This window comes from Orcinus orca, chromosome 18 (genome assembly GCF_937001465.1).
Source record: "Orcinus orca chromosome 18, mOrcOrc1.1, whole genome shotgun sequence".
NCBI lineage: Eukaryota > Metazoa > Chordata > Mammalia > Artiodactyla > Delphinidae > Orcinus > Orcinus orca.
Window position 1 is genome coordinate 8,600,729 of NC_064576.1, and position 878,557 is coordinate 9,479,285.

The 878,557-nt window shown below is 39.1% G+C and overlaps 2 protein-coding genes and 1 pseudogene across 5 annotated transcripts; 1 reads left to right on the forward strand and 2 right to left on the reverse strand.

The window, feature by feature from the left end:
• The first annotated feature begins 29,653 nt into the window (after positions 1-29,653).
• Positions 29,654-650,390, forward strand: FGF14 (fibroblast growth factor 14). Of its 3 annotated transcripts, none has more exons than XM_012534402.3 (5): positions 29,654-30,741; positions 530,210-530,320; positions 536,324-536,427; positions 641,269-641,467; positions 644,455-650,390. In XM_012534402.3, the coding sequence occupies exons 1-5, from the start codon at positions 30,534-30,536 to the stop codon at positions 644,589-644,591; spliced, it is 759 nt and encodes a 252-aa protein (XP_012389856.1). In that variant the 5' UTR covers positions 29,654-30,533; the 3' UTR covers positions 644,592-650,390. The 3 variants fall into 3 exon arrangements, with proteins under 3 accessions (XP_012389856.1, XP_049557157.1, XP_004273669.1); XM_049701200.1 differs by lacking the exon at positions 29,654-30,741 and adding an exon at positions 325,934-326,076; XM_004273621.3 differs by lacking the exon at positions 29,654-30,741 and adding an exon at positions 476,669-476,907.
• Positions 45,867-46,553, reverse strand: LOC101284591 (40S ribosomal protein S6-like; annotated as a pseudogene).
• A 779-nt stretch (positions 650,391-651,169) lies between the features above and the next one.
• On the reverse strand, positions 651,170-865,506 carry ITGBL1 (integrin subunit beta like 1). 2 transcript variants are annotated; one of them, XM_004273622.3, is made up of 11 exons: positions 865,173-865,506; positions 864,029-864,246; positions 767,278-767,424; positions 761,722-761,844; positions 757,456-757,596; positions 754,763-754,903; positions 737,184-737,330; positions 675,189-675,305; positions 660,360-660,506; positions 652,850-652,963; positions 651,170-651,891 (listed from the first exon to the last, which is right to left on the reverse strand). In XM_004273622.3, the coding sequence occupies exons 1-11, from the start codon at positions 865,268-865,270 to the stop codon at positions 651,800-651,802; spliced, it is 1,485 nt and encodes a 494-aa protein (XP_004273670.1). In that variant the 5' UTR covers positions 865,271-865,506; the 3' UTR covers positions 651,170-651,799. The 2 variants fall into 2 exon arrangements, with proteins under 2 accessions (XP_004273670.1, XP_049557137.1); XM_049701180.1 differs by lacking the exons at positions 864,029-864,246; positions 865,173-865,506 and adding an exon at positions 769,251-769,326.
• Between the last annotated feature and the right edge of the window lie 13,051 nt (positions 865,507-878,557).

The following is an 878,557-nucleotide window of genomic DNA, read 5'->3' on the forward strand; positions in this document are numbered from 1 at the left end:
CTCTATGATTCCAACCATGTGGCAGTTTCGGAAAAGGCAAAACGATGGAAACAGTAAAAAGATCAGTGGGCTCTAGGGGTTGGTAGGAGGGATGAATAGGCAGAGCATGGAGGATGTTTAGGGCAGTGAAGCTATTCTATTTGATACTATAATGGTGGGTACATGTCATTACACATTTGTCAAAACTCATAGACTGTACAACAGCAAGAGTGAACCCTAATGTAAACCATGGACTTCGGGTGATAATGATGTGTCAGTGTAGGTTTATGGATTATAACAAATGCCAGGATGCTCTCAGTAGGAGAGGCTATGCACGTGTGTGGGAACCAGGGGGTGTGTGGGAACTGTACCTTCCAATCAGTTTTGCTGTGAACCTAAAACTGCTCTAAAAACTAAAGTAGTAATATATAGATATCAATGTTAAGTTCACATTCACTTCATGTGAATGTGAAACTGCTCTAAAAACTGCTCTAAAAACTAAAGTAGTAATATATAGATATCAATGTTAAGTTCCCGACTGAACTGTGATTATGTAAGAGAACGTCCTTTTCTATAGGAAGTATACCCTAAAGTATACAGTGGTAATAGGGCATCAGGTCAGCAACCCACTCCCCAATTTCAATACTTCAGGAAAAAAATTGTACTTGTAGTTTTCCTTTAAGCTTGAGATTGTTTCAAAATTTAAAAAAAGATTTTGTTTAACGAAGCTGGTCCTTATCAGTGTTCTTAATGGGAAATTTCAGTGTTTAGTTTTTTGTCTGCTCATTTCCCCAAGTTAGAGGTATGCAGACTCCTAGTCAGTCTTAAAATCTGCGAGGCCCCAAGGGAGCAATTACCCTCAATCTGCTGTTCACTTCCTAAGGCCACGTTTTCTTCAGGGCTGACTCAGGCTGCTGACCCAGTGAGTAAGAGCAGGAGACAAGTTATAAAAGGCCATCTGTCCAGGTGCACTTTTTTTTTTTTTAAAGGTTTCCATTTCTGTGTTCTGGAATACAGGACTGTCAGATACAGGTACAAAGGCATTTCGGGCCATTCCCAGGCAGGCAAAATAAGGGAGGGTCTCACACAACACAATTCCCCAGGAACACAATTTTCAGCATTTCCCTACCACCCTCCCTCTTGGTAAGGCTTCCCTGTCTGTGCCACTTTTTTCCTTCCACCAGCCCAATTCAGACGACCCCACCCTTCTAAGCAGCTAGACCCCTATGCTGGCCACTGCTATTCTATTTTTTTTTTTGAACTCTCTAGGTTTCTATTCTTTTTTTTTTTTAGTGTAAACATATAAAAATTTTAATGGATTAAAGCATGCTAAATCTGGGGTTACTGCATACTTGCTGCAGAAATAAAATATACAGTCATCTCAGAAAAGTTAAAACTATTGAAATACAACCTAATTTATCAGGAAGGATAAACTGGGAAGATTCTGAATTGTAGCATCAGGTAAAGAAGCGTGATGTTCCCTCTTAAGTAAACACTGACATCTCTGAAAGCTAATTATTTTTGCACCAAGTAACTTGAATATATTTGGAAAAATCATAGTCCCACAAGGTCAGAACATATTACTATAAGGAAAACAATTTAGCATGTATATTTCAACACAGAGATACTTCGCCCAAGCCTCTCCTTGGTGTGGAAATGTGCCACAGTTATGAGTTTGGGCTGAGAAAAGGGTGCCTCTTGTCAGGTATGTTTCTTCACATGTGCAAATTGTTCAATGGCCTCTGCCCTGGGAGAGGGTATTAACTCATTGGGGTATAGTTGATTTACTATGTTGTGTTAGTTTCAGGTGTACAGCAAAGTGAATCAGTTATGCATATACATATACCTACTCTTTTTTAGATTCTTTTCCCATATAGGTCATTACAGAGTATTGAGTAGAGTTGCCTGTGTTATACAGTAGGTCCTTAATAGTTATCTATTTTATATATAGTAGTATGTATATGTCAATCCCAATCTCCCAATTTCTCCTTCCTTCCCTTGCCCCTTACCCCATTTAACCATCAGTTTATACTGGGTTTCTATTCTTAATCAAGATTTACCTTTTCATATAAATTAAGTTTAATAGAAGCTGAATGAATGTAAACTGGATTTAAATCTAGAAATGTCGCTGGTGTGGGTTTGGGCTGCTTCCTACCTGGTGGGAGAGCCTGTAGGAAGGTAGAGAAACACTGGGTTGGGTTTACAGCCCTGGCTATTTTTTGTTTGTTTGGTTGGTTGGTTTTTAATTGAAGTGTAGTTGATTTACAATGTTGTTAGTTTCTGGTGTACAGCAAAGTGATTCAGTGATACATATGTTAAGACCTTGTTGTTTATCTATTTTATACATAGTAGTTTGTAACTGCCCATCCCAAACTCCTAATTTATCCCTCCCTCCCCTTCCTCCTTGGGTAACCATAAGTTTGTTTTCTACATCTGTAACTCTATTTCTGTTTTGTAGATAAGTTCATTTGTCTCTTTTTTTTAAGATTCCATAATAAGTGATATCATATGATATTTGTCTTTCTCCGTCTGACTTGCTTCACTTAGTATTATAACCTCTAGGTCCATCCATGCTGCTGCAAATGACATGCTTTTATACGGCTGAGTAATATTCCATTGTATATATAGACTACATCTTCTTTATCCATTCATCTGTTGATGGACACTTAGGTTGCTTCCTTGTCTTGGCTATTGTAAATAGTGCTGCAATGAACATTGGGGTGCGTGTCTTTTCGAATCAGACTTTTCTTCAGATATATAGGGCCCTGGTTTTTAATGTGGCCACTGCTAGTAGGAGGATTCGTTACTCCTGTCATCACTCAAGCCTTCAGGAAAGAGTTATTTAACTTCATGGTTAAAACTTAGATGCATTTGATCGTTTAAGTGATGGAAGAGTGTTTGGGCAAAAAGAGCTCTTTGTGGCTGAGGGCAAATTTCAGGATAGAACAAAAGGGAAAGTTGGTCATGAGAGGTAAATTAACTCTTATCTTTGTTATGTTTTCAAAATTTTCTACAATTGGTATGCAGTATTTTATAATCAAGAAAATAATAAAAATATACAGTGACTCTATAGATATATGTCCCAATAATGAGTTGAAGAATGAGAGTTTCAGGTCATATGGAATCCCATAAGGAAGTCATTTTGGAAAAGTATCTGCTACTCTTCTTCTTGTTCTAATTTTCCATCTTCTCTAAGTATAATAGATGTACAAGCACCTTTGCTCTTGAAAAATAAAATCAAACTTGCTCCATTTGCAATACGGGTTCCCATTGATGCCAGTTTTGAGGGTGTGATTGACAATCGAAAATTAATTCAATACAGATTTAATGGTAACTTTAATAAGAAATTGTGTTATTTGCTACAGAAATTAGTAGTGTACCAATAATGTGGTGGATGGCTGCCAAATTTTCCTTGAAAAGTGTGATGTACTTGTTTCTAAGTATACAAGCAAGTCACTATTTTGAATTAATCTTGCACTACTTTTACTTAACAGTCTTTTCTTTCTTTTCCTTTTTTTAAAGTTGATCAAAAATTAATAGTATCATTCAATTGGAGCATTAATATTGCATAAGAAGGGAAGGAATTTTGCAAACTTACAGTTAGTTTAAATGTAACTCTTGAGTTGGCAGGAGACTTACTATTAATTATTTAGGGGCTTTCTGAGTTTTTTTATTGAAATCTTAGTCACTGTTTAAAATGTATCATTTCTAGTAATTATTTCAGTTACTCGTTCACTATTTATTCATCACACTTACTTAGGGTCTCTGCTATGTGCAATGTATTCCTTGGTAAATAAGAATTGGTGCTTGTCTTCAGAGAGGTTCCAGTATAGTAGAGGATGTAAGATGCATATGAGAAATACTGTAAAAATTAGAAAGTGATAAGCCCAGCAAGAATCAAGATAGGTTAAGTGGTGGTAGTGTAAGTGAGTGTAGTGGGGAAAGAGATGGTAAGGCCATTCTCAGGGCAAGAATAACGTGGTAAAGGAAAAGAAGGCAAAGGACCCAAGGTTTGACTTGAGAACAGGGAGTAGGGGCTACAGCTTATACAGAAAAACTGCTACTGGCCTCTAACCACTATGGTTTATACAAAGTCAATCATAGATTTGTGGATTTTATGGTTCCTGTTCCGTAATCCACCTTTGGCCTTTTCTGGTAGTAACATGCTTTGGGGGTGGGTGGAAAGAACCAATTCCTCTCCCTACTTGAAAATTTTGTTCTGTGGGGAACAGGCAATCATATAATATTCAGCCATTCTGTCCTCAAAGATGGGCATGTGACCCAAGCCAGAGTTCTTCCCAGGGATTTTTTTTTTTTTTTTTTTTTTTTTTGCGGTACGGGGGCCTCTCACAGTTGTGGCCTCTCCCGTTGCGGAGCACAGGCTCCGGACGCGCAGGCTCAGTGGCCATGGCTCACGGGCCCAGCCGCTCCGTGGCATGTGGGATCCTCCCGGACCGGGGCACGAACCCGCGTCCCCTGCATCGGCAGGCGGACTCTCAACCACTGTGCCGCCAGGGAAGCCCCTCTCCCCATTCTTGACAACATTTATTGTTTTCTGTGTTTTTGATAGTAGCCATCCTAATGGATTCGTGAGGTGACTAGTTAGGTATATTTTTAAGCACCTAAAATTCAACAGACCTCAGCCAATATTGAACTTTCATTGACTTTTTAAGTAAGCATCTTCTTAAAGCATCACATGGCGAGAACACCAAGTCTTAGTGGCCCCTAGTCAACTAAGTCTGTGATACAAGGACCACACCCTAGCATATGCCTAGTGCAGTGCCTAGCAGAGGTCCTGCACTGGGAATGAGAGATCAAGGCATATTTGTTGAACGAGTGAAGGGTGTGTTTCTATTGACAGTGAACTTGGAAATGAACAATGTGGTGCTTGTTACCATTCATGGATGCCAGTGTCAAATGTGTGATCACTGACAATCCTAGGGGTCACAGGACCCTCTGTTTCTCTTTAGCAGCAGGTTGGAGGTGGATGACTGCTCTCCTTGTTGGTTGCCATCAGCTGGTCTTGAGCTTTAATGAATAGCAAAGAGTTGACATTCCATGTGTTCCCTGAATGCCCAACTCTCTTACATTCTAGAGCAGCACAGTAGAGTGAAGAAGCTTTGGGGAACATGGCTCTGCACCTACTGGGTATGTGGTCTTTAAGAATGATCTCAATCTTCCAAAGCCTTCATGTGTAAAATGGGATTATGATACCTACTCCAGGAAATTGTCAAGAATTTAAATGAGATACTATGTGAAAAAGTGCAATGCATATACATGTAGGCATTATTGTAAATCTATTTTAATTAATTACATTTTTCCTTTAATGTATGATTTTTTCATTGATAGGAAGGTCCCTGCATTAAAATCTATGAATAAATTATAGAAGAACTCCTAAGATTTCTTTGGAGACATTAATATTTTCTTTTAATTATCTCATTAGAATTACTTTGATCAGAGGATAAAAATCTAACTGATGTGCTACTTTTTAATACATTTCACCAGCTGGAGTAAGAGTGGACTGAGATTGCTATATTTCACCTGGCCTCAGATAAAGAGGTGAGTTAAGCAGTAAATGCCTGACCTCTTCATTTTGAATGTCCTGGATCACTGTGATGGAGTTTACTTGTACCTCCCCCAACTTCAATCAGCATATTTATGTCAGCTAACAAAGTCATCAGTTGGCATTCTTTTGAAAGTTCCAGAAGCAGTGAGAAGACATCAAATTTTGCTGGTGGGCATTCCAAAATTCAAAGATAGTATTTTGTTCATTATGTAGCTCATGATTTAAAACCTGAATCTCCTCGACTGCGGTATATTCAATACCTTTTCCACCAGATTAACCACAGGTTAGATATGTGTTGTGAAATTGTGGAACAGGTTAGCAAAAGAGAGTACAACATGTTTTTTCCACCTGGAATAGCGCCATCCAATAGAAATTTCTGTATTGATGGAAATGTTTTATAATTCTGCCCTAATAGAATAGACACCAGCTGCACGTGGCTATTGAACACTTGAAAGGTGGCTGGTATAACATTTTTAATTTTGTTTAATTCTAGTTAATGAAAATTTAAACTTAAATAGCCACACGTGGCTAGTGTCTACCACGCTGGGCAACTGAACAGCATAGAGTATGACAGCTTTAGGAAAATGAGAGTTGGTTTACAACCATATGAGATATACTTGAAAATGGCCTAAACTGGGTAAACTTACCTGCAGCTCCCTCACTCTCTCTTGTTTTGTTTCAGTTTTAGTTTCTATGTAATGAAGGAAAAATGTTATTCTAAACTAAAATTGACTGTTGTTATAACAGCTGTTGGGGATAAGTACAAGGAGGAATAAGGCATTTCGGGGGACAAATGTGTTTCTCTACTGCTCTTCGCCTTTTGTAAAGATGGAGAAAAAGAGATAGAAACAAAAGACTAAAATTTCAAAACTCTGGCCAATTCCTTGGTATTGCTATTGGATGAGACACAGGTTAGAAAGCCCTTCCTTTGAGCGGAAATACTAACAACATTTAGGATAAGCAAAAGTAGACCCAGAGTTTCATAGTGGGTGATGAATGTCTTCATTTAAATTTCTAGGTAAGAGGAGCTGATAGTCCAAAAGTTAGGGAGCTCAGGAGCAGAGAGGGGAAAACGTGGGAATGGAAGTGGTGAGAGGGGGCAGGAAGCTGCCGCCTGGCTAGAGACTGGGCCTGCAGGGAATGTAGCTGGTGAGTAATCCCCGGAACAGGAAGCCACTTTCACAACAGGGATGTTTAATTTCCCATGTTAAGTTGATCGCATTCCCACACTGTAAACCCTTCTTTTGCCCTCTTGTCTTCAGCAAAGTCTACTCCACCCACAAAGCATTGCATGGATTGTTTGGGGGAAAGCATTTAAAAGAAAAGGGGCTCTGTTTCCTATGTGCGTCAGCACAAGGATAAGAGAACAGCTATAAGAGGCAAGTTCAGATAAGAAGGGAACCCCAGCAAAAGCAGCAAAAATGATTATGAGAATATAACCCGCAAGGGCTTCCCTGGTGGCGCAGTGGTTGAGAGTCTGCCTGCCGCTGCAGGGGACACGGGTTCGTGCCCCGGTCCGGGAAGATCCCACATGTCGCGGAGCGGCTGGGCCCGTGAGCCATGGCCGCTGAGCCTGCGTGTCCGGAGCCTGTGCTCCGCAACGAGAGAGGCCATGACAGTGAGAGGCCCGTGTACCGCAAAAAAAAAAAAAAAGAGAATATAACCCGCAAATACCCCTGGATGCATGAAGTGGTTAAAATCTCTAAGAGCCAAGTGACCGCCACAGACATGGAAATTGCATAAGGAATGAAGATACTGAACATGGTATTAGCTTATTGGCTTTCCACCTTTTTAGAACTATGGATCTGGGTTTAGTTCATGGTGAAGAAGTTCATATCAACCATATGTGCTGTTTCAACTAAGCCTTTTAAAAGCCTTGGATTATTGTTTATATCATCAACAGTTCTGATTTACATTTACAGTGATCTCCTGAGTGTAGTTCAGTAGCTGAGTTTATACTTCCGGCAAAAAGAAAAATCTCTTTTAATGTAGAAATGTATGCAACTAGGTATACAAACAAAGATAAAAGCCTCTGAGCCCCCAGGTAACTGGTGGAGTTTGAGAGGAGCTATGATACATTTACAAAGAAACTAGAAGAGTCTTCTCTGGAAAATTCCAAGTGTAAATTAAAAGAAACAAACAAAACAGTCTTTCCTGGAAGTGAGAGAATAGAATTAGAAACATAGGGTTTCTTCTGGCTCTGAAATGCTTGGATTTCTACAACTCTAATACCTCTTTTCTTTGAGTCTAGCCAAAGGAGTTCAGTTCTGCTTGCCCTCCCCTTTCTGCCATGAAATTCTGATGTTTACAGTGTTTCATCACTTCTGTTAACCTTACTGGCTTTTGAGCAAGTGACTCTGAAAACACAGGCTGCCATATATAAAGTGTCCGGGCTCAGGCAACATTTTATTTGCCAAATTGCTCACAATGTGTACTTCGAACACACACTCGAGGGCTCTTGGCTGTGGCCATCTGTTAGATTTGAAGACCGGATTTCAATATGTTGGTGCCTGGACTCATGCACATTCAGTCCTGTCTTTTGTGACTCCTCCCACAGCAAAGAATCTTAATCTTGGAATTTAGAAAGAAGTCCAAGTCCTTTGTGCTTTTGTTGCACATCCTGCTGTCTCCATACATACACCCTTTCACAGCCTGTACCTTAAGGTCTTTTCAGAGAAGGAATGGGCTGAGTTCAAGACGGCATTTGAGTGGAGGAAAAAGGAATACACTTCTGTCCTAGGTGAGCTACTGTCTCCTTTGAGGTTCCCGAATGAACTATATGCAGAGAACCTTGCCAGGGAAACAGGCACTTGTTTTACTCTGAGACTGGGCCCTAAATCTCTATGTGTGAACCCCTTGGGGTTGCCTGGAGGATGTGACAATCTTTGTTGTTTGGGTTAGTCATAGGCGAGTGGCTTAAAACTAAATTTCTTACTTTTTCCCCTTATTCTTTTTAAAATAAATAAATTTATTTATTTTGGGCTGAGTTGGGTCTTCATTGCAGTGCACGGGCTTCTCATCTTGGTGGCTTCTCTTGTTGTGGAGCACGGGCTCTAGGCACGCGGGCTTCAGTAGTTGTGGCACATGGACTCAGTAGTTGTGGCTCCTGGGCTCTAGAGCGCAGGCTCAGTAGTTGTGGCACACGGGCTTAGTTGCTCCGTGGCATGTGGGATCTTCCCGGACCAGGGTTCGAACCTGTGTCCCCTGCATTGGTAGGCGGATTCTTAACCACTGCGCCACCAGGGAAGCCCTCCCTTATTCTTATAAAATGACACTTGACTCAGTACAGAGGATTGGTGGGCTTGTGGATTCTGAAGCCAAGGCAGCCTGGGTTTGAATTGTCACTTAAAATAGTAACTTTTTTCTGAACTCCCTCTTCCTGTCCCCAAATTAATCTTTCTCACCACTGTTGGTGAGTATCGTGCCCATCTCTCCACCAAATTTGTGAAGGACCCACCGTGTGTGGAAAACTCTGTCAAACCCTCACGTGTTTGAATGCGTGTGTGAGTGTGTGTTGGGTGTCGGGTCAGCTGGTCTGCCCTTTGCATATCTTGGTCCCTGCTCTTAGGATGAGCCAATAGCCTACCATGGACCATGGGCCCTCAAGTGTAAGGAAGAGGAGAGCTTCAAGGACAGGCACCAACCATCAGACTACAGGCCTTTGTGTTCCCAGTTCAAACAATTTCTTTAAAATGATTTTATTTTGTTAGTTTTGCCTGGGAAGATACGCCTGGCTTATCTTCAGAGAATGTGTGGACTCCAGGAGTGGGGAGGGAGAGGAGATGGCATCACACAGACTGGTGCTAGACTCTCATACAGACGTTCTGAGATCCTCTACCTTCCTTGTAGCACAGGGAAATGGCATGAGAATTCACCAAGAAGTAACAGTGGTCTTACAAATGCAACAAACACACAACTTCAACACTGAATACAATATCTTAAGGATATATGGAGCCTAACCCTTCACACCCACGGGCAGTCTGGTCTCTTCCATAGCTAGGACATTAATTCATCCCTCTTTGTAGGGGAAGAGAATGACTTTCCACTCAATGGTCATACAACTGCTCCTGGGTCAGACTATAAGTTGCAGAACCATATCTCTACCTGGGATACGAGGAGAAATCTTTAAGGCTTTGCCCAGGACTATCACCTGTACAAGAAACTCCCAAACTCCTGAGTTTCACTTTTTTTTTTTTTTTTTTTAAACATGGGGATAACCTAACAATAAGAGATCTGGAAAGAAAGGAAGGGAAGGTTTTCCTTCCTTGGCCCTGGCCATTTTCTCCCATCAACTCCCCGACCCAGAGCACGCATGCACACCTGCACCCGTGCGCAGTGCGGGAATCCGAGGGCTTTTCTCAGTGGAAGTGTCAGTCGTCTCATGGAGTCACCAGTCAATAATGTCAGACAGAAAACCAGAAGTCTAATGGACCTCCGCTGTCCCCATAGCCATTGCTGCCACATGGTGTCACTGTTGAAACACAGGCCGACCAGCTGCCCCAGTGCTGTCTCCTTTGTCCCCAGAACTGGGCCCGGGCCTCCCAACCTCGGTACCGTCTCCCTAAACGACCTGGTGACCTGGAAATCCGATTCGACCCCTGGCTGCTTTCTGGTGCTGCTAAACAATCAGATACTTCCTTCCATGGGGCGGAGTCACCATCATTGATTACATGTTCCTACATGACACACAGGTGCTTGAGCTACCTGTCTCTGGTGTGCAAATGGAGCCCACAGACTCTTGGACCTTCCATACCAGTGATCTCGGTTCAGCTTCACTCATTGGTAACACAGCTTTTTGAGTTTAGACACAGTAGGGGTGATCTGATAAAGACAGCTCTACCCATTTCTTTTCTTCCTTCAGACATCCCCCCGCCCCCGCCAAAAATTCTTTTTTGCTGTTGGGTGTGTGGGGAGCCAGTTTACTCCACTAGAAGGAGGAAGGATGGAGATTATTGCCTCTACCCCCGCTCTCAGATCGGGCATAAAAGACTTGATGTTTTTAAGCTCCGAGTCTTTCTCTCAGAGAGGGGAAGAAGGTTTTCTTTGTATCTCAAAAGTCCAGGACCTTCTTTTGAGTAATCATTTTTTTTCTTTTAGAGGGAAGGAGCTGATATTTCCAGGGTGGAAAAGAAACGCAGCCTGGAAAGGGGAAGGTGGGTGTGGGCTTTATTATGGGCAGGTGACACGTGTTCTGGCACATCTCTGCTGTGGCCCCAGGCTCTGGGAAATGCTGGTGTACAAACTGGAAAACTAAGCCCAGGTCCTGCCACTGGGTCAACCGGGTCAGGGCACCTGAAGCACAGCTTTCAAAGGATCTGATGGGCCTGAGGCTGCAGCTGGTGACTGCTCTATTTTGTTGACGTGGGGAGGGCCAGTTGGAAGACCAAAGTGAGAAGGAAATGTCCGCTTCCTTTCTTAGGAATGGACATTTGTGGGGAACCCTTGGGGACACACAGGATATTCAGCTTCTTTGACTATCCAACAGAGAGGGGGAGAACCCCCAAGAGGTTGAGAATGGACTGACTTCATGTCAATCTGGCATATGGGTGCCAAGCCAGATTAAATTGAATTTGGAGACATTAAAGTGATGTGAGATTGCATCCTAGTGCAGAGTAGTCGCAATAGAATTACCCTCAATAGAATTACCCACATGCATACAACTACCCATCCAGGTTCAAGCCTTCTCCTGCTGATCAGTTTCACCATCTCGGGGAACCAGAGCCTTATCTTTTCAACCTTAGCATCTCTGAGTTTCAAGGATGGAAGAAACCTTTTCCTCTCTCAGATCAGCTTCACCTTCTGTCTCCTGAGTGGGAGATATTTTCTTCAGAAGCAATATACACCTGGTCATGTACATTAATCAAGTTACATCAAAGTTTTACTATATGTATTTATTGTACTCAGGTCATTATTGTATGGGAATGTGACCATTCCTATGGAATAGCAGCCCTGTCCCTGAGCCTCTATTCAATAAGTTTCCCTTGAGCCACTGGTAGAATATTAATAGCATTTGTCCCAGAAATTATTTGGAAATAGTCTCTGGTCTATGCCCAAGACAGGGTGCTGGGCAATTTCCTATGCTCTCAGCTGGTGACCCCTCCCACTGCACTCTTCCTTCCCAAACTAGTATGAATATTTCTTTTCCCTTTTTTCTGGGCATCTGGGGCTTTTCTCTTTACCCCTCATGGATCTAATACCTGCAGCAGACAGGCTGAGAAAACCTTTCTGGTCCCTTCCCCATTTATGTTTCACTCTTATTTTGTAACGCAACCCTTGGATGGGCTCATTGACCTTGTGCTGTACATTACAGACTTGCTCAGTTCATATTCCCTTTGGCTTGAACTCTGCCTCCTTTGGAGCTGAGACTTGGAGATGGGATCTGTCTGGATTTACTTCAGATTTGGTTTCCGATTTTCAGATCATTTGCACAAATACCGCTACATCTCCCATTTCCTTTTATTCATCCTTCTGATCTTTTGATTTTGACTTTCTTGTCTCTGTTCTTAATGTGCTATATGGCGACCACTTCCATGGGGGTTAGTGTAACTAGTTACCTTGCTAAACTAAAGCCTGGGCATGTGTAACGGTATTCTACCGGAAGCATCATAGCAAAAATGTTTGGACTCCAAGCAGTTAAGGGCTCCTCCTATCATAGGAGCTTTAAGATATTTAACATCATCACAGCATGGAGAATGTTTCTGCTGGACCAAAAGGGGGCAGAGAAGAGACTCCTGTTTTTTACCTTGAGTGTTCAGATACATGGAAGACATGCAGTCTTGCACGGCTTTGCTCACAGGTGAGAGCCACTGGTGACACTCATAGTGGCCAAAAAAAAAAAAGAAGCAGATATCCCAGGGCAAGTCAATAGGGCAACGAGGAGGATACAGACTTGTTCAGCCCAGAGCTTGCTACGTCGGTGTGTTATTACTAATTCATAGTGAGTAATTAATATGCATAATGCATTACATGTCATTCTCGACAGATCCTTGTGGCATCTTAGCAAAATACCTCCCTCTCATCAGAATGAAAGAGACCAGTCCCGTCACCCGCCGTCAGGATCCAGCTGCCTCTGAGACTTCCCGTCCTTGATCACCCTCTCTCTCTTTCTGTGTCTTCAACCTCTTGCTTTGCCTTGATCTCTTGCCCATCAGCTATTAAACACATCCCAGTCTCTTGCATCTTAAAAAACCTTTCTACGACTTGCTCCCTAACCTTTGTACTCTGAGAAGTGCCCCTTATCTGTAGCTAGACCACTTACCATAGCCTACAGGAGTGGCTTTGCCCCATTGCCTGCTAAAATAAAAAACTGCTATGACCTGAGTAACCAATTGCAGTATCAGCACTTGAAATGTTTGGGGGCCATCATACAATGCTAGAACCCCAAGCCCATCTGCCTTGAATCCTATTGTGCCTGATTCCCTATTTGCTTCCATCACCCCCCAGAATTCCAAACCTCTGCAGGCATTTGCTACCACCTCAAATCACCATTACATTCTCTGTGTACCCCTAATCTCTCCCAATCTGCAACCCTCCCTCCTTTCCTGTCACTGCTTTCTGAAGTTCCTGCTCTGTGATTGGCCACATCCCCTCTGGCTTAGTCAGCTCACGCTGCTGTAACAAAGTACAAGCTGCTGTACAAAGTACTGGGGGGCTTAAACAACAGACATTCATATCTCACAGTTCTGGGGGCTGAACCAAGATCAAGGTGCTGGCAGATTCTGTTCCTGGTGAGGGCTCTCTTCCTGGTTTGTGGACTTATCACTGTGTCCTCACAAGGAAGAAATAATGAGCTCCAGTGTTTTCTCTTATAAAAACACAAATCCCACCTCGTGGACCCCCGCGCTCATAAACTCATTTAAACTTAATTAGCTCCCAAAGGCTCCACCTCCAAATACCATCACACTGGGAATTAGGACTTCAACCTGAATTTGGGAGGGACACAAACATTTGGCCCATAACATCCTGCTTCTGGCCCCCCAAATTCATGTTCACCTCTCATGTGAAATACATTAATTCCTTCCCAATAGCGCTGAAGTCTTAACTCCTTCTAGCATCAACTCTAAAATCTTAAGTCCAAAGTCTAAATATTATCTAACTCAGAAGTGGGTGAGACTCGAGGCAAAATTCATCTCCAGCTGCGAACCTGTGAGACCAGGTAAGTCATGTGCTTCCTGGTGAGATAGGCCTGGGATAGATGTTCCCACTCCCAAAGGGAGAAACAGGGAAGAAGGAAGGGGTGATGCATCCCAAGCAAGTAAATATTAGCTCTTAAACCTCAAGAATAATCCTCTTTGGTTCAATGTTCTGCCTTTGAAACCCACTGAGGGGGAGGTCCTGCCTCTGACGCTCTGCTGGGCAGAGGTCACGTCCCCAAGGCTCCAGGTGACTGCCATCTTGCCTGTTGAAACTGAGATGAGGCCCCCCCTCTTTGAAGCTGAAGAGACAGCCCTGATGATCTCTGAACTGCCTCCTGGGTCATTCTTCCCTTGTCTTGAAGAATCATGCATATTCGCAGCTGAATACGTCTATGGTCATAGATCTACAGGCTCTAAGAAGTGTGACACCTTCCTTCATTTTGTCCCATCTTCCCCTCCATCCTCAAGTTTTGTTTTTTTTTGTCATTCCTTCCACTTGTGGCCCTAACGGATGCCTGGAAGGTTTTTGAGGACATTGTTCCCAATTGGAGGCATTGTTTTTCTCTCTCATGCACCACAAGATTCCAAGACACTTGGTGGGGTAGGCATCCTCCTTAATTCTCATCACCACTTCTGGAACATTAAGCTTCCTCTTTCTTTTCCTTCCTTCCTTGCTTCCTTTCTTTTTAAACTTCATGGCGCACCATTGGATTCTATCGTGGTATCACTCAGAGACCCAGCAAGGAAACAGATGGCGCATCAAAGTAGGAAAATCCAAAGAGGGTTTTAAAAAGGGAGCATTTACAAAGATATAAATAGGGTGTAGAGAAACCACATGGAATAGTGCAGAAACCTGGAGCTAGTAATGTTGGTGGCCTCAAGAAAGACAGGAGGGAATTGTTATCAAAACCCAGGACAAGACACTCATGTAGGATTGGCTGCCTTGAGTTATTAGTGACCTTCAGCCAAGAGACACAGTCAGCCTGATGCAACCTGGGGAGAAAGTACTCAGGCCTCCCCACCTCCAAACTCCTGAGAGGCTCTCCAATGGCTGAACCAGAAACCAGAGGGAAAGGGAACCCGTTGAGGTTTTCCCTATGAGTCTCCGGTGTATGCAGATGCCAGCCAGTGCAATCACTCTCTTCTTTCCCTCACTGCTTCGTCCACTGGCTCCGGGCTCTGTCCTTCATTCCAGAAAGCCTTCTCGCTACAGCCTTCCCCTTCTCCCTGAATCACACCATCCTTCCCAGAGACTTCGACATCCTAGTGCAGGTCCCATCTGACATGCTGGCCTCTCGGTTCCTTAACCAATATTTCCCCAATCATCCTTTCCTCCCCTCCCCCTCGGACTACCACTCTCACAGTCCTACCTGAAACTTGTCATTTGGAGAAAGGGTACCACCTTTGAAATCTTCAATTTATCCCAATTCTGCAACCACCACCTTTCCTAACAGCTCATGGGCTCAATTAATCTTACTGCAAAAATTCTTATCAATGAATTCTCTCCAGTTAACCTAGCCCAGTGCTTTCTCACTAAGACTCCCCCAGCCCCACATACACACCTGTTTTCACTTTCTTCCTTGTGCAACTCAGAGCCCTTTGCTTATTATTATTACTACTCATTATTACTCATTATTATTATTAGTTATTATTATTACTACTCATTATTATTACTTTCTTGCAATCTCCTTAACGTTTTTCTCTTTCCTTTTGTCATTTTTGTGTGGTCAAACCCCAGTCTGTGATGACTCAACCATCCAACCATGAGTTCTGTCCTTACACACACATGAACGTTGCAGGAGGAGAAGAGAAATGCAGCCAGGCAGACTGGTTTCCCTTTAAATAAATTAAATAAAACTCCAAGGTGGCACTCAGCCCAGCCTAACAACTCAGCAGGCTTTGTCTTGTAAGTTTCTCACTCTTTAACTATTTTGTTCCTTTTCCTTTCTCCACAAACTGCTTATTTCCCCTGCCTATACTTTCATCCCTACTCTTAACTTTGAGTCTTCTTTCACTTAAACATTGGAATCATCAGCTAGGAATTTCTTCATCTTTTCACTTCCAAGTCCAGAAACCTACCCATACTTCTTCCCTCCAGAGGGAGGGAGATCATTTTCTAAAAATTCAAAGCTTCCAACCCTTCATTTGGGCTCTGCATCCCATCTCTTTTAGCCTTCTCATACTCTGTGATGAATTCTCCACCCTCCAGCTGTACTTCTCTCTCTTTCAACTGGACCATTCCCACAGGAATACTCACTTCTTTTGTCTTGGCTTGTTACACTTCACTCCATGATTTCCTTCTCCCTAACTGACAGCTTTTCCTCAGGCTCCTTTCCTGGAATCTCCTGCAAGGAAGTGAGTGTCTTAAAAGCCAGGAGAGTCATTGCTTTTGGAGGGAGATAACTGTGACTAGGGGCTACTGTGGGCCTGGTATGCTGGCTTTTCTTGATCTGATTTTTTATGTTGCAAGTGTGCAAAGTAAAGAAGTTATAGTGTGCAACTATAAGTTAAAAACAACTTATAGTTGTCATTGTTGTTATTGTTCTTTATCCAATCTGAAAGCCTTTGTCTTTATCTGAATCTTTTTCTATATTTACACTTAATATATAATTAATATATTTGGGTTAAAATTCTCCATCTTATTATGTGTAGTTTATTTGTTGAATCTATTTTATGTTTTTTTCTTTTTTTACCTCCTTTAGTATTGATCATTTTTACTTATGATCATACTTTCCCACTATTTTGGAAGTCATATACTATTTTTATTATTTCATTGTTACTCTGGAAATTACAACATGAATTCTTAAAGTATCAAAGTCTAACGTTAGTTGATTTTTTTTCTTTCCTCTCAGGAAATGCAAGTATCTGAGAAGACTTTTTCTCCACTTATCCCCTACCTGCTCGAATACTATTGTTAAGATGTATTTCATTTCTCTTTGTATAGAAAATAAACCCCATAAGACACTACTGTTACTGGTTTAGAGTCAGTATTTACTTGGTTTAACTCTTTTACTTATCACTTTTTATTTGTTCTTCATTTCTTCCAGCATCTCTAACCTTTAAAAATGTGATCATTTTCTTTCTCCCTAGAGAGTATTTATTGCTTCCTTTAACATAGGTTTGTGAATGGAGAATCTACGACATCCTCTTTGATTCTTAGCCGTATCTTTGTCTGTCTAGTGGTAGGCTGCATAGTTATTTTTTTCCAGTTCACACATTCTGCTTTAAGCCTGGCTTGAACTGCTCTTAAACCTGTCCTTCTGGTTTTTAATAATTTCAGTTGCGTGTTTTAATTCTAGAATCCTGTATATTTACTTTGATATAGATTTCCTATGTCTCTTTTCATATTTTCCATTAGCTGAAATCTTCAAGCTTGGCTTTGATCTCCTTTAGTAGTAGTAAGTAGGTTACTTTTACTTGGTAGATTTTAATGATAGATTCTAACATCTCCCACCAATATCTAGCTCTGCTTCCTACCTTAGGATTACACTTACCTACCATGTGAAACTCAGGTGTGTGTGACCATGGGAGCAGAAGTGATGAGTATCACTTTTAGGCAGAAGCTTTTCGAGCCCGTACATGCTTCACCATGCTTTTCTTTTCTTTTGCTGCAGTTATTGGTACTATTTCAGAGAGTGACTCTTCTATCAGCCTGCTACCCAGCACGAGGACAGTAATGATGGGAATCAGTGCTACCATCCTTCTTGTGATGGACAAATGACATGAGACAGAAATAAACATCTGTTGCTTTAAGCCACTGACATTCTAGGGTCGTTTATTACTGCAGTGTAATCAGATCTATCTGATTGAAACAGAAATTGGAATCAGGATTGAAGTGATATTGTAGCAAACAACCTAAAATATGTGGCTTTGGTTTATGGGCGAGGCGATAGTTTGCAACAAAACAGATAATAGAGGTTAGAAGAATGGTGATCCATGTTATGTAGTGGCAAATTACTTAGTAAAATTGTTGCCTGTGCTAAGTTAAAGAAAAATTTTATGTCTAATAAATTTGTAGCTTTATGGGAAAACAAACTCTTAGTAGCGTGTGTTGGCTGCATTGGAAAGCTTATTACAAGGAAGAGACAAGATCAGAACAATACTGGCTGTTTTGCCAGCAAGAATGAAAAAGAATAGAGACAGTCTATAAATTCAGGGACTCGTAGGTTGAAAATAGAAACGTTTCTGAAACTCAAACATTGAAAGATGAAATTGAGGAATTATTTGAATATCAAAGGCCAATTAGAACTTAGTTTTAAGGTAAGGATCAAGTGAAGAGTATGGTTGTCACAATGATTGTTCAAATTTCTGAATAGATTAATATTTTCCCAGTAAATACTTTTATTTGGGCAAAACACCTCAAGAAAAAGAGACTAAGTGTGTGGCTCTCCCATCAATGTCTTACAAATACAAGATAGCTGCATTTATACTGGGTGTAGGGCACGGGACAAAACAAACTGGGATAAAATAGATCTTAAGCTGCCTAAGTTTTTGAGAGAATTGTACTGCAAACTGTATTGCACAAAGAGCCACCAGCTTGGACTTAAAGAGATGACAATTGATACCTAAGAGGCCACTTAGATGCCTGCTGTACATGGAATGTTTGTGTCTTCCCATAATTCATATGTTGAAACCTAATCCCCAATGTGATGGTATTTGGAGGAGGAGCTTTTGGAAGGTGATTGGGTCATGAGGACAGAGTGATTTTTCCTTCCTGAATCAAACACTAACTGCAACAATCTTTGTGTCCTGAGAGTTCAAACATAATCTTTACTTTTATGTTTATGTAAAAGCCGTAATGGAAATCTATTCTCTTGTCTGCCATGGGTCTGCCAGCACCATCCCATTTTATCCATGTGGTTTGAATGAGTGCTACCATGTTATTACACACTCTACACCCATGACCCACTTTCAATTTGCCCAGAGGTGGCCAACTGACCCAAGCTGAATCAATCAGTACATTTCCCTGGAATTTCTAAACTTGGGTCTGGAGAAAAAGTTTCAAACCTTCTCTGTTCCTGAAGCCTCAGGGCTTCCAGGAATCATTTTTTTCTGAACTTGTAGAGGAAGCTGCTCTGGTAGAATATGCAGGACACACTGAGAGGAACAGAGATAATAGATGGAAAACCCATTTTCCTTTCATCCTTGAGAATAAGTGAAATTTTTGCTCTTCTCATACTTACTGGAGTCAATAGTTAGAGTTGTGTTTCTGTCACTTGCAACCAAAAATGTCTTTAACAAGAAAAAAATATTTCAGACCATGTGAAACCACTCAGTGGTGATGGCTAGTCTGTAGTAGGCCAATATTGGTACCAGAGCTTAGGAAAAGTTTGCAAAGTCATAGAGATTACTAAAAAAAAAAAAAAAAAAAAAAAAAAAAAAAAAACAGGCAATAGAGAAGTAAGAGCTGTTATTTTCCATAGTAATCAGAAAAAAATAGATGCACACCCCTTGTTGCTTCTTCCATGTAATCTTTGTTGATAAACACTTATCATTAAAGTTGGTGATATTTAGATAGTTAATACATATGGCACAGTATTAAGTTACCCTTTCTACTCCAATCACATGGCGGTAATGCATACACTACAAAAACCAGAAACCAAAGTTACATATCTAGGTTCAAAAATCAAGATTGATATTTTCATGAACCAGAAATAGAACAGAAACTTTCAACAAAGGTGGAGGTGAAAGCCACAGTGAGGCTCAGATAGGGCAGAAGCAGCTGGGGGTTTGGTTCTTGAGGTGTAATGGGATCTGGAGGTCAGGAGCTGGGATGGGACTCCCTGTCTTGTCAATGGACTCTAAAACACCATTGTTCTTGCTACCCCCTGGCACCTGGGAAGTTATGAGCTTAGGAAAAGAAAGGATAAAGGCAGCCATGGCATGATCAAGTACTGCCTTGGGGATTGGATGTACAGTATCCTGAGTATCACTGAAGCTTGTGAGCACCAGCAATGCCATCAGTTCTGGTCTGGACTGTGATTCTGGGAAGTGCTGGATAGAGGCAACCACTAGGGAGAGTGAGGGAGAATAGGAAAGCGAGAGAAACAAAAAATCTAAAGAGAAATCTTCTTATGCACCTTCTAAAAGCCAAAATTCCAACACGCATTCAAATCACATGCTAAGAAACACCACTAAGAAAATCAACCACCAGAATGTGAATTCAATCCATGTTATATTTACTTGCTAGAACAACCTGACAGAGACTTTAATGTATGCTTAAGATGCTTGAGCAGAGAAACAAGAACACAACTCACATCGAGCATGAACAAGAGATCATGAACCCAAGACATAAAGTAATAAGGAATCGATATTTCTGTGTTAGAATTTCCAGGAAAAGAGAATGGAGAGAATGTCAAAGAATAAATATCTGAAGAGGTAATGACTGAGAATTTTGGACTTGAAGAGTCTCCACTGCTTAGAATGCAGGGTCAATAAAGATAAATCCACCCATAAGCACACCATGGAGAAACTGCAGATCATCCAAGAGAACGAGAAAAATCTTAAGAGTTACCCGAGAGTAAAAATTTACCGTGTGCCAGGCACTATGGAAGCCTCAACGCACCATATTCTGAGAGCACAGCACTTCTAAATGAGAATAATTATAAAAAGAAAATAATACAAGAATCAAAGACAGAAAAATAATTTAAAAGATAGAAATTATAATAGATGTATAGTTAAAAGACAGCACTTACAAGTTATTGTGAAGAATAGCTTAAAATGAAAATACATTTTATGATTTCACAAATGAGTCCAATTTTAGATATTCAAGCATAACACTGGGGAGTGTATGGGGTTAAGGAAGTCTTTTTGCTCATGGCTTGCTGGTTAACTTGTTCATTATCTATAATTCCAGTGTGGATGGAAGTGGTGGAGAGGAGGTAAGAGGAGGTGTTGGCCTTGGCAAAACCTCACAGGATTTTACTCAGCCGCATTTTGTGAAAGTGGTCCAAACCTGTACCACGTGCTCAGGTCCCTAAAGCCAGTGTTTTTAAAGAAACGCCCACAAAAGCCCTTTTTGCAGGTAGCACCATGTTTCTCCCTTCTTTTTTAAACATGACAAAAATGAATGGTCAATTTAGGAAAAATTAAGTTCCCAGAGTTGTGATTATGTGTGTGTTCATGCAGGTTCCATGTTAGAGAGAGAAAGAGAGAGGAATAAGAGAGGACAGAGAGAGGGGGACATAGAATTAATGTAGATGGTCTGAATTTTTAAACTTTCAATGGTTGGTCTCACATAGACAAAGCTGAAATCCTCTGGAGACTTGGAAACAGATTTTCTAACACTCCTAGAAGCTGGCCAAATTTCTCATGAATTGGCTGGCTAAGTGCCAGAATTAATATCAGCAGGCGTGCATTATATAGATTTGCAAACATTTTTTAAATCAATAGAACTATTAATCCTCAAATACATTAGATTCAGACCAGTGGTCCACTCTGCTTTTGGTTGAATGCCGTTCTGATTTTGTATGTTTGAGATAAATATTCTTCATCTGCAGAAATTGACATTTAATAGGTTGGAGAGACGTGGTGCTTGAGAATGGACTCTGGTACAAAGACATTTGTTCAGTGATGAGTACTCAGATTTCAAGGAACGACAAACAATTTATTTAGAATATCATCGGGCATCCTCTGAGCTTACCAATTAGAAAAAGGTGGAAAATAAGCCGCAATTAATCTAAACATCAAACTTGGTACTGTATTCAAAACTTACCATTCCTTCTGAATCTATCTTCTTTGATCAATCTTTCGTGTCTATACACTTTGTCTTTAGAGATGGATGCCCTTGGTCTCATGGGCACTTGTCACGGGTCTCCTTTATCTGGTGGGTGCATTAGCAGGAAGGCCGAGCTTTCAGTGCTCTGCGAAAACCAAGGGAAAAAAAAAAGGTCTCCTCTGCATGGACCAATCAGAAAAAAGGCACCCCTTCTAGGCTGACCAGTCAGAAAAATCATAGCCTCTGGTCTGACCAATTAGAAAAAGGCACTACCTCTGGAGGACAAATTAGAAAAAGGCAGCCCCTAGTGGGGAACCAATTAGAAGATGTCCTTCCGAGTCTAGGCTGATGCCCGGGGTACTGGCTTGACAAACGGAGCCCAGCTTGCATTTTAATCCTGAATTACACCCCCTGGGTTAGCTGCTTTTGAACTTGCAATGTCTGGAATTAAACGACCATGTTTTGCTGCAAGTAGAGGTATTTTTTTCCTCTATCGTAGGAAATAAAACTGAAACATTATTGATGGATTTTCTTTTCAATTTTGTTTTTTTCTCCCAGATTTTGGTGCCTGATGTTGCTAATATTCATACTGTAATAAAGATGATATGACTATTATCGGAAAAGTATATTTAGTAACTTTAAGCTTCCTGTAACAGTATTTCCTATGGCTCTGCCTTGAATATCAGGACTTCCAGCCTTCAATTACCTAAACACATTTGAAAATCTCACTTAAAAGTATTGCCTTAATGGAATTATAGTAAACACAATTTACTAATGGAACTTTAAAATAAAGACATCCAAACACTTGGGAATGCCTATATAAAACACATGCTAATTTAAAAAGCTAGAAACAAACAAAAGTATCCTAATGTGTATCAGAGCTTGAGAAATATCTGTTGATTAAGAGAAAGTGGTTGATATTGAGGTTACAGTATAACTTTTGTATTTTTTTTCTGATTTTATCCTAATCGTAAATTCTTTAAATATAACCTAAAATATTGGTCTTGATGTGCTTGACTAATTACTTATGTATTGTTTATTGCCATGTTTATTTTTTAAAAACAAAGTCAATGTTAAGTAGTAATTATCTTGAACCTTTATACCTGTGTGTATTCTATTATTTATGTCATTCAAACAAGTAATAAAGTAAAATGCAGTATTGTCCAGATGCCAGTAATACGTTAAACAAAATCAGTTTCCAAACACAATATTTTAAACCTTTTTCACACCTGTTTGGACAGTAATTCAATTATGTGCACTTAAATCTGCAATATTGTAAATGTTCATGAGGCTGTCTGTTGACATGAACAAAGAAATGGGACTTTCTTCCCATAATATAATCGTCAGAATCTAAGTTTACATGGAAATTCAGGACATGAATTATTAGCTAGGCATACATCTGAGATTATTAGGGTGCTGTAGTTAAGTGACTTAAATAGCCTTAATTTTTGACCTCTGGAAATTTATGATCCAACAGACTTGTGCCATTTATTTTTTGGAATGTAAATTCTCTCTGACTTGGCATTTTTCTTTATTTACTTTGTAACCTAAATGTTAGAACATATGACACATTTTTTTGAATTGCAATTTTCACATTAATTCTGATAAATTGCTTTATGAATGACATATTTTAACTTAATGACAGGAAATTTTGGTTTACAAGCAAAATAATTCCATACATTTTCTTATGTGAGCATTGAATTTGATTTTATAAACCACTTTTTTGAGGAAATATGAGAAATAAGCCCAACAAAGTCACTTTCGTTCAATTCAAAGTAAAATGTGCTACAGATTCAACTTGATTTTCTCTAAAAAATGGATTGTTGGGTGGGGTGCTCAGCAAACATTTATAGGAGGGAATACTGTTTACATGTTTAACAGTGTGTAATAAAACATGTGGATACTGAGTTGAAGGTTGCATTATGACACCAGATGTTTAGGTATTATTAAGTTTACCATCCCAAACTCAAAGGGAATTGTTTATCAATGAGGTACCAGGTACCCGGAATCTAGGCAGAGAAAACAATGTATCCATCTGAAATCAGTAAGGAAAACTGAAACCATCTGATATATTAGACTTTCAAAGCGTTTTAATATGGGAACTGGGGACTTGGAGCTAATGGAAAAGCTGAGAATGAGGGATGTACCTCTTCTCTTCAGGCACGTATTCAATACTGTTATTCTTGTTCTGCAGTTATCTACATTTTATAAAGTGAACTATTGTTCAGGACAAATAATATTCTGAATTTTGAAATATACAAATCTCTGCCCAAATGAGAAAGTTTAGTGGACAAATTTCTCCTGTAAATTTAAAATGGTACCCTAAAAGTTGTCTTATTCAATAGTTATAGAGATTAAGGACCAGATTCCACATAGAGAAGATGTAGTTTCTCCTTAGAACATTTCAAATCATGGATGACAATGCTTTTCAACTGAGGGCATACTTCCCTAGAATAAGGCATAACAAAATTTGGGATGAGTGGGAGAAAGTAGAGTGTTGTTTGAAGTAGTTGTATAAAGTTACCATTGCTTTGATTTGGTTTTAGTAAAGATGTTTAATTCATATTGAATTTAAATCACATTAAAGAAGGTTTAATATGTGTATCAATAGAAAGCATGGTTTATAAATGTCCAGAGACTTTGATATAATGGGCCAGGCTGCACAGGTCCTCAAATTGTTTAGGGCCAATTCTACTTGTATAAAGTGAACTCCTACCTGCCTCAGAGGATGCAAAGAAGGGTCCTCTGGACTCTTACCGGGCTGTACAGGAAATTAGGGCTGTACTGTCAGGCATATCTGTGTGGACTGAGATAAAGTTCCTGTAGGTGAGAAACGAAGCCTTGTGGCATTTTGCCAAGAGAAGCTCATATTTCTGAGGGCTCAGGGGTTTCACCTGCTTTGACCTGCATCTGTTGGCTGGTTCCTCGCAGTTTTATTGTTATACTCACCAGCATAACAGGAACAAAGAGGAGGGTTTTTTCTTATATTTCTTTCTAGCAGTGTGGGGGGGTCTTAAGAGGTGATAATTAATTCTCCCTCTTCCCTCCACTTCTGAGTTCAGATTCAGTTCAGAAACATGGTCACACAAGTTAGAAAGATGGAAATAAAAATACTAGTTTTATTACTGATAAGGTTGCTTTGGGGAATGAAATTGAACATGTGGGCAAAAATTGGTTTCGCTAACCATTTCCCCCACATCTGAATATTGCATTGACTGCGCAAGGAAGAGTTTGGATCTGGAGAGCAGAGGCACATTTACCCAGAACCCCTGCCTTCCCTCTGCAACCCTGTCTTGGTTTGAGTTTCCACAGAGAACAAAGATTCTAATACAAGTAGTTTATTTAGGAAAGAACACAGCAGATGAGCAAGGGATGTATGGTGTAAGGAAGGGGAGAGGGCCAATGATGTGTTAAGCCAACTCTCCTGGTGAGAGACTGTGTCTTAATTCCACAGGAAAACTTTGGGAAAGAATATAAAACACATGCCTCATCATTATCCCTCCCAAGGGGTAAGGGAGCTGGGTGTTGGGTAATGGAGGAATTCTCCTAGGGTGTGCTAATTCTGTAAGTGCCTGGGCACAAGGGACTTCTGTGGTTTGAAAAAATTCCTCAGGTTCAGAGATGGAGATACTGGAAGGTGAAAGCCAACCAGAGCACACTGATGTGATAGAATGAAAGGGGTGTACATGGGGCACGGATGATGGCGGCTACGAGACTCCATAAAGAGTTCAGAGGCAGATCAGTCTCCAGGCCTGCTTCTAGACGACGGGCTGTGGGCTTCCAGGCTGACCCAATGCTTCCTGCAACGAGAAGCTGAAGCAGAGCAGTCTGAAAATATTTTGTAGGCAGGCAGATCCAAAGAGAGACAGGGAGAGAGAGAGAGAGAGGGAGGAGGCTGGACCACTTAAGTCGTTCCATTTTCATTGAAAGGTTGGGAGGTGGCAGAGAGAGGGACTGCAGTTCCCCTTCCAGACTGTCCCCTCCAGGATGGAGGAGCAGAGGTTGTACACCAGGAGCCAATGGAGGAACACGGAGAGAAGAAGAAAGCGGTACTACTGAGTAGTTCAGTGATGTGAAATGGAGAATTTGTCCTTAAAACATGATAATAATTGTTAACATCAACAACAGGGAAGGAATAAGCGTGCAAATCACAAAAGGCACCATCTTTTCGAAAAGGTTTCCACGGTAAAGACACTGAGGTCCTTGTCTACGCATTGGTCTTCTTTTTCCTTTTCTGACCAACTCTTCTTCCAATCACTTTTCCCTCTGTCTTTCTTCTCCTTTATTGTCATGATCATAAGCTCTGAACTGTCACAGGCTACATCCGATGGGCAGGGAGCAGGGCAGAGGGGACAAGGGGAAGTAAGATCTGACAATGGGACGTTTGCACTGCTGGTGAGGATAAGCAAGAGTGGCTTGTAAGAGGCAGCTAAGAGATCAGTAGCTGCGACAGTGATTGGAAAGGAGAGTGGCAACCTGTGAATCAATCCACAGGTTATATGTGATGTACTTGTGTTCTTTATCCTTTTAATATAAGTAAATAAGCCAAATATTTAGGTGTATTGTTACTAATACCAGACCAGTCGATAAGACAGTAGGGAGGATAAATGCTGTAACAAAGTCAAACAAAAATACAGTGGCTCAAACAAAATAAAAGTTTCTTTTTCTGTCATCTAACAGAACAGAGGCAGGTGGCCAATCCGGGATAGGCTGGCTGCTCTGTCCATGGTCCTGGGTTTCTCCTATCTCGGTACTTCATTCCTGGAGTGTGTTCCCCGTCCATGCTCTCAGAGCCGCTCACACCATCCCTTTCAGCTCATAAGAAAGAGAAAAGAGAGAAGTGGAAGTCGAGCAGCTTCCTTTGGAGAATGTGACCCGGAAGTTGAACACGGCACTTCTGCTCACAGCTCATTGGTCAGAATCTAGTCACATGACCCTACTGAACTGCAAGGGAGCTGGGAATTAGTGTCTGTTTGGATATCCATGTACCTTTCCAAAAGTGTGGCGGGGGTGGGATTTTATGGCTAAAAGGAAGAATGAAGTAGAAAAGTAACTTGGGGACAATTAGAAAAAGCATGGTAAGTTAGTTGCAAAGATTTTTGGTGACTAATCTCATGAATTTATATGTCCTATATTAAAATAAAATGTATATTTTATTGTGTTATGGTCATTACACTTACCTTTAGGTTTGCTTACTCTAATATGCTGAATGTAAATTTAATTTTTAAGTGAACTTGATTGTAAGTACTGGGTTTATTTTACTTGAGCCTTATGACAACACAGTCTTAAGATTTTTTTTCTCTACCTATATATACTACAGATGTTACTGTCAGTTTTACAGTTACCATGAGATTTTCCTTATTTTCTTTAGTGCAAAAGCTTACATTTACTTTCTAATAATTTCCGTTTTTGTCATCTATTATTGATTTGAATGTAGCATGGCAAAGGGTAAGTAAATATTTTGATGTCTTCCAAAACAAAACTTAACGGTCTGAACTCAGATTGGTGTGAGTATCTTTGGATCATCCCTAAACTGGAGGCAAACCACCCTTGGTCTTCTTTATCGTGTAACTGGAAATCTGGTTTAATTTTATGAATTAGCATGCACCATGGAGTCTTGTACAGTTACTTTCACAGGGTAAATGCTCAATAAATATTGGTTGAATAATTAAACTGGGTTACTCAGAGCTCATTAGAAATGATAACTCCCTTGGAACAAAGGTGACCTGAATCAGTGTTAGGCCATCTTTTTCAGACAAAAGTACTTGGTATTTTTTGTTTGTTTAATAATGTGATTTATAGCCTATGTAATGTAAATAAATAATGTGTCAATAAATATAGAAAAAAACTATAGAAATTTCATTCATTGTAAGAAAAGATTTCTCCTTCCTTTAAATAGCATAAAAGAAGAGAAGCAACCAACACAGTGCCTGACGTGATAGATTCTCTGTAAATAGTAGTCACAATTAATTACCTTTTATGTTGTTCCTTAGGTCACAGGACAAAGAAGTAATAAGTTTTCTACCAATACAAAACAAATCATAGCTTTCTGGCAGTCATTCAATCATTCTCTATTTTAATAGGGATCAAATTCACTGTCACAACGTAGAGAAGAGAGTCCAATTTGGAAATGCAAGAAGAGCTCATTTGAGAAGTAGTCTGTCTACACAAACTTAGCATATGGAAAGATACAATAGTTGCCGAACAGATCCCCAGATTTTACTTGTGAAATACCCCAGGGAACTCAGCAAGCTTTTACAGAACCTTCGAGCTGTGTGAGTTCAGAAGACCTTGCTGGAGAATATTTTTTATCCAACTGTCTCTCTGGCATATGTCCAGTGGTACTATATTGGGATATTCTGGAACCCCTGACAGGACACCAGAATGTTATAAAAGCAGCATGTGGTAAGTGACCCTGATTGATTGATATCAAAAATTCTTTCCTAATGAATTGGCAATGCTATTCCATTTTACCTCTCTCAAAAAAGAATCCCGCTCTTCAATTTCTTTTTCAGCCTGATTCTAAGTCATTTGACGTTAAATCTGTGGACTTTTATTATTCTCTCTTTCCTTACTTCCCAAACTTGATTGAGGCTGCAATTAATCTTAGTAATTTCTTTAAGCTGTATGACATGATGCCTTAGGCACATTGAGGACATCCATATTTAACTTTCAAGTTTCTTAACTTTCATAAAATTTGCTTGTGTTAAATTCCTCTTCCATCTTGCTTAAAATCAACTGACATTTCCCCAAAGGGTTCAAGATATTGGATACAAATTTTGGCATCTCAAAATTCCTCCTAAATATTAGAAAACACTAGCAGTGGGAAAGTTGTTTATTACATTTTCATACTTTGATAACTGATAATTAAGAAGTTAATTTTCTTTAAAAGCAGTCCTCAACAACATAGATCTACATCTATTTGTTTATAAGATAGTTTGATATTCCATGCAGTAGAGGTAGTAGTTTTAATTTTTTTTTTTTTTTTTTTTTTGCGGCACACGGGCCTCTCACTGCTGTGGCCTCTCCCATTGCGGAGCACAGGCTCCGGACGCGCAGGCTCAGCGGCCACGGCTCACGGGCCCAGCCGCTCCGCGGCATGTGGGATCCTCCCAGACCGGGGCACGAACCCGTGTCGCCTGCATCGGCAGGTGGACTCTCAACCACAGCGCCACCAGGGAAGCCCTAGTAGTTTTAATATTTTGAAATTAAGATGGAACTTCTAAATATATTTTAAAAAATTAAACATTTTATGTCGATTTTCCCATAAAAGTGGAAATAAACTGGCATAATGTTAATTCATTTGCCTAACAGCAGTGAGAGTGGTCAATTTTACTTTTCCAAAATGCTCATCTCACAAATATGAAATGCTAACATTTATTAATTTTGACTAGCAGGTACACTGGAGTTTGTTATATTATTCTTTGAAATAGTTTGTACTATTTTGTACATTGTATTTTTTCCTAAATAAGAGAAATCAATAGCTTTGCCCTAAATCTTTTGATTTTCTGGGAAATTAGGGAGTTGGGTTGCTTCTTGATGAAAGAGAGATTTTGTCCATTTTGTTAGGTTAGATCGTAGTGGCCGGTGACAAGGTTGTATATTAGTGTAGCTAAGTGAACGGGGGTGAACTCAGTGTTAGTTCAATTAATGGGTGCAGAAACAGGCAATGAATTAGCGTGTGAATCAAGCAGAGTGCTTTCTGTACCAAAACAATATTTGAAGGTAATAGGTTGTCTGTCTAGAAAAGGCATAAATGTTCTCATTGACATATGACCCTCCTCAGCAAAGAAGAGTTTGTCGCCCCGATTTTAGTGCTTGCCCTTTGAACAGTACTTGTTTCTGCAAGTACATATTTGTCATATGCCTAGTGTATATTTTTCAAACAGTGCTTTAAGTAGGATTCAAATAATAAGTAAAGGAACTTGAGTTGTCCTTAATGTTTTAGATGCTGTAGATGCGGCTTTTGAAAATGTAAGGTGGAACTAATTTTGGCCAAGGAGTGTGGTACTAAACTACCGTTTCTATTTAAACCCCTGCCTCCCCTCCACCCTGTGTATTTTTTAAGGTTTACTAATTATAATTAATTTTCCTTTTCGAAATTCACTTTTAAGAGAAGGCTCTGCTAGCTGGCTGCAAGAGCAAGCAGCAAGCCTAATCATGCCGGGCGGAGGAGGGAGAGGGTCAAATAGTGGGGCTGTGGTTGGGTGCTAGTGGTGGGGGACTTCGAGAGGGGAACCGGCGGAGAGACTGCAGTGACACTGCCCTCCCCGGGCGGGTGGAAGCATCTCACTGGTGACGGGTCTGAAAGCACGTGGCTACGTCATGGAAAGCCAGTCTTTTCAATGCAAACTTCAACCCCTCCTCCTCCCCCTAATGCCGGTAACTCACATCCAAGGCTGGGCGAGGAATCCGGAGGGGAGATTTTCCTCATGCTCACCGTTGTTGGAAACTGGGAGAGAGAGAGAGGAAGGCGGCAGGGGATCCGAGGCGCTCTCTACCTACTACCAGCCTGACCAGGGGAGGGGTCACCTAGATTTGCATCTTTTCTTCGTGGTGGTTGAGAACTGCAGGTTCAATCCGATCCCCCTGAGCACTGGCGCTTGATTATAAAAAAAAAAAAAATCGACACTGGGAGAAGGGAGGCTGTGTCTTCGGCTGTCAGACTCGGAGGTGGTATTGGTGTGTGTATGTGTGCTGGTGGTTTTTTTTTTTTTTTTTCTTTTTCTTTTTTCTTTCTTTCTTTCTTTCCTTTTTTTTTTTTCCTTTCCTTCTCTCCTAGGGACAACACAATGGCAGTCTTCTCTCAGTGAGATGAATCCTGCTTTGACTCCTGCAGACTCACCCAGCCTCATAGCGATCAACTAAAAGGCTATGGTTTTCTCTTTGGGGATCTTTTGTGCATTACTGTTCTCCCTGATTAGTTCTGGTCTCAGTTGGGATTTCTTTGCTTTTTTGTTTGGCTTCATGCTGAAAAAGGATTTTTTTGCCAACCCTTTGGTAATAATCCAGTGGTGATCAAGGGGATAAATCATTCACCCTGGCCGAAAAAAAACAATCTCTGAGAAGTCTCAAAGAAATATACCACGTGAGGGGAAAAAACTGGGAGAAGATCCGGAATATTATCGTTTTTCCTATGGTAAAACCGGTGCCCCTCTTCAGGAGAACTGATTTCAAATTATTATTATGCAACCACAAGGATCTCTTCTTTCTCAGGGTGTCTAAGCTGCTGGATTGCTTTTCGCCCAAATCAATGTGGTTTCTTTGGAACATTTTCAGCAAAGGAACGCATATGCTGCAGTGTCTTTGTGGCAAGAGTCTTAAGAAAAACAAGAACCCAACTGGTAAGCAAAACATGCATCATGTTATGTTTTTCCTCATAATAACCTGTCTGTTGCTCATTGAGCTAGATCTGCAGTTCGGCTATGCAGGAAGGCAGGGGAAACAGAGAAGGACCAGGACAGTGTTGTGTATAGAGGTGTTGCGTGGATAAACAAGTAACAGCTGGATCGGCGTCTGTGAGCCCCAAATCATTACCAGCATCTCTTGGCTGTGACACAATCCATCACTAGGAGGGAGGAGGAAACTTTTTTTTTTCCTTTTCTTTTTTTGGAATGTATCTGGTTGACGATGTTTGGTGGAATATTGAAGGGTTTATGGCTTAAGGTTTGGCCCGAGGCAGTTGAAGCTTCGGTAGTTGCCAGGAGAAAGAACCGCGAGCTCCCCTGACTCGTGCTGCAGGTCCGGGGACGTAGCTCGGTGCCGAGAACCTGCTCTAGACTTTCTGAGTAGCTTGCACAATATTCGCCACCCCATCACCTTCACCGAAGGAAAGAGGCCCCCTCCGTCGCGGCCCCGCTCCTCCGTCAGCCCCCGCCTCCCGCCCCCGTCTAGCTCCGCGTGCCGAAGTATGAACTCCTTCCCCCGTCTGCCTCCGACACTCCTGCTCTGGGAAAACTTGAGCAGGGCTCATGCCGGGAGGGAACCCCAGATGGAGCAGACAAGCCCGGTCTCTCTAGTATATGTAATTTAAACCTCCCTTTTAAAAAGCAGTGTCCTAGCCCGGCGTCTGGGTCCCCCGGGTGGGATGAGCCTGGCCCCGGGTCCCTGCTTCAGCCTCCTGGTGATCGTGCGCCCCCATTCCAAAAGGCTCCAACCGGGAAACTTGCAGTACATTACATAAGAAATGCAAATGCAGGTGATTCGGGGAGTCGGGTCCCCGGGATTCACTTCCCGCTATCTCAGTCTGAGGCATTTAGGGGCGGCCGCGGAGCTGTGGGCGAGCAACCCCGGGGAGGCCAGGCCGGAGGGCTGCGTGGCGGAGGCGGCGCACGGGCGAGGAGGCTGGGCGCAGCGGGTCCGGGAGCCGCGCGCGCCGGCGGCAGGGGGTGTGTGGTGTCCCCCGGTTCGCTTCAGGCCGGGGAGGGACCCGGGCTGGGTGTTCCATGTCTGGGGCCCTGTTGGGGGCGGGGCCCTGGCCGTCCTGCAGTGGCAGCCCGGGTGTCCGAGGCTCCTGACGCTGGCACTGCGGTGTAGTAGATCACGGCTCCTCGCGGGCGCCCTGACACCCCGAGCTCCACCAGGGGCCGCGCTGGCACCCGCAGCCCCAGCGGCCGGGCAGCAAGTGGCTGCCGCCTCCCTGCCTCCGAAGCTGCCTAATGCAGCCTAGTTGGGCGGCGCGCTCCCAGTGAGCTGCCGCCTGCGGGTGCCGGGGAGGAGGAGGAGGAGGAGGGGGGAAGGGGGAGGAGGAGGAGGGAGGGGAGGGGAGGGAGGAGGAAGGGGAGGAAGGAGGGGGAGGGAGGGAGGAGGAGGGGAGGGAGGAGGAGGAGGGAGGGGAGGGAGGAAAGAGGGGGAGGGAGGGAGGGGAGGGGGGGAAGAGGGGGAGGGAGGGGAAGGGGAGGGGAGGGGAGGAGGGGGAGGAGGTGTGGGTGGGCGGGGATGGAGGCGGTGGGTGTGGATGCTGAGCACCCCCTGCAGCCCCCTCTGCTGCGGCAGAAGGGAAAGTGCAAGTTCTGAGACCCTCCGGAAGGGCAGATGCTCGCGTGCTGGCGGACGCCTGGCAGTTGCCGTCAGCTGGGACCTTCGGATGGCTGTTGAGTCTGTGGGCGCGGTGCTGCAGCGGGCCCCGTGCCTCCGTCCTGGAGTTCTCATCCCTGTGTTCTAGCTCTCCCCGCTTTCTTCCCGTCCCCCTCTTCTTCCCCCCAACCCGACCCCCACCTCCTCCATCCCCGGTCCTTTGACCCTTCTCTCTCTTAACTTAGCGTTTAGCAGCTCTGAGATGATCCCACCATCCTGAGAGCTACCCAACGAGAAAGCAGTGTGGTCACCTTACCAACCACGTCTCCAGTTGGGCTGTCAGGTGTACCCTAACCCCGCATCAAGCCCAGCACTTGCTGATGCCTTGGTCATAGCTAGATCTGCAACACTACCATCTCAAGTTCACGCGAAGACCCTTTTGGCAAGACTTCCTAAAGTGGGACAAGCCAAGGGCTGCGGTGGGGTTCCTCCCTCACACAGTAAAACTACTGGTTTTTGAAACCTTCTTGTGTTCTTCTTTGAAAAGATTTAGCTCCCTCTGAGACAGGACTACTAGAAAAGCATTTCTTTAGACTTGGCCATTTGTTTAGGGATCTTGAAGTCAGTCCCTCCATAGTACTGGAGAGTGGGCAATAATTCAGCATGGAACAGTAAGTTTCCTTACTGCCTTTGATAATGTCTTTTTTTTTGTAAACAGTTTTACTGGAAACACTAAGTTTCACCGATACACGATTCAAGATCTTTTTATTACACCTCCCCCACCCCACCCACTTTCATCTCTCTGGAATAAAGTAGATTTTTTTTTTTTCCTTCCGAGGCATTTGGAAGGTGTCAAACAAATGACGACTTATTTTTAGAGCAATTTATTTTGCAGCTTATGAATGCTAAAGTACTCGGGGGTGAATTGATGGGTTAACTCAAACTCTGTCTAACAACGGCTCCGACTACTCCACTAGGATAGTTTAAGTCCTAGATTGCCAGGGGTGAGAATTCCAACCTTGGAGTTGGAGCATTTTGTAAATTATTTTTTAAATGGGACATTAATGTGTCACACTATGTATCTCACCTTCTAAAAGTTTTGCCTTTTGAGCTTAAACCATCCTGTGCCTAGCCATTCTCTTTCAGGATTGTAGTTGGTAAATTCCATTCTCCTTCTGCTATTAACATGAAGCCTAAAATCATTTGCAGGTTTTTGATCCCAAGATAGCAGTATAACTAAGAAGTTAATTGGGTAATTGAAATAAAACAAAGACTAAAATCCTCGTAACTGTTAAAACCAAAAAGAACAGATTGACTACTACCTATTACGTTATCTTAAATCTAAAACGAGGACAATTAAGTGGTTTCAGACTAAGAAGCTTGTCAGAATACCTGCACGTACCAGTAGTAGGACCATGAATTTGGTGTAACGACTTCTTATTAGATGAATTTTTCTTCCCAATCTTTGTAAGTTATAAAATGATTTACTGATTATTCCCACTGCTTTAAGTTGTCAACAAGTACAGGCAGTTCGGTCAGGGGTTCCTGAAAGGAATTTCAGAGTACTGCTATATAATCAGGTTGGTGTAGAAATAAGCAAATGATAGAGTCATGAACTTAAGGGCAAAGTTACTCATCTACCCAAAAGTTCTTAATTCATGTTTAAATAAGAGGTGTTAATTAAGTAGGTTTTTTTTTCGTTGTTTTTATGTAAAAGTTAACTGGAAAAGAGCATGAAGAATATATTTGCACAATATATGCTTTTTAAAATAAATTGCAATAGCTTAGAAATCCTGGATAGAAAGTAAATTTACTGTCTTCATAAACATGTCCAATATCTCACAATACAACTATTATCAGAGAACACACACACACACACACACACACACACACACACACACACACACACGTGCGCTTCATGTCCTACCTTCCCTTATTTTCCCAGTAGAGGAATAGCTATATGTTTATAATAGATGTTACCTTCTTCAACTGTCACTGCATGAGTTATGCAAGGTGACTGTATTTTAGGCAGATCATTAAATAGGGAATACTGAGTCCAACGCACTTACTTTGCCTGGAGGAGGGCTTGATATGTTTCTTTAAATTAGTACTGAGAGTTTGGACTGACCGACATGTGTCACAGGCCAGTTTGGGAAATAATCTAGGTCGCTGAAATCTGAGCAATGGCTGCTAAGGAAATAAATATGGTTGGAAAAAAGAAGTCCACAATAGGGGACTTCCCTGGTGGCGCAGTGGTTAAGACTCCGTGCTCCCAATGCAGGGGGCCAGGGTTGGGGAACTAGATCGCACATGCATGCCGCAACTAGGAGTTTGCATGCCACAACTAACTAAGGAGCCCGCCTACCACAAGTAAGGCCCAGGGCAATCAAATAAATAAATAAATATTAAAAAAAAAGTCCACACTAAAGATAAATATGAAGGTCGTATCATGGATGTCTCTTCAGATACATAATGTCCAACAGGCAAAGGAAGCCACAGACCCTCAAATATATACAGCTACTCACACATACAAACTTCCACGGCTTGATAGGATTTTGGAAAGCAGAGATTTTAAGAAAAATTGTAACCAGATGTAATTTTATTGGGTACCAGCGTTTGTGGCAAGGAGGGTACGAAGCGGATGCCCTAGACCTAGTTCTGCAGAGCACATTTAGAAAATCCCACAAACTCATGGCCCTGAGTGTTTCCTCTTTTGAACTGTCTCCGTCTCTGCCATGAAACTTTGAGATGAAACAAGCAGGGCTTGGTAGAATTCACTGTCACTTTCTATTTCCTACTTTTTTTGGGTGTCTTCCAGCCCTGCTTTTGCCTTTGACTAAGCTGTTTTAGGTGCCAAAAACATCTGGTGTGCCACTGTTACTCATTTAAATATATGTTATTCTTTTAAAGCTACTTGCTTTACATCTAGGGGCGGTCATGGCTTTGAGAAGTGAGAAAATAGGAAGAGGGAGAAGAAAAAGGAGTAAAGCATTTTTCACCCCTTCTCCTCTGCCTGCCGACTCATCTTGGGTTCCTGTAGAGCTGGGTGAGCCACAAATGGGCCATACATAACCTGTGCATTTCTAAACACTGAGCATATGTAAAATGGAGACATCAAATTCAGACTGCATGGCTGGAACACCAAACAGATGTAAGGTCCTTCTCTTTCTAGTATGCTTGCCTTCAGCGTGGGATTCCATGTAATATGAGTTGGCCTTGGATTCCATCTAGGAAGCTTCATTACTGAAGTAGCATAATGAGTTTTGCAGGCAGTAGCACTTCCTGAACCAAAGGATGACATGTTAGGTAGGCTTCCAAGTATTGATTTGTTGGGAGTGTCGACTGTTTTATGTTTGTTTTAATTTATATCCAAGTTAACGAGTGTGAAATCCAATCAGTGATCATCTAAACTTGGTTTTAACAGTGGAGATCACTTTAGTTGTACCCATATCCAGCCTGTTCTCATCTTAGGCAGCCTCCCTGAGAACATCCGTTCAAATGATGCATTGCTTTCAGAAGGTGCTAAAGCTAATTCTATAGTTCATATTTCCTATGCGGAGCCACTCCTTTAAAAATGGTCAAACCCAGTCTTCCATGTTTTAGCAACACAAACACTGAGGACTTTTGTGAAGTGTTTTTATACATATTGTAACAAGGACAACCACCAAAGGTTTTGCTCCTTTGTACATTTTGGCATCATAACTCACTCAATTGACTCATAAGCTTTCTATAAATATGTAGATGTCTCAAAATGGAAGCATTTATTCAAGATAGTTTCTTATGGTTTATGGGGAAACAGTTGGGATGTTTGAACAGTATATTTGAAGCTCCTCTACTAAGTTTTAAATGAGACATTGCATCGTGTCTATATTCTTAATAAAACCTTTGAGCCCAACTTAGTACCACCTCCAGGAGGGACAGTGGGCCAGGGAAATACCAGCAGACACATCTATCTGCCTGGTGCCATAGTCTGTGTGGTGTTTCTTAGGGTTTTAGATTGTGTACCGTGTACTACATTTAGTTATAAGAGTTGAACTTGAGCACAGAACGGCAGGGAATTGTCTGAGGGCGACTTCTCAGTTCCTCCATATGCCTCCAGAGATGCACTAACTTTTTTTTTTTTGCTATTCTGCTTTTGAAGGACCAAGTATGTCTTGATGTTCTCCCTGTATATTTCTCTGGTTGGTACAAACTAATTTTCTGCTTTGGCCAGAAGTAAAAGGTAGGATGATGAAGGGAAGAGGAGTTGAAAGGAGGAATCCTTAGGGCTTTCCTAAACATGAAAGCAAAAATGGAGGCATAGTGCAGACATGTTTTACAGGGAACACTGACGTTTTTGTTTATCTAACCTACTAACACCATCGAAGAAAGTCACCTAACAATTGTTGAGCACTGTTGCCTTTATCGCTGTCCCCTGTCAAAAGCTCAGGTTATGACAAGTCTCAGGTTTTCAATACATTTGTATTAAATGAACTAACGGTGAAAAATAGCGTTTTCTGAGAAAGTTAACTGTGGGACTGTAGCTGCCACTGTCATACAATTTACTTGGTGAAGTTCACTTAACGCCTACTCCTTTCCAGCAGTGCCAACCAAGAATTTGGCTTCTAAATGGTAAAACCAAGAAGGAAAAACAGCTGTTTGTGGCCTTCTTTCTCTTCATGCTCCGCGCCAGGGCATCCTGAAACATGGTTTGCAAACATTCCCCTGGGCTCAGGCCTTCCTCAAACACACAAGCGCATTCACCCCTCCTGGCCCGCTCACCCTTTAAATAACAAGTGTTAGGACACCATTTGGTTCCCTCTGCCAGAGCCCCCCTTCATTTTCTTTTCTGATCTTTAATGTTCTCCAAGAGGAAGGCATTCCGAAAAACAGTGGGGTGAACTTGAATTGTTTCTCTCTTCCTGTCTGAACTCCTTTCTGTGAAGATGGTCACTGGGCCCATCCGATGTGGCATGTTTCCGTTCTAGAGTGGACAGCACCTAAACAGCCTCGAGTTTCACTTGCTTTGAAAGGAGGTGCCCCCTCCCTTCCTATTTTGTTCTTTTCCGTTTTAAAGCAGTCATCTGCAAACTTGGTGGCGCCCTGCTTTCCCAAAACCACACTCAGCTACTCAGCTTCCGCCCTCCGGAGCCACCGTCAAAGGCGGACGCACGACTGGGGCAGAGCCCCGCTCGCCAGAGCAGCAAGCGGGACGTGGACTGTTTTCTGCTCGCCACGAGCCGGCCACCTCTGCGGCTCGGATCTGCTTCCAGGAGTCGGGCCCCTCGGGGATCTGGCCGGAGCCAGGCTCGGAGTCTGCCTAATGGAGCCCCGAAGAGAGGAGGCACGCAGGCGACGCGTCGCCTTCCTCCGCTGTGACCCGCGGCCAGAACTCCCGGGACCGGCCAACCTGCGCTCCACGCCTCGGGGCGTCTGGGGCTCTGCGGTGCCATGCGGTGGAAGCGGCCCGTCCGAGCCGCCGTAGCGCGGGAGGTATCCGTTGCCACAGGGATGACCTCTGACCCTGGAGCGTCTCTGGGGGCTCGGAGGCCGGCGCAGCCGTTGCTATGGAAACCACGTGGCCGGAAGCCGCGGGGTGGGCGAGACGGGGTGCGCGGGCCGCGCCGTGTGTTGACGCGGCGCACCTTGGCGGGCACCGGGCCGGCGACCTCGCGCGCGCCTCAGTGCGTGCCCGGGCTGAAGGGCGAAGGAAGAGTTTGGTTCCAGCCCACAGGTGGCCGCCTCCCTGCGACGCACTGCAGGGTTTAGAGGAAAAGGGACGGGGCGGGAGGAAGGAGCTAGGTAGGTAGCGGATGCGCCCAAGTTCCGGACTGGGAGAGCATGAGTTCAGCCCGCACTAGCTACTGGGAGGCCGAGGAGGGCTCGTGAAATTCTCTGGGCCTCAGTTTCTTCGACTGCAGTGCAAGGGCATTGATTAGAATAATCTCAGGTCGGCCCCCGCTCTCCTGTTCCAAGCGTCTCGTAACTTTCCACCCGATCTGGATTCTGAATGAACTTTTCCCTCTTCCCTGTACCTCTCCTGGACTGTGTTGAGTATATTTAAGTTGTAGTTTAAACCCGAGGCTATCGGAGATGGAAGGCCACCTGAGGGCTCATGACCGACCTTGCAGAGGTGTGGCAACTCCTTGCCGGTGCAGAGGTGACTCTTCCAAGAGCCGGTTTTGAGTGGTAGGGAAAGCACAGTACACAGCTTTGAGCCCTGGAAGAAGACACGCGTTGTATTTTACTGGTGACACCACCAAGAGCTCTTCATGCATTTTACAGAGTTGTGTGGTTGGTGCTGAAACAGATGGCATTCTTTTGTATCTGTTGTATTCCCCAGATGTCTTTTCCTGCAGTCTCAACATTTTTTGGAGAGGACTCGACCTACCTTGGCTTGTTTTTCCTTCTGTTATCTTGGACTGTTGGGAAGAATCACAAGCATTTTCACATCTGAAAACCCACACACACAACTTCACTGTATCTTTAGAAGTTGAAAAAGACTATTTTGAGGGTATGATAAGGCAAGCTCACTAGTTCATAAAAGAACAGCTAGATCCGAATTGTGTTTTGGCGGATGGAGTAGATTAAGGTTACCTGCTCAGATGGCTTTACACTTTTAAAAGACGTTTTGTTGGCCTAGTTTCCAAATAGTCTTTTTACCTTTTTTTGTTCCCCTTATGATAAGAATTACCTCCCTGAAGTTTGCTTTTCGAAGAACTGGCCATCAGTTTCTCAAGAAGACTGGGTAGAATATTTACATCTCAAGGCACAGGGAAAGAAAGTAAGTGCCTCCAGGAAGGACTTTTGTTTCCTAAACCCAGAATTTTACAGTATGTGCCAGCATAGGGGAGGTTTTGGGATTGGTATAAAGGATAGATGGGCTTTGAATTGCTTCAGTAGCTGCATTTGTGTTCTTACAAAGACTCAGTTCCCGAGACAGGGATAGTTGTTTTTAATTCTTCAAAGAATTGAGTTGCAACCTTTATGACATCAAAGGGCTGATCACCCATCCAACTACATTATCTTCTGTTTGCATCTTTAGATCTGGGAGAAGGTCTTCAACTAATATGGAAATAAAAAGATTTCTGTGTTCTAGATTTAGAGCTTTTTGTTTTGGAAGGTCTTTCCTTCTGGGTATACATAGTTTCACTTAGGTTAGGGGAGGAGGCCTCAAAAAACGTTCCTTTCAGGCTCTGAATATCAGCTTCCAGTCTGGCCAACTTCTCACAGTAGAGCTACTTAAAAAAAAAGTGTTTTTTGTTTTTTTTTTTCCAAATATCTTGTCAGGTTTCAGCTGAGACAAACAGTAAATATTCCTGGCAGTACTGGACAACCTGTTGGACTCAAGAGGTGTCCCCAAAGAATGGGCAAAATATCCTACCCTCCCAAGATGCAGAGCCACATCCAAAGGTAGCCAAAGAAAGACTTAGTTCCCCTGAGCGCTGCCAACGATCAGTAGGACACTAGCTGCAAGTGGAGTGCAATCCACACTTCTGTCTGGCCGTATTTTGAGGGCCCTCAGCCTGACGGTTCCCAGGCCAAGTTCTCAAGACCCAAAATGAGACGAACAAGAAGGCAATAGCTGTCCCTGGGAGAGAAAGGATCCACAACCAGTGCATCTTGGAAAGGAAGGAACAGCGTGAGATTTTCCCTTCCTCTCTCAACTGGGCACTACAGACAGAGGTGCAGGAGAGCTGACTCTGGTAAGAATTCTCTGGCATCTGCCAGTTTTCTTAGGCTCCAGAGCAAGTGGGGTTTAAAGTAGAGTGTAGCTCTGGCATCTACCTGAATTTGGCAAGGTTTTTCACTAATTTTAACTTGAGTTTCCTATTGGCTGCTTAAGAGAATAACTGGTAGTGGTTTACTGGTTTCCTGGAGAATCCCTTGGAGTCCCATGAACTCTGAGAGGGGCGCGTTTGGGGGCCACCCTTCAAAGGTAGGTGTGGGCGCATCTGTACTGTCACTAATTTGTTTATGGTCTTGTAGTTTCTTCAGAGTGGAAAGGCAATTCAGATAGAGGACGAACAGACTGTGAGGACTGCGATGGCAGATAGCGGGAGTAGTAGAAGTCACTACTTAGTGTTTTCTGTTTTAGGTGCCTCTTGTGTCCTTAATTTTTCATTAGCCATTTGCAGTGAATCTTTCAGTAAAGCTGTTTTGGAATCTTGAAGCCTTTTGGTCAGCTTTACCCTTTAGATAATCATTATGGCAACAGTGTGGAAAATACCTTTGCGTGGAGCGGGATTGAAGGTAAGAAAGGCCACAGAGGAGGTGGTAAGGTCAAAAATAAGGCAGTGACAGTGGCTGGAGAGGAAGTGGAGTCCCTCTATCTCAGTGGCCACTTTGAATTTGGGAAGGGAAAAGAGGGAGGTGTCTAGGATGTTCTGACCACAGGTGTTTGATTTGGACCGTTCTTTTTTTTTTTTTTTTTTTTTTAATGCGTGGACCGTTCCTTTTGATGCCGCCGAGCCACTGACCATTTGCCAGTAGACCACTCCTGTCTCCTCAAAGCACAGAGCAAAAACCTGACTCTCTCCAGACTGTTTGTATTCGAGGGGCTTTGGCAACTTTTAATAGCAAGTAGAAAACTTTGACAAGTTTCTCCTTCTAGATCATAATTTAAATAGGCAGTTCTAGGAGAATTGCTCTGGGATAAACGGTTTGTTTTCTTGACTCCAAAGCTGAAAGTCCTTAGGGATAAAAAAAAATGCCTTACAATAAAGATAAGTCCAAGGTTTTTTTGTTTTTTGTTTTAAATGATATACAGTTCTTTGTTGATAGTCAGTGATTTGTGTGCAATACTTTGTTCCATTTGAGGAGTCAAATAATACAATTAAAAGCCAATTTTTCAGATTATTCAGGTCTGGCAAGAAAAGAGAAGGAAGTGTGAACTTTATTGAAATTACGTATGTAAGTTTGTGCACCTGCTTCTTGGGTAGCAATGAATGTAGTTGTAATTAAAATGCCTTTTTCCCCCTGTAACATTTTGTTGTCTGCACAATTACAGTGGATCACTGAAGTGTGTGGTAGCTAGCCTCTTCTGTAATGCTGCCTCTTACTTAAATAAAGTGTAGTTTGGGACGGATTGAAATCTCTATTCTTTCCACTTCCTGTGTGGAGCACGTGGCATACTACTGTCGTACTTTAAAAAAAGAAGAAATGTGAAAATAAGAAGGCTCAAAGACTAAAACATTGTAGGGTTTCTGTTTTTTTCTTAAACAGCCACTTATTTCAGAGTCTGAAACTCATGTTTTTTGGTTGTTTCTGTTGTACCGCAGGTGTTATTGCTTGTAAGCAAAGAAAGGGCTCTGTTTGCTAGGAGACCTGAGTCACTTTCCGAATTAAACACGCAGCAGTTACCATCATTCTGCCGCAACATTTTCTTAATTATTTTTTCTTTTACATTTAAACTTTCTACTCATATGCCAATTAAGTGACATAAAATTCCTCATACATCAGATATATAATAATAGATATAAAATATTGGAAATATGTTTTAATAGAATGGATACTAAATGTTAGAAATATTTTAATGGTACAGTAACAAATTAAAAAATAAATTTGAAAAATATAGAAATTTAGGGGATCATGATTGTTTATTATTTATTTTATCTTTCCTAATTATATTTCCTTTTAAAATCTTGGGAATCATCTTAAAGAACACAGTGCTCAGGTGGTTCTGGTCCATATGTGGCACACGTGCCTTTTCATGGGAACGTGAACCCCTGAGGTGCGCGCTGAAGTTGGGAGTGTGGCCTGATCTGCAGAGCTGTGGAGTCCTGCTTCTCTGTTTTCCATCACTGAGGATTGCCCCCCTTTGTCCTGCTCTCCTTGTATTTGTACTGTCATACTCGAGATTTTGTCCTTTCACATCTTTCCTTTAGTTGTGTCTTTTGAAAGGTTTGTCATCAATTTAACTCTTCAGGCAAGGCTGGGATTAGTATTCAATTGGCTTTTCAACTTTTACATGTATTACATTAGGGGAAAAAGGCAAAAAATTCTAACAATACAGTTGTCAGACAGTAAATGAGACACATCTTGTGAACTAGAGACACCCAAAGCAGCATTTATTTGACTCTTTCTGTGCTTCAGATAACATGTTAAAAACACTGTGATGTGGATCTATTGCTTTAATAGGTTATATAATTAAATAATTTGGGGATATTATTATAATTATTCTACCTTATAGTCCCACTAATGAATGCCTTTAAACTTACTAGATTTTGAAAGACTTATTACTCTTCTACTTGAACAGAAATATCCTGAATTATTCTGAATCCTGTATTAGTATTTATGCTCTAAGTAATAATAAAAAACTAGCTTTATAGGATGCTTTCTATGTACTAGATACTTTATCTATATTACCTAATTTAGACCTCAAAAACCATATGTAGGAACTTTTCTTATATTTATCTGAAAAAGAATGACGCCCAGGCGTGAAGAAGTTAAGGAATTTGCCTGATGGCACCCAGCCAGTGGTTGGAACCCAAGCAGTCTTCCTCCAGAGACATCCTCTTAAATTCCTGTATTGCAGCTACCGCCCTAAAGACTGTGTTCAAAGCGTATATGTGAAAGTGGCTGGTGTTGTCTCAGTGTTTCTGTGAATCATTATATCCTGAAACTAAAGGGGAATGCAACATATTCAGTGTTTGCAACATGTTCAGATATTTAGAATTTGTAATGCTTTTTTATTGAGCGTAATTTACATACATTAAAATGCACAGCTCTTAACTGTAGAGTTTGATGTCTTTTGACTATTGTGTGTATCCTTGTGCCAGACACCCCATTTAAGATATAGAATATTCTCATCACCCAGAAACCTCATTCTCAGTTCGATTCAGTTCCCACTCGTGCCTTCTGTGAGAGGCAGCCACCGTTCTGCTCTCTGACTTTACCTTAGCCTGTACTAGAGCCTCAGATCATCAGATCCTGGAGTCCTCATGCCCTTGAGTTTGCTCTTTTCACTCCACACGTTGTTTTTGAGATCCACCTATACCATCGCACGTGAGATGTGTAGACTTCCATGCGGTAACTTCTGTTGTCTTTTGTAAACTAGAAACTCCTAATTGAACACACCCACTTTTAGTTAACATCCAAAAGTTGCCCGAAACTACAAACGGTTCGCAAGCCTACCTGGCCCAGTTACAGAGATGCTGGCTGAGGACGGAGGCTCCTGGGTCAGAGATAAAGGACTGTATCACTCAGGGCACAACAGGCGCCCCGTTCTTGTTTCCCTTGTCCTAACATCTCCCAGGGGCAGTGCTGAGTAGCCGAGGTGGATGCCTGCACACAGTGGATTTGTGTCACAGCTGAGGACCTCTGAGTTTAGGAAATCCCCCTTCTTTTTTAAGGAATGTCTTTCAAAAGTGCCCAACCTTTGCCCAGCAGGGAGCCATGGTCTTTATTATCCTGGGGTGGGGGGAATCGCCCTCTAACCTGGAAGCACTATCTTTAGAGTGCAAGGTTGTCTGCAATGCAGATATCCTCGTGAAGATAGTCTGAGTCAAAAGCTCTTAGGAGACAGAGCAGAAATCCCATGCATAAGTTGTTCTTTAAATCTGTTTCTGCACAGCAACCTTTTCTTCCCTTTCTGGTTTCTTCAGGACTGTCATTCTTGTTGTTCCAAAGATGCACTTAACACAGAGAAAAATTTATTTGGAAATTATCTAGAAAATGATCCTGAGGTTTTGAGAAGACAGACAATATACAATCTATACAATAAACCTATTAGTATTTATTAAATAACTATTTGTGGTAAGTTCCATGTTAGTTACTGGGAGAGATTTAAAACATTCCATAAGGATTTGGTCTCTGGCCCCAAAGTACTTAAGTTCAGTGTACAGAGAACACCAGTAATGAGAGAGTCTTGAACGATGGACGGCCACGGGGTGTCTGTAGGAGACCCATCAAAGATGAGCTGGGAAGAAAGGGAAATCTTGTCGAGAAGTGTGACCTGAGCTGACTTCTGAAAGCGTGTTTCATTTGGCAGGAGAGATAAGTATATTCTTGAAAACGGGAGCAATGTGAGTGAAAGTCAAGGGCTGAAAGATTCATGGTTGGGGATTTGGGGAATGTTAATGGAATCTTATGTTGGGGTATTAGAGGAATCATAATTTGGAGTCCAAAAGCCTGGCAGAGGAGTTAGACTGGATGTGGTAGAAATTAGTGAACTAGAGAATGTTTCTGGAGTGGGAAGACGGAACAACTTTGTTTGTAGCACCTAAGGTACTTGGGGCAGCAGTTAATTTCCCAGTAAGATGATGTTTTCTAGTGAAACATCGCTGGACTGAAAATGTCACAGGCTCTTTGGCTACAGGGAAATTTCCAGCAATTTGAACCACAATTTCTTACACGGGAATCCTGATAAACTGCTCTGGCGCTAGCAGCAGATCTATGTTTGAGTAACCCTTGATGACCGCTGCTTAGTGGAGAGATGCATTAAGGAACAATTTGCTAAAAGCACAACTTTTGGAAATGGATTTTGATTTTCTGCTCCTTTCTGTTATCAAATTTGAATTGTGTTTTAGAGGGTCAGTATCTATTTCTCGGTTATCTTAACACTTAAGAATGCCACACAATTTATAAAATAATATTTTAAGGAATATCACTTGTTAAAACGAGAGCACTAATTCAATCCTCAATGGCCATTTAAACCTTACAAATACATAACTAGTAATGCTTTGTAAGCAGCAGTTTCAATTTTTTTGATTTAGAACTGGGATCCTTGTTAGAGATCCTAGTTTATAAGTTTATAAAATGCACATTTGTAGGGTCACAAGCATAATTCATACAAGTAAGGGAAGGGATTCATTTTAGGTGGTGATAACAGTTGTAGACACCCTGTGCTGGGAGCAAATTAGCAGCATAAACCTGAATTCTGTCATTTCAGTGGGTAGTGAGTGAGTGATTTAACAATTTTTTTTTTTGGGTGCCAATTAGTGTAAAGGCAATAGCTGCACAATGCAAAGGGTCTGAATGCTACAGAGTTAAGTAAAGGGTCTGAATGTTGTTGCATTAACATAGTTTTGAATAAAGAATTAAAATGTGCATCTAAAGATGCCACAGCCCAAGTTGCGTCCTACGGATTGCCACAGCTATTGCCACATCCACTTGCTTACTCAGTGTTCTGGTGCCCGCTAATATTTGTGAGAACCTTCAGGAAAGGAAAGTAGGGTCATTCAACTCGCTCAGTACATCATAATCTTACTCTCTTATTTTTATTACTCAAAGCAGGAGGAGTTACCTCTGTGAATCTTGGTAACAGTTTTTTGCCTAACTATGCTTTCGCTTTCTCTGTTACAATTTTAACATAAGACGGATCTTTGACCCTTTCTTTCTTGTATTCTTTTAAATTTATAATTGGTAAAAATACTTTTAAATATTATTGTATATATATATTTTTTTTTTCGTGATGTCTGATCTTATTTATTTGTTACTCTTAGAACATCTCATTTTTGACTGGACTCAGAAGTAGAAGCTCTCAGAGAGGACAGCCTCCGTCTCTTGGCAATCTGTTCCTGGCGTTTTTCTTTGTCCTCCTTCATTCTCTTGGCCAAAAGTTTAGCATATTCTGCAGCCTCTTTATTTTTCTTAGTACGCTGTTACTTCAGAGCAATACGCCAACGTTTGCGTTGCAGAACACGTGGAATAACAAGACGCTGAATCTTGGGTACTTTGGTCCTAGGTTTCTTACGTTCTTTGTTTAGGGGCTTTCTCACAACATACTGGCAGACATCATCTTCTTTAGAGAGACTGAAAACTTTGTGGATTCTGCTCCCTCTTTTGGGCCCCAGGCAACGAGGCACAGTAATATTCGTGAGTCCAGGAATATACTTCTCCCCTTTTTTTACGATGACCAAATTGAGAATGCTCAGATTGGCCTCCACAATGCAACCCTGTACAGATTTGCGCTTTCTTTCTCCAGTCCTCCTTGGTCTGTAATAGGAATGCCCCTTACTCAGTAGCAGGCGGACTCATCCATGGGTCAAGACACCCTGCTTCATGGGGAAACGCTGTTTGTCACTTCCACCACTGATTTGGACCACATAACCCTTCCATTCTTCACCCAGAGCGTCGGCAGCAACTTCTGTGGCCACACGCTTCTCATAAAAGGTACGAATGAAGGTTTCTTCTTCGTTCATGCCAACATACACCTCCCATTTCATTACACAGAAACTTCACTCATTTTCCAGTTACTTGAACTGAAAAACACCCTAGGGTCCATGTGTGTAGGTTATCACCAGCACAATTTTCTATACCAAAAATAATGAAATCATAGTAAGGAATAAGAAAAGAAAAAATTCTATTTCCTTAGAATAAGGAAAGCTACCACAAATACATTCTTACTTTAAAGGTCATGGCCAAGCCCTGCTGCAGCCTCACGGGCCGTAATGAGCACCAACAAATGGTACGGTTCAGTGTGTCTGTGATGGTGTCTACTTCTGAGACCACCACTTGTGCATTGCATCTCTTGGAACAGTGCTGCACCTACCTGACCACATCAACCAATGTTAAGTGTAACTAGCACCATCCTTGTTAGAGGTCAGGTCAAACATGAAGAAACAATAGCCCAGGAAAAGGCCTTTAGTGTGGCAGGTTCATGAGTTAGAAATAACCCTAGGTACACATAATGATTCTACTGTTGTCTCTCTGGTCACAGCAGGGGCCTAGATACAGTCCAAGGAAGGAAGTCTCTTCCTCTGTGTTAAGCACTGAGCCCCACGGGGTCTATCAGGGAAACCTTTCTGCTGTGTCAGTTCCTTTTATCAAGTGATGTAAAACTTGGGAACTAGTCTCAATAAATGCCATTAGATTAAAAAAAAGAAGTAAAATTAGATGCTGAGATCTGCAGCATAGGATGGAATGGCTGAACAGTAAGGTATGTCTACTTCCTATATCAGGCTTATTAGTCAGGCACCTTGGCGTTGGACATTATGGATTGGTACAGTCTAACTAGCACTTTAAACTTCTCTCAAATAAGTAGGCCATTTAGGTAACTTAGAAGTTAGTTTTGTTACCTCCAAATATATGGTATCTTAATCTTTCTAGGGGGAGTAGAGGGGATTTGGAAGGTTAGATAAAGGTGGAAGAGTTGCTGGGGATGGTCGGTCCTGGAGCTAAGGAAGCAATATTGATAGAGATGGACGGAATAAACTCATCCACCCTCCTTCCCCTTTTCTCTCCCATTTCGTTTTCCCTTTGCCACTGCCAGTTAGGTCAGGAGATTCTGATTGTTGGACCAAATGAGGGACGGATTTGGGCTGGAGTATTCCAAATAGAATGAAGAGTCCATAGCGGTCCTTAGATAGCATTTCATGGTAAATGGGGTACATTTTTTTTTTAAACATCTTTATTGGAGTATAATTGCTTTACAATGGTAGGTTAGTTTCCGCTTTATTTTATTTATTTATTTATTAAAAAAATTTTTTTTTGTGGTATGCAGGCCTCTCACTGTTGTGGCCTCTCCCATTGCAGAGCACAGGCTCTGGACGCACAGGCCCAGCGGCCATGGCTCATGGGTCCAGCTGCTCCGCGGCATGTGGGATCTTCCCGGACCAGGGCGCGAACCCATGTCCCCTGCACCGGCAGGCGGACTCTCAACCACTACACCACCAGGGAAGTCCAGTTTCCGCTTTATAACAAAGTGAATCAGCTATACGTATACATATATCCCCATATCTCCTCCCTCCTGTGTCTCCCTCCCACCCTCCCTGTCGCACCCCTCTAGGTGGTAACAGGGAGCTGATCTCCCTGTGCTATGTGGCTGCTTCCCACTAGCTATCTATTTTACATTTGGTAGTGTATATATGTCCATGCCACTCTCTCACTTCGTCCCAGCTTACCCTTCCCCCTCCCCATGTCCTCAAGTCCATTCTCTACGTCTGTATCTTTATTCCTGTCCTGCCCCTAGATTTCTCAGAACCATTTTTTTTTTTTTAGATTCCATATATATGTGTTAGCATACGGTATTTGTTTTTCTCTTTCTGACTTACTTCACCCTTTATGACAGACTCTATGGGTACATTTTTAAGTTGAAAAATACAGTGAAGGTAGCAACAACTGTAAAATAGGTTATGACTGGAAATTGGTTTATTTTCCCACAAAACCGACTAGCAATACCCTTGGGGTCTTTGTGCATTTATTGTACTTTTAAATTTGTTTACTTGGCTCTCAATGGGCATACTTATCTTTTTTTTTTTTTGTAAATTTATTTATTTTTAATTTTTGGCTGCATTGGGTCTTCGTTGCTGCATGTGGGCTTTCTCTAGTTGCAGCAAGCAGGGGCTACTCTTTGTTGCGGTGCGCGGACTTCTCTTTGCAGTGGCTTCTCTTGTTGCAGAACACAGGCTCGAGGTGCGCGGGCTTCAGTAGTTGTGGTGAGTGGGCTCAGTAGTTGTGGCTTGCGGGCTCTAGAGCGCCAGCTCAGTACTTTTGGTGCTCGGGCTTAGTTGCCCCGTGGCATGTGGTATCTTCCCGGACCAGGGCTTGAACCCGTGTTCCCTGCATTGGCAGGTGGATTCTTAACCACCGTGCCACCAGGGAAGTCCCTGGGTATACTTATTTAATGAATAATGCCTACTTTTACTGTAGTTTAGCCTATAAGTGCTTAAAAAAATTAATGCCCTCATAAAACTTATAAGCACTTTAAGGAAATTAATACCATTGTGAAAATAAAACACTATTTATAGATATAGGGAATGAGCAATTTTTATATATTTATCTCTGATTAAAATATTGCTCTGACTCTTCTTACCTATGTTTATCTATGTTGAAAGCATGGGCATTTCATTAATATACTGACAATATGATACTATATTTACATATAATTTGTTTGCTTAGCTGTAATGTTAATGCCATGAAGCTCAGAATTCACTGTGTATACATTTTACTTTTATTGATATTTAAATTTACTCTGGTTCACCTCTTAAATATCTCATGCAAAACCTAAACATTCCTTGATATGAATGTCATCTAAAGTTGTAAGAGAACAGCCCCTCCTGTTATATCTTACTGTGCTTTGTTAAAAAAAAAAAATCACCCTATTCTCCAGTAAAGTCCTGTCACTGTAAATGTGCAGAGGCTTTCCTACAGCAGGTGGACTTTCTCAGGGCTGATCATACATGGAAAGGTTCAGTCAGACATGAACTTGAACCCTGAAAGTGGGAGTTAACTGTATAGGAAAAGAAACTTCATGCTCTCCGTAATACTTCTCTTGGGTTTGGATATTAGGTTGCTAGATGTAATTAGGCATTTTTGGCAGGTTGGATGCTGAGTAGGGAGGCATCCATGTACTGAACTCCAAGCTGAAAACAGGTAAACTGTATGCTAGATTATCCAGTTCCATGATATTCTGTGTTGATTTCCTTTGTGTGATATCCAAATATTTAATTACCTTACATTTAAGTATTGCAGCCCTGCCTTGGCTGTGCACTAGAGAATTAAGAGAAGGGCCGTTCACCTTTACTTGAACCAGAGTATTAAACTCAGAGCAGTGTCAATATTCCCTCTCTTGTAGCCGTCATTAGTGAGATACCCAAAGGGGAGATGCAGCTCAGGAGACATGGCTAAGGCTCTAAAAGGCCTGGCTTGAAAACTTTGGAAGATCTCGGTTTTATTATCTTAAGGGATATAATAAATTTTTCCTTCAAAGCTAAATTTCTTGTTTTCTGATATCAAAAAATGTTTTATTTTTAATTACATTGCCAGGGAAGAGTGCAGTTATGAGCTGGTTTTTACTTCACCTTCCTAACTTGTTTATTTGGACCCCCAAATTTTAAGAACAGGTGGAATTGTTAACAGCATGTTAGCATGCTGGCGTTCTTTTGCCTTAATCTATATGCACATTTAACATCCAGAAACATATAGTAAATTTTTGCCCATTGATTTCTCTGTGCATGTGTGTGTGTGTGCATATGCATATGTGTGTATATATCTCCACATTATGTAGGTGTACATGTGATATACAGATGAATCAAACATAGGCATAACTCTTTGCTATTTCCTTATTCTGTGGTGTGAAACATACTTCCAGATGCCTCATGGGTTTGCTGAATGAGTGCGTTCAGAATAAGTTTGATTTACTTGAAAATAATATTTTTCTTAATGTTCTTAATTTTTTTTTTTTAAATTTATTTATTTTTGGCTGTGTTGGGTCTTTGTTTCTGTGTGAAGGCTTTCTCCAGTTGCGGAGAGCGGGGGCCATTCTTCATCGCCATGCGCAGGCCTCTTACTGTCGTGGCCTCTCTTGTTGCAGACCACAGGCTCCAGACGCGCAGGCTCAGTAGTTGTGGCTCACGGGCCTAGTTGCTCCGTGGCATGTGGGATCTTCCCAGACCAGGACTCAAACCCGTGTCTCCTGCATTAGCAGGCGGATTCTCAACCACTGCGCCACCAGGGAAGCCCAATGTTCTTAATTTAGATATCTCCAATCTAAACTGGGGAGTAGAGCTCTGAGTACAAATAACCACTTTAATAGAGGTTTTTGATGATATTATTATAGTGTTAAAAAATGAAACATTTAAAAATCTGGATTTTGATTTGCCTGGGTATTTCCCTTTAATAGGAAGCATAGAAAAACCTCAGATTTTTATATCCTCCTCCATATTATAGAAGGACCTTCTGGTACAAGTCCAAGTCAGATGATTTTATCTTCTTTTGGCTTGTGCTGGCCAAGGTGTCCCCAGCCCTATTGATTGAGATGGCTAGTTCTGTGACCCCTGTCTAAAGACCACTCAGTGCCTCTGTGTTCTTACTGTCTTTCTTTGACAACTACTGTTAGATAGGTGTATATCTTGAAACTAATTTTGGTTGCTGTTATGTATTTTTTTTACTGACAAGGACAGCAGTGTGTGTGCGAACTTTGGAGTTAGATAAAGATTGGAAGTGTAGCTGTAATTTCTCTGTACCTCAGAGTTGTTTTTGTTTGTTGGCTTATTTTGATTTTGGTAGTAGAGGGAGAATTCTTCCCTTGTGTGTTTGTAGTGACTAAAGGAGAATATATAAATAAAGCACCTAACAAAATACCTACCACATGGACATTGATTTATTTATCAGTTCCTTCCACCCCATTTCCTTTTCAGAAACAATTTTAGTTTCTTTCCTACATTTTCCAGTGGGTGACCTATGCTAAAATTATTATTTTTTGTTAATTAATATAATATTTTAAAGTTTTACCTATAGTTAATACTATAGGATACGTAAATGAATTCTTAAAAAGTGTCCAAGTAAAGGTTGAACGAAGACAGATTCAGAGGCCCAGTGGGATCTGTGTTCTCGCTGAGCCTCCTTTTGTACACTATGGGCCTAACCAGGTCTTTACTCACAAACCTTCAGGGCCTAAAGGAGCCTGGAACATTTTGTGTTTTGCCCAGAGTGGGACTGGCTGCAAACAGACAGTTTTGGAGTTCATATATTTTTCTTGAGCTAAAGAACATTGTCAAATATCTGTGATAGAATATTTCAGTATCTGCCTTTCCTGTGTATCTTACAGAGTTGAGTCTTAGTCATCTGTATATACCAAAATGAGTATTTTAAAATATTTTATATGCTTTTCTAATATGTATAGTTTATTTTTTTATTATCTTCCTTAATTGCTTATACCTAACAATAATTACCTCAAAAATTTTGAGTTAAATTTTATGGGTTGTTCCCATCCTCTGAGGCTTTTTACCTTAGTTATAAATTAATGAAACATATGTTAAAGCAACCTTTCCTATCATTGTTCTGCTAAGAGTCACTGCCCAACTTTTTTTTTTAACTTCTTTGGATTTAAGAATCTCATTTGTAGTTTTGAGCTCTTTCTTTTGCTCCTGAGCTTTCATTTCATTTCACTACCCATCCCCCCACCATTGTGTATTTAAGTCTTACTTTTGCTACTGGACATGCTGCTTATACCCTGAAAACTATAAATAGCTTATCCTGCCAATTTTGTATTATCTGTGAAAATTGTAGCCCCTTTCTTTGTTCCTACCTGAATACTTTAGGCTCTGTCATTCATTTATTTTCTTTAGGAGTAAAAATAACCTAATATTTAAAGTCTAGCTTGAATTTGCCTCTTTCAGGGGCCTTGTAGGAAACGCTCTGCTTGTAAATGAGAATCCCGTCTTGGTTGGGAGAGAGGTTGGACCCCATGAGCACACTTCCCACTTCAAGACTCAGGTGACGGGGTCTGTTTCTAAGACCTGGAGCCACTGGGCTTGTGATGGCTACTTATTACTTGGGAGTGACAACAAAAAATAGACTTCTCTTTTTCTTAGGAATACCACTGGACAACACAAAATTTCAACGTGCTGGGAAAATATAGTTTAGAGAACCTAGCAAGTGAAAATGACCTGATTCAAAATGTCCACCAACTACTAATTATTTAACTGGTTTCCCATTGAATATTTAATATGATACCAGGAGCAGTGAAGTTTCACTAAAAGTTACTTTGTGCTTCCTTTAGTATTTACTTTATTTATTTATTTAGAATTATATAGTAATGGGAGTTCTTTCCAGAAGAGGCTGTGCAGGAGGAAAATACATCTTTAAGAGCACTGTAGACTGTAGGCAGTTGTAGCTACTCCTCAGAAGAGAGGCCTGGGCCACATACAGACATGCCGGCATCATCAGTGTGTGGCCGGTAACTGAAAACGTAGGACAGAGGAGAGAGAGAGGGAAAGGAGAAGACAACCTGGAACAGGGTGCTTACAGACTCCACTGCTGCATAAAATAAGAAGCCAGCCAGGCATTACTATTGATAGCAGAACCAGCTGACTTATTGCTTAGAATTTGCAAATCAATGTGAAAAATGGACTCTAGATACTACAGCTTCTGAATTAATAGTTTTTTTCTTTTCCGTAGGGTTTGAACTCAATAAAGAAAGAAGATTCATTAGGGCACACTGTTCCTTTGGTTACGATTTTTTTGTTTTATGTGTATAGTTTTTAATCTGTTGTTGATATTTTTAAGGAGCAAGATTGAAAAAAGAAGGCAGAGGACTTTTATTTTATTTTTTGAGGTACGCGGGCCTCTCACTGCTGGGGCCCCTCCCGTTGCGGAGCACAGGCTCCGGACGCGCAGGCTCAGCGGCCATGGCTCATGGGCCTAGCTAATCCGCGGCATGTGGGATCTTCCCGGACCGGGGCACGAACCTGTGTCCCCTGCATCGGCAGGCGGACTCTCAACCACTGCGCCACCAGGGAAGCCCAGAGGGCTTTTATTGATACTTTATCTGCTGACTTGAGGTTGGGTTTTCTTAAACTAAGAAGTGGTTATCTTGTATGGAAAGGAATTCAGATGAATATTTTTCATTACCGGAATTTGGAGGACGCAGTCTTAAAATAGAAACTACAGTTTATACTTCCAAATGTAGCTTCCCATATAAACAGTCTTATCATCTGAAGGTCGGGTCTTTAATTTTCTTCATTTAGAAGGTAGATTTTATATGATAGATTTAACTTGATTTTTTAAAATTGATAAAACGTTGCTTAGTCTTTACATCATTATCATTAAAGAATTATAATTCGTGTCAAAGAGCTGACTTTCCAGTCATTAGTATACTCCAAAGTCTTATCCCTTTAGCTTAAACATTTTATTATCTGTATTGCACTGTCTGCCGGCTCTGATTTGATCACAGCTGTGATTGGTACCCTGTGCTGGAATTAGGGATACGGAACACAGTTTCCTCCTGGCTCCTGCCGGAGCATCTGCCCCTAGATTGATCCTGGGTCTAGCGGTGAAGATTAACCAAAACCACATGTGGATGTGGATTTCATTTGGGCGGTGTGACTGTGGTAGCAGAGGTATTATTTTTTATCAGAGTGAGTGACCTTTCCTAGCTTTCTCTGCATTTCCAGTTCTGCTGGGTATGGTCAGCTGAAATGACTGGCCAGTAGTTATGATATATTTATTTAGTCCAAGTCTTCCTTTAACTACAGCTCTGGTACATTGTTCTGCCTGTCTAAACTCTTGTGTGTGGAAGTTTAGTTTTCTGCAATAGAATTCAGCATTGACATTCTCTCATATCTCAAGTGTTCTTTATACTGTGGGATCAGCATGTTTCACTAGCTAGCTGGCTATTTTTATGCAATTGTTTCAAGTTATTGGGAATTTAAACTGCATAAACTACCAATAGATCTGTGTTACTTTAGAAGATTTCACTTTAGCCCTTGATTTAAAAAACCTCTAGAAGGTTTTGCATAACAAAATCCCTTTCAGTAAATGTTTAGGGAGGTGAAAGAGTCTGACACACCTACTTGTTGATATACCTAAAGTCTGACCTACATCTTTAAAATTTTACTTTGATATTTATTCTCCTTCAATAAAATACATAAGGTGTGGATTTTGCACTGATAAGAAAATACTTCTGCCTGCATTACCCCTCCTTCACAACTGGACATAATCTCTTAAATGAACTATCGTGCACTTAAAGTTCAAACATACTTACCTTATTTTTGTATTACAGCCATTTGTGTCTATTAAATTGTAAATTCCAGTAAGATCTGAGACTCCAGTGAGATCAGTAACTCAATATCTAATGTTCAGTACCTAGAGGAGTGTCGTGCGGATAGTAGATCCTCAGAAGATACTTAATAATTGACTTGATTGAATTATTCATTTTTAATATCTCTTCAATGTGTAATCTAGAGAAGATAGGATACTATAAGGAGGAGGTGTAAATAATTGTAGCACCCTTTTTGTGTTTGGAAACTACACCCAGGAAACAATATTACTGAAGCAGTTTATTCCGAATTTGCACATCCAAAGAAACTTCAGGTCTAATCTCGTACTATGTTGTAGCATGGGTCATGCTGCAGTCAGACTTAGATTGTCAGGGTTGGAAGGGTCCTGATATGTCACCTGTCTCAACCTTCCATCCAGTGCTTGAGTTCCTTCTGTAGCAGGGGGGTCAACCGTGGCCACCTATTTGAACGACTTGAGGAGCTTCAAAAACCCAGTGTTCAAGTTTCGCCTCAGTCCAGTTTTATAAGCATCTCCATGGACGGGACCTGGGCATCAGTCTTTCTAAAAACTCCTTAGGTCAGGGGTCCCCAGGCCCCAGGGAACCGGGACGCACAGCAGGAGGTGAGTGGTGGGCAAGCGGGACGAGCGAGCCAAGCTCCATCTGCCGCTCCCCATCGCTCGCATCACCGCCTGAGCTGTCTCCTCCCGTCCCCCCGACCCCGCCCCAGTCCATGGGAAAATTGTCTTCCCCAAAACTGGTCCCCGGTGCCAAAAAGGTTGAGGACCGCTGCCTTAGGTGATTCCAGCATGCAGCGGTCAAGGTTCAGAGCCATTGTTCTATAAAATCTCTACCAAATGTTTTCCCAGTCTGATTGAACTCCTCTGGAGATGAGCACCTCACTACCAAACTTATTCTTATGTTTATTCCATTTATTCAAATAGTGACTTAATTATGAGTGTTTAAATTATATGCTAGTTAAATTACATAACATAAATCAAGCTTCCCAATTTAATACTCAACTATTGATAAACAACACTGAAGAGGGAGTGACATTTGAATTATCTTCTTTGAAGTAGTACTGCAGCACTTTTGAATGACTTCCAAAAGGCTGATCATAAAAATCACTTCAATCATTTTCAAATTTTACTTTAGCAGTAATCAAGTTACTTGGTGTGACTCAGATGAACATTCTGCTCTGTCTTGGAGTATCATGATCATTTCAATTTCTTGTACCTGGGGAAACAGAGAAGAAATGTACAGATTATTTTTGTATTTACCTGCCCATAGCCATTAGGTAGACCCTTTTGGAAATGTACTAGCTTCTTAGGAGAGTAATATGCCATCTAGGAAACTTCAAATATACTGAAAGGGGAATGGCGAGGGTTTGGTTTTGTAAAGCTCTTTGATTTTAGAGAAGAACTTTTAGAGAAAGCTGTATGTGACCACACATAGATACATACACACCTGCATTCTTGCTTAGGAACTTATCTATCCTGAGACCACTTACCTGTATATCAACTCATTTGAGTGCTTTTGCATTTCCTTTAATCCTTTAGAAGGATCTAGGTACTAAAAGTCAGTATACAGCATCATTATTAAATACTCAACTAGTTGTGAGCCAGACAAACCTGGATTTGAGTCTCATCCCCATCTCTCCTCAATGTTCGGCCTAGGGCAAAAATTATTATTTAATCTCAGTTTATTTGTAAAATAGAGATAATGACACATAGCTGGTAGGGATGTTGTGAGGATTAGTATTAATAATGCATATAAAGTCTCATAATAGCCCCTGGGTTATAGGAAGTGCTCATTAACTTAAATTTTTTTATACCACTTATTGAGGAATAACTGACATGTAAAAGAACCGTACATATTTAATGTATACAACGGATGAGTTTGTATACAGTTGTATACAACTGTACATGTTTAATGTATATGTATTTAATGGTGTTATCACCACCATCAAGGCCCCAGACATATCCATTACTTCCCAAAGCTTCCTCTCATCCCTATTATTATTATCATTATTGTTATTGGTAGGAACACCTAACATAAAATCTATCCTCTTAGAAAATTTTAAGTATATAATAGAGTGTTGCTAGCTATAGGCGTATGCAGTATAGTAGGTCTCCAGAGCTTATTTATATTGCATAACTGGAACTTTGTGCACTTTGACATTTCCACCTCTCCTCAGTCCCTGGCCATCACCATTCTATTCTCTGCTTCTATGGTTTTGACTTTTTAAGATTCCACATATAAGTATGACCATACAGTATTTATCTTTCTTTGTCTGGCTTATTTCATTTAGCCTAATGTCTTCCAGGTCCATGCATGTTGTCACAAATGGCAGGATTTCCTGCTGTTTAAAGGCTGAATGATATTCCATTGTATATATTTTCTTTATCAATTCATCCATTGTTGGACATTTAGATTGTTTCCATATCTTGGCTATTGTGAATAATGCTGCAGTAAACATGGGAGTACAGCTATTTCTTCGAAATATTGATTTTAATTCCTTTGGATAAATACCCAGAAGTAGGATTGTTGGATCATACAGTAGTTCTATTTTTAATTCGTTGAGGAACCTCCATACTGTTTTCCATAATGGTCATATCAATTTACATCCCCACCAACTGTGTTACCGGGGTTGGGTTCCCTTTTCTCCATATTCTCACCAACATTTGTTATCTTTTGTTTTTTTATAATTGCCACCCTAACAGGTGTGAGGTGGTATTTCATTGTGATTTTGATTTGCATTTTGATGGTTAGTGAGGTTGAGCACCTTTTCATATACCTGTTGGCCTTTTGTATATCATCAGGATTACTGGGCAGATTACAATAGTTGTAAAATAAGATCTTTTAAGACAGTAGCAGGACAAAATTCTGAGGTTAGTTCTGTAAAGAACATCATCTTTTCTCTCCTTTATAAAAAAAAGAAAAAGCTACCCTCAGACATAGTCTTGGATTTTGCCTTCACCAAACTGACTTTCCTGTTGAGAGCCCTAATGCTCATAGCACATGGGTGAGGATGGGTCTCTTTAAGGCCATACATGTAGTCTAGGAGATGGTTGAGGTCCTTAGGTTTCCTCTGGGTTACCAGGAAAGCTAGTCTTTAAGATGGCACTCTTTGGTCATCTGAGGCCCTCCTAGCATCAATTTATTGCTAGTCTTCTTGTCTGCTACGTGTAGAGTTGTCAAATAAAATAAAGGACACCTATTTAAATGTGAACTTCAGATAAATAAATAAGTAAATAAATAAATATCTTAAGTATGCCTCAAATTGGGACAGATTTAAACTAAGAAAAAAAATCATTATTTATCTGAAATTCAAATGTAACTGGGCATCCTGTAGGTTTCTTATTTTTATTTTTTTTCCCTAAATTGAGCAGTCCTACCTATATGCTATGTAAGAATATTTTGGATTAGATGATAGGCAGGTTTTATCCTGGAGTAAAATGGTAGTATTTCCAAATGAAGTGGAGGGAAATACTGCTTATATAAGTGAAAATCTAGATTATAGCATTAAGATGGCTTCATTTGTTGAAATATTATAATTGTTACAGGTTGAGACTAATAAGTAAAATTAGACAATGATGATGCAGATAGAAGAATGTCTGTTTCTCTAATCCCAAGAATTTAAATTAATTCTGAACCTAAGTTTCTTCCAACTTGATACTTACAGCATATTAAAGAGCATGTGTGATACGGGCTTCCCTGGTGGTCCAGTGGTTAAGACTCCACAGTTCCATTGCAGGGGGCACGGGTTCAACCCCTGTTTGGGGAAGTCCCGCATGCTGCGAGGTGAGGCCAAAAAAAAAAGAGCATGTGTGATAGTATAAGTGTATCCTATTTTAATAAAGTCTGAAGTTACAAAGGGTTAAAGTATGATTATTCATGCTTCTGAATAATTCCTTACTCAAGTGCATTTAAAGCATGTTATGTACAAACATTTTATTTACATATATTTTAATGTAGCATTTCCTGTTCACTCCAGAACATATTGAATTGTCCCTTCTGTAAACTTTTAAAGCACTTACTTTGATATTCATTCATTCATTCATTCTTTTTAACATTACTAAGCATCTTCTGAAATGTGCCAAGAATTGTGTTTGGTGCTGGGGATACAAAAATAAGACAGAATGGCTGCCCACGTGGCGCTCACAGTATAGCTCTGGAAGGAGAGGGGTAACATTGATATTATAATGCAGTGTGACAAGTGTTATAACAATGAACAAATTGCTTCTAGATCCACGAAAAGTAGCTTGGTGGAGCTTCACCAAATAGTTTGCGTTGAAACTGGGTTTTCAAGGATGAATAAAAGTTTTCTGGAGAAGAGACTTAAGGCCATTTTAGGGAGAGAGAGAGAGAATGGAAAATCACTCCAGTACCCCAGCCTATGAAAGAAGCTGGCAGAACTGGCTGACTGTAAGAAGATGCAGGGAGGGGGCGCTCTGGAAGCAGTAGACGCCGTGGAGCTGGCGATTAGGTTTAAGGACAGGCAAGGTGAGCCCATGAAGAGTGTTTTATATCCGGTTATAAGTTTTGATTTTATTGTCTGGTCAGCGGGGAATTACCCAAAGTTTTAAGTCAGTGAGACCAAACTGTTTGTGTCTCAGGAATATACCTGAAATATAGAAAGACAGGTGGCCGGTTGTCGTTGCAATAGTTGATGGGTGATCACATGGGAATAGAGTAGTTGTAGCAGGAGCTGAGAGATCTTGGGCGGGAAACATTACTAAGAATTACTAGGATTTGAACAATTTTTCTGGCTGGTTTTGTTTTTTGTTTTTGTGTTTTTGGTATAGGGGCAGAAGTTTTGAGTATAAAAGATAGGGTTAAGTCGTGCGCGCGCACATGTGTGTGTGTGTGTGTGTGTGTGTGTGTGCATGTGTGTGTGATCTCCGCAAGGCCTTAAGGTCATTAGAGGCAGGGCCCCTGTCCTAACACTTCTGTTTGGTACCCACAACACATGAAACAATGCTCAAAAAATTCTTGTTACATTTGAACAAGAAACACAAAATGTATAAGATGGGGCATATTTGTATATCTGTACTTTCTTATTATTTTGATAAATCTATTGGGTATTACAGGAATAACCCTGGATGCATAGTGGAAAATTCATTCTTCACCCGCTTTTGTTAAATAAAATAATCCAGTATCTGATAACATAACGATCTCATTAAAATTGCTCTTTGTATTTAATAATGTCTTTGTCTTGTAATTTTTACCATTTACTTTAAATGTAATTGTCTCTAATCCTTTTAAGTTTTGATGTGTCTGTAGAATTGCTCATTTTACAGTTAAAGAATTCTGCTAGGGAAGTCTGTGACAGACCAAATCATGAACTTTGAATTTATAGTTGTAGTTTTGTGCCTCAAAGCTTAAGACATAAATCCTGAGACCAAGAAGCAGCAAGCAGTGATGCTAATAGAAAGGCTTCCATGTTCCAAGAAGTGTATTACTTTATATACAGAACAATAATGTACTATTTAAATATTATTACATGTGAATTCTTTATTTTTCTGGGTAATTTTTTTTACTTTACTGACATCTAATGCTATTTGATTGTAAGTGTAGGTTCACATGGGTGCATTAAGGGAAACACACCAGTTGAGGAGGTGTTGAGCGAGGTTCTCAGACACCCAGACTCTAAGGTGGCAAAGCTTAACCTCGAACAGGTAAAGAGCCACCTGGCCACAGAGTAGGGAGACAGTGTGACCTTGTGACATCCTGCCTGATAACGTCTGCAGCAAGGTACTGTGTCACCATGACTCAGCATACTCACACATTGGTTCCGCAGCACAGGGAGCACACAGAAGAGCAGAGCTGGCCTGTCAGATGGCGGTTAGTTTGAGACACTGCACCTGCATTCTCAACAGTGCATCTCTCACGTCCCTGCGTCTCTGACGACAGCGTGAGAAAGCAGAATGCATCTGGGCAGTTTCTGTTCCAGCTTCTGCGGAGGGGAGGGCGTGCAGCAGGGTACATGCTGTGCTCCTTTCTCTGTGCTGCGGTGCCCTGGTGGCCACCCCCCGGGGCCTCTCTGTGAAGGACAGTGACAGGAGAACACCGAGGTGTCCAGAGCCTCCATGTGGCTGAAAAGCCACGTTCCACTGACACCAGGGCTCCAGGGTCAGGCTGTGTGACAGGTGGGCCAGTGGTCCCATGGCTTAGGTTGCAGAGACACATGTGGTTAGTTTGTCAGTGAGGAGACAGATGAGTTGACTGGTCTGTTGATTGAGAGCTCACAGTACATCCTTGATGAAATCTCTGTGGAACAAGTCCTGTGAAACGGTGCGATGACTGTTGTCACACAAATGGCTGGATTCTCTTAAAGAAAAGAATTCTCCTTATTGGCTCTTCCTCCTATTCATTTAGGTCTGGAGGATCCAATTATACTTTAGCTTTTTCTGTTATTGAGTTTAGAGATGAGACAGGTCAAGTCACTTCTTACATCGTTCTTTTGTGGGGACAAAAGCCCTGAAAGGTGGCATTTGTGGGCCTTTAATATCAGCACTAAAAAGCAAGTGAACAGCATTTTCTTTACATGTAAGGAAACAATGGCTAATGTAGAGTAATTCTGAAATGGAGTCATTGCATTATTGTCAGGACTGGTAAATCTTTTTAAACTATTATCATTTCTGTCATGCATTTTATGTCTTAAGTAGAACAGGATATTTTTGCTGGAACTATCAAGTAAACTCAGTATGTTAGCTTCCCAGGGACTCTGAAGCTTTGAATGCAGAGGAAGAGGAGTTCCGACGAGAGGAAAAATATCTTCTGAATCACCTCTGATCAGAATTCAGAGGCCAAAAGGGGAAAAACTATGTTTATTACCTTATTTGTATGTGGTAAAATTTTCATGTATTTTATTTCTTTCAATTTTGAAAGCTATTCTATGAGGTGTACACACACACACACACACACACACACGCGTGCGCGCGTGTGCGGGTTTTTTTGCTAATGAGGAAACAGGCTCAGAGTGGAGGAGCTGGTTTAAAACACCTGCCATGTGTTAGATGGTGTGTTAAGAGCTGAACATGTGTTCTCTCATTTAACCCTCAAAATCAATTTCATTCTTTTAGGTATGTGAATTAGATTCGGCTAGATTATACTGTGGTATCAAACAGACCCCAAATATCAGTGGCCTAATAATGTAAAGGTTTATTTCTTCTTCTTTTTTTTTTTTTTGCGGTACGCGGGCTTCTTACTGTTGTGGCCTCTCCCGTTGTGGAGCACAGGCTCCGGACGCGCAGGCTCAGCAGCCATGGCTCACGGGCCCAGCCGCTCCGCGGCATGTGGGTTCTTCCCGGACCGGGCCACGAACCCGCGTCCCCTGCATCGGCAGGCAGACTCTCAACCACTGCGCCACCAGGGAAGCCCCAGTGTACAGGTTTGTTTTTTGCTCACACCAAATTGACTATGGTGCCAGGTGACTTTCCGGGGCGACTCCTCCTTGCAGCTACTTGGCAGTTGAGGCCAGGGGAAGCACCGTCACCCTGCAGTTGCACTGCCCAGGTCGAGGGGCTGCCTCGTGGCTGTGTCAGGGAAAAAGCAACAGAAAACACATGCATGGGGGTTTCACACATTACTTTCCCTCATCGCCCATTGGCCAGAGCTGGTCACATGGTCTCAGCACCCTGTAAGAGGATGGGAAGTGTAAGGAAGCAGGTGGGGAATGGTGACCATCACTGCATCTGCCATTGAAGACAGTGGCGGAAGACCGACGTTCAGAGAAATCAGAGCCTGTTCCCCAATTACACGCGTAGTAATTGGTAGACTTAGTTCTTGAAACTAGGTCTCTCTGGATCCAGGGAACCCTTCCATGCCCTCTACGCTCACCTCACCCCACACTGAATATTTTGGTGGTTGAAAGTTATGTGTGGGTCTGTGGTAGCCAACCTCCAAGATGGCCCTGGTGAGCCTTGCCTCCTGCGTTCATGCCCTCGTGTGGTTTCCTCCCTCGGTGAATAGGGCTGACCTGTGTAATGAGTACACTACTGCAGAAATGACGCAGTATGGCCTGAGACTAGATCGTAAAAGACAGTGGCCTCCTGCTGGCTCTCTCTTGGATCACTTGCTCTGGGGAAAGCCAGCCACTACGATGTGAGGGCAGCTAACGCAGCTCTGTGGAGCTCCCACGTGGCCAGGGACTGAGGCTTCCTGCCGACACCCAGAACCAACTGGCCAACCGTGAGAGTGGCCCGTCTGAGAGTGGATGCATCAGCTAGGCAGCCTTCCGGTGACTGAGCCCAGGCCAGCACCTGGATGGCAACACCGTGAGAGACCCCAAGCTAGAACCACTCCCCTAAGATGCTCCCAGGTAATTCCTGACCCACAGAAACTGCGTGAGATGGTAAATGCTTACTGCTGTTTCAAGTTGATAAGTTTTGGGGTGATTTGTTACATAGCAATAGGTAACAATACAGACCCTTTTGGTTACTTCCTTTCATTGTGTTTTTCCCTCAACTCTGGATTCTTCCTGCTCATGACCATGAGTTTTAAAAGTAGCTGAATTACAAAGTGGTTCATTTCACGTGATTGTCACACAACAGTATGTAAGGAAATTGTAGCTGAATAAGTCTTATTCAATCTAGTAGTTCTAAGCAAATTCGTTGTAAAGATCTGTACTAACAAATGATGTACTGTGCTAGTTGAGAAGAGAATTTTTGCAAAATCTGTTTTCCAGCAAATGTGTGTTTTTCTGCTTTAAGATATTATCTGTTTGAGATTATTTTATATTTTAAATCACTTTGTGAAGTTTGGAGAAAGAACAAGCCAGGACGCTTTTATGAACAGGGAGGAAGACATGTTATAGAAGTAACTGCTGGCTTCTTGGCAGGAGGAGTGTTTGCAGTGTTTTGGTCGGTGCTGTGTTGCCTGGGCAGGAGGAGGATAGGATTTATAAAAAACAGAGTCTTGCAGTGGAGGGCAGACAGCCACGTGTGAGGCTTATTATTACTGGCACCACTGATGAACCAAAATGTTCACCAAATCCACATGTGGATCACAGACTGAATTACATCCTGGATGCCATGCCTCGTCATTTTCATGTGATTCTGTACTGTTGATACTTAGATTATTAATCAAGGAGCATGTGATATTTAGAAATATAATTATTTTCAGGAATAGTATGATCTGGAACACCAGTATGACAGGTACTGATATCATGTACCTTTATGTCTTTTAATCACTCACGTTTTACTCTTGAGTGTTGTACAGTCTTTCAGAAATGGTCTTTAAGCTGGGGGTCCCAGCGCTTCCCAGGGTACCAGGAGAGAGAAGGTTATGAGTCACCTCTTGCCAGAGTCTCTGAAGCCCCGTAAGGCAACAGGATGCTATACTGTTCTGTTTAACATCTTCCTAATATCTGTTTCAAAATCTTTGTTCTATTGGATGAGAAGAAATTTTCTTAACGAAAGCCTCTCATTGGCTATTCATGCCCATTTCTCTCCACGCACCCCCCGCCCATCAGCAAATTCTCTCTTTCTCTCTAAATTTTCTATCTTGGCTTACTTTGTGCCAGTGCAGAAGTGATTAGAGAGAACATCATTTAGATCAAACAAGGCATTCTTTTTGGAAACATGATTATCTCACAGCAGCATAGCAAAGGCAGAGAGATAAATGAATATACATTACATTCACATATGAAATTTTATATGTTTACATACACAACCATAGATATAGACATTATATATGTATATTTATGTTTATTTATTCATATGTATCAACACATGTATAACAGCTGGGAAGCAGAGATTGGGGTTCAGGCATAAGGACCTGAACAAGGTAAGTGAGCTGATGAGAGATGCATTGAAGGAACATCTAATAGATGTTAGGAAACAAACAAAAACAAAGACTCAAAGATAACTCCAAGGTTTCTAATTAAAAGACATACTTTAACCTACATAGGGATATATAAGTACAAAATTTTGACATACATAGCAGTTTTTATTGATAGAACCCAGAGAGGTAGCTATGGCAGGAATTATCATCATTTTGTGAATGAGAAAGCAGTGGCTCAAAGAATTTTAATTGACTTGCTTAAAGTCTTACAGTGAATAAGGAACAACACCAGAAGTTGAATCTGGGGGTTCTGTCTTCAGATCTACTTAGATCTCTCTATTTCCAGAGATTCCTCAGTCCAGGGTCCATGCGTGGTTCTCTGGGGATCCATAAAGTGCTAAAATGTCATGTATACTTGAGTGTATGTTTGAATTTTCTTGGTTGGAGGGCTCAGACTTCGAGATTTTCAAATTGGTCATGACTCAACAGAACTTAAGAACTTTGTTTCTCCTTGGTTACTGTCTGACCCAACGTGACTAAAAGGATGATGAAGTAGGAGGGGCAGTCCTGCCTAATGACTCGATCATGGAAAAGTGCATTCCCAGAATAGAGGCACCTCGTGGTGAGAAGAATCCTGAGTGTGGAATGAAGAGAAAAGACCAAGACTGTTGAATTCAGTGAATTTTTAAAGGAAAACTTTTACTTGGGACTGAGCTGGCTCTGGATCCCAGTTAGGAAAACAGGTCGGACTTAAGAGCTTAGGTCTCATAGATTTTGTGACTAGGCAAAGGACTTGCGACTCACCTGTATATGCATGGGGTTTCCGGTGCCTTCTGGGATTCCTCCTACAGACAGTAGATTTAGCACTCTGCTGCGGGCTGAAGACCACCCGCAGAGGAACTGAACGGGGAAGTTTGGGGAGACTGTGGTTCCTGACCCCCGTCAGCTTGCTGCTGTGGATGGTTCTAGTGAGGGAGGTGGGTGCCTTTTGTTGAAAACAAGCTTAGATTTTGTTATCAAGGGCCTTTCTCTGCCATTTTATAGTCTAACCTCCAATAGATCTGTTTATACTCTGTAAGTGAAATATCGTTAGGCTTACATGGCACTATATAAAAATGTCTATTGAGAAGTTCTTTGGTTGCCACAATTCTTTTTTTTCCCCTCAGCAGTAGTAAACAGGAAACATTCTTAAGCATGAAGCAGTGAAGGACTAAAATGGTGAGGCTGGAATCTGAAACTGCATGAACCAATGTAGCCTACAGAAGAATACTTTGGTAGGAGTTACTGTGAACATGCTAGCAACTTCCTAATGTTGAATTGAGTCCACCATGAAGTTTTGGCCTGTTATAAAAACTTTGAAACCATAAGAACAAATTGACATGAAAGTAGCATCAGGGTAAAGCATCCCTGATGGCTCGTAACCTCAAGCATGGCTCCCTGAAACGATTTACAGCACAACCACTCTTGAGCCTTCGAATGTTTACCAAGGAAATCAGTGCTATCACATTAATATGGATGTGCACGTTTGTGCTGTTGGCAACTAATTTAAAAAGCTTAGAGAAAAATCCTGTAACACAGCATCTTCTCTCTAATGAAAAGGTAACAATAACAGTTTCCTTCAGATCCACTGCCATGAACCAGGGTATCCAAATGATCTAAAATTGTTTGTCTCTGCGTCTCTCTCGGGTAGAGACAAGAAAGTTGAAAGTGTGTTTTGGGGCTAAGATACTCAAATGCGGTTAAATCACGGTTAAGACCTTTCTTCAAGAAAAGATCCTATGAAAAATTCAAATATTTCCCCGTTTAATGGTAAATATGAGGGTAAAGAATCTCGGCTATAAATTTGTGGGGGTGGATAGAGAGGAAGTCATTCAAACCCTTCAAAATGGCAACAAGACAGAGAACTCCCGGCAGCCGTCATCAACGGTTGATAGTGGCATCATATTTAAAAAAATAAAATATTACATATTTTCTTCAGTTTGAGGAGATGCCTTTTCTTTTCCCTTTTGGAATAACAGTAAACATTCATCTTACTGGCAGTCGCACGCCATGGGAAAAGGAGTCTTTGGTAACAGAATTTAGTTGAAGCGTCTTTGAACACGTAGTGTTCTAATCCAGCTTGTAACAGAACATACATTTTTATAGCTCTTTACAGTTTACAAAGCTCTTTGAATATTTATTATCTCATTGAATAGGCTGGAGTCCTATCTCTGATTTCCCAGCTGATCTGCCATGTGAAATGCAGAAAACTGCTAAACCTCTCCCAGATTCACTTTCTTTTACTTGCAAAATGAGGAAATTAGTGCCATCCTGAATGAGTGGGCTTTTTTCCCAAATAGATTAATAAGAGTGTGTTTCCTCTATAAATAAATTAGCAACCACAGTAACCGAAGGTCACAATCAACTGATCTAAATGTGAAGTCGGATCAACTATTTAATTTGAGCTTTGGAGTACATTAATTTTTATATATGATTAGAAGAGCTTGGTGCAGAATTACATCTCAGTATCTCTGCTATTTCAATGTTTTTCTTTCACGTGCGTATATCTTAAAATAACCAATTTTTATTGTATTTCATGTGATAATAAAGTTAACTCAATCTGTAGTAGAATAAAAAGCGTATGCTTTAATGGTTTAGTTTTCTTAACAGGCTCATTATTTTCAATTAGTTTTTTTCCTATGGAACGTAAACACTTGGATTTAATTGACATGTAATTTTTTTATTCTTCATAATATGGCTAAAGATAACTCAGTATTATTTTAATCAGGTTTTAAAATTTTTATACGGCAATGTAGTTATTTTGAATTCTTTTTCCTATATTTGTACGGACCTCACAAATAAATGTCAAAATGAAATCCTCCCTATTTGTTTTGGCAGTGAATGAAATAGTGGTGTGGGTAGCATTGGGGAGGGGGAAATTGCCCCATTTACCCCTCTTGAATTCTTGTGGCTCAAACTGACAGGACAGGTTAGCAGGGGAAAAAGAAACAAATTTAACTGGTTAGCCTGGAGTCTTTTAGAAATGGGACCTAAGGAGTGGCTAATGCAGGCAACTTTTATATTTTTTAGACAAATAAACAATCAATTTGAGAGGAATTGACAAGACAAAGAAATTGAGGTTTGGGTGCTTAATTAATAAGGAGTTTAAGCAAAGTTTGGGTAGTAAATTAGTAAAGAAGTAACAAGGTTTGATAATACAGGCTTCTCAGGCCCCAAACTCCCTATGTCTAGAGATAAGGGAGGGTACCTTTCACATGGGAGATTTATTTCCTGCTTTCAGGGAGACAGGAGGGTCAAAAGTGTCCCTCTTGCATTGGCTGTTTCTTAAGTAACTTTAATTCAAAATAATCAATATGTCATTGAGGCATATTTTGGGGTGGCTTGCCCTGGGCCCCAAAAGTTGCATGGTTTCTCTTCTCCACAAACTCATAATTTGGCAAGGAAGAGAGATACAAGCATATTTATTGAACATACAATACTAAGTTAAAGTAGGATTGTACATAGAGGTAGAACCGTTGCTTTTGTCTGCAGGCAAGGTTAAGTGCCCCCATATCACTCTGTTCATATTGCAGTTATCCTGTTGATAGTGTTTTATTATAATGAGTAAAGTTCCCATTTCATCTGCTAATGATTTAACCACTTTGGGCAGAAGCACTCTTATTTATCTCAGTATATTTAGTCCTTACCTTTCTTTATTCTCATTAAATATTTATTGAATTCAGTTTGGTGAACAGAAGTCAGAAGAGCTCACAGAGGAGCTAACACTCAGCAAATGAGATAACATTCATGGTGGGCCTTGAAGAATGATGAGGCAGAAAAAGGAAAGAACAGAAATGAGAAGGGAAGTTCCAGTCCAGCAAAAATCATGAAGGCACAAAAGTTTGTGAAGTGTTTGGAAAATGGCGATAGAGTGGCTGGAAATGGAGATGGAATGGTAAACCCAGGCCATAATTTGAAGGGCCTTGACTCTGGTGGTAGTGAATTTAGAATCTTCTAGAAGTAGTGAGGAAGCTGCCAGAAGCAGTGACACCAGAAAGAAGGCCATGACAATAGTCCAAACAAGAGAAGATGGAGTCTTGAACTAAGACAGTGGCCTTGGGAGTGCAGAAGAGGACGTGAATTCAAGAGACAAAGAAGCCGGATGGAGCCTGAGTTCCTGATGCTATGATATTGCTGTATCAGCCCTGAACACTTACACTTGGACTGTTATTTGAGAAATAAAAAAAATTCTATCATGTTTAAGCTAATGCTCCTCCTGGGTCGTACGATAGTTCTATTTTTAGTTTTTTAGGGAACCTCCATTCTGTTCTCCATAGTGACTGTATCAATTTACATTCCCACCAACAGTGCAAGAGGGTTCCCTTTTCTCCACACCCTCTCCAGCATTTATTGTTTGTAGATTTTTTGATGATGGACATTCTGACTGGTGTGAGGTGTAGTAAAACTGAGTAAAACTCATTGTAGTTTTGATTTGCATTTCTCTAATGATTAGTGATGTTGAGCATTCTTTCATGTGTTTGTTGGCAATCTGTGTATCTTCTTTGGAGAAATGTCTGTTTAGGTCTTCTGCCCATTTTTGGATTGGGTTATTTGTTTTTTTGATATTGAACTGCATGAGTTGCTTGTATGTTTTGGAGATTAACCCTTTGTCAGTTGCTTCTTTTGCAGATACTTTCTCCCATTCTGAGGGTTGTCTTTTGGTCCTGTTTATGGTTTCCTTTGCTGTGCAAAAGCTTTTAAGTTTCATTAGGTCCCATTTGTTTATTTTTGTTTTTATTTCCATTTCTTTAGGAGGTGGGTCAAAAAGATCTTGCTGTGATTTATGTCATAGAGTGTTCTGCCTATGTTTTCCTCTAAGAGTTTGATGGTGTCTGGCCTTACATTTAGGTCTTTAATCCATTTGGAGTTTATTTTTGTGTATGGTGTTAGAGAGTGTTCTAATTTTGTTCTTTTACATGTAGCTGTCCAGTTTTCCCAGCACCACTTATTGAAGAGGCTGTCTTTTCTCCACTGTATATTCTTGCCTCCTTTATCAAAGATAAGGTGACCATATATGCATGGGTTTATCTCTGGGCTTTCTATCCTGTTCCATTGATCTATATTTCTGTTTCTGTGCCAGTGCCATACTGTCTTGATTACTGTAGCTTTTTGGTATAGTCTGAAGTCAGGGAGCTTGTCCTCCAGCTCCGTTTTTCGTTCTCAAGATTGCTTTGGCTATTCGGGGTCTTTTGTGTTTCCATACAAATTGTGAAATTTTTTGTTCTAGTTCTGTGAAAAATGCCTGTGGTAGTTTGATAGGGATTGCATTAAATCTGTAGATTGCTTTGGGTAGTAGAGTCATTTTCACAATGTTGATTCTTCTAATCCAAGAGCATGGTATATCTCTCCATCTATTTGTATCATCTTTGATTTCTTTCATCAGTGTCTTATAGTTTTCCGCATACAGGTCTTTTGTCTCCTTAGGTAGGTTTATTCCTAGATATTTTATTCTTTTGTTGCAATGGCAAATGGGAGTGTTTTCTTAATTTCACTTTCAGATTTTTCATCATTAGTGTATAGGAATGCAAGAGATTTCTGTACACTAATTTTGTATCCTGCTACTTTACCAAATTCATTGATTAGCTCTAGTAGTTTTCTGGTAGCATCTTTAGGATTCTCTATGTATAGTATCATGTCATCTGCAAACAGTGACAGCTTTCCTTCTTCTTTTCCGATTTGGATTCCTTTTATTTCCTTTTCTTCTCTGATTGCTGTGGCTAAAACTTCCAAAACTATGTTGAATAAGAGTGGTGAGAGTGGGCAACCTTTTCTTTTTCCTGATCTTAGTGGAAATGCTTTCAGTTTTTCACCATTGAGGATGATGTTGGCTGTGGGTTTGTCATATATGGCCTTTATTATGTTGAGGAAAGTTCCCTCTATGCCTACTTTCTGTAGGGTTTTTATCATAAATGGGTGTTGAATTTTGTCGAAAGCTTTCTCTGCATCTATTGAGATGATCATATGGTTTTTCTCCTTCAATTTGTTAATATGGTGTATCACGTTGATTTATTTTCGTATATTGAAGAATCCTTGCATTCCTGGAATAAACCCCACTTGATCATGGTGTATGATCCGTTTGTTTGTTGGATTCTGTTTGCTAGTATTTTGTTGAGGATTTTTGCATCTATGTTCATCAGTGATAATTGGCCTGTAGTTTTCTTTCTTTGTGACATCCTTGTCTGGTTTTGGTATCAGGGTGATGGTGGCCTCGTAGAATGAGTTGGGGAGTGTTCCTCCCTCTGCTATATTTTGGAAGAGTTTGAGAAGGATAGGTGTTAGCTCTTCTGTAAATGTTTGATAGAATTCGCCTGTGAAGCCATCTGGTCCTGGGCTTTTGTTTGTTGGAAGATTTTTAATCACAGTTTCAATTTCAGTGCTTGTGATTGGTCTGTTTATATTTTCTATTTCTTCCTGGTTCAGTCTTGGCACGTTGTGCCTTTCTAAGAATTTGTCCATTTCTTCCAGGTTGTCCATTTTATTGGCATAGAGTTGCTTGTAGTAATCTCTCATGATCCTTTGTATTTCTGTAGTGTCAGTTGTTACTTCTCCTTTTTCATTTCTAATTCTATTGATTTGAGTCTTCTCCCTTTTTTTCTTGATGAGTCTGGCTAATGGTTTATCAATTTTGTTTATCTTCTCAAAGAACCAGCTTTTAGTTTTATTGATCTTTGCTATCGTTTCCTTCATTTCTTTTTCATTTATTTCTGATCTGATCTTTATGATTTCTTTCCTTCTGCTAACTTTGGGGTTTTTTTGTTCTTCTTTCTCTAATTGCTTTAGGTGTAAGGTTAGATTGTTTATTTGAGGTGTTTCTTGTTTCTTAAGGTAGGATTGTATAGCTATAAACTCCCTCTTAGAACTGCTTTTGCTGCATCCCATAGGTTTTGGGTCATTGTGTTTTCATTGTCATTTGTTTCTAGGTATTTTTTGATTTCCTCTTTGATTTCTTCAGTGATCTCTTGGTTATTAAGTAGTGTGTTGTTTAGCCTCCATGTGTTTGTATTTCTTACAGACTTTTTCCTGTAATTGATATCTAGTCTTATAGCATTGTGGTCAGAAAAGATACTTGATATGATTTCAATTTTCTTAAATTTACCAAGGCTTGATTTGTGACCCAAGATATGATCTATCCTGGAGAATGTTCCATGAGCACTTGAGAAGAATGTGTATTCTGTTGTTTTTGGATGGAATGTCCTATAAATATCAATTAAGTCCATCTTGTTTAATGTGTCATTTAAAGCTTGTGTTTCCTTATTTATTTTCATTTTGGATGATCTGTCCATTGGTGAAAGTACTATGATTGTGTTACTATCGATTTCCCCTTTTATGGCTGTTAGTATTTGCCTTATGTATTGAGGTGCTCCTATGTTGGGTGCATAAATATTTACAATTGTTATATCTTCTTCTTGGATTGATCCCTTGATCATTATGTAGTGTCCTTCTTTATCTCTTGTAATAGTCTTTGTTTTAAAGTCTGTTTTGTCTGATATGAGAATGCTACTCCAGCTTTCTTTTGATTTCCATTTGCATAGAATATCTTTTTCCATCCCCTTACTTTCAGTCTGTATGTGTCCCTAGGTCTGAAGTGGGTCTCTTGTAGACAGCATATATACGGGTCTTGTTTTTGTATCCATTCAGCCAGTCTATGTCTTTTGGTTTTCTCTGCCACTTTAGTGGTAGTAACTTTTAACAGTGTGAAATAGAACTTTCCAGACATTTAACAGGTATGCACAGAAATAAATCTCCTTCTGTGTTTATATATAGTTTATAATGAATATATACATATTTGCATTTTATAGAATAAAATCATACTTTACATACATATTGTTCTGACATTTTCTTTTTTCACTTAATAAGTTATAATTCTTTGAATTTCATAAATCCATGTCAGTATATTGAGAATTGGTTCATTTAAAGAAATATTTGCCGAATGTCCCGTATGTGAATCTATTTAATGTAAATAAAATAAGTAACATTTAAAGTAATAAAATTATTTATGTAACCAATCCCCTACTAATGGAAATTGAGTTGTATCCCAGTTGTGTGATTCAGTGCATCAGCAGACAGTGGGACGTGGGTGAGTGGGACGTGGGACATTCAGGGTAAAGGGACATCATTTTGCCTTCAGGTGTTGAGTCTAATGTTTTTCTTGCCTCTTGGATATTTTTCCATCTAGCAGATTTTCAAGGTTTCTCATTAATAATGACACATTTTATGTGACACACAACTCTGTGGAGCAGAAGCTTAAGGAACTCTCCATGTTTTGCTGAGTCTTTAATGCTCAGTTTACGTTTGTCAGGCGAGACGTAGGTATTAGCTTTCTGAGTACTGTGTTTTTAAAGATCAGGCAAATACAAGGGTTTCAAACCTGAAGATCTAGGTATATGTGTAACTGCTTCAGTTATTCCTGTCCTGGAAGGAGCTCTTCGGTCTTGTTGAAAGTTGCATGGTTGGGTCTAAAAACGTTTCACTTGTAGTGAGTAGCAGAGTTGTGTTAAGGAAGAGGTGTATTTCTGGGTCTGGTTTTACCTTCATCTGAGAAGGGTAATACATTTCAATTGCTTCCCAGCAAGGACTCATTAGAGTCTCCTTTCTTTGTTGAAATGTTCGTCACTTTCTTCTTCTCCAGTCCTCTACTTAAAAATCTGTTATGACCTCACTTCAGGCGGTAAAAATGTTTTGTGAAAAGTTCCAAAAATAATAATCCTGAGCAAGTGACTTCTACGTGGCAATAAAATTGATGTCTGTGAGGGATGGGAACATTGTGCTAACTCAGCTGTTACCTGCTCTCTCTGCAAAGTGGAATGAGATGGAGCAAAAATCTAAGGACTAAAAAAAAAAAAAGATCTAAGGACTGAATTAGTCTTAGGATAACTTATTATTGCATTTTGTTGAATTGGTATGAGCATTTTCTGTAATTTTTTATAAAAATTAATTTTAGGGAAGAGTTATAAATATATTCACATTTTATTTAAAGGGTACTGCACAAGGTTTTCAGATGCTGAAGACAAACTACAATGGAGAACATACTGTCAATAAATAATGGTTTTGTAACATTAGAGAGTAGACATACTTAAAGTTCTATTCCTGCTATAGAACACTCAGGTTTGTCTAAATTTGGGAGGATGTGCAGTTTGTGTTAATTCAGGTACTGGGATGTCACACATTCTGTCTCACACAAGAGAGGCTCTTTAAATTGGCCTTAAGCAAGCATCCCCACTATATCAAAACTCTCAGCTTCCAGCCAGTGGTGTATACAGTTGACCCTAGAACAACATGGGTTTGAACCGTGCAGGGCCACTTACAGTCGGATTTTTTTCAATAGTAAACAGTGAAGTATGACAGGATCCATGACGGGTTGATTCCTAGGCTGGGGGTTCAGCATTGGGAGTGATCCTGGTATTTAGCTGGTTTTTGAAGCCATGGGGGTTGACAAGACCACCAGGGAAAGCACTTTAGATAAGAAGGTAAGGGGGCCATACACGGAACCCTAAATAACACCAGTAGTGAACACCTGGATGGTGAAGGAGAGCCAGCAAAAGCGATTGAGAAAGAGTACATAGACAGAAAAAGAAGCACTTTATTAGTAACCTAATGTATTATTGCTCATGCTTTCACGGGCTGTGTCTCATATTTTTTCATATGAGTTAAGTATACCTTCTTACCAGGTATATTGCTTTTATTTTTAGATATAATGGTTTTTGATTCCTTGTGAACTAGACATTGAATTATAATTATTTTACACAAGGCACTTCAGAATTTGGAACATACTTTCATGTGGAGGAGGAGGAAAGTAAATCCAAACTCTTCCGGTTCAAGACACCTTTTTTCAAGGACAGGAGAAATAGAAAAAGGCAGTGGGAAGGAGGTGGGACTTAGAGCAATCAATTATAAGGGAGAATATTTGGAGAGGAAAACTTGTATTCCTAAAGATGCAATGTTCTTTTACTTGCCTGTATCTTAAAAGAAGACCTAGATTATGTGATCACTGACAGCTAATGATGGACTTGTCCTAATGTATGAGTAAATGTAGATAATGTTTATGAGCTATTAAAACGACTTGTTTCCTTAGTAGTTAAAATTTCCCTCATATTCATCTGTGAGTCATCTAATCCTGTTATTTTCTATAGAACCCTATTGGTATTCCATAGTTATTTTAATTGTCAAATTAAATTACTGGATTCAAGTGTTGGATATGCATGTGTGTATACAGTTTGACCCTTGAACAACACAGGGGTTGGGGTGCTGACCCTCCCTGTAGTTGAAAATCAGACTGTAACTTATAGTTTACTTATAGTTTATTATGGAAACTATCTTTCTGTTTTTATTCACCATGTTCAAGTCAGAAAACAAGAAGTGCTGAAAACAGGACATCAGTTCTCTTTGGGGATTTTTAAATGGTAGAATGAATATTGACATGGAGGGTGCAGCTGAGAGGGTTGTGTTGCCTGAGAAAAGCCATGTATAATTAAGATGAGGGGATGGAAGGCAGATAATGGGAAAGTTTGTGTATAAAGGGAGAATTGACTGTATCAGTGGAACCAGGATTTCACAAGCTTTAGTGGAACTAACTTGGAGGAATGGAAGAGCAAATAGACGATGTTTGGTGTGAATTTAGTTCCCAGGGCCACTGATCCACCTCAGAGTTTCTCAGCAGCAGCTCTAATGACATTTTGGGCTGGACAGTTCTTCCTTGCGGTGGCTGTCCTGTGCATTGCTGTGTGTTTAGCAGCAGCCCTGGTCTTTACCCAGTAGATGATGGTAGAACCACTCCATTTTCCCAGTGTTTTTTTTTTTTTTTTTAATTTTTCTTCTATATTTTGGCTGTGCCACGTGGCATGCGGGATGGTTCCCCGACCCTGGCCTCCACAGTGACAGTGCCGAATCCTAACCACCGGGCTACCAGGGAACCCCCTATTTCCCCAGTTTTGGCAACTGCAATTGCCCCTCACTTTACCATATGTTCCCTGAGAGGCAAAATAGCCCAAGTTGAGAACCACTGGTGTAGATAATGCCTGTGGGAAGCACTGAATGAGGAGAGCAACCTGTGTTCAAGGTTGCAGTTAAGAGGAGATTGCTGATGAACTACCTTTTTGCTAAAGGTATGTCAAAGGCCCTTTGATTGGTGAGGCCACCTACAAACCCAACTTCCCAGGTAACTACCCAGAGCTGCGGGGTGGGGGGGTCTCCTTAAGTCTCATGGTATCTTCGTGGCTGTTAGCTCCCAGACGTAGTGGTTCCCAAATTTGAGTGTGCAACAGAATCACCTGGAGGGTTTATCAAATTACAGATTATTGGGCCCCCAGAGTTGCTAATTCAATAGATCTGAGGGCCTGAGAGAGGTTTCACATTTCTAACTCGTTCCCAGAGGATGCTGTTGCATCACAGAGACCACATTTTTTTTTTTTTTCCGGTACGCTGGCCTCTCACTGTTGTGGCCTTTCGTTGCAGAGCACAGGCTCCGGACGCGCAGGCTCAGCGGCCATGGCTCACGGGCCCAGCCGCTCCCCGACATGTGGGATCTTCCCGGACCGGGGCACAAACACGTGTCCCCTGCATCGGCAGGCGGACCCCCAACCACTGCGCCACCAGGGAAGCCCTTGACCACATTTTGAGAACCAGTTTTCTAGAGTAAACTACCGTTGCCGTTATCTAGTGTTAGATCTTTCTTGATTACCATTGTGATTTTCTTCATGCTCAGGCTTACTACCTTCAGGTTTTCTTGTTCAGTTTGCTCTTTCTGTTTAATCCTTGCGTTGTTTACTTCCCATGGTTCTTAATTGTCTTCCTTAATTCACATTCTGCACTGAGGGATGAAGGGAAAATGCCTCCTCTTTTCTTCTCTCTCTGGGCGTGTTTTTTTCTTTGCTTCAAACCCTGTGAGACTCAGTTTCCCTCATTCTACATCCTGTACCATCTCCTAGGGTTGCCTATCTTTCAGGACATCTGTGCCATAAGGATGGGTTACAAACATACACCACAGTTGTCCAAAATCTGGGTTCACTCAGCATTTGATATGCTATTTTGACTGTAGTAACACATTTTAAGGAAATATCTGACTTTTAGATCCTTTTCTAAGCTGCAAGTGATTTCTTGGAATTCATCTTTCTACAAGGGACATTTGAATTATTTTGCATAAATGTGTAATTTTACACCTGCCCACATCAAAGCTTATCTGCGAATTTCCTGCCCACTCACACATCCTCTTGAGATGTCCCTATCAGACTGCATTTTATTACCCAGGAAAGATTACTTAGGGTCATATGCATTCTTAGAGATATCACTGTGTCCTGTCCTTTCTTAGTCATTAAAATGCTTTGTATTTTTAAATAGATATAGATTGGCTCTCAGGAGACCATCACCGTTTATATTTTTACAGATGCATTCCCTTTGCTGCATGTTGATAACAAACTCCCTATCCACAAGAAACAGAATCACGCGATCCTGTAGGAGAGGAAAAATTATTTTCCTCTTCCCTTCTGAGTTCTTAGCTGAGACCCCTGTAAAAAAAGAGACTAACAAGAGAACAATTAACAAGTCTATTAACATGTATATCTCATGTATACATGGGAGCTACCCAGGGAAAAATGAGTACCTCCCAGAGGTGGATCAGAATCCAGACTTCAATACCATCTTAATAAGGGAAAGGGGAGAAGGGAGAGACTAAATGGTTTTTAGGAAAGATGAATGGGTCCTAAGAAGAAGCTGTGGAGGTGTGACAATGTGACAAAGTTTGGCTGAGTGTAGTGTCAACCTCTGGTCTCCTCTCCTGTGATGAGTCAGTCCTCTCTGGTTGGTGAAATTCCAGGGGAGGGGACTTATGACAATTGAGTTCCTTTTGGAAAATCTGTCTTTAAACAGATAACGGGAGTTCAGAGAAAACTGCTCTCTGCATTTGCTGCTTCTGCAGTGCCTACAGCTCAAAATAGTCACTAAAGGCAAGCGGCATATTTTGGGGCGGCATATTCTGCTACCCTTCCGTCTTACTCCAATTTGGGGACAGAGTAGACTGTTGCCTCTAACACCACCTGGTTTCCTGGTCCTGATTCTACTTACATAGCTGACCCCAGTGAATCGTCATAAGGTGACAGTTCTGTCACTCTGGATCTTACAGTACGCTCGCTTTAGGTGTGCTTCACGGCAGGGGGCAATTTGGATTCTCGCACTGTTAGAAACGATGGCTCCTTAAGCAGCAGTGAGAGAGGACTTCACTTGATTTCGGCGACAGGCCCTGCTCGCTCCCACCCGTGCACCTTCTCTAAAGCTGCCTTCCACTCTTACAAAGCTCAGCCCCTCCTTGCCAGGCCAGCTCCTGGTCACCCTTCCGCTGTCAGCTTGCCCATGATCGCCTCACGACCTCAGAGAGCTCCTCCCTGGCACCCAGGTCAAGCCACCCTGGAACACCTGTTCTTCTCCTTCAGGACACTGTGCACAGTGTAATTATTTAATTATTTGTAATAATATGATGAATGACGCACTCATCTGTGAGTTCTCTAAGGGCAGTGTCTATTTTTGGGGTCACTGTAAGTCCATGCTGTCAACCATAGGGCCTGGTGCCTGAAGGACCTCCATATTTAATGACTAGTGGTTCCCTGCATCATGTCTGCTATCTGGAATAACATTAAAAAAAAAAAGAACCCTGCTTCTAATCTTTCCCATTTGACTGCCCATGATCATATGACGCCCCTTCATTTTTACCCTCTTTGTTTTCATTCCCTAAGCTCTGCTGACAGAGCTGAATTCTTTAGCTTTTCTTTATAGGATGTGGTCTCCAGACCTCCTACCATTCTGGCTGCCCACTTTTGGATGTTCTGGGTATCAGCACAAAACACACGGAAGTGTTCTTTTCCTCTATTCAAGCATGGTCCTTCTCTAATACGCATCAGGACTGCTTTAATGATTTTAGCCCCTGAATCACACTGCTGACAAATGCAAAAAATCTGACCACTGCAGTGCTTCAGCTATTTGCGTGATACATTTAAATAATAAAGCAATATATGACCATTATAAAAAACTAGAAAGTTCAGATGAAAAAGAATAATTTAAAATCACCAAATAATGCTGTCACCTAGAAACATCCAGTGTTAAAATTTTATAATCTTAGAGACTTTTCCCATGAGCTGTTTATATTGACATAAGTATATACATGTATATGTGTGTGTTTGTGTGTATATATATATATATATACACGCATGTTTGTGTATCATGAGCTCATATGTTCATTTTATATATATTTTATGGCTCTGTATACTGTCATATATTATGATGTCTCTTCATGTCAGTAAATATAGTTCTGTTCTGCCTTGGGAAGTAATGTGTATAGTAGTTAAAAATCCAGGATTTGAATCCAGGTGGAACTGGGCTCTGCATCCCATTACCACTTACTTAGCTGTATGACCTTGGGTAGGTTACTTACCCTTTCCAAATTTCAGTTATATAGTTATATAACATATACTATTTTAAATAGTTACATAGTTAATATAGCTATATAGCATTCTATTTTATGGATATGCCAATCGATAGCATCTTTAGATTAGGTCCCCCCAATCCTACAATTTAATTTTTGAATCCTAAAGTTGGATTTTATATTTTTGTACTTGTTAAACTTTATCTTGTTGACTTCAACCCAATATTTCAGGCTTTGGAATAATTTTAAAATACTTTTCAATCTTTATCTCTTGGATCTGTACATCATATATAAATTTGATAATCGGACAACATTTAATCCAATTTATAGATGGAAGTGTTAAGCACAGTAAATGTAGTAGAGAACTGCACGTCCTATTGTTGTTATCATTACAGTAGTACCCCCTCCGCCATCGCCCTAGGGCTGTGAATCCACTGATCAAGAGACTTTGGCTAAGACTGTTGAGTGTTGAATCAATCCAACAGATTGGTATATTCCTGATCAATTTCCCTCTCTGGTCCCAAGGAAAGGAGAAAGAAATGCTGTCAGAAGCTCTGATTGAATAAGAATATATTATCTTTTCAGCATTCTCATAATCTACCTTTTCAGTAAGAGTTTCATAAAAGTAAATAAGGTTAGATTAGTCTGATGAAGTTTTAGTGAACTTATACTTGCTCCTTGAAATTTTAACATTTTTATTAATATTATAGGAGCTATGGACATATGATTTAAATGTAACTACCTCTGGAAAAGGAAAATCTATAGCAACACATCTACACCAACATAAAAATATAAGATAGATCCATTCCAGCTTTTTACTTTAAAAAGAGATGGGGGGAAGGGAAGGTATGCTTTAGAGGGAGAAAGGAAAGAAAGGAGAAAGAAGATAAATTGGAGGATGGAGAGAATCTTTATTTGCTTCATTATTTTTTTCTTGGCAGAGCACTCTATGTTAAGAAAAGGAAAGGACATGCCGAAGTAGTGCCATGCTTAAAAGAAGTCATCATAGCAAAATGCGTATAGATAAATGCCGCCTACGCATATTATGAAACGTACATGTTTACCATTTCTTGTTCACCTGGGGTGTTTCACTCTATGCATAATAATGATTATTATTAAAATAACATAATACTTTTAAATAATATTGTGGTTATGCTCTCAAAAGCACTCTTTTTTCTTTAACATCTTTATTGGAGTATAATTGCTTTACAATGTTGGGTTAGTTTCTGCTGTATAACAAAGTGAATCAGCTATACATATACATATATCCCCATATCTCCTCCCTCTTGCGTCTCCCTCCCACCCTCCCTATCCCACCTCTCTATCAAAAGCAGCCTTTCAGTATCTTTTTTTAGTTCTTCAGTGCACCTCAGTAGGTTGGTAGGGGATCTCTCAAAAAGGAGAAGAGACAGAAAGGCTAAATGATTTTCTCCAGAAGATCACAGCAAGTTATTACTGGAATTAAAACCATAAACCGGAGGTTCTATTAGCAGGATCCTCATCTAAGAATTCAGTAAAATTTCCTTTTGTTCTATTCTAGGAGAGTGAGTCAGACTCAAGTAGTACGTTCTAGAGGAACATCCAGGATCCAGTCCTCACCTGCTTTGACAGGCTCCTCTCCCAGAGCTCCTCACTGCATATCTCATGTTCCAGGAACACCAAGCGGCTAGTAGTTTTCCCTACCCTGCACCAGGGCTGCTTCATGCCTTTGCATCTTAGGCAATACAAGTCCATCTAAATAAAGTGCCCTTCACACCTTTCTATACCTGGAAGATTCTTATGTCTGTATCAAACTAGCTCCTCTTCTCCAAGTGGCCTTCACTGAACCTCCAGCAAGGGCTCATGTGTGGCCATCCTAGCACTTGACATTGTAAGGTTCTTACTGTTACATTTACCTCTTTATGTGCCTCTTCTTTACTACAAATTCTTAGCACACTCAGAACCTAACATGTAGTGACTGCTCAAATATTGTTCAAGTGGGCTAAACTAACAGGTTGTCTGTACCAAATAGGATGTGAGAGTAAATCTAAATCAATGAATAAATAAATGTCCTTAGACCATATTCTATTTAGAAAGAAATTTAGTGTGATTTTTGAAAATACAATTTTCAAATGGCTACTCTATTGATAGCCATTGTTTATATTGTTACACATCTAATTAGTGTTTTGCCCAAGTGGGCAAAACATGAGTATTTTTTATCCAGAAGCAACCTGTGTTATATTTCAATGGCTAATGGATTTAGGAAGGTTCTTTAAGGAAGCAGTTCTATTTTCATTCAGGTTCCCTAAGAGGTTGGAGGAATCTTTATCAGAAATTGTAGCATTTTGACAATATCTATCTTTTTAAAACATTCTGACATCCAAGTGATTTGATTAAATTTAGTTTTTAATAGGTATGAGGGAATTTTAAAATATTATACCCACAGGATAATTTATTCATGGGGGATCATTTTGTACGTGATGAATCTTTTTCCTTTTCTGGTAGAAATAGAAAAAAGTGGATTGCAGCTGCTAACTTAATAATTTTACTGATAACTAAGAATGGAACAGATCTTGCTGTGAGTTATATAATCAGCTTAAAAAGCACTCCATATTCATTCTGTGACAGAGTATAAAAAACACAAGGCAGAGAATATGGTTATTAGAATTTCTTCCCTGCAAAAGCTTAATGATGTTATATTCAATACTACAGTCAGATAAAGATTGGGTTCGAGTGAGCAAACAGCCGCCCAAGGAATGTATCTTAATGTCAGCCTTAAGTGGCTTTTCTTTTTCCAGCTAAGGAAATCTAACAGGATATTAAAAAACATATTAACCTTCAAAATAGGTTTAGATTCTGCTGTGCTTCTAAAGAGGCAATATGAGACTTCTGAGAGCTATGTTTAGTAGAAGGTTTGACCCATAGAATTTGTAGAAAGGGGTCACTTAAATTTAGTTTGAAAGCCAACACTCTCGCGTGTGACTCTGTCTAATATCACACCCTCCAATCCATTCTTCACGCAGCTGGTACAGTTATCTTTCTAAAGGCACATCTGATTATGTGGTTCATCTGTTGCAAGCCCTTTAGTTGTGGAATCTAAACACATTAGGTTGGCAGACTAGGTCCTCTGAAAGCAGGTCTTGAAAATAACTGCCCTTGAAATCCATGCTTGAGCCCTAAGGAGCAACTCCCAGTGTGCAGAGCACCTCAGCCATTGACTATTTCTTATTTTAATGCAACCATCCCTGTCAGCCTGGAATGGATGGTCTCGGTCCATTCTCCCAGGGGAATTGATCACCCCCTCTCTTGCACCCATAATTTACCACTACACCACTGTTCTTTCAAGCCACTCTTAACGTTTTGTGTATGCAATTACTCTTCTCTCTTTGACTCTAAGCTTTTATTATGTCTGTGTGGCACTTGGTTGACTAGATTTATGAATGGATTCACCCATACCTGAGAGACGTATTGAACGTGATTGCTCTCTCTTGAAAACAATATCGTTCATGGGAGTTTTGCCAACAATTTCAAAATAAATGGTCTCCAGCTTGGGATGTTTTCCTGAGCTGTTATTATTATACTTACCGATTTTGTTTTCATGTTGTAGTTTAAAACATTAGAGACGAGTAACTTTGGTTTATAATTTCAACTCTTACTCAAATACTTAGATTCCTGCAGAAGAAAATACTTTAGGCTAAGAAAACCAGCATAGTCAGCAAAAATGCTCAATTTTGACCTTTTTTCCCCATAGAAATTTGTCTTCCAAAATGTGCCCGTTGATCCATTTTGCCCTCCACTGGTGTTTTTTTGATGGGTTTAGGATTTTCTGGGGAGCAAACATGGGCAAGGCATCACCATTTTTAGCTAGATTCCTAACCATTTAGAGTGATTCTGTGTTATTTTGTTCCTTGAGCTGTCACTAATCTTGGCTGCTGGATTATTGTTACGTCTGAGTTATCTTAGTTATATAAAGTCAGAGATTATCATGTTAGGTATTATATGTAGTTATAGAATTAGTCATTGCTGTTCTCTGTAGGCATAAAAGTAAGTTCTGAAGTAGACACCATCACTGGGGCATAGAGCGTTGAGTTAATTTTGTCTATCTTCCTTTTATTTTTGAAGTGGAGAAAGCTGAAGTCTAGAATCTTAAGTGATTATCTAGGATTTCATGGCAAATTCAGAGAAACACTGAGCCCCACGCAAAGTATTTCCAAAATGCCTCCCCTGCCTTTTGGATCTGAAAACCATTCCAGACTACTCAGGAGGTAGCAGGCGTGGAGTTACAGTGTAGCTTGCTTTCCATTGGTGTTTTCATTGTCCCTTTGTAGAAGACTGCCACATGAATAATTAATCCTCAATGAACTAAGAGACTGAAGCACAAAGCTGCCTTATAAGTACTGGCTTTATCAAAGTGACTATATACTTTTAGGTGATGCCCTAAAAGTATCCAAAAAGCTGATTTTTTTAAAAAAAGCTGATTTTCTACTTGAATTAGCAGAAACTTTGACTAGTGAGTGAAGATCTCAAATTATAATTACTCCTGTTAACAAGTGTGCCTGTTACTTGCCTGTGGTTTGCAAGACTCCACGTTGAGCTGGGTCAGCACGGATGGCCTCGTGGAGCTACGGATAAGCTAATAAGAGAGGCAAGGGAGGGAAAACAGCCTCAGGGAAACATGCGGGTAGTCCTGGAGTCCTTTATAAATATATCTCCACACCACTCCCTGCCTGGCACCTGACCGGGTTCTTCCTTAATAGGTCAACCATTGTTGCTAAGCGGCTTTAATCATTTTGCAATTTCGAGTTAAGAAAAAGTAATACCATAGCTTTGTGTCAGCTTTCTGCCTTTTATTCATAGTAAGAGGACATAAAAAGTTCTTGAAAAATGCCCTGTCTTGGAAACCTTGCAAGAAGGTAGCCCTTTCAATCAGAAAACATTTCAAATAGCAGCGCTGTCAGCCTTCTTGCTTTGAGCTGATAATAGGGACAGTACGTGGGTTGGAGGAGGGGGAAAGAACAGCCTTTAATTCTGCCTACATCAGGAGCACTTTAAGGGAGGAATTCGACCTTTTTTGTGTCCTTTAAAGCCTACAGTTGTGCTAAACATGCAGTCTGCACTTTGGGGTGGTTGCTGAACGAGTGAATGGGTGTGTTGGATGGATGATGGAAGGATAAATGGACATAGATATTTTACATTGACTTTGTGTCATTTTGAATGACACAGGATCTCTAAAATAAATTTGTCTCCTCATAATGGAATACTTTTTCTTCCTTTTTTATTTGCATGAATAAAAGAATTATCCTCTTATTCTTCTCTAGTCTCACATGAAAAAAAAGAGCCTTCTTTGTAAAGCTACCCACCTTTCTTCTGGATTACCTCCCATCCTCCTTCTTTGGGACCTGACCCCTTAATTGTCTCTCTCGCTTCCCTAACGTCTGCCCCTTCAGAAGGCGTTGACTCTCTGGCACACCATTTCCCCTTGTTCAACACTCAGCTCTTTAAAGGAGTGGTAGGTACCTAGTGCTTTCCCTCCCAGTTACTTCTTAATTCTCTGCAGCTCAGCTCAAACTCTTTGAGGATAAATATTCCCACACTTAAGATGGAAACCGTAGTACCCCCTGGCAAGGTGGTTTTTAATATTTGCTTACTGTCTGCCTACTTATAATTGATAAGTGGTTTCTCTAATTATGATGATTTGGGTCGACAATTCTCACAAAGAAAAGCCTTTTTTTCCCCAGGCTTGGAGAGCCTTTCTTTTCCCCCTTATTTTCCTTAATTTTCCCTCCAGCAGCACGTCCTCTGTGAAGCTCCTCATTGGTTATTCAGCTTTGCTCCTGTTTCTACTTGATGCTTATTTGCTTATTTAGTTTTCTTATGGTAATTACATGAGACTACGTAATAGCACATATTTTACTTAAAAAATTCTCAGCATCTAATTCAGTGCTGAGCACATAGTAGGTAATTAATAAATACTTCTCAATTGACTAAACTATTACAGATGTATGGGGGAGTCACTCTTTTGAGTAAACCTGATTGCCAGTTTATTAAGGACTCTGAATGCCCACAAAAGTACATTCATCGTGGTAATTTAACTGATTACCTTTTCTTCTTGCAGGAACTTCAGCTATTACAATAAGTAAGAAGCCCTTTGCGTCTTTATTACCGTCTTCTTGATCCATATATTGATTTTAAGGTTGGTTTGTTGGACACTTTACTGTATTCCTTTTCATCATAGTTGTGAGTTATTATTTCAGAATCAGGAAACATGATTCATAGACAAAGGGACTGACTAGGTAATAGAGTATCTCTGATTGTAAACTAAAGATATTTTGGGATGCATAACAAGAATTCACGGTAAAAGGCTTACGTATTTTGCAGACCTTCTAGGACTGATTAACAGTCTTCTTTGGAGTGTGTGTGTGTGTGTGTGTGTGTGTGTGTGTGTGTGTGTGTATGTGTTTTGCACTGGGTTAAGGATGAGAGGGCAAAGGATTGCTAGCAATCCTAGATGGTAACTAGAAAGAGAATCAAGGCTTTAACTATATGTTACTATCATGCTTTCCTCTTAAAGAAAAATACTTTCTGATGTGAAATACAACTGCTTCCAGTTCCAAACTACATGATTCCCCTCTAAGGGATTTGCCAAAATGGCACAAAATGGTGGAGGTAGGAGCAATTTTAATGTAAAAACAATACAACTGAAAAGAAATTCAGAGCCATGCTTCACTAGACAGAATTGCAGTTCAACTGAATTTGGTTGATTTTTTGTAAGTCTGCCAAAAATCTGAAGATATTAAGTATTCTGTTATTTTATTATTATTTTTTAAAGTAAACTGAACTTATCAAAGTGCCTTTGAAAATCTATTAACCTTTTATCCTAATCCAAGTAGACAACTTCCTTATTCAGTGTGTCATTAACCTCCACTATCACCTCCAGTTGACTTCTAGCAAAGTAGTAAAAATGAAAAATGACTTGTGATAGATGCTCAACACACTTCATATGGTGTGTTCCTTTTTATTCTTGAGTACTATGAGTTATGTAGTCCATGCTATCATTTTGGAAATGTCCTTAATTTCTTTATATGTGGGACCCTGTATCTCACAGATCTCATATCACTCCTAACTATGGTGATTCCTTGAGAAAGGAGAAATGTGTGACATTGCGTGTCTAAAAATGTCTTTATTTTATGTTCATGCTGTGCTGATAATTTTGCCAGTTACAGACTTTTAGATGAAAATTATTTTTCATGAGAATTTTGAAGGCATCACTCTCTTGTCTTCTAGATTCCAATGTTAATATTGAGAATCCGATACCCCTTTTTCCTAATTCTTTGTATGCAACCTTCTCTCTCACTCCACTGCCTAGAATTTTTAAGTATATGGTGTGGATCTTTATTGATTTTTCTAGACATTTTCAAGGACTTTTCAATTTGGACACTCATATCAGTCAGTTTTGAGGAATGTTCTTTTATTTCTTTGATAATTCTAGATAGACTGTTTGGTCTTTCCTGCTGAAACTGCTATTAGTTAGATTTTGGACCATATGGATTTTCTAAACTAGTATTTTTGGTGGTGTTTCTAAGCCCTTTCTTTGTCGTTTTGTTCCTCCTTGGGACATATTTTCTTGCTTGCACCTTCTAATTCTATTATTGGACTTAAACATTTTCTACTTACATACTTTTAATTTCAAAGAACTCTTTTTTTGTGTTTTTATCATCCTTTGTATGACATTTTGTTCTTAATTCATGCATGCGTGCAATGTCTTTGATCTGTGATGCTATCATTGTCAATTATCTGAAATTTCCATTTTTGTTTCTTTTGTTTTTTCTCCGATTTCATTCTCTATCTTTCAGTTGGAGACTTTTCTCAAGTGTTTGGTAATTCTTGCTTTTCTACTCATGTTCATGCTTAAACACCAATAAGAAGCTTTGTGAGAAAGTTGGGTGTGTTCATTCATCAGCTTTTCTGTGATCAGCCAGATCATTCTTGGCTGGGGACCCCCAAATTCAGTCTGAGTACATTTTCCCCCAGTTTCTCTAGAGCAGGATTCTCCAGTCTCCTTTGAAGGCAGCATGAGCCTGGCTGTTGACATCCTAGAGCTGGCGGGAAGGAGGGATGGGTGTCTCGGTGTTTTCTCACCCCTCCCCCACCACTGTCCCTGGTGTCCTTGAGTCTTGATAGTCTCAGGCTTAATTTCTCTGTAGAATATTTCCTCACACTCCTGTGGCAATGAGGGATGAGTAATCACATAATAATTGCGTTGGATGTGGGGATGCAGAAAAATTAATGCTCTTTATAGAGACTTTCAAAATATTCTCTTATTTTCAAACTTCTTAGTCCAATATACTCTTCCCTTACACTCTTCCTGTACTTCCAACTCCTAGGCCTTTTCTAGGTTCTGAAGGGTAAATTGAAGTGAATCTCACTGGTGTCCTCCTCAGTAGGCACCTTCCTTATTCCTACTAACGTTTTTGGCTGTATCTCATTTCTTGGTGGGAATTGGGTTTGGTGTCTGTCTGCTAAAATGAGTAAATCTTAAAAAAAAGACTGGCCTACTATGGAGAACAATATGGAGGTTCCTTAAAAAACTAAAAATAGAACTACCATATGACCCAGCAATCCCACTACTGGACATATATACCCCAAGAAAACCCTAATTCAAAAAGAGTCATGTACCACAATGTTCACTGCAGCTCTATTTACAATAGCCAGGACATGGAAGCAACCTAAGTGTCCATTGACAGATGAATGGATAAAGAAGATGTGGCACATATATACAATGGAATATTACTCAGCCATAAAAAGAAATGAAATTGAGTTATTTGTAGTGAGGTAGATGGACCTAGAGTCTGTCATACAGAGTGAAGTAAGTCAGAAAGAGAAAAACAAATACTGTATGCTAACACATATATATTGAATCTAAAAAAAAAATGGTCATGAAGAACCTAGGGGTGGGACGATAATAAAGACACAGACCTACTAAAGAATGGACTTGAGGACATGGGGAGGGGGAAGGGTAAGCTGGGACAAAGTGAGAGAGTGGCATGGACATATATACACTACCAAATGTAAAATAGACAGCTAGTGGGAAGCAGCTGCATAGCACAGGGAGATCAGCTTAGTGCTTTGTGACCACCTAGAGGGGTGGGAAAGGGAGGGTGGGAGGGAGACGCAAGAGGGAGGAGATATGGGGATATATGTATATGTATAGCTGATTCACTTTGTTATAAAGCAGAAACTAACACACCATTGTAAAGCAATTATACTCCATTAAAGATGTTAAAAAAAAAAAGGCTGGCCTTATTGAGAAGACTTACATTATGTATGGAATAGACTGGTATATAGCTATAGGTATATAGATAACTCAACTAAAAGTAATTTAGAAAGTCCACAAGGTCCAAAATCTAACCAGTACTGTGCAAATTTCATCAGGAAGAACGAAACAATGTAATCTATATGGAAATTATCAAAGAATAATGAAATGAAGGCTAACATTATGGTACTTTAGTGTATCTGTGATGATGTTGTTCTCTCTCTCTCCGGCTACTTCCAAGATTGGGCTATGTAAAACCGGGAGCCTAATTGGAAATGCTGATCTATAAACCGAGAGACCTAAAATATTAACATGTGATCATGAATTACTTTTCCTGTATTGAGATATGGGAAGGCCTCTGAAGGAATGGGCTGTGGACGTGTATTGATGGGAAAGTAGGTTTAAGTGGAAGGGGTCATAGAGAGGAAAAAAAGGAGATGGTTCTAACACTGTGGCTTCTAGTCGGCCAAGGTGCTGCCTGGTAGCCTTGGTGTCAGTGTGGGTTGAAAACAGGTGCTTTCCTGGGAATGGAGGCGTCACTGACACAACTGCCAGAATGGCCCTAGATTCCAGAAGTTCCCTTCTTACCATAGTGGGTTCTTTTGAAAAATCTAGGACATCCTTCACATGATCATCTCAAAGATAACTAAAAAGCAGAGCACATTTTAGAGTACAAAAGGCAAAATTCTAAATATCGTAGAAAGCTAGATTATTTCCAGTAGAGTTTATAACATGTGTGAAACATGAAGTTAGAATTCCAATCACAGAAACCTTGTACTAATGCATTCTTTTATCCCAACCTCGTCTGTAATGATTGGCAGTTCTGCATAATAGATCATGAATCTTGGTGCAACAGGGCAACGTTGAAGCAAGAGAGGACGTCTCGTTTGCTTTTATTTCACTGAGTAGAGCTACATGACACTGCTGTTTCTGAAGCGTGGCTATCATTTGTATGCTTTGCTGCAAACAGCCTTCCTGGCTGCAGTAATTTAGGGGCATCTGAGAGCTAAGTCTGAAGGTGCAGTACTGCGCCATCAGGCAAGCACTGAGTAGGATGTCCTCTGAGGTGGGTTTCCTTTTGTAGGTTGTGTGCAACACGCATTTCTGTTGATCCACTGGATCTACCTCCCAACACGTCTGGAAGATAGGACGAAGCCAGGGATGTTCAAATCAACTTAACATTTGTTTAGGCAAATCAACTTAAAAATAATTGTGTCAGCCCAAATCCAGCAGAGTGCGTGGGCTGCTCAGGCTGGGTCTTCTGGTTTACCTCGGGTGCTTTGCTAGGAGGGCTGGAGCACACCCCTTTTGACATCATCTCTCTGTGTGTGATTGGAGAGGCTGGGACCTGAACAGATGGCCTTGATCTGGGCTCCCATGACTACCAGGCATTCCAGGCAGGCAGATGAGTGATCTGGCTTGTTCCTTCTCTTTTAAATTGCTGTCAGCCAGAGAAAAATGGTGAAAATAAATCAATGGCTCCCTCCTCCAGACCCAGCATGTACCTTTCAGTCATCAAAATAAGAAACATCCTGTGGTGGCTGTTGGGTGATTTCTCTGATAGAAGGAGCCCTTCACACACTGGAGATGAACATAACTGGAGATGAGGCTGACTCATGCCTCAGAAGGGACGTTTTTTTTGTCAGGGCCAAAAGTTGGCACTGAATGGACAGAAGCAGGTTTGGAGGGAGCATTGTTTATTCACTCCCAGATGCTTTGCATCCTTTGGGACTGGGCTCCGTAGTTTTGGTAACTGGTTGGTAACTGTTTACATCTCCCATCCTCAGAACACAGGAAATCACAAACAGGAACCCTGCTCAGTATCTCTGGCAGTGCCCTTGTGTTCCTGCTGTACCGAAGGCTGAGGGGCCTCTTCTTGTGTCACATCCATATTCTTGTCACTTCACTGAGTCCAGAGGAAACTGTAATCGAGAGACTCAGTTTAAGTAAGACCAATACTGTAGCTTTAACTCTTGTTTCATCTTCAATATTAACAAGTTGACCCTGAGCTTGGCAACTTTTTGGAGTCACATGTCAAAAAAATTGTTTCTGGATCAGGAGAGTGTGGGATCTTTTATTTTTTAAGATTTGAAATATCATTGCATGATTAATTAATTATTAGTATATTAACAGGATGACCTTGAACTAGACTGTTTTATGACCCAGTTTCCCTTTATTTGGAATAAAGACCCCCTCCAACCTTGCTCACAAATCTATGAGTCATATTCTCACACATGCAGACTGATTTTCTAGTTGTCATGGACGTTGATGTGTTTTCAAACAGTAAACATTTCACGTAGGTACATATGTGAGAGCTATGTTGGGGTTAAGGTAGAAGGGAAGTTCTACTTTTTGGAATGAATCTGAGATATATATATATATATATATATATATATATATATATATATATATATATATATATATATGAGGCTTTTCAATTTTGAAAGCTTCATCTGGCCTGTGGGTGGCATGTTGGATATCCCAAGACTTACTTAGTGCAGTATGTTAATCTAGTTCCCAAATTTTACATAGCTTGACACATAGAACTGGTAATGTTTCTAGAAATACCATAAATAGAAATATCTTCGTAAGACCTTTACTTTGTGATCTACTTCAAGTTGTCTCACTAGTTAGCTAGAAGCATTATGGGACAGTCAGGTCAGAGCATTAAAAGTGGGACTTCTGGTCTTATTTCTGATTTGGTTTATAACTGAGCTTTATAACTATTTCTTGAGAAATATTGCTTATCATGTCTCTTCACTGATGCTTAAAATATATGTATGCAAAATAAAGCTGTCTAACTTGCAAGGCTTTTGGGAGGGGTTCTTTATAAATGTGAAGGCACTCAGATGTAAAAATTATTAATGACTGAAATACTTAAAACTGTCAGGAAGGATGGCAACATTTCAGCCAGCCCTCGAGAGGCGACAAGTCTGCTGTGAGTTAGTCATCCTCTGTGGATGATGTATTTGAGGATGTGATGCAAAGCAGTTGAATTTATAAAAAAGATGTCGGTAAAGCTCTTTTTGGAGAAGTCATGGATTGCAGCCTTAAATTCTGGGAAAATGGAATTTTCCCTCAGCTTTACAAATGTGGCAGCAGGGATCCTCACTATTTTGCATTTTTGGATTCTTATTAATGTTTCACACACACATAGAGTCAATAAAATCTGTGATAATTAAAAATGCTATCTTAAAGGTATATTTAAAAATATTAACATATAATGGCATCTCGTAAGAATGACTGTTTTACTTCAGTTGCTTCATTTATGCATTTTCTTTGGAGAAATGGGCAGTCAGCTATTTGTTCGTTCTTATCCTTGTGTTCAAACGTATGAAATAGAATGTTAGGCCTTTATGTCCCAGGGAAGCACCACGACTCTTAGCACAAGAAAACTTTGAAAAGTATCTCTTCTTTTTCCTACCCTTACAACTTACAGTCAGCCACCTAACATGCCCTTAAGTTGGTAGAAAATATTGACTGAGAAGGAAGTACAAAGAGGAGAAAAATGAGACCAAAGAGGTGAAGTAACTTCTTTTACTCGTAATTCAGTTCTTGCACAAATATGTCTTGCGCTGGGTGCTGTGCTGATTGCTATTTCTGCGCCCTTCCTATTCCATTATGGTGCCTGCCCATCTTTGTGGTGCGGGATTTGCTCTATGGAAGTTTACTTTTGTTTCCACGGGAAGAATTTTCTTGGTGCCTGTTCTCTTCACATAGACTCAGTGGACCTCCTCAGTTTCCTCATTTATGAAATGAGCATGCTGTACTACCAACTGCAGACTTTCTTGATTCTATCATCCGTTAATCAATTACACATGAAAAATGCTGTTGAACCCTGCAAATCCTTCATTGTGCATTTCACGTAGCTTGTATTCATCATGCTGTGTTTTATGTTTACTTCACCTTGTCTTAAAGATGGCATGAGAAATAGTGCTGTAATGCCCCTTGGTGATACAGTGCTCAAATGAAGGGTTCAGTTATTTTAAACAGTTGGTTACATTTTGCTTTGGGTCTTATGTTGTGAACAAGCTGGGCTTTGTAGCACTGTCATGATTCTCCCTGCCTTTTCCAGTGGTAAGTGCAGACCCACATTACAGCACTGTGAACTGTGGAGCCCAGGGCCTAGCAAACTGTGAATGTATAATAACGAGGCCAAAATTTAGCTAATAGATGCAGGCTGAGGATACACATATGTGATGGAGCAGAACATCACTTCCATTTGGGGCCCAAGGTGTTGGGATTGTACCGGAATCTATAGTAAATTGCATAAGCTGGAACTGTGTCTTTTGGGGCCTTGGAATATTAAAAATATTAGAGAATATAACAGTTCAGAATATAATCATTAAACTGCTTTGTAACTTTTGACCTGGGATAATGTACAAGTGGCCATTCCTTTGTTGGCTGTTTGCCGTGTTTTAAGGATTTTGCTGACTGCTTTACGTATAGCATTTTGGTTAATGAGTATAATAATTCTGTGGCATAGTTTATTGTCCACACTTTACAGAAACAGACACTGAGTTGCAGAAAGGTTAAGCGACATGCTTAAGCACTCAAAGCTGCTATTCAAGTCGAGGACTGTCCGATTCCAAAGCCATACTCTTAGTCACTATGCTGTGATTCTCCCCACATCACCCAGTCATTGACCACACTTTTATTGGCATATTACTCTTTTTGATGCCAGGGAAACAGAGAATAAAATAGATAAATAATCCTGATCTCACGGAACTATCATTCTTATAGGCAAGATGGTCAATGAAGAAATGGGTAAAATGTATAGGATGTCATATAGTAATGGCAGCTTTGGAGAACAATAAAGCAGTGAAGGGAGTAGGGAGTGATGAGCAAGGGCGTGGGTCTTGCAGTTTTGAGTAAGGTGGTCAGGGAGGCCTTGCTGAGAAGATCACACTGGAACAAGGGCATGAGTGAAGGCATAATTGAAGCGGTAGTGGGGTGGAGTTGAAACATACTGGAAAGGGCTCAAGAGAAAGGAAGAGAGAGAGGAGTTGGAGAGAGAAAGAGTGAAGACAACTCTTTGAAGTCATGTATCAGAAACTGGTCCTGGATCAGGAGAGTATGGGATTTTTTTTTTTTTTTTAAAGATTTAAGATTTCATTGCATGGTTAAGTGCTAAGTGCTAATGGTCTAGCGGAGAAGGAAAATTGATTGATAATGCACAAGAGAGACGTGAGAATTTTACCAAAATGTCTCAGAGGAGGTGAGATGGATGGGACCTAGTGCAGAAGTGGAGGGCTCAATCTTCCGAGCACGGAAAATGGTTCACCAAGATCGGAGGGAAGGCAGAGGGTAGGCGCACAGTGCAGGTCAGTGAAGAGCTGCACCTGTGGCAGTTGAGGGCATTCTCTTCAGATTGCTCCTATTTTCTCATCAAAAAAGCAAAATCAGATCTTGGGCTGAGGGTGCAGATGGGCGAGGCTGTGTTGGAAATCCGAGGACGGAATGGTGCAGAATTTTCACTGGAAGAGTGATAGAGTGGCTGGAACATATCTCCGCGGTTTCATTGTCTGCCAGCATTAAGGGTCCACTTGGGGTTAGTGGCTATGTGTTCAGAGTGAAACAGTTGGTGTGACTGTGGGTTCCATTTCCGAGGAGTGAGCGTGCTTCCCACACCAGGTCAGGATGCGCAGAGGAGGTGGAAGGGGTTTTGCCGGAAGAGTGTAGTAAGGAAGATAATAATCATGAAATTTAAGCTGGGCAGGTGGGAAGTGAGGACATGGGGGGTGGTGAGGAACATGGACATGTGATGAGATCAATGGGTTGTGAGCCCTGGGAGGGTCCAAGAGGCAGGGACTGAGGCGGAAAACAGGGATGGTGGTCTGAGAGTGGGATGCTTGATGATGAGGTGACAAGTCTTGGCTGTAACCATAAGTCTGAGCAGCTGAGGGGGCCAGAGGATGAGATCATTGGAGGACCTGAAAGATCACCATTAGTTGGAGAGGAAAACCACCAAGAACTGGGGTTCTTGTGTTGGGCTTCTTCTAGAGATTGACGATGAGCTAAGATTGAAGAACTCCTACAAGGGAGTGGTTGTGGCCAGAGGTCAGCAGTGCTCGCGGGAAGGAGCAAGTTGTTGGCGGGTTTTAAGGAAGAACAGTCTGCTCGCAGTGAGTGTTGCCCACCAGTGGGACTGAGGACCTGTGGGTCTTTGGGGAGCAGGGAGGGAAGGGAGAACCCCCTGCTGAGGAGGAGGGGGCCGAGGAGGACACCAAGCCCGCATCATCCTGGTGGTGTGGAGAAGAAGGCAGCCTTCACTCATGGGGCCAAGAAGAAGCCGAGTCCTCGGAGGAGAGCCAGGTCTCGGCTCGCAGCAAGAAGCTGAAGTGGGGAGACAGAGGGCGCTGGGCAAGGAGGAGTTGTACTGATGAGCATGGGCTTTGGCGGGTGCAGTGTAAGAACTTTAAGAGCTGGGGCGCGGTGGACAGGGCCAGAGAGGAGCATGTAAAGAGCTGCACGGGATGGTAGACTGAGAGAGTAGAATGGACCGGAACTCCTGGGCCACTTCAAAGCGGAAAATCAAGTGAGCGCCCATGCTTGCTGGGCAGACAGTGGTGCGGAGGCTGGGTGTGATGCGCGGTGAGGAGGAAAGGAGGTTGGTCAAGAGCGTGTGGGGCTTGGGGATTCTCCTCCTCCTGAAAGTGATGGTGCAGAGGCTTGCAGAGAGCAAGTTGCACCTTGAGCCCCAGCATATCTGGAATGCTCTTCTGAGTCCGAGAACGTGAGCAGTGCTAGGGCACACACTTGTTTCATACTAGACACTACTGCTAAGGAACTCATTTTCTTCATTTGCGAGAGTACTCAGCTGTGGAGCTGCAGATTTTCCCCCTTGTTTTAAAAAAATTTTTCATTAATGTTACTGAAAGCAAAGAAATAGGTAGTTGAAATAGTTCATGCAATTTTGGAGGACTGGAGAGCCATTCCTAGGTGGCAGGTGATTACCTGACATTCTTCAGCTTTGTTTTGATGAAGATACCTGGAGATGTGAGCCCGGTTGCTGGAAGCTAATTATCCATTTAACTTTTGTTTTCCATTTGAATATTTGGAGTTTTTCTGGGTTTATCCTATACTAGACTGAACTATTACTCTTGTTTAACACATGAGCCGAGCAGAACCTTCTCTGTAAGTCTGCCTTCTGTGGAGGAATAATTGGGATTATTTTCTTGACTTTTTGTTCCGTTCTTATTCTATAGTTTATCTATTTTGGTCTTTTATGGCCTTTCTTTTTCAGGCACAATCTCCAGGACACTGGAACATTCATTTCCTCTCATGCATTTTTTCTGGATCTTTTTTTCTTTTGCCCTTTTAAATTTATTTTAAAATGTAGGATTTAAGTAGCATATCAGATTTTAAAATGCTTTATAATCATTTTGAACTGTTTTCTTGTGCCCCTGTTCCTCCTGTCATCCCAACCCTGTTTCCTAACCAACGTGGTAATAGATGAGGACTTTGTTCTCCAGTGAGTGATGAGGAAATGGTGCTAAATATGCTATTTACTGTCTATTTGCTAATCATTAATTTGTCCCAAGGAAATAATTCACAAGGCTAAGGAAATCATAAGAAGGGGGTCAACATTCTTCTTTTGGTTTTGATTTATTTAAATTGAACTTAGATTATGGGATAATTCTCTACTAAGTTTGGCCTGATTATATTAACAGTTTTATTTGACATTGTGCAGTTTGTGGCTTTTATCATGTTAAATGACATTTTTGAAAAAAATTTTGGCTGCCATATTTTCAGCGGAGAAATTTATTTTCTCTAGTCCTTTGCATTTGAAGTTTGATTATTGTTCTTGGGCTTTGGGGCTTATTCTTTACATTTGGTTTGTTATTTGAGACTGTGATTTAAAACTTGAATTAAACAATATCAGAATGATTATGATTCATCTCACATTTCAATCCCATAAATAACAGTGACTATAAGTTTTCCTTTTCTCTCAGGAATGCTCAACCAGATGCACAAGGACTGATTTGCTGATTTATTTTGCTTTGTTAAGCATCACCTGTGTCCATTGGAGCAAGTGTGAAAAAAAAATATTGGCATTTAAAATTTATTGAACAAACACTTTTTCTTTGTTTATACCAGGCACTGTTTATGTACACTCAGGGTGCATCAATGAACAGATGGATAAAAACAAAAAAATCTGTGCCTTCATTGAGCTTATATTCAATTTAGGATAGGCAGGGGGCTTGGGGGGTGGGAATAGACAAAGAGCAAACATGGTTGATACATGTAGTATATAGTGTGATAGACGATGGTAGCGTTGTGAAAAAACATAAAGCAGGGAAGGTAGGATTAGGAGTGCTGGGGTGGGAGTGAGGTTGCAAACTTGAATTTTAAATAGTAAGGTCAGGGCAGGTCCCTTCAAGAAGGTGAGGGCATTAACCATGACGCTATCTGGAAAATAGAGTTCCAGGCAGAGGGAACAGCCAGAGAGTGTCTATTGCACATCGAAATAATACCAGGGTGGTCAGAATGGCCGAGTGATGGGAGTAAGAGGGAATGTGAGGGAGACAAGATCAGGAGGAAATGGTCACCGAAGGGAATGATCCGTCTGTAAATGGCCCACAGGGCTATTGTGAGGACTGCAGATATTCTTTCTATTCAACAAGAGAGAAAAATAATTTCATAGTGATATTTTTCTCAAAGTTTTTTTTTCTTTTGTTGATAACCTTGATCTGATTGGATACTCTCTGCCTCTTTTTAAAATTCTTTGGAAAAAATAATTCCAGGTATGATTAGAAACCAGTATAATCTTTTCATCTTTCCTTGGCATCCTTCATTCTTTGTTTCTGTCTGGTGATATTTGAGAGCTATTTGTGGAAATCTGGCCCCATCTCTTTAGGTTCCTTCCTTTTCCTTTGAGCGTTTTCTCTTTGGTGTACTATGATTTTAAAAATATCCTCTTTTATTTAAAAAAAAATCTTATGACTGCTCTGTGTGTGGTGTGTTTATGATATTGAACTGAGAATGACAGTAAAGTTTAAAAAAATTCACCTTTAACATTTCTAAAAGTATCAACAGAAATAACAACAAATACCAATTAATGGTTAACAGAAATTGTGGTAAAAAACTGTGAATTTTAATGAACTATTTAAATGTGTTAATATTTGTAATGTGCTTAGAACAGAGTTTCTCATATGAAAGTGTAATGTCTTTCTTTAATAAAGGAAGAAAAGAACTGTGAATGGGCAAGAGACTTCACCTCAGTTAGCCTCAGCTTCCTCACAAGTAAAACAGGGTTCATAACCATTTTACCCATTTGAAGATTAGAGATCATGTTCATAAGTGCCTCACATGATGTCTGGCGCCCAGTAATAATAAAAACCCTGTTACCCAACACTCACTGAGGGCTGCTCTGTTCTAGTCCGTGTGTAAAGCCTTTGCACCCAGGGCCTGATCGCACTTCCACAAGAGAAGAAATCTCATCTCTATGGTTTGCTGTTTGTATAAATGATGGAGCCAGACTTTGAACCTGGGCAGAGCCCAAGTTCTTAATCATGACACCAGCAGGCTTTTGTAAGTGTGTGTTGGGCAACAGAGAGAGCGGTCTCTCCCTCCATTCTTTTAAGTCCATGGCCCCTCCTTTCCACTTTGATTTTAGAATGAGATCACGTATTAGGCACACTGAATTTCATTGCTACAATTATTGTCCTTGGGTACAAAAGTATTGTCATGTCTGTCTGTTATGCCTTCTCCTTCTTCCCCTTAACATCAGCCAAGATGAACATGGTAATGCCTCCAAACATGTGCGTGTGCTCACAGACAACACGGGCTCAGAACATACACACATGGGCTGCACACTGGGATCTTTTGAGGAGTGCTATGCTACATAACTCTCTTAAGATCCCTTGAGCAGTAGTTTACTCTCAGTGAAACAGTCACTGATCTGGACTCAATTTGTTTCCTTTAGTTGTATGTAACAAATTGGAGAGCAGCAAATGAAACTCAGAATCTGGATTTAAATCACACCCCCCCCCCCGGTAATATATTTTATTGCTACTAGGAGGTTCTTTTTTTCCCTGATGATTGGTTATTGGTTATTGGATATTGGTTATTGTAGGTCATATATCTTTTTAAGTTCTCAAAGGTTAAAAAAAATCGAGGCCAGCATGGTAAGACCTTACAATTTATATTCTCAAAGGAGCCAGTAAAGGGTTTTGTTTTGTTTTTTAATTGGAGTATAGTTGCTTTACAATGTTGTGTTAGTTTCTGCTCTACAGCAAAGTGTATCAGCTATATGTATACATATATCCCCTCTTCCTTGGATTTCCTTCCCATTTAGGTCACCACAGAGCAGTGAGTAGAGTTCCCTGTGGTATACAGTCTGTTCTCGTTAGTTATGTATTTTATAAATGGCAGTGTGTATATGTTAATCCTGATCTCCCAATCCATCCCACCCCACCTTCCCCCCTTGATATCCATACATTTGTTCTCTACATCTGTGTCTCAGTTTATGCTTTGCAAATAAGTTCATCTCTACCATTTTTCTAGATTCCACATATATGCATTAAAATATGATATTTGTTTTTCTCTTTCTGACTTACTTCACTCTGTATGACAGTCTCTAGGTCCATCCATGTCTCTGCAAATGACCCAGTTTCATTCCTTGTTATGGCTCAGTAATACTCCATTGTATATATGTCCCACATCTTCTTTATCCATTCCTCTGTTGATAGACATTTAGGTTGCTTCCATGTCCTGGCTATTGTAAATAGTGCTGCAGTGAACATTGGGGTGCACGTGTCTTTTTGAATTATGGTTAAAATATTTTTGCTAAATTTAATCTGGACTAATATACGAACAATACAATTTCAATTTGACTCTGAGGTAGGGTTTTGTCCTTACCGATGTCATATTAATACCTTTTGAATATCAGCTTTTTATGTATCTTTGTTAGATAACTCCTAAGAAAATTATGAATCAGACTCTTTAATGGTACTCAGTTAGCTTACATCATCAATGATAAAGACAGGAAACAAAATAAAAGGGAGCAGGTTAATGAACTATAGAAAACATGATATTATAAATCCATAGCTACATGTGATCCTGCCTTCATCTGAACACTCAGAATTCCAGGTATTCTTAGGGAAATCTGTGACTAATGCAGCTGAAAAGGTCTCAGACGAACGTGTAGCAGTTTTTCTTATATACCGGAATGTGTCAAATGCTGACACATTATTATAATAATATTATAATAATAGTATAATATTATAATAATATATTATAATAATAATATAATAATTTATAATTATAAATTATTAACAATAATTTATAAATTGACATTGCAGCAGCTTTTTTAACCTTACACTTGGGCAGAAAAAGGAAAAAATCATTGGAGACAGTACTAACTAAATTTTTTTTTTTTTTTTTGCGGTACGCGGGCCTCTCACTGTTGTGGCCTCTCCTGTTGCAGAGCACAGGCTCTGGACGCGCAGGCTCAGCGGCCATGGCTCACGGGCCCAGCCGCTCCACGTCATGTGGGATCCTCCCGGATCGGGGCACGAACCCGTGTCCCCTGCATCGGCAGGCGGACTCTCAACCACTGCGCCACCAGGGAAGCCCTAACCAAATTTATGTTACAGGCAGAAACCAAAGGCCTTCTATCCCACCTTTTTGCCAGTTTTAGAAATGCTGGCATAAGGATCAATTTGTGAGAAAAGCAAGGACTGGAGAGATCAAAACAGAACATTTCTCTAGCTTTTATTTTGTTGTTTTTAGTATCACACAGTGAATTTTCTTTCTTTCTTTCTTTTTTATTTTTATTTTTTTTTAGTTTGAAGATAAACTGGGAAGAGGTAGAGATTAGGCATAAAGGGAACAAATGTATATTTATCTCTTAAAAGTATGTGGGATTAGAACACATGTTACATAGTCTGTTTTAGAAATGATTTATATACATTTTAATAGGAAACAATAACCATAGTGATCTTATGAAATTTTAAAAATTCTATGTGGGCTTTTGTTTTACCTTATTTTGCAAAATTAATAATGATGATTCTGGGAATTCCCTGGTGGTCCAGTGGTTAGGACTCCACACTCGCACTGCCATGGGCCGGGTTGAGTCCCTGTTTGGGGAACTAAGATCCCACAAGCCACGTGGCTTGGCCAAAAAAAAGATAATTTTACCTGAAGGAAATCATGTAGGGGGCAGGGAAGGAAATATTGAACCAAACCTTTATTTAGAAATATGAGAAGACAACATATTAGGCAAAGTTTTGGATAATTTTTTTAAGAGTATGGACATCTCGAGAGTCCAATCTATAGTTACTGATGTTCTCCATCTTCATAAATGCCCGTGAGTCACCACCATTCATCATGGCAGTTATGGGATCCCCGAAGCTGCAGGGATACATTAGGTATTGGCATGGTGATGGACAGGCCTAATACGTCTTTCCCATTTGTAGTAACTGTGTTCCTGTTCTCCATGCCAGGGTGTATTTTATTGATTTCCTCCATTACCATGGTGAGGCCTCAGTCCTGGTGGTAAAGCTCGTTTCAGGAAATTACAGTTTACAGTTGCTAAACTGCAAGTATTAAGCCACTGAGTTAACTGCTCAAGGAGTTCATGGCAGTACTCTGCTCATCTCAGGGTGACATTTAGAAAGCAATATGTAGGTGTGTTTAGAAAAGTAGTGCTTCAGCTCTTCCTAGAAGGCATATCTCCAGCCCATTTGCTTTTCATTCCAGTGAATGCTGGAGGGGAAGGTGCTCAGAGAGCCACCCTGTGTTCCAGTGGTTGGTGCTTCCCTGGGATCCTGACGTTACTGGGCTCAGACCCACTCTGGCCTGGGTCTGCCTGAGGAAATTTGGTCTGTTCCTGGTGTACTTTGGGTTGAGAAGATTTTTAGAAATTAAAGGTCACATTGAACCTTTGGGTTTGAAGACAATTAAAATGTAAGGTGAGAGGGGGTGCAAATTAATCTGACTCAGTTAATAAGGATGAACCGTGATTTTTTTATTCGTTATAGAATCAAAAATGACCGGAATGCTACTGGCTACGAACCAGATGTGGAATCTTAATTTTGTTGTGTTGAGTGTGCCCTGCCCCAATTTAGAAAACACATTGAGGCCCGATCAAAATTAGTGAAATATATGCACATTTTGGCAATAGTCCAAATGTTCAGTTACCTTCACCTATAGTAATCTCATACACACACATACTTTTAAAAATAAAGTATAGAAAAGTCTAATAACAAGAATTTATCAAAAATTAGCAGTTCAGCATTCACTAGTAAATGAAAACGTGTGATTATAATGACGCTGGGAGGTATTACACTTCAAATTCATTTAAAAATTATACTCTGTATAGTTGCATTGTTAAATACATTTTTTTTACACTGTGATTCCTTGAAAATTGAGAATTGTTATGTGGTGACTCCAGGTTAACCAAAGTATCATATCATGCATACCATCTCATCTGTACTATGGAAATTAAAACAGTTCATATAAGTTGAAGTTCTAGCTATATATATATATATATATATATATATATTCAGTCATTTTATTGATAAGAAAATGCAATCGATAGGAATGAAGGGGTTTTTCCAGGGCCATCCAGCTGTTTTGTAGCCCCGGAGGGGTTGCACTCTGGCCTGGTACCTTGCAGACTGGTGCCCCTTCCTCTACAGAATGTCAAGCAGAAATCAGAAAATTGAACGCTTTTGAACAGCCTGAAGTTTTTCTCTGTTTGAACTGCTACCAACCACCCAGGATATGAATTGAGCCCGTGTTAGATACAGCCGTTCAGAGAACAGCCATACTGGTTCCAGAGGGAGTCTCTTTCATGTAGAAGTGGCTAAGAGTTTAGTGGAAGGAGCAAAGGGAATAGGGAATGAGGTCGCACTCCCTAAAGGGTTCACAGTAAACGCACACCATGGCCTCATCAGATCTCGTGTGGCTGTCTCCCGGATTTCAGACCCGCGCGAGGGCACGTGGTTAAGTAGGCATGGGGCCCGTGGTGAGGAGGCAGATGCCGGTCCGCGTAGCTCCCCGTGTGCCCGGGTTTGTCCTCGCAGGTCCCCTTTCAAAGAGCACCTGCTCCAAGTAGGGGCATCTCCTTGACCTCGGCCTCTTATTGTGAACGAGCAATCCTGATCCCTTCCCTCTCAGACTGCATGAGGGAATTAGTCTCCGAAAAAGAGGGAATGGCCGCAAAAAGGCTGAGCATAAACATTGAAGAGAAACCTGGTGTAGTCACTGTTGTCCCTGAGATACCTCCAGTCCCACAGCAAAGGCTCAGGGTGAGATTATATGGCTGCTCTAATGCAGCACCAACTGAATCCATGCTGGGGACGGTCCAGAAGCCAGGGAGGGTCAGGCACGTCTCCATCTGGATCGCAAGGTTGCCTGAACCTTTCCCCACGTGCTTCTTACCTTCCCTGACCTGTGAGACTCATGAGTGTTGTTTTATTTTTTGTAGTTTATAGGGTGCTTTCACATAATCTCTTTTATTTCATGCTCACAGATTAGGTAGTAGAAAACATTTCCATTTTCACCAGTGGCAGGACTGGGACTCAAACTTCAGATTCCTGAATAACTCCCAAACTGTTGTTCTTTGCAGTACCTACAGCTGCTTTGGGAGGGCACACACACACACACACAGACACGCACACACAGGCACATGCATACATTTTGAATATGGAAACCATACAGGTGTGTATCATACAGGACACACCTGTATGATACACTTTTGTAGGTAGTCTCAGAAAAATCACCTATAATATGCTTCATAAACTTTGAAGCTATTTGGGGATGTCAGCAAAGTGGCTTTCATCAGTCTCCCTCTGTACACACACACACACACACACACACACACACACACACAGTGCTTAGCACATGTATATTTATATCTATAGGTCAATCACTATCCTTAGCTAATGTCTCCCATTTCCGCTCAGGGTGGCCATCAACATCAGCCTGTAGAGCTGACTATTTCAGAGGTGATGGGAGGACACAGGCGACCTTTCACTTGGCATGAGTGCATGGAAAGCTCCTGTGGATCCAGAAGGACTTTCCTGACATTGCTTGCATTTAAGTAGCACGTGCACACAATCACAGCTGTTTGGCTTGTAGCAGTGACACCTCCTTGTTCTCTCCCCTCACTTCCTGAGAGCTGCAGTCTCGAGGCGGCCTTCACCACAGAACCCCACACTGTGTAGTCTCTGCGCTGCTCTGGGGAGAGCACATCCCAGGGGCCGAGTGACATCAACGAGGCTCCTGGGGCGGGAGCCTGGGCTCTTCCAGGACCACGTTCCCAGGTTTCCTCTTCAGCATCCGGAGCCTGAGTGGTCCTGAGAGAGGCGACTGATGGGTCTGAGCCCCTGAGCGGAGCGGGAGGCACGCTCCTCGGTCCACGCACGTGATCTCCTACCTTTGCCAGCTGTGATTAGACGTGTAATTGTGCATCTAAATTTAGTCCACCGTTTGCATATGTAATTAATTATAGTATAGTTAGTTCTCCCTGGTCTCCTTTTCCTATAAATCGAATTACTCAGAGACTCTTATCTGACACTAAAATCTTTTTTATATGTACATACGACATTTGGAAGGATGAGATTAACTGCTATTTATAGCACTCTAACTTCAAATTCAGAGCCTTCTGCTGTGATCAGACAGCTAAGAGCGCCTCACTTTTTCAGGAAACAGTCTCAGAAACTTTTTCACAGCAGCAGCTTTTCTCTTCAATAGTGTACAGTGTTCAATATGATCATGAAAACCACATCAGCCCAAACCAGATATGTACATCTTCATCACCCCAGACCAGGTGAATGATCCTTGCTGACTGAATCCTTGCACTCAGCACGGACTGTACGTTCACGTATTCATTGATTTAGCACGTGAATTGAATACCGACCCACTGTGGGCCAGGCGCTGTCTCAGGTAACCCACAGATAGTGGTCAATACCATCCCTGGTGTTATGGGTAGAAATGTATCCCCCCCAAAGTTCATATGTTGCCATTTAACCCCCCAGTTTCATGTGACTGTGAAATTATGTGGAAACAGGGTCGCTGCAGATTTAATTAGCTAAGATGAGGTTATACTGCAGTAGGGTGGACCCTTAATCCAACATGACTGGTGTCCTTATACAAAGGGGACATTTGGACACAGAAGTTCACACAGGCAGAACGCCATGTGAAGGTGAAGGCAGAGATTGGGGTGATGCTTCCACAAGCCAAGGAAGGCAAAAGATTGCCAGCAAACGACCAGAAGTGAGGGGAGAGGCATGGGACAGATTTGGACTTCCGGCCTCCAGAACTGTGAGACAATACATTTCTGTTGGTTAAGCCCCCCAGTTTATGGTACTTCGTTATGGCAGCCCCAGTAGACTAATACAACTATGTACCCAGTTTGGGTTGGGTAGGGCATTCTAAGGCGCAAGAGTTACATTCAGCTCACACAGCGTCCAGGTATAGAGTCCTCCTGGGGATAGAGTCCACGCTGAATTCTGGCTTCTTCCAGTGGTTTAAATCTTCCCCACCTCTGTGCCTTGAATGGCCTATAGGAGTGCTGACCTGTTCACCCTCTCAGCCCTCAAGGTGACTGGAAGGGACCTCCTCCAGTTACTGAGAATGCCAAGTGCTATTATCAATATTCATATGTGACATGGGGGTAAAATAATGGATAAATGCTAGTCTAAGCAACCAAAAATAAAAGATAAAGTATGATTGGGGTCAATTTTGATTTCCAAGGATCCAGAGTGAAGGCCAGTGCCCGTCATAGCATCAGACTCTCACCTTGCAGGGGTTTATGATCTTGCAGTTTTTGCAGGAGGCTAGATTGGGGCAGGGGAGGGTTTATCCGAGTTGAGCAAAGATACTGTAAATAGGACGATTTATTGGAAGGACCCATCAGGAACTAAGCAAGGGTTTCCACTTGGTCAAACTGGAATTTGGAGCCTAGCTGCCTCCAGGTGGAATGTGAGAGTGTGAGAATGGACCTAGAAATCAGGGCCTGGGAAGAGGGCCAGTCAGGCAAGTGGTGGCACTCTGCAGGTGAGATGGGGCAGGATGCTCTCTCCCCAACAGCGATAGAGGGGCAGGTCCTGCCCCAGAGGGAAGTCATGTGTGCCTCTCAAACTTCCAGCCTCCCGAGCGCATCGAGAATGTGGTCCTACATTTGGGGAAGCGTGTAAAAGAAACAAAGGAGGTTTCAAAACCAGCATATCTCCAAGCTATAGAGAAATAAAGAATTTCATTCATATTTAGGAAAAATGCATCCTCACCAGAGGCAGGCATACTGACATCAGCCTTATAAAAAAGCCGTTAAAAATTTTAAAATTCTGATTCTCAAAGAGGTCTGCTTGAGATATCAGAACAACAACTATATACATACATACATACATATATATATATATATATATATATATGTAATATTATGGCCGAAAAACAGGGTGTCAGCTTTTGTAACATTTTATACACAAACACAGACACAGGTAGTCCAAGAGAGCTACTTCATGCAATCTGTAAATATATTTTGCTTAAATTTTCCTTAGCCTTCCTCCATGTTTTATGTGCTGAATTTGATGGTGAACTTGCACAGTGCATGGCATTCTCTTTGAATGTTCAGTCCTTGACGTGCTTGTGCATGTCTGTTCTCCTCTCTCACACTCAAGAAAACCTACTGGGTATGCAGGTGACAGAAATGATGTTGGAGAGTTAATTTGAATATGCCTTAATTTATTAAAAATTCATTGTTTTAAAATATTAATATTTGAACTGTTATTGGTAGCATTGCTTTTGACAGAGCCACATTGCTGTGACAGAGCCACAGATTGTAACATAATAGGGTGTCATCACAACTCGGTTGACTACTGTGGCTAAAAAGTCAGGAATTTAGGATTTAAGAACGTTAAAATTTTCTCCAGGCACGAAGCTCAATTCCTGGTGTGTTGCACCCCCCTGGGTTTAATATGAGACTCCATAGGGTCTTCTGGTTTAGACCCTTGTGTCCTGGCAGGGCATACGTCCCCTTAATTAGACTGCACTGGCCAAATGCTTTATTCTTCCCTGAACAATGTAGCTATGGGATTGCATAGCACTTAACTGTGCATCAAAGTAGTTATGTCCTAGTTTCTGCTCTTTCATAGTGCTGGTATATTCATGAAAGAGTGTAATGTAATACACAACAGTTTTTTAAATATCCTGGGATATTGTAAAAGGGAGTAATTGGCTAGAAAGGTAAGAAGAGGGAATTAAGGCTTTAATAAATCTGTGTTAGGCTCACTGCCTTGCTGTGTTTGAGGTCTTACCTAGTTTATTTCAGGCCTGGGGTTCTCCCTAAGGTACACAGGACACAAGCTGATGTATTTTAGAGGCATGATATTTGGGACGGAAATTTCCAAGTCTGGTTTTGTGATATGATACGGGAACCTCAACGATTTTAGGGGGATTACAAAATATCTCAAAAGAAAATGCATTTAAAATTTACTTTAATAAACTAATACATGTTTTTGAGTCCCCTTTCCTGAAGCTGTGGGGTCTGACCTGGGCTGTGCTGAGTACCTGGCATTTAAGGAAGAAAGGGTCACAGTGCCAGCCCTCAGGGAGCTAAGTCAAGTAGAACAGACCTGCAGAGGATGTGGTGAGGTGTTACAGGTACTGCTTACAGGAGAGGGCTCGTGGAGCTCCTTGAACTAGACTTCAGAGGATGGTCCTCAGTCTCCTCTGCTCAGTCAGGATGCAGGCTGAGAGGCAGCTTGGAAGTGGGCTCCTGTGTCCATGGACTGTGACTAACTTTTAGAGCAATGTGTGTTTCTTTTTGAGAACATAATGAAATTTCGTAAAAGGGGAGAATAGCAGGTTTTATAATACTTTCTCTTTACCACTGATTTCTTTGACCTAGCTATTAGGGAAGGCACATGTGTGTGTATGTATATATATGTTTGTATGTATATGCATATATGTATATTATTTGGATATTATATATTATATTAATATATACATTATATATGTGAATAATTTTGGAGCTAAAGCTGATATAAATGAGATAAATAAAACATTATGCTTGCGCCCTTGTCCTCAAACACCAAACCCTCCTGGCAGGTGTGGCCAAAAGCTTGGTTTGGAGCCTAATGGGAAATCCCTGACAGTCAATACATGAGAGGTGATTGTTTTTCTGAATAACAACAGCAACTCTGTTGTCCTAAACATTTTTGAAACAGTGGTTGGCATTTATTCACTTTCATGTCCATCCACCTGTTTCTTCATCCAGTATTTCTTGAGTGCTTGCTATGAATAACTGCTTTGTGAGTTACTGCGATGATGAAATGGGGCTGCCAACTCGCACAGGGAGGGATGGTTTCTCATTAGTTGTTGGATCCTTTTACCTAGTACACTATCTGGAAAGGGTACTGTGTATGGAAAACAGTCAAGATATGGTTGGTTGGTTGAAATGACCTGCACTATGAAGACATATGGACACGGCTCCTTCACTTCGGGAATTGGATGTGGCACATTGAGGACATACTCATCAGGAACTAATAAGTGCTCAGTAAGGGATAAATGCTGCCTGGTTTTGCATATCATAGATGTTTTGGGAAATCGGTGGAAAGAAGAACCGTTCCATTTGACTAAAATGCGATGGTACACCAATGGAAATGTCGGTAACTTTACTGATAACTTCATTTTGTAGGATCACTGTGTCAGGGAAACCATGATGCTGTTAATTCATTTTGGCTCAAGATAGATTTTCTGTTGTACAAGTAGCAGAAAGGAACTTCACCCTCTTCATTTCCATTTGACCTCTCAGATTAGGAACCATTTCTCTTCAGTATGTAATGCTTCATGACCATGACTTGCAAGGCACAAGGAGCGTTTTCTTAAACGCAGTAAACATCTTGGTAGTTTTGTGTTGGCTGTGCCTTTCTGCCTCAATCTGGCAGAGCTCTTACCTGATGGCTGCATTTCCTTTGAGTGATGATGGAAACCAGGTTTGGTGATTTCAAAGTAGATAATTGCTATTCAGTAAGTCCTTGTTGTTTAATTATTGACCTTTAAAGCTTACTTTATTTCTCTTTCTTGAACAACTATGTGTTATTTTGTGGAGGGATTTGGGAAGCGTTTGGGCTATGTTGTTATTCTTTCATTTGGACTGTTGAAATCAAAGGGATTGATGACTAGGGATGATTTCCCATATAATTTATTTAATCCGAAAGGGTTTGGAGAATATCTCCTTTAGTTAAAAGAAAAAATATGTTTCTCTTTGGGTTGAAGATGGAAATAGGCCTTTTCAATGTCATTGTGTTATTAATCTAAAAATAAAGACAAGAAATCAAGGTGTTTTGGCCCCTCCTCCACCTTGCATTTCTGAGAGAACTCCCAAAGAATCTCTTGTTTGGACCACTCACTACAGTTCCCACACTACTCACCGTTTCCTGTAAAATCTGGGCTCCTCCCTTAAACGCCTTTCTCCATGAGTGGAATGGGCTTCCCTCAGCTCTGATGAGAAACTCCTATCCATCTTTCAAGATTAAGCTCACATGTTACCTTCCAGGTCTCAATTTCTGAGTTCTCCCATTCTGCTGTAACTTACAAAGAGACCAAGCACATACTTGTGATTTGACTATTCATACAACAGCCTTCACTGCCTGTGAGCTCTTTCAGGTTCAAGACTGTGTTTTACACTGAGTTGTACCTTCAAGGCACAGTGCTCTGTTCACAGTTTGAGGTTTAATACTTGTTAAACTTCCTGTCGGCTGGATCAGTGGGAACCTTGCTATGGAGCCTTGCTTGGAACTTCCTTTACCCCTACAGAACTGTAAGGCTATCAGTGTTCTGAGGGGGGGCTCCAGTGTCCTTGAACTAAATTTAAATTTGCTCCAGTGGCTGTGGCCCAGGAAGGGACAGGCTGGTCTGCATGCCGTCATACAGAGCACACGTGCCCACGTCATATTTGCATGTGTTCCCTGGAGGAAGAGAGGGACTCCCTTGTCTTTCTCAGGTTTCATCTTCTCTCCCCATCTACCTTCTTTCCCTCATCCCAGGGGAGCTGTGGACGGAAGGCTGGTTTCTTTATTCTGTCTCTGTTTCTGAGGACATTGTTGGGACCAAAATAATCTGCAGTAGCTTCCTGCTGTAGGCAGCTTTCAAACCTGTGCCCTGAAAAGGAAAATAAACCTCCTTCAAGTATAAATAACCACTGTTATAGTGTTCCTAGGGCTGGCGCTGAGCGTCTTTATCAGTTTAAGGTATCCAGGAGGGGCTGGAATACCGAAACAGTACTGGGATTAATAGCAAAATGACATAATGCTGGCAGTTTAATTGTCTGTGGGAAATAGGATTGCTGGTGGATTTGAGTTGTGATGGGATCTGCAGACCTTTCAAACCTTTGGCCCAAGTTTCAGTCCTGTTTATTTTTTAAGAAAGATTTTTTCGTTGACCTTGGATAATCATCGAATTTCCCCATTGGTAAAACAGTGGTGAATATTAGCCTCCAAAGTTTGTTGTGACACTCGAATGAGACTATGTCCATGAAACCTCTTTGGAAACAAAATATTAGTATTGTCCAGACGTGGGTGCTATTATCAGCTCTCTCCCACTTAAGATCTTTTTTCTTTGCTTTCATCAAAATGAGCAAGTCATTTACCTTTCTTCTAGGCCTTGTACGTTGTTCATCATGCCACACATGGAAACATGAGTACTAAAGGGGACGATAGTAGTTCTGTAAATCGTAGGCAGCCTCAAAGAGAACGGAGTCCTTTATTTAGCAGGTGGGGACCTGAAACGCAGAGTTTGTCACTTACAAAAAGCCAAACAGCCCTTAGCAGCATAGCTAAACTGAAACTCAGGTCCCTTGGTTTCTAAATTCAAATTTTACTAACCCATAAATATGAAATAGTAAAATGTAGTTAGTACTTTGGAAAATAGGAGTGAAGAATCTCCCTCACCCCGTTTTTTTTTGCTGAAAGCTCCCGGGCGGGAGCTATCTTAAACAAGTGTGGGAAAATATGAGTCCCTAATAATATTCAAATACTCATTTCTGTTTGGTTTGGACATGAAAGAAACTTTTTAGTGCATCAGTAAGTTTTCTACTTATGTTCTTATGTTTTATTCGGTAGATGCTGTGATGCGTCTTCTGTATTTCGAAGAAGTAGGAAGGGGGGTAACTTGTTCTGTTCTTAAATGGGATCGCAGATATTTGAGAACAGTGTTTGTAGTTGTGCTTTACAATAGCTCAGTCCTTTGTGTTTTAAACGTCCTGTGTTCTGCGCCTTTCTTGTAACACTTTGCCTTGCCTGGCGCTCATTCTCTTCTGTTTACCTCCCCCCCCCACCCCCCGCCATCTACAGCTTTATTTTTAGTTACTGGTAGTATGACAGTACTTTGAATTGTGATGGTAGTGTTTTTCCACACCTCCAACCTGTCCCAAATTCATGAGGTGACTTTTAAATCGGCCCGATTCAGTTATGGGAAAGTGTGGATGCTTGCCAGCAGGGGCATTGGAGCTCAAATTAAAGACACCCTTCTTTTCTGGGGAGAATCATTGACTTTAAAACTTGGCTTTAAAAACCTCACACAGAAAAGATGTTTCCTTCGGCACCAATCAGATAATTGTACCTAGGAGATCATAAAGTTCAACCCTCCAGGGCCCAGAAACCAGGGCAAGAGAAACTCCTAATGCATTGTGATCTGTTCATGACCTTCTTAGAAGAGAACAGCTCAGTTTTCCCTGAGGAATGCACTTTCAAATGCATCTCTCTTCACACCCTTAAGAAATAACCTCTTCCCTTGGACCACACTGGACATAATGAATGGCAGAACACTAAATGAAGAGGCAGTCAGAGCAGCAAGCCCATTTAAATGGCTGACCAAACCTTTCCGAATTGTGTGTGTGTGTGTGTGTGTGTGCGCGCGTGTGTGTGTAAATGAACGGACGTGGGCCATATGGGACACAGCTGGTAATATCAACAGAGGTAATGCTGGCACAGTAGAGGGACACAGGCTTGAATTAGGTCATGCCCTGGATGCAGTTCTCAGCTCCTGAAGATGAGACCCTGGCAATCATTTCCTGCCCCCAAGGGGGAACAATCTGGTCTGGCATCTGGCCCCAAATGATTGGTTAACTCCTGAGAGAAGGAACCTCAGGCCCGGTGGAGGCCAGACTTCCTTCACCCGGAGCTTAGGGCTTGTTACTTCACAGATAGAGGAAGAGGGCATTGTATGGCAGCTGAAAAACAAAACAAAACAAAAAAAACCCAGAGAAAAAAGGAGGTTTTATTCCTTCCTTTCCTCTATCTCCTGGCCTAGGAAGACACTTTTCTGTCCCCTATGGGCACGAATTCTGAGGACAGAAGCAACAGAGATACATATGGAAGCACAGCTTCTCCTCAAAGAGAAAAGACTCCATTCTGTTTAAAAAAGTAAATTCCCTTCTCTTTTAATATTTATCAGCCCTATTCTTTCCTTGTGCTTCTCAAGGTCACTTTTATTTTTCAAATTCTAGGATTCTGTCTGTCAGGATTCCTCACTTTAAGTAGTTAATAATCTAAATAAAGAATAGAAAAAAACCCAAAAGACTCTCAAGTGATAAAAGGGGGTAGGGGAAGGGTGTGTGAGTGTGTGTGTGTGTGTGTGTGTGTGTGTGTGTTTTACCTTAATAAGATTAAACTGGGCAGGAATAAAACTATTCTCCTATTTCCCCTTCTTTTCGTCATCTGGACTTGTTAGAGTTAAAGCCCTTCCAAGGTTTTCCCAGTAAAAGCTGATGCCAGAATCATGGAGCTAGAAGGAAGCCAAGTTCTCATTTTATAGGGTAAGAAAGTGAGTCCTGAATTGACTCATTTTCTAATTGGCAGTGACGAATAGGGTCACACAGAGGTGTGGGCCGTGAGCACCTTGTCTGTCTTGTGAGAGGGATCCACACGTGTGTGAAAAATTAAGGTCGTGGAGACCTTATCAGTGGTTTCCACTAAATACTAAACTGAAATTTAACTGGTTCAAGAGTAACTGAGATTCAAAGACCAAACAAAATGCATGATGAAGATTCGGAGAGGACCTTGACATCATATATGGAACAGAGTGGGGAACGAGAAGATTGTTACTATTTAATGCTGTAGAATTTTCGTTAGCATCACCCCTTTAATGGATGAACATGCATTTGGAACATCTCTTGCAGTTTTGCAATAGACAACACTCGTTTTGGCCTTCCGTTGACTAAACACTTCAGTGCTCTCCCTATTTTTGCTGTTTACTCTTGAATTCACTTTTCTAGGTTTTGTGCCCAAACTGCATGATCCTTTTGTGCAAGAAAAAGCACTCATAGGCACTAAAATGCAACTTTCTTCATCCTTTGATTTGTTCCTGGCAGGATGCAGGCAGAATCCCCTTTCCTCTCCAGTACTGCCGAGTGGGCTGTGAAGCTGCCTTTCCCGGGGCTGCCGAGTTCAGGCCGAGGTCATTTCCACTGGTTTAAATGAATGCCTTTACCTGGCAGATAAAAGCATCAGGGTCTGGAAGAGTTCCAGGGCCTCCCCTGTGCTTGGAGGAAACCGTGGTGGTGTGTGCAGGCGCGCTGTGTATTCCGTGGGTTTGGTGCAGTGCAGCAAGCTTGTGTTGATGCTTGCATCGGCTCTGTGCTCCACTGAGCGAGTGGGAAGTGCTCACTCACTTCTGTGCAAGGGGTGTGTGTGTATTATATGCATGTATGCATTTGTGTGGGTGCATGTTTACTTTTCTTTAAATCCCATTAACCAAGTGTCAAGTACATCTGCGATTACTTACTTAGCAAGGTTACTATTTCTGGTGTCCCATTTTTATCCAGGTCTTGGAAAATTCACTACATTTTTGCTGATACTTTGGAGTGCTCCTTTTCCAAGGTCTCTCTCTCTCTCTCTCTCTCTCTCTATATATATATATATATATATATAAAATATATATATATATATATATATATATATATATGAATGAAACCCTCCTAATTCATATATGAATGGCTCTGGGCTTTGGATATTTACCATCTTCTGCCCCCAGTACCACTCCAGGTACAAGGCCCCACTCCAGTCCCACTGTCCAGCACGTTTTCCGAATCTAGACAAGGACAGAAATCAGAACCAGGAAGATATTTGATATTTAACAGACCAATCTTTTTATTTCACAAATGAGGACATGGACGTGGACAAATGAAATGACTTGTTCTAGGTCACTCAGGTATAACCTGGGACTACTGACCTTTAGTCCAATTTATTTTTTCTGACATCATTGCACTGAATTTTTCTAGAAGATTATGAGAAGGTTGAATTTCCCCCAATATGTCCTCTAAGTTTCTTTAGTGCCATGGCTGTTACCTAACAGATCACTGGAGCTCTTTTAACTTCTTTTGAAAGTTGTAAGTTTGAAATCAGTACACTCAATTAAGTTATATCTAATCAGATGTTCCTTAATGCTCATCATAGTGATTTGCACATAGTAGGTGCTCAATAAATATTGAATCAATTTTGTAATCAGATGGAATGAAAAGTGGGAAGTTGACTAAAGCTTTCTGTTATTGTTGTTAAATACAAATATTCTCAGTTGTCCACTTGGCATCTGTGAGGCCCACCCTTTGCCATCAGAGAGGATCTCCAGTGTCCTCTGGGAGAGAGCTGCCATGATTCGAGTGTTTGGAAAGCTTTTAACTAAAATGCTCCTCTGAAGATTGTCCAGGAAAAGACATCCTCAAGTAGCTGTACCTTTATGCCGCTGGCCTAGCCTGACTGGCTTCTGTAGAACAGCTGGATGGGTAGGAGGGTCTGTTCTGGGGTCAGTTCCATCCTGAGCTGTTCATTTGTTGTGTGACACTAAGCGAGTTACCAAGCCTTTGTAAGTTTCCTCATCTGCAAAACAGGGTGCTATGGGGCCGTGGTGCACAGATGCATGGAAGAACTTGCCCTTGAACCTGAGACACTGCAGGCTCCTAAGACGTGCTTGCTTCTGTTAGAGTGCCGCTGTGGAGATTAAGTTGTTACGACCTGTGTGACCTTAGCACATTATTTACGTTCTTTGTGTCTCAATTCCTTCATCTGTAAAAGGGGGATGATACTAGAAGTTGAGTCATAAGGTTGTTATGAAGATTAAATGAATCAATATGTGTAAAGTGCTTAGGACAGTGCCTATCACCTGCTAACATACGTACACATATACTCAAAAAAATCAGCAATTACTATTGCTATGTAAGGTTAGTGCAGTAACTAGGCCATGATATTTACTCATTAAAGTAGCTCTTCTTATTTACCCTTTCCTCCCTTTTAGAAGAACTGGTCCATAAAAATAAGTGGTTTCACTTTAACAACATTTCTGGATCTTGAACAGTGTTTATTTTTATAAGACCAAGTTACAAGCCTGCGTTTGTAACTCCACCTTTAAGTTAAAAACAGAATTTGTTGGTGTATTAGTTTTCTATTACTGTTGTAACTTATTTTTACCATAAACTTAGTCATATAAAACAACGTAAGTTTAATCTTTTACAATTCGGTAGGTTACAAGTCCTGTATGGGTCTCACCTGGCTAAAATCAAGGTGTCAGCAGGCTGGGTTCCTTTCTGGAGGCTCATCCAGATGTTGACAGAACTCAGTGCCATGTGGTTGGAGGGTCCGGGTTTCCATTTCCTTGTTCACTGTTCATAATGATGCTGGCGAGTTTTGTAGGTGGTATTGTCAAATGGCTCAGCAGACAGGGAAGCTTGTGTGGGGTTTTTGTTTTTGTTTTTGTTTTTTGGTGGACTTTGCTCCTTGGGATTCAAAGGCCTCCCTTAGCATTGAGCGGCCTCTCTCCAGCCTTTGCATGTAGCCACATACATCTCAGAACCAGCAACAGGGTACCAAGTCGATCCAATGCTGCCGTTTCTCTGACCACAGCCAGGAAATGTTCCTCACCTTTAAGGACACATGTGATCAGATGGGGCCCGCCTGCATCGTTCAGGTTCTCTCGCCACCTCAGGGTCCTTAACCTTAATCACATCTGTAAAGTCCTCTTTGCAATGTATGATGACATATGCCCAGGCTCTGGGGATTGGGATGCAGACATCTTTGCAGGGAGGTATAGCTCTGCATACCACAGTTAGAATACCGAAAAATGACTCTGGCCTGTGAACCTGGTTAATTGTGAATAGTTCAAGCTCCAAATTTCATTGTTCAGAAGGTGAAAAAGCCAGAATACCTCACCGGAAGACACACTGATTTCTCTCTTCATTCTTTTGGTCTTGTGGGCCCTTAGAACACACTTATTTGATTCCTCTTTCAGCGATATTTCCAGCACAGTCTTAGTTCATAGAAGCTTCCGATTTGTTTGTGGCATACTTCTGTCAGTTCTTGCTTTGTCAAAAGTCAGCTGTTCATCAGGAGACCTTCCACTTAAAGATCAAGCTCAAAGGTCATTGTTTTCGGGCTTCCCTGGTGGCGCAGTGGTTGAGAGTCCACCTGCCGATGCGGGGGACACGGGTTCGTGCCCCGGTCCGGGAAGATCCCACGTGCCGCGGAGCAGCTGGGCCCGTGAGCCATGGCCGCTGAGCCTGCGCGTCCGGAGCCTGTGCTCCGCCACGCGAGAGGCCACAACAGTGAGAGGCCCGCGTACCGCTAAAAAAAAAAAAAAAAAAAAAAAAAAGGTCATCATCACTCCTTTTCTGCAGTGCTCTGTTCAGCCTGTCTATGGTGTACTTCTGTCCAGAATTTAGGATTCTTTTCTCTGTCTTTCCTTCCATCATATGTCTTCCCTCAGCTGTGACATATTTTCCCTGCCCCAGCAGTGTCTGTGTGCAGGTCTGGGTCCCCTGCTGCACTGTGAGGTCCTTCACAGCTAGGATTGTTCCTTAAAATGCTTTGCATCCTTAGTGTCTAATACAGTGCCTGATAGAAGAGAAGCATGTAAAGCGTGTTGGTTGTATCCCAGTGTGCTGATTAGAAAATGAGTATTTGTCTGTCCCTCAGTGGTTATCTGTTGGCCAAACACAGGGTGCAAAACTTGGGACCAGAGGCAGAGCCATAAATAGACACAGTTCTGGTACCCTAGGGGTTTGCAGCCTAATTTCTAGGGAAGCATCAAAGCGATACATCTCTGACAAAGCAAGCTGTGCATTCCTCATGAGGAGATGGATGCAAAGTGCTTTATTTGAGGGCAAGAGAGGTCACTGAAATTACTAACTCTTATCTATTAAATACTTTTCTAGAGCTTCAAAACAGAAGCCAAATATTATTTCAGGTCTTCAGTCTTCAGTTTTAGATTTATAGCACCTCTTCCCTATATTAATGCATAATATACCAAGATCAGAGTAAATATTGGCAATATTACATGCCTCTATAAGTTGGGTGCACATCATTTCATCTGTTTACTTGAATTTCTTATATTGTCTGCAATTGGCAATTTGCGTTCACCTGTTTCAGGTCACTTTAACATCAGTCCAAGGCAACAGAGGATTAGTTGAGAATGACTGATGTCACGTGCAGAATAATTTATGTTCAGATTTCTAGTTTGTTACCCAAAGCAAACTTATGTTTTTATAAGAAAGTACAGCAAGTATACAGATCCATTTACAATGCTATTCTCGTGTTAATGCCAGATTCAACCTTAAGGTGAATGTTTCTGTCTTGATCTTGTTATTTTCTTCATAGTCATGGCCTGGCATTGTCTTTAATCTCCTGTATTGCACTTCAGTCTTCTGTTTCTGTCCTAGAAAATGTGCATTCAATTGGTTATTATATTTTAAGTCAGGGTTATTACATTAACAGCAGAAAATTATGTTTCTTAGCATTTCTCAGAGTTCAGAGTTTAAAGTTCAAAGTCTTTAGAGCTCCATTTTCTATAGTTTAAGCTATTTGTGCTATTACACACATTTATTGAAGCGCTGACATTTAGGGCTTTACTGAAGGTCAGAAAAAGTCAGCTCATAACCTTCTTTTTTTTTTTAAAAAAACCCATAATCAAAACTTTCAACTTTGTAAAAAGACACTCCTTATTTTATCTGTCTTATATTCCACATGTATTTTGGATGCTGAGTTGTATTTATATACAATTCTTCTTGTTACAGGGCTCATGACTTTTTAGATTTACTTCCTTATAAATGGATTTTGAATGCATATTTTCTTGGCTATCTTTTGCTGCATAACAGATTACCCTAAAACTCAGTGGCTTCAAAGAAGAAACATTTTATCTTTCACACAGTTTCTGGGGGATGGGAATTCAGGGGTATCCTAGCTGGGTAGTTCTAGCTCAGGGTCTTTCATGAGGTTGCATTTAAGATGTTGGCTGAGGACACAGTCATCTGAAAGCTAACTGAGGGGGGAGAATCTTCTTAGTCGGCTCACACACCTGGATGGCAAGTTGGTGCTGGCTGTTGGCTGGAGCCCTCAGTCCCTTCCTACGTGTACTTCTTCCTACGGTTGCTTTAGTGCCCTCATGGTGTGATTGCTGGCTTCCTCCAGAGCTAAGGGTCTAAGAGTGCAAAGAAGACCCCACAAGGTCTTTAGGTCCTAGCCTTAGCCACAAAGGTATGTCCTATTCAGTGCACAAGGAGGCTATAAAAAAGCATGAATACCAGGAGGCAAGAATCACCGGAGTCCTCGTGAAGGCAGGCTGTCACACCCCTATCCTTCCTTCTTATTCCGTAAGCCTGTCTGACTGTGTAACTGCTGATTTTGCATACTTAGAAAATATGATTTACATTTACTTAGGCTTGAATAGAGAACCTGTGTCAGGTAGGCATGAGGAGCCAGAACATAAGGTAGCAGTACTGGAGATAGTAGGGCTGGATTCAGAATCAGAGTAGCCGCAGGAATCTGGGTCAGGAAGACAAGTCCAGAGAATAGTAGGTATTGAACCAGGCACATTTCAGGGCAGCTGCCTCCTTTGATCAAGAGAGTTTGTGGGGTTACGTAGGAAGACAGGACTGTGGGGAATGGGTCCTAGAGAGCTGGGCAAGAAGCACCCCTAGCTGTTTATCTTCAGAGAGGATATTTAATCTAATGGGTTTTTCTGGTTTGTGCATGTGCTTATGGGGAATTGGGTTTGGTAGCACCCTGGCAAATAGATTTTTAACAACCTGAACTTGAGCATCCACAAAGGCCAAGTAGCTTTTGGTAACTAAATGGAAGATAGGAAAATTCCAGACCTACAGTGGTGGTATCCATTTAGCAAGACAGTGAAGTTATACCAAATCTCTGTTGGGAAATGCAGTATTTAGAAATCTACATAGCTTTTTATTCTTTTCCATTATGGTTTATGACAGGATACTGAATATAGTTCCCTGTGCTATCCAGTAGGACCTTGTTGCTTATCTATTTTATAAATAGTAGTTTGTATCTGCTAACCCCTAACTCCTTATTTATCCTTCCCCCACCCCTTTCCTCTTTGGTAACCATAAGTTTGTTTTTACATAGCTTTTTGAACCTGATAAGTTATCATTTAGTATTGTACCTACTGTGTGGAGTTTAATTTTTAATAACACTAGCTGCTGACATTTATTAAGTGCTTAATGCACACTAATGTCACTATTGAGGTTCATCCCAGCGACACAGCTATGAGATGGGTGGAGTCAACTTAGAAAAGCAATGGACTGTGGAGAGAATTAGGCTGGAGTGTCCATCTCAAGCCCACCACCCATGGCCCTGGGAGTGTCAGTGAGTTGTCTGACCTCTACAAGCCTTAATTTCCTCATCTGTAAAATTGGGGATTAAAAGACTTTACCTCAGAGATTTTTGTGAAGGTTTAGTAAGGCAAATGTGTAGAGCACTCAGTACACCTGATAGTGAACACTCAGTACATGTTAGCTTTTAGTTTTCATATAAATATCCTTTCTCAAATTTCAATTAATTCATTTATTCAACAATTATTTACTGATTTCTTTTTATATGCCAGGCATATTTTTGGGTTTTGGGGAACAGAAGTGAATAAAATGTCCAAGATCACTGTCCTCATGGGGTGGTGCTTATAGCCATAAAGTAAGCCCAAAAATATAAAGTGTATAATATGGTAGTAAATTCTATATAGAAAATAAAACAGAGAAGGATGAAAGCAAGTGCTGTATTTGGGAAGAGGATGCTATTGATATTTTGTATAGGATCATCAAGGAAATCCTCAATGACATATGCCCAGAGAACTGGAAGAAGTGAAGGAAAGAATTATGCAGGTATCTGGGAAGACATTCTAGGCAAAGGGAGCAGCAGGTGCAAAGGTCCTGAGGTGGTGGCGCACTTGGCATGTTGATAAACATCAAGGAGTCCACTTCAGGTGGAACAGAGTGAGTGAGGGAGTGGTAGGGGGGATGATGTCAGAGAGACAGTGGGTGGTCAGCTCATTTAGGGTTCTGAAGGTCCTAGTGGGGAGTTTGCCTTTAACTACTAGAGGGATCGGAAGACATTGGAGATTTTCAAACAAAGGAATAATGATGTGACTTACATTTTACAAGGATCACTCTAGCTACTGTGTTGGAATAGACTTCAGGGGCCAGAGTTAAAAGTAACACTATTGAAATGGTCCAGGAACAAAAGAGTGGTTGCTTGAACCAGGGAGGTTTTGGTGGAGGTGGTAGAAAAGAGGTCCGATTCTGGACATAGATTGAAAGTAGAGTTGACAAGAGTCAAGGAGAACTCCAAGATTTGGGGGCTGAGCAAATGGAAAGGTGGAGTTGCTTATTGGGATGGGGAAGTTTGCGGGAGGACATCGGAGCTGCGATCAAGAGTCTGGTTTCAGACATCCTAAGTTTGAGAAGCTTTTTAGAGACGTTTAAGTGGTGATGGTGAATAGAGAGTTGGATCTCTACGTCTAGAATTCAGGGGATAGGGTGGGGACTGGAGACTTAACTTTGGGAGTGGTTAAGTCATTGACTGAATCCATAGCTGAGGAGTCAGTGTAGATGGGGAAGAGGAGTGGTGTGAGGATGAGCCAGTGTTTGTCGAACACATGAACATCTGATAGGAAGGAGGACGAAGAAAGCCTGCTTCCTGAAGGCGCGTGAAAGAGAGAAAAGCAGTTATAGTCAACGCTGCTGACATATTGAGTGAGATGATGACTGAGGATTAACCATTAATAGGTCTGCAACATGGTGCACTCCATTTGACCTTCTGGAAGAAACAATGAAAAAAGCTGGATATCATATTTTAAAACCTTTTTGAATTCTCCATGAGCTGGTGAGGAAGCACGAGAACCTCGTGCCGTGGCAATGCTCTTGAGTAGGCAGTACGAGGAAGGTCTGGCTTGTAGGTGGAGGAGGCTTTACATCGAAGCTTGGACATGTCAATAGAAGTCACGGAAGGAGGCAGCCTATCTGGGCGCACATGCAGGTGCTTGGAAAATAGTGGTGGGAGCGTGTGAAAGTGGGGGAGAGTGGAGTTTTGAGGAATAAGGAAGTCTAAAATAATCTCCAGGGAATATTGTAGGCTTGCCTTCCATCACTGACCACCCGCTAGAGATTAGCAGTCGTGATCTTAAGGGGAGCATGCCGGGGAAGCTGGGTGCTTTTCTCCAGTTATGTTCAGCTGCGTGGGCACAGGGTAGACCGGGTTTTGGCTGGTGGGTCAAAGTGAGAGGGGGTAAGGCAGGGAGGGGTGATTATGATGATGCCCCATGGAATCCACGTGGGTGAGGCCAGATGAGAGGGCGGGAGGAGGGTGAGGGAAGCTCAGAAATCAGAGCCTTCTGTTTTTCCACTTTGCCGGTGATTATAATCTATCTCCTCTAATAATTTGTATTTATCTCTATGTTCCCCAATTGCTTATAAGCCCATGTCTCATTCTTTGATGTTTCCAACATACTCTGTAGCAATTTTTTCCTGCAAAGTAGGAAATCCATAACTGTCATTTGGTTTGCATTTTCATATTTTTCTTAGTCATTATATGTCAGTTGCATTATGTGAAATTTTATTGAAAACTCTTTTAAAAAGTCAGCTCCACATAAATATGTATAAGGAACTGTTCTGCTCCAAAACGCTACTTTTGATTATAGATATATCAGCACAGCTGAGGTAAATTAAACTTTTGACGATATGATCAATTTTGTCAATTAAGTAGTTGGATGAAAAGAAATATTTTAATGAAGTATTTAGCCTGAACTATTTGATTTGAGCTGTGTACATTTAATCAAATTGACCTAACGCTTGCCAATTTTCCATTTTACTTTGAGGAAAGCCTAGAAGATGAAAAAAGGCAATCACCTTTTTCTTTTGAAAATAATATTTTTATAACGGTTATCAATTTGAAATTTTATTAAAGCTAGGCGTGTGTGTGTGTGTGTGTGTGTGTGTGTGTGTGTGTGTGTGTGTGTGTTTTGGTAAGGGGTTCGTGGGGTCAGGAATAGAACATGGAATGAAAAATGTTAGGTCAGAGGTCACTGATTGGCAAAGGAGGTCCAAAAATATCCTCTTGTGTGTGACTGCCTAACATTAAAGACTAACACCCAAGAGTGTAGCCTTGAGGTCAAGCAATACATGCCTTTCATCATCAGCTCTGTATTGTACACTTTCTCGTGTGCGGTGCTATGCTAGGTGCTAGGGCCATAGTAATTAAAACAGATAAACAGAAAGATAAGATTCTTGCTATCATGGGGTTCAGAATCCAATGGGGCTATAAATTAGAATCCCTGTAGAGAGAGAATGGGCAAATTCGGATAACTGACTAAATGTGGGGTGTTAGGAAGAGAGGGTTGTAGACAATCACACAGAAGCTTGATCCTGAGAAGATGCTGGCTTAACTTATGTCGGGAATCCGAGAGGACTGCAGAGTCTGGGGAAAGATGCTGATTTAGATGATGCGAAATTAGTTGAGAGGTCCGTACAGAGATTTGTATGGAAACGTCCAGTGGGAATTAGGTGAGAAGCCAGGACACGTACATGCGGCTGCTGCAGTTTCTAGGTGGAGGGAAGGAAGGCTGTGAGGAAGCAACAGGAAGGTTGGTGGGAGTGGTGAGTTAGGAGCCGGGCTGTAAAGAGAAGGATGTTATTGTCGCTGCATCCATAAAACAGTCAGTGCTAGTGTACTTTATGTCATTTTAGTTTTTGAATATGAGGTCTCTATTTTCATCACACAGCAGATTTGAAATTATACGGGAATGTACCAGGAAATAGAAATATGTTCTAAAGGTAGAATAGCTAGCTCTGAAAATGTCAGTTAAATCAAATTTCATTTCCAACACTTGAAAGATGAAATGCATATACCAACAGCAGTTTGTTTAGGGACAAGATCAGCGAGCTTTTCAAGTTTAACTGCATTTCTGTGTTTGGTTTATGTATTTGCTTTTCTCCCTGATGTTCCTAAAACATTGCTGGGGGACACTCACATTTTGTTAGCCAAGTTGATGTACTCTCAAAATCTGGCCTTCCTCGGACCTAGGGAATGTCCGCTGTACTGCCCAGCCCATCTTGTCTGCCTCTTTCCTTTTCATGTGGTACTTTTCGTCTCAAGGTTAATTCTTGTGGGAAGCACAGGAGGGGAAATAGGAGGAGCCTTTTGCCTTCCTGAGACTTTGCTCTTGGACACCCCCTTCACTCACTCGCCGCCTTTCCTTCTGTCTTCACCTCCCACCCTGCAGTTGGTCTCCTCCCCAGAGCTGGGAGAGGGGGGTGGTGCCGGGTCGTGAGTAGAAACCCAGGAGCCCCAGCAGTTCTCTTCCTGTTTGATTTCCCTCTCAGTATTTTGCCTACTTGCCAGCTGGTATTTCTGGCAATAGTCTGCTCATAATGGAAACGTAAAAAGTCCAGCCAGACCTATGTGCACGCTGCAAATCCTAACCTTTAAAACTTGCATATTGCTTAATCCTAGGAAGCATCGATTTTGGATCCTCTGTACTGCTTTCTATTCCTAAGGGATAGTTAGTATCCGTTTTGGCTCTCTCGGTTTGTTCCTCAAGTGCATTTTTATAAATGCCCTATTTAAAAAATTATTTCTCCGAAGTGTATCCCAGACAAAACCACACTAATTTTTAAAGAACATTTTTGGGGGGTTGCATAGCTGAATTTGTAAATAACCATTTAATTCCATTTGTGGTATCTTTAGAGCATTTTGCTGTTCATTTTGCTTAGAAAATTGTTACAGCTTGGTACTATTCAACTTTGATTAGAATGAGTTTTCTACCGATGTAGAAGGAAACAGCTTTGTCACCATCATCGAGAAAGTGAGATTCTGTTGGGAAGGGTAAAGTATGTCTTAGTGATCTTGCTTTCGGCACAATGGAAGAAACAGATTCACATCTAGTGTACTCATCTGGTGCAGAATTTATTACCTAGAAGCCAAGAGAGAAGCACCTCACATTTACTCAGTTTTCATCCTCACTCCTATTTAGAGTTCTTTAAAAATAGACTCACTTCATTCCGAGGAAATGATATTGTTTTCCCAGACACTGAATTTAAAACAAACAAACAAACGTTTTCAGGTTCCCTTGTTCTTAGGGATTCTTCCTCCCGCTTTCACGGGATGCTTTACACTGTTCATCTAAGAAGGAACTTGGACGAATTTGCTTCTTATGAGCAGCACAGAATAATTAGGCAATTACCCTTGCGTCTAGAATCCACTGGGGGGAAAAAGTGACAGAATTGCACAATGGGTTCATTATAAAACTGTGCAAAATAAAAACCTGAGCTTACCAGTTAAGTGGAAAACAGCTCAAAATGGACTGTGAGTGACTGCATGAAAGATGAAAGTAAAAATCATCTTCAGTAGAATGCCTTGGCTAGTCAGTTGGGATCAGTGATAATTGTTTCATTGAAAAGATGAGTTAATGAAAAAGGCAGTAAAACGGGGCAGTTATTAAAAATGATACAAGTGTACCTTAAACATTTTATTTTATATTAAATATATAAATGCTCATTCAACAGTCCTTGGAGATAGCCCCATAGTGTTTTCTTTGATTTTGGTTGAACTGATTTGAATTCCTGCAGAAATCACACCCATGATCTATGATTTCTAATTTTGGTATCTTTAAGTGGAGCAGAACTTGAAGGATGTAAGCAATCTGAGTGCAGAATTCTTCTTGACTTTCTTGACATTTTCTCCTAATCTTTTGTGGTACAAGAACATACATCTTCAAAGGAGTATTTTTAGCCATTTGCCTTTATCAGGTTTTTTTCAAGCCATTCAATCTATTTTTTCATAGAAATAATGACTCTCTCTTTTGCATTTATACTTGTGACTTCAAAAATAATTAAATTATGTAATTAAAATAATTCAAAATATAATTATTTTCAAAAATAATTAAATTACATAATTAAAATAATAAATTTTAATTAAAAATAATTAAATTACGTAATTAAAATAACAAGTACAACTGGTATAAACAAGATTGGGGGACTGTGTTAGTAGGAACAGAACCCCATTGCATGGACGGTCTGTGAGGGCATCCCAGCCATGTGGTCAGCATCCGGTAGGCATCTATCACGTTCCTCTGTACAACAGAAGAAATAAAAAATAGTTGGTTAATTCAATTATTTGGATCCATAGATATCAGTAAAATAAAAGGAATGACTTTTTTATTTTTAAGAAAACTTTTATTTCAGAAGTTTTAGATTTACAGAAAAGTTGCAAAGTTGGTAGTACATGGAGTTCCCATATACCCCACATCCAGTTTTCCCTTACTTAGCATCTCACATGAGTGTGGTACATTTGTTACAATTAGTGAACTCATACTGATGCATTGTTATTAATCCAAGTCCATACTTTATTAAGCTTTCATTAGTTTTTACTAATGAAAAACGAATGAAATGTTCTTTATCTTTTCAGGGATTTCATCCAGCATACCTCATGACATTTAGTAGTCATGTCTCCTTAGGCTTCTCTAGATGGTGACGGTTTTGCAAACTTTTCTTTCTTTCGATGGCCTTGACAGCTGTGAGGGGCACTGGTCAAATGCTTTGTAGAACGTTCCTCAGTTTGGTTTTGTCTGACATTTTCCTCACGTTTAGCCTGGGCTTAGGGGTTTTTGTGGGGAAGATCCCAGAGGTAAAGTACCATTCTCGTCACCTCATACGAAGGGCACCTCTCAATATGATCAATATAATTTATCACTGTTGATGTTGACCTTGATCACCTGACTGAGGTAGTGCAGTCAAGTGTCTCCTCTGCTGCAGTTGTGTGATTTTCACACTCGGATGGTTTGCTACAGAGAAATGAGAACATGTGCAGGTAGGTGAATTCTTTCAACCGTGTCCTCTTCATGATAGAGTTAGATAGTTTGGCCTCTTTATGAGGATTTTGTGAGTAGCTGAAAGAAATGCACTTAATGTCATCTTGGCACTCCTACTGAAGTCCAGTTTCGCTGTCTTGTTTCATGTTTCTTGAGCTTTAGTATCTAACTGAGGGAAACACAGGCTCCAAAGATGTTTTTTTGGCAGTGGTTTGGAAGGAAAATGGAACACTTTGGTGGTACAGTTGTGCTTTTTCAGTTGCACGATTCAGGATTTCAAGCTCGACTAAATGTGCCATTCCTTGGTTCAGTTTTATTTGAATCTGTGGTTAACGTTTTCTTGCAACTTAAAAGTTTTCTCACAACTCTTGGGTGCATTTAGCAGAAATGTATTGCGTACTTGATAATCACCTTGCAGCATATCAGTGGATGACCAAGGCCAATTAAGCATTGATAAGTCCGCTGTCCAATTGTAAACCATTCCTGTGATGGGAAGTGTAGAGATAAGTTTTGCACTATTGGCCCAAGCTGCAACCACGACCTCTCATTTCTCATGCTTCACAGAAGAAGTTGCACAAAACCTGAGAAACAATCTTTTAATAAAGAATCAGACGCCTACACTATGCTAATCTATTGGAAACATTTTAATATAGAACACAAAGAGATCTCTAAACCTCAGAGACCATCTGTTGCCTTTTGTGGGCCTGGAGATTGTGAGGATGTTACACAAACTTCCTTTTACCCAGAGTTATATGGTGAGAATGTGAAAACTTTTCATTTTAGAATTGAAATTCATCTACCTTTCTTAAATAATAACGGTTTTCTAACTCTCAGAAAAGAACAGAAACACTGGTCCTGGCACTTTAAACTTAATCCTACGTTATCAATGTGAAAGGAAAATAAGGCTGAGGTCAATTCTCTTCAAGGTTTAATCTCCTGTAGCCCCAAAGGACTTTATCTTTCAACTTAATCTTGGCTGAATACAGAATGTATGCACCTGTTTTCCCAATATCTACACCACGTGGACAACCTCAGTGTGGACTTAATAACCTTGAGCAGATGAATGATGTGAACAGCTTACTGACCATTCAGACGTTATCTTACCATCCTATGATGTTGTCTTGGTTCTTTGCCTATTGCCAGGGTATTTGCTTCCACTGATACCGTAGTATGAAATGACACATTTTGGAAAGAAGCAGCATGGCACTGTGAAAACACCTTTGGAAGGGAAATCCTAAGACATCGGTTTTACAGTTCCCTCTGTCACTTCTAATTCTAAGATCTAAAGATCCTAACCTTTGATCTGTAGTTGCCTGGGGGAGATTGAGGGGACAATTATAACGGCTTTGCTTATCTTCAGGAAGGTAGTTTTAGGATCCAGTGGATGCTAATTGTGCAAATGCATTATAAACCACACAGTGCTGGAAAATCAAAGGAAAAGAAAGAATGGGAGTCTGCTAAATGGCAAGGAAAAGTCTACAGGAATCCTTTCTACCTACACGACTATTAGGTATCACAGTGCAGGGTGTGGTGAAGACCTGTGCTGTTAAAAAAAGGTGGACCTGAGGGACAGAGAAGAGAGTGAATTTATCCATAGTGTTGAGAACATCCCCATGCCTGAAGCTTAGATTACAAATGTACTTCAGCGGCATCAGAATTATGAGAATTACAGTTAGTTGTTTAACAAAAACCTGATGACAATAATCATGATGATTAAGAATCCACTATAGAAATTGGAAGTTGGACAACAGGACTTTTAAGGTTCTTCCTGGTTTTGAAATCCTCTGGATGGCCACTTACAATGATCAAACCAGTGACTTAAGCTGAAGTAAACCATAGACCAATGGGGGAAAAACAAATAAAAATAAATATTTTAAAATATTTTGAATAATATGCTTTCACATCTAAATAACTTCAGCTTTTAAGATGAGAACATTAATGGAGAGCTGACTGTGTGCCAGACAGTGTTCTCAGTGCCAACCTAATTCAGTAATCCTCACAGCCACCCAATGAGGTAGATGAGGAGACCAAGACACAAAGAGAAGGAATGACTTGACTGAGGTCATGCAGCTGGTTCTGGGGAACCAGGACTTGGACAGAGGCCATTGAGCTATAAATATTAAACAAAAATGAAATTGGGAAGATGTCACTAGTAGACTCGGGACAAAATAGCTATTTGGGCAATTGGGAAAATAGTGGAAATAAAAAAGGAAGAGGGGCTAACCAACTGACAATTCAGAACCAGTAACTACTTAAATGTTCAAAGACAAATGACAGAATATAAGACAAGAGAATGCCATGGTATAAAAGGAAACATCCTGGAAATTAATATTTGGAATGTATTTATTTTTAAAGTTAATATTAGGTAGTGAATGGCAAATATTTAAACATTTTTAAAATAAGGCCATTCCAGTAGTTATCCTAATCATATTCAGGATACGTAGTTTTGTTTTGTTTTGTTTTGTTAATCTGTTTCCGAGGAAAGACGAGTGGAACACAAAGTTTAAGTCGTGGAGAAAAGGGCTTATTATTTTAAGTTTAATTCTTAATAGGAAAAGCATGTGATCATATTGAGTAAATATACTTTCTCACTGGCTTCAGTACTTTAGTTCATAACCAGACCATAACTTTATGTCATAAGATTTTGACTAAAGGAAACCATTTGTGTTATGAGAACATAAAAATTGCTATGTTCCATTTGATAAGAATTCTGTTTCCTGGTATTGTAGATGTTGTTTATTTATTTCATACTTCAGGTTTCTACTTCTGCATTTCCCTCCCTGAATACTCATGAAAGATTGCTGCACCTGTGACACGTTGCATGATTATTTCCCTCCTCTGTGTGCTCAATTTGTATATTATTGTATCATGACATTTTGAATCAAGAGCTGCTAGTTCCAAGCCGCTGTCAGCAGCCGATGCCCAAAATATTCATTATAACACTTCTCAGCATGCGAGAGCACTTCAAACCACAGAGGCGGAATTTCCAGGCATTATTCTTTTCTTTGTTGCATATTATACAGCAGAAAGAATGCAAAACAAAGGGAGATTTATTAGAAAATAATGCCACGGGCAAATGTTGTAAAACATGCGAGTCACCGTTCGTGAAGGTCGTGAAATTCAGTACTGCTTTAGAGATACCGTCTCCGAGGCCTGCTCCCCTTTCTTTCTCTTTTCTCAAACGGTTTTCAAGTGGCATGTTTTTGCAGTCTTTGATTACATTAAAGGGCAGACTATTTACACATCTGGAAGTAAGCAACACCCTCAGCAGAGAACCAGGAAATGAGACGTGGAGCTGACGTTTGCCTCAGATGTGGCCCCTTTATGTTAACACGCTGGTCAAGACAAATGTAGTCCTCGTGGTAGGACCAGGGCAATGGCAGGCAAGGGAGGCTTTCTTCTCTAAAGAAGAACAATTAAAAACCAAATTCAATAAGTGAGGTTTGTCATTTCCTAATATTGAGAGTGCTGAGCCTGCAACCATCAGCAAATTTCTAATACATGAATTCATTTTGCAAAGTGAATGCTGAGACCTGGTAGCCAACTGACAAGATGCCAGAAAATGTCATGGCAGAGAGGAGAGGGCCTTCAGTGGCATTTTTGGATACCTGACCTCCATCTGTCACCATCTTCTGGAGGAAGAAACACAGAGCCTGTTGATTGGGGGGTGAAGGGGAGATGGTTACCAGAGATGGAAAAGTGGGGTTAGTGAGGGGACTGCAATTTGTGGATTCTTTTTCTACTGCCTGAAAAACTGGGGGCTAATAATCTTCCCTCCCTTCTTCGCTGATTCCGGAGAGACTGTGAACAAAGGGCTGTGGAGGAGGGCACGTGTAGTTTGCATCTTAGCCTGTGAATACGTATCAAGTGCTCCCTTATCTCTGGTTTCTGCACGATGTCTAACAAAGAGGGCCAAATGCCACACATGTCACTGGAAATTAACCAGCGCCATTGCTATGGTCTGCTGCACTCAGAAGAGGTGCTATGCCCAGACCACCCCTCGGCTCTCCTTGTTGTCCTTCTGCTTTACCTGCCCTGCCCTTCTTTACACGGATTGAATCCATATTTTTAAAAATGTATTCATATAGAGATGTCTTATATCCTGCTGTGTGTCAAGCCCATTGTTTTAGGTGAAGTGATTTCTTTTGTCTGGTACATAAGGTTTTGTTAACTTTTGACTTGGAAGTCACAAACTCTTACCAAAGCCTTAAAGGAAAAGCTAAGAATTAATGTTTATTGAGTACTTAGTGTCTGATATCATAGTAAACACTTTATATACGAAAGCCTAGAACAAACTGATGTGCATGTCTTTTAAAAAAATAATAATCTACTCTTATCTGAGGAAACGGTTTAGGATACTGATCTCACATTTTCCTGTTGTATTTGAAATTCTGGAAGATAATAACATGAAAGACTTACCGTCAAGAAGAATAATACATTTAAATCTCCTGCTTTGAAAATGGTCATAAATTTCCATATTTATTTTGCTCTGGAATGTATATTGTGAAATGTTTGGCAGGTAAGATTTGACTTCTTTTAAACCCCATGAGTTTTTGCCAATTCATTTAAATTCGTAAAAGCAGTCCTTTTATTAACAACAACAACAGAGCCCCACAAGGCTTAGGCTTTCCTAAGTGGAGTATGATCAAGCCATTTTCAGAAATCCGTCAGCACGTTTCTGGTGTGACAACAGACTTCTGAATGGGAAGGCTAGTTCAGTATTGACCACTGATTCATGGTAAAAAATTAAATGCAAGCCAGAAGGAGGAATCTGCACTGCCTCTGGTCAGCTGGCCATTCTGCAGCTGTTGGGATTGGGGAAAAGGGGATCCAGGATCACCAGCCAGACTGGCTCTAACTCAGGTAACTGGAGAGTCAGCATTAATGTGCTGACTCATTGCAGTGACTCTGAAGCATTTCTCTCTTTTAAGTGCTTCCACATGTGTGCAGAGAGAAGGCTGAGTGGATGTCATATGGGCAAGTAGGAGGGGCAGCCTGGGGTCTTCCAGTCCCATTCGTGGTGGTCAGAACCAGAGGAGGGGAGGTCACCTGCTGAATCTGTCCAGCTGCACCGTAGCTGCTAGTTTCTGAGCTCTGTCTTTTTTGCCAGCTTCATTTTTAGTATCTCATCCATCTTATTCAGATCAAGTCCTTGAAGTTCTTCCTCAGTTTTCCCAGTGTAGCTTGACAGCATGTAGGACTCTTAGCTCCGTGCATAATTACCTGGTTCTAAAAAGCTTTATTTATCAGTCCGTCTATTTTAATTTATGTTTGTGAATTTATTTACTTGGGTGAACAGATAAAAATTTCTTGAGACAGGGAAGAAATAAAGCTCCACTAGGCTTCTGTTAGTACTGCTGTGAAATCTTCCACACATTTTTTCTCCCAAACTTTCTGAACACACTAGCAAGTTCCTCTCTCTGTGTTCCACTGAGATCTTTAAATACACTTTCTCTGCTCTAAAGGTAAGGGTCAAGCCAATTGTATAAAATCCCCAGGGTGGTATCTGAAATCTGTAAACTTCAAAAGAAGAAAATGCTTAATATTAACTTTTAAATGATAGCTTACATAGGAAAGAAGATAATTCATAATGTTATTCTGAGTTATCGGGTAGTTAAATAATTTCAACAGTTTGTAGCTAAAAAGTTAGAGAATCTATATCAATTTCTCTTTTTAGCAAAAGCATCTTTTTAGTACTTTTAGGGTCATGAACAAGAAAATATGCTGCTTACTGAAAAAAAGACTATTGCTCAGTTGTAGTGTACTCTTTGTTTTGATTATTAATGTTTTTGTGTGAAAGTGATACAAAGTGAAAAAGAATAATGTTATTTTTTAAAATGTTATTGGTTAAATAACTTATATTTGAATTCTGCAACATTTTAGGTTCCGCTGAGGGAAAATTATAAACTATCAATACATAAGCTTGCATAGGCACATAGAGCAGGTTTCACCAAGACAGGGTGGCTCTCTGCTGCTGCTGCGTCATCTCTGGGGCACAGTGGCTCCAGCAAGGGCTGGTGATGATGGCATAGGATGAAAACGATGTGATTTAAAGGTAGGATGTAGAGGAACAAGGCAGTAAAACTGCTAGGCGAGAGTGACAGTGGCCTTAGACCTAGCTCAGGGTTGTCCCCTATCACTCACTCTAGACAGAAGTTCAGGCTACAGCCAAGTCTTGTGTATGCAGAGGAGCATGATGCTACATTGAGGCCGGGCTCAGGCACAGCACTAGAATTTAATGGAAAAGTTGGTAATTGGCACCAGCACAAAATAGATCAGGTCCAGAGAGCCAAAGATGTGTGGTTCCTCTGAACCTTAGAGGTTGGTGACTGCTGCATCCAGAAGCTGGCCTGGAAAGGGAGCAGCTGTGACAGTTTGGATAATGAGCCGTGCAGCTAATTACCTTTTGACTTATTTAACCGAGCTTCGCTTTGACAACTCAGTCACTTTCGAAATATGCTGAACTTAATGGAGATGACTTAACCCTGTGAGGCTGGCATATTTTGGCCTCACTAGAGTCTTAGAGAAAGAGAGAGGAAAAAAAGGGTGCCAATAAATTTGCTTACCATAAATAAGATAATCACAGTGTTATGAGAACCATAAGTTATTCAGCAGTGAATAATTTAATAAACATGTGTTAGGCACCAACAGTGTCCAGAGAACTGTGCAAGGCCTGAAGCTGTGTCGGCAGATGAAAAGGGGATGCAGAATCTGTGCTTGTGGATTTTATGGTCAGAAGCAGAGGTCAGCAAAGTATGACCCATCACCAAGTGCTTTTGTAAGGAGAGCAAGCTAAGACTGAAAAAAAAATCTAAAGAAGACTAATATTTTGTGGTACATGAAAAATTATATGAAATTCAAATTTGGGCATACAGATATAGAAATAGAGTTCTATTGGAACATAGTCACACTCATTCAATTACCTGTTGCCTATGGCTGTTTTTACATTATAATGGCCAACCTGAGTAATTAGAGACCTTTTGGTCCATAAAGCCTAAAATATTTAGTAGCTGACTCTTTCCCCAAAACGTTTGTCAATGGGTTTTCTAGTGGGGTAGAAAGACATGCATCAGATTATCACACCATTAAAATACACACGTGGTAAGTGCTGGGTAGGAAAGGTGTATAAATATATGAACTTGTACAATGGGACCTAGAAATGTAATGATGGTAAAGCAGACCCACGGTGGCTTTAACACATTCATCACTTTTTAAAAAAATTTTATTTATTTTTGGCTGTGTTGGGTCTTCGTTGCGGTGCGTGGGCTTCTCATTGCGGTGGCTTCTCTTGTCGCGGAGCACAGGCTCTAGGCGTGCGGGCTTCTGTGGTTGCAGCACGCAGGCTCAGTAGTTGTGGCTTGCGGGCTCTAGGGCACAGGCTCGGTAGTCGTGGCACTTGGACTTAGTTACTCTGCCGCGTGTGGGGTCCTCCCGGACCAGGGCTCAAACCCGTGTCCCCTGCGTTGGCAGGTGGACTCTCAACCACTGCGCCACCAGGGAAGCCCCCGTTCATCACTTTCTGTGAAATTCTCTACAGGGCTCACAAGAGACCACACTGAAGGAGTGATAAACAACTTGTAATCGGTAACATAATTCTAGTAATACTAAGTGTTTAGGGGTTTCTGACTGAATACCTTCCAATCTGGTGTTGCAAGTTTGTAAGGCAAAAGGGCCAGAAATATTGAATAAGTTTAATAACAACATCCTGTAATTCTCAGGCCTTCACTGGCTACCCTTGGCACTTACTGGTACTACAACTGAAAAAGAAAACCGACAAATTCACAGTATATTGAGAAAAATGTTGAAGGATAGATACTTTTAAAAAAGAGAAGACAGCACCTGTTCATGTGTATGAAATGATAGAAATATATTGTGCTCCATAAATGGGCCAAAGGTGCTTATTTTTGTGTGATGAGGAGACTATTAAAAATGTATGAGAATAATACTTTTCTTCTGAAGGATTCGAAGTATTTTTGTTCTAATTCTCTGAATGTTATTATGGAATAGTAAACAAACAAAAAAAACCTACGTAAATATCTTAGTCTGCATTTAGAATGAATATGAAGCTGAATCAGTTGAATTTGTCTTTGAACTTTGAATCAGTTTTACCGTTAATTACTGAGAATTTGGAGATATGTGAGAATAAGGCTGTTCCCCCAGTTCTGGTAGATTGTTTTTGTAAGTTCACGATAGGCTTTAGTTTGCAGGCTTCTGTGAACACAGATCACTTTATCAGTCTTTCCTGATCGCAACTGAGAGAAAAAAGCTACATAAAGTAAAATCATTGTTCCAGAGTGGTACTGATAGAAAAAAAATGCTAGGGTAACATAGAAGAGCCTTTGAATTGTTAGATTCTTAGACAGATTCAACTTCAAAGGCTACTTTATTCTCTGATGCAAAGGTGTTTTTTTTTTTTTTATCATCCATCCTCAAAAGATTTTAGTTCATTTGTGTGGCTTCAAGAGATTCTCATTTATTCATTGATCCAGCAATTATTGAGTGCCCACAGTGTGCCAGGCATTGTGCCTGATACGCACGGAATAACAGGACGATTAAAGTGAGTTCCCAGCATGTTCAAGCGCAAAAAGGTAAAAATGTAAAAAGTGGAACTCCAGTGGCCAAGGAATCATCCTCCCAAAGATAAATTTTTGTAATGGGTTGAGCGGTCTAATAGCAGAAGGGCAGGGAGTGCTATTTTATGCATGCCAGCAATCATTTTACAAGTCTCTTATTTTTAAAAATTCCATTTGATGAATTTTCATATGTTTTCTAGAGCCATTTATGTTAAGAGCCAGAAGATTTAAAAAATTAAACATTCAGTGTTAGACATTTGATCAACTGAGATATTTTCTTATGATAGAGATATAAATTATGTGATCTGCTCTACAGTTCTGGTCTGAAATGTAAATAAAAACAAGTAGAAAACATTTGTGGAGGGAGAAGAAAAAGAAGATATGGCATTATATACATCAATAGAGATGTTTTCACAAAGAATTACCAAAAGATTTGCAGGTCTACCTTTTAAACAGTTTCTATGAAATTGAGATGTTAATAGTTGTTATATCCCAAATAACGTTATAAACCAAGGCTCCTTCACATTTACCTTCACACTCTTAGCCTAACGCCAGACAGAGCACATGCACCTGTGTTACTGCCTACATATGCAACATTTTCAGAGAGGTCCAAACAAAACCAAAATATATTTATGATAGGGACTTGGCAGCCTGGAGTTAGAAGCCTTCTTCCTGATTGCTATCACTATCGAAACTCAGATTTCTCTCTTGTTGTCAGCTGTGTTTCAGAAAGAGGGAAAGCTTACCGGGAACAAAAGGTATGCCATACATCCTCGCTTGAAGGAAGGAAGAAAATATTTGCCTTCTCTAGAAATGAATCCCAGGGATTGTGTTCACAGTGTGGCTTTTATGGAATTACACAAAGCACCTTAGGTAAATATTGTTAAATGTTATTTATTTAAAAGAACAAGCACTGATTATATTCATAATCGTTTTTCATACTACTGCAAAAGATTTCTGACTCAACGGTGAAGTAATTAATCAATAAAGATTTATTGAGCACTTTTCGTGCTCCAGAAATGAATAGGTTAGTGGAAGAAGTAGGGTAACACATAAATTATGATATTCATTGGTACCTTCATTAAGCAAATGTCTATTAGGCATTTTGTACAAACAAACCTCACGCATTATGAGTGATAGGGAGAAGTGACGCTACACTACATGGTCTTTGGTCACAGGGGTAAGTTGTCATGCAGAAGACCAAAACATATCAGTGAAATGGCTGACTGAGTGTAACATACAGTTAATAGATACAGTGGCTATTTAAGCCTTTAAAAGGAAAAGGGGGAAGAAGAACTTAATCAGCTCCTGTGTGATGGGGAAGGTTTGAGCAGCAGGAAATTTCTTTCAAGGGAAGGCAGATGAACAGTGGTAGGGAGAATAGACTAAGCAGAGACGGTGCAGGGGAGTAAATGCTCACAATGCATTCAGGAGAGAGGATGTAAACACATCTGAATATTCAACAACTGTCTAGGATTCCGGGCCCCTTACATTAAAACATCTGTGGATGAGATTACTTAACTCCATCTAAGAGGTTGGAGCCTGCCCTATGCAATGAGACCAATTTTGCCCTCAGTCAGAGCATGTTCCAAGAACCAAGGGTTCAGGGTGGTTTTCCTTCCTTCTGCAGCTGTGTTACTTTGAACCCTGTTCCAGGAAGAATACTCTCTCCTTGGTCCTTGTTACCAACACCTTGCCTTGTATCACAATTCTGCAACTAGAGTTCCGTTTGCCTTGAAGTATCTGCCTTGGCTTCATGTCCTATGTAACTGGCTGTTGTAACGCAGGGCAAATTACTTACCCTCTCTTTTCCTCCATTTTATCATTTGTAAATTGGAATAAAAACAGTTCCTACCTCATTAGAATTTATGTATTAAGAACATTTAGAACAGTGCCTGGAACTTGCTAAACACTGTAAAAGTACAAAAAACTGTCAAAGTATCATGTTGGCTTGTTTACAAAGATTTGGCTTATCTATTCCCTGACTAAATAGAGATCTGAAAGAGTGGAGAATTTGTGAAGGAGATCATCAGAAATATTGGAATGTGGTATAGTCTCATAGTGACAAAATAGAGGAAAACTCAGGGCAAAGATTGTGTGGTATTCATTCTTAGTGTAACAACCCAGGTTTTAGGAACCAGGTTTATTATTGATGTGATAAAAATGCCAACTAGCATTTATCCCACCAATCCTTAGTTCCTCCTGTTTTTAGAAATGCACATATATAAATCATTCCAAGGAAGTTACTTTCCTAGGCTTTTTATTACCTTCAGAAAACAGCTACCATGAATATATTTCGTATAACACACAGAGACACCATGTGAAAGTTCTTCTTAATGAAGTAGTGACATGGCGCTTGAAGCAGCATTTATAACCAAAAGCATAGTTTTAATCTGGGTACCAAGAACATTCATCAACTCACCAAAGGGATTATTATGGAGTTATGAATATTATCTTTGCTCTATGAATAATTTCCTCTGCCATCAGGAGGGTATAAGTTTGTAGTAATTTTTAAATGAATAAACGTGTTTAATTTTATGGTCCTCCAAGATTTATTTTCTTTTTTTCTTTCTTTCATGCCTTTGGTGACTCTCCCTGCCTTTTTTGCAAAATATGTGATATATACAGTTCAAACAAAATGGTCACACACACACACACACACACGCACACACAGGTAAAGGCCTATAAACATTGTTTGCAATAGAAACAATATTTGTATTAATTATTTAGGGTCTTCCACACTCATCAGTTAGTAGGAAATGTCATTAAAAATTTTAAAATAGGATTGTTTGCATTTAAACAATGAATAAGCATTTGTGTTTGAAATCTCCATTGAAATGCTTTAGTTTTATGTTTCTGTTATTTTATAGCTGATGCACAAACTCACACGGGGACCTGTACTTGTAATCAATGCATAGATATGTATTTAATCTAAAAAATTCACATTAAAATTAACACAGAAACTTAACTTCTTACAATTTTAAAGGAGAAAAATATCTTACAGAGCATCTAGTCTAATTCCATTTTTAAAATGAGGAATTGTAATGAGAGGTAGCTGCACGGTTTATCCTCCTATTGTTCATATTATGAAGGGTTAAGCTTTAGCCAAAGTATAGATTACTGAAGTGGTTTTTTTTTTTCCTTAGGACTTTGCCGTATTTATCGTTAGTACGTTCCTCCTTTATCCAGCAACCCTCAGTCATTACCTTACGCTGACAAATTTTATTGAGGATTTACATTTTATAGACTCCTTCATGGAGGTGATGATTAGATCAAGACAATCTTAGAAAGTTTTGTGATTGTTCTTTGTAAAAGAGTTAAGATTTGGAGACTCTCGGGTGGGCTACCTGAAATATATTTTTGTGTGTACAAGAGCTGTTTCCTAGAGTTTGAGATTCTACCAGGATATCATCTTGTTTCCGAGTACTGCTCTGTCATTGGAAAAGGAAAAAGCAAAATTGACTACAGTGTTTCCTGAAGCTCCAGTGCCAGGACTGTTTCTGTAACACCTCTTTACCCTTCACTGTATTTTGGTCATAGAAACAGAATGTTAAAGATCATCTAGTTACACCCACTTTAAGCATGTAAAAGTATCAACAACTCTTGACTATCTTCCGGTGTTTTATATGCATTATTATTCTATTTAAACCAGTTAAATAATACTGCAGTGTGCATGTATTATCTTCAATTTACAGTGGAAAAATTGAGACTTGAAAAGTTTATTGACCCACCCAAGTTTACACTGTCAGTGAGTGGCATTCTGAAATTAAGGATTAGGAAATAAAATAAATGACTTAATGTCACTTAATGTCTCCCTTATGAATATATACATTAGAGAAAAGTAATTTTCAGTGTAGAATGGTTGAAGTGGATAATGAGTTCAGAGATATATTTCAATGTAAATCTTTGAAAAAACTTATATTTCCTAAGAATGGTTGGAATCCACACTAAATCTGAAGGATATGGAAAAATAAAACTTACGGCAAAGTGTTGTTTTTCAGTGTAAACTTTTTAATGCGAGTAAGCACTTCCTTCTAGTTTGCTTAATATATGTCCCCTATAATTTCATTCACATTCATCAGGCCTCACCATTCACATTCAACATGTCACCACATGGGTTCTGTAGATATTGTAGCAGAGGTTGCTAGTAATTCTCCTCTCTCCATTCTCACCTTCTTTTACAGCAGTAGATATTCTAGCTGAGCGCTGGGCCATGACCTTAAAGACTATATTTCCCAGCCTTCCTTGCAGGTAGCTGTGTCATGTGATCAAGCCATACCCAACAGGATATGAGTGAAAATAGTGTGAAAATTTTCAGGGAATTTGCTTAAAATAGAAGTTGTAGTATGTCCACTTTTCTTTTCTCCATTGGATGGAACATGAGTGTGAGGGTTGGAGCTGGAGCAGTCATCTTAGGATATGAAATATTGCCTGTTGAGGACTGCAGAGCAACATGGTAGAAGGAGCCTGGTCCCTCACATCTTGGAACCACCATGTCCACTTTGGACTGACTGCTTATCTCTCTCAAAGAGATCAACTTCTATCTAGAAGCCACTGCACATTTTTACACTGACAAGCCATATCCTAACCTTTTCAGATACTAATAAGTATGACTTGAGAGAAGGGATCCATAGACAAAAATTTACATAAACAAAGCTAGAAAGGTTTTTTTTTTTAAATTTTAGGACTTTTCAGAGCTCTTATTGGATGAGTGTTAGGGGTGAATCTCAAAAACGAATTATGCAGTATTTCTAATTTTTTTATTGTGAAAATAATTTTTTAAATGGGACATCCTATGGATGTGGACTGCATTTTGAGAACTGCAACTTTAGGAAGTTCTTAGTGGCTAAGCTTAAGGTAAATGTTGAGGGTAGTACTTTGAGGGTAGAGGTAGGCACGAGGAAGTTTTGGTGTAGAGAGCCATTCAATTCAACATATTATTAGGGAACACCAAGAGCTGTGGAGATAGAGATACATTACTTTAGAAGGAAAATGAAATCAGCTATTATTGGAAGCACTATGATAACTATAACTATGATGTTAAGATAGATGAAATAATTTCTAAATAAGAGGTGGCTCGGGTTGCTTATGTGATGACCTATAACGAGATAGGGATACACCTAGACAAGACTGGGATCCCTGATGTCTTCTGAATTTATATATGTGGAACTTATTGGTCATCATATGGCTGGAAGAAGTTACAGTGTTTGCATGCAAATGTACGATTTCGTTTCTTTGGTGTAGTTGTGAGAAATACCTGGTGGAGGAAGGGTAAATCCTGGCCAGGTCATCCCTTGTTACCTCCACTGGTTGAGACATACAGACCCTGAGATATTTGGAGGGACATCTCCAAATATTTGGATGGATGTGTGCTGCCTGCTTTTGGGAGTAGAGGTTTGAAGCTCAGAGAGGTGAGAAGTCTTGGAGAAGTAGATTTGGAAGTCATTTTCAGTGACAGTTGAAGCATGGAGTATATGTGGAATAAAAAGAAAAAACACAGGATAGGACTTGGGAAACAAAGCATTTAAGGCACTGGTGGAGGAAGGAGAGCTGTAGAATGACTCAGAAGTTAGGATCAGAGTAATAATGTGATGAATAGGAAAAACAGAGTCAGGGATTCCAACAAGGGAAGATTGTTAGTTTGGATAGCTAGGAGGCTGTTGAAGACCATGGTGGAGTCGATCAGGTTGGAGAAGTAGGGGTGGGGGTTTGATTGCTCTGCTTTGAGGAATGGATGACCGTGAGGAGGGAGATGAGGTGGGGCCAGAACGTGCTAGAATGCAGACAGGACACATTCTACTTTGCTGGGCTGCTGAATAGAGTTTTCATGGGGAGGGTCACTCTGGCTTCCTCTTCACTGGACATTCTAACTCCATAAAAGCTTCAAGGAACAGTGGCAGCACAGGCCACTGGGCGGCACTTACTATCTTCTGAGCCCACTCAGAGCCTGCATCCAGGAAACTCAGTTTTGATGCTACTCTATTTATAACCAATAAAAGGAATGTCTTACTTTTCATCAAAACAATGACTTGATTTCATTTAGAATGCATTTAAAATTATTTTCATTTACCTTTGTGAAAATATCACTCTTGAAAGCTCAAGCGTTTGGAAAAAAATAGAAACCCATAGCAAAAATAGATGAAATCCAAATTCAGCTCCCCAAGCACCTTGGAAAGTGCCTCTTTGTTCTGTTTCTTTTATGCCTGTTGACTGGAGATTACTTCTATTCATTCATGTAACCCTGGTGTTAGGTCCCTTTGGAATTTACATAGAGTTGACTCAAACTCCCAACTCCATTTTCTGTAGGAAGCTCAACATCCTCCCCACAATTTCTGCTGTTTCCCAGGGACTCATGTTCTCATTTCCACCCCTAAAGCTGTTTTCATATTTCTGCTGACTCTAAATCTCATTTTTATCTCAGTGCCTGGAGCTATTCTTATTTCTCTGTCCATGTATATTCAAAAGTGAAACCAAGGGACTTTCCTGGTGGTGCAGTGGTTAAGAATCTGCCTGCCAATGCAGGGGACACAGGTTTGAGCCCTGGTCCGGGAAGATTCCCACATGCTGCGGAGCAACTAAGCCCATCCACCACAACTACTGAGCCCGCGTGCCATAACTACTGAAGCCCGTGTGCTCAGAGCCCATGCTCCAGAACAAGAGAAGCCACTGCAATGAGAAGTCCACACACCGCAACGAACAGTAGCCCCCTCTCACCGCAACTAGAGAAAGCCCGCGCCCAGCAACGAAGACCTAACTCAGCCAAAAATAAATAAATTTATTTTTTTTAAAAAAAGTGAAACCAAAAGCACCATTCAAAGAATGCATTGGTGTGTAATGGCTTTACTGAAGGTTTGCAGTGATGAAGGTAGTTTACCTCGAAGAACCAAACTCTGACTTGGTTAATAACTGAATGCCCTGACTTCCCTGCCACTTGGAATTTTTTTACCGACCTCCGTTTCTGCATGATCAAACCTTCTATTAAGTTGCTGTCTGCTGTCCCATCCACTCTCACTGATGACTTGCCTCCTCTCCTCTCTAGATGCCTCCTCCACCCTCCAGATTTTATTAACATTTCATGGAGCAGTCAAGCTATTACTTGCTTTTGCTGTTTTCCCATAAAGCATTCCCCTTGGGTCACACTTTCCTGCGTAAAGCAGTCTATCCAGGTATTTTTCCTAAACAAAGATAGTTCTCTCCTTTAGGGGAACTCTGGTGCCAGCTGTTAAAATGACATTTTTTCAACATGCTACATAATTTTAAAAAGATAAATATGTTATTTATTCTTCAGTGGCTGATGTTTGTGGATACTGCTGAAATAATTGCGTATTTTCCCTGCAGCCTGTGGTCTAAGTAGGGACTGTTATTTGAACAGAGTGAATAAAAGAAGTAATAATAATTATTTAATATGTACAGACCTGCATCCACAGTATACTCAAAATATGCTTGTAATTGTTATTTACCATATGGAGAGCTTCCTCCCTGATATGTTAAATCATGCACAGAGTACTGCTTTAGGCCTGGCCCCTGAGCAATGTGTCTCCAGATCACTCTGTCTACAGTAAGATGTAAACTGTAAACAATGAGCATAAATTTGGGAACAGACTCTGAAGGCATCCTGTGCCTTTAGTGGGAAAAAGGATGACTGGATATTTTCCAGGGGAGGCCTAGGTACATTTCAAATGGAGTTCCTAAAGGATTTTATTCTGAATGAGATGTTAATAGTTATATCATAAAAGCTTAGATTTTAGACTGTGTTGTTTCCGAGAAGGCTTTTATTTTTATTTATTTGCTTTTTTGAAGTGAGCAAGGCAGAGGAGAGAAAACAGTTACTTAATATGCATTAGCCTCTGTGCCAGCTGCTTTATGTTGGCATTCGATTTCATCCTCACAATAACTCTGCGAGAGAGGTTAACATCACTGTTTTCAGATTAGAAATGGGGCACTTAAAGAGGTAAGTATCTCTGCTACGGTTGCATCCAGAGAAGAGTAAAGTTAGGATTCAACTCGGGTCCAACTCACCATGACAGTTCAGAATATGGAAATCACAATTCTCCATTACTCACTTCTTGAACTTAACGACTTTGTATTCCTAGTCTTCTCTCAAAAAATATGAGCACGGCACTGTGTAATCCTACAAGAGGAGGGGTAAGGCAAATGTCATTTGTAGGAAGAATAAAGCTGTCTCAGTGAAGGAGTTGAGTCACTGGGACAGTTTTCCTTTGTATTTTTTTCCCTTAAAATTGTTCGTTATCCAAATACATTAATATTCCTAAAGTGCTCTTTTTAAAAATGGGAAATATATTAAAATAGCATGCTTATTAAACACATGATCTTGTTCTTTAGGCAGATGGTATACTTACACAATTCAGAGCAGGGACCAGGGACTCTGGGTTTCCATGCTTGATCCATCCTGTGTTAGCTGTGTGACCTTAGAAAAATTAGAGGGTTTTCTCCGTGGTTTTCTCTTTCTTAGTTTCCCTTTCTCCTTAAAGATGGTAAAATATAAGAATAATTCTATCTTGTAGTTATTGTGAAGGTTAAAATGTGCAAATATATGGAAAGTGCTTAGAAGAGTGTTTGGTATACAGTAAGGGATCAATAAGTTTGTTATTATTAGTATTATAAGTTGATGAGGAACGATAGACAATAGTAATAAAGACATTCATATAAGACATAACTCACAGTTGGAACATTAAGAAGAAAACTCTGGCAACTGAACTGATTAAATATAACATGTACATTTTGTTAAAATATTGCTAATTGTAGTGTTACTTTAATAACCAAAAGGTGGAAATAACCTGAACCTCCAACAATAGAGAGATTAAGCTTATATATGATGGTAGCTACCAAGATATCATGTTTTCCACATAAATGTATTCCATGCACAAAGGATTAAGATATTGTATTTAATGAATCTACATCTATCCATCCATCCATCCATCCATCCATCCATCTATCTCTGTACATACATATATAAAGGACCAGATGGAAACACAGTCTTATGTTAAAAGCAGTAATCTTTCAATAAGTGATTACAGGTAATTTCCCCACCCCCTCCCACCCATTTTTCTTCCTCAAGTTCCCAATACTTTCATAGTCATAAAACACCATTGAAATAAAATAAAATAAAAATTAACCCAGATGGTATATAAGCCACAAAATACATCCTGTATATTGTCACATCATCCTTCTCTCATAGACACTTTATGCACAGCCCCTGAAGCAGGGCTTCAGACACATCCTATGCTTATGTGGCTTCACAGTGGGTGCCCTCATTGCACTCTAGAGCACATGGGGCCAGACCTTCTGTATTTGGTCGAACGTGATTCCCTCTTTCACAGTTGTTTTTTCTTTCAATCATTTAGCTTAAACATTAACAAATGAACATTATGATAGCAGCAGGGCAGAATTTTGCAGAGTAATACATTCCTTGGAGTTTAATGAAAATTTTTTTTGTACACAAAGTGTATGTAGAATGAAGCTTACTTTTGGGGTCGCGTGTCTAAAATCCTGCATTTTAGAGTATCTTGATCTTATTTTCTGAAGGAATGATGCATTTTGAACCTATGCTCATCCACCCACTGTTTAATCACTGCTGATTAAATGCATTAGCTTATAAAAGAATAACTTTAGGAATGGCTAGGGGCTGATGTCAACATATACTGCTATTTTGTTCACTCTTATCTTAGAAGCTGCCCTTTTAGAATTTTTAACTTGTCCACTGTTCATTCTCTGATGGGCAAACCCTTGAGCATCAGGAGACAGCTGTCAATTAGCGCTATCCTTCTTCACAAACCATTTTACCTCCCAAGCCTCTGTTTCTTCATCTGTGAAAAAAGGGACTCTTCAGACCCTTAGCCTGTGACCAGGAAGCTTCTCTTAATGGACTGCAGACGTTAGTAGGATGTCAAAGGGACTTGAGCTGCATTTGTGTTATTTTACTAGAGTTCAGTCATGGAAACTGGTAGCAGAGCCCTTTAAGTTGAATGATGGCTGGGTTCCCACCTTGACTACAGTTCTTGAAGGGGCTCTTCAAAGACTGTCAGCCCAAGAGAAGCATTTACTCTAGGAGTCCCATTTGGTTTGGGGCCAGTCACTTTTCGAAGTGAATTGGACAGATATAACCCCAGCCATGTACCATTTGCATTTAATACAGATAATAATGACCTGGACAGGGATAGTAAGGATACAAATTTTAAAAGATACATGCCTTACATTAGATCAGTTACATAAGTAGGCTAAGAAGTCACCGAGTGCAGGAGAACCTTTGTGGGTTCACCTTAGCAGATGCAAACGTGTGTCAGCGAAGAATTTGAGCAGCTGGAAAATTAGTGGAAAAAGGGTATTCAGCATTTGACTCCCTTCCCTTTTCCCTTGATGAGATCTGGTAAATGACTGAAGATTTGAAAGGTCTTCCTTCTCCTGGGATCCTCCCCTGCGTGGGATGCTTTCCAGCAGGATAATGGAAGGCAACAGAGCAGAGCCTGGGGTTGGCCTCCGCTTGGACCTCTTCCCGGTACCTCTCCCTGGGGAATGGAAGAGTGAGTCTCCAGGCTACAATAGACCGGTGGTGAGTTAAGTTTATGAAGAAGCTTCTAAATAACCCTGGTGGGCGTGACATGGAACCAACATGCTGCGTGTGCACTCGGAGGAGAGTATCGAGGCCCCTGGACGTTGCCCACACGATGCGGGGAGATTGAGAGCGAAAGTTGATAGTGGGACAGTCTCTCCTAGAAGACACCGAGTGTGGCTTTTCTAAGTTTTGAATTAACTTTCAGCTTAAATACAACTTTAGAATTAAACAGGAATGTATAAATTTAAGGCAAAGAGACATTGTGGTTATTTAAAATGGGAATATAAAGTCAATAATGATTTCTAAAATAGATTTTCTTGACAGTCGTTCTAAAATAGAACTTCATAAACCACAAATTCTGTTGTCTAGCATCTGTTTAAAAATAAGGTTGATAAAATTGGCCATGTTCTGGTAGTGTGGCAGTCGATAAAATTAAAAGCTACAAAAATACCTGAACAGATAAAATAATTAAAATGAAAAAAAGTCAGACGAAGTATTACCCCTTACATCATCTTTCTAGGTTGATACCCTCTAGCAAGCATCCTGGCTTCATAATCTATGCTTTTGCACAACCACTAATTTTATATGGGTGACCAGCAGTGCAGATACCCATAAACACGCTACCAAATTAGTCAAAGCCACATTCTTCTATTATTAATGGCACCTCTAAGACCTTGGAACCTCTAATTCTTTGCATCATTTACTGTCAACTTTAAAATGTCATGTTTGTAACTAAGCACATCATTCATGTGTTTCCAGTTGCTTATGTAAGGTACTGCCTAAATAGAAAATTCTCTAGAAACATTAAAGGCCAGATACATACATCTCTTTGTAGCGTTTCAGAAAGAAGACTATGTATGCCATGACAGTTACTTGTTTTTTAGGCAACTTGAATAATGCATCGAAGGCTTTACAACTCTTCTAAAAAGGATAAATAATGCTTTGAACTGACAGTGAACAAACAGTCTTTTCAGAGCTGCAGAATTTTTGTTTGATGGCCTGCAGCGAATGTAATAAACTATAAGAAAGGCTCCATAATCTAAATATTTCAGTAGTTTGGAGAAGATTCTAAGAGATCTTTGCTTTTGATATAGCAATGATTAATTATATATAATATTACATATATACATATATTTCTAAGCTAGGCAGACAGAAATTTCCAGAAAACCCTAATTAGTATAACTCAGTAGTTGAAGTAAAAGCATGATAATTGAGACCTCAACCATGCAATGGTTTTAATTTAAATCATCCCATGCAATCTTCCTCAGGGCAACCTGGAGTCTCCATGTTACTAGTGGGAAAAAAAAAATCTCAGTCCGAGTAATTTGCAGAAAACCATTCCATCGAGTCTGATACCAAAGTTTATAGTCATTTCATATCCCACAGTGCTTCTTAATAATAGTACATGTATTCCACGTTCATATTTGCACAGTAGTAAGATAGTAGGTCAAGAAGTGTGTGTGATGCAAGTTTTGTTTATTTTTTTAATGTTTATTGCTCTTAAATCCAATTTGAGAATATGTTGACATGATATGATGACAGAATATGTCTGTCATCCTTCCTATCCCAGCCAAGGTCATTATTATCTGTGTTAGATTGTCACTGATACACAGCTGGGATTGTATCGGTTCCATTCAATTTGCAAAGTGAATTTAGATCACTTAAAAGTTAATATGCCAAAAATCACTTTAAATAATTTTTCCTTTTTCCTAGTCTTGGGAAGATTTTACAAGGAGTTAAATTCAAGGCAGAAGAGTTTATTGGGCTAAGCAGAGGTGGTCATTGGGAAGGGAAATCTCCTTTGAGGGTCCAGAATCTGGATTCACATCGCAGCGCGGGATTTTAGAAGTGTCATTTCTGTTCTAAAATCTGGGAGTTTGTCAGTCACAGAAGTCTGAGACCCAAATTCTACATCTGCTGTTCTTTGCAAGGATCCCTGTGAGGCACTGGGATTATCGCTATGTTGTTTCCCAGTGGAGTGCCTTCCTCTCTGAGAGCTTAACTCATTAGTCTCAAATTCATTTTTACCTTCTTTACTTTTTGAATATTCCACAAGTTATTTTTAATCTGAGGATTAGTAGAGGAATCCCTCTAGTTTTAATGCAGAGTTTTCAGAGATTGTGAAAAAAGAAGGTAAATAACTCCTAGTCCGGACATCATGATTTAAATTCATTAGACAGTATATTTTTAGTTTAATAAAAATACCAAGGATGAACCATTAATAATTTTAGAGTGAAAACAGAGATGTGTCAAGAGGCAGAGGCTTCTGCAAGGTGTTACAGAGAGTGTTATCCACGAGGTCACACCATGGAGAAAATAGTTCACCTTTGTCATTTAATGTGAAGACAGAGGACATACCAGCAAGCACTCAGGAGAAAATGCTTCAAAGGTATGCTGAGATTCTGTCTAGGCAACATAAAATCTTGTTCACGTAGATCAACATACATTTAATTATTGTGGATTTCACACGTATTTATGAGTTGAATGCTGTGATTACCATTATGTAAATTTATTAAATAACGATGAGTAAAAACAAAACGTCTGCATTGGGCATAAAGTATACAGGCATGTTTCCTGCACTTGTAGCTGAGAATCAAAGATGTAATACACCAAGTCAGACGTGACCAGGATATGGGTTAAAGCAGTGGTTTTCAATATTTCTTCCACCCAAAGCTCCTTTTAGAGAGAGAGAGAGAGAGAGAGAGAGAGAGAGAGAGAGTGTGTGTGTGTGTGTGTGTGTGTGTGTGTGTGTTGAAAGGGGTATTAAAGCTTGGTCTGTACAGAAAGAAAGGAAAGTTGAAGACTTTTAAGATGAGTAAAGTATTTCCTATGAATATACATCCTGGAAATATAGCTTGACCATAGATAAGCATTAAAAATCACTACTTTTTGCATATTAAATTTCAGGTGTTTTAAGTTAGTACACACAAAATATCTGTTACTAAAATGAAGAGATGAAGAACTAAGAATATAACTATTTTTTACTCCATCCTTCTTTGTATCACAAAATTTACCTTTCAGCCAATGCGATGGTTACCTAACTTATCATGTGAGATAAATGAATGCCTTTGGTCATTTTGGTGGTAGGGCATTCTAAATCTTCTGAAAGGCACATTTGAACAGGTGGTACATCTTCAGATTTCCTCTTGGTGAAGGCTGTGCACAGAAAAGGAAATTACCTGTTGTGGATTAATTCAGTCTCATGCTGCTATTTCTTGTTCTCGTGAATTCTATTTCCTATAAACACCATTAGTTGACGGATCAGTGGTTTGCTATTATTAACCAGGTTAGGTGTATTTTTGAGTGTCCTTGTCCAAAAGTTACTCAGCACGGGTTTGAACCACACCATATGTCATGTTGCTACATTTTTGTCAAGATAATGCAATGCAGCAGAGTCCTGTGCATTCCCCTCAGCTAAAAGGAAAGAAAGTCTTTCCCTTTTTCTAAGGGTAGGTAGGCGTTGGATTTAGTTCTCCTGTCACTGGTTTTTGTTTATCTCCTGACAGGTCTTAAGATATGATTTCAATCTGCTTTATTTTTAAAAATGTTCTTTGAACTCATCAGATATGTTTTTAAATTAAATCAAAATAGATTTAAAACTAGGAGAAAAATCTTTCTGATGAATTTGTCACCTTGTTTTAAAATGAGATGCATGTAGTACAATGGCTGAGGGAGTGGGGTCTCCTGTCGGTGTGACATAATTGAACTTCTGGCTGTGTCACTCAATATCTGTGTCTTTGAGCTAGTTATTTAATATTCCTTTTCAGTTTTCCCATCTCTAAAATGGGGGGTAATCAATGTGTGCATTTTCTACTGCATAGTTTTGTGTGTGCATGTATTTGTGTGTGGAGTAAATGGGTTAACACATACGGAGTATTTAGAACAGTACTTTGTGTGTAGTTGCCATCCAGTAAATGCTGGCTAGTATTATTACTGCCGATGCTGTTACTGTGTATACTCATTTAGGAATATTTACTATGTACCTAGTTTGCGCCAAGCACTGGGTTTACAATGATGAAAAAAATGTATAGATCTTACATTTTACTGGTGGGAGACAAATAATAAACAAGAATATACAAGCCAAAAAGAAATCAAATAAGCAAACAATAGAAATGCATGAATTAACATGGGGTGATCTAATTGAAAGATGTGGGATACTTTAGTCTATGAGTCTGTGACATAAACTCAAAATTTTTAAATAATAAAAGTGAAGCCAAAAGAAGTTACAGGGGAAAAGCATTGGTGGTGGGTGGTGGGAAGAAGGAATGGCTTGAAGGAGTGGGCAAAGGGGAGAGAGTCAAAAAGGTTGTCCAAAGTTAGCATATGGAGAGCCGTTAGGCCAGGATAAGGAATCTGGATTTTGCTTTATATGCAACTGGAAGCCATTGGAGAGGAGAGACTGATCACATTTATGTTCTAAAACGATTCTTCTCAGTTATGAGTGGACCGTTGGGTTTGGACAAAAGAGGAAGCAGAGACCAGGCAGGAGACCCCCAGCGGGGGCCAGGTGAGAAATGATGGCAGCCTCGTCTAAGGAGGTGGGAGTTGAGATGGAAGAAAAGGAAATATCTGATTAATTTTTAGAATTATTTTTATGCCACGCCCTCTACTTGACAGCCTATCAGACAGGCATCCAAAAGTACTTGATAAAGACGGTCGTCATTCATCACATATTTATTGAACAATGGGATGCTGTGCTAGTTATTAAACTTTTAGTCTGGTGGGGAAAATGGACACATAAGAATTCATATGATACAGTGTGATAACGGTTTCAGTGCTTGTGAATCATTGGCACAGGCGCTCACAGGAACTCACTTGTCTGGGGTTATTCACAAGAATTCACTGAAGAAACGGTATTTAATTGCAGCTTCAAATGATAGTTTGGAGTTTGCCATATTGAGAAATGGGCAGAAATGCCTCTGGGAGGAGAATTATGAACCAGTGTGACTGGAATATAGCAAATGGACAAGAGTGAGAATTATGAAGAGAAGGAGGCATATGATAGAGTTTTATTTTGCAGGAAAGAGAGAGTACTGGAGAACTGGCAAACAAATATGAGATATTTTAAAAAGTTTTGACAAAGATTCAGAATTTAATCTGAGAAAAAAGTAAACCAGATACCAAATGAACCAATACTTTTATATCTTAACTTTAATTCTGATGAGAATTTACCACAAAATCAAGGGCAATTGATCAAATCATTCTTCCATAGAAAAAGATAAAAATGATAATATATCTGCAGGGCATGTAGAGTTAATTAATTAATATGAATACATAAAGTTTTTCCATTATGAATCATGTCAACTACTTGTTGTACAAGAGTATTCCTTCATTTCTTTTAATATATAGCATAAGCATGGAAGGAATACTTCAGTGTATTTATTCAATAGTAACAACAATAATACTGGTATTAAATGAAATTTATTCAAGATAAAAAATTTTTGAAAGAACTTTACAAAAAAATATGTACACAAACATTTGCTGTAAAATAACAAAGGACTAATGTATTTGCTCTATCATGAATTCATAACAATAAATAAGAAAAACATTAAGACAAATAAATGATCAAAGAGCTTGAACAGATAATCAGAAAGAAGGAAAAACAAGTAGCTAAGACATATAATGCAATGTAATGTATTTATATATAATATATGCATATGTACTTATATATTTACATGTCTGTATATTTAACTTTCACTTGAAAGTGTGTAAGTTAAAATTCAACTTATATTTTTTATCAGATTAACTTCTTAGGAAGCAATTTGAAAATATTTATAAATATTCTTTAAAATTTACATATATTTGCTAAGTAATTCTGTTTGGTGAGAATCTGTCCTAAGGAAATGAACCTAACTAGAAAAATATTTCTGTGTAATAATTATTTTGCAACCATAAAGAATTGAAAACAGCTTAAATTTCCAGCTACAAGGAAATGTTTTGGGCATCAATGGTAAAATCACTTCATGTAATATGATAGAGATTTTAAAATAAGATATGTGAAAAATATGCAATAACATGGGGAAAGCTTCTGACATAAAATACAGTAAAAAATCAAAGTAATATTATGTTCAAGCTTAAAATATATCAACTGTCTTAGGCAGAGAGAGATTAAAATAAAAGCCATTTAGTATGTGGTTGTTTTTAGGTGAACAGATAATGGGTCATTTTTTTCTTTGAACGTTCCATATTTTCTTGAAGTAGCAAATAATTTTATAACATGTTTTATTTGAAAATTTACCCTTCTTTTGTCAGATGGTAGATTAATTCTATTTCAAATTTGTACAAATTTGTCACCAGAGAATTTTTTTTACTTAATCAGGCACAGTGCTAGGTGCCAGTGGCCAATGACGGTGAAAAACCATTCCTTGTCTGGGAGGAGTTCCCAGACTCAGGTGTGGTCAGGTGCACACCCCTGCTCAGGTCTCTAGCTCATTGACGCCATTATAACCTTGGGGTTCTAAATGAGTGCTATCCATCCATTTTTAAAAAAGATTTCCAGGGTGGTCATTTGATTTACCCTAGAAACTCAGCACCTTCCCACTTCTGTCTGAACAAAATTCTCTATCATATAGTTTAAACTCATTTTTCCTAATACTGTCTTCATAAGAGATGTTGAAAAGTTGATCACATTCTTCATATAATAACCCGTCTAATATGAAAAGTAGAATTACATTCTCTATTGTCTTCCCAAAATAAGCTGCCTGTGCTTTCCATGTTGAGAGACATTTTTAGAGGTAATAAAAAGAACTTTGTTTTACACCTGTAGTCTATTGCTGATCCTTGCAGTTTGTGATATATTCATGGACATTGCCTTAACTGTTGAGTTCACATATGTCCAGTTGGACTCTACCTAGCCCTTCAGGGCTTTTGTTTTTCCTGATGAATTGGTTTTCGTTTTAATGCACATTTGTGCCTAACTTTTTACTGTCTGTTTCAGACCACATTTTTTGTATGAACCAAACATGAGGCTTGAATTATGTTTTTCTCAGTTGAATGTTATTTGAACACTTAGAGAGAAGGTTCTGTCTCTCCAGATTGTTAATTATTAGGTGGTAGAGTATAAGAATCTAAAGCTTATCTCTCTAACATAAATGACATCTCTATCTTCTTGGTGACCCACTGAACCATCCTGCTATGGAAGCGATTAAATTGGTTGCTATGGCGAATTTATCATTAGACTTACCATAAGATTAGCCAGATTTTTGATGTAAATAGTTTTCTTAATTTGTCTCTATTTGAATAATATAGTGTGCTTTTCCTTGTATATTTTAGTGACCTAAGGAACAGTGCTAGAAATTTCCAGATGACATTGGTAGTTTTTGTTTTTAATTTAAATGATTTAAATTATAAAATTAACATGTTCATCCTAAAAAGTTGAAACATGGCAGGTCAGGAATGAAGAGTAAAATTCTTCTCCTCCTTCTTCCGTTATTCCCTGTTTCCTTCGTTGGAACCTTTATTGAGATTTTCTTATACAGTTTATATATAATTTAGACATTTTTCTATGTAAACAACATTATATGTGTGTATAACGTAGTATTATATAACTTTTATATAGTATCTACATATCTTGTTTTTAGACAAATGAGATCATTATTCTGCAGTGTTCTTTTCACTTAATTACAAAATCATGCAAAACTTTTCCCATTAGTCATTTTTAGATCTTTCTTATTGTTTTTCACAGCTACACATTATTCCTTTGTATGGATTATTATGAATATTCCACTAACCCTTAAAGAGTTAATTAGATTAACGAAAGAAATATTTCTTAAAATAAATGACTTGAAATTAAACAGTCATGCTTAATTTACAAAGAAATTACTCAAAAGTATAAAGACTGAATATTCTGGTGAAGTTATTGGACCTAGAGGAAAAAGGTGAAATTTCCAGTCAAAATTATTGTGTTAGAATGATGCCCATAAGTCAGGTTGAGTTCCTGCAATGTCCTGACCTAGATTGGCTGCTAGGGATGCAGTAAACAGCACAGACCAGATCTCTTCCTCAGAGTGCATACAGTTTGTGCCCATAAGGATGGACACATATTGCTTTCAGTTTTTCACTATTGCAACGTTTTTCTCTTTTAAGAATTGATTTTCTTTCGTTTACATTTCTTGTTTTCATAAGTTTATTTGGTCCTATTCTAATGTCATAGGATGCTGCATTTCATGATTTATTGCTTCCCTTCTGATCTATTCTTAGTTAAGTTGACTGTATTCTTTTTTGTGCTTTTTAGGGTATAAAAAAAATGCCAGCTGGACTAACTGGTCTCTTTTAGTGGTTTTTAAAATATTCTTAGATAATAAATTTGGATAATCAATTCTTGATTATTAACTTCATACAATTTCTCCCTGCCTTGAAAAATGAGACAGTCGTTAATGTTTACATTTTCCTTTACTTCATAATTTTAGGATTTTAAATTATTATTTTTACATTGTCAAGGATTATAACATTTGCATTCTATTCTGTAATTCCCATATTTATTCAGATATATTTTTTCATTTATATTGATTCAGCACTAATCTTTCATATAGCACACATTATGATTTATCATTTGGTTGGATATATATGTGTGTATATATGTATAAATACATATAATATTTATATGTATGGTATATAATTTTTTAAAGACTCACCAATAGATTCCTTATGTCTTTGAATGTCTAAAAATTCATTTCTTTTGTCTATATACTTGATTCAAAATCCTGGCAGAGTATAAAATTTGGGAGTCATATATTTTTTCACCTCTCCACTGTGTTGGACATTGAAAATTGACATGGACGTGTCTAAGGTCTATCTGAAATGCTCCTGAATTTGCTTTTCCTACATTACAGTGTGCTAAGCAGAGTGTCAGGTGCTGGAGGTACAAGGATGGAAAATTCTCTTGACTCTCACTGAGAAGCTCCCAGAGTAGGATGTGGTCGAGTTCCAAGTCAGTTGTCTGACTTTCGGGCATCATTCTAACCCAATAGTTTTAACTGGAAATTTCACCTTTTTCCTCGAGGTCCAATAACTTCACCAGAATATTCAGTCTTTATACTTCTGAGTAATTTCTTTGTAAATTAAGCACGACTGTTTACTTTCAAGTCATTTATTTTAAGAAATATTTCTTTCATTAATCTAATTTTTTTCTTTTTCATTTTTTGTTTCCTTCAGGAATATCAACTTTCCACATTTGAAGGTTTTTTTCATCTTCTGTGACAATTATTTTCTCTTCAATGTGTTTATCCTTTTATCCTTTAATTTTGTCTGATTTGCTAGAATGGGAGAGGAAGAGAGAAAAGCCATTTTTAAATTGTGTTTTGGTTATGAATTGGATTTCTTTTAATGTTTTTGAAAGACAAGTAAATATTAGAACTATCTTTCTGGGACTTCCCTGGTGGTCCAGTGGTTAAGACTTTGCCTTCCAGTGCAGGGGGTGCAGGTTCGATCCCTGGTCGGGGAGCTAAGATCCCACATGCCTCACGGCCAAAAAAACCAAAACATAAAAACACAGAAGCAATATTGTAACAAGTTCAATAAAGACTTTAAAAATGGTCCGCATCAAAAAAGTCTTTAAAAAAAGAGCTATTTTTTAAATTAATTTGTGGTGGGGGTCCAAGTTTCTTTGGATTACTGAGAGAAGAACATAGGACTGTGTGGGATGCCTTCCCTTTTCCACTCCAGTCTCCTCTTAGCTCTTCTTCGTCCTGCCTGGAAGGCCAATCTTGACCTTTGACCAATGGGCAGCATTAGCAAGCAACCAGCAGGAAGTGAGGTTGGGGACTTCTTCCTCATACTGTCATCCTGAAGTGTCACTGTGGGCCAGCTGTGTCCCTTGACGAAAGGTCATAGCTTCTGTGAGAGGGGTCGTCTGACTCCAGGTTTGAATAATCACTTGCTGCCTTGCCCCTTTGGCTCAGGTGTGGTAGGAACCCTCTGATCCCCATCTTCAGTTCCAGGGTCCTGTTACTATCCCTTGTGGTTTCTATACGTCCTGCCTGGACTCTTGTAAACAACGCCTCTATAGACCCCCTTCTCAAAGTACCCAGTTGAAGTGTGTTGTTTTCTGCTGGAAGCCTGAATGATGCCGCAAGAGGCCCTTGGGCTTACTTGGTTTATATAAGTATTTTTATAGTGTCTGGAATTCCCCTAGAACAAACACAGATGGCCCGGTGGTCATATAGCTCAATCAGCTGAAATGGGCAGGACATTTATTTTTGGCCACCTTTCATGCTTTAAATGGAAGCCTGCATAATATTACTTCACAAAGTTAGAGAACTGCAAGTATGCCTCAATGTCAATAGTAGGTACTAATTTTAGGGAAAGAGAGGAAAGAAAGGATGCAAACCTTTTCTGAGCATTGACTTTTTTTTTTTTTGAGAAGGAGATAGCCAACCTTATCTTTATTTAATACAGATGTATTCATTAATTAAATCAATTTGCCTCTTATAAAAGCCTGAGCCTATGAGCATGGTGTAAGATACTTCCACATCTTCATCAGAGGACAGTCCAGTGAGCAGACCACTATAATCCCTCCCTTTTTTATTAAAAAAATTTTTTTTTATAATTTTTATTGGGGTATAGTTGATTTACAATGTTGCATTAGTTTCAGGTGTACAGCAAAGTGAATCAGTTATACATATGTACATACTCTACTCTTTTTTAGATTCTTTTCCCATATAGGCCATTACAGAGTATTGAGTAGAGTTCCCTGTACTATACAGTGGGTCCTTATTAGTAATCTGTTTTATATATAGTAGTGCATACATGTCAATCCAGATCTCCCAGTTTATCCCTCCCCCACTACCCCCAGCATCGATTTTGTGTTGGTGTCAGTACTCTACATTTCATTATCCTATGTAATCCAAGTAAGACTCTCCTAAGAAAGGTATTTTTTCCTTCCTTTTATAGATGAGTGTCATGAAGTTTAGACGGTCTTAAGCTGTCCAACGTCTCAGGAATGGTAAATGGCAGAGCTGATTCAAACTCTTTCTTCATCCATCAAACTTGGTTCCCTAAACTGACTGCACCTCAGAAGTACATAGGGAGCTCTTCTAAAAATCCAGAGGGCCAGGAGTAACCCAGAGTAGTACTGAAAAAAAAAACCCTGCAGGGGTGCAGCCTGTGGGTATCTTTTTATAAGCCCCACTCACCCCCACCCCAGTGATTCTGATCGCAGCCAGATTTGGAAAGACTGGGTTAAAGCTTCTGATGGGGTCTGCGTGTAAATGACAAACATTTCTGGTTCTTGAACTTTTTGCTGTTACCTAAAACAGAGCCATCTATACAAGAGATTAAATCATTATACCGTGTAAGAGTGTTTACTGTGATTTTCCCTCTAGGCTGTTTTTTTTTTGAATTCTGAATTTTAATAATAGTTCATGAATTAAAGGCAATTTTATATCCTGAAGCACTGTACTGAAATATTTTTATCTTACTAATACTTATTATCTAAAAACAGAGTATTATTTCAGGTTCCATGAAAATCCACAGCATCAAACTATCAATACTAACAAGCTGTTTGGTATATGTTTTAATAAAAGTTGGCATAAAATGAGCATATCGGCATTTATTAATCTCATAATCTCTCTAATCTTCATGCACAACAGATATTATCTCCACTGTGAGTGCCTCTCATGTTTTTTGAAGAGTGAAGAAAACGTGATAGTATATAAACCCTTAGCACTTGGGACCGAATTTTTGTTATGTTCTTAAATCCTAGTACCATGTAATTTTCACCGCCTATATTCCTTTTTTTTTTTAATTTTTAAAATTTATTTATTTATTTATAGGCTGTGTCGGGTCTTCGTTGCTGCACGCGGGCTTTCTCTAGTTGCGGCGAGCGGGGGCTACTCTTCCTTGCGGTGCACGGGCTTCTCATTGTGGTGGCTTTGCTTGTTGTGGAGCACGTGCTCTAGGCGCACGGGCTTCAGTAGTTGTGGCTCACGGCCTCAGTAGTTGTGGCACACGGGCTCAGTAGTTGTGGTTCGCAGGCTCTAGAGTGCAGGATCAGTAGTTGTGGCGCAGGGGCTTAGTTGCTCCGCGGCATGTGGGATCTTCCTGGACCAGGGCTCGAACCCGTGTCCCCTGCATTGGCAGGTGGATTCTTAACCACTGTGCCACCAGGGAAGCCCTATATTCCCTTTTCCTATCTTTAAAATGAAAAGTCTTCTTTGCTTAACACCAAAGGAATATTTATCAAATCTCCTTTTAAAAAATAAATCACTGATTCCTAAGATGATATGGAGTGAAAGCATCAATAAAATACATGTAAAAGTGAACTATTTGGAGTCCTCATAAAAAGCCCAAATACCAATGAAAATGTGTTACTTCTGCGTGTCCACTGCCTACCATATGCCTACCTCTTAGTAGGTGCTAAATTTTGGCTATAATTGGCTATATTAGATTATTATTACATGATTTAATAAAAGAAGTCATGAAGTTTTCTTAGAGCTACATTTACATAAAAAATTATCACAAGTGATCATCCCTCCTAGGAATTTTAGAAAGACCATCTAAAATAAACAACTGCCTATTTAGAGACAGTAATGCTGAAAGATTCTCAGCAATAGGGATTGTAGCACCATTTTCCTTTATTATAGCTCCTCACAGGGACAGAATGAACATGGAATGAAAAGTAAAACTTTTTGAGTTTCATCACTTGCAAGGGAGGGCCAAACTATAAAAGGTGGAAAATAACAATCTTGAATTTTTATTTATTAGATGGTAAGTTATTGCTTCTGAAAAGTTTTAGATTGTTTAATCTAAATATTTTATGTTAAGCATTTAAAATGTTTATTTTTGACGTATGAACCTTAAAATGTTTTGAGTATTTAAAATATTAAAAACAGTACAAGTCCTTCTTGAACTATCCATGAAGGGCAGTTTTCCCCAACTTTGTCATACTGAAGATCAGCCTCTGCTTTATAATGTTCAAATCTGTTTGTCCAGTGGAATTTACCCAGGCCTCAGCCCCAGCGGATACGGGGTGAGTGCATGAGCCCACTGCTTCTACGCAGCCTAACCTCAGGGGACTGAGATGAATACCAACCCTCCACGACTCCTGGTACCACTCGCTAATGAAGCCGTTCATCTCATCTGTGAGTTATTTAGGATGGTCACACCTACGAGGCCATGGGCAGAAAGAGTCCGCCATATCCCCGACCCAGCAAAACCTGTTGGTTACCCTCTCTTTGCATGGTAATAATCTCCTCTTTATTTGAAATTCAAGAGAAAAAAAATCATTTTGTCTCTAATGAAAAAATCATTTTCAGGGATTTGTTATGAAAATCCCTGAAAATAGACTAAGGGTAATTTGAATTCTAGGAATACACTTGCAGATTTCTTTATGTGTGATATATTTATAGAAAATATTGGACATTGAAAGCTGATAGCCACCCTTGTTAGTAAGGAACCATTTAGTTATTATTTTTGAGGCCTGCTGTCATCTTTCTCTCCCAAGTTAGGGAAAAAAGGGGGTAGTGTAACGGGTTATTTTGGAATATGCAAGACATACGCTTCGCTTATGAGCTATAATTACATAGTGACATCTTGGGAACTGCTATTTGGGTGCTGGTTCCAGCAAATTTATTATTCTTTAAAGATGCTACATTCATATTGGTTTTCATTTACTTTTGTTTTTTTCTCATTTCTTTATAACTGAGAGCACAGTGATTGGTTTAAATATCTCAAAGATTTTTCTCTACAACCTGCAGCCGAGGCTGAATTAAAACTTTTTATACCAGCCAAGAAGCTAAGGGTAAATCTCCTTAAATGTTATGCAGAATCCTCTAATTGCCTCTTCCAGAACTTGTGCTTTGCTTTTGGTGCTTAGTTGAGCCCTATTGTAGGACAACCCTGATGGATCTTACCAGGCACCCTCTGCCCTTTTCCATTTTCCTCAGATACTGATCTAAACTAAAATTACATGCATTTTATTTGTAAAACAGTCTAAATTATCCATTTTTCAGATATTTTTGAGTGTCTCCTATGAACACAGTTTCTGCCCTTCAGTAGCTGACAGTGTATTGAGCAGAGACAGAGAAAGAGTTACAATGCCAGCACTATGGGAGCCCTGGGAGGGACTGCTCCCATCTCTGCAGGAGTTAGGAAGGGGAGCCATGAGGTGAAAGAGGTGGTATTCAGAGAAGGGGAATGGGGCAGGGGAGAGCACAGGAAGCAGAGGTATCCCACATCTAACCACAGGAGATGAGAAAGGACTGCCTGCCCTGGGGACAGATCAAGTGGCTGGGTAGGATTCAGCCTGTTTACAGAATGGCTTAGAATATGGACAGTTATTTTCCTCTCCATCCCGGTGTCCATTCTACTTCTTGGCACTTTTAGTGCAATGGACAGTAGTTATGTGATACGGGGGAAAACATTTTTATCTTTAGTGTGTTGTGGTGAATTGGAGAAGAGAAGCAACTACAGGCTTGCAGAGGGAATGAAAACATAGTGGTACTGTGATACTCCCCTTGGAACTGTCCAGAAAGCGAATGCAGAGTGGCTCAGGACAGCCCAGCAGACTGGCTCGCGGCCACCACCGTGCTTGTGGGGTATCGCTTTGCTCAGTCTTCACTGGATACTGAACCAAACTTCCTGTTTTCCAGAAAGTGTGCTTGGGTTACCATAATCGTTGGTTTATTTTGTACTTGAGATAACTTGAGATTTAGTTTTTACTTGAGGTACAAATAACTGAGGATTTGAGTGTCATTTATGTATATACAGGTAATCAGGCTTCAACTGGTGTCTTAAAAATTTGCTTAAAATTTTTCTCTCCTCTCCTTTCCCCTCTTCTCCTGTTTCCTCCTTTACCCCCCTCTCTTCTTCCCTGCTTCTCTCCTCCACTTCCTTCTGCTTCCTCTCTCTCTCTCTCTCTCTCTCTCTCTCTCTCTCTCTGCACTAAACATCAAGGACTTCTCTGGTGATGCACTCACTCTTACCAAATCTGCGAATTATAGATCGCTTGAAAAGGTGTCGGGCAGAGTAATCCTTGTGGAGAGGTGAGGGGCAGCTCCCTCCCCTCGGAACTGTTGTGCGGGCAGCAGTTACACTTTATGCTTTGAAAAGAAAAAAGTGTTTGTGATTTTTTTTTTTTCCAGAGCAAAGACATAAAGCCCTGGAGCATGAAAGAAATATCATTAGAATCAGAAGCAGGTTCCTAGTCCTGGCCTCTGTCACAAGCCAGCTAGCTATGTGGTATCCTGGGTGACCTGTTTTAGCTATAAAATATAATATTGGACTATAGGAGATGTTCAGTGGTTTCTCTTTACTAGTCTATAATTCAAGTTTCGTTCATTCATTTGTTCATTCATATAGCAAACATTTATGGAGAAACTAGAATGTTTTGGGAGGAGTTTTAGGACTGAGGATTGTGAAGGCAGAAGAATTTTACCTTCAAAGAGCTATGTAGGGCTTCCCTGGTGGCGCAGTGGTTGAGAGTCTGCCTGCCGATGCAGGGGACACGGGTTCGTGCCCCAGTCTGGGAAGATCCCACATGCCGCGGAGCGGCTGGGCCCGTGAGCCATGGCCGCTGAGCCTGCACGTCCGGAGCCTGTGCTCCGCAACGAGAGAGGCCACAGCAGTGAGAGGCCCGCGTACCACAAAAAAAAAAAAAAAAAAAAAAAAGAGCTATGTAGGGGGAGGGCTTCCCCAGGAGTGATAAGCCCAGAGATAAGCAAATATATATTGATAGTGGGAGAGGGTATGTGCTGTGAGAGAGGTGTACTCAGGTTGCTGTAAGAACAAGGATGGCGTTAGCTGATGGAGACTGGCGTCAGGAAGGTTTTACAAAGGAAGGGCTGCTAGGTGAGCCTTCCACTGTTAGGTGGGGGTGGGACACCTTGCTGATGAAGGGGAGTATGGCCATGGTGCCCTCGGGAACTGTGAGCCCTCAGTCTGTCCGCAGGGTCTGTGTGTGTTGATGAACCTGGACAGGCAGCGGCCGGCTGAGGCCAGATCTGCGCGCTGGTTCTGGGTCTGCCATGCTTGCATCTCATCTGGAGAGTGGTGCTGGGCCACAGAAACCTTTCCGATAAGGGGGTGCGATCCTTCTATCTGCCTTTCAGGACAATCTCTGTGTGCCTTGGAAGCAACAGTTATCAAATGAGCAGATGAATGAGGAGAATGGTTTCTAACTTATTCAGATCATGTTCTGTTTTGAGAATATTCGCTCCAGAAAAATGCATCTACAGGTGAATCTATATCTGTATAGTTGCAGGGGGCAGAGAGACCCCCTGAAGACCATCCAGGATCACAGTGGATAAACTCCCTGCGCTAACATCGTGTATTTACTTTTATTAGTTTTACGTCAGTGGGATTTGTCCCAAAGCTGCTGAACTGATCCTGAAAATTTCACGTTATCGTTCTTATCCTCCATTCAATTAATGAAACCAAGCACATCTCTCACAATTTCATGTGTAGTCCCTCTGACATTATCCATGGCATAAAATAGGTGGAATAAATAATTCATCGAGACACAGCTGCCACTCTAGGCGCTCAGGACAAGCTGGAGTCACCACTCCACCGCCGTGTGCCGCCATGCTCTGCCCATACGCGCCCAGTCTTCAGACGGAAGCTACAAGGAGGCAGGAGCTGGCCACTGAAGCAGGGGTTTGGCAAATGGTAGGCCAGCTCTTAGAGTCCTAGGCAGGCGGGCCAGTGTTTAGGCTCAGAAGGGAGCTAAGGCAGAGTAAGTGAGCTGAGGGCAGCGTGAGGGTGTGAAGAAAGAAAACAGCAGACTGGGCAAGCAGGAGTGGGGAGGCAAACAGGATCCGCGGCTGCCCCACTTCCTGATGCCACCTTGGGGGAGGGTACAGGAGCAAAGGAGTAGCACCCCTGCCCCGTGCAGGGGCTGAGGTCACGGCTGTGCCCCCAGCTGTAGGCATAATTGTCTGGGGAACTGGAGCAGGGCGGGACCCCAGTTAACTGAACTTGAAGAGAAGAAAGGAGACTAAAAGGGATCTCCCCAGAAACACTGCACACCGGCAGTCTGGTCAGCATCCGTTATTTCTTTATGCAGCTATCCTTTCCTTGTGGCCTAGTGGAAGCAATTGTGAAAACTGGAAGTAGAGGTGGAAAAAATACACATTTGTCACAAGATAAGTAGTCGGGGACTCTATTGATTAGAAATTCAGATGCACATGAAAAGGAAAAGGAAAAAGGAAAAGACCAAGATGACATCAAAACCATCAGTAGACTATTGAAATCATCCACTTCCAGTAACTCCTGAAAGAATCTACTCCCAGAAAAATGTTATTCTGAACACTTATTCTTGGGTGTAATGAATTTCCATCTGGTGGTAGGTATTTTTATTCTAATGAGTAAATTGTATATATTCACCATCATTTACTCTAATGCCGTTGTCATGAGAAAAATGTCAATTCAAGCCAGCCAATGCTTAATTTTGCTGTAATCTTACTGTTTTTATTATGCCAATTATTATACAAGCCAACCCTCCCTTTTTCCTTATATACCAGGAAATGAGTTTGAAACAAACCCCTCAATTTGGATAGAAAGATGTTAATCCCATTTAAAATGCGAAGGCAAAGGAATGTTATTTTGCTGGGAAAAATACCATTTATTTTTTCAATAAATTTTCCGTTCATTCTTACTGTTTTATTCCAAACTACCCACATTTAATTTATAAACTTGATATTGCATAGCACATAAATTAAATCAAACTACATTCTACATAAGCTAATTTTATAGTATTATTAACATCGTCTTAATTTTAAATCAAGAAATGCTGCCCACTTACTAAGCTTGCTTACCTTATGCTCTAGCATGGGCAATTGCTAGTAAGTTATATATTAATTTAGACAAGATCTTGTGGAGGAAGTAAGTTCTGCTTAAGGTGTGGAAAATTCTGGAAGATTTATTAACTCTTTAGAACATCTAATGCAATGGTTCCCAAGAAAAGTTTGGGAAACATTCCTACAAAATTTGATGAGTTGCTGGGCACCTCTGTTTTTACTTCTTCTATTGTTACTCTTCTTTTTTTTTTTTTTTTTCTCGGTACGCGGGCCTCTCACCGTTGTGGCCTCTCCCGTTGCGGAGCACAGGCTCCGGACGCGCAGGCTCAGCGGCCATGGCTCATGGGCCCAGCCGCTCCGCGGCACGTGGGATCCTCCCGAACCGGGGCACGAACCCGTGTCCCCTGCATCAGCAGGCGGACTCTCAACCACTGCGCCACCAGGGAAGCCCTACTGTTACTCTTAAAAGACCTCTTGGATGGGTGTGATCTGGGTTCTCATTCTTCTTTTCATTTTTTCCCCTCTCTTCCATCAGCTGGTACCATCCCTTCATGTTCTCAATCAAAATACCACTCAGTAATAATTTGGAGTTTGGTTGGGTGCTGCACCCAACCTGAGTTCCCAGATGGCAATTGAGTGGTCTTGGATCCTTCTCTAATCAATGATTGTATTTTATTATAATTGTCAGATTCCAGTTTTATCTTCTAAAACCTACCTTCTCTACCAGAATCTGTCCCACATCAAGTATGCCTTGTAAAGGTGTCCAGATGTGGGAAAGTTTAGGGGACGTGTGCATTGATGTACTAAGAGTTAAGGTCCCAGGTGAGTTTACTTAGTCACAAGATTAGCCCTTTAGAAACTAGGTGATGGCAGGTATTGTTTTCCTCTCTGAAGACTTGTGTTTTTAACCCAAGTAGACACATACTACATCGAGCAGTAATAGCCTCTGGTATTCCAGCAGGAGTTTCTGAGACAGAGGAAAGGCTCTGTTTTTTTTTTCTTTTTTTTCCCATCTAATTTTCTACCAGAAGCAGAAGTCCTTGATGAGATAATTACTTACTCACAGTTTATCCAGGAAATTACATTACTTTGTAATCTTGCCTCATTTACAAGCAAGGGTCAATCTTCCATCATAGACCTTTCTGATGGTATCTCTGCCTATGGGTTAGTAAGATACCTGACTGTACATCACAGTGTTTTCTTTCCTGTTTTAGAATCCTAATTTACTTCCTTAAATGGATTGTCTCCCTTCCAACACTGCTTTATTTCCTGTTCTTTGGGGTGTGTGTGTGTCTGTGTGTCTGTGTGTGTTTAATTGACTGAATGTAGCTCAGTAAAATTTTCCTATCACTGTATTTAATACCCAAAGATGGTTGGACATTTGTATTTGCTCTTGGTCCTGGTTTTTCATTCAGTCCCTTTCAAGCTCAAATTTTGCTTAACTTTGATCAGAATAAAGGCCCAAAGGAGTTACAGAATACAGGAGAATCATTTGCTTTCGCAGGAAGGCAGAAATGAAAGAGAAGTTCTGGGGTGGCCTCCACTGTCTTTCTGATTGACAAGGACAAAATGATTCAGTTTTAATTGATGGAAACAGAGCACTGAGAACGATGAACAGAATAAAAGGGGTTAGAATTTGAACTCTTGTTTCAAAGCAAGAACCATTGGGTAAATTTAAATGGAACTATCTCAGATGACCAGTGATTTTAGAGGTGTCACCCAGCTGTTTGCTGAAATGGTCTATTAATCATGAATTGAAAAAGAAAGCAAGTTGGTCAGTAGCATGCAGTCTCTACTATATTTTTTCTGGGACTTCAGCTACACCAGTGGTTCTCAGCTGGGAGCCATTTTGCTCTCCAGGGGACATTTGCAATGTCTGAGACGTTTTTGGTTGTTGTAACTGGGGTGTAGTGCTACAAGAATCTATCTAGTGCGTAGGCTCCCACCACAGAGAATCATCTGGCCCTGAGTATCAGTAGTGCTGCAGCTGAGAAACCTTGAGCTATGACCAGATGTTAGGTGTCCCTGACTACTAGGCTCAGATAGAGGTCTTCTGGAGGGTTGCGGTCATCACTGCTCCTTAGGAATCTTAATAAAGTATGAAACTGCTCCTGGGTTTGGGTTATTTAATATTTGGGGTTCCTGGGCCTTCCTGGCAGCTCCTGTAAACCCGATGCTGAGGAGTTTTAGGATCGTGGTTCAGATCCTGAGATCTGTCTGTAACCGATGTTCAGCTGTCGCCTTAGGACAGATCCAGAGCTCTGGCAGATCCCCTCTGTCGACTTTGCTTTCCTCCTGCATTTCAGGCAATTCTAGAACCCTCCCAGCAACCATGGGTTCTGAGTGTGTGTCGTGGGCACTCAGTACCAGCTTAACTAACAGCAATATTAACTAGATTAACTTTATGAACGCAGCTATCCATTATGTATTTTTGGAAGTTTTTGGATTGTTTGGGAGGGGTCATTAATTTAATAAGCACTTTCTCCAAATAATGGAGAAATTCACCACCACCAGCAGGGTCTCCCTTGCCCTCTACTGCTGGGGGTGGAAGTCCTTACTGCTCGGCAGGGGTGTTAACATGCGCAGTGTTTCATAGTCTGCCTTCGTCTGACCTTCATGATGTCAAAACATGAGGTGGGGGAAGGAATCTGCATCTTGTTTTTGTAGGAGGGGAGCAGAGACCTGTCTCAAGACAATGAATGGAAGCTTTTCAGGTTATTTCTAATCACCAGGGTTTCAGATTTAAGAAGTACTTGATACTTACTTTTTATTTATTTATTTATACAGTTTACAAAACTTTCATCTCTATTATTTCAAGTAAGACTCACCCTAGGAAGCAGGTATCATTATTTTCATCCCCATTTTATTGATGAGTTCCATGGCAGAATCAGAACCTAAGTGCTGTTTTCCCCCCCAGAAACTAGCAGCTCTCCTGTCTGTCCCCTTTACCAGAGAACACTACACTCACAACACTTCTGGTCATCAAGCGTGTGGAGGTTTTTCACCACAACAAGCAAATCTCTGCGACACCGGCTGGATGTCCTGCCATTTAACCCAATTCGGAGACAGCATCAGATCCCACAGGCTACGGGCTCAGTCCCACAGGACTGGTCCCCTCACCGCCACTTCAGATGCTGGTAGCGCAGGGCATCTGCCCAGCTGGGTCTAGGTCAGAGGTTCCAGTGACCACCTCCTTGGGTTCAGCTGCTTTGCTGGAGCAGCTCACAGAACTCAGGGAAACACGTTTACCAGTTGATTAAAGAATATGATAAAGGGTCCAGATGAACATCCAGATGGGAGAGATTTGTAGGGCAGGGTGTGTGGGGAGGGGCGCACAGCTTCCAGCCCTCTCTGATCACACCCCTCTCCCAGCATCTCCATGTTCACCAACCTGGAAGCTCTCTGAACCCCCTACTACTGGGATTTTATGGAGGCTTCCTCACGTAGGCATGATCAATTATTAACTCTGTATCCAACCCCTCTTGCCTCTCTGGAGGGTAGGGGGTTGGGCTGAAAATTCCCAAGCTTCTAATCATGGCTTGGTTGTCCTGGTGAGCAGCCTGCATCCAGGAGGCATCTAGAAGCCCACTCAGAGTCGCTGCATTAGCATACAAGATGCTCCTAGCGCGCTCTTATCACTTGGAATTTACAAGGGTTTAAGAGCTCTGTGCAAGGAATTGGGAGCAGAGACCAATATATATATATTTCCTCTTATCTCAAACCCGCTCTAGCTCTGCTCAGTGCCACCTACGTTTAGCAGGTGGCTCATTTTTTTCTATTTGATTGCAAATATGCATAATGCTTTTCCTAGTTCCCTTCTTTCCTAACGTGGTCCAGACAGATAGGATTAACTTCGTAGATATTATATTTAGGTGTCTGGGGTCAGTAATAAGTTGTGACCGGGCTAGTCTAGTATTACGTTGACTTAATTTTATCTATTGTGGGTCATAGCTTGTGTAGGCTGAGATGCAGAAGAACAAGTGAAATGAGTTTTGTGGGTGGGTAAATTTCAGTTCTGATTTATCAGTGATATTTAGATAATGGTGCACTCTTGCCAATAAAGGGAATATTGTTTGGCGATTAAAAGAGGCTTGGTAGAAGGACAGAATTAGCTAAATTATTTGGAGGATGCTGGAAGAGAAGCCTAAAAAACATGTAAGGGGAGTGACACCTAATATGGACTGAGGCACCAGTGCTACTGGGGTGACCGTCACTACAGCCTATGCCCCTGCCCCCAGGGTGCTCCTAGGTGGTTGGGACAAGGTGCCCGCCCTGGTAGGGCAAGCCTGTGAGTGCAGAGCTTAGCCAGTAGAGAAGCCCCACAGGCTCATGACTGGCTGACCACTCCCCGCACTGGATTTTAGCCCCACTCACCTCAGTCCTTAGTCCTTTTTGTGGTGCACAAGCTGTTTACCGTGTGCAGCAGCCCTGAGGTCTAAGGAAATACTGTTTCATCATGAGATCCCACTTCCTGACATTTTAGAAGATTGAATCTGGAAATGAATAAAACAAAAACCAGCACCAACTGATAAGGTTCTTGGGTGATCAACAGAGCTTTCACAAAGGCCAGATCCTTAGCGCCCTCGCTCAGAGCTCGCCGACTATGACTGACAGCTGACAGATTGATTGCAAGCAAGGTAACAAAAGAAAGTATACAGTGGGCGCCCAAGTCATCAAAAGTCAGCAGCCTGGAGGGGACCGAGTTCCCCCACCCCCGTCTCCAAGGGCCTAGATGCTATACCAATAACATTCATGTTTATAATGGATACCCTGAGTCACAGAATCGCTGAATTATTTTCAGAGGTTTTATTTTTAAAAGCTGACGTTTTGAATGTTAAAATGTATAGGAGTGAGCTCTAGTTATCATGAAAATTCACTTATGTAGGTATTTGTCACATAAGTGAATTTATTATGCTTAATTTCTTGATAAGATTAATTAACCAGAGAATTGCAAAGTAAAGTACTATAACAATTATATTGTCATAACATTTTGTAAATAAAGGAATAACACTGTGTAGCTCATTCTTTAGAATGAACCATTAAATTATCAAATATTCCAAAAATGTTTTGGAGGTCGGGATTTCATAATATACTAAATATCTAGAATGATGTTTTAAAAAGTCTGTTCAATGAAATATTAGATCACAAGGATGTTAACTGGAGTTCTCGGAAAAAAATATTCCTTGGATAAGTGAATTTGGGAAATACTAGGATTAATGAAGTAAACACGCTTCTTTATTGCAGGGTTTTTCAGGAGTTTTAACATGTTAAAATGCATTTTGGAACATAATATGTAACCTGTGCCATATGTATATGTAAGCTCATGACTAAAACTCAACTCCGCTTTGTCCCTTTACACGTCGGGTGGCGTGATCTCCTTCTCGCTTGGCTGGAGGATTGGATGAGGCCATGATGTTGGATCACTCTCAGGTGACAGCGTTCCTCTTGCTGTAAAAACAGACAATTCAAAGAGCATGTGCACAACACGTGAATAATTCCAGTTCTAAACAGGCGCCCTAACTCAGTCTTGGACTTCTCCCAGGTCAGGTGTGCTTCAATTGGACGCCTGTGTCCCAGGAAATGGTGGCTGCTGCCCCCTTGCTCAGCTCCTCCGTTTGGCAGCAGCCACTTACCTCCCTGGCAGGGTTGGGGGTGGAGGTAAGAGGGTAATAAGACAGGTGTGGCCCAGCTCTGCTGCTTTCCCATCGTCTTGGCCCTTGTTCAAGCTCACCCTCCTCCCCGATGGTGCTTGCGCAGGCTTTCCCTCCCAGAGTTGGCTTGACGTGGAACACATGCTTCTTTCTTCGTGGAGGTGGTCTCTTCCCAGACCCTGGGCCACGATGGCTCCCACCTTGTTCTGCAGGGGTCTGCTCCCCCGGGAGGCTTACAGGGACGGGCCAAGGCCCCTTCTCGCTCCTGCCTGGCTCCTGCCTGGTCTAGGGGGAGCGCTCATGCTTCCCTGCCCCAATGAGTCTGGGAGCTCAGGTCACCCTGGGTCTGCCTTCAAAGAGGGCCGTCAGCCCTTCCCCCAGCCCGTCCACAATCATGGGTTCTGGAATCATTTCGGGTTTCTCACGAGGAAGAGGAGGGGATGCTACTGCATTCTCACTCTGAAGAAGTCCTCTTCAGATCTTTACTCTCACCATGGAGTTCAAGCGACATGGAAGAGCTTCTCAGGACCCTTGTCTTCCTCAACCCTGCTTAGGAATTGGGGGATGGGGTGGGGGGGCTCTCGTGCCCTCCCCCCGCCCCGGCTACGTGAACGCCTCCAGGTTGGCAACTCGCCTGAAATGGGCTCAGGTGAAGTCTTGTTCTAACATCTGGTGTCATGCATTTTACCACAGGATATGCTCCTTAATACACACACACACACACACACACACACACACACACACACACACACACACACACACACACACACGCTGTTCTCAGTACTCTGCTGCAGTACTGTAACTATCTGAGTGGTTGGTGATTTTTCCCACTTAGCCTCCATTCTTCACTGTCTGCTGTACCCTTGATCCTCAGCTATTGCTACCATCATTCTGCAGAGCTGCTCTCTGCAGGATCACCAGTTTCTTTCTGGTTGCGGAATCTGACCGGCTCAGAATTTTCTCATTCCATGGTAACAACGGTATACTATCAAGGTCCTCTTTACTTTTCTAAACATTTCTTCTTCACAGTCTCTTTCTTTCCCTTGCTCCCAAGGAAGGAAATAACAGGAGGGTAAGCTCTCAGCCCTTTGCTAGTTCTTCCTACCCTTCTTGGAAATCTCAGGGGCTGCAAATCTTACATCTTCACCTTCAGGCCTTCAGTTCCCTTCCGGCCTCCGTTTCCACAGCTCCAGCCATCTGTGTCCCATGGACAGTACCTGTGTCTATAGAGATGTGCTGCTGTTCCTTGAACTCTTCTCCAAAGCGAAATGGTTTCTTTTCCTGCCTGGGCCCCCTCAGTGATCCCGGTTGCAGCAGTGGCTCTGTTATCTGCCCCGTCCTCATCATCTAGGCTTCTTTTCCTGCCTGGGCCCCCTCAGTGATCACTGTTGCAGCAGTGGCTCTGTTATCTGCCCCGTCCTCATCATCTAGGCTTCTTTTCCTGCCTGGGCCCCCTCGGTGATCACGGTTGCAGCAGTGGCTCTGTTATCTGCCCCATCCTCATCATCTAGGCTTGAAAGTCGATGTTTGGCAGCAGCTGCTTTGCTTTCTATGTGGTCAGTCAGCAGGTCTCAAGGCTTCTTTCCTTTAATGCTTCTTTCTCTTTTCTTCCCACTACTCATCTTGTTCAGTCATTTTTTACATCACGAGAGACTAGACTGCACGTTTTTCTTTGCTTCCCGTATGTCTTTCTGCAGGCAATATGTTTTGTATGTTTCACCTGAAATCATCCTAAAACACAGCTTTGATTCTATTAGTTCTTGGTTCAAAATAGAGAGCTCACAATTTCCTGACAAATTAAGTGCAAATCTAACCTGCTGTCCAAAGCTCTGTGTAATCTGTCCCCAGCCTTCCTCTGCCAACCTAGACTCCACTTATTCCTTTCACAAGCCCTGGGCTAGAGTCACATTGGCCTGCTTGGTTTTATACTGAATTTATTAAGTCAGTTTCCCAGCTCTGTCTTCTTGTTTGAGGCTTGAAAATCTTAAGAGGGTATATGTTCCCTAAACTTCTGTAATAAGGCACATCTGCAACGTTTCCTCATTTTATCTGTTCCCTCGTTTTACTTTAGTTGGTAAAGAAGTACACGTTAATAATTTCTAAGAGTCTAAAAGACAGGGACAATGTTTTCTACTCCTTTCTATAGCCCATAATGCTGAATACAGTGCCCTGCAAATGGAGTATGTACAATTTAATATTGACTGATTAAAACATATGAGAGTCGGTCATAAGTTGTCTAAGAAAGTTGGAAATGACATTTCCTCACTTTTCCCCAAGGATAACTGGGATTTGTGTTTTTCTGTATACAAATTTGCTTTGCCTTCTCTGCCAGTGCCAACTCTATCTCTTTCAAGTGCCTTTGCAAATGAGTGTTTGCCAACTTGTCTTGATTTTAAAAAGTTGACGCAGTCACATTTGTGGAACATTGTTTGCTTCCCTTTGTTAGTTCAACATTTGAGGACTAATTGATATTTGAAAATCTTAATAACACCATTACCAGGACTGCAAGGTAGTGTAAGTTTTAATGTGGATGGTTCTTTGCTTTTTCAATTCTCACACTTAGTGTGATTAGTAACTTTTTTTGAGAGGGTATGTGGCAAAAGTAGTAGCTTAGAGATTAAGGAGAGATGAATCCTGGGAATAACTCTCTCTTTAGCCTGCTGGGTATCTTGGCCAAGTTACTTGACTTTTCTGTGCTTCAATTCTTTTCTAAGACAAAGGAAAATGATAATATCCATCTGTTACATAATCTGTTTTAAAACGAAAGGAATAAAACAAAATATTTACAATGTTTTACACACTATGTTCAATTGCATGTTTTTTAAGAAGTAAGTAAGAAAATGGCATACGGTTTTAATTGATTGTAAGCTGCTAAATTAATGTTTTCCTTACTACACTTTTAAATTGGATAAAATGGATCTCTTGTGCACATGGGTTAGTCCCTGAATATTGAGCAAAAACCAAATTTAGGACATCAAATGACACTTTAAATCCATATCTCAAATCTCATATTTGTTTTCTGAGCATGAAAGGAGCCCCTAACACATGCAGTTGTGTTTATTAAATGATATAATGCTGTCAGGTGTTCATTTAGTCTAATGGATAGTTTGCTTTCAATAAACCTTAGCTATTATTCTCATTTTACACAAATTATTTTTCATGAGGGCCCTGTAGGAGTAAAAGCTAGAAAAAAACTATATCAAAATATTAATGGTAGTTAAGTTAGAGATTATGGGAAATTTTTTCTAATTCTAAGATGTTATTACTTATTTAGTTAATTCATTTCTTCATCTAGTAACCATTCTATCAGATGCCTGCTATATGCCGGGCACTTTGCCAAGCCCTTGTCATCCAAAATGTGGATAAAACTAACATGGTCCCTTCCTTGGGGCAACTTAGTCTACGTTTTGTAAACACTCACCAGAAATACTTTAAAGAAAGTTCCAATAATTGTTCTCTATGTGTTCTAAGTAACTGATTCTTTTTTAAATTTTTATTTTGTTGTGGTTAGAACACTAACCACAAGATCTCCTCTCAACACATTTTTTTAAGTGTAAAATACATATTGTTGACTATGAGTACAATGTTGTACAGCAGATCTCCAGAGCTTATTCATCTTGATAATTAACGGGCATAAAATTTCAGTTACGCAAGATTACTATGTTTTAATAGGTTCTAACAAAAGTGCTTATATTTACATATTGCTGCAAGGTTGACCAGCCATACCTGCATTATTCTTCTGGAGCAATTCATACAGTAACCTTTAAGAGAGGTGGTTCAGGCAACATCATGTCTATTTTTTAGACATGATTCAATAACTCACCCAAGCTTAGGCAGGCAGAAGAAAGCATTAGGGATCACTTAAAGAAGGGGCACACACACACAAGGCCGATTTCTCTACTGGTTGGGATTTGTGAAGGGAAGATGAAATAAATATCTCTGGTGCCATTCCCTAAGCAGGAGATAACATCTTTTCTTTCTTTCCTTTGACATTGATTAGAGATAGCTCATAGTTTCTACATTTTATATAATAAGGACAAATTGGTGGTTTTTCTGCCATGATTTTGAAGGGCTATCACTGTGAAGTTATTTCATTCCCTGGTTCAGATACATTAAATCTTTTTCCTCGTGCGCTTGTGTGTTCACGGAAACATGTTTCTTCCTTAGAGAGGACTCTTAGGTTATTCACAATAATGGACCAGTACCCTCAGTTTCTGTTGGGACTGGGGAATAATCCCCTTCACTGCACCAGATCAGGCACATTTCACTGTTATTTTCAATATCCTTTATTTGAGAAGAAAATATATTTAAACCAGTTGTGCCTCACTAATCAATGAGTGATCACATGACACCCTAATTTGTAGGGTGGTTAAAAGATTCAGCTTGTTGCATGCCATAGCATGAAAAATCTGAAGGACTCAAGATAGTGCATATAGATTCATCTGATAATTTTACACTCAGCTGTCTCATCTGTTGTTTTGCATAAGGCTTCAAAACTCTTTAGTTCGATAATGTAATTTTAAAGAATTTTTGTTTCATTTAAAATTCTGTGTTTTAGTTCCTTTTTTCTTTTTTTTTTAGCTCACCCAGTGGTGTGTGTGAATTGGTAAAAAAGTAGAATTCTGAGTAAGCAGGGAGGATGTGGGTGCTGCATAGGGAGAACCATTGTCTCCCTCTTCCTGTGCATTGGGGGTGAGGCTTTCACCTCACACCCATACTGCAAGTTACACTTTTCAGTTAAAGAAGAACTCGGGACCAAATACAGAACCCAAAATGCAGAAGAATTCCGACCCAGTGCAGATCTACAACACTACACAAATTACAAGGAAATCCTGTCCCAAAGTAATAAGTACCAGCTTAGATTTTACAGAACACATGAAGGATGCAAACCTCCTTAGCAGCACTCTCATTAAACACTTAGAATTTAAAGGAAACTTTGAAGTAATTGTAGATAAAGAATTAGCATTTTCTAAATATAATGATGTGCGGCTTCTATGGGGAAGAAAACATCTCAGTGCAGACAGTATGGGATGAGATACAGGAGAGGCAGTCAAGAGCATCATCTGAGTCTAGACAATCCAAAAAGAGGAACCAGAATGGGACTTGAAATGAAAGCATTCTCATCAGTGTGGTTGTTAAAGAATTTTATTATTTCAGTGAGAAGGGCTGTTCTTTACAGCTGTTGTATATAAATATGTTTATTAATTAAAGGACTACTGCTAGTAGCTACACTCTTGCTGACAGCCTACTATTTACCATTTCTAGACTGAACATTTATTATAACATCATGTGCTGGTTTGTTTTATCCCTGTATTACATGCATTACATTACATTAAGACTCAGAGAAATTAACTAACATGCCTAGTGTTTGTGAGGTCTTGTATTTAAACCATAGCCTGCCTTCCTTCTTTCCATTTTACCACACTGATACCCCCAGCTTATGTTATAGCAATAATTGGAAGTTGGTCCTTTTCCCTCCTTAATTAGTTTTAGTTAAATAATTCAATCAGTTGTTGTTATAAATAAATGTCAGGCCTAGACATTTATTTTTCACCAATGGCTTGGGTTTATAAAACTTAGATAATCTGTTTTGGACTTTAAAACTTTTTTGAGTTGCCAGAAGTTCATATTGAAATGTAGTTACTGCTGGAAAAGGTAGCATTTCTAAAGAGCAGAATTTGGTTGAACAAATTGATTTCTTTTGCATTTATTAAGGTAGTGATTAAACTGCAATGACAAAGAGACCCCATATGACTGTCACTTAAAGAAGATAGAAATTTATTTTTTTTAATGTAATAGTCCAGCCAATTTAGTTTGATAGCTTAGCTCTGCTTTGGGAGGTCATTCAGAGACCCAGGTTCTTTCCATATTGTTGCTCTGTCTCCTCTGGGCTTTGTCCTCATCTTCAAGGTTATAGCTGAGTCACTGTTATAACTCTGTCCTAGCTTGTGAGAAATGGGAGAAAGAATGGTAGAGTGCATCACCAAGCTTCAATGGCCAAGGTGTAGAAGTGGCATGTATTTCCACTCACTTCCACTGACAAGAACTTAGTCACAACATGCCTAAGAGCAAAGGAGGCTGGGAAGCATGGTCTCTAGCTGTGCAGCCATGTGCCCAGGGCAAGAGTAGAGAACTGATTTGGAGGGAAAGCTAGCAGTCTGGCACACATTGGAAGGAACAGTACTCTAAAAAGGTAGGATTGGTTGAGCAAATAGTTTTCCAAGCAAAATACTGAGCAAAGGACAAAGGTTAAATATGCATAGTGGATATACCCAGAGGAGATGCTACCATGTCACTTCATGGTGTGGTCAGGGCTTGGCTCTGCCTATTTTCAAAATTACAGATTTACGTGTTGTAAAATATTAAATATATTTAAGATGTAAATAAAAATTTAAATATTGTGCTTACATGTAATATTTTTTCTATTGCCTGAGGAATACTGGAGAAAGAAGAGATGGGGGCAAGACGGGCTAGGACCTCTGTGTGCTCAAAACTTCTTTCTGCAGTTTACAAATCTTTTACATGTATCTTATTTTATTTTAGCCTCCCAAACTAGGTTATTCTGATAATGCTCATTATACAAATGCTTTAGATTTGAAATGCAGGCCAATGAATGGAAGGGGCAGGGGTTTGGTTTCCCATCACCAAATGCCACTGTATCCCACTTTGGGGTCTTAGAGCCTGAAGAGAGCGTTTAGTATATTTTCCATTTTGAGGTTGCCAGGAACAAAGATTATTTAAATCTTAAATACAAAGCAAGCAAAACTTACATGGCTTGTAGAAAATTATTTCCTAACTAAAAATAAGACTTCCTGGCAGGAGCTGTTTGCTGGATCAGAGCTTTCGGGATTCTCATTGGCAGAACCTTGTCTCCAGTGGTTTGTCTATCCTCATTGTGCTCTAAACAAACACTTTCCTTCTTCATTAAGTGGATTGTTCTGTAGGTAATGGGAGGACAGTTTGGCTGCTACTCATGGAAAGGATTTTTTTTTAATAATGGAAAAAATAGACTATCTTCATCTTGAAGTTTTTGAGCTCTAATTAGCAAAGCAAGTGGACAAATGATATTTTCTCCGTAGTGTAACTCCAGTGGGATTCTGGAGCTGTCTTTGTTAGTTGTCCCAGTTCCTTTTGATTGCTCCCCAACAAAGAAATCTGCATCTTTTAACTTGATTGTTGTTTCTTCTAAAGAGTCTTTTTTATGGTGGGGGAAGAACAGGGCTTCCATGTTTGGCTGCATGGGTTGTGTGGACAACCCTGGGACAGTGAAGATATCAAGTGACTCCTATGATTTCCGTGGACTGGGGTAAAGGCGTATGGAATTTGCAGTTGTACTTCATTTTTGAAGGATGGCTCATACATGGGTGTAGTCTGTCCTCTCTATGTGACAGAAAAAAACAGATGTTGGATTCCCTGAGAGATGGAATCTTCTAGCAGGATGTGGAAGAGTGTCCCTTTCTCTGCAATCTTCCAGCCGTAGGTTATTATCAATCTGGTGGGAAATATAGACTCTAATTCTTCTAATCTGTATTTTCCTGATTACTGGTGAGATTGAAAATCTCTACCCATGTTCACCAGGCCTTTGCATTTCTTTTTTTCCTGGGAATTCTCTTTTCAGAAGCCTTGCCCATTTTCATATGTTGGTCCCCTCTCTCTTAATGATTTGTAGAAGTGCGTTTCCTGTTCTAGACCTTGGCCGTTTCACTACTGTATATTTTGATAATATTTCCCCAATAAGAGGGTAAAATTTTTTCTTGCATGTTGCTTCTTCCAGTGTCACTTATTTCCTACTGATGTTTGATTCTTCAGTCCTTTTGGAATTTCCATATGTTATTCTGGGGTAGGGGTTTACCTTCCTTCTGCTTCTGTGTCCTCCACAGCAACTCTTAAAGAGTGGTCCCTACATGGGGAGAACTGGGGCTGCAGCTGCCAGGCTTGAAAATTGTGTGTTTTCTGCGACGCTGCTCTGTGCAAAAAGGGAAACAAGGAAACAGATGCAGTGGGAGGCACAGAAAATTGGTCTGTTATTTCTACGGAGGCAGATATCCACTCTCAACCTTGCTGAAAAGATTGGTTTTGGTTGGGCAGTGTTACAGGACAGGTAGGAAGGGAGAGTGTGCTTTTCAAGTGCAGATGAGTCCTTATTATGTAAAGCTGAGCTGGGGAAAGCGTGGTTTTTGGAGCAGGGAGTAGCTGGGGCACCAGAATGACTGCATTTGGTTGGCCATATGCTTTTTCTTCTGTCTTGGATTAGGATTGCTGTAACCTCTGAGATATTTTATTTGTAACCTCTGAGTGCCAGTTCATAATCTTGCTGAGAGTTAGGTATGTTATCTATAAGAGGGATTTTCTTCCTCATGATGCTGATAAAAAAAATGATAATGCAGGTGCCAGGGGATGGCCAGCATTTCTGGCAATATCCCTGAGATAGGCTGTGCTGTGAGGTAAATGCATTGTGTTAAAGTTCCATTGTGAAACAGCACATCTGGGGAGTGTTTCTTTGAAAAAGTGAGTCTTTTCCTAATTAGAGTAAAATATCTTTTGTATTTTCCTTGTGAAATTATATTCTAGACTTTTCAATCTTAATGGTGTGCTTTTGGAACACTATCTTGCTTCCATTGACATTTTGTAAAGGTGTATTTTCTTTCTTTCTTCCTCCCCTCGCCTCCCCTCTCCACCCCCCTCCCTTCCTTTCTTTCTTGCAGGATAGTGGATTTACAATGTCATGTTAGTTTCAGGTGTACAGCACAGTGATTCAGTTTATCTATCTGTCTATCTATCATCTATCTATCTATCTCTATTCTTTTTCAGATTCTTTTCCCTTACAGGTTATTACAAAATATTGATTATAGTTCCTTGTTCTACACAATAGGTGAAAGGTGTATTTTCTTAAACTTTGTATTGGAGGAGAAGAGCTTCTTGTCCTCCTTTTGGAAGATATCCTGTTCTGAGTGGGTGAAGAGTCAAAAATAATTAAGAAAATGTCAGAGGGACTGCAGTAAGAAAAGTGAATCCTAAATTATAGGACACAATAAAAGTGTGTCCAGATTTTCTTGCTCATTCACTGGCTCCATTTGTTTGGAGTAGTTCCAGAAACCATAGAAACCTCTTTTGGCTAAGAACTTTATTTCATATCTTCATCTGTTTTTTTTTTTTCAGCTTGCAGGTGATCACTGTGTTGGATGTGCAGCTAATGCTGTAAATGTAGACACCCAGTTTAGCAATTTAGTCAACCTCATTCAAATCCCAAAGCAGAAAATAGATCAGAGTCTTCCCTGAGCCTTGCTGCTCTGTGTGGTCTCTGGACCAGCGGCAGTAGTGTCACCTGGGAGCTTGCTGGGAATGCCCCACCCCAGACCTAGTGAATCAGAATCTGCATTTTTTTAAAGGATTAATGTTTGAGAAACACTGTTCTGCAGCACTAATAGACCAAGCATCACTTGGATCTTATTATCTTTAGCTCATTTGAAAAATAGTACATCAGATACTCTTTGAACAGAAAAAATAGCCTAGCTTGGCCAGAATATGATGAGAAGGAAAAATCTACAGTAACCAGGAAATGGAAATGTATTCAGTGCAATAGCTAGCTCAGGGCTTTGCAGTCTGGCAGACCAGGGCTGGAGTCCTGGTTTTGTGATTTACCAGTTTCGTTACCAGGAAATCATTTCACGTCTTCTCTGCCCTCAGCTGAAGTGAAGCATTCTGGTTCTCAGTTCTACAGTACTTTGACTGCACTGTCGCTTTCCACTATGTCAGGCTGATAAGCAAAATAGTTCATGGGCTACATAATTGTATGCGGTCAGGCTATTCTTTTCAATAACTTACATTTTATTCTCTATGTACTGCCTTTCTAAGGGCAGAAACATAAACCAGACACATAGACATATAAATGAGCTAGGGGTAAGGGGAAATCTGTGTTTAAGCACTAATAGGTTATTTTAATAGTTTAAATTAACATTACTAAGTTTCCAACTAAATATTCTGCCAATTTTCTGTAAAAATGAATCAGTGACCCTGGCTGTCTCATCCTTGTCTCTTTCTAACTTGACTTCCTGTACTTTCCCCCTCTAACAATATGGAGAAATTTCTGATGAAGGTATGATGCTGTGACTCGCTGACAAATTTAAAATTTTTACATTAGTATGAACTGTATCCATAAATATATCTTATTCAGATTCTCTCTGAAATACCATCTGATTTAGATATGAGATATGTAAATGAATTTTCATTGAAAAAGATACAGTGCCAGGCATGCTGATGAAATGCGTATCTTTTGTAATTTAGAATAGCATCCTAGAAAGGAAATATCTCTGTGACTTAGGTGGAGGTAGAATGACAGGGTATACAAAATAGTACAGAAGATGGAAACATTCATTATATTCTAAACATTTTCGTCTCTAGAAAATTGCCTGCAACCTGTTTTATCTTGAATTATGGCAATTGTTAGTCATCAGATTAATCTTTGTCTCATTCTCTTAAAGCGTCACTTTTTATTTTCTTGTTAAATAATCTCCTCCGTATATCTCAGAATATTTTGACTTGGTGCAGCTTTTACAATATGAATTTCTTATGTCCCAGTTATTCCACTTAGTAAGCACGGCACTTTAGTCAAGAGACAAATTTAATGATGATAAAGAAAATGTTGCCTATTATGTACGAGTCGGACACATAAATGGTAATTAACTTGATTTAGGGGGAGTATAAAGAACTGCATAATTAAAATTTAAGTAGATTTTAAAAACATGATTTTTCAGGTAATATGTGTCCCTAATACCAGTTTAGAGTGGATGCCAGCACACTGATTTCTCTATATATGTGGTTCAAAAATTTGCATATGAATCTATTATTGTAACTCAAATCACTTTGCTATTGAATTCAACATTTTACTTTTAAAAGATTTGTTATTTTAGGTTTGTAATTGTTGTTTGTTAATGTGAAGATTAGAGTTTTGTTAGTTTTGCACTGTGAAAGTTTTACCTTGGAAAATTTTAGTTCTCGCACTCAAACAGTGTTTTAAAGCTTTACTGACTCTTGGAGTCTTTTCTACACACTGTTTGACTATAACAAATGTGATTCCAAATTCCACGGTACACCACTGGGGAGATATCAAACCTTTAACTTTTATAATTTGTGAATAATATGCATTTAATGTGTCTGACACACATATATGTGTATATGTCAATAAAATATTTACATAACTTGAGAGAATAATTCTGAACTCTTTGAAGATAGAAATGTAATACCTAGCCATTTCAGAAAAAAATGTTGAAAATCACCTACTGATTTTTTAATTTAAATTTTAATGTTTAATTGTGTTAAGCTGCACATAACATAACATGTACCATCTTAACCATTCTTATGGGTACAGTGTCATAGGATTAACTGCAATCATATTGTGTACAACCATCATCACGACCCACTTCCAGAACTCCTCTCATCTTGCAAACTGAAGCTCTGCACCCATTAAACAACTCCCCATTTCCCCTCCTCCTAGCCCCTGGCCACTACTATTCCACCTTCTGTCTCTATTAATTTGATTATTCTAGGTACCTAGTGTAAATAGAATACTATCTACTATTTTGTTGTCACATATGGAACTGCATAGTCTAATGGTTGAAGATGTTTAAAAACATAACAGGAAACCAATCAGAAACACATTAAAAGTCAGCATGATGTAAATGCAAGGTTGCAAGAATCCAGTTTCTCATAGACTTCCTTCTTTCGTGTGTCACCACCATTAAGCATAGTTGCTAGACTTTCTATGAAACCGTGGAGGCAGAATGATATCAGAGAAGATTCTCACATCTGACTGTCCTTTCAGCTAAGAGGAGCTCAGGTATATTTCATCTACAAACTCAGGGGGTTGAACCAGGGATGATCTTCCAGGTTCATTCATGTTTTTCGGGAATTTGAGCTCTTCATTTTGCTAAGCTCTGTTGTAGGTGCTGGGGGTTCAGTGGCAGAAAGAACAGGTAAAGATCCCTGCCCTCATGGAACTTTCACTCTAGTGGGGGAAGCCAGACAAAAAGTAAGCTAAATATAAAAATGATACCGCATATTCAGTGGTGAGGCATGCTTTGGTAAAAAGTGAAGTGGAAAGGGGAAAGGGGATGGTATGAGGTAAGCCCAGAGAAGGGGTGAAACTCAGAGGGAGGGGTCCAGGGGCTATGTGGGTGTCTTCCACAGATGCAAGAGCACGTGTGGAAACCCGGAGTGGGGGCTGCTTGGTCCTGTCCAGGAACAGCAAGGACAGTACTGTGGCAGAGTTGGGAGCAAGGGGGAGGTGGGAGGTGATGGATGAGGTCGGAGAGATGACGGAAGACCAAAGCGGATGGGACCTTGCAGTCAATTATACAGACTTTGACTGTTACTTGGAATGAGATGGGAGCCTCTGAAAGGTTTTTAGCAGAGCAGTGACTTGATCTGACATGTTTTGGAAGAGTTACTCTCACTGCTGAAGTGGGTGAGAGCAGAAGTAAGAGTGATGGGCAGGAGACTGTTGTGGAAATTCAGTTGATCTATATTCAGTGACTTGGAGCAAGACAGTAGCAATAGAGGTGGTCAACCATGGCTTGAAGGTAGAGACAGCAGGACTTGGCTAAAGATGAGAAAGGCTGAGTTTGCAGTTTTTGGCCTGAGCACCTGGAAGGATGGAGCTGTCAGTCACTAAGGTGGGAAACTTCGAGAGAGCTGGCATGAGAGGGGAGATGCAGAGTTTGTTGAAATGATGAGCCTGTTCAATGTCCAGGTGGAGAGGAGGGGCAGGCAGCTGGTACCGAGAATGAGTATGGTATCTTCAGGAGAGGAATTACTGTCATACTTACTACTTGCAGATGGAGAAACAGAGTTAGGTAGCGCTTAGGTCATTTACCCAGGGACTTAGAGCCAGAAAGAGATGGAGATGGGTATCTGAATTCAGTCTCTCCTCTTAACTTCACTGGATGGAGGAGATCTTACTCCTTGCTCATTCTCAGGTTCTCCTGAGTCATGAAATAGCCGTTGGACTGATCCTAGGAGTGAGAAGGGCATTTCTCTGGCTGGATTGTCAGTTAGTGAATACCTAAGAAGCAACAAAACTCTAAAGCAGCGTAATTAGGATAGCTTCTACGTCTCAAACATTATGTCTTACAGTTCTTTACCTCTGTCTGTGGTGATACCTCCTCCATCAACCCCAACTCTGCCTTCTGCTCTGGCTTTAAATTCTTTCCTCTCATTTCTAAACATTTCTAGCTCATCCTTGTAGCTCACCTCTTGGCACTGCTGTTGTTCATGAAGGAGATTTTTCTAAGTTCACAGTGTGCCGGAAAGGCAGGGAAGATTACTTTTAAAAGAAATAAACGAATGAAAATGCAAAGTACGGTACTTATGTTATGTGACCTTGATAAGCTATTGATTTGCAGTCTGCCACTTTTTCCCCATCAATTTACAATTCAAGACTTTTAAAGAATGATTCATATATTCTACGACATATTAAACTGGTATCTGAGAGAGGAAGAAAGAAACAAATGCATTTAGTGGCAATTCAGTTCACCAGATTGGCAGACATCAAAATATGATATTACAGAAGAAAAGAAGAAGGAAAATAATTTAGGGGAAAGAATATATTTTGGATCAATATACCCAAGGTCAGATTCTAACCACTAAGTTCCCCTAAGACCTTGAGTAAGTCACTTTAACTCTGAAAGCCTCTTCCTTTACCAGGTGAATAGGGATACCTTTGTACCCTCATTTGGTTTGAATATTACTGAAATATTTATAAAATCTGGCTTTAGCCATCTCTAACTATACATTTATTTAATAAGCTTTAGCTTAGATTGTTGCATATATTTTTAATGCTCTCTACAAGTATTCTGATGGATTGCAAATAAATGCTCTGCTCCCATCTGCTCACGCAGAACTTGAGAAAAGTTAGAGGCTTTCAGGAATAACCAACACAAGTTCCTGCTGGACTAACTATCACAATAATAGAGATATTAAAGTGCAGGCATACTCCTTCTTGAATGCCCTTCATCCCTAACACCTGCTACTGTCTACAAGGGCCCCTTGAGTCACCTCCTCCATGAAGCCTTCTGAGGTCTACTCCCCAACAGTGGGGTTGGGCTGGCTGGGACCCGGGAGTCTGTGTAAATTAACCACTCTTTCCTTTGTGCTCCCAGTATATCTTTTTTATTATTATTAATTGTTATTGGACTATAGTTGCTTTACAATGTTGTGTTAGTTTCTGCAGTACAGCAGAATGAATCAGCTGTACATGTACATATATCCTCTCTTTTTTGGATTTCCTTCCCATTTACGTCACCACAGAGCACTGAGTAGAGCTCCCTGTGCTATACAGTCTGTTCTCATTAGTTATCTATTTTATACATAGTATCACTAGTGTATATATATCAATCCCAATCTCCTAATTCATCCCAACGCCCCCCTTGGTATCCATACATTTGTTCTCTACGTCTGTGTCTATTTCTGCTTTACAAATAAGGTCATCGATATGATTTTTCTAGAGTCCACATATATGTGTTAGTATATGATATTTGTTTTTCTCTTTCTGACTTACTTTACTCTGTATGCCAGTCTCTAGGTCCATCCACGTCTCTGCAAATGACCCAATTTTGTTCCTTTTTATGGCTGAGTAATATTCCATGGTATATATGTACCATATCTGCTTTATCTATTCCTCTGTTGGTGGACATTTAGGTCACTTCCATGTCCTGGCTATTGTACATAGAGCTGCAGTGAACATTAGGGTACATGTGTCTTTTTAAATTATGGTTTTCTCCGGGTATATGCCCAGGAGTGGGATTGCTGGGTCATGTGGTAGTTCTATTTTTAGTTTTCTAAGGAACCTCCATACTGTTCCCCACAGTGGCTGTACCAATTTACATTCCCACCAACAGTGCAAGAGGGTTCCCTTTGCTCCACACCCTCTCCATGTGCTCCCAGTATGTCTTTTTTAGAGCTCTATTTTAGAAGTCTTTTTTTTTTCTATTTTGATTTGTAATTATGTGTTTCTGTGTTTCTGTTAGATTGTGGATGTTTTAAAGACAAAGGTTATGTTCAATAATTTTGGTTTATCAGAGAGTAGAACAATGCCTAGAATAGATAAATAACATATTATTGCATAACTGAAGGCTATTCAATATTTTTCTCATGTGATAAAGCCATTCACAGCACACTCAAACAATTCACCCCAAGTTTACCTCTGATTTCTCCACTGTCCAAACCCAAAGTTCATCTGGCAAATTGGGAATTAAAACTCCTTTTCTTTATTTAGCCCTTAGCGTCCTATCATGGCTGTTAGCAACCACACATGTAGGTGTGGGAAGGGCAGAGTCTATTTTATTACACCGTGACGACCTCCTGAGAAGCCCTGTGGTTTGATAAAGAAAGAGATTCGAGAAAAGGAGGCTGAGAAGGAACGATTGGAGAGAGACGAGGAAACCAGAGAAGTGGAGTCCCCCAAGCCAAGAGAGCAGGGTGTTTTCAGGAAAAGACAGTTGCCAGTCAGTAAATCATGATTAATCACAACTGTACAATGTTTGTTTTTTTTTTTTGCAGTACGCGGGCCCCTCACTGTTGTGGCCTCTCCCGTTGCGGAGCACAGGCTCCGGACGCGCAGGCTCAGCAGCCATGGCTCACGGGCCCGGCCGCTACGCGTCATGTGGGATCTTCCCGAACCGGGGCACGAACCCGCCTGCATTGGCAGGCGGACTCTCAACCACTGCGCCACCAGGGAAGCCCAACTGTACAATCTTTTACAGCTACCATTACCAGTAGCAAGAGGTAGTGGAAGGAAGGAATACTGGGCAAAGTGCCAGTTCATGGCCTCTTTACATCATCACAGCTCTCACTTCATCTGTGAAATGGGATAGTGGTCATTCCTATGCCATTAGCTTGTCCTGGGGATGAAGGAGTTCCCTGTATGGAGCCCTACGCATTGTCAGTGCTAAATAAATACTAGTTACTAATACTGTTGTTGTTGGTGTGAGCCAAATGAAATTAGTAAAATATAACTAGATATCATTGTGTAAGATTTTTGTTTCTAGCAAGCAAAGAACTTCCTGGGAGCGAGAACGCCCAAGCAGCACCCACTCTGGATCTTCCAGGCTTCAGGAGTAGTCGGACTCTGACAGCTCTCACCCGGGCTGCATAACCATTCAAGGTGCAGCCAAGAGGAGTAAAGGGCAGGAAACGAAGGGATACGAGACGGGCGTCAGTGAAGGAGAGATGTTCAAAGTCAGCAATCTTGAGAACAACGTTTTGAAATCAACCCCAAATGTATTTGAGACTGTTCCTAAAAATACACTTAGTGGCAGAGGGGGAGGTTTTATATTTTAATATTCAGCTTGCAGAGGACAGTTGCACTATGTTTAGAAGACAGCAGAGTGGAGCTGTTAAGAGCACACTTTTGGAGCCAGTAAAACCCAAGACAAGAATCCCAGCACTAGGACATATTTACTGTGTGATCATGGGTGCTTTCTTAACTTGTCTAAGCATTGGTTTTCTTCTCTGTTAAATGGGAGATATAATAGCTAACTCCCTGGACTGCTTTAAGGATGAAATTGTGTAATATTAGGAAAAAACTTAGCAGAGGGCCTCGGGCATAGGAGAGGATCCATCAGAATAGATATTGCAGGATGATAGCATATGATGGATGGATTGATGGATGGATGGATAGATAAATAGACCCTGTTTTCAATCCCAGGAAAATATATATTAAGTACTAATTAGGCATTTCTAGTCTTAACTTTCCTTAATCACAAAAATCATCCAATTAATACTTCTGCATAAGCAAAACCACCATTAGTGTCAGAATAGAAAGGGACACATTGAGACTTGAGTGGCTTAGAATTCTATGTATGTCATCTACACCATTTCTTAAGTGGCACCCCTGCCACATGGTAATGAATCTTAATTTTTTAAGCTCTCTTTGAACAACTAGAAAATACACTTGTGTTGGTAAAGAAGTAAAAGTGTGCAACATTCCTGAGGATAAATGTAGTAGGATAAAGGTAACATCATATTTGATGAAAAAAATCTTTGAAATAGGAAAATCTGCCATGAGGAAGCAGCAAAGAAAGTATGTTCCCATTTAGTCATTTTATAGTTAATAAACATGAATGAGAATGTTGGTCAACGTAAACTCTCAACAAGGGAGGTGGGCTGTTGCTTAATCAGCAGTGGAGGGTGTCCTATGTGTAGCTTCCCTTTGTGAGTGTATTTCAAATGATGAAATCTGGAAGTGTCTGTGAGTCAAAGATGTGGTGCAGGCAATATATGATGTAAAACAAAGGCGTGTGGTTTACGTAGCTCAGCAGACAAGTTGCCAGATGGCGGGTATGCTTGCTTGAATGGCACCCAAGACAAGAAGGTACCCACCTGTTACTCTGAGCACACAATGGGCAGAATCCTAGATTTTCGCAACCCTTTCATTGATGACTCTTATTTTTTTTTAATACTTAATGTTTCTCTATTACTTGTATCTGTTACTCTAGGTTGCAGTAAGTCCTTTGGATAAGGCAGAGTATAAATAATATAATTTTATAAATAGACAAGGATTAGTAAAACATTTGAGTTAGAAGCAGATCTATGCCTGATATCAGATAGTTCTGTGTGATGTAGACCAGTGTTCATGGTGGGACGAATTTATGATTGTGTTTGTCAGACATTGTGATCGATATTGCGGTGGGGCGCGGGGGAGACAAAAACGTATAGGATATCATGTCTGCCCTCAACGAGATGGCAACGTAGTATAGGAAGACAGTATGAAAAACGTCAGAACTGGCAAACACCCAAAATCTGTGTGATTAATTTTGGCTGGATGAGAGGTTAACTGAAGACTAGACATTTGAGCAGTGCATTGAGGAATGAATACGTAGATCTCCCCTTGCAGATGGAGAGACCAGGACATGCCAAGCTGAGAAAAAGCAAAAGCAAAATTCCGTGAGGCAAGAAACTGTATGACACCCCAGAAGGAGCAGCCTGGAGGGACCCTAGTGTGGGCTGCATGGTGGACAGAATGGGAGGAAGATAATGACAGACCTTGAATGGTGTTGTATAATGTAGACTTTATTTTGAGAAAAATGGGAATCTGTTAAATGTTATTAAACTGGAGATAGAAAATAACCAGAGCTGAACTCTAGGGAGACACAGGCAGTAAGGCTGGAAAACAAGCCCTGGAACTGGAAATGGTAGAACATAGGAGTAAAGGATAATTGGCTCCTAAATGTGTACTGGGAGAGCAAACGTGAATGACAGTATGGAGTTAAATAGGATTCTCTTGTTGCTGGCTTGGGTATCTAGGATGAAAGCCGGTGCCTTTAACCAAGATGGGGAACGCAGAAAGAGGCAAGGTTTGAGAAGGGAGTGGAGGAATGAAGGTAAGATGTGTGGTCAAAATTATAAGTTTAATTTTGTGACTGTTTATGAAGAAATGTTCTCAAAGTGTTAGAAATAAAGATTAGGTTTAAGTGGGCTGGCAGACACAGATTTGAGAATTATCTGAATCACAGCAGTAATTGTAAGCCTGAGAGTAGATGATTTTGCCTTAAAAGATCAGGTGCGTTGAGAAGAAAAAGATCAAGAACAAAAACATAAGGAATAAGTACATTTCAGGAATGAGGATAGAAGTTTTAAAAGAAAGAAAACCAGAAGGAAATATTATTGCTGAAGTATTGAAGCTGCAGTGTTGTAGAACATTTCAAAAACATCACATTCCAAAATATTACATGTCATAAAAAAAACAATAGGATAAGAAATGAGAGAATATTGGAATATTGGGCATTATACAGATAATAGCAAGGGTAGTTTTAGCAGATAAACAGGATAATAAATTTATTTGTTTATTTATTTGTTTATTTATTTATTTTAACAGGATTAAGAAATTTAAAATGAGCATAACTAGTTACTATTCTTTGAGCCCTTTCTTGGTGTCTGGTGTATTCACTCCAATCCTAATAGCACCTCAGTCATTAGCTCATTTTTCAGATGAGGAAACCGAAGCATGGAAAAATGAAACAACCTTATCAAGATCATATAGCCAGTAAATGACCAAGTTATGATTAAAACCCAGGCCATTTGGCTGCAGAGCTCAACTTTTTAAGCACAAATTGTAGTGACTTAAAGTCAGATGCAGTGTGTGCAGGTGTGCTGCCCGGGGCGGGGGTGAGGGGATCAGCCAGGTGGCTTCCTGATGTGCTATTACTTTGGGGAGATTAAAGCACACATGAGCTCTTGCATAATCGACTCTATGTCGATTGGGCAGAACCTGTAAGAGTTGACAGGAGCTTAAAGCAGACAAACAAAAACACTCTTCCGTGGCTCCTGCTGCCACAAGTTGAAAGGTATAAATATGAGACTACAACCCAAAGTCATGGACTGTCTCAGTGATAGTTGCCTCAAGTTGCTAGTCACAATTTGTAAATTCTGTAACCAAACAAATGCATGGCAGAATGTTATTTTTCAAGGAAAGATGATTTACTTTATTACTGTGTGGATTTCCTCAATATGCCTCCAAGAAGTGGTCCGGTTTGTAAAACAGCAAGAGAAAACCGAAGGGAAGACCTACTTTGCTGATCTGAAAGTAAAAAAAAAACATTATAAACTTTTTTGATTCAGTCTTTTAGTCTGTAATTTACTCCTATCCTTAGCGTGTACTCAGAGAGACTAACATCATCTGTTAGAGGTGATTGAAAAAGTGCCAAATGAAAGGCAATTCTAAACTAGTTAACAGTAGCATAGGTTTAGTGCGGGAAATAAATCTCTTATTTTGAACTGACAGAGAGGCATGCGGTTTGCATTAATAGAAAATTGTCTCCTTTGGAGATCATAAAATAAAGAGCTTGAAATTATGAACTGGTCCAGGGTACCCACATATCTGGTCCAGCCCTAGATGAGCAAGTAGTAAAAATGGAGGTAACAGTTCTGCGTTTAGAAATGTAGCACTGAAGAGATGTACATTGAAGTGCTGGGGACTTTGAGCGAAGGCAGGGTTGCAGGAAGATTCTTTGGGCTTGAAGGGCTTGTTCAGGGGCTGAGGCGGGCTTTCTGAGTCGAGAGGAAAGGCAGGTGGAGATAGTGGTACGTGTGCTACCACTTACTACTTAAGAGCCAGCTCTTCTGCTGGGAATTGGGGGCCGAATTTGGACTTGGGAGTGGGAAGAGACTTGGAACTTTTCTGTGAAAAAGGAATCAATTAGAGTAAAATGTTTTTCTGTTCAGCATGAATGGCCAAGTTGCAGTTCTAAAGCACTAATTTCGATGAGTATGTGTTGAAACGAGTTTTTACTCTTCTCTGTGGATGCTGGGAGAGTGGAAAGCAATGGAAGCTACAAATGGTCAATTATTAGTCACTGAAGACATAGAACTGCATAAAAAATAGTCACTAGGAGATGGAGAATGTGCCAAAATTGAGCTAAAACATTTCTGCTTTAAAGCATCTTTTAAGATAGCCATAATCATTGATCATCAAGGTATTTGCTCAGAGGGATAAAACTGGAGCTAGTGTTTGAGTTGTTGAGCCATGTCTTATTTTTGATATTAGATATGTTGCGTAGTATAGTTTGGTTAGACTCAGAGGTGTGAGGACGCTTAAAGCAGCTGATCTAATAGTTTAAATTCTATTTGGTATATATATAGCACAAGTTGCCATCTACAAATAGTGTGTTCAGCAATTCTCGGTGCTTTTTAAAATTACTTTTGTCTCAGTTTCAGTTGGGAAGGACCCTGAATCTTGCCTTCTCTTTGTCCTAGGACAACCTGTGGAAATGACAAATGGAATTCATTCATTCACCAGAGCAATGATCAAGTATCATATGATGGTGCAGGAAAGAGTTAATACCCCAATGGCCCTGTACACAGCACAATTCAACTAATTTCTTATTTAGAAAAAGAACTCTCCTATAGAGATACCACCACAGAGGTGATTCTTAAATAATATTTGTTTAATACTAAAAACCTCCAATCTGGAGTTTCCTCTTAAGCTGTCTAGATCCTGTCAGTATGACAAAGAGAGTGTCTTTTAATCCAAGGACTCTTTCAATGCGCACTAATGTGTGAGTACATTTTTAGAGATATATTTTCTAACTTCCAAATTTTTTTTCTGTTAATAATGGTGGGGGAAAGTTACAGGGTGAAAGTAGTTTTGATAACATTTTGCAACCAGACATTTTTCTTAGTTTCAGTATGTTTATATATGAAAAGAGAAGCCAGATGATAAAATCAAAGTGCCCATGCAGAGATTATGGTACCTCACCTTTCATTGTCCTGACAGCTGTAGCTCAGTGCAAGTTCTCATTACTGCTGTGTTATCCTATCATTTACAACAGAGCGAAAAATCAAAAAATTTTAATATAATGTATCCCAAAGTAGAACATTTTATACATTATGCTGGTGAACAACAGAAGCGAAATGTAGGCTAGATGTTGATGGAGATTGGAACAAGATACATGTGAATTATGACAATAGCTTTAAAAGATAGGGCAAAACACTGATGATTTAAAAATATTTAAAAATTAGGTTAAAACTCTTTTGAAAGTGATGGAGCATGATAGATAACTGCCACTGTTGCCACTGTTGCAGAGTAGAAAAACAGAGAAAAGTTATCAAAGATAGAAAAACTACTAATAATACTGGTCCCTTTCTTGATGTCCAGTAGCCATGACAACTGTCACTCTTGAGTCTACAAGCTCCTGTCTCTATGCATTGCCTCTGCCCCCAGCCAAATACCTGTCTCTGTATCTAATCACTGATGTTATTTGCACTGAGTCACCAGTCACATCTTTTAGCAAAGGGTCTTGCCTACACCCTACTCCCACTCATACTGAATTCTGGTAAATGTGTGAATGTGTATGGCTTCACCGTTTTTCAAAGTTGGTCTTTCTCTAGATAATTTGGAACCTATATTTGGAACGTAGGAAATGAGGTTTTAAAGTGAAAACTAGCCTATTCTAGGATAGTTTAACTGACCCAGATAGCATCCCAATAGATGATGAAAGATCTAGTGAAAGCTGAGTGCTACATAGCCCCCTCAAATATGGTTTAAATCTGTTTCCTCCATTTTCTCCTACATAGGGTCTTGGGCTGCCTTAATGGAGAAATTGTGCTTGGATTTTGGTATGTAGTCAGTACCTTTAAGAGGACTGTGTTCCTTTCTGATGCTGTATTTCAAGAAGGGCATAGATTAGAGGAGTATTTGGGGAGAATAGCTAAGATGCTCGTTGATCCAGAGACCACATACCACAAGGATTACTCAGAGAAAACGGAACACATCCTGAGGAAGAAACGTCCTGAATGAGACAAGCTTGCTGACCTCTATTTCAAATGAACAACCTCTAGATGTAGCAGAAGAAGCTATTCAGCTTTTCTCTTAATAAAAGGTTAGAACCAGTAAGCAGGAGGCACAAGGAGAGTGATTTCAGCTCGGAAGAGGATTCTCTAACAACCAGGGCCCCTCCCCTCTCTCAGGAGGCGGAGGTATTCAAGCCTGGGCTGGCAAACCACTGGTCAGAATTTCTTAGCTGGGTACATGGCGGCAACACATGTCTTTTAAAAAAAGCTTTCCACTTTCGAAACTGTATACCCTGCCAAGCCAGTATTTGTGGATCATATGTGTGCCACATACTGTACTGATGCTGGGACATGCAGAGCTGAATATAGCATGGACCCTGCCAAAAAGTCTAGCAGTCTAATCAGAGGGAATGACATGCATAAGACTAAGTATAATGTGGTGTTTAAGTGGTGTAATAACGGAGTAAACAAAGTCCTGAGGGCACCCAGGGAATAGCAGGTAATGAATTTAACAGCTGTTTATTACACACCTACCACGTGAGTGACGCATATTTTACTGTGCTCCATGCTCAGAGTGTAACTCTGAGGGCTGTTGTGACTCTGAAAGCTGTTATTATGGGGTGGGGAGGCTTTGGAAATCTACAGTAAGCTCTAGGGTTGTACCAGTTGTTGAGTACAAAAGAGTGTATTGCCAAAGATAAAGACAAACCATTTCTAGCTCCTAATCGTCTCCAAATCAGTGGTAAAAATTCCTGCTGCCTACACAACTAAGTGATTAGGATAGACAAGCAACCAACAGTTATTAGATGCCCAATATCTTCTAGTTAGTAGTGGGGTATAAAACAAAGGATACACATTCTGCCTTCAAGAAACTTGCAGTCTAGTTGGGAAAGTAAGCAATGATATGAGATCATTAAATAACAATTCTTTATTACGCCATAATTCTATGTTTGCAGTTGAACTTCAACCAACCATGACTAACTTAACATTCCGCCCCTTTGGAAGTTATCTGTTAATTCACAGAACGTATGGTTACATCTTCATTTATAAGCCATTTTCTCCATGAGATACCATCCCCACCAACCCAGCACTCAAGTATATATTCCGAATGGCTGAAATGGTCATGCGTTAAGTTTCTGTGATGTACAGTCTTCTTGTGGCTCATTGATGGATTTCGAGCCCCACCTTTTTAGATTCTCTTGAGAACAGGGATCTAGCCTTTTTTGGGGGATCCCCTCAATGCTCAGAGCGGTGATAGGCAATAGGTTTAGAGTTAGCATCTGAAACTTCCTTGTTCTTCTACTCAGTGGTCTTGAAAGAACTATATTTTTATGAGTTTAACATTCTTCCTTTGTATTTAGTGGGTTTGGGTTCATTAGGTGATTGGGAGTTCTGATTTATTTCATAAAATTTCCATCTGAAAAAAACATTTTATCTCCAAATCTAGTTCTCTTCTGATAATAAGTGCTTCCATACTACAGTTGGATTAGAATCACATGGATGCGTTTGTAAAAATTCTGTTCTTTAATTTTTGCACTGCTGGGGTATCTAGAGTTCATTGGACATTTTCGACGTGAAAGACTAAGGACTCATTGGAAAATTTCGTCCCAGAATCCACTGTATGTTTGCTCTCCTAGCATGACAAATGTTAATGCTGTCATAACCCATCTACGGAGAGAACTGTCTTCACTTTTATAGCTGTTATCTCAACACCCACAGTGCATTTCCTTATTTTACAGAGGGGGAGGAACGTTGGGGAGATTAAGTGATTTGTCTAAGATTGTATGGCTTAAAGAAGGGCTGAGCTGAGACCAGCATGCAAGCTTCAGCTCTGGGCTCTCTCTTCCTCCATGCATAAACCATGGTGTTAGCATGTATATCCTTATGCTGTGGAATGTCCACGTGCTGTGAATTCAGTAGGGAAACACATTAGTCCATGGTCGCTGCAAACACTGTGTGAAGTGCCTCTTAGTGCCAAGTTACAGCAACTTACAAAATATCCTTTTGAAAAATGTATATACTACCTGGAAAAATTCTGCTGTGTTTAAGAACAAGAACATGATCCAATGTTTTACTCTTGTGTGTTAGTCACAGACAACTAAACAGGAGCTATATGGTAATTATATTAACCATCTCTAGTGACCTGAATTGTAGTTTCCAAAAACCATAAGTAAAAACGCATTTAACATCTGGAAACTTCTAGATACTTTGCTCTTTTTCTTAAATTTCTGCATCTGTTTTTAGTAATGACTACAGAAAATAACGAATTTTGGATTTTATATGTAGGTCTAGAGTTTTCCTGCTGATGACTGAAAGTGAGGTATATTTAGAGGTTTTTTTGTTTTTTCTTTCTTTCAGAATCAATCTGGATTCTGAATTGTTTGTATAACACTTTTATTTACCTTCTTAAATGACAAATGTAGCCAAATATTTTTGTTAGGAGAATTACTAAAATTACTTCTCAGGTAGAAACATTTCTCTCTGCAGTGCTGGGTCATTTGATTTTAGAAGTTTAGAATTCAAAAAGACCAAGTAGGAAGAAACTTTAGATTCTCATCCAACTTTTAGATTTTATGCAATTGAAAATAAAAAGCCAAAAAATGTAAGATCATTTGCCAAAAGCCATGCATTTATACTTTTCAAATGATTATTTATATTAACAATGTTGTTAACAAGATTAAATTAAGCTATAGCCAAGCTATAGAGTACAGGCAGTGTGTCCTAGGGTTAGGTTTGGTGAATAAATATTTCTTGAGAAGCTCTGAACATGGCTCAAGTTTAATCAAAAGGAAATCTTTTGCTTTGATTGCTATTGATAAATGGAATATTTATAAATGGAATGGAATATTTCCTGCCATATCGATAAACAAAGGATGTCACAGTCATCAACAATTTGCAACCCTCCAGTGTGAGCCGGTGAGCCCTGAGGAAACTCAGGGTGTGAAAATACAGGGTACTGGCCCCTGACAGCTGAGGTACACATCCAAGGAATGATTTCAGTGAGCCCAGACTCTTGCATCTTCCCATATGTAGAAGAGTGCTAAACTCCTTAACTTGAGATATCTGGTTTTCTTTAATTAACAATAATCTTTTTGACATTCCCGACTACCTGTCCTTTTGTTGCAAAATTCCTATATATCCTGGCTCCTCCCGTCGTCTCCTTGGAGCAGTTTCTCAGAGCTATCTGAAACGCTGTCTCCTGGGCTGCAGTCCTCATTTTGCCGCAAATAAAACTTAACTCGCAACTCTCACATTGCTCATTTTTTAAAAAGTCAACACTACATTGACTCTACTGTGATCATTGTGCTGGAGACATTTTATAGAATCCAGAGCTGTGGGTTGTGCGTTAGGGCTTGAGATATATAAACTGAGGGTTTTTAAATTCCAATTTCAGCAGCTGAACCCCGCCCACCAAAATGGTAATCCGGCCTTCCAATTACAGGAGGAAGTTAAAAGTAAACATGATAAATTCTTACCTGAAACACATTACTTCTTCTTTCATGATTGAGAACATCATGTCTCCAAGTTCCAAGCCAATCTCCACAAGTTCAGAGGGTTCAACTCTACAACCGATTTTAACAAGACTTGAAATGGAACAATCTCACTTGACAGTAGAAACCCTGGAGGGCACAAATTGGCATCAGGTCCTAAGTTAAGAATTCCTTCTTCAGTCTCTGGGATGCCCATTGCATGGAGGGAGCAGCCCTGTGGTGTTAACTGTGAGGGAAAATGCCTCCATGTAAATTAGCAATGGGAAGATTCTAGAGGTGCTGGGAATGGACAGTCTCTAAAGCAACACTCAACAAAAAGCACAGTAGAGAAAAATGGTCTTTAATCTAACCAGTACAGCTCTTTTGAATCAGGGGAGAATTTGAAAAAGAAGGGCAACGGCGATGTTACGCAGGCATGACAAATAATGAATTAATCATGAATTTGCTCTTAACTGAAAAGATCAGCTTATAATCTCAGGTTTGTAAAGTAAAGAGAAAAATTCTGCATGTTTATATTTCTACATACTCATGTATATATTCATATATGTCAGCATATTATCTTATCAGTAAGTATAAAGGTATGAATGAAAACACAGCAAGATGGTAATTTTGGGTGGGAGGAGAGGAGGTGGTGGGTACCATGGGTGCAGAGGAAAGGAAAAGATGAAGAAGAGTGAGGGCCATTAGCATCCTAGCTTAACTTGATGCCTTTTAACATAAAATAAGCCTAAGCTCTGAATGATTTGATTTTTCCCTTAATATATATTTCCTTTCGTTTTCAATTTTTTGTGCCTTCCCAGAAGATTCTGAGCTCTTTAAAATTCAGCTAGGGATTCTACATATTCCAGTTACAATTTCCAAACCAAAAATTCTACCCTCACCTCTAATTCTAATTTCACACGCCCAGATATTCTCTACCAAGTACTGCAGGTCAGGCGTGGGCCTGGTGTCCCTCTTGTGACCTTGGACAAGGGCCATCCTGACGTGATCAGAAATCTCTGTCTCAGCCCTAGTTGCTGAACAAATAAGATGGAAAGGAACCCTTGCTTTGTGGGCCACGTGTTTTATTCAAGCAGAGCTCTGGCGTGGAGGAGAAAAATGGGGATTTGGTGAAAGTTCTGACTTCAGGCTGGGATTGATTTCCCCCAGGAATCGGTACTGCGTTTGCAGAGTTAGGCAAAGCTGGAGCTGTTGAGGGCCCAAAGGCACATTGTGCTACTGAAAAATGGAACACACGAATGGCAGAGAGGGCTCTCTTGAAACAGGATCAGAATTCTGCTTCTGAGGAGAGTTTTCCTAAACCATTTTAAGTGCTAATTTTTGAACATTAGTTTTTACTCTGCAATATTGACTTGCCCTTTGCAGCTGTGGTTGGCTTGAGCCGGTCCTGAACCCTCGCTTTAGTCCTCCTGGCTTCACAGCTTCCTCTAATGAGCATGGTTTTCCGACCCTCCCACCGGCAGGCCTATAACTATGGGCTTCATCTGAGGCCAGCTCAGCTTGTAAGGCTCTACCAGTAGGACCTTGAATTTGCTGGTGCTGGTAGCATGTTGCTTTGTCTGTATAAGAGAAAGCGGGGTGACTTTTGACTTATTTATGAATTACCTTTATTTTTCGGAGTCAGTATTCTCTTTCCCTGAGTTTCATGGTTGCCACTCTTCTAGGAACTTAAACTCTAGTTTCAGGGCTTCCCTGGTGGCGCAGTGGTTGCGAGTCCGCCTGCCGATGCAGGGGACACGGGTTCGTGCCCCGGTCTGGGAGGATCCCACATGCCGCGGAGCGGCTGGGCCCGTGAGCCATGGCTGCTGAGCCTGGGCGTCCGGAGCCTGTGCTCCACAACGGGAGAGGCCACAACAGTGAGAGGCCCGCATACCGCAAAAAAAAAAAAAAAAAAAAAAAATTCTAGTTTCAACACACAGAGTAGGCTTTTATTTGAAACCTGTTGAGAGAATGAAATGTTATTTCCTGAGTATAAAATGTCTACTTATCTCATTTTTAGCAAATTATTTCTTAAGATGCAAATAATTTTTTGGCTCGTAATAAATTGAGGAATTCTCTGCACAATGGATGTAACACGGATGTTGGACTTGGAAATTTCTGTAAAAGACTCCTGTTTCCTTTAGAAGAGAAATGTATTGCTCTGAAGATTTTAGGAATGCCTTGTGTTTCTCCCCTGGTAGGAAATAGCAGGAAAACAGGTTTTTTTTTCTAGTTATATGGTAAATTCAGTGCTTTAAAGTCTTCTAAGTGAACACGATATTTTCTACTTTGAGAATCAGTGGTTAGCCCATGTAGTTTTAAATTGCCATGGATTAAGAATGTTCATAATCCAATTTTGCTTTGGCTATCACTCATATATTTTGTCTCCAGTACTGAGAGTACTGTGTGATGTGATGAGAAGTGCACCACATAACACTGGCCAGTTCGTTACACGTGTCACCTCAACCCTGATATGTAATCACGATTGTCCCCGTTTTAAAGATGAGGAAATGGAGTTTGGGGAGATTTAAGTGACTTCTTTGAGGTCATTTGACTAGCGGGTGGTTGCAACCATTGAAGTCTGTTCTGTCTGGTTCAGTGGTTATTGTTTTCTTCCACTTCATCCTGCTTTCCCTCCAAGCTGCACTGAGAGCCTAGAATGAGGCACATCGGAGACCTGGGTTCCACACTGAGACAGTGACTACAGCACCAGAGAGCACTGTGTATCTCCAAGCCACATGATCGCCCCAGTTTCTCCTGCTGAGCTTGCACTGGTTTTTATGGTTTCTCTCCTTCCAGCTACTTAACTTATGCGCCGTTTAGCGTCCTGGCTCCTTTCTGCTCAGCTCGTCTTCTCTCGTGCCTTCAGTTCACAGGTCTGGATCTGTCTGGAACCTAAACCTTCAGCTCTGACTTTTAGTTTTCGCTTTCCGGCTGCTCTAAGAACTTGAACAGTACAATATCAACTCAAACTCAATCATGAATAAGAACAGTGCTTTAAGAGGAGGAGGCATATGGCTAAAATAATGTACATACCATCCCTATTCCCTCTCCACTCAGAAATAAAAATGATCAACTAACATGTGTTGAGTATTGTATATATAACCCGGTGCTTGAAAAAGCACTTTGAGATGATTCAGAAACTCACAGTTTGCTTTTGAAAAGTTCATCATCTCAAGAGGGATACAAAATGTTCTAATTGGAATTATATAAATAACCTGAACATACGTACACATACACAAACGGTATAGCACAGATGATAAATATGTTGCTGGTCATGGGGAAAGGTCTCAGGACAAAGATAAATGTGTGGTCGTTTAATCTGATTGTTGGGAACAAAAATTGTGTAACTAGAAAGGCTTGGGGACTGGGCATGATTTTTATTTGAGAGCACTGGCTGTCTAGGAGAGTTCTTTTTACCTTGTTGGAGCTCTGAGCCAATTTGCCTGAAACATATGTTGCATTTATATTTTCTTTTTAAGAAGTACAAGGGAAAAAATAAAGGAGTAAAAGCAGTGCCAACGTCTTCTTAAAAGACTATTTAAAAAAGCTGGAATCAAACCAGCGAATGTTAAGTATATCTTATATTATCAGTCATTCTAACTCAACACTCAAGGGATACTGATGCACCCAGCTTCATGGAACGGGCTGACCCTCTCTGATGCCTTTTTCCTGCTCCGTGATTCCTCAGCATCAGTTCTGTGCAGCTGGACCAGAGGCGTGGGAGCAATTAACCTGTCAGTGTCTCCCATTTTCAGTGTATTATAATTTGCATGTGAACCAAAAAGAATTAAATTGCAAAACTTTCAACTTAATTTTCCTAGAAGAGTGAATAGTGATCTGCCTCTCCTTCACAGAATGTGGGTGGTGACATTCAGTTCCCACCAAAAAAATATATCTGTTTCCCACTCCTTTATTTATAGGTGAGTCATTCTTTCAGGATTTATGGGAGCTCTTCAGGCTGCTGAGTAAAAGAGTCTTTCCACACCAAGTATGAACAAGGCAGGCAGGAGAGAATATCTAGAACAGGCTTCTTCAACCTCGACACTATTGACATTTTGGGCTGGACGATTCTTTGTTTGGAGCTGTCATGTGCGTTGTAAGATGTTGAGTAGCATCCCTGGCCTCTACCCACTAGATCATGGTAGCAGTCCCCAAGTGGTGACGATCAAAATTGTCCCCAGCAGTAGCCAAATATTCCCTGGGGAAAAGGAGGCAAAGACACTCCCAGCTGAGAACCCCTGATCTAGAAGTATATATGATAAACAATGAACTTCATAACAACTTAGTGGGAGGAGAAAATTCCAAATGGTTACCTGATTTCCATGGGGAGAGCTGAGGGCTCAGAATGATATTCAGAGAGTGTGAAGGATGAATTTAGCACACTGGGTGTTTTAGTCATGTTTACTGTGTGATGCCCAGTGTACTCCCATGATTTCATAGAAGACTGTGGACCCCTCTTGGAGCTACCCAATGACTCATCCCTTGGAAAGAAAACCTACCTTTTTTTTTGGTTTTTTTAAATGCTTCTGCACCTTAAATGGTGGGCCCAATACTCAAATTAAGAATAAAAAAGAGACAATGAAATGACTCAATCATGGCTTCAAAATAAATGGAATCTTTTCTGATGACAATATTTCATCACTTGGTTGTAAATACTTTATGGCAAAAGAAGGGAATTAATGAGCAAGTGGAGAAAGTGGAAGGGTCTTCCCGAGGAGACCACAATGGGCAATATTGTGAATCCTGCTGATTGCAACTAAGTCCACATTTAGAGGTTGTGCCGTGCAACTCAAGGCTGTGAAGTCAAAGGTTAGGTCAAGGCTGAACCATTCCACCGTTATGGAGTCAAGGCTTGTTTCCTAGCTTGTCAGTCATTTCAGGAGAGGGGCATCTTGTCTACAGGACCTGACTCTCGAGTACCGATCTGAATTCTCACCTGTGGTCTTTCTCAGGTGAAAGGCAGCATCAGTCTTTCCTCCTTTCTGAGGTTGGGGCATTCTAAACAAAGACTACTGGTACCTTAGGCTATAGAGTAATGCCTTCTAATTAAAGGAAATGGGAAGACTATGGGATGTTCTTCATCAGTACCATCTAGACAAGCTTGGTTACCTACACATTTCTTTGGTGCCTGGAGTACAGAGAGAGGAGTGTTAGACCCTAAGTTGGCTTGGCCGGCTGGCAGGCGGAAGCAAATGCCGTTGAGGTTGCTTTTTGGGGAAGGGGAATAAAGAATGATTCCATTTAAATTGTGGAGCCTGTTTCTTCTCACTCTTCAATGCCATCCTTCTGATTTATTGTTTTTTTAAATGAACATTGACAACAACAGTAATGATTAAATACGTACAGTAGTTCAGGGTTTCCAAAGAACTTCTTTTGGTTCTTGATTTACTGGGCAGTTACTCCAACAGATTCTTAACTTTAAAGTCACTTGATGAATCTATTCATGGACCCCTAAAAATCACCTTGATATGTATGCTCCACGACGACGTTTCTTTCACCTACCATTTGAATAATATTTTGATCCTATTCCTAGCCCTGCCACTAGCTGGGGAATGCAAAGTGCTTTGAGATCCACACGTGAAAGGAATGTTCTAGGAGGGTGAGGTTATTTTCTAAGCAAAGGTTTCTAAACACTTTCATTTGTATTTTCCCCCCAGTGTGAATTACTGTATTAACATATAGAACCCGTTAATGGAAGATAAGTAAAGCTCTATTAATGTTTATGCTGTTTGTAAAAAAAGGTAATGGTAGAATTCCCCAGGCAGTTCATTTCATTTAATGTGTACTGATCCTTAAATTGCAAAGCAGGCTGGGTTAACCCTGGCTGCAGGCACGAATCTCCTGCTTAGTGCTTTAGAGCTCTTTTCTAAGAAATCTCCATCTTTGTCACTGTTTTCTTCAAGGTGTTGAATAATTTTAAAAGTGGCAGTTGCAACAATATGTAAAAAAAAAAAAAAGCTGACAGCTGGCAGCGTTCAGCTTACTTTTCTGTCCTTTTCGTCGAAAGCTCAGACTGTTTTGCACCACGGGGGGAAGTGGCCTTGCAGATTTTATTTGGATTTAGTGGAAGCATACTGCCTGGTTAGAATACAGACTCTTACCTGAGCAAAGGTTTTTGCAAGCCTTGCTTGGCAGTCTGGTGCCAACCCATCTTGCTCCCACTATACTGACATATCTGTGCTGTTCGTTTTGAAGGCGAAGATAGTTTGTTTTTTCCCCCTGTAATGGTCAGTGTTGTAATTAGTTCTTGTTAATCTGATAATAATGTCAGAATCATAATGCCCTATTTTTTTCATTCAGTGCATATTCTCAAAGCTGTTCCCAGAGTATGTCACTTGTAGCCATAAAGCTGGCAAGAGAAAGAGAAGGATGACGTGACCTGTGACCTGCAGAAGCTTAAAGGTCTGGCGGTAGAGCAAAGGCATGTGATGAAACAACCCCAGAAAGTATCAGGTGGGGAACGCTGCCGAGTGAAGGTGTAGTTCTGGGCACTTAGGCTTGACAGTGCGAGGGATTTGTGGGCTGTTCTGCACTCTCCCTCCATGTGCTTCTGGCTTGGGAAGCAGGTTGACCTCCATTAGTGGTTTAAGAAAAAACACACGATTTTAAATAACAACAACAGAAGTTTTGGAAGAAGCCTGAAACTGCTGAGAAGAAAGTCAGCAGGAGCTGGTGTGGAATAAAATGCACAGAGACTGATTCTGGGGAGGCACGTTGTGGAACCAGTTAGGGGACTGGAATTGGGGCCATCTGTTCACTTCCTGCTATAGCCTCTAACAAGAGAAACTCTGTAAATGAAGGGGCCCTAAATATTCTCTCAGAAAACATCTGAGGGGCCTTCCCCGGTGGTGCAGTGGTTGAGAGTCCGCCTACCAATGCAGGGGACGCGGGTTCATGCCCCGGTCCGGGAGGATCCCACATGCCGCGGAGCGGCTGGGCCCGTGAGCCATGGCCTCTGAGCCTGCGCGTCCGGAGCCTGTGCTCCGCCACGGGAGAGGCCACGACAGTGAGAGGCCCGCGTACCGCAAAAAAAAAAAAAAAGAAAAGAAAACATCTGAGCAATGGTGAAGGGGAAATTTAAGCAAAATCAGAGTATTTGATTTAATAGAACAGGAATTAAGGACTGAAATGGAAAAAATAGGGCAAAATTATATGCTCATCAAATTGAACTAAGAAGCATTAATGACAAAAATAAGTCTCAAAATTGAAGTCCTTTTTCTGAAAATCAGTCCAAAATTCACCCTCAGCTGCTGGCCACCTGAAGTGCGTTCTTCAAGAGCCCAAGCTCTGTTTGGGAAATTGATCTGGGGTATGAACAGAGTCCTGTGTAACATTGCCAATCTTGAATTCTTGGTATTAGAGTTTAAAAGAGCAACCAAATTTCATCAGAAAATTATTAAACAAAATTCAGTTTTAAAGTAGACTTGCAAGCCATGCTTCCTCTGGGCCTAGCAGGTGCCTGGCACACAAGGGTCAAACGTGTTTACTGCATTCAAATGGCAAAAGAGATACTAAGCCTACATTGTGTGTCTGTGTGTTTTTCTATTCCTGACTTCAAAAAATTTCGCAAGTAATTGAACCAAAAGTCTGACTAGTTTCAAGCTAAAATGGCAGACACCAAAATAATCGTGAAAAATAATTCAAGGGAGTCATATTAACATGTAAATTCTGATTAGAATGAAGGGAACAAACAGATTTGAAATAGGGCAAGACATTCTTTAAAATGTTTTATTAGATAAGGCTGGGGTGAGTCACACATTATAGGTAATGAATTTTGGGGGGAATAGGTAGTTATAAGGTTCTTGGAGCCTTGGGTGTGTTGTTCATTTACCCTTTCTTCCTGTAAAGCAGTTTTGACCAATCTGTCTCTCAGCTTGGCAAAACAATGAATGATTTTTATGTTGGTTATTTTTGCATTGTAATCGTAAGCTTTTCTTTTTTACTGAGATAGGGGTCTTGAGAGAGAAAGAGAGAGAGGAAGGGAGGAGGAGATAGAAGAAGAGGGAGAATAGGAGAAGGAGAAAATAAAGGAGTAAAGACAGTAAGAAAAAATAAACAAAGGTCAGCGCTGAGATGAGGCTGCATTTCCTCCGGGTGACATCACTCAGGGGTTTGCCTCTGTCCCAAGACGTTCTCCACTTCCTAAGGCAAGAGTTACCTATTACAATAAAAAGCACAGAACTGGGTTTCCAGTTTGTTTCGACTCAATACAATGCAGCATTTTGGCCCTCTTGATTTCCACCAGTTGGATTTTGTTCTACCTTGCGAAGCCCTCATTTTCCAGTGATAGTCTCTCCTAGATTGTTTTGGATGTGATCACTTTTTACTCCTTCGCTGTGTTGAATAGGGCTCTTAAAATGCTTCCTTGACATTTAATGAAACATGTTTCTGTTGGTAGTTCTGAGGTGCTACATAGGCAATAGTTTCGGCTCACAGTTTATAATTATGAGTAGCTCAGTGTTGGGAGAGACGTTAAAATACAGGCTCTTTAAACTCTTTTGCCTTCCTACTCTCACCCCCAAAAAGTTTTGAAAATCTTTCTGCCCCTGGCACATTTTACGATGAAGCCTAAATTTTATATCATAGTTGCAAAGTATGTAATTTTTAATGTGTTTTCAATATTTTAAAAATCAAAGATAACATCTCTCTTTTCAGAGCCACAATTGCATCTGGAAATTACGGTGATTTGTTAATCACCATTTTTCATTTAAAAAGCACACGAACAAGCTCTTCTCTGATGTTTGGAACATTTCCATCATTTCCTTTCCTCCATGAACTTGTATTTTCATTTAACTTCCCTTGCAGAACTTAAAGTAATCTATTCCTGAAAGCCTTTTGTTGATCACTCTTTCATACCTCTCTGTAATAAAAATATTTATATAACTTAAAAAATATTTTTTCTAAATTGGGTTCTCATTAGAATCATTGTTCAAAACAGCATAATTTGTAGATTTTATGGTTAATAAAAAAATAAAATTATGTTAAAATGCATGTCAATGAAATGGATGGAGCTTTAAAAAAAAACTCAATTAGGTCTTGTATCTGGGGTGAGTTATTACTTATTGCTAGAATGAGAAAAGGATCAGCGTCAATTCTGTTTTAATTTTTATAGTTTTAAGTGCTGAGAACACTTGTTCATATAAATAAGTTGATGAAAAGATTTCTCCATCCTTCTTCTCTTCCCTGCATTGCATTAAAAAAAATGCTTATTCTTTCTTGTTTAATAGATGCTTCTTTTTCACTGGCTAGGCACCCTTCAAGAGTTATCTGAGGTCTTACAAGTTTGAATCAAGATTTCTATGGTTTGAAATCTGGCTTGGTGGTGCTTACTACAATGAAAAACCCTTTTTGTAGGCAATATTGTACTGTTCTTTCTAGATCCTTCCTTCAGATCAGAAGTACCATCCCCAGATGTGCTGGCAACATGGGCCACTGATGGCTCGCAGCTCATTGGGAATTGCCCTCAGCTGCCGGGGAACTGCCCGCCGAGCTGCAGCCAGTGACTGGCTGGTGCAGAGATGCAAAGCCTGCCTTCAACTGGGGACAGATCTGCAGGGTCATCCCAGCTCCAGAGCTCCCTGTAGAATTGGCCTGAGCTTCAGAGGGCTTAGATTTTGTTCTGCCCAATGCTGCCTCCCTCACTTCCTTGTAGGTGTATTCCTGGGAGCACCTCTCAAGCTCCACTTGACTCTCTGAATCTGTTCCCAGGAAACTCATTGTGAAACACACATTCATTAACTTGCACTTTAAGAGTGTGATTCTGCAGAAGGCAGTTTAAAAATCACTCAATTTGGGGTGGAAATGATACAGTGGGTTTATTTCACTTGCTGTGGTTATTTTTTTTCTTAATTAATTTATTTATTTTGGGCCGCGTTGGGTCTTCATTGTGGTGCGTGGGCTTCTCACTGCGGTGGCTTCTCTCGTTGCAGAGCACGGGCTCTAGGTGCGCGGGCTTCAGTAGTTGTGGCACATGGGCTCAGTAGTTGTGGCTCTCGGGCTCTAGAGCAGAGTCTCAGTCAGTAGTTGTGGCGCACGGGCTTAGTTGCTCCGCGGCATGTGGGATCTTCCCGGACCAGGGCTCGAACCCGTGTCCCCTGCATTGGCAGGCAGATTCTCAACCACTGCGCCGCCAGGAAGCCTCCTCGTTGTGGTTATTTTTGATGGTATCTTTTTTGTAATGTTTATGGTATGAAATATCTATATTCAACAGGAGGACAGCTGTTGAAAATATGACCTACCTTAATAAATACTCTCCTTGATAATTTCCTAATGAGCCAAAATTACTTGGGTTATGTCTTTTGGATTATCTGTTTTCTGGTTTGAGAGGTAGGATAAACTCGAGTGTGCAGTATACTCAAATTTAAGACTTTGATAATCCCCCAATTTAAAATGCTTCAGTAACAACTATGTTGTTGTTAAAGACTTGCTTTCTGAAAGAGAACATATAGAAACATACACGTAATCCTCAGTAGCATGGAGCCTGGGGAAAAGCTAACTACGGTTTATGAATAATGCAAAATTTTGCTGTTTATGCCATTTCCATCTGTTGTGTGCATGATATTTATGATATTCACCAGATAAACTGATAGGAGCCTGTGACCTGCTAATATGTGTATTTTTAAAAGCTTTAATTACTGTTTTTTATGGAAGAATGATGCCATGTACTCTGACTCCAGGGATATGAGGATTAGGAAATAAAACAGTAACACAAGCAACACAGACAATTTTGAACATCCAGGCATTTTATTTTTAATGACTGACACTTGATTTGTGTCTCCTCACATTCCAGGATCTCCAAATACTTCCAGCACTGTTTCTGGTTGCCTGTCAGATGGCTCGGTAGGAGAAATGGGTGTGAATGCAGTGATTCCACCTTTCCACTTGCGCTGCTTCTCCATGGCTGTGTGTTGACTCAGCCGAATGAGGAGCGTTAACTTTTTATAGTTTTCAAAGGCCATCTTAACCTTGGAACTTATCTTGGAAATTAAGGTTTTAATGAAGTGACAGTTCCTAGAGAAAACAACAGAAAGACACATTTTATTCTCCATAAACCGAAGGCACAATCCCACCAAAGAAAATTTTGTTAACGCTATAATCTGTAGATTTTTTGAGTTACCACAGTGGTGATGAGTGGGAAGTAGTCCTGACAGCAGAACCAGCTTCTATCACTGGGTGAGAACAATCACCAGTTCACTGTGTGACTACAGGCAGGTAGTTCAGCCTCTCTGAACTTCACCATTGTTAACTAGAAAAATGCAAGGTTTGGACTAGGTGATTTCAAATATTCTTTCATCACAGACATTTTTAAGAATCTTATATACACTTGATTTTCACCTTCAAAGCCTTCATTATGGGCTCTAGGTCCATGGACACTAATTTTTATAAAAACTGATTCTCCTTTCTTTCTTAAAGGGATATATTGCAAAAAATGGTTAAAATGCTTTGTTATTTTTTCCTCATCTAAATGCCTTTCAGACGTTTTGACTCCCCCTCCTTTTCTCTCTCTGTTCCTCTCTCTTTTGTTGGAGGGATCGTTAAAATAATTTGCAGCCTGCTTCCTCCCATTTCGGGGCTAATCCTAGTAGTCTGGAAAGAGGTCAATTGCTTATTTTCAAATCTGGCTTTCTTTGATGACTGTCTTATGACAGTTTTCCTGAGTTGAGAGACTTACAGGCATAAGAGGGCTTCTTGGAAGCCTTCACATTACCTGAATTGAGAAAATATGAAATCAGAGGTGTTGGGGGGAAGATTTGTATCTGACCATTTCATCAAATACAGCTTGTCGTGAATCTTTGACATTTAGGTAGTCTGTAGTGTGATCTAAGATAAGACAGTGCCCCAAATATTTCTTCCACCCTCCCCCAAATTATAGCAAATACTAATATTCTTTAGACCTAGCAACATCCTCTTTTTTTTTTTTTTTTTTTTTGCGGTACGCGGGCCTCTCACTGTTGTGGCCTCTCCCGTTGCGGAGCACAGGCTCCGGACGCACAGGCTCAGCGGCCGTGGCTCACGGGCCCAGCCGCTCCGCGGCATGTGGGATCCTCCCGGACCGGAGCACGAACCCGTGTCCCCTGCACCGGCAGGCGGACTCTCAACCACTGTGCCACCAGGGAAGCCCGCAACATCCTCTTTGAGAAATTAAGCACGCTCTATTAATGTGTAGGAGTGTGTGTGTGTGTGTGTGTGTGTGTGTGTGTGTGTGTGTGTGTGTGTTGAAGTTTTACTGGGTTGAATTCAATACTTTACTGTCATTCCAACACCTAAATGAGTTTATACTCTGACCCTTGTAGCCTCCACAGGTGGGTTCTTTAGGTACTTTCTGGGGGAAGCAAAGTCCAACGGAGAGGTCTGTGTATGTCCAGTGGGACAGTTGGCTGGGTGATAATCCTCACTGCCTTCAACATGAGTGTACTAGTCACTGCTTGCCAGGTACCCACTTCCCACTTCCCGTTTTGGGTGTGCTCCTTCAGTCTTTTGAAGACACACTGGATTATAATACACATTTAGTCAATTTGTTCCTGAAGGTTTCCTTTGGTCTCTCAACCCTTACTTGGGGGAGAGACAGCAATATGCTGTTGTGTTTCTCTCCCTTTCTGAAGACCCTTTGTACCCTTTCTAATCTAGTGTCCCCCATACTGGGGGACTCTTTCCTATGAAGTCCAGGTCACCAGTTTCTTCCTGTGACATAGATTCCTCCCCCTCTGACCTTGGAAGGCAAATGGAGATCAGAGATCATATACTATACTTTATATCTCCCACAGCACAATATATGTTACATATATAATGTCTAAAGTCTGTGTGCCAAACTTCTGGTACTTTTCATTAACTATGACAATGGTAATAGTTATTACTGAGGGTTTTTATTTTTTGTGCCTTGTTTTCTGTTAAGCATGTCACATGCATCATCTCATTTAGTCTTTCCATCAACTCTGTAAGGTCGCTATTAGAAACAATCCCCATTTTATAGATGGAAACACCAAGGCTCACAGAGATTAAGTAACTCACTTGAGTTAATGCACATGCATGTGTATATACACACACATACACAAACACCAATGCCACACACAGAGCCCTTCTTCTCTCAGTTTCTGGTACTCCATAAACAGGAGGGAAGGAAGCCCTTCTGTACTGTCTTCACGATGGGGCTGGAGTGTCTGCAGAGAAGGCAAATACTTCCAGTCTGATTTACATCCATTTTTTTCCTCTGAAGAACAAAACCAGCCTACTCTGTTCCTAGGCTTTCCTGACTAGTGAAGTGAGGTGTAGCACAGAGAGGTGGTAGGAGGTGGGGGTGTTTGCTTCATCCACCCCAAATCTTAACTGAGACATCTGAGAGGTGGAGAGGAGAGTCAGGAGGGGAGGGTGTGTGCCTCCTGGGAAAATGCAACTAAGTGGGTTAAGGAAAAGCCGTCTGGGACAAACTTCAGGTAGTGGGACAAGCTTGGCAGAGCGAGTCAGGCTACCTATCTGCCAAACTTACGTATGTCCTGTGGAACCTGACTTTTATTTATTGTTGCCACGGATTCAATTTGCCCTGTTCTAACTGAGAGCTGTAATTGGAGCTACAGTGGAAGTCCATGTTCTGCAAGACTAGAGACCTTACCCATGGACAGGACCTGGCTATCTAGTCTTTTCCACTGAGCATAGCTAAGCTAGTTGTTCCAACAGAAGCCACTTATCTAATAGCATGAAAAGTGCATAGTAGGTAAGAATTAAGCTTTAATTAGCAGTTGTTTCCAGTTGTGCAAACTTTAATGGGGGGGAGGGGCAAATGGGCTCATTGAGCTAAATTGTATTTGTCCTCATGTAAATTGGTGCCAAAACTTGTGTTAATTGGGAGGAAAAAAATAAGGAATTGCAACCCAATTCCACAAGAAAAAATTAGACTCCATGAAATACACTTAAAAGCAAAGCAGGCAAGTGTTTAAAATAAACTGTTTCAACGGATTTAAACAAAAATAATATAAGCATCCTAGTTTTGAGACTTCTAGATTTCAGTTATAATAAATATAATTTAATTCCACTAATGTTCTCTCACTGGTCTCATTCTTTATTAAAATCAATAAATTATGTCATATATTTCAAAGAGGTAATAGATGCCTGTTAAATTGTAACAAGCATATGGGAAGAGAGAGCCATCCAGTGTCTCTCTGCAGAGGCAGTGACCTAATTGCTTTATTTTCCTAGAGTTATGCAGAATTGTATTTTTTCTTCTGAAAATTATACCCCAAATTTGCATAAATGTCATCCAATTTGAGACTCGTTAATATAATTTTAAAAAGCAGATTCTCTTTCCTCACCACCCAGCCCTTTTGGGGGCTGCCTCACTTCATTAGTTTTCGATCTGTACTTGGGAAATGCAAACTGATTTGTTACGGTATTTGCTTAAGCAAAACATAACTCAGTAGGCAGATACACTGTTATCAGAGCAAAGGAAAACCCATGCCTTTCACAGTGTCAGACTGAAGTAGAATTTGCCCCAGGCTCTGGATTAATTTGGGGGCAGGTCTCCATAACCTTGCTGGGAAGGGGGCGCTTTCCCAGTCTTGGACGCACTTAGGGGGATCCTAATCTGGTTGTTAGATATCTATGGTGAAATCAAAGGAATTTCGGGGAGGCCTGTGGTAATGTTTGTGTCAGTACTGCCCCCAAAGCTCAATAAAGAGGCCCATTAGCTCCTTTTCCCATTCTCCAACTCTCAGAGAATTTTGGGAAGAGGGTGAAAAAAATGATCAGCATTGTGATACTCTGACTCTGAGCCCTTCTGTTGCTGGTGGTCCGAGTAATGCCATGAGTTTAGAAATGGAAATTTTGCCAAATTGTCAACTACTTAAGGATAGCACTTCTCTGCAAATATTTTTGAAGGTCTAGAATTACAAGTGAAAAACAGTAACTCCAAAAACACGGAGGTGAGACCTTTTCTAAGGTGAGTTTGCCCTCACCAGGAAGCTTGTAGTGTTAGCAACTAGCAACAACAGTGCTAGGATGATAAAGTTTAACTCTGGGAAAGAGCTAAAAAGGATTTTTTTTCCAATGCAGCAGAATACAGTCTGGCATAAAAAAAATGTTTTCCATGTAATATTAACAATAGTAAAGTAGTGGTGGTACAAGAAGGTTCGTGATTTCTCCTTCTGCCCTCTGGCCACCTCCCTCACTCATCATGTTCCCAGACACTTATGTGAAGTATCATAACCTTGCCACTTGCTAATGAGACTCCTTTCCTTATAGGTGAGTGAGAACAAATGCTATCAACTTCCACGCTGCCCCTGCTAGTCAATGTCTGCACACTGACAGGCTCTTTGGACCAACTGAGTGTTCCAGGGACCGTGGTAACTTTTCCTAGTGCATTGACTTAGAGGAGGCACAGCTGGTCATGTTGTCTGTCACCAGTGACAGACATAGGGAAGTGTTACTCTTTAGTTTTCAACGCTACCTCTCTGTATTTGTCCCTCACTCTTCTCTTTAGTTTTGGGATCACAGCTGTGCCAGGTTAATATTTTTGTAAACACTTTTGCCCACCATCTTCTCCACTTTATCTTAACAGTCCTGCACAATCGCTCATCATTCAAGCTCTGTACTATCCAAGATTTAGCATCCCCTAAACTCTTGCTAAAGAATCAGATGCATGTGTTCAAAAGACATTTCAGTATCTGCCCTGGAAAGGATGTTCAGAGATAACAGAAGAGAGAATTAAGATTATGATATTACACCTCAGAGAATTTTTTTTAGCCAAACCCGATGCTTAAGGAATTTGTAAGTCTTTTGGAGGGAAATGAAAAAGATGGTGGCTGCTTGTGTGTGTGTGTGTGTGTGTGTGTGTGTGAGTGTGTGTGTACAATTAGGCATTGTCTCTTCCTGTGAACTGTGTATGTTCACTAATATAGTTTATTAATCCATTAGGTGTGTTTATTATTCTCTTCCAACCCTCTCCCTATTCTCTATGCTTGTCCAGTTGGGTGCTCTCTTAAAGTGGAGATGGATTCAAAGGTACCTGTTATATTTACTATGATGGAGAGATTGTCTGCTAGATCTTAAGTTTCAGCATCATTTTAAACTTTCCTGAGGAGACACTTGATAAAGAAGACATTAGTTTGTTTCTTAATGTGTGGCCGTCTCAGTGCTGTTGTTTATCTGCCCACATCTTCAAGTTGTCAGGAATGTTTTGAATTGCAGTGACACCCTCCAAATGTGGTTGATACTCCACCCACTTGGTGCTATCCACAAACAGTGAGTACATTCTCTGAGTGTCATTAGGAAAAATGAAGTCCGATTCATCAGGGAAAAAGCTGACAGAACAGCTTGATTGAAAAAAGTCTCAAATGAGAATTCGGAGATTTGCATTTGCCCTGGACTAGTTACCTGGTAGCTGGTGTATTTCTCTAGCCTTTACATTTTTCCAGTGGATAATCTGGGAAGAATGATTTTTTTCCGAGGGGACCTAGAAAAATTCTTATTCAAGTATTTTTGAGGATTATTTATTGTGTATATCATTATGCTAGAACCTAAGAAAGTTATCAGCAAAAAAGGTTGCTACCCTCTAGGAATCCAGCATCTAGCTATCTGTATCTGTGTCTCTAACCCTGTATCTGTCTCTCTATCTACAGTTAAGACACGTTAATGATTTTTTTACCTCTTTAGAAAATTTTATAATTTTCCAAGCTATTATATGTGTGTACAAAATAATATGTATAGGTATACTCATGTATAAATATTGTATAAGGACTAAATAAAGTATACCTTATGAAATTATATGTATATAGACATGTGCATATATTTATTTATATTTATACATGTACGTGTGTGTATTTATAATTTCATTTAAACCTTATAGCATCCTTAATGACTCCACATCGTAAATGAAAACCCTGAGGCCACATGACATCATGTAAGTAAAACTAGGGTTTCGCGTGGGTCTCTGGATTCTAAGCCCTGTGGTCTTTCTATTGAAGCATAATTTCTTCTCTTAAACTAGTGTGAGGATGAGTCTCCAACGTGTAATATAAGTGGAAGGCTTGCTTGGAGAAGGTGGGGCTTGAGGAAAGCCTTGGACATGCAGAAGAAAAGGGGATCGTGGACAGGGAGAGGAACATGCTCTAGAGTTTGGAATGTGACATGTTGAGGAAGAAGGAGAAAGAAACTTACTCAGTGTTTTTAAATGGAAATAGTAAGGTCTCTTGTTTTAGTACATGGGGTCTGAATGTGGAGGGGGTATGAGTTTGGATTTTTTCTGAAGAATTGGAGTGACTACACCACGGTGCAGGGTGAATAGCACGTTAGGAAGATTGGGGGGACTCTCCATGGACTAGGTTACAGCCTGGAGTCAGAGAGATGAGTTATAGGACTTTTGCAGCAGTGGGAAAAGGTGTAAAATAAATAAGGCTGGATAATAAGAACCTTTTGAAGGATTTGGTAATCTATCAGCTAGTTTAGTGTTAAGCATTGGCATTCTAGCTCCACTGCGAACTAGCTTTGTGACCCGGACAAGTGATAATAGTTCCTGCTTCATCTGGTTGTTTTGAAGATAAATTAAACAATCCACATAGAGCTAATCCTAACCCAGTACCTAGCATTTAGAAAACACTCCTTAAACATACATGAGATTTGTATTTGTAACTATTATTAGAGGTAAAGTTGCAAGAGGTGAAATTTAAAAGGATGACATATTATACAGAGAGTTTTAATTCCTGGAAGGAATAAAGTTCTATTAAACCCAGACACTAGACCGTTTCCACTAATAAGCGATCAATACCTGCCTTCTCTTTGGACAAGACTTATCTTAATTTGGATGAACCGTTTCTACCTGATGCAATCTTAGTGACTCATGACAAAGATAATAAAACTGAGAATCACCTACACATCTTACGAATCTTAAGAGGTATGTAGTCGTGGAATAATAATGTTTCATGTTCTTGAGTCAGTTCCTTGTATATTTCAGGACCTTTGTCACTGTTGCGACATTTAGACATAAGAGGATAATTTGGGGCTTCACTGAGGAGACTTTAGATTTAGAGTTTCGCAAAGAGTGAGAGTTTGGCTAAGTGCCTTCCGTTGCTCAGTGAGCTTAAACCCTGAAGCCCCTAGGGAGAGGCTAAGGATGTCTGTTAGTTGTGTTGGAGGCTGCCATGAGAATGGCGTCCAGGAAGGGTGGGCCAGCTCCTCTCATCCCACAGGGTCGGCATTTTAAGGTTCTTTAAAGCATTTGAATAACCGAATCACTTTGGCAGATTTTCCTCTCAATATTTAAATGACAGTCAATTCCAGGAGTACTATTTAAAAAGTCCAAAAGGATATGGAATTTGTCAGGCAGAGCAGAAATCCTCTCTGGTCTTCAGAAGGAAGAACTAAAATTACTACACCCCCATTTCTCCACTCAGAAGGATGCTGTGTTCAATTTCAGTAAGAATAGCCCCGCTGCGTTTTGCAGTTCTGTCTTCTGTGGCTTCTTGCTAAAGGTGATTTGAGGAATAGGCTGCTGCCAATAGAATATAATGTTGGTGGAAGCAGAAAGGCCCCACCTGCCTGAAATATCCACTCTTTGAATCATTAACAGTGGCTGGGTCATCCTTTCTAGAAAAAATTCACGTGTCATATTTTACGCTGATGTGGATTGATTTGTCCTAGAATTATATACTTGGAAGATACCACTGTAGTCTAACTTCCTCTTCCAGTTGGGATAATACACCCTTAGCCTTGGAAGACCGTGTTCTTTGCTTTGATTCTTATCTCTCACTGAGCCTTGGCTCTTCTTGGTGACTCAAGAAAGCACTGCGGTTTGCTGCTGCCGCTGCCCCCAAGGTCTACCTTGAATGGGTGAGTTTCAGTAAAACCTCACTGGAAGGGAGTGTGATTGAAAAGAAGATGATGACAGCTGTGAGTCAGGGTGTGTGGGTGGATGAGAAAGCTGGGAACGAGAAAAGAGCTGGTGAGAGGACTCTGGAGGGAATAGGAGAAGTAAAAATTGCTGACCTCACCGTGATGTCCGAGGCCATTTCTCCCAGGACAAATGTTTTACAATGTTGGCTCCTATCCCTTGAGAAGTTTCCCATTGATAAAGACCCCCCTCCATCAGGAGTGGGCTGCTGTGTGCCCTGAGGCTTTTCTGTCTTCTGATTTTGAGAGACCTAAACTAATTTCATACTGACCTAAAGCTACTTTGGAATGGGCTGTCGGGAGACTGTTTTGAAAACACACTTATGGTAATATATTTCGTTTATATAGTATAACGTTTATATAGTATATCTGTATGTGCACTATGCTATATATGTATAATTACATATAAGTGGATATTATTTATTTTATCGTTTATAGACATATTTTATTATCTATAAAGTATATTTATAGATAAACATATATTTATATATTATATATTCATTTATCTTAAGGGAAATGGGGGATTTATTTCATATGGGATGGGCATCTAAAATCACAGAATTTTAAAGGTACAAGTTTACCTTCCTCCTTTTACAAACAAAGAAACTGAGGGCCAGGAGAGTAGAGTGACTTGGCCAAGGCCTTAGGAAAAGGCAGAACCTTAACTAAAACTCACGTTGCTCTCTGCAAGCCCGGACACCCTCCCACACGATCCTGAGTCTAGAGCAGTGGTTCCTGGTGTCAGTGGAAGTGCGAGGCTGGGGCTCTTGCCAGTGCGTCCTAAGGGTGATTCTGAGCTGTTCGCCCTGTAACTCTGACTTGATGTCCATTGTGGAAGGACCAAATAGAGACACGTTAAGAAGTAATTGGCCACCTCACAGAGAGTGGGACAAGTGGGCCTGCCTTGTAAGACAGCTCTGAGCGGTGTCTGGCTTCCAGGTTATGTCATAGGCACATTCACCAGGACCAGAAGCTTTAGCTCAGTGCCTTCCAATAGCATCCAACAGCAGTAGCCGCATACGTAATTTTGTAGTAGTGATTTTAAAAGTAAAGAGAAACAGGTAAAATTACTGTTCATAAAATATTTTGTTCAACCCCATTCCTCTAAATAAAAAAAAAGAAGGAATTGGCCTAGAGAGTATAATAAAACTTCAGTAGGAGAACTACACAAGGCTAATTTGCTATCAAATGCAAATGAATACACGGTCTTGCAATGGTCTACCCATCACTGTGTTCCTGACCAAGCAACCTAGAGGTTGCTTAGGAAAGGGGAGGAAGGGTCTTTCCCTTCTACTTTCTCTCCCAGTCCCTGAGACCACTAGCCCCTGCCTTGCTTTAAGGTTATTCTGTAAGGGCAGGAGAAACAGAGTCTGTGCTCAGTTATGGACTCTTTCAAAGATAAACCCCTATCTCTCCCTTTACGAGAGGCTGTTTATGGGATGTCTTCCACTACCAGGCAATCTGACAACCCTGCTGTTTGGATAACAGTGCTGTGCAGGAAGGATCTTTTTTCTTCCCTGAGTCTTTTTGCTAGAGTCCAAATTTCTTCACAATTGACTCATTTCTTTCTCCTGCCCCTGCCCACTCCTGTTAGCTGTTCTGGGAAGAACAGCAAATGAGTTTAACATTTGCAGCCAGTGGCTGGAGGCCACAAGACCAGGACACTTAACATGATACGGTTAGCTTTGTTTCAAATTAAAATTGGAACCAGTTATGTCTTAATTCTCTTGTCTAGACCATTGTCACGGCTGTAAATTACCATCCTAATGGCCATTGAATGGTTTATAATGACCTTGCCAAAACATTATTTGCCAATCCTACAAACTTTCTGAACATGCTGTTTAGTTTATCCTAATTAATCTATTAGGAGATGACATATACATCCTGCTTCCTCTCTCCAAAGTGACATTTGTGGATTCAATTCCTTTCTCTTGCTAATGCTACTGTGTAAACTCACTACTGATCTAATTCTGTCTTCTGTGTGTCTGCAACAAATTTAATCAGAAAAATCATTATCCAAATGTGATGTTCTTCTTTCTGTGTTTGAGACAGTGGTTGTTTCCTCTGTAGATTTTTGGTGCAGTTCCTCTTATGTGATTAACAGCTGTTAACATATATTTTGTTCAGGGTAGAGTTCATAGTTCATTGAATAGTCTGCTAATAACTATGCAAAACTGAGTTTAAATGAACTCTTTTCAAAGAACAACTTGAAAGAGTTCAAAATGCTCAGGAGACAGGTCTCTGTACCTAAAGGCTTGTCTCCAAAGTATGTAAGCACAGTCTTTAAACCAATGTGAGAAAGAAACCAATTCGCCTTAGAATGTGTGGGTCAGCTAATTGTATAGTTATAAGCTCAGCTAATATCTAAATTGCCTATACCATGCGTGCCCGAGCACTCGCTCATGCGTGTAGGGGGAGTACAGTAAGTTAGGGAAGTAGGGAGGGAGAGCAGATACCAAAAGGCACCAAGAAAGTGTCTGAGATCCTGGTTGCAGGACTTCAGTTACTCTAGTTATCTGCAAAGAATGTTCTTGTCCTTTCTTCCTGGGGAACGCGGAGCCATTTTACCAAAGCACCTTGCACACAGCTCTTTATGTTACAAAATGTGATCTGAAGAGTAGAGACATTGACACTGCTAGTGCCTAAAAAAATCAAAGGTCCTGGTTTTGAATTCTATTTTTGCTACTTTTCTTCTTAGCTGGGTAACTTTTGGCAGGCTTCCTTCTCTCCCTATGCTTGATTTTCTTCATCTGAAAATTGGGGATAAAAATAGTATCTGCTTCATAAGATTTTTGTAAAGGTTAATCTTAACTGTTATCATCATCATCATCATAACCATAGTCATATTCATGGCCCTATTGCCATTATTTAACACACTATTTTTTCAATTAAGTAAAATTAATGTTTTCTCTTCTCAACCAACCTCACAGTTCCCCCCAATGTTTTTATTTAAACGAACATATTATTTATGTACCATAAAATCCACCCTTTCAGAAGTGTACAATTCAGTGGCATTTACTATATTCACAAAGCTGTGCAAACATCCTAATTTCAGAAAATTTTTATCATTCCAGAAAAAAAAAAGCTTTCCCCATTAGTAGTCACTCTTTATTCCCCCATTCATTCCCCAGCCCCTGGCAACCATGGATCTAATTTATATCTGGATTTGCCTACAGTGGACATTGCGTGTAATGAAATCATGCAATATGTGGTCTTTTTTGTGTGACTTCTTTCACTGAGCATAATGTTTTCAAGGTTCATCCCTGTTGTAGCACGTATGAATATTTCATTCCTTTTTATGGATGAATAGTGGTCTATCAAATGGATATACTACGTTTTATTTATTTAGCCGTTCATCCGTTGATGGACATTTGCATTTCCCCTACATTTTGTCTATTATGAATAATGCTGCTGTGGACATTTATTTACAAGATTTTGTGCAGACACATGTTTTTAATTACCTTGGGTATAAACTTGGAGTGGGATTGCTGAGTCATAAACTCTATGTTAAAATTTTAGAGGAGTTGCCAAACTGTTTTCCAAAGTAGCTGCCCCATTTTATTTTCCCACCAGCAGTGTGTGAGGATTTCTGTTTTTCCACGTCCTTGCCAATAATTGCTAGTAACTGTCTTTTTGATTAGAGACATCCTAGTGGTGTAAAGTTTTTTTTTTTTTTTTTTGCAATTCCTTAATGCCTAATGATTTTGATCATCTTTTCATGTGCTTATTGATCATTTCTATATCATCCTTGGAGAAATGTCTATTTAAATCATTTGTCTATTTTTTTTTTAAACTTAGGTCATTTGTCTTTTTATTGTTGAGTTGTAAGAGTTCTTTCAATATTCTTTTTACAAGAAATACGAGACCAGTAGACATATAATTTGCAAATATTTTCTTCTGTTCCATGGGAGAAATGTCTTTTCACTTTTATTATGGTGTTCTTTGAAGTACAAAGGTTTTTAATTTTTTTTTTTTTTTTTTTTTTTTTTTGCGGTACGCGGGCCTCTCACTGTTGTGGCCTCTCCCGTTGCACAGGCTCCGGACGCGCAGGCTCAGCGGCCATGGCTCTCGTGCCCAGCCGCTCCACGGCATGTGGGATCTTCCTGGACTGGGGCACGAACCCGTGTCCCTTGCATCGGCAGGCGGACTCTCAACCACTGCACCACCAGGGAAGCCCCAAAGGTTTTTAATTTTGATGAAGTTCAGCTTATCAATTTTTTTCTCTTGTTGCTAGTGCTTTGGTGTCATATCTAAGAAACTATTGCCCAATCTAAGGTCATGAAGAATTACCTCTGTGTTTTCTTTTAAGAGATTTATAGTTTTAGCTCTGGCATTTAGGTCTTTGATGCATTTTGCATTGTTTTTTGTATGTAGTGTGAGGTAGGGGTCCAACTTCATTATTTTGCATGTGGACGTCAGTTGTCCAAGGAACAAGTATTGAGAAGACTATTAATTGTTCATTGAATTGTCTTTGCATCCTTGTCCAAATCAATTGATCATAAATGTCAGGGTTTATTTCTGGACTCTCAGTTCTATTCCATTGGTCTTTATGTCTGTCCTTATGCCAATAACACATTGTCATGATTATTTTAGCTTTATAATACATTTTGAAATCTAGAAAGGTGAGTCCTCAACTATTTTCACCTTTTTCAAGATTGTTTTGGCTCTTTTGGGTCCTTTGCATTTCCATATGAATTTTAGGATCAGCTTGTCAAATTATGCAAGGAAACCAGGTCAGATTTTGATAGGAATTGTGTCAAATCTGTAGATCAGTTTGGGGAGTATTTCAATCTTAATAATAATAGGTCTTCTGATTCTTGAAAGTGAATGTCTTTCCATTTATTTAAGTCTTCTTCAGTTTCTTTCAAGGATGCTTTGTAGGTTTTAGTGAACAAATTTTACACTTTGTTAACTGTATTCCTAAGTATTTTATTCTTTTTGATGCTGTTATAAATGGAATTCTATTGTTAAATTCAGTTTTTGTAGTGTTCCTAGCTAGTGTGTAGAAACACATCTGATTTTTAATTTGGATCTTGTATCCTGCAACTTCGATGAACTTGTTTATCAGTTTTAATAGATTTTTAGTGGATTCCTTATGATTTTCTGAATACAAGATCATGTCATATCTGAATAGAAATAGTTTTACTTCTTCCTTTCCAATCTGGAGACTTTATTTTCTTGTGTAATTGCACCACCTTGAACCTCCAGTACAGTGTTGAGTAGAAGTGATGAGAGTGGATATCCTTCTCTTCTTCCTTGTCTTATGGGAGAATCTTTCAGTCTTTCACCTTAACTATGGTGTTGTTTGTGGGTTTTTCATGATCTTCATTAGGTTGAGGAAGTTCCTTTCATTTCTAATTCATAAGGTATATGGTCTGCAATTTTTTTGGAGGGGGGAGGTCTTTTTTGTTTTTACATTAGTAACACTTGCCCTATGGGATGATTGGGAAGTGTTCTGTTCTCTTCTATTTTTTTTTTTTGAAAGTTTTTATGTTCTTTAAACATATGGTGGAATTCATTGGGGAAGCCATTTGCGCCTGGGATTCTTTGTGGAAAGTTTTTTTGATTACTAATGCAATCTCTTTATTTGTTATAGGTCTATTCAGATTTTCTGTTTCTTCTTGAGTCAGTTTTATTAGTTTGTATCTTTTGATAATTTGCCTATTTCACCTGGGTTAGCTAATTTTTTGGCATATTCATAATATTCCCTTATAATCCTTTTTATTCCCTACAACAGTGGTTCATAATATTCCCTTATAATCCCAGTAGTATTGCCCTTTCTTTCACTAATGATTTTAGTAGTTCAGTCTTCTCTCTTCTTGGTCAGTCTAATGGTTTTTCCAAGAACCAACTTTGTTTTTCTTGAGTTTTTCTTTGTTTTCTACTCTCTATTTCATTTATTTCAGACCTGACCTTTCTTATTTCTTTTTTTTTCTTCATGGTTTGGATTTAGTTTGCTCTTCTTTTTCTAGATTCTTAAGGTAGGAAGTTAGGTTTTTGATGTGAGATCTTTCTTCTTTTTTTTTTTTTTTTTTTTTTTTTTTTGTGGTACGCGGGCCTCTCACTGCTGTGGCCTCTCTCGTTGCGGAGCACAGGCTCCGGACGCGCAGGCTCAGCGGCCATGGCTCACGGGCCCAGCCGCTCCGCGGCATGTGGGATCCTCCCGGACCGGGGCACGAACCCGTGTCCCCTGCATCGGCAGGCAGACTCTCAACCACTGCGCCACCAGGGAAGCCCCTCTTCTTTTTAATATAGGCATTTACAGGTATAAATTTCAATCTAAGTATTCATTTAGCTAAATCTCAAAAGTTTTGGTATGTTTTGTTTTCATTTCATTGTCTTAAATTATTTTCTAACATCCTTGAACTTTCTTTGATACATTGGTTATTTAGGAATGTGTTTTTAGATTTCTGCATATTTGTGAATTTCCCAAATTCCTTCTGCTATTAATTTCTAACTTCATTTCATTGTGATCAGGTAACATACTTCACATGATTTCAATCCTTTTAAATTTATCAAGACTATTTTATCCTGGGGAATGTTCCATGTGCACTTGAGAAAAATTTGTATTTTAATGTTCTTAGAAGGACTGTTCTATGTATGACTGTTGGGTCTAGCTGTTTCATAGTATTATTCAAGTCTTTTATTTCCTTGTTGGCTTTTGCCAATTTGGTCTGTTATTGAAGTCTCCAACTATGATTGCTGAATTGTTTATTTCTCCCTTTGATTCTGTAAGTTTTTGCTTCACTCATTTTCAGGATCTGTTGTTAGGTGCATATGTTCCTATAAATGTTGTGTCTTCTTGATGGATTGACACTTTTATCCTTATAAAATGTCCTTCTTTGTCTCTAGTAACAATTTTTGTCTTAAAGTCTATTTTGTCTGAGAGTAGTGTAGCCACTCTAGCTCTCTTTTTGTTACAGTTTGTGTGGCATATCTTTTCTCATCCTTTTATTTTTAAACTATGTGTGACTTTAATCTAAAATGTGTCTCTAGTAGACAGTATATAATTGGTTCATGTTTGTCTTTCCATTCTGCCAATCTCTGCCTTTGATTGCAGTTTATTTTATTTACATTTTGTGTAATTAATAAGGTAGATTTACCATTTTTCTACTCGTGTTCTATATGTCTTATTTTTTTCTCTATTACTTTATTTTGTGCTAAATAAATCTTTTCTACTTTAGCATTTTAATTTCTTTATTGTTTCTTTTATTATATTTTAAGTTGTTTTCTTAATGAGGATTACAGTTGACATCTTAATCTTAACAATTTAGTTTGGGTCAATACCAACTTAATGTCAGTAGTATACAAAACTTTGCTGCTATACGGCTCCATTCCCTCCCCCATCTTTGTACTCTTATACATTATAAATATAAATATTTATACACTGAAAGCCCATCAACACAGTTTTATAATTGTTGAGTTAAATAAAATATTTTTCAAATAAAATAGGAGAAAAAAGTTATAAACCAAAAGTACAGTTATATTGACTTTTATATTTATATATCTATATTAACTTTACTGCTACTCTTAATATTTCTACATTTGGATTCTATTTATTGTCTAGTGCCCTATTATTTCAGTCTGGAGAACTCCCTTTGGTATTTCTTACAGGGAGCTCTATGAGCAGTATATTATCTCAGTTTATCTGGTAATATCTTGATTTTGCCTTCATTTTTGAAGAATAGTTTTGCTAGCATAGAATTATCGATTGATAGTATTTTTCTTCAGTATTTTGTTTATGTCATCTCCTAGTCTCCATTATTTCTCATGAGAAATCAGCTATTAATCTGGTTTCTGTGTTGGAGAATGCTTTCAATTTCCTGGTAGGCAGTTAAAAATTCTGCCTTAGCCTTCACTTCTTGCTTTCTCAGAGCCTCAAGGTCAGCAAGAGTGGAGAGAGTAGGGCTTTCTCAGGTCTTTTGGTCTTTCCACTTTCTGCACATGTGTGTGGACTTCTAGATTCCCAGTAATATGCTGGAACTTTTCAAAGTCCTTGTTATGGCCTGAATGTTTGTGTCTCCCCACTCTAACTTCATATTTATATATTGAAACTCTACTCCCCAGTGTGACGGTGTTTGGAGAAATGGCATTTGGGAAGTAATTATGGTTATATGAGGCCATGAGGGTGTGGCTCTCATGATGAAATTAGTGCCTTTTTTTAGAAGAGACACCAGAGAGCTTGTTCCTTTCTTTCTCTGTGTGCATGCATCGAGGAAAGGCCATGTGAGCACATGACAAGAAAACAGCCATCTACAAGCAAGGAAAAAGAGTTCTCACCAAAACCTAAGCATGCTGGCATCTTATCTTGAACTTGCAGTTTCCAGAATTGTGAGAGATAAATGTCTGTTGTTAAAACACCCAGCCTATTTTAATGGCAGTCTGAGCAGGCTGAGACATGTCCCTTTGGTCAGCTTCTTGTTTGCTGCAACTCTCTGAGGTAGCTCTGATATTAAACAATTACCCTTGATTGTTTTTGACAAATGCCCTGAGGGAAGGTTGTTTGCAGTGAATGATCTCTGAGACAGGCCAAAGAAAGGCAGTCCTGGTAGTGGAGGTTTCCAGGAAACCAGACAGGTCAGATAATAGCTGGTAGTGGTGCTTCTGGGGAGCTTTGAACCTTTTCTGCCCTCTCCAATGGCTGCTGTTTTTCACATTTATCATGTGTGCAAAGCTCTTGTTTTGCAAGGCTACTGTGGAGCTGGGGAGAGAGGATGGGAACAGGGCAAGTTAAAACACCACTGTTCTTGTTGAGATTCAGCTGATTTTCTTCAATAAACATTCCTTGGATTCCTCTGTTGGCTAATTTCCAGAGTTCTTAAAAAGTTGATTTTAACATTATTGTTAGTTTTCTCATTGCTTTTATGAAGGAGACTATTTTTAAAGGTCTTTACTGCAACATTTCTGCAGGGCTCTCACACCTAATGAATTTTTAATGAGTATATTGTCAACTGAAAAAAATGCACAGCCCTAAAGTTGAGAATTATGTTTTTGTTTGTTTTTTTGGCCACACCTCACGGCTTGCGGGATCTTAGTTCCCTGACCAGGGATTGAACCCAGGCCACGGCAGTGAAGGCACTGAGTCCTAACCACTGGACCGCCAGGGAATTCCTGAGAATTATGTTTTATTCAGTGGACTTGCTGAGGACTTAATCCCTGGAGACAGCTTCTCAGCTCTGAGGGACTGCTCTAAAGAGGTGAGGGAGGAACCAGGATACATTGGAGCTTTTGCAACAAAAACCAGGTAGTGGGAACATCAAAAGGTTACTATTAATTAAAGAAAACCAGACATTTCACGTTAATGAATTTAGCACTTTTCTATGTATGGGAAGATGCAAGTCTGGGCTCCCTGAAATCATTCCTTTGATATGCACCTTAACTGTCTAGGGCCACTATCCTGTTTTTCTCCATCCTGAATCCCCTAGGATGCACAGTTGGGGGTGGCTACAGTGGCTGACAGCTTGATGACCTCAACATCCTTTGTTTATTGATATGGCAGGTGATATTTTTCATCCACAATATGAATTAAATGGACTTTGTGGTTTTCTTTCAACATCGATTTTTTTTTTTTTTTTTTAGCGGTATGTGGGCCTCTCACTGTTGTGGCCTCTTCCGCTGCGGAGCACAGGCTCCGGATGCGCAGGCTCAGCGGCCATGGCTCACGGGCCCAGCCACTCTGCGGCATGTGGGATCTTCCCGGACCGGGGCATGAACCCACGTCCCCTGCCTCGGCAGGCGGACTCTCAACCACTGCGCCACCAGGGAAGCCCTCCAACATTGATTTTATACTTCTCTGTGAATGTGAATTTGGGTTGGAGCTGATCCCACCCTCAGATCCAGAGGTAATCCCTGATTGTTCTAATCCAGCATTTTCAACCTTGATACTATTGAGATTTGGGGTTCAATAATTGAGCTGTGGGGGGCTGTCCTGTGCTTTGTAGGGTATTTAACAGCATCCCTGTACTCTACCCACTGGCTGCCAGTAACACCCTCCCAGGTGTGACAGCCACAGAGTTGTCCAGACATTGCCAAATGTCTCCTGCAGGGAAAAACTGCCCTGGTTGAGAATACCGTTCTAACCATATTAATGTAGTCTCATTCTTTTAGACACAAAAGTTGATTCAGATAAACAAGGCTTAAGTTCTAAAACACATGGAAATTCCATGATCACAATTAGTGGTTCAAGAACGGAGGTGTAACCAATTCAAGAACAGGAGATATGAGGGAAGGTTGCTGCAAACTGCTGGAGGAAGAGTTTCCTTCTTTCTCCTTCAAGCTTGGGTTGTGTGAGGATGTAAAATCCACTGGATGTTCAGCCTTAGCATGAAGCTAAAATGGTACATAATGTGTACATAATGTTACAACATTTAGAGTGGAGTGATTTGTCCCTTTCATAAACCTGGGAGATCTAGCTCTGAATGCAGGTGCTCTGGTTTCAAACCTAAGCCTCCTTCCATTGAATAAAATATAAACTAACTTTTGGATAGAAATTGAATTATTAATAGAAATTTTTTTTTTTAAAAAAAGGATCTCCCTGGTGGTCCAGTGGTTAAGACTTTGAACTTCCAATGCAGGGGGTGCAGGTTCAATCCCTGGTCGGGGAACTAAGATCCCACAAGCTGCAAGACACAGCCAAAAACAAAGAAAAATTAAAAAAAAAAAAAGAAATTGAATTATCTAGGGAAGATATAATATTAACACATGGAAATCTTTGAAGATAAATTTCTTATTCTACATTGGACATGGTTGTTGATTATTATTTTTATTGTTATTGCTACATATATATTTTTACTGAGATATAATTGACATGACATTATATTAGTTTCAGGTATACAGCATGTTTGATATATGTACATATTGTGAAATGATCATCACAATATGTCTAGTTAACGTCATTATTATTGTTATGGTTACTGTACTGTTATTATTGTTTCATTCAAAAATAGACGTATAGTATTATGGAATGCTACTCAGCCACAAAAAAGAATGAAATAATGCCATCTGCAGTAACATGGATGGGCCTAGAGATTATCATACTAAGTAAGTCAGAGAAGATAAATATCATATAACTTATATGTGGAGTCTAAAAAAAATGGTACAGATGAACTTGTTTACAAAACAGAAATAGACTCACAAAGATGGAAAACAAACTTGTGGTTATCAAAGGGGATAGTGAGGGGTGGGGTAGATAAATTAGAAGATTGCGATTAACATATACGCACTACTGTATATAAAATAGGTAAACAGCAAGGACCTACGGTATAGCACAGGGAACTATATTCAAAATCATACAATAACCTATAATGGAAAAGAATCTGAAAAAGAATATATATCTATATATATAACTGAATCACCTTGGTGTGTGTGTGTGTGTGTGTGTGTATATATATATATATATATATATATATATATTTCTGCTGACTACCGAAAAGGATTTAGATAAAACACAGTACTATACAACAGATTCTTTAACTCAGGTTGAAATACAAAAGTCAAGTAATAGAGGACGAAGATAAGGAGAAAATAAAATTTTTAAAAGGTCTCTGCTGAAAAAGTTAAAGGACCACGGCCTAAAATTTTGTTCTTAATTATATTAAGATATAATCAAACATTAATGTACAGGACTACATTGTTTGCTGAAACTAAACTTAATCAAATGCGTTGGAACTCTAAAGACTTTTACAGAGAGAAAACCTTTTCTTTCCCTAACTTCTAAGAAAATTATTTCAGGCGGAATGACTTTAAGAAACATCTCGGAAGAAAGTGTAGCCTGGGTATATCGCAAAGTTTTAGTTCTGTTAGGTAACTATTCAGTTAAAATAAGCCTGAAAAATGAACATGAAAAATGCCACATTATGTGGCATATAGTTTGAAAGAGACGTTTAGAAAGCTTTTTCTCCTAGAAATAGCTCCCTCTTCAATAATTTATGTTGCCACCTCTTCTCTTCCCACTGTCTCATGGCCTTTCTGAAAAAAATTAATAAAATTATTTTTCTACCGAACATTTTCTTATCTTTTCAAGGACATAAGACCTCAGAACTGTGAAAGAAAACGGAGAACTGTTTCCTTTTATCCTTTGTTTTCTTATGATGGTAATTATTACCTTTATGTCCTTTCTGAGCTTAAAGATAATGCATGTGCTCTTAGAAAATTTGGAAAAATATGAAGAATCAGGAAATGTGTGTTCATAATTCCAGCAATAGTAATCTGGTGTATTTTTCTCAAGAAATTTTTAGCTTGTGTGAGAACATATGCTTTCTTTACTTGACATTTTTAATGTTATTAAATTTCCCCATGTTATTGAAAAACCTTCATTTTTAATGGCTACAGAGTATTCCACCATATGGCTATATTCTGGCTTTTTTTTTTTTTTCTTTTCTGTACGCAGGCCTCTCACTGCTGTGGCCTCTCCCGTCGCGGAGCACAGGCTCCGGACGTGCAGGCTCAGCGGCCATGGCTGACGGGCCCAGCCGCTCCACGGCATGTGGGATCTTCCCAGACCGGGGCACGAACCCGCGTCCCCTGCATCGGCAGGCGGACTCTCAACCACTGCGCCACCAGGGAAGCCCTATTCTGGCTTTTTAAAGCATCCTGTTAATATTGAACACTTGGGGGGTTTCCAGTTTCTCCCTGGGTTACTGAACTTCTGTACATCACTTTTTGTGGGCATTTTGGTGTATCTCCTTATAACTAATTACCTTATGATAGTTTCTAAAAAGGATTAATAAGTCAAAAGATAATGCACATTCTAAATTATTTTTATAACTGTCACCAAATTAATTTTCAAACTCTCATCCCAATTTACGCTTCCTTCAGTAATGTCTGAATGTGTCTATTCGCTGTGCCCTCAACTGCATTGATGGTCTCCTTTTAATTCTCTGTTCCTTTGATAGGCAAACACTGCATCACATTGATTTAATCTGTGCTGTTAACAAATGATGGGCCATTTGTTTTGCTCGTATTTACTGGCCATTTATCTTCTTGTTTTGAAAACTGTCTAAATCATCTTCTTATCTCACTTGTCAATTATCACCACTCTACCTCAGAAAAATAGAATCATTTCAATCTTAGAGATTTAGAGCCAGAATGAGCACGGCCAGCTGCTCCCATACACGTGAGTCTAGATAGATTAAGGATCTCGACGACAAGCTTTGGATAATTAGTGACATGTGCCTCTATGCCTCCTGCCTGTCTTTATCCCCCCCAACCCTTCCTTTTACTTTTTCTCTCCTTTTCTTCCATGCATCTTTCCTCACCATTTTGTTCTCCCCTCGATTTAAAATTGTTGACATCCTTGTAGTAAACTGAGATTAGTAAGCTTCCTGTGCGTCTCTGGAAATAGGAGTCAGTACTTTGCCTTTGTTCCAGGTTGTCTCATGTGTCACGCTGTCCTTCCCTTACATGTTTCCACCGTCCTAGGACAGTTCCACTATGCGCACCTACAAGGTGCCTGTGCATGTAGCACGGGCTCCTTTACTGAGCCGCCTTTGGACAGAAACCTCACTGATGAACAAGAGTCCTACAGAACCGTGCAAAGAAGGCTAAGCATCTGTGTGCTTTCTCAGTTCGCCCTCCCAGCAGCCCCACAAAGGGCAGCTGTGCTCCTTTTGTTGGATCTGAGCTCTTGAAAACCGTGGGCCACCTATGTTAGCCTGTTTTCCCACCATCGCATAGCTAGTGAGGAGAGTGGATCTGAACCTGAGTCTGACTGATCCTGACGGCCATGCGCGGCTTCTCTGCTGTGTTTCTTCGTCTCTCTGGCAGTGGGGGAGGACTTCTCCGCTTGTGCCTGCTCTCTGCTCAAGAGGTACACAAACCGCCTCGTGTGGGGTGGGGTTGAGTGGGGTGGGCTGCGATGAGCGGGGAGGAAAGAAAATGCCAAAGGCCCCTTCTGTTCTGACCGCAAACGACTGAGTTCACTGAGGACCAGGGTCAAGTCTGGGTCTTCTGTTCCCAGCCCGTGGTAGATACCAAAGAGCTACTAGTGATTACTGAATGAGAGATGCCTTTCTTTAAGCTACCATCTTCTTGCAAATAAAAGCGGGGTTAACTAGTCTGTAGAGCAGGGACAAGCTGGTCATGCTTACCCCCTTCCTTCGTGACTCAGCCTGTCTTCGGCAATCCATCTATGCCTCTTAACCTCCAGTTCTTCAAAATGAGGCTACCAAGTTCCAATTGGTGTGATTAAGATTGAATAAGTTTTGAACTCTTTGAACAGATGATTAATAAGGAAGAACAGTGTTTTATTTAACTTTACTGGTGATCTAATTTGGAATTTCTGAATTCTGAAGAAATCCATAGAGGAATGAATTCTGAACATATTATAGGTGAATGTCATCTTTCAAATAGGAACACACTTATTCCCAGTCTTGGACATTCCCACCAAACACGTGACTTTTATTTAATGCTAGCAGTGTCAGTGCTACCAGCCACCTGCTGGTAGGAATAGTGTGTTACCCATCTCTCTGGGATAATGGGCTTGCATATGTTTCTGGAAATTGAAGTCAGAACTTGCCTTTGTTCCAGGTTATCTAATACCTCCTTCTGATTCTTGACTCATATGTTTGCTGTCCCAACTGCACTATGGTGTCACATCACAAACTTCCCAAATGAATTTTAAAAATGAATAAATGTAGTAAGAGTGGGTATGTTTCTTTTAATTCCTTTTGAGAGCCACAATTATACGACTCTTTGCAATAAATCTGCTACTCTAATCTGAACCTCAATAAACTACTCAACAAGGAATATTGAGAAATGAAAGATCTACACTTTAAGTACAGACCTTTCTTGACTTACAGTGGGATTATGTCCTGATCAGCCCGTCCTAAGTCAAAAATATTCTAAGTCAAAAATGCATCTAATACATGTAACCTAATGAACGTTATAGCTGAGCCTTGCTTACCTTAGACACGCTCAGAACACTTACATCAGCCTACAGTTGGACAAATTGTCTAGCTTAAAGCCTATTTTATAATAAATGTGTTGAGCATTCCATGCAATTTATTGATCAGTTTACTGAAAGTGAAAAACAGAATGGCTGTCTGGGTACAGAATGGCTGTAAGTGTATTGGTTGTTGACCCTTGTGATCGCGTGCCTCACTGCCTCTGGCCAGCATCACGACGACCTTACCGTGTATTGCTAGCCCAGGAAAATATCAAAATTCAAAATTCGAAGTAGTTTCTACTGAATGCATATCGCTTTCACAAGTCAAAAAATTGCAAGTCAAACCATCAGGACCATCTGTATTTTCCTTTTGACAAACTTGAAACTTACTAAATTCAAAACTGGGGGTCAGCAAACTTTGTAAAGTGCCAGATAGAGAACATTTTAGGCTTCATGAGCCAAGATAAAAAAATCGAAGACATTATGTAGGTATAAGAGAAAAAACAAATTTACACAAAATTTGGTGAAATTCATATGATAACAATAACAATAATAACCTATAGACATATATGTTAACCTATAGACCTATAAAAAAACTGTACTCAATTATCATTGTTAACATGTGGTTTAATTGGGATTCAAAATCAGTGTTCCCTATCATCAAATTGATTGCAAATCTGGAAACATTCCTCTGAGCTATGAGTCACACCGAAACAGGTAGAGAGTTGGATTTGACCTACAGGCTGCATCTTGCTGACTCTTCCTTTAAACAAAATATTATATAAGTCAAAACCTACTAGAGTGTTACTAAAAATGCCATACAGTGTAATGATAAATATGATTTGAAAAATACGTTAGAAATTATAGTCCTAGTCAGGATGGACTACATCTAAGGGAGTGACCTACACGGTATAATGGACCTTTTGGGTAGTTTGAACAAAGTTTCCAGATTTAGGACGCTTAATATTTATCACTGATTTATTTCAAAGGAATTCTAGTATCGTACTGCCTGTGTATATTTCTCTAGGCTAATATATATATAACCCAGCAAAGAATTTCCTATTTCATATATTACATGCATTCTTCTTGGGCAGTTACTAGTAAGCAGGATAATATGACTAGGCTTCTAATTTAGGAAAAACACTAACTGGTAAAAGCATATTTCTTTTATGATATGACTCATCTTAAATGATATTGACAAACTTCAATATTTGAGCAGAATTACAGCATGGAAATGATATAAGCAATCTTAATGATTAACACGCATACTGTCAACAGAAAAACATCATCAATTTCAAATAAGTTATCTTTCAAATAAGGAAATTATACCCGTTGACTTTTAAATGGCTAGCCCATGGTTCTGCCTTGGAGGTCAATGTTAAATAACCTCTCTCTCAATAGATTTCCATAGGAAGTCTATTACCTTTTGTCAGAAACACACTTGGTTTTTCTTTGCATTAGTAATAAAATGAGAAGTTAAGGAGCTAACTGGGATGGGAAATGTTAAGTAGGGAAGAAGAGTGATCATATTTATAAATCTGATCAAGTTTCGCCAGCAGATCTATTTTAGAATCCATATTTTATAAAGCAATGCACCAACCATAGAGGTATTTTGAAAGGGGATATAAGGTCGATGGTCTACTTGATCCCATTCATAAGGCTTTCTTGAGGAAGGAATTATATTGTTCACAATTTTAGTTATATTTTTGGACTCTTAAATTTATTACTAAGTTTCACTCTTGAGAGTTATCATAGAAAAGTGGTAAATAACATGGTCTTTGGAGCCAGACTTCATGAGTTTAAATTTCACATGTACTCTGTCCTAGCAGGTCACTTAACCTCTTTAAGTCTTGATTTACTTCGCTGTGAAATGGGTATAAAGACAATCCCTAAGTATAACATGTTCAGGAGAGTGTCTGGCGAGTAATAAACATTATATAAGTGCTATTTGTTTGTTTAGTATTATTATTAATAGCAGTAGTTTAAAAGTAGTAGTGTTGATGGTGGTGGTAGTAATAAGATGCCATTTATTAGTGAACATATCTGTTAAGAAATGTGGAAGCCAGGGCTAGTATAAGATTATGGAATCCCCAAACCATTAAGCATACAATTAGGTAGCTTGAGAAACCCTGGCTTATCATGGAAACACTTGAACCAGGACTGAAGGAAGTCTGCTGGTCACACTGTCACCAGGACCAGGAGCATGCTGGGAGGTAGAGGCAGAGATCAGGTATTCTCTGCAGTTCCTGGGATAGCACTGAGTCTAGGGGCAACCCGGGTATTTCTCAATCACACCATCTTTCTTTTCCTTTAATTTTTTTTTTTTTTTTTTTTTTTTTTTTGCGGTACGCGGGCCTCTCACTGTTGTGGCCTCTCCCGTTGCGGAGCACAGGCTACGGACGCGCAGGCTCAGCGGCCATGGCTCACGGGCCCAACCGCTCCGCGGCACGTGGGATCCTCCCGGACCAGGGCACGAACCCGTGTCCCCTGCATTGGCAGGTGGACTCTCAACCACTGCGCCACGAGGGAAGCCCCTTTTCGTTTAATTTTTAAAATATGTTATTGAACTATAGTTGATTTACAATGCTATGATAATTTCTTCTGTACAGCAAAGTGACTCATTTATACATATATATATTCTTTTTCATATTGTTTTCCATTATGATTTATCACAGGATGTTGACTATAGTTCCCTGTGCTGTACAGTAGGACCTTGCTGTTTATCCATCCTGTATATACTAGTTTGCATCTGCTCATGCCAAACTCCCAATCTCTCCCTCCCTCATCCCTCTCCCTCTTGGCAAGCACAAGTCTGTCGCTATGCCTGTGAGTCTGTTTCTGTTTCGTAGACATGTTCATTTGTGTCACGTTTTAGTTTCCACATGTAAGTGATATCGTATGGTATTTGTCTTTCTCTTTCTGACTTACTTGCTTAGTATGATAATCTCTAGGTCCAAACATGTTGCTGCAAATGGCATTATTTCATTCTTTTTTATGGCTGAGTAATATTCCATTGTATATATGTCTTATACCACATCTTCTTTATCCGTTCATCTCAATGGACATTTAGGTTGTTTCCATGTCTTGGCTATTGTAAATAGGGCTGCTGTGAACACAGGCATGCATTTACCTTTTTGAATTATAGTTTTGTCTGGATATATGCCCAGGAGTGGGATTGCTGGATCATACAGCAACTGTATTTTTAGTTTTTTGAGGAACCACCATACTGTTTTCCATAAGTGGCTGCAGTGGTACCCTATTTCTTTATCACTTGCTGTCGGAAGCCCAAGGGAGCATGGGGACTTCATGTCACAAACCCACTTCTGTGCTATTTGATCTGTGGTTACACTATTGCCGTTGGCTGTGTTACCAAATTCCATTCTGCAGGCTGTATTTGGGATTTCTTTTAGCCTTCACTCCTTCTTTTTCTTTTTTTATGTCCTTCCCTAAGATAGCTCCCTCAGTATCTCTTCCTCATCACTGCTTACTGTTCCCACAATATTAAGTCCCCAAGGGATACATAGCTCCCTGATTACAAACAGGGAATCAGATAACATCTTTGCATTTGGATTTAAATTATAATGGTGAATGCAATTTTAAAATTAAAGTTAAAATAACTAATGGGTGAGTATTAAGTAGTTTATTGGAAAGCTGGGGGAGCTTGAGTGAAACTGTTGTCTTACATCACCAAAGTCAGTTTTTAGTGGCCATGGGGGCAATGTTTTACACGACGGGAGGATTATGATTCTGTTTACAGAGCTTTGGTCTTCCAACCTTCTGAGCCATAGTAGTGTTTCCGTAATCCCCATTGGTAGTTGCTTTCCTTGCTGCAGTTTCACTTTACTCTCGTCAGGCTCCTGAAGCAGTGCAGGGCGCTGGGCTTTGGGCATTCTCAAAGTCAAGACTCTGGGCTAGGTTAGGTGGATGGATCAGTCAAGACATCAGGGAAGCCAGGGAAGCTGGTCAAGGAGGCTTTGGCCCTATATTTATGCTGGAGATGAGGGTGTGATGCCGGGGGATTGCTGGTTTAGGCCATCCACATGAGTTGTGATGTCCGCTGTGATCAGGGGAAGCCTGGGGAATGAGCTGAGAGAGACACGTGCTGTGTACTGGAAGTGATGGACCAGCATCAGGGCTTGTGTTATTTTCATATATGCTTGTTAGGATCTGATTAAATCTTGTCTATTTTCTTTAGCAACAGATTTAAAGGAGTACAGTGATATCAACTTTTATGTAGAAATTGTGAAATGATGGGCCCTTCTGAGATGGGGGTTTTTTTCTTTATCATTTCTTCTGTGTCACACCAGCCTTGAATAGCTCTTGGTAATAGACTCCCCCTTCAGTGAATGCAGGATTTCAATGAGCCATAAGGTCCCTAAGAAAAAACTCAAGCAGACTGCAAGGAGTTTGCTTTTTTTTTTTCTGTGAAGAACTCGCTGACAGAACAGTTTAGAATAGATTTGGTGCACAGACATTGGCAGATGCCAAATCAGAAACAGGCAATACAGAAAAGGAATGGTGTGTCTGAAAAATGGTGGTCACTGTCGCACATATTAATTGAAAAAGCTAGTGATTTTCCTTGAGAAAAAGAAAGGATCACTGCATTATTCTTCCTGTAAAATGAGGAGCCTGCAATCTAGAGACTGACCGCCACACCAGGAACCAGCAGAAAGGACTCTAGGACTGAAACCACTGACATCGTTTGAACTTAGCTTGGTTCCTGTCAGACGTGGCACAGCTTCCTGAGGGATCCACTACCTGGACTCAAGGTCAGGCTGCCTTCTCTACCCTATGAATTTAATGAGAAAAATATCTATTTTCTAGAAAATTTGAATCTTTCAAATTTGTTTATTATTGAACTCTAAACTCCATAAAGGCATCTTTCCCACTGGACGAGTCCCTTGGTAAGAATCAGCAGGTATGTTTTGGATTTGAGCTACGTAGATCCCAGGGCTTGTGCCCACTTCACCATGTGGGCATTAATCCATCAACTCCATCATTTTTCCATTGCTGTTCTTACGAAACAGTGAATGCTTTGCTCACAGATGACCTTTCTTTTTTTAAGACTGACAAAGCAACAGCACATGGAAAGCACTGAAAATGAGGGGACAATACATTATAGAGTTTGCAACTATTTAAAAATATTCATGTACACAGTGCTTCAAATACTATATGTTTTTATTCCCAGTTTTTGCTTATGTTTGAGCTACTGGATGCTTTGGATTCAGTAGATCCAAATAGATAAAGTATTATCCAATGCTGGGATGCAGCTGATGTGCCCCAGTTTGACCATCCTGCTACTTCACAGCCAGCAGATCTGGCTGGTTTCCATGTCTACCTGTTGTTCAACAGTGAGTATCACTCATGCTTGGTAACTGACTAACAAAAGCTAAAAAATTTTCCTGATGATACTTACAGGTTACATGCTAGGTTATCCAAGTGTGCCCCAGGGTTTCAGAGCCTCGCTATTTTGCCCCAGATTAGCAGGATGACCTCCAGTTCCAGGCAAAAAGTCTAAGTGTATTGAAGGAGAAAATGTCCCTCTTGTGTGAACAAAAAGGGCCTTTCAGACTGATGCTCTTCAGTTGTGGGTTGAACACAGGGGAGAGAGCTGTGCAGAGAAGCTGAGCTGGCTGGGCAGCAGCCACAGGGTGCCCTTAAGACAGGAGGTGATTCAAGGAGAGAGTGTCCAAGGACAGAGCAAAGGCATATTAGGAGGTTTCGGAACATATTTCCAGAATGACTGACCAAAGTTCTCCAGCCGATTCAGATCCAGGCAAGGGGAGCATATGTGTACATCACCATGTAACTGGACTAGATTCTAAGCTATTCTCAATCCTCCCTCCTTTCTTCATCAAAACACCCCAATTCTATCTCTTAAACCCTGCCTTTTCTTGTGCCTGCCCTTTTCCGCCCAGCAACCTTCTAAGGGTTCGTAATCATAGGTACCCTAAAAAAACAATATTGAGGGTCAATCATTCCAAGGTAGACTGGGGAGAGACTGGATTATATGAGTAGAACAGATTTGTTTTAAACCACTGGTAAGAATTGATTGAATATTGAATATTTACATTTTTTTCTTCCTCAAATTAAAAAAAATTACTATTGGAGTATAGTTGCTTTATAGTGTTGTGTTAGTTTCTGCTGTACAGCAAAGTTAATCAGTTACACATATACATATGTCCCGTCTTTTTTGGATTTCCTTCCCATTTAGGTCACCACAAAGTGTTGAGTAGAGTTCCCTGTGCTATACAGTAGGTTCTCATTAGTTATCTATTTTATACATAGTAGTGTACACATGTCAATCCCAGTCTCCCAATTCATCTCACCCCCACTTTCCCCCTTGGTATCCATAAGTTTGTTCTCTACATCTGTGTCTCTATTTCTGCTTTGCACATAAGTTCATCTGTACCATTTTTCTAGATTCCACATATAAATGATATTATACAATATTTGTTTTTCTCTTTCTGACTTACTTCACTCTGTACAACAGTCTCTAGGTCCATCCACATCTCTGCAAATGGCACTATTTCATTCCTTTTTATGGCTGAGTAATATTCTATTGTACATATGTACCACATCTTCTTTATCCATTCCTCTTTTGATGGAAATTTAGGTTGCTTCCATGTCCTGGCTATTGTAAACTAGTGCTGCAATGAACATTGGGGTGCATGTATCTTTTTGAATTGTGGTTTTCTCCAGGTATATGCCCAGGAGTGGGATTGCTGGGTCATATGGTAGTTCTAGTTTTAGTTGTTTGAGGAACCTCCATGCTGTTCTCCATAGTGGCTGTATCGATTTACATCCCCACCAACAATGCAAGAGGGTTCCCTTTTCTCCACACCCTCTCCAGCATTTATTGTTTGTAGACTTTTTGATGCTGGCCATTCTGACTGGTGTGAGGTGATACCTCATTGTAGTTTTGATTTGCATTTCTCTAATAATTAGTGAAGTTGAGCATCTTTTCATGTGTTTGCTGCCCATCTGTATGTCTTCTTTGGGGAAATGTCTATTTAGGTCTTCTGCCCACTTTTTCGTTGGGTTGTTCCTTTTTTTGATATTGAGCTGCATGAACTGTTTCCTGAAATTTGTTATAGGTATTTTATGATTATGTCTTAGAAACATATAAGTTTAAAAAGTAAATAAACAGTTAACTTTTTTTGCAAAATTTATTTTGAAATCTCTTTTAAAAGTACAATGAAAAAACAGAAAACTGAAATATTTTGTGTTTTCATTTACTGAAGAATTGTTGGAGGGTGGGCAATGTCCAGTCATCAACATATGGGGGTATCTTGTAGTGTTTCTTCAGCGAATAGCAAACCTTATGAAAAACTGGCATTAAAAATGTTTTACTGACTGTCAACATAAATCTTTTCCAATATGAATATCTTATTCAACAGCACGTATAATTATTTTGAGCATAAACAAAGGAACTTTCTTTTGAAAAATTATTGTTGCTTGCAATGATTTTATTCATTTTTGTACAAATAATTAAATATTTTCCAGCAAGATTAAAATGAGAAATGAAAGACATTAAGGCTTGCTGTTTTTATTTTCTGATGTTTATTCATTTGCTAAAAAGAGACTTTTAGTCTCTTCCTGGAAAGATTTTCTAAAGGAAAACTTAATTCGAATGAAGAAACTTCCTTTTATACCTAGATGAAGGGTCTGTTGTTAGAAGCTCCCTTATCATTTGTCATTTCTGATGAATTTAAGTGCTTCAGTGTCTGGATTTCTTGAAGGCACTGTCAGCAAGTATCTTTCTGAACGTGTCACTGTACAATCATTCATTCATCAGCTCAGTTGCTGTTCTGTTGCTGTTCTCGGGAGTAGTGAGTGATCACTACTCTCCCCAGTAATAAAGTCACTGTTCTCCCGAAGAATCACGGCTGATTCTTCCTCTTTGAAGACTGACATAGGGACAGCACAGGTAGACACTGGTCTGAAAATGAGGGGTCAGTTAATGCATTACATCTTTCTGCAGGTATTATTTAAAGTGTCCATGTCCACATTGCCTCAAATATGTATTTATATCCTGAGTTTATGCTTATTTTTGAACTATAGGATGCTTTAAATTGCTATCATTCTATGGTTTCATTTTCATTAAAATAACTTTAACAAAACCAATCACATTTAAAATTCTTGTTTGCATTTTAAAAAAACTTCCATGGTTCATGATTTTAAAACAATGCTTTTGTTTTTTTGTTATTCACTGTGCTTTGTGAGTTAGTCACACAAAGACTTCTGCAAGATAAGTGGTTAAAAAATGTAGATGCAAAGAATCCGGAAGTTACAGCAAACATATTATAAGATGCAGGTATGGATTAGCTCTGAGGAGGACAGAAGCAAAACAGTCCACACTTTCTGCTGTTGCAGAGGCTTACCTTTGGTTTGTACAGTCTGGAAGAATATAAGCCCCTGGTAGCTAAATTTCACTGAAGGGTTTTTGTTTTGTTTTTAAAAATAATTGCTGAGGAACATCTTGGCCGACCTATAGTTTCGTGATAACAAAAGATGCCCTATGTTCTTGGTCACTGTAACTCTTTCACTGAACCTCAGTGCTGAACTGATGGTAAGATAAATGCTTTTGTGATGGGAGATGTGTTTAGAAATATCACACTGTGCTGAGCCTGCTGCATTTGTCTGTAAGTGGCTTTCTCTCTCTGCTAAACCAGGACAGCCGTCTGCTTGGGTGCAGGACAGAAGTAGTAGCATTGCTGCAAAAGGATGGGGTGGAGGGGGAGGGGGAGGACAGCAGCAGGGAGAAGAAGGAAGTGAGAAAAAGGGGAGCTGATGTTCCCTACATAGGACTTTTGTGTCATCATCAACATAATGGGCCTGAAAGCCATCATTTATCAGAAAAGAAAATTACGATCTTAATACCCTTACCTTCTCCTTTATGAGCTGACAGTATCATAGCATTTTACTGACTGCTCAGTGACGGAGGAGGATATGCCACAGAAGGGATGGAGAGCCCTTGCCGCCTGCTTCCGGCCCCGGCTCTGTTATAGGATGAATGGTGGCAAGGACTCCCCGCCCACCCATAACATGGTGTCAGCCACACACCCACAGGGGCATTTACGTTTTATAGCCTAGAACTAGTTAGTTTTGAGTTAGTTAGTGGCTGTTCAACTTGGCAGCCACTAACTACATGTAGCTATATACATTTAAATTTAAATTAATTTTAGACATTCAGTTCCTCAGTCTCCCTTGCCACACTTCAAGGACCCCATGGCCACTTGTGGCCAGTGGTTACCATGTTGGATGGAGTGGCTCTAGAACGTCTCCATCATCACCGAGAGTTCTACTAGATGGTGACACTCTTCCCATGGGGAAGCGGATTTCCTGAAAGAACTTCCTCCTATTGACTGGGAGAAAGGTTACCCAATTAGATTACTTTTGATTGGGGCTTTTTAAGCAGCATTAGATCAGTTAATAGGAAACAAAAATACTACTTTTTTTTTTTTTTTTTTGCACATCTTTGAGCAGCAGTGTGAATTTGCAGATTTGGTCCTATAATTCTAAAGAGTTGAATTATTTCTTTTCTCAGCAGTGGGGCTTTTGTTGGTACTTTTGCTCTCTGGAATGTCTTATGGGCTGATGCTTAGCGATGACTGCCTCTCCCTTTGTAACTTCCCATCTGGGGCTTATGATTTCCGTTGCACTTGGTACAACACGTAAGAAACACGTAAGGTTTGGTCTGATCATCGGTTCCAGTCCTGTCCTCAGGGGCCTGAGTGAAACTGACTGCTAACTCAAGGACAGGGAGGCTGGGAGGGGTGACCAGGTGTTGGGTGGGAGGGGTGAGTGGGAGGCTGGAAACAGTAGGAAGTGAGAGCTCTGGGACTGAGGGTATTAGGAAAATGTGTGGAAGCAAAACCGAGGGCAAAACAGCTCTCAAGAGAGGGTGTGAAAGAGCCCAGCCTATGAATGAGAGCAGGCTTCCTGGCTTAAAGGCATAGACCCTTCAGCGTAATCAAGTTGTCTAGAGATGATACACCTTTCTTAAGTCCAAAGATAGGACTTGGGATGAATGACAGAGCAGAGCTCTCAGTCTCTCAGAGAAGAAGAGAGTAAACTGCGAGTATGTATTTTTTCTTCCCTCTCTCTGTGTTGTTCCGGATACAGTGGAGCGTCGAACTCTCTTTAATTCTCCATCTGACTTTCCCGACTGTATCCAAGTGCCTTAAGCTCATGGGTCATCAGCAGCTCGCACTGCCCCGGACCTTCCTTGGCACAGAGTGCGTTTGCCAACAAACAGTTCAGGAAGGGAGTAGACATTGGTCCGGGGCTTATTCTGTCCTGGGAGTCTCCTCTGTTTCCTCTCCGAGGCTCTCTGCAGTGTATTCACTGGGTGTGGCTGGTCTCCTTTGCTCATCTAGAAAGCCCCCCTATGCTGGTCCATCTGTGACTAGCAAGGGCCAGCCTTCAGCATATATGTGATCATGTTGGTGCCCTCAGCCTTGGTCGGGGTAAACTGAGGACCATGTGCCCAAGGGAGAAAGAGGTTAAGAGTTCCATCCCCTCTTCTCTGGATTCTTTTTTAAAAAGTTGCTAGACTGACTCTCCCTCTGGAGAACATTGTAGTCTGAGAAAAACAAACAAAAGGTGATAAGATCCTGCCTAAATCAATTTTAACGCAGATTTTCCCAGCAATAAAATACTAATTTATTTTAAAGGGAGAGCATTTGTGCCTGTGGTTTATAAGGAGGTTAGAATAAGAAATCCAGCTCTTCTTGTGCTATGTGCATTGGATTCATACAGGCTTTCTTAAAGTATTCTTCAGTTCCTACAGACAGTTTCACCACCTTAAGCAAGGACAGCTCTGAAACTCACTCTTCCGACTCCATAGCCCGTCCTGATGCAGCCCCAAGAAAAGAATGAACTGCATCGATGCCATATTTCCCCCACACTGTGGAGGTCTTATCAAACATGTGCTCATTGCTTTAAAAATAATAAAATGAAAGCAGTTTGTGGCTCCCTTTTACGCAGTTTTCCTTTTTCCCCCTCTTCTTTCTTTCGTTCTTTCTTTTATTTTGGCACGACAGAGACGGCAGCTGTTTTTTTCCATGCAAGCAAATATGTCTCATTTTCCTTTTTCTTTTTCACTCATCTGGCCTATCTTAGTTCAGCAGTAGGGTGATAGTTTATTATTCTGGCTGATTTTCAGTTCCGAGTGTTTCTGCAGCCAGATTAGACACTCAGATTTTCAGAACACATTTTGCCCAAGTTCCTCTGGGTGCAGAGTCCTTCTCCTGCAGCCCGGTTCTCCTAGGAGGGAACAACATCGATTATTAGAGCCGAAGCCTCTAATTCAACATTTAAAGGAATGGGTTACACAAAAGGAAAAATAGTATGCGGTGGAAAATTGGGTCACATTAAAAAAGGAAAAAAACCTTATCTCTGCTCACAGCATATCCAAATTGTGTCAGAATTAGTAGTAATGTCAAAGTTAAGGACACATGAATGTCAATTTCCTGAGAATCATGATTGAGGGAGAAGACGACCAGCATAATATTCATTGTAAGTGCTGATTGCTGAGTTAGAAGTCAGTATTATTTTTATTATAAATTACCAGGTCCTGTGTACTTGAAAATGTGGCTTATATCATTAAAATCAGACCGCTCATAGAATAAAGGACAGATAATTTTCCTTTTAACTATGATATAGAGAAGACCGTTGGCATTTGAGAAACTGAAATTTGCCTACCGTGCATTTTGAGTGTGACCTCAAAATCCCATGATATATGGTAACTTGGATCTTTGTTGAGACCTAAATTTGAATCTTGAGTCCTCCCAGCCTGGTACAGAGGAACAAGCCTCTTAGCCTTAAATGACTGTCATGCATCATCCTCTCAATTGTGCTTTACTGGTTTGCTACACTAGTTTCCTTGAGCCTCCCGAGTACTTAAAAGCCGTATTTTCTTTTCAGGGGAAAAAAAAGCAAGCTTCAAGTAGGCAGCCTACTCTTGGGTACCAGAGATGGAAGCCACACTCAGAAAGCGAGGGCATTTTTGATTGTGAGTGTTCATCAAAGTTCCCAGGAGACAGCTATTGTAAATATGAATGTCTGCACACTTTCCTAAGACCTGTGCATGTAGCAGTGAGGTGGGGAGAAGGGGCCACACAGGGCAAGTGTTAGGTTCAAGCCCCGCTTTTTAAGTCTGATCGTTAAGAGGCATGTGCTATCCTTGTGTGCCATTTTGTTTCCACCTGAGTGCCTAAGTGAGAGGTGCAGACCTTCAACTTTAGAAAAGTACAGAGATTCACTGGTTCACTGACTTATTCACTCACTTAACAGCTGATTCCTTGAGCAAGCGCCTGCTGTATGCAGACCCTGTGCTAGGCGCTAAGAATGCAGTGGTGAGCAAATAGCTCTCCAGGTGGGGTGCTTACAGTTCATTAGGGAGAGAGTTGTTAATTAAATAGGTGCAGACTGTAGAATTTCACAGTTATGAGAACCTTGAAAGGTGATCCCAGGGAGCTATGAATGACATGGTGACAGACCAGTTGACGCGATGTTGGGATTGGACACTGATATTGAAGAATGAGTGCAATTTAATGAGACATTGGGGGTTTGAAATCTTTGCCCTGTGGATCCATTATCTGAAGGATTACAATATATGACCTTTTATTCTCTTACAAATTGATTCCTCCTTAAATATGTTCAGCATCTTCCAAACCATATTTTGAAAACACAAAAACAAAAAAGATCTGGCACTTAAGTTTCTAATATTTTCATGAGGATTCTCGAACAGATTTTTCAAAGTTCAAGGCTTTTTGGAACTGAAGTCTCACATGTATATAGTTGTTAAATCAATGGGTTCAATGTATCACTTATTTTTCAGGCTTCCTATTTACTTACTCTTCAGGTAGAGAAATAGAAAAAAGATTAATCCAGGTATATGATTGACACAGGCAAGTGGAAATTAGAACTTCCAGACCCAGTGGTTTTTTTTGTTTGTTTGTTTTTGTTTTAGTTTAAAAGGTAAACTATGAAAGGTTCTGCTTGGATTTTCAGTAGCAGTAGATTTAAAGAAAAAAGTCTGAGTATGCATGCCAAAAAAATCCAGTCATGGGTGGCTTCCTTCCAGTGAATGTGAGCAAATCTTATGTTTTAATTAAAGGAAAATGCTGGCCTGGGACTTGGTACCATGTTATTTCAATAGGTACAGCCTGAAGTATCCATTAATTTGTTCTGTCTTTGTCAGCCTCTTAGTGCCCAGCTTCTGTCACACGTCCTTTGGAAGGCCACCTCCACACAGTTGACTCTGCATATTCACAATAGTTATGTTCTGACTAGGTGCTTCCAGCACTGAGTTAGGGAATCCTTCACCCCTGTGTCTAGGGAAGACACAGGGCTAGGGTTCCTGTGAGCCTCTGCTCACCCCATTTCCATCAACTGATCAATACATAACCTTGCTTTCTGTGTGTTTCCGTTTAAAGACACCTTATTTAATATGTGTTCATTAATATTGAACTCACAGCCACCAGCATTAAACTCATGCCTGAGCAGAGCTTATCTAACACGTTATTTTCTCCATAATCACATCACAGCCTTCCCGGGCTCAGGAACACACCTGACAGCACTTCAGCACCACGCTTCGGGGTGGCGGGGGGGCATTTAAACAGTGAAATCACCAACAAAAAGCACAAGAATGCACAAAACGTGGCACTAAGCAGACTGCGAAAAGGACACTTGTTTACAGCAACAGCTGAAACCCAGCTTAGCCTCAGCTCGGGGTGAGCACAGCCATCAAGGTCTCAAATTTTTCTCCACTCTGCACATGGCTGTGAATGACTGTGAAGCCAACATTCATTCTGGGGGTTCCAATACATTTTTAAATACATGTTAGTGAGTGGGTAAATTTGCAAATACAGACTCTGCAAATGATGAGAGTCCACTGTATTCCTTTCCCCCCCCTATTTTTACCATCATCATTCTGATGTAGGTCCTGGTCAGTAAATTCTGGATTGCTGCAAACCCCTCATTGCTCTCCCCTGCCTTGTCTTTCATTTATTCTTCCCTCTTGCTGCCACCAGATTAACCTTTTCAATTTCTTTGTTGCTGTTACCACCTTTCTCAAATTTTAAACTTTTCAAATGAAATAAAATCTTGTCCTGGCGTTCAAGGACTCTCTGGTTTTACATACTTTTTCATTTTATATCCCACTTCTCCTAGACCAGCGTTGTCCGATATAACTTTCTTCAATGATGAAAATGTTCTATACCTGCACTGAATCAGCACCTGAGACTGCTGAGCGCTCAAACCATGGCTAGTGTAGCTGAGGAACTGCTGAATTATTATGGCTGGTAACACTCAGGCTCAGCACAGACACCAACTGCTTAAGAGTGGGCTGCTTGCTATGTCCCAAAGGTGATTTGCAGATTTCCTTTCTTGCCTTTGCCTGTATAGCTTCTCCCTCTCCCTGTTCCCCAACCTGGTCTTTATTTCCTACCCTCTTCATTTTTCCCTTTTCACATTCCACCTTGAGGGGCGCCATCCACGACCACCCTATTCAGGCGGAGGAAGGGATTTCTATGCTTTCTGAATTCCCAAAGATAGTGTTTTGTTTCATGTCATCTCTTCCTAACATAATTGCAAAGTCTCTATGGGTGAAAACTGGTCCTCATAAACATAGTGTCTAATATTCAAGCAGATGTCCAATAAATACCTATTGTTCAATCGTCAGCAGTGCTTTGCAGCACAAGAAAATAGGATAAATAAAATGTATGCTGTTTGGGGATTGTAGAAGTCAGGATAGGCTAGGAACAAAAAGACACCCAGGTCTCTTTAGCCTACAGAGACAGAGATTTATTTCTTGCTCACACCCCGTAGTCCTTGTAACCTGACTGTGGCTCTATCCAGGGTCTCTGCTAATTGATCAGCATCTTAAAACTTCTGCCAGTCAGTGACATGTGGCCAAAGCAAGTTGCCTGGCTGCTGCTGGGGTCAATAGGGAGGGAATATATGACCCTTCTGCATGGAGGCCATCAGGACAGTTGGCAAAAAGTCATGTAATCTACAGCAGGAATCAGATGTCTAAATTACGCTCTATTTTCCCTCTGTGTTTGGAATGGCTCCACTAACCCATCTCTCTGCGTCTCTCCCTGCTCCAGACTATCCTTTAGGTAGCATCCAGAATGTTCTCCAGGAGTGAAAGGTCATTTCATCACCCTGCACAAAAGCCTTTGAAGGCTCCCCTGTTTGTATATGAAACTCCTCAACTCCTAAGCATGGTACTTGTGAATCTTCATAATCCAGCCTCCTCTTGGTCATGTTCGCACTATCCACGCTATGCTTTTGGGCCCCTGAGTTGCTTGTGTTTGGCCCCAGCCAGATCACCTACTAGAATGCTTGTACCTGATAACCATCCTGCAGAGACCCAGCCCAAAATGACTTCTGAGAATTATTGCCAGCAACCCTGCCAAGAGGTTTGCACCCTCACTGGTGCTTCTGTGAGACAGAAATGCTATCTCTGGTTAGATAGCATTGCTTAAACTGAAAGTTTTCATGGGTTTCATGGGTTCACTGGTGCTTCTGTGAGACAGAAATGCTATCTCTGGTTAGATAGCATTGCTTAAACTGAAAGTTTTCATGGCTTTACTAGCCGTCCTCCCACTTGCTCTAAAAGTCCCTTAATCGCAGACTCCTGAAACTGCTTTACTCATGTGTATAAGCTTGGTGCCTAGTACCGTGTCTATCACAGCAGGTGCTTAATTTAAATATCCTTCCTCTATGGGAGACGAATAGCAAAATTCCTTATCGGGTAAAACATGGCATATGACGCAGGATTTTGTACTTGGTGTGTGATATCTCCTTGCTAGATGGTAATTTATAAAATTCAAGTAGAATGAGTTTAATACCCATAAACTATCCAGGTGCTCTTATTTGCCATCACAGATATTTATCTGTGAAAGGTCATTTTGTGGAATTGGGCAAAGAAACATTTAAAAGTATTTACACTTATTGAAGTTGTGGCTGTGGGTTTGGTACTTGATGAACTTTTTATAAAAAGAAAATCGAATGTTTTGTATATTGGTGGAAGTTTTATGAATCCATTCATATGAAATATGTGGATGTATGTTAACAGCATAGATATTTATTTAGAGGCATTTTCAAAGCAGATAGGTTCCTCTAAGATTAGAAATATTGTTTATTTTATCCTTATTGTCTTTACCATTAACCTGCATACAAATGGGAGAGACACTGCTAAGCACAGCTACTGGGCAGAGGAAAATTACCCAGGTTTGTAACATCCCCCCAGAAAAGTCTTTAATGAACATACAATAGAGAGAAGCTGGGCAGCTCCTCAAACACAAAGCTGGGGCACAAACATACTTCATATAGGGGCATGTTTTTGACTGTTTTCTACCCACAAGAGAAACCCAGGGAACCATAACTATGGCTTCCCAGGTAATTTAACATCTCTATTATTTCCATTTTTCTTTTCTTTTTTTAAAAAATTTTGTTTATTAATTTTTTATACAGCAGGTTCTTAATAGTTATCTATTTTATACATATTAGTGTATATAATTTCCATTTTTCAATCCAAGTTCACTCTCAGTTAACAAAGTCTCATGTTACATTGGGAGATGCCAGAAACTTTATGGGTTATATTCAGAGATTAGGTCTTCTGTCCAGGAAGACATGCAGTGTTACTAATACTATAAACTTGATCAGCTCTTTTGGTTCAAGCCTTTGGGATACTTTTAATGATGCAAAGTGCTCATTTGTAAGACTAGATTTTAGTCTCTATCTCCTGGCATTAAAAGAATTGATTTTAATGTAATGTTCGTTTATAATAATTGCCTTGGAAATTTGCTCTCTGGGCTTCATAATGCCAAAGACCAGAATAGCTCATGGCTGCTTTTGCCAAAAATCTGTTTTTCTAAAAGCTTTCTCTTCAATTGCTTTCCAGTAAATGTATTCCTGTGATCCATTCTTATAATTTATCACAAAATGCCTAAAATAGCAGGCTTTGTTCAGCCCCTGATCAAGAGATTCTGCGTTTGCTGAAACTTCAGTTGCCATTTAAAACAGCACTTGTTTGAAAAGCTGAAATGTGCCAGTAACTAGCTTTCACAGAGCTCCGAGTTAGGACACGTGCAGCTGACTCTAGTCCCTTGGGTTAGTATCTCTTAAAAAACAAGAGATAAGATACCTAAAAATGCTTGTAATTAAGATGTCTTACATGTGACAGATATTCATTGTTTCATTTAGCTTTTGCATTTAGATTCTAAGTTCTAGCCTCGTATTAATAAATCAGAAATTACTCATAGAGATATTCTTAAACCACTATACTTTGGGATGAAGGGAAAAGGCAAATACAACTATTTTACATGATGAGCAGATGAAAATCACTGTCCACAGTGAGCAGTAACATTCACTCATTCATTCGTTCTCAAAATATATTTTTTTATTATCTTCTAGGGGCACCGTGCTGGGAATACAATGATTAATTAAAGCCCTCACAGAACTTAGAGTCTGACTGAGGAGGTTTTTTTTTTTACATTGATCGATTGCTGCAAATGACTTTTATAATGGCTTTAAAGAGACATAATTCACATACCATATAGTTCACTCATTTAAAGTATACAATTCAAAGAGTTTTAGCATATTCATACAGTTGCACAACCTTTACCGTAATCAATTTTCAGAACATTTTCATCACTCCCAAAAGAAACTCTGTATCCATTGGCAGTCACTCCCAATTTCCCTTCAACCTTGACTGAGGAATTCTTAAGTTTCTATTATCTGTATTCTTTTTCTTGGGATAATATGATTAATGGAAAGTTGGTTGCATCAAATATTGATATTTACAATGAAAACATTATTAAATAAAAAGAATTCCTGAGAAACTCCCCTCGATTATTTTCCTTCATTTGTGAAGACAAGAATACATCAACTGTTTAACTGTTGTCTGTCCTGAGTAAGATTTGCTCCCTGGAAGGGCGTGTTTGCTGCTTTCCCATCTCTTTAGCCAGACGGAGAGCGGGCATACGGTGGTGACAAGAAAGGCACAGTTACATGAGTGGCAATGGAACAGCAGGCTTAATCTTCCTTGAGAATGGTAGGAATTCCTTGTTTAGAGTGAGGAAAACCTCCCACAAAACATAGATGTGGAGTTCTGATAGCTGCCCTTCCTTTCCTCCTTTCTTCCCTCTTAATTTATTTTTATATTTTCTTTTACTCATTAATTCATTCCTTCAAAACTTTTAACGCCTAATAAGTTGTGGAAGACACCTTTGCCTTAGTTATCCATTTGGGTTTTATGAGGAATAGTTTTTACTACACTGTCCTTCCTTCGTCCTCTTCTTCCTCTTAGGAATACCCTCTGTGATTTTCCTCTCTTGTTTTTCTCTATGTCGATCTTAACTGTCAGTATCACTTTTAATACCTTCCAAGCAGAAATGCATGCATGGTTTGATGTGGTTTTGAAGACTGTCCAACTGAAGCACTGAAGTGTAGTTTTAAGTGCCTTTGTTGAGTCATAATTCAACTCCCTTCGAGCTAGAGCTGGTTGTAAAGGTTGGAAGAGGATCTTTACCAGTTGTTCTACCACCTTGCAACCACTTTTTTTGCCACCCCAAGTAGATACGCATTATAGTGTTCACACACCCCGAATCACATCCTTGCAGTGCCCAACAGTGAGCATCCTGGTGTCTTTCCTGCCTTTCAGCATCCGGGCTTCTTCTCCAAGCCCTGCCATCCCTCAAATTCTCCCTTCTCCTATTCTAGTGGCTTTGGGGTTGTTGATCTTGAGGGGATTGCAGTGTTTCTAATGAAAGGGAATTATCTCCCTGCCTGTGGGGTATGTTTTCATCTTCCCAAAGCCAGGTGGGAGGAGTTCCAGGAGAAGCCCTCATCAAGTATAGGACGTCTTCCAAATAGGAGAGATGATATCTCATTCCCTAGTTGGGTATCAGTGAAAGTGGAGACTAGCTCATGCATCTCTAGATCTTCCTCAGGTGGGGAGTTGGGGGAGAGAGCTGGATGTAGGGGAAGGGACAGGCTTAAGTCAGGTGCAGCAGCAGGGAAGCCAGCCCTTGGCAAAGATGCTGATTTTCCTGGAGGTGAACTGGATGGTGTTGGGGGGTAGCCAGGCTTGAGCTGTTTTGCTATGACAATATGTAGGGGGCTGTCCCTGGGAGAAGAGACCATAGCATCAAGAAACAGTGGGTGGACCATACGTGGCAGGACCTGAGGAGAGTGGGAGATGCGGAGGGGTACCAGGTGTCCCACCTCAGGGAGCTGTGCGTGGGGAATCTCTCAGAAGAGCTTGCATATGTGTTGCCTTCAGTTGCCTGCAAGGACTGACAAGGAAAGGACCAAAAATGCACTCATCCCTCCGTCCCTCCTTGGAGCCCTCCTATTGGAGCCTAAAAGAGTGAGGAGGAAAAGGGTGTGCCCAGAGCAGGGCATCCTGTGCAGGGGGAGGGAAAGCTTTAACTGGAGGTGAGACTGAAGTTTTAAATTGGTCTGGACTAAGTTTTAATGACCAAATATTCTACCCAGCAGGAAAGGAGGATTTGACATAGCATATTTAGTAATATTGATTAGGAAAATACAAAACTGTTTAAAGGGTATATATCATTGAGATGAGATACTTCAGTAAACTGGTTATAAGTAAATGGGTTCTACTTTTCTTAGTACCTGACAGAGAAAACTTTTAATTGTAAAATTTAAAAGAGGAAATAAAGCCTTAATAGAAATTCCGTCAATATTGACTGTATTTTGCATTTGGTACTTAATCAAATGTGTGTTAAATTCTGTTGTGGGTCAGGTCCCAGGCAGGGTGTTTGGTGTACAGACTAAAAAAGGTAGGATCTCATAAAGCAATAAGCACATAATTATGCTACAATTTGATGGGTGCTATAACAGAGAAACGAACAATTAGCCACATCTCTGATTTTATTGCTGAAGTGTCTTCTGAGGCTCTACAATGCCATCGTTGGCATGGTTTTCTGCAAACCCATTTACGAATAATGGAGAAGAGTTATAATTTGGGGGGGAACTAAATTTAAGCTACAATTAATAAGGAATTATACCATCCATTCCTCAATTCTTTACTCTGTACTGATGTTATGTTCTTCCTGCTACCCCTTCTCTCCATTTGGAGAAAACCTATTTCTCCTCTGAGGCCCAGTTAAAATGCCAAAACCACGAAGACTTCCCTGATGGTGTCAGATTCATTTAATGCCTTTTTTTGCCTTTGTAGTATTTGTTCACATCACTAATTATTACATTTGCCATAATCTATTATGGCTAGTCTTGCATATGTACATAAGAAAACATATTTGCAAACTCCTTAAATTTTATTAATGGGAACTATTACAATTTTGATTGATACTTAATGTTTCCCCAGTCCAGTCACTCTGACTCACAGTACACAAGTTCTGAATCAACTTGTAAATCCTCAAGTCCAACTTGGAATCCTTAAAGTGGAGTCGCTGTTTAATCTCCGAGATTTAACTGTATTTACGTTCTTGTTATTTCACGGACACCAACTAGCACAGGAGCAAAAGCAGGGATGATGAGGTTGTACAGATCCTGCCTTGGCTGTTACCTCTTTAGAGATTGGTTCCATTTCCTCAGAACTAGAATAGAATAGGGAGAAGAACAATGCCCACCTCAGAAGACTGTTGGGAGGATTAGGTAAGGTCGTGCTCATAAATTCTTAACATAGTGCCTGGACATTAAGTAGCAGTTTTTTTATAATTCCTCTTTAGAGTATTTGTGACTCCTCTTTCTCTCTCATTCTCTGAGATTAGTTGGATTTCCAACTAAAGAAAGGAGAACTAGGTTCACGGGTGTGCTCCGTGTGCAAACTTGTGTTCATGCCCTTTTCCCCACCCTCCGGGTGCCCTCAATGGAGAAGGAATATGGAAGCCACTGCAAGATTGCAAACCCTAATCTACAGAGTGGTAACTGTGTTCCTTAAAAGAGTACCAAACGCTCCCGGCATTCTATTTTGAAAACATCAGCTTCATTCACGTTTTAGCCTACAGTTGGGCTTGGGCTAATGCTTGCAATCTAGCAGTATATGTTTAACTCCTCAAGACAGAATTTGTCTTCAAGAAAATGAGTAGAAAGCTTTAGAAAGTGAATTTGCTTTTTCCATGGTGCTTTCCCCAGTCCAATCACTCTGACTCACAGTATAAACGTTTCAACTTGTAAATCCTCAAGTCCAGCTTGGAATCCTTAAAGTGGAGTCGCTGTTTAACATCTTGCTTCTCAAGCTGGTGATAGTTTACATTACCATTTCACCTACTGTGCCTCATCTGATCCAGATGAACCCTGTAAAAGAGGCAGGGCTGAGGTGATTAACCACCTGTTGTACACGAAAAGTCCACCTCCAAGAGGTTGGCAGTTTGTCCAAGAGCATGCAAGAAACAAATGACAGATTTGGGGATATAATCCAGACCTTATGACCCAAGAATAAAGTTCCTTATATTTTTATAATGTGCTATCATTGTAGAGATCAGTTGCTGTCATCTTTTCTCAGGGAAAAATACACATGTGTATCTGGTGGGGGAGCTACATATGAAATTCGAGTTCTTTTTCATTCTCCATCAGTTCCCTTCTCTTTGATGCCCTTTCTCCCTCTTCCAGCCTCTCTTAGATTTTGAGAAAATGTCAAGTATGTTTGGAAAGGCTTTGTCTTTCTTGAGATCATTCTGAATACAGTTAATCACTTCTTATTTAGGAGAACCTCAGGTTAATGTACCTGGAAACAAGGCGAGCAGGGACATCTCTGCTCACAGCAGCTGCCGCTGGAGCCGTGCAATGCCTGATGTGAGCAGGGATCTGGGACCGCTGTGGTAGAGGTGAAGGAGTAGGGTGAGGTCACCTAGAAAGTCAAAAAGTGGTTTCCCAAGCAGCACCAAATAGGCCTCTTGAACAACCCCCTCACATCTTTTAAAATTAAATGTTCAGCAGAACTTGAAACATTAGTAGATTAACATGTCAATACATTTTCCACATCACTGCACAAAGCTAAGCTCTAAGAATAAAATGCACTGTTTAGGTATATTTTAACAGACTAAAAAAAATTATAGGTGAAGGCAGAACATCATAACTTGAAAAAGATCTTTCTATTTTGGAATTGTGTTTTAGCTATTCATGGAACCCAGATCTGAGCTCTAAAAAGTTTCCTGACATCAGTGTTATGGTCTGAATTGTGTTATGCCCAAATTAATACGTTGAGTTCCTAAATCCCAGTGCCTCAGAAATGCAGTTGGGTTTGGAGAAAATTTCCTTAGAGAGGAAATTAAGTTAAAGTGAGGCTGTTAGGGTGGGCCCGAATTCAGTTATGACTGTTGTCCTTATTAAGGGGAGGAGATGAAGACACCGGCGCACAGAGGGGAGATGGCGTGCAGACACAGGGAAAAGATGGCCACGTAAAAGCCAGCAGAGGGGCCCTAGAAGAAACCAACCCCGCTGACACCTTGATCTCAGACTTCTAGCCTCTTGACTTTAAGAAAATAAATTTCTGTCCTTTAAGCCTTTAAGTGGTTCTTCGTTAACGTCAGTCCTAGCAGTCTGAGACAGTAGTGAGCGGACTTAGGAGTTTTGCCAGGTCTTCAATTTCCAATGAAATGACAAAGAAAGGTTATCAGCAGTAGCGCCAACCTCGCTGTGGTGAAGAAAACCGCCATTTTTATTCTCAGGGGTAGAAACCCAGCATTTGCGTCCCTGAGTGTGGAGTTTAACACTGTATGTAAATGTCCGTACTTTCATGCTGTGTGTTGGGCAGTGTGAAAAAGTAGCCGCTGGGGAATCGGAATTCGCTTAAAGACCCTGTGAGCTGTGTGGACTTCCTGGATGTTTTCTCATTAGTAAAACGGGCTGATTAATGTGTTGTAAGATTGTTGTGAGAAATAAGTGAGCTAATGGCTATGAAACTCCGCACCATGTAAACGACAGAGTTATATAAATGTCACTGTTATATAATAATGTGAGTCATTATTTCACGTGGACCCTTTAGTTGAAGGAAAAAGTAGAGCTGGAGGCATTTGAAGCTCAACTCATCTTCAGCGTGTGATTTAACATTAGTATGGAAGTTAAATTCCCTCATCTTTTCTTTGACTTTTTAACTGAGGCTTACGAAGGTGGTGGAAGGGTCCCAGGAAAGGTGAGAGAAAATGGGGTCCACAGCCTTGCTCTGGATGAGCTAGCACCCCAGAATCACATAATCCACGTGGCCCACAGCTGCCACTTCCATTTGGGTTTAGAGATTGATCCATGAGTTATAGCTCATTCCAGTGGAGAAGAATCACAGAGCTTGGCAGTTCCCCACATGGTGACCTGTCTCTTTGTGCTCTATCATAATGAAACCTCAGATTCATGGAGTTTTCCAATCCTGTTTCTTTCTCTGCCCCACCACATAGTAGGGAAAAATTTTTTTAACTGATATAAGTTCATAAAAAAAATCTTTTAAAATGCAAAAGCGCTCAATTAATAAAAAAGTATAACTCCTGCCCCCCAATTCTGTTACCCACTGCTAATGTACCCTTTCCCCTTACATTCTCCACAGCCTTTCCTTGGCTAAACTGAAAACTTCAACGAGGCAGTTTCTCAGTCTCGACACTCCTGACATTTGGGGCTATATAATTATTTGTTGTGGGGACTGCCCTGTGCTTTGCGGGGTGTTTAGCAGCATCCACGGTCTCTACCTACAAGGTTCCACAGGAGCAAATCCTCTCCCCCATTTGTGATAGCCAACAATGTCTTCAGACATTGCTGAACATCCTCTGGGGGGAAAAATTGCCTGTAACTGAAGACCACTGGTCTAGATCAAGGGAATGATGCTTGGAGGAGTCTCAGAGAAGAATGTGAGAATGAGATGAGCAGGCTGCTGAGATGAGAACAAACTCTATCTGCCCCTCAGCTCTCCTCCGTGCCCAGTGCTGTCACTGTCCTTTACTGCCTGACTCCTTGACCTGTCACATCTAAGGGAGACAAGAAGAATGGGGAACGAGGAGACAAAGATGACTACGGAGCATGGATGGAGAGTGGTGACTTGGAAGAATATATGTGAGAATGGCAGGCACATGGAGAAGCCAGTGCCTTAGAGAAGTAAGGGAACGGTTTCCATTATGTCATTAGTCTTTACATTAAATCCTTGTAGCACTTCTTCCAGGTAGGTATAACTTTCCCTACCTCCTATCACAATATTTACTGCTGCTGTTGGAAAAACGATCAAACAAAATATGCTCTAGAGAGCATAGACTGTTAGGACACCCAAAGACTGTAGACCATCCAGCCACACCTCTGCCTTCACTGATGAGCCCTGGGAAGGTCATTGATGCTAAGGGACTTGCTTGCAGGCACCCACATGGTTGAACCAGGACCACAGAAAATTTCTACTTTCCCTGGTCAGTGCTCTTTCCAACGTCTGCTGCTGCTTAAACCAGGGAAGCATTTTCCCGTCAATTCAGAATGTTGTGAGATACTCCAGTTCATACATCTTAACGAGGCTGGTTCTTTTACGTGTATGCATATGATGATTTTTGTATCTGAGTTGATTTATAAACTTCTCAAGGAAGTTTACACATTTTAGTCCTACACTGTTTATCATGACTGAGTAGAGGTTGTAGAACGGGGGCCTGTGATTTTCTATTATCCTCAGTGAAGGAAAGAAGAGCAGACATATCAGAGTAGAGCTCTCTTCATTACCCCATTCCATAACTTGATTTACAAGGCCTTCCCAGACCTGACCGGGGCTGCTTTTGCTGTGTTATCTCCATCTGTCTTGTCCTGCCTGCCACGGTGCCTTTGTCCTTGTCATCCCACCCAACCCCCCATATTCCCCTCTCCCTCCAGCTGTCAAATGAAAGTCTCCTTTCAAACAGATTTCAAATCTAATCTCCCCCTGGCCTGCGTCCTGCCCACTTGACACCAACGTGATGGTGCGTTTTGAGTTTCTGTATTAGTGTTTCCCAGAGTGTGCTCTGCAGAACACCAGGTCGGAGAGATGCTCTCTGATGTAGTGTGTGCCTTGGTGTGAGCATGCATGTCCGTCTTCAATCTCGCTCTCTCACAGAGTTCCATGTGTAGTTGTGTAATAAAATCTTCAAGAAGTGTTATGGTACAGAGATGTCTTTGACTTGCTTTATCTTATCCTCTCTAGAACTCATTTGCCATCTGTATTAGGGTTCTTCTAAGGAAGAATCATTAGGACAAAAATAGATATACAAGAGGAGACTTTATGGGGATTGGCTTAGGTGAATATGGAGGCTGAGAAATCCCACAATGTGCTGTCTGCACACAGGAGAACCAGGAAGCCTGGTGGTATAATTCAGTGTGAGTCCAAAGATTTGAGAACCAGGGGAGCCGATGGGATGGGGTGGGTAGGGTGGAAGGGGTGTCTCCTAGTGTAAGTCCTGGAGTCTGAAGGTCTGAGAACCAGGAACTGTGATGTCTAAGAGCAGAAGGGTGTCCCAGCTCAAGAAGAGAGAGGATTCTCCCTTGCTCTACCCTTTTGTTCTCTTCAAGGCCTCCAGTGGACTGGATTATGCCCACATTGATGAGGGCAGAAGACTTAGTCTCCCAACTCAAATGCTAATCTCTCCAGAAATACCCTCACAGACACACTCAGAAATAATGTTTTACCCGCTACCTGGGCATCTCCTAGCCCAGTCAAGTTGACACAGAAAATTAACCATCACAACATTTTTTTAAAAAGCAATACCTATTAGTAGTTAAAGAAACTCGTGTTTCTTAGAATTCACCATAGGAGACATCACTTTATATCAATAAATGTTTCACTTATCTGGGAATCAGTTGTTTTAATTAGTGACATGCTGCCTTAGACATTTCTATTTTGACTAAATTACATTATTTTAAGTAGTAAGATAATCCAAGTAAAGCACTTAGCACGTAGCCTGACACATAGTAGGTGCTCAATAATTATGAGCTGCAATTTTCTGTATCTCCGTAATCCGTTTTCCACATCCTAATATACATAAAAATGTGCGTGGAGAGGGGACTACACTGAAGGACACTTAAGTATGAGACTTTAGAAAGCAACTGAAGAGAAGAAAAGCAAATACTTTACATACGGTACAACTTTCATTTTCCATGCAAGGACTGTTGACACATTATGCGTTAGAGCCTTGGAGGCACTATGCTTGGAAAACATTTTAATTCAGGTATATTAAATAAAGGTTTTGCTAAAAATTGCATACCTCCCAGGTATGGGAGAGTTGCTGCATTTTGGGCATTTGCCAAGTTTTGAAGAGTACTTATTAGTCATACTGTGTGTGCGCACAGCAGTTATTGGAAAACATAGCCTAGCATACAGGATGGACTAAAACCTGCACACTTCTTTTCCTTAAAATTAACAAGAAAATCATTTTTGTCTGGTGAAAGCTTCTCAGTAGAGCAAGTGACAGATTAGTGACAGAAATGGAAATTAAGTGAAGTTTGACTTCTTCACTCCTTTCAGCCTCTTTTTAACCCCTCCCCTTTCTGAGAACCAGGCAGATCCGCCACCCTGGGCCCCAAGGGCTCTGGGCTCCTATGCTGAAATATTTGCATTTTCAAAAGTCTAGGTAGGTAGACCAATGATTAGTACAAAAGAAGGACATTTTTGATGATGATATTTTTGATATGTATAGGAGAGGTGGTTTTTATTTTTATTTATTTATTTATTTGGCTGCATTGGGTCTTAGTTGCGGCACACGGGATTCCTCAGTTGTGGCATGTGGGCTCTAGTTCCCTGACCAGGGATCGAACCTGAGCCCCCTGCATTGGGAGCGTGGAGTCTTAGCCACTGCACCACCAGGGAAGTCCGAGGAGGGGTGGTTTTTAAAAGCTGTCCTTTTGGTAATCTTTCAAAGCACTCCACTGCAGTCGTATTGACCACATGCTAATGACATGTCTGGGTATGGGTCTGTCTCGCTTTGTGCCACATAAGCTCCCTGAAAGTAGACCTTGTCTATTCATCTTTATGTCACAACCCCTAACCAGTGTGTGGCACATAGAAATGCTGAATACCTGATTTGCACTGTAAACATATATACCTGCATATTCGTAAGGCCTGGCCCGTCTTCCCGACAAGTCTGTGAATCTTACCTGGTCAAACACAGGGCAGAAGAAAATGTGACCTAGAGTTCAGAAGACCCACATTTGAATCCTGTCAGTTACTTCTTGGCTCATTTTGGGTCAGTTGCTTTTTCTCATCTGCTAATAAAGGGTCTTGCCCAGATATGAATAAGATACTTTTCAATACATATTTTTCTAAGTATTTTCAGTAAATATTTGTCTAAGTGTGATCTAAAATAATTCAACAAAATATCTTATAGCCACTAAATCGTACTGTAATTCGTTCTAGGGGTTTGCTCGTGGGTGCTATTTATATCAACTCAGATTTGGTCAGTTTGCATCACGGGTAACTCTTCTGGTGTTAGAATTTATTTTTTAAAAAAATTTTTATTGAAGTACAGTTGATTTACAATGTTGTGTTAGTTTCTGGTGTACAGCACAGTGATTCAGGTGTATATATATTCTTTTTCATTATGGCTTATTATAGGATATTGAATATAGTTCCCTGTGGTATACAGTGGGACCTTGTTGTTGGTCTATTTTATATATAGTATTTTGTATCTGCTAATCCCAAGCTCCTAATTTATCCCTCCCACACAGTGTCAGAATTTAAACCAAAACCCAATCACAGAAGCTAAAATAGAACCAAGTGTTGGTCATTAAGTTTCCATCAGTGCTTTGGACTTTGTTCTTTTCCCTCCTGGCCTCTGTTATTTTTATGTGATAGTCTCTTCTGCCTTTTGCACAAGTCATTTTCGTTAATACTCTTCTCGAGTGAGTCAGGTCATTAGGACTGGTTTGAAAAAATATTTTATTCTTTTTATTTGAAGCTCGTGCTTTTGCTTTGTGGAGTTGAACGTAGGCAGTCATTTGGAGGATTCTTATTATTATCCAAGCAGCATGTTGTGGTTGACAGAGCAGTGGCCTGGGAGGTAAGGGATTTAGAATTGGGTTCTGATGGTGTCACTAAATAGCTCTACTGATGTAAATTACATCATCTCATTGGGCCTCCATTTTCTCGCTTATAAAGAGCTTGGAAAAGAGTATTTTCTAGCTGCAATACTTATTCCTCTATAATCCTGTCATAGAGGCAGTGTCTAGAGTATTTGTTGAAGGAATTAGGGAATTAATGAGATATTGCTGAGTTTGGGTTCTCTAGCAGACATCAAACCTAGAAAAGGGGCCATCTTTCTTAATGTGTTAACGGGCAAATACCGTTATCGTGCCATATTTACGTTTATGTTAGAACAAATATGACTTTGGTGCTCATCCTATAAAATGCCTTAGGAACCACAAAAATCAACAGTCACCTTCGTTAGCTAGCTACTTCTGCAAGGCCCTACCCAGAGCTACTAGGTCAATCTAAACTACCATGTACTGCATGCATATAAATTGCACATCACACTGTAAATGGTAAAATAAAACAGAACAAAACCCTTTTTCCCCATTGGCATTGATAGGCAACATGAAGTGACTTTTGACAAGCAACCAGGAAGAGTTTTATGACTCATAGGAACAAGACTTGTAGAATAAAAAAGTTCATGAGTCATTGAATTCAGTAATGTGCTTTGCTTATCAGAGTGCTAGGTTGGACTTGCTCTTTTATGCCATACTCACTACTTTTTCCTTTGGCGTCTAAGTAGAACATTATTGAAAAATAAATAGGGATGATTTTGCAAGAGTGTTTTCTGATTTGTTTCTTTCACTATAAATGGATGTCATTTCTCTTGTACTCAAATAAAATAATGTTAATATATTTCTCTAAACACTCTCCATTTTGGCAGGGTTTCCTGTTCCAAAAATGCATCAGGGTAACCAAATAATTTTATTAATGCACCAGTAATTCCTGAGGTGGTTTGGGGGACTTACGTAGCTCTGGGGAGAAGGTATATTACTTCAGCTGTTTATGAGTACCATGAAAACTCATGACTTTGGAGCATAAAGACATTAACAGTTATAACTGATCCATTGAGGGAAATTTCACACTTAGAAATTTGGGTCATAGGATTTAACGTATTTTCAAAATGAAAAATTAGAATACCCAACTAAAATTGGCTTAAATGTAATTAAGAAGGCAGAAGGCAGGGAAGTTCTAGAGTTGGTTAATCCAGCAGTTTCCTGACATTCATCTAGGATCTAGTTTTTCATCTTTCATCCCTGCCACCTGGGGTGGATTGGCCTCTACCCTCGTGATTGCAATATGGTTGGAGCATATTCAGGTGTCACCTAACAATGTCCAAAGCGTACCCATCCCTAGTAGAACTTCTCACATAGCTCATTGGCCAGCATTGGGTCTCATGCCCATTCCTGAATGAGTCATTTGCAAGGAAAAATAATGATCGTGATTGTCTTGACGTAATCAGCATTCACATAGTAGCACTAGGGAGGGCTTAATCTCCTCCAGCTGTACGATTCATACTCCTACTCACAATATCTTGAACAAAATCGAGGTTCTTTTAGAATTGAAAAGAAGAGATAATGGCTGTTGGCAACAAGATCATCTGTCACACTTGTCAAATAACCTAACAAAATCCAGGACTGTTTATTTCGGGATTTTGTTGTCATATATTACTGGGGAATTACTCGGTAGTCATATATTTATTTGACTTAAAAATAAATAGTAGATGAGAGAGTTCATTGTTAACATGATTTAATGTTTCTGATTTAGATCATATTTTTAGAATTATTTTTCCTTTTATGTTCGTGTGCTGTTTATTCAGATGAAAACAGTTGGAAGTACATGCACTTTTGATGTTGTTTACTTAAGCTTTGAGCTGCATGATATCAAGAGTAGAGAACAAAATGTGATGGGTTGAGTATCGCACTGACTTGATGAATGCTGAACTTATGAATACACGTGCCTTAGCTAGGGTGCTTAGGTAGGTAGAGAATAGTGGGTATGGAAATCGATATCATTCCATGTTGACCATCCAATGACCATAATGGGCAATATTTATAATCTCACTTAGAGGTTTTCAATTCGTGCTTCATGAAATAATACAATTGTGAGGAGATGCTTCAGAGATTCTGTTAACACTGTTTTTGAACATATTTCAAAGCATGTCTTTAAAATGTATTGAAAACTATAATAAATATCACAGTAATGCGTAATATATACAATTTTAATGTGTTGGAGATCATCAGCTTGTGCTGCCAGTTAAATTATTTTGGGGGGCAAGCCTCTTAATAAATGACCCCGGACATAACCGTATATAATTGATTTTCTTATAAGCTGTGATTAATTACAAAAGTTGTGACTTTACACTAGTTCATTCTTCTTAGGCTTGCGCATGTCATGTGTATAAAAATGGTACAATTGCTGCTACAGTATATGTATGCCTTGCTTAACTGAATGCCGGCCAAGGCTTAGGCAATTTGTGTCATAGGCTATGTAATACCATTAACTTATTGCAATGTAGATGGTTATGTGCATATTAAAGGTTTCGGGTATTTGTCTTTTGTGTTTATGACGATGTATTAGTTTACTAGGGCTTCTATACCAAAGTAACATAGATTGAGTGGCATAAACAGCAATTTATTTCTTACAGTTCTGGAGGCTGAAGTCTGAGGTCAGGGAACCAACATGGTTGGGTTCTGGTGAAGGCCCTCTTCCTGGCTTGCAGATCCCGACTTCTCACCGTGTGCTTGCATGGTGGGTTGAGAGAGAGAAAAAGAGAGTGGTCTCTGGTGTTTCTTCTTATGAGGGCTCTCATACCATCATGTGAGTCCCCTCATAACTTCATCTAAACGAAATACCATAACATTGGGGGTTAGGGCTTCCACGTATGAATTTTGGAGTGACACAAACATTTAATCCACAGCAGATGACAAAGAATTATACCAGATGATGGATATCGTAATGAATCAATTTTTAGAGAAAAATTTTCCCGTCAGTCTTCTCAGAGGCTCCTGGATCACTATCATTGAAGAATATTCTGTTTACAAGGCAAACTGTTAAAAAACTATTACAGTTTACAAGTACTAACTTGAATGATTCAGGATTTTTCCAGTTCTCCACAACTAAGATCCAATACAGAAATAAACTGGAGGAATAGACAGAAGGAAGGTTGTAGTTTATTTCAAATTTTCTTATAAATATGGACCCTATTTTCATTTAACTTCAAAAATACCTGTCATAAGCATGTGTATATACACAATAAATTTATATTAATAAAATCCTTGAACCATTTTATATGCTAGACTTCTACTGATGATCTCTTTTCAATAAAACTTTCAGTGTAGAACAATATATATCCTGATGTAATCAAGTGTTTTAGAAAGAAAATCCTGGATAATGGTGAAGAAAAATAGAGCCCACCAGAGACTCAGTTGTAACTTAAGATCGGTGTGGATTGTTTTGTTCCTTAATCGTAAGATGCATGATACATACTGCTGTGGTTTTAAGACTTGAGGGCATTTCTCATGATGATCTGAACCACTTCTACTCTGTAAGAAGCTATTTAGAAATAAACACTGCTGTCTTACAGGACCTAGGTAATCCTATGGAGTCCATAAACTCAGGTGCTCCAGGTGTGACAGCAAGGACAGAGGAGGTACAAAGACCCTCCAGGCTAGATACTCAAGGCTCTGGAGGGAACCATGCTGCCCCCCGTTGGCTGCACTCTCCATGGGCATCTCTATTACCTCCCTAGGGTCCTCCTGTGTCCTTCTTCTCTTTGCTTTGGGATTTGTTAGGGAAATTAGATCCTAAGTCCTCCGTCCTCCCGTTTTTCTAGAACCATGCTAAACTCTACCAACGCATGCATTGTTGGCCTCTACCGCCACGTAAGATCCATTCTGCGCAAAAGAGAGGCAGTTTTTGTCTTGCTTTTTGGGAGCAGAGATCTTAAACACGGTGATCTTTGGGATTCAAAAATAATTTTGAGGTCATTTGAGGTCAATATGACTATATCAAGTTAAGTAGAAGCATGGGTTAAAGCTTGACTGTTTAAAGATGATTCTCAAATCCAGACACTACTGGGCATGTAGAAACTTCTTTTGGTCTCTTCAATGGGTCGCTTTCTTATAATATTAATGTGTAGAATGAGAAACAAGAGGGTTTTTTTCTTTTTTCATGAGGAAGGATGAAATTGGTAATATTTTAGTAGATGGTCATGATTAGTTTGCAAATGTTTGCTGTACCCCTCAGTGTTTCTCTGGAAGGCTTGTTGACATTATATATATATATATACATCAATACATATACACACTTATATATAACTTACTAACATATATTAACACATGTTTGTCTATATAACATTATTAACATTATGTATACATATACCCTCTGGTATATGTGTCATATATTTACACACACACACAAGTGAAAAAGTCTGTGTAGGAGGAGTAATAGTTCTTCTTCTGTCATGTGGAAGTAGTTTGTGCCTCCCTCCCCATACCTCTGAAAACCATTATACGAAAGAAATCCTATAGGACAAAGCATTTGGTGGAGGAAACTCTACCCTGGGGCTCAGATTTGGAGACAAGCTCTTGCTAAGAAAGGATACTTACTTAGTACTCCGTGGGTGCCCGTCAGTGGGAGGATAAATGGGTATTTGTGTCATAATCGCCATTTCCTGTGGATCTGTCCAGATTATGGGGATGAACCATGGTGGAATCTTAAGGTGGCATCAGGAGGAAAGTAACAAAACCTGAAGCAAGAAAGGAAACAAGATTGGAGTATGAGAAAACATTTTCAGAAGGTATCAGATTTGTTGCTTGTGGGATAGAACATTAAATAAAGAATAAAAATATGCTTTTTCAAAGAGCAGCATTGGAAGGGACTAAGCTGAGCGATTCTATGAAAATCTATAATTCCTTGTTTATAACTTTTAAAATTTGTGTTGTAGAGACATTTCAGTAAAATGAAGGCAACCTATATTTTGATACATTTTTGATGCTACCTGCGAATTAATGACCTGAAACGTATCAGGAGGAAAAATTAAGATGTAAAAGGCATAGAAACTACCAACCTATCACAAAAGTGGCGCTTTCATGCTCATCACTAAGTCAAATCATTATACCGTCACTTCACTACCCTTTCTGTACCTTCAAAGCATAACAGCAGACTTTGTTCTCAGTTTGTCATATTTTTTTTTCTTGTTTTTATTTCCGGTAGAATCACTGGTTCTAGAAAAGCCCTCTTCCTTATAAAATAACTGAAAACAAATCAAGGGAGACATCACACCTATCCATAGTTATTAGTACTTGTCAAACATCCAGGGTGACAAGATGAGGAAGGAGTGTTTGCTTTTTCTGGAGAAGTTGGGTTACTTTTTTTTCTTTCTTTCTTTTTTGTTTTTAAAGAGTAAAACAGCTCTTGAAGATGGAGGTATTCTGCAAGTGTGACTCAAACACAGTATTGTGTGAAGATAGCAACCAAATCATATCCTATTTTTACCACAGTGCCTCATTTGCTAAGAAGAGAGGCAATGTATATCTGACTTAACAAGATTTAGAATCGGTTTTGTGAACTGTATTGTGCTTGATGATTTTAGGAGTAACTCTAAGCATCCTAAGTGTGGTTTAGGCAACTATGAATAGTTTTGCCAATTTGTGACATTTTTACCATGTTGCTGTAGCAGTATTTTTATGTTACCATATTTTTCGATAGTCATTTAACTTCAATAATTTTGTATATGTCTAAATTTTTATGAGCCATTGATATTTTTTATACTCCTCGTATATGAATACTTCTGGGGGGAGAAAGAGGGAGGGGGAGAGAACATAACAAAATGGTCCATGGTTACATGTGAGTATGTTTTGATTTTTCTTCTCAGATTTAAGGAAAACATGCGATATCTACATATCTTAGTTCAGTCACTCTTCCAAGTGCGGAATTTCGTCATTTTCAAGACCTTTCTTTTCCCACAGAAAGTCTTACTTGTGCCCTCTAGTGGTAGATGCATAAATTTTTGCAGTAAGTTAGAGAAACCTGACTTATTTTTCTTTGAGTGCATAATGATTCAGCATCTAAATAACTAAGTAATAATGCTAACACATAGAGAAAAATCTCATGTAACTGAGCTTGACATATTTTCAAAATGCATCAGAATTATGTATTGGAAAGATAAATCCACCATTTATCTAGCTAGAGAAAGTTCTTAGATCACAAAAATGTATTTCCCCATGATGTTTATGGTCCATTTGTCCAGCAAATGCTGTGATGCTTTGAGGAAAAGTAAGCACATTTTCCACCAATGCATTTTCTCTTTTTAGAATCCACCTTATAAAGACTGTTCTAAATTGCGGCATTAATCCATAACCTGTTTCTTATTTTTGTGTTGATGAGTATCCTTAAAGAGCTGCATGAAAAAGGAAACTGTCTTGTTTAACGTGGCAAGAATTGACTCTGACAGAAAATACCCACATAGAACTGGATCCTGGCCTCGTGGCTCTACTAGACTTCTGCTGGGTTGATGCTTATTCTTCCTCTTCTTCCTGAAACTCCCACTGCCTCCACTTGGAACATCCATTTTCTTACCTGACCAAAGTTGATGGGTCCAGGAACGAACTCATTTTCCAAACCAAGCCAGCTAGGATCCTCTCCTGGGGTTTTTGACACTAGAACTGAGAAAGGGAGTAAGTCTCTTTCTAGTACAGGAGGCCCTCCAACATAGAGAAAATGTCGACGGCCATGTTTACTGCTAGATTTTAGTAAGAGATGGGGAGGCAAAGATGGGGAAAAAAGTCTGGGTGACATTTCTACTCCTGGTTTCTACTTTTACTGAGATCCAGCTGTCTGCCCTTCCCATAATCCTGCATGTTGTTTTATTTTTCTGCTTTTTGGGGTTTTTTTCTGTTGTTTAATCCATCCTTGGATTTTGTAATGCAATAAATTGTTAGTTTCCCTTAGGTAGGTTTGATTTTCAGTTTAGCTTTGATCGCTTTTCACCAGACTAGTATGATAATACTGGGTACACTGTCAGTTTTTCTGCTCAAATTTTCTCATAACCCAATTTATGGAGGAAGCATTGAGTGGGAAATTGAGTTTCTGTGAAAGTGGCAGAAAATTGTGACCTCTTCTTTAGTATGGGGGTTTATCAAGTCTAATTTCTACTCCTTTACCCCTAATTAGAAGCACCCTATCTCTTTTTTAAATATATAGTGTATTCCTACTTTTTCACTCTCGCTTACCAAGGCTACATAATACTAAGTTACAGGCACACTAGAGTCCATTCACAGCAATGTGTTTCCTCTCCCTGGTAATTTTTCAGCCTTTTATCTCTAAAATTCAGGAATGATAAACTTTGTCTTCTTTTGAAGTAATTTTTGAACGTAGATTGTGTGAAGTATAGAAACCTTTGGGTGAGTTGAGGGCATAACTTCTTTTGCTTTTGAAATGATCCAACATCCCACTTTGCGTCTAGTACAGAGAATAACATTGATAAGTTTGGGTGAAATGTAGAGCAATATTTATTGAGTGTTATACGCTAGATGCTGCGTAATCATTTTATTTGTATTAAGTTTTAATTTTTACAATATCTTTTCAAGGCCTCCATTATTTTCCCCATTATAGATAAGCAACTGTGGAGAATTTGCCAAGCCCTGTTTCCAAATGTTTCTACCCAGTCATAGTTTTCCTTCAAAGCACCACATGTGGATGATTGATCAGTTTAGAGGGGTCTTGAAGAGTTTGCCCTAAAGCTGTCACCATAAAGTTGATGTTGCTTTAAGATGTGGATATAATAAAATTTCTGTGAAAATGTCACTCCACTAAGGTTAATACATGGCAGTTACGATAGAATGAAACTATTATGCAGATTAGATTCTATTGAGAGAAAAGCCATGCTTACCCGTGACTTGGTTTATAGCAGGCTATCAGGCTGAGACTGAAAGGATGAATTAGTTCCCATAGCTGGCCAGCCCTGAGAGCCAGCCCGCTGTTAAATGCTTTGTGGGGCAGAGACTTCCCAGTCTTTGCTTATTTCCTCCCATAACTAACTACACTTCAGTGGTTTCACTCCTCTGCCCCAGTACCCTCTCACTCTGGTCATTTAGAGCCTGTTCTGAGTTCCTTTCTTCCCATCTTTACCTCGAATCCTTCTGCCCCAACCCCTTAACCATAATCAAGCCATCACTCATGGGGTATATCTCCTGGAACATACCCGGTGATGACAGCGGACAGCTTCTCTGGATTAACAATAATCATCTTATCATTTGTTAATCACTTTACTAAGCATTTAACATATTTTGTCTCTAATTTTCACACCAGCTCTACAAGGGAGGTGCTTTTTCCATTTCATAGATGAGGGAACTGAGACTCAAATGAGCTATGAGCTTTCAAACTCCTCCAGTTTCCAACGTGGAAGAACCAGGATTCACACTCAGGGCCATTCATCACAGGGACTGTTCTGTCTTGATAATGGTAACCACCTCTGCTTTTTTTTTTTTTTTAATTTATTTTATTTTATTTATTTATTTTTGGCTGCGTTGGGTCTTTGCTGCTGCACGCAGGCTTTCTCTAGTTGCAGTGAGCGGGGGCTGCTCTTTGTTGCAGTGTGTGGGCTTCTCATTGTGGTGGCTTCTCTTGTTGCGGAGCACAGGCTCTAGGCATGTGGGCTTCAGTAGTTGTGGCACACGGGCTCAGTAGTTGTGGCTCGCGGGCTCTAGAGCGGAGACTCAGTAGTTGTGGCGCACGGGCTTAGTTGCTTGCGGCATGTGGGATCTTCTCAGACCAGGAATTGCACCCGTGTCCCCTGCATTGGCAGGCGGATTCTTAGGCACTGCGCCACCAGGGAAGTCCCACCTCTGCTTTCAAAAAAGGTCACAGGTGACATCTGTATGCACTGCATAGATGGAGCTCACAGTCAGGCTGTCAAAGGGAATTCTACATATTGGGGAATAAGAACCATGTGACCTTTGTCTTACAAGATGAATAGTGATAAATGATTCAGAAGCACATGGACCTTGGGAAGATTTGAGTTTGATCATACATCTTGGAAAAATTATAAAGTAAGGATTGAAAAACTAAAAAGTGGTTTAGCATATTAAAAACAATATCAGTTACAGCCATTTATGTAAGCTGCTTACCTTTTATGCCTAATTCCCGTGTTTCACGGTAACTATGCTTCATTTAATGGCACAAGCCATCCTTGGGTTTACTGCTAGGAATCAGCTGCCTTTGAAGTGGGCCCTTGTGCTCTATTCAGAAACGAGTGTCTGGTGTCTTTCTGCTCTGGAGGGCAGGCACCCAGTTCTCCAATGTTTTTTCCCTGTTAACATGTAGGCTCTTTTCCTTAATTCCCACATTGTAGCAAACAATGAGAAGTTATGGAAGTGTTTCAGGGTAATGGGGACAGAAGGACGGCAGAAGGAATATCTCACACTTTCTGTCCTTCATGCTACCTTGCTCATCTTGGGACCTGCTCCATGTGGCGGCGGCAGTCCCCTTTCCACCATAAGGAGTCCTCAGCATCGCAGTGTTTGGGTCAACGTGAAATCCCAGTCCCAGACCAAGTATTTTTGTCCCTCGTTACCCCAGCCTAAGGCCCCCCCTCCCACGTCACCATATCTTATCCCAGGACTGACAAATTTCACTGATTAACGCTGACACCATTATTCCTTTCGGACAAAAGCCTCACCCTGCCTGAGGGTTGTGACCTGACCTACGGCCCTAATAAGACAATAACACAATGGTACAACATCTGTACAATTTTCAAGATTTGTGTTATTAGATTTGAAGGGTACTGATGTGTGGTGACTGTACAATCCATTCCCCAAATCAAGACATTCTGAGAGTGGAATCAAGGCTATTATTAACTATGCCAGGACAGTAAACAAAAAATGGGGTGTATGCATCACCCTACAGATTTGGGGTGTTAATAGTCCACAACAGGTGGGATTGCACCAAACTTGAGTCCTTTCCTTCCCAAGAACTCCTCCTTTAGTGTTTAAAAAGAATGGAGTCCAGTCTTATCCAGACACATCAAGCATCTGAACAGATAACTTGTTGCATATCATTTTATTATGACGGAGCAATCCACGATCTAGACAACTATATGATGCCTCCAGGTCTCCCTGCTCAAATAGTTTTTTTGTTTATCCAGAGAAAGCACTATTTGGTCATAACTTTTAGTTTTTAGCCTTTGTCAGTTATCTTGATTTAGTTGCCAAGAGAGATAGATGCCTGAGGTGAGGTTGCTTCAACATAAATACATTGTGACCATTGGAAAAACAGTTGAAAAATCAAGCTTCTTAAAGAATGCCAGATAGAAGAGAAATGGCTGTATACCTGTATGATCGCACAGTGAACCGATGGCAGCACATTAGCATCCAAAAACTTAGCAGAGTTTAGAACTGACCTCATTGCTGTTTCTAAAATATAATGGGCAGAGTGGCCTAATTTCAGATTCTTCATCATTGTGACAAATTTTGTAAATGTAGTTTGCCTGAGGAATCTAATGTCCCAGGGCTTATCCTCACTGTGATCAAGTCTCCAGACCTGGTCCATTAGCCAAGTATGGGAGGCAGGAAGGGAATGACTCTGAAGCATTAATTTGTTTTTATGTGGAATAAGCCCAATGTAAGTGAGCTCGTTCAAATAGCAATCATGGAGAAGGATATGTTACTTTTTTGTTTTTTGTGGTTTGGTTTTTACTTTTTGGCTAACTGGACACAGTAAGTTTTCTTATTAACACCAGTCATCGTTACTTTGGATTATTTCATGTGTTCGAGCCTGTGGACTCACCTTGTCAACCTGAGCTGTTTTTTCTTCGAATTTATTTATTTAAATCTCTGGGCTGGTTTATAGCTGGGCTTGCTGCCGACGTTGATCCTCGGCAAACTGATTCTTCCTGAGGGACCGTTCTGGTCGCTATAGTGCTTTTTGTAGTTAAAGCTTTTTGAGTAAGAGGGCCCATTTTCAAGCAAAGCTGTGGCTGTACCGGAGCTGATTATTTTCTGTGGGTTTTTTTCCTACCGCTAATACGGAAAACAGGTTAGTATAACAGCCACGAGCGCAGACTTGTAATGAGACTGCCTGAGTTCAGCCTTCAGCTCTCAGTGTGACCTTGGGCCTGCTACTTGAACTTTCTGTGCCTCAGTTTTCTCATCTATAAAACAGGAGTAATAACGATAATAATAGTGTCTATTGTATAGGGTCGCTGTATTGCATGACCTAAAACACATATAGTGGTTAATACAGTATTTGGAGTCTGATAAGTATCACCTGTCAGCATTTGCATTCCAGATATGAGTAAAATTTTTATTGTTAAGATGCAAAATGCTACAAATGGAGGGTTGAATTTTAAAAACTATCATTGGATAAAGAGTTCTGGGTCATACTATGATATATTTCACTTTTGGAGATCTTAGTTCTTTCGGAGGACACAGCTCTGCAAAGCAAATGCATTGACACGTGTAAAATAAAAGAATTACAGCCAAAGTCTTATTTAAAATTCCCCTGGAAATGAGCTTCAAATCCCACATGTAGAAAAGTACTGTTTACAGGCAGTTTTCCAAATATCATAGACTCCGTTATAGAGCTGCCATCCAAAGTCCTAGTACCTTATTCATTTTTAACTCTTGTCATGCTACTTGTAATGAGAACAGCCATTTAAAGGAATGCGAATGAAAATTCAGCTTTAGCTCAGATAAAGTTTTCATGTAATTACTTTCCCGCGTGTGCAGTATTTGTCCACATGACATGTAGAAACTAAATGCTGTGGAGCTTTTTCATGGTGCAAGTGGGCTTCATTTTATTTTATTATTATTTTTTTTTTGCGGTACGCGGGCCTCTCACTGTTGCGGCCTCTCCCATTGCGGAGCACAGGCTCCGGATGCGCAGGCTCAGCGGCCATGGCTCACGGGCCCAGCCGCTCCGCGGCATGTGGGATCTTCCCGGACCAGGGCACGAACCCGTGTCCCCTGCATCGGCAGGCTGACTCTCAACCACTGCGCCACCAGGGAAGCCCGGGCTTCATTTTAGATATGACTTGGCACCAGGTCTCAGTTCGGTCAGATGGAAGCAAAGATCCTAAGAAGAGACAACTGTCATGTTTTTCTGGTTTGTGTAGAAACAGTTTCTAGGACTTTTCTTCTCTGATTTGCTCATTCAGAGACACTTGGCCTGAGGATACATTGAAGAGGTTTGAGTTGAAGAATTTAGTAGGTCCAGGAAAAATTTGTGCCAACAGAGATTTTTCTTTTATTTAATGTTAAAATTCTTAATTTAAGCAACTTTGTAAAAAGGTAATCACAAACCATTAATTTTGAGTTCCTCCATTTCAGATGCCATTTCAGTCATTATTAAGGAACATTCATGACTTCCTATTGCTGAGTTTCAGCATGGTGCCCCCAACAGCCACTATCAATTAGCCCAGCTTGTCACTTGAGAGGAAACCTCTTTGCCACGTTATGCTGTAAGTTTGTTCCCGCAATTTCTACACCAAGGTGATTAAGATTATTAACTCTGTCACATGCAAAGGCATAAGTCCTAAGGCAGGCTAAATAATATTTGATGCCTATAATTACTTTATATACTGAGTTCCATGGGAGTATATATCTGTACCTGTGGGAAGATGCCAATCATAGGCGCTGCTTTTCCGTCCATTAGACTTGATTACCTGGAGGTGGCAGATATATGCTTGTGTCATTCTCTGAGCACATTCAGTAGAGCTCACAGCGTGGCCCCCTTCATAATGCAGTGCACCTGCATTTTTCTCATGAGATTTTCGTCTTCATGCAGGCAGCGCTATGTCTTATTTGTCTGTATTTGAAACTCAAGGTTTAGCCCGGTGCCTTGTTCAAGGCCTACAGACAACATATGTGTCTAGATGTAATAAACACTACATCGAGAGAAGAAAGATGACAAAATAAACAGAATTTTTTGCTCATGGTTTTGTTTTTGATGCTTCAGACATATGCTTACTACCCGCATCTTTCAGAAAGAGATCAAGGAAAGCTGTTTTCCCGTAACAGATAGTAAGGAAACATGTAAACAGTCCATTCCCTGTGTACACGGGCTAGGCTGTCCTGTGCTCATGACATGGGTATTAACCTCCACCTGCTGAAACCAGGGAATTCTAAACAAGGCAGCCCCTGGCTGATGCTGCTGTATGACAGAAGCTAAAAACACGCTTCTCAGGAGCCTGAATGAAACTGTTGACTAATTAATCCTGCTTCAAGTCAATTGTCAGCTAACGATTAATGGATTAAAGATGTTGGGACTGTTTTAACTAGATTATCAATCTAGGGAATCATGATTGATACATTAGAATTAATGCTCTTTTCTTTCTTTGGGAAATCCTGCCTTCTCAATTTCCATTTCTATATAAATCTCTTAGTTTATATGTTATTCTCTATACGAGTCTTTTATCATATATTCAATCTTCTACAGTATATGTGGGTAATATATATATATATATTTCCATAATATATACATTTCTATAATACCTATGCACACATGGACACATATATACAAATATTATAGAAAACTGATTGGCATGGTCTAAATTATAATCCATGTAATAAGACTTGCATAAGTGTGATTCTCTTTTATTTCTTAAAGTGTAAACAACCATATATGTATATATCTATTTCTTTACAGATTTGTTTAATTAGGAGAAGTAATCTCAACCTGGTCATATTATTCTAAATTTTATATAATAACTATGAGCAAAGAACTATTTGGAATAGTTTGTCAGATTAAAAGCACTACAGACATAGAATCACAAATAAAAATAATTATTTTAAAATAACCCTTCCATTAAAATATTATAGTGCTGCACCGGTGGGAAATTGTTGATGAAAAATAAATGTGTTGAGGGTAGAAAATATTGGTCAGTGATTCATTTCAATGTAATTGTAGGGGATAGAATAGAAAGGCCTTCTGTTTTGATGGTTTTGATAGCAGATGTTTCAAAGCTCCCTGCTGGCTATGTTTTCAGGGATAAATGTAACTGCTCAAATGGAAATGTATTTAGGTCAACAAAACACCTGAAAGTCTTTTTAACAGTTCTACCAAATGTTTCATTGGTCAGTTTTAGGTTTAAATAAAGGCTAAGTAATATGATCTGTAGCCCAAATAAACCCTCTTAGGAGACAGAAAAACTGCTTATAACTTTTAAATAAAGAATTCCTAGAGTCTGTGTATATACATCTATCTGTCTGTCATCTGTTTCTTTAATTTGGACCTCAGATTGAAATGATCATGGCTTGACTTTACTAAGTCTATGTGAAAAACTGTCTTTGTAAGGTCCTTTATCTATCTATCTATCTATCTATCTATCTATCTATCTATCTAGTCTATCATTATCTGTCATCTGTATCTATCATCTATCCAATTTATCCAATCTATCACCTGTCTACTTACTCCTTGTTATTTTCTCCTAATATGCACATTAAATGTCCTTAAATACGCCAATATGTAGTGTTTTATGTATATATGTTTTAAATTTATAAAACTAGTATTGTGCTATAGATTTTTGTCTTTGTTTTCTTTCATTGTTGTCTGTTTTATGTCTCGCCATGTTGCTTCTCTCTTCTGAGTACTATTCTTAAATGGGCTACCAGTATATTCTACCATTCGGCTCCCTACTATTGTAATGGTTTTGAGAACAGGACCGTGGGGCTAACTCCAGTTCCCCACTGTCACATAAAAGGCCATAGCAAACATTTCATCCATGTCCCTGATGAAATTTGTGAGAATATCTCTGGGATATATATCCAGGAGTGCGCCTGCTGCATCTTAAGGCAAACAAATCCTTAATTTCATAAATCCTGCCAGTTTGGTTTCCAGAATGGCTACACAATGTTATATCCACACATACACAAGAGTTCTTGACTCCTGATATCTTTACTGACAGTTAGTAATGTCAGCTTTTTAAAAATTCTACTATTTTGATGGATCTAATGTGTTGTTTCATTATTTATCATTGTTGTAATTTGTGTTTCTGTGATTACTAGTGAGCTTGAGCATGTAGTTCTGTCCTAAGTACTGGGAGAAATACAAAACAAGATGTGGGATGTAGTCTAACTGAGAACATGTTTGAAGATCAGAAAAATAATATAAAAACAAATTAGCAATCTATGGCCTTAACTACTATAGGATTTTGGAGTATGAGATTATTCTGTGTTGTATTGTTTGACTGAGGCTTCATATAGAAAATGGGATCTTGATATTGTGACAATTGTGAGAAAAGGAACTCATTACAGGCCAGATAACATGAGTGAGATCAAGAAGGTGAGCATGAGGTGAGCATATGTCTGGGAAGGTGAGTAGACCAGACTGGGGAGAGCAGTGATGACACATCTTTTGCATTCCACTGAAATGCCTCCTTCTGATTAATTAGGGATTGTGATCCTGGTTAATAATGAAAGTTGTATTGGATAGAAATGTCATAATTTTAATTTATTTATGAAACACTTTGTGGGTGAAAGGACCCAGTGGAACAAAATCTCAATCCATTCTCAAGGAGCCTCAATCTTGGGAGGAGATGATCGGAAAAAAAGTAGTGGGGATAGAGTCGGGGGCTGCAGGAGCACAGATCCCCAAACAATAGCGGTCATATCAGCCTTCCCAGAGGAAGTGATACCTAAATACAGACCTTGAGGATGATACAGAATTAGCAAAGCAAAGCAGGACATGGAGAAAGAAGATGTGAGGAAAGAGAAGATGCTCAAGGCAGGAGTAACAGCACGAACAAGAGCCTGCACTTCAGGGACTGACGTGGTACAGCCGGAGCATAAGTACAAGGTTAGAGGGTAGAAAAAAGAAAGAGGGGGAAATGCCTGGAGATCAGGTGGTAAAAGGTCTGCTATACCTTGCTAAGGAGTTTGGAATTTATCTTGAACAGAGCAACGAATGAAGAGCCAGGGTCTAGCATTAAGCCACAGTGACATGACCAGAGTGGGTCCAGATTGTAAAATCAGTTTCTGGATACTTTGTAGTGAAAGAATGGAATGAGGCAAACCAGCAGCACTGAGGACTCTTGGGTGAGCGATAGTCGTGGCTCAAACACAGAGCCCAAGCATTGCAGGAGAGAAGAGTGGATATGATCTAAATATATGAAGCGGGCAGATGAGACAGATGTGTCGGGATGAAAGGAAAGGGAGTATCAAGACCTCTCTGGCCTGAGAAAACAAGGGAATGATGATACTAGCCACAGAGACAGGGAATTGAGAGTGAAGAGCAGGTTTGGGTGAGAAGCAAATAACCTAATCCTCGTGCAAGCTTTCCCCAGAGATCTGAGAACAATCGTAAAATTGCATAGCTTCAGAGTTCTTGTTAAAAGTTAAACGTTGTTTTTTGTTGTTGTTCTCCTTTCTTTTATTTTTATTTAAAAGTTTTTTCTATTTATTTTTTATTGAAATATAGATGATTTATAATAATATTAGTTTCAGCTGCACAGCATAGTGATTCAATTTCTTTATAGATTATATGCCATTAAAAATTATTACAAAATAATGGCTATAATTCCTTGTGCTGTACAATATATCCTTGTTGCTTATCTATTTTATATATAGGAGGCTGTATCTCTTAATCCTACATGCCTATCTTGCCCCTCCCCCCTTCCTTCCCCTCACTGGTAGCCACTAGTTTGTATTCTGTATCTGTGAGTCTCTGTTTTGCTGTATACATTTGTTTGTTTTATTTCTTAGATTCTAAAACTAAGTGATATCATACAGTATTTTTCTTTCTCTGTATGACATATTTCACCAAGTATAGTATTCTTTAGGTCCATCCATGTTGCTGTAAATGGCAGAATTTCATTCTCTTTTATGGCTGAGTAATATTGAACATATATGACATCTTCTTATCCATTCGTTAGTAGACACTTGGGTTGCTTGCATATTGTGGCTATTGTAAATAGTGTTGCTGTGAACACTGAGTGCGTGTATCTTTTTGAATTAGTGTTTACGTGTGTGGCTGCACCAATTTACATTCCCCCCCATAGTGTACAAAGATTACCTTTTTTCCACATCCTCACCACATATGCTATTTGTAGATTTTTTGATGATAGCCATTCTGACAGGTAGGAGGTGATATCTCTTTCTTTTAATTTGCATTTCTCTAATAATTAGTGATGTTGAGCGTCTTTTTATGTGCCTGTTAACCATTGGTATGTCTTTGGAAAAACGTCTATCCAGGTTTCCTGCTGATTTTCTGTTTATTTTTTTTTTGATATTGAGTAGTATGAGCTGTTTATATATTTTGGATATTAACCTCTTGTTGGTCAAATCATTTGCAAATATTTTCTCCCATTCAGTAGGTGGTCTTTTCATTTTGTTGATTGTTTCCATTGCCGTGCAAACCCTTTTAAGTTTAATTAAATCCTATTTGCTTAATTTTGCTCTCATTTATTTTGCCTTAGGACAGATCCAAAAAAATATTGATGCGATTTATGTCATTTAAGTTCAAAGACGTTCTTAAAGATTTACATTTTCAATGTCATATATCACATTTATCTGTTAACTGTTTATTACAGTTACAGTTGCTTTTACATTAAAAAAAAAAATCTTTGTACTAGCTCATTTAAGTAGTTGATCCTCAGCCTTTACTACATATTTGCCTTTCCTGGTGGGATTTTCCCTTTCCTATAGATTCTTACTTATTTTCCACTTAGAGAAGACCCTTTAACAGTTATTTCAGAGTAGGTTTAATATTGATAAACTCTTTAAGTTTTTGCTTGTCTGAGAAGTTCTTTGTCTTTCCTTCTGTTCTAAATGATAATCCTACTGGGTAGAATATCCTAGGTTGCAGGTTTTTCCCTTTCAGCACTTTGAATATATCATGCCACTCCCTTCTGGCCTGCAAAATTTCTGCAGAGAAATCACCTGATAGCCTTATAGGGATTCCCTTGTATATGACTCCTGTTTTTTCTCTTGCTGCCTTCAGAAATCTCTCATTATCTTTAACTCTTGCCATTTTAATTATGATGTTTCTTGGTATCGGTCTGTTTGAGTTCATCTTGAGACCCTCTGTGCTTCCTTCCTGTACTTGGATATTTGTTTCCTTCTTCAGGTTTGGGAAGTTTTCAGCCAGAATTTTATCAAATACATTTTTGATCCCCTTTTGTCTCTCTTCTTCTGGGGCCCCTATAATGTGAATGTCAGTATGCTTTATGCTATCCAAGATATCTCTTAAACTGTTCTCATTTTTAAATTTTGTTTTTCATTTTGCTGTTCTGATTGGGTGATTCCCATTTTTCTATCTTCCAGATCACTTATGCATTCTTCTCTATGACTTAGTTTGCTATTCATTGCTTCTAATGTGTTTTATTTCAGTTACTGAATTCTTCATTCTGATTGGATCTTTACCATTTTCTAGTTCCTTGTTAAAATTATCACTGTGTTCATCTATCCTTTTCCCCAGTTCAGTTAACATTCTTATTACTAATGCTTTGAATTCTTTGGTAAATTATTTTTTTTGTTTTATTATTTTTTTTGTTTTATTATTTTTTTTTAGGGGTTTTCTCTTGCTCTTCAACTGAGAGCAGTTCCTCTGCCATTTCATTTTGCTTAACTTTATCTGACTTTATGAAGTTAGGTGAGACAGTTACCTATTGCAGTCTTGAAGGTGTGTCCTTATGTGGGAGCATTCCTATATAGAGTGCGTGTGCCTAGTGCCTTTGCGGGAGGGCTGGATTTGATGTGGACACCAGTCACATCTTTCCTAAGGATATGCTGGCCACTATCACCTTGGTAGGAGGTAGGGCTGCAGATGGCGGGGCTAGAACTGGAGCCAGATGTGATGTGGGGCTTCCCCCCTGCTCAGTGGCCATCACTGCCCTATCGGGGCGGGGTCTGATCCCAAGTTGCAGGAGCAGAAGCCCTGAGGGTCGGCCTGAGCTGGCTCTGTTCCCTTTAAGTGTGTGCTTTCCCCTGTCCCAGCCCTGGCATGCTTTCCCCAGAGCGGGGGAGTGCTGAAGCAAGGGGGGCTCTTGCTTGTGTCAGCTGCAGACAGAGGTTTGAGCTGCCTCCTATGTGCTGCCTGTGCAGGGGCCAGCAACTGTTTCCCTCGTTCTGCACAGACACAGCCGCAGGTCCAAGTCCCCTCTGTCCCTCGCAGCTGATCACACCCCCAGCCTCAGCTGCCTCAGCCCTGTTGTGGAGCGGCGCCACAGGGCAGCTGGGGCCCACGTGGACTCGTGGTGTGTGTGAGCTCTGGTGGACTGAGCGCCGTCAGAGCTCTGGGCTGCTTCTGATGCACTGCTTGAGTAAGCGTCAATAACGGCACTGCCGCTCGCTCCCCCCGCCCCCAGATGCCGCCTAGGACTCAGGCGCCTCTGCTTCCCACGGCTGAGCTTTCTCCCTGGTCATGGCAGCCCCAGATCCGTGAATAAGTGAAGCTGGAGAGTCTGCTTGGCCTGGGTTGGGGTGGGCTTGGAGGCAGTCACAGGATGCCGGCAACCACTGGGGCAGTCCTCAGTCCAAACTCTCCGCCCTGCGCCAGGGGCCAATCAGCGTACACGCTTCTCACAAGTAGAGGCCAGGCTTCCCCCAGGCCTCCTGTTTAGTCCCAGCAGTCCTCTAGACAGCCAAGGGGGCTCGTCTTCCGTGTAGGATCCCAGGACTGGGACACCCAATCTGTGGCTTGAACTGCTTACTCCCCTGGACGGGTCTCTGCCCATGTAATCTCCCTTTTCTTCTGATTCCTCTCCCAGGGGCACAGGTCCCGACCAGATCACTTTTCTTGCCTTCCTACCTGATTACTTGTGTATCTTTCTTATAGCCTTGGTTGTACCGGAGTCTTTCTGCCAGTTTCCAGTAAGTTTTCCGTGAGAAATGTCCCACGTGTAGATGTTTTTTTTTTTTTTTCTTTTTGCGGTACGCGGGCCTCTCGCTGTTGTGGCCTCTCCCTCCGCGGAGCACAGGCTCTGGATGCGCAGGCTCAGCGGCCATGGCTCACGGGCCCAGCCGCTCCGCGGCATGTGGGATCTTCCCGGACCGGGGCACGAACCGGTGTCCCCCGCATCGGCAAGCGGACTCCCAACCACTGCACCACCAGGGAAGCCCTAGATGTATTTTTGATGTGTTCATGGAGGGAAGTGAATTCTGAGTTCTCCTACTCTGCCATCTTGATCGATTTCCTAGAGGTTTCATATTAACCTGTTTCACCTTCCACACCACACCATCAGTTGCCGAAAGGAAAATTAGACAATAAAGATTTGTTAAAATACTGTTATGCGTATTATACTATACTACGCGAAATCTATTATACAAAGAAACAGTTCAAATCCATTTTATAATTCTATAATAGGAAGTAGGGCTCATCGAGCAAATAGTTTTTCAAGTACTTATTTCCTTTATTGGGTACAAAGGCCACCTTTCCTGTCCTGCCATCCAGCAGTCTTCTGGAGGGAAGATCTCCAGAGCCAGAATGGCTAGTGTCCAATGGCTGATGGATACACACATACATCAACAGGTATAATGAACCAACGTTTTCTTTCTAACTGTACTAACTTGAGGACTAGTTTTCACACATCAGTAAGTGAAGTGTTTTGTTTATTACTCTTTGAGAAGTAGTGCTGCGATTCTAAATGATAATGCATAGCAGAATGTTAACGGCTATCTGTAGGCTGAGGAATTATGAATAACTTTCTTATACTTTTCTAAGTTTTCTAACATTTTTACTGTAAGTATAAATTATTTTTATAATATGACTCCACCCATAATAAGAAAAGTCAATAAAGCTTTCCAGTGTGGCCAAAAAAAAAACCAAAACTAATTGGCTAATGAATTGGAGAACTAGCTTGACAACCTTAGCAAAAGAAGTTATTATTCAGAATACAATGGGGGTAGTTTGATCAAGTTTACATATATTAAACAATAATATCTGAGGGTTTAGTTTACCAAAAGAAGAAGGAATCAATAGTTTAAAAATTTTAAAAAGAGATGAACTAAAAACAATAGCAACATCTCATGGAAATATATGGTTATTATATTCTATTTTGAATTATGGGAATTTCATGTAGTTTGCTGAACTTTATAAACTTAACCTGGAGAAACTGAGGCATGTTCTGACTACTAAAGTAGTAAGATAGTATTTCTGGAGCAAAGGGTAAAGGAATTATTGCTTTTAAATACAGAGAAAAAGAAGCTAAAAATAACATTTACTATCATAAACTTTCTTTTTTTTTATAAGTTTATTTTTTAAATTTTTGGTTGTGTTGGGTCTTCATTGCTGTGCACGGGCTTTCTCTACTTGCGGCGAGCAGGGGCTACTTTTCATTGCGGTGCGTGGGCTTCTCATTGCGGTGGCTTCTCTTATTGCGGAGCACGAGCTCTAGGCACGCGGGCTTCAGTAGTTGTGGCACGTGGGTGTAGAGCGCAGGCTCAGTAGTTGTGCACAGGGCCTAGTTGTTGCGCAGCATGTGGGATCTTCCTGCAGCAGGGCTCAAACCTGTGTCTGCTGCATTGGCAGGCAGATTCTTAACTGCTGTGCCACCAGGGAAGTCTCTACCATCATAAACTTTCTATTCCTAAAATGGATGCCAAAGAATTTTTTTTCTTTGAACACATTATAAACACAGAAAATGGAGCAAAAACAAATGGGCTCAAGAGAAAGCTAGAGATGGTAAAAAAAAGATAAAAGGAAAATATGGGAAACCTCAAACTGGTAAAAGCAAGGAATATGCTAGCTCTCCAGCTCTTGGAAAGGAAGAGAAAAAAATCTGTCCAGCATATCAGAGAACTGAACAGATGACCACTACAAAATGTTTCTAGATCTGATGCTATGCTGGTGTACTCTAAGAGTAAAAGGAATTCTGCTTTCCCTTTTGTTTTAAATCTCTTTAATTTCAGCAAATGCCAAAAAAATCTATTAGTATAGAAAATTGGCCTTTTCCTCCCTAATTTCATAGCTGGGTGTTCCATAATCTTCTACTTTTTCTGTAACAGAACCTCAGTGTGGCTACACCTCAACATTTCTCTCTTCTTGACAGTATAATTATCTCCATTTTATTTTTGTTTATATAGTCATGTAAAATGTTTTTTGGCTGTGCCGAATGGCACATGGGATCTTAGTTCCCCGACCAGGGATCGAGCCCCACACCCCTTGCATTGGAAGCGCAGAGTCTTCACCACTGCACTGCCAGGGAAGTCCAATTATCTCCATTTTAGTGGTCAAAATTAATGTTCTTTTAAAAAATTCCACCTAATTTTCCATTCTATAAATTACATTTTCGTATACTATCTTTTGTCCCAGATCCACACTTCAACAGTCCACAGTAATTTTTCCAGGTTTCTTTTAGTAACCTAGTTAGTACTTTCAAATGGGACAGCTTTTTAATTCTTAGTGATTGTTAATTAATATTACTTTCTATTCTTCGCTCTTTTTATAACACATACCTTGTTCCCAGAACTTACCTGAGGATGAACAGTTCTATTTCTTGCCATTTTCGTGTCGCCATTCTTTCTTATTCCTGCCCCAGTGCTCTTCCCTGGATTTTGGAGAATAAGGCTGGAGAGTACCTTTTATCAACATGTAAATCTACATCTAATTCTATAGGTACTTTGCATTCTGGAGAAGTCTTGAGTTATCTTAAGTGTGGCAGTATTTTCATTAACTAAGGGCACTGTGTGTATGTTTCTAGGTCTGAAGCACTTCCACTTTAAAATATTTAATTCACACAAAGGATCGTTGTTCTTGTTTCATGCTTATTACGTGTATAGGCTTGCAGGAGTTTTTAAAAAATAAATCAAACACCGTGAGTCTCAGCGTACAAAGAATTTAAAATGTGGTTTGGGTTGGGGTGGTGGATTTATCAAAAATCAGTTACCTCAAAAACTGGTGATGACATCAGCTACATAAGATGTAAAAACTCTTTTAAAAATGTAGAGCAATATGAAAGTAGAAAAATAATGGGGATCATGGATCCTATATAGGGACTTTGAAAGCTTCATATTATTTGAATTTGGAAAATCAAGCAAAGCTTTGATCATCTGGCTATTAAAAATTTTGTTTATTACCATTTCTATTTTGTCCACCACTTGATGATGTTCTGAATGATTGTGTCTCTTGAGAAAAATCAATTTTTATTTAATCTTTCTCTCTGGACTAGATTCCTGTATCAGCAGCATTATATGCATTTAAATTAATTGCTCTCATTCTTTAATATCTTATTCTTAAGCAAAAGTTCATGTTCTAACTTCATTCAATTATTGATTAACCTTGCATTCTTCTTCCTACCATCTTTGTCATTTTACTTAGCAAAGTGCTTAAGAGAAAATGTAGCTTCTTCTCAATCTAGTAGCAGACATGGTCGGCTGCATATGACCTAGAAAATTCTGTTGCAGAACCTGATTTTATGACCTTCAACAAGTTCTTTAATCTTTCTGTGCTTTGGTTTCAGTATTCTTACCGATAAGCTACTTGAAATAGAGGTGTCATCTTAATTAGTTCATTCTTACCAGGCTCTATCTATCTACAGCTCTCCAGCTATCTTATCTATGTACCTGTCTGTCATCTTTTCCTCTCCCTCCTCATTCTTCCTCTTCATCATCTCTCTATATAATTTTTTTGTAAGGGCTACATTCCTTAGAACCAAATCACAGTTAATTTGGTTACTTGGGGCCTGAGGCATTCTGGTTAAATGAATTTAATGGGTGAGTCAGCATCATTTGGTAGGTGGGAGGATGGGCTTTACAGTCAGACAGCCTAAGTTCAAACACATGCCACCTCTATGGGCTCCAGCAATTTAATTAAACTTTCTCCTTAGCTTCTGTAAAGTGGAAATAACTCTATCTCAGAGTTATTTGGGGGGTCAAATGCATTAATAAATATGAAACATTTAAAAGAGAACTTGGAACATTTAAGTCTTCAACCAATATTTGCCATTGTCATTATTGAAAATATTTATTTCAAAAGTAATTTTAATAATCTTTCTAAAACCAAAATGTTCACTTTCCTGCCAGATTATATGCAATCTAGGGGATATTACTAAATCTTCTTCTTACCATCAAAATGCTTATAAAAAGTTGTGTTTTGATTTTCATTAATGTAAAATGCTACCAAATAATCAAGGTTCATAACAACTGAAAAATATCCATTGAATTTAGCAGTAAGGTAAAAACTAGAAATCTTGTAGGGAGATCACCTTAAGAGGTAAAAAGTGCTTTCCTCAGTGAACATATGGAAAGACTCACCATGTACAGTGAGAGACTCCTGCTATCATCATATCTGTAAAAGAGGAAAAAATGGATGTAGGCAAATGAGATTTAGGGGCTCATTGTCAGGAAACTGTGAGATGAAGGGTTAAGGTACCAGCTGTATGTCTGATGGTAGGGACGGGATGTGCTGAGAGTTTCCAGAGAGTGAAGGAAATTTGAAAAGCTATAATGGGTAAGAGAGTGTGCCAACTGAAACCAGAAGTCCTGCTACCAGTATGTGGACTGAATATAAAAATAACAGCCTGGTATATTACTGGGAAACTAGAAAATTCCAAAATATATAGAAGTCATCAGTGTGTTAGCTGACATTTTGCTTGGGTGAGCTTGTGAATAAATTAAACTGCTTTTAAATCTGTTGTTTGAAATGCAAAAACATCCTAGGAGAACAGAACTCATGACGCTAATATAGCCTGTGGACTTGTTGCAATTGCAAACACTATTTCAGTCATTAATGGCTTCTCATTTTGTCTTGGTCGATTTACATTTGATCGCATTCAATTGAAATATAACTTTTAGATGCCAAAAATGGTTCCCTTGGCAAAAAAACAGTTTTCTTAGACCCCCTAAGACAAGCTATACTGACAACTTTATTTATGTTAGACATTGAGAATTTGATGTTTATTTGCCTTTAAGCCCAAAGAGATTAGGAGCTTGATGATATTCACAGTCCGTTAGCTGTGTTCTGAACCCACCTGATAAAGCAAAAGTGGTTCCATTACATTCTTGGTCTGAATTCAAAGACATCCTCTCCAGTCTTATAGGAGTATTTGGTATGTACAATTTATACATTTAAGAAAATTTTCAGGGAAAATGGAGGATGTATTAATTAACATAAGCAAACATTTCTACCTGAATACTCAACAATCTATAGCATATAGTTTTCAGCAACAAAATATGATCACAAATGAAAATTAAATTTAAAAAATTTTCTTGGGAAATAAGATTCCAAGGATTCAATTTTTCTCCTGTGCTAATTTATCATTATAATTATTAGTAGTAAACAATGAACCAAAATAGGATCCTTTAAAAAATTTTTGTGATTACTGATAAATAGATTTTTTCTTTGGTAAATAGAAAAACTAAGTTTGTTAGGTGTTCATATCTTCCTAAGATGAATGGGGTGAGAGTGGTGAAGGTACGGTCCCTTGGGCAAAAGGAGATTTTGCCAACACCAGTATTTTGGATTGTCTCTTGACCAGATTTTCTGTTGCTAGGCAATGTACCACAGTAATGTTCCTGGTCAGTGAAAGGTATGCTTTTCCTTTGTGAAGTGGGGAAGCCCGTTTGTGGGAGGGGGAGGTGGGCGAGCAGATTAGAGTGGGCATGAGACCTCCCAGACAGGTGCTGTCTGAGGCAGGAGAATTTTAGAAGGAGTTCCCATGGAGGCTGAGGATTTGGACTCCAATTCCCTTAAACCATCAATTCCTGCTGAGTACCTTGGAAAGTGCTTGCGTATGCCCTGGGATATGCATTCCCTAATTTATTTTTATTTTTTATTTTTAAAAAAATTTATTGTAGTATAGTTGATTTACAATGTTGCATTAGTTTCAGGTGTACAACAAAGTGAATCAGTTGTACATATACATATATCCACTCTTTTTTAGATTCTTTTCCCCATATAGGCCATTACAGAGTATTGAGTAGGATTCCCTGTGCTATACAGTAGGTCCTTATGAGTTATCTATTTTATATATAGTAGTGTGTATAGATCACTTCTCTATGGTACATAAGCCACAAGGCAACGCCATGCTGTACTATCAAATCTTTTACAGCTATTATTACTACTAACCAATTGTTCTAAAAGCCTCATTTCAACCAGGGCTCTGGAAGGAGTCTTTGTTGGAAGTGGGTGAGGCAGAACATTATCTGAGAACTCACACCTGTGCTGCTTGCAAAATTATTTTATCTTCTGGTGAAAGTTACTGTCCAATAGGACCAAGTATATCTACGTTTTCTCCCTGTTCCCCTGGATCCCAGCTTCTGAATCCCTCAAACAGACAGAACTCTCTCTGATAGATCTGTTGTAAAACTATACACTTACTGACATGTTTAAATTATAATTTTCATAATCATGACCTCACAGCGTAGCCATACACTTGGGACTCTCAGTATACTAGATTTTTAGTTTCTTGGTGGTTTTCTTAAGTTTTGTTTTTTGTTTTGCGGTACGCGGGCCTCTCACTGCCGTGGCCTCTCCCGTTGCGGAGCACAGGCTCCGGACGCGCAGACTCAGCGGCCATGGCTCACGGGCCCAGCCGCCCCGCGGCATGTGGGATCTGCCCGGACCAGGGTACGAACCCGTGTCCCCGGCATCGGCAGGCGGACTCTCAACCCCTGCGCCACCAGGGAAGCCCTCACCTCTCTTCTTGATGAATCATCTCCTGGTGGGATTTTGTTTGTCTATCCAAAGGTCTGCTTTATGGCGAGTTGAAGAAGTGGCTTCCTCAGCAAGGCAGCCTGAAGATTTGACCCAAGCAAGGCACCAGGAGGTCTGAAGAGCTGTCTTTCGGACTTGGAGATGCCAAGTCAAGTGAGGTTGGGCGGCAGGAAGGTGGGGTATGGAGGGAGAGGGCAAGGCACAGCGCTGGCTGTACAGTCACTGTCTGTACAGTATCACATGGAAGCTTCTTAAAAATACTAATGCTCAAGCCTCATCCCAACTAATTTGAATCTTTGTGAGTGGAACCTCATGTCTGTATTTCTTCTGGCTTTTTATGCTGAAAAATTCCAAACATACAGAAGAGTTTAAAAACTGGAAAATAAACATCTTTATTCACTATTCAGTTTTGATAATCGTTAACATTTTCTTATATTTGTGATATGTACATGCATGCATGGGAACTCACGTATGTGTGCACACACATTTAATATATAACATTTATATATATGTATAAATTTACATTTATAAATCTATAAATCTATCAAGAGATAAACTTGTCAATATATCTATAAATATATAAATAAATTATATATAAATGTATATATGATCTATATCTTCATCTAATGTGATCATATGTCATTAGTCTTCCTAATAAACTCCATGTCATCTAGTATTCATTCTGTCTATATTCGGATTTCTGTCTTGTTTTTCCTAGCTATTTTCAATCCAGGATCCAATCAGATTTCATACATTGCCTCTGGTTATTGTGTCTCATTAGTCTCTCCCAATCTAGAACTGTCTCCCTAACTCCTCCCCACCCCATGGTATTGTCTGTGTAAAAGAACTCTCCAGTTGTCTTGATCAGTACCCACATTCGAGATTGATCTGAGTGCTTTCTCAAAGTATTTGCTAATTTGTTCCTCTACCCTTGTATTCCCTATAAGAAGGACGTTAAGTCTGATGCTTGATTAGATTCAGATGAATTAGATTCAGTTTTTTGTCAAGGATGCCTCATAGGTGATGCTGTGGACTTCATACTGCAACACATCAGAGGCCCATGAGGTCACTATTATTGATGCTTAAGGTGATGATTGTCAGATCTTCCTTTAATATAGATCTCACCATCCAATAATGATCCTTGCCTGAATCAACTCTTTCACTGATTTCATTAAGGGTTGTAGAATTTGAGTTCTAATTCTATGATTCTTCTACCTTCATTAACTCCAACTAGGTGAACTACATTCACTCCAAAAAAGGTAGGGTAAAGGTTTCATTATCTTCCTTTTATTACCAATGTCCAGAGAAAGGGTGTGTAACACTTATATCTCGTGGTTGTAAATGAATTGATTTTTAGTTTCCTTTTTTGGTATAACTGTGAGTTCATATATTTTATTTAGTTTACATGTTATAGTCAAATATAGCATTACTTTAAAATTTTGTTTTGGTTTTTCAAACTTGCTCAGTGGAAGTCCCTTTAAGTCCACCCACGAGTCCTTCTGAAAAGCCCCTACTAGTGTTTGAGCAATTATTTGTTTTGTGGCATCTTTAACTTTTCCCAAAATAGATAGATCTGCTGTTTATCCAAGAATCTCAGGATCCTTTGAGTGTGGAACATAGATAATAACCAATATCTGGGTGATGGAGGTTCTCATTCTACTGGAGTATTAATTGTCAGGATTAGAAAAAATTATTTTTAATCAAGTCAATGCTTTAATATTACAGGGTTTTTCTTAACTTCTTTGTTTCTCTCTCTAACATTTACAATCTTGGTTCCTAATAACAGTATATTTACTTACTCTATTATAAAAATATAATAATTTGAAAATTCCAATTGCAATGTATACTACCAACACTAAAACTATGGTTAATATTTTCACATCAGGTTTTCTTTTATCTTGAGTGTATACTTAGAGTCTTGTGTTGAAAAGTTGCTTGAAATAATTTTCTTTTGCGATTAGTTACTGATTTGGCATACAGTTGTGTTCATTTATTATATTTTATGTTTTGAATATACCCACTTGGCTAAAGATCAAAATTATATATAAAGGTCCACACAGAGAATTACTTCTTCCACAGTCCTCTCTACTTCATTCCTGCTTCCCCATTAATAACCATTTTGATTAGTTTGTGAATAGCGTCTGCTATTTTTTACTTGTGGCGCTATGTCCTCAAGGTAGATTTCTACCCTTAGTATCAGTATTGTTAAAAGCTCTCCAAGTGATGCTACTGGGAAGCTGGGTTGAGCATTCCTGGAATAAAAGTTAGGATTGGAAATGGGCTGACTTAACAGTTAGGTGTGTAGAACCACAGAGACATTTGCAGTCCAGGATCAAAGGCAAAAAGCATGGTGTGAGCCGGGAAGAGGGGAGCATGACAGGGCATCATGAAGTGTAAGGATGAAGGCAGGTAAAGAGTAGAATCAAGTAAACAGACAAGAAACTCAGGAAGATCTAATGTGGAGAGCAGAGCAGCCCCTGCAAAGACAAAGCCAGTCATGGCAAGAAAGAAACTATAGAAACCAAAAAGGCAGGCTAGGTAAGTAGAAAAACACACAAGAAGCTCCAAACTGAAAGAAGCTGAAAAAGACCTTGGGAACTGAGGCAAACAGATGGCACAGCTAGAAACTCTTTCTTTTAAGAGAGTAACCAGCCCCTCAGTTTCGCTAATGTGAGTTCCTCAAGAATAGAAAAGTGGGAGAAAAGTAGGAGAGCCTGCCTATAGATGGGGAGGTGGGAGGTGATGATGCTGAGTGGAAAGGCCCAAGTCACTGTTTGGAGGTAAGGCAGGGCTTTGTGGACCCATGAAGAGATGAACTGGATTTTTAAAGAGATTTTTTGTAATTCAGTGGCATTAATTACATTGACAAATGTACAACCATTCCAACTATCTATTTCTAAAACTTTTTTATCACCCCAAACAGAATCTCTGTTCCCATTAAACAATAACTCTGCATTCCTTCTGCCCTCTGGCCCTGGTGACCTCTAATTTACTTTAGGTCTCTTTAATTTGCATATTATAGAACCTCATATAAGTGGAATCATGCAGTATGGCTGGCTTATTTCAGTTAACATAATGTCTTCAGGGTTCATCTACCCTGTGTCCTGTATCGCAACTTTATTCCTTTCTAATGGCTGAATAATAGTCTATGGTATACACACACACATATCCATTTCCACCTTTTGGTTATTGTGAATAATTCTTCTATGAGCATTGGCCTCCAAGGATCTGTTCGAGTCCCTGCTTTCAATTCCTTTAGGTATATACCTAGAAGTAGGATTACTGACCATATAGGAGTTCTATGTTTAATTTATTTGAGGAACTTCCAAACTGATTTCCATAGCAGCTGTACCATTTTCAGTTCCCACCAGCAATTCACAACAGATCCAGTTTCTGTACATCATTGCCAATGCTTACTGGTTTCCATTTTTTTGATAATAGTCATCCTATTGGGTATGAGATGGTAAACTCTGCTTTTTGAACAATGGTATTATTCCTGATTATTTGTTTCTAACACTGCAGTGGTGTGGATATGATAAGACTGTGGTAGACCACGTGGTAGACCGTGTCCACAGACAGAGGAGGAGGAAGAGCTACTGGGGCAGGAAGGAAGAACCATAGGTACAGCATCACCTATGTAACAAAATCTGCTCCCCAGGACAGCCTCTAAGAGGAAGCCTCCTCATCCAGTGTGCCATTTGTGCTTAAGTAGCTGTGCTGTCATCACCCTGGGAATAAAGAAAGGCACAGCCTTCTGAATTCACATGCCTGGTGGGCAGTGTATTCTCCACATTCATTTTTCCAATAGTATCCTTTCCTGCTATTTTTGTCTGCCCAATTCAGACTAGACAATGAAATGTTCTAATGCACACAGACAATATTCAATAAGGTCTCCTGTAGTGTCTGGTGCAATGAATGGTAGCTAAATAAATACGTGCATGAATGAATAAGTGAGAGGGAAGCTCAACTTATGAGATTAAATTGTTGGTACATGACCTCTTGTTTTTTAAGCAGCCTAATCAGCTGAAACACTAGTTTCCTCCCGTGCTGTAACAGACACTGTCAGGCTCTTTCATCTCCCTTTGGTTTTACCACTTCAGGGCTAATTTCCAATGACCAGTATCTGCATTTCTTTGCCTGAGGAAGGTCACTTCGGTGGTCGTCTCTAAGCAACAGGGAATTAGTATCATTGCCTCTTCTCCAGTGGCCCTTATGGACCAATGAAGGACCAGAATCGGTGTACAGAAACCCCAGTTCCCTTACTCCTTGGGTGGGATGCATGTATATGCTCGACACCAGTGTTACAGAAAGTGAGGTCCTTGGACCGGCAGCGCCAGCATCACCTGGGGGATTGTCAGGCATGCTCATGTTGAGCCCCACCTCACACCTGCTAACTCAGGATGCCTGGGGATGGGGCCCAGGAGTTTGTGTTTTAACAGGCTCTCCCGGAGATCCTTGTGCAAGACAGCTTGAGGCTTGCTGCTGGCCACCGCTTCCCAGAGCTTCCTTTGGAATTGAGCTCCAGCCTTCCAAGCTGGTAGCTGTCCTGAGAACACTGTCCCCATCAGATGCCTTCCTGTCCCTACATCACTTCTCCTTTCTGCACTTGCTACTTCCTTCATCTCTCAAATAAACTACTTGTACCTGAACCCTTGTCTCCAGCTTGGCTCCTGGTGGAACCCATACAAGTCACCCCTTCCAGTCATGTCTTCTTTCTTTGACTGGATTACTTGTATCGTTTTTATTCCCTTCTAGATCAATCAAACTTCCAGTCTCAAATCATCATTTTTTTTTTTTTTTGGCCCCTTGATGGTTGAAGGGTCAGGGTTCCGTTTGGCCTGGACCAGGTTTCTTCTCAGTTCGAGGTAAAACCAGCTGTCCTCACAGTCAGATGAACCCCAACATGCTGGCTGCGGTGCCAATGATATTCCCTGCCTTTTCTTGAATGTCTGTTTCTTGCAGTGTGGCAGCCTAGGTAGTAACTTTCCTGTAATTGTATTCCCTTTACTATTGATACTGGTGAAATTTGAAGACATAGGGCCTAAATATAATAGTTTTCTTCCGTGTAGATCCATCTTAACTTTACCGTCAGCATCTTCTTATTCCTGGCTCTGGGGTGGTGGGGTGCATGGGTCAAGATACTCATCTCCTGGTCTTGTATTTACTTCTGTCAGTGGTTCTCAAACGTGGCTGCAAATTGGTATTAGCCATTGGGTTTTAACAAACAGCAAGGCGATTCTGAATCAGTAGGTCTGGGGATGGATGTGGATGTGTGTATTTTGAAAAAATTCCACAGGTAATTCTGACTCAAAACTTTAGGTAGACTTAGTGTAGACTAGTGATACATCCACAATTGAAGGCTAATTATGATAATCTGGCAACTGCTGTGTTGGACAGTAAATGATCCCCAGGGATCTTTGTGGTTTGAGGACGGGTTCATATTCTGCTATGCCCCTTCCAGGACAGAGCTGCAGGATTGGCCAGTGTCCTACCCCTGAAAGATGTGCACATGCCACAGAGGGGCAGGTTAGGGGGTGGAGATAGGGATGAAGAGAAGCCCTTGTCTAGAATCCTAATGAGCACAGTACCCAGACCAAACAGAAAGATCCTCTCTCAGGCCAGTTCTGATCTTTTCCATTGTTATACCAGCAAATCCAATTTTTACAATATATCATTCATCCCTCAGTGGAGAGACATAGCTTGTTAATGTAACTTAGATTCTTGCAATTAGTAAATGAAATTATTTGTCATTAGATCTGTTCATGCTGCTAATTGAATTTTCCGGTGAAAGTCAATCAAAACAATTTTCTGCCATAGAATGTCACATCCTAAACTAAACAGATGTCAGTGATGGTGTAGCTAAAGCTCTGATCTTTCTGTAGAATTGTGAGCTACTTTTGTAAGACTGCAAGAACTATATCTTATAGGGCACTGTGTCCCAAGTCTCTGGAATTCTGGACTCGAAGTTGGAAGACCTCAGTGAGAGGACCACGACCAAATTGCTCAAGTTTGATAAATCTGTTTTCTCATCTGAAAATGAGGAATATGTTATACTTACCCTGTAGGTTATTATGAGGATCAGAAATGAAAGTATGAAGTACGGAAACTATAAAGTGCTGCACAAGTTTTAAAATAAAATAATTTAACACATCAATTTATATTATAAGAATAATTATTATTAAGGATGTTTTAAAAATAACCCAGAACCATTCCTGTTTAATAACATCACCCCCAAGATAATTTGAGCAACTTCCACGTGCCTAGAGCAGAGTAGGCATTCAGTAAATGTGGATTGAATGAATAAATGAATGTTTATTTCAAGACCTGGATTTTGAAGTAGAGTAAATATACTTTTCAAATGATCTAATAATCTTCTGAGAAAGGAATCAGTACAGAACTCGCAGGTGTGGGGCAACCACTGTGGCGCAGTGGTTGAGAGTCTGCCTGCCGATGCAGGGGACACGGGTTCGTGCCCCGGTCCGGGAAGATCCCACATGCCGCAGAGCGGCTGGGCCCGTGAGCCATGGCCGCTGAGCCTGCGCGTCCGGAGCCTGTGCTCCACAACGGGGAGAGGCCACAACAGTGAGAGGCCCACGTACCGCAAAACAAACAAACAAACAAAACAAAACAAAACAAAAAAACTCGCAGGTGATGTGTAAGAATTCCACATATGAGGTGTGACTCCAAGCTGGTTTCTAGGTTTTTTGGGACTAGTGGGTGGTGGGAGTGAAAGAGGAGACCCACAGATCCTCACCATGGCCCCAACGTGTAGATTCATGTCTGCTAGTTTGAGCTCAGGAGCCTGACCACATGGCTTGAAACCTGGCCTCTACACCTACTCTCTGGGTCAGTCACTGTAAGTCACCCTTCTATGCCTCAGTTTCCTCACCTCTAAAAAGGAGATAATAATAGTAATACCTCCCCCCGGGCTGAGGGGGATTAAATGAGATAATAAGTATAAAGTACTAGAACAGTACCAATTCACAATAAGTGCTCAACAAAGGGTAGTGATTATTTTTACAAATTGGATTTGCCTTACCTTGGATTTTATTTGTGCAGTGGGCTAAATGTATAGCCTAAACTACAGAACTGAGGATAACATGAGAATTAAAAAGAGAAAATACAAACTTAATTTTTTTAAGTGTAGGGACTATTTCTAAAGAAATTTTTAGTTCTTGCCTGACATATGAGATAATAAGATGCAAAGTTATTAAGAGTCAAGTCAGGCTGTGATTATCTGTCTAATGGTAGATATCCTGTGCCAGGTGTATTACATACAGGTGTCATTTAATACCCAGAGTGACCTATAAAGTAGGAAGTTATCATCCCCAGATTAGGTAGGTACATACAAGGGAAGGTTCAGAGAGGTTGAATACCCTTTCCAAGAGCAGGGCTAGTAAATGACAATATTCAAAACTTTCAAGATTGTACTACTTTTGCTATACCAAGTTCATTCTAGTTAAAAAAAAAATGCATGATCTAAAATCATTTGGATTTTATTTGAAAGCTTTTTTTCATAAATACGAATATAAATCCTTAAAATGTGCTGTGTCTTCTTTCTGAACTGGCTATATGTTCAGTTAGGGGAGATCAATATTTGGAGAAAATGCTCAGCCCTTCGGGGAAAGCAAAGAGAGAATATTTACCATCAGTATCTTGAAAAAGTATTAACACACTGAAAAAGGCTAAGGTCCTTACAGTTGAATAAAACAGTTTCTTTCAAAATGATTTCATATTTTATATATGTATGGGGTTTTGAATATACCGTATTTATGGCAATAATTATATGGGTGAACTACACCTAGAATTCTTTATGCTCCCTAGGCATAAATTGTGGGAACAACCATACCTCTGCTTTGGTTCAGTTTATTACAACAATCTGGAAGAAAGATGTTACTCATTTGTTTGATACTAAACTGGATGGAACTGATTACCCATATAAAAGATAAAAGCAGAAACGAAAATGCTATTAGTAGAACAAGGCAGAAAAAGTTACTGCTGTACAAAGAATTTCTGCTAGGAAATTTGGAGTTATGGTAAGGTATTCAGTGGTTAAAAGCCATAAAGGCATGAGAGCAAAAATATGAGGAGGAAGGACTTTTGTTAGAAAAATAACCAAATATGTAATGAAGATTTTCAAAGAAATCTGCTATCATGTTTTAAAACTCTTTGCCAGACATAAGACGATACCTCTAAAACGAGGTTATTGAAATTCCTGACTTGGTTGTATAGCTTGAAACCAAGCAGAAGTTCTACTCTGGAGGATTTACCTCCACCCTTCCCCCTTGACGTTTGTTTGAGTTTGAAACACCAAAGGAAGATTCTTTATTTGCATAAAAATTATGTGGGGCATTCTCACAAATTTCAGCCTCACTCAATCCAAGCAATTTTAGAGCACACCAAAGTATAATAGATTTGTGTTTTAATGTGTTTAATGCAGACACGTTTAGAATTAGTTTTGAATTATATTTTAAAAATCCTCATTATACCATAACAAGTATCTAAAAAATGACCAAGAATGAAGAATTTATATATGTCATATATATAATGTTATAATATGTCCCACCAGAGAGTTTATAAATTATCCCAAAAATAAGAACTATAGAAGCATCCCTAAGATTGGATCCAAGTTTAGACCACAGTTAAGTACTTTATCTGTTCAGTACTTTGGCATTTCTACATTTTGGTATATGTAGAGTTGAGGTTTTGGGAAGGGCATCCTGACTAATACAATTAGCAACTGAATAACCCCTTCTAGTTTTGGAATTTATTTGAATCTCCCCGCCTCCATTTTCCACTAAGGATGCTTTCTTCTACTTCATTTCTCCCAAGTCCACGATCATCACCCATTTCACTTTCTCCACCAAAATCTTTGCTAACTAAATTCATCTTACTTTGATCTCTCATTCTTTCTACTCAACACATAAAGCCCTAAGCATTTTGGGTTTGGCGATATATTTGTCCAACTGGTTTCATTTTAACTTGTGGGTTTTTTTGTGTTCTAAATAGACTGACTGTAAGCTCCTGGAGAATTTTTGTTTGTTTGTTTCTCTTTTGTTTTAATTATTTTTTGTTGAGCCTATGAAATCCTTAAGACATGACACAGTCTTGGTATATAGTAAGCATTCAATAATTGCTATTATTATTGCTATTATTCACCACAAGTAAGAGTATATTTTACATTTAACTCTGCCCAAAGCACTGTGCTAAGCTTTGAGGGTATCAAAGGGCATGAGGCACAGTTGTGGCTATGATGGATTTGAATCAGTAGAAGAGAGAGAATCAGAACCCCAAACCTAGATCCACCAGTGGATGCGTGTGCCCAGTTCCATGTACATGCCAAGACGTGGTAGTAGCTGGGGAATATGGAGAAAACAGTGATTGCCGGAGAGTAAGAAGGTCATGAGAGAGAGTGGCATGGACATATATACACTACCAAACGTAAAATAGATAGCTAGTGGGAAGCAGCCGCATAGCACAGGGAGATCAGCTCGGTGCTTTGTGACCACCTAGAGGGGTAGGATAGGGAGGGTGGGAGGGAGACGCAAGAGAGAGGAGATAATGGGGATATATGTATATGTATAACTGATTCACTTTGTTATAAAGCAGAAACTAACACACCACTGTAAAGCAATTATCCTCCAATAAAGATGTTAAAAAAAAAGGATTATGGATTCTGATATGTAAATCTATCTTTCTGTAATGCTAATTGATAGTAGAGTGCCTTACATTTCCAAAAGAATATTTTGTCAAGTATTCTTAAAGTTCTCGCTTAAAGAAATTACCAAAAAATCTTATGATTTAAACTTTAATTATAATTGACTTTGAATGAAAGTTATTTGGGGTTACACAGTGGCTAATTTTCTGGAGACTCTGATTTTTTTGAGAATATGATGAAAGACCTTTTCCCTAGAAAAAAATGTGTACACATGCATGAAGACACATAACTTTACATATATACATATTCATATGTATGTACATACATACAATTTCGGGGGATTCGTGACCATAATGGAGTCTAGCTGAAAAGCCTCTGTTTTAACTTTCTTTCCCCTGTCAGTGATTTAAAAGATGAGTCATATTGAAAGGTCTTTGACATTATACATAATGTGAAACAATATTGTGTTAAATTGAAAACCTTATTGTGTTATTAAGTCAACAAGGGTCTTTTCTTTAAAACCTTCTGGTCCCGTTTGTTTCTTGACAAACCAGGCAGATCATAGGAAAAATGAAATCGTCCCTCTAAGAATGGAAGACCCCACATATGTGAACAAGGGTTATACAATTAAATGTGCAATTTACATGTATACACCTACACATAAACTTACACACACACACACACACACAAACGCTATTCATCTATACATTTTCACCTATACATACATACTGGTTTAAATATATACCTAACCATGGGGGAGATTAAAACACAGAACCTGTTTTCAGGGCTAATAATCTTTACAAAGAGCTAATAAATTATCTGCATGGTTCAGAGGTATCTAATTTGATACCAGATTTCATTTTTTGATCACAAATCTCTTTTTAGCAAATATTTCCAATCCAGCAAATATTTCTAATCCTTTGCCGCTGTCTACTGCTACACAGTTCTGTGTCTTCCAGATCTAGTGTTAGGAATACAAGTATGTGTAAGATGCAGTTTACTTAGGCAAACTAATGAGAAGTAAACAGATGACAGCTAAAACAGGGGACTAACCACATCACCTGTTGTAATAAGTAGGAAAATTTGGGTGGTTCGTAAATAAGAAAGTTACATGTGTTACACAAATTTATGATGTGGAAAGAAAATAAGGAAAACTGTACTGATTTTCCCCCAAATTGATACAATAGATGAAAATTTAAAATCTATCTAGAGCACAAAATAAGTTTGATCATTTTCAAAGATGAAAAACATGGCATACACTATGTAATTCATATTTAATGAATTCATATTTAATGAATAATGAATTACTATTTAATGTAATTCAATTTAACATCACTGTTTAGTCTAAATAATTTTAAAATGTCCTGAATAAATGCTATAAAAATATATTTATATAGTCCATTAAAGTCATTAAGAATATTTTATATGTACTGAATTCCCAAATGAGATTAGATGTCTTTTTGATAAACTACACAAGGGAACTCTGTCGTTAGTTCTAAGGAAGGCAAACATTCCCCCTTTGCTTCAGCATACCTGCGATGCAGTCAAACTGTAAGTCTGTTTTCTGAGCATGTCTTATAATTTCTGCTGCACATGTGCCTTTCCTGATGAAGTTCAATCTTCCTGGAATGCCATCTTTTTCTTCTTCTACTTCTAAAGTTAAGCTCCATCTTTAAAGTAAGTCTAAATGCCAGCTCTATTTCATTAAGATACTGTTGCTTCTCTTTCTTGCATCAACTATACACAAACACACATTAACACTTGTATCTCCTTTTATGCATTAAATCATAACAAGTGTTTGGAAGTGTCTAGGGCATAGTAAGTGCTCAATAAATATAACCCTTTCCTTTATTCTCTTCCTCCGTGGCTAGTTGCCTTGTTTCCTCATCTCTGAAAACCCCGTAGTGCTCAAAATGTGTATTGAATTGAGTTGAATTTTACTCACTATAAAAAGTGTCAAGATGGAATCGGGCAAATCAAAACAAATAAAAACAACTTTACAGGTGTCTTTCCTTAGAGTTCAAACCTGCCACTTCGATATTTTTTTTTATTGGAGTATAATTGCTTTACAGTGTTGTGTTAGTTTCTGCCATACAATGAAGTGAATCAGCTATATGTATACATCTCTCCCCTCCCTCTTGGACCTCCCTCCCACCCCATCACACCCATCTAGGTCATCACAGAGCACCGAGCTGAGCTCCCTGCGCTATATAGCAGGTTCCCACTAGCTATCTATTTTACACATGGTAGTGTATTTCTGTCAAACCTAATCTCCCAGTTCATCCCACCCACCCTTTCCCCCACTGTGACCACACATCCGTTCTCTACATCTGCATCTCTATCCCTGCCCTGCAAATAGGTTCTGACCTGAGCTTTAAATATTGTGCTACTCACTTAATTCCATAGCAACTTGCCAACAGTACTGTGGAACCAGATTTCAAAGCGGTCAGCATCTAGGACAGTTTGCCAAAGTTCTGTACCTATCTCTGTTTCAGATTCATTTTTATGAAAGTTGTCCCTAAACTGTGTCTCTTACATAAAATACAATGAGTGCTCATCAAATTGAAGTTCAGAAGTGGATAAAATCTGCTAAATTTCCCAAATGATGTATTACAAGGTGTGCTAGAGCCTATCAAGAGAGAAAATCAGCAGGACATGAATGTGTGTTGCTTCCATTTTGAAACAGTCCACACTATAGATGAATTTCTTAAAATGGTTCTATGAGCTTTTCAGATTATCCTCAGTACAGGCGTGGGCCACCTGGTTCATTTTCCTCACTCACAACTAGTACTTACTTTAATGGAACGTGATTTTTGGCATAAATAAAGGTGAAATGAATATACAGTTAACTACTTGTTAACTAAAAGTCATATTTCCCCTATGTTCTCAAGAAAGCATGTAAGCATATTTTCTCTTATACCAGCCCCGCTGGAAATATTGGAAGCTACCATAAACACAAATGGAAATGTTTGCATACGACTGTTTACCTTGTGATCATGTTCTTTGGGGTAAAGCTTTATCAGTTGTTAAGATTGATTTAACTTTAGATCCTTTATATTCTTAGTGGTCATGCAAATGGGTTTGTGTATCTTGGCATAAATCACTCTGCATTACATTGGCTTACTGAACATAAAAATATTCAAGTTAAATATTTTTTAGTAAAGGAAGTTCTGTTTCTCTAGAAAAAAATTTTTGAACCTCATCACTTTTGAGATGCTTCTCTTTAGTAATCCCGTGATCCAGTGTCAAATCTGTTGATCTGTTTGAATGTAAAATGCTAAGGTAGAGACCCTGTAATCAATGTATTTACTACAGTCTGGAATCTCACCATCTTCAAAGAATGTTTACTGAAGATGCAAACTATTGATTGTAATATGTGGCAATATGTGCTGGCATTTACGATTATTATTAGGTGATGACATTGACCATTTAAAGTTAAATACGTTCTGTATTGAATCCAGTATTGTGATATTCTGACTGCCTAACTCATCTGGCTGAGTACACTGAAATGCTGTGAAAATTGGGTTTACAAAATGACAGGCAGTTCCCGCTTAATTTCTTCCACTTAAAAAACTACTGGTTCTGGATGACTGAATGTATTGCGAGAACCAGCATGTCAGCCAAGCCCTGTTGGAAAAACAAAATAAATGAAATAGGCTTCATGTCCCAGTTAGCTATATTTAACACTGTAATATTTCACACTTTTAGAAATCTACTCTCCAATATTGCAGAAAAGCTCTCCATCAAAGCTACTGATTATCAGTGGTAAAAATACCTGGAGATGTTTTAGAATTTCTAGCAATCAGGGATTCAAAAACACTTACAATCAAACTAGATTTTTTTCACCGTCTTGTCAAATATTGGGAGGCATGAAAATGGAATAAAATAGGTCAGTGGTTCTTCATGAAAAAAATTTAATTGCCTCCAATAGAGGTCAACCATGGTCAGTTAAATGATCAGGGGAAAATACCTAATTATTCCTCTAGACCTACTTAATACTGGCAGCAATTTTCTTCATTTCTCTTAGAAAAAAAGACCCAAAGACTTTGCCTGAAATAATGGAAAAATACTTCACTTTCGATCAAAATGTGAGGTTCTAACCTCCAGCAGCAAATCATAATACAGTGCCTTCAGGACACAACCATTAGTTTACTGACATTTTGAAATGAGCCAACTAGCCACATTTTTCTAAGTTCTTTAGCAAATGTCCTTTCAATAAAAATAGCATGGCAACAGTTCGGTGGAGCAGAACCTCCTTACATTAAAAAAATTGATACTTTCTTTGCATGAGTTATATCTTGCTACACACTCTGCTCTTAGGTTTGGGATAAGATCCTTGCTGTAACCTAATTTGAATGCTGAAAATGTGTTTTACTCTTGATTTAATCCCTAAATATCCCTTTGAGTTTGTAAATAGGACACTGGTGGAGGGCTTGTGACTTTAGGGGCAAAAGAGGGCTCTCATGCTGGTGGCTGCTGAAATTTCACCCTTTCTCTTAAGGTTTTTAATGTTGCTAGAATGCAAATACCTTTGGGAAAGAGAGCTCTTAAATTACCAGTCTCCTCAAGCCAGGGATAAATGAATAAAGGCCACTAGTTGTGTGACCTACAGCAAGTTACTGCAGTTTTCTACCGAAAGTTTTCCTACCTGTAAAATGTAATAAGGACAGAATTCACTATGACTGTGAGTTACTATTAATGGAAACATTGTGAGGATTAAATGCGTACTTGCTTAGGTCACTGCTTGCAAGTACTGCGTGTTCGGTAGAAGTTGGTCGTTACCATTTTCATTCTTATTGAAACTTCTTTGCAATATCAGTAGAAGTCCAGAGCTTAGCTCATGGTATAATCGTGTTTTCGGTGAATGTAACTATGATAGTGGTGCTAATGACTGGCTTAGGGAAAGAACGAACCAGAAGTTTCCTTAGTATATACTTGGGTATGTTAAAGATAAATATATTGTTTTACAGTTTGGACTGGTCATTCCTGCTTGATGACCTATTGTTTTTTTGGTAGGAGACAGTGGGAGGGGAGGGGGCATTACAGGGATGACAAACAATAAAAATAAAGTAGTAAATGGGAAGATCTCCGAAGTAGGGAGTTGGAGAAAAGAGAATGAAACTTAGCCTCTGTCACCACCTTGCTGGATGGCCAGAGTAGACGTCCCTGGATCCCAGTGATGCAGAAGGACCTTTACGGAGCTAATAATCTGGATTCCAAGATGGTTGGTGACTTTCGCATTATCCTATGGCTGAGAATGGCAGAAAGAGTATACAACAGGCAGATGAGGACCTAAAATTCTGCCTACTCAGGTCAAGGAGCTCTAAAACAGTGCTTTCCAACTTAAAGTGCATGGAGACCACGTGGAGACCTTGTTAAAACGCAGACTCTCCTTCAGCAGGTCTGAGCTGGGGTCGCTCATTCGCATTTCTAGCACGTTTCCAGGTGATGCTAATGCTGCCTACGTGAGGACCACACTTGGAGTGGCTCTGCCTCAAAACACTGATTTTGTTGTTGTTGTTGTTAAAAGGAGCAGATCAAGTCTGGAAGGAACTGAAAACATGTTTTTACTCATAACCTGAGGCTCTTTGAACCTTTAGACAAAGAGCATGGATTCAGTTGATAACAAACAAATCCTGAGTACTGACCTCAGAGCGTATCCAAGTACCCGCATCTTGGTCTCCGGAAATGAGTCAAAATGCTTGAGTCCATCCTAAGGTAAACCTTTTCCTTCTGCTCCGTAAGGCTTGTGATCTAAACTGCGCGGTGATTTTACCCTGTGAGAAAGTTAATGTTTCTCTGCTTCTAGAGCTTCCATTTCCTCCCAGAGCAGAGGTATTTTTTGCAGTTCTTGAGCTGTGAGCCCATGATTTACCACTGGGATTCATCCTCTTGCTTGGTTGTGTTACAGAGAGTTTAATCAAGGATCTTTACCTATTCTTCCTGTCAATCTCTTCTTACTTTGCCCCCTCCTACTCAGCAAATTGCATCGGATTTTCAAGGATGGCAAATAGACCTTCAGTGGTATCTCTGAAAAACTGACTTTTTTGGAGAAATAACATTTTGCCGGGCAGATTTCACAGCGATTCCCTTGTGATTTGGATATTTTTCTGTAGTTCTTCTACTCTGCCTTGGCAGTGCACTAGGACGAGGACCTGCAGGCTTGGGAGCTGGCCTGTGTCCCCAACCCCTGAGGACACCACAGGGAGAAAGGTTGCTCTCTAAGATTGCAGAGACAGTTTCCTGGGAAGGTCACTAGATGGGGATGGGGAAGTGGGAGGAGACCTATATATGACTTACTTCTCTGCTACTATGTGACTGTCTAAATATCAGTTCCCCCATCTGTGATATGGGGTAATAACACCTGTTTTACTTACACAGGGGTTAGAAGGATAATATGAAAAATGCATATAAAAGTTTGTCATTAATGTGTATACAAATTAATTATTATTAGTATTTGTGCTGCATCGGAGATTCCATCACTCACTGGCTTGTCTGAATTATTTTAATATTCAGTGGCTGAGCAGAGTTCCATGTGATCTTTTTTTTTCTTTCACGTTTTCTAATTTTTTTTTTTTTTTTTGCTGTACACGGGCCTCTCACTGTTGTGGCCTCTCCCGTTGCGCAGCACAGGCTCTGGACGCACAGACTCAGCGGCCATGGCTCACGGGCCCAGCCGCTCCGTGGCATATGGGATCTTCCCGGACCGGGGCACGAACCTGTGTCCCCAGCATCGGCAGGCGGACTCTCAACCACTGCACCACCAGGGAAGCCCAACATTTTCTAATTCTTTTAATTGATCATCAAGGATGATGAGGTCACTGGCAAAACAGTGCTCTTCTGCCCCTCAAGGTTTTCTCTCAGGAGGAGGCTGGGCAAAAGCTCTAACCCCCAACTTTGCTGCTTACAAGAAATTAGCACAAAGTTTTCCCACTTTTAGTATCAAGGTAACAATAGTTCTCAACAAAGAGCATGCCCATTAGCATTGCTTGTTAGAATACCACAAGTATTTTGTCATAATGGTAAGGAACCTACTTCTAACCCCATTAAATATCTTGGTGGCTTTTGGCAAGGAAACACCTTTCACTGCTATTTCTTCTTACCTTTTGTTCTTGCTACTTCTGGTTTAGAGTTCCTTTAAAATGGTTTAACTGGGAGCATTGAGGAAATAGCTACTTATGTTATTTGTGCAAAATAAATCACTCATGCCCAGTTTATTAGATCAGTTTTTAGTAGGGTTTGTCTTTTGTCCCTTGAAAGGGTGCTCTGCACGATAAGGGTTTGGTGACTTTCTTCTGTTGGGGGTTGTCTGTCACAAAGGAAACATTGGTAGAATGTTGACAGTTACTACTTCTAAGGGACTATGTTGTACGCCTGATTTTCATTCATCTACAAATTTTTATATGCTCTGAAAATGCACTTTGCTTTAGAAAAAACACAAGTATGTTTGAGATTAAGAGCAGGTGTGCTCTATTGCCTTTTAAAGACTGTCCATAATCCTTATGTTTGGCAGACAACTAAAAAAGACTTAAATTGTGAATTTAGGCCACATTCCTTTTTGTCAGGTGTGTCTATGATGTGTCTGTTTGCTTATTTTACCTTTGGATTTCTCTGCATTCAGAAGAAATTGTTTACCCTATCATATTATATAATTATAGGGAAAGGACCAACTATAGTCACATTTACTGGTTTATTTATTTTATCATGTTCCCAAATAACCTTTTTCTGGATAAAAAGGTCATTGCTAGAAGGCCAGAGGCTAAGTAGAAGGGAAATGAAAGGTTACCTGTTACAGAAATAAGAAGAGTGAGCTGTGTGACTTTGGGCCAATGGCTTTACCTTTCTAAGCTGAGGGTTACTCATCTTTAAGATATAGATTGTAGGGCTTCCCTGGTGGCGCAGTGGTTGAGAGTCCGCCTGCTGATGCAGGGGACGCGGGTTCGTGCCCCGGTCCGGGAAGATCCCACATGCCGCGGAGCGGCTGGGCCCGTGAGCCATGGCCGCTGAGCCTGCGCGTCCGGAGCCTGTGCTCCGCAACGGGAGAGGCCACAGCGGTGAGAGGCCCGCGTACCGCAAAAAAAAAAAAAAAAGATATAGATTGTGTATCTTATAGGGCTGAGGTGGCACATCCGGAGACGTCAGTATTCAGCTCACACCTGGTGTCTGACCTCCTCGTCTTAGTCAGTTTTAATAGCGGCAACATTTTTAACATCTCTCGCTTTCTGAGCAAATTCTTGCTTGTTTCATGGTTCAGTATCTAAATTTCATCAAGCTAATTATCATGCACAGTGTATTTGTAGAAATATTTCAATAGAATGTAGCAAGAATAAATCCTGAATTGCTGTAAATGCAATGTATTTCTGAACTCACATACTGCCTGAACATCAAAACATGGAAGTTATCTGTAAATTGCTGAAAAAAAATCCACACACATGATTCTGCGGCATTTGCTCAGGAAAAACCAATAGATGCTCTGTAAGAAACAAATCTTAGAAGATGATCTCAGTGTTACATCTGGGTATATCAGCCATATTATCATTCTAAGTGTGAGTATCCAGGGACATGCCTTTCTGGAAATGGGTTATTAAACAAAAAAAAGCAAATTGGCGACAGACTGTCTGCTTGTTTTCTGCATAGAGACTCAGGGTGCGTGAGGCGGAAAGGAAGCTCTTGTTTGTTGCCGATGATGGTACACAGAGCTAGGGTCGGTGGGGCGTTAAGGCAGTTGCATCGAATGTGCAGAATTAGAGCAGGTTCATTTGCAAAAGCACAGGTAATGCTGGAGATGGGAGTCAGGCCTCACCCCAGTGACGGGGGGGGGCAACACATGACTCTACAGATGCAATCTGGGCTACACTGGGAGCTCTAGTGCATCCCAGTAAGTGGCTGCTGTCCCAGGCTCAAGCTCCTGTTCAGCAGTTTCCTTTCGGCTGACTGCTCGTTGTGATGAGTGGACGTGGGGCTCTGGGCTCACAGCCTGGACCCAGACTCCAGTCGGCTGTGAGCTTGACACACAAGGCAGTTGTTATTCTCCCATTGCCTCTGTTCTGTTCACACTGCACGGCTTCAAACGCTCCTGGGAGTGTTATTTGACAGATGTGCTCTAGGACAAAAACATTCTCCTGTGAAGGAGGCGAGGTGGGTAATTTGGCGAGGGGAAGATGGAAAACCATTTCAGTCATTTTACATCCCACAGAGAGTTTCTGATGTCAACAGTTTGGCCCTCAGCTCCAAAGTTGCTTTAGTAACTGAGCGCTGTCGGGTTGGTCTAACCAAGTTGGTCTAACAACTTGGCTCTTAACAACTTGGATCTTAACAACTTGGATCATAAAGAATGTGGCGCAGTGTCAGCCCAGTCTGTTTTGCTGCTCACTGAAAGGGGATATGATAAATGTATCTGTGTTGGCACTACGATCAAGTAGACAAAAGAATTCATTAAGCTCACCATAAATGTGTCTAGGAGCATATTGGAAAACTAGTCATCCTGGATGGATTCACCAAGTGACAGTAGATTTCTAACACTGGCTCTGACCATCTGGGGAAACTTGGAAAATGCTCAATTCTGAATCTTTCTGTTCTGAAGACCTTAGCCATTTTAGAACAGGCAGCACGTGACTATATTTTGAAAAGAACATGCCGACCATCTACAGATTTAAGGTAGTCAGAATTGCAAAGCAACAAATGTTTGTCTTAGGCATTTTGAGGCAACCATCCAGGATTTTGGAGTTCCACGTGGGAGGTATTTTTTTCAAGAACACAGCTTTTTTGGTCTTATGACCCAATTCCATAGTCAGTGAAAAGATTATGCTCTCCGATTGTTTGCCTGAGGCAGACAGAAGCCATTTTACTACAAGTACAGGGTTTATATGAGAGCAGACTCTACACACTCATATGCGATTGTCTATAAAAACAGGCAGGCATAGACACTGGCAGTGGACATAGATTAGTCTAGCTTCACATGTATCTTGTGGGTGATTTCTTAATTTTTAAAATTTCTCATTATTCAAACAAGGTCCTGGCTTACGCTTGGTCCAGTTTCTTCCCTTCCTGGCACCGAGGAAGCCTGCATTTCCTGGTTAGTTGTCTTCTGCGCCCACCCTCTGCTCAGAAAGAATAGTTCAGGGATGGTGAGTGGCAACTTGAAGTCCAATAGCTGTGGGTTGGAAACCTGCCACTGACAGCCGGAAACTGCATGTCCTTGGAAAAGTCAGGTACCTTCTCTGAGTCTCTCAGAGTCCTGAGAGGTGAAACAGGGGAAATCACCTCCTTGCTTGGTGATTCCGACGTGTAAATAAAATCACAGATGGAAACTTGGGAGTACACTCCCTGGCTCATATTAGGTTTTCAATGACTGTTGCGTGTTCTTAATCAAACTTTTCAAACGAGGGTGACCATCGTCCAAGTCAGGGTTTTTTGGGTTTTGTTTGTTTGTTTGCCTTAGAATGAAAATTAGTAAACATCAGGATGACAAGCATAAATCAGGACTGTCCTTTACATGCCAGGCCATCGACCACCATCCTTCAAGGAGGTCTGATCTCCACTTCGAATGTCTGCATGAAGTGAGAGCTTCACCGTTAGTTTATCTTTGCCAGTCATCTGGACAGAAGTTTCACCTGACCATCTGCATTTATAATTTTGTTTCTTTTCACTTGACTAGCCTTCTTCTATAAATTGTCATTCGTTTCTGGTTTTACAGATATTTCTTGAGCTAACCGTTGCTAAAATACATTGTTATTTCTACTTTACCCTAATAACTCTGATTTAATATATTTGATATACTCATATACAAAGTGACGTATCCCAACTCTAACAATTTTGAATAAGATACAAAAACGATAATAACGAATTTATACCAAAGAAGTAAAGATATGTGTGTAATTTGTACTCAATGTGTATATATCTGTGTCCACACTAGTAGATTTCCAGAGTGAAAATACACATGTATGCTGACCATATGTATAGATACACGTGTGAGTTCTCACTCAGCTCCACCTGCACCTTTAGGGCTCCCTGACCTAGCCTTATGCTTTCATGCTGCCCATCATTCATAACACTTTTGCCATATAACATCTTTGTTAAGATTTTGAACTACTATATCTTTCTTTTCCTTTCTCAAACTATACATTGCCTTTCTGGTGTCCTGTGTTAGGGCCCTCCAGGACGACTAGACTGCTAATCCTATTCACTCTCAGGATCCAATGTAGTTGTACCAAGGCGTTTGCATACTATAATATCTTATGCGTTAATATTATTACTGTTACCTAATATATTAATATTATGTATTAGTTTTATTTCCTATTGAAATTGACATATATTAATTTAAAAGTATATCTATAGGTAGTCAATACTTTATTTTAGTGTGTTACCCCTCCAAGAAAAACTCTTCATTTCAACTCAGACTTTCAGACTTCTATCAAGTGCAAAGAAATATGAGGGGAGGTTCTGTCCACATGGAAGTCCAATTGGGTGAGTTGCCCCTCGACTCACTTCATAAAGGAAATTGCCTCGCCTGCCTCTTACAAGCAGACCTCAGAGATATTGTGGGTTTGGTTCCAGACCAGCCCAGTAAAGCAAATATCACAATAAAGCAAGTCACACGAATTTAATGTTTCCCAGTGTGTATAAAATTTATGTCTACACTATACTGTAGTCTTTAGTGTGCAATAGCATTATGTCTTAAAAAACAATGTACATACCTTCTGTAAAAAATAATGCTGTTGGGGACTTCCCTGGCGGTCCAGTGGTTAAGACTCCATGCCCCCAATTCAGGGGGCACAGATTCGATCCCTGGTTGGGGAACTAAGATCCCGCATGCTGCCTGGTGCAGCCAATAAATAAATGAATAATGCTGTTGGAAAAATGGTGCTGATAGACTTGCTCAGGGCAGGGTTGCCACAAACCTTCATTTTGTAAAAAAAACCCACCAATACTCAATATCTGCAAAGCACGATGAAGTGAAGTGCGATCAAACGAGGTATGCCTGTGTTGCCTGTCTTGGTTCTCAACAGATGTGGCTTTAGAGGGTGTAGTTCCGGTTGCCCGCGGCTGAGAGAAGGGCACCGGCACTGAGTGTCTAGGGTGGGAGGCTTTAGATGTACAGCAAAGCCTGATTGTCCTGCACGAGTTTTCAACGTCTCCCGTGACTGTATTTTATGTAGAAACACAAAGTGTTTTTTAACCATTTTAAGAAATGGGCTGAATTTCCCAGGAATGAAACTGTAAATTAGGGGAGATGATAGTTTGTTTTGCTGAGCACATTGGAACGAGTTGTTCACCATCTTTGAAAGTGGCATCATCAAAGGCAATGCTGCTCGTGACTTTTTGATCACTGATGTGTCGTCCTCTCATCAGTCAGTATCTGTAGCGATTGTATTTATGGTCATTTTATGTGTATATATAAACACGCTGTTAGTCCTTATTTTAAATGTTTGAATAAAAAAGAAATCATTTTAACAATCTTCAGTAGTTGTAGCAGTCAGAGTCTGGTCAGGAGAGAGAAATGACAACAGATATTTGAACAGAGAAACTTTAAAGCATTCTTACTTAAAAAGCTGTCAGCTGGTAACTTAAAAGGTTAAAAAGAAATGCTGAGGTACCCTGGAAATAGCAACTTAAGGAAGCAGCTACCACCACTAGGGAACAAAGGGAAAAACGTAGAAACTTCGAGGCAAGACCCTGTGAAGCCCAAAGTCAGACCTCTAGGGAGAAGGGTGGCGGGACTGGTGCTGGTGTTTCTGAGCTCAGAGGAGGGGTCATGAAACTGGGATCCAGACCTCTGATGAAGGAACGATGGCTGGCTGGTGTCTGAGGGAAGTGGGCCCGTGAAGCTGCTTCTCTAAGTGTGGACAAATCCACAAACTGTGTTCAGGTGCCACCAAGGAAAGGCTCTGCAGCTGATGACGTACAGCAGGGTGAGGCTCACAGGAGCCCTAGGCAGCCAAGAGGCTCCCCAGTGGGAGATGGGAGGAGCATCTTCCTTCTGCGACTTTCCTCTTCCTTCTCCAGCTCTGAGGTCTCCAGTGCCCCTAGAGGCAGATCCCAACGGGGAGAAACTTGGCCAAGCAGAGATGGGGTTTGGGGACCCAGCAACACAAAGCAGAACTTGGGATCGAATAAGTTTGGAACTGAGAGACAATGAATTAGTAAGTGGTACACTTGGCGATTGTCTTACATCTCCTGAATCCAAACTTGCTCATTATAATCGTGTCTTTTAGTATAGTTATACCTAGGCATTTGTGTATTATAATACATTAAATGTATTTAAATACACATATACATATTATAATACATGTAATATACATAAATATAAATACATATAGTGTATGTTTTGGGTTGGCCAAAAAATGCGTTTGGGTTTTTCCATACGATGTTATGGAAAACCCTAACGAACTTTTTGGCCAACCCAATATTTGTTTCCTGTTCTTTTATATTACATAATCCTATGACATTGATTTAAATTATGTTTAGAGAGAAGTAGTAATTTCATTTCAGGAGAGCAAAGGAGACATTATAAAATATTTGTTACAAAAAGTGGGTATTGAGTCTCCTAGTGTTAAGACCCCCTGTCTTGGTTTGATGCTATAATATCCGTTTGGACTCTAGACTGTCAGCTTCTCGTGAGCTCAGCGTGGCAGGCCATCTACTCTCAGCTACAAGGCTTGTGTAGGAAAAGGACCTCATGTGCTTTTACGTTCTGACCACACTGCGGACACCTTCTCATAGTTGGCATCCGTGGATCTTTTTTTTTGGAACGGGCATGCTGTAATGGAGATGTGAATCCCAGCCATCATTCTGGTTGTCCCCAGGTTTTTAGGGCTACTTCTAAGGGTCGTGAAGGCACACGTGGGAAGTGACATTCTCTACCACTGCCACCTCGGCCAGTGGCAGAATTTTGAGTGCCCATCGCAGTCAGGGCCTGGGCTTTTTATGAAAATTATATTCAAAAACAATGGTTACCAGTTGTTGAGCTTCTGCAGCAGTTGGCAGCTCTGTTAGGGGTTATAAGCACAATGTTATCTACCCACAACAATTTCTAAGTAGTAAATATTATCCCCATTTTATAGATGTGGTCATTGATGCAGAGACCTTGGGACTTTCCTAAGACAACCCAGCTCCATTCCGTTTTCTACAACTTATAACTTCCTTTCACTCTGCTTCCCTGTAGCAACGCATGACACAAACTCATTATTTGTGAGAGGTTATTTTTGCAAACAGTACAATTACTTGACAGATTAATTGACACTAATTAACTGAAAGAGTCAATAAATTCATAATATAAATGCCTGATACATAGTAGAGTCTCAGTAAATATCTGTTGTATATATATGAGTATATTGTTAAAACATGTTTGTTGTAATGATAATATTCAAATTGATCCATTTTGACCTTGAGCGCATCATCTATCCAGTTTTTCTAAAAGGCCAGATGTGCATAATAAAGCTAATTACCCAACAGTAGAAAATGATTTTTTTTTAAGAGGGCCTCTTGTCATTTGAGCTTCAGGCAAATGGAATTTCAAAACACAAGAGAAAAAGAGACGACGCCCTGCCCATGACAGTTATTCCCAGAGAGTTTCCAAGTATAAAATCTTGGCCACAAAATAGAGGGTACTTTCACATCTATATAGTGCAGAAAAGAGTTGCTTTGAAGACAAAGCCAGTAATTAAAATGAACAGAAGCAATTATGTGATTGATAAATCTCTTGTCTCAGCCACTCAGGAAATCAGACTTATCAAAACTACCATTGTTTTCTATTTCTTTTTTAAGCTTCAGTGAAGCAGAATCATTTTTGAAGACTTGATGTCATGATGAACATTTTGTTCATAGCCCCCTTACATAATACTGAACATAGTTGTAGACAGAGAGGACTTTTGTAATCGAATACCAAATATAGACTTCCTTGAAAGTAAAGCTTGGGGAAAATGTGGAACGCTTAGGCAGTAACACTTACCAGAATCGCACTCTTCGGGCTGGCTGGTAAAATAAGCTAACCGCTAAAAATACTAGCATCAGTTTTCAAAACATTTTATCCAGATGTATTAATGTTCCTTCCGATTGCATTGCAGGGCATGAAAGGAAGCACATCTTGCTGAAATAGGCACTTATTTTATTTGAGCTTGGCTTTCCTCTGACCAAAATATCAGATATTAGGTTGAATGTCTGCCACTGCCCTCTTCTGGATAAAATATAATACGTTTACAGAGATGATCTACCTTTTTCACCTCTGGGCTAAACAATTTCTCCTTCAACTTTGAGAAGGGAAACAAATGATAATAGAATACAATTTGGTTTTGCTGTGAACATAAAGGGTGCACTATACTCACTGCATTCCAGCGAACGTGAATAAATATTTAAAATATATTACCTTGGTACTCAATTAGTTTTCCCTACAGTCTTGAAAACGTCACTCTAAAATTAAGATTGTATTCTGAATTCTGTATCTATTTAGGCAGATATATTTATCTTTTACAAATATTTTCAATAGTTAGAGTTGAAAGAGGTTTGACCATTAATGTTTTATGGAGGCAAAATCTTGACATCATTGTGACTTGGGTCCAAATTCTTGTTAGAGCTTCAGTTTCCTAAGCTGGAACTATAAATCAAAAAATATATACGTTATTTGATAATTGTGAAAATTAAATGAGCTTATGCATGAAGCACTTATCTTTGTACCTGACCTATGGTATTTTCTAAATACAGTATCTGCTATGATAAGAGTTTTATGACATTCTCTTAGTTTTTGCTTTTCTGTAAATCTTTTGATTTCTCCATTGAATCTGAATGAGACCCTTGCTGGGTAGAGTAATCTTGGTTGTAGGTTTTTCCCTTTCAACCCTTTAAATATATCCTGCCACTCCCTTCTGGCCTGCAGAGTTTCTGCTGAAAGATCAGCTGACGACCTTATAGGGATTCCCTTGTATGTTATTTTTTGCTTTTCCCTTGCTGCTTTTAATATTTTTTCTTTGAATTTAATTTTTGCTAGTTTGATTAATATGTGTCTTGGCATGTTTCTCCTTGGGTTTATACTGTATGGGACTCTCTGCACTTCCTGGACTTGGGTGGCTATTTCCTTTCCCAAGTTAGGGAAGTTTTCGACTACAATCTCTTCAAATATTTTCTCAGACCCTTTCTTTTTCTCTTCTTCTTCTGGGACCCCTGTAATTCAAATGTTGGTGCATTTAGTGTTGTCCCAGAGGTCTCTGAGACTGTCTTCAGTTCTTTTCATTCTTTTTTCTTTATTCTGTTCCTTGATAGTTATTTCCACTATTCTGTCTTCCAGCTCACTTATTCGTTCTTCTGCCTCCTTTATACTGCTATTGATTCCTTCTAGTGTATTTTTCATTTCAGTTATTGTGTTGTTTATCACTGTTTGTTCATTCTTTAGTTCTTCCAGGCCCTTGTTAAACATTTCTTGTATTTTCTTGATCCGTGCCTCCATTCTGTTTCCAAGATTTTGGATCATCTTTACTATCATTACACTGAGTTCTTTTTCAGGTAATTTGCCTATTTCCTCTTCATTTAGTTGGTCTTGTAGGTTTTTACCTTGCTTCTTTGTCTGTAACATATTTTTTTGTTGTCTCATTTTTTTTGATGGTTGAGGCTGTGTTCCTATCTTGCTGGTTGTTTGGCCTGAGGCGTCCAGCACTGGAGTTTGCAGGCATTTGGGTAGAGCCGGGTAATGATGCTGAGATGAGGACCTCTGGGAGAGCCTTTATTAAAACACAGCGTTTCTAACACTTGATAAAATATCAGGAGAAACTTAGTCTCTGGCTCATTTCAGGTTGACAGTTGAGTCAAGCTGTTATTATATATACAAATTATGTGTTAGTTGCGTGCTCTGGAGAAATGAACCCAAACAAGAATGGAAAACAAACCCACTTACTAAAGTGTGACTTTGGGCCTGTGGCCCATTCCGTCTGTGCCTTAGTACCTCTTTATGTAAAATGGGAATACTAGTTTCAAATTCATATGTTAGATGTGAATATTAGTGAGAGATCTAATACAGAGAAAGTGTTCAGTGTACGTTAATTCTCCATATTATTTTTACACACATGTGGAGAAGTAGCAAAGCCATGGGCTTTGAAATCAAACATCTGTATAAATATCACCTTCTATACTTGTTTCTGAAATTGACATTTCCATCCATAAGATGGTTGTCGTGAGTATTAAAAGAGTTGTGTGCAAAATGCTTAGTGTGTGTAGTGTCAGATGCGGAGAAGGTGTAGAGCATATAAAAAAACAACTTCTAATACCATTTTTGCCTGCCACCTGCTTTGTGCCAGACCCTGTGTTCGGAGCTAAAATCTCTAATTCTCACTAGGTCCAGGCAAGGTAGTCATGAGGAAACCTTGCTCAGGTCTCACTGCTAGGAAGCCCTTAAATTGCATTAATTCTTCTCTTCTTTTCCTTCTTTGATGTTTCACCTACACTGGGCTGCATACTATTTCTGGTTGCACAAATTTTCACACTTTAGGGCCCACCAGTGTATATCATTTCCAAAAACGCACAGTGATGTTTTCCAACTCCAGTCCCATCAACTTGAGCCACTCCTGTGGCCTAGTTCATGAGCCACCTAATCTGATGAACTGAATTATGGCAGGGTTGTTTTTGGGTCTGTGTGCTCCTCCCCCAGAAATGACACATTTGCCTCCTAAAGACTGGCTCCTTTGGCCTCAGATCCTACAAGTCAGGCTCATAGAGGAACTTTCAGATAGCACAGAAGGTCAGCCATGGAAGTCTTTGGGGAGTGTTGTGACTCCAAATTTACCCCACATCATCAGACCAACCCCTGTCTAAGCTGCCTTGACTCACCCTGTGTAACTCTGCAGAGTTTCAAAAGCTTAACACACAGCTTCATGTATGTTAACCCATCTTCAAAGGTAGTTACAATTGCACGTGTTGAATTTCAATCAAAGTAGGTAGATTATCTGGGCCTGGAATCAGAATGGGAGGAAAGTAAAAGAACGAATTTATTATCTGATATACAGCAGTCTTCGCATATGTGAATTCTGAGATTTAAAAAAAAAAAAGATACATATATATCCTTGTTTTTTGTTGTTGTTGCTGTTGATTTTTAATTTTCTTGAGAAAGTCACTTACATTCTCATGTGTAAAATGACGAGATTTGATGAAATAAGGTGTGCAGTACCACTCAATTCTAAAAGTCTATATTTAATTTGAATTGAAATTAACTAGCAAATTGCATTTAAAGTTGAGATCAACCACTGCTCATGAAAATTGGGTTTAAGAAAAGCATTGTCTTTAGTTTTTAGTCAAGACTTGTCATTCAGCACAGCTCCACATTCAGAGCCCTTCTAACTATTGATTAATCTCTACATGGGTTTGCAAAATAGTAACCTGTCCTTTTACCTGCTTTAGGGACCTTGGATAATAAACACATACTAAACAACAATTTATGTTTAGCCATAATTTAATGGGTCTGGGAAAATATCAGAAGCTTGATTGTCAAGATAGCTACTAAAACAAAATTCCAGGAGTAGAAATTAAAGATACTTTCTTATCTCTTCTTTATCTTGTCTTCAGCTTTTCCTTTATACGTGAGGTAGAGTGATTTTCCTTTCAATATTTTCAGCTTACATCTGCATTAAGATTCAGTTGAGGAAATTCTGTTTTAGCACCTCTGACCTTCCAATACCAAAGAACAAGTAGGGTGATTGGTTTTACTGCACAGGTCTCTGGGTACCCAAGCTTTTCATCCTACCAGAGGACATTTATTCTCACCTTAATCAAAATAAATTACTAACTCCCTAGGATTATATATTGTCAGAGTGAACTCAGTTTTATTGTTCTGGATATCAAATCAGGAAATTGCCCATGTCTTACATTCCTAAATAGTGTCGCAGTCACTGTTTATTCCATCAGAGTTCTTCTCTTAATAATTAATCAGAAAATGGAGTGTCATCACCTTCATTTTTTCTAACAGAAACAATAGTGTTGTTTAGAAAAATAACATAAAATTGTAAGTTGCAAAACTTAGATCAAATAATTTCTCCAGCCCTTTTCAGTTGAAGGATTATGGACAAATGAACTTTCATTTAAGGATTATTTTTGGATTAAATAAATTTGGGTTAAGTATGGTGCTTGGTACATACCGAGAGGTTGATAAATTGTTCTACCTCACCAGACCATACACCGCACGCGCGCGCGCGCGCACACACACACACACACACACACACACCATACACATACACATACACGCACAGGGAGTGGGGGAAAAGAAAAAGAGAAAGAAAGAGAAACTTAGCCTTAATTAAAATAGAATTGAATTGGTAAAAAAATGTATACAAAGTGCATGGCAGAGTGTGCAGAGGAGAGATGGTGAGGGTTAAGGCCAATTATACTACTTTTTAACTTCTTTTGTTTAACTTTTCTTTGTTTCATATTTGGTCAATGGTATTTCCTGCGAAAATTTCAAGTACAGTAAAAGGATAAATGTTGGGAATTTGGGGGGAACTTTCCACTTAAAGAATAAAGACCAGAAACTGTGATAGTAGGAGACATTGGGAATCAATATTAATGAATGTTTTGGGGGGAGCCATTTCTGCCAGTGTAGCTCTTTGTGGTTGGGACTGTCATAATCACTCCACTTAAAAGGCAATCCATCCAGCATGTTAATGAGAAAATGCACACCTGCACGGGGTGGCTCTCCTGCAAAATGCATTTCTCTTGTGCTGATTTTGATTGTAAGTTGTCTGGGGAATACATCTTCAAAGCCCTTCCTGTTGCCTTTTTTTTAGTGTGATTGCTTCAAAAACTTCCTGCTTCCTTTGACTATATATAATTCATACCATTATTATAATGATATTTACCTCTAAGTATCTGAGCCAGCCTTAATTTTATGCCTTATCTTGAAATGGTCAGCAAGTAATACAAGTCATTTTAATTACTAGTCTATAATTTTTTTCTCCCTGGATGTCTATTAGAAAATGAAAAGAAAGTATATAATTAAAAATGCCTTGTTAGTAGGAAAGTTAAATGGAAGAAAGAAAAAAAAAAGTTCATTCATTGATTTTTTTCAACAAACACTTACTGACAACTCACTCTTTTTTTATTTAAGTATATTTGATTTACAATGTTTCAGGTGTACAGCAAAGTGATTCAGCTATACATTTATATACATATATATATATTCTTTTTCAGATTCTTTTCCATTAAAAGTTATTACAAGATATTAAATATAGTTCCCTGAGCTATACAGTAGGTCCTTGTTGTTTATCTATTTTACATATAGTAGTGTGTATCTGTTAAACACAAATTCCCAATTTATTTCTCCCCCCGTCCCCTTTGGTAACCATAAGTTTGTTTTCTGTGTCTGTGATACTGACAACTAATCCTTGATGCTGGGATATGCCTGTGAATCAAAACAGACCAGAACACCCTATCAACATAGAGTTTATTATATTCTAGTGGAAGAAGAACGATCACAATAAATAAGAAAAATATAGAGTATATGTTAAAAGACGAGTGCAGAGGAAAGAAATGTAGCAGAGCAAGGAGTCAGGGACATAATGAGTGGGGATGTTGCAATTTGCAGTAGGGTGAGCCTCATTGGGAGAATGATATTGAGCAAACGTTTGGAGGCCATGCGAGAGTTCATCTTGTGGGCAGGAGGAAAGAGCATTCCAGGATGAGAGAACGCCCTGAGCAAAGGTTTCAAGTTGGAGCATAAGTTATACAAAAAATGAGGCCAGTTACTACAGTAGAGAGGGATGGAGAACTAGATGAGCTCTGAGATGTAAGAGAGACTAATCTCAAGGCCGTTAGAGGAATTGGCTTTTACCTGGACTGAAATGGAAAACTAATTTTTCTATTTCACGGTTTTGAACAGAGGAATGACAATCTCCCTAACTGTTAAAAGACTTCAAGTTTGAGAATAACAGAGAACGGAGTGTAACGGAGTATAACGGAGAATAACGGAGAATAACGGAGAACAAGTTGGAAATAAGAGGCATTTTCAGTAATCCAGATGAAAGATGATGGAAGCTGGGACCAGAGTGATTGTAATGGGGGTGATGTCAAGTAGCCCTGATATATCTGAAGGTAGAGCGGACAAAATTTGCTGATGAATTGGTGTTGCACTGAGAGTAGAAAAGCATCAAGGATGAATCCAAGTTTCTTCAACAGATGGAAGGTTAATGAAACTGGATAAAGGAACCAAGTCAAGTGACTTTATGGGAAAATGGGTTCATTTAAATTATGACATAAGTTGCTGAAGTCTATTCTAAGAGATTAACCAGGAGTTTGAGTTTAGAGTATGTTACTTTTCATTCAAGGCACAAGAATTTATGCATCAGTATTCATGTTTAATATTGACCTCACTTAAATGTTTTCCCATCCCTCTGAGTTTTGGATTGAACAGGGTTCAAAGTCCATCATTTAAGTGGTCATTTATCCATTTTTATTGCTGTTGTTGGTTTTCTGGTTGTGACTCCTGTTCCTGAAACTAATGAGTACCAGCATTTGGGAAGGTGGATTAGAGGCGTTTGGCAAATGCCAGTTCTATTTTGTCCCTTAACACGGCTCTCTCTTCTATAATGAACACAAGCTAACAAGAGAAGACACGGCTTCAGGATTTTTTAGATAAGACTAAGGAATAGCTCTGAGGAAGGCTTTCTGAATTCCAGCTGAACTGAAACATAACTATGTAGGTTTTTCCTTTTAAGTCCATTTTATGAGGTGAAGCATTTCACAGTGATCTTTCACATTTATCTGCACTGTGATCTCTTCAGGGTGCTGTTGACACAACGTTATGGTCTTAATTTGGATTCTTCCTTTTCCGTTTTGGATTCACACCATAAATTTCTCGGTGGTAATTTTAAATGTAGTCACTGTATAGTAATAACAGAATGGGTAAATTTAATATCTTGATATGGAATTTTTGGTTTCTCTATTTGTTTTGTTTGCTTAAACAGTTATAGCTCATTTAAAAAAATAATTGTTATTTTCAGAATTACAGTTGCAATAATATACTGCTGTATACATATGATTCCATTTATAGATACTAAATCTGAAACATTATAATTTTACACTTGGAAACTCATTTTAGTTTTGCTTTTACAAGTTTTACCATTCGTGTTTGCAATTAATACATAAGTCTGTATAACACTACCTCAGAGTTTTGGCACATCTTAGCAATCATATATTATCCTTAGACTTAGGGAGTTTGTAGTTTCACATGGAAGGCAAAGGCATGTATTCAGAGTAATGTAAATAAGTTAAAAATCTATAAGATACTTACATGATTGCTATGTGTCAGTGTCACAATCACAAAAATTAGAACATGAGTATATTCAAAATAATAATTAGGTCATAATGAAGGCACAAAAGGATAAAAAGTTGCATGTGGTTAAAAATCAAGAAAGATGGTAGAAAATATTGCTGATAATATTTCAACAAATGTCAGTGAGATTCTTGGGATGAGCAGTCACACAGAGCTGAAAATGTGGAATTGAAATGAGCAACCCGTCACATCCTGAGTGAAGGCAAAGTAAAATGTCAAATGTCTTGGGGATTCCTTGATATCCCCTTCAATTCTCCCTCACTGGTTGATGCCTGAACTCTGTAATTAGAGTTTTATTGCTTTACCTGAAGCCTTTGGTACATACTTAAACATGCCAAGTCTCTACTAAGAGCTTCAAAGAATCTGTGGACCTCCACAGGTACCAAAAAGCAAGATGAAGCAATTCTCTCTTTTGCCTGGTTAAGGGTCGTGCTTTGGCTGAGTGATGGGAAGGAGAAACAACGACTTGACTTTCGCCAGATAGCATGAGGTGCCTTTTTTATCCTCATAAACATTAATTCAGCTTTTAAAATTTTTTTACAAGAGTTACCATTTTGCCTCCTGCTATTCAGTCTTCTCTATGAAATGTTTTTAATGGTCCTGGAAAATGAGGAGAAGGTTTCAGGCAGAATAAATTCATCAGAGCATCCTCACCCAAAGGAATGGGCCTTGGAGCTCGAAGGACAATCAGGTCCTTTTCGACCTTGGTTGCCTAGTGACTTCCCCTGGGTGGTCTCCTGGTGCTCTCTGCTTTCCTAGATTTCTGCTGAGAAGCAACTTCTATTTGGTCTTCAACTTGATGGTACAATATGATATATCTAGTAAATGAACTTCTATAACCTGTGGGTAAATTAGATCATTACCTATAGGATATGATGAACTCTTCTGGAACCAAGCTCATTCCCCATTCTGCTGTTTCTATACTGAGAATTAGCTCTAGAGGGAGGGAAAGAGGCCATGTAGACAAAACACTAACATTTATCCTTTTAGGTCTTAATCATTTATAACACTTTTAAAAATAGCTTAGTCTTCCCAAACATTGTAAGCATTTGGAATGTAGATCGTTGATTTTTGGAAGGAGTTGGGGTAGAGAACTGAGAGAGTGATGTTTAAATTCACCAGTCTTGAAAGAGAAGAAAATGGCTCGTAGGGGAACCAGCAGTCAGAGGCTGACGAGGCATATTTAGAGGAACTGAGGACGGTCCCAGCAGACTTGTCTAAAAGGCTTGCCTAAGACGTCGGCAGCGCCAACACTGGGAGCCCCCCCGAGTTCTCATTCTCACCTCGGTTGGTCCTTGGTTCTTCAGCAAAGTCTATGGACACTTCTTCAGAATGGACCCCAGTGTGACAACTTCTCACCCTCTCCAGCCCAAGCTGCCATCTCCAACCTCTCCTGGATTATTACAAGAGCTTTCTAACTGGTCTTTCTGTCACCCTTGTCCTTCCACAGTCTATTCTCTGTCCAGAAACCAGGTGGAGCCTAGTAAAACCCAGCTTACATGGCATCACACCTCAGCTCAAAACACTCCAATGTCTTCCCAAATCGGTAAGAGTAAGAGCCGAAGTCCCTATGGCCAGCTCCCCACCCCACGCACAGCTTCGCTGAGTCCGTCTCCCAGCCTCCCGCCTCTTGCTTGCTCTGTGCCAGTTATCATGACCTTCTGGTCGTTTCTCATACATGCCAGGCAAGTCACCACTTACTGATCCTGCTTTCAGACTCTTTTCCTCCCAGCTAGCTATGGATTTCTTCTAGCACATCCTTCAGGTCTCTGTTCAAAGGCCACCTCCTCAATGAAGTTTGCCCTGGCACTCTATAGCAATGTTGCCTTTCTTATCACCTCCTGACGCATTGTATATTGGCATGTTACATGTTGACTTATTAAACATATTTAGACTTATATATGTGACAAGTGTAATATAACTGTAAAAACGATCTAGATCTAGTGATAGATCATCTATTTCTCACCTGGAGAATGTAAGCTCCATGGGGATAGACTCTTTATCTGTTTTGATCACTGCTGTGATCAAATAATAATTATTTATTGTTTGAACAATAATTATTTATTGATTAGACCAACAAATAACTCTTATCTTTCATACAAGTTCCTCGAGGAAAGAAAACATGCTATTCCCCTCTTTCTGTGGCACCTTGAAAGTTCAGACTTGGTTTCATTTCATACCATAGAAAAAACAGTGAATTTTGAAAGACACTAAGTAAGTGCCGAGAAAGGAAGAATTTAACAGAAAAGAGAACATAAGACAGGAGTCAGTGGCAGAGTCCCTTTATGTCTCTGGGGAAGGGACACTAAGGTGAGCTACCCAAGGGCTCTCCGGGTGACTGTCAGCAAAGATGTCAAGGCAGGAGAGGGGCAGGAACAACTCTGACCATTACTCAGATCCAGTGGTGTCCAGAGAACCACTGAACCTCTCAGGTCTCCTTCCTAAATATCTCTGTAGCCTTTTCTGTTCTCTCCGTTCTCACTGTCTGCATGATCTCTTGTCTGGATTCTAACCACCAGGCTTCCTAGACTTCAATGTCGCCTCTTCTTTCTCATCCCCATGGTTGGAGAACTCTGAAAGGTGGATGTATCATGTCCTTGCTTACAACTCTGTAATAGCCCCTCCCCATTGATCTGAGAATAAAGTTTAAGCTCTTAATACATTGCATAGGTGTTTGCAACTTCATGGCTCTCCATCCTTACAGCTTTTAACACTCGTTGGCTGGACCACATTCTCTCAGACCACTGGGCCTTCAGGGACACTGATCTCTCTGCAGCCTGAAATCTTTCTTTCTCTGTAAGACAGCATCCATCTGTTCATCTCCCATATCTCAGTCTGGATGAGACACTTGTCCTGATACCTGCTTAGCTGAGCTAGATGTCTCTGTAAGGGTCCAGTAGGCTCCTGCTTTACAGTACAGATTGCACATATCACCTGGTGTTAGAATTCCATGTTTACATACTGGTGTCTCCTCTGGACTATACATTTCTTGAAGGTGTAGAGAAATTTGCTTTGTCTACAGTTGTGTTTTCAGTGCCTGACACGATGCCTGCCACATCTCAGGTATTCAAGATTTGAATGATGGTTTAGTCTCCCCAGATGTCGATATCTGGGAGTCACAGTCTAGGAGAATGTTCCCCAGGTAGGGAGTTAGGTGGAGAAGATAACACACGTTCCCCCTAACAAATGTGTGGAACTATATAGAGACTAGCCCTTTGGTAGTGGCCCTCTCTTCTCTGGGGAAACTTTGTCTTGGACCTTGTTGGGGGAGCAGAGAGACAATGATAGAAATAGCCATCCTGCCTTTGGGGATGATTCCCACCAGGGTCTTTCTTCGGCTCCAGGAAATCCTCCATGCCCTTCAGATCAAGGACTCAGTAGAGATGGTGTATCACTCATGCTCTGAACAGAGAACAGAAACCTACTCAGCTGGGACTTTAAAGCTCAGTGATGAAGATCCTGTCTGCAGGGATGTGGGCAGTATTGAGGAAACACCCTGAAAGCAGCCAAGCGAAGACCCTTTATGCCATAGGCCTGAGCACTGGCATTCCCAGAGGCTGGAGAGAGCTGGAGCTGTGCGGAGGGTCGACCCTGTAGAAACAGGAGCCTTGGAGGAAAGCACCACTGCCGAATCCACAGCCAGGAGACAGCAGCGGAAGAATTGCGCCAGTCTCTCCCTCCTACTGTCTGGTCTCCTTCAACTGTCTACCGTTGGCCAAACCCAACTAGCAGTCAGAGGGCAAGGAATCCCGGGTGCTGCAACCCATGGGGCTCTCTCCACAGCCCACGTGGGCATAGAACAGAGCAGAAAGAGCAGAGACAGATGAGTGTGGGCAGACGGAGAGCCAGCACAGTCAACTCGGCTGTTCACTCTCGGCTCCGTGCTCTGCAGCCCAGAGGGAAGATTCTCTGGCGTGATCAGGCACGCCACATTCTGACTTGTCTAGCAGAACAGCTTGAGTATCGTTTTCTGAGGGTCTAGTTCCCAGAGGCCTTTGCCTCTGCCCCTTGTCCTCGGCACCCTCCCGCACCGCCATCCCTGTTAAGAGCCATGACTGAAGCACAGCCCCAATTTTTCCCACGTGTCATGGTCCAGCACTACTTGCAAAGTGCAGCTGATTCATGTGAAGGGAGCCTGTGCCCTGCTGACCAGGGGTCATGCTCTGAGAGGCTGGGTCTTCAGCCCGCCCTCTAGACTGCTCAGTACTTTTGCAGGGGCTGGAGATGAGCAAGGAGTTGATATGGTCTCAGATCCATTCCTTACCGCTGCTTCCTACAACACCAAGAGCTCCATCTACAGGGAAGCCGAGTATACCCGGTGGAAATCAGACCTGAGCTTTTTTCTGGAGTTCTAAGAACCAGTGATTTTTTTTTTTTTCGTTGAAGTATAGTTGATTTATAATATTGTGTTAGTTTCAGGTGTACTGCAAAGTGATTCGGTTATACATACATACATATATATGTATATATCTATATTCTTTTTAAAAATTCTTCTCCATTATAGTTTATTATAAGATATTGAGTATAGTTCCCTATGCTGTACAGTAAATCCTTGTTGTTTATCTGTTTTATATATAGTAGCGTGTATCTGTTAATCCCATACTCCCAATTTATCCCCCCCTTCCCCTTTGGTAACCACAACTTTGTTTTCTATGTGTGTGAGTCTGTTTCTCTTTTGTAAATAAGTACATTTGTACTATTGGATTTTGGTCACCATCAAGACCCTCTGCAAGTCTTGGAGATGCCACCTTGATGGGGCTGGCAGGATGCAATTTGCGAATACTTACACTAAAAAATATTCATTGTTTATCTAAAATCCACATTTTACTGGGTGTCCTGTATTTTATCTGGCCACCCTACTTGGGTGGACTCATCACACACCGTGAGTACACTTAGGCCTTCCAGCCAAGAGAGAGGCAAAAAATGAAGTGGTACCAGGAGCCTTGCATAACACTTTGTAGTGCTTCAAAGTTTCTATCATCACATGACAGGCTACACAGCCAGCAAGGGTGGAGCTGCGCAGGAGGACCTCAGTCTTCCTCCTTCCCCACCACTGAAACTTACAGAACTTCCTAATATGTGACTTGCGGGAAGAAGGTTGTAATAGTCAGATTTGTGGCTGTATTGTCAAAACTGCATGGAATCAGATGCATACATTTTGAAACATAAGTTACAATTATGTATGTTCTCTAATAGGGTGAAAAATTGCAATTTGCTTTCAAGGGATACAATAAAACCATTGAAAAACTGTAAGTGCTACCATGTCTAATAAATTGGTGGCCACCCCCTAAGGTAATTTTAGTCATGCAGCATTCACGTGCCACATTCGTCAGACCCCAGCAGACACTCCCCGCCACCTGCCCCAGAAAGCTAAGTATCAAGGAGCAGGGAAGTTGTTTGTACCTGGAAATTTATCCAACCTAGGACTTGGCAGCCTCTAAACTGCCACTGTTAGAGGATGTGCATTGAGATGCTTCTATGTGACACAAACGCACTGGCACACACACACAGCACATAACATGGCCATGCAAACACACACATACACACACACACACACGCACACGAGCCTGAGGCTCCCCGAGGCTGGCTTGGGCACCTGTGGGCAGGGCTGTGACAGTTCCATGAAGCTTCCTCAGAGGGACCCTCTACCCTATTCAGAGCATCACATGTGGTTTGGACTTCGGGGCCCCTCTTGCAGAGAGTGTGACCCACATCTTCTCTGTGAAGTTTCCCCAGTGGCTGATGAAAAGGAAAGAAACCCCTTTTCAGGGACTCGGATAGTGAGTACAAGTAGCTACCTGAAAACTTACATTCTACTCAAAAAATATGCATGGATTATACTTTATAATATACCCATTTCCATATGACTCTAAAATATCTTAAAATAATTTATATCTCAGGAAAGTCACACGCTGGAAAGTGGCCCCAAAGTTTATCTTCTGGCTTCCCATGTGGCTTCCACTGTCTATTTGCTTTCTAAGCCCTGATCTGGACCAACACACCTGGACCGAGAACAGAGCAGGTGCCTAAGGAGCTCCCGCCCCATCTCCTGGCAGTTCACCAAGGCAAAGGCGGCATATTACATCTGCCAAGGATGTTCTCACCTCTCTTCAGTATCTCAAGCTGTATGATTCATCTCTTTTCAGATACCTTGAAAGTGTTTTTTCTTGGTCATGTTTTTGGACCCTGGAAGTTCTGTTAGTAAGCATCACCCATGGCCAAAGACAAATTTTAAAATGTGCAAAACTGCTTAAAATGACCGTTCCTGCAGTCCATTAGTTTTTTCCTAAATCAACTCATTCTAAACAGTAGACTTTTTCATGGTGTTGATTTTATTGTCAATAGAATAATTTTGATGGAAGTAAATATTACAAATACACAGAGCTGGATTCATCCATTTTGTTGCACGTATCTATGGTTTGTGCTCTCTCTCTTATTGCTGCGTGGTTTTCAATGGTATGAACATATCATCATATTGATTTTTTAAATTTGAATTAATTATGTCATAACTGAGACTGCTGATTTAGTGATATTTAATTTAGAGACACAGAAGAATGAGCTTTATAACCTAGCACTTGGTGTTAAATATCAATTCTACCCATATTAGGCATTCAGTGAATATTTGTAAAGTGAGTGAGTGAATGAATGAATGAATGAATGAAAAGATCTACCCTACAAAAGAAAAATAGCCTATAATTATGGAAGTTGGGTGTCCTCATCATAGAATATTTAAGAATACACAAAAAATGTAGAATAAAAACTTCCTAGTAAATCATGACTGAGAGAAAACCATGATGGAGATTTTGAAGTATTTACTTATATAATTAAAATCATACACTTTTTTCCACTTAACATTTTATTGTGAAGATTTTCCCATTATTCAACTAATTTTGAGAACACTTTGATGGTTGTATACTATTATAACACACGGACTACCAAAAAGAACTTAATTATTATCTTAATAAGTGATTTTTAGTTCTGTAAACCATGTATAAGACCACAATGAACATGCTGTTAGATATAGATATAGATCTGATTATATCCTTAGTAGGAGTTCCTTGATGTGGAATTGTTAAACCAAAGCTATGAAAAAAAAACCTCTGAGACTCTCAATGCCTAATTGCTTTCATAAAAATAACAAGTTGCTCTTATCAGTAGGCACTGATCAAACTCCCTGCATATATACCAGAATAAGATATTAAAATTAAAAAAACTTCTGCCAATTTTCTAGGCCAAAAAATTAAAAATAGAAAGAGGCTGGTATTGACGTTTAATTTGAGGTTTGAATTGGTGAATATCTGAGTTCATGTTTATGAACATTCTTTGCATGTTTTTTCTATAGTGATATGTATCTTATTGATCTTTACTTTTACCTAACAATGGTAGCAAAATTTTCGTATTTGTAGTTTCACTATTGATATTTTCACTCTCCATCCTTTTCCTCTGGTTTACACTTAGAATGTGTAATCTAGTTCCACATATATTTACTGATATACCTTTTCTTATTTCTTATTTACATCAGTTTATTTTAACATTTACCTTTTTAACAACTTAGAATTAATTTTTGCAAAAGGCTTGAGGAAAGGCCTCATCTTAACTTTCTTTTTCACTGGTGTTCTTTCAGAAAATGATCTTGAACAAAATGTGTTTCACCCGTTGACTGGTAATTAGGGTTTGGGTTATTCAGAATGTATGAACAATTATGCCATTAATTCAAAAAAGCCTGTTCTGAGAAAATGATGTATCTGCATGCCAAACGACCAGATTACAACTTTATTTCTTTTATTATATTTTATAATGAATTGTTATAAATAAATTATTGAAAGATAATTTCTCATTTTAATATGATCCATATTCATTGCCCACATTTTAGAACAATACTTTAAATTATTAATTATTAATCTGCTTTATGTGAAAACCATATATGTAGAAAATTTTGAATACAGAAATATAGAAAATAATCCAGAATTTTATAAAATAGATACTTGGCTGTATTTTCTTAGCTTTTTTAAAATTTTAACTTTATTGGTGTATAGTTGATTTACAATTTTGTGTTAGTTTCAGGTGTACAGCAAAGTGAGTCAGTTATACGTATGCATATATTCATTCTCTTTTCGATTCTTTTCTCATATAGGTTATCCCAGAACATTGAGTAGAGTTCCCTGTGCTATACAGTAGGTCCTTGTTGGTTATCATACTTTAAGTTCAACAGTTAATGTGAATTTTTAAGCATAGTTAATGCAGGTATAATCAGGCCTTTGATATAGAATATTGTGCAACCAGCGATATCTTCCATTTGGTAGTTATTGGTTCTTCCCAATTAGCATGAAAGACTTAGCCAATTAATGTAAAATTTAAGGAGTCAGTTAAACACTGATTTTAAATGTACTGCAGAAATATCTTGCAATGAAACTGGTAATAGTGTTTCTCTATGCAACTTGGAAAAAGGGGAAATGTGTTTTGTTGGGTGAATTTTGGTTTCTGGATGCAGCGTTTCAGTCATGTATACACGTTAAGCTCTCTTAGCTAGTACTGGAATAGAACAAAACCTGTGGTTATTTTAACCATCATCAAAAGCGGTGCTAAATTCCTCAGGAACTATATGGTAAAGGATGTGGCATGACGCATGCCCAGTGGTGGAATAGAGAGGAGTGTGGGTAGAGCACAGGGGCAAACTCAGGAAACCCTGCAAGGCCAAGATTGCTCATGGCCTCAAAATCCACCTGATATCCAAGGGGCAGCTGTTTTGGGATGGGAAGCCACGAAGGGAAAACTCTAATGTGTTTTCACAGTAGAGGTGGAACACTGCTGCCCCTCCGGCTGGACGGAGGCAGTGGATGTATTTCAGCATTTGCATTTCAATGGTGGGGTGTAAAATTTCACGTTTGCCACAGATACTGCTACTTCTGTGACTTTGCATCAGCCAGTTTGCACATTTATATTACTGGTTTTCCTCTGGTAAGACATTTGCTTTTTGAGGCCTCAATTTACAACTTTACTTCCCTATTCCCCAAGTTCTTTGTTACTATTCTGTCATCTGAGGTTTCAGGTGATTTTTTTCCCAGAAGTGTAAATGAGTGATATGCTGTTCCGTTTTTGTTTATCCAAAAATGTCTTTCTAGTTTCCTCACGCAGTAAAGCAACTCGGCTGTGAGTAAAATTAACAGGTCGTAAGAGCTTTGCTGCCAAGCTCTGTACAATATCCCTCCATTGTGCTATATTCGTTGACAATGCTGGCAGGATTTGGGGAGGGGGCTATTGTTAATTTTGTTTAAAACTTGTGGAGTCCTGTATACAGATCGCTTTAAAACATTTACAATTTTACAACTGTAAATTTAAATTTTACAAATGTAAATTTACAATTTTTTATACAATTTTAAAGGTTACACTCCATTTACAGTTATTACAAAATATTGACTATATTCCCCGTGTTGTACAATACATCCTTGTAGCCTGTCCTACACCCAGTAGTTTATACCTCCCACTCTCCGCCCCTGTATTGCCTCTCTCCCCTCTCCCCGCTGGTAGCCACTGGTTTGTTCTCTTTATCTGTGAGTCTGCTTCTTTTCTTTCCTATATTCACTAGTTCGTTTTATTGTTTTAGATTCCACATATATATGATAGTATACAGTATTTGTCTTTCTCTGTCTGACTTATTTTACTTAGCTTAATGCTAAGTAAATGCAAATGGCAAAATGTTCTATTTTATGGTTAAGTAGCATGCCATTGTGTGTGTGTATACATATATAATATATATATCACATCTTCTTTACCCATTCATCTGTTGATGAACACTTGGTAGTTCTACCATATGACCCAGCAATTCCACTCCTGGATATATATCTGAAAAAAATAGAACTACAGATTACTTTTATTAGTTAGGAAACGTTTCCTTCTTCAGGCTTTTTAAAAGTACTGCTTCTGTTCTTGATGATTCCTCCGTAATCCTTTAATTCTGAGAATGATATTTTGCTCTCCCTCCTTTGTTTTTGTAGGCTCTTCTATTTTATTGTCTACAAATTGATTTTTATTTTCTTATAACTTCTAGGAAAGCTTCTGCAGGTCATCCTTACATCAGTGATTCAATTTGCCCCCAAAGTTAATGCTTCTCTTTGCTGCCTTCAGTAAGGATAGCAATTCTATGTCCTAAAATTCAACCTTCTCGCCACCATCCGGTTATAATACCTTTATTCTCCACCTTTCCTGCTTTGTGGTTTTCTGTTCTTCTTCCACAAAGATTATACTTATTTGCGTCCTATCACGGAAATGAGCTTTGCCCCTCAGTTTTCATGATTTTCTCTTACTTTGCAGTAGTTTGCATGGAGACGGTGATATTTGTATCTCCCATTTCTGTTTTGTGTGTTTGGGGGTGGTCTTAGCCCAATTTACATTTTTCCAGTACTGAGTCCGTTTATAAGCATTCAGTGCCCACACCTACCACAGCAGATTTTCACCTATTAGTATTTTTCAGGACTGAAATTGGACTTCCTCCTATCCCTATCACCCAGATCTCTTGCATTCAAGTTTCACTTCAATGACAATAAATGGAAACTATTGCCACTATATTATTACCCAGTAGGTATCTTCTAAGGAGGGATGAAGAGTAGGGAAAGACTGGATGTATCTGCACCTAGTTATCTACTATTGGGGTACAAAGACGGGAGACAGAAAGGGGGAAAATAAATTGATCTCTTTCTGTTACATCTGAGAAAATTGCTTGTACACATCTACACAAGAAAGACAGTGATGAAGCTCAGCTTACTCTTGCATTTGAGGGGGATGGTTTTATTGTTACTGAGTCTTGACATGATGGTAATAAAATATTATCAAGAAGAGGAAGGAAAAGTACAACAAATAGTAAACAGAGGGAGACCAGTAGAAAGTTAAAATAAGGCAAGTAATATATCAGATAAATTACTGTAATTAACTTAAAAACTGAATACCCACCAAAGACAGCTGGAGTGTCAGATCATCAACCCCAAACCTCTCTGAAAGACATTTTACTATGATTTCTGTGGATAACGGAACATTTGCTTTGGTAGTTTTCTCTTTGCTTATCTACAAAGACACTATTTTTAAACTTTCCCTACAACCTTGATCCAGTGCTCTATCCCCTGTTGTTTTGCCACCTACTGTCTACACAGGAGAGCTTCCAAGGGCAGGAAATAATTTTTGGGTTTGATTTCTTTTTCTCCTCCTGTGATGTTTACCTATGATTTAGAGAGGAACTAGGCTAGCAGATTGGGTGGTGTAAGCTCTCAAAGTTGTAAGTTACATGATCACACTTGCTTTTTCCTCAGCCTTGCTTAGAAAAGTTTTATTGATCATCATCTTTTTTTCTGCCCAATAATGTTGCAGTCCTTAGAGAACCAGTTACCAACTGCAGTAAACATATGTATGTGGCTTGACTTCATGGCATTATGCGTGAAGACAGGAGGTGAAAATAGGTCTTTATACGGTAGTCCACAGAGGAAAAATTAAATCTTGTTTAAAAAAACATGTCTCATAGGCCATGAAAACTCATTGGTACAGTTCAATTTCTTTGTCAAAATACTGATCTTAAAGTGTAAAATGGAAACATTGTCTATGTAATAGCTCAAATGTAGGGATTGGGGTTTGAGAGAATAGGGTCTCAAGACAGTTTTTCAGCGGGCAGTGAAAGCATGTCATTGCATCACATTCATCACCATTAGCAATGCTTCTAAATCATTTGCATGATATGAAATAACCAAAAATGGTAGTTCTCTGGGAGGCGAATTCTTGTTCTGATTTATCAGTATCCAGCTGGGTGGGCATATGCAAGTTACTTCATTATCTTTCTCTGCAACTTAGAATCGTGTTTATAAAATGAGAGAATTGAACCAGATGATTTCAAATGACCTTTTCAGCATGAAAATGTGATGATCCCATGACTTGAAATAACTCCAAGCTTCACATACATATTGCTTACTTTGTGGGAACTTCTGTTGGAGACCTCAGGAAACATGGGACTTCAACGTAGACCAAGGTTTGCTCTGGAGGCATAGTTTCAATGGGTGAAGTGGGGGACAAGAGCTTTTGCTGGGAAACAGTAGGAGATATGGTGAGTGGATAAGTTAATGTCAGACGGTGGAGAGCTTTGAGTATATATATATATATTTTTTTCTGCAAGCCATGGGGGACCCATGCAAGCTTTAAGATATGTATTTCATGACGCAGGCATGAGCCTAGGGATGGTGTGGGTGGGGAGGAATAAAATCTGAGCAGAGGCCTGGAGGTTCCTGCAATAGTCTGGGTATGAAGTGATAAACATTTGGGCTAAGAGGCGACAAGTATTCTGCAGATTCAAGAGAGATTTTATTGGAAGAGTAACTAGGATTCTATAATAATTAGGCCATAATTAGAGAAAGACACTTGGGACTTAGGACTCATAAGAATAAAGGGAGAAATGTGTGTGGAAGAGGAATATTTCCTTCTTGAAACTAGAAACACTGAATGTGTCATCTGGAAAGTCCGAAGCAAATTGGAGGGGATAAGCATTGCGTTATTTATTTGGCTGCATAAGCGTTTTTGATGGGAGTTTGTAAACATGAACTTCAAAGAGTGAAATATATTTGATGGTAAAAATCTCAGGCCTGTCAGTGTCTTTTCTGCTCACTGGCTTTGGTAAAATAGCGCTGTTACTGAGAAGGTAATCTCACTGGTTCTTCTATTCTGGATGCCTGATTGGTTTTCAGTTGAAAATTAAGAACTTGATGCAAATTAGATGTCAGAAAAAGTAATAACTTTTAAAAATGTTCTCAAATCATATGCTACAGTAACAATGATAATTTTGGGCAAATGGTAAGGTACTTATTACACATTGAACTAAGCTTAATTTTTTAAAAATAGAAATTACTATTATGAATTAGTTTCCCATTTAAAATTCTGGGCATTCTACCATGATAATTAGTATGGGTTCATAATACATTAATGATCCCCTGCTTAAAATCAGGGTGTATTTTAAGCCAAATGTTATTATTAGTGTATTACTTACGTGTACTCTTGTGCACTGACATTCTTAACTAGTTACGTCTGAAATATGCTTAAATAGAGCCAGGGGCTACATTCCTCTACTCAAAATCTATATCATGAAAATGACTTTTAGTATGTTGAAAACAGAATTGCCTGAATACTCTTTTATTAGGTTAGATAACCATAGATAATGACTGAAAAATGATCGATAGTCATTAAGTTACTTGATGATTTGGTAAATCCCTGGTCAAATAACAGTGGCCTTTTTATTGTATGTATTTAATTTTTTGCAAGCGTGTGTTATTTATTGCTCTTTCATGTATTTTAAAATAAGCGATGTTATCTTTCTGATACTTCTGGAATACGTTTTCAAAATGGTAGAGACGCTAATTTGGGAGAAGTGTTTTGAAGGGGTGTTTTAAACTATATTGTTACGTATCCGGAAACTCCTGAGCTTTGCTGTTGATTGAAGTTAAATTTTGAGCGAAGGAGCCAGGGTACCGGGCTCCATTTGACCTTGATTCCTAGCGACAGAACGTAGACCTCTTATCAGATCACATATGAATGATTTACCTTGAGCCACAAGTTAGACATTATAAACTTCTTCAGTGATTATATATATCCCTAAAGAAAGGGGTATTTCTGTGCTGGAAACTTCTACAAGTCCAATCTCCTTTCTCCTTCATATGACGTCCATCCATCCAGACCTAATAGATCTGGAATCCGAGCTGAAACTGATTAATTATTTCAATAATAATGATATTTAGTTAAACAGTGTATAAACTTCTAGAATTGTTTCTCATGAAAACATTTTAGTTTTGAAAAGAGAGTGATATTATAATATCACTCATCTGATATATATGATAGAAATTAGCATTCAGTTTTCTTTTTATGTTCTATAGCTTGTTAAAAGAAATAATTATACATATTTGAATTGTGTGCTATATAAATGCCTTGATTTTTAAGGCTACCTTTTATTTTCATTTTGTTTTTTCCCATAAATGTAACATATATTTAGATTAAGTTTTACATATACTGTTTTGGTTTTCGAAATTCACATAATAGAGGCAGTAGATTTTTCTTCTTCTGAGCTGTTTAAAACTGATTTGAAGAGGGTCCTCAATTTGTATTAAACGTGATACAAGAAAATGCAACATAAATGAACATTTTCTGACATCAAAATTCAGGTGTTCATTTGTCATGTTCTTGGACTTAACCAAAGCAATACATCTCCTTTGAAATTTTAAGAAACACATAAACCACTTCTAAGTCTATGCATGAAACATATTGTCTTCAGATCTCTGAAAGGAAGGGTGGAAGCCAGTATCTCTCTAGGCCACTATCAGCAGAGGCTTACTCTGCCCTTTGTGTCTCAAAAGCACAAACAACAATTTTTTCAACTATGTTGGTCATCAGCTCAGTATACCTTTAAGTAGGAACTCATCTGAAGCCGATCATCTCTGTCTTTAGGTGTCTCAAATTTAAGATGCTTTATTTGCATGACTTCAGTTTTCATTCTGACCTCTGATAAGATGTGATTTTTCATGAGCAAATCATGTCCTAGTTTTACACTTGGTGGTACCTTAGTAATTTTTTGAGGCCCATCTCAAATGTCATTTCTCCCCTAAAACCATCATTCACTCAAATACTATGATTCTTCAACATCCTTCTGCTAATCTGGGCAGCTGGGTAAATTAAATGCCTTTGATGAAATAGTTAACTCTAGAAAAGAGGAATGACTTGTTGAAGAAGAATGATTTCCATTTTGAACATACATTATTTGTTTAAGCTTTGTCCACATCAACAAGTGAAGATGTTTAATAAGCAGTTAAATATTTTTGGGTGTGTTGTCAGTACACAGATGACATTTGAAGCTATGGATTTGAAAAAGGCCTTCTAGCCCATATAGTGAGATAGTAGGACACCAAGGAAGGACCCGTAGGCTATACTACATTTAAAGTGTTGTTGGAGATAATAAAAGGCCAAATTGAAATATTTGTACTAATAAAAATCAGATAAAAATCTGATTATACTGATAGTATATGCTCCTTTTAGAAAATATGAAAAGTACAGAAAAGCATAAAGAATAAAATTAAAATCACCAATAGCTTCGTGAACTAGAGATGATCACCATTAATTTTATTTCCTTTGATTTTTAAACTTTTACTTGAAAAAGAAACTTGTAATTACAGCAACTATAGTTTTCTAACCTTTTTCTTTTTCCTTAAATGATAAAGTCTAAAAATTATTGAAAAACATTATTTCTAGTGGCTGTGTCTTCCTTTTGGAATCAGGACTTTTTGCTGATGTTTCTTCCTCATTTCTTTTTTATTAATTTAAAGTGATAAAAACTTTTTGTAAGGAATAGATAATCTCTATCAAAATATTGTGAGGCCTTAATTTTGTAACACTGCTTAGAATGTTTGTCAGGATCTATTTTTCTGTATTTAACTGATTTCATGCTCCCTACTAGTCCTTGATAACTTGATTTCTTCATTCTTCTTTTACTATCTTGCTTCATTTTCTATTATAATGGCATAGATCATCAATATCTGGACGAGTCAGATGTTAAGTTAACAAATTAATAAAGAGATATCAGGTTGCCAAGGGCATTGTGAGGAAAACAAGACAACTGATGTGATAAGGAATCTGGGAAATTCCCTTAGGTTGTTGGTCCAGCAGGCCAAGCTGCAACCTGGGGTCCGAATATCAAATGAGTCTGGCCTCAGGAATCTCTGTACCCCCTATAGAGAGAACGGGGGTGCATGTGCTCCCAGGGGAAGCAGCTAGGAGTAAGGCAGGAACCTAGGAACCTAGGGGCCAGACACTGAGCCCCATAAGCAGGCCCACCCCCTCCAGCTGTGGGACCCAGGCAGGAGGGAAAATGGAGACCCATATGCCATAGGTCTAAAGAGCTAACCTTATAGATCAGAATCACTGGACTGCGTTGACTGGACTGGACTACATTCTCTCTCTTCTGCCTTGACAAATATGCCTTCACAAAGGCAAGATTTTAAAATACCCGTCAAACGATAAGATTTGGATGACTAAATGTTAGCAAATGATTCAAGATGACTGATTTTCTTTATTACTGCTTATTTTTTGATGTTCTGTAAATGGGTCAGTGATCGTGTATTCATAAGGTAAGAAAAACACTCATAATTTGTAGAAACAATTATATCATTGCTCCTTAGATTTTATTTTTCTTGCTTTCATTTTAGCAAAATCACTAATTAAGCTTAAATAAATAACAGTCCATAACATATTTTATTGGCTGCAATGATCTAAAGGATTAAAAAATAAAATGTAACTGTGTTCAAAGTGTACAAAGTTTAAATGCGTCACCAAAAATGCAAGTCAAGGCAAATCAGAAAAGTTGAAAAATGTTTAAATATATTTTCAAAAATCGTTGTTTTTCTAAAATATTCCAAAAAAATTAAAAACATAAAAAAATAAGATATTCAAAATTATGTATTATACTAAAAGGGAAATACTAATTATAAAACATGTATGTCAAAATTATTTATTTTAAAAATTTAATTATATTTTATATAAATATAAAATTATGTTCATTTTCATTTTTATATGTCTATATTATATTTTATAAATGTCATTCATTGCTGGTATTCAGTGTTGAATACTTGTGAGGGTAGAGTTAGGATCACGCTTCATGCATTTTATATCTAGACCAACTTATATTTAAATTTAAGACAAAAATGAATGTTTTAATATTACAGGATGTTTCTTGACTGCCATGCACCACTGTTGAATACAATGTGATAAATTGTGAGTACCTTTGGAACCACAAATAAGAACATGAAGAAAAGTAAGAAAATGGACACTTAGCATTTTGGGGAAATAATATTTTATTACATAGGTGTCTACCACATCCGTATTGTCTCAGAGGAAGGATTTGACGGGATAATTACTATACCTAATTATATCTAAAGCACTCAAATCCTCCCTGGCTCCCAAAGAAATGTCAATTTTTGATGCTGGTGACACAACCTATGGACCTTTGTATCACTTGGACAAAAAGTAGCCTTTGTTTTGAGAACAAAGGTCAACAGACGTTGAGAAGTGTTTCTTTGGGCCTGAGTGTGGGTGGTCACAAGAGTAGATGCTCAGGGTTACAGGCTGTGCGAGGGGCTGGCGAATTTTTCTGTAAAGTGCCAAATATTTTTGGCTTTCCGAGCCATACAATTTGTAACAGGTAGCCAGCAAGAGGAGCTTTAGGCAACTGGTAAATGAACGGACGTGGCTGTGTTCCAATAAAGCTTTATTGACAAAGTCAGGCAGGCTGGATCTGGCCATTGAACTGTGGTCTGCTACCCACCCCCTGCCCCCCACGAAGTGCCATCACTGAACTCCAGATCCAAGTGACAGAGGCACCCGTGTGTTCATTAATAAATGAATCATGGGTGTGTTTTTGATCTGCTGAATGGTGGGGCCCAAGGCAGAGGCCCACTTCCTAGTTCTAAGGGAAGCTCTTGAGTAGGACAGGGTAAGGAGTTTAGAGTTTATTCTCGGTGGAATAAAGAGGAAATTGCACATGTTCCACGGGAATACGTTATAATCTTAGTTATGTTTCAAAAAGATCCCCTTGACTGCTGTTTGGAGAATGAATGAAGTACTGTGAAAGCACAGAAAGAAAAAAGAGATTAGTCCTTCCTGGGGAAATCAATAAATGCCTTACAGAGCAGATGACATTTGATCTGGGTTGCAAAGGGCATCTTGGATTTTGCCAGACACTGAGGCAGGGAGAGGCAAGTCAGGCAGAGGGAAAAACGTGTGCGAAAGCAGAGACTCAAAAAGGACTCAGCATATATTGGAGATGATGCAAAAAATCCAAGTGATTAGAAAAACACATGTGTGAGACAGGAGATAGGCTGAAAAACTAGGTTGGATCCTTGTGTGCTGCAAATGGGGCATTGAACTGTGAGAAACAAATGTGGAACTGGCCAAGTCTTAAGTGGGTAAGGTCAGATTTTATTTTTAGGTAGAAAATTGGGACTGTAGTGTGGATATTGGACTGGAGTAGAGTGAAACTGTCACCTGCTTGTGCAGTAATCCAAGTAGAAGGTGAAGAGAACCAAAAATGAAGGCAGGACCGTGGGGACAGACAGGGAAACTAGTTTCAGAAGATACTTTGGAAGTAACACTGATGGGATTTGGTGATTGGTTTTATGGTGGGGATAAGTTGAAAGGAGGGATGACTCTGATAATGACCTAGGGAATGTAGAAGGAGGGACCTTGATAACTTGCGGTGAGAGGAGGAGTGGAAAAGGAGGGGAGAAACAGAGTGACACAGAAGTTGAACCAGGTTGGGACATTCAGGTGCAGAGTCTAGCAGGATGCTGAAGGTGAGGGATGTAGAAGTATTTGGGAATCAGTAGAGAGCAGGAGATTAATGAAACGGACACTTTCTAATCCTGAAAGTAATTCTGCAGCTCAGTATGCTTTGTCCATTATTTTACAGGGCAGATGGCCAAGCAGAGGTGTATGAACCTCTCCCTCACATTACAAAATGGCTTGTGTTTAGTTACATATAAATGTATAGTCTCTAACTGATGTCCATTATAAAATGGGTGCTAAATCAAAACTACAATGAGATATCATCTCACACCAGTCAGAATGGCCATCATCAAAAAAATCTAGAAACAATAAATGCTGGAGAGGGTGTGGAGAAAAGGGAACACTCTTGCACTGCTGGTGGGAATGTGAATTGGTTCAGCCACTATGGAGAACAGTATGGAGGTTCCTTCAAAAACTACAAATAGAACTACCATATGACCCAGCAATCCCACTACTGGGCATATACCCTGAGAAAACCATAATTCAAAAAGAGTCATGTACCAAAATGTTCATTGCAGCTCTATTTACAATAGCCCGGAGATGGAAACAACCTAAGTGCCCATCATCGGATGAACGGATAAAGAAGATGTGGCACATATATACAATGGAATATTACTCAGCCATAAAAAGAAACGAAATTGAGCTATTTGTAATGAGGTGGATAGACCTAGAGTCTGTCATACAGAGTGAAGTAAGTCAGAAAGAAAAAGACAAATACCGTATGCTAACACATATATATGGAATTTAAGAAAAAAAAATGTCATGAAGAACCTAGGGGTAAGACAGGAATAAAGACGCAGACCTACTGGAGAACGGACTTGAGGATATGGGGAGGGGGAAGGGTGAGCTGTGACAGGGCGAGAGAGAGTCATGGACATATACACACTAACAAACGTAGTAAGGTAGATAGCTAGTGGGAAGCAGCCGCATGGCACAGGGATATTGGCTCGGTGCTTTGTGACAGCCTGGAGGGGTGGGATAGGGAGGGTGGGAGGGAGGGAGACGCAAGAGGGAAGAGATATGGGAACATATGTATAACTGATTCACTTTGTTATAGAGCAAAAACTAACACACCATTGTAAAGCAATTATACCCCAATAAAGATGTTAAAAAAAATAATAAAAAATAAAAGGGGTGCTAAAACACCAGGAAAGAAAATCTCTAAATACACTAATATTTTAATTTATTTTTGTAAGGAAATTATTAGTATGGTATCTCCTACCAGAAAAGTATGGTCAAAAGATTCAGCCTTTTAATATCATGGTTAACTTTTATTTCTCAAAATGTAATCTTACTCCTTAAGCTTCATTTTAAAAAAAGAACTCAGTAGTGTCTTGCATAAGTGACAACAGATTGGTTTTTCCTTCTTTACATTTAGTCTATTCTGTCTTGCCTTGTTCCTAAGGATGGTGTGAAAACCATGAGGAAATGTCCATAACTGTGGAGACATACATATCAGCCATTAGATAAATGTTGCCCACATGCCTGCTGTCTAAAGGAATTTGAGCACTGACAGCTTCATTCATTCACATAAAACTTGTTGAGTGAGTTCTATCTGCCAGTACTGTGTTAAGTGTTGAGCCTCTATTCTCATGCAACTGGCAATCTAGTAAAAACAAAGGAGATGACATATAAAGAAAGTAGAACCGAAATTCTATTTACTTTTGTATGTAATGATATAATCACTGAATAAAGTCATGGTAGGGGAGAATCTGTAAAGTGGCATAAGTAAGATCAAGATTCCCAAGTATAATTTTTTTTTTATTTTAACATCTTTATTGGAGTATAATTGCTTTATAATGGTATGTTAGTTTCAGCTTCACAACAAAATGAATCAGTTATATATATACATATGTTCCCGTATGTCTTCCCGCTTGCGTCTCCCTCCCTCCCACCCTCCCTATCCCACCCCTCCAGGTGGTCACAAAGCACTGAGCTGATCTCCCTGTGCTATGCGGCTGCTTCCAACTAGCTATCTACCTTACGTTTGGTAGTATATATATGTCCATGCCTCTCTCTCGCTTTGTCACAGTCTACCCTTCCCCCTCCCCATAGCCTCAAGTCCATTCTCTAGTAAGTCTGTGTCTTTATTCCTGTTTCACCCTGTTTCTTCATGACATTTTTTTTTCTTAAATTCCATATATATGTGTTAGCATACGGTATTTGTCTCTCTCTTTCTGACTTACTTCACTCTGTATGACAGACTCTAGGTCTATCCACCTCATTACAAATAGCTCAATTTCGTTTCTTTTTATGGCTGAGTAATATTCCATTGTATATATGTGCCACATCTTCTTTATCCATTCATCCGATGATGGACACTCAGGTTGTTTCGATCTCTGGGCTATTGTAAATAGAGCTGCAATGAACATTTTGGTACATGACTCTTTTTGAATTATGGTTTTCTCAGGGTATATGCCCAGTAGTGGGATTGCTGGGTCATATGGTAGTTCTATTTGTAGTTTTTGAAGGAACCTCCATACTGTTCTCCACAGTGGCTGTATCAATTTACATTCCCACCAACAGTGCAAGAGTGTTCCCTTTTCTCCACACCCTCTCCAGCATTTATTGTTTCTAGATTTTTTGATGATGGCCATTCTGACTGGTGTGAGATGATATCTCATTGTAGTTTTGATTTGCATTCCTCTAATGATTAGTGATGTTGAGCATTCTTTCATGTGTTTGTTGGCAGTCTGTATATCTTCTTTGGAGAAATGTCTATTTAGGTCTTCTGCCCATTTTTGGATTGGGTTGTTTGTTTTTTTGTTATTAAGCTGCATGAGCTGCTTATAAATTTTGGAGATTAATCAGTTGCTTCATTTGCAAATATTTTCTCCCATTCTTAGGGTTGTCTTTTGGTCTTGTTTATGGTTTCCTTTGCTGCACAAAAGCTTTTAAGTTTCATTAGGTCCCATTTGTTTATTTTTGTTTTTATTTCCATTTCTCTAGGAGGTGGGTCAAAAAGGACCTTGCTGTGATTTATGTCATAGAGTGTCCTGCCTATGTTTTCCTCTAAGAGTTTGATAGTTTCTGGCCTTACATTTAGGTCTTTAATCCACTTCGAGCTTATTTTTGTGTATGGTGTTAAGGAGTGATCTAATCTCATACTTTTACATGTAGCTGTCCAGTTTTCCCAGCACCACTTATTGAAGAGGCTGTCCTTTCTCCACTGTACATTCCTGCCTCCTTTATCAAAGATAAGGTGACCATATGTGCGTGGGTTTATCTCTGGGCTTTCTATCCTGTTCCATTGATCTATATTTCTGTTTTTGTGCTAGTACCATACTGTCTTGATTACTGTAGCTTTGTAGTATAGTCTGAAGTCAGGAAGCCTGATTCCTCCAGCTCCATTTTTCATTCTCAAGATTGCTTTGGCTATTCGGGGTCTTTTGTGTTTCCATACAAATTGTGAAATTTTTTGTTCTAGTTCTGTGAAAAATGCCAGTGGTAGTTTGATAGGGATTGCATTGAATCTGTAGGTTGCTTTGGGTAGTAGAGTCATTTTCACAATGTTGATTCTTCCAATCCAAGAACATGGTATATCTCTCCATCTATTTGTATCATCTTTAATTTCTTTCATCAGTGTCTTATAATTTTCGGCATACAGGTCTTTTGTCTCCTTAGGTAGGTTTATTCCTAGATATTTTATTCTTTTTGTTGCAATGGTAAATGGGACTGTTTTCTTGATTTCACTTTCAGATTTTTCATCCTTAGTGTATAGGAATGCCAGAGATTTCTGTGCATTAATTTTGTATCCTGCTACTTTACCAAATTCATTGATTAGCTCTAGTAGTTTTCTGGTAGCATCTTTAGGATTCTCTATGTATAGTATCATGTCATCTGCAAAGAGAGACAGCTTTACTTCTTCTTTTCCGATTTGGATTCCTTTTATTTCCTCTTCTTCTCTGATTGCTGTGGCTAAAACTTCCAAAACTATGTTGAATAAGAGTGGTGAGAGTGGGCAACCTTGTCTTGTTCCTGATCTTAATGGAAATGCTTTCAGTTTTTCACCATTGAGGACGATGTTGGCTGTGGGTTTGTCATATATGGCCTTTATTATGTTGAGGAAAGTTCCCTCTATGCCTACTTTCTGCAGGGTTTTTATCATAAATGGGTGTTGAATTTTGTCAAAAGCTTTCTCTGCATCTATTGAAATGATCATATGGTTTTTCTCCTTCAATTTGTTAATATGGTGTATCACATTGATTGATTTGTGTATATTGAAGAATCCTTGCATTCCTGGAATAAACCGCACTTGATCATGGTGTATGATCCGCTTAATGTGCTGTTGGATTCTGTTTGCTAGTATTTTGTTGAGGATTTTTGCATCTATGTTCATCAGTGATATTGGCCTGTAGTTTTCTTTCTTTGTGACATCCTTGTCTGGTTTTGGTATCAGGGTGATGGTGGCCTCGTAGAAAGAGCTGGGGAGTGTTCCTCCCTCTGCTATATTTTGGAAGAGTTTGAGAAGGCTAGGTGATAGCTCTTCTCTAAATGTTTGATAGAATTCGTCTGTGAAGCCATCTGGTCCTGGGCTTTTTTTTGTTGGAAGATTTTTAATCACAGTTTCAATTTCAGTGCTTGTGATTGGTCTGTTCATATTTTCTATTTCTTCCTGATTCAGTCTTGGCAGGTTGTGCCTTTCTAAGAATTTGTCCATTTCTTCCAGGTTGTCCATTTTATTGGCATAGAGTTGCTTGTAGTAATCTCTCATGATCTTTTGTATTTCTGCAGTGTCAGTTGTTACTTCTCCTTTTTCATTTCTAATTCTATTGATTTGAGTCTTCTCCCTTTTTTTCTTCATGAGTCTGGCTAGTGGTTTATCAATTTTGTTTATACTTTCAAAGAACCAGCTTTTAGTTTTATTGATCTTTGCTGTCGTTTCTTTCATTTCTTTTTCATTTATTTCTGATCTGATTTTTATTATTTCTTTCCTTCTGCTAACTTTGGGGTTTTTTTGTTCTTCTTTTTCTAATTGCTTTAGGTGTAAGGTTAGGTTGTTTATTCGAGATGTTTCCTGTTTCTTAAGGTAGGATTGTATTGCTATAAACTTCCCTCTTAGAACTGCTTTTGCTGCATCCCATAGATTTTGAGTTGTCGTGTCTCCATTGTCATTTGTTTCTAGGCATTTTTTGATTTCCTCTTTGATTTCTTCAGCGATCACTTCGTTATTAAGTAGTGTATTGTTTAGCCTCCATGAGTTTGTATTTTTTACAGATCTTTTCCTGTAATTGATATGTAGTCTCATAGCGTTGTGGTCGGAAAAGATACTTGATACAATTTCAATTTTCTTAAATTTACCAAGGCTTGATTTGTGACCCAAGATATGATCTATCCTGGAGAATGTTCCATGAGCACTTGAGAAAAATGTGTATTCTGTTGTTTTTGGATGGAATGTCCTATAAATATCAATTAAGTCCATCTTGTTTAATGTATCATTTAAAGCTTGTGTTTCCTTATTTATTTTCATTTTGGATGATCTGTCCATTGGTGGAAGTGGGGTGTTAAAGTCCCCTACTATGAATATGTTACTGTCGACTTCCCATTTTATGGCTGTTAGTATGTGCCTTGTGTATTGAGGTGCTCCTATGTTGGGTGCATAAATATTTACAATTGTTATATCTTTTTCTTGGATCGATCCCTTGATCCTTATGTAGTGTCCTTCTTTGTCTCTTCTAATAGTCTTTATTTTAAAGTCTATTTTGTCTGATATGAGAATTGCTACTCCAGCTTTCTTTTGGTTTCCATTGGCATGAAATACCTTTTTCCACCCCCTTACTTTCAGTCTGTATGTGTCTCTAGGTCTGAAGTGGGTCTCTTGTAGACAGCAAATATATGGGTCTTGTTTTTGTATCCATTCAGCCAATCTGTGTCTTTTGGTGGGAGCATTTAGTCCATTTACATTTAAGGTAATTATCGATATGTATGTTCCCATTCCCATTTTCTTAATTGTTTTGGGTTCATTATTGTAGGTCTTTTCCTTTTCTTGTGTTTCTTGCCTAGAGAAGTTCCTTTAGCAGTTGTTGTAGAGCTGGTTTGGTGGTGCTGAACTCTCTCAGCTTTTGCTTGTCTGTAAAGGTTTTAATTTCTCCATCAAATCTGAATGAGATCCTTGCTGGGTAGAGTAATCTTGGTTGCAGGTTTTTCTCCTTCATCACTTTAAATATGTCCTGCCACTCCCTCTGGCTTGCAGAGTTTCTGCTGAAAGATCAGCTGTTAACCTTATGGGGATTCCCTTGTGTGTTATTTTTCCCTTGCTGCTTTTAATATGTTTTCTTTGTATTTAATTTTTGACAGTTTGATTAATATGTGTCTTGGCATATTTCTCCTTGGATGTATCCTGTATGGGACTCTCTGTGCTTCCTGGACTTGATTAACTATTTCCTTTCCCATATTAGGGAAGTTTTCAACTATCATCTCTTCAAATATTTTCTCAGTCCCTTTCTTTTTCTCTTCTTCTTCTGGAACCCCTATAATTCGAATGTTGGTGTGTTTAATGTTGTCCCAGAGGTCTCTGAGACTGTCCTCAGTTCTTTTCATTCTTTTTTCTTTATTCTGCTCTGCAGTAGTTATTTCCACTATTTTATCTTCCAGGTCACTTATCTGTTCTTCTGCCTCAGTTATTCTGCTATTGATCCCATCTAGAGTATTTTTCATTTCATTTATTGTGTTGTTCACCATTGCTTGTTTCATCTTTAGTTCTTCTAGGTCCTTGTTAAATGTTTCTTGCATTTTCTCTATTCTATTTCCAAGATTTTGGATCATCTTTACTACCATTATTCTGAAATCTTTTTCAGGTAGACTGCCTATTTCCTCTTCATTTGTTAGGTCTGATGGGTGTTTATCTTGCTCCTTCATCTGCTGTGTGTTTTTCTGTCTTCTCATTTTGCTTATCTTACTGTGTTTAGGGTCTCCTTTTTGCAGGCTGCAGGTTCGTAGTTCCCGTTGTTTTTGGTGTCTGTCCCCAGTGGCTAAGGTTGGTTCAGTGGGTTGTGTAGGCTTCCTGGTGGAGGAGACTAGTGCCTGTGTTCTGATGGATGAGGCTGGATCTTGTCTTTCTGGTGGGCAGGTCCACGTCTGGTGGTGTGTTTTGGGGTGTCTGTGGACTTATTATGATCTTAGGCAGCCTCCCTGCTAATGGGTGGGGTTGTGTTCCTGTCTTGCTAGTTGTTTGGCATAAGATGTCCAGCACTGTAGCTTGCTGATCGTTGAGTGAAGCTGGGTGCTGGTGTTGAGATGGAGATCTCTGGGAGATTTTTGCCGTTTGATATTATGTGGAGCTGGGATGTCTCTTGTGGACCAGTGTCCTGAAGTTGGCTCTCCCACGTCAGAGGCACAGCACTGACTCCTGGCTGGAGCACCAAGAGCCTTTCATGCACACGGCTCAGAATAAAAGGGAGATAAAGTAGAAAGAATTAGTAGAAGTAGAAAGAAAGAAAGGAGGGAGGGAGGGAGGGGGGTAGAAAGGAAGGAAAGAAGGAGGGAAGGAAGAAAAAAAAGAAAGAAGATAAAGTAAAATATAATAAAGTAAGATAAAATATAATAACGTTATTAAAATAAAAAAAATTATTAAGAGAAAAAAAAAAACAGACGGATAGAACCCTAGGACAAATGGTGGAAGCAAAGCTATACAGACAAAATCTCACACAGAAGCATACACATACACACTCACAAAAAGAGGAAAAGGGGAATAAATCATAAATCTTGCTCTCAAAGTTCACCTCCTTAATTTGGGGTGATTCGTTGTCTGTTCAGGTATTCCACAGATGCAGGTACATCAAGTTGATTGTGGAGCTTTAATCAGCTGCTTCTGAGGCTGCTGGGAGAGATTTCCCTTTCTCTTCTTTGTTCGCACAGCTCCCGGGGCTCAGCTTTGGATTTGGCCCCGCCTCTGCGTGTAGGTCGCTGGAGGGCGTCTGTTCTTCGCTCAGACAGGAAAGGGTTAAAGGGGCAGCTGCTTCGGGGACTCTGCCTCACTCAGGCTGCGGGGGAAGGAGGGGCAAGGAGTGCGGGGCGGGCCTGCGGCGTCAGAGGCCGGCGCCACGTCGCACTGGCGTGACGTTGCACCAGCCTGAGGAGCGATGTGCGTTCTCCCGGGGAAGTTTTCCCTTTATCCGGGGACCCTGGCAGTGGCGGGCTGCACAGGCTCCCCGGAAGGGAGGTGTGGAGAGTGACCTGTGCTCGCACACAGGCTTCTTGGTGGCGGCAGCAGCAGCTTTCGCGTCTCATGCCTGTCTCTGGGGTCCGCGCTTTTAGCCGCAGCTCGCGCCCGTCTCTGGAGCTCCATTAAGCAGCGTTCTTAATCACCTCCAGGTACGTGGGGGGTTTCTTGCCTTTTGGGAGGTCTGAGGTCTTCTGCCAGCGTTCAGTAGGTGTTCTGTAGGAGTTGTTCCACGTGTAGATGTATTTCTGGTGTATCTGTGGGGAGGAAGGTGATCTCCGCGTCTTACTCTTCCGCCGTCTTCCCGGAAGTCCCAAGTATAATTTTTTAAAGTGCATCCTTTCAGTCTCTTTCCCTGTGATATACTCTGACTGTCGCCTATAAGGAAAACTGGTAGAAAGAGTATAAACTTTTGAGTCAGATATATGAATCCGCTTCCAAAACCCAACTCTGCAAATTAGGAGTTCTAGGCCATTTGTATGTGTCGCTTAACTTCTCCGAAGTTTTTTCTCTGAGAGATGAATATCTGCCCCGGGCTTGTATGAGGATTAAATGATGTAACACTTATAAAGCACTGATCAAGTATCTGACACTTAGAAGTGCTAGAATAAGTATTGGTTCAAGGTGGGGAAACTTCACTAAGCACTGCAGGGTCTTTATGGGTCTCCGTTAAGCTTAGTTCAACCTAATACATTTATTGTGTTTTGAATTGATGACCTTATTTTCTGCACTTATTTGCCTGGTGTGGCAGGCAGTTTCTTCTTATGTGCCAAGTGAGATTGCCTGGTTTAGGAGTGTTTTCAGGCAATCTCTTTCTCAGAGGGAAAGAATGATGCCTGCTTGGGCAAGGAATAGAAAAATGGAGGATTTTATATCTCTGATTTGGCAGTTAATCTTGGACAATCTGTGACATTTGTTATAGAATAATTTTTCTTTTAGTGGATGTATGTTTTTATTACCTCAATTAAGTTATAAACTGTTAACGAATGAAGACTGTCCTATTTGCATAATCTAGTACACAATCGGTATCTAACAAGAATTTGTTGATTAATTTCTTTTATTGGTGTGAGGTAGAATGTGTTAAAACAACATAAAATTCATAATCCCTTACCTCAAATCCTTGGGGAAGGAAGATATATTTCAAAATTAAGATTTAAAAAAATTTTAGATGTCTATCGTATTGTATCTATATAATATCGTGTACTGTTGTATATATAGTGTGTCATGTACTGTCTATAACTATATATCTATATAGTTATATATATACTGTCTATAACAGTCTATAACAGTCTATATACTGTTATATATATATATATATATATATGTTATATATATATATATACTATATATACTGTCTATATACTGTCTATATACTGTATATATATATATAACATATATATATATATATATATATGTTATATATATATATATACTATATATACTGTCTATATACTGTCTATAACAGTATAACTACTGGGATCTGGGCAGCACCTCAGCACTTTAATATATCTGCAGAAGACTATGACTGTTTATACCAAGTGGGATAAATAAGAGCTGCAAAGACCAATATATCTGTTCAGGTCAGGTTTTGCCACCAAATGTGTTCAAATAAACTTTTGGTTTTCAAATATTTTAGGATTTTGATGGTAGATACGGGATTATGAAACTTCTAGAAAGATATAGGATGATCCTGACAAGTATTATTCTGGTGTTTACATGTGTATATACCACATCAACTTTCTGAAAATAAACGTCTTGAAAGCTATTTTTTGTTTGCTTTTTGTTGTATAAAATCAAGCAGAGGTTAAGATTTCTAATATGAGACTGGAGTTTTTCCATCCAAATAGTTTAACAGAAAGTAAAAAGGGAAGCATCAAAATGCTAGACTTTCTTGAAAGTATTGTCAATCAGAATAAGAGTTACTTGAAAATACTTAATTTCACAGGTTGTTGGATGAAACTGTCATCATCTAAAATATCGCTGTGGAGACAATATGTGTGTTTATTTGCTGCTAACTAAATTTGGTTTTAAATAATCATCCACTTTTAAGAGGACCAGGTATCTATTGATAAAAGATTTGAACCAGGTTTTGATTTGAAAATTTTCAAATTACTCTGAAATGAATCTTTAAGAGAAGCATTTAGTATAATATATTTTGGAAAAAATATCATAATGATATGTTCGTTACAAATTAATTCATTTTCATTTAATTTCCCAATCAGTGTATAATGCTTTAACTCTTAAAATGAAGAATAGATACAGATGCATTTATCAACTAATTTAATTTCCCAATCCCCATGATCAGTCAGAACATCAATTTATTTCTAAGATGGGTATATTGATGGCTTTCAGTTACTGGATGTCTATACTGAGCTAGGTGTAGCTACAATTTCTGCAAGTTCTACAGTGATCTGTAAAAGTCAGTGGTTATGGTGATGGAGGATGTAAGGACCATGACGTGTGGTTCCCAGACTACATGGTTTTGTTGCTTTGCTTATGAGAATTTCCCTCAACTCCCAAGGTAGTTTGATGTATAAGATCTAGAAAGCCTTTAATTTTATGAGTTTATTAATCTATTGACTTATACTGGCTCCTGAAGCAGAAGGAAGTATAGGTGTTTGACAGGCATTTCTTGTTGATTTTCCTCTTAAAACGTTTGAATCATCCACACTTGGCCTTGAAAGGAAATAAAGTCCCTTAGACTTTGCCTTTGTATTTCCATTTGTTTTTAAAGCTTTTAAAACTGGAAAACAGAACACCAAGTTCCAGGAGCATGTTGCTGAGACAACCTCGATGTATTAGCTTGCTAGAGAGCTGATGTAACAAAGTACCACAAACTGGGGACCTTCAACAACAGAAATCTATTGTCTCCCAGTTCCGGAGGCTGGAAGTTCAAGATCAGTGTGTCAGCTAGGCTGATTACTTCTGAGTCCGCAAGGGAGAATCTGTCCAATGCCCCTCCCCCAGCTTCTGGTGGTTTGTGTCAATCTTCAGTTTTCCTTGGCTTATAGATGCCTCTCCCCATCTCTCCCTTCATGTTCACAAGGTGTTCTTCCTATATGTGTATCTGTATTCAAATTTCTACTTTCTGTAAGGACATTGGTGTCTGATGTCTGAGGAGGGGCCCACTCTCCTCCAATATGACTTCATCTTAAGTAATTACATCTACAACAACCCAATTTCCAGTTAAGGTCACGTTCTGAATATTGTGGCTTAGGACCACAACGTATGAATCTTGGGGGGACACAATTCAAACCATAACACTCAGGCAGGCAAACAATGGATATTTATGATGATTTGGAATTTTAAAAAATTATTCGCATCTTCTGTTTGGAACCTAGCAAATTATTAGAAGGCTCAAAATTATTAAACCCATCCAAAAGAGAAAGAAAGGTTCACGGTGACAGTGAAGTTTTGTGAAAATCTGTTCCATCTGGGTGCTCTGTCCTGGAATAATGATTTTAGAGTCAATAAGAAATTGGATTCTCTGATTCATTTAGATGGAGAAAGAGCACATTTATTGATTCATGCCGCTCAAGTATGTGGAGGTAAAGTAAGGGCATCAGATTGTGCAGGCCAAAGTCTGTGCCTTTATTATGAATTATGTATGGCCTGGGAGGATTTTCTGGCATGTTTGAGATTAATATCATCTCAAATTTGTATGGATTGCATTTTTCTTCTACAATTTTCCTTTCATGTAGTTGACTGGGGTTCCTTTGACTACTGATAAGTTGTTTTCTCAGGAGACACAGGTTTTAGTTTTTTATTTTGTATCATAATTTTTTTTTTTTTTAATTTTTGCCTTTTCTTTGAATCTGACATCTTTCTCCTCCATTATCAGCTAAAAGACAGCAAATGTCAAAGCCTGCTGTTTCAGGGCAGGGAGTTATTCAGATTTAAATAATTAACGTGACAGTATCTGAGGAATTCGACTTGGAATCCAGAGCAATGAATAAGAAAAACCTGCTTTTCCCCCAGAGCCGGTAAAGCAAAGGCCAGTTCATATTACAAATGTGCCTTAGCGTAGACAACCTCAGTTCTGCAGTTGGGCTTGAGCTCTGGCCAGCACGGGTTCGGCCAAGGCCACTCATCCCTGGCAGCCTCTTCTTATTGGATTAGTTGCCAAATAACATGGGCAGCAGCCCCTTCTCACCCAGATGCTCACCACACAGTGTTCCCTGGCTGCCCCCTACCTGCTTTAAGGTACGGTCCAGGCAGGACAAGTCGGGGAAAGCATGTTCTGGATTTGGAATCAGAAGACTTGCAGAGGAGTTCAGTGTGACAATAGGAAAGTCACCGAACCTCTAAGCTTTAAATGATTCAACTCTAACACGGAGATTATAATCTTATCTCAGAGTGGTGGTGTGAGCGTAAAACCTGGGAAACCACATGGAAGATACAACAAAACAATGGTAGTTACCACACACTTATCTACAGAGTATCCAGTACTCTGCTAATTGTTTTGCACACGTCCATCATCCCATTAGAATTTCACAGCAGCTACACAGTGTATGTATTTATTATTACCTTCTTTTGTCAGAAGAGAAAAATAAGATGGAATATTTTTCCTAAGAAAATAACAGCTTGTAAGTGGCAGAGCCAGAGTGTGACATAAGAGCTTCACTTTTTCCCACTCTTCTGCACCATTAAACAGCTTGTGCTGGACCATTCTGCAGAAAAAAAGAAAAAAAAAATCTGATTATATCTAGAGTACATCATTTCATGGACTAGAAACTCTCTTAATCTCTTCTTTGTAAACTTTGGTTAAAAAGAAAAACTTCTTTATCAGTTGCTGCTTCTTTTAATAGCCAAGATGATAAACCAGGCTTAAAAAAGTCTCATTACAAAGGAATGTGCACCGGACCAACCAAAGAGATCCATTCTCTTTTTTTAAATAAAAATATGTTTTTGCTGACAAAAATACACGTAAAGATGCAGATGTTTAAAATATTTCAACTCTTAGCCTATGCTTAATAAGCTAATGATTTTTTAAAAAATAAGTATCTCTAAATATCTCTCAAGAGATGAAATGATTACCATAAAAATCTTTCAAGCTTGCATTATTATCTGAAGTATTCCTAAAGCAAACCAAAAATGTGAAATGACAAGATACATGCCTCTGTGTGGGTGCATGTGTGTATGTGAAAGGGGGTTATGAACTGGTTAATTTTGTTTAGTAAAGCAAAAATAATCTTTGGATGATATTTTATGATAGTACATGTATTTTATTACTAAAATTTCTCACTTAAATGTCATTCTCATTTAGGCTACACACAAGAAGAATATATAATATTTACTTGCTTTGATATGTGGGTTTTGCATTCTAAATATAGCTCTTTAATTCATATCCAGAGTTGCATGTGTCTGGCTCTTTGAATGCTAAAAAATAACACTCTCTTAATAGTTTTATGCTAAAGTGTAACACTAACTGAACACCTCACGAAAAGCTACATCTGATGGTTTTGTGGCCCAATTAATACATTTTTTTCAAATTAAATATGACAGTGGTGGCCATGGAGAGACCTGAACTAGTGGGGTAGTAGCAGCATTTATTCTGAACTAATTTATGGATGTGGAAATCATACTTTCAGTCTAGCAAATCCATGCACTTACATTTTGTTTTTTAATCCTCACCTTCTGATGGTAAAAAAGAAATTCAGGCTTTCTGTCTATTGACACAGTGTTGTGCTTTTCAAGGATTATCTGAAGATGAGATAAAATAATTTTAATAAACCTTTTCAAGATATTCCACCTTCTATTGGATATCAAAAAAGCACTTGTAATTTGTTAATTGCGCCATTTGAGGGAGGGCTGAGGAAAGCAATATGGTAGTTTAACACAACAGTGAGCTGAACTGTCTAATTAAGACTCCAAATGTAAGTAAGCCTGAGCATCTGTGCTCACTTGTCATCTTTGCTGCATTATCACACTCCTGCTGTCTGTGCTTCTTCATATTTAATTCATGTTGCTGTAAAATAATAATAACTTGTAAGAGCTGTTATACTAGTATTCTTTATATTAATAAAACTCAAAAATATTTCCTGGAAATATGCATTGATTTTTCCCAGCCATCCTGGATGGGCAAATTTATTTGTTTGCGGGTACATCTAAACATCATCCATTTGTGTCTATAATTCTTTTTTATCAAAGTATCTTTTTGCACATTAATAATCTTATTCTGAATATCTTTCTGGAAATCCGCTAGAGACTAGAAAGAAGCTTTGGAAGAAGGAGTTAGGAGTTGGGTAACTGGACAGCCAGGGTGTCTTGATTGGGGCAAGGATAAAAGGCACCTCTTTGCTTCTTGTGAGTCGAGTGGGGGTTAGAGAGGTGACATCAACAGAGACCCTTGATGGGAAGGGGTGACTTGGTGATGACTTGGTGATGACTCTCGTGAGGACACATTGGAGAGGAACCTGGGTGTTCATCATCTTGCCCTTCTGGCCCTCAATATGATTTTCAGACTCTGGACACTGCTGCACAAGTGACCCTCTTCATGCAGTTGTTCCTTTCAGGAGGTCCCTACGAACAGGACAACGTGTTCTACATCCCATCACCCTGCCCCTGCATGCTCCTTTCCATTCTTTTCTAGATTGTTAAGAAATTTTCATGGTAGACATCACAGCTCTGCATAGAAATCCACATCAGAAAACTGAGTTGTGATGATGGCTTCTGTATATCTCAACCAAGTCCTCCTATCTCAGCCTTTTGTGCCCTTCTGCATATCTTCATCACCCTTTATGGAATTCTAAAAACTTAATGTTTATGGAAGAGATCGAGCATCCCTGTTTCCGGCATCCTGTGAGAACTGAGACGTCTGTGTGACAGCCTCTCTTTCATCTGTACAGCAGTTTTCCCTTAATCATTCCTAAAGATGTCTATTTAGCTGTTGTTGTGACATCCTCAGTCTATCTGTGTGCTCACTCAGGGTCTTGATTGGAAGCATCTGAGATGCTCCTTGGAACTTCATCTTCCAGCGTCCATTGTAACTGCTTGAACTGAGCGTCAAAATTATCAGATGAGCAAAAGCCAACAGATGACCTCAGACTCTGAGGTCAACTTAACTGACACGGATGTAGAAGGTTTACAGTGAGGTTACAGCCACGTAGTTTTGGCACTGTTGCTGTTCTCTTCTTGTGCAAGCGTGATGACAAGAAGACATCCCTGTTTGGAGGCCCTGGTGCGGAGTCAGAGCACATCAATGACATTTCTCCAGTAGATGTGGACTACTTTTTTTTTTTTTTTTTGTGGTACGCGGGCCTCTCACTGTTGTGGCCTCTCCCGTTGCGGAGCACAGGCTCCGGACGCGCAGGCTCAGCGGCCATGGCTCACGGGCCCAGCCGCTCCGCGGCATGTGGGATCTTCCCTGTCCCCTGCATCGGCAGGCGGACTTTCAACCACTGCGCCACCAGGGAAGCCAGGACTACTTTGCTTGACATATTTCATCAATATTTTCATTAAACCTTAAGTGGTCTGCATTTTTCTGGTCAGATAATGTGTTTGGGATTTAGTATGGGCTTTGAGAGAGGTGTAGGGTCTAACAGTGTATTTCTTCCCTCTTCTTGGATGCTGGCGAGTCATCTGAGCTTCCAATCTCCGCCTGAGAGTGCCTGTGCAGCCATGACGTAGCCTTGAGGGATCGTGGGTTTGGAAATGATTAATGCCATAGTCCATTTTACGGCAGCTCTTTCCAAACTGGGTTTAACTCAATGCTTCAGAGCCTCCCCGTGTGACCGGAAAGTGACACAAAATTTGCTGCATATGCTTTTTTTTTTTTTTTTTTTTTTTTAAGGAAGAGGAGTCTTTGCTTTCATTCCTTTCTCAACAGAATCTATGATCTGGAAAACAATTACCACTGGATGATGAAGGTGTAGCCCAGGTTTTCATGGATTATTATAAATTTATTGACACATTTCCTTCTTCCCCAGAATAGAGCATTCATCTAATTTACTTACCAAAGGCAGCTTTCATAGTTTTGATCTCTTTTTGCAGTTGGGGGGAGCAGCACACAGAGGGGAATCTTCTCTTGGGTAATTAGCAGTTAGAGAAGAGTCAGGAAGAGGAGGCTACCTTTGAAAGTGGAGAATCCGGTTAGAAAGCGCCTGCAGTTGCGGCGCCCTGTGGAGCCACAAGCGATATCAGTGGGCCGTCCTGATCCCAGCCCCAGGAGACACTCAGAGGGGGAAGTACAGTTGCTCTGCAGGTCGCCCCTGTGGAAATGGGTTTCAAGATCAATTAACACAGCTGGCCGGAGCCATTTGGCCTTGAATTTAGACTTTGCCATCCCGGTATTATTTCTGTGCAACCCACTCATAGCATCCCAAGGTCAAAGCTTAATAGAACTTGAAACTGTAAACCTGGAGATCCTTCTGATTGCCACTTGTACAAGTACAATGCAGCAGCAGCGACCATAGCCTAGCAGCTGGGTTACATCCGGGAACTGCAGTGACATCACCAAAACATGTCAGTTCAGCTGTCCTTAGCATCTGAGATAATCTGAAATGAGACCCGAATAGGTGAAATGAGATGCTTAAGGTTAACCACTCAAACAGGAGAACAGGAAGAGAAGCCAGGTTTCTGAGTTCCTCATCCAGTGTCACATTTCTCATGTGGGCCATTCTTGGTCAGCCTTCACTTGTATCCTGCTGTGTTCTTTTCTGGCTTTATTGGAAAAGCATCTCAAACTGCATGTGTCAAACTGCATTCTCTCTCTTTTTAATTTCTCCCCCAAACCTGCTTTTAGAGTTCTAAGACCTTCATCTTCACTCCACAGTCTTATTACTTTAGGAAAAAAAATGCCCCGCTTTTGGGCTTCTCTGGTGGCGCAGTGGTTGAGAGTCTGCCTGCCGATGCAGGGGACACGGGTTCGTGCCCCAGTCCGGGAAGATCCCACATGCCGCGGAGGGGCTGGGCCTGTGGGCCATGGCTGCTGAGCCTGCGCGTCCAGAGCCTGTGCTCTGCAACGGGAGAGGCCACAACAGTGAGAGGCCCGCGTACCGCCAAAAAAAAAAAAAAAAAATTGCCCCACTTTCAACATACTATGAAGCATTTGCCTTTTTAAAAAGAAACCTGTTGTTCAGAATTTTAGCCTTGGCATTTAGCAAAGTGCCTAATACAATGGAATAAAGTGGAATACACAATGTCTACTTTATGTCAGACACTTTGCTAAAGGAATAAGTGAGACGTGTTGCTTGAATGTTATTAAACAATTGTGATTTGATGCACCCAGGCACAGAGGGAAGAATAAGTAATCTCTGTGGTTAGAGTGACTCAAACACAATAATCCTTGCAGGAAAGGCCTGAAGACAGCAAAGAGCACTAAAATCTCAGGTTGACCTTCGGCACATCACTTTCCTTACCTGGAGTGCATTTTTATTTTATAAAAGAAGTAAATATCAACCGTATTTTCCCACAAGGCCGTTGTTAGGATCACATATATATGAATGAACTTCAGAAGAACAATATAAGTAGAAGGCATTTATTATTTCTTCTTATCAACACAAAGCTATTTGCTAGAATGCAAAGGTAGATACAGCTTAGTCTGTCTCATACGGGAGATCATGTTTTTCTCCTCTTCCTTTCCTCTGTCTGGTAAACTCATATTCTTTAGAGCAGTGATCCTCCTCTGGGGGAACACTTAGCGAAAATGTCTGAAGACATTTTGGGTTGTCACACTGTGGGTTTGCTACTGACATCTGCTGGGTAGAGGTGAGGGATGACAATAAACATTCTACAATATACACGACAGCCCCCTGCGACCAACAGTTATCCAGCCCAGAATGTCAGTCATGCTGAGGGTGAGATACCGCTTTTGTTTGAAGAAAATTTTATCAAGTGTCTCTTAAGCCACAGGAAATATTAGTTCTCTGCTTTTGATATTCTCCTGAGAATCTACAAAACATGTATCAGCAAACATATCACTAATATTATGAGTTAATCTCCCCAGTTGACTGAGTTCTGTGAGGGCAGAGAGGTATATATATACTTTTTCATATTCTTTTCCATTATGGTTTACTACAGGATATTGAATATAGTTCCCTGTGCTCTACAGAAGGACCTTGTTGTTTATCTATTTTATATATAATAGTTTGTATCCGCTAATCCCAAACTCCTAATTTATCCCTCCCCCCACTTTCCTTTTTGGTAACCGTAAGTCTGTTCTCTATGTCTGTGAGTCTGTTTCTGTTTCGTAAATAAGTTCTTTTGTATCATATTTTATATTCCACATATAAGTGATATGGTGGTGTTTGTCTTTCTCTGTTTGACTTACTTCACTTAGTATGATAATCTTTAGGTCTATCTATATTGCTGCCAGTGGCATTATTTCATTCTTTTTTATGGCTGAGTAATAGTCCATTGTATGTATATACCACATCTTCTTTATCCATTCATCTGTCAATAGACATTTAGGTTGCTTCCATGTCTTGGGTGTTGTGAATAATGCTGCTATGAACACTGGGGTGCAGGTATCTTTTAGAAATAGAGTTTTCTCCAGATATATGCCCAGGAGTGGGATTGCGGGATCATACGGTAACTCTATTTTTAGTTTTTTAAGGAACCTTCCTACTGTTTTCCATAGTGGCTACACCAGTTTACATTCATATCAACAGTGTAGGAGGGTTGCTTTTTCTCCATATGAGAGTTTTTTTCTAAAATGTTTTTGTTTATCATGATACTTCATACATTCTGGACAGTATTAGTTCATGTATTTGTTCATTCATTTCAGACCTTTTTTTAAGCATCACTATATGTCAGGCCCTCTTCTAGATTCTGGGGATATATATCTGGATAGACATGACAAACATCCTTGTCCTGTTGGAATCTATTCTAGTAGGTGTAGACTACTTATTAAGAAATGTGCCAGAGTTAGTAATAAGTGTGAGAATAGACAAGGTCACAAAGAAGCAAAGATGTTGACTTTCTAAATTCACTGAGTTAGACTGCAGTTAACTAAGGAGTGAGAGAGACACGAGCAAGTTGCACTAATTCATTGGCAATGAGATGAGTTCGCACGCATTTCCTAGGTCAGTGGTTTACTAAATAATACCGTACTTTCCCTTGCATTCCATGTTTGCTGTCCTGCAGACGTGAGCTACCTCATCATCATCCTTTATTCCACACATGGGCCCCTACAGTGCACTGGTAGTGTGTGAACCAGAACTCCTATGTGAAAATTAATTCTGTGTTTTAGAAAAATATTTTATGCAAAAGGGAATGACTAATGAAGAGAAGTTTTCGTTTCTTGGGTACGTTCATTTTTATCATAAATTTTGTTGTATTGGTTATCGAGGTACGTTTCCCTAGTTCTTTGTCTGGTCTCTCAGGGCGCAAAGATGTGTACCCTCCAGTGATAAGGCTTCAGAAGAAATGGGGAGGAAATGAGAGGCTTTCATTGTGTATGCTGATGAAAGGTTAGAAAATCATGCAGGAAACCAGAGTCTGAAGGAACTTTCTCTTAGTTTACTAAGAGGAGGAGCTACTTACCTCTAAATACAAGATAAAGGAGGTTATAATAACTAGGATAGTCGCTGACCTTCAGTCTTAAGGCAGAGCCAGCTAACTCACAGCCCTTATGAAATTAATCAGAGTGTAAATTAATAAAATGAAGAGCCAGTGAATCTCGCAGAAACAGTAGACAGGAGCTATGATTTTCTCAGGTACATCTGGATTGATCACCCAGAAGGAAGATGAAGTAACCAAAATGCATTTTGTAGCTTTTCGTTGATATGCCTCCATCAAAACTTATGAATTTTCAGGGAATTTGGGTCACAACTTAAGGAAACTTTTCAGTGGCCCAGGCATGGCTCTTCCAGGGAAGGTTAAACAGAATCATTTCCATTTATGGAAGAGGTAGAAAGGCTTGGTAACCTCAGATTCCCTATGGTTTCTGCCTTTATGCTTAAAAACTCAGTGCTGACATACACAGCCAAGCGGTGGCACTATGTCTAAATTGCAGGAGCAACTTCCAAAGCAACTTCTAGTGTCACAGGGATAAGACAGTAGAGAATCCTTGATGGTTCTGGGTTCCTCCTGGGAGGAGAATAGGAGGAAGGATCTAGAAGAGGGAGGCCTCTCACTAGTGTACACACTGAGCCCACAGACACAGAGCTCCCTGCCTGTGGGGAGGAACTCTGGGGGGTGGGGACCCACAATCTGTTTTAACAAAACCTCCAGGTGACCTCTGATGTTCTCTCAAGTTCACGGATCACTGATATACACTAACACTGGCCAAAGAAGATGTTAGTCCTGAACGTGTGAATAAATTAATGAAGTAATAGGTGTCACCCTTGGTGATCGCTGACTCAGTAGGGCTGCCTTAGGGGCTGGAAATTAGCATCCTCACATCTCCCAGGAGATGCTGCTTCTGCTGGCCTGGCGATCACTCTTTGAGAAGGATAACTATTTAGTCTATCCTTATCTTTTTTTTTTTTAACGTTGTAAATACCAGGGTGAAAAAGTTTAAATGAACATAAAATAGTTCAGATGAAGATTCCATGTAAAATACATTATATTGATGGAAAGAGAAATGACTTGTAAATTTAAAGCAATGTTTATAAAGACATTATAATCAGACTTCTGCTAATGTAGTATTTTGAAAAAATCACTTTATTTCTTAAGAATAAGTATTAATAAATTAGAATAAATATACATTTCACTTAATCATTTGGAGATACAGTATTAAAAATTTCACGCTGGATTAAAATATGTTGCCTTTGCTTTATAAATGACATAAGAAGGCCTATCTTTCAGTCAGTTCCATTCAAGGGTACAAAACTAGTGCACATACCAAATAGAGTCAACTAAATATTAATAGGATAAAGAATAAATCAAATTAAGAAGAAATTACTTGTATGCTGGGAACAGACCAAATCCCTACTCAGTAAATTTGTTGAAGTTATCCATGATGAATGAAATGAAAATTTATGGTTCACATTGTAATAATCAGGAACTTAAAACATCCAGGAAATTAGAGTTAGGAAAAATGGCTAATATAACTGTTCTCAACTGCCCACTGGCAAATGCCCTTCATAGGGATTTTTCCAGTTTTGCATGACCTAGGAGCAGGGCTTCAGTCAATGTGCTGTACTTTTGTATGTGTAATTATAGTGTAGAGCAACTTAATGGTTCATTGAAATGGCTGTGCTTACTAAAACATATAATCTTAAACAAACTGTTACCTTAAGTAATATTATTTATTTTCCATTTTGGAATAAAAGAAGTTAGGAAACTTTTAATGGTGGTTGGCCTAAACCCATTGGTATTTGGCTTTAGAATGAATTTATGGACATACAGTTCAACACGGGTATTTCTGAACTTGAATATTGCAGTATTTTTTGCAAGATAATGAAGGTGTACTGTGGATCCCCAGCCTAAAAGTTTTTAACTGGCTTCTCAGTCATCTTTCTAGCTCTAGAGTCTTCCTAGCTTCCATACCCCACTCTTCTTAGACCAGTGCAGAAAATCAGTTGTACTCATATTTCTGCATCATTCGTATTCTCTTTTTTTACTGCTTGGTTGCTTGTTCATACTGCAGGTATAACATGGAGGAACAGCAAATGTTTGGTATAAAAGAAGAGATCTTCATCTTGGTTAGGGAGTTACTTGCCTTTCAGTGGTTGAACAGGAGTGTGAGTCCAACACTGAGGACATGAGTGCATCACTAAACTCAACTCGTTGGATATTGGTTTGTAATGTGGTTGATGTGCAACTGATTTGCTTTAATTTTTACTTCTTTAGTTAGTTTTATGTAGCCATTTTGGAACAAGTGTTTATTCTAAATCAATTTACCAAACTACTGACTTTTGACAAGCAGAGAATCTGGCATGCACTAGGTACTTCTCCCCTGTTAGAAGTGGCAGTTGTTTTTGTCTGACTTACTTCACTTAGTCTGATGATCTCTAGGTCCATCCATGTTGCTGCAAATGGCATTATTTCATTCTTTTTATGGATGAGTAATATGATATCACTTATATATGGAATCTAAAAAAAGTGATACAAATGAAATTATTTATAAAACAGAAATAGACTCTCTGGAATGGAAAACAAACTTACGGTCACCAAAGGGGAAAGGGGGAGGGGGAAAATAAATTAGGAGTTTGGGATTAAGAGATACACATGAGTATATATAAAACAGATAAGCAACAAGGACCTACTCTACAGCACAGGGAACTCTGTCCAATATCTTCTAATTACCTATAATGGAAAAAAATCTGAAAAAGAATATATATATATTATATATATACAAAATATATGTATATAAAACTGAATCACTTTGCTGTACACCCGCAACATTGTAAATCAACTGTACTTCAATTAAAAAAAAGAAAAAATACACACTTTGAAAAAAAAAGTTGTAGTCATTACTATGATCTTTCTTCCATTCTCTTACTTTTTCCTATTTCTTGATGAATGCTCTCTCTTCACCTTCACCGGTTTTTGTTTTGTTTTGTTTTTGGTTTTTTTTTGCTGTATGCGGGCCTCTCACTGCTGTGGCCTCTCCTGTTGCGGAGCACAGGCTCCGGATGAGCAGGCTCAGCGGCCATGGCTCACGGACCCAGCTGCTCCGCGGCATGTGGGATCTTCCCCGACCGGGGCACGAACCCGTGTCCCCTGCATCGGCAGGGGGACTCTCAACCACTGCGCCACCAGGGAAGCCCACCTTCACCCTTTTTAAATTTTAGGATAGATTTCTTTAGGAAGTTACAATTTTGAACATTTGGGGATGAGGTTTTAAAGCATTTTACTCCTATAACAAATAATGCTTAACTAAATATCTCATCTGTTATGACTGAAAGCACTTCTGTGTGGTCATTGAATAATGTGCCTCCTTCACCTGCAGAGATATCCATGTCCTATGGAACCTGCGGACCTGTGAATGTGTTACCTCCCATGGCAAAAGGGACTTTGCAGGGGTAATTAGGTGAAGGACTTGGATATAGAGAGATTATCCTGGATTATCCAGGTGACCCAGTCTAATCCCATGGGTCTTTACAAGTGGATAACCTTCCCTGCCTGTGGTCAGAGGGGGAAGTGGGACTTTGGAAGAAGGGCATGGAGAGATGTGATGTTTCTGATTTTGAAGATGGAGGAAGGAGGAGGGAGACAAAGCATGCGGGCGGCCAGGAGAGGCGGGAAGGGCAATGAACAGACTCTTCTCGAGCCTTCGGACAGCAATGTAGGCACAGCACTGCCTACATCAAGATTCTAGCCCAGTGCGACCTGTGGCAGACTTCAGACTTACAGAACTGTGAGATAATAAATTCGTGTTGCTTTAAGCCACGAAGTTTGTGGCAACTTGTTACAGCAAAAACAGGAACTTAGTGCAATAGAGTAAGACTGTGGGATATACTTCACTAATGAAAACTAGTAAAGAGTTACAGAGTCTTTGTTTTTGATCCACAATAATAGTTACTCACCAATAAACTCTTAAGAGCCCAACACGTGGCTTTTCCCAAACGCTTCCTGGCCAGCATGGTCACCCACCCGGGTGCAGAGTGTATAGAATTCAGACAGTAGACTCTTCTGGGAACTTGCTCTTCGGTGTATTTCGCTGTGGTCTCTTTCAGATTTTATGATTGGTAAGAGGGCAGGATGTCTCCTTTTCTTCCTCAGTCTCATCTTTCCAAGATTATGAAAATATAAAAGCAAACATTAGCATTTTTTTCTTTTTCCAAATTAATATTCTTCATTGCTCTCAACTGTCTTTGTGACCTAGAATTCTGCATTTCTCATAAACTGAATATAGAAGTCCATAACTTTTGAGGTGGACCATTTCTAAAATCTTTATGGAATTTGTTACAATATTGCTTCTGTTTTCTGTTTTGGTTTTTTGGCTGCGAGGCATGTGGGATCTTAGCCCCCTGACCAGGGATTGAACCCACACCCCCTGCATTGGAAGGTGAAGTCTTCACTACGGGACCGCCAGGGAAGTCCCGGAAGTCCATAACTTTGATCCTAGGTGCAATGTGTTTTTATACTTGTTTTTGCTCAGTATGGAATCGCGAGGACCTAGTTTTCTTCTCCTTTTCTTCCCTCTCTTTGATCCAGTCTTTTAATTTCTTATTCTCTCCTTATCTCTCTAGGAATTTGTGATAAATTGCATACGTTATAATACAGCATCAGACAGTTCCACTAGTAGCATTGTAAGCTGTTGTTTTCAAAGCTTCTGCTTCTCACCCCGATCAGCCTAGCCTGAACCTGAGTGGCTTCCCTTCCTCTGTCTTCAGGGGGGCTCTCAAGTAGTTAGAGGTAAACTGTGTGCCTCCTTTTGGTTACAGGGTCACAGTTCTGGGACATACCAGTAGCTTGGCATCTGATCATCATAAGGGCAGGAGGAGTATCATGCTTACCACATTCCTAGGGACATCTGTGAAATGGGTGTGCAGTCTGGCTGTCACATCCCTGTTTCCCAAGAACTCATACCACATTATTACCTTTTCTTAGAGCTCTCTGGCTTTCCCCCCAGTCGTTTTGGTGTTGAGACAGGTCATTTAATGGAAATATCTTTGGAAAGCATTGGCACTATGCTTTGCCCAGTGGTTCTCAAGCTCGTGAGTATCAGAATCACCTGAAGAGCTTGTTGAAACACATTCCTTGTGTCTGTAATATCTAGAATAGTCTCTCTCCCTCTATTTGCCTACCTCTGACACCCCAACCTGGCAGCTGTTCCTCTTCTGCCCCTGTTAAAAATTAATCTTTCCACTCTCAATTTATAACATACAAGGTGTTTCCTCTGAACCTGATCTTCTCTCCCCCAGGCCATTCTTTCTGATTCATCTCCCCTTTATGTGCTCCGATTTTTGCTTCCTCTGTCTTTGTCTTGAGTGTCTCTTCCTAGAAATACAGACACAGATCTAGAGAGCTAGAAGGACCACTGGTGACTGTCAGGTCAGATGGTGCAAATGTCCATGAGTAGAGCAACCGCCTTGACACCCAAGGCACAGGTGGCGAGTGGACTATTCATCCTCTGACTCAACAGAAAGATCCTGGAGGGAAAGAACCTAAATAATTAAAAAGTGCTAAACAATATTAAGATGTTAAGAAAGAATGTGAGCTTCTTTCTCTGTGACATCGAGAGGGACTAAGAATAGCTCTGGCAGTGAGAAATTAAAGTCAGCAAGGCAAAGCATGTGAAAATGTTAGGTAAAGATTTAGGGGCCGCGATTTGATTTACTGACCGTCCTGGGTCAGCCAGGTGGCCTGGTACAGTGACCCTAAGACCACTGGCTGTAAAATCATTAGCCTGTGGGGTAGCAGAGCCCAAGACCAGCCTAGTGGAGAACTAGACGGGTAATTGCTGATGATTGTTAGAAAGTATTTCAGGACAGGACAGATGGGGCAGGGATGAGAGACTCTTCCTGGAGGTTTCACATTTAAATAAAGTGACCTGGTTTCTTTGAACCAATCTTCATCCAGATGCATTGTAGCAAAAGAGAAATATATATGTAAAAAATCACAGTAAGGAAGACATACATTCACCTCAACCTTCTCTTCCCGTGTCCAGATCAGAGTTCACTCTCAAATCTCCTTAGAACCTTAATTCTGACATGGATTTTTCTGACAGTCTCATTTATTGGGACACAGGGCTCTTTGAGGAGTACCCAGTTGTCTAACTATCAGCTCAGGCAACAGAGAGCACCGCCTGGCCTCTCTGTGTTACTTCAAGTCTTTAGAATGCATCAAACAAGTTTCAGTAAAAGTTTTATTTTTAGTGGATAATGCACCGTGGGTGTAGCAACAGCACAGGAGATGGAGTTAGACACCCATGGTTCAAATCCTGGCCTTGGTACGTATGAGACCCTATTTCCATTAACTGTACGATGGAAAAATAATGATGAACTCAGAAAGTAACAAGGATTAAATGGGATACTATTTCTAAAGAGCCTAGTAGGTTCAGGCATGGATCTTAGTAGGTGCTCAGGGGTAATAGTGCTTAGTAGGTGCTGTTCTTTCTTTGTAGCGCTCTCTGTCATATCCATCATATAATGATCTCAGCATCTCTCTGAAGAGCAGGACCAGGGCCATGGTGAGGCACGTAGGCTGGGTGGTTCAAAAGCAGGGTCGTATCCTATTTTAATTACAAATGTGATGTTTTGTTCAGCATGGATATTTCTGCATTAATATTTATTTTAAAATATTGTATTGAAATATTATCTTGATTTTGAGTTTTTTGGCACTCCCTTAAATTCTGTGCCTAAGGCTAGTGTCTCACTTGCTGCATTCATTCTGGTCAGGGGGGTAAACAGGAGAACGATGCTTTCCTTATTTTGTAGATAGAAAGTCTAGATGCAGTGACTTTCGCTGCCAACTAGCATCCTCTGTTTGTGTGAACACCCGGCATTATTAAGGGGTTATCTCTACAAATCACCTGTCTCACAGCTACGCTTCTAACTCTTTAAGAGCCTTCTCATCCATTGGTCTCTCCCCAGCAACCAGAAAACACTGTGACTCCATCAGAGGCTCCAGCTGACTCGTAATGTGATGACTTGTCACACTCCACTGAGCCGGCTCCATCTCATTCTGTCGGATCCTGGAGTTCTGGTCTCCTGGTGGGTACAGTCTCCAGGGAGGCTGAGCTGTAGCCTCTGCATTAACATCCTCTGCTTTTATATCTGCTGCTCCATTACACAGTCATCTCCTTTCCTGCTGTTAGAGAAGAGAGTGCATTGATCCCAGAGAAAAGGGAGGCACAGCTGTTGAAATCAAGGGGAAAACAAAGCTTGCATCTTCCTCTGATGTGAGAGCCTCACTGTTCTAGGTTTGTTCTCCAGAGATGCAGCATTTTGCTTTTCAGGCAGATGGCTAGCACCGGCACCCTGCAACATACAGACCCCACCTCCCCATTGAGTACGTGTCCGCCAAGTGTGGGGAAGTAGAGCTGATAAGAAGTGTCGGTTCAAGTGCATTGATTTACAGCTGCGAAATTGTTTCAGTGTCTGTGTTTTGCTTAAACCAAATGATTCTTTGCATATAAGCTTTAAAATTGGCATAAATTCCTTAGACCGGTAGGAGTTCTTGCTGAATAGACATTGCATCCTAATACAGCCTAGTGCCAGGCCCTCCTCCCTTTCTTGAGTGTCTATTTAAGCCCAAGTAGCTCAGATCTTGTACCGAAAGGGCTTTAAAAATCAAGATAATGTGACACTGAGGTAAGAAGCCTAAGTATATAAGCCCTTTGTGTGTGTGTGTGTGTGTGTGTGTGTGTGTATAGGTTGAAATATTGATTTGGATGGGTCTGTTAAACTGAGTATTCTGTTAAAATATAGAACGTTCCTCTTTTCTCCCAGGATTTGGTCCAGCCTGAACATTTTTTTGCTCAGTGCCCCGCTAACCAGTCATTTCTTCATGCTGATCCTATTGTAGAACGATTTTATTTCATCTGTGCTCTGTTCTATGACCTTGCTACTGTTTGGCACACTTTTATGGTTTTACACAGTTCATTACAATCAGATATGATTCAGAATATTCTGTAAGTCAGAGTATGCTTGAAATGCAATGAAAAATAACAAAGATCATGAAGATACTATGAAAACTAGCATGAGTTTTCATGGAAAGAAGTTCCAACTTCTAACGTCTGTGTGTAGAGTATCAAAGAACTTTTTTAAAATTGCCAGGCATTCTTCTAGCACATGAGGAAATTCCAGAAAGCAAATACATAGTTTGGGTCAAGTGAGGTCTTGAATGTTCACTAAAGCTCATTAGATTTCTTCTTCTGAAGAACCTTGGAGCAAAGTTGGCCTCCGAGCAATTAGTCACTGTTCCTTCTCAGGTTCCTAAAGGACACTCCCAAGGAATAAAATCTTGCCCTGTAAGAGACGAACGTCCAGAAGGGGATGAGTAGGACACCTCTGGGTTCCTGATGTCTTCCCTTGAGACTCTTCCTCATGGGTCTCTGCTCCGGTACGATGCTGTCGTGATAGGGCTGTGACAGTGCAACTCTGAGGGCAGCGCTGTTCCTGGGGAAAAGCAGAACATCAGTACAGTGTTTGCCCCATGCCTGGCTCCCCCTGCCCAGCTTGTGCAACACTCATACACCAGCAACCCCATGGTGCAGCCCTACAGGGTACGAGCATAAAGGAGCACAGCGGAACAAATCGTATTTCAAAATAACTCAAGATCTATGCTGGAATCCCTCAGTACCCTGAAGGGAATAAATACATAGTTTCTCAAAATATCTTAAGTTCTTACTAATTTTCTCTCCCCTTCTTTGCCTTCATGCCCTGTGGCTGTTCTCTCTCCTTTCTCCCAAGTTTTTTTTTTTTTTTTTTTTCCTGTAAAATTCCATCAGTCCTCTTCCTTTTGCCTGTCTTATCCTCTTTTTCTTCCTCTTTCTTTCTGATTCTTCATCACAGAGCATGGCAACAAGCAGACAAAGCAGGACCCTCCTTGGAAGGGAGGAGAAAGAAGAGGATGAATAAAGTCAAACAATCATATCTAGTGCTCAGGGGGGAGAGGAAAAGCTGAACACAGTTGCATTTCAGTAACTTTTATCCGTCAGAAATAGAAGCTTCCAGCGGGCAGGGTTCTTGTGCTGCCAGCGGCTGTGTAAAGGGAATACAGAGCTGTGGACCGGCAGGAGTTTTGGAGTCAGGCATTCGTCTTCTTTATTTAGAATATCAAGAGTAGCAGATTTATAACCTTTATATTGATGTTATGAGTTCAAGTCGCACTCCCCCACCCCCATCATTTTCATGATTCTGTTTCCAGGAAGCTACTTAACAGATTTGTAATTTTAGAAATGTGCAGGTCACTATGTTAATTTCATTGTTACAGTCAAAAAAGCCTTGATGAATAAGTGAATAGAAGTCTCATCATAATGATGATTTAATGTTTCATTCTTTTACAAAATGTTCTATTAAATATTCACATAAATAGATTCAGCTATAGCTATTTTCGTGGGCTGTATGTATATGCTCTTTTAGTCTCAAGGAAATGAATTTCTAAAGGTCATTTGAGACTCTCTTATAGACTCAAAGCTATTCAGAGGTCCAAGATAAAGAATGATGATATTGCTAGACCTGTTTTTGTTTTTGTTTTGCTGTCCTGTGCTTTCATTGTACCTTATTGGGGTTATAGCCAGAATTCAATCAAATAAGAAAATATAGATTTTTCAGTCTCCCATCTGGAGGGATATTTACATTTCTAATTTCATAATAAGAGTTTAATGTGCAAAAATTAAGCAAACTATTAATAAATTAGGAATTAGAAGAACTTTTACTGAAGAGATTGTGAGCTTCCTAGAAACTCAGATCTGGGTTCTAATCCCAGAACTGGCTACACAAATGTGGGCCAGTTACTTAGCATTTCTGAGCCTCAAGTATGATCAGTGCATAAGGATACTTATCTCATTGTGAGGAATAAATGAGGTGCAATGCATTGCCAAATCTCATTCTAATATAGCACAATTTAGATTTCATTTTTCACTACAGAAAACTTTATGCTTGGATCTTTTCCACAACCAATCAAACTCCCAGTTATAAAAGATGTAAATGACTATATAAAAGGAAAGAAAATTAACCAGTTTATATATTCTTTGTGGGTAGTTATATAATACAACAATGCACAAATGCTTGGTACATAAATGTAAAAGCCATAAATGTAAAGCATGAACATTTTTGCTACTTGTGATTTTTATGTAACTATATGGGTGGCATGGAAACCAATTTTATTTTGACTTATGTTATAAAGCTGTTGCCAAACACCCTGTGCTTAAGTCATGCTTCACATGGAGATAGTATTGCCTAGTGCATTTCTATGTAATGTGGATCCTAATTTTCCCCTGTGATATCAGAATTGCAAGGTGAACCCACTGAAATTTACACTGAGTATTCACTTATATTTTCAATTGAGAATAACCTCGGGAGCCTGGATTGTTATGGCTACAAAGGCAAGAGAGTTACTGTGAGGGAAGAGAAATGGATAGGAGAGAGAGCTGGAGAGCATTTTATATCTGCTTCCACACCTTTCCTCCAGGCTTCCCCAAAATTCCTGTCCAGGACTCAGACTGAACCTGTGACATTGGTGAGATAGGAATCAACCAAAGACATCAGTGAAGCTGGATTCCTGAGGTCTCCTTGAAATGGACTCTTCCTGTTCAATATTTTGCAAAGAAAAGGATCAGATGAATCAGAATGAGCAGAAACTATCTTAAGGACCGTTTCTGGTCTGGAACCACAAAGTTTAGGTTAATCTTTCCCCTGAATACATCCCTTTCAGCCCTCTCTCGTTGCCCGCTGACCTTCCCTAGCTAACTGCTCTCCCTGTGCCTTGATACCTCTTGTTGTTGAAGATTTGTTGATTGGTTGCAGCTGTTTCACAGTGATTATGTTCAGGGCCGTGTCAACACAAACTAACTCCTTGGTCTCCTTGCTTCATCTTTGAAGCCATGTGGTGACATGTCCTCCCCAGAACACTGATCTCTGCAACCTGGGGCAGAGTGGTTCGATTAGCCCATTGATTTTTACCAACCAGTAGACTTTACAAAGTCAAGATGTCTGTTGTTTTTCTTGGCTTCCAATAAGTTTGTCTGAAAACAAATCATCCGTAGACAAAGATATATTCCTTTTATTAAAGTATATTATTTTTCTTAGGGATTTGGAGGCTCAATCAATAATGGTGATTTGAATGGAAATCTCTCATGTAGTTGACCTAGTATTGCCAAAAATTATAAAGTGTACTGGACACATAATACCTCTTTCTCACCTTCTAACAAGGAGAGTTCATAAAGTGTGTGCTTGTTAACTCACTGTCTCCCTCCCATACCAGATCATAAGCTCTGAAGACAAGAAAAGTCATCCGTCTTCTGTTTACTCCTATATTCCTAGTATTTATCATTAAGCCTACGACATAACAGAGGCTTAATATATGGTAAATAATCTAATGAACTGAATAATCCAGAGCCTTTCCCCATCATTATTATTAAATAGTTGTCTTGATTCCCAAAGAACATATTAGTTCTGTTTCTCTTTTGGTCATTGTCCTATACAGATAAATGATGGGAGTAGAGAGAAAAAATAATTTTGTTTCATAAATCATACCATTCCAAAGATTTCCAATTTTTTCTCTTGTAAAAATCTCCAAGTCAACTATCCCTATAGCTTTCTACTCTGGGTTAGGTTCTTTAAAATCATAAAATGAAGAGCTACAATAGGCATTAGTGATCTAGTTTAATTTGTTAAGCTTTGAGAGTTTTTAATGACACAATTCATGTCAACCTACATACACAGTGTTACAGTGGTTCAGGTTATTTCATTTCTCAAATGCATTTATTACTTCAAGACATTTTGTTCATTTGATTAAATCTAGTGTAAGATAAAGTATCATGTACCTATTTGATCAGTAAATAAAATCTTCTGCTTTCTGTGTTGCTTCCTCCCTTTTTCAGAATCAATAGTAAAATAGAGAATTTTTCTTTTTGTTCCCAGAAGTTCATAATGATGTTAAGATCGGATGAGGAATGAATGTTTTAAATTAACTGCCTTCTTCCTACTCCCCAGAGCTTTTCACAACATAGTAACAGAGCTCTTTATCTGATGGATCCAGATGTTTCTGGAATCAGCTAAGCTCTGTCAGACCTCAGAATGAATGCTTGTGTCACTTCACCAATGTATTCCTCAAAGGATTGAATGTGGTCAGAGGGAACCTGTAGGAGGGGTAGTTTGTAGATATGGGATTTTTAGTTAATGAGGATGAGATGGAGAAAGTCTTTGCATTCTAAGTTATACTATTATAAAAGGAAAGAGATCTGATATTATGCATAACGGCAGTGAATTCACCAAATCAGCGTTTTTTTTAGACCTAATAACATCTGTTCCAAAGAGATCTGGCCACTTGACTTTGAAGAAAGACACACGTGGCAGGCAACACAAGAGTCCTTTTCTGCCCTCCTCTTTGAAGTGCTTGTTAGTTGATTTTTGGATAATTTCCCAAGCCAGTGAAGTCACCATGTGTGCTGTGACAATCATGTCACCACTGTTTGTATATAAATGAGGCATGTTTGATTTCTGCACTGATGAGCTGTGGATTTCTAGCATGCACAGGGAGTGTGTTCTGTGAGCCTTGTCTCCAGCTGAGCACTTCTTCCCCTGTGGGCAGAGATGGCTTCTTCCTGTTTCATAAAATGCAGAGCCAGCGAAGCAGGAGACTTGCAAAGCCTGGAACGCCTGGACACTGTGCTCAGCATTAACCTTCAGGGAGGGGTTTAGGTAACATGGTTTATTGGATGAAATTTGTTTACACCTTCGAATTTCTCCTCCTTCAATCTTCATTTATTCTGAAAGCAGAAGGATATTTGTTATTTAAAGCTTTAAAAAGGAAAAAATAAATCCCCTGCAGTGAAGACTCAAGGGCCAGGGCAATGCTTACTTTTCTCAGTGTCCTCAGTGCATGGAGTGTTTGCTTTTACATCGTAAGCATTCGATAAATGCTTGAGGAAGGAAGGGAGGGAGGAAGAGAGAAAAGGCGTTGGCACAGCTGCCTTTAAGGCACACTTTACTTTTCTTCCTCCCTTAATTTATCTTCCTTTCTGTTTTGAGGGAGATCTAATGTGACAGTTGGCAGAGTTGTCTTGTACCTTAGAGAACAGGTAGAAGAGAAGTTTGGGTATGCCTGGGATCAAGTGATACCAAATCAAAACCTGGAGTGTTATTTTCCAAATAAAGAATGATGAATAATCAGAGAACATAACTGCTTCTATTAGTTTCTCTGTTGCAAGAAAAAGGGTGCCTAAGATTATGACCTTCTTTAGTGACACAAATTTCAAAACCATTTTGAGATGTTGCTTTAGAAATATCAATAGCCTGGCATATAATAAATGCATGTAAGTTTTGAGGGAGATGAGCCAATAAACTAAGTCAAATACACACACGCGTGCATGCGCGTGCGTGTGCGCGCGCGCGCACACACACACACACATTCCATCTATATCTAAACCCATCTTTGATCTTAAAGGCTATAACTGGCAAATTCAATTATACTAAGCAAGCAAAAGGTGGGTAGTTTAATAAATGAGATAGCCATATGCTAAAATGTTTCTAAACTTCTGGTATAGATTTGGCATTTTTCACAGATTTAGGAAAGTACACCTGCCATTTTGGGCATTTCTTTTTGTGTGCCTAGAATGGGAAAATTTGAGGGATTCAAAATAGTTTCAACCCAGCACTATCTCTACTGGTGCTGCTGCTACTACTGCCGCCGCTGCCACCGCCGCTACTGCTGCTGGCAGAGCTGCTGCAAGTGAGCATCCCCCATCCGGGATACCCACCTTCACAGCATCTCCTGCGTGCCCTGGCCCCAAATGGACCTACCAGCCCCAGGGAACAAAAACGGAGGCCCCTCGCCCTCTCCTGCTGCAGCCGAGGATGAGTCCAGAGGGCTGAGTGGAGAGAGTGGTCCTCGGTGGTGGGGGGAGGGGAAAAGTCTTGGTGCTCCGGCCGGGTGTCAGGCCTGAGCCTCTGAGGTGGGAGAGCCGAGTTCAGGACATTGGTCCACCAGAGACCTCCCGGTCCCACGTTTTATCATTCAGTGAGAGCACTCCCAGAGATCTCTCTCTCAACGCTAAGACCTAGCTCCACTCAACGACCAGCAAGCTCCAGTGCTGGATGCCCCATGCCAAACAAGACAGGAACACAAACCCACCCATTAGGAGAGAGGCTGCCTAAAATCATAATAGGTCACAGACACCCCAAAACGCACCGCCAGCCATGGTCCTGCCCACCAGAAAGATAAGATCCAGCCCCACCCACCAGAACAAAGGCACCAGTCCCCTCCACCAGGAAACCTACACAAGACACTGAACCAACCTTACCCACTTGGGGCAGACACCAAAAACAATGGGAACTATGAACCTGCAGCCTGCGAAAAGGAGACCCCAAACACAGTAAGTTAAAAAAAATGAGAAGACAGAGAAATATGCAGCAGATGAAGGAGCAAGGTAAAACCCCACCAGACCGAACAAATGAAGAGGAAATAGGCAGTCTACCTGAAAAAGAATTCAGAGCAATGATAGTAAAGATGGTCCAAAATCTTGAGAATCGAATGGAGAAAATACAAGAAACGTTTAACAAGGACCTAGAAGAACTAATGAGCAAACAAACAATGATGAACAACACAATAAATGAAATTAAGAATTCTCTAGAAGGAATCAATAGCAGAATAACTGAGGATAAGTGACCTGGAAGATAAAATAGTGGAAATAACTACCACAGAGCAGAATAAAGAAAGAAGAATGGAAAGAATTGAGGACAGTCTCAGAGACCTCTGGGACAACATTAAATCCACCAACATTTGAATTACAGGGGTCCCAGAAGAAGAAGAGAAAAAAAAAGGGTCTGAGAAAATATTTGAAGAGATTATAGTTGAAAACTTCCCTAACATGGGAAAGGAGACAGTCAATCAAGTCCAGGAAGCGCAGAGAGTCCCATACGCAAGGGAAAGGCAACAAATAACATACAAGGAAATCCCCATAAGGTTAACAGCTGATCTTTCAGCAGAAACTCTGAAAGCCAGAAGTGACTGACAGGATATATTTAAACTGATGAAAGGGAAGAACCTACAACCAAGATTATTCTACCCAGCAAGGATCTCATTCACATTCGACAGAGAAATTAAAACCTTTACAGACAAGCAAAAGTTAAGAGAATTCAGCACCACCAAACCAGTTTTACAGCAGATGCTAAAGGAACTTCTCTAGGCAGGAAACACAAGAGAAGGAAAAGACCTACAAAACAATTTTAAAAATGGTAATAGGAACATACATATTGATAATTACCTTAAATGTAAATGGATTAAATGCTGCAGCCAAAAGACATAGACTGGCTGAAGAGATACAAGACAGGCCTGTATATATGCTGTCTACAAGAGACCCACTTAGGATCTAGGGACACATACAGACTGAAAATGAGGGGATGGAAAAAGATATTCCATGCAAATGGAAATCAAAAGAAACCTGGAGTATCAATTCGCATATCAGACAAAATAGACTTTAAAATAAAGACTATTGCAAGAGACAAAGAAGGACACTATATAAGGATCAAGGGATCAATCCAAGAAGAAGATATAACAGTTGTAAATATTTATGCAGCCAACATAGGAGCACCTCAATACATAAGGCAAATGCTAACAGCCATAAAAGGGGATATTGACAGTAGCACAATCATAGTAGGGGACTTTAACACCCCACTTTCACCAATGCATAGATCATCCAAAATAAAAATAAATAAGGAACCACAAGCTTTAAATGATACAGTAAACAAGGTGTACTTAATTGATATATATTTTTTAGCTGTACACAGGCCTCTCACTGTTGTGGCCTCTCATGTTGCGTAACACAGGCTTCGAACATGCAGGCTCAGTGGCCACGGCTCACAGGCCCAGCCGCTCCGCGGCATGTGGGATCCTCCCAGACCGGGAGACGAACCCATGTCCCCTGCATCGGCAAGCGGACCCTCAACCACTGCGCCACCAGGGAAGCCCCTTAATTGATATTTATAGGATGTTTCATCCAAAAACAACAGAATACACTTCTTCTCAAGTGCTCACAGAACATTCTCCAGGATAGATTGTATTTTGGGTTACAATAGGACGTTTCATCCAAAAACAACAGAATACACTTTCTTCTCAAGTGCTCATGGAACATTCTCCAGGATAGATTGTATCTTGGGTTACAAATCAAGCCTTGGTAAATTTAAGAAAATAGAAATCGTATCAAGTATCTTTTCCAACCACAACGCTATAAGACTAGATATAAATTACAGGAAAAAAACTGTAAAAAATACAAACATATGGAAGCTAAACAATATGCTACTAAATAACCAAGAGATCACTGAAGAAATCAAAGAGGAAATCAAAAAATACTTAGAAACAAATGACAATGAAAACATGATGACCCAAAACTTATGGGATGCAGCAAAAGCATTTCTAAGAGGGAAGTTTATAGCAATACAATCCTACCTTAAGAAACAAGAAACATCTCAAATAACCTAACCTTACACCTAAAGCAATTAGAGAAAGAAGAACAAAAAATCCCCAAAGTTAGCAGAAGGAAAGAAATCATAAAGATCAGATCAGAAAAAAATGAAAAAGAGATGAAGGAAACAATAGAAAAGATCAATAAAACTAAAAGCTAGTTCTTTGAGAAGATAAACAAAATTGATAAACCATTAGCCAGACTCATCAAGAAAAAAAGGGAGAAGACTCAAATCAATAGAAATAGAAATGAAAAAGAAGAAGTAACAACTGACACTGCAGAAATACAAAGGATCATGAGAGATTACTACGAGCAACTATATGCCAATAAAATGGACCACCTGGAAGAAATGGACAAATTTTTAGAAAAGCACAACCTTCTGTGACTGAACCAGGAAGAAATAGAAAATATAAACAGACCAATCACAAGCACTGAAATTCAGACTGTGATTAAAAATCTTCCAACAAACAAAAGCCCAGGTCCAGATGGGTTCACAGGTGAATTCTATCAAACATTTAGAGAAGAGCTAACACCTATCCTCCTCAAACTCTTCCAAAATATAGCAGAGGGAGGAATACTCCCAAACTCATTCTATGAGGCCGCCATCACTCTGATACCAAAAGCAGACAAAGATATCACAAAAAAAGAACATTACAGGCCAATATCACTGATGAACATAGGTGCAAAAATCCTCAACAAAATACTAGCAAACAGAATCCAACAGCACATTAAAAGTATCATACACCATGATCAAGTGACGTTTATCCCAGGAATGCAAGGATTCTTTGCTATACACAAATCAGTCCATGTGATACACCATAATAACAAATTGAAGGTTAAAAACCATATGATCATCTCAATAGAGGCAGAAAAAGCTTTCAACAAAATTCAACACCCATTTATGATAAAACAAACTCTCCAGAAAGTAAGTTAGAGGGAACTTACCTCAACATAATAAAGACCATATATGACAACCCACAGCCAATATTGTTCTCAATGGTGAAAAACTGAAACCATTTCCTCTGAGATCAGGAATAAGACAAGGTTGCCCACTCTCACCACTGTTATTCAACATAGTTTTGGAAGTTTTAGCCATAGCAATCAGAGAAGAAAAAGAAATAAAAGGATTCCAAATCAGAAAAGAAGAAGTAAAATGGTCACTGTTTGCAGATGACATGATAGTATATGTAGAGAATCCTAAAGATGCTACCAGAAAACTACTAGAGCTAATCAATGAATTTGGTAAAGTGGCAGGATACAAAATTAAAGCACAGAAATCTCTTGCATTCCTATACACTAATGCTGAAACATCTGAAAGAGAAATTAATGAAACACACTCCCATTTACCATTGCAACAAAAAGAATAAAATACCTAGGAATAAACCTACTTAAGGAGACAAAAGACCTGTATGCAGAAAACTATAAGACACTGATGAAAGAAATTAAAGATGATACAAACTGATGGAGAGATATACCAAGAATCAACATTGTGAAAATGACTATACTCCCCAAAGCAATCTACAGATTCAGTGCAATCCCTATCAAACTACCAATGGCATTTTTCACAGAGCTAGAACAAAAAATTTCACAATTTGTATGGAAACACAAAAGACTCCGAATAGCCAAAGCAATCTTGAGGAAGAAAAACAGAGCCGGAGGAATCAGGCTCCCTGACTTCAGACTTTACTACAAAGCTACAGTAATCAGGACAGTATGGTACTGGCACAAAAATAGAAATATAGATCAATGGAACAGGATAGAAAGCCCAGAGATAAACCCATGCACCTATGGTCAACTAATCTATGACAAGGGAGGCAAGAATATACAATGGAGAAAAGACAGCCTCTTCAATAAGTGGTGCTGGGAAAACTGGACAGCTACATGTAAAAGAATGAAATTAGAACACTTCCTAACACTGTACAGAAAAATAAACTCAGAATGTATTAAAGACCTAAATGTAAGGCCAGACACTCTAAAACTCTTAGAGGAAAACATAGGAAGAACGCTCTTTGACATAAATCACAGCAAGATCCTTTTGACCCACCTCCTAGAGTAATGTAAATAAAAACAAAAATAAACAAATGGGACCTAATGAAACTTAAAAGCTTTTGCACAGCAAAGGAAACCATAAACAAGATGAAAAGACAACTCTCAGAATGGGAGAAAATATTTGCAAATGAAGCAACTGACAGAAGATTAATCTCCAAAATATATAAGCAGCTCATGCAGCTCAATATCAAAAAAACAAACAACCCAATCCAAAAATGGGCAGAAGACCTAAATAGACATTTCTCCAAGGAAGATATACAGATTGCCAACAAACACCTGAAAGGATGCTCAACATCACTAATCATTAGAGAAATGCAAATCAAAACTACAATGAGCTATCACCTCACACCGGTCAGAACAGCCATCATCAAAAAATCTACAAACAATAAATGCTGGAGAGGGTGTGCAGAAAACGGAACCCTCTTGCACTGCTGGTGGGAATGTAAATTGATACAGCCACTATGGAGAACAGTATGGCGGTTCCTTAAAAAACTAAAATTAGAACTACCATATAACCCAGCAATCCCACTACTGGGCATATATCCCAAGAAAACCATAATTCTAAAAGAGTCATGTACCACAATGTTCATTGCAGCACTATTTACAATAGCCAGGACATGGAAGCAACCTAAGTGTCCATCGAGAGATGAATGGATAAAGAAGATGTGGCACATATATGCAATCGAATATTACTCAGCCATAAAAAGAAACAAAATTGATTTATTTGTAGTGAGGTGGATGGACCTAGAGTCTGTCATACAGAGTGAAGTAAATCAGAAAGTGAAAAACAAATACTGTATGCTAACACATATATATGGAATCTATAAAAAAAAATAAAACGGTTCTGATGAACCTAGGGGCAGGACAGGAATAAAGACACAGATGTAGAGAATGGACTTGAGGACATGGGGAGGGGGAAGGGTAAGTGATAGAGCAGCATTGACATATATACAGTACCAGATGTAAAATAGCTAGTGGGAAGCAGCTGCATAGCACAGGGAGATCAGCTCGGTGCTTTGTGACCACCTAGAGGGGTGGGATAGGGAGGGTGGGAGGGAGTTGCAAGAAGGTTGGGATATGGGGATATATGTGTATGTATAGCTGATTCACTTTGTTATACAGCAGAAACTAACACAACCTTGTAAAGCAATTATACTCCAATAAAGATGTTAAATTAAAAAAAATTGTTTCAACCCTTGGAATATGGTGAGTGTTTAAAGTATCATTAGAATTGTCTTTCCTGTTAGCTATTGAGGATATTAACAGAGACCAATGTTATAGGAAATTTGCTTAAATGTCCCTTTTTCTCCTCCTTTAATCTTTTTTTTTCCTGAAAAAAGAGGAATATATGTGATTTAAAGCTTAAAAGGGAAAACCTCTTCCCCTGCTGAACTATAATAAGTATAATAAATGTGTGTCACACTTATGCTGTTTTATAAGTATGTGTGTGTATACCATATATATGTCTATATGTGTGTATGTGTGTGTATTCATTTTATTTTTCAATTTCAGTGAATTCTTATTACTTAGGACGTTGGTTTACTGATTGATATTATTTGAAAGGCTGACTTTAGGTCCTGGCTTGACCTGAGAATTAATGAGGGGAGTTGGGCAAAGTTAAACCGTGTGCTGAACATTAAACACATGGATCGTTTATGGATGGTTTTGTCCTTCCCATTATTAAAAGTTAGGTTGTTCGCACAGTGCCGTGAAAGAAGGGTTAAAATTTACTTTAAGTTCAAATATTTGTTGCTTCTTACCAGGTATATAACCTGGAGATATAATCTACTTACAAATCAAGTGAGTTTTGGAAGTCTGATATTAAGATTAGATTAGAATGTATATTTATCTATCTATCTATCTATCCGTCCTTCCTCACATAGCGACTACTAAATAAAAAAGGTCAATGGTTAATTGGTATAATTATTTAAAATCTTTCTCTGAAAACTTTCCCCACCAATTTGATCTATCCCATCTCTGAAATATCACTCTTGCTTTCTTTACTAGTTATCTGGCCATCAGTTAAGCATTACCTGGCAATATCAATCTGTTACTTATTTTGTGTAGGTGTATGTGCCTGTGTGTGTTTGAAAACATTTTTGTACACATGCATAGTTTCCCTACTAGGCTGTAAGTTACTTTAGATCAGATGCCCTGCCTTGTGCTCTTTCATGTTCACTAGGGAGCCCAGCACAAGGTTTCTCACAAAATGGTTGTTCCAATTTGCTAATAGACGAAAAATTTGCTTAAAAATGCTGTGATGATGGCAACAGGTAATTTTGAGTGTACGTTGTGAAAAGTGGTACGTAAAGCCTTGATATAGAACCCAAAATTAACATAAAAACATTTATCCAAAGATTTCCTCTTTTTTCTCATTTAAAATGGAACTTAACATATATTTTATATGAATATTATTTTACTATGAGCTACTTCTTAGCGTTTTGTGGCTTTTAAAATATGTTAAATAAAAGACTTCTTGCCTTTCATTTGGATATTGAACTGAGCAAAGACAATATTATTGGCTATCTGAGGCTGTGTCATCTATTTATCTTCTCCAAGTCTGTTCCCATTTATTTTTAATTCTCCAGCAGTCTTCATGCCAATCCAGGGAGAAGATCTGGTTCCTCTGAGCCGATGGAGTTAGGGCAAAAAAAAAATAAACAGTAACAGAAAGGAGAGGTTGATATTACCGTCTGTTTGGGAGACGTTAGTGCCTCATCTCAGTTCAGTGGGACTCAGGCTCTTGTGATCTGAAGGCACCACTTATCTTTTTGGCCTTTGAATACAGGCTTATTAGGAAAACCCCCATTGTTCTTAATCCCCTCCCCTTCCTCTGCTTTTTATTTCAAAAAGATGGTTTCTGGCACTAGAAAGATGTAATTCCCGTTTGTCATTTTTTTAAAGTTCCAGGAGAGGCAACCCACGGTGTCCCCTAAATAACAGAGAGGTTTCCCTTGCCCGTAATACAAATCAGCCTCTGTTTGACTGTGTAGCAAGACCACTAAGTGAGGAAGTCCCTACCCAATGGGACTCTCAATGTTTGTGGGAGGGGGACCCATGAAGTAGTGTGGAATTCAGCCAGGGTAGTTGCCAAGATGGAAGTCAAGCAGACATGACTGGTCTGACTCGGGATTCCTAGTGAATCATGAATGGGGTCCTTGATCCTGGGAACCAGAAAGGTCACTAGTCATTCTCTAGTCCATCATCAGTCCATCTCCTCATTTGAGGAGTCTGGGGTTCAGGAAATGTGAGAGGTTGCTCAAGGTCTGACAATAAAAGAACCAAGGAGAGAAGTCATAGCTCCTGGTTTGTGGAGACTAAAGAAAACACACTGCCTTCTGTATCAGATGAATGCATTAGACTCTGAGGATGGTGGGCTCAGAGAAACAGTTGGCATTTCTAGCAGGTGGTATCAATTGTCTCATCTGTGGATTCTTAGTCAAGGTAATTTCTTGGTAAATACCTGTTGAATTTAATTGATCAACAGTTTTCCCTGAATGGTCCAAAGCAAACCAGTTTTGCATCTCCTCCGTCGATTGTCCTTCCCTTAGCTTCAGCCATGCCAGGATATCTGGCATCTCTGTTTTGTGATTCAAGACTGCTGCTGAGTGAGAAACAGAAAGAGCTACTCATGATAGGACGGAAACGCGAAAGGATGGGATTTAGAAAAGCTGAGTTGCCCTGCAAGTCTCTCAAGGCGCTCTTTCTCTCCCCATCACATTTCCTCAGAATCACAAAGTGAGATGATATCAACCTTGAACTCCCCTGCCATCCGACCATTACTACTTACCCTCTTTTAAAATCCTCTGCTCCTTCAAGGATGTTGCTATTTAAGTGTATCATTGTTTTCCCTTCCTATTCGCAGACCTTCAGACTATCTTCTGCCCTTCAATTATCCAAGACTTTGGCACCAGACTAGCAGTCTTCTTAACTCTAAATCCTGCTTCATCTTTAATGATGTACAATCCATCCTCCCCTGGTCCTTCAGTTGTTCGATTCCCTCATCTGCAATGTCTTTCTCCACTCAACTTAAGCCACACACACCCAATGGTCATACCCTTAGCGTTGTGACCATTGAGAACTGTAAACTTCCAAAACCACTAATTTAAATATCATGTGTTCTGACCCTAATATCTCCCTCCAGCTTTTGTTTATCTTCTCCCACTGGGACCATTCTTCAGTCTCATTTGAACCCCTGTGTTCATTGACACCTCATTTTCCCATTCTCCTCCCGTGCACCATTTTACTGATCCTTATGCCAGTGTCCAAAACTCACTTGACTCTGAGAACCCGTTGTTCTTGTCAGGAAAGACTCCAACTGTGGAGCTCCCCAAACGTCCTATTTAAGCATTCCTGCACTCAGGTTGCTAATTCTGCTAGAGAAAGCCACAAACACTGGGGAAATAAAATTCACTATGACCCACCTCAATTGTGCCCTCAGTACTGTCCCAAATCCTGCTCTGTTTCTCTAGTCGTCTTACTTTTCTACTCTTCAAATACCTGACCTTTCTGCTATGCTCTGTCAAACTCTCCTGCTTCCCAGAGAAATTTTTTTTTTTTAAATAAATTCCGTCAACTTTTCACTATGGAGTCTACAAGTCTAGGCATATCTGCACCATTTCCTACATCCCTCCCTTCAATAAGGCCGTTCGCTCCTACATCCCTCCCTCCAATAAGGCCATTCGCTCCATACTTCCTCCTGATTCCATCCCTTTCTCAAAACACTACTATGCTGCTATGCTTACACTATTCATCATCACCAACATCACGATCATCAGATGATGCTTCCTATAAATTAATGAGAAGTTTAAGTGTGTATGTTTTTCCTAAATATTTTTAATGTAATACAGTCTCTCATGCTTTTGTTTTGCTGTAGGCAAGTACCTGACAGAAATAAAATTATTCTTTTTTTCTTGAACTAAATGCCATCTCTAATTGAAGGTATCTGCAATGTTCACACCTGTGCTGAAATGGGATGACCCCTTTCTGGGCAAGAATACAAGTCCAGCTCTTATCCTCTTATAACAGAAGGACAGTTGTGCCTCTGCCAGCTCTGGCATTTAAAGTGTTTCAGTTCTTAGGTGAACAAACAAAAGAGCATATCTGCCGTCAAAGTACAACACAGAAAATTTAATTATGAATGTCCTGGGATTCAGCAGCTGCCACGGGCTTGCTTAAAACATCTCATTCTTGAGAGAAACATTTAATCAGTATGCTATGAAGTAGAAAGAGTATGACCTTTAGAATCGCAGACCTGAATTTGAATACCTGCTCCATCACTTGCTACTTATAAGAATTTAAGCAACTTATAACTTCTCCAAGGGAGATGCAGGACCATCAGAGGAAAGTGGGATGTTTATCTCTCATAGGAATCAGGGAAGACGTGCGCAAGGATGGCATGAAAGACTCCAGGGAATGGAACCCGGTTCCAGAAAGTCTTGACCAGTAGAGGAAGGCCGGTGATTAGGCACGTGGGAGGTTGTGCTCATGCCTAGAAGGAGGGTCTGCAGAATCTGATTCTTCAGGTTTATGGAGCAGCAGAGATGATTCATAAACCCTACTGGGTGGTAGGGCAAGAGTTACCGATGTCCTCTTCTGAGGAAGGTTGGGTGGCCTCTAATTCACCTGGCCTCAAGATGAAGACCTGAGAAGGGTTAGGATATGAGGAGAGGGTTTGACCTGCTAACTGTATTCTTAAATTGTCTTCACTGTGTTAGGTGAGCTCATCGCAAAGCTAAGCATATTGTTATAATGCCTTGCAAAACGTCTTTGCTGAGTCAAAACTTAGCGTTATTTTCTTAGCATCTTGCATTTTCAGTGGATTGGTACGTAAGGAAGCATTTTAAATTTATTTATTTATTTATTTATGGCAGTGTTGGGTCTTCGTTTCCGTTTAAGGGCTTTCTCTAGTTGTGGCAAGCGGGGGCCACTCTTCATCAAGGTGCGCGGGCCTCTCACTATCGTGGCCTCTCTTGTTGCCGAGCACAGGCTCCAGACGCGCAGGCTCAGTAATTGTGGCTCACGGGCCCAGTTGCTCCGCGGCATGTGGGATCTTCCCAGACCAGGGCTCGAACCCGTGTCCCCCTGCATTGGCAGGCGGACTCTCAACCACTGCACCACCAGGGAAGCCCCAGGAAGCATTTTAGATGTGGTAAATTACAATGATATATTTCCTTCACTTTGAGCATAAAACTCATTGTGGGTATTTGTGAAATGTACATGTTCAAGCCCCATACTTGGAGATTTCGATTGAGCAAATCTGGAATGTCGCCTGGGAATCTGTAATTCTGTAAATTCCACAATTGATTCAGATGTACCACATTTTAAAAGAGCTACGGTATTTGAAAATATTATTCACTATGTTATGTCTTTAAAACCTGTGCGTTACAGGTCATGCTATATTTAGGCCTATGGATCTGTATAGAGTTTGGTCCAAAAATGAAAACTCCTAGCAAAATAATCTGTAAGCAATTAACTAACCTCAGTTTCTCACGTTGCTCCCTGTTTCTTGTCAGTGGACCTTTCAATTTGTTAATTTAAAAATGTATATTTTTCATTATGTTTAAAATGTCAAAACCTTTTCATATTATTCCAATATCAGGTTAGTTAAAATTTCTACATTTTAGAAATAGTCATAAACATTATGATGTGGAGAGAACAGAGAGTTTTCTTTACCTTCCTAAACTTCAGTTTTCTCAACTGTGAAACGAAAACTGTATAGATTAAAATTGAATTACCTCACAGGGTAATTTTCATGATTAAATTAACTAATTCACTTAAAATACTTAAAATGATGCTTTGACTTATATTGGTCACTCAAGTGCTAGTTGTTATTCATGACAATAATGGTTTTCTTTTATTAGAAAACATATTATTTATGCCAAAATCCATGTAACTCTCTTCCAAAGGGAGCTTTGGAATGAGGGACTAATAGTTCTACCTTCCAACAGCTCAGGTTTGAGGACTAATGAGGTAGCAAATTTGAGAGAATATTTCCATTCGTTTTGGTGAGTTTTTTTGAAAAGATAGCACATTGCTTGCTGAGATTGCTATTGAAGTTGGAAAAATAAACTTGAACTAAGACTATTTTCAGAGTCTATTGGGGAGGAATTAAAAATTGTGCTTCTTAGTCAAATTTGTTTACATTCAGGTAACAGTATGCATTGGGCTTTTAATTTTATTAAGAATGCTGATTCGGTTTCTTTGGAAAACAGCACGGAAGTAGGTGGTGGTGTCCTCATCACACCGTCCTCCAGGTCCTGACCCCACAGGAAGTTTACATCTGGACATATATTGTATCCATGATTGACGTATGCATAGAAATCTGTGATAATCAGTCTGCATATCATATCCAGGGACAAAACACTTAGAAACAGCCTATCACAAATTCCTTTCAAAATAATTTATTTTAAAGGGCTTCTGTGCATAAGAACAGTGACAGAGAAGACCAATCAATGTATAATTGGTAGTACATATTTTTATTACTAGTCTTAAAGGTAATTGTTCTTTAAACTTATTCCTCCATGATGAATCTTCTGGAATCTAAGTGTTTGAAATTATTGGGCATGTAAATGATGTGACCTAAGTTAATGTATTAAAAAAACATTCTTATGGTGATACCAAGGAAGAGATCTTTACTGGTTAGCACAAAGTAGGGAATGAATAAATCTTTGGTGAATAAAAGTAGTTGGAAATGTAAACAAAGTCCATATTTTGCTTGTATTCCTCATTATGAGTTTTAGCAGAAAAAAACTTCTTTTGAATGGATCTGGACTTCCACCATATTTTACACACGATGACTTTTCTTAATTCTGATTCCTTTTTTCCATTCTTTTGCTACAAAGAATCACAGCAATTACAATTTTTTTTGGAAAAACGAAGATTGCGCTATTTTATTCATTGTGCTTTTTAACTGTTTGGTATGTTAAAATTGTTAACCTATAAAATAAGTAATCATACAAGAGAATATGGGGAAATATTTTGGTATCACCAACAGCCATTTTATGTATTTTTAAAATTCAAATTATCAGCTCATGGACTGAGAAAAGAGGTGAAGAATGTAGCTCTTGGTTTACTTAATTATAAATTTCTTTTTGATGATCAGTCCCTCTGCACTTCTCATTTTTCTTTGCTTTGGTTGACCTGGGATCCAAATCAATGCGTTTGCCATGATGTATACAATACGGACAACATCTTCATGACTTCTTGGCTAGTTTTCATGCTTACCTACTTAGCTAGAACTCTCCAGTAGAACGTTCATTGTTAACGAAGGGACATGGTTCTCTGAGGGACCGTGATGTTATGTTTGGGAAATCCCACACACCATATCCGTATCTCTTGTCCTGACTCCCTCCCTCCCCTTGTCTCCTCTTATTCCTCCTTCTCTCCCTCCTTCCTATTCTCTCTCTCTCTCTCTGATTCACAATGCGTATTAACATATTAAAGAATCTGAAAGCTCTGGAAATGTTTTACAGTTGACTGTTTTTGTTTAAAGCATCACCACATTTTCAGTAATTAGGAGTTATTTATTTTTTGTATAAATTATAGACTTTGTGTTGATACATTTTCTCCCTAATTCATGATTTACTGAGAGTTTAATACCTAGAATAGGCAATGTAACCATATTTACAACTTCTGCTCAGAATTTCTAGTCTCAAAGAACAATGTTATTGGAAGGATACGCTACATTTCTAGCTCCTCTGTTAGGTCTGGTTGTTATTACCTGTGTTGGTGAGAGCGCTGACGGCGTTGTATGAAGCCAACTGAATACTTAGAGCAGCGTTTTATATTTTTATGGCATATTATGGTTTTCAAAGTACATTTGAATATAAGATCTCATTTTGTTCTCTGAACAGCCCTATGACACTGTGATTCCCACTTTATGGACACAACGCTCATGCTCAGAGAAGGAGGCATTAGGAAGGGCACACGGCTCTGACCACTTGTACTGGAACACAGCACTTTCCAGCCCAGAGGTCCCCATAAAATATGTTTATAAAGAGCTTGTCTTTCCATTGAATGCGACAGCCCCACTCTTTCCTGACCCCACTGCGTTGCTGCAGGGGACTCTTCCCTAGGACTTTCAGATTTTTTACATGCACTATTGAGATTATGCTTCCTTCCGCTCCATCTATACATAATTATGATTACACTAAATGTTATAGAGTTGTTAACCTGGTAGAAAGAAATGCTTCATTTGAAAAATTAACTAAAAGTTGCTTTTGGCATTTTATCTATGTCAGTCAAAAAGAAGTCAGAGAAGGGACTTCCCTGGTGGCGCAGTAGTTAAGAATCCTCCTGCCAGTGCAGGGGACACGGGTTCGAGCCCTGATCCGGGAAGATCCCACATGCCACAGAGCAGCTAAGCCCGTGTGCCATGACTCCTGAGCCTGCGCTCTAGAGCCCGTGAGCCGCAGCTACTGAGACCGCGTGCCACGAGTATGGAAGCCCGCGCACCTAGAGTCCGTGCTTCACAGCAAGAGAAGCCACTGCAGTGAGAAGCCCACGCACTGCAACAAAGAGTAGCCCCCGCTCACTGCAACTAGAGAAAGCCCGCGCACAGCAACAAAGACCCAGTGCAGCCATAAATAAATAAATAAAAATTATTTTTAAAAAGTCAGAGGAGAGGAGATAAGGAGAGAGTGTAGAGATCAACACAGTGTATTTAAATGTTCACTATTGATTGTGTTTTCCTCTTCCCACACCTATGTTCAGGCAGGATATGTAGTGATTCAAGGGGTTCAAATCCTGGCTCCACCGTTTAGTTTAGCTTTTTGACCTTAGGTACGTTTCTTAACTACCACATTTTCTTCACATTTACAATGGAACTTTTATAGATGCTTAATTAAATTTTTGTGAAGATTAAATTCATTAATACATTAAAAGTACCTGAAATATAGAAAGCACTCAATAAATATTGACTATTGACCTTCCTTTATGCCCTTTTTTGTTGGGAGACCTCTTCTCTAAACCTGATTAAGTTGTTAGGCTCTAAGCAAGTCTTCTCACATCTTGACCTGGCACAATCGTCCTAGGGACAGAATAAAATGGAATAAGTGACAGGGCCTGGTATGTGGTAGGCGGCTATGAAACAAAGAGATAAATCCTTCCAAGCAAACTTGTGTTTCTGCAGTGGAATTAGGAGGGAAGATGGCTAAATCTAAAAACTTGTTTATTGTATTTAAGTTGTCAAACTGCGCCGCTGATGGATTCTGTAATTCAAGAATTGCGCGGCTCCTTTGGTTTTAAGAACCTGTTTATTTACAAATTCATGTATCAATGGAAAATTTCAAAGGACCCCTTCACAAGACAGCAGATAGTTTGTGAGCATCTCAGAATTTGTGACAGAAACTTAAAAGACCATTTGAGAGTGTTTCCTTCCAAGAAGATGATCCTTAGAAAAACTGTTATACAAGCAATCAGTAATATTTCTTGAAATCTCTTTATTTTTGACATTTGTTCCAATGACTTTCTCAGAAAGGCTTATGGTTCGTCAATTTTTAAAAATTAAGGTTTGGCACACCTAAGTAGGCAATTCTAACTAAGAAGGGCTAATAGTGCTTTTAACTTTTTTCATCTTTTCTTTCTCTTTCTTTTTCCTCTCCTCCTCTTCCTTCTCCCCCTGTTTACAATTTTTTAAAGTTTTTATTAAGAATTTATATTTTTAGAGAAGTTTCTGTTTTACAGCAAAATCGAGCTGAAGGTGCAGAGATTCCCCATACACCCCCTGCCTCCACACACGCATGGCCTCCCCCCCGACTATTAACATTCCCCATTTGTCACAATTGAACCCACATGGATACGTCATAATCACCCAGAGTCCATAGTTTACATTAGGGTTCACGCCTGATGTTGTGCCTTCTGTGGGTTCAGACAGACGTATGATGACACATGTCCATCATTACGGTCAGCACAGAGTACTTTCACTGCCCTAAAAATCCTCTGTGCTCTGTTTACTCAGTCCTTCTTCCCCAGCCTCTGGCAACCACTGATCTTTTTACTGTCTCCTTAGTTTTGTCTTTTCCAGAATGTCATATAGTTGGAATCAAATAGCATGTAGCCTTTTCAGATTGACTTCTCTCACTTAATTATACGCATTTAAGGTCCCTCCATGTCTTTTCATGGCTTGATAGCTCATTTATTTTTATCACTGAATAATATTGCATTGTCTGGATGGACCACAGTTTATCCAGTCGCCTCCTGAAGGACATCTTAGTTGCTCTCAGGTTTTGGCCGTTATGAATGGAGTTGCTATAAATCCACATGCAGGTTTTTGTGTGGATATGTTTTCAAGTGATTCTGTTTTATATCCGTATTCTTCCTCTGAAAGGAATGATAAGATACTTTGAAGCGGTGCTTCATCACACCATTATAATTCATTCTTTCCTATATTTATATATAAAACCAAGAGTTGATTATTTGGCATCACTTTGAAAGAACAAGCAGAGAGGGCTTAATAAGGAGGATGGGGCACCCAGAAGAGGCAGAGCCAGAGCCCTGGATGGAGAGGCTGGAAATAGAGAGGGAGGTGGTACCACAGGGGAGCTTCTCTTTACCCTCACAAACTCCAGCTTGGGAGTGGTTCTTCTTCTTTCTCTTACCATCTCAACTTTGTCAAGTTCTGAAAACCCATCTGTTATGTTACCGCGTGACTTTATTTTTAATCTATTTAACTTCTTTTATTTCATTTGCTCTTAAGACAATTTTATTTCACCGCAAACACCAATCTACCGTGAAACACCCTGAGGTTATGTCTTGCCTGTCTTTTATCAACGGCTTCATGTTTGTCTTGCACCAGTGACTACAACTACTTCTCCAGGTCACTGACTTTGGCAGGAGGGTGTGTATGAACCCTCCACATGCAGACAAAATAATCTAGAGAAAAGTCCCCCAGAGGGGGGAGCCCTGTGAAGACATCTAAATTGTTATGAGAGTAACTACCTGTTACATTAGCATCAAAGAACTCAGTTTTTCTTTCCAGACCCAAGTATGAAGAGTGAGATATATGATTGTAGCCACGTTTTAATTTTTATAATATTCATGGTACTGTGTAGCTGAGGCCATGGTCTTTCCTATGACCCAGGATCGTTGTCTTCTCTATGGTTCCACAGGGCATTGTCAGGTCACTAGACAGGCAAACTGATGAGTTACCTTACATTAAAGAATTAGAGATTATTCAAGATTGATTTAATGTGGTACCTCTCCTAGTGGCAGCATAAGAGATTATGATTATTTTACCCCTGCTCCTGGTTTGATCTCCAAGCTAAATGTAGAAAAAATCTCAATAAACAATGTTTATTCTTGGTAGCAAGAGAACAATAAATACATTGCCACAAATTCATTCATGAACCAAGTTGTGAGTGACAGCTGAAGATAAATGATTTGCTTCATCCATTTTTTAGTGAGACAGTTCTCCATTTAACTCAGGTGCAGGAAAACTATTCCCTGGGCGGAGGACTCATCTGGAGATGGGTATTTACAGAATAAGTGTGCCCAATCATATCACGGCAGAGAATGCTCGTGATCTGGGGAACCAAAGACTATGCATTTCTACAGTCTTTCCACTGTCACATGGCTTACCCCATCTGGATGGCAGAACATTTTCAAAACACCATCCTGAAGTAATGCTGCTCACGTTTGTTTGAGCTGTTCTTTAAACTCTGTGGCTCAGCTCAGTGCTCGTGCAGCATAAGGAAAATACACCTAAATCTTGTCTTTCTCCTGGGTATTGAGAAGCTAAGAAGAGGGAAGGAGTGTGACTTACAGGTGAAGGTTTTTGAATGTGTTTGGCGAATTTTATTGGAAACTCTTTGAGAGAAAGATCAAGGTATGTCACCATAGTAATCCTCTCCATATAGTATTTAGGAGAACATAATGAACGACTAAGCAATTAATAAAATGTTTTTATGATAATGCCATTCTAAGTGATTCCCAAATGAATACACTATCAGAAAGACAATGTCTGCAAATTTTTAAACCGTGTTCCCATGGAAATGGGACTCTCAGCTTCTTGTAAAGGGCACATCACTAAAATAATGCACTAAAATGAACAATGGCATTATTAAAAATAGAAAACCTAGTCTAAGTATATTCACTTCTTAGATTTAGCATATTCTGATTTATTTATGCAGTGTTAAGAGAACAAAAGCCCACTTTGATTTTCTGAAAGAGAACAAAAGCCCACTTTGATTTTCTGAAGTGTCCTTTTCTCCACATTCTCTTATCCTTCATCTGTGCTCACTGATGACTGAAATTGAGCAAGTGGTTGTCACTCTGATACAGCATCTCATTACGTCTTACCATTCACCCTTCTACCCTGTGTTGTCGGATGAATTATCTATAATACAGTAATCCTACAAGACAGCATTATTATTATCATCTTCATTTTGCGGAAGAGAAAGCTGAAATGAGAGAAGTTAACATATGCAAGTATTACGGTTGGTAAGTGGGAAAACCAAGTTTGGACTTAGGTCTCCTTGATTTTAAAACCTAGCTTTTTCTAGACACTGAGCTGTGATTGTCTTCTCAGGATCTCAGTGTGCCCTGGCGACATAAAAATGTTTAATAAGTGCTTATCGTGTAAATAAATACATGAATGAAACTCTGTCTTTATAAAAGATAAACACATTTTCCTTTTCTTCTTTGTGTTTACACCTAAGAACAGGAAGTAGATTCTGGGCAGAGTACTTGCTGATTAGACCTAGTTGTTATCTCTGTGGAATATGCACATCTCTTTACTCTGAAATGTGGACCAAAATAAGTTGAAGTTGTCCTCAGGGCTTTTTCCTTCTTTGTAGGAATGGCCCCTGCCTTCCTGGCTGGTGCCATCTGCTGCCATTTTAACTGTTTGTTTTAATGGCTTCACATCAATTTTATTTTCTGTCTCAAACCTGTTATATAATATAAACCCACTGTGAGAGAATGTTCTGTTTCTAAACTGAAGTGAGGAGTTATGCTATTTCAACCATGTACTTAGTAAAAAGAGATGGTTCATTTAAAGTGTGAAAGTAACTAAATAGGGCCCCAAGGAAGCAGCCATACCACCTTCTTTTTCCTCTACTGCTTAATTTTAGAATGACTTGACTCTTTCCTCCATTTTAGTCTGGGTATATTTTTTCATTATTCAAAATTCAAGGACTTTTGGAATTTGAAATTTTGTAGTCAACTTTGTCAGAGTTTCTATAAAGAACTGGAAAGGATCAGTGCTCTTTCATGATCTCTGGCTTTGGGAAACTTGACTAATAAACTTTATCTTACTATAGCGTATGTATTGGGGAAGAAGACAAAAAAAACAGAGGAGGTACTCTGACTTCTTTAAATTATTTCTCTCAGGAATCTGGTAATCAGTCTATAGTATACCTCATTATAAACAAGGTGAATCTTTTATTAAAATTATTAATGTATTTGAATGTTAAAGCAGTATATAACTAGTTTTCTCTAGCTCATTTCCTGATGGTAGATGTGTAAATTGGTGGAGACTCTTTGAGGGACAATATTGAAACCTCTATTAAAAATATTTAAAAGAACATCTATTTTGACACAAATTTTCTATTTCTAAAACCATATCCTAAAGAAATAATTTGGAACATGCATACAGATGTAAACTCCAAATATGTTTATTGCAAGGCCCAGTGAAACCACAAACTCATGAACATCAAACCCATGAAGAATACATTTCAACTAATTGACAACAGGAAATTGGTTAGAAAAGTTACCAATAGAATATAATACTATTTAGCCAACAAAGATGATGTTGTAACTATCATCTATCAAATCTATTTACATAGAAAGATGCTTAAAATATATTATATTTTTATTGAAGTGTAGTTGATTTACAATGTTGTGTTAGTTCCAGGTGTACAGCAAAGTGATATATATATACACACACACACACACACACACACACACACACACACACACACACATTCTTTTTCAGATTCTTTTCCATTATAGGTTACTACACGATGCTGAATATAGTTCCCTGTGCTATACAGTATGTCCTTGTTGTTTAACTATTTTATATACAATATATCATTATTTTAAAAAGGAGGTTACAAAATATGTTCAATATGATCTTATCCAAACACACAAGTATATATGGTAAAGGTATGAAAGAATATACAACAAGATGTTAAAAATGTAATATCCATGGAACTATATTTTTTCTCATTAATCTGTTCTTTCTACTTTTAATGTTTCAAAGAGCAGGTATGACTTTTGCATTGAGAGAACTTTCTTTTTTGTAATTCCTTCCTCACAATCGATAAATATTGACCTAAATATTCAATTAGTTTTCTGCAAATCAGGGTGGAGATATTTGATTCTAATTGATGATATATTGAATAATATAGATATAGAATTTGGGAAATTAGACCCTAGAGAAGAGAGATAACTGACAAATGACTCTTAATCTTTTCCACCCAACAACTGAGTTGGGTTGTGATCACGTATCACCAGTTTCACTGGTCTTAAGTCTCCCTATTGAAAATTGTTTGATTTATTTTAGACAGGTTGGCTCCCATAACAAGTTCAAAGCATTAACATTTCCATCCTCTTTTATAGTTTCTTTGTTCAACAGAGCAACCAAATCATCACATGGAAAGGACTGAGAAATATATCTGTCATTTTGCTATTTATTGTCCTAGTGTGCAGTGTATTGTCCTAGGGTGTGACCTAAAGGCAGCGGGACACTTACTTGGTTAAGCATCAACATTGTTGTGTTTCCCAGTGTAAGATGTAGGGTCGTTCTAGTGCCTGCCCTACAATACACATAGTTTAAAATGGCAAGACTTGGGTAATCCCCCAATACAAAAATGCCTCAGGAAGTGCAGAACAGCGCCATTCAGTACTGAGGTCTGTTCATCAAATGGACATTCAGGAGAAATGGCTTTAATAACTATGGAGTGATTTGGAAAGGCTTTTCCTCACTTTGGGAAATAATAAGAAACTCAGTAACTGTGGGCAATGAAGAATGGATCCATATGTTTTCAAGACAGACAGATCAGAAGACTATCCAGTAGCTTTCACGTATGAAAGATTTGTGCCAGAGTCCCCAGCAGCACATACACACCAATTAGATGGCAAGGGGTAATTTGATTTTCTTTTAATTTTCTCTTGGTGATCATAAAAGTGTTGTCTAATAAGATGGAATTGGAGGATGTCTAAGCGTCTAGAAAATTGACTTTATTTCTGTGGTAATTTCTACATAAATTACGAGTATAGATGCTGTGAGATCGGATGACTCACCTGTGACCTGCAGTCTAGTTGCTTCCCTACCTCGATCCTCAGTGGGATCTAAGGCTCATTATTTTCTACCCGGATTCTCTGATATCCTTCTTCTTCCTCTGCTCCAGTTTATTCTAACGGATAATGAAATGTCTTGGAAGTACAGTAGGACCTCATTATAGTTTTTTTCATTATTGTGTTAACTCAGATGCATCACCGGGAGGGTCATGTCTTTGGAATGTAACAATATAGAGGAAAGATCAGTAACCACCGTTCGTTATTATGAAAAGAGTCACAAAATCACAGGCATTTTCACAGGTCGCCCCTTTTCAGCATGTGCTCTCATAGAGCTTTCAGGCATTTCACTGTAGCAATATTTGATTGGTAGGAAGAGATTGATTAACACAGTTTGGAAAATAAAAGATTTGAGTCACTGAGTCACTGAATGTCACTACCTACTGGACGGTTTCAGAGCAGTGATGCAGCTCACATCTCCCCATCCACACTTGATAAGTGTTGTTCACTAACTGTTAGTTCAGAAACATGCTCATAGTTTTAGAGTTTGCCCATTTTTACTTTTATCCTATTTCTCACATCTATACTATATTATAAAAGCACTCATGGCACTTTGATTACTGGGCACGTTTGCCACAAGATGAAACCCGTTAATATACCTCGGACCTGTGTGAACACCCTACCACCCACTGTGCGTGGCATCCGGTTTAGACCGTGCCGTGATTCAGAGGGAGTGACACCTGAAATCATTATCCACGAGAACGCTACTTCCTTCCTTTTCCTTCCGTTTCCTCTGAAACAGATTCAGAGGGTTGTGTAGCTGAGATAACCGCACTGGGAATTGCAGTTGAAAACTTTTGGTTTAAGTGTCACATCTGTTGTTTTCTAGGAAATTGATTTCTTTTTGACCTTTTGATATTTGTCCACCTCTCAGAAGTAAGATTTTATGACTCATATTCCAGACTGTGGCATTTTCCAAGGCTTTTGGTTGTTCATTGGGGCTTATTTCAGTAAAGGTCTGTGTATTGAAAACTTCAACTTGGCTACTTTTGGCTAGTTTGTTTCTGTGTTCAGGTAGAATAAAGTGGAGCCACGTTTTTAGAAGGTGGGACTTTCTGTAGAATTTCTGTGCTAACTCGTGGTATTTGTAAAATCAGCCTTCTTTCAGAGTTTCACTTACAAAATTATAATGGATTGAAAATAGGTGGCCTCATGTGGTGAAGTTTTGAAACTTTTCTGTAAATGTGAAATTACTCCAAAATAAAAAAATTATTATTCTAAAATAAAAATCTACCATGTGGGGCTTCCCTGGTAGCGCAGTGGTTGAGAGTCCACCTGCCGATGCAGGGGACATGGGTTCGTGCCCCGGTCCGGGAGGATCCCACGTGCCGCGGAGCGGCTGGGCCCGCGAGCCATGGCCGCTGAGCCTGCGCGTCCGGAGCCTGTGCTCCGCAGCGGGAGAGGCCACGGCAATGAGAGGCCCGCGCACCGCAAAAAAAAAAAAAAAAAATCTACCATGTGGCTAGACTGCCTTGAGCTTCTCCAGGACCTACTATTAATGTAATTGATTTAACAATTAAGTATAACCACCTTCTGTTAACCTTCCTCAGCTGTCTTTATGTCTTTTTATAATCGCATACGAACATATATTATTTCCCAAATACAATTTTTAAAACATTTTTATTGAAGTATAGTTGATTTACAGTATTGTGTACAGCAAAGTGATTTTGTTATACATACATATATTTTTTTTCAAATTCTTTACCCTTATAGGTTATTACAAAATATTGAGTATAGTTCCCTATGCTATACAGTAGGTCCTTGTTATTTATCTATTGTATATATAGTAGTGTGTATATATTAATCCCAAACTCCCAATTTATCCCTCCCCCCCTTTTCCCTTTGGTAACCATGTTTGTTTACTATGTCTGTGGGTCTCTTTCTGTTTTTTATATAGGTTCATTTGTACTATTGTTTTTTAGATTCCACATATAGATGATATCATATGATATTTGTCTTTCTCTGTCTGACTTACTTCACTTAGTATGATAATCTCTAGGTCCATCCACGTTGCTGCAAATGGCATTATTTCATTCTTCTTATGGCTGAGTAATATTCCATTGTATAAATATACCACATCTTCTTTATCCATTCATCTGTCGATGGACATTTAGGTTGCTTCCATGTCCTGGCTATTGTAAATAGTGCTGCAGTGAACACTGGGGTGCATGGATCTTTTCGAATTATGGTTTTCTCCAGATACATGTTCAGGAGTGGGCTTGTAGGATCATATGGTAGCTCTAGTTTTAGTTTTTTAAAGAAACTTCCATACCGTTCTCCACAGTGGCTGCACCAATTTGCATTCCCGCCAGCAGTGCAGGAGGGCTCCTTTTCCCCAGTATGATTTTTTAATAACCTTTTTATTTTGAAAGAAGTTCAGGCTTACAGAAAAGTTGCAAAGATAGTACAGAGAGGTTCTCTATAAGCTTTCCTCAGCTTCCCCCATTTTCCCCAATAAGAGTTTAAACTTCTTATTGACAAAGAACGTGTCCTAGTTGTCTCTAAAGCCATTCACAGCACTAAGAACTCATCATGTACCTAGGACTTAATCATTGTGTTTTAATACATTGAGGGGAGATAGACAACTGAAGAAGCACATTTTAGCTGATTTATATTTTATAGGTAAATAGGAGTGGTTGTTGTATTTACTAAATATATGATACAAATACCAGTGTAACCACAGGTTCAGGAGCAAGCTGTCATTTATTTAAAATTTTCTATGTCTTTTTAGGGGATTATAATGGCAGCTTCAGTCCTACAAAGGTTTTACCTGAAACTTTGAGAGAGATAAGAGTGGGTCCATTTCTCCAAATTGATTACAAGTTATCACAGGAATAATCTTTTAGGAAAGATTGACATTTATTTCATATATTATATATGAATAATGTATTTTACAAGCTAGTTTTATAAGATTAATTCACATGACCACACTGTTTCAAGTTTGATTAGTGATGAGAAGCCATTGAAAAGGGGGTATCACCCAAAGTCCTGTTTCAGCTGGCTTTGAAGTTCTTTGTTAGGGGGTTATCTTTGTAAATATTGTCATCACCCAAGTCAACTAGATGGACCATGTCTTGAAGTGTATTGCCCTTCAAAAACCAATCAAAGAAACACACATAGCGTATTGGAAAGACCTGCGGACTGACATTGATCCTCTGTGTAAAGAAAAAGATGAAAAGCAATAAACTGTTGAAGCCAAGGCCACATTAAGATATTTTGTCTGCTGCTGGCATCGAGCAGAGAAAGCTCTGTGCAAGTTTAAAAGCTACTATTTGCATAGAGAATTATGTCGTTCAAGAGCAAAATCAACATTTCTTGGGCTTATTTGCACTTGATTATGAATCTATGTGGGGATTTTTGTAACAGCATCACTAAATGCATATAAGAACTAAAAAGCAGCCCTCTCTGTGGAAAATAGATAGTAAAGCAAAACTTGCACAATTTGTATTAAATTTTGGATTGCTTCCCTAGAGAATAAGTCCCAGGAATAAATTAAATCAAATGTCCAAAAGGCCAAAGCGTCATTCATTGCCTGACATTCCTAAGGCATTCTCTTCTTTGGAAAGAAATTGATACCACCATGTACATGTTTGTTTCTCAAAGGCAAGTCAGCCAAGATCATTACTGAGGGATGTGATAACCTCAGGTCCAGGAGTTAATCAGGCTAAGCCATGTGGGGAGGAGCCATGACTCTAGATAGGTAACCTGTCCTTCAGGGAGGCCATCACTCAAGTTGACAGGTGTTCAGGTGGACATTAAGGAATACTTGAGCTGAAGCGTCCAAAAGGGGGCTCCAGGTCATACTTCTGCTTATGCCAGGACTTAGTTTCCATCTGATCTGATGAAACATCTATTTTCTACTCCTGTGTTGAATGAATCACGTAAACAAAGCTTCTAAAGTGACTCATCTCTTTTCTCTCCCCAAGCATAACCAGGCTGATAGAAAATGCCTGGAATAATCTAGTCCCTCTTCAACGATAAGCCTATTAGAAATCCCCTTCCCCTCTGCTGAAGGCACTGGATGCTTTATCTTCCAACTTGACGAGCAAATACTGTTTGAATAATGCCAGTCGATGCAGAAGTCAGGGCTGCAACTTCCCTGATGAATTCTGAGACTCAACAGCACTTGATTCAACTTGGCAGCTTTTCTGTCGGTGGGGATGATGCAGGGCTAACTCTCTAGGGAGAGGAATGAGCAAGCAGAGGGGATGCTTGGGATAACAACTAAAGCACCAGACAGTGAGTTGAAAGGCTGAGCTTGTTTTCCACTTGATCGCTAACAGGATGATGACTTCAGTTTCTTTTGTCAAGTTTAACGTCTATTTTGGCTCTACACATGGGCATTAGAAACACTGAACAAATCCATTAGTCCCTGCGGAAGGCTGCCATTTTTGAAACGAGAAGAGAGCTGGCAAAGGAAAAGGCATGCATTCCCCTTTGGATGTGTCCTATGTGAATTGCTCCCCTGACATTAACAAACGCAAGCCAACCCTTTGCAACAAAAACCAGCCACTTGGTTTGACATCCTTGATATAACTGATTAAGCTTCCACTGTGGCCCATGGTCTCAACATGTGAATGTTCCCAGCTTAGCATCGTATTTCCAAGGAAACAGGCATGATTCCTCAGTCATCTCATCCTCTCCACTCCCCTGCCCACCACGACGCACATCAGCTCACACACGGAACTGAGTTCAGTCACTCAAAGTCAATCTGGTCGTTCCCCCATTCTCTTGCTTTCCTGGAGCATTCTTCCCTGTCTTCTTTATTCACCTGGCCAACCCATTCATTGTTGTTTTTTTTTCTTTTTGCGGTACGCGGGCCTCCCACTGTCGTGGCCTCTCCCGTTGCGGAGCACAGGCTCTGGACGCGCAGGCTCAGCAGCCATGGCTCACGGGCCCAGCCGCTCCGCAGCATGTGGGATCTTCCCGGACCGGGGCACGAACCCGTGTCCCCTGCAATGGCAGGCGGACTCTCAACCACTGCGCCACCAGGGAAGCCCCCATTCATTGGTTTTTAACTTACATATTATTTCCCTGGGAATCATTCCTCGACCTACCCTAGACTGAATTAGGCGTCCCTTGTAAGTGGTTCTGTAGTCCCTTGTGATTTCCCTAGCATGGGACTTCGGTCCCCGTTATGTAATAGTATATCTATTTATTTCTATTCTCTCCTCCAAAGTTCCTCTTATGGGCGTGGATACACCCATGTGTTTAGAAGGGATCAGATGTGTGGCCCATTTGATACCTTAGCCCCAGGGCACTCGGCAGAGCGGGGTAGCAGAGTGGATCAACTGCTGGTTCATGGTCTCATCTCTTTACTCCAGTACAAATGTTATCATTTTTTTTCTCTGAGGCCAGGTTTGAAAATACTTGGGAATCACCATGATAATATAGCTCTTTGAGGGTAGGACCCATGTCAGGTTATTTTATCACTGTACCCCAGAACCAGGTCCAGTGCCTGACAGACATATAACAGGAACCTGATAAATACTTACTGAAAAAAAAAAAAAAGGTCATTCTAGAGAGATTGAATCTTTTCTGGTATGCAGCATCACAAGTCTATTTCACGGGCTGTGGGTAGGAAAACAAAGTTGAAGAGACAATAGCTAAATGATCATGACAATTTAGCAACCAGTTGATATTCTGGGAATGCTTTTCCGGACTTTAATTCATGAATAAAAATGAATTCATAGTTTCAGTCTACTTGGGTGTGAAAAATGAACATGAACTGCTGTTGTTGAGAGACAGCTTATAGGGTGATGGTTTGAAGCTTGACTATGTGAAAAACTCCTGGCTCTTCTGTCACCGGCTCTGGGACCCTGCATGTGCTGTTGAAACTTTCTCCCCTCGGTTTTTATAAATGAAGACAATAGTAGCACCCACCTTGTAAGGCTGTGTGAGAATTAAATGAGTCAATGTATGCAGAGTGTTTCAAACAACACCTGACACTCATCAAACGTCAGCATGATCATTGTCATGGTTGTAATAGAAAGGCTGCCTTTTAATGCACCTGTGCTCCAGGCAGTTTCTGTGGGAACTTAGATTCATAGTAATACCGGCCAAAGAGTCACCTTTGCATGCATGTCTTCAAGACACATACCTCCTCCATGCCACAAGTTATAGTATGATTACATGAGAAAAAAATCTATTTGCAATAATAAATCTCTGAATTGTTTTAAATTCTAGTTTCTTAAAAAATCATCTCAACCTTAATAGGAAAAAAAATGCTTTGACTGTCTTCCATCATTAACCACTCTTTCATTGTCAGGGTAGGATACAAAAGGTGAAAAAAGGTGGGGGAGGGGAGGGGAAGTCACAAATAGAAAAAGGAAAAGGACTTGCTGTGTCCTCTGCTGGTCCAAAGCCTGGGAGGAGGTCATTGTTCCCTATAAGCACTGACGGCTCAGTACCGTTTTGCTAGTCAGTTTCAAAAATTTTGGAGCCCTTCCCTGGTGGCTAAGAGACAGGAGCGGGGCCAGTCATCTCTTACCGCTGAGACTGTTCTTTGCAAAGAAGTGTCTTGTATTAGCATCTCCGTGGTCCAGCATATGGTTTCCAGATGTCTCTCTGAGCCTAACGTGTGCTGGTTTTTCTGTTGTAAGGCTTCTCTGATGAGCATCCGTCACCAACAAATTTCTTTCCTGGATTTTATCTTTCCTCTGAGACCAGGTATTATGCTAAGGATGATTTTCCTCATTTCTAATTATAAAAGAACATATGGAAAATTTTCAGTGCGTTCTTTCCCCAGAATTACTCTTCCATGTTCTTAAATGATCAAAATAATGTCTTGGCCATCATTCATTTTAACTGTTTTCTACTTCTTCTTTAACTGTCCTGAGTCTGCTCTTATATGTAAATAAGCGGCAGTCAGTACTGTTGATTTTTCCTCTTGGTTTTTCCATGATGCTGCTTTTTGCTGGTTTTCCTCTTTGTTCCCTGATGCTCTTCTTCATCCCGACCCCAAACGGTGGCTCTGTCCCTAAACTCCAGCCTTGGAGGTCTGTCCTAGTCTCTTGGCCCTCTAAGGATTCCTTGGCTTCTGCCCTCGTGGCTTTTGCTGTTCTCTGTGTTGTGGATGATAGATGACTCCTCAACCTTCATCTCCAGCCCTCTTTTCTCACTTGTAGTTTCACTTGGTTCCAGAATATTTTCATTGGAATGTTCTAGTACAGTGGAATCATAAGTGAGCATAATGGAGACCGGAGGTGCAGTCTGTGGGTGAGCTGAAGACCAATGTGCGCATTTGTGTTTGGAGACACTGAGGGCAGTTATCAGGGGTCTCAGATGAAAATCTGGGGAAAGGTAGAGTCATGGAAAAAGGGAGAAAGCCAAGAACAGAAGATCAGAAAAGGCTCAGAATATTTACTTATAGAAATATTTACTTGCTCTCCAGCTATTTTTTCTCTCTTTTACATCATAGATACAAAAATAACCTGTTCTTTTGACGAACATGCAGAAATCATAGCAAACTACACGTTCACCAGCAATATCAACACCTAGAGTTAGTGGTTGTTAATATTTTGGTGTATAATCTTCCGTACCCTTCCTTTTACATGTATAAATACTCCCAAGTCATAATATAATCACCTTTATAACCTGCTTTTTAAAGAGTATGTCATAAACATCTTGACATGCTGTGGAATATCCAAGAGTATGAACTTTATGGATAAACTGTGGTTCAGCATATAGGTTTTATATAATCTATTTAGTAAATCCCCTATTGTTGGATGTCTAAGTCATTTAAGAGCAACTTTTAAAAACTCCAAGGACCCATTGGAAGGACTCATGGAGAAATCCCCTTTGAGTCTACCTTTAAGGGCTAAGGTAGAGGAGAGGAAGAGTGATCCACTGAAAGGAGCATAGTTCCAGGAGACAGGAATGGGTTTCCAGGCCATTACCATCCACCATCTGTATGACTTACCATCGGTATGACCCTGTGTAAGTTACTGCACATCTCTGGGCTGCGTTTCTTCATGTACGTAATCAGGGTCTTGGGTTAGTTCACCTCTCAGGTCCTTTCAGCTCGGACATTTAAAAACTCTGCATGACTGAGGATAATGCACAAAGAATAGTTGGCTGTGCAGCAAGGGATTCTGATGGAAGCCCAGAAATATGGAACTTGGGGCTAAGCTCCTGGAATGAGAATAAAGCTTGTCCTATTTACAAAGCACCACCCGTTGGTGAACTCTCCTGTCCCCCAACGACCCCTCACCCCTATCTTTAGCAAGCAGGTGCTTCCACCAAGAAGCATCACTTTGAAAATTAGTTTGATGCTCTTGGAGAATCTATGTGTTTAAGAGGAGAATACAATAAAGAAGCTATAAAAAGCAGAAGCTATAAGAAGCACCTAGCTTCTGTTAGGTGACCCTGGGTGACCCACTTACCACCCTGTGACTCCCTGGCCTCTAAATGACTCTGTACACATTGCTAGATTTTCTTCGTTTCCTTTGAAACCTATCCAGAAATTCAACTGATTATGTATTGATTTCTGTTAGTGTTTCTCATTGCTTGTAAACTCATGTCACCTTTGATGAAGATCTTAAAAGTTACATTCTCCTTTCATAAAATGTCAAATTGTAAAAACAACAACAACAAAAAAAACGACAACAAAAACTGCAGCTGTTTAGATTACAAAGTTGAGGTTTTCTCATCGGTTGCTTTCTAAATTACCCCCCACCCATCCACCCATCTCTACCTCCACATCCTGTTCTCAAATATTCTGAGAAACATGGTTGAAATCACTTAACTGGAGTTAATAAATTATATGAATCTCTTAGAATAGTAAGGTTAAATTTCTGCCTTATGTACATTTTGGGAAAAGAAAATGAAGGTTTATGAAGCATGGACTGTACCTCAGGCCCTCTCTGGGTGGTTCATGCTGTGTAGATAATTCTGTGGCATTAAGTGTTACTGTTCATCACTTATCTCTGAGGAAACAAAGGTGCAGAGAGGTTCAAGGTTCACTACATAGCAGAGCTGGGGTGCAAACTGCATTTTGCCCAACTCCCAAGTTCATCTGTTGCACCATGATCATATGCACACACCGATGGGAATCTCCAGCATATGTGCTAATCTGAAGATTTGCAGTGCATGAGGGTGGAAGGGAAGACTTTCTGAAGACCCTGCAAAGGCAACTGCAAATGAATTTCAGAAATCCCTTTGGAATGAGGAAACAAAAACCAGCCAATGAACAACAAACCAACCTTCACTTTTTCTTCATTAAATAAAATAATAATAATGAAATTATCCAATTTTCATTTAATATTCAATACAATTTCCTCACATAGATGATCATACCCCCCCACCGTGACATTCCTGTTTGACAGCTATTAACCCACTGAAATTGATAGCACCCCATTCTCTTTCAAAAGTGGCCTGGTTTGTGTCATAAATAATGTGATCCTTCTATTTACATTTCTCTTAAATAATTAAAATCTGTATGGTCTTGGGTCAAGAATCAATAAGAGCCCAAGAGATCACATGAAAGAGGAATTTTCCCAGGGTCTTAAAGTGCATTTTTACATCCAGACATCCTTTGACAGCCTGAAATGTTGTCTTCATGTTGTCTTGACGGGGACTTAGAAGTGGCACGGTGCATTCTCCTTGTAACGGTAACTTTCATTGTTTCCTGTTACATCTTCAACGCTCTTTTAATGCGAATTTAGTTCTTTTGAGCAGTGTAATGCAACTGAATGAAACGGAGTGTAAAATTTTAATCCAATTAAGAAAGCAAAGATGTTTTCTAGGTATTTTAAAAGTAGGTTAGAAAGCTGTAAGCCTTGTGAACAGAGGAGCAGTGATCTGTTCCCCTCGGGACCCACTCTTCTATCACCAAAACAGGGAAACATCTCAGTTCCCTGACTCTGCAGCATATTTCTGCTGTAATTATGTTATAGCTGGTAATGCAGGGGTTCCCAAAGTGTGGTCCCTGGCAAGCAATTATTAGTGTAACTTGGGAGCTTATTGGACCCACCCCAAACCAGCTGAATCAGAATCTCTAGGACTGGGGCCAGGAATCCACTTCAGCAAGTGATTCAGAGGCACGCTTGGGTCTGAGAACCACTGCTGTAATGCCAAGCCACTGTCAAGTCAACTGTGAGTAAAACAGTAGTATTACTCACATAAAAGAATTTCATTTAGGGCTTCCCTGGTGGCGCAGTGGTTGAGAATCTGCCTGCTAATGCAGGGGACATGGGTTCGAGCCCTGGTCTGGGAGGATCCCACATGCTGCGGAGCAACTAGGCCCGTGAGCCACAACTACTGAGCCTGCGCGTCTGGAGCCTGTGCTCCGCAACAAGAGAGGCCGCGATAGTGAGAGGCCCGCGCACCGCGATGAAGAGTGGCCCCCGCTTGCCACAACTAGAGAAAGCCCTCGCACAGAAACGAAGACCCAACACAGCAAAAATAGAATTAAAAAAAAAAAGAATTTCATTTAAATTTAGTAAATAAGAAAGGGCATAGTTGCCTTATGATACGGGCAGTTGACTGAGAATTCCACATGTAGTAACTAATCATCTTGAGAACTCTTGAAGTTAGGATGTCTGAGAGTCCTAAGGCCAAAATAAAAGCAACATTCATTCAGTCGATTTTTATTTAGGACCTGCTGCATAATGGGCACTATTCTAGAAGCTAAGGATACAGTTGTGGGCAAAGTCCCTGCTCTCATGGAACAGGTTTTTTTTTGTTTTTTCCTACTGGAAAAAGACAGACAATAAACAGAGATTAAGTACACCCATGTTGAGTAGTATACAGTATCAAGACTAGTGGTGAGAAGTGCTCTGAGGTTGATTAAAAGGAGGAAGAGTGCCCGGGGTTGGGAGCACTGCTAATTCAGCTGCTGCAGAAACTCTCTGATCATTTAAATGGAGAGACTGGGAGAGCCATGCAGATACCTGGTAGAGTCCTAGGCAGAGGGAGCTGCAGACGCAAATGTCTTGAGGCAGGAATGTGCTAGACATCAGACAACACACTTACTACATTGCTTATAATTAGGGTCTGGTGGATGCTGTTGGTCTCTGTTCAGGAGGTAGAAGAAATTGTTCCATGTAGTAGTAATTTGGTAAACCAGTGTCCTTTTTGTCACTCGCAAGTCTGGAGGGAAGAACAAAGGGAAACTAAGAGAGGATTGCCTGGCGCATTAGGTGTACCTTTGCTTTATTGATCACTGATCTCTGACCTACTTGCAAACTACATTTGGGGACAGGGGCCCCCAAACATAGATTCACGAAGTTCAGCTCTTTATTCTAAGCTCTGCTCCTTTGTTCCATTTTAGGGGCAAGATTTCAACCAAGTCAGAAACTTGGGTTATCTGTGATCTCACCTTTCTTCTTTATCCCCTTGCCAGCAGCTGAGTCTGAATTTGTCATTTGTGTCTCCTGGATGTATCTTTGACTACTCCATCCGTTTTCACCTGGATTATCCTCACAGCCCCTAACTACTGTCCCTGGCTCCAGTCTCTCCACTTCAATTCATCGTCTGTTTTTCTACTAGAGTTGGATTCCCAAAACGTGGGCATTAGTCACAACCCTCCTCAGAAAGCTTCTCCACTGACACAAGCTCAGGTCCAGTCTATTCAGCCCCAAATCAAGATCCTCCATAATCTGCCCCAAATTGCTTTTTCCCACTCTCATTTCCCACATACCCTACAATTTATACTAGTTCAAAACCCAAAGAAGCTGGCACTCTCTAATCCAGTTTTCAAAATCCCTTTCACACTTCAAGGCATAGCTCAAATGCCAGCTCCTCCATGCAGGATTCCCTGATTTTCCAACTAAAGAGAAAATTTGCCCTTCTCTGTTCTGTAGCTGGTTTTATTTCTATTTAGTGATTTGTCTTGTATTACAGTTATGTGTTGACCTTTTTCTCTCATTAGATTGTGACCTATTTTAGAGTGAGGTTTTAGTCATTTTTATATCACTCCAATTCTTAGGACAATGTTATACATGTAATTACTTGCTAAATTGAATAGAATTAAGTATTGGAAGTTGGCCTGGTATATGTTATAAAATAAAAACATGACTTAGCTCTTCCTTAAGAAGAATATTTGACTTAACTGCCACACTCCACCAAAACTGGAAAACAATTCTTTTCTTTTTCCTAAACCATGTTATAACCATGTTTCTGAATTTCTACTTACTGAGAACTTTTTTCTTTCCCTTAAAATGCAGTCGTTTTTGGTTTAGGACCATGCTGTTTAGAGAAATTCCTCATACATCCATGTTATATAGAGTAGCACGGACACAAAACACAAACATGCAAATGTATGTCTTTCAAAAGTTGATGAAAAAGCAAAATGCTAAATGAAGCTTTCAATGAATTTTTAGAAAAGTACTGCCCTTCAGACATTTTTGTGACCATTTACACATGACAGTTGATCACAGATATTATGATCCTTACTCTAACCAGCAGATGTTCTCTTCAAATTGCTATAATTATTTCCTATCTTGTGGTTAAGATACAGTACAAAGAATTTAAAGAAGAAACATAGGTGTTTATAATGCCCTTGCAGTTTGATTAGCCATATGTTAAATGTGTCATGCCTGATTGCATAACACAAGCCCTGATAGTGCTATAACAGGTCTTTTAATTGTGGTGAGATCATAGTATAGAATGCATGACATATTTCAAATAACTAGGAAATCGACTAAGGGGGAAATACATTTTTCAATAAGGAATAGCATGAGATATCATTGTAAATCTTGCAAAATGTGTTTATTAGCTCATTTTTAATTTCACATGCTACTAATTTTATTTCTTGCAGTTCTTATAAAGCTCAGATTACTTTTCATTACACAATTTTATTATATTACTTGGGAAGTGAAATAAAAATTTCACAATTTGTGATTTATGGGTTTAAGTAACCAGTAGTTAATGACTCGGTAACCTCTTGTGGGCAAAACCAATTTCTCTGGAAATTAGAGTAAAAATAAGCAGTATCATACACAAAAGACTGTGTTACTTGTAAATTTAAAGAAAGAAATCAGCAAGTTCACTGACAGTAAGTCCTCTGTCTTGAGATTCTTCAAAGACACCTTAAAAGTTAACTGAGGATTTTAATCAAGATTTTTTTTTAAGGTGATGATGACTTTATTTTCCTTGTCTTCATTTTCTTTTTTTTTTAATATGTTCTTTTCCACTATGGTTTATCATAGGATATTGAATACAGTTTTCTGTGCTCTACAGTAGGACCTTGTTGTTTAACCATTCTATATATAAAAGCTCACATCTGCTCACCCCAACCTCCCTCTCCATCCCTCCCCCAACATCCTCCCGCTTGGCAACCACAAGTCTGTTCTCTATGTCTATGAGTCTGTTTCTGTTTCATAGATAAGTTTATTTGTGTCATATTTTAGATTCCACATATAAGTGATATCATATGGTATTTGTCTTTCTCTTTCTGACTTACTTCACTTGGTATGATTAACTCTAGTTGCATCCATGTTGCTGCAGATGGCATTAGTTTTGTTCTTTTATATGGCTGAGTAGTATTCCATTGTATATATGTACCACATCTTCTTTATCCATTCATCTGTCAATGGACATTTAGGTTGTTTCCATGTCTTGCTTATTGTGAATAGTGCTGCTATGAACATAGGGATGCATGTATCTTTTTGAATCATAGTTTTGTCCAGATATATGCTCAGGAGTGGGGTTGCTTATCATATGGTAATTCTATTTTTGGTTTTGTGAGGAACCTCCATACTTTTTTCCATAGTGGCTGCACCAACTTACATTCCCACCAACAGTGTAGGAGGGTTCCCTTTTCTCCACACCCTATCTAGCATTTGCTATTTGCAGGCTTTTTAATGATGGCCAATCTGACTGGTGTGAGGTGGTACCTCATTGCAGTTTTGGTTTGCATTTCTCCTATAATTAGTGATGTTGAGCATCTTTTCATGTACCTATTGGCCATCTGTACGTCTTTTTTGGAGAAATATCTATTTAGGTCTTCTGCCTATTTTTGGATAGTGTTGTTTGTTTTTATGTTGTTGAGTTGTATGAGCTGTTTGTATATTTTGGAAATTAAGCCCTGTTGGTCACATCATTTGCAAATATTTTCTCCCATTCTGTAGATTGTCTTTTCATTTTGTTTATGGCTTCCTTTGCTGTGCAAAAGCTTGTAAGTTTGATTAGGTCCCATTTGTTTATTTTTGTTTTTATTTCTATTGCCTTGGGAGACTGACCTAAGAAAACATTTCTACAATTTATGTCAGAGAATGTTTTGCCTATGTTCTCTTCTAGGAGTTTTATGGTGTCATGTCTTATGTTTAAGTCTTTAAGCCATTTTGAGTTTATTTTTGTGTATGGTGAGAGGGTGTGTTCTAACTTTATTGATTTACATGTGGCTGTCCAACTTTCCCAACACAACTTGCTGAAGAAACTGTCTTTTTCCCATTGTATATTCTTGCCTCCTTTGTTGAAGATTAATTGACCGTAGGTGTGTGGGTTTATTTCTGGGCTCTCTATTCTGTTCCATTGATCTAAATATCTTTTTTTGTGCCAGTACTGTGCTGTTTTGTTTACTGTAGCTTTGTAATATTGTCTGAAGTCTGGGAGGGTTATGCCTACTGCTTTGTTCTTTTTCTTCAGGATTGCTTTGGCAATCTGGGTCTTTTATGGTTCTACATGAATTTTAGGATTATTTGTTGTAGCTCTTCGATTTTTCTGTAGTTTGACTATGATATGCCCAGGTGTAGTTTGTTGGGTATTTATTTATATTGCTTGGTATTCCCTGAGATTCCTGAATCTGTGGTTTGGTGTCCATCATTAATTTTGGAAAATTCTCAGCCAGTATTACTTCACATATTTCTTCTGTTCTTTTCTCTTTTTCTTCTCTTTTTGACATTTCAAAAATATGTATAATCCATCTTTTGTAATTGTCCCACAGTTCTTTGATATTCCATTCCATTTTTTTTTAACCTTTGCTTTACAGGTTAGGACATTTCTATTGACTTATTTTCAAGCTCACTGATTCTTTCCTAGGCCATGTCCAGTTTGATGATGAGTCCATCAAAGGCATTTTTCATTTTTGTTTCAGTTTCTTTTTTAAAAATTTCTGACAATTCCCTTTTGATTCTTTCTTAGAGTTTCCATCTCTTTGCTTACATTTCCTATCTGTGCTTGCATGTCATCCACTTTTTCCATTAAAGCTCTTAATCAGTTATTTTAAATTCCTGGTCTGATAATGCCTAGTTCTCTGTCAAATCTGAGTCTTATTCTATGCTTGCTTTGTCTTTTAGACTGCCCTTTAGCATGCCTGTAATTTTTGTTGAAAGTAGACATGATGTATCAGGTAAAAGGAACTAAGTAAGTAGCTCTTTAATGTGAGGTTTTATGTTCATCTACCTAAGATTCAGGTTGTAACTATGGTGTCAGGGGCTAAATTTTTCCTTTTTTTTTTTTTTTTTGTCTCCCCTCATGTCATTGGACTTCCCTAGAAACTTCTCAAATACATTGTACTTCTTTCAGCTGTAAACCTCTCTGTATGTATAGAAGCCCTATTATTTACCGTGGTAAGGTATAGAGGGAGAGGAAGCATTATAAAATGTTATGGTTAGGACTTAGTGTTTAATGAGCCTATGCCCGTGGCCTGTGACCTTTACTTCGCAACTCCCCTTCCCTGTAAGTGGAATGGGAAGGGCATGGGGGCTGGAGTTGGATATTTCCCTTCCTCCACCTTGGTTGTTATTTGGTAAAACCCAAATTAGTTAGGCTGTGGTAAAATAGTTTGCTTAGAGGGCAGGCTTTGGTGAGGAGAACAGAGGGTCCTGGATCTATTTCAAAATGGTTACTTTTGGAGTAACCTCTCCCTGCTTGGAGCCCAAGGGTATTTTTCTCTGAAAACCTAGTGGAACTCCTCCATGTAAAACTCAAGAAAGTGTGAAGTATGCCCCCCCCCTTCCAGAGTGTTTAATTCTTAAGTGAGTCCACAGTGAGCCTCCAGAAATTCATCAATTACAGTTTAAGTGTTTCTACAGAACTGGTTCCATCTGTGGGCTTCTGATTCTGGGTTTCTGCTCCTAATAAGATACGATTCTCTGTACCCACCTGTCTTTACAGTTCTCAGGGAAGCAGTTTGACTTGTGATATCAATTCTCTGACAGAACTGAGAAAAGTTGTTGATTTTCAATTTATTTACCTTTTCCTTATTGTGAGGATGGGAGTGACAACTTTTAAGCTCTTTACATGTCAGATTAGAAACAGGAAGCCCATGGCTTTTCTGTGTTTAACCCAGCAACCAATCAAGTGTCACACATTTCTGTTGGTTGCTGTGCCCCTGTAGCCACCTTAATCTAGAAACTATTCAACTGAACTCAAACTTCTTTAACATCATCATTGCCAGTTGAATTATAAGTTTTACGTTATGATTTTGTCAGACTATTTCCTCATGGAGGGGGCATCCTTCAGGTTGTTGCAAAAGAAATTTAAGAATATATTGTGTTTTGGGTGGTGATGGTTACACAATTCTGTGAATTACTAATAACCATTGATTTGTATACTTTAAGTGGGTGAATTTTATGGTATGGGTTGCATCTTAAATTTATCTTTAAAAATATATATTGGGTTTATGGTTAATCCTGAGAAATTAACCTCTTTGAAAGATGCAATACAAAGTTTTGTAATTGCAGGGTTAAGGAAGGGCATTAGTGTTAATATGAGCCCATTAGTATTGTTTCTTTTCCCTGAAATTCAGATTCAGTTGTGCTAGGTGCCCAGCTGACTTTACTTGTTACTTTTCTTGATTATTGTAACAACTTTGTGAAGTATGTTTTATCTTAATGCTGTATGTGAAAAACAGATTCTGAAAATACTATAAGATTATGTAGCTGGTAAAGAGCTAGGCTTGACTGTAACCATTTTCTCTGGTTATAATGTTATTTGTAGTTAATTTGCGGTGCTGCTAAGTCAGCATTCCCAGAGACCTATACACAGCCAATCCGGTACAGGCACCCAGAGCCCCACACTAATGCAGTGCAAAGGGCAGTCACCCTTTTGTTCTCAAGGTCACATCACCCTTGAAGTACAATCATTCTTAGAAGTCAAATGAGTTTGAAGTGGACAGTAGAGTTGTAGATACAGAATTAGATATAGATATGAATGGGCATTTAATTAAAACAGAAGCTGGAGTAAACAAATAAAAGAGCTTTGATAACCTCCATCCGAAATTATTGTTCAAAATCATGCCCTTTTGTAACCACATAGGCCAGTGCCACTAAGCTCTGAATCAAGGTGCTAGCTCAGGGACAGCAGGTAGGAATCAAGTGAGTGTTTCTTGTTTATGTTCTGAGCTTTGACATAATATTTTATGAGCACCACAGCTCTTGCGATTTTGGAAATTTATTCTCAAATTAAAAGTAGACAAAAAATATTTGGAAGAAACTGTGAGATAGAGCTTTCTTAGGGGATAACTTATTAATCTTATAATAAATCTGGCTTGTGTTTGGGATGAGTAATAGAGAGAACTTGGCAAGAATTTATAGTTAGAAGTTCTCAGTGAAATAACTTCAGGATGGTATCCAAAAGGATAAAAAACAGTAGGTTCAATGAGATATTATCTAATTAACACTTACAGGAACCTCCATGCGAGAAAACCTGGTTGAAGCTGATAAATGCTATCATGGGGAAAACTCTAAGGCTTGCTCACCTGTTTGCCAAGCAGTTTAAGACTAATACATGTTTATTAATTAAACATATTTATTAATTTCTATATAATATATTACCATATATATTATCCCAGCTAGTCACTCAATATTTAAAAAATGTGCCAGGATCAGTTTTATATGTGTGTGTGTGTATATACACACACACACACACACACACACACACACACACACACACACACACACACAAAAGAATACATATGCATGCATATACGACACGGTCTATGAAAGCTTTATTTATTAATGGAATAACCATAGAATTTCATCAATTAGTTAATTACCCCTGCATATGGATTTAGGAAATGGCCACTGTGAAATTGACTAAGAATAGTCCAGTATTTACTAAGTGGAAGGAAACATGTTTTGATATAGGGAATCAAATGTACATCACCCTTCTTTATAATCTACACAGAATTCCCTATAATCTTTCAGACAAACAAGAACTAGTGGATAATTGTTTTATGAGCAGAAGGTAAGTTGGAGGATGTAAGAATTCACATGACAGTTTTGGAAATTGGAGGCTTTAATAGTTATACATTAAAGTTTTCAACTTTTTATACATTTAATACACTGAAATTTACAACGAACAGTATATTCCAGAGAGGGCAGTAAATTACCTGATTATTTTAGAGCTTATTAACCCTCTTAAGCAGCTACAGCTCTTTGGAAAAGTTTGTTTGAAGTAAAGTGATTATCAAAAGATTCTTTTTAAATCAGTGTAGTATCAGAGGGATCAGAGGGCTAAAGAAGACTAATAAGGATCGTCCAAGAGGCATTTCTCCAGCAATCAGTAAAATTCAAAACTTCCCTGACATTGGGAAGGCAGATTCAACCTGATACGTTCAGCTTTTAACAGCAATAAAGTTCTGTCTCAGGGGATGAAGCCTTCAGGTAGAAGTTGTCTCTCTGTGGATAAAAAGCATTAATTTGGGTTGGGTTGAGCCCACTGGAAAATGTCGGCTTGTTGAGCGCTCTCCGTGGCAGTAGTTAGTCATCCTGTCTTCATTTCTTCTTTCTGAGCTATTTTGACTGACCCTCCGCTAGCTTGTGCCCCAGCTTACTGACTACTCCACGTGTCTTCCTGACTGTGGTCGCCATCTCTGCAATTACATTGTCCTCTTAGTTATTTTGCTCCTCATACTATAGGGCAAACGTCTCATTTGATCACCATTTGTTTCCACCTCTGCTACAACCACCTAAGACCCTTATACATCATCTGTCTTTACTAATGACTCAGGATCCTTCTCACCTTCCCAAATCTGAATTTCTTTATTTTCCCATCTAAATGTAAGTGTCTCTAAGAAATTTGCTTATGGCTTCTTATTCAAGAAATATTGTTTTGTATGCATTTCGTTTATGGTTCTAGAGTGGGAATGAATGTAAATCACAGCAATACGCTTAACATCTAACAGTTGTGCCAGCATCAGTTGCAGGCACTGGCAATATATCAACAAACAGGATAAAATTCATTCCTATCCTTATGGACCCTATGGTCTAAAGGAAAAGAGATGATCATTTGACCAGTGACTCAGGTAATGTCTATGGCGAATTTGCCTTAAAACTACTAATGAGAGTAGATTTAAAAGCTTCTTAGATTTTTTTTACAGAAATAGACTAAATGTATTTGCATGGGTCAATGCAGCAAATATTTGTTGAATATCCACACACAAAGCCTTGTTCTAGGTGCTGAGGATAAATGTGGGGGGAAAGAAAGCAGATGAAATCATACTCTCATGGGGCAAAGATTCTAGTAAAGGGAAAATGAAAATAATTAATAAAAAGATAAATCAATAAAATTAAGTGCCAAAAGTTGCTATGGAAAAGAATTAAAGCAGGGAAGAGAGAAGAGAGAGATGAGACAAAGACTTTACATATATGGTTGTCAGGAGTAGTGTCTCCAATAAGGTGATGTTTGCGTAGAGACCTAAGGGAGGTGAGGATGCAGGAGATGCAGGTATCTTGGGAAAAAGAGTTGCAGGAAGAGGCAGGCTGCCTGAAGCAGGAGCCTCCTCGGTGTGTTTGAGCAGAGCAGCAAGGAGATCAGAGTGCTGGGAGCAGAATCGGGATTCGAAGACTGTTAGCGAAGAGACCGCAGTGGTGCTCAGGGCAAGATTGTGGCATTTTTACCTTGAGTGGGATGGGAAATTATTGCAGGAGTTTGAAGAGAGGAGCGATATCACCTGAATTATGTTTTCAAAGAAAGAAGATAGTATGTGGAGGCCAGACTGTAGCCTGTAGGTGACAAAAGTGGAATTAGGGTCATAGTTAGGGATGTTTTACAGTAATCTAAGCTGGAGGTGATCACGGCTTGGACTAAGGCTGTAGCAGTTGAAGTCCTAGTTGTGTTATGAAGGTAGAGCTGACAATTTCCTAGCAGTTTGGAGGCGGGGACTGGGGGATGGGCCCAAAATTAATTTCTTAACCTTGAAATGGGATTTTTCTCTGCTTTGTCTGTCTTCTGTGTGTGCATGGATCAGTCACTAAGAACCACGGATATGACCCTGGGTTTGGGTAGAAGTTGAGTATCTTCTGAATCCTTGCGGATTTGGCAGGAATGGTGAAAATGGCAGAGCTGAATAAGCAGCCATTTTGACAAAACTTTGGAGAAAAAGGGAAGCTGGCATACCATTTTATTCTACTTTTAAATAGAACTGAATAGTAATAACTGTTCGAAAACCCATGCACAGCATTTTACAGGATGTCATTTGGAGCTGCAAAAAAGGGCCAGAGATGAAGATGAAAAACACGTATTTTCCGGTTTCTTCATCTGAACCATGGATTTTTTTTTTTCAACAAAGGAAAAGCTATTTGCCTAGTAGGTGTTCTCACACCATGAAGGACAGCACTAATGCATTAACAATGTGTCATCTATGATTAATGCTGATGATTCAGTGAAACTCAGCAAGATACTGAAATAATGGGATTTTTCTGCATCTTAGAAATGCAATCATCTTAACACATGGTGCATGGGATATTTTTTATGTGTGTTAATCTTTTTAATATCTAGAAGTTATTTAACACGAGAATGAGTTCTATGAAAATAATACAACACACACATAAATATAACTCTTCTTTTTCTAAATAGAAATCACATGTACACTTGGGAATTTGATCAGTTTACTTAATTAAGCTAACTTAAAAATTGCTAGCATTTTGGGACCTCCCTCCATAGCTTAAGTATCCATTCAAGGTTGGTCCTTTTGGAAGATAATAGAAGTAACCTGATGATCTGTTTACATGGAAACTAGAAAAACTTTTTTAAAGCAAATTTCTGAGATAATTTTGTTGTTGCTATGCTGAAAATCTTGAATTTGTGATCAATTCTTATATCTTCATGACTAATAAAATGGCTTATTGGTACAGTTATTTTTTTACATTTTAAGTATTGTCTTTCCTAATCTATAAAATCACAGATTTTAATCCATAGCCCAACTGAGTTTTATAAAAATTTATATTTTTAAGAATATTTTTGTACTTCTCTTGTTATAGATTATCCAGGTTGTACGATGCTGTCCTCATAGATGTAATTGTAGTATTTTTACAACGCAGGCATGTTTTCCCCCCAAATACTTCCTTTCTTAAAATTCTATGGACATGTGTTCAATACAATTTAGTTGTCATTGTTTTTCAATTCATGTGTATATCTTTGGGGAATACAGATCCTAATTGCCTGTATAGCCCCCCTCCCATGAGAGTTCTACACTTTATAGGAATTGGTGATTCTGATGGACTTAAAATATAATGTTGGTTAGTGTTAAATAATAATGAAATAATGTAGGATTGAATTAACCCCTTTTTCAAGTATTCTTAAAAATTGCAGTTGGAAATGAGTTTTAGTAAAATCCATTTTATTTTTAACTGAAGGACTTTCAAAGAATAGTAATTCCACAGGATTTCCCCATCTTATTGAAGAGAGTGGAAATCATGAACTAGATAGATGAAAAAAGTTGTTTTTTATCTATCTGTTTCAGTGTTCAAGGTGGCAATAGATGATAGATTGAATTCAGCTTGGTTCTTAGAAGATTTATGACTACAAAATGGCTTATAGATGCAATTATTTTTTCCGCATTTCAGGTGTGAAATACTTATGGCCAAGACACAAAACTGAAAAGCATCACAATGTCAATCTTGGGATTTCTTTCCCAGGTCTTTTATGAAATCAATATAAAAGGTAGTCATATTTGGGGAGGCCTGTTACTTTACATGCATTATTTCCCTTAATTCCCACGGCAATGCCATGAGGATGATATTATCTCTATTCTATGGATGAATAAACAGGCTAAAAGAGAAGCTACGTAATTTATCTGAGTTCACAGGAATAAGAAGTGGCAATAATAAGTGAACTCAGATGTCTCTGACTTCAAAGTGTAGGCGACCCTCTGTGACCAAGCAGTGAACCCAGACCATCAGGAAATGCCATCACCTGCGTGGCCACCTGCCATCAAGTTCTCTCACGGAGAACCCAGCTGGTGAGCCTTTCCGCGTCCATGTGGGACAGGTGCACAGTGGCAGGGCTCATTCTTTATCCAAGCACAAGTCTTTGTCTTATTTTTTGGGTAATTGATGTCTGCCCAGAAATGGCTTAGCACAGCTCTGGGTTTGAATCTTTTGAAATATTTCTCCTGTTAATGCTGCCTCAGGGATACCTGTGGACAATATGAGGGTCAGCTCCTTGGGTCCTAGAGATAATGTATTCCAACCAATGAATAATCTAAGGGCAGGAAAACTGTAAACTGACCACAGGAAAATGCAGTAACCGGGCCTGCTATTTCTACTTTATTGGATGGATCCAGGGTTAGCAATCAAAAACATGAAGATGTTTTCTTACCTTTCTTGGAGAGGGAGGGCTGGATTCCCTACTGATTGTATTATCTCATTTCTAATAAGAACCATATTTACTTTTAAGTATTTAAATTTAGTTTTCAATCAGTGTTTGAGAACTGGCCAAAAGTGTGAATTACAATGACACATTACTGGAAATATTTTAATTGTAAAATGATGTTTCAAAGATAGTTCAATATTTAGTGGAATCTTCTATAATTCTGGTGTAAGGATATCAAACTAACCCTCGTGCACGGGTTAATTCCTTTGACAGGAATACTGAATGATGGCACTGGTTTGGAGGGATATGGGAATACAAATGATTCTGGGTAGTAAGTAGCTGCACAAAAGTTTATCTACATCCTAACAAGTTAGTTCTCAGAGGCTCTTGATCAGGTCATTTATTTATAACTCCAAAGAGCTACGATACAACATCCACTCATGTCAGCTGTTGGTAGTACTCAAATGATATACTTTCATGTGGGCATCTAAGTTGATTGTATCCATAATTTTTAGGTAGAAGGTTCATGCAGAGAGGAGCTTCTATATAACATTACTGCATCTGAGCAAATCAGGTGTATCACATCTCTCAGGTAATATGGGTTTGTACATGAAAACATTCTTTCCAGTTTTTTCCATCTGCTTGCTAGAAGATTGACTTGGGTGAACTAACTTAAGAGCCTTCTGCAGATTTACCCAAAATAGGATGTTTAAATCAGACAGTAAGTAAGGTTTTATTTTTCCAGTTTTTCTTTCTCTTCTCTGGGACAGAGTAGCCCAGCTATATTCATAGTGTATCTCTAGTAACATGAGTAATAGGGATTTTTGTTTCTATAACACATTCCTTAGGTTTCTCTGAGATCTAGCATGTCTAGCTCCCAAACATGTTTAAAATGCAAATTTGCACTTTTAGATAATGTATGAATTGTTGTGATCTAGTTTTTAGAGAATATTCTACAAGTTAGACATCCATATAAAAGCTGTTGCCTTTTAATTCATCACTTTGCAGGATGGCAAGGTGAGTACACTCTTATTTTAGCATATTGCAGTATTCACAGCCTTGATGGAAATTCTCTTTTGTAATGCTAGCTTACACTGTGGCACATTTTTGAAGATTTTGTAGTGCCAAACCTTAATATTTTGAGGGTGAATTTAATTTTGGAAACAAATACTTTTAGATCAAAACCTGCTGTGTAAAATGGAAAGACACAATTTGCAAACTGTGTATTAATTAGAAATATATATTTGATATGTTCTGTAACTGTGATAGAGCAAAAGTGTATCAAATTAGCATTGGGGGCTTCCCTGGTGGCGCAGTGGTTGAGAGTCCGCCTGCCGATGCAGGGGACACGGGTTCGTGCCCGGTCTGGGAAGATCCCACATGCCGTGGAGCAGCTGGGCCCGTGAGCCATGGCCGCTGGGCCTGCGTGTCCGGAGCCTGTGCTCCTCAACGGGAGAGGCCACAACAGTGAGAGGCCCGCATACCGAAAAAAAAAAAAAAAATTAGCATTGGAATTAGAAGAGTTAGACTAGTTTGTTTCTATCTCTTCTTCTACCGTAATTATTACCAGCAACACTTCTCTAAAGCGTTCTCTCTGAATGCTAAACTTTATAGTCACCCTATTAATTGGTAAAATTAGAGAAATGTGGTGGTTGCTACCCATCTTTTACCCAGTGACTATACCGGACACTAAGGAGGCTTGTTTATACCTGAGGCCACTCTGTCTCCTTCCCAACCATCTTTTCTTTCCTGAGATTCCCCAAATAGTGTGTAGAATAAGTGGTAGCTAAGTGGTAGCTAAGTCTGTGGGACTCAAGGTGGGTTCCTTCAAAGGTTGGCATTGCTAATTGGCCTGATGCCTTTCATCAGCCTCCCTCTTGCTACTGTACCTAATGGTGGAGCCAGTGTGTCTGTCCTTCTTGCCCATTGGGCCAAGAGTCAGAGGACTTTGTTATTCTTTTAAGGAGCCTTCCTAATTTTCAGTGGAGCCCTAAAACCCTCTTGAAGTAAGCTTAAGAATCAGTGGTTTGTATTCCCTCTGCCCACCCCAGTATGATTTTGAGTTTATCTTTTTCATTATCACAATGTTCTCTCCTATGGTTTCCATCCTCTGATGTTTCTCAAACCTACAGCCCCTGCAGTGCTTGCTTTACTGGAGTGTGTGTTAGGCTCTGCCTGAATTCTCCGTCTCAGTCACATGTCCTGAATAGGTTTGTTCCAAAGACATTTTTGTCTTTACCCCATACCTTCTGAGTCCTGCCCTGTGCTGTGAAACTTAGCTATAACATTAAGGCTTATGTATTGATGTGTTTACCCCCCTGATGGCAGGCTGGCACTCATAGGGGAGGGGAGTTTTCTATACACAATGACTCGATCCATTGCAACCAATGTATTTGAATATTCTGGAGTCCATAGAGATGTTTTTGAGAAAATAGTCATTTCTTCTAAGGCTCTGAAACTTCTTGACAAATCAAGTGTGAATCCACATCTGGAAATTATTCCCTTATCAATTGCTTTCCAATAGCAAGTTTATTAAAATCATTATGATGCCCTAGTTTAAATTTTATCATTTTTTCCATTTTTAATAGACTCCATTTACATTCTCATATAAGCAGAGATCTTAAGAGCACTCCTATAGTAGAAAACCTTAGAATGTCTTTGAGCTCTGGTGTTTGTCATTTTTGTTCTAATGAGTAATATTATAAAACTAACCCTTAAATCCATGCAAGTCAAAATAAATACACTAACCTTTATTCTATCTATGTTTTTGTTTAGGTAACCTAAATTGTTAGCAGTAGTTACCTTGCCTTTGCAGTTTTATTTAATTAAATCAGACTTGATCGCACATCTATCTGTTTATGGGACAGCAGGTTGTTTTCTCCCCTGGAGAATGCCAAAAGCAATGAGCTGGCGTTACTTGCAGATAACTAATCCTCTCATTCTTTATAAATAGTAGCAATAACACCATAAGGCTTGGCGCTTCTAGTTAGTAAAAAGTCCATTGCTTGACTTACTGCTGATGGAGGGCAGCTGCTTTCCCTGCAGCCAACAATTAAATGTTGACTGACAGCTGAGAAGGGAATCTGGAAGTCTCTGCACTTCTGAGGCTTTTTCTTGTTCCACTTTGCCCTTTGCCTGCAGTAAATGGCTCTGCATTGTCGTCAGAGTGAGTCTCTGTACTGTTCTTGCCTCGTTTTCTTTTTCGGCATCTCCTGTTCATCATTAACCAGTTCTATGTAGAACTGTTTTCTTTGTTATTCCATGGGATGTGCTAACTTTGTGAGAATAGAAATGATAGACCATCCTCTTTTGCCTTCAGCCTATTTACTATTTGTCTTTATCTGCTTCCTTTTGTTTATTTTCTTTCTATTTCAGTTTCAGGCCTTCCCCATTTTACTCCAACCTTTTGGATATAAGGTTGTACAATGGGAAAAACAAACACCACTTCAGATTTTGGGGCCACAGAGACCTGGATGCAAATCATAGAGCACTGGGGAGAGTTACTTAAACTCCCTGTGCCTCATTTTTCCCTTCTGTAAATTAGGGCTAATAATGCCTATTTTGAAATTTTTTCAAGGGAATTTAATGAGACAAAGTAAAATATCTGTTTTATTAAATAAATTCAACACCGTTTCATTCCCTTCCCCTTTGCGGGAACAAGAAAAGAGCACTACTGCGGTAAACAGCCACAGTAAATGTTAGTCCTACTCTCTAATCTATTTCTTTACCAAACGTGTGTGATGCCTACTAAGTGTTATAAGCACTTTACAGATATTAGTTGAATTCTCATAGCTACCCCAAGAAATAGGTCTTGTTTTTTTCTCCATTTTTATACTCAAGAAAACGGAACCACAGAATAGTTCAGTAACTCCTTGAAGGTCATACAGCTAGCGATTGCTCCAGCAGGATTTGGGCTAGGAGGTCTGTCTGGGGAGTTCATGGTCCAAACCCTACCACGATTCCTAATTGCTGGTCGTGCCTTCTCTTTATTCTTTGCTCAAAAAACAGCGTTTAAGGTGACACATTTCCTTACATGGGGGTTTGTTCATGGCTGCTACCTTGGCTACCGGTCCTGTCCTTCCGCTCTCTGCTCTGATTCTTCTGTTTAGAATTCCAGCACACAGTGGCCATTCTTCCAAGAAAGCCCCCACATCACTTTGCAGCAGGTGTGGTGTGATGCATAGCAAGAGCTGGCCTGTGGAGGGGGAGGGGAGCGAATACTCCTCCAGGGAGGGCTCATCCACTAGGGGTACTGTCTTCCTTCCGGGACCACGGTGGCCTTTAGTGGCCTGCGAGAGGTAATTCATCCAACAGGGATCCTCTGAAGGTAGAGCTGACGTTTTACCAGACTCATCATTGTTTTCTACAAATGCCTAATGACTTCAGATGATGTTATCAGCTCAGTAATTTAAGAGGTACATCCTAGTCTCGTTTTGCACTTATCCTATTTTAAGGCTTAGAAAGCCCATTTGGTGTTTAACTGAAAAGCCATCCCTTTATTTTTGCCACATATGCAAATGCCCTTTTTTTTTTTTAAAGAAAAATATAGTTTGCTTTGGTCTTTCAAAGCATTGGGAAAATGTCTCTGATAACAGTGTTTTCTGAATGCTGTTTAGTAACACTTCTGGCTCCATGGAATTATGATTAAAATCAGAAACTAGGCTGGGACGTCTGTTCTACTATGTAGATGAGGCAGAGACAATTAGAGAGTGTGATTATAGTAGGATAGAAATGTGAAGAAAATGCCGCATCAAATATCTCCTTTCTACACAGATTACAGGTAAGCGGAAACTTCATTAGCAAGATAAGGACGGCAAGGGGTTTTTTCTTTGAAAAGACAGCTCTATTAAAAGAGGAGATGTGTCTATTGCGGATGGACGATTTCACTGAACAGAATAATTTAAACCCATCAGAAAGCACCCCCAGTTTGGTTAACATGCTTAAGCCTCCTTCTTTTGCAAGAGGCATGAGTGGAGGGTTAGTGATTGAGTCCTAGAAATATAATGTAATTATAGCAGAAACTGGCTTAACTGATTTTTCTTTCAAATGGAAATTTTAGTTCACTAGCATTTTCTTTTCTGTTGGGAAAATTCTATTCTAGTTTTTCCACCCTGGGAACTGGGTTGTTTTCTATGACTGAAGTTTCCAGCTAGTTGATATTTAGCTGATCTTATGATTCGATAAGTATTTAGGTTGAAGTAAACTCAAATTCACGTATACAAAATCAGAATTGATTGGTTTACATAAAGTGCAGTCATGACTCACTGGCTCTAAGATGATACCAGGGAACATGTGTCGTTTCTGTATTTTTGTTTGTTTTCTCCCATCTGCCTGTGTGATGCTAATTCTGCCCCGAGGCTAGTTCAGTACAGGTTTGCTCTCAACAGTCTTAGAGTCACCTCCTTTCTTGTCCAGCTGAAGCAGAGAAAGTGTCATGTTTAAAAGAGGAAAAAAGGAAAGGGAAGGAGAGAAAAAAAGACAGAAAGGAAGGAAGGAGAGAAGGAGGAAAGAAAATTTGGGGACTTCTCTCTGATCGGTCATCTTAGGTCACTTGCCCCCCCCTCCTCTGGCCAGGTAATCGGATGGGGTTATTGGTTTGGGTTCAGGTAACAAGTCCATTCCTGAGCCTTTAGACCAACTTGGGATCAATCTTCAGAGCGACTTCACAGTGTGGGAGAGTTGGCAAAGATGATGGAGAAGGAACCAGAAATACACTTCACTGAAACTCCCAAATGGCTGTGTTTCAAAAAAGCACTATATATTCATAAACAGGCAAATCTCACCTATGGTGTTACAAGTGACGATAGCGATTACCTTTACGGACGGGGGCTGTGACTGGAAATGGAGCCTGAGGGATTCTCATGGGTGGAGGTTACATGGGTCTGTTCACTTTCTAGCTATATGTTCATGATTTATATACCCTTCTGTATTAACTATGTTTCTATAAATAGATTAAATATAAACCTTAACTGGGAATAGAAGAGATTATAATGTTATTTATGTAAAATACCTTACATGAAGTATAATGATTGTACTCAAGGTTCCCAAACTATGTACCGAGGCATCCCACGTTGCCACCGCAGGCTCATGGTGATGCTGTGTGCAATTTAAAAATTTTGAACAAAACATAACAATATGCCACATCTATTGAACACTATGAACTAGTAGCTTGGGGTCATTGATAGCTTCTGTATTAGATCATGCTGTCTTCCTTTCAGTAATGGCCTAACTTTTTTTTTTTAACATCTTTGTTGGAGTATGATTGCTTTACAATGTTGTGTTAGTTTCTGCTTTATAACAAAGTGAATCAGCTATACATATACATATATCCCCATATCCCCTCCTTCTTGCAACTCCCTCCCACCCTCCCTATCCCACCCCTCTAGGTGGTCACAAAGCACCGAGCTGATCTCCCTGTGCTATGAGGCTGCTTCCCACTAACTATCTGTTTTACATTTGGTAGTGTGTATATGTCCATGCCACTCTCCCACTTCATCCCAGCTTACCCTTCCCCATCCCCATGTCCTCAAGTCCATTCTCTACATCTGCGTCTTTATTCCTGTCCTGCCCCTAGGTTCTTCAGAACCTTTTTTTTTTTAGATTCCATATATATGTGTTAGCATATGATATTTGTTTTTCTCTTTCTGACTTACTTCACTCTGTATGACAGAGTCTGAGTCCGTCCACCTCACTACAAATAACTCTATTTCATTTCTTTTTATGGCTGAGTAATATTCCATTGCATATATGTGCCACATCTTCTTTATCCTTTCATCTGTCGATGGACACTTAGGTTGCTTCCAAGTCCTGGCTATTGTAAATACAGCTGCAATGAACATTGGGGCGCATGTATCATTTTAAATTATGGTTTTCTCAATGTGTATGCCCAGTGGCAGGATTGCTGGGTTGTATGGTATTTCTATTTGTAGTTTCTTAAGGAACCTCCATACTGTTCTCCATAGTGGCTGTATCAATTTACGTTCCCACCAACAGTGCAAGAGGGTTCCCTTTTCTCCACACCCTCTCCAGCATTTATTGTTTGTAGATTTTTTGATGATAGCCATTCTGACTGGTGTGAGGTGATACCTCATTGTAGCTTTGATTTGCATTTCTCTAATGATTAGTGATGTTGAGCATCCTTTCATGTGTTTGTTGGCAATCTGTATATCTTCTTTGGAGAAATGTCTATTTAGGTCTTCTGCCCATTTTTGGGTTGGGTTGTTTGTTTTTTTGATATTGAGCTGCATGAGCTGCTTGTGTATTTTTGAGATTAATTCTTTCTCAGTTGCTTCATTTGCAAATATTTTCTCCTGTTCAGAGGGTTGTCTTTTGGTCTTGTTTATCTTTTCCTTGGCTGTGCAGAAGCTTTTAAGTTTCATTAGGTCCCATTTGTTTATTTTTTCTTTTATTACCATTTCTCTAGGAGGTGGGTCAAAAAGGATCTTGCTGTGATTTATGTCATAGAGTGTTCTGCCTATGTTATCCTCTAAGAGTTTTATAATATCTGGCCTTACACTTAGGTCTTTAATCCATTTTGAGTTTATTTTTGTGTATGGTGTAATTTCACATGTAGCTGTCCAGTTTTCCCAGCACCACTTATTGAAGAGGCTGTCTTTTCTCCATTGTATATTCTTGCCTCCTTTATAAAAAATAAGGTGACCATATGTGCATGGGTTTACCTCTGGGCTTTCTGTCCTGTTCCATTGATCTATATTTCTGTTTTCTTTTTTTGCCAGTACCATACTGTCTTGATTACTGTAGCTTTGTAGTATAGTCTGAAGTCTGGGAGCCTGATTCCTCCAGCTCTGTTTTTCTTTCTCAAGATTGCTTTGGCTATTTGAGGTCTTTTGTGTTTCCATACAAATTGTGAATTTTTTTGTTCTAGTTCTGTGAAAAATGCCATTGGTAGTTGATAGGGATTGCATTGAATCTGTAGATTGCTTTGGGTAGTATAGTCATTTTCACAAAGTTGATTCTTCCAATCCAAAAACATGGTATATCTCTCCTTCTGTTTGTATCATTTTAATTTCTTTTATCAGTGTCTTATAGTTTTCTGCATACAGGTCTTTTGTCTCCATAGGTAGGTTTATTCCTAGGTATTTTATTCTTTTTGTTGCAGTGCTAAGTGGGAGTGTTACCCTAATTTCTCTTTCAGATTTTTCATCTTTAGTGTATAGGAATGCCAGAGATTTCTGTGCATTAATTTTGTATCCTGTTATTTTACCAAATTCATTGATTAGCTCTAGTAGTTTCCTGGTGGCATCTTTAGGATTCTCTAGGTATAGTATCATGTCATCTGCAAACAGTGACAGTTTTACTTCTTCTTTTCCAATTTGGATTCTCTTTATTTCTTTCTCTTCTCTGATAGCTGTGGCTAAAACTTCCAAAACTGTGTTGAATAATAGTGGTTAGAGTGGACAACCCTGTCTTGGTCCTGATCTCAGAGGAAATGGTTTCAGCTTTTCACCATTGAGTACAGTGTTGGCTGTGGGTTTGTCATATATGGCCTTTATTGTGTTGAGGTAGGTTCCCTCTATGCCCACTTTCTGGAGAGTTTTTAACATAAATGGGTGTTGAATTTTGTCAGAAGCTTTTTCTGCATCTATTGAGATGATCATATGGTTTTTCTCCTTCAGTTTTTTAATATGGTGTATCACGTTGATTGATTTCCATATATTGAAGAATCCTTGCATTTCTGGGATAAACACCACTTGATCATGGTGTATGATCCTTTCAGTGTGCTTTTGGATTCTGTTTGCTAATCTTTTGTTGAGGATTTTTGCATCTATATTCATCAGTGATATTGGCCTGTAGTTTTCTTTCTTTGTTACATCTTTGTCTCATTTTGGTATCAGGGTGATGGTGGCCTCATAGAATGAGTTTGGAAGTGTTCCTCCCTCTGCTGTATTTTGGTAGAGTTTGAGAAGAATAGGTGTTAGCTCTTTTGTAAATGTTTGATAGAATTCACCTGTGAAGCCATCTGGTCCAGGACTTTTGCTTGTTGGAAGATTTTTAATCATAGTCTCAACTTTAGTGCTTGTGATTGGTCTGTTTATATTTTCTATTTCTTCCTGGTTCAGTCTCAGAAGGTTATGCTTTTCTAAGAATTTATCCATTTTTTTCCAGGTTATCCATTTTAATGGCACAGAGTTGCTCGTAGTAATTTCTCATGATCCTTTGTATTTCTGTAGTGTCAGTTGTTACTTCTCCTTTTTCATTTCTAATTATGTTGATTTGAGTCTTCTTGCTTTTTTTCTTGATGAGTCTGGCTAGTGGCTGATCAACTAGCTTTTAGTTTTATTGATCTTTGCTACTGTTTCCTTCATTTCTTTATCATTTATTTCTCATCTGATCATTATGATTTCTTTCCTTCTGCTAACTTTGGTTTTTTTTTTTGTTCTTCTTTCTCTAATTGCTTTAGGTGTAAGGTTAGGTTGTTTATTGAGATGTTTCTTGTTTCTTAAGGTAGGATTGTATTGCTGTAAACTTCCCTCTTAGAACTGCTTTTGCTGCATCCCATAGATTTTGGGTTGTCGTGTCTCCATTGTCATTTGTTTCTAGGTAGTTTTTGATTTCCTCTTTGATTTCTTTGGTGATCTCTTGGTTATTTATTAGTGGATTGTTTAGCCTCCATGTGTTTGTATTTTTTACATATTATTTCCTGTAATTGATATGTAGTCTCATAGCATTGTGGTTAGAAAAGATACTTGATACTATTTCAATTTTTTTAAATTTACCAAGGCTTGATTTGTGACCCAAGATATGATCTGTCCTGGAGAATGTTCCATGAGCACTTGAGAAAAATGTGTATTCTGTTGTTTTTGAATGGAATGTCCTATAAATATCAGTTAAGTCCATCTTGTTTAATGTATCATTTAAAGCTTGTGTTTCCTTATTTATTTTCATTTTGGATGATCTGTCCATTGGTGAAAGTGGGGTGTTAAAGTACCCTACTATGATTGTGTTACTGTCGATTTCCTCCTTTATGGCTGTTAGCATTTGCCTTATGTATTGAGGTACTCGTATGTTGGGTGCATAAATATTTGCGGTTGTTATATCTTCTTCTTGGATTGATCCCTTGATCATTACATAGTGTCTTCTTTGTCTCTTGTAATAGTCTTTATTTTAAAGCCTATTTTGTCTGATATGCAAATTGATACTCCAGGTTTCTTTTGCTTTCCATTTGCATGGAATATCTTTTTCCATCCCCTCACTTGCAGTCTGTATGTGTCCCTAGGTCTGAAGTGGGTCTCTTGTAGACAGCACATATACGGGTCTTGTTTTTGTATCCATTCAGCCATTCTGTGTCTTTTGGTGGGAGCATTTAATCCATTTGCATTTAAGGTAATTATCGATATGTATGTTCCTCTTACCATTTTCATAATTGTTTTGGATTTTGTTATTGTAGGTCTTTTCCTTCTCTTGTGTTTCCTGCCTAAAGAAGTTCCTTCAGCGTTTGTTGTAAAGCTGGTTTGGTGGTGCTGAATTCTCTTAGTTTTCGCTTGTGTGTCAAGGTTTAAATTTCTTTGTCGAATCTGAATGTGATCTTTGCTGGGTAGAGTAATCTTGGTTGTAGGTTTTTCGCTTTCATCACTTTAAATATGTCTTGCCACTCCCTTCTGGCTTGCAGACTTTCTGCTTTAAGATCAGCTGTTAACCTTATGGGGATTCCCTTGTATATTATTTGTTGCCTTTCCCTTGCTGCTTTTCATATTGTTTCTTTGTATTTAATTTTTTTTTTTTTTTTTGCGGTACGCGGGCCTCTCACTGTTGTGGCCTCTCCCGTTGCGGAGCACAGGCTCCGGACGCGCAGGCTCAGCGGCCATGGCTCACAGGCCCACCCACTCTGCGGCATATGGGATCTTCCCAGACCGGGGCACAAACCTGTGTCCCCTGCATCGGCAGGTGGACTCTCAACCACTGCACCATAGGGAAGCCCTCTATTTAATTTTTGATAGTTTGATTAATATGTGTCTTGGCATGTTTCTCCTTGGATTTATCCTGTATGGGACTCTGCGCTTCCTGAACTTTACTGACTATTTCCTTTCCCATATTAGGAAGTTTTCAAAACTAATCTCTTCAAATATTTTCTCAGTCCCTTTCTTTTTCTCTTCTTCTGGAACCCCTATAATTCGAATGTTGGTGCGTTTAATGTTGTCCCAGAGGTCTCTGAGACTGTCCTCAATTCTTTTCATTCTTTTTTCTTGATTCTGCTCTGTGGTAGTTATTTCCACTATTTTATCTTCCAGGTCACTTATCCGTTCTTCTGCCTCAGTTATTCTGCTATTGATTCCTTCTAGAGAATTTTAAATTTCATTTATTGTGTTGTTTGTCATTGTTTGTTTGCTCTTTAGTTCTTCTAGGTCCTTGTTAAATGTTTCTTGTATTTTCTCCATTCTATTTCCATGATTTTGGATCATGTTTAGTATCATTACTCTGAATTCTTTTTCAGGTAGACTGCCTATTTCCTCTTCATTTGTTAGGTCTCGTGGGTTTTTATCTTGCTCCTTCATCTGCTGTGTGTTTTTCTGTCTTCCCATTTTGCTTAGCTTACTGTGTTTGGGGTCTCCTTTTCCCTGGCTGCAGGTTCGTAGTTCCTGTTGGTTTTGGTGTCTGCCCCCAGTGGCTTAGTTTAGTTCAGTGGGTTGTGTAGGCTTCCTGGTGGAGGGGACTGGTGCCTGTCTTCTGGTGAGGCTGGATCTTGTCTTTCTGGTGGGCAGGACTGCATCCAGTGGTGTGTTTTGGGGTGTCTGTGACCTTATTATGATTTTAGGCAGCCTCTCTGCTAATGGGTGGGGTTGTGTTCCTGTTTACTAGTTGTTTGGCGTGCGGTGTCCAGCACTGTAGCTTGCTGGTCATTAAGCTGGGTCTTAGCGGTGAGATGGAGATCTCTGGGAGAGCTTTTGCCATTTGATATTACATGGGGCCAGGAGGTCTCTTGTGGACCAGTGTCCTGAACTCGGCTCTCCCACCTCAGAGGCACAGGCCTGACACCTGGCCGGAGCACCAAGATCCTGCCAGCCGCACAGCTCAGAAGAAAAGGGAGAAAAAAGAAAGAAAGAAAGAATAAAATAAAATAAAATATAAAATAAAGTTATTAAAATAAAAAATTTAGTAAAAATAAAAAAAATTTTAAGTAATAAAAAAAAAGAATGAAAGAAGGAAGAGAGCAACCAAACCAAAAAACAAATCCACCAATGATAACAAGCGCTAAAAACTATACTAAAAAGAAAAAAAAAAAAGGACAGGCACAACTCTAGGACAAATGGTAAAAGCGAAGGTGTATAGACAAAATCACACAAAGAAGCATACACATACACACTCACCAAAAGAGAAAAAGGAGATAAATATATATATATATTTAAAAAAAAGGAAGAGAGTAACCAAATCAATAAACAGATCTACCAATGATAATATGCTGTAAATACTAAACTAAGATAAACATAAAACCAGAAACAAATATGATGCAGAAAGCAAACCCCAAGTCTACAGTTGTTCCCAAAGTCCACCACCTCAATTTTGGGATGATTCATTGTCTATTCAGGTATTCCACAGAGGCAGGGTACATCAAGTTGATTGTGGAGCTTTAATCCACTGCTCCTGAGGCTGCTGGGAGAGATTTCCCTTTCTCTTCTTTATTTGCACAGCTCCTGGGGTTTAGCTTTGGATTTGGCCCTGCCTCTGCATGTAAGTCACCTGAGGGCGTCTCTTGTTTGCTCAGACAGGACAGGGTTAAAGTAGCAGCTGATTAGGGGGCTCTGGCTCACTCAGGCCAGGAGCAATGCCCTAGCTTTGAAAACATTTGTTTGTCGGCAGTTGCTTTGATTAAAAACAAGTACTGCATGAAAAAAATCAGTGAGAAACAGGAAATGGGGTGACACAGTGTCTAATTTGATTCTAAGGCTTAAGCAGTTGTGCAGTGCCCAACAGGAGCACCCAAGCCATTAGTCACTGTGGCTATGGAAGAATAAAATTAGAATATGATTCTATTGTTTTTTTCAATTGGCTACCAAATTGTTAGCACATCAATACTTATTAAGTTGTTTGGACTTAATTACTTAATAAATGTAACCATAAGGTATTCTCCTTGGCCTAGAGGGTAGTGAAAAAACTACTGAGACACCTAAGAGTGCTATGAATTGAGAAAATTTGGGAATCATTGGATTATGCGATATTTGGATAATTGGCCAATTGGCCTCCACTGTGTGACTTCTGTATGTATAGTCAAGTCAACAGTTAATGAAGTAAGAAAAATCAGTGATGTGCTGTATAAGTTTCTGCTTTCTAAAGCGGAGCATATTTAATAGATGAAACATTTTTTTAATAACCCACGTTCCTTGTTCTAAATGCCAAACATTCCTCCGAAATTTAATGCAGGTTTCGGGTGCTTCACCACAGAACCAGGCTGTATGTGGTAGGCCTTTGGGCCCAAACATGGCTTTGGGGAGCTATTGACATAGGTATATATATTTTTATATTTATATCTGGGCTGATATTATCAGTTCTCTACTTCCTCTAACTGGCTTTTGTTTCCCTGTCAGAAGAACAGGATAGAGGAATGGAAGGGTCATTGGCTTTCGATGGGGCCTGTACTAGGATTCTGCTTCTGACACTAGCCTTTCAATTTTAGTAAGTTGCCCTTCTGAAGCACAGCATCTTTACTGTAAAAGAAGGCCAAGCAGGCCTATGTTTCAAAGTGAAAGGCTTTGCATGAAGCCTGGTACGTGGCAGACATTTAAGAAGCCATCAGTGCAAACTATTTATAATAATATAGCTACCCTGTGTCCGACCTCTGCTCAATCCCGTGGAGGCTAAAACTATGATGAAGACACTACTCTGTCTTTCAGATGCCAAAACAGGTAATAAAGGCGGCTGGGGTGTGGTTCAGTAATTAAGGCAGGAAGTGGAGGATGGTCGAATGGAGGCTTTGAATGCAGTGAGAACAGAAGAGAATGATTTCTGAATGGAGAACAGTCCTTGGAGGAGAAGTGGCCTCCAAGGCTGGGGTTGGAGGCATGAGTGGATTTCACCAGGCGGAGGTGGGATCCATTCGCCCGAGATGGAGGGGAGAGGGTTAGCTGGGCCCGAGGCTGAGGGTGGGCAGGTGTGAAAAGCAGGGCAAACCCTGCCACACCCCTGCTCTGCTGAAGTAGCTGGTGTGGAGCAGATGATGCCGGGAGGGGTAGGAAGGTGGAGAAGAGTGACTTGAAATGAGGCTGGGAACACAGCTGGAGCCAGATGGGGGTGGATATTAATGATGATTTTCTGGAGATTGGGTTTCATTCTGTAGTTGAGGATTTGAAGCAGAGCTGGGGGCACTCCCTCACTCTCTCGTGCTCTCACGGCTGTCTCTTGCTTTCTCTTTTTCTGTATTTTGGGCTTGTTTCCCTGACACTTCTGCATTTCTCTGCTTTTACCTCAAGAACTTTGGCCTGTTTACTCATCGGCACTCAGCGAGAAATCTCTTATTCCTGGTCTGGGCCTGGACGTACATTCTCTCAACAGGAGTATGTTAAATATCTTAAAGTACCTTATTTGGGCTTTTGGCTTGAGAATTAGGAAAAACAAATTGTTTTTGTGGTACTAGTTGCTGTTCATCTTTTTTTTTTCCTTTTTGTTGTCCGTGGGATTGTTTTTTAACCACTGAGTCAGAAGACTTTATCATCAGGGCTGCCGTGGATGGCTATTCAGGGTCTGGAATGCATGACTCCAAGAGGGATTATTCTTATGAATATGATGGGAATAGTGCCCCCTGGAGTTGCGATATATTGCGGCTCTGTTTCAGATAGTTGAGGTATATTGTTTTCGGGTAATTGATATTTTAAAATATTTTTAGGCAGCATTGCAGTGTCATATGTGGACTCCGCAGTCATTAAAGCTAGTTTATATTCATGAACTTTAAATGCTTGGTGTATCTGATTGCAGTCTCACATGAGAGACGTGCTGCATAGTACACTTTAAAGGCACACATTCTTGGGGAGTTCTGGCTCTGCCATTTGTTAGCTGTGTGACCTGGAACAAGTTGCTTCACCTTTTGGAGTCTCAACATCCTCATCTGTAAAACAGAGAAAAGAATACCTAACTCTGAAAGTTCTTGTGAAGATTAGGAACTGTGTATGAGTCCTGAGAGTGTGTCCAAAGAGTGAATCTTCAAGTGGTAACTATTCTACTACTTTGAGAACTTGACAGGCACATGATTTATTAGCTAGATTGTAGGGTTGTCAACAGCATGCAGTGATTATAATGATTCAGTGATTGTAACAATACTGAATGAGATTTTTTTAAATAATGGTAAGTAAAAATAAAAATTCAGACCTTTAACAGGATAGCTAAGGAAGTAATTATAACAGTAATTAGCAAATGAATTGAGCATCAGCTACCACCAAATTGTGACTTCTGTATCAAGAATAAAAGAGAGGGGCTTCCCTGGTGGCGCAGTGGTTGAGAGTCCGCCTGCCGATGCAGGGGACACGGGTTCGTGCCCCGGTCCGGGAAGATCCCACATGCCGCGGAGCGGCTGGGCCCGTGAGCCATGGCCGCTGAGCCTGCGCGTCTGGAGCCTGTGCTCCTCAATGGGAGAGGCCACAACAGTGAGAGGCCCGCGTACCGCAAAAAAAAAAAAAAAAAAAGAATAAAAGAGAGAGTAAAATAATTAGTGTGGCAAAGGAGACTATCTCCAAGCCAAATGCATTATTTCATACAGTATTTATCTTTGTAAATGATGTTAAAGTTTTCCTTTGAGAGAATGGCTATATTTTATTTAAAGGTATTAGAAGGTTTCCATGACCACAACCTCTGGAGGAAGGGGATAACTTTTTCTAAACGTGCATATGTATTATTCAGTTCACATTACATACCAAACCAGCTGGTCAAATGCTTTCTCAAGAACTTTAAAAACAGAAATAAAGAAGGTAAAATTAAATGCATTTTTTGGTGTGTTCCATCAGCTAGAGATAGTATGCATAAGAGAGGTGAAGGTAGTTTTCCCATTTTAAACGGAGAGAAACTATGGTGCTAAAGGGTCATTTGTCCAACCCACCTAGCAAGTCAACAATATTTCTGAAAATCAATATCAGATCTCCAGTTAACAGTTTTCTTTGCCAAAGCCTATCCATCAGATCCGCTGTTCCTCAATACAACTGAACATTCCCCCAGCAAAAGAATCCCTAGGCCATTATTCTTGGGTTTGGCTTACCCTGCTCCCCCAAGAGAAAAAAAATCTTTTAAAGACAGACATTATCGATAAGATGGAAATGAGTAATGAGGGTGAAAGGAGAATTTCTTTCTCTTCTGGAAGTGTGAAAAGAGAAAGCTGGATTCAGTGGCCCCTCAGGGCACTTTTACTCCTAAACATTTTGAAATTAGGGAAGAATTTGAAGGGAGTCAATGCTATAGATGAAGCAAGTATAACATACTGTGGCTTCCGAGTTCTGCCTTCCTTATGAAGCCACTTTATAATGGAAAGTAACTTTCGTGTTAGACCCTCTCGACAAAGCATCACTCCTCCCAGACTAAAAGTGCTACGTAGCTTTAAAAACACTCAAATCAATTAAAATTTAATTTTGCATCGAGAATTTCCGTACCCCCATTAGGTAGCTAGAGACATCACTGCGGAAAACTATAAAATCGTTGTTTTGTGATTTTTCTCATCGAGGATTCCAGTACCTGCGTATTTGATTGATTGCCAAGTCCTTAAATGTCACTCAGAGGATCCTCTAGGCAGAGAAAATCACAAGAGAATCTCAAAAATGGTTTTGCACGAACGGCCATAGGCAAAGTGTAAAATATAGGGTGTACAGGGGGAATTACTTTCAAAAATATACTGGGAACATGTTGCATTGAAGAAATGTTCTCTGGATGTGATGAAGATAGAAAGAAAGCATTTGAGTTCAAGGTCTGTGTCTCCCATGTATCATGCCTTAAGAGTTGACAAATTAGTAGCTTCTGTGAGCCTTGGTTCCCTCCTCTTCAAAATATGAGACCCAAATGTGGTCCCCTAGAATTGACAGCCAATGGAGCCAATTAGAAAAAGCTGTTATATGATATTTATTTTGTCTTTTGAACAAAAGACAGTCAAGGGAGATTAAGAGACTGTTATGAGGCAAATAACAATAAAACCAGAAGAAAGAGCACCCATAACAATGACTGTAACATGATGAACAATGAAAAACAGAATGCTTCATTTTGGCCCTTTGAGGTCACTCTTTCCCAGGATGTGGGGGGTTTTGTGCTCTAGGACAAAGGAACAACCTTCTGCCCAAACCCTACTTCATTCCCCAGTTATCACAACTCAGTGCCTTTTTCTCCTTTGTACCTAACTGAATGCCGCTTTTCTACTCTAGGCAGAAAGTCTTACACGTAAAAACTAACATAAGCCAAAATTTAAAATAGGTGGAAATATGCCAGTTTTGAGTTTAATTTAGGGTGAAAATAATAATAAAAAGTCATGTAGACTTAGTGTGTGTAGTGGCATAAGGAATGAAGAGGAGGCACCATGAGCTGATTGCTTAGGATTCCACAAAGGACTGATCTAAACTCCTCCTCCTTTGCTGTGTTGGAAAAGCATATTTACAAAGCACCAGAGAACTTCCAAAGCAGTGGATTTACTGATGACTGTCCAAATGAGGGCAGCCAGAAACACTAAGCTATACCATTTCTTATACTTCAGCCAGAGTCACAGGACCAGATAAATGTGTTATTATTAACTTACCAATACTTTATAAGTGCCAACTATGAGCCATGTATTGGGTAAATGTCGTTAAAAAGACCGACCCAGTGCGTCTGTTTACCAAGGAGGATCCACGAATGTCTCCAAACATGGAGCCCTTTGGCCAACTATCCGCCCTCTCTTCCATCAGCAGTTCTTTTACCTGTCGGGTGGTGAGTTCTGTGGTAACTTAATTCTAGGTATGTCCTTCTCTTTTGTCCAGACCAAGGGGATCCTCAGTTGAAAGTGTGGATGGAAAACAACTTGGCTTTAGAAATCCATTTCCTGAAAGTACCTTCCCATTACCACTTTCAAATTCCCAGCTCTGTTCAGCTCAAACAATGCTCAGATCATAAAAAGTCTGCTAATGGAATGAATGAATGAATGCTTAAAGAATGAATGAGAAGAGAGATAAAGGAGCGGGGTGGCAGGGAACTTCATTTAGCAGCTGTATGCTCTGACCCTTTTGCCTTTGGGGTATTCTTAAATATAAAATACTAGAAAGCTTAAGCTGTGAGGCCTTCATCAAGATTTTGTTTTCAGACCTTAAATAAGTTCATCTGTACCATTTTTCTAGATTCCACATATATGTGTTAATATACGATATTTGTTTTTCTCCTTCTGACTTACTTTACTCTGTATGACAGTCTCTAGGTCCATCCATGTCTCTGGCAAATGGCACAATTTCGTTCCTTCTTATGGCTGAGTAATATTCCATTGTACATATGTACCACATCTTCTTTATCCATTCCTCTGCTGATGGAAATTTAGGTTGCTTCCATGTCCTGGCTTTGTAGATAGCGCTGCAATGAACATTGGATGCATGTATCTTTTTGAATTATGGTTTTTTCCAGGTATATGCCCAGGAGTGGGATTGCTGGGTCATATGGTAGTTCTATTTTTAGTTTTTTAAGGAACCTCCATACTGTTCTCCATAGTGACTGTATCAATTTACATTCCCACCAACAGTGCAAGAGGGTTCCCTTTTCTCCACACCCTCTCCAGCATTTATTGTTTGTAGATATTTTGATGATGGCCATTCTGACCGGTGTGAGGCGATACCTCATTGTAGTTTTGATTTGCATTTCTCTAATAATTAGTGATGTTGAGCATCTTTTCATGTGTTTGTTGGCCATCTGTATGTCTTCTTTGGTAAAATGTCTATTTAGGTCTTCTGCCCACTTTTTCATTGGGTTGTTTGTTTCTTTGTTACTGAGCTGCATGAGCTGTTTGTATATTTTGGAGATTAATCCCTAGTCAGTTGCTTTGTTTGCAGATATTTTCTCCCATTGTCCTTTTGTTTTGTTTATGGTTTCCTTTGCTGTGAAAAGCTTTTAAGTTTCATTAAGTCCCATTTGTTTATTTTTGTTTTATTTTTATTACTCTAGGAGGTGGGTCAAAAAAGATCTCACTGCGATTTATGTCAAAGAGCGTTTTGCCTATGTTTTCCTCTAAGAGCTTTATAGTGTCCAGCCTTACATTTAGGTCTTTAATCCATTTTGACTTTATTTTTGTGTATGGTGTTACCAAGAGGGGAAGGAGGGTGGTGGCATGGATTGGGAGATTGGGACTGACATATATACGCTACTGTGTATAAAATAGATAACTAATGAGAACAGACTGTGTAGCACAGGGAACTCTACTCAATGCTCTGCGGTGACCTAAATGGGAAGGAAATTCAAGGAAGAGGGGATATATGTATATGTGTGGCTGATTCACTTTGCTGTAGAGCAGAAACTAACATAACACTTTAAAGCAGCTATACTCCAATTTTAAAAAAATGTGTGCAATGGCTGTTATAAGAAAACAGCGTTTAGTACATCCGACAGTTAAAATGTTACGCTACAGTTTGGTAGGTTAGAAAAAATATTTGAAGGAACATTGTTCAGCCTTCTTGTCAGATTTATGACAACGCTCCTAATAAATTACGCATAGCCATTACATCACAATTTCACCTTTATTCACTTACATTCATTCATCTTCATTTCTGAGACAATATTTATCTACTTATTGCTGCACTTTCACTTGTTTGAATAACAGAAATTGGTTGTAGTATGCAATCAATGAGAGTTTCCCCTCCAAGTCATCAATCTTAGCTAATAAAATGCAGACAGTCATTTTAAAAAATATCTTAAAATGCTGGCAGAGTCACAAACTCATAGTCTGATCATTGACCCAGTGACCCATCTTCACTACAATCGTAGGTGAGCTTCAAATTCAGAAAAAGTTGTTCTCTTCTGTCACCTGTGTGCTCAAGGCATCACCCCATCTTATCATAAGAGCATTAATTTATCAGATTTCCTCTCCTTCTAATTAGGCAGCAGGTGTTTATTGGGCTCTTAATGTATCTAAGGCTTAGATATGTTAAGATTACATAAGATACATAGATACCATAGATAACATAGATACCATAGATAACATATCTAAGGCTTAGATATGTTAAGATACATAGATACCATAGATAACATATCTAAGGCTTAGATATGTTAAGATTACATAAGATACAAAATTTTGATACATAGATAGATTTTGTAGAGGATTCAAAAGCAATACAAAGACTTCATGACCAAGATGTGGTCTCGCCCCCAAAGACAGTATCAAGAGAAGGTAAAGCACAGGTACGTGAACAATTCCATGTTCAGGGTCTTAAAGAAACAACCTTAATTTAGAAGAAGCTATGAAAGGAGAGCATTTAAAGAACGGATCTGCTTACTTAATGACTTCTAGTGTTTCCATTGTTTTTCTTGCAGTTTGAGTTATTCACAAGAAGTTCCTCCCACACAACATAAAAGTTCATACCGCATGACCTTGAAATGATCATGCTTTGCCTCCACTGCAGAAACTGATATTGACACACATTTTAACTTCAGCATGGTCGGAGGGGAAACATCATGAAAACAGCCAAGGAAAATATAGAACAGCAGTTCTCAAACTCAATATGTACAAGTCTTATCTGGGAGTAGTTAAAAATCCCTCTGGATGTTCCCATTCAATAGAAGAGGCTATTCAGTCCTCAGATATTCTATGTGATTCAGTAGGTCTGGGATGAACATTGGAAATGTGAGTCTTAAGGTTCATGCTGTGTGACTTGGATGCAGGAAACGCACGGCCACACACTGAGATGCTCTGCTAGAGAAAAACCAAGTGAAAGTCACACAAGTGCGAGGTTGGTGCCCTTTTTCAGAGAACTAAATGTTACAGCATTGTGTTGATGCTTGGTGTTCTTAATCAAAGATGGGGTTAGTTAGCTGTTAATTTGAGTTTAAGCTGACTAACCAAACTCTTACATTCCTAGAATAAATAATTTTCTCAGGCATTCCTTTAAGCTTACTTTCTTTTTTAAAATTTTGAAATTTTATTTATTTTATATTATTTAAAATTTTATTTAATAAAATTAAATTTTATTTTTTCCAGCTTTACTATAGGCATATAGCATATGTAAGTTTAAGGTGTACAGCATAATGATTTGCACGCATATTGTATTGCAAGATGATTACTACAATAAGGTTAGTTAACACTGCCATCACTTTACATAACTGCCCTTGTGTGTGTGTTGGGAGGGTGGTAACTTTTAAGATCTACTCTCTTGATCCAGCAATCCCATTTCTGGGTATATATCTGAAGGAAATGAAACCATTATCTCAAAGAGGTATCTGTACTCCCATGTTCATTGCAGCATTATTCACAATACCAAGGTTCAGAAACATTATCTAAGGGCTGTGGATCGATACTTGGATAAAGAAAATGTGGTATATATACACAATGGAATATTATTCAGCCCTAAGAAGAAAGAACTTCTGCCATTTGTGACAACATAGATGGACCTGGAGGGGATTATGTTGAGTGAAATAAGCCAGACACAGAAAGACAGATACTGCATATGGTATCACTTACATTTGGAATCTACAAAAAACATGAAAACAAAAAACAAAGAGAGTCAGACTCATAGAAACAGAGTAGAAGAATGGTTGCCAGGGTCTGGTGAGTTGGGGGGTGGTTAAACAGGTTGGTAAAGGGGTACAAAATTTCAATGATAAAAAAATAAGGCCTGAGGATCTAATGTATAATATGGTGACTATAGTTGACAATACTGCACTGTATAATTGAAATTTGCTAAGAGAATAAAACTTAAATGTTCTCACCAAAGAAGGGGCAAATGTGTGAGGTGATAATTGTGTTAATTAACTCAGGGGAGGGAAATCCTTTCACAGTGTATACATATGTCAAATCATCGTGTTGTAGACTTTAAATACCTTACAATTTTAATTATCAGTCATACCTCAATAAAGCTGGGGGAAAGAAAAGATCTACTCTCTTAACAACTTTCTGGTGTAAAATAATTGTTCATTATAGTCACCATGCTGTACATTAGATCCCAGAATATAAAGCTTAACGCTGGAAGTCTGTACCCTTTGGCCAGCATCTCCCCATATCCCCCAACCCCCTGACAACTATCCTTTTACTGTTTATTTCTTTGAGTCCTTCAGCCCCTTATCTGAGCAGGCTTCCTGATGCAATTTGCAAACAATGACCAACTGTCTCATGATCCTTCTGTATTTATTCCCTAGGATGGTCCTAACAAAGTACCACAGACTGAGTGGCTTAAACAGTAAAAATTCATTATCTCACAGTCCTGGAGTCTAGAAATCCGAATTCAAGGCACTGGCAGGGCTATTCTCTTTCCTTTCCTGCGTGGAGACTTCTTCCTTGTCTCTTCTGGAGGCAGCTGCTGGAGGTACCTGTTGATCAGTGGTATCCCTTGTCTTGAAAGTCACCCCTCAATCTACCTTCATTTTCACATGATGCTCTGCTTGAGTACATCATGTCTGTCTCTGTGTCCCAATGTCCCTTTTTTATAAGGGTGCCAGCTGAGATTCTTAAAAGAACTTACATATACCTCTCAGAATTTTCACCTTTAACTCAAATATTTGGAGCTTCAATTACCAATCCTATTCAATGAATATTTATTCAAATTGTATTATACACCAGGCAGAGAGCTTGGAAGTCATGATAGAAGAGAGAGATGGATGAGGCATGATTCAAATTCTCCAGGAGCTTCCAAATCTAGTGAAGAAGGAAAGAAGTACACACATAACTATAGTGCAAGAAAGAGTAAATGTCAAAATGAAATATAAACAAAACACTAAGAAGAAAGTGATGGGTTTTGCCTGGAGAAATCAGAGAAACTTGCTTGTAGAACTTAACCTGAGCTTTGAAAGATAAACAAGTTTCAACAGTTGGGAGTTAGAAGAAGGAAACTGAGTTGAAATAACATCTTAGCACATACAGAGATGCGAAAATATAGTGTGTATTGAGGGAAATACAAGTTGTCTAATGAGATGAATATGAGACTAGAACAGTACTATAGAACCAACTCAGGAAGAGCATTCAGCATCATACAGAGACTGTCAATGCCCTTCAGCAAAGACCTCCAGGAAAACACCTTAAATGAATAAGTTGTGTTATTATACTTTGCATGCAGAGAGGACACACACTGTGGGGAACTGTGGGCGTCTTGGTAGGAGGATGCTGGAAGCAACCTATTACAGGGTTTGGAGTTTGGCTGGGTGCTTTGGGGGAGGGTCTAAGCAATGGGGGGTATGCTATGGATGGGATGCTGTCAGAAAGTGGGAGCAAGTCTGTGGTTGCATATCTCAATAAGCCTGATCTACAGGAAGGGGAGACTTGAGTGAGGATAGAGCTGCAATTGTAAAGCAGTAGCAGAGGCTCATTTGGTCCAAGAGAGGCTGTTTGGTATTTTTTGGGTGGCGCAGTGACCTTGCTTTTGTGAGTGCTTAGGCAAAATTGTGAGGTACCCTTGCTTTGTTTCATCGTGTTATGGTTTCAGAGTACCTTTATCAGAGGTGGGTGTTCTGTGAGATTATTTATGCACAAGAGATACTGTGGCTGAGCTCTGAGTGCCAGGCTGGCTTCTAAGTATCAGGGATGCTCTTCTTTTCTTTGTCAATGCTTATCCTAGTATTCTGCAGGAAGCACCTCATTTTGTGTATTGCCAGCCTCCCAGATGCAGAACATGCTTTAGGGAAGTTCTCCATTTTTCTGAGAGCTGGGTAGAAAGAAGACATCATTCCCAGCTCATAGGTTTTCAAGTGAGAGTTGTTTTGAGATGTTAACAGGTTTGCCCTGTGCATGGTTTTATCTATTATATTTTAATTCATGATTCTGGACCTAGTTGGCACTTCTAGCCTATGTCCTTTGCCAATATTTTTTCTTGTTATAGTTGGATGGTTGGAGGGAAATGACGCCCTGTGAACATACATATAGTTGTATATGATATGGATTAAGGGGTTGAAATGATTTCCCTAAGCTGTGCCTCACATCCATTCCTACTTTAGAACTGAGTCTCATATGAATTTGCATCTAAACAACGGTAGGCCTGTGTAAATACATAAAGATCACCGATGGGGAATGGTTATCTGGTTATGAAACAATGAGATTGAGGAAACGGGGGAGCTCAAAATCATAACAGGCAAAAACCTGCATGTGAGTCACCTGGAGATCGTGTTAAAATTCAGATTCTGATTTGATAGGTTGGATAAGGTCAAGCTGCTGTGTTTCTAACGAGTCACCAAGTGATGCCAATGCTACTGGTCTGGGGACCACAGTTTCAGTAGCAGGACTCAGTTTGTCTGCACTTACTTAGTTTTTTGACCATTTAATAGTCTACGAGCTCTCATTCAGTTTCTCCTATGGTTCTGTATTTTCTTTCTTCTCTCATTTCCACTACCTGTGTCTAACATGTACAGTCTCTCTTTGTTCTTTTCTTCCAGCCTCACCTCTACTTTCTTTGCCTCAAAAGGACAACCTTAGTAAATCCATTTACTTTTGTACTTCATTTAAAAAGCAAAACTAGGTTTTGAAATTAGTCAAGCTAGATGCAGCATTCAGGGGATATTGATTCATACCTCTTTTGTTTATATTTTGTTTTGCCTTATAAATCTCATCTCTAAATGCAAATTTGAGTCTCCGGAAGGAAACACTGGGAAATGCAGGGCCTTCTTAGGGTTCAGTATCTTCTTTATAGCTTGGAAACCATCTACACTCATGAAGCAGATTCTTGATTATATTCCCACATGTTACCTTGATTATCCTGAATATATTGATTACATTTAGCTATGGTCTCATTAGTCTCACAATTAAATGTGTCACTGTAGCAAGACTTTAATTTTCTATATCTAAAATGAAATAATAAAATGTATAAGGGAGAGAGAGATTGAGAGAGAGAAAGGAGAAGGGAGAGGAGGGAAGGGAAGGGAATAGAAAGGAAGAGAAAACAACAAGAACAAGAACAAAAGAAGAATATTTTGTCTCTTTTTCTCCTTGACTGGGAGCATCTCAGCAGCTGTGCCACTTACTATTATCAGATTATGGACAAGTTATCTTCTCATTCTTAATTTCCTTATCTATGAAGTGGAATAATAGTATATGGTTTGCATGTTTATTTTAAAGACAAAATTTTTAAATGCACAAAATACCATCCCATGTTTAGCATAGTAGGCACCTCATAAATGTTGACTGGATTTAATTAAATAAATTGTGTCAAATTTATGAAGCACAAGTTATCAAATAAAGTGGAGCAGTTGCATTAACATAATAAAACGATGATATAAGTAGTAGATTTGTTATATTGGCCATTGTCAAATATTTGATAGGCAATTCGAAGAAATTTAATATGACATATTATTCTCTTTCAGGTATTAAGTAATTTAAAGAAGAACCAAAAAAGGACTAGAGTAGTCTGGTTGATTAACGGTATTATCAACAACAATAATGATAAATGAATAGTGACGATGATGCACCATTCTGCTGTGAGGGCAGGGCACATACTTATCAGTTGAATTCCAAATTGTAATTCTTACTAAAATCCTTATTATTATTTGAGGATGATGTCAAATTGTGTGTTGGTGAAATCTGGAGGCTTGAAATTGACAAATGTGAAAACCAACAAGCTTGAGCATTCATAAAAAGATGATTAAATGTTGACATCCTTCTCTTTTGAAGAAATAGGGCACATTCATCTCCTTGGGAATAGTCGAATTCTTCTCCTCCATCCCTTAATGCTTCCAGTTTCCTAGACCCCCCTTGAATATATACAGGCAATAATTTGCTTATCAACATAATGTGTGAAATTGTTCAATTAACAGATTATAATTGGGTACTGGGAAAACTGAGAAAATGGAATTAAATTCCTTCTCTTCCTGTTTCCGCTGCCATGGTCTATGCTTGGACTTTCCTCACTCTCTTCTTAGGCTAGTCAAGCCTCTTAACTTGTACTATAATAATATCTCTTTACTAGTCTAACTGTGTTCTAATAATACCTCTTTACTAGTAATACCTCTTTGCTAGTCTGTGTTCTACAGCATGCATCTGATTATATTAACATGATTATTTGGCCACAAACCTTGGGCAGTTTCGCATTTTTTTCTTAATGAAAAACAATGGTCTGAGCCTGAGCTATAAGATCTTCTGTGATATGATCTTGAATCTGTTTATCCTACCATATTCCTTTTGTAGCTTTTTTCTCTTTGTTTTGTCAAAAATCTATGCTGTTGCTCTAGCTATTCTCTTCAGTTAGAATACTCATGCTTCACTCCCACTTTAACTGGGTAGATATTTGTTTGGTCTTGTTTTGTTTTGTTTTAATTTATTTCATTGAAGTGTAGTTGATTTACAATGTTGTATTAATTTCTATTGTACAGCAAAGTGACTCAGTTATACATACATACATATATATATATATATATATACACATCCTTTTTCATATTCTTTTCCATTATGGTTTATCCCAGGATACTGAATATAGTTCTCTGGGCTATTCAGCAGGACCTTGTTCTTTATCCATTCTATACATAATAGTTTGCATCTGCTAATCCCAAACTCCCAATCCATCCCTCCCGCATCCTCTCCCCCTTTGCAATCACAAATCTGTTCTCTGTGTCTGTGAGCCTGTTTCTGTTTTGTAGATAAGTTCATTTGTGTCATATTTTAGATTCCATATATAAGTGAAGTCATATGGTATTTGTCTTTCTTTCTGACTTACTTCTCTTAGTATGATAATCTGTAGGCCCGTCCATGTTGGTGCAAATGCCATTATTTCTTTCTTTTTATGGCTGCACAGTATTCCATTGTATATATGTACGAAATCTTCTTTATCCAGTTATCTGTCCATTGACATTTAGGTTGCTACCATGTCTTGGCTATTGTGAATAATGCTGCTGTGAACATAGGGGTGCATATATCTTTTTGAATTATAGTTTTGTCCAGATATATGCCCAGCAGAGGGATTGCTGGATCATATGGTCGCTCTATTTTTAGTTTTTTGAGGAACCTGCATACCATTTTCCATAGTGGCTGCACCAATTTACATTCCCACCAACAGTGTAAGAGGGTTCCCTTTTCTCCACAACCTCTCCCACATTTATTTGTAGATTTTTTTTTCTTATTAGTCATCCATTTTATACAGATCAGTGTATACATGTCAATCCCAATTGCCCAATTCATCACACCCCCACCCCCACCCACCAACCCACTTCCCCCCTTGGTGTCCATACTTCTTTTCTCTACTTCTGTGTCTCAATTTCTGCCCTGCAAACCAGTTCATCAGTACCATTTTTTAGGTTCCACATACGTGCATTAATATATGATATTTGTTTTTCTCTTTCTGACTTACTTCACTCTGTATGACACTCCCTAGATGCATCCACATCTCTACAAATGACCCAATTTTGTTCCTTTTTATGGCTGAGTAATAATCCACTGTATATATGTACCACATCTTCTTTATCCGTTCGTCTGTCGATGGGCATTTAGGTTGCTTCCATGACCTGGCTATTGTAAATAGTGCTCCAACGAATATTGCAGTGAATGTGTCTTTTTGAATTATGGTTTTCTCTGGGTATATGCCCAGTAGTGGGATTGCTGGGTCATATGGTAATTCTATTTTTAGTTTTTTAAGGAACATCCATACTGTTCTCCATAGTGGCTGTATCAGTTTACATTCCCACCAGCAGTGCAAGAGGGTTTCCTTTCTCCACACCCTCTCCAGCATGTTGTTTGTAGATTTTCTGATGATGCCCATTCTAACTGGTGTGAGCTGATACCTCATTGTAGTTTTGATTTGCATTTCTCTAATAATTAGTGATGCTGAGCATCTTTTCATGTGCTTCTTGGCCATCTGTATGACTTCTTTGGAGAAATGTCTATTTAGGTCTTCTGCCCATTTTTTGATTGGGTTGTTTGTTTTTTTAGTATTGAGCTGCATGAACTGTTTATATATTTTGGAGATTAATCCTTTGTCCAATGATTCATTTGCAAATATTTTCTCCCATTCTGAGGGTTGTCTTTTCATCTTATTTATGGTTTCCTTTGCTGTGCAAAAGCTTTTAAGTTTCATTACGTCCCATTTTTAATTTTTGTGTTTATTTCCATTACTCTAGGAGGTGGATCAAAAAAGATCTTGCTGTGATTTATGTCAAAGAGCATTCTTCCTATGTTTTCCTCTAAGAGTTTTATAGTGTTCGGTCTTACATTTAGGTCTCTAATCCATTTTGAGTTTATTTTTGTGTATGGTGTTAGGGAGTGTTCTAATTTCATTCTTTTACATGTAGCTGTCCAGTTTTCCCAGCACCACTTATTGAAGAGACTGTCTTTTCTCCATTGTATATCCTTGCCTCCCTTGTCATAGATTAGTTGACCATAGGTGCGTGGGCTTACCTCTGGGCTTTCTACCTTGTTCCATTGATCTATATGTCTGTTTTTGTGCCAGTACCATACTTTCTCGATTACTGTAGCTTTGCAGTATAGTCTGAAGTCAGGGAGTCTGATTCCTCCAGCTCTGTTATTTTTCCCTCAAGACTGCTTTGGCTATTAGGGGTCTTTTGTGTCTCCACACAAATTTTAAGATTTTTTGTTCTAGTTCCATAAAAAACTGCCAGGTAATTTGATAGGGATTGCATTGAATCTGTAGATTGCTTTGGGTAGTATAGTCATTTTCACAATATTGATTCTTCCAATCCAAGAACATGGTATATCTCTCCATCTGATGGTATCATCTTTCATTTCTTTCATCAGTGTCTTATAATTTTCTGCATAGAGGTCTTTTGTCTCCATAGGTAGGTTTATTCCTAGGTATTTTATTCTTTTTGTTGCAATGGTAAATGGGAGTGTTTCCTTAATTTCTCTTTCAGATTTTTCATCATTAGTGTATAGGAATGCAAGACATTTCTGTGCATTAATTTTGTATCCTGCAACTTTACCAGACTCATTGATTAGCTCTAGTAGTTTTCTGGTGGCATCTTTAGGATTCTCTATGTATAGTATCATGTCATCTGCAAACAGTGACAGTTTTACTTCTTCTTTTCCAATTTGGAATCCTTTTATTTCTTTTTCTTCTCTGATTGCCCTGGCTAGGACTTCCAAAATTTTGTTGAATAATAGTGATGAGAGTGGGCATCCTTGTCTTGTTCCTGATCTTAGAGGAAATGCTTTCAGTTTTTCACCATTGAGAATGATGTTTGCTGTGGGTTGGTCATATATGGCCTTTATCATGTTGAGTTAGGTTCCCTCTGTGCCCACCTTCTGGAGAGTTTTTATCATAAATGGGTGTTGAATTTTGTCAAAAGCTTTTTCTGCATCTTTTGAGATGATCATATGGTTTTTATTCTTCAATTTGTTAATATAGTGTATCACATTGATTGATTTGCATATATTGAAGAATCGTTGCATCTCTGGGATAAATCCCACTTGATCATGGTGTATGATCCTTTTAATGTGTTGTTGGATTCTGTTTGCTAGTATTTGTTGAGGATTTTTGCATCTATATTCATCAGTGATATTGGTCTGTAATTTTCTTTTTTTTGTAGAATCTTTGTCTGGTTTTGGTATCAGGGTGATGGTGGCCACATAGAATGAGTTTGGGAGTTTTTCCCCCTCTGCAATTTTTTGGAAGAATTTGAGAAGGATGTGTGTTAGCTCTTCTGTAAATGTTTGATAGAATTCACCTGTGAAGCCATCTGGTCCTGGACTTTTGTTTGTTGGAAGATTTTTCATCACAGTTTCAATTACATTACTTGTGATTGGTCTGTTCATATTTTCTATTTCTTCCTGGTTCAGTCTTGGAAGATTATACTTTTCTAAGAATTTGTCCATTTCTTCCAGGTTGTCCATTTTATTGGCATAGAGTTGCCTGTAGTAGTCTCTTAGGATGCTTTGTATTTATGCCATGACTGTTGTAACTTCTCCTTTTTCATTCGTAATTTTATTGATTTGAGTCCTCCCCCTGTTTTTCTTGATGAGTCTGGCTAATGGTTTATCAATTTTGTTAATCTTCTCAAAGAACTAGCTTTTAGTTTTATTGATCTTTGCTATTGTTTTCTTTGTTTCTATTTCATTTATTTGTGCTCTGATCTTTATGATTTCTTTCCTTCTGCTAACCTTGGGTTTTGTTTGTAATTCTTTCTCTAATTCCTTTAGGTGTAAGGTTAGATTGTTTACTTGATATTTTTCTTGTTTCTGGAGGTAGGCTTGTATAGCTATAAACTTCCCTCTTAGAACTGCTTTTGCTGCATCCCATAGGTTTTGAATCGTCATGTTTTCATTGTCATTTGTCTCTAGGTATTTTTTGATTTCCTCTTTGATTTCTTCAGTGATCTCTTGGTTATTTAGTAACATATTGTTTAGCCTCCATGTGTTTATTTTTTTACGTCCTTTTCCCTGTAATCAATTTCTAATCTCATAGCGTTGTGGTCAGAAAAGATGCTTGATATGATTTCAATTTTCTTAAATTTACTGAGGCTTGATTGTGACCCAAGATGTGATCTGTCCTGGAGAATGTTCCTTGCACACTTGAGAAGAAAGTGTAATCTGCTGTTTTTGGATGGAATGTCCTATAAAGATCAATTAAATCTATCTGGTCTATTTTGTCATTTAAACCTTGTGTTTCCTTATTAATTTTCTGTTTGGATATCTGTCCATTGGTGTAAGTTAGGTGTTAAAGTCTCCCACTGTTAATGTGTTACTGTCGATTTCCTCTTTTAGAGCTGTTAGCAGTTGCCTTATGTATTGAGGTATTCCTATGTTGGGTGCATATGTATTTATAATTGTTATATCTTCTTCTTGGATTGATCCCTTGATCATTATGTAGTGTCCTTCCTTGTCTCTTGTAATATTCTTTATTTTAAAGTCTATTTTATCTGATATGAGTATTGCTACTCCAGCTTTCTTCTGATTTCCATTTGCATGGAACATCTTTTCCATCCCCTCACTTTCAGTCTGTATGTATCCCTAGGTCCGAAGTGGGACTCTTGTAGACAACATATATGTGGGTCTTGTTTTGTATCCATTCAGCAAGCCTGTGTCTTTTGGTTGGAGTGTTTAATCCATTCACGTTTAAGGTAATTATCGATATGTATGTTCCTATTACCATTTTCTTAATTGCTTTGGGTTTGTTCTTGTAGGTCCTTTTCTTCTCTTGTGTTTCCCACTTAGAGAAGTTCCTTTAGCATTTGTTGTAGAGCTGGTTTGGTGGTGCTGAATTCTCTTAGCTTTTGCTCGTCTGTAAAGCTTTTAATTCCTCCATCAAATCTGAATGAGATCCTTGCTGGGTAGAGTAATCTTGGTTGTAAGTTCTTCCCTTTCATCACTTTAAGTATATGATGCCACTCCCTTCTGGCTTGTAGAGTTTCTGCTGAGAAATCAGCTGTTAACCTTATGGGAGTTCCCTTGTATGTTATTTGTCATTTTTCCCTTGCTGCTTTCAATAATTTTTATTTGTCTTTAATTTTTGCCAATTTGATTACTATGTGTCTCGGCGTGTTTCTCCTTGGGTTTATCTTGTATGGGACTCTCTGCGCTTCCCGGACTTGGGTGGCTATTTCCTTTCCCATGTTAGGGATGTTTTCGACTATAATCTCTTCAAATATTTTCTCTGGTCCTTTCTCTCTCTCTCTCTTCTCCTTCTGGGACCCCTATAATGTGAATGTTGTAACGTTTAATGTTGTCCCAGAGGTCTCTTAGGCTGTCTTCATTTCTTTTCATTCTTTTTTCTTTATTCTGTTCTGCAGCATTGAATTCCACCATTCCGTCTTCCAGGTCACTTACCTATTCTTCTGCCTCAGTTATTCTGCTATTGATTCCTTCTAGTGTTTTTTTCATTTCAGTTATTGTATTGTTCATCTCTGTTTGTTCTTTAATTCTTCTAGATATTTGTTAAACATTTCTTGCATCTTCTCCATCTTTGCCTTCATTCTTTTAACGAGGTACTGGATCATCTGCACTATCATTATTCTGAATTCTTTTTCTGGAAGTTTGCCTATCTCCACTTCATTTAGTTGTTTTTCTGGGGTTTTATGTTGTTCCTTCATCTGGTACATAGTCCTCTGCCTTTGCATCTTGTCTATCTTTCTGTGAATGTGGTTTTTGTTCCACAGGCTGCAGGATTATAGTTCTTCTTGCTTCTGCTGTCTGCCCTCTGGTAAATGAGGCTATCTAAGAGGCTCGTGGAAGTTTCCTGATAGGAGGGACTGGTGGTGGGTAGAGCTGGGTGTTGCTCGGGTGGGCAGAGCTCAGTAAACCTTTAATCTGCTTGTCTGCTGATGGATGGGGCTGGGTTCCCTCCCTGTTGGTTCTTTGGCCTGAGACAACCCAACACTGGAGCCTACCGGGGCTCTTTGGTGGGGCTAATGGCGGACTCTGGGAGGGCTCACGCCAAGGAGTACTTCCCAGAACTTCTTCTGCCAGTGTCCTTGTCCCTTGGTGAGCCACAGCTGCCTCCCACCTCTGCAGGAGACCCTACAACACTAGCAGGTAGGTCTGGTTCAGTCTCCTATGAGGTCACTGCTCCTTCCCCTGGGTCCCGATGGTGTGTCCCCTCCAAGAGTGGCGTCTCTGTTTCCCCCAGTCCTGCCGAAGTCCTGCAGTCAAATCCTGCTAGCCTTCAAAGTCTGATTCTCTAGGAATTCCTCCTCCTGTTGCCAGACCCCCAGGTTGGGAAGCCTGACATGGGGCTCAGAACCTTCATTCCAGTGGGTGGACTTCTGTGGTATAAGTGTTCTCCAGTCTGTGAGTCACCCACCCAGCAGTTATGGGATTTGATTTTATTGTGATTGTGCCCCTCCTACCATCTCATTGTGGCTTCTCCTTTGTCTTTGCATGTGGGGTATGTTTTTTGGTGAGTTCCAGTGTCTTCCTGTCGATGATTGTTCAGCAGTTAGTTGTGATTCTGGTGTTCTTGAAAGAGGGAGTGAGAGCATGTCCTTCTACTCTGCCATCTTGAACCAATCTCCTATTTGTAGATTTTTTTTAATGATAGCCATTCTGACCAATGTGAGGTGATACCTCATTGTAGTTTTGATTTGCATTTCTCTAATAATTAGCAATGTTGAGCATCTTTTCATGTGCCTATTGGCCATCTGTATGTCTTGGATAGATATGTTTTACATATTGAAAAGCTACTTAACTTTCAAAGCAGAGCTCAACTTTTTCCTCCTATTTAGAGTATATGAACATGCCCGTCAGGAATAACCCCTTTCTCTTCCTGCTATCATGCCATTTTTAAGCCACTGTTTTCTTTTTACTATGCAGATCTGTTCTCCCATTAGCTTGAAAACTCCTTAGAGCAAGAACTATGTCTGTTTAATCTCATAATCAAACATGTTTTTAAAGTTGAATTGAGCATTCAAAAACAAAACCTGCTGAGAGCAAAGACATTGCTTAACTAGCATTTCCTTTCGAACTACAAGCTATTTTGAGGTTTTGACTGAATAAAAAGATATCACTAAGAGGCTGAGTCCTGTGATCCTAAGTTGTTTGACATTACTGGGTTGACAGTTACTCAAATTTTAATTTAGTATTTCTCAAGCACCTCTCTCTAGGTGTAGTGTTTACAGATAAGATTTTTAAAAAGTCAGTAAAAGGCATGCTTTTGATCACTAAGAACTTCACTAACTAATGGAGAAGATGAAAATGGCACAGATCAACACGAGTGATAACAATATTCCTATCCCTGGAGTTCCTGAGTTAAGCTCCTCTAAGGATAGCTAGATAACATTATAATAATTATGATATAATGTTATGTTATAATGTTATCTATAAAGATAATATAATCTTATTTACACCTAGAAGATACAAGTGTGTCAGTTAGGATATATTCGGCTACAAGTAACTTAATCTATAAGTATGTGATTTTTTTTTTTAATTGGACTGTCTGGAGGGAGATCATTTTAGGCTTGTTCAGTTGCTTCATCGATGACCTAGAAAATCAGCTTTTCCTGTCCTTATTGGGCACCTCATAGCCACAGGATGACTTCCAGAGCTGCAGGCATCTCTTTCTTATACCAATGTCCCAAACAGAAAGGAAGGGGCCAGGCAAAATGGGCTGTCATTTTATCAAGGAAGAAAAACACAAAAATCTTTCTCAGCACCCCTCCCATCACACCCCCTTCCTCCCCACCAGAAGACTTCCCTTTGCACCTCATGGGCCAGGAACTGTATCCCACAGCTGCATGCTTCTCCAAGGAAAGCTGGGGAAATAAGTTTCTATAAAAGGGAAGCAGGCTAGCCATAGTGGGCTCAGAGCAACTGTGTTTCATTCCTTGGGGTTGAGCATATCGCCACAGTGAACAGTCAGGATTCCTTTGACAAAAATGGATGGGATGCATTTTGGTGAAAACTTAGTGTCTCCTACACCAAGCAATTAAAAATCTTTTGCTAGCTCTTCTCTAGGTCCTTTAAGATACTTAAACATCCTTCTGGGGGAAAATTTAGGCATTTGGAGAATTGCATGAGCTTTTTAAAATCCCCATAATACAACTGAAGGGCATACATTTTTAAGCACTAGTGTGCCTTTACTGAATTTCTTTTCTTTTTACTTTTTAGCACTTACCAGGTTAATAGTATTTGAAAATGGCATTCATTTGCTAAATAGTACCCAAGTGGCCCCAAAGAACTACTGATGCACGCAGTTCCTCAGGTTTCTGCTGACGTACAACTGAGCAGCTGTGACAGGCATAGGGGAAGAGTATTAAAGAAACTTTACAGATAGACAGGACTGCTAACTCGTACTCATCGAAGTGTGTCATCATCGAAGTCCACATTGGTCAGTGATTTACATCAGGGAACAGAGCAGCGCCCTGGAAAACTGAGGCTCAGAAATATTTTTATTTAGGTTATAAGATTTAATATTAAATATTAATATAAAGCAATCCAACTGAAAAAATAGTACAAATAATAGTGGAATTAAGTTAAGCTCTTGGTTATAAAATTAATATGTAAAATCATCACCCTTCATATATTAAAAAAGTCTTAATAGTAAAAAAAACTTCATTTTTAATAATAATATGACTAGAAAATACTTAGAAATAAATTTATTAGATGTGATAGTTCTGTATGAAGAATCTCTGCAGCTCTACTCATGGACAGAAGAGAGGACTTGTGTAAATGTAAAGGTATACTGCATTTACTATACTCTTTACATAAATGTAAGATAGTGGAACCACTGATGAGGTAGGAACAGTGCCGTTACCTTGTGTCCTTCATGTTGCTCCTCTAACAGCGCCCCTCCCCCACCCCAATATACACACAAAAGGAAAAGGAAATCAGTCTTCTTTCTTTCATGTGTCTTCAGGTTCTTGCAATTGAGAGCCTCCTATCACTTGAATTGGACTTAGTGTATAGAATACTGAGTCCAAAAAAAAAAAAACCACCTGTTGCAAAGTTGGCAGAAGGTTATGTTTGTACTTCAAACTTTCAGGGCACATTAGAGCTGGTATGTGTCCTATTCTAGAAATGTCTGGTGATTGTATTAATTATAAGGACTTTTTGCAGATGTGAAAATTCTGTGTCAAACTTCTCTTTTATTTCTTTTTTTTTTAATAAAAGAGAAAAGCCCTCTAACTTTTCCTTCTTTGTCATTAAGAAGGCTTGTGCATGGGAACTCATTTAATGTCATTACTAGTAAGCTCATTTTATGTCTGTATTTGTGATTAAGCTGACTTCATTAGAGAAGCCTAGAAGTCTGCCCCTTTGATGGTGAAAATGACATCAGTTTCTCTCTCTCTCTCAGACACACCCACAGACACACACACACTTCTCTTTCTCAGTCATTCCTATAGAATTGGTTAACAACACTAAATTTTAGTGTTATTTGGCATGCTATATATTGGGCAATTAACCTGACATACTTTTAAATTCATTTTGATGGCTAATAAATTAAGACTGATAATAAAAATAAACTCCAGTAGTAATATATAATATGCCCCTCCAAAGATATGTCTTTGTTTCCTCCTGACTTTTACTATACATCATTGTTAAAGTTTGGCATATTTAAAAGACCTCTTGAATACGACTCTCAAAGTTGACAAAAGATGAAACTGTATTGGAAATGCATGCTAAAGGCCTACTTGGACATCATTGCCTCTCAACAAAGTTTTGCTCTCTTTAAAAGTGAAGCTTTAAGGTTATATTTGAATTAATATCCATTAATTGCCCTGGAAAAAAGATTAAACAATCTTTTTCTACCATTAAATTGCCAAATTATTGCCTTTTACATAATACTTTTATTCTGGGGGACAACTAAAGAAAGATTTATTTCTAGGATTACTTTATTAGAAAATCTCAGCATTAAGTGATTAAAAACTCTGGGAGTTAAAGAGCTCTTCCTCTAGGTATAATATACAGTAATTTCACTAGGTTCAATATAGAACAATGTCTGTAAAAGCAAGCTCTCTAGATAATATAATAGTGATTTATCAATCATAAATGACACCATGCTGCTTAAGGAAAGTGATATATAGAATATTTTATCAGATCTGTGTTTCATATGCCTGCAGCTATGTTGACGTGATAGGCTATTAATTCTTATTTCTAATGTACAGCAGTTTGCTTTTTAGGGCAATGAATGGAACTCAAAATAGAATAAACACTCTGTATGTTACTTATTACTTGTATTGAAAACATAGAATTCTGAAACACAAAAATTAAAATGTAAGCTAATTATCAAAAACGGTAGTCCAACCATCTCTAAAATATTCGTTCTAAGTGACCATTCTGAATTTAGGAGCCCTGAGGATGATGAAATTCATCAGCAGTTCCGAGTCATTTTCATGCATTTCCTGTCTGGCACCTTCAGCAGGGTTAGACATTATCCAAACACCTAAGTGACAAAGAGGTAAAAACAAAAAAACAAACCTCCCCAAGAGGTAGCTGCGATGTGGTAAAAAGTTCATTCATTCATTTATTCAATAAACGTTGACTGCACAACTAGTTTGTGTTTGCAAGTTTCTTGAGGGTTAAGGAAGGCTTTCTCAGAGGGAGCCATGCCCTTGAGGTTGAGTAAAGGGCCAGTGGTGCTTGAAGAGGCAGGGAGAGGGGAGGGAAGGGATCCCGGATGTTATGGATGGGTTCCGGGGAGCTGGGGCGCCATCTTTGCAGGTGATTGGAAACTGTTGAAGTTCTTAAAGCAGACTGATGGAATAAAACTTGCATTTTAGAAACTTCAGTCTTTCAGTCTTGCAGATGATGAGCTGGGGGCAGGAAGGACAGATGGTCCATAAGGGTGGTAGGAGATCAGTTAAAGTCTTGTTCATTAAACACCGTTTAGACCAGGAGTCAGCAAAGTTTTTGTGTAAAAGGCCAGAGTAAATATATTAGGCTTTGTAGTCCCTGTGGTCTTGTGACTGCTCCACTCTGTGCTGTAATGTGAAGGCAACCTCAGGCAATATATAAACACATGGGCACGACTGTGTTCCAATAAAACTTTATTTATAAAAACAGACATCAGGCTAGATTTGGCCTAAGGGTCATAGTTTGTCAGTCCCTGACTTAGGCTGTCAAATACACATGAGAGATTAAAAATGGATTGCCAAAAAAAACAAAAACAAACAAAAAAAAATGGATTGCCATATTAAAACTTGCTATTTACAACCAGGCAGCGTTTTTCACACTAGCCAAAAAGTAGAAGCAACTCAAGTGTCTATCTGTGGATGAATGGATAAACAAAATGTGGTGTATACGTACAATGGAATGTTATTCAGTCTTAAAAATGGAAGAAGTTCTGACACATGCTACAACATGGATGGAATGGATGGCCCCTGAGGACATGGTGCTAAGCAAAATGAGCCAGTCACAAAAGAACAAATACCATATGATTCCACTTATATGAGGTACCCAGAGTAGTGAGATTCATAGCGAGTAGAAGGGTGGTTGCCAGGGTCTGGGAGGAGGGGGAGATGGAAGTTACTCTTTAATGGGCACAGACTTTCAGTTTTATAAGGTGAAAAAGTTCTAGAAATGGATGGTGGTGATGTTTGGATAACAATGTCAATGTACTTAATGCCACTGAACTGTATACTTAGATATGGTTTAAATGGTAAATTTTATGTTACGTGCATTTTACCACAATTTAAAAACAATAAATGATTGAACAAAAGAGCCAAGAGTCATTCACTGTTGCTGTCTTCCCATTCCACTTTATAATGGCTGTTGGACTTGTTGCCCACATACAATTATTGCAGGAGATTGAGTGAAACCTATACCACGGTGATGGTGTCAGCAGACTGTGACTCAGAGGTAGGGTCCCAGGCTCTACTTGTAAGAGTTTGGATGTTTTTTGACTGCAGGTAACAGAAACTCTGAATCAAACTGGCTTAAGCAATAAGGAAATTTATTCTTAAATATTACAGTAAGTCCAAAGAGAATGCAGTTCACATGGATAACTCAGTTCAACTATGACCTCAAATGACATCATTCAGAACTGCCCATTTCCTTGTTCTGCCATCTGTGGAGTTGCTTTCCTCCTCCAGCTGGTAGCAAAGTGACTAGAGAAGTTCCTGGCACCATAGACAAAAATACTTCCAGAGGAAAAACGAGATTGTCTCTTCCAAGGACTACTTTTAAGGAATGAAAACCAAAGTCCCAAAGTCCCCTGAGTTTACTGGCCAGAACTAGGTCACGTGGCTGATACTAAATTTGTCACTTGCACAGTGCATTGGATTGACCTTGGATCGATTGAATGGAGTCTTATTTCTGAATTTGGGGGATGGGGTCATATCCGATGCACTTGGCTGCCCAAGTTAAGGTGGACATCTAAACAAAACTGGATTTGGTTTAGGGAGGAAGGAATGTCGTTTGTGGAGAGGGAGGTTTGCATACTAGGGAGACAAGAAATAATAGACACATACTTTGGAGAGTGGTAAGAATCACTTTTCGGGATGCGTTGTGTGTCAGACAGTTTAAGAGGACCTCTGCATTACCTCATTTAACCTTGAGGAAACTGGGGGGGGTAGGAATCCCTCCTCTTTTTTTTTTTAATTAGATGATGAAAACTGGGGCTTGAGAGGTTTAAAAACTCATATTTTTTTTTCTTTTTTTTTTTTTTTTGCGGTACGCGGGCCTCTCACTGTTGTGGCCTTTCCCGTTGCAGAGCACAGGCTCGGGACACGCAGGCTCAGCGGCCACGGCACACGGACCCCGCTGCTCCGCGGCATGTGGGATCCTCCCGGACCGGGGCACGAACCCGTGTCCCCTGCATCGACAGGCAGACTCTCAACCACGGCGCCACCAGGGAAGCCCAAACTCATACCCTTTGACTCCAAAACCTCTGCTCTTTCTACTAAGTGGTGCTGTCTTTGAAAATGTATAAGTATACTTCACAGTTGAAAAGCATTCAATATTTCCCACAACTGTAATTGTCAGGTAGATATTATTTTTTACCATTTGTAAGGGAGAATTCTGAGAGATTCAGGGAGCTTAAGCCAGGGGCTCAAGTTCACACAACTGGTAAGCGGCAGAGCCTGCATTCAGACCCAGTCTTTTACTCTAGAGCAGTGTTTCCTAACCTTGGTACCACTGACATTTTGAGCTGGGTCATTCCTCACTGTGGAGGGCTATCCTGAGCCTATAGAATGTGTGACAGCATCCCTGGCTCCCACCCGCTAGCTGCCAGTAGCACCTCTCCTTCCACTGTGACAGTTAGGTCTCCAGATATTCCCAAGTGTCCCTGGAGTTGAGAACCACTGGTCTATACCCATATCTTTACACCATGCTGCTTTTATTTCCTATTCCAAAGCAATTCACAATCTAGTAAATGGCAGCAGACCTGTGGAGAGCATCGTATTGAGAGTCAGTATGGAACCCAGAAGAGTAGAACTTAGTGTTTTTAAGAGCATAGACTTGCCAGTTAGACTGCCAAGATTCAAGATTCAGATCCAACATTTACTAGCTGTTATCCATAGACTGTCTATTAATTTTCTATGCCTCGGTTTCCTCACCTGTAAAATGGGAATAATAATAACACCTACTTTGCCCAGAGTAAACACCCTGATTATGGCAAGTTGCACTCCTCTGCTGTGCAGGGAAGAAAGTAGAGAGTAAGAGGCTTTCTATTTTGAGCCCATTGCCTGACTTCCATTACGCTTTCCCTGAGGGCAGGAGCTTATGTTTCTGGCCTCATTACAGAAGGAATAGCTGTTTTATAAGTTTAGTTTTTGGTGGAGATTTAACAAACAGCTTACCTGATTATGAAGGCTTTTTGCTCTAGTCCACCGTGAGAGAGTCCTAGAAACACGGACATCCATGGAGGCGTTTTTGGCAATTTGCAAGTTTGGGTGCTTTCTCTGTAGACAGATGACCAAGATCAGGAAGGACTGATGATCTGTCTAGGGTTGCAGAGCTGGTTCGTGGGAACCCAGGACTGGGACTTGGGCCACTGCTGGTCAGTTTAGTGTGTTTCTCATGCCGATTGTCAGCATCTTCTTGGAGACAGATCTTTTGTAGACGCGTAAGATATACTTGAGAGTGACGATGGTTAGCTATTCTGCAGCTAATAGATGTGTTCCGGAAATTAAAAAGACAAAATCAAATGAGAACCGTATTTTTAAATGTAAATATTTATTTCTTAATAATCTTTGGGTTTCCAAGAGTAACACTGAGGTTTTTTTCCTAAAATTTATTTTATTATTTTTCTAGAATAGTCGCCAATGTTACTATTTAAGGGACTAAAGAGCAGGCATTTCCTGAGATACTGAGCAGGCTTTTTCCTAGTCACTCTGTGATGATAACTAGAGAAACAGTGTCCACTGCTGGTAAATCAGATAATTGCACCATATTTTTACATAGAGCTGCTCTATGTGAGGAATAACATGTTGACTTCACCAGTGTGCGTTTGCAGGTAAGGGTTTTAAGGTATATATCCTGAATGGACATCACTGGGGTTTAAAATAAAAAAGTTAGTTTTCTACTAGGCCAGTCATTAATTAATGATTTGCCTCTATAAATCTAAGAATACAATGTAGTAACAGTTCCTATTTTAAGATAGTTGAGGTTTCATATATTAAAAGAGTAGAAAATGTCATTTTCACAAAGAAGTTTGTGTTTAGTGGTGTCAAATAAGTAAAGTCAATTATCATTTTACAGTGATGCAACTGAATTTTTTTTTTATCATTTCAAGCAATAATTCACCAGAAATTTACCTGGGTTTTTTCTTTTCTGGACATTTATCATAGGTCTAGAAGAAGAAGAAGAGTAGAAGATTATTGGAATGGGATTTTTTTCTTAATTTATTCAGAATATTTAAGGACAGCTCAGTTTGTTAAACCTTTGAAATGCAGTATGTAACCTAAGAATTTAATGTATTTAACTGGACAGTTGGATAGAAGCCTAACTAGAAATGGCCTCTTTTCCAAGATTTCTATGTGCTTTAGAAAGGCTTCCTGGATTTCAGTGCCAAAAACGGGCAGCAGAGGGCCCAGCAGATTGTAACTCTGAGAATATACGTTGAAACTGAGGACAGATTTTTGCTCCTTTTATATTTCTCCTTAAAATTTGTATTTGTGTATGGTAAAAGCTAGAGTTTTATTTATTTATTTATTTATGCTACAGGAAAAAAAAAGCATTAAGATACGTGGATAAAATGGTCTTATCATGTTGGTAGAATTTATGGAAATCAACAAATAGAGATCTATTCTAGTGGGAGAAATCTAGCTTGGATAGTTAAAAGCTAGTGTAGAATTTCAGCATTTATTAGCTTTGAGATCGAATCGCTACGGCTATCATAGAGAGCATACACCCTTTGAGACAACTATACCTATTAATGAAGGTTGTTAAATTATGTGGAAATACTGCAGCCCTGTCCCCTGCTTTGTGATGAAACCCAGGTTGTTGAGATTTGAAGCTGTAGGCCTCTGGGCACCAGGACTGGGTAGGCTGATAACATCAATCTCTCCACAATGTTGCTGCTTCCAGTGCAAGAGGTTCTTCTCTAGTGACTCTCAAGGTCCCACTTGACCTGCAGGATCAGGCTGTGTGCCCTTTCTGCGTCTTCCACGTGACTTCTCCTGGGAATTTTATCTCCCCAAGGACTTCATCTGTTCTTACCATTTTCTGTTTTTCAGATTCTCCCACATGTAAATTTTATTTGCAGTATTTCATATGTATGTATTCATTGATTCACTGAACAAACCTGTTTTGAATTTGGCTTTAGTGTCAGGTGCTGGGAACAGAGCAGTGAACAAGACCTGCGAAGCCTCTGCTCCGGTGGAGGGAGAACCATCTCAAGTGTGTAAAGACAAAAATCAAGACAAGCTGTGACACTCAGAGCAGATCTCTGGAGACGAAATTAGATGTGATCGAAAGAGCTCAGGTAGTTACTTGAGACTGGCAGTTGCTTTAGATCGGACAGTCAGGAAGAGCTCTCTGAGCAGGTGATAATTGGGGTAGAAACCTGGATGACAAGAAAGGTTAGGCCCTACCAAGTATTTCAGGTGGAAAAAGGCAATTTATTCCATAGCCTCAAGCTTTGTGCGTTGGAAGAATAGAAAGTAGGCCGCTCTATCTCCCTTTACTGCTTTCCAATTCACCTTGGAGAGGACAGGGGAGCGCAGGGAGTACTGTTTTCATTCATCCCCCACTGGAGAATCATGGCTCCCTTGAATGCCTGTGTTTCCCTACACACTCCCAGAGGAAGAGGAGACTTCGTTTCATCCTCCCAATCTCCCTTTTACATTGTTCTTCTGCACTTTTTTTTTTTTTTTTGCCACACCACGTGGCATGCAGGATCTTAGTTCCCCGACCAGGGATTGAACCTGTGCCCCCTGCGGTGGAAGCGCAGAGTCTTAACCATTAGACCACCAGGGAAGTCCCCCCTTCTGCACTTTAAATCCTGTGTGTGAAAGCCTGCTTATCTAGGTGTGCTGATTGTTGAGTTTCTTGCTAGCCCACCCAGGGCACACATAGTGCCTGGAAGGACTTGAATCAATATCATTCAAAGCAAGTCCTCTATTCTGCAGGTCCAGAGAGCTTAAGTGACTTGGACAAGGCCATTTTGCCATTTTAAGGAGGAAAAGAGCCCAGGAATTCTACATCACATTCCAGAGCTCTTTGAGTTACCTTGTTTTGTCTGCTGTAATACATCCCTCTGCGATGTTCCCTTTCTCCCCTTTCCCCACCTTTTACCCGTTCCTCTTGGATCTCATGGTTCTTTCACTTTCTGACCCTTCCCTTCATACTGTTTCCTTCCAAAGCGTGACAGTTCTTTGCCCCATTTACATTTAATGGGAGCATTTGGTGGCCTTTGGACCCAATAGCTTTTTTCCCCCATAAAATAGATTGAATACAAAGAGTAAGGCTATACCCCCCGTTGAATTCTCCTCACATTGAGACTTTCAGGTGGGTAGTGCAGTTGTATAAAAACCACTGGCATTTGCAGTCTGTGAATCCGGAATAAAGATGGAAGACTGTTCCATCAGTGCGTGGAGAGGAGATTTTTACAAAGCTTTGCTACTCAATAGGCAAATGCAGCCAGGCCCAGTGGTGCATTTAAGTGTCCTGAGTTACTTCCAGGGGCCTTCCTGGCCGAATTCTAACTTCTTCACTCAACCTTTCTAAAAGGTCAGAGTTGGGCTTACAGTAGGAGATAACGTACAGAAAAGATGTACTTTCACTCTTGGGATCACGGAAAGTCAGACAAAAATAAAGGAGGGGCTGGACTGAGAGGGCTTAGGAAGCTGGCTACAGCGTTGAGCCATTTCTAATCATCATTCAATGAGCCTGTGTACTGGTGCCGTCAGTAACTCTAAAGCTTTTTCCAGGAAGTCTGGAGAAGCCCTGCCACCAACACTCAGAGAAAAAGAGGTCAAGGTCAGAGGTCTATGAAATGCACAGAATTATACTGAGCAGTTATTTCTCTGGATCTAGAAAGTATAACTCGGGAAAAGTTAGAGATTGATGGAGAATCTGAAACTCATCAGACTTTGTTAACTCATCAAACGTTCAATGTTCAACCATGACTTTACCAAGCTATCCTAATTACTGCAGATGCGTCAGCTCCAAGGCAGGCCTGCTCAACCTCGGCACTATTCCCATTTTGGGGGGTTAACTCCTTGTTATGGGAAGTAATATAAGACGTTTAGCAGCAGTCCTGGCCTCTACCCACTAGGTGCTCAGAGCCCCTGTCACTCCTAGTTGTGACAACTGAAAACATCTCTGGACTTTGTCTTATAAGCCCTGGGGGGGCAAAATCTTCCCAGCGGAGAACCCCTGGCTCCTGGATAAAGGTATTCCTTTTTCTCAGAAGGACAATTCTTATTTACTATTTATGTCCTATCTAATTCTAGAAAAGAATTTCAAGAAGCTTATGGGAAAAAACACAGTTTGGCATATTTGTTAGTTTAATGACTGAAGATTAAATAATATATAGCGATGAGGGAGAAAGTCATACCAGAAATCTAGGCTGAAGATAGCAATTACATTTAAAGAATATATTAAGCTTTGAGATTCCAAGGAGACAAATTTAAAAGGAAAATAAGTTACATAAATCTTGCTGACAAATGAAAGGAAAAAATAAATACTAGTTTTATTTGAATGAGGTTTTCTTTCTGGCCTGGACTTTATTAGGAGAAGTATACCGTGATGTTATTTTAGTAGCAATTTGTATTAGGAACTAAATGAATATCCTTCCCATGTTCATATTCAATATCAACCCAAGAAGTAAGAGCAGAGGGAATAATTATAAACATTAATTTCGCAAAGACATTCTTCACCAGATGTTCATCATAATTAATTTTAACAGTGCTTGACTAAGAAAAATAATTCCTGGTAAATACACAGGGTGGCCTCTCTCTGAGCCACTGAACTTCATTGCTGTGCATTCAGCACATCGCTAAAAGGCGTCTCTGGTCGTGTGGGGATGGTGCTCTATGTGCACAAATCGGCTTAGTTTCCACCAGACTGTGAAGTCACAAATGAAAACTTGATGATTTGCCTGTTCTTACCTCCATGGACGTCAACACAGCAACACCTTGCTGGCAGAACCGGTGAACGACCCGACCTCTGCGGCACTTGTCGGAATCTGGTATAAAGCGATCCCCTGGTCTAAGCAGTGCCACAGGGGTGAAGGCTGGCCTTCTTGACTTCAGAGTTTTTCCATTTAACAGAAGAGTGAGTTTATTTTCAAACTGTATTCATTTTCTAGGGTTGCCATAACAAAGTATCGCAGGCTGGGCGGCTTAAACCACAGAAATTTGTCTTCTCATAATAAATTCCCTTCTGGAGGCCGGGAATTCGATGTCAAGATGTCACATTTGGTTTCTCCTGAGGCCTCCTTCCTTGGCTTGAAAATGACCACCCTCTAGCTATGTCTTCTCATGGTCCTTCCTCTGTACACACATCCCTGGTGTCTCTCTTTTTGTCCAAATTTTCTCTTTTTATAAGCCACCAATCAAATTGGATTAGGACCCACCCCAAGGGCCTCGTTTTAATTTAACCCGTCTGCAAAGGCTCTGTTTCCAAATACAGTCACGTTCTGAGACGCTGTGTGTTAGGGTTTCAACGTATGAATCTGGAGGGAGCACAATTCAGCCCATACAGAAAGCTTCCACATACATGCCGTGTAAGTGAAGAATTATTCTGATGTATTCATTATCTTCAATTGGTTCCACTAATTCATACAAGGAGATAGATGCAAAGAGAGAACTTTATCCGCAGTGACAGTGGGTGTCAAATCTTCTCAAGCGTCCTTCAAGGTTGAGGAAGGCTTGGAGGTGCTGTGACAAACTTAAGTGCCATCCTTTCAAGCAAGGGGAGTTTACGTGTATTTCAAGTTGTATAAAACGCTCTTCATTCTGCTGGTGTTCCAGGGACCCTTTTAATCTGGCCTTTCTGAGCTGATTTATTCTCATGTACTCAGTGATATTCCTGTCTAGAAAAAGAACATGCATTTGCAAACATCCCTGGAAAGTAAATTAAGGCTCTGTGGGAAGGATTTCAATTATGTATTCTGCGAGTATTCCCTCATTCGTTCAATCGTTCATTTATTTTTTTGTCAGCATGATTTTTATTCCTTCATAGATATTTATACTGCCTACTTTTGGTCTGGATGGATGTGTGTGTGTGTGTGTGTGTGTAAAACATGTTTTTTATTTTAATTTAAAAAGTTTTCAGGATATTTTTAGGTATGAGTCTCTTAGTTACTTTTCCCTGGAACCCAGTGGACCCGTTTCATTCTCTCAGCTTTCCCTCTTCCCCTCCCTTTTTGGAACGTTTTCTTTCACTGTATCTTCAATGATTGCTTCTTCTTTGATTGTTCTGGGTTCTTCTTTAGAAACATAATTCTTGGGCTGAATCTCTGTTCCTGTCCTTCCATAGCTATCATCTTCTTTTTTAATTACTGTATTTTATTGATGGTAAGAAGCACTGTATTTTATGTCCAACTAAGGAAGACAGAATGCTGTCGATTAAACTATGACATAATGCCATAATTACAGTCCTGTGGAACTGGTAAGTTGATCACACCAGGTTCTTTCTTGTTTTGACATTCATTTATTCTTCCAACAAATATTATCAACAATTTCCTGCATGTACTAAGGATTAGTGGTAAACAAACAACATGACTCACTTTGCTCTGGAAAATGGGAAACGTAAGACAGAAGAACTGCAGGAAGAGAGCAGCTAAGCTCCCTGAGGATAGACTTCTCCTGCTGATTTGGCGTGGTGGCCCAAGGGTCTGGATCTTTTGGGTCAGACGCTAATTAAAATATTTTATCCCGTGATTTCCACAGCCAGGTGAATTGCCAACATTTTGTTATCCCCAGTGGTCTGCCTCTCATATGGAGAAGGATGATACTGGGGACTGGTGTTGCTGACTTTGGTTCTGGAAATTGTGGTGACCCTGTTACTCAGCACTGTGTCAGGGAATAGGGCAAGGCCTGAAGCATGACCTTCAGGGCCCCAGGGGGAAAGTGGCAGGATTAACGCATCCCTCAAAACTCAACTCTTCCCAGTAAAATGCTGCTAGAAGTGAGCTTCCAAGCACCTTGAAGTTCTTTTCATTCCATTACCACATAAACTCTCATAACCTTCATGGCATGGGCACTAAGAAGCAGCTTTGAGCTGGTCTCAGGAGACTCAGACACTGTCACCCTGCAGCATCCTCGCTTCCCCAGCTGGGGAGTGGAAGGGACGGTCTCTGCTTTGTAAGGCTGTCTCAGGATTAAGAGATAATGTATGTTATGGGTCTGCTACTGAGCCTGGCACTCAGTAGATGTTCGTTTACGCAGGATGTTTGAGATCCTGGCAAGACCTTTCCATCACCGCCATCCAGCCTTCAGAATCTCCCCTTCATTTACCTGATGCAGGACTGCCAATATCTTATTCTTTTGAGATTATACAATATGGTTAAAAATATTTTATTAAGAATTAAAACCCCTTACCTGAGCAGGAAAAGGGCATACACTTAATGCTTTTTCAGATTAACTGGTCACAGTAGCTAGATGACAACTTAGAAGCCCCACGAAGAAGAGACACTTTGCTGGACATCTGTATACCTTTTGGGTTTTATGTATCTGCGTGTGTCGCGGTTGTGGTTGGGGGCAGCTTGGGTGTCAGGACCAAGAAGCACTGGGCAGGTCTGTTGGTAGGTTGCCTGGTTAGTGAGCGCTCATCAGTGGGTACCAGGGGACCAAGTGGCTGCTCGAGACGGCTCTGAAGGGGTTGAGAGGAAGATCCTGGCCTCATGTCAACTCAGTCTCACAATTTGCCTGAGTCTAATTGTAAAAAGTGATAAGCTTCCCATTGCCATTTCAACTTCAGTAGGAAATGTTTTATTAAAATATGTTCTCAGGAATAAGTGCCTTTTCTTTTCTTTTACTTCATCGTACTGTATCTATAGCTTCATACTGTCCTTTTGTATCTCACTCAGTCGAAAACAAAAGCTAGAACTGAGTTTCCTTTGTCACAGTTTGGACTGTGGGGCTACCAGCCACCCCCAGGAGGACCTTATATTCCCCCAGTCTCCACCCAGTGTCAGAGGATCTTTCATGGAGATAGTGGTGTAGAGGGTAGGGCAGTGTGGTCTTCCAGACAATCTCCGTCAGCCACGGTTGTTCACAGGACTGCCGCTAGGGTCCTTTGAGTAGGTGCTTTTGCTGTTGTTATTTGTCTTCTTCTAATAGAACTTTATTGAAGTGTAACATACACAAAGTAAACTGCAGACGTTGTAGTGGTACAGCTCAGTGTATTGGGGCAAATGTGCGCACATCCCGATCATCATTATCAAGGCAAAGAACATTTCAAGCACCACAGAAAGTTCCGTCTTGTCCTTTCCAATCAACCCCCTGCCTCAGAGACAGACTCGTCTGATGTTCATAGGTAACATTTTCCACTTTTTAAATGGAGTCGTGATGGTACTTGTTTGTGATTGGCTTCCTTAAGTGTTCAACATCATGTTTTTGAGGTTTATTTGTTATTGTGTATACCAGAGATTTGGAATTCTTTTTACCTGGGGGGGAGTCCTTCGGGGGGGTGTGAATATACCACAGTTTGTTTCCCATCCTCCTGTCGCTGGACATTTGGGTTGTTTCCTTGTGTTGTGTTTGGAGAACCAGCTGCCATCAGGTACCACTAATATACCACAGTTTGTTTCCATCCTCCTGTCGCTGGACATTTGGGTTGTTTCCTTGTGTTGTGTTTGGAGAACCAGCTGCCATCAGGTACCACTAATATACCACAGTTTGTTTCCCATCCTCCTGTCGCTGGACATTTGGGTTGTTTCCTTGTGTTGTGTTTGGAGAACCAGCTGCCATCAGGTACCACTGCAGCTTGGAGGCTGCCTTCTGCTGTTGCATGGACCGCATTTATTTGTCAAATCAAGGCTTCTGTCTTGTGAGTCACTGACTTATTCAAGGTCTACCTCCTTGCCTTAGTGATGAAGCAAATTAAAAGTCTGAAACTTGCAAGTACTCAAAATGTTTTTCATCTTCCCTTGGCTACTAGAAAAGTCATCACTTGAGAATATTAACCAAGTTGGTTATGGATGTTTATGGTTTCATGCTTTGCCAACAATTGTAATCCAAAGTAAATTACTTGTGAAATTAAAATGTGTTCTCTACTCTGAGGCATAGTTGTAGAAACCAAAGACATGTATGTATGTAGTATGCACATTTATGTACCTAAAAGCAGGAATAATACATAGACTAATATTCAGTTACTTAAACTGTAGAGAAGATTAGAATAGTACGTGAAATTAGAATCATAAACTAATTAGATAATACACCAATATATAATTAATAACATTAATTCAATCTGATTCAACAGACATATTCACAAAAGACAATCTGAAAATCTTCTGTTAGTCAATTTCTGATTTATTGCTATTAAAGCATTTCCTCTATACACAATGAGAAGTTAGAGCTGAGCAGAGAGTGCATTCTGACTACAAACACATACAAATTGTGTTTTACGGGAAAAGGGCATCAGTAATTTTGGTTAGTTTTAATGTATCTGTTTGAACATGTTTTGAGGGATAAAAATAACTTAGCCTTTAAAATAATAAGAAGAAAATATATAAAATATCACCAATGTTATTAATGATAATTCAGTCATTTCCATGTTACGATCAATGAAAAGAGATGGAGATGGATACGGTGAAAAATTAAGGCTAAAAAGGATTTAAAAGGAAAAGGAAACAAAAGAGAGAAAACAGGGCTTCAGGGTGTTACGATAACTGGTTAGCTGTCCCGTCTTTCTTTCTGCTTCTTTTGTCCACCTCACCAAAACTGATCTCAAAATCATGTGATTACGGTTTTCTCTTCCCTCTAAATTTGTCCCCTATGTTAAACACTGAGGAAAAATGTTTTGACTAGAATTTTAGAACCTGATTCTTGCCCTCAGAATTCTTCTTAGGTACTTTATTTTTTTTAATTTAATTTGCTATAATTAAAAAAAAAGAGAAGCTTAGCAAAAGTGAATAAGTGCAACTGATTGACAAATAACTTCAATTATAAAAACAAAACAAAACAAAAAAGCTCCTTCGTTTTAGAAAACTTGCCTGTAACATATTTCAATTCAGCCGGTAGTTACGAGATCCAAGAACCAAAGTTTGCCCAGAACCATCCCATGAAATTCTGTGATGATATTGCTTATTTATGGTTTCCTTTTTTAAAAATCAGAAAAAGAACCTGCCTCTTTTCCAATGGGCCAGACTGTCTTCCATTAAAGGACTTTTTTTTCCATATGAGAAAAATTACAGAGCAATGCTACAGATCAGCACATGAAAGAAAAAATAAGCTTCCAGAAAATCTTGGAAAGATATACTCTTAATTTTAATGGAATGTTCTGATCATTTACATAATATTGTAGTATTTGAAATGGATCTTGGAGAGCTTTTAGAGAAGGTTCTCTATATACTTAGGACCCACCTACCACCCCCAAAGATTCTGTTTTTTTAGGTTTCTTATGTGATTCCAGTGAACAGCAGCTGTGGCACTCCACTGGATTAAAATACTAAACTAATTTATATAGGAAATGATGTGCAGAATACTTGAAGTGCTAAAGGCGAGTCCAAGCTGGGTCAACCTTGTTCTTCAGACCCTCGGCACAGTGAAGGGTACTGAGATCTCGACCCTACTTGTCTCTGCAGTGTGCAGCTCTGATCTGAAGGTTTAACATGGCCATCAGCACCCTTTCCAGCTTACCCAGGGGAAATCCACCTTCCAAAGCCTTGCACCAACTGTCACTGAATCACTTCTGAGGCCAAACACGATGCCAGGCTCTGGGAGCATCAGGCATGAGGAGTGAGCAAAGCAGACAAGGTCCCTGAGCAAAGCAGACAAGGTCCCTGACTCAGTGAAGCTGAAAATCTCTCTGGGAGAGGTTTTAAGAGAGTTAAGATAAATGCAGCCTCATTTTGAAGTCTTAGTGTTTGCAACTAAAGAGAACATCAAAATGTATCCTTGGAAGAAATGGCAAGGGCAGTGAGTGTAAACTACTAATTGAAGTGTCAACGAAAGGTCTAGAGAAAACATGGGTGTTAAGACTTGGCACTGAGACAACGTGAGGGTAGACGTAAGGACTTAGGAAGCCACGGGCAAGGAAGCAGAGAGGCGAGAGTGGAAGGGTTCACTTGAGTTCGAGAGACAAGCAGAAAAAGTCAATAGACAAGCAGAAAAAACCTTTAGGTTTTGTATGACCTTGGTGATAGCTCTCATGGGTGGGTCAATGTCATTTAAAAATATGAAAGCTAGGGGCCTCCCTGGTGGCACAGTGGTTGAGAGTCCGCCTGCTGATGCAGGGGACACGGCTTCGTGCCCCGGTCCGGGAGGATCCCACGTGCCGCAGAGCGGTTGGGCCCGTGAGCCATGGCCACTGAGCCTGCGTGTCCAGAGCCTGTGCTCCGCAACGGGAGAGGCCACAACAGTGAGAGGCCCGCATACTGCAAAAAAAAAAAAAAAAGTATGAAAGCTAGAGGGACAGAAATCAATAGTGTTCTGTAATAAAATATTTAAAGATGGTCGTGTGGAGGGGGGAAACATTTTTTTTTCCAGTGAGCAGTACAAAATCAGGCTTCAGGCCCAATACTGGGAAGGACCTTCTAAATTTCAAGCCATCTGGAAAGGAGAGGGTGACATTGGATCTATTGTGTCCTCAGTCCATGGAGGGTGCCAGTGGAAATCAGGCATCCCCTGAATGGTGTTGGTAGAATAAAACAGGACTAGATGATTTGAAGCCTCTTTGATGGAAATGCTGAGCAGAAGGGTAAATGTGAATTTAACAAACTAGTCTCTGGAACTCTGTGTGGAAGAAATTTTTATTTCCTTGACAGACCCAGAGGGTTTAGCAGTATTTATTTAACTGTGTGTGTGTGTGTGTGTGTGTGTGTGTGTGTGTGTGTGTGTGTGTGTGTGTGTGTGTGTGTTTTAATCTAGACTGAATTGTCAAGGACTGTTACAGTGTAAAATAATTTACCTCTGTGAGGAAGATGAGGTTGAACTGTTGATAACATCTAGCCAGGAAAGTTGATGGAGAAAACTTGGCAAGTAACTAAGACTCTCTAAGGTAAAAAGAAAATGACTGAATGATTGTATAACCATACAGAGAGAGCATCGTGAGAACTGGGTCTTCCAATGACAGAGTTGCATTTCTGTGTTTATCAGTACAGCATTAATACTGGGATATGGGGCATAAGTGTGTTATAATTAAAATTGGGTCTGTTTATCTAGGAGCCAAGGAATGGCCATAGAAAGAGCAATACTTTACTGCAGGAAATTACTTTTACTCTTATGACACCAGACCTTGTAAACACTATCAACCCTGAATTATATTCCTCATATCCTAAAAATCTATATTGAAGGTTGCCTTAAAGATTGCAACTTGATTTTTCAAGGAAAATGATGTTACTCTTTTTGTTGTTTTGTTTGTGTTTTTCGAGTGATCTTATTGGAACAGTAAAATTTTATATCTCTGAAAGCAGAAGGGGAAAGGGAAAGATTTTGATGTTTAAGAATTCTAAACACAAGCCTTTTGATACCATTTAAATAGAATATCTTCTCATCTTAAAAGGAGAAATAAAATTAATTGCAATTTAGAAGAGAGAACAATCTAATCAGCTAATGATATCCACAGCTAAACGTAAAGACTTTCTCCTTTGCATGTGTTGTCCTCCTATTTCTTCTAAATCAATATCTTTGTTTTTAAAAAGGCAGCCTTTTACAGTTATGAAGTTAGCACATGCTCCTTGGGGAAAATAGGGGGAAAAGTACAAAGAATAAAAAATATAAACAGCTATAACCCACCACCCACGGATAAACGCTGTTAATACTCCCCTTCAGTCTATTTTATGTGTATATACATATGTTTAATGACATATGTCACAGAGATACTGTTTTGTGTACAATTTAACTCCAATGACCCTGGCTCTCACGTTGATAGAAAAGTGTGGATAAAGGGCAGCATGAGAATTGTGACATGACATGAAAATAGTCAGGTAAGTAAGTGGATCATATTGCAAACATACATGGAAATACATTACTCTGTGTATCCTTACATAATATTTATATGCTCAGCTCGTTCTAATGCTGGTGCAAATTTCCCCCAGTAACTCCTAATATGGTCACCGGCCAAGGCTCTCTGTACCCTTCCCTCCAACACAGATTGGGCACTGTTGGTGTATGACACGGTTTTCACTTAACTTCACATGTGAAACCGTGTCCTAACTTGGGGTTTCTCTCACTTCACACTTTCCTTCTGGAATCCCCAAGTCCCTCTCGTGTACCTGGGAGAACACCTGCTATCTTGTATTTATTTATTCATTCATCCATCCATTCATTCATTTAAATCTCAGCTTGCTGTGTTACTATTTCCAGGAGGCCCTTCTGGACCCACACCAGGTAGGCTGGCTCCTCTTCCCACTCTTCTTGTGCAGGCTTTACACTCTGAATCTCTAACACTCAGTCCCGCTTATGTATGAAGCCATCTTCCCCTGTAGTCTGAGCTGCTTGAGGGTAGAATCACTTTTTATTTCTGTCTGAATACTGGGTCAAGCATAGTGGAGAGTTAGTGCCCCATAGATTTGTTAACTGAGTGAATGAATGGATGGATGAATGAATGGAGGCTGATAATGTCACTTAAGACATATGCGTTTATGAAACCTATCTTTTTATGAAAATATTGACCGAACGGGGCCCATTCTGCAAATCAGATGAAGTAATTCGTAGACAACTCGGGTTCTTTAAGAATAGTCGGTGTATCTGCCAAAAAAAAAAAAGGGCTGCACTTAACAGAAAGGAGAGAGATTTGTGTTCCAGAATTGTCTGGGGACTATATAATGGGCAGTCTTCTCCAGTGTAGCCAAGCTCTTCTGAGAAGTAAGAGGTGCAATGGACAGGTCATTGCATCTGACATCAGGAGACTCGGAATCCAGGCCTGGAGCTGCTTCCAGTTAGCTTATTATAGTAATTCCCTGACGTACAAACCTTCAAGTTGCGAACTTTCAAAGATGCAAACGTGTGTGCCATCAGCGTCAGGCGTGAGCGACATCGCAGCTCGCCCTCCGTCTCCTGTTGCTGACGATCCCTCAGCTCTACCATCTCCCCCCTCCTCTCCCTCCTCCAGTCAGTGACTCTTCTTGCCTGTTCACTCGATGCCAGCCCTTGTACCCCAATTGTTGTACCGTACTACTGTACTTTTCAAGGTGCTGTACTGTAAGATTTTAAATGTTTTATTTTTTGTGTTTGTTTGTTTTTTATGTAGTATTTGTGTGAAAAGTATTATAAACCTATTACAGTACAGCACCATATAGCCGATTGTGTTAGTTGGGTACCTAGGCTAACTTTGTTGGACTTACACACAAATTGGACTTACGAACACGCTCTTGGAATGCAACTCGTTTTGTATGTTGGGGACTTACTGTAATTAACTTACTACTTAACTTAAGTAAATTAATTAACCTCCTTGGGGTTGAGTTTATTGCTCAGTAAAATGCGGTTATTAGACTAGATCATCTCTAAGATTACTTCTCGTTGTAACTTTTAAAGATAGGGAATAATGATATAATAACAAGTTAAGATTCCAGTTCAAATCTAGAAATGATTGGAATTGAGGAATAAGATATGATTCTGATGCACCTATTAGTGATTTTCTCAGAAAAAATTAACAGAAAATCGGGGGCTCCGAAGACCTCCACAAACCTCTGCCCCTTTGACCTCTTTTAGTGCTTCAAGCGTGAGAGTAGCTTCTTTCAGAGAAGGTGCTAGTTTTTTTTTTTTTTTCAAGTCTTTTGAAAAGTTACAATGTTACCTGGGATGAGAAAGGAGGTGAGGGCTGGAAATGGGACCCGAGGGAAGGTGTGTTTTACTGTTGGGTGGAGAAGTAAAGAGACCAGAAGTCCAGAACCCAAGGGTCTTCCTTTCTTACTGTCTTCCTTCCTTCCCCAATCACTGAGTGAGTAGCTGGGAAGCGTCCGCATGTACCAGGCCCTGGGAAGGCGAGCCCTCGGGTCCGGAGCCCTGCACTCAGGTGGCTGGGCGTGTTTGGGAGGCAAAGAGATCATCCCCGGAAGCTTGAGAAGCTGGGAGTTGGTGGGAACGCATTTACTGAGGCGGAGGGTACAGTGCCCCTTCAGAGGGCACGTGAAGAAGCTACAATAAAGGTCTGGGAATTAGGACCCCTGGTTTATCTGCCTAAGTAACGTGAAAAGTAGAATGCAGCGCCTGAGCATCTGTCTGGCTCTTGTAGCGGGGCACCAAGAGCTAAAATCAAATCTTCGTAGTAGAAAGACATGTGAAATTGCTGTCTCTGGTTTGTAGTCAGAATTCCCTGACATAAACTAATCTGAGACTTGTCCTGCTAGAACTAAATCCCCGGAGAAGATCACTAAGCCCATTTTATGCGGAGGTGCACACAGGTCTATGAGCGTGACTGGGGCTCTCTCCTCCTCAGCCCAGGTGGCTGCACCAGTTAGGTATCTGGGGGAAGAATAATTCTGCTTGGACCCTTTATCCCTGTTCATTGGGAAGAGACCCATTTACTGATATGTCTCGGTGTTTCAAATTATATATATTTGCCTGCAAAGTAGAATAGCTGCTATTCCAGACTCAAAGCCAAAGACTTCTTGTAACCATTGGATACTCTCATCTCTAGAAACCAGTTTCAAACCTTTGTAGGGAATCAGAGGAAGGTAAAGTGAGTGACAACATAAAAAGGGAAAAGGGGCCAAAGGAGTGAGCAAAGAGACATTTAGAGACCAGGGCTACAGAATTTGTTCATTTAAAACTCTCCATGACGTTCTGCCTGAAATTATTCTTTGTTTCTGAGGTTCCTCCTTCTCTATCCCTCTGTCCATATCAATCTCACTGAAAAATATTTCTGATTCCTTTAAAAAAATCTTTAACTTCAATGATACCTTTCATTTGTAGTCAGTGTCAAATCTAGAGTGAAGGCAAAATCTTACCTAAGGAGCTAGTCTACATTTCTGAAAGGAAACAGCAATTACCTACTACCCCTAGAGCTAAATAAAAACGAAAATGGAATGGGGAAAAAAAGACGTTCTGAATCTATTTCCTTCATTTGGTGATAGCCTCAGGCCCTAAATCTCATCTTGTAGAGCATCACATGTTTAGCTTTAGTTTTATTCAGCTCAATTCTATGGCCCTAAATCTCATGAAAGGCGTGTTATAAACTCAAGGAATTAAATTCTTCATGGATTTATGTGTGACTCAGAAAATGCATCCTCACAGCCCACAGGGGACCAAAATGGCTCTGTTTCCACAATGTCTGAAAACTGCTGTACTGTTGTTGTTGTTGTTGTTTTTTTCTGAGAGATGCAGTAATTAAAGGCATAAGAAATTCAGGTAAGCAGGTGGTATCAGAGAGTCCCAGCCAATAATAAGACATCACTGAGAGCAGGGAGTAAAGTAATGGGGAGTGCAGAAGCAGGCATTCGTCAGGTTCAATTAAGTAAACAGCTGTTGTTAAAAAGAATTCTATTTTGTAGGAAACAGTACTCTCATTTAAAAACTGGCATCCTGGAGCAGATACCTTGTCCATGCTCTTGGGGTTGGGGGTGGTGATTATCAAATTCTAGGCAGGGCTCTATTTTCATGTGCTTTAGATAGAGGGTAGGCTTGGTAGACTGAATAATAGCTGTCCCCACTGCCCCCCACCAGAAGATGTCCAAGTCAATACATGTAAATCCCTAGTCCTGCAACTGTATGTTTCGATGGTAAAAGGAACTCGGCAGATGTGATTAAATTAAAGGTCTTGAGCTGGGAGATGATCCTGGGTTATCTGGGTGAGCCCAATGTCATCACTAGGGCCCTTAGAAGAGGGGGGGAGAATGGGGGCAAAATCAGTAGTAGTAGATGTGACAAGAGAAGAAAGAGGTTGGAATGACACAGGGAAAGGACCCTGAGCCATGGAATGAAGTTGACCTCTAGAAGATTAAAAAAACAAGCAGTTTCTCTCCTCATCATTTCCAGAAGGAACCAGCTCTGTAGATATCTTGACCAAAACCCAGTGAAACTGACTTGGGACTTCTTACGTCCAGAACTGAGAGAGAATAAATGTATTGTTTTTAAGCAACTAAATTTGTGGCAAATTGTCACAGAAGCAATAGGAAACATATTGTAGGTTACTGAGAAGGACTCAGGGCCTCAATTTAAGGATATAATTGTTTAGTTCTTAAGTACAAAGTAGGAACTACGTTCTGCTGAACCCGCAAAATGGCATCAACTTATAATGATAACATTTCTTAAGTGCATTGCACTTTGGAAATTACTTTCACATGCAGTTTTTAGAAGTAGAGTCCCAGATTAGAAGGAGATAAATAGCAATTTTTTTCAGAACCCTAAGGCTTAAGTTATTTAGCTAGACTTCCTAAAACTCTGAAAACTAAAGCAAGGATTGGCCCCAGAGGTTAGAACACTTAGAGCATGACTTAGAAGGAGGTGATCTTTGAGTTGTAAAGAGCTTTTAGAAAATATAGAATGTAGAATATAGTAGTTTCTGATGGACTTCATGTAGCTAAAGTGTATGAATGATACACTGGCTTTTACCTCAGTGTGTTTCTTAGTCACTAAAGTGTGCCAAAAATATGAGAGCAAATTTTCATGTAATGATTTTTTTTAACCAGAAGAAATACACCAAAACTTTTAATGTCAAGATTAGAGGTGATTTTATTTATCATTTATTTTTATATTCCAACTTTTTCTTAATGAGTATGTATTAACTTTTATAGTCAGAAATGTAGTACTGAGTGTTGTGTGTTCCTTCTTTCCCTCCCTCTACAGTTGTGATTCTTATTCTTGCTTTGGAAACAGGTCACTTTGAGAATTGGATGAAAACTGTGAACCCAGGTTCCATAAAAATGCACATGCGCCCCATTTTTTTCCTTTAGTACAAATGTCAGGGGGAATCACAGATAATCCTAAATCCATCCATGAAACTGCTGAGGGTCCTCAAATCCCATGTGAGAGTCTCCATCCTACAGTTGGTGCTGTGACAGGTAGTCGGATTTTAAATAGCTGGATGGAGATAGCTTGGTGGAAAAAGGATGTACTTAAGATCTGTGTCTTCCACTTTCTAGCATTGTAAACATAAGAATCACTTAACAACTCTGGGACCTAACATTTATCTTAAATGGAAATCATGACACCCACTTCAATACATGTAAAAGTTCTTCACAGACTATTATACAAATATTATTTAGGTGCTTTATAAATTGAGAGAGACATAGTCTCAGTTTGTGTTCAAAGAATTATGGCTACAACCTATACTCTAATTTATTCTTAATTTCCATTGAACTATTATTGAGAAAAATTTCAAAAGTGAATTTAGGTAGATATTGTCTACATTCTTAGGGTGGTAATGAAAATAGTTTTCTAAGATTCTTGAATTGGGAATTTGCAAGTCACTTTTCTTTGGAAATCACTAATGCTTTACAATTATCTTTACCAGAGTTATGAATTTAGCTATGTGTTTTGGCACATGCATATGTATATGTGTGTGCATATGTGCATGGGTGCACATGTTCATATATGTGTTTAGCCCATTTATACTACATACAAAGAACATAATTAACCTAGAACCTTCCATTGCTATGAAAGTGACCATTCTAGTAATCATTGAATATAAATTGGTTACAATGTTAAATACAGATAAGACTATATCATAAGTGCACACAGAATCTTTGTATTGAGAATATAAATGAAAGTTCATTTCTCATTTTTTTGGAAATTGAATAATTTTTTCTGTTGAAATATTCAATATTCTTTTTGTAACATCTTTATTGGAGTATAATTGCTTTACAATGTTGTGTTAGTTTCTGCTTTATAACAAAGTGAATCAGCTATACCTATACATATATCCCCATATCCCCTCCCTCTTGCGTCTCCCTCCCATCCTCCCTATCCCACCCTCTAGGTGGTCACAAAGCACCGAGCTGATCTCCCTGTGTGATGTTGCTGCTTCCCACTAGGTATCTGTTTTACATTTGGTAGTGTATATATGTCCATGCCACTCTCACTTTGTCCCAGCTTACCCTTCCCCCTCCCCATGTCCTCATGTCCATTCTCTACGTCTGAGTCTTTATTTCTGTCCTGCCCCTAAGTTCTTCAGAACCTTTTTTTGTTTTAGACTCCATATATATGTGCATACGGTATTTGTTTTTCTCTTTCTGACTTACTTCACTCTGTATGACAGACTCTAGGTCCATCCACCTCACTACAGATAACTCAATTTTGTTTCTTTTTATGGCTGAGTAATATTCCATTGTATATATGTTCATTGCAGCTCTATTTACAATAGCCAGGACACGAAAGCAACCTAAGTGTCCATCGACACATATATTCAATATTCTTTTTAAAAACCCGATTCACTGATATATCGTTAAATCGATGTTATTATCATCTCCCACAACTCATGTAGAGTGAGGAAAGATAAGTCATTGCTCACAACTCTGAAATGAATGCTATGCACATTTTGAGTTCACTTTAATAAAGCAGGCTGGAAACCACTGAGAGTATTTTTCCAACATATTAGCCAAATTTTAAAAATACACTAGATTTGTAAATCGAAGCCATCTGCTTATATCAATCTGGTATTGCTTCTATAGGTAAGAATGTTCACAAGTTTTCGGTACCAATAGTTTCCACTTTTTCTTTATTGAATCAAAATATTAAGTGACAATAAAATTCCTTCCAGGTTTTTTTTTTAATAGATGGAAATCTGTTCCCTATGAGAAATAAATATATCCAGCAAAATTAATCAACAAGACTGTTATAACATTAATGCAATCAATTACTTCTTGAAAAATCTAACTTAAAACACTTTAACATTCGTTTTGATTATCCTTTGAATCTAAAATAAAGGTCAATAATACTATCACAGAAAAAATAAAACAAGGTTTTGAACTTGAATTATAAGGAAGGGATACACATTCATTCTTAATTAATTACCTGAAAATTTGTCCCAAGTGCATCTTAACATTACTTTTTGATGTTCTTCCAAATGAGTAAAAAATGAAAAGGGTCATCAGTACTGACTAAATTCTCAGAATTACCTCATACATTTTCAAATAAAACCCATTTAATCCAGAACAAAGGATGAAAACATAAATGTCAATATATCCTTTTTAACTCTACTCAAGCTCATCCCAAATTAATTTATGATAACTTATTTGTGAAAAAATGTTGGGCCTTCATATTTTATCCTTAATTTTAAGTGTTCAAAAGTGATTGACTCACAAAGGGAACCATGTGACAAAATGGAGTGAGTCGCTTATTGTGTAGAGATGATCAAATAAGTAAGCAGGAAATATTTGAGGAATATTTGTTTCCATCCTGTCCTTCCAATTCAGACTCACAGGGAGATAAAAGAATTAAAACAACAACAACAATAATAATGAAAGTAAAGATATTTCAGAACACAGTTTCTCTGAAGCACTTAAAATCTATTTTAACCAAAAGATGTATGATGTCTAAGCAAAATACAGAGCATGACAGGGTTAATAAGGGTACAGTCCCACTTATAGACTTACATAGTCCCATTATACCCCATTTCGTTGAGTCTAAGATGCAAAGGTTTTTTTTAAATAAATATCTCTGAAATTGATATACATCTTGTAATCTGTGATGTGACATAGTTGAACAAAATTTTTTTTTCCTTTGTAGCTAAATGATGCATCTTAAAGTCAATGGGTTCTTAGATCCGATGAATTTGGTTACATTGAAATAATGGCTGTGGCAATGACATATATGAAGAAACATAGGTAGACTGTTACTTTGTGAAAATAAGAAGTGTTAACATTTAGTAATGACATCAGTGTCACAGAATATGTTCTTTAGAGTTTTTTGTTTATTTGAAGTTGAAATAATGCACTTGTTTTTAGTAAACCCTACAAAGACTTACATATTTGGAATTTAAGCAACCTACTCAATAAAATAAACTAGAATATAACAAAAATGCAGAAGGCAAGGGGAAAAGGCTCTTTAAATAATGAAATCAGTATCAATAAGACTGTTTTTTGTCTATATATTCTCCTCCCTTAGGCTTTATTTACTTTTGTATTTATAGATGATCAAATATGTTCATCTAGTTTCCAATGATGCATTCAATGACAGATTTGAAAAGGGGGCATATTGTCAATTGGCAGCCTGAAAGCAAGGGAGAAAACAGGATGTGTATTGGGGGGCGGGATGAGTCACAAAGATCAGTAGCATTGTCCTCTACAATCCAAGTGAAGTCGGTCTCGCAACCTTCAGTAAGCCCCAAATCACTGTTGGAACTAAGAACTCAAACTACATGTCCTCTTACGGATGTAGAATGGTGATTTGGGAAGGTTGTGATAATGAACAACTTGTATTAGGAAGCCACAATATAAATGTCATTGTTCTTGTTGGGACATTAACTTACTTGAAGGTTGAGGTCTTAAATAATTGAAATGGTATTTTAGATCGTATATAAATATATGATTATATTGGGTTGGCCAAAAAGTTCGTTCGGGTTTCACGTACCAGTGTACAAAAACCCGAACGGACTTTTTGGCCAACCCAATATCTAACATAGAATTGTCGTGGATTTTTCATATTAAATATTTTGCTAATGCTTTGGTTTAAAAAAAATTACATGTCATGTTAAGTTGAACCTAAATGATCAAGCAAAGTCTAGAGGACTCTCTGTATATCCTATTTACAGGGTTGAGATTGTGTATATTCCAAATAGAATTTTAGATTTCTTTCTTCTCTTAAAGAGATCAAGCACCATGGGGTAATTTATCCTTGACAGACTGGGCTAAGCAAGATTTTCTGTTCCTCATATTTGGTGTTAACTGTTTGGCTGTCTTTGTATCCAACTTCTTAATTCTTTAAACCCCTACTCTGCCTTGCCCCATTTTAGGAACTGGATATGTGGCAGTCAACAAATGAGACACAAAATATGTTCTCTCTTAGGCTTGTGTTTTAAAAGAGCAAGGTAGTCCAAATAAATAAGATGCATATTAAAATACATATATAAAAACACATAGAATTTTTAAAAGTTGTGACTGCTATGCAGAACCTTAAATCAGGGAAAGAAGAAGGGATTGACTGTGTTTGGAGGTTGCTATTTTAGCTAGATTTGTAAGAGAAGATCTCAACTGGGATGATAATAAGTGAGCAAAGATTTTGCAGGAGGTGAGAGTCAGATGGAAGAGCAAGCACAGAAGTCCTGCCATAGCAACGTGCCAGGTAGGTTGAGGTAGGCAACTGGTGAATGAAGAGAGAGAAGCAGAGATGGTGTCAGATAACAAATGAAGGTAGATGAGAGATACAAATCACATGGAGCGTGATTTGTAGGCACTGTGAGGACTTTGGTTTTTACTGAGGTGTAGGATTTTGAATAGAGGCGTAATATAATCTGATTTATACCTTTAACACTTTGGTCACAGTGTTGAAGGCATATCAAAGAAGATCAAGGGTGAATCCCAAGGGACCAATCAGGCTGCTATTGTAATAGTCCAAAAGATCGTGGTGGTGGGTAGCAGTGCATATAGTGGGAAGTGATCTTACGGTAGATCTATTTTGAAGGTAGAGTGAATACATTTTGTTGAGGAATTACATAAGAGGTACTAAAGAAAGAAATGAGATTAGTTTGATGCCCAAGTTTTGGGGCCGGAGGAAGAAGAAGAATGGAAATGTCATTCCAGAGATGGGGCAGATTGGAAAGCAGGTTTGAGAAAGAAGAAAGAGAGTTTAATCTTGGCCATGTTAAGCTCGAGATGCCTACTAGACATCTTCATAGAAGTGTCAATGTAGGACTTGGTCATTGAAGAAATGAAGACCTGAGTGATGACTTAAATGATTACCAGTAGCTATCATTTATTGAATTTGCACTATTTGGCAGGCACTGCTGTGTTTTATATACATGTTCTTATTTAATCCTCATAATAACCTTATTGCATTATTGTGACCATTTTACAGAGAAGAAGAAATAGAAACTTAGAGAGGTTTAGATGAATTGCTCAAGGATGCACAGTCAAGCCTATGATTGCTTTACTCCAATTGTGATTTTAGCTACTGTTTTATATTACCGAGGGGAGTGTGGGCAAGACGCAGTAAAAGTGTCCCAGGTAGAAGGAAAAACATATGCAAAGTAGAGGGGCCAAAGGGAGCATGGCATCTTCTGGAGATGTTGCGAGCACAGGGAAGTAGTTGAACAATCAGCTTCCAATGAACTAATGCTTGTGTGGTACTTTACAGTTTTAGAACTCTTTTCTCATAGGCACACATATTAATCTCTGTGAGGGAGGGAAATGTTTTTATTATCTCTATTCAGTGAGTAGGGAAAGAGCCTTACAGAGCTAAGTTCACAAATTTAGTCAATTATGAACCAAAGTTTGACCTTGGGCTTCTTTATTTAAAAAAATAATTTTTACATTTCTAATTACTTAAAATCTTTTCAGGTACCCAGTTCGGAGGTGAGGAAATATACATGGGAATACATACATTTTGATCTTGAAAAAGACATGGAAATTGGAAAAGAATTTCCGAGATAGAAATGAGTGATCTGGGACATCATGACAATAATAACTGTCATTTTTAAGCACTGAGGATGTACCAGAAAATGGACAAGGATCTTTACATTACTAAATTTAACCTCGCAAGAATTAAGAAGGAGATTTTATTATCATCTCAGTTTTAGAGGTGAGGAAATTGAGGCTGAGAGAAACTGAAGCAACTCACTGGAGGTCATTATACAGCCAGGATGGAGCAAAATCCAGAAATGAACGAGACTGTCTGAAATCAGAGTTCAGACGCCTAACAGGTTGGTCAGGAGCCACTCTACCTGATCAGTACTATATTGTTTGTTTTTGTACATTCAAAGGTGAAATGAACGACACCGAGGCGGTTCTCATGAGTGTAACATTATTTTCTGAATTACAGCAAGGTATGGATTTCGGTTCACCCGCCCTGAACGGTTTTCACTCTGGTTTTTTGCACACGCTTTTATCACAGCTTAAGACAGCAGATGGCTCTCTTGCGTTTTCTTTCGCTTACCTCTATCTGTAAACAACTAAACAGCGTTTTGGGGAGGTAAAAGGAAAACGTAGAGATGAAGCTAAAAGACCTTGATTAGCCCAAGTGCTTCCCCCCACCCCATGCTCCCTTAAAACCAGAAACCACCTCAGACAGAAGCGTTTAAGGCTTGTGAAATTCACGCTCTGAGTAGACGCCCCGGGACTGAGGAGTCCGCTGTTTCAGGCGCTGCGCCAGGCGTTGGAATACATCAGGAGAGAGTATTTCTTGGTTCTCAAAAAGCTGAAAAGCTTCATGCTCCAATGTGGGTTACTAATGCCAGTGGAAGCCGTGAGGATTAATTTCCTTTCCGCCTTGGGTGGCTTGGGCTGGGCAGCGGAAAGCTGCTTTTAAGGGCAGAGAGTATCGGAGCCTCTCGAAGCCAGCAGCGCGCCCACGCTCAGGGGAACCTGCTTGCTCTCCGCGTGCCCTGGCTGTGGCCGGATCCTTGTCCGTGGTGCTGAACCGCAGCTGGGCGTTGAAGGGAGGGGTCCGAAGGAGACAAAAAACCGACCTTCCCTTGGATTATACAATCCAGGGAATTGGGGAGAACCCTGAATTGTAAGAAAATGCCTGGAAAGAAAAGAATTAACACAGCTATAATAAGAAGCAGCTTAATCTCACTCTGTTCAAATTATTATACTACACACGTATATCACGAGGATTAAAAAAAAGAAGCTAACTAGGTTATGTAATTTGGGGCAGTTGTACTAGATTGAAAAGGTCACTATACTTAACATTTTGCTTCTTTGAAAAACTCATTACTAGCTTTAGGTAAATATGTTTGCTTTAATTGTAAAGTCGTTCGGAAATTCCAATCTGTACTGTCTGAAATGTCCAGATAGCCACTCTTCAATAATGGAAGGTAGGAGTAGCTACTATTTCTGTTCAATACGACTTATTTTGGTGAATTTCTTAAAAGAAACACTTGAATAGCCTTTTATTAGATGTATCCATCTCTGCAAATGTCCTTCCCTTTTAAAGCAAGAGCATGGCAATACTAAATACACTTAGTAAACATGTAAGAACAAAGACATGTAAAAGAGAGAAAAAAAAAGGTAGACATGGAGCAAAATAGTTAACACACCCTTTTTTCTTCACTTTTTCTATCTCATAGGAGATTAAGGATTGCAAATTCCTGGGAAAATTATTCATGCATATTCCTTTTAATAATCGTAGTTATTACATATATATAGATTTCATGTATATAAAACATGGTAAGGTGGGGAAAATAAGCTTACAGAGTATGTTCTTTAATGTTAAATAGTATATACATTATCCTAAATCCAATGATATCTGCATTGGACCCAAATCTACACACTCCTCTTAGATGAAATTCTCTTCCCCAAGAGAGGCTTATTGGTAAATACAGTGAAAAACAGCTGAGCACTAATTGCTTCCTTGGAGAGACTGTGGATAAGTTCCCTAGAGCAGAAGGTGTCTAGCCTCCCTGTAATCAGCCCTTGTCTGAACTTCTCCCACTTGCCTGGTTGCAAGTCTCTGTAGTACTTTACTGCCTATTCCTGAGGCAAAGAGAAAGTGGGTGTTGGTTCAGAACTGCTCCCAGGGCTGCCTTCCGAGTGTGTCTCTCCTCTTTCCAGCTCTAAAGCGGTCACCAGAAAAGTGATTGTTACAAGTACTAATTATCAGATGAGTTTTCTTTCCTCCGTTCTTCACACTGGATTGAGAGAAGTCTAGTTTGTGCGTTTCTTTTCTTTACCTTCTTGGAATGATAAGCAAACAGTCTAAAGGGAAGAGGAAACGGTAAGAAGCCATAGGAGCAAAAGCTACTTATAGTTCTGTGGCTCGGAGTGTGTCCTAGGAACCAAGGATCTGTATTCATCCAAGCACGCATTGTTTCTCTCCCAACCTCCTTTTCTAGGGTGCTCTGCACTGGTTCCCCTCCTCCTGGACCTTCATGTTTTTGGTTATCCATGACAGAATGCTGCCAGGACACAGACAGGGAGTCAAGGAGAAGAGGCAGCAGCTGTTGTATTTGAATTTCAGACATAGTTCATATGCTTTGCCCCCTGGCTCCCTACCCAGGGACGCCAAAGACGGCAGCTCAGACTGGAGTGTCCCTCAGTCTGGCTGCTTTCTGTTGTCGCTGGAATACTGTGACACCCCGCCCGCCCTTAATATTCTGTGGTAGCTTCTTCAGCATTCCGTTCCCGCTGCCGTTCTGCAGCAGCTACAGCTGCTGCCATCTCTTCCTCCAAGTGCTAGAGAGCAAATTTGGGAAGGGGGTCTTTCTGCACCACCTCTCCACGTCTTGTCCCCTTCCCTCCTCTCTCCTTCTTGCTCTGCTACGGTTTCAACACGACAAGCCTGCTTTTCCTGGGAGCAGAAGGGAGAGTCCAGCAAGTTTGGGTGGATTAGGTAGGGAGTGGAGGCGCCTCCCTCCTCGGGACACACTCTCCTCCCTCCCCCCCGCCCCCTCCTCCTTCCCGGGCTGGAGAGGCTCTGGTGCTGAAGGGATTAGCGGGGAGGGCGGAAACCACCTTGCGTTCCAACCACGGCTGAGAGTTTCTGTGGACCAGGAGGCACGTTAAGATCCAGAAGCCCTCGCTAAGCCTCGGAAGCCTCGGAGACCTGCGAGTTTCATCCAAGAAAAAGCGCACTGATAATTCCTTCAATTCCACCCGCTTTGGCTCAGCCTCTCACCACCCCACCCCCTGCCATCGGTTTTGGCTTTCTTTTACAGTATTACTAATATTTTTTAAAGTCCTTATTATATATATACCTTTTTCTTTCCTTCTGAAGACTGGCCTAGGAGGGGGACGGGAGGGGAGTGTAGCGGGCTGGGAACGAAGCGCTCTGATTTGAGATCTCCGGGGAGAAGATTGCGCTCTCCAGATGCTGATCTCCAAGACACTTGACGATCACCGGCGGACTCCGAGAGCGGGCGGCAGCGGCGGCACTGGCCGGGGGGCCGCTCGAGTCCGACGCTGAGTCCTGCCCAGCGCGCTCTGGGCGGACCGACGCGCGGGACCCGGCCGGCACCTGCCCTCCATCCCTTGCTCGGGAAGAAGGCAGCCGGCTCGACCTCCCGCCCGGGAGGCGGGCCGGGCAGGAAGGCGGCGCGAGCGGCGGCGCCCGCGGCCCCGGCCCCGGCCCCGGCCCCAGTCCCGGCTCCGACGCGGTGGCGGCGGCGGCGGGCACGACCTCGGGCTCCCGGCGTTCGCCCCGCCGCGCCCCGGGCGCATTTGCGGGCCCGGCCCCGCGCTCCGCGGAGAGGGCGATGGGTCCCAGGCGGGACTGAGCGCTCCCAGCCCCCGGCCCGGCCCCTCCGGCCTGCCCTCCTCGCCGGCCCTTCCCGCTCTGTGTCCCCAGCTCCCTCCTCTCGGCCCCGCCCTCCTCCGGACCCGGTCCCGGGGCCACCATGGCCGCGGCCATCGCCAGCGGCTTGATCCGCCAGAAGCGGCAGGCGCGGGAGCAGCACTGGGACCGGCCGTCCGCCGGCAGGAGGCGGAGCAGTCCCAGCAGGAACCGCGGGCTCTGCAACGGCAACCTGGTGGACATCTTCTCCAAAGTGCGCATCTTCGGCCGCAAGAAGCGCAGGTTGCGGCGCCAAGGTCTGTGCGGGTCCCGGTTGGGAGGCGCGCCCTCGGATCTCTCCCCTGTCCCCGCCTGCGTGGGGCCTTTTCGGGCTCCCCTGCCTCCCTCCATCTCTCACCCCCCCTCCCCCAACACAAGTCTCGCTCCCGAGCGCTCCGAGCGCCTGCCGCCCTCGGGAGCTGGGCATCTGCTCCCAGGCAACCTGTAGCCACTGAAAACTCAAGCCGCCAGGCGCCGGCAGGTTGGCCCGCTCCCGCCACTGCCTCTCGCCCTCCGAGTCCGACGCGGGCCGGCTCCCAGGGAAAACCTCTTTCTGCCCTGAGGGTCTTGGCTCCCCTGGGGTCGCGCCGGCTGCTTCCAGCCCGGTTGGAGATGCCGGGAATTTCTGGGTCTGGCCTCCCGGGTCTCCTGGAGCCCCCTCGGCTCCCGGACCTTGGCGGAGGGGCTGGCCCCTGCCTTGCGCTCAGCAGGGGCTGGGGTAAGAGAAGCGAGCCGAGGGTGTGTTGGAGCTGAGAGCCAGTTCAGGAGATTTACTGGAAGGCTGCTTCGCGGGCAGCACGGGTCACTCTGAAGCCCTTGGGTCGCATCTTGGGATGAGGAGAGGGGCGCAGAGGGCGGAGAACGAGTCCCCATTGGGGGTTTGGCAGACGTCCCTTCTACGTGGTAGTTTCGATTCAAGGACTCGCGAATTACGTGAGGCCAAAGAAGCAGTTACTACATACGGGTGACTCTAATAGTTGCCTTACTATACATATTTTTTGAGACATAGCTAATGCCCAGCATGACCTTCTGTTGCTGCCTTTAAAATGCCAGGGTCTGAGAAGGCGACTCACTCCTGGGCTGGAGCCCAGCGCCTTTTGTTCCTTTCCGTTCCTCTCCACATCCAGTTGCTAGGGGTGGTTGTTTGGAGAGCATGTGGGGTGTTTTGTGGGAGAAATGGGGATTGCTTGCTTTTCATTACTAAGTGGGCCCGGCAGGAAACACTGAAGAATATATTTACGTTAATAGGAGTATATGTTTGCCCAGCACATTGTATTCCTGGTGCCCAGCTGTATTTATTTTAAGTTTCCTGTTGTTCCAAAGATGTGTGAGAGAAGCATATGCTGTACGTGTGTATCTATGTGAATGTGTGTATGTGTGTGTGTCCCCCACACAATTGCAGATTTACGACCGAAAGTTTCAATGCTTCTTTAAACAAAGACTAGAACTAATTTTTTTTTTAATCGCTCATTGTCACAGTTAGAAATTGGAGTTACTTGCTCTTAGAATCTAGCTTAGAAGGCAAACATCTGAGGAAAATCAGAATGGCATTTTTAAGGTAGATAAATTATATAGCTATAAAAGAAGGAACTTCATGATGAAGACTTCGGGGACAATATTTTCAGACCAGTGTAGAAGCTATTAAGAAAAATGGACTTTAATTTTACACTTTAGCCTAGAGGATGATCCAGCAAACCTTGGTATTATAAGACCAACTCAACTGTTTTAAACATCGTTGACACATGGAGGGTCACATTATCATGACTTAACATATTTGCTTCTCCCCTAATTTCATCTGATTATCTTTTAGAACACAGTTTTCACCAGGTAGAGCTCCAGTGTTGCCATCTATTTGAAGTAAAGAAACATATTTTCCTCTAGATAGGACTGTTTAATATAAATGATTAAAACTTAGTACATATTCTTTAAGTATAAACCAGTAGATTCTTTTATAAATATGAACAATAAATGTTCTGTGTCATATCGGGTGATGGAGGAGGGTTTGCTTTACACTTGTGAATTTTAAGATGGGGATGAATTTTAACTTTTTACCAGATAAAGAAAGGCATCTGAGCTCTCTGATAGTCTATTTCAACATTTGCAACCCTGACTGTTCTCTTGACATTCATGAGTTTGCAGTGATATATTTGAAGTCACTTCTGCTACCTTATTTTTGGTGGGAGAATGGAAAAGAAGATAAGCCAGAGGAAATCTCATCAAAACCTTTCCTTTTATCCTTCTCATATATCTTATATATCAAGAAATATATTCTTTAGTGAAGAAAAATATAGATATATCCCTTGAGTATCAGAAAGGAATTAATTATTAATTTAAACCAAAGAAATACTAAAACTATGTTATGTAAATCATATATTGATATATAGTTACATGATTTTACAATATATTATTAAATATAACTATACATAATTATTTTATTATTTAATTAAATATTCTTTTAGGAAACATTTTTTAAGCATAAGCATATTTTCCTTTTCCTCCTATACTCACTCTTTGCCTAAGAACTGACCCTAGGAAATTTTAAAAGTCTGATTTGTTAATTTCAAGATATAACTTTTAGGTATGACAATTCCACATATCTTTGTATTTGAAAATTATTAATTTGACAAATAGTTATTGAATCTTTGTAATATGTCAGGTCCTGTTCCAGGTATTATATGTGGAGTGTTGAAAAGAACAGACGAATCTCCCTCCATCAAGGAGCTTACAGACATGGGGTAGAAAGTCACTGCATATGGCAAGGAACAAGTTAATATGAATTACAAAAGTCAAAGTCCCAAAAAGCACATAGAGGGCTGAGGTAGAGAACCACGGGGGTGGGGGGGTGAGGGTGGGTAGGAAGAGGGACCTAATTAGATCAAGTAGGCAGGGTGGCCACACCAAGAGCTACAGGTTGAATGCTGACATCTGAGAAGGATGCAGAGGTTAGAAGAACAATGTGTGTGAAGCCCCTGAGGTGGGAATAACCTTAGCCTGTTGGGAGAAGCAAGGGAGGTGTAGAAACTTTAAGTACACTGTTATTTTATATCATGTCTATGTTGTCTGCAGTTTGCATTTTGACAAGGAAATACAAATATATTTGACATGTTTGCCAACAAAATAAGGAATAGCTCGATATTTTGTCTTTTGGGAAAGAGTAGTATACGTTTCTTAAATGTAGGGATTTTTTCTTTGTAATCCTCCTTTAAGTAGTAATTTAATATAAAGAGTATGACATATTTATTTATCCCTTTTGGTCAAACCTTACCCCCCAACTCTGACCACCTCCTACCCCCATAAAAGGATGGCTTTTGTATCTGTAAAGGACAGAAATTTGCAAGATGGCTTAGTGGTCGTGGTGAGCATCACATTTTATCTTACCTTTCCAGATTCATCTTCCTCTACTCTTCCTCTAACACCTTAGACTCCAAACATCATTCAAAGTTCAACTAGGGACTTCCCTGGCAGTCCAATAGTTAAGACTTTGCCTTCCAATGCAGGGGGTGCGGGTTTGATCCCTGGTGGGGGAGCTAAGATCCCACATGCCTCATAGCCAAAAAACCAGAACATAAAACAGAAGCAATATTGTAACAAATTCAACAAAGACTTTAAAAATGGTCCACATCAGAAAAAAATCTTTAAAATATAAAATAACAGACTTGGTCTTTAAAAAACAAAACCAAAAACCCCCACAAAATTCAACCACATGGTTTCAAATCCCTGTGCTTTTGTTTGTGCTTCACTCCGGGCATAGATTCTTCTTTCTTCTCTCTTCACCTGTTGAAATTATCCCCATTTCTTGAAGCTTGAAAAAAAGTGCCAACTCCTCTGAGAAGTCTTCCCTCATTGCAGAGAAGTAAAAATAATTCTCCATTTTATACCTCATGATTGTTGTTTATGTCCAATAATAATTAATTCGCACACATATTCAGCAGATTGTAGTTGGGAGCAGCGTCTCTGTTTTCTGCACTCATAGGCCCTCAAATCTTGACAGAGTGTCTGCCATGCCCTGGGTACTTGTCACTGCCCTCAGATTGAAGTGAAATAAGGAATGTCAACATCTCCAAAGCTGAAAAAGTGTCTCTGAACCAAAGTGCTCTAACTAGCCCATTTTAGAAGTAAATATACTTTTCAAAATTTTATATCTTTTTTACTTTCCCTAAATATACACAATATAATCTATCCCTTTTTTCAGGGATTGGAATGTGACTACATATTTGTGAGTTACTCTCAAGAATGCAAGAATATAACCAACCTCACTCTAAGGCTTAATGTATGAAAACAGATACTTAGAATATCTGTTAATTTAGCTAAAGAAATAAGAAGGTACAAGGAAACCAAAAATTTGCAAACAGTTTTATTATTTGGAATCTCAACAAGAAAAAAAGAAAACTGAAATAGAACCTACGTGCAATGACGTATATGAACATTTTATCCTAAAAGTGTTGCATTTTTGTTATTAGCTTTTAAACCAAACAAGATCTTTCATTTTTATAGGATAATAACCTTTCAAAATCTTTGGTATAGCTAATGCAATTGTGTTTTGAAATCTGTTCTTTTTTTGGCTACTGTCATAGGAGCCATGGTATCATGTGTCATGTATGTTTACTCAATAGTTTTGTGGGTTTCTTACTGACACATTTACTTAAATTACAGATGTCGTAAGAAACAAGGACTGAAAAATGAGCTACGTAAAAATTGTTTTCAACTTACTCTTTTGTATAAAAGGCAGAAATATATATATATGCCTATATATATTTATTTTGTTCCTCTGTGATAATGAAACTCTCAGCTATCCTAATAAAAGAGAAGTGGTCTTCCTTCTTAACAAGGTACTATCTAAGGAAAGCCATGCTCACCCTCCGAAAATAATCAACAGCCAAGAGTTATCGAAAGTCCACCGTTCTTGTGCTACTGCTTCTGAGCCATCACCATTGAAAATGCAAAGACTGCCTGCTTATTTGGGCTCTTTAGGTCAAAATAAAACAAGAGAGTATTTTTCTCCCAAAAGATCATCTTCCTTTTCTTTTCAGAAGTGTATTTTTTTTTTTACTTTTTTAGGGTGATGTCTGTGGGAGTCTTCCTATCTTTTGATAATACCTGTTGCTAACTTTTTGATAATCAGAGTTTTATTATTTGTTAGGTTTATTAAGGCAAGACAAAATTATAGTTTTTCTAATCTGAACTGTCTCATTTTTTTAACAAGGGCTATTTTGTCAAATGTAGGGTTTCTAAGTAAGAGATATTATGGGCATATTACTGACTTGGTACATAAAACAATTTTAAAGATTTTTTTAAAAACATTGACCTTGCTTCCGTATATATTTTTTCTGTGGCTTAATTGTTATGATTTCAAACATTCTGCATTCGCTATAGGCTTCTGAAAAAGGATAATACCACTATGGTGCAATAAATTAAGTGGTGGATATGGAAAGTGTAAGAGAGCATAGTAGGTCAGGTAAGATGCAAGTAAGGTTAAGTAAGATGGTTTGCTTTGGGTTAAGTTAGATTCATTGATTGAGATGAGTTTACTTATATTGAGAAAATGGTCAGTACTATTAACTGGTGAAGAAATCCTTTGACATTTCTTTATATAAGATTTCGGAAGCAACAATTCCTCTCAAACCCCCCACTAGGTTACTGTTATCAGTTACAGATTTCACTTTATATTTCAAATTACTATAATTATTAGTACAACTCTTCTACATTTACCTCCCAAATTCTGTTTGTCTGTTAATAATTTTAGTCTATATAATGTTACTATAAGAAAATTATTTTAAAATAGAAACCTCCGCTCTCTTCAATGTAAAATGATATCTTCTAAATTTTATTTACTAATTTTAAAATAATGGCAGAAATTGAAAGGGAAAGGTAGATGAAGTATTTTTCAATCTGATTTATCACTTAGTTCCAAAATCTAGGTTTCTTTCTAGGTAAACTGTATATTAATTCCTCTCCAAATGGTGAGAAATTTTAGCCACAAAGGGCTATCATATTTAGATAATACAAATTGTGTGTGATGTTTTAAATATTGTCATTTTGGCACTCAAGGGCTAAAAACAAGCAAAAAAACCAAACGAAAACCAAAAACATAATGGTAAACTCAAGCATATAAGAGACCATTTTAGGGGGGTTGATGCAATTTAAAGTCAACTGCACTGTGTTGACATGAACAGAAAACTAATTTAGTAATTTTATCTATAATGATTCCAGCATTCATTTTAAGAAATTACTATAATTTAGTAGTTTTATCTAATAATGAATATATCACCATTCACTGTTTCCTGGGGGTGAAGGCTAGCAGTACGGTATGGTAGTAGGAATCTAGCCACCTTTTATAGAAACCATTTTATGATAGTTACCACTTTGTCATTCAGGAAAGAAAAGGTTATTTTCATAAAGCTGTATTGTGTGAAATATTTTTTGTGGAATATGTGTTTCACCCTGTGCTTTTATAGTTCTTTGGTATCAGGTTTAATAGGGACGCATATGGTATGATGATGGGGGACAGCCACTTAAAAGTCAGTGTCTCACCAGCGCCTGGCATATAGATAACACTCCACAGCATTTACTGAATGAATGAAAAATCCTGTATTTCTCAGGATTTACAAGTAACAGCATAGAGTGGCAGTTGAGATCAGTGTGCACATGGCAACGGCTATAATTGACTCAGGCACTGTGCTCTTGAGTTCTGTTTCATCCTCACAACAAGCTTATGTAGTAGGTACGCTACATTATGCATTAATTGATGATACACTAAAATATTACCCATCTATCCATTTTATAAATAAGGTATCTAAAAACCAAAGAAAAGAATGAGTAAATTGTCCAAGTTTACATAACATTAAAGAGTGGAGCTGGTTTTAAAAGCCAGGTTCCAGGCTGACTCCAGGGTCCCTACTCTTAACCAGTGCCAATTCTCAATTGCCACATGTTTTATTTCGTTACTTCAATTAGTTGAGATTCATCACCATTTCATAGCAAAGGAAACTAATACTCAAAAAATTTGAGTTTTGCCAAAAGATTTACACGTAGCGAGTGATAAAACCGGAATTCAAGAGCAAATTGGTCCTTCAGTCCTCTATTCTTCTCACTACTTTACACTCTCAGTTCTTCATGACATCAACATTAATGGAAGACACATTATTTCAAGGCACATAGTAGATGCTCACCATATATATCTGTTGATTGGATTCATGTAATAATGTGTTATTTACTCTTTAAAATTGAGGGTGTAGGAAAGTTTGCCTGGAATTAGAGACTTATTCGTGGGATTTGGGGAAAGAGACAGTAAATAAATAAATGCTGTATCTTACCAAGCCATTTTTGACATAGGAATGTAGCTTTGGTTTTCCAACAAGTGTTTGGAAGTGACATGTTTGATGTTATCTTCCTAATGAATTGCAGCATTGACCTGAAATTCTGAAAAGGATTAATTTGGAGGGCTTTCATGAGCATGTAGTGACTTCCATGATAGGTCTTTCATTAATTTTTCATTAATTTTCTTAGATTATATATTTTCAACATTTCTTATTTCTGTTAGGAAGCCTTGTTGTTACGTTCCTTATTGGCTTTATTGTACATGATAAACTGAAGCAAACCAACAAGGTTATGGAGTCACAAATCAATCATAAAAATTATAGATGGCTAGAAATCTAGATAATGTATGTTTTATGCTGCTTTTGAGTTAACACATTGGTTCACAGTCCTTTTCCAATGAATTCTTAGATCTTATTCTTAATACCAATACCAGAAAAATGTAATGTAGTCAAGGCTAAGTTGTTTTTAAATTGTATTATGTACTTTATAGAGATTGCACATGGATGAATGTTTATTTCTGGGGCAGGCTTACAAATCTAGTTATGTGTTATTTAGATATTTTATTGGCTTATCTGACTCTTCTTTTCTTCTTACTTTGCTTATGTGGTAAAACTAACTGGTTAATCCAACTGCCCACCTACTTTGTGCCTCCACCTACACAGCTGATTTTGCCTGAAGAAAAACACACACATGCATGAATTGGTTCTACTTTAAATCCATAGTCAGTAACATCAAGTGGGCCCTTGGTACATTTTTTAAAAATCTCTTTCCGCTTAAATAGATTATATTTCTTATCTTATTTCTCTTCAGACATCTATACCTCCTCCCCCATCCCCACTGTCAACTATGTTCTTCTATTTTTCTGAGAAAACAGAAATTATCAAAAATAAATTTCCATATACTCCACAACTGCTTTTACAAACGTATCTGCAGATCTATCCACTTTCCCCTTTTCCCTACTGAACTTGGGAATGAACTCTTAGTGCTCCTATTTAAGGTCAAGACCTCTACAAATTGAGGAACAGATCGTTTCCCCTACTCAGGGATATCAATCCAATATTTCCCTTTCTCTTCTGCATCATATAATTTCTATATCATGCTGTATTATTCTCATCAGCATATAAATCTGCCGTAATATAGCTCATCTTAAAAGTTAATCTCCTCTTGATTATGCATTCCTCTCTTGTTATTAAACCAATTATCTTTTATTGGCAAAACTTCTTGAAAAAGAAATCTCCAGTTTCCCTCCTCCCACTCTGTCTTGAACCCTTTCTAATCAGGTTTCTGTCCCCACCAATAAGCTGCTCTTGTCAAGGTCACCAAGGACCTGCAAGTGGTCAAATCCAAGGGTTTCCTCTCAGTCCTTATCCTACTGGTACAGCATTTGGAATTCAACTGACACAATAAATTTGTATTTTTCACTATAATGTGGGTAAAGTTAGCATCAAAATACTTTTAACATGCCATTTACACCACTAAAGCCATTCATGTGATCTTTTCATAGTTATGGCACATTTGGATTTCTAAATATGTTAATGGGTTAACTATTGCCATCATGCCCCGTGATGGCCTGCCAGACACTGTAGGTACTCAGTTGGTCCTCAGGTACCACTAGAAGGCAATGGTGTTTTCTTACTTGGGAGAAGATCCTTTTCATCACATGCATTTGTATTGGGCCTGAGTGACTTGCCTCTACAAAATATAGAGAAGAATTTGAATGGTCTTTCTAAGAGTTAGTTAGTTTTTAAAATTTTTGTCTTTATTGTCAAATATAGGTTTGTGACTAGGTAATCACTCTTTTTTCAAACTCTTTCATTGCTATCATAGTCAATAATAATTGGCAAACTAAAATCACTCAACATCACTCAAATTCAAGCACTGTACAGAAAGGAACAGTCCTAAATGTAAGAGAGCTATTTAACAAAATTTATTTTCTGTATGTGGAATGTTTTCACTGATAATATTTGATTTCAAGTAATGCTAATATGTTCCCTTATGTATCTCTCTATTAAAAATAGATACATAATTATTAGCTCTGGTGACAAAGTTAAGGTAACTTTTTACATTTGCATTTTTGAATTTTTAAAATATCCTGTTAGAGTGACAGAGGACATCTAAGGTATGGGAAATAGTGAAGTTTTGGCAATTAGAGTTTAGGAATAATTTTATAGACAGAGTTCTATTATCTCTTCTTGTTAGTTTCTCCAGGGGGATATGTAACTACTGGGTTCAGTGGCTACATCATGAATATGTTATCTTTTCACAGGGAAATCTTGAATGTTTGATGGACAATTGTTTTCTCCAGAATCTAACAATTCTCTCCATTTTGAAAGGGTCTTGAAAATAGTCAGAATCTCATTGCCTGATGTCTTTTTATTCTACCACATGCCTCATTGTAGCTCTTTAAATTTCTGTAAATAATTCCTGCCTAGCCTGAGTTACATTATGCCCTTTAAATATTTGTTCACAGCTTTTTATCCTCCTTACCATTTGGCCAGCTTACAATTGTTTAACTCTATTAATGTTTCTGCATAAGTAAATGCCACCAGCACCTTAATCATTTCTGTGGCTTCGATTGTTCAATAATCACCTCATCCTTATTCCGGCAAATGAGATCACTGCTGTTTTCATGCTGAGGCCAACCTTGCTGTAGGGAGGACTGAACACATCTGCCGTAGAGAAGACCTTCTCTCTGGGGGTGGGGTTGGACTTGAATGGAGGGATGCAGAGATTGGACAAATCTATGCAATACAGAAGGATCTGTCTTGGCTTCATGCCTGACACATTAAAGGACACTGTAGGGAAAGTAATCAAACATCTTCACTGAACCTGCTAGGATGAGAGGCGTTGTATATCTTATCTCTTACTTCTTCCAATCGCAGGAAATAGGGAGCATTATTTTTATTTTCACGGATGAGAGAAAGTGAAGTAATTTTGCCACAGACTCGTACTTGGCAGAAGTAGTATTTGAATGCTGATCTGACTGATACAGGGTAAACATTTTTAGAATGAACTCAGTGGATCTTAAATAATAATAGAATTCAGCATTATATTCCAGTATCTTTCTGGATCCATCCCTGGGATGGGCTAGACTGTCAACCACAGTATTTGCCCCTATTCATTCTTACCGGTTTTATGTGTTCTCTCCTGGGTGCTCCAGCAGCCACTGTGACCAGCGACGTTCCCCACAGGATAACGCCCTCACTCAGAAGTGTGTCCCCAGCTCTGTCTCCACTTTTCCATTTCTCTCCAATGCTTGGGACAACGGGCGCTAAGGTGTAATAGGTTCATTTCATAATCTCTTAGACTTTCCTTTTGGAGTAAGCTATCCCAGATGGTGTGGCAATGATGAAGTTTTCCTGTAAGGTTTGGAGTATTTTATGTATGTCAGACTTTTATATTTTTCATCCCAAGGCCTTTGCATTTTGGAAAGTTGTAAAAGTAATAAAAGTTGCTGAAGTGTCAAGAATATGCAGTTAATAAGCACAGGTTTCCTCTTCCCCTGCTACTGCTGCTGAGCTGATGCAATTTTTATCATTAGAAATGTCCCTGGTATCCAGATATTCCCATGACTGTCATCATTTTACTGTCTGGATGGTTCATTGTTGTAGGGTCAAGTGAAACTGAGACTTATTGTACAAGAATAAGCACTTTTTGGCAACATCTACACTAACATCTCAGCCTAGAGGTAAACTTTTCATATCTGCATGGGTTTTTCTTTTGCCCTGAGATAGTAGCAGCCAGGGATTATTTCAACAATCTCCCTCAGTTCATGAATTATAAATATTCCTATTTGTTCACTTTTTCAAAAGGAAACGCAGCACCTTGCAATATGTCATCATAGTTGGCTGGCATCGTACCGCTGTGACTTTTTTTCTTTTACCCCCTACACAATGCCCTTTGTTGTCTTCTGAGGTAGGCCCATAGATTTTTTTCTTAAAAAGTGAACGCAAGGAAATCCCCCAGATCTCCCCTGCACTGCCTCTCTCATTCACTCCCATCACTATTTTTACCACCACCAGTATACAGCCCCAAGCTCCTCACATCACACCCCTCTCCATGGTGTGGTCGGTAATGGGGAGAGTGTGGTGGACTCAGACACTGGGGCCTCGGAGCCTCACTCTGCCTCTTTCTGGCTGAGCAAACTCTACTGATATGCAGAGACCTCTATGCAAGGAGCAGGCCAGGCAAGGTGATTTGGAAGAATACCTTTTTTGAAAAATTTTTGTTGGAGTAGAGTTGGTTTACAATGTTGGGTTAGTTTCAGGTGTCTAGCAAAGTGAATCAGTTATGCATATACATGTATCCACTCTTTTTTTTTTTTAGATTCTTTTCCCATATAGGTCATTACAGAGTATTGAGTAGAGTTCCCCGTGCTATACAGCAGGTTCTTATTAGTTAATCTATTTTATATGTAGTAGTGTGTATATGTCAATCCCAATCCCCCAATTTATCCCTCCCCCACTTTCCCCCTGGTAACCATAAGTCTGTTTTCTATATTTGTGACTCTATTTCTGTTTTGTAAATAAGGTCATTTGTACCCTTTTTTTTTAGATTCCACATATAAGCGACACCGTATGTTTGTCTTTCTGTGTCTGACTTACTTCACTCAGTATGACAATCTCTAGGTCCATCCATGTTGCTGCAAATGGCATTCATTATTTCACTCTTTTTATGGCTGAGTAATATTCCATTGTATATATGTATCACATCTTCTTTATCCATTCCTCTGATGGACATTTAGGTTGCTTCCATTTCCTGGCTACTGTAAATAATGCTGCACTGACCATTGGGGTGCATGAATACCTTTTTTTTAAATTAAAAAAAAATTACATATACATGTATCTATTCTTTTCCAAATTCTTTTCCCATTTAGGTTATTACAGAATATTGAGCAGAGTTCCCTGTGCTATACAGTAAGTCCTTGTTGGTTATCTATTTTAAATATAGCAGTGTGTACCTGTCAATCCCAAACTCCCAATAGTAGGCCTTAGAAAATCAAGACAGAGCTATGTTCCTTTGCCACAGGGATTATATTTATATTAAAAGGCCATCTACAGAGCAGAATTGTCCTCTCAATGGTCTGTTCTCAGTGTCTGTCTTCCTGCCCCAGAATCCCAGCCCCTCACACTTCCCCACCCCATGTGCTTTCTCAATTGCTTTGGCCCCATGTTTCCTGTTGGCTGTTCACTAAATATAGCCTGAAGATAATTGGTTAATTATCTGTGTATCTTATATTTATTTTGCCTCTTATAATCCAAACATTTACAACCTTATCTGTTGTTCAGGTTTGAGACAGTTGCAGCTACTCCACCTCCCTTCCTCCTTTTCTCTTTTTGTTTGATTGTGAGAGAAAATATTTTGTGTGTATGTGTGTGTCTGTGTGTAAATAAAAGATTAACGCGAAGCATGCTATGTGATGCAGATATCATGTGAGGCATAAAAACAAAGTAAGTACTAAGTATGTTCAATTCTAAATTTATATATATATATACACATATATATATACACACACATACACTTAAAATTGACGTGCTCACACTTGTGACTATTAAGACAGAAAATTTAAAAGAAGCCTACGCAGGTCCCTACTAAAAGTCAGCTTAATGCCTCCCAGTACTTCTAGAACTCAATTTTTTCAGACATCTTTTTCTGTTTTTCCTTAACAAACCTCATTATATTTTTCTGAGGTTGACATTTGCCCAGAATTTTTTTTTTTAATTTAGAGCTTTGATAGATAAAACCCAGTCACACTAGGTACTAAGCCAAAACCCATTTGAGAAGAATGAAGTTTCAATGAGGAAATATGGAAACAATGACAAGCTTGGAAGAAAAAAGGTGTAACTAAAGTAAATTCACACACACACACACACTCACACATACACACACACACCCCACAACCATGATCTGCAACTTAAATATTGAACACATTCATCCAGAGCAGCATACCATGTCCCTAAATAGCAACTAGAACTCTTTACAGAGAATGAGAAAGAAAAGGCAAACAGAAAACTGGAAAAAGTAATCTACATGGTAGCATTGGATGGACTAGAGAATATAAGACCATTGGATGGTAACCACTTGAAATTGATCGCTGCAGCAAGCTTTCTTTGGAGGAGAGGGAGAAACACTAAATCAGTGAAGTTCTCAATTTTAAGAAGTTGAATTAGTCAAACATAGGACTAAAGCTATTGGATTTGTATCAAAAGTGCTGGTTTTGAAAGTAGGTTAGACTAATGCGTTTCTGATTAGCAATCAGCCGGTGAAACTTCAAGATTCTCAAAAACCATGACAGAGTGGAAGAGAAAAAAAACATTCTTTGGTAAAAATCTCAGTAAATAGTAATTTTCCTAGTGAAGAAAATAACTATAAGTCAAGAAAATTCCTTTGTTCTTCAGGGAGCTGGTTATTCTGTGGTTATTGGCACTTGGATCCAAGGTGATTCCATTTAAAGAGTGCATTCTACATGAGTGGTTTGATTAAACGTACTGGTTTAACAGCTGCTGTATCAATATTGGCTGCAAGCATCTTGTTTCATGCATATCCTACTATTGGATTTCAAGTTGCAGCTAAGAAACTACATAATAAAAAACGGAATTTGTAATACTTGTCTGTTGGGTTTATTCTTAAGAAATATATGAACCCTATTAATTCAAATACATCTGTACACCATAAAGAAAGCCTTAAATTTAAACAATTACCATCAGGAAGCTAAAAATGAGGACAGAACAGAAAGACAGAAGAGATAATATAAAGAGAGTGAGAGAGAGAGAAAGCCCTCTAAATGTAGCAGGTTCAGTCAGCAAGCAGAACCCTTAAGGTTGAGACTTTGTACTATCTTACAGGTATTCTGCTGGCACAGTGGCTATAAGTGTCTGGCTCTCTTTAAGCATTTGTTGCCTTGGGTAATTTAAGGGTGTTGCTAAACTGATAAACCTGAGATACTCCTATTGTTGCAAGTATAATAAATATAAGGCAACCAATATCTTAGCTCATCAAACTTTACCATTATCTACATTGAAACTCATAAACACTCTTCAAAGTAGACAACATCATGCCTAATTTTAAGCGAAACAATGGAAACTTACAGATATTAGTAATTTTTCCAGGGTGATATAGTCTATACTATAGGAGTAGTAGGATTGAAACCCTGTATTTTTGGATTTCTACTGTGAGGGCTGCTCCTTTATCATACAGCTGCCTTCTCCCCTGAAGTTTCTTCATAATGAATAAGAAAAATGTACAGAGAACCTTCTTTGCAACTAGAGAACAATTGCAAGTTCTGAGAACATTCTTCCTAACCAGGGTTGGAAGTTACCCATTGGGAAGTCGGAGGGAGATGCTAAGAATTGTGGCTTTAGTTCATCTTCTCCCATTTCTTCTTTCTCTTACATGCTTCTATTTAATTATGGGCAATTCCACTCCACTTTTTTTTCCAGACAGATTTTCTTCACTTTTATTGCTTCATGAATTTTGCAAGACTGTAAAATCCAGGAGACAATCCAACAGAATGAGTGTTCTTCCCCAACTTTTGGGGAACACCATGATTCTTCTTTTTGTCCATCTTAAGCTTTTGTTTTTCAAAAACACATTTGTTTTTCTATTGATTAGAAAATCCTCTCCGTATTTCTCATATAATACTACAGAAGAAGGCATTAAAAATCCCTAGAGTGAAACACTTCCAAAGGCTTATTTAATGACCTTTAGATTGAAGATGATATGTATGTCATCTAATTCAATTCATAAATTTTATAGCAGTTTTTACGTTCAAAACGGTATCTCAATTTTAAAATAAGTTTTTTTTTTAACATCTTTGTTGGAGTATAATTGCTTTACAATGGTGTGTTAGTTTCTCTGCTTTATAACAAAGTGAATCAGTTATACATATACATATGTCCCCATATCTCTTCCCTCTTGCATCTCCCTCCCTAAAATAAGTATTTTATTGAAGTATAACATGCACATTGAAAAGTGCACAAATCACATGCAACTTAATGAATTTTCACAAAGTGAATACTCTTGTGTAAAGATCACTTGGATCAAGAAAAAAGCAACGCTCCAGAAATCCCATCCATACGCCTTCCCAATCAGTAAACCCTAAATATAGGCAGTATCTTGACTTCTGACACAATATATTAGTTTTCACTGTTTCAAAACTTTATAAAAATATACAGCATGTGCTTTTGTGTCTGCCTTCTTTTACTTCAAATCACGTTTGAAAATTTATTAATATTATCTCTGGGAGTCATTTATAACATCGGTAACAATGTCTCCCTTTATCCTGTTATTGATAATTTGTGTCTTTTTTCTCAAATACATACGACTTGTACATACAAAATACCCATTTTGTTGACATGTATTATATTTTATTAGTCTTTTTTAAAAAAGACACTTAGGGATTAGTTGATATTTTCTATTGTATCTTTTTTGTTTCATTAACTTCTGTTCTTAACCTTATTTCCTTCTATTTTCTATAGATTAAATTTGCTGTTTTAACTTCTTGAGAGTATAAATTATAAGTTCATTAAGGCTTTAAGGTATTTAAACATACGTATAAGATTATAAATTTGTCTGTAAACATGGACCTGTAAGCATTTACCTTTAGCTGTATTGCACAAGTTGTGCTGTGTTATATTTTAATTTTCCTTTTAGTAAAATATTTTCTAATTCCCATTGTGATTTCTTCTTTTACTCATGATTATTTAGAAGTGCTTGTTTAATTTTCAAACATTTAGGGATTGTCTAGTTTTTTATAAAAGTGAATCACTAAATTTCTAGGTTAAAGCCACTGTAATCAGAGAACAAATGAAATACGCAGATTGAAAACAAAATGTTTATATTTTTTCAGGTGACAAGTAGAACATTTTCTTTGTATCAGTTACGTCATTTGGTTAATTATGTAGTTCAAAGTTTTTCTTTTAACAATTGATTTTTTTCTCCACTTTTGTCAGTTACAGAGGCAACTATATTAAAAATCTCCCATATGATTGTAGATTTTTCTGTGTTTCCTCTAGACCTGTCAGTTTTTGCCTTTTTTCTTTATAGGTTAATATAAAATTATTATATCTTACTGATAGATATACCATTTTATTATAACATCTTGTTTTTTTTGCTTTAATGTTTATTTTGTTTGCTATTAGCATAACTACACCAGCTTTCTTTGGTTTAATATTTGCATGGTGATTATTTTTCATACTTTTAACTTTTCTATATACTTATACTTAATCTTGATATCTTATAAACATAAGTTTATTTTGTTTTACTTTAGTTTTTGTTTTAAATACACTCAGTCTCTGACTTTTAATGGGAATATTCAGTATATTTACATTTAATGAAATTGCTGATATAGTTGAGTTTAATTACACCATCTTAACATTTGCTTTTTTACAAATATTTATTTATTTTGGTTGTGCCAGGTCTTAGTGGCAGCAGGGGGGCTCCTTAGTTGCGGCTCCAGGATTCCTTAGTTTTGGGTCCCTGGCTCCTTAGTTGTGGAACACAGGCTCTTTAGTTGAGGCACACAGGCTCTTTAGTTGCAGCATGTGAACTCTGAGTTGTGGCATGCATGGGATCTAGTTCCCTGACCAGGGATCGAACCCAGGCCCCCTGCATTGGGAGTGCAGAGTCTTATCCACTGTGCCACCAGGGAAGTCCCATCATTTGTTTTCTCTTTGTCCAACCTATTCTATATTCTTTTTGTTGTTGTTTTCTTGTATTCTTTTAATGTGTCAGGAATATTTTCTATTCTGTTTTCCACCATTATTAGCCTGAGGTTTATATATCCATTATAAATATTTTAGTGATTGCCCTGGATATCATCACATTTAATATTGACTTAATAGAGTCGAACATAAATTTGAATCATTCCACTTTTAATAAAATATTAGAATCTTATTATACTTTACCACTTAATCTCTCTAGCTTTTTCTTTCCTATTGACATGCTTTTATTTCTATGTATATGTAAAACTCATAAGAAATTATTTTTATTGTTTAATGCACTCAATATTTATTTAGATAACTGTGTTTTTCATTGTTCTTTATTCCTTCCTACATTCTTGTGTTTCCACCTGTGATTTTTTTCCTTTTGCCTAAACATCTTTTTTAGTAGTAGTAGTAGTAGTAGTAGTATTTTAACGTTGTCTATTGGCTATGAATTCTGTCAGTTTTGTTTGTGTGCAAATTTATCTATTTTGTCTTTATTTTTGAATAGTATTTTTACTGGTCATAGAATTCCAGATTGGAAGTTATTTTCTGTCATCACTTTAATGATATCATTCTATTGTCTTCTGGCTTCCATTATTTCCTCTTGAAAATTCAGCTGTCATTTAATTGTCACTCATTAAAAGGGAATATGCATTCGTTTTTCTCTGGCTATTTTAAAAAAGATTTTTCTCTTATCCTTTATTTCAGCAAGTTTATCGCAAGGTACCTACGTATAGTTTTATCTGTATTTCTCTTGCATGAGGTTTGCAGCACATTCTGAGCCTGAGGTATAAGGTTTTATGTCAGCTTCAGAATTTTTAAAAATTATATTCAAATATTACCATTGTCTCACTTCCATCTTTCTAGGACTTCAATTACACTTATGTTAGTCATTTTCATGATGTCTCACACGTTCTTACTCCCTTTTCCAGATTTTGTACACTTTTATGCTCTGTGCTTTAGCTTGCAAATTTTCCAGTTACTTAATCCTGTCTTCTTTTGCTGTTAGACAGAAATCTATTGATTTTCTTTCCATTATTGTATATATTTTTCAATTTTAGAAATTTCATTTGATTATTTCAGCTCTCTGGTTAGATTGTCATCATTTCTTCTCTTTTCTTAAACATATCAATCACAGTTATTTTAAAGTCTGTGTCTGTTAACTCTAATATCTGGAACACCTAAGAATCTTTTTATTTTCTGTTTCTCTCTTGGATCTTGTTGTATTTTCTTTGGTAATTTGGCAATTTTTACTGAATTTTGAACATTTTGGGTAGAAAACCATAGAGGCTGTCTATGATTTTATCTTCTTTGGAGAGCATATTTTTTTTCTTTTTGCAGGTAATTAGAGTAGGGGCAGAAAACCCCAATTTATTCTAGTATGAAATATATTTGAAGTTGATTTTCAAGTGTGTGTTTGTGGGTTTCTGTGTGTGTGTGTGTTAGCTTGTCTATTTCTAGATTATATTTTGGCAAAGATTTATAGGGGTTCCAACCGAAAGCCTGGACGTTTACCAAGGCTACTACTCATTGGCAAGCCCTGAGCTCCAATTTTTGTCTCCTTAGCATTGTGGACTGCCAAAAGCCCTGCTCTGATTTTCAGCCTTCTTCCTTCCTCTGCTTCTGAAGCAGCAAATTCCAAGAGAAAAATTGAAGCACAATACCATGCTTGGCTCCATGTTTCCTTTTGGGATGTTGGCCCCTCAAGTCCTGGTTGCCTGGGAAGCTCTCCAGGGCCTTCAGCCAAATTTCTTTCTTTTCTTTTCTTTACTTTTTAGAAGTATCTAGCTTTCACATACGATGAGAGAGTTGGTTTTGTACTGGTGAGTTGGTCATAACTAGCAGTGAAATTGGTTTCCTAATTTTAAATCCTAACTCTCAGAGAAACTGGCAGTTCAGAAATACTATTTCACTTTTTGGTCCCCGTTTCCTGAATATAGAAAGAATATCACTATCTTGACAAAAATTAACAGAGTTGTTGAGGTACATAGGTATGATCAACAATTCAGTTACAGATTTTCTTCTAAGTCATCTCGTTGTGTTGGAAGAAAATTCTTGACCAGCTTTTTATTTTATTTCCTCTTTTGCAACATTATCTACTGACTAAATTCATTTTCAGTTCTAATTTCTGATAAAATCTGGAGCAATGGTGGATTGTTTTTGTCAATAATTGTTTCTGGATATAAACCTTTTGTGTATTATTTGTGTCACGCTATTATACTGCTTGTAGTGCCAGCTTTAAGTATTTTAAGGCTTTAGTGTTCTCCTGTAAAAATGGGGTTGTTTTTTTCAGTTTCCAAATTCATTTCCTGGCAGTTGCTAACAGCAGCAAAGTTGTAGATCATCAAACCAGCTTCCAGAATGTTAAAAGTTTGTGGGCTTGCAAAGAATAACATAAAGATTTGTATGTGTTCTAATTTTGGCTTTGTCCTTAAAGTTTACAAGAGAGATGAAATGGCAGATCCCATGCTCCCAGCTACTATAACTCTGGGAAACAGTTTTATTTGTGTTCACAAACACCTTTGAAAGGCTGGAGTACACTTGACAAGAATATCCTTGCTTGAATCCTATGGTACGACGCTTTGATGCTGGTACTAGCTTATGCCCCACCCTGAACTGCCTTGGTCTTGCAGAGCTCTTTCAGATTAGAGAAGTGTATTTTTGAATAAATAACTCAGTCGCTCCATGCTTCAGTACCTTTATTTGTGAAGTAAGTTAATATAATTATACCAATTTTGCTTGTGTCAAAAGTAAGACTCAAATGAGATCATGCACGTGAAGGTGCTTTGTAAATTGCCAAACTCTGTATACGTACAATGAGGGGCAAACCCAGGGCCTGAGTAAAATCATTCAGTACCTCTGTTGATCAGGGCATTCCTCTTCTGCATGCATAACAACACATCTCCTAGCGCATTATGTTTCTAGTTTCATTCCCAGGAATATTAACATAAATCAGTTTGGAAATCTAGGCTGGGAGGAAAAGGTAAAGGTTATTGGTTACTTACCTTCACTTTTCTTATCTTTATTTGGGCTACAGTGTATTTTCCTATGTCTTTCCTAGAAGGAATTTTTTTAAAAAATCATCCAGTTCATTAATCTTATTGTATAGATAAGGTAACCCACAAATACAAAGCCCAAATATGTAAATTTTCCTATGATGGGCTCATGGTTAGTCATTGTCAGAGCCAGATTAGAAGTGATTATCTTAATTTGTTTTGTTGATGTACTATGAGTATAACATAGCATTGCACCATTTCAGATAAAACATACACACAGATACACACGTCTGCCTGTGTGCACACATGTACGTACAGGGAAAAAAAAAAACTTTTCGGGCTTCCCTGGTGGTGCAGTGGTTGAGAGTCCGCCTGCCGATGCAGGGGACACGGGTTCGTGCCCCGGTCCGGGAGGATCCCACATGCCGTGGAGCGGCTAGGCCCGTGAGCCATGGCCGCTGAGCCTGCGTGTCCGGAGCCTGTGCTCCGCAACGGGAGAGGCCACAACAGTGAGAGGCCCGCATACCGCAAAAAAAACAAAACTTTTCTCAGGCTGTGCTGAAAGATCTAACTTCATTTCATATCTCTTCCTTCATTACAAAGTGGATTTCCTTTCCATTCAGATACCCCTCTGTTCAGGCAATAGTTCTTCCTGTTGGAATCTTTTGCTGACTCTCAGCTGGCATATTTTTCTCCATCGTAGAGTCACACTGTGTTAAGATCTGATTATTAGAGCCCAAAGTCTATGAAAAGGATCCATAAACCTATTGAAGAGCAGTGTGGTGGCTGGAGAGTGATACTAGATGTGCAGAAGTGAAAGGGTACAGGAGGGTGAAAATGGAGAAGAAAGCTCTGGAAAGTAGTCAGGTACAGAAAGAAAGGCACAACACCTTAGGGTGTGTGTCAGAGCTTGACATTTTGTACTGCGGGATGTGGGGAGGATTGATTTGAAAATAAAAGGCGAAATATTTAGATGAGACTTGGTAACATGAACACAAAATGATAATGCTCAGGGACCATCATTGTTCTGCCTCAATGGTAGACAAAATGTTTTCTGCTAGCCAGCATACTTTGCAAAGGGGTACGGATACTCTTGGGGAACAGAGCAATATATGGGGGTGTGGGAGCCCATAGCTATATCTTTGTGCAACATCAGTTTTAGTTATAATTTAAAATATTTTATATCAAGCAAAAACAGATTATTGAGTAGAATACAAATTTCAAAATTTTGAGTAGAATACATGATTCCAAAGAAACTCCTGCTTACTGGGTGCTATTTGAGGCTACTTCCCACAGACTCACCAGTAAATATGACAACTTATTTTGCTCTGCTCTTAAAAGTACTTAAGTAAAAATGTTTGAGAATCATTGGAACATTTGTGTTGTTGAATATCTAGGCACCCTATATAGTTCTCACAAATCCTTCCTTTCACTCTCTGACCTTCTGAATAACAAATGTCAGATGTTGCCCTTTCTAATTCCTAGTGTGAAGTATAGATGGTTGATTCTTTGCAAATTGATGCATTCTTTTCTTCTACATTTTAATTTGCTAAAGTTACTTCTCTTGGAAAGCTGTGTTTGTATGTCATGGACCTTCTAATAAGAGTAATTAATTTTCATCTGGCTTTAAAATGTTTCACAAATTTGCCTAACATGAAAGAATATCTTATATTCACATCCAGGATAAGAAAGAAGCATTTTTACTGTGTAAAACCAACTTTGAATGAATGAACAGGGGGAGGAAATAAAGGAGGAAATGGAGAAGAAATGTATAAAGTGCTTCATCTGGTAGAATTATATACTGAAATTGATGACTTTACTTTGTAAAGGACTCAAAGCATTTGAAGGGATATTAAATCATCAGATTTCAAAAATTGTTGAAAATTCAATGGCTTCTTTAAAAATATGACTTCATGTACTTTGGAAAAAGTAAAATGATCCTTCCCAAGCAGCCATTAGGAGATTAAAGGTGTGTAAGATCTCTGAGTCATACAAAAGGAAGTATACTTAGACTTTGATTTAAGGAAATTCAGAGATAGATATTAATATTAACTGAGTCTTAAAAGTTGACTTATCAAAGTTATATTAAGGAAAGAATGTATTTTGAGTCCCAGATTTAATGATGTCCAAAAAAAAATTCCATACTGGATAAATTAATATTCTTTATGTGGCCCTTAAATGGGAAAAAAAAATTTATCATCTACTTGACTTTGTTGTCTTTGTTTACAGTAGAGTTAATATTTTTTTCTTTTTCCACACTAGGTTGTCATGCAAATGCAAATTGTGTTGGAAATGCAAAGTTAAAAGATGTAGTGTTAGAATAAAGAAGTGCGAATATATTTGACAGTCTCAATTACTGACATCACTGTTACTGAGTAGAATTCCTCCTCATTTTCATTCCTTCTTGTTTTAAATCTTAAAGAGAAACTTATAAATATCTAAAACCATTATAGGAGATTTGAGAAGCTCAATTTCCCAACTGATACCCACTTGAACTCAATTAATAACAGTCCGTCAACAGGTATATGGTAAGTGACACAATGTGTTATGAAGAGCATCTTGGCACAGGTATTAAGTGTGAGTGGATATTCCTATTCACAGCTTCAGAGCAGCAGCCCAGGGTGTGGAGAAGTACTTAATTTCTCATCCGGCTTCCTTGTACTCCAGACAAGGATGGGTCTCAGTTCCTCTGAAAATTGGGGGGTTCACTGCACTAACAGATAACCCCTAAGGTACTGTCTCCCACCACAGTGGCCTTATGTAGATGGTGTTTCTTCAATTAGTAGTACCAGCAAACAAAACAAAGTGTTACTACTTTCACGCAACCATTTTCATTTTTCTGTATTCTCTTCCATATTTGTACATTATTTTAATCATAATGTGGATACAATCCAATCTTAGCTGGAATTAGTAGATCTCAATTGAGTTAAGGTGTATGAAAGCACCTTTAAAATTTTGTAGGGCCATCCCAAAGGCAAAGGGAGCCTGTTGTTGTTCAGATTCTTTCTTAAATATCTTTCCATATCTCCACAAGGGGGGAAAGTGCTTTAGAAAGGACAGAAGAGGTTAGGAGAGGCTGTGGGATTCAGTGAAAGTGCTTTCACAGACACAGAGGGCCAACTATGTGATGCCTCAGGGGGTCAGAGATACAGTCCCTCCCATTGAAATGCTAACACTCTAGTGCAGGTATATTAATTTCTTACTGCTGCTGTAACAAATGACTGCAAATTTGGCGGCTTAAGACAACACACATGTATTATCTTATAGTGCTGTGGGTTAGAATTCTGACGTGGGTCTCACTGGGCTACAATCAGAGTGTCAATAAGGCTACATTCTTTTCTGGAAGCTCTAGAGGAGAATCCATGTATTTGCTGTGAATTATTCCTCTGGGATGCTCCCGTCTGAACGCTGGGAGTCAAGGGGACCCGTCTCGAGGGGGGAGCATCTGGAATCGGGTTATTTTCCACACAGTTGGGGAGAGGGGTGCGTGAGGGCATTGTGAGGGTCCAGGTGTCTGGAGTGTCTGACCAGAGATGCTCTTGTAGAGGAAGAGGCACAGAAAAAAGGGTAGAGCATTTCCCCACACAAACTACCCATCTTGCTGTATTATTGTTTCCAGTTTCACCATAGATTTGGAGATTGGGGATTCTAATTTAAATTCTTTTTTATAAAAGAGCAGAAGAAATAAATGGTGGAAAAGAAGGAAAATTTAACCTCTGCTTAGCCTCTCCTAAGTGCCAGATGCAGTTCTTAAACCAATATACACCCGATCTCATTAGTGGTCTTACCTTGACGGTTTGACATTATTCCACGTGTGCTCTTATGAATGAGAAAACAGTCTCTGAAAGGTTAGGCATTTATTCAGAAGAGGTCCCCATTAACGGGGTCCGCGTTCATGAATGTGCAAAAGAGTAGACTCTTCTCTGACTAGGAAACATTTTTGTTCCAGCACGTAGGCTGTGCAGGAGTAGAGCATTGTTGTTACAACTCATATTGTTATAACTTAGTGCATTCTGTCCTCTCTGAGATTTGAGGGTTCTTTTTTAGTTCCAATTGTATTTCAAGCTTTGCCTTTCTGGGATGACCTTATAAACTACAGATCTCATTTGAGTAGAGGGACTTAAATGAACAGCAATCACCAAATGGCTCTCCCTGACACATGGCAGAGCAAAACAGATATAAAGGTTTCATACCAGAATCCTAGAAGTCGGCATTAGTCCCTTTTATAAAATCAGTATCTTCTCAGGTAAGTCAGGAAATACTTTTTGCAAGTGGAACTTACTGGTATTCCACAGATGTAGGCTGATGAGGGTAGAAACAAGCCATCATACAAGAATGCCTCAAACCTCCTCCCCAGAAAGGCTCTGAAATCTGCACATCATGGTGAGGGCCTTGGCATAAGTCAAGATTTATGAACTTAATTCTAACATTTTTCACTAGAGAGGAGCTATGTTTTTGTTTTGTTTTGCTTCGTGTTATCTAAATAAATTGAGCTTTAAAACTCAACAAACTATATTTAAAATAGATAACCAACAAGGACCTACTGTAGAGCACAGGGAACTCTGCTCAATATTCTGTAATAGCCTAAATGAGAAAAGAATTTGAAAAAGAATAGATACATGTATATGTAGAACTGAATCACTTAGCTGTACATCTGAAACTAACACAACAGTGTTAATCAACTATGCTCCAATATAAAATTAAAATTAAAAAAAAAACTCAACAAAGATGATTTACTAAAATATCCAAATCTAGGAAACAAAGACTGTTTCCCCATAGGGAGGGTAAGAGACCATTTCAAAAGCAGTGGGATATCTAGGCAAGGCTTAGATGTAGGGCAGTATTTTGATAGGCATAGAAGAAGAGGAAATAGTTTGGTTAAAGATGTGTATAATAAATATGTGTATGTGTAACCAAAGCAGCACCACAAGGCAAAGACATTTTCAGATCCCCAAACATTTTAGGATTTAGAATCAACTCCATCTCTCACCAACTGGACAAGAGTGGGCAAATGCTGTACATTTTCAGATTCAAGTTTTCTCTGTGTATTATACAGGTTAGGCTAAAGGTTAAAATAAATCATGTGCATTAAAGTTTCTAGGTCTAGTACACATATAGGAAGACTCTATTCCCCTTTTCTTTCATCTGATGAAACATCACCTTAACATTTTCTTTTTGATCCGTGGTTTGTTTCCTAACATAGAAATGGGTGGACTTCCTCAATTGTGGTTTTGTAAACATGTTCAGTTGTGTCTTTTCTCTCTACTTCTGTATCTCGTGGTTAAATTTGGGGGCATAAGATAATTCTGTAACTCCTTTAAACTTTAAACTCTGGAAAACGCATTACAGTATGGATATTGAGACACAAAATTTACATCAAATTCATTTCTTCAAATATGTTAGTACATGAGAAAAGACAACAGCTATTCAGGGAGGTGGAAATTGCAGCTCGGATTTTTTTCATCTGTTTCTACACTAAATCAATAATCACGATAGTTAAACTTTATTTGTCGTTTGATACTCACTGTGGGGCTTTCCCATTATTGTATATAAGTAAGTAGAAATATATCTCTTAAGATGTATTTTTTTTTGGTGTTTCTCATCCAAAAGAAGACATGGACTTTTAAAGTTGTCTCCCTTTGAGTTGATCAGGGAGATACTAATATATTTAGCTTATATGAACACATTTCAGGAAAATATTGATAAAGATTGAAAGTGTTATTTTTTCTGTTAATGATCTTGTTACATTCCCTCCCTTCATGAAGCAACAGAGTAAGCTTGCTTAAAATATTATTTAAAATAATCCCCGGTGGAAATGTCAGTAGGAATGATCTTGAATGACCTAAAGTCACAGCATTTAAAAAGTCTTCCATCACTAGACCACAACCAGCCTTAAACACACACACACAAACACACACACACACACACACACACCGTTAACTTGCTAACATTCACTACAGCAAAGCTTAGAATTTTGGATTTGGAAAAATAGAAACACACCCAATAAGTTTCTCAGGTTAAATTTTTAAAATTTATTTTCCCCAGCTTTCATTGTGTGTAAGGTAATAGTTTGCAGCTGATAGCGTTCTCTAAAATGTCATGACATCAGATCACTTTTCAATTAAGGAAAAAATAACCCAGACAAAACAGGCTGACTGTCTCTCCACTGTTGAATGTGCCAACTGCTCACCTTGAGTTTCCTGAATGCGCAGAGCTGCCTGCAGACTGCAACCAGCCTTATCTAGCATCACCCTCACACCCTCCAAACCTAGCCTGTCAGTCAAGAGGTCTTCAGAAACCTCTTGCCCCATAATCACCTTCCCCTGACCTGGGAAGCCCACGCCTCCTTCCATACCCAACATCCTGGCCATCTCTGATTGGCCCACACCTCGCTCTGTCTCTGAAGTCTTCCATTAACCATGTGGATTAGAAGGACAGCTCTTAGTGTGTATGTCTCCACCACACATTTTTCAGCTAGTTATCAAGGATGGCCATCTTCTTTGGCCAGTGGCATTTATAAATGAATATTAAGTCTTTTATTTTTTTTTAATAAATTTATTTTATGTATTTACTTTTGGCTGCGTTGGGTCTTCGTTGCTGCACGCGGGCTTTCTCTAGTTGCGGCGAGCGGGGGCTACTCTTCGCTGCGGTGCGCGGGCTGCTCATTGCGGCGGCTTCTCTTGCTGCAGAGCACGGGCTCTAGGCGCACGGGCGTCAGTAGTTGCAGTGCGTGGGCTCAGTAGTTGTGGCTCGCGGGCTTAGTTGCTCCGCGGCATGTGGGATCTTCCCAGACCAGGGCTCGAACCCGTGTCGCCTGCGTTGGCAGGCGGATTCTTAACCAATGCGCCACCAGGGAGGTCCCCAAGTCTTTAATTATTGTTGATCTGTTTCTGTCTAAGCTACCTTGACGTCCACATAAAACTGTAAATTCTTTAAGGAAGAAGACACCTTAAACTTTCTAGTAGATTTGGGTCTTAACACTGTCTTTTGTACAGAGTTGGAATGAAATGAAGACTTTTTCATTTGTTTCCATACCTGTGTGCTGAAAGACTGAACCAGGATTTAAAAATTGGTAACCACGTTGGAATTTCTATTCTGTACGAAATTATAAAAGTAAAAAAAAAGGAACAGGCATGGGCAGGCACGTGCTTAAGTGGTGTTTCTGAGTGCAGTTATTTCAAACTTGGCTTTTCGTTTTGTTTGCGCTATTCTTTGTTACCTGAAACCAGGCTCACTGAGGTGTGACTGCAAACCTTCCAGATCGTGTCCTCCTTTGTGGCTCCCGGCTACTCTACTTCTCTGGTTCTTCTCCAGCACACTGTGATTTCTTTCAGGGGCCGTAGCAAGTCAGGTACAGGTCAGAAAGGCTTTTGGGTGAAGAGGAACTTTATGCCCCGAAGAGAGCAGGCGAGTAGATGTGAGGGTGCAGAACCCGTGGGGATGAGCCAATAAGTCATTCTCTGTGCCATTTCTAAAGGAGCTGTGCTAAAACACGCTCTCTGAGTAGTGCCTTTCCCAGCGGTTTTATTTCTCTTTTTTAGAAATTAAAAGTATGGATCTGATGCCAAAGCTGCAAACCCCAAATCCAATTTAAGCAAAGGAAATCAAGACTTAAGACTCAAGTGTGCACTTGGAAGAGATGCGGGAGGTGGAAGGAGGCTATGACTCTCAACCAGCTCCCCACTTCTCTTCCTCCTGCCCACCTGGCACCCCGAAAACATGTCCAAACTGTGAGATCATTTATTAAATTAGCACACTCTGACTCTGAATTTGTGAAAGAGTTAAAGTAGAACTTAAAGAAAATTCAAATAAAAAAATGAAAATTGAATACATAAGCTAGTGCAGATTTCCTCCCAGAATTGAGTAGGTCAAACTCCCTTTAAAACATGCGTGGCTTGGTAAACAACAGGGACCTACTGTATACCACAGCACACATTCAGTATCTTGTAATAACCTATAATGGAAAAGTATCATCACTTTGCTGTACACCTGAAACTATCACAGCACTGTAAATCAACTATACTTCAATTAAAAAGAAAAATGCCTGGCTTGTCTACAGCTCCACACCCCACAGTTTGCTTCATGAGGTATGCAAACATTCTCAACCTTTCCACCGCTATAGATTTCCGCTTTCTACCTTGTGCTCTAATAAGCAAGGCTTGTCTGATTTTCTTCAACAAGTTAGTAAGAAGTAGTTTCCTTGTCTCCTTCCTGCCCCCTCACAAGTGCCTACTCTTCCTCACTTCCTGATTGCTTTTGGCCCAACCTGTAGGGAGAGGAAAGGGCAGTGCTTGCCTTATTCATTGTATGCGGGGAGGGCAGTGGTTCCAAACCTGTCCTTTCAAACGGTACTGGACTTCCACTCTTTTAAAAATAAATTTTGAGTTTTTCTCTTATTTGATTTGTATCTTCAGTTAAATGATTTTCTTTTAAAAGCAAGCTTGAAATTAGAGCATGCACAGCAGCATTCTCTTCCCAATTCCCTTAATAGATGAACATCCAACCTCTTCTTGACACTGTCAGGGCCAGGGAACCCATCACTTTGTAGGAGAGTTGGTTCTCTCTTTCACTGGACAGCTAAGAGTGTTGGGAACTTCTCCATCTTTATTGATTAATTTATTCATATATTAATCATGTATTTATTGAGCACCCACTATATGACAGGCACTGTTCTAGGCACCTGGAATATAGTAGTGACCAAAGATATAACAATCACAGTCCTTATTTAAGGGCATTCAATCTAGGCTTCCCTCTACTTATTTGTCCTACTTCTGTCTTCCAAATAAATTCCACTGTTTTCATGACAGATTGACAAATATTGGAAAATGACTGATTTTTGCCTTTTTCAGATTAAACATTCTTTGTTCACTGTGTCAGTCACTGAGCTCTAAGCCATCAGTGTCCCCTCATTGTGTGCCTTCAGCAAGTCACTGTGACCTCTGTGTGGTCTGAGTACACTTGGGTCCTCAACCAGAGCAGGGCTCAGTGTACAGGAACAGGCTAGGAGGCCAGACTCCAGTGGTTTCAGTACCAGCTCCATCATTTCCTTGCTGTGTTCTCTTGGGCAAGTCACATACCACCTTGTGCCTCAGTTTCCTCTTGTGTAAAGTGAGACTAAGAATGCCACCTACCTCAAAAAGTTGCCATGAGATTAAATGAGTTAATATAGGTAAAGCACTTAGAGTAGCTCCTGGCCCAAAGTATATGCTCAGCAAATGATAGTTGTTATTCTTACTATTGTTATAATTGGTGTTGGAATAACCTTTCTGTTCCTGCAGCCTCATTATTTCAGGACTCACATCATATGTTGGTTTGCCAATGCTGGGGATAATTGAGAGTAATCTGCTTTGGCTATAGATTCCTCTCAGCTCAGCAAAGAGTCTGGGGCAGAGTACATGTTCAAGAAATGCTGGCTAAATATCTTGGCTTTTGAAAATACTCCTAAACAGAACATAGGAAGGATTTCTCCTCTTATTTTCCCATGTGAAATGATATATTCCTGTAGCTATATTCTCAAACTTTAGTGGCTGATGTGCTGTTAAGGCTTCTTTGAAAAAGTTGTTATAAACTGCCATTCATTTTAAGCCTTAATTAAAAATGGTGGAGAGGCACCACTTCTTGTGATAAAATATGCAGAAGGTTTGGGTTTTCAGTGTATATAGATCTGGTCACAGTTGAACTCTAAGTTCCAGACCATATTCTACATCATCCTTCATGGAACTTCCACATTGACTTCCAGGAGGCTCTGTGTGTGTGTGTGTGTGTGTGTGTGTGTGTGTGTGTGTGTGTGTGTGTTTTAATTTATTTTCATAACCACTGGCTTAAATGTTTTCCCTCTGTAGTTGAAGAAGACAATGTCAACTTATAATGAATGAGTACCTCTGAATGTCTTCCCTTCCTGCCTCTTACCCTGCTTCTCTGGAGTTTCTGGAGGACTGACATTGTTAACAAAAGGGTTTTTACAAGGCTCATCTCCTCGTAGAAGCAGCTGGGAGACAAAGTCTGAGAAACTTCAAAAGGAAGCAGACCTCCGATATTTGCACCTTCCTTAAATAGAAGTAAACAAAGTATTTAGCAGTACCATTTTCATCTGTTCTTACGGTTCTACCCATTGGGTGGAGGTCTCCCCATAGTTCTGGATGTGAATGGGCAAAGTGGGTTTTATATACCTGCTGTGAAACACTGTTCAAAAGTATGAGCCTCAGCCTGGCGCATGTACTGACCTGTCCTTGTTACCTGCAGTTATTTTAAAATTTTGCCCACTGTCCTGATTACTGCCTTGGCATAACACATTGAGGGAAGTGTTTCCTGGCTCTAAAGCAAATGTGTGCTAAAACGTGGAAAACACTGCATTTCAGGCAAGGTTCCCAGTTTACTGCTCTACACTTTCTCATAAGAAAGCTAATAAAACTACACATCTGCTCTGATTCTTGTTTTCATGGTTCGTGCAATAGGATGCAGCCCGACTCCAATGTTAACTTTCACTGAAGGGCTTTGGATGTTGAATTTTATTAAACAATAGTGCACTTTAATTTCAACAGATGCCCTTGATTCTTTAATGTCATAGCTTTTGTTCTGCTAAGTCTTAACTTCTGATAATGTAAGGACGACTGGAGAGCAACTCAATATGGCCTGCTATAGGTGTGACTGGCTGTAAAAAGTTTTTGAGTCAAATTGTAGTTGTTTTTCAGATTCCTTAAATTTAGGGAATCCCATTTCTAGTTTCTGGAAGGAGAAGTGAATCATACTTTCTAGTGCTTTAACTGAGTGTGTTAAAGTTAACATATAATACTCTAAGCCTTAGACTTTTTTCCTACTTTTTTTCTTTTTCAGAAAATAGATTTTCTATTTGTTATATATATATTTTGAGAAGAGAGTTGAAATTTCTGACTTTAATTTTAGATTTTTCTATTTCTTCCTCAAGTCCCACTGGTTTTTGCTTCATGTATTTGAAGCTCTGTCAGTAGATGCAGAAACATCCAGGATCATTATGGATTCTTAGTAAATTGACTTATTTATCATTAGGAAATGATCCCTCCTTATACACTGTAAGACTGTTTGCCCTGAAATTTATTTTGTCCTTTATTAATATCATTTGATTATTGCTAGCATGGTATATTGTTTTTTGTCCTTTTACTTTCATTTTTAATAGCTCTGCTAAGGTATAAAAGATAATAAAATAATCTGTGTATATTTAAAGTGTACAATTTTACAAGTTTTAACATGCAACCATACTCAACATTATCAATATGTCTGTCACCCCAAAAGTTTCCTTGTGCCCCTTTGTACTCCTGACCTTCTGCTCCTCACTGACCCTTTACCACTCTCCAAGCAGTCACAGATCTGGGGGAAAAAAAAGAGATTATTTCTTTATTACTGGTTTTAAGTACTTTCAATATAATGTGTCCTAGTGTAGTTTTCTTTATGTTTCTGGTCTTTGGAGTTAAGCTGTTTGGATCTTTGGTTTTATTGTTTTCACCAATTTGGAAATTTTCCAGCCATTATTTCTTCAAATTTTTTCTTTCTTGCCCTCTTGACACTCTCCCCTGGAGTCTCCAATTAGACATATATCCAGTCATTTAAAGTTATCCCACAGCCCACTGAGGCTCTGTTAATTTTTTTTTAAGAACTGTTTTCTCTGTGGGTTTCATTTGGAATCATTTCTATTGCTATGTCTTCAAGGTCACCACTCTTTTTCTGCAGTTAATCTAACTTGTCATTAATCTCATTCCATGTATTTTTTTCATTTCATAAACTGTAGTTTTCACCTATAGAAATTTGTTTTGGGCTGGCTTTATATTGTCTGTGTCTGCACTTAACTTTTGAGTGTATGGAATGTATACAGTTTTAAGGGCTGTTTGCATGTCCCTGTCTGGTATTCCAACATCTGGGCCAGCAGCTCTAGGTCAGTTTTGATTTATTGATTCTTGTTATGGATCATACCTCCCTGCTGTTTTGCATGCCTGGTAATTTTCTTATTGAATTCCAAATATTTTTCACTTTACATTTTTGGATGTTAGATATTTTTTGTATTCCTATAAATGTTCTCGAGCTTATTCTGGGATGCACTTAAGTTACTTGGAAACAATGTGCTCTTGCTTTCAGAATTTGTTAGGTGAGACTGAAGCATTGCTCAAACTAAGCTAATCCCTCCCCCCATACTAAGGCAAGACGTTTATTTATACTCTGCTCAATGTCCTATGAATTACGAATTCTTCCAGTCTGACTAGCGGGAATAGGCACTGTGCCCATACTTGTGTGTGTGTGTTTGAGGCACTGTTACCTCTGTTCCTCTCAGATGATTTTCCCCAGTCTTGAGTGGTTTCCTCATATGCAATTTTTCGTTAGTACTCAGCTGAATACTCGAGGGGACCCTCTGTAGATCTTAGAAGTTTTCTCTCTCTGTAGCTCTCTCCTCTCCCTGGACTCACCTCCATCTCAATTTAGAGAATCCACTGGGCTCACCTTCCTTCACTGTATACTGGAATATCTCTCAGGCTTTAAAGTCAGGCAGTAGTAGAGCTCACCTTATTTCTTTCCCATCTTCCAGAGACCTCTGCCTTTCATTTCTTGGTGTCCAGTGTCTTGCAAAGTTTAATTTGTCAATTTTTTGTTGTTTCACGTGAGAGAGTATGTATGGTCCTCATTACTCTATCTTGGTCAGAAGTAGAAGTCATTTCAGCGTTTAAAGAAAGTCTGCATAATTATTAAGCTCTCAGATTGTGGTATATGGTTCATATAGCATTCACATTATTTTTCAGTCATATTTCCAGCATTGAAATTTGCTCATTATGGTGTTTGACTACAAAATGTTAGCAAATGTTAATAATACTCTTGGGCCTTTGTTCCTTAAGCCATTCAGTTACATTTGATTAGCCTCAAACTTTATGAAGAACATAGGGAGAAGCATGATTAATATTTATAATATGCAATTATATTTTGTATTATAATAAGTATAAAGTGGCGTCAGTGTTGGGCAGCAGAAAGTGAAAGATTGTCTGTTAAAATTAAGCGGTGTGATTTTGGCCACATTATATGGTGAAATGAAAACTTTTTCTTCACTCTGTGCTATCTGGGGGGGGGTGTGTGTGTGTGTGTGTGTGTCTTTACTGTAACAAGGTATCATAAGTTAAACAGAGAACTTGTGAGTGTTTCAGATCCACCAGAGGGCAGATAGCAGAAGCAAGAAGAACTACAGTTCTGCAGCCTGTGGAACAAAAGCCACATTCAAAGAAAGATAGACAAAATTAAAAAAAAAAAAAAAGAGGGCTATGTACCAGATAAAGGAACAAGATAAAACCCAGGAAAAAAACTAAATGAAGTGGAGATAGGCAACCATCCAGAAAAAGAATTCAGAATAATGATAGTGAAGATGATCCAGGACCTCAGAAAAAGAATGGAGGCAAAGATCAAGAAGATGCAAGAAATGTTTAACAAAGACCTAGAAGAATTAAAGAACAAACAAACAGAGATGAACACTACAATAGCTGAAATGAAAAATACACTAAAAGAAATCAATAGCAGAATAACTGAGGCAGAAGAACGGATAAGTGACCTGGAAGACAGAATGGTGGAATTCACTGCCACAGAACAGAATAAAGAAAAATGAATGAAAAGAAGACAGCCTAAGAGACCTCTGGGACAACATTATATGCACCAACATTCGTATTATAGGGGTCCCAGAAGGAGAAGAGAGAGAGAAAGGACCTGAGAAAATATTTGAAGAGATTATAGTAGAAAACTTCCCTAACATGGGAAAGGAAACAACCACCCAAGTCCAGGAAGTGCAGAGAGTCCCAGGCAGGATGAACCCAAGGAGAAAAACGCCAAGACACATAGTAATCAAACTGACAAAAATTAAAGACAAACAAAGTTATTGAAAGCAACAATGAAAAAATGACAAATAACATACAAGGGAACTCCCATAAGGTTAACAGCTGATTTCTCAGCAGAAACTGTACAAGCCAGAAGGGAGTGGCATGATATGCTTAAAGTGATGAAAGGGAAGAACTTAACAACCAAGATTACTCTACCCAGCAAGGATCTCATTCAGATTCAATGGAGAAATCACAAGCATTACAGACAAGCAAAAGCTAAGAGAATTCAGCATCACCAAGCCAGCTCTACAACAAATGCTAAAGGTAATTCTGTAAGTGGAAAACACAAGAGAAGAAAAGGACCTACAAAAACAATCCCAAAACAACTAAGAAAATGGTAATAGGAACATACTTATCGATAATCACCTTAAATATGAATGGATTAAATGCTACAACCAAAAGACACAGGATACCTGAATGGATACAAAAACAAGACCCATCTATATGCTGTCTACAAGAAACCCACTTCAGACCTAGGGACACATACAGACTGAAAGTGAGGGGATGGAAAAAGATATTCCATGCAAATGGAAATCAAAAGAAAGCTGGAGTAGCAATACTCAAATCAGATAAAATAGACTTTAAAATAAAGAATGTTACAAGAGACAAGGAAGGACACTACATAATGATCAAGGGATCAATCCAAGAAGAAGATATAACAATTATAAATTCACCCAGCATAGGGACACCTCAATACATAAGGCAAATGCTAATGGCTGTAAAAGAGGAAATCAACAGTAATACAGTAATAGTGAGGGACTTTAACACCTCACTTACACCAATGGACAGATCATCCAGACAGAAAATTAATAAGGAAACACAAGCTTTAAATGACATAATAGACCAGATACATTTAATTGATATTTATAGGACATGCCATCCAAAAACAACAGATTACACTTTCTTCTCAAGTGTGCATGGAACATTCTCCAGGATAAATCACATCTTGGATCACAGATCAAGCCTCGGTAAATTTAAGAAAATTGAAATCACATCAAGCATCTTTTCTGACCACAGTGCTATGAGATTAGAAATAAATTACAGGGAAAAAACGTAAAAAACACAAACACATGGAGGCTAAACGATACATTACTAAATAACCAAGAGATCACTGAAGAAATCAAAGAGGAAATCAAAAACTACCTAGAGACAAATGACAATGAAAACATGATGATCCAAAACCTATGGGATGCAGCAAAAGCAGTTCTAAGAGGGAAGTTTATAGCTATACAAGCCTACCTCAAGAAACAAGAAAAATATCAAATAAACAATCTAACCTTACATCTAAAAGAACTAGAGAAAGAAGAACAAACAAAACCCAAAGTTAGTAGAAGGAAATAAATCATAAAGATCAGAGCAGAAATAAATGAAATAGAAACAAAGAAAACATTAGCAAAGATCAACAAATCTAAAAGCTCGTTCTTTGAGAAGATGAACAAAACTGATAAACCTTTAGCCAGACTCATCAAGAAAAACAGGGAGAGGACTCAAATCAACAAAATTAGAAATGAAAAAGGAGAGGTTACAATGGACACCACAAAAATACAAAGCATCCTAAGAGACTACTACAAGCAACTCTATGCCAATAAAATGGACAACCTGAAAGAAATGGACAAATTCTTAGTTAGGTATAACCTTCCAGACTGAACCAGGAAGAAACAGAGAATATGAACAGACCAATCACAAGTAATGAAATTGAAACTGTGATTTAAAATCTTCCAGCAAACAAAAATCCAGGACCAGATGGCTTTACAGGTGAATTCTATCAAATATTTAGAGAATAGCTAACACTCATCCTTCTCAAACTCTTCCAAAAAATTGCAGAGGAGAAACTCTCCCAAACTCATTCTACGAGGCCACCATCACCCTGATACTAAAACCAGACAAAGATACTACAAAAAAAGAAAATTACAGACCAATATAACTGATGAATATAGATGTAAAAATCCTCAACAAAATACTAGCAAACAGAATCTAACAACAAATTACAAGGATCATACACCATGATCAAGTGGGACTTATCCCAGGGATGCAAGGTTCTTCAATATACACAAATCTATCAGTGTGATATGCCATATTAATAAATTGAAGAATAAAAACCATATGATCATCTCAATAGATGCAGAAAAAGCTTTTGACAAAATTCAATACCCATTTATGATAAAAACTCTCCAGAAAGTTGGCATAGAGGGAACCTACCTCAACATAAGAAAGGCCATATATGACAAGCCCTCAGCAAACATCGCTCTCAATGGTGAATAACTGAAAGCATTTCCTCTAAGATCAGGAACAAAACAAGGATGTCCACTCTCGCCACTATTATTCAACACAGTTTTGGAAGTCCTAGGCATGGCAATCAGAGAAGAAAAAGGAAAGAATACAAATTGGAAAAGAAGTAGAAGTGTCACTGTTTGCAGATGACATGATACTATACATAGAGAATCCTAAAGATTCCACCAGAAAATTACTAGAGCTAATAAAGGAATTTGGTAAAGTTGCAGGATGCAAAAGTAATGCACAGAAATCTCTTGCATTCCTATACACTAATGATGAAAAATCTGAAAGTGAAATTAAGAAAACACTCCCATTTACCATTGCAACAAAAAGAATAAAATACCTAGGACTAAACCTACTATGGAGACAAAAGACCTCTATGCAGAAAATTATAAGACACCGATGAAAGAAATTAAAGATGATACAAACTGATGGAGAGATATACCATGTTCTTGGATTGGAAGAATCAACATTGTGAAAATGACTATACTACCCAAAGCAATCTACAGATTCAATGCAATCCCTATCAAACTATCAATGGCATTTTTCACAGAAGTAGAACAAAAAATTTCACAATTTGTATGGAAACACGAAGGACCCCAAATAGCCAAAGCAATCTTGAGAAAGAAAAATGGAGCTGGAGGAATCAGGCTCCCTGACTTCAGACTATACTACAAAGGTACAGTAATCAAGACAATATGGTAGTGACACAAAAAGAGAAATATAGATCAATGGAACAGGATAGAAAGCCTAGAGATAAACCCATGCACCTATGGTCAACTAATCTATGACAAAGGAGGCAAGGATATACAATGGAGAAAAGACAGCCTCATCAATAAATGTGCTGGGAAAACTGGATAGCTACATGTAAAAGAATGAAATTAGAACACTCCCTAACACCATACGTAAAAATAAACTCCAAAATGATTAAAGACTTAAATGTAAGACCAGACACTGTAAAACTCTTAGAGGAAAACACAGGAAGAGCACTCTTTGACATAAATCACAGCAAGATCCTTTCTGACCCACTTCCTAAGAGTAATGGAAATAAAAACAAAAATAAACAAATGGACCTATTGAAACTTAAAAGCTTTTGCACAGCAAAGGAAACCATAAACAAGACAAAAGCCAACCCTCAAAATAGGAGAAAATATTTCCAAATGAATCAACGGACAAAGGATTAATCTCCAAAATATATAAACAGCTCATGCAGATCAATATTAAAAAAACAAACAACCCAATCAAAAAATGGGCAGAAGACCTAAATAGACATTTCTCCAAAGAAGACATACAGATGGACAAGAGGCACATGAAAAGCTGCTCAACATCACTAATTATAAGAGAAATGCAAATCCAAACTACAATTAGGTATCACCTCACACCAGTTAGAATTGGCATCATCAGAAAATCTACAAACAAGAAATGCTGGCGAGGGTGTGGAGAAAAGGGAGCCCTCTTGCACTGTTGGTGAGAATGTAAATTAATACAGCCACTGTGGAGAACAGTATGGAGGTTCCTTGAAGAACTAAAAACAGAATTACCATATGATCCAGCAATCCCACTACTGGGCATATACCCAGAGAAAACCATATTCAAAACAACACATGCACCGCAATGTTCATTGCAGCACTATTTACAATAGCCAGGTCGTGGAAGCAACCTAAATGCCCATCGACAGACAAATGGATAAAGAAGATGTTGTACATATATACAATGGAATATTAGTCATAAAAAGGGGTGAAACTGGGTCATTTGTAGAGTCATGGATGGACCTAGAGACTGTCATACAGAGTGAAGTAAGTCAGAAAGAGAAAAACAAATATCGTATATTAACGCGTATATGTGGAACCTAGAAAAATGGTACAGATGAACCGGTTTGCAGGGCAGAAATTGAGACACAGAAGTAGAGAACAAACGTACAGACACCAAGGGGGGAAAGTGGCGGGGGGGGTGTTGTTGGTGGGATGAATTGGGAGATTGGGATTGACATATATACACTAATATGTATAAAATAGATAACCAATAAGAGCCAGCTGTGTAAATAAATAAATAAAAGTAAAAAAAAAAAAAAAGAACCTGTGAGTGTTTCAGGATGCTACAGTTTGCTTTCAGAATCTGTCATTCCAAAGGAGGTCTGCAGCAGTTTTTGCCGTAGTGGTTTTCTTATTTAAAAATAATCCTGTAGTAAGAAATAGAAAGAAGGTTGTTATTAAATATTGAGACACTGGCTAAGTGAGCATGGAATATTCTGGCAATTTAACATATTTAGTAATATATGCTTACTGCAACTATATTACTAAGTTTTTTTTTTCTTTTTTTTGTTTTATTTTTGTGGTACACGGGCCTCTTACTGCTGTGGCCTCTCCCGTTGCGGAGCACAGGCTCCGGACGCGCAGGCCCAGCGGCCGTGGCTCACGGGCCAGCCGCTCCGCGGCATGTGGGATCCTCCCAGACCCGGGCATGAACCCGCGTCCCCTGCATCGGCAGGCGGACTCTCAACCACTGCGCCACCAGGGAAGCCCTACTGCTAAGATTTTGAATAGCATTGGAATGGGGTGCTTTTCTAAGTGAGCTTCAAATATAGGCTTCTTTCTGGAGCTTATAGACCCTGAATATTTGAAAAGTTCAGTGCTGCACCAGGAATCCCAAGATACCTAGGTCTGCTCAAGGTCTGTCTGCTCCTTGAAGCTTAGGGTCAAATATTAAACAGGATCTTCACTGCTTGCCTTCCTGTAATGATCTTCTCAGACATTTCCCCAGGAAGAGGCTTTACCCACTACTGTTTTCTTAATATATTTTACCTAGAGGGAATTTTTTGGCCAAAATAACTTTTGGAAAATAAGTTTTAAATTTTTTGATCTTTCCCTTTCAAAACCCACATTTATCTTTATCTCAAGTGTACTCTGCTCCTCTAATTCTTAAGTAAGGTACAAAAATGCATTTTGCTTTTAATTCTATTTAAAACATATATAGATTTTAAAAAACAAACAGAATGTGAATTCAGTTCAATAAATATTTGTTGAGCAGCTGTTCTCTGTAAAGCCTAGTGAGTCTTTTGAATAATAATGATGCAAATTATCAAAAGATTTATAATTTATTTTCAGGCAGATAGACATGTAAACCCAATAATTTAACTCATGATTCATTGGCATAAAATCATATTACAGGTTCTCTTCTTCTCCCTTCAATAGACAGCAAGCTCTTTGAGAGCAAGAACTGTACTTTTAGGCCAGATTGTATCCCTAGTACCTACGGGCAAAGGATCGGGTAGGCAAAGGTGGAGAGGCTATTGTAGGCTGTAGAATCTGCAGTTAAAATTCAGTAGACATGATAATGCATTGGATTGGGGTGGTGGATTCAGCAACAGTTCTGAAATGGCTGAAACAAGGTTCCCAGAGGCATGAGGCTCTGGAGGTAGCATGGGGTCAGTGCAGGAAGGAAATTGAATGACATTCTCAGAAATTAACAGAAAGAGATAACATATTTTCACACCTTTAGTTTTACTTATCATTTTCCTTAGTGCCCTTGTCTCACCCTTTTTTTCAGCTCTTTAGAAGAGTTCCTAGGCGTGGTTTATTTTTATGATTGGACTGTATGATAATTTATGACTGGATAAATTATTCACAATACTATTTTCTCTTACTAGGAGTGCCAAAATCTAATTAGAGCTACCACAAAAATATATATTCCAAAAATTTCTTTCTACCCTGTTAAAAAAATATATGATTTCCCATAGCTAATAGAGGAGTGACATTTAAGAACCTAACGCTGACAGAGAATGGACTTGGAGACACGGGAGGGGGAAGGGTAAACTGGGATGAAGTGAGAGAGTGGCACTGACATATATACACTACCAAATGAAAAACAGATAGCTAGTGGGAAGCAGCTGCATAGCACAGGGAGATCAGCTCAGTGCTGTGTGGCCACCTAGAGGGGTGGGATAGGGAGGGTGGGAGGGAGACGCAAGAGAGAGGGGATATGGGGATATATGTATACGTATAGCTGATTCACTTTGTTATATAGCAGAAACTAACACACCATTGTAAAGCAATTATATTCCAATAAAGATGTTAAAAAAAAAGAACCTGTGCTTATAATTAGTACTGAGATTTATGTGTAAATAAACATAGTATGTGTGTATATACATTTATGTATTTGCCATATAAAAATCCATGCCATATTGTACGTTTTTCAATTTAATGATTTACATTATGTATACATTATTCTAAGAGTTATCCTGATTTCTCTTTTGTCAGTCTGTACATTTTATTAAAATAATTTGTGACAGTGATTGATTTAAATGAACCCACTTCTGAGAAAGTGATTGTTTTAATTAAAAATGTTGGGTATTTTTTCCCCTGTACCTGAAGGCAGTTGGACTGATTTGCATTCCTCTCAGTTCTAAGTGTTGAGGCTAATATATTATGAAACATCTTTTTTTTCCCTTGATATACATGCACATTAGCTTTCATTATTTCTATTTTAATTAATATCAGAGAGCATAGTTAGAGTTTCACTCAAGGAGTATCCTCAGAACATTTTTAGTAAAATGTGCAGGCACAGTAAATATAAAAGACAAAACAAAAGGAAAAGGATAATTAAGACAGGCTAAGTTTTCATATTTTCTTAAGCAGAGTAGATATTCTGAATGCAGAAGTATTTTAAAAGAGAATAAAGAACTCTAACAATTTTATAAGTTGGAAAATATTTTGCATTTTTTATATGGCTAACAAAATATAGGTGTGGGACTTCAGATATTTTTATTCATCCTTCAATTATTAATTGAGAGTCCAAGTTGTAGGAGTTTGGGCTATATTGGTATTGCAGATAAGATCATTGATTTTGTAGTACTTTGTCACCAAACCTTCTTATACCATTAGTTTAAAGAAAAATGTGAACATGCACCTCAATATAAGTTTGTTTCACACAAGCAATATTTCCATTCTTTTATATCCTAAGGCATAATATTCATTTAGGGTGAGGTTCCATTCTTATCACAGTAGATGTATTTCAGATCGTCTTCTAAACATTTTAAAAATCTTTTGGCTGACTTCATGTGAGATTTGAATAGATTATCATTGTTCTGATACTTACTTCCATGCTTATTTTTAACCACATAATCCATGTAGAAGATATGTCATCTTTGTTATTTTCTTCATGTTAAGCTTTTGCTTGCTTTTTTGTTTTTTTGTATCACCTTTGATCCATACTACCTCTGGGATTTTTTTCCCCTACACTATCCTAACTTTAGTTAAACTAAATAATATAACTTATAAGCCTGCTTAACCAGGAGCACATAAATTTCAACATACTGTAAAGCATTCATTGGGAACAGTGACTGAGAGCCAGGGTCACTGGGCCAGCCCCTCAGCATTATGGGATGCCACACCTGCCTCAGGTACTTCAAGGACCTAATGTGACATGTGACTCTGAAGACACTGATGTAATTCATGTTAAGTATTAGTGAAGCTTAAGTTCTTTCTCATTTTTGGAGATAATAAAATAGTAAGTTCTAATACTGGGTCTTCATACACTGCAGTGCACTGTCCTACAGTCCCCTTGGCCAGGAGAGACCCTCCACTTTGGACGCTGTTGCTTTAAATTGCTGCACAGTCTGGGTCCTATCCATTCCGGCAGTTATGTGAGATTTTCTTGGTCCTTCTTTGTCAACTTTTCTCAGAGTCATCAAATAATACATGTAAGTTATCTGTCCAGCACATATTAGACTGAAGTTAAGACTTGTATTGAAGTAGAGCGAGAAAATGAAGGGTTAGAGCCTTCTATTCACAGTAGATCCAGAAGATTAGTCATACCTTTGTGTGACCGCACATAACTGATGCAGTTGTTTTGTCAGTAAAATTGTTTTGTTTTGTTTTTGCTGTGATTATTTGGTTGTATACTTTAGGCTTAGGGAGAAAAGTTTTTTTTGTTTGTTTGAATTATTTGAAAGACTGACTTTAAGCTATAAATGGCCACATTGCACAATGGCCAATTATATAAATAAGGATCACAGTAAAGGCTTTATGGACATGTGATTATGTGCAAAGAGAAAATATTAAGTGGAATTCTTGAAAAGTTGGGGCAACCAGTTAATCTACAACAGTAATAGGCATTTAGTTTACTTGCATATATGTATCCAATATTATTTGCAAGTAGGTAGAAAATGCTATTTTAACTCATTCTTTCTCAAAGGCATTAATAGATTTATTAAAATTTCTGCATTTGCATTATAAAATTAGCATGCCATCATGATAGGATATTTTGCAAATAATAAAATATTGAAAGATAAATATTCCAATAACCATCAAAATAGAGTTATATTTAACATTTTGGCACATCCTCCCCCATTTTCTCTATGGATAGTATTTTTTACATAGTCATGATCGTGTTATATATACATATGTTGTTACACAAAACTTTATACTGCGCTGAGGATTTATTTTGGGGTTAGAAGTGCAGAAAGTACAATTACCTGATCAAAAGTTGTGGACATTTTTAAGGCTTTTCTGTGATTTATGTCTTAGTTGTCATGTTGTTGTTCCAGTTTTCACTTTTACCTGCAATATGAAATTACTGGAAAACTACACCTTTGTCAATATTCATTCAAGAAATATACATTGCATAGCTCTCATTTATCTAGACCCAGGAAATGCCATGGTGAGCAATATAGTACATTTCAGTTTTCCTTATGAAACTTACAGTCCAGGTTGGAGACAGACATCAGTGATACAAGTGCACAAATAAACGTGGAATTAAAGTTATGAATTATAGAGCAGAATGTTAACGTCTGTTTAATCTCGGTGGGTGCATGGATGTAGGTTGTGTTGCTTTCTCTATCTTTTAATGTATTAATAATATTTCAAAATGGAATCATTTTGATGTTTACAAAATGTTACACCTATAAAGAATGCTGCCATAAAAGCATTCCAAAGAGGAGTCTGACGTCTTCTGAGGTGTCAGGCAAGTGCCCCAAAGGAAGTATTGATGGAGTCAAACTTGGGAAGAAGAAAAAGGGGTAACTAGGCAAAGTCATGTGCACGTGGGGTTGTGTGCACAGGTGCGCAGGGGAGCATCTCTAGGGAAGTGGATGTATTTGAGACACGTAAGGTTAAGGGAACAGGATAAAGGTGGGAGATTATGGGATCTTTGTAGGCAGCCCACAGTGACCCAGGGTGGGCTATGCACTGAGGATGGCGTGGGAACAGTAGAAACCAAGGTTGGGCAGATAGGATGGTGCCCCACTGCTGCAGGGTGTGAGTAATTCAGTGGGTATTGGAGAGTGGCTACATATTTCCTCATCTGATGGATTGGAACAGGCATACTGCAGGTTTTAAGACCACCTAGGAGAGGCCACTAGGGGCTGAACTGCTGCTGGCGGTGAAAATAGAAAAAGGGAAAAGAGTGAAGGAGATTTTGAAGACAGCATCTGTAGGAATTGGACAGCCCATTAGGTGGAATAAAAAAGGCAAGCGTGGTGTTGGTCTTAGGGGGTTGACACTGTTAACATCAGTGTCATGTCAGGAGTTGATTTCTGGCTGAAGTTGGTGGAGATGAGGGAATTAAAGTGAAAATGATACTGTAGGAATTTAAACGTATACATTATTAAATTTATAATTTTGGTGAGGGTTTTATGGGTAGAGATTTATTGGAAATGTGGCCAATGGCAAAGTAGGGCAGATCTTAGAAGAGATTTTCAAGAAATTTGGTCATTTCTAACTTTATGTTATTGCTTTATATTATAGATTCAGCTCCAAGTATGCAGGGTTAGGGGTTAGACACAGCTAGAGATAACCTTCGAGAACCTAGTTTAAAAAAGCAGATGAGTTTGTATTTTAAGTTTTTAAGATGTTTAATTCGATTGTTCGATTTTTACAGGCCACATAATTTAGTAGCTAAGTGGGCAGGATCATGTTAACCCCAGCTTTGCACTTATTAGTCATATGTTCTTTGTCAAATTAATTCATTGTTCTGTGTCTTCACTTTCTCATCATCAAAATGGGCTTCCTATTAAGTAAGTTGTGGTGAAAATTCAATGAGTCAATCCTGGCACCTGAGAAGAACACAGTCGATGTTATTACGGTTTCTAAAACAAATAACGTGAAACTATGTAAATAGAAATCAATTTGGTTTTTCTTGTCTTAAAATTAAATAAGAACTCAAAAACACAATTTCATGTTTTGCTGGTACTTTCGTATCAGACATGAGGTGTGATGATGACAAATTAGGCCCTTAACCTCATGTCCTTCAGGTTCGCTTCTGTTGTCACAAATGGCAGGATTTCCTTCTCTTTTATGGCTGAATAATATTCCATTGTGTATCTACACCACATATTTTTTTTATCCCTTCATCTATTGATGGACACTTAGGTTGTTTCCATGCTTTGGCCACTGTGAACAATGCCTCAGTGAACATGGGGGTGCAGATATCTCTTTGAGATCCTGATTTCACTGCCTTTGCACGTACACCCAGAAGTGAGATTCCTGGATCAAATGGATCATATTTCTATTTTCCATTTTTTGAGGAACCTCCATCCTGTTTTCCACTGGGACTGCACCTATTTTACATTGCCACCAGCAATGCACAAAGGTCCCCTTTTCTCTACATCCTCTCCAGTGTTTGTTCTCTCTTATCTTTTTTTAATACAAAAAACAAAAGAGAAGGGCTCTCGCTGTGTACGTGTGAAAGGGACTTTGCGGGGGTTATGGGTCTTCTCACTGCCTTGCCTGATGTACTTAATTCAAGTGCAGAAGATATAGCTGCTACGATATAGGATCACTAAAAATAAGTGATCCAGAACATAAAGGTTTTGCAGAAAAACTGTCAATCTCTAAAATGCTCTATATGTTTTCATGGCAACTAAGAATCCCTACCCTTGTACGCGCCTTTGTTCCCTTCCTTTTCTGTGCTACCTATTTTCAGTGACAAGCAAAAATATGATGCAGCAAAACTAGGAAAAGTCCTCAGTACTTAAAGGGTCAGTAGCCCAGCCAAGTCTTATTGGATGATGGGCAGATTAAGGCACAAGAGTAATTTTTTCCACTAATGCACATCTTAGAATTATGTGATTTTTAAAATTATATACTACAGAGTAAGGAACATACATGACACAATCCTAATAATCACGTAGATGTTTCTTTTCAAAATCCTGCTCTTCCAAAAACACCTGTATTCTAACATGCTTGATCACATGAATGCTGTGATTTTCATGTATTATTTTCCAGGTTTTCTTCAATATCATAGTATCTTTGAAGAAAATCTGTGTACCATGGGGTCATTTTTCAAATTCAGATATACATAGAAACAGATGCTCTCACTTTCTAATTTCTTGAGAACTAAACATAAGGCTGAGGATATTCTGTTTTGAATAGCTTTTTATGTTTGTTTTTGCATGTGGCTTTTTTGGTGTGTTTTCAGCTGTTTGAAGTCCATCATTTTATGATTGATTACAAGATGCTCTGTTTCATCATTCTGTAATATCCTCCTGTTTTGACAGCATGATCGCATTTGCATGTCCTATTCAGGGGTTGTGGAGAGATGCCAGTTGCCATGGCGGGGATTCTGATGCCCCCCATCAAATCTAGTCATGAGATGAGGATGGCCTTTGAAAAGCCACATGCAAATGTTTATTTTCAAAGGTACAATTGGCTCTTTGTGAAGCATCGGATCACTAGACTGGCTATCTTTTAGATGAATCATCTAATGAGAAGTATGTTACCATCTAACTTCCCTTTTGGTTTTTTTTTACACCTTTATTGGAGTATAATTGCTTTACAATGGTATGTTAGTTTCAGCTTCACAACAAAATGAATCAGTTATATATATACATATGTTCCCATATCTCTTCCCGCTTGCGTCTCCCTCCCTCCCACCCTCCCTATCCCACCCCTCCAGGCGGTCACAAAGCACCGAGCTGATCTCCCAGTGCTATGCGGCTGCTTCCCACTAGCTATCTACCTTACGTTTAGTAGTGTATATATGTCCAGGCCTCTCTCTCGCTTTGTCACAGTCTACCCTTCCCCCTCCCCATAGCCTCAAGTCCATTCTCTTTATTGTGTCTTTATTCCTGTTTCACCCCTAGGTTCTTCATGACATTTTTTTTCTTAAATTCCATATATATGTGTTAGCATACGGTATTTGTCTCTCTCTTTCTGACTTACTTCACTCTGTATGACAGACTCTAGGTCTATCCACCTCATTACAAATAGCTCAATTTCGTTTCTTTTTATGGCAGAGTAATATTCCATTGTATATATGTGCCACATCTTCTTTATCCATTCATCCGATGATGGACACTCAGGTTGTTTCCATCTCTGGGCTATTGTAAATAGAGCTGCAATGAACATTTTGGTACATGACTCTTTTTGAATTATGGTTTCTCAGGGTATATGCCCAGTAGTGGGATTGCTGGGTCATATGGTAGTTCTATTTGTAGTTTTTTAAGGAACCTCCATACCGTTCTCCACAGTGGCTGTATCAATTTACATTCCCACCAACAGTGTAAGAGGGTTCCCTTTTCTCCACACCCTCTCCAGCATTTATTGTTTCTAAATTTTTTGATGATGGCCATTCTGACTGGTGTGAGGTGATATCTCATTGTAGTTTTGATTTGCATTCCTCTAATGATTAGTGATGTTGAGCATTCTTTCATGTGTTTGTTGGCAGTCTGTATATCTTCTTTGGAGAAATGTCTATTTAGGTCTTCTGCCCATTTTTGGATTGGGTTGTTTGTTTTTTTGTTATTAAGCTGCATGAGCTGTTTATAAATTTTGGAGATTAATCCTTTGTCAGTTGCTTCATTTGCAAATATTTTCTCCCATTCTGAGGGTTGTCTTTTGGTCTTGTTTATGGTTTCCTTTTCTGCGCAAAAGCTTTTAAGTTTCATTAGGTCCCATTTGTTTATTTTTGTTTTTATTTCCATTTCTCTAGGAGGTGGGTCAAAAAGGACCTTGCTGTGATTTATGTCATAGAGTGTACGGCCTATGTTTTCCTCTAAGAGTTTGATAGTTTCTGGACTTACATTTAGGTCTTTAATCCATTTTGAGCTTATTTCTCTGTATGGTGTTAAGGAGTGATCTAATCTCATACTTTTACATGTAGCTGTCCAGTTTTCCCAGCACCACTTATTGAAGAGGCTGTCCTTTCTCCACTGTACATTCCTGCCTCCTTTATCAAAGATAAGGTGACCATATGTGCGTGGGTTTATCTCTGGGCTTTCTGTCCTGTTCCATTGATCTATATTTCTGTTTTTGTGCCAGTACCATACTGTCTTGATGACTGTAGCTTTGTAGTATAGTCTGAAGTCAGGAAGCCTGATTCCTCCAGCTCCGTTTTTCGTTCTCCAGATTGCTTTGGCTATTCGGGGTCTTTTGTGTTTCCATTCAAATTGTGAAATTTTTTGTTCTAGTTCTGTGAAAAATGCCAGTGGTAGTTTGATAGGGATTGCATTGAATCTATAGATTGCTTTGGGTAGTAGAGTCATTTTCACAATATTGATTCTTCCAATCCAAGAACATGGTATATCTCTCCATCTATTTGTATCATCTTTAATTTCTTTCATCAGTGTCTTATAATTTTCTGCATACAGGTCTTTTGTCTCCTTAGGTAGGTTTATTCCTAGATATTTTATTCTTTTTGTTGCAATGGTAAATGGGAGTGTTTTCTTGATTTCACTTTCAGATTTTTCATCATTAGTGTATAGGAATGCAAGAGATTTCTGTGCATTAATTTTGTATCCTGCTACTTTACCAAATTCATTGATTAGCTCTAGTAGTTTTCTGGTAGCATCTTTAGGATTCTCTATGTATAGGATCATGTCATCTGAAAAGAGTGACAGCTTTACTTCTTCTTTTCCGATTTGGATTCCTTTAATTTCCTTTTCTTCTCTGATTGCCGTGGCTAAAACTTCCAAAACTATGTTGTATAAGAGTGATGAGAGTGGGCAACCTTGTCTTGTTCCTGATCTTAGTGGAAATGCTTTCAGTTTTTCACCATTGAGGACGATGTTGGCTGTGGGTTTGTCATATATGGCCTTTATTATGTTGAGGAAAGTTCCCTCTATGCCTACTTTCTGCAGGGTTTTTATCATAAATGGGTGTTGAATTTTGTCAAAAGCTTTCTCTGCATCTATTGAGATGATCATAAGGTTTTTCTCCTTCAATTTGTTAATATGGTGTATCACATTGATTGATTTGCATATATTGAAGAATCCTTGCATTCCTGGAATAAACCCCACTTGATCATGGTGTATGATCCGCTTAATGTGCTGTTGGATTCTGTTTGCTAGTATTTTGTTGAGGATTTTTGCATCTATGTTCATCAGTGATATTGGCCTGTAGTTTTCTTTCTTTGTGACATCCTTGTCTGGTTTTGGTATCAGCGTGATGGTGGCCTCGTAGAATGAGCTGGGGAGTGTTCCTCCCTCTGCTATATTTTGGAAGAGTTTGAGAAGGATAGATGATAGCTCTTCTCTAAATGTTTGATAGAATTCGCCTGTGAAGCCATCTGGTCCCAGGCTTTTGCTTGTCGGGAAGATTTTTAATCACAGTTTCAATTTCAGTGCTTGTGATTGGTCTGTTCATATTTTCTATTTCTTCCTGATTCAGTCTTGGCAGGTTGTGCCTTTCTAAGAATTTGTCCATTTCTTCCAGGTTGTCCATTTTATTGGCATAGAGTTGCTTGTAGTAATCTCTCATGATCTTTTGTATTTCTGCAGTGTCAGTTGTTACTTCTCCTTTTTCATTTCTAATTCTATTGATTTCAGTCTTCTCCCTTTTTTCCTTGATGAGTCTGGCTAATCGTTTATCAATTTTGTTTATCCTTTCAAAGAACCAGGTTTTAGTTTTATTGATCTTTGCTATCATTTCCTTCATTTCTTTTTCATTTATTTCTGATCTGATTTTTATGATTTCTTTCCTTCTGCTACCTTTGGGGTTTTTTTGTTCTTCTTTCTCTAATTGCTTTAGGTATAAGGTTAGGTTGTTTATTCAAGATGTTTCCTGTTTCTTAAGGTAGGATTGCATTGCTATAAACTTCCCTCTTAGAACTGCTTTTGCTGCATCCCATAGATTTTGAGTCGTCGTGTCTCCATTGTCATTTGTTTCTAGGTATTTTTTGATTTCCTCTTTGATTTCTTCAGTGATCACTTCGTTATTAAGTAGTGTATTGTTTAGCCTCCATGAGTTTGTATTTTTTACAGATCTTTTCCTGTAATTGATATCTAGTCTCATAGCGTTGTGGTCGGAAAAGATACTTGATACAATTTCAATTTTCTTAAATTTACCAAGGCTTGATTTGTGACCCAAGATATGATCTATCCTGGAGAATGTTCCATGAGCACTTGAGAAAAATGTGTATTCTGTTGTTTTTGGATGGAATGTCCTATAAATATCAATTAAGTCCATCTTGTTTAATGTATCATTTAAAGCTTGTGTTTCCTTATTTATTTTCATTTTGGATGATCTGTCCATTGGTGAAAGTGGGGTGTTAAAATCCCCTACTATGAATGTGTTACTGTCGATTTCCCCTTTTATGACCTTTAGTATTTGCCTTATGTATTGAGGTGCTCCTATGTTGGGTGCATAAATATTTACAATTGTTATATCTTCTTCTTGGATCGATCCCTTGATCATTATGTAGTGTCCTTCTTTGTCTCTTCTAATAGTCTTTATTTTAAAGTCTATTTTGTCTGATATGAGAATTGCTACTCCAACTTTCTTTTGGTTTCCATTTGCATGAAATACCTTTTTCCATCCCGTTACTTTCAGTCTGTATGTGCCTCTAGGTCTGAAGTGGGTCTCTTGTAGACAGCAAATATATGGGTCTTGTTTTTGTATCCATTCAGCCAATCTGTGTCTTTTGGTGGGAGCATTTAGTCCATTTACATTTAAGGTAATTATCGATATGTATGTTCCCATTCCCATTTTCTTAATTGTTTTGGGTTCTTTTTGTAGCTCTTTTCCTTCTGTTGTGTTTCTTGCCTAGAGAAGTTCCTTTAGCAGTTGTTGTAGAGCTGGTTTGGTGGTGCTGAACTCTTTCAGCTTTTGCTTGTCTGTAAAGGTTTTAATTTCTCCATCAAATCTGAATGAGATCCTTGCTGGGTAGAGTAATCTTGGTTGCAGGTTTTTCTCCTTCATCACTTTCAATATGTCCTGCCACTCTGTTCTGGCTTGCAGAGTTTCTGCTGAAAGATCAGCTGTTAACCTTATGGGGATTCCCTTGTGTGTTATTTGTTGTTTTTCCCTTGCTGCTTTTAATTGCTTTCTTTGTATTTAATTTTTGACAGTTTGATTAATATGTGTCTTGGTGTATTTCTCCTTGGATGTATCCTGTATGGGACTCTCTGTGCTTCCTGGACTTGATTAACTATTTCCTTTCCCATATTAGGGAAGTTTTCAACTATAATCTCTTCAAATATTTTCCCAGTCCCTTTCTTTTTCTCTTCTTCTTCTGGAACCCCTATAATTCGAATGTTGGTGCGTTTAATGTTCCAGAGGTCTCTGAGACTGTCCTCAGTTCTTTTCATTCTTTTTTCTTTATTCTGCTCTGCATTAGTTATTTCCACTATTTTATCTTCCAGGTCACTTATCCGTTCTTCTGCCTCAGTTATTCTGCTATTGATCCCATCCAGAGTATTTTTCACTTCATTTATTGTATTGTTCATCATTGTTTGTTTCATCTTTAGTTCTTCTAGGTCCTTGTTAAATGTTTCTTGCATTTTGTCTATTCTATTTCCAAGATTTTGGATCATCTTTACTATCATTATTCTGAATTCTTTTTCAGGTAGACTGCCTATTTCCTCTTCATTTGTTAGGTCTGGTGGGTTTTTATCTTGCTCCTTCATCTGCTGTGTGTTTTTCTGTCTTTTCATTTTGCTTATCTTACTGTGTTTGGGGTCTCCTTTTTGCAGGCTGAAGGTTCGTAGTTCCTGTTGTTTTTGGTGTCTGTCCCCAGTGGCTAAGGTTGGTTCAGTGGGTTGTGTAGGCTTCCTGGTGGAGGGTACTAGTGCCTGTGTTCTGGTGGATGAGGCTGGATCTTGTCTTTCTCATGGGCAGGTCCACGTCTGGTGGTGTGTTTTGGGGTGTCTGTAGACTTATTATGATTTTGGGCAGCCTCTCTGCTAATGGGTGGGGTTGTGTTCCTGTCTTGCTAGTTATTTGGCATAGGATGTCCAGCACTGTAGCTTGCTGGTCGTTGAGTGAAGCTGGGTGCTGGCGTTGAGATGGAGATCTCTGGGAGATTTTCGCCGTTTGATATTATGTGGAGCTGGGAGGTCTCTTGTGGACCAGTGTCCTGAAGTTGGCTCTCCCACCTCAGACGCACAGCACTAACTCCTGGCTGCAGCACCAAGAGCCTTTCATCCACAGGGCTCCTTAATTTGGGGTGATTCGTTGTCTATTCATGTATTCCAATTCCACAGATGCAGGGTACATCAAGTTGATTGTGGAGCTTTAATCCGCTGCTTCTGTGGCTGCTGGGAGAGATTTCCCTTTCTCTTCTTTGTTCTCACAGCTCCCAGGAGCTCAGCTTTGGATTTGGCCCCACCTGTGCGTGTAGGTCGCCGGAGGGCGTCTGTTCTTTGCTCAGACCGGACGGGGTTAAAGGAGACGCTGATTCGGAGGCTCTGGCTCACTCAGGCCGGGGAGGGGGGGGGGGGGAGGGAGGGGCACGGAGTGCGGGGCGGGCCTGCGGCGGCAGAGGCCGTCATGACGTTGCGCCGGCGTGACGTTGCGCCAGCCTGAGGCGCGCCGTGCGTTCTCCCGGAGGAGCTGTGCCTGGATCCAGGGACCCTGGCAGCGGCGGGCTGCACAGGCTCCCCGGAAGCGGGTGTGGAGAGTGACGTGTGTTCGCACACAGGCTTCTTGGTGGCGGCAGCAGCAGCCTTAGCGTCTCATCCCCGTCTCTGGGGTCCGCACTTTTAGCCGCGGCTCGCGCCCGTCTCTGGAGCTCCTTTAAGCAGCGCTCTTAATCCCCTCTCCTCGCGCACCGGGAAACAAAGAGGGAAGAAAAAGTCTCTTGCCTCTTCGGCAGGTCCAGACTTTTCCCCGGACTCCCTCCCGGCTAGCCGCGGTGCACTAACGCCCTGCAGGCTGTGTTCATGCCGCCAACCCCAGTCCTCTCCCGGCGCTCCGACTGAAGCCCGAGCCTCAACTCCCAGCCCCGCCCGCCCCGGCGGGTGAGCAGACAAGCCTCTCGGCTGGTGAGTGCCGGTCGGCCCTGATCCTCTGTGCTGGAATCTCTCCGTTTTGCCCTCCGCACCCCTGTTGCTGTGCTCTCCTCCAAGGCCTCGAAGCTTCCCCACTCCGCCACCCGCAGTCTCCGCCCGCGAAGGGGCTTCCTAGTGTGTGGACACTTTTCCTCCTTCACAGCTCCCTCCCGCTGGTGCAGGACCCGTCCCTATCCTTTTGTCTCTGTTTATTTTTTTCTTTTGCCCTAACCAGGTACGTGGGGGGTTTCTTGCCTTTTGGGAGGTCTGAGGTCTTCTGCCAGCGTTCAGTAGGTGTTCTGTAGGAGTTGTTCCACGTGTAGATGTATTTCTGGTGTATCTGTCCCCTTTTGGTTTTAATAAACTTCCACTGCCCTCAACCTCAAGCCATTTGGGCCAAGAATCAAAAGCCATATTGTACAATTTTACTGTCCTTTTTAGTTGTATAAGTTATATAGGATTATCTTTTTAATTCATCTAATTTGTCTAGATTATGGCCAGAGAGCTTAGGTTTGTTATTGTGTCTTGCCCTGAGTTCAGAGGTTGATTTACACATTTTCCTATGGATCACACATAAGTACACAGATGTTTCTGTGCAAGTTAGGGTGACCATTTAGACATCAAGGAAACACCCTCCATATCAGGGCTTTTTAAAGAATGTGTACCAAATGTTAGTGTGACTTTTTTTTTAATACAGCTTTTTCACATTTTGGAATTCCTTGTCAAATTAAGTAAAAAGCCTTTAACAATGTTTCTTGTTAAGTCTTTAACAAGGTTAAGAAGCCTTTAACAAGGTTTCTTAAAGCCAGAAGTTTGCAAAACTCTTGTCCTGCCATCCTGAATCATATTAGTTTAAACTATTAAGCTAGTTAGTTTAGGACTTAACTAATAACTAAACTAACAGATTAAGTAGTTTAATCTTTTAAGTAACCAACCATTTAAATACACACATATCAGTTTCATAAAATGACCTATTAGCTTCAGCTGATGACTGCAGTTTCTTCACCTTCTGTGATTAGCATCTTCCAGGTTTGAGAAATACAGAGACATCTGGGAAACATAAAATAAAAGGTGCTATGTCCATAAAATACCCTCTTACTTCTGAAAAAGAAAGAAAAGAAACAGAAAAGAAAAAAGAAATTCAATTGTGACACATTGTGAGGCTTATGACCACTATGTTTGCCTTTCAGATCCCCAGCTCAAGGGTATAGTGACCAGGTTATATTGCAGGCAAGGCTACTACTTGCAAATGCACCCCGATGGAGCTCTCGATGGAACCAAGGATGACAGCACTAATTCTAGTAAGTGACAACCTCAGGCCACCAGTGAACACAATTGGTAGAAGATACACTGCTACTTAAATGACTTTTAAAAATACACTTGCAAATATTGGGTTATGTTCATTCATTTTTACAAATGTTACACAATAGAATGCCATTGACAATTTTACTTGGACCACATGGCTGGAAATATTCATAGAGCCACAAAAGAAACCTGTCATTTTAAGAGACGTATTAGTTAATCTTTTCAGGTTTTTTTTCCAAACAATTGTCATATCCAGCATTATTGTTACTTTAATCTCATTATCATCAAAGTCAAGTAACTACACTAACACATTCAGGTGAAAGTTGATTACATGTTTACTTTGGAAGTTTTATCTTTATTAGGCCTGTAGCTTCTTAATGATAACTGGAAATTAAAGAGTTACAAGGATTAGTTGTTTCAAATAATAGAAATGTTATGTTTCAAATAATAAAAATTTTATTTTTAAAATTCTTTGTGTTCAACAAGATAATATCTTTCTTTATAGAGAGAACATGAAGGCTGTGTGCTTTTAAATGCATTGTACAAATTATTTATTTGATAAAATTGGGTCTGTGCTTTTATTTATTTTTTTAAATTAAAAAGCCACCCACTTTCCCTTGTTTTAATGTCTGTCTTCATTTTACTATTTCTTTATATATAACTTTTCTTTGTATTTTTATTCTGGTGCCCAGCCCTCTTGTTCAATTGTGTTTTCCTTTCCCATTTTCTGTTCATATTGGCCTCTGATTCCCTTTAGTTTAGCACATCAGTTCTAAAATAGACACACTTTTTATTGCTCAGGAGAATTAGTGAAAAGCAAAAATTGATTTTATTAGAAATATTTAATCCCCTATTACTAGTAGATATGAATCTTTTCATTGATTTATCATTTATCCTTCATATACAGAACATCATTCTATGGAAAGAAGGAGGCTTTGAATACATATAACCAAATTATAGATTCTTCCTGTTTTAAAGTCTAGTAATCAACTTTTGAGAAGCACTGATTCTGAGAGCAGCTAATGATATAGACTATTTTTGCATTTGGTGTTGCTAAGTGAAATATCAATATTTTCCCAGCCATTGTGTTTATATTTTAGAGTTTGGATGTCACTTCATTTTTAATTTTTCTTTCAATTTTAAATATTTTCTTTTTTTATCTACATTCCCCTCCTATTCAATGTTTAATCTTTTCCTCTCTTTGTTTATATTATGTCGTCCTTTTGTACTTTAAATTTTTCCCTGTCATATTTGTTCATTGATTTTTGTTCACTTTATTTCCTCTTTTGATTTAGAAAAAGAGAAGGTAAAGCAATTCAGATACAGAGAAGAAAGAGAAGACATTTTTATTCATAAGACTGATGTCAAACATTGTTTACTTTTTGGGATTTTGATATTAGGTTGAACTTTTAAAATCATCAGCACTTGACCATCTTTGACCTACAAAAGATGTCAGTTTCTTCTGATTCATGTTAATACATATATATCTGCTCATTTTCCTTTCCCCACTTTTAACTCCTTACCCATTCTTTGACAAAACGCATTCTCTTTTTCTTACATCTTACAGTCATGGGGGTCATGGACTTTAGAGACTCCTAAGTTCTGATGTCTTCAATGTCCTCTGATTTTCTTCAGCCAGAGTCTAGTAGAGCACGAGAACAAGTTTTCCATAACTATGGTTATGATAAGAGCTATGACACTGATCTATCAGACTAGAGGTTGATGCCATCCATTTTGACAAAGTTTTCAAGAAAGGAAATATACTATAGCCGTATGAAAATGCTGCTTAGTTGGACTTCCTGGGAAAATAATTTCCTTCAAACAAATGGTTTATGAGTTTTTTCCCTACCTTCTCCTTTTGTTTTTGTAATGCCAGACAAATTGGTTATTTTTCATTATGGACTCAATATCGAGTTAAGAAGTGTCAAGTAGACACTGTCTTTTAAAAGCATATTGCTTCACAATTGAGTAAGCAGCACAGTATTTCCTAAATTGTGAAAGTACAGATGTAGACATTATACACACACGTGATTATAGCTGGTTATCTGCATAATATTAAATACTAGACTGGAAAGCTGAGATAGTAAAAGATACTAGACCTTCTGTTCCTGAATGTATGAGGCTTCTTTCCTCCTATTGTGTAACTGCACCGGAGGAACAAGAATCTCTGGGTGGCTCGTGAAATCCTTTCTAATCCCCTCAGATACTGGTGAGGAACAGTTCTGGGAACCAAGCAGGAACAGGAGCCCCAGTGGACAAGCAAATCAGAACCAAATCAGAGTGACCTCACTAGAGGGATTTCGATTCCTATGCAAAGATCTGGCCCATGGTTTCTTTTCTTACAAGTTACCATTGCATTTTATGTGCCCTTTAAGCCAGTTAGGTTAGTTTCTTCACCATTTCAACATTTGCAAAGACAAAGCAGAACAGAATAAAACAGTCTGAGATAAATGTTTCCTTCTCAAAAGGTTATAAAAATTGGATGATTGTAAAATTTAATAAAACTTGGCAGATTGTAGCAGCTTTATAAAAGCAACGGGAATTACTAATTAACTCTACTTTTGTGTACTATCACCATCTTAATTGAAAAACACAGTTTTTTAGGATGAATTTTAAGGTATTTTCTTTTCTGTGGTTTATCACAGTAATCTTCTACTCCTAGGGAAATGGTTAGCCCTGAAAAGTGTTCTTTAGAAATGGGGGCGAGCATCAGAGATGCTGACAGACAGGTCCTCATTAGAGCACTGCCCTTTTTTCTTGAGGAAGGCTATGATGTAATAATTCACAAACACATTCCTTTTTTTTATATTTCTCTGAATGCAAAACAAGGATTAGTCATCTATAGATAGGAAAAATAAAGAGAAATAACCTACACGTCACCCTGATGTCATCCCAGAAGTCATCAAATGACAAAACTGAGGCTTGAATCTTCCAATTTTTGTGATTTGAGCTCAATAAATAGCCCACTACTAAATATGAGATTACTTAAAACTAGGTAAAGTCGAACCAACCTGCTCAGCTTCCTTTGTCAAAAAATTTAAATGTGTTGGAAAGGAGAAAGGCCTGCAGGCGAACCTGATACTAACGTCCTCTCAGGCTTAACAGCCTGAGATCTAGAACTATCTGGGCAAGAAAATGGTCCTAGTAGAGAGGTACTGGAGCAACTCACCTGCTTACCTAGGCTTGCACGTGCCCTGGAAAGATCTTTCACAAAAGGTAGTGAGCGCCTGGCTTACCTCATCACTACACTCATTTTCCGGGATGTGTTTCTTTAAAATTCTTAGAGTTTCCCTTCTATCTACTAAAGGTCAGCATTACCATGACTATGGTATTTGATTAGGGAGTGGTTTTCTTCCCCAGTTTGCTTCTGGGGATGCCCCGGGGTTTTTCCTGTGCTCTTAAACTTCTTTGTCCCCGTTACCAGATACTGCAAGCAGAAGAGGACTATAGAAATATCCATATGCAATAACTATTGCAAGATCAAAGCCTCATACAAACCAATCCCTCTCACCTTAGAAGTTCCCAACCTGATAACTTGCTGTTTGAAAATGGCCTGACTCACAGTGCCCACTCCCCGAAAGGCCTTAGGAGGGTGTTTCTTACCTTGGCTGTAGGTCGGGGTCATTTGAGGAGCGTTTGTTTTTAAAAATTCGTTGTGCCCTAAACCCACTCCCAGAGACTGATTTAATTCCATTGATCTGGAGTTGGGCATGGCCACCCTATTTTATGAATACAGCTAGTTTTAAAGTGCAGCCAGGGTTGAATGAAATTCACTATTCTATGGAGACTGGAGTGTTCTGCAGAATGAACAAAGTAGCATGGACATCTTCATTATTCTTACTCCCCTAGGTCTTGTGATATTGCTTTATAATTATGTTATATACAAAAAGAGTGAAAAAAACGTAATGATGTTTCATTTAATGTGGGTATCTGTGGTTTTGATTAGCGCCATGGTTCAGTCATGGTCAGCTCTGAATAGGCGTCCACGTTACGGTGGTTCTATGGATTCACTTTCCGTTTTCATCCTGTAAATTGTAATAACTATTATTTTAATTATTATTCAGGTCACAACCAAAATCCTAGGGAGGGGGACAGTTTTTTTTAGTACAGTCATTTTAGACTGTCTTCTATAATTTTACTCTTTCCCATACTGTGTTATTTTAGTGAGTTCTTGCTGCACTTACCTTCTAGGATTATTCCATCTGGCCTATATCAATTATATGGTACCTACAAATACCATTAGATATGTACGAAGGTTAGAATAGTTAAGTTTGAATAGGTTAGGATAGAATAGTTTGCATGGATAGATGTACAATTATGGTTTTCAAAAAAACTTTTGCACATAAATCAGGAATTACCCTATGATGCCCATCCTTTCAAAATATAAGGGAGATGGGACAGTTCAGGTATTATAGAAAACAGTGAAAATGGCCAATGGCTTTCTCCCATGAAGAAGGAATACTGAGAGTTACCATGACACAAATACTCAATAAATCCACACTCACGTTTAATATTAACTAATAGAAATAAGCAAACAGAAGCCTTGTTCCTCCATAAGGATATCATAAGCCCCTAGAATCCAACAGAAGACAGTCCAGTGTTAGTTTGCATCATGAAAGCTAATATCCACCTAACCATATATGCCCCTGAGTGTTCTTGCAGGATAATTTTCTAGGGCCATGGCCTGCCATTTTCCTTCCATCATCTGACTAGCACAGACATCTTGAGATCTCAAGATCAGTAATAGGTAATAATTGGAAGAGAGGGCATAATTTTCCCATACCCTATTCAGAGAAAACATGTGCCTTGGAATTAAATAGAACACAATTTAGAAAGTCCATTTAAAATTATGTACTGAGTAAACCTATCGATATAAGTCAAAATTGCCCACATTTTTGAAACTATGTATCTTTTGTGGAATAAAGGTGAGAGCCTTAACCTAAGATATTTTACTTGTACATTTACTGCGACATTTTAGTGTTTTCATTGCCTCTTCTGGCCTGGTTCTATTACTTAGAATTAGACTTGAATTAAGAACTAGAATGGGAGCAGATAACCTCTCATAATTAACAGTTATCTTATAAATGTGTCTCTGATAAAATCTCCAAAATCATCCAGCAGTTCTCACCAAGAATGGTGCTAGAATACCCGCTACACAGTCACATGTAACCATGGCATGGAAATGCATTATTAAGGATGTTAAGACTTTTTTTAAAAAAAATCAGTGATAACATTGCTGTCTGCACAATGTAAAATATACGTAAAAATACATTTCTGTCAATAAGAGAAGAAACAGAACATGGAAACATGAGTTTTTATCTCTGTCGTGGGTAAAATTGAATACTTTTCCCTCTTTGTTTTAGTTTTCACTCATAGTTTTATGAACTATTAATAAAGAAAATTATCTATGAAATTTGCATGCCATTCAGTTTGATTAGTTCTTTCTAAATTTAGCACATTGGCAGGTGCATATCATTTCCGGGCTCTGCTGGCATATCATGTTGGTTCTGCAAGAGTAATTTAGTTTTGGAATTACCTTTTAAACTTCTTGCCTGTCCTACATTGCAGTGATGAAGCAAACCTTCTACTTAAAAGACCAGAATAAACACTCAACTTGGGCTCTTAAAATTCTGCTTTTTCAGAATCTTCGTAGCTTATTTCTTTTGGTATCAAATGGTGTCAGAGACTGTGATACTATAATCACGATTACAGGCTTGATTCTAGAATCACAATTACAGGCTTGATTCTGTTTATTATGCCATCAGTTCTTCAGAATGCTATAGGGAGACTGCTAAGATCTATAAATTGGAGCTCAAGTGCAAATTTTACTTGTAACAGAAACTTCTTAAATAGAGTAATAAAAGTTAATGAATTGGAACTTCTCAGAAGGTTGTAAGAAACATAATGTTTCTCAAATAGAACAAATGAGACAGAGAAAAGTGATGGAGATGCTTTGCTTCTTCCTGCCCTTTGGTGACAGACTGTCTTTCTCTTAACAGCACTGTTCAACCTCATACCAGTGGGACTGCGCGTCGTGGCCATCCAGGGAGTGAAAACAGGGTTGTATATAGCCATGAATGGAGAAGGTTACCTCTACCCATCGGTAAGTAGCATGCCCAAGATATTGGCCATTCATTCAATGTCTGCAAAATAGCGAGAGCATCAACCACAAAAGTGAGAAAGTTCTGTCTCATGACTCTCATTTTTGCTTTAGTATTTGACCTTTACTGCAGTGCTGTAGGAGCTATTAATTCATTAGTCATCAATGTTTGATAATATCAGTGTATCAAGTGGAAGAGTTATATCACCTCTTAAAATTGTGCATTTGCATATTTTTATATGTCCCAGTTCACAGAAAATTGAGCAATTTTGAAAGCGTTGATATTGATATAATCTTTTTCTACTGTTTAGAATTGTGCTTGTCTTAGGGAGTTTCTTGTAAAAGATTATTTTATAGAAAGAAACAGAATAAATGGGAATTCTACAAAAGTAAATTTAGGAGAGATTAGTTCTTTTAAAAGTGAGAATTCAGATTGAGTAAATGCTTTATTGGGAAAATAATTCTATTATCAAAATGGATATTGCATTTAAATTTAAGCAAGTCTCGGTTTTGTGTTAATGTGTACTAGTAGCTGGGCACCTTCTAGTCTCTTCTGTAATATTTACTGTTTACAAATAATTCATATCCAGGTATACTGTATCCATATATTATAATGCAGCTAGAATTCATATCTGTCACAAGTCCAAGCAATAGAGACTTAGATGTGAAAATACTTCTTTCCATTATTCCTTGAGCAAAAGTGGATAAAATCATGGAGCCTCAAAGAAAATTCTCTTATTTAGGTTTGCATGTCATCTTAGTATAAATTCTTTAAAACTCTGTTGTTAAATATCATCATCAAAAAAACCACATGTAAACATACATACATACACACACACACCTAAAACTTAAGCAGAGAAGAAGCATCCTCTGGGGCCTCCCATGCAATGTGATACATTTTCTTCAGCAAATCCGGGAAATCTGTCAAAGAAGATGAAATGTGAGCTGCAGATTCCCTTCGTGGTGAGCTGGGAAATACTCTTGTCATTTGGAACCTTCCTCCACCTTCCCTGAAGGGTGTTCCTGCACACAGACCTGGGCCCTACATTATGCAAATTGCATTCTGTTTCACAAGATGAATATTCAACATACTGGGAGCAAGAGGAAGCTAGAATTCCCTGTCTCCCCTTTAGGAAGAATTCGATTCAGATAAAGATCATTTTCTAGAGATACCTTATTTCAGATAAAAGTCAGTTTCATTGATTTGACATTTGTTCTGTTATTTTTGTTTCTTTTACCCGCAAGTAATCTCTGAGATGCCTAAAAATTATTAGATGCAGTTTCTGCCATAGCTTCTAGTTCTGTTTCTGCTGATGATTTTATCATGTTGTCCTGCTGCGGTATATGCATTGATGTAGGGGAAATGTAAATGTTTGATCTTTTTGCTTCTGAGATGCTCTCTGTTTTCTTGTGATGAGGTTGCACATGTATGCCATTTTTCTAAAAGGTAGAGAATATCATCGTGAGTATGTGTCTTAGCTTAAAATCCAAGTGCTGGTTCTGTTCAGTGCAGTCTAAGTGGTGCAGCAAGAATAGAGTGAGGACAGAGCTGGCTGCCCAGTCCAGTCCTCGTCACCTTAAATATGGCCTTTCCACCCAAAAATCAGATCTGTGGGCAGCACGTGCCCTAGGATTAGTCCCAGTAACACCATCAAGCTTTTTATCTGACCCACTGTTTTCTACTCTCACCTTCCAGATTCTCCAGGTTCTTGGCTTCTGTGCCTCCCTTTTGGTGTCTTGATTCTCTGATTTGCAGATCTTGGTTTTCTCCTCTTCTCATTTTTGACTCTTTGCTCTGAACCCAGGACGTGGTAAGGAGCCCTCTATTCACCCAGCCTTACCCTAAAACGTCCCCTGCGCAGGCCAGGCCCTTAGAATCCCCAGCATCCTGTAGGAAAAGGATTTAGATAAAAATTGAATGCGATTTCCAGTTTTTACTAATATTCTACGGTTAAAGTGCTCTGTTTATTTCAAGGTAATGAAATTTGAACTTCAAATATTTCAGGGAAAAAGAATGTTTTCCCACATTCAGTCCTTTATTCCATAATTAGTTTCTGAGAGCCTACTAAAATAATAATCTAGAACAACACAATATAACAATTACTATAATATGTAATAATAATAATGGTTAATATGTATCTAGTGCACTCTGCCTAGCACTGTTCTAAGTGCATTACAGTCTTAGCTCATTTAATTCTCCCAACCAATTAAGCAAATATTGTTACAATGATAATACTGATGAACAGAGAGCTTAAGAATCTGTGCAGTCACCCAGGGAGTCGACAGAGAAGACAGGATTTGAGCCTTATTAGTCTGACTCATTAGCTTACATTTTTAACTGTTTCACTGTACTGCTTTCATGTGCCACACAGTTTTCATAATATGGTCTGGCACCCATTCTAAGAAGAAGTTACAAACACAAGATGATGTAATAAAAATCTTTAGAGAATTGTTACCTAGGGAAGAAACTTAATTTCAATTATTAAGAAGTATCATTTGAAATATAATCTGTTTCCTTTGGAGATTCTCAAGTTAAAAAATCGTAGAAAATGATATTTATCGGAGGAAAGGTTGATATTATATACTGGGTGCTTAATATTCTTAAAATGTATCACAGGTAACGTTTGAGCTTAAATTTTTAAAGCCGACGTGGTTAACCCAACTAAGAAGTTTTGAACTAAGCTGAATAGCTTTTTGAAAAGGAAAACTCCACTCAAGCTAAGATTTAAAGGAAAAAGTTAATGAAGATTGAAGTCCGAGAAACAAAGGAATCTGTTTTAAGCTTATGCCCACTTTAAAAAGAACAAATTAGACTAGTGTCTGATATGAGACCACTCTTATTGAGGATCTATAAATTTAGAATGTAGGCAATAAAATACTCAGATCATTCAAAGTGAGTTCCGTTAAATGAAAGTCACACTAGGGATCTGGCTTGGAGTGTATATTCCTCTATTTGTATTTCAGGAAGTGACTCTCATAATCCTTTGCCATCCAAATAAAGATATTTAATTTGTCAGATAATTCCACCTCAGGGGGATGAAAGAAGGTATCTTGACTGAGATGTAAATAATCACATTTCCAATGCTGAAGGTACTTGTTCCCTGTGGAATCTCTTCTTCAACATGACAAGAGTCGTTTCTTTTGTGGTCATAATGATTGTAATATGTTTCTTGAAGATGCCTCTCAAGAGATTTGATGTTAGATACAAACAGTTTGCTTGAAGATAGAATGCAGGCTGCATGGTCACAGAACAGAAACTGACAAGGAAATACTTTTTTAAAGAATTAGTTTAAAATGATATTTAGGAAAAATGCATGTTGACCAACTATAAACTGTTTATAGTGCACTTGTATTTCTGTGCCCATGGAGTGATGTGTGAGTTCTTTGCTCATCCCTGATATCTGTCTTGTCTCTGAATAGCATCTCTGGACATCCATCCTCAGGAAACTGGTCACTATTTATCCCAGTGCTGGTGGGGTACCCTAGCCATGCCTCCCAGTGTTCTGTTTTTCTTTAGGTACCAGGCAGTACATGAGATTAATCATGTAATCTGAGCTACAGTGACTGTCACTGGCCATCACTATCCATTGCAGGTGAGCCAAGGGCCTCAGTAGCATCTGATGACTACTCATCCTGGGGACCAGCCTTTTGTTCTTTGATGTGACCCCTGGGAGCCGGGAGGCAAAACTATAACTGAGCAGGTTTCCATTCATCTGATTACACAGAGGTGCCCCTTCCATTTTTCATCTTTCATTCTTCGTCTCTCTGAACAGGTCAATTTCTTTATCTTAAAAGTATATTAAATTTGAGATGATAGTTAATGTCTTTGTTATTCTAAGAATCTATGACTCTATATGCATGTTTTTCTGCACAAACAATATCTAACACCTTTTGAGAATGTATATATGTGTTGTGTGTGTGTGTGTATATATATATATATATATAATTTGTGTGTATCTAGTTTGTATGTGTTTCAGTGGAATTACACATTGTGCCTAAATTACACACACATTTATTTCCATGATTACAGTTCTGATCAGAGTGTTTCTATTTCTTTGTATGAAATGTTAAATAATAGTTTTAAAATTTACACCTATTCTAAAGGTTTACTTACCATGCTGAATATATATTTCTTTTTTTATCAAGTTTTCCTGTGGTCTCTTCCACATTATGACTCAGTTGGATATATCATCCAGGCTCAAAATGGCTATTATCCTTTCTTGGTATTTTGGCTCAGATAATTTCTAGTAATAAGAAAGCAACTATAGTGCTTCAGTTAATTTCTCTCTAGCATTCATGTAGTTCCTATGACGCTGAATACTGATGCATAGAATATGATTGATTATGACAAAGGCAAGAATGCCGTCGTTCTACTTAAGGTCACTTACCAGCAGGAAAAAACAATTTAGAAACAAAAGCAAATGGTAGACTACATATAACTAATTTTAAGTCATCTTTGGACAAAAGGAAAACGTGAAACATCCTATTCTTCTACTGTTAGGTTGATAGTAGGCAATAAAAATAAATAAATAGACGTTCAGGCTCTCCAAGTTCCAGTGCCATTTTGTGGAATTTGGAGGAAGGAATTGAGGTTGAGATGCAGAAGATACTAATAGGAAGAAGAGAGAAAAAAAGAGAAGTGAAAAGAAAAGGAGATAATAAATCAGCAGTAGGAAGATGCGTTAGGCAGCATTGGGGAAAAGGGGGAGAAAAGAAAGAATGAAGGGAGGATGGGAAAAGGAAACGGCCAAGGGAAGAAAATGGGGAAGATACATCACAAGGAGGGGAGAGAGGGCAGGTCACACCTTCACTCCCTCCATCACATGCCTGGAATCCATCTGACTCCTGGCTCCGGCCTCCCACTATGGGGTGGAGAAAACAAAATCCTCCTTCTAGAAGCACAGTCTGGAGTTTCCAATCACACCTAAAATATTTTTTCTTCTCTATCCCCATAACCACTTTCACCTATTTCCCCTTCCAGAATGGTAGCTATGCCTGGTTAGTATTGTAGCTGTATTTAACTTCCAAAGGATTATACCTGTAAGAATTAGTGGAAAGAGGTGAGTGGCAGTGTGAAAACCATTGCAGTAGTCCAGGTGAGGGATGCTGAGTGTATTCAATGGAATATTATCAGCCTAAAGAAAGAAAGAAACCTGCCGTTTTCAACAACATGGATGAACCTGGAGGGCATTATATTAAGTAAAATAAGCCAGACACATAAAGAAAAAAGCTGCATGATCTCACTTGCGGAATCTAAACAAGTCAAATACATAGAAGCAGAGACTTGAACTGCAGTTGCCAGGGGCAAGAAGGTAGGGGAATGGGGGAATAAAAGAAAAAGAAAGAAAAAAGAGGGAATTAAGTAGAAATTGCAAACCGCAAACATGTGTTTTCTTTGGACAGACTGTGTGTGTGTGTGTGTGTGTGTGTGTGTGTGTGCATGCATGCACACACACACATACACATACACACACACTGTGATCTGAATGCCTTTAGGTTGGGCAAGTACGCTACAGTCTACAGTTTGGCCACAGTGACAACTACTCCTTTTTTTTCTTAATTTTTATTGGAGTATATTTGAGTTACAGTGTTGTATTAGTTTCAGGTGTACAGCAAAGTGAATCAGTTATACATATACGTAGGTCCACTCTTTTTTTTAGATTCTTTTCCCATATAGGCCATTATAGAGTACTGAGTAGAGTTCCCTGTACTATACAGTACGTCCTTATTAGTTATCTGTTTTATATATAATAGTGTGTATATGTCAATCCCAATCTCCCAATTTATCCCTCCCCCCACTTTATCCCCAGTAACCATTAGTTTGTTTTCTACATCTGTGACTCTACTTCTGTTTTGTAAATAAGTTCATTTCTAAGGGAAGACACTATATACACAGTAACTTTGTTTCTACACACAAGTTAACTTTGTTTCTGGGCCTAGAGACACTGGTGTTGGCAACCTGGGAATTAAGGGACTGGAAAGGATGAGAGATATTTGAAAGTGTTTCTTGGGGAGTTATGGGAAGAACTCTGCAGTTGACTGGGTAGGGGAGGTGACGGAATCACGGCTCACTCTGGTATGATTAACTCAGAACCTGGTGAGCTGTGACGCTTCCCTGGAAGAAAACAAAACCCAGAAGGAGGAGGGAGCCTGGGTGGAGGAAGATGCTGCATTCAGTTTTGGAACCAGGATTTCCAGGTGGGTTATAATCCCACTGCTGGATGCTGACTCATGTATCCTGGAAGAATCACACCAAAGGGCTGTCTTAAGAATGGTGTGCAGATGGAGAAAGAATTGTTCTGTGACGGATGGTGATTGTTTTCTTTTCCTGCTGAATGTCAGACAAGTTGCAGAAATAGGGTCAACAGCATCTGCATGGATGAAGTTAGATATCAGAAAGAACATTATTAAGTATCATGACTTCTTGAAAAATCATTCTAATATATTTTGCTTGATTTCTAAATATACAGAGTCGATAGAGGCAATTTTGGACACCGGGTAGTAGAGCAGAGGACTAGCTGCGTAAATTCATAACTTGTGCCTTTATAGAAATGATGCTAATAATATGGGAACAAAGTATCAGGCCTTTGGAGGTTCTTATAGTAACTCGCAATCCTCATTATACATAAGACTTACTCAGATAGCATTGTAAATATCCAGATCCCAGGACATTAACCTAAAAGGTTCCCACTCAGTGAGTTCAATACTCCTCAAAATCAGAATCTTGAATATGTGTCCCAGGCATTTCTAACACACGTGCCTGAAGGAGTCCCCCTTGATAAACAAGGGTCTGCATCACTGTCTCAGGAGCTGTGACTCTGAGATGACATGATTTTATATTTACCATTGCTTTATGATTATTGTTATTGTTGTTATTTACAAATTCATGGTCCAGTTCAAGCCCCTTTGAAGTAAGCAGAATGATGTGACCATAAGTAGTGCTCGCCTGTCCCACTGATCAAATGAGCTGGCCTTTGAGGAACTGCACAGAGAAAAGACCCAGCTGTGATCACTCTGCTCAATCTGGAAAGAATAGGACAAGAAATGTGTCCTTGAGCACCAAGATAATACAGGGAAAGACAGGAATCTTGCTGAGACTTGATAAAATGAAGTAAGAGAAATAGAAACAAAGACATTGAATTTGCAACTAGTAACAGCTGGTTTTCAAACTTGAAAGAAAACTAGTCTCTTCACCATGTGAAAAGCTCAGGGGTTCCCCCTGAGATGATCAGCCTGGGGCCATCGTGCTCTGCTGACCTGAAGGGCTGGCTCAGAACAGGGACATCCTGTCAGAGCAGGTTTTCAATGACAACAAAGCTGGGTTGCTTCAGAAGTGAACTCTTTTTAGGATTTTTTTTTTAAAAATTACTTATAAAATAAATATATCTATATTTAATAAATTGTGTATTTTTCCTAAGCCTCTGTTTCCTCGGAGACAAGTCTGTTTTCCTCTAAGCAGGACCTTCCCACACAAGTCCCATTTCTGGAACAAAGGAGGCCTCCTTCTGCCCTAGACAATCAGCAGGTTCCTGATGCTTGGAACTTCTTTTCCGGGTCCTGTGAAGAGAGTGGGGTGATCCCATGTGGGCCCACCATTATATAAATTTCTTAACTATACCAAAGACCCTACACCTCACAAAAATTAAACACATATGTCTGATAACAAGAGTGCAAGAAATATATAGAAGATCATCTCTGCTCAGTATAATTGTTCAGCACTTAAATATAGGCTGAAGAATCAAGCACTCTGTAGAGTTGTGTATAATCATAAATTCATGTATTTGCTCATTCAAATCAACCAGCATTATTGTATGCCTCCCACTGATACAGCTATTGTGCTGTATGTATGTGCTGGAGCTTCAAAGATACGTGAAAAATTCCCGATTTAAAAACAAACAAGCCAACAACCAAAACCCTCTGAAGTCCAATAGATATGAGGAAATCACTCAGAGGGCATCTTCGCTAGATGAATTCTAAGTCTTTTCTCCAAACCTGTGATTCCATGATTATGTTTGTACGTTTCCTATCACTCCTTTGATAGTGGTGGGTACGTAGCACGTCTTCAATCTGTAGTTCTTGATTGCTTATTGTTAAGGTGGAATCAGTTTCACCAGCAAATTTTATGAATCTATTCCTTGAGTGCCTTCCTTGTTCATGCTATTTATTATGCATTCCACTTATCTTTTTTCCCCACAAAAAAACATTAAGCATCAGCAAAGAAGATAGGAGTCTGTTAATTTCTCGAGTTAGAATTGCAGAAAAGCACTTATTTACACATTTCCTTTCCTGAAAGGGCATGATAAACTCACAGAGGCAGAACTCGGATATGCAATGTCTGCCTCTATAGCATGGTCATATTTACATTAATGGGTGAGTGGTAATGCTGTCTTCACCTTAAAAAAGAATCTCAAGGCAAAAAAGTAAACCCTGATTTCTAGTAAATTGTCGCTACCCCTTGAACAATTTAAAGCAAGAGCATGAATAATGATAATTAGAGAAAGGACTTCATTGTTTCTATATGTTCATAAATGATATACTTGTAGTGTCAAAGAAAAAATATCATTGCATTTTGCAATTTTATCCTACTTTAGGGTGAAAACTATAAAATACTGTAGATAGAAACAAAATTTAGGTTAGATCTAAATGTTTCAATTTTTTAAAAACCTGTTATTTGTAGAGGATGGATGGTAGATGGTGAAAGGAGTTTTTATATGTAAGGAATTTCAAACACTACCTGAAAAATTGAGTCCTAAATCAATAGATAATATTTGAGAACAAACTATCTCTTTGTTTTCATTCTCCACACCATGAAAAAACTTTTGCCAAAAAAACCCAAATACATAAATGCTAAGAAGGCCGATATACCATATAATGAATGACAAATCAGCTCTAACATTAAAGCAGTAATTAATACTACTAAAATTGGGGGAAAATTGTGATTCTTTAAAAAATTGTGTATGTGGAATGCCTCCTTATTGAAATTGTATACACCATCCACCCAAGTAAAGTTGAAGGAGTTTGTTTCTGATTACATATTTTACTTTTAGAGAATTCTTTCTATTTCTGGGAATGGGGTTGTATGTAAGCTACTTGCCAGGGACTCTGAGAACCCATGAGCCATGAGTTCAGGGTGGGCTCTGAACAGAAATTGGGTGTTTCTATCAGTTTCCTCAATGCAGCCCATTTCTTAGTAATTTACATTCCATTTCTTAGTTACTGGGAATTAATAAGAAATATTATTTAGGGCTTCCCTGGTGGCGCAGTGGTTGAGAGTGGACACAGGTTCGTGCCCCGGTTCGGGAAGATCCCACGTGCCGCAGAGCAGCTACGCCTGTGAGCCATTGCCACTGAGCCTGCGCATCCGGAGCCTGTGCTCCGCAACGGGAGAGGCCACAACAGTGAGAGGCCCGTGTACTGCAAAAAAAAAAAAAAGAAAAAAAAAAGAAATGTTATTTAGAAAATAATTCATAAAACTATGACTCATTTTTTTTCCAGAGAAACTACTATAGTTACCATTACTGAAAAACCAAATTGGCTGTTTTTCTTCACATTATTTACTAAAATTGGAAAAATTGTTCCTATAGTGAAAACTGTATTGTTCACATATATAGTTTTTGCATATGTGAACTCCATACATTTTAACTTTGAATTATTTCTCTATATTATGGAAGGGTGTTTTGTGCTCTGAGCTACTTAGGGTTTCACTGAATGTTGGCTGTTTGTCTTAAGGTGATGTATTCAATTTGGATTGCAAGTTCGTGGAAAGGTACATAGTGTACTTCTGAGTAAGGACATAGTAGATCTCTTGAGAGTTTTATTTAGAGTTAGATATTGGTTTTAAGATCTGACAACTACATGAAATGAAGAGATGAGTCACTTGTTAATAGGTACATCTCAACCCATGCAAAAGCATCATAATTGGTTGTTATTTGCTGTCCCAGTAGAGAAAGATACTGAATGGGAACGAGATATTTCTGTGAGGCTTTGGAATTGCTACGTCTCTGACAAGATGGAGATATTTTATTTGGTTATTAATCCTGGATCCAGGGCACTATTTAGCAGAAATAGGTATTTGGACAACCAGGAAACATTATTCTACTTTACTCTTATGCTGGTACAAATAGTACCGAAAGGTACTAGCCTGACAAATGGTGAATACTGGTTTATGTCATGAGAGGAGGAGCTTGCATCCATGTCACGCAAGAAATTAGCTGTGAATGCCTTTCACAAGGGCATCGTGACAGGGGGTTGACCTTCACTGACTCCCCATTTGTGTTACATTCTCCAGTTAACTCATCTGTCTCTCAGCTCTGAACCCTTTATAACACTGTTTCCACTCTCTAAACCTGAGGCTGAGTGCATAAGAGATCCAGATCCTTGTCATGGCCAATTATTTTCCCTTAAGAGCTGCATATTTATTGTGGTATGGAAACAACTGTATTTATTAGGAGGCACGTAAAATGCTCACAGTGCAAAGATGCACATTCATTTGCAAGCACCTCCTCTGCAGTCAGTACTTATTACTCACATTATTTTTGCTATTGTGTTAAATGGTAAAAAAAAATTATGTAACTTCAGAAGGAATAATGACACCTGCATTATTCATTATTTAAATATTGCCATTTAACGTTTTGCTTTCTATCCTATAACCAGCAATTAACGTTATCGATAGAAGCAATGGAAAAACATTTTTGTATTAAGAACTTGCAATTTAGATAACTCTACTTACCATATACCCTACTCCTACATTGGTTTTATTCCAATTTCAATTAGAATTCTATGTTTCTTGCAATATTAATAATAGAAAAAAATCAACTTTCAAACTGTTCAAAAGTTCTCTAGACAGCTTTTACCTAGGGATGAGGTAAGAGGCATTCTCTTAATGTCCATGGAGAAATAAACTCTAATGTGAAATATCATATTAATATAAAGGAGGAAATTATTAAGAAATTGTTCCACAGGTACCATAAATGGGTTAACTATTTTTCTAATGCAATTTGAGTCCTTTACAAGACTGTTTTTATAGACTTAGCAAAGCCAAATGTATACCCAGGAGAAATAGCAGTGAGCCTTTAATTTAAAATTACATTATGTGAGAATGCTTGTACATTGAAATGGGTAGACAGAAGAATTGCCTTGGGTAGTAGTTCCCTTGTGTTTATCTAAAAAAACCAAAGAACACCTTGTAGGAATTTGAATGCAAAGTTCTTATTAATTTTTATGCATCATTTATGCAATAACAATAACCAAGAAAAGGAAAAAGGAACCATGTCAGGAAAACTTGATTGTGTCAGACTTCGGTTCTCTGAGCCCTGAAAACCTGAAATACCCTGATTTTATTATTTTATTCCTGATGGTCAGTCTTTGGGACCAGTTAGAAATTCCTCAGACTTGTTAAACCATTAACCACCAGGACTAAAATACCATGTTATTTAAATTTTTAATGAATAATAACTTCATTAGACATTCTGTTCCTAATGTGACTAGGGAAAACTATGGAATGTGGTACATTGTAGCACTTCATTTCAATTATTTAATATTCCAGTCATTTGCTTAACAAGAGACTTTGCCCAAGGGTTTGCTGAAACACTGAATATCTGGCAAATTACTGTGTACTAATTGATCCAGTGGCATGTTAAAATTACCTCAACCATTCTGCTCAATACTTAATTGTATTTTCTGTTGGTGTCAGTGTTCTACCTAGAAGTATTTTGTCCTTTAAAATAATTTTTTACTTTGGAAAGAAAGTGGTAGAAATGCATTATCGGTTACTTGAGAGGTTTTTACATTTGAGGCCGTAACGGTGAGAACAGCAAGATAAAGGTGTAGAAACATAATGCCCAAGTCCTGGAAATGCAGAGACTGCAAAGCCCCCGAGTTTTATGTATTAATGAACTAATCTTGTTAATCCCACTTCAAAGTGAGTTTTGCAAGGGTAACTCAATAATCTTTAGGGATGACTGCATCATACCTGAGTATATGTTACCACAGGGGAAAAATAGAATTATTGTACTGGGGGCTCTGTCTAGTGTGTGTGTGTGTTTGTGTCTAGCTGTTCTATAACCACAAACTACTAACACTTACTCTTTTCCTACACGATGAAAAGGGTACACACATAGAAATTAGTATTCTGATATGTAAATGTGGTTATTTTCTCTTAGTTCTCATCTAGGTATTTTTCTGAATACTCATTGTGAAGTCCTATGAACATAAAATCAATCTTTATGGATAGTGTATAGAATTTGTAATTCACAAATCCAGTTTTTTTTGTTTTGCTTTGTTTTTTGCTGTATGCAGGCCCCTCACTGTTTTGGCCTCTCCCGTTGCGGAGCACAGGCTCCGGACACGCAGGCTCAGCGGCCATGGCTCACGTGCCCAGCCGCTCCGCGGCATGTGGGATCTTCCCGGACCGGGGCACGAACCCGTGTCCCCTGCATTGGCAGGCAGACTCTCAACCACTGCGCCACCAGGGAAGCCCAATCCAGTTATTTTTAATTCTTCAAAGAGTTCTTCTTTTAATTCTTCTTCTACAACTCATTTCTTAGATGGACAACAGAGTGGGATTGGTAGGTGGACATGTATAATGGGAGGAGAAAATACCCAGTTCAGAAGACTGAGGGCTGTCAATGCCACCAGCACTAATTGAAGCATTTGGGCCCTCTTGGTGGCTCTGAGAATTCTGAATGACTTTTTATAACATGATGATGACATTTGAAACGCTTTCCAAGAAATAGATGGAACACTCAGTCCTGTTTTCTTTGATCTTCAGATATTGTGATTATGTTCTGGCAGAATGATGGCAACTAATTACATAAGGTCAGCAAACATCGACATGCCTATCACAGACACATCACGAACAAGTCGGGACTTCCCCAGCTGTGTGGTTGGCCTGGTGGGCACAGTGCCAGCAGCAACATTCTCTCTCTGACACTTCTTCTGCCGCAGAGAGATCCCATTTTGGAAGCGCTGGGTTAGCAGGGAAAGAGGGGGGCATTCTTCCTCTTCTCTGCTTATGTCCCAGGATCTCTCTTCAAAATTTTAAAAAGACTAAAATTATGATACCTGCAAAGGGCATTTCTATTGATCCATCAGTGTATGTACATACTTGTCATCACCTCAAATGCAGATTACACTTAAGTACATGGTTCTTCAGATTCGTGCTCACACAGTGTCAATTCTTGTAAGAGGTCTGCAAATATACTGGTTTTCTAAGTTTCATAAAGTCTAATGAGTTTTAAAGAGAAATGAAATAACCTTTCTGAGGTCATTTTCTAATTATTAAAGCAACAAGCTCGTAGGAAGGAAAATCTGGAGCTTTGGGGTAAAAATATTTCCTTTTCTCTTCTTTTTTTTTTTTTTTTTAAGGATTTACAGCTCAGTTCACTTCATTGGTAGCCCTCAGGGTTTCTTTATCTCATGCCTACAACTGTTATTACTATCTTTCTCTTAATGTCACATTGCTTTCACACTGTCACTGAAATGACCTAGAAACAATCCCATGAAAGTAGATCCCATAAAATAACATTTCCATGGCATTTTTTTATGTCCTAAAACTAGATTAAATGTCAATACAGTATAATAAGTATGTAATAAAAATAAACAGTTTATGCATGATTCTAAGGGGAACTTGTTACTGATTTTTAAATGTATTTCCTTGAAAACTAAATTCATTCATTCTGTGGGTTTTACAGTTTTTAAACACAGACTATAACTTCATTTTGGTCATGATTTTAGGAAAACTTTTCTTTCAACCTGCAGTAATATGTATCCTGTGTCATATTCTTAAGAGGGCCATTTTATCACCTTATTTGGAAAAGACAAACTTAATTTCTTGGAAAGATACACATGATTACAATGTGTGTCATCACATTGATGATTTTGAAAGTATATTTTATTTAATTGTGATACATTTCTGCGTCTAACAGTGACCATCTGTTGAAAAGTTAACCATATTCCTATTCATATTCGTGTGAAAGAAATAACACCATTGCAAGGAAAATACTAGCCTTCAAGGTGCTGATATGTATATATTAGGAGAAAAACATTTCATCCGTATTTAGCTGTGAGGTTGCTCTCAGTATATTTTCCATTTAGCATTTGTAATGCTGTCATAATGAAGAAGTACGTAATTGTTTTATCCTATTTAATGTATGTGTAACAACCAAGGGTATTTCTGGATATCCAGATTGCCAAGATGAATGAAACGTTAATGTTTTCTTTGTCCAAGATACTGAAAAAAAATGAAGGGGAAAAACATGTCCTTGGTTCAGCTCTACTGCCTTCGAGGTGGAAGGGGGTTCCCAGATAATAATATTTCAGTCCATTTCCATTTTTGTTCTTGCTAAGACCCTTGATGAGGTTGCTTGTTAGATACTTAGTCTTTGTACAGATTTCTACTTTTACATCCTTCATTATTGATTCTCCAGATGCTGATAGATTTTTTAAATAATCATAATATTTACAGGAGAAATAAGGCACTACTTCGGCTTATGTATGTTTATGTCATTCTTCTTGGACCATATAGTTTACTTTTAGTATCCTTTTTTTAATCTTTTACTTTTGCCTTAGGTATCATGACAGCACTAGTAATGAACTGTGCACACCCGGCAAATAAATTAGACACAACTCCTATCAGATCAAGCTGCTGTCCACAGAATTGCAAGGGAGCAGCACAGAGCACTCTAGGGAAACGCTGAAAAGACACACATGGTTGTGTACACACATGGTTGCGTGCTGACCAGATTGTTGGCACGTTGACTGGAGATGTCCATTCTCCGTGCTGTTTTATAATTATACACTGACCTCTGCCGCATGAGGGACAGTCAGGACACTTTGCACTGGAGTTCAAAGCTTTCTGCCAACCTAAACTCTGAAGCCTCCCTGATCCATTGCCCCTACACCCATCACACCCCCGAACAAGGAGAAATCTTTTCTCTTCTTCAAACACCTGTAACATGCTACTTGCGCCTCACTGATGGCTCTGATGCCATTTTTCTTTGCTTAGAGACAGAGATTTTCTCAAGCTACCTTTTTGAAAAGTCACTTTCTTTCTTTCTCACCCTTGATTTCTTTCCTGTCTCTCTCAGCATGCCTGCACTGTGGTTTCTCTGATTCCCTGTCTCTGTATTGTGACCTTCCCCACTACCCCCAAATCATAATTAGTTTCTGCCACTGGGTATTTTCAAGTTAATCATTCACCTTCACACGTATCTTTGTAAATGGCCACTTTAGAGTCTGTTCTTTTCCATGCCAGCAGTAATTCTCCCTGTCCAGCTGTTAGAGGAATTGCTCCCCAAGTTTTCTGATCAGATTAGAGCTGTTATTTGTTGTTTTATAAGTTATGTACACATAAAGACTTATTAAAGCAACACACTTAAGGTCTTGGATTAGAGATACTTTCAACATGCAACAGTTTGTGAAAGCTGTTGTGATGATTATTGGAAAATCCAACACGTAGCTAAATTTCCACTGATACTACATTTTTAAAGAAATTTTGTTTGCACTAATGAAGGTTGTGTTACTTACAAGTTACATAGCAATTTTTCTTATTGCAGACATTTAAAAAAAGTCACTATACCTTAAAATATCATATTTATAACTGCCTAAGGAATTTCTTTATAAATTTTTTTTCTGTCTTCTGCATGTCTGCCATTACATGACATTTACAAAGTACCAGCAGCAATATGGTAATAAGGATCTCCGAAAACAAGAACTTCCAGGCTGGGACTTCCCATTTTAGGTAGATCATAGAGATTTTCCATTATTCTACCAAATCTAGAGAGAGTCAGCCAAAACAAAGATTTTCTTGATCTGAATCCATTCCTGTAAATTTCTACAATGTCAGAGGAAATGGGAATGTTGATCTCTGGCACCTGCAGTACGATCTTTTGGATTTTCAACATCACAACTCTGCTCTGAGTTAATTGTTCTGAATTTGCCAAGGTATATTCAAGAACGCACATGTACCTCTATGGAAATATCACCCAAGCAAATAGCTGCACATGATTTAGGGAAAGTATATTCCTCCTAAAACAAAAGTTAGTAAGGATGTGCTTTGAGAATTATGTACTGATTAGATTTCATCACTTAATGTTTGGGAATTATAAAAGGGGAGAAGCATAACTGCACTACCCATGCTAAGCCCAGAGTACCGTGGATTATAAAACGGGCAGTTCTGAAACAATAGTCTTTCACAGCCCTTTTCTTTCCAAAGAGCATTTTAATCATCTCCTACACAGTCATCAAGTAGCATTTACCCTTTGGCTTCCTGAAGATGTGCTGACATCTGTTCACCTGTCCTTTCTTCTGAGTCTGGATTTGACTTATTGAAGTTATCAGTAACCTTGCCCTGAGGGGTTCTGTGTCCAGGAGCATCTTTATTGCTCCATTTACCATTTGTAAAACTAATGTTTCACAGGTAATAACACTGACAAGTAAAGCTTTACCTTATGAAAAGAATTGCTAATGTGCTGGTAAGAAGGGAGAAAAGTACCAGATGGTTTATTAAGATGAAAAGAGTAGAGAAAGAGAGAAGAAACACAAGGGTGAAAGGAGGATGCCAGAAAAGTCACCCCTGCCTGTTGTCTGAGGGCAGAGGAGAATATTGGAAGAGGGACAGGAGGAATTTGGCACCTGACAGAGCTTAATTGCTTTTTTCCAATCACTGTGCATCCAAGGTTCCTCAGAAAAGGTGAGATGTAATCCTAAAACTACACCAAAAGAGCAATAAAATCTATAGTTGAGTTACCATAAGCAGATCATAATATTTACAAGGAAAACTTGAAATAATAAAAACTGGTTGTATATTTAGTTGTATGTATATTTAGTAACCCAGTTGTTTACACAACTAACTATAGTGAGTATGCTTTTCACACGCAAAACAGTACATTTCTGGAGTCTGCTGTAGAAAAAGGTGGGTAGTTCAGAGGAGACCTGGAAGAAGCAGAAATTCTTTTGTTTGTGACTCAGGGGCACTCAGGTTATCAAAATATCCACTGGTCCAATGTAGAGTCTGAGTGTGATTCAGAGAGTTGACAGTAATGACCATTGGTGTGCTCTACAGGAAAAGGAGCCATGGGAACATGGCTACCCTGCAGCTTCTATCGGGTCACCAGTGGTTTCCTAGCTCCTAATTCTACGGACACGCTACCATTCCAATGCTCAGTTAACTCTGGCCACTGCATTCCCTCCCTGGACACTTGTCTTGCTCCTAGTCTTGGGTTTCATAATTTCATGGAAAGAGGCTCAATTGGTTTGAGTTTAACATGATGGGATTTTGCATTGTGTATGCTTTAAAGAAATAGTATGTATGCTTAATAATAAATTATGTTAGAGAAGAAATCTATTAGCTAAAATCTAACTTCAATGGACTAACTCATAATTCCTTTGACTTGGAAGGCAGTTTAGATTATGGAACCAAAAACAATCCATACATGTTTTTGATTTCTTGAAACTAGGATGAGAGTGTATGGGATTACCTTCCTCAGTTCAATCAGTGGCCTTTGGGGTACTTCCTGGTAAACCACTCTCCCCATAGGCCATGCCTAGAGTGTATTCTTTTTTCTTTTTTAATACTTTATTTTATTATGTTTTATTTCATTGGCCACGCTGCAAAGCATGTGGGATCTTAGTTCCCCAACCAGGGATCGAACCTGTGCCCCCTCCAGTGGAAGCGCAGGGTGTTAACCACTGGACCTCCAGGGAAGTCCCCTACAGAGTATTCTTAGTGGATAACATCGTGCAAAGAGACCGAAATAGTATAATAAACAATGTTAATGTCTTTTTAATTGTTATCAGTCCTTATTGTGTATGCCACAGAGGATTGTTTTTAAAATCAAAGGATAACTGTTTCTAATGACAGAGATGCCAAATACCAATAGGGTGCAATGTCTCTACATATTATTTGGACTCCCTGATTTAATAGTGTCCACAGTGGGACATATAATTATCCCATGATATTTACCCAGTAGGACTTTAACACTTGAGGCCCACACCTGAAATTGCAAACAGCCCCACACTTGAAAGTGTAAACTCTTTATTACACGGAAATCCAGATGATAAATAATAATAGATTTATTTCAATCCATCTTTTATCTAGAGAAAAAAAAATTTAAACTACGGAACTATGGTTAGAATTTTTTTTTCCGTGTTTTTTTTTTTTTTTTTTTGCGGTACGCGGGCCTCTCACTGTTATGGCCTCTCCCGTTGCGGAGCACAGGCTCCGGACGCACAGGCTCAGCGGCCATGGCTCACGGGCCCAGCTGCTCTGCGGCATGTGGGATCTTCACGGACCGGGGCACGAACCCGTGTCCCCTGCATTGGCAGGCGGACTCTCAACCACTGCGCCACCAGGGAAGCCCCTGGTTAGAATATTTATTAAAGCATAAAGGCACATATCCTTGATTGTCTTCAGATATAGATAGGTTTGAATAGTTAAGGTTATGACAATAGAAATGTATAAAGCATTTTAGAGAAAAATGCGTAATTACCTGTTTGCGGTACGCGGGCCTCTCACTGCTGTGGCCTCTCCCGCTGCGTAGCACAGGCTCCGGACGCGCAGGCTCAGCGGCCATGGCTCACGGGCCCAGCCGCTCCGCGGCACGTGGGATCCTCCCAGACCGGGGCACGAGCCCACGTCCCCTGCATTGGCGGGCGGACTCCCAACCACTGCGCCGCCAGGGAAGCCCTACCTGTGTGTTTTTAAGCCAATATTTATTTGGTTGTTATACATGGTACAGAACACTGCATTTGCTACTTTGCATGAAAGACCTCAATACAGGTGACAAATTCTTTGACTTAAATCCATGATTTCTTTTAGTATTATTTCAATAAAATCCTTCTGTGCATCTTTTAACTATCAGTTTGTAAATGTGCATCTTTATTTACATAATAGGGTCAGACAACTTACTAGAAAGTGTATCGTTATATTAGTGGATTAAGAGAGTTACTACACCTCACTGAAAAGACATTCATAAATATTTTTAAATTGTGAGGGAAATTAAATAATTGGCACTTAAGATGCCTATTTTAAGTAATAAAGAAGTAAGGAAAAGTTGCCTTCAAGCAATAGGATAAGATATAAGAAATTAGGAATTTCTTCTCCATAATGTGTTTTTCTGGGGTTTTTTTTGTTGTTGTTGTTGTTGTTTTTGGCTGCCTTGGGCCTTCCTTGCTGCATGTAGACTTTCTTTTAGTTGTGGCAGCGGGGGCCACTCTTCATTGCAGTGCGTGGGCTTCTCATTGCGGTGGGTTCTCCTGTTGTGGAGCACAGGCTCTAGGTGCGCGGGCTTCAGTAGTTGTAGCATGTGGGCTTCATTAGTTGTGACTCTTGTGGCTTGCAGGCTATAGAGCGCAGGCTCAAGTAGTTGTGGCGCACGGGCTTAGTTGCTCCGCGGCATGTGGGATTTTCCTGGACCAGGGCTCGAACCCATGTCCCCTGCATTGGCAGACGAATTCTTAACCACTGTGCCACCAGGGAAGCCCCTCCATAATGAGTTTTAAATATATATATATATAATGACTGCATTAATTTCTGTGAATTGAAAAGAATAGACTAGAGGAACTGCAGATCATTCCACAATTTAAAACAAATTTAGAATCCTTTTTAAATAGATATAGTCAATATTTCTTCTGTAAAATCAGATTCAAAATATCAACGGGAATGCACTTTACCTTGGAGTTAATTGAACTGGTATCTACATTTTAGGACAATTATTTCTCTTTTGCCAAGAAGAGACTGAGGCTTGGTTTTCCTTCAATGTCTTCATTGGGCATTGAACTTGACAAGTATTTATAAAACTACCAGTGTTAAGGGGACACAAAAACATATCAGCTGTTACTCCTGAGTAGAACTTATTTTATTTGCTCCCAGCTCTGTCCAGGAGGTTAGGTTCTTATTTAGATAAACATCTCTAGAGTGAAGAAGAACTATCTGTTAGGTTTTACAAGCTTAGAACAAACATTAATTTTTTTTATTTTGCGTCTGTACACATGAAGTGATATTCTAAATCATGTGTTATTTGCCTGGGACTTTCTTTAATATTTCATGAACTGTAATTCAGTTTAAACAATAAAAGAGAGCAATTGGGAAAACACAGTGGCCAAAACTTAGATGAAGCCTTATGTTCAAATTCTGTTTTTTTGAGACGATCCTGAGCTCATCTAACAGTTTGTTGTGGCCTTTATTAAGCTGGAAATTCTAAGAGTTGAGTTTTACACTAATTTTACCTTTATTGTGAGTCATAATTTCATCTTTCTCTTTATTTCTAAATATCCTCTTCACATATTGAATTTTTTAATTTCTTTGAAGTCAAAAGCCAAGGCTCTTCTCTGTATTGCATTTGTGCTATATGGGCTACAAATTAAATTTCACATTGTATTTCATGGTCCATTATCACTAGTAGCAACCAAAGAGAATCTACCTTTGCATTCAACTTAACGTTCATAAAAGCCTCTGCAATACTAAATTAAAATTGTAGATTTCATCAGACACTGCAAAGTGCAGAGCAATAGAGAAGTGTTAATTTTTAGGTTCTATTTGTTAATAGATATACACCATTATTAGTATTATCGTATCTTTCACATTACTGTAAAGCAGTGGATTTCAGCCTTGGCTACACGTTGGGCAACTTTTAAAATATATTAATGCCTGGCTGCACCACCTGAGAATATAACTGTTCTGGGAAAAGGTGTGGGCGTTTCAGTTGATCATTTTGAAAGCTCTCTAATTTTTAATAGATATCTCAGGTTTTGTCTGCTTATGGCTCTAACAGTAGACAAGCCAAAAAGCAAACAAACAAACAAAATTATTTGAGAACAATTGGAAAATATAAATTCTCACCCCACTGATCATCCATGTTCCTTGGATATTTTGCTTAGATATTCTTTACTTATCGACTTTCTCATTATTTGAGAGTGGAAATTAGGTAAAAAGCATGTGTGCCATCTGCAGCTTCTTTTTCTGAATAACTGTGTTTTTACTGAGTTGCTTGCTTAGTTTAAGCTCGTTATGCCAAAATGTATTTATGTGAGGACTTTCCTTTCTGTCTACTTTGCACAGCACCAGACTTCTTGTCTATTTACTTTATATCCTTATAAGAGCAGAATGCTTGAAAGTACTTTTAGCTTCGAAGAGTTCTTTTTGAAAGTTATGTGATTACCAAGCAACCAAAATTCTTTGCATAAGCACTCATTAGTCCTACCAGCATTTCTCTTTCAAATATAAATGTTAATCTTCGAATAGTGACTTCCACACACATTTTGGCTTCAGGCTTCAGGATGAATCCCTGTTCCTGTAGCAAAATCTTTGTCGGGGATGGAGCAGAGCATCCAAGGAGCAACCAGGAATCACCAGGGAGCCCTCTGGTTCCAGATGTCCTCTTAGGAGAAGTAGGACATTATTGAACAGAACTCCCCAGAGATGCAAAAAGTTGCAGGGTCACAGATACGGCCTTTTAAATTTGAAATACAAACACAGTTAAGATGAAATTCCTATTGAGGAAAATTAGAATATATTTCAGAATATATTGGTATAATTATATATATAATTTTCTCATCTTTATTCAAAACAGATACTCTTAAATACTAATTGTGAGTTAATCCATGAGAAAAATACCTAAAAAGAAAAATACTGCGTGGTTCCTACCCCTTGACATTTTGATTTAATTGCTCTGCATGCAGCCTGGGCATTGGGACTTTTAAAAGCAACCCACGTTATTCTCACATACAGCAAAATTTGGGAACCATTGCTTTAAATCTTACCCAGTTTATTGAATTAGAATCTCCAGATGGGGGTGGAATCTTATAGTTTTCATTTCAAGAAGCACTTCAGATGATACTTACACACACTGAAATTTGATAACCACTGGTTTTACTGTGTGATATTTTCTTCCAAGAGATTTTGTCTCTACTATTTGACGATTTTGTCCTTGCCTCCATGGTTCGTGTTTTAGGTGTAAATATGGCGCTATTTTTTTTCCAAATTTAACCACCATATGTGTTTATTTGCTTTGTGTAGGTTCAGGAATATACTAGGCATTCCTGTTTCCACTGACTTCTCCATTAGGACTGAGATAGTATGGTAGAGCAGAAGTGGTTTGTAATTTTACACATGCTACTAAATCGCTTGGCAGTGTTTAATCAATAACTGAGGTGTAGGGGTAAGCTTCTTAAACTCTATCTCAGAACATTTAACATTCTGACAATTACTGTCTGTCTAGCCTTGGGTAGGTTACTTAATTGAGCTTTCTTCATATGTGAAATGGTAGTTTTTAATATTGGCCTCTTAGGTTTGTGATTTGGATAAGGCAGTAATACGTGGTAGTACTGTGTAATTTGCAAAGTGCTATGCAGATTTTAGGTATGGCTGTTTATATGTGTGCAACATTAGGAAGTTTCATTTGTAAGGTCATTTCCATTCCGAAAATCTGTGATTTTTTCACTTAAATATGTCTAACACATCATTTGTATCCCCCCCCGAACAATTTATACAAAGAAGGCGGTCCAAGTGTATTCTTAATTGATTATGTGGTTTAAAGCGATTAAATAATTCAAGAAAATAAAGAAATTTGGAAATCAAAAGAATGACTTAGTATGAATCTTTGATCCAACACTAAGAATTTTATATTTCTTTCCACATTTCCTTGTTTGGTTTTCTTTTTGGTTGTTGTTTGTTTTTTGTTTTTTTTTTTTTTTTGTGGTACGCGGGCCTCTCACTGTTGTGGCCTCTCCCGTTGTGGAGCACAGGCTCCGGACGCGCAGGCTCAGCGGCCATGGCTCACGGGCCCAGCCGCTCCGCGGCATGTGGGATCTTCCCAGACCGGGGCACGACCCCGTGTCCCCTGCATTGGCAGGCAGACTCTCAACCACTGCGCCACCAGGGAAGCCCTGTTGTTTTGTTTTTGTTTGTTTCCTTTGTTTGGGTGAGGGGAGTGAGGGAAATTTTTGTATTCTTCCTTTGTCCACCTTTCTGCAAATTAGGTTACAGTTGGGAGAATGTTAGAAGCACCCAGTGCTTAAAAACAATTACTATTAAAATACATATTACTGAAAAAAATGGATGGTTGATTTAATGGGATAGTTTGGACTGTTTATTTTAATAGTATTATCGTTTATATTTTGTTTTGAGGCACATAATGATGAAATATTCTGGTTTTCTTCTTAAGTGCGGTAAAGAGCAATCCTGCTTATTTTCACAAAGAACTCTGGCAGGCTATACCCAAACATTTTGCTACAAACTTTTCTGAAATGTGTAGCTGATCCTGTTTGGAACCTAAAAGATTTTATTGGTCCCAGCTGGCAATAAATTGAGAACTATTCCTTAGATCTCTAATTACTTTGGTGGTTCATAGTATACTCATAGAGGTCTGTATTGACTTTCACTGCATGTTTTTTAATATGCAGTGTAATTTTTTTATTGATAAAAAATGTGAGCTCAGATGTTTTATCTTAGCATAAAGTAATTAATGAACCAAGAATATAAGATTTGTTGAAGTTTTGTGGGTTCTTCCCATATAAATATAAGATTACTTTGTTATAAAACATATTGAAGTTCACACAGTCCCCATAAATGCAATCTGTCAGTATTTTACATAAGATCTATTTGATATACCTGATTTATTCAATCAGAATAGATAGAGAGAGAGAGAGAGACAGAGACAGAGACAGAACAGCTATAGATAGCATAAATAGAGAGGGAACCTGGTTACCTGGCACAGAAACTTTAACTTAATTGATAATTAAGACTGAAATAAGATCATGAATAACCTGTACTTGGGCAACCAGATGTTTTATTTTTGCAATGTATATACTTAGAATGCAGTAGCATGGCCCCGGCTATAAGAAATGAGAATGTAAAATAGGAGGTCGATCAGAAGACAGGACTGGATGAGTATTTTGAGAATTGCCTACATTAAGATGAGAGACAGAAACAGAGACCGAGACAGTGACAGAGAGATGGTGAGAAGGAAAGACATTAAAAAAAACATTTAGCTCAATGGCAGCATGATTAGAATGAATCCACTGTCTTCCTAAATGACTACTTAGGCAACATTCATTTGAACATAGTCTTAAAAAACACTTTCAGGGGATTCCCTGGTGGCGCAGTGGTTGAGAGTCTGCCTGCTGATGCAGGGGACACGGGTTCGTGCCCCGGTCCAGGAGGATCCCACATGCCGCGGAGCGGCTGGGCCCGTGAGCCATGGCCGCTGGGCCTGCGCGTCCGGAGCCTGTGCTCCGCAGCGGGAGAGGCCACAACAGTGAGAGGCCCGTGTACCGCAAAAAAAAAAAAAAAAAAAAAAAACACTTTCATTAACTGTATACCAAAATAGAGAAAGAAAAAATATAAAACCTTTCAGATATCTTCTATGTTACAGGGAGTTAAGCAAGTCAAAATAAGTTCTTGTCTTTTTTATTGAGTCAACACCAATGAAACATGTATTTCTGAAGACCAACATGTGCAATTTTCATGTTCAGATTCTTGACTTTATACAGAGAAATGTGTTCCCTCACTCACTCACCAAATATTTCTTTATATTTTATATGTTTATGAAATTACTACGTGTCAGACACTCTTCATAGTGTTGAGGATACAGTAGTGACCAAAATAGGCATATGTCACTGTCCTTAAGACCCTTGGGTCCTAGCGAAGAGTTGTATGTGTGCACACAGGGTGTGGGGAGACACCAACCCAAGGGGAAGATCAGAACTGAAGTTGTAAGGTTTATCACCAGTGCAGCTGATTTACGACATGCTAGAACGTTGTACATTTCTTTTACTATTTGCATAGTTGTTGTCTAATTCTACCCTTTTTAATAAACTTGGAAAGCTTTAATATGTCTCTGTGAAGTCATATTTGGTTTTGCAATACTTTATGTTTCTCTTGGAGTCAAAAAGTTTGTTATCTAAGTTGATCTTGGCTGGGTTAATTTAGAAGAAGTTTGTTTAAATATTGAATATATTGAAAAAGAAAAAAATAAATTTCACACACACACACACATACACACACACACCACCTCCCTAGGAAGGCTGAGTGGAAGCAACACTATTTATCTTCAGAAAAGTTTACTGCCAATCTAAAGAGAAAATTTGAAGCTTTCTTATTTTGAAACAATAAGAGAAGCTGAATATAGATTTATTGTAAATGATTTAAAGTACAGTTCTTTGTCACAATTAACATAATTCTTTCTCTTGCTTCCAAATGTCTATATGCCATTGTAGTTAAACTTTGATTCTTTCTGTGGAACCAGCAACAAATATTTTCTGCCTAGTCCATGTGTGGCTTGTGAATATGAGCACTATTTATAGGACTGTTACATGTTTACTTTGGCTTGATCAAAATTAGCAAGAAAGTTATGGTACCAGGATACCTTAACCAGTGTATTTAGGTCTCTAACTCATTTCTCATATATGACTCTTGTGCTGGTAAAATTATGAACCTTGATTCTCATATATTTATTTGTGCCTTATCACCTTGACATCTAGGAGGTTTTGAGGGACTCACTGCCTCCTACAATACATTTTCAGTCCTGTTTTGTCTTGAATTGTCTGTAATGGAAAGAAAGAATTACATCGCATGTGGTTGTTCCATTGAGAACAGAGATTTTAAAGTACTCAGTTCTTTGACCAGATCTTTCTTTGAAGTCCTACTTCATGACAAATGATAGTCAGTCTTATTTTAGTGTTGAAAATAATAATATATACTGCCTACTACTTAGCACATATAAGTGGGTCTTTGGAAAAACCTTTTGACTTCATTTAAGGAATGAAAAGCCTTCATCTGTAGTAGTGCATATCTGTAAACGTGGACCACCTTGTATTTGTCATCCTTTTGCTTATTGTTTGATTAGGAATGTCTCATTTTGTTTGTTAAAGAAGACAGCTTCAAGTTACCCACATTCCCAATGTTTAGATTATAACAATGCTTTGATACAAATTTGGAAAGTATCTGGAGATCAACACGGTGATGTGATAATGGGCGACTGCAAAATTGAATGAATGAGTTTTGCAAAATCGGAGAGATTGTATATTTAATAAAGATGCACTATCAGAATTTGCTAGGAACACTTTAGCATTTCAGTTCAAGTTCCAATATTTTACATCTTTCTACCTGAGTCATACTCTCACTTAGAGGTAATTGCTTGATCAGTAGGGAAATATATTATTGGTTTGAGAAATAAAATAGCTAAGTGTTAACTTTTGAATAGCACTACATATGAATTAGGACTATGATCTTGTTTGGATGGAACATTCCATTAAATTTCTTGAATTTATGTCAGGATACAACAGAGTGCATTCATCAGCTTAGGTGGTTTGTTTACTTGTGCATTCAGCATAATTTTGGTTTCCCCAAGTCTACAATTAAGCATCAAGACACAATAACAGCCTTTGAATTTTAATGGCAATTGGCAGGGTGCTGAATTGTAATTAAACCAGTGGAGATGATGAATTACTTACAGATTTAAACTGTGTGCAGAGTAGCCAACATAAAGCAAATAGTCTATGGTTTCCTCTACTGATGTACATATATCAATAGTCCTATGTATACTATATAATCCTATATGTACTATATATACTATATAATCCTTTTTAAAATGCAAGTATCTCACGTAACTGAACAACTTTTGAGAGACTGCCTTCCAGTTGTCCAGTTATAAATTAGCTAAACTTACAGACTATATTTTTTTCTGGAGAACAAGAATCCTACTTCCTCATCTCTATATCCACAAGCATTGAGTAGTTTATGCCCATAGTAACTATCCAGTCAGTACAGCTGGAAGTGTTTCTTTTTTTTTCTTTTTTTTTTTTTTTTTGCGGTATGCGGGCCTCTCACTGCTGTGGCCTCTCCCATTGCGGAGCACAGGCTCCGGATGCACAGGCTCAGCGGCCATGGCTTACGGGCTCAGCTGCTCCGTGGCATGTGGGATCCTCCCGGACCGGGGCACGAACCTGTGTCCCCTGCATCGACAGGCGGACGCTCAACCACTGCACCACCAGGGAAGCCCTGAAAATGTTTCTTAAATGGGAATCCTGCTTCTTTTCTCTCACAATTAAAAAAAAAGTATATATAAAATAACAACAGACCTGCTAAATATTTGTCTTTATGGGCACTTAACACTTACCAAAAGTTCTCCATTATGAAAAGTACTTCTGTATAAAGATAGTTGAGAATCAAGGCTGCATTTATATTTTAAAAACAAATAAGCTTTTAATGCCATGCCTATTTGGGACAGTGTGAGAAAAGGGTCTGTGTACCGTGTGAAAGGGTTCTATCTTCTCTCCAAACGGGCCTGACTCAGCCATCCTGAGTGAGAGCAAGGATGGGAAAACACCTCTACTACAGCCAGGCTAGAACCCTGGGACAGTGGGCCACTGCTTTCTGGCAGCAGTGCCAGTGAGATTGGGCAAAGTAATTTTTCATTTATTAATACTTACATGGAATTGACCAGAATTAGTGAAAAAAAAACACAGGAGAACAGCAATATTGAGAAGTTCTTTATAAGGATGTAGATTCCAAACCATTTTATGAATAACTCCAATCTTTCTTCTTTATCTTAATTTTTGTGATAGAACTCATCTCACAGGACTCCTACAAGCTTCCCTCAGGGACTCTTGTGGCTCCATATCATACTGTTTACTTAAAAGTGATATCGGGCTTCCCTGGTGGCGCAGTGGTTGAGAGTCCGCCTGCCGATGCAGGGGACATGGGTTCGTGCCCCGGTCTGGGAGGATCCCACATGCTGCGGAGCGGCTGGGCCCGTGAGCCATGGCCGCTGAGCCTGCGCGTCCGGAGCCTGTGCTCCACAACGGGAGAGGCCACAGCAGTGAGAGGCCTGCATACCAGAAAAAAAAAAAAAAAAGTGATATCACTCATATGTGGAATCTAAAGAAATGGTACAAATGAACTTACTTACAAAACAGAAATAGACTCACAGACATAGAAAACAAGCTTATGGTTACTAAAGGGGAAAGAGGAGGAGGGATAAATGAGAAGTTTGGGAGTGGATACACACTACTCTATATTGTATAAAATAGATAAACAAGGACCTGTTTTATAGTACAGGGAAATATATTCAATGTCTTGTAATAACCTATAATGGAAAAGAATCTGAAAATGAATAGATATATGTGTATAACTGAATCACTTCGCTATATACCTGAAACTAGCACAACATTGTAAATCAACTATACTTCAATTAAAAAAAAAAAAAACCTGAAAGAGAAAAAAAAAATGAGCACACTTTTTCTCCTCATAACATCATGATCATGGAGCAGTGGTCTCATTTCCAGGGTACACAGAAGTCGGAGAAGGTAGTATGATTTTGGTCTCGGCTGCTACGTTAAGTCTACTTGCTTTTACTTCCACTCTATTCTTCTATTCTTCCCATAGTTTTTGTGGTTAAGAGATGCCAACCATTCCGTACCTCATCCTGGTCTCTCTTCTTGTTTTACCTCTTCTACAAATACCAGCTGATCTCTAAAATTTCTTCAGAAATCACTCACTCGACCTTCTTCCTAGATTTAATGACTTCCCTTCCCTGTAAACATCTAAATTCCCCATCTGATCAATACTGCTTGTATTAGTTTCCCCAGGCTGCTGTAACAAATTACCACAAACTTGGTGGCTTAAAACCACAGGCATTTATTCTGTCACAGTTCTGGAATCCGGAAGTCTGATATCAGTTTCACTGAGCCAAAATCAAGGTATTCATAGGGCCACGTTCCCCCGGAAGCTCTAGAGAAGAATCGATTTCTTGCCTCCTCTGGTTTCTGGTTGTTGCCAACATCTTTTGACCTGAAGCCACATCACTTCAATCTCTGCTCCATGGTCACGTTGCCCCTCCTCTCTGTGTGCATCAAGTCTCCCTCTGTCTCTCTGCTACAAGGAGGCATATGACGGAACTCAGTTCTTACCCAGATGATACAGTATAACCTCCCCATGGCGAGAGCCTCAACTTAATCACATAGGCAAAGTCCTTTTTGCCTTATAAAGTGACATTTACCAATTCCAGGGATTAGGACATGATATCTCTGTTGACCTTTACTGAACTTACTGTATTGCCCAAGCAAACACGGCCATGCCCAATATGGAAGAGTTAATTTCTACCAAGCCTTCACTGGCAGCAATGGAGTGCTACCCATTTCTGCATAATCCTGCAGATTCTACTCTAGTGCAGACCAGCCTTTCTATTAGAGTTTGGCAAAGGAATGCACTGATAATTGACCTTATTTTAATCCAGGAATTGATCCTCCAACTTTCTAGCTACTTAACAGGTGAATTGAGGCAAAGATCTCATTACAGTAAATAAAGAAATGCTTATTAAATGAGTAAATGAATGAGTTAATTGCCAAATCCAGAAAATCCTTGGGACACCAGACCCTTTCTGTCTCCTAGGGAAATTCACTTTTTAGTGACCTAGGATCCCAGGTTGATCTTGGACCTGCAGAATCTCCCTGTACGTGCATGGCAATGCCCCTGAATCCAAGCTCTTCCTTTAATGAGCCTGGGTTTTCTACAACAGGAAATGTTTAGGAAGCATCCTATGGAAGATGCAATTACAGGAACATCTGGTCACTCTCTCTGTTGAGAATTCAGTAGTAACCAACATACATAGCACTTACTCCATGTCTAGCTCTCTTCTAAGTGCCTGACATATTAGCTCACTTAATTCTCACCAAACCACGTGAGGTGGTGGAGGAGGTAGAATAATGCTCCCTTCAAGATGTCCACATTCTAATTCCCCAAACCTGTGACCGTGTTACCTTACATGGCAAAAGAGACATATCATATGTGATTAAGGACCCCGAGATGAGAAATCCCAGATTATCCAGGTGGACTAAGTATAATCACAAGAATCTTCAAAAGTGGAAAAGAGAGAAGGAGAAGAGGAGAGCAGCGTGAGGTGACGATAAGGACTTGACTGCCCTTACTGGCTTTGAAGATGGAGGAAGGGGCCACAAGCCGAGGAGTGCAGGCAGCCTAGGAGCTGGAAAAAGCAAGAAGACAGATTATCCCCTAGAGTCTCCAATAGAAAAAACAGCCCTGTCTACACCTTGTCTCATCTCTGATCCTCTTCTCCTTCTGTCCATCATCGCAGTTTCTCTTTACTGCCAGCTCCTCCCCAGTCCTTACAAGAGATACAGTTCTACAAGATGCCTATAAGAGCCTCTTCCAAAATGATGATGATGATGATGATGATGGTATTGACATGGAGGAAGAATTAAATGGTGATGCTATACTTCTATGTAGCTATTGTTTGCTTTCTCAGGTTTCTACTATGGCCACTATTTTATCTCAGGTACCACAACTCTATGCAGTAGGCAGGCATATACATTTTATATGGAAGAGAACTAATGCTCAAGGAGATTCAGTAGCCTGCCTAAGACCCCCCAAGGGAGTAAGAGGTGGCAATAAGGACCACTTGTTCTTCTCATCCAGCCCCTTGTGCTACAATGAAAAAGGCAAACGTTTTGGAATCTGTAAACCTGGTTTGATTCTAAGTCGATACTTAAAGATCATGGAAACATCACTTAACTATTTTAAGCCTCATTTAAAATACTTTCAAAATGAAGGTAAAGATCCCACCTTGTATATTTGTTATGAGCATTAAATAGGGTGATGCACTAAAATGTTTGCCTTGTAGTAGAAGTTAGCTGAATGTTAATAGTTTTGGAAATCTTATCCTCTAGAGGATCTAGAATCTACTGTGGGTTAGTGATGGGGCCATTCAGACAAGGCAGTTATTTCTGAATTTCTTCCATCCTGGAAGGATCCTGGTGTTTACTTTAGCCATGGGTCATCAGTTTCCCTGACAGACCACAGATTTTTTTATGATGCCAGAAATGGGTTTTAGTTAGGGTAGACTCTTATTTGTTCCCAATACCTCCAGAACAATTGAATAGTAAACACTCTGAAGAGTGTTTGGCAATGCTGCCTGGTTAATGCACTCTTAATTGGTATAAGACATGTAACTCACTACTTTTTTTTTTTTGCTGTATGCGGGCCTCTCACTGTTTTGGCCTCTCCCGTTGCGGAGCACAGGCTCCGGACGCGCAGGCTCAGCGGCCATGGCTCACGGGCCCAGCCGCTCCGCGGCATGTGGGATCTTCCCGGACCGGGTCACGAACCCGTGTCCCCTGCATCGGCAGGCGGACTCCCAACCACTGCGCCACCAGGGAAGCCCTAACTCACTACTTTTTAAACCACTATTAAAATCGTTGTTTTCAGGCTCTCATTGTTTGTAAATATATAATTTCTATTCTCTCTCTTATTGTGGCTGGCATTTCTATATAAATTAAACAGAGGAGAACCCTACGATAGCACCTTGTCATGTTACACGGAACTGATTTTGCAGAGCTTCAGTCAAAGTTGTTATCTCCCTGCTCTTGGACACCTGCATTTTTAAAGGTGGTTCCCTCACAGGGATGTATAAGAATCAGGCTGGCTGTGAGCTAGCTGGTTCATTTTCCAACTTAATTCATTTGTGCTTTCTGTAAAGAATTTTGGATGGAAATAATATTATTCCTCAATTCCTCTTTTTTTTTTTTTTCTTTTTTGATGTCAGTGCCCACCTGCAATTAGATCTGTGTCTCAGCCCGGGGATAAATAGCAAAGCTTAGAATTTGGAAGCACCAGGAACACAGCAATTCAGACCCTGAAGGGCAGAGACCACAAATGAGCTTCCTTGACCCTGACTTAGTTGCCATCAGGAGTTTCTGTTGCCCACTGTGACTCTGGTAATGCGTTTCCACTGAGAAGACAGGAAAGGTATGAGAGAGGCTCCACTCTTTGACTTCCCTTCCTGAGTGTGTATGTAAAAATGAATGCAACAAAAGCAAATCAGTAGAGGTTTCTTTAAAATGTGTTACTTCTTTTTTTTTAAGCCAGAGATATTTTTATCTCAACCCAGCAAGCATAAATGGAATAAAATTAGAGCATGTAAGGAATTGAATTAATCCATGGATTAAACCTGTCCATTCAGGATAGCATGGCTATTACGGATCTAATCTAAAATTCAGTGCTAGCTGTGTGCCTGTGTAAAGCTCAGTGCCCTGTGCTGAGTACTAAGGATACTGGACCTCCTTGCAATCCTCAGTTTGGAAACTTCATGATAACATTGATTACCCAGTAAACATGCTTGTCCTCATCTCCTTGCCAAAAATAAAAGAGTCTGTTTTATTTTTAAAGTCTTTGAAGTAGCTCTAGGAATTGTTCAACAGTTAATGAGCGTCATACAGTGACAACAACAGTTACCAGGGATGAATGTGTTCATTTTAAATGGTTTGGAGGATCTAGTGGGGATATTCAGTTCTCAATGAGCAGCTTCCAAGTCCGTCTTATGGAAATGATTTACTGTACTGTGTTTTGAATCAGCCATGGAGGAGCAAAACTGTTGGCATTTTGGACACATTGAGTTCACTAATTGACATGCATAGGTAGCGCAACTACTGCATTAAAACAATTGCAGATCATCTCATTGTGGCTTTAATCTTTTAAAAATATTCATAATATTACACATATAGGAGATACAATGTATAATATATATAATGTGTTTCATTTATAATATACAAATGATTTATTTAAACGAGTTACACTTGGGATAGGAGAATAGAGTAGATTTCATAATAATTCAGACATGACACTGAAATCTGTATTTTTGACATTCCTAGGGTGAGCCTACCACAGTGCCACATTTTCTTTAGTAAGTAGTCAAATTTACAGGTGATTTGTTTAAATTCATCTATAATGATTCAGGTTAATGCCTCTGAGCACTTGAGGGTGACATAATAGTAAAGATCTATATTGGCTTGATTTAATCAGTGCAACTAAAGTGAAACCTTGTACCTTGGTGTTACTACAACTAAGTGTGCAGTGATTATTTTCATATTCCATAACTAAGGTTACCATGAATGGTCTTAAACTCATAGACAATCTGAGTTGTACAAAAGTCTAGGTTAAAGCATACTGTTTTCATTGTTCGATTTTTCTTTATAAATAAGCTACAAAGAAATAATTGGAATAATGAATGTAAGTTCATATTTTCACAGATATTTTCATACATATCTTATGAAGAGAGTTACTCTTTCTGGAGATTGAAGGAAGTGTAGAAAACACCTGTAGGAGAATTTATGGAAAATAAGCCTTAGATGGCTATTAATAAGAATTATACAATACATTTTTAAATATAAATACAAAAACACATTTCATTTGAAATGCCAAACTACTGGAACAGTGGGAGATTGATACAACATTTTATTATCCTTAATTAATTAAGAGTTGAATACTTATTAATGTTTGTATTACCTCTGGTAACTGTTTTGTCATCAATACCAAGCCATCTGCATTTTAAATGTAAAGGACATCTTCTAGTGCTATATAAAATCTGTTTTTTTAAAGATGACATCATTTACTTAAAAATGGGCAAATGAAATGAATAGCATTTCACAAAAGAAAATATCCAAATAGCCAATAAGCTTATGAAAAGGCTCTCAGAATCATTACTTATCAGAACAATGTAAATTAAAGTGATAAAGTGATGCCTCTTGTCTGACTTGAATGGCTAACATTAAAACTATTGAGAATACCAAGTGTTGGCAATGACACAGAACAACAGCAAAAAATCCCACTTTCATATATCGCTATTGGGATGCCAATTAGTACAACCATTTAGGAAAACATTTTGACAAGGTCTACTAATGTTAAACATACTTATTTCTTAAAGAATGGCAATTCCATTCCTGATAGCCAAGAGAAAGGAATGTTTATTTATAGCATAAAGATGTGTATGAAAATGTTAATAGCAATGTTACTAATAATAGCCCCAAACTGGAACAACCTAAATGTCCATCAGAAGTAGAATGGATAAATAAATTATAATATATTCATATTATAGAATACCACACAGCAATGAAACTATAAACTCACTAGAATACGGATAGATCTTACAGACATAATAAGAAGCAGAAGAAGCCAGACACGAAAGGGTACATCCTGAATGATTATATATATATATATATATATATATATATATATATATATATATATATATATATGAAACTGAAGATCAGGCAAATCTAGTCTTTGATGATAGAGGTCACAAAGGTAATTACCTTCAGGGAGAGATTATTGATTAGATGGGGGCACAAGTGAGCCTGCTCAGGTGCAAAAAATGCTTTATATCTTGATCTGGTAGCTATGTGTGTATGTAGGTTTTTATATATGTTTATATGTAGTGTATGTGTTGTGTCTGTGTGTATGCTTGTTACATGCATGTGTCTATGTGCGTGTCTGTGTGAGTCTTTGTTGTGTGTATGTGTATATATGTATGTGTATATAATGAATCTGTAGACAAAACTTATTATTTGGATGCTTTAATATATGTAACTTATACTTTAATAAAAAGAAAAAAGAGGGAGTAAACATGACCTAGAAAGCACTTTCAGTGTTCCTTTTCACAATCACCCTTGCATTGCCATAGCTTCTTTCTCCACTTATATATAAAAAAAAAAAATGACCTGACTACATTTTGATAAGTTTTGGTATCGGGAACAGAGTATTTTTTTCAAAATTCAAATTCAGATTTCCTTCTAAAATGTTAAATATGATTTTGCTATGATAGCTCAACTCAGAATCATAAACTGAACACCAAGTCTTCACCTACCCCTTGGATATATTAATTTTGGTCCTATTTCATAATTTTAACTTTATTATTAGTCAATGCTTACTTTATTCTAATTTATTTTCCATTATTTTTAATAGCAAAAATATTAAAACCTTATAGGACTCATCGATTGGCCACCAGTGCTATACATAAAGAAACCATGTTGTTTTAAATAGTCTATCTGCTGAAAAGTGCTATTTTTTTCTTATACAATCTCATGACAGAACATATGTCTTTTATTGACATAATGTGTTTTGTCAAGCATCAGAAACATCCATCCACTGATAAATTGCAGCTGCTGTTTCTCTGATATTTTATATCCTTTGGGGCCAGTGAGCATCTCCCACCGGCGTGTCCCTTGGTAGTTTTATATGGGTGTAATTAATTCTCATCTTAAATCTTTTCACCTGCTGTCAGCCAAGAACTAGCTATGAAAAGCTGATTTGCCAAAATTTGTAGATTTTAGACGACAGAAGTGATGAGTGTACTTGTTGAGTCTCAAGCACGCTCCTTTTTTCTAATTATACACCTGTGTCCTGGCACAGCTGTCAGTCACCCACATCAAGGGGGCGTCCCCACATTTGAGGGACAAATGAATGTCTACAAAGCAAGGATTTCAGGTCCCCAGATGGAAGATGTAAAGGCATGTTTTCTCTCTGACTGTAGTTGATCTACCGTGTCTCTTCGTGAAAAGTTTAAAAATCCATTATTATGATAGATTTGGGCATGAATGGAGGACAGTACTAGAAAAGATGTAGACACCTGCACTGTTTCCAATGTGCGAGTCTAAATTAAGGAGATCATTGGCTTTGCAGTTTACTTGAAATATTCAATTTCACATTCTTATTTTAAGTACCAGAATTATATACCATATTATTCCTTTCCTATTTGTCTGCAATATAGATTAACTTTTAAATTATTGATAGCTAAATTTAATGATAGGAAGATAGTTATTTCTTTACTAAAACACAGATTTCTCTCTTCTTCACCCCAAGTCCTTGGACTTAATTTTGATGCAAGCCTTCCCACTGCTACACACAGCTCTCACAATGGGCCTCTGGGCGAATCCATGTCCCCTTCTGGGTCTTTCAATTGAGTCTATTTGATTTTTCTTAAGAAAAATAACTGCCTGTAAAGGAGGGATCTTGGCTGTTTTTCTATCACCCTTCTTCCTTCTCGTTGCCCTTCTCAATAATTTAATTTGTCATGGATTAATTTAACACTTCAGTTAATGTAAGAGCTCCGAAGTACTAGATGAGTTTCTTAAACTCTGAGCTTTGCTTTCCTTTCCTTTCAGTTTGGGATAAGTACTCCCTACCTTATAGGCTTATTATGAGGAATAAGTGGGTACAAAGCACTTGGCATAAGGTAAGTACACAACAAATGGCTGCTATCATGTTTCCAATTTGTTTTTAATTGATAACTACTCAAGATGACCCAGAGAGTAAGCCTCACAGGAAGTGAACTGAAGAAAGGTTAAAGAGGTTATCCATCCTTTTGACTTAGAGTAGCAGATGGGCAGTGCCTAGTCAAGGCAAAGTTGGGAAAGATAGGTAGACTGGAAATCCTATTAGTAAAAACAAATCAGGTAGGCTTAGCTCTACACAGGGATACTTATATTTTACAGGTTCATGTTGCACTTCCTTTGGTAAAATAGACCTTTGTTCGTCTTAATTTGATTAAGTTGTGTAGTTCTCTGAAAGCTTATAAAGAGTTCTAGAATGGCTAGAAATATAATTTATTGGGAAACATTATTGGTAGATTGCAATTCTGCCTAAGATACCTCTTCGTAAATACTGATGAAACTCTCCAAATGATCCAAACACTTAAGAGTACAGTTGTGATCCTCAAAAGAAGCCAAGAGGGTTTCAAATTGATGTTGTGGTATGACAGGGACCCCCCCCATTGTGACGGTCTTGTTTGAGTTGGACCACAGCACATACATATATGTCTTTTTCAATGGCTTTTCACCATTATAAGAAAGCTAGAGGATTAACAGGAACTAGGATGGGAGTGTATTATCCAAAATACCCTGCACAGCAGAGGGAAGACCTGCTTTGCCAGGCATCCAAGCTCAAGTCCAAGCTCTGTCACAAAAGCTGACAGAGAAATGAATAGTTTGTTTGGGAATGATTTCTTTATCACAATTGCTAAGTTTGGGTTTGGTCCAGGAATATTTCCATCTAAAGAAGTTTTAAGAAAATAACAAAAGAGGCAAAAACTAATCGTTCAGTGCTGACACTCTGACACAGAATATTCTTAGTGGATTCAGGCTTTATTGAGCTTCTGAAGGTTTCATGGGGCCGTGGATATTTTTCCCAAGACAAAGGCTTTGGTTAGAAGCTGAAAAAAAAGAGCATTTTCAAGTCAGGGTTCATGTCTTAGTCACCTCGACTTTCCAGGAGCCTTGCATACAGTTCCTAATGTATGATAAGCACTCAATAAATGCATCTTGGCTGAGGGATTCAATGAGCAAGTGAGTGAAGAATGATGAGGATGACCTACACTTTATTTAGATCATGTATGTTCTATACATTTGTGCACGGTAACTGATTTTTTACAGTCTCTGGTTCTCTCTCTTGTGTTGTTTTGATCACCAAGACCATAGCTGACAATCCTCTATGAGACCAAAGAGTTCAAGATGTTTCTCAGACTATTATGTTTGCTAGGCAAGTTTTACTGTTTTCTCTATTTTACATAAACTCATGCTCATGCAAGAGCTAGATCCTGATGGCATCCAGGGTACTGATTAAGTACGCGTAGGAAGAAAGGCAGGCAATTTAACTTAATAGAACATCCTTATTCAGATCTAAAGAGGGTAAATTTAACCTCTTATTTCTCCAATGCCTTGCTAGTAAGAGGGAGAAAATGAATTCAAATGGAAAATAAAAGATTAAGTTTCTCTTCAAAGAAGATACTGCGAAACCAAGTAGTAGCATTAGTAATGATGAAATTGTGTGCCTGAGGCTGTAACGGACAGAAGCAAAGAGCATAGCTTGTCTGTGCCTTGCTCTTCTGAATAATGTGTCATTTTTTAAGTATAGAAAAGTCCCAAATAATCAGTGTTTATATTTTAGAGAAAATTTTGTATTTAAGGTTTATTTTGTGGTTTCTTTTTTTTTGTGGTTTCTTTTTTTTGTGGTACGCGGGCCTCTCACCGCTGCGGCCTCTCCCGCTGTGGAGCACAGGCTCTGGACGCGCAGGCTCAGCGGCCATGGCTCACGGGCCCAGCCGCTCCACGGCATGTGGGATCTTCCCGGACCGGGGCTCGAACCCGTGTCCCCTGCATCGGCAGGCGGACTCTCAACCACTGCACCACCAGGGAAGCCCTATTTTGTGTTTTTTAAAATTTATGTTTCAGGCACTTCAAAGTTTCTTTTGCTAATTCATGAATTGAAAGAAAAACTTCACATCTATTGATTAAAGGATGGAACCAGAAAAACAAGGTGGGGGAAGGGAGTAGAAACTTGATTATTAAATGAAGTGAGTGTGGCCTGAACATTGCCAGAATTCCAGATGCCCATTGAGAAACCAGGATCCTGAGAGAAGATTATAACCATGGGTTAACTCATGGACCTGTTTGGAAGTAGCCACTTAAGTTCTTAGAATAATTGAACAAGAATTCTCTGTTCTTCCTCGTACGAAATTCTTTAAAGATGAGAGGAAGAAGCAGGTGAGATGTGACCTTAAACATGTTTCTTTGAAAGAAGATAAAATGATTTTACATAGTTTTTAAAACCTGCCCATTTAGTCAGAATTGATAAAGAATTTGAGTTTAGCAAAATAACAATTATACCTACTATTACAATAAAAAAGTTTCCCGTTACTAACAGTGATTATCTATGCATTGTAGGAATAGGGATAATTTAAAAATATACTTTCTATATGTGAATGTATGTCTTTTATTTTCTGATAAAAATAAGTATTATAAATAGTACATTGGATTTCTCTGTTTTAACCTAGAGTTTTGAAATGAGACATATATACAATAGAATAGGACGTATGAATGAGGGTATAAGAAGGTTAATGAAGTATAAAAATAGCATATTTTTCTTTATTAAAATATGCAAAAATCATGCTGAGATAGACTAAATTTTTTAATCCAGTCAAACTAAAGTACTGTTTATGCTCTGTAATTTTTTTCCATTCTCTGTAGCTGTAGGGCTTTTACATAATCTTGTCTTCATAAATGACATATCAAAATGGTGACCCGGGTAATTCTATCTTAGGGAATAAATTGATATTATGTTATTTGTTAGACAATTGTATCATTTCACTTATAGGTGTATTTTTAATCCCTTTCTTTTGCCATGCTATGTAGGGGAGGGAGAGCAAGAAGTTCCAAAAGTCAAAGATGTATATGTCAAACAAAACTTTTAAACCTTAAATCTCCCTTTAGAGTTCTGTAGCTAAGAGAGCTTATCGCATCCCTTGCTAATAACCCCCCACCCACCTGTCGGCACTACTCTCCTTAGTTTCCTTCTCAAGCCAGCCTTGACTTTTGCATACTCAGGTACGTGGAACCTTTTCCTCCCAGCTCACACCTAGGTTTTTTGTTTTTTGGAAAAGTGCCTAGGAAAAATCTACATAAGGGAGTGTTACCCCACTGGCTACATCATCCTCTTCCTCCAGCTGTAACTGGTTAGTATCTTGGGTGAGCTGCCTAGCAGACAAACACATCCTTTTTAAGTCAATGAGGGGAGGGAATTAACAATGTGATGTCCTTCATTTGGCTTCATTCATCTGCTTTTGCCAAAGTGTCTCCAACCTGCTCTTCCCTTGTCTCCAGTGCTTCTTAAAATATAAGGTTAAGGGCAGCCTCAAGTACCTTGGGTCACAGCCCTGGTAGCTGCAACAGCACAAAAGAATTGCAGGTGGTTCTCTATGAGCTGATGGAGATTCTCTATGATTAGCCCTCTGGGGTACCATATTGTTCAGTCCATGAGCATTCTTTCAAGACCTAAGACTTGCACACACTTCATAAACCTACCTTTCATCTTACAATTACCTTCTGAGTACCTTTCCTCTATTGCCTTTCACAAACATCTACCATTTGTTTCCCAGACTTAAGATTCACTCCACCCTTTCACCTCCTCACCACAACAATCTTATTACTGGACTTTCCCATAAACATTGTTGCTTAATACAGACTCCCACTTTCACCTTCTTTCTACCAGCCCAATTATCAGGATCCAGATCTAGTAGGGAAATCAGTCTTCCTCTAACCCTCCTGTAGAGTTACACAGCAACTCCATTCTTTCCTCTACTTGACATCCTGGGCTCTCTCTCCACATTAGGAGATGCCCGCTTTGTTGGTATAAATGGTTATTGTAAGAATAACTGTCTAGGAGACTAATAAGTCTGTTTAGTTTTTTTTTTTTTTTTTGCTTGCTCATTATTTATAAATCAGATTGCTGATTGATAGTTATCAAAACCATTTTGGAGACACAAAGACTTATATGCAAAAGTTCATTGCATTATTATTCACAGTAAGTCCCAAACTGGAAACAATCCAAATATCCATCAGCTGGTGAATGGATGAACAAAATGCAATGTATCCATACAGGGGAATATTATTCAACAATAAAAAGAAACACATTAAACATATTACTGATTCCCTTAGGTTAACCTCAAAAACATCATGCTAGGTGAAAAAGTCAGACCAAAAAAAAAAGCCCTAAATATTATATGACTCCATTTATATGAGATTTCTACAAAACACAAAATTACAGCCACCAAAAGCAGATCAGTAGTTATCGAGGACCAGGTGTGGAAGAGGATAGATTGTAAAGAGACCTGAGGAACTTATAGGGATGATGGAAGTGTTCTAAAACTAAATTGTGGGTATGATTGCATGATTGTTTAAATTTACCAAACTCATTGAATTACACCCTTAATGGGTAACTGTTATGGTATATAAATTCTGCTTTTTTTTTTACAGTTTACTTTTTCTTTTTTTCTTTTATTTATTTATTTTTAACATCTTTATTGGAGTATAATTGCTTTACAATGGTGTGTTAGTTTCTGCTTTATAACAAAGTGAATCAGCTATACGTATATCCCCATATTGCCTCCCTCTTGCATCTCCCTCCCACCCTCCCTATCTCACCCATTCTACTTCACTAAAAATGTTAAAAATGGTGTAGATACATTTTTTAAGTCCTCAAAACTATACTTTTGCGTAGGTCTATTTTACTTTTTTTTTTTCAGATCCCCCTTCTTTGGACAATGTTTCTTAAACTTTAATGCACACACAACTCACCTGGGAATCTTGCTAAAAAGCAATTCTAGGTCAATGGTTCTGGGGTGGGAACTGAGATTCTGCATTTACCAGCCCCCAGGTGATGCCTGTGTTTCTGGTGGGGGACCATGCTTTTGTAGGAAGTGTTTGGTTGTCTCTCCATTTGCTTGGCCTTTAAGCATTACTTGACTTCCATGACAAATAAGCAGAAACATTCATCATTTCATCCGACAACTTATGGTATGGAAAGAACCTGTTTGATGATTAAATTCTGTAGCTATGTCGGTATGTAAGTCCTTCGACCTTTAAAATGTAGGTTGCTACCTTGTACTGCTCTCAGTGGCCATTTAAATTAAGCCCAAAGATCATCTTATTTCCTCTGATTCCTCATCAAAGTCCTGTCGTTAAGATTGTTTTAGGAGCAAGTGTCTCTGAGAATAGAGTTCTGAAGGAGTGACTTACCTACATACACTTTTCCATTAGAGGTAATATAACTCAAATACATGAAACATTTATTTTCATTTTATTTATTTTTTTGAAGTATATTTGATTTACAATGTTGTGTTAATTTCTGCTCTACAGAAAAGGCAGTTATACATATATGTACGTTCTTTTTATATTCTTTTCTATTTTAATTTTAAATATATCAGTTTCTAGAAGACTTTATACAGAGTCAATTTGAAATTCTTTTTTTCCTGACCATATAGTGTTTATGGTTCAGAGACCGAGGACATTGTAGTGGTGACTTAGAGGGAAGGCATGGCCTGGGACAGAGAACACTGGTCTGACACTCAGGAGATCTGGGTGCGGCTGGAGGTTTTGCTGCTGCCTGTATGTACTGCTGCGAGGATGGTATCACATCTTTCTTCACCTGTAAATTAGAAATGTTTTTGCCATGAACCTCTCCCCTTTGACAGTCTGTTAAAGCCTTTGGGCCTCTTCTAAGAAAAGCATTTTGAAATGCACAAAATAAAAGTCCATAGATTGCTAAGGAAAACAATTACATAGATACATTTTTCAAAATATAAAAAATGATATAGTGATGTGTTTTTTTCAAATTAACGTATTAAATAAGATCTAGTGGCCAATCTAAATAGTGATGAGCATAAATATTTTGAGGTCTCTGCAACTAATTACAAAATGAAAATACCTATACTTTCTATTAATAACAAAATGTTAGGTATGGATAATACCACCGTGGTTTGCTGCCTATGTGCATCGTGGAAGAAAATGTTAAAGTTCAGTGAAAGATTAATGACACGAAAGATGCATTCTTTCCCATTTTAGTTTGCAAAGACTCTGTATCCTGTTCACTCACTGCTTGGGAGTCTGTGGTCCCCAGATTAAGAACATCTTCCCTAGAAACTCTCCAAGATCTCAACTTTACCAATTAACTGATGAAGATTTGGGTAATAATATAAAGAGTTTCCAATCACGTAACATCGTTAAATAATTCAGAATGCTATCACATGTTTTCCAGAGAACAACCCTACTGGGGAAGATGAGTGTCTTTTAATCACTTTTATTGTAGATGAGGGAACTTAGATAAAGTTGAAGTGGTTTAGCAGTCGTATAACTGGCTAATGGTAAATCGTTTGGTATCAAATCTAATAACAATCTCTGGGACCCTTTTTCATATCATCCCTCAATGTAGGAAATTAAATAACAAATTTACTTGTTCATCTTTCACTGTGTAATTCAGATAGTAACAAAATTACTTGTTAGAGACCTTCAAACTTGAGACCTAAAAGATAAGCCTAAATATTTAGGCCAATCCTTTCATTTTACAGATGAAAAAGGGAGGCTCTTAGAAACTGTGTCATGCCCAAGGTCACACTGTTAGGAGATGGCCCAGGCTCTTCCAATTTTGCCCTTCAGCACCTCATCACGAAAAGGACAGGATTCAGAGATTTCTCTGAAAACAAACAAACAAAAAAGTCAGAAATATTTGAGAACAGGATACTTTGGAAACTGTAAAATAAGCATCCGTGTCTATAGGAATGAACTGTGAACCAGCCTAAAGAAGGAGCCCCCTTGAGGGTTGGTTGGTGATACCCCAGTGTCAGAGCAGGCTTGGGGTGTGAGGAGAAGGCTGTAAGCGGGGATGAACAGGGCCGGGATGAGAGAGGGCTGAAGTCCTGCGGACGCCTGCTAAGGAGACAGGGATCTGGCCTAGATGAGTAGGAGATCCAGGGCACGGCAATGATGCGGTCACTGGCGGTGGTAGATTGCCCAGTAAGTATGCTGTATCTAATGCTATGAACAGCATGTAAAGTGAATTATGGTTTTGTTCACTTGAAATGAATTTGGGGAAGGAAAGAGCTGTGATTATTATAATACGTACATTTGGAAGATAATAATGAAGTGGGATTTTTGAAATCATGTCCTAGAACAATTATATACAATAACCAAAGGCCTATTAACTTATAAATACCATAGGTGTACAAAAATGATTAAGATGTAGATTCTGTTTTCCAGAAGTTTACAATCTAAATTAGTTAAGAGGTCAAACTCTTGATTCAAATACAAGCTCTGCCAACTCACTCCTAACTGACTAGTTGTCTGGCCTTCAAGAGTTTCTTCCTCTACAGAACATGGATCACAATGGAAACACCTTATAGGACGGCTGTGAGGAATAAATGTGTTTATTGGATAGCCAGACCTGTTTGTAGGATCCAGGAAAAATCATAATGTTACAAAGCCATTGAGTCTGTCTACTTTCTGTACTCAAGTAGAAATTGATTCTGCTCTGCAGCACTAGCAACTGAGGGGTATTGATCAGGTTATAGGTTTGCTCTAGAAATAAGTTCAATATTTTGATGCAATTCTAGTTTTCTTCAAGAATTGCAATGGGAATGAGTCTTGGTTATGTCCCAGGAACTGATAAAAAATATAATTTTATGTTCAGCCTTGGCAGTTAGTCCACTACAAGTGATGTGCTGTCTGGAGTGAATAAGGTCGTGACGCATCCTTTTCTTCCTCTGTCCTTTTTCTTGCACCATTTCTTCTTTTTTGCTTTTCTTTATAATCTTCCCTGCCTCTTCCTCCTTCTGAATTTAGTGGGCTATGTTAGGCTGGATAGAAGCTCATGCAGAACATTATAAATGGTATTTTATTCCAGAGAAAGAAAAATAAATCACCTTAAGGAGGTGAGTGTGTCTGTGTATGTGTAATGGAGTCGTGATTTAAGTGCCAATATTTAGAAACAGTGTTTTCATCTATGTGAATGTCCTATGGAATGTCCAGTTGTGTAGGACGCAGAATAATTCCTTCTTGTCCTGTGAGACTATCTCACCCACTGTGGGGCACAGCATCTGTGACTCCTATATACTAAATGCCAGCAGCACTTACTTCTACACACCAACAAATTCCCAAAATACCTCTAGGCTGCATCCACCCATCGTAATTACCACTATTGTAGATATTTCTTCCTAGATCTAGATTCTACATATATGCATTCATATACGATATTTGTTTTTCTCTTTCTGACTTACTTCACTCTGTAAGACAGTCTATTATACCTCAACAGAGCTGAAATTTACAAAAAACACATTAGAATATCGAGTTGAATATAACATGGGTTGTTGTTGTTGTTTGCGTGCCCTGTTGCTAGGCAGCTCTAAGCCCCAGGGGTTCAAAGATGTGCACCAGAGTAGAAACTTCAGGCTTTGAACTGCTGATTAAATGTAGAAACACAGTCCATGTATTCACTGGACAGGGGTCAAAATGCTTGCTATTTGGCACTAGGAAAAAAAGGCCACTGGCAGTTCCTTGTACATAAATCGCCATGTTTTGCACCTTGTGGCCATTTATCTTAGCCGCCTCTGACTGGGAGCAGGAAAGAGCTGGGCCGCTGGCAGCTGTGTCCAGGCTCCTCCAAGCCTCTGTGAGAAGTCTGCCAAGAGGACCATTCTATCTGAGACGGACCGACAGCTGACCAAGCACACACTTCCCCCGGAGAGCTAAGAACTAGAGAGAAAAGGGCAGACTGCAAGTGTCAGGAATGTCTAGAGACTTACCGAGAGGGAGAGCATGCCTCTGCTTCCTGAGAGCCTGGGTAGTGGCTAGCTGGAGAGGGGGAGTCGAGGGGAGGAAGGAGGGAGAGAGAGAGCAAATAAAGCAGAAACAGGTGAAGCAAGGAAAGAAGTTGAGTCAAAAGAATGACAGAGTGGATGTGGTTAGAAGCAGACTACACCCTCTTCCAAGGAGATAACTGCTTGAGTTGCCGATGTGACATTGGAGGGGTGTGTGTGTGCGTGTGTGTGTGTGTAATATGGGGAGCATCCAGTTCTCTCTCAGTGTATTTACCTATCGCCATGTGTCTCCTTACATCTTTCCAAGAAGCCTTATCACCTAAGGTCAACAGAGCTTCTAACATTAAAGTCCCACTAATATGTTCAGTGAATTGATCATTTTCCTAATAAAATGTAGAGTCAACGAATCACAGAACAACTCTATGGTTTAGCAATGTCCATAACCTCAGGCAGGCAAATGAGCCAATCAGTCTGTCTATAGGGAAGCAAAAGGCCGTAGTGGCAACAGGGGCAGCTTCTCAGCGCCATCTGATTGTGTGTCAAAGGTATATAGGGCCTGTGCCGCGAAATCTTCTGATTTTTCAAGAGAAGCTAGAAATCTCAATTTTATGTGAGTTCTCCTGATTTTTAAATGTGGGTTCAATTGGTTAGAAAAAAAAAACAATGAAAAGGGAAAAGAAAATATTTGTGCACAAGCTTTGTTTTATGATGTTGGATTTACAACTAACAACAAGGCTGATTTTTGATGGCCCTCTTGCAGTGGCAGTCTGGGGCATAAATCAGTAACTATTTTCTATATTTCTTTTCCTTCACAAAAATGGCCTTGATCTTAGCTCAGCTCATGAAATAAGATTTCACTGTGTTGTTCTGAGTTTTCCTTTTCTGCTGGAAACTTCCAAGGCCCCTATCTGCAAGATAGGCAGTGATGAGTTGTGACATGTGTCCTGTATATCATTTGTCAACCCAAGTGACACTAAACTGAGAAGCTCTCATTTTGTACCAGAAACCTCTTTGCTTTGTTTCCTGTTGTTTCAGCGATCCAAAGAGATGGTGGTGTCTGGATGTGAATCAGGGCTCTTTACCTCCAATCTAAGGATTTCATCTGACAATAAGAAAATAGCTTACAGTTCACTGTAATTGGTCATCTTTTTATCGTCTTCACCAATTCTGTTTCTTTCTTTTTACTTATTCTACCCGAATTCTTTTTAGACTCTGTATTATTAGGAAGGTGGCTTCCGGTTTTAAGATTATTCCCTGTGACAGTTCCAGATATTTTATCTGTAACCATTTTAATTTACACTTTCTTTTCTCATTCGTCACAAATAAAGGCTAAACGAGGCTTCAGTAACATTTTCTACTTACCTTTAGTAGGTGCTGTAATGCATTGCACTCATCCTCTAGGAAGTGTTAATGCTGTGTTCATTTTGAGTTTAAATGCCAATGTATGGACACATCCAGCTTGTCATTTGACATCCAGAGAACTTTACTTTCTAAATGGATGAGTTGGACTCAGTTGCCTCATTCCCTTAGTGCTCACAAATCCTAATATTTGGATACCTTTTTATACTGTGGGTTTCACTGAACATTTATAAACCTTGCTTGAAATTGTCTGTGAAAGTGTTAATTTTAACACTATTGGGGGAATGAGAGGGTAGGTCAACTCTTGACTGGAGCATGGCTTCTAGAAATCTGCTATTCTACTGTCTTTGAGCTACTGCAGAAGGTTTTGATAGACACACTAATAAAAATCCCCTTTCTGGTAGGAGAAAGGGGTTGAAAATAATACTAGTGAGAAGAGGATATTTCCCGAAGAGCAGATGTGCTTGTAAAATCACTCACTTGAAACATTTATTGAAAAACTGTTCTATACAGACTGCTAAATGTCACACAGTTCCCAAGGAGTAAGATGAGATTTCTGAACTTACAAAAATTATAATTTAAAGGTAGTGCAGGGTGGGGGGGTTGTAGGAATGGCAGGAGAGTAAAATTGTCAGCTCCCTAGGACCAGAGGACCTCATCTACTATATTAAATCTCACACTGCTTCATATTCTAAAATATTAATGTCTAACATGTGTTTCCTGCTCATACAACTTTGTATCACATTCTCATTTAATGCTCACAGCAACCCTTTGAAGTGAAGGGGTGTTGTTCCCATATTACACTCAGGGGAAACGAGATTTGAGAGATGTTGTGTTCTTCAAGGCCCACCCAGATAGAAAAAGAAAGGGCTGGAAATGGAGCCCAGGACTTCCTTGCACACCTAGCACCCCTTCATAGCCACCCTCAGGAATAGCTAACCTGTGTGCTGGTCACAGCAAATATTTTCCATCAACACTGTCAGTCCTTCCCTTCATTTGGCTTATTGACTGAGCAAGGGAAAAAATAGCAAATGCTTTCAAATGCAAAGAGTTCTTTGACACAAATGTCTACACCAAATCCACATTGTAGTTGGTATAATGAAAACAAATATGACAAAGTGCTGATACTCTAAAGATGTACAACTGATTGTTCTCCTCTAATCCTTTTTCAGCATTTATCATAACACATCCCAAGTCAAGTTACATCAAAATAACTTTTGGATCCTTATTTAAAATACTTATTCCCGACCATAAGGCCCCAAACTATTTAACCAACCTGTCCATGGTGGGACCCAGTGCTAAGCCTTTAAACACTTTCCCAAAAGTGAGGCACACTGAAGTCTGAGAAATACAGCTAGCTTATGGAGTATAGGTATTTCATGTATTATGGGTGAACTTACATTTAATTTTGCAGTGAATATAGATATTTAAAAGAAAACTAATGAAGTCAGCCAATAACACTACCCATGTTGTAGTTCCTGTCCCTCCAATGTAGTTGTAGCTACTCTCCAGAAATTAGAAGCAGATTGGTTCTCACACATTTATAGTGGTAACTCCTACTGGATATTATTAGAAAAAGGAGGGGGCTTCCCTGGTGGCGCAGTGGTTGAGAGTCTGCCTGACGATGCAGGGGACACGGGTTCGTGCCCCAGTCCGGGAAGATCCCACATGCCGCAGAGCAGCTGGGCCTGTGAGCCATGGCTGCTGAGCCTGTGCGTCCGGAGCCTGTGCTCCGCAACGGGAGAGGCCACAGCAGTGAGAGGCCCGCGTACTGCAAAAAAAAAAAAAAAAAAAAAAGAAGGAACTCCTGCATTACAAATTGAAAAGAAGAGAGGTAGAGTGGGTAGCAGAGAGTAAAGGGAGGTTATTGCAAATAAATAAACAAATCTTTGTAAAAAGGAGATTTGGGGAAAATTAAAGAAAAACAAAAGGAAAATGTTAGAATTAGACCTTCATCCAGAGAACAAGCTAAGACAGTTATAAGAGCAGATGAAGGAGATGGGGCTCAGGAGGCAGAATATAAGGTTCATAAAATCAGAATGACATTTAACATTTGGTTGAAGGCCAAAAGCAGGGAAGGGGAGCCTTGAAAGGTATATTATTTGTAATAAAACTAAAGTAGTAATGTGGAGGTGTTTCACTGAAGCATTGAGGTGGGGAGATTCTGAAAACTATCTGATGATCCAGGATGATAAATCTTTTAAAATTTAGAGTTCTTTTATCATAAATTTGATACGTATAAAACATAATTTACATTTTCTTCATTTAGTATGCTCTTTGATGTTCCATCTTAGGAAACTAGTAACATCTGTAAGGACTTTCATATGTTCATTCCAAAAATTAGTCTTTCACCATAGTTTTATATAATATGTTAAGTTCCTATGAATCTTAGAATTTTACAGGAATCTTCTAAAACTGGAGAACACATTAATCTCAAGGGAATGGTAGTTGGTGCTTTAAATTTTGAAGTGATCCTAATAACGAGAGAAGAGTTTAGAATATGAATCAACTTCAGGTTGGTTGGGGAACCTGAAAGATTTGTAGAAGAGAGGATTGCATTTGGTGCACAGTAAAGAGCATGGTTTTCTAGGCAGTTTCCCAGTTGTGATTTGAGCTGGGAAAAGAAGGCAAAGTCTTAGAAGACATGGAGATCAGACAAAGGGGTATGAGGGTACATGTGAAACTCTGAAAAACTGATAGTATTGGAAATTGAAAGAGAATAATATTTGGTACTTGGTGCCTGTCAGGAGCAACGCAGGGAGAAAGAACTCCCAGTGGATTCCAGAATTACAAGCCTGAGGACACAACAGGGCAATGAGAATGATGGGAAGCATAAAAATTAGGAGAAATGTTTTCTTAGGGAAGAGAGCTCCATTCCAGATACACTTCATTCTAGCTACTGAGACATTAGAATCGAAAACCTTCTGGGCATGTTCAACTACACCACAGCGACAGAGAAGAAGGGAGGTGTGCAATCAGAGACATTTCTGAGTCATGGTGATTGAAAATGTGGTGGCGAATAAACCCCTAAAAGAAGGGTGTGTATAGAGGAGAAGGCAAGGCAAATCATGGGTCCTTCGATAGGAGGGAAGAAGGTCTCACAGTGAATATAGTCAGAAAACATATAGTCCAAAAGGTGCAAAGAACAATGAAGGAATAGGATTTCTCTTAAATCAGGGAGCATGTTGGAGGAAAACAAAAAGTGAAGAAATATTCAAAACTCTAGACAGGTGAGTCTGTTGATACTTCTAGAACTTAAATCCTTCTGGTTGATATGACAAACACAAAATAGGGAATTCTGTGGAAAATGCACTCGGAAGAATCCAATCAATGTCTACGTCTCTCCCCCCTTGTATTTGGTTTTGAATTTGATCACATTCAAAGTAAGAAAGGAAGGCAAGCATGTAATGTCCCAGTCACATTAAAGGAATTGATTAGGTCTCTGATAACTACATGCGTTGGGTTCATAATAAGTTAATTTAACCAAGGGTTCCATCTCAAGACTGCTGCTTTTTATTACACTAGCAGATATTTCACAATTTTCCTCAGTGCTCACACACACGTATAGGTTTCCTAGAGGGAGGAGGATGACTACAGTCACCCAAGTTAATTTTCCCATTCAGACTCCTAATTACCAGTTAATTTCTCTAATCTGACGGCAGCGACCTAAACAGGAAATCAGAAGGCAGACATTTCAGCAACCTCAAATTAGCTGGGTGGTTTTCCCAAATCATTGAGGCACCCAACACTAGTGTGCCTGCACTCCCCATGTTCTACATGCCAGCACAACCACTCTGGTGATTTCAGAGCCAAAAAAGGTAATTGGAAGCAGCCAAGTATTTCTATGTGATTTCACCTTCTCAGTGGGCAGAAGCGAGCAATGGGTGAAAACAAACACCAAACCCAATTACAATCCCACACACGGTGGAGTGACTGTTTAAGAGCCCTGGAACTGGGCCTAGACAACCACCACCAATGGACAGAGGCCGTGAGCTGTCTGGAGAGCAGGAAGGAAAGAGGACAGGATGCATGCTCCCCAGAATGAAAATAAGGCTGACGTGTCCTGAGGAGATGCAGTCAGTAAGCAGAGGGCACGGAGAGTCTCTACTGAAAACCATGCAAAGTTATGCCTTGAAGAAGCAAAGCTGCTTGCGAACATGATCCTTTCCTTCAGGGGTTTATAATCCAGTGGGAAAACAGATGAATAAACGTACAATTGAAATATAGTCTAGACATTCACAGAGAGATAGACAAGATGAAAAGGCAATGGGCTATGTACCAGATGAAGGAACAAGATAAAACCTCAGAAAAACAGCTAAATGAAGTGGAGATAGGCAACCTTCCAGAAAAAGAATTCAGAATAATGATAGTGAAGATGATCCAGGACCTTGGAAAAAGAATGGAGGCAAAAATGGAGAAGATGCAAGAAATGTTTAACAAAGATCTAGAAGAATTAAAGAACAAACAAACAGAGATGAACAATACAATAACTTAAATGAAAACTACACTAGAAGGAATCAATAGCAGAATAACTGAGGCAGAAGAACAGATAAGTGACCTGGAAGACAGAATGGTGGAATTCACTGTGGCAGAACAGAATAAAGAAAAAAGAATGAAAGAAATGAAAACAGCCTAAGAGACCCCTGGGACAACATTAAACGCAACAACATTCGCATTATAGGGGTCCCAGAAGGAGAAGAGAGAGAGAAGGACCTGAGAAAATATTTGAAGAGATTATAGTTGAAAATTTCCCTAACATGGGAAAGGAAATAGCCACCTAAGTCCAGGAAGCACAGAGAGTCCCAGGCAGGATAAACCCAAGGAGAAACACGCCGAGACACATAGTAATCAAATTGGCAAAAATTACAGACAAAGAAAAATTACTGAAAGCAGCAAAGGAAAAATGACAAATAACATACAAGGGAACTCCCATAATGTTAACAGCTGATTTCGCAGCAGAAACTCTACAAGCCAGAAGGGAGTGGCATGATATACTTAAAGTGATGAAAGGGAAGAACCTACAACCAAGATTGCTCTACCCAGCAAGGATCTCATTCAGATTTGATGGATAAATCGAAAGCTTTACAGACAAGCAAAGGCGAAGAGAATTCAACACCACCAAACCAGCTCTACAACAAATGCTAAAGGAACTTCTCTACGTGGAAAACACAAGAGAAGAAAAGGACCTGCAAAAACAAACCCAAAACAATTAAAATGGTAATAGGAACATACATATCGATAATTACCTTAAACGTGAATGGATTAAACACTCCAACCAAAAGACACAGGCTTGCTGAATGGATACAAAAACAAGACCCATATATATGGTGTCTACAAGAGACTCACCTCAGACCTAGGGACACGTACAGACTGAAAGTGAGAGGATGGTAAAAGATATTCCATGCAAATGGAAATCAGAAGAAAGCTGGAGTAGCAATACTCATATCAGATAAAATAGACTTTAAAATAAAGAATGTTACAAGAGACAAGGAAGGACACTACATAATGATCAAGGGATCAATCCAAGAAGAAGATATAACAATTATAAATATATATGCACCCAACATAGGAGCACCTCAATACATAAGGCAACTGCTAGCAGCTCTAAAAGAGGAAATCGACAGTAACACAATAATAGTGGGGGACTTTAACACCTCATTTACACCAATGAACAGATCATCCAAACAGAAAATTAATAAGAAAACACAAGCTTTAAATGACACAATAGACCAAATAGATTTAATTGATATTTATAGGACATTCCATCCCAGAACAGCAGATTACACTTTCTTCTCAAGTGTGCATGGAACATTCTCCAGGATAGATCACATCCTGGGTCACAAATCAAGCCTCAGTAAATTTAAGAAAATGAAATCATATCAAACATGTTTTCTGACCACAACGCTATGACATTAGAAATCAATTACAGGGATAAAAACGTAAAACACACAAACACATGGCGGCTAAACAATACGTTACTAAATAACCAAGAAATCACTGAAGAAATCAAAGAGGAGATCAAAAAGTACCCAGAGACAAATGACACTGAAAACACCACGATCCAAAACCTATGGGATGCAGCAAAAGCAGTTCTAAGAGGGAAGTTTATAGCTATACATGCCTACCTCAAGAAACAAGAAAAATCTCAAATAAACAATCTAACCTTACATCTAAAGGAACTAGAGAAAGAAGAGCAAACAAAACCCAAAGTTAACAGAAGGAAAGAAATCATAAATATCAGAGCAGAAATAAATGAAATAGAAACAAGGAAAACAATAGCAGAGATCAATGAAACTAAAAGTTGGTTCTTTGAGAAGATAAACAAAATTGATAAACCTTTAGCCAGACTCATCAAGAAAAAGAGGGAGAGAGGCTTCCCTGGTGGCGCTGTGGTTGAGAGTCCGCCTGCCGATGCAGGGGACGTGGGTTCGTGCCCCGGTCCGGGAAGATCCCACATGCTGCGGAACGGCTGGGTCCGTGAGCCATGGCCGCTGAGCCTGCGCGTCCGGAGCCAGTGCTCCGCAATGGGAGAGGCCACAACAGTGAGAGGCCTGCATACCGCAAAAAAAAAAAAAAAAAAAAAGGAACGAAATTGGGTCATTTGTAGAGACGTGGATGGATCTAGAGACTGTCATACAGAGTGAAGTAAGTCAGAAAGAGAAAAACAAATATCGTATATTGACACATATATATGGAACCTAGAAAAATGGTACAGATGAACCGGTTTGCAGGGCAGAAATTGAGACACAGATGTAGAGAACAAACGTATGGACACCAAGGGGGGAAAGCGGCAGGGGGTGGAGGTGGTGGTGTGATGAACTGGGAGATTGGGATTGACATGTATGCACTGATGTGAATAAAATGGATGACTAATAAGAACCTGCTCTATAAAAAAATAAAATTCAAAAAAAAATACAGTCTAATGAATACCATAATAAGGGTAAGTGGAGAGCATAATGGGAATACATGGGAGGCACAACTAATGGAGCTTGAGGTATAAAAACAGTAGGTCATCCATTCACTCGTACAATGATGATCACAAAAACCGATAATAATGGCTATCCAGTAGGTTAGATAGTGCCTATGGCTTTCAGAGGACATTCATATAGATTCTCACTGTCTTTGTTAGAACAGTATTAGAAAGTTAGGGAAAGTGTTATTGGCTTAGTTTTACAATATACACTTGAACAATGTATTGAAGAAAACACAGTTAATTAGTAAAATGGGTGATGCCGTATTTTCTAAATTGTAGTCCAGTGGTTTTTCCACGCTGTTTATTGTATGTTTTGAATATTTACTTGGAGACTCAAAAGCAGAATTATCCTTGGATTCTGGCTTTTAGATAGTACATAACATAGTATAATAAGGAAGACAAAACAGATTGCATATTTGCAGATGAACAGGATTAATTAGCAATGTAACTGAAGCTATTAGCATTGACCTTCCTGGTGTGTGTATCCATCATGGAGACAGTGGATTTTTATTTAAGTTTCTCAAAAGGCACACCATCAACCTTCTAGCAGTCAGTATAAATGGTATTTGGTTGAATAGTCAGCTACCATGGGAGGAATCCCAAGAATCAGACAAACTGGGAAAAGAAAAGTATATGGGCTGAACTGTGTCCCATCAAAATGTATGTGTTGAAATCCTAACCCTCACAACCTCAGAATGTGACTGTATCTGGAGACAGGACCTTTGAAGAAGTAAAGTTAAAATGAGACCATTAGGGTGAGTCCTAAAGCAATATGACTGGGGTTCTCATAAAAAGAGGAGGTTATGACACAGTAACTCAGGAGGGAAGACCAGGTGAAGACACAGGGAGAAGGCAGCCATCCATAAGCCAAAGAGAGAGGCTTCAGAGGAAAGCAACCCTGCCAGCACCTTGATTTCAGACTTCAGGCCTCCAGAACTGTGAGGAAATAAATTTCTATTGTGTAAGCCCCGCCAGTCTGTGGTGCTGTGTAATGGCAGCCCCAGAAAACGAATACAAAAAGCATTTTCTCTTCATTGTGAAAATCAACGGAACTCTCTATATGCAAATAGTTGTCTTTGCCTATGTAAAATCCCTGTTGTTGTAGAGAAATGGGTGAAATACACAGGAATAAACAGTTCGTGATACTTAGTAAATACTGGTACTTTTATAATTCTGTGAAATGGGGTAAAACACCTAGTCTGAGCCATGAGCCAATGCCTTGGTCTGGGATATCAGGCCAATGATGGCACGTTGATGGGAATTATTAGCAGCCAGTTTGGTCCAGTTGGTGTAGGGTAAGGGTGACATCCAGTGGCTGGTTTTATCAGCCAGGCTCCTGGACACAGACTCAGGGAGTGAGCCAGATATTGGAGAAGGGGCTTTCAGATCACTGATCAATTTTATGTCCGGTACAGTTCTACGAGAGGTAATAATGAAACTTTAGATAAAAGCTGTGGTTAATCTACATTCGCAAGCCTGGGCAGTAGTGCTCTCATAGCGTTACTATTAGAACATCAGGAACATGCTGATAGCCAAAGAAAAGCCCAAGCAAAACAAACAAACAAACAAAACTACAATAAATTAACTTAATCTTTGACACTCAATTCTTTCTACTACCTATAAAAGACCCAGAAACAATTTACGAAAGGAGGAAAAAGTCCTTTAACACAATATTACTATCATGTCAGTTACCTTGATAACGGAATGGGGTAATGGAATAAGGTAGCAATACATAAGGCATTTTAATTTAAAGGTAGATATGTTTAATTGCAGTGCCCAGTTACTAAACTACTGTCAAGAAGGGCTTAAAATGATGTTTTAATTTGCAAAAACCTATACGTCAAATTGCCCAGCCCTGAAAAATAATATCATTTTACTTTATATTTTTGGTTGATTTTCCTGTCTTCCTTTTAGCTTGTGAGGGAAGCTGACCTTTGCAACTGTGAATATGTGAGTGGAGGCAGTCGTCATCAGCTGTGATTGCTGACCCCTATTTGAATGTGTCATCCAAGCAAAGAGAAGCTATGCTCTCTGCCTTTGAGTAGTTTCTATATCTATACGTAATTCAAAAAAGATGAAGACTCCAGATATGTCAGTGTCACATCCATGTGCACATTGCATGCGGGTATCGGGGAGAGTTGTGTTTTTATGTAGAGGAGCAATGATTTCACTTGTCCCCCTGCTCAGATAGGGCATCCTGGGGGCAATGGGGGAAAATGGACATATTTCAGCACACGTGGAATCTGCCTTTCTCTTTTCATGGGGAAGAGCATGAGTAAAGCTAGAGGGGATCCTGAGGGCTATTTATGACATAGATGGCGGAGACCCAGCCTAAACCTTCCGTGATCCCACCAACCCACTGGTCAGCTCCGCGAGCATCAGATACTCCAGCCCCTCAGCACTTGGTCTTGTAGGTTGCATGCACTAATGTGCAACGATGTGAGGGATGCACACATCAGTCTGATTTGTTCCCCACTGCATACCCATTGCCTGAAACAATCCAAGATCAGCAGCGGGTGTTTAATAAACACGCACTGAGCCCCAAAAGCCAAGAGGGAAAGTGACCCAAGAGGGAAATGGACAAGCAGGACAAGGGGAAGATGAGATAGGAGTGAGCAAGTAGTTGGGGAACCGGAAGATTATATTCAGGATGTGGTGCAATTCAAGCGTTAGAATGATGAAAGATCTTCAGAATGGCATCAATTAAGCATTACCTAAGATTAAGAAAGGAAGAAAGGTTAATCTCCAAGAGTGAAAAAGAAATATGCACCCCAGAGCACAAGCCTGTCAACGGTGTCTTCTGGAGTTGAGCCACGTCGCAACTCAGTCAGGAAAGGCTTCCTGAGGGTAGGTCATTAGCTGAGCCTTGAGGGATCTGCGTAAATGGAGAGAAGAAGGGGCTGCATCCCAAGAAATGGGAGGGTGTGGGAAGAGTCCTGGCAACAAAAATTGAGTAGGGCATATATTTGGAAGCTTTCCCTGAACTAGAGGATAGTAAGAGTTAGTATGAAAAGAATTAATGGGACCACATTGTACATGGCTACTTCCAAGCTACAGTGTGCAAACTTTGAACTGTAGGCGGTAACTTTTTGAAAACTCTGTAAGGAATACTAATGTGTAGTGATGTACAGGATGAATTCTAATAGGGAGACACAAGAAATAAATCAATTAAGAAGCTATTTCATAACCCAGATGATTCCACACAGGTTTGAAATATAGTATTGGCAAAGAAAATGGTAAAAATAAGATGAAAACAAGGCATAGATGTAATTTAAATAAGAATTGATAGAACATAACTCCTTTTTGGTTAAGTAGTTAAATATGGCAAATCCTTAGTGTCTGCACTATGATGTCATTGGTGGAGAAAATTCAGGACAAGGAGCCAGTCGGGGACATGGAAGTCTGTTGACTTTGCTCAGGGACATGATGGCTAGATTACAATGTGAGAGTTCGCTAGATATTAGGAGACAGGACTGGAGTTCAAGTGCAAGGTCAGTCATAGAAATGCAGAATTAAGTTGTGAAGCCATATGAAAGGATGAATTTTCTAAAGGGCAAACGATGGATTGAAAAGAACACATACTAAATTTTAAAGACATACCTATAATCAAGGGAAATTGGAGAGACGGAGAGCCAGAGAAGAATGAGGAATATTTAGGTTTTATTAACTCACATGGTGGTTTGATTCTTTGCTTATATAAACATTTATTTAATTATTTGTCTCACATCCCAGCTTCTGAATCAGAGTTCCCTTATAATATTAAACACTTACCTAAGAATTAACAAAGTCTTTTAAGTTCTTTAAAGTTCTTTAAGACTTATTTTACATCTGTGTCATGACAAAATTAACAAATTTGGAATCCAAAAACCAGGTCTCAAATTCTGGCAATCACTTGTTGAGTATATGGCCTTAGGCAAATTCTAAAATCTGAGGCTTCAGCTAAAAAATGAGGATGAAAGATACTCCACAATATTGTTAGAGAGAGAGAGAGAGAGAGAGAGAGAGAGAGATAAAGTAAATGTGCTAATACAGATAAAGAGGCTATGCCAGGGAACTAAGTATTAGTCCCGACTCTTCCCTACTTCCTTAGAAAATGCAAGCTGAAAAGGCCACTATTCAGTAGTCATGCGTAACACCCATTCATTCGTTTAGACTTAAAGTTTCTACCATGATCACACATGTTCCAGATGCTGAGGATACATCAGAGAGCGTGACAGATTCTCATCTTCTTAGGGTTCCTAGACTAGTGGCGGAAAGAGACCTAAACAAGTAAACTGAAAATATATATAACTTCAGGCAGTGAAAAACTCTTTGAATTAAAATAAAGCAGCAGAAGAGAATGACAAGATTTATGTGGGAGTAGCTCTATTTTAGATGCGATACTCGAGGGACACAAGACTTAAATGAAATGGGGGGCAGGGGGCATCAGCCTGGGGAGATGGCTGGGGAGAGAGTGCGCGGGGCGTGGACAGCAAGTTCAGGGTCCATGCGATGGCCCTGAGTGGACAATATGAGGAACAGGAAGAAGACACCTGTTGTGGCTGGCGTGGCATGGGCAAGGGCAGAGGTCAGGGCTGCGGGCAATGGTAAGATCATGTGGGTCCTCTGAGCTAGAATGAGGAGTTTGCGTTATTTTTCTCTGAGGGATGAGATGCCATTGGCGATTTCAGAGCAAGGCGGTAGCATCATCTGTTTTGAAGGAAAATTCGAGTTCCTAAATTCAGATAGAGAAACGCTTATTAAGTCTCTACATTGTGCTTCTCTAAGCCTCTCATTTCCTCCCCCAGCCCATGGCCTGTGTATCAATGCTGTGCTTTGAGTTCTGTTCACGGTGAACTGCAGCAAAGATCCTTCCAAGTCTGAAGCGAGGGGAAAACAATCGCACAATTTTAAAGGGTTTCAGAAGATTTGAATTAAAAAAAAAAAAGAAATGATGAAACAAATTTCCAGGGCACATACTTTTCCTTTACCCTACTTCAAACGAACAAAAGAAAGTCTCAGGATATGTCATTATACACAGCTTCCTTATTTAGACAGACACCAGTCTTTACAAGTTAGTGATGGAGACTTTGACTTCATGTTTAAGTACAAAAGTAGCAGAGACTTTAAGTTGTAGATTGGCCTGCACATAATGAATCCTTTTTTGTGACATGTTGCAAGAATTTCTTAGAAAAAAAAATTAGAACATATGCTGCTTCACAAGTGCTTGCTGAAAAAACACAAAATCGGCAACAATATTTCTGGCTGCTGAGATACTGTGGCAGCTGCTTCTGAAAGATAGAGGGTAACAAAGAAACCAAGGGTGCCTTTATAACTCCACACAGTTGGTGGTATTTTATAGCTTGGTTCTTAGCTAGTAATGGTAATTCTCTCAATCAAATGACTGGGACAACTTATTAGCAATGAGTTATTTTAGCTTCATCTTAACTTTGAATAGTAAGTTTTGAACCACTGTCACTCAGTCCATTCCAGATACCAAAACCAATGCTCCAGGATAGTAAGGGAATAGCCCAGTGCCACTCCGTTAATAAGTAGTTATGCCACGACTAAACTCAAGTCCATCAGCTTCCAAAGTCTGTGTCCTTAATATCTTACACAGAACAGCAGAGTGGGAGGTCATTCAGGGCATTACATTTATTGAAAATAAAGAAATACTACTTTATGTGCTAAAAAATGTTTTCTTAGGGAAACACATAGCTCATATAATTTATCTCATTGCTCCTTCAAAACGTTATCATTTGACAGAAAAGAAAATGTCAGTTTTTCTTTTTGTAAATATAGTACTCAAATCAAATTACCATTGGACATTAAATGAGCATATTAAGACAATAATAATGATAGGAGTGTTTTCCATGGAATATTCAGGCCAACAGTTCAAACCCCAAATATTTATAGCTTCTTATTGGATACATGTAAATTCATTGATTTATATGCTTTTTATGTTCAGCATTTTTTACATTTATGAGAAACACTTGAGCAGTATTTCAAATGGAATTAATATTAATTTAAGCATATTTTTATCTGAAAGTATTGTCGAGGCACATTGTTCCCTCAATTGTTTTTTCTTTGAAAGTTTTATTAGTCCCCGAAATAGATTAAAATAGTTGAAGCTCTCTAAGGCTTTGAGTATTGGGTCTGCTATTGTTTTTTGGATTATAGTGAAGCCATGTTCTGAATTAGGAAGAAACTTTTATTAGTAGTAGTATGTACAAATGACATTGTTGTCTGCCTGACTTTTGGTCCCAGCTGCAGTCTCTGGCCCTTTCAAAGGATTCTTTAATAACATATAAAGATAAAGGGATGAGATAACTAAGGGAGGTACCAGGATTAAGAGGCCAGGGGAAGAAGAGACGATGACGCTTTGACATCTTCTATGACTTTTTCAGTCATTCGTCTTTTGTTCATTGACAGTAGGGTTAACACGTATAACTTATCCTTGGTTGCCAGGGATACCTTATGAGAACAGAGGAAATTTACAAATTGGTCTTAGATATTTTGGAAGAAACAGAAAGAGTAGAAGCCACTTTCTTTAAGAAATTACTGTCTGTGTATCCATAAATATGCATGTGTTCACACATGTATACAAATACACGCAACCATATTCAAAACCCATAGTACAGTCTATAGACACTCTATAGAGAAGGGGAGATTTGTATGAACCAAAAGAGCCAGGGTCCATAAATGGACAAGAACTTGAACTGTGCCTTGAGAATGATGAACATTTGATAATGGGGAGCAGGGAAGAAGTGAGCAGAGCAGAGCATAGGTAATGCAAAGATAGGAGTCAATGAGCATATCGTAGGTCAATGTCAGTGAGTCAGCAAGGAGGCCGGCCTGCCTGTTGGAAGAGGCTCCTGTAGGAACAGTGGGAAAAAGCACTGGCTGCAAGTTGAGGCCAGTTGCTGATGGTTTAGGCTTTCTCTGATGCGTGAATTGTTTGCACAAGGAGAACCATGCTGAAGTGGTGCTGTAATAGTCCCATGATGTGGGTAGTATTGGCAAGAAGTGGACAATAGGTTGGCTTAGCTAATGGCAATGGAGAATATTAGGTCGGTAAAACACAAGTGAGATTTTAAAGGACCAACAAAATTTAACTGTATTTGATCATTAAGCTAGTGCTGTGGGCAGACGATTGCTCTCAGGTAGAATAACATATTACAACCACTTCTTAAGTAAATAATTTGGCTGCCTGGACTTTCTTGATTTACAGAGGCAAGAGTCAAAGCCATTTGCTCTATCGGCTACTCTCACCAAGCAGCTCAAGGATATGGTTCCCTTCACATGTCTAATCACACTTTCATTACAGGATGCATATAGATTTTTCCCCTCTGGGCTTTTAAAGGGCATGTGGGGTTTACAGAAGGTTTGAAATCTCTCTCTCTAACCTTGAGACTAAATTAATGTTATTTTAGACTCAAAACTTTCTCCTGCACATATTAGATCATTAATGTAATTGAAAGAGATTTGAATCCCAGATGTTTATGCATTTGCGATCCCAAAGGTTCCCTCAGGGATTCATTCTCCTTTGCAGTTAGAGACACAACGGAAAGGCAGCCTCAAAGCAAGCAAACAGTGTCAGTTAAATTCAGATGTCAGCCTGACTCTGATGACAGCCCTGGCGTGTAACATGGTCACACTAGGTCTCACATCAATTTCTGAATTTTGCCAATTAGGATATTACAAAGACTGTCTAACGAAGACTGGCATTTTAACAAATGACCCCTCTTAATGACTGTCCCTCCTGCATTCACTAGTGCAGAACAAATCCTTTTTGTAACGAAGCAGGTTTCCACGGACTCTGATCTAGAGAGGTGTCAGTGGAAGAGGGGCTGCAAACAGTAGCGCTCTGCTCCGGGAAGCTAAAAGTTAGACGAAGAGATACAATAAAGAGATGCTCCCCACACTCCCTACGCCTCAGATGGCCCTGCTGCGTTATTCTTTATCCATAAATGCCCCAGCCCCTTGTCTGCTGGAAGCCAGATTTGAGATTTGTTCTCCTGTCTCCTCCTTGGCTGCCTTATGAATAAGCCCTGTCTTCATTGCAAATCTTGGATGTCTCAGCGTTTTGGCCTACTGTGTTCCTGACAAAGGAAACCTGGCTCGGATAAATCACCCAGCAAAGATAATCCAAGACACCAGTCAGATTTTTACCACAGTTGTCTATGCCATGTGGATGATAGGGTCTCCATGCTCTGGCTGGGTGTTAGGCCTGAGCCTTTGGGGTGGGAGAGCCAAGTTCAGGACATTGGACCACCAGAGACCTCCTGGCCCTACATAATATCAATTGGTGAGAGCTCTCCCAGAGATCCATCTCAACGCTAAGACCCAGCTCCACTCAACAACCAGCAAGCTCCAGTGCTGGACACCCCATGCCAAACAACTAGCAAGAGAGGAACACAACCTCACCCATTAGCAGAGAGGCTGTCTAAAATCATAGTAAGTTCACAGACACCCCAAAGCACACCACTAGATGCAGTCCTGCCCACCAGAAAGACAAGATCCAGCCTCACCAGAACACAGGCATCAGTCCGCTCCACCAGGAAGCCTACACAACCCACTGAACCAACCTTACCCACTGGGGGCAGACACCAAAAACAACAGGAACTACGAACCTGCAGCCTGTGAAAAGGAGACCCCCAAACACAGTAAGTTAAGCAAAATGGGAAGACAGAGAAAGATGCAGCATATGAAGGAGCAAGGTAAAAACCCACCAGACCTAACAAATGAAGAGGAAATAGGCAGTCTACCTGAAAAAGAATTCAGAGTAATGATAGTAAAGATGATCCAAAATCTTGGAAATAGAATGGAGAAAATACAAGAAATGTTTAACAAGGACCTAGAAGAACTAAAGAGCAAATAAACAATGATGAAAAACAAATTAAATGAAATTAAAAATTCTCTAGAACGAATCAATACCAGAATAACTGAGGCAGAAGAACGGATAAGTGACCTGTAAGATAAAATAGTGGAAATAACTACCGCAGAGCAGAAAAAAGAATGAAAAGAATTGAGGACAGTCTCAGAGACCTCTGGGACAACGTTAAGTGCACCAACATTCGAATTATAGGGGTCCCAGAAGAAGAAGAGAAAAAGAAAGGGACTGGAAAAATATTTGAAGAGATTATAGTTGAAAACGTCCCTAATATGGGAAAGGAAATAGCCAATCAAGTCCAGGAAGCACAGAGAGTCCCATACAGGATAAATCCAGGGAGAAACACTCCAAGGCACATATTAATCAAACTATAAAAATTAAATACAAAGAAAACATATTAAAAGCAGCAAGGGAAAAGCAACAAATAACATACAAGGGAATCCCCATAAGGTTAACAGCTGATCTTTCAATAGAAACTCTGCAAGCCAGAAGGGACTGGCAGGACATATTTATATTTAAACTGATGAAAGGGAAGAACCTACAACCAAGATTGCTCTACCCAGCAAGGATCTCATTCAGATTTGACAGAGAAATTAAAACCTTTACAGACAAGCAAAAGCTAAGAGAATTCAGCACCACCAAACCAGCTTTACAACAATGCTAAAGGAAATTCTCTAGGCAGGAAACACAAGAGAAGGAAAAGACCTACAATAACGAACCCAAAACAATTAAGCAACTGGTAATAGGAACATACATATTGATAATTACCTTAAATGTAAATGGATTAAATGCTCCCACCAAAAGACATACACTGGCTGAATGGTACAAAAACAAGACCCACATGTATGCTGTCTACAAGAGACCCACTTCAGACCTAGGGACACATACAGACTGAAAGTGAGGGGATGGAAAAAGATATTCCATGCAAATGGAAATCAAAAGAAAGCTGGAGTAGCAATTCTCATATCAGACAAAATAGACGTTAAAATAAAGACTATTAACAAGAGACAAAGAAGGACACTACATAATGATCAAGGGATCAAACCAAGAAGAAAATATAACAATTGTAAATATTTATGCACCCAACATAGGGGCACTTCACTACATACAGCAAATGCTAGGAGCCAGAAAAGGGGAAATCAACAGTAGCACAATCATAGTAGGGGACTTTTACACCCCACTTTCACCAATGGACAGATCATCCAAAATGAAAATAAGGAAACACAAGCTCTAAATGATACATTAAACAAGATGGACTTAGTTGATATTTATAGGACATTTCATCCAAAAACAACAGAATACACTTTCTTCTCAAGTGGTCATGGAACATTCTCCAGGATAGATCATACCTTGGGTCACAAATCAAGCCTTGGTAAATTTAAGAAAATTGAAATCGTATCAAGTAACTTTTCCAACCACAATGCTATGAGACTAGATATCAATTACAGGGGAAAAAAAACTAAAAAATACAAACATATGGAAGCTAAACAATATGCTACTAAATAACCAAGAGATCACTGAAGAAATCAAAGAGGAAATCAAAAAATACTTAGAAACAAATGACAATGAAAACACGACGACCCAAAACTTATGGGATGAAGCAAAAGCAGTTCTAAGAGGGAAGTTTATAGCAATACAATCCTACCTCAAGAAACAAGAAACATCTCAAATAAACAACCTAACCTTGCACCTAAAGCAATTAGAGAAGGAAGAACAAAAAACCCCAAAAGTTAGCAGAAGGAAAGAAATCATAAAGATCAGATCAGAACTAAATGAAAAAGAAATGAAGGAAACAATAGCAAATATCAATAAAACTAAAAGCTGTTTCTTTGAGACGAGAAACAAAATTGATAAACCACTAGCCAGACTCATCAAGAAAAAAAGGGAGAAGACTCAAATCAATAGAATTAGAAATGAAAAAGGAGAAGTAACAACTGACACTGCAGAAATACAGAGGATCATGAGAGATTACTACAAGCAACTATATGCCAGTAAAATGGACAACCTGGAAGAAATGGACAAATTCTCAGAAAAGCACAACCTTCTGAGAATGAACCAGGAAGAAATAGGAAATATAAACAGACCAATCACAATCACTGAAATTGAAACTGTGGTTAAAAGTCTTCCAACAAACAAAATCCCAGGACTAGATGGATTCACAGGCGAATTCTATCAAACATTTAGGGAAGAGCTAACACCTATCCTTCTCAAACTCTTCCAAAATATAGCAGAGGGAGGAACACTCCCAAGCTCATTCTACGAGGCCACCATCACCCCGATAGCAAAACCAGAAAAACATGTCACAAAAAAAGAACACTACAGGCCAATATCCCTGATGAACATAGATGCAAAAATCCTCAAGAAAATACTAGCACATTAAAAGGATCATAAACCCATGATCATTCCTGAGTTTATCCCAGGAATGCAAGGATTCTTCAGTACACGCAAATCAATCAATGTGATACACCATATTAACAAACTGAAGGGTAAAAACCATATGATCATCTCAATAGATGCAGAAAAAGCTTTTGACAAAATTCAACACCAATTTATGATACAAACTCTCCAGAAAGTAGGCATGTTCCCTTACCTCAACATAATAAACGCCATATATGACAAACAAACAGCAAACATCGTTCTCAATGGTGAAAAACTGAAACCATTTCGACTAAGATCAGGAACAAGACAAGGTTGCCAACTCTCACAGCTTTTATCGAACATAGTTTGGAAGTTTTAGCCACAGCAGTCAGAGACAAAAAAGAAATAAAAGGAATCCAAATCGGAAAAGAAGTAAAACTGTCACTGTTTGCAGATGACATGATACTATACATAGAGAATCCTAAAGACTCTACCAGAAAACTACTAGAGCTAATCAAAGAATTTGGTAAAGTACCAGGATACAAAATTAATGCACAGAAATCTCTTGCATTCCTATACACTAATGACAAAAAGTCTTAAAGAGAAATTAAGGAAACACTCCCATTTACCACTGCAACAAAAGGAATAAAATCCCTATGAATAGAGCTACCTAAGGAGGTAAAAGACCTATATGCAGAAAACTATAAGACCCTGATGAAAGAAATTAAAGATGATACAAACTGATGGAGAGATATACCATGTTCTTGGATTGGCAGAATTAACATTGTGAAAATGACTCTACTACCCAAAGCAATCTACAGATTCAATGTAACCCCTCTCAAACTACCAATGACATTTTTCACAGAACTAGAACAAAAAAAATTCACAATTTGTATGGAAACACAAAAGAACCCAAATAGCCAAAGCAATCTTGAGAAAGAAAAAACAGAGCTGGAGCAATCAGGCTCCCTGACTTCAGACTATACTACAAAGCTACGTAATCAATACAGTATGGTACTTGCAGAAAAACAGAAATATAGATCAATGGAACAGGATATGAAGCCCAGAGATAAACCCGTGCACATATGGTCACCTTATCTTTGATAAAGGAGTCACGAATACAATGGAGAAAAGACAGCCTCTTCAATAAGTGGTGCTGGGAAAACCAGAGAGCTGCATGTAAAAGAATGAAATTAGAACACTCCCTAACACCATACACAAAAATAAACTCTAAATGGATTAAAGACCTAAATGTTAGGCCAGACACTATAAAACTCTTTAGAGGAAAACATAGGCAGAACACTCTATGATGTAAATCACAGCAAGATACTTTTTGACCACCTCCTACAGTAATGGAAATAAAAACAAAAATAAAAAATGGGACCTAATGAAACTTAAAAGCTTTTGCACAGTAAAGGAAACCATAAACAAGATGAAAAGACAACACTCAGAATGGGAGAAAATATTTGCAAACGAAACAACTGACAAAGGATTAATCTCCAAAATATACAAGCAGCTCATGCAGCTCAATATCAAAAAACAACCCAATCCAAAAGTGGGCAGAAGACCTAAATAGACATTTCTCCAAAGAAGGTATACAGATTGGCAACAAACACATGAAAGGATGCTCAACATCACTAATCATTAGAGAAATGCAAATCAAAACTATATAGTGAGGTACCACCTCACACAGGACAGAATAGCCATCATCAAAAAAATCTACAAACAGTAAATGCTGGAGAGGGTGTGGAGAAAAGGAACCCTCTTGCACTGTTGGTGGGAATGTAAATTGATACAGCCACTGTGGAGAACAGTATGGAGGTTCCTTAAAAAACTAAAAATAGACCTACCATATTTCCCAGCAATTCCACTACGGGGCATATACCCTGAGAAAACCATAATTCAAAAAGGGTCTTGTACCACAGTGTTCATTGCAGCTCTGTTTACAATAGCCAGGACATGGAAGCAACCTAAGTGTCCATCAACAGATGAACGGATAAAGAAGATGTGGCACATATATATACAATGGAGTATTACTCAGCCATAAAAAAGAAACGATATTGAGTTATTTGTAGTGAGGTGGATGGACCTAGAGTCTGTCATACAGAGTGAAGTAAGTCAGACAAAGAAAAACAAATACCCTATGCTAACACATATATATGGAATCTAAAAAAAAAAACATGGTTCTGAAGAACCTAGGGGCAGCAGAGGAATAAAGACGCAGATGTAGAGAATGTACTCGAGGATGCGGGGAGGGGGAAGGGTAAGCTGAAACGAAGTGAGAGAGTGGCATTGACATATGTACACTACCAAATATAAAATAGACAGCTAGTGGGAAGCAGCCACATAGCACAGGGAGATCAGCTCGGTGCTTTGTGACCACCTAGAGGAGTGGGATAGGGAGGGTGGGAGGGAGGGAGATGCAAGAGGGAAGAGATATGGGGATATATGTATATGTATAGCTGAGTCACTTTGTTATACAGCAGCAACTAACACAACAATGTAAAGCAGTTATACTCCAATAAAGATGTTAAAAAAAAAAAAGAGAGAGAGAGAGAGATACGATAAGGAACACGAAAGAAAAAGAGTTTGCCGAGCCAGGTTGTTCTAAGTGTGAGACGGATGGAGTTTGCTGTCAGTGCTCTCCTTTCAGGAAGAAAGCTGTTTGCCTTATTCTGCTGTAGATCGTCAGTCATCTCTTCAGCTTGTTGGTTTATAGTAATTGTGGAGTCTGACTCATGAACCAGTGCATACTTTTTTCATTCATTTTGTCACTTTTTTCCTCCAAGCATGGCTAACCCTCCACAACAGTGTGTAGCTAGGAAGGGTCGTGCCCGTTCTCATATTTCTTCTGGGCAGCATTTGGACTCATGAGAATGTTCTGAGAGATTTGCAATGACCTGGCCATCAAGCTGCTTGGGGAAGAACGTGGAGCCTGCTGTTTTGTCACTGGTCTTGTTCTTTGGCCTCTAATTCCAGGTGCTTCCATGGGAGGAGTATTGCAGGTTGTGAGGCTGGTAGCACACGGGAGCTATGGGGGTGGGAGGTCGGCGGGGAGGCAGAAGCACAGCTTTAGGACATGTTGCATGTGACCAGACCTCGACACAGGGATGTGCTTTGAAGAAGTGTGGAGTTTGTTCACGAGCTGAGTTTTCCTTCAGCTCTTCTCAGCTGTCAGTGACCGTATTTGGAGCTATGGCCTTCTGCATCTTGAAGAGGTCAGCTTGAAAGCTGCCTTTTGCCAGCTGAGATCTGACACTGATCTGTAGAAATTGGGAGGGTATTTACTGTAATGTCCCTGAACTGAAAACAGAGTCCCTGAATGGCAAGCTTCAGGAGAAAATAAACTCTGATAATGACCTGGGTGCTCCCTGGACACTGCCCTTGAGAAAGGCATCCTAATAATTATGGCTTCAACTTAAGATGGCAGTAATAACACCAAGCAATTTTCATTTTGGTGTTTCACAAAACAACTACCTTTCTGGAGCCCCGTTCTAAATTTTAAATTTTAATATCTTCAGGTTCTGACTGATTAACCGATAAATGCAGTTAAATAACTAGCTTTCACTCAGAGAGAGAAACGATTCAGAAAGAAAACTGCCTTCTGATTTCCCCACTGATTATAATGGAAAGCGTGGAAGGTCTGAGACATCTTTTCTGGATACCTGTGCATAATTTCCAGCCATATTAATGGAACTACCAAATGTGTCATGTGAATAAGAAGATAGAAGTTCAGTAATCCCTGTTGACTGAGCTGGTTTTTCATTTCAGGGAATTATATAATGCTTTCATGAACTTTCCATCATCCTGGAAAAATATTGCCATGCGATGTATGTTATAATTACTCTTAGAAATATAGTGTTTCTAATTGAGAAGTCTGTGTATGTGGCCTGAGTATTCTAGCTCACGTACATAATTGGTAGCTAGGAATAACTGCAAAAGGTAAAGGTGCTTTTTCCCCTTGGCTCGGTGACTATTAATATCAAGTGAAAGCACATATTGGCGTCAAGGGGAACACAGACTCTTTGCCTTTCCAATTTCATTTTATACTCCCTGTCGACTTACACGAAATCCTTTAGGCATAATTGCACTTTTTCCCTAGTATCCTCATCCTCCCTTAAGACTTCACTCTTTGCTATACTAATCTACACAGAGGCAAGGAAATAGGTCTCAGTGCATCTCTTTTTTTCCCCCCTAAGATATGTTGCTTACATGTAAGAGAAAACAACTTAGCAACTCGAACTCCTCCTTCCCTCTCCCCAGCCTCTCAGAGTTTCTCAGCTCTTCACAAGTGTGTTTTCTCCTTATGGAGAAGTTGATTTGGTTCCATTTATAAAAATAGCAGCTATTTAAATGGGGAAAGCTTTTCCTTATATCATCTTTGGGCCAAATGTTTTTCTAAAAACATACTCTTTTTTTTTCTAGCAGAGAAGACAGATTCTAAGTGGATTCAAGGTTCATCAAATCGCTAAGAGTTTTCAGTTGGTTAATGCATTTGAAAACTAAATTCACATAAGTGCCAAAATGAGATATGTAAATTAGATAATAGTTCTATATAATTGTATTATATGTGTGTGTGGTTTGCATGTATGTGTGTTATAGATACAAACTCATATTTATACATTAATACAAAATTATATTTGTTTCCTATATAGAAGTTTATATAGTGATTTTTTTTTGGAAGGTAGAAGGTGTAGCCAATATAAATCATTGCTTAAATTTTGTTTTCGCTATCGCAGGGAAGCAAAAAGAGGATTTTGTATCCCTTTTTTCCAGTCCTTTTTAAGCTCATTTACTCATCACCAAATCCAAAATTTTAGTTTCTCCAACGTATATCCAGAAACTTGCAATTGGATGTGACCCTGAAGTTCAAAAGTCCACTCTCTTGCCCAATGAGTGATTCACTCTATCATCTATATTAGCCTTTGTTTAAACATTTTCCCCAGTGGTGGTGTCAAAGTGTGGCCAGAGATAGGAGTGAGGGTCAGGGTGGACAGGACTTCAGAACCAACCTAATCTTCTTCAACCACTTTGGGCACAATGAATACATGTAAAAGCAAAGCAAAACACTGAGCTTATCATGTGATGAATTGGGCTTGCTTCATGACGGGGTCACTTGAAGTCCCCTTCCCCAGTCTACCACCAGGTTGCTCTACCCTTTAAGCCCCTACATTGAGAAATTCTGACATCTCAGCTGATTTCCAGTGATAGAGGGAAGATATTAGAATTCGTTCTCGTGGTTACAGATTGTCCTGACACTGAGACACACCTGCCTGGCCAACTGGCTCCTCTGCAGCAACATAAAAAGAGGGTCCAATTTCTTTTTAATATAATTCTTATTCAGTTATTTGGAGGCAGCTATACCATTCCACTAACCTTGGCTTTTCCAAGCTAAATTGTTTGTTTCTTTGAGCATCATTGGTAGCATTTATCAATAATAGTAGTGACCGCTTATTTATTTATAGCACTTTGGAGTTTCCAAAGCCCTTCTACATACTTTCTTATGCAACATGCACAGCAACATGCAACAACTGTAGCTTCTTAATTTTACAAATGAGGAAACCAAGGCTCAGAAAGGATAAGTCACATACCTTAATAATTGATTCAACAAGTACTTATTGAGGGCCTACTATATGCCAGGCACAGTGCAAAATTCTGGGATATAGGAGGGAATAAAACAAATATGGTGCCACTCCTGTACCTCTTGTAATCTAGTGGAAATGGCATACATTTAAAAAATCACTACAGATGATACTCAGATAATAGTCACAACTGGGACAGAGGTAGAACTTTAGTACAAGTCTTCTGCCTCTAAACACATTCAGTAGGACTATTGCCTTCATTGAAATGGACATTCACTTGTATATATTAATGAAGTCAGTTAAACTAGTCTGTCTGACAACCAGTCTTTTTGGCATGAGCTCTTTTTTAGATTGATCCTCTCCTTTCTGTAACTGTAGAACTGGGTGGGGTCTACACAGGTATAGTCAACTTAGAGGAGAATTTTACATCAATTTTCTATCAAATCTTATTTTGCCACTTTTTCTCATCACTCTAACTAGCCAACATACTTTTGAACTTTCATTTAATCATCTCTAACATATTAGTTCTCCCTCTCTGTTTCTGTTTATCTGCAAGTTTTATGAAATTGTGTTCACCTATATCACTGGCAGAAAAAATGTCCACAAGTGCTTGTGTGAAAGAAATTTGTCATTAGTTGCAAATTAGATTTCCTGTCAGCTAAGTGACCTTGGGCAAACAACATCCTCTCTCAGAGCATCTGATTACTCATCTGTGAAATGAAGAAACTAGGCTAGAGAATGCTAAAAGGATTTCCCTGTGGTAAAAGTTTTATGATCCAGTATGTTTTAAAGCATTATGCTGAGTTTTAAAATACTTTTCTTCTGGTGTGGAAAAAAAGAAATGCAAAATATGAACTGATTGGTAGCACCCCCCCCCTTCACTAATGAAAGGAAGCAAATCAGCAAATACTGGCCCAAAAGCCATACAAAACGACCAAAGTGCAATAGTTGTCAAACCTTGTCTTAATCTAAGACAATGGCTTCATGAAGCCCCTAACAGTCTCTTCTGCTGTCTATTTTTCAAAAATATTTAGAAACCAACAACGAACAGACATTATAAAAGAATGTCTGTAATTTGGGGTCTTCAGTGAGTCCCCTTTTTCTCCTCTATGTAGGAAAATTATCTTTGATTCTACAGGAGCTGCCCCTCACAGGCTTCTTTCCAAAATCTGCCTGACAAAAGGAAATTCTTATCTTCTAACTTTAATGCTACAATTTATTTGTGTCTTTGAACTTGAGTAATTTCTGGATTCTTTTTTCTTAATATTGCTTCATTAAGTCACATAATGTATCTGTTTTACATCAGCCCTACTTGGGTTGCAATATGTGGTACAATTCCTGTCATTATCTTAAACTTGCTAATTAGAGAGAATTCAAATTTAATTAATAAAAAGTTCTACCACTTTCAACCAGAGATAAATGGGAAGTTATTACAGAAACCAAAGTCTCTCTATTCTGAGAGGAGAGGAAATAAAGGGGGTACCCACCCCAAGATGTAATGAGTAGTATAGAAAGTTCTATCCTGGTACTGTGGTTTAAAGACAAACTATTTGGAATGCGCATCTGTCAGCAATATTGGAAACATTTTATTTCTCCATTTAAAGATGACTTTGTGTTAATTATATGAAACCATGGAGGACTAATTAACAAATAACAATGAATTAGCTGCTAGATTGTACAACTAAAAAATTCTTCGGGCACTCTTCTGTTACTTAGTTCTTGAAAGGCTTCTCATAATGTATCCAGGCTGTTGCTGGTTGAGGGAATTTCCCCAGTGTCCTTGTCAATACAATAATCCTTGCTCTATTCCAATAATGTCTTTCCTTCCTTGAAGCTGTGAATGCTACTGTATTCAAATATATTATTTCTTATTTACTGCATTTTATTGAAATGTATCAAAGGCTGGCCTCAAATCATAGCTGTTCAATAGCATTATTTTTTAATAAATGTACGTGCAAAGTCAAGGTGATACAAGTACTTAGCAATTTAAGAGGTTTTTTTAAAATTGGTTCCCCTTAAATTATGTATATTCTTAGTTTGAACATTATTAAAATGTGGTTTGAAAGCAGGAGTTATAACCAAATATATAGAATCCCTAGAGTTTCATAAAACTCAAGTTGAAAATCTTTAGAGAGTTTTACATGAAAATGTTCTGTCAGCCCATGCCTTAAATTCACAGATCAGAGAATTGGGCTATCTGTTATACATTGGGGACCAAATAAATATTCAATACTACAACAACCTTATTAAGTAAAAAGCAAGGTATTTGTCTAAAGTCCACAATTCTGAGTCAGTATAATTTCAATGACGTTCTCTATGTCATGTTCAAAGTTTTCATTTTGGTAGCATGAATAGACTTACATAAATGATAATTATCTACTAATGCTTTTATGTTGTTAGCCTAACTGTAATGAGAAGAAATCTTTTCTTTCAGGTCAATACTTGAAAAAAAGGGCCATTTATCACATTAAATAATTAAAGCCTTGCAACATGCTAAATTAACCTTTCATCATGTGTCTTATTAGCCTCAGTGTATTTGCCAAGGCTTTTTAAAACCCTGTTTGTTCATTGTGCCTATAGAGATAGAATGCTAATGCACTATATGTGTGAGTGAAATATATTACCTGCTAAAGTTAAGCCTGTAGAGACTTGAGTCTTTCAACATGAAGATTCATGCTGATTTGCACCAAAACATCCTTCTTCACTATAGATATGTTGAGATATTTATGCACTTTTAATCATCTCCTAAAATTCCATAGACCCAACAAATATCATATTGGCAGTTTGAAAATACATTTGATGCGCTGTTTTAATTTTCAAGTAGTTTTAAATCTGTGTCTATTTCTTACTGTATTTCTTACATATTTCCCCAGTGAATTCCTTGATAGTTGTTTCTGTGTCATTATTTGATTCCAAATATTGTTCTTGGCACACTGGACTATATCTTTTGATACTATTGACTGGGTTGTTTAGGAATGTAGTATGTTCTATCCATTCTTCAAATCAACAAAAAAGTTTTTAAAGCATCAGATTTAATATCTAGCCACTAAATTAAGTCATTTCAGTTATTTTAAGCTTCTTAGCATTTTTGACTGTGAAATTTCATAGTAATTACTTATCAATATGTGACTTACATTTTTTTCTTATAGTTACAGACGTATCCTACAAGAAAATAATTAGAGGGTTAAGTTTTGTATTATTAATAATTTAGCTCTTCACAGCTCTGAGGTTAGGAAATAGGACTAACATCAGTATTTCAGGCTAATATTTTTAATATAATATTTACTTTATTAGTAATCAGATAATATTTAAACTGTCATGTATTACTCAAATAGTTGTCTTAATAAATCCCACTTATAAACACTAGTTAATATTCCAGTTAAAATACTGGAGTACTTTCATAGTGTTTTAATAACATGTACTGTGACAAGACAGAAATACAAATACATAGCAAAGATGGGGAAATTACTAACATCACTTATTCTGAATGTGTCAACACCAATTAGTCCCTAGCAAATGGTTTGGACAAAAGTTATGGTCAGATTCAACCATTCATAAGTTATTCTGTCATCATGAATGTAGGAAAATTCAGAGAAATAAAAACCTCTATATAAATATACTTTTTAAAACATTTTCTTCCTAATATTTCACGTGGATGTTCAGCACATTTTTAATGCTTGATTCACTCTTTTTGGAGTAAAATTTTTTTTAGGATGTATGATTCTCAAAATAACAGATATTTTATCATATGTGCAGTTAGAGACTTGCCTGCTCACACCAAGATGTCTACATGTTGTTGATTTTTATGGTTTCCTTTGACCAATTTCCGATTTAGAACCAACAGTGCTTTCCTCTAAATTGTGTAAACACTAAGATATAAATGTGGGCATCAAAGAGGAAAATGAGAAAGATACTTTAGGTTGTCATTTTTGTATTCAATTTTGTATTCTCAGTTCTGTATTCAAAAGTATCTCATTTGTGTAACAAGATACTTAAATTTAAATCCACACTTAAAAATATAAACAAGTCAATATAGTCATTTCTAGAAGAACACATTTGGTAACAAAAGTGACCATTTTTCTCTTATGTTTAGTTGCTTTTTCTGGGGAGGTTTGTCCCAAAAGGGTAGCATGGCCATAATGGTTTTATTACTGTTTTTAAATTTCCACCCCCTTATTTCTGCTACTCTGGGAGGACCACTCCCTCTACCCCCAACTGTCCCCACATCAATGATTTTGCTATCTCTCTGATTCAGGTCACATTCCTTTTTTTTTTCCCTTAATTTCCCCAGTTACTATTGAAATCATATTGGGGTAAAATATTGTATGAGTTTATAACAGAGATTTAGTAAGGCATAAACACAAATTTAGAGCTTATTCTTGAATTTTATTTGTATTTTCAGTTTAGTACCTTCAGGAGGTAATTTAACATCCTTTGCTGCAGCATATCAGCTTCTAGGAAAGCCTTGCTCTGTATCGGTGGTTTTCAAGCCAGGCTGCATTTTTGAAACTCTGGGGAGACTTTTAAAAAAAAGCATGACCTAATATCACACCAGACTAATTAAATCAGAATCTCCAGGGACCAGCCTTCCAGCATCGGTATTTAAAACAGCTCCCCAGGTGATTCTCAAATGTAGTGATGCTGTCAAACCATGGCTCCAGACGATACAACAGGCTGCTTGCTTATACATATTAATCATGGTCTGTATTAATTCATCATCACATAGGTGCTAGGAAAGTTTTTGGGACAAAGGGAGACGTGAAGGCCGGCGATAGTTTGGCTACTTGAGGAGAGCTCTTATTTTACCTTCTGTCGATATATATTGAGGACAAACAGACAATAATTCCAGGAGAGTGATAAATTGTGTTTCTAGTTTAGTAAAGTAAGGACTGTCATGTATAATATAGGAAAATTCTGCTTTTAATTCAGAATATTTCTCTATAGGGTCACTAGAGAGAAAGTTCATCTTAGTCCTAGTGTTAGTTTCCTTAAGGTGCTGTTAAATATGACCACAAACTGGGTGGCTTAAAACAACAGGAATTTATTCCCTCACGGTTCTGGAAGCAGAAATCTGAAATCCATGTGTCCACGTGGTTGGTTCTTTCTGGAGGCTCTGAGGACAGATCTGTTCCCTGACCCTCTCCTAGCTTCTGCTGGTGGCCTGCAATCCTTCGTATTCCTTGGCTTGTGGATTCCACAGCCCAATCCCTGCCTCTGTCTTCACATGGCCTTCTCCCCTCCATGGGCACATATGCCTTCATGTACCCCTTCTTATAAGGATGTCAGTCATTGTATTTAGGGCTCACCCTAATCCAGGATGACCTCAATTTAACTTGACTAATTACATCTGCAATGACTCTGCTTCCAAGTCAAGGCACAACATGAAGTTCCCAGTGGATGTGAATTCGGGGAGACTGTGAGCCCAGTACAGTGCTCGTTACTACTTGACTTCTCTGCAGCTTTGGATGTCGTTCAGCGCTCTTCCTAAACCGCCCCCTGGCCAGATCTTCTATGTACTGCATCTTTTGCTTACTTCTGTCATAACATCCCTAACACCATGTTGCAAAAGTCTGTTCTATAACTGTTTCTCCCACAGTCTGTGAAATCCTAGAGGGCAGGGGGAGTGACTTATTCAGGCTGTATGTGAGCACCTAATATGGTTTCAGCCTCATGGAAACACTGGAAGAAAGGAAGAGAGAAAGAAAAGGATGCACGTCTGTACCGCAACGTTAGCACAATTTGCAATAGCCAAGACGTGGAAGCAACCTAAGTGTCCATCAACAGATGAATAGATAAAGAAGATGTGGTACATATACACAATGGAATATTACTCAGCCATAAGAAAAGAATGAAACAATGCTATTTGCAGCAACAAGGATGGACCCAGAGGTTATCATACTAAGTAAAATAAGTCAAAGACAAATACAACATGATATCCCTTATATGTGGAATCTAAAAAAATGATACAAATGAACTTATTTACAAAACAGAAACAGACTCACAGACATAGAAAACAAACTTATGGTTACCAAAGGGGAAAGGGGAGGGGAGAGTTAGATTAGAAGCTTGGGAATAGTAGATACAAACTACTATAAATAAAATAAACAACAAGGACCTACTGTATAGCACAGGGAACTATATTCAGTATCTTGCAATAAACCATAATGGAAAAGAATCTGAAAAAGAATATATATGTATATATGTATAACTGAATCACTTTGCGATACGCCTGAAACTAACACAACATTTTAAACCAACTATACTTCAATTAAAAGAAAAAGGGTGCATGTCACTCACCTGCACACAGCAGCAAGGCACCAGTCTGCTCCCATGAACACCATCAAGAAACATAATGTATCAGTCGTGCCCATGTTGAGAGACTCTGCTTTGGAATAAACAGGGAGAGGGAGAAGGAAGAAGCTGGCTTTCAAGCTAGTCAATCTCATTTCATTGTTACTCACTTGTGGGGTGGAGGACCATTCTACACCTGGAGCAGAGATGGGGTTAGGAGTTCACCAGTGAGTTTCAGTTTCCCATCATATTCTCTCTGTTCCACACCTTGAGATAATCAAGAGCTTAACTGCTGCAATTTGCTTGACAATTCCACACCCTCTCCCCCATTATCGCATGTGATGTTCACAGTTCTGTGCAGTGGTGGGAGCAGGTCCTCAATTTGTCGCATGCAGATTAGAGAACTGAAGTGGAGAGACAGCTTAGAGACCCACTAAGGGAGGGTGTGCAGCCCGTGGGAGAGGTCCCTGGGTTCCAGCAGCGGGACAGTGCACTGTCTGTAGAGAATTAAGAAGTAATAATAATGAAACCAACTGAAACTGACTGCTTTGAATTATCCTTCTAAACATGGTCAACGATGAAATACTATTTCCCATGAGACAGACCTCTCCTAGCCCTGCAGTCTTAGTCTTCCACTGCTTTGGGACATTGAGTACATTTACCCCAAATGAAAACTAGAGAGGAAACGGGAGTGCATAGATATAGTATCAAATTCCGCATCTGTCGTCTTTATACACAAAGCTCCTTTACCATCCCAGTCTAAATATTATAACTGAAGTTTTGTAACTGTCTAGGGAAAGAAGAACTAGGCCCTTAAAATACTGTTAAATCGGGCTTCCCTGGTGGCACAGTGGTTGAGAGTCCGCCTGCCGATGCAGGGGACAGGGGTTCGTGCCCTGGTCTGGGAAGATCCCACATGCTGCGGAGCGACTGGGCCCGTGAGCCATGGCCACTGAGCCTGCGCGTCCGGAGCCTGTGCTCCGCAACAGGAGAGGCCACAACAGTGAGAGGCCCGCGTACCGCAATAAATAAATAAATAATACGGTTAAATCAAAATAGTTTGGGCAGATTCCATATTAATACTGGTACATTCAGTAGAGCTGAGTCAACTAACCTTTTTCTACAAATCAGTGATCTAGAAGGCTCTTCCTGCCTTTCTGCTGGCCTTACCAATTCTGGGGACAATTGGCCGGGGGAATTTTATGAGTCTTTTATTTTGTCACAGGTAAAATAATGTGTTATAATTGTAATTACAGGCCCCTGTGCTGTGCCTTCCATTTCCCCACTACTCTCTCAACTTCAAACCCCACCAAACCCATCAGACCAAATGCTCTTAGCTGTGCCTCTTACAATCTTCCAACACACTCAGTGCCCTACATTTGACTTTCTTTTCGATGAGAGGGGAACTGGCAGTTGGTAGTCCAGAAGATAGCCCCTGACCTGTTCACGATGGGATGGAAGGCTAGAGGCTGGAGTTGAGGTGTGTGTCTAGTGCAGCGCTAAAAGCTATTCCCCCCGGCTGTGTCGGCAGCCTGCCAAAATACAACTGTTGGACTAGCATGGAAATATTCCTTGGGGCAAGAAGAGAAATATGACAAGGCAGGAGGGAGGGTTTGACATGATACAGATTTGGGAAAATGAAATGTGACAATTGCTAATACCTTGGAGTTCAAAGAAGACTGGCACATTTCGGGTTCCCAACAGGTATTTAAGTGTATGGAAAGTGTATAGGTATTGAAGTGTAAAGAGAAGTGTTAAAATTACGTTGACTGCACTGTGGTTCTCTCCAGTTTACTAGGGGAGTGTTTACAACAGTGCACGATGGGCCAGCTCTTCTGGTTTTGTCGTTTTATAACTTCTTCACCCATATTGTGTAATCACACAGGTGAACAACAGCTGGCTGAATTGGTATTATATTTATATTTTTTTTAATTTTTATTTTATTTTGGAGTATAGTTATTAACAATGTTTTGTTTCAGGTGTACAGCAAAGTGATTCAGTTATATTCTGAATGTATCTATTCTTTTTCAAATTCTTTTCCCATTTAGGTTATTAGAGAATACTGAGCAGAGTTCCCTGTGCTCTACAGTAGGCACGAATTGGTATTATATTTACATGTGTTACTTAAGGTTATAGTTCTTGTTAGTCTTTCAATGGATAGCTTAAAGCATATGGAGTGAAAAAAGGGCAATGAGAGTGCACTTTTGCTTACTTTTTATAGATTTTGTTAGCACTTTAATTCTCCCTGTGACAGTCTTTGTGACTCTGAAAATTATGTGAAGAGGCAACATTTGACAACAGGTGTTGATAGGATGAATATCTGACAACCTGAGGTCTTAAACAATGGGCTTTTTAATACAGGATACAGGCTAGACAAGAAGCAGTGAATGTAGAGTAAGCCCCAAGTAGATACATTTTATTTCCCGGGAACTAAATGGTTCCAAACAATTTAGTTGGAAGAGTTTTGCCTTTCATTCTGAGTACTGGTTCATATTTCACTCAGATTTATCTCTGTCAAAAACAGTTTCATCTAAGGACACTTTGTTAACCTACCTTGACTAAAAAAGTAGATTTTCCCTTAGCTGCTAGTGCTGTAGTCTGTGCAAAAAGAACCATTGGAATCACCCTTATTTTTGGTAGGCTCAGGGGTCGGTATCAGATGAAAAGATGTGAGGTTTCCCTGTCAGCTGGGAAATCCTTTTTCCTCTTAGGAATTTATTGGGTTATTTAGCTTCCCCTAAGTTTAGCTTATAAGGAGAAATGGGAGCAGTGTCTGAAGCTTCCAGACGGATGCGCTCATTTATCCAAATTCCATTTCTACTTCTGCAGAGAAGAGCCAGCTAGTAAATCTGAGCCTCTTTCCTCCACGGTAGTAGCTCCCACCCAAGGGCATCTATTCTAAGTCTGGATAGGATGAAATCATGAAGACTGGGAAGTGCCTTAAAGATCATTGGGTCCTTCCTCTTAACTTCACAGCTGAGCACAGTGAGACCAAAAAATTAAATTATTTCCCCAACAGGAACACGGGTAGAAAGATCCTATGTAAAATTGAAATAGGTGATGTAAACGTGCCTCTCCAACCTAGAGATCAGAGGTTAAGAATTATAGAAATGTATCAGCAGTGTAGTGGGCACTCAGAGGATGTAGACGAATGTTGGATAACCAGGCTTTGATGGGAGCCAAGAGCAGCACAGCCCAGCCGGAAGCGGTCTGCATCTGATGTGTAACTGGTACCATTTCTGCTGCCCTCTGATGTCCTTACGGTCCTTAGCGGCCTCGATCATCACCTGCTCTATTCACTACTGCAATCTCTACTTGACCAGGCTCCCCAATACACTGAGTATGTGCTTCATTCCCTGTAGATTCAGACCCCCATGGGAGCGTGTCTGACTGGCCATCTTAGATCCTAGGCGGTGCCCATGTGGCTGCGGCTGGGATGGGGAGATGCGGGGGAGGGGAGGCAGGTGGGTCCCTGCCTCTTGCCTCTGTTGAGATTCTCCCCAGGTCTGGAGTAGTCAAATGACCAGTGCCCAGCACAGATCTGCACACTTTTGCATGTAGCTCTGTTTCTCACGTGACTCCTAAAGCAGTCACTGGTCAGGCAGCTTGAACCAAGATGTGGCTCAAAATTGCAGCCCTTAGAGAAAAGACATTTTTGTGGTTATTGCCATTGTTACTGTTTTTCTCATGTCAGAAGCAACCAGATGTCTGTTAAACCTGTAAGTCCTGGGAATTCCCTAGCAGTCCAGCGGTTAGGACTCCGTGCTTCCATTGCAGGGAGCACAGATTCGATCCCTGGTCGGGAAACTAAGATCCCGCATGCTCCATGTGGCACGGCCAAAAAACAAACAAACAAACAAAAAACGTGTAAGTCAGAGTTTCTCAAAGCATGTTGGGATACTGCATGCATCAGAATCATCTAGGTGCTTAAAGCAGATACCCCATCCAAAGCCGCAGGGCCCAGATAAGGATGCACACTGAGTTCTGAGGACCATTGAGCTACACTCAGGGTCTCATGTCTATGTTCCTGTAGGGCATTACATACTTTCACTAACCGCGCCCCCCCCCCCACCCCGCCGACTTCTTGCCAGTCGCATAAGGAACTAGGAAGTTCTGCATGTAGATCCAGAAGTGGGAGAAAGTGTTTAAAGCCCCTGAAATTATTTAGTTACTGTCTTTATGGTTACTATGTCTTTATGCTCTGCAAGGGCAGAAAACTAAAATATATTAAGCTCCTACTGTGCACTCATCCTATCTATGCTGAAGGAATTCCCACTGCAAAAGTCACATATGCATTTTAACTTGGTGCAGTGATTTTCAGTGTGGTCCCCAGGCAAGAAGCATCAGTGTCACCCGGGAACGTGTTAGAAATGGAAATTCTCTCCCGCGCCATCCCCAGACTGATGTATTAACTAGCTTTCTGGATGATTCTGATGCATGCCGAAGTTTGAGGACTGCTGCTCTAAGCTTCCTTGCCTGTAATATAAAAACAATAATAATTCATACCTCATAGTTATCCTTCATATTATTTTCTATTGTTTTCTGAAACTAAGCTAATGTACAAAAAGGACTCGGCCCAAGGAAAGTGTTAGGAATATCATTGAGTCTATGTTTAATTTCTTCAAGCTGCTCCTATTTTCTCATTGCATACTTCCCAGTGAATCCATTGGTTGCCTGTAATATAAGCAGTCATATTATGTTACATATGATGGTTATAGAAGGAATCCAGATGTTGTAAAATTGTGGTACTTAAGGGAAATGAGGGTTTTTTCATTCCCCATTCTTAAAATAGGGACAGGACTATCCATTTTTCTATTGTCACTTAAAACCATTTTAAGACTTATTCACGAGTAACTTTAACATGGCATTAATAGGCTTAGTGGGACTTTCAATTTCTTAATCTCAGGTGGGGGCCGGTTTCTTAGGGCGAAGTACAATAATCTTTACCTCGTCATCCTTGACACCTAGATAAAACTTGCTGAATCTGGGCTTGCATTAGATTTTCAAACTGAATCGTTTCGCAGCTCAAACGCATGGTGAGTGACACTTCTCCAAGAGTGGGGATTGAGATTGAAATACGTGTCAGCCCCACTAGAGGGTGACCTTTATCTTGAGTCAGGGTACAGATAAGCTAAGGGCATCCTCTGTGGCCATCTCGTTGCGCTGCTGTTTATTCAAGGTGGGGGAGAAGGCAAAGGCACCACGTCAGGCCAACTCAGACCCGTTTCTAAATGATCTAGTAGAGTCTGCCGAAGACATTGAAAACTGAGCTGTTGCATATTCTCAGTTTGTATTTAGGGTGAATTTCCTTCTTAATAAATGCAAGTCTGAATTTTTAAAATTCTTTAGCTGTTTCGATTCTGCTTCTCAAATGCCCACTGTCCCCCCCCCCACCAAATAAAACACTACTGAAAATAGAGAAAGAGAACTCTGTTTTGTAAAAACAAAATAAAACAAAAGGCTGTAGGATTTAAAGTTCCATTTGGTGATTTAAAAATATGACAGATTCTCTAGATACCAAAGAACAGTGCAATGAAGATGTTCAGACTGTGTTCAGAGAGTCAGTTTAGATAAAACCCTAAGAAATTAATACTGAACACCAGATTTGGTTTCGCTTTCATAGTTTAGATTTAAGAAATAAAATATTTGTAAATATTAGAACAATAACTCCGCTAAAAACCTTTCAATTAAACATCAGAGTTCAGTGTTATTTAAAAAACCATCTTAGGGCTTCCCTTGGTGGTACAGTGGTTAAGAATCCACCTGCCAATGCAGGGGACACGGGTTCAAGCCCTGGTCTGGGAAGATCCCACATGCCACGGAGCAACTAAGCCCATGCGCCACAACTACTGAGCCCACAAGCCGCAACTACTGAAGCCCATGCACCTAGAGCCCGTGCTTCGCAACAAGAGAAGCCACCGCAACGAGAAGCCTACGCACCGCGATGAAGAGTAGCCCCTGCTCGCTGCAACTAGAGAAAGCCCGTGTGCAGCAACAAAGACCCAATGCAGCCAAAAATAAATAAATAAAATTATAAAAATAAAACTATCTTAGTAAATGTCTTTTTATAACATTTAAAATTAACTCAGCTTTTTGCAACACTATGAATTCAAGTAATATTTAATGTGTTCTACATCCTTTATATATTAACTTGACTTCTACTTTGATGTTTAATAATTTTTAACAGAAAATCTTAGCATAGGATAGTGCCAATTTTTTTATTAAAATACGTATATTGTACTATTTGCTTCTTTTCTCAAACTATTGTAAAGGATGTTTCTAGAGCACAGGATAGCTGTCGCACTGACAAAATCAATTAACCTCATGCAGAAAAAGACTACAGTAATTAAACTTGGGTTCCTACATACAAGTGATTTTAATTTTTATCCACCTCTATAAACCAGAAAAACATTGTCTTATAAAATGCATATCTATTAAAACATGAGGAAAGGTTTTTCTGTGGCATGAATTAGTCTGAATCCATTTTTATCTTGCATCTAAGTTCATGAGAAGAGATTGCCTTTGGAAGAAGTAAGTCTTTCTTTGAAGGATGGGTGTTTTTATTGTTTATATACTCTTGGAAGAAGAGATCACAGCCTGAATCGAAACCTCCCTTCCCAGAAAAATAAGCCTGCTGTGATTTTACAATAAAACAGTGTCTCTGTGCAATTGCATATGTTTTTATATACAATTGTGAAGAACTGCTCTGATACCTTTTACAATTCTCACACATTAAAAGTTCGTGCATTACTTATCTGTAAAGGTTTACCCCTATGTTTAAAATTAGGCAGCCTATGTTTAAAATCAGGTATTTCTCCATTAATTAAACAACTCCCACTTTAAAACTATAGAAGACCTTCTTGAAAATTACGTGGGGTTATGTATAAGCATACACTCTTATAACCACCCCAGTCTAAGAATGATGTGGACCTAAACTCTCATTTGCAAATTAGAATTGGAAGAGGGACATGCGATTTAATTCCCTCCTGATGGTGCCACTCAGACTTGCCTTCCGATTGCAAACTACGACTAAACTATATGACTAATTTGCCTAATTGTCTATCACCTGGTAAGCTTTGACAGCTTGTGTGCATATGGAGAGCACTCATCAGGCAGAATCTTCAATTCTCTCCCCAGTTTAAGATGAGATTCCTGAACTTTTCTGAATTCCTTGAAAGTTGAAGGCTTCATTTATTCATTTTTAGCCAACTGTTTTGATTCTTCCTTTTTAAGGTGAAGTTTAAGAGGCAATTGACAGACATAAAGAAAGCTAGCTAGAAGGGAATATATGAGGGTTAAGAGGGTGGGGAGTGTGGAGTGAGAACTATTCTCACTTTATTCTTATCTTGTCCATCTATATGAGAAAATATAGATAACTTTAGCTATTCCTAATATTACTATAATGTCTCTTCTGCATTCTTTGTGCACAAAATTCAGAAATAATTTCAACCATTTATGTTGCAATTTTTATGTTTTCCAGACATTTTTATGTTTTCTATGTTATAAATAGTAACGATTCTACAGTGTTTGTCTAGGTTTACATGTGTAGACTTTGATATCTGTTTCTTTGTTTTATTCCAGCCAGGGTGATCTGGCATATATATCTTCTGCCTAACTACTTAAACAGAAAGATATTTTATTTAACTTCCATTTATCTTGGGAAGTGTATTCCACTTAGCATTTTAACTTTGGTTTACAGTTAAATGAGGAGAATCTGGTTTGATTTTTCTCCAGGTTTAAGCACTATCGTCATCCTCTTCACCATTATTAGTGGCATTTTGGATTTTCAGTTTCTCCATTTACAGAATGGAAATTATAGGCAATGTCAGATTTTTTTTTTTTTTTTTTTTTTGCGGTACGCGGGCCTCTCACTGCTGTGGCCTCTCCCGTTGCGGAGCACAGGCTCCGGACGCGCAGGCTCAGTGGCCACGGCTCACAGGCCCAGCCGCTCCGTGGCATGTTGGATCTTCCCGGACCGGGGCACGAACCCGTGCCCCCTGCATCGGCAGGCGGACTCTCAACCATTGTGCCACCAGGGGAGCCCAGATTATTTTTATAGAAAAGACAACCTATTTTTTATCATTAGAATTAAGGTGTACTCTATATGGTGTAAAAACATTAAAAACACTGAAAAAGAGAGGACAGCAGGGAAAGATACCCTTTGGGCAGAAATTTCAGCAACTAAGAAGACGGTTCTCTGCTTATTTTACCTGATACATAATTACCTTGAGGCAGGAGGAGGCACATGTGTTCAGATTGCCCCGTGTCACCAGCCATCTGCCCTGGAATGCTGGTCCTCCAGAAGGCAGTCCCTAGGCGCTTCAGTGCAGGGAATGTGTGTGTGTGTGTGTGTGTGTGTGTGTGTGTGTGTGTGTGTGTATTCTTTTCCATTATGATTTATTGCAGGATGTTGAGTATAGTTCCCTATGCTATATACAGTAGGACCTTTTTGTTTATCTCTTTTATATATAGTAGCTTGTATCTGCTAATCCCAAATTCCTAATTTGTCCCTCCCCCCTTCCCCTTTGGTAACCAGAAGTTTGTTTTCTATGCCTGGGTCTATTTCTGTTTTGTAAATAAGTTCACCTGTGTCGTATTTTAGATTCCACATATAAGTGATATCATAGGGTATTTGTCTTTTTCTGTCTGACTTAATTCACTTAGTATGATAATCTCTAGGTCCATCCATGTTGCTGCAAGTGGCATTATTTTGTTTTTATGGCTGAATAGTATTCCATTGTGTATATATACCACATCTTCTTTATCCAATCATCTGTCAGTGGGCAAACTGAGGCAGTTTTAAGAGTAAAAGTTACCTAGCTGGTGTATAAGGCAAAGAAACAGGATTGTTTCAGACACTGGGGTGTAGAGTCACCATACTGTTAGGTTTTCCAAATATAGGTCTCCTGGCCGTGCTCCCTGCCTGATAATTGGAGGATGTTTATCGAGCTCTTACTATGTGCCAGGAACTCACCTACATACTTGGGAATAAAACAAAGGTCCTATCCCTCACAGAGGTTACATTCTGGTAGAAAATAAGCAAAAAGTCTAAAGAGAGGAAAAAGAACAAAGAGCATGGAAAGAGCTTGGGGTGTGCTGCAGAAGCGATAAGTGCGTTGCAGTGTTAAATGGAGTGGTCAGGGCAGGCCGATTTGAGGTGAATTTTGAGCAAAGACTTGAAGAATGTAGAGAGAGAGCCATCCAGGTATCTGGGGAAGATCATTGCAGGCAGAAAATAACCAGAGCTGAGACCCTAATGTATGAGAGTCTCTGACATGAATGAAGAAAATCAGGGAAGCCAGTGTGGCTGGCAGGGGTGAAGGAGGTGAGAGTAGCAGGAAGTGAGGTACGGGGAGGAGACTGGATGCAGTGGAAGCTGTCATAACTTGCCCTGTGTCTGCATAAGCCAATTAGAGTGAAATAATTGTCCACTAATTATGACACCCAAGTGGAACAGTGCAGGGGAAACCTCACTGAATTTGTGTTTTTGTTTTTTGTTTTTAGTAACATATTTGATTTGACCTGATGTCCACCCTTTACTTGAAATATTTTCAATTTTTTATTTTTCAATTACTCTGCCACAGAGTGATGTGAAGCATCTATATTTGCGTGTCCCCCTGTTGGCTGCCTTTAGCATTTCCTAAATTATTTACTGGGATAGGGCTCACATTCTCTTTGCAGCACTCATTTGAGGTCAACTCCTAGTTAATGGCAGGAGCTTGGAGAGATGAAGAAAAGAAAAGCAAGTATCAGAAAACAATCCAAATATAGTTCATAGCTTTGGCTTTGCAATATCTAGTCATCACCTGCAAAAATTGGGGAGAGGTGTAGGTACTGGTCTTGTTTGCTCAGACTGATACTGACACAAGTTTGTTTTTCCTGAGCATCTCCAGATTCTAGTGGGGCAGCAGGAGTGAAGAGGAGGGAAGGGCAAGCTTCTCCCTGTCTTAGAAAGTTACAGGTAGGCATGGACTCCCACGTGCAGTCCAAACCCAAATTACTGACAAATTAGGTGCTCCTGATTGAGATACCTGAATGAGGAGCTGGCAAACTGCGGCCTCCCTCTCTGTTTTTGTACAGCCTAAGAGCCAAGAATAGTTTCTAAATTTTTAAATGGTTGTAAAAATCAAAAGAATAATATTTTGTGATACATGAAATTATATAAAATTCAAATTTCAGTGTCCATAAATAAAATTTTCTTGGAACACAAGCCACACCTATTTATTTAAGTCTATGACAACTTTCACGCTGGAAGGGAGTTGAGTACTTCTGCAGAGACCGTATGGACCACAGAGCCAAAAATATTTACTGTTCTGCCCTTTACAAAAAATAGTTGGCCAACTCCTAAATTGGATAATCTGAGTTAGGTCTCTAACTTCTTAGTTTATTAGTATCTACTATCCTGATGACTTCTGTGTATTATATAATGGCATTATCTTCTGAAAATTACTGGGAAAAAGAAAATCCTTTTAATACCAATGTACTAATTAAAGTTATTTTGAAAGAATATACCCAGGAACTGTTTGTAAGGGTGAGTGAGTAAATGAGTATTTCTATTGTTAAACAAATGCCACATAACCAACTTCTGCTGATTTAGATATTATTTGAAATACATATGCCACCAGGATTCACCTGTGTAGAGAGATTTCTCAAATAGTGTAGTGTCTTAGTTCTGGCTATGATAACAAAGTACTATAGACTGGGTGGCTTATAAACAACAGGAATTTATTTCTCAGAGTTCTGGAGGCTGGAAGTCCAAGGTCAGGGTGCCAGCAGGTTAGGGTTCTGGTGAAAGCCCTACTCTGGGTTGCAGACTGTTGGCCTTCTCCTCAATTGGCAGAAAGAGAGTGAGCTAGGTCTCTGTCCTCTCCCTGTAAGTTCATTAATCCAATTCATGAAGGCTCCACCCTCATGATTTAGTTACTTCCTAAAGGCCCCACCTCCAAATACGGTTGCATTGGGGATCAGATTTCAACATAGGAATTTGGGGCAGGGGGAGCAAAATATTCAATCAGTAGCAAATAGTAAGTTCATGGCCATAACTTTCAACCATGAAAATATGTTTCATTTCTTTCAGTGAACGACACTTGTTAAAAGTTTTGTGGCAGTGTATGAGTTGTTCTGATTTTTAACTTTATAATAGAATTCTTTCTGTTTGTATCTTTTATGTGAGTAGAACTAAGTATAGTATCCAGAAAGAGTGATTCATGTTGTCAAATTGCACTGAATATCTTAGGAATTAGCATCCTTTAAACCACTAGTAAGAATTTTTTTAATTAACTTTTCAACAATAATAAAAATTTGCAAACCACAAAATTGAAGGGAACAAAAGCAATATTTAGAAATAAAATTCTTTAATATTTTAAGCTGAGAAGGGAGAAGTAAAATGGAATTAAGGTCCCCTTTTATCACAGGTTAAATTATAGACATGTATAATACCATATATTATATATGTGCAAATATGTAATGTATGGTGTATGTGTGTATTTGCACATACACAATATAAGGTATTACTGAGTTGCATTTGCACATCATGTTTAAAATTGGGTTAGACATAGTGAAATCATGCCATTAAATATGTATTCTTCATATATTTAAAATATTGCAAGAGAAAGAAAAAGTTTAGTTTAATGTTAATCAATTCCAAAGTAATTTCTTCTTCCTTGATAACAAAATCCCCCTTTTATTTGAGTGGGCCATATGCTCTAATCCAGGAAATTAATAATGCTTGATTTAAGGCTTAAATTTTAGACCCATCATAGCAGCCCCATTTTACTTAACCAGCAGTTATTCTAGATGTGGGTATATGCCCTTATTCTGACCAATGAAATAAATAATAAGCTCTGTTAAGGAGCTTCTGAGAAAATATTTCCTTCCTCAAAAAATACAGACAGCCCTTTATCCCCCAGCCCTCTTCCATGTTAATTGGGATTCTGTTCTATGAAAATGTGATGGTTGGATCTACAGCAATATTTTGTGAGAGAAAATCACCAACACATCCATTCAACATGGCAGAAAGGAGAGAGAGAGAAAAAATATATATATATATGTGTATATTTTCTTGGTGAAATCAGAGGCACTGATCCAAAGCTGGAAGCACAAACGCTTACAGACTTTTCACATGAGAGAGAAGTTCAAATTCTAATATTTAAGCCACTGCCATTTAGATAGTCTGTTCTTTGCTCCTTGTAGCTGTACACATTCTGAAATGATACAGAGACTGACTTTACCAAGTATTTTTAGTTATTCCTATAAGTGCTGATTTTATCATCACTCATTATAATAAGGCTTGTTTGGCTTTTTTACTGCTCTCCTTCTGTACCTTATAAAACTGATTAAAGTTTATATTAAACATTTTTAAAATTTATTTACATCAGATTCTAACTATTTTATGTTTACTTCTCTGATTAGCAGTGCATGAGAACATTGAGAAGATAAACATGCTATAAATCTATTTTTCAAATGTTGTTTGTGGGGCTTCCCTGGTGGCGCAGTGGTTGAGAGTCCGCCTGCCGATGCAGGGGACAGAGGTTCGTGCCCCGGTCCGGGAAATCCCACATGCCGCGGAGCGGCTGGGCCCGTGAGCCATGGCCGCTGAGCCTGCGCGTCCGGAGCCTATGCTCCGCAATGGGAGAGGCCACAGCAGTGAGAGGCCCGCGTACCGCAAAAAAAAAAAAAAAAAAAAAACATGTTGTTTGTGGTTAGGCAAAAGCAAACGCTTCAGATTTCTACTTTTCTCTTTAATTGTCGATACTTTAATCACAGATTTCATTAGAAATGTGCCTCTGTAACTTTGCTGATAGAATTTGAAGTATATTGGTGTGATAAATAAAATAGTAATAGTAATAGTGGATCGACATGAATACTACATTATCTATATAGATCAAAGTGGAAAACCTTCTCCAGAATCATATCTCCAAATCTCAGATATTCTCAGAGGGATCTGTCCATAGATGGAATTGTTGCTTCTCTTTCTTTCTTTCTTTCTTTTTTCCTTTTCTGAGAAGGTTTTTGTATCTCAATATGACTTCTTCTGAAATGAGGGAATCCTATGAAAGCTATACATATTCAGCCAGTCCCAGTGAGAGTCTATCACAAGGGCTGGCAAACTTAGTCTGTAAAGGGCCAGATGAATGTTTTAGGCTTGTAGGTCACACGGTCTCAATTGCTATACAATCAACTGCTGTTGTAACTCAAAAGTAGCCACAGGCAATATGTAAATTAGTGAGCTTGGCTGTGTGACAATAAAACTGTATTTGGCAGGCCTGCTTTGGCCTGGGGACTGTAGTTTGCTCATCCCTGATCTAGGGATTCCATTTTTGCTTCCCCATCCTGGGCATGCACGTATTGTTCTTGAGCATTGTTAATACATATATCTTCCTTAATGCATAAGTGCAAATTATTCGTACCGTGGAATTTATTAAGGCATTAATGGGAGAACCTATGCAGATGCTGCAGATCTCTGCCCCTGGACTAAGATCCTCCTCTACCCTGAGTGAGTTATCTTTCTTTTTCATTTTGTAAATGAATAGACTTTATTCTTTTTTAGCAATTTTAGGTTGATAGAAAACTTGAGCAGAAAGTAAAGAGAGTTCCCATAAACCCCTTCCCCCCGCAAAAGTTTCCCTTTTTATTAACATCTAGCATTAGTGTGGTACAAAGATTACAATTGATGAACTGGTATTGGTGTACTGTTACTCACTGAAGTCCATAGTTTACATCAGTATTTACTGTTTGTGCTGTGCCTCCTACGGATATTGACAAATGTAGGACATATACAACGACATGTACCACTACAGAATCATACAGATGATTTCACTGCCTTCGAAGTCCTCTGTGCTGCACCTCTTCACTCCTCCCCCTACAGCCCCTGCAAGCCACTGGTCTTTTTACTCACTCCATAATGCTGCCTTTTCAGGAATATCACAGAGTTGGAATCATACACTATACAGCCTTTTCAGATTGGCTTCTTCTACTTAGTAATATGCATTTAAGATAACCCATGGCTTCATAATTTCTTTTTATCACTGAATAATATTCCACTGTATGGATTTACCACAGTTTGTCTATACATTCATTTATTGAAAGCCACCTTGGTTGCTCCCAATAGTTGGAAATTACGAATAAAGTCTATGCAGGTCTCTCTGAGGATGCAAATTTCACCTCATTTGGGTAGATAGCAAGGAACGTGATTGCTAGATCATACGATAGGTTCTCTTTTTATTTATTTTATTTATTTTTATTTTTTTGATGTGGACCACTGTCAACGTCTTTATGGAATGTGTTACAATATTGCTTCTGTTTCACATTTTGGGTTTTTTGGCCGTGAGGCATGTGGGATCTTAGCTCTCCGACCAGGGATCCAACCCGCACCCCCTGCCTTGGAAGGCGAAGTCTTAACCAGTGACGGCCAGGGAAGTCCCCGGTTATCTTTTAAAACACAATCTCAGCACCTCATCCATTTTCTTGAAAATCTCTGGGGCTCATCTTTGCTGATCAGAAAGTCACAACCCCACGGCATGGCCAGCGTGTATCCCAGCTTCACATCACCACACGGACCTTAGCTTCCAGCCACGCTGGTCTAAGACTCCTACCTCAAGGGACTTCTCATAATTTCTAGAAGGCAGTTCTTTTCCTTCCAAGTGGAATGCTTTTTCTCTTTCTTCTTCACCTTCACAAACTCCGATTCACCTTTCAAAAGCAGTTATACTCCAATAAAGATGTTAAAAAAAAAAACCCAAAACCTATAGCTAAATAACATCATGTTTCAAAAGCTTGTCCCCTTCTCCAAGGCAGGAATAGCTATTCCCTCTTCTAGACTGCCTCTTATGTCTTCAGCACAGCATGGGAAGCTCCGTATCGTGATTGCTAACGTAATATTGATCCCCTTCTACTAAGGAAATTGAAACTCCTGAAAACACACACACACACACACACACACACACACACACACACACAAGCTACTTAAGGGAAACAAGTTAAATAAAACATTGTGGAAAATTACCCTCTAAATATTTGAAATAATGTTCTATAAAAGGACAGAAAGTACTATGTACACTTACGTTATACACGTAAGCTTTATTTTGCCCAAGATTACAGAACTGCAGTGTTTGACCTTTCAAAAACAGCAATAAACACACACCAAATGTCATCCAGTTCCACAAGCAAAAAACCTACACACTTTGCTTGACACTCCTTCTCCCTTAGCTGCCAGGTACAATCACAGGGTACTGACTATTTGACCTCCTAAATATTTCCTCAGTCTGCGCTCTTCTCTCCACTCCACTCCACTCCACTACCAAAGTCTTGCCTGGTATTGCGGTAGACAGACCAGCATTCTTGCATCCAAACTGGCTCTCTTTTCCATTCTTCACACTTTAGCCAGAGTGGTCTTTCCAAATGCCTACCCGATTGTGACATGCTCTGCATAAAAACTTTTAACGTTCTCCCAGTGTTTCTACGGAAAGACCTAAACTCTTAACGTGACTATCTAGTTTGGCACGTGGTTAGCACACAGATCTCAACTCCTACTGCTGTCTCCTTCACACTCTGCATTCCAGTTTTGGTCTTCTTTTTGTCCTCCAAATGGTCTGTCTCTGCTTCTGCCCCAGGGCCTTTGCACATGATGTTGCCCTCTGCAGGAATACTCTTCACCCCTCTCTAGGCCTAGTGAACTCATGCTGATGTTGTAACCTCAGCTCCGATTTGAATGTTTTTCCGTACCAACTCAGGCTAGGTCAGACATGTTTGTTACGTGTTCTCATGGAAATCATTCCTTTTCTTGTAGGAACTTGTCTTATTTTGTAGTGATATGATCAGTAGTGTAAATAATTGTCTCCTCCCCTAGACTTCATGCCCCAAGAGTACCAACTATATCTTTTTTTTTTTTTTTTGCGGTACGCGGGCCTCTCACTGTCGTGGCCTCTCCCATTGCGGAGCACAGACGCGCAGGCTCAGCGGCCATGGCTCACGGGCCCAGCCGCTCCACGGCATGTGGGATCTTCCCAGACCGGGGCACAAACCCGTGTCCCCTGCATCGGCAGGTGGACTCTCAACCACTGCGCCACCAGGGAAGCCCTATATCATTTTTGCTCATTGTTTATATCTCCAGATCAAGGACAGTCACTAGCAAGTATATAATGTCTAAAATTCATGCATTTATTTAACCAATAAACAATGCATAAATAAATGCATGAATTTTAGATATTATTAAGTATAGAATAATGGAAACATGTTTCCATGTGTTTGCAGTATTCAAATTTATTATGTAATATCTGGGGCAGAATGTTTAGTATTTGTTTAGTATTAGTATTATTTATAATTAATATAATTCTTTCCATTTCATAGTGTCATATTCTCAACCAACAGCCTGAAAGTAAAACCATTTAATTCATTAATGCCTGTAAAATTTCATAATACAACATGAAAATAATCCAGTGGCAATTAGACAATTAAATCCATGGCAGAATTGAGCTTCATGGTGACAGCTTCACCTGGGTAGAGTCATTTAGCCAATAGGTTGACGTTTTTCCTCTCCCCAGTCACTCTTCTTCCCAGGAAGTGTTGCTATTGCCTCTTTTCTTACTTTCCTGACCTTTCTCTTCAGTGTTCCATGTTTGTCCTTTTGTGTTAACCTTTGGAATTATCGAACAGCTTGCAACCAGAATCTGGGAAGTCATGGCCAATGTGTTTCTAGCTAATAAAGCAAAATCAAAGGAAAGCAATCCTCAGGTTATCATTTCAGCACCACATGGGCTTCCTCTGTATTCCACACGTTCAGTGTTGATGATGATTCCTTTTCTTTTCGTTAGTGTTAATGATTCTTTATCAGATACTGACCTCTTTTATCCCAGTAAGATGATTTATTTGATATTCTGGGGGAAAAAATTAAACCTCTTACATTTGGTTCATATTTTCAACATTGTTATTATTAATAATTACTTGCTCAGTAGCAGCAGTATGTACATAAAATATCACATGGATAGAAATAAAAACATCTTAATCCATTCCTTATGAGGACCTATGCTCTCAGAGATGTAAAATCATCATCGATGACATGGGATAATGCTGTTCTTCTTGAAGCATTTTTAACAGCATTATTAAATCAAACAAAATATATGTGAATGGCCTTTGAAAATCGTAAAGCTCAATACAAATTAATATTATTCAATGAATATGGCATTTTAGGAATATTGTGGAACCTACTTGTACTTCCTTCATTTTTCTATGGAAGCTTGCATTTTATAGGTTGGATACATGGATAGTTTTGATTATCTATTTGGTTTTGGTTTTGTTTATACAAATAAGTGGTTTTGACTGGGTACGTTTTTATTAGGAAAAATCCACAATGCAAACACACACAAAAAAAACTTTTATGGAAAGTTCTAACTTAAAGTGGAGCTTAAAGAAGAGAAAGTAGAAAAAGCTTGTAGATGCATGTAGAAATAGGCCTAAGGAGAGAAGCATGCAGAGCTGTAAAAATAGTTTTAAAACATAGTTCAAGGAGTTAGGCGGAAGAAAAAAACTGATGAAAACAAGCCCATGTTCACTCATAGAATTTGGCAAAGTGAAAGTCACAGTTAAATATTTGGCATTTTTATATTCAGTTTCTCAAGATAACACGGGCCAAAACTTACAAGGAGATGAAAGAAAACGTTGATAAAGGAAGATAAAGCAACCAGACTCAGTTTGGGTAGGCACGGTAAAATACTGAATTGATCTAACTACAAAAACTAACAAACTTAACGTTTTTTCACAGCAAATTCTGCTCTTGTTTTGGCTAACAAAAAATTCTAGTGCAATATGAATTGAAAATGTTTGCTACTGTATGTGATAATATCTTGGTCTGGTTAAATATAAAAGAGCTGAATATTTTCTGCAGCATTTGTTCCACTCAGGAAATCTTTGTTGCATCACCATTCCCCACTCCCACCATCACCACCACCATTAGTACCCTGATGGCTAAGAACACAGGTTTTTTTGGGTTTTTTCCCCCAAAGCTGTAGAATCCCTTAATTATGCACTCATTTCTTAAATGCTATCTCCCTTGATTTCTTCCTTCTATTTCTGGTATATGAAATGTCTGAGGGACCTAGACCAGGTAGAAGGTCACACCAGATCAAGTCCTAATCCAAACTCAACACTCAAGAGACATTAGGGAAATGGAATGAAATGGAAAATAAAATAAACACTAATATGGTTGATAATTTTAAGTAATTTATCCAGTGGATTTAATCATCTTTTCTACTCCTTCCTTGAGGGTCATTCATTGGAGAAATTTTGTTCTGGAAGTATTTTACTTCCCTTGCGGTTGCCCTGCCTGTTGTCAAGCCACATTTCCTGTCTTTGATTCCGTTTTAGAGTTATGTATACTAGGCTGACCAGGTATAACCAGTGAGGTCGAGCCGAGGTCAAAACCTCAGACAGCCTAGGATCCATTCCTGCGCTGCCACTTACTAGCTATATAAATTCTCACCAAGATACTTAACTTTAGCATCATACTTTGTTAAAAGGAATAAAATGAGGTAATTTGTGTAAGGCATTTAGCATTGTGACTGGCTTACATTAATAAAAAAATAATAATTGCCACTAATTCTCACTTTAGTTCTCTTTTAATTAGATTTATAGTCACATCCAACCCTGTATATAATAGAGCAATGGTCCCTAGACTATTTGTGGTGAAGGATAGTATTTTTTTAAATTTTCCAATCTTTTGCAGAGATATACTTTCAGAAAATATAATCAAATTAAGTTACTAGAAAATATTTTAAGTACAAAATAAAAGTCCAGAGTTTTTATTTTTATATTCAACAGTTAGTAAAAATATTTTGTTAAATTGCTATAGAAGTTTGTAAGTGTTCTTTGCTCAGTTTTGTACTTGTTTCATTGCAGACCAGAAATAAATAATTTGTAGATAGGTACCAGTTCGTGGATCATGCTTTAGCTATTACTATGATGTGGACTGTGCAGTAGACTTTATTATTTACCTTTTGAATGAGGTAACCTCATTTCTAAGATGTTCAAATGCTTACTGGTATTATCATGCTTAGTGTACATATATATATATATACACAAATTTGACTTTATGTAATACGTGTGCTGTAACAAAACTACACGTCACTAACTGAATCTGAAAAATCCTTAAAATAAAGGATGAAGTAATGCTAACACTCCGACTTCGAGACATTTACTAATCTCTGATGAAGCCTCTGAGAGGCTTCATCAGACCAAGAAACTCTTTGCATATTACAGTATGCATCTGCTATTATCATGACATTATTCACTCTGATTGTTCAGAAAATTATTAAAAAGTCATGGCAGCACTTCTCCTGGGTTTCATCACATACATCCAGTCTGATTTCTTTCACATAAAGCACTATCAGTTTTATGTTTCTCTTTTAGGCAAAGTTATATACAATTGACCCTACACATGTCAGAGAAGTCTTCTGTTGAGGAGCTGATGTATGACAAAACACCAGAACACATTTGATCTAAGAGCTCAGTTTTTAATCACGAGACGCCCCACCATGACATCCTCATCCCATTCCAACCTTTCCCTGGGGAATATAAGACTGCAGTGAGTTAGAGGGGTGGTTGGCAACAGAGGGTAGCCAACTCAGTTTCTGTTTTGTTCAGTGTTTCTTTAATTGATCAGTGGTGGGGGGAGGAAAGTACAGCTTGGGTAAAGGGGAGAAGAGATTCATTTTGAGTACTTCTATGTATTCTTGTTTCTTGTTTTTTTAAACTCTTTTAATAATATACTTTTTCCCCCTTAACAATTATATCCTAAGACATGTGACACTTTTGCCAAGATGACAGCATATGTCATTCATTACTGTTTTCCATCTGTGTTTGTTTTCATATGTAGTTACGTGTAGATAAAGAGCAGCTGTATAAGGTACAGTTTTAACTGAATAATTCAGTTGAATTAATTATCTGTATCGGTTATCAATTCCTTAATGACACCATGTAGCAAACAACGAGTGCTGAAGCGGCCTATAGCAGTTAAGTGTATTAATGCTTGTGCATCTGGAGTCATATGGAGATCGGCTAGGTGGCTCTGTAGATCTTGGTAGGACTTGATCACCTGTCTGGAAATAGACTAGTTTAGGTTGGGCAACTTGGCTGTGTTCCACGTGTGTCTCTTCTCTGGCAGGCTAGCCCAGGGGTGCTCTCAGGGCAGTGGATGAGGCTGAGAAGACAAACCCACTTGTACAAGTGCTTGTCAAGCCTCTGCCTCCTTCACCTTAGCTCATAGTGGGAAGACACGTCACATTACATGCAAGAGAGCTTTGATCCAGGGAGGGTGAAGAATTCAGGCCATTTTTTGCAATTGATCACATATCTAAAAAAGTGCATCTCTTCCATTGAATGACAAGTGAGTAGGAATAGTTAAATTATTCATCTTGATGAAAATAAATGTACTTGGGCAAGTTAGTTAAACCCTCTGGGCTCAGTTTCTTCATTTCTAAAATGGGGATAATAATAGTACCAATCTCACAGGATTATAGTGCGGAATAATTAGTTGATTAGGTAAATGTGTAGAACAGTGCTTGGTATAGACATATGCACAGTTTGACTGTTAGCTGTAGTTATTAACATCATTATTATTACCATTATCATTATTATTATTTTGAGGCATCACTGTTAAGCACTGACAAATTGTAAGAATGGTATGTGGTTGTATTAATACTTTCTTAAGCATATTTATTTTGTGATTTTTTTGCTAATATTTATAGCACTGATACCATCTGTTCATGTTACAAGCATTATTATTTTAGGAATTACACATGTCTATATTCTAGAGAAAACAGATTTAACATTACAGAACTAGTTGGCACATGTTTTAATTATAATCTTAAAGCTTCTTATTTAAAGATATACTGCAAGTACTTTATATTTTTGCTTCCATTTCCTTGCTTTAATAAATTTTATACTAATTTTAAGATGGTAGAAAGCTTATGAATAATGCCAAATTATTTGATATTTACTAAAATTTTGTGATCATATATTGATATTAATTTGTTCTGTATGGTAACAGGAACATATACCAATGCTTCCCAAGCTCTCATATGCATACGAATCACCTGGGGTCTTGTTAAAATGCAAATTTTGATTCTATAGGTCAGCCGTGGGGACTGGAAATCTGCATTTCTAACAACTTCCCAGGTGAGGAAGTTGCTATTGATCCCTGAATACCACGTTTTAAGTAGCAATGACATATTTAAGATTATATATATGTATGTATAATATATATAAAAATATATATATTTACATTAAATAAAATAAATTAATATGAATCATAACAAATAAAAGTTGTTCTTGCCACAATTGTTTAAAAGCATAATGTCATAAAAAGAAAATACATATTAAATATAACATAATAAATTAAAATATAATATTTAGTAAACGAAATAATATGTCTAAAGAGATATATATCAAACATCTCTAAATGTCAAATAAGGTCTTTACTGGCAAAACAAAGCCTTCATTTACAATTTTGTTTCCTCAGAAACTAAGTAACAGCTTCTGGTCCTATAAATACAGGGACTTGTGGAGACTGTTTTGTTGGTGGGAATATACTCAAAATCACTGGGTCCTATAATCAAATAAAAGCTGCCTCTTAAACATGTAAAACATTATACTTTTTTTCTCCCTGTGGGCATTAGTCACAGCCTGATACTGTACATATTTGATTATGTAGAATTTCAGATAAATAAAATGCATTAGTCAACTAAATTTTCTACGTTTGAGCGTTAACTACAAATTATTTTTTGTTTCAAAATTCATGACTATAAAATCTTACAAAAGGTCAGAATATTCTTCCCTTTATATGTAATCTTAAGAGTGTTCTGTATTTCTTTTTTTAAAAAGTGGGTAGTGTCAGAACAGTATCATTAAAGGATATAATTAATTTTATTTTATTTATTTTTTTAAATATTTGTTTGTTTGCTTTGGCTGCACTGGGTCCCAGTTGTGGCAGACTCATAGTTAGAATATAAATTTGTCTGGAATGCTTCTTTTTATGTTTTCCCTTCGAAACGGTGGTGGTGCTGGTACTAGGCAAACCTGTAGATATTAACCAAACATAATTTTCATGTAGTTGTAGATAAAAACAAAAGAGATGTAGCAACTAAATGGAATTTGTGGACTACTACGTAGCTAACTACTTTTACAGGAAAGCCCAGGCTCATAACACACCGTAAAGGCTTTTCCAGGGATGAAACTCTGATGAAAATGCTGATTCAAATTGTATGCATTTGTATACATGAACATAAGTGCAATCCAAGCTTAATTTGGGAATATTTGAAACTAGATTAACAACCTTAGATCACAGTTGGCAAAATTTTTTAGCAAAGGACCATACAGTCAATACCACCGTTTTTGCAGGTCATACAATCTCAACAACTCTCCTCTGCACTTTGTAGCATGAATTTGGCCATGGATTGTAGTTTGCCGACCACTGGGTTAGATTCTCAAGGTCACTGTTAGCTATTAGGTTATGATTATGCCGAATTATCTGGGTTTATGGCTTATTTATTGGTTACAAATTATGGAACATGGGTCCTCTATTCTCTCCACCCCCTCCTCTCATCCTAAACTGAGAAGCCCTGCTTGGTGCATGCAAATGGCCCATCACAGTATTTTCTTAAACAAAGACATTTCCCTCAGAAGAGGAATTCTGCTGCTACTGTTAAGATAATAAGTACACCACAGATGGTCCTTTCATTTCAAAACAACCGCAACATAAAAGGAGATATGAAATTTTTGTTTAATTGTTGTGTTTTTCTATTCTGTTATTTGATGATTTAGTTTGGCAAAGTTACAAACTAATATTTAAGCTTCTGCTGGAACTCAACTGCTGTTGATTTCTGTTGTGATGGTGTTGGTGGTTCTAAGTATAGGCTGGGCAAGAAGAGAAAAAGACACATCAAACTCCTTATCTATTTCATTTTGGCAGTTTCAAAGAGTTTATATTTGAGCTTAAATTTAAATAAGTCTTCTCATATTACCACTGCCAGTTTTAGAATGTTTCACTGGCACAGTCGTGGTATGACTCAAATAGATAAATACCATCAGTTAGGTTAGGTCTGCGTTGGTAAGCCACCTGGGGTTCCTTCTTTCTTTAGTACTTTTCTTGCCACTCTACATTGGAGGTCTCACACTGGGTGCTCAGGGGTCCACCTCAGACCATTGGTCTGTGCTACACTGAAAAACAGGAACAAAGAACAAAGAAATAGCCGCCACCATACAAAGGAGATTTTTATCCAGAAATCTGGATTTTTTACTTCCTTTGAAAAACCAGGCAGAAATTTTGCAGATCTAAGGTTTTTATTTTCCCATGAAAACGGTCATCCTTTCTGCCATTCTGTCCATCCCCTCAGCCCTGAGCCTGAGTAAGGGGCATTTATCCTCACATGGTGCTGTGTTGGGCTGCAGCCTGCAGGCCTGCAAGCCCTGTTGTACTTGCTCAGCTTCTAGACCTAGGAAAGAGCCCGGAGTCAGTGATAGAGAAATTAATGGTTTAATGGACAGGGGGAATCTTACACCTCTGAAGCAAGATCCTGGAGCGACACCCCACGGTGTTTGGCAGATGGCAGGCAGGAAGGGCCGCAGTCTTTGCCCCCTGGGGGGAGGGGGAGGTTACCAGTTATAGGGGGAATTGACATTCGGTTGGCTCATCTGTTACCAGGGAAACTAGCAGAGGGGCATGCCTCTCCCCGCCCCTTTGATAAGCTATCAGGGCGGAGATGTTTTGATCTAAAGATTAGAACAGTCACTAGCTGGGACAGGGGCAAGTATGTAGGAAGGTCAATCAGGTGAGTAGGGTGTAGGTGAAGCAGGCCCTGGTCCAGCGGGGAATGTCCTGAGAGCAGGAAAGCAGCCATCTTGGGGGGCCTGATCATAGAGGCTAGGTGCTCTGATGCCGCCAGCCTGCTTCACTCTCGTATCTGCCTGGTCAGTATAGGCATTTGAGTTTGTGGCTCCAGCCACAAAGCTGATCTCTGGGGATCTCATCAATTACATTTTTTTTTTTTTTTTTTTTTTGCGGTACGCGGGCCTCTCACTGTTGTGGTCTCTCCCGTTGCGGAGCACAGGCTCCGGACGCGCAGGCTCAGCGGCCATGGCTCACGGGCCCAGCCGCTCCGCGGCATGTGGGATCTTCCCGGACCGGGGCACGAACCCGCGTCCCCTGCATCGGCAGGCGGACTCTCAACCACTGCGCCACCAGGGAAGCCCATCAATTACAATTTTTTCCAATCCTACCTATGGGACTATTCACTCCATCTATCCCTCTAAAGCATATTGTAGGATTCAAACACAAAACTATGACTCTATCAATTGTACAGTTACTATCAAGAGCATTTTTGCTTGGGTTATGTGTGTTATGTTTTCTTTATTTGGTCAAAGTCACATTTTCCTTGCAAGGAAATACCTTGTAGAAGTTAGTGCCAAGAAAAAGAAAAGATTTTCTCTTTAATAATTTGTATTACATAAAGCCTTTCTCTTTTTGTCTCAGCTACCAGGAAGTTCAGAACTCAGTTTAATAATGTGTCATAATTCTGGTGGTATTTCTCTCCTTATTTTATGCGCCCTTGATTATTAAATTAATACTAATTACTAACATGAATACACAACTGCACATGTCCTACAAACAGTTTTCAAGTCCATTTTGCAGGAGATTGGGCTTCAACACATCAGTATATAATAAGTGTTACTAACTTCTCAAACCATCCTCCACAAAGACAACAGAATATAAAACACTAATCAGACTATATTATCATTCCCTTGCTTATTCAAGAACTCTGCATATCTACCTCTTGCTTATAATAAGAAGTCTAACCTGTTTATCAGAGTGCCCAAGACCCTTTATTACATTTCTGTAACCTAGCACATCATTCTGCACTTCGGTCCTCACAGAGTCCCAGTAATGGACTAATGATAGTTTTCCAAATGTATCATGGCATTACCCACATCTTGTCCTTCACAGTACCATTTACCCCACGTATAGTCCCTCTAGGAAGGTAAGTTTACCACAGCAAATACTGCACTGTACTAGCATTTTTAAGCACAAAAATTTTAATAAAATTCTTCCAGGAAGAATCCTGTTCATTTTGTATATGTTCATTTTGGTACATCTGAGGCTGAGCCCAACAGTTCATACAAAATTGTTCTCACTGACTAATCATTTAACTAAACTTTGGTTTGCAGAATTGTTGATAGAATTGAAATAACTGATACAGGGTTATTTTTGACTATAAATAATGGAAAGCCTTTTTAGAATAAATATTGAGTGCTTACTATATGCCAGGTCCTCTTCTAAATATGTAATGCGTATTGATTCACTCAATTCTCCCAACCACCATATTATCCTATGATTTTTGTTCCCATTTTAGAGATGAGGAAACTGAAGCCCAGGGATTAAGTAATTTTCCCAAGGACTCACAGCCAGGAAGGAGTGGGGTCAGGGTTGACCCCAGGAGGTCTGTTTCCACAGATGACATTCATAGTCACCCTGTCTCCCATTTGCAGATTGAAAGTCTATTTGTCCCTTATGACAGCAAATAAGTAGTAACCAATCTCAACTTCCATTAGTCCTACCAGTTCTCATGAGAATGATGGGATTATTTTGAACTCCAATATTTCATGAGCAGATTGTATTCTTGAAATGTCTAGAGAAGTCTAGCAAAAAGCATTAGACAATAGTAACTTTGAATGTAGTGTGTATGCATGTAAGTATGTGTATGCACATTAATTATTTAACCAAGAATAAAGAAGGGTGAAAAAGTACCAGCCAGTCTCCACCATCACAATCACCTGAAGGCAGTGGCTCTCACTGTGGAAGACAGAATCACCTCCCTCTGAAGTTACTGGCACAGCTTGTAGAAAGGGGATGTGTTATTGACTGGCTTGGAGTCTTAAGATGCAAACATTTGATTTAAAAAGACTTAGTGACAGAGACATACCTAACAACTTCTTCCACATCAAGGGTCTTCATTCTCATTCATATTCAACTTAGTCAATTTAGAGTAGAGACAATACACTTCTAATTGCTGATGGTAAGGCAGGCAGCATCCTCCATGTTTCGTACATTACGGCAGGGGGGATCCGTTGATTATAAGGAAGGGTTGATCACCCTATGGACCTGCATTTCCAAAGCTGGAGGCCTTCCTGTCTCGAGATTAAGGTCAGTCTTCAGTGGTCCTCTTAATAAGGTAAGGCTCTGGGCAGAGACCTGATATCTTAGTCAGCAGGTGCCAGCTCCTCGAGTCCCCACTGAGTGACGTACTGGGTCAGCCTTTACCATACCCACTCCCAGCTGATTCTAAGACCGGTTTTAACTAGTATTAATAATATGCTTAGCTGCCTTGGCTTGTCTCAATAAAAAGACAAAGGACGTGCCAAAGTCTAATCTGTTTGTCCTAGAAGGTACACGCTCAACCAATATCTTATATTTATGAGTCTTAGAGCATTCCATTTTATTTTCCTCACCACAAATGTATGAACACAGACCCTTTTATCAGTCTTTCCTCTGAAGTAGGGCCTGGAGACTGACTCACCGAGACTATCATTTATTAGAGAACTAATAGGAGGATATTTGGAGAAATAAAACTTTGCGGAAGACCGGAATATTTATTTGGATGGTATCTAATTCAAACCTGAGGTAGCATCATCTCGAAGAAATGAAGGTCTACATAAATTCCTTTGGGAGGGGGCTAAACCTGTCTTCTGGCTGTTTTAATCTCATCAAATTAATAACTGGAACTATCATCTTTGTCATAAAAAGCACCTGCCATTAACAAAACCTGTTCCCCTTGGAAAACAATTTAACTTTCAGTGAATTAAAGTTATGGGGCACTCTCAATAAATTGCATCCGGCAGTTAACACTCTCATGGGAAATACTGAAAGAACATTTCTACAGACAATAATGTCACATTCCTTATTATGGCTAGCATAACTTTAACTCTTAAAGGTTTTATATTTTTAGACCCTAAAGGATATGTTTTTCAGAATGTGTATAGAAAATAACTTTTTTAAAAGAAAAACAAAAGTTACTATTTTTTGTAGTCATAAAAATCTATTAAGGTGAAAAAAAAATTACCTGATATTTTTAAAAAGATAATGACAATAAAGTTCTGTTTTGCCTCTGTATTTCATAAACATGGACGAGCACAGTGTTGAGCCTATTTAAAATAGCCACAAAAACTAGTTAAGTGACTTCCATGGTCTGTAACTAGGAAGGCTGAATTTTAAAATTATTTTTCACAAAGGTCTATCTGAAATGCCTTTGTAGGTTAAATTTTAGAAGTATGTAAAACTCATCTATGAATATTTGTGTTATTAATGATAACCATAAGGTAGCAAGCTTTGTGTTATTCATCAATCAGTGTAGATAATGGCTTTGAGAGTCGTTAACTCATTGTACTCGTTCCAAAATTTCTTTTTTTTTTGGCTGCGTTGGGTCTTCGTTGCTGCGCTCGGGCTTTCTCTAGTTGCAGCGAGTGGGGTCTTCTCTTTGTTGTGGTGTTCTGGCTTCTCGTTGCGGTGGCTTCTCTTGTTGCGGAGCACGGGCTGTAGGCGCGTGGGCTTCAGTGGTTGTGGCTCACAGGCTCTAGAGCGCAGGCTCAGTAGTTGTAGCACACGGGCTTTGTTGCTCCGCAGCATGTGGGATCTTCCCGGACCAGGGATCAAACCCGCGTCCCTTGCATTGGCAGGTGGATTCTTAACCACTGTGCCACCAGGGAAGCCCTCCAAAAATTTTACTCAGGGCAGCTGTTGATGATTCTCTTCAAGAGTTCCAGGGGGACTCTGAACCATGGATTAGGTCGTGATTTTGAGCTCATGTCACTGTGACCAGCTAACATGACACCTGGCCTCTGCTCCAGGGGCTAGTTTGTATGCCAGCTGATTGTCAGGGACTTAGTTTGAGGTGTCAGCTTGTCTCTTTGTAGGTAAAATGTATCACCCTGTAATATCAGTGACCTAGTGAACAACTGGCAACAGGGTATCATGTAATTACTCCTATGGAAATATTGAAAGTAGGCTATACCTTACACGTGTATTTTATTTTGTTTAGTTTGTTGTGAATACAGGATGCTACTTTATCCTGTTGTTTCTGTTTATACTCTGGTTGAATTGTATTCTGTTCAACTGAAATTATTTTGAGTTTGCTCCTGTATTCTAATTTCTAATTAAAGGACATCCATACTTTTGCCTATACACACACACACACACACATACATGTATATGTGTGTGTGTGTATATATTCCGGAAAGTAGCAACTTCTTCTCTATTCATTGTATGTTGATAAATGTATATGGACAATTAATACCTGCAGGAAGAGGTACATCTGGCCATCCCTGCCCAAGGGCTGACTCGTTGGCCATTGTGGGCAAGTTTATGGAAGAAGGAAGAGGAAGCATGAGGAAGCTCCCATTCCTTCCTCTAACTTTCATTTCTTCCTTTTCTCTCAACAGGAACTTTTTACCCCTGAATGCAAGTTTAAAGAATCTGTTTTTGAAAACTATTATGTAATCTACTCATCGATGCTGTACAGACAACAGGAATCTGGTAGAGCCTGGTTTTTGGGATTGAACAAGGAAGGGCAAGTTATGAAAGGAAACAGAGTAAAGAAAACCAAGGCAGCAGCTCATTTTCTACCCAAGCCATTGGAAGGTGAGTGTTATGGGTGTTTTATACTTATCAGATTTATCACACATTTATCTTTCACACTGATGACTCTACCATGGCCACAAGGAGCCCTCATGGAATGCTGGAAATGTTCTTTATCTTGATCTCAGTGGTGATTCACGGGTGTCTTCATAAGCTGTGCATCTAAGATTTGTACACTTTACTGTATATATGTATATGTGTGTATATTATGTGTATATATATATATATATATATATATACATATGCATATATTCCATTAATTTAAATGTGTCCATACTCATTTCTCATGTCTCAGATCCTCACTACCCCAACCTCTCTAGCCCCTAAATAATTTTAATTTAAGAAATTTAAAATCTGCAATGACATTATAAAGCTGTGACTATGACAGTAGGTATACTAGAAAAACTAAGTTTTGCGTATTATGGAATGTTTGAGTATTTGCCCATTTTGCTATTATCTAGCTGAAAGTAACCACGTATTTGTGAATTAGTATAATTACAGAAAATATAAAGAGTTAATAAGTTGGCCTTTAAAGAACTTGTTGATATTAGATATCTCCCTTCCAAGCTGCATAATTGTTTAGTAAATTCAAATGTGGCTTGACCTGCTTTTACACTCAGCTGTAAACAGTGAAGCCTTCAGATTTACTTTGATTGGATTTCTGGAGAGGAGGCTACAAAATTTTAATTAATCAGAAACATCTGCACATTTCTCATTAAGGATTCTACCGGAATTTTATCTGTGTAACATTTGTTTAGGAACTACTAAAAGAAATTGATATTGAGGCTTTTCAAAAGTGTTTTTCTATTCAAATGCTTTTGTTTACCTTTTGCAGAAAATCAGACCTGCAATAACTAAGTAAACGTTTGAAGCCAGCTTACACGGTTCGATTTTTCTTTTTGTTTCTTATTCCTACAGGAAAGCATTAGCCATCAAGAGAAACGCATATTGGTTTTATAATCCATATTGTCTTTATAGGAATAAGATAATTTGAAATATTGGAAGTTAATTATCTGTGGATATATAATTCAGCTTTCAGTTTGCCTAGGTTTGGAAAACCAGTCTTGTTGGTTAATACCATCTTTATAATGTCAGTGATATTGACTATATCACTCTTAACTAAATTTGCCTCTACAACGAGTCATTGAAACGCAAACAATTAGCCACCAGGGCCTATCTAGGAAAGGAAAAATTATTCCAGTCTGAAATATGAGTGACTTATTCTCATTCAACGACAGATCATAAGGAAAATGAGAATAAAAATAAGAAATTAGAGGGTTTCTCTGTTCTTCCAAAATAACGTATCCATGATTTGGCTTTACCACTTCAAGTGAACTTTGAGACCGTCAGATATTCAAATGCGAGTGAAAAAAATTTAAAAACTAAGTCCGTAGCAACTCTACAAAAATCAGGCAAAATCTGGAAATCAGCTATTTAGTATATCCAGCAGGAAATATCTGAGACCCTAAAGATATGGGGTAATATCACTCTGCATTTTATTAATACACTGAACTGTTGTGTGTATATGTGTTTGTTGTGTGTTTATGTATACATGAAGAAGAGAGAAATAGAATTTTCAAAAAACTAGCAGACAGAAGTACTCTAAAGACAAGGGGGTATTATAAAGACAGGTTATCACATAGTGTAATTGATAAGGAAAATGAATTTCAAACTTTCAAAACCCATACAGGATGTAAATTGTATCATTGGAATTCTTAGGGCAAATTAGATTCTTGATGAATTATTGGTGCTCTGGGGCCTTCATATTTCTTACACAGCTTCACTGCGTAGACGATCAAGATTAGCACTCTGATGCTGCTGTCACCTAACTAAACGCCTGGTGGGAGTGAGGGACTGGAAAGTTTGTCAAGGATATGGATTAATCTCTTAATCCTCTTCACTTGCTAAGTCCTTTATGATAGGTCTGATACGCATGTGCTTTCAAGTCTGTGTGCTGCTGAAAGGTCTCACGCTGCATTTGCAAAAGGTGAAATCCTACCACCTTGAACATGGAGAATGCATATAGTGGTTCCTCCTAACAAAACTTAAGTTCTCTTCGTAAAATATAGGCTTTCAAAACCCTAAAAAGCAGGTTGGGCAGCTCTAATTCGCTTGTCTTTCTGATGGCAGATGATTTTAACTCAGTGTTCCCCAAGCATCAGTCACCCTGAAATCTCCTTTCCCAGGATTCCCTGGAATCACTTGCAGAAAAGCCACATGAACTATTGTGATTAATGATATCACCAGATCAATTCCCCAGAGCTTCCTCAGACGTCATTCCCACTTGCCCTCTTGCCATTCTATACTTCTGCCTTATATGACATCAATGACAGATTTTCATGATTATACCTGAAAATGAGGCATAAAAAATATAAAACACCCCACACTTGCCTTCAATTATTTAAGGGTCTCTTTGCATGATTTCGGGAGAGGAAATCTAAACAATGATCTCTGGAAGACCCTGGCTTAAGGAAAGGGAGTTGTCTGTATTGCTTTTATGGCTTTGAAGCTGAGAGTAGTGTGATTATATTGCCTTTGAAGCACTTGAGAGAAAAATTATTTAATGACCTGGGGTGTAAATACCTAGAATGGAAAAGATGAGTGAGAATGAGTTCCACGTGTTGACAGCGTGCAGTGGAAGGAAAGTCTTTTTCTCGCTGAACAAAGAGAATTAGGTTAAAGGCTTGCCGTTCTCACATAGTCCCTGTGCGGTGTGTGTGTGTGTGTGTGGCCACATCCCCCATTTAAACCTTCTCTCCTAGACAAACATGCACGTGCCCCCAGGTGCGTATTTTGGATACACAAACCAGAAAATGCAAAGGAAGTAATATTTTCTGTTTGGGGGCCGGATTTTACTGCTTTAAAACAGGAATTCCCTCTTGATGGGGTTACTTGACTTCAGGGAAAACGGGACTGGGCCAACGGCTGAGGTCTGCGTGTGAAGCTAACCAGGTAACATCTCCTTTTCCTCCTGCCCTCCCCGTCACTAGTTGCCATGTACCGAGAACCATCTTTGCATGACGTCGGAGAAACGGTCCCAAAAGCCGGGGTGACGCCGAGTAAAAGCACAAGCGCGTCTGCAATCATGAATGGAGGCAAACCAGTCAACAAAAGTAAGACGACATAGCCAGATCCTCACAGGTGTTGTGACTGACTCGCCCTGAGCACCGTTGAGTGATTTATCCTGGCCACAGCCTCCTGTTCCGGGGCCCAGGAGCAGCTGGCAGTAAGTAGACGCTTGCTCCCCGCTGGCTCGAACTTCTTGGTCGCAAGTGGATAAATCTCAACGTGTTGTGCCCTCACAACAAGAAGACACCTGGATAACCAGCTCAACTCAGACCATGGAATGCCCTACCAGATATGGAATGCCTTTTTAATATCTTTTCTGTGACTGTGACACTTCACGTGAATGACCTACTTCACAAGTCCACTCGATACCTTGCCTGCTGACAGCTCCCCATATTCCTTTTTGAGTCCCGTTTCGGCGAATTCCATGTGTTTAAGTTCGATTTTGTAGCACACAGATACTCTTGAGTAATTTCTAGTTAGATGCTGTAAACCTGTGCTATTATGGAGTTCTCTTCTTCCCGTTTTTACAGGGCTGCTGGCTCCACTGTCTGTGACCTTTTGCAGGGATTGTGTTCCTCTCAATCGTAACTTGTAGCGGTTGGCTTAGTTTGGAGAGCGATCAGGGAAACAGAAAGCCTTCTAAACCTATTATGACACATTGCATCTATAACGATTAAGAGTGTTGTCTCTGGCTCACACTACTGATGAAACACACATATATGCTCTGTCCAGTAGCAGATACTGTGCTCCCAAGGCCGTGTGGCCGGGCTGAGAAATGGGGTCAAACGCAGTCATGGGAAGCGCTCTATGATCTGGGTTTGACATCCCCCTTAGTTTCTTTGTGTGTGTGTGTGTTTTATACATATCACAAGCTTACTGGTAATGGTAACATTTGCCTTGCCCAGCGAGCAAGACCCACTGGTTTTTGAGAAAGTGGGTCCAAAGAACTCTGTAGGCCTTGTAGGCCTGATTAAGGTTCATTTTCATCTATGAATCCTCATTATTTGGAAAAAAGGAAAAAAAATCAATAATTACAACCTACAAGAATTGCGCTACCTAAATCCATTTCAGATAGAATCCTTCCTGTTTTTAATGAACCAAACTTAATGCCATCCCTGGTTTGGGCTGCATTCCACTCATACTCAGCAGAGCATGGGCAAGGCGGCTGTTGTGTTCTTTTCTGCAGCAGCAATGCAAACGTTAGTTATAAATTAGACTTTAATATTTTTGGTGTTTAACAAGTTTTTAAACTGGACATATTAGGAAAAAAATATTTTTTTTAGCTCAGCATGCTGAGTCAGGTACTGTGTAATTCACCAGTCCATACCTCTGACTCAGCTTCTCGGGCCCCTGTGGCCCAATGGCTGAGTTAGAGGTGCCTTGCCATGATCTCAGAATGCAGTCTGTTGAATTATTCTAGATTAAAACTAAAGACAAGACAAACCAACATGTTCAAACATCAGGTTTTCGGTCCATCTGATTTTTTTTTTTTTGCTGTTCTTTGATTTTGCTTAACTTCCTTTGGAATTTAATACTGCTGAATTCTGAGCTTAGGGAAGACAACGACTAAGAAAGTCCATGAATAGTTGACTCCACAGTGAAGAAACCATGCAAAATGTTCAATATTGGATATAAAGAGTTTCAAAATGTTTGATACTAAGCTGTTTGGAAATATATTTGTTAACTCTGTGTATACTTAATAAATTTCAATGTTTTCTCCTCAGAAGAGTTAACTGAGACCAAACTGAACCTCATTTATAGAAAACTATACGTGGGATCAATGAACTGGCCTCTTGTTATTATTTCCATGTGGAAGGATGACCCAGTCGCCATTTTCTCCCATCTGCATTGTATTTACTGGGAAATTATTTTGTCACTGCTTTCCTAAGTCTCCATGACAGCCCTTGCCCAGCATTTAAAAATTTTGGCCTGCTTAGCTGATTAAAGATTTACTATCAATTTAACTGTTTATGCTTATTTCATTTTCGTATTGAATTCCACTTTAATAAATAAAATGTTAGCATAAACGTTTGAGTAGATTTATTGTCGATAGTGCTAAAGTACAACAAAATGCTTCTTTTGACCTCTCTTGATTTCTTGTTACACCATTTTAAAGCTTATTATTTTTAACAGGCTAAGTTAAAATACATTAGATGAATTTCATTAACCAATTGTTTAGGGAAGACATATATTCCATAATATGTGGCAACTTGAAATTCCAATTAGATGGACTTACCCTACTGCGCACAGGCACACACACACACATCAAACAACCCCACCTATGTTTTTGGTAATCAGCCCTACTTGCTGGTTTCTTTTTCCCCTGTAAGCTTGTTTATTGGTTAAAATTATGACAAGATTTATTTTTGTAAGTGACTGAGATTTCAGTAAATGTGTATCTCTGTTTTGTTTTTTTACATGAGTTATCGATAAGGGCATTTATCTCTATGAATGGATGTCAAAATACTTTCTTCTAATATATGTTTAGACGTATTGCAGAGGGGTCCTTGTTATTTGTGATTTAGTTAGATCATTTCCTCTGTGTCTGGTCTGACCTGTTGCATGGAACGAGGACAGCACTGATGAACTGCATGTTGTAGGACCTGTGTATCAAGAACCATTGGTGTGTATTAATCTACATACAAAGAGTTTGTCTGCATTGTACAGTTTCTGTGTTGAATATCATTTGTTGTATTCATAAATACAACATATTGAATAAAATATTTATATGACGGCATATTCAAAAACATTGAACAACTTTATGTAATGAAATGGCATTGCATCACCCACATAGAGAAATGTCATGTAAATAAGTTTGGTAAACTCATTTTCCCCCTTTACCATGCCAAAGAAAATTTTAGCTCTTTGATGATACCTCTCTTGCTATTTTTCCAGGATAAGACTCCACCATTTTCTCCCCTCAAAAACTGTTTGCTGTTTTAAGTAAGTGCAATCTGTCACCTTTGGTGTTCTGTACAGTAAATCTGATGGAATTCATTTGTATTTAGAGAACACCACATGTTCTGTACCTCCATGTACATATGTCGATCTTATCAACTCTTTCCAATATCACATTCCTTTTGCATCCATATCTGGTGTGAGAGGGTTATGTCTACTGATTTGTTATGGTAGCTGTTCCATTCATTCCTCAACAACGCTCTGGAATGTTCATTGTTTTGATATTTCAGGTGACATCATTTTATTTTCCTGTAAGTTTGCTTTCTAAAATACTTTGCTACAACTTTACTTGGAAAAATTATAGAAGAGATGCAAATGGTTCAGCCTATATAAAGAGTAAAATGGAACTGAGCATCATGTCATTACAAATCTTGGAGAATTTAGAGATTCGTGCTCTAAATGTTCCCTTGCCCTGAGTGTTTGGGGTAAGGGCTGGCTTCAAGATGGGCCCACAAGACTGCTGCAGTCCGTCTAATTGTTTGCCTCTTGGAGAGTAAGAAGAGTTTCTTTATCACACCTGGCCAGTTGCTTAATGAATGCCTAAAGCACTACAACAGTCTGCTGTTTTCAGGATGACCAACATCAGATTTGGTTCTTTTTTAAAAAACAACAAGAAAAAAACTTCTCTCTTTTTAAGTTAGACATGTATCACTTCATTTAAAGTTTTCTCCCTAATATTAGAGTGAGAGTTAACATTTGAAGGAGAGACCAGATTGACTAAGAAATCCATTTTAGAAGGAATTGAAAATCATTAAAAATTATTTTCAATGTTATTTCAGAACAAGACTATACCCAGGGCAAGCTTTTGAGCTAAACGCAGGCATATCAAACTCCAGGTGTGAAGAGTATTACTTTGGAGTGAAATACATTTCATAGTGTAGCTCTCTTAGCTTACAAAGTGGCACACAGGGCCTGCTGACTCTCTCGAATACTCAGTAGGGTTTCAAAGGTTTGATAGTGAATCTGCAAACAAAGACTGAGTTATGTTTTTGTTTTTACCTGGTTTTCTCTATCATTTGGTCTAATTCCCACGTTGTGTTTGCATTTGAGGTCGTGGAGGCCATTCCTTCCAATGCGCGGTAGGAATCTAGATTAGCTCAGAGTCCAGGAAGACAACAGGATATAGTGATTCTCTTAGATCTTAGGACATTAGTAGAATCTTATTAAAAAGTCCTTTATGGAAGAATTCCTCAGTGATGGTTAGCCAAGCAAGCAGGGTTGGTGCCAACACCATCTGCAAACTTGTCGCATCTTTCCCAGTGGACATTAATCCCACCATAACTGCCGACCAACTTGAACAAGCCAACAAAATTTGCATATTTTCCCTCCACCTATTACAAGTTTGTTCTTGCCCTGCCTTTTATTTGAAGAGGGAGTTTTTATCTTAGTAATGGAATCAAAAGTCAAAGTACAAAATAACATTTAAGAAGGTTAGAATCTATGTCTTTACATGTAACTATGTTTATTTTTCTCCAACTTAAACATGTAAATTAAATCACTTCTTAATAGATCTATTGATGTTTCATTGCTAGAGACAAAACCACACATAAAAACACGCACAAGAACTGTTATAGCAGACAGAAAGAGGTAAAAAGAAAATATTTCTGTTTTAAAAGAAAAATATTCATTAGAGTTTAGGTACCATGTGACTTATGCTATAATTCAGCTTTGGTTCAATAATTCATGGCTAAATGAACCACAGAATATAGCTGACTATAATAGATTTTGTCAAAAAATTTGGACAAATCACATTCTGAACTTTATAATAAAGTAATTTCTCCATATTTAAACTTCTTAAAGAGCATAAATGCTGAGGACATTTTTCTTACATGAAAATATAAAAAGAGCAGCATTCTTGCTGAAGGGATAACAAATATAGAGAATGAGAAGAAACATAAGACACACCTAGGGTAACGTGATGAGACAGGAAACTAAGGGCCGTACCAGTAGAGGAGGATGGCAAACTACTGCTTAGCTGCAAGCCAAATACAGCTTGCAATCTGTTTCTTATGGCCCAGGAGCTCAGAATGAGGTTTTTTTATTTTTTCCATTTTAAAGTATTAAACGTGAACAGACAAGAATCTTCTATAGAGATGTATGTGACCCACAGTCTAAAATATTTACTATCTGGTCCTTTATAGAAAGCAGGGTTCTGCAAGAGGGGAAACTGAAAGTCATTTGTATTATGATGGCTGGATAAGGTAATGAATTCCAATGTTTGTGCATCATCACATAAGGCATCAAAATTGCAACTGAACAATGATAACAGATTTGTTTGAGGCTTAAAGTGTTTAGATAGAGGAGAGGAAAGAGTACAATCTATCATTTCTTGACTCCTTATGGTCCCCTCACTTTATAAAAACTGATATATCAATTGACATAATAATAGAGATACAATTTACATGGTTGCATTCCTTAATCTCAGGATAGAGATGACAATTTTATAAATCTCTTCAAGTATGAGAACACTATTAGTACTATAAAAATCAGCATCAGTTAAATTTTCTCTTAAATAATTTTCAATATCAAATTTTTAAGTAACTCAGCAGATACATATTTTCCTTACCTTTGGTGATTTGACTTAGAAAAGTCCAAGCCACGACTCTAGAATATTTACATCATCAAGTAAAATTTCCAAGCAAAAATTTTCATCTTAAACAATATGGAAATGATTTTGTTACATTATTCTAGGATTTTACAAAATATAAATCACATTTAGAAAAAAAGTGGGGTTTTTATTAGCTCTAAATAATTAAAGGTTGCCTAAACTAATGTGTATAAGTAGACTTAACTGTAAATATGTAAGGGAAGTCCAAATTATTGTACATTTTCATAATGCAATGTGAATTTCATACAGAGCAGAATTTCACCATTAAGAAAATAAACATTTTGTTCTTATTATTGAGTGAATATTTGTAATTTCTATTTCAGCCATTTCTGGATTTTTTAAAAATCCTCTGAGCTTTTGAGACTTTTTATTATAGTATCTCTTCTTGATTTCTTTGCATGTCCCTACTTTTCCAGTAAGTCGTGTATCCTTATAAATAAGAATCTTTTAAGAGAAGTGAATGTGTATTTCAGGCCCATCATATATCTAACTATATGTTGTCTTTTTAAAAGGCAAGTTACCATGGAGTAAACAGTAAAAAAAATCGTATTTCTTGTATATGTAACCCTTGCCCAGTTTTTAAAAATGTTCTAGAAACAGAATATAGATACCCCTGAATAAAAATTCATTTTGGGGGTTAATCCTCAGTAGGCAAATATATACTGACACAGAATATAAGCAACTTATGTCACCATTTATTAAAAATGTCAAATTTTGCATTTTTCATATCTTCCTTAATCTTAAGAGTCTTTTTTGGAGTGAGTTTATTTTTAATTTTTTTAAAAGATTTTTTTTTTTTGATGTGGACCATTTGTAAAGTGTTTACTGAAGTTGTTACAATATTGCTTCTGTTTTATGTTTTGTTTTTTTTTTGTTTGGTTTTGTTGTTTTTTGGCCATGAGACGTGGGATCTTAGCTCCCCGACCAGGGATTGAACCTGCACCCCCTGCATTGGAAGGTGAAGACTTAACCACTGGACCGCCAGGGAAGTCCCTTTTGTGAATTTAAAGTGGGACTAGACAAATGACAAATGACTTAATGGCTAAAATGACCAGTTTTTTTTTTTTTCAAAAGCACTGGTTATGTAGTTTCTGCCTGCTCCCCTAGCCCATGTGTGTTTGTATACCACATACCTCATGTCTCCATAGGAAATACTGGCAAAATATGGTCAATGGATTTATGTGAGGATATATCTTCTCCTTAGACTCCAATATGGTCTTTCTTGTATAGGGGTGTGCATTTCTAACAACCGTGTAACTCAGGGTTTCTCAGCTCAGGCACCATTGATACTTGAAGTTAGATAATTCTTTGCTGTGGGAGGCTGTCCTGCACCAGAGGATGTTTGCAGCATCCCTGGCCTCCACCCACTAGATGCCCACAGCACGCCCTCCCACCCCACCCAGTGGGACAATGAAAATTGTCTGTAGACATTGCCAAATGTCTTCTGGGTGGTAAAGTTGCCCTTGTTGAGAACCACTGATGTAAATTAAGGTAGAAAAAAATTTTTCTGGCATTATTTACATCAGAATTTGCTTAACTCATCTTTAATGGGTACCCAGATTTCACTGAGGCATTCAGAAATAGAAAAACATACAATGGTCTGTTTGACCTGTCCTAGGGATGATTATATATGGTTCCCTCTGCATTTATATGTTCTAATGGCCTAGAAAAATAAGAATCCAGTTCTCTGCCATGGATTATTAAGGATATTCTGTGCCGAGCCAGATTTCACATGCATTTCCGTTCCATCCATCCCAGCATTCACAGTTTCCACAGCTACAGATTCCATTCCCTGCAATAAAGTACACAGGGGAGTCATTATCATGATCGAAAGTCACCAAGTTAAAATATGTTATTCTAAACCACAGCAGTTCATAATCAAGACCATTTCATTCATCCTCTGCAGATTTTCTTATTCTGTTCTGTAGCCATCTTACCATTATCTTGTTTAGCAGCGATGGGAAATGTGATTTTTCACATAATTAATGGCATCTGCTTGATGCTACCATCTGTGTATCATCTAATAGTGACCATCCTGTGTCACTCCAGGTGGCTTCCATGTCATAATTTTGTTTTCCTGTAGACAGCAAGTTATGTCTGACTTATGAATAAATGCTAAAAACCATAAAGTCTCCTGACATAGAATGAGGTAAGCTGAGGAATCAGCTAGAAGAGGAGCCTTGTGCCACAGGGACGGACAAGACAGTGAATGTCTAGCTTAATGACATACACAAGCATTCATCTTTTACCTTCAACTAGAAACAAGGAGAACAAACATAACGTGTCTCCCTTTCCCCTGTAACTTGTTCAAGCAGATGTATTTTATAACCAATTATCAGGATTCAATAACTTGGGAGAGCAGTAGCTATGACACTGCTAAGTCTCCCTCATCCCCGCAACACACACACCCCACTCCTTGCAGCCAACCAATACATCAACCGTCTTTGAATTAGTGGTACCTGGGTCCTGTTTAAAATAATACTCCATTCCCTACACCAGGCTCAAAGTAAAATGGTTGTCCAGATGATTATTTTCTCTTTTCAACATATAACTGCATATGTGTGAGTTGAGGGCGTGGTTACTTTTATCTGCCAATGCCCACTCCCCTTCTGCGGTGACTTCCTGTGAATAGTGGGTCTTGATTACACGGACGCTCTCCTGCCCAGCTGTCTACGGCAGTACGCGGTGGGTATCATCTGTCTTTATTGCCAGCTGTGACATAGAACAGTTAGGGTAGGTTGATACTGCACCTGTGCAAATGAGACCATCATGTTTGTCGCAGTCCCTGTCATCACAGTCGCAGAATTCTCCCGAAATATACCATTCTTCGGCAGAACAAATGCACTTCCCACAGTGACAAGAACCTGAAATCACAAAGGGCACTACTTGCTGTCACCACTTAACTAAAGGTTTCCGTCTAGAACAGAATATCATCAGTGCAGCGACAACAGACTTCTAATAACCTATCCTCCAAAGGGAAAAGTTTATTGAATAGCCGGTCGCTCAGAGGGGAGCCTGACTTACTGTAATTCGTAAAGGTTATCCAGGAAAGGCTTCATTATGGATCTAGACAGTTGCAATTAGCCTTGAGCAAATGTTCCATGGCCCAGCCTGGTTGAAATGTCAGTGAGAGCAGAATGTGGTTGATTCTTATAGATGGCCTTCCAAAAAAGGTATTCAGAAATAGATGTTTTTATTTTCTGAATTGAATCATGCTTTAAAGGTGCTTGTTTTTAAAGGAATTGAATAGCAAGTTCTAATAAGAGGGGATGCATTTATTAATAAAAGAAATACTAAATTATTGTGCTTACAATTCTGGATTTTTGTTTACATGATTTTCTTAAAATACGGACACGCCTGTATATTGGGTAGCTCTTTTATTTATTTATTTATTTTTTGTGATACGCGGGCCTCTCACTGTTGTGGCCTCTCCCGTTGCAGAGCACAGGCTCCGGATGCACAGGCTCAGCGGCCATGGCTCACGGGCCCAGCCGCTCCGCGGCATGTGGGATCTTCCCAGACCGGGGCACGAACCCGTGTCCCCTGCATCGGCAGGCGGACTCTCAACCACTGCGCCACCAGGGAAGCCCTTGGGTAGCTCTTTAAAGTGCTAAAAATACACACATAATAACTCATGTATATTCAACTTATCAGATTTCATTCTCAGGATTTCCTGCCATAATCAAGGATAGCTCTAATCTCCCCAAAATGTTCATCTTTTATGAGGCTCTAGGTCCAACCACCTTTTCCATTACTTTACACATCCCCTCTTTTTAATTAATTATTTAATTAATGTCACTAATTAAAAAATTCCTCTAGTTATTAAAAACATTTTGGTTTGCTGAGAAATAATTTTATTAATTATTTAAATATGTTTAAAAGAAGAGAAAATATATGGATTAAATGGTGTCACAAAGAGAAGAAAGCTCTCACAGTCTAAATGTCTTCATCTGATGGCCCATAAAACCCCACATGGCAAAATTACGTCTACAACCACAGTAAAGACACCTTTAAAATTTAAAGGAAAACACATAAAAAGGACTTTCCCTTCCTTCTATTTCCTTGGACGGGTTAGTCTTTCCAAACATGCTTTCCTTCTACTGAAAGATGCTTATCACTAAATTGTTCTGGTCAAAAATCACCTTAAGAGATTGTGAAGTAGAAAAAAGTACTTTGACCTATTTAACAAAATTCCAGACTCGGTAAGTTCAAAATTTGTCGGAGAGGGGCAGGAATCAATCATTAGTGCCTCTAGGAAGCACAGTGCTTAAAAAATGAGTTAACAAACTGAGTGAGTAAAGTGGCTAGAGAAAAGGATTTCCTCATACCATGGAATCAGGAAAGGATCTGTATAAACGTATCTCGAGCATTAAGCACTATGTGGTATTTCATATCATGGAAATGACTATCTGCATTTTAGTGGCAAAAATCCCCAATGGCCAAGTTAAACCTTCCACATTCCTTGTCATGTGGAAAGTAAGGGAGTACTAGTTATGTGCTCAGAGCTGGGTTTACCTTTGTTAAGTCCTTGCTTAAGCACAGCATGATTTCATTTAGTCTTGACTTGCCTTCCTGAGGGTCTTGGTTGCTTTGCATTTTCTTGAGTAAAATCTAGACAACTTCCAGTTCTGATGAGTGACTGACAGCCTGATGGTTGCTTAGGAACCAGTGGGCGAGGCCTTCCGGCTCAGTCTGTGAGGAAGGCTGGCTCCCTCTCGGTCTCATTCAGGTACAATGTTACCTTATTTTAGAGATTTATCCTAGTTTTAAAGATTTCTTTCAAATTTCTAGGCATGGAAGTGTTCACCATTCAACTGCTCATTTAGTAAATGGTTAGCAACATATCTGCAAAAAAAACCCCAAAAAACAAAAAAACAACTTGGGACATTTCATTGAAATTTCCTCAGAAAGCACCATATTTCGTGCTTTATTTCCATGAGTAATTACTGGAAGAACTGGATCGTTTTCAGTTGTTTCTAAAATAGTATTTCCTTTGCATTCCAAAATTATTTCTACAAAGCAGCAGAAGTAAATGACTTTATCTGTCCATGATAGTCACATCTTATGCCTAGGATTTTTTTTTTGTATTTTGTCACAATTCATGAAAAGATCTCACATTTCATTTTTAAACTTAACCTCTGGCCTTGGAACTATTTTAATTACTGCTCTTGCTTCTGGAATGCTTAGCTTCAGTCTATAGCAAAGTATTTTCCTAAAACTGGTAAGCTCAGCTAAAGTTAATATGGTATCATGGAGAGACCATTTGACAAATAAATTCCAGTTCCAAAAGTCTACTAGTCACTGAAATACTTAAAGTGAAAAATGGGGACTGATTTTTGTATGTGCTATGAAAAAGTAGCTTTTCTCAGTCAGCGTTTTCCCAGCTGTGTTGTTCTTTACTGTTTGTGTCTCTCAGAGGTAGGAAGTTCTTCTGCTTGTGAAACTAGGAATAGCATGTAATACTAACACATTGTGATCATTATTAGGACCTCTTATAGCAGCGCCTTGGTTGTAAAGTGCTCTGTTTTCATCAGTAACTGGGGGTCAAACTGCCCATCTCTAGAAAGGGAAAAACTTAGGCAAAGGATTCTGTCAGTCAGGCACAGGCCACATGACTGCCAAGAGGGGAGCAATTGTTCAGCTCAGCTGGCCGGGCTCCACTCACACCCATGAGACCCAGTCCAGCTATAGGGAGAAGCTGGCTCATCTTGGCAGGATCTCTAGGGTACTAAGTTCACGACCACAATATCACTGACCCATTTATTGTCTTTCTTAGTATAAGGACCCTAAAGAGTGCTCTGATCTCCCTTCTGTGCTTCCCACTGGCTTCCATTCCTCGGGAATCAGCCACATTTTCTCATTTGTCTTCAGAGCATCCTTAGGACACAAGAAGGGGAAAGAAATGAAATTCTTCTGCCTTCAAAGATGAGAAAATGAAAGTACATCAGTTAACCTAAGATTCCTATCTGATTCAATCTACTCTTGTACCTACCTACCTGTGATGCCTCTCCCGGGGAAAAAAAACAAAAACAAAAAAAACTTTCATATAGTTTCAAAAAATGAGTTGTGTGTCCTACAGATCTGCCCCAACAGCCATATCGGTGAGGCAACTAGAGCATGGAGTGAAGACTGGTTTTTGAACCATGACTTTCACCCTTTCCCTTTTCCAGAGATGGAGAACGGGTCGGGTGGAGGGGAGGGATAGGTGGTGGAGGTACCGTGGACTTAATCTGGACGATGCATTACTCGAGTATCAACGTAAGAGTGTAAGGGGTCATTGAGCGACATGCAGTTAATCATTGTCACACAAAAGCATCTTTAAGAATATCAGAGTGGATCACCTAGATCTGGGTTGAAGTTATCAGGGTAAGAAGGTTATTGTGTATTCTTGGATCCAAATAAATAAATCCCCAAACAAACAGCCTATAAATTATATCACATATTCCGCAAAGGTAGCTAAGTTTAGGGGAGACCTGGCTCTGAGATCATCTCTGGTTATTCCCGCAAACAACTGAGTATAAGGGCGAGGCACCTTTGTTAGCTGCCCCATTAACAGAGTCGGACTTTCTTTTTCATCCATCAAGCCTGACTAAATGCTGCAACCCGACATCCCAGCAGGCAGATTTCACTATTGTACTAACTCTTCCATCTGTTATGAGGGTCACGACAATGTGTATCTTGTTTTAAATTTTTCTATGGAGTGATTTATTGTCTTGGCTATAAATTTGTAAAGAAATAAAATGCTATTTCTTCATCGTCTCCTGAGGTGACAGCTTTATTCACAGCTCCTGGGGAGCACACATTTCAGCCTCGTTTTTTTCTGCTGGAAACACTCAGCCGGGTCTAGGCTGCTAAGTGCTGTGCCCTGGGGATCTCAGGCCCACTACTCACACCTGCCCCGTGATCGGAGAAAGAAAAAGACTCGATTCCCTTTGTGAAAATCGGGGTGAGGGGTTTTCATTTACAAATTTGAGGACAAAGTACATGGCATTCTGGCAAGTCCATGAGATGTATCCAGAAATACATGGCCCCAGTTTAAATAACTCAGAAGGGATTTCCTTCTCTGCCACCATGTTGAAGACCCTTAGTCTATGGCCCCAGTTTACATAACTTGGAAGGGATTTCATACTCCAGCATGGATTCTTCCAGAATAGGAAGAGAAGAAAGGAGCCCACAGCCAGCTGCTGCCAACACTAGGCATGCCAGTATCATCACTAACAGCAATCTCAAAACGTACAGCCTCGAGGCAGGTTTTACATTTCCTTCCGAGTTTAAAACTCTCTACCCGTTGAAGGATAAAAAATAGTTTAGACAAATATGCTGTCAACTCTTCATTGATACATGGATATATTTCCCACCACCCAAAGCAAACAATTTGAAAAGGCATTAACTAGAGAGATTTTCTTGTTCTGTTTTGTTTCATTTTGAGGAAATGCCTTTGGGCCAATATTTAGTCAACCTATTTTTTTTTTTTTTTTTTTTACATTTTCTACATTTATGAGGCTAAAAAATGAGTCACTCTCCTATGAATGTAATGACTTTAATAAGAATGTTTATTTCTTGAAAAGGGACAACTCCTCCTTCGGAATTAAATTCAGTTTGGGCAATGACAGAGTGCTATTCACTAGTCCAGTGAGCATGGTTTTGTGTTTTCTTCCAGTACCCGCAACTGGACATAACTTAGCCAAGACCTGCTTAGGGACACTGTTAATGATGTGATAGTGTGTCTAGTAAACAGACACACACACAATTGCTGGTTTTTAAAATAAATATAAAGAAGCACACAAATATTTTAATATGAATGGGTTTCTTCATTCAGTAGAGTTTATACGAAAAGCTAATACCCTTATTCTAAGGATAATGCCATTATGGAAAACCAACTAAAAGTACCTAAACTTTGTGATGCTGTGTTTGGATCTATGCTCAAAAAAATCCAATTCAGACAAATTAGTCATTCTCGGTACTCTTTTATACCCTCCATTCTGATCTGATAGCATTTTTTTCTTCTTTCCTGTTTCATCTTTGAAGGTTAATTCCATCCCTACCTCCTTCCCTGTTTTCTTTATTAATCTCTTCCTCCTCAGTTCCTTCCCTTTGTCTTCCTTTTAACCTCTCTTTCCTCCTTTTTGTTTCTCCCAACAGAGCCTGAACCCAAAACAAAGTGTTTCCAGGAGCTGAGGCCCCCCCTGAGAACCAAACTGGTACGAGATTTGTTCGGGACTTGGAATTAGATTGAATTTAACGGGAGAACAAACTGGGTACACAGTGATTGCTTTAAACTCGTTTGAGAGCCACCTGACTGCTGTAACTGCATTAGGTTGAGGGCATGGCCTCCTTGCCTGAACAATGAAGACACAAATTCAGGGTTCCTGGAAACGAAGAACATTGTTTTCTATTGAAATGATCATGCTTGTATCTATTTTCAGCCTTCCTCCCCGCACCCTATGTGGTCACATCATCCATCAGATTTTATCTTTGCAATTGTGTCAAGAAGCCCCCTTCAACCTGACAGCACCAGCCTTGAGAGAGAGGTGAAGCAACAGCCACTGTTTAGGGGCACATCTCCGAGGCACATCCTGTTTCTGAGGGCTCCTCCATTGGTATTAAGAGATTCCCTTTCTTCCCTGTGTCTTCTTCAGAAAGATATTTACCTGCTAATCCTGCCCCAGGGTAGGTGTTTCAAGGTAAGTGCAACTTCAGCTAGAGCCTTGCCCTGTCTGAAAGGGGCGGGGGGCGGGGGGGCGGGGGGGGGCATCATCTGTTCTGCAAGGAGGCTAGTGAGCTGAAGAAGAGAGCTGGGAAGCTCCAGGACATCTAGTTCCCTGCAGGGCAGCTCCGGAAAATTTAGTGAGAATCCGTGCACTTCCAGAATCTTCCTAGGTGTTTTCCTAGCCACTAGCAAAGAGGAATGTGACAGCCTCCTAGATGGGCCCATAGGCACTGTGAGAGCAGGATTTTAAAGTCTCTTGGAGAATTTATACAGAAGCATCAACATCAAGATAGCTAAAATTCAATCTATTAATTAGTATTCTTTCTCTGCTCAGGAAAAAAAACCCTGTTCTGCCCTTTTGGGGCTGGGGAAGGGGCACTGGTGGGGTGGCTTTTCTTCTAGAATCTGTTTCTGCAGTAAATGTTTGATTGAGTTAGCGGCTCCTATTCAATCAACTTGAAGATTATAACCACTTTGAAGGTTTAATTTTTTTTTATATTAGATTACACATGTGTGATTGGAAAATTGGTGATTTTCAGACCAAAGAAAATTATACCAGAACTTTGGGACGCGTGTACTTTTTTTTTTTTTCTTTTTGCGGTACGCAGGCCTCTCACTGTTGTGGCCTCTCCCGCTGTGGAGCACAGGCCCCGGACGCGCAGGCTCAGCGGCCACGGCTCACGGGCCCAGCCGCTCCGCGGCATGTGGGATCTTCCTGGACCGGGGCTCGAACCCGTGTCCCCTGCATCGGCAGGCGGACTCTCAACCACTGTGCCACCAGGGAAGCCCAGACCCGAGTACTTTTTCCTTCCCTTTTTATGAAATGAAATATGTAGTCTCCTTTTATAGCCTCACATCCCTAACCCTCCCCTCCTCCACACACATCTACATATTTAGCCTCTGAAATTCCCAAAGCCTATTTGTTGGCAGTTTAGATGCTTGTGATCACTTCTCTGCGGTTCTTGACTGCGCCATTTCGCAGGTGAACCCAACAATTATCCTTTTGCCTTTTTGGCCCATTCAGTGCCCAGTCTATCTTGCTGGTTTTCTTCTTTATACAATCATCAATTCTTTTTATTCAGCAGTGACGCTGAACATAGCAAGTGCCCAGGGATCTTTTCACATGAAACCTGTTTCATGCATTTCATTTTCTCAGGCCCTGAACTTCATTTGGCAACTTTTTTTTTTTAAATTATTTTATTATCTCTGGCATTTTCATTTATAGTGGCATTTATTTAGATCCACACACGCAGAGGAGGTGTGTGCATGTGAGCTGTAGTCCCTGGAGCTTTAGATAAACCCATTTTTCTATCACGAATTCATTTACAACTAAAGAAAGCAGCACACAGGAATATTTGAGACTCTCCTTTTGATAATAATTTCCATTATCGTTTGAATGGGAGAAATTCCAAGCTTAAAGCCTGGTCCGGGCAGAGGACAGAGGGGTCTGCGTTCTGCAGAGTGCAGTCTGCAGAAGCTGGTTGTACGTGCTGCCGTATAAACCACGTGTCAGAACAGGGATTCTGTCCAAAGCTGCAGCGGACACTCACCCTTCCCCGAGCACAGTACGCCATCTGCCGATTCGCACAGACTCCTGCTCTGTTCCTCCGTCAGGTTACATTTCCGCGGATGCTGGCAGAGCTTCCCGAACCATCCTCGCCCACAAATGCAGCGACCGCAGGAACACGTGCCGTGGCCTGCGAGGCAACCACAGGGTGGGGTGAGAGGAGTAGATGGGCAAAGAGCCAGCTGAGTCACAGTCTTTAGGAAAGAAATATGTAAACCAGAGTATCTCATTTCCTATCAAGCCAACACACTTTCTCCTTACACACAGTTTGGCGTGTGAGTGTTTAAAAGAACTTCGCAACAGAGTTCTAGCTGAACACAATCCTCTTGAATGTCGTGAATGTCGCATCAGAGATGGATTCAAGAGAGAAAAGAAAGCTTGAATCAATTTAAAGTGGATTGTGACCATCCTTTCTTGATACACAATACTTCCCCATTTGCATTTTTATCAGGATGGAGTCTTCAGGCTTCTCCTCACTGTGCACGCCCTGACACCCAGACCAATCTGCAAGGCTAGTCACGTCACCACTGCCTGCCCCATTTATTGATTACTCTCCTATCACTTACAAATAAAAACCAAAGGTTCACCTCCAGACAAATGGCATCTGGTATTATATTACTCTCTCCCTGTGCTCCTCTGCTTGCTAATAAGAACAGATATAAGTGTAAGTAATGGTGTCTCCCTATCGCTGTATAGAAGTTAAAAACAGCACGAGGCTTAGACTCATATCTTTTCCTCCCTTTTGTTTCTGTCATTGGCTCCTGGTTTGGGGATGTTTATCTTTGGTGTGTACGCAACATTATATCTGTGACACTTATACACTGGCATATACATCTGACTAGTCTCTGGCCACCAACACTCCATTCAATTGCATCCTCTTCCATGTTAATTTCTCTTTCTTCCCATCAATGCTCTATTCTTTTTCTATATGTGCATTACCTTACAGCCAGATCTCTCCAAAGAGAACAAACAAAACAGCTATTTGTTTGGCAAAATTTTACTAATTACTATGAACAGAGCATTTTTCTAGGCATCAGGGGATGCAAAATCAAATATGATGGACATGGTGGTCCCTGCCTTACTTGCAGGGAGATATCAAATCGTCATTCAGACTGCTCAACCCCACTGCATCTTTTGAGACCATTCTGCCTTGACCATTTGCTCTGGCAGGATCTTCAATAGTAAATTTCTTCCATCTGCCTCTTCCTACACTCATTTCTGCACAAGGAGGGATTGGGGGCCAATATTTAATTGTTTGCAATTCATTGTTAAGATTAAAAAACCTAAGTACTCATGACCCAAGTGATATTTCTCTGTAACACGTGACCATCTGGAAGCGAATGGAAAGCAAATGGGAGGCAAACTTAAAAGACACCTGGATTAACAGACCTATTTCTGCCAGCCTCTTCTTGTCCATATGCTGATTTATTGAACTGCATCTCACCACAGCCCTTTGAGTCAAGCATTATCACCATTTTACAGTCAGGAAACTAAGGCTCAGAGAGATTAAGTAATTTTTCCTCAAATCACACAACTCAACCATACAGGATCAGAACCTGACTCCAGTTTTCTCTAATTTCAATGTCCCCTCGTTTTCCACGTCACACTGACTGTATATTTCATTTTGGAAAATAAACAATGACTATCAATCTGAGACACGTAGGAGCCTTTTCTTAATTCCTGTCTTTTTAAACTGCGCATAGTATGAAGGTATACATTTGACGTTCGTGGGCACTTGCTTCTTAAGAAGTCTCTCCTATATTGGTTTTCATGACATTGGACTTTCCTGACCCTTTCAACCCTCCTCCTTCATCTACTTATTCCTCTACTTTTTGTCTCACCCGATTAATGTAGGAATCCCCTGATTGTCTATCCTTAATCATCTTCTCTTATCTCTCTACCATCTCTCTCTTGAAAAATTCATCAAATCATAGGATTTCAGATAAGCACAATGATTGCAGGGCTCTATCTCCAGCCCCTCAATCTCTCTGAAATTCCTCTCCCGTGATTCCATACTTCGTATTCTACTAGCATCAGAAATTGATACATTGAGACCTGCATGTATAATTTTCTTTCCAAAAGCTACTCTTCTGTATCACCCATCTCTTTTAACAGCCCAACTCTCCTTCTAGCCAACCAGTTCAAAATGATTCAGATCATACTTGACTCTCTCTCACTTCCCTCACCCAAAGAGCTGCCAGATCGTGTTGAAACAACCTCAAAATTTCCACTCCTATCACCATCAGAGACCTTTGAGAAACCTTCTATCACGTCTTTCTCCAATATTCTCACTCTCAGCTTCCCATAACATGACTCTACTCACATCACAGCCTTGAGATCTAGGACTGTGTGACTCCCTAATGCTTATGGGATGAAGTTCACCTACTTTAACCTTCCTTATGTCTTAGGTTCCTGAAGTAGATTCCCAGCTGCTTCTCCAGTCTTACTTCTTCTCCCCTTCATACACTTCCTGACCCACTCATCTTTCCCAACATAGTTCTGGTGTTTTCCAGACTTCATGACTTTGGTGAGACAGGAATCCATGCCTTCTACTCTACACAACGAGATCCTGCTTAATTTTCAAAACTCAGGGAAAGTGACTACACCTCTGGAAGATTTTTCTAATATCCCCAAGTGGAATTCATCTTCCCCTCCTCTGAATTTCTATACTATCTTATTTTTCACCTCTTGTGTAACATTTTTGTCTTCTACCTCGTAATATGCAGTTATGTATCAGATAGACCCATTACTTGACTGAATTCTCTGATGGTAGGAATCACGTCTGATCCATCACTATAGTCTCCAGAGTGCCAAGCACTGCCTTAGACATAGCAGATCCTCAAAAAACACTTGTAGAGTAAGGTTACTTTTCAACAAAATCCCCTTCTTATTTTTTCCCACAAATCCCAACTGACAACCATAAACTGAATACAGGACATGTTTACAGGTCATCTGGCTAATAAACTGTCCTTCAAAGTCAATGGACTGTTCTTAGATGGCTCTGTTTTATTTCTATGGCCTTAGAGTGGAATGAAGTTAGCAAATCTGTGTAAGAGTTACATATTCGATGAATCGTTATGAAACTGATTCTATCTTGACTTCTCCAATAAAACAAAAGTCCACTTAAAGTGAAGCCTACTTAAGAAGTTCAAAACAAGTTATCCAAGTTATCCACCTTTGGAGGCAAATAATGTGTGATACAAAAGGAAGAAGAAGGAGGAGGAGGAAGAGAAAGAGAGCTTTTTAGCATCAATACCAGCCAGCTATGGGCTTTTCAAATGTTTATGCTTCTTACGAGCCCTGGGTTAGTAAGAATTACCATCATTTGACATAATTGGAATAATCTAATCTCTATGGCGGAGAAAGACATTCTGCCTTTGATTTAGGATCTCATTGAGAATGACTAAATGATGCCTCACCACAAGTAATTTAATGTAACATTTATATGCAAGGAAATAGGAGATTGTTTTTCACTTATTAGCTCATTTATCACATCCTTCCAGAGAGTTAAGTTGGCATCTAGCCCAGACAATGGTCAAAATGCACTGGTATTTAAATGTTTTGCTTTGCTATTTACATGACTCCTCTTTACTTAAAAAATGTTTTTTTAAAGCTTTCAATAATATCTTCTTTATAAACTCTAATAATTTAGTCATCCACTCAAGAACTTTTTATTATGTACTAGGCATTTTACTAGCTCTACTCTCATGGGCTTATAGGCTACCAGGGGAGAAAACAAATAACAACAAGGAAACAAATACACTTGAGCTATGGAAGAATTAAGGAGGGTGTTGGTAGATTCAGCAGAGAGAACATTATTAACTGCAGTGGCCAGCTCTCTGACACCCAGCGGCTGAGAAAGAGCCAGATAGCTAACGTTCTGGAAAAGCTAATGAAGATCCTCGGAATAAGAAAGAGCTTCACGTGTTATAGGCAGTGAAAAAAAGGCCAATGTATTTGAAGAGTAATGAGTAAGAAAAAATGAAAAAATAATAAAGTTGGAGAAATATTTAGGAATGAGAACATAGAAAATGACTTTTTCTTGGTAAGCCGTCTACATTTTATTCCAGGAGGAAGGGGAAATCATAGAAAGGTGTTATGCGAGAGAGGGATGTGTTATAATTTATGGTTTGCAAATTCATTTTGGCAACTGGGTGGGAGAAATTAAGGTGTGTTGGGAGGAAGTGAGGATGGGGAAAGTGAGAGAGTATTGCAGAGTCCAAGTGAAAGGTGATGCAGGCTTCAAGCAGGGTGGTGGCAGTGCAAATGGGGAGAAGTGGCTGGAGATCTACCTCAATGCGGGTACCCATGGAACTTGCTGCTGGATTGTACGTGGCAGGTGAGACAAAGAAAGGACTAGTTTTCTGACTCAAGAAATCCTGTGAATAACGATGCTGTCTAATAGATATGGAAGCTGCAGGAGGGAAAGTTTGAGGGCAGAAAATCAGTTCCATTTTGAACCTTGTGTGTCTGAGATACTCTTAAGACAACCAAGGAGAGGCCAAGTAAGCAGCTGACACAAACCTGGCGTTTGAGGACAGGTTGGAGCTAGGTCTGTATGTGTTGGAGTTTCCAAAAGGACATGGCATTTAAAGCTTTAGAAGTGAATGAGCCCACCTAGGGAGAGATAAGTCTTGAGAAACTCCAATATTTAGGGTAGGATAGAGGGGAGAAGCCAGACAAGTAGCGTCCTCCAGTCAAGAAGAAGAAAGATGAGATGACTGTGTTGTCTTGTAAGATGACAAGGAGCATATTCCATAAAGGAGTCCTATTGAGTAGAATGGTCCTGAAAATTGGAGTTAAAAAAAAAAAAGACCATAAAGGTCAGAAGAGTAGTTTCAGTCAACTTTTGCCAGACCAACCCTACTAAGTTGTCTCTTAGGCCTATGAGTGGAACATCCAGGGGTAGCAGAACTGGGAGAATCATCTATATGCACCATTCAGTGAGAACAACATCTCTGCTTGGTGGTAGAATCCACAGTGAGGTTATCTGTGTATAATAAGTGTATGATAGATCATTCAAGAATGAACCTGTAGAGAGAACCAGCCTAAATGAATCATTTGAAGTCCACTAAATCTGCCTTCATGTAACTTCCCAACTCTTCATACAGGCGAGCAATTTTCCATTCAATTTTCATTTCCATTGCCATTCATCCTCTCCCTGACACTTACCTCCTGGCATCTGGCACTCCCCCCTAGCAACAGAAATTTTTCTTCCTATTCTCTTCCCTTCCCCCACACCAAAATATTCACCAAGAATGCTCTGGATAGGTGTTGTCCAATGTAGTAATCACTAGTCAATGTGACCATTTAAATTTATTAACATTCAGTAAAATTTAAAATTCAGTTTCTCAGTTGCACTAGTCACATTTCAAGTGTTCAACAGCCATATGTGGTCAGTGGCTACTGTATCAAATAAGGCAGATGTGGAACATTCCTATCATCTTTGAAAATTCTATTGAACAGTGATGCTCTAGACAATGACATTTCCAATGAATCCCTGGGCTCTGAGACACACTTCCTCAATACACTGCAGTGACGGTTCTCAATTAGGAAACTGACACATGAAGGTATCTAATTGCATCAGATACTACATACTGCCTGCCCAATACTCTTTTCCCGTTGTTAATACTAGGGGAAGCCTCATTATTTTTCAGAGAGGTGATAATAGTTCATCTGGAAAATATTTGATTACTCAGGCTCCTTTTGACCTAGAGGTGCCCCTAGGACTTAGCTCTAATAAGTGAGATATAAGAGAAAATCTCTTGGGTGAGGTTTCCAGGAAAGCTATTGTCTTCCAAAGAAAATGGGACAGACTCAGCTAGCATGTTATCCTTTGCCCTTTGTCCTATTTTCCCTTTCTTCTTTCCTGGAAGATGAGCACAATGGGAGATTTTCAAGGAGCATGACAACAAGTCATACTCGAAGGGCAGAGAGGAAATGAAGAGAGAGGGTGTGTGGGACTCTGACGGCTCTCAGGTAGTTACCTCACCATCCATCCATCCCTGAAGTGACAATCTGCAGGCCTGTAGCTGAACACAGTCCTAACTGGTTGTGTGGTGAGGCCATTCAGGATGGCTGCGCCCCTGCTCTCTGTACATCCCCTGCTCGACCAGTCCCTCCTTCACTCACTTGACCATCCAATCCTCTTAATTATAGGCTTAATAAACATACTGTATATGTACTGGCCCCTTGCCCCAGCCACTGGTTTCCCTGGTAACTGATGAGCCAACCTGACATCAGTTCCGCCCATAATGGTAACCTCCTCCTCCCTGGAGTAGCAAAAATTGCTGCCATGTCCTGATGTCTGCCATAAATGGTGCGGTGTCACTCCAGGACCTTTTGCTGCAGACTTGTAAGATCCCCTGCCCGATAAACGACTGATGTCTCTTTGTTCAGTCTCCAGGTTGGGCAACTACAAAGCTTATAGGCCTGCAGGGTGCATCCCAACACTGGTACACTTACAAACTCAGGAAAGAGGTTTGTGATTTTAAGATGTAATTTGGAGATAATCACACTGCTACCCACATTGTCCAGCTAAGAAAGGCGTGGCCTGAGTGAGTGGTCTGAACCTTCCTCAATGTGAGAATTCCAGCAATGCCTGGGAAGGGGGTGGTGGTCACTGCACTCATACTCTCAGGCTGCCTGATCTTCTTCAAATTGCAGCTACAAACCAAAGAACTCCCTGAAGAAATGAAATGTGAACTGATTGTATAATTAATAGGTGGCTCTTCATTATCCCTTCTTGTTTCTTAAACTGTACTCATAGTCTCATTTCAGAAGCAGAGAGGACAAAGCAGAGAAAAGCAATAACCAGTCCACTCCTTAGTCTCATCCTGGGTATGTGGAGTACAGGAGGGAGATCTCTGGTTTAGCTTATATTAGTTCAAAACAATTAAACACACGTGAGCCAACATGTAGATATATTTTCCTTATGAAATCTTAAAATCAAGTACCCTAAAAATGAATACATCTTAGGGACTACCTCTCTGGATGAAGTGTGTTTTTCTTTCAGTAGTGACATCTGATTTTAAAAATCCATGCATTTGTAGGTCACATAAAATTTTTATTGTTAATAGGGATGTTTTGAGAAGATCCACATGTGGTCTATGATCATTGAACATGACTTACCAGTAAGTAAGTGAGGCATGGTCTTACTTCCTATTGACTTTCTCTTTGCCAGTCACTGTCATGACCCTCACTTTCAGGTTGTAATTTTGGTGTAATCAAAACTGAACTGCTTAAAATTATGTAATTGCTTACATTCACCTTCAGGTACAGCTGCTAATTTATCCCAGCCTCCCAGAATTGGTTTAATCGCTTTCAGCGTTTATTGTTGGGAAGGTGGATAAAAATCATTGGCTCTTAGGTCTCATGAGCCTGCTGATTCGGTAGGTTTACAGTTATTTTTGGTTTTACTTATTCCTTGTTTGCTAAAGTGCTCAGGGAGTCCCTGCTTTGGAGCCAGGGACCCGCATTTTGATCTCTGGCCACACAGTAGAAACGTGCTTCTTGTCCGTCCCTCCAGGTGAAAGGTCACAGACACTATGGCTCAGTGTCTGGCAGTGAACTGAGAAAATTACCCATATTAGTGATGTCAATTTTGTTCTCGGAAGCTACACCAGAGGGATGATGTTAATGTGTTTCACACACTCCTAGTAGTGAGATTCGTTCCCCACTGGCTGCCACATGATGGGGAGACCAAATGCTTTGAACAAAGTAGCTGCCATCCTTCCTCAAGGCACAGAACTGCTGATTCGTATGATGCCAACTTCCTTCCAAAACATTCTGTAGCTGGTGAATCAAGAAATCTAAAACAGATGTAATTTTTTGTCCTGTTTTGGAGATGGACACTTCAATGAACTCCGTATCGCACAGATGCTGAGGCTTCTGTGGCTTAGAAGTCTTATGCCCCATAGGAGCCCAAAATCTCTTCTAACTATTCCTTAAGCATAGCTTCCAGAAAACCTGCAAGGGACATGCCTGGTGGCAGAGTCACAGCACTCATGGAAGCCAAAAACCATGGCATTCCCATAAGACATTCATAGTTCATTCACAATCCCTCCCAATCTAGTTGAAATTTATCGATCATAGGTCACATTACCATGAGCAATGTTGCCTGGTAACATTGGCATCTACCATCTTCTTCTGTTTCCAGGGAGCTGGAGTGGGGAGGTTAACAGAGGGTCAGAGTCTCTTGCAGCAAGGTAAAGGGTTTTGTTAGCCTGTTGTCCATATTATTTCTAATACTGTCTCCAATACATCCAAGTTTTTCCATCTTTACCGTCCTCCATCTAGCTAAACCACCTTCATCTCTCACCACTCATCTCCTAAATCCACATTCACCCACCAACCCCACAAATACACACTCCTCCCAGCAATCCAAACTTCACCTGGCAGCCAGAGGTACTTTTTAAACAGAGTGATAACGCTATTGTCTTGTGTAAACTCCTTGTATGGCTTCCGATCATCGCTTGAGTAAAGCCCCAAATCATTAACACGGTTTACAAAATCTGTCATACCCTGCTCCCCTTTGCATTCTCATCTCCTATCACACAGGGTTTCTCTCCAGTTCTCAAAAACCCCTTGAACATGTCACCCTCCCTTCCCGCATATGCCTCGGCACACTGTTCTGTGACTCCTGGGTCACACCCATCTCTCCTCACCTGGCTACGTTCTATGCATTCAATTACCAAGTATGGTGGTCATGATGCTTAGCTGATTAATACATGTCAAGCACGTCATGCATCATATAGTTTTTACCAAATGTGAAGGCATTAGCGAAGTCTTCCGTAGCCTCCAGTCTATGTCAAAGCCCCTATCATGTATGTTTCCATTGAACTAGTGCTTCTTCTTTCAGACCATCCACCTCATTACCCTTCCTTTCTCAATGTTACCCTTCAAGCATAATCATCAACTCCAATAGATTCACCACTGAATCTCCAGGGCTGGCAAACAGTTTTTGAGCTGTTTGAGCTGGAGCTCAACAAATATTTCTTGAATTAAAGAAAAAAATAAACGATTACCTCAGTTTCAACCATGCAGAATGTGGAGGAATTTCCACATTGGAAATATTTATTCGAATTTGAAGAGTATGAAGCCAGGAGGGAATGATGCTAAGAAATCATCTTGGCAGACACTGACCTCAAGATAAAAGAGGAAGAAAGAAGCGGAGATTACTCGAGGACAGTAAACAGTGAGCAGAAAAGACATGCAAAGGCCATTTCTAGGGAAGTGCTAAGATTTACTGGTAAGCTCTGAGAGATGAGTAAGAAGAAAAGATCAAGTGGTTATGAGAGAAGTGAGAGAAGAAACAGGGGGAAGGTGTTTCTGAGGCCCAGGAGACCATGTCAAGGGGGATTCTGAGTAGAGTAACCACAGCTCTACGCTGAAAAGCGGTCACGTAGAATGAGACCTGAACGGCACCCCGGATTTGGGCAACTAAGAATTACGAAAATCCCCAGGGAGTCAGTTATACAGAATGGTGGGAGACAGAGCAAGTTTCCATGGGTTGAAGATTGAACCAAGAGGAATGCAGACATACAGGTCAGAGGTAAAGGCATCAAGGAGATCAAAAATATTTAAGGACATGCTTGTGTTTGAGGGGCAGTGCTGGCCTTTACATGGAGTAAGTATGCAATGCGTATTTGCTGATTTAATTATTACATGATAGGATATTATTAAATAAGAAGAGATGTTCTTATGATAACGGATATTTTTAGATAGACTGAGAAATATAGAAACTTTGGCGATGCATGCTCTTATTCAAGCCCTAACAGCCAGTGTCTTCTTACCTGTGCTCCTCCCTGCTTGCAAACCCATGAGAAGCTTCTCCATGGAAGGTGCCCTGCTGAGTAAGAGCCACTAAAAATACTTCTGAGATGCACATGGCCACTTTGATTTGGTAGCTCAGTGGCAAGTGTGAGGATAGAAACTGCACCATGCAAAAACAACAGACAGGAGAATTCATCTATGCCGTCCAAAACTGAAGACAAGACAGTCACAGTTCTGAATAAACGGTGGTTACAAAAGGAATAACCAAGCAAACGTGGAGCTCTGTTCTGTGTTGCATAGAGTTTACTGGAATCCACAGCATAAAATTCCACCTGAGAGGTTATGTCTATCATTCTCCCTATAGGTATATAACACTAATGATAATAATATCTAATGTATATAACATATGACACATGTGCTAAGTACTTTATACACATTAACTCACTTAATCTCACAATAACCCTACAAGAGACATATATTATAATCATCTTTTATAGGTGAGAAATGGGGGTTATGTAAATTGCCTCAGGTCATATGGGGAGTAAGTGGCAGAACCAAGGTTGGAACCAAGAAAGCCTCATGTCTGTAGTCTTAACTACTGTACTATATTGCCATTTACATTTCTAAATAGTTAAGTACATTTACATAAATGTTTGTGAAAGGAACCTGTGATCCCCTTATCAGTGGGTTTACTATGTCATATACTTTAACACTGAAATTATTTACGTTCCAACTTGTTAATAATGGCATGTTTCTTGTAATTTCTGTCCAGAGAGCAGCTGAGACATAAATGAAATTCAAGGCTATAATAGCCAAGGCTCAAATAATTCCTTCCATAAAGCAGTGCTCAGAAAATAGAGAAATTAAAATTAAAGTACCTTGAGTACTGGAGGCCAAGTGCAAAACTCACGTGGGAGGTGATGTTTCCAGTGAGAACATGAATTACAGTTGATCTTCACTATTCGAAGATTTCATATTTGATAACTTGCCTACTCGCTAAAATTTATTTGTATCCCTGAAATCAACACTCGAGAAGCTTTCCAGGTCATTTGAGAACACGGGCCGAATGGTAAAAAAATTGAGTTGCCTGAGGTTCACATTCCCAGCAAAGATCAAAGAAGGTCACACTCTGCCTTCTTTGTTCAGCTCTTACACTGTAAACAAGTGTCCTTTTCCCAATATACTTGGTGCTGTACATTTTGCATTTTTGTGCTTTTTGTTGGCGATTTCAATGTTTTTAGATGGCTCCCAAGTACAGTGCTGAAGTGCTATCCAGTGTCCCTAAGTGCAAAAAAGGCTGCGATGTGCCTTACGGAGAAAATCCGTGAGCCAAATAATCTTCATTCAGGCGTGAGTTATAGGGCTGTTGGCCGAGTTCAATGTTAATAAATCAACTACATATGACACAATATGTCTTTACATAGACACACACATAAAACAAGGTTATGTATTGATTGGCTGATAAAAATGCTGCAAACAGGGGCAGGAACCTAGCTAGGCCCGTATTTCCCTCAGGAGCAGTGAGTATTTGCCAAATCCCTGTTCAAGACAACTTTATAGACCGCAGCCACCATGAATACCAAGACTAGACTTATCCTGTTGAGGAACACTAACAGAGCATCAGTGTGGACTGTAAGCTATGGGCAGCTTTTGTAGCTACATGTCACTTCAGATACACATGAGCTGACCACTGAGGGGGACATCTCTCTCCCTCTCCTTCCTGGAACTATCTCCCTCCAAGCAATAGGACTGACCATCAGAGTAAAGAGTCACAAAAAAAACTACACACTGAAATGTGTACAGATGTGTGCATAGGCCCTAGTGCAGAACCTGCGGCAGAATTTAAGGCTCCAGGCTGTCAACTGGGCTGCAGAGCTCAGATGAAGCAGGAGAAGGTAAGTGAAGCCAATCGACAACCTTTTAAATTATTGGTATTCGACTTCCCTGGTGGCGCAGTGATAAGAATCTACCTGCCAATGCAGGGGACATGGGTTCAAGCCCTGGTCCGGGAAGATTCCACATGCCGCAGAGCAGCTAAACCCGTGTGCCGCAACTACTGAGCCCACGCTCTAGAGCCCGCGAGCCACAACTACTGAGCCCGCGTGCCACAACTACTGAGCCCGCGTGCCACAACTACTGAAGCCCACGTGCCTAGAGCCGAGGCTCTGCAACAAAGAGAAGCCACTGCAATGAGAAGCCCATGCACCGCATCGAAGAGTAGCCCCCGCTCGCCGCAACTAGGGAAAGCCCGCGTGCAGAAACGAAGACCGAATGCAGCCAAAAAAAAAAAAGAAAGAAATTACTGGTATTATCTTAACCCTAAATCTCTCAAGGACATTATCTGAATGTCAAAGTGAAATTTAAGAATAACAACACAAAATATTTTCAAGAAAAATTTCCAAGGTGTGTTTCCTTTACCTACTTGAAAAATGTTCCAAGATCTTTCGGTCAGTAAAATGTCTTTAATACAATCTAAAATACGAAATTAAAATGCATAGATGATTTCCTAGAGCTGGTTGCTAAAATTTAAGAAGAAACACCAAGAGAATCCATCCAATTATAGAGATCAAAGATGCTTTGCTTATCTGATTACTATTGTACTAATATTTGTTGGCTGCTAGCTGACACAGGAGAAGCAGCAAAGTTTTTCCCAACTTTGAAAACACGTTTGTGCTCTGATAATTATGTTCCAATATCATCTATATTTGGGAAGATCAACCATCTAAGAATTAATCTCTAAATGTGTAAGCAAGGATCTCCCAAATCGTAGCCAAGGCTCTACCAGGAGGATAAGATATATTAGCCTGTCTCCGGCTACTGCCTAGGCTACTGTGCCACATCCTGTATCCAATCAAAGAGAGGATGGATTGTCGGTAGGAAAATCTAGCCAGTGGTAAAGAATAAGAATCTGCACTATCCAGAGAGGATAGACCACCCGGCGTGAGAGCTGCGGTCCTTCCGCATGTGTATTCTGCAGGGATCCCCCGGCAACGTCATCCTTTCTGTTATGATGACTTTCACTTGGCACCCCCTGGGTTCTCTGCCCCGAGGTTTTCTCCAGCCACAGAAGCCTGCTCTGATCCTGTACCTGTGAGGCATGCTGGATGTGGCCTGGCAGTTAACGTCTCCTAGAAGCATTCCTCAACCAATGACTGATGATATAAGAATTGTGTGTTTTACTCGGGCTCCTAGAGTTCCATCCTCTGTGCTGGGATGAAGCTCCAGTTGACCACAGCAGTAACTGGGTTGACAGCACAGTCTTAATTGGCTGCCCCCTCCTCCATGCCACACTTTCCCACTCTCCTACCAGAAACTCCTTCCCCTTTCCAAGGACTTGCATCCAAATCCTTATCTCAGATTCTTACTTCTCATAGAGTTTCTCTACAAAAAAAAAATTCTAGTCTCTGGGGCAATTATATTTCTGATTGTATATCAAGTAATTGGTGTTCTTGTTTGTACATTGGTCTTTTACTAGTTTGGCTAATGGGAGTCATGGCCCTCTGGGACACAGAGGACTCTGGGTAGATGGACAAATCCAGAGTGTAGACACGCAGAGTCAAGAATCAGTCTAAAAAATTATCCCTTTGTGAGATGCTTTCTCACTTACCTAGTAAACATTTGATCTCTTCTAACAAGCAGATATATAGATTTGCTTTCATCTTTGGTTTCCTCCCCAAAGATAGAGAGAAAGAGAGATTCGCTGGGGGAAGGGGGGACTGGTCATTTAATGGGTATGTAGATATGACAGGTTTGTAAAATGTCAAGTACTTAACAACAACAATAAAAAGGACTATAATCTGTTTAGATATGTCTGATAACTAACACGAGTGAAAAGAGACTCTAAACTAAAAATAATATTGATATAAAGTCAAAACAGCGGGATATCACTCTGGGGGAAATTGTGGTTTAGAGAGAGATCTGTGAACTGAACTCCACAGCTCCAACCCTGAGTCTGGCACTTTTCAGTGATGGGACATTAACACCTCAAACCTCATTCACTTTTCCATTTGTGAAATGAGAAAAGCAGGAACTATCTCTGAGGATGTCTGTCATGGGAACTGCAAGAGAGAAACCACCCAGCCCAACAGTTATTAAAAAGGGCCTTTTCCCTTGGCTCACAGAGAAAGGAAAGAAGAAAATATTTTTGATCAAATTCCAAGTGTTTTATAGTTGGTTAGAGAGAGAGTAGCTAGATAGATATACATAGAGGTCAGAGAGATGATAGAGATGGGTGGTGTGCCAGCCTTCCATCACTTGTATGTACATGTGCGGGCTTTTCCCCCAATAATAGTGCCCAACTGCATTATGATAATTATCTTAAAGAGATACAGTTATATTATTTTAGTGTGATTCCATGTCCAGTTCACCTCAATTGTCCTGGAAACCTGGAAGGAACCGCAATCGGCATGCACCCTCTCTACAATACGGAGCTTTGCAAGACTGAACTAGAACCATGGTAACCCCCTTTCCCTCCCCTGGATGAAGCTCAGGTGGACACTGGCAACATTCTACCCCTGGGACTCTCCTTTCTGCTGTGTTAACCTTCGTGACGACCCTCATCTGCCTCATTCTTCCTTTGCACTGTTTATTACTTCAGTAAGTTCGTTTTGGGGTCTCAGAGCCATCATGGAAACTGAGTGTATATCTCTTGTGATTGTGTAATTAACTTGGAATATAGTCTTACTGCTTTATTTTCCAAGTCTCAGGTGATACTTCCCCGATCCGTTTTTATCAGTAATCGAAACTGTAAACTGGTTGAAGCAAACCCTTTCACTGTCTTCAGAGGACTTGGTTTAGTCTCCACCATCTTTTATCAATAGCTTGCTTTATCCTGTCACATACATACACGTGGATTAAATCAAGAGGCCAAGGTCCTTACCAACCTAACGGTATACTGCTTTTAGGTCTAATTGTGTATTGCTTTTTGTTTATCTTCTTTGTAACAGAATTTTTTTAAAAAAAGAAGGAGAAGTAGGATAAGAAAGGCCAGGTGAAGCAGGCTGCACGTAGGGAGCAGAGGGCTCTGAGAATTGCTCACCTCCACAGACCACGCCGTCCAAGTCTTCGCAGCGGCGATCGTCACACTCACACGTCTTGCCATATACCCTGCCGCCTCCCGGTGGGTAGCAAGTGCATTCGCCACACTCACACTTACCTGCAAAACACAAAGGCAGAGTGCACTCAGTAGGAGGCTCACAGAATCAGGAAGGCTTTGAAATTAAGCAAGCATCCTATGAGACTTCCTAGACCAGTTCTAGTCTGTGGCTGATAATAGCTCAGCAAATACCTTTTCCTACCTCCCTAAGGTTAAGCTGAAGGTCAAGCACAAATGCCAAGGAGGTCAGTGGGAGCTGAAGTGACAACTCCTGGCTCATGTCGTTCCCATCTTCTACTTTCCACTTTCTGTTTCATTCATTTTTTTGTTTGTTTCATTCACTTTTGAAGAATAATCCAACTATTAAACTCTCTGGGTATTTCATATTCCACTTATGAGACCATTTAACGTAACTGAGTCAATTTTATATATTTTGACATAATTTGCCATAATGTGGTCATTTAAAAAACTATTTTTAGTGTGGGTCTGTCTGCCACATCAGAAAGAAAATGTTCATAGGTACATTTCAACCTGATATTTTAGTGATGATTTGGCATCAATTTTTGAGTTCATAGAAGTCATTTCAACATGGAACACACGTCCGAGTGCATGTCCTAAATATCTATTATCCTTGACTTAAAGTTGAAAAGTATAAACATGTTTTGGAATGAGTTTGGTTCATAGTTTGGGGATTCTTAACTATTTATGTTTATAAACAGTTAAGTCTTTATCTTTATGTCTTTTGTTATTTGTTATTATTTCTGGAGCTGTAACTATGCCTCAAACACTATAATTCCTTCAATTCTGTCATTTTGTTTTCATAATACCACACATTGACTAGCATTATCACTATCATTTTACTAAACAGGAAATGGAGACATACTGAGGCCAAGTTACTTTCCCTGGTGAACCAGTTCTTAAGGGACAGATTCAAAATTTATACCCATTCTCATTACACTTAAAGTTTGTGCATCTAAACATTAAGCCATATTGTATCTTAATATACTCATAATGCAGCACCAGAAAGTACATTTCTTTTTTCTGAGGAATTGGTACTGGTTTGCCAGAAATTCAGCTGAGTGACTACTCCGAGACATCTGTTACTCTCTGTCATTATCCCAACCATCATAATTACACACCCACTGAAATGATCATAAGATACTTCAGGGCTGACCCTGCAATGTTGTTAGTCATTCTGTTGCTGCATTTGTATCTCGTTAAAGAAATTCTGAGCTGGGATATGATGGAAGAAAGAAAAATTAGTATTTAGAATCATATAATTTCAGAGTTGTAATTAAACATAATCTAACGCAGTGACTCATAATCTTTTGTGGCAGAAATGGCGAGGTTATGGTCCCTTTGAGAATCCAGTGAAAGATATGGCGATAGATAATGTTGTTCTGGCCACCCTTCAACCCATCTCTCCTCCAACCTGGAGGCAGTGCCAAGTTCAGCAGGAGTCAGAGTCCCTCCTCTTTCCCCAATGATACCCCCTCTTCCTATGGACCGGCAGACGGAACAGAGACACGCCAGACGCTCTTGGCCGGGGCTTGGATTCATGAGGGTGAAAGCAAGGCACAGGGCTGTGGCAGAATGCCAAGTGCAACAGCATAGCAGTGAGCATCCAGGGGTAGGAGAGCTCGGCACACAGAGGCTGAAGTTTAAACGTGACGGCTGCAGGGGTTGGTTCTCAGCAGTGCCTTGCTTCGCTGGGGTCCTGCATGAGCTGATTGTCCAAGCTTGTGTTCTGAGCCTAAACTCTTCTAATAAAATGATTTTTCATCCCAGTTAATGACCTCGGTTTCTGTTGTACGCAATCAAGAACTCTGACTGGTGGGGCTTCCCTGGTGGCGCAGTGGTTGAGAGTCCGCCTGCCGATGCAGGGGACCCGGGTGCATGCCCTGGTCCGGGAGGATCCCGCGTGCCGCGGAGCAGCTGGGCCCGTGAGCCATGGCCGCTGGGCCTGCGTGTCCGGAGCCTGTGCTCCGCAACGGGAGAGGCCACAACAGTGAGAGGCCCGCGTACCGCAAAAAAAAAAAAAGAAAGAACTCTGACTGGTAGACCCCAGATCTCTCCCTGGAAAAATATACCAGCACGTGTTTATTTGCTATAAAATGTCAGGAGGATCCATGACTTTCTGCAGTTTATTTAATAGATGAGGAAACTCAAGTATGCTGAGGCTAAATGACGTGCTTAAGGCCAGCAAAGTAGACGTCAGCAGTATTGGTCCTAGAACCCAGATTTTCTGAGCCCTGGTTAATCCCCAGCTGTGCATAAACACACTGGTTCTCTCATAGGGAGATGTGTGAAGGACAACAACGATCCAGATTGTGGAGAGAGGCAAAATATAGGACGGTCAGCAGTGTGGCCCTGTATGGTTAACTAGTCCGTGGTGGACAGATGTGGGAAACTTCACCCACATCATTCCTGACAGGTAATCCACTCCCAGTTACCAAGAAACAACACTTTTTAAGTTTGAGGGCATATGTATTTATGCTGACCATTTTATTAGCATTCTGAGGCATACAGGAAGTTCCCTGAATATGTATTATTGGCTTCTTTGAAAAGGATGAACTAACTACTGGCATATGTGTTTAAATATCTCCATTTCACTGTTTTCATTCTGGATAGGGTCTTCTATTTCTCCCAATCTCCCAATTTATCCGCCCCCCGCCTTTTATACAGTTGGATAGTAAAGTGTTAATATATGGTCCTAGGTACCTTTTTTTCCTGATAGATTGTAATTCAAGCGTCTGTTTAAAATATCAGACAATAATTAACCATTTTGCAATTCATTTTTTAGGCCGTGTGTCTGTTGGTGTTTTAAAAATATGTTAAGGCAAATACTAGCTGAATTAACTTTATGTATGTAGCTCTAATTTAGTTTTTAGGATACAGAAGATTCTGATGGGATGGCAAAGCATTAAGCATTAAGAAAGGCTAATCTGTCACACACAGAAAGGTAAAGAAGAGTAAATTCTTCATGCGGTCCACATTTTAAAGGGCATTATTTTGCTGTCTCAGTTCACAACTTCACTCCATTCACTACCAGGACATAGACCTGCCAGGTGAATTTCCACTCATCCTTTAAGATCCAAAGTAAATTCCACCAAATCCATGACACTTGCACCCTCCTAATCACTCATCTTCACAAAAACATCAGAATTAACTGCACTTCTCATGTGTCCTCATAATGTTTAAACCAATATTTATTGAACAGATGCACTAAATAATAATCACATGTAAATAGTTTGGTAACACTGACACAAAGCGTGAGCTTTAATGGAAGAACTTGAATTTAGAATAAGACGTTTCTCCCTGGAATGCAAAGGCGTTTCCAATCACCTGAATACCTTCATTTGTGTTTTCCACAGTTACATCAATGAAATACGTTCCACAGCAAATTCATCACCTTTATTCACAAACTTACTCCTTTTCCCGCATTCTTTTATCCCGGAGAAGGTCGCTATTCATTTAATCTGTCACTGAGTCTTGAAAAAACTTGATGACATACTTGATGCCTTCCTTCTTTTCATTAACCATTCTTCTCCTTTCAATTTCAAATTTCATAAAATCTACTTTCCTAAAACATAGCTATGATGATGGAACTCCCCTTCCCGTGATGGTCCCACATGACCTTTAAGGCAGAGATCAAATTTCTCAACAGGGCTTTCTACACAAGATCCAACTCACCTTCCTAAGCTTATACCCAACAATCACAGTGCACTCATGTTCAGAGACTTTGTTTTTGTGCTCCATTTCTTCTCTCTGCCATGCACTCTATAACTTTCTCTATAAAATTCAACCTAGTGTTCAATAGCCAGCTTAAATCTGAAATCCTCTATAAACCCTTCCTTGCCATCCCTGTTTGGTCACCTGGAGGATCTGTTCCTTCTCTCTGATCCCACAGTACTTGGTTCACACCGTTAGTAGATCAGTGAATGCACACTTTATACTAAATAAATACATGCCAGAACCCTACCATAAATAGTGATCTATTTATGGTCCAGGCTGATTTGTAACCTGTTAGCAGCCAGCAAAGTTCTCTGTTGAGGTAGTAGCAAACACAAGCCTCAGAATGGGAGAAAATATTTGCAAACGAAACAACTGACAAAGGATTAATCTCCAAAATATACAAGCAGCTCATGCAGCTCAATATCAAAACAACAAACAACCCAATCCAAAAATGGGCAGAAGACCTAAATAGACATTTCTCCAAAGAAGACATACAGATGGCCAACAAATACATGAAAAGATGCTCAACATTAGTAACCATTAGAGAAATGCAAATCAAAACCACAATGAGGTATCACCTCACACCGGTCAGAATGGCCATCATCAAAAAGTCTACAAATAATAAATGCTGGAGGGGGTGTGGAGAAAACGGAACCCTCCTGCACTGTTGGTGGGAATGTAAACTGATACAGCCACTATGGAGAACAGTATGGAGGTTCCTTAAAATACTAAAAATAGAACTACCATATGATCCAGCAATCCCACTACCGGGCATATACCCAGAGAAAACCATAATTCAAAAAGATACATTTACCACAATGTTCATTGTGGCACTATTTACAATAGCCAGGAGATGGAAACAACCTAAGTGTCCATCATCGGATGAATGGATAAAGAAGATGTGGCACATATATACAATGGAATATTACTCAGCCATAAAAAGGAACGAAACTGAGTTATTTGTAGTAAGGTGGATGGACCTAGAATCTGTCATACAGAGTGAAGTAAGTCAGAAAGAGAAAAACAAATACCTTATGCTAACGCGCATATATGGAATTTTGAAAAGCGGTACTGATGAACATAGTGGCAGGGCAGGAATAAAGACAAAGATGTACAGAACAGACTTGAGGGCACATGGGGCGAAGGGGAAGCTGGCATGAAGTGAGAGAGCAGTAGTGACATATGTACACTACCAAATGTAAAACGGATGGCTAGTGGGAAGCTGCTGCATAGCACAGGGAGATCAGCTCGATGCTTTGTGAGGACCTAGAGGGGTGGGATAGGAAGGGTGGAAGGGAGGTTCAAGAGGGAGGGGATATGGGGATACATGTATACATATAGCTGATTCACTTTGTTGTGCAGCAGAAACTAACAAAACTTTGTAAACATTTATACTCCAATAAAGATGTGAAAATAAAACACTTAAAAAAATAAAAACAAATTCAGAAAGAAAAAATATAAGAAATTGAGTCTCCTCTCCTTTATTTACTAAATGGTAGTATTTCAATGATTAGTTTAATGTTATGGAGATGTAACTGTGGATTCTCAAATGATTATCCAATTAGTATTCTGATAAGTAAGAATGAAGGATAATGGAAGTTTGCAGGTCTAGCACTAGCAAGTACTCTGTTATATATAACAAATTGAAAGGAAAATCTAAAGAAAGATATATTCAAAAATGCAAATAAACCAAGTAATTTTTAAAAAGACAATCCAGGAACAGGATGAAAAGGATGGAAATAACTGTCTGAAAAGAAATTAATTCAGTCAACATCATCAATATCATCCAACCAAAACTTAACTGAAATTTACACTGAGTCTGCCCACTCCAGGTAAATTTTAATAAACTTAACCTTTAAGGACATACAAAAAGTTAGTCCAAAGACATACTTTTATAATGGATTGCAATCCCTATGAATTGTATTTAAAGGCTATTATACACTAGCAAAGAAGGGTAATGAAGTAAAGCAGATACGTAGAAGTTCTGATTAAAACAGATTTTACTTAAGCATTTCAAATTTGACAGTTCTACAAAATACAGGAAAACTTTAAGTCAGAACATGGACAAAAAGCACAGTTTACAGCTCATCTAGTTTATCCTGAAGATACAAAATTAAGAAAGACATTTAAAAACTTTTAATAGTAGAGGGAATACAGGTAAAGTACATGAGCACACACACCCTATAGGGTTACAGAAGGTTCCTGGAAAGGTGAATTCGGAATGAGTCTTAAAGTGTTTGTTAAATGTTAATCAGGCAAAGAAGAAAGAAAATAAATTTTAACGTAAGATTCAGTTAAAAGAATGGGCTCTGATTTTAAATAAATCTGGATTTTAATCCTGGCACATCCAATCTTAAATGTGATTCTTTGGAAGACTAAGTTAAACCTCATTTATTACGGCTACAGGATGGGGATAATAATGACACTGATCACGTAAGATTTTGGTTAGGCTAAATATTATTATACATATCAAGTACATAGGACAGGACCTGACACATAGTAAGGGGTCCATAAATAACAGATATTATTATTTCTATTTTTATAATTAAAAAAACATAATGGGAGGCTTGAATTTCAGTAACTCACATAAAATCCATTCCTTTACTTTCTGATTCTATTTCTCTACAAAAATAAACCAACTGTATTTCCTGATCCAGAATGAGATTATTTAAGAACACCATATCATCAAATGCACCTGCTAGCCTGGGAACAGAAGGTACACTCTCTACAACCTTATTTTCTTCCACTTTTTAAAAGGGCAAAACCACACTTGCAGTACATGCTCAATATTTGGAGAGTAATTAGAGGCTCACATAAAACAGAAAAGAGATTAGCACTTTACTAACACAGTCCTCCTTTGCCTAAAATAATAGGTTTACCATAGCAACCTGATTGTACTAGGAAAAGCTCCTGCCAAATGCATCCAAAGTTCCCTTGAAATTTCTATGAGAAAGAATTAAACACTTCAGAACTATAATATTCTGTACCATTTCATCTAAGTACAAATATTTTGTGTGTGAGAATAAAGTAATCAGACATTTGAAAGTGAAGAGGCAACTTTCACCTTCCATTTCAAAATGAGCAGTGAGACTTCTTATAATTCAAGCCACACTTTGACACTACATTTGCTAGCCAAGGAAGAGATGCTCGTAACTTTTTAAAAACATGGATAAATGTCAATCCTTCTGTTTGTGTCTTCTTAGTATACAAGGATTAAAGTAATAAATCACAGACCTTTGTGAGGAAATAAGACATTTAAGCAAATGTTGTACTGATATAGTTTTCTGTTGTTTGCCCTTAGAGTGTCTAAAATTGAAACTGGGATATGGGAGTAGCAGGCTTCACTTTTCCCTAAAGGTTTTCCAAGGTATTGAGCAGAACTTCACAGAGGAAGTCTATTAGACCTCTAAGTAAGAGTATCTCGTTATTTCAACCTTAAGATTAGTTTCTATAACAATAACTAAAATTACTCAATTCATTTATTTCTAACAAAAATTTTATAAATTAGGTAGCAATATCATACGTGTTTACCAATATAACTCAGGAACTATGCGATAGACCCAAGGTTAAAAAATCAGAGAAAGAATGAGGTTGGAAATGTGGAGCTTAAGTAATTAATCAATGTGGCCCATCCTGAATGAGTCAATATAAATTAGAATAAGAATCTCATTCTTTGAGGCTGATAAACCCATTCACAGGACAGTGGGCAGTACCTTGCTTCAGAAACAAGGTTTTGGGATTCTGCAAACAAAAATCCTATCACATCCAGGCCTATGCCTGGTATTGAATTACTGATTCCATAGGGCATAAATAAACACATGCAATTGTAATTCACCATGAAAGACTCTATGGGACAAATGCCAAAGATAGAAACAGACAACAAATGCTATTCACCAGTGAAAGAGTTGATACAGAGAAACGTTTCTATAGAAAGTTTCTTGAAGATAAACTATATTTGGGAAAAAAAGGGATAAGGTAGAATCAGGCCTTAATCACTTTTAAATTCTTGCTGGTTTTGTTACTTTAAAACATTCAAAAGTGTGAGTGAACATATCACTTCCTTAACGCACATTTCAGGAGAGCTAATTAAATTGATTTGAAACAAGTGTGGACTTTCTTCCCACATCAGGGATAATCAGAGAATTTACTTTACAGATTGAACAATGAAATTCATCTAACAATAAATAATACATTTCCATCAACAAGCTAATCTTTTAAAATGAAGAAAAAATACACCATAAAGCAATATTTTATCCTGATAACTTATTTTTTAATTAGTCTTTATTTCTGAATCTACCAATATTAGTTTTCCCAAATCATAAAACATTAGAAAGAACATTGAGTATATATGTAAATGTATACATATATCAGAATGTATGAGTATACGTACATTTAAATTTGAAGCTATTGTAACTCCATGTGAGCAACTTATCCTCAAATGGCTCATGTAAAAAAAGTTCTTTGTACTATTCTTAAATCTTCTAAGATCAAAAGTATCTCAAAATAAAAATATTTAAAATTTTAAAAATATGCAAGTAAAATTCTAAACATAACTTATCTATGCAGCTAAATGTTTTTTAAAAAATAAAGTCTTATCAATAATTATGTATACACTTAGCCACATGTTTTACATTCACTTTTGGAAAATATCCTTTAACGTCATATTCAGGATTTAAGCCAATTTTTTTCAATAAAGCAATGTCAAATATATGCAGAGTCTGGGAATCATGTAGTCAAAAATGTCAGAAATTCAATAAACTTAAAATTTAAGGCTATAGTGAACTTGCTTTAACTCTGTCATTTTATAGCACAGTTAACATATTCAGGATTAATAGGTATGAGTTACAGGGAAACAGAGTTTAATATACTGTAATAAATAACATAATACACATCAGAGTAGTCCATTATGGAATGTGCTGCCATGGTAGGGAGTAAGCTTCCATCACTGAAGGAATTGAAGCCAAGAAGGCCGTCTTTGATAAGAGTTAAGAGTTTGTGCTCTGGATTCAGAAAGACCTAAGATAGAATTTAATATCAACCACTTATATGCTCTATAATCTTAGAAAATAACTAAACCTTTCTATTTTAAAATTTTCAAAATTGGGAATACCTACTTAATAAGTAACTTTAAAGACACCAAAACAGAAATATTTTTTTAAGTATTACTGTTTGGATTTCCTAAGTACCACTGTGATATTTGTTTGTGGCATAGTGTTTAAACTTTAAGAAAAAAATAAATAAATGTATAACTTGAAGAGTAAAAGGCTTCCACAAATAGAACCACATATTATAATTTTATATAACTGGAAGTAATACACCATTTTTTCACAGCTAATCTGTTTCTCCCTCAATATGAATGTCTACTTCCTTTTTTGCTCTGCCAACAATGTATTTCAGATAACTTACGGTTTCTGTACTAAGTAATGCTACTTCTTTAAAAGGTATTTTATTCTGACATTATTTTTCAACAAACTCCTATGGCACCTGAAAGTCCTATGTCCGTTTTGTCTCTAGCCTCAGAAATAATTTTTGACTAGCAAAACGTCAATATATAAGTCAAAGCCTCCTAAGGCAGCCTGGATTTAAGTGGCCAAGATCCTAGAGAAAAAGGAACCATAGGGTAGTGAGTTCTACCCAATACACAAATAATCCCCTTCATGCATTTGTCAAGACTGAAACTTTTTAGGGCAAGAGGATAAAGCATTAAGCAGAAAGCAACATCTAGAAGATGAATAAACTAAACAGAGCTTTTGGTTTTTTCATCTGGCTGGAAAGACAGTACTTGGAACTCAGGGACCTTTGAGAAGGAGGGCATTGATAAACATAACATAAACATCCCAGGTTTTCACTTTAGAAATCATTTTAATGCCTGATTGGATTGAGGTTATCTGCCTTTGTACATATGTCTGCCAGACAAAAAGTAAATTATCTCTTCATGGAAGATAACATCATTCACAAATTTCTACCAATTTTATTAAACAATATTTATACCCAATTAAAAAATAGTTATATCAATAGACAAGACAGAATGACTAAAAAGGAAAGAGAAAAATAGACAATACAAAAAGGTCTAAAAATGATACAGGTGACCAAACTAGAATTGTCAGTAATGGACTTTAAAATAACTATGGTTAATATATTCAAAAAACTATTTTACTAAATGGAGAAATTATTCAGAGAATCATCTATAAAAAATGAAGTAGAAATTCTGAATTTAAAAATACAGTTACTGAAATTAAAAATTGAATAAAGAGAGTCAGTGGCAAATTAGACACAGGAGAAAAGAGGCTTAGTAAACTGGAAGATAGGTCAGTGGAAAAATATCCAGACTGAAGCATAGAAAACAAAAAGAATGAATAAAAAAAGCTTAAGAAATACACTGGACATGAAATAATATCCAAAGCATCTAGTTGGGTACCCAGAAAAAAAGACAGGATGAAGCAGAAGTAATATTTTAAGAGGTCATAGATAAGACACTTCCAATAGTGCTGTAATGGACTGAATTGTGTCCCCCCACCCCCACCAATTCACATGTTGAAATCCTAATCTCCAGTACCACAGTATGTGACTATATTTGGGGATAAGATCTTTAGAGAGGTAATTAAGGTGAAGTAAGGTCATTAGAATGGGCCCCAATCCTAGTGATTTTATGAGAAGAGAAGATTAGGACACAGACACACACAGAGGGGAGACCATGTGAAGACACAAAGAGAAGATGGCTATCTACAAGCCAAGGAGAGAGACCCTCAGAATAAATCCAGGTTATTCACATTTTGATCTTGGACTTCCAGCCTCCAGGCCCAGAGGAAATAAATCTTTATTGTTTAAGCCACCCAGTGCATGGTAGTTTGTTATGGCAGCCCTAGCAAACTAATACACATGCCCAAAGAATTTAAGTTATGGATTCAAGAAGCTTCATAAAGCCTAAGGAGAATAAATAAAAAGAAAACCACACAGCATTGCTGACACACAGCATAGTCAATTGCTGAAAGACAAAGAGAAAATCTTAAAAATAGTTAGAGATAAAAAGATGTATTACTTTCAAAGGAAAAAAACAAGAAGATTGACAACTGAATTACCAAAATAAATGCTTAAATCACATGGCAATGGAATGACATCTTTAAAATCCTGAAAGAAAGTGCCAAATTAGAATTCTATGCCTAACAAAAATATCCTACCAATTTGATTACAAAATGAGAACGTTTCCAGGCAAACAAAAACTAAAATAAGTTGTCACTAGAAGAGCCTTATCAGAATAAATATTAAAGAAAACATTTCTTCACACAAAAAGAAAATGATCCATCCAGAACATAAACATTAAAATAAAGAAAATAGTGAAAAATGAAAGTAAATATAGGGAAATCTAAATGAAAAAAAACTCTACAAAATTAAAATAATGTTTTGTAAAAGTCAGTCTAGAACTTAAATTGCACGATGCTAGAATAACCTTGACAACAAAATCACACAAGGACATTACAGGAAAAGGATGTTACAGATTAATATCTCTCACGAGCTTTAAATCCAACATTTTCAAAAAATCATTTCCAAATGTGTTTAGTCCAGGATTAGAGGGTTGGTTTAATCATTTAAAAATCCATCAAAGTATCTCACCACATTCACAGAAAAAAAAACATATTATAATCTAAATAGATGCACACTGTATATTTGATAATATTCAACACTCCTTCATGAGGAAAGAATAAAGGAATAGAAGCTAACTTCCTAATTTTGATGAAGGTAATCTAAAATAAATCTACAGCAAACATCACATTTGGAAGTAAAATATTGAAAACACTTCCCTCAAGACTGGGAGCAAGACAAGAATGTCCACTATCTCCATTTCTAAACAACATTGTACAGACTTCTTATCAAGTGCTCTAAAGCAAAAGAAAGAAAGAAAGAAGATGCATAAAGAAAGAAGAAATAACACTGTCATTATTCACGTATGCATGATTATGTTGGTAGAAAATCCAAAAAACCTACATATGAAGTATTAAAATTAAGAAGTAAATTCAGCAAGGTCATGAGACACAACTGGTTAATATAAAAAAATTAGTTCTATTTTGTATAGCAAAAACAAAAAGGACAAGAATTTTTAAAAGATATAATTTTGATAACATAATGGTATGTAAATGCAGAGGGACAAAAATAGCCAAAGCATTATTGTCAGAGAAAAGTGGGTAGAGAAATTACAATACCAGATTTTAACACATACTATAAAGTTATAGCATTTAAGAGTGTATTGCTGGTAAAATATTAGACAAATAGACAAATGGAACAGAATAAAAACACTGGAAAGAGACCCATGCAATATAAGGTCACTTTATTTATGACAGAGGTGACATCACAGTACAGTGGGGAAAGGCTGATTTTTCAATAAGTGGTTCTATCTAGCCTGGACTAGTCACTTTTGCTTTTCAGAAATTGCTGTCTGTTCTCTTCTCACATATTGTTACACTAAGCTATTGAACTAAATGATCTCTAAAGCGTCACAGATGTATTCACAGAATTTGATTCATAAATCATCAATTGTAGCTACCAGTCTTGTTTTCTAGTTAAATGTTCCAAATATGTCTGGTCAAGTTGTATAATTTGTTAGACTCTAACGGCAGCTACCAAGGTATTACTTGCAGTATTTTTCTCAAAGACTGTTACTATGCAATGCAAATATAAAAATCATACTAATTTATATAACTTATATCTAAATATTTAAATTATGGCCTTCCATCACAAATAGAAAGTTGCTTGTGGTTCCCTTCAAATCAATTCATTTTCTAGATAAACTAAGACCAACACTTCCTACCATTGGCTATAAAGTAATAGTAGTTAAATATAGAAACATAATTCCAAATAATGGAACTTACTAGGGTCATAAGTGATCCAGACTGATGGAAATACAGATAAATTCTCAAAGTATATCCTAATGAATATTGCCTGTAAAGGCAAAAAGACAGTAGTTAAAAGTCATGGAAACAGTTCAGACTGGGGGAAGACGTATGAGAAAAATTGCTTGACCTTCTTTTTCATTATTTCAAGATAATGAAATACTTAGTCATAGCAGAGACCATAGAGACTTCATGGCTAATCTTAGCTACCTAGAAAGACTGAATGATGACCAAATCGATGAGGGTGCTCTACGTTTCTTGGACACTACCAGATAAGAGGAAACATTTCATTTTGATAAGAGTATCACATGGTAGTGTAGAGATGTAGGAAGAAAGAGAAATATGCCTCCAATTAAGGGAAAGAGGAAAGGAGGAGGGTGCTAAAAGAAAAAGAACTCTCAAATACCTGTGATTATCTGCTTGTATTAGCAACGGAAAAGAAGGTCAGAAAATAAAGGTATTGGAAATGCAGATCTTTCATGCAAACCTTCATATCTCCCTGACTATAGGGAAATGTAGGAGAAATAGTAGTTTGTGTGAAATAAAACCTGATCTTACTTTGGGTCCCTTCATATTATGAGTTAATCTGTGCTTATGTGTCTCTCTTATTCAAATCTTCAATAAAATCAAAGGAGTGAATACAAAATAATAAAAACAAAACAAAACAAAATCACATGTAATTGCTAATGGTCAAAAACATTTATGCCCTTGCTTGAAAAGCAATGTCTTTTTTGAAGGAACAGGAAATTGCAATATCAGCTCTTCAGTGAAATGACTTCTGCTTTCACCTGATGTATCAAAAGAAATAGGCCATTCAATCACTTATAGCAATAATAGTTAACATTGCTACTGCAAAAGCTATTCAGGGAATGAAATGAGGTAATAAAGGAAAACAAAGAAAGCCTATGAGATCAGATGCTTTAAACAATGATAAACTCTACATCACACAAAAAGCAGTGTTGGAGGAACCCTGATTACTCTTGTCTTGAGACATCTTTGGCTTAAATACATCCGATTGCCTGAGAGTCCGAAGGATTGATTGCTTGCCCATGATGTGTTATGTAATGAGAAACTGCATTAATTCCACTGGGAATTTTAATTTGCATATTCCTTTTTTTTTTCTTCTAGCAAATGACAACTGCTGTGTGGGAAGTATAGTTAATAAACATTCTAAACTTATTCTCTTCCAAATCTAAGTTTCTTGTTTATCCTCCACTTAATTTTAAATTTTATTTATCTTTGGTGGGGAGATATGATTTTAAATATGAGTTTTTATTAACTTTCACTTTTTGAAATAGTATTACAAAAGATATATTACAATGAAGTACATAGTATGTAGGCTTTAGCTTCCAGCAATATGAAAAACAAAAAAATATTGGACCTAAAATAAAGTGTCTGTTCCATTGCTGGACTTATGGGAAGTCATGTAATTCTTCAAGAACTATGAGCTGGGGACTTCCTTGGTGACACAGTGGTTAAGAATCTGCCTGCCAATGCAGGGGATGCAGGTTCGAGCCCTGGTCCGGGAAGATCCCACATGCCGCAGAGCAACTAAGCCTGTGCACCACAACTACTGAGCCTGTGCTCTAGAGCCCAAGAGCCACAACTACTGAAGCCCACGAGCCTAGAGCCCGTGCTCCACAACAAGACAAGCCACCACAATGAGAAGCCTGCGCACCACAATGAAGAGTAGCCCCCACTCACCGCAACTAGAGAAAGCCCGCGTGCAGCAATGAAGACCCAATGCAGCCAAAAATAGATAAAGAAAATAAATAAATTTATTAAAAAAAAAAAAAACTATGAGCTGGAACAAGGGCAATTACCATAAGCCCATATGAAAGAGGTCCTGAGGGTAAAAGCCTACATCAGCACTTCAAGCAATGAAAGTGGAGAAGTTGAATTTGAGACTCCTTGAGTAAATTGGGGACTCTGGAAAGAAGGCTAAAGAGATCCAAGATCAGTAATATCCTGGGAGAATCTAACACAAATCCTCACTGAAGAAAAGTGTCCTGAATTTACACTTCAAGATTTTCTAGCGTTTAGAATAAACCATCTATAAGCTTACAATTGAAGACCAACAAATAGGTACACACAAGGAAACAAACCACCATGAGTGAAAGCCAGCAAAAACAATATTAATTTTAGCTCTGTGCTAAAGACTTGATATTGTCTAGAAGCCTGTCTTGCTATCTTTTTTCTTGAATATATTTTCCATAGTGACTCTAATATCTGTATCTGATAATCCCAATAAATGGGTCATTTATGCATGTATTTCTATTGGTTGTTTTTGTCTCCTTGGTTTTGTTTCTTATTTCTCTGACTGAATGTCAGAAATTGCATATGGAAAGATTACAGAGCCTCTGGATGATAGCCTTTTCCCCAGAAATAGTTCACTTCTTGTAAGCAGATACAGCAATGTGTCTCATCCTGGGGAAATTTTGCCCCCCCAGGGGACATTTGGCAATGTCTGGAGATATTTCTGACTGTAATGATGGGTTGGAGGTGCTACTGACAATGTCCTAAGACTACAAGTCTGCAAGAAAACAGTCCTACCCTGAGGCAGTTGTGTGATTACAACCACTCAACGCATTTCCCAGTATTGTACTAAATATTCTCTGTCCATTGTTTGATTTCTTCTCCACCATGACCCCTTGGAAGAAGCTCCTGATTTTGTCCGTTTCGCAGATGAGGCCCACGGACTTACAAGGTTTAAGTACTTTACTGGAAATCACACAGTCGGTGAATAGTAGAGTCAGGATTCAATTCAGTATCTGGCTTACTCACAAATGTATAGTTTAAATCACTGGGTTATACTTATTCTTGATTGGACAAATGCCACAATTAATTAATATTATCAGTTTGCATAAAATGTATTTCTTGCTTTTCAGAATGAAATAAGGGTCACGATGTAACAATTACTCTAAGCAAGGGGAGGTACTGGGAAAGGGTCTAAACGCAAGGGGAGGTACTGGGGAAGGGTCTAACACAAACAGTATCTAATAACATCAGGCCTGGGGGAAAAAACTTTGTATCATCTGCTTACAAAACACATTTGCAAACCAGTTTGTTCATTCTGAAAACAAACTAAATGTTTCTTCTTAAAGGAAAGAAAATAAGGCACATCTTCCGATGCTATTAGTATATATCTGACAAAATATAAAACCATGGTGTGGGGCATCGATTATATTTACCTTATTGAAAAATCTTTTGGGCATTTGAGGATCTGATGAGAATATTGAGATTCAATGGTACCGTGAACTTAAGAGAGCCATGCATTTTTAGGAAAACAGCCAACTATGTATCTCAGTCTCTCACTCTCTCTGTCTCTCTCCCTCTCTCTCTCTGTCATTCTGGCTCTCACTACTCCTCAGCCATCTTATACTTTACTGGGAAGAGCAGACAAAGAAACCTACACGTTATAGCACAGTATGCTAAGAATGTGATAAAAGTAGGTGCGGGAACACGGAGATGCAGGCAGCTTCTTAGAAAAAGTAACACGTGAGTGAGGTCTAAAGTTAGCCTAAGTGGATGTGGGAGAGGAAGGGAGTCAGGACTTTCCCTAAAGGTTTAATATGCATTAAGCTTGAAAATTAGAAACTCAAATTTGAATTTTGGAAAGATTACCTTGACAGCGGTATGGAGAAAACCTGAATCAAAGTACATAAGACACATGATGGAGAAACCAGGTGAGAGGTTCTTAGAGCAATGAGAGATGATGATCTGGGGGAGGGGATGACAGAGGGGTGCAGAGCATCTGACATTTCTTCATTTGACTGAAAAGGAAAATAACTACAGAAGTATAAAATTCCCATAAGAAATATTATCATCCACAGAGCCAATATCTTAAAATATTTTTTAAAATCTATTTCTAATTCAAAAGATAACCCAGCTATTCATGCTTTCGTTTTTTTTCAATTGCTTATTTAGGGACCCTACTTACGTTGGTCTTATACTCTAATTGAAAAAGACAGAAATACACAAGTATAAATGTAAATATTTAATATAAATTCTCATGTAAACCAGCTGGCAATACAAGTTGCTGATTTCAGGACTTTACTGGGTACTTCTTCCCCATAAATAATATGAAGACACATCCCTTGCGTTTTGAATGATTTCTTGGGTTCACAACAATTATCTCATTTCAGAGTTCACCATAAAAATATGAATCAGAGAAACAGATGTATTTTCATGTGTGAATTTCAATAAAAATTAAAAACCTGTGAACAATGAAAGTGAACAGATGTTCAAAAGCCAACAAGATTCTAAATCTAGAATTATCCATTTCTTGATTCATATGTATACTCCTCTTTATTAAGAGGAAAAATGTGTTAATCATAATTTTAACTATGGCTCTTCTTTTCAATATTTAAAATCTTATGTAGGTGTCTCGTATTTGGAGTATATTAATTTTAAAGTCATCTTATAATATACGTACAGAAAAGTGGCCAAGTCATGAGCCTATGACTCAATGAATTTTCATAAAGGGAACAGACCCATGTAACACGCAAATGAAGACATATAACTTTATCTACACCTCCAGATGTTCCTCTACTATGCCCCTCAACAGCCCCCAAACACAACTACCAGTTTCTACTACTACTATACTAGATCCGTAGTTTTTTGAAATTTATGTAAATGGAATCACATAGAATACACTATTTTGTGTCTAGCATTGTTCCTGGGATAAAGATTTAAAACTTATTTTTTCTTAGATTCTTGTTTTCTAGGAATTTTTGAAATTCATTTATTATTTTTAATGGTTAGCCTGAAATTCTTTTGAATATCTAAATAGATATTCATGTCATTGGTGAATAATGATAGTTTTATTTCTTCTTTTTCATTCCTCATGTCTTTTTATAAGTTTCTTCTCTTATGTACTGATTAGGTTCACTAAAACTATGCTAAATAGAAGAGGTACTATCAGGCATCCTTGTCTTGCTTTAAACATTTCACTGTTAAATATATTTTTCATTTTTTTGACTAATCCTCTCTTCTGTTGTGCCCAACCTGCTATTAAATTCACCATCTGAGTTCTCAATATTAGTAACTGTATTCTTATATTGATTCTAAATTTATGTTGAAATTCTACATCTTGCCATCTCTTTTCTTAAACGTAGATCATATATATCTGATATTCCAGTAGCATCTCTGGGTCTGTATTCCAAATGGTCCTAGTTGGTTGTTCTTTGTTTGTTTGTTTTGACACATTTTTATTAAATGCAGGACACTGAAGAAACTCTTGTGTAATACTTCTCCTGAAATCATTTATCTTATTTTCTAGCAGGCAGGCACCAAAATTAGAGGTAGATCTCCCCAGTCCAATCAGGGACTGAGCTGACTTGATTAAGCTGCAGCCTTTGCTAGGTCTGATCTCTAATTCCCCAACACCTCTGTAGACTTCTGTGATCCATGACCTCAGTGGGTCCTGAAATTCAGTGTTTGTTTCCCAAGCACCACATGACTCTCTGAAGTTCTAATCAGCTTCTTAGTCACTTTCTTCTTGCCTTCTTAGTCTTTAATCTTTCACTGCTCATGAATGGGTAAACACCTTGGAGAGAAGCTAAGGTGGAATATTTGGCTCACTTTTCTGTACCTCCCTTATCTCCAAGATCATGACCCTTCAAGTCCTGGCAGTCTTGGCAGTTTCAACCTGCTATATTTTGTCTCCTTCCCTTTCAGATTCCAGAAAGTTCAAATGTCTCCTCTTCTTGTAACCAAGCCCTCTGCTGGCTTCTCACCCTCTTTCCCTGCATAAGGTAAAAATCGGCAAATGATCTGAGGGGAAAGCATTGCACAGAATAGCAGGTTCACACCTAAATCACTTCTCTATGAGAACCTGGCTTCTCAAGCCCTGGCTGTCTCAACAGCATCCCAATTCCTTCAAATAGTATTATTATTATTTTTTTTTTTGGTATCACTGCAGCTTTTCTTGTTGTCTTTGGCCACTGCATTGGTCTATTAAAACTATTTAATCATAGTGAGAAATAGAACAATTTATTAATTTCTAAAATGTGTTTACAATGAATTTTTGCCACACAAAATTTTATATTTTATTACAAATAAATTATAGGCAAATATTCTTTTTTTCCATCACAGAGGATTCTGAAAATGGAAAATATTAATTTAGGTAACTATTTCTATTACTACTGAATCACTTGTTTAACATTAATTGATTTCTATAATTTTGGCAAATAGAGGTCTCAAAAATTATTCTCATAATCATGTGGCATTTTTCAATATCATTTCCAGAAATTGCCTTCTAATCATTCAGTGAATAATAAACATCATGCTAACAAAGATATTTCATCACATTTTAGTGACCAAGTGAATATAAATTTGGAAAATAAAAATTTATAAGTCCATCACTCAGAGCTTATCACTTTTACATTTTTGGCTTCTTTGTTTCCATTCTTTCTTTGTAACAGATTATATACAATATATATAATATCAAACTTGAGGATGTATTTTAAATCTTGCTTATTTCACTTATTATATCACAACCATTGTCCATGTCTTTCATTTATCCTTTGAAAACTTTTTTTTTTTTTAGTGTGGCTTTTCATCCTTTTGCATTTAACCAGTTAATCCTATTATCAGATATTTAAGTTGTCTTCCTTTTTCCCACTATTGGAATAAAATTGCAAAGACTATTTTTATATATGAAATCTTTGTACCTTTGGGGGTTTTGCTTAGGTAAATTCTTTGAAATAAAAGTATTAGGTCAGGGATATAAATTTTTGAGGCTCTTATAATTCATTGGCAAATTACCCTAAGAAACTTTAAGCTACAGCACGCTACTCATAATGAATCCTTAAACACTGAATAGCATAAAAACATTCTTCCAATTTGTAAATAAGTTGTAAACAAATTCTTTAAATTTCCATTTTAAAGAAACTTTCATATATACATTTTTCATTATTTTTTTTCTTTGGCTAAGTTGTTTAAATACTTTGATGATATTTTGTAGAATTTGTATTTTTCATATAATATTTAGGCTTTTTCATATTAGAAATGACAACTTTTTTTTCCTACTGAACTCCATCTAGGGAAAGTAATTACACCAGTTACCATAACAGTGCTTCATTCACTGAGAAACTCAGTGGAGTGGTAGAAAACACACTAAATTGGTGCCAAACAACAAAAGGCAAGTTATTCTCCAGATGGTGCTTAAAGTTCGCACCGTTGTGCATGTAAGGAAATGGAGGGTTAAAGCCAATGGAAACACCTCAATCTAAAGGACAGCTGAGGACCACACCCAGTAGTTCTGTTCCTCCCACTGAGCACACACTCATTGGCATTAATCATTATTTTCTGCTTTCATTAGGCAGAGAACAGCACTGTATCGCTCCTGCACCAAAATTAGAGACTGCTTCTGGAGTCAGGCTGAAGAGACGTCCAGTTGGAGGAAGAGAGAAAACTCGAATATTGAAAGCTAAACACTAGGATTTCCTCTCATTTAATTTTCAAAAAATGAAAAGAAACTATCCCAGCAAATAAAAGACAAGAAATGAAAGATTCACTTATAAAACACATTTACCAAAATTCAATGTCCTCATACATGTGTCCGAAACGACCATTCATCCCTCCTGCATCAGGCAGTCCCAAGGTCCGAGTCATGAGGTGGCCATGTTATAACCCATCTTCCTCTCTAAGAGCCTGTGTTCAGACTCTCTGACTCACTCACATGGATACTACCAGGCTCAAAGCAGATAAGGTTGCAAAAAGACTGCCAATTATGCATCAAGGTATTATTATACTTCACTTCCCTGAATGAGAGAAATGTGACATGATGCTAGTGGTCTATACAATAGAACGGTCCCCTAACTTCTTACGGACAAAACTATTTTATCCATGTTTGCAATGTGTCTAAATAAAAAGCTCTATTCCAAGGCTTCCTTGTAGCTGGGTATGATAGCATCCTGTCTAAAAAGATATTAACCAATGAGATATAGTAGAATGAGATAAAAACAGAACCCATGGGTAGGCTCCTGAGAAAACTCCTCTAAAGAAGTGAAGCTGGCAAACAACCTTTTTTGCCCTTGGCTTTTCACCTCCATCATTCCTGAGACACAGGCATAATGTCTGGCATCTCAGTAGATACCTTGAAAGCATGAGGGCAAAGGTGGTCCCACCCTAAGAACCACAAAACCAAAGCAAGCCTGGGCCCCTGATGACATTGTAAAGCTGTCATACTATCCCTATACTGCCCATCTTCAGACTCCTTTAAAATGAGGCACTCCCCGCCCCCGACATTCACTGAAGTTACTATTTGATTGGGAGTAGGGGTATCTGTTAATCAGAGGCAAAAGTTATTCCTGACTGATGGAATTCCTGAAGTACCCCTTCAACTACCTCATCTCTGTTTTCCTCTGCTGCTCCTCTATTTTGATTATTTTTTTGTTCTATCTAGCATCCTTTCCTCTGCAACTGACTAAATATTCTCTCCCAGAATCTGGTGCTTAACATTTCACATGACTTAGAAATCCCTCTTACTTACACAGACTAAAATTTTTAATCAGGTCCTTCACATCATCTAATTTATTCCTTTGTTAATTGCTTATTTATGTAAATGATTAAATACTTATTGCTCATTTGAAAAAGAGTTACTGGAAAATCAGAGGCATGGTTAATTCAGAAATGGAAAAAACATATAGGATAAATTGGTGTTATAATCAGGAAGATATCCAGAAGATAGAATAGTGACAGAGCCTTTTATAAACTATAAGGTTGTGTTTACCCACTACTACCAATTTACATGCAAAGATGACTGATTTCTAAGTAACTGCTGAATCCCTAAAAGAGAAATGTTAATCTTTATCTGACAGATTTTGTTGAAAATTTCTTTTACAACGTGGGCTTGGTGAATTTTATTTTTCCTGATGTAATCTCCTTGTGGGTGTAGTTAGAAATCCGAGTATATCCTACTTAATACCTTTGATGCTACATCAGTATCTATCTATCTATACATATCACAATCATTTGCTATTATCATTACCTGTAGTAAATATTAGACACCACTTCTAATATTTAATCCCCTGGTCGTCCTCTCCCTGAATATCACTCAGCTTCCAAATACAATGAAAAGGATAGAATTTCACCTAGCCAGCTTCCTCTAGTTGACACATAAAACACCACTGCTTTTGCACTCTGGTGGGGAAAGGACAAATTCAAGTACCTACATTGACCAAGCCTGTAAATTAAGTGAGCGAAGGCACAGAGTAAATATTTTCTTCTCTCCTGATGGAACTAAACAAGTGTGAAGATTACTGGCAGCCACACTAAGGATCAGGTGAGCGAGCAGGTAGGAGTATTAGACCAAAGGGGAGGGCATTGACCTTCCATACAGCCATACTCAGCTGCGTGGACACGGCCAGTCAGGGATCTGGCTCAGTGGTGCCAGATCTGCTTTTTCAAGAGTTTCTAGAAATCTAGATGTCAATTCTATTGCTGAAATGGAGCTAACACCCTGTGGGCCGATCTGGAGGATCACTAGGTTACAAGCCCAGGAAGAGGGGAAAAAACTTGCTAGTGATTAAGAAGTTACCGTGCTTCTCACTGCACAACCAGAAGAAGTGCTGAACACATAATGGCAGGATGAGAGCCTGAGGGTCACCAATACCCCAAACCCCTAGCCACACACAGAGAGGAGTGCAGCTCCCAGGGACCCTTCGCCACACCCCAAAGATGAAAGAGGCTGATTGTGTCCAAAGCCCATGAGACAACTGAAGCCCTGGGGCTCAAGGCTCCTCTGCAGACCGTGTGAAGCCTCGGAATTCTCCCAGCTGGCTGCTGCTGTACCCTGTCCTTCATTGCACTACAACAGCAAACCTCTCTGGGATTTTTACAGTATTTGAATTATTTATTTGTATTATTGACACTTCATGCTTCTCAGTTTGGATTCACTTTCCTTATATTCGTTTGTTCTGTTTTAGTCTTACATACCTATTATAGACTTAAAATTTTTGATCTTCTTTCATTATTTATATTTATTTATCACAATTTGTAATTGTGTTCTTTTAAAATTTTGTCTAGTTTTGCTTAATTACAGGCTGAAGACTTATTTTATAAATATAGGGACTTCCCTGGTGGTGCAGTGGTTAAGAATCCGCCTGCCAAGGCAGGGGACACGGGTTCAAGAAGATCTCACATGCTGCGGAGCAACTAAGCCCGTGCACCACAACTACTGAGCCTGCACTCTAGAGCCCGCGAGCCACAACTACTGAGCCCATGTGCCACAACTACTGCAGCCCACACGCCTCGAGCCCGTGCTCCGCAACAAGAGAAGCCACTGCAATGAGAAGCCCATGCACCGCAACGAAGAGTAGCCCCCGCTCGCCACAACTAGAGAAAGTCCACATGCAGCAACGAAGACCCAGCGCAGCCAAAAATAAAAAAAAGAAAGAGAGAAAATATACATTTCTTTCCAATTTATTTTAATTTATAAAATTATTTTAACATGGAAAACAGAGACTTGGCTATTATTGGTAGTATTATTGTAGCCATTTATTTTGTATGTATTCTCTTTAATATATAATTATATAATTAGGTGTAAGATGTAATATGAAACAGAAATAGATATAGAAAACAAAAAGAAACGGTCTGACGGGAAAAGTTAAGACTAACCATTATCCTAAGAAAGGAAAGATGAATATTTTTTCTCTACAGTTTTTTTAACTATAGGAAAAAAATGGCCCTTGCAAAACTCTAAGTACCTAACTGAATTATAAAAGAATGCTGTCTTTCCACATTGAAAGCTACCCAATTTATTGAGGAATGTATTATATACAGTCCATGATTATTAATTCAGATTGGATTATTGGTCATTGGATTATTGAATAGTCTGTGGAAATACACAAATCTATACATCTTAGGATGAAAAGAAGGAAATAAGTGGGAAGTGTATTTCATTTTTAATGAAGTACAGTTCTAAATATTTCATAATATTGTACTATTTAATTTAATCTTTACAACATTGTACAAAAAGGACAGGCTGCATAATTTGCAGGCCCCAAAGCAAACTGAAAATGCAAGGCCCATTGTTCAAAATGTATTAGGAATTTCAAGACAGCGATAGCAGAGCATGAAAAGCTAATCTCAGCCCTTCTGAGGGTGGGGAATGTGTGACTGCACAGGCCCCAGGCTATGAACACCCTGTACCAATAATTTCGGGGGATGAAAGCAGATCATTCTCACTGGTGACTAAGAAATCACATGTAGACCTAGACTTTAAATATGGTAACAGAATGGAGAAATACACAAAAAGTTATGAAGGAGTTCTGTGCAGAACTGAGAATAAGAACCAGAATTACATAAATAAATGATGGAAAAACTGAAGGGGGTTTAAGAAGCATCTATTTTAACTCCTTTATCATGCACATAAAGAGGAAATGAGAAGAAATATATTTATATTCTTTTTACAAAAGCATATGTATACGTGTGTGTGTATACACATGGAGAGAGTGTTACTCTATTCATAAACTGGTTGACAGGTTATTATTGAACAAATGCATTCATTCAACAACCAGCATTTGACACCCACCATATATCCAGACATATAGTGGTCGCTGAGCTCCTAACCTATGTCAGACATTACAGAACTCATAAGATGATAATACAAGTTCCTGCCTTCAGCATGTTCACATTCTAGTTGAGCAGAAAAAAAATCTATAATACATACCTATATATATAACAACTATGAAATAATAACATGCAGAAAACAGGCATAAGAAAATACACTGACTGACATAAAGGTCCATGTCCTGCGGTGACTATTACAAAACCTTTAATCATAGGTGCCAGGTATGAAAAGTACTTGATAGAAAAATGTACACTCCTACTAAATAAACTAAGTAATGGATTTTTAAAATTCATTTATTCAGTCAGTCAGTTATCAACTATTTACTGGGACCCCATAGTGACACCACAGTTCTTGATGTGCCATTTACTAGTAGTCCAGGGCTAAATAAGAAAAGCATGCACTCTTCTATAATTTCTATTCTAATGGCTAAAAGAGACTTCGAGAAGTAAACAAAAAATATACACTTTCAGGTAGTAAAAAATGCTATGAAAAAATATATACCAGGGTAAGGGATAAACAGTGTGAGGGCTTGGTTTGATTTAGATTAAACTGAATGGACCAGGATGTTATACTCTTTTCCTTATGTGGAAATAATGTTTTCTACCATATAGACTCCCAAATGTTTTGACTCAACTTTCATCTTAGAACATTTACATATAAGTAAATCAAAAGTGTTATCACTAATAATTAGATTTCATGTATTTTATTCTTTAAATTATGACAAACAAGTAATACATTTAATCCTTAAACCCTGAATGCTTTGTTCTCTGAGATAAGAACTTTCCCAAAAGCAAATGAGTGCACAAATTTTCATGGGGTTCTTGCCTTTCTGAAAGTTGATTCAAAGATTAGTGTGTAAAGTTCCTGCTATTAAGTACAATCATTTTTACTTGTGAATATGAGTAGGAAAGATTACAAGTTGTCAAGAAGTTCCAGAGCTTTTGCCCATGACAGAATGATGGGTCCACACGCTGTATTTAAAACCCAGCTGAATGTATAAAAATAGTATTTAACTTTCATAGTCATTATGAGCTGAAGCAATTTATTGAACCCTTCAATCAGGAGAGGAAACAAAAGATGGGAAATGGGTGGATGACTCATTTCTTCATGTGTTGTCTACATAGTGCTATTCTGATAATTGGATGATCTGAAATTTAAATGAAATTGTGTTAATGCATTTTAGAGAGGAGACAAGCACAAAATATTTCAAAAACAAAACCAAAATACTGTAAAAAGCAGAAAGAATCCAAGGAAAGGATGTCTGGTAATTAAAAATGCACGAAGATTGTGTATGAAATGCAGAAGAATAAAATCAACTTTAAATAAAATGAAAACTAAAAAGCCAGGAAGAAAAGCCTTCCTTATACCTAAAAACCCAACTTGAAATCTTGTATCTATTCACTGTTCTAAAACGCTTTGTTTTAGAATTAATATTAAAAGTAAATATTTAATTCCTTTTTAAATATATTTGAAAGAATAGCAATTTCAGGAATATCTGTAGGCTGTACTTTAAATAATTGACTTGATCATATTTCATATGAAGTAATTTGAAGATGACTCACTCAACTCCCAGTGACAAAGAAATATGTGTATTTTTGCTTCTTGTGAAACACTCATTGGTACCCTCAAATACCACTTGTTCAAGCAATTTCATCCCATGACTCTCAGAACAAAAGAAAATTCTGTCATAGGGGAACACTGGCCAAAACTCCAAAAGAAATTACTGTGAAAGATTTTCAGTTCTACCACATTTTGTATTTCATAATTATGCAAAACGAATGCAATGGCGGATTTTTTTTTTTTTTGAGTAAGAAGATAAACGGATATTGGAAGCCAAGTGCTAATTCATTTTATTCTCAACTCAAGCTAAGACCTGACACCACATTCCCTTCCCTTTGTTCTTCAAATGCTGTCCCTCAAGGGCAGCAGCAGCTTATAATCTACCCACTATGTAGCAATGACAAATATGATGCTTTTATTTTTTTAAGGCATTAAAGTACATTTCATTCCTACCAAATTGTCTATAAAATAACGCCCCTGACCATCTTTGAGGAGGGGAGTTAAGCTTCTAATGATGAGCAGTACGCTTTCATCAGGACCTCTCAACGCACCCTGAAATTGTATACCATGCATGACAAGTAAAAATCTTTTTTGACATATTTTTCATTACAGCTCCTTCCTTTCTTCTAACCTTACATTACTATTTGGTAATATATTTTGTGGTATACTAGTAATATTCCTTTGAAAAAGGGCTTTATTTTATTTTAATGAGTTTTCATTCAGTAATAATTAAATGGGGCGACACGAGTGAGGATTTGTTTTTGTTATAAAACTAAGTCATACTGCACAAAATCAACTCAACTGAGTCATGAGCAGATAAATGACATCAGATTAATTTAAGTGCTAGCAATATTGAATGGGAAAGTATAGTACCAATTCCCAGGAAATATACTTCTTTTCACACAGACATGGAATTTCCATGAAAACCAGGAGTAAAAGAGGTACTTGGCATATAGTAATGGGAGTACTTCTGTCTGTGTGATGCAGCCAATATAACAATGATTGATGGAACAAATTATTGTTCCAATCATTTTCACTTTGCTTTGCCCATCACTGACTTGATTTCAAAGCCAATGCATGCACACACACATATGCTTACATATATTCACATTTTTATATATGTATAAGCACACATTAAATTGAAATGTTTTAAAATTATTTTATTTGAAAATATCATCACCTCTAAGTCACTGAAAATGCCAAAATTTTTGTTTAGCAAAGCCTGCTCTAAACAACTTCTGATGTATCTTCCCATTTTGTTACTTTCGTGATCGATACATAAAACTCTTTATGACTATGAAAAGGAAATTTTCTAATTAGTGCCCATGGAATTATCTAGATTTAGTAGATTCAAACATTAGCCTCAGTGAAGAGTTAATTTCAGAACTAAGTTGGATGTGATTATTTAATTATACCATATATAAAATGACTCTAATTAAATTCCTTCATAAAACATATTTGGTATAATGAGCTCGGACAAAATTTATCAAGGCAGTAGACTGAATCTTTGGCAACCAAACAAATACCATGACATGATATTTCCGGCACAAGACACAGCAATATCAATTCGGAAATACTGGAACACACTGAAGTATTATAAATCATCATGACCAGTTTATTACACAGCGGAAGTGAGGAATAATGATCCGTTATAGCTTCTCCTTCCCATCTCTGGAGAGCACAAGCTGAAGCTATTTTTAAGTGGTTCAATGCACTTAAAAATTGCTAACCTAGCATTGCTAACTCGGTGACTCTAAAGAAAGTCAAAGAAAAGGTTCCAATTAATTTTTAAATAGAAGGAAATATAAGCAGTATATTTAAAGCCTATAATCTATAAAATGTTTGAACAGGTTTCTAATCAAATATGGAGAATCTATATTTATGGGGAGTACTACGTGCCAGTTCCTCCCAGTAGCCCTTCATTAAACAAGAGGTCATGCACATTTCTGATTCACTCAGCTTGAAAATGAATCGTAAGATTAAATGGCAATAAACTAAGGTAACTTTCCCACTATGCAGATGTATGTTTGATGATTCAAAGAACGGGTGCACTTGCCACTGCCTAATGAGGAAGTCGCCTTTCTCCCTGACAAGAAAAGCATCTGTAAAAGGTTTCCGATTCCCAAAAGTATATTTCTAGATTTACAGGTTCTTCTATTCTGAACTGCCACTGGGAATCTCTTGGCTAACATTAGGAACAAACTGGAAAGGAAACACATTCTGAATTTTTTTCAGTGTATTACATAAAAGAATAAAATGGAAGAAAAATTATCAAAATGTGGTCTCTTACCCACTGGAAAAAACATTCAATATCATCACTGAGTAAATTGTTAATTCTTAGAGTTCTATAGGCTCTGTATTTTCTAATAGCTCACTAGAAAATATGCCACTTAAAGCAGATTTTTGGTTTTGGTGTTGATGGTTAGACAAACAATAATTGTTCCCCGTAAGTTTTCTTTAGATACTGGCCAAATTATGCCAAAATTAAGTTATGATGAATATAAATGGTGAAGCATTTTTTAGTCTGGATTTTCAGTTCAGATCCTCACATGAAAGTACAAAATTAATGCAGGAACTGTTTAGAGTATTTGAAAAGGCTTTATATGCCCATCTTTATTCATATATAACCACTAACTTCTATGTAGTTCAGGTTTACATTATTGGAGCTAATCCAAATATACAAAGAGCTGTGCATTTAATCTTCTCTACTTGAGTGCATTCAGATTAAGGGATGTTTCTCCTGTTCCCACCATCTACACTAATAAAGTATTTATATAACAGCAAGAATTGAAATGGGGCCACATTTTATGTATTTCTAACCCTCTGAGCACATAACATAATTATATTGTCTTTAATAAGCTTTGAGAGTTTTTTTTTTTTTTACTCCATACAACTATATGACATGGAGTAACGTTGTGACTAACATAAGTAATTTGCTTATGACTAAATTGGAGTTTATTTCAAAGAGATAATATTCTTATTCATTCTATTGAAACAGAAGTTACTTTGGGCTCTTTTATTTGGTTTATTTGAGCTTTTTTGGAGGGGGGTCAGGGGTGGTGATAGCCCATTGACTAAATCTTTTGCTTCATAGAATATTTTGTGCTACAAAACCTTGAGAAACTCTTATTTGCAGAGGATGCACAGAAAATTTAGGCAACCAAAATTAGTTTTTAAAAAGTATGTATGGGGTTTTCCCTGGTGGCGCAGTGGTTAAGAGTCTGCCTGCCAATGCAGGGGACACTGGTTCGTGCTCTGGTCCGGGAAGATCCCACATGCTGGAGCGGCTGGGCCTGTGAGCCATGGCCGCTGAGCCTGCGCGTCCGGGGCCTGTGCTCCGCAACGGGAGAGGCCACAGCAGTGAGAGGCCCGCGTACCGCCAAAAAAAAAAAAAAAGTATGTATGAATGATATGAAACTTCCCAGATAATTGTACATTCTCATTTTCTTTTTGACTATATACTATACAATTTAAAATGTTCCCAATACAGCTGTTACAGTTAAGACATGCCCATGAAGCTACAAAGGACAAAAAGAAATTAAAATAGAAATTGAGCCTATTTGCTTATAAAATGAATTTTTTATTTTATTTTATTTTTTGTGGTACGCGGGCCTCTCACTGCTGTGGCCTCTCCTTTTGTGGGGCACAGGCTCCAGACGCGCAGGCTCAGTGGCCATGGCTCACGGGCCCAGCCGCTCCACGGCATGTGGGATCCTCCCAGACCGGGGCACGAACCCGCGTCGCCTGCATCGGCAGGTAGACTCTCAACCACTGCGCCACCAGGGAAGCCCTAAAATGAATTATTTAAAAGGAGCCCAACAATGGAAGCACACACACACACACACACCCTTATTTTCAAAAGGATCTATATCTATATATCTTTTTAAATGTAGGAAACACTGGCCTTGGTGACATCACAGAACATGAGAACCTCACTGCTGCCTTAAGGCATTTCCTATCGCTGGTACCACCCAGGATCACTCTTCCTCCAAATCTTTCCCCAGCTGGTTTTCTTAGTTCATTCAGAGCTCAGCTCAACTATCAAGTTCTCATGCATGTCCTTTTCTGCTCACCCCAACTGTCCCCCTCCTCCTGCAAATACCACCTGCCCCCCACAAATCATCACACTCAATCCTCTCTTCCCTTATCTTCGCTTCATTGCATTTATGAGTTCCAAAAGATCATCCCTTCTGCTTGTTTCTGCTGCTGGAAAGTAAGAGCTCTGTGAGAGCACGTTTATTTCCTGTTTGCTGCATATGACCCACACCTGGCACATCTGGCAGAGAGCAGGTGCACTATAAACACTTATTTTAAAAATGAAACATTTGAGAGAGCTAATCCCAAATGACTTGCCCAGTAGATTCTCTAATCTTTCCTAGTAAAACATCTTGATTGGAATCTTTCCCATCTTAATGGGAAAGTACCTCACCCTGAATACCCCTAAGCTTACCCATTAACACACACCTCCTAAGCACAAACCGTGGATTCCAGCCCTTTTACCATCTCTCCTTTGAATTCCTCACTTACTGCCTCACTAACAATCAAACTTTCAATGATCTATCAAGTTATCATGTTTATTTATTCAACTAAATGCTTCTTAAATTGGCTAATATTGTCTCCCCATTCATTCTCCTTACTGGGATCTATCTTCTACTTTGAAACACCAAAATCTTAGCCTGTCTACTCCAAAAAACCCAATTAAATTTTACTCAGAGTTTTGAAGAGTGAACATTTTTAACTGGAGGTTTTTGCATTGAGTGGTTAAGATTTTATTTAATCAGCTTTTAATGGAAACACCAATTCTGGTGGAGGAGGTTATATTTTCTATAGTTGCTCATTGATTGAGATATTGGGATTAGAAAGGTCAAACTAATAATATTTCTTAATAAACTTTACTGTCTTCCCACATAATCTTATTTATTTATAGTTCAATATTTTATGCATTACCACACTGTGGTATAATTAAAAGAAATCTCTTACCAGAATTAATGTAGTCAACCCTGTAAACCTTATTTTCTCCCCTATAATTTGAGGGAAAATATCTGACTAATAGGATTATTGCGGTAACTAAAACTAAAGTAATACACAAAATCAGCCTAGCCCAATACCCGGCATGAAGTAGGAGGTATGGGGTATTCAATAATTTTCTCTAGATTTTGCTGCGATAATAGCCCCCAAATTTCACTGACATACAAGAACAAATATTTATTTCTTGCTCAGGTTACATGTTGGCTGCAACTCTTCTGCACGTATTTTTCTCATTCTGTCCAACGGAATGGCCACTATCTGTGACATGCTGTTCTTACAGCAGAGGGGGGGAACGCAAGAGGGCTTTCAAAGCTTCTCCTCAGAACTGTACATCCCACTCACTTTTTGTTGGCCAAGACAACTCACATAACTAAGCTTGTTGTCCAGTGGGAATATATCTTTCCCCATGTCCCCACCCCATACAGCAATATAAGTCACATGGCAACACACATGGAAAGAAGAATTGGGCACAGTAATAAAATCTACCACTCCATCAACGACATGGCTTAATAACATTTCACAATCGCTTCCTCACCGGCCAAGTAGATATGAAAACAGGAAACTCTGTCCAAAAGTAGATATATTCATTATGAATGTGCCTTAAGTGGCTTACAAGAACTCAAACAGTAGTCAGATCAGTGATCTACTTGAAGTTCAAGACCCAGCAGGCTCTCCCACCATACTCTGATATTCATGTACTCTTTGAAATACGAATTTGAAAGTTAACGATTCTTCTGAGCTCTTCAACCAGTACCAAGAAACTTCACTATCCAGCAGTACTCCCCTGTTCCTGGACCAGCAGTATCAGCATCACCTGGGAACTTGTGAGAAATGAAAGATTTCAGGCTCCACCCCAGACCTGCTGGATCTGAAACTCCAGGTAATTCTGATGTACATTAAGGTTTGAGAACCACTGCTTTGTCATTAACAGCAATTATCAGATGTAAAAACAATATAACCAGGTGGAAAGTAAACTAAAGGCTGAATTTAGTCTGTGACTCAGAAGTTGCCCTTTTCTAAATCAATATTTTAGAAGAGCAGCATTTTTACTTCCAAACTTGAAAACCTGACAGTCTGTTTTAAGAAAAACTAAGCTCAAGGAAGAAAATAATGCATTTTCCTCCCAAAATTATTTTTCAGTGGAGATAAAAGCCATATAAATAGATCCATATAATTGTGCATATCATCCACAGAACCCGTATGGTTATGTATAGTGTGTATTAATTTTTATTGTTGAGTAATATTTCATTTTATGAATTACCACCCTTAACTCACCCATAAGTGTTTTTTGCAGATATTTATTTTGGGTTAACACCTAAGTGGCATAGAGTTACTTTTTCCAAATTAGCTGTTCCATTTTATACTCCTAACAGCAATGAAGAGTTCCAGGCTTTACATCCTCACCAACATCTGGTGTTTTTAGTCTCTTCAATTTCATCTATCCTATTGGTTGTACAGGGGTAACTCACTGGGGTTTTCATTAACATTTCCCTGATAATGATGTTGAATACTTTTCCATATGGTTATGCCAAGCATATGTCTTCTTTTGTGAAGTCTTATCAAGTCTTTTTACTACGTAATTGAGTTGTTTATCTTTAATACTGAGTAATAAAAGATGCTTATACATTTTAAATACAAATAAGTTACTGTCAGACACATGTATTGAGAATATGTTATCCTATGTGTGATTTTCTTTTTCTTTTTATTAATAGTGTCTTTTGATAACTAGAAGTTTTTTTTTTTATCATGAGGTAGTTCAATTTATCACTATTTATAGTTTTTGTTCTTGCACTCCCTATAAAAATCTCAGCCTAACCCAAGGTCACTAAAATACCGTCTCATGTTTTCTTCTAGAAACTGGTTGTTTTAGCTTTTACATTTGATTATGTATGGTGTCCAATCATTCTTTTTCATACATTTATTCCATTATTCCAGCACCATTTGTTGCAAGGTTTCCTTTCCTCATTGGCTCACCTTGATGGCCAGCTGTACCTGTGCTGTAATTAGTTACTTTGACATCTCTTAGCACTCTTGCAATATTTCAGTGTGACCTAGGATAGTATGATGTGTGTGATAAATGTTTGCAATTTTCTCCTGCAGTTTCTCTTTGTGGGTGTCTGAAAATATATCTAACAACCTCATTAAATGATTTTCATCATTTAAAGAATTATAAGATATTTATATACTTAACTTCTACATATTAGTTTTACCTAACAAGAAAAAACATTGGGCAACTCCATATCTCTATTTCTTTTCATTTGTAAAGAAACCCTAACTAAATATAAAATCATAGTAAATTGGCCTAAAGTGAAAATGAGTACTAGTGGATAATTATAGCAATCAAAGGATTTCTCTTGATATTTACAGATTATATAATGATATATGTTTAGCCATTTGTGGTCAAATATAATTTCATGAAACAGGCTCTGTGAGATGTTTTGTTCTAGGATCAATTAAAATTTTAGGAGATATTGGGTTGGAGAGAGTTGAGGAGTGTCCTTACTGTGGGATGCATCAGTGCCTTTAGCAAAATGATGGTTGTTGTGTATTTCTAAAGAGGACAGAGTAATCCACAGAGGAACAATAAGAATAACTACAGAACAAGCATAGTGACAGTCAAATTCAGAAAAACACATGCTTCTAAAAACTTTTTTAGCCCTACAAGATTTTTTTTCTTTGTTGATTGCAATAAGAGATATAGCTTCAATTTTTTAAAAAAAGCCATGCAGGAGAGCTAAGATAAAAGGCAGCTGGGTGAGAATGGGAGAAGAACACAGAAAGTCAAGCACATTTGTAATATTAAAGTCTCTAATGAAAACAATAAAAGGCAATACTCGCAAGGGGGATCAGTTTAATCAGTGGTTCGGAATAGAAACTTGACAATATTTCCAAAAATGCCTAGGAAATGAATAAAGACAAAATGACTGGAAGATGATGCTGGCTGTAGGATTACCCAATCTAAGAATCATGGGTCTTCCTAGGAAGAATCAAGTACAATGGTACAGAAGTGATATTGAAGAAATCATTGACAAAGGTATTTTGACCCCAAAATCAGACCTCAGATTGAAGCTACAAACAATTCACCATGCTCCATGGAAAGAGCAATTGAAAGAGATTCACATAATGATAGAATTTAAATACACAGATGTGAAATAAATGTAGATCACCTACAAAGGAGCAGATTTATTATAATTAAAATATCAGAAGGAAATGGAACATTTAGAGATAAAATGTTATCACTCAAGGTAATGATTTCTAAAGGGAACTTGATGTTTAGGTTTGGGGGCAATAGAAAAATAATCTTAGATATTCAAGGTTTTGAAAAATAAACTACCCAAAGAAAATTCTTTGGGACTTCCCTGGTGGCACAGTGGTTAAGAATCTGCCTGCCAATGCAGGGAACATGGGTTCGAGCCCTGGTCCAGGAAGATCCCACATGCCGCAGAGCAACTAAGCCCATGAGCCACAACTACTGAGCCTGTGCTCTAGAGCCCAGGAGCCACAACTACTGAGTCCATGTGCCACAACTACTGAAGCTCACATGCCTGGAGCCCATGCTCTGCAACAAGAGAAGCCACCGCAATGAGAAGCCCGCACACCACAACGAAGAGTAACCCCCGCTCGGCGCAACTAGAGAAAGCCGCGCGCAGCAACGAAGACCCAACACAGCCAAAAATTAATAATAAATAATTTTTTAAAAAAAAGAAAATTATTTAAGAATTTACTTCAAAGAGAATAACAGAGAAATGTGAATAAAAGGTATCAAAAATATGGGAGAAGGGGAAAATGGGACTGGTTATAAGCACTGTAATCATTACTTATAGTAGTTAATGACCATTACAGCTCAATGAAAATGTCAAAAATAGTGCTTGAGCTCGGTGCTTTGTGACCACCTAGAGGGGTGGGATAGGGAGGGTGGGAAGGAGACACAAGAGGGAGGGGATATGGGGATATATGTATACGTATAGCTGATTCACTTTGTTATACAGCAGCAACTAACACAACAATGTAAAGCAATTATACTCCAATAAAGATGTTAAAAAAATTAGTGCTTGAAACAGAAGCACTATGAAATAGTCGTAATTTAATTGTATTTAATGAGTTCTAAAATCCAAAGTTATAATAATAATTTCCTGTAAGTAAAAATGAGAGGAAAATAAAATGAAGTTAAATCTTTCATTTTCAATAGATGAAGGGCACATGATACCATTTACTTGGAGACCTTGATAACTGCAAAAATTTATACTATGTTTTAAAAATAATATAAGGTAACCATTCAGAGACATAAAATCAGATATATCTATTTGCAAAGCATTGGAGATTCAAACCTACATAATGTGTTTGAATTTCTACTGCTTTTAACTGTAGAAATTGCCGGGTTTCCTGGAGTAGATGGTACTTTTAAAAACTAGGTGATTTGCTGTACAGGAGAAACTAACAACACTGTAAATCAACTATACTCCAATAAAAATTAATTTAAAAAAAAAACTAGGTGAGAGAGATGGGACTGATTCTTCAAAAGGACCATCACTCAAGTACTAACACCAGTCAGTGACTAACTTTTAAGGTCAGCTCCTTGTCTTGGAGAAAGCTGTTATTCACTTACAATCACTTTTTTCAAAAAATGAAATGCCCACAAAATTCTGTTATTCTGTTTTGCACCATGAAACTAGAGTGTCATTTTCAAAATGCTTAAAAGATCAAGGATTATGGGAAAGGCTATAAAAATGTATGGATTATAATGATACATCTTTTAAAATAGCAAAAAAGTTATGAAGAATTTGTAGGTACTACTCATGAAGAAGGCTTAGATTTGTTGTGGATAATAAAATTGATAAATATTTGCTAATTTTAATTTTTTTAATGTGTACATTTTATATAACATTTCTACTCCCCAAACCATTATTTACATACTGCCAGTCATTGGTCTGCTTCATCACTGAATGTCTTAGATCCAGAAAATAGGTTATGCTAGGCATATCAGGATGTAAGCACCTCTTCTGGACCACCGCTGTCCCTTTTTAGACAACTATCAACAGCAAGGAAATTGATATCCAGCCTTTTCTACGTGTTTCTAAAGTTTCAATTTGTGGTTATTTCATTGAACACTCCAACTCAAATTTACTCTATTAGGATGGTGATATTAAAGCTGACAGGAGCTTTAATCATCACAGAGCCTGAAATATCAGTTTAATTTCTACTGAGTGTTCAAATAATTAAAGTGAAACAAACATAATATTATGAAAGATGATGAAAATAATTAGGCTTATTTTTCAGGATGTGCACATACCACCTTTAGTTTCTGATATTTAAATGTTACTTCTAGGGTCTGTGCAAAATACTGAACAGAAATACTACCCCATGATGAAAAACCATTTAAAGTATATTTCCTGGCCTCTCCAATAATTAATGCAATCTTTCAAAATTAAAAAAAAGTGACCTCCTTTTTAAACATTAATTTGTCAAATGCTTAAATATCAACCTTACTTTGTTGCGTCTTGAGAAAGCATTTCAGACCGTAAAGGTTAAGTATATTACTGGCGTATTTAAGTTACAAATTTCAATTTCTTGTACAAATTTACCGTCCAGCTTAGAAGAGGCCAGCACACCTTAGTCAGTAATCTGGTTCCATCAGGTCTAAATTCAGGCCCTCATAATGACCTTACAAATGTGTTTGCAGTGGGAGGGAGTATAGTGCCAAGACATGAAGTAGAATGATCAAGAATCAAAAGATGTCACGTGGTGCCAGGAGAGGAAATGATTTAAAAAATAGGCTTGGGTACCTCAATACATCTTCCTGAATTTATTATCATTAATTTCTTTTAGGGTTTCATAGGGATACTTCCCAGGGCACTCTTTTGCCCCTTGTCATTGAAACTAGAAGAATCATTTTCCCGCCAGGCTCAGAGAAAAGTCTCAGCCTCGAGGCACTGCTATAATCTGTCACAGATTCTCCAAAGCAGACGTCATCACTCACCCAGACACCCTAAACCCTTCCTCTCTTAGACAGAAGCAAAACAGGTTGGCAAACCTGTAAGAAAGGAACGATGCAGCCCTTATTAATCCTTGTGGTGAATACCAATCACCTGGGGATGGCATTACAATGTAGATTCTGATTAAGTAGGTCTGGGGTGGGGTCTGGAATCCTGCACTTCTGATGAGCTCCCAGATGATGTGATGCTGATACTGCTGGTCCAAGGACCACACTTTGAACAGCAAAGGTACAATGGCTGAGGCCTGGTCAGTCAAAATTCCACCATTTATCTGATATGAGATCTTGCACAAGTCATTCTTCTGAGTGTAATTTCTTCCTGGGTAGAATGAGAATACCCACTGAGTTTTTTGTTTGTTTTTTTTGCGGTACGTGGGCCTCTCAGTGTTGTGGCCTCTCCCGTTGCGGAGCACAGGCTCCGGACGCGCAGGCTCAGTGGCCATGGCTCACAGGCCCAGCTGCTCCGCGGCACGTGGGATCTTCCCGGACCGGGTCACGAACCCATGTCCCCTGCATCGGAAGGCGGACTCTCAACCACTGCGCCACCAGGGAAGCCCTGAGTTATTTTTTTAAATGTTATACGATTAATGATAAATTTATGTGAAGTCCTTGGCACGGTGTCTAACATATTGTAAATGCTCAATAAAAGTTAACTATTACTATGATTGGATATGAATACAAAGATGGGCCAGATGAGCTCTTTTTTTTTTTTTTTGGCTTTGCACAAGATAAAAACCTTTATTTACAAATATTCTATTCCTTTAAAAAAATATATATATATACAGAGAATAGGATTTGGATAAAATATGATAAAATCACAGGAAGCAAAGGCAACTTCTGATAAAATCAAGGAGAAATTGGTGACATCCAGAAAATCAAAACCAGTTCTAACAGTTACAAAAGGGTTAGGGCAAATAGATTGCAGGAGAACAAACCACACCAAATTTCTCTTGAACCCTCTACCCAGTATTTTTGATCCATAAGTTAACAGCCAGCTCAGAAATTTCAAGTTATACAGAGTCTTATTTCTACCCACTTCACATAATGGTGAAGTCATTTATTTAACAAATACAAGATCAGAGAAAGCGATTGTCTCCATTCAGAGAATACTGTTATAGAGTTATCTAGCCCTACAGGTAACCCTCGAACCACAGATGAAATGGTGTCATCCCCTGAAATCAAACGAAATCTGTCATCTCATGGGTTACTACCCAGCTGAATTTTCATTGTCAAAGCAAAGACATATTAAGTCTTAACTGGTAGGAATATAACTAATTTAGAATTTTAGAAGGTGCATAATCAAGAATCTACCCGTTTATAACTAAGCAGTTCTTCCAAGTCTGCACCAAGACTGTTTACTAAGTCAGTCTGCACACTGCAGGGTATAGTCACCTTCTGTCACTTTGTGACATCAGTTCTCCATCAGACACAATGATGATTAAATCTACAGCCTTGGAAAAAGCATTCAAAACAAGAATTGAAGCTTCAGCCAAGATTATTAGATGTACATCGTTGGAAAGAAATCACGTCATTTCTCTAATGTTGACCTGACAAATAAGACACACCCCTCCACTGAACTTGCTTATAGTAAAGTGATGAAAATATCAAAAAAAAAAAAAACCTACAACCTTTCATTTGGTAAAACAGGAAAGATAATCACAAGAGCTGCAACTGTGTCACCGAAAAAACAACTCTGGCTTTAAAAAATAAGTACACTGCCTCTGCCTCTACATTTATCTATCAGCAGGGGACCATTATGGGGTGACAACATTCTGTTCCAGAAGCATTATCTCTGAATAATTACCTGCTTCTTCTCTCTGTGGACTGATGTACCGGCAGCTCTTTTAATCTGGTATATGGCAGGATTCACAGACTGCACCTTATTACTATAAAAAAGATGCCTTTTCCACCCCTTACAAAAATGAGGGTAACTGTTAGCTACCTCGTGAACCGGCTGCAGTTCAGTTCATTTACAGCCTACTGATGGGGAGGGTTTCCCTTCCCTTCCTGAACCACTTATCAACAAAGGAATCTGTGGGTGGCTCCAGCTGGTTGCAGCGACCAGGATTTGAAGGCAGAGGAAATCCTTGATGCCGGGCTCTCCTGCCTGAGTCTCAGTAGAGGCACTGATTTAAGAGGAATAAAATGCAGAGCGGCTTCAAGCCACGCGTCAGTACTGGACACAAACGCTCATTCTTATCCTTTTGATTTTATTCTTCCTCAGCTTTTGGTCTCGATCCATGACCGACCCCAGGTGAATCTATAATCCTCAGCCCTCCCCACTCTTCTTGCACAGACGCTTACTTCGCTTCCTTTTGGAGTGACAGTCTATTTTTAAATAATTTCAGGTGAACACTGAAAGGCTCAGAGCAGGGAAAATGAAATGCACTGTAGTTACTGGAGCACAGAATATAAATGTTTGCCTAGACTAGAGATGAATTCAGGAAGAAATGGGTGTTTGCTTTCACTAAAGCAAAGGTTTTCACACTTGAACAACAACAGCAACAAGAAACCAGCAGAAACATTTTATTCCAAATGAAATCATTAATAGATCCTTACTAAATAAAACATATATAAGTGAAATTTACCTGGAAGAAGCAAGGGGTAGAGCTAGCCAAAGAGCAACAAATACAGATTTTTTTTCTCTCCAAAGTAACCTTTCCAGGATCCCTCCAGGATATCTCTAGGAGCCCTGGGGGCTCTGGGCCACCCTGTACACATGACTGCTCTGAATGAATACACGGCCCCGTATATACTGCTATTTTCAATAGACTGCAGATGAGCATGTTTAATCAATCTAATGGGATATTTATGAAATTTGTTCCGTTAGTTGTTTTATGCAATGGGGTATTTTGAAATGAAATTTAAAACAGACTCAAAAGGCTAGAGTATATATTCAAAAAAGTAATATCTCATTCCTTTATTCTACATTTTTAATTGGTGCAGCCACTATGGAAAACAGTATGGAGGTTCCTCAAAAAACTAAAAATAGAATTACCATATGATCCAGTGAAATTTACCTGAAGAAGCAAGGGGTAGGGGTAGTCAAAGAGCAACAAATCCAGATATATGCCCACTTCTGCGCATATATCTGAACAAAACTCTAATTCAAAAAGATACATGCACCCCTATGTTCATAGCAGCACTTTTCATTATAGCCAAGACATGGAAACAACCTAAATGACCATCGACAGATGAATGGATAAAGAAGATGTGGTACACATATAGAATGAAATACTACTCAGCCATAAAAAGGAGTGAAATAATGTAATTTGCAGCAACACTGATGGACCTAGAGATTATCATACTAAGTGAAGTCAGAAAGAGAAAGACAAATGCAATATGATATCATTTATATGTGGAATCTAAAATATGACACAAATGAACCTATCTATGAAACAGAAACAGACTCACAGACATAGAGAACAGACTTGTGGTTGCCAAAGGGGATGGAGTGGGAGATCAGGGTTAGCAGATGTAAGTTATTATACATAGAATGGATAAACAACAAAGTTCTAATGTATAGCATGGGGAACTATATTCAATATCCTGTGATAAACCATAATGGAAAAGAATATAAAAAAGTGTATATATATATATATATATATATATATATACACACACACACACACACATATGTAAAACTGTATCACTTTGCTGTACAGCAGAAATTAACACATTTTAAATCAACTATACTGCAATAAAAAATAAACTGTTCTACATTCAGACTATTCATTAGACTGCCCTGATGATCTCACCCAACATGAAGGAGAAAGTTCTTATGTTAATTGTCCGTTTTAAAATCTTGCATCTCCCCTTAGATGCACGCAATGTGAAGGTTAAATGTGATTGCAATGATTTTCTTTACATCTTTGGAACTACAATGACTCACAGCTGAACTCATTACCTGTCGTTAGATGAAAGTCAACAGGAGACGTAGGTTTTATAATTTTATAGGATCATATTGTCAGGAATCTGTGTGGAACCATACCTGAAGGAGTAACTAAATGCATTTATATACCTTTTATAAAAATAATGACAATGTTTCTCTATGTGGAGTGAGAAATAAAATAGAACTCTGCATTAGGTATTTGGACAGAAATAAGAAAAGAATTTCAGTATAAGAAAATATGAGATGATTCAATAAACAAACTTTTTTTAGAGAAACCAGTAGGTAGTTAACACCCTAGAATAATTTAAGAGGTAATCTCTAAAAATTTCTTACAGATTGATCATATGCTAAATATTAGATCACTATATCATAGGGTCAAGTTAAATTAATAAACAACAGGTTGCATTATTGTATTAATTTTTTAAGTTTTCTTCAAATTTGTGAGGAGGTATTTTTAATAGCAAAGATTAAAACACACAAGTTAAATGGAGAATTAAATCCATCTTAATAATGTTAATATCAGTGACATAGAAATAACATATTATTAACAAATTAAAATTTTGTTCATCTGTCTGCAAAATGTACATATAATCTACTCTCAGTTAGAGAAAAAATCATAAATAATGGGAAATTCCCATATTATTGCTAATTGACTTTAGAATTAAGTCACAAGTACAGGAAAATACACACACATACACACACACACCAACCTCATTCTAGATTCAATTTTTCTTTTCCCTTCCAGATGAGTGCCAGGAATATAGAACTAAACCCATGGGAAGAAGGCCCTGTATTCACTGAAATAAACATTTTCCATTCGTGGTTCTCTAACAGCTTAGGAACTCATGCTTAGAATGAAGTCTTATTTTTTGCAGATGATTTTTTTAAATTGAAGTATAGCTGATTTACAACGTTTCAGGTGTACAGCAAAGTGATTCAGTTATACGTCTAAGAACCAATTCTTTAATTACTTGTACATGATCATTTATTTAAAGGAGAAAACACTGGATTCGTCTGTGCGTTCACTTAGTCATTTATTTCACAAATCATTGCTCTTTACTCTCAGCCAAGCACTTCTTGATGCTAGAATCTAGAAATACAAAGAAAAACATGGCTACTCAAGGAGACAACAATAAGAGAGACCAATGGAAACAAATAGTTATAGTAAAGTAGTGTAGTTGCAAAAATAAAAGTGTACACAGGGTTAGCTGTAGCACGGAGAAGGATATGATCACAACTACATGCGAGGTTTGATTTACCCCAACAGATGATGTGTCCGTGGATATCCTAGGCAGAGAGAAGAACACACACACACACAAGAACCTGGACTAGAATAGTACTGATGAAAATAGAAATAACAGAATTTATACTGACAGAGAGAGACAGATGTTATTAGCTTTGTAGAGATAAATAATTTATTTAATAAATATTATTTATTAAATAATATATATGTATTAACAATACGACCATTATAAGGTCATGAGACTATTAAGTGAAACATATCAAGCACCTAGCACAGTGCCCAGCACACAGTAAATACTCATCAAATGTGAATTACTATTACTCATTAAATCTTCAATATAATATTGGATGCACTGCATTAGAACAAAAATTGAATCATACAGATTTTTGCATATGGGGAAAGGTTAATTCAATCAATACTTAAGCGTCTAGTACATTCCTATACACACACACATACACACCACTATCTTCAATCTAGTAAAACATTTTCTCCCATTTCTTCTTCTTCTGTTAGATTTCTTTACTCCCAAGCAGCCCAGGCCCTTGACCTGAGGGTGCACATCTTCACTTAAATCTGTGCTGCCTCTGGTTGATTTCCTTGTCTGATTCAGGCTTTGGGGATAATCCACCAAAGTTTTCCACTGCCTGATTTCAATTATCCCCTCAAACCTGAATTTGTCATGACCAACAATCTTATTCCCTTTTGATGAAGATAAAGGTCTGCTTTTTCCCCCCAGAGAAGTCGTAGAGAGTAAAAGAGTTTTGAAAAAGCTTTCTTTTCATATTATCTGCGTATCAATGCATTAAGACTCTGAAAATCTCCAGTCTCCGAAGTCTTGTGGAGATGGACAGGAGCATTTTAAAGGTGGAATAAAGGCTCTAGAGTGTGGGAACACTTTTCAATGAGTATGCAAAGCTCGTTTTAGGCTTAGCATCAATCTGAGCTGGATCAACTTCCTTATCTCTTCTTAAGTGAGGGGAAAAAATAGAAGGGCTCTAACTCTGAATTTCCATCACCTAAAATCTAGCTTTTTATGGACTGTGAAACCAAGACTCAAGGTCATGATTATATTTTGCTGGAAGATCTTGATGTGTGTAAGGAGATGAGTAGCGAATTGGCATCCTGCATGACAAACAAAAACAGAAATACTGAGGCTTCAGGCTACACACTCCCAGGTTTTTAAAAAATGTATTTGGAAGGTGATAAGTGAGAAACAGTTCCAATACCATGTATACCCAGGGAGTGGAAAGATTCCTGGGCTGGAAGCATCTACTTGTATAGAACTATCTAAACAGATACTTTCCTGTTAATAGTTCAGAAGAATATTTATGATATTAACATCATGAAACAGCTGTCAGGCCACAAAGATGTCAACAGTCCCTTGGGGAGCATCATCAACAGTTATAGGTGGCCTTCATCTTTTATAGTGACATAAAGAAGGGCTGGGCTTCCCTGGTGGCGCAGTGGTTGAGGGTCCTCCTGCCGATGCGGGGGACGGGGGTTCGGCCCCGGTCCGGGAAGATCCCACATACCGCGGAGCGGATGCGCCCGTGACCCATGGCCACTGAGCCTGCGCGTCCAGAGCCTGTGCTCTGCAGCGGGAGAGGCCGCAGCGGTGAGAGGCCCGAGTACCGCAAAAAAAAAAAAAAAAAAAAAAAAAAAAAAAGAAGGGCTGAAGCCACAGCAAGTGTTCCGCATTTGCAAACGATTTGCTTAGTATTCTTTTGGAGAGGAAAGCATAGAAAGTCAATGACAGGACGTAGAAACCCACTATTCCCTACTTTGGGTACAAGCCCCAAATACGTAGGGGTCCCTTCTACAGTGCTGGGGAGGACCCTAGTAATAGGTGACATATATTTTTGAAATTTTCCAAAAAATAAGACATTTTACCTGAATTGATTAAGACCACACTTTCTTTCTATTCCAACTTCCACTCAGCCACACTTCCCCTCATGTCAAGTGGCACTTCGGGGATTCAGCCAGACCGAAGTTGAATCAAGGGTACATCGACTTTGGGATTAGTGGGGGAGAGTCATTTCCATGGCTTTTCAGGGTGTAGGAATGGCTTCTAGGAATACTAGGAATAGTATTGGGTCATGACAATGTAAGGCCAGAGATCAAGTCATAACAGTGATGCATTCCATAATGCCCAGCCCACATTTGACAACTTCCACATTAGGGAAGTTGAGAAGAAACAAATTTTGATGTATATAGAGCCATTTACAGAAGATGCATAAAGTTATAATTCCATCATATTCCAGACTTTATAATGTTTGTGGTATTTGTCTGCTTTAAAAAAAAAAAGTATGTTGATTTCCCTTTTCATCCTAAATAAAAATTCACCTTAACTAATTTTGTTCTTGTAATTTTGAATTCATTTTATTAAAAAAGACTCCCAAAATGTAGGCCCTACAAAACTTGGATCTATTTACTTTAGATAATGATGTACACCCAGAATTACAATATAGAAACAGGAAAAAAAATTCAGACCATAATATTAAAATCGTATAATTGTGTTCATGGGCCATTTAAGTAGAATAATGCATTAAATGATGAAATAAAGATGAATATTATTCTTGCCCAAAAGATCTTACTTAATACAGTATATAGCCATTAAAAACAATATATCCAGACTATATTACAACATGGAATAAACTGTAAAATCTCATATAATTACAAAAAGAAGGATATGAAGTTGTGTTTAAAAACTAGCTTCCATTATTTTAAAATGATGCAAGAGGAAAGTCAATGAGGAAATTATACTTTAAGCTTTTTATGTTTATGCTGGTAGATGAAATACTAGCAGTAAAAGAAATACCTTTTTAACATTGTTTTTTTTCCGATTGTCTGTAAGAACTCTAAAAAATTCACGGGAATACAAAATTCACTCAGAAAAAAATTCTGATTTATATTCTAGTAACTAGGCCAAAGAATATTTCCATAGATCACTGTTTTCTATCACTGCTATAACAAAATACCACAAACTTTGTGGCTAAAAGCAACACAAAATGTATAACCTTATAGTTCTGGAGATCAGAAGTCTAAATGGATTTCACTAGGCTAAAATAAAGGTGTCAACAGAATTGTGTCCTTCTGGCTCTAAAGGCAAATATCCCCTTGTATTTGCATATTTCTGGAGGCCAGCCACATTCCTTGGTTCTTGGTCCCATCCCTCCATCTTCAAAGTCAGCAACAGAAGGTTAAGTTACCATGTCACATCCCTCTGATTATGACTCCTCTTCTGTCTCCTCTTCCCCTTGTAAGAACCCTTGTGATTACACTGGGCCAACCCAGATAATCCACTATAATCTCCTGATTAGCAATCTTAATTCCATGTGCAACTTTTTCCCCTTTCCCACATAATCTATATCTAACATAATCACAGGTTCTAGGGATGAGGACATGAATGTCTCTGGGGGAGCATTATTCTGCCTACCACAATCATTAATGAATTGCCTAATCATGGTGTGCTCTCCCTAGGTTATGAATCTGGAAAATATGCTATATATCATCCTTGCTACACCAAGAAGGCTCTAGATGTAATCAAAGATTCTCAAGACCAATACCAGCCTGAAATGCAGTTATGGCCAGTAAACATTCTTTTGTTGGCTCAGAAGGGCTCTTTGAAGTCTGAAAATCTTACATCTCACCACTCCAGCACTGCCCCCAAGTTGAACCAAGTTTAATACTCCATCAACCCCTTCTTTGGAAATATGAACTGGCTCAAAATTGATCATGGTTCCAAGCTAAGGTAATCCGCCAGTTATTTTTGTTTCTCCCTTGAACTGCCAAGGCAAAGTCTCTTATTTTCCTTGGTCAGGGCACGGTAAAAATACAACCCTAGGTGATGCTAAAACCCATGACCCTTCTGCATGGAGAAAAATTCATCTGCAGTAGGCAAGATTAAGAGCAAAATTCTGACAGAAGCAGAAATGTGTGTGCTGGGGGCAGTTGAGGGGGGACATGTGCCTGCACACACACACACACACACACACACACACACACACGTGTGTGTGTGTGTGTGAGGGAGAGAGAGCAAAGAGAGAAGGAGAGAAATCCCTTTTCCACTCCTCCTAAAGGTCATCTGTACTCCCATCTTTCTCGGTTAGGTAAGCACATAACTCATTTGTTTGTTTCTGGTTGAACTGGGATTCTGCCATTTGCATCCAAATGACTCAATTAAAATAGATGTTGTGTAATATTGTTATATCCTCAGCACTGTAATTAATGACAAAGGAATTGAAAACATAATCAAGAAAGCTAGATTTCTTTCAGGACATAAAAACCAAACAACTCTTAATATGTCCACAACTGGGGATCTCTCTTAAATATAATCTGGCAGCAGTAACGCTCCACCTTTTTGTTACTGAGAGTCTCTCATCTACAGTAAGCATCAACCAGGGTCTTGTGAACGCTTCCCAATGTATTGCCTACATTGAACAGATAACAGCCAATATTCTCATTATGCATCATTTCTCTCAGTGAAGCCAGTTTATACATAGAAATAAAGCCCTTGGATTCAACCAGAATCTAGAAGCAACATCAAAATTAAAATAACAGCTACCCAAATTATTCCATTAAAGTAAATATTAGGGAGATCCTCCTTGTCATTTTATATTGTCAATATAATTAATTGCATTGAATAAAGAAATGAATACATGAATGGATATATGATGAACAAACAGTTACAAGCCCAGGAGGTAGCGCCTGAATCGTTCAAGCTTAATAATCACAGAAGTTATTGCTGCTCCATGACCTGTTTTTCTATCTACTCTACTGTTTCCTCAGGTTGTGTGCTCTGTCACACTGCTTGAAATTTTCTTTGATAATTTATCCCTATCCCTCATATTTCTAAGACTCGTATGGATATTAACTAGCCAAAGTTAAAACAGTAATAATATGACTGAATGTTGATTAGAAAGAAGTTTATAGACTGGCTAAATCTTAGTTTGGAGCCATGGAGGTATTGCAAAACACCAATTGTATTTCTGTATTATATCTTTACATGTGTTAATAAAATTCCGAATAGAACTTGATTAGCATACAAATTAAATTTCCTTCTGTTCTTGTTCCTATACTCCTGTTATTTCTAGAATGGCAGGTTATACTATTATGAGCATTCCGGACAGCAACATTTATTAATCAGAATGGACACCTGTCATGAGCAGAGACTAAAACCCAGAGCATTATAGAAGAAATGTCATTCTGTTCTGAGGGAAAAACAGGAATTTAATTTTTATTCTCTGCTTGAAATTTCATCTGTGTTTCCAATTATCCTAATAAGAAACTTCAGTGACAAATTCTCATGACTTAGAATAAAATGGTTTTGGGTTTGGTCCATCTTTTTGTTCCAAACTTGAATCTTGTGAACACATTTTTTTAAAAAAAGCCAAGACAACCTACCGAATGGGAGAAAATATCAATGTTTGCAAGTGATATGACCGATAAGGGGTTAATACCCCACATATATGAACAGCTCATACAACTCAACATCAAAAAACAAACAACCCAATTAAAAAATGGACAGAAAACTTGAGTAGACATTTTTCCAAAGAGGAAATGCAGATGGCCAACAGGCAGAGGAAAAGATGCACCACATCGTTAATCATCAGAGAAATACAAATTAAAACCACAATGAGATATCACCTCACACCTGGCAGAATGGCTATCATCAAAAAGACCACAAGTAACAAATGTTGGCAAAGATGCTAAGAAAAGGGAACCCTCGTACACTTTTGGTGGGACTGTCGATTTGTACAGCCACTATGGAAAACAGTATGGAGGTTTCTCAAAAAATTAAAAATAGAGCTACCATATGATCCAGCAATTCCACTCCTGGGTATTTATCCCCCCCGCAAAAAAAACTAAAACACTAATTCAAGAAGATACATGCACCCCAATGTTCACAGCAGCATTATTTACAATTGCCAAAATATGGAAGCAACCTAAGAGTCCATCAACAGATGAGTGGATAAAGAAGATGTGGGGGGTGTATGTGTATATATATGCACACACACCCATATATATGCACACACACACCCATATATATGCACACACATACCCATATATATGCACACACACACCCATATATATGCACACACACCCATATGTATGCACACACACACCCATATATAAACACACATACACCCATATATATACACACACAGCCATATGTATGCACACACCCATATGTATGCACACACACACCCATATATATGCACACACACCCATATATATGCACACATACACCAATATATATACACACACACCCATATGTATATACACACCCATATATATGTACACACACACCCATATATATGCACACACACATCAATATATATACACACACCCCCATATGTATGCACACACACCCATATATATGCACACATACACCCATATATATGCACACACACACTCATACGTATGCACACACACCCATATGTATGCACACACACCCATACGTATGCACACACACCCATATGTATGCACACACACACCCATATATATACACACATACACCTATATATTTGCACACACACACACATATATGCACATACATACAACAGAACACTATTTAGCCGTAAAATAAAAAGTGAAATTTTGCCATTTGCAGCAACAGGGATGGACTTGGAGAGTACTATGCTAAGTGAAACACAGTAGACGGAGAAAGACAAATACTATATGTTGTTTATATGTGGAATCTAAAATATAAAACTAACTTGTGAATATAACAGAAAAGAAGCAGACTCACAGATATAGAGAACAAACTAGTGGTTACCAGTGGGGAGAGGGAAGGGAGGAGGGGCAAGACAGGAGTGGGGGATTAAGAGGTACAAACTACTGTCTATAAAATAAATAAGCTACAAGGATATATGGTACAACATAGGGAATATAGCCAGTATTTTATAATAACTATAAATGGAATATAACCTTTAAAACTGTAAAACACTATGTTGTACCCCCAAAACTTACATAATATTGTACATCGACTATACCTCAATAAAGAAGAAAAGAAGCCACATCATAAGTTACAAACACAACTAGATATCACAAAGTATTTCTATATTTGATTACTATTTGGATAATTTACTAATTCAACTATTAAACTACACAATGTCTAGTTAAGGCACATCTACCTCAAAATACGTTCCTTAATAATCTACTGTAACATCTCTTTAAAAGTGTTTGATTTTATGCAATGTTTTCTAAATCACTTCCACCTTTTGTTGATATCGTGCAGCCCTTTTATCAACAGAATCTGGTAAAAGAAGCCACAGACCCTCTCTTTATAAAAATATAAAAGGTATGTATAATATATTTGTGCTATTATAAGAGGTGCTTATTGCCCTGGCACCCAACCATAAACCTCCAGAGTTGTGTGAATTTCAGGTAAAGAATCCTTGGGTATAGAATTCCAAAAATCCCTCATTACAATACAAATATTCTGGTTGAAAAAAACACATCACAGATTAGTTCTCAGAAAACAATCTGTGAAGCTTGAAAGCAGGTCTAGGCCTCTGGACAATTGAGGACCATGGAAGGATATTTTTGTGAAATGAGGTTTACCCCCCGCATTCATACCCAAATGCTTCGTAATTTCACTGGATCTATTTAAAAATACAGATTCTCACTCCCACCTCAGATATACAAAAACGGGGATGGAGCAATTCCCTGAACAAATATACCATCTTCCTTCATATTTCTGTGCCTCCTGATGGGCCTTTCTGTTTTGAAAATTCTTTATCCCTTTCTCCAAGAGCATACCTTCCCCCCGCCCACCCACTGCCTCATTGCTTTCCCATCTATTCAATGGAGCATCAGGCAAAGACACCACAGGACAGTAATTTTTCTGCAACTCTTAAGCACTCCCTGAAGCCCGGTTTGCTCTGCGGGAAGTAGGGCAAAAGCAAAAGTGTCCGTCCTCCTGCTGCAGGACTATGCCCATTACACAACTCTGCAGAGCAGGGATTCTAAATGTGGCTGCATAGCAGAATCACCAGCGAGCTTTTAAAATCCCTGACGCCCAGGCCATCTCACAGACAAATTAAATCAGGTAGGAGCTCACACTGGTACTTTTAAAATACTTCTTCAACAAATTCTAAGTCTCCTCTCTGGATTCTTTTTTTTTTAATTGAATTTTTTGGCCCCACCCCAAGGCATGTGGGATCTTAGTTCCCAGACCAGGGATCAAACCCTCGCCCCCTGCATTGGAAGCATGGAGTCCTAACCACTGGACCACCAGGGAAGTCCCTCCTCTCTAGATTCTTAAAGAACAAAGCCCACCCAACTTTGATCTCTTCCAGAAAACCTTCATTACTTGAGTATGAAATCTGGTATAAACCTTTTTTTTTTCCTGTTTTCCGGCCATCTTCCCTCAGTTCGTATTTGACCCCTTTTCAATACTCAGATCTGGCCAAGCAGGACTCCTCAGAGAGGGTCGCTGACCACCTTATCTGGGGCCGGCCCCATACCCCACCTTGGCCAAATTATCTTGATTTCCTTCTCCTAGCACTAACCAAAATTATTTGTTTTCTTGTTTAACTTCTCTGACCAAACTTACCACAAGCTCTCTGAGAGCCCTGACTTTGGCTGCCTTATTTATTATTCTATCCTAAGCTCCTAGACTGGTTCTAGGCACATAGTAGGATCCCAAAAAATATATGTTGACTGTATGAATGAATAAGTGAAGGAACATTGATCTTGTTTTCTCTCTTAAATTCTATGGCCTTGAGTTCAGCTGCTATGTCGTCTGCTTAAACCCTTGCAATCCCTCACAACTGCATGCTGGCTTTAAAGTTAACGAAACAATTTCCTATGTGCCATCTTTTTTTTTTTTTTTTTTTTTGCAGTACGCGGGCCTCTCACTGTTGTGGCCTCTCCCGTTGCGGAGCACAGGCTCCGGACACGCAGGCTTAGCGGCCATGGCTCACGGGCCCAGCCGCTCCGCGGCATGTGGGATCCTCCCGGAGCGGGGCACGAACCCACGTCCCCTGCATCGGCAGGCGGACTCTCAACCACTGCGCCACCAGAGAAGCCCCCTATGTGCCATCTTAATCGCCCCTCACAACACTTTAGAGGAAACAGCCGTTATAATAATACTGTTTTTAGAGATAACAACTGAGGGTCCATAAAGCTAAAATACAACTTTCCAGCGCCACACAAACAATAAGTGGGGTGAGCACTTCTGCCCCGAGAGGCTTTCATAGACCATACGGTCATCTCTCGAATTCCTGCCCCCGCAGAGGCACACGCCCTGAGGATTGGAAAGTGACTGACTGGATGAGGCTATAGATGCTCAAAGGAAGCACAAGTTGGCAGCATTGTGGGCGCCTCTCGACCCAAACAGGAAGCAGATGCCTGTCGAGAGTTTTCCCAGCAACCATGCAAGTGAAGGATGGGAGTGATATCTGGGAACAGGGTTGAACAATGTCAGCATGTTCCAGCCCTGTCACACCTCTGTGCAGCCACAAGACTTCAGGCCTCCTACTCCATCCAGGATCTCATCTACTAATAATCCTTCTGGGCTTCTCTCTTCATGTCGCAGAAGCATCCAGAACAGTGCCTTTAGAGTCAAGCACGAATTACACCTCTTGGGTTTTGCTACTGTCTATGATTACAGTAAACTACGCTCAAGCGTATAAGTTCTGCGATCATCTCACTGTTATGACTATAATTTAATAGTAACATTAATGATACGCACACTGCCAGCAAGTTAATCAAGTGAAGCTGTGTGAGACACCTTTCTAGTCACCGTATACTCTATATCTGCTGGCGATCTTTTTTTTACATTTCTTTTAAGCTCCTTCAGTTAACTATTGTGCAACACAGGGCCTTAAGAAAAAAATCCAGAGAAAGAAATCCTGGCAAGTGATTTAATGTCCTTATAAAGAACCTTACATATGACCTCAAATATTTTCTGTTTCATCCTTGGGACCGTTCAAACCTCAAACGTTCAAACCTCAGACTGTACTATGCCAGACCATTTGGTACTATTTACAAGCATCCACATGGCATGGATATTTTGAGCAGCAAAGAGGCCAAAATTATTTAGAAACTTAAATAAGAAGCCAAAGAATCCTGTCTTTCCTCCTTTATCCAAATGAAAGGCATCACATAAGAAATAAATATTTATGAAGAACCAAAATCTCATCCATCTTAACTGTTACACTGCAAATGAAAGGATTCCGTAACTGAAGAATATATTAGTTTGTACCCAAAACAGTCACTTGGTAGAAAGCAGACTCCAGAAAACAGCTTGGCTAGTTACCTGATTCCCCTGAAGAGTAGTCAGCTATCTAGTTAGCTATGCAAAACCAGAGACGAAGTCTGTCAGGAAGGTGAGTCATAAATGAAACACATGGGGCCCGTGAGAGCATACAGAATCTACGGATCCAAGTGAGTCAGAACACAGAGTCAAGTTCACTTGCTGCAGAGAGAAGTGAAGGAGAGGAAAAGTAGCCTGAAGAAGCTAAGTTCAAAGTCACCATTAAGGTAGCCTGTGACTTGCTGGATCATACACCTGGTTAGTGGCAGAGCCCAGACTCAGTCTAGGGTTTCTCAGCCCAAACCAATAACCCACCATCTTGCCTCACTACGACACAATGTCCCTTTGCCATTTAAAACATGCAGGTATCACGTTACAGATAACATGACCCTCAAAATACCAATCCAACTGCTAAACTGCTGTCATTTTACTTTGCTAATATGAATGACTCAATATAACAGCCACTTCAGAATTGTGTTTGTCTTCTCCTATTCCCTCAGTAGATTAAGGTATAGGATTGGAGGTATAGGAAAGAGGAAGAAAAGCACAGGAGAGGATGTTAGCATACTTGTCTTGTGTATGGGAAGGTTGGATTTTGGTTACTTTAGTTACATTAAACTTGGTATTTTAGCAATGATGCACTGGGGTAGGCACTAAGTAAGGTTAACCTGGCATTTCTATGATATCATTGCAGTGTATTTAAAATCTGTACTTACAATGTGTGTCCTTCTTACTAACATCAACCTCCTATGACAATTATGAGAACAAAAGGTCTGCAAAGAAGTTGTTTTTTCTGTCTCAAACCCATCACAACATGGAGAGAGGGTAATGGGGGATGGGAGAAATGGCATTTGTCCCCAGGCTGCTTCCCACCACTGTCTGATTCTTCATATATCATCAAAAGTGAGTTTGTCTCCTGTCCCCTGAAAAAGTTATTCCCTTGTTAACTCAGTGTTTCTCTCCATGGTGTTCCCTCTAGCGGGAATGTTCTTTTTTCTAAACCAGTATCTGTCTAATGCTACTTACAGGTAAACTCAGTTTTAGCTTCCTCACTTCATGAAGCCCTATATGCCCCCAAATTTATTTAGAAAATAGTATCTTCTTCCCCTGACCCTCAAGACACTCAACCTGTTCTTTGGCACTTTTATCACAAATGCTTAGCATAGGAACCAGCAAACTCCTTCTGTAAAGGGCCAGATAGTAAACATTTTAGGCCCTGTGTACCGTATGCCTCTGTGGCAACTCTGCCATGATAGCCAAAAAGCAGCCATATGTAAACAAATGAGCATAGCTGTGTTCCAATAAAATTTTACTTACAAAAACAAAATGTGGGCCTCCTGGTCCTAGTTTCCTGATCCCCAGCTTAGCATAGAGATACTTGGTAAGGTGATCAATAAATATTAGATTTATTAAATTCGATGAGCAACATCACTAATGAAAATACGATGCATAAGATGTCAGTGTGCTCTAGTATGACTGTACATTGTACATACTAATTTTCATTGAATATAATATTTGCATATATATTCATCATGCAAATATAACACAATGACCAGCCTTATAAATTTTTAATGGCATCTTATGTATCCAAGAAAGGAATCATAGAGTTCTGATCATCTACATGACCCTAACGCCTAGACAAAATAATGACCTTCTGCCTCATTGATTTTCTATTAAAAAGAAAGTCTGTAGACTGTGTAGTTCTACGAAGATTACGGCTGATAGCAGAAGAGATTTTTTTTTCCCACTAAGAATATCTGTTTTGCTTATTTATACTGAATAAAATCAATTAAATAACCACTAGAGCCCCACATTACATCCTTCACTGTGTGCTTAATGTTTTAATAGAAAGAAATATATAATTAAAGTAACAAAATTGTCATAGTTGTCACACGTTTCATTTTAAGGTCCCTTATAGAAATCGGGGTTGAATTCATGTCCGATATTCTACTTTCATTTCAAATAGATTTTGACAATATTCATTGCAGCCTTTCCTAGGGAGTTTTCTCAGCCAAAAAATTTCACCAGCTTTCAATTTACCACATAAAAATTATGCAAAATGTAATAAAAATTGTCCTTTTATTTGGATCGATTCCTATCTTTGACACAAAGTGTTCTGTTGCCATAGATAAAGCACTTAGGCAAGATCGCTGACTGGAACACGAAAAAAATATTCACTCTGTCTTGGGAGTGATACAGTTTTCTGGACTATGGATTAGAAAATACTCAGGTTATCAAAAAAAACCCACTATGTTTATTATTTTCCATTGAATTATTTTCCACCGTCTTTTTAAAAGATAGACAAAATTATTAAATTCAGCTTCTGAATTTTCTTTGTGCTCTGCTGAATATAAAAATAGCAAGAGGAAAGGCGAGATGAAAAAAGAAGGTGAAATAAGGAAGAGAGAGAAATACCCACTGGAAAGGGGAGTGCCTACATAACCGTCTTGCATGAGATCTTTTCTTGGCTTGTTTCCATTATTTTTAGCAGTTTCCTTCAATGTACACAAACTATGCCTTTAGTAAATGCTGCTTCTTCATATGACTGAGAGGTTAAATACTGGATTGAATCAGGACCATCCAGAAAAACACCAGTTCTGGGCACCTGCACCTTTGGCTTCCTCATGAAGGTAGAAAATGCCCCACCAACACACAGAAGTCCCAACACATCACGAGGACATAAAGGATGCTAGAGGCCCCATATTTAGTTCTCGCACTTGATCCCACTCTTTTTGTCTCTGTACTATCTTCAATAAAGTCATAAGAAAGAGTATTTACATTCCTGAGGTTTTGTGAAGTGTGGATTGCATATACAGTTTAAAGACATTCTAATACGTATTTTCTGAGTACAAAGGAAGCAAATAACAAGCAGGCTTTTCTCTTCCTAGATACCATCTTTTTATTGTGGGTCATTCCATGATAATAGAGCACATAAGAGCCATAGCAGAGAGCACTGTAAGTTTAAGATGTGCTCAGAGATCCACAGAAGACTCCCTGGGATCCACAGACTGATTTCTCATCATCTAATGTCTATAATATGACAAAATATAGACTTTTGCTTCTGACATGATTTCCCAATTCACTGATTTATCCCCATTCTGTACATCACTGAAAGCAGGATGATTCTTTCTGGATAAGGAAGAGTAAAGCAGTTAATTTTACAGGGTCATTTCTTCATCTTCTTTGGATGTTATCCTTAACAACTACGTTTGAAAGGTCATAATTCAGTGTATGACCATCCCAGGGTTCTCAAGCAATGACAGATGGAGTGGATCAATCAATCTGAATGTCTAGAAGAGAGGAAATCTGAATCCCACTCTCCTTCTCGAAGGACCACTGGAAGAACACACTGGGTTCCCTTGCCTCTTGAAAACTCTACACATTTCCCACTTCAGTTAACTTACAGTAAGATATCTAATTAAGCCACTGGGAATTTTAAAAATATAATCAAAATCACACTAGGTGGTGTTGTACTTAATCTAAAATGTTTGGAGGTCTACCCTCTTAAATTTTTCAGGGTACTTCCCTGGTGGCACAGTGGTTAAGAATCTGCCTGCCAATGCAGGGGACATGGGTTTGAGCCCTGGTCTGGGAAGATCTCACATGCCGCAGAGCAACTAAGCCTGTGAGCCACAACTACTGAGCCTGTCCTCTAGAGTCCGCGAGCCACAACTACTGAGCCCCCGTGCCACAACTACTGAAGCCCACGCGCCTAGAGCCTGTGCTCCACAACAAGCCACCGCAATGAGAAGCCCGCGCACTGCAACAAAGAGTAGCCCCCGCTTGCTGCAACTAGAGAAAGCCTGCACGCAGCAATGAAGACTCAACACAGCCAAAAACTTTTTTAATTAATTAATTAATTTAAAAAATGTTTTCCAGTCCACAAAACCACACAAAAAAAGTTAAAATTGTTAACTATAGACACTCTGTGGTACAGCAGATCTCTAGACCTTATTCACCGTGTATAATTGACACTTATACCCATTGAATAACAACTTCCCCATTTCCTCCTTTCCCCATCCCTGGCCACCACCATTCTATTTTCTGCTTCTATAGGTTTGACTATTTTAGATCTCTCTTGTGTTAAACATTCTTACACACACACACACACACACACACACACACACACACACACACATACACTACACACAAAAGCAAAGGGATACAAGGACATTTTGGGAGGTAATGGATATGCTTATCACTCTAACTATGGTGATGGCATCACAGGTGTATACGCATGTCCAAATTCATCAAATTGTATACATTAAATATGTGCAGTTTTTGTATATCAATTATACCTCAATAAAGCTGATAAAAATTTTAAAAAAAATTAAAACACTCTCCTCCCATAAAATTTTTAAAAAAATTTTAGAGGACTTCCAATTAAAAGAACAAAAGTTATGTTCCAAATAATAATTGTATCTCTGTATACATGAATAAAAAAAATGATTTAGTTGCCAAAAAAATCACAGAGTCAAAAACACGTAGGTTAAAAAAATACATGCATCATAGAAAACTTCTCTGATTAATAAAAGCAAAAGAACTTAAAGGTGTGCTTTGCCACTAAAAAGGAGAGGTAAATTACAGCTTAAATTGAAAAATCTCCAGATGGTGAGAATTTGGCATGCTATCATTCTTTGAAAGTATGTTCCTAGGTGAGGAATTGAACCAACTTGCTTAATTAATTAAAGCATACTAATTGATAAAAATGAGGACATGGTTCCTATTTTCTGGAAGCCACAATATTAAATAATTAGCTTCAATTTGTCATTCTTCTTCCACTCCATACCTCCCCTTGTGGAGGTGTATGGGTATGTGTGTTGAAGGACCAAAACATATGCCATACCTCTTAGAACAAGTCTGATGAAAGAAAACCAAAGGGCACAGAGGACAGACAACAAAAACACATGGGAGTACAATACCAAATAAAAAGATGACTTAGACATAAGGACAAATAATGATCAAAGAAGGCAAATACTGCAAACACAAGCTTCTGAATATTAATGCCTGCAGATAAATCATTTGTTTTGATGATTATAGAAGTCAGTGAAAGGAGTTTGATAAAGTAAAAGTTTACAACATGAAGAGCAAAATACACCAGGAAAAGTGAACTAATTATTTTAAATTGTCACTATTGGTGGGCAAAGGGAACCCCTCTTCCACTCCTGGTAGGAGGGTATACTGGAACAATTTTTCTAGAGGCTATAAATTGTTTGGGCAATGTTTTTATTAAAAAGTTTTAATATATTTTTATTCATTTAGATCTACGCAATCCACATCTAAGAATTAATACTTAGGATTTATGCAAATATTCCACTTCAAGAATGTAAATTATAACTTAAATAAAATAAGAGACAATTCAGATGTCTAATAAAAGAGGGTTGATTAAATTCTTTTGCTACAACCATTTTATGGAATAGTATGCAGCCATACCAATAATTTTGCAGAAGAATATTTTATAACAAGAAAATATATTCATGACAAGTTGTTCAGAAAATTGACATGTTAAAAGAACACGTTAACAAATTGTGGCATGTTAGTAAATTACCTAAGATGACAGCTCTGGCATCAGAGGGCCTGTATTAAAAGTTCCTATTAAAAGTTGCACATCTGGCACCTACTGTGTAAGATGGTAAACTGTTCAAATTTCCAATTTCTTCTTTTGTAAAAAGAAGAATTCTATTTCTTCCTGTCTCATTGTGTTTGGGGAATATTAAAAAAGATAATACATTCAATGCTCTTAGCATTTAACTTGTCGAATAAGTGCACATAAATGCTGTTGATAGAACTGTATAAAAACATCATTTATAAAATATATAGTTATTTATGTTGATTTAGATATTAATACTGATATGATATACATATATAGTTATAAACCTCAACTTTTTTATGCTTATCTCTTTGGATTGAGTGTGATTTTTGTCACGTTTGCTTGTTTGTTCGCTTTGCTTTAGCTGTGTTCCCTAATTTTGTATGCAGAAGAGAGCATGAGCCAGGAGTTCTGAAGCCATAACAAACAACCCCAATATCTCAGCTGCTTAAAACAACAAAGGTTTATTTCTCACTCATGCGACAGAACCCGGTGGGTCAGCAGAGGTTTCTGCTGATCATCCTCATTCAGAGACCCAGGCTAATGGATCTGCCACCATCTCAAACTTCAAATCCCCTTGCCAGGGAAAAAGAGAGAATGGCAAATCTCTCACTGCCTCAACTTCTACTCTGAAGTGACACATTTTGCTCACATTTTCTGGCCAAAGCTAGACACATACTCAGGAGAACCTCAATAATAATAAAATGCATTTTTGGGCTTCCCTGGTGGCGCAGTGGTTGAAAGTCCGCCTGCCGATGCAGGGGACACGGGTTCGTGCCCTGGTCCGGGGAGATCCCACATGCCGTGGAGCGGCTGGGCCCGTGAGCCATGGCCGCTGAGCCTGCGTGTCCGGAGCCTGGGCTCCGCAACGGGAGAGGCCACAACAGTGAGAGGCCCATGTACCGCAAAAAAAAAAAAAAAAAAAAAATGCATTTTTAATCAAGAAGAGTTTAAAACTAATAGACTATCATAAGCCATTTAAAATTTTTAAGCAGAACATTGATAGGAGAATTGAGAAAGCTGTGCCCACCTTCCAACCCCATGGGCAGGATGAATCACTGTACATCAATATTGTCTTTATGAGAGTCATCTAACTAAATGAAGGAACAGAAATCAAGGAATCACAGGAATTCAGAGAATTTAAAAGATCCTCTAAATTATTCCCCTACCTTTAAGACATAATGATCACACTTAGTCATCAGCAGCACAAGCAAGTAATCTAATCTAATTCTACCAGGAGAATTGTTTTTTTTCCTTGGCCCCAGCTAGCGAGCTGCTGAGGCTCTCCGGCTGGAGAACCAATGAGCCTTGTAATTGCTTTCCTCACTCATGTAACCACAGCTGCTGTTGTCATTCATAAATTGCAAAACTAATCCTTTGAAAGTTTTCATATTGGCCATTTGCTTTAAGACCTCCAGTGCCCAGGAGTTTGCAGATGTAGCCCTATGAAAAAGGAAGTCTCTAACCACTGGTCCGAGCATTGGACTGCCTGTCATAAATCCTTGGTCTTCATTCTCAAAATTCTTATATTTTGTTACAGTTCCCTGGAAAATCACTTCACTCATCAATACTTCCGTTTCCCTGTGAGGAAACTAGAGAAGCTTATATTTATCTGTAAAGTGCTTCAAAAGGCTTGAATGAATTACAAAAAAATAAAAAATACAATTCTATACATATCAACACCTTTTTAATAAAAGACTTTAAATATAAGCTATTGTTTAAAAATGGTAGCTAAATAACTTAATGAATCTCTAGAAAGGTAGGAGACAAATATGTGTTTGTCAGAGTTTATTAAACACTGATACATAAAGTCCACAGATAATTCTCTTGCACTAGCATTATATAAAAAAATTTCAAGATAAATGAGAAACCACTGGCAAATATATACATACACATATATGTGTGTGTATATATATCTACTTAAAGTCATTTTCTATGTTTGAGATATGTTTTATATGCTTTTAAAATTTTTCCATTGTATAATTTATTTTTATTTATTTTTTTAAATAAATGTATTTATTTATTTATTTTTGGCTGCGTTGGGTGTTTGTTGCTGCACGCTGGCTTTCTCTAGTTGCAGCGAGCGGGGGCTACTCTTCGTTGCGGTGTGTGGGCTTCTCATTGCATTGGCTTCTCTTGTTGCGGAACACAGCCTCTAGGCACGTGGGCTTCAGTAGTTGCAGCAGGCGGGCTCTGTAGCTGTGGCTCGTGGGCTCTAGAGCACAGGCTCAGTAGTTGTGGCACACGGGCTTAGATGCTCTGCAGCATGTGGGATCTTCCTGGACCAGGGCTTGAACCCGTGTCCCCTGCATTGGCAGGTGGGTTCTTAACCACTGCGCCACCAAGGGAGTCCTATAATTTGTTATTTTTAGCAATAGATAATACCAGTAGTCCGAGGAATAGTGATTTTTAGTCTTTGTTATTTTAAGAGCATAATAGGCTTACTCAAGCACTATAATCACAATATTTTATTAACGCTGGTAGAACACTGCTTCCAGCCTGGGAGTATTAATGAAAGATGGGGCAATTCAGAAATGCTTCTGAAATTAAAAATTCCTTCTACCCATATCCTACCCTTCTCCTTATAATCATTAAGGATGAATATCAGAGTATGAGAAAATACTATGTTACAAATAATCTTGGAGACTTTAGGAGTTTTCTGCACCCCCCCCCCAAAAAAAACAACTATAAGTAATGAAAAAGACATATGATAACAAATAATGGTGAGGATGTTGAGAAATTGGAACCTTCATACACTTCCGGAGGGAATGTAAAATGGTGTAGTCACTTTAAAGATAGTTTTGTGGTACCTCAAAAAGTTAAACATAGAGTTACCATATGACCCAGCAATTCCCCTCATGGGTAGATATCCAAGAGAAATCAAAAGCACATGTCCACACAAAAACTTGTACATGAATATGCACAGAACATTATTTACGAAGGCCAAAAAGCAGAAACAACCCAAATGTTCATTAACAGATGAATGGATGAACAAATGTGCTATATCCATACAAATGAATATTACTCAGCCATAAAGTGAATGAAGTACTGACACATGATACAACATTGAAAACATTAAGCTAAGTGAAAAAAGAAACAGGAGAAAAAGAACACATATTTCATATTTATATGTGAAATATCCAGATTAGGCAAATCCACAGAGACAGGAAGTAGATTATTGGTTTCTAGGGGCTAAGTGGAGAGGATAGTGGGGAGTGCCCAGGAAGGGTACAGAGTTTCTTTCTGTGATGACGAAAATGTTTAGGAATGAGGCAGTGGTGATGGTTGGGTATTCTGTGAATATACTAAAAAAAACCCACTAAGTTGTATACTTTAAATGAGTGAATTTTATGACATTTGAATTATATCTCAATTAAAAAATTCGCTTTTCAAAAAAAAGTTTCCCTTCAACATAAAATTAAATTTCTGATCTAACATTCAGATAAAGGAAATCTTTCTCCTTTTCCTCTTTCATGAATAAAATTTGTAATAACTTCAATTACCAGTACCTCTGAAAGCAAATTTCACATTAACTTTGCCATTTTCATGTGAGAGGTGAAATTGTTATTTCTTATTTTGATAAATCAAAAAGAATGAAACCAGCTTTCCCCTAGATGAATTCTTCCTTCTCCTCCAATTTGTACTGATCTGATAGCAAGAGCACACCTGAGGCTACATGCCGTCTAAGACAAGAAAAGCTTATTCCGAGCTATCTGTCTATACAATACATTTTCAAAAGCCAACAGTACAACTCAGTAGGCTGTTAATAAGTTTCAGAAATGTCAGTGGACAATTAGATGATGTTATTGAGAAAGCTCTGAGCAAATACCCAAACTGTTTTTTTCTTTTTTAATGTAGCATTGAACTGAATAGAAATTGAACAGACCTCAGAGCTAAAGTAGACTGATGGTGTGTGTGTGTGTGTGTGTGTGTGTGTGTGTGTGTGCGTGTGTGTGCGTGTGTGTGCGCGCGCGCAACAGAGAGGGAGAAAGAATGAGATTATATTTCTCCATGTACTTTCACTCATGGATATTGGAGTCATTATTAGTTCTGAAAAGACTAATCTTTCCTCATTCAGGAATCTCAACTACCTTTTTATAAGATACATGTGAACTAAATTCATTTGACTCACAGGAGGCGATGGGTCACAAGGCCTGAGACCCTCACTTACCCCTTCCAGAGCAAGGCAGAGCAGAGCTTCCCTGGCATTTCTTGATGCTCTCCTCAGCTGACAGCGGGCAGGAACGTGGGTGCTCGCACTTTTTCCCATACCAGCCTACTTTGCAGTCACATCTTCCACAGTTACACTGCCCATGACCTTCACAATGGGAGTAATAATATATATATGTTATTGTATTTATGAGCCATACATATATATATATATGTGCACATGTATATGAGAAAAATATACCAAAGCCAGAATTAACTTTCATTTCAACAGTGAATGTCACAAATGAGTCACGATCTCAATTAAACTCAATATAAAACATTAAGGCAAAAGCCCATTTTTCTCAATGTTCTTAAATACCTGATCTAGGTATATTGATTGATCACGGGGAAAGAAAAACAACAACTCCAGATCAGATAAACAGGTTCATAGGGCTATCAACTTGAATCTTTCAAAATCCAAGTGCATGAGATTGAATTAGTCTGCTAATTTAGTCTGCTAAAAAGGAGGATTTGATGAATTGGGCAATTAATTCACGTGGAGGAGAGCCATAGGAAATGGAAAACAATTTGTTTTTGAAACAGGGTCTTAGTTTCTACAGTCCCTCACACTTTATTTTCATTATCTTTTTACTACACACTACATGCTTAGCCTATAGACCCTTAGCTTAAAACCAGTAACCTATGTGGAGTTCGCAACCCTTGAAGACTAATTTCCTATACACAAAAGAGGTCAGGAAAGATATTAAATTTACATGGGCACAGAGCCTGTAAAGAACTGTGACAAGGACTGATATGGTATAGCATAAGATATCAATCAAATAAGTAGGTTCAAATCCTGACCCTGTTCCCTACAGAGTAGGGCTGTTCAAATGACAACCTCGTTGAGGTTTAGTTCTTCATTTTAAATCAGATTATCTACCCACATTTATCAGGAAGTACATAATATATCTTAAAATGCTACATAGAAGTGAGCAATTTTTATTTTTATTCACTTGAGCCCACATATACAACCAAGTAGAAATAGAAAGGAAAGGAAAGCACGATAATTTAGCTGAGCTTTTCCTAACTCCTAATAACCATTCAGATACTCATTATTACAGATACAATGTAAAGTAGATTTCTATAATTTTTCCAAAAATGTATGAAGAATTTTAAAGGAAGTGGAATTACACTTTCTTTAAGCAAATCAAATATAATGCTAATGAATAACAATCGCTGCTATTCTGTACTTGGCATCTGATATTAATATATATCACACAATATGGAAACTGGTATGGACCAGTCTTCAGGAAAGGCTGGTCTGTTTTATCAGTATTCCATGAGGTCTGTGGTCAGATGTCCATCTTTTGAGTTTGAAGTACTGGACAATTCACCTATCAGGAAGCTTTTCACTATCTATAAATCTGGTTCTTCACAGAACAAATCATAAAACCATAGGTCAAAGTAGGATGAGCTATTAAGGATCACAGAGTCCACATCTCTCATTTAACACTAAATTCAATTCAATGCACATTTATTGAGCACCTACTATGTAACAAAGTCTATACAACAAATTGCTGTTAATACTAATACTTTGCCTTAGAGCTCATCATCTTAAAAAACTTTTGATTGCTAATAAATACATATTATGTGACTATGATCATTTGGACTTTCAAATATAAGAATTTTTATTACAATAGTTTGACTTAATAGCAATTATATCGCAGAGATTGTTGGGTTCCATGGCTTCTTGCCATTTATCCTGGCTTAAGAAGTTCCTACCCATCTTCCCAATCCTCGTGTATTGGGTTGGCCAAAAAGTTCATTTGGGTTTTCCCTTAACATCTTACAGAAAAACCCAAATGAACTTTTTGGCTAACCCAATAATTTATTTATTTATTTGTTTGTTTGTTTTTGGCTGAGTTGGGTCTTCGTTTCTGTGCGAGGGCTTTCTCCAGTTACGGTGAGCGGGGGCCACTCTTCATCGCGGTGCGCGGGCCTCTCACTGGCTAACCCAATAATTTAGAGCAAAATTTGCAAACAGAGGTATGTTGCAAATGCATAGATAAATAACAGTTTTTAAAACAAAATCTTTAACGTTTAAAGTACAATCAATTCTGCTGTTTTATGGGAGCCAGTGGCTTTGAAATTCTTGGAGACAAGAGGTTTCATTTCAAGGGCAGTTAGATCTACCATGAGGATGCTGGACAAAGTACAAAACATGCTGCCATTTGTGGAAAACAAATTGACACTTCAACAATAAAAGTGAAAAACAGAGTTAGATTGAAAGGGGAAAAAAGCTTTACTCTTGAAACTTTAAAATAGCTGTGAAAGTTAGAACAAAACATCCAGTAGGTGAGGATGCCAGGAAATCTGTGACTACCCAAGAGGATGCCACGTGCTGCTGCAGGTGCCTGGAATTCACAGGCAGGGAAGGTCCTGATCCCGTGGCACGTGGAATAAAGTAGGAACCTGTGAGGAGGGAGACGGGGACTGAAGGGAGAACGTCCTCAACTTCTGTAGTTGGTTTAAGAGCAGCCATTACCTTCTATCTGAGATTAATTCACATGTCAACATTAAAAAAAAACTGTGGAGGGCTTCCGGGAAGATGGCGGAGGAGTAGGACGCTGAGATCGCCTTCCTCCCCACAAATACACCAGAAATACATCTACACATGGAACAACTCTGGCAGAGCACCTACTGAACGCTGGCAGAAGACCTCAGACCTCCCAAACGGCAAGAAACCACCCACATACCTGGAGGGGATTAAGAACGCTGCTTAAAGGAGCTCCAGAGACGGGCGTGAGCCGCCGCTAACAGCGCGGACCCCAGAGACGGGCGTGAGACGCTAAGGCTGCTGCTGCCGCCACCAAGAAGCCTGTGTACGAGCACAGGTCACTGTCCACACCCCACTTCCGGGGAGCCTCTGCAGCCCGCCACTGCCAGGGTCCCGTGATCCAAGGAAAACTTCCCCGGGAGAACGCACGGCACGCCTCAGGCTCGTGCAACGTCACGCCGGCGCAACGTCACGCCGGACTCTGCCGTCGCAGCCCCGCCCCGCACTCCGTGCCCCTCCCTCCCCGAATCACCGGCTCCTTTAACCCCGTCCTGTCTGAGCAAAAAACAGACGCCCTCAGGCGACCTACACGCAGAGGCGGGGCCAAATACAAAGCTGAGCCCTGGGAGCTGTGAAAACAAAGAAGAGAAAGGGAAATCTCTCCCAGCAGCCTCAGAAGCAGCGGATTAAAGCTCCACAATCAACTTGACGTACCTGCACCTGTGGAATACCTAAATGGACAACGAATCATTCCCAAATTGAGGAGGTGGACTTTAAGAGCGAGATTTATGATTTTTTCCCCTTTTCCTCTTTTTGTGACTGTGTGTGTATGCTTCTGTGTGAGATTTTGTCTGTATAGCTTTGCTTCCACCATTTGTACTAGGGTTCTATCCGTCCGTTTTTTCCTTAATTATTTTTTTATTTTAATAACTTTATTATATTTTATCTTATTTTATTTTACTTTATCTTCTTTCTTTTTTCCTTCCTTCCCTCATTCCTTCTTCCTTCCTCTCTTCCTCCCTCCCTCCCTCCGTCCCTCCCTCCATCCCTTCTTTCTTTCTACTTCTACTAATTCTTTCTACTTTTTCTCCCTTTTATTCTCAACCGTGTGGATGAAAGGCTCTTGGTCCTGCAGCCAGGAGTCAGTGCTGTGCCTCTGAGGTGGGAGAGCCAACTTCAGGACACTGGTCCACTAGAGGACCTCCCAGCTCCACATAATATCAAATGCCGAAAACCTCCCAGAGATCTCCATCTCAACACCAGCACCCAGCTTCACTCAATGACCAGCAAGCTACAGTACTGGACATTCTATGACAAACAACTAGCAAGACAGGAACACAACCCCACCCATTAACAGAGAGGCTGCCTAAAATCATAATAAGTCCAAAGACACCCCAAAACACACCACCAGACGTGGACCTGCCCACCAGAAAGACAAGATCCAGCCTCATCCACCAGAACACAGGCACCAGTCCCCTCCACGAGGAAGCCTACACAACCCACTGAACCAACCTTAGCCACTGGGGACAGACACCAAAAACAACGGGAACTACGAACCTGCAGCCTGTAAAAAGGAGACCCCAAACACAGTAAGATAAGCAAAATGAGAAGACAGAAAAACACACAGCAGATGAAGGAGCAAGATAAAAACCCACCTGACCTAACAAATGAAGAGGAAATAGGCAGTCTACCTGAAAAATAATTCAGAATAATGATAGTAAAGATGATCCAAAATCTTGGAAATAGAATAGAGAAAATGCAAGAAACATTTAACAAGGACCTAGAAGAACTAAAGATGAAACAAACAATGATGAACAACACAATAAATGAAATGAAAAATACTCTAGATGGGATCAATAGCAGAATAACTGAGGCAGAAGAACGGATAAGTGACCTGGAAGGTAAAATAGTGGAAATAACTACTGCAGAGCAGAATAAAGAAAAAAGAATGAAAAGAACTGAGGACAGCCTCAGAGACCTCTGGGACAACATTAAACACACCAACATTCGAATTATAGGGGTTCCAGAAGAAGAAGAGAAAAAGAAAGGGACTGGGAAAATATTTGAAGAGATTATAGTTGAAAACTTCCCTAATATGGGAAAGGAAACAGTTAATCAAGTCCAGGAAGCACAGAGAGTCCCATACAGAATAAATCCAAGGAGAAATACGCCAAGACACATATTAATCAAACTGTCAAAAATTAAATACAAAGAAAACATATTAAAAGCAGCAAGGAAAAAACAACGAATAACACACAAGGGAATCCCCATAAGGTTAACAGCTGATCTTGCAGCAGAAACTCTGCAAGCCAGAAGGGACTGGCAGGACATATTTAAACTGATGAAGGAGAAGAACCTGCAACCATGATTACTCTACCCAGCAAGGATCTCATTCAGATTTGGTGGAGAAATTAAAACCTTTACAGACAAGCAAAAGCTGAGAGAGTTCAGCACCACCAAACCAGCTCTACAACAACTGCTAAAGGAACTTCTCTAGACAAGAAACACAAGAGAAGGAAAAGACCTACAATAAAAAACCCAAAACAATTAAGAAAATGGGAATAGGAACATACATATCGATAATTACCTTAAGTGTAAATGGACTAAATGCTCCCACCAAAAGACACAGATTGGCTGAATGGATACAAAAACAAGACCCCTATATATGCTGTCTACAAGAGACCCACTTCAGACCTAGAGACACATACGACTGAAAGTAAGGGGATGGAAAAAGATATTTCATGCAAATGGAAACCAAAAGAAAGCTGAGGTAGCAATTCTCATATCAGACAAAATAGACTTTAAAATAAAGACTATTAGAAGAGACAAAGAAGGACACTACATAATGATCAAGGGATCGATCCAAGAAGAAGATGGAACAATTGTAAATATTTATGCACCCAACACAGGAGCACCTCAATACATAAGGCAAATACTAACAGCCATAAAAACGGATATCGACAGTAACACATTCATAGTAGGGGATTTTAACACCCCACTTTCACCAATGGACAGATCATGCAAAATGAAAATAAATACGGAAACACAAGCTTTAAATGATATATTAAACAAGATGGACTTAATTGATATTTATAGGACATTCCATCCCAAAACAACAGAATACACATTTTTCTCAAGTGCTCATGGAACATTCTCCAGGATAGATCATATCATGGGTCACAAATCAAGCCTTGGTAAATTTAAGAAAATTGAAATTGTACCAAGTATCTTTTCCGACCACAATGCTATGAGACTAGATATCAATTACAGGAAAAGATCTGTAAAAAATACAAACACATGGAGGCTAAACAATACACTACTTAATAACAAAGTGATTACTGAAGAAATCAAAGAGGAAATTAAAAAATACCTAGAAACAAACGACAATGGAGACACGACGACCCAAAATCTATGGGATGCAACAAAAGCAGTTCTAAGAGGGAAATTTATAGCAATACAATCCTACCTTAAGAAACAGGAAACTATTTGAATAAACAACCTAACCTTGCACCTAAAGCAATTAGAGAAAAAAGAAGAAAAAAAAACCCAAAGTTAGCAGAAGGAAAGAAATCATAAAGATCAGATCAGAAATAAATGAAAAAGAAATGAAGGAAACGATAGCAAAGATCAATAAAACTAAAAGCTGGTTGTTTGAGAAGACAAACAAAATTGATAAACCATTAGCCAGACTCATCAAGAAAAAAGGAGAAGACTCAAATCAATAGAATTAGAAATGAAAAAGGAGAAGTAAGAACTGATACTACAGAAATACAAAAGATCATGAGAGATTATTACAGGCAACTCTATGCAAATAAAATGGACAACCTGGAAGAAATGGACAAATTCTTAGAAATGCACAACCTGCCAGGACTGAATCACGAAGAAATAGAAAATATGAACAGACCAATCACAAGCACTGAAATTGAAACTGTGATTAAAAATCTTCCAACAAACAAAAGCCCAGGACCAGATGGCTTCACAGGCGAATTCTGTCAAACATTTACAGAAGAGCTAACACCTATCCTTCTCAAATTCTTCCAAAATATAGCAGAGGGAGGAACACTCCCCAACTCATTCTACGAGGCCACCATCACCCTGATACCAAAACCAGACAAGGATGTCACAAAGAAAGAAAACTACAGGCCAATATCACTGATGAACATAGATGCAAAAATCCTCAACAAAATACTAGCAAACAGAATCCAACAGTAGATTAAACGGATCATACACCATGATCATGTGGGGTTTATTCCAGGAATGCAAGGATTCTTCAATATATGCAAATCAATCAACGTGATACACCATATTAACAAATTGAAGGAGAAAAACCATATGATCATCTCAATAGATGCAGAAAAAGCTTTCAACAAAATTCAACACCCATTTATGATAAAAACCCTGCAGAAAGTAGGCATAGAGGGAACTTTCCTCAACATAATAAAGGCCATATATGACAAACCCACAGCCAACATCATCCTCAATGGTGAAAAACTGAAAGCATTTCCACTAAGATCAGGAACAAGACAAGGTTGCCCACTCTCACCACTCTTATTCAACATAGTTTTGGAAGTTTTAGCCACAGCAATCAGAGAAGAAAAGGAAATAAAAGGAATCCAAATCGGAAGAGAAGAAGTAAAGCTGTCACTGTTTGCAGATGACATGACACTATACATAGAGAATCCTAAAGATGCTACCAGAAAACTACTAGAGCTAATCAATGAATTTGGTAAAGTAGCAGGATACAAAATTAATGCACAGAAATCTCTGGCATTCCTATACACTAATGATGAAAAATCTGAAAGTGAAATCAAGAAAACACTCCCATTTACCACTGCAACAAAAAGAATAAAATATCTAGGAATAAACCTACCTAAGGAGACAAAAGACCTGTATGCAGAAAATTATAAGACACTGATGAAAGAAATTAAAGATGATACAAATAGATGGAGAGAAATACCATGTTCTTGGATTGGAATACTCAACATTGTGAAAATGACTCTAATACCCAAAGCAATCTACAGATTCAACGGAATCCCTATCAAACTACCACTGGCATTTTTCACAGAACTAGAACAAAAAATTTCACAATTTGTATGGAAACACAAAAGACCCCGAAGAGCCAAAGCAATCTGGAGAACGAAAAACGGACCTGGAGGAATCAGGCTCCCTGACTTCAGACTTTACTACAAAGCTACAGTAATCAAGACAGTATGGTACTGGCACAAAAACAGAAACATAGATCAATGGAACAGGATAGAAAGCCCAGAGATAAACCCACGCACATATGGTCACCTTATCTTTGATAAAGGAGGCAGGAATGTACAGTGGAGAAAGGACAGCCTCTTCAATAAGTGGTGCTGGGAAAACTGGACAGCTACATGTAAAAGTATGAGATTAGATCACTCCTTAACACCATACACAAAAATAAGCTCAAAGTGGATTAAAGACCTAAATGTAAGGCCAGAAACTATCAAACTCTTAGTGGAAAACATAGGCAGGACACTCTATGACATAAATGACAGCAAGATCCTTTTTGACCCACCTCCTAGAGAAATGGAAATAAAACCAAAAATAAACAAATGGAACCCAATGAAACTTCAAAGCTTTTGCACAGCAAAGGAAACCATAAACCAGATGAAAAGACAGCCCTCAGAATAGGAGAAAATATTTGCAAATGAAGCAACTGACAAAGGATTTATCTCCAAAATTTACAAGCAGCTCATGCAGCTCAATAACAAAGAAAACAAACAACCCAATCCAAAAATGGGCAGAAGACCTAAATAGACATTTCTCCAAAGAAGATATACAGACTGCCAATAAACACATGAAAGAATGCTCAACATCATTAATCATCAGAGAAATGCAAATCAAAACTACAATGATATATCATCTCACACCAGCCAGAATGGCCATCATCAAAAAATCTAGAAACAATAAATGCTGGAGAGGGTGTGGAGGAAAGGGAACCTTCTTGCACTGTTGGTGGGAACGTAAATTGATAAAACCACTGTGGAGAACAGTATGGAGGTTCCTTAAAAAACTACAAATAGAACTACCATATGACCCAGCAATCCCACTACTGGGCATATACCCTGAGAAAACCATAATTCAAAAAGAGTCATGTACCAAAATGTTCATTGCAGCTCTATTTACAATAGCCAGGACATGGAAACAACCTAAGTGTCCATCATCGGATGAATGGATAAAGAAGATGTGGCACATATATACAATGGAATAGTACTCAGCCATAAAAAGAAACGAAATTGAGCTATTTGTAATGAGGTGGATAGACCTAGAGTCTGTCATACAGAGTGAAGTAAGTCAGAAAGAGAGAGACAAATACCGTATGCTAACACATATATATATGAAACTTAAGAAAAGAAAAACTGTCATGAAGAACCTAGGGGTAAGATAGGAATAAAGACTGTGTCCTACTAGACCTACTAGAGAATGGACTTGAGGAGATGGGGAGGGGGAAGGGTAAGCTGTGACAAAGCGAGAGGGAGGCATGGACATATATACACTACCAAACGTAAGGTAGATAGCTAGTGGGAAGCAGCCGCGTAGCGCAGGAAGATCAGCTCGGTGCTTTATGACCGCCTGGAGGAGTGGGATAGGGAGGGTGGGAGGCAGGGAGACACAAGAGGGAAGAGATATCGGAACATATGTATATGTATAACTGATTCACTTTGTTAAAAGCAGAAACTAACACACCATTGTAAAAAAAAAAAAAAAAAACTGTGGTGGCATAAAACAAATCCGTGAACATGGTCAAAAGCTATCAATAGAGATTTTTAGAATTAAAATCTGGTCCAGTTAATATCTAAAGAAGTCAGATTAATTGTGGGTGCTTCAACAAATTTTGCAAAATGTACAGATGCACTAGCTAGAAGAAATCTCTGCAAGTCTTTCCCCTTTCTGCCCTCATATTCACTCTGTTTTCTTTTTATTCTATCTTCCTCACTCAGTCTTTAATCTCTGTGCTTTTCCCCGCTAATGTTATGCAGCTTCACTTTTCTATCCCTTTGCTATTTCTGTGCACTACTACAAACTCCAGGGGTAAATGTGGCCTGTAAGGTCTTCACGTCTACTCCCTGTGCATTTAATGCAGCATCACAAACATTCTCAAGGATTACTCCTATAAGTGTCCGCGTCACCTCCAGGCATCACCAACTCCAAATAAAGTTGGGAAGACGATATAAAATGTGTCCTCACTTTTACCATGTGTGTGATGATCCCTAAGCTTCCGTGCTTCTGCCTCAGGCTTGTACCCCAGCCCCTGCTTCATTTGATCAAAAGATGCTCTCAAAAACAGCTGCAGGGGCTTCCCTGGTGGCGCAGTGGTTGAGAGTCCGACTGCCGATGCAGGGAGCACGGGTTCGTGCCCCGGTCCGGGAAGATCCCACATGCCGCGGAGCGGCTGGGCCCGTGAGCCATGGCCGCTGAGCCTGTGCGTCCGGAGCCTGTGCTCCGCATCGGGAGAGGCCACAACAGTGAGAGGCCCGCGTACCGGAAAAAAAAAAAAAAAACAGCTGCAGTCAATTGTGTACACACTGGAAAGAACTGATGAGATTGTGTCATTGCTGTGTTTGGCTTGGGATAAAAGGTTTGGCCTTTAAATAGGAAAGTATCAAAGTGGGAGAACATCGCCTAGTTCAGGACGGCCACTGCTCCTCAAATCATCCACTGATGTGTCTTCTACACTTTGCCATTAGAAACCAACATCCACTGAACAAGTTCAAGCTGAGGAAAGAAGGGTTATGGCAATATGTATGACTTAAAGTAAACCATCCGTAATGAAATTCCTGAGAGTCAGGCAATATATGGCAACCAGGTTAAATGATGAAATAGTGGCATATAGAGTTTTTTTGAAGGTGTCATTGTTTTGGGAAAGTAGGAATACCTAAATCAAAGGCCCCAATGAAGATCACAGAAGAAGCAAATGTAAAAGCAACAGAGAAAAGGTTTAAATAACTAGTGTAGCATGATGAAAAATAGTATCGACAGTGGTATTGCCTAATCTAAATGTTGATCAGAGATTAATTTGACAAGTTAAAACATAAACATAACTTTACTTTCACAGTAACAAAAATTAAATATGTTCTACATCTTTTAATAACTCAAAGTCACACGTTGTCAAAAATATGTTATGGATCCCACTTTAAATGAAACTGTACTTTTTCTATAAAATCCTTCATGGTATTTTATCAGTGGAGTTAGGAAAATCAGTTACAAAAGCAATGTATTGATACCAGATTCTGATGCAGGTATTTAGCCTTTCAGAAAAGGCAGGAAATCACAAATTGAAACTGCAATTGCTTTTCTGAGGTGACAAGTTTCTCAATTCCAGCATAAAAGTTATGACAGAGAGAGAGAGAGAGAAGGAATCATTTTATAGCGATAAAATGAAGATGAAAATGCTTGGTTTTGATTTATAAAGTAGAGTTTAGAAATGATAAAATCTATTTAGCATGAAAATCCTTTAGACTGCCGTAACATACTATATCAAGGTCTTTCCTAAACAAGTAGGGAAAAAAAGCATAAGTGAAGAAATCAGGAGGCCTGTGTCTTCCATCTAAATGAGCCACTAAGGTGGATGGACCTAGAGTCTGTCATACAGAGGTGAAGTAAGTCAGAAAGAGAAAAAAAAATACCGTATGTTAACACATATATATGGAATCTAAAAAAAAAAAAGGTTATGAAGAACCTAGGGGCAGGACAGGAATAAAGACACAGATATAGAGAATGGACTTGAGGACACGGGGAGGGGGAAGGGTAAGCTGGGACGAAGTGAGAGAGTGGCATGGACACATATACACTACCAAATGTAAAATAGATAGCTAGTGGGAAGCAGCCGCATAGCACAGGGAGATCAGCTCGGTGCTTTGTGACCACCTAGAGGGGTGGGATAGGGAGGGTGGGAGGGAGGGAGATGCAAGAGGGAAGAGATATGGGAACATATGTATATGTATAGCTGATTCACTTTGTTATAAAGCAGAAATGAACATGTCATGGTAAAGCAATTATACGCCAATAAAGATGTTAAAAATTAATTAAATAAATAAATACATGTGTCACTAGTTCATCTTTCTGGCCTTTATCTCAGTTTATCTTGAAAATGAGAGAACTAGAAGAAGTGAATTTTACCACGCTGATCTGAAATGTCATGCTTCAGTGCTAGTTTGTCAAATCTAGGTGTGTATATATACACATATATTTGGCCTGCAGGAGTTAATTTCATTGATTCTAACAAGGATTCCTTTAAACTCTGTAGGCAGAGGATCGACAAAATAGAGATGAAAGGTACAGAATGTTATTGTTTATCCCTGATAGCAAATATGCAGAACATACATTAGAGAACTGCTTTCAAAAGGTCTATGAGCATTGTTTGAACACACACACACACACACACACACACACACACACACACACACACACATCCATGACAATGAAAGAACATGGTGTCTAGTTTTGGTATGTAAATGGGATCACAGCCTGAACTGCATCACAAGGGCAGGAATTTGGCAGCAAGAGACACATCAAGTAGCATCACGGCCATGCTGAGCTTTAAAGGCTCTCAGGACATTATAGGAGAGCGTGCTGACACCAAAACTTATTTTTTTCTTTGTAATCATTGAGCTCTTTTGCGTTAAGCTATCTAGCCTCAGAAACATCAATGCAGGACAAATGTAGTTCTATCCATTCCAGAACACTCTTCTTCCATAGAGGATATTTCTTGCCTTAAAAATGATCAAAAAATGCTCATGAACTGGAATCTGATATTTACAAGTAGCTTCCTACAAAGTAATATGAAGACCATCAAGAGAGAAAAGTTGGCGGGGGGATAAGTTAGATCTAACTAGTACTTGATTTTTTAAAAAAATCCATTTGATATATTATTTTCCCTTTCAAGACAATGCAAACTGGATATACGTAATTATTTCCTTCAGTTTCTTTCCTTAATGCTTCGGTAATCCATAAAGGCAAATTTCCCCACGTAATATGGTTCTATCAAATGATTCCACTTTCCAAACCAAAGGAACACTAAGCCAGGACTAACTTTGTATTTTCATCATGTTGATAGGCAGGAACAAGCTGAAAAAGTGGAAAGTCACACTGCAGCATATTTTTCCTATTAAGGGATTTAGGGAAATAGAGCAGAGTGATAAACAGCCATCAGGAATAAAGTTGTTACTTCCTAATCAGAAAGTCAATTCAGGGGAGCAGCTCATAGAATCGAAGTAATAGAGCAGTTGGTACACTTCAGGATGGTTGGTCATGCCCCTGCCATTTTAGTCACACTCAAAAGTTGTCAACAGTATCATCTTTGAGCCATGTGTGTGTGTGTATTTTTGTGGGTATATGAGTCATGTTTGTGTGTGGATGAATTCATGTGTCAGTGAACAACATTTAGGAGTGAAACGAAGAATGAATACAACTGATTTATTTGGAAGCAGGGAACATGTTTCAAAATTTGTATCCCACCCCCTATACCCATGATGCCTTAGGCACAAAATATTTACATTTAAGTGCGTTTTTGAATAGGTGAACGCATACAGTGGGAATGAATGAATAAAATAAGAAGGTCAATTAAACAAGATAACTATAATCCAATGGGAGATTTCCCTTGGACTTAAATAAGCTCAACACTCTCAGGAGGGCAAGAATGGGAGCTAAAAATAAAGCTGCATTTCATCTGAGCCTTATCACACTCCAGCCCAGCATAAATCACTAGACAATAGCCATGTACTTGGCGTACTTCCGTCTTATATCACTAAGGTATTAACACATTCAGTAATCAACTGCATGGCTCCCTTCCTGTGGTGCAACTTCGACAGGCAATTAGGAAAACTGCGAAGGCTAATAATTCACTAAGCATCATATATGGAATTCTACAGATATAGTGGGAATGAAGAAATACTCCAGAGGTTGATGCCTGCCCCAGATCAGAATGATGTTCAGAGAAGCTTAGTTTGATAAGAATTTTGAGCATCCAGAGGACAGCTCTTCCTTACCAAAATAAAGCAAAATTGAAGAATTTTATTTGTATCACTCGGAGATTAAATTACATGAGTACTTAGGCTCATGTAATGTGTTTTCAGATGACGCTTAAGGGCAGTGTGAACTTTGTCAAGTTGCTTAATTTCTTTGAACATTTCCTCTTCTGTTAAAATGTGGCTAAGAGGGCTTCCCTGGTGGCGCAGTGGTTGAGAGTCCACCTGCCGGTGCAGGGGACACGGGTTCCTGCCCCGGTCCGGGAGGATCCCACATGCCGTGGAGCGGCTGGGCCCGTGAGCCATGGCCGCTGAGCCTGCGCATCTGGAGCCTGTGCTCCGCAACGGGAGAGGCCACAACAGTGAGAGGCCCGCGTACCGCAAAAAAAAAAAAAAAAAAATGTGGCTAAGAAAAAAAAATGTGGATAATCACGTCTCCTTCTCTGAGTTAGGGCGAACATAAAATGGAATGAGGTGTGTGAACGAACTTGATGGGTATCTAATAGAGCAGGATCTCTGTCAATGTGTTTCTTCTTTCCTAAATTTCTCATTTTAAGTCTGGGAGACAGGCTGTGGAGAACTGTCCACATTTAATTCACTTCAACAAATAAATAAAAAAATCATAATCACAGCCTGATGTTTTATTGCTCAAATCACAGCCTATTACTCCATCACCTCTTCCCACCCCTACCTGTCTACACCCAGGGCATAGAGACCACGTACAAATTCTCTCCTAAACTCTTCCCATGAGAAACTCTACCAACCACACAACCATAACTGCCTGATCACTTAACTTTCTCTATAATGTTCTAGCATAGGGAAGAATGGAAAATGTGAGAAAGAAGAAAATAGGGAGCAGGAAGGAGGAATGGATTAGATGAAGTGGAAAATTTCAGATTCCAAGGAGACCTCCTCAAAGGCTTCCACCTGCCCCACCTATGTAGTAACTCTAAGCCTAAATAACGTGCATCAGGAATTGTGAGCTTATGAAAGGATCCAAGTGTCAGCCTAAGTGTCAATGCTCATCTTCACCCCACGGCCCCACTCCTCACGGTGAGATGGACTAGCTCACATGACCCTGAATTATCACTATGATGTAGTGATAATTCAGTAGTGTAATTTGAATTTTCCAACCCCATTCCAAATTCAGGATCATGGGTTTAACAAGAAAGATGTGCCCTATGTTTAAAAAAAAAAGCATCCTATCAGAAAATCACAAAGTTAAGATTTTTATATGTAGTCTGATTATCTCTTTATTTTCCTATTTTAATGTATGTGAATTCATGTTTTATCACACAATCTTAAAAATGACAACCTTAAATGGTGTTCCCTGAGCCCCGGTATAGTTTTCTACTGACAACTCAGTGTTTATGACTCTGTAAATTCTCATGTTCAGCCCTGATCCTTCAGAGTCACGTATTCAACAGGCTGAAAAAACTGATCGGCTTTGGTTTGCCATTGGTCCTCTATGCCTGATATGTCTAGAAACGAATTTGACAATGTTCTTCTATATTCTCCATTTCAGTAAATGGCACCAACATTTACCCAGACAACCAGACTAGAAACCTGGTGACTATAGCTCTCCGCTGCCTAAAACCATCCCTAGCATTGCCTTTAGAACAGAGTCTAGTTCAGCAGCAAGGTAAAAAGTCCTTCAGTCCTTATTTCTTGCTAGCTTTACCCTTCGTTACTTGTACATTCTGGTAATAACCAAATTGATTCTAGGCCCCTGCACAGATCTTACGCCTCTTTCCCCTCTGCCTGGGATGCCCGTCGCAGAACTGTACGTGCACAGTGATCCAAAAGCATCATGTGATGCATGTCATACATCACCACCTCTGTGAAGAGCCTCACCCTCCCAATTAAAATGTCAAACAAGCCCATGCCCCGAGATTCTCAACCCCTTTCTCTGCTCATTTTAGTCTATAGCACAATGGCCATGAAAATATATAGCACTGACCAACTATACATTTTGTTTGTTTTTTTGTCTCTCCAGGCCCACCTGGATATAAACTCCCCAAGGAGAGGACTTTTATCTGTTGTGTTCATTGCTACGTCCCCAGTATAAGTAAACATATGCATGAATATGCCAATCTCCCACACGATAGTATATTGAAATGCATGTTTATGTGGCAGTTTTCTTTGCTAAACAATAAATTTCTTAAGGTCAGAGCCTAGGTTTTTTTATATTTTAATCCCCTAATATCTCACACAGTGCCTATAGCATAATTAGCACTCAATCAACGTTATATTAAATTGAAGTTTAAGTTTAAACAAAGATTCATTCACTAAAGAAAGAACCTTTAGATTTCTTCAGATTCAGAGACCTTGTTAACATTTTGATTTTAGCTGTTAGTGGTGGAGCCTTCAGCAGGTTATGGAATTCCCTGAACCTCAGTTTCCCCAGTTGTAAAATGAGAATAAATATGTTCCCTATGTCATAGTCTTTTATGAAGAATAAATGCAAATCTGGGAAGTGCTTTACAGATTGTCTGGCATACAGAAGTCACTGAATAGCTGTTAGCTGTTTTATTCCCATGGTGTTGATAATGAGGATAATAAAGAACACTTACCCAGAATGAATAACAGAAAAACCTGGAAAGGGCATAGTCTTTGGTCCTTGCCTTTGGCATTGAACTGACCCCATTCCTGGGGTGGGACAGTAAAGACAGTGCCACCAACAACTGCACAGAGCCCTGGGATGGAACCACAAATGAAAGCTGCTGCCTTGTGAAGTGTCTTTTTGAGAATGTGGCCCCCACGAGCTACATGGTATACTTCAGTTTCTTTGGGTGTGCCCTGCCAAAGGACAAAATGTTTAGGAAATGTTTTAGGAAATTCTCCCAAGCACAAGGGATCATCAGAAGAGGGAAATTCTTCTGCAGTGGGAAGCTTTAGCAGCAGGCTCTCCTCAGCCAGGACAGAGAAGTCTTTGCAGTTGCATAATCATAATTAAATAGGGCAGCTCTTTTATCTCCCTTTGCTGGCAAACTTTCTGGAGACAAGCGGCATTTCCTCTCTATATCCCTGTACCAACCAAGCAGTCAAGCATAAAGACGTGTATATGCCCATGTCTCTGTCTTCTCGATTGTCCAATATAACCAGACTGAAAATGAGTAACTCTATTTTTGCTAAATGACACTTTTTCAGATAAATCTGACTGCCTGTTTTTTTTTTTTACCCTTTGCACTATTAGAAATTCTGGCAGGATGTTTTTTTTTTTTCCTTTGCATTTAGATTACAAACTCCATAATGTCAAGGATGTTTGTCTCCTTCACTGCTGGTACCAGTGGCCCAGAGGCCACTGGCAAATAGTATCGAGAGCCTGGAAAATAGTATCTGTTCCATAAAAATTCATGGAATAGAATTTTTTTTTTTCTTTTGCGGTACGCGGGCCTCTCACTGTTGTGGCCTCTCCCGTTGCGGAGCACAGGCTCCGGACGCGCAGGCTCAGCGGCCATGGCTCATGGGCCCAGCCGCTCCGCGGCATGTGGGATCTTCCCGGACCGGGGCACGAACCCGTGTCCCCTGCATCGGCAGGCAGACTCTCAACCACTGCGCCACCAGGGAAGCCCGGAATAGAATTTTTGAAACCACTAATTGATATTCAATTGTAGGCTGCACTGCAGAACAATTTTAGTATATAAATCATACCAAAGAAGCAATGCATTGAACTACCCATGAGAACTATATTGTCCTAAGTCTTGTACCGTATTGATATGGCTGCCATAATGGTACCTCTCCTATTCACGGTCAGGTCTGCTAGCTTTGTATTCTCACGGTTGAGTATCCAATACTTGGAGGTAATAGTTCTTCTTGGTGAGGAATTAGACGAATTTTCAGAGAGTGGGTGCATTTTCATCTCAGATCTTTGCCCAATGTGCGATTCCTCTAACAGTTTTCACGTTGCTATTAGGAGCCCTATGGATACCGAATGCTTTAGAAGGCGCATTCCATTCTTTTATGGTTTCTGTGAGAAGCCGAATAAATCTTGAAAATGGGGAAATGACTATTTCCTTATTTAAAAACAGGAGTTAGGCAAGAACTTACCAGAACAGAAGTCGTCAGAATATCTGTCGTAGACAGCCTTGCAGTCCCTTTCGTCACACTCACAGGTGTCCCCATGAATATCCCCCCAGTCTCCAGTCGGGTCAACATCATGGCAAGAACATTCACCACACACACAAATCCCTAGAGGGTAAAAATAATTTTAAATGGGTCTAGTGAAGAAAAACCATGAGAGAAAGCATCCTACACATTGTTCTTTTTTTTTCTGTTGTTACTTTGTATTTGGAAAACACAAGTATTCAGGAAAAATGTTCTATAGAGGAAAACACCATCTAAAGTTAGCAGTAGAGATTCTTTAATAAAAGTTATTATCTATGTCTATACTTATGTGCGATCGCAGGATGTGAAATGAGCACCGTGCTGGTTTGACTCAAAGATAATACCAACACAATTAACGTAAGATGTAATCCTTGCTCTCAAGAAGTTTATAATTTATTTGATCAAAAAAACGCTAATGAAAAACAAACAAGCACCTAAAGTACTAATATTTTGTAAACTAGGACATAAATACTGTAAGAGTTTGGGGAAGGGGAAATCAGTGTGGGCTGAAGTAATTAAGGTAGATGGCTTGGATAAGCATAGAGAACGGGAAATGTTCTAGGAGGACTGAAGGTAGAACAACTCAAGGAAAGTCAAGAAAGCAAGAATAAGCAAAGAAGGGTGGGAACGGTAGACCTGACTCATTGGAGCAGAAGGTGCATATTAGGAAGACTAAGAAGTCAGGTTGGCTGGATCAGATGAGCTCAGGTTATAGAGGACATTGGTGTAGGCGGAGAGATATAACTTTGGTCGTTGGGAGATTTGTATAGAACAAATGCTTAGTTGTAAATCGTATTAACTTTGTGTGAATTTTACTAATCATCTTTAGGGTAACCAGTTAATCACTGTGAAAAAAAAAAAAGTTAAATCCCTTTCTTACCTCTTAGATCAAAGTAAATTCTAGCTAGCTTAAAGATTTAAGGATATAAAATAGAACCATAAAATATGAAATAAATTTATTTTTATTCAAAAGCCTCAAAGCAAATTATTTAAAGGAAAAAAGAAAAAGCTTTAACGACATAAAAATCTAAAATTTGGGTTTGGGGCAAGACACCAGAAACAAACTAAAAGATGAAAACAGCTAAAACAAGTGGTCATATGTATGTAAAAGACAAAGCTACTTTCACAAACATATAAACAATTCTTATGAGTTCATATCTAAAGACAAATATGCCTACAGCAAAACAGACAAAGGCAAAGAACACCAATTGGAAATTCTGTGGAGAGAAGTTATGATGATAGATAAACATAAAAATGTTTACCACTCAAGCTACCACGATGAAGGGGCGAGGGACTTTTAAACAATAGTGAGTTAGAAATTATTTCAGACATACGATTGACAGAAATAAAAAAGATTGTTAGGATCAAGAGTTGGTGAAATGTCCAAAATGTCCAACTTTCTGGGTGGCAATTTCACAACATATACTTTTTAAATGTGTGTTACATATAACATAACAGCACACTTCAATTAACATATCTAAAAGAAAGGAAAAGTACACGTACAGGGATATTAAATATGGTGGTATTCATGTTATTGAAAAACCACTAGTGACCTAAAAATGTTCATCAATGGTGAATTCATGCAGTCAAGGCCCATGCAGAGCTTATATATTAAAGGAAAATACAGGTGAATTAGCAGGATATATAATCAGATCTACTCTGCAAAAATTAAAGAGAGGACTTTTCTTTATAATTTTGGTCCCAAGGTCAGGCCTTTTGCTTTCCTTTCTCTCTATGTACAGAAACCTGGCGCATTTCACTCTCCTATGACAGCCTGTAAAAAAGATAAAGTTGGTTGTGTGCCCAGGATTTCATGTAAGCATTACCTATTAAAGTGTATCATTCATTTAGAGAAATGAAAAAAAAATAAGTTTCCAGCTTTCTAGATTTTTACTACTGTATAGAAGGAAATTGACCACTCACTGATATCTTCAAGTAGTCAGAAGAGTCCAACATGGCTCTTTATCTACCAGTACAGCTGACAAAGGGAAAAAGAACAAGTATTTGCAAGGATTTTCCTAAAAGTGTTTAAAACTATTTGATTTGATATCAAACGCTTAGTTAACTCGCGTTAAATTATGTTAGCAATACTAATATATTTTTTAAATTCCTGCTTAAAGTCACTCTCAATTCCACATGGCTATATTTTGTTCAATATCACATTTTTATTATTGCATATAAAAGTTAAATGACTCCATATCAATTCTGTATCGCAACACAGCCCTTCAATTTACTCATAATTAAGATGAGAGTTTTTTTTGGAATGCTCTCCGGATAATTAGATGCTCATGCTGTAGATGGTTCTGTTAGTCAAGAGACATTCAACAGAAATATCTACAAGAATTGCCTTTTCCCTGTACTATGCCATTTCTGGATGGCTGCCAAAGAAATTACAGTCCCTGTGTTAACTATCTGTTCAGTGAAGCTGAAAGTATGACAGCAACTTTCTTATCTTTCTGCTTTCTGCCCAATAAAAAATAAGAAAGAGAAGCTTGTTGGTATAGGAAATGTTGATTTACATCAAACACTATAAAAGATGACTTCCACATGGAAGGAAATATAGAGAAGCGCTGGGTTAATAATTAAAGAGGTTTGTTTTTTTCCCAATTACATAGTAACGAGTATGAAAGACACACCTCTGTTACTGCAGACTCTGCCATCTGGAGATGTGCATCTTCGCTTGCTCTCCCAGGGGGTGATGTCACACTGGAATTCGCATTTATCTCCATGCCAACCAGCCTGGCAGTAACAGTTTCCACAGTAACACTTTCCGTGGCCTTTACCCAAAATGAATTTTATACGGTGAGGAAAAAAGCAACTTTTAAAAGCAGAATTAACTTTCTACCTCTTGGTGATCATTTTTGCCTTTGGAAATAATCCACCTGCTCCACAGCCCTTGCTTAAAATAATCATATTATATAGTTTGCCCCCAAAACATCATAGGTGTGCCTATACCTACCTAATTACACACATAAAGCAAGTCAAGGCGTCCTCTAACGTGTCCTAGCCAAGTGGCTGATTAAAATGACAGAATTTTAAAGAAATGGCATGAAAGACTGTGCAAGTCTATTATGTTCCGATCTCAGATGTGTACATCAAACTCAAATGTATATAAGCATTCACTCTGAGAGCATTTCCTGATATTTGAAATGAACCATTGAGAAAGCAATGGTGCATATTTCCTTGGATGCACATTATTAATGGCCATTGCTTAAACCAGAGAAAATATTTCATCTTTTCATTCAACTGTGTCCTGCAAGCTGTTGTGTCTTACCACATGGAAAAGAGGTTTTCAGCTAAATCAGTGTTTAGTAGTCATTTAAACTACTAATTACAAAGAAAATACCACGGACCCTTGGCCTTACAATCAAATTCCCCTCCTATCTATCAAGAGGGTACAAATGCTAGGTAAGGACAGCCCATCATTTTGTGTCCAGATGCCTCCACACAATTTCAGCTCCCTCCATGCTGTAAACTGTTACTCTGCTTGTTTGTACTTATGTCCAAACAATCTGTAATGAACAGTCACCTCATCGCTTCCTGCACCCATGTCCAGCAATCCTACAAATTCCCAAAAGATGACAATACCTTTTATCCCAAATCACTTTTTATATCCTCCCTTTTTGTAGTTATGCCACCCAACCATGAATGTATGTCCTTGTTCTTGCAAATCTGATGAAAACCAGGGCCACTTTGGTTTTTAGTCTATTCTTTCTGGTTTATAGGAATTTATGTTTTATCAGAGTCTATGGCTAAAGTCTTTGTTCTTGCCTCTCTCTTCTCCAACAGTCATCATCCCAGAGGGCCATGGGAAACTAATTGTGAGGCTATTTTTCTTTCTAAACACTATGGCATATCTGGCCAATGGCAAGAGTGTCAGTAGGGCCTGAGACACTCACATATGAAGGGAGAAATACAGTAGAATATTCTGGTCTCATGACATTCTTGTCTCTCAGATGAAACTTCCTGCCAGCAAGCATACATGAGAGAGACAGAGCGAGAGATGAAGAGAAAGTGCTATAGCGAGATAGAGAGAAAGAGACAGGGACCCAAGCATACCATGCCATGTTTTCTGTCTAAATAAGCTGTAATCGGGGTATCCACAGAAAACCTCTTTTTAAGCTAATAGACAATGATCATTTCTACAGCAAATTTTAATTTGTTCACTTAAGCAGACATAAAGGCTATCAAATGAGTTCATCAATAATAAAATATTAAAGCTATACTTTTTTTTATAAACTTCAAAATATCTCTATATGTATACACACACAAAAAAATCACATTCCAGTATTACATCACAAGCCTTAGGAACTTGAGGATTACACTGGAAGAAAGCAAGACAACTTTTCCTAGGAGTCAGGTTTTTTTTTTAAACTTCAAAAAGTAGAATTTCTGCTATAATCTCAGAAATCTTCAGAAATTTATTCCTCTGTCATTGTAGGAAATTTATTTAAGATGCTACCTATGTAAGGCTTACCATGAGATTAACAAATGATCATAAATCTTCATTCTTCAAACTCAAATTCTTTGTATGTTTACAAAATTCAGCATTGAATTGGGGTTTTACTAAAAAATCACTGAGGTAGAGGCGAATAGGATTACTAGGATAAATCATGTAAGGCTATACTGTATGCAGATATAGGTGGAAAATTAAGCAGATATATTCATAGCTCAAATGAAAATACTGTAATAAGACATATCTGAATAATTGAGATAAAATATAAGCCTCAGGACAATACACACTCCAGACAAGGAGCATCATTCTCTGCTTTGTGCAAACTAATGGTGTAAGAAAATCTGCTTTTGAATTGCTCCATTATTGGGCTGTAGGATCACCTCTCAACAGACTGGTTTTATGTGAATGACACACGGAAAAATCTAGAATCCCAGTCAAGGTCATCCCCAGAGGCTGTTTACTGGAGTGCTAAGTATCTGTGGTCAGAGACTTTGCACCATGAAATTGCTTTAGCCTCGAACCAAAGGAAATAATGAGTGGAAAGCTTGAGAGTTAAACACTTCCTGTTGTTTCCAGTTCAATGTTTATATTTACACATGCAAATGGACTTTGCTTTGGTGGTGTGCATCAGAAAACACTGACTCCACACATGTTCCCTTCCTCTTTTTTGATCTGTAATAATTGGAAATAAGATATCAGGACAAACACATAATATCTGTGGGTAGACTTATCTAATTTTTCTAATTATTTTGGAATGAGCCCTTTAGCAGAATTGTCTGAGCAGCATCCAGCTTAGGTCACTGGCTTGAAAAATGAAGGTTCGTGTTTGTTGGTTTTATCTTGGTTGGTTGTACAGCAAGGAAACCAGAGAGAAAAAACCAAGCTGACCTAAAATAAGAGCATCTGGATGACCACAGGAATTGAAGCCACAATTTGTTTTTGTAAACAAAAGGACAGCTTAGTGACACTGTATGGCCCTCTGGCTCCCCCTCGCCCCATTTGCTCCTGATCCTTGAAGGGAAAATACTCCTCTGATCACCCATCTGGTATGCACGATAGGATTCCATGCACGGAGTCTTTTCAGATTTCAATGAAAGAAGCAATTACTGCCGGATAGAGAGATGAGGCCAGAGGTAACCAGGTTAAAATGTTTAATAACAGCAGAGAAGAATTTACCTAAATTGAAGGGATTCTCACTGCTGTTTACTTTCCTCTCCTGTGCCAGCACGACTGAAACTCTCTCTCTCTGGGCACAAGCTTGCATATAGGTAAGCAGAAGAGAAGGGCACTGCGGGTGGTGAGAAAGGCTTTTCTCACGGAGCTCCAAACTCCAGGGCAGTTCTCTATGGTGAGGGGTCAACAGCACAGTCTCTGGCATCAGACAGACAGGAGTCTAAATTCCATTCAACCCTGGTAAGTCATTCCAAATGCTGGTAAGTTACCCAATGAATGTGAAGTACTTATTGCAGTGCTTGACATTAGCAAGCACGCAATAATTGGTACAACAGAAAAATGGACTGAGGTCATGGTGGTCTGTAGAAACAATCATGAAAAAAGTTATCTGAGTGTGTGGTGGGGAGGGATAGATTCTAGGCTAATAATCCTATTGGCCTTCAATGTCCCCAATAGGACATGAGACTGTTCAAAGTTTTATGGTTCAGAACGGGAAAGACAATGCAATTAAAACATGCAATGGAGAGACTGGAATAAAAGAAGCAGAATAAAAGCAGTTAAGGTGAGCAGAGAAGACAGAGTCCAGCTAGGACCACTACAGAACCATGCAGTTGGCCTGTCGCCATATTGATCTGGCTCTCCTTGGGGAACAATCTGATTTTGCATTTAAAAAGTACTAGTCTGCTCTAAATATCATATGATATCATTTATATGTGGAATCTAAAAAAATTATACAAATGAATTTATTTGCAAAACAGAAATAGATACACAGATATAGAAAACAAACATGTTTTACCACAGGGGATGGGATAAATTAGGAGTTTGGGATTAACAGATACACACCACTGTATAAACAGATAAACAACAGGACCTACTGTATAGCACAGGGAACTATATTTAATATCTTGCAATAACTATAATGGAAAAGAATCTGAAAAAGAATATACATATATATGTGTGTATATATATATACACACACACATATATATATCTGAATCACTTTGCTGTACACCTGAAACTAACACAACATTGTAAATTAACTATACTTCAATAAATAATGGTTAAAGAATAAAATCTATAAAAAATTTTTAAGATGTACTAGTTAGCTCTGAATGCCTTAGTCTAACTTTCCCTATATGAAGTGTATTCCAAATAAACATAGGTTCAACTTAAATGAGTAAACTTAGCACAGAAATTCATAGAAATAAAAGTGCAATGAAATAGGTGAAAAATCAAGTACTTTTATTAATTTCTGCAAAGTTAATATACATACCTCCACATATTTCTTCTGTTTCATCATCTATGCATTCTCTATCATCACACTCACAAAATTTACCATAAACGAGTCCATTTCCATCTGAATTATCACACTTACACCTGCCACAGTGACATGTACCTAAACCATTAAAACAGAGCAAAAATTATGTAAGTGCATATAAATTATAATTAATGAATTTGAACCTATCTCTTTCATAGATAAAGCCAATTTAAATCAATTTAATATTCCAATTAGGTTTTACTCTGGGTATGATGAGATAATGACATTCTTTGAGATTATTGTAGCCCAGCAGTTATGTTTTATAGTACACAGCTATTATGATTGACCTCTAATAGTTTCATGAATCTGACCTTCCCAAGAGCAGAGCTACTTTATACATGTCCATCTAATCAATGCATGAATGAGTATCTTCTAATTACACCTGGGTCTTAGGTGAACTAAAGCAGAAAATTCTAAGCTTTGTGAGAGAAGTAACCTTGCTTATCTTCCTCACCAGTTATTTATTCAATGCTTTGCACAATATTTGAACATATTATTTATATAATGAATATTTGTAGAATTCATTATCAAATGCATAAATGAAAACCTTAGGTGTCCCTAATAATTTCATACCCACAGTGTTAAACTGATAGCCATGTCATTATGACTATGGGACCAGAGTGGGTTTTCTTATGCATAGAGTCCTGGGACCTCACCAAAACCTCAGGGCAGCTCAGGGTGATACAGAGGCACTGGAGTCATCTAGTCTACCACACACAACATACCCAGCCAAGTTTGAGGATTTGACTACAACCCCAAGAGTGATTTCACTGACAATAAAACAGCATTCAAAGGATATTGAGAAGTAGAATGTCCATTTGAGGAGCTTCCTTTTTAATGCCTATTTTTAAATTTTTAATCGATCATCACAGCAGTCACCATAGAGTAATTGAGACTTTGCCATTCACCAGTATCATCCTAGACTCTGGAAATGCAACAGGAGATGGATTCAGCCATAATCCTCCTCTTAAAGTTTTATATGAGTAAAAAACAATGTGATAAAATCAGGGGAGAAGTGCAAACTGCTGCAGAAACACATAATAAGGGGATTTAACTGAGACCTGGTAGGCAAAGATAGAGTCCCTGGGGAATGGCTCTTAAACTGAGAACTGAAAGCAAAGTAAAAATAATAGCTAAGAGAATTGAGAAGGTGAAAAAGCCCACTTCCAGCAAGAAACAACAGCAAAAGCTCTGAGGTAAAAGAGGGAATAAGGGAAAAAAGAAAAAGACAGCTGGCGTATAGCAGAAAATAAAGTGGAAAATGTCATGAAAGGAAAAAGGCAACTAAAGATGCAGTTTACGGAAGTCTAAGAGGTCACATTAAAGATTTCCAACTTGAATCAAGCAGAAAAATGAGAAGCCATTGAAATATTTTCAACAAGGGAGTCATGTGATCAGGTATTCATTCCCACCCTGTTACTCTGGTTGTCATATGGAGAATGAAATGAAATGAGGCCAAGTGGATATGAGGGAATGTTAGTTCATTAGTCTGCAGGAAAGAAAATAGAGGCTGACCCAGGTCATGGCTGTGAGTTTAGAAAAAAGCAAACACACGTGGTGATATTTTCAGGAGAAAGAAAAGATGACTCGGTGACTGGGTCTGAGAGGTAAAGGATGGGAAGGAACCAAAGATGATACTATGGATATTTGAAATATGGATATTTGAAATGAGCTACTGGATACTGGCAATTCTGTATGTGGTGTACCAGAAAGAGCACAGATTTAGGACTGAGGTAGATTTGCAGGCATATCCAGGTCTTAATCCCCACTAGCTATACATATCTGAGGTCATTACTTTTATCTTTAACTGAGGTCATTACTTTTATCTCTAACTCTCAAATTCCTTATCTGCTCTTCTTCACAGAGCTGCTGTGTGGATCAAGTGATAAATAGATCACCCAGTCACCTATCTAAAAATGCTACTGTGTCTAGCACACTGTAGACTTTCAGAAAATGTTGGGTTCTTTGTCATCTCCCATTAAGACATCGAGTGTATCAGCCATATTCCCAAATATTTTCTCCAGACACATTTTATATTTATGGATCCCACTACTTCCTGGTTCCATACTCTCTGCATGATTCTGTTACACAGGTCACTTGTGATTTGCTATTCTCTGTGTTCTTTCTCTCACAGTCACATATAAATGGTGATTCTGCAGAATTTGAGCTTGTTATTTTTCTTCCTTGAGAATACTTGTGTGAATTTTACTTCCATTAAACTTCTTTTTATAAACGAAGTTTATAAAATAGTTTATAAACTTTTATAAACTTTGTTTTATAAACTATTTTAATTTATAAAAGGTCATTTCCAATCTAACGCTACAATTCATGGTATTGCGTCATCTCATTTTGTTCTCTAATTATCATCCGTCTTTTTCATTTTCACATTTATTTATGCTGTCTTTCAACCATCCACGTATCCATTCATTAAATTTTCTCATTGCTTTATTATATTATTGGTGAAGTCATAAGTGCTATAGAAGATAATAAGATGGATAAAATTAAAACTAAGTAAATCATAGACCAAGAAGAAAGAGCAAGGTGATTGATAATTTTTACATATACATATATCTATATGAAACCAGATGACGCAAAGGCATTTGCAACAGATTTGTGACAAATGCTATAAAGATAGTATAAACCTCAGTCTGGCTCTGTGAAGGAGGAAAGGCACAGTAGGGGAGTAAGTTCTTGAGTTGGCACTTGATGTATAGATAGAATTTCAACAAGTGGAGATGGAGAAAAAACTTGTGATGTTGAAGAAAGAGCCTGGGCTAAGGAATAGGGATGGAGGATTTAACAGAGAAGAGTCTGGCTTTAGTTTGGAAAAAAGGGTAGGCTAAAGGCAGACAGTATAGGATCAAGAATATTGGTCAAGAATTTTAGAATTTATCTGTTGGAAGACCAGGAGCCCTTCATGGGTAGGGAGAGAGGTGCAACATAGTTAGGGCTACGTATGCAGTCATTGTTTTCAGGAAAGATGGGAAGGAACAGCCTCTGCCTCTGAATTCTACAACTTCTCACTGACGTCCCCCACAGGCTGGCTCACTCCAATCCACACATCTGAACTGTTCCTGGGTGATGCAGGAAGTTTACAACAGTTCAGAGACTTCCTGTCTCACTCATCAAGTAGAATTCACAACTGAGGCTCCAAGATACGGCATATGGAAGCCCAGGCAAAAGTGCCAGACTCGCGTGCTCATGCTGTGTCATCCTGCATCTCTTTCTTGGTTGCCAGTTAACTCAGTCTCTAGGATTGGTCTTCTGTTTTATGCTAGATTATTTTAGCTCTGACTTTTCATTCTGCCTAATATAGCTGCCTCTTTCTAGGATGACTCCCTGTCTTGAACACCAGCATATACTCCTGATGCAATGGTGCTGGAGCCTTGCTTTGCTCTGCAGACTGTGCCTTGCCATTCTGTGCCCCTATGGAGTCAACTTCTGGAACTCCTTTAGTCTCCAGCTCCATCTCCATCTCTCCCTGCCCTTCAGTCTTCTGCCCACTCCATACACCTCCTCTTCCCCTTCTGTTCCAAGCTGCTTCCTGCAAATCACACTGCGATATGAGGGGGAAAGATTAGTATAGAGAGCTCAGACACTAATGCAGTTTGGGGCCAGTGGTCCTGAACTAGGCTGGTAGAAGTAGGCATTAAAAGAAAGCTATCTGACAGCAAGATCCCCCAAAGTAAACCTGAAAGGCTTAGAAACTGAGAAGAGAGTAAGAGACAGAAAAAAAGATTGTGCTGCCTGTGGAAACTGTCTAAAGACACATTAAAGGATGTCGAAGAGATATGACAGCCAGACGTAACACTGCCCCTAGACTGGATCCTATACAGAGGTGGTCGCAATGATGTAAAGGGCATTGTTGGGTCAGTTGACATAATTGGAATATGGACAGTAAGATTACATAAAAGTATTGTATCCATGTTAAAAAAATAGAGGTAGAGATATCTTAGAAACGTATTTTATATCTTATCCAATGTGTTTCATCATCTATTGAAACAATTCTGTAAATTTTCTCCTTTAAGATGTGTTGATGTGGTGAATCATGCATTTAGATTCCTTAACATTGAAACATCTTTGGATTCCTAAACTAACCCCTATGTGGTTATAATGTGTTATTAAAAAGAAAAAAAATCCTGGATTTGAAAACCAATCAATCAATTAATCCATCCATCAATCTGAAAATAGAGTACAAAGAAACAAAACTGAAATTGATTTCAAGTCTTATTACTGAAAGAAGTTTGGAAAGCATGAAGTTTTCAAAACAAAAGAGGCTATATGGGTGTGTGTGTGTGTGTGTGTGTGTGTGTGTGTGTGTGTGTGTGTGTGTGTGTGTGTGTGTGTGTGTGTGTGTGTGTTTAGAGGGTGTCATGAACCGGAAGTAGAGAAATTCTACTGAGACGAAAAGAAAAAAGGAAGTGCTGGAGAGAAGCCAGGAGAGTATCAGTGAACACAGAAAGTAACCTGACCATTAGCACTTTCGTCATGGTCCCCAGCTGCTCCACTCACAGCTTGCCTTGGCAGTAGACCTGATTGCTATTAGCAAAACACCCTACTGCACTGAATCTACACAGAGCAACTCCTGTCAATCAAAGACTGTGGAAAGCTCCCAGCTCTGAATGCAGAAGGACTCTACCAACAATGGGAGCTTCAGGGGGGAAGATACTCATTTATGTAGTCAAACCCTGGCCTTCAGCATGCAGAGCAAGAGGCTCACACCCCTGGATCTACGTAAGAACTACCCAGAGAACTTTTATAAAAAACCACTATAGTCCATATCAGACCCCAAAGCAACTAAATCAGAGCCTCCAGTGTAGGAGAGGAGCATTCTCAAGTTCAACCAGGGCCTAGAAAAAACTGACTTTGAGGTTCTACGTGCCCAACTGTTAAAAGAGTATTTAATTATAGTAACACTGGCTGAACACCATTGAAACCAAAACCACAGTTGTTGTGTTTTATATGATTTTGGTAATTAATTTTAACAGCTCCTCTGTAAATTTCTAAGAAATATTTTTAAATGACGTCTACCAGATATACAAATATTTTAGTCAAACAAAAATCTTGCTATCACTATATTCTGCAATGCTTTTCACATCCAGGGCATTGGAAACCCCCATTAGATTTGAAGAGTTTGGTTCTTTTTGATGCCAAGGTATAAATTCAAAGCACCCTTGATCTGTAACAGAAGATAATTAAGTAAGTTTATACAAATCCTTTTTAAAAGGATTAATCCAGCATTCAAAATCATGGCTCACAATTTACCTAAAATGTTGTCAGGGTGTTGTTTCCAGTGACTATCCTACTTGAAGAAGGCATTTGGAACAGCTGGAGAGCATCAGACTTGCCAGTCTCAGCAAGAGGACATTTTTCCCAATTGATTTATCTGAATTTCACTTCAAAAAAATATGTTCAAAAGCAGTCCCACTCGGAGGTTCAACATTTCTCAACGCCTACATATTTCCATTAAAATTATTTCATTTAAGAATTCTCAGGGCATGGAATTCTTACCTGCATTAGAGCAGATGATATCTTGAGAATTCTTGCACATTTGGTTGCTCTGTTTCTTTGTCAGGTCACAGGTCTTTGGGTACTGGCAAGCGTCCCCAGACCATCCTCCATCACATCTGCACTTTCCACAGTCACACGTACCGTGGCCTGAGAATTTAACAACATCCCATTAGACTCAAATTCTTTTCCAAAGGAAACCATTACTGTAACTAAGGATCTTAAGAGTGATGTTGGTTCTGGACTGAGCTATAATCAATTCAAACACAGGTAAACGACAGTGACTGAGGGGTAATCCTATTTATATACCATATAATGAAGTATGTGGATTTTATTTTCATAATCAACTTCGATATATCATTCTAAAAACATTCACTTAACTCACAGAGACATTAGGATAGATAATAAACCAGAGGTCTGAAAAACCACATGCTCAGAAAATTTAGCACTTAAAGGAGTCCACCTAGCACCGGCATATTTAAGACACAAAAGCCCCGTAAAAACAATTTCCATTTAACTGCATTTTATAACACATGAAATTCCACTAAACTAAACATTGGCCTTATATTTATGTGAATTTTATATGTAATAAAATTGTATAGATATATTAAATACCACCTTGGGATAAGATTGACATGAAAAATAAGTATATATTTTGTTTCTTGATGGGGTAATCTGGTTCAAGAGCCAAAAGGATAAGAGCCATATTCATCTACTGCCACAAAAATTTCTCAACCTTCCATGCTCTCAAATCAACATTTTGCTGTTTTTATTGTTGTGGTTATTAATTTTATTAAGTCCTGCTTGAAGAATCCTGCTAATGTTTTATTGACTACATATTAGAAAGAAGTACAAAACACATACAAGCCTTGGTCTTTGCCCTCAAGGAACTTACAAACTGAAAAGTTGAGGCTAATATGCAAAGAGAATTGTGTTATCTTCAGCCAGAAATGTTTGTTGGACCTTATATTAAGTTGAGGGAGGTAGTCTACAACCTATAGAAATAAGAGGGGAAAGATTTTCTACACTTCCTTGACTTTTAACTGGGCCTTGGAAGGTGAGTAGAGTTTGAATGGGTTACAGAGAGAAAATTCTTGTATTATTCAAGGTAACAGTACTACGTCTTAATGGCTGAAATTCATAGCCACAGTGGAATGGAATCATTGATCTCGGGCCAACAATCATTCGAGGTGGCAGCCAAAATCCACATGATGAAATCCAGATGGCCGGTCAGAATGAATGGCTCAGAGGCCTGCCATTTGGGCATGCCTGGCAGAGCCTGGATCTGTGATTGGCTATGACTTTAAAACTCCCCTGCATGGGGCCCAGTCCATGTAAGTGTTTCTATTCCTGTTGCATTTTTCGAATTAATTATTCTATTTTACAAACAAAATCTTGCCTGCACCCTAATTGCGATTCATTTTATCAAGTGCACATTATTCTGTCAAATTGATCGTATCATCTTGCATTCCTGTCTGGTCCTACATGATATTGTCAATCTCAGCCAACTTGGTATCATTTACAAGCATAAGTGATCTCTCCTGCCAACCATCCAGTCTATTTATAAAAGGATTAAGCCAAATTCTTGAAGTGGCTAAGCCTCTTTTGGTGAATTAAGTATCTCAGTAACTGTAACGATTCTTTAATAATATTGGTGTATTAGGTTAAACCACATGAAGTAGCCACTTCTATAAGTTAAATGTCAGTCATGGTTCATCCCAATAAAAAAGCTCCATATCAACTGCAAAGAAAATAAAAATGCTTTAGAAGAAAATGTAGTACCTAGAATAAAAGAATACTCAGTGCTTCTTTTATATTGGATAGAACATCTTAAACTCCAAATTAAGGTATATATGACAGAGGTGGGTAATGGTTTGTGGGTCAAAGGTTACAGATTTTTGAAATGGAGGGAGATTTGGAAAAATAAGGAAAATGTACACAGATGATAGGAAAAGACTCATTCATCCCACACTGACCTAATGAAGCATCAGTAGAAGCAATATTTTAGGTGCTTACAACCCAAAGTTAGTCCATGGAGGTCCAGTTTCAGAAACTTCTTCCATAAAAGGTTCTATGATAAAATAAACATGGAAAGAGACATGCTATATTCTTCTCTTAGCGTGCCATGATATATATCAGCACACTGAAGCCCGTCAGAGGTCCTTTCATGAAAAAGCTATTTAACTTTATGTAGCATATACAATTTTTTTGATTAGGGGGCCCTTTTTCCTTACAACTTATACTAATATCTTGGGCACACACTGTGTCAGGTAATGTGTTTTCAGCTTTTCCTGTAGCATCTGATTGGAGGCAAAGATGACAGACAATGTAGGACAGGGTCCTCTGCCTTTATGTTCTTTCTAATCTTCATGCCCAGTAGGGCCTTCTTGATTCACTTTCCTCCATTTAGGAAAGTAAATGAGAACCGATTTTTTTTTTACCGTCAAGAATTACCAAGTAATAGCCTGTACAACCTTACTTGGAGATAAATGTATAATTTTTTTTTAGAAAGAAAATAATCTTCTATTTCTACTCTTTATCCAAGGTTAATAAGAGCTTTGGCCAACCTCAGGGAATGAGGTTGCTGTATTATCCAAGCAAGGTAATCTCCATTACAGTGTCAATAACATGGCTTCGGCAAACATCTCGTTTTGCAAAATAATTTATCCACTGTGTATTAGTTTGCTACGGCTACCATCCAACGTACCATAAACTGAATGGCTTAAAACAACAGAAATTTTCTCTCTCCCAGCTCTGAAGCCCCAAAACCTGAAACCAGGGTGTCTGCAGATCCATTCCTCCTGGAGCATCTGAGCAAGAAATTCTTCCATGCCTCTCTCCTACCTACGGATGGTTGCCTGTGATTTTGGTGCTCGTTAGCTGTGAAAGCTTTCCAGGCTCTGCTTCTGTCTTCATGTGGCTTTTTTCTCTGTGTGTCTGTGTCTTCACATCTTTCTCCTTACGAGTGCACCAGTCATTGGTGCCCATCCTACTGCTGTAGAGGCTCATCTTAATTACACCTTCAAAGACTCTCTTCCCAAATGTCACATTGACAAGCACCTGGTGGTGGGATTTCACCCATCTTTTAGGGGCACACAATTTAAACCTCAACAGCTGCAGATAGTAGGCCCTGATTAGCCTCTTTCCTGCTGTATAGTCATGTATGAGATGGGATCATTTTTCTCTCTTAGATATGCAAATAAATGGGCTAGAGCTGGCAGCAAGCCCCCTCCTCCCCGTTTCTATCCCACACAGGGAGGGCCTGAGAATTCCCACAGACAGCCCGGCCCAGGTCCACGTGTGCTTCCACAGCTCTGCCAGCCCCTCCCCTGCCCTGCTCCTCCTGCGGTGGCTGCTCCCTGACCACCAGCCCAGCCTCAGGACATCTGCACTGCCACTGACTGGGGGGAAAGCCACAGCAGGCTCTAGAAAAGATTTAGGGACCTTCAGGGTAGAAGGTCCTGGGTCCCAGGCACCTCAGCCTAGGGGAGCAGAGGTGGCAGGGCCCAGGGCTCCAGGTGGCGATGTCCCCTTGGCCTCTCGGGCATCCCACCCCACTCCGCCTTGGGAAAGGATGGCAGAGGAGGACCAGAGCAGAACCCCTCCTATTGTCCAGGTCGAAGGGTGGCCCTTGCCCAGGGCAATATGAAGTCCTAACCAGAACATCCACCGTTCCCGGCTGTCTAGACCACTCCACTTCTGGCTCTTCTCCAGATAACTCTGTTTCCACAACTACAAAATACCATCTTAAAACGAACCATCCAACATCCTTGAGAATAAATCTGTTGCCCTTCAAATATGTTCTCAAGGAGTCAAGAGAAAACAAACACACAAAACAAGAATGTGAGAGAAATGCCAGAACCACCCCCCACAAAGCAATAAGGATGAAAAAGCCAAAGGCTATTCGCATTGCTCCCAGGGCTGTGAGTAGTGTCGCCAGTCTCCAGAAAGGGAAGACAAGTCACGGTGGAGGGTAAAGTCCAGTAGTTTAGTCTCCTTTTTGGGTAAGAATATGGAGGCCTGGTCGGCTGGCTCCAGTGCTTCCGAGGTGGGCTAAAGCCTTGACCACCACTGAGCAAGGAAGGGCATTCCAACAGAGACAGAATAGAATGGGGTTTGTGACTCTTAAATAAACAATGCAACTGCAGCACTGCCACCACTACTCCGTGATCCCTTTTACCTGGGTAATGCAGACACTCATCTATTCCACTCGGAGTGATGATAAGATACACTAGTGTACGATGGAAGAGAAGTTGATGCTTTTTTTAAAAATGAAAACAAACTGTTTCCAATTGGAAATACTTTACTAGTATTGAAGAACTTTTAAAAATCAATTAGCCATTTGCATATACCAATGAAAAGTAATAGCACCTTTCTTTGCCAAACGAACAAACAAAAAAAAGCTGAAGGGGACGGCACTTAACTCTCCTCCAAGTCTACTGATACTATGGATGCAAATAAACTGCCAAAATTAACGTGTCTATTGGATTAGCTATACGTTTTTGGCTTCAAGTCTTTTTGAAGTCTTAAAAAGGTAGATAGATAGATAATAGATACATGTAGACATAGGTAGGCATAGATATAGGATAAATGGATAAAGAAGCTATAGTGTATATATATATAATATATATGTGTATATATATATTATATATATAGTATATATATATAATGGAATACTATTCAGCCATAAGAAAGAAGGAAATCCTGCCACTTGGGACGCATGAATGAAACTTGAGGGCATTATGCTAAGTGAAATAAGTCAGATGGAGAAAGACAAATACTGTATAATTTCACTTATATATGGTATCTAAAAATAGCCAACCAACCAACCAAACCAGCATAAAAACCAAACTCATAGAAAAAGAGATCAGATTTGTAGTTAACACAGAGGCGGGAATAGGAGGGGAACTGGATGAAGGTGGTCAAAAGGTACAAACTTGCAGTTATACAATAAATAAGTACTAGGTATGTCATGTACAACACAATGACTATAGTTAATATACATACAAATATACTGTATAGCATATTCCAACGTTAAGAGAGTAAACCCTAAGAGTTCTCATCACAAGGAGAAAAAAACTTTTTCTTCTTTTTTTTTGTATCTATATGAGATGACAGAGGTTAACTAAAGTTATTGTGGTTATTATTCTGGAATATATGTACATTATTATGCTGTACACCTTAAGCTTACACAGCGCTGTATGTCAACTGTATCTTAATAAAGCTGGAAACAAATCGTGATGATTAATTATTATTCCATGATTACTACTGACAACAATCTTATTATCTAGAGGAGGAGGATGTTAAAAAGTGATTCTCTCTGGATGTCAGATAAGCTAGGTATTCCACTGCTAGAGCCACATGGTAACCCTGAAATAGATATTTTAATTTGAGCACTCAGTTGGCCCTGCAAATCTATTTGGTTTGGTCAAATAAGTTAACTCCCAAGACCTGCATTGTCTTATTGTCCAGTGGATTCAAACAAGCTCATTTAATAACAGACACACTCAATTTTTCTCCTGTTCTTTCTGAGCCACTATAGATCTCCCAGCCTCTCTAGGTATAAGAAACTAAAGAACAATGCCACATCTAAAATTCTAAGACAAGGATCCCTTAGCTAACGTTACAATTACTTCATGGTTTGCAATAGAAACTTGACCGTTTTCAAGACAGAGGTACAAGTCCCTATTTTGCTTCTCAGGCTAATTACAAACTGACTTCTTAGATATTTCTGTTTCCCATTTCTGACAACATTACTATGTGAATGATGGAAGAATTCTGTGTAGAAGAGAGTTTTGCCCCAGAAATGGAAAGATCTGGGCTCTAGTCCTGCCTGGATGCTAATCCACCACGTAACCTTGATCAGGAAAATGGAAAAGAGAGGAAAGGAAAACTAACAATTACTGGTTTGCAGGTAGAGTGATAAGTACTTTATACAGGCTAGTCTTTGCCATAAGAAGCCAGCGAGACAGATTTTTGTTTCCCTGTTTTACAAATAGGAGGAGCAAAGGGTAATTAGCTCGCTCAAGGTCACACAGTTTATTAGCTGAAAAGCTGTGTTTTTCCTGTTACAGCCAACATTATCCATTTAGTTGCAACGCAGTAAACGTGAGAACACCCGCTTGCTCTAGGAAAAGTGGTACCAGTAAAATCTATGGATTAGTGGCTTGATGACACTGTTTCCTTTTGTAACTCACATGCTCAGAACTGGATTACTCAATACACGTTGAAAGAATTCTAACAGTAAAATTATCAGATTTCACTATTTAAAATTAAATAATGCTAAAGATGGCAAATAGAAGAATTCAGGAATCTAGTTATCTAATTTCTCTAGACCTCAGGGTGCTGATCTGCAAAATTAAGAAATTGGACTGAATAACCCAAAGATTCCTTTCATCTTGAAAATTCCATACTATAGCCTCAATCATTTTCTTTTTCTTACAACAAACCAAAGTAGTTCCTTCAAATGGGGCATTCAACATATTAAATCAGGGTGGTAGTGGTGGATATTGTTACCAAATCTTGTTTGCTACTGAAAACAATCATGGAACAAAATCTTGTTTGTTATTCAAAGTACCCATAAAAATACCACAGATTATCCTGATATGTTTATTTTTAAAGTGGGTTTGGGTTGAATACTGCTACAATTGGGGGATTTAACATTAGAATTCTGGTAACCTGAGACAATTATAAAATATAAATTATAGCAAATCAAGACACAATGTTTTAGCTGAATCTTAGGTGGCAAATTTCATAAAGTCAAACCTATAATATCATATTCAGGCAAGAATTATACAAACACACTCAGACACAAGTACTAGCTTGGAAATTCAGGAAACCTAGGTGTTCATACAGATTCTGCCCTAGTTGGTCTTGTGACCTTCAACAGGTGAGTTAATCCTCGAACTTTTTGGACTCAATTTTTTTTTTGGTCTGGTAAGTTAAACATGTACATAAACTCAGTATTTCTCGAGGGTTGCAGAGTATCTGTCTTTAAGGGGGAATGATTAGAACTGTCTTCTCTGCCGTTTCATCCACATTTCTCGAGAAGCTCGTGTTCCCTACTCTGCCCCATAATTAGAGCATGTGCTATATTTCTCAGATGTCCTGAGAAGGAAAAGAGAGAGAGGAAAGACTATTGGACGAGATGATGGAATCTTTCAGTCCTCTATTCCTCCAGCTCCCAGTTCTACAAGTTTATTCATCAGAAATCTTTACAGAGATTCCTTCATTTCCTTCTGTGAAAGAAAAATAAAAGGAGCCCTCGCTTCCTTTGGTTTCTGTCTTGGTCTTTTGTCCTGTCTTGGGGTATTTTATTCAAGGGTGTCTCTTCATCTCAAATACACCAAATGACAGAAGCCACTCAAGCCTTAGACACAATATCCATCAACAGTATTTCTTAGCTGATGGAAATGAACTTAATCGAACTGGAATCTAAGAATCTCAGAATATTGTAACCAGACTAGGAGACCAGAAGTGACTGAAATCTCCTCAGTTTTACTAAGAACAAAATGAAACTCCCTGTTCACCATCACCTCCTCCTCATTATAGATAAATATGTATGTCAAGGAATCTGGTCAATGGAGATATGTGTATATGTATGTCTGTGTATATGTATGTATGTGTTTATTAATACACATATATGTGTGTATGTATATTTATATATGAGACTTAGCAAGACTCTACTTTGTCTTTTAATGTGGTTACCAAGAGCACTGGATTATTGGATGGTATTTATCAGCATCCCTCTCAATGTCGAGATTTTTTTTTCAGAACTCTGTGTATGTGCTGGGCTTCCCTGGTGGCGCAGTGGTTGAGAGTCTGCCTGCCAATGCAGGGGACACAGGTTCGAGCCCTGGTCCGGGAAGATCCCACATGCCGCGGAGCAACTAAGCCCGTGCGCCACAACTACTGAGCCCACATGCCACATCCACTGAGGCCCGTGCGCTCTAGAGCCCGTGCTCCGTGACAAGAGAAGCCCGTGCACCACAAAGAGGAGTAGCCCCCGCTCACCGCAGCTAGAGAAAGCCTGCGCGCAGCAACGAAGACCCAACGCAGCCAAAAAATAATAAAATGAAAATAAATTTATAAAAAATACTATATCAATAAAAATAATATGTTTTTTAAAAAAAGAACTTTGTGTATCTCTGACAAATATTAATAATATGCTCCATCTGGTTACCTTAGCCTTCTTCATCTCAAGCTGTGCTGGTTGTCTGCAGAGCAAACTCTGTTTATGCCCTTACGGCTCACAGCCAACATGGGGACGCTCTGTGTCCTCCAGAGGACTGTGTAATGCCCTCCTGTGACAGACTGCCTAGGTTCAAGTCCCGCGTCCAGAACTTGCTAGCTGGGTAAGCTTGGGCAAATACTTAGGCTTTTCATTAGTTTCCTAGGTTTGTGACAAAGTACCACAAACTGGGTGACTCCCAACAATAGAAACTTACTGTCCTCATGATTCTGGAGGATGGAAGTCCCAAATCAAGGTGTTGGCTTGGGACTGACATGTACACACTGCTATATTTAAAATAAAATGCATTTCAATGGGAAAAAAAAAAAAGTGTCAGCTGGGTCATGGACTTTGAGATTCTGTGTACAATACTTCCTCATCGCTTCCTAGTTTCTGGTGGGGCTGGCAATCCTTGGAGTCCCTTGGCTTGCAGCTGCATCCCTGCAACCTCTCCTCTGCCATCACATGGCCCTCTCCCCACCTGTGCCTGTGTCTCTTCTTCTCTACTTATGAGGACAGCAGTCATGTTGATTGGTGGATAGGGCCACCCTAATCTTTCTTTTTCAGCTTCAGAACAAAGGTCCTGACACAAGCTCGTGGCTTCCAAAATGCGGTGCTCATCTCTAGATAAATTATAAATGAATACACAAATATAGGTAAATTCAATTTTTTGAAGTGTGATCAGGAGTTTGGAGATAAATGATTTAAGCAATGGATTTGCAAATGTATAAGAAAGATTCTATTTCTTAAGCTAGGTGGTGGAGACACAATATTGATCTTTTTAATTATTTTTTATACTTTATGATCATATTTTACTCAAAAATTTTAAAAAGAAAAAAACACCTCCGTTAGAAGCAATATTCCTACAAGGGATGATGTTAAAAGGAGTGTTGTTTTAGGACTCCAGCAGCACTCAGGAGATGTCACCACCCTGACTCATATTCATAAAACACTGCATGGAAGAGACAGTAGGGTTAATCTTTACAACCTGAGGGTCTGTGAAGAGCTGGTAGAATGTAGCTGCCAATCTGAATGGGAGGACCCTATTATTCAGAAGGGTACAGGCTAAGCCAGGAAGCAAGGTGCAGGGAAGAGCTATGCACTGTCTGGGTCTCCAGGAAAAGGCACTGTCCCCTGCCCCCTCCAGGGGGGATCGAGTACAGGACACAGAGAGATAGGGTTGTGCCCATTCCGGGAGATGTAACTTGACTCTGGACCATCTTAAAACAGTTTCAATAGAACAGAAATGGCTGTGAAGGTGCAAGTACCTGACACAGGCCACCACTGTCCTGCAGCAACTACAGGTACACCCAGAATCAAACCAAAAACCATTTGTATCGTAGGTGGAATGGGAGCTGTTATGAGTTGAACTGTGTCCCCACCAATTTTAGATGTTGAAGCCCTAACCCTTATATTTCAGAATGTAAGGTCTGCAGATGTAATGAGTTAAGATGAGGTCATACTGGAGTAGGATGGGTCCTTAATCTATTGTGACTAGTGTCCTTATAAAAAGGGTACATCTGCACACAGAGAACACCATGTGAGGATGAAGACAGAGATCAGGGTGATGTTTCTACTAGCCAGAAAACACCACTGATTGCGGACAAAACACCAGAAGCTCAGGAGAGTCATGGGAAAGGTTCTCCCTCATAACCGTCAGGAGGGACCAACCCTGCCGACAACTTGATCTTGGAGTTCTAGGCCCCAGAACTGGGAAACAAAGTATGTCTGTCATGTAAACCATCCAGTCTGTGGTACTTTGTTACTGCAGCCCTAACAAACTAATACAGAAGCTCAAGGTATGGTTTTAAAGAATTATAGAAAAATGAAGGTGTATCATTTTACATTTCTGAGCTGAAGGTTTGAGGAAGTAATTGCCACCCACTGGCATAGTCAGCACATTTTAACCCACATGCTTAATAGATGACTCCATAAATAAAGGCTGACACTTACCTGCACCTTGGCAGAAACGACTAAATCTGAATGGTACCTTGTATACCCAGGACCGTCCTAAAGGTGACATTAGAAGGCAAAAATCTCTAAACAAAAGTATATATTTCTCTTTGTCACCTTGTGTCAAAAGTCAATAGGAAAAGAATTCAACAGAAACCCCCCATATAATGAAACACACTGCTTATGGAATCACTGGGAAATGGGCAAAATGATTCTCTATGGCTTATCTTTCTAATCATTCTGCTTAGGATTCCTCCATTCCCCAAACCCTGTTTTCTAGAAAATAAAACCACTTTCTTTGTCTGAAAAGAATACTGCACCTCTCCTGTTAGCCCTGTTGCATTATTAAATTCCAGTGGGCTGTGGAAAGCCTCCCCTCTACAGAGCTTCCAAAATATGCCCAGAAGTGGACTTTACAAAAAGCCTGGACTTTTAATAATATCTACCTTTTAAAAACCCTATTTTTTAAAAAGAACTCTTTTATTGCTCCTTAAAGAAGTCTGTGCGATGGCGAAATCAAAGATTATGATCACCTTATGGTCTTCAGATGTTATGATCAAGCAATTCTTTGGTTATTTTCTCCTCATCCAACTAAACAGGAGCAGCTGGTAACTACTTTTTAATTTCCTTCTCAGTTCAAAAATTAACAAACATTTACATGTTCAGTCAACTTTAATGTAAATCCTCTAACTGCAAGGACTTTTCTGTTAATTCAGTAACTATCTAGGGTCCCTCTGCTCTAAGCTATTATAAAGTGGATAGTGAATAAAAGTTGCTGACAGTTTGGTTCACTTGACTGGAAAAAAAAATGAAACCACTCTCTTGTAAGCAGGTAAAAGGACTTTAAATCATGATGCTTTCTACAATACAAAGATCAGTCACCAGAAAAAAATATATATCACTAGTTGGCATGGAGACTGAATTCAGTTCATTATTATTCATTTTTAAAACTTTTTAGGAGCTCATGAAGTCATTTAGAAAATTGAAAAAAGGAACTTGTGGACAAGGTAAAATATTTTTAAATGAGGTGTCACTTTTGGTTCCCTTTTAAAAAGTTTTAAATCTAGATCAGTAGACAGAAAAATTAAATTGGAAATAAAGCCAGAGGGCAAGCAATGTTTTTTAGGATATAATATTCTGTCACACTGTTCTGATAGCCCTACCTCATTTCGGGAAGAAAAAAGAAACTAGACACAGTTCCTTCAACAAGTAGCTCTTTTAGAAATCGTATACATTGGAAGAGGAGGGGCAAACTTTACTGAGGAGTGTGTTCAGGGTATCAGAAGGAAAGGAAAGCTTGCTGTAATAGCCAGTGCACTCATTTGTTTTGAAACCATTTAAAGTCAAGGTATTTGGAGAACTGGAAAAGAAAATAACAACAAAGGTAGCCTTTGCTCCAAACAGGAGGAATATCTTCACATGAAAACATAAACAGTTCAAGGGACTTCCCTGGTGGTCCAGCAGTTAAGACTCCATGCTCCCAATGTAGGGGACCCAGGTTCGATCCCTGGTCAGGGAACTAGATCCCACGTGGCACAACTAAAGATCTGGCGCAGCCAAAATAAATAAATAATTTTTTTTTAAAAAAAGAAAGAAAATATAAACAGTTCAAAACTTACCAACTTCCAGGACCCCCTCCCTATTCTTGACTCATGAGCTATGTCATTCCCCATTCTGAAAGGTTATAGTTTTCATAATAGAAAAGTCTAACCTATCATTCAATTTTAAAATATCCCATTTTAATCATTCTAGATAATGTATCTTGTCTTCCTTTTTTACATTGGTATACAGATATTTACCCTGGAAAATAGCTTTACCAAACTATAATAGAATGCCTAAAATAACAAATATATATTAAACTTCTCAGTTGCAAATCACTTTAATTCATATTATCTTATTTGGTTATCAAAATGGCATGAAAAAATAGAAAACCAGTATTACCATCCTCACTTATAGAAAAGGAAATTCTTGGTTAATGTCTTTAAATGATTCCTCCAAATTTCTAACTAAGCTCTCAAGTCGCCCACTCAGCTTGGGTACCCACAACGCTGAACAAGAATGAAATCCCCTAACTTCCTGTTCTTTCTTCCTCTTACGTGACCCTCATCCACTCTGCCTCTTCTCCAGCCCCAGAGGCTGTGTGGAGGTCCATTCCTTTCAAGGAGCCTTGATTTCTTTGCCATCTGGTTCTCTGGGGGCCCTGCTTCCTCTCTCTCCTCTAGTTCAACCTCAGCTTCATTGTTAGCACCTTCCTCTTATACCATGAAATTGAACAAGCGTCTCCTGGTCTTTACAAAATGTAATCAACACTCCCTCTACTATACCCACGTCCCTATTTCTAGTCTCTATTCCAAGTCAATTCTCCCTTCCTTATTCAAAGCTCCAAATAGGTAGTTTTTCACTCCCAGTCTCACCTTTTATCTACAATTCGATTTCAAACCCACCATTCTACTAACATTTTTCTAACGAAGAAAAATTAATATGCTTTTTATTCCTTAATTCAATTAACATTTAAGTCCTTATCTTATTTTTTTTTTAAGTCCTTATCTTATTAGCTGCTTCTCAATCCTTTGGCATCTTCCCCTCTTTCTCCCACCCTCCCCCTCATCCTTCTCCACCTCCTTGCTCTCTTCCATCATGCCGCAACACACAGCATCAGTAAAATCATATTCCCCAGTGCATCTTACACATTATAAGGAAAATAAGAGGAATAAAAAATACTGGAATATTTATTCTGAAGAGAGTTAATTACACCTAAGATCATCATTACATTACTGAATCACACTAAGTTTTAAGCAGGCTTGAACTAAGTCATGTTTAATTGTTTTCTTTTGTTTTTTTTTTTTCCATTGGCATTCAGTGAGCAGTTGGAAACTAGGAGGAAAGCTCACGAGGAATGTCAGAGAAAATTTTAAAAGGAATTAAAAGCAATATTTCCTTTGCTTATCCAAATATTCAAGCCAAGTTAAATAATGTAAAGGTAAATCTGCCACATACACTCATTTATCAGTTTTCTTAAAATTCACGACGTACTTTGTTCTTACCCTTCATTCTATTTTTTCTACCTAAAATATATCTTGGAGAGATTCTGTCAAGAACTGCGAAGGGGGGCTGAGATTTGATTTTCCTCTATTTGAAACTAACAAATTAGCCTGACACTATGTCATGGATTCTGGAAGAAGACATGAGACTCTTGGGTCAGAGTCAAAGGACTTTATTACTCATATCAGTAGCAGTAATTGAAATCTCAATTTGAGTCAGTTACCTAAACCCCAGTTCCCACAAAACAACACAGGAGGAGCAGGGGATTCCTGCACATGTGGTGGGTTGCACTGTGGGAGAGAAACTTCCCGGATAGGGATCCTGACTCTTATATTGGGGAGTAAGCATGCCTGAACCTGCCACAGAAGGATACACTCTCTTATTACACTAGGCTATAAACAAACTTCCCTTTGCTCCAGAGGGAGACACCAGGTCTATCTTCCAAGGCTCTATGTACAAGCATCCATGAGAAGATATTCTTGAATGAAAGCAATCAGTACCTATGTTGACAAAAAGTACAGTAACACAAGAGACCATGGAGAATTGTCTCCCAACACCTATTCATATCAACATCCCAGCCCACAGAGATCTAATCTAACTCTTTCTAACAGATGCATAATATTCCACTGTATACACCACAACATGTAGCCATCCCTCATTGATTTGCACTTAACTAGTTTTGGTCATTTACCACTACAAACAATGTTGTCATAATGATTCTTCCTTAAACATGCATCTTTAAGCAGAAGTGTGAATAGATCTGTGGGATAAATTATTATAAGCAGAGTTTATGGATGAAAGGGTAGGCATATCATTAAAATTTTAATAGATGTAGACAGATTTGTTTCCAAAACTATACTAAATACACTCCCACCAACAATGTGTGAGGATACACTTGCCAACACACACCACAGAATATTATCAAGTAAACTGTGTCAATCTGAGCACCAAAAATTACATTACATCATCTTTAATTTCTTTCATCAGTGTCTTATAGTTTTCTGCATACAGGTCTTTTGTCTCCTTAGGTAGGTTTATTCCTAGGTATTTTCTTCTTTTTGTTGCAATCGTAAATGGGAGTGTTACCTTAATTTCTCTTTCAGATTTTTCATCATTAGTGTATAGGAATGCAAGAGATTTCTGTGCATTAATTTTGTATCCTGCTACTTTACCAAATTCATCCATTAGCTCTAGTAGTTTTCTGGTTGCATCTTTAGGATCCTCTATGTATAGTATCATGTCATCTGCAAACAGTGACAGCTTTACTTCTTCTTTTCTGATTTGGATTCCTAGGCCATTATCAAAAAATCTACAAACAATAAATGCTGGAGAGGGTGTGGAGAAAAGGGAATCTTCTTGCACTGTTGGTGGGAATGTAAATTGATACAGCCACTATGGAGAACAGTATGGAGGTTCCTTAGAAAACTAAAACTAGAACTACCATACAACCCAGCAATCCCACTACTGGGCATATACCCTGAGAAAACTATAATTCAAAAAGAGTCATGTACCACAATGTTCATCGCAGCTCTATTTACAATAGCCAGGACATGGAAGCAACCTAAGTGTCCATCGACAGATGAATGGATAAAGAAGATGTGGCACATATATACAATGGAATATTATTCAGCAATAAAAAGAAACGAAATTGAGTTATTTTTAGTGAGGTGGACAGACCTAGAGTCTGTCATACAGAGTGAAGTAAGTCAGAAAGAGAAAAATAAATACCGTATGCTAACATATATATATGGAATCTAAAAAAAAAAAAAAAAGGTTCTGAAGAACCTAGGGGCAGGACAGTAATAAAGACACAGATGCAGAGAATGGACTTGAGGACACGGGGAGGGGGATGGGTAAGCTGGGACCAAGTGAGAGAGTGGCATGGACATATATACACTACCAAATGTAAAACAGATAGCTAGTGGGAAGCAGCCGCATAGCACAGAGAGATCAGCTCGGTGCTTTGTGACCACCTAGAGGGGTGGGATAGGGAGGGTGGGAGGGAGATGCAAGAGGGAAGAGATATGGGGATATATGTATATGTATAGCTGATTCACTTTGTTATAAAGCAGAAACTAATACACTATTATAAAGAAATTATACTCCAATAAAGATGTTAAAAAAAATTACATTGTATATTTTTGGTGACGTGTCAATTATGGATGAGATTCAACATATTTTCTTTGGTTTATAAATCATTTTTATTTTATAAACAAAATCATTTTTGTGTCATTTTCTTAAAATTTTCTGCTTATATATTTTGTCTATTTTTCTTTTGGTTGTTGGATATTTCCATCATTTTTAGGAGCATTAGGTTTTATGTTAAAGAATTTAGTCTTTTTTCTGTCATTATAATGCAAATATTTTATGACATATATTGTTTCTCATACTTTTAAATCATATGATCAAATACCCTCATGCTTTCTTCTTGAAAGTTTGATTTTAATGCATAAATTTGGAAATTTTTGGTGTAAGAAGGTAAGAAAAGTTCAAATTTATTTTTCCATGTTGCTAGAGAGGTTTTCCAACACCATTAATGAATGGTTTATTCCTTTCCCATTGATTTAAAATGCCACCTTTATCAAATACTATATTCCTGATAATAAATTCTGATTACCAGTATTTTGATTATTTTTAAACTCTTGGTAGGCTGCAGTTTGGGTTTATTTTCCTTTTTGTAAGAGTTTCAAGAGAAATTTTTTAAATTTATAATCAATAGGGTCTTTTGTGTGTTTTATTTTATTTTTAAAATTATACAGAACTATTGACCCTACTATATTGAGAATATTTTTCTTTCAAATTCTTATACTATTTTTTTTCTTACTTCACTTGCTAGCACCTTCAGTAAAATGCTGAAGTTGATTTTTGTTTGCTTGTTTATGTTTATCCTGGTTCTCTGACAGGATTCTTTTCTTATCTTGCAAGTCCAATAATTCTGCCACACCATACTTTACTGCCGGCTGATCTGCATTTTTTTCTAGGACATGTTTTTCCCTTTCTACAAGTTAATGTGCAAATATTTTAACAAAGTAATCCTGAATTATCTATTTGAAAATCATTCTGTTGCCTGTTTTTTTCCTCTTCTATAGATACGCCAATTATGGTTATGTTGGGTCATTTTTTTCTTCTTCTTCTTCATAAACCATTTTCTCCCTAATCTTTGATATGACACTTATTTCTAATTTCATTGTTAATATTCTCAAGCCTGTGTTCCTTGTTCCTCAGTGGCCTGGGGAGCATCTATTCTTCTTCTCTATACATTCATTTCTGTGATTTTTTTTCTCTTATATTCCCCCACTCCCCCATATACTGTCAGATCATTTTTCCTTCTTATTTATTTTTTTTTTTTTAATTTTTATTGGGCTATAGGGGATGGGCTGGGAAATATCTCTGTAAGTTATGCCCTACTAGGGAAATGTCCATTCTAATTTTCCTGGGATAGCTTTCGGAGCTTTTTCTTTTTCTTGGAGCTGCTGTTCTTGCTGGCAGCAGCCTCTTCAGGTCCACTGCTAAGAGGCTCCTCCTTGGAAGAGAATTTCCTCTTTTTCTTGGGGACCCTCTTGTTTGAGGCAGCACAGTATAAAACTAAAAGTCATGGACTCTGTCACTGTACTGCTGGTGTACAAATCCCCACTACATAGCTTTGTTATGTGAACGTCAGCAACTTATTTAATCTCTCTACATATCCCAGAATTCTTATCTGTAAAATGTGAACAATAGTGGTATTTGCATTATAGAGTTATTATAAGGATTAAATCAGATGACAACTGTAAAGTGTTTAAGATAGTGACTGTCACATAATAAACATTATGTAAATATTTATTAAATCCTTAAAATTTTTTTCTGTTTTCCTATAGTTTTCTCCTTGAGTACTTGCATGTTCTCCTTGAGCTCATTGCCTGGAAGCAATATATCCATTATAAAGAATCCTTTTGGGGCTTCCCTGGTGGCGCAGTGGTTGAGAGTCCACCTGCTGATGCAGGGGACACGGGTTCATGCCCCAGTCCAGGAGGATCCCACATGCCGCAGAGCGGCTGGGCCCATGAGCCATGGCCGCTGAGCCTGCGCGTCCGGAGCCTGTGCTCCGCGATGGGAGAGGCCACAACAGTGAGAGGCCCATGTACCACAAAAAAAAAAAAGAATCCTTTCTTTTTCATCTCATAACATGAAAAGTTGTTCATAATTTTTATCAGCTTCACAGTTCGATCTTTCAGATGTTGATTTATTATCTGAGTTTTGTTTATTATTTATGTTCTGTATTTCTTATATTATTTTTTTACAGGTCTCATACTAATTTCTTAATTATTATTCATCACTGAATGAGAGGGATTTTTCCTGGAACAATTATTTTTGAAAGGATAATGTGGAAAGGAATCAGGTAAGTGAACTTCTCTATGAATATTGCTTTGCATATACATGCAAACATTTTATTGTTAATTTCTAAACGTAAATTTGATGAATTAAATGTTATATGAATATATAAGTTTAATAGATATGCCCATAGTGTTTTCCAAAATGTCTGTAAATGACTTTCGTTTCGACCAACAGTTGTGAGCGCCTCTTCTTGACTTGCATTGTTTATGGTTTCTCTTCTGCTTGAAATGCTCTCTGACCCTCAACTGGAAGAGAAATCATTTCCAAGCTCCCATTATACTATGTACGTATCTATTACTTCACTAACCCATAATTATCTCTTTACATGGCTTTCTGCCCCCCACTAAACAGTTACCTTCTTTAGGACCGTGACTGTGTCATCTTAATTTTATATCTTTGGTTCCTATCCGATTTTCTGGCACACAGTAATTGCCAAAAGTCTGACAAATATACAGATAATGAAGGCAGCATAAAATTACTGTCCAGGGGCACACTACTGGTAAATAATAAAAGTGGCATATGAATCCAGTTTTTTCTTCCTGCAAATCATACTTTTTCATATATTCATAATAAGTTTCCTCATTTACATGAATATAAATTAGAGGACTCAAGCCTAGGTCAAAAACCTGTTTTATATACTTGAAAATATAATTATCCTTCAAATGATTTGCAAATGACTCATTCATTCTAATACTGGCAAAATTATGGTGTATGGCTTGCATAGACATTAATAATAAGCTTTAATTCATATGAGATTTTAAAGCTTGGTTCAAATGTAGTTTCTATCTATATAACCAAAGTTTTACATAGGATTAATAAACCCTCATAAAAGTATTGCATAATTCTTTTTTTGATTAAGCTGCAACTAACCAACTATAGATAATTATGACTAAAACTCAACTGCTTCTAATACAAACACTCTTATAGAATCCTTCTTTTTCAAATATGATATAGACAACATTTAGAGTCCATTCTATGGTAAAATGCCTGGGAGTCGATTATAAAAATTTAATAGGTTGTGATCCATATGACAACTTTAATTATCTAGGTCGGACAGGACAGGAACATTTCTGTTTTATATGAAAAATGTGTATGTTTTTAAATTAATAATTTTATTTAATTAGGATTCTTGAATCTAGGAAATTCAGCGAGGTTATCATAGTGCTGTTATGTTGAATGAAATAAGTTGCCCAGTTGTCAAAATTTATACTTTCATTTCAACTTAACTTTTGCCAAAGCCACACCATGGGCAACAGCATCCTCAAACTGCCATATATTTTCAGTCCTAATGGCTGAACTCAAAGCCATTCTTTGAAATGCTCTGTATCTCTAAAGACTAAGTTGTACATGAAATTATTTTAATCTAATATATTTTGATCACTTAATATATGTATTTTATTTTAAATATTGCCTAAATTTCTTGGCCAAAAAAAAAGGATAAGGAGGGGGTCTCAAGGAGGGCCTGGAGAGCCAGTCTCTGACTACCAAGATATGCTCTCTGGCAGTCACAGCTGATATAATTCTTTCATAGTCAGGGCTGTAATAGTCAACTTCATTAAAGTATTATGAATTTCACATATCTCAGGAGACTGATCATGGAATGCCACAGGAGGTATCACTTTAACCCTGTCTTCTCTATATGCTCACCGTTCTAGTAAAATGTGTGATCATAATCAGGGAAAGGAACATTGGATGCCAGAATAGGTTTAGGAAATAATTTATTGAAAATGTAGATTATGTTCCCCATAGGGAAAAAAAAAGCGTCTACTTCAATATGGAGATAAGCAAAGAAATGCTATATATTGAAAGTTTATTAAATGCCATTCGTTCCTTGAATATGCACAAATATCATTTGCCCTCAATGTTTTCCAGGGAACAATTATTAACATGTGATTAAAATAAGATAATTTGACCAGAAATCATCCTCTGTGATTAAGGCAATATTTGCTATTGAGATGACCATGGGAAAATAATAGAGGGCTTGCATCAGTTTACTCAGAAACTTTCATAAGGTAAAAACAAGGGTAAGAAAGGAGGAAATTAATTCTCATTGAGTACTTATTATATGTCAGGCTCTATGCTAGGTACTTTATGTTCATTAGCATTAGGTTATTTACCAAAACCTTATGAGTTTAGAATGAGGAAGCCAACATGTAGGCCCATGGAGACCGACTGGCTTGTCTCAAATCATAAAATCTGATTCAAACCCAGTATCCCTGAACTTGCCATTTCTACCATACTTCTCAGCTTCAACACTCACTCTCAATTTTTCCTCTTTCCAACATAACTTTCAGGTACACACATGACTCCATGGTTCGTTATTTTAGAATAATGTCTTAAGAAAATGTGTTATATAATCTTACCTAGATTGATTATGCTAGAGAAATTGGATGTTGGTTTATGTATTTTCTCTTCTGGAAACTAAATGCTTCTAGAAGTTAAAAAAAAAATGCAACATTGTTCTAATAGTAAGCCTGACTTGGGGGAGAGAAAAGCAATTAATATTGCTCCTAGAGAAAATAATTAGAGCCTTGTCTTCTGATTACTTGCCAGGCAGAGTCCTTTTAAATATAAGACCACCAGCCTTTTCCAGGTACCCATATTTAAGAAGAAGAGAATAAAATAAACTGAGGACCAAACGCAGAATTTATGTCAAGAAGCTAAACTATAGAACTAACCATGAGAAATATGCTTTAGAAACTTCTCAACAAAAATTAAGCCTATTGTCAATGTTTGATGTACACTTCCTCAGGGTCACATGAAAAATATTCAGCTGGAACTTTTAATAGAATGATTATGAAGAAAGCCTTCAAATTGGGAAATCTTGCAAGGAAAATGTTTTTGTAACTCTCTCCACCAACGTTTTGAGGAATCAAGTTGTCTTCAAAGAGCTTAAGGACAGTCTGGGACATGTTTTGTTGTTGTTGTTGTTTGTGAAGATTATGACAATCAGTGTCAGCTTGTTTCCACTGCTGGACAGATCTCAGATGCTCAGGAGAGCTCTCCACTTACCCTTACGGAATGAGTCTGGACCTAAAGCTTAGATAAAGTTTCCACAGAAACACACTCCAAGGCAGCATAGATTCCAGCAAGTCAAAGGAAGTTTAGAGAAATTTCTCCAGTTATGATTTTCATAGGGGTTCAAAGATATTTTGAATGAGGCTAAAAGTTCCAACTAAGCTAGTTTGCCCAGTATGTCTTTTGAAATTTGACCACTAAACCTTTCAATGATAAAATTAATAGAATTAAACTACTAGTCAATATTCAGATTTATTCTTGTCATTCTAGAAGTTTGCTCTATGATGATGGTATTCAGTGTTGGCCTAAACTCAGCTGAATGTTGATATTAACACCTACTCATTGGGAACATGTTACCTCAGTCATGTATTATTAATACTGCTTAAACAGGGTTTTTAAATTTTTCTATTCCAAATAATCCTAGGTTAGTTTAATTATATGCCTTTAAATAACCATGCAATAAAAATTGGACCTAATGTTAGGAGTTAGGACCTAATGCTTCTAGGCTTCTACTGATAACTGTAATCATCTTTATGACAGTGAAAGGCTATTATTTAGATTCATTAGTTTGATCAATCTTTTTACTTTATTACAATAGTGTTATGGAAAACAAAACATTTTTCAAGGTAACAGTTTAAAATTATTTTGTACTTGTACATTCTCACTTTATAATTTCATATTCAGAGAAGAATTTCATATGTTCAATAGTTTTCATTTCCTTTTCCTAATCTTAAGTGCCAGGAAGTGAAGGGGACTTTATCAGGAGATACACTGTTTAGAAAATCTGCAATAAGGGTGCTGTTTATAATCTATGGAGCTTACACTTTAATAGGAAGACAGATTAATATGCAATTAGCATCTAAATATACTGATACTGAATTCCAAAAATACAGATGAATATATATTTGGGCTAAAATTATTTAAGCATCTATTAAGCAGAACAATTGTGAACTTGATGATTTTTAATTTGCAATGAATAAACATACCACTTGCCAGATAATGTACTGAATATTGATCCTCTGTATGCTCTTAAAATAGAAATTAGCATCTTAGAAAAGTAGAGAATTACTGCAAATGATTTTTTAGTGCTTATTTACTTTTTTATTTTTTAACATGCACTTAACAGTACCTGAATCATTTTTTTTTAATTAACATGTCTTCAAATAAACAGCTGCCTTCTAGGGAATAATTTGGAAAGATTAGTTCTTTAAGTAGGGTACATGCCTTATGTTAAGATGTACACATTTGTCTTGAATCTTTGAAAGCAAATTAAAAAGTATGAAACCTTCAAGAAAAGTCCAAATCACCAATAAAGTGCCTAAATTACTTAATAGATAAGGTAGATTCTCAATAAAACCATGAAGCAAATGGGCATGGCATCTTTTCCAGTACCTATCACCCTTCCAATTTTGTGAAAACCTTCTCAATGGGCTTGACTTCACAACTATTGTTAACAGCTAATTTTTTTAATCCCTTCAGAGTACTGCTTTAAAACAGCACAATATCTAACCCAAAGAAAATACAAGGACCTTAATTAATACTTAACAACTGAATAAGTGAATAAATATTAATGATTACAAAAAGCTTAAAGAGAAACTTGAAGCTACAAGAAGGAATTTCAGTCCAGTGGTGGTGGAACTATCAGAGCCCTATAATCTTACCTTGTAAGCAACTCTTCGTGTTTCCTATTTAGCGACATTTATAGTCACATTTTAATTACATGAAGTAATACTTCTGATTTGAACCAACCAGTATAAGATTTTCAAAAATCAACAAAGATCAATTTATAGTTTAAATACTTCAGTTGAATTTCATGAACTCGGCCATCCTTTAAAGTTTATCTCATATACCTCCAAAGGTTTTTTAAGTCAACAAGATTGTCCTGTAATATATCTTAATAGAATGAATTGGAACACCTATAACAGTTCCAATAGTAAAAAAACCCAAAAAGCCCAGGATACTTTCAAACATGTAAACATGTAACTTACATGTAAGTTTACTTTCCTTAGTCATTTTTGACATTAGCACTATCAGTCATTCTACTCTGCATAATACCATGTTCTATTTTTTAATAATAAAGTCTAGACATCAACATATTTCAGCTCAATGAAGGAAAAAACTTTCTAATAGCCAAAACTGTCTAAAATGCATTGGACACCCTTGTGATGCAAGCCTTCCTCTTTGCTAGAAGTGTTCCAAAAAATTTAGACAACCCCCTTAAACAGAAACTGCACAAAACTCTAGTTATAGGTAGTTAGTTCATTCCTTCAGTCTTTAACTCAACAAGCATTCAAGCGAGAGCCAACTCTGGGCCATGGGCCATGTTAGGTTCTCTGCAAGGAACAGTGAGCCTGCACATGTGTGATTCCGGACTTCATACACCTTAGACTCTGGTATAGGAGTCAGTTCTTAATCAAGTAGTCACACAAACACATGTAAAATTACATCAGTGATGATAGCTATCGAAATAAATAAATCAAAATAAATGATGATAGCCTAATGACCATCCAAATCCTTCCCAAACATGAGATGGATTCATTCTTCTTGACATTCCCGATTTTAAATATCAAGCTCTAGTGTCATGTTTTAACTTTTTGATTTAAGAAGAATGAATGAGGCAAGGTTGTGTTCTACAATCTATCTTTCACCAATAAAAGCACTGAATTAGTTCCTCTACAAAGTAAATCACAACTGGGGCAATGTGAGCAGATTATATATACTCTGAGGTGTATAATCCATGTATTACAATCAATGGTATGCATTGTTTTTGCTTTATATAGACAGGCTATACTTTTAATTGGGAGAATTTCCAGCAAGGTAGCAATAGTTCCCTGCTGATCACTTCTGCAGAATACTTTAACCTGTAGCATAGAGGAGAGGTGGTGAAAAAAAAGAAAATAGTTTTTCTTTACCCTTAATCTCATTAGGAAGACAAAGATTAATCACATTTAACTGCAGTAGAAATGGTTCTGTCACCTTCTCTTTCTCGCCCACGTTAGACCAGGGAGTGACAACTCAGCTGACCATAATCCATAATTCTCAGCCATCACGTTTCACCTCTACCACAACAGACCTGGTCTGAGGAGTAAAGCTTTGGGGGAAGTCATCACGGCTCATGCAGCGGTTGCTCATGGCAGCGTGGAGTGGTTGTCCCTCCCACAAGCTGGTCCTGAATCACTGGAAGTGATGCACACTGCTTCTGGAACGAAACTGAAGATTCCTAGGATGGACCCACACAGGAGCACAGGGTTTTATTTTCTTTTTACAGCCACAGACATGCTACAAACTGTCTGATGCGCTGCCATATTTCAAGTTCAAAGTGTTGTCAAGAGAATAGAAAGAAGCAACCCTGAATATGAACTATACACACTCCCCTAGTGAATAAGCAATGTGTTCAGGTTTTGACATTGCAGAAGTCGCAAGTTTATGGGTTTCTGACACGAAAAACAAGCAGTCTTAGATGAGCATGAATCCAGAGCAGAAGGCTCCCTGTCAATAAAGGTACACGGAATTTTTGTCAAAATATGCTCTCTAGATAGTAAAATCTCATTAATTTGACATTCAGTTAGCAAAAACACTTTCAGTTTCCAATATGGTGGGTGGTAAGCTACACGCTCCAGGACATATTCTAAGCCAACTCGGTTGGCCAGAAAAGCAGAGCATTGGGTTCTCACAAAGAGGCCTGAGAGGGTTTGCCAAGGAGAGGAAGTCGTGGGAAGACGGCAAGGCTACTGTTTGCCACCCAGCCCTGGCCTTCTTTTCTTGTAAATAGGTAATGTAGGGTCATTCACAGATTGCTGAAACACTTCCAGCAATAAAACCTATTTCTTAAGAAATCTTGGATCTAGGACCATATTTATTTCAACTAGGATGGGCAATCACTTTTGGTTGATGGAACACATATGCTACAGGAAAGGTAGCTAAACAGTGAATTTTCATAAAGCAGCATTATTTCCATTTAGTTTACATTTTGAATTTATACAAAAGGAAAAAAAAAATCCCTGCATGATTGGAGGTGAAATCTTTGGATGAGCAGTGAATGTGTATTGTGTCCACCAGCACCATTTTGCCTGCAGCTGCATCACCAACCACTCTCTTTTCCTTTGAAGACATTACTTCATTTTCCTAACTCTAAGATTTCATGTCGTTGCCACTCTTTGCTCCTGTTCTTTGCCACTTTTCTGCCTGGATCAAAAAACTGTCTTCCCGGGGCTTCCCTGGTGGCGCAGGGGTTGAGAGTCCGCCTGCCGATGCAGGGGACACGGGTTCGTGCCCCGGTCCGGGAAGATCCCACATGCCGCGGAGCGGCTGGGCCCGTGAGCCATGGCCGCTGAGCCTGCGTGTCCGGAGCCTGTGCTCCGCAACTGGATAGGCCACAACAGTGAGAGGCCCGCGTACGGCAAAAAAAAAAAAAAAAAAAAAAAGTCTTCACGTGCCTGGGTTTAAAGCTCCTCAAATCTGACTTTTTGTGATTTTCATTAAATGTAAATATCATGAGTACAAGGAGCCCTCACTGGTTCTGGCACCTAGAACCCTGTACATGTGACACCATAGATATCAGGACATAGTAGATGCTCAATAAATTCTGCTGACTGGATGAACCTCCCTCAGTGTCCCACTTAGGAGCCTCCCCATGTTTTTCTTAGAGTACTTTTAAAAGCTGCTCTAATGGTCTCTGTGCTCCTAATCTTTCTGCCTCCCATGAAGCAGTTGTCCATATTATTCTTCCCAAATCATGCTTCTGGGGAAGTTTTATCTCTCTCTTCTCACTTTTGAGAGCACTTTACTGGCATATCACATCTGATCTCAAATTCCTCCATGACAACGCCATTGGAGCCATAGAAATCATAACCTCTAGGGCTGGGCCAGTGGAGGTAAATTGGATAGAATGGTGGGAGTGTCATCTTTAAACATTTTTAAAGTTTTAAAAAGTTTTCTGGGGGCTTCCCTGGTGGCGCAGTGGTTAAGAATCCGCTGGCCCATGCAGGGGACACGGGTTCGAGCCCCGGTCTGGGAAGATCCCACATGCCACAGAGCAACTAAGCCCGTGCGCCACAACTACTGAGCCTGCACTCTAGAGCCAGCGTGCCACAACTACTGAGGCTGCGTGCCACAACTACTGAAGCCCGCGTGCCTAGAGCCCGTGCTCGGCAACGAGAGAAGTCACTGCAATGAGAAGCCCGCGCACCGCAATGAAGAGTAGCCCCCGCTCGCCGCAACTAGAGAAAGCCCGTGCACAGCAATGAAGACCCAACACAGCCAAAAATAAAATAAATTTTAAAATTAATTAATTAATTAATTTTTTAAAAGGTTTTCTGTATGAAAAATAACTAGTCTAGAGGGACAGACATAATTAACACAATGTTTTGATTACGATTTTACTTGAGCTCACTGTGGAGGGACAATATGTCAGGAAAAGGGATAGGGAAGCTCTTCAGCATCCCTAGGAGGACAAAGCCCTTCTTGATGCCAACGTGGGTGATGGGGCAATCTCCTTTGTCCAGGTCTACTGCTGTGGCTCCATCAGACTTTACTACATCCTCTGCCCCACCCACTGCTCCTCTGACATCATCTCCTTCCCCTCCCCCCTCACTCCTTCCATAGGAGCTGCACTGCCCCCTGCTAGTACTTGAATAGAAAGGAAGGTCCTTTGCATTTGCAAGCTCTTCCTGGCCACCCGATTTAAAACAACAGTTCTCCTCAGCCCAACAATCCCTACTCCCCTTCTTCATCTAATTTTCTGTAGTATTTATCACCATCTAACATGCTTTATTTTTTGCTTCTTTTCTAGCTTACGGACTGTTTCCCATATTACAATGAAAGCTAAAAGTGAGCAGAGAATTTTATCAGTTTTTATTTGCTGCTTTAACTCCCACTTCTAACACAGTGTCTGAAAATGAGTAAGTGAAAGAATGAATGAACTAATGAATACGGCATAACTTTCCAATATTACCACAAGCTATATGTCACCAAACACAGCTCCCACATTAGCATTAGCAAAATTCTGTTCTTTTGAGTCCACCCAAAGTTTGTAAATATCTTTCCATTCCAGTACTTTTTATCATCCCTTCGTTTGGTAACCCCTTCTTTCATTTCTGCCAAAATCCTACCTCTCAAGTGGCATTTTTATTTAAGACAGGAGTCAGATACAAAAGGATTGTTGTACCAGAGCAGACAGATGACAGTGAGTTTGCCACTTCATCATCCTTCATCCTCCTGTCTGTTCCTTATTTCCACCTCCTTCTCAAGCCCTAGGCACCAACCTGTTTGACTGGAAGCCTATCTTGGCCTCTGACATCCTGTATTCCCTTCCTTAGCCCCATAGATTTGTGATGTACCAGAGATCCTCTAGTTTCATTCTTCTTTCTTTGGAATCTCAGCAAATCACTTGTATTCTCAGCTTAAACTCCCTCTCCTTTCCTGCCATTTACTAAATCCCTCGGTTCCAGTGAGTCAGCCTTGCCAGCAACCTGCCAGCATCCCCGTGGAGTCAGTAGGACACCCTGAACAGAACGATGATTTACCCTTTAGGAACATGATTACATGCCGTCTCTTCCATGGAGCTTTGACAGCGGTGGAGGGTGGAAGTTGATTCATGACTTGGCATGTTTCCTGGCCAAAAGACTACTTCTTTAGTTTTTAATCCCCTAAGGATACTGGATTTCCTCTACCACTTGCCACTACTGCACTCATTTCAGGCGCTGGGCTGAAACTTTCCAATTGCACATTACACAAAATACATACTGCTCTCTAAAAAGCACTGCTAATGGTCTGTTAAAAAAAGAGGAGACTACTGAAAAATCATTTCCTCTGGAATTTTGATCATACTAAACCCACTGATTCTAATACTTTATTATTTTCTTTCACGTCAGAAAGGTTTAATGAAGTCCCAAAACATTTATATTTTTCACCAGGTCTTAGCGTCTTTCACATTATTTCTTAGGAGGCAATAGGAGAGTGCAGAAAGAAATGAGTGCAAGTTCTTTGTGATCTACAGCAAATCCTTCTCTTACTAGTTTTGACATTACCACTAGTAAAAGGAGCCTAACATTTCAACCCTTACCTCAAAAAGCACATGTACATATGCATGGATGATAAACTGCTCCATAGTCTGAAACTACTGTATACACACATGGCATTATTATTAACAACATGTCAGACGTTACTATTAATGAGGAAATGCATGACTTAGCACAGGAGACACTGATGACACTTTCTTCCCGTCTGCTAAATGGACGACACACCATCAGCATCAGTATGACCATCACATGATCAAATCACCATCAACAGATGATTTATAGCAGGAACTCTACTGGATGCTTTACTTGCCTCATCCCATTAATCCTAAAAATAACCATATAAGTAGGTGCTACTATTTACTCTTTGCATTCAGAAAGGAAAAACTCAGTTATTTACTCAGATTATTAGGAATTAAACTTTTGTTTGTCTGACTCCAAAGCTTATATTTATTTGCTTTATTCAATAAGAAGCAAGAAAGAGAGAAAGAAAAAAGAAATGATAAGAAAAGCAGAGAGGCTACCATATTGGTCTGTGCAAATAAAGAACGTTCCCATCAAGCTTACTGCTCTATCAGACAGCTCTGGGTTAGACGATGGTCCCCTTAGCACAGTCCCCTGTATCAGGCACAGGTATCAAGACACTTTGTGGAGGCCTAGCATCTATCACATTACCTTCAAAAGCTTTATTCCCAAAATATTTCCAAGCTTGTCTTGAAATTCCATTATGAATTTGAACATATTTATTTTTAGTACATGCCACTAACTTTATTTTCTAAGTTTAGTACCTGCTAGGAAAAGCAGTATTTTAGTGTGTGTGTATGTGTGTATGTGTGTGTGTGCGTGTGTGTATGTTTACAATCATCAGTTTCAAACATCAAGAATGGCCTTCAATTTGTATGTCTAAGTATCAATAAAATGGTTAAGAGTATGAAGCAGGTCCTAACTGTGATTAACAAGCTGAGTAAACTTGGAGAAGTGATTTGAGCAGTTTCCTCATCTGTAAAAGGAGACTGTTAAACAAAACAAGACAATCTTTATACGGTAGGAAAGTGGTGTCCAACACAGAATGGGCACATGATTAATGGATATTGTGGTTACAATAATAGTAACATAAATGCTATGAGTATTTGACTTGGACTTTGTAAGGGGGAATAATATTTTCTGAAGGCCAAGTTTATTCAGAACTAGAGTTTCCCTAAAGTTAGACAAACTGAAAAGATGTACTCACAATAATGGTACTAATCAATAAACTCTTCTTCTCCCCCTGAATCAGCTTCAAAGGTTCAGTAAAATGAAGTAATTAATGCAAATCAATAATTAAGGAGAGGTTCTGAATGACAAGAGAGGTAGCACTAATAGGATTAAAAAAAGTCTGCCCTGTTCCGCTGGAGGTGGCACCAGCTGATACAATTTTAAAGGTGATTCATACTGTTTAGACAGATGACAAAAGTACCTGAGGAAGACAGAGACAAATTAGATGTATCTAGCAAAACAATTTGGAGTTGAACTTTTAGAGTAATATACTTTTCAGTGATTTTTTTTTTTTTTTTTTTTTTTTTTTTTTGGTGGTACGCGGGCCTCTCACTATTGTGGCCTCTCCCGTTGCGGAGCACAGGCTCCGGATGCACAGGCTCAGCAGCCATGGCCCATGGACCCAGCCGCTCCGTGGCATGTGGGATCTTCCCAGACCGGGGCACGAACCCATGTCCCCTGCATCGGCAGACGGACTCTCAACCACTGCGCCACCAGGGAAGCCCTCAGTGATAATTTTTAATCAAACAATCCCATGCTAAAAAACTGCTTCAAGACAAGAGGCATAGGACTTCCCTGGTGGCGCAGTGGTTAAGAATCCGCCTGCCAACGCAGGAGACACGGGTTCGATCCCTGGTCCAGGAAGATCCCACATGCCACAGAGCAACTAAGCCCGTGCGCCACAACTACTGAGCCTGCACTCTAGAGCCGGTGAGCCACAACTACTGAGCCCACGTGCCACAACTACTGAAGCCTGTGAGCCTAGAGCCTGTGCTCTGCAACAAGAGAAGTCACCACAATGAGAAGCCTGCGCACCGCAACAAAGAGTAGCCCCCGCTCACCACAACTAGAGAAAGCCCGCGCACAGCAATGAAGCCCCAATGCAGCCAAAAATAAATAAATTTATATTTAAAAAAAAAAGACAAGAGACATAATTTTACAGTCCCTTATACACTAAAAAGGAATTTACAGGCTTTTGTCTAAAGAAGAGGAGACTCTGGTTTTGCTGACAAGAAGCTCCAGTTTAATTCTGGTTCCTTTCTTAACATTTTCATTCAACGTCACACTAAGTCTGTCTGAAACAGCAACCATGGAGCTATTTTCCCAGTGTCCAGAAGATGGGGGAGGGGAAATGTTGATGGTGCTTCAAGTCAGACTCACCCAGCTCACCTCAAGGCCTCACACCATGACTGGGCCTGGGAGAAGGAAGGGGCTCTTCAGGTGGGATGGAACCCAGTTGGAGGCAGTGCTGTGGGGACTTGGTGGACCGCCAGCCCATCGTGGGACAGACACGCTGGTGTGCTTTCAGCAAGGTCAGCACAGGTGGTTAAGTAGCACCCTAGACCAGCTCTCTCTCCAGTCACTTTAGTACCATGTAAGCCCCTTGCAATTCACTTGCAATCCCAGGGAAAGAAAGAGTCCTAAATTGGCTAAGACCAACACTCTACCACACTGGTCGAATTACAGAAGTTGGAGTGTGCACCTCATAATCAAAATTAAGTTAGAATGTAAGAAAATACCTTGCATTTCTGGAACATTTGGACCTGTAGCCTAAGATCATTATCTGCTACACATGTCAGGATGTATGATTATGACATCATTTGGGGATGTGGGTTTATAAGACAGTGATTCTTGAACTCGGCTCCATTCTGTAGTCACCTGGGAGCTTAAAAAAATGGATGCCTCTGTGACTCTATTTCTGCTTGGCCAATAACGGGGGGGTGGGGGGGTGGGGACATGAATTGGGAAATTGGGATTGACATATATACACTACTATGTATAAAATAGATAACAAATGAGAACCCACTATATAGCACAGGGAACTCTACTCAGTGATCTGCGGTGACCTAAATGGGAAGGAAATCTAAAAAAGAGTGGAGATATGTAACATATAACTGATTCACTTTGCTGTACAGCCGAAACTAACACAACATTGTAAAGCAACTAAACTTCAATAGAAATTAATTTTAAAAAGATGGATGCCTGGTTCCACCTGCAGACATCATGATCAGCTGGTCTGTGATGCAGCCTGAGTATTAAAAACTAAAAAGCGCTCCCAGTTGACTGTCATGGGCAGTCAAGATTGAGCCCCAATATTCTAAGATAAATGTTGATATTTTATTTTTTTGTTAAAGACATCCCAAATCCTGGGAAAAGAATGATACACATCAACAGCTTGAGCAAGGAAGCCCTCTAGATACCATCAGTGGCTTTAGGATGAGGGACTCAACATAGGTTTTAAGAGCCAAGCATTGTAAGTTCTCTCCCTGATCATTGTCTCTCCCTGCTGGGAATTCAGGGTTTTTTTCTTTGCTCATTTGCTGAAATGTAAATATCAAGTACTGCTTGGGGCAGAAAGAGCCAAATCAAAATCAAGGTTAGCATCTCCTCAAGTAGTTCCTTTTTTTTCTCATACCCGGAATGAGTAAAGAGAAAAGCCACATTTCTCCCTAGTGATCTGCGAGGCTTAATGTCACCTCACCTCGGCTGCAGGAATACTGGCCACAGAAACCTTTGTCAATGAATGTCAGGAGAAGCCAAAGCTCATTTCATGCCAATTTGATTTCATCGAGTCCAGATAGGAACAAACTTTCTAAATGGTAAATACATACAATTGGCGCAGTATCTAAACATATAGAATTTCAGAACTGAAGTAATTATTCAGGAAACCCAGGAACCAAGCATGTTATGTAAAATTGTTTGGACATGTTAATTAAAATATTTCAAGATATATTTATTCCTAAATAATAGAAACGGTATGACAATTAGCAGACTTTCCTGAGCAAAATCTAACCAAGTCCTTTTAATTCAAAGACATCCATAAGAAATGTAAAACATAATATAATTAGCCTGAGGGCTACGGTGATATACAGTCGCTATCAAATTTTTTTATCTTTTCTTTTGCTGTAGCCTGTTTTGAGCTAGAGACAAGCAGGGTTTAAAATGCAGTTAACTACCACTTGCAACATTGTGAGTTTCCTTGAGCAAAAGCTGTGCCAAAACAAATCCAGTGAATCACTGGGGTGAGTTGCTCTACATTTGTTACTATGTGGCTGTAAATATAACAAACTCCACCTGAACTTCCAAAATAAATTTTACACTCTGATAATTCACAAGCACCTTTCATTCAGACATGGTAATCTAGATCAGGAACAAGACAAGGTTGTCCACTCTCACCACTATTATTCAACATAGTTTTGAAAGTTTTAGCTATAGCAATCAGAGAAGAAAAAGAAAAAAAGGAATCCAAATCAGAAGAGAAGAAGTAAAGCTGTCACTGTTTGCAGATGACATGATACTATACACAGAGAATCCTAAAGATGCTACCAGAAAACTACTAGAGCTAATCAATGAATTTGCTAAAGTAGCAAGATACAAAATTAATGCACAGAAATCTCTTGCATTTCTATACACTGCTGATGAAAAATCTGAAAGAGAAATTAAGGAAACACTCCCATTTACGATTGCAACAAAAAGAATAAAATACCTAGGAATAAACCTACCTAAGGAGACAAAAGACCTGTATGCAGAAAGCTATAACAAAAATTTTCACAATTTGTATGGAAACACAAAAGACCCCGAATAACCAAAGCATTCTTGAAAAAGAATAACAGAGTTGGAGGAATCAGCTCCCTGATTCAGACTATACTACAAAGCTACAGTCATCAAGACAGTATGGTACTGGCACAAAAACAGAAACATAGATCAATGGAACAGGATAGAAAGCCCAGAGATAAACCCACACACATATGGTCACCTTATTTTTGATAAAGGAGGCAAGAATATACAGTGGAGAAAAGACAGCCTCTTCAATAAGTGGTGCTGGGGAAATTGGACAGCTACATGTAAAAGAATGAAATTAGAACACTCCCTAACACTATACACAAAAATAAACTCCAAATGGATTAAAGACCTAAATGTAAGGCCAGACACTATCAAACTCCTAGAGGAAAACATAAGCAGAACACTCTATGACATAAATCACAGCAAGATCCTTTTTGACCCACCTCCTAGAGAAATAGAAAGAAATAAAAACAAAAATAAACAAATGGGACCTAATGAAACTTCAAAGCTTTTGCACAGCAAAGGAAACCATAAACCAGACAAAAAGACAACCCTCAGAATGGGAGAAAATATTTGCAAATGAAGCAACTGACAAAGGATTAATCTCCAAAATTTACAAGCAGCCCATGCAGCTCAGTATCAAAACAACAAACAACCCAATCCAATAATGGGCAGAAGACCTAAATAGACATTTCTCCAAAGAAGATATACAGATTGCCAACAAACACATGAAAGGATGCTCAACATCACTAATCATTAGAGAAATACAAATCAAAACTACAATGAGGTATCACCTCACACCAGTCAGAATGGCCATCATCAAAAAATCTACAAACAATAAATGCTGGAGAGGGTGTGAAGAAAAGGGAAACTTCTTGCACTGTTGGTCAGAATGTGATCTGATACAGCCACTATGGAGAACAGTATGGAGGTTCCTTAAAAAACTACAAATAGAACTACCATACAACCCAGCAATCCCACTACTGGGCATATACCCTGAGAAAACCATAATTCAAGGAGTCCTGTACCACAATGTTCACTGCAGCTCTATTTACAATAGCCAGGACTTGGAAGCAACCTAAGTGTCCATCAACAGATGAATGGATAAAGAAGATGTGGCACATATATACAATGGAATATTACTCAGCCATAAAAAGAACCGAAATTGAGTTATTTTTAGTGAGGTGGATGGACCTAGAGACTGTCATACAGAGCAAAGTAAGTCAGAAAGAGAAAAACAAATATTGTATATTGACGCATATATGTGGAACCTAGAAAAATGGTACAGATGAACCTGTTTGCAGGGCAGAAATAGAGACACAGATGTAGAGAACAAACGTATGGACACCAAGGTGAGAGAGCGGGGCCGGGGGGTGGTGGTGGGATGAATTGGGAGATTGGGATTGACATATATACATTAATATGTATAAAACGGATAACTACTAATAACCTGCTGTATAAAAATAAAATTTAAAAAAGAAATGAAATTGAGTTATTTGTAGTGAGGTGGATGGACTTAGAGTCTGTCATACAGAGTGAAGTAAGTCAGAAAGAGAAAAATAAATACTGCATGCTAACACATATATATGGAATCTAAAAAAAGGGTTCTGAAGAACCTAGGGGCAGGACAGGAATAAAGACGCAGATATAGAGGATGGACTTGAGGACACGGGGAGGGGGAAGGGTAAGCTGGGACGAAGGAGAGAGTGGCATGGACTTATATATACTACCAAATGTAAAACAGATAGCTAGTGGGAAGCAGCCGCATAGCACAGGGAGATCAGCTCGGTGCTTTGTGACCACCTAGAGGGGTGAGGTGTGGGATAGGAAGGGTGGGAGGGAGACGCAAGTCGGAGGAGATATGGGGATATATGTATATGTATAGCTGATTCACTTTGTTATAAAGCAGAAACTAACACACCATTGTAAAGCAATTATACTCCATTAATGATGTTAAAAAAAAACAGATTAAAACAGAATTCGCAATGCTGCTTTAAAACTATTTCGATAAGTACAAGATAAAACAAAATTAGCTCTATTGTTAAATTCTCTTTCTCTAGAGAAAAAGCGAAATAATTCTTAGACCAGACGAACATAACAGATAAAAGGGGGAACAGATTCTTTTATTTTCTTCTGTAACACAATATTGCAGTCGCACAGTGAAAAAGATGGCATGGAGGTGTGGGTGTATAATTGAGTTAATCAGGCCCTCCATGTTGTTATTCTCTTTGAGGCACATTTAAGTGCAGAAATAATAACTAATGTTTTCGAGAAAAAAGTAATTGAAAGAGGTAAAATGGTTAAACCGCGTTTTCGGTGACTAATGATAAAAGAATTGAAGCTTAAAAACATCAGCGAAGGGCTTCCCTGGTGGCGCAGTGGTTGAGAGTCCGCATGCCGATGCAGGGGACACGGGTTCGTTTCCCAGTCCGGGAAGATCCCACATGCCGCGGAGCGGCTGGGCCCGTGAGCCATGGCCGCTGAGCCTGCGCGTCCGGAGCCTGTGCTCCACAACGGGAGAGGCCACAACAGTGAGAGGCCCGCGTACCGCAAAAAAAAAAAAAAAAAAAAAAATCAGCGAATATCAATCAGTCGACTCATTTTGAAATGTTTCACCTGGATTCAAAGAGTTCCTAAACATGCTTCTTTCGAAGCATGTAATGGAAATTACATTTCCCTTAAATGTTGACCCTACCCTCTATCTCATGGCAGAAATGTGTGGACAGTGCTTGGATTATCAAAGGCAGACAAATGACCATAAATAAAAGAAAATAGGAAAATGGCAAATGCATCTGCTGGTTCTAGAAACCTTTAGAATTACCCTGGCAAAGCCTCAGCTCCTGGGACTGGTTTTCAGCAAACACAACTCAGAAAGAACCAGTAAAGACCCACAAAGGAAGCAATCCTTTCCTTCCTCTTCAGTGGAAATATCCACAGCTTATGACATTATTCCTCTTACAACCAACGACCAACCAAAGAAATCCCACCGTCTTGTTTTATAAAGTTTCATGAAATACCAAAAGCTGGGCTAACAGAAATACCCAGAGTTTTATTTCAGGATAATCTACAAGCTAGCTTGTAATTTAAAAAGCAAAGCAAAACAAAACAAATTGTACTCCAATGACTAGAATCATATTTTACATCATTCGTAAGTGTAGAATGGTTTTATACACAAATTAATGTCAATGTTTTTTAAATGGAGTTACCAAGTATTAAGTATTGTCAGTCTGTTCTATGGTCCCTGGAAACAAAACAAAATCAACCACAAAATTTCACCACTTTGTTTTAATGAAAGTGTTTAGTTTCTCAAGTTTGTTCATTCAAATCATTTTGAATAAGAACACAGTGGGTTTGGAACATGTTCTCCCAAAGATAACTTTATCATAAATACCTACAATGCTTTTTGTTTGATGGTGAATTTTATGTTAGTTTTTGTACTTTGTATTTTTACACTTAGATGGAAGGAATATGGGAGCCCTCTGGCGGCCAATATTAAAGTGCATGTTAGTAGAGCTCAGGTTCCTCTAGCCCGGGGGCATCAGAAGCAAAGATGGAAGGAACTAAAATCACCCAAGTTCAGATACATGAGGGTGTAAACGCACTACACTCACATATCTTCAAGTTCTCAAGTTTTTAGGGCAATATTTTCAGTGGTTGTTTTAGACTCAAGTTTAAACTTTCATATAAAAGGAATATCAAAGGAATTGAAATTCAGATATTAAATGCAAGTGATTTTGAACAGCTGGAGAGAAAATTGTAATTTCATAATATTAACAGATGTAATTATTAACAGATATAAGCAATTTGTTTTAATATTTATCATCACTTATAAACATGTATCTCTCACTACACAAATGACCTCAAAAGGAGAAATGAGGCACTTTAGGAAATTAACTCCTAAAAATGATTCCTAACTAAAAAAATTAAAATAATTAGATGTGATTCATGAAACAGTACCTTGCTGACCTGGAAGAGTTAATGTGCTTTAAGTGCCTTGTTTTTTCCAAGGGACACATTTATTCTATTTACTGGAGGATACTGAGACATGGTAATGTCAATGATGAAATTTGGCAGGTTTTTAACAGATGCCAACATTTTGACCACTTTCAGATGCACATTCCTTTTATCTTCATTCCAGCAATAAATGTATATTTAATTACAAAGTTGGCATAAACCAATCAACACACTTCATGCAGTGCAAAAAGATGGGGATGTACAGGATGGAATATTTAGATATAGGCTATTTGCCTTCTAATTTTAGAATATGTCCTAATTTACATATCATCACATGAAAACAAAGAACGTATGCTAAACTTTAGATATGTTTAAAATCTCACAATACAAGATAATGATTAGTAATGAGAAAGTATTCCAATTTAGGGTATTAATTACATGTGATTAAATTCAAACATTAGACAAATGAATGCTATATATGTACATCTATATGTACTCAGGGCAGTACCTCATTTCCAGTTATTGCAGAAAAATAAAAGTTACTATACATTATCCATTATTAAGTTATGTTTTGAGATTGAGAAGTATTGCATGTGAGGTATTTTCCAAGATCATTTTAATCTAGAATATAATTAGTCCAAAAAAATTACTGCAGATGTGAATAATACATCCTTATTAAGAATTCATTACTTGTAGGTCAATTTCAGAACTTGATTTCACAGGGTCAATGGTTCTCAATTAATCTGAAGTATAATTATAAAAGACCATATTAAAAGCTTTAGACTTACAAGTACAAGAGAATTATAAAGGTACAGGAATTCTAGTCCAAATGCTAATTTTTTTCTTTTCTTTCCAAATGCTAATTTTGATAAGTGAAAATAATTTTAAAGAGTATATGATTTCTCTTTTAAAATTATATTATCTTAAAGACAATAAGAAATTGAGGGAATTTCTGGTGTTCTGTCTTATCTTCTTCATCATCATCATCATCAAAATGATATTATTTTGTCACTAGGTAATAGTGTTATTAAACTTTTGTGTGCACACGAATCACATGGGAGGCTTTTTGGATCCCCAAGCTCCACAGCCAGAAATTTCCATTTAGTTAGTCTTACCAAGGACCAACCTTATGCCGCAGCAGATGCGTACGCACCAGACATCAGTGGTACCTTCCCAGTATATTCCACATTTGTTACATCTGGGAGGGAAAAGGTAACTCTTTTTCATCTATAAACTCTCCATAGCCCTCTGAACACTCCCTGAAAAATCATAATGAGCCACTAAATGTTTGTTAAGTAAAAGAATGCAAGGTTTTTAGTGAAGGAAGAGTCCGAGACAAAATGAATTCACCAGCACAAATAAAAGTATTTCCTGTCACACAAATGGGCAGGACACCAAGCCACTGCTATGTCCTGGTACAGGAAACACCCAAGCACTCCTTATAATGTATTCTGTTATAATATATTCTGAATCCCAGCTTCTGAGAATGAGGCACAGATGTAGAACTAGGGGAGACCCTGGCACATAGATCAACTGAAGGGAAGGTAATCATGAGTGAGAAACCATATACTCCAGAAAAGAGATTGTCTTAGTCTGTTCAGGCTGCTGAAACAGAAAACCACAGATTAAGTGGCTTATAAACAATGAAAATGTATTTCTTATAGTTCTAGAGGTTGGAAATTCCAAGGTCAATGTGTCGGCAGATTTGGTATCTGAACAAGGGTCCACATCCTGTTCATAGATGGCTGCCTTTTGCTGTGTCCTTCTGTGGTGGAAAGAGCAAGGTTGCTCTGGGGTCTATTTTACAAGGGCACTAATCTCATTCATGAGGGCTCTACCCTCATGACCTATCACCTCCCAAAGGCCCCACCTCCTAATAGCATCACCTTCGGGATTAGGATTTCAACATGTGAATTTGGGTGGGGGGAAAACAAATATTCAATCTATATAATCTATATAATATTCAATCTATTCAATCTTCTCAAAGAATAACCAACTTTCCCTGCAATACTTCTAGCTCCAAAGGATCATACATCCACTGTGAATGGTTTTCATGCTCACTCACAACATATAATTAATAGTCCGCAATCCTAGAGCTTGGGTGAGATTTTCATATGTGTACCCAATGATGATGAAAAATCCCGTGCTCACTCTAAATTGCATATTGATTTGTACACTTCTTGAGCAGGGTAAACATAAACATGAATCTCACAAAGAATGGGCCTAAGCTCCACATTTCTAAATTTGAAACTTGCTGAGCAGAAAATGAAATTCTTAAGTGGAGATAAATCTTAAGGAGGAAAGGAGGCAGAAATTTCTCAAATACTGGGTGGCACAGGTAAGATGCAAAGATGAAGGGTCAAGAGTGGACCCTGAATGGGAATGGAAAGAGGATGCAAACTGAAGTAAGCACCCTGACCATGTACAAGTGAAGGGGAAACACAGCATCACCAGAAAATAAAAGGGACAAAGAACAAGGGGAAGAGGAGATCAGGTCATCAAACACAATGACAAGTGGAAAGGGGGTGTCCACTTGAACTGGGAAGCAAAATGGCTTAAATGAGAATAGACAAAAATTAGAAGAGTAATAGAATCATAGGGAAACTCAAAACTCACAGAAACAAGAACAACTATTAGTCAGAGAGGGTATTATTTCAAGAATCGTCCTTTGGTATTTTTATCAGCATCCCTTAATAAAAATTGTCCACAGGAGAGCTATCTGAGAGGCTGTGTTCCAGGCTTAAGTCCTCAGTTTTGTCCATCAAATAAAACATAACTCTCAAAAAAGAAATAGGAGTACCAGATCAGACTGTTCTTCAGGCATGAACATAACTTCAAATTAGAACGACAATATTCAAATTAATCTGCAAACTGAGAGAGAGAGGAACTGCACATCTTGCTGTGTCTGAGAAATGAAATTCTCCCTCCCTTAGCTGATGCCATCAAGGAGACTGCTTGTTTTAAGTTTCTATTATAGCATATAACAGATGACCACAGACTGAGAGGCTTAAAACAACACCCATTCATTATCTCACAGGCATGTAAGATCAGAAGCAGATCTTCTGTAGATCAGAAGTCTGAACATAGCTTAGCTGGGTTCTCTGATCAGAGTTTCAGATGGCTAGCAATGAAGGTGTATGTTTGTCTGTGTTCTCATCGGGGAGCTCAAATACGGAAGGGTCCACCTGCAAGCTCCCTCTGGTTGTTGGTGAAATTCATTTCCTGGTGGCTGTAGGATTTATGACAGCCTGCTTCTTCAAAGCCAGAGAAGGAGGGGAGAGCTCTGCTGCTTTGACTCTCTAACTTCAGGGATGGCCTGAATCTTCCTTTCAAGGACTCACGTGATTAGGTCAGTTCCACTTAGTATAATCTCCCTTTTTGATTGGCTCAGAGGCAACAGACTAGGGACTAATACATCAACAAAATCACCTTTGCCATATACGTTCACATAATCACTGGAGTGACAGCCCATCACTTTTGCCATATTCCACTGGTTAAAGGCAACGCCCAGGTTCCACTTAAGAGAAATGGACTATACACAGGTGTGACTCATTGGGGGTTCCCTTCAGGGTGTGTCTGTCACACTACCTGACACTCAATTACTTTCCCTATACATTCAATTCTGAACTTCCTTTCAGAGTTCTCATTTATAATACCTAAATAGGTAAACCCATAGTTTCTGCAAATTAAAATCATCTTCCATCCTATTCCTGGAGTTTTTTTCAAAATTGAGTAGAAGAGAATGACTATTCCAAAAAGTTTAAAAAGCCAATAAATTAGGAAAACTAAGAAATCAGCATGGGCCATATTTAATTGTTCTAGTACTCTTCATTCTTTCAAGGTCACTGCATAATCTGTGTCTAGACAGGCACATTGTTAAATGAAATCAACTATTATAGTAACTAATCACAGTTACAAAATACTGGTGATTTTAATTTCAACTAGAAGTTAGCAACAGGAAATTGGAGAAAGTGGATTTTCAAAAAGATTCATCCAAGGGCTTCAGCTGATATGTCAGCACTTTAAAAGAATTAACAGGAGTGCATACTATTTCCATTCACTCACTCGGGAGTCAGACACTGAGGAGGATGGGCTTCCTGCGTTGCTAAAATCAGATTTCCCCCATTCATCCTCACTTATGGGAAGTCACTGCGATCCGTTTCAAGGCTACAATTAGGTCCATGTACAAACCTTACCATGCAATAACAATAATGCTATCCAATAAATTAATACTGAAACAATCACAACATTGTGCTAAGCAAACCAGGTTTGATGGCATCGTTCCATTTAGAAGGTGGGCACACCAGTAACTTAGGTTTGTGAATACAGTTAAAATGGGGTATGAGTGTTTGAATGTGATTTTCAGACTTGCTTAACACTGGTACAAGAATAGACAAATACATAAGATATAAAAGCTTTAGTTTCATGGTCTTTCTTTTTTTTTGTCTGTGATTTACGTTTGGTTTCTAAGCCAATGTTTTTTATTACCTATTAATATAAGCCAGTTTCAAATTTGATAAAGAAGATAATTTTAAAAGCCCTTAAAATATAATTCATGAATATAAAATTTGATACAGGAAGTATCTCAAAGAACTGAAATATTGAAAACATCAAAGAATTAAAAATAGGATATTCATCTGGTCTCTAGATGAAGACTCTTTCAGTAAAAGAAATCACAAAGGAAAAAATCAATTGCTTTGACTACATAGATGTTTAAAACTTCTAACATGGAACAAAACAATGTAAATTTTTATTTTAAAATAAAAATTTTATTTTATTTTTAAAAATATGAATGAATATGCATAATACCCTCAAACGTGAAAAATATTTATAATTTTTTTAAAAAACCTCTAAACTTCAGTGGGAAAAAATTAGCAAAGATTTAAACATGAACATATTCAGTTCCAGTGGTGATGTGATAAGATGGGAGCTCTCACACATTGCTGGCAGGAAAGGGAACTGGAACAGTATTCTTATAAAACGGCTCAACAAATGTAAAATGTTCCAGACCTGACTATCCAAGAGCTCATCCTCTCTTAAGCCAAGAAAATGATCAGAAATGTACACAGACAGTTTTGTGCAAAGATGCCCATCACTGCAGTTCTTAAGGTGGTAAGCTGGAAAGAAACCAAAGGTACAACTTTGGGTGGCTCCATCAGATAACAAATGTGGATAAAATACGTTAAATATGTTAAGTCTTGGCAAAGTGCTAGGTAGTGTGGATACACCACTAAATGAAACAAAGCTCCTGCCCTCCTGGAGCTTACATTCTAGGAGATGAGAGAGTCAAGAGACACAAGAATTACAGATTGTCAGAAATGCTACAGAGAAAATGAACTGGGTGGTGGGATAAATTGAGAGAGGCCACATGGGGGGGTCACTGAGCAGGTGAGGTCTCTCTGCAGAGGTGACCTTTGAACTGAGGCTTAAAATATGTCAGTGGGTCAGTTCTGTGAACAGCAGCAAGAGGAGAGTTCTAGACAAAGGAAATAAAAGTACAAGGAATAATACACAGGAGAGAGTTTGGTGCGTTAAAACTACATTTCCCAGACTCCCTTGCAAGCAACACCTCTACAAGATCAAAGCTTTATAAAGCAGATTCGGAAAGAAAATAAGATCAATGGGAAGTTATTTCCAAAAGCTTAGCTGTGTCGTGGGTCTGTGAGCTTGCTATATCCATATTTCCTTAAAACACAAGCTACAGTTAATTATAGGACTGATGCTACAGTTAGCATCAGCTATATAAAAACACACAAGATGACTAGAAAAACATATGTAAAAGAGCTAATGGTTTCCTAAGGCAGTTGAAATTGTGCTTTCCCTGCCCCACATTTTTCTGTATTTTAAAAATACTGAAGGATTTTTAGATTTTTTAATCACAAAAAATTTAAAAACCATATGTACTAGAAATAGATATTATTTGAAGTGGGATGATAAATATGGAAAAAATAGTTTACCTGTCAATACTATCATAAAAATAAAATGATTTATTTCTAAATGAATAAGTCATTTGTTCAAGAAGTACTGGAAGACTCTGTGCCAAGCACTGTCCTTGGTGTTGGGACTGAAGCAGAGAACAGAAAAGGCCGTCCTTCCTCCCTTACAGAGCTTCCGGTGGGAAAAGCAGAAAATAGACAGTTCGGACTTCACCACAGATTGATGAGAGAGCGATGTCTTCCTAACGATTTCACGAGGTTGGTAGGAAAAGGGTTTACTCTGTATACAGCTGCTCCTGGGTGTTCGTGGGGGATTGGTTCCAGAAGCCTCCACAGATACCAAAATCCGTCAACGCTCAAGTCCCTAATATTAAATGGCATAGTACAGTCATTACTCCGTATCCGTGGGTTCCGAATTTGAGGGTGCAGCACCCGCAGATATGGAGGGCTGACTGTATTATGTGGGAAGCCTACTGGGGCATGGAGAGGGAGTATTCTTTAGATACACCCTTTAGCACAAGGTTTCCTTTATTTCCTCTTCCCCAACCCCGGTAGTCCCCTCCTCTCTCAGATCTTCCCCAGTGTCTTTTTTTTAATATATAATTTTAAAAAATAACTATTTATTTGGCTGCGTCGGGTTTTAGCTGTGGCACGGCGCGCGGGATCTTCGTTGCGGCACGTGGGGTCTTTAGTTGCAGCCTGTGGAATCTAGTTCCCTAACCAGGGATCAACCTGGGCCCCCTGCATTGGGAGCACAGAGTCTTAAAAGCTGAACCGCTAGGGAAGTCCCTTCCCCAGTGTCTTTATTTTTCTTTCCTTGCACAGAAAACTTTAGTTCTCGCAATTACACCTTCAAACGTACGATCTCTTCTGAACAAACAAATGACTCTCTTTAAATATCCACAATCCTTAGAAACTGGAAGCCTTTCATTTTTTCAATGTCACCCTGGGTAATCAGTTCAGAGTCAAGAGAGATCTCAGGAGACAAGAATCCTACATGTCACACAAGTCAAAGGAAATCAGAAATCAAATGCAAATCAGAGGCCAAAAAGAAGACATTGAACCTGAAGCAAATTTCATCTCAGTTAGTGAGTCTCTCGTGTTTCCTATTGAGTCAGGAACCCCTCCAGGTTTGGGGATGCTCTGTGGAGCCTGCAGGCAGAGGGTGGGGAGAGGGCATGAAGGCAGAGCCACTCCACACCCAGCACTGCTAATCTGAACCCGCCCTGCTTCCCCTTTTATGCACCTGCTACTTCACCCTGAACATCTGGCACATCTTCTAAGTATCCCAATACCCTGCTGCACGTGGCCTTTACAGTTGCTATGGGAAAATGTGCCTCCCATCAAAATCCCATTGCTATTCTGACACATGACCCTAGAAATGTATCCCAAAATAAACAAATGAAGAAACTATGGCACTGACGTTGACGTATTTTACTTTTGTCTTTAATGATAAAAAAATGTAAAATTTCTGGACTTCCCTGGTGGCACAGTGGTTAAGAATCCGCCTGCCAATGCAGGTGACACGGGTTTGAGTCCTGGTCTGGGAAGATCCCACATGTCGCGGAGCAACTAAGCCCGTGCACCACAACTACTGAAGCCCGTGAGCCACAACTACTGAAGCCCACGTGCCTAGGTGCTCTGCAACAAGAGAAGCCACCGCAATGAGAAGCCTGCTCGCTGCAACTAGAGAAAGCCCGCGTGCAGCAACGAAGACCCGATATGGCCAAAAAAATAAATAAATAACATTTCTTCTATCTTCAAAGTCACAAATGCTATATAAAAGTAGAAAGTTATGCCCCCTGGTATTTTGTCCTGAATCAAACCAAGGAGTAAAATTCAACACATCAGGAATGTCTTATTTAGCTCAGCAGGACATGATCACATTTTAGGACATCCGAAGTTTTCTCAAATGTCCTTAGGTTAGTTCCACAGTAAGCCCATTGCAGTAGGCGCACCATCAAAAGAATATTCACTTGGTAGGAAAACCCACCTCTTCAGAAGTAGCTGGGCCTCTTGGCAATAGATTCCTCTCATGTCACTACTGCACTGTCATCCGGGGCTGACATGCAGCCAAAAAAGAGAACTCAGGCGCTGATGCTCTGCTACCAAAACAACTTTCAAATCTACAGACCTAGTTCCAGCAAGTTAGATTTGAAACAACTTTCAAATCTACAGACCTAGTTCCAACTGTCCAGCAAGGACAGTTTCTTTTCTGTCCTCAGTTTAATAGTTTCTGAAGAACTGGAAAGCTGCCACCCCAAACTTCCCTTGTTCAGTAGCTGGGTAAAGCTGTGGTATAACTGCTTCTGTGGGTGTTAGCAAGCGGGAAGAGGATGATAAAGTCAGTTACTGATGGTCCTTCAGCCTGAGAGAAAGCCCTGAGATCAGACCTCTTGTCCACATCACAGATGGTCATGAGAGGTAACAGGGAATTAAGAATATAGTTTACCACAGTGAGTGAGGGAACATGGGGGAAACTCTCACTTTTTTTCTTTATACACTACTGCATTCCATTTTTAAGAATGATCTATTTGTGTTGTATTTTTTAAAAATACAAGAATGAAGATATACATTACATTTTTTTCAACGTATTATACCCTTTTTTTTTTTTACATCTTTATTGGAGTATAATTGCTTTACAATGGTGTGTTAGTTTCTGCTTTATAACAAAGTGAATCAGTTATACATATACATATGTTCCCATATCTCTTCCCTCTTGCGTCTCCCTCCCTCCCACCCTCCCTATCCCACCCCTCCAGGCGGTCACAAAGCAACGAGCTGACCTCCCTGTGCTATGCAGCTGCTTCCCACTAGCTATCTACCTTATGTTTGGTAGTGTATATATGTCCATGCCTCTCTCTCACTTTGTCACAGCTTACCCTTCCCCCTCCCCATATCCTCAAGTCCATTCTCTAGTAGGTCTGTGTCTTTATTCCTGTCTTACCCCTAGGTTCTTCATGACATTTTTTTTTCTTAAATTCCATATATATGTGTTAGCATACGGTATTTATCTTTCTCTTTCTGACTTACTTCACTCTGTATGACAGACTCTAGCTCTATCCACCTCATTACAAATAGCTCAATTTCGTTTCTTTTTATGGCTGAGTAATATTCCATTTATACCCTTTTTTTAATCATCTTTTACTGAGAATCATCTTTCTGGGCAAAGAAGCAGGTCATTTCTCTGATCACAAAAGCCAACTCATCAGGGCAAAGGGCAGGAGAGAAATGTCATCGTAAGTACTCAAAAGTTAAACTTCTCTGTTTGGGTACATAAATGCCTGCCAGATATTTCATACATCCTTTGTGGCCTGTTATATACATGCTAACAAATCAGTATACAATAAAATCCAGTGTTAAGCAAGTATGAGTTAAAAACAGGAGAATGGAAATCAATTAAGCTCAAAATTTTAAAAGAATAACACAAAGCCTTAATAAAATCAGAGGAAGAAAATATAAATATATAGAAAATAAATTGATTAAAATTAGTAAAATCGATCAATAAATTCAATAATTTATTGAATTATTGAAAATTTATTAGTTATTTAACATCTAACCAAAGGAAAGGTAAAACTCAGATATTTATGAACAAAAAACTAAGGTCATATGAAATAATAAAATTCTTGTTGAAAATAAAAAGTAAATACAGATTAAAATATTTTTCACTAATAATACAGGCTATTTAATAATTGTAATTATTATTACAATAACTTTTCATACAATTATAAATAGTAATACAATTCAAAACATTTTAATGTAACAAGCAATTTTGACATAAAGTATAAATCAGTGAGATTTACTCAATAAGTAGAAAATATAAATTCACAATTGTGTACATAGTATCCACGTGGACCCTTACTGCAATTTCCCGTAAGATTCGGAGAGCAAGAGGAACTGATATGAACATGAAATGTATGCTGCCTGCTGTGACATGAGTAACAAAGTCCTTTGCTTCTGACCCAGGCATTTTGTGTCTTCTGGCAGCATTCATGATACTGCCAGGCTAACTTGTTAGCTTGCAAAGAGGGTAAAAGTCTCAGATCCTTTCTGTTCTTGACACTGGTATGTTTGGTCACCAGTGTATTCCCAGAACCAAGTACAGCATTTCTAGTTATTCATTTATTTATATCTTCTGCTAGACTCTGAGTTCTTCAAACACATAAACATCTAGTACATAGTAGGCACTCAAAGAGTATTCATGAAATCGGTAAAAATGTCATGTATGTGCACACTCCTGCTACAGGTATCTACATGTTCTTGATTGTCAAAGTCAAGCCATTTAGAGAGAAGCACAGATACCCTTTCAGACAATCCTACTGACAATCCATCTAACAGTGGAGACATCTCACTCAAATACATTTTCTTTGTGTGAATGCACTCACTGTTAATTTTGGCCTTTTGTGAAGATCTCAGCTTTTAATGTTTATAATAAATAAGTAGGCAAGCTTGAGAGTTGGTAATAGCTTAAAACACAGCATGGACACCCAAAAGGTCTCAGTACTAACACTGCACGGAGAGATGACCTGCTGAACATTTTATTCTGTCCTCACCGTCTTCCACTTACATAGAATTATCCCTAACTGTACAAATAGGCTGCAGGACACTGGTTTTTTTGACATTATGTGAAGACGTCATTTTCTCCAAGCATAGTATAACGCACATTAGACAAATGTGCTAGGTATATTTTCCCCTTAAACACAGTCAAGATAGAAGCAGCCGCTACCAGAGCAAGTTAAAGCAATGAACAAGCCAGCCAGCTGTCATCTGCCATGTACTACTTGGGCTTCTTTAAGTTATTTTCCTGCAAAACAGGTGCTAAGGTGGAATGTTCATGTAACATTCTGAATTCAGTATTTATTAATATCTCCTCTCACGTAAAATGTATATACAGGACATACTTAGAGTTGTATATCTAAAATGAATTTGTCAAAATGCTGATTGTAAACACTAGCAGTGAGGACAGTAGCACTTTGATGTTCTTGATGAATACTTAGACATAGATATTTAAAGAAATGCACAGAACACTTGCTTTATTAGTTAGTGATATTTTACTTGTGTATAATGTTACAACACACTCTTATTATCTTATTTGATCTTCAAAACAAATTTGGGATGTAATATAAAATAGCAATTAAGTTACTGGGCTTGGCAGTCATACTGTCACGTTCAAATCCCTCACTAGACTGACTCTATCAGAGGACTTGATTCCCTTCCATCTACTTTGTTTCTACCTGGAGACCAAGTACTTGATGGAGACATCAAGTACTGAACGATGAACAGTTTCATAACAAAAATATTTTCCTTTTTTAAAAAACATGGATCTATCCTAACCATAGTGCTTTTGACAGCTCCCCTGGGAATACACCTTTATAAACTCTTTATAAAATGTAAAGTATTTTTAATAGTTATTTCAACATTCAGAAAAAATATGCTTTCTTTTAAAATCAGGTGTCTTCTTCCAATTGGCTTTTGTCTGTTACAGATCGAAAGGTAAGCCCGTATTTCAGCTACACTGAATTTTTCACATAATCCTCGCTTTACCAGGTCATGTTAGCCTAAGATGACCATCAGGTTAGGGTAGTAACTTCAGGATTTATGAATACCCAGACTTGAATACACTTCCTCTTCCCAATGACCATTCATCATGGTATATGATGTGCTGCTATTTAGTTACTGGTTGCTCTGATGCCGAAAGACTCTATTCTGTCACCTTTAACAGCAAAAGAGGGCAGTCTCAGCACTGTTACTTATCACCTCCCCGCAGTTTTACCTGCTGAGGCCAAGGGAGGATTTTTCCCCACCAGGAACTAACTCCCCTCCCCCCCAAAAAAAAAGGAAACCGGTTCTCTCAATTTCTATGGTTCCTTGTTTTTTGAGAAATTTGAGGTGCATCCTCCAGGGGCCATATGGGAGGTCATTTCAGAGCTGTTCATCAGTGTCACATTCAAAGGCATGCTCTCTACTAACCATGAAAAAGGACACTGCACCCACCCAGCTAAAGGGTGAATTCCTGACTCTCCTGGAGATCTTTCCTTGATCCTAGTAGCCATGGTAGGAACATGGTGTGTTTTCCTTCATTATTTCAGAATAATATTTTCCATTCTTTAGGCCTTGACTATCAGCTCAAATTCTTGTCACCATTTCTTCGCAGGTCCAGCAGCCCCTTCTGGGGGGTAGACGCCTGGTGAACACCTATTATATCCCAGTGTCTGAAGTGGTCATGCCCATGAGAGCCTCACCCCTAACCCTGACTACAAATAGCATTAAAACAGTGGGTTCACACATTTAAGAATATGTACATGTGGCTACGCACACAACTTTATTTCTTTTCATGTTCTGGATCCTTCTGCCTGAATCCTGATTTTTGCTTCCCTAAATCTCACAGCATGGTAAGACCCTGGAGACTATAAAGTAGATTATCGCATATTTCTTTTACCTAATATGACACCTGGCAGGTTGAAAATAGCACTTGCTTCAAATTTTGTGCCAGTCTGAACAAACCACTATCAGACTAACGCTGTTTTACTGGGTATACATAAAGCAGGATCCCAGGAGCACTGCATTTAAATCAGAAGGAAGAAGGAAGGAAATTGTTAGAGGATAGAATCTGTAGATGGGAGAGGAAATATGGGAAAAGACTGAGGAACAATCCAATTCATTTTGCCTCATTCTCTCTTCTCTCCCAGGAAATGGCTGGTGGAGAAAAGAAACATCCCAAACACATTTTTCTTTTTCCTTCCATCTCAAAAGCATATGAGAATTTAGGGTAAAAAGGGTCCCTGACATTTTTACTACTAATATTTCCTTTGCAATATGTCTGCTGCCCTTACAGTATAAGTACTACAGAAACAAATAAAATTGTGATTTAATCATATTTGTCTCTCTCATAATTGCCAACACAAGGTGCTGAATATTAAAAGTTATCAATAAAAGCATATATAATTAATAAATGTGTGAACCAGCCCCTCTACAGAGTCACCACATAAATAGCAGTTTTTGAGAATGAGTTTCCAGGCCAGGAGAATCACATTTATTTAGAACTATGTCTTGGCTATCTAAAATGCCATTCTAAATGTTTCAGATGGAAGAGAAAAGGCTGGTGTATGCCACGTACTCTATAAATGCTTGTCAGATGCTGAATAACTGACTAAAGGAATGGGCACCCAGTCAATGATTACTTTTGAAGGGAAGGAGTGAGGTCAAATTTGGGACGGGACACATGGCTTCTGGTGGGCCTGCAGTTTTCAATTTCCTGGCCTGAGAATTCAATCTTCTAATACTTCATTATGCCATACATGGTCGTGTGTGGTTTTCTTAATCTATGTTTTATTTAACAATACAGGTTTTTTTTGTAATTGGAGAATAAATATACCAATTCATATAAAAATTAAAGACTGCTAAGAGCTTAAAGTATTTCTCTTACCCACAGAAGGGCATCTGTCAAAGAGCATCAGTTCTGTTTTTTTAAGTGTGTACTTAAGCCTATGAAATCCCTTCAACCCTTAAATGAGGGTATCTCCTTGGGAGCCAGCGCACATTCTCACTTTGTTTTGCCTGCATCCATTCACTTCCACTAATGGGGCTAATCTAAGCATCCCTTGGTGGTCAGGCAGATCACTGGAGCCCTTGGGGAGAAGGAATGCAGAGGACACAGCATGTAACTGGCTTACGTTTGATCCTCTGGTCCTCAGTTTCTCCGTCTTTATGATAAGGGATTTCCAAAAATTAGATGATAAGCAACTTCAGGAAGCCCATTAGGCAGTATGTGCCCTCCACCGAGCTATAGTTTGCTCGTCACTGGTCCAAAAGTTTATCCATGGGAGGGACCTTGGAGAAATCTTGACCTCACGGGAACCCAACAATAAGCAGTACAACTTATTTTGTGGAAGAAACTGACCCCACTGGAAGGTAGAGCCTAAGGTCACACACCATTTCTAGATCTTTCAATCACAAATCGTAAGTGGGGAGGGACTTTAAGGGTTATCATAGGGCATTACGATTCTCTGGAACACTCTGGTTTCCTTGCTGGGTAATATCTGAGTCATTTGCCTTTTCACAAGATTTCGTTTTGGTTTCCTGCAATCAATGAATTTCACAGGAGGATGTCAGTGTCAGACAGCCGGACCCTCCGTGGGAAAACTCTTCCTCGGTTTTGCCTGGGAACTGAATCACTACGAGAGTGACAGGGCACTGCATGCCACGAGAGTCACACCCCATCAGGACCCTGAGAAGGAGAGGATGAGCTGGCCGAGAATGGCTGGCGGCACTCACTGTGGACGGCAGGACAGCGCCTGACAACTCCCCACTCCAGGGTCAACCACTGCTGTGAGTGTTCAGTGGGGGCATGTAACTCAGACGTTTCCAGAAGGCTGGGCTGCCACAGAAAGACTGGAATTGTGGAAGGTCTTCTTACCATCTCCCCGTCTCACCCTCTTTCCCTCCAGAAGAGTAATCAGATACAGGCTACTTGCATTCTTCCTAGAAAGGATACCAGAACCTATAATACAGGCCAGGCAGGACAGGCCAAAGTCATCAAGCCTAACAGCAGGAGAAGAGAGGTGAACCCAAGTCAAACCAAACTCTGTCCCTGCTGTGAAACAGAACAGGGGCACCTGGTAACAATCATAACAACAGCCACCGAGATCTGTCTCACTTCGCTGTTGAAAAGTAACTTTTTAAAAGAGTCTTCATTTATGAAACTACAGTTGATTTACAATACTGTGTTAGTTTCAGGTGTACAGCTTCAGATTCTTTTCCATTATAGGTTATTACAAGATACTGAATATAGTTCCATGTGCTATACCGTAAATCCTTGTTGTTTATTTTATATATAGTGGTGTGTATCTATTAATCCCGTACTCCTAATTTATCCCTCCCCCTCCCCTTTCCCCTTTGGTAACCATACGTTTGTTTTCTATGTCTAAAAAAGTTAACTTTTAATTATTATTCTATTTACTGTCAAGAGGAAGCGGGAAGAAAATAAGGCTAGATAAATTGTGAGTGACTTCAACTGGTAACCAACTGGGTAGGATGCCAAGCTTTATTTGCTTTTGTTCTGGAAAAGTCCAAGGCACTTCCGGACTGGATATTGGGGTCAATTCAAATCCCTCTGCTAGACACAGGGTTCCCAGAGGACTTACACATGTGCCCAGTTTTGATTATTATTTGTTCTGAAAAAGCTATTCCCCAAAAGAATGCCTCTTCTGCATCTAGGACTGATTTACATGAAGTATAGGGGATCCAATAACTAACCCAACATTGGAAAGGGGGAGGCTCTTGACTGCTTGAGTTCTCCCTATTTTGGAGAAATTCAGAAGGATTAATTAGTAAATAATTTTTTACTTTTATGTAATTTGGAAGAATAATAATCTCACAAGAATTTTGTGGCAGTTGTTTAACATTCAGAGAGAACATTAAGCCCCTCAGAGGAAAGGATTCGTACAAATATAATAATATCGCATAATGAACCTCACTGACAAAGAGTGAGGTGACATGACATCATTAACTTGACAGTGCTTTAAATGCATCCTTAAAAATGAAATTTTCATTTCCAATATCGGTCAGCAGGAATTTCAGTACGTTAAATTCACTGTTAAAAGTAGGAATCCAGTGGACTCTGTTCATAACTATTCAAGAAAATGGTTTATCAAGAGATACTTCATGAGACATTTTAGTGGACTTTCTGCTAGTATGTTGAAGCTTGCAGGCCATGATCAAAGACTATTCTAACCACAGTCAATCAAATAAAGGCAATTTTGAATTTACTGTCTTCATCCTTACGGTTTTATCCCAAGACACCTTTGGGAATGAGAGTGCCTAGGGGACCACTTTGGTAGGTGGGATGGTGCTATTGATGACACCTGTAGCCCACAGGGGCACCAGGAGATGATATCAGAGGAAGGAGTGGTGACGGGGAGGCCAAGGTCAGCACGCAGCCACCGGGAGAGCCAAACTGAGCCAAAGGCAAGAGCTGAAACAGCTGAAGGTAGGAATGTGTTCCAGACACAAGGTTCCATCTGAGGAGCAAATTAGGACACAGAGACCCCCAAACCCTGAGCTGCATCCCATTTCTTCTTTCTCTTTTTTCCAATTACTGTTATGAAAACATGTCAAACACACAGAAACTTTTTCCTTTTTCAAAGCCATCCATTAATGATCCCTATGGGGACACCTGATTCCAAGTAGAAAAATCAATTGCTAAATTCTGTCTATTTATAGGCAACTCACATTAAGGGGATAGGAACAATGTGAGAAACTTCTTGTCCAAGCCAGAAGTGACAACTGCGGACAACTTTCCTTGTTCTTGTTGATCTAGTTCCAAAACTGAGTTGGGGCATTTTATAGTGAAAGTCAAAGAGAAAATATGAACATAAAGGCCATAAAAGAATATTTCAGTGCTAGCAAACACTCTGCTTTCTTTCTCCAGATAAAAACCATTAAAAACTGTACAACCTTCCACTGTAAAGCAATCACTATTGCAGTCTTCTATGCTGTTGATACAATAAATTATGCATCCAGCGCCTCTGTGTAATTCTAAGTGCAAAGATCTGGGGTAGGAGTTGACAGAGTTAAAAGAACAGCAGGAACCAAAGTAGGAACCAATATCTAGCAACAGCTGTTCTTTAATACATGGTGTAGAGCATGTATACCATAACAAAAGGATACAGGGCAAATGCAGAAGTCTGAAATTCTTTTTTTGCGGATAACCAGGGGATTACCAGTATGTAGTTAAAGACACAGATGATGCAAAGCAAGATTGTGCTAGTAAAGGACATTCGGGAACCAAGGGGCCATGTATGCTACTAGGCTCAAGGAAATAAGATTGGTGGTTCAATAAGCTGACATATATACCACACCCATACCCATCCATGCAAACATGTATGCAGATTCATCTGAATAAATTATTTAGACGACCTGTATATTTTTTAAACTGAAAGATATTCCACATCTTCTTATCTAATTCCTTCTTTAACTGCAGTAACATTTGTTTATAACATATAGATAAGTTTCAAGTATACAACTTCATAATTCGACTACTGTATACACTACAATATGCTTACCACCAAAAATCTAGTTTACATCCATCACCATAACTCTTTTATTTTTGTAAAATCCTAAAGCCTTGATAAGCCAAAATTACTTGAATCTAAATAAATCTCACTGAACACTTTGCTAGAGCTCTCTAGACATAAGTTAGTGCAAATAGCACCCCTTCCCATATGACCTGGGGAAACATATGGACTTATAAAGGTATTTCACAGGCATTAAATGATATACAAAAGAATGAGTGTAACATATATCCCTATAGAAAAATATGCCTCATATTTCCACCTGCAGACACACCATCACAGATTATTTTAACCATCTTGGATATGCATCATATTTGAGAAGTTAAAAAAAAGTGCACTCACATCTGCAAAGGAAATACAATGACCAGGCTTCATGCAAGAGACTTCTCATCTGCACATGTGGAACCTAAGGCCAGCCAGTGGAATTTCAAAGGAAATAGAAGTTGAAAGTGGAAACAGCTCCCAATGGAAGTCATATGAGGTCTCAGGTAGAGAACATTTTTTTCGGTACTAAATTAAAAGAAAAAAAAGTGCAATAAAAATTTTAAATGACGGGTCAGATACATTAAATGAGAATGTAAATACCAGAAGAACCTAATCATATGACTGAACGGAAAACCTTACCAACTGAAATCCTACCACAGAACCAGATGCTACTATTGGAAAAACATTCCAATCAGAGGTTGGCATCAAAATCTCCCCGACCTCTACTGGAACTGTCAAAGTAACAAACCCTACATAAGGAACACTCATCTTTGAGCAGCACGGAATTTTGTACCTGCCTGAAATGAAAATATCTATCAGCTGAATTACTTTGAAAAAAAGGACACGCTATTTCTCTCAAGGACTCCTTAGCATCTGAATCAACTTCCAGATAATTTTTCTAGAGATCACTCGGTCGTCACTCAAAGGAACAGCCCTTAAGAAAAGCTACATGGTCACATGGGACCAGGGACAAGATGTGCTTTCAGCTCAGGAAGACAAGTACCAGCCACCTGGGTCACAGAGCACCTTTGCTCAGGACTTCCGTGTGGCCAATTTCAATTAAAAGATGCCAAGTGGAATCGAAGTTTTTCTTTCATTTCTGTCTTCACTTTATGACTAGTTTGCCCAATTACATAGAACTTCCAGAGTCTCGATGCCTTCCTGGTTTAAGTGTCCTGGCCCAACTCAGTAAGAAAAGTTGATATGGCAGTTATGCATTTGGGGGATGGGGTGGGTAGTATAAGGTAAGCAGAAGGGGAAAGCAAATGTCTTCTCCTTGTGCCTAAAACAGACATTTCCTAAAGCTGGCTCTAGCAACTGCTATCCATGTGACTGAACCCAAGCTTCCTAAAATCTCTAAGCACTTGGACTCTTGACCTTTGATTTAGGAATTTAAAAAAAATTTACCTAAAAGGAATAACGTGAGGACTAAAAGAATCCTTTTACAGTACTTATCATAGTGCCTTGTACATTCATAGTGGTCAGTTATTATTAGTTGTAATAATGAATACAGTGCTTATGAGGTAAACTTACTTACAGAGCCCAGAAGACCACTTAATCCTATGGCCTCCATTCTAGCTCCCTCCATCCTGTAAAGCCAAGTCTCCCTCTCTTTTCCCTCTGCGTCAGACCTCCCAACTGCGAAGGCAGTTTCCAGGGCCTTTCCCACGGTTGGGCATTGCCCTCTGCCATGCTCCCTTGGCTTCCCTGGCTCTCCAGACCCAGCCTGGCGATAGAGATCCAGCAGCTCGTTAATCCAACTCCCCAGATTGTCCACTCTTATAGCACAGACCCTGTTTCTTCATTCCTCCATGCACATCTCTAGGTTTTTAACCTTTGTTCAGGAAAGGGCAGAAAGCTGCCGCCAAAGGATCTTCACTGGATGAGAGGGAAGGACATGGGAGAGGACCACTGTACCACAGAATCAGAAGAGGGAAGATTTGGGAAGTGATATCCAACTTAACAGTCTTTAACATATGTGTCCATGTGTGATCACTATAATGAAAACAATGGAGAGAAGGAAGTTGAGAATGGCAATGATATAAGGATGCAAGGTTTCAAGGGAAAATCAAACACCATTGATACTGATTATTGATATTGGAAAACCCAATAAAATGAGAAGAGGAAAGATGAAAAAATTGATGTGTTCTCTGTAGGTTATAACTAATTACAGCCATTCATTGTGAGCCGTTTATCATTCATGCCTAATTATCATGCAGCACAAGCACACTTATGCATATTGTGACATATTAAAATCATAGAACCAGAATTTTTAAGCTTGAAGAAGCTTTCCAGATTATGTAGGTCAAGCCACTCCCTGGTACGAAGTGTGAGACGTTAAATGATTTACTGGGTCACAGAGCTGTGCTCAGACAGAGGGAACCCCAGCCCAGGTCTCCCGACTCCCAGCCTTGGGCTCCCTCCCTGCTGGCCACTGGCCTCCCTGGGAGTTTATCTCCCTTTGGAGTAAATGGGATTTGATTAGAGGGTGAAATTCTATACCGAGTATTACCTGTAGTCTTGCAACAGAAATAGGTTTTAAATCCTGGTTTCAATATGTTAATTTTCAGAGGTTAGTAAATCATTCAAGTAGAAATGTTCTATGAAAAATAGTAACTGTGGAGTAATACAGAATGTAACACAAAGATTTCGGGGGAGGGTACCTGCATGCAGATAAGTTGTGGAAACAGGCTGGTGGGAAAATTAAAGAGTATTAACAAAACCGACATGAGACAATAAAGCTTTTGAAAATATCCCACTCTATTATGAAATACACACTGTAAGCTACAAGATATTAACTTTTACCTCAATGAATTCCTTTTACCTAGAATCCTTGCGTCAAGACAAAGGGAAGCTAGGTCGGTTATGAAAACCATGTAAATTTACCACCACTACCACGCCCCCCAAATGGAAAATCTAATTCCTAATTATGTTCCAGACAGAAGCAAGTAAAGACCTCTTTTATTTTTTTTTTTATTTTTGCGGTATGCGGGCCTCTCCCGCCGCGGAGCACGCGCAGGCCCAGCGGCCATGGCTCACGGGCCCAGCCGTTTCGCGGCATGTGGGATCCTCCCGGGCCGGGGCGCGAACCCGCGTCCCCTGAATCGGCAGGCGGACTCTCAACCACTGCGCCACCAGGGAAGCCCACTAAAAACCTTTTTAATCCTCTTCCACCTCCCCAACCTGGGCTCACCCTATGTGAGGGAGGCGCCTCCTACAGTATGACTTGAGAAGTACCAAAAATTATTTGCTTGAAAAAAAATCTTCCCTCTGTTACTTCTTTCTACCAAAAAAAAACTGTGTTCCGAAGTCCCCTATACACATAGCAACAGCGCTGTTGAAGGAACAGCACCCATACACAGATTAAGCCCGGAGGATCCTTGAGATGATGGGATGAGGACAGGTATGTTTCAACAAGAAGACTCTAGGCTGGGAAAAGAAAATCAAGCCTGGGGAAGAGGTAACTGTGGTTATGTCTGTTGGGATAGAGACTGGGTGTTATCTGTGTGGGGGGCTGGCAGCAAAGATGGGCTATTACATGGTTATGCCAATGGCAAGCTCAGTTGCTAATATTCCCATCCCTTCAATATCACACATTTCTAAGTAATGGACACCAGAGGTTTGGGGCCCAGTCATCATTCCTGTTACTTATTCCTGTTTTTTGGCAGAATTTTTCACGTTTGTCTGTATGTATACATACTTTTCCCACAGCTGACAACAAAGGAGACATACAATAGTGGTTGTGGTTTTTCAAACTTTTTTATATTTTATGAAATCTTTTATATTTTATGAAATCTTCATACTTATCATTTCAATGACTTAAATTATCATATTAATTTGATGTGCTATCATGTATTTTATACTACTGGATAAATAATTTGCCTATGACTTTTTGCTTTTATAGGCATCAATGCATTAAGCATCTTCATGTATATAGCATTTTCCTTCCCCTGGGTTATCTCCTTAGGATAAATTCCTAGAAGAGACCTTATTGTCTCTAAGGTTAGAACTTAGAAAAAGTGAATAAAGGAAAAGTGAATATGAAGCATATGTAATATAATAACATAAAACATAACATAGAATATTAATATTATATTTATTTGTATAGAGGTGAGTATATATATAGGGGTGTGTGTGTGTATACATACATATATACATATATATAGAGAGAGTTGTATAGTTATATATTCTGATTGAAGTGTTATAATTTTTAGCCCCTTTCAAATTTTTACTAGAAAAATTATACTCATAACTTTTAAAAACTGCCACTTATTAATCAAGGAGTCAAACAAAATCTGAGGAATAAGTAAACAGTCACCCAAAGTTCATTGCTATCGTCTATTTAAAACTTGAAGGCAAATTTCACCTGAAACATGAGCTCATCTTGAGACTTTGAGAGGAAGCCACATAAGCTCTCTAGGTTTCAATTTTCTCGATTAAAACAAAACAAAACAGGAATCTCCAAACCCCCTGCTTGCTTCTTGGCTCTCCATTTGTACGCATTATTATTTCATGACTACCCAATACACACACACCGCATATTATGTCTTGTCACAATTGATGGCAGATAAACACTATGTTCCCCCCAAAATGGCTGAGTAGTGGGATATTTAGATAAATGATACTGATAGGACAAACCTAAATATGTGCTCTCGGGTTAAGAACAAGGAAATATCATTAGTTAAAACGTCTGTATGAATCTAACCTGGCACATCTCTTAAATGGATCTGAGGTTAGAAACCAGCAACAGATGGCAACATGCTTTGCACAAAGCCAATTTCTCTATAACCTTAAAACTCTGAAAGGTCCCCAAAGAAGAAAAATCAGATAGGCTCTTAGCCAGGGTTGTCCTCGAGACAGATGAAGCTAATAGACGTGTCAAAGAAAGAAGATGAGATTGCTGTTCCCTGGGCTTCAGTCCCCCAGGTGCAAGGACATTTTGCCATCAGGCATGTAAAATAAATCTTTGGGTGACTGGGAGGACAGATGTGGAAAATACATTGGCAGGATGAACAGGTGATGAAGACCCAGCTCACATACCACTCAGGAGAACAGTCGTGTGGCTGAAGCCTGTCCTGGGTGCAGGTGTCATTTCCCACCCGCAGACCAGAGCCACTCCGGTCCAAGTAAGAGAACGCAGAATGTACGTTTCAGTCAAAGACTCTCAGGACACAGTTTACTGCAACACTGAGCATCATAAGAAAGAGTACAGGACATGAGGCATATTAAAATGATTTAATGTGAAATAGCTGCAATTTTTTTTCCCAAAAAGTAATTGAAACATGCTGTCTTCTTAAAGTTTGCCCAGCCTTCATTAGGGTCATCATCTTTCATCAAATCACTGGGAGAGAGGATAAAAGATCAAAAAGCAAAGAGTGCTGTTTTTGCTAGGGAAGGAAGTTAGAGAATTCAAATAGCCCTTTATTTATGAACTACTGGAGGCTTTCTTAACTCTAAACAGAAACTCCTATGAGCAAAATTTTGAAAATGCTTAGCATGACCTGAAATCTGCTCATTCAACAAAACCTGTCATTTCCATCTCCGTGACACCCATTCACCTATTTATTTTTTGATATTTACTTATTTGTGCATCTACTATGTGCTTAGCAATCCCAGAAACCTTGGGATTTACTCCCAGAAAATGCCTTCATAGAGAGATTGTTTAATACTGTTAAATGCATTTATACCCTAGGCAGCTTGAAGCATCTCCATTTAAATTTGGAGGGTGAAAGGGTTCAGGATTATTAGAAAAGCAATGCAAAGAGAATGAAAGAATTAATATTCGGCTTCTGAAACTCAAAAGAGGATTGTATAGCAAGACAATACACTTGAAAGCCAGGATCTTAGAAGAGATTTTCTAAATTCCTTTGGTGGCTACATTTTAACCTATCACCCGCTGGGACTGCTGACTTAAATCCTGGTGTTTTACTAAATGGACTTCCCAGGAACACCGAAGGGGAACTAAAGGAAAAGCTCATCCTTTCAAGCTCTAAGGAATTCTGGTGAAAGAAAGACAAAGAAAAGAGGGACCAGAGAAAAGAAGGCAGAGGAAGCAGATCTGATCCGTAGGGGGAATTCTGACAACCCCTATCAGGAAATTCCTGGTAACACTGCCAGCCCTAGCCTCCTTTCTGACTAACAGAAGTGGCCTCAGGAAACCTGAACAGGAAATTAGTATCCACTGTAAATTACAAAGAGGCCCTAAAAACTGCAATAAAGTGTGTCAGCTCCATTGAGTCAAATCTGGACTCTAAATGCAACCCCATTTATTCCATTTCTCTCTTCTTCCAAAATAGCAAAATCACCTCCTAACTGAATAAGGGTCAAGCATGACCACAAATACAGTCACATATTTGAAGCAGTTGAACTTGACAAAGAGGGTGCTACTTACACTCCAGATTTTCCTGTAGGAAAACGTTCATCCAGGGGACTCAGAATTTGCCATCTTAGAATTCAGCTTAAACCAAGTGAAATATTTAAAATCATCAAAGGAATGCGTGGCAGAAGAAAGTGGCGATGGATGATGGAAGGAAAGTTGCCAGAATTCATTTGGAGACATGGACCCTCTGCTACCATTTGTCTAACCTTAAAAAATATCTTGCAATGTTAACAATCCAAATTCAATGTCACAGCTTGTACCTGTTTACATAAACTTTCTCTTGATGAGAAAGCCAAAAAGTGGGTTAATTTGGAAGCTATCAGCTTTATAAGGTAAACTGTGGCCGTGACAGGGAAGGTAAGATGATCTAAAAGGATGGTCAGAAGGACAGCGTGGCCCTAATCAGCTCCTCCATCTGTTGACCTGGAAGAGGAGAAAACGTCTGCAAAGGAGACCCATGAACTTTATTCACAATCTTTCATCAGAGACAGAGAAACAGACAGAGCTTCCTTAACGACAAAATTCAAACACATTTAACTCACAGTGGTTTACCTAATTATAAATTGGAGGTATATAAGCACTTACAAATGATAGAGCAGAAAAGTCATTAGAACCTTCAAAAAATCATTTTATAGAATTTCCAGCCAAATGGTTTACCCAGAAACAGAAAGATCTCACATATGCAATACACTAGTATACCAGTTATTAACAATGGAGTCAATATGAAGAAGAAATTTGAGAAGTCTTTACTAAACGTCAGGAAATGTCTTTGGCTTTGGGGCAACGCTGGTGCTGGGAATACCAAGGGATTCCCAGCTCATCGACAGAAAATCATGTTATTCAGTGATGATTTCTCTAATGACCGAGAAACTCTGCTCTCTTTCTCTGCAAATCTGTCACTAAAATCTGAAGCGAGAAGGTAAACAGAGCCAGAGCTACTGCGTTTGACTTTACCCACGCTTGTTGGGCGTGGCCTATTTTGTCAATACGTTGATTTGTAGTCAGTCTAGCCTCTTTGTACTCATTTGTAATTTCTCACCCCTCTGAAGTTATCACACCCCAAGGATACAAATCCCTCTCATTCTTCAAGACCCAGCTCAGAGGCACCACCTCCCACATGATAATCCCAAGCAGAATTAATGGTTTCTCACACAGTACATGAACAGTCAATTACTCACACCTCTGCTTATAGTAGTACTATTTTAATCAGTGTTGGCTTCAGGGTTGGACAATTCTTTTTTGCTTACGAGAACTCTGTGTGTAATAGCTGCCCATTAAGTGTGTCTTAGCTCAGGCTACTATAACAAATACCATAGACCGGGTGGCTCAGACAACAGACGTTGATATTTCTCACAGTTCTGGAGGTCGGGGAGTCCTAGATCAAGGTGCTGGCGTGCTTGGTTCTTGGGGAGGGCCCTCCTTCTGGCTTGCAAACAGCTGCCTTCTCACTGCATCCTCACATGGCGAAGAAGGAAAGAGCTCTGGTGTCTCTTCCTCTTCTTATAAGGGCACTAATCTCACCATGCAGGATCTACTCTCCTGACCTCATCTAAACCTTATCACCTCCCAAAGGTCCCACTCCCTAACACCATCATACCAGAGGCTGGAGTTTCAACATATGAATTGGGGGACGGGGCAGCGGGGGTAGGGGAGTGGGGGACACAAACTTGCAGCCCATCAGGAAGTCTGTTTACCCTTATTGAATGTTTCCATCATTGCAAGTAAGCTCTTGAAACAAAGTCTAAAATGAAAACATTTTGTTTTTCACTTGTTCTAAAAGCTAGCAATTCTCACACCAAGACCTTTAGTCCACCTCTCAATGGTTTCTATTTTTCACCAGTGAGTCAGACAAACTGAATGCTATTTTATCCATGTGCATCAGTATTTTGGTGTCCTTTGATGTCAGTGACCTCATCTCTAGCAGTACATTTAGGCTTTTTCCTCTAGTGTGAAACAAAATAAAACAAAAGTTTATTCTCTTCCTTCAGAAGGAATCTTACCAAATGCTACTCTAACATTATTTCCACTCACTATTTCCACTCACGCTTTTCAGAAAACGAATCTTTCTGCTGCAGATCTGACGATGTAGGCTTGCATTTACAAAGAATTATTCTCCAAATGGTCATTCAAGTGTGACATTTTTCATTTAAATATGATCCAATTTTTGTCAATCCCTGTGATAGGTCACCTTACATTATTTCATTTAAGCTTCACAAGAGAGATGATTCTCATTCTTCCTATGAAACAGACTCAGAAGAGGTGAAATAACCCGTTCGGTGTTGCACAGCCAATCCAAGACAGACAAGATTCTATCTATCCAATATTTTTAACCCTGAAGCCCATATATATTCAACTACATCATCTGGTCTTTCCAAGCCATCTGCCAAAGTATTGAAGGGAAACTAAAACACATTGAGCACCTCCTATACACCACATGCTAACAGAGAAACAGTAAGCGTTCCATAAAAATTTAATGGATGGGGGCTTCCCTGGTGGCGCAGTGTTTAAGAATCTGCCTGTCAATGCAGGGGACATGGGTTCAAGCCCTGGTCTGGGAAGATCCCGCATGCCACAGAGCAAGAAAGCCCATGCACCACAACTACTGAGCCTGTGCTCTAGAGCCCACGAGCCACAGCTACTGAGCCCACGCGCCACAACTACTGAATCCCATGCGCCTAGAGCCCGTGCTCCACAACAGAAGCCACCGCAATGAGAAGCCCACGCACCGTGAGGAAGAGTAGCCCCCGCTCGACACAACTAGAGAAAGCCAGCGCGCAGCAATGATGACAAAACACGGCCAAAAAAAAAAAAATTTAATGGATGCGAGTTGGAAAAAAAAACACCTATCATTGCAAAGCTGTATACAGTTTATATCTCAAAAGAAGCAGAATTTGATCCCTACTTTGGAACGTGAGTTTTGTTTGTTGAACGTCTCTAATCTCATTGATTACCACCCCCAAAACATCCTGTAACAGAGATTAATAGTTATTGCTATTGTGTTCTCTCTGATCTCAGAATGTTGTACTGAGAATTCCATGAATAATATATAGGATACCTAGCACAGTGCCTGGGCACACAGTATATACTGAGTAAATAGCACTTTCTATTAAGTTGTCCTATTCTTCAGTTTATAGGCGAGGGTAGTTGTCAGGCAGGTTTAGTAGCTTTTACATCCTGACACAGCTCTCACAAGGTAAAGTTAAGAGTCAGCTCAAGTCTTCCTGGTTCCAAAGCCTGTGACCTGGAATCTCCCCCCATGACCATTCCTGAAGGCATCCCACTTTTACAATCGACACGGGAAAACTAAGCAGCCGTATGTCCTTACCCTACTTAAAAGTAAAGGAATGAACTCTGAAATGCAATCCACTCTTTTCAGTCAGAATATAGAGTCAGTTCAATGTGTATGTCAAGCTAAAAACCATACTCCCTTTAACATGACAACGAAGAATGAGAAGATTGCTCTGAAAAGAGCATGGCTTCTAATTCGAAAAGCCACTGCTCTCGTGACTCTGGCCTCTTCTGGAATCACACTCTCCCCCGAATGCCAATGCAAGGGCTGGCTCCTTGGTTTGAAAGGCATGGCTGGTGTCATCCAGACATCCTTTGGGAAATATCAATATCTCCACTTACTGGGGCCCCAATTTCCTCCTCTGTGTCCCCTCTCCCATCACAGTGAAGGCCCACTGTGATGATCCCCCCCCGAACCCCAGGATTTCTATCATCACCACCTCCTAGGCCCCAACCTTTCTGCACAGCTGTATGCAGCCCTCCTTCTGTGACAACTACACACTGAACATGCACCTGGCTAACTTTCCATCTATCTTCCTAGGCACAGTGGAGTTAGGGAGGGTTAACCCTTCTTTCTGACCTGAATAATCTGTAAGGAAATACATTTTATAAGCTGAGATTGGATATATTTCTATGAGCTCCCCACATTCATTTCCTTGAAAAGTAAACGAATTCCTTACTTTAGGCCATTGCTTTGCCAATAAGTCTGATCTTGAAAATTACTTGGAACACTAATGAAAGACACACATCTATGAAATGTACTTCTCTAAAAGAGGGGCTTAGGAAGCCGATGACAGGAAGACATCACAGCTAATTCTTACGATAACCCAAGCTGGGAAAACACACCAAAGTAATTTAATTATACATCAAATATGTTTTAAAATAAATTTTTGCCAATACAATTATAATTGCGAATTTTATCCATATTTTCACTGTCAACTTTTCAACAATTACAACCATATTTTTAAAGCATCCTAATTTTGTTTTTTCAGTGATGTTGAGGTAAACCTCCAGTCCAGGCCTTTCTTTCAGCCAGAGCGTTGGTAATGGGGCAGGTTCGGTATTATTTTAGGCCACAGTACAGGACATGCTGTTATCTACAGGCTCCATATAATTTCCTGCGCTCCTCAAACGTCTCCCAGCAACTGCCCTGACATGGCTCGAAATTAGCTTGAGCAATCAGACAGGATCATAACACCTGCCTTGGAGCTATAACTACACATTTCTCTTGTGAAATCTGATGTGCTTGAGTAATATGCTAAATCTGGGATTTATTTTTACCTAAGAAAGATATAGAAACAAAAAACAAGATAGGTCAATAAATTAATGGGAGTACCTAGAAGCCACAAAACAAGTTCAAGGTTTATGAAGAAATATTATAAAGAAAATTTTATTGTAAAATATTGCCTCTAAGAATGTATTTTAGTAGCTCTTCACATAGTTTTAGATCTCTTTCCCCATTTGGTTGATGCAATTTCGAAAGCATTAAAAAAAAAAAGCTGACACTTGAAAGCTACAGTATAGCCATTTTTTTGTGTGTAAAGTATGGAATACTGGATGTGTGTTTATACCCCTTACAGTGCTAAACATGCATCAACTGAATAAATGAATAGTAATGTAGCCATTGAGAACAGCAATAGCAAGAATGACTAAAATTATCATTAGAGCTTCCGGGAAGATGGCGGAAGAGTAAGACGCGGAGATCACCTTCCTCCCCACAGACACACCAGAAATACATCTACAGGTGGAACAACTCCTACAGAACACCTACTGAACGCTGGCAGAAGACCTCAGACCTCCCAAAAGGCAAGATACCCCCTACGTACCTGGGCACGGCAAAAGAAAAAAGAATAAAAAGAGACAAAAGAATAGGGACGGTACCAGCACCAGTGGGAGGGAGCCGTGAAGGAGGAAACGTTTCCACACACTAGGAAGCCCCTTCGCGGGCGGAGACTGAGGGTGGCGGAGGGGGGAAGCTTCGGAGCCGCAGAGGACAGCACAGCAACAGGGGTGGGGAGGGCAAAGCGGAGAGATTCCCACACAGAGGATCAGTGGCGACCAGCACTTACCAGACCGAGAGGCTTGTCTGCTCCCCGGCCGGGGCGGGCGGGGCTGGGAGCTGAGGCTCGGGCTTCGGTCGGAGCGCCGGGAGAGGACTGGGGTTAGCGGCGTGAACACAGCCTGCAGGGGGTTAGTGCGCCACGGCTAACCGGGAGGGGGTCCGGGAAAAAGTCTGGACCTACCGAAGAGGCAAGAGACTTTTTCTTCCCTCTTTGTTTCCTGGTGCGCGAGGAGAGGGGATTAAGAGCACTGCTTGAAGGAGCTCCAGAGACGGGCGCGAGCCGCGGCTAAAAGTGCGGACCCCAGAGACGGGGATGAGACGCTAAGGCTGCTGCTGCTGCCGCCACCAAGAAGCCTGTGTGCGAGCACTGGTCACTATCCACACCCCCCTTCCGGGGAGCCTGTGCAGCCCGCCACTGCCAGGGTCCCGGGATCCAGGGACAACTCCCCCGGGAGAACGCACGGCGCGCCTCAGGCTGATGCAACGTCATGCCGGCACGACGTCATGCCGGCGCGACGTCACGCCGGCCTCTGCCGCCGCAGTCCCGCCCCGCACTCCGTGCCCCTCCCTCCCCCCCAGCCTGAGTGAGCCAGAGCCCCCGAATCAGCGGCTCCTTTAACCCCGTCCTGTCTGAGCGAAGGACAGACACCCTCCAGCGACCTACACGAAGAGGCGGGGCCAAATCCAAAGCTGAGCCCCGGGAGCTGTGCGAACAAAGAAGAGAAAGGGAAATCTCTCCCAGCAGCCTCAGAAGCAGCGGATTAAAGCTCCACAATCAACTTGATGTACTCTGCATCGGTGGAATACATGAATAGACAACGAATCAACCCAAATTCAGGAGGTGGACTTTGCGAGCAAGATTTATGATTTTTTTCCCCTTTTCCTCTTTTTGTGAGTGTGTATGTGTATGCTTCTGTGTGAGATTTTCTCTGTATAGCTTTGCTTCCACCATTTGTCCTAGGGTTCTATCCGTCCTTTTTTGTTTGTTTGTTTATTCTTTTTTTTCTTAATAATTATTTTTTTATTTTAATGACTTTATCATATTTTATCTTACTTTATTTTATTGTACTTTATCTTCTTTCTTTTTTTCCTTCCTTCCCTCTTCCCACCCTCCCTCCTTTCTTTCTTTCTACTTCTACTAATTCTTTCTTTCTACTTTTTCTCCCTTTTATTCTCAGCCATGTGGATAAAAGGCTCTTGGTGCTGCAGCCAGGAGTCACTGCTGTGCCTCTGACGTGGGAGAGCCAACTTCAGGACACTGGTCCACAAGAGACCTCCCAGCTCCACATAATATCAAACGGCGAAAATCTCCAAGAGATCTCCATCTCAACACCAGCACCCAGATTCACTCTATGACCAGCAAGCTACAGAACTGGACATCCTATGCCAAACTACTAGCAAGACAGGAACACAACCCCACCCATTAGCAGAGAGGCTGCCTAAAATCATAATAAGTCCACAGACACCCCAAAACACACCAACAGACGTGGACCTGCCCACCAGAAAGACAAGATCCAGCCTCATCCACCAGAACACAGGCACTAGTCCCCTCCACCAGGAAGCCTACACAACCCACTGAACCAACCTTAGCCCCTGGGGACAGACACCAAAAACAACGGGAACTATGAACCTTCAGCCTGCAAAAAGGAGACCCCAAACACAGTAAGATAAGCAAAATGAGAAGACAGAAAAACACACAGCATATGAAGGAGCAAGATAAAAACCCACCTGACCTAACAAATGAAGAGGAAATAGGCAGTCTACCTGAAAAAGAATTCAGAATAATGATAGTAAATATGATCCAAAATCTTGGAAATAGAATGGACAAAATGCAAGAAACATTTAAAAAGGACATAGAAGAACAAAGATGAAACAAACAACGATGAACAACACAATAAATGAAATTAAAAATACTCTACATGGGATCAATAGCAGAATAACTGAGGCAGAAGAATGAATAAGTGACCTGGAAGATAAAATAGTGGAAATAACTACTGCAGAGCAGAATAAAGAAAAAAGAATGAAAAGAACTGAGGACAGCCTCAGAGACCTCTGGGACAACATTAAACACACCAACATTCGAATTATAGGGGTTCCAGAAGAAGAAGAGAAAAAGAAAGGGACTGGGAAAATATTTGAAGAGATTATAGTTGAAAACTTCCCTAATATGGGAAAGGAAACAGTTAATCAAGTCCAGGAAGCACAGAGAGTCCCATACAGAATAAATCCAAGGAGAAATACGCCAAGACACATATTAATCAAACTGTCAAAAATTAAATACAAAGAAAACATATTAAAAGCAGCAAGGAAAAAACAACGAATAACACACAAGGGAATCCCCATAAGGTTAACAGCTGATCTTGCAGCAGAAACTCTGCAAGCCAGAAGGGACTGGCAGGACATATTTAAACTGATGAAGGAGAAGAATCTGCAACCAGGATTACTCTACCCAGCAAGGATATCATTCAGATTTGATGGAGAAATTAAAACCTTTACAGACAAGCAAAAGCTGAGAGAGTTCAGCACCACCAAACCAGCTCTACAACAACTGCTAAAGGAACTTCTCTAGGCAAGAAACACAAGAGAAGGAAAAGACCTACAATAACGAACCCAAAACAATTAAGAAAATGCGAATAGGAACATACATATCGATAATTACCTTAAATGTAAATGGACTAAATGCTATAACCAAAAGACACAGATTGGCTGAATGGATCCAAAAACAAGACCCATATATTTGCTGTCTGCAAGAGACCCACTTCAGACCTAGAGACACATACAGACTGCAAGTGAGGGGATGGAAAAAGATATTTCATGCAAATGGAAACCAAAATAAAGTTGGAGTAGCAATTCTCATATCAGACAAAATAGACTTTAAAATAAAGACTATTAGAAGAGACAAAGAAGGACACTACATAATGATCAAGGGATCGATCCAAGAAGCAGATATAACAATTGTAAATATTTATGCACCAAACATAGGAGCACCTCAATACATAAGGCAAATACTAACAGCCATAAAAGGGGAAATCGACAGTAACACATTCATAGTAGGGGACTTTAACACCCCACTTTCACCAATGGACAGATCATCCAAAATGAAAATAAATAAGGAAACACAAGCTCTAAATGATACATTAAACAAGATGGACTTAATTGATATTTATAGGACATTCCATCCAAAAACAACAGAATACACATTTTCCTCAAGTGCTCATGGAACATTCTCCAGGATAGATCATACCTTGGGTCACAAGTCAAGCCTTGGTAAATTTAAGAAAATTGAAATTGTTTCAAGTATCTTTTCTGACCACAACACTATGAGACTAGATACCAATTACCAGAAAAGATCTGTAAAAAATACAAACAAATGGAGGCTAAACAATACACTACTTAATAACCAAGAGATCACTGAAGAAATCAAAGAGGAAATCAAAAAATACCTAGAAACAAATAACAATGGAGACACGACGACCCAATACCTATGGGATGCAGCAAAAGCAGTTCTAAAAGGGAAGTTTATAGCAATACAATCCTACCTTAAGAAACAGGAAACTATTTGAATAAACAACCTAACCTTACACCTAAAGCAATTAGAGAAAGAAGAACAAAAAAACCCAAAGTTAGCAGAAGGAAAGAAATCATAAGAATCAGATCAGAAATAAATGAAAAAGAAATGAAGGAAACGGTAGCAAATATCAATAAAACTAAAAGCTGGTTCTTTGAGAAGATAAAATTGATAAACGCTTAGCCAGACTCATCAAGAAAAAAAGGGAGAAGACTCAAATCAATAGAGTTACAAATGAAAAAGGAGAAGTAACAACTGACACTGCAGAAATACACAAGATCAAGAGAGATTACTACGAGCAACTATATGCCAATAAAATGGACAGCCTGGAAGAAATGGACAAATTCTTAGAAATGCACAACCTGCCAAGACTGAATCAGGAAGAAATAGAAAATATGAACAGACCGATCACAAGCACTGAAATTGAAACTGATTAAAAATCTTCCAACAAAAAAAAGCCCAGGACCAGATGGCTTCACAGGCCAATTCTATCAAATTTTAGAGAAGAATTAACACCTATCCTTCTCAAACTCTTCCAAACTATAGCAGAGGGAGGAACACTCCCAAACTCATTCTACGAGGCCACCATCACCTTGATACCAAAACCAAACAAGGATGTCACAAAGAAAGAAAACTACAGGCCAATATCACTGATGAACATAGATGCAAAAATCCTCAACAAAATACTAGCAAACAGAATCCAAAAGCACATTAAAAGGATCATACACCATGATCAAGTCGGGTTTATCCCAGGAATGCAAGGATTCTTTAATATACGCAAATCAATCAATGTGATAAACCATATTAACAAATTGAAGGAGAAAAACCATATGATCATCTCAATAGATGCAGAGAAAGCTTTTGACAAAATTCAACACCCATTTATGATAAAAACCCTGCAGAAAGTAGGCATAGAGGGAACTTTCCTCAACATAATAAAGGCCATATATGACAAACCCACAGCCAACATCATCCTCAATGGTGAAAAACTGAAAGCACTTCCACTAAGATCAGGAAAAAGAACAGGTTGCCCACTCTCACTGCTATTATTCAACATAGTTTTGGAAGTTTTAGCCACAGCAATCAGAGAATAAAAGGAATCCAAATCGGAAAAGAAGAAGTAAAGCTGTCACTGTTTGCAGATGACATGATACTATACATAGAGAATCCTAAAGATGCTACCAGAAAACTACTAGAGCTAATCAATGAATTGGGTAAAGTAGCAGGATACAAAATTAATGCACAGAAATCTCTGGCATTCCTATACACTAAGGATGAAAAATCTGAAAGTGAAATCAAGAAAACACTCCCATTTACCTAGGAATAAACCTACCTAGGAGACAAAAGACCTGTATGCAGAAAATTATAAGACACTGATGAAAGAAATTAAAGATGATACAAATAGATGGAGAGATATACCATGTTCTTGGATTGGAAGAATCAACATTGTGAAAATGACTCTACTACCCAAAGCAATCTATAGATTCAATGCAATCCCTATCAAACTACCACTGGCATTTTTCACAGAACTAGAACAAAAAATTTCACAATTTGTATGGAAACACTAAAGACCCCGAATAGCCAAAGCAATCTTGAGAATGAAAAACGGAGCTGGAGGAATCAGGCTCCCTGACATCAAAGCTACAGTCATCAAGACAGTATGGTACTGGCACAAAAACAGAAAGATAGATCAATGGAACAGGATAGAAAGCCCAGAGATAAACCCACGCACATATAGTCACCTTATCTTTGATGAAGGAGGCAGGAATGTACAGTGGAGAAAGGACAGCCTCTTTAATAAGTGGTGCTAGGAAAACTGGACAGGTACATGTAAAAGTATGAGATTAGATCACTCCCTAACACCATACACAAAAATAAGCTCAAAATGGATTAAAGACCTAAATGTAAGGCCAGAAACTATCAAACTCTTAGAGGAAAACATAGGCAGAACACTCTATGACATAAATCACAGCAAGATCCTTTTTGACCCACCTCCTAGAGAAATGGAAATAAAAACAAAAACAAATTCGACCTAATGAAACTTCAAAGCTTTTGCACAGCAAAGGAAACCATAAACAAGACAAAAAAACAACCCTCAGAATAGGAGAAAATATTTCCAAATGAAGCAACTGACAAAGGATTAATCTCCAAAATTTATAAGCAGCTCATGCAGCTCAATAACAAAAAAACAAACAACCCAATCCAAAAATGGGCAGAAGACCTAAATAGACATTTCTCCAAAGAAGATATACAGACTGCCACCAAACACATGAATGAATGCTCAACTTCATTAATCATTAGAGAAATGCAAATCAAAACTACAATGAGATATCATCTCACACCAGTCAAAATGGCCATCATCAAAAAATCTAGAAACAATAAATGCTGGAGAGGGCGTGGAGAAAAGGGAACACTCTTGCACTGTTGGTGGGAATGTAAATTGATACAGCCACTGTGGAGAACAGTATGGAGGTTCTTTTAAAATCTAAAAATAGAACTACCATATGACTCAGCAATCCCACTACTGGGCATATACCCTGAGAAAACCATAATTCAAAAAGAGTCATGTACCAAAATGTTCATTGCATCTCTATTTACAATAGCCCAGAGATGGAAACAACCTGAGTGTCCATCATCGGATGAATGGATAAAGAAGATGTGGCACATATATACAATGGAATATTACTCTGCCATAAAAAGAAACGAAATTGAGCTATTTGTAATGAGGTGGATGGACCTAGAGTCTGTCATACAGAATGAAGTAAGTCAGAAAGAGAAAGACAAATACCGTATGCTAACACATATATATGGAACTTAAGAAAAAATAAATGTCATGAAGAACCTAGGGGTAAGACAGGAATAAAGGCACAGACCTACTAGAGAATGGACTTAAGGATATGGGGAGGGGGAAGGGTAAGCTGTGACAAAGCGAGAGAGAGGCATGGGCATATATACACTACCAAACGTAAGGTAGATAGCTAGTCGGAAGCAGCCGCGTAGCGCAGGAAGATCAGCTCGGTGCTTTGTGACCGCCTGGAGGGGTGGGATAGGGAGGGTGGGAGGGAGGGAGATGCAAGAGGGAAGAGATATGGGAACATATGTGTATGTATAACTGATTCACTTTGTTATAAAGCAGAAACTAACACACCACTGTAAAGCAATTATACTCCAATAAAGATGTAAAAAAAATAATAAAATAAAATCTTCTTTTGTAAAGCAAAAAAAAAAATTATCATTATTTTACAATATTAAACATGACATTTAAATAGCTTATAAAGTTTTAAAGCTGTAAGGGGTCTAGACTTCTAATATATGAAACCCATGTTGCCGATCTGTACTACTTACCATTTCCCCTGACTCCTCAAAAACTTCATATCCCCAGTCACCTAACCTCCTGTTTTTCTCCAGTACCTCATCTTTTTGTCCGTATTGCAGTCATACTCTTCTCCCTCCATCTCTTTTAAAGAGACGTCAATAAAAGAAAAATATATCGTATATATTGACCCATACGGTTACCATTTCTAGTTCTCTTCATTCCTTTGTGTAGATCCAAGTTTCCATCTGGTATTAAAGGTTCTGTGGAGGTAAAATCATTTCTCTTGTCCACTGGACAACGTGCTGTGATGACAGGTATCTCCAGCTGTCACTGGCTATCTCCCATGTGAAGCCTGGAAATGGGGCTGTCCTGGGGTAGCAGAGCCCACATTTAGATCCTGGTAATATCCTTTGAGCACTAAATTGCGTTGCACCTGAAGACAGATTTAATCTTAGACCAGTGGTTCTCAAATCCTACCATGTATCAGAACAACATGGTGAACTTGTTTAAGCAGATGGCTGAGCCCACAGTCAGCATTTGGGATTCAGTAAATCTGGGGTGAGCCCTCAAAATCTATATTGCTAACAAGTCCCCAGTTGAACCACACCTTGGGAACCATTATGTTAAATATTTCAATTAAGTAGGCCAGTAAATTGTCTTTTTTTTTTTTTCTTAAGCATGTTTGAGTTGGGTTTTCTATTACTTGGACCCAAGAAAATTGTCCTACCTGATAAACCCATGAGTATCTGAAATACATTTGCCCCCCCATATAAGCCTGAATTATTCCATCTCATTTAAGTATTTATATGCTGAAAAGTATATGAAGGAAAGTCATAAGGAAATTATTATACAAAATAACTTTAAACCCTAAATTTAAACCCTAAATAGTATATTTAGGGTTTATTCCTACTTCATATTGTGCTACAATTAAATTTCATCACATCTTGTAGTCAAATATTGGAGGTACGCATGAAAACTATTTAATACTTAGATTTCTTTTTCTTATAATAGGAAGTTTCTGATATTTTCATTTGGAATATTATTTTTGATGAACTTAAATGGAAGCTATCTTTTTGTTTTGGTTGTGCCGTGTGACATGTGGGATCTTAGTTCCCGACCAGGGATCGAACCCACGCCCCCTGCACTGGAAGCGTGGAGTCTTAATGACTGGACCGCCAGGGAAGTCCCAAATGGAAGCTATTTTTACATAAGCAATATAATGAACAAGACAGAGAGATCTCATTTTACTTTGGATATAGTGAAAATAACAAGATTTGCAACTAGTATTTGTTTAACATACAACCTATCATTTTATTTCTCATTCATCTTTCACAACCCTAATGAAATGGTCACCTGTATCTAAAGAGTGAAAGTGTCCTAGACACCCACAAATAAAAATACGTATTTCAATAACTAGAAACTTCTCTGGAGGTGATGTTTTAGAGAAAATGAGTTGAGCTCAAGAGCGTAACTGTTCAGAGTCTTCTGGTTCCTAAGACAAATTCATTAGGTGATAAACTGGCAGCCTTTGGGGGTTGCTGTGTCCTTTGGCCACCACTGGCCACCTTCAGATGTGGCTGTTCTGTGAACAATTGCTCCTCATTCTTTTGACCTCAAAAATATTGCCTTCCCAATTTCCTATTTATGGCCCCAACATAGCCCCTTCCACTCTCCCAGGTAGAAGGTATTTGAAGTATTTAACCAGGAATGAAGAACCAGTGCTTAACACCAAAGCAGGGCAGGGTTCTCTAGGCAGGCAGGAATTAGCCCTTTAATTCCAAATTATGAAGAGACCCAGGTGTCTCTGGAATGGGGGCTGGGGTGGGAGGTTGCAAGCTTTGGGCTTATTTGAAAACCAGTATGACCATAACAGATTACATTCAACAGGTAAGTCTAGCTCCACCACCCAGCCCCACCCTCAATTCTATCAACTCCATCATATAACAATGTACCCAGCGTCATTCTTTCCCTTTCTTTCCATGGTCATCAGCAGACTTCAGAACATGATTAGTTTTCACCGTTGGCTATTAGAATAGCTTTCTCAATGTTCCCTCCATATAAGACTTTCCCCTTTCCATTCATCCTAAGAGCAGTGTCCCTGAAATTTCTATGTGCAAAGCCAATTCTCTGCTCACCGTTACTTGCCCAGGGCCATCCAGTCATATTTTTGGCTTTGAAAGGCTCCCACTTATCTCTGCAGGCTTCTCTCTGAGAACCCTTCTGAAAGACCCCACTGACTTAAAGAAGCAAAACTGGTATCCACGATGTCCTAGCTTCAAATTCTGCTCATGTTCTCCCTCTGGCTAGAATGCTGATCCCCTCAGATACACTAGTTAATATACCTTACTCATCTTCCAAACAGCTCTTTACATGCCACTTTGTAATACTTATATAATATAGTATAATATAATTATACTATGTTTTAAACCTACTATCAGATTTCTCAAGGAAAATAATCATGTATTTTAATTTTTATAACCCCTACAGCTACTGATGCAGGGTGTTACCCCATAGTAGTTGCTCAGTAAATAGCTGGTGATTGAACAGTGACACATACAACAAAATGATATGTATCTCTAATTTTATACTTGTATGTAAGTCTTTGGCTTTTTATATATGAAAAAGCAGTCCATTTTCAGTTTCAACACTTAAAGACAGTGACTAATTTATACCAACTTCCAAATCATTAGAAATAATAATTACACACATATTTTTGTCAAAAATATTTATACTCATATGGACTTCCAATAAAACTGTATTTTGAATTTCAAAATCAATCAAGTTTCATGTTAAAATTAGTCCCTAAAGGACCTAAAGTTCTTCATTAGAAACAGGAAATATATTCTGCATTAAATTAACGAACTACATACATAACAGTACTGTAACAAGCTTACAATGGTTGACTGGCCAACCAATGGTTGTATTGACAGTTCACACAATTTAAAACTGTTTGCATTCTCTTCTTAAGTAAATTGAATTCCATTGTTTAAAAATCTGAAAAACAGAAATCTGAATAATACCAAATACGTGGACTGATTCCAATGCTTTTTTGAAGTTCTCAGGAGATAAAAGAAGTTCCCAAAATAGTTTATCAAAAAACCAAACACATTGTGCTACATAAAATATTCTTCTAAGGTAGAATAAGTGTGAAAATTAAAGAGAGTAATTTAACAAAAATGTAGATAAATGGCTTACTGAACATGCACATGGAAACAGACAACCACTGAACCTATTTCCTTGCATGGTAACATGGATCAATAGTTTGGTTTTCATTGAATCACTGTATTTTATGGCATTTGGAACATGCATTTATCCAAAGATCAGTTGGAAGGTGCCATAAAATGACAGATTTGGTATATTTAAGTACAGTGGAAAGGAACACTCCCCCTTTGACTCATAGAACATTACATCTATATTTAGGGAATTCCTTTTTGTGCAATTGATATGGATTCCTTCATTGAATATTAGTTTCTAGATACATTTTTTTCTTTTTAACTTTCTTGCCTCTTCATAAAAATCCTCAAGATGCCAATATAATTTTCCATGTAATTAATTTAATATGGCTACACTTAAAAATGAAACAAAATTACCTCCCAATTAAATCTAAATATCAGATACTCACAATCACATCAATCCATTAATTTCACTGAAGAGCCACTATATTCAAATATTTATGTTAAATGCTGTGGCTGAGAGAATTATTGCCCTCAGCTCCTCAATGCCCTCCTGCCTACCCACCTCGCAGAGTAGAGAGGGCAGAGCACAGCTCCTGATGCCCTGTCCTCCTCTAGACGTCGTTTTGGAGATGTTTAATAAATGCTTGTTAAATGTAATTAAACTGAGGCTCAGAGAAGTTAAGTGACTTGCACAAGGTCACACAGTAAGTGACAATAGTGAAGAAAGAACAGTTTGTTTTGTTTTTTAATTCTAATTCCCAGGCACTTTCCTGAGCAGCCTGCCTCTGCATTTCCATCCTATCCAAACCTTCTCACTTAGCTCTCCCAAAGGAAAGTTTTTTTTTAATATAAATTTATTTATTTTATTTTTGGCTGCATTGGGTCTTCTTTGCTGCATGCAGGCTTTCTCTAGTTGCAGCGAGTGGGGACTACTCTTCGTTGCAGTGCACAGGCTTCCCATTGCGGTGGCTTCTCTTGTTGCGGAGCGTGAGCTCTAGGCATGTGGGCTTCTGTAATGGTGGCGCGAGGGCTCAGTAGTTGTGGCGCCTGGGCTTAGTTGCTCCGTGGCATGTGGGATCTTCCCGGACCAGGGTTCGAACCCATGTCTCCTGCATTGGCAGGTGGATTCTTAACCACTGTGCCACCAGGGAAGCCCAGGAAAGATTATTAAATTCAACAAAGGCTTTATTAATAACAGATCAGTGTATTGCCACTCATAAGTCTTAAAATTCTTCATTTGGCATATAAGCATGGATACTTGAGATATAGACATGCAGGAACGCCAGGCAGATTGATGAGTGACATATGCAGGATGTCCCCAGAAGCCTCATATCATGACCCAAAGGTTGACATACCCACCTTCAAGGCACAAAGGAAACCCTCATGATGATCTAATCAAAATTGTTCAGTTTTCTATACACAATTTTCTTCTCTCCCTGTGCATTTCTGTCAGTTCACATCTCTTTGTTCTAAAAAAGGCTCTCTCTATATTAAAAATTACATGTATTTGAATTTCTGGATTTCATATTATGAACACTTTAATTTTATAAAAGCATAAAAAATCTCTAATGTGATTTGTTCATAATAGCCAAAATAATGTAATACACAAAACAACACTAGTTAATGTCAATGAAAATAACAAATATATATTCAACTCTCCTACCTATGTTTTCTTTCACTTTTATAGAAAAGGAAAACCAAAGGTTGTAAAAGAGTTTCTCCCACTGCTGGCTCCAGAGAATCCTTCTTATTTGGATAATACTTGGTGCTAAATGCAATCACTCTAAGAATTTCAGTTACAGCTAAGAGAAATGCTCTTTGTTGGTATGACAAGTAATTTCAGTCCCAGTGATTTCTGCTACTGGGACTTCTTTTGATGCTAAATGAATGAGGTGTTCTTTCTTCTGCCCAGTATTTGAGTTTTTATGTCCACTATCTCTGACATAAGACAGAGAGTCAAAAATCTGCTTCTCCAAGAAAAAAATCAAGATATATTTTAAATGTAAAAATGAGGTCCCTGAAAATTATGTTTTCATTTCAAGACTCCAAATTCATGAAAATATTTTCCCTAAATATGTGGTTTTAGGACAACTTTATTATGCTTGAAGAGAAGCTGCCTGTTGATTTGGGGGATAGATTTCTTCTCAGGTTACTCAGTATGATAGATGGAGAATAATAATTTTGACTACCTCTTACAAGTTATAAGAGAAGTGAATGAATTCATACATATGAAAATATTTTCCAGCAAAGTACTCAAATATAAATAGATATTTTCCCATTATTCTTTTGTATTACTAATGCAGCACTAATTTTAGGGCTCAAATCTATCCAAGCAAGCAATTGAAAGAAGTCTATCCAGTACATAGCTAACATATCAAATATTTTCTTTCTTTCATTCTTAAAAACAAATTTTTCTTTCTTTCTTTCTTAAAAATTTGACCAAGAAAGCAAAAAAAAAAAAAAAAAAAACAGTCTGTAACTTGTCTTTTGGAGAAGAAAAGGTTTAATTAAATGTCCAAGTCGTTTTGTTTAGAAAAATAACTAGTTTTGTCTAACTGTTCTGCACAGCAGAAAATGACAGCTCTGAAAGAGCAGTAATGACCAGTTAGGAAATACATTTACCATGATTTGATTTTCTGATTTTGGCTTCTTACTGTCTCCATTTGATTAAATCACAAATTAATGTTAACGCCTTGCTATGAGAGAAGTTTCTAAGCAATACCAAACTCACTGACCTTTTTAAAAAAAAATTTTTAGCCTGGCTTTTCCTAGGAAATATCCAGATAAAATAATAAAACAGGAAATTGGAGTGGGTAACTATTGACTTGGAATAATTTGATGTTTGAACGAGTGACTATGTACAATTAGGATGATAGGGCCTTTGGCATAGAAACTTGTCCTACCACATAAATTAGGACTGAGGTTACACAAGGTCAAACCAGCAAGCATTCTTCTCAAGGTCTTATTTTTCTTTTCCCTTTACAAAGCCGTTATTCTACCCAGCCTTAAGTAAGATGATTTAGAGTAGACAGAAGAAAGAGTTCTATTACAAAATATAGTTTCTTATCTGCCAGGAAATGTGATCCTTGAAAAGACAAAGCACTCTTTTCCAAAGAAAATGAGATTTGCAACCTTCTTGCAGCTTTCAATCTTTATCAGTTTAAGAGTTAATGGAAAATAGCTTGAGAATTTACCTGTGTGAGGCTCAGAAAATGCCCTGGCAGGTCCCCCTGGTCCTCCCTGTCCCAGCAGTTCTATACTTCTCCCCCTTCGCAGATGTGACTCGTGACCTTGAATCCCAGACGAGGCTCGGAATCTAAATTTCCCAAAGGACAAAGGCTTCAGATCTCCCAGTTCCACCCGGTTTGAAGTTTGCTTTTGCCAAGATCCTCAACGTAGGAAGACACTTTTATTAACACTTCTGTTGACTGGTGATACCCTCTTGCGTGTCTTGGAGCCCGACTCACTCTAGTGGAAATGTGTACATGCTTGTGCAAGAGCCAGAGTGCTAGAGAGCTGTGTGCGTGTATGAGTGTGAGCGTGTGTAAGCAATTTTAAATCCAATGCTCTTTCAAGTCTCCCATATCAAAAAACCAAACACAAAAAATAACAAAACCCGCAACCAACCAGAATGTTCACTAATAGGCAAATAGTTTAATGAAATAATACATCCATAATATATAGAACACCATATACCTATGAAAATTCTTAATCATAAATACGTATAAAAACTAGAATGAGGGCCATGATGTATTCCTAAAGAGAAAAAGCAAGAAAGAGGAAGGGAAACAACCTACGTGTGTGTGTGTGAGAGTGTGAGTGTGTGTATGTGTGTTCTTAACACGCATACTTATATAATCATGGGAAAATATGGAAGTATACACCCTAATTTAATATTAACTCCAGAGGTTATGATTAAAAGTAAGTCTAAAGGGGAGTCACAGCACACGTATGTTTAACTTACTTGATTTCCATCATATGTGCCTAGGCAATTAAGGTATATATTTGGCAATACAGGGAGGTGGAATAATAATTTAAAGGCATAGAAATTCTGTCATTCCATCCACTGAGTGGAGGCCCCATGTGGGTATGAAATGGAGCAAGAAAGTGACATTACCTCTGGGGGCTGTGTTTCTTGATGTCTATTTCTTAGTGTCAGTATATTACTGGGCTGAGTAGCCCCAAAAGAATGATCCAGCCAAAGCCTGAAAATGTCTTCTAGCCATGGAGTAAACCCCCAGTTACTAGTGTTTACTGTGCTATACTAACTGAGATATGGTGGAATAAACTCAGACATGGAGCCTTCCTTGGAGATTTGTCAGGGTAATATTTAAACGTCAGATGTTTGATCTTTGCGGTGACGTAGAACCTGTTCTCTGCCTAAGATGCAATACTGCTGTATTGATTTTTTATTCAATAAATGTATTTTTTTTTACTTTTTGTAGCAAACATGTATTATGTTTTAATAATTTTAATATATAGATAAATCAATTGAAAATTTTAAAATATTTAAATACATAAACAATTTTTGTATTCTCTCTGGTAAGTTATATTCTGGTAACCAGACATTTAAAAATTATGTCTTCTCATGGAAATAATAACCTCATAAATACTTTGAGGCAAAAAAGTAGTATATGTTGACCATGTAAACAGGTACAGGGAATATATGTCCATAACTGGTCACTTAGTTACTAGTAAATACATTTAAAAGCAAAGACGTATTCCCTTTTACCTTAAAATAATCCCCTTAGAGATGCCAGGTTTAATCACAACAGTAATAATAGCTACCATTTAGAGTGATCATTAAACATCAGTGATTCCATTAGCTGCTTCATGTGTATTTTCTCACTTAAACTTTACAATAACCTTCCCCAGAGTGTTAATCAGAGCCCATCTTAGAGAGGAGCAAACTGAGCCTTGCAGAGTTTACCAAAACTGTTGAAATCTACGGAGCAGGTAAACAGGTATGAAATCCAGCCCTACTGGTCTCATGAGTTCAAGCTCTCAACCACTGTACGTATTCTATTCGCCCTACGTTAATAGACTTGAACTTTTAAAATAAAACCATTGTTTCAGACAGGGTCATATTTAGCTGCCGATGACAGAAAACCCCAAAATGACAGGGGCTTAAAGACATAAAAGTTTATTATTTTCATGTGCAACAGCAATCCAGAGGTAGGCAGTCCAGTACAAGTGTGGCAGGCTCCACAGTCTCAAAAAAATCCAGATTCCTGTCTTGTGGCTAAGCTATCCTCATAGGTGGCCATATACTCATCCCTTGATTCAAATGGGCTGCTGGAGTACTAGTTACAAAAGCCAAGATGTGGAAGCAACCTAAGTGTCCATCAGCAGAGGAATGGATAAAGAAGATGTGGTACATATATACAATGGAATATTACTCAGCCATAAGAAAGAATGAAATAATCCCATTCGCAGCAACATTGATGAACCTAGAGATTATCATACTGAGTGAAGTAAGTCAGACAAATATTATACATCACTTATACATGGAATCTAAAAATAATACAAATTTATTTATAAGACAGAAATAGACCCACAGACATAGAAAACAAACTTATGGTTATCAAAGTGGAAGGGGATGGGGAGTGATAAAACAGGAGTATAGGATTAACAGATACAGACTACCATATAGAAAGTAAATAACGAGGACCTACTGTATAGCACAGGGAACTATATTCAATAACTTATAATAACCTATAATGGAAAAGAATGGAAAAAAGGAGATATATATACACACACACACACCCATATATATATATGTATATATATCTGAAAATCACCGTGCTGTACACCTGAAACTAACACAACATTGTGAATCAACTCTACTTCAATTTTAAAAAGGGGGGCTGCTGGAACTCCAGGTGCAATCTAGGCAGGAAGAAAGGTGGAAAGGCACAACAAATTCCTCCTACAAGTTAGCCCCCTTCTGGTTCCCACAACACCTCCCCCTGTGTCTTCTGTCTCCTAATCCAGCTGTCTTCCCATTAATGCAATCTGCTTCTTAAGTTAGAGGATCTTAAATCCAGAGAAATATAAAGCTGGTTTATCTCATCATTGTACTTATTTCCTTTTTTCTCCCTGTGGAGGTATGATTAGAAAATTCAGATGAACTCACCAGAGAATAAAATTTCTGTAATAGTAGAATTTATTGTTATATGCAAAACCATACAAGAAGATATTATTGTCTTGAGAATATAGAAAATTTACAATTTGGTTTATATTTTTCAGACCGCCAGCTATAAAAAAATCCTGAGTGGTTTTTGCATCCAAACCTAGACTCAAGGCTTTAGCATGTAACAGGGGGCTTTGAGGAGTTTCCAAACTCTCCATAAAATGTACGTAGGATAAAAATATGTTAGTGACAAGAGTAGTACTATTATTCATAAAAAATAGGAAAGGAAGATGTTTTAATCTTTCCCGGCTTTGAACAAAGTTTTAGTGTTAGAAAAAGAGAACTTTAGGGCTTCCCTGGTGGCGCAGTGGTTGGGAGTCCGCCTGCCGATGCGGGGGACGCAGGTTCGTGCCCCGTGCCGGGAAGATCCCACATGCGCAGAGCGGCTGGGCCCGTGAGCCATGGCCGCTGGGCCTGCGCGTCCGGAGCCTGTGCTCCACGGCGGGAGAGGCCACGGCAGTGAGAGCCCCGCGTACCAAAAAAAAAAAAAAAAAAAAAGAACTTTACCAAGTATTAATTGTAATTCAAATGTGACTTCAGCAGCCTAATAGCATTTAATTGACAGAATAGTGAAAAAGACAATCAAATTAGGAGCCAACCAAATAATTTCTCACTGTCTTCATGAAATGTATTGAAGAGGCAGTCGCCAAAAGAATTCCCCAATAAGATACTGATTTGTAGCAGGTTTACACACGTGATAACAATCCCAAGGTGGCTTTTCTATCAGGAGTACTAGCATTACAAAGATTTGAAAATGGAATGTCTCCCCCCCTGCAGGTAGCAGTCCCCCAGGAAGATGGGTTATGTGTGTGTGTCTCTGTGTGTAACATTTAGATGCACACACATTCATAAACACATACATGTGAATGTGATTGTGCACATATTTATATATTCACATATACGTGATACCAACACATACATATGTAAACATGTTTGAAGACATACTTATGTATTCACATGTATATGACATGTGCGTATAAAATTAAGGTAGAAAATACATATTCATACACACATATATATGCTTGTATGGGCAATCAGAATATATATGTACAAAGAGAACCATCTCAGGCCTCGTTATTTATATTATTTATGTTATTTATAAATACACATACATTATAAAGCAAGATGTGAAAAAAAGTAAATGTACATATAACATTAATACCTGAGGACATCAACCCTCAGGATACAGACCAAGACTTCAAAGACCGTGGATGAGCAAGAAACAAGATGATAAAAATAATAGCTAAACTCCTTGCCCCAAATGAGCAGAATTTGGAAATGAAATAAAAATTATGAGTAGTGAAAGAAACAGGAGTCTGAAGAGGGGAGGGATGACAGAGGCACACAACTGGGATCCTGGGGGTTTTAAGAACTAGAATGATTACTATTCAGTCTTAAGGTATTTACATTCCTGTGATTAAACAACCCCACCCCAATGTCTCTAGAACATTTAGTAATGTTCATTAAATACAGCTGACCCTGAACTACACAGGTTTGAACTGCACAGGTCCACTTATAACGTGGATGTTTTACAATAAACGTGTACCACAGCACTCCAGGAACCATGGTTGCTTGAACCTGCAGATACAGAACGGCCGCTATGGAGGGCTGACTGTTATATTCAGATTTTCGATTGTGTGGCAGTCAGCAACCCATGCATCGTTCAAGGGTCAGCTGCACTCAAAAACTCTGTGAAAGTGAGTTATTTCGATTTTGTTTTGTATTGTATTGCTTTTCCCATTTTTGTAAGCGGAATGAGTGGGTTCTGGGATCAACCTATTTGAGATCAAGACTTTGGAGGAGATTAAGGAACAGCCTGGAAATACAGACATCTCAGTGGAAGTAAGAGACAGAAGCAGAAACACACTGAGTGTAAGCCTTGCAAACTTGCAGAAATCTTGGGGTTTCCAGTAAAGAAAAAGACTGAAAATTCCAGATTCACGGACTAATCACACAGTATTGAGGGGAGGGCTCTGGAAACTTCCATCCAAGTCAATTATGATGGTGAAAATTGGGGTGAAGTTTTCAGGGACAGGAACACAAAAGTTAGCTTCTGAGATAAAGACAGAAATGAGGGTCAGAAACCTAGAAGTCCACTGAGTTGGAACATGACCCAGTGAGTCTTGGTCTCCTCAAGCTGGCCAGGGCTGAAAGCTCACCCAGACTTGACACTATGGAGCAGGCCTGTTGTCTGAGGTGAGATAGTTCCAAACACTCACTGACAGTCAAAGGAGGAAATGTGAAACATAGATTGAGACCCAGAAGAAGATATGACATGGAAGGAAAATCACTTTTTGGGAGTAAATATCTTAGGACCAAGTATCACAATAGGGTAGAACAGGGACATCTGACAAAAGTAAGCGTAATAACTCAAGTGACCTACTCATCACTCATATGGGCTTGGCATGATTATTATCCCCGTTTGATACTATTATTGTCCCCATTTCACAGGTAAGGAAACAGACATTAAAAGCATTTGAGTAACTCGCCCATAGCTCCACAACTGGCAAGTGATAATGTCAGGCATTGAACCTCAGCAGTGGCTGAGGTTCTAAGTCACTCTTCATGTTCTGGACCCAAAACCTGGTATTCCTTATCATCACTGGTGTGGAAAAGTCTGGATCTAGGAACATTAGATCCTGTAGATAAGCTCTGAAAGATGGAAAAGACAGTACTTGCATAGCCTGGATGGAGCATAAGAACAGCCAGGTATTAATGGCCTTGGAATCTCTCTCCCTTATGTACACACATCATGGCCTTCCTCTTGGGCTTTATAGAAGGATGGCTATGGTAGGAAAAAGAAGGGCCCAAAAGATGTTCACATCCTTGTTCCTATAAATATGTAAGTATGTTACCTTACATGGCCAAAGGGACTTTGCCAATGCAATTAAGATCACAGATCTTGAGATGGGAAGATTATACTGGATATCTGGTTGGATCCAATCTAATCACAAGCCCCCTGAAAAGTGAAACACTTTACTTTAACCCCATCCTGTCTGGGCAGGGAACAGACACCCTCAGGTGACCTACATGCAGAGGCAGGGCCAAATCCAAAGCTGAACCCCAGGAGCTGTGCAAACAAAGAAGAGAAAGGGAAATCTCTCGTGCAGCCTCAGGAGTAGTGGATAAATCTCCACAGTTAACTTGATGTACCCTGCACCTGTGAAATACCTGAATAGACAACGAATCATCCCAAAATTGAGGCAGTGGGCTTTGGGAGCAACTGTAGACTTGGGGTTTGCTTTCTGCATCTAATTTGTTTCTGGTTTTCTGTATATCTTAGTTTAGTATTTAGAGCTTATTATTATTCGTAGATTTGTTTATTGATTTGGTTGCTCTCTTCCTTTTTTTTTGTTATATATAAATATATATATATTTTTTTCTTTTTCTCTTTTTGTGAGTGCGTATGTGTATGCTTCTTCATGTGATTCTGTCTGTATAGGTTTGCTTTTACCATTTCTCTAAGGGTTCTGTCTGTCCTTTTCTTTTTTCGTATACTTTTTAAGCACTTGCTATCATTGGTGGATTTGTTTATTGATTTGGTTGCTCTCTTCTTTCTTTTTTTATTACTTTTTAATTTTTTTATTTTAATAATTTTTTTATTTTAATAACTTTATTTTATTTTATTTATTTATTTTTCTTTCTTTTTTTTTTTTCCTCCCTTTTCTTCTGAGCCATGCAGCTGATAGGGTCTTGGTGCTCCAGCCGGGTGTCAGTCCTGAGCCTCTGAGGTAGGAAAGCTGAGTTGAGGACATTGGTCCACCAGAGACCTCCCAGCCCCACATAATATCATCAGTGAGAGCTCTCCCAGAGATCTCCGTCTCAACGCTAAGACCCAGCTCCACTCAATGACCGGCAAGCTCCATGGACACCCCATGCCAAACAACTAGCAAGACAGGAACACAACCCCACCCATTAGCAGAGAGGCTGCCTAAGATCATAGTAAGTTCACAGACACCCCCAAAACACACCACTGGATGCGGTCCTGCCCACCAGAAAGACAAGATCCAGCCTCATCCACCAGAACACAGGTAACATCCCCCTCAACCAGGAAGCCTACACTAGCCACTGAACAAACTTTACTCACTGGGGTCAGACACCAAAAACAACGGGAACTACGAACATGCAGCCAGTGAAAAGGTGACCAAACACAGTAAGTTAAGGAAAATGAGAAGTCAGAGAAATACACAGCAGATGAAGGAGCAAGATAAAAACCCACCAGACCAAACAAATGAAGAGAAAATAGGCAGTCTACCTGAAAAAGAATTCAGAGTAATGATAGTAAAGATGATCCAAAATCTTGGAAATAGAATGGAGATAATACAAGAAATATTTAACAAGGACCTAGAAGAACTAAAGAGCAACACAATAAATGATGAACAAATGATGAGCAACACAATATGTGAAACTAAAAATTCTCTAGAAGGAATCAACAGCAGAATAACTGAGGCAGAAGGACAGATAACTGACCTGGAAGATAAAAAGTGGAAATAACTACTGCAGAGCAGAATAAAGAATGAAAAGATAGAGGACAGTCTCAGAGACCTCTGGGACAACATTAAACACACCAACATTGGAATTATAGGGGTCCCAGAAGAAGAAGAGAAAAAGAAAGGGACTGAGAAAATATTTGAAGAGATTATAGTTGAAAACTTCCCTAATGTGGTAAAGGCAATAGTCAGTCAAGTCCAGGAAGAGCAAAGAGTCCCATACAGGATAAATCCAAGGAGAAAGACAACAAGATGCATATTAATTAAACTATCAAAAATTAAATACAAACAAAAAATACTAACAGCAGCAAGGGAAAAGCAACAATAACATACAATGGAATCTCTATAAGATTAACAGCTGATCTTTCAGCAGAAACTCTACAAGCCAGAAGGGTGTGGCAGACATATTTAAAGTGATGAAAGGGAAAAACCTACAACCAAGATTACTCTACCCAGCAAGGATCTCATTCAGATTCCACAGAGAAATTAAATCCTTTACAGACAAGCAAAAGCTAAGAGAATTCAGCACCACCCAACCAGCTTTACAACAACTGCTAAAGGAACTTCTCTAGGCAGGAAACACAACAGAAGGAAAAGACCTACAATAACAAACCCAAAACAATTCAGATAAATGGATTAAATGCTCCAACCGAAACATAGACTGGATAAATGGATAAAAAAAGAAGACCTGTATATAGGCTGTCTACAAGAGACCCACTTCAGACCTAGAGACACATACAGACTGAAAGTGAGGGGATGGAACAAGATATTCCATGCAAATGGAAATCAAAAGAAAGCTGGAGTAGCAATTCTCATATCAGACAAAATAGACTTTAAAATAAAGACAATTACAAGAGACAAAGAAGGACACTACATAATGATCAAGGGATCGATCCAAGAAGAAGATATAACAATTGTAAATATTTATGCACCCAGCATAGGAGCACCTCAATACATAAGGCAAATACTAACAGCCATAAAAGGGGAAATCGACAGTAACACAATCATAGTAGGGGACTTTAACACCCCACTTTCACCAATGGACAGATCATCCAAAATGAAAATAAATAAGGAAACACAAGCTTTTAATGATACATTAAACAAGATGGACTTAATTGATATTTATAGGACATTTCATCCAAAAACAACGGACTACACTTTCTTCTCAAGTGCTCATGGAACATTCTCCAGGATAGATTATACCTTGGGTCACAAATCAAGCCTTGGTAAATTTAAGAAAATTGAAATTGTATCAAGTATCTTTTCCGACCACAACACTATGAGACTAAATATCAATTACAGAAAAAAATCTGTAAAAAATACAAACACATGGAGGCTAAACAATATACTACAAAATAACCAAGAGATCACTGAAGAAATCAAAGAGGAAATCAAAAAATACCTAGAAACAAATGACAGTGAAAACATGACAACCCAAAACCTATGGGATGCAGCAAAAGCAGTTCTAAGAGGGAAGTTTATAGCAATACAATCCTACCTCAAGAAACAAGAAATATCTTAAACAAACAACTAACCCTACACCTAAAGCAATTAGAGAAAGAAGAACAAAAAAAACCCTAAGTTAGCTAAGGAAAGAAATCATAAAGATCAGATCAGAAATAAATGAAAAAGAGATGAAAGAAACAATAGCTAAGATCAATAAAACTAAAAGCTGTTTCTTTGAGAAGATAAACAACATTGATAAACCACTAGCCAGACTCACCAAGAATAAAAAGGGAGAAGACTCAAATCAATAGAACTAGAAATGAAAAAGGAGAAGTAACAACTGACACTGCAGAAATACAAAGGACGATGAGAGATTACTACAAGCAACTATATGCCAATAAGATGGACAACCTGGAAGAAATGGACAAATTCTTAGAAAAGCACAAACTTCAGAGACTGAACCAGGAAGCAATAGAAAATATAAACAGACCAATCACAAGCACTGAAATTGAGAGTGGGACTAAAAATCTTCCAACAAACAAAAGCCCAGGACCAGATGGCTTCACAGGCAAATTCTATCAAAACTTAGAGAAGAGTTAACACCTATCCTTCGCAATCTCTTCCAAAATATAGCAGAGGGAGGAACACTCCCAAACTCATTCTATGAGGCCACCATCACCCCGATACCAAGAGCAGACAAAGATGCCACAAAAAAAGAAAATTACAGGCCAATATCACTGATGAACATAGATGCAAAAATCCTCAACAAAATACTAGCAAACAGAATCCAAGAGCACATTAAAAGGATCATACACCATGATCAAGTGGGGTTTATCCCAGGAATGCAAGGATTCTTCAATATGCACAAATCAAACAATGTGATACACCATATTAACAAATTGAAGGAGAAAAACCATATGATCATCTCAATAGATGCAGAGAAAGCTTTTGACAAAAATCAACACCAATGTATGATAAAAACCTTCCAGACAGTAGGCATAGAGGGAACGCACCTCAACATAATAAAGGCCGTATATGACAAACCCATAGCCAACATCATTCTCAATGGTGACAAACTGAAACCATTTTCACTAAGATCAGGAAGAAGACAAAGTTGCCCACTCTCACTACAGTTATTCAACAGAGTTTTGGAAGTTTTAGCCAGCAATCAGCGAACAAAAAGAAATAAAAGGAATCCAAATTGGAAAAGAAGAAGTAAAACTGTCACTGTTTGCAGATGACATGATAGTATACATAGAGAACCCTAAAGATGCTACCAGAAAACTACTAAAGCTAATCAATGAATTTGCTAAAGTAGCAGGATACAAAATTAATGCACATAAATCTCTTACATTCCTATACACTGATGATGACAAATCTGAAAGAAAAATTAAGGAAGCACTCCCATTTACCATTACAACAAAAAGAATAAAATACCTAGGAATAAACCTATGTAAGGAGACAAAAGACCTGTAGGCAGAAAACTATAAGACACTGATAAAAGAAATTAAAGATGATACAAACAGATGGAGAGATATACCATGTTCTTGGATGGGAAGAATCAACATTATGAAAAAGACTATACTACCCAAAGCAATCTACAGATTCAATGTAATCCCTATAAAACTACCAATGGCATTTTTCATAGAACTAGAACAAAAAATTTCACAATTTGTATGCAAACACAAAAGGCCCCAGATAGCCAAAGCAATCTTGAGAAAGAAAAACGGAGCTGGAAGGAATCAGGCTCCCGGACTTCAGACTATACTACAAAGCTACAGTCATCAAGACAGTATGGTACTGGCACAAAAACAGAAACATAGATCAATGGAACAGGATAGAAAGCCCAGAGATAAACCCACGCTCATGTGGTCACCTTATCTTTGATAAAGGAGGCAAGAATATACAATGGAGAAAAGACAGCCTCTTCAATAAGTGGTGCTGGGAAAACTGGACAGCTACATGTAAAAGAATGAAATTAGAACACTCCCTAACACCATACACAAAAATAAACTCCAAATGGATTAAAGAACTAAATGTAAGGCCAGACACTATCAAACTCCTAGAGGAAAACATAGGCAGAGCACTCTATGACATAAATCACAGCAAGATCCTTTTTGACCCACCTCCTAGAGAAATGGAAATAAAAACAAAAATAAACAAATGGAACCTAATGAAACTTCAAAGCTTTTGCTCAGCAAGGGAAACCATAAACCAGACAAAAAGACAACCCTCAGAATGGGAGAAAATATTTGCAAATGAAGCAACTGACAAAGGATTAACTTCCAAAATATGCAAGCAGCTCATGCAGCTCAATATCAAAACAACAAACAACCCAATCCAAAAATGGGCAGAAGACCTAAATAGACATTTCTCCAAAGAAGATATACAGATTGCCAGTAAACACATGAAAGGATGCTCAACATAACTAATCATTAGAGAAATGCAAATCAAAACTACAATGAGATATCCCCTCACACCAGTCAGAATGGCCATCATCAAAAAATCTACAAACAATCAATGCTGGAGAGGGTGTGGAGAAAAGGGAACCCTCTTCCACTGCTGGTGGGAATGTAAATTGATATAGCCACTATGGAGAACAGTATGGAGGTTCCTTAAAAACCAAAAATAGAACTACCATACAACCCAGCAATCCCACTACTGAGCATATACCCTGAGAAAACCATAATTCAAAAACAGTCATGTACCACAATGTTCATTGCAGCTCTATTTACAATAGCCAGGACATGGAAGCAACCTAAGTGTACATCGAGGGATGAATGGATAAAGATGTGGCACATATATACAATGGAATAGTACTCAGCCATAAAAAGAAATGAAATTGAGTTATTTTTAGTGAGGTGGATGTACCTAGAATCTGTCATACAGAGTGAAGTAAGTCAGAAAGAGAAAAACAAATACCGTATGCTAACACATATATATGAAATCTAAAAAAAAAAAAAGGGTTCTGAAGAACCAGGGGCAGGACAGGAATAAAGACGCAGAGGTAGAGAATGGACTTGAGGACATGGGGAGGGGGAATGGTAAGCTGGGACAAAGTGAGATAGTGGCATGGACTTATATATACTACCAATTGTAAAATAGATAGCTAGTGGGAAGCAGCCGCATAGCACAGGGAAATCAGCTCGGTGCTTTGTGACCACCTAGAGGGGTGGGATAGGGAGGGTGGGAGAGAGACGCAAGAGTGAGGGATATGGGGATATATGTATATGTATAGCTGAGTCACTTTGTTATACAGCTAAAACTAACACACCATTGTAAAGCAATTATACTCCAATAAAGATGTTAAAAAAAAAAAAGTAAAGCACTTTTCTAGGCTGTGGTGAAAGAGGGATGTGCCAATGCAAGACGCTTAGAGGGCGGCATCATGAGAAGGATCTGACACCTGCTGTTCGTTCTGAGATGCAGATGGGTATGCAAGGACCCAAGAGAGGCTTTTGGGAGATAAGGGACACTCTAAGTTGCCAGCCAGCAAGGAAATAGGGACCTTGGTCCTACAACCTCATGAAACTAAATTCTCTTAATGTCGAATGACCAGGAAATGAATTCTCTCCAAGAGTCTCCAGAAAGGAACAGAGCTTGCCAACACCTTAAGCCCTGGGAGACCCACGTCGGACTTCTGACCTACAAAAGTATAAGAAAAGACATTTGTGTTGTTGAAGTCAAAAGATGAGTGGCAATGTTATAGCAGTGACAGAAAACTAACACAACGGCAGGCAGGATATGGAGCTTAGGAAAATGTTTGGTCTCACGTTATAACTCCTCAGACAGGGAATTCGTCAAAGGACCAAATCAGGGATCTCTGCTCCTATGGCAATGGTCCTCCACCTCCAGGCCCTGAGCATCACGAGGCACCAGATCAGACTTAAAAATCTGTGTCTGAGGCCCAGGGAGCTGGGCAGCTTTTGGCGGGGGGGGGGGGGTGGGTTCTGATACCAAGAAGCATGGGATGGCAGCTTTAGCATCATGTCTCAAAACATGCTGAAAGTCTTTGAGAACCCTACAGTGGCGGTTTATGCTCTACAAATTTAAAATCTGTATCACAAATAAATTTGTTCCCATATGTTCCATTCTCCTTCTGGTGAAATTTTACTTAAAAGATAACTGCTGAACTTGTCACATTGACACTATTTGATCTCAACACCATGATGTTATAAATACGCTCTTCTGGATTATCAAGGTGTGCAGATGATCTGGTCCAAGGCCAAGGTATTTCGGTGTCTACAGTAGAGCTGCAGAGTGCGGTCCAAATAAAGCCAGACAGTTGAGAGAAAGTCATGTGCAGGTCTGGCACTTTCTTTGAGAATGAAAACCTTTAATTTTTATGTGTCCCTTGGGGTAAGACAAGATGCATTTATCCAAAATGGATGAACCTAAGAGGCTAGAGCTCAGAAAAGAAGCTTGCATGACATGGGGAAGCTAGTGGTGCGGGCTCCTTGAATGTGTTCTCCAAAACCTCAAGACATGTGAAGGCCAGGATGAAAACACAAGCAAAGAGGCAACCAAGAAACTGGAGTCTGTCTGTTCAACACACTCATTTACTGGAGAGAGCGCTAAAGAGCAGTGAATGCTCTTATGTGCTTGGTGCTCAGTGAAGGGGCAGAGGGCATATTGAAAAGAAGTAAAGGGTGGTAAATACCAGGGGGCCCAGGCAGAGGTAAAGGAACGGGCAAGTAGGACAGGACAAGGTATGAAGGAAGGAAGAGAAGGTGAAAAATGGAAGCTGACAAAGAAAGGCAAAACCAAAGGGTGATTCCACAAAGTAGTCTTGGAGACAATTATTCAACAATCTAAGAAAAATGCAACTGTGATGAAAAAGCAGGTCAAACAGTCCTAGGAAAGACTATAAAGAGCCAGAAAGTCCAGTTCTCACGAGTAATTATATACAATTCTTATACTATTTATTTAACAGTGTAGAAGTCAGAAATATCTGCAAGAAAAAAGTTACTAATATTTGCATATTAGGTGCATTTCCACATATCTTAATTATTTTCATACCATGTGTGTTTACATATATAAATCAATGCTTACAAGGATCTTTATAATCTGAATAAATGTATAAATGCATAAATTATATTAAATATATTTATACATAAATATTAAAATTTCTTCTGAATAATATCATGCAGAATGTAAAGTTCTTTACCTCCATAAAGACATTCCAGCAAAAGAAACAAAGTTTCAGAAAAATCAAATGACTCTCAGGGTGACGGACAGAAACAAGTTAACCCAAGTTAACAATTCAGACAAGATTCCTATCCAACCCCAGAAGTACCATGAAGTCCAGACTCATTCTTCTAGGAATAATTATTCATTTTACAGCAATTCCAGATAAAAATAAGTGTTTTTAATTTAATAGGGACTTTTCACCATTGATTAGGAGTTATCTGGTTCTTCTCACTTCTGCCACAGGCCTGCTCACTGACACCATCATACTCATCCTTGGGTACTAAAGCATGCTGATTCTACCTTCCAAAAGTCTTTAAAAATGCCTCATAATTCTTATTCTCTCTCCCAGGACTATAATTTAAATAGCATCTAACCTGAGTTCCTCCCCATCAAGTGTCTACCCCAACCTGCTGGGCCCCCAGACACCATATTACTTTTCAAGAATCAAAGCATTAATCATCTATCGCTCCCATGTTCAAACTGCTTCATGGCTCCTATATGCTACTTACCTGAGCACAAGCTTCACATTCAGGTCCAAAGCTCTCTACCCCATGTCCAACTATAACTCTCAATATATCTTCTACCACTTTCCCCACAGCCCTAAGATCCAGCAAAGCCAAACCCAGAACCCCTCACTCTTCTCCAAACACACCCACGTGCATTTCTGCTTCTAAACCATTCCTTGAATTTTTCTTCACTCAGAATTCCAAAAGTCTACCTCTTGGATTAAAAACCTCCTTATACCTAAAGATTTATGTCCAATGCTACCTTTTTCTAGAGAACTTTTAACCACAATATTTAATTCCTACCTTAATGGAACCCCCATAGAAATCTGTAGAAAGTCATAGTCTGCATTGCTTTATAGGCATTTGGTATTTCTCTGAACCTTCCCACTCAGTGGGAAGCTGTAATATATTCGTCATCTTTTATAGCACCTTTAACAGCAAACAGAGTCTAGCAAACATACAGCACTTCATAGTATTTGCTAAATTGGATTCAATTAGCTCTTCCAAGTTCCTAAAACTGAAACTCTTTTTTTTTTTTGCGGTACGCGGGCTTCTCACTGTTGTGGCCTCTCCCATTGCGGAGCACAGGCTCCGGACGCGCAGGCTCAGCGGCCATGGCTCACAGGCCTAGCCACTCCGTGGCATGTGGGATCTTCCCGGACCAGAGCACGAACCCGTGTTCCCTGCATCGGCAGGCGGACTCCCAACCACTGCACCACCAGGGAAGCCCCTGAAACTCTTTTAAGTGATATATTTCAAAAGTGATTTTAAAAGATGTTTAAGAAACCTATATTTTATTTAAGTGTAATCACAGGTATTCAGAGGGTTATCCAGGATGCCTTGAAGTACTAACTGAAAGTTTGTTTTTATGCATCCAAACATTTGACTGTCCTCAAAGAAATGAGAACCAAAATGAGTGTACTCCTCATTAGATAATCACACCCACAGGAACAATCGCTGGGCCAGACCTTTATGCTACAGAAGTCCAAGGAAGATTCATGTGCCAGGAGCCAGTGGAGACTCGGAGAAACAGACCACCTGTGATAGTGTAAACGTCATCACTCTCAACCAGCGCAACTAAAATAAGTATGTCTCTTATGATTCACAGTGTAAGGATCCCAATGTACTTGACTTTAAAAGGGCATGGTGCATCTCCTACAGCTGCTCTGAGGCTGGGCCAAAATAGTTATCCTTACTTGACCTTTTGAGCTTTGGATCAATAACAGGCACAGACTACATTAACAAAACAAAATTGCTTTCACTGCATCAAATGACCAACAAATACAAAGCCAGCTTATGTATCTATCAATCTCTCTATCTTTCTATCCATCCATCTAGCCATCCCAGCTCACCTTTTGTGCATTACAAAATAATGTGTTATGTAGACATATATAAGCATATTAATGTGTATTGAGCACTTGGTGCAAAACACTTTTCCAAGTCTTTTGCATATGTTAAACCTCACAACAATCCCATAAGGTAGGTACTTTATTATTCCCATTTTACAGATGAAGAAATCAAGGCTCAGGAAGTTTATGTAACTGCCCAAGTTCATACAGCTGTTAAGTGTGGGATTTGAATCCTGAAAAATCTCCCCCAGAGCCCATAGTCTTAACCACTCTATGAGACACTCCCAGAGCCTGATTTTGTTCTCTTCATGGAGGTGGGGGAAGTCTCTGGAAGCTACTCTATTTCTGGAAATCACCTATAGGGGCTTATCATAGAGGTAAAGGCTCAGGAGCACATAAAAACATAAAAGACAACCTGCTACATTTCTATCTTGCTGGCTATAATATAGGAATTATTTCTTGAAGACGTAATTGAGTAGCTAAACTTGAAGCACAGAACAGGCAGGCAAGCTGGCAGGACCACCAGATAGGCTGTGTGTAAGGCTGTCCTCACTGCCCTTGCAAATGTAGCCAGCACATTCACAGGGGCAGATTCTGCACCAGGCCTGGAGAGTAGGTGTCAGTGAGAAACAGTCAGAAGAGGACGGAAAACGAACACAGTTATTTCATTCAGCCTTAAATAAAGAGACACATTTCACCTTCTACGGGAATGCACACACTAGCAAACAAAACCATGCATGACTCAGTGCCGCATTTTGTACCAAGGAGGAAGGAACGTAGTGACAAAGATGGTAGGAGGAAACAATGAATCATTTCCCATGGGAGGTAAACAAAAGTATACATACCATAGCATTAGTTTCACAGAAAGGGAACTGATCAGCTTCCTCAAAAGGGGAGTTTTATCTGGCAACCAAAACTAGCTCACTGGCTGAAAAACTGCATCTTGCTTCTTACTTTTCCAATGAAATGGCGATACAAAAGGCCCGAAAAATGTGTTCAGACTCACGATATTGAAGAGGCCTTGCCAGAGGCAATCAAAGCTGGAGAAGCCAGGTAGCAGTTGAATTTGGAATGAAATATTAGACAATACTTAGCTTTCATTCCAAAGGGTTGCCCTTAATAACACTGCAGCTTGTGTGAGTGACAAAGCTAAAATAAGTTGTGGCATTCAATATGTTTGTGGCATTCAATATGCTCAATACATTCAATATGTATTGAGCCGCAGCCTTCAAGGCTAAACAAACACTCAGAAGCACCTGTGCCCCTCCAAATTACTCATACGACTATATTTTTTTCATGGCCAAACAGCCTGCATATTAAGTATCCACCCACCCCCCCACACTTCTGGGCCCAGATGCCAAGGAAAAAAAAAAACATTTTGCTATAAACTGATTCGTGATCTCTCTGTTAGTGTTGGACTCCCATTCTCAGCTACACTGTGGGTAAAATAAGTAGATTTTTTTTTTTCCTATGTATTTGCCAAATCCTGGTGGGAAGGCACTGTGTAGTCCTTTTACTGACAGAGTGTCTGGATCATTAACAATGACCTGATTGAGGTTCTTTGGCCCTAAGCAAACAGCTCGGTTATGTGACACTGGTTAGAGGTTAGGGGTATTCTCTATGAAGAAACAGCTTGACCCTTTCCAGTATCAGAATCCAAATCACTCCTTAAAAATGTGCAAGGGAAATGAATGTATTTTCACGCCACCCTTACAAAATACCAAGTTGCACCACAGCCGAGAAACTGGAGCCGCTAAAACAATACAAAAGCCATCGCTTCCAAGAAAATAGGGCCCTGCTTGTTTTTCAGATACAGTTTTCTGATATGTGCTTCTCTTTGTGAACTATATGCTAAGTATGAGAGGGCAAGTCCACGTTCAAAGACACAATCTGCTCCACTGGAATTTAGGAAAATAATATCCTCCTGTGTTTCCTTGGTAAAAATAAAATACAGGCCAGAAACTAACCCAAGATTGTAAATCAACTATACTTCAATTAAAATAAAATAAAATAAATACAGGCTTACAGTCTGCAAATATTATGATTAATATTCGTGATTAGAGTAGGAGAGCCCAGCGAAATAATTCCATTTACGAGGCAGTTGGGAGATTTGGTCCGTAATACGGAACTAAAAGTAGAAGCTAAGTGAGATTTATAATTAAGCGAATGAATCTGACACGTATTATTTCCACTGAAGTTTGGACCCCAGGGCGGAGACAAGCGTTAAGAGACATGATTCCAGAATTGGGGAGCAAAAGGAAGGCCTCCCCAGCGGCGATAACTTCCAGGACTGTAGGAGGGGCCGTCCCCACCCCTCTCGCCCCGGGTGCGCGTGCGTCCCCGCCCCGGCGGGCGCGGTGGGCCAAGCGGAGGGGACAGCGTCGCCCCCTTACCTGCACAGGTGCTCCCGTCGTAGGTCTCGCACATCCACTCATGGCACTCGCACAGGGGCCCGAAGTACACGCCGGGCTCGCTCACGTGACAGATGCAGACCCCGCAGTCGCACCGGCCGCGGCCGTGGCACAGAGCGCCCCCTGGGGGCTGCCCGGGCGCCCGGCACCGGCGCTCCGACTCGGCCCGGGAGAGCCGGCACGCGGCGCCCAGGCCACTTCTGCAGGGGCGACAAACCACAGAAGGGCCACGGTCAAGCCCAGACACTGCCCCTTCTGCTTGGGGCCCACGTTGCCTCCCAGGGTCCACCCAGATCCCAGATCCCAAACGGAGACGTGCAACCCCATGGATAGGACCAACGTTTCTGGGACCCCACGTTTCTCTGGGGACCAAGCTGATACCACCCACGGGCCATCCCTTAAGAAATGACCACGACCCAAAATGTCCAAGTGGTGACCTGCCCACCTGAGAACAGGACCGTCTTCCAGGTGGACTAGGTGATCCGGCCCTGCCTCTTGGCGTTTTGCCACTGAATCTTACATGCATATTTAAATACAAATTAACCCAAAGTATGACCCTTGGCTGACTTTTCAGTTCTCTTTAAAAAGTCCCATTGCTAGCTGGTGGCCAGGGGCAGTTATTTTATGAAAAATAAGAGATGAATATATAGAAAGAGCTTTACATGTTATGATAGCATAGTGCCTAATGCATTTTCAAGTTGCAATAAGCGATGCTTATGAACTATACTTTTAAAATGTAAAAGTTTGGTTATTGTGATGTGCCCCAAATTCTCTTTTAAAATGTAATGCAGAATGTAATACAGACCCCATGGAATAACTCTGCCCTATAGGCGGTGAGTACACCCAGGTACACATAGGATGGCAGATAACCCTCCTGATATGTATTGGAATAGGAGGAAACTATATATTCATTTAATGATTGTATTTTTCCAAAGGAAAAGCAAAAGGACAAGGGTAAAGCAATACACAGTGTAGATGTAAGGAAAGGAATAGGAACAGGTTGAAAACAGTTTATCCCGTGTCCAACTTCCTAACTGCTCTTGGCTTAGGGCGGCCATCCTGAAGCTTGAGTCCTGCCACGCAAAGCAGGGCAGGTCTGTCTGAAAGAAAAACAAATCAGGCTTACCTCAGAGATGGCGAGAAGCTTTGAGGAACAGCTGACAGCCCCACGAAGAGAAGGGAGGACGCCAGCAGCAAGAAGTTCCCGAAGCCTGCGGGACGCATGCTGAGTTTCCCGGCTGCGGAGGCCAGCAGAGCTGCTGCAAGGTGGCGCACACGGGGCCGGGGGTCGGGGAGGTTCGGGGTGGGGCAGAGGTGCCACCAGCAGATGGCCGGGCAGAAGGACCCACAGACACCCAGGCGTGCAGGTCCGGGGCTCTCCCTGGAGCTGCAAGGGTGTGGGTGAGCTGCCTGCTAGGATTTAGTCAGCAGCACTGCTCTGGGCGGGGTGCTGGTACGAAACCCCTCAAGTGGAGAGTCTAGGCAGGGAAGTAATTAGAAACAGTTGTACAAGCAGATGGTTTATTTTGCCATAAAAAAAAAAAGAAAGAAAAATTCCTGTTCACAGATTTGAGAAAATCGTTTCTTTCTTCAAGTGCAGGCCCCAGAAATATTTGACAAGAGGATATTTGGGCTGGCTGATGTTAAAGGGACAGATAAAATAATCCCTGCGATGGGAAGGGGAAGGGGGAGGTTGGTGATGTCAGCAAGAACACTTGCGGAGGGAATTAGTTTCACCACATGCTTTTCAAAAAGATGCACTGTTTGACTCTTTGAGGTATGAGTTGTGAGGGGCAAGCAAAATTGATAGATAGCACTTTTTTGGACTTTTGATCCTTTGTTTTAAATTATGGGTCTCTCGTTTCTTAATCCTTTAAAGAGGGTGTCATGCTTCTAGTTGTTTGGGCCAGTAGTTTATCACACCACATTTTTTCTTAACTTGGACAGTTCAAACTGTAGTTATCCCAAGTTCACCCTATTCTCTGCCATGGATCAAGTATGAGAAAATAAAATGTGTGATTTGTGTCAATGGCACTGAAGAATCATCAGTGTCATTTATGAAACACATACTGTGTGCCAGTCACTTCATATATTTTATCTCCAATTGTGACAATAACCACACATTCGTTTACTCATTAGGCAAACACAGGTTTAGCATCTGTTAGGTACCAGGCTCTGGGCCAGATAGGGAATTAAGGAGACAGGATCCCTGCTCTCGGAATCCACTGGGCTAGCAGACATAAAACAAAATCACAAATATAAAAGGAAGGAAGGTTGAAAGTTACTTCTAGCTTAGCTCCAGGCATCTGATCTAATCAAATGGCATTTGAGCTGAAGGCTGAAGGAGGAATAGAAGTAAGTTGGGTGGAAATGGGGAAGAGGTGGCAGAGAGTGGGGTAGCATTCTTATTCCCATTATAAAGATCAAGAAACTGAGGGCAAAGGATGACCTCTTGCTCAAAGTGACTGATTTGCTCAAATTCACACAGGCAGTTGGGGTTCAGCTGAAAGCTGTGAGCCCTCAAAGCTCCCACATTGTCCCCTCCATTGTGCAGTCATCTGGGAGAGGTGTTGCGGAAGGTTCTAGGGAAGGGAAGAAACATTCTCCCTTTGCCCTAAGAAGACCTTTAGATGCAGTGGATCCTCGTGAAATAGAACCATCCAAGCAGTGGCCCTGGTCTTAAAATCAAGGATCATATAACAGGATGGGATCTCTCCTGTCATTTACCTGAACAGATATAAGACCACCCCTAACATTTACCAAGAAGGAAAAAGGAGGTCTGAACAGAGCCCACACTTTTTCTCCTGCTTCACCAGACTCCATCTGTACCAGAAGAGGCTCTGCCTGGGGCACATCCTTAGCCCAGGCAGCTAAGCCTCCTTCAAAGGCTGACCCTTGGTCGACCCTTGGGCCCAAGCGTGTACACGCTGGTGGAGGGATCTGCCATCCAGAGGACAGACTGGGGAGAGGTGTGCAAAGGCCAGAGAGTGGTCTGGGCAGGGAATTCTGGAGTCATGGGTACCCACAGTGTGGTTTAGAAGGAGCCGCAAATGCTCATTGGCAGGTGCCCTGGATCACGTGAGCTACTCATCCTGTAGGGGAGGAGGTATGTCTGGAGAAGAGTCAGAGGGAGTCACTAAACCAGTCATTTCCTAAGTGTGATTATCTGTGAATGAGCCGCAGCAGCAGCAGCGCCTGGGGACTTGCTACAAATTAAAGTTCTCAGCCCCACCCCCAGACCTACAGAATCACCAGCTACATTTTAACAATACTGCTGAGAACACTGTTTGCACATCATATTTGGGAAGCTTTGCAAGCCCCGGGGCCCAGGGCTGGGGCTACGGATGCCTGGATCTAAGGATGGTAGCCACACTCACTCCTAGCTCAACTCCTGGCATCCTGTTCCTTCCTGGCCACGTTGTAACTCTATGAGGACGTAGGAACAGGCTCTCCTGCCAACATCTAAAAACCTTGGTGACTCAGAGAATATGGGAACCATAGAAGGGAAGCATCAATTCCAAAGCCTCACTAGGAATTTGCAATGAAAACATGGAACTTTTAATAAATGAGTCATGTATTACTTTTTGCATATTTTCTGAGGGGAAAAAAAGAATCACTGTGGAATAGGGAACTGGTGTTTGAACATTTCTTTCAGGAATTAAAACATTTCTTTTAATCTCCTACAGTGTACCGTGCAATGAGGAATATTATCATGAGCAGCGTGCAGCTGTGAAGCAGAGATAGTATGTTCTAGGTGACTGAAAGTATTGAAATATTCAGATCATTATATCACTGTGACTCAGAAATAACATTCCCAGAAAGTTGAAATAGTTATATTGCAGCTGAGTTGGTAACTCAGTAGAAAGTCTAGGATCCACACAAATTCTGGCAAGATAAAAGAAAATAACTTAACATTTTCACTTTTTAGCAAACTTTGGTTTAATTTTTTTCTGCCAAAGTACCAAATATCTTGGAACGACCTACTTTCTTCCCTCTCCTAGTTTGCAGAAAACTGGAGGACACACATCTCTTGAGGGCCAATGTGGAAAGGACCCAATTGCTGTGTGAAAGGTCCTGGGTTTCTCACTGGCCCCAAAGACCCTGTGACAGCTCTGGGGGAATGGCCTGGGGGGTGTCCTAGTATCTGAAACCAAGCTCAAAGGGATTGAAAACATCTTAATCCTTAAATATAGTTCTGAGTCATCAAGTCACAAACTCATAGAATCTGGGGTTCAAGAGATATTTTAAAGGTCGTCTAGTCCAAAATTAAATTTATTGACAATGTACAGCACCCCTGCCAAATGATTAGGTACTGAGTCTACTCGGTAAGAATGAAAACTAAGGGAAACACACCCTTCCTGAGAGCAGCTCTGAAGTTTTTACCCCTTGGTTCCAGATCTGCTCTAAGAGGCCTTTTAAAATAATGTCCTGGCCATGAGCTGCTTAAAATATTTTAAGATGTCTAATATATGTGTTCCCCAGGCCCACCACCTGTCCACATACTCCCCAAATAATTCTACCCTTTTCAAGATACACATCACCATTTCCATCACCTCTTCCTTGTGTATTACACTGTCAAGCCTCTAATAGCCTGGTTTCCTGAGCGTTTTTGCTTTGTCTGGTGTGGATGAGCGTGGCAGGTACCACTGAGACCATAAGGTAGGTGTGGTTGAAAGTGCGGGGAACTGCTGTTTGGGAAAATGGGCCTTGTACATGAGGGCAGAGAAAGACCGAAGAAAGGCAGACCATTCCAGATGGCTAAGGGGCAGGTGTCATAAGCAAGGGAACTTACATACGAGGCTTGTCTTGGATGATGCAGAATGAGTAGATCTCCGCACCTGCACGCCAGTATCTTAAAAGTTTATTCAGAGGCCTTAACGGAGCATATACGGTCCAGATGGTCTTGAGGACACGTTGCTCTCTCAAGGCTGCATCCTTCCAAAGGGCTCTCACTGTGGAAAAGTGGACAGAAGGTACATTCCAAGGGCAGAGGAGGAGAGGAGGGGCCTCTGATTTCTGAGGTCCGGCTCACAGGTCAACTGGTGGTCACATCCTCACCTTGACCTCTACCAACTGGAAACAGCTGGGTGCTTTCACCATTCTTATTTCATATATTATATTTCTGCTAATCAACTGAAGACCACATTACCTTTTTGACTGTCTCATTACTCCAGTCGTGTGCTGTTACAAGTGTATGTGCCCCAAATAGAAGTCAATATTTACCCTTGTTAAATTTTATTTAGGCTCAGTTCTTTTATCCAGACAGTCAGAATCATTATGGATACAGATTTCATATTTCTCTCACCCTTTCCAAAGTAAATATGATGAGCATGCTTTCTGTATCTTTCTCCAAATAACTGATGAGGTAGTTGAAAAAAATTAGGCTGAGGACCAAGCTTAGGAGAGACCTTTCTTCAAGACAATAAGAATTCCTTTATCAGCACATTTTGAATATGAAATCTAACCACTTACCAGTGTCCTGAGTTGTATGGAATCAGCCCATGCCTTCATTTTGTTCACAAGAATGTTATGAAAGTTCCCATCAGTTGCCATATTAATCTTAGTTTACCAGGTAAAACTTGGGCTTTTACGTGTTTTTGGCAGGTCCTAAAACAGTACCCAATACATATTATATACTCCATACATATTACATTTCTGTCATGAATAAATTAATTGGAAATGATGCACAATATGAATAATAGATCTAGGAGTCAACAAAGGATGCAGGTGATGTAGAGGATTCTGGATCATTTGCCAGGTGGCATTTGCAAACTTTAGTATCCTCCTACCATCATGCAGATACAACACGAACCCGAATAAAACCAGATCCTCTTCCTATATTCCCAATTTTTATTCATTATATCATTTTACTGAATTCTTATAGTCTTCTGAGAATTATTTTTGGTTCCTCTCTACAATTTACCTGGATTGTCCAGTAAATCACTGAATCATGTTGATTCCTCCTGCTTCAACATCTTTATTTTTACTTTTATTTTGCACACCATTGCCGTAGCCTCCAAACTGGCCTCACTGCATCCAGTCTGAGTTTTGTGTCTTTCCTTATCCCACTCCCTAAGAGGTCTTTCTAACATACAGTTTTCATCACGTTCACTCCCTGTTGAAAAATATTTAATAGCTCCCCGTTGTTTATAGTATAAAGCTCAAATACTCTAGCACTTCATAGAAGACACTTTATGTTTGGTATCCATGGGGGATGCCCCATCCAGATCCCCTCCCCAGGGCTTATGCACCCATCCCCTGGCTGATGGCAGTATCAGCCGCTGATGGCTCACAGCTGCACCCCTTGCTGGACATTGCCCTAGGCCTCAGGAACAGCCTCCCCTGAGGCTGATCCCTCAGATCCAAGATGGTACCCTAATCCCCACTTGCAACAGTATGGACATCCTAACACACCTCCCTTATGGAAATTGTAGAGCTGGATAGCTCCATCATTGTGATTCTCGTCGACAAGGCAGAAAAAGTCTCAAAAATTGAAGACAGAAAGATGTGTGAGATGTGAGGCTGAGCAAGATTTTTCAGAAGTATTTATTGGTTCACTTATTTGTTTATTTATTTATTTATTGTTCCCTTCCTTCTTTCTTCCCTTCCTCTCCCCCTTCTTTCCTTCCCTCTTTTCTTGCTTCCTTCCTTCTTTTCTTCCTTCTTCCTCCCTCTGTCTAAAGATGCCCTCCAGACCAAGCACCCTTTATTCTGTCTTATTTTTTTGGCAACCCTTCCCAGGATCTAACATTATGATTTTCCTTTGTTCACCTACTGTGTATAATCTACCTCTCCCCAATTAAATACAAGTTCCATGAAAGCAGGGACTTTGGCTCCCTTGTTCTTGGCTGTCACTCCAGTGCCTGGCACAGAGTAGCATCTCAATAAATATTTGCCTAGAGAATGATTAAGTGAATGAATGAATGAATGACTTTTAAAAGTTTGATACACCTTGATTAGATGCAACAATTTGATCTAAAGGATGGTTTTTCAGGTTTAATGGAAGGGAAGAATTAACACACCATTATGAGATAAATTAAGGCAATTAAAATATAAAAATCATCAAGAAAATTATATTTGCCATGAAAAAATCAAGGAAGCTAATCTAGAGTCAGGTAATCAACAGCTCTTACTGATCTCTCCATATATGTGCCACACTAATTGTTCAATCACTTAGAGTCAAGTTTGAAGTAAAAAAAAATCACAATTTCACTCAAAACTCACTTGGATAATATTTGCAGCTAAAAAGAAATGTCCAGGTTTTCAAATAGTAAAAGATACATCAAAGCTTTCAGGAAGGCTAAATATTCTGGGGCAGCAATAAAAATAAGTTTCAATTTCCAACAAAAATAACTTTTCAGCTGGGCCAGAGTTGTGGAATAAAAAGATGTCTAGTTAACATCTTTTCCAGGCATTACTGCAGAACCAGAAACATTTTTTTTCCTCCCACGTAGTAAAAACACCTGGAAATATTAGGCACTTCTGGGATAAGAAATAATCTTTCAGTCTTCTGAATATTTTTACAGTTCTGGTTGACGCGGAAGGGAAATTTTGGGAAAAAAATATAGAGATGGTTTTCACTGACTTCAGGGGAAAAAGATTTATCACTTCAATATTATTTTACCCTGACTAATAGACTGAATTCTTAAAGTCATGCTCAACGGTTAATCAGTTAATAACAACCGGGAAGATAAAATCAGGAGCCCACAAGTGGAGAGAACACTGAACTGTTTGTTCAGAGAAGGGTTTCTGATGCTGGCTCTGCCATCTACTAGCTGCCTGATCTTGGCTGGGTTCCTTAACCTGTTGAATTTCAGGTTCCCAAATGGCGTGGGTGAAGAGAATGTTGGTTTTCCCCAATTCTAAATTTCTGTGATTAGATTTTCTTTGTATATTTGTCCAAAGTCTTCCAATAATAAAGGGGGAATATGAAATATATATATATACATACATGTATATATATATATGTCTATAAATATATGTAAGTGAATGTAAACAAATATATATATTCACTTACATATGCACATCTATTAGAGGTGGAAATGATAGAAAGTTGTATTTAGTCTTCTGGTAATGGACATTTATGTAGCTAGTTAAAAAGAAGTTAAAAATATATTTCATTTATGTGTATTTTTATGTGAACTCTGTGCTGGTTGGTGCCTTTCTCACTATGCAGGCTGGTCAGTGACTTAGCCCCTCAGCTTTCTCTTCATCATAACTACTCACGGTTTTTGTGCAGTGTACATCATACACTACCCTGTTTTAAAACTTATGTTTATACGACTGTTTCCATTATTTTCAATATTATTCCAACAGGAGAAGGATCCATTCAACATAAATCAGAAAAAAATAAGCAGACTAAAGGCACATTATCTAGGTGAAGAGAGATGCTTGGCAGCCCCTGAGTCAGGGGCCCTGAGTGTGTTTTCTGAGACATTGATAAGCATAATAATAATTGATAGACATTGATAATAATAATAATAAGTGTATAAAAGCTCAGATCAGAGATGAATATTTTTCTACAATAATATGCAACTTATAAACTGAAATTATAGCTATAAAAATATTATGTGGACTTTGATGTAATATGTTTGACTAGGCAGCTTGCAAACATTTTCTTATTGTGATGAAAATTGTCAGCAAACCTTTTTATCTTCATAAACAATGAAGAAATTCAGTTTTCCAGAAATTTTATTTGATAGAAGCCTGGTAATCAATCTAGATAAATTACTGTAAATGGGATATGAATTAAATTGCTTTAGGAAAAAGGAGAGGGATTAAATGAGGTCAGTAACCAAAAAGAATAACTGAGTAGCTGAGTAAGAACTGGGATGATAAAGCCAGTTGTGGAAGAGACAGCAGCTCATTATCTTGTCTTTGAGTAACTCACTCGATTACTTCTCTTTTTCACCTTCTGCTTTCCTCTTGACCTCGGCAACACCCTAAATTTTACTTGCCTTTCAAGCTCTGGTCGAAATGGTCAAACAACTCATTCTTTTAGTTAATTTTGCACCTAAATCAGTTGCTTTGGCATTGTAGATTAAAATGAATCTTCACTTTTAACAGTTCTTGAAAACCTAAATATCTTTAATATTGTCCTGATGTGTTGAAAGGATATTTAAAGCAATGGGAAAATTGAGTTCATTGTTTTGTAATTGTCATATTTTAAATTAACTCTCTTCCTAGGACTATTTACAACTGATTGGATATAAGCATGTTTAGAAAGAGAGATGGCATCTATGTCTTTCAGTTAATGATAAAACTACAAATATATTTAAAAGATATTAATTACATGATTAGTTTTTACTTCTCATTGTGTTCATTCTTCCAAAGCATTATTGCAATGACTTAAATACCTAAGTTCTTTTTTTTTTTTTCTTTTTTGACTCCACCATGCAGCATGCAGGATCTTAGTTCCCTGACCAGGGACTGAACCTGCGCCCTGTGCATTGGGAGTGCGGAGTCTTAACCACTGGACCACCAGGGAAGTCCCTCAAATATCTAAGTTCTTTAAGATTGGTGACTTTACAAATAACTGAAAAATCAAGTCCATTCACTTTCATTGAGAACCTATGATGTGTCAACCATTTTCCATGCTATATTTCATCAAATATAAGATTCATTATTATTTTATGCACCACTGAGAAAGAGAAAATGTGGCCAACTAAACTGTGATGTGTTCTTATCAGTTAGATGTTTTATTTTATACTGATTGAAAGAGATCTTTTAGACTTACTTTTATATATATATATATATATATATATATTTTTTTTTTTTTTTTAATGTGAATTTTTGCTCCGGACGCACAGGCCCAGCGGCCATGGCTCACCGGCCCAGCCGCCCTGCGGCATGTGGGATCTTCCCGGACCGGGGCACAAACCCGTGTGCCCTGCATCGGCAGGTGGACTCTCAACCACTGCGCCACCAGGGAAGCCCTATATATTTTATCATATCTCTCTATTCTATAAATCAAAGGGAAAGCACAAGTGAAATAAATTGTCCTTCTAGAGACTACATCAGCTTTCCAGTCAAGGTCATGACTCTTCTCAGGATGACCCATCACTGGCTAGATAAGGCAGTGGTGTGAGAGTCCAGCCATTTCCGCTCAATGTGGTGTCACTATGGAACAATCACTGTGCAAGAGCTGCCCATGGGGCTGGCACGGGGCAATGTCAGGTTGGCATAGCATTCTGATGGTTCTCCCTCCCCAATCTTGCTTCCTCTATTTCCCTTCCCCAGGTGTTACTCCCCCCAGACCTTCTGTATTCCTAATTCCTTCTCAACATTTGCTTCCCAATCTGCAAAATTTTGCTTTTTCATCCACTTAAAATGTCCTCTCTTTCCCTCCATGCAATTAAATCTTCCAGGCTGACTTTAATTCAATGCCTTTCACAAGTCTATTCAGTCTTCTGCAGCCCATGTGAATAATCTTGACAGTCTCAGCTAACGTTGGACTTATAAGTGACAGCTATTTAACTAATTCTTGCATTGTACTATAACTGCCTTATATATGTTGGTTGTAGTTTCTCAGCGCCTTGAAGGCATCTACCATAGGTGGCAGACGTTGTTGGTGCCCTGCCCAGTTCCCCTCAGTTTCTCAGATTCTGTTGGTATAAGTGGTGCCCCTTTGGTACACTTTCAAAGACCGGCACCCACAGATCTTCAGGGCACTGCTCTCAGACTGTTGGGACCACTTTGTCGATAAGTGCAGAGAGTCAGAAGTGCCTGGATGTTCATTTTTATTGCCTTACCTTCTCCTCTTCCCTCCCCCACTTACCCTCCTGAAGCCATTAACTAACAATCATTAGTCACCCAATGACTGTTGGGTGAAAGCCCAGCAAATTTCCTAGGTTTAGACATCTCTGAGGCGTAAGTTATAATTCAGCATTCCTTTACATAATCATGTTAAATCCTACTCTCTGTGAGTCTTATGCCTCAAATCGCTTCTTTTTCCTCCTTCTCTCCTGCTTCCACTTTGATCTACCCTGGGAGCACTTCTTTTAAAATTAATTGTACACACATATTCATCCCAGTGTCTGCTTCTGGGAAATTCACACTAAGATACCATATCATATATTTTCCGTGTACTACATGTAGCGCCTAATGTTATGTGGGTTATCTTAGTTTAAACCACAAGCAATTGCTGCTATTCAACTGTTTATGACCAGTGGAGATGGTAGTGATCTAATAGTTGTGATCTAACAATTGTTGTTCAATATAGAATGATTGATCAAGAGGTAATTAATTACTTAACTTGGAGAAAAAGATTAGGCTAGATTTAGCAATTGTCTTTGTGAATTAAAAAATTCATACAATAATAATAACAACATATAGGCATATACACAAATACAAAATAAAATTCATGATAAGAAACCATTTTATATCCACTTATAATGGGACAAAGGCAGGAAATAGGCTTAAATCAAGAAGATTTCTGGTGACTATTTGGAAAAACAAATATACTCTTGGATCACTGGAAGGATTTTAATAACAAGAAAATCGTTGCCGGAGTCTGCAATTTTAGTTAAAAAGATCCATTACTTCAATGGCTTAATGTTATATAAACACAACAGCCAGATCATATCTATACTTTTTATTTTGTTATATAGTGTTGTGAAAATTTATAGCTAAAACAATTTTATAAGTTTTTTCACTGAAGGTTCTGATACAAGAGAGGCAACAATATTTTTTGTATAATTTAGTTATCATCCTGCCTAGATGTAGATACTGAATCTAATGGCCTCTGCAGGTTTTTTCCAGTCTTACAATGTGAGGATGTTTCAAAAATTAATGAGGGCATACTTATTCAACATCATCCTCTATTTTATTTTCACACTAAAGTAGGAAGCTTCAGTTCCCTGGCAGTTTAGTAATTAGACATTATTACAGCTGTGTTTTGAGATTGCTTTCTGGTAAGGGAATGGAAAATTTTCTGTTCCTAATATAAAAATATTTGACAGCCTCACTAAAAATACCTTTTGCATCAAAGGGAAAATTATTCATACAAAGTGTTTAATCTTGGACAATTAAATTTGTGAACTAATTGGTATTTAGTTAATTCGTTAAACAAATATTGATTGAGAACCTTACTGGGTAAAAAAAGTATTAGACAAAGCAAAATAGGGAGGCAAAGGCTTATAAGGTTAAGTTTAAGGGCCTTTAAATAAGTAGACATGTTTATAAATAATTACCATAAAAGACAGTATGGAAACAAGACCAACTTATCCATTGGAAAATATTAATGTAGAATAATACATCAGGTGAATATATTTCTCATACCTTTTAGAAATTTCCCTTGATTACTTGTGCTCTTTAAGGAATAGATGTGTTTTGATAGATTCAAGCTGAAAACATCTCAAAATCAACTTTGCAGGTTTCCACTGAGATTAATGAGGTTGAATAGTTTTGGAGAGAAACCACAATGCATATTCTTTAAAGAATCCTTTTATTTACTTGCTATTGTCCAAATGGCTTCACCTTTCCTTCCCCTTGATAATATATTTTCTCATTTCTTTTATCTCTCTGTAGATATCTTCCATGAGCAAAAGGGCTATTGAATTCAAAGAAACCTGTGTTAGAGCAAGATTCATTGACTTCAGAAAGTAGCATAAATCTGACGTCATCTTCTTAAATTCTATTTTTTTAAAAATTTTGGGCCCAAACAGGTGCAATACCTGCAGGAATAATGTGATGTGAAACCAATGAACTTTCACAAGAAGCCTTGCTACTATGATACTGGGCTTGAAGATATTGTATTATTTGCCAGGATAAACTACAACCCGGAGAAAACCAGATTTCATAGGAATTACCTTCACTCATGCAACTAAACAAGGCTAGGAAAAAATATGCATTTCTTATAATAAATTCATAATCAATAATTTCAAATGGGTCCTTAAGATTACCAGTAATCATGTTCCCTAGTGCAGCCACTCCCCCACTGTCCTAGTTGACAATTTCCCAACTTATTTTTCCCTCAAACCTCCAACACATCCTTCCTCAATCCTTGCCCTCACTTGATGAGTTTCTTCCTCTTTCACTGAAATAAAAAATAAAATCAATTAGAAGATAATTTCCACAAGCTCATGCCATCCAATTCCCCACCTCCCTGCATTTAGGACCTGACACTCTACGTTCTCTCCTGTTAATATGAATGAATGTATGAATCATCTGTGCTTCTTGGTCAGGCCAGCCGTCCTTTGTCTAGTGAAGTTCAACCCTCTCTTCTACTCAGGGACATGCTTTACTTATCATCTTCTTGCATCACCAAGTTTTCCCTATCCACTGCATTAGCAAAAATGTATTGTTATGTCTCCCATCTTTAAAAGAATAATGATTGTCTTTTCTCCGCTTCCTCTTTCAGCTCCCACACCATTTCTCTCCAAATGTTTACAGCATAACTCTTTGAAGGAATTGTCTATATATAACTTCTGCATTCTCATCTCCTTGGCCTCGAAATGATTGTGTGTCGATTGTGTGTCCATTTTGTGTTGTGAAGAATATTTCCATATGGTTTCATTTGTTTAAAACTTAGCTTTTTATATAGTTGGTCTTTCTAAAATCTTCAGAAAAATATATTCCACATGGTTCTGTATTTCATGAAATGCTAATTATTTTTAAATTTCCTCTAAATAATAAAAAGTGCTAACACTGGCCCAATGTGAATAGATTGTGCAAGTGTTTTTTTTTTAAAATGATAAGTTAATTAAATATGCAGAACTAGAGATTTTATTTTAAAAATGTGTGTATGTGATTTTACTCCCATCTCTTGGACTATAATTTTGTAATAGGGAATTGTTCTTCGGTTTGGGGTTCTGATTTCTCTTCTAGAGGAAGTTTCATTCAGTTTTCTCTCTCCCTGTATTTATGTGCTTGTGTGTGTAGACAGGACCACACACAAGCACTAAATCACTGTCAAGGATTCTTGGTGGGTTTAATATCTGACTACAAAGCAAGATGCCGGCGCCTGAGTAAACTTTTCAACAAATGCAGCTGAGAGGATAATGTCCCCTGGGTCTGAGCAGGGTGCTCAAATTTCCAAGATTTCCCCAAACCTGCTCCGCTGGGAGTCCCAGGAAACATCAGGTGCAGCTTCCTGTCCGGGTATCCTTACAGCGCCTGGAGGTGACCACTTTTTGAATGGGCATCCAGCCTCATGCACATAACGAAATATTTTAATGTTAAGAGAAAATGTTAACATGCTTAGAAGAGATCAACGTCACCGATGCCCTCATGATTTAGCAGTTTCATACTCAAGGGTGAAACTAGTCCTCATCCTCAGATACTGTGTCCAGTAAGACAAGACCACACGTACACGGGCCCCGCTCGCCTGTCCGCGGTGGCCGTACGTGTGCCCGTCCCGAGTGCGCGAGGAGCCCTCGGTGAGCACACCAGGGAGCACAGGAGGAGCTAGCTGGTAGGGGAGAGCCCAGCTGCTGCTGCTGGGAGGCTGGGCCGGTGGCGGCGGCCGGAGACAAGGAACCTGATGCCACCGACCTTCCCGCTCCCCTCTGC

Bases quoted from the DNA above. Each gene is read 5' to 3' on its own strand.
- ITGBL1 (XM_004273622.3), bottom strand. From the start codon at position 865,270: ATGCGTCCCGCAGGCTTCGGGAACTTCTTGCTGCTGGCGTCCTCCCTT. The intron at 757,597-761,721 runs GTATGTATATTA...TTTTGGGTAAAG, and splicing joins AACAGAAGAAATATGTGGAG to GCCACGGAAAGTGTTACTGT. The intron at 754,904-757,455 runs GTGTGTCTTTCA...TTTACCCTCTAG, and splicing joins CAGAGTCTGCAGTAACAGAG to GGATTTGTGTGTGTGGTGAA.
- FGF14 (XM_012534402.3), top strand. From the start codon at position 30,534: ATGGTAAAACCGGTGCCCCTCTTCAGGAGAACTGATTTCAAATTATTA. The intron at 530,321-536,323 runs GTAAGTGACAAC...TTCTCTTAACAG, and splicing joins GGATGACAGCACTAATTCTA to CACTGTTCAACCTCATACCA. The intron at 536,428-641,268 runs GTAAGTAGCATG...TTCTCTCAACAG, and splicing joins AAGGTTACCTCTACCCATCG to GAACTTTTTACCCCTGAATG.